Consider the following 1,153,433-nt stretch of genomic DNA (forward strand, 5'->3'; position numbering starts at 1 on the left):
GAGATGAGCGAACACCAAAATGTTCGGGTGTTCGTTATTCGGAACGAACTTCCCGCGATGTTCGAGGGTTCGTTTCGAACAACGAACCCCATTGAAGTCAATGGGCGACCAGAGCATTTTTGTATTTCGCCGATGCTCGCTAAGGTTTTCATGTGTGAAAATCTGGGCAATTCAAGAAAGTGATGGGAATGACACAGAAACGGATAGGGCAGGCGAGGGGCTACATGTTGGGCTGCATCTCAAGTTCCCAGGTCCCACTATTAAGCCACAATACCGGCAAGAGTGCCCCCCCCCTCCCAACAACTTTTACTTCTGAAAAGCCCTCATTAGCATGGCATACCTTTGCTAAGCACCACACTAGCTACAACAAAGCACAATCACTGCCTGGATGACACTCCACTGCCACTTCTCCTGGGTTACATGCTGACCAACCGCACCCCCTCCCCCCCACAGCGCACACCAAAGTGTCCCTGCGCAGCCTTTAGCTGCCCTCATGCCACGCCACACTCATGTCTATTTAGAAGTGCGTCTGCCATGAGAAGGAACCGCAGGCACACACTGCAGAGGGTTGGCATGGCTAGGCAGCGGCCCTCTTTAAAAGGGGCGGGGCGATAGCCCACAATGCTGTACAGAAGCAATGAGAAATAGAATCCTGTGCCACCGCCATCAGGAGCTGCACACGTGGGCATAGCAATGGGGAACCTATGTGCCACACACTATTCATTCTGTCAAGGTGTCTGCATGCCCCAGTCAGACTGGTAATATGTACCTTAACAGTAACCGCGTTGGTGGTAATGTGGTGGTGACTGCGGACCTAGTAGCACGGTTGTATTTTGTGGGTTTTCGGAATGCGGCCAGGATTAAGTGGGCCGTGGCGGGGGGATGCTGTGGGGGCTCTCGTTGTGTCGGTAAAGGTGAAATTCTTGGACTGCCACCAGACGAACCAATGCAAAGACATTTGCCAAGAATGTTTTCCCTGTTGGAGGAGGAGGGGGATGTTTTTGAGGCACTACGTGTCCTCTCCACGTGTCCGTGGTTATATGCACCTTTACAGTAACCGCGTTGGTGGTAATGTGGTGGTGACTGCGGACCTAGTAGCACGGTTGTATTTTGTTGGTTTTCGGAATGCGGCCAGGATTAAGTGGGCCGTGGCGGGGGGATGGTGTGGGGGCTCTTGTTGTGTCGGTAAAGGTGAAATTCTTGGACTGCCACCAGACGAACCAATGCAAAGACATTTGCCAAGAATGTTTTCCCTGTTGGAGGAGGAGGGGGATGTTTTTGAGGCACTACGTGTCCTCTCCACGTGTCCGTGGTTATATGCACCTTTACAGTAACCGCGTTGGTGGTAATGTGGTGGTGACTGCGGACCTAGTAGCACGGTTGTATTTTGTTGGTTTTCGGAATGCGGCCAGGATTAAGTGGGCCGTGGCGGGGGGATGGTGTGGGGGCTCTCGTTGTGTCGGTAAAGGTGAAATTCTTGGACTGCCACCAGACGAACCAATGCAAAGACATTTGCCAAGAATGTTTTCCCTGTTGGAGGAGGAGGGGGATGTTTTTGAGGCACTACGTGTCCTCTCCACGTGTCCGTGGTTATATGCACCTTTACAGTAACCGCGTTGGTGGGAAATGGCCTCGCCGCCATCATGTCTTTGGGAAGCCTCTGTTTCCACACCCCAGAGACATACCATTAGCAGCGGTATAGGCAGAGGCCAGAATTCGTAACATTTCAGCCGTAGCATTAGGACAGGCCCCACTAACATATCACTAGCAGCATTATAGGAGGAGCGCAGTCTTCGTTCCATGTCAGCAATAGTAGCACTCAAGACAGGCCCCAGTAACAATTCCGAAGCAGCAGTATAGCGGGAGCGCAGTCTTCGTTCCATGTCAGCAATAGTAGCACTCAAGACAGGCCCCAGTAACAATTCCGAAGCAGCAGTATAGCGGGAGCGCAGTCTTCGTTCCATGTCAGCAATAGTAGCACTCAAGACAGGCCCCAGTAACAATTCCGAAGCAGCAGTATAGCGGGAGCGCAGTCTTCGTTCCATGTCAGCAATAGTAGCACTCAAGACAGGCCCCAGTAACAATTCCGAAGCAGCAGTATAGCGGGAGCGCAGTCTTCGTTCCATGTCAGCAATAGTAGCACTCAAGACAGGCCCCAGTACCAATTCCGAAGCAGCAGTATAGCGGGAGCGCAGTCTTCGTTCCATGTCAGCAATAGTAGCACTCAAGACAGGCCCCAGTAACAATTCCGAAGCAGCAGTATAGCGGGAGCGCAGTCTTCGTTCCATGTCAGCAATAGTAGCACTCAAGACAGGCCCCAGTAACAATTCCGAAGCAGCAGTATAGCGGGAGCGCAGTCTTCGTTCCATTTCAGTAGCCTTAGTATAGCCAAGGCCCAAGTTACATTTATGTAGCTAAAGTGTAGGCCAACCCCACACACCTTTCTGTACCATGAGTGCAGGCGAAGAACATACAAATTGCTATGATTACACTGTAGGTGAGGACCCCAAAAATTTGGTGTACCAACAGTACTAATGTACCTCAGTAAAAATTGGCCATGCCCAACCAAGATGGCAGGTGAATCGCTTTGGTTAATGTGGCTTAAGTGGTAACTAGGCCTGGAGGCAGCCCAGTGTAACGAAAAATTGGTTCAAGTTAAAGTTCCAACGCTTTTAAGCGCATTGAAACTTATAAAAATTGTTCAGAAAAATTATTTGAGTGAGCCTTGTGGCCCTAAGAAAAATTGCCCGTTCAGCGTGATTACGTGAGGTTTCAGGAGTAGGAGCAGGAGGAGGAGGAGGAGGAATATTAGACACAGATTGATGAAGCAGAAATGTCCCCGTTTTGGATGGTGAGAGAGAACGTAGCTTCCATCCGCGGGTGCAGCCTACGTATTGCTTACGTATCGCTGCTGTCCGCTGGTGGAGAACAGAAGTCTGGGGAAATCCAGCCTTTGTTCATCTTGATGAGTGTTAGCCTGTCGGCACTGTCGGTTGACAGGCGGGTACGCTTATCTGTGATGATTCCCCCAGCCGCACTAAACACCCTCTCCGACAAGACGCTAGCCGCAGGACAAGCAAGCACCTCCAGGGCATACAGCGCTAGTTCAGGCCACGTGTCCAGCTTCGACACCCAGTAGTTGTAGGGGGCAGAGGCGTCACCGAGGATGGTCGTGCGATCCGCTACGTACTCCCTCACCATCCTTTTACAGTGCTCCCGCCGACTCAGCCGTGACTGGGGAGCGGTGACACAGACTTGGTGGGGAGCCATAAAGCTGGCCAGGCCCTTAAAGACTGTTGCACTGCCTGGGATGTACATGCTGCTCGATCTACGCACATCCCCTGCTACCTTGCCCTCGGTACTGCGCCTTCTGCCACTAGCGCTGTCGGCTGGGAATTTTACCATCAGCTTGTCCGCAAGGGTCCTGTGGTATAGCAACACTCTCAAACCCCTTTCCTCTTCGGGAATCAGAGTGGGCAGGTTCTCCTTATACCGTGGATCGAGCAGTGTGTACACCCAGTAATCCGTCGTGGCCAGAATGCGTGCAACGCGAGGGTCACGAGAAAGGCATCCTAACATGAAGTCAGCCATGTGTGCCAGGGTACCTGTACGCAACACATGGCTGTCTTCACTAGGAAGATCACTTTCAGGATCCTCCTCCTCCTCCTCCTCAGGCCATACACGCTGAAAGGATGACAGGCAATCAGCCGGTGTACCGTCAGCAGCGGGCCAAGCTGTCTCTTCCCCCTCCTCCTCATCCTCCTCATGCTCCTCCTCCTCCTCCTGTACGCGCTGAGAAATAGACAGGAGGGTGCCCTGACTATCCAGCGGCATACTGTCTTCCCCCGCTCCCGTTTCCGAGCGCAAAGCAGCTGCCTTTATGGTTTGCAGGGAATTTCTCAAGATGCATAGCAGAGGAATGGTGACGCTAATGATTGTAGCATCGCCGCTCACCACCTGGGTAGACTCCTCAAAATTACCAAGGACATGGCAGATGTCTGCCAACCAGGCCCACTCTTCTGAAAGGAATTGAGGAGGCTGACTCCCACTGCGCCACCCATGTTGGAGTTGGTATTCGACTATAGCTCTACGCTGTTCATAGAGCCTGGCCAACATGTGGAGCGTAGAGTTCCACCGTGTGGGCACGTCGCACAGCAGTCGGTGCACTGGCAGCTTTAAGTGATGTTGCAGGGTGCGCAGGGTGGCAGCGTCCGTGTGGGACTTGCGGAAATGTGCGCAGAGCCGGCGCGCCTTTACGAGCAGGTCTGACAAGCGTGGGTAGCTTTTCAGAAAGCGCTGAACCACCAAATTAAAGACGTGGGCCAGGCATGGCACGTGCGTGAGGCTGCCGAGCTGCAGAGCCGCCACCAGGTTACGGCCGTTGTCACACACGACCATGCCTGGTTGGAGGCTCAGTGGCGCAAGCCAGCGGTCGGTCTGCTGTGTCAGACCCTTCAGCAGTTCGTGGGCCGTGTGCCTCTTATCGCCTAAGCTGAGTAGTTTCAGCACGGCCTGCTGACGCTTGCCCACCGCTGTGCTGCCACACCGCGCGACACCGACTGCTGGCGACATGCTGCTGCTAACACATCTTGATTGCGAGACAGAGGAGGAGGAGGAGGAGGAGGGTGCTTTAGTGGAGGAAGCATACACCTCCGCAGATACCACCACTGAGCTGGGGCCCGGAATTCTGGGGGTGGGTAGGACGTGAGCGGTCCCGGGCTCTGACTCTGTCCCAGCCTCCACTAAATTCACCCAATGTGCCGTCAGGGAGATGTAGTGGCCCTGCCCGCCTACGCTTGTCCACGTGTCCGTAGTTAAGTGGACCGTGGCAGTAACCGCGTTGGTGAGGGCGCGTACAATGTTGCGGGAGACGTGGTCGTGCAGGGCTGGGACGGCACATCGAGAAAAGTAGTGGCGACTGGGAACTGAGTAGCGCGGGGCCGCCGCCTCCATGATACTTTTGAAGGACTCCGTTTCCACAACCCTATACGGCAGCATCTCAAGGCTGATGAATTTTGCTATGCGGACGGTTAACGTTTGAGCGTGCGGGTGCGTGGCGGCGTACTTGCGCTTGCGCTCCAACATTTGCGCAAGCGACGGCTGGACGGTGCGCTGAACTACACTGCTGGATGGGGCCGAGGACAGCGGAGGTGAGGGTGTGGGTGCAGGCCAGGAGACGGTAGTGCCTGTGTCCTGAGAGGGGGGTTGCATCTCAGTGGCAGGTTGGGGCACAGGGGGAGAGGCAGGGGTGCAAACCGGAGGCGCTGAATGGCCTTCGTCCCACCTTGTGGGGTGCTTGGCCATCATATGTCTGCGCATGGTAGTGGTGGTGAGGCTGTTGGCGTTGGCTCCCCGGCTGAGCTTTGCGCGACAAAGGTTGCACACCACTGTTTGTCGGTCGTCAGGCGTCTCTGTGAAAAACTGCCAGACCTTAGAGCACCTCGGCCTCTGCAGGGTGGCATGGCGCGAGGGGGCGCTTTGGGAAACAGTTGGTGGATTATTCGGTCTGGCCCTGCCTCTACCCCTGGCCACCGCACTGCCTCTTGCAACCTGCCCTGCTGATGCCCTTGACTCCCCCTCTGAAGACCTGTCCTCCTGAGTAAGCGTTGCACACCAGGTGGGGTCAGTCACCTCATCGTCCTGCTGCTCTTCCTCCGAATCCTCTGTGCGCTGCTCCCTCGGACTTACTGCGCTTACTACTACCTCACTGCAAGACAACTGTCTGATCGTCATCGTCCTCCTCACCCACAGAAAGTTGTTGAGACAGTTGGCGGAAGTCCCCAGCCTCTTCCCCCGGACCCCGGGAACTTTCGAATGGTTGGGCATCAGTGACGATAAACTCCTCTGGTGGGAGAGGAACCGCTGCTGCCCAATCTAAGCAGGGGCCCGAGAACAGTTCCTGGGAGTGTTCCCGCTCCTGAGCAGGTGTCATTGTAGTGGAGTGAGGAGGCTGGGAGGAAGGAGGAGCAGCAGACAGAGGATTCGGATTTGCAGCAGTGGACGGCGCAGAACTGCGGGTTGACGATAGGTTGCTCGAAGCACTTTCTGCCATCCAGGACAGGACCTGCTCACACTGCTCATTTTCTAATAACCGTCTCCCGCGTGGACCCATTAATTGGGCGATGAATGTGGGGACGCCAGAAACGTGCCTCTCTCCTAATCGCGCAGCAGTCGGCTGCGACACACCTGGATCAGGAGCTCGGCCTGTGCCCACACCCTGACTTGGCCCTCCGCGTCCTCGGCCGCGTCCACGTCCTCTAGGCCTACCCCTACCCCTCAGCATGCTGTATTACCAGTGATTTGATTTCACAGGCAGCTAATAAATTGGCGCAAGACTGCAGGCCAAATATAATTTTTTCCCTTTTTTGAAAACGAAAGGCCCCACTGCCTCTAGTGAATGTATAATCTAAGTTTAATAACTGTGCTGTTTTCCTGCTAATGTGTCACAGAACGTGAGGGTAGCAGAGTTATTAACTGTGGCAGAGCAGGTATTTTTTTTCCCAATTAAGGAAAGCAAATGGCGAAGCCAGCAGTAAACCGTAGCTGGGTGCGTATGATTTTTAAAGGTTGCACACGCAGCCGACACGTGTCCACCGCCCTTAGGACGGACAGAGGCAGGACAAATAGAATTATTTTCCGTTTTTTTGCACAAAAAGGCAGCACTGCGTATATTCAATGAATAATAACTGTGTTGTGGCCCTGCCTACACAATTCTTTCCCTGCAGTATCAATGGAGGGTGCAATGCTCTGCAGAGGCGATTTTGAGAAGTAAAAAAAAATGCAGCACAGCTAACAGCAGCCAGCACAGTACTGCACACGGTTAAATATGGCCCTAGAAAGGACCGTTGAGGTTCTTGAAGGCTACACTCACTCCTAACACTCTCCCTGCCTATGCAGCACTTCTGTCCCTAATGCCGGGTGCAACGCTCTGCAGAGGCGATTTTGAGAAAAAAAAAATTGCCACTGCTAACAGCAGCCAACACACAGCTATCAGTGGCCCTAATAAGGACCTTTGGGGGTCTTGAAGCCTACACTAAGTACCAATTCTTTCCCTACAGCAGCTCCGGTACAAACAGCACTGTCCCTCATCTAACTCACACGGCATCTGAGGCGAGCTGCGGGAGGGGACGACTTTTATATTTGGCGGACACCTGATCTTCCCAGCCACTCACTGCAGGGGGGTGGTATAGGGCTTGAACGTCACAGGGGGAAGTTGTAATGCCTTCCCTGTCTTTCAATTGGCCAGAAAAGCGCGCTAACGTCTCAGGGAAGGAAGTGAAAGTAACCCGAACACCGCATGGTGTTCGTTACGAATAACGAACATCACGAACACCCTAATATTCGCACGAATATCAAGCTCGGAAGAACACGTTCGCTCATCTCTAGTGATTACAGATCGAGTTACACCAAAGGGCTTTGTATGTGAAAAAATGCAATTTTGTATTTGAGATTTTTGTTCAAAACACGTCTTAAAAAACTTTATTAAACTTTTTGTGTCTAAGTCTCAGTAAGGAAAATTGAACACATAATGCCTGGATCACTCATATAATACATTGCAGTGCTTCTATATTGAAGTGAATTAAGTCCGTTACAGTATATCTGACAGCCAGTTTATTAGGCTCTCTCCTTGGCATGGCCTAACCAGCATCCAAGCATGCTAGGCTTAGAGGGCATTGTGACATGGTAACTCATTAGCACCCTGCAATCACAATCATCCCCTCTTTCTGTATAATCATTTAGATGTTGCTTTTAGCATAAACCACAACATCTGAGAGGTTACATAGCCAGGATCAAAGTTATCTCTGATTCTGCCTGTTGGACCAGAGTTTTAGCAGTATGATGCAGCTGGCATCTGAAAGTGATGACACAAACACAATTCCTTCATAGCACAGTAATAGAATGGTGGCTTGCAGGAACTGCATAGTACCTGAAACATATAATGATAGTGTGTGAAAGGAAGGGTTTAAAATATATTTATATTAGGAAGTCTTGTTCTTTATGTAGTCAAGTGCCTGTTAGGCCATGTTTAGTGTTCACATCAGAAGGATACATTAGGCACCTCTGCAAGTAGAATGGAAAGATGCTGGCATGTAGTACTTTAAGCACTGTTGGACGAGGGTCATCCATGCATGACATAGACAGTCATAAAATACTACCAATGTATTTTTTCTCCTATAGCTTAATCTTGAGCCTTGTTCATACAGCTCATTTTGGTGTAGCTCTAGATCCCTATTAGCAAAACATCAAGGAATTGGACCAAAAGAAAAGTATAAGGGTGACTACCCACTACAGTTTTCTTTTCACTGCGCAATTCGCAGCGTTTTTTTCTGCAATGGTCTATGGGACTTGTAATGTTAAAATCGCGATTTAACAGTAAATTGCGATTTTGTGCGATCACAATTTTAACCTTACAAGTCCCATAGACCCCTGCAGAAAAAAAAATGCTGCGAATTTCGCAGTGAAAAAGAACTGTAGTCGATAGTCACCCTAGGGATGGTTTCAGGAAGGAACCTTTTTTTTGAAAAAACACTACTGCAGTATTTGATGAATTTTTCTTGAGTCAAAGACAGAAATAGTGATAGCAGGAAGGAGAAGTATAAGTTCTTTTTTTTTACTATTCATTTTGGATCAAAAAAAACAGCGTCGGAAATTGCCACGAAAACTGCAGCGGATTTCCAAAAGTACGTGTGTAATCACCATAAAGCAAGATCTTGCACTAGCTATTTTTGCTTTAAAAATTCTTACAAAATTGCAGAAAATGTAGTGTGAATGCAGCCTTTAACATATGTTAGCATTGACTTTGTGAGTGATAATTAGAGCAGTACACTCACATAGTTACTTACTGTTTGTTTCAAGACTTTCACAGAGTTCCGTTTTGACTTCACCATTGGGTCTGTCATTTCCTTTTTGGATCAGCTTACTCTGCATGGTGGCAGCTGTCACAACAGCCTTGAAGCTCCTCTTTCGTTTTTGAACATTTTGCTCTGGATGGAAAATGATGATGTAAACCTTGGGCATGTAGAGCATTCCCAGAGATACAGATGCACTTAAACTCATGGAGACTGTTAATGTAGTGGTCTGGATATACATCTGAAGCAATAGAGATTAAAAAGAAAATTAGTTTTTGACAGAAGAAAAACATAAATCTTATTACTAAGAACCATATATATCTGCATCAATTCTGGATTATTAGTACATGCTAAGAAATTAATATTTCAAAAGCCCGTACATATGCAGTGAACATTATCATTTTAGCGTGTGACATGTTTTGTGGATTTGGTAAAAGCAAACATAATATTTAAATTGCAAATATCATCATGACTAGAGATGAGCGAACACCAAAATGTTCGGGTGTTCGTTATTCGTAACGAACTTCCCGTGATGCTCGAGGGTTCGTTTCGAACAACGAACCCCATTGAAGTCAATGGGCGACCAGAACATTTTTGTATTTCGCCGATGCTCGCTAAGGTTTTCATGTGTGAAAATCTGGGCAATTCAGGAAAGTGATGGGAATGACACAGTGACGGATAGGGCAGGCGAGGGGCTACATGTTGGGCTGCATCCTAAGTTCACAGGTCCCACTATTAAGCCACAATAGCGGCAAGAGTGGGCCCCCCCCCCTCCCAACAACTTTTACTTCTGAAAAGCCCTCATTAGCATGGCATACCTTTGCTAAGCACCACACTACCTCCAACAAAGCACAATCACTGCCTGCATGACACTCCACTGCCACTTCTCCTGAGTTACATGCTGCCCAACCGCACCCCCTCCCCCCCACAGCGCACACCAAAGTGTCCCTGCGCAGCCTTCAGCTGCCCTCATGCCACACCACGCTCATGTCTATTTAGAATTGCGTCTGCCATGACGAGGGACCTCAGGCATACACTGCAGAGGTTGGCACGGCTAGGCAGCGACCCTCTTTAAAAGTGGCGGAGCGATAGCCCACAATGCTGTACAGAAGCAATGAGAAATAGAATCCTGTGCCACCGCCATCAGGAGCTGCACACGTGGGCATAGCAATGGGGAACCTATGTGCCACACACTATTCATTCTGTCAAGGTGTCTGCATGCCCCAGTCAGACCGGGCTTTTTAATTCATAGACACAGGCAGGTACAACTCCCTATTGTGAAGTCCCTGTCGACCCACAGCATGGGTGGCTCCCTGGAACCCACCGGCGGTACACAGAAATATCCCATTGCATTGCCCAACACAGCTGAGGTAGTAATGTCGTGCTTAATGCAGGTGGGCTTCGGCCCACACTGCATGCCCCAGTCAGACTGGGGTTCTTTACAAGTGGACACATGTAGGTTTAACTCCCTGTGGACCCACTGCCTGGGTGGGTGCCAGGAAGCCACCGGCGGTACATAGAAATATCCCATTGCATTGCCCAACACAGCTGAGGTAGTAATGTCGTGCGTAATACAGGTGGGCTTCGGCCCACACTGCATGCCCCAGTCAGACGGGTTCTTTAGAAGTGTACAGATGTATTAAAAACTCAGTGTGCACCTACAGCATGGGTGGCTCCCTGGAACCCACCGGCGGTACACAAAAATATCCCATTGCATTGCCCAACACAGCTGAGGTAGTAATGTCGTGCGTAATACAGGTGGGCTTCGGCCCACACTGCATGCCCCAGTCAGACTGGGGTTCTTTACAAGTGGACACATGTAGGTTTAACTCCCTGTGGACCCACTGCCTGGGTGGGTGCCAGGAAGCCACCGGCGGTACATAGAAATATCCCATTGCATTGCCCAACACAGCTGAGGTAGTAATGTCGTGCGTAATACAGGTGGGCTTCGGCCCACACTGCATGCCCCAGTCAGACGGGTTCTTTAGAAGTGTACAGATGTATTAAAAACTCAGTGTGCACCTACAGCATGGGTGGCTCCCTGGAACCCACCGGCGGTACACAAAAATATCCCATTGCATTGCCCAACACAGCTGAGGTAGTAATGTCGTGCGTAATACAGGTGGGCTTCGGCCCACACTGCATGCCCCAGTCAGACTGGGGTTCTTTACAAGTGGACACATGTAGGTTTAACTCCCTGTGGACCCACTGCCTGGGTGGGTGCCAGGAAGCCACCGGCGGTACATAGAAATATCCCATTGCATTGCCCAACACAGCTGAGGTAACGTCAGCTGTAATGCAGGTGGGCTAAAAATTAATTTGATTACACTGTAGGCGAGGGCCCACAAAAATTGCTGTATCAACAGTACTAATGTACATCCCAAAAATTGGCCATGGCCAGCCAAGAGGGCAGGTGAAACCCATTAATCGCTTTGGTTAATGTGGCTTAAGTGGTAACTAGGCCTGGAGGCAGCCCAGTGTAACGAAAAATTGGTTCAAGTTAAAGTTCCAACGCTTTTAAGCTAATTGAAACTTATAAAAATTGTTCTGAAAAATTATTTGAGTGAGCCTTGTGGCCCTAAGAAAAATTGCCCGTTCAGCGTGATTACGTGAGGTTTCAGGAGGAGGAGCAGGAGGAGGAGGAGGAGGAATATTAGACACAGATTGATGAAGCACAAATGTCCCCGTTTTGGATGGTGAGAGAGAACGTAGCTTCCATCCGCGGGTGCAGCCTACGTATTGCTTACGTATCGCTGCTGTCCGCTGGTGGAGAACAGAAGTCTGGCGAAATCCAGCCTTTGTTCATCTTGATGAGTGTTAGCCTGTCGGCACTGTCGGTTGACAAGCGGCTACGCTTATCGGTGATGATTCCCCCAGCCGCACTAAACACCCTCTCCGACAACACGCTAGCCGCAGGACAAGCAAGCACCTCAAGGGCATACAGGGCTAGTTCAGGCCACGTGTCCAGCTTCGACACCCAGTAGTTGTAGGGGGCAGAGGCGTCACCAAGGATGGTCGTGCGATCCGCTACGTACTCCCTCACCATCCTTTTGCAGTGCTCCCGCCGACTCAGCCGTGACTGGGGAGCGGTGACACAGTCTTGGTGGGGAGCCATAAAGCTGGCCAGGCCCTTAAAGACTGTTGCACTGCCTGGGATGTACATGCTGCTCGATCTACGCACATCCCCTGCAACATGGCCCTCGGAACTGCGCCTTCTGCCACTAGCGCTGTCGGCTGGGAATTTTACCATCAGCTTGTCCGCAAGGGTCCTGTGGTATAGCAACACTCTCGAACCCCTTTCCTCTTCGGGAATCAGAGTGGGCAGGTTCTCCTTATACCGTGGATCGAGCAGTGTGTACACCCAGTAATCCGTAGTGGCCAGAATGCGTGCAACGCGAGGGTCACGAGAAAGGCATCCTAACATGAAGTCAGCCATGTGTGCCAGGGTACCTGTACGCAACACATGGCTGTCTTCACTAGGAAGATCACTTTCAGGATCCTCCTCCTCCTCCTCCTCCTCAGGCCATATACGCTGAAAGGATGACAGGCAATCAGCCGGTGTACCGTCAGCAGCGGGCCAAGCTGTCTCTTCCCCCTCCTCCTCATCCTCCTCCTCCTCCTGTACGCGCTGTGAAATAGACAGGAGGGTGCCCTGACTATCCAGCGGCATACTGTCTTCCCCCGCCCCCGTTTCCGAGCGCAAAGCAGCTGCCTTTATGGTTTGCAGGGAATTTCTCAAGATGCATAGCAGAGGAATGGTGACGCTAATGATTGTAGCATCGCCGCTCACCACCTGGGTAGACTCCTCAAAATTACCAAGGACATGGCAGATGTCTGCCAACCAGGCCCACTCTTCTGAAAGGAATTGAGGAGGCTGACTCCCACTGCGCCGCCCATGTTGGAGTTGGTATTCGACTATAGCTCTACGCTGTTCATAGAGCCTGGCCAACATGTGGAGCGTAGAGTTCCACCGTGTGGGCACGTCGCACAGCAGTCGGTGCACTGGCAGCTTAAAGTGATGTTGCAGGGTGCGCAGGGTGGCAGCGTCCGTGTGGGACTTGCGGAAATGTGCGCAGAGCCGGCGCGCCTTTACGAGCAGGTCTGACAAGCGTGGGTAGCTTTTCAGAAACCGCTGAACCACCAAATTAAAGACGTGGGCCAGGCATGGCACGTGCGTGAGGCTGCCGAGCTGCAGAGCCGCCACCAGGTTACGGCCGTTGTCACACACGACCATGCCCGGTTGGAGGCTCAGCGGCGCAAGCCAGCGGTCGGTCTGCTGTGTCAGACCCTGCAGCAGTTCGTGGGCCGTGTGCCTCTTATCGCCTAAGCTGAGTAGTTTCAGCACGGCCTGCTGACGCTTGCCCACCGCTGTGCTGCCACACCGCGCGACACCGACTGCTGGCGACATGCTGCTGCTAACACATCTTGATTGTGAGACAGAGGAGGAGGAGGAGGAGGAGGGTGCTTTAGTGGAGGAAGCATACACCTCCGCAGATACCACCACCGAGCTGGGGCCCGCAATTCTGGGGGTGGGTAGGACGTGAGCGGTCCCAGGCTCTGACTCTGTCCCAGCCTCCACTAAATTCACCCAATGTGCCGTCAGGGAGATGTAGTGGCCCTGCCCGCCTGTGCTTGTCCACGTGTCCGTAGTTAAGTGGACCGTGGCAGTAACCGCGTTGGTGAGGGCGCGCACAATGTTGCGGGAGACGTGGTCGTGCAGGGCTGGGACGGCACATCGGGAAAAGTAGTGGCGACTGGGAACTGAGTAGCGCGGGGCCGCCGCCTCCATGATACTTTTGAAGGACTCCGTTTCCACAACCCTATACGGCAGCATCTCAAGGCTGATGAATTTTGCGATGCGGACGGTTAACGTTTGAGCGTGCGGGTGCGTGGCGGCGTACTTGCGCTTGCGCTCGAACACTTGCGCAAGCGACGGCTGAACGGTGCGCTGAACTACACTGCTGGATGGGGCCGAGGACAGCGGAGATGAGGGTGTGGGTGCAGGCCATGAGGCGGTAGTGCCTGTGTCCTGAGAGGGGGGTTGCATCTCAGTGGCAGGTTGGGGCACAGGGGGAGAGGCAGGGGTGCAAACCGGAGGCGGTGAACGGCCTTTGTCCCACCTTGCGGGGTGCTTGGCCATCATATGTCTGCGCATGGTGGTGGTGGTGAGGCTGTTGGTGTTGGCTCCCCGGCTGAGCTTTGCGCGACAAAGGTTGCACACCACTGTTCGTCGGTCGTCAGGCGTCTCTGTGAAAAACTGCCAGACCTTAGAGCACCTCGGCCTCCGCAGGGTGGCATGGCGCGAGGGGGCGCTTTGGGAAACACTTGGTGGATTATTCGGTCTGGCCCTGCCTCTACCCCTGGCCACTGCACTGCCTCTTGCAACCTGCCCTGCTGATGCCCTTGACTCCCCCTCTGAAGACCTGTCCTCCTGAGTAAGCGTTGCACACCAGGTGGGGTCAGTCACCTCATCGTCCTGCTGCTCTTCCTCCGAATCCTCTGTGCGCTGCTCCCTGGGACTTACTGCCCTTACTACTACCTCACTGCAAGACAACTGTGTCTGATCGTCATCGTCCTCCTCACCCACAGAAAGTTGTTGAGACAGTTGGCGGAAGTCCCCAGCCTCTTCCCCCGGACCCCGGGAACTTTCGAATGGTTGGGCATCAGTGACGATAAACTCCTCTGGTGGGAGAGGAACCGCTGCTGCCCAATCTAAGCAGGGGCCCGAGAACAGTTCCTGGGAGTGTTCCCGCTCCTGAGCAGGTGTCATTGTAGTGGAGTGAGGAGGCTGGGAGGAAGGAGGAGCAGCAGACAGAGGATTCGGATTGGCAGCAGTGGACGGCGCAGAACTGCGGGTAGACGATAGGTTGCTCGAAGCACTTTCTGCCATCCAGGACAGGACCTGCTCACACTGCTCATTTTCTAATAACCGTCTCCCGCGTGGACCCATTAATTGGGCGATGAATGTGGGGACGCCAGAAACGTGCCTCTCTCCTAATCGCGCAGCAGACAGCTGCGACACACCTGGATCAGGAGCTTGGCCTGTGCCCACACCCTCACTTGGCCCTCCGCGTCCTCGGCCACGTCCACGTCCACGTCCTCTAGGCTTACCCCTACCCCTCAGCATGCTGTATTACCAGTGATTAGATTTCCCAGGCAGGAAATAAATTGGCGCAAGACTGCAGGCCAAATATAATTTTTGCCCTTTTTGGAAAACGAAAGGCCCCACTGCCTCTAGTGAATGAATTATCTAAGTTTAATAACTGCGCTGTGTCCCTGCTTATGTGTCACAGAACGTGAGGGTAGCAGAGTTATTAACTGTGGCAGAGCAGGTATTTTTTTTCCCAATTAAGGAAAGCAAATGGCGAAGCCAGCAGTAAAGCGTAGCTGGCTGCGTATGATTTAGCAATGTTTTTCACGCAGCTCACACGTCTCCACAGGCGTAAGGACGGACACAGGCTGGACAAATAGATTTCTTTTCAGTTTTTTCCCACCAACAGGCAGCACTGCGTATATTCAATGAACCTGCGAAGTTTAATAACTGCGCTGTGTCCCTGCTTATGTGTCACAGAACGTGAGGGTAGCAGAGTTATTAACTGTGGCAGAGCAGGTATTTTTTTTCCCAATTAAGGAAAGCAAATGGCGAAGCCAGCAGTAAAGCGTAGCTGGCTGCGTATGATTTAGCAATGTTTTTCACGCAGCTCACACGTCTCCACAGGCGTAAGGACGGACACAGGCTGGACAAATAGATTTCTTTTCAGTTTTTTCCCACCAACAGGCAGCACTGCGTATATTCAATGAACCTGCGAAGTTTAATAACTGCGCTGTGTCCCTGCTTATGTGTCACAGAACGTGAGGGTAGCAGAGTTATTATAACTCTTGGAGAGCAGGTATTTTTTTTCCCAATTAAGGAAAGCAAATGGCGAACCCAGCAGTAAACCGTAGCTGGCTGCGTATGATTTAGCAATGTTTTTCACGCAGCTCACACGTCTCCACAGGCGTAAGGACGGACACAGGCTGGACAAATAGATTTCTTTTCAGTTTTTTCCCACCAACAGGCAGCACTGCGTATATTCAATGAACCTGAGAAGTTTAATAACTGCGCTGTGTCCCTGCTTATGTGTCACAGAACGTGAGGGTAGCAGAGTTATTAACTGTGGCAGAGCAGGTATTTTTTTTCCCAATTAAGGAAAGCAAATGGCGAAGCCAGCAGTAAAGCGTAGCTGGGTGCGTATGATTTAGCAATGTTTTTCACGCAGCTCACACGTGTCCACAGGCGTTAGGACGGACAGAGGCTGGACAAATAGATTTGTTTTCAGGTTTTTCCCACCAACAGGCAGCACTGCGTATATTCTATGAATAATAACTGTGTTGTGGCCCTGCCTATACAATTCTTTCCCTGCAGTATCAATGGAGGGTGGAATGCTCTGCAGAGGCGATTTTGAGAAGCCCAAAAAAAATGCAGCACAGCCAACAGCAGCCTGGACAGTACTGCACACGGATAAATATGGCCCTAGAAAGGACCGTTGAGGTTCTTGAAGGCTACACTCACTCCTAACACTCTCCCTGCCTATGCAGCACTTCTGTCCCTAATGCCAGGTGCAACGGTCTGCAGAGGCGACTTTGAGAAAAAAAAAAATCCCACTGCTAACAGCAGCCAACACACAGCTATCAGTGGCCCTAATAAGGACCTTTGGGGGGTCTTGAAGCCTACACTAACTACCAATTCTTTCCCTACAGCAGCTCCGGTATAAACAGCACTGTCCCTCATCTAACTCACACCGCATCTGAGGCGAGCCGCGGGAGGGGCCGACTTTTATATTAGGCGAACACCTGATCTCGCCAGCCACTCACAGCAGGGGGGTGGTATAGGGCTTAAACGTTGCAGGGGGAAGTTGTAATGCCTTCCCTGTCTTTCAATTGGCCAGAAAAGCGCGCTAACGTCTCAGGGAAGGAAGTGAAAGTAACCAGAACACCGCATGGTGTTCGTCACGAATAACGAACATCCCGAACACCCTAATATTCGCACGAATATCAAGCTCGGACGAACGCGTTCGCTCATCTCTAATCATGACGCATTGTTTCAAATGGACACTAACTTTTCACACAACTTATGCTTATACCACTGATCAAGTTTGGCATTTCTGCCACTAGGGATCTGTCTTTGCAATCCACTGCCTGTCGTTAGGCATTTAGCTTCTGTAGTAACAGTGACATGGGGATGCTGTTAGTTACTATATGCAGCACAGGGGCAGGCATTCAGGTGCTGCCTTGCAGTTGATTAGTGTAGGCCTATACAAAGCAGCATGAGAAGTGTGGGAGAGGAAGTCTGGCCCATACAGTGCAGACAAAAGGGCTAGCTAAGAACATTTCCTCCACATGTAAGTGGAGTGCAATCAGTAGGGCAGCAGAAGAATAAGAAAATCTCCATGGAAAACTGAACTCATAGAACTCAAACTGGATGTAAACAGCAAAAAAGCAGTGGCCAAAGACAACCTGGACTTTTGAAAAAAAAAAAAATTAAAAACTCAAGTATACTTTGAAGAAACCTTAGTGCCAAAAAATAACAAATTAGCACATAAATATGATTTGTACAATAGCTTATATTCCTAATGATATTCTGCCTAAATGTCCAAGTTAAATGATCTGCACACAGTTGCAAGCATTTTAAATGATTGAATATATCTAAAATAAAAAAATGAAGTAAAGAATTGACACTAAACTTTGCTTTGATTGCAAATATTCTACCATTTTCTGTCTACAGTTCTTATACCTAATCCTGCAGTCATGCGTTACTTCAAACCCTCTGCCCTGTCTTTTTTGATAAACTACAGAGACTAGGAGAGGAAACAAATGGAAGGAGTAAAGACATGACTGCTAGATAAGACTATATGCAGGGTTTGTTTGCAGTCTGTAATCATGGAGACACACAAAGTAGAGATTAGAGATGAGCGAGCACCAAAATGCTCGGGTGCTCGTTACTCGAGACGAACTTTTCGCGATGCTCGAGGGTTCGTTTCGAGTAACGAACCCCATTGTAGTCAATGGGCGACCCGAGCATTTTTGTATATCGCCGATGCTCGCTAAGGTTTCCATTTGTGAAAATCTGGGCAATTCAAGAAAGTGATGGGAACGATACAGAAACGGATAGGGCAGGCGAGGGGCTACATGTTGGGCTGCATCTCAAGTTCACAGGTCCCACTATTAAGCCACAATAGCGGCAAGAGTGCCCCCCCCCCAACAACTTTTACTTCTGAAAAGCCCTCATTAGCAATGCATACCTTAGCTAAGCACCACACTACCTCCAACAAAGCACAATCACTGCCTGCATGACACTCCGCTGCCACTTCTCCTGGGTTACATGCTGCCCAACCCCCCCCCCCCCCACGACCCAGTGTCCACAGCGCACACCAAACTGTCCCTGCCCAGCCTTCAGCTGCCCTCATGCCACGCCACCCTCATGTCTATTTATAAGTGCGTCTGCCAGAGGAAAAGCAGGCACACACTGCAGAGGGTTGGCACGGCTAGGCAGCGACCCTCTTTAAAAGGGGCGGGGCGATAGTCCACAATGCTGTACAGAAGCAATGAGAAATCCAATCCTGTGCCACCTCCATCAGGAGCTGCAAACGTGGGCATAGCAATGGGGAACCTATGTGCCAAACACTATTCATTCTGTCAAGGTGTCTGCATGCCCCAGTCAGACCGCGTTTTTTTATAAATAGTCACAGGCAGGTACAACTCTGCAATGGGAATTCCGTGTGCACCCACAGCATGGGTGGCTCCCTGGAACCCACCGGCTGTACATAAATGTATCCCATTGCAGTGCCCATCACAGCTGAGGTAACGTCCGATTAAATGCAGGTGGGCTTCGGCCCACACTGCATGCCCCAGTCAGACTGGGGTTCTTCAGAAGTGGACACATGTAGTTACAACTCCCTGTGGACTCACAGCATGGGTGGCTCCCTGGAACCCACCGGCGGTACATAAATATATCCCATTGCATTGCCCATCACAGCTGAGCTAATAAAGTCATGTTTAATGCAGGTGGGCTTCGGCCCACACTGCATGCCCCAGTCAGACTGGGGTTCTTCAGAAGTGGACACATGTAGTTACAACTCCCTGTGGACCCACAGCTTGGGTGGCTCCCTGGAACCCACCGGCGGTACATAAATATATCCCATTGCAGTGCCCAGCACAGCTGAGGTAATAATGTCATGTTTAATGCAGGTGGGCTTCGGCCCACACTGCATGCCCCAGTCAGACTGGGGTTCTTCAGAAGTGGACACATGTAGTTACAACTCCCTGTGGACTCACAGCATGGGTGGCTCCCTGGATCCCACCGGCGGTACATAAATATATCCCATTGCATTGCCCATCACAGCTGAGCTAATAAAGTCATGTTTAATGCAGGTGGGCTTCGGCCCACACTGCATGCCCCAGTCAGACTGGGGTTCTTCAGAAGTGGACACATGTAGTTACAACTCCCTGTGGACCCACAGCTTGGGTGGCTCCCTGGAACCCACCGGCGGTACATAAATATATCCCATTGCAGTGCCCAGCACAGCTGAGGTAATAATGTCATGTTTAATGCAGGTGGGCTTCGGCCCACACTGCATGCCCCAGTCAGACTGGGGTTCTTCAGAAGTGGACACATGTAGTTACAACTCCCTGTGGACTCACAGCATAGGTGGCTCCCTGGAACCCACCGGCGGTACATAAATATATCCCATTGCAGTGCCCAACACAGGTGGGCTAAAAATTAATTTGATTACACTGTAGGCAAGGGCCCCCAAAAATTGGTGTACCAACAGTACTAATGTACCTCAGAAAAATTGCCCATGCCCAACCAAGAGGGCAGGTGAAACCCGTTAATCGCTTTGGTTAATGTGGCTTAATTGGTAACTACTAGGCCAGGAGGTAGCCCAGTTAAAATAAAAATTGGTTGAGGTGAAAGTTTCAACGCTTTAATGAGCATTGAAACGTCTAAAAATTGTTTATATAAATTATATGACTGAGCCTTGTGGGCCTAAGAAAAATTGCCCGTTCGGCGTGATTATGTGAGGTTTCAGGAGGAGGAGCAGGAGGAGCAGGAGGAGGAGGAGGAATATTATACACAGATTGATGAAGCAAAAAGGTCCACGTTTTTGATGGGGATAGAGAACGATGCTTCCACCCGCGGGTGCAGCCTACGGATTGCTTAGGTATCGCTGCTGTCCGCTGGTGGAGAAGAGAAGTCTGGGGAAATCCAGGCTTTGTTCATCTTGATGAGTGTTAGCCTGTCGGCACTGTCGGTTGACAGGCGGGTACGCTTATCTGTGATGATTCCCCCAGCCGCACTAAACACCCTCTCTGACAAGACGCTAGCCGCAGGACAAGCAAGCACCTCCAGGGCATACAGCGCGAGTTCAGGCCACGTGTACAGCTTCGACACCCAGTAGTTGTAGGGGGCAGAGACGTCACCGAGGATGGTCGTGCGATCGGCTACGTACTCCCTCACCATCCTTTTACAGTGCTCCCGCCGACTCAGCCGTGACTGGGGAGCGGTGACACAGTCTTGCTGGGAGCCATAAAGCTGTCAAGGGCCTTAGAGAGTGTTGCCCTGCCTGTGCTGTACATGCTGCCTGATCTCCGCGCCTCCCCTGCTACCTGGCCCTCGGAACTGCGCCTTTGGCCACTAGCGCTGTCGTATGGGAATTTTACCATCAGTTTGTCCGCCAGGGTCCTGTGGTATAGCAACACTCTCGAACCCCTTTCCTCTTCGGGTATGAGAGTGGAAAGGTTCTCCTTATACCGTGGGTCAAGCAGTGTGTACACCCAGTAATCCGTAGTGGCCAGAATGCGTGTAACGCGACGGTCACGAGAAAGGCATCCTAACATGAAGTCAGCCATGTGTGCCAGGGTACCTGTACGCAACACATGGCTGTCCTCACTAGGAAGATCACTTTCAGGATCCTCCTCCTCCTCCTCCTCCGGCCATACACGCTGAAAGGATGACAGGCAAGCAGCATGTGTACCGTCAGCAGTGGGCCAAGATGTCTCTTCCCCCTCCTCCTCATCTTCCTCCTCTTCCTCACCGCGCTGAGATATAGACATGAGGGTGCTCTGACTATCCAGCGACATACTGTCTTCCCCCGGCTCTGTTTCCAAGCGCAAAGCGTCTACCTTTATGCTTTGCAGGGAACTTCTCAAGAGGCATAGCAGAGGAATGGTGACGCTAATGATTGCAGCATCGCCGCTCACCACCTGGGTAGACTCCTCAAACTTTCCAAGGACCTGGCAGATGTCTGCCAACCAGGCCCACTCTTCTGAAAAGAATTGAGGAGGCTGACTCCCACTGCGCCGCCCATGTTGGAGTTGGTATTCCACTATAGCTCTACGCTCCTCATAGAGCCTGGCCAACATGTGGAGCGTAGAGTTCCACCGTGTGAGCACGTCGCACAGCAGTCGGTGCACTGGCAGATTAAACCGATGTTGCAGGGTGCGCAGGGTGGCAGCGTCCGTGTGGGACTTGCGGAAATGTGCGCAGAGCCGGCGCACCTTTCCGAGCAGGTCTGACAAGCGTGGGTAGCTTTTCAGAAAGCGCTGAACCACCAAATTAAAGACGTGGGCCAGGCATGGCACGTAAGTGAGGCTGCCGAGCTGCAGAGCCGCCACAAGGTTACGGCCGTTGTCACACACGACCATGCCTGGTTGGAGGCTCAGTGGCGCAAGCCAGCGGTCGGTCTGCTCTGTCAGACCCTGCAGCAGTTCGTGGGCCGTGTGCCTCTTATCTCCTAAGCTGAGTAGTTTCAGCACGGCCTGCTGCCGCTTGCCCACCGCTGTGCTGCCACGCCGCGCGACACCGACTGCTGGCGACGTGCTGCTGCTGACACATCTTGATTGCGAGACAGAGGTTGCGTTGGAGGAGGAGGAGGAGGGTGCTTTAGTGGAGGAAGCATACACCGCCGCAGATACCACCACCGAGCTGGGGCCCGCAATTCTGGGGGTGGGTAGGACGGGAGCAGTCCCAGGCTCTGACTCTGTCCCAGCCTCCACTAAATTCACCCAATGTACCGTCAGGAAGATATAGTGGCCCTGCCCGCCTGTGCTTGTCCACGTGTCCGTTGTTAAGTGGACCTTGGCAGTAACCGCGTTGGTGAGGGTGCGTACAATGTTGCGGGAGACGTGGTCGTGCAGGGCTGGGACGGCACATCGGGAAAAGTAGTGGCGACTGGGAACTGAGTAGCGCGGGGCCGCCGCCGCCATCATACTTTTGAAGGACTCCGTTTCCACAACCCTATACGGCAGCATCTCAAGGCTGATAAATTTGGCTACGTGCACGTTTAACGCTAGAGCATGCGGGTGCGTGGCGGCGTACTTGCGCTTTTCTCAAACACTTGCGCTAGCGACGGCTGGACGCTGCGCTGACAGACATTGCTGGATGGGGCCGAGGACAGCGGAGGTGAGGGTGTGGGTGCAGGCCAGGAGATGGTAGTGCCTGTGTCCTCAGAGCGGGGTTGGATCTCAGTGGCAGGTTGGGGCACAGGGGGAGAGGCAGCGGTGCAAACCGGAGGCGGTGAACGGCCTTCGTCCCACCTTGTGGGATGCTTGGCCATCATATGTCTGCGCATGCTGGTGGTGGTGAGGCTGTTGGTGTTCGCTCCCCGGCTGATCTTGGCGCGACAAAGGTTGCACACCACTGTTCGTCGGTCGTCTGCACTCGGACCTTTGAGCACCTCGGACTCTGCAGGGTGGCATGGCGCGAGGGGGCGCTTTGGGAAACAGTTGGTGGATTATTCGGTCTGGCCCTGCCTCTACCCCTGGACACCGCACTGCCTCTTGCAACCTGCCCTGCTGCTGCCCTTGCCTCCCCCTCTGAAGACCTGTCCTCAGTAGGCGTAGCAAACCAGGTGGGGTCAGTCACCTCATTGTCCTGCTGCTCTTCCTCTGAATCCTCTGTGCGCTCCTCCCTCGGACTTACTGCCCTTACTACTACCTCACTGATAGACAACTGTGTCTCATCGTCATCGGCCTCCTCACCCACTGAAAGGTCTTGAGACAGTTGCCGGAAGTCCCCAGCCTCATCCCCCGGACCCCGGGAACTTTCCAATGGTTGGGCATCAGTGACGATAAACTCCTCTGGTGGGAGAGGAACCACTGCTGCCCAATCTGAGCAGGGGCCCAAGAACAGTTCCTGGGAGTCTGCCTGCTCCTCAGAATGTGTCATTTTCATGGAGTGAGGAGGCTGGGAGGAAGGAGGAGCAGCAGCCAGAGGATTCTGAGTTGCAGCAGTGGACGGCGCAGAAGTGTGGGTGGACGATAGATTGCTGGAAGCACTTTCTGCCATCCACAACAGGACCTGCTCACACTGCTCATTTTCTAATAAAGGTCTACCGCGTGGACCCATTAAATGTGCGATAAATGTGGGGATGCCAGAAACGTGCCTCTCTCCTAATCCCGCAGCAGTCGGCTGCGATACACTTGGATCAGGAGCTCGGCCTGTGCCCACACCCGGACTTGGGCCTCCGCGTCCTCGGCCGCGCCCACGTCCTCAAGGCCTACCCCTCAGCATGCTGTATTACCAGTAATGCAGAAACAGAACGCTGTAATTAAATGTGCCGCTTATTGGCCTGTGTTTGGAGGCTGACTTCGCTTACGGAACGCCAGGAAATAATTTGGCGCAAGCCTGCTGTAACACTTAGCTGACTGCGTATGATTTTGTAGAACTACTACACCCAGCACACACAGACCCAGAACACTGAGCACAGTGACAGGCAGGCCAAATAGATTTTTTGCCCAAATTTTTTAGCAAAGGCCCACTGCCTATAATCAATGAATATGTCTTCTGTCCCTGCCTCCACACTTCTGTCCCTGGAGTATGTCACAGAACTGCACAGTGTTGCACTGTCAACTGCAACACAGCGGTGATTTCAGAGCCCAGACAGAGCCAGGAAATAATTTGGCGCAAGCCTGCTGTAACACTTAGCTGGCTGCGTATGATTTTGTAGAACTACTACACCCAGCACACACAGACCCAGAACACTGAGCACAGTGACAGGCAGGCCAAATAAATTTTTTGCCCAAATTTTTTTAGCAAAGGCCCACTGCCTATAATCAATGAATATGTCTTCTGTCCCTGCCTCCACACTTCTGTCCCTGGAGTATGTCACAGAACTGCACAGTGTTGCACTGTCAACTGCAACACAGCGGTGATTTCAGAGCCCAGACAGAGCCAGGAAATAATTTGACGCAAGCCTGCTGTAACACTTAGCTGGCTGCGTATGATTTTGTAGAACTACTACACCCAGCACACACAGACCCAGAACACTGAGCACAGTGACAGGCAGGCCAAATAGATTTTTTGCCCAAATTTTTTAGCAAAGGCCCACTGCCTATAATCAATGAATATGTCTTCTGTCCCTGCCTCCACACTTCTGTCCCTGGAGTATGTCACAGAACTGCACAGTGTTGCACTGTCAACTGCAACACAGCGGTGATTTCAGAGCCCAGACAGAGCCAGGAAATAATTTGGCGCAAGCCTGCTGTAACACTTAGCTGGCTGCGTATGATTTTGTAGAACTACCACACCCAGCACACACAGACCCAGAACACTGAGCACAGTGACAGGCAGGCCAAATAGATTTTTTGCCCAAATTTTTTTAGCAAAGGCCCACTGCCTATAATCAATGAATATGTCTTCTGTCCCTGCCTCCACACTTCTGTCCCTGGAGTATGTCACAGAACTGCACAGTGTTGCACTGTCAACTGCAACACAGCGGTGATTTCAGAGCCCAGACAGAGCCAGGAAATAATTTGGCGCAAGCCTGCTGTAACACTTAGCTGGCTGCGTATGATTTTGTAGAACTACCACACCCAGCACACACAGACCCAGAACACTGAGCACAGTGACAGGCAGGCCAAATAGATTTTTTGCCCAAATTTTTTTTAGCAAAGGCCCACTGCCTATAATCAATGAATATGTCTTCTGTCCCTGCCTCCACACTTCTGTCCCTGGAGTATGTCACAGAACTGCACAGTGTTGCACTGTCAACTGCAACACAGCGGTGATTTCAGAGCCCAGACAGAGCCAGGAAATAATTTGGCGCAAGCCTGCTGTAACATTTAGCTGGCTGCGTATGATTTTGTAGAACTACCACACCCAGCACACACAGACCCAGAACACTGAGCACAGTGACAGGCAGGCCAAATAGATTTTTTGCCCAAATTTTTTTAGCAAAGGCCCACTGCCTATAATCAATGAATATGTCTTCTGTCCCTGCCTCCACACTTCTGTCCCTGGAGTATGTCACAGAACTGCACAGTGTTGCACTGTCAACTGCAACACAGCGGTGATTTCAGAGCCCAGACAGAGCCAGGAAATATTTTGGCGCAAGCCTGCTGTAACACTTAGCTGGCTGCGTATGATTTTGTAGAACTACTACACCCAGCACACACAGACCCAGAACACTGAGCACAGTGACAGGCAGGACAAATAGATTTTTTGCCCAAATTTTTTTAGCAAAGGCCCACTGCCTATAATCAATAAATATGTCTTCTGTCCCTACCTCCACACTTCTGTCCCTGGAGTATTACTGCAGGGCGCAATGCTCTGCCCGGCCGATATACCAAAAAAAAAAAAAGTGCAACACTGCAAAAAGCAGCCTCCACAGTACTGCACACGGTTAGATGTGGCCCTAAGAAGGACCGCTGGGGTTCTTGAAGCCTAAAATACTCCTAACGCTCTCCCTGCCTAAGCACTTCTATCCCTGGAGTATTACTGCAGGGCGCAATGCCCTGCACGGCCGATATACCAAAAAAAAAAAAAAAGTGCAACACTGCAAAATGCAGCCTCCACAGTACTGCACACGGTTAGATGTGGCCCTAAGAAGGACCGTTGGGGTTCTTGAAGCCTACAATAACTCCTAACACTCTCCCTATAGCAGCTCCAACACGATACCACTTTCCCTCAGCTATGTCAGAACGCATCTGTGGCGAGCCGCGGGAGGGGCCGATTTTTATACTCGGGTGACACCTGATCTCGCCAGCCACTCACTGCAGGTGGGTGGTATAGGGCTTGAACGTCGCAGGGGGAAGTTGTAATGCCTTCCCTGTCTTTCAATTGGCCAGAAAAGCGCGCTAACGTCTCAGAGATGAAAGTGAAAGTAACCCGAACATCGCGTGGTACTCGTTACGAGTACCGAGCATCTCGAACACGCTAATACTCGAACGAGTATCAAGCTCGGACGAGTACGTTCGCTCATCTCTAGTAAAGATGTATACAAAATGGTAGGGTAACTTTAATGAGGATTTGCACTTATGTTTTAATTTGACAAGCATTGTAGCTATAACAAAATTGATGCAGTAGTGTATATACATTTTAAATGCCATTTTATAGGAAGCAATGTGAATTTTCAGCTGTGTGCTCTGGAAATGGAAGTGTAAATACATGATCTAATGAGATGTTTTGCCTTGAAGCCGGCAGAAAAATTCTACTAAGTGTAGTCAGAACAATTGTTCTTTTTCAAGCAAGTTTAATTTTAACAATATAATTCCCAGACTCATTTATGAAGAAAACTACTTCAAACTTCTTTATCCTCATATAACATTGAGGATATTATTTATCAAGTACTTTTTATGATTTGAAAAACTGCCCACACAGTGAATAAACTGTATATAACAAAATTTACATTTTGTTCCTTGGAAAAACAAGGATTTGGGATTTTTGTAGAATACCTTATACTGTAAATGTAAAGCAGGAATGATAGAAAAATAATCATTCTAATACACTATAGGTTTATATTTTACATTGAAAAAATATGAGTTTAGTTAAAATACAAAATAACTGCTATTGCTGCCATTTGTCCCATCTTAGAAATCTTTGTAACACATGTTCTGTAATTACAGTCCATCATCTGTATCCTAATTCGAGATGTTCTCAGATTTTGTCCATTACACGTGTAATGTATGATTGATTATCAGAGCCTACCGCTGCACATACTACTTGCTGGTCACTATGCCTATGGCTTTCTTTACACGAGTGTTTTGTTGCGGCTATTCTGTAGAGATAAAATGTTGGCCGCAAATTGCGACCATCTGATGCATTGGTTTCCAATGCATCAGTTCAGATGGGAGATTTTCCTGTTGTGTAAAAACAGCTGTACGGAAAATGTAGCACATATGCAGTGCGCATTCCGGCTGGCCGTTTTTAAGCTGGCTGGAAAAGATAGGCCAGGAAATATATTCCGTCTGGAATACACCAGCCGATCACATAAACTCCTATGGGAGAGTATGAGAGCTGCTGGAAAAGGGAGGTGGGAGGGAGTTTAGCAGTGGCTCTGCTAAACTCCCTCCTCATTCCCTTCCCCTCTCTGCCCCTTGCCAGCTGTCAGCAAAGGGAGGGGATGGGGTGGGAGATTAGCACACTAGCTCCCGCCCTGTCCCGCCCCTCCCATTTTAAGCAGCTGACAAGGGCCGGAGAGGGGGCAGAAGTTTAGCACACTAGCTCATGTCCTGTCCTGCCCCCTCTCTTTTTTCAACAGGCAGCAAGGGGCGAAGAAGGGGAGGGAAGGAGGAGGGAGTTTAGCAGAACTAAACTATCTCTCCCCACGCAATAGTATTCCAGGCTGCGGCATATATGTGCCTCAGGCCCGGCAATGTCAGAACAGCGGTTAAAACATGAGATGCAGATGTGACTTGGTCATGACTGCCTCCTGTTCATGTGATTTATGACCACGCTATGGCCGTGACGTGGCCGGTCGAGAGACACAGTGCCCTAATTTTCAAAAACTTCAAGACCTGCCCACATGTACTGACCATGGACAGGATATAAATTCCTACGAACAGCAGGGCTACAAAAGCCCTGGGACATTCAGATGTCTGATGTTGTGTACCTGATCCTGTGCAGTAAATGTCCTATTGCGAGCCTTTATGTTAAGGAAACAGGACAAAAACTGAAAGCCAAAACGAGATTGCATCGCCACACGATTAAATAGAGAAAGAGAGAATTTCCTGTGGCTGAGCACTTCTTTGGTCATGGTAGCAACATAGAACATATGAAAGTTATTTAACTTAAAGGCAATTTTAAGTCCCAACGTCACAGAAGAATTTGGTAGTATAAGTTTATAACCACCTTTGATACTATCAGAAACTGAATGAATCTCAGAGGGTTTTTTTTTATGTCAGTGGAGATTATGAGATATGAGAAACCCAGAGCAGAGGTAACACTCTGGCCCTAACATTAATTTAGAGACTTCTATTGAAGTCAGTGGAAGCCATCTGACCCGCGGGCAATCCACAATTAACATTGCAGATAGGCTGTGAGTGTTGAAGAAATTTAATCCCCTTTATCAGGGGCTGATGCATTTAATACTTCAGCAGTGTCATACTGACCTTTAAAGAGCTATCTTCTGATTATAACATTGCACAAGTTTTTGGAAGAGTAGAGACACACTGTCTATCCAAAATAATGGTTTAGCTTTCTTATATTATTTTCACAAGAATCTCCTGTTTTTAATTAATGGTTCTGTGACTTTGGTTCATATGACTGCTGTTTAAACCATTCCCTTTAAGAACAGAGAAAAGTGTATTTTGACATTCTCTATTTTGGGATAATTAGAATCCCATACTTTTCTTGGAATTGTGGAGACAGTCTAACAGGCCAGAGTTATTCCAGAGATGATATCGGATGTCCAACAGAATAGCCAGTGTGGGGGAGTTTATCCTCTGATTGTGTAAGATTGTGCAACATTGCATGAGATTGCAAAATGTGTCTCCAGATGTTATTTTGTTTTTGCCAGAATAATGTTCTACTTTGAGAAAACACTTTTATAGCCAAAAATGCATGTACTCATATACCTTGAATTATGTATTGACTGTTACCATTGACAGGGGAGGGCAGCAGAACCTGCCACCATTGACTGTTATTCAGATATTCTGTTTCTGAGTCTCAGTTAGTGGGTGTTGTCACTAGTGAATCATTCTTTTAATTCTACCTGGTATTGGTGATTTCTTAAGGACTTAAAGATTGGGCCGACAGTTTGGAGGCCCCAGCGAGATATTGCTAGAATAACACTGAGTACTGATCAAGGAGCAGCGGACTTCTTCCTTTGGAAAAGTATGACCCAGGGTAGGAGAATTTTCTCTTGACTTTTCCCTGGGGAGTGGGACATCTGCGGAGTCAGTCGCCGGTGCCTTCTCAGCAATACTGAACATTGCTCCCTATCAGGTAGAATTACTTTTTCATTATTTGTACATTTTTTTCTTGTGTTTTCTCTGTGCCATTTCTGAAGTCTGTCTTACAGAATCTTAAATATTCCGCCAACAGCTGCGTGTACCCGCGTAATTGCCTAGAGACAGCAGGCAGGAATAGCAAATACTTGCTAATCTGTACTGTGCATGACTGATGACATACGTCCGCGGGTAATCCGCAGTACAGAAAAACAAGGTACATAGGGTCGTTAGCAGATGGATTATGCTGCACACTTCCGCATGTGGAATCTGACCCATCTTTCTTCTCAGCTAGTTTATGACTACGCCAAAGTTTCTGTTTATTGGCTGATTAATTAGCTGATAAGAGCATACAAAAGAGGAGATATAAGGGCTGTAAACTAAAGCCCCATTTACACACGATTGTCTTGTCATTTAAACAAACAAACAACTGAACTAGAGATGAGCGAGCATACTCGTCCGAGCTTGATGCTCGTTCGAGTATTAGGGTGCTTCAGATGCTCGTTACTCGAGACGAGCACCACGCAGTACTCGTCTCGATTAAACGAGCACTGACCATTGAATTCAATGGAGCCGGCAATACAGCCGGCTCTATTGAAAGCAATGGGCTGCCGGCGATCGCGGGATGAATTGTCGGGAAGGGCTTAAATATATAAGCCCTTCCCTGCAATTCATCCAGAAATGTGTAAAAATAAAAAAAATATATACTCACCTTGTCCTGGCAGAACGATGTTAGCCCATTGAATTCAATGGAGCCGGCAATACAGCCGGCTCCATTGAAAGCAATGGGTTGCCGGCGATTGCGGGATGAATTGTCGGGAAGGGCTTAAATATATAAGCCCTTCCCTGCAATTCATCCAGAAATGCGTAAAAAAAAAATATATATATACTCACCTTGTCCCAGCAGACGGAGTTCAGCGCGGCCGGCCTGCAGTGGGTGTGAAGGGGGTGTGAGTCAGACATGCCCCGGATTGGCTCAGCGCTGAGCCAATCAGAGGCAGATCTCACTCACACCCATTCATGAATTCATGAATGGGTGAGTGAGTGTTGCCTCTGATTGGCTCAGCGCAGCTCTCAGCTGAATGACAGCAGTTCAGCACCACAGTGCAGGGGACAGCAGGAGAAGACTCGGCTGTGCCCTGGCAGCTGAAGGGAGGTGAGTATCTATTTTTTTTGTTTTTTAAATCCCTTTTAATTCATTTCCAGGGAATGGCTTATATGTAAAGCCCTTCTCTGAAAAAGAATTCAGGTGTGCCAGCGGACCATTGTCTTCAATGGAGTCGCCGGCAGCAGCAGCAGCTCCATTGAAGAGAATGCCTGCATTTTTATTCTTTTTTACACTAAAATCTTTCTTTTTCAGCTAAGGGCTTATATTTTTAAGCCCTTCCCGAAAATTCATCCCGCGCTCGCCGGCAGCCCATTGCTTTCAATGGAGCCGGCTGTATTGCCGGCTCCATTGAATTCAATGGGCTAACATTGTTCTTCTCTGCCACAGCTGTTACAGATGTGGCAGAGGAGAATGATCGTTATGCTGACAGTGGGGGGGGGGTCTCACTCTTGCCACTATTGTGGCTTAATAGTGAGACCTCGGAGCCCGAAATGCAGCCCTGCATGTTGCTCCTCGCCTGCCCTATCCATTTCTGTGTTTTTTACATGACTTTGGTGATTTGCTAAGATTTTCACAAATGAAAACCTTAGCGGAGCACCAGTCATATACAAAAATGCTCAAGTCGCCCATTGACTTCAATGGGGTTCGTTACTCAAAACGAACTCTCGAGCATCACTGAAAGTTCGACTCGAGTAACGAGCACCCGGGCATTTTGGTGCTCGCTCATCTCTAAACTGAACGAATTACCGACTTTTTTGCATCCAAATGCTGAGCATTTACACATTTGAAGATAATCTTTTCCATTTCCTTCATTAGATAAAATAAACACTGTTTATGTTGTTTGCTCCGGTGGGCGTGTGTTTATGTGCGGAATCTCTGGCTAGGAGTGTGAAGAAAAGCCATTGTCTTCTGCCTTATGAGTAAACAAGTTATCATTGTGTTTAGCAGGAAAAAAATTACCCCTCCCTCAAGTCTTTGTCTTACAAATTAATGACCATTTTTATGCAGGCTGAAACTCAATGATAAGCAACAAGTGAACAAATAATGCACAATGGCTCCGCATTTACACATAACGATTATCAAGCAAATTTGTTCATTTGAATGAATTTTAAGTGATAATTCTTGCGTTTAACGTAAAAACGTTAAACCATATAAATTTTATACCACCGTAATTGTACTGACCAGGGTGTTTTTCATGCAGTGTGACACCTTTTAAAATGAATAACATTAAAACCATATATAAGTTACACTGGTCATACTACGTTGAGCCACAATATTTGCTGTTAAGCAGAAATATTTCTGTAAAGAGTCTTCATGCCAATCACTTTTATTCAGGGGTATGGTGAAAAACCTCTCAGGGTATTTTTACATTTCAATTAAATTAGCGGATTCACTGCAGATTTTTCTGACACTGACCTTCCAGACAATGGATGGCAATGCCTCCAAATTTCGTAATGGATTTCATAGAATCATAGAATGGTAGAGTTGAAAGGGACCTCCAGGGTCATCTAGTCCAACCCTCTGCTCAGAGCAGGATTCACTGAATCATCCTTGACATATAGTTGTCCAGCCTTTGTTTGAAGACTTCCATTGAAGGAAAACTCGCCCCCTCCCGTGGCAAACTGTTTCACTCATTGATTACCCTCAATGTCAGAAAGATTTTTCTAATATCTAATTTGTGTCTCCTCCCTTTCAGTTTCATCCCATTGCTTCTAGTCTTTCCTTGTGCAAATGAGAATAGGGCTGATCCCTCTACACTGTCAGCCCTTCAGATATTTGTAGACCGCTATTAAGTCTCCTCTCAGCCTTCTTTTTTGCAAACTAAACATTCCCAGATCCTTTAACTGTTTCTTATAGGAACCCCGCTCACCATCTTGGTTTACATGTTGATCCACATGTGAATTTAACTCTGGGTTTCCACATCAAGAATTGACATGTCAAATTTTTTTTGCATTATTTCCAAAGAATAAGAAGATGTGTAGCTTCATATCTAATAATCCTCTGCATGTCATCAGAGCATTTGCTGCCTTTGTCGCATAAATGTTTATTGGCATCTAGATCATGGAGGCTTTTAGCCTTTACAGTTCTGATGATTTTATGAATATATGTGCACATAAGAGTTCGTTCAGACGAGTGTAGTTTTTCCACTGCTAGTAACACAAAAACCTTGCAGCTATAGAGCTGTAAAGAGCGCGTAAATGGGCTGCTTCCAGTTACTTGAAGAAGCCTGTTCACGCGATCCTAGGTGCGTGCTGTGTGCTTTCAGGCTCCCATAGGAGACTATGGCAAGCATGTGGCAAAGAAAGGACAGGTCCTATCTTTGCGCGCACCACAGAGCTACATACAACCTGGACTCATATATCCTATCTTTATTTGGTGCGCACAGTTTCACGCACTTAACAATCATCCATGTGAACACTTTTATAGGAACCTATTGGTTCCTTGTAGAAGTGCGCTCTGTGCACTAGTAGCAGCACGAAAAGTACGCTCGTCTGAACTCTGCACATCTGTACTCTTATCTGTACGAGGTGTGCATGTCAGACACTGCTTAGGGCAGATTTTTAGCCAGAACCTGCATTTTTATTCCTGTGTTAAAACACATTTTCATTAAAAAATGAACTGAAGGCACCTATGATTGTAAAGTGCTGTGTAGTGTCAAATATTTAGCGGCAAAAGATGCTCCATTATATAAGTAGGTAGTTGGTAAGGTTGGGGCTGTCTATACCTATATCAAGCCTATCTTGTTTAATTGATACCAGTGGTGCACAATGGAAACCTTTAAATTACAATAGGATCTGATGGGGTTCCAACATGGTGTCCATTATTTTGATGAAAAGAATAGGGTGCAGGGGGCATGGCCTGGACGGGCACAAGATGGCAGCATAATACCTGACCTCCGCTAGGCATACCACTTAAAAGCGGCTGCACAGCTACTAAAGAAGCTTCCTCCCCCGATAAACACATCGGAAACCACCTCTGAAAGCCGGCACTCACCCGGAGATGTCCCGCAGAAGAGCCCCGCGTCCCCAGCCTAAGCGGCTAGATGATTTCTTTTCAGCGCCGGCCACCTGACGCACCGCTGCAGCAAGCACCCCGACATCTCCGGTGTCTGACACAAGAAGAAGAAGAGAGAACTCCTCTTCCCCAGAGGCACAGATGAGATGCTCTCCGGAGCTGCTGCTACAAGGAGCGGTGAGTGAAACTCATATTGCCCCTAAGCAACACAATAATGCAGGGAAAAGACACAGCACGGCCCCACACGCTGCTCACAAAATGGCGCTGGCCACCCTGCAGAAAAACACAGAAAACTCTCCATCAGCTAGCCCACAAAAACAGAGACCCAGGATAGAGGACACTATAAACGCAGATTTTCAAACTGACACTCTTAAAGAGTATATTTCTGCCTTACCCTCTTCTTCACAACCAGCCTCTGAAACATTTATCAAGGACATGGTGATGGCCTTAAGTGACTCACTACAATCAAATTTTCACTCTCTAAAATCCTCCCTAAAAACCTCACTAGAGGATATAGGAGCAAGAGTATCGCATACGGAGAACAAAATGGGAGAATTCTCGCAATCCCATAACGCATTGATAGATGCGCACTACGAGCTTGTAGATGAAGTATCCCAACTGAAAACAAAATAGCAGATATGGAAGATAGGAATAGAAGAAATAATATTAAAATCCGTGGAGTTCCGGAGTCTATATTAACATCTGAAATTCCTGACTACCTAAACCGCCTAATGGCAACTATGCTTCCTAACGCATCTGCACTAGACCTAGCGGTAGACAGAGCCCACAGGCTTCCTAAGCCCAGCTATCTCTCCGACTCTGTACCAAGAGACATTATCGCAAGAATAACTTTCTTTCAAACAAAAGAAGCCCTATGACTGCTGCACGGAAAGCCAATCAGCTACCTGCACCATACGAAGGCATACGCCTATTCACAAACCTATCCAAAGCTACCATGCAAGAAAGGAAAAAAAATTCCCATATCACTACAGCTCTGCGTCAGCAAAAAATACCTTACAGATGGGGATACCCTCCAAAATCCTGATTAGGAAGGATGACATAACCCATGCAATCCTCAAACCGGAGGATGCTTTTCAATTATGCAAATCCTGGTGCATAAATCTACCCTATCCACAACCTCAGAAACCCATAGGGGAAAAGGATATCACGAGATTCAGAGACCCGATTTACAAATGAAGGACATTCTACAAGAGGAAGCCCAACTCACCTAAAATAGGTGGTCCTGCCAGGCTGAAATGCCCAGGCGAACTTTCTCCCCCCGCAAATATTGTACAGGCCCTTTAGCCTGAGACAACCCTTCAGTTCTAATTTCTTATTTCCGAATTGCAAGTTTTTGGTAGATTCATATGCATATACACATAATATTGCTCTTCGTAAATACTGCATTATTCTGATAATAATTCTGATAACTACAGAGAGCAAGTTGCTAAATGTTATATAAATTTCATACCTATACTGTTAAGTTTTTGTTTTTTTTTAGGTTTAACTGTAGGTCTATTAGTGCTCCCACATCTTAACAAGATATACAAAAAACTAACAAAATGTCAATCAAAATACTCTCTATTAACGCTAATGGATTGAACTCTCCATTCAAGAGATCCTCCCTTTGGAAGGAAGCAATTTCTTCCAACGCAGATATATTGTGTGTTCAGGAGACCCACCTCGTAGCCTCCACAGGGTCCTAATATCACGCATAATAAATTCCCAAAAATCTTTTCTGCATGTGCATCTAGAAAGCGTGCTGGAACGCTAATTGCATTTAGAGATACATTACAAACCAAAATAACAAAACAAATTATAGACCCTGCGGGGAGATAACGTATCTTGTCAGGTACGCTCAATTCTAAACCATTCACTTTGGTAAATCTATACGCACACAACAAATCTCCCATACGCTTTCTAAACAAATTAGCAAGAAAAATTAGGAGGTGCGAGGTCGGTACCCTAATCATTTGTGGCGATTTCAATACAGTGCCAGATAAAATATTGGACTCATCAAGAGGCCTCCTTAGATCTACCCCATCTCTGTCATCATGGCTTCAAAAAGAAGCACTGTACGATACGTTCAGATGCCTAAACGCATCCTCTAAAGAATTCTCCTTCTATTCTTCCAGGTTTAAATCCTTCTCAAGGATAGATCTTATCCTTGTGAACAAAAAGGCTCTTCCCTCTCTCACAAATGCCCAGATAGGCCAAATAACATGGACAGACCATGCACCTGCTACAATATCTATTACGTTAGATCACGCACAAGAAAAAATCAAAAATTGGAAAAACAACACATTTCTTATGAAACTCCCAAAACACCACAAAACTATTCAAGCGGAGATTAGTGAATACTTTAAAAATAACGTTACCCCAGAAGTATCTCCAATCACTATATGGAATGCCCACAAAGCATACATAAGAGGCGCCTTAATCAAAATTAGCTCGCAACACAAAAAAGAAAAAACTAAACAACTAGACACGCTCACTACACAAATTTCTAACATAGAAAAAAATTTGCGAGAATCTCCTTCTGAAAATTTACACAGACGCAAACACCTTATAGCAGATTATCTTGAGGGTGACACGTGAGATATACAGAATACAATCAGATGCATCATCTGCATACGTAATAATAAAGTTCTTTTATGAAAGCCTTCCCTTCCGTTTAGGATTTTAGACTATATTATTTAATTAAAAGTTAAGTTTTATATGAATAAAAATAAAACTAGGATTTCAGTCTGTGACAAAAAAAACAAAAAAAAAAAAACATTTCTCACATGCGCACACATCATGGTCTAGAATAGACTATGTATTCACAACACCTCAACTAGTCTCAAGAACAGCTAACATCACCATAGGCGAAATGATAATCTCGGATCACGCACCTGTGATATGGTCTTTGAGCGAGAAAACACCAAGGGGAACGGACTACATATGGAGATTTCCAACGTTTCTCGTAGAGGACAAAACCTTTTGTGCCCTATTAAAAGGGTGGTGGCTGGAATATATGTCCGATAACGAATCACACACAAATAACCCCCCAATTGCTGTGGGATGCGGCCAAAGCAGTTTATAAGAGGCAGAATAATAGCCTACGTAATCTCCCTTAAAAAGAAAATCAGGGACAAAATAAACAACTATAGCAAGCAACTACTGGAAACATACACTCAATTCCAGGGGAAACCAAATGAAAACAACAAAAAAAATGGAAGGAAGCAAAAGAATCCTATGAGACATGGTTCCATAAAAGAGAGCAACTGCTATACACACGGAAGGAGGCGAAATTATTCAAATATGGAAATAAAGCAGGGAAAATAATGGCTAACTTGGCAAGGGGACCGTCTCATAGGAACAATATAGTGGGACTAAAAGACAATTCGGGGAAAACACAAAATCATCCACAAAAAAATATTCAACTATTCTTTGACTTCTACTCAAAACTTTACTCGCACACGCAGATAGACAAGGGTCCAGAAATAGACAATTTTCTAGATATACACTGGCCCAAAGTGACAGAAAACCAAAAAACAGAGCTAAATGCGCCCATAACTATAACAGAAATCAAGGAAGGTATATCGAACTTAGGAAATAAGAAAGCCCCTGGTCCAGACGGCTACACAGGCGAATTTTTCAAAGCACTAAAAGACCAAACCGCCACGATACTGGAATCCCTATTTAATGGATACATGAAAGACAGCCCCATCCCTCCCGAAATGAATACAGCACATATCAAATTATTACCCAAACCGGGAAAAGACCCAACAGATGTATGATCGTACAGACCAATATCTTTGATTAACACAGATCTGAAACTGATGGCCAAGATTATGGCTAACCGCTTGGCAGGAATCATGCCCCAATTAGTCTCCCCTCTACAAGCCGGGTTCACAAAAGGATGCTCAGCCATCACGAACATTCGGAAAATACTGACAATATTAGATGACATTAAAATACACCCTCTACTCCACCTCTCACCAGCCTTCCTGGCAATAGACGCAGAGAAGGCCTTTGACAATGTCTTATGGCCTTGGCTAAAAACAGTAATGGACAAAATGAAGTTTGGGGGCCCCTTTTGCAACTACTTATGGAACCTATATCACTCACTTCAAGCACAGATATATCCACCAGGTTTCCTATCACAAAAATTCCCCCTACAGAAAGGCACCAGACAAGGGTGCCCCTTATCCCCACTCCTATTCAACCTAGAAATAGAACCCCTGGCAAGAACCTTAGAAGGCTCCACAATAATTGAAGGGATTAAAACTGGAAACAAAACAACTAAAACCATGCTATTCACCGACGACATCCTGATAGCGCTAGGGCGACCGCATACAGACCTGCCTAAAGTCTTTAATTTATTAGGACTATTTGAGAAAAAATCAGGGTTCAAAGTCAACACCACAAAATGCGACTTGATAGACATTTCGCCACGGGGCAAACTGACAACCACAACCTTCAAAGACTACCCAGTAAATATAGTCAAGAACAGTATCAAATACCTGGGGATACATATAGGAAAAAGACCAGAATCAATATATTCATTAAACTACCCCCCTCTGATAACCAAAATAGTCAAAGAACTAGACAAATGGAGCAACCTACCACTCTCCCTACTAGGCAGAGCCCATCTAATCAAAATGATTAGATTCCCAAGACTGTTATATCCACTACAAACAATACCCTTGTTACTACAAAGACGAGACCTGGAAAAACTCCATAAAGCGTTCACAACTTTTTTGTGGTCAAGAAAAAGACCACGTATCGCACTTAAAAAATTGGTGCTCCCAAAAAACAAGGGAGGCTTAAACTTCCCAGACATTAGAACGTATAATATAGCAAGCATTATGAGACATTCCCTAGATTGGCTAAAGGGAACCAGCAACTTCTCAAACTATGACCTTGAATTAGAGCTATTCGCCCCATGGAGCCTAAATGCACTCCTACATACCAACTTATCTAAACTCCCGATAGAATGCAAACACTCGATCATGGCCAAAGACACCATAGCAGCTAGGAAAATAACCCGTAAACTATGCGACTTGCCATTTAAAATTTCTAAACACATGGAATTATGGAAACACCCCGAATTTAAAGAAGGCAGAGAAAATAAAATGTTCAAAATCTGGCAACACAATGGTATCCTAATGCCCCAACACCTCATACACCCGAACATCCCTAGATATATGAACTTTACGGAATTGAGTAAGAAGTATAACCTACCGTCATCCCACTTCCTCCCATATGCACAAGTAAAAAATTTTTTACGAAGTAGACTAACTGATGCTTCAAAAGAAGCAACTACTAACCCCATAGACATCCTCGCCAACAATCGCACCGTTAGAAACTCAATCTCAACGTTATACTCTAGACTCAGGGAAGCAGGAGGGAAAGACAAGAGCCTGAACATATTTAAATCATGGAGCCGTGAACTACAAGATCCTGACTTACTCGAGGGAATAACTAAAGCCTGGAACTCAGTAAGGAAAGCGATACTAAATGAAAGATGGAGGGAGACCTATTTCAAAATAATACACAGGGCAATCTACGGATTTGACAAGCTTCAAAACCCCAACGGTCTGACGAGACTGCAGGCATGCCCAAGGTGTGCTTTACCCAATTCGAACTTCCTGCATGGCATTTGGCACTGCTCCAAAATTTAAACATTCTGGATAGAGACCCAAAAATTGATACAAGATATAAGCGGACAACCCCAACCTCTACAACTAACACCACAAACATACATACTACATATAATGCCGGACCAGACAAAAAAAACTGCAATAACCCACACCATACTTCTGATTAGCAAAAGATGTTTACTCAATAACTGTCTACAAGCCGACCCACCGGGAGTAGGAGAGGTCATACAGCAAGTAAAATACCTTCTTAAAATGGAAAGGATTGAAATAGAACGCAAAGCGGAATCTCAAGCCCCAAAGCTTTTTGAGAAATGGAGGAAATTCATCGAAAAATTCCTCGACCTCAGCGAGATCAAGGAATGTATGATGCAATTCACTAACACTACATGGTACTATAGTCAGAAAGATACGAACAGATTAGGAGTGTTGGAGGTGACGTGAGAGAAGCCAATCACATAAGACCCAGAATATAGAAAGCCAAACTTCATTAAAAAACTTGATGCCATCAACGAGTCCCAACAGTTCAAAAGTTCAAAAAGTTATTGTTTTAAACGGTTTTCTTTTTTTTTTCTTTCTTAAGAAATTTGATAAAGGTTATAATACAAGACAGAAGAGGTAATAAAGGAAAAGATTATACATGAGAATATGATAAATTTAAACCATCGATAAGAAGATACAGCAGAATACGCATAAAAATGTTTTACAAATGCAAGTTTATTGGAAAATGTTTGTACAAGTTGTAACCATTAAGATAGGTACAGTAGAAATTTACACTCATGTATGTAATCTATGAAAATGCAAATAAAAAGAATTTATAAAAAAATCTACACAGAACTCTCTTTGATTTGAGACAAAAACTCAGAAAGATTTTATTAGACAATTTTGATAAAGAAATGAATTCCTCACACGCAACATTCTATAGTTCAAACAACAAACCTTCACGCATGCTAGCCAGACTAATTAAAAAAGAGACCTCAAACAACCTCTATACCGTACATCACAGACCCACAAAACCCAAAAACAAAAATCACACATCCTACTCATATAACAGAAATCTTTCGCCAATATTACAATAAGTTGTATAATCTAAAAGACGATAAAAGCACACCTCAACCAACGCCTCAAAACATAAACAACTTCCTGAAAGGAATAAAACTTCCAACTCTTACAAAAAACCATATAGAATATCTAAATTCTCCAATCACACCATTGGAAATCAATGACACTATTAATTCATTGAAAGCCCAAAAAGCACCTGGTCCCGACAGATTTTCTAACGATTACTACAAAAATTTTTATCCACAACTATCCCTTCATATGTCCCGAGCCTTCAATCAAGGAATCAAACAAAAATATTTTCCCCCAGAGATGTTAGAAGCCACAATAGTGACAATCCCAAAACCTGGAAAAATACCCACCTCACCAGAAAACTTTAGACCTATCTCTTTACTAAATTGTGATATAAAAATATACTCAAAAACAATCGCCCGTAGACTCCTTAAAATCTTACCTGACATTGTACACTCTGATCAAGTGGGAGGCAAGCCTCAGACGCAACAAGACGAATATTAAACCTACTCCACAAAACAGCTCAAGCACATTCCCCAACAATTTTGGTTGCCCTAGACGCCGAAAAGGCTTTTGATCGCCTTCACTGGAAATTTGCCTTTTCTACCCTAAACAAATTTGGATTTTCGGGAAACATCCTAAATGCCATATCTGCTCTTTATACATTCCCATCAGCAAAAATACTAGTAGACGGCACACTCTCCAACTCCTTCTCAATTACAAATGGCACGCGCCAAGGATGTCCTTTATCACCGCTATTGTTCACACTAGTCATGGAACCCCTAGCAGAACATATTAGAAACAATCTAGAAATACAAGGCATAAATGCTGGACACCGACAACATAAACTGACATACAAAAAGAACTGGAAACATACAAAACACGCCTTATGTCATGGATGGGAAGAGTGGTAGCATATAAGATGATAATACTGCCCAAAATTCTTCACTACTTTCGAACTCTCCCGGTCCAAGTACCGAAACAAACTATTGCAGAATTCCAAAAACAACTTTCCAAATTTGTTTGGCAAAATAAAAAACCTAGAATAGCGCTTTCAATTCTATCACTAAATAGATACCAAGGAGGAATAGGCCTACCAAACTTGGAAACATACCGCAAAGCTACTATACTAAGCCAACTAACTCCTTGGACACAACACAACTCAAATAAAGCATGGCCCACATTGGAAACAGAACTAAATAAACAGAGACCATTACACCTCCTTCTCCATGCCCAGACACTGGCAATTGGCGCCCCTGGTATAGGAAAAAATCTACACTTACCCAACTTATCTCCGCCCATGACAGCTTCTTTAGAAGCCTGGAAAGACCTACTAGAAAAAACGGATAAAAACTCTATATATACAACCCAAAAAATACCTCTAAGAACTCTGGAATACTTTATTCCCAACCTTAATTTAACTTCATGGACAAATGTGGGGATTACATATATTTCAGATCTATCCATAAAACAAAACATCCTATCCTTTCATGATTTATCTTCTAAATACCATATAAAGAAATCTGAAGTCTTCAGATATACTCAGATATCCTCCCTCCTACAAGCACAAAAAATACAAGATATTAAAATCCCAAAGTTAGCAAATACAATACTAAACACCGCACAAACCAAACTGATCACCAGAAACTTTTACGACACACTTACAGGTACACTAAAATCGGGAAAAAAGTGTCACCTATTAAATTGGGAAAAAGATATAGGTCAAGAAATACCAACAGACCAATGGATAAGAGCCTTTAAATGGGTCGGACAGTCCTCTCATGGAGCCAACTTGATAGAAACCCACACAAAAGTACTCACTAGATGGTATTATACTCCAACCTTGCTAAAAAGAAGAAATCTATTAACAAATGATCATTGTTGGAGAAAATGTGTAGGACAGGGATCCTTGATCCATATCTTCTGGTCTTGCCCATACCTGCTAGCATTCTGGAAAGAAACCTTTAAACTAATCCAGGATATATCTGGGACCTCCCTCCCATTCAATCCAAAAGTAGCCTTATTATTAGTGGACCCTGGAGGTCTCTTACCTCATTTAAAGAGACTAACAGGACATATTCTGCTGGGAGCGAGGTATCTAATTACTAAAAAGTGGAAATCTGATACCCTTCCAAATCGACAAGAGCTTATCCAACTGATATCTGAACACGGAATATACTAAAAAATATTAGCCCTGAGAAACAACACAATACAAAAATACAAAGAGATGTGGGACCCTTGGTTAAGATTATTCCCAAACTAAGGGAGCCTCTTATGGACCAATAAACCTTTTAGTTACAGGCCTAGTTACAGAGGCCATTGTTTGTTATACTTAGAGAAACATTTACGTTTTCTAAACTGGTCCCCCATGCCGCCCCCCCACTCCTACCCCCCCCCCCCCTCTACCTTTCTATATCAGAACTCTTCCCTCACCCCACTATATACTTTGGGCACTCTTTGATTAAAAAGAACCTGAAAACAGAAGTGCTCACAAAACTTTATTATACAGAAAAAATTTATGTTTTCTTGATCAACGTGAAAGTTACATGTCTCGCAAGCTGTTAAATCAGAATCAGAAACTCGTACTGGTAAGCCTTTACTGTATGATATGCTTTATTCACATTGTAATGTACCTATGCGTTGACCAATAAAGAAAGAATGATTAAAAAAAAAAAAAGAATAGGGTGCAGCCCTATGTTTTCCATTAAATCTGACAAAATTTGCAACAGAATCTCCAAATAGATCTTCTGACACATATGTAATCATAGTAAAAAACACATAGCTGATATATACTGCCAATTCCCATTTTCTTTAATGCACTTCACTGCGCAACTCTACTTGCTAATGAATAGTGATTTCACTGCCTGTTCCACTCATTGATCACCCTCACTGTCAGAAAGTTTTTTCTGCACACAAGGCAATAATTATGAACAAGTGTTCATATGAATGCTTGTTCGGCCAATCACCTTCCTGTGTAAAAGGGCCTTTATCCCCCCCCCCCCCCCCCCGCCCCCCGTAAAAGCTTCTTGATCTCTCTAGTCAATCTTTCTCTAACAGCAAATAGATGGACGCAAAGAAAAAAAATCTTAATTTACAAATTTCTCCAAACACTCATTTACTGGAGAATGCAAGTTAATTTACATTAAAGGAGTTTTACCAGAATAGCAAGTTACGCTCTATCCTATAGGGGATAACTTGCTGAACCGTGAGGATATCACTGCTGAGACTGCCGCGGAACTCAGGAATGGGACTCCTGTAACCTGCTCTCCTTTCACTTTATAGGTTGCTTCTTCCCTAGCAGTTACAGCACTCTGAATGGAGAGCTGGCTGAGTATGCGGAGTCAGTGCTCCATTCATCTGAAGGAGAGTGATGGAAATACCTAAGTGGGTGCCCCAGATGGTCAGGAAGTTATCTTATATCTTGTGGATAAGGGCTAAATTGTTCTTCTGGTAAAACCTCTATAAGTACAGCAATTACCTTTTTGCAATACCTTGGAGTCACATGGGTTTATTTATGTATCTACTGTCCTAGGTATTCTCCTCTTCATAGACAAGAGACATTTGAACAGCCATGCCGCTTTATACCCCTTTAATATGTTGCTAATTACCTACAGTCATCAGGAGGGGTCAGCATGAGCACAAGCAACAAAAACGTTATTTTTTTTTTTTTAAAGGAAATATTCTTATTGTTAAGAAATATTCCCCAAACTGCAAAAACATAAAGCCAATTAAAGGTTTCCAGGAGGAAGACTTTTCCAATTATCATCTTAGTTATAATTAGGTGTATGCACTGAAATTGTATTAAAACATGCTAAAATGATTCCAACCCATAGAACTATAGGCTATAACTACCTCTTTTCTAGTAATGCTAATATATCTCTTAACTTTATGATGCAGCCGCACTTGAAAATGAATATATTCCCATCACAAAATAAGTTATCAAATACATTTTCATAACATTCAATACACTTTACCTAAGTATCAATCAAATGTGAAATAATCTTTAGAGTGTATTCAAGCAAAATACATTTGCATGCCCTAATTTCCCTTTTCATTCTTTGCAGAGAACTCACTGTGATGACAATATATTCTTAAGTAGAATATGAGATCAAAGTTAAGCCTGTTCATTTTAATAGGCTGAATGAATGTACCTTGAAATTCCAGCTAGATAGCACAGCACTGTAGACTCACTAGTTGTTATAGATAAACTTAAGAAAATGTTATTTAACATAAACAGTAAATTCTAACAATTTATAACATTTACAAATGTGGAGGAGCAGCCAGCTTCAAAGTTCCTATTTGTCAATGACATTCTTATGAATGCATGAGCTTATTTTACTTCATATACTTCACCTGGACAGATAGTTTGGATAAAAATTTGCCTTACTGTGATTTTCATAGGAAAATATCAAGTGTTTTATGAATTGTTTTCCCCCTCCACAAGATTATGGAAGAGCAAAGAAGCATTAAAGAATGCCTTAATTGATTTGTCATGTTTGTACATTGACGTTTTTATTGTATTAAAGAAAGCCCTTCCCTTCTCTCTGCATTTGCCTGTAAGTCAGGCTGCATCCACACGGGCCACAAAGGGTTCTTTCACATGAGATGATTTGTAGCCTGAAAGAATCCATTGGAAACAATGAGCTTCACATACATGGGTTTTGTAGCGATGATTTTATAGTGAGATTTTGTAGCCTATGTGAAAGAGGCATAACACCCATGCTGTGAGAGGGGAGGGGGAGCTGCAAACATTAGAGTTTTGATTGGTTCAGAGAACTCACCACTACTTCTCAGTTCCACACCAGGAAGGGACAGTCCACTGAGTAAACCAGAAGAGAAAAGGACGCATCCAAAATATATAGGTCAGACACATCATATCTCTGACTGCACTGTATGTAATACACATACACATCTGTCTAAGGAGTTATTGGGAAATGTATTTTTTTGTCTTGACAGTTACTCTTTTACTTACATGTTTTCACTTCTCCACAACTCACACTGAACATGATTAGGCCTAATTATTAAAAGGGTTTTCCAGGCAATTTTTATTGATAACTAGAGTTGAGTGAACGTACTCTGCCTAGCTTGATGCTCATTCGAGTATTAGCATACTCGATGGTCCTCGCTACTCGAGCGAACATCACACTATGTTCGACCCCGCCCCAGTTTTGGCCCCTCCCCGCTGCGACGTGTCAGTTTTGACCCCTCCCCACTGTGATGCTGCGCACGTCAATGGTAGTTTGTGGGTGGCTTGGGGGAGAGAGAGAGAGAAAGAGAGAGAGAGAAAGAGAGAGAGAGAGAACAACAATAAAAAGCTCGGCAACCGGTGGGTCCCATACAAAAATGCTCGAGTCTACCATTGAAGTCAATGGGGTTCGTTACTCCAATAGAGCTCTCGAATTTTACGAAATGCTCAACTCGAATAACGAGGACCCAAGCATTTGGTTACTCAGTCATCTCTATTGATAACCCATCCTCAGCACAGATCATAAATAGATTGGTAGGGTCTATAGCTTGGGACTCCCACCAATCAGCTGTTTGGGTGCCCGCTGTCATTGAAGAACACACGGGGAATGCAATAGAAGCAGAGAGCTTTCACCCCTGTGTAGTGGCCAGCACCTTTAATTGCAGGATTTGCTCCCATTAAAATCAGTGAGAGCTGCACCTACAATTACGAGTGGCAGCCACTACACAGTGTTTGGAGTGATCTGCTTCCGCTCCATTCTCTGTGTGTTTTTGTGGTGACAGCGGGAGCCTGAACAGCTGATTGGTTGGGGTCCTGAGCAGTGGACCCCAGCCAACTGAAGATAGGTCATCGATAAAAAAGGAAAATTCCTTTAATGGACCACATTAAACTGTATAGGAATGAACAGTAAATGTGAACAACTGAATGATTTCTAGTTTAAATGAACCAACAATGTATCTGCCTGTAGAAAAAGGCTGCATGAGTGAATGAGCGAACTCTGACATTATTTGTTCATTCAAATGATAAATCCTTTGGTACAAATGGATCCTTAGTCCTATGACTCTAGTTCTTCATTATTTAAATGTGGTGATTTTCCTCTTAGTGTTTCATTTGTCATCCTGCCTTTTTAAATGTAAATTCATCACACCATGTCTTTGCTGTGTTGAGTATATGTGTTTCTTCTGATATAATCTGATTAAAGCCTGATGAAGAGGCCTAAGCAGCCTATAAAACTTGCATATATAAGTTTTCTGGTTAGCCAATAAAGGTTTCACCTCTATAACACATTTGTCTTTTTTATACAAAAGTATTTGACATCACATAGATTATTTTGGCTAACATGATGTCACTTTTTTTTCTCTACATCATTATAGAAAGTATATTACAGGATTTAACTTTTCTTTGAAATAATTGCATCTTCATCCTGTTCAGAACATGTGTGCATGCTAAGGGATTAGTCACATGGGCGCCAATGCGCCTGTGTGACTGAGCCCTTACTGCAGGAATAGGACGGCCGCACTTCAGGATGGACAACTCCCTGCAGCGCCGAAGAAAGAACACATGACTGGCAATGAGGCCGGTCACATGTTCTTTCTCCCGGCGCTGCAGAGAGATGTCCGTCCTGAAGTGCGGCCGTCTTCTTCCTGCAGTAACACGGGCGCTGATATGCCCGTGTGACTAAGCCCTTAGTCAGAATTAATGAACACAATACAAAGTCTTGCTTTAATCTTTTTCAGATATGCCTGTGAAAAAGCTCTATGTGTGTCATTAATCTCCCTATACCTTGCCTTATTCAACAAAAGGGAAAATGGCGCTGCATTGCTGACAGAGTAATTTAACTTCTGTTAGTACATTTTATTTATGGAATATGTTTGCAAATATATTAAATACAGATTTTTTAGTCTTAATTTAAAACTCTCTTTATTATGCATTTTTGGTTCTGTCACTTTTTAGTATAGAAACATTTTTCAAAGTCCAAGTTAGTCAATGAGCTGGAAAGTATAGATAAAATAGAACTTGGTATACTGGCACATTTGCTGTGTTTGTAATTTTCTGTTGTTGCCTCTATAATGTAGATGTGCCTGCACGGCTAGGTTGGGATGATACAGTATTTTTATTTTTTCCTACAGAAATGGGATGTACCTTCAAAAGCTGAGTTAATGTATTTGATACTGTACTGTAAATTAAGACAAATGAGCAAAGGAAATGAAAGTATTTTAAGACTAATTTAGTGAGAAATTTGTAGTAAATTTGGTAATAAGATATGATTTAGGGAGTTAGTACATTGTTTAGAGATTTTTTAATTAATTTCTCACCTCTTCAAAACAAAGGGTTGTCTTTTCAGAAAACTCCATAAGTTTATTGCTTGTTTAGCAGTCAGTGACACAGGGAATATTACATTGCAGAATATAAGAAGGTTTTGTAAAATTTTTACAAATAAAAAATGCTAAATGCATACCATAAAATTGGCAATATTATACTGAGCAGTTCACAGGAAAGAGGCAAGGATTAATAGAATAATATTCTGAAATCTTCATATTTTCTTGTATTATTATATATTTTAAAGCACTATACAGAAAGCCATTTGCTAAATATTCAAAATAGAATTGTAGCCCTTAAAATAGAAAGCATATAGTTGTGTAATTTTAGCAATTTAAAGCCTTGATATTAAAGTTGCATAAGGTTATACAGAAAGTACAGTCATTTGTAAAATTGCTGCTTAAAATAAAATAAAAAAAAACATAGTCTTTAACACGCAACAAATTTCCGCAAGGCTTGCTAAATATTATTCATAGGCCAGTTTGTATACCCCACAGCCTAAAACATTTCTTTACTAAATTATGTTGGCATGTTCTCTCTGATGAAACATACTTTAGAACAATGCTATTCCAATGAAGAAATTCTATAGCAAGGCTGGACAGATTTTGCAACATACAGTACAAGTCGGTCTGAGCCAGTGTTGAATGATTTATCAAACAGTTGGGCTTATGGCAGGTCCATATATTGTGGCATGTTTGCTTGCAACTTTATACAAAAAAAACTGGGATTTTTCACAGTTCTCTGGCCTTTTGATTCAATATATTACCCGCAGATATGCCCAAAGCAGTGTACCAGTCGGATATGTCTCTCAGTGTTTACCAGATATGCCCCTTGCAAATGAATGATGGAATAAGCCTCCAGAGAGTCACCTACTGAAATAGTAGCTACCCTAAAAGTCAATATCCAACCTTTTAACAGACCTTGCAAAATGGAGAATTACACCATCACTCATTTGCTTGGCTTTTTCCTAGAGTGCACTACAGGGCCTATAAGACATTCTACACCTGTGTGGTACTCTATCTTTTTGCGTTCTCCAAAAGGGGAAACATTACTCTCCTGGACTCAGAAATGCCCTTTAAACGAGTGCCTGTCACACTCATAAGGTACTATTATCAAGGCCATACATGTTCAAAAAACATAATTTCTGACATACATATACCTCAAAACAGCTTCTTAGCTACAGATTTCCTAAATAGTGTGGGGGGTTGATGCGGTGTAGATAGTAAAACCTGTGGGTTATATCATGTGATATAACATCACAAGACTTTGCTGCATACTGTAGATGCACTGTAGTCAGCAGTATCAGCTGATGCAGGTTATTAAAAGGCAAAGATTTAAGGTTTGAAGCTGCTGGTCTCCAGGAGATCAGTGTGACAGAGGGTGGCCATGCTTATACACCTGCACTAATGTTATTTTCAGACATGACTATCTGGCTATGGCTACAAACCCAAAGTAATCATTTATGTTTTGAATGTTTTTTTTTTCATTTCTCAAAGAAATGGTGGAAATTATTTTTGGCAAATTAAAAAAACAAGGAAGATTCTTAATGATAAAACAATTTGTAGAGCAAAATAACTTGGGCTATTCTTGCACAAAACATACACGATCCAAATAAAAGGATGTCAGCAATCATGATGAATATAAATTACTTAAAAGAGTACATGCACATGGGTTTTTTTTTCATTCAAATTTTCGGACAGAAAAATCAGACAAAACAGCCCCCATTCAGTTGTATGGATGTATGCAGAAAGGCTTTTTTTTAGTTTGACTAGTAGTCCGAGTAAAAAAAAAATTGCAGCATGTTCTATTCTTGGCCTATTTTCAGATGAGAATAGTACATGTCAATGTGCAGTGTTCAGCATATCAGGCAGCACATCAACAGAATGCCCGAATGCTGTTCAATGCGGGTTGTGCCTGAGAATCTTGGGTGTGACTTTATATCGCGAGTAGTCTAACTCTTTGAATAATTCTGTGTTTTATTACTCCGATGCTTACTTTTCAAACAATCCAAAAATTTCTAAGCATGAATAATCAAATACAATAATCTGTTTTATGTGTGATAACATCGGGGTTATCACTGCAAAACATCACTTAAACATTTAGAATGACAACACAACAGATTTTTTATAATTTGATAGCATTATTTGCTCTGATACTGAAGACAAAATGAAAGCACGTTGATAATTACATTCATAAATATGTAGAAATCCCATAAGTTATTTTTTAATTAGCCCCTAAGGCTGCATTTTATTCACTCAACCTACAGTAATAGGTCAGTGTTTGTTAAAGACAGAAATAAAGTAAGGTAGTTCTTCATGATTTTTTAATGACTAGAAAAATGTTGAAGGTTATCTGAGGTGAGTTGTGCTGAGAAAGTCCACTAGAATTAGTATACTTCTGCAGAGAAAAATTGCTCTATTTTAGTATACTTCATAACTAAGTTAGACTTTGCAAATCACACCTTTGCTACATGCTGAGCACTGAGTACCTCTGTAGCATAAACAACCACTGCTTCCCGTCATGCCTCGGAGCAGAGATATTATAAGTCAAAGTCAAGTGCGGGTTCACTTTCCCCCTGCCAGGATCATTTACTTTTTCTATAATTCTTAGCCTTTAGAGAAGATACACATAAAATATGCAAGAAATTTTATTCAGCATTAAGAGCAGTTAAGCAATGTATTATAAATAATAAAACTGTTAGACTTTATTCTATAAAACTATAGAAATAAAATTGGAACATATGTTTTGCAGCTGTTTTCCAATTTCTTATACTTTTTTCTCAATTAATTTCTACCTGCTTCTGTTCTGATTACACTAGCCAGATACTTGCATTTCATTTTCCTTACAAGCTCATTCATTTTTCAGAACCTGTGCCAAACAGTGTAGATATATAGTTGCATTTACATAATTTACATTGATTTTTTTTACTAAAAAGACCATTCATTGTACTAGTCCAGATGGACACCTTCAAGACATTTTTTTCTGAATTTCATTGCAGTCAGCATTTTTTGATCTACAAAGCCCTCCACAACCAAAGAAGGGGTCATGTTCATTAAAGGAAAAGATCTCATGCCTTCCACCTGTTCTAAAACAATCATTATTTTAATTCTTGGAATCCTTGTGCAAAAATGTATATTTTCCTAGAATACATGCACCTGATAAATTATTCAAAGCTAAAATAACATTGTGAAAAAATAAATGACTCAGAAAGATGAAACTTTCAAATCTCATTGCCTTAATTAATGTTACTTACCAACTTTCTGCTGAATGAAGATGAATAAATTGGTATTTGCTACTACTACTAATATTTAAAAAGTGCCAACATATTCCACAGCACTTTACAAATCAGAGAGTACAAACCAAAACAGGTAATCCAGGGTAACAAACTAATCAAAGATTTAATGAGTTGGAGTGCAGATCCTGCTTGCAATCAATGAGTAAAGGGTGCTAACAAAGAATATAAAAGGGTTTGTTCTGTATTATGGTCCAGCTGAGTTTTATACTAAATAGGGTAATACACATAAAAGTTGCACCTTTTTGAGGTGCAGAGCAGCCTGCCGAACTATTATGGCTTCATTAATAGGTTGCTAGTCTGCATGGTGGACAACATGTATAAGAGGGTCTAGCACTTTCTATACAACAAGCAGCCACCCCCTCTATATTAAGAGGCTGTGTGAGTGGCTGTTTCATTGGTGTCCAGCACAGGTGTAATTGACTCCCTCATTTAGCAGTTTAGCAGCCTGCATGTTGAGGGAATGCAGCTAGCTGCCCTCTTGTATCAGTAAGAATCTGTCCATTTTCAGTTGTTGTGTGACTCATAAGTTTAAATTGTATTCTAAATTAAATGGGGAACCAATGCAGTGACTGGCACAGGGTGGTGTAGTGGTTGGATAGAAAGAGAAGTTTAACAGAAGATAGATTAGGTGAAGTTCTTATTAGGTGAAGATTGATTAGGAGAATCATTGTGTCTAAATATTGGTCCATTTAGACACGAGAATCGCTCAAAAATAGTTCAAACCCGTCATTTGAGCGATTCTCGTTGCATCTAAATGCACTAACATCATGCAGCTTTCGTGCACGAGTCGTTGATCGCTCACTTCAAGTTTTCTTGAATTGAGCGATCAGCTGTTATCAGCGCAACCGGCTGTTATCACAGCTGTCTGCGCTGATAAGATTTTCTGTGCCTGTGTCCTGCTGTGAATTCACAGTGGGGCATGGGCTGTAAGCGTGCAGAACAATACAGCTGTTTGCTTATGCAAAACAGCTGTATCGTTCTATTAGTGGTCGTGGCTGTGTCCGGTTCTGGCTGCATAACTGTATAGTAGCTACTTAGCTACTATAAGGTATGCAAAGATGATCACTCAAACTGTCGTTTAAGTGACTTTTGAACGATCATCTGTCAGTGTAAATGGGGTCTTACATAGGCAATTCAAAGTAATCTCATAAAATAACATCTTCGGCGAGAATGTTATTTCTACCTACCTGTCACTCCTACAGCAAGGACAAGCTCACTGTTAAAATGTATCTAAATTTCAAATTCTGAACATACCATCAACAAAATGTACCAAGGTGCAAAAGGCCATGTACTCTTCCAACAACTAAAGGTAGACAAAGATGTTGATAATTCCCTCCGGCATTAAAGGTCTGTGAGCATCTTTATTATTGACACTGTATGTTGCTGAATAGAAAATAAGAATGAAAAACTATCCAAATATCCCAAACTAAAGGAGATACATAAGATACTATAGCATAAGCTTTTAACATACAAAGACTGTCATATTTAAGCATCTTGGGTAATTTTTGGTGTTCCTGAAATGGACCATGGTATAAGATATCAAGGCTACAGATTCACCTAAAACATCTAATGTACAAGGCATTATTTCTATATTAATGCAATAGTATATATAACCAGCACAGAAGTCAACAAAACAAACACTAAAATGTGTGTAAATTTGTAGACTCTAAAATGAATAGATATTTTGATTAAGGCCTCATACACAAGGCAAAGCCATGTAAATGAAATCTGTATAGCAACCCAGAGTTTCTAAAGCTCTGACTGCCGGGGGCTACTGTGTTGTAGGCATTCTGTGGGCCGCCATGTAATGCCTTCATGTGACATTATTTCACATACATATTCTCTGTTAGAAGCAATGCTTCTAGGTCAGATTACTTTATCTTCATAATATGACTTCCAACATTACATGGCACATTTTTTCTATGTGAAGCGCTGAGTGGGGAGTGTTTACACAGAACGTCAAGCCCGTGATTCAGCGATACTTTTTAAGCTGACTGAAAAGTCAGCTCAGGAACCTGTGAACGAAAAGTGAGAGATTTTTGTGCATTTACACTGCACAATTATTGCTCAAATGTGTTCGTTTGAATGAATTTTGAGTGATAATCGACCCATGTAAATGGCCCATTACACTGCTTTCTAAATGTGATTGTTCCCAGCAAGAGAAACCAAGTAATCTTGCAGATATGATACCTTTTAATAGCTAACAAAAATACATGATGTTATAGCGAGCTTTCCAACCTAGTCAGGGTTCTTCCTCAGGCATAATGAAATAGATCCGAAGAGGCATGAATATATATACACACATACTTATGACAAGGTACAGACATGGGTGTGATTAATTGGCACATAAAATAATACCACAACAGGATGAGTAGAGAAATAAAAAAAACTGAAATAGTCCACTGATAGATATGAAGATGTGTAGGTTTTATGGTCTCTGAATTACTGTTAGGGGGTCACCAGGCCAGCAGTGTTATCTGTGCTGTAGATGTCTCATACTTCCTATTCACGTATGAATACTCATGAAGAATTTAACCCTCTGTTGAAGGTGTCAAAAGTTGTTACAAAATTTGTACTCCCAAATTCTTCTATGGCTTTGTGATTTGAAATGGCCTTTAAGTATAATAACTTCCATGTGTTCTATGTTGTGACTTTGACTAGAAAAGTACTTGGCCACAGGTAATTATGTCTTTCTTTCATTAACTGTAATGTGATGAAATCTCATTCTTGCTTTCAGTTTTTGTCCTCTTTTTACAACTATATCTGATATACCTCTATCTATAATTATTTCTTTTTTCTAAACTAAATAACCCCAATTTTGATAGCCTCTTTGGGTATTGCAATTTATCCATCCCATTTATTACTTTTATTGCCTGCCTTTTAACCCACTGAAACTCTGGTATATGCTTCTTGAGTACCAGTCCCTAAAACTGTACACAATATTCCATGTGTGGTCTAATCAGTGATTTGTAAAGAGGAAGAACAATGTTCTTGTCATGTGCTTTTGGATCTCTTTTGGTGCACTACATGATCCTATTTGCATTGGCAGCACTGGTTGCTCCAATTAAGTTTACAGTTAACTGAAATCCCCAAGTCCTTTCCCATGTCAGTTTTGCCCAGTGGGTTCCCATTTAGTGTGTAATGGTTAGATGTATTTCCCCTGCCCATGTGCATAAACTTACATTTAGTGTTAAAGCTCATTTACCACTTTTCTGCCCAAGCATCCAACTTATTCATATCCGTTCTGTCCTCTCTTGTGTTAATTACTTTACATAGTTTTGTATCATCTACAAATACTGATATTTTACTGTGTGATCTTTCTACGAGGTCATTAATACATATATTAAAAAGCATGGGACCCAATACTAATCCAGCAATTTGTCTACTTTAGTTATTTTAAAGCAACTCTGCACTTCTTGCTCAAACTGCTGACATTTAGTGGAGAGTTTACTTTATTACTCTGCATCTCATCTGACATTTCATTTTCCTCTGTGAATGCACTGGAGAAAAAAAAATATTTAATAGATTTGCTTTCTTCTCATCACCCTCTACAATTTTTCCTACATTATTTATGAAAGGGTCAACACTTTTAGTGTTAATCTTTTTACTAGTTATATAATTGAAGAACAGTTTAGAGTTAGTTTACTCCAACTTTTCTGCTTTTATATGCATTTTACATAATTTATTTTTTAGTGTTGCTCCAACGCCTGCTAGTTTTAGTAGTTTAAACATTTTCTTTTTGCTGTTGTTGCCCCCTTTACATCTTAATTGAACCACATTGGTTTACCCCTATTTCTAATTCCTTGATTCCTGTAAGGTATAAACCACTCACTGTAAGAATTTAAAGATTTTTTTAAACATTTCAAATTTGTTGTCTGAACTCTAATTTTTTGTCCCAGTCAATAAGCTTAAGGGCATCTCTAGGCTGATTGAACTTTGTCTTCCTAAAGCTTAGTGCTTTTGTAGCTTCCCAATAAAACTCTCTTTTTGCCACAGCATTATTTAAATTAATTTACATTCCCCATGATGTGCCCATACTTCACCCTGCTGGTGCATCAAGTGACCTTTGATGTCACGACTGCATCAATGATGTTCTACATGCAAATCATAGTGGCCAGCAGTTGAGTGTCAATGCTCTGTATATGGGCTGTCACTAGTGACCTTTCATTTCTGAGTGTATGTCTCACAGTGATCATGTGGTTACACAGGCATGTGACTACTGTATGTAATATAAACAAAAAACAGAGTGGAGGAACAGAGCAGTAGCACAGGAGCAGACAAGGTGCCTACTGCAACTCTGCCACCCAAGTGCCCACACCAATTTTGAGCTGGCACTGCATACAGTATGGGCTGAATAGACATCTAAGTGCCAAGAACTTGCATGTAGTCATAATCTGCATGACCATTTCTGATTATTTTACATTCTACTAAAAGTCAATTTGGAGCTTGCATAAAGGCAATATATCTGGTAATCATATTTATTAACATTTACGGTAGCTCAACCTCTCAGACAGCCATCCTTGCAGTCAGACACCCGGCTATGAAGAGAGGGGGAAGACGGAAGGGAGATCTGCCACCAGTCAGTAGCACCCCACTAAGCCATTACCTGAACAGAATGGGCACCGCCCACACTCCAAAGTGCCCTGCTAACATGACGCCGGACCTGAACGGGGAGTGGACTCCCCACTGCAGTGGGGACGCGGGAGCCCTGCTTTCACATTAGGACTGTCAGCACCCAGAATTGGTCAGTGAGGGGGACAGGGTTCTGCAGCAGGGGACACCACTGAGCTTCCCATCTCCCTCAGAGACTCCTATGGCTAGCCACACACCTTTAATGGCTGCCAGACCACCTGGAGAGAAGCAGCTGCTGCAAACTGGATGCAGTCCTGCACCTTCCACAGGAAGGCATTAGAAGTCTGGACAGAAGAGAAAATGGAGAGACTACTGCTCCCATCCTCCCCACCACAATTTCCCCAGCGGGAAACATGAGCAACAGCACCTCCACTCCAGGCATCTGCACTCCAACATCACCTGTCCCAGCAGCACTGCCAAGTACGCTTGAACCACCATGAGACGACTCCCAAACTTTGCAGGCTCTCTGGGTCATGATTCGGGCCTTAACTAATAAAGTAGATCTCGAAATGCAATCTCTGTGGTTAACCACTCTGTGTAGGACCTGACAGAATGGGTCATAGCCCCGGAACAGAATGCTGAGTTCCCATCTATGGACTTTCAACAAATGGTGCCCACGGTCGAAAATCAGCAGAAACAACTTAGGGAACTAACTTTCCACCTGGATGATGATATCAAAAACAGAGACATCTGCAATAACCTTAAACTGTGGGGCCTCTCCGAGGACATTCCTCCAGAGGCTTTATACGACCATGTGACCGCCATCTTTAACAAGTTACTACACCGACCAGAAGACAGGGCAATAGAACTAGATAGAGTTACACTCGCTACCCTGTATCTCCCCAACTCTAACCAGGTGACTTTTCCGGAAAGAACCCTGGAGGACTTGGAGGAATTCAAGGAGGGCATCCTAATACTAGGTGGGGACTTTAATGTCCGGTTAGACGCACACACAGACACCTCTAGGGGAAGAAGTAACCTTACACTATCTGCATACTGTAGGATATGGAAAACGCTCCACAAACACCAGTTGGTAGATGTCTGGAGGGTCCTACACCCCAACACTAGGGATTATACATTCCTCTCTCCACCACATAATTCATACTCCAGGATCGATTATTTTCTACTCCACCACTCGACCCTTCCACTACTGGCCTCGGTGGAAATTGACAGCATCACACTCTCTGACCATTCTCTCATTACCCTCTCTCTGTCGCTCCCCACAATTCACAATAAAGTCTTTGCATTGGCGTCTCAATGACTCCCTCATTCGTGGTCCAGAAATATCAGGGGAAATCCAAAGGGCACTGCATGAATATTTTGAGAACAACAGTACCCCAGATGTGGATCCACTGATGGTTTGGGTAGTGCATAAATGTGTCATCCGGGGTTTTTGTATAGGCCTCGGGTCCCGCATTAAAAAGGAATGAGGTGCGCACCTCCGTGGGCTATTAGACCAGATTCAGGCACTAGAACTTAATCTAGAAATACACAAGTCTACTCAAGATAGTGCAAGAGGGGCAGAGCTAGCACAGCTTAGAGACCGGGTGCGTTCACTCCGTCTGGAACAGGTAAAAGGGACTCTAGCAAAATGCAGACGTCACTTCTTTGAATTCGGCAACAAGCCCAGCCACATGCTAGCCTGGGCACTATGCACCACTACAGCCAGAACATATGTCCCCCACATTTCCACTCCCCAGGCCATACTCTGCATCTACCCCAACAGATTATGGAAGCATTTTGCGAATACTACCAGGCTCTTTATAACCTATTTCCCCTACAGTCAAGGATTCACGGAAGACTGCAATACAGAGATACCTACAACAATCAAACTTGTGGAGGTTCCCGCAGGAAGCAATAGAAGGAATGGAGGCCCCAATCACACAGAATGAATTGGCCGTTGCCCTTCTAGAAACCCACACGGGGAAATCTCCTGGGCCAGATGGGCTTACTCTACCATACTACAAAAAATATACAGAGATCCTGACCTGTAATATGCCCCGAGACACCCTAAAAGCCCATATCACGGTTATCCCCAAAGAAGAGAAGGACCCATCACAGTGTCAGAGTTATTGCCCTATCTTTTTACTTAATGTAGACCTGGAGTTGTTTGCTAAAATACTGGAAAACAGGATCTCCTCCTTTTTACAACACATGATTCATAGAGACCAAGTTGGATTTGTCCCACTTTGAGAAGCTAGGGACAACACAATGAAAGCTATAAACCTGATACATCTTGCCCAAAAATTATCCCTACCTGTCTGCTTATTGTCTACAGACACAGACAAAGCATTCAACAGCATAGACTGTGGTTTACTGTTTGTCACTATGACTCATATGGGAATGGGCCACAAGATGCTGCAGTGGTTCTCAAGCCTTTACTCATGTCCCACGGTGTCGGTCAGGGTAAATGGCCAGATCTCAACCCCCTTCACTATCTCAAATGGTAAGAGGCAAGGATGTCCCCTCTTGCCCTTAATTTTCATTATATGCATGAAACCACTGCTCAGTCACATTTATTTCAATTCAAATGTTACAGGGATCACATTGGCAGACACAGAGCATAGTATCGCGGCATACGCAGTGATCTCTTGTTCTTTATAACCAACCCGTGTATCTCTCTGCCTAACCTGTTATCCAAAATCAACCAATACTCGAAGTTATCAAATTTTAAGATCAATTATCATAAATCTGCAGCACTTAACATATTCCTCCCCAAACTTTAGTTAGTGAACTTAAAGACTTCTTCTCATTCGCTTGGGCAAGAGACCCCATTCAATAATGGGCATTAGTCTCACTTCAGATGTCGGGGACCTGTACTCGGCTAATTACCCAATACTCTTGAGTAAGATTAGATCAGACCTGAACTCCTGGACTAAGGGCCTCTTTTCTTGGTTCAGTAGGTGCGCTATATTTAAAATTAATATTCTTCCCAGAGTGCTATATATGTTCCAAGCTCTTCCCATTCATGTACCTAGACAATTTTTCCAACATCTACTCTCTCTCCTGTCCAAGTTCATATGGGCAAATAAACTGACAAGTATAGCGAGTAACATTTTGACCAGATCAAAAAATGAGGGGGTTATGGGCCTTCCAAACTTTCCACAATACTACCAAGCAGCTCATTTGGTGCGCATAGTAGATTGGCACAGGTACCGGGCTCTCAAACAGTGGATCGTTATAGAACAAGTAGCAACACCCATATCTATGCTGGTCTCCTCTGGATACAGGACCAGATTCCCACAGAGCTGTTCAATCATCCCACAATCTGTCCCACGCTGTCAATAGCAGCCAAAGTACTTGCAAGGACAGATATATTCCCCAGACCCTCTCCAATGTTTCTGGTGTTGGGCAGCCCAGCATTTTCCCCAGGGAATGAGAGCAAAGCCTTCCGCCTCTGGTTCCTGGGATGTAGATTCTGAGCAGATCATTTTCTGCTTGATGGCCAATGGCTACCAATGGACTCATTAACGGGGATGATGGACCCGACTCCACTACTGTTTTGGCTGATGATACAACTGAGACACTTCCTTAGGTCTCTACCTCACCCCAGTGCCTTCACACTCCTAAAAACCCAGTTCGCGTTAATCTGCAGTACTGAGGGACCCTCAGGGCACACATTGTCATGCGTCTATGATATACTTAACTCGCTGGCTTTGTACAGAAATGGGAAGAGGATCTTGAAATTACATTCTCCTTGAAGGAAAGGGAAAAAAACCTTAACACTCACACATTCCTCATCCATATCTAGTAAGGTTCAGGAATCAGGATTCAAGGTCCTCTCACACTGGTATAAGGTACCCGCCCATCTACACAAGATGCTTCCATTAGTCTCTCCTCTGTGTTGGAGATGTGGATCTGAACAAGGGACTTTTTTTGCATGTTTTTTGGGACTGTCCTGTGTTGGCGAGCTTGCAGAGGAATAGAGGATTACCTCCAAATTTACGCAATATTCTCTTCCTAAAACGCCGGCCTTCTTTCTCCTACATCATAGCGAGATTCCTTTGTCGGTGTACAAAAAAATCAGTGGTGGACCACCTAGTCGGCAAAGCGAGATCCTGCATTCCGAGACATACAATACAGTGGATAATGGAGATGGAGGACCTTATGGCATTACTCAGGGGCTCCCAGGAAAAGTTTATGACAACATTGTTTCACTGAGTCAAGTTCCAGAACTCAGTGGAATATCAGGCGCTACTAAACCCTAATCACCTGAGGTCATAGAGCTACCCCCCTCCTTTTTTTTCCCTGATGTTTCCCATTGTGTCTTGTCCTCAGTCTTAGATTTACCCCGTAATAGGACGAGGTTGTTCTGCTCACAGATTAAATCTGTTCTTTCAGGGATTAGAAGATGGAATTGAATGTCTAGCCCATCTCTCAAAAGTATTATGTGTATTAAGTTTGCTACCATTATATGTTTTCTCAGGGTTATGGGCTTGGCCAATCATTAAGCTAAAGATTTAACTATGTCAGGCATTGGGTTGGGGATTAGTTTTTTCATTAGTCGCCCTAAATTGTCAGGAAAATTACTTTGATTTTATTGTAAAACTGTAAGCAAATGTTCCTGGATCACGAATGCTGTTAATGTTTAAACATTGAAAATGACAAAGAATTCAAAAAACAAAAAAACATTTACTGTAGCTCTCTACATAATAAGAGATATATAAGAACACCTACATGGCATTTAAATGTCTTTCTATGATCTTTTCTGCTTACATGAAAAGCAAACTATCCTAAAGTTTTCCAGAAGATGGCCTAGTTTCTAACATAGTGTCAAAGTTACGTTTTTTTTACAATACAACTGATTTAGGAAAAGCAATCATGTAATATATATATAAAATAATATATCGAAATATGTAGTAAAGTAATGTAAGGACAACTAAAAATGGATAAAGTTTGTAGCCACTTAAAATGAACATTGAAACTGCTATATAAAAAGTGATAGCTGCTGATTAGATTTAAGATAATGAAATTTCTTACAGTTTACTAAAAGCTTTGACACAAAAAAATCAATTGTACCTTATTTCAATGGATTATTTTGTCGGCCAGAGAGATTTGCATTACAAATAAATTAAGAAACACTGATTCGGTGATAATTATTGGTCAAATAAGTTAAAAAATGAAAAGCGCTCAATTATTTAGTACATATAGCCCTGTGTGTCACAGTTCAAGTACTTGATAGACAAAATATTAAATGAAGTGTACTTGTTCAAAGGATAATTGTGTTTAGCGTCCTCAAAGCACAGCATAATTAAGTTACCCTGTCATATAAAATGATTGAGGCTTAAATATGAAACAGCTGGTTACCGCAATGTCTGTAGAACTGCAAGGCAGCCTATGGCAAATATAGTCAGCGCAACACAACCAATGTATTATGGTAATCACTTCAATGTAATAAGCAAAGAAAAATAATAGTAAACCATCTAATCCTTAACTTTACATGCAAAACACCAATTTAAATGTAGTTTCTGACTACATTATAGTAACCCCAGTCCTTATTTAAATACTGCACACATTTTAGCCCAAAATGTTTCGTGTTATTAAGAATACTTTTTTTTCTGTGTTGACTAATAGTCTAAAATGTAAAATGGGCTTAATTAGTCCATGAGGGATATGATTTGTTATTCATCATAATTTTGAGTTTCTGAAATGAAATTATTCAGTTTGCCCCTGAGTATTTGACATTTGCTGCTGTTATATAACTTACAATTATTTATTCTAACATAAAACACTTTCTTGTCATGAGTGCTTTGTCAAATGAAAAATGAAAATGCTCAATAATACAGAAGCATGGGTATTGTAGCCATGGTAATGGACAAAATGTTTGAATAAGATACTTGACAATAAATCATTTAGCAAGCTCATAAATATACATTGAAATGAGCAATTTATTATGTGCACCCTCCTCTTCAACAACATCATTCCAGTATTTTTCCCATGACTTGTACTATAAGCCAGAGAGCCAAATATTATATCAGTTTTTGGTCTATCCCATTAAAAAAGGCAAAATTCATACGTTTTTCACACAAACGGTATTTGCAAGAGTGGTAACAAGCAGTGGTCACAGGAGATTGGCAAGGATGTTTCAGGTCACCTAATTACCACATTTCAAGAAATAGAGTAATACTATAACAAATGAGCTTAAATGGGGTTTCTGAGAGTAGAGAAAAAAATATGAGCATTGCATGGGCTAAAAAAATAAGCAACTAATCACTGGCCCACACACATTTTTAGGATTCTGTTCTGTGGAGCAATGGAATGGAACTGGAATTTTTGTAGCCTAAGGTTCAGTGGTATGTCTGAAGGAGTTAGAATGGAGCATACAATTAAAGAACACACTGCCTACAGTAAAGCATGGTGATAGTTCAGTGATGCTTTGGGGCTCCTTTAAATCTTCTCACACTGAAGGGCAAACAAGTATTAGAAAATCCTAGGAGAAAAAGTCATACCTTCTGTGAGGAAGCTGAAACTAGGGTGTCATTGAACCTTTCGACAGGACAATAATCCCAAGCAAAACCTAATGTGTACCAAGGCTTAGTTTCAGAAGATGTCCTGGAAGATTCTGGAGTAGCCGTCACAGTCGCCTGACTTGAACCCCATAGAAAATCATTGCTGGGATTTGATGCTTGTTTTGAAGCGGCTGAATAATGCTGAGATTGTAGTAGTAATTAAAAGTGGCATTTTATGTCGAATTCAGATAAAACACGTTTTATTAGTTGGGTTGATCTGTTTAAATTGTTTTTCTTAGTTTTTTTGCGAACAGCTAAATGTTTGTAAATTTGGCAAATAAACCTCATTTGCAGTGAGTGGTTGAGTAATTTTGATCATAATTGTAGATGTAAGATTGGTACAGAATATTTTTTTACTAGGCAAGGTACTGTATACCTTAATAAGATGAGTTGTTATAAAGCTTTATTGAGTATTATATGGTATGGTAAAAACAGCAGTCTTATATCTAAACAATTCGATTTTGGTTCCACTAAATGCCCCAGAATTGTCAATGAACGTCGTGCTGCTGCAATAGTGTTAATAGAGCTATAGTCACTATGTCTCCAATACCTCAGCATTGTCTGATTCTAACTTCATGTGCTATAAAGTAATTTTTTTCCAAGATGATATCACTAAATACTAAAATTCTCCACTGATGCTCTTACATACAGGCTCTTATTTACTAATACTATCTAATTGTTAGACAATACAAACTAAGGGCTCTTTCACACAGCATATGTGTTTTTAAGTTCACATATTCATGCCATAAATTTGCATGAATGGCCGATTTTTCCGCAGTGACAGCCAGATATAATTAGCATTTTCTTGTCCATTCACACAACCGGGCACGACGTTTAAGCAAAAAAAATACATTGCTGCCCGGAAAACCCTCACTCAGTTTAAATCATTGGAATGACTTCAAAAACCTAAAAAGAGGCACCTGCCAGCTTTTCGTAGTGTTGGACGCTGCTAAACTGCCTCCCCCTCCCTTTTTTTCCAGCTCCCAAAAGAGTCTATGGGAGCTGCCACCGTATATCAGTCAAAAGATAGAATCAGAACTATCTTTTTACCGACTGTATAATAGCCGGCACGTATTTTGATCATATTTGTTCCATTTTTTTACGGTGTGATGTTTTTACACGCTGTAAAATTGCCTGTATGAACAAATGCATTGGAAACAATGCCTCAGATGGTAGCGTATATATGGGATGACCATATACGCTTGTGTACATAAACACTAAGGAAAATAGCTGTACAACTTTATATCAGCTTTGGTTTGTGAGAGATGGCTCCTGTTAAAACCAACCTGATCAGTTCTATGAGAAGGTAAGTTCTAGAATAGACTTGTAAGAGTCACTGGATCTGGTGTATCTGGACTTTTCCAAAGCGTTTGATACTGTGCCGCATAAAAGATTGGCATATAAAATGAAAATGCTTGGTCTGGGAGAGAATGTGTGTAAGTGGGTAAGTAACTGGCTCACTGATAAAAAGCAGAGGTTGGTACAGTGGAACATACTCTGAATGTATCACCGTTATCAGCGGGGTACCACTGGGGTTGGTTTTGGGACCTATTTTTTAAATGTATTTATTAATGACCTGGTAGAAGGATTGTGCAGTAAAATATTATTATTTGCAGATGACAAAAAACAGTGTAAAGAAATTAACACAAGACAGGACACAAAGAGATTGCAAGAGGATCTGGATAAGTTCAGGGCTTGGGCAAAATAATGGCAAATAAGGTTTAACACCTTAAATGTAAAGTTCTGCACATGGGCAGGGGAAATACATGTCACCACTGCACACTAAATGGGAAACCACTGGTAACACTGACATGGAAAAGGACTTGGGGATTTTAGTTAACTGTAAACTTAAATGGAGCAACCAGTGTCTGCCGCCAAGGTAAATAGGATCATGGGGTGCATCAAAAGAGGTCTAGGGGCACATAACGAGAACTTTGTTCTTCCTCTTTACAAATCACTGATTAGACCATACATGGAATATAGTGTACAGTTTTAGGGCTTGGTCAGACGAGCACTTTTTTTTTTTGCGCACCTATGTGCGCATAAGAAGGCACGTCTGTTAGAAACATTGGTTTCCTATGAAATGTTCACATGTCCGTTTTTTACAGGTGCAAAATACTCGCACCTGCAAAAGATAGGGAATGCATGTGCCAGTAATGTCCGTGCTGCGCGCACACCGTGTGATGTTACAGGGAGTCCCTTCACCACTGAACACTGACAGCACAATTTGTTCAAACAAACGAATTTGAGCGATACTGGGGAAGAGCATTTACTTAAACATCGATTACTTTTCATTCACAGGTTTTTGACCTCAGCATAAGGAGGGCTTATGAGTGGCTGGCTTATCAGTGTCCTGCACATGTGCTACTTGCTCCTCCATTTAACATTCTAACTGTCTGCATGTTGGGGATGAAGGGGTGTATATGCCTGCCCTCTTGTATCGGTATATCAGTAAGTATATGGCCGCTCTCTGTGATTTTCTTTTTGTTTGATTGATATTTCCCTTTCTGTGATTTTAACTAATGTTAATGTACGTACCCACAATAAGTAAGGACCCATGACGTTGGTTGTGGGTTTGCGCATTTTGGCCAAAATATCAGCTAATGCATTGCATCTATCAGTAACATGCAAGTGCAGCTTTGAACGCTGGGGGAGCCCAGGTTGCCAGTGCTGATGTAGTTCACCTGTGGGGTGTAGGGCAACCTGCTGGATTCAAAAATAGTGTCACTAATAGGTTGTAAGCCTGCATGTCCTGACACACTGTATCTACTTTTGTGTAGGAATAAGCACTAAGCAGCCACCCCTTCAGTATAAGGAGGGTTTGTGAGTGGCTGCTCATCAGTGTCCTGTGTGTTACTTGCTCCTCCATTTAGCATTCTGGCTGCCTGCATGCTGAGGGATAAGTGGTGTATAAGCCTGCCCTCGTGTATCGGTATATCAGTAAGTATATGGCCACTCTCTGCTATTCTTTTGTTTGTCTGATATTTCCCTTTCTGTGATTTGGATGCCTTTTTTGAGTGATACAATATTCTATGTTATAATCACTAATAATTTCAGATGGATCTAGAGGCTCAGTTTCAGCAAATGTGGACCAATATGCCACAGCATACCATACAGAACTTGTATGCCTCTATGCCTGCCCATATCACATCTTGTATCCAAGCCAGGAGCGGTACAACAGGGTACTAAAGCCTCCATGCCTGGCCATATCACATCTTGTATCCAAGCTACAGGCGGTAAAACAGGGCACTGGAGCCTCCCTCCAAGTTTTCAGCTTTCCGCAATAAATTATCCTTTTGTGCTGATATTGTAGTCACTTACTTATATCAACGTTACAATGACACAAAGAAAGTTTCCTACAATTCTATTAAATCAGTAATTGCAAATCTTTATGGCTTAATCCAACAATTTGGCTTTATGCTTTTCACTCTAATGATTAGGACCCACAGCCACCATTTCTTGCAAAGTAAAACTGTAGTAGTATTAGTTGCAAGTCAACAATACCAACAGTGTAACTACTTTCGTAGCTGATGCTATGGGACCTGAGTCTCTCTGAACGCTGGGCCCCGCTGAGAATGTGGTTACTAAGTAGAGAAAGAATATAAAGTAAAATAAAAAAACCTCAGCATACTATCCTTTATTAATCCCCCCGCTGCTCCAATAAGGTTCTGGTTCACTCCAAAATAGCGTGATCATATACTAGACGATTTGTGACTGCTGCAGCCTATCCTTGGTCTCAGTATCTGAGGCCAGAGATTGGCCACAGCAGTCATGTGCCATGTGCAAATTATCACGCTAACCAGAAGTGAAAGAAGGCTAGATTTCAGCAGATTTCTTAATAGCAAGAGAAGCAAAATAGGTGAGTACAGTGGTTTTTTTGTTTTATTTTATAGTATAATAGGGGGCATTTTTACTGATGGAAAGTAAGAGGGCATTATTATCCATAGAGGCATAACAGGGGGCATTATTATTATTATCTGTGCATATATCAAAGGACACTTTTCATATGGGAAGGACACTGAAAGTAGAACTTACTGTTTGGAGCCTAATAACTATCTGGGGCACTAGGGATGGGGAAAATGTATAGCGGTATAGAAAAGGATGGGAGGGTGCTGGAAAAGAAAGCAGCCAAAGCTTTCTGGAGAATAATTATGTCTGGAGAGATAATTTGTGACTTGGAGAAGTTGCCATGGGGATCTGGATGAAGAAGAAAAGGAAAAGTAAATTACTCTAATCAGAGGAGATGTCACCTGTGATCACTGGATATGATTGTACTATAATCATTTATACAGTCTACAAAGAACCTGTACTGAGCTAGAATGTACCACGGTATGACCTCTGTAATGGGGTAATATTTTTCTTTGTATAGTGTGTTTTTTTTCAGTAACAAGACAGTAATATTTTTCCATTGCTCTGTGGTGAGAATATGTGTTCATGGTCAGATGTTATTATTTGACTTTCATATAGGCTTGTGTATACAGAATGTGATATTATTTTAAATTTTGGTCTGGAATAACATATCAGTACTTAGTAGAGATGAGCGAACGTACTCGTAATGAGTACTTACGCACCCGAGTACCGCCATTTTCGAGTACTTCAGTACTCGGGCGTAAAGATTCGGGGGGCGCCGGGGGGCGGGGAGAGGCGCGGCGGTGCGGGGGGTAGCAGCGGGGAACAGGGGGGAGCCCTCTCTCTCTCCCTCTCCCCCCACTCCCCACTGCTACCCCCCGTGCCGCCACGGCGCCCCCCGAATCTTTACGCGCGAGTACCGCTGTACTCAAAAATGGCGGTGCTCGGGTGCGTAAGTACTCGTAACGAGTACGTTCGCTCATCTCTAGTACTTAGCTTTTAAGGCTTAATGACTTAGTGGCCTCGTTGCTGGGTTTTTTAAGTGCTATACTGCAGAAAAGTGCGTCCTTATATGAACTTTTGCATAACTTTCTTATGGGACTGGTAAATGTTCATGCTCAAAGAAGTCCCCATTCAAAGATTTGCTATGGGGCTTAGTCTTTTCTAGCTATGCTCATGAGCAGGGGCGTAACTATAGGGGATGCAGGGGATGTGATTGAATGCAGGCCCAAGAGCCATAGGGGCCCATAAGGCCTCTCTTCTCCATATAGGGAGCCCAGTACTAGTCATAAAGTATTATCGTTGGGTGCCCTGTTACAGATTTTGCATTGGGGCTGAGGAGCTTCAAGTTGCGCCTCTGCCAATAAGCAATACAAATTGCTAGCAGTTTTGTAGAATGGAGCGTGATGATCAATGCTAATCATCATAAAATGGTGAATATTCAGCATGGTCACTTCTAGTACGGTAGTGGGGCTTGTTGTTACATAGCCACCTTACCTCATCTGAGCACTGCCTTGTGTGGTTGGTGCTTGCATGGATTGCTTGTTAGAAAGTTGCAAGAACATTTTAATGAATGATTCCAATGAGTAACTTTGGCTTCTATTTCAAGAACAATACACATTTTTTATTTTAATTCAGTTCCCTTTGTGAGTGAAATTTAGGCACTTATAACGTGACACTAATTGTAAATAAGTTGGAAACTTCTTGTTTACTGAATATTTAACTTACATTACTGGTATTCTATAGTAAAAGAACAATAGCCTACTTGAATAGGAAAGCATGGATGCACTACATGATGGTGTGGCGTATAGAACATCCAGAACATAGATTTCACTATAGAGATATAAAGTAAAACCCAATTACACTTCGAGCACGCTTTCAGTATAGGACACCAGTATTCAGATATAGTAATGAACCAGTCTATTTGACTATGCCCTTAAATGCGGTGAAATGGAAAGAAATGCAATTTGCGTATTTTTCTTGGGGATTTTACTTCTACTGCATTCATGGTGTGGTGAAAATGATATGTTTAATTTATTCTATGGGTAAGTACCTTTATGATAATAATAAGTTTATAAATTTCTTTTGTTTTACATCTTTTAAAAAATGTAAAAACAAATATTTTTTGTCATCATATTCAGAGCTCAAAAAAATGTAGTACCATGTTAGCCAGTAGCGCAAAGTGTGATTGTTCTCAGTAACAGAAACCAAGTAATCTTGTAAATATGATAGCTTTTAATGCCTAACAAAAATACACGATGTTATGGCGAGCTTTTGAAACTCTCGGGGTCCTACCTCAGGCATAATGGAAGAAATCTAAAGATGTATTTAATATATGCACATAATCACATGGGAGGGCATAAACATGGTGAACTTAATTTGCACTAGATAGATACCAGAGATAGGATAAGAGGGCACAGACATGTTGGAATTAATAGCACTTATTAGTCCAGTGACAAGGAACATGAAAGTTTATAGTTTCTAAAGTGATGTTAGGGGGTAAACACCAGGCCAACGTGTTACCTCTGCTCTGGGTTTCATATCTCATAATCTCTACTGATGTAGAACCCCCCCTCCAAGATTCATACTGTTTCTGATAGTATGAAAGATGGTTATAAACTTATATTCCCAAATTCCTCTGTGAGGTTGGGAATTAAAATTGTCTTTAAGTATCATAACTCTCATATGTTGTATGTTGTGTCCGTGACTAGAAAAAAGCTTTACCACAGGTAATTCTGTCTTTCTTTCTTTAATCGTGCAGTGAATGTCCTGTTGGGACCCTTTATGTGGGAGAAACAGGACAAAAACTGAAAGTGAAGGACCCTGAGAGATTCGAAAGTTCGCTATAACATCATGTATTTTTGTTAGCCACTAAAAGATATCATATCTACAAGATTACTTAGTTTCTCTTACTGAGAACAATCACACCATTCAGAACCCAATAACCTTATTTTTCCATCAATGAGGGTCTATGGGACTTTTTTTGGGCAAGCTGTAGTTTTTATTAGCATTTTTGGGTACACATGACATTTTGATCACTTTTTATTCAAAGACAAGGTAACCAAAATAACCCCATAATTCTTATAATATGTTTTTTTACAGCATTCACCATGTGAAATAAATAATACTTACAGTAGATAGTTCATGGCTTTTCATGTGCAGTCATACCAATTACATTTATTTTCTTTGTTTAGATTTAGAGATGAGCGAGCGTACTCGGCCACGCCCCTTTTTCGCCCGAGCACCGTGATTTTCGAGTACTTCCGTACTGGGGCGAAAAGATTCGGAGGGCGCCGTGGGTGAGTGGGGGATTGCAGCGCGGAGTAAGGGGGAAAGGGAGAGAGAGAGGGCTCCCCCCTGTTCCCCGCTGCTACCCCCCGCGCCGCCACGCCTCCCCCCGCCCCCCGGCGCCCCCCCGAATCTTTTCACCCGAGTACTGAAGTACTCAAAAATTGCGGTGCTCGATCGAGTAATTACTCGAAACGAGTATACACGCTCATCTCTATTTAGATTGCTTTGTGTAAAAAATGGGTAAATGATTTTCTTAGAATTTTGCATATATATTTTTTTATTTTCTCTGACATTAGTTCCTTCACATAAGCTATCTAACGAGATTTCAGTGCCCTGCGAGATGCATCAATCTCGCACAAATAGAAAACCCCATTCTTCGCGACGTCTCTCATTGAAAACTATGGGAGAAATGCTGCGATGTTCTGCAGTGATGCAAGGCTGTTTTGACATGAAAACTCCTCATATCCTAAGGGAAATCACACAGTGGAGAGCACGATATAGGTCGGGATTCACAGCTCCATATCACGCTAGCCAGTGTGAATTTAGCCTTAATCTTACATTTTTTAGTCCTTTTAGGAGATTTGGACATGTGCTCGTTTGATTGCTTCTACAATATACTGTGATACTTCAGTATCACAGTATATTGCATTTTTAATGCACACATTAAAGGGGTTGTCCCGCGCCGAAACGGGTTTTTTTTTTTCCACCCCCCCCCCCGGTCGGCGCGAGACAACCCCGATGCAGGGAGGTAAAGAAAGCTTACCGGAGCGCTTACCTTAATCCCCGCGCTCCGGTGACTTCAATACTTACCGCTGAAGATGGCCGCCGGGATCCTCTGTCTCCGTGGACCGCAGCTCTTCTGTGCGGTCCATTGCCGATTCCAGCCTCCTGATTGGCTGGAATCGGCACGTGACGGGGCGGAACTACACGGAGCCTGCATTCTGCACGAGCGGCTCCATAGAAGACAGGAGAAGACCCGGACTGCGCAAGCGCGGCTAACTTGGCCATCGGAGGGCGAAAATTAGTCGGCACCATGGAGATGAGGACGCCAGCAACGGAGCAGGTAAGTATAAAACTTTTTATAACTTCTGTATGGCTCATAATTAATGCACAATGTATATTACAAAGTGCATTAATATGGCCATACAGAAGTGTATAGACCCACTTGCTGACGCGGGACAACCCCTTTAAGTATCTACCAGGCTCTGCTCTGCTTCATACCCAACCTGCACCTCTGATGTACATGTACATCACAGAGCGGAAGGGTTAATAGTGCTTTATGTCTCACTTCCACTGGAATCAAACCTATACTGCTCTGTACTTCTCTATAATGTCTTCCATGCTGCTGCTTCTCTGTATATGAGAGATAGAGATAAGAGAAAAGAATCTTTCTTCTTTGTGTGTGCTGTAAATGGGGGAAATCACAGCAGCTAGTCTTCACTCGCCAGCTCAGGGAAAACTGAGAATAAGGCCGGTGCCACGCATTCACTGAAAAGGGGGAATTAAGTTAATTAGTTTAATGTGTGCTATTTATGTGTTAGAATGCGCAGGAAACTAGATGTACTGCGCATATTTTTGTGCAAAATAAAATGAAATCAATAGGTTCTATTCATTACGTAATCCTTTGTAAATATGTTTGCATGTATCCAGCCTTACAGGTGTAACCTGAAGAGGGGAAACTGCTAAAAAATAAAGGATACAAGTTTTATAATGTTCAGTATTACCCCTCATTTACACACGTAGTAGCTTATTCTAGAAAGTCCTCCAAAACGAAAGATATGTTTTAAGTAGGCCATACACTAGTAATTTTCTGAATGCCTAATCATACTGTTATTCTGGATGACAATGCGATAAATTAAAATGACAAAAAAAATTGATTGATCGCTGATTTGATCTGTGACCTGACTTTCCTGATGTGATGCACATTCAGCATTGCTGACAAATGCACCTGGGAACAACATAAAAATCCTAAAAATAAATTCTTACATATCCAAATCAACTTTTCAACAGTCTACCTTCAGTCTGCATCAGTCACGCTTGTTCGTGCCAGAATGCAGTAAGAAGAAAATGACCTAAATTAGTCTTTCTGGCCATCTAAAATCTTTATGGCCAGCTTAAGAGAACATAACTGCTACATAATAGCTAATTCATTACAAACCAATTTAAATATATGGCTACAATTTATCTCAGCATTCAGTTACATGTAAATACATGTATAGCGGCTGAAACACATAGACGTTGATTTGCGATTTAGCTTTCTCAATTATGAAAAGTTGACATTTGTTTCCTGTTGGAGGGTAACCAATAGCTATTTAGAAATGACAGGCTGACATCATGATGACCCATCAATTTAAAAAAAATAAATGAAGAAAATCACTACAGAGCTCAAATTAGTCCTTGTGAATATATTGTTGTTAGGTAGACGTGATGATTACCCGTGAAATTTTAAGTATTGTTCAGTTGAAATGACAAGTAGAAAAACAGATCTGAAGACAGGCAAGCACAAAAGTATAGAGATATACATCGCTGCTTGCTAACCTGACAGGCTAGATCTGGCTTACTCTCTTAAAAACTGTCAGTCTTAGCACAATGTGAACACAAACTGCTGTAAAAATAGGTCATGACATTGACTTTGATGTACAGTATTATAGCAGCTGGAGATCTGCCCAAGTACTGCATTTGCAAACCATGCTTTAAATACTAATTGAGCAAAAGTTCTGTCATTATTCTTGTGTACTGAAAATGTGCAGAATATTTTAATAACAGCTTAAAAAGGATCTTCCATGGAGACAGTGTAATAGGTTAAACTCTGTAAATTTTCAGTTGATTTCCTATGTTTAATGTTTAACTAAAAGCTCTCTGTGCCCAAAACTATATAAAAGAAATCACGAGAAGTGGTGAGTCCTCCTTCAATGGAAGTCTTCAAACAAAGGCTGGACAGACAGCTGTCTGGGATGATTTAGAGAATCCTGCACTGAGCAGGGGGTTGGACCAGATGACCCCGGAGATCCCTTCCAACTCCACCATTCTATACTTCTATGAAATACACTCACCACTGTACCGGACCGCTGTTTTGGCAGACCGGCACTGCGGTATCTGACAGGTAACGTCACCTGACCAGCAAGCCTGGTGACGTCGCATAAACCTGTCATGTAGACTTCTAATGAAGTAGCCCTGAGGGAAGTTTATGGGACGTCACTGATGATGTCCCCACGAGCCTCAAATTGGCTGCAGCGGTAAACAAAGGATCGTTGCGGTGGCCAGTAGTGGTATAGTTGCAGCCCACAGAGAAAATTGTGTGTGCAGCACAGAAATTGAGCCTAAAAACTAAAGATGAGGAGAAAATTATCCCAGGTTGTTTTGGTGAAATTGATTAATAGCAACTATAAGCTTAGTTTTATTGGAACAGCTAATGAATACCCTAAAATAACATTATTTTTCATGATGGATGCTTTTTAACCTTTTCTAACCTTTTTGCATATTTGGATGTACCATTACATTCTAACTTTGGTTTTATAGCTGCAATAGGACATACTGATTCCTCTCTATGACTTTGCAGGCACAAAACCTCTGATCCTAACAGTTTAAAATTTTAGATGCCACAATTCCTAATGTCTGCAGCTGTCTTTTTTTTAACATATTCAGCAATGGCATTACATTCACCAGTGCTGATGGTTGGCAGACCAGGATCTAGGTAAAGCCCCTAAGAATGTCTCTACACCCTCATGCACATGGCATATGGCAGACACATAGTGCTAAGAGTGCAATATTTAGTTTGGAAATCTAATAATCTGGAAGGAAATCTGCTGTTTGCCTATATGGACAATAGGAGCCATATAAAGTAACAGTACAAACCGTTAGATTTCCATGGTCACCGTATTAATGTTCCATGTGACAGGTATCCAGGATTTACTGTATCTATGAGGCTTCAGAATGCAGATGTCATTTGCTCTAAGACTGCTTTAACTTCACCAATGATAGGCAAATATTTTTTGTCATACCTGTCTAGTGGAGATAAAAATTCTTGTTTCTAGTTAGCATTATTTTAATAAGGTTGGCATTTAGGTATACTGTGTGCAGGATAAAGAAACAAGGCAGTATATCGCTATCGAGAAAGAGTATGCATCCACAGTAGAATATAGTACTGAACGATGATTGAGGCTATCATTACATTTTCCACAAAGTATTTTTCATAAATGATAGCTTGTTAATATTAGTAGATGTTACATTGGTATAAGAGCAAAAAATACAAAAAATATTCATTTAACAAATGTCAAATATTCAGGGCAGGCCATGAAAAAGTAGCGCAGCACCACACTCTAATGAAAGTTTTTCCCCCCAGTTTTTTATACAAAAGTGACAACATTCAGTAGAATACACATGCTAAATGTGTCTTACCATTTTGCGCCTATATATTATTGTAATGTATTGTCTGTTTAACATTATAGGGCAATTTCAACACTATAACATGCATTTATAATGTGCTTCTAATTAGGCCCAAACTTATTAGCATCTGTATGACGTGTTAGTACTGAGCCAAAATTAACACTGACTGCAACACTTATAGGCCATCAATGCATGTCAAATCTTTCATTGGGCTCAGCAGGCTTTTTTCACTGTCAAAACATTTAAAAAGTTGCCAGACGGCTTTAGAATTTGATTTAAAAAAAGCTTAATTAACAAGGTCAATGTCTGGTAGATGCTGATAGAGTTTATTTAGCATTTACCAAGCTTCACTTTTTCAACTTCAATATTATACAAGGTCTTACTTTGTAGAATGTGTAACTTTATAATATATTCATTCCCACCATGTTCAGATGTTCGCCTTTTGCAATCAATATCATATTGACATGCTAATGCACGCAATGAATTAACTTAAATAATGTCAGAACTCTGGATTTAAACTACTATAATAACATCTTTGCTTGCCCTGCTTTTTGGTTTTATAGAACCAACCGCTAATGGGGGCAAGCCACATGACTGCAATAGGCATTGACTCTAATCAATTCAGTAGGTTAGCAGGTCTTCGGGTAGGTAAGCAATTAGACATTTAGAAAAACGCCACAATGTACAGTATACAGTAGTTGTAGTTGGAGCTATTCCTATAGTAGAAGACATTCCTAAGCATTTTATTTGCAGAGTAAATAGAATTAACCCCTTCAGGACTAGGCCAATTTTAGTCTTAAAGACCAGCCAATATTTTAAGCTTTTATCTCTGCATTTTGACAGACATAATTTATTTTTTCTAATTTAGGCCTCATGTCCACGGGGAAAATCAGGTCCGCTACGGATTCTACATGGAGAATCTGCAGCAGGTCCCTCCTGCCCCGCGGACATGAGCGCTGAAAATAGGAATTTAAAAGAATTTACCCATCCGGAGCGGTTCGGGAAAGTCTCTTCCTCACGGCCGGATCTTCTTTTTCGGCCGGCGGATGAACTCGTCATGGCTGCAGCACGTCGCCGGCACGTCGCCGACGTGCCGCGCGCATGCGCCGGGCACATCCGCCGAGCCGAAGCAAGAAAGATGCGGCCGTGAGGAAGAGAAGACCTTCCCGGTCCGCTCCGGATGGGTAAATTCTTTTAAATTCCTATTTTAGGTCTGCCGCGGATCCGGACGGCTTCCATAGGCTTCAATAGAAGCCTGCGGGAGCCGTCCCCGCGAGAGACCCGCACGAAAATGGAGCATGGTCCAGATTTTTTCATGCTCCATTTTTTTTTAAATCACTTTTATTGACCATCCGCGGGTATTTATCTACTCGCGGGTAGTCAATGCATCCCTATGGGGTGCGGATCCGCGCGCGGGAGAAGAGTTAAAATCCGCTGCGGATTTTAATTCTTCTTTTGCCCGTGGACATGAGCCCTTAGTTTTTGCAACTTCGCACTTTCCTAGCTGCACTTTATATGCCCTAGAAGATATTATTACAGGACTACCTTATAGGGGATGTCTATGTTTGTTTTTTTTAATCTGTCTACCCAATGGACATATATCATAAAATAGTTAATACTCACCTTTCCTGACACTGTGTTTGCAGGCTGAAGCTGCCGGTTTACAGGATGTCTCAGGCTGCTGCAACCAATAACGGACCTCAGTGATCATAGCTCTGTGATTGGCTGCAACAGCCTGTGATATCCTGTACACAGGTGACCGCAGCTTGTATACACGAACAGGCATGGAGAAAGGAGCTACGGCGCAGGACATGAAAGGAGCCAGGAAAGGTGAGTATAAGCTGTTTTATTATGTTTTTCCATGGGGAAGGCAGAATGTAAAAAATTAACTCAACCAACTGCTTTAAGGCATTGTATTTCATGCAGATCAAAAAATAGTGCTACCTCAGACACTTACCTTAAAACATAATGGTTTATTAGACGTAAAATCCTAAAAATATAAGGCCTAATGGGGTATCCATTGAAAATCACCCAGTTTTTATTTTATTAAATTTATTTATAAAGTATATACATATATTATAAATAATAAAATAAATAAATATATATATTTTTTTTTTAATATTTATATATAAATATCATATATGCACATTTATTTATAATCAGGATGGGATATTAAAGAAGTGACCTGATTTGTTCTCCATTAGAGATGAGTGAACATGCTCATTTAGAGCAATTACTTGACCAAGCATTGCTTTTTTTGAGAAACTGCCTAATCGGGCGAAAAGATTCGGGGGGTGCCGGGGGTGAGCGGGGGGTTGCGGTGGGGAGTGGGTAGGGGGGAGAGAGAGAGAGCTCCCCCTGTTCCCCCTTGCAACCCCCTGCTCCACCCCGCCGCCCCCCAGCACCCTAGTAAGCAGTTACTTGAAAAAGTGTATGAAGCTGATGTGTTACCAGAAACGCACAGCTCCATAAACACTGCTGTGACCCAAGATGGTATTGCAGGTACAGCTCCTATTCACTGGAATTGGAACTGTGCCTGCAATATCATCCTGGACCACTGCAGTATGTATGGAACTGTGTGTTTCCGGCAACACATAGTCTACATGTGACCATGATTGGCAGGGTTCTGGGTGGCAGATCCCCACTGATTAACTGTTGATGGCCTATCCTGAGGACAGGTTATCAGTAATTCAGTTTGGGGAAACCCTTAAAAGCATTTAGAGAAGGCTATTTTTATTTCTTGATTTTTTTTATTGTGGAAATTAATTTTGGTCTATCTTGTTCACATAGCATACATGATGGTACGCTAACTGCTGTTTATGAATTTTTAGATTTTATCTGTTGTTGAAGGGTTTTCAAAATGTGCACAAGTATTATACATAAAACTAGACATGAAATGTTTAGTATCAAATATTCAAAATTCTATTTTATCCCTACACAAGTCCTGTTTTTGAAGATACAGATAGGATTAATCATTGCAAATAGGGGAATATCTAGGATATTTGGTGAAATGACCCAGAGGTTTAGATTCATACTGAGCTTAACCTAGAGTATGAAGTTTATATTGGCTTTTAGAGTGTGCATTATGAACAGAACTACAAACGAAAATTGTCATTGCATTTCCTTTTTTGTCAGATACCATATATACTTGAGTATAAGCCTAGTTTTTCAGCACATTTTTTGTGCTGAAAAAGCCCCCCTCGGCTTATACTCGAGTCAGGGAAAGATTTAAAAAAAAAACTGTGTCCCCGGCAGTGGTGCGGCAAGTTACTTGAATTCCTATGTTCCCGGTGGCGATGTGGCAAGCTGCTGGAAATCTCCCCGCTGTCATCCCTACCGTCCTCTCTGCTCGGCTCTGTCATCCCCCGTCGTCCACGCTGTGATTGGATCGAGCTCTAACCAATCACAGGCAGTGCTCGATCATTCACAGCCAATCGCAAGCTGCTGTCATCTTCCTGCTTGGCTTTCAAATCCTCCACCATCAGTGCTGTGTAAGTAAGCTCTGTGATTGGATCGAGTGCCGGGTGTGATTGGCTGGCGCTCAATCCAATCACAGCGCTTACTTACACTGCACTGACAGAGATGACAGAGCCGAGCAGAGAGGAGAGCGGGGATGACAGCAGGGAGAATTCACGCAGGTTGCCGCACAGACGCCGAGGTGAGTATGGAGGGTTTTTTTTTGACCCAGTATATACTAGAGTATAGCTCAGCTTATACTCGAGTCAATACGTTTTCCCAGTTTTTTGTGGTAAAACTTATTGACTCGGCTTATACTCGGGTCGGCTAATACTCGGTACTTCTTAAATATATTTTTCAAGTAGTGATATATTTTCAGTAAGTAAAGTATTATGAAATATAATGAAATAGAGTGAATAGGAAAGAATGAAGACCTACTGTCATATCAGTAATAATGTCACTACGAAATCAACAATAGAGAAAGAGTGAACATGCTGTGCATGGTTCACGCCTATCTTTAGTATGTTTGTATAATATAGTATATCCGTATATAAAGATGAATGTAGCGAATTGTAAAAAAAAAAAATCAGAATTTGTGAAAAAGCTAGATTCAGAAATTCAGTAAGTTCAGAGAAATAGTGAATAAATGCCACAAGAATAGCAGATGAATACTATTATTACTAAGCAAAAACATTGAAAGTAAGAGTAGAAACAAAGTATAAGCAAACATTGTAATATATCATAGTAACTGACATTTTGTCAGAATCATGCTTCCGCTTTGCTCGTTATTTTCATACTTGAATTTATAGGACGCCTACACATTCATTCACTGACTATTGCCTTTGATGTGCCCTTAATTATTAAACTGCTTTGAATCTAGAGTCTTCAGAAATAGGTATACTGCAAAAACTAATGTTTGTCACTTGACAGCAAAGTATACCATAATATTGAAAATGTCTTGTAGTCATATCTCAATGCACAGACATATGTCAATCAGCTATAATATTAAAACCATCTACCTAATATTCTGTACATCCCCCTCATGTTGCTAAAACAGCTCTGACCAGTTGTGTCATAGAGTCTTCAAGACCTCTGATGGTGTTCTGCACTATCTGACACCAAAATTTTATCAGCAGATCCTTTATGTTCTCTAGTCTATGAGGTGGTTTCTCTATGGATCACACTTGCTTTTCCAGAACATCCTGCTGATACTTGATCAGATGGACTGAGATCTGGGAAAGGGGCCTCTGCCACTAGGAATACCATGATGTAATTCTTCATCATGATGTAATTGTAATTGGACTTCCACAATGTTTAGGTAGGTGGTACGTGCCAAAATAAAATTCAGATGAATACCAGGATCCCCAGCAGAATGTTGAATACCAGGTTACCCAGCAGAATGTTGCCCAGAGCATCACATTGTCTCCACCAGTTTGTCTTATTCCCATAATACAACCTGGTGCCATTTCTTCCTTAGTTAAGCCATGCATGTACAACCAACTGCCCACTTGATGTAAAAGAAGATGTGCTTCATTACACCAGTCCACTTTCTTCCACTGCTTCAAAGTCCAGGTCTGATGATCACGTCACCATGATATGGGACTAGCATTGATCTGCAGAATGACAGTCCTCCAACTCTTAATCTGACTGTTGAAAGGGCTGATGTTAAAATAAAGATGGACAGGATTAAGGAAACTGTTTGCAGTGCTATGCTGTTTCTATAAATTCCATTTACATCTATTAGAGTAATAGAAGCAGTGCAGCACAGCTAAAATGGCTGTTTCTGTAATCCCAGCCAACTCTATCTACTTCATCATTGACGACTTCAATAGGCACAATAGGAGACGGGAGTCCCCTATTCTGAGTATAGGTATAGATACCCTATGGATATGCTATAAATGTCTAAGATGAGAATATCCTTTTCCTTATTCAGCAATCTGTACTATAGTAGCTCTTATGTAGTACTGGACCAGGTGTTCTGCTCTTCGCTTCCCATGTGCATTATTGAGCTCTTGTTGCCCATGACCCTGTCTCCAGTTCACAACTTGCCCTTTCCTGAACTTTTTTTTTGGTAGGACTAATCTGCATACTAGGAACAACCTGCAAAAACTACTATTTTAGAGATGCCCTGACTCCGTTGTTAAGTCATCACACTTTATGTGTACGTATGCATTTATATATTCATATACAGACACACACATGATATTACCAGTAAGCAAATCTAAACTTATTTCTGGATAAAAAATATATATAATTGGGTTACAACAAAGTTTAGTTTGACATGCTATAGATGCAAGAGATTGGATAAGGCTGGCTCCTAGAGCGATTTCCCCCTTAAAAGCAGTTACAGACTGCATCACATGATCCCACTCAGAGAAGCTGACTGGCAGAGAGTGATCATATGATACACGCTGTGACTCCATAGAATCAGGAAGAGCTTTCTTTTAAGTGCTGCTGACTATTTGACCCATTGTTGACTATGAAAATCTGAGATAGTTCTATATTAATGGTTACATACTTAATTGGACTTTATACTTTTCCTTAATTGTTATAGATAAATTTTAAAGTTCATAGATAATTTCATTAAAGTATGAAACCAGAAATGCAAACAGTGTTTATTACATAACCATAACTATAATATTAGCACAGTGTATTCATTTGGGACACATGCCTAGTGCTATGATTAAAGCACATTCTGTTTGCAATAGATTTTACTTCTACTTTTATTTAGTAGGCTGCTGTTTCTGAAATATACAGTATGTGGTTCTTCTTTTACACAAGGATGTCTGAGTAACACCTATTCATCTCTGATAATAGTACAGTACTTGAACCTGCAGTGACTTTCTATGAAGCTTTCTTTATTGAACAGTATCTTTGCAAATGATTTTTGTGTAGTATTGTATCTGAGCAGATATGATGAACAATAGATTAGATGGTGGGAGGAAAATGTTCGTAGGCTTTTTAGTCTACAGTATTTAATTTGTAATGCCAGTTGTGCTCAGAGAAAGTTTTGCTCAAAGTCAAAGTAGAATTTACTAGTAATTTTGTTTGATTATGCATAAGATATGGAAGTAAATTGTATTAGACACCAACAAGTATCTGATAAACATCAGACATTTCCCTGTAGTACTAAATATCATTGACAAACTTGGTATCAAATTTTAAGATTAAACAACATCAAGTCAAAAAGTCTCTTAAAATGATCATTTTCCAATATTTACATAGATTCAAGTTAGTAAATGATCCAATTAGTAGGGGCAGGTATTAATGTAGATTTATTGGCACTTACCCTTTCTGCTGATTGTGCTGTTCCAAAAAATATTGGAATAAAAGCTAACCAAATGATGCAAGTTGTGTACATTGTAAATCCAATGGGTTTGGCTTCATTGAAGGTTTCTGGCACTCCTCTAGTTTTAATGGCATAAATAGTACATGTAACCATCAGTAGAATACTGTATCCCAGGGAACAGATTAAAGAAAGTTCTGAAATGTCACACTTAAGAACTCCTCGGGCATTTACGGGGTCTGGTGTTCTTTGTTCTCCATAGTCCACTATGATATGAGGAGGATCTACTATAAACCATATGAAAACTCCAAGCAATTGAACGGATATAAGGCTGAATGTAATGACTAGCTGAGAAGCTGGGCTTATACACTTTGGGGCAGTCACAGATTTCTTTCCTTGTTCAAATATTCGATGAATCCTGTTTGTTTTTGTGAGCAATGCAGCATAGCTGAAGCACATGCCAAGTCCCAAAAATATACGTCTCAGAGAACAAACTACCATATCTGGAGTTCCAATCATTAAAAATGTGATTGCGTAACACAAAAAAATCCCAGTCAGTAAAACATAGCTCAGCTCACGTCCAGATGCTCTCACAATGGGTGTATCATTGTATCGTACAAACGTGACAATTACAAATGTTGTTGCCACTATACCCAAAATGGCTATGAAGACGGGACCAACAGCCCAAGGAGAGTGCCATTCAAGCTTGATAATAGGAATTAGAGTGCAGCCAGTGCGGTTTGTATTTGGTTTTTGATCTAAAGGACATAGTTCACAGCTCAGCTCATCTGACTGGTAGTGATAGCCTTCACACCTCTCACAGTTCCAACAGCAAGGGACTCCTTTTACAGTTTTCTTTCTTTCTCCGGGTTTGCACGGCAGGCTGCATACGGATGCTGGCTGGGTATGTTCTCTGCTTGTCCACTGCATATCATCCACCTGTAAAAATGAAACAGTTATAACTATGGCTTCTGATTCATTCATATTTGAAAATGCAGTAAATAAAAATATTATTAATAATAATTTAGCAATATTTAAAAAGAAATTAGTTTATATAGTTTTAACCCACATTCCCCAAACTATATAAAACCAATATACTCACTGTGGCGCCACACTGACATCACCAGGCAAGAAGATCCGATGACAATCTGTAAACCTGTCACATGGGCTTCTAATGTAAAAGCCCCAAGGCAGGTTTACAGAATGTCATATAAGACGTCTCTGTCTGCCCTCCTATTACCTGCAGTGGTAAACAACCCACGTGGCCACTGCCATCTAAGTAAATAGTCAACATAGTACCTTACTCTGCACTAAGGTCTCAGTTTTTACAAAGTACAATACTTTTTTGTGTTTAATACATTTCTCACTTTATTTGATAGACAAAGAAAAACACAAAAAGTGTACATTTACGTCTTGCAGGTTTGGGGTTTGTATGGAGGGTGATCATGGGTCAATCCCACTCCTTACAATGTGGGTGTCGGCTGTTTCTTACAGCCCACACCAGCCCGCAACAGCTTTGATAAGCAGTGCCCCTGTTCGGACTTTTTAACCCTTTAAATGTCACAGTCGCTTCTGAGAGCAGCATTTATATATACTTATATTTGGTGTTGCTGCGTCCGTTAAAGTCCGATCTATCAAAGTAATTCATTATTTACCCCACACGGTGAGCGTCATCAGAGCAAAAGAATAAAGAATTCAAGAATTGCGCTTTTTTTGGTCACTCCATCTTCAAGAAAAAATGTAATAAAAAACAATTAAAAAGTCATATGTATTCAAAACTGGTACCAATAGAAAATGCATGGCATATTGCAAAAAATGAGCCCTCGCACAGCTATGTCGACGGAAAAATAAAAACGTTATGGCTGTCAGAAGATAGTGTCAGAAAATGATTAAAAATAATTTAATATCTTTTGAAAAAAATAAAAGTAATACAACAAAAATATATATATACATTTGGTATTGTAGTAATCATACTGACCCATAGAAAAAAGTTATCATGTCGATTTAGTTTCATTGTGTGTGCCGTAGTAACAAGATGCACACAAAGATGGCGGACGTTAGTTTTTTTTCCATTTCACTCCACTTAGAATTTTTTTCAGTACATTATATGGTACATTAAGGGCTCAGTCACACGGGTGCATCGGCATCCGGACACCGGCACCGATGCGCCCGTGTGACTGACAGTTAGAAGATGACCGTACCTGAAGACAGCCGTCTCTCTCCAGCGCTGATGAAAGAACACATGACAGGCAATGAAGTCGGTCACATGTTCTTTCCTCCAGCGCTGTGGAGAGACATCCGTCTTCAGGTATGTCCGTCTCCTTCCTGCAGTAACACGGGCGCCGATGCGTCCGTGTGACTGAGGCCTAAATAGTACCATTGAGAAATACAACTCTTCTTGCAAAAACCAAGCATTCAGACATCTAAATCAATGGATAAATGAAAGAGTTTTTACTCTTTAAGAGGGAGGAAATACCGATAATGAAAAAAAAAGGCTGCGTCCTTCAGGGACAAAGATACACTACCGTTCAAAAGTTTAGGGTCACATTGAAATGTCCTTATTTTTGAAGGAAAAGCACTGTACTTTTCAATGAAGATAACTTTAAACTAGTCCTAACTTTAAACAAATGCACTCTATACATTGCTAATGTGGTAAATGACTATTCTAGCTGCAAATGTCTGTTTTTTTGTGCAATATCTACAAAGGTGTATAGAGGCCCATTTCCAGCAACTATCACTCCAGTGTTCTAATGGTACAATGTGTTTGCTCATTGGCTCAGAAGGCTAATTGATGATTAGAAAACCCTTGTGCAATCATGTTCACACATCTGAAAACAGTCTAGCTCGTTACAGAAGCTACAAAACTGGAAGGAAGACTGGAAAAAAGTGTTGTGGACGGATGAATCCAAGTTTGAGGGGTTTGGATCACAAAGAAGAACGTTTGTGAGACACAGAACAAATGAAAAGATGCTGGAAGAATGCCTGACGCCATCTGTTAAGCATAGTGGAGGTAATGTGATGGTCTGGGGTTGCTTTGGTGCTGGTAAGGTGGGAGATTTGTACAGGGTAAAAGGGATTCTGAATAAGGAAGGCTATCACTCCATTTTGCAACGCCATGCCATACCCAGTGGACAGCGCTTGATTGGAACCAATTTCATCCTACAACAGGACAATGACCCTAAACACACCTCCAAATTGTGCAAGAACTATTTACAGCAGAAGCAGGCAGCTGGTATTCTATCGGTAATGGAGTGGCCAGCGCAGTCACCAGATCTGAACCCCATTGAGCTGTTGTGGGAGCAGCTTGACCGTATGGTACGCCAGAAGTGCCCATCCAACCAATCCAACTTGTGGGAGATGCTTCTAGAAGCGTGGGGTGCAATTTCTCAAGCTTACCTCAACAAATTAACAGCTAGAATGTCAAAGGTGTGCAATGCTGTAATTGCTGCAAAAGGAGGATTCTTTGACGAAAGCAAAGTTTGATGTAAAAACAATGTTATTTCAAATACAAATCATTATTTCTAACCTTGTCAATGTCTTGACTCTATTTTCTATTCATTTCACAACGCATGGTGGTGAATAAGTGTGACTTTTCATGGAAAACACAAAATTGTTTGGGTGACCCCAAACTTTTGAACGGTAGTGTATGTAGCCAAGATTAACCCAACTGTGATAACATTCTGTGACAAGTTATCTTACTTTAAAGGGATTTTCCAGTGAAATACAATTGATGACCTATCCTGATGATAGGGCATCAATAGTATTTCAGTGGAAAACCCCTTTAAGCCATTGGAAGTTCAAGTTATCTTATGTTAACACAACAAAATCCATTGTAATGCTAATGAAAGGGTAAACAATCTGAGGTGCAGAAATGTATCTCAATGGTAACTGTGGCTGCATCTATATATAAATTGTAACTGTAGCAATTTTATTACCATGACCTCCACAGAAATCTGTGTAAATTCTACATAATTGTGTCAGTCCGCAGTGGTTACACCTCCTCCCAACAGGCCACGCCCTATTTTTGTGAAAGTGGCACAGAGTAGGGCTTGTGCCAAATTTTTAAACTTTTTAATGCCAAAAATAAGATGAGCAATCTCCTATATGTCTTTAATGTAGGGCCTCATCTAAAGAGCTCATATGGACTTGGAAAATGATCTCTCACAATTTGTACAAAATATGTGTTTATAACCTCAAATTTATCTTCTCGTAAATACAGCAGTAATGCAATTCTAAATTCTTACAGTAATAATGTTTACATATTTCTTAGCGCTCCTTGCAGAGTGTCCTACTACTGTTTGTGATTGTTTTCTTTTGCATTGCAGCCACAGCAGCGTGCGCCTGCATACATTTATTTCCCTTTGTTTGGATATGCTGCTTTTTTTAAGTAATAACATCAACACATGATTGGCCACACCATTGTACTAGTTACAATTGCTGATAACATTGTGCTTATCACATAGCAGTATCCACAATGTAGAAGTGTAAATACAAGGGTAGCAGCAACTGCAATGCTTATGCAAATATGCCAGTCACATCGCCACACATACTAAATTCCTTGTTATGGTGATACTACAGTACAACACATTTTCTGCTCTTTTATACTGTTACTCTCAACCTCCCATAACAGTATTATACAAGTGTGTATATAAAGTCGTATATCAGCAATGCAGAAGACAAGACAGGAGGAATCATAGATGTGTTGAGAATTCAGTACCTTCTCACAATACAATGCATACTAGTTTGGTATACAGTTGATGAGTTAGAACTTGGAGCCACAATTAAAATGGCCCATGAGTGTGTCACTTGTTGTTTCTCTGGATATATACATTTATGTACCATTGGATGAGTAGTAAATATCACTCTGTGTCCCAAAGGGAAATAAAAATCCAGATTGATGTGTGAACAAAGCATCATGTCACAGATGAAAAAACTGAAATGCGACAAAATTACGCTTCTAAAAACTCATGCCACAGAAACAAAACATTGGAATACCGCCGGTACAAAGCAACACAATCACATTATTAATTATGTGACAGTTGATATAAAAGGAATTCTGAGAACACAGTAAACCAAAATGACAAAATTTGGTGTCCTGCCCAAATCACATATTGAATAAATACTTTTCATTAATTTCCACTAAAAAAAAGCAAAAGGAGAACAAAAATGTCAATATTAAATTGCATTTAGTACATGACTGCTACACAGATGTGGTAGTAATGGAAATGCATTCAGGAATGATGACAAGATAGTGGACCAACCCGGAGGATATCATGATGTTCCAATGTATTTATTATCATATTGAGTGTGCAGAGTTCCAGTTACTAATGTCCCTAACATAACAATGAAATAAGATAATGTTTGGCTGAAACGCATTTTCACTACTCGAATATCTATCAATACATTTTTAGAACATCATTTAATGAAGCTATATTTTAATACGAGGAAACTGCATCAACGAACAAGTTATGAGTCAATCATTCACATATCAAGTCAATTGATTACCTAATCTTATCACATATAGAATGGAATAAGGTTCTCACTAGAGATGAGCGAGCACCCAAATGCTCAGGTCCACGTTATTCGAGTCGAGCTTTTCATCAAATTCAAGAGCTCTACTCGAGTAACGAACCCCATTGACTACAATGGGAGACTCGAGCATTTTTGTATGTGGGACGCCGGGTGCTGAGCTTCAGCTTCCTTCTCTCTCTCTCTCTCTCTGATTATAACTAGACTATAGTGTATTTAGAACTGTAGATACCACAACAAATCTATGAAGCAACTTAGCTAGGAATTTCATAGTCTATGTTCTTGAAAAGTTGCGTTTTTAGGAGGGGTAAATGTACAATTTATTCTTAGCGTAAAACAAATATGCGTAAATATTTTTTAAAAATGCACTACAACCACACTATCTAAAGGGAACCTGAGACGCCAACAGGCTCATTCACTACAGCGAACTTCATTTGACACTGCAACATAGTTTAAAAAAAAATCGGGTACTGGGAGAAGTGTCCACTCAACAGCTACCCTCCAACTCGGCCAGATTGTCAGGTCTCTTCCTATTTGCCTATATGAAGAGAACTGTCAACTAAGCCAAGTCAGTAAAGGAGATGCTGGAGGACAGCTGCTCAGCGGACACTTCTCCCTGTGTCTGGCTCTTTATAAAATGATGTTTTGTTTGATGCACTGCAGCATTTCAGAGTAAAACATAGCTCATTGTAATAAGAGTGCCTGTCAGTATTTCATGCTGCCTTGCGGTTAGGGCAGTATTAATCTGCTGACAGGTTTCCTTTAAATGTATTATCTATGATAGATAATATGTAATTTCATTTAGAGAAGACTGTACAGTAGGTAAGAATTTATACCAGGTAACAGGAACATAAGAAAACAACACAGCCAATGTTAAACTAGATATCTGAACCACATTAGAACTTGGACCTAGAAGATTGGAGCATTGAAGAGATGAGTCAGTTACCAATAAAGGCCCATTTAGATGGAACGAATACCGGGCAAATGATGCCCGACACTCGTCCCGCACTCGCTCTCGTGCTGCTGCACGGGAGCTAGTATCGCTGGCTCACAGTGGGGAAACTGGAGGAGATTTCACTCCCTGCGTTCCCCCGACCCTCTACTTTGACTTAATATAGCGGCCGTTCAGTACTAAATGGCTGCTATTTACATTGAACAATCATTGTTCAGCTCATTGTCCATCGTTTATGCTGCATAAACAATGGACGATGAGCTGAACGATGATTCTTCAGTGTAAATAGCAGCCATTCAGTACTGAACGGCCACTATGTTAAGTCAATGGAGAGGGGCGGGGGAGAGCGAGGAGTGAAATCTCCTCCAGCCACCCTAGCCCCCTGCTGGCCGCTCTGTGAGCGAGCCAGCGATACTAACTCCTGTGTGACAGCATGGGAGCAAGTGTATGCTGGGGCGAGTGTCGGGCATCATTTTCCAGACATTTGTCCCATCTAAATGGGCCCTTAGACCTGAAGCTTATTAATTGAAATCCTTTAGAAGACCAACTATAACCCACTATTTGATGAAGTTAATTGATTGTGTTAATTGTCAAAAAAGCCTGTAAGTGAGGAATACAAACCCATTGCTGTGAAAAAGTAGACTTGTACCACTTGTTAATGTCATTGACCATAGCCATATAACATTGCCCAACAATCAGAATACAACTGTGGGACATGTGGATGGAAATGCTCAACATTTTAAATGCATGCTCACTGCTGAACTACATCCTGGGCAAGTCATGTTTGAATTAAATTAAATTAATATACCATGTCTGGTATAAATGTTACATTCTGTATACAAGCATGGGATTATGATATTTTAGTTTAATGGCCAGGAGGTACCGGAAAGTTTTAATTTCACCTCTAGATAACTGAGGATGACAATGATGATGATAGAGGTGTTGATCATCAATTCAATCGTCTACTGAATGTCTACCTTTTGAAGCTTTGAATATCCGTAAGCCATTTAGTATCACCCATTTCTGTTATGAACTGCTCAATGCCTTTTGACATTTGGAATGACATATATAAATTATAATGCTTCTGAATTCTAGTACAGGCAATAAATCTACTCGTGAACTACACTTTATGCATTTGGGATAAAGTTGGTTGTGTTCTAGAGTTGGCAAACTGATGAATTCTTATACCTAGTTGGAAAAGATTTCTTTTCTTGTGAAGTAAAATTGGCTGCATTTGTTATTATCGTTTTGTCTTGCCTTCCTCTGGGCCGAATGGTTAGATCTAAGAAAGATTGAATTTCATGGACATTTGTCTTCAACCCATTTAACCTCTACTCTATTTAGTTTTTGTTTTACCATGAAACATCTGTTTTATATTGTTTCATTTTCACCTGAGCCCATCTCTTTAACACTAGAAAATGTCAACATCTGTGTAGAAGCATTAAAGGGAATGTATCAGCTACATTTTTAATTAAATAAAGCCAGATTGTGACATATTTCCATTTTTTAAACTTTTTGTATTTTTTGATTGCAATTTTTAAATTCTATTTTCTGTACATGACTATGGTGGCTACTATCTCGCTGAAAAGGGTAGGAGGTGAGCTATGACCTTCACCTTATGTGAATGGTGGGTCCTATGTTATCAATATATAGGTGTTGCATTTCAGGGTAATTCTGCCTGTGATGATAATGAGATAACTGCTGAAGAGCTTTACTACAAAACAGGAAGTTTTAGACTATTATTAGTCTTTGTGATCAGTGTGTAAATTGTAGGATTTTGGGACATTTTTAAACTAAAGATTGAAAAAACCCCCCAAATTGTTAAAAACCATGTTTAACATAAAAACCTGATTTATACAATAGATAATTTTCTGTTGACACATTTCCTTTTAAAGAATGACTTAAATGAGTTATCCACTTAGGACATTCTCTTTTTGTTAGAAGGCCCTCTAAAAATAAACTGATCACAGTGTTTCCCACAGTTGGAAATTTCAGTTATCAGCTCTAGCCTGCGAGAAAATCTGGTATTTCATTTTTACACCTCTGCCACTACTGTAAAAATGAAGCATTAAATAGTTCCCACTGAAATTAAAGGCATTTCCATGTTACACACATACTGATTTGATAATATGAAAATATTATCTTTGCACACTGGTGGCAATTCTTAAAGAAACGTTCTTTGTGTCATAGATGGTCATTTGATGTGATAAGCATTTCTACAGAAATTTGAATAATACCGCTGCTCCAACGCAATGTAAATGAGCAGCCATGCTATGTAAGGTGTGCAGCGGCACTATGTTTACAGCAGGTAAGGTTAAAGGAGATGTCCCGCGCCGAAACGGGTTTTTTTTTTTTTAAACCCCCCCCCCGTTCGGCGCGAGACAACCCCGATGCAGGGGTTAAAAAAACCACCCGCACAGCGCTTACCTGAATCCCGGCGGTCCGGTGACTTCAATACTTACCGCTGAAGATGGCCGCCGGGATCTTCTACCTTCGTGGACCGCAGCTCTTCTGTGCGGTCCACTGCCGATTCCAGCCTCCTGATTGGCTGGAATCGGCACGTGACGGGGCGGAGCTACACGGAGCCGCTCTCTGGCACGAGCGGCTCCATAGAAGAAAGCTGAAGACCCGGACTGCGCAAGCGCGGCTAATTTGGCCATCGGAGGCCAAAAATTAGTCGGCTCCATGGAGACGAGGACGCCAGCAACGGAGCAGGTAAGTATAAAACTTTTTATAACTTCTGTATGGCTCATAATTAATGCACAATGTACATTACAAAGTGCATTATTATGGCCATGCAGAAGTGTATAGACCCACTTGCTGCCTCGGGACATCTCCTTTAATACCTGCTAGATTTTGTAGCTAATCTCCACTCTGGCTAAGTAATAAAGGTTATAAAGTAGGGGGGCCGCCTATGAACTCAAAATTACCTAACAGTGCATTTCAAAATGGGTCTTCTAAAACAGACAACCTCTTTAAAGCGGATCTGTCATGTCAGGGAATATATTTTTCTATTATTTTATTTAGTTTTTTTTTTGTAAGAAAGCAGAACTGCCGGGACTTGTAGAGAAAGTCTCTGTGTCCTGCTTCTCTACCCACCACCACCCAGGCAGTGATTGATAGCTCTTCCTGCATACTAAGGGAGAGCTGTCTATCATTCTGTCTGGGCAAAGGAAACAAGACTCTCAGGCTCTTTGTATGAGTTCTGACAAGATTTACGAAGCTTTTTCTAAGAAAATATTGATTTAAATCATAGAAAAATATATAACCCTGAGCTCAGCATCTATTCTATGTAGACTGATTGACCCATTTTAAAAAGGAGCTGCCAGCTGTCCTGACATGTCTGTTAGTAAATACTTGAGCTCTCCATCAAATAACAATTCTGGATCAACTTTTCTGAGGGCCTCATGTCCACAGCACACGCTGGATTTCTGCAGCGGCAGACCTGCAAGCCACTGTGGAAAGTATTTTTAAATTCTTGCCGGCAATCACGGATGCAATTTTTTCCATGTGGATGTATGCGGATGCACTGTGGATCATCCCCGTGAAAAAAATCCGCAACCCCACCTCCCTAATTGAATTTAACCTTCAAATCCGCAGTGCATCCGCAATTGTATTTACGGATTCACTGTGGATCGTCCGCACCCATTGACTTCGATTGAGCCCATTCTTATTAAATCCGCACTGAAATGGAGCATGCTGAGACTTCTTTTCTGCACCAAACAGTCCACAAATCAAATCTGCATGCTTAAATTCAGTTTCGGATGCCAATGCTTCCCTATGGGAACTTTGTATTGCGGATCTTCCTAAAGTCCAATGCACTTGCGGAATTCATCTGTCCATGGATTTCGCGGCAAATACTGCCTATAGACATGCTATTTAAAATCAGTTTTCCATGTCCACGAGTGGAAATGAATTGCGATTTTCCACTTGCGGAGGGAAAATCACAGCATTACCTATTCCAGCGTGGATTCCCCGTGGACGGCTTTCATTAAAGTCAATGGAAACCGTCCGATCCATGGCCCTTCTGCAATGACATTGCAAAAGGGGCATGGATTCTGCATCATCGCCTAGCGGTAATAGCAGCCGGTTAAAAAAAAATTCTGAACTGCGCATTTCTGACAGTTTGCCATGCGAACTACCAGCAGTACAGAAGAAAAGAAGAAACAACAGGTACGTGCAGGCTGCAGGCAGGGTATGATTCCGCTGTGGGATTCTGTATGTTGAATCCGACCTGCCCATGTGCACTCGGGCTTAATATGCGTCTTGCACATTCCTCTATTATTCCTTCTAGAAATTTAGGAATAACCCAAGTACTGGCTTTTAGGGTGGCTTCACATGGGCTGTCAACTCTGTTGAATTTCTACTGCCGGATTTTACTGCGGAAATTCAACAGCATTTACAGTACAAGCCATGTAGTGGAGATCTCAGAAGTCAGGTTTTCTCAATGAATCTGCAGCATTTTTCAAAAACGTTGCAGATCCTAAATCCACAGCATGTCTATTTGTGCTGCTGATTTAGGCTAATTTCACACAGGCAAGCACGTGAAACACAATATCACGTTTGGGAAACACCTCCCATCACTTCAGGGAAGTAGCAATCCTTTCAGTGGTGCCAGAGGATCGGCAAGTATTTCCCATAGTTTTCAATGGGAAACCTCGCATCACACTCACGTGCACCTCACACTATGCAATTTTTTTCCTGTTCCATTGAAAACAATGGGCAAGGCATTCCAAGGGAAGCCCAAAAATTAGACATATAGTGAAAAATCGCTCATGCATATGACCCCATTCAAAAGAATGCAGTTCATATTTGTATATCTAGCAATGCACAAATCTCACTCGATTCTCTTGGCCATGTGAAAGCAGCCTTATTCAGTGGAACCATTATTAAAATGCAAGTGTTAAATCCTGCAAAAGATCTTCAATTACAAAATTACGCCAAATTCGCAGATTTGGCCACTGCAGATTTGTTGCATATTTGCTGTGGATTTTATGCTGCAGAAAGCCTATAGCAAATATGCCATGTGTCAAGGTGGTGTTACACAAAGGTGTGTGTCCATACATGTGGAACTGTCGACACAGATTGGGTAAGTGTCAGTCTGTGTTAGGACACACCCCCAACTGGTAACACCCAGCTGACAAATGTAGAGATATTGAGGAGGAATAACAGAGGAACGACACAATGCAGAGTACTATGAAAAGATGCTGCAGAATTGTAGAGTACAATCAATTACTAAAACAGACAAAGCAAAAGAGCTGATGGGTCCACTTTAGGCCTTATTCACACGAGCATGTATATGCAGATAATTTAGCCGCGTCAAAAAATCACTACCATCTGAAGCATTGCTTTCCAATGTATTCATCAGATGAGCAATCTTTAGCCACATAAAAACATTACGTCAGGAAAAAATAGAACAGCGACTGAAATCGGCAACCGATTTTATACACTGCTGGAAAAGATAGGTCTTGTCCTATCTTTTGTCAAGTTACGCAGGAGGTTCACATAGGCGTCTATGGAAGCTGAAAAAAGGGATGGGAAGGGAGTTTAGCAGCGTCCAGCACTACGAAAAGATTACAACTGCCTCCATTTATCCATTAGGAGTCATTCTGAGAATTTATGCCAACCGAGAGATTTTAGTGCTGCAGCATATATTTTCGCTAATATGCCGCCATGTGAATGGCCGAGAATATGCAAGTTACGATCGGGATTAGACAGTAGCTTTTTTCTTTTCACGCAATTTTTGCCTGTGATGTGGCCAGCGTAAAAACACGTACAGTCGTGTGAATAAGGCCTTAAGTTGTAAACCAGTACTATGCTTCATAGTTATCTGTTACTCATAAGTCCATTCAATCTATATTCGCATATTACAACAGACATCTCAGCATGAAGTCTGTATTTAGCTTCATTGCATTTGAAGAAATAGGTTTGGCAGCAGCACACACAAATACCTCATATATGAGGGAGGTGTCTTCAAAGGGTTCTCAGATGCACGCTTCTCACCTGGTCCTGGATCCTGAACCAGTAAATACTGATAGTCCACATGTATGTGAAGCAGCATCAAAGGGTATCTTCTTAATGACTTGACAAAGACCACTGATTTTGGGGTCGAAACGTTGTCATTTATGGGCACAATAAAGATGATTTAGACCAATGGATGCAAGTGTAAACCTTCATTAAGAAGATACCCCTTGATGCTGCTTCACATACATGAGGACTATTAGCTTCGTTGCATTAATATTTGATGAAATATTTTTTATAGGCTTTGCTTAGTACTATATTTTATATATCCTTTTTGTACATGATTTACTTTGCTTATTCCTATAATGAATGCTAATTAACCCTTTTTTTCTTGTGGTAGTGCATAGAGTCAGGAAAATAGTACGACTCTATAATCTTTCTGTTAAGGAAAAAAAACAGAAAAAAATCATTTTTCATTTGATGCCAGTTTAAATAATCAAATTTCAAATGCCATGCTTGTATGAAGCTGAATTCATAGCTATAATTAGTAATTTAAATGACTTGATTGATTAATCCATGGAATTTATAGGAGTAACATTTATGGGGCCAGGAAGAAATAGTTTTCTCTCTATGAGGTTAAATTAGTTGCATTTTGATTGGGTTATTATTAAGCCTTCCTGGGTCATGATAGATTTGACATTTAGAAAACATTAAATTAGATAGATTTGTACATTTTATCATTTTGCTAACTATCTAATTATATAATTTTTGATTGTACACATTCTGCTAAGGAAGGTTTGACAATCTACAGTATTTTACAGCACATTGCTCTATGCTGTGTAATTCAACTATCATAAAACTTCTGGACTGCGTGCTTGAATAATAATCTTTATATAACACCAACATATTCCGGAGTACTTTTCAAGTCAAAAGAAACATACATAAAATAAGATATTACATACAGTTTAAAACTAATAGACAGTTTGAACAATAGGGGTGAAGGCTCTGCTTGCAAAAGCTCATGGGCTATGAGGAAATTGAGTTGAGATAAGAGGTACAAGTGCTTATTCTGTCCAATGGTCCAGCCATCTTTCTAAAAAATAATGTACTATACATGTGGCTATATAAGTCAGTCACCAGCCAGAATCTGTGTATATACAGACATGAAGTGCACTAGGTGCCTTAGGGACCTTTCATACAGGCGGAATTTGGCTGCAGGACACACTACGACACACAGAAAATTTTGCACCAATATCTGCACACCTCTATATAGATTTTGATGAGGAGTTGAAAATGGCCTAATTTTGCCTGCTATTTTGCAGCAAAATCTGCATATACCCTGTTTCCCTGAAAATAAGACATTCCCTGAAAATAAGACATAGCATGATTTTCCAGAATTTTTGAGGATGCAAAATGATTTTTCAGGCTTTTTGAGGATGCTTGAAATATAAGCCCTACTCCACAATTAAGCCCTACTAACAGTTAATTTAAAAAGTCAATTTAAATAGTGTCCAGGCAGCTATACATGTAAAAAAGTTAAACCTTTTTGAACAAAAATTAATATAAGACACTGTCTTATTTTCGGGGAAACAGGGTAGTTGTGCAGATTCTGGTGCAGTGCATCAGCTATGTGTTGCAATGCATCCTATGTTTAAATTCCGGGCCTGTATGAAAACTCCCATAGGGTGTATTGGATGGGGGTGGTATACAGTGAGATGAAGGAGGTAAGGTTCTGAAAGAGGGAGTAGAAGCAGGATAGATCGAGAACAGTTTAGATTAGGGAATATGATAAGTTTCACTAAAAAGATGTGCTTTTAGGACACACAACTGTGAGCATTTGGTAAAAACTAGAGATGAGCGAGTATACTCGCTAAGGCTAACTACTCAAGCGAGTAGTGCCTTAGTCGTCTCTAAAGATTCGGCTGCCGGCAGCGGCCGGGGAGCGGCGGGGGATAGCGGGGAGGAACGGAGGGGAGATCCCTCTCTCCCTCTCTTCCCCCCTGCTCACTCCTGCAACTCACCTGTCACCCGCGACGACAGCCGAATCTTTAGAGACGAGCGGGCAGATACTCGACTAAGGCACTACTCGCTCGAGTAGTTAGCCTTAGCGAGTATGCTCGCTTATCTCTAGTAAAAACGTGGTTGTCTGGAGCAGCGCATTCCATTTAACTGGTGCATTTTGGAAATAATCTTGGAGACGGGACTGCGAAGGTTCGGATAAAAGAGGAGCTTTGACCTGCAGTATCTATACTGTAAACTCATCTCATGTGCCTTGCTTCACCTCCCTAACCTCTATAGTAAAACAATCCTGCAATTTCAAGAAATAATAACAATATCAGTGTAAAAGTTGTCAAAACATTGTTGATTTGAGTGAGGCAGAGCAGAGGTTCTGTATGTTCACATGTGCCAGATTTGTTGTACACATTTCTGTGGCTGTAACTGTTTATTTATCTAAATGGGGTTTGCAGAAATTCATGGTCATTCAGATGTATGACATTCATTAGAATGTACAAAAATTTGTGCAGCAAATCAAATTGATCTAAAAGAGTAAACCTCAGCCAAAGTGCATGCAGAGTTAGGTAGAATGTATAGAATGCTTTCAAGTTTGATCACATTTCTTTTGTACCCTCTAGCTCTTTAATGCCTTTTTCAGATGAGTCTATTTGTAAATGTTCATAATACAGATCTTTAATACGGATGGGTTACAAATGAACCGGCATCAGTCGGTCATCAGTATTTCATCTGTATGTGCATTAGAGATGAGCGAACGTACTCGTCCGAGCTTGATATTCGTGCGAATATTAGGGTGTTCGGGATGCTCGTTACTCGTAACGAGTACCACGCGGTGTTCCAGTTACTTTCAGTTTCCTCTCTGAGACGTTAGCATGCTTTTCTGGCCAATTGAAAGACAGGGAAGGCATTACAACTTCCCCCTGTGACGTTCAAGCCCTATACCACCCCCCTGCTGTGAGTGGCTGGGGCGATCAGATGTCACCCGAGTATAAAAATCGGCCCCTCCCGCGGCTCGCCACACATGCCTTGTGACTTAGCTGAGGGAAAGTGCTGCTGCTGGTGCTGCTGTAGGGAGAGCGTTAGGAGTCAGTGTAGGCTTCAAGAACCCCAACGGCCCTTCTCAGGGCCACATCTACTAGTGTGCAGTACTGTGTTAGCACAGTATTTTTTTTGTCCAAAATTGGATCTGCAGAGCATTGCACCCAGCAATAGGGACAGAAGTGGGGGTTAGGCAGGGAGAGTGTTAGGAGTTAGTGTAGGCTTCAAGAACCCCAACGGTCCTTTCTAGGGCCACTTCTATCCGTGTGCAGTACTGTCCAGGCTGCTGTTAGCAGTGTTGCATTTTTTTTTTTTTTTCTCAAAACCGGCTGTGTAGAGCATTGCACCCGGCATTAATACTACAGGGATAGAATTGTGTAGGCAGGGCCAGAAGACATTTATTATTCATTGAATACACGCAGTGGGGTCTTCCCTTTGCTAAAAAGGAAAAAAATTAAATTTGGCCTGCCTGTGTCAGTCCTAAGGTCTGCGTGTACGTGTGTGCTGCGTGTACAACGTACATAAATCTGACGCAACCAGCTACGCTTTACTGCAGCCTAGCGCCATTGTGTATCCTGACTGGCAAATACCTGCTCTGCTAGAGTTAATAACTCTGCTACACTATACTTGTGTGACACTTTTTGAGGGCCACACCACAGATATTAAATTTCTTGTTCATTGAATATACGCAGTGGGGTCTTCCCTAAGCTAAAAAGGAAAAAAATTATATTTGGCCTGCCTGTGTCAGTCCTAAGGTCTGCGTGTACGTGTGTGCTGCGTGTACAACGTACAAAAATCTGACGCAACCAGCTACGCTTTACTGCAGCCTAGCGCCATTGTGTATCCTGACTGGCAAATACCTGCTCTGCTAGAGTTAATAACTCTGCTACACTATACTTGTGTGACACTTTTTGAGGGCCACACCACAGATATTAAACTTCTTGTTCATTGAATATACGCAGTGGGGTCTTCCCTAAGCTAAAAAGGAAAAAAATTATATTTGGCCTGCCTGTGTCAGTCCTAAGGTCTGCGTGTACGTGTGTGCTGCGTGTACAACGTACAAAAATCTGACGCAACCAGCTACGCTTTACTGCAGCCTAGCGCCATTGTGTATCCTGACTGGCAAATACCTGCTCTGCTAGAGTTAATAACTCTGCTACACTATACTTGTGTGACACTTTTTGAGGGCCACACCACAGATATTAAACTTCTTGTTCATTGAATATACGCAGTGGGGTCTTCCCTAAGCTAAAAAGGAAAAAAATTATATTTGGCCTGCCTGTGTCAGTCCTAAGGTCTGCGTGTACGTGTGTGCTGCGTGTACAACGTACAAAAATCTGACGCAACCAGCTACGCTTTACTGCAGCCTAGCGCCATTGTGTATCCTGACTGGCAAATACCTGCTCTGCTAGAGTTAATAACTCTGCTACACTATACTTGTGTGACACTTTTTGAGGGCCACACCACAGATATTAAATTTCTTGTTCATTGAATATACGCAGTGGGGTCTTCCCTAAGCTAAAAAGGAAAAAAATTATATTTGGCCTGCCTGTGTCAGTCCTAAGGTCTGCGTGTACGTGTGTGCTGCGTGTACAACGTACAAAAATCTGACGCAACCAGCTACGCTTTACTGCAGCCTAGCGCCATTGTGTATCCTGACTGGCAAATACCTGCTCTGCTAGAGTTAATAACTCTGCTACACTATACTTGTGTGACACTTTTTGAGGGCCACACCACAGATATTAAACTTCTTGTTCATTGAATATACGCAGTGGGGTCTTCCCTAAGCTAAAAAGGAAAAAAATTATATTTGGCCTGCCTGTGTCAGTCCTAAGGTCTGCGTGTACGTGTGTGCTGCGTGTACAACGTACAAAAATCTGACGCAACCAGCTACGCTTTACTGCAGCCTAGCGCCATTGTGTATCCTGACTGGCAAATACCTGCTCTGCTAGAGTTAATAACTCTGCTACACTATACTTGTGTGACACTTTTTGAGGGCCACACCACAGATATTAAACTTCTTGTTCATTGAATATACGCAGTGGGGTCTTCCCTAAGCTAAAAAGGAAAAAAATTATATTTGGCCTGCCTGTGTCAGTCCTAAGGTCTGCGTGTACGTGTGTGCTGCGTGTACAACGTACAAAAATCTGACGCAACCAGCTACGGTTGAGTGCAGCCTTGCGCCAATTTCTTTCCTGCCTGGGAAATCAAATCACTGGTAATACAGCATGCTGAGGGGTAGGGGTAGGCCTAGAGGATGTGGACGCGGCCGAGGACGCGGAGGGCCAAGTGAGGGTGTGGGCACAGGCCGAGCCAGTGCGGTGGCCAGGGGTAGAGGCAGGGCCAGACCGAATAATCCACCAACTGTTTCCCAAAGCGCCCCCTCGCGCCATGCCACCCTGCAGAGGCCGAGGTGCTCAAAAGTCTGGCAGTTTTTCACTGAGAGTGCAGACGACCGACGAACAGTGGTGTGCAACCTTTGTCGCGCCAAGATCAGCTGGGGAGGCACCACCAACAGCATGCGCAGGCATATGATGGCCAAGCACCCCACAAGGTGGGACGATGCCCATTCACCGCCTCCGGTTTGCACCACTGCCTCTCCCCCTGTGCCCCAACCTGCCACTGAGATCCAACCCCCCTCTGAGGACACAGGCACTACCGTCTCCTGGCCTGCACCCACACCCTCACCTCCGCTGTCCTCGGCCCCATCCAGCAATGTCTCTCAGCGCAGCGTCCAGACGTCGCTAGTGCCACAGTTTGAGCGCAAGCGCAACTACGACGCCACGCACCCGCACGCTCAAGCGTTAAACGTGCACATTGCAAAATTGATCAGCCTAGAGATGCTGCCGTATAGGCTTGTGGAAACGGAGGCTTTCAAAAGCATGATGGCGGCGGCTGCCCCGCGCTACTCGGTTCCCAGTCGCCACTACTTTTCCCGATGTGCCGTCCCAGCCCTGCACAACCACGTCTCCCGCAACATTGTACGCGCCCTCACCAACGCGGTTACTGCCAAGGTCCACTTAACAACGGACACGTGGACAAGCACAGGCGGGCAGGGCCACTATATCTCCCTGACGGCACATTGGGTGAATTTAGTGGAGGCTGGGACAGAGTCAGAGCCTGGGACCGCTCACGTCCTACCCACCCCCAGAATTGCGGGCCACAGCTCGGTGGTGGTATCTGCGGCGGTGTATGCTTCCTCCACTAAACCACCTTCCTCCTCCTCCTCCTCCAACGCAACCTCTGTCTCGCAATCAAGATGTGTCAGCAGCACGTCGCCAGCAGTCGGTGTCACGCGGCGTGGCAGCACAGCGGTGGGCAAGCGTCAGCAGGCCGTGCTCAAACTACTCAGCTTAGGAGAGAAGAGGCACACGGCCCACGAACTGCTGCAGGGTCTGACAGAGCAGACCGACCACTGGCTTGCGCCGCTGAGCCTCCAACCGGGCATGGTCGTGTGTGACAACGGCCGTAAGCTGGTGGCGGCTCTGCAGCTCGGCAGCCTCACGCACGTGCCATGCCTGGCCCATGTCTTTAATTTGGTGGTTCAGCGCTTTCTGAAAAGCTACCCCCACTTGTCATACCTGCTCGGAAAGGTGCGCCAGCTCTGCGCACATTTCCGCAAATCCCACACGCACGCTGCCACCCTGCGGACACTGCAACATAGGTTTAATCTGCCAGTGCACCGACTGCTGTGCGACGTGCCCACACAGTGGAACTCTACGCTCCACATGTTGGCCAGACTCTATGTGCAGCGTAGAGCTATAGTGGAATATCAACTCCAACTTGCGCGGCGCAGTGGGAGTCAGCCTCCTCAATTATTTACAGAAGAGTGGCCCTGGTTGGCAGCCATCTGCCAGGTCCTTGGAAAATTTGAGGAGTCTACCCAGGTGGTGAGTGGCGATGCTGCAATCATTAGCGTCACCATTCCTCTGCTATGCATCTTGAGAAGTTCCCTGCAAAGCATAAAGGCAGACGCTTTGCGCTCGGAAACAGAGCCGGGGGAAGACAGTATGTCGCTGGATAGTCAGAGCACCCGCCTGTCTATATCTCAGCGCGTTGAGGAGGAGGAGGAGGAGCATGAGGAGGATGAGGAGGAGGGGGAAGAGACAGCTTGGCCCACTGGTGAGGGTACACATGCTGCTGGGCTGTCATCCTTTCAGCGTGTATGGCCTGAGGAGTAGGAAGAGGAGGAGGAGGAGGATCCTGAAAGTGATCTTCCTAGTGAGGACAGCCATGTGTTGCATACAGGTACCCTGGCACACATGGCTGACTTCATGTTAGGATGCCTTTCTCGTGACCCTCGCGTTACACGCATTCTGGCCACTACGGATTACTGGGTGTACACACTGCTCGATCCACGGTATATGGAGAGCCTTTGCACTCTCATTCCCGAAGAGGAAAGGGGTTCGAGAATGATGCTATACCACAGGGCGCTGGTGGACAAACTGATGGTAAACTTCCCATCCGACAGCGCTAGTGGCAGAAGGCGCAGTTCCGAGGGCCAGGTAGCAGGGGAGGCGCAGAGATCAGGCAGCATGTACAGCGCAGGCAGGGGAACATTCTTCAAGGCCTTTGCCTGCTTTATGGCTCCCCAGCAAGACTGTGTTACCGCTCCCCAGTCAAGGCTGAGTCGGGGGGAGCACTGTAAAAGGATGGTGAGGGAGTACGTAGCCGATCGCACGACCGTCCTCCGTGACGCCTCTGCCCCCTGCAACTACTGGGTGTCGAAGCTGGACACGTGGCCTGAACTCGCGCTGTATGCCCTGGAGGTGCTTGCTTGTCCTGCGGCTAGCGTCTTGTCAGAGAGTGTGTTTAGTGTGGCTGGGGGAATCATCACGGATAAGCGTACCCACCTGTCAAACGACAGTGCCGACAGGCTTACACTCATCAAGATGAACAAAGCCTGGATTTCCCCAGACTTCTCTTCTCCACCAGCGGACAGCAGCGATACGTAAGCAATACGTATTATGCACCCGCGGATGGAAGCTACGTTCTCTCTCACCATCCAAAACGGGGACATTTCTGCTTCATCAATCTGTGTCTAATATTCCTCCTCCTCCTCCTGCTCCTCCTCCTGAAACCTCACGTAATCACGCTGAACGGGCAATTTTTCTTAGGGCCACAAGGCTCACTCATAATTTTTCTAAACAATTTTTATATGTTTCAATGCTCTTAAAAGCGTTGAAACTTTAACTTGAACCAATTTTTCGTTAAACTGGGCTGCCTCCAGGCCTAGTTACCACTTAAGCCACATTAACCAAAGCGATTAATGGGTTTCACCTGCCATCTTGGTTGGGCATGGCCAATTTTTGGGATGTACATTAGTACTGTTGATACAGCAATTTTTGTGGGCCCTCGCCTACAGTCTAATCAAATGAATTTTTAGCCCACCTGCATTACAGCTGACGTTACATCCGCTGTGTTGGGCAATGCAATGGGATATTTTTGTGTATCGCCGGTGGGTTCCAGGGAGCCACCCACGCTGTAGGTGCACACGGAGTTTAACCTACATCTGTCCACTTGTAAAGAACCCCAGTCTGACTGGGGCATGCAGTGTGGGCCGAAGCCCACCTGCATTAAGCACGACATTACTACCTCAGCTGTGTTGGGCAATGCAATGGGATATTTCTATGTACCGCCGGTGGGTTCCTGGCACCCACCCCTGCTGTGGGTCCACAGGGAATTATAAATGCATCTGTTTCCACTTGTAAAGAACCCCAGTCAGACTGGGGCATGCAGTGTGGGCCGAAGCCCACCTGCATTAAGCACGACATTACTACCTCAGCTGTGTTGGGCAATGCAATGGGATATTTTTATGTACCGCCGGTGGGTTCCAGGGAGCCACCCATGCTGTGGGTCCACAGGGACTTCACAATAGGGAGTTGTACCTGCCTGTGTCTATGAATTAAAAACCGCGGTCTGACTGGGGCATGCAGACACCTTGACAGAATGAATAGTGTGTGGCACATAGGTTCCCCATTGCTATGCCCACGTGTGCAGCTCCTGATGGCGGTGGCACAGGATTCTATTTCTCATTGCTTCTGTACAGCATTGTGGGCTATCGCCCCGCCCCTTTTAAAGAGGGTCGCTGCCTAGCCGTGCCAACCCTCTGCAGTGTGTGCCTGCGGTTCCTCGTCATGGCAGACGCACTTCTAAATAGACATGAGGGTGGTGTGGCATGAGGGCAGCTGAAGGCTGCGCAGGGACACTTTGGTGTGCGCTGTGGGGGGGAGGGGGGGGGGTTGGGCAGCATGTAACCCAGGAGAAGTGGCAGTGGAGTGTCATGCAGGCAGTGATTGTGCTTTGTTGGAGGTAGTGTGGTGCTTAGCTAAGGTATGCCATGCTAATGAGGGCTTTTCAGAAGTAAAAGTTTTTGGGAGGGGGGGGGGCCCACTCTTGCCGCTATTGTGGCTTAATAGTGGGACCTGTGAACTTGAGATGCAGCCCAACATGTAGCCCCTCGCCTGCCCTATCCGTTGCTGTGTCGTTCCCATCACTTTCTTGAATTGCCCAGATTTTCACACAAGGAAACCTTAGCGAGCATCGGCGAAATACAAAAATGCTCGGGTCGCCCATTGACTTCAATGGGGTTCGTTACTCGAAACGAACCCTCGAGCATCGCGAAAAGTTCGTCCCGAATAACGAGCACCCGAGCATTTTGGTGCTCGCTCATCTCTAATGTGCATCCATATTTGCTTTCCAGTGCTGATCAGTTTTTGTCCAATAAAACCAACATCAATTAATGTACATACGATTGAAAATACAGATGAAGTACAGATGAAATACTGATGACATACTGATGCACATGGATTTAATGACTTTCCAGGGTACAAATGGCTATTTTGATCACTTCTATTCTGTTTTTTTTGGAAGCAAAATCAACAGAAAAATACATTTTAGCACCTTTTTAATCATATTTTTATAGCATTTGCCATGCAGAATAAAAAGTGTGTTCTATTTATTGTACAGGTTGTCACAGATGTGATGATAGAAAACATGTAGGACTTTTAATTTTTTTTTTTGTTAAACAGGGAAAACTGTGCAAAAAGTTGTTTTCTATTACAACTTTATGTTTTTTTTTACAATTTTTTCTTTTTTTTTTATGCCTCTGTAGGGGACTTGAACCTGTGCACCAATGATCACAATGGTAATACATTTCAGTACTTATGTACTGCCATATATTATCACTAATAACTGCAATAATTATAGATAGAGTTGAGCGAACATACTCTGCCGAGCTTGATGCTCGTTCGAGTATTAGCATACTCAATGGTGCTCGATACTCGAACGAGCATGAAGCCGTGTTCGACCCCGTCCCAGTTTTTGGCTCCTGCTGTGACGTGCCTGTTTCGGCCCCTCCCCGCCGCGACGCAGCGTGCGTCATTGGCAATTTTTTTTGTCTGGAAGGCGAGAGAGAGAGAGAGAGAGGGCGAGAGAGGGCGAGAGAGGGCGAGAGAGAGAGAGAGAGAGAGAGAGAGAAATCTAGGGGGAAAAAAAAGCTTGAGACCCGGCGTTCCACATACAAAAATGCTCGAGTCTCCATTGTAGTCAATGGGGTTCGTTACTCGGGTGGAGCTCTCGAATTTTACGAAAAGCTCGACTCGAATAACGCGGACTCGAGCATTTGGGTGCTCGCTCATCTCTAATTATAGACCATGCCAGACCCGGAAACCATTATCTGGCATCCACTTGCCATGGAAACCAATTGGCCCTCTGCAATTACATAATGCAGGGCTGATAATGTCATAGAGGGAGCCCTGTCACTCTGCAAAGCTTTTACGTACCAGAATCAACATTGATCGCAGCATGTAAAAGGTTTATAGTGGAGGTCGATGCTACTGTTGTTACATGATGGCAATCCATGTGAATTCAGTGGCTGCTGCAGGGGAAAGGTCAGGCTGACAGTGGCTTCCCGAGGCAAAATCAATTGTTTGCTGGGAGTGCCAAGATTCTCAAAGAGGTCGCGCATCATGACATAACCACTTTAATAAAATAATCAACATCTAAACTGAAGGGGGTTTTCTCATTTCAGACATTTAGGGCATATATAGAGAATATGCCATAAATGTGATAGATATGGGTCTCACCACTGGGGTCTGTACCCATCTCCAGAATTACCTGACCTTCTCCTGCCTGTGGTGGTTAGGATTGTGAAAATAGCTAAATTGGCTGTTCTGTGCTGCTTCAGTAATGCTTATAGACATAAAAGGGAGTTATAGAATTCTATTTACCCATTTGAGGAGTAATGGAAATAGCATAGCTACTGAGAGCAACTCTTATTTAGCTAAGAAGGGAAAACCCGTTTACGTTTATCAAGAAGAAACAAACAAAATACTTTGAAATTCAAATTAATTTTAGAACATTGTTTAAGCTTTAAATGTAAGGTTACATGGATCAGCTGTCAGGTGCCCAAGCGCTCAACAGCTGTCCCAAAGCCTGTTGCTCCTCTGCTTTCACACAGGATGGATAGTTGCTCATTAGTCATTTCCGTGAAATAAGTGCAGCTAAATTCACATGGGCGAGGGCAATATCGGGCCATGAAGCACGTCCCAATTTCACGCCAGCATGCGATTTTGGTGCAGATATGAGGCAGTTTTAGCTAAAAATCTAGCACATGGTTTGATGCGCCTGCTGGCCCCATTGAGAATAATGAGAGATGCGATGTGAGCATGCTCCAAGATAGGACAAATTACTCATGTGCATGACCCTATTCAAAAGAATGGGGTTCATATTCATGCGAGATTTGTGCATCTCGCAATGCACAAATTTTGTGCGATTTTCTCCCTCATGTGAAGCTGTCCTGAGTGTTTAAGTGATTTCTTGCTCAACACCTTGTTGGGTCCCGTTTTTGCAAGGGATGAATGTCAGTCAAAATTGCTCCTTTGAGCAGCCTATCAACCGATAGCCGGCCTTTGTAAAAGTACCTTAAGTCATAAAAGACAAATAAGTAAAAATAAGAAATTAAAACATTATTATAATCAGTCAATTTACGTCTCCTCAAAATGGCATCCATTATGGTATATGGATTACATATAAAGGACTTTTAATTCAAGTAGGCGTAATGTAACACTACATTTTGCTGTGAAGAAATGCTCAGTAGTCCCTAGCTTTCCCCTTCAATAGCAACTAATTACTAGGAGTTATGCTGTTTCTCCCAAGCTAATCAGATGATAGGCAGCCATTTAGAAAAGGGATTATTTTGAAATGTCAGCCTCTTTAACCCCTGTAATAGTACATGAGAACTACATAATTCCCATGGGCGACTGTACTATTATGGTGCAGTGATGGCACGGGTTCAGGAGCTGTGCCAGCACCATCATTGGTATCATGCTTGATTATGCTATTCTGTCTAGCATAGACCTTTTTGGTTTGTGTTCGAGCAATGAAAGCCCACTGTTCCATCCCAGGTTCTATTTGCATCCTATTTTGGGGATTCCGATTGATCCCCTGGACAGAATCCGGAGATGTACACCAAAACATGGTGTGAACACCCTTTAACTTATCAAAATTTATTTACATCACCCTACATGTTGCATGTGCAAACTGATTTGCAGGATGAGCACAAAATAGTCCTTGATTTCCAACAGATATAGAATGAAATCAATGACTGTTTTTGTACTCGCCCTGTATAACTACATTAGTAAATGAAAAGGTGCAAGCTACAGTACGAATAAAAGAAAAAAAGTGGAAATTTTAAGAACAGGTATAAAAAAGTAAAAGGAAGTAGCGGCTATTTAGGAAAAATTCAGACTCAAAGGGGAAAAAAATCCAATATACTGGAAATTAAATTGGATAGCTCTCAATTTATCTTTCTGCCTTTAACACAAAGTGAATAATTACACTTTGCCCACAGTATAAGCATTAATATGTAGCAGAAAAGAATGAATGTTCATAAAGCCTCTCTACTTCACAAATGATGAAGAAGAAACTAATTTCTTGTGTAGAAGGTTAATAACACTGACTTACAAGTTTTATAACATGAACAACCGGCTGTTTTTAACAAATTTTTGGGTGCTGATTACAGATCCGACCTTGAAAAGTGGCCAACAACTGTCTTTTAAAATGAGCGCATTTAGGCATGGTAAATGACATGTTCTTTTTATTTTATATTTCATCCTTTAGGCCTCATGTCCCCAGCGTGGATATTTGATGTGGATTTCCGCAGTGGATGCACTGCAGATCTTTAAATTGTATTCTTTTGGCTTGCGGGAGATCGCAGATTGCGAATTTTTCATGTGCGGATGTACACGGATGCACTGCGGATAATCCGTGCAGCCCCACCTCCTCTCCTTGCAGAGAGTCGGCGAGGGGGAGAGAAGGAGGAGACAGCTTAGCAGTGCTAAGCTGTCTCCCGCTGCCCGACGGCATATACGCCAAGCGCGTGCATCAGATGGTAGCTTATATCGGCTGGCCGTGAAAATGCCAGCTGATATACGCTTGTGTGAATAAGTCCTAAATGTGACACAGTCCCATTTTCCAGCATAACTCTTTATCCTTTCCGCCCTGGACCTTAGGTTTGTACTTTCCCCTTAGTTCATGAGGTAAATTCATTGCCTAAGACTGGGCACCCATTTTGTCTGACAAATGGAGCGATTGAATCTAATGATAAGGGCCAAAAGGTTCTATAATGGAAGTAATTAGTGTTACAATTTGTTAAATTTGAATTGCTAAAATGTTGTGTCAACCAATCAGTGGATAATGGAATATATTGCACTAGCCATATATGCCATTTTTCTAATTACACTGCTAGTGGCAAATATGGTATTTTGAAAAAATAAATACGAGTGTAAAGATTCATACAAGTGGCAATGGCAGGTGCATGGACCCTGTAAGGTGGGCATAGTTAGGGACAGATTCATCCAAGAATTTACACCAGAAGTTAGTGTATAAAAATTGCAAATGTTTATGCAAGCCACGTTTTGCACCAAATCTTGCAATTCTTTCATTTTCTTGGCAGTTTTGATAATGGTAGGAAGAGGGAAGGAGCATAGCAGAAGGGAGCATGGCCTCCCATGGCCCATCAGATTTACCTGTACTGTAATTTACTCCAGGAACTAGCATAAATTATAATGGAAATCTATGTCAGTTCATAACTAGCATAGATTTTAATTCAGGGAGCCAAAAATACACCTAATTTGTTAAGATCCTTGCATGCTTTTCATACTAACATCAGTCTTAATAGATGTGCCCTATAGTCTCTACTGGTCCATACATAAGACTTGTAGGTACTTTGTGTGCCGCAATATGATTTCTCTGTAATTGACAATCCATATAAATTCTTAGGGCCACACAGGAACAGTGAAGGCTCATAAAACCCTATGGGTGCTGTATTACAGATTAGTATCACATAAATCAGCAATTTGGTCAAATGCAAGAATAGTTAAATATGCACAAAAGTAACAGGGTTCACAAACTCTGTCTGTTGCGTGATCATCTGTTTGGTTAATATTAGTCAAATAATTGCATTTATAATGAGTGCCATACCAAAGGGAATGATGATAACAACTCTGAATTCAGAAATATGTTTCATGAAGCGAATAATTTTCTAATGCAACTTTTCTGTACTGAAGAAAGTGAAGTATGTAATTTCGGTATATGATTTACTGTATGTATAAAGAAATTATATACTAATTTGTGATCCAGTTACGACTATAAGTATAATATGCAAATAATTTGTGTTACTAAATTTAGCCCTGCAGTCTACAGACATTAGCTAATCATACTTTCTTAAATAGGATTAAAAGCAGAATTTCTTATGTGTCCATCAAACATCTATACAGTATTAAAGATTATGAAAACTTTGCATATTTAGTGGATCTTTTGGTAGCTGCAAGGAAGTAACATTCATTTTATGATTAGGAGGAATTTAAATGATTCTAGGCCTATTTTGATAGTTCTAAGGTACTGTTTATTTTTTATTTTTTGAAATATTGAACTATACAAAATTGACAAAAAAGGTGTGCATAAATTAACATATCTTATAAGGGAAAAGATAAAATCAGTAGACTTACTGAGTAAAGCATTCTACTTACCTGTTTGGGAAAATAAAAATATTTTCTGCATTTCTATCTGTTTATATACTGAACATTGAAAGGCAATAGAGAAGAAGCAATAATCAATTCTGATTTTCTAGTTTAAAGCCAGATTTGTACAAAATGACGGGGTTTAAATTGTGGAATCTGCGATCGTCTCCTGCACGGATGATCCACGGCATGCCGCACCAATTCAAACCAATAGAGCATCCGCATGCAATTTTCCGCTTGCGGATAAGAAAATGGTAGCATGCTCTATTTTTGCATCGATTACACGTGGATGGCTTCCATAGAAGTCAATGGAAGCCATCCGATCCACCACTCTTTTGCAATTGACATTGTGGAAAGGTCATGGATTCCGCGCCATCGCTAGGCAATGACACAGGAAAATCAGGAGTTAGAAAAAAAAATCTGGACTGCGCACGTCCAACGGTGAGCCGTGTGGACTATCCACAGTATAGAAGAGAAGACAAAATGCCAGGTAGGCACGGACATTTACCTATATTGTTTTCCTTCATTATGTTTATGTGGTGAATCTTATACAAAAACCAATAATCCAATTGGGCCTTCCATAATCAGGGCATTAATAACAATATTTTTGTTATTGAAACTCTGAACTTTAACTCAACAACCCACTTATTTATGATTGAAAAACAGGCTAACTGATATGATTTTTAAAGCAAAAAGTATCTTTAATTAAAAAAGGACCTTTTGGGTAATGGAATCTCTAAATAAGTTTATTATCTGGGGACCAATGGAGGGCAACAATATGCTATTTATTCTTTTTGTGATTTTTAATTACTCTTTTTTGTCCTCTCCTTGATTTCTTGTAGGATGGAATAAGGAAAAGTCAATCTCAACTTGTGCTCAAACTTTACATGGGTAAAAGCCTGCATGTTGGAATGCAAACACTTAGTGGGCCAATTTTGATAGGCAACACTGGTTCAATTGGATGAACCTAATGCCACAGCAAGGTACTGATGCTCGTGATTATCAGATTGTGTAAGAACGTACTTGTTGAATCAACTAGCATTGACAATGACTCATAGAATGGTAGAGTTGGAAGGGACCTCCAGGGTTATCTGGTCCAACCCCCTGCTCAGTGCAGGTTTCACTAAATCATCCCAGAGAGATATTTATCCAGCCTGTGTTTGAACACTTCTGTTCAAGTACAACTCACCACCTTCTATGGTAACTTGTTCCACTCATTGATAACCCTCAGGCCTCGGTCAGATGGGCGTTTTTTCGCGTGATTTGCGCATGCATCCGGCGATTTTATAGAACTATTGCTTTGCAATGGTATCAGACACATGAGCGCTTTTTATGCGCTTGTCTGATTAATTATAGAACAGAAATCGCAGATCACACCTATCTGCGATCTGCGATTCCTGTTCTTCTCTTTATGCGCTCAATGCGGCCGGCGGCAGCAGCGCCGACCCCATTGAGAACATATACTAGACAAATCATTCTCCTCTGCCACAGCTGTAACAGCTGTGGCAGAGAGAATGATGTTTGCCAATTGAATTCAATGGAGCCGGCAATACAGCCGGCTCCATTGAAAGCAATGGGCTGCCGGCGAGCGCGGGATGAATTTTCGGGAAGGGCTTAAAAATATAAGCCCTTCCCTGAAATTCATTCAGAAATGTGTAAAAAGTAAAAAAAATATATATACTCACCTTGTGAGTTCAGCCGCGGCCGGCCGGCAGTTCTGAACTGCTGTGAGTAGTATTCAGCAGCCGGGGATTTAAAATCCCCGCCTGCTGAATGAGCTGCCTCTGATTGGTCACAGCCCTCACCAATCAGAGGCAGTCTCACTCACCCATTCATGAATTCATGAATGGGTGAGTGAGTGCTGCCTCTGATTGGCTCAGCGCAGGGACCGAGGCCGTGTGACCGAGGCCCCACTGTCAGAAGGTTTTTTCTAATATCTAATTTGTGTCTCCTCAATTTCAGTTTCATTCCATTGCTTCTGGTCTTTCCTTGTGCAAATGAGAATAGGGCTGAGCCCTTTGCACTGTGACAGCCCTTCAAATATTTGTAGACAGCTATTAAGTCTCCTCTCAGCCTTCTTTTTTGCAAGCTAAACTTTCCCAGAGCCTTTAACAGTTCCTCATAGGACATGATTTGCAGACCGCTCATCTTCTTGGTAACTCTTCTCTGAACTTGCTCCAGCTTGTCTATGGTTTTTTAAAATTTTAGTGCCCAGAACTGGACACAGTATTCCAGATGAGGTCTGATTAAGGAAGAGTAGAGGGGGATAATTACCTCACGTGACTCTATGCTTCTATTAATATATCCCAGAATTGTGTTTGCCCTTTTTGCTGTTGCATCACATTGTTGACTCATGTTCAATCTGTGATTTATTACTATACCCTAGTCTTTATCACATGTGCTGCTTTTTAGCTCAATTCCTCCCATTCTGTATGTGCTTTTTTCATTTTTCTTGCCCAGATGTAGAACCCCACACATCTTCCTGTGAAACACCAAGCCACCAACCGTTTCCTATCACTCTAGCTCTCCAGATCCCCCTGAATCCTCTCTCCCATCCCCTCTTAGCCTTGAGTTGCCAGCAAACTTGATCACCCCCCCCCCTGACAAATTCCCTCTGTAGATCACCCACAAAAATGTTGAACAAAAATGGTCCCAGAACTGAGCTCCGTGGAACTCCACCTAACACATTCATCCAGTTGGATGTGCAGCCACCCATGACGATTCCCTGAGCATGACCACCTAGCCAGCCATGAAACCATTAGCCACCTCATCAATCCCACATTCAGCCAGCCATCCAACAAGGATGGCATGAGACATCCCATCAAATGCTCCACCAAAATCTAGACAACACATCCACCCTATCTCCCCGATCAAGCCAGTCAGTGATTCCACCACAGAAGGAAACCAGAGCAGCCTGGCATGACCTGTCTACCACAAAACCCATGCTGGCTCTGACCAACCACTCCACCCTCATCCAAGCACCTGTATACACGCTGCTCAGTAACTTTTTCAAAGATCTTTCCCAGCATAGAAATCAGATCCACAGATCTGCAGACCTCAGACTCCACCCTCCTTTCCCCTAAATACAGGGACAGCACTCGCCTCCCCTCCAATACCCTGTGACCTCCCCGCTCTCAATGAACCCTCAAAGATCACTGCGTGTGGTTCAGCAGCCACCTCTGCTCCTTTGCCCCACATCCAAGGATGCAACCCATTCGAGTCAGCCAAGTGTTCCCACTTCATATCTCCATCCAAAGACAGTTTGCAAAATTCAAGGGTTTTGCAAACATGATACTGTATTGAATTGTTTCATGGGAAATTGCAGTCTTTAGCAAAATTAAGAGATCAGGTAAGGGTGACAACATCTATACAGTTCATCATGCATACCAACAGTCCTGAATTCTCTAAGACTGTCCCTAAGGGCTATCCCAATAAATACTTTTCCTAATCACTGTCCCACAAAAAGCAGGGCCTTTTTTTTTAATCTGCATTATCTATTAGTAAATTTGTTTTTACTATATATCATTTAATGGAACAGTTTAGTATACTGGGTTATTAAATACCTTTTCTTTGCAGCACATCAATGTATATCAGCCTGATAGAGGACACAATTACACTATTTTGGCCTCCATGAGCTTAATGAGGATCTATGGATATGCTTAGCTTATATACCAGGAGCTTAGCCCATGAACATGCTAAGTATACATCACTATCATCATCCAAACTCAATTCTAAGTCAATAAATAATGGGATTTGAGTTTAGATTAGTTTTGATGAGAGGTGAGAGTAGTAAAGCAGACAGAGCCACCAGAGAGATGTTTGACTGAATGAGGAGAGAATGGAATTGAGCAGCTTGGATTGTATTGTATTGCATGCAATAAGTAGAAGACAAATGGAGAAAAACTTTTAATAAAAGATAATTGCAAATCTCTTTTATTTGTAAAAGTGCAATTCCATTTTTTTAAAGATGTCCATAGCCTTTAGGCACATTCTGCAATACTGCACATCCTATTTCCTCTCGTTCACACTTCTATGTTAGGCCTCATACCCACGACCTGGTTGGATTCTGCCTGCAAAATCTCGCAGCAGAATCAGACCCTGCGCCCCAGAGACCCTATACTCACCCCTCCAGATCCGCGGCAAGAGTCTCTGACGGCAAGCTGGCGCACATGCGCAGTACAGCGCATGACGTTGGGCGCTGATGCGATTTCCCACGATACTTCTGCTGTGCTCACAGTGCGGAGTATAGCGGGATGGAAAGCTTCCATTGACTGCAATAGAAGCTGTCCGCACGATTTGTTGTGATAAATTGGACATGCTGTGATTCTGCCCCGTGAGCGGAAAATCGAAGTTGATTTCTGCTTTTTTGGGCATGGGAGAATCTGTTAACATAGCATGTCTATAGACGGCTATTGCTGCAGGATTCACGGCGGATGTCTGACCGCGAATCCCACAGCGATTATACGTTCGTGGGCATTCGGCCTTAGGCTGTTATTCCAGGTCATATTTAATATCACAGAAGTAGAACAAGTAAAAGACCAGATTAACAGTCATCATAGTGAGGGACTAAGCAATAACTCAGTGAGTTCACTTGACTTTTCTAAGGCCTCCTTGGCATTCAGTCATAGACAAAGACCGCTTCCTGCCCTATGTTCTTCACTACATAGTAACTTAACTTGCTAGAATCTATGCCTGCAAAGTGGAAAATATGATCTGATTTCAGTGACCAAATGCTTATTTTCCATAAAGAATGTGTCAGACAAACCAGTCACACCACAATTTACATCTTACAATGTTACAGGGTTTTTAAAGTTTTGAACAAGTTAAAAACAAGCAATGCTGGGAAGGGTATATCAATTGTAATATTCCAGTGGCAAGGTAACTAGGTTTTCCCCATACTCAGGTTTTAATAAAAATCCATCTATCTGGCAGGCTGGGACATAAACTGCATTGAAAAAGATAAGACATAGCATTTACAACAAACAAATGTATATACTGTACTATATATTTTATTGTATATGCACACACCCTGAACAGGATTGTTGAAGACTAGAGATACGCGAGCGTACTCGGCCCACGCCCCTTTTTCGCCCGAGCACCGCGATTTTTGAGTAGTTCCGTACTCGGGCGAAAAGATTCGGGGGGCGCCGTGGGTGAGTGGGGGCTTGCAGCGGGGAGTGGGGGGAGAGAGAGAGCCCCCCCCCCTGTTCCCTGCTGCTACCCCCGCACCGCCACGCCTCCCCCCGCCCCCGGCACCCCCCGAATCTTTTCACCCGAGTACTGAAGTACTCGAAAATCGCGGTGCTCGATCGAGTAATTACTCGAAACGAGTATACTCGCTCATCTCTATTCAAGACTCTAGAAAAATGCCTTAATTCTGGAAGAATTTGTATTTCCTAACATATCCTATAAATATGCCCTTGATGTAAGCCTACCTCACATAAAGCACTAATATATGTCTGTGTTCTTCAGAGACTAATGTTGTTTTTTAAAGGGGTGTTCCAGGATTAAAATATTGATGACATATTGGCTCCATATGGTCCAGCGATCAGCTAGTGGCAGACCAACTATTCAACTATTAATTACTTATCCAGAGGATAGTTTAGTCCTTGAAAGCCCCTTTAAATTAAAGTGCGTTATATATCTTCATCACTGTATCTAACTGATTGAAAACAAGGCTGCGTTACAGTTTTTTTTCACCAGAAAGAATAAACAAAAATATTAAGCACATGGAGCGCAAGTAGTTTTGTCAAATATCCTATATCTTACATAAATCTCAAAGCTCAGGCTGGCTCATTACGTGGATGTTTTTCACTGCGAGGATATTCACGCCCAGTGTATACAATCCTTAGGCATGGATTTTTAAGAATTCTGTACATAAATCTTACAAGTTACTTGCAAATGCTGTGGAGATCTTTGGGGGCAAAAAGCAATTTTCTAATATAGAGTATATACATGCCCTTGGCATTAATAGTTTGAGTTCACAAAATCACAATATATATTTCATCTTTGAACAGATTTATTCTTATTTGACTCCTTCATCCATCAGTCATGTAACATAGTCTATGAATTCCTATCTCATTCCCAGCTTCTAACATGTTACTATCTGCATCACTGATGCAATGCAGGTATGTAATGATTGCATTCTCCCTGACATACTTATAGTATTCACCCAAAAAATATTCTTACACAAATGTGAAAGAAGATAGTAAATCAACATTTGCATGACTTTCTTTACATATATTGCAAATTTCGAGTATAAACTGAATATAAATTGCTAACATAGGCTTAGGATATAAACCATCAATCAGAATGTTACAACATACACTATATCATGTGTTAATATGGAGATAAAATCCATGATACAATCTTCTACAGACAGTAAGATGCTTAGAAAAGATGAAAGCATTTGTTTCATAGCAGTAGTTGTAATACTGTAGCTGATATTATAGTGACAAAAGGCATGTTTGCACTTGACTATTGTTCCCATATTCCACCTGCAACTTTTTTCCCAAGACTACAGCAGAAAATGGTAAAGAATGACATTGGGATTGAGACAGTAGGCCTTTCGCATAATGTTGTGCCACTCTGCAAGTGAAAACCCAAACATTTCGATCAGTGGGGTTCCGTCTCTTACCATTCCCAAGAACAAAAAAGCAGAACTCTGCTAAACTTTTTCCTAGCACAGCAGTGCTCTTGGCTAACCACTGTCTAGGCTCTAGCACAGCTACATGCCTAAAGTAGCTATACAGACACTTCTTCCTTCTAAAGATTATTAGTACCAGTATTTATGGTGGCACATTGCGCCACTTAAGTTGTATAATTTAGAGTTGGTCAAAATATTTCCATGAAAATAGTAAGCAGCTGCACGCTGAGGTGAAATCGTGGCTTGTCACTGTGTCATGTAAGCTACATTAGGTTCACGGTGGCATTGAACCCTCTGTGGTGACATGTTTGCACAACATCGATGGTTTGTTTCAACACTGGGCAATGGTTAACGATTAGATGAAGGCTGGACTGGTGTTGGTGGCATTAGCACTTGAGATAATATGATATCACATTCAGGAGACTGTAAAGATAGTAGTGAAGGACTGTGCTGCAATGTTGTTGGTCAATAAGTAAGGAAAGGAGAGAGCCATAGGGTATACCTTGCTAAAGAATTACCTAGAAAATTGTCAGAGGCAAAAGAATAGCCTAATGGTTATACCCTCCCACACACAAAATAATATATTGTATACTTTCTTAACATAGATGTGCTCAAAAAAGGACAAAGACACTTTAAAATAAAGGAGTAGGTGGCTGAACTAGATCTTGACTATGTTCATAGAGGAACTAAGTGTATGTTAGCTAGACAAACTGAAAGGGCGGTCATTTATAGCCACTATCATATTCACACAGCATGCAGGGGCTTTGTCCATCTTAAGAGTTTTAATAATTTCCTCCACTTCCTCTTCAGTAATAGGTTGGTTTAAATGTAGGTTTTGTTGCATAGAATGTTTCAGAATGAAGATATTTTTCAAAAAGCCTAGGGGAATGAAAAGAGTTTTTTGAGGCTTATACTTATATAGAGTGCTACAGAAATCATAAAATGTTTGGCCAATTTTATCCGGGTTCAAGGTGCAAGGATCATTTCCGGATCCAATTGAGTTGTTGTTGTTAGCCATTTAGTCGTTCACCACCCTCAATAAACATAAAGGCAAGTTCCCTCTATGTTTTTCGATTTTGCACTGCTTCTTTCAGTTGTCTGATATACATGCCAGTACCAGCTTTTACAGTATCAGCCATTGTGTTCTTTGGTGGCTCAATTTTTTTTTTGCCACTGATCTGTCCAAGCATTATAGATTTTTCTAGCAACTCTGCTCGCATTACATGGCCAAAATACGTGAGTCTGAGTCTGGTCATTTTGCCCTCCAGGGATATATCAGGTTTTATATGATTGAGGACTTCTCTCTTTGGGGCTCTTGCTGTCCAGGGTATATGCAGCAGCTTTTACCAGCACCACAGCTCAAACACATCATTCCTCCTTCTATCAGCTTTTTTCACAGTCCAGCTTTTGCATCCATAGATGGCTATGGAGAAAACAATGGTTTGCACTATGCTGCGTTTAGTTGCTTTGCCAATATTCCTACTTTTCCAGATTTTTGTCTATGTTGAACATTGTGCTTTGACCTAATGTTATTCTAAGTTTTATGTCTGGCACAGATTCTCCATCCTGTTTAATTTTTGAACCAAGGAAGATGAAGTCTCACACGCATTCTATGGCCTCGTTGTCAATTTTGATTTGAATTTGGCCATTTTTTGCAGTTGTTAGAATTTTTGTCTTCTTTAAATTCAGGTAGAGGCCCAATTATTCACTTAATCTTCAATATCAGCTGCTTCAGACCTGCTTCTGTTTCTGCAAGCAGAGTTGTATCATCTGCATAACAAAGATTGTTGATGTTTCTGCCACTTATTCTCACCCCAGTTTCCAATTTGTCTAGGTCCATTTCCCGCATGATCACTTTTGTATGTAGGTTAAACAAGAAGGGTTAAACAATAGGGTGCACTGTATTAATTCATACTTTTGTCCTGAGTCTTGTGGTTTAGAGTCTATCAGGTTTATTGGCTAGTTTAAAACAGACATATTGGGTCCATTAGAGGGCTCTTTATGCCAAGGAGGTGTATTAGAGTTTGAGTTATAGTTTTGCATCTCTAATGTCTTTAGTTAATGATTTAGTAGGTCGTTGTTGGTTAGCCAGCTCTAGCAAGGCAAGACAGATTTCCAAAGTTAGTTGGGCCTGTAATTTTTTCCTTTTTCTATAGGAAGCAACCTGAGAAATCTGGCCCCTCATGAAGGCCTTATGAGCTTGCCACATCCAGACAGGTTGTGGGTCAGCATTAGAGTTGAGCGAACATACTTTGCCAAGCTTGATGATCGTTCGAGTATTAGCGTACTCGATGGTGCTCATTACTCAAACAAGCATCAAGTCGTGTTCGACCCCGCCCCAGTTTTTGGCTCCTCTCCACTGTGACGTGCCTATTTTGGCCCCTCCCTGCCGCTACACAGCGCGCATCAATGGCAAATTTCTTGTCTGGCAGGCAGGGGAGAGAGAGAGAGAGGAACCTAGAAAAAAAAAAGCTCAGCACCCGGCGTCCCACATACAAAAATGCTCGAGTCTCCCATTGTAGTCAATGGGGTTCGTTACTCAAGTAGAGCTCTCGAATTTTACAAAAAGCTCAACTCGAATAACGCGGACCCGAGCATTTGGGTGCTCGCTTATCTCTAGTCAGCATTGTTGTTCATTGTAAAATATATCATGAGTTGTTCTGATATTTTTAAGAGGGTTATAGGGTATTTTAGAAGGGTTTCATTAGGCCTCCATATCCTATGGAAGTAAGGGGCAAATTAATTCAAGAAGTGAGACAATCCATTGCTGTGGTCTGACCATAAACATAAGATGTGTCTCACCTGTGCAAGAGATTGTAGGAAGTGCATGGAGACAAGTGTCCAATCAATGTGGGCATAAGATTTATGTGGGGCTGAGAAAAAAGTGGTTAAACCACGGGCCTCTCTCCATATGTCTGCCAGATCTAGGTCCCTCAGTACGGAGCTTATCAAGGTTATTTGCATTGCACTCAGTTTGTCTGTGTTAAAGGGTGAACATTCCAGAGCAGGAGAAAGGACCATATTGAAGTCTCCCATCCAGTAGATAGAGACATTGTGTAGTGTTTTGAGCTTGTTAGCAACAAAGAAGAATAATTTATAGGAATTATTGACAGGAGTTTGACAAGTACTATATTGACAAGTACTATATTTTGTGTAAAGTGCCTTGTACAATGATGAACCTACCATACGGATCTATCTATCTTGGTTTTGCTTATTGAAAAGGGGAGTGAATTGCGCAAGAGAATAGAGACACCTTGGTAAACCCATGAGTATTGGGAATGAAGATATCTAGGAGCAGAAGATGTGTAGGCAAACATCAGACCTAGTTCTGAGATATTGTATGAATGTCTTTCTTCTTTTGAGTAGAGAGTTAAAACCTTTAATGTTATGAGATATTATTACAACCATTATAAAATTGAAATGAGGGCTGAGCAAACCTAGTTTTCTTAGAAGGGAAATGAAGACTGTCAGAGCTCTGGGCTATACTATCACCACATGTGGAAACATTGAAAAATATGAACAAAAAAATGGAGATGACATAAGAACAATCATAATGTAATGTGCATGTTTGTAGCCAGTATGTTACCAAAGTTTGGGTGGCTAACCTGCCCTAGAGTAAGACAGGAGTGACAGTGAGTATTTTGAGGCACTGTCTCGGACTGTGCCTTTTACTCTACCTTGTAATGAGTGCATGATTGATAGAGTAGAAGTAAGTCAACCACTCTAGGCATGACCATGTCACAAACCATGAGGCCTGGTTTGTGAGATACCATGTATTGAAAAAAAATTATATTTTATATTGGGATGGAATGAAAAAAGAACAGCAATTGAACAATTTTGGGTTTCATTTTAGGGCTCAGTCACACGGGCGTTTATTGCCGCGATTTGCGCATGCGCATGCGTCCGGCGATTTTTTAAAACCATTGCTTTGCAATGGTATCGGACACATGAGCGCTTTTTATGCGCTCGTCCGATAAATTAGAGAACATAAATCGCAGATCGCACCTATCTGCGATCTGCGATTCCTGTTCTCTTCTCTATATGCGCTCAATGGGGCCGGCGGCAGCAGCGCCGACCCCAATGAGAACATATAGAAGATAAATCATTCTTCTCTGCCACAGCTGGAACAGCTGTGGCAGAGAAGAACGATGTTTGCCCATTGAATTCAATGGAGCGGCAATACAGCCGCTCCATTGAAAGCAATGGGCTGCCGGCGTGCGCGGGGTTAATTGTCGGGAAGACGTTAAATATATAACCCCTTTCCTGCAATGCATCCTGAAAAGTGAAAAAATAAAAAAAATGTATGTACTTACCTGCTCCCGGCAGCTGGAGATCCCGGCGGCCGGCCTGCAGTGGGTGTGAAGGGGGTGTGACTCAGGCTTGCCCCTGATTGGCTCAGCCTGAGCCAATCAGAGGCTGATCTCAGTCACACCCATTCATGAATTCAGGGGCAAGCCTGAGTCACACCCCCTTCACACCCACTGCAGGCCGGCCGCCGGGATCTCCAGCTGCCGGGAGCAGGTAAGTACATACATTTTTTTTATTTTTTCACTTTTCAGGATGCATTGCAGGAAAGGGGTTATATATTTAACCCCTTCCCGACAATTCATCCCACACTCGCCCGCAGCGCTTGCATTCAATGGAGCCGCTGTATTGCCGTCTCCATTGAATGCAATGCGCTGGACAGCTCCGGCCCGTTTCTAATGAAACGCGGCTAGGAGCAGATTTTCGGGCGATTTTTGGGCAGATTTTTCGGCGCCGGTCACGCGATTTGCGCATGCGCATCCGTCATGCGATGCGCAAATCGCGTGAAAAAACGCCCGTGTGACTAAGGCCTTAAGGTGTTTTCCAGAGCTTTTAAAAGGGCATGTTAACTTTATTCTGTGTAATCATACTCTTATTTTTCTGCCAATGGAGCTGTGCCAGAAATTTTTGGAGTATTCACTTTTTTGGATACTTTTTGATCATTTTCTAATCCATTTTTGAGGAGAGTCGAAGGCATAAAAAATATCAATTCTGGCATTTTTTTAAATGCATGGTATAAAGAATGTGGTATTTTAATAATTTGGACTTTTCAAACATGGCAGTGTCAATTATGTATACTTTGTATTACTTATATTCCTAAAGTAATAAATTAAAAACTATTTTTCTTTTTAATATTTTATATTTTTTTAGAATTTGCTGATGATTTGTTTCTGTAGCACTATTCAACTTTACCATACACACTTGTATAACACATTTGAATTCTTCTGAATTGTAGTTTGCTAAGGGCTTAAGCTAGTATTGGCTGAGTTAAAAAATCTGAATAAAAGAAATTACAAAAAATGGCCGCTATCCTCATCAGAAAGGCTTCTGAAGTCATAAGAAAATATACAAATTATATGCAAAGAAAAACACTATAGTGTAAGTGCTGTCTAAGTTTTCAAAAGTTTGCTTAGAAATTATTTAGCTATAAAAACATTCATTAATACTTGGGATATAGAAAAACATAACAGTTATATGGGTAGGGCTCAATTAAATGAATGTTACATAACTTTATATTATGCTTACTTAAAGGCATAACTACAAGAAGAGCAGGCATAAAAACTGATATGGGGCACAAAAGGGTTGGAGGGCCCAGACCCACTATTTAACACATGCCAAAAGTAAAAGACAACGAATGAATTCTAAAATATGGCAGAAAAGCAAATCAAAGGTTAAAAACTAAGAAAGCAAGCAGAGAAAGAGACAAAAGGTATATAGATCTCTGGGTAGCGAAACATATAAGAAGCAAATAAATGGTAGATAATACGACTGAAAGAACAGCACTTTGATAAAGATTAGAGATGAGCGAGCATACTCGTCCGAGCTTGATACCCGTTCGAGTATTAGGGTGTTCGAGATGCTCGTTACTCGTAACGAGTACCACGCGGTGTTCGGGTTACTTTTATTTTCTTCCCTGAGAAATTTGCGCGCTTTTCTGGCCAATAGAAAGACAGGGAAGGCATTACAACTTCCCCCTGCAACGTTCAAGCCCTATACCACCCCCCTGCAGTGAGTAGCTGGCGAGATTAGGTGTCACCCGAGTATTAAAATCTGCCCCTCCCGCGGCTCGCCACAGATGCATTCTGACATAGTTTAGGGAAAGTGTTGTTGATGCCGGAGCTGCTATAGGGAGAGTGTTAGGAGTGATTTTAGGCTTCAAGAACCCCAACGGTCCTTCTTAGGCCATAGAAATCGCAGATCGCACAAAAATCGCCCGAAAATCTGCTCCTAGCCGCGTTTCATTAGAAACGGGCCGGAGCTGTCCAGCGCATTGCATTCAATGGAGACGGCAATACAGCTCAATGGGGCCGGCGGCAGCAGCGCCGACACCATTGAGAACATATAGAAGACAAATCATTCTTCTCTGCCACAGCTGTAACAGCTGTGGCAGAGAAGAACGATGTTTGCCCATTGAATTCAATGGAGCCAGCAATACAGCAGGTTCCACTGAAAGTAATGGGCTGCGGCAATCGCGGGATGAATTGTCGAGAAGGGCTTAAATATATAAGCCCTTCCCTGCAATTCATCCAGAAATGTGTTACAATAAAAATATATACCGGCGTATAAGGCGACGGGGCGTATAAGACGACCCCCCAACTGTCACCTTATACGCCGGCAATACAGCGGAGCAAAGAATAAAAATCATTACTCACTTCTCCTGGTGTTCTGCGCCGCTGCTGCAGGCTGTCGCTCCCTCCTGGTTCCCGGCAGAGCATTGCTTTCTCTACGAAGGGCTTTAAATCCCCGCCTCCAGAAACACACGTGCCTTCAGCCAATCACAGCCAATGACAATGATGTCATTGAATGGCTGTGATTGGCTGAAGGCACGTGTGTTTCTGGAGGCGGGGATTTCAACCACTGCGTCCAGAAAGCAATGCTCTGCCGGGGACCAGGAGGGAGCGACAGCCTGCAGGAGCACCGCAGAAGCACCGGTGAAGTGAGTAATGATTTTTATTCTTTGCTCCACTGTATTCCCGGCGTATAAGGTGACAGTTGGGGGGTCGTCTTATACGCCCCGTCGCCTTATACGCCGGTATATATTTTTATTGTAACACATTTCTGGATGAATTGCAGGGAAGGGCTTATATATTTAAGCCCTTCCCGACAATTCATCCCGCGATCGCCGGCAGCCCATTGCTTTCAGTGGAACCTGCTGTATTGCTGGCTCCATTGAATTCAATGGGCAAACATCGTTCTTCTCTGCCACAGCTGTTACAGCTATGGCAGAGGAGAACGATCTTTATGCTGACAGGGGGGGGGGGGCCCACTCTTGCCGCTATTGTGGTTTAATAGTGGGACCTGGAAACTTGAGATGCAGCCCAACATGTAGCCCCTCGCCTGCCCTATCCGTTACTGTGTCGTTCCCATCACTTTCTTGAATTGCCTCGATTTTCACAAATGGAAACCTTAGCGAGCATCGGCGATATACAAAAATGCTCGGGTCGCCCATTGACTTCAATGGGGTTCGTTACTCGAAACGAACCCTCGAGCATCGCGAAAATTTCGTCCCGAGTAACGAGCACCCGAGCATTTTGGTGCTCGCTCATCTCTAATAAAGATGTTAAATTTTAATAATCACAGCTTATTTATTTTAAACCTTTAGATATTATGGCGGGTATACCTGTGCACCAAACCTCCTGTGGCCAGTTGGTTATCAGTATGACTTTGAGGGCTCAGTCACATGGGCGCATCGGGGTTGCCAATGCACCCGTCTTACTGCATGAAGAAGACCGCCGCACTGCAGGTGCAGACGACTCTCCGCACCGCCGGAAGAAAGATCACATGACCGGCAATGGAGTCGGTCATGTGTTCTTTCTCTGCACCTGCAGTGCGACTGTCTTATTGTGCAGTAAGACAGGCGCATCGGCGCCTGGATGTGCCCGTGTGACTGAGCCCTTAAGTTGTTGTCTTTAGCCTCTTTAGTAAGGCATACTGTATTCAATGCTTCACAATTTGTAAGATAATATAGGCCAAATACATAAAGTTCCTCATTCACAGTCATGTTGTAGCTATCATATAATATTCTACTGTATATTACATAAAATTAGGGAAAAGTTTAGAATCTAGCATCGAACAATAAAGCATAAAAAAACCCTAATTTCTTCATTCTAAAAGTCAGCATACCAGGCTACATGTTTTGGAATACTTATGCCCTTATTTGTGACACTATTTAAGCTATAAGCTGACAAATAATAAGACAGACACTGTTTCTGACTTCATTCTTCTGAAAAAAATTCTTTATTAGGAGAATGAAGTTAACCATGGTTCTCTCAAATCCATTCATAACTATGGTGATGGTAAGATTTATTTTCCCATGTATCAGACAAAGTGTATATTAACAAGTGTTAGCTATGTATGATTATTGGATTACACGTTTTTGTGTTTGTCTTTTATTGGCTTATATCTTTAATAGTTGTAATAGTTATGCTTACTTTTAAGATGAAAAAAATAAAGGTTTTTATGTTTCATTGTCCAATTCGGGATTTTAAACTTTTTCCTTTAGAATTAAGCACATCTTACTGATCCAGAAGTATCCATGCACCCTCATCAACATTGCTCCCTTTCAACATATATGGAAGACTCCGGGCTGGGTAATCCATTTCCCTTTTCTACTTTTTAATTATTAAATAAAATAGACTGACACCTAGCATGATAAACTATAACATGAATATACCTACAAGGCAAGGAGACATGCATGCTGCTAGACAAGTATATACGCTGTAAACTGGAGAAATTGTATTTCCACAGAAATCATTTCATGAACACCTTCCATTCCCATGGCAGGCATTGTACAGTACAATACCTGTGCAGATAAATGAATAGCTATAGTAAAAATACATATTTACACTGTTGATGCAGCAGTAAAGAAGAGAACATGATAACACTATCATGACTTGCTTTAAATTACAAATGAAATGTGTTTAAATATTTAAATAGTTGAGCACTGTATATTAAGGTAAGAAATCCTTCCGGCAGATGGAAATGACAGAAGAACTATTTTGCACAATACATTGAATTTTCAACGTGACGATTCCTTTTTATCTACAGAGAATATAAATACCTTCTATTTCACTGTCATTCTAAAACAAACAGGATTTGAAACCTACTTTTACCATTATCCATTCACTGCACTGGTTTATTGAACTGAAAACTAATGTGCTTTGTGCAGCTTTCCATGTGTATTCCCAATGCACTTGTGTTCAATTGCTTCATAAACTGCATTATTTTAAACATGGGGTGATCTCTGAAACATATTATCTGAGAAGATGAAAAAAAATGAAAACAAGAATTTTCCTGTTTAATGAAGCCAAGATTTTCCAGTTTAAGAATTGTATTACTGTATGTAACACAGAATTATTTGGCATATTCTAAGCTCTCGAGAAAGCCATCTGTATTTCTTGAGAAACACTTCCCCCAATGAATATTGATCTCATTCTTACAGAAATTGCCCAGTAGCAGTGAGAAAAATAATATGAATAACACTCATCTAGCGGTCCTTTTGAACACCTGAGCCTCTCCCAAAAGAGGCCAGAGCCTCCTTTGGAAATAGCATTTGGAAAAAGAAAATAGATTTTTCCACAGTGCTTTATTTCTACAATGATTTTTATTTCATTTAAAGCTCCTCTATAGTTTTTTTTTCCTTCAGAAAGTAGAATTTCATTAAGTTCAGTTTAGGTTACTTTTTTGTTGATTGTTAATGGACAGTCTAGACAAATATGTGAGAAAACAGCAGTATCATATATAAATATTCCAATTCAATAGATCAATTTCTGTTTACAAATACAATCCAATTTTAATAAATATGCATTTCATGCTTTTAAAATGGTATAAAAACACTCCAAGAGCAACAGATATGCCCAATGCAGGGCCTGTGTCTGTGCAGAACACCGATTCAATAGCACCAAAAAGAGAGAACTCCTGTGTACCAATCCCTCAGGCCCTCCACTTGTCATAACATAGTTGATTCATGTTGCCACAAATGCCTATTTATGTGTAGAGATAGAAAGAAAATGCAGAACTACCGGTCTGCATATATTTGACCGATGAAAGGTTAAATAAGTCATTTTCTTCGAAGTAGGGACTAAGAAAAGTATAATTTTGTACTTATAGGGGACAAAATGTACAATGAAGGCAGCTGAGTTGCAGCTGATGCTGTCAAGTACAAACATTTAGCATGTCTCCCTGCCTTATATTGCTCAAAGTAATTACAGCATTCAAAAAGAACTTCTCAGCTTGAATATGCTGTCCATACAGAGCAGGAGGAGCTGAACAGATTGATATACAGGTTGCTGGAAGAGATTCAATATAATTGTAATTTGTTCATTTAAACCCCTGCTTATTCTGGATTTAGTAGTTCAGTGGGCGGTCCTTTCAGTGATTGACAACTACTTCTGTATCTACAGAAATGAACGTTTTTGTGCATGAAAAATTTGCATGTGCAATACGCAGAAAATAGAAGACATTGATTTCAATGGCTTCGTTCACATATGCGTACTTTGTGTATGCAATTCCATCATGCAAAAAAATAAGCAGCAAGTACTATTTTCCTGAAGAACACAACTTGAACTCATTAAACTAATTGACCATTTTAATGGCTGAGAGCATCGGGCATGTTTTTTTTCCGTTTAAATAAGAACAGTAAGAAATACTGTTGCGCATCCAAATATGCAATGCCTAATCATTATTTGCTTCATAGAACATAATAAAAATACAAAGGCAAATGCAGATTAAAAAGTGATGACATACGAATGTAATGTCTTTTGAAACAGGGTCATAATCAAAGTAGTAATGACGACCTGCCCGTTCGTGCATGAGTTAGTGGTTTTGTGAGTGACTTACATGCTCCGCCCCTGATCATATGACGGTGACATCATTAAAGGGTTCTTCATCCCCATTGAGGGAGTTACATGTTCCGCCACTGATCACATGACAGTGACATCATCACAGATCATGTATGCACACAGCTGTTCGGCTAGGTGTTAGTAAGTATTCCATAACAACTGAGGCCGCATTGGGTTTGTCGTCCACCCGTAATCTGCACAAGGATGCAGGACCTTTAATGATGTCAGCATCATGTAATAGGGGCCGAAGCATGTAAGTCATTCACTTGAGATTCATCATCATGTGGTCAAGGGTGGGGCATGACAGTGATGTCATCACAGGTCCTTCATCTCCAGTGCTGTGCTGCTTCTGATCCCTATTGTATGGGATGAATAATGAACGCAGAAGTGCTGAGTGTGTGACGTGCATGTAGCAGAGCTGTGTGACGTATTGTGCCACCAGAAACACTGGTACTAGTATGGATCCTTATTATGGACCTGTTTTATGTGGTCACCTGAAACTGATCTTAAAAAAAAACAGCACATGATAAATTTTCCTCTATTTATCAATGTGCTAAGTTCCTACTGCTCTATAATATGTTGACTGCTGAATGTACTGCAATTTAAAAGTGACAAGAACGCTGTTAGGGCTCGGTCACACGAGTGAAGATCCGCACCTTTTTTCAGCACGGAAAAAAAAACAATGCGTGCCAGAGGAAATCCACATGACCACGTCCATTGCCACCCATATATTCTTTCTTTGGTAGGTGTAGATTTTTGCACCTGCAGTGCGTTTTTTCCGCGCGGATCTCCACTCGTGTGACCGAGCCCTAAGGACCCTTTTACAGGGGCCGATAGTGGATGTGAGAATCTGAACGATTATTGTTGAGTCTAAATGCATGCACCGACAGAAGAACACACGAGAATTCGTTGTCTTCTCAATTATCGAATACTTTATGCATGCATAAAACCGAAGGACAAATCAGCCTGCGTAAACAGGCAGTTGTTTATTTATGTTTACAGTGAATGGAGGCGGAGGGGACAGAATGATTCCCAACCTGCTCTGACTTCATTCATTCAGCAATTTTCATTCCTGTGTAAAAGCACAAGAATGATTATCACTGGAACGTCCTGTCCAGTATCTGTAGCCGACAGGTTGCCCCATGTACAAGCACCCTTTTATGATGGATGATTTCTTGCTCATTTGAAATTCGCAGCTTGTGCTTTTAGTAAATTTCTGTGAAAGTGACATTTTTCCAGATTCCAATTAAACTATACAGCAAGTTAGAATGTTTTCTCATAACATGTGATGTATAGCACCAGGGGCGTAGCTAGAGGCTCATGGGCCCGGGTGCAAAAGTTTAGCTTGGGGCCCCCTTCCAGACCCGTCCACCCACCACTCCTTTTCACAGCTACTCCTTGTATATCACTTTTAGCTACATTACTGTTTTTTTTTTTAATGAACCATCAATAGATCATTAGTAATCAGGGGTTTTAGATTTTTAAAACATCCAGAACACAAGCCTCAAGGCACGCTTTGCTTCCTTAAGAAAGAAAAAAATAATGATATATACACATACATAATACAGGCACACATACATTGGAGACAGCATGAGCTAACTTTTATCACATGTTAGGGCTCATGTCCACGACCAGGTTTTCACCACGTATTATGCACACGTGGTAATCCCAGCATGCTCTCTTTCTCTGCGTGCCACGTAACGTGAGCCCTGTACACTTGTATGATACACTGCCCATACGCAATACATTGTTTCCATACGCATTGTCACTCTAAACAGAGTGGGGAATTAAAAAAAGAATCCCCCTGTGCATGTGCAGTGCTACACAAAGCCGTATGCGGTCCCTGCCGGCAGCATGCATGGCTGGGAAATGTGTGAGATGCTGGTGGTCCCCCACAGTGTTGTAGGCTTACGGCTGTGGCATTGAGCCCTTAGTCACCAATACAGCGGCTCGGTTCTAGCATACCTCTAATAGTGAAGTCAGGTGCCGGCTCGCAGAACCCCCCTCACTCACCCCCACTCCCCATCACACAGAACCCCCCTCACTCACCCCCACTCCCCATCACACAGAACCCCCCTCACTCACCCCCACTCCCCATCACACAGAACACCCCTCGTCCCCCCCACTCTCCATCACACAGAACACCCCTCACTCACCCCCACTCCCCATCACACACAGAACCCACCTCACTCACCCCCACTCCCCATCACACAGAACCCCCCTCACTCACCCCCACTCCCCATCACACAGAACCCCCCTCACTCACCCCCACTCCCCATCACACAGAACACCCCTCGTTTCCCCCACTCACCATCACACACAGAACACCCCTCACTCACCCCCACTCCCCATCACACAGAACACCCCTCGTTTCCCCCACTCACCATCACACACAGAACACCCCTCACTCACCCCCACTCCCCATCACACAGAACACCCCTCGTCCCCCCCTCCCCATCACACAGAACACCCCTCGTTTCCCCCACTCCCCATCACACACAGAAGCCCCCTCACTCACCCCCACTCCCCATCACACAGAACACCCCTCACTCACCCCCACTCCCCATCACACAGAACACCCCTCGTTTCCCCCACTCCCCATCACACAGAACACCCCTTACTCACCCCCACTCCCCATCACACACAGAACACCCCTCACTCACCCCCACTCCCCATCACACACAGAACACCCCTCCTCCCTCTTAATCATACCGAGGATGTTCCCTCTCACTGACTGCACTTACTTTCACTATGGTCTCTGCGCAGGCAGCCAACCTCTCCTACATCGGCGCTTCCTCCCAGGACCTCCGCTCAGACTCCTCCCCTCTGATGATCTCTGTGCTGGAGAACCAGATGGGGGAGGGGTCTGAGCAGAGGTCCTGGGAGGAAGCGCCGATGTAGGAGAGGTTGGCTGCCTGCGCAGAGACCATAGTGAAAGTAAGTGCAGTCAGTCAGTGTCGGAAAGTAAGCCCCGTGGGCCCCCAGGGGCTCAGGGGCCGGGTCGCAACCGCACCCCCAGCACCCCCTATATGTACGCCAGTGTATAGCACACTCTTCTACATTAGGGCTCAGTCACAGGGACGCATCGGCACCCGTACACCTGTGCCGATGCGCCCGTGTGATTGAGCCCTCACTGCAGCAAGAAGACGGCCGTACCTCAAGATGGATGTCTCTCTGCAGCGCTGAAGAAAGAAAACATGACCGGCAATGAAGCCGATCACATGTTCTTTCTCCCGGCGCTGCAGAGAGACGTCCATCTTGAGGTACGGCTGTCTTCTTCCTGCAGTAACACGGGTACTGATGCGCCGGTGTGACTGAGCCATTAGTCTATAGGCATTTTCACAAGGAAAAGGGACCTGAAGGGAGCTTTCAGAGAGCCAGTGGGCCACAATATCCTTCTTCACAAGAGTGATCGTGATATTGCTGTTTTTTTCCTGTGATTTTTTTGAGCATCAGCGCTGCTTTTTCTTGCAAAAGCATTGTTGCCACTTGCGTTTTTCTCATACGATTTTCTCACGTGTGAAAGTAAATAGGAGTTTCTAATGTTAAAAGCATATAGCAAGTTCCTGCTTTGCGATGTGATAAAAAGGAGGCTTTATAGGGAAACATGGAAGATAAAAATTGCAAAACGCAGAAAGATAGGACATGTTGCAATTTTTTTTTCACACAATATCGCATAAGTGAAAGCAGCACGAATGTAAATGAAACCATTAAAAACCATTGGCTTCATTATTCTGCTTTCTTACTCTCGCATCGAGCAAAAACCGTGTGATTTTACCGCACATGTGAAACCACCCTAAGGGCGCCCACCCACTGGCGTTTTTTTTCACTGCGAAATTTGCAGGTTTTTTTTTTCTGCAGGGGGTCTATGGGACTTGTAATGTAAAAATTCGCGATTTACCGCGATATCGCGATTTTGCGCGATCGCGATTTTAGCTTTGCATGTCCCATAGCCCAAAGACCCCTGCAGAAAAAAAGAAACGCTGCGAATTTCGCAGTAAAAAACGCTAGTGGGTGGGCACCCTTATGCTATAGTTTTCTTTGGCGCAATTTCCATCTTGAAAAGTCAAAGTTATACTGCAGCTGTTCATTTTCACATCATTAATTCCACTTAGAAGACCTATGCAGCACAACAAGCACCAGCAAACCCATATTATTTTCCAAAATTAAAATATGTTAGCCCCCTAAAAAAAAAACAAATTAAAAAAAACGTTTTATTCTTCACATTTGCAAAAAAAATGCATTGCTAATCACATAAATTGTAGTTACTGTAAAAACTATTAGCATATGTTTTGAAAAAAAGAGATTTTATGGGAGTGGTAGATACACTGGAAAATTGATAATTGCAGATAATTTTGTATAATGTACTGGTCTATTTCGATATAACATTTTAATGATACGTACTCAATGTTTTCTGTAGCCATGAGGCGGCATTTACTGTTCCATGAGACAGCTTTATCTTGGAGATAGAAGTGGGATATTGTTGCAGTTATCTCTCCAACGGCGTTAGGTGCTGAATTAATAATGGTTAATTATATTACAATTGTAATGAGTGCCGCAAACTACTGTATAGAGCTGAAGATCACAGGAGTATCCTGAAGCCTCGTGACATTATTACTGCAGTCTGAGAGATGCTGCAGGAAGGGGAATTTGAACTAATTTCAGTGTTACATGTTATAAATGTTGATCCACTCATTGCAATGAAGATAAGAAGTGTTTTTTTAAACTTGGTATTAATACATAAAGTGTGTGTACTTGTACCAGAATGATGAAAAAGTCCCCATGTATTAGGGCTTAAAACCACTGCCGTAGCTACAATTACACTCACTGGCAAGGAGTGTAGTTGCGCCTGAATGAGGGGAATCCCTTCCTCTTTGCTGGCTGTTCAAACTTTGCACCAGAGCGCAAGAGCTTGAAATCAAAAGGGGTCAAAATCACGGTCGTCTGAATCCGCCCTTACTTGCCTTTCACATTACCACATTTGTACAACACGTTCCCACATAGTGGTAATGTGAATACATGCACAATAACTGTAGTGTTGCCATCGTTGTAGCTCTGGCATTATTAAAAAAAATATTCCAGTAAGGGCTTCTTCAGACGACCATGTTTTTATCCTGTTTTGCAAGCATGAAACTAATCGCCGTAAAATGGGGTGAAACAAAACCATTGATTTCAGTGGTTTAGTTTCCACTAGCGGGATTCTCGCACATTAATACTACGCACGAGAAAAGATAGGACTTGCCCTATCTTTCTCACATGTAGAAAAACTATCTTCATGCTTTTTTTTTAACTCGTGCGCAATAGAACCGAGTTTTAAAATAAAAAAAAAACACACTGGCCCATATTAGGCTTTAAACAACTATTCCACAGAAAGTGAGTAACATGTGTGCATGTAAACAGGCATTTTGAGCACAAAAATTACATTACTATGCTCTGGCACGCAGGTATCAGCATGTTTAGGGTTCATGCACACTGGCAATTTTGCGCGCCAAAACATAGGCGATAGAACCCATTTATTTCAATGAGTTCCCCCACATCCTATGTTTCTGCGCACTGATTTCCATTGTTGAAAAAATATGCAACATATTCTATTTTTGTGCGCATTTGCCACCATAGGCTCAGTAGGTTCAAAAAGGATGTGAATTGGCCAGGCAGCGCAATAAGTACATTAGACTGCGTGGAAATGCTCACGTGATAAGGCTCCATTCAGAGTGCAATCACGTTATGCTCTGGCAAGCATTAAAATGGCACGCTTGTGTGCAGGAGCCCTGAGTGCCATCTCCAAACTTTGTTCATGTGCAAATATGCTCCGTTGCAGTGACTGTATTTGCAAACACACTTGTCTGTGGAAGCCATTATGTGAGCAGTTATTCCCCATTGAAGTCTATGGGAACAAATGAGGCAAAACCGCAAACAAAAATGACTGAAAGAATGCCCAGTTATCAACGGCAATATATGAATGAGATATCAAATCCCACTTACTGCTGTATAACAAATGGCCATAGGGATTATTTACCTTAAGGGCACCTGCACATGGGAGATTTTGCACAAATCACTCATACAAACCACTGACAATAGAACCCATTCAGCGTTTTTGCACGCACGTTTCCGAAGGGGAAAAAATACATGCCAAGCTCTATTTTTGTGTAAATTTGTGCACCCTGTCCGCACCAAATTGCACATGTGACTGTGAGATTTTGCAGTGTTAATTGATAACACGGGGCACTAATAAGGCTGCTTAGTCAGTTCAATAATGGCAGTGGTGTATCCCGCACTGATGTGAACTGGCTCAACAGTGCAAAAAGTGCAGTAGGCAGTGTAGATACCTTCACGAGAACACATCATAGCACTCCTGTACACAAGCGTGATGTAATTGCGCTATGAGTGGAGTGCTATCACATCCTCTCGCAAGTGTAACCACACTCCTTTACTGTACTTTTATGTGCTGCCAGGCCTGTTAACATCAGTGAAGGAGAACCGCGCCATGATTGAATCAGCAGGCCAGCCTAATTAGTCCCTGGTGTTATCAATTAACACTGTGAAATTGCACCATTCAGTGCACGATTTTGCTCAGAACAAGCGTGCATTTACATAGACCCTGCCTCTGGTGCGCAAATGCGCACAAAATCGAGCATGTCTCATATTTCTTTGCCGGAAGGAAATGCAGGTGCAAAACTTTCATGGGAGGGAATTCATTAAGACCAATGGGTTCTTTTGGATGCGGTTTGCGTAAGTGATTTTGCGTGCCCAAAAGAGATTTTCATTCTGATATTAAAAACTCCTCAAGACTTGGGCTCATGACAACCACTTCCAGCAAATTTAGAAGAAATGTACATAAAAGGTACACAAGGTATTGCAAATATCTAAGGTAGAAAGGTACTGAGCTAAGCAATGACTAGCATAATTTTGAAGGACTATACTTAGCATCAAGATATACAGTCCCAACCAAAAAAATGGTATCTACTTTATTACAAACTGCTTAACCCAGTCCACAGTTTTTGGTCAAGTGGTAGCTAATGTACTGTATTTTAAAAATATGAAACTACAACATTTATTGAGATATTTATTTACTAGTAATCTTCTTGCCACAAATATGACTTACTCTTTAAAGGAAGTCTGTTGCTCAAATGTGGCCCATAAACAACTGCCAACACTAGATTGGCACTGTACTCGTATGCAGGATCTTATCTTATATTTCACTGAAAATGCAGCCAGGAATCTGTTCCATGTTGTATGTAAGTCAGCTGAAATCTGTCCATTGGGCAGTCTTGCAGGTCATACTGGTCCAGGCTATCTACCACTGGTTCCTCCAAAGATGCTCTGACTGCTATGGAAGACAATTGTTATTCAAGACAGGAGCTAGGGAAGGCTGAGTGGTCAACAACCTGGACCAGTAGGAGTTTCAAAACTATACATCAGATGGATTGCAGCTCATTTACATACAATGCATGTAACATGTAACAGCCAATATCTCCCTAATGGTTGCATATTCAGTAAAACATGAGGTACAGTCCTACATATGAGTATAGTACTAATCTACTGCAGGCAGTGGTTTACGGGCCACATCTGAGTAACAGACTTCCCTTAATATTTGTCCCAAAGAAAATCGTAACTAAGATCAGAGTAAGGCCTCGATCAGACGAGCATGTATTTTGCGCGCGTATAATGAACGGTTCTGAAAGAACCAATGGGTCCCTATAGAACTATTTATATGCGTGGAATTTGAAGCACAAAATCGCGCCCATCTAAAAGAGATAGGACATAGGGTCACTTTTTGCCAGAATTTCATTCACTCCTATGGGAGCGGGAGTTAAAGGAAATGCCTGCGCATGGAATAGCTTCCCCGCTGCTTACAGCAGGGCATTTAAAAGGTGCTTCTGGCCAGAAGCACCTTTGAAATGTCCCACTGTTAACCCTTTAGTCCTTGCGGAAATGAGGGGACTCCCCGAGGGTTCCGTTAATCCCGTCGGGGAGTCCCCTCATCACTGAACACTGTGACAGCACTGTCACAGTGTTCAGTAATGAGGGGACTGCAGTGGGAACGAAAGAATCCCCTGTCAAAGCTGTGGCAGAGGACTGCGATGCTATCCCATTGCTTTTAATGGGGCCAGCACTGCTGATGCCCCATTGAAGGCAATGGGATGAAGGCAACCCCTGCAGGGACTTTCAGGGAATGGCTAGAAATATAAGCCCTTCCCTAAAAATAAGCCCTAGCTGCTGGAAGAAAAAGTTATACATCATCTAGCAGTGCTGTCAGGGCTCCAGTTCGACTTATCCTCGGCTCCCCAAAACTCTTATGTATCATTTGTTCTGGCCGGTTAGTTAAAAATCCCTGTCTCCTGGAAGCACTACCTCCGATTGGCTGGGCGCAGGAACAAATCACAGCCATTCAATCATCAAGAAATGATACAGAAGAGTGACGATGAGCTGGAGAGAAGACACGCTGGAGCCCTGACAGCTCTGCTAGGTGATGTATAATTTCATTTTTTTCAGCAGCTATGGCTTATTTTCAAGGAAGGGCTTTTTTTCAAGCTCTTACCCAAAAATCCCTGTGGGGGTTGCCTTCATCCCATTGCTTTCAATGGGGCGGCAGCAGCACCAGCCCGATTAAAAGCAATGGGATAGCCTTGCGGTCTTCTGCCACAGCTACGATAGCTGCAGTAAGGGATTCTTTTGTTCCCACAGGGAGCCCCATCATCACTGAACACTGTGACAGTACTGTCACAGTGTTCAGTGATGAGTCGACCTACGTGGAGCAGCTTCTCCAGTGAACGGGCAAAGTTTCATGCGCTGCACATATAAAACTTTGCCCATTCACACAGTTTCCGCTTATGTGAGGAGCACATATTTTTTTGCGCACACAGGCGTGCAACTAAACACGCTCATCTGACCATGGCCTAAGGAAATACAAAATAATGCTAATTTGGATTGTCCTATGCCTCATTTTAGCTATTTAAACTAATGTAACATACAATCGTCATTGAGTATACTTTGCTTTCTTAACTGAATAACTCTAATACTTTTACTGGTAAGCTAAATACAGTACATTCTGATTCCAAACAATCTGACAAGTTTTGCCAGTATTTCTACCCATACATCGATATTTCTTCAAAGAGGTAAACGAAAGAGGTTACATATGAGTGCATGACTTACATTAAGATGTAGCTGGTTTGTCCAATGTCCAATGACCTTATATTCTGCAGTTTTATTTACTATTTGGTACTGGTAAATATCATAGCGTCCAGGGGCATCTCCATTTTCATTGTATGTGACTGGTGTGCCAGCACTGCCTAGAAGATAAAAGACATCAATTCTGATATTTCTTAACAAAAAGTAAATCAAAGCTTTGTCTGTAAACACATAGACAGTTCTGAATAAACATATAAAAAGAGAAAATAGGGAAAAGCTGTCCCAATGCTGCATATTTCTTTTTTGCATATAAAAGAATATAAGGGTTCAGAATGCATAAAAATCTAACAAGATATTTAACAACTTAGGATTCTATTCCTTACCAGAAGTATCCAGAACGCTAACATTTTTTTTGTGATTTTGATTTTGTTATGCAATATGGTTTTCCATTGAAGCAATTTAGTAGTGCTACTAATACTTGTGTAAATTGGGAATAAAGCTTTTTTAAGTACTGTGGGAGGAACTAATCAAGACTGGCGTTTCATATGTCAGTCTAAATAAGTAGGGTGCCATAGTAAGATGCCTCTTAATAAACTATCACATATTTGGCTTTTGGATGCCAGATAGTTAAATCCATGCCAGCTGTGAGTTTCTGGCACATGTTATGGTGAATTTGCTGGTGCCCTGAGAAGCCTTGTCCTCTCCCATAAGCCCCATCCACCATTCAGAATGTAGTAACTTTGGTATAAAAAGGAAAACACACAAAAAAGGCAATAAATCCACCTTCTGTTCTTAAAAATACACAGATTAACAAATTTTGCTTTTTCATTACAGAATAGAAGTTCTTAAGAGCACAAACAAAAGGGAGGGGGGTATAGCTTGGCTGATGGACTGCATGGCTGCTTAGCGCAGACTTCCTACACCACCAGGGCCCATAAGCGACGTTACAGCAGCTAAATAACATACAGAACGAGTCCAAACTGTTGCTGATATCTCCAGGATGCCTCGGAGGGGGAAGCGATCTGCAGGAAAGCCTATTAGGCCGGCTTCACACAGCCATATTTGTGCGCAATAAGCAGAGAATATAAACCATTGATTTAAATGGGTTTATTCGAATTTACATATTGCATGCATGTTTCAGGCACAAAAATAAATATAACATTCTCTATCTTTCTGTGTATTTGTACACCAAATGTGCCAATAGAAGTCAGTAGGGGGTGCGCAAATGTACGGGCAATACGCAGGGAGATGCTAGATATGCTACATAATTCTGGAAGAAATTAGCCATTTCAATTGGTGCGTTTGTTTGCCGCTCATAAATGCACATGTCATGCAGGCAGAAAAACTACAGTGAAATACGTCGATATGCGCACAAAAAAGGCTAGTTCAGTGTGCAAAAATGGAGTGCTGAGGCATGTGCGATTGTGCTTACACTCGTGTGAAGCTCGCCTTAATATATTCTTTCCCCGGTCCCCACCCGAAGATCAAGATGGGCCGGCCAGAATCTTGTGGGTTAGCTCTCCCGCGGTAGTGACCATGGAGTGCTCATCTGGGTGTAAGGAATCTATAGAGCAGAGATGAAGGCATGACTCCAATCCTTCGCACAGCAAGGCTTTCCTTCTTAGCTTTGCTGTTCCGATTACTTCAGCAAATTATCTCTTAGAGACAGACCCTGTGGAAACCAGCCAGAAGCACCTGCAGAAACAAGATCATCATCTTCAACTGCCCCATCACATGGCATCTGCGAACTCTTCTCTCTCTGCTAGCCCAAATAAACAAAGGCAGAGACTGGACACTCTGGAGGAGCTGTCTGACCCAAGAGTAAGTGACACATTACTCTATGTCTTCACCTCTAGCAGACATCTTGGATGATATTCCGGGGACTGAAATGTCAGTTACCAACACCATTATAAAAGCTATGCTAAGGGCCCACAAATTTCCATGCAAACCAATTTTGTGCAGCTTAATCAACCCATCAACTCCGCTATCATTGAGGCAGAACACAGAATTAATCATGTAGAGACAAAAATGGAAGACTTTGCAACTTTACTTATACACACACTAAAAAGGTCCATTTAGACACAACGATCATTGCTCAAAATTCATTAAAATTGTCGAAAGTGAGCGATGGTTTTTCTTTTAAAGACAACTGTTTAAATGTAACGATTATCATTGAAAAATAGACGATAAACGATAATTGAAAGCTAGTTTGTTTGAATAGCATGTGCATCAGTGAAGGTAAAAAAATGAGGTAAAAATCATTAAACTACTGAATGATTTTCATTTAAACCAAACGATAAGTGAACTACCAAATTATGGATTTTAAGCGGACTGAAAGACAACGATGAACGATTGACTAACGAAAATACATGATGGACACACGTTTACACGTAATGATTATCGCTCAATTGCGTCACTTTTATCAAATTTTGAGCGATGATCGAAGCGTCTAAATGGGCCTTAATCTGGAGTTGCAGTTTAAACGGCTGCGAGCTAAGGTGGCTGATCTGGAAGATAAGTCACACCCTGACAATGTGAAATTTTGAAAATCATAGAATGGTAGAGTTGGAAGGGACCTCCAGGGTCATCGGGTCCAACCCTCTGCTCAATGCAGGATTCACTAAGTCATCCCAGACAGATATTTGTCTTGGATGATTTAGAGAGATTCCAGAAAATGTGTCTACCTCTGAAGCTACACAATATCTTTAGAGCCTCATGAGAGTGCTCCTGGAGTGCCCAGCACAGGACTTTACAATTGATAGGGCCCATAGACTCCCTCATCTCAAACACCTGGACAATTACATACCAAACTATGGTTTGGCCCGTCCATATCCATTTTTTTCACATAAAGGAGGAATTACTAGCTGCTGCTAGGAAAGCAAATGCTCTACCCATTCCATAGCAATAACTATCTTTGTACACAGACTTGTCTATGGCAACTTTGGCTCAAAGGCGACACCTACACTCTACTACTATAATGCTTAGGGAGCAAAAAGATCTGTACATATGGGGATTTCCCATTCATCTACTGATTACTAAGAACAATACCAATTTCATTGTCAAATTACTAGAAGATGAAATTTCTCTCTTAAAACAATGGAACCTAGATGTCTGCATACCTGCCAAAGATCACAGCCATACTCCTCAACATCTACCAAAAAAATGGCATACTATGAAAGCACGCAAACACGCATTTGATTAGTATGCCCTGTTGGTGAGCTATCTTGGATGAACAAACCAGGGACAATTGAGAACTTATACCCCTCAACAAGTTGAACAGCTGATTAGAGGTGTCATGTTTCCTCTCTTACTCACTCTATAGTGAGAACTTGTTTGATATCCTTGCTTTCTATTTTTTCTGATTAAGAATTGTTAATGAAAATGTTTGAAAACATACAGAAATATGTTTTCATATTTCCAAAAAACATCATATGGATTAACTTGAAATACATGTGATATATCATAAGTTTCAGCAATGACAATAAACTAATGATCAGAAAATATTTTAAAAAAAGAAAGGAAATGAACAGTCAAATAGAAATAAAGAGAGAAAAACTGAAGCCAAGGATTCCACATTTAGCAATATTTATGTAGTTTATTATTGTGAAAGGCATGAATTGTTTCATATGTGCTGTGTACAGAAACAACAGAAAGATTAATAGAGGGAGGATTTGGAGATCTCCAGATTCCAGATATCAAAAGTTTTGTGAATGAAAAAATATGACATATCAATCCTATGAATAGGGGAAGATGTAGCAACATCCAATAACAATGCGGTTGTAGAGTTATCAATAATATCTATGCCAGCGATTCTTTTTATGAAGGAAAAAACATCTCTCCAATAGGTTTACAAAATTAGTCAGCTCCAAAATATATGGAGTAAAGAGCCCGTGTGTCCACATTTTCATCAACAAGAATACTGTCTGAATCAGGAAAGTATCAAACAAGTCTGTAGGCCATTAGATGCCATCTAATGAGTGATTTATTATATGGCATCCACTTCTATTAAAGAGGAGCTAAGAGAAGATTTGTTGGCCCAGTCAAGCGATGTAAACCATTGGGTAGAGGAAAAGTTTTTATTCAAGTCCCTCTCCTAATTTAGAAAGTAAGCTTTTTAGAGTCTACCGACAACATGTTATATATCACTCACATATTTGAGTGAGTCTTATTTGTATTTCCATACAGTACAGAGTATAATTTGAGTAGGATCATAACTTCACATTTATGTAGGGTTTTTAGGAAACATCAAATTTGGATAAATTTGAAATAATCTTTAAGAGGAATTGCATATTCTGATGCTTAAGCTGAAAATGATTTAACGTTACCCTAGATCATAAGCTCTGAGATAAAAGAGATACATTTCTGTTTCCATTCTTAAATGCATAAATCTGGAATAAAATATTCAAAGGATTCTAATGGAACTCTAACCAACACAGTATGAAAATTATTCTAAGAACAGAATTTCCAGGACTGTATTCAAGCCTTTATAGGGGGGGCAAATCTTAAAATTTAAGAAGCAGGCATAGGTTTGTGCTGTTATTGCTTAAAATATGAACTAGTAAAAGGGACTTCATAAATTTGTTATCATTTAAGTATCTTTCTATATAGGCCCAGCTGGAGTTTGAAAAGTTTGGTCCCCAATTTTCTAGTGGATTAAGGACACTAGAATGATAATATGACCAAAGATTTGGTATGCCCATACCACCTTTACGATGTAGGTATTTGATAGATGAAGCAACTCTAGGTCTTTTATTGTTTCCGATAAAATTTGATAGTGGTTTCTGGAATTTGGCAATGGAAACATGGGGAATTGGAAAAGAAATAGTGTAAAGAAGCATAGGGTCTTTGGGAAAATTTGCATTTTAGAGAGAACAATATGATCCATCCAGGAAGGTTCATGTTTAGAAAGAAGATCAATTTCATCCTGGAAAAAGAAAGGAGAGGTAAAACATTTGTAGCGGTTATTTATATTAAAAGGAAATATAATTTAATCCCAAAATATTAAATATTTTTTTGTTACCAATGGAAAAGGAACTCCCATTGGAAAGATTTTCTTAAAGAGTCAGAAATATGTATGCTTAGAATTTCTGGTTATAATAGGAGATCTGTCCAAATTGTGATAGGCTGCTCTTAAAAAAGGAAGTGGATTTAAGAGCACCAAGATTACATTATAGGCAATTAAACATGATCAAGATTCGCTCTTAGAATCGAAACGCATCCTCTGTTTTGCCCCTGACTTTTATTATGTGACACTATTATAATAAAGGCTTAAAGAATTTTCACCAAAGAACAGCAAATCTTTTCAAAAATTGGATTTATATACAAGAATTGCCGTGGAGGACTGAGCGGCGAAGCTGTTATGTTGTAATGTTCTAGCCAATGGTCAAAGTGGGTGTTTGCACGGATAGAGGTGGTGAGCTATCCATATTTTTTCTTGCTATATTATAGGCAATTAAACCTATGTTATGTTGTCTTGAGGTCCATTTACACGGAACGCATGTCGGGCAAATGATTCCCCTGATCGTGCATCCCTGTAATGCTTGCTCCTGTGCTATCACAGGAGGAAAATATAACTGGCATCGCTTAGAGTGCAGCCAGCAGGGAGGCGGGATGGCTGGGGGAGCGTTCTTTCCCCTCTCTCCCTCCGCCCGCCTCCATTCACTTTAAGCAGCAGTCGTTCAGTAATGAACGACCGCTGTTTACACTGAAAGGCTAGTTGTTCGGTTTTCAAGCATGCTGAAACTGAACGACTAGACAACTCTCGTGCAGTCATTCAATCTCTGCACGAATTTTCATGGGACGACTATCATTCAAAACCGGGGAGCGCAGGGTTTTGAACAACTACCATAGATAATCATCCCGTGTAAAAGGGCTAAGATACCTTATGTTAATATTTTAACTTATTAATAAAGCTAAGGGCTCTCTCATCATGGCAAATAGCAGAGGTGACGAGGGACATCCTTGATGAGTTCCACTAGAGATTTGAAAAAGTTTAGAGACGACTCCATCCACACGAACCCTGGTTGAGGAGGAATTGTATAGGGCTTGAATCGCTTTAAAAATATTGCCATGTAGACCAAATTTGTGTAATGTTGCAAATGTGAAGTCTCAATGAAGTCTATCAAACGCCTTCTTTGCATCCAAAGTTAAGAACAGAGAAGGTGTGTGAGAGCTCCCAACCTCTAATATAAGATTTATCATTCTTCTAGTAGCATTTTGAGGCCTGTTTCCCCTTCATAAAACCAACCTGATCATTATGAATAATATCCAAAAGAATTGTTAGGAGTCTTTGCACTTGTAATTTGGAATCAATTTTTACTTTGCAATTGATTAAAGGAGATGTCTCGAGGAAGCAGTTAATTTTTTTTTTTGCCCAGTCCCCCCCATTAAACACACATTACTAAGCCCCCCTGTAAATGACATTTCTAGCTGGTTCGTACTTACCGTTCCAGCGTTTCAGCAAGTTATAAAAGTTTCCTCAAGATGGCCGCCGGCTCTTTCCCAGTCGCTCGCTGCAGCCCGACGTGCGCGCTCCCGAGACGCCGCCAGCTGTGTCTCCATGGCAACCGGACGCATCGCAGCCGCCGACCAGACGCCCCGCAGCCGCCGACCAGACAGCAGGTAACCGGCGCTAGCCCCCGGCTCCCCAGCGCTAGCTCCCCCGGCGCAGCGACAGCCCCCCCCATCGCAGCGACAGCCCCCCCGGCCTAGCGCTAGCTCCCCCGGCCTAGCGCTAGCTCCCCCGGCCTAGCGACAGCTCCCCCGGCCTAGCGACAGCTCCCCCGGCCTAGCGACAGCTCCCCCGGCCTAGCGACAGCTCCCCCGGCGCAGCGACAGCTCCCCCGGCGCAGCGACAGCCCCCCCCCCATCGCAGCGACAGCCCCCCCCCCATCGCAGCGACAGCCCCCCCGGCCTAGCGACAGCCCCCCCCATCGCAGCGACAGCCCCCCCCGGCCTAGCGCTAGCTCCCCCGGCGCAGCGGCAGCTCCCCCGGCGCAGCGGCAGCCCCCCCCCCCCCCCGGCGCAGCCCGGCGCAGCGGCAGCCCCCCCCCCCGACCCATCACTTACCTGGGAGGCTTCTCGGGGCTGCTGGGCTGGGCTGGTCTTCTCCGCTGGGCAGCTCCAGTGTCTGCACCTTCCTCTAACAGAGGATGGTGCAGAATGGCCGCTTCAGCGCGCTCCCGAGCAGTGACAGCTCGTCTGCGCATGCGCAGAAGAGCTGTAGCGGGGAGCACACTGAAGCGGCTCGTGCTGAATGGAGAAGACCGGACTGCGCAAGCGCGTCTAAAAAAGCAAGCTGCCAGCGAATTTAGACGGAACCATGGAGACGAGGACGCTAGCAACGGAACAGGTAAGTGGAATAACTTCTGTATGGCTCATATTTAATGCACGATGTACATTACAAAGTGCATTAATATGGCCATACGGAAGTGTATAACCCCACTTGGTTTCGCGAGACCACCCCTTTAAGGAAATTGGTCTGAATTTAGTTGGGGAATCTAGTGATTTACCAGGCTTGGTGATAGTAACAATAGCGGCATGGAGCATTTCACTAGCAAAATGGCTACAAGAGACAGCTCTATTGAATGTTTTGGTTAAGTGAGGGAAAAGAATGGGGTCAAAAGTCTGTAATAGTCATTCTCAAAACTACCTGTACCTGGAGATTTGAGAGGTTTAAAAGATATAATTGTTTTCGTAACTTTATTAAGAAAATGGGGGCATTTAGGACACTAAGATGTAAAGAAGAAATAGTTGAAAGATTAATTTTTTGAAGAAAATTATTTATCAAAGGTAAAGTAGATTGGGGAGTAGAACTGTCATTTTTTTAGATTATAGAGCTTGGAGTAATAGTTTCTAAATTCATTAGCAATATGTTGGGGATGGGTGATTTTGACACTATATGCATCTGACCTAGTTAAATATGGAATTTTGGATTTGAGTTATTTTGCTTAACAGAAGTAGCCATTAACTTTGAGTGTTTGTTGAAGGATAGTAGTAAATTGTACAGAATGAGTTTAGCTCTTTTTCATAATCCTCTAGACTAATCAACCTAAGGTCAATTTAAGAAGGTCATTATGATAGGAGTTCAAGGGGTAAGTTTGTTGCAGTTCAATTTTAGTCATTTGTGAGAGAAGGTCATTAATGTGTGCTTATTTGTGTTGTGAACTAATTTTAATCAAGACCCTACATATAAATGCTTTGTGAGCATTCCAGGCAGAAAATATATATATTTCTGGTATTGCATTTTATAAAACGTTTTCCTTAAATTCTGAGATTATTAGATTGTTATATTGAAGGTTTTTCATAAGGAAGATATTATTTCTCCATGACCTGATATTGCTTAGAGGCATTTCTAAGGATAGGGATAATAAGATAGGAGATCATGTAGTGACCCCAATTAACAATAGGAGAGAGAGCCCACCTATCTACCAAAAATAAAGCTAAGTGGGAAAAAGACCTATGACAAAAGGATCTTAGACACCTGAATGTAGCATAAAGAGCTTTTTTTTATGTAACCAAGGAGCGAGATACATTCTGTTAGCATTTCCAGTAGATTCCAGAATTTAGTCTGGAACTATATTAAAGTTCCCACATAAATGAGTTTAACCTTTTGAAGTTCTTGAATTTGTTTGATAGTTTTGTTTCAAAATCTAAAATGAGAAGAGTTAGGAGATTAGATATAGTTCCAATCAAAATGACAAATCTACCCAAGGGGTCAATGTGAGAAGGAATAAGTTAAGAATTTATGTCTTCTCTGAAAGTAATCAAAACCCCTGCCCTTCTTCTATCGGCGCATGCCATATATATATGGGAATTTTTTTAATGAAGAAATCTAGGCAAGCAGTTAAGGAAAAATGGGTTTCTTGTAAGCATATCAGCTTTTTCATTTATTGCATCCTTTTACACTAGGAATCTCGTATAGGGTGAGTTCAGCCCTCTCATATTTAGGGACAAAATTCTAGGAAACATAATTGACCAAAGTGTGCAAGACAAAGTGGAACCTTGGAGTAAAAAAAGAAGCATAACTATTTAAACAGAAGAAATTACATAAATTGATTTGAACATTGTAGGAACATAGTTTGTATATTTGATTTCTAAGAAAACAGGAAATAGAACATATAAAATATATGTAGACAAAAATAGCAGCAGGAAACTTAGTCCACATATCTTGTGGGGGAGGGGGGAAGGGAAGTTAACCAGAGTAATACTATATATCCACTGAAAAAGAAAGAGAGTTGCAGAATATCATCTCAGCAAGCAGAGGATATTTGGTTCTAGTCCTGGATTATTTTGGCAGATCCTCTTGAAGGGAATGATGAATGATGATCTAGTAGATGGATTCCCTATGAGGTCAGATGTTTTGGGCCTTCTTCAAGTTTAGTGATGATATGGGTGACACCATCTTTTTGTATTAAACGTTTGGTGGGAATTACCCATTTATATGGGATCTTGGAAAAGTGTAGAATAGAAGTAATATTAGCAAAGACTTTCCTGGCTTTGATTGTTATAGGTGAGAGATTGGTGAAAAGAAGAATTCCTGTGTAGGGACATAGCAAATTTTTTGCTCTGCAAGCTGAGAATATTAATGGTTTATTATGGTAAAAGTGTATTCTGGCTATGATGTCACGTAGTACATTAGCAGAGAGAAATTTCAATCTTTTCGCAATCAATGATAAGTTAATGTGAAAAGTTAGCAGGTAGTAGCATTTTCACGAGTTGGGTTAGATAGTCTTTATTCTGGTGGAGAGATTTTTTGGGGAAATTCTTCAAAATTTTACATTATTTCGTATGCTGCAATCTTAAAGGTCTGCCATTTTGTTTTTAATAGTGTCAACTTCCTTGACTAAAGAGTAGTGGGTATCAATTAAGTCATTGAGAGATTGAGTCAATTCACCCATTTTATTTTTTGTATGACTTACTCTATCACCTAAATCATTTAGATAAGCATTGAAAGTGGTGGATAAATGTTTTAAGTCTTTTTGAAGAGACCCTTTCATTAACAATATTATTTATTTTATAAAGGTTTCCAATGCTGGGTGATTTGAGGTCGGCATGGAAAAAGATGGGTCCTCAGTAGCAGATATTATAGGTTGCCATTGATGAGAGGCTTCTATTCTAGGCCTCTGTTTCTCAGGGCTGTTAGTAGGTGAGGATAAATGATTTCTGTCTGCCATGTTATACTAGTTATACACTTTGTCTCAAATGGTATATGAATGATGTATCCAAGCAGTCAGCACCCCACAACTTGGACTATAAGAATAGCTACGTAACTATGACTTTTTCATTTACTGTTAAATATTGAAATTAGTATTGTATCGCCAAATGTTAAGGGTTAAAATAGCCCTCAAAAGAGGACATATATTCGAAGAAATGTAAAATCACTATCTCCAGATATTTTTTTTTTGTGCACAGGAAACACATATATACGAGTTTCAAAAAATGCATTTGCATAAAACACTAAGTAACACATTTCACTCCCACTGCAACTTCAATTCTAGAGAAGTGTTAATAGCGATAAAAAAATCTTTGGTCTTTCAACTCATTAACCCCTTGAGTGGCGGGTTTCCTACCACCCTGTCGTGCCCACCAGGGCAGGTTTTTTAAAATGGTCTAATCATTGAATTTCAACTAATTTTGCAGTTGCGTCTCAAGAGCCATAACTTTTTCATTTTTCCATTGACATGGCTATATAAGGGCTTGTTTTTTGCGGGACAAGTTGTGATTTTTTAAACAGGGGGGAGGAAAAAAAGAAATGGGGAAAAAAGAAAAAAAGGGGCCATGTCATTAAGGGGTTAAATAATGAATTAACTTCCTTCTCTGGGTCATTACGATGCATGGATACCACATGTGTGATTGTATTTTTGATTTTTTACAAAGTAAAGGAAGACAAGTGTTTTTATAATTTTTTTATAATTTTTTAACTTTTTTTTAAATTTTTTTTTTGTCCCTTTAGGGGACTTCCACAGGGACCCATCAGGACCCCCTGATCACATTCCGGGGGTCCAATGGTGACAGCCCTTTACATGCTGCAGTGACAGCCCTTTACATGCTGCAGTCACATAGACTGCAGCATGTAAAGGGTTAACACAGCAGAGATCGGAGGTTTTCTCTGATCTCTGCTGTAAGAGCTGGTACCTAGCTGTCCTCTGACAGCCAAGCACCAAGCTCTCCCTGCCTTGCTTCTGACAAGCCGATGGTCTCTATGGCAACCTGTAAAGAAAGCAGGAGATTGCCGGCATATCGGCAATATCTTCTGCTGGTTTTTCAAAGCCCTTGCTTTGTTCTCTGTGGGTCTGTGCAGGCAGAGCACAATGTCACAGCTTGTGGCATTGTGCTCTGCAGCTCCCATAGTGATACATAGCCCGGAAATCTTCCGGGCTATGTCGCTATGAGCAGTGGAGCTCGTCCCAGAAAATTTCCGCGCGTGCCACTCAAGGGGTTAAAGGGGAAATAGAACCCCAGAGCAGACACAGCATTCTAGTTGTTCCATAACTAATAGGACCTATAAAACAGCTTCTATATATGCCCCAAACAAAAAACAAATAAGTTCTTCTCATCAAATCTTATGCATTCTTTCAAAAATTAAACTTAAGGCCCATTTAGACACAGATATCGTTTGAGCGACTTTTGATCAATAAGGGTTGTGTCATTTACAGTGCAAGATGATTGCTCAAACATTGAGCGATTACCTTGCGCTCCGAGTGAAGAATGCAGAAGACAAGCAGGGCCGCTTGTCTTCTGCATTCAGCTGTTCCTCACTCAGAGCGCCCAGCTGATATACAGCCGAGTACTCCTAGCAGAGACTGCAGAAGACAAGCGTGGTGCTTGTCTTCTGCATCCAGCTGTTTCCCGCTCGGAGTGTTCAGCTGTTATACAGCCTAGCACTCCGAGCAGAGGATGCAGAAGACAAGCGGGCTGTCCCCACTTGTCTTCTGCATCTAGCTGTTCTCTGCTCAGAGCGCCCGGCTGTTACACAGCCGAGCGCTCCGAGCGGAGTATGGAGAACAGAGCTGGACCGCTCTGTTCTTCATACCCAGCCTGTCATCAGGGAGCAGCATACAGCTGAAACAATATTATCAGTTGTACTCTGCTGTGAATCTCTGATAAGGCTCATCATTGTCTTTCAGCATGCTGAAAGACAATGATGAGCGATGGCTTAACAAAAACTACACAATGTCAGTGCAGTTAGACACAACAATTATCGCTCAAAAGGTGGCTTTTGGGCAAATTTTGAGCGCTAATTGTTGTGACTAAATCGGCCTTTATGTGTGGAGATTTTAAGGCAGTCTGTGATGTTAGTATGGACTTCTTTATTACAGACATATACAGTCCTTGGATGACATATGGTGGAAGGAGGAGCTTTTTGAGGTCTGACGACATGGTTCTGAGAAAAATTATTCCTTTCACTCAGAAGTGCACAATAGCTACTCACAGATTGACATTTATAATCAACTCAAATTTATTGTTGCTTTCTCAAAAATCAATGATGGAGACTATTACATGTTCTTATCATGCTTATCATATCTCTAACTATTGAGGAACAACATAACCAAAACCTAACTTATCTGTGGCATACTAATAATTTTCTATTATCTCAGACAAAGCATGAGAACATTCTTGGAACTGACTTAAAAGAATATTTCAATTGGAATGCATCTCAGCAGATAAATCCTCATGTTTTATGGAACTCAAAAAAAGTGTATACAAGGGGCTCATTCATAAGATTAGGACATTACGTTAAAAAAGAGAGAAATCGGGTTCTGATAAAATTAAAATTCTTCAATCATAAAATAAAATAACACCATTAATCCAGCAGGCGGAAGATTTATTTCAGCTCAAACAGAGACTTCATAATTTATTGCTTCAAAATTCGAAAAGAAAACTACAAGTAATTAAATCTCAATACTACTTGCAAAACAGCAAATCTGGAAAATTATTTGCCTCTCACCTCAAAGCCAGGTATTTAAAAATCAGATTCCTTGTATAATAAGCCCAAATAATGCAGGAAAATTAATGAATCCAATGGATATAGCAAACAGTTTGCACAATTTCTGTTCAGCATTATATAACCTAAAAGACAATCCTTTCATATTCCCAAGCGCAGCCCCTCATGTTCAGGAATTCTTACAAAAGATTAATCTACCCACCCTCTCTTCTGCTCAGAAAGAGTCCTTTAGTTTCCCAATTACAATACTGGAAGTGATCGTCCATATAAATTCTCTACCAATGGACAGGCCAGTCTTACAACCGCTTATTACAAAACATTCCGAACAATATTATCTCCATTTATGTGCAATAATTTCCAATTAGCGGTTACAGAAGGTTCTTTTCCAAAGTAAAATCAACAAGTTCTGGTCACTCTTCACAAACCATGGAAAAATCCAGATACACATCCAAAAACCTTTGGCCGATATCATTAGTTAACACAGATATTACATTTATATCTTGATTGGCACATATTTTACAAACTTTAATTGGGGAGGACCAGGTGGTATTTGTGAGGGTTCATCAAGCACCGCATAAGACAAGATGGGTATTGAACTATACGCATTTTATAGAATCTAGAAAACTTTCTGCAGTCTTTTTATGTTTAAATGCGGAAAAAAGCACTTGATCATATAAATTGGGAATATGCATTTGCAACTTTAAAAAAAATGTGTTTTGAAGGGCTGTTTTTCCAAGCTATATCTATACTCTACTCTGCTCTCTCAGTTCATGTCTTTACTAATGCGCTTTATGACCAGAATTTACTATCAGAAATGGAACTAGACAAGGTTGTCCATCAACTCCTTTGATCTTTATATTATCACTAGAACCTTTAGCTCAAACTCTTAGAGAAAATCTTCACTTAAAGGAGTCCAAATTGGAGAACATACACAATTTATATCCTTAACTGCAGAAGACATCATATTAACTTTAACAGATCCTATAAACTCCCTAAATACTTCTCTGGAGATAATCACAGACTTCAGCAAGATCTCCTACTATAAGATCAATATGCAAAAATCTCAGCTTTTACTGCTAAATTTGCCTAGTGATACTTTATATTGTCTTCAAAATAAATACTCATTTGTTTAGCAATATGAAGGTATCAACTATTTGGAAATCCAATAACTGCTTTACATAAAAATATATATCATTGTAATTATGAACCCATGCTAAAGTTACTACAAGAGGAAGCCCTAAGACTCTCTGAATATCGAGTATCGTGGCTGGGTAGAATAGCTTCTTTTAAAATGCTTTTACTACCTAAATTACTATTTTGTTTCATACTCTTCCCATTTCCTCACCAAAACACTTTTTTACTGCCATAAACTGAATATTTTTATATTATATTTGGGTACAAAAGAAACCATGACTAGCTAACAAAATGCTCACAAAGGATAGATTGCAGGACTGGGCCTCCAGATATTTATGATTATTACCTAGCTACGCATGTCTCTCAACTAGCCTCATGGTGGAGATCTGAGCCTCAGGCCTTAGTCAGACGGGCGTTTTTTTGCGAGATTTGCGCATGCGCATGCGTCCAGCGATTTTTTAAAACCATTGCTTTGCAATGGTATCGGACACATGAGCGCTTTTTATGCGCTCGTCCGATAAATTATAGAACAGAAATCGCAGATCGCACCTATCTGTGATCTGCGATTCCTGTTCTCTTCTCTATATGCGCTCAATGGGGCCGGCGGCAGCAGCGCCGACCCCATTGAGAACATATAGAAGATAAATCATTCTTCTCTGCCACAGCTGTAACAGCTGTGGCAGAGAAGAACGATGTTTGCCCATTGAATTCAATGGAGCCGGCAATACAGCCGGCTCTATTGAAAGCAATAGGCTGCCGGACAGCGCTGGATGAATTGTCGGGAAGGGCATGAATGGGTGTGAGTGAGACCTGCCTCTGATTGGCTCAGGCTGAGCCAATCAGGGGGCAGGTCTGACTCACACCCCCTTCACACCCACTGCAGGCCGGCTGCGCTGAACTCCGGCTGCCAGGACAAAGTGAGTATATATATTTTTTTTATTTTAACACATTTCTGGATGAATTGCAGGGAAGGGCTTATATATTTAAGCCCTTCCCGACAATTCATCCCACACTTGCCCGCAGCGCATTGCTTTCAATGGAGCCGGCTGTATTGCCGGCTCCATTGAATGCAATGCGCTGGACAGCTCCGGCCCGTTTCTAATGAAACTTGGCTAGGAGCAGATTTTCGGGCGATTTTCGGCCACCGGTCACGCTATTTGCGGATGCGCATCAGTCATGCGATCCGCAAATCGCGCGAAAAAACGCCTGTCTGACTAAGGCCTCAGAGTCTCAGTTCATGCCAAGAAATATCTGGCAACCCTGGGTTCAATTAAATCTTTACTCATATTTCCTTTTTGGCAAATACATGTATCAACAAATCCCTCGTTATTAACCCAAATTATTTAACAACGTGGAAACTAATCCATAATAAAGTGATGTATTTAAGTTATGAGCTGGGTTCTGTTGATGTTTTCATGCTATGAGCTAGGTTCTGGTGTTGTTTATTTCTGTACCGAGGTTAGTTCTGGTGGTGTATTTACATTGAATATACACAAAGTTTAAAAGTGGAAGGACGTGGCAGGGCTGGCTACACATAGTAAAACGATGCCCACCTGTAGACCTGTAGTAGACCATGGTCAAACAATTTTGCCAGTACTTTGTGTGGTTATGGTTTGCCTGAGTGCAAACCATGGCCACATTTGTGTTTCCACCGTAAGGCCTTGGTCAGACGAGCGTTTTTTTGCACACCAATAGGTGTGCAAAAAAAAAGCACTGCTCGCATGTGTCAAAATTATGTGAACGGGCAATGTTTCATACGCAAAAGACCCGAGCTTCATGTGCATGAAAATCGCCCATTCACTGGGGCAGCTACACTTTAAAAAGTGCAGCTGCTCTAGCAGGAGAGAGAAGCAGCCCTGCATGGCTTTGGGATTTCCCCATTGCAGGGAGAGAGAGTGGAGCTATGGGGAATTACCCAGCATGGGTGCTGCAGGAATACCTCACTGACTACAGCAGACATTTAAAACATGCTGCCCAGAAGCACATTTTAAATGTCCCATTGAAAAATTCCTGTTAGCCCCGCAGGGATTTACGGAACCCCCCGGGGAGTCCCCTCATCCCCACAGGGACTAACAGGAGTTTACAGTGGGACATTTAAAATGTGCTCCTGGGCAGCTCCCATAGGAGTCAATGGAAAGTCTTACACAACACTCATGTGAGCACTTCTATGGGAACAAATGGGAAAGTGCACAGAAAAGGATCTTTTTGTTTTTTTTAACATGTTTTTTAAACTATTTTTATTTTGTTTATGTCGCTATAGGGAACTTGAACCATAAAAGCTATGATCGCTATGATAATGCATTCAAATTAGAGAGGAGCGAATATACTCGTTTCGAGTAATTACTCGATCGAGCACCGCGATTTTTGAGTACTTCCGTACTCGGGTGAAAAGATTCGGGGGGCGCTGGGGGGCGGGGGGAGGTGTGGCAGAGCGGGGGTAGCAGCGGGGAACAGGGGGGAGCCCTCTCTCTCTCCCTCTCCCCCCCACTCCCCGCTGCAACCCCCCACTCACCCACAGCACCCCCCCGAATCCTTTCGCCCGAGTACGGAAGTACTGGAAAATCGCGGCGCTCAGGCGAAAAAGGGGCGTGGCCGAGTAGGTTTGCTCATCTATATTTCCAATACTTCTTAACTGCAATGCATTATTGCTCACAATATTGATTATATCAAAGACTGATGATGATGTCACAGAAGGAGCACACTCCCTCTGTGAACCTTTTATATGCCAAGATGTACAAATTGATCACAACATGAAATGGTTCAAGAGTGGGGATCAATGTTCTCATCTATCCCTGCTGTTGCAGCAGGAGGCCGGGTATCAGTCCCAGCCAGTTCCCGATACGGGAAAGTGGGCTCACTGTGTTGAGTTTTAAAGGGGTTAGGCGATACCACGATTCTGGCGATACCAAGTTTATACAGTTTTTCTATGTTTTGCTATTTTTGTACATTTAAAACATTTTTTTTTCTTAAAGGTTGGCTTTTGTGTCGCCACATTCCAAGAGCCGTATTAATTTTATTTCCCATTGCCGGAGCCCTAGAAGGCCTTGTTTTTTTGCAGGATGAACGCTAGTCTTCATTTATCTAATTTTTTGGAACATGTAAAATTTAGATCGCTTTTTATTCCATTTTTTCTAGTGGCAAGATTAACAAAATCTGTAATTCTGGCATGTTTATTTTTTTTTTTCACTGCATTCTCTGAGCAGTATAAATAATGTATTCAAGTAATTCTACAGGCCAGTACGATTATGCCAATACTAAATTGTAATAGTTTTTTTTCTTTTTCCCGACTTTTTCACACTTAGGCCTCAGTCACACGGGCGCATCGGCAACCGTACACCGGCGCCGATGCGCCCGTGTGACTGACACCAGCAGACGGACGTACCTGCAGACGGCCGTCTCTCTGCAGCGCTGGAGGAAAGAACATGTGACCGGCTTTATTGCCGGTCATGTGTTCTTTCCTCCGGCGCTGCAGAGAGACGGACGTACCTGCAGGTACGTCCGTCTCCTTCCTGCAGTCACACGGGCGCATCGGCGCCGGTGTACGGGTGCCGATGTGCCCGTGTGACTGAGGCCTCAAAAAAAAAAGTAATAAAAGTTTAAATCACCCTCCTTTTGCCATATCTATAATAAAAAAATCTAAATCATAAAAGAAAAATACATATCGCCACGTCCGTAAAAGTCCAATCTATCAAAGTCGTCCATTATTTACGCCGCACGGTGAACGTAGTCTGAAAAAAAAATAAAGAATGCCACAAATGCACTTTTTCAGTCACCCTGTTTCCCAGAAAAAATGCTATAAAAAGCGATAAAAAAGTCGTATGTATTCTAAATTAGCACTAACGTAAACTACAGGGCATCCCGCAAAAATTGAGCCCTCGCTCAACTATGTCGACGGTAAAAAAAAAAAGATTATTGCACGCAGAAGATGCAGCTGAAAATAATTTAAAAAAATTAGATGTCTTTGAAAAAAAATACAAGTACTACAGCAAAAAAAACTATACAAGTTTGGTATTGTAGTAATCGTACTGACCCATAGAATACAGTTATCATGTCATTTTTGTTGCAGTTTGTGTGCCGTAGAAACAAAACGCACTGAAAGATGGCGGAATGTCTTTTTTTTTTCATTTTACTCCACTTAGAATTTTGTAAAAGTTTTTCAGTACATCATATAGTACTTTAAATAGCACCATTGAAAAATACAACTTGTCCCACAAAAAGCAAGCCCTCATGCAGCAACGTCGATGGATAAATAAAGGAGTTATGATTTTTTAAACGGGGGGAGGGAAAAAAGAAATAGGGAAAAAAGAAAAAAAGGGTCCGTGTCATTAAGGGGTTAAATAATGTACTAACTTCCTTCCCTGGGTCATTACGACGCAGGTATACCACATGTGTAATTTTATTTTACATTTTTTGCAAAGTAAAGAGAGACAAGTGTTTTTATTTTTATGTTTTTAATAATTTTTTTACTTTTTTTTTTTTTTTACTTTTTTTTGTCCCTTTAGGGGACTTCCACATAGACGCATTAGGACCCCCTGATCACAGTTCAGGGGTCTGATGGTGACAGCCCTTTACATGCTGCAGTCACATAGACTGCAGCATTTAAAGGGTTAACACAGCAGAGATCTGAGGCTTTCTCTGATCTCTGCTGTAAGTGCTGGTGCCTGGCTTTCCTCTGACAGCCAAGCACCAGCTCTCCCTGCCACAGAGACCATCGGCCTGCTTCTGCAAGCCAATGGTCTCTATGGCAACCTGTAAACAAAGCAGGACTTTGAATTTAGAAGCGGGAGATTGCCGGCAGATCGGCAATATCTCCCAGCTTCTGTTTTTCAAAGTCCTGCAGTGTTCTCTGTGGGTCTTTGCAGGCAGAGCACAATGCCACAGCTTGTGGCATTGTGCTCTGCAGCTCCCATAGTAATACATAGCCCGGAAATCTTCCGGGCTATATCACTATCGGCGGTGGAGCTCGTCCCGGAAAATTTTCAGGAGTGCCACTCGAGGGGTTAAATGAAAGCATAGAACAATTAAACAAGTTAAGATGAATAAAAAATATGAATTAACCTTGTTGCACCAAATTAAATATAGATTTTTGACTCTTCAAAGTAGCCACCTGTAGCTGATGTAACAGCTTTACACAATCAAGGCATTCTTTCTACAGTTACATTTGGATATTGTTTGGAAATTTCTTTCCAACATTGCTGCAGAAGTTCACCCTTCTACCCAGTTTATCCCAAACAAGCTCAATGGGGTTTAAGTCTGGAGACTGTGCATGCTATTCCAGTCTTTGAAGCCTACCAACTTATTCTTCTCATCTAAAGTAGTTCTGACATAACCTAGAAGTATGTTTTGGATCATTGTTCCCTGACCTATTAGGCATACACTAGAGGGTATTGCATTGCATATCAAAGTGCTGTGGTAGACCTTTATGTTCAGTGTGCCAGTCACCCTCTGTAAGTTGCCAACTCTGGAACCAGCAAAAGAGCCCCAGACCATCACACTTACTCCACCATGTTTTGTGAGGGTATATATATATATATATATATTGCCATATGTTCTTTATACTTTTATACCTATATGCAAGTTTTATTCAATTCTAAATGAGAAAAAACTTATATGTCGCCTTACATCAGATATTCCAAGGCTTTGCAAGGCTGAGAGAGATGTTCTAGAAATTCAGAGATGATACCGAACCAGACATGAAGGACGCGTGTACTTGGCCGTTTTCCCAGAAGCAAGATATCAAGATGTTCCACTATGTACATAATTTTCACTGTCTTAGGCCGGAAATCCGGACTTCCCATATATGGAGAATGCATGCTTGGCCGTTTTCTTAGAATTGAGTGGGTGATTCTTTGCACTGGAGTTAATTGAATACGTGATTTTCTGTACATAAGCCAGAGGCGCCGTAGCAAGATAACGGCTGTTTTCAGTGTCTCAGGCCGGAAATCAGGACTGCCCATATATGGTTATGAGCCCATCACCCCTTGCTGGGGATGGGACAAAGGGTATAAGATCTCATGTAATCTGTAATAAAGCACGTCGGCGAAGCGCAGCCATGCCCCGTGTGAGGAATTATACCAGACCTCCCTGTGTGGTGTCTCTTCTTACCGCCGGCAACGGGGCAAGTGGGGTGGGCCTGATTGGTGCTGTACTTAGAATTTTATTACCCTGACAAATGGCGCAACCAACTGGGGCGACAAAGCCAGAGCCTACAGCGCATTCCACCCGGATCCACGCCACTGAGAAGCCGTCCTGCTGCAAACCGAGCCTGATCAACTCACAAGAACTCCAGGTAAGGCCAGCATATATTTATGTTGTGTTTTACACTGCGAGTCTTGCAGCGGGACTGACTATCTGTGGTTTGTGACCGGACGGGTTGGGTTAAGAGTTCTACACGGTAACTCGTGTGGGCTCCGGGTTTGCCGTCATGGACCACTGACCGTGATATGCGCACCAATAGGTCACCCAGAAACTAGTCTGTAGTTTATTTGTTGTTGAAGTCCGTAGTGTTTTAGCAATAGTGAAGGATGTTTGTTGTATCTGCAGAATTTTTTTTTTTTTTTCTCTTACTTTTCATTTGGTCTCACAGACGAAGGAACCCTCCGTTTGAGTTTATTTAGTCGTTAATGGTTTAGCTGAGAGGGAAGCACTCTGTGAGACAGGTCCCACAGACGAAGGAACCCTCCGTTTTAGTTTAGTTTAGTTGTTGATGGTTTAGCTGAGGAGAGGGATGCACTCTTTGGGACTGGTTCGATGGAAGAAGATGCCTTCAGTTGTTTTGCCATATATATGGGGCTGACAATTCGGGTCAGAAGGATGCACTCTATGGAGCGTGTTATTTTTATTGTTGTTGTTGTTGTAATATGCGTAAGACCTTATTAAAGAAGACAGAGCCCCTCAAGGGCTGCCGCCGTGTGGATGAATCTGTAAAATGTAAGAAAACTCTAATGAAAATGTGTGACACCGACCCGCACGGTAGATTACAAAAATGGTGTCTGGGAGGGAGGTCTTTAGGACCGAGAGGCGCCTTGAAAGACCAAGGTTTGCTAGAAGCAGAGAGACAGTCAGAGAAAGTTAAGTATGTACACATTATTTGTTTAAGAAAGTATCCGTAAGTGAAATGTTGAAAAGTACAGTAAGTGATCAAGAGGGCGTCAGGAGAGTGTCTATTAAAGGTTATATTGGCAGCTAGGTAAGGGAGAGAAGTATGAGGAACAAGCAAGTCGATAAGAAAGTTACAATGCATGTGATTTGTTGGCAAAGAGAGAGGAAAATGTGTATAATACAAGATAGATAATAGATAATATGTATAATCCATACTAGGTGGATATATGTGTGTATATATGTATATACTGTATGTGCAAATAGTTAACTGAGCTTGCTTTTACGGGAGAAGAGTTTTGTTGACATGTAGCTGCGAGTCTGTGTAAGCTTTTCAAGGTCGGAAGATAACAGCGAGAGAGAATGAAGTGCTGACCCTGGAGAATGTCTCTGCTTGCTTAAAATGAATTGAAATGAATTTAATTAATTATACTGTCTTAGTAGGCAGGAAACCTAGCATTCTAAGTTATATTCTTACTTATACAGGGGTTGAAAATGAATGTTGCAAGGTCCCAGCATATGTGTTAATTATGAGTTCAAATGCAGGCAATAGTTTACGCTAAAACAATTCAGTCTGTGTTTCATATTCGTAGAGAGATAAGAGATGTTTTAAAAAGGAGGGGGCTTTCAGATTCACTCTGAGCTCAGGCTCACAAGGGGGGCTGAAAAATACCCACGTATTCTAAAATACTTCAGCGTTTAAAACAGCATATAATAGCTTCAGTAGATAAGAAAGATAGAATGTCTCAGTCACTCAGCAAATTTTTTCACATAATTTGTCATAAATAGCGCTCATTCACAATCTCATCTCAATAGAATCATGTACTTTATAAAATTATAGCACTCACCTCGGTGTTTTTCAGCTGATGTATGTATGTTTGTCAAACTTTTTTGTCTGTGCATCTGCATGGACTGGTACACCTTCAAGGGGGGGTGACGGAGCAGACTTGAGAGCATGGATGGATGAGAGTTAGTGACCCGTGTTCGGGCTGTGTGGAATGTGTGATGTGGGTAATGACTGGGGATAAAAGTTCCCCACCCCATGCATGGGACTTTGCTTGGTTGAGATGTGGACGTGTAGACTGTTACGCTGAAATGAAGTTGGGAAGAAAGACGCAATGTGCCAATATCGAAGGGGTGGAGCTAGATGATGTAATAGTACGTAATGTTTCATCCTTCTTGTCCAAGGGAGGGGGTGAGGAGCTTGAGCAGCTAGTAAAAGTTTTTGTTTTGTTTTTTTTTTTTCTCTCCTGTCTCAAATTTTGATAAGACATTGCAGGCAGGATCAGACTAATAATGAATTCACTTAAAGGAATATCACATTTCAAATATTAATAGGTGTTTGTAGATTATTCTGCCCTGGTGTAACTCATGTCTGTTATAGATGCTAACATCTTACAGGCCTTATCTGCATCCATCAAATCTTTTTTACAATGTTATACTACCTTGAAACCGGCTACTCTTGTTCCAATTGAGTACCCTGGTTTAAAGGGGGGGAGGAGAAGGCATAGGTGATCTAGGTATTGCAAGTCAGCCATTTTTAAATTTTTTGCAAGCCATTTTTTTTAATTTTTACATTTTTTGCAACAAGATTCTGATCTTTTTCAAATAGAATACCAGTCTGATTGTCTAGCATTGATGCAACAAGAAAATTTAAGTTTTAAAAAAGTTACTGAAGCCCTTGTTAATAATGCATATTTTGAGTTGTTTTTTATAGATGGTACCCAGGGTGATTGACGACTCCACACTGGATATGCAGTGGTTACACAACAAGATGTCCTAAAAGCAGAATGCCTCCGCATGTCGCAGTACAAGAAGCGGAACTAAAAGCCCTCGCTGAGGCGTGTAGAGTGGCCACAGGTAAGACGGCAAACATTTACACTGACTCCCGGTATGCATTTGGCAATAGCTCATGATTACGGCCCAACATGGAAGGCCAAACAGTTTTTTACCACAGCAGGACAGCCAATTAAGAATGTTGCAGCGGTGCAGAGTCTCATGGAGGCCCTACTTCTACCTGACAAGGTGGAAAGCTCTCACCAATTCCTACACCAGAGAAGCAAGAGGCAACGCCATCACAGACCACACAGCAAAAGCAGCGGCCCTTAAGCCGTGGAAGAAAGAAGAAAAGAAGAATTTGATAATAACTTTGGACTTTGACTACACTTGGACTTTGATATGAACTTGGACTTTGATATGAACTTGGACTTTGATATGAACTTGGACTTTGATTATAACTTTGGACTTTGACTAAAACTACAAATGGACTAAAAAGGGACGGCGTATGGTGAACAGTCAACAGAACTTGCTTACCATAGTCCCTGTGCCCCATGATGGCCCAGCTGACGCACGAAAAGACGCACCTCTCAAAGCAGTAATGATGTCGGTGCTTGAACGAGGACGGGTGGCTCCTTGGTTTTCTGTAGCTGCTGCATCATTTGTCCAGTTTTGCATGATCTTTGCCGTAAGCAACAGGGCAGAAGTAAATTTGCCACATAACACTTGCCTAGACCACTCTACTCATTTCAGGGATTGCAAATTGGCTACACTCAGCTCCTACTTGTTGGGAAGCATGAATATGTGCTTGTTGTTGTTGTTGATGTCTTTTCAGGTTGGAGACCTACTCTGTTACCAAAGTAAATAAGCAGGTAACTGCACAGAAGCTCATGAATGAGGTAATCCGCAGATATGGGGCGCCGGAAGTGATTGAGTCAAACAAAGGTACACACTTCACAGGTATAATAATGCAACACATCATGTCTGTTTTGGGTATATTCCAGGCTTTTCACACACCCTACCATCCGCGGAGTAGGGGGAAAGTAGATACAAAAGGCAATGAAGAAAATGGGCAAATTTTGAATTGAGTGTCTTCCATTAGTTTTTCTTTTTCTTAGGAGGATACATGTCACAGTAGCCGAGTTTGGGGAATGATTTTCTTGTTAATTTTGTCATGAGCCTCTCCAAGGAATTGTTAGTAATCCATTCTGCAGTCTCTGCTTTGCTCCCAGGTCCTACAGATGAGTGTCACTATCTGAAACCAGGTGACAGGGTCTATGTGGAAAAGTTTGAGAGACAAACCCTGTTTGAATATCTCTACCAGATGTTGCTCACCACCCCAAATGCAGTCAAGCTCGAAGGAAAGCCCACTTGGATCCACACTTCGCACTGAAAAAACTCATGATCCTGCATATCCTTTACATGCTATAATGTGGTACAATTCCTCTAACAGACACCTTTGACTACTGTACACTAGCCCCTGTTTCAGAACAAATTAATACAAGCAAATGTGCAATAAGACTACACTGAGGGTGAGAATCCAACACCGCATCGTGCTAAGAGAGAAGTTGACGCTCCAGGTGGTAACTTTAATCCACATGTATACATAGATACAATAGGAGTGCCAAGGGGGGTGCCAGACTAATTTAATTCTAGAGATCAGGTTAAAGCAGATTTTGAGTCCTTATTTGCTATTGTCACTGTTAATAATAATGTAGATTGGATGAATTATATCTATTACAATCAGCAGAGGTTTGTAAACTACACCAGAGATGCTTTGGAAGGGTTAGCCGACCAGTTAGGGCTCACTGCATCCATGGCGTTCCAAAATAGAGTGGCCCTGGATATGATTTTAGCAGAAAGAGGTGGGGTATGTAATTTCCTGTATGTGTATTATCCCTTTGATCAAAAAGAGTATGAGTAAGGGACTGGATAATGTGACCAAAATTTCCCTTGTTTGAAAAAGATGAAGAGCCAGTTCCGATAATGTCAACCAGGTACGTTACCAGAAGAATGGAGAGATGGACTAGTACTGCACCTGCCCCGGTCTCATAAGATGGACTGTCAGTGGAATTCCCATATGCCTAGGGAAAGAGCAGAAGACCTTAGGTTCCGGCGAGGGCACACCCTGTGGGGTGTTAACTCGTACAGATAGAGGGTATGGATGCCTGGAAATAAGCCCAGGGAATCCATGGCCTCCTTCTGAGGTGAGGTAGGGATCCCTCCCTTTTAGGAGTAGGGACTTACGGGCAGTGGAGAAACCCTGACGCAAGGGAGAGACGACCGAGGAAGAGTGCAAAGTCTGATGCTTGATCTCCATATTAAGTTTTTTAGGGGGGTTTGTGAGGGTATATATATATATTGCCATATGTTCTTTATACTTTTATACCTGTATGCAAGTTTTATTCAATTCCAAATGAGAAAAAACTTATATGTCGCCTTACATCAGATATTCCAAGGCTTTGCAAGGCTGAGAGAGATGTTCTAGAAATTCAGAGATGATACCGAACCAGACATGAAGGACGTGTGTACTTGGCCGTTTTACCAGAAGCAAGATATCAAGATGTTCCACTATGTATATAATTTTCACTGTCTTAGGCTGGAAATCCGGACTTCCCATATATGGAGAATGCATGCTTGGCCGTTTTCTTAGAATTGAGTGGGTGATTCTTTGCACTGGAGTTAATTGAATACGTGATTTTCTGTACATAAGCCAGAGGCGCCGTAGCAAGATAACGGCTGTTTTCAGTGTCTCAGGCCGGAAATCCGGACTGCCCATATATGGTTATGAGCCCATCACCCCTTGCTGGGGATGGGACAAAGGGTATAAGATCTCATGTAATCTGTAATAAAGCACGACGGCGAAGCGCAGCCATGCCCCGTGTGAGGAATTATACCAGACCTCCCTGTGTGGTGTCTCTTCTTACCGCCGGCAACGGGGCAAGTGGGGTGGGCCCGATTGGTGCTGTACTTAGAATATTTTATTTACCCTGACAAATGATAGTTGGTGTCATACACTCAGCTGTCCTGAAGAGCAAAACTATCCAAATCCTGCCCTAAAGGGCTCATTTACACAAGCATATTTTTCATTAACATTTTTGTGAGCTAAAACCAGGAGTGGATCCAAAATACGGAAGAAATGCCAATCTTTCCATTATACTTTCTCTGTAAATTCCACTTCTGATTTTGGTTCACAAAATACTGATAAAAAATACCACCGTGTGAAGGAGCCCAAAGGGTGTTGTAATACTCTGTTCCAACACTGGTTATATAGAATTAAAGGGTTTGAAAGTAATCTGCAAAGTCTGAGACACCTGTAGGAATAGATTGCATACAATTTTAAGCTATAATTTGCTTTCTGTTCTGCAAAGCAGTTATCTTTTATGTGTTCCATGCAAAAAAAATAATTTGTTACGCTCGTTGATTCAGACTATTGTTGCATTTCAGGTTTAAATTTTCATAATATTATGTTTTTAACTTACTTTTGAGCCATTTCAAGTTATGTGCTGGACTTGAACTGTGTTAATGTCATAAATAATTGGAAAAATTGAGGTATTCTAAAACTTTTGAATGGTAGTGTATATCTGATAAAAAATATGTACCGTATATATGTACTTACGTGACATACTGCAGTTGAAAATAGGAAAAAACTATTTTTTACAAGATTTTTCTCAATTTTGACATTCTCAGTAAATAAATGCAAAGCTTATCAGTCAACTTTTCCCACCTAAATAAAGTACAATACAAAGTGGAAATATTTAGAATTACTTAGATGTGCAAAATAATGGCAAAATAATGAGTTATTCCCTGCTAAAATGACACATTCCAGATTTTCCATATTTGATTGGGTCATTAAAGGGCAAACAGGCTTTGCCACTAACGGGTTAAACATCCAAACTTTTATAACAAAACATAAAGGTAGCTCTCACCACGGTTGATATCAAAGTTCATCAGTCCAATGTTAGAAAAAAGTTGTTCAAATTAGGACTACCTGGGTTGATGTTCTAGGAGGAAATTTTGCTGTCTCAGAGCTCGTTCACACGAGGGACCTAATTGCGCAAAAATTCTGTGAGCAAAAACTATCTCAGCTAACTCAGCAAAAAAATCACATGAATGGACGATTTTCTACGAGCCTCATTAGTGTTAAAATTGCCCATTCACATGATCGGGAGCAGTGTGTTGCCGAAAAAATGCACTGCTGAGAGACAGATTTTTATTTTGTCTGGCCAGCACAAAACTTTTACTACACTACATACAGTACATACATACAAAGGGAACATTTATTTTAACATTGTTAATCTCTAGGGATGAGCGAGCGTACTCGGAAAAGCACTACTCGCTCGAGTAATTTGCTTTATCCGAGTATCGCTGTGCTCGTCCCTGAAGATTCGGGTACCGGCATGGAGCGGGGAGCTGCAGGGGAGAGCGGGGAGGAACGGAGGGGATATCTTTCTCTGCCTCTCTCCCCTGCTCCCCGCTGCGACTCACCTGTCAGCTGCAGCGGCACCCGAATCTTCAGGGACGAGCACAGCGATACTCGGATAAAGCAAATTACTCGAGCGAGTAGTGCTTTTCCGATTATGCTCGCTCATCTCTATTAATCTCCCTCCCCCTTCCATTACCATTGTTTAGCAGTTTAAAGCTAAACAATTTGAATGTTTAGCTAAAGGCTGCTAATCTCCCTTCATCCTCCCTATTTTCCAGCTCCCATAGGGAGTCTATGGACACTCTTAAGCTTTGCACACCAAAGATAGGCCAAGACCTATATTTTCACACAGCAGGGAATTTCAGTGCTGAATTTCAATCTCTGATGTCCTATCTTTTTAAGTGCAATTTTTTTGCACTTCTAAAATTCCTTTGTCTGAAAGTTTCCATAGGAAACCATTAATTCTAATAATCATGATTCTTTTGCTCATGTAAGTTAGCTGCGCAAATTCCCTTGTGTGAATTAGCCCTTAAGAAGAGCATTAGGACAAGAGTAACCTGTGTTTATAAAAAGTTATTTAGCAGCAGTAACAGAAAACAAGTTTGTTAAAAATCAACAGCATTTCACCAGGAGAATATGATACCAGCTGTTTAGCATGATGGTGCAAAATGTGATGGCTTTTGCTGTTGTTTATAAGGACCTGGATAGCTTACTGCCATAGAATTCATTGTGGATTCTTATTTGTACCAGAAAATACTTGAGGACAAATTCATTCTATTTGTGAAAAGGTTGAATCTCAGCCAAAAGATACTAACAAATCCACAAAGAAATGGATATAAAAAAAGGAAAAGGAACATTCTTCAATAGCCAAGTGAAAGCCGGATATAAAACCCTATTGATATGCTGCGCATGCAAGAAAATCCTCAGACATCATTCAGCTGAAAAAAAAGTCTCCAAAGAGGAAAAACATTTCTCCCAATCAATGTCAGAGACCAGTAGACAGTTTTAAGAAATGCCGGCTGGTGCTTTTTTAGTTTTATAACTCACAGTACTGCAAAGTCAATCTGTTTATACTTTTGTTCAATTACTTAATTTACCATTATATGCAGTTTGGAGATCAAATATTGACATGTCCAGAAGTTAAAGAAATATGCCATACCACCAGATTTCCTATGATATCACTATGCAGAGATATACTGTATTTTTGGACTATATAACACACTTTTTAGCAGCACAAAAATCTTACTAAAAAGTATCTGCATTTTATAATCCAGGCAGAAAGCTGAATCTAGCTGCTGGTGTGCGCTGAATTTGCTAGGGGAAACCGTAGGAACGACGGACCGGGTGAGTATGAGAAACGCCGCCTCAGACTCCACATTCCATCACCTTTGAGCTCCATGATGTCGTTTTGAGCGATAATCGTTGTGTGTAAATGTGCCCATCTTACACTTTTCTGCTTAGCAATGATTTTCAGTTCAGCTTGAAATCCGTTGTTCGGCAGAAGAGCTGATAAGACAGACAGCATGCTGTGCTCTGCCCGGGAAGCACTGATTAAATAGTCTCAGCTGTGAGCCCCATGGCAGAATTAGGGGAATGTATTCAGAGAGCAGACCACCCGCTGTTCTCTGAATATAGTTCCTGGCAGCTCACACGCTACTAATTGTTACTAATAGGCATTAGTATCAATTAGTAGTTTACACAAAATGATCACTCAAAAGCCATCTTTTGAGCGATCATCTTTGTGTGTAAAAGGCCACTGGCATGAGGAGAAACAATGTTTTCTACAGATTGATAGTAGAAAAGTAAAGATGAGCGAACACCAAAATGTTCGGGTTCACGTTATTCGAAACGAACTTCCCGCGATGTTCGGGTGTTCGTTTCGAATAACGAACCCCATTGAAGTCAATGGGCGACCGGAACATTTTTGTATTTCGCCGATGCTCGCTAAGGTTTTCATGTGTGAAAATCTTGGCAATTCAAGAAAATGATGGGAACGACACAGCAAGTTCTCCTCTGCCACAGCTGTAACAGCTGTGGCAGAGAAGAACGATGTTAGCCCATTGAATTCAATGGAGCCGTCAATACAGCCGACTCCACTGAATGCAATGGGCTGCCGGCGATCGCGGGATGAATTGTCGGAAAGGGGTTAAATATATAAGCCCTTTCCTGCAATTCATCCAGAAATGTGTAAAAATAAAAAATATATATATACTCACCTGGTGCCGACAGACGGAGTTCAGCGCGGCAGGCTGCAGTTCTCCTGAACTGCTCTGAACAGCTGTGAGTAGTATTCAGCAGCCGGGGATTTAAAATCCCCGCCTGCTGAATAAGATGCCTCTGAATGGTCACAGCCTGACCAATCAGAGGCCAGCCCTCACTCACACCCATTCATGAATTCATGAATGGGTGAGTGAGGGCTGCCTCTGATTGGCTCTCCTGCCCCTGAGCCAATCAGAGGCAGCCCTCACTCACCCATTCATGAATTCATGAATGGGTGTGAGTGAGGGCTGGCCTCTGATTGGTCAGGCTGTGACCATTCAGAGGCATCTTATTCAGCAGGCGGGGATTTTAAATCCCCGGCTGCTGAATACTACTCACAGCTGTTCAGAGCAGTTCAGGAGAACTGCAGCCTGCCGCGCTGAACTCTGTCTGTCGGCACCAGGTGAGTATATATATATTTTTTATTTTTACACATTTCTGGATGAATTGCAGGAAAGGGCTTATATATTTAACCCCTTTCCGACAATTCATCCCGCGATCGCCGGCAGCCCATTGCATTCAGTGGAGTCGGCTGTATTGCCGGTTCCATTGAATTCAATGGGCAAACATCGTTCTTCTCTGTCACAGCTGTTACAGCTGTGGCAGAGAAGAAGGATTTGTCTTCTATATGTTCTCAATGGGGTTGGCGCTGCTGCCGCCGGCCCCATTGAGCGCATATAGAAAAGATTTCTCAGGGAAGAAAGTTAAAGTAACCCGAACATCCGAACATCGTGTGGTGTTCGTTACGAATAACGAACATCCCGAACACCCTAATATTCGCCCGAGCATCAAGCTCGGACGAGTACGTTCGCTCATCTCTATAGAAAAGTAGTTTTCTGTTTTCTGTTTTGACCTCATTCTAATATGTTCCTGAACCAAATCTTCAGCTGGATCACTAAGGAAGATTTGTTTTCTGGTTTTCTTTTTATTCACATTCCACTGAGGATTCTTTACCAAAAAGATTGCATATGACACAACTCTAGCTACGTCAATGCAGTTCATGAATACTGTGAGTAGCTATCCACTTGTTTTTGTTTTACAAGTGTAGATGTGTACCATTTGGTCAAGAGTATAGACACCTCCTTTTGTGTTATTGTAATGAAGAATTATTTCTGGTTTGCAAGCATCTTTTGCAATAACATCAGAGGTGCGGTGCATTGGGAGAGAGGCACAACACTCTTTCCTACTTTGTGCACATAGGACACTAAAGAGTGGTCCATTGATGTAAAGAAATGGAACACTTCTTGACAACTTGTCATCAAATCTTAAAAAGTTCATTAGGTCTTCAAATCTTCCCTTACTGGTTGTGGCATGGAAAATTGATGGACCGTATTTCTTGCTCTGCAGAATACTTTTCAAGTGGCCTGCAGTGATCAGCATTCCAATCAAAGCTCGAACTTCTACGGAGCGGAACCAGGTTGTCTTCAGCAATGAAACCAGGTTTAGTTTGGGCACTGACAATGGCCATGTTCGTGTCTGGAGAACTAGGGGTTAGCACCTCAATCCTGTTTTTGTTGTGGAGCAGCATACTGCCCTCACTGCTGGTGTGATGGTCTGAGGGGTCATCGCATGCAGTCAGTCACCCCTAGTAGTGTAAAGAGGCTGAGGGACAGTAACAGGGACAGTGACTGCTCAGCAATATGTTCAGGACATCCTGCAGCTACATGCACTGCCTCTCAAGGCAGGGCTTCCAAGAGATATCTTTAAACAGGATAATACCTGGCGACACAGCAAGGGTGTCACAGCATTGCTACATTTCCATGACCTGCCCATTCGCCAGATTATTTGCCAATAAAGCATGTATGGGACCATCCAGGATACTAACTTTGGCAGCCTATGGGTTTGTACGATCTACAAGCTCAGTTACAGCAAATGTAGACCAATATGCCACAAGATTTTATATAGAACCTGTACGCCTCCATGCCCACCCGTATCACATCTTGCATCCAAACTAAAGGCGGTACAACAGGGTACTAGAGCCTCCATGCCCACCTGTATCACATCTTGTATCCAAACTAGAGGCGGTACAACAGGGTACTAGAGCCTCCATGCCCACCCATATCACATCTTACATCCAAGCTAGAGGCACTACAACAAGGTATTAGAGCTTCCCTTCAAGTGTTCAGTTTTCCACAGTAAATTATCCTTTTGCTCTGATATTGAAATCACTTACTCATATTAATTTTACAATTACACAGGGAAAGTTGTGTTTGATTATGGCAATTCCTTATAGGTGCTGGATTTTTTCAGTGTGTATGTATATATTAGTGGCAAGGCAGTACACAGACTGGCCAGCAGAGGGCTCTAAAGCAGGCATTCTTTATACTCATCAGTAGGGACAGCTGTATGGGTGTGTCTGGAGGAGTTAAAACCTCCAGACCCACTGAGCACTGAGGCTGCTTCTGCTACTAGACAAGCTAATGGTGGCTGGGAACCATGACCTTAGAAGGGGTTGACAGGATCTAGGATTACACCCTTCTTGGGTAACAAATGTGAGGGACTTTGTGTTTGAGGCACTAGGCCTGATATAGCTAGTGTGAGATAACTTGTGTTTTTTAGCAGCCAGGGATGTTTATCATAAATGTGTGTACTGTGACTATTAGCAGCAGTACAAAGTTTCTGTAATTCTGTCTCTGATGTTACCAAAAAAATGGACTTATTGAGTTTTACCACAAATTCTGGCCTTGACATGGGTTACTAAGCTACGACCATCTAGGTGGAGGACAGATGACATTCCTGAGAGCTTAATACCTCCAAGTTGCTGCAATATATATATTATGTATCTACTACATAATATGCCAACAGTGGGTCTTAAAAGTCTTCAGACCCTTTCATTTTTTTTTTACATTTTGTTATCTTGTAGCCTTGTTCAAATAATAAAAAAAACACTCAAGTTTTTCCCCATCCCTTTGCACCCAGTACTCCTTAAGGACAAAGTTAAAAGAAAATGTTGAACTTCTTTGCAAATTTTTTACAAATCAAAACTAACATTTTGCATTGACATAATTATTCAGAGACAGGATTTTGAGGAGGCACAGATTTTGAAAGCTACAAGACATTTTTGCTGCACTAAAAGTTCCCAAGAACACAGCGTCTTCCATAATTCTTAAATTAAGAAGCTTGGAGCAACCAGCACTCTTAGAGCTGGCTGCTGACCTACTAAACTAAGTAATCAGGGGAGAAGGGTCTTGGTGAGAGAGGTGACCAATAACCCAATGGTCACTCTGGCTGACCTTCAAAGTTCCTGTATGCAGATGGGAAAATCATCCAGAAGGTCAACCATCACTGCAGCACTCCACCAATCTGGGCTTTATGGCAGCGTGGCCAGAAAGAAGCCCCTCCTTAGTAAAAAGCACATGAAAGCCCACAGGGAGTTTGAAAAAAAGCACCTAAAGGACTCCTAGACTGATAGCCTTGTTCCTAGTATTGCACTGCTCTGGATAGTGTTCTTGGATGTTGTTCCAGGGATTTGCTGGAGCCATTCCCCTAGCTTAGGTGTTATAGCCCCAAGTGCACCTAACCAGAGGCATAACTTGAAGCTCCTGGGCCCCAATGCAAAATCTGTAACAGGCCCACTGCCCCACCAACTATTTTAGCCTTCACTTGTCATATCTGATACTTCTCCAGCTGCTCATACTCCATCTTTCTTATGTTGCTGTCACTTGATACTGCTACATCTATCATAACTATTGTCTTCTGGTCCTTGTTCATATATATATTTTGCATTGGGGCCCAGGAGCTTCAAGTTATGCCTCTGTACATGTATCTATATATTCAGAAGGTTCTTTCCATCTCAGTTTGAAAACTGATTCATACTTCTTTGTGCTGAAGTCTTTAATAGCCATACATAATTCTGAAAAGAATACAACAGTGTATGAATCTAATTTGACTGGATAGAATACTCTGGCATATAATTGGTTTATTTTATTATAAGAATTTAAGAACCATGTGCAGATCAAAAGAAAAATATGGATTGGTCATACTTCTTGAAAATATGTCCTATTTCATCTTTGAATTGCAACAAAATAAAGGAATCAGTCACAGCAATTTGGATTTGTTCTGCAACCTGAACCTTAAAAAAGTATTGTGCATTTCTAGCTCAATAAAAACATCTCCCTTAACAAAGAATCAAACACCTGTTATTGATATTGGCCAATAATGCAATTTAACAGTGCTGCCAGTAGAAAGCCATATAAAATATATTATAATTCATAATTAAATCACTTACCATTCAACAAACTTGTGATAGTCAGGGTGATAACTAGCGAAGGTGCAAATCTCTTTATCTACCTAAAATGCCATTTTTGTGCTGAAAAATCACAATGAATTGCTGCCCACCCTAATCTTCCTTCCTTCTAATTTGCTATTTACTGCCCGTTGCCATGTGATAACCATCTCTAGTAGCAGAGATAAGATAGAGATCAGGAAGTGGGGAATGGGTGGGACTTAAGCCCCATTTACATGCAACGATTATCACTTAAAATTCATTCACCTGAAGGCCTTTGAGCGATAATTGTTGTATGTAAATGCTTCCATCTTTCACTCTTCGGCTGAACGATGATTTTTTTGATGAGCTTAAAATCCATCATTCAGCCAGAGAGAGATAGCAGGGACCGCAAACTGTGATCTTCATGGGAGCAACTGATTACATTGTATTCAGCTGACAGCCAGCAGGCGCCCCTGCAAAGATAATGCAGCTGAGTGCAAAGTCCAGACCACATGCTGGGATTTGCAAACAGCCACTGGAGCCCCATTTACACACAAATGAATGTAATAAACTGCTAATTGACATTAGTGTCCATTAGCAGTTTTTGCGAAACGATCGCTAAAACTGTCAATCTTTCAATCATTTGAAAAAATTGTCTTTGTGTGTAAATGAGCCTTCATGCTGCCCATAGAAGTCTATAAATAAAAGATTGGATAGGGAGAAGGAAGTAGAGAAACAAAGATGCACACATGTATGCTATTAGAGCTAAAGATAAGTTATTTATTCACATTTTCATTTCCCAGTATTTATCTAGTGTCCTTCCTGATTATATTATTTTCCTATAAGGGTATTACAGTGAATTAAGAAACAGAATCCATTGTGCAGAGTGTATAGAACACAGCATGAGGGTGCCTTCACACGAGCGTGTTTTTGTGCGTGCATACGCACGCACAAAAACACGCTTGTATTTGCAACATTGCATTCCCTATGGTGTGTGCACATGTCTGTACTTTGCAGGTGCGTGCCTGCAAAGATTGGACATGCGTGCACCATTGGGAATGCACGCATTTTAGTCAATGGAGCCACAGCTGCTGCCGGCAGCTCCATTGAAAACAATGGTCTGCTGGCATCCCTGCATTCTTTTTCAGGGAAGGGCTTTACATATAAGCGCTTCCCTAAAAAAAGAAACATTTTAGTGTAAAAAAAAATTTAAGAAAATGTTTACCTCTCCGCCGTTGCAGTGACCCCTGCGGGCATAAAGAACACATCTGCCGAATGCGGCAGATGTTTCACTTACCCCACCTAGTTAAGAGAATTCCCTGCTGCTACATCTGCCACATCTGTGCCAGATGCAGCAGAGGAATTCTTCAATTCTCTACCGCAGCTGTCACACATGACAGCTGCGGTAGAGAATCCTGCTGCCGGCATCCCAGTCATTGGATTTCAGGGAAGCTTAAATATAAGCTCTTCCCTGAAAATCCAATAAAAATAATGTTAAAAAAATAAAAAAAAAACATACTCATCTGCCTACAGCTGCCAGGGCTCAGCCACGCCTTCTGCAGCTGTCCCCGGCTCTGTAGTTCTGAGATATCAGCAGCCGGGGATTTAAAATCCCCGCCTGCTGGTACCTCTGATTGTGATTGACTGAGCACTTCAGCCAATCACAATCAGAGCTACCAGCAGGAGGGGATTTTAAATTTCTGGCTGCTGATAGCTCAGCAGCGCTACAGTGCCCGGGAAAGTGGCAGAAGTTGCCGCTGAGCCCCGGCAGCCATCAATGGATTTCAGGGAAGAGCTTCATAAGCCCTTCCTGGAAAATCCATTTAAAATAGTGTAAAAAAAAAAAAGAAAAACATACTCGCCTGCCTTCAGCTGCCAGGGCTCAGCCGCGACTTCTGCAGCTGTCCCCGGCTCTGTAGTTCTGAGCTATCAGCAGGCAGGGATTTAAAATCCCCGCCTGCTGGTAGCTCTGATTGTGATTGGCTAAGCTCTTCAGCCAATTCCTAAGGACGGAATATAAGTAACCCCAATTCTATCAAATTTTTTCAGCATCTAATGATAACAAGGAGGATCCTGGAATGGTGATTCCATTCCTTCTATAACCAATATAATTAAGGCTGTGAATAGCACCAGCTGGATTGAATACATGCATTCTTGCCCTTTAAACAAAAAAAGCAAAATTTATGAAAAATTGGAAAGTCTGGTTCCAAAGCAATTTTTGCTACATATCAAGGTCCTACTTGCTTTAATTGCTCTTTCTTATGTACTAACTTGATGACTTGATCCACATGTTTCTAGTTTCTATACTGTTTAAGTTACATATTATAACCTCTCTGAGAGAGATTCTTTGATGACCAATTAATTGAGGTTATGTTACTTGTTTACTATTAAATTCTGTAACTACATTGAAAAATTTTTTTTTCAATAAAAATTGAATGTTCAAAAAAAACAAACTAGGGCTGATATCATGTAAATAACAAAAAATACAAAACATAACTAAAAGGTCAGGGACGATCAATCATATAGTTCTTAATCCATAACACTAGTCCACCATCAGGGCTGATGGGTTAGAATTTGTTTTTTTTGTACTATAGTTTTTTTGTCTATTTAGATGTGATTATGCACAGTAGCTCCTGATGTTTATGCTCCTGATATGTCCGTTGCTCAGTTTTTTCAGTATTAGGAGTTATCTTAAGCCATATTGTTTTTTGCTCTGAATTAGTTAGGCAGTTAGTATCCTGCTTGCAATTATCTTGCTCTAAAATTGGTTAACCAGTTAGTATCTTGCTCGTATCTAGTGTCAGTGTTCTCAGTTTACTTATTAACTGTGCTCCTAATGATCCAATGTTGATGCACTGGGGAAATGCTTCAAGCTATTTTACTTGAAGTATTTACCCTTACACTGAGTTCTGAGCTTTAGGTTATCTAGAATAGAGAAATCTTACTGATTTATTTACCCCTTGGCTGCGTTTTGAGCTAGAGGTTATCTAGAATTATTGAACTTGAGCAAATTTACTTTAGTCTGGAGGTAGATTTTGGAACAATATCATATATTAGAATTTGTAGATTCACTAACAGTGTCTCTCGTATTATTACTCTGGGGTTGCGCATTTGATATCAGCACACTGACCAATTTACAATGGAAAATCTATGGCTTTTTGTATCTGATCAATGTGGTCTCCCATGAGTGTATTAATTATTGACTAATTAGTCGAAGACTATGTGGTTGATCCTCCTGACCTTTTAGTTGTGTTTTGTATTTTTTGTTATTTACACAATATTAGTCCCAGTTTGTAGTTTTACTTCATTAAAGGTTAAATTTTATGGCTGTTCCCAGTGATTTAGTCTATTTTTTGACACTCTCCTTGGCTATACCGTGATTCTTTTGAAAACTGGGAACAAGATTTTTTAAAATACTTTTTAAAACTGTATTACACCTTTGTCTACTTTTTTTTAACTTGAACTTGTGGCCATCTGATCACTTATAGTATATATCGCATTACTTCAACATAGCAGCATATAGTACTTCTTCCTATTGTTTATTAAGTACTGCCATAGGCATCCATGCATGGCAACCCTGGGTGCCTTCAGGACAGAAATAACAGATAGCCACCAGGTATGGAACAAACTTGGCTGTGCAACCTGCTCTATACACCCTTTGCCACACATAACATATATTTATGTAATGTGGTTCTGTTGGGGTTAATATATCATTTCAAATTGTGAGTCAATATTACCCAGCAGCAAGTCATTGGCTTCACACTAGAGATGAGCGAACACGTTCGGCTCCGCCCCTTTTTCGCCCGAACACCGAACTTTGCGAACACTTCAGTGTTCGGGCGAAAAAGTTCGGGGGCCGCCGTGGCAGCGCGGGGGGGTGCGGCGGGGAGTGGGGGGGAGAGGGAGAGAGAGAGGGCTCCCCCCTGTTCCCCGCTACTGCCGCCCGCACCGCCGCGCATCTCCCCGCCCCCCGGCGGCACCCGGACACTTACGCGCGAACACTGCAGTGTTCGGCAAAGCCGGTGTCCGGGTGCGGATGTGTCCGTAACGGACACGTTCGCTCATCCCTACTTCACACAATTGCTTTGATTGGAATTGTGTTCTCTTGGGCTGTTCAGGCCTAAGACTATCAGAATCTGCGACCACTAGAGCATAGCCTGTTATGTTGGTGGGCCAGACTAACCCTGGATTAATAAAATTTCATTATGATAAACATAACGAAACAGAGTATAAGAGTGCAGCAATGTAACATGATAAAAAAATATATATTGTGCTGTATACACAAAGTTAAGTTTTATAAAACTTTTTCTGGTAGCGGAAACTTGAGTGCAGTCAGTGAGAAGAGAACAAAAAGTGCAGAAATCATTAGAGACTTTGTGACACATAAGCAGCCTGGTCTATATTTATGTTTTAAGCAAAACATTAATGTCAGATTAAATAGTTTAAGAAAAAGTATATTAACTTAAAAATGCAAGACATTACAATCACCACATAAATGAAGAGAATGACTTTCGCTGTTACATCACGGCAGTATAACAGTAACACAGCAGTATCATATGATATGCACAGAATTTCAGACAAAATTGCTTTAGAAACGTTTTATGTAAATGACTGAAAAGCATATTCTACCTGTAACATGTCAAGACAATGCCACAGAGATATGTAAATAATTAAAATCTGATATTATGACTGTAAAGAAGCAGATTTACAAAAAACAGCTATCTACATATCAGTATATCAAATATAAGTGAAAGTGAAAGATTAAGATGCCATGACTAAGTATTATTTTATAGTACTACTCCTTTATTCATTACCCTACAGAAATGAAATCATTTGTAACTTGCACACACTGTGATTTAATATGTTGCTGTGAGAACGTGAGCTACTATACTAGAGTATATAATCATGAAATAACCTACTTTACATCACAGCATAATTTAATGTTTTTTATACCTCACACGGAATATTTCGTAGATGTAAATCTCATTGATGAATTAAAAGTGCCCAGTGACCACTCATTTGATTTAATGACCCAATTACTACTTGTTTGTCTATGTGATTTCAGTGATTTGTAGGACAGGGAGGAGTGGATTTATCCCAAAAGAGTGTTTGCAGTACAGTGGCATTATTTCCAGTTACATTTGACACATGCTAATAAGCATCTGGCTTTTCCTTCACTGCACTTGCTGCTGAAAGACATATTTGTGTAAATTTGCACAGTAAACTGCTCATGGCGAGTTGCATGTGCCTTAATGAGAACAAATAATGCAATCTGACAAGAGAACATAACTTTTCACACTCAATTGTAATCTTGTCAAAATATGTATGCAATTGCCAATACCCATAGCAATACTAATTGAAGATCATATGTTCTTACAGAGTGGCACTTGAGTAGCCAAGGACAAATGAGATATGCCCTTACTACAAATGGCTATATCTCAGGCCTCTTTCACGTAGCCGTAGGTGGTTTTATGTGCACCCGCCGGCACTGTTAAAACACGTGAACAGGCACATAAATCTAACATTTGTGCACCTGTTCAGACGGCACGGGCACTGGTGTATACATGTCGAGGCCGCAATGCTCACCTCCTCTCTCCTTACCTCCGGCTGTTTGCAATGGGAGTGGGTGGGGTGGAGCTAAGCCCCCGCCCCTTGTCTGCAGCCAGAAATGACAGAGGATGGAGCGGGGTGGAGCCTAGCTCTGCCCTCGCCCCACCCCCTCCCATTGCAAACAGCTGGAGGGGAGGAGAGAAGAGGGACAGACTTTAGCAGTCATGCTACTAAACTCCCTCCCACCTCCCTTCTCCAGCCACTGTCATTGGCTTCTATAGAAGTCCATGCAGCAGCCCACATATGCTGGACGGTAAGATAGTTCAGGACTATCGTTTCAGCCCAGCGTGAAAGTGCCCGGCGCTATATTGGCCCGGACAGGCACTTTTACGCCCCAGCAATATGGCCATGTGATCTGATGCATTGGAATCCAAAGCATCAGATGGTAGCGTATATTTGCTGGCCGTGAAAACCGTGGCTGATATACGCTTGTGTAAAAGAGCCCTCAGGCTGTATTGCAGATACAACTATGATTTGTATCTTGTTTAAAAGCAAAGAATACTGGCTTTGAAATAAAACCCTGATTATGCTTGTAGTAATAATATGAGGAGTTGTCATTGGAGATGTAGAAACCTGCAGCTGCCACTGCGCATTTCAATCCTGACTTTTATTTCTACAGTTTATATCTTAGGCTAAATTAGGACATTCTATTTCATAGAAATAGTGGACTGTTTTTCAGTATCTATGAGCAATATCAGATGTGTCCATTAATTTTTTGAGGGTGGTGGTGTTTGATTAGGTAATTCTGACTGTAATTTTATCATTCATAGTTCACTCATAGTAAATGCTGGTTTTTACTGTATTGGTCTTGCATTCATACCAATATCTGACCTGTAAACATGGTTTTCCAATGTGTCCATTAAAAAGGTTTGTTGTTTGTGATTTTTGGATACATTATTCATGAATACGAAAAATTCAGGCTGGCAACCCTGCCAATATCTCTTGTCTAGGTGGGATGTAGCCTAAGATACAGCAAGTTGAAATGTGTCCCTTCAATTTTTCTCCCTCAGGTGGGTTTTACTTTCCTAACAGTGAAGAAGAACGAGAGCAGGAGCTTTGAAGGACATGTCAGTGGCAGAGTGAAGAGGAGTGACACAGATCAGAGCCTCCAGTTTCCAGTTTTTCCCTATACAACTGTAGATCCCCCTGGGGAGGGAGTAACATTTAAGCTGGGATCCCACAAAGCAGAATTGCTGTGGAATTTCTGCTGCGGACTTACTAAATGGAAATTCCGCTGCCAAATTTTATCTCGGCATAAAGCAGCAAAGTGAAAGAGTTTTGCAAAAATCTCGTCCACACGCTGCGGAGAAGCCATTGCGGCCAAGCTGCGATAAAACTGGCATGCCGTGCGGAATTCAAAGCTGCGGCATGTCAATTTTATTGCGTTTCCACTACTGGCTCTCTCCTCTCTATGGGGAGAGATGGCCATAGCGGAATTCAGGTGGCGAAGCCACTTCAAAACTCATGCTGAATGGCGCGGATTTTCAAAAGCTACATTTCTGCCGCGAAAATCTCGTGGAATTTCAGTGCAGTCCTGCTGTGGTCATTCCGTGAGATTTACGCCCCATATGACCGCAGCCTATCTTTTGTTCATGTTATCAGATCCCATCTTTCCTCTTATCAATCAGAAAGCATACTTGCTCTATGATTGGCATCTACATAGGTATTTTGTCCTTCAGAAATGGAGTGAGAAGATGACCAGTTAACCATTTAATCATCTGTTTTCACCTAATTTTGACCGATTATCGGCTCCACAACCCAGATGTTTACAATCGTGCAGATCGCAGCGGCAAATGAGTCATACAAACACTCACACCATATACACAAGCCTCAACTAAATTTATACATTTTTTACTGTTTCTACTCTGTCCAAACTTTAGCATAAAATATGATGACTGCTTCTCTAGCAATACTCATTACGCACTACAGCCATAGCAATAATGAATATCACTACAAAGGAATATCTAGTACATTTCTGACAGAAAAAATTTCCATTACTCAGAAAATACATTTTCACCCACAACTGTCACCATAAATAACTGTATCCAAGTAGTTTCAAATACATAAATAAATAAATAGATATTTGCACACTTTCAGATGGGTGTAATATGGGTCTTTTTTCCTGTCCATATAACAGACACAAAATGAATCTATTACTAGATCCCAGAGAAACCAGGGAATAATAGACAACATACAATTTGCCCAAGGCAATATAAATCAAATTATGGTATCCTTTAACTAAAATATATAATTAAGTATTAAGTATAATCTTTATTGGTATGCATTAAAAATGGGTATTTAAAAAGCCAGTATCTTCCACATACTGCTCTAATAGATATTAGATATATTCCATATTTCCTAGATAATTAGTTATATAAAGAAAGAGAAATCCTATCTAACTATTATTATGTACTAGCAGTGATTGTGGATAGAGATGAGCGAGTATACTCGCTAAGGCACATTGCTCGTCTCTAAAGATTCGGGGGCCGGCGCCGGTGACAGGTGAGTTGCGGCGGGGAGCGGGGGGGGGAGAGAGGGAGAGAGAGATCTTCCCTCCGTTCCTCCCCACTCTCCCCCGCCGCTCCCCGTCCCCCACCGGCCCCCGATTCTTTAGAGACGAGCGGGGAGGTACTCGGCTAAGGCACTACTCGCTCGAGTAATGTGCCTTAGCGAGTATACTCGCTCATCTCTAATTGTGGATTTTACCAAGATAAAGAGCAACAACCCGCCCACCCCAAAATGTGTTTCACAACTTTAGTGATGTCATCAGGGGATTGGGGCTAAATGGCAGTCCAATGGGGGGAGATTGCCGGCTTTGATTAGCTGAGACAGTCAATGAAGGACTGTGATTGGGCATTGAGCCAGCGCCGACAACCAATCACAGCAATCTATTGCTGGAGGCGGGGTTCTCAAACCTGGCTTACAGCAATAGATCTGTCAGTGCAGGGGAAGCCTGGAGCAGCGGCAGAGACCAGCAGCCGTGACACGGATGGTAGCTGCTAGGTGAGTCTTGCATTTTGTTTTCTATCTAGTGAAGCTAGGACTGATTTTCGGGGTAGGGTTTATATTGCAAGCCCTCCCGCTGAAAATCCGGTGTGGTTAACGCTGCCAAAAACACAGCGCCAAGTTTTGCCACGATTTCAGCAGCACTGAAACCACTTCCCATTCATTTCAATGGGCAACACAGGGCTGAAAACGGCCAAAGATAGAACATGCAACGCTGTCAAAGTGCAGCATTGAAGACGCTGCATTTTAAGCCTTGTGTGAACAGCCCCATTGAAATGAATGGGGAAAACGCAGCGCTAAACACTGTACAAAAACACCTGTGTGAGGGAGGCCTTATTATAAATCTGTCTCTTGTTGGTTAAACATGTTGATAATAATTATAGTTACTCATCAGTTACTGATGATACAGATGTTTTAGAAGTGTGGGTATTGCACTGCATTGTTAGTACTATGTATTATTCAAAATGCTCTTACCGTTTTCATAGTATGTTGCACTTTTTCATAACTTCAAATACTAGTATAGTATATCATGGATAACAAGAAGTGCTTTCATAAGAAAACATATTTAGACGAAAATGTGCAGTATAGACTATAAACATAGGCAAAATGGAAGCAATTTGGAAAGAAAAACATAATATCTAGCTTTTATTCTTTAGTATAACAGTTAAGCGGTTTTGTTTTTAACACACCTTACTATGCAAACAGAATACATAGTATCAAATATATATTGTCATTCAACAGTTCAGCTCTGAGAGAATTCTTAGTAAAGACTTGAGCACTATAACATATCTTAATCCTACATACTATATGAGCAGGATACACAGGGAGAATATACAAACTCCATGCAGCTATTGTCCTTGGTCAGATTCAACCCCAGGAACCCAGTGCTGCAATCACTGAGCTGTCCTGTATTAGGCTACATGCACACGTCAGAGCTGAATTCCACATGCGGGTTCCTGCAGCAGATTCCGGCTCTGACTGCGACCCTGCTTACCTGTGTTCTTTTGTTTTCATCTGTACTGAGGATGTACCTGGCGGCTCGCCGTTGGACATGCGCAGTACAGATTATTTTTTAAAATTTTTTTTTTGTGCCATCGCTAGGCGATGACTCGGGTACCCACAAACTTTCCGTAATATCTTTACAGAAGGACCGTGGGTCGGACGGCTTCCATTGAGTTCAGTGGAAGCAGTCTGCTTGGAATCCATTCAAAAATACAGCATGCTGTGATTTTTCCTCCACGAGCGGAAATCACAATCGATTTCGAGTGCAGGAAGAATCGATTTCCCATAGCTTGCTATCCACAGTACTTGCTCTGGGTCCGCGGAGTGGACACCCGCCCTGGATTCTGCAGCAAAAATCCGACTGTGTGCAGGTGGCTTTAACTACCTTATGCATTCGGGAAAAAAAATTGCCAGTTGTTTAGGAAGCTGAACCTTAAGCCTTTCAAATTTAGATTCTCTTTTCATTTGCGTAGTGCTACCTATATTTTTCATAGGATTGCAGGCAATCAATTGTAACTATTTTTACTTTGTCATTTATCATTATACACAAATGAAACCGTTATAAATTTAGCTTTGTTGTGTCTGCTTGTGTGTCTGTCTATCTATCAATCAATCTCTCGGGTTAATGACATTTTTAATTATTAATGATTCAGGTGATGTTCTAGTTAGATCATTCTCCTTAGCTTTAAGCTTCCTAAAATGCATTTAGCAAATATACATAAAGAAACAAAAATCACGAACGAGAATTGAGGACAGATGGCAATTGTAAAATACCCAAGGCATAAAAAATAGCACATGCACATACAAGAAAGGCACTCTGCAGTCACTTTCCAGAACATCCAAGGTTTTATAACAGAGGATCTTAAAATACAATAGGTTGCAAAAACAATGGCAGACAGATGGTAAATGTCAAAAACCTGCAGCGTGAAGAGCTCTTACCACTGAAAGATACTGTAATTATTTGAGCACAACAAAAATCTGCATTGCATGTGTACTCTCAAAAGCTCATTTCAAGGAAACCTTTGAAGATTTCCAGTTTGGAAACATAAAATATGACACCTTGAATAAAAGATAATAAAAACAATAGAAACATTAAGAAACCTAGAGCCAGCTCTTAGTTTCAAATTTCACAGTATTGAAGTGGAGAGGAAATAAATTGTACTTTACAGAGACTGAACTCTATGTTTAGCTCTTAAAACAGATTGGTCACAGAGTAAAACAGAAGTTAATCAAATATAAGTCTGGGAGAGATGCAAAATAAACTGTATATCCGTGTTCGTCTACACTTGCTCCAGAAACTAGTTAAGGGATGGGCAAGCTCTAGGGGAAGGTACACAGTGGCAACATAGGTTGTGTGGCTTCTTAGGGCCATGGTAGCACCATAGGGAAATGCAGAGAACTTGTGATCGACTGGGACGACATAATGACAGAATCCACTTGCTTGCTTGAACAAGTTTAACCCTTTAAGCACCTGGTTGTTTTGTACCTTAAGGTCCAGACACTTTTTAGGGATTTTACCCATGTGGTAGTTTTACTGCCCTATTTTTTTTCCTTTAGCTATCAAAATTATTTTTGCTGCTTTTTTTCCGTGCCATATAGGCAATTTTTTAAATATCTTTTTCACTGACTTTGTTTTCTGTTTTTTAGTTTTATTGGGGGTAAAAATCTAAAAAAATGATATTTTAACATTTCTAGTTGTTTTTTTTAAATTAGTATATTTACACTAAAATAAAGTACAGGAACAGGCTCCTCGTTTTGCTTCAGATGTTTTGATATATAATATGTATGGTTTTGGTTTACAGGGCACATACGACGACGGTTTTGGTTGACGTCGGTTTTGGGTTATTTTTTTTCTTATATATATATTGTTGTTTTATTTTGTAATTTTGTTTTACTTGTGTATGGAATTATGTTTTTTACTACCTATGTCCCCCATGACGCCATACAAGACCTCTGGAGGACATTTACATGTTTTTGGTTTTTTTTTATTTGACACTTTTCCACTGTAGCTGGGGCATCCATAGAAGCCACAGTTACAGGGAAAAACAACCCCTGTGGTGACATTAGTCACTGGCAGAGCTAGTCAGGGTCTAGTATAGCAGGGAATCCTGATGGTCACATGACCCCTTGGCTCCCCTAGTGAACGTTACACTTCCACTTTCACTTTTCAGTACACAGTGCTCATTGAGCACTGTGTACTCGGGGAAGGAGAAGGAAGAATGAGTTAAAAACCCCTCTTGCCTTCTCCCCTGGGTAATCAGCTGTCACTAACAGCTGACAACCCATCCTGTCTCTGAATGCTTGCAGAGGCAGGAGGCTTAAAGCCCCACCGTAATTTTACTAACGGCTGGACTTTAAGCCCAGGACCAGGCACCATATATTTACTGTGCCTGCTCCTAAACGGGTTAATTTGATGCAAGAAAAACAAATAATTTCCCCTCTCACCAGTGTCAGTCCAGCAAGTTCAAGCAATGTATAGCAGAGCTAGTTAGTGACTTTCATAGCAGTGAATCTTGTGGAATGCTCAGTGTCTTCCCTTGCCAAAGTATCTGCCGTTGTTGGAAGTCCCCACTCCCCTTTTTTCTGCGTGCCTCCATCTGGTGGTTCTGCGGATCGTTGACCGATGCAGATAATCTGCCACTATCCACACATTCCCTTCTCTCTCACAAACTACAACAAGGCCTACTTTCATTTTTATATTTCCTTCTTCCCCCCTTTCTTGCAGAAAGATGCCCCCAACTCTGCCACACACTCTCCTCTTAAAACAAAAGTGACTTTTTTAATAGAATACCAAAATAACAATAATAAATCAACAATGAACATAAAGTCCCACAGGCAGGGCGCAGCTGTATCATATTCTAATTTGGCAAACAGAAAAAGTACGCCCATTATGAATATTCATATGTCAATATGCACAAACTATCCATAATAACATATAAGCAATGTATATTAATATGCCCCTGACTAACACCACTTGACTGAGCTTTAAATTAAACATTAACACCTTTGGGCAATATGGTCCAAAAGATTACAGGAAATATAAGAATATACAATAACAAGTGCATGATAGGAGAATTAAAAATAAATCACACAATGGAAAAAGGTGGCATCACCAGGAGCAAAGGTAATGTTGTAATAAACACATACAATAAATTAATTCTGCATATACAATAATGACGTGCTCAGTGCTACAAAGGATGTACCAAATATTCAAATGTCAAGGGCACAAAAAGTAAACTGATTTTACGAATATTACCAAAATGTATTGGTATAACCCTCAATTGGCATTCACTACCAAAAATCAACAGATGAAACACAAAAGGTATGAAAGAACAGAAAGCATACCAGTAAATGCAGTCTCCTGCTGGGATATGCACTTGCTCTGTGGGAGTGGACACTTGACTAAATCTGCAAAATTTGGTGAAGTTGGACAATGGTTTCATGTGATTCAGGCCTCCAAATTTCAACATCCACAATACTTTGTTCCTGCATAGGTGACTGGTAGCAGCTTATTCCTTTCTACCAGTTGAAATGAACAAGAATCCTTGACTCAGCTTAATATACATACTTAGGGCTTAGTCACACGGGCGCCGATGCACCCGTGTGACTGAGCCCTTACTGCAGGAAGAAGACGGATGCACTTCAGGATGGACGACTCCCCGCAGCGCGGAAGAAAGAACACATGACCGGCAATGAAGCTGGTCACATGCTCTTTCTTCCAGCGCTGCAGAGAGACGTCTGTCCTGAAGTGCATCTATCTTCTTCCTGCAGTAACACGGGGGCCGATGTCCCTTTGTGACTAAGCCCTTATGGTGGAGTCAGGAGAAACACACAGTTACATGTTCTAAAAATTAATAGAAGAGTTTAACAAACAATGTGTTTTCTAGTTTACTTTTACCTTTAAAACACTTGCCAGAAATCAATTTTACAACTGCAGCACTAATGTATACTGCAGTCTTATTGATTCTCAAACTGTGTGTGCCCACACAAGTCATCCTTGGTCAGTCACAGCTTCACCTGGTGGTATCTCCTGCCATGTTTATTCCAAAAAGTTACCTCGAACTCTGCAGCTATAAGCTACTTTATAGATTTTTAAATAGAGTTATAAATACCTATCATCAGAGTCGTAACTTGAAGCTCCCGGGCCCCAATGCAAAATCTGTTACAGGGCCCCTAAATATTGTGCTTTATTCATAGTACTGGGCTCCCTATATGGAGAAGAGAGGCCTTATGGGCCCCCTAAGGCTCCTGGGCCCGGGTGCAACAACATCCTCTCTATTGTTACACCCCTGCTATCATACAACAGCAATTCAGCAGTGCTTTTATTATTATTGGTCTCTGCTTAAGCCCCGCAGGAGAGTTCTCTTTATTCTACTGTTTAGCATTGCTAACTGTTTAGCAAGAGTAATGTTTTGTCTTGTTTTAGTTGCACCTTTACACTAAGTGAGTCTGTATACGTTTTCCAGAAAGGAGATGCTCTACATTATGGTAAATTATACCATGGTATGTACATGGTATAATTTAGCATAATGCACAGCTTTTCCCTATTTATCTGGCATGCCAAATGTTAGTCTTTAATGGTACAAAAATTATACTAAAACAAAGTTCTCACTGTATTTGGTCATGGGCTCTTTGAAATCTTTCAAGGAACCTACACCCCAGATGTAAGGGGTTGTATGTCTACGATTACAGTATACACATGCCATTGACACTGATTAAAAAAACAAAAGTGAAACATATACTTTATGGTATCTATGTTTTCTTGCTTACAGTTGTATCATAATATCATAGTTTACCACTTTTTTAACCCCTTACTTACCAGCAAATATTGGGCTTCAATTAAGCCTTTTTTTTTGTTTTTTATTATTGCATTCAAGGTGCCATAATGTATTTTTCACAGCCATAGGCCGCCTGCAGACGACCCGAGCGCCTGCAGGGACGAGCGCGTACTCACCCGCGCCTGGCGGCCCCGGCTCTTTCATGTGCCGGCTGCGGCGCAGCCGTTGCATGCGCAGACCGGAGCCGGCGGCCGGGTGAGTGCGTGCCCCACAGAAAATTAGGACATGCCGCGGTTTGTTTGCCGCGCGAGATTTCGCGCGGCCAAACCGCGGCCGTCTGCATAGGAGTGCGTATTTTAATGCACTCCTATGCAAACTTTCAGCGGCGGAAATCCCGCGGGAAATCCCGCGGCGGGATTTCCACTCGTGTGCAGGCGGCCATATGTGAATTTTATACAGTGTACAGCCTTTATCAAAATTTTGGGGCAAGGAGATGGAAAAAACACAATTCCACCATTGATTTTTAGGTTTTATCTTTACACCATTCACTATGTTGTATAAATCAGTGTTTACTCAACTCCAGTCCTCAGGGACCCCCAACAGGTCATGTTTTCAGGATTTCCTCAGTATTGCACAGCTGATGGAATTATGGTCAGTGCCTCAGACATTGCCACAGGATATCCTGAGAACATGACCTGTTGGTGGTCCGATTAATGACAATTATGGCCACAATTATCTGACAATAAATATAAACATTATTTCAATAAAGAAATTATTTGCTTTTTAGTCACCGCATTCCAAGAGCAATAAAATGTTTATTGTTCTGTAGAAGGAGCTATGTGAGGTCTTATTTTTCATGCGATAACTTGTAGTTTTCATAGGTACCATTTTGGGGTACATGCTTTTTTAAGTGACAGGATTAACAAAAAAACAACAATTTAGAGCGCTAACCATGTGGTTAAAATAATATAATTCTAAAATCATGTCATTACAGATGCTTTGATATCACCTATGAGTAGGATTTTTTCTCTAAAATAAATGTCTTTGTAATTGAAAAATGGCACAATTTTTTCCATTTCACCCCACTTAGACATTTTTAAAAGTTTTTCAATACATTATATGATACATTAAATGGTATCACTGGAAATACAACTTGTCCCACAAAAAACAAGCCCTCACATAGCTATGTTGAAAGAAGAATAAAAAAAAGTTATGATTTTTTGAAAGCGGGAAAATAACGATGAACTCAGAAAAACGAAAAATATCTGGTCCATAACGGATTAAAGACAGGAGAGGCACAAGCAATTTAGATAGCAAATAGAGCTACAGTGGAGAGTGAACGAAACGGTCTTCCCAGTGCGCTTAGCCCTTCTCTATCAGTCTTTCTCTTCTCACTTTTCTACTATTTCTATCCTCAGAGCTACGTAGAATGTAACAGGGATGATAGCTCAAGAATTTTATCAATACAAATAGGCCTCCAGACATTTTAATGGTACAACATAAAAGTTAAGCTTTACTTCATGTTTCATTTCTTCAGTGATTAAAATTGTATTTAGGTAGAGAAACAATATGCTCAAAGTGGTGTTAGTTTTCACTCAGAGAGATTTAGTACATCTGTCCCAGCATGTAAAACTTTGGAGTCAGAGTATATCACAATTTATTTTTTTATTTGCCACTCAATGCAGACTCCTATTATAAATCATTATGTTATCGTTCAGGTGCCGATATATTAGCACTACTGCTGAAATAGTTCCTTTAAAGCAAGAATTGTGTAATACTCTTTGTGCTAAAAAGAGGAGTAAGACTTTGTTCACGTTTGTGTTTTTCTCTTCCTGCCAGAGGTTCCCCTAGTTTTTGACAGCAAGTATAGTAGATTTTGTAGCACTGTTCTTGTTGTCAGAAGTACATTTTATGTCAATGCGATCAGTCAGGATTCATTGAGACCAGTTAAAAAATATCTGGCTTAACTGTCATGGCTCCATTATGAATGGAAGCCATAAATCTAGTGTGACAGAGCCTAAAGGTAAAAAGCAACTGCAGCAGAATTAGAATAAATTGATGAATGATTTCAGTACAACGTTGTATTATGTAAAAATCAAACCCTGTAAAATAGAATACAAAAAAACAAATTAACTTGTCAAATGGTGTGGTTACAAACAAATGGTAACAGTTGCATATTCCACTCAGAGTGACCACAGCGTCTTCTAATTTGCCTTCTCCAGTGTACTGTAGTACAATGATATTTTCTTAATGCTTACCTACTAATGCTATAATAAACAGTCATGCTATTGTGCACCATAGTGTGCAATTAAATTAGTGTGAAATGGCTCATAGCAGATACAAGTTATAGTTTCATTCTAGAACACTATAATTGGCTTTAACAGCTCTGAACCAATGAGCAGGCACAAAGTAATTGTGTAATATTCTTAACCATAATAACACCAAAGCAGATGTTCTTTTTGAAATATTGTTCATAGCAATGTACGGTTGCAAGGATCAATTTTATGACTGTCTTATGATGTCTTTGTGAGAGATGTTCTTGTAATGCATGGTGGGCATGATTTGGTATTTTTCTGATGTGTCAAAGGAACCAAAAATGCCTTCAGTATTTTGTTTACTATATTGTATTTCTATGTGGCACCCTCTTGGTTTAAGTTAAATAAGGTTGTTCTTTCGCCTGGACAGATGGTACAAAAGATAAAACCTAGGTAAGCTAATTTTTGAATCAGTGGGAAGTACAGCTGTATATTTAACTCCACACAGGATCTGCAAAGGTGATTGAAAAGCATGGACATTACTCCAGAGGATGGCATAATCATGGAGTGAGATAAATCGAAATCTAGAGTGTGCAATATTGACTGAATATAATAGAGTTTGGCTGCGATCCCAGCATTAAAACCATATATAAGCAACAGAACAAGGGTTTACTTGACTATTTTCTCCTTGTCACTACTAAAAAGGAAACTCATACCTATTGTATAAAAAAGTGACTCTGTATGTAAATAATTATTGCTTTTATTATTATGATTAGATTACTACTATTAGTGGCTGCATTGGGACCAATATATTCATTGAGTGATAGTTAAATGAACATTCAAGTGCTGTATATACAGTTAGGGCCAGAAATATTTGGACAGTAACACAAGTTTCGCGAGTTGGGCTCTGCATGCCACCGCATTGGATTTGAAATGAAGCCTCTACAACAGAATTCAAGTGCAGATTGTAACGTTTAATTTAAAGGGTTGAACAAAAATATCTGATAGAAAATGTAGGAATTGTACACATTTCTTTACAAACACTTCACATTTTAGGAGCTCAAAAGTAATTGGACAAATAAACATAACCCAAACAAAATATTTTTTTTTCAATATTTTGTTGCGAATCCTTTGGAGGCAATCACTGCCTTAAGTCTGGAACCCATGGACATCACCAAACGCTGGGTTTCCTTCTTCTTAATGCTTTGCCAGGCCTTTACAGCCGCAGCCTTCAGGTCTTGCTTGTTTGTGGGTCTTTCCGTCTGAAGTCTGGATTTGAGCAAGTGAAATGCATGCTCAATTGGGTTAAGATGTGGTGATTGACTTGGCCATTGCAGAATGTTCCACTTTTTTGCACTCATGAACTCCTGGGTAGCTTTGGCTGTATGCTTGGGGTCATTGTCCATCTGTACTGTGAAGCGCCGTCCGATCAACTTTGCAGCATTTGGCTGAATCTGGGCTGAAAATATATCCCGGTACACTTCAGAATTCATCCGGCTACTCTTGTCTGCTGTTATGTCATCAATAAACACAAGTGACCCAGTGCCATTGAAAGCCATGCATGCCCATGCCATCACGTTGCCTCCACCATGTTTTACAGAGGATGTGGTGTGCCTTGGATCATGTGCCGTTCCCTTTCTTCTCCAAACGTTTTTCTTCCCATCATTCTGGTACAGGTTGATCTTTGTCTCATCTGTCCATAGAATACTTTTCCAGAACTGGGCTGGCTTCTTGAGGTGTTTTTCGGCTAATTTAACTCTGGCCTGTCTATTTTTGGAATTGATGAATGGTTTGCATCTAGATGTGAACCCTTTGTATTTACTTTCATGGAGTCTTCTCTTTACTGTTGACTTAGAGACAGATACACCTACTTCCCTGAGAGTGTTCTGGACTTCAGTTGATGTTGTGAACGGGTTCTTCTTCACCAAAGAAAGTATGCGGCGATCATCCACCACCGTTGTCTTCCGTGGACGCCCAGGCCTTTTTGAGTTCCCAAGCTCACCAGTGAATTCCTTTTTTCTCAGAATGTACCCGACTGTTGATTTTGCTACTCCAAGCATGTCTGCTATCTCTCTGATGGATTTTTTCTTTTTTTTCAGCCTCAGGATGTTCTGCTTCACCTCAATTGAGAGTTCCTTTGACCGCATGTTGTCTGGTCACAGCAACAGCTTCCAAATCCAAAACCACACACCTGGAATCAACCCCAGACCTTTTAACTACTTAATTGATTACAGGTTAACGAGGGAGACGCCTTCTGAGCTAATTGCAGCCCTTAGAGTCCATTGTCCAATTACTTTTGGTCCCTTGAAAAAGAGGAGGCTATGCATTACAGAGCTATGATTCCTAAACCCTTTCTCCGATTTGGATGTGGAAACTCTCATATTGCAGCTGGGAGTGTGCACTTTCAGCCCATATTATATATATAATTGTATTTCTGAACATGTTTTTGTAAACAGCTAAAATAACAAAACTTGTGTCACTGTCCAAATATTTCTGGCCCTAACTGTATTTAAATGCACGTATATAATGTCTAATATTTCTTATTTCTTTACATACTACTCACTGTTTAGGCAATTAAATTATTATTAATAGGATTTTTTAAACGGCAGTTACTGACACAAAACACACACTATATGACCAAAAGTATGTGAACACCTAATCATTACACATCGTTGTGGTAACTGCAATAGGTTGTATGTCAAAACTATCAAACTTTACATTAGATAATATTAATAATCTTTTTTTATACATATTCCGCAGCACAAGAAAGACAAAAAAACATTCCTAATATTTCCTCCATCATATTGAGTCATCCTATAGAAAGAGAAGAAATTTGACGGTTTCTCATTGGTCTGTTGACATATAACATATTGCAGTTGGTGTAGTTCACTAGATTGGCTACCCGGGTGCAATAAACCAAAATTAGTTTTTGGGTTTTTTTACAAGTGACCTATTCTATTCTAATGGGTGTTAATATGGAGTTGGGCATTTCTTTACAGCTATAACAGTTTCCACTCTTCTGGGAAAGCTTTAAACTAAATTTTGGAAGTGACTGTGGGAATTTGTGCCATTCAGCCAAAAGAGCATTTATGAAGTCTGGCAATAGAATTGACTAAAAAGGTCTGGCTCACAATCAGCATTCCAATTCAATTCTGTATCATCCACTGAAGTTTCTCCATATCAAACATGTCAAACCATGTCTTTATGCACCTCAAATCTTTTAATAAAGTGTTTGTCACATCCGTGCAGCACACAAACACCACGCTCAGCACTGACGCAGGGTGAAGTTTACAACCACTGCAGTTGATATTACTATGCACTGTAGAACAGTGTGCACCACAATAGGAGAGCGAAAACCAGTATGTAAAGCTCGTGCGACACAAAAGTACAAAACTCAGCACAGCATCAGAGAACGTACACACAGCTAGAAAGAGATGCACACAACACTATGCTGAACAGTAGCATCACTCCAGGGAGATGGAAGCCTGGCTCTAATCTAGCAGGGGGGTGAAGGGTCCCTGCATAGAAGAGGAGTAAATGCCTCAATAAAGGCAGCCCCACAGTCTTCCTCCTGGGCCCTGATTTTCCCTATAGAGGTCCCTGGGGAGATGAACTGAATAGCAAAGCAATACAGAAATACAACTGAAAAGTAAACCGCAGCAACTTATCTGGAAGTAGCAGTACACCCAGCACAGAGGAGCTCCACTCTCCACTACTCCAGGGAGGGGCTGAGACTGTAAAGCTACTTCACACCTGAGGACTGGTACAGCAGTTAGAGTAGCATACCTCCAACCTTCTCCAAGGCATGACTAATCCAGCATGAATCATGCAGCAAAGAGAGACAGCACCCAGCAGACTCTGCAAATGCTGCATTAACCCTTGTTCTGCATAACAAGGCAACAGGTCTTGGCCTGCGTTGAGGCCACCATGCCACGACGCTGTCGCGACTGACAAGCCGCGACACTGTTGCTGCAAATTTGAAACATGAAATTTTCTAAAATGTCTTTGTATGCTGTAATATTAATATTACCCTTCCCTGGAAATTAGGGGCCTAGTCCAAACTCCAAAAACAGTGCCGTACCATTATTTATCCACCAAATTTTACAGTAGTCATTATGCATTTTGGTAGGTACGTAGGGTTTAACAAGCATCTTCCAAATGCAAATTTGTCCACCAGATTGCTACTGTAGATAGTAAAATATGATTGATTTCCACTGATCCAGAGGCTAGTTTTGACTTATTTTTCACCATTCCAGCCAACACATGGTCAGGTGCATGGTGATCTTAGATTTGTGTGAAGCTGCTCATACTATTTTATATCCACAGTTCTAGTGCGTTTGTCACTTACAGATGCAGGATGGAACTATGTAGTGACAACAGAGAATAGGTGCATCACTCTGAGTTTGCATGGTTTACCACTTTGTAACTGAGCGGTTGTTGCTTTTAATTACACAATGATAGCAGATTTAGCAGAACTAACTTGTGCCAAAGTACCATTTTATGCTATATTTTAAGTCATTGAGCGCTTCAGTATGACCCCTCCTACTATAAATGTTTGTCAATGGAGATTGCTTACCTGTGTGCTTGATTTAGCCTGTTTAAAATGGATGTGGCTGTGGGTTGGTGCAGTAAAGGGTAACATTAAATGATATTAATCCTAAAGGATGGTATAATTGTGGATTGGGATAAATTGAAATCTAGAGTTTGCAATGCTCACTGAATATAATAAACTTTGGATCTGGTCACAGCAAACTCATATGTTGGAGATAGGAAAAATAGCTAAGCATAATGATGCTGTAGGGAAGCTTTCAGTTCTAGTATTCATAGGGATGTTACTTTGAGACCTATCTCCTACTTACACGTTGTTGCAGATGAAGTACACTCCTTCATGGCAATGCGATCCTCTAAAAGAACAAAAAAATATGCCCTGCCAGGCTGCAGAAAATGTATAGTAATAGTTGAATGAACCAGTTCAAGGTGTTGATTTGGTCTCTAAATTCCCCAGTACTCAATGTGATTGAGCATCTCTGGGATGTGCAGAAATAACAAATCCGAGCCATGGAGGCTACACTTTGCAATTTACAGTATTTATAGGACCTGCTGCTACATTTCCACAGGCCTTGTGAGATCCATCCTTCAAAAGGTCAGAACTATTTTGATTCACAAGGGGAACCTACAAAATATTAGGCAAGTGGTTTTAATTTTATGTCTGGTTGGTGCATTTGTTAGGCATCATCTAACTTTAAAAAGTGTAAATACTATCACTAAAGAAAGTTTGGTAAAATGTTAAAAGAAAGAAAACCTGACACGTGTGCTTGTATGATTAAGGATCTTTTTCTGGATTCCACGCACAATAAAGTCTCCTGTTCAGCTTGAGAGCACAAAAATGTAATTTTAACAGTCCTTACTGGTACTGAAATATTTTCGGCCTTACAATGAAGAAACTAGGCTACTATGTATCATTCTTTTGTTTATTTTCATTTATCATCGTTGCTATTATTATTCATTGTCCAATTTGCATAACTTTTTTCATTGTGGCTATATGTTGAGCAAAATGGTTGATGTTATACTCACAGTAAAGGCCAATGTAATAGTTGGTATATTGTAATCCCAGGAGCGATGCTTTGATATATTTACTGCAGTTTCAAAGCACTTTGATACAATGTCAGTACTGTTACTTGCTAATTACCTTTTATGTAATGACTGGACAGAATGTCATTTGATCATTCTATGTCTGGTCTCAACAGAATAAATATATTCAGTATTTTTAGTTTTATGTTTATTCCCATGAAGGCTGAAATATGTGTATAATATTATGGGTATAATTACTTTTATCATAATTTAACACCATTTTCCTTACATAACTTTTACAATTGAAAACCATGCCCCAAGTAAATTAGAAGCAGACTTACAAATACATTTTGAAAAATTATGTTTTTACACACATTTTAGCATTTCATGAGTATTGAAATAACTCCTAATCTACCCCACATTATAAGTATTCTTTCTTCCCAACAAAAATGTGCTTCTTTGAAGAGAAATTTTTTCCATAAAGGTGGTATGCCCAGATTACATCTAACACGATTTTAGATATAGCTAATTCCACACCATTAGCAGAACCCCATATGCCTTGCTTAACAATATGCAATTCACAGGTAGTGCTCAAAATCCAGTCCAACACAGGTATGGACAAAGATTGTTTGGCAGAACTCCTGCAGGAAATGGGTAGAAGCCTGGAAGAGATTTGATGATCACAACATAATAAAAAGATGTGCAGATTTGCATTTGTCACCCAGCACATTCTTAGATTATTAATTGATTGCAAAAAAATCACAGGCCTAAGTAGTGCAAATTGGCTGCAGTGATCAATCTGTATACAGGATGTCATGACTGCAGCATATAAACAGAGCCGTCAGGTTGAATGGGAGATGTGGCACTGAAAGAGAGGGGATCCAGAGCCAGTGAGTATATGTTGCTTTAATGTTTTTCACTATTGCCTTTTCCTTTTAAATCCACTTGACCCCCACCCCCATAATTGATGGCTAGGAATGATGGAAAGGCGGCACTGAAAAAAAGAAAGGGGTACAAAATTGCAGAGGGCAGACAGCACTGACTGCTCCAATCAGCTAATATACTATGGACAGCCCCTCTGTGTATTGACAGGTAGTGCTTAGCAAGTTTTAGCAAAACATACATAGTATAGAGAAAAGCTAGGGAAAGCATCAGGAGACACATGAAATAAAGGGATTGCTGCATTTTAAAGAGAATTATTTTTGAGGGCTGCTTTTTCATGGTTTTAAATGGAATCTATTCTAAGTTGTACTATGGTTATAGGGCCTCTACTGTGAACATTACCCTTTAGTGATGCCATTACTTCTTGCATTATCCCTGTGCTTTGACGCCATTGTCTTATTATTGTACTGTAACATCAGTATGTGCATTATACCTGCATTATGACATTATTATGTTTTTCTGCTTGTGCTGTAATATCACCTTGTACACAGTCACATTTTTGTGTTTTTTTTCCTATCCTATAATTTCATTATGTGTATAATGACTACACTGATTTTAAAGCATAATTCCTTTGCTATAACTCTACTGATTATCTTGCATTGCAACATGTGATGTGTAAGTAATCTCCATGCTGCTAGACCCCTGTGTGCATTATTCCTCTACCGTGAGATTACTCTACACATTATAACACTTCTGTGACATCATTTTGTCCGTGATTTCTGTGGAGTAACTTTATTAAAAATGATCTGTCCTCCGTAACATTGCTTCTTGTCTGAAACTCCTGTTAATTAGAGATTATGTCCTAATCTTCTTGTGCTTAGTTTCTTATTAAAACATTCCCCTTTTATACCTTTACATTTTTAACATATTTAAAGGTTTTGATGATGCCCCCCTTTCCATTTTGATCAAGCCTATATTGCTACGATCTTATATCGCTATGATCTTATTGACAAGATCATTTAAGTACACATAAATATACTCAAACCTCTTGTTAATGTCAGATGTTTGAACTGTTTCTTGAATTGTGTGGTTATTTTGTTAATTTTCATAAATAGGTTAAACTAAGAGTTATCGTAAAGGACCAAACGGCATGGAGGTGGACTTCAAGATCAATGTTGGAGAAGAATCTGTAAGGTCGCTGCTCATGTCTGCTGCCCTTATGCAGTTCTGGGCAGCTGCTAGCTTCCCTCTGCTCTCCCTGTCTGCTTTCATCCAGCATTGAGAGGGTTAACCAGCTCTCTGGCTCTCAGCTCACCTAAGGGGTTAATTAGACATTACTCCCCTATTTAAGCAGAGCTGATACACTTCCTTGTTGTCTCAGAATTGGTGTTTCTTAGTTCATGACACTCAGCTTTCTTTGGTCACTCTGTTCTGTCTTAGTTCTGTCTGATCTGTGTCTTGTCTTCCTCTCTGTGTTGGGCCTGTTTCAGGCCTTCTGTTCTGTCTGAGGCTTTTCGCATATCTGATCTGTTTTTTATGTTTATTTTCTATCAGCTTTCTGTCAGTTCCCATTCCTGTTTATGGTTTGACTTTACTCTGTCCTGCATCTGTGTGCTCCTCTGTCTGCTGCCAGTTCCCATGTTTGCTACATCTGCAGAGATAGTAAGTCCCAAGGTTCCAGTGCACGGCCGCCCTTATTGGGGCAATAACCCTGCTTGCAGGCAAGTATCCTGGGGTTAGTTGTCTTGTTAGAGTAGGGACCACGAGACAATAAAGACCCTTGAAGTTTGGCTCGCGACTTTAGTGACTCGGCCAATTCTCGAACTAATTCCTAGTACTTTTATAGTAATTCCATCAGGTTAATTGTGTGCGTATGCTGGTTAGGGTTTTGGGTGTTTGGCATTAGTCATGCTTCTGTCTGTCCATGAATATGTAGTCCATCTCTTTGTTCTGAGTTCTGTCTATGCCTTCTCAGTTCTGCCTGTATTCCTGAATGTGAGTTCCTTCTGAATACCTGTCTACAGTTCCCCTATCTGAGAAGTCAGCTGCCAATCCACTCCAGGACTGGCTTCAGCCTGGTGAGTTGGTCCAGTGAATCCACATTCATGTTATTCGTAACAGTATATAGGGGCAATGGATTCTGCAGATCTTCTCAGGTGTGAAAGAAGAAGCAGAAGTTACATGTATGATGTGTATATCTGTTCTGTGTACATGCTCTCTTTGCTTGGCTGTATGGATATGTCCTGTACATTCTTCTGTCAGTCTATTTTATATCTGATTCTGTATCTATATATTTGTCTGTGTCTCTGTGCTGGGTCTGTTGTAGGACTTCTGACCTGTCTATGCTGACATGGTCGCCAGTTCTGATTATGTACCAGTAGGGTTCCTTGCCTCCAGCTGGACATAGCAAACCTATTTCCTTGTACCCTTTGCGACAAGCCATGGAACACCCACTAGGGAAATAATTACAGCCCTTGGTGTTTGATCCAAGATTGATAGATTCAGGGCAAAGAGGGGGCATAAGAAGAGAGGTACTGTAAGGTTGCTGCCCGTGTCTGCTGCCCTTATGTGGTTCCAGGCAGCTGCTAGCTTCCCTCTGCTCTCCCTTTCAGCTTTTGTGCAGCACTGAGAGGGTTAACCAGCTCCCTGGCTCTCAGCTTACCTGAGTGATTAACTAGGCATTAATCCCCTATTTAAGCTGAGCTGATGCACTTCCTGTTGCCTTTGAACTGGTGTTTGTTAGTTTCTGACACTCAGCTTTCTTTGGTCACTCTGTTTTGTCTTAGTTCTGTGTTTGCAGTCTGAGTTTTGTCTGATCTGTGTCTTGTCTGCCTCTCTATGTTGGGTCTGTTCCAGGCCTTCTGTTCTGTCTAAGGCTTCTTGCATATTTGATCTGTTTGTACGTTTATTTTCTGTCAGTTCCCATTCCTATTTATGGTTTGACCTTGCTCTTTCCTGCATCTCTGTGCTTCTCTGTCTGCTGCCAGTTCCTACATTTGTTATACCATCAGGGATAGTCAGACCTGAGGTTCCAGTGCAGGGCCGCCCCTATTGGGGCGATAGCTTTGCTTACAGGTAGGGGTCTGCCATTCCCTCTGCAGCCAAAGGTCAGTCTCCCTGTTCCTGGCAACAGTCCGTCTATCTGAGGAGTCAGCTACCAACCTCTCCAGGACTGGCCTCAGGCTGGTGGGTTGGTGCAGTGTATCCATATCCCATAAATTTGTAACTGAATCTAAATAAGTAAATACCCCAAGCAATAATCATTGTGGTAAGACAATGGTGCTGGTTTCCCAACAACAGGTTGCTGCCTTAGGGAATGAAAAGCAGAGTTAGGAAAACTAACTAACCATGCTATAACCTTTTTGGGAATGTGCAATACATTATTTGACAATAAAAAATGAGGGAAAAATATTTCTGTACTAGTGCAGGTTAATTAAAGATACAAATCCTGCGCTAGGTTGTAACTAGAGATGAGCGAACGTACTCGTCCGAGCTTGATACTCGTTCGAGTATTAGCGTGTTCGGGATGCTCGTTACTCGTAACGAGTACCACGCGATGTTCGGGTTACTTTCACTTTCATCTCTGAGACGTTAGCGCGCTTTTCTGGCCAATTGAAAGACAGGGAAGGCATTACAACTTCCCCCTGCGACGTTCGAGCCCTATACCACCCCACTGCAGTGAGTGGCTGGGGAGATCAGGTGTCACCCGAGTATAAAAATCGGCCCCTCCCGCGGCTCGCCTCAGATGCGTTGTGAGATAGCTGAGGGACAGTGCTGTTGGTGCCGGAGCTGCTATAGGGAGAGTGTTAGGAGTTAGTGTAGGCTTCAAGAACCCCAACGGTCCTTCTTAGGACCACATCTAACTGTGTGCAGTAGTGTGGAGGCTGCTTTTAGCAGTGTTGCACATTTTTTTTTTTTTGGTATATCGGCCGTGCAGAGCATTGCGCCCTGCAGTAATAGTCCAGGGACAGAAGTGTGGAGGCAGGGAGAGCGTTAGGAGTTATTGTAGGCTTCAAGAACCCCAACGGTCCTTCTTAGGGCCACATCTAACCGTGTGCAGTAGTGTGGAGGCTGCTTTTAGCAGTGTTGCACTTTTTTTTTTTTTGGTATATCGGCCGTGCAGAGCATTGCGCCCTGCAGTAATACTCCAGGGAGAGAATTGTGTAGGCAGGGCCAGAAGACATATATTATAGATTAAATATACGCAGTGGTCCTTTTGAAAAAAATATTGGAAAAAAATCTATTTGGCCTGCCTGTCACTGTGCTCAGTGTTCTGGGTCCGTGTCTGCTGGGGGTAGTAGTTCTCCAAATAAATACGCAGCCAGCTAAGTGTTACAGCAGGCTTGCGCCAAATTATTTCCTGGCTCTGAAATCACCGGTCTGTTGCAGTTAATAACAGTGCAACACTGCAGTTCCGTGACACACACATCAGGGACAGATTTGTGTAGGCAGGGCCAGAAGACATATATTATAGATTGAATATACGCAGTGGTCCTTTTGAAAAAAATATTGGAAAAAAATCTATTTGGCCTGCCTGTCACTGTGCTCAGTGTTCTGGGTCCATGTCTGCTGGGGGGTAGTAGTTCTCCAAATAAATACGCAGCCAGCTAAGTGTTACAGCAGGCTTGCGCCAAATTATTTCCTGGCTCTGAAATCACCGGTCTGTTGCAGTTAATAACAGTGCAACACTGCAGTTCCGTGACACACACATCAGGGTCAGAATTGTGTAGGCAGGGCCAGAAGACATATATTATAGATTGAATATAAGCAGTGGTCCTTTTGAAAAAAAATATTGGAAAAAAATCTATTTGGCCTGCCTGTCACTGTGCTCAGTGTTCTGGGTCCGTGTCTGCTGGGTGTAGTAGTTCTCCAAATAAATACGCAGCCAGCTAAGTGTTACAGCAGGCTTGCGCCAAATTATTTCCTGGCTCTGAAATCACCGGTCTGTTGCAGTTAATAACAGTGCAACACTGCAGTTCCGTGACACACACATCAGGGACAGAATTGTGTAGGCAGGGCCAGAAGACATATATTATAGATTGAATATAAGCAGTGGTCCTTTTGAAAAAAAATATTGGAAAAAAATCTATTTGGCCTGCCTGTCACTGTGCTCAGTGTTCTGGGTCCGTGTCTGCTGGGTGTAGTAGTTCTCCAAATAAATACGCAGCCAGCTAAGTGTTACAGCAGGCTTGCGCCAAATTATTTCCTGGCTCTGAAATCACCGGTCTGTTGCAGTTAATAACAGTGCAACACTGCAGTTCCGTGACACAGTCCAGGGACAGAATTGTGTAGGCAGGGCCAGAAGACATATATTATAGATTGAATATACGCAGTGGTCCTTTTCAAAAAAATATTGGAAAAAAATCTATTTGGCCTGCCTGTCACTGTACTCAGTGTTCTGGGTCCGTGTCTGCTGGGGGTAGTAGTTCTCCAAATAAATACGCAGGCAGCTAAGTGTTACAGCAGGCGTGCGCCAAATTATTTCCTGGGGTTCCGTAAACGAAGTCAGCCTCCAACCACAGGCCAATAAGCGGCACATTTAATTACAGCGTTCTGTTTCTGCACTACTGCTAATACACCATGCTGAGGGGTAGGGGTAGGCCTATAGGACGTGGACGCGGGCGAGGACGCGGAGGCCCAAGTCAGGGTGTGGGCACAGGCCGAGCCAGTGCGGTGGCCAGGGGTAGAGGCAGGGTCAGACCGAATAATCCACCTACTTGTTCCCAAAGCGCCCCCTCGCGCCATGCCACCCTGCAGAGGTCAAGGTGCTCTACGGTGTGGCAGTTTTTCACAGAGACGCCTGACGACCGACGAACAGTGGTGTGCAACCTTTGTCGCGCCAAGATCAGCTGGGGAGGCACCACCACCAGCATGCGCAGGCATATGATGGCCAAGCACCCCACAAGGTGGGACGATGCCCGTTCACCGCCTCCGGTTTGCACCACTGCCTCTCCCCCTGTGCCCCAACCTGCCACTGAGATCCAACCCCCCTCTGAGGACACAGGCACTACCGTCTCCTGGCCTGCACCCACACCCTCACCTCCGCTGTCCTCGGCCCCATCCAGCAATGTGTCTCAGCGTAGCGTCCAGACGTCGCTAGCGCCACAGTTTGAGCGCAAGCGCAAGTACAACGCCACGCACCCGCACGCTCAAGCGTTAAACGTGCACATTGCAAAATTGATCAGCCTAGAGATGCTGCCGTATAGGCTTGTGGAAACGGAGGCTTTCAAAAGCATGATGGCGGCGGCAGCCCCGCGCTACTCGATTCCCAGTCGCCACTACTTTTCCCGATGTGCCGTCCCAGGTCTGCACGACCACGTCTCCCGCAACATTGTACGCGCCCTCACCAACGCGGTTACTGCCAAGGTCCACTTAACAACAGACACGTGGACAAGCACAGGCGGGCAGGGCCACTATATCTCCCTGACGGCACATTGGGTGAATTTAGTGGTGGCTGGGACAGAGTCAGAGCCTGGGACCGCTCACGTCCTACCCACCCCCCGAATTGCGTGCCCCAGCTCGGTGGCGGTATCTGCGGGGGTGTATGCTTCCTCCACTAAACCACCCTCCTCCTCCTACGCAACCTCTGTCTCGCAATCAAGATGTGTCAGCAGCAGCAGCACGTCGCCAGCAGTCGGTGTCACTCGGCGTGGCAGCACAGCGGTGGGCAAGCGTCAGCAGGCCGTGCTGAAACTACTCAGCTTAGGAGAGAAGAGCCACATGGCCCACGAACTGCTGCAGGGTCTGACAGAGCAGACCGACCGCTGGCTTGCGCCGCTGAGCCTCCAACCGGGCATGGTCGTGTGTGACAACGGCCGTAACCTGGTGGCGGCTCTGCAGCTCGGCAGCCTCACGCACGTGCCATGCCTGGCCCATGTCTTTAATTTGGTGGTTCAGCGCTTTCTGAAAAGCTACCCCCACTTGTCATACCTGCTCGGAAAGGTGCGCCAGCTCTGCGCACATTTCCGCAAATCCCACACGCACGCTGCCACCCTGCGGACCCTGCAACATCGGTTTAATCTGCCAGTGCACCGACTGCTGTGCGACGTGCCCACACAGTGGAACTTTACGCTCCACATGTTGACCAGACTCTATGAGCAGCGTAGAGCTATAGTGGAATACCAACTCCAACTTGCGCGGCCCAGTTGGAGTCAGCCTTCTCAATTATTTACAGAAGAGTGGGCCTGGTTGGCAGACATCTGCCAGGTCCTTGGAAAATTTGAGGAGTCTACCCAGATGGTGAGCGGGGATGCTGCAATCATTAGCGTCACCATTCCTCTGCTATGCCTCTTGAGAAGTTCCCTGCAAAGCATAAAGGCAGATGCTTTGGAATCAGAAACGGAGGCGGGGGAAGACAGTATGTCGCTGGATAGTCAGAGCAACCTCATGTCTATATCTCAGCGCGTTGAGGAGGAGGGGGAGGAGCATGAGGAGGAGGGGGAAGAGACAGCGTGGCCCACTGCTGAGGGGACAGATGCTGCTTGCCTGTCATCCTTTCAGCGTGTATGGCCAGAGGAGGAGGAGGAGGAGGAGGAGGAGGGAGAGGAGCATGAGGAGGAGGGGGAAGAGACAGCTTGGCCCACTGCTGAGGGTACAGATGCAGCTTGCCTGTCATCCTTTCAGCGTGTATGGCCAGAGGAGGAGGAGGAGGATCCTGAAAGTGATCTTCCGAGTGAGGACAGCCATGTGTTGCGTACAGGTACCTTGGCACACATGGCTGACTTCATGTTAGGATGCCTTTCTCGTGACCCTCGCGTTACACGCATTCTGGCCACTACGGATTACTGGGTGTACACACTGCTCGATCCACGGTATAAGGAGAGCCTTTGCACTCTCATTCCCGAAGAGGAAAGGGGTTCGAGAATGATGCTATACCACAGGGCGCTGGTGGACAAACTGATGGTAAACTTCCCATCCGACAGCGCTAGTGGCCGAAGGCGCATTTCCGCGGCCCAGGTAGCAGGGGAGGCGCAGAGATCAGGCAGCATGTACAGCGCAGGCAGGGGAACACTCTCTAAGGCCTTTGACAGCTTTATGGCTCCCAAGCAAGACTGTGTCACCGGTCCCCAGTCAAGGCTGAGTTGGCGGGAGCACTGTAAAAGGATGGTGAGGAAGTACGTAGCCGATTGCAGCACCGTCCTCGGTGACGCCTCTGCCCCCTACAACTACTGGGTGTTGAAGCTGGACACGTGGCCTGAACTTGCGCTGTATGCCCTGGAGGTGCTTGCTTGTCCTGCGGCTAGCGTCTTGTCAGAGAGTGTGTTTGGTGTGGCTTGGGGAATCATCACGGATAAGCGTACCCACCTGTCAACCGACAGTGCCGACAGGCTTACACTCATCAAGATGAACAAAGCCTGGATTTCACCAGACTTCTCTTCTCCCCCAGCGGACAGCAGCGATACCTAAGCAAAACGTAGGCTGCACCCGCGGATGGAAGCATCGTTCTTTATCACCATCCAAAACGGGGACCTTTTTGCTTCATCAATCTGTGTATAATATTCATCCTCCTCCTCCTGCTCCTCCTCCTGAAACCTCATGTAATCCCGCGAACGTGCAATTTTTCTTAGGCCCACAAGGCTCAGTCATATAATTTTTGTAAACAATTTTTATACGTTTCAATGCTCATTAAAGCGTTGAAACTTTCACCTCAACCAATTTTTATTTTAACTGGGCTGCCTCCAGGCCTAGTTACCAATTAAGCCACATTAACCAAAGCCATTAATGGGTTTCACCTGCCCTCTCGGTTGGGCATGGGCAATTTTTCTGATGTACATTAGTACTGTTGGTACACCAATTTTTGTGGGCCCTTGCCTACAGTGTAATCCAATAAATTTTTGGCCCACCTGCACAACAGCTGACATAACATCAGCTGTGATGGGCAATGCAATGGGATATATTTATGTACCGCCGGTGGGTTCCAGGGAGCCACCCATGCTGTGGGTCCACAGGGAGTTGTAACTACATTTGTCCATTTCTAAAGAACCCCAGTCTGACTGGGGCATGCAGTGTGTGCCGAAGCCCACCTGCATTAAACATGACATTACTACCTCAGCTGTGATGGGCAATGCAATGGGATATTGTTATGTACCGCCGGTGGCTTCCTGGCACCCACCCATGCTGTGGGTCCACAGAGAATTCTAAATGCATCTGTTTCCACTTCTAAAGAACCCCAGTCTGACTGGGGCATGCAGTGTGGGCCGAAGGCCACCTGCATTAAACATGACATTACTACCTCAGCTGTGTTGGGCAATGCAATGGGATATATTTAGGTACCGCCGGTGGCTTCCTGGCACCCACCCATGCTGTGGGTCTACAGGGAGTTGTAAATGCATCTGTTTCCACTTCTAAAGAACCCCAGTCTGACTGGGGCATGCAGTGTGGGCCGAAGCCCACCTGCATTAAACATGACAATACTACCTCAGCTGTGATGGGCAATGCAATGGGATATTTTTATGTACCGCTGGTGGGTTCCAGGGAGCCACCCATGCTGTGGGTGCACACGGAATTCCCATTGCGGAGTTGTACCTGCCTGTGACTATATATAAAAAAACGCGGTCTGACTGGGGCATGCAGACACCTTGACAGAATGAATAGTGTGTGGCACATAGGTTCCCCATTGCTATGCCCACGTGTGCAGCTCCAGATGGAGGTGGCACAGGATTGGATTTCTCATTGCTTCTGTACAGCATTGTGGGCTATCGCCCCGCCCCTTTTAAAGGGGGTCGCTGCCTAGCCGTGCCAACCCTCTGCAGTGTGTGCCTGCTTTTCCTGTGGCAGACGCACTTATAAATAGACATGAGGGTGGCGTGGCATGAGGGCAGCTGAAGGCTGGGCAGGGACAGTTTGGTGTGCGCTGTGGACACTGGGTCGTGGGGGGGGGATTTGGCTGCATGTAACCCAGGAGAAGTGGCAGCAGAGTGTCATGCAGGCAGTGATTGTGCTTTGTTGGAGGTAGTGTGGTGCTTAGCTAAGGTATGCATTGCTAATGAGGGCTTTTCAGATGTAAAAGTTGTTGGGGGGGGCCCACTCTTGCTGCTATTGTGGCTTAATAGTGGGACCTGGGAACTTGAGATGCAGCCCAACATGTAGCCCCTCGCCTGCCCTATCCGTTTCTGTGTCGTTCCCATCACTTTCTTGAATTGGCCCGATTTTCACAAATGAAAACCTTAGCGAGCATCGGCGATATACAAAAGTGCTCGAGTCGCCCATTGACTTCAATGGGGTTCGTTACTCGAAACGAACCCTCGAGCATCGCGAAAAATTCGTCTCGAGTAACGAGCACCCGAGCATTTTGGTGCCCGCTCATCTCTAGTTGTAACCCTAATGTCCTGCCCTTTGAAATTTACTGAACCAGATAATGGGGATATAGCCCACCAAGCCATAAGGGCCATTGACCTTGTTTTCATAGCATGTATTTACTAAACAGAAACTGTTTGCTATTATAATAGCATATAATTATTTGACATTTGCTAGGCCACTACTGTGTCAGACCCTGGTCCCCAAATATACAACTCAGACAATATGATTTTTTGGGCAAAATATAAGTAAGTAAGGGTATTTGTGCACAACATATTAGTATGAAGTAAATGAATAAATAGTTTCCTATACATGATTTCCTATGCATTTCCAGTCATCAAAGCTGCAGTATATTCCTTTAAGATATGTTGTATTTTAGTCTATAAAGTTTGAGTATTTGTATCCCAACATTTTAAGAAAGACTGCACTCCTCAAAATACATATGCTGTAGTATGTTTTAGAGCTCAAACAGGGGATTTCTTCTCTAGCTCAGCATGTGCTAGAAAAGAAACAAAGGGAACAAATATATACTCTTTCTTCTTCACACAGCTTTGAATCTCTATTATACCTGCTACTATTTTCAGTACAAAAAGCTTAAAGTACAAAAAAAAGCTGAAATGAAATATACTATGTATTTAGCTCTAATGCCTTTCATTTTTATTTTAACCTTTTAATTTCTAATGGGCTGTAAAAAAACTTACTTAAACCCTTAAGGACCAAGGTGTTTTGGTTCCAAATGACTTTTTAGAGATTTTACCCATGTGGTGGTTTTACTGCCCTATTTTTTTTTCTGTAGCTACCAAAAATATTTTTGCTGCGTCTCTTTTTCTGTGACATATAGTGCTGTTTTTTTAAATATCTTTTCACTGTCTTTTTTCCCCCTATTTCAGTTTTATTGCGAGTAAAATACTAACATTTTAAAAAAATTTATAGTTGTTTATTTTTAAGATTAATATATTTAAGGTAAAATAAAGTATGGGAATGGGTCCCTCTTTTTTTGTATGTTTTGATATATAATTTGTATAGTTTTGGATTACAGGACGCATATAGCGACGGTTTTGGTTGGCATCGGCAGTGAGTCATTTTCTTTTTTATGTATATATTTTTATTTTATTCTGTAATTTTTTAAACTTTTGTAACTAGTTTTTTTTACCATCAATGGTCTGCCAGTGAAAATGTTTTAAAAGTTCTACAGTATCTGTACAATGATTGGGAAGAATAATAATAAACAATTTTGATCTAGACATTGCTACAAGGGCATATGGAGTCTTATTATGGGCCATGCAAGGCTTCCTACGAAAAATGTGTGCAAATGATGTGAAAATGCCTCTATAGCAGGCCTGCACAGTATGCAGTCCAGTGAAGGATTTCTGATGACTTGTGGCTGTCTGACATTTTGCTGCCAGCATACTGTTGCAAATGTTTCTTTTCCTGCTATTCTGACTTGCACTGCACTGTCAAATAAAAGCAGCCACAGCACAAGTCAGAATCTCAGGCAGCGCAGTATAACCCTCAGCACATAGAACAGGACCGGGACTTTCACTGTCCTGATGCAGGCAGCGAGATGATGTCATTCTATCATGCCACCTTTGCCAGGCCAGAACAGGACTCTGTGTTTGGCATATTTGGGTAAGTATTTTTTTTTATTTGGGGGCAGTATTATTATAGAAGCGGCATAATTGGTTTAGAAGCACTGAGGGTAACTGGACACCCTATTTAAGATAGCACTTTTACTATTATTGGGGCACCTGAGGCACTAGTTTTTATTTAGAGACATAGGATATAATGCAATACAAACAATTTATGAAATGTTAATAAACATTTATCTAAGGCAATAAGGTAACTTATTGAGATTTCTTCTAGACTGGATTTATCTTTTCTTAATGTATCTTATAAGCAAATAAATTTCTAAGACATAAATATATTTGTTTTTCAAACTACTTGGATGTGTTTCAGATATAGTACACTACTTAGAACATTTATTATACAAATACCTAAATTACTATTTCCTACTTATACAATTATTTTTACTCCTGGTTTTTCTATTCCTCTCAAGTGAGAGCTACTACTAAATTAGTTATTAGGTCTATAAAATTAACAAAAACTGTAGTTAAATATTGCATCATAGAGAAAAGCATACACAGTATAGTCTTAAGTAAACTATAAAGTAAACCTAAACAAGTTTTATCTCGCTGGTAAATTATTGATACAGAGTATGATTATCTAGTGAACTGAACATCTAAAGTTTTGAGAGGCCAAAACGTATAACAGATTGAGGAAAATCAATTGTCTGCCCTGTTAACAAAGCCACGGGAGATACCTGTCTTGAATTTACACTCGGCAAATTAACAACTGACAAGAGCAACTAATAAAAATACAAAGTACCAAAGAGGTGGTTAACAAATGGTCTGTGAAACTATTTGCAAGATGGGAGTAAGTTTCTTCCAGATCGTATGCTGTTCATAAAAAATAATAATGACTTCTTTCTTGAATCTTGATCATTTGCAATGATGGCTAATAAAACTTCAACTCCCTGAGAACCAATTATGTAATATGACTCCACTATAATATAGACAATATTAATTAATTATACATTACTTTCATAACAATCATTGCTACCCAAGAGAAGCTATTTTTCATTGTGTTAACATTTTGGAGATATTTCATATATGTAATGGTTTCAAATTTATGGAGGGTTATACAATACCAAACATTATCTTTTAGTATGCATTAGGTATCATACATAGAGCTAGAGCAGAGCATTGTCCATAGAGGCTATAAAGAGGTATACAGGGTTTCTACAACTCCATATTATGGAGTCATAGGCAGTTTGTGTTCTGCCATATTGTATGGAGTCTCAATACGTCATCCGGTAGAGGATTCCACAATGTATGCAAAGGTGCAATTATTCTTACTCCATAAAATGTAGATGATGTTCAAAGCTATAATACAGTTTTGTGTATATACTCTTAGTGTTATTATGCACTAGTTAGTCAGGCATTTATATATCTCTTGGAATGAATAAAAAAGCTTCTATGGATTTAGAAAAAAAGATATAAGATTTAACACCTGGAATGTAAATGTTTTCTAATTTATACTCAGCTCTCAGGCCAGTAATTAACTATGTTTATATAAACTTCTATGTGGAATAGAAACTGATGTTTTCAATAAAGTTTACATAAATCAATAGTAAAAAGGATTACAAAAATTTTGGAATATAAAATACATCTTTCTCCACTTATAAGCCACTTTTCCTTCTTCCCTCACCTCCTGTACTGAGCATTCACTTGTCATTCACTCTCAATTCACTGCTAAAATCCATATCAAGAAATGAAACAGATTATCAGCTCATTCGGGGATCAACTTGCATGCTGTTTATAGAAGTCTATGAAGTAGGGAAGAGGGTGGAGGAGGAAGAAGCTACTGGAAGAAACAGAGGCAAAGAGATACACAGAGATGCTGCTGATGGTTCTACTAGGTTTTTGGTATTCTGTTACAGCTGGTGGCCATTGCCAGTAGTTCTTTCCACCTTACTACTCCTGCATATCCTGTGACATTGGTGGGCACCACACCACCCATACAGTCCGAGTACCAGTCACTGCTGCCTACCTAAGCATGCTTGACCCACTTCTTAAGGGGCCACCAACCCACCCACCTTTCCTATTCTCAGCCAATCCAGGCAACTTCCTGGTTATTTAAGACAGGTTCTACCATTGAAGAGTGTCTTATCAAGCTTCTTATGGTTCTGTAAATGTGTTATTGTATTCTAACTAAATACTGGTTTTACCTGTGCCTGATTCACCCAACTTTCCCATCTTCTACTGTCCTGACCTCAGCTTGTAATTTGACCACAATATATCTTTTTTCTCTTTATTCTGATCCAGAAAATGAGGGGACCTTAGGTGTTGCTATGACATATAGCCCAAACTCAAATTAGTTAGGGGCAAGGTAGGCACCGGCTGTTTTTACAGATTCACAGTTTCACTCAGTACTTCTCTATAATGTCCTCCATGCTGCTAATATTTCTGAGGTGTGCTAAAGAGTGATAGGGAAGCAGGAGCTCCCCTATGTGTGCATTGTATTGGAGAATAATATCCATTAGTCTCTGTTCTTGAGTTTAGGGATGACTGACTATTAGGAATATAATTTGCAGAGGAGAAAGCTGGTGAAAAATTCCATATACCAGTCTAAGGCCTCAGTCAAACGGGCGCATCGGCACTTGTACACCGGCGCCGATGCGCCCGTGTGACTGCAGGAAGGAGACGGCCGTACCTAAAAACGGCCGTCTCTCCGTAGCGCCGGAGGAAAGAACACATGACCGGCAGTGAAGCTGGTCACATGTTCTTTCCTCCAGCGCTGCAGAGAGACGGCCGTCTGCAGGTACGTCCGTCTGCTGGTGTCAGTCACATGGGCGCATCGGCGCCGGTGTACGGGTGCCGATGCGCCCGTGTGACTGAGGCCTAAGAAAGGCCAGAAATAGTGCTACTTCTCATACACACACGACAACTTATTCTGAAAACTCAATTGAAAACATTGTGCTTTAAGATATATATATATATATATATACACGTGTGTGTGTAATTTCTCCCAAAACAAATTCTATACAATATAATAATAAGCTAACAAAACCCTTGACAGGCTGCACTTCATATCACAACTATTGGATGGCCACACATAGAAGATTGACAGCAGAAGCATTGACTATCTTGGGACAGAGTATGACAAAATCATATATTTTTTTAAAGCTGATCATCTCACGCCCTATATCTTGGGCTATGGTGAGCCAAGAGAAATGGTTTAGCAAGGAAGGTTACACGTCTTAGTGCATAGATATCCAGTATACATGAGCACCAGCATAAGCAGTGCATCTATTTTCACTGCTGTAAAGACATACAGCTGTATACTGTATTGTGAAAAAAAGGTTCAAGTGTAAATTAGAAACTTTGACACTTTAGATCTTGAATTTAATGCCCTTAATCCTGAAGAATCAATCCAATTGAAATGATACATGTGGCATTATACAGTAGTACTGTAAACCAATTGATGTAAATGTGTTTTCATAAGGACAGTAAACTTTAGAAATGTTTTGTCTAGAAAATAGTGAGGGCTGTCAGACTGTAATGGTACATCTACTTGATGCCACCGTTTTCAGTACATTCATAATGTTCTATTTTAAAATTGTGTCTGGGACACTGCATTACAATAACAAATTTTGTTTACCTGTAAGCTGTTGGTATTCTCCTGCATGGTCAAGTATTTATAATTATAGCCATGAAGAAGGGTGCTTGCACTGCAAATTCACTTGAAAGGTATATTCTGCGGCCAAGAAGTCAAAGAGGCAGTTCATCTTAAACTGTTAACTGGATGTTAAGTTCAGAACTGCTCACGCACTCATTTCTCAGCAATAAGTGAAAACATCATTTCACAACAATTAGCCTTTCTGAATGCCTAAGGTTTTCTGAGATCATCTCTCTAATTTTAAACTCTGCCATTCCAGTTCAGAGCACACAGCACTGCAGAGGCTTAGCCGACAAACAGTTTTGCAAGTTTACTATATAAAATCCAATTAATCACCCAAAACACTTTGACATTGGTTGAAACATGATGCTTAGCATGGCCTTAAGCATTTCCTTGGACAAACAGTAAGATCCTGGAAATATATCAGAATAGATTGTCATTGTATTGTAAGTGTTGAGTATAAGTCATTATTTTGACATAGTTATACGACTACTTAGGGTAAAATAGAGATCATTAGTATACAATATGTAACCCAATTATACATATATTCAAATTGCCCCACTAAAAAGTCATACTAAGATAGGTATGGAAAGATGGTATTACATCTTATCATTGACACATTGGTAACACTGTATAGTGGATGGTATTCTGAAAATGTTAACTGTGGTACTAAACATAAAATAATTTAGAGCATTAACTATAGTAACACCCTTAGTCATGCAGAGAAGTGAAGAACTGAGTAGCATACACTTGATGAGATTTTCTTAATGCAAAAAGGTGCTTCATTTTAACAACTCCAGATGCCAACAACAATAGCAATGGAAGTGTTCAAACAAAGGCTGGACAAATATCTGTCTGGGATGATTTAGTGAAACCTGCATTGAGCAGGGGGTTGGACCAGATGAACTGGAGGTCGCTTCCAACTCTACCATTCTATGATTCAATGTTTCGGTGGGAGCTCTTCATCAAAACGTATGTCATAGAGTCCTGTGGCATCTCCGACCCCTTTGTTGTTGTCATCTGGAATTGTTATAATAAAACACCTTTTTTATGATAAAATTTCATTGAGTGTGTGCTACCCAGTTGTTTGATTCTCCACGGATACTATGAGCCACTGATGGTGTGGCTCTGGAGTTAGCACCATGCTAATTTACGAATGCTACTACCTGTGTTTTGAGCAGCCTTAGTCATGCACTGTTTAAAGAGAATTTTCATAATAGTCATCACTCTTGTGTTTCCCGTGAAAAGTACTTCATAAGCAATTGTAAATTATGTATATTGCCTTGATCTCTTTCATTCCTGAGGCTTAATCACCTTGCATAAGATTTATCTTGCCCACAGAGTCAAATGGTATAGGCAATTAATTGCTGTTCCCAACAGATGTTTGGCAATTCCTAACAGAAAAATTATTATTTTATATAGAGACCTCTTAAACTGAAGTTATGATATGGTGGAACGGAAGAAATTTAAATAATATTTTAGACAGCTGCAAAATAGCAATCTCCCAAAATATTAATTAAGGTATGACAATTATTACTAGATTACCTCTTTTACCTGTGATTTTCTAATAGCAAATGGAATTGCACATCATCTCTGATCAGTAATTTATATACAAGCTGCAATATAAGGGCTTAAACAGACAACCGTGATTTTGTCCCATTTTACGGGCGTGAAAATCATGCCCACAAAACGGGACAAAAGGAAATCATAGAAAATGCATAATAGCACATAAGGCAGTTTTTCACACAGACTGATGAGCTGTGTGAAAAAAACCTCTGCAAGTCTGTGAAGAGGAAAAATAGCACATGCAATGTACAGAGTCCATGGAGGTCAGACAGCATGCGGATGGGTCCATGTGCTGTCTGCTCAAGTTGAACCTGAGTTTCTCAGGTTCAACACACATATGGGCCTGGGAATCCAGCCTAACTTTTATTTCCTTGATCTAAATCCCTGCTTTTTTCATACAGAGATAACTGTAAATCTCCAAGAAGACAGCCAGTGGGAGGTCTTATCAGTGATTGACACTTATCTCTATAAGCACCCTTACACATGGAAGTCTGTCAGTCTCTGGACCTCTGAGTATAAAAAGGGCAGAGATTTAGATCACTAAACAACAAGTTACACAGAATCTTTCCCCACAAAACTATCCTCAATCCTCCGGCTCTATAACATGCTGCCTGCAGATTGGACTGCATTTCCATTGTGACGGGTTCCCTTTAAGCTATTACTTAAAATGATTAAAGCAGAGCTTCAAATGCAATTCATAAAACTTAATTAATGTTACTTTTATTTATAAATACACCAATTACTTCCAGTCATTAAAAATAAATGTAATCTTTGAACATATCGTTCACAACTGGATATTAGCAAATGTGTAATTTGCTGTACAATTCATGTACTACACAGGACATTGTGCTCTGATGCGGGGGGTTGACATATTGCATTGAAAGTATTGATATCTGAGGAGAAGTAACCCAGAAGCAATAATATTAACACAGAACTATGCTACCTATACACGATAGAATCTGTGCCTATGTGCTCGGGTAGGAGGCGCAGGATGGTAACAAAAGGGTTACAGAAGATTTATTCTATCCTTGTGGGGACATGGATCCTTATACGGAGCGTTCTTGGCCTGGGAATCTTCAGTGCTTGAGAGGTCATCCTGGGATACCAAGGGTGGAGGTGTACCCCTCTGGGATCTTCTAGGGGAACCTCCAACTTCTGAGTGAGTACCCATTTGTTACCATCCTGCTCCTCTTACCTGAACGCATAGGCACACATTCTAATCCTTCCCCCCCAATATGCTACACTACTGGGGGATTACATTTTTTTGCATATGCTGCTCTCCATCATGGTGGATGTGTAAGAGGATTCAAGAAGATTGATCATCAAAGTGACTCTTCAAGGCTCAGTTCACTTCAATCCTCACCTATACACAATAAGTAAACAACGTAAGGTCTCATTCACATGAACCTTGTTGCGTGGTTAAGTTAGCTGCGCAACAATATCGTGACTATCGGAACCAATGGTTTTCAATCTATTCATTCAGACTAACTATTTTTAGCCATGCAAAAAAAATTGGACTGAAAAAAATAGCACATCAGGGACCAAAATCAGTGACCAAAATTTCCTGCTGCCGAAAAATATAGGTCTTGCCATATCTTTGGACCAAAAAAAGCTGGAGCCTCCATAGACTCCTATGGGAGCTGCAAAAAAAGGGAGGGAGGAGGGAGTTTAGCTGCAAGCAATGCTGGGAAAAGATGACAGGTGCCTGTATTTAAATCATTAGAAAGTCATTAGGAGGATTTCTGCCGACCAAGGGAATTCTAATCAGAAGTGCATTTTCTCAGCAAAACATCGCACCCGGCTGTGTGAATGGTTGAGAAAATGCTCATTAAGCTCAGAATTTGTTCTCGGAAAACATCAATTCACGCAATTTTCGGCAAAGATGGTCTTGATTTTATTGCGCGGCTAACTTAGGCGTGATACAAAGGTTTGTGTGAAAAAGGCCTAAGGTCCTATAAAGCGGATGCAAAAACTCTTTTACACCATATGGACACTGTCCATGCGCTGTATAATGTTCGCGCACACCATATGTATAGATGGCCAAGACTACTGCAGGACTATCTGTGGTGCGATTGGGAGGAATAGCATTATGGACACTCCTATTTTTGATATCCATAGGTGAGGCTTATATGTACAGACCTTGTCCCCACAATCTCCTGTATAGGTGTGTACGATTACAGAAATTATATTCAAAGGTTTTTTGTTTAAGGGCTCCTTTAGACTTTCATATTTGGCAATACACTTGCTCCTGCACATGGTTTTTGCACAGTGAACAAATGTATTTTGTGTGCATGCCTGCGCAATACTGTGCATATTTGCGCAGGCACCACTCAGTCACCCCGCTATGATTTAAATGGATAATTAGCCTGATAAGGTGTCGATGATCGCAGGTATGCACAGCGCATGCACATACCCAGCTATGCATATGTGCATTTTTGCGCACCTCCCATAGATCTCTATGGGTCTCTTTGGTGCCCAAATACACACAAAATAAGGGCAGGTTTTATTTTTGGAGTTTGTAATTGATTAAGAACATGTCAAATGACACATGCTTCTAGTTCCTCTATGTCTGTCTGAATTTTTTCAGTAAAGAGAAAGAGTTTTTACCCTATGCTGGACCTACTCTCCCTTTTCCTGTGCATCTGTTGTGGTTTCCAGACAGTCCTTGCGTTGGAGTGACTGCAAAGGAGCTGGTTTCTGGTTTGCATTTCCACAAAAACGCACGCAAACAAGCTTGTCTAATGGAGTCCTAAGGATAGAAAAGTAGCTCTGTTTTTTTTTCAAGAAACATTGCCACTTTTGTCTGGCACTGCATTTTAGCCCCATTAAAAGGAAGGGGCTGAACTGTAATGCCAAACACAGCCAATGGGCAAGGATGGCACTATTTCTTCAATAAGCAAACCTGTTTTATCCTCATACAAATAAATAAATTGATTGTGCAACAAGACATTATTAAATACTCAGACATGGTGGTAGAATTCAGACAGTTATCAAGGATCAATGGTTTAGGATGGTATACATCTAAAATATGCTATTTCCAATGTACATCCAAGCCTTTTATTTGTATGTAGTACAAGGCAGTATGTTTGTAGTTTTAGTAAACACCTGCACACCGGCAGTTCTGAAGGAAAATGGAACTAGACAGATTACTCAGACATTCACAAGTGAAGCACCTTCCTGCATGCATGAGCAGAGCTATGGAGGAAACAACTATAATTATCTGAAACTACTGAGTCTCGGAGCATACTTTAACAAAACAGAGCACACTGGGAAGAGTCAAGCAAGAAGTAAACTTTCTGGTTGTTTGAAATTGTACCTTCACGATAGCTCCCTTTTTTCATATTATTTTTTTATCCTGTCATCAGCCCTAATCCTCCACCTGTCATTACTGTTTGTGAATCTTTATAGTTTTCATATTAGCGGTTTCTGTATCATGAAGTTATTAGAATACATTTTCATTTTACTTATTTATTTTACTCCTTTACATAGTTATATATATTCTTTGAAAAGGTATGGTTTTTGTTGCCCTTTTTCCTGCACAAGTATAGTAATGGATGAACCCACTCTAATTGTTTATATGACACATGTCAAATACAAGGCCCGCAACCTCATTTTGTGTGGCTTGCCAACTGTTCATTAAATCATTAAAGGGCTATCCAAGCCGCATCCACCGAGACACACTGGAGTTGGAGCAGAAGCTGCTACTCCGACCCCAGTATAGGGGCTGGCGCTTGTAACTGCAGGTGCAGCTCCCATTGAAATCAATGGGACCCACACCTGAAATTAGAAGCACATTGTTTTTAATGAAAGGGTGGAAAGGGACTTGTTATTTGTATAGCGCCAACTTATTCCCAGTGCTTTCAGGTAATTTATTTAACCTTGTCAACCTTGAGCTGGCTACCTAAACTACGAGAGGTTTGAACTCGCAAACTTCAGGTCGTGAGTGAGAGCTTAGGACTGCATACTGCTGCCTGCCACAATGTGGGGGTCACTATTAAACTGGGGCCACTATGAGGGTCAATATTACTACTGGGGCCACTTTGAGGGTCACTAATAATACTGGGATCACTATGGGGTAACCATTACTACTGGGATCACTATAGAGGTTACTATCACTACTGAGGCCACTATGGGGGCACTGTTACTACTGAAGACAATATGGGGTCTCTCTATTTGGGCTCGTAAACACGCAATGTGCTGTATATTTGCGTGACCAAATATTGCTTTTGTCCACATTTTTTGGGTACTCTGATGTGTTTTTATGTGCACAAATACACTGCCTTTTTGCATACACAATAAAATGCAAATAGCATCATTGTGTAATGTTGGTGTGAGCTACTTTGCTGGGGGGTTGAGTTCTCTGTGCACTTGTGTTGTTGATTACTAGTGGAGTGGTTTTGTCTGTGTTGCTGGTTAGGTACACCTGGGGGCTATTTGGGAGGGTTCCTAATTCCTTCTCACACACTGGGATCTATGCTATTCAATTGTTTCTTCAGTCTCCTTCTGAATGTGCAGGAGAGCATAACTGTGGGCAGTCGCTCATCCAGTTTTTTTTGCATCCAGGGTTTCTTTATTCTATTTAAGATAAGTACTGTGTTTTGTTCTACGGTGTAGTGTGTTCATCGGGATAGTGCTTTTGGTATCGCTAGGTCAGGGTGAGTGAGTATCCCAGGTTCCAGCATGAGTGCGTCCTTATCAGGACGATCCACTGATCATGTAGGTAGAGACTTTTCACCTTTTTAGAGTCCTATAGGGAGAGTTCCTGTTTGCTTTGTTTTCTCGTTTTCCACTAACCGTTTAAATCCAGATTCTGTGGTGTGAACAGTCCCCATGTGTTTATCCCTGGAAATAACTTTACCGCACGTTGGTAGCAGACAATGGTTCACAAATATGCAATGAATATGCCAGTTTCCTTCTGAATTAAAAACTGCCACAAAACCTATGTGTAAAACCACCCTAAGGACTTGTTCACACTGAAGAATTTTGCCATGAAATTAGGTGTGAATTTCACATGCAAATCTGTATCAAAATCCGCATTATTTTAGCATTCTACTAAATGCAATGAAAATCCACACCACAGTTCATACAGCTCAGATTTTTTTCACTTATAGATTCTATTTCTTATGTGGGTTCTTTTTTTCTTTTTCTTTCATAAAATTCATTAACTATTTGTAAAATCTATTAATGTCTTTATTCATACATTTTTACCCCATTTAAAAAAAAAACAAGCAATCTATCTTTCAGCAAAAAACTGTTATATATGGTAGCTTACTAACTCAAATAGCCTGAATGCCAAATAGCTACCTGGAGTATATCTATAGCAACCAAGCACTTTCGATATTTCACCTGAAGCTAGAAACTGTTTCTACTTGGAAACTAAATTCAGAATGACCTTGTGCATTCTCAAAAAGGCTGCCAGCTGCGGTCAGTGAAGTGTATTGTGATAAACAGTGTTGCTGATATCTATTAGATTTAGAGGCAATACAAGTACCTTGACTATGACGGCACATATTCACATAGGAATGACATTCAGTATAAATCTACATTTCACCTATTTGCACAAACTATTCAATTGTCCATTTCTAATGCCAGTGCTCAGTATCTCAGAATTAACTCAGCAAACATACAAAAAGGAACATATATAGTAGCATCTCAGAAAAGATGTTTTCAATTTGTACTAATCATTTGAAAAACATGCTAAATATATCAAAATAATGATCTGATATTTTTCATGACCTATCAGAGGAAACAAAACAGTAAATAACTAAATAACTTTCTTTCAAGGGAAGCCATTGTGCCTGTGTCAATGATCATAGGTGCTCTAAACATTTGCTGATTGACCGGGTACCCTTCAAGTTACGAAGAGCACATTCCCATGTCATATCGCATCATATCAATCATCATTAAATAAATTTACCAGTTTTAGGGGTTTTGATACACTTCTAGATTGGTTTGAACTAATTCGGACTGAATTGAACTTTTTGCAAAAGTTCAGCAAACTGTCTGAATCTAACTTATCAAAAGTTCACTCATCACTAGTCCTAGCAGATAAACATGGCAGTTCAACATGGCAGGGGACAGATATGATATATAAGCTGCTCCAGTAAACTTAATTTAAACAATATTATTAATACCATAGCTTCTGTTTTCATCTTAGCTCTTTGCTTCAAAACCTACACTGAGTAACCCATTTGGTGCATTCTATCAACATCAGACACTCTTTCCTTCTCTCACCTTTGTACAGCTCACATGCACGATTCACGTTCTTAAACCACCTCAAACCCTTTTAATTTCACTGTCCATTACAAAAGTCACTCTTAAAAATCACTGAAACATCCGTTCACCCTCTGCTTTCTCCTGCTACTAGCTACAAGGGGCATTTCTCCTACTTTTTGGTCCACCTTCTATTTCTATTAACTTCAGCTTGTTACCTGCCAAACAAAAGAAACCCTGCAAATCTGGTTAACATTTGCTGTACACCGTCTCTTGTCTCCTTTAAGCGTATTGTTTAACAATGTCAATCAGCGTGCAATAAATTCCTCATCCTTCACAACTACTTTGTTACCAAATCTTTCAAATGGTTGGCTCTCACAAGTGCATGTATATAGCAATCTGACACTGTTTTCACTGCTGTTCTATTTTATAGTGGCGTAAACCTTTCCCATAACCCCAAACTTTAGAACTGGCACAGTGGAGGACTAAGCATTCTTTTTTTCTCCATAATACACATCCCAGGTTATCTGCTACAGTCCCTTCACATACATTTCCATTTTTTGAAGTTCACACAATTAGAGTGAGTGGTAGTCATCTTCCCCTCCAATACCCTCCGCACCAATTTCTGGACCACTTTACCACATTCCAGATTTCTGATCTTTAAAATTCCAAATATAATTTTGGGTGACTTGAACATCCCCATTGACATGCCAATCTCCTTCTCTGTCTCTCAACTTTTATCACTAACCTCCTTCCAAGGCCTTTCACAACTTGCTGCTTCTCCTACATGCAAAGAAGGCAATGCATTTCATCTGGTCCTCTTCTGGCTGTGTCCTGTCTTTGACTTTCAAACTCTTTTTACCTGCTTTCTAACCACAATTTCTTTTCTTTTACTATCAAGTATTTTTGCCTTTCTCAGGACTCTCCTAGCTATGGCAAATAGTAAAATCTACAAGTCAGCAATTTATAAATTCCCTACAGTAATCATGGTTCCCAATCTCTTCCTTCTCCTGTCCTGTTCTAGCTGCCACACATTACAATGAAACTCTCATAAGTGCCCTTGCCCTCTGCAGCAGCCTTGGCACATGCCTCGAATCCATTTCTTTCAGGACCTTACAGGTTTCCTCCAATACAAGTTCATGCTCAGAACTTACAACATGTTCCTTCATCATATATATATATATATATATATATATATATATATATATATGGATATATATATATATATATATATATATATATATATATGGGGAGAGTCTGCTCGGGTAGAGCGCGGGATTGCAATGTGAGCGGCAGTCAGAGACCACAGCAGCATATAAAGTCCATACAGGCTTGGCCTGTGTTTATTAGAAACCATAAAATAAACAAAATACAGCCTTGATTTCAGGCATAAACACAAATCCTGCTTATTCAGCACTTACTATACAGAGTCCGTCCCTGACTATACAGACAGCTCGCTGCAGCCGCACGGAAACCACACGCTTGTACAAAAGTCAAGTTTGTCCTTTGGTAAGCGATAAGGCGTCTCATGAGACCAGCAGCTTCCAACATCTAGCTGCACCAGGCCTCCTGACTTTTATGGGCTAGGAAATTACCCAGCCTCCCCCTAACAAGACCTGGAGTGGGGGGGGGGGATGGAATGGACAGCCCCACTACCAAGCCTGCCATCCATTCCAAAAAAAACAGGCCCAAACATGTTTTAAAACATCTCCAGCAACTACTCTTGCTGGAGATCATATTGCATCCTGGTTTTTTCTTGTGTCCCATACAGTGAGACACGAACTCCCTTCATATCCACTGGGCGTAACAGCTAAATCGAGGTGGAACAAACAGACTGTCCATTATCAACCCCTTCAGTGTCTCACAATATATACAGTATACAGTATGTACTACAAGTGTTTTTTTTAAAGAAATGTTTGCATAGAGGGTTGTTTTTTGGCCATGCAGCTATTAAATCACGGAAGTGTAATGGATGGCAGCCCTACACCTATGACAACTTTCTGTTAACCAGAGCAAAGAGGTACTCACAAAGAATGTCTCTTGCTTTGACATACCCAGCCCTTCCATGCATTACATGGATGGCCATTAATTAGAATAGCCAGCATCAAATAGCTTTTTTTCTGCAGTAACCACAGCAATATTAATGTATGATAGCTCCAGCCAGGACATATGAAATTAAAAAAGTCTTTGAGTCAACCCCCTTAAATGGGTTCTGACACGAATAAGATTTTTATGCTTTAGCAGCCATTGTTCCCAGGTTTGCCTAATGGACACAGGGAACCCAGGATTAACCCCTTAGTGACGAAGCCTGTTTGCGCCTTAGTGACGGAGCCAAATTTTGGAAATCTGACATGCGTCGTTCAACGTGGCATAACTCCGTAAAGGCTTTAAATATCCAAGTGATTCTGACATTGTTTTTTCGCCACATGTTGTACTTCATTTAGATTGTAAAAAGAGACCGATATAATTTGTGTATATTTATTAAAAGTACCAACATTGGAAAAATTTTGAAAAAATTGTCATTTTTTCACATTTTCAACCGTAATATCTCAAATATGTCCAAACATACTGTACAAATTTTTGATAAGATATGTATTTCCATCTGTTTACTTTATTCTGAATGCACACTTGAAAAACTTTTGTGTTTTTTTTTAACCATTTAGAGGACGTACAAATTTAACATTACTTTTCAGCATTTTGAGGAGCACTTTGTTTTCCTGCACCAAGCCAAGTTTGCAGAGGCTCATAAGTGTCAGAATAATAGATACACCCACAAATGACCCCATTTTAAAAACTACACCCCTTAGTGTATTCACTGAGGGGTGTCATAAGTATTTTGACCCCACCAGTTCTTTTCAGGAATTAGTTCAATTTAGGGGACAAAAAATCAAATTTCATATTTTTGCAAATATGTCATTTTAAAGACATATTTTTTTCCTATAGAGCCCATGAAAATGAGGATTTACACACCAAAATGGATACCCCCGTTTCTCCCGTGTTCAGAAACATACCCATTGTGGCCCTAATCTTATGTCTGGATGCATAACGGGAGCCAAAATGAAAGGAGTAGTCGGTGTCTTTCAGAACATAAATTTTGCTTGAAGGCGTTTTAGGCCCCATAGCACTTTTGTAGAGCTCTTGAGTGGCCAAAACCAAAGAGAACCCCCACAAGTGACCCCATTTTGAAAACTAGACCCCTTAATGAATTTATCTAGCGGTGTACTGCCCATTTTGACCCCACAGTTTTTGAATGAATTCAAGCCAAGCAAAAGGAAAAAATTGTAATTTTCATTTTTTTGTCAATTCTGTCATTTTAAAAACAGCTTTTTTTGTACAGCACACGCATGAATGAAGCCTTTCATCCCAAAATGGATACCCCTGTTTCTCCCGTGTTCAGAGACATACCCATTGTGGCCCTAATCTTATGTCTGGATGCACAATGGGGCCCAAAACGAAAGGAGTAGTCGGTGGCTTTAAGAACATAGATTTTCCTTGAAGGAGTTTTAGGCCCATAGCACTTTTGTAGAGCTCTTGAGCGGCCAAAATCAAAGAGAACCCCCACAAGTGACCCCATTTTGAAAACTAGACCCCTTAATGAATTTATCTAGGGGTGTACTGCCCATTTTGAGCCCACAGTTTTTGAATGAATTGAAGCAAAGCAAAAGGAAAAAATTGTGATTTTCGTTTTTTTGGCAATTCTGTCGTTTTAAAAACTGCTTTTTTGGTACAGCACACACATGAATGAAGACTTGCACCCCAAAGTGGATACCCCTGTTTGTCCCGTGTTCAGAGACATACCCATTGTGGCCCTAATCTTTTGTCTGGATGCACAACGGGGCCCAAAATGAAAGGAGTAGTCGGTGGCTTTCAGAACAGAAATTTAGCATGAAGGTGATTTAGACCCCATTGCACACTTGTAGAGCCCTTGAGCGGCCAAAACGACAGAGAACCCCCACAAATGATCCCATTTTGAAAACTAGACCCCCTAACGAATTTATCTAGGGGTGTACTGTGTATTTTTACCCTACAATTTTTGAATAAATCTAAGCAAAGCAGTAGGAAAAAAATTACAATTTTCATTTTTTTGGCAGTTGTATCAATTTAAAAACTGTTTTTTTTTGTACAGCACACATAGGGATGAAGACTTTCACCCCAAAATGGATACCCCTGTTTGTCCCGTGTTCAGAACCATACCCCTTGTGGCCCTAATCTACTTACAGGAAACATGGGAAGGCCTGTAATGGAGGGAACACCAGTTGGATTGGATCTTAGATAAAAGTAATAATGTGAGCTGTGTAGTATTTCCAAAGACGGGTAATTATGGAGGCTGGTTGGGATGGGCACATGGGGCAATAAAACCGGGTATCCCCCCTCCTCTCATGCTTTTCATTTTATAGCGCCGATCGCAATGCCGGGGGGGACTGCCCGCATCCTGGGATGACAGCTCCATGCTGTCGGCTACCTGCGGGCACCGACAGCATGGAGCTGTCACGTCCTCAGGCCAGTGGGCATCAATCCAAAGAGGATGCATAAAACTACGTCCTCTAGGATTAAGGCCCACTTTCTGAGGACGTAGTTTCCCGATGGGGCTGTCGTTAAGGGGTTAATGGCATGCTAAAGCATAAAAATCTTATACTTACCTTTTTTCCTGTTGTTGTTGTGCAACAGGGGTCATCTCCCAGCAGGCCCTTCTTCTTCCTTGGACGAGCCGCCCCCCTCCGGGAATCCGTGCATGCGCAGAAGACAGGTGCCCTCTGACAGGAGTCAGGATGGGCCGCCTCTTCACTGCGCACGTGCAGGCCCTGGAGTTCAACCAGGATGGACAGGCCTCCCACAGCAAGCACTGCTTGTGATGTGGCACCCATCCGTTCACCTCGGAAGTGGCTGACGGACGGAGCAGAGCAGAAAGCAGTCATTTTGACCGCTCCAGCTCTGTTTCTAGAAGCCACAGAAGAAGATGCCCGACGGAGGGGACATGCCTGGCGATCAGTCCTGGCCAGGTAAGGTAAGTAAAAAAAATTTTTTTTTCATGTCAGAACACCTTTAAGGTTTTTTGTTTCATATATTGTATTTATTATAGAAAAACCCCACAGCAGTTTTTGATACATCTCTTTGAGCCAAGGTTCAAAAATGGGTCAGAAAGCGTGGAGAAGTATTGCTTTGCTTAATGTTGCAGTTTTTGTGGTGTTTTATCTGACTTATTTTGCTGGCAAAAGAAAGTTTTGAAACTCCCTGCACAAATCTTTTTTGTGGAGTTTTTCCTCACGCTTTTGGCATTTTAAATAAAAAATAAAATTTTGTGTTATCTCCTTGTATAAACACGTAATACTCAATTAAGCTAATGTACTTCTAAGTTATCCCATGCTTCAACACACGCAATAGATGCTGGGTAAAAATACACTAGAGACAGGTATTGGAGTACCCATAAGCATTGTTTCTGAGTTGTCCATACACCCCTCAATGACCCTTTTTCTTAGGGCGGCTTCAGACGATCATTAGTGCAAATGTGCTGTATTTGCGCATGAACAATGTTTGAAGAGCCAGGTAATCAGGGTGTTGTGTGTGTGTCAGTGCATGTTACTGTACTTTTTGCGCGTGCAGGGCCAGTTCACACGCGCGTGTGACACTCCCTTTCCATGGAATTGATTGGCTTGTAAAGCCCAGTGAGGATCAGTGGTCTTCCTTTCCTGTATTTTGCGCAATTGCACATCCTTCATACTGCATAATTTCGCCCCATCCTGCACAAAAACAGGAAAATAGAGACGGTCGCAAAAAAAAAAACAACATGCGCACACGCGGCCATCTGAGGGAGCCCTTAGTCACTTTTCTCAATGCATTGCCTGTGTGTTATAGTAGCTCTGATTGCTTTCATTCACTTAATGGACCAGGAGTAGAGATGAGCGAGCATACTCGATAAGGCAAACTACTCGAGCGAGTAGTACCTTATTCGAGTACCTGCCCGCTTGTCTCTAAAGATTCGGGTGCTGGTGCGGGTGAGCGGTGAGTTGCGGCGGTGAGCAGTGGAGCTCGGGGGAGAGAGAGAGATCTCCCCTCCATTCCTCCTCGCTCTCCCCCGCCGCTTCCCGCCCCCTGCCGACACCCGAATCTTTAGAGACGAGCGGGCAGGTACTCAAATAAGGCACTACTTGATCAAGTAGTTTGCCTTATCGAGTATGCTCGCTCATCTCTAACCAGGAGCTCAGGATGAACAGTGCAATTTCTATATTAAACATATTTCTAATGAGCAGAACTAGGGTAGGACTTGCAAATTAAATAGATTTTTTTTTATAAGTAATGGAATAGAAAACAGGTTAAAATGACTGCTCACTACTGGAACATGCAATACATAGATTGTGAACTACATAAATATACTTCTTAAAAGGGTGGCACCACAGTAAGCTTTTATCACCTATTTACAGGAAAGGTGATAAATGTCTGACTGGCGTGGGTTTCACCGCTGAGACCCCCACAATCTTGAGAATGGGAGCCTTATGTCTCTGTCTTCTCACTGCAGGCTCTTTGTAACCACCCACAGTGTCGTCAGATTGAATGGAGCAGTGATCTCGCTCACATAGTGCTCCTCCATTCATCTTCAGTGGGACTGCCGGAGATAGCCGAGCACTTGTACTTAGCTATTTCCATCAACTCCATTACAAAAAATGGAGCAGTGCCACATGTGCAGCCACCACTCTATTCAGTTTCCCTCTCATTGCAGGGGTGCAGCAAGCCTGCAATGAGGAGGAGAGAGACACTTTGTTTTCGGGACCAGTGGGGGGTCTCAGAGATGAGAACTCCACTAATGAAACTTTTATCCTGCAAATAGGTAATAGTTTCTGGTTGTAAACCCCTTTAAGATACCACAAAATCTAAGTATAGCGTAAAACACGTTTTGTAAAATCAATCAAAATATGTGAAAGCATTTTGAAGACTAAACTTACCATTAAAGTTGACAGCTCGAATGTAACTAAGAAGATCTTTTCCATCCACGGGCTTCATTCTTTGGCAAAGACCAATATAACCAGAGCAGAAATCTCTGTGCATGCTATGGAGTGCATGAGCCATTGAATACACAGCATCAATCACAAACTGGACCTTCCCCTCTTGTTCATAGGTGGAATCTCTTCCAATGCGTTCTAATCCTAAAATAAATTATTAAATGAATGGTTAATTACAGTTAATACTACAGAACAAACTTTGCAATTGATTTCATTCACAAGTGGGTACTGTGCTGTAAAATTTCTTTAAATATTAAACACTCTCAGAGTGCTTGATTAATAAATGTTCTGGATTGTAGAGCAAACACGGTAAGGAATGTAAAATGATTGGAAAATCTACAGCCAAGTCAATCCAATTAGAAAGCTATAAGGACTTGTGGTCGTATTTAGCAAGGGTTGTGTGGACACGTCTAGATTGCCACTAAGAGTCCATTCAAACGAGATTATTTTCAATCTGTGTGCTTTCCGTATATTCCACAGGAGGCACACAGAACAAGAAAAGTCTATGAGGATGTACACTTGGCTGCTTTTTCACTTAGATCGATGTCTGAGGGCGGTTTCACATGGGCGCATTCGTGCACGAAATCTGTGCCCACAATCCGCAGAGAATAGAACTCATTGTTTTCTATGGGGGGTGCACAGATGCGCACCTGAGACCTGCACAATTGCGCAAGCCTCTTAACTTGGGCGTGGCTGTGTCCCGCGCCCATATGAACCGTCCTGGTCAGCGTGGAAAGTATAGTAAAATGCGCAGATACACATGTGATAGTGTGATGTTCACAGCGCAAAAACGGCACTCTATCTCGTGTGTTTTGTGCATACGCTTGTGGGAAGCCACTCTGATGTATGTCCTATTGTCATTCATTTTTACAGACAAAAACAGCACATGCAATCTGAATATTGGACAGAACATGGACAATTGTTCATCAGCTTTTCTAATCTTTTCCAATGTATTTTGCACTTGAATTTTATGGATGTAGCTTGCACACAGCTGTGTAAATGTAGCCTAAGAGATAAGACAAAGTTTTACTTACAATGTCCAGGAAGGGAAAGGATTATCGAATATACAAAAATGAATGCTACCGTATTTCTATTACATCGTAATTTTGATCGTTACTGCAAACTGTCTAGTAAACAGTCTCTGTTTTGGGTAGCATGTTCCAGAGGACTGGTGCTGCTCTGGAGAAGTGGGACACTCAGGGACACTCAGTCTAATTTTGTTAGCGAAGTGGAGGGCTCATGCTGGATGGTGGATTGAGATGAGGGAAGCAATGTAGGGTAGTGTGGCACTGTGGAGAGCCTTGTGGATAAAGGTAGTGAGTTTGAATTGAAGTCTGCATTTGACGGTCAGCCAGTGCAGTGATTGGCACAGGGCTGAGTAGCGACTGCACAGGAAGATGAGCCCGGCTGCCGCATTCAGGATGGATTGGAGAACAGAGAGTCTGGCGTGGGGGAAGCCGATTAGCAGCAAGTTGCAGTAATCGAGCTGAAAGTGGATAAGGGCAACAGTGAGTGTTTTTTTTAGCGAGTCCACGGTGAGAAAAGGGCATGAGAACTTTTTTTTTCGGGTAAGTATGATTATAATAATACCAAAATTATATGTATTTATTTAGGCTTTTGCACAATAAATACCTTTTTTTGGAAAATATTTTTTGGCATTGTTACATTCAAAGACCCAAAACCTTTTTTTGTTTAATTTTTCCATGAACAAAGCTATGCAAGGGTATGATTGTTGAATGACAAGCTGAAGGGTTTTTTTTGTACTATTTTGAAGTGAATATTTTTTAATCACTTTTAGGCCTTAGTCAGACGGGCGTTTTTTTGCGCGATTTGCGCATGCGCATGCGTCCGGCGATTTTTTAAAACCATTGCTTTGCAATGGTATCGGACACATGAGCGCTTTTTATGCGCTCGTCCGATAAATTATAGAACAGAAATCGCAGATCGCACCTATCTGCGATCTGCGATTCCTGTTCTCTTCTCTATATGCGCTCAATGGAGCCGGCGGCAGCAGCGCCGACCCGATTGAGGACATATAGAAGACAAATCATTCTTCTCTGCCACAGCTGTAACAGCTGTGGCAGAGAAGAACGATGTTTGCCCATTGAATTCAATGGAGCCGGCAATACAGCGGCTCCATTGAAAGCAATGGGCTGCCGGCATGCGCGGGATGAATTGTCGGGAAGGGCTTAAATATATAAGCCCTTCCCTGCAATTCATCCAGAAAAGTGTTAAAATAAAAAAAATATACATACTCACCTGCTCCCGGCAGCCGGAGTTCCGCGCGGCCGGCCTGCAGTGGGTGTGAAGGGGGTGTGAGTCAGACCTGCCCCCTGATTGGCTCAGCGCTGAGCCAATCAGGGGGCAGGTCTGACTCACACCCCCTTCACACCCACTGCAGGCCGGCCGCGGGGAACTCCGACTGCCGGGAGCAGGTGAGTATGTATATTTTTTTATTTTAACACTTTTCTGGATGAATTGCAGGGAAGGGCTTATATATTTAAGCCCTTCCCGACAATTCATCCCACACTCGCCCGCAGCGCATTGCTTTCAATGGAGCTGCTGTATTGCCGGCTCCATTGAATGCAATGCGCTGGACAGCTCCGGCCCGTTTCTAATGAAACGCGGCTAGGAGCAGATTTTCGGGCGATTTTCGGGCACCGGTCACGCGATTTGCGGATGCGCATCCGACATGTGATCCGCAAATCGCGCGAAAAAACGCCCATCTGACTAAGGCCTTATTGCGTTTTTTGGAAGGTAAAATGAGTCAAAAAATATTTTTTCTTTAAATAGTATTTTACCTGGGGGATAAAAAGTTTGTTCAATGCATTGCACATTATGGTCGTTATGGATGTGGCAATACCAAACTTTTTTAATTAATAATTTTTTTTTTTGTGCTGTTCTGGTCTTGGAAGAAGCTGCAGCAGTCACATGCCATTGATTGTGCATGCAACTACTAGGTGAATCACAGGCTTTACTGATACTGCCATGAACATCACATAACCACTGAAGCCTGTGATTAGCTAAATGGTTATGTGTGCAATAAAGGAATGTGACACTTGGAGCTAATTCTGGGACTGCAGTGATGGGCACTACGGCTTCTTCAGGGTAAAGGGGTACATCTGAACAGTCTGAATTGAAAGATGATCCAGTCTACCTGCACAGTGTCAGTGCTATGACCCTGTAGAGCAGAGGCGCTCCACTTTTTATAGTCTGAGGGCCACATCATTGCCGTACCGAAGGGCTGCTTAAGTATTCCCACTGCCAAGGGCTGCAAGAGTATTCCCATCTGAGACATTTATGGTATATCCTAGATATACACCATAATAAATCGAAGTAACCACCACCTATTTTGAGGATGGGGGTCACCTTTTCCCCCAATCGGCAGTACAGAGAGGAGGTGAAAATGCATGTGGCTCTCTCCATTGTAGATGATGGATGTCGAAGTAACAGCCTGACATTTCATAAGTCCTAAAAACTACAATGTAGACAATTATATGCATATACAATGTCTGTAACTCATATATTCATTTCTGGAGTGCTAAACAGATCAAGTGACTTTATTCTAATATATTGGGGATCTAGACATGGCTACACAGTGCACCCTTAGTATTTGTCTGTTCCTGTTGCCCTGCTATATGCCACTCCTCTTCACCCTGACATTCAATCTAAATGAGAGCAGCCACGCATAGATATGTCTGTGTCTAGATGATTGGGACCACACAGAATGGCATTGTGCGACGCATGTGGCCCCCAGGCTGCATGTTGTACTCCCTTGCTTTAATAGGCACACCAACATCACTTTTAAGAAAAAGCATAGCTTCTTACAAATGATGCATGTGATGATCCATGTGCAGGCAAACCGGATTATCTTTCAATTCATTCAAACTCTATCATATAATTAGTGAACAGACAGCAGAAGATCAATAATTTCCAATAATCTGATGAAGATGCTGTCCGGCACTGAAACACCTAATTGTGTCTGACTAAATCTACCTTGCTTTTCATCTTCTGGGACCATTATTCATCTTCCATCATCAGCGCCTGGGATACCTGCTTTTCATTTCTCATTACCACTGTATGGAGGTTATCCTGCCTGTCCGTTCCAAGGAGACAGCAGCTGACATACACTATTTCCTGGTGATGTGCCAGGATAGCAGTACCCAATAAGGTGAGCTTTTTTTCACCACATTCTGACAATATTTATTTGACGATAATACACTATGCAAGTGTTTATTTTGTCTCATGGTGTATTTCTAGACTTTGTAGCTTATAAATATATTTAAATATTTATGTCATCTATAAATCCCATATATATTGTATTTGAACATGTAAAAGGAGTTAATTCAAGAAGACATCCCTTTTCCATATGTCCAATTTGTTAACATGGATGTCAGAGGTAGAGTGGCTTAAACTTGGGCAGACTGTTATTATTGTTTTAGTTGCTTCTATGTACTGCCATAACACTACTGCACTTCTAAGTTTGAGATAAAGATACAAGCATCATCTATGCCTCTGTTTATGCTTTTACTTTTTACTTGTGTTCTTCTTTATATTCAAAGATCTATTAAAACCACTGATAGTTGAAGTTAATAACATTAATTATCTATTCACGATGGCACCTGTCAAGGGGTAAGATTTATTAGGCAGTAAGTGAACAATCAGTTTTTGAAGTTGTGTAGTTGAAATGTAGAAAAAAGTGGGTCCATATAAGGAGCTGGGAGATTTTATAAGGTCCAAATTGAGTTGGCTAGACAACTGGGTCAGACCACCTCCAAAATGGTAGGTCTTGTGGAGAGTTCCCAATATGCAATGTTTGCATCTACAAAAATTGGTCCAAAGAAGGTCAATAAGTCAACCAGTGACACGGTTATGGGTCAAGCGTCATTGATGTTTGTGGGGATCCAAGGCTGGCTTATCTGGTTCGAACCCATAGAAGAGCTCCTGTAGCACATATTGCTAAAACAATTAATGTTGGCTATAGCAAAAAGATGTACAAATATATAGTGCATTGCAGCTTGCTATGTGTCAGGCGGTATAGTGGCAGACTAGTCAGTGTCCATTCTAACCCTTATATACCACTGAACATGCCTACAATATACATGTGACCATCAGAACTAGACCAGGAAGCAATAGAAAAAGGAGGCTTTGTCTGATTAATCATATTTTCTTTCACATTCAGTTAAGTGGATGGCCAGGTGCTCATGCATCGTTTAGCTACTCAAGAGATATATATGCAATGTTTCACTTGGAAAAAGGCACTTTGGGAACAAGGCAAGCTGATAGAGGCAGTGTGATACTCTGGGTAATGTTCTGCTGGGAAAACTTGAGTCCTGGTATCCATGTGAATGCTACTTTGACATGTACTACCTAGTAAAACATTGTTGCAGGCCAAGTACACCCCTTTATGGTAATGGTATTTCTAAATGGCAATGGCCTCTTTCATCGGGATATTGTCCCCTACCATACTGCAAACATTTTTCTAGAATAATCTGAAGAACATGACAAAGAAGTCAAGGTCATGAATTTTCTCTTAGTGCCAGATACCATAGGGAACCTTCAGATGCTTGGAGAGAGTGTGCTTTGTTGGGACACAGATGTTTTGGTGGCATGACATCTTACACATTAGGCAGGAGGTTTTAATGCTATGACTAATCAGTGGAAATGTAAACTAGAGCTCCTCTCATCTTTAGCAATTACTGATTCTAAGACAGCAAGAACCATCATTGATTTTTTTTTCTCAACACTGAAGCAATCCAGATTGGTAGACTTCTGTTCGGTATTTAGCAGCTGACTGTTGTTATTTAAAGGTTATCTTCTATACCATTCACATTTATTTTAGCATAATTTGGAGAATGAGACACTGTAATTTTTATTTTTATTTGGTCAGATTATTTAAGTAAATTAACAAGAATTCACGCTGTCTACCAGCTTATGAATCTGGAGCTACCATCTGTTAGGCGGTATTTTAATCCTTTTTTTAGTTTGCTAATTCAGAATAAGGGATGTAATGGTTTGACTATTGGCTTTATTGTTTTAATATAAAAATATAGGAAATACATGATTAGGTTTATTTCTGTTTATTTACTTGCCTTTTCTGTAATGCTTAGGCTTTTTATATAAATGTTTTAGTTTACTCTCAGCTAGTTTCTACTTCAAGACACAGCATTGTGCTGGAGCTCTCACTACGCACTTCTCAAACATTACTCCATATAAGTTCAATTTATGTTGGGAACTAAATTTGATACATTGGACATAAAGAGGGAGCTAAGAATAGCTTAAAGGATTATGATATTCAGATAAAGAAATGGTAAGAAGAGTTAGTTTTTGCTTCTAGAACTACCATTTTCATGCAATACAATGAACATTTTATTTTCCTTAATACGATCATGCTATGGACTAAATGTGTAAAATGTTCTAAAAAAAGGATCTGCAAAATATCTGTACATTTCTAGGATTATAGTTCATGCATAACGTGGCCCTACAGATAAAATAGCCGTCATTCAGCTGACAGTTATCTCATCTGCCCTGGGGAATTAAAGATTGGGCATGCTAAAATCCAACATCCTTTGTACAGATGTAGCAAATATTAACTTGACACTGCATGATAAATAAAACTTTAAATTGATACTTGACAAAATAGGTTAAAAAGTAAAGTTTAAGTCCGTTGCAACTGTGTCTCTAAAAGAAGTATTCTATTTGTGAAGTGAATTTTCAAAAATTCCAGATATGAAGGGTGTTTGTGCACAACTGGTTATGGGTATAAATCGAGCAACCATTACCACCGTATCCTGTCATCCATTTCTGCCGTTTACCCACATAACTAACGTTTAAGATGACATTGTAATTCTGCCAATGTGCAGATAGATTAAAACTACATCTTCACAATCCCCCACTGTGTACTATCTTCTTGTGTGAATTCATGGTCAGCACTGTTCTGCTATTCGTCAGCAATCTAGACCTGAGAGCTGAAGAGAAAAAAACCTATATGTGGTCATTCCTTCTGAGCAAGTCCAACTTGTAGCACTGGAATGCCTACAGGTTATATCCAGAGGCAACTAGGAATAGCCACTTCTGAAGTGCCAGAAGAAGATACTGTTTTTTACACCTACAAAATCCAGAGCAGAACCTCAATGCAAACTTTAACGAACTTTTGTTATAATTTATTTGACAGCAACTTTGCATAACCGGAATACCCCTTTATGTGTCAGGTTAATGTTTGCTGCATCTGTACATATCCTGACTCTCATCCGGGAGGATAATTATAAGGTCACCATACTCATTAGTTTATTGGTGTCAATATCTATCTAAGGTATATGACCAACTTTACTCCCGGTCAAGTAACTAAATATGCTGAAAGTGATTGAGTATTCAAGTAGAGTCAGACTGTAAGGCACAAAGCCATCCACCCTCTTGAAACTACTTAAATTGAAAATACTTAATACCACACTTCTGTCTGTACCAAATGCATGGATTTATTTTTTACTTCATATGCACAATTGTTTTTCTTTTATAATGTCATAAAACAAAAGTTTTAACATTTTTATACTCCTGAACTTTGTAAAATATGGTATAAATTTTTTTATATGCTGAGAACTAGAGATGAGGGAGCACGCTCGGATAAGTCAGTTACTTGAGCGAGCCTTGCTCTTCTCGAGTAACTGCATTCTTGTCCGAGCGTGCTCGGGGGAGGGGGGGTGCGGTGGGGGTGAGCGGGGGGCGGCGGAGGATAGTGAAGATGGAGAGAGAGAGATCTCTCTCATTCTCTCCCCCGCTATAGAAGAGCAAGGCTCGCTCGAGTAACTGCCTTATCCGAGCTGCTCGCTCATCTCTACTGAGAACATGAACTGTGTGAACACAGCCATGGTAAATGAAACATGGAGGTAGTCTGATCATTCATTTTTTTCCTGATAAAACAAAATCCTCTTTTGCAGTATTACAAATGTCTTTTGTACATTGCTGAGCTTACCTACTGCATGGCCCTATTGTTGATTCAGGATGGAACGTCAAGACATCAACAAAGTTAATTTATAAAGGATTCAAATCGGTGCAGCATAAATTATGATCATAAAGTAATGTACTGTAGCACAATAGACTTAGTATACATATATTCCACTCAGTGAATCTAAACTCATATACCGTGGGCTGCAGATTTCCAGAGCTTAAGTGTCCCGTGTTTATCGAATCATGCCTTGATTCACTTGGCTATGTTCATTTTATTGTGAAACCACAAATCATTTGTAAAGTCTCAAGCCTTTTATTGTAGAGCAGTACTTTCCCATATAAGATACGTCCATATGAATTTCAAATTAAAATAGCATTAAGTATAAAAAATATAACTAATTGAGATATTTCTTATTTTCTAAGACTTGGTGTGGTATTGATTTGAGGGTTGGATGAAAATATGTTATCAAATTATCAATTTAAATAAAACCACATACAAAATATGGATGGAATGTATTACATTCTGAATTATATTTATAGCTTTAAATCTCTGAAACATAAAATTGCTGATGATCTTAAATATAGTCAATATTTCATACTAAATTTTTCATATATTTATATTGTTTCTAATATTTGCATTTACTATAGCTTAGGTCATTAAGGGAAATTCCTGATAACTTGTGATGAATTAGCAATGAATTATCGTGGATACTGTGAAGAGGCAAAAAAGATTAAAGTGAATCATTTAAATCTACTGAAAGATAACACTCGCCAGTAAAATTGATTTATAACCTTATCTTAGAGATAATTGTCTTCAGCGATAAAAATCACCAACATATCAAAAATAATAGAGAGCCGTGTGAAATGTATCCAATAGAGTTATAAGCTTGGGATGTCATTTGTGTGACTACTATATTAAACCCTAATTCCCTTAAAACCTCCATTGCAAATTTTTCATGCTGATTATTTTCTATATGATTTGACACAATTGCTATCACATTAGTTATTTCCCAAAAGACCATCTGACTGTTGCTGCCTTTTTGCCATTTTGGCCTCATTGACTTCAATGTGGAAACTGAAACCACAATAAAAAATTGTATGTACAACTCTAATTGCTTTTTTATTGTAATATTGTGGTTTTCTACAGAAGCAGTTTTGGGAGCAACTGTGATTGTGGCAAAAAAACCCTCTATAGATTACTTTCCATCTTTGACTAATTTAGCATTGGTTTCCAACTTCAAAGTTAATTATAGCAAATCTAAAGATATCAATACTCTGCTATTGCACAAATTCAATAAAATCTCTTTCTTATGGCTACCTTCAGCTGTCAAATATTTAGAGACCTTTATTACATCTCACCCATGCCAACTTTATAAAAGGAACTTCATATCACCATTTGCCAAACTCAAGTCTACTGTGTCATCCTTTCATTTGTCTTCTGGGCAGGCAAAAATATGTACACTGAAACTTTAAATTGATATATACGGTTTCTATCTAAATCCCAATATCTTATTTTATTAAGCTTAGTGCCCTCTTTGCAGATTTCATTAGGATTTTAAAAAGATCATTGTTTGGCTAACATCAGTTAATACTCAGAGTCTAATGGCAGTGTTTCCCTCTCACACCTACTTACCTTCTATGAGGCTAATCTTTTCGATAGATAGCTAACCTTGGTCTCTCTAAAATCCTTCCCCTACACCACTGCAGGCACAGATTGAACTAAAGGCAGTGTTTATACTGACAAATGGGCAATGCAGTGATAAACTGAATGATAATTGTTCTGTGTAAAAGGGCCATTACTATGCAGGACTCAGACAATCTGGTCACACTTTGGAAACCTCACACGTATATTGCACCCCCTAGTAGTATGAGCTTGCTCACAAAAGGAACAAAAAGCATATATAACTTTCCCAACAAGAAACTAGATGGTTTCACTATGCCTTTACCTATAATACCAACCAACCTTCTCCCTGCTTACTTAGAGGATATACAGTCACTCCATGCCTAGATTCAACTTAGCCATACACCAGTCAAAACGTTCAACACCTTTGATTGTAACAATTCAGCTCACAAAACACACTGACCAGATCTATCTCCTATTTGTTAACACTTTAAGAACATTGTAAGGCAACCAAATTAGCCTGAATCTTGTATTATTCTCCAAGCTTCTGAGGGGACTTTCTAAAACTTATGAGGGACTACTATCCTTCAAGCACAGGACTAACCGAAATTCTTGAGATGAGAATGGGATCTCTAGTAATTTTTCCATTGACTGGGAAAAATAACCAGAGCTCACATTCTCATCTCAAGAATCCTCTTTTATCATGACACTCCCATAACTTCTTACAACGTGTGAAAACACAAGAAAAGTCTTTCAAGAACTAGTATAGGACACAACATTTCATTCTTAGACAAGGACTTTTGATCAATGGAAATTTTTTAGGCACCTTAAGGAGCTTGGAACACTCTCACATATTTGGTGGTTATAAACCCATATTTAGCCTTTTTGGGTGAATTTAATATACTTAGTTGTCAAATCTATAGTTCCTTCATGAAACCTACACAACTTTAGTTCTTTTCTGGTCACCTGAACTTCTTACTTTGCTAAGAGGAATGACCTAGCAACTCCTCTATTAACTGCAATCAAACTTCTCATGCCCTTGAACTAGTGTTCCACAGAGCTGACTTCGATTAATATGTGGATATCCAAAGTTGATAACATTTCTTGACTAAAAGAATAAGGAAGTTGGGATATTAGCACACATGAAAAGTTTCAATCCCTTTGACAACCCTGATGATTGTTTTGAGCCTTAACAAATCGCAATTCTTAACAGAGTTGCTGACAATAAACCATTCTGCACAATCCTTACCCTACAAGATACTATATTTAGCTAAATCAACTATCTATCCCTAATGACCTAGGACTTCCCTCCCCATCCCCCCTTTTTTATGTATTTTTCCTTTCAATTTGCCTACTCCATTTAAATTAAAGTTTGTGTATTCGACTTTTGTTTAGATTTACTAAGATATTTTATTGTACTTACAATTTAGCAACTATGTGACCTGTGGGTCTGCAACCCTCAATTTCCTTATAAGAGATACAATTTTTGACCTGATGAATCACTGTTTATCCTTTTCATTAAAAATACATTTTATTAAAGTAACACTCTACAGTATCATGTGTTTTTCCTTGTTTTGGTGGCAAAACTTTTTGTATGCCAATGCCTAACCATTTATATGTCAAACTCCAGAAAAACGTATAATCATTATTTGTCCTAGATGTGTCTTAATATCATTTTACTTAACCTTTGTTTTATCAAAAAATATATTTGATGACCTATCCTGATGATAAAAGAGAAACCAAAGTTGTGGACAGCGCTCCAAAATATAAAATAAAGAATCTGCCTTACTAGAGGTAGATAGATACCTATTACTATATGTTCTAAATCACCTATGCTAAAGAAAAAACATATTTGGCCAATATGGGAGACAAACTAACAGAAATAACCTGCATTTTGTGAATAGAGAAAAGAGAAGGTATGTCTTGTTCATTGGCAGAACAGAAAAAGAAAAGACGTTTACAGTCTGAAAAAATATTAATGCCCATGTGGGGAAAACTCTATAAGGCTGCTTTTAGGCTAGCATATTTTAGCTCCATATTAAGAGTGGGTTGAGAGGACCGTAATATGGAGCTAATGTAAATTAATAGGGCTAATTACATGGCCATATTCTTTATGCCCATTTAAGAAATAATCTATTTTTTGCATAATTGCTTCTGTATTTGTATTATTTTCTATATAGATGCAGATCAATATTTCCCCAATAGAAAATAATACAAATATGGAGCAAAATGCGGATGAAAAATTGATGACATACGGATGTAATGTCTTTCGAAACTCATTCGCAATACAGATCTACATCATGGACATGATTTATACGCTTGTCTGAAACCAGCCTAAAAGTGAAGCCAGTGAACAAATTGCAATGAATATTCATCTCATAATGGCAAAAAACTTGTCTATTTGGCTTTTTTAAAAATTCGGTTTTTCTGTTGCCAGTTTAAGCAGGAGGGCATTCTAAGATTTTATGAGTACAACACCAAAGAAAGTATCTGCAAATTCTATTAATAAACTAATTACGTTACTGATATTGATAAATATTTTGGTTCCAAATATTAAGGACATAATTCAACATAAAGTGCAACTAGAAAAGCTCCTACAATTAGAATCTTGTACAATGACTATTAAGAGGTGGAATGTTAATATAAATTTGATGTAACAAAAATGCAGTTTCCAGTGATTAATAAAATGCTTGCCAGGCTTGTAAAGAAGGTGTGGAAAATAAACTATTTCCATAGCATGCTCTGAAATGTGCAAGCTCTGAGGTAATAAAGATCCCAAATTGTTGGATTTAACTGAAGAACATCAAAACACTGAGACCTGCCAGGATTTTTATTTTTCCATTTAGGCTTCATTCCATTGTACATTTCCCTTATCCATGCAAATCAAAGTAATAAAATCAGTTTAAATTCTCAGTAAAATGTAAATTACTCGGTTTGTATTTTAACAACCAATTTGTTATTTACTATTTTAGCAGTGTCTTTAACAATATATGCTTTACATGAATCACAACTGAAGCTAGTTAATTACAATGTCTTATATTTTAAGTAATTTGAATGTGTTTGATGGAAAGAACTAGAAATGCTGCATGAAATTTTACTCAATGTATAGCATACTTAGGAGGCCTGCCTTGTTTGTTGGGCTGAATGGCTCCATAGTGCAGATCTCCTTAACCACCAGTGCCCGAAGCAACATTACAGTGGAAAAACAAACAGCTACATAGGCTCACTTATTGCATATACATATAGGATGCCACCGAGGGGGAAGCAGTCAGTCATTGAACTAGGCAAGCGCATTGATTTGTTTTTCTTCTGGTCCCTGAACCAAGATGTAATGGCCGGAAGCTTACAGAACAGTTCTCCTACTTCATAGCGCTCACCTGAGAGGGCAGATTTTATGGGGCAGTGCCACAGGCCCAGCTTTGAAACTTTGCATAGTGAAACTTTCCTTCCCAGCCACGCTGTTCCAGTTGCTTCTGCACACAACACTTCGGAGAGAAGTTCCATGAATACCAAACAGATGTCTCTACAGCAGCAATGTCATCATCATCAACTACTCGGCTACATGGTGGCTGTGGCCTCTTCTCCTTCTGCAAGTCCATATAAATAGAGGCAGAGACTGGATACTTCAGAAGGATCATCTGATGCAAAAGTGAGCAATTCATCACATACCACTGCTACACCCTCAAATAGTGGGCATTTTTGATGATATGCCAGTAATTGACACATTAGTCACAGATACCACAATGAAAGCTATATTGAAGGTTCAAAAAATCTTCATACAATCTAATTTTGCTCAGCTTATTCAACCCATCAACTCTGCTATCTGTGAGGCAGGACATAGGTTCAACCATGTAGAGACAAAGATGTACACTACAACCTGGAATCAGAGCTTCATTGACTTAGAGCTAAGGTGGCTGACTTAGAAGACAGGTCATGCTGCAACAACGTGAAATTCTGAGAGATTCCAGAAAATTTGTCCGCCTCTGAACTTCTGCATTACCTACAGAGCCTAATGAAAGCAATGTTAACACTGGGAAATTAATGAATCCAATAAATATAGCAAATAGTTTTAAGGCCTACTTATAACCTGCTTATAACTTATAAAATGCTTATTACAAAACCTTAATGGTAATTCTATCTGCATTTAGGTGTAAAACTTTTCAGCTGGCAGTCACAGAGGGTTCTTTTCCAAAAGAAAACAAACATTAATAGTCAACCGTCTTAAATTGGAACAAAACCCAGATGTTCCCCCAAATTGTTGACTTATCTCACAACTAAACAAAGATATCAAAATTTGCTAAAAAATACTGCTCAAACATTCAGGGATACAGAATGGAAACAAGCCTTTATCTGACACATAGAGCACTTAAATATAGTTCACACATGGAGACTCTAATGAAAATCATATTGAGATGGCATCATACTCCAGTTCGATAAGCTCAAATCTATCCTAACTGTACAGTCAACTGTTGGAGAAATTGTGGCAATAGGGGTCTATTACTACATGTCTTTTAGAGCTGCCCATTTCTCCAACAAAATTAGGACATAGCATTTCAAATGCTATCCTCTTTGGTGGGTTGTATAGCACTAAAGGCCCCTTATCTAGCTTTGTTGAATATTGTCTCACACACAATCCCACTTAAAGTTCGGATACTAGGATGCAGATGAAAATGCTTGCATGTAACACCCTTATGCTTCCCAAAATTGCATCACATATGGAGAGCATGGTAATCTACCATCTACTGTGTTGTGGTTGAACTATGACCCAGTCCCCAGGAAAAGCCATTAGGGAGAGGTGGAAAATGCATTGGAAAACACTGATCATATCACTTTTATAAACCTGGTAATTACTCTTAGATTTTATGCTTTCTTTTTCTACTTCTCTTTCTTTTTTTCTAATTAAAAATGTGTTATAGATTTAAATTTATTCGTTGACTACTGTACAATTGATTCTGTATGCTACTTGATATTCCATGTGTATTTATCCTTGTACATGAAGGATGATTATCTCATTTGTTGTTCTCTGTTTTACAATTTAAATTTTAATAAAACCTTTAAAACAAAGATATAGAATACTGAAAGTGTATCTGCCATTATTTTGGGGGGTAATATATGGATCACTTTATGATATATTTCCTTGTGGACATTCAAGGAATATAAATTTCTTATCCTGTTCCTTCTGGGGGGTTTTCCCTGCATTTTCCCATGATTTTCACTTTCAAGCAAATGAGTCTGAAAGGTTGATTTGTATGTAGATGAGTCTAAAAGTTAAATCTGCAGTGAAGGTTTTGACCAAGCAGACTCAGCAGAGTATATCAGCTGACATGAGCAATCAATCAGCTTTAAAAAGAAATGAGCTCAGTGCACATAGCACACCAGCCTTGTGACCAGTGAGGGTTCAGTGAGGGTTCTGGAAAATATGTGACTTATACAATTGTGCTTGTTTTTGTGTTGTTTTCACCTTCAATTTATGTGATTTTCTCTGTTCAGGACTGATGACAGGAGAAACAGCTTCAATTGCCATGTTTATCGGAAGTGTTTGACATAGGCCAAAAGCAGTGTAACAGCACAGAAGGATAAAAATCATGCCATTGTCAAAATCTAGCTACTGTTCAGAAGAACCATTTATTATTTTGGACTGTGTATTCCTGTTCCTGTGTGGTTACCAAGCCATTTTGCTGAAACATTGAAAAGGGTGTTTCCATCTTAAGACTTTGCACATCAGTAAGAATCCAACCACTGGGACCCCCACTGAGCCAGAGATATCACGCCCAGTGTATCCCTGAATTTTGACAACAGTGAGCATACCATTGCATCGTACCATTCAGTTGAATGGGAACTGTGGGAGACAGCCAAGTTCAAGCACTTGGCAATCTCTGGTGGCCTCATTCACTTCAATGGGACGCCAGAGATTGCTGAGTACTTGAGCTTAGCTATCTCTAATAATCCCATTCAAGTGATGTGGTGGCATAAATGCATGAACACTACTGTCAATATTTCAGGACGTGCTGGGAGTAGTATCCTTGAAACAGTGGGGGGTCCCAGCAGTCAGAGATCCCCACCAATCAGCAAGTTATTCCTTCTGGATAGGAATATCCCTTTAAAAAGTACTTGACGTCCCTGTGTCCCAGTAGTACAGTAAAGTGTTCTGTTGCCAGCACCCTGTTTCAATAACTTCTTTGGGGAAACTAACAGGAAACCTGTTAGCCATCCATTGTAGCTCCCTACGAGAGATGATGATATGTCCAGTGCTTTCCGCAAAGACTCAGAAAAGGAACTAATAGTTTTCAAAATTATATTTCCTTTTTTACTTATGTGTAGTTAATAGAGATGAGCGAGCATACTCGTCCGAGCTTGATACTCGTTCGAGTATTAGGGTGTTCGAGATGCTCGTTACTTGTGACGAGTACCACGCGGTGTTCGGGTTACTTTCATTTTCTTCCCTGACAAATTTGCACGCTTTTCTGGCCAATAGAAAGACAGGGAAGGCATTACAACTTCCCCCTGCAACGTTCAAGCCCTATACCACCCCCCTGCAGTGAGTGGCTGGCGAGATTAGGTGTCACCCGAGTATTAAAATCTGCCCCTCCCGCGGCTCGCCACAGATGCATTCTGACATAGTTCAGGGAAAGTGTTGTTGATGCCGGAACTGCTATAGGGAGAGTGTTAGGAGTGATTTTAGGCTTCAAGAACCCCAACGGTCCTTCTTAGGCCATAGAAATCGCAGATCGCACCTATGTGCGATCTGCGATTTCTGTTCTCTTCTCTATATGCGCTCAATGGGGCCGGCAGCAGCAGCGCCGACCCCATTGAGAACATATAGAAGACAAATCATTCTTCTCTGCCATAGCTGTAACAGCTGTGGGAGAGAAGAACGATGTTTGCCCATTGAATTCAATGGAGCCGGCAATACAGCAGGTTCCACTGAAAGCAATGGGCTGCCGGCGATCGCGGGATGAATTGTCGGGAAGGGCTTAAATATATAAGCCCTTCCCTGCAATTCATCCAGAAATGTGTTACAATAAAAATATATACCGGCGTATAAGGGGACGGGGCGTATAAGACGACCCCCCAACTGTCACCTTATACGCCGGGAATACAGCGGAGCAAAGAATAAAAATCATTACTCACTTCTCCTGGCGTTCTGCGCCGCTGCTGCAGGCTGTCGCTCCCTCCTGGTTCCCGGCAGAGCATTGCTTTCTCTACGAAGGGCTTTAAATCCCCGCCTCCAGAAACACACGTGCCTTCAGCCAATCACAGCCAATGACAATGATGTCATTGAATGGCTGTGATTGGCTGAAGGCACGTGTGTTTCTGGAGGCGGGGATTTCAACCACTGCGTCCAGAAAGCAATGCTCTGCCGGGAACCAGGAGGGAGCGACAGCCTGCAGCAGCGGCGCAGAACGCCAGGAGAAGTGAGTAATGATTTTTATTCTTTGCTCCGCTGTATTCCCGGCGTATAAGGTGACAGTTGGGGGGTCGTCTTATACGCCCCGTCGCCTTATACGCCGGTATATATTTTTATTGTAACACATTTCTGGATGAATTGCAGGGAAGGGCTTATATATTTAAGCCCTTCCCGACAATTCATCCCGCGCTTGCCGACAGCCCATTGCTTTCAGTGGAACCTGCTGTATTGCTGGCTCCATTGAATTCAATGGGCAAACATCGTTCTCTCTGCCACAGCTGTTACAGCTATGGCAGAGAAGAACGATCTTTATGCTGACAGCGGGGGGGGGGGGGCACTCTTGCCGCTATTGTGGCTTGATAGTGGGACCTGGGAACTTGAGATGCAGCCCAACATGTAGCCCCTCGCCTGCCCTATCCGTTGCTGTGTCATTCCCATCACTTTCTTGAATTGCCCAGATTTTCACAAATGAAAACCTTAGCGAGCATCGGCGATATACAAAAATGCTCGGGTCGCCCATTGACTTCAATGGGGTTCATTACTCGAAACGAACCCTCGAGCATCGCGAAAATTTCGTCCCGAGTAACGAGCACCCGAGCATTTTGGTGCTCGCTCATCTCTAGTAGTTAAAGTTTAAATGTTTTTTCTTACACTATTTCTTTTGTTTTTAAAAGGTGGCAGGGCACAGAATCAATACCCTGCGACCCCAGCTTGCTATTTTGACCCAGTTACCAACATTGTTAAAAGGAATATGTCACCTACTTTTAGCCCTATTAACTAAGCTTATGGGCTGAAAGGAGGTGACCCACTGAATCTAAATGTCATACTTACCTCCACTGTTGCTCCCCTGGTGTCACCGCTGAAAACCGCCGCTCAATGTATTTAGTGGTTAGCTGAGTAGTCTGTCTGTTCTAATTTTATAATGGGCAGGCTACTGAACAGTGTCACTGAATGCACTGCACTCAATACACACCAGGGGGATGACAGGGAAAGTAAGCATAACACCTATTTTCAGCCCATAAGCTTAGCTTGTAGGGTTAAATGTAGGTGACAAAGTCTCTTTAACATTTATCTGCAAGGTAAAGCAAGTTGTTTAAAAATAATTATAACAAAATAATGACAATGCTGATGCTTGACATTAAGAGGGTTCTCTGTTTTTTACAGATGAGCCACAAGGTCTCTTTATTGGATATCTTGCTTCAAGCTCACTGAATACATTACACCTGGCACTTATAGAGAGATGGCCATGCAACTGGCACAATGATTTCTGACATGTCTGGTTGACGTGAGAAAATATTTTACTTGGAAAACCCTGTTCTATATATAGTACATTTAATTGTAGCCTTTATATGGCATTTCCTGATATTGCAGTAATATAGTAGTATGGAAATTACTATTCCGTAAGCATCAATAGTATGTTGCAGCTATATTACTGTATCTAGTTGACTTTCGATCTCAGAAATGTTCCTCTCAGAGTCTTATTCAGAAATGTTCTAGCAATTCTGCTTCATATTTTAAATAAGGTGCAAACAATTGCTGGCAAATTTAGTAGGAATGTTCACAAATCACTATTATGCCTGCAGCTCTGCAGTAAAACTCCAGGTGCTCAATATCAAAATAAAGGAAGAAAACAAGCTGTAATATGAGATAACAGAATACAGAGTACAGAATGATAAACCTATATTAGCTGTAGTGCTAATGATACATTGAAAAGTTTAGTTCGGTCGGTTCACTGAACTTCGGCTAAAAGTTTGGTTCAGTCTGAATTAATTCGAACTAAATGGAAACTTCACCAAAACCCTTAAAACTGGTGTATAAAACTCCTCTGCTCAGTGGTTAGCACTGTTGCCATGTAGCGCTGGGGTTCAAAGTTCAAATATGACCCAGGACAACAACTGCAAGGATGTTTGTGTGAAGTTCCACAAACATTCCTACAAATTTCATGTAGATGTTCGCGCTGTTTTTTTTTTTACAAAAATACTTTTTGTGTGGCATCACGTTCCAGAACCAGAACATTTTTATTTTCCATTCAACAGAGCTGTATCATGCCTGTTTTTTGTGGGACAAGTTGTGATTTTTTATTGGTACCATTTTAAGGTTTATATAACCTTTTTAATTATTTTTCATTCCTCGGGAAGCATGATGATCAGAAAACTGCTATTTTTAAATGGAATTTAGTGTGCAGGATAAGTTATGTAATATTTTTAAAGTATAGGTTGTTATGGATATGGCGATAACAATTATGCGTAGTTTTTTTTCTTTAAGACTTTTTTACTTTCAAAAATGTAAAGTCTTGTTTAAGAGTGAAAAAAAAAAAATTTTTCTTTCTTTAAAAATGTTTAGATGCCAAGGTCAGCAATGACTATAGCATCTGTGGGGTTAAACAATATAGAGGGGTGAGTAGATAAGAAAGTTTTTCTTACTTCACTCCTTTCTGTGGAAAACCCTACATGAGAACATCAGAGAGAAAATATGCTCTCTGAGCGATGTGGGGGTGATAGCATGAACAGAAATTCATGCCCCCTCCCCCCTGCCCTCTTGGAAAGAGGGATATACAGAAGAATCACAGAGCTTCTCTGTTGCCTCCTTGTCCCACCTCTCTCTTACTCTCTCCTATTCCCACACTGACTGAAACTGACAGCTGTCAAATCAGTATTCCCAACCCCAAATGGCTTTAGCTCCAGTTCTGTAAGGGCTACTGACATGTTTTGGTGTAATTTTAAGAATCATAGTAAAACACGCTAGTCATTCTGATGGAACCTGAGCTACAGTCATTTAAAGTAGAACAAGCTCTGTTTATTGAAAACTGTACTGTCCATATCCGATAGAACTAACAAGTCCAAAACTGCTCGGTGGCTAAAATTGTCTATTGTCATTGTATTGTGAAAAATAGTCCTACATCAAATAGATACCACAAACACGTATGGCACTAAGAACTTCATGGTGTATGAAACTTACAAACTTTAAGGTGATTGTACGGGCATAACAGTTGTGATCGACAGAAATCAAATCTTTATGAAACTCAATATTGCTATTGTCAGGGCTGTGTTTATACTAACAGCCCATGGTTTACTGAATCTAATTAAGGGCATTAGGCCTGTACTGTGAGAATATTCAAGAAACCTAAAGATGCTTGTGCATATAATTATGTACAAGTATAATGAATTAGCAAATAGTGATATGCAAATGCAATATAGTTAAAAAAAAAGAAGAAAATCTAAAATCTACATGTGAAACAGAAAACGAAAGTTAACTACAATTGAATAACATTTATTAGCAAAAATGATTTTATTAAATACAAGCCATAAAACATAAAAACATTTATCTTAGAATCATAGAATGGTAGAGTTGGAAGGGACCTCCAACGTCATTGGGTCCAATCCCCTGCTCAATGCAGGATTCATTAAGTCATCCCAGACAGATATTTGTCCAGCCTTCGTTTGAACACTTCCATTGAAGGAGAACGCACCACCTCCCATGGCAACCTGTTCCAGTCATTGATCACCCTCACTGTCAGAAAGTTTTTTCTAATATCTAATCTGTGTCTCCTGCCTTTCAGTTTCATCCCATGGCTTCTGGTCTTTCCTTGTGTAAATGATAAAATACTAGAAGCAATGTATACATGCATACATAACCATAGCAACTTATACAATAAATGTTAAAGAGGTTATCCAACATATAAAAAAAAAAAAAAATCTCCGCAAATGTTATTATTAAGCAGATGGCACGTGAACACTGCAGCAAATTAGCGGCTGCAGTGGATATGTGCCATACTACTGGCATCATAGCTACGATCCCTGAGTGGTGATGTCAGTTGTATTGCAAATACATGCGCATGATACAAGGGCTTATATGCCCATGTGAATGAGCTCCTATGGCAGTTCCAAGCAAGGCGCGTCCTCTATGAAGTTTATATGCTCTATTAGGGTATATTTAAAGTTGTTTTTCTAGGAACCTTGACTCCAGAATAAATTGCAGAATATAGCATATTAAAGTTGAAATACCTTTTTATTTTAAAGTCTACTCAAACATTGTTTTTGTTTGTGTTTTTTTTTAAGGTAGGGCACCTTTTCATATTGTACTGCTTATCTAGAGCAATGAAATGTGCTGAATCATCCCATGCATATCCAAACTATTTATATATACTTTTATACAAAGTCTAATGTATAGTAGCTTTAATCATTCATGTTTTTTGCATGTTCTTCTATGCATTCTTTCTTTCAGGCATGGTTCACACGAGCACTGTTTTCGCGCATTAGTGGCGCGTGAAAAGATCGCGTCTAAATAGAACCAATGGTTTCCTGAAGAACCGTTCAGATGAATGAATTTTGGATGCACAAAACGCTTGCACCTGCCAAAGATAGGATATGCAAATGCAACTCGCATCTAAGGTCTGTGGTGCGAGAAAAGATACAACCTGACCTATCTTTAGTGTGTGCTTTCCATGGACTCTTATGGGAGCTGGAAAACACGCAGCATGCACATCGGATTGTGTGAACAGGCTAGTTCAAATAGCTGGAATTCACCAGTTCATGCGATCTTCAGTGCAGTATAGCTACAATCTTTTTGCCCGCCTATCATGCACGAAAACAGCACTTGTCTGAATGAGGACTCACCCTAATGATAAGTCATACTTGTGAGAACCCCTTTAAGTGTAATTCTTGTTTCTACATTTATTTTTATATGAAGTTTATGTCTTTATATGCTCTGTAGATTACTCCTGTTGTAATAAAGTGTTAAGGCATATCAAACCACCCCGACTCATGACATCCGTTTCGGAACATGTCTAAATGCTACAATAAAATATAGTTTGTGTGTTGGATGCTGGAACTGTGAAAGCTAAATGAAGGGCTAATTATCACAACAGTTTAGCATACATGAATGCTTGGTAATTTCATTACTACTGCAATTATCCATACACTGTGTAGGTGTCAACATGGCAGATACAAGAGTATTGACTCCAAGACACATGAGCTAGTATTTCTTTTGTTTGTATTCTTTCTAAACACTATGTTCCATTCTTTCTTCCTTTTTGTTCATCCATCCATCCTTATATCTTTCAATTCAACCACTTAGGAAAATACTCAATGCGTAATTATCTGCTTCAAGCTGATAGCCTCAAATGCTCTCACAAAGATCTGTCATTCATCACTACCTTGCAGAAAATGCATACAATTGAAATACAATTACAAGATCATGTTCTATATTATTTTCATCTAACTTGCTTTCATTGTATTACTGACAATGAGAAATATCAAAACGGGAAAGCATTTTTTTAATAATTAGACACTAATTATAGTTTGTATATCCTTGTAGAAGAGCTGCTAATGCCAACCTTACGAAGAAGGAAGTATACCACATTCATCTGTTACCTTGTGGTACATTGAATATAATTAAAAAGCAATATTATATTGGTTCCTTTTAGGACATTAATGCTTAATTAGAAGACTTAGGGTAGACCTATCATCCTTTTAATATTATAAAACTGCTTCAACACGATATGCAAAAAACAAAGAATTGAGAGAAAGGGAATGAACGAATGGTACAAATAAATGAATGTATATATTTGGCCATGATACTTTAATTCTAATTGCACTGTAATGATGCTTCCACCAGCTGACCCTGACATCTGAATATGCAACAGCTCTAATATTCTCTGTTTACTATTCATTATGTAATGTAATAATTTCATTAATATTGATGTATAGTTATGATCTGTTCTTAAAGAAATCATTACTACTAAGATGGATCCATTTTTAATGGATCTTATTGACTTGTAATGATGTTTGTCTAGTTTTTGTTCGTATTCTAGGGCTTTTGACTGCAATCATAGGACTGCAGACTTCACTATAACACACCGAAACCCTGACAATATGAAAATATCCTCTAATGTGAGCAGTATGAACTTAATAGTGCCATAATTTTAAAAAATTGATGCAGAAGTATCAAATTTAGATCACGTAGCAATTGTTATAATCCCGTTAATTTGTTCTTTACTTCTTATGGGTAATATTTCTTTTTGAAACAAGCTTATCATTGTGTTGCTATTTATGGTGACCTCAGCTGTAAATCATATATTATTCCACTAATGCATAAGATATATGAATATATACAGAATCTCTTTAATTCTAAATCCAAATCAGTTCATAGTTTTAAGTACGATAAACAACCCAATAATTTTTGAAAGAGAAAGCTCCCAAAAAACTCTGGTCTGGTTGACATAAGTGGCTTAAAAAATTTCCTTGGGACAGGAAACTGTAAGCTGTATCAGGTTTATTTTATAATTTGTCAGATTCTGCTGTAAATTGTAGCACATCTATCAGGCTGTGGGTGGCCATGCCACTCCTACTTTGTCTCACCCATTTTTCTGAAAAGTGGCTAACATATAAAAGTAAAAAAAAATTCACAATCTTTTAAGAAAAAAAGCATGTGGCATAGTTTGTGACTACTTTACACCAGAAAACCGGTGCACGTGCTTTAATAAATTCCCCCCATAGAGTTAATTGATGTAATTATGGCTTCCTTCAGCCACCACTAGGGGCAGCTTGGTAGCCAAGTGCGTACATTTTTTTACATTGAACTTAATAATAAAAAGTATGCATTCACCTCTGAAGTTTCTTCTAATGGTTGCAGCAGAGAGTTAAAATGTTGTCTACAGTATACAGAGAATTTGGAGCTCAGTGTCAAAAAAATTGAAATTTTCTATAAAGATATGCTGGGTCTAAAAATTGTGTTAAAAGTAGACATTGACTTTAAGGCTTTACATCCATTATACATATATTTATCTACACAAATCTTACAAAACAAAAAGGTAAAAGCATCTAATTAAGACCTGTATCTGAAAAAGAATACAGAAACCTGGTTGCTTACTATGTTAAACTTCTTTACTTTTTCTTTCCAGTAGGTTTGCTATGTATCCCTGTTTATTTCTAATCTCTAATAATTTAAATAGTTCCCCAATTTAAAGCAAATAACCAACTTAAGGCTGAAAACCTATTTGGATATTTGAATATAACTCAGATGTAACATTACTTGGTTAGAGAAAGATCAGGTCTAATGGTCCTTAACAGGAAAAACAGAATAAGATTACATTTCATTAAAAGTAGAGCAGCTTGAAAATATAGCTTGTAGCTATATATTGGATAGGGACATTAAGCAAATATATCGAGACAGACACTTCTTATATCTATCTTTACATGATCTACTCAGGAGAGGATTGTGACTAAGAGGCGCATCACGTGTGTCAGTCAGATACATCTATGCCAGCTAGAAGCTGGCATAGATTTGCACCAGAATCTCCACCATTTTTTGACATAAATTATAGCCCCATCCTGCTAAGCCCCACCCCTTTCCCATCAAACTGTTGGACACATATCAAACAGTCGCAATTTGTCACCCCAGTTGCGACTTTTTGATGCTACAGTTCTAGCCCAAGTCAGATAATAAATTCCCCCATAATCTTGCTCACACAGTTTTGGTTACTAATGAATGCAGACTGCTATAAGGAATATACAAGGCTACAGGGACTGTATGATTGAGATTGTGAAAATGCTCAAGATTACAATTATGGGTCTTTATATGACAGGTGAGTAATGTGTAGACACAAAAGCCCCCATATTTACACTTAATATAAATTGCACTAGAGTGAGATGTGCTAATTTTATTATGGAGCGCACACCATATTTTATGCAAGTTCCGGAAATCAGTTATAGCAAATCTGTCACACCATGGGAGGCCACACCTTTAGCCTTTTTTTGTAAAATGATGGAAAAATGTCCAAAATTGTTGTGCACAAAAGGCATACGCCAAAATATGTGACTTTTTTACTCTGGAAAACAAGCACCAGGGTTTTCATAAATTTCCTCCATACTACCAAGAGCGGCATAGTATAGCTTTAATGTGTGAAAAGAGGAAATAGGAACAATCATCATTACACATTCTTCCATCAGTTCTGATAATTAAAATGCCTAAATTACTTTCAAGTGAGCTCATGACTTTGAAATAGTAAGCTGGATCACAGGGCATATTTAATAAGGCAGATGAAACAGAATGTGTGGAATATTTCATATTACTGTACCATAGAAAAATGAAGAACATGGAATCTCCATAGATGATGGTCACAGAACAAGGTTGTATCTCATAAAGTGTTAGACAACATTTTTAATACACTGAGTGCTAATGAGAGATAAGGCAAAGTGTACAGCACAGCAATATACAGTGCACAGTACTGGCACATATCATTCCCTTTCCCCAATGGGTCTTTCAAACTACAGCAGCTAATGATGCTAATATGCAGTATGCAATAAGATATTTGATATTTTGGAGGCCGTGCTAGATTTTGTGATACATAACTGGTCCCAGGCATATGTAGGCACTTCGGCTATACAGTCTTGTGGGCCCCATTTTATCCAAGGGAGTGGTATTGGCCTTTTTAAATTGTGATGTCTTCCTCCTACATTGTCTGTGTCAGTCCACATCTTGTATGTACTTCTCCCATGTATCCGTGTTCTTTTGCTATCCCTCGTGTAGGGTCTGTGGCTGTTATTAGTGCTGCTGAAGAGTGAGCACATGCTGGGTTGTGTCAGCACAAAGGTCTGTGATAGAAACCTGCACATTAGGGTTTGGGTTTATTGGGGTTCCGTTAGGGTGTCCTTAGTTTTGCTGGCAGACATCATACTTTATACTTTACTATTCATGCTGTTAAATAGGCCAAAACCAAATAAAGCCTCCATTGGCAGTGTGAACAGTGTTGGCCCACCAAATGCCACCCAAGCTACCAGTCTAAACTATTAAAAAATATGCCACATATTTATTGTAATAGGTAGATATTATGTCCACCATCTCAAAGTGTTTTCACAATGCCTCCAAAATATTACTAATGTAAGATGAATCAAAATCATAATATACTATAATACTTAAACTTTTCTTTATGTAGAAAATTATCAATTCATGGCTTGAGTTCTAATATTGGAATTAGGAGTACTGCAAGATTTTTAAAAGGATAAAGCAGTCGCTGTTTTTCGTATTCTCACTGAATCAGCAATTTCTTAAACAGATTTGCAAGTTAAACTGCAATAATGTTTAAAATGAGTGGCAAATATTAAAAAATGCTTTCTAGGCTTTATTTTCTTCATTGTTATCTGTTTCTTTACCATTCATAACTTAGAATCTTTAACTTTATATCTGTGTGTATATATGCAGTATATAGATAAATATATGCAGACTAGAGATGAGCGAGCATACCCGTTAAGGATAAATACTCGAGCGAGTATTGTCCTTTTCGAGTACCTGCTCGCTTGTGAGAAAAGATTCGGGTGCCGGCGAGGGGGAACGGGGGGTAGGTCTCTTTCTCTCACTCCCCCCCACTCCCTCCTGCTCACTCCCGCAAACAAACCGCTCACCCCCCGGCACCCGAATCTTTTTCTCACGAGCAGGCAGGTACTCGAAAAGGATAATACTTGCTCGAGTATTTGTCCTTAGCGAGTATGCTTGCTCATCTCTAATGCACACACCTTACCATCACATATATGAGCATTTCAGACATCCTATTCCAACACCATGGGCATTAATATAGAATTGCTAACCTCCCCCCTTTGTAGTTACAACAGCTTCCATTCTTTGGGGAAGATTTTCCAAAAGATTGTTGAGTGCATTTGTAAGAATTAGTATTTATTGATTGATTCATTCAAAAAAACATTTGTGAGGTCAAGCACTGGTGTTGGACAAGAAAGTCTAGCTCTCAGTTGACTTTACCATTCACCCCAAATATGTTTAATGGAGTTGAAGTCAGTAATTGAAATTCCTCATCACCAAATATGCCAAAGCATATCTTTATAGAAAATTATTTTTGTACTGGGGCATAGTCATGCTGGAACAGAAAAGGACCTTTCATAAAATTTTGCCTCAAAGTTGTAAGCATATAATTCTCCAAAATTTCTCTGTATGCTATACACTGCACTGTAAATAAGGGCCTAGATGAAGGATAGCTTTGTATCATTTTCTCCCTTCAGCAAATTGTAGGGTAGGCATTATGTATTGTGGTAGGTACCGTTCTCAAACCCAAATTCATATAGCAAATTGTCAGATATTAAAATGTGTTTGATCACTCCAGTAAATACATTTTCACGTCACCAGAGTCCCATAGCAGCGTGTTTTATAGTATTCCATCAAGAAGTCGACTGTGTGTGCTGCCGCTAGGCCACATATATCCATTTCATGAGCAGCTCTTATGGTGCTTTGAGAAGCAGTTTGGGTTCCAAACAGGGCGTGGGTAATTTTTATTTGCCATGTCCTTTAGCATTAGACAGCTCTACTCTTTGAATTGGCAAGGTCTGATGTTTCATTTCTGAGCTGTTACTCCCAGACTCTCTCACTACCCAATAATAGGACTTACCGATGACCAGTGCAAGTCTGAAATTTTATGAACTGTGGCAAACAAGATATCCCAATAGTGCCATTTTTAAGGTCAATGAGCACTTTAATATTACTTTTATCATTACAAATGTTTGTCTATGGAGATTACATGGCCGTGCACTAAATTTTATGCACCTAGATGCAATGGATGTGTCTGAAAGACCTGAATGCAATGATTAGAAAGGCTGTCCAAGTACCTTTAGTCATATAGTGCAGACACACATGCATTGAATTTTCCTTATGTATAATACACTCATTTAAAAAAATTAAGCATCTAGAAGTTGTTGAAAAGGAATGACAATTTCTATGTGTGATTGTAATGTTGCTATAAGTAAATGTTTACAATATCAGAGAAAAAGGATAATTTATTGCAGAGAACTTAACACTTGAAAGGAGGCTCTAGCACCCTGTTGTACCACCTCTAGCTTGGATACAAGACGTGATACAGGTGGGCATGAAGGCTCTAGTACTCTGTTGTACCGCCTCCAGCTTGGATACAAGATGTGATACAGGAGGGCATGGAGGCTCTAGCACCCTGTTGTACCGCCTCTAGCTTGGATACAGATGTGATGCAAGTGGGCATGGAGGGTCTAGGACTCTAGTAACCTGTTGTACTGCTTCTAGCTTGGATGTAAGATGTTATATGGATGGGCATGGAGGCTCTAGTACCCTGTTGTACTGCCTCTAGCTTGGATACAAGATGTGATACGGGAGGGCATGGAGGCTCTAGCATCCTGTTGTATCACCTCTAGCTTGGATGCAATATGGGATACAGGTGGGCATGGAGGCTCTAGTACCCTGTTGCACTGCCTCTAGCTTGGATACAAGATGTGATACAGGAGGGCATGGAGCTCTAGTACCCTGTTGTACCACTTCTAGCTTGGATGTAAGATGTGATACGGGTGGGCATGGAGGCTCTAGTACCCTGTTGTACTGCTTCTAGCTTGGATGTAGGATGTTATACGGATGGCATGGAGGCATACAGGTTCCCTATGATATCCTGCATATCGGCCCACATTTCCTGTAACTGAGCCTCTAGAAAGAAAAAGCTATTGTCTACTGTGGCAGTATGTGGATTGGCTTCTGAATGAGTCATTTTATTTAGCTGGGCAAACAATCACTCCTCTCCAGTTACTTAAATGCCTGAATGACTATACAACTGCTTTTTAAACCCAATGACACACAAATGAACTAGTGACTATTTTTATGCAGGATAAAACTCAGCGACCAATGACAAGTGAACGAATAGTGCACGATGGCTTTGCATTTGCACGTAACAATTATTGCTCACTTTCACGCATTGGAACGAATTTGTGAGCGACAATTGTTGCGTATAAATGGGCCATTAGAGTTTAAGTGTAAGGAATTTCATCATTGTTATTACGGAGATTTATCTATTGACTATATGAATAAGATGTTGTACATATACCTTGGTGATCTTTTCTTGCCCTGCCCATGAAACTGATTTTTAGTGAAACACTTCTTTGCAGTACTAAAATAAAGATGCAATGTTATATGTATTTTTGGTTATAAGCATTCCTCTTTCTGTAGTCTTGTTCAATTTCTTGAGTATGGCCTCAGTGATCATTTTTATTATTATATGCACTTTGAAAGGGATGATCCCATAATGTATAATTTATGTGCATACTTTGCTATCAAAATTGGTGTGAAAATTTAGAAATATTTTTTTATTTACACTTGTGCATATATTTACAGGTGATCTTTTAAATTAAAGGACTTGCTGCATCATGGCAGCACTGCAGGGGAAATGTAGCATAACATAGCAGCCATTCAAATGAATAGCCATCCATGTAAAACAAGAATGGCTTGAGTCCATGTTATCCTAGAGAGCAGCTTTACATTTATAGAGACAGTTCCCAAGCAAATGACCTCTTTAAGGGTTTATTTACATGGCTGGACAAAATATGCTTCCATCTAAACAGTTCCCCTCTTCCCTCCCCCTCACCGACTCTCTGCTTCTCTCCTCCCCTTCGAGCGGGTTGCTATGGGAGTGGGCATACAGGGGCAGAGCTAAGCTCCCCCCCCCCCCTTGTCCCTAGCCAGCAATTTGAGTGTGCTGCACAGGTCAGAGCTTAGCTCCGCCCCCTCCCATTGAAAATGCCAGAGTGGAGGAGAGAGGCAGAGAGCTGATGAGGGGGAGGGAAGGAGGAACTGCTCAGATGGAAGCGTATATCAGCCGACCGTGGAAATGACGGCCGATATACACTTGTGTAAATAAGCCCTAAGATGCACATGCCCTAATAGGGCATATGGACTGAGGATGCCTTCATGATGCAACCTCTTTTTTAAAATAACCCATAAACATTTTTTGAGTTTATAAAACAAAATACAACATTGGAGTAATTGTTGTGGGAAAAACAGAAAATAATCTCTGAGCCAAGACGAGGGTGCTGCATTGACTGCCCCAATCTGTCTGGAAGAACTAACTTCAGTCCTTAATAGTTTTCCATTGCACAAATGTCCAGGTCCAGATGGACCTCCTCTAGCATACTACAAAAAAGTCCAGGAAACAATCCTTCCTCAGCTAGCTTTAACATTTAACGCTCTGTTGGATTGAGAACTGCTACCCAAGCAGACGCAGGAAGCATTTATCACCCATATCCACAAAGAGGGGGAAGACTCCCTCCTATGTGGTAGCTACAGACCCATAACTCTGTTGATTCTAGACATTAAAATATGGTCTAAGATCCTCTCCAGATGGATAAATAAATTCATACCTAACTTAATAAACTATGAACAATCGGGCTTTGTAACACGCAGAGAGGGAAGAGATAACTCAGAGCGACTCCTCCACGTAGTACGATACATTCAAAAAGAAAAAAATCCCATTAATTTTACTGGGAATAGATGCCAAAAAAGCATTTGATAGAGTGGACTAGAACTTTCTGCGCAGTCCTGAAAAAAGTCAATTTCCCTTCTTTGATAATCAAAGCGATTTTCTCATTTTATTTCAACCCTTATGTCAAAATCAAAGTAAATGACTCCTTTTCGCCTCCCTTCTCCATCACTAATGGAACTCACCAAGGGTGCCCTTATCTCCTACTCTCTTCCTCCTATCACTAGAAATCCTTCTCCAATTGGTGCGACAGAGTAAAGAAATTGAAGGAAATAAGCTAAAACACATATCACTTAAATCAGTAGCTTTCGCGGATGACTTATTGTCTATTTTAACTAATAGCAGAACAAGGCCTCCCAATTCTTGACAAGATTCTGCAGACATATGGCTCTTTCTCTAATTTCAAAGTTAGCTTTTCAAAGTCTACAGTGCTTAATATAACATTACCATTAGTTAAGGCAGAAAAACTCCAAGCATCCTCTCAGTGTGCATGGATGCATACTCACATTGAATACTTAGTAATCAAGATCACAAAAAAATTGGATGACCTTTACAATGACAATTTTGCGCCTCTCCTTGGGGAAATATCCTCGCTCTTACAAGCATATGATCTACCAGTACTCTCCTGGTTTTGCCGCAAGAATCTACTACAAACATATATAGTCCCACAAATTCTTTATAAGATGCAAATGCTCCCAATTAATCTCCCAGATTCTTTCTTTAAACAAATTAAGTCCAGTTTCTCCAAATTCATTTGGAGGCATAAAAGACCAAGGCTGGCGCACTGCCTTCTAGCTCAGAGAAAGGAGGATGGTGGGATAAACCTACCTGACATATCCCAATATTATAAAGCAATTCATCTGAACAGGTGGCTAGAATTATTAAATCCCTCGAAGAACCGAGTGATTGGGCAACTAGCGCAGGCCTCTTATGGGACTTCCTTCCTGAGGGGCCTCTGGCTCCTTGAACCAAAAATTTACAAGAGGACATAATTCGATCCCCTTCTGAGAGGACATTGTGAGATCTAGGATACTCTTCAAGGGGAGTTGGTCCCACACCCATCTCCCATAGCTCCCCTGAGCTTAGTTCCAGAGTACCTGGGACTAGATCTTGATATACACTACCGTTCAAAAGTTTGGGGTCACCCAAACAATTTTGTGTTTTCCATGAAAAGTCACACTTATTCACCACCATGCGTTGTGAAATGAATAGAAAATAGAGTCAAGACATTGACAAGGTTAGAAATAATGATTTGTATTTGAAATAACATTGTTTTTACATCAAACTTTGCTTTCGTCAAAGAATCCTCCTTTTGCAGCAATTACAGCATTGCACACCTTTGACATTCTAGCTGTTAATTTGTTGATGTAAGCTTGTGAAATTGCACCCCACGCTTCTAGAAAAATCTCCCACAAGTTGGATTGGTTGGATGGGCACTTCTGGCGTACCATACGGTCAAGCTGCTCCCACAACAGCTCAATGGGGTTCAGATCTGGTGACTGCGCTGGCCACTCCATTACCGATAGAATACCAGCTGCCTGCTTCTGCTGTAAATAGTTCTTGCACAATTTGGAGGTGTGTTTAGGGTCATTGTCCTGTTGTAGGATGAAATTGGTTCCAATCAAGCGCTGTCCACTGGGTATGGCATGGCGTTGCAAAATGGAGTGATAGCCTTCCTTATTCAGAATCCCTTTTACCCTGTACAAATCTCCCACCTTACCAGCACCAAAGCAACCCCAGACCATCACATTACCTCCACCATGCTTAACAGATGGCGTCAGGCATTCTTCCAGCATCTTTTCATTTGTTCTGCGTCTCACAAACGTTCTTCTTTGTGATCCAAACACCTCAAACTTGGATTCATCCGTCCACAACACTTTTTTCCAGTCTTCCTCTGTCCAATGTCTGTGTTCTTTTGCCCATCTTAATCTTTTTCTTTTATTGGCCAGTCTGCCCTGAAGCCCAAAATCCCGCAGCCGCCTCTTCACTGTAGATGTTGACACTGGTGTTTTGCGGGTACTATTTAATGAAGATGCCAGTTGGGTACCTGTGAGGCGTCTGTTTCTCAAACTAGAGACTCTAATGTGCTTATCTTCTTGCTTAGTAGTGCAACGCGGCCTCCCACTTCTTTTTCTACTGTGGTTAGAGCCTGTTTGTGCTGTCCTCTGAAGGGAGTAGTACACACCGTTGTAGGAAATCTTCAATTTCTTAGCAATTTCTCGCATGGAATAGCCTTCATTTCTAAGAACAAGAATAGACTGTCGAGTTTCAGATGAAAGTTCTCTTTTTCTGGCCATTTTGAGCGTTTAATTGACCCCACAAATGTGATGCTCCAGAAACTCAATCTGCTCACAGGAAGGTCAGTTTTGTAGCTTCTGTAACGAGCTAGACTGTTTTCAGATGTGTGAACATGATTGCACAAGGGTTTTCTAATCATCAATTAGCCTTCTGAGCCAATGAGCAAACACATTGTACCATTAGAACACTGGAGTGATAGTTGCTGGAAATGGGCCTCTATTCACCTTTGTAGATATTGCACAAAAAACCAGGCATTTGCAGCTAGAATAGTCATTTACCACATTAGCAATGTATAGAGTGCGTTTGTTTAAAGTTAGGACTAGTTTAAAGTTATCTTCATTGAAAAGTACAGTGCTTTTCCTTCAAAAATAAGGACATTTCAATGTGACCCCAAACTTTTGAATGGTAGTGTACATACGTTGCAAATTTGGTCTTTCTTAAGAATCTTTCAATTGCTGACCTTTGGTTCAACCACATATTAAAGAGCACATTAGATCTAGAAAGCTTACTTACTCAAACAAAAACTTCCCATCTTAACTTTCTTCAAAAAATCCACCTGTCTAAAACTTTTGAGAGATTTAATAAAGTTTTCCCATCCTCTCGCCTGTTTACTGAATTAGAATGCATTATCTCAATAAAATCTTGCTCAAGCAGAAAACTATCGCTCTTTAAAAGGAAATTTTTAACCCCTTCAGCTGACTTTAGACCTTCATTTATTGTCTCTTTGCAAAAGGAATTAAACATTAAGCTAACAGAAAAGGAGGTGAGATGCATCTTAAGTAACTCACATGGTCATGCTATATGTCTCAAGCTACAGGAAAATCATTATAAACTACTGACATGATGGTTCAAAATGCCGGAATGGCTCTTTGCATACAAACTCGCTGACTCAAACCTCTGCTGGCATTGCAATGAACAAGTGGGCTCCTTAACTCATATTTGGTGGTCATGCCCGGTATTGAGAGCATTTTGGAATCAAGTAGAACAAGGAACACGTGATATCACAAATAGCTCCTTTAAACTCTCCCCAGAATGCAAGGTCCTTTCCAAACCCTCCACAGCCTATAAACCTTCTAAGATAAATCTCATTACCCATCTCATGGGTGCAAAATCCTTAATTCCAATTCTATGGCTACAACCCTTAGCACCTACATTAAATCTGTGGATATCGAAGGTGAATGAGAATCGTAGATTTGAGGAGCTCATGAGCTGGTCTAGCAGAACTCCTGACAAGTTCAGAGCCATATGGAAGCCTTGGGAGCTCAAATCTCAATACATTTACACCTGCTGAAATTTAAAGTAGTGACATTCCCATAAGGCAAGAGATTGCTTTTCTACCTTTCTCTGGGGAATTGGCAACCAATGCAGTCAACTGCCAGGTCTTCGATTATCTCTACTCTCCTAGTACTAGATTTCCAATAATGTTCCCTTACCTCCTTCTACTCCCACTCCCCAAATTTATGATCTGAATACCCTATATCCACAACAACCCTACCTACTGTGACCTACCCCTCCTTATCCACAGAAAAAAATAAAAAATCTTTGTTTATATACAATTGTAACGTCCGTGCAAAAAATTATCACAAAATATGTATTATGCAAACAATGATGTACATTTGTGATTTATGTCTCAATAAAAACAGAATTTACAAAAAAACAGAAAAGAATATATGAGGAAAGAATTACAGCAAAAACAGCGATAGTACCAGTAAAGGTATATTTCATAAGGTGCTATGAAAGTTCAAAGAGGTGGATACAAAATAATACAATGTTAACTGCATTATCATATATCCACTGACATCGTATTTACAACAAGTATACAACCAACCATATAACTATATATTAATACTTGTGGTTGAAATGAAGTTTTCTAGAACAACATGAGTATATGAACTTTAGTTGTCTGCATCATGTAATGTTACAAGGTATTCCTAAAGTTTCTTCCTTCCCAATTCAGAAGTTTTATAGGGATAGTTTGCATATGATACAGAATGGAAACCCCTTTTAAATAATAATGGCAATGATTCTGGAATAAATTATGGACTTCATATAGAATATTCAGAGTTTGCCTTTTAAGGGCTTGGTTAGACAAGCATTTTTTTTTTTGCGCGCCTATGTGTAAAAAAAACAATTGTGCTCCATGGATGTGCAAAGCTCCATGCTGTTTTTTACATGTGTGTGTGTGTCGAGCAGCTGAACACTGCAAGACTGCAGCGGGGATAAAAGAATCCCCCGCCACAGCTGTCACCTTGTTATCAATGGCAGCAGCGCCGGCCCCATTGAAAACATTGGAGACGATAAGCTCTTCTGCCACAGCTGTCATGGCTGTGACAGCTTTGGCAGAGGAGCGCAATGACATCTCATTGCTTTCAATAGGGTCGCTGCTGCTGGCACCCCATTAATAACAATTGGATTAAGGCAACCCTTGCAGCGATGATTTGTGGGAAAGAGCTTGAAATATAAGCCCTTTTCTGAAAATTACAGGCAGCGCTCAGCTGTCATTCAATGAATGGATGAATGCTGCCTCTGATTGGTCACAGTGCTCAGCCAATCAGAGGCAGCACTTTCTGGTGGTGGGAACTTTTCAATCCCCGGCTACCAGAATACAAATCAAGACTGACGGGGATGGGGAGAAGAGCCGGACAGTGCTTCTAGGTGAGTTTTATATTATAATATATATATATATATATATATATATATATATATATATATATATATATATACATTTTTATTTTTTTTATATAAATAGCTAGGGATGATTTTCGGGGTAGATGTTATATTTCAAGCTCCCCCCGAAGATCATCACTGCAGGGGTTGCCTTCATCCCATTGCTTTCAATGGGGCTGCAGGAGCGCTGGGCCCATTGAAAACAATGGGATGACAGCTGTAAAAGGGGATTCTTTTTAGTACCCGCTGCAGACACTTCATCACTGAACACTGTGACAGTGCTGTCACAGTGTTCACTGTTGAGGGTTCTCCACACGGGGATTAACAGAACCCTCTGGGAGTCTCCTCATCCCCTGTCACCACTGTCTTTTACACGCAGTACGGACCTTCCTGGCGCATGCATGTCTTATCTTTTGCGACTGTAAAAAAACAGACATGTGAACACTTGATAGGAAACCATTGGTTCTAATAGATGCAATTTTTTTTCATCTGACCACGGTCTAAATTTGAAGTAGTTTACTACAATAAATTTTACAATTACTTTTACTTTTTTTTGTAAATAATAATTTTCTATTAATAACATTTTTACATACTAATCTGTTTTTCCCCGGAGTTATATAGGAGTATGGAGAATTAATTCAGCTGGAAGACTTTCAACAAGTGTCATTCAGGGATTGATCCATTAGCACTTTCCTCTAGAGAATCAGAGAAAGCAGTATTTTTTTGTTGTTAGTACAACTGCATGTTTTATTTCTTATACTATTTTAATATGTTTGTTTTTCTTTGCAGCACAAGATGTTCCGCTGTTATAGACATAGGATGATTGGTGCTCGTTTTATAGCATGTACTGCTTCTTCCTGCTGTCTATTTTTTAATTGAAGTGCTGACTACTGGAACATTTCATTTATAACTTAGCTTAGGTTTACTCATTCATTCTTCGCAGCACTCAATAATATTCCTTTAGGAAAAGAATTATAGATAAATATAAATGAGAATATTATAAAAAATACACCATCTAATACATTTGACATTTATCAAATATCTGCAGGACCATAATTACATCATATATAAGTCTTCTGGAGCATTACTTCTTTTGCAATCATTTCCATGAACATATATTACTTTTCTTGTTTTGCCAGAAGAAATGAAACAGGAGTGTAAAAATTAACATTTTACTATTGCCTGTGAAGTATCAGTTCCTAAAAGATTGATGGGAAAGCCAGCACAATGTGAAGAGTAAACATGATACGTGCAGTTAGGATAATTCTAGCGATTTAGTTCCTCGTCTGGTTCAATTTATAACAAATGCCTATGCCGATGCATTGTCATCTCTGGGATATTAGAGATTTGTGGAAACAGTGGCAATATTTACATTACACAAAGGCTTGTATTCAATGAATATTTCTGGAAAGCTGTAAAATGTATATGATACAAATCCTAATCCTGTTTAGAGTAGGCATTTATTTTTACTATACTGCCATCCTAAAACATCAAGTTAAACTTCTTATCTTTCCAGAAAACTTGCCTTGTCCTCTTGCCTTCCAAGAAAATTTTGAATACACTTTCGAAAGTGTTGTAGAACATTAATACTACAGTCTTGACAGTGTGGCAAAAAACAACATGTTCTCATTGGGTCAGTATGATTACTGTGATACTAAATTTGTATAGTTTCTTTTAATACTTTTACAAAAAAAAATGTATTTGCCATTTGGGCTGTGCAAATCAGAAAATGATGACATCTCCTCTTGATATTCCATTAGTATATAAGGATAAAGTCACATGAGCGTTATTTTGCACGTGCCTATGTGCACAAAAAAAGTGCGTCTATTAGAACCCTTGGTTTCCTATGCAGTGTTCACATGTCTGTTTTTTATAGGCGCAAAATCTTTGCAACTGTAAAAGATAGGACATGCATGCACCGGCAAGGTCCGTGCTGCACGTAAAGATTCCCTGTGAGGAGTCCCCTCATCACTGAACACTGTGCCAGCACTGTCACAGTGTTCAATGATGATGGGACGCCCCGCGGGGAGGAAAAAATCCCCTGCCACAGCTGTGGCAGAGGATGGGGATGCTCTCCCATTGCTTTCAATAGGGCCGGCACTGCAGCCGCTGCATTGAAAGCTATGGGATGCAGGCAACCACCGCAGTGATTTTCAGGGAAGGGCTTGAAATGTAAGCTCTTCCCTGAAAATCATCCCTAGTTGCTGTAAAAAAATAAAATATATATATATATATATATATACCTCATCTCTCCTCCTCTGTCGGGGCTCTGTCGTGTCTTCTTGCTGGTTTCTCGGCACTGTTCTGAAGCACTTTCTGAATGGTTGAGCGCTGCCTCTGATTGGCTGAGTGCTGTGACCAATCACAGGCAGCGCTCAGCAGTCATTCAATGAATGGCTGAACACTGCCTGTTAGCCAATAGGTTCCTAAATAAGCGTTCACTTGGAGGTTGTTAGGTGCACAAAACTCCGCGCACCTAAAAAAAGATAGGACATGTCAGCATGTCAGCTCCGAGATGCGGGCGAAGATAGGACATGTCCTACATTTGCCACATGCTTTTGATAGGCTCCTATGGGAGCCTGAAAAGCATGCAGCTCACACCATGGAGCATGGGAATGGGCTACTTCAAGCTCACTGAAGCAGCCCATTCACATGCTCCGTGGTGTGGGCTGCATGCTTTCCAGGCTCTTCACAGCGCTGTTATGTGCCCTAATAATCTGTTTTTTTCCCTAGGCAATGGCACTTAAACTGGTTGTCAGCTGTTATAGACCAACCATGGTAGAAAATGAGTTGTGCGTTGGGACACTTTAGTTGGAACAACAGTATTGTATTTGGCTGCAATTTTCAGGACTGTGAATGGATTGTTCATCAGAATGATTCTTGACATTGCCCTCTGCCCCTTTTCATTGATGAGTTGTTACCACCTGCAGGATAGCTGGATATTTTTTCTTGATCATGATACATGACCTAGACTATTCCATGTCATAACATTCTTGTATATTCAAAGCTCAAAGCTTAAACTTCAGTTTGACTTGACTTAGGCCGCCTGCAGACGAGCGGGTCGGATCCGGCAGCGAGAAATCTCGCCGCGCGATCCGACCCCAGAGCTGCAGGGGCGAGCGCGTACTCACCCGCGCCTGGCGGCCCCGGCTCTTTGATGTGCCGGCTGCCGCGCAGCCGGCGCATGCGCAGACCGGAGCCGGCGGCCAGGTGAGTGCGTGCTCCGCACAAAATTAGAACATGCCGCGGTTTGTTTGCCGCGCGAGATTTCGCGCGGCCAAACCGCGGCCGTCTGCATAGGAGTGCGTATTGTAATGCACTCCTATGCAGACTTTCAGCGGCGGAAATCCCGCGGGAAATCCCGCGGCGGGATTTCCGCTCGTCTGCAGGCGGCCTTAGCCATATCCTGTTCTTATGTCACATCATGTTACAGGGTAGCCAAGATATGCAATACTCTTTGATTTTGTTTTTAAAGTACACTGATGAGTTACTTTTATTTTTCTTGGTACCTGTAAAGCTGGCAGGTTGCTTATGAGAAAATTGTGTTCCCAAAATAATATAAAACCTCTGCAGAGACAATCTTTAATGACTTGACCTTATAGAAGCATTTGAGTTTGCTTTTCTTTAAATGAACTACCAACTTTAAAGGGATTTTCTGTCGCAAAAATATGTTTAAAAAGTGTCCCACAGCATCTTGCCCACTCAAAATGCAAACTACATACCTTCCCAGTGATTTTACATGTCCTTTTCAGTTTACAGATGCAACTTCTGATTACAGCTGTTTCCTCTTCCTCTCCAGATCCAAACCCATGAGACCTTGTACTGGCTTTTCTGCCAGCTGAGGAACTGCCCAAGTACACTCAGGTATGCCCAATTTCCTTAGTTAATGTATAGAAAACTAGGAGTGATGGCGCTGCTGTCTTTAATTAGGAGCGAGAACAAATCAGGAATAAATTTTATTAAGGTTACGCGTTACACAATCAGGGTGTGGGCAGACGAGCGTAGGCGTATTTACGTTCGCACGAGCGCAACGTATAATCGCACGAGCGATCGTTTTTCACCGATCACGACCAGAGCTAGAAAGCGTATTTTCGTTTGTTCCTACTTTGCAAACGGTCTTTTCGGCGATCGAATATGCGTTGGCGCGTATTTTGGTCGCATATGTTCCGGTTTTTTTCGAATTGCCGTTTTTACGCGCCGTAAAATCGCCCATGTGAACGAATACATTCGAAACCATTGCCTCAGATGGTCACGTATATACGTTTGGTCGCAAAAACGCGCCGTTTATGCGCTCGTCTGCCCGCACCCTTAAACAGACTTCTTTATTAGGCCCCATTCTAAGAGCAGAAGCATATAGAACATTTGAATAGATAATATGAGCAGGAAAACTGAATGTCTGACATAATGGGGATCTCGACCAATCCTCACATGCCAGTGGTCATAACATGTAAAACATATTTAAAAAAATGCATCAAAGAAAGGTTTTAAAAGGTAATAGAGAAATAATAAAAATAATTATTGTAATAGAAACAATCAGTGACATAAATGTATAAAAGAGGTGCCTAAATACATTAAAAAATACATGAAAACAAAACAAGAAAAGAAAATTATATATATATATATATATATATATATTTTTTTTTTTTTTCAATTTAAAAAAAATAAGTCACTATGTAAAATGGTCATTATGTAAAAATAAATCAGAATCCATGCAGAATAATTGGTATCAGTGCATAATTAACAAGGTTAATGACAGTACTACCCCAATACAGTATCTATACTTAGCTGAGTGGGCCCAGTAAGTGAAGTAAGGGGGAGTAAAAAATAATAATGTTAATAATAAGGAAAAATTTAACAATTGACAGGGTATCAAAAAAATATTATTTCACTTCCCTTTCCTCCCTACCCCTTTTTTCTTTTTATATCAAGTAGTTTCAATTAAAGGGGTTGTCTGGGTTGCCCAGTCCCCCTTATTAAGCATACATTACTAATCACCCATGTAAATGACTTTTCTAGCCGGTTTCTACTTACAGTTCCAGCGTTTCAGCAACTTATAAAAAGTTTCCCCAAGATGGCCGCCGGCTCTTTTCCCGTCGCTTGCTGTAGCCCGACGTGCGCACTCCCGAGACGCTACCAGCTGTGTCTCCCTGACAACCAGACGCCCCGCAGCCGCCGACCGGACCCACCGCGGCCGCCGACCACGGCACACGCTCTTGGGCCACAGTCACCCACCGCCAGGCAGCAGGTAACCGGCGCTAGGCCCCGGCTCCCCCGCGCTAGGGCCTGGCTCCCCTGCGCTAGGCCCCGGCTCCACCGCGCTAGGCCCCGACTCCCCACCGCTAGGCCCTGGATACCCAGCGCTAGGCCCCGGCTCCCCAGAGCTAGGCCCCGAGGCCCAGCGGTAGGCTCCGGGGCCACAGCGGTAGGCCCCGGGGCCCAGCGGTAGGCTCCGGGGCCACAGCGGTAGGCCCCGGGGCCCAGCGGTAGGCTCCGGGGCCACAGCGGTAGGCCCCGGGGCCCAGCGGTAGGCTCCGGGGCCACAGCGGTAGGCTCCAGGGCCACAGCGGCAGTCCGTCACTCGTCACCCCCGTCAGTCCGTCACCCATCACTTACCTGGGCGGCTGGGCGGCACGGCTGGGCTGGGTGGCTCTGCTGAGCAGCACTGCTGGGCGGCTCAAGTTTCTGTACCTTCCTCTAAGAGAGGATGGTAGCAGAATGGCCGTCCCAGCGCGCTCCCGAGAAGTTACAGCTCGTCTGCGCATGCGCAGAAGAGCTGTAGCGGCGAGCACACTGAAGCGGCTCGTGCTCAGAGCAGAAGACCGGACTGCGCAAGCGCGTCTAAAAAAGCAAGCCGCCAGCGAAATTAGACGGAGCCATGGAGACGAGGACGCTAGCAACGGAGCAGGTAAGTGAATAACTTCTGTATGGCTCATATTTAATGCACGATGTATATTACAAAGTGCATTAATATGGCCATACAGAAGTGTATAACCCCACTTGATTTCGCGAGACAACCCCTTTAATTTGTTAAGTCTATTGGGGAACAGAGCATTTTACTTAGATTCCAGAAAGTGAGACAGAGGGAAACTTTTTGGATCTTTATCTGGAATCTGTTCAATTGGGGTTACTCGCAAAAATTTCAGATCAGAATTGTGGGTTATGGAAAAATGTTGTGACATAATGTGTAGTGAAAATGAATTAACTATGTTTAACCTGTGTTTATTAATTTTATTATGTAATGGATGGATTGTGTGGCCCATGTATTGCAAATTACATGGATATTGGATAGACGACATAATCTGAGCTACAATTGAGAAAATATTTAATTGGGTATTCATCCTGAATCATTAATGGTGAAAAGGTCTTCAGTTTATGTAAGATGGAATGGCAACATAAACAACCTTGTTTACCACATTTGAAGGAGCCCACTAATGGCCTATTTAGATGGGATGAATGTCGGGCAAATGATGCCCGGCACTCGTCCCCGCATAAACTTGCTCCTGCGCTGTTGCACGGGAGCTAGTATTGCTGGCTTGCTCACAAATCAGCCAACAGGGGGACGGGGAGGCTGCAGGAGATTTCTCTCCTCACGCTCCCCCGCCCCTCTACATTGACTTAACATAGCAGGCCTTCAGTACTCAACGGCTGCTATTTACACTGAACGATAATCGTTCAGCTCATCGTCCATGCAGCATAAACGTTGGGCAATGAGCTGAACGATCATCCTTCAGTGTAAATAAGCCATTAAGTAAATGGAGAGGGGAAGGGGAGCGCGAGGAGAGAAATCTCCTCCTGCCACCCCGCTGTGAGTCAGCGATACTAGCTCCCATGCAGCAGCATGTCCTTCAGAGTGATCCTATAGTAGATGACAAAATCCCTCAAGCACCTATTATTACTTATAGGAGATCTTTAACTTTATGTAAGTGATTAGTGTTAATTTTAATATTATTAATTATAACCTGTTACTAGAGATGAGCGAACGTACTCGTCCGAGCTTGATACTCGTTCGAGTATTAGCGTGTTCGAGATGCTCGTTACTCGTGACGAGCACCACGCGATGTTCGAGTTACTTTCACTTTCATCTCTGAGACGTTAGCGCGCTTTTCTGGCCAATAGAAAGACAGGGAAGGCATTACAACTTCCCGCTGCGACGTTCAAGCCCTATACCACCCCCCTGCTGTGAGTGGCTGGCGAGATCAGGTGTCACCCGAGTATAAAAATCGGCCCCTCCCGCGGCTCGCCACAGATTTGTTCTGACATAGAGGAGGGAAAGTGCTGTTGGTGCCGGAGCTGCTATAGGGAGAGTGTTAGGAGTATTTTTGGCTTCAAGAACCCCATCGTCCTTCTTAGGGCCACATCTAACCGTGTGCAGTACTGTGGAGGCTGCTTTTTGCAGTGTTGCACTTTTTTTTTTTTTGTATATCTGCCGTGCAGAGCATTGCGCCCTGCAGTAATTAGACATAGTGCAGGGCCAGTAGTGGTGAGGCAGGGACAGAAGACATGTATTGTGAGGCAGGGACAGAACACATATATTTATTGAATATAGGCAGTGGGCCTTTGCAAAAACATTTGGGGAAAAAAATCTATTTGGGCTGCCTGTGACTGTCCTCAGTGTACTGGGTCTGTGCTGGGTGTAGTTGTCCTCCTAATTCATACGCAGCCAGCTAAGTGTTACAGCAGGCTTGCGCAAAATTATTTCCAGGCGTTCCGTAAGCGAAGTCAGCCTCCAACCACAGGCCAATAAGCGGCACATTTAATTACAGCGTTCTGTTTCTGCACTACTGCTAATACACCATGCTGAGGGGTAGGGGTAGGCCTAGAGGACGTGGACGCGGGCGAGGACGCGGAGGCCCAAGTCAGGGTGTGGGCACAGGCAGAGCCAGTGCGGTGGCCAGGGGTAGAGGCAGGGCCAGACCGAATAATCCACCAACTGTTTCCCAAAGCGCCCCCTTGCGCCATGCCACCCTGCAGAGGTCAAGGTGCTCTACGGTGTGGTAGTTTTACACAGAGACGCCTGACGACCGAAGAACAGTGGTGTGCAACCTTTGTCGCGCCAAGATCAGCTGGGGAGCCACCACCACCAGCATGCGCAGGCATATGATGGCCAAGCACCCCACAAGGTGGGACGAAGGCCGTTCACCGCCTCCGGTTTGCACCACTGCCTCTCCCCCTGTGCCCCAACCCCCCTCTGAGGACACAGGCACTACCGTCTCCTGGCCTGCACCCACACCCTCACCTCCGCTGTCCTCGGCCCCATCCAGCAATGTCTCTCAGCGCACCGTCCAGACGTCGCTAGCGCCACTGTTTGAGCGCAAGCGCAAGTACGCCGCCACGCACCCGCACGCTCAAGCGTTAAACGTGCACATTGCCAAATTGATCAGCCTAGAGATGCTGCCGTATAGGCTTGTGGAAACGGAGGCTTTCAAAAGCATGATGGCGGCGGCCCCGCGCTACTCGGTTCCCAGTTGCCACTACTTTTCCCGATGTGCCGTCCCAGGCCTGCACGACCACGTCTCCCGCAACATTGTACGCGCCCTCAGCAACGCGGTTACTGCCAAGGTTCGCTTAAAAACAGACACGTGGACAAGCACAGGCGGGCAGGGCCACTATATCTCCCTGACGGCACATTGGGTGAATTTAGTGGAGGCTGGGACAGAGTCAGAGCCTGGGACCACTCACGTCCTACCCACCCCCAGAATTGCGGCCCCCAGCTCGGTGCTGGTATCTGCGGCGGTGTATGCTTCCTCCACTAAACCACCCTCCTCCTCCTCCTCCTCCTCCTCCTACGCAACCTCTGTCTTGTAATCAAGATGTGTCAGCAGCAGCACGTCGCCAGCAGTCGGTGTCGCGCGGCACGGCAGCACAGCGGTTGGCAAGCGTCAGCAGGCTGTGCTGAAACTACTCAGCTTAGGAGAGAAGAGGCACACGGCCCACGAACTGCTGCAGGGTCTGACAGAGCAGACCGACCGCTGGCGTGCGCCGCTGAGCCTTCAACCGGGCATGGTCGTGTGTGACAACGGCCGTAACCTGGTGGAGGCTCTGCAGCTCGGCAGCCTCACGCACGTGCCATGCCTGGCCCATGTCTTTAATTTGGTGGTTCAGCGCTTTCTGAAAAGCTACCCACACTTGTCATACCTGCTCGGAAAGGTGTGCCGGGTCTGCGCACATTTCCGCAACTCCAAGATGGACGCTGCCACCCTGCGGACCCTGCAACATCGGTTTAATCTGCCAGTGCACCAATTGCTGTGCGACGTGCCCACATGGTGGAACTCTACGCTCCACATGTTGGACAGGCTCTATGAGCAGCGTAGAGCTATTGTGGAATACCAACTCCAACATGGGCGGCGTAGTGGGAGTCAGCCTCCTCAATTCTTTACAGAAGAGTGGGCCTGGTTGGCAGACATCTGCCAGGTCCTTGGAAACTTTGAGGAGTCTACCCAGATGCTGAGCAGGAATGCTGCAATCATTAGCGTCACCATTCCTCTGCTATGCCTCTTGAGAAGTTCCCTGCAAAGCCTATAGGCAGACGCTTTGCACTCGGAAACGGAGGCGGGGGAAGACAGTATGTCGCTGGATAGTCAGAGCACCCTCATGTCTATATCTCAGCGCGTTGAGGAGGAGGAGGAGGGGGAGGAGCATGAGGAGGAGGGGGAAGAGACAGCTTGGCCCACTGCTGAGGGTACACATGCTGCTTGCCTGTCATCCTTTCAGCGTGTATGGCCTGAGGAGGAGGAGGAGGAGGATCCTGAAAGTGATCTTCCTAGTGAGGACAGCCATGTGTTACGTACAGGTACCCTGGCACACATGGCTGACTTCATGTTAGGATGCCTTTCTTGTCACCCTCGCGTTACACACATTCTGGCCACTACGGATTACTGGGTGTACAGACTGCTCGACCCACGGTATAAGGAGAACCTTTCCACTCTCATACCCGAAGAGGAAAGGGGTTCGAGAGTGATGCTATACCACAGGACCCTGGCGGACAAGCTGATGGTAAAATTCCCATCCGACAGTGCTAGTGGCAGAAGGCGCAGTTCCGAGGGCCAGGTAGCAGGGGAGGCGCGCAGATCAGGCAGCATGTACAGCACAGGCAGGGGAACACTCTCTAAGGCCTTTGACAGCTTTCTGGCTCCCCAGCAAGACTGTGTCACGGCTCCCCAGTCAAGGCTGAGTCGACGGGAGCACTGTAAAAGGATGGTGAGGGAGTACGTAGCCGATCGCACGACCGTCCTCGGTGATGCCTCTGCCCCCTACAACTACTGGACACGTGGCCTGAACTCGTGCTGTATGCCCTGGAGGTGCTTGCTTGTCCTGCGGCTAGCGTCTTGTCAGAGAGGGTGTTTAGTGCGGCTGGGGGAATCATCACGGATAAGCGTACCCGCCTGTCAACCGACACTGCCGACAGGCTTACACTCATCAAGATGAACAAAGCCTGGATTTCCCCAGACTTCTCTTCTTCACCAGCGGACAGCAGCGATACCTAAGCAATACGTAGGCTGCACCCGCGGATGGAAGCATTGTTCTCTATCACCATCAAAAACGGGGACATTTTTGCTTCATCAATCTGTGTATAATATTCCTCCTCCTCCCCCTGCTCCTCCTCCTGAAACCTCACATAATCACGCCGAACGGGCAATTTTTCTTAGGCCCACAAGGCTCAGTCATATAATTTTTGTAAACAATTTTTATACGTTTCAATGCTCATTAAAGCATTGAAACTTGCACCTGAACCAATTTTTATTTTAACTGGGCTGCCTCCAGGCCTAGTTACAAATTAAGCCACATTAACCAAAGCGATTAATGGGTTTCACCTGCCCTCTTGGTTGGGCATGGGCAATTTTTCTGAGGTACATTAGTACTGTTGGTACACCAATTTTTGGGGGCCCTTGCCTACAGTGTAATCCAATTAATTTTTAGCCCACCTGCATTACAGCTGACCTTACATCAGCTGTGTTGGGCACTGCAATGGGATATATTTATGTACCGCCGGTGGGTTCCAGGGAGCCACCCATGCCGTGGGTCCACACGGAGATGTAACTGCATGTGTCCACTTCTAAAGAACCCCAGTCTGACTGGGGCATGCAGTGTGGGCCGAAGCCCACTTGCATTAAACATGACATTACCTCAGCTGTGATGGGCACTGCAATGGGATACATTAATGTACAGCCGGTGGGTTCCAGGGAGCCACCCATGCTGTGGGTGCACACAGAATTCCCATTGCGGAGTTGTACCTGCCTGTGACTATTTATAAAAAACCGCAGTCTGACTGGGGCATGCAGACACCTTGACAGAATGAATAGTGTGTGGCACATAGGTTCCCCATTGCTATGCCCACGTGTGCAGCTCCTGATGGCGGTGGCACAGGATTATATTTCTCATTGCTTCTGTACAGCATTGTGGGCTATCGCCCCGCCCCTTTTAAAGAGGGTCGCTGCCAAGCCGTGCCAACCCTCTGCAGTGTGTGCCTGCGGTTCCTCCTCATGGCAGACGCACTTATAAATAGACATGAGTGTGGCGTGGCATGAGTGCAGCTGAAGGCTGCGCAGGGACAATTTGGTGTGCACTGTGGACACTGGGTCGTGCAGGGGGGGGGTTGGGCAGCATGTAACCCAGGAGAAGTGGCAGCGGAGTGTCATGCAGGCAGTGATTGTGCTTTGTTGGAGGTAGTGTGGTGCTTAGCTAAGGTATGCATTGCTAATGAGGGCTTTTCAGAAGTAAAAGTTGTTGGGGGGGGCCCACTCTTGCCGCTATTGTGGCTTAATAGTGGGACCTGGGAACTTGAGATGCAGCCCAACATGTACCCCCTCGCCTGCCCTATCCGTTGCTGTGTCGTTCCCATCACTTTCTTGAATTGCCCAGATTTTCACAAAGGGAAACCTTAGCGAGCATCGGCGATATACAAAAATGCTCGGGTCGCCCATTGACTTCAATGGGGTTCGTTACTCGAAACGAACCCTCGAGCATCGCGAAAATTTCGTCCCGAGTAACGAGCACCCGAGCATTTTGGTGCTCGCTCATCTCAACCTGTTACCAATTATTCTGCATGTTTACTGATTTCTTTTTACATAATGACTATTTTACATAATTACTTATTTTAAATTTATTTATGCACCTCTTTTATAAATTTATGCAGGCCACTGATTCTTTTTATCAATTATTTTTATTATTTGTTTATTACCTTTCAAAAAAAAGAAAAGATATTTGATGCATTTTTTCTTCAAACTGTTTTACGTGTCATGACCACTGGCATGTGGAGATTGGTGGAGATCCCCATGAGGTCAGGCACTCTTTTTTCCCGCTCATATCATATATTTTAAAGTTCTTTATTCTCTTGCACTTGTAATGTGTCCTGACATAGAAGTCTGTTTGATTTTGTAACATGTAAATTTTTTTCTGGCTTCACTTATCAAAGACAGCAGCACCATTACTCCTAATATTTCATACATTCACTGTTTGATATACTGGACCCAGTTCCTGGTGTCCCAACTGGGGAAGGACTGCAGCCGTCTTAATTGCATCCTCTGTTTAGCGCTATTCTAGCAGTGCTCCCAGGTGAGCATATCTGCTTAAAATATTTATTCCTCCATTTTAGTGATTACTATGCCATGGAAGCGCTTTTTTTCACATTCACTTTTAAGATCCTCAATTGTCGCATATGCACTAGTAAAAGCATGAAACGCGCATGTCCAACAGAGGTCAGTCAGCATTTGATCTTGTCCCTCCACACTTCTCATATAAATGAAAATGACAGACTAGAGAGGGAGATGAAACTGTAAGCAACACTGGGGACGTGACATTGACAGATGATCAGAAAATCAGGGGAAGAGGTGTCCAGTGACCAGATGACAAAGTAGTAGATTGCTGCATCATTCGAAGTAAGTTCTTATGAAAAAAATAATTTGTGCACTGTAGCTGCTGCAACGGGAAAATGTTATATTTGGGCTGGAAAAAACATTTAAGACAGTGTCTTTATAGTATCAGTGTTAGCGCTCTATATCATCTCAAGCATGTTCTTATCTGACAAATGAACCATATTTCTCAGGTGTTTCGAAAAAAGTTTGGTACGGTGTTAGCCAATAAAGCAAAATGTGATTGTTCCCAACAAGCGAAACCAAGTAATCTTGTAGCTATGATACCTTTTAATGGCTACCATTTTCTCAGGTGCCTTAGAACTCTATTTTTAAGCGTTTTTTGGTAGAGTTGTAGCAGAATGTTGTGCTATGCCAGAACATAGCACGCCTATGCAATTTGTGTAGCGTGACACTCATTCACGTAGTATTAGAAAGGTTGTGCTGTGAAAACGGTGTATTAAAAGTTCAGCAAGCCAAATGTTCATTTGGCACTGCTACATCTCTAGGTGTTTTATCTCATATAGGGAAACAGCCACCAATTCCTAAGTAGATGCTTATATCCAGTGATAGAGAATAAATATCTTTTAGAAGCTAATGCATGTTATTTTCAGAGTCTACGGAATGAAAATGTGTGCATTTTTCACAACACACCAGGGGCTCTAGTTGTACAATATTTGATTTTCATACTGTGTACTGGTACACAGGAGTTTTATTACAACGGAGATACCGACATTAATAAATGAGAGCAGTGTATCAGTTTCACTTGACTGCATTTCAAGCTTTCTGTCATGAAAAGCCCTTATTTGTGAACAGTACAGAATATGCAGATTGACAATGAAAAGAAAATGTATTCATATAGACTGAAATTGACATAGACCGCAATGAAAATGAAATAGACATGAATTTCATTGAAGGGTTGCCAGTCTGTTTTTCATAGCAACCTAGCACATAGTGCATAGTGCTGAGATATTAGTTTAATATTACTCTGAGTAACACAGCCAGTGAAGGTAGTTTCTCTTTCTCCATAATAATCATAAAGTATAAAATGTATGTTAAAAATGAAAAAGATATTCAGGTACAGTAACAAATACAGAAATAGAAAATAGATAATTCCATTAAACTAACTTTTTTTTATTAAACCGACATGGATGGGACCTGATTGTTGCCGGATTATTGGATAGTAATGGGAACGTATATAAAATGTTCTTCTAAGTGTTGAAAGTAAAACATTAAAGTAGAATATGCTTTCATGATTTTGTTAGTTAATTTGAAAAATCTAATAAATAAATGGTTTTCTCTGCTTAGTCTTCTAGGACATCCATTTCATTGGATAGCACTTTTTTGGAGACAGTGTATGCTGATAGATTCATATGTTACGCTAAGAAAATTTAAAATTCCCCAAAGTCATATATGGCATAAAGTGCCAGGGTAGGAGGCACAGAAGCTCCTATTAAGCCCAGTAGCTGAGCTGTAATATACAGTTAGTGATCATAGTGAATGATGGAAGGGGACAGTGGATCGGCAGCAAAAATGTAATGTAAATTCCTGTAAAGGAAGAAAAGGAGTAAATTACACTGTGGACAGGGTGGAGGCCAAAATATTCATGTTGTGAATTTGCTTGCTGATTGTTAAGGCCTCATCCAAAGTTTTAATCTGGGCCATATGATTATTTGATATGTCCTTGGTCTTGGTAGTTGGATATTGAAACTTTTGGTTATGGTCAAAGAGATAAAAGTTTTGTCCCTGTCTCTGTTCATTATAACTATACAAAAAGTTCAGTACTCTTATCTGTGGCAATACAACTACAATCTTCTACTATCCTAAGGGTGTTTAAATATGTTATTTCTAGAGATGAGCGAACACCAAAATGCTCGGGTGCTCGTTATTCGGAACGAACTTCCCGCGATGCTCGAGGGTTCGTTTCGAACAACGAACCCCATTGAAGTCAATGGGCGACCAGAGCATTTTTGTATTTTGCCGATGCTCGCTAAAGTTTTCATTTGTGAAAATCTGGGCAATTCAAGAAAGTGATGGGAATGACACAGAAACGGATAGGGCAGGCGAGGGGCTACATGTTGGGCTGCATCTCAAGTTCACAGGTCCCACTATTAAGCCACAATACCGGCAAGAGTGGGCCCCCCCCCCTCCCAACAACTTTTACTTCTGAAAAGCCCTCATTAGCATGGCATACCTTTGCTAAGCACCACACTAGCTACAACAAAGCACAATCACTGCCTGGATGACACTCCGCTGCCACTTCTCCTGGGTTACATGCTGACCAACCGCCCCCCCTCCCCCCCACAGCGCACACCAAAGTGTCCCTGCGCAGCCTTCAGCTGCCCTCATGCCACGCCACACTCATGTCTATTTAGAAGTGCGTCTGCCATGAGGAGGAACCGCAGGCACACACTGCAGAGGGTTGGCATGGCTAGGCAGCGACCCTCTTTAAAAGGGGCGGGGCGATAGCCCACAATGCTGTACAGAAGCAATGAGAAATAGAATCCTGTGCCACCGCCATCAGGAGCTGCACACGTAGGCATAGCAATGGGGAACCTATGTGCCACACACTATTCATTCTGTCAAGGTGTCTGCATGCCCCAGTTAGACCGGGCTTTTTAATTCATAGACACAGGCAGGTACAACTCCCTATTGTGAAGTCCCTGTGGACCGACAGCATGGGTGGGTGCCAGGAAGCCACCGGCGGTACATAGAAATATCCCATAGCATTGCCCAACACAGCTGAGGTAGTAATGTCGTGCGTAATACAGGTGGGCTTCGGCCCACACTGCATGCCCCAGTGAGACTGGGGTTCTTTAGAAGTGTACAGATGTATTAAAAACTCTGTGTGCACCTACAGCATGGGTGGCTCCCTGGAACCCACCGGCGGTACACAAAAATATCCCATTGCATTGCCCAACACAGCTGAGGTAGTAATGTCGTGCATAAGGCAGGTGGGCTTCGGCCCACACTGCATGCCCCAGTCAGACTGGGGTTCTTTAGAAGTGGACACATGTAGGTTAAACTCCCTGTGGACCCACTGCCTGGGTGGGTGCCAGGAAGCCACCGGCGGTACAGAGAAATATCCCATTGCATTGCCCAACACAGCTGAGGTAGTAATGTCGTGCGTAATACAGGTGGGCTTCGGCCCACACTGCATGCCCCAGTCAGACTGGGGTTCTTTAGAAGTGTACAGATGTATTAAAAACTCTGTGTGCACCTACAGCATGGGTGGCTCCCTGGAACCCACCGGCGGTACACAAAAATATCCCATTGCATTGCCCAACACAGCTGAGGTAACGTCAGCTGTAATGCAGGTGGGCTAAAAATTAATTTGATTACACTGTAGGCGAGGGCCCACAAAAATTGCTGTATCAACAGTACTAATGTACATCCCAAAAATTGGCCATGGCCAGCCAAGAGGGCAGGTGAAACCCATTAATCGCTTTGGTTAATGTGGCTTAAGTGGTAACTAGGCCTGGAGGCAGCCCAGTGTAACGAAAAATTGGTTCAAGTTAAAGTTCCAACGCTTTTAAGAGCATTGAAACTTATAAAAATTGTTCAGAAAAATTATTTGAGTGAGCCTTGTGGCCCTAAGAAAAATTGCCCGTTCAGCGTGATTACGTGAGGTTTCAGGAGGAGGAGCAGGAGGAGGAGGAGGAATATTAGACACAGATTGATGAAGCAGAAATGTCCCCGTTTTGGATGGTGAGAGAGAACGTAGCTTCCATCCGCGGGTGCAGCCTACGTATTGCTTACGTATCGCTGCTGTCCGCTGGTGGAGAACAGAAGTCTGGGGAAATCCAGCCTTTGTTCATCTTGATGAGTGTAAGCCTGTCGGCACTGTCGGTTGACAAGCGGCTATGCTTATCTGTGATGATTCCCCCAGCCGCACTAAACACCCTCTCCGACAAGACGCTAGCCGCAGGACAAGCAAGCACCTCCAGGGCATACAGCGCTAGTTCAGGCCACGTGTCCAGCTTCGACACCCAGTAGTTGTAGGGGGCAGAGGCGTCACCGAGGATGGTCGTGCGATCGGCTACGTACTCCCTCACCATCCTTTTACAGTGCTCCCGCCGACTCAGCCGTGACTGGGGAGCGGTGACACAGTCTTGGTGGGGAGCCATAAAGCTGGCCAGGCCCTTAAAGACTGTTGCACTGCCTGGGATGTACATGCTGCTCGATCTACGCACATCCCCTGCTACCTTGCCCTCGGTACTGCGCCTTCTGCCACTAGCGCTGTCGGCTGGGAATTTTACCATCAGCTTGTCCGCAAGGGTCCTGTGGTATAGCAACACTCTCGAACCCCTTTCCTCTTCGGGAATCAGAGTGGGCAGGTTCTCCTTATACCGTGGATCGAGCAGTGTGTACACCCAGTAATCCGTCGTGGCCAGAATGCGTGCAACGCGAGGGTCACGAAAAAGGCATCCTAACATGAAGTCAGCCATGTGTGCCAGGGTACCTGTACGCAACACATGGCTGTCTTCACTAGGAAGATCACTTTCAGGATCCTCCTCCTCCTCCTCCTCCTCAGGCCATACACGCTGAAAGGATGACAGGCAATCAGCCGGTGTACCGTCAGCAGCGGCCCAAGCTGTCTCTTCCCCCTCCTCCTCATCCTCCTCATGCTCCTCCTCCTCCTCCTGTACGCGCTGAGAAATAGACAGGAGGGTGCCCTGACTATCCAGCGGCATACTGTCTTCCCCCGCCCCCGTTTCCGAGCGCAAAGCAGCTGCCTTTATGGTTTGCAGGGAATTTCTCAAGATGCATAGCAGAGGAATGGTGACGCTAATGATTGTAGCATCGCCGCTCACCACCTGGGTAGACTCCTCAAAATTACCAAGGACATGGCAGATGTCTGCCAACCAGGCCCACTCTTCTGAAAGGAATTGAGGAGGCTGACTCCCACTGCGCCGCCCATGTTGGAGTTGGTATTCGACTATAGCTCTACGCTGTTCATAGAGCCTGGCCAACATGTGGAGCGTAGAGTTCCACCGTGTGGGCACGTCGCACAGCAGTCGGTGCACTGGCAGCTTAAAGTGATGTTGCAGGGTGCGCAGGGTGGCAGCGTCCGTGTGGGACTTGCGAAAATGTGCGCAGAGCCGGCGCGCCTTTACGAGCAGGTCTGACAAGCGTGGGTAGCTTTTCAGAAAGCGCTGAACCACCAAATTAAAGATGTGGGCCAGGCATGGCACGTGCGTGAGGCTGCCGAGCTGCAGAGCCGCCACCAGGTTACGGCCGTTGTCACACACGACCATGCCCGGTTGGAGGCTCAGCGGCGCAAGCCAGCGGTCGGTCTGCTGTGTCAGACCCTGCAGCAGTTCGTGGGCCGTGTGCCTCTTATCGCCTAAGCTGAGTAGTTTCAGCACGGCCTGCTGACGCTTGCCCACCGCTGTGCTGCCACACCGCGCGACACCGACTGCTGGCGACATGCTGCTGCTAACACATCTTGATTGCGAGACAGAGGAGGAGGAGGAGGAGGAGGGTGCTTTAGTGGAGGAAGCATACACCTCCGCAGATACCACCACCGAGCTGGGGCCCGCAATTCTGGGGGTGGGTAGGACATGAGCGGTCCCAGGCTCTGACTCTGTCCCAGCCTCCACTAAATTCACCCAATGTGCCGTCAGGGAGATGTAGTGGCCCTGCCCGCCTGTGCTTGTCCACGTGTCCGTAGTTAAGTGGACCGTGGCAGTAACCGCGTTGGTGAGGGCGCGTACAATGTTGCGGGAGACGTGGTCGTGCAGGGCTGGGACGGCACATCGGGAAAAGTAGTGGCGACTGGGAACTGAGTAGCGCGGGGCCGCCGCCTCCATGATACTTTTGAAAGACTCCGTTTCCACAACCCTATACGGCAGCATCTCAAGGCTGATGAATTTTGCTATGCGGACGGTTAACGTTTGAGCGTGTGGGTGCGTGGCGGCGTACTTGCGCTTGCGCTCCAACAGTTGCGCAAGCGACGGCTGGACGGTGCGCTGAACTACACTGCTGGATGGGGCCGAAGACAGCGGAGGTGAGGGTGTGGGTGCAGGCCAGGAGACGGTAGTGCCTGTGTCCTGAGAGGGGGGTTGCATCTCAGTGGCAGGTTGGGGCACAGGGGGAGAGGCAGGGGTGCAAACCGGAGGCGCTGAACGGCCTTCGTCCCACCTTGCGGGGTGCTTGGCCATCATATGTCTGCGCATGGTGGTGGTGGTGAGGCTGTTGGTGTTGGCTCCCCGGCTGAGCTTTGCGCGACAAAGGTTGCACACCACTGTTCGTCGGTCGTCAGGCGTCTCTGTGAAAAACTGCCAGACCTTAGAGCACCTCGGCCTCTGCAGGGTGGCATGGCGCGAGGGGGCGCTTTGGGAAACACTTGGTGGATTATTCGGTCTGGCCCTGCCTCTACCCCTGGCCACCGCACTGCCTCTTGCAACCTGCCCTGCTGATGCCCTTGACTCCCCCTCTGAAGACCTGTCCTCCTGAGTAAGCGTTGCACACCAGGTGGGGTCAGTCACCTCATCGTCCTGCTGCTCTTCCTCCGAATCCTCTGTGCGCTGCTCCCTCGGACTTACTGCCCTTACTACTACCTCACTGCAAGACAACTGTGTCTGATCGTCATCGTCCTCCTCACCCACAGAAAGTTGTTGAGACAGTTGGCGGAAGTCCCCAGCCTCTTCCCCCGGACCCCGGGAACTTTCGAATGGTTGGGCATCAGTGACGATAAACTCCTCTGGTGGGAGAGGAACCGCTGCTGCCCAATCTAAGCAGGGGCCCGAGAACAGTTCCTGGGAGTGTTCCCGCTCCTGAGCAGGTGTCATTGTAGTGGAGTGAGGAGGCTGGGAGGAAGGAGGAGCAGCAGACAGAGGATTCGGATTTGCAGCAGTGGACGGCGCAGAACTGCGGGTTGACGATAGGTTGCTCGAAGCACTTTCTGCCATCCAGGACAGGACCTGCTCACACTGCTCATTTTCTAATAACCGTCTCCCGCGTGGACCCATTAATTGGGCGATGAATGTGGGGACACCAGAAACGTGCCTCTCTCCTAATCGCGCAGCAGTCGGCTGCGACACACCTGGATCAGGAGCTCGGCCTGTGCCCACACCCTGACTTGGCCCTCCGCGTCCTCGGCCGCGTCCACGTCCTCTAGGCCTACCCCTACCCCTCAGCATGCTGTATTACCAGTGATTTGATTTCACAGGCAGCTAATAAATTGGCGCAAGACTGCAGGCCAAATATAATTTTTTCCCTTTTTTGAAAACGAAAGGCCCCACTGCCTCTAGTGAATGTATAATCTAAGTTTAATAACTGTGCTGTGTCCCTGCTAATGTGTCACAGAACGTGAGGGTAGCAGAGTTATTAACTGTGGCAGAGCAGGTATTTTTTTTCCCAATTAAGGAAAGCAAATGGCAAAGCCAGGAGTAAAACGTAGCTGGGTGCGTCTGATTTTTAAAGGTTGCACACGCAGCCGACACGTGTCCACCGCCCTTAGGACGGACAGAGGCAGGACAAATAGAATTATTTTCCGTTTTTTTGCACCAAAAGGCAGCACTGCGTATATTCTATGAACATGAGAAGTTTAATAACTGTGCTGTGTCCCTGCTAATGTGTCACAGAACGTGAGGGTAGCAGAGTTATTAACTGTGGCAGAGCAGGTATTTTTTTTCCCAATTAAGGAAAGCAAATGGCAAAGCCAGGAGTAAAACGTAGCTGGGTGCGTCTGATTTTTAAAGGTTGCACACGCAGCCGACACGTGTCCACCGCCCTTAGGACGGACAGAGGCAGGACAAATAGAATTATTTTCACTTGTTTTACAAGCAAAAGGCAGCACTGCGTATATTCAATGAATAATAACTGTGTTGTGGCCCTGCCTATACAATTCTTTCCCTGCAGTATCAATGGAGGGTGCAATGCTCTGCAGAGGCGATTTTGAGAAGCAAAAAAAAAATGCAGCACAGCTAACAGCAGCCTGGACAGTACTGCACACGGTTAAATGTGGCCCTAGAAAGGACCGTTGAGGTTCTTGAAGGCTACACTCACTCCTAACACTCTCCCTGCCTATGCAGCACTTCTGTCCCTAATGCCGGGTGCAACGCTCTGCAGAGCCGATTTTGAGAAAAAAAAAATTTGCCACTGCTAACAGCAGCCAACACACAGCTATCAGTGGCCCTAATAAGGACCTTTGGGGGGTCTTGAAGCCTACACTAACTACCAATTCTTTCCCTACAGCAGCTCCGGTACAAACAGCACTGTCCCTCATCTAACTCACACGGCATCTGAGGCGAACCGCGGGAGGGGCCGACTTTTATGTTCGGGTGACACCTGATCTTCCCAGCCACTCACAGCAGGGGGGTGGTATAGGGCTTGAACGTCACAGGGGGAAGTTGTAATGCCTTCCCTGTCTTTCAATTGGCCAGAAAAGCGCGCTAACGTCTCAGGGAAGGAAGTGAAAGTAACCAGAACACCGCATGGTGTTCGTTACGAATAACGAACATCCCGAACACCCTAATATTCGCACGAATATCAAGCTCGGAAGAACACGTTCGCTCATCTCTAGTTATTTCTTATTAATATTCAAGTCTAGTTTGGAGTAGAATGTTAAGGATTTGATTATTTTATAAAGTAATATATTAAAATTATTGAAAAGGTGTAAAGATACAAAATAAATCATGAAATAGAAAATAGTAACCATCCCAAACTTAAGTGTCTCCCAAATTGATGAATAAAAAATAAAGTTGGTTGTTTTATAAAAGACGTGTAGTCTCAGGAGAAAGCATTCTAAAAAATGTATTTTATCCTGATGCAGGTAAAGATAATAAACAGCAGTGAGATATTTTCTACATAATGTACAGATGCGTCATTGAAATGCTGGGAAGATTGTCTTATTTCGGTTTACATTGAAGGGATTTTTTAGCCCCTGAGCCCCTCAGGTTTATGGAGCTTCAGTTCTGAGCAGGGAGCTAAATCTACAGGACTAGTATATTTTTGCATTAATGAGTGCATGGCTATTGTCTTCAGCTTGCCGTGAGGTGGAAGGGAACTTCCAAGCTCTGAAGGACAGTAAAGAGAATGGAATATATTACATATGCAGCAAACACTTGTAAAAATATACAATAAAACATGAAATACAGTACAATTTTAAAGGTCATGTGGCTTACATAAGTAGGTTCTTTTTTGCCACTTCAAAATGTAAAGAAATGGGTAAATTCAGAATGGCATATGAAATAAAGTTGAATCAGAAAAACTTGCAAACCGATGCATGCAATGGCACACAGAACTACTGATCACATTACCATCTATTTGATAGAATACTGACAAGAATGGCATAATACTACAAAAGTATTTTCTTTACTCTTAATTTCTGGGGCTTTTAAAAATATTTTTGAGCATATTAAGCTTTTTGTAATTTTTAGTCCCACAAGGGGAATTTACCATGTGATTGCTTGTGTAATACTGCATTGTATTGTAGTGTCAGTGTTATTCTAAGTTGGTAGTCTTGGGGGCCATTGGTAAACCCCCAACTGTCATAACAATTTATCAGCACTCCACCATCATTGCTTAGATTCCACAGTCACTATTGACAGTGCTATTCAAAGGGTTAAAAAGGAGTGATCAGAGCCATCTCTGATCCCAGCTACTGCTGACTCTTATTAGTTGTATTACTCAACTGTCACTTACTGAACTATTGAGCTTTATTCATATGCTCCCATGAACCTTCCCTCATACATACAGCAGGTGAAGAGGAACATTCTTACAGTAAGCGAATTAGGAATTTAATTTGTTTCATTACTAGAAAATCCCTCTTGTCCACAGCCAATATCTTAAATCACTAGCTACATTGATCATTTGAACTTATACTAACGTCAATAATTTTAGAACACTTTAATTTTTCCAGCTTTTATTGATATTTATACAATTTAATGTACTTTGAAATAAAAGCACATAACAGATAAACAAGTCAAGATGAATAAAAGTAATGGACTAACTTTGTTTCATCAAATTAAAGCTAGATTTCCAAAAGTAACCACCTGTAGTTAATATAACGGCGTTATACATTCGAGTCATTCCTTCTACTATTGCATTCAGATATTGTTCAGAAACATCTTTTCAACATTGTTGTAGAAGTTCTCACAAATGTGCACACACATATAAGTTGCTTTGCTTTCATCCTTCTCAGCAGTTCTTTCCAAACAAACTTAATGCGGTTTAAGGGCGCCCACCCACTGGCGTTTTTTTACCTGCGTTTTGCGTTTTGCGTTTTTCCTGCACAGGCATAGAGATAACATGTGTTCCTGTCCACTGGCGTTTTTTTTGCGTTGCGTTTGCGTTTTTAACATAGGAACTGTCAGTTGCATATGTGTCCTTATTTTTCTCCTAATGCACCCATGAAAGTCAATGGAAATTAATGGAAAAGCCGCGAAAACGCCGTGGAAAACGCAAACGCCAGTGGGTGGGCGCCCTAAGGCTTCGGTCACACGGGCATTTTTTCCCGCGATTTGCGGATCGCATGACGGATGCGCATCCGCAAATCGGGTGACCCGGGCCAACGATTCACTGAAAAATCTGCACCTAGCAGCGTTTTCATTCTTCTCTGCCACAGCTGTTACAGCTGTGGCAGAGGAGAACGATCTTTGGTATATGTTCTCAATGGGGTCGGCGCTGCTGCCGCCGGCCCCATTGAGCGCATATATAGAACACAGCGATGCGCAGAATGCAGATAGGCACATTCTGCGAATCGTTGTGTCCTATAATTGATCGCACATCCGCATAAAAAGCGAACATGTGACTGATCCCATTGGGATACATTTGGTCTATAGATCTGCAGATCGCAAGCGCATCTGCAGATCGGACCAAAAAGCAGTTGTGTGACCGAGGCCTTAGTCTGGAGACTGTGCAGGCCATTCCATTCTTTAAAGCCTACCAGCTTCTTGTTGTCTTAAGTAGTTCTGACATAACCTAGAAGTATGTTTCGGATCATTGTCTTGTTGTAATATGAACCCCCGACAACTAGGTGTACACCAGAGGGAATTGCATGGTAGTAGTGGCTGTAGTAGTCCTTTTTAGTCCAGTGCACAAGGTCAACCTGTGCAAATTTCCAACTGTAGATCCAGCAAAAGAGCTCCAGACAATCATGTTTCCTCCTTATGTTTGACAGTTTGTGTCACACAATCAGGAACTATGCTTTCATCTACTCAATGACATGCAAAAATTATGTGTGACGTATCAAAGATGTAAAATTTTGATTCAGCAGTCCATTAGACCTTCTTCCACTCATCAGGGTGAAAGGATGCAAGTCTCTGGCAAGTCTCTTTTTTATTTCGCAATCTTAGCAGTGGCTTTCTTATTGATACTCTACCTGTCAAACCTGAAAATAGGAGTCTTCTCTTCACATTTCAAATGGAAACTTGTTTATTTCTTGCTGCATTAAGCTGTGCTTGAAATTTTTGGGGAATGAGATGCCGATCACACAAACTGTTGACTCTCAGAACCTGTCATCTGATTTTGCAGTAGCCTTTGGTCTGCCAGACCTCTTTCTGTCAGTTTCCTCTGGTTACCAAGTGTCTTTTGATGGTATAGGGAACTGTACTGACGGCTACCTTGCTTTTTGGCAATTTCTCTATAGAACAGACTTACATTTCTACGTGTTATAATTGTCTGTTTGTCTTCTTTGGTTTACTGCCTTTTTACTTGGCATTATGATAGCAATGTGCACTGTCATGAAGAGCAAAATTGTCCAAATCCTGCCCTAGAGGGTGTTGTAATGCACTCTGTTCCAACATAGGTTACATAGAATCAGAGTGTTTGAAGGTAATCTACAAAAGTTTTTATCTAATTTCAAACCATAATTTATTTTTTGTGCTGCAGAGCACCATGTCTCTGATGTTTTCCCTGAAAAACGCCCTTTGGTTAAAATCATAAATTCAGACATTGTTGCATTTCAGGTTAAAATTTCATAATTATTTTATGTTTTTTACTTTTGAACTTTTGAATTGGCTGGACTTGGACAGTGTTATTGTCATAAATCCCTGAAAAATTGAGGTGTTCTAAGGCCCGATGTCCACTGTCGGATTTTAATTCTAAAATCCATGCGGGTCTCCCGTGTGGGAGATCCGCAGCTCTAGGCACCATAGGGATGCATTAGCATCTGCAAAACAATTTACAGCATGCGGATGTGATTTTTTTTCCCCGGCATGCGGATCGCACGCATGCGAAGAAATCACTGCATGCTCCATTTCTCTGCGGATACTGCAGGATGGCTTTCATTGCAGTCAATGGAAGCTGTCTAATCCACGGCACAGCCGTAGCTGCAGGAAAGCAGGGGATTTAAAAAAAATTGCACTGTGCTTGCATCTGGCGGGTCAGGACGCATCCACCATGCAAAAGAAAAAAGATCCAGCCTGAATGGAGGAGACCTGCCCTGGATCTGAACAGGTAAAAAAAAATTATTTTTCTGTCAATGTCTGTGGGCACGGCTGGAATCCGCTGCAGGATTCAGCAAGTGGACATTGGGCCTAAAACATTTGACTAGTAGTGTATCTCAGCTTTATGGTTTATTACTAAATTTAAGCCATATCATAATTTGGCTCAGTTATAATTTCATTAAGACATTATTTTATAAATGGTCAATATCTGATCACTTTTAATTCAATACTAGAATAGTTTGATAAAAGAGCCACTGTTATTGAAGCAAGTCAATTAACACAAAATACAACAATTTACTTTCAAGTGACAAGCAAATAGCATAATTATTTTCTAATATGTTAAAGAATAGAGATGAGCGAACGTACTCGTCCGAGCTTGATACACGTTCGAGTATTAGCGTGTTCGAGATGCTCGTTACTCGTGACGAGTACCACGTGATGTTCGAGTTACTTTCACTTTCATCTCTGAGACGTTAGCGCGCTTTTCTGGCCAACAGAAAGACAGGGAAGGCATTACAACTTCCCCCTGCGACGTTCAAGCCCTATACCACCCCCCTGCAGTGAGTGGCTGGCGAGATCCGGTGTCACCCGAGTATAAAAATCGGCCCCTCCCGCGGCTCGCCACAGATGCATTCTGACATAGAGGAGGGAAAGTGCTGTTGGTGCCGGAGCTGCTATAGGGAGAGTGTTAGGAGTATTTTAGGCTTCAAGAACCCCAACGGTCCTTCTTAGGGCCACATCTAACCGTGTGCAGTAGTGTGGAGGCTGCTTTTTGCAGTGTTGCACATTTTTTTTTTTTTGTATATCGGCCGTGCAGAGCATTGCGCCCTGCAGTAATTATACATACTCCAGGGCCAGTAGTGGTGAGGCAGGGACAGAAGACATATATTATGAGGCAGGGACAGAAGACATATATTTATTGAATATAGGCAGTGGGCCTTTCCAAAAACATTTGGGAAAAAAAATCTATTTGGGCTGCCTGTGACTGTCCTCAGTGTACTGGGTCTGTGCTGGGTGTAGTTGTCCTCTTAATTCATACGCAGCCAGCTAAGTGTTACAGCAGGCTTGCGCAAAATTATTTCCTGGCTCTGTGTTGGCTGTTACATCACCGCTGTATTCCTGTCCACAGTTCAACAGTCTGCAGTTATTTTACATACTCCAGGGCCAGTAGCGGTGAGGCAGGGACAGAAGACATATATTTATTGAATATAGGCAGTGGGCCTTTCCAAAAACATTTGGGAAAAAAAATCTATTTGGGCTGCCTGTGACTGTCCTCAGTGTACTGGGTCTGTGCTGGGTGTTGTTGTCCTCCTAATTCATACACAGCCAGCTAAGTGTTACAGCAGGCTTGCGCAAAATTATTTCCTGGCTCTGCTGTGTGTTCGGTAAGCGAAGTGAGCCTCCAACCACAGGCCAAGAAGCGGCACATTTAATTACAGCGTTCTGTTTTTGCACTACTGGTAATAAATACACCATGCTGAGGGGTAGGGGTAGGCCTATAGGACATGGACGCGGGCGAGGACGCGGAAGCCCAAGTCAGGGTGCGGGCACAGGCCGAGCCAGTGCGGTGGCCAGGGGTAGAGGCAGGGCCAGACCGAATAATCCACCAACTGTTTCCCAAAGCGCCCCCTCGTGCCATGCCACCCTGCAGAGGTCAAGGTGCTCTACGGTGTGGCAGTTTTTCACAGAGACGCCTGACGACCGACGAAAAGTGATGTGCAACCTTTGTCGCGCCAAGATCTGCTGGGGAGCCACCACCACCAGCATGCGCAGGCATATGATGGCCAAGCACCCCACAAGGTGGGACAAAGGCCGTTCACCGCTTCCAGTTTGCACCACTGCCTCTCCCCCTGTGCCCCAACCTGCCACTGAGATCCAACCCCCCTCTGAGGACACAGGCACTACCATCTCCTGGCCTGCACCCACACCCTCACCTCCGCTGTCCTCGGCCCCATCCAGCAATGTCTCTCAGCGCAGCGTCCAGACGTCGCTAGCGCCACTGTTTGAGCGCAAGCGCAAGTACGCCGCCACGCACCCGCACGCTCAAGCGTTAAACGTGCACATTGCCAAATTGATCAGCCTGGAGATGCTGCCGTATAGGCTTGTGGAAACGGAGGCTTTCAAAAGCATGATGGCGGCGGCGGCCCCGCGCTACTCGGTTCCCAGTTGCCACTACTTTCCCCGATGTGCCGTCCCAGCCCTGCACGACCACGTCTCCCGCAACATTGTACGCGCCCTCACCAACGCGGTTACTGCCAAGGTCCACTTAACAATGGACACGTGGACAAGCACAGGCGGGCAGGGCCACTATATCTCCCTGACGGCACATTGGGTGAATTTAGTGGAGGCTTGGACAGAGCCAGAGCCTGGGACCGCTCACGTCCTACCCACCCCCAGAATTGCGGGCCCCAGCTCGGTGCTGGTATCTGCGGCGGTGTATGCTTCCTCCACTAAACCACCCTCCTCCTCCTCCTCCTCCTCCACGCTCCTCTGTCTCGCAATCAAGATGTGTCAGCAGCAGCAGCACGTCGCCAGCAGTCGGTGTCGCGCGGCGTGGCAGCACAGCGGTGGGCAAGCGTCAGCAGGCCGTGCTGAAACTACTCAGCTTAGGAGATAAGAGGCACACGGCCCACGAACTGCTGCAGGGTCTGACAGAGCAGACCGACCGCTGGCCTGCGCCGCTGAGCCTCCAACCAGGCATGGTTGTGTGTGACAACGGCCGTAACCTGGTGGCGGCTCTGCAGCTCGGCAGCCTCACGCACGTGCCATGCCTGGCCCATGTCTTTAATTTGGTGGTTCAGCGCTTTCTGAAAAGCTACCCACACTTGTCAGACCTGCTTGGAAAGGTGCGCCGGGTTAGCGCACATTTCCGCAACTCCAAGACGGACGCTGCCACCCTGCGGACACTGCAACATCGGTTTAATCTGCCAGTGCACCGACTGCTGTGTGACGTGCCCACACGGTGGAACTCTACACTCCACATGTTGGCCAGGCTCTATGAGCAGCGTAGAGCTATAGTGGAATACCAACTCCAACATGGGCGGCGTAGTGGGAGTCAGCCTCCTCAATTCTTTACAGAAGAGTGGGCCTGGTTGGCAGACATCTGCCAGGTCCTTGGAAACTTTGAGGAGTCTACCCAGATCGTGAGCGGGGATGCTGCAATCATTAGCATCACCATTCCTCTGCTATGCCTCTTGAGAAGTTCCCTGCAAAGCATAAAGGCAGACGCTTTGCACTCGGAAACGGAGGCGTGGGAAGACAGTATGTCGCTGGATAGTCAGAGCACCCTCATGTCTATATCTCAGCGCGTTGAGGAGGAGGAGGGGGAGGAGCATGAGGAGGAGGGGGAAGAGACAGCTTGGCCCACTGCTGAGGGTACACATGCTGCTTGCCTGTCATCCTTTCAGCGTGTATGGCCGGAGGAGGAGGAGGAGGAGGAGGATCCTGAAAGTGATCTTCCTAGTGAGGACAGCCATGTGTTGCGTACAGGTACCCTGGCACACATGGCTGACTTCATGTTAGGATGCCTTTCTCGTGACCCTCGCGTTACACGCATTCTGGCCACTACGGATTACTGGGTGTACACACTGCTCGACCCACGGTATAAGGAGAACCCTTCCACTCTCATTCCCGAAGAGGAAAGGGGTTCGAGAATGATGCTATACCACAGGGCACTGGTGGACAAGCTGATGGTAAACTTCCCATCCGACAGCGCTAGTGGCAGAAGGCGCAGTTCTGAGGGCCAGGTAGCAGGGGAGGCGCAGAGATCAGGCAGCATGTACAGCGCAGGCAGGGGAACATTCTCCAAGGCCTTTGACAGCTTTCTGGCTCCCCAGCAAGACTGTGTCACGGCTCCCAAGTCAAGGCTGAGTTGGCAGGAGCACTGTAAAAGGATGGTGAGGGAGTACGTAGCCGATCGCACGACCGTCCTCGGTGACGCCTCTGCCCCCTACAACTACTGGGTGTCAAAGCTGGACACGTGGCCTGAACTCGCGCTGTATGCCCTGGAGGTGCTTGCTTGTCTTGCGGCTAGCGTCTTGTCAGAGAGGATGTTTAGTGCGGCTGGGGGAATCATCACGGATAAGCGTACCCGCCTGTCAACCAACAGTGCCGACAGGCTAACACTCATCAAGATGAACAAAGACTGGATTTCCCCAGACTTCTCTTCTTCACCAGCGGACAGCAGCGATACCTAAGCAATACGTAGGCTGCACCCGCGGATGGAAGCATTGTTCTCTATCACCATCAAAAACGTGGACCTTTTAGCTTCATCAATCTGTGTATAATATTCCTCCTCCTCCTGCTGCTCCTCCTGAAACCTCACGTAATCACGCCGAACGGGCAATTTTTTTTAGGCCCACAAGGCTCAGTCATATAATTTTTGTAAACAATTTTTATACGTTTCAATGCTCATTAAAGCGTTGAAACTTGCACCTGAACCAATTTTTATTTTAACTGAGCTGCCTCCAGGCCTAGTTACCAATTAAGCCACATTAACCAATTCACCAATTTTTTGGGGGCCTCGCCTACAGTGTAATCCAATTAATTTTTTTGCCCACCTGCATTACAGCTGACATTACATCAGCTGTGCTGGGCACTGCAATGGGATATATTTATGTACCGCTGGTGGGTTCCAGGGAGCCACCCATGCTGCCGGTTCACACGGAGTTGTAACTACATGTGTCCACTTCTAAAGAAACCCAGTCTGACTGGGGCATGCAGTGTGGGCCGAAGCCCACCTGCATTTAACATGACATTACCTCAGCTGTGATGGGCAATGCTATGGGATATATTTATGTGCCGCCGGTGGCTTCCTGGCACCCACCCATGCTGTCGTTCCACAGGGACTTCACAATAGGGAGTTGTACCTGCCTGTGTCTATGAATTAAAAAGCCCGGTCTGGTTGGGGCATGCAGTGTGGCCCGAAGCCCACCTGCATTTAATCTGACGTTAGCTCTGCTGTCCAGGGCACTGCAATGGGATACATTTATGTACAGCCGGTGGGTTCCAGGGAGCCACCCATGCTGTGGGTGTACACGAAATTCCCATTGCGGAGTTGTACCTGCCTGTGACTATTTATAAAAAAACGCGGTCTGACTGGGACATGCAGACACCTTGACAGAATGAATAGTGTGTGGCACATAGGTTCCCCATTGCTATGCCCACGTGTGCGGCTCCTGATGGCGGTGGCACAGGATTCTATTTCTCATTGCTTCTGTACAGCATTGTGGGCTATCGCCCCGCCCCTTTTAAAGAGGGCCGCTGCCTAGCCGTGCCAACCCTCTGCAGTGTGTGCCTGCGGTTCCTCCTCATGGCAGACGCACTTATAAATAGACATGAGGGTGGCGTGGCATGAGGGCAGCTGAAGGCTGCGCAGGGACACTTTGGTGTGCGCTGTGGACACTGCGTCGTGCGGGGGGTGGGGGGGTGGGCAGCATGTAACCCAGGAGAAGTGGCAGCGGAGTGTCATGCAGGCAGTGATTGTGCTTTGTTGGAGGCAGTGTGGTGCTTAGCTAAGGTATGCATTGCTAATGAGGGCTTTTCAGAAGTAAAAGTTGTTGGGGGGGGGGGGCCCACTCTTGCCGCTATTGTGGCTTAATAGTGGGACCTGGGAACTTGAGATGCAGCCCAACATGTAGCCCCTCGCCTGCCCTATCCGTTGCTGTGTCGTTCCCATCACTTTCTTGAATTGCCCAGATTTTCACAAATGGAAACCTTAGCGAGCATCGGCGATATACAAAAATGCTCGGGTCGCCCATTGACTTCAATGGGGTTCGTTACTCGAAACGAACCCTCGAGCATCTCGATAATTTCGTCCCGAGTAACGAGCACCCGAGCATTTTGGTGCTCGCTCATCTCTATTAAAGAATTATCGATTTTACAAAGATTTATATAATAGTATATCTGTCCTTGTAACTAAGAAGCTTTAAAAGATAAAAAAAGATACTTGAGAAAGGCGTTCGTAGAACGCTGAAACGCGTTGTATTATTGATAGATTATTGCTGCAAGAATTTTACTTGCATGCATTCTTTTATTTTGGAAATAAATGTATGATTAATTTATACAAACACTGTCCGCTATGACAGTTTATTTTTTCCAAAAGAGGAGCTCCAGCAGGAGCGCGGAAAGAACTTTTTTTATCTTTTAAAGCTTGTTTGTTTTAACCCATTGAGGGGAGTTTTTTTCTCTTTGGGATTGCGTCTTTCCGGCGGCTCTCCTTCCCTTACCGGAGGATATCTGAAGTCTCTTCGTAGATTGTTACGGGCTTACTTGGACCATAGGTGCTGGCGGGTTGTTCCCATAGGATCTAACGGTCTGGGGGAACCCCGCTTAGCACCAGGTGAGTTACTCATATTATTCAGCACATGGTGGCGCGGATCGTTATTCTGTATCCTTGTAACTAAGTTGATATTAAGACTCAGCTAATGGTAGGGAGATATCTCCTCTGAGTATTTATGGTGCACAGAAATACAATATCAATTAAAAAACATTTGAAACTAATATTGAGGGCCTGCTAAATCTGCAAATGAATGGGATAAAAAAGAAAAATTATATACTTGTTGATCTGCAAGGCTTTCTTCCAACTTTTTAAACAATCTTATAGAAAGTTAGCGCAGAAAGCAGGCCTTACTTCTACTACTGGCCCTTTCTATCTTTGAGACCAGATGTGTGGCAATGTTTAGTCAAAAGAGACTGCTAAACTTGTCTGGTCTCTACTAAATACAAAGCAGGGTAGGGAGGCTATTGCTGTAAAAAAGTGGTCTCTTAGCTAGAGTCCAAGTATTCCAGCCCCCTTTTCAAATAGATTAGCAATGGAGGCAGTAGGAGGTAGAAACACTATGGATGCCTCCATTAGGGAACACCTATGTATTTGTTTCCATTTTAGAGTTTTGTAAAGTACAGAGCTTAATCAAGGAAGCCAAGCATAGCATAATTCATCCTAATTACTTCTTTTTGGATTCTTTATATTCTTTATATATACAATTTATGTTATTATTGGTTAATAAGAATACCTAGAATATTTTAATGAAAATTGATAAAATTTAAATGGTTTTGTTAACTTCGTAATCTAATTTATAGGGAATGTCCCTCTGCTTATGCTGTTAACAAAATTCTTAGTCACACAGATTTACTAACCTCCAATAGCCTCAGGATAAAGGACAGACATGTCGAGTCAGACATTTTCAAAGTATTATCACAAAGAGATCTGTCGTTGTGCTAAAAAAAATGCCATTGCTTTGTTCACAAGCAATCACGCATTACTGGTGTGACCCACATTTTGCAGTCTATTACTGATGAGTAGAGATGCGCGAGCACCAAAATGCTCGAGTGCTCGTTACTCGAGTCGAACTTTCAGTGATGCTCGAGAGTTCGTTTCGAGTAACGAACCCCATTGAAGTCATTTTTGTATATGACTGGTGCTCCGCTAAGGTTTTCATTTGTGAAAATCTTAGCAAATCACCAAAGTCATGTAAAAAACACAAATATGTATAGGACAGGCGAGGAGCAACATGCAGGGCTGCATTTCGGGCTCCGAGGTCTCACTATGAAGCCACAATAGTGGCAAGAGTGAGACCCCCCCCCCTCCCCACTGTCAGCATAACGATCGTTCTCCTCTGCCACAGCTGTAACAGCTGTGGCAGAGAAGAACGATGTTAGCCCATTGAATTCAATGGAGCCGGCAATACAGCCGGCTCCATTGAAAGCAATGCGCTGCCGGCGAGCGCGGGATGAATTTTCGGGAAGGGCTTAAAAATATAAGCCCTTACCTGAAAATCATCCTAAAATATGTAAAAATAAAAAAAATTATGTCAGCATTAAGATCGTTCTCCTCTGCCACAGCTGTAACAGCTGTGGCAGAGAAGAACGATGTTAGCCCATTGAAAGCAATGGGCTGCCGGCGAGCGTGGGATGAATTTTCGGGAAGGGCTTAAAAATATAAGCCCTTACCTGAAAAAGAAAGATTTTAGTGTAAAAAAGAATAAAAATGCAGGCATTCTCTTCAATGGAGCCGCGGCTGCTGCTGGCGACTCCATTGAAGACAATGGTTCGCTGGCACACCTGAATTCTTTTTCAGGGAAGGGCTTTACATATAAGCCATTCCCTGGAAATGAATTAAAAGTGATTTAAAAAGCAAAAAAAATAGATACTCACCTCCCTTCAGCTGTCGGGGGATAGCTGCGTCTTCTCCTGCTGTCCCCTGCACTGTGGTGCTGAACTGCTGTCATTCAGCTGAGAGCTGCGCTGAGCCAATCAGAGGCAGCATTCACTCACCCATTCATGAATTCATGAATGGGTGTGAGTGAGATCTGCCTCTGATTGGTCAGGCTGTGACCAATCAGCGGCAGCTCATTCAGCAGGCGGGGATTTTAAATCCCCGGCTGCTGAATACTACTCACAGCTGTTCAGAGCAGTTCAGGAGGACTGCCAGCTGGCCGCAGCTGAACTCCGTCTGCCGGGACCAGGTGAGTATATATATATTTTTTATTTTTACACATTTCTGGATGAATTGCAGGGAAGGGCTTATATATTTAAGCCCTTCCCGAAAATCCATCCCGCGCTCGCCGGCAGCCCATTGCTTTCAATGGAGCCGGCTGTATTGCCGGCTCCATTGAATTCAATGGGCTAACATCGTTCTGCTGGGACAAGGTGAGTATATTTTTTTTTTTACTTTTTACACATTTCTGGATGAATTTCAGGTAAGGGCTTATATTTTTAAACCCTTCCCGAAAATTCATCCCGCGCCCGCTGGCAGCGCATTGCTTTCAATGGAGCCGGCTGTATTGCCGGCTCCATTGAATTCAATGGTCAGTGCTCGTTTAATCGAGACGAGTACCGCGTGGTGCTCGTCTCGAGTAACGAGCATCTCGAGCACCCTAATACTCGAACGATCATCAAGCTCAGACGAGTATGCTCGCTCATCTCTACTGATGAGTAATCCGGCTATAGTTTGCTTTATGTGCTTTATTTGCAATAAAGCTCACAAAACCTAAAAAAAAAAGGAAGAAAAATATCCCAGCAACCATAGTAACAACTGATTCCTTTTAGAAAAGTAGTTTGGCATTTTATCGCTTGTACGAAAAAAAGGGTGCATCCCATTCCATCAAATAAATACCTGAAGAAAATATCACCAATACAAACCCCTAATTTTAGTTGGCTACACAGGGCCGCACACAGAATAGCAGGTACTGTCTCTGATAAAAAGTTGAATCCATTAGCTTATTAATGTGATGTTTGTGCTTTATTAGAAACTACAATGTAGTAGGCTTGCTATTATAGGTACTAATTACCAGGCTACTCAGTAGGACTCCGTTACCATAAGTATGTATTATAGCCTGCAAGTGAATATATCTGCCATTTCTTTTTAGTTATGCCTGCTTATGTTTCTTTATTCTTCATAAGGGTGCTTTCAGACCAGTGTGCATACATAGGTGTGCACAAAACCAAGCGTCTATTAGAACCCTTGGTTCCCTATGGTGTGTTCACATGTGTTTTAGAGGCGTGCAAACGCACGTACCTGAAAAACACAGGACATGTGTGCACCATAGGCCCATGGTGCATATCAATATTCCCCTTACCTATCTCAGCTATTTGAGCATTAAATTGGGTAAACGAATAGCAGCTGCGAGCGCATTGTGGCTGCTATTAGTGAATATCCCGCTTCCTCCCCCACTAACCTCCCTTTGCGGGCGGGCTCCCACAGTAGTCTATGGGAGCCACCGTTGCTGTGCCATCAAAAGATAGGACACGTCCTATTTTTAGATGGAGAGAAATCTTGGCGTCAAAAAATGCACCTATTGGCTATCTTTTGACGTGTGATTTTTTTTGGTGCGTCAAAAAGTCGTTTATCTGAAAGAACCCTTAGGAAACCATGGGATCTTCTAGATGCAATTTTTTGATGCACCTACTAGGCATCAAAATGACGCTCATATAGAAGAGACCATTAGTCACTCCGAAGTTTTGATAAAATTACAGCACTACCTAAACTCCCTGTTTACCTATGGGAAAAAAAGAAGAGCGGCCATGCCAAAAAGTCCAATGTCATTAACATTTTTTCATTGGCCGCAAGTCTTCAGCATTTTTTCCCTCTTATGGACATATTGACATCAAGTGGCACTAACATGATATTACTGCAGCTAGTGTGTAACCAAATGTTTCTCTTGAGATATAGTCTTAAATATACATAGGTGCACATGACGAGAACATTATTCTTCCTCTTTGCCATTCAATGGTCAGAAAACAAATGGAATATTGCACTCCGTTTTGGGCACTGGTACTCAAGAAAGACATATCAGAGCTTCAGCAGTTTCAAAGGTGGGCAACTAAAGTAATAAATGGAATGGGTAGACTACAATACCCAGAGAGATTATCAAAATTGACATTATATAGCTGAGAAAAAGACGGCTGAGGGGAAACCTAATAACTTAATATAAATATATCAGGGACAATACAGAGATCTCTTTCATCTATTTATAACCAGGACTGTGACTGTAACAAAAGTGCATCCTCTTTGTCTAGAGGAAAGAAGGTTTCTACACCGATCTAGAAAGGGGTTCTTTTTACTGTTAGAGCAGTGAGACTATGGAACTTTCTGTCTGAGCACGTGGTGATGGAGAATTCAATAAAGGGGTTTGAGAGGGGCCTGGCATTACAATATTACATGTTAGAATCACAAATTGCTTCTGAAGGGCTGTTGATCGAGGGATTATTCTGATTGCCAGATCGAAGCCGGGAAGGAATTTTTCCCCTCAAATAGGAAAAATTGGTTTATAATTATGCCTTCCTTTTGAGTTTTTTTTGCCTTCCTCTGGATCACATTTTTTTTTTGGGGGGGGGGGGGGGGAGTGGGAGGTGTCCTTTTGTTACTATATTTATGTAATTTCTAAGCTACCTAAACTAACCTAAATCCTAGTCTTTCAAGATAATGTTATCTGTATTTTTCCATAGTTAGTAAAGCTTTTTGCATGCAGTAATTTATAGACATCTAGTATGTAATAATATAGTTGGCCAATTAAAGTGTTTCAGAGCAGCAACCCTGTCTAACAAGTTTATTATGGAAGGGCTTCTTAAAGTGCTTTGGAGGAGAAAAAGATGGAAATATTTAATTAAGCATAAATCTTTCAATTACTTAATGTGTATTATTCAGCTTGGTAATGCACAGCGTCCTGTCTAACTTAATGACAGTTTCTGGATTTACCTATACTCAAAGTGCTGTAAACATGTCTCTTGTGAGAGGACAAGTTATAAAAATAAACAACTTAATCAACTTTTATCATCTTATATTTGAAAAGTAGACTTTAATTTAACCCAAGTAATACAGCATGGTGCAATAATACCAGTCTCTGAGCCATTGCTCTCGAATTAGTGTGCCCTACCATGCATGACAAACTACAAGTAAGTATTAAATATAGTGTTTCATAAAAGATATACTCCATGAACTCAGTTATCTGTCTTTTTAAAATAAACAAAAATTATTCAGCCCACCCTATGTTGTTAGGTTCAGTAGAATAGCAATGCATCGCAACTATCGTCACAAATGCAAAAATACAGTGTCTTCATAGCTATTTGAAATGGCAGTATCTCAATAAAAACAGTAATATAAATAAATCATTGCCTTTTCATTGAAACAAGCAATATATCATATTGTGTACTTAATATAGAAAAATAGAGACTAAAAAAGTGAGTTTCCAAGGAAAAAATATCTGGCATTAGAAGTAGTATGGTAATGCTGAAAGAGCAGCTGTAATGACACAGTTGGCACCCAAAGTGTCCTATTTTTTTTCTAATTTTTCTTTTAAATAACTTTCTAAAAGATTCCTGAACACATGAAAGTGTAGCCCCCTGGCAAATTTCTAAAGTAGACAGGTCAGCTACTTTAGAAAATATGATGTCCCCTGTAGATACCCTCTGGCTCCCTTAACAAAAAATGTATACTGGAGTGAATAACCTTCGGGGGGAAAAAATAAAATTACTAGTTTAGACAATGATAGTTTCATAGGTTTATATCCTTGGGTTAAGGCTTAGGTTGTTCCCTGATGTCTGAAGAATTGGTTAATAGTTTTATTTAGGGTAGACTAAATGTGAAGACATTAGATTTCAAGAAAAATATTGCAGTAATCACAAAGTTTACAAAGAAAAGCTAAACTTGCCACCTTACCAAACAATCAATAATAACTTAATTATGTCTGCCATTCTTATTCACATTTCCTACAAAATTTCCCTGAATATGCTTTACTGTAAGGTATAGTAGTGTGGCATTTGCCAATGTATTATGACAAGGCATGTCCTTATTTAAATATATACAAGATAATGGCTTTTCTTGCATTTATTTAATAATTAAATCAATTCAACCATAGCAGATATCAATATGGATAGGACTGGATGAGTATACCCAGAATACATCAAAGTCTTTCTGATGATATGTGAACCATTTTAATGATGAAATTCTAAGGGCTTTAATATGTAATAATACTAATACAAATATTCTGAACTAAATAATATTCAATATTAATGTATGACATTGTGAAATTGAGATCATAATTATACTGTCATATTGACTTTTCCGATTACACCAAACTAACAAAAGAAATGAAAACCATAAAACTTTGGCTGATTGAGGCATATAGAAAACCTCGCAACTTTTTCATATTTAAAAAGCAACATAGCAATACTTAACACTTGAGAAGAGATAAACCCTTAAAAACTGCAAAATCATTGATTTATCAATCGACATAATCATAACATAATAAGACAATAGTAAATAAAGATAAATCTCTACATTACCCTCCATTGTCTTAAAAGGTATCAATACAGTTATTTATGATATGAGGAAAATGAAGATATAAAGAACCCCAAATTTATGTACAGCAGTAGCAGACTTTAGATGCCACTATGTGCTCTCCTATAAACAAGAGAGAATAGTGGCCATTGAGACTTCTGCTGTATAGGGTTTGTGTATTGCTACTATAGTTCCATCCAATGAACACCAGAAAATCCTCTGGATGCCTCCATATGTCAGAGGCACATAGAGGTACACTATGAGCTTATAGCAGTCTTTTGCTTCTATAAAACAGCCATTGTAATAAGTCCCAACAGACAACTAATATAAAAAAACCTACAGACTTTTTCTCGCACCACACTTTGACCTCTTTGTGTGACCTTTGGTGGATGAATTTGGTGTCATTAGATTTGTTACATCCTCATCACCACCGTAAAATCATAAAATTTGAGTTTGATATATTGAGTGACTGTCAGGCCAGGGCAAAGTTCCTATGTTAACTCTCGTAGCGCTGTTGTGCTTCAGCCAACAGTACCGCTAGGGACAGTCAAGCGTTGCTAAGTGACGTTGCTAAGTACTAGTTTGACTGTTGTCTTGTCCCCAAAATGTGGAAGACCAAGCCGTGGACGGCAAACAGCTCAAGCTGAATCCTTGGCTCGACAGTTCTAAAAGCATTTCTAACCATTTTTTGAAACATTTTATGTTAACGTAGCGAACATCGGCTCAATCTAGTTTTTTTAAATTACTTTAACTATATTTGTACATGGATACTGATAACTAAGCTTAACATAAAATTAGGGAGTCACTAATTAAAATTGAGCTGTAAACAAATTTCTGCTGATTAAAAGAACAGCAGTCACATGTTTAGATTAAACATACAAACTAGCAATATAGAAAGTTAACTTAGTTTACAACAATAATGTAATTTCAATTTTACCTACCACAATGCATTAAATACAATCGATAAGGACCAAATTCTGTTACAATTTATTTTTACATTTTTAGAAATTCCTCATTGATTTCTTGCATAGATATCACAAAAGAAGAATGCAGCAGAATTCCTCACACAACATTAAAGTCTTGACTATTGAGTTTTTAGACACCATTGTTTCTATGGCAACTAATAAAAGCAATAAAGTCTAGCTGGACAGAATGCACCGTTTGAATTTTCAAATGCCAGAGGCGCCTTTTTTTAATATGCTAACTTCAGAGTTTATATATAGCGGGTTTCTATATGACTGCACTAATCTGACTATCCATTGAGTATAGCATTCTCTGAGTGATAAATAGCACTATAATTTACAAATATTAAAAGTATTCTCTACTTGTACTTTTCTTGTTAAAGTTTAAAATAAGAACACATACTTGGTATATCATATATACTGTATACATATACTTGGAGGAACATTCCAGTCCAAGATAAAATAAAAATCTGCCATCTTGCTATCCCACACATTTTGGCTCATTGTGTATCAAAATAATGTCTGATTTGCTATGAGGCATATTCATTGACCACTTGCACCCAAGTTAGTTTGTATATCTGGAAAAAAATGTTTTCTGGCTTACCATCTTAGGCCGATTTGTCTACATTATCAAAGTCCACGTGGGGGCTGATTTGCAGTGGAATGTCCGCAGCAGACATTCTGCTGCAGATCAGTAGTGGAAAGCCTGCCTCAAAACCCGCACCATTTGGTACAGATTCTGAAGTTGGTTTTATTGTATTTCAGAGCAGAAACAGTGATGAAATTAACATGCTGCAGAATAAAATTCTGCACTGCATGTCAATATCCACATAAGTTATTTCCGCAGCTTGGGGTCGAGATTTTCAAATTCTCATCCACTTTGCTGCTAATGTAAATGCTGCAAAATGTTCTTGCTGAGGGTCTGCATGCAAAGTCTGCTGCAAATCGACTCCATCTGGACCCCCCGTAGTCACATTTACAAATTGCATTTCTACATCAACTTGACCCAGGCATAGTAAAAGTGCAGGAATTTTAGCAGGCATGAAAGTTAATTACCATGATCTACTTATAAGGTTACAGTTTTACTAAATGAGACACATGCAGTCATAAATATATCACAACATAAATGACCAAAAATTAGCCAAACATTACTTTATGCTAATTTGAATCCAAGTGGGTCATAGAGTTTATAGTTGCAAGAAAGAAATAATTGAACCCTTTGGAATTAATTGGATTTAAGCATTGACAAATGATGAATCTGACTAATTGATATCTTAGTTACAATTATAACCAAGCACTCACTATCTGAAACTCCAGTTCATTTTTAATTAATTAATTAATTAATTAATTAATTTACTAATTCAAACTAAACTTTTTGCCAAAGTTTGGCAAACTGGCCAAACTTTTCAAAATTCACTCAATACGACATTTCCTTTTTCTACTGTTTTCATGCCTCTCCCTTTTAACCAATACTTCTGTTCAGCCCTCGTGCAATCCTCATTCAAGCATCAGGTTACAACTAGTATTGCTTATCTTTATAGGCCTAGTGGAAAAATCATGCCAATGTTTACCAAATAAAATTGAGTACCTCTGTCCCCGGTTTTGGAGAAAAATTGTGAGGAAATCCCAAGAGAATTTCTTAAAATGCCTGTTACTGTTGTCAGGCCTTAGTCAGACGGGCGTTTTTAGCCGCGATTTGCGCATGCGCATGCGTCCGGCGATTTTATAAAACCATTGCTTTGCAATGGTATCGAACACATGAGCGCTTTTTATGCGCTCGTCCGATAAATTATAGAACAGAAATCGCAGATCGCACCTATGTGCGATCTGCGATTTCTGTTCTCTTCTCTATATGCGCTCAGTGGGGCCGGCGGCAGCAGCGCCGACCCCATTGAGAACATATAGAAGACAAATCATTCTTCTCTGCCACAGCTGTAACAGCTGTGACAGAGAAGAACGATGTTTGCCCATTGAATTCAATGGAGCCGGCAATACAGCTGCTCCATTGAAAGCAATGGGCTGCCGGCGTGCGCGGGGTGAATTGTCGGGAAGGGCTTAAATATATAAGCCCTTCCCTGCAATTCATCCTAAAATGTGTTAAAATAAAAAAAGATTGTATACTCACCTTTCCGCTGCAGCCGGAGTCCAGCCACGGCCGCTGTCAGTTCTCCTGAACTGCTTCTCGGCACTATTCAGCCGGCGGGGCTTTAAAATCCCCACCTGCTGAATGATCTGCCTCTGATTGGTCACAGCCCTGACCAATCAGAGGCAGGTTTCACTCACACACCCATTCATGAATTCATGAATGGGTGAGTGACTGCTGCCTCTCAGCGCTGAGCCAATCAGGGGGCAGGTCTGACTCACACCCCCTTCACACCCACTGCAGGACGGCCGCGCGGAGCTCCGGCTGCCGGGAGAAGGTGAGTATATATATATTTTTTATTTTTACACATTTTAGGATGAATTGCAGGGAAGGGCTTATATATTTAAGCCCTTCCCGACAATTCATCCCGGGCTCGCCCACAGCGCATTGCTTTAAATGGAGCCGGCTCTATTGCCGTCTCCATTGAATGCAATGCGCTGGACAGCTCCAGCCCGTTTCTAATGAAACGCGGCTAGGAGCAGATTTTCGGGCGATTTGCGGGCGACTTGAGCGCACCGGTCACGCGATTTGCGGATGCGCATCCGTCATGCGATCCGCAAATCGCGTGAAAAAACGCCCGTGTGACTAAGGCCTTAGAGTGAAGCCAACCAGAAGTAAAGACTCCATGATGATGTCATTAAATGTGTCCTCCATCTTGCATATGGGCAGCAGTTTCATTGGACACCTGCATCACATGACAATGCCATATATAACATAGGCACAGTGTAACCAGTGGCTATTTTACAGCTGAGCACAGGACAAAGAAGCTGCATTACATGTATATGCCTATATAAAACAGAGATGGGGAAGGAGAGGAGGCCTATGCTTGAGTGTTCTGTTCACCTGGTAGAATTTGTTATTGGAAAATTTATGACATTGCTTTTAAAGCAAGTGCAATGCCTGCTTTCTTGTTAGTGCATTTTTGATCTAGGAAACCATATGTGGGCATTCTGTTGTTTTCAGTGACACCTATGTGCTACGAGTGAACCCCACACCACTGCGCTCTATTTTTACCTATTTGTACGAGAAGCAAAGTGTTCCCCAGATGTAAGGCTGTATTCCCATGCCATTTGGGAGGCTTTGGCTGTACTAAGGACCTTTCTGAAGGGCAAATTAGTGAACCACATTCAAATATAGTTCAGTGGAAAAATATTTTGTATATTTTGTAGTTTGCCGAAAATAATTTTGAGACCTAAAACTTACATTTTGCTAAAATTACATTTTTGTTTCAGATTACTTATTTCCCTCTGATATCATGAAGTAATCAGAAGATAACCTATATTTTAACCTGATTATCAAAAAATATTTTGAAATAAAGATGATTTACTTATAAAAGGCTCTCTTAATATTCGCATTGTGACTTCTGTTTTTTACAGAAGCCACAACACTCTTTTACTGTATGATGGATGCCACACATGACTATTGGACCCCATTGACCTTCAATGAGGTTTTTTGGGTGCTGCTGAGGTGTCTATCATTTTAAATGCATCACTTTTTTCCCCACCAACTATAACAAGATCTTAGATTGGGACTCCAAACAGACCCTCTGACCCAGATGTAAATAGAGTTTAATGAAACAATCACCAACTATCTTCTAATGCTATTTTCTAAATGCCACCATGTAGTATCACTAGGCTTTTATGTATTTATATTTGCAGGTGAATTATCAACCACTACAGCTACAATATTTATACAGTGAAAACATTATTTGTTTCCCTCTTATATTTTTATTTGGTTTCTAACTCATTTGTTATAAAGGGAATCTTAGGTTAAGGAATTTGCTATTACTTATGAAGGATAACAATTTTAAGTTTCTCAAGAGGTTTTATCAGGCAGAATACATAGCAGAGCTTTTTAAAAATAAAACACACATTTTCATCACAGACAAACCTTAAATGACTTTTGCAGCTGGGTTGATCAGGGAAATGTGATGGATATAGTATATCTTGACTTTAGTAAAGCATTTGACAAAGTACCATCTTTATTGAAAAAATGTCCAAATATGGGAATGACAAGGCAACTGTTAAATGGATTTACAACTGGCTGAGGGATTGTACTCAAAGATGGCTGCACATCCAATTAGAAGAATCCATCAAGTGGTGTACCACAAGGCTCTGTCCTTGGCCCACTGTTGTTCAACATTTTTATAATTGATCTAGATATGGGAATTTAGGGGGAAACTGATCAAGTTTGTTGACGCCACAAAGCTAGGAAGGATAGTCAACATTCTAGATACAAAAGAGAGAGTATTCAAAAAGATATAGACAACCGAGAACAGTGTGCGACAACTAACAGAATGGTATTTAACAGAGAGAAAAGCAATGTCCTACATCTGGGCAAGAAAAATGAAAAGAGCACATACAGAATTGGAGGAATTGGACTAAGCGCAGCACATGTAAAAAGACTTGAGTAAACTAATATATCATAGACTGAACAAGAGTGAACAATGTGATGCAGCAGCCAAAAAGGCAAACACAATTCTGGGATGTATTAAGAGAAGCATAGAGTCTAGATCATGTGAGGTAATTATCCCCCTTTACTCTTCCTTGGTCAGATCTCATCTGGCAAACTAAGTCCGGTTCTGGGCACCCCACTTTAAAAAAGACATTGACAAACTGGAGCAAGTTCAGAGAATATCTACCGGGATGGTGAATGGTCTGGAATCATGTCCTATGAGGAACAATTAAAGGATCTGGGAATGCTTAGCTTGCAAACAAGAAGGCTAAGATGAGACTTAATAGCTGTCTACAAATATCTGAAGGGCTGTCACAGTCCAGAGGGATCAGCCCTATTCTTTTTTGCACTAGAAGCAATGGGATTAAATTAAAAGGAAGGAGACATATTAGAAAACAACTTTCTGACAGTGAAGGTGATCAATGAGTGGAACAGGTTACCACGGGAGGTGGTGAGTTCTCCTTCAATGCAATTTTTCAAACATAGGCTGGACAAATATCTGTCTGGGATGATTTAACCCTTTCCAATCCACTGTCTGACCTCTGAAGACATTATGATTTAAGGCTGTACAGCTCCGATGTTGGAAGACGTCCTTCGGGGTTTTCTTACTGCATATTGCCAGCCGCTCTGCTTCTGGAGCCTATCCAACGTGTCACCTCATGCAGTACTGGCTCTAGCCAGCATACAGCGCTGTTGTATAACAGCAGAAAAAGAGTAAGTACCCTAGGAAAACCAGGATACAAATTGGGTTGGAAAGGGGTAATGAATTCTGTATTGTGCAAGGGTTGGACCCGATGACCCTGGAGATCCCTTCCAATTCTATGATTCTATGATTCCCTCACTACTTATGAGCATTGTAGAGAAAATGTAGTATTGCATGGAGGTCATTCAAATTAAGGTGCATTCACATAGGCGAAAAAATCATGCGAGTTTTGTGTGTTGCGAGACGCACAAAACTTGCAAGAAAATAGAAACCATTATTTGTAATAAATGTACCGTATTTAAAAGGGTGATTTTTCTCTTGCACTTGCGCTTGTCCCACACGAGAATAGTAGATGCAAATGTGAAGTGTATCCGTGTAGTATGCGATGCGAGTCACAAGACTTGTTGTGGCCTGTGTGAATGCACCCTGAGTTGGCTGCGTGAACAGCCGAAACTCTGATACTGATGGAGCCTTGCTGCTCTCCTCTTTGGCTTTTGAACCTGCAAAAATACGTTTATGTGACCTTATGCACACATTTGTCCTAAGATTAATTACACAAAGTAATTCAGTCACATTTTTTGCTGTAATTTGCAGCAAAAAAAATACAATAAAGCCACAATGTAACAATAGTGTCACCTGTCTCTGGATGGTGGAGAACGAAACAGTTGGAGCTGCTCATTCTTAACAGACAATCAGATAATCCTTTCTCCTGGTGGTCTGTCGAGAGCATACTGAGGCTAATTGCCTTGTGTGCATACCCTCACACATCAACTAATCCCAACACTAACTAAGAATCTAACAGAACAGCCCAGGTGGCAGGCAATTCGTCAATATGACTATCTAGCTTCTCGCAGTCCAATAATGTGCCCTCATAAAATTCTGTTAAATGGGTGAAATAATAATCTTTATTTATATAGTGCCAACATATTCCACAGTGCTTACAAAACAGGGGACAACATATATATATATATATAAAACAAAGATACAAAAGCCGTGGTTACATGTAGTAATCGATTAATGGAAACATTAGGGGTGAGGGGCCTGCTCCAACAAGCTTACATACTGCAAACAATAGGGTGATACAGAAGGTAAAGGGGCTGGAGATGTGCACGGTATGGAGAGGTGGGGAGTGTGGGATGCTATACACATAGACAAAGGTCAGACTTAAGCCATGTGATGGCTGAATCGGTATGACTGCAGTGGGTGGATACGGCTAGCAGGGATTGCAATCAGCGAAGGGCAGGAAGCATGTTACCAGGCAAAGTAAAAAGGAGGTATAGTTTAGGGGATATGGTCTGTCTCCCTGAAGAGGTGCATTTTTAGAGCATGCCTGAAGTTTTGTGTGTCATGGATTGCCCGGAAAGTTTTTGGTATCACGTTCCAGAGGATTGGCGCTGCTCTGGAGAAGTCTTGGAGGTGGGAATGAGAGGTTCGAATTAAAGAGGCACTTAATCTGATTTCTTTAGCGGAGTGGAGGGCGCAGGCTGGGAGGTGGATTGCATCACAGATACATGTCTAATGGTCAACAAGCTCTACACAAGCAGAAAAAGAGGTCCACTGCGCACAATAAGCCTTTTAATAGTCTGTCAGCAGAACCACTTTTAGGACCTCTGCTGGAAAAACCATTCATCTATTCATTTGCATATCTGCTTGAGATGTAACTGCACACTGAGTTTTGCAGCAAAAATACAACTCCTTTTAGGTGCTTGATTTTCTATTTTTTTATGCATTCCATCATTATGTAAAGAACATCTTATACATTTCATGCTAACATGCATGCTCTTAAAAATGATACCGAAAATGCTATTACTAATACTACACAAAAACAAGGCCACAAATGGCAATGTAGCAGTAAAAACAAAAAAGTTATGGTCCATGGAATTGAAAATGAAAAAATAATATGCTATGTCCTGAAGCCTAAAATTGGCAAGGTCCTTAAGGGATTCATTTTTTGTACAATATTGTCATTATTTTATAGTTGTCACTCGGTTTTCTAAATATGTTCACAAGATGCCAACATTAAAAAACTATTGTCCAAGAGTCACACCAAGTTAATGTTAATTTAAAGGGGTTGTCCGGCCACACAGGGTAAAAATTTTTATAATGCGGCTGCTTCCCTTTCAGTAAGGATAGTAACACACAGCATACAGGGGCTCAAACCGGCAGGCAGATCAGCTGGAATGTCAGTTTCTTACCTTAGAATCTGATGTTCACTGCAGCTTTCAAAGATGGCGCCTCTGTGCTGCCTTCCCACAATGCTCTGCGCTTTCTCTCCTCTGTGTGCGCACTCCCGATGGCAGTAAGAGGCATGAAAAAGCAGGATTTCATGGCCTCCCTCAGCTCACGTCCTAGCCTCGCCCATGACACGCCCACCTCTATTGAACTGCTCTACAGTCTCTCCCCGCCCAGGCCCTGCCCCCTGCTGCATACTATACTCAGAGGGGTTGTAGCCAGGGGACAATTATGCACTCATGGTTCAGGATAAAATCCTGGCATGAGTGTATAGTGAATGGAGAGGGGCTGGGGAGAGCCGAGAGACAACTCTCCTGCAGCCCCCCACTGCAAGGCTACCTACTGCCCCCCCACCCTGCTAAAGTAAAGTAAAACAAAACATTTCCCCACGCACACATGCCCTCATAGTGCCCCTCCCACAGCGACCCCCTCCCCCCCGACTTCTGTCAGCCGGGTCCCTGCACACACACACACACACACATCACTGCACCCCCGCCCCCCCCCCCCCTTGCACACATCCATCCATCCATCCATCTCTCCCTCTCCACCCCCCTCTTCCCCCGGGACTTCTGACAGCCGGGTCTCCAGACACCACTAACACACACACACATCACTGCACCCCCCCCCTTGCACACATCCATCCATCCATCCATCTCTCCCTCTCCACCCCCCCCCCCACCCCCCCACGAGAGCCCGCCCCTCCACTCATTCTTACCTTGGAGATGAAGAGCCAGCAGCCACGCCTCCCATGCAGGCAAAACTGAGCTTCCCAGCGGCTGAAGTTCTTCTGCACATGCGCAGAGCTGTGCTGCAGAAGCGTGTCCCCGTCGTCCCGACAAGAAGAGGACACGAGACTTGTGTCGGAACCCATGGCAACCGAGGAGCAACACAGGGGGGGGGGCATCCCAAAGGTAAGTGAATAACTTCTGTTTGCCTAATTTACAATGCACAATGTATATTACAAAGTGCATTGTATTGGGCAAACAGAAGTAATGAGACCTAATGTTTATGGCCGGACAACCCCTTTAACTAGTCAAGTATAATACTTCTATGCAAATTTAGTGTAGGAGCTTAGCTCAATTTATTGTAGAAATCAGTGGCGTATGTGAAGCAAAAGAAGCATATTTAATACTGTATCACTGTGTAATGTCCATTATCTAATAAAGTAGAACTATCTAAAGCTTTGCAATGGGATTTTGTGGAGAAATTTGTAAGGACAATTTGATGAGGCAAAATACAAACCATGAAGATAGTAAAAGAAAGTTATGTTTTAAAGGAAAAACCTGTTCTTCAGTAATTGCTGGGGCAAGACATGCTGCATGGCTACGGTGAGTATTTAGGTTGCCATGCCAGCATGGTTAATAGGGAATCTATAGGGAGAGGACTAGGCTGCAGGTGTGGCTCCTGGTGTCTGAAGTGTAGCTATCTACACTTGCCGCAGCAATTACTGAAGAAGAGGTTTTTCGTCTTCTTCAGCATTTGTTCTACTGGTTTTACTCCTCATATAATAAAACTTTTGTATCTTACCATCACCACCATCTTTTGGAGCCGTTGCTTCGTAAGCCATTTTTCTCTCACTCCTACTGTGTACTTCTTGACCTGTCTTGTACAGGTACACATCTGGCCGGTAGCACCTCCCACGTGCAATTATACCACTATTCATCAACAAACTTTATACATCCACCCATAGAGTAGCTCCACCAGTTGTTTTTAAGACATCTGCATTAAGAATTTTTCATGCTTGTGCATTGTCTTCAAGCAGGCATTATCTACTGTACAGTAAATATAAAAAGTCTACACACCACTGTCAAAATGCCATGTTTTTGTAATATTAAAAAATCCAACAAAAGGCCTATTTACGCTGGACGAGTGTCAGACAAACAATGCCTGACACTCGTCCCTGTGTATCCTCGCTCCCATGCTGTTACACAGGAGCGAGTATTGCTGGCTTACTCACAGAACGTTCAGCAGGGAGGAGGGGCGGTTGGAGGAGAGTTCTCTCCCCGCTTTCCCCTGCCTCTCCATTCACTGTAAGCAGTGGCCGTTCAGTACTGAATGGCTGCTGTTTACACTGAACGATTGTCGTTCAGGATTTTAAGCAGTGTAAATGGGCCTAAAGATGTATCATTTCCGACTTCCTCCACATTCAATGTGACCCATTATCTTAAAAATTCCACTGAAAAACAAACTGAAATCTTTTAGGGTGGAAAAAAACCCTAAAATAATGTAGTTGTAAAAATATGCACACCCTAAAACTCTTGTTGATGTTCCCTCTGACTTTATGGCAGCATTCAGTCTTTTGGGGTAGGTGTCTATCAGCATGGCACATTTTGATTTGGCAATCTCTGCCCACTTTTCCTTGCAAAAGTGCTCCAAATCTGACAGATTGTGAGGGCATCTAGTATTCAGTGCCCTCTTCAGGTCAACCCACAGATCTTCAATGGGACTCAGGTCTTGGCTCTGGCTGGGCCATTCCAATACTTGTAGCTTCTTCTGGTAAAGTCATTTTTAGTTGATTTGGAGGTATGCTTTGGGTCAGTGTCATGCTGAAAGGTGAAATTCCTCTTCATCTTCAGATTATTAGCCGAGGCCTGACGGTTTTGTGCCAAAATGGACTGATAAATAGAACTGTTCATTATTCCTTCCACATTGACTAAAGCCACAGTTCCAAAAGCAGAAAAACAGGCCCAAAGTATACTACTGCCTCTACCATTGTTTTCTTTTGGTGATGCAGTTTTGACTTTTGAAATTATGGACGAAAAGTTCAACCCTGGTTTCATCAAACATAACACGTTCCCCCACATAAGTTTGGTAGACATGATGTAGGTTTTGACAAATCATAGCCAAGCTTGGATGTTTGTGTTTGTTAGAAAAGGCTTCCGTCTTGCCACCCTACCCAACAGCCCAGATATATGAAGAATATGGGAGATGGTTGTCACATGCACTACACAATCAGTACTTTATGGCAGCCAGCCAGCACTCTATCTGAGTTTTATCAGTTTCAAACTTGGACATTAAAATTACCTATGTGAATAAGCCCTAAATGCATTGTAATTACTTGTGGAGCTCCTTTGTAGACCTGGTATCTACCACTATATGCTCACTGTGATAGTGATATTAGTCTTTGCATAGTGCCTTTTATTCAGTAACAGCATGGTGGTATTATTTAGTCAATATATGGTGGTAATATGTAGTGATCATATTTGGCCCTTATATAGTGTTATTCCATGGTGACTGTATGGCTGTATTATTTAGATTCAGTGTACAGTACAGTAGACTCTGCCGAGCAGAGGATGCAACAGTCTGTCAACCCAAAGACCAGCAGCCATACCTTCTACTCACAGAGTCTACTGACTTCCACTACTCTTAGCCAATATTGTCTCTTGGTACGGCAACACCAGGACAAGCTAGGCAGGCTGTACAACACAGCAAACTTTATGGGGAGTAGAGGATGTGGCTACTGGTATTTGGGAAGAAAGGATCCCAGTCTTCTCTCCAGAAAAGGGGACTATGAACTTTTCTCCTTGATAACTGTCAGCTACATTCTCTGCTGTAGTGGGAGCTATGAGAACGTGGTGAAGAGCGGTGTGCACAATACTCTGGGTAAGTCAAAGGTTCATGATAATTTTTTCCTAAACTCACTCCTACCTTGGGAAAATCCTACATACACTACTGATGGTGCTGGCAATAACAGAGCCAGCAGAGGTGACAGAAACTTTTCCTGTATATACTCCAAAAATGTGTGTACATTTGTTGCATGTTTAGAGGTCTGTAGTTCCATCTTTGAGCATTACCATGTGTGTAGAATTTATCTCAATATGGCTGGAGCTCCATTTTTTTATATTCAGTACTCCGTATTTGTCTGTATAGCCATATTTTGCCTGCCTACAGTCCTCACTAGAGTGAATGCAGAACATATAATTGAATGCGCTTTATAAATTAGTTACTGATAACTGTAGGTTGCCAAAATTGTATTTTTTCATCTCTGTCTATAGCTTCAAACAAAGGGTACATTGCTCTCATTAAAGGCAACTTTCCTTTCTATTGGCAAGCCATGTTGTTGCTGAAGAGTTAGTTTGAGATGGCAAATTTGGGTTGTTTGCATGGTTTATGAAACTTGGACATTTTCAGATCATCCACAGTGAACAGTGAAACCTTATAACCAGAAGTGTTGAACTCATGTGATGTATTAAACATTTCTTCTGAATAACTCATAAAAAAGGACTCGAACAAAGTTTAGTGGCTCAATTATTTAGTACCAGTGTGTCACAGCTATATATTTGCCTTTCAACAGTAGTTGCTGCTTTGCTAGTTTCTGTTGCTAGCTTGCTTTTCAGTCTGTCCTTTCATCCTACTATTTTGAAGAACACTTTGCTATATCAGATAGACCAGCAATCCTACACTGCCAGTCAGCCATGTACAATTTCCTGTTACTCTCTCTATGAATACAGCTGTTCATTTTTAGCAGGAGAGTCTACAGGAGAGTATTTTGTCATATATTCTCCCTATACATTCCCAGATTTGAGATCAGGAAAAGAGATGAGCGAGCATACTCGTCTGAGCTTGATGCTCGTTCGAGTATTAGGGTGCTCGAGATGCTCGTTACTCGAGACGAGCACCACGCGGTACTCGTCTCGATTAAACAAGCACTGACCATTGAATTCAATGGAGCCGCAATACAGCCGGCTCCATTGAAAGCAATGGGCTGCCGGCGAGCGCGGGATGAATTTTCAGGAAGGGCTTAAAAATATAAGCCCTTACCTGAAAATCATCCTTAAGGGTGCGTTCAGACGAGCGTGTATTTACAACACTGCATTCCCTATGGTGTGTGCACATGTCCGTACTTTGCAGGTGCGTGCCTGCAAAGATAGGACATGCGTGCACCATAGGGAATGCACGCATTATTTTCAATGGAGCCGCGGCTGCTGCCGGCGGCTCCATTGAAAACAATGGCCTGCTGGCTCCCTGCATTCCTTTTCAAAGAAGGACTTTACATATAAGCCCTTCTCTGAAAAAGAAAGATTTTAGTGTAAAAAAGAATAAAAATACAGGCATTCTCTTCAATGGAGCCGCTGCTGCTGCCGGCGCCTCCATTGAAGACAATGGTCTGCTGGCACACCTGAATTCTTTTTCAGGGAAGGGCTTTACATATAAGCCATTCCCTGGAAATGAATTAAAAGTTATTTAAAAAACAAAAAAAATAGATACTCACCTCCCTTCAGCTGCCGGGGCACAGCCGCGTCTTCTCCTGCTGTCCCCTGCACTGTGGTGCTGAACTGCTAATCTATCACCAGCCGGGGATTTAAAATCCCCGCCTGCTGAAAGAGCTGAATATGATTGGCTGAGGTGCTCAGCCAATCACATTCAGCTCTTTCAGCAGGTGGGGATTTTAAATCCCCGGCTGGTGATATATCAGCAGTTCAGCAACACAGTGCAGGGGACAGCAGGAGAAGATGCGGCTGTGCCCCGGTAGCTGAAGGGAGGTGAGTACCTATTTTTTTTTTTTTACTATTTTAAAAGTAAAGATGAGCGAACACCAAAATGTTCGGGTTCGCGTTATTCGAAACGAACTTCCCGCGATGTTCGGGTGTTCGTTTCGAATAACGAACCCCATTGAAGTCAATGGGCGACCGGAACATTTTTGTATTTCGCCGATGCTCGCTAAGGTTTTCATGTGTGAAAATCTGGGCAATTCAAGAAAATGATGGGAACGACACAGCAACGGATAGGGCAGGCGAGGGGCTACATGTTGGGCTGCATCTCAAGTTCACAGGTCCCACTATTAAGCCACAATAGCGGCAAGAGTTAGAACCCCCCCCCCCCCGCACTGTCAGCATAACGATCGTTCTCCTCTGCCACAGCTGTAACAGCTGTGGCAGAGAAGAACGATGTTAGCCCATTGAATTCAATGGAGCTGTCAATACAGCCGACTCCACTGAATGCAATGGGCTGCCGGCGATCGCGGGATGAATTGTCGGAAAGGGCTTAAATATATAAGCCCTTCCCTGCAATTCATCCAGAAATGTGTAAAAATAAAAAATATATATATACTCACCTGGTGCCGGCAGACGGAGTTCAGCGCGGCAGGCTGCAGTTCTCCTGAACTGCTCTGAACAGCTGTGAGTAGTATTCAGCAGCCGGGGATTTAAAATCCCCGCCTGCTGAATAAGATGCCTCTGATTGATCACAGCCTGACCAATCAGAGGCCAGCCCTCACTCACACCCCTTCCCTGAAAAGCCATTGATAGGATGCCGGCAGCAGGATTCTCTACCGCAGCTGTCATGTGTGACAGCTGCGGTTGAGAACTGAAGAATTCCTTTTGCTGCATCTGCCACAGATGTGGCAGATGTAGCAGCAGGGAATTCTTTTAACTAGCGGGGGTGAAGGATACATCTTCCGCATGCGGCAGATGTGTTCTTCATACCCGCGGGGGTCCCAGCAGGGGCGGAGAGGTACGTTTTTTTTTATTCTTCTTTTGTTTTGCACTAAAATGTTTCTTTTTCAGGGAAGGGCTTATATGTAAAGCCCTTCCCTGGAAAAGAATGCAGGGGACCGGTAGAGCATTGTTTTCAATGGAGCCGCGAGCAGCAGCCGTGGCTCCATTTAGAACAAGCACGCAGCTGTGTTCACGCGTGTTTTTGCTCGTACCTAGGTGCGGACGTATGTACGCACCTAAGTATGCACCAAAACACGCTCGCCTGAACGAGCCCTAAATGTGTAAAAATAAAAATAAAAATTTTGTCAGCATAAAGATCGTTCTCCTCTGCCACAGCTGTAACAGCTGTGGCAGAGAAGAACGATGTTAGCCCATTGAATTCAATGGAGCCGGCAATACAGCCGGCTCCATTGAAAGCAATGGGCTGCCGGCGAGCGCGGGATGAATTTTCGGGAAGGGCTTAAAAATATAAGCCCTTACCTGAAAATCATCCTAAAATGTGTAAAAATAAAAAAAAAATGTATACTCACCTTTCCGCTGCAGCCGGAGTTCAGCCGTGTCTGGCCGGCAGTTCTCCTGAACTGCTCTGAGTAGTATTCAGCAGCCGGGGATTTAAAATCCCCGCCTGCTGAATGAGCTGCCTCTGATTGGTCACAGCCTCACCATCAGAGGCAGCTCTCACTCACACCCATTCATGAATTCATGAATGGGTGAGTGCTGCCTCTGATTGGTCCCTGCGCTGAGTCAATCAGAGGCAGCACTCACTCACCCATTCATGAATTCATGAATGGGTGTGAGTGAGAGCTGCCTCTGATGGTGAGGCTGTGACCAATCAGAGGCAGCTCATTCAGCAGGCGGGGATTTTAAATCCCCGGCTGCTGAATACTACTCAGAGCAATTCAGGAGAACTGCCGGCCAGACGCGGCTGAACTCCAGCTGCAGCGGAAAGGTATACATTTTTTTTTTATTTTTACACATTTTAGGATGATTTTCAGGTAAGGGCTTATGTTTTTAAGCCCTTCCCGAAAATTCATCCCGCGCTCGCCGGCAGCCCATTGCTTTCAATGGAGCCGGCTGTATTGCCGGCTCCATTGAATTCAATGGGCTAACATCGTTCTTCTCTGCCACAGCTGTTACAGCTGTGGCAGAGCAGAACGATCTTTATGCTGACAGTGCGGGGGGGGGGGGGGTCTCACTCTTGCCACTACTGTGGCTTAATAGTGAGACCTCGGAGCCCGAAATGCAGCCCTGCATGTTGCTCCTCGCCTGCCCTATCCATTTCTGTGTTTTTTACATGACTTTGGTGGTTTGCTAAGATTTTCACAAATGAAAACCTTAGCGGAGCACCAGTCATATACAAAAGTGCTCGAGTCGCCCATTGACTTCAATGGGGTTCGTTATCGAAACGAACTCTCGAGCATCACTGAAAGTTCGACTCGAGTAACGAGCACTCGAGCATTTTGGTGCTCGCTCATCTCTAATCAGGACACTTACTTGGTTCATTCATAGGAACCCTGCTTAAGTCTTTAATAACCATGCATACTTGTTTGTCCAGGTGAATCAAGTAAGGGAAATCAAAGACTGCAGATGTTTATTTGTGTGTTAAGTAGTTATACCCCGAAGGCTGGGGTCACACTGGGCGGAATTGCCGCAGAATTTCCGTGCAGACTTTCTTATCCTGAGATAAAGCAGCAAAGTGGACGAGATTTGCAAAAATCTCGCCCACACGCTGAAGAGAAGCTGTTGCTGCCAAGCCGCACTGAAACTGACAGGCCGTGCGGAATTCAAATGTCAATTTTATCTGCGGCCATCTTTCTACGGTGAGAGACAGCCGCAGCGGAATGCAGGCAGTGAAGCTGCTTCAAAACCCAAGCAGAATGACCCAAGTTTTAAAGCTGCATTTCTGCCGTGGAAATCTCGCTGTATTTCTGTGCGGTCTCGCTGCGGCCATTCCATGAGATTTCTGTGGGATTTACACCTCATGTGAACCCAGCCAAAGAGATCTTTTAATCTTTTTGTGGCATTCCATATTTTACATCTGTGACATGGGCAAAGCACACCTGTTAAATAAGCTTAACTGGAGTGTGTACTCTGTGCATGTTACAGCACAGATTTTCACTATGCAGCAAACAGAATGATTTTACAAAATAAAAACAAAAAATATATAATGGTAGAAAAAAAAACACAAAACAGTACACATATGATTCCTGGTTATTGGTGTTGTAACTAGTGATGAGCGATTAGTGGAATAATTGGTTCATGCTGGGATCGGGCAATTTCAACAAAATCATTGTGAATCAGGATGGCCAAGTCCGACTCGCATTAAAGTCAATGAGAGTAAAAATCTGGTTCACTAAAATTGCCCTCCAGAAGGTCCCCAATGCACCTAAAGCCTGCCAATTTGCATGGGAATAAAGATACATATTTGCAGAACACTGCGCTTTTACTAAAAATTGCCAAAAATAGTGTACAATAGTGTGGTGGTCACTTGCTTTACAGAGGTGTCCCTGAACACAAAAGAAGGCCCACATAGGGTCTACTACATCAAAAATTGTGTCAAGGAAGACAACAGGTGTGCTGATTTCAAACTAAACCAGAATTTCACAGAATTTTCAAATTAATGGTGGTGGTTCTCCTGTGGCTCAGCTTTTAGCACTGTTCTCTTGAAACGCTGCAGACCTTTGTTCAAATCCGACCAAGGACAACATCTGCATGGAGTTTATTTTTTCTCCATGTGTTTAATAATATAGTAGTTACCTTTATTTATATAGAACCTACATATTACATCACTTACTTTTCCTTAGAAGGAGGAGAAAGAGGACAAAGGAGGAAGAAGAATAATGGTGGCTCAGTGGTTAGTACTGTTGCCTTGCAGCATTGGGGTCCCAGGTTTAAATCTGACTAATGATAATATCTACATGGAGTTTGTATGTTCTCCCTGTGTTTGTGTGGATTTTCTCTCACATTTCAAAAACAGACTAAGGGCTCCCACCCACTGGCGATATTTTCTTTCTTGCGCTGCGAGAGCACGAGAAAAATCTTGCATTGCAGCGCAAGAAAGAGGCCGGTATAGAACCGGCATATCGCAAGTGCTTTCAATGGAAATAGCAATTGAATAGAATGCCGGGGACTTCTGCCACAGCTGTGACAGCTGTGACAGCTGTGGCAGAGGATTCCTTCATCCCCGCGGTCCCCGCGAGGATGAAGGAAACTCTTGCCACAGCTGTCACAGCTGTTACAGCTGTGGCAGAAGTCCCCGGCATTCTCCATCTCTTTTCAATGGGGCTAGCGCTGCTGCCGCTGGCCCCATTGAAAAGACTGGCGATATGTCAGCGTGATGCCGATTTTTTTCTCGCACTGCAATGCGAGACTTTAACTTTAGAATCGCATCGCAGTGGAGAAAATATCGCCAGTGGGTGGGAGCCCTAATAGGTTAATATAGATTGTGAGCCCCAACAGGGACAGAAAATATCAAGTGATGTAAAGCACTGCTTACTATGTATGTGCTATATAAATAGGGGGAAATATTATGAAACATAGCAAGAATATACAAACTCTATGCAGATGTTCGTGGTCATATTTAAACCTTGTTTCCTAATGCTGTCAGGCAACAGTATTAACTGCTGAGCCTCACTTTCTTTTTCTTTTAGTGGGTTCGGATTCATTCCAAATCAAACTTTTAGCAAAGTTCACCCTGAATTAGAGTTCAATTGGTCAGTTCGCTCAACACCAGTGATTTAAACCCAGAGAATGGGTAACATAGTATGTTAGGCTGAATGAAGACAATGTCCATCTAGTTCAGCCTGTTTCAACTCCCCCTCCCCTTGTTGGTCCAGAGGAAGGCGAAAAAAAAACAATGAGCAAATTTAGCTCATTCAGAGGGGAAAAAAATTTCTCCCGACTCTATAATGGCAGCCAGGGTAATCCCTGGATCAACATTTGAGATCAACCACCCTGCTGGTTACCTAATGTCTATATCCTGTAATATCATAGCGCTGTAGGAAGACATCTAGTCCCCTCTTAAACTCCTCTATGGATTTTGCCATTACCACGTCCTCGGGCAGAGAGTTCCACAGACTCACTGCTCCTACAGTAAATAACCCCCTTCTATGTTGCTCATGAAACCTACTTTCTTCTAGACTTAGAGGATGCCCTCTTGTTACTGTTGCAGTCCTGGGTATAAACAGATCATGGGAGAGATCCTTGTATTGTCCCCTCATGTATTTATACATAGTTATTTGATCGCCTCTTAGCCGTCTTTTTTTCAGGGTGAATAATCCCAATTTTGATAGCCTCTCTAGGTATTCCAGTTCTTGTGACTGGGTAGTGACTTAAGACTTGTAAATTAAAGGGGTGTTGTCATTAAAAAAATTATCTAAACTTACCTATTCCTTCCCTATCTCTCTCCTTATCACATCTTCTCCTGGTTGAGCTTCTCCAGTGCCCCAGGTCAGCTCACTGCAGGCTGGGCCCAGCTTGTTATGAGGCCTGCTTATCACAAATTCCTTCCGGCTGGGTCAGTGAAGGTCACATCCTTGTGCTGTAGCTTCACTGCCTAGGAAGGAATTGTAATCTATTTCAGAGACAGCTCGCATGAGCAATCTCTGAAGAAGATAGGCAGTCCTCCTGCTGGCCTGTGAGCTGTGACGTAATGTACATTGGAAGACTGCCAACCAAATGTACATAACCTCACAGGAAGGAGAAGAATCAGGCAGCTGGAAGTGAAGTGACCCCTCTGGCCTGCAGGAGATAGAAGAAAATAAGCGAGGTGAAGATCTGGTAAGTAGAATGATGGGGGAGGAATAGATAAGTATAGCATTTTTCTTTTTTAGTGACTGAACCCCTTTAAGGAAGTCATTCTAGTTAGTTATTGATAGCATCAGGCACAAACAAGCTCAAAAATTAATTTCCCCTTCTTTGCCCAGTAGACTATTTAAGTCATAATGCAGCAAGGCTTTTCAATAAGTACACTGCATTATTAAGTTAAAACAGTTCAAGACTATATTTAAGCAAAGTGATAGAAGTGTTATAGGTTTCAGAGCATTAAAGGCCACAATTATAGCAATTTTTACACCAACTATGAATTTAAAATAGTTTTTTTCTTCATAGGTTGGCCTTTGAAGGTTTAGGGGTTTTAGAATTATAATAGGTTATAAGGATGCAAAATTTTTTTTTTCGTTTTCACATCACTGGATTATGAAAGTCATAACTTAATTTTTCCGTTGTTGCTGTATGAACAGTTTTATTTTTTATAGCAGCACTTGGGGGTAAATATAATGGGTTGAAACAATTTCAATAATTGATTTTCAGGAAAATGGATAAAAACAGCAATTCTACAATTTTTAGTGTTTTATTTTTTGGGGTTTATTGTAATTCTTATAGCATTTTGTACCATGTGGTACAAATTATGCATTAACTTTATTCTATGGTTCAGTATTAGAGATGAGCGAGTATACTCGCTAAGGCACATTACTCGAGCGAGTAGTGCCTTAGCTGAGTATCTCCCCACTCGTCTCTAAAGATTCGGGGGCCGGCGCCGGTGACAGGTGAGTTGCAGCGGGGAGCAGGGGGGAGCGGGGGGGGGGGGGGAGCGGGAGAGAGAGATCTCCCTTTCGTTCCTCCCCGCTCTCCCCCGCCGGTCCCCGAATCTTTAGAGACGAGCGGGGAGATACTCGGCTAAGGCACTACTCGCTCGAGTAATGTGCCTTAGCAAGTATACTCGCTCATCTCTATTCAGTATGATTACAGCAATACCAAATTCATATTTTTTAATATTTTTGCTCACAAATAAAAAATTTTTTTGTGCCAACATATTCTGAAACCCATAAGTTTTTTATTCTTCTGTTGATCATGCAATGTAAAGGTTTTTTTTCTGAGTGAACTGTGTTTTTGTTTTTTGGTACATATAACGTTTTTAATCGATTTTTGTTTTATTTTTTTGGGAGGTGAGGAAACAAAAGAAACTATGTGAAAACACCTCTATAACTTGGATAATAATATGTGAAAAAAGCAACAGTCACACTGAGGCTTGCACTACTTTGAGGCCGACTCTAAGCACTGATAGCAAATATGTTTTGGCTACCCCTACTCTATTCTTTCTGGACTTGCCTTCACTACAACAAGCTTTTTTTTGTATTCAGCAAATGTTTTTCTGAGCTTCTAGTAATTGAACCGATAAGTAACTTATACTTTTCCCTGTCACTAACCATCATTGGCAGGCACTTGGGCAGTGAAATAGGTTGTACAACCAAAGATCACAGTGTAGCTCTGCAATCTCATAATATAGTGGAAGTCTGTGTATTTTTGCAGTCTGTGGGCCTTCATTGCAGCACTTTCTCTATTGTCATCCTCACAGGAAAAAGATGGATGGAGCCCATACCAGAATTGTCAGAAAATAAGTGTAAAAAGAAGAGGACAATACAAGGACTCATATTTGTAGTTGATTATATTCGAGATATATGCTCTTTAGGATTCAATAATAATTTCTAGCTCTTGAAAGGGTGCTCAAAATCTACTACATTTGATTGTACCCAAAATTAGTGTTTGAATGCTATGACTTATTCCTTTAGCTTGACTCTTAACGCAGTGTGATATCACAGTGGGCCATGCTCTCAGGAGGGTTAATTTACACTTTTAAGTACCTTACAATGCTTTTTTATATGTATACATATTCTACAGAGTAGATTGATCCTAGTCCTTTTAGTGACTTTTCCTTTGGCAAATGTTTTTCTGTAAAACAGTATCGAAGACAAGATAAGCCCTACAGAAAAACACTGAAATGCTTGTGGACTGAGACTTTCCTATTTATTTCTTGCTTATAAAGTAATTCTCCAAAACAAATATTGACTTTTTTTTATGGAGGAAGCTCTTTTATAAGTACAAAGTACAAGATTAGCCTGTCTGACTCATATTTATGACGTAAATGAATATCATAAGATATATTTTATTGCAGCATTTTAGCACTGAGAAATGCTTCTCATGTGTCTTGGAAATGTGTAGAAAGAAATTGATTTGACCTGAATTCCCTGAAGTATAAGAGGCTCAGGCAGGAACTGAATTCAGAAACCTGTGACTGACAACATATTAACCATTGCTTCAGAGTTCTTATCATCAGAAATGAAATATAATACACAACTTAATATTAACTTATCCTACCAGAGGCACATTTATGTATATGTAAGTTATTATAAAATGTAAATATACAGCATGTATCTTTGTAGGTGCAGTTTATATATATGTTTGCATATCAACCTACAATATAGCCTTAATTCACAAGCATCAATACATGCAGCCCCAGACCTGATAAACTGGTATGCTAATCTCTACTATATATCCACAAATTGAATGCCATATTTATATAGATAAAACACAGATTTATCAACTAAAAGCCTTGTACTAGTAAATTCATTAATTTTCAATGAATCCCAAGACATGGAAAAAATGAAAATACTTTACTATTTTTAATGAAGGCAACACAGGGCATGGTCTGGCTATGGCGGAGTGAGGTAGCTTGTTACAAAGCTCTTGCTCTGAGAAGAAGCACTCAACCTACAAAAGTCTAACACAAGGCAACAAATAAGCACCAGATGGGCAGCAGTAAGAGGGAAAAGACTCACCGCAGTCAGGGAGTTCAGGTAGGGACAGTTCCTGACCGGTAGTTCGCCACCTCAACCTCGGAGCACAGCTATAGTACTGGAGGACATAGGCAGCTTGTCAGCTGAGCATGCGCCAGAGCACGTGCTTAAACGCCCAGCCAAGAGAAATAGAAATGAGGCTGCTGCAACTACTCCTGGTTTGCAGAGGGTGAGTGGAGAGAGCCCAGGGAAGCTGCCAGGAGATGTGAAGGAGATGGGAAGGAGCAGGATGGCCTACACTACAAAAATAGTTCCATATGATTTGTGCTTGATAAAGGAGCAAGATCAGCTCCGAAACACGTTGCACTTTATTGGCTCAGCACGACCCCTGCTTGTGTCTACATTTATTTATCCGCCACTAAACAAGCTGCAATTGAAGAACTCCAGGACTTGTTCTGGTTTATTGAAGATGAACCTGGATTTAGTGGAGTCCTGTTTATACACAGGTCTCCTCTACAAGGTAAGGTCTACTATTAGAGATGAGCAAGCACCAAAATGCTCGGGTGCTCGTTACTCGGGACGAATTTATCGCGATGCTCGAGGGTTCGTTTCGAGTAACGAACCCCATTGAAGTCAATGGGCGACCCGAGCATTTTTGTATTTCGCCGATGCTCGCTAAGGTTTTCATGTGTGAAAATCTAGGCAATTCAAGAAAGTGATGGGAACGACACAGAAACGGATAGGGCAGGCAAGGGGCTACATGTTGGGCTGCATCTCAAGTTCACAGGTCCCACTATTAAGCCACAATAGCGGCAAGAGTGGGCCCCCCCCCCCTCCCAACAACTTTTACTTCTGAAAAGCCCTCATTAGCATGGCATACCTTAGCTAAGCACCACACTAGCTACAACAAAGCACAATCACTGCCTGCATGACACTCCGCTGCCACTTCTCCTGGGTTACATGCTGCCCAACCCCCCTCCCCCCTGCACGACACAGTGTCCACAGCGCACACCAAACTGTCCCTGCGCAGCCTTCAGCTGCCCTCATGCCACACCACCCTCATGTCTATTTATAAGTGCGTCTGCCATGAGGAGGAACTGCAGGCACACACTGCAGAGGGTTGGCACGGCTAGGCAGCGACCCTCTTTAAAAGTGGTGGGGCGATAGCCCACAATGCTGTACAGAAGCAATGAGAAATCCAATCCTGTGCCACCTCCATCAGGAGCTGCACACGTGGGCATAGCAAATGGGGAACCTATGTGCCACACACTATTCATTCTGTCAAGGTGTCTGTATGCCCCAGTCAGACTGGTAATATGTACCTTAACAGTAACCGCGTTGGTGGTAATGTGGTGGTGACTGCGGACCTAGTAGCACGGTTGTATTTTGTTGGTTTTCGGAATGTGGCCAGGATTAAGTGGGCCGTGGCGGGGGGATGGTGGGGGCGCTCTCTTGTTGTGTCGGTAAAGGTGAAATTCTTGGACTGCCACCAGACGAACCAATGCGAAGGCATTTGCCAAGAATGTTTTCATTGTTGGAGGAGGAGGGGGATGTTTTTGAGGCACTACGTGTCCTCTCCACGTGTCCGTGGTTATATGCACCTTAACAGTAACCGCGTTGGTGGGAAATGGCCTCGCCGCCATCATGTCTTTGGGAAGCCTCTGTTTCCACACCCCAGAGACATACCATTAGCAGCGGTATAGGCACAGCCCAGAATTCGTAACATTTCAGCCGTAGCATTAGGACAGGCCCCACAAACATATCACTAGCAGCATTATAGGGGGAGCACAGTATTAGTTCCATTTCAGTAATAGTAGCACTCAAGACAGGCCCCAGTAACAATTCCGAAGCAGCAGTATAGGGGGAGCATAGTCTAAGTTCCATTTAAGTAATAGTAGCAGCCTACACAGGCCCCAGTAACAATTCTGAAGCAGCAGTATAGTGGGAGCGCAGTCTTAGTTCCATTTCAGTAGCTGCAGTATAGCCAAGGCCCAAGTTACATTTATGTAGCTAAAGTGTAGGCCAACCCCACACACCTTTCTGTACCATGAGTGCAGGCGAAGAACATAGAAATTGCTATGATTACACTGTAGGTGAGGGCCCAAAAAAATTGGTGTACCAACAGTACTAATGTACCTCAGTAAAAATTGGCCATGCCCAACCAAGATGGCAGGTGAAACCCATTAATCGCTTTGGTTAATGTGGCTTAAGTGGTAACTAGGCCTGGAGGCAGCCCAGTTTAACGAAAAATTGGTTCAAGTTAAAGTTCCAACGCTTTTAAGAGCATTAAAACGTATAAAAAATTTTTAGAAAAATTATATGAGTGAGCCTTGTGGCCCTAAGAAAAATTGCCCGTTCAGCGTGATTACGTGAGGTTTCAGGAGGAGGAGCAGGAGGAGGAGGAGGAATATTAGACACAGATTGATGAAGCAGAAATGTCCCCGTTTTGGATGGTGAGAGAGAACTATGCTTCCATCCGCGGGTGCAGCCTACGTATTGCTTACGTATCGCTGCTGTCCGCTGGTGGAGAAGAGAAGTCTGGGGAAATCCAGGCTTTGTTCATCTTGATGAGTGTTAGCCTGTCGGCACTGTCGGTTGACAGGCGGGTACGCTTATCTGTGATGATTCCCCCAGCCGCACTAAACACCCTCTCCGACAAGACGCTAGCCGCAGGACAAGCAAGCACCTCCAGGGCATACAGCGCTAGTTCAGGCCACGTGTCCAGCTTTGACACCCAGTAGTTGTAGGTGGCAGAGGCGTCACGGAGGACGGTCGTGCGATCGGCTACGTACTCCCTCACCATCCTTTTACAGTGCTCCCGCCGACTCAGCCTTGACTGGGGAGCGGTGACACAGTCTTGCTGGGGATCCATAAAGCTGTCCAGGCCCTTAAAGACTGTTGCACTGCCTGGGCTGTACATGCTGCTCGATCTCCGCACCTCCCCTGCTACCTGGCCCTCGGAACTGCGCCTTCTGCCACTAGCGCTGTCGGATGGGAATTTTACCATCAGCTTGTCCGCCAGGGTCCTGTGGTATAGCAACACTCTCGAACCCCTTTCCTCTTCGGGAATGAGAGTGGGAAGGTTCTCCTTATAGTGTGGGTCGAGCAGTGTGTACACCCAGTAATCCGTAGTGGCCAGAATGCGTGTAACGCGAGGGTCACGAGAAAGGCATCCTAACATGAAGTCAGCCATGTGTGCCAGGGTACCTGTATGCAACACATGGCTGTCCGCACTAGGAAGATCACTTTCAGGATCCTCCTCCTCCTCCTCCTCAGGCCATACACGCTGAAATGATGACAGGCAAGCAGCATGGGTACCGTCAGCAGTGGGCCAAGCTGTCTCTTCCCCCTCCTCCTCATCCTCCTCATGCTCCTCCTCCTCCTCCTGAACGCGCTGAGATATAGACAGGAGGGTGCTCTGACTATCCAGCGACATACTGTCTTCCCCCGGCTCTGTTTCCGAGCGCAAAGCGGCTGCCTTTATGGTTTGCAGGGAACTTCTCAAGATGCATAGAAGAGGAATGGTGACGCTAATGATTGCAGCATCGCCGCTCACCACCTGGGTAGACTGCTCAAAGTTTCGAAGGACCTGGCAGATGTCTGCCAACCAGGCCCACTCTTCTGAAAAGAATTGAGGAGGCTGACTCCCACTGCGCCGCCCATGTTGGAGTTTGTATTCCACTATAGCTCTACGCTGCTCATAGAGCCTAGCCAACATGTGGAGCGTAGAGTTCCACCGTGTGGGCACGTCGCACAGCAGTCGGTGCACTGGCAGATTAAACCGATGTTGCAGGGTGCGCAGGGTGGCAGCGTCCGTGTGGGACTTGCGGAAATGTGCGCAGAGCCGGCGCACCTTTACGAGCAGGTCTGACAAGCGTGGGTAGCTTTTCAGAAAGCGCTGAACCACCAAATTAAAGACGTGGGCCAGGCATGGCACGTGCGTGAGGCTGCCGAGCTGCAGAGCCGCCACCAGGTTACGGCCGTTGTCACACACGACCATGCCCGGTTGGAGGCTCAGCGGCGCAAGCCAACGGTCGGTCTGCTCTGTCAGACCCTGCAGCAGTTCGTGGGCCGTGTGCCTCCTATCTCCTAAGCTGAGTAGTTTCAGCACGGCCTGCTGATGCTTGCCCACCGCTGTGCTGCCACGCCGCGCGACACCGACTGCTGGCGACGTCCTGCTGCTGCTGACACATCTAGATTGCGAGACAGAGGTTGAGGAGGAGGAGGAGGGTGCTTTAGTGGAGGAAGCATACACCGCCGAACATACTACCACCGAGCTGGGGCCCGCAATTCTGGGGGTGGATAGGACGTGAGCGGTCCCAGGCTCTGACTCTGTCCCAGCCTCCACTAAATTCACCCAATGTGCCGTCAGGGAGATGTAGTGGCCCTGCCCGCCTGTGCTTGTCCACGTGTCCGTAGTTAAGTGGACCTTGCCACTAACCGCATTGGTGAGGGCGCGTACAATGTTGCGGGAGACGTGGTCGTGCAGGGCTGGGACGGCACATCGGGAAAAGTAGTGGCGACTGGGAACTGAGTAGCGCGGGGCCGCCGCCATCATAGCTTTGAAAGCCTCCGTTTCCACAACCCTATACGGCAGCATCTCAAGGCTGATAAATTTGGCTATGTGGACGGTTAACGATTGAGCGTGCGGGTGCGTGGCGGCGTACTTGCGCTTGCGCTCCAACACTTGCGCTAGCGACGGCTGGACTGTGCGGTGCGAGACATTGGTGGATGGGGCCGAGGACAGCGGAGGTGAGGGTGTGGGTGCAGGCCAGGAGACGGTAGTGCCTGTGTCCTGAGAGGGGGGTTGGATCTCAGTGACAGGTTGGGGCACAGGGGGAGAGACAGCGGTGCAAACCGGAGGCGGTGAACGGCCTTCGTCCCACCTTGTGGGGTGCTTGGCCATCATATGTCTGCGCATGCTGGTGGTGGTGAGGCTGTTGGTGTTGGCTCCCCGGCTGAGCTTTGCGCGACAAAGGTTGCACACCACTGTTCGTCGGTCGTCAGGCGTCTCTGTGAAAAACTGCCAGACCTTAGAGCACCTCGGCCTCTGCAGGGTGGCATGGCGCGAGGGTGCGCTTTGGGAAACAGTTGGTGGATTATTCGGTCTGGCCCTGCCTCCACCCCTGGCCACCGCACTGCCTCTTGCAACCTGCCCTGCTGCTGCCCTTGCCTGCCCCTCTGAAGACCTGTCCTGAGTAGGCGTTGCACACCAGGTGGGGTCAGTCACCTCATCGTCCTGCTGCTCTTCCTCCGAATCCTCTGTGCGCTCCTCCCTCGGACTTACTGCCCTTACTACTACCTCACTGCAAGACAACTGTGTCTCATCGTCATCGTCCTCCTCACCCACTGAAAGGTCTTGAGACAGTTGCCGGAAGTCCCCAGCCTCATCCCCCGGACCCCGGGAACTTTCCAATGGTTGTGCATCAGTGACGATAAACTCCTCTGGTGGGAGAGGAACCACTGCTGCCCAATCTGAGCAGGGGCCTGAGAACAGTTCCTGGGAGTGTTCCCGCTCCTGAGCATGTGTCATTGTAGTGGAGTAAGGAGGCTGGGAGGAAGGAGGAGCAGCAGACAGAGGATTCGGATTTGCAGCACTGGACGGCGCAGAACTCTGGGTGGATGATAGCTTGCTCGAAGCACTTTCTGCCATCCACGACAGGACCTGCTCATTTTCTAATAAAGGTCTCCCGCGTGGACCCATTAATTGGGCGATGAATGTGGGGACGCTAGAAACGTGCCTCTCTCCTAATCGCGCAGCAGTCGGCTGCGACACACCTGGATCAGGAGCTCGGCCTGTGCCCACACCCTCACTTGGGCCTACGCGTCCTCGGCCGCGTCCACGTCCTCTAGGCCTACCCCTACCCCTCAGCATGCTGTATTACCAGTGATTTCCAAACCAGGAAAGAAATTGGCGCAAGCCTGCAGCCAAAATAGAATTTTTTCCCTTGTTTTTCAAAGGACAAGCCACACTGTGTGTATTCAATGAATACTACTAAGTTTAATAACTGTGTTGTGGCCCTGCAAATGTGTCACAGAACTGCAGTGATGCAAAGTTATTCGCTACAGCAGATCAGGGATTTCCCATGCAGGAAAAAAATTGGCGCAAGCCTGCAGTAAAACGTAGCTGGCTGCGTCTGATTTTTTTTAACGTTCTGCACGCAGCACACACGTACCCAGAGCCCTGAGGACTGTCAGAGGCAGGCGAAATAGAATTTTTTCCCTTGTTTTTCAAAGGAAAAGCCACACTGCGTGTATTCAATGAATACTACTAAGTTTAATAACTGTGTTGTGGCCCTGCAAATGTGTCACAGAACTGCAGTGATGCAAAGTTATTCGCTACAGCAGATCAGGGATTTCCCATGCAGGAAAAAAATTGGCGCAAGCCTGCAGTAAAACGTATATGGCTGCGTCTGATTTTTTTTAACGTTCTGCACGCAGCACACACGTACCCAGAGCCCTGAGGACTGTCAGAGGCAGGCGAAATAGAATTTTTTCCCTTGTTTTTCAAAGGAAAAGCCACACTGCGTCTATTCAATGAATAATGTATGTCTTCTGGCCCTGCCTACACAATTCTATCCCTGTAGTATTAATGCCGGGTGCAATGGTCTGCACAGCCGGTTTTGAGAAAAGAAAAAAAAATATGCAACACTGCTAACAGCAGCCTGGACAGTACTGCACACGGATAGATGTGGCCCTAGAAAGGATCGTTGGGGTTCTTGAAGCCTACACTCACTGCTAACACTCTCCCTGCCTAACCACCACTTCTGTCCCTATTGCAGGGCGCAATGCTCTGCAGATCCAATTTTGAAAAAAAAAAAAAAATACAGTGCTAACACAGTACTGCACACTATTAGATGTGGCCCTGAGAAGGACCGTTGGGGTTCTTGAAGCCTACACTAACTCCTAACGCTCTCCCTACAGCAGCTCCAGCACGATACCACTTTCCCTCAGCTAACTCACAAGGCATCTGAGCCGAGCCGCGGGAGGGGCCGATTTTTATACTCGGGTGACATCAGATCTCCCCAGCCACTCACAGCAGGGGGGTGGTATAGGGCTTGAACGTCACAGGGGGAAGTTGTAATGCCTTCCCTGTCTTTCAATTGGCCAGAAAAGCGCGCTAACGTCTCAGAGAGGAAACTGAAAGTAACCGGAACACTGCGTGGTACTCGTTACGAGTAACGAGCATCCCGAACACCCTAATATTCGCACGAATATCAAGCTCGGACGAGTACGTTCGCTCATCTCTATCTACTATCCTTACTAATAATTGATCCATAGTCTCTCTGTTATCCAAACTGCTAAAGAGCACAGGGTTCTTTCTACCTTATCCTATTACGAGGTCACCAGAGGCACAAGATGGAGCTCTACCTCAGAAGGTGCTACTGCATCCATCCACCCCTGCTCAGGGAAATTTAAGGGATGGAGGCACAGGGTTCCCTAAAGAAGCAACACCTTCGACATGGTCACAATCATACACACCCCTCACAATGGGTCAATAGCCCATGGGTCACTACTCCACCCATCCTCACCTGCACAAGAAGATGAGATTCCTATGATAGCTGACAACAACTTCCCTGTGACATCTACACTGTATATGCATAATCTATGTCATTCCCAATCTTTGCAGAAAGATATACACTGCCAGTAAACTGAGAGAGCTGAGTTCCCAGCTCAGATACATACCTACAAAGGAAGATATGGAATCTTATATCACACATCTAGAAACCTCCTACAGGTCAGAACTGAACACCGTGCGATCCAAAGTGCAGCAGCTAGGGAAGAGAATGTCAGCTATGGAGAGTATAGTATCTTCGCTGTCTAACAGAGTGGACACTCATGACATGGCCCTTATCACAGTATCTTATCAACTCCAATGTATAGCAAACTCCTTGGATGAAGAAAAGGCGCTTCTTAACATATTCAACAACATTCTGGGGACACCCACGGATTCCCCACTGGAGATGGACAGATTGCATCGTTCCCTCGGTCCTAGATCTTCAGACCTGGAGCAACCTCGAGTTGTTATCTGCCATATACACAGATACCAGCTCAAAGAAGCCATCATGCCTATCATGCATAAGGATGAGAGTTTCATCACTGACACAGAAGGGGGTTCTTTACTGTAAGGGCAGTGAGACAATGGAACTCTCTACCTGAGGACGTGGTGATGGCAAAATTGATACTGGAGTTTAAGAGGGGACTAGATGTTTATTTAGAGCACTATGACATTACAGGTTATAGACATTAGCCAGAAGGATTGTTGATAAATGGATTCTTCCAACTGCCGGAATTGCAGTCAGTAAGGTACCTACTCTGAACAATGTTGATCCAGGGATTATTATGACTGCCACCATGGAGTCGGTAAGGAATGTTTTACCAGAGAATGGTGTAAATTAGTTTCTGCCCCTCGCGTTTTTTTCTTTCTTTCCTCTGGATCAACATGGGGGGCAGAAACAGGCTGAACTGGGTGAACATTGGTCTTTTTCCAGCCTAGCATACTATGTTACTATATTACTATACTCCATTCTATTTCAAAGAACCCAACTACAGTTGTTACCAGATCTCTCACGCCTCACAGTCTTGAACCCCCTCCTGGAAGAACGCCATCATCATAACTTGGACTAAACTTGAGGTTTTCCCTTTCATTTGCAGTTCCGCAATGAAGGTCATATGAATTACTCCACCCAAGAGACCTCCCTGTATGCATTGAATCTTCCACAAATTGTCCTCTCAGAGTAGCCTGCTTTTCCCTACTTGCTGTCTTTGGACCTTCAGCAATGGCTGCATCAGGGACCATGGAGAAGGGCAAGAAGTAGACCAGCAGAGGCCCAATTGAGGGTCCCCTCCTACTGCCTAGGTCATGGTGACTTTCCACAGTTCTTCTGCTTGGGGCTTCTGGGGGGTGATGGGTACAGATGTCTGGCCCCTCCACTGCAAGACTGCCCTGGCCCTTGGAGGTGGGTACTGCCCCTTCATGCTGTCTGGGGTGCGCTATGAGGGTCGCTGGTGTGCAGTGGGAGAGCTCCCTCTAAATCTTGAGATGAACACCACTCTTTTGGGAGGCTCATATGATGATAGCAATCAACCAAAGGTTCCCATCTATTGTTGCCTGTTAAAAGCATATGCCTTGAAGAAACAAATGTATACAGTTAAATAACATTGTGGGTTAGGGAGCACTTCTTGGGGAGGAAGACATTTCCCGTAGAAAAGGTGTCCCATACCGTGGGATCAGCACCCAGGTGTTTTGGGTACAGGTGTAAACTACTTTCCCCACAGAGGATGAATCATCCTGCTCGCTTCCTTGCAGGGACTAATTACCTCAGTAATAGGTTGGTCCAGCATGTTAATAGGCTCCCTCCTTCTCCTCTCTCTCCTCCCTCTTCCTTGGTGGCACTGGTGGCTGTCTATCCTCCTCTCATCTCATGATAACTCATTTGGAGTTTTGCTTCTTAAATGTAAGAGAACTTACTGTAGCACAAAAGTGCAATCAAATACTGTATTAATTACACAAACAGAGGGCTCACATTATTTTCTTTTAAAAGACTCATTTCCACTCTGGGTATATCCCTAACATCAGAGATAGGTACTACACCATATGGCTTCACAGCTTGAACTTCATGACATAATCTAGAAGAGAATCGATTACAGTCCACAAGGTAATACCCTGTGAGGTCATAGACATGCTGGTAGAGCCCATAGGGCAGTTTGTATTCTTCAAAATTAAGTTCTGGAATAAATTATTTACATTGGCAAATTGGTATCTTCCCAATTAAAGTCGCGTGAGGGGGTTACTATTGGTTTGCTTGGCAGACTTTGCGGAGTGGATGGTAGTATTGGAGGGCGACTTTAAATTCACACTAGACCCAGCAATAGATTGCTCTAACCCTCAGGAGGTCCTCTATACCACGCAACTATGAGCGTTCACCCAGACCCTTGGGAGGCTGCAACTATAGATGTGTGGCGCCTCTTACATCTGAGGAACAGAGACTATTCCTACTTCTCCTCAGCCCACCACACGTATAGCCACATTGATATCCTCCTGCTGAGGTAGCACGCATTGACCAGGAATCTCAAGGCCTCAATAGGGAATGCATTATGGTCAGACCATGCACCAGTCTTTCTTACCCTTACAGTCCCCAACGTACTGTGAAGGCCCTGGACATGGAGGGAGAATAATAATCTTTATTTGCTGCTTTGAAATATGCAACACCAAAAGTGACTTTGTAGCACATAATTCCCTAGCCCAAAACCCTTTGCCAACCCAATGCATAATAAAGGGAGTATTCATTAAATATAGTACACGACTTAAAAGGGAGAGAGCAGCCAAAATAACTTCCCTATTATTTAAAATTTAGTCTCTTGAGGAGTCGGACAACAAAAAATCGAACGAACTCCTAAATACCAAAGAAGAGCTCAGAAGCCTTCTGGATCCAAAAAAATTTCAAGATATATTGAAATGCTACTCATATGAACACGCTAACAAGTGTGGCCACTCCCTATCTCGTTTCCTCCACACTAAAATAGTGCACACCTTTATCCCTCACATGCAGGATAAGTTCGGGAGAAGGGTACACAACCCTGACAGGATAATGGAGACCTTTAGGGATTACTATTATGACTTTTACAATCTCAAAGGCCAATTCAATAATATGAATCTTAGCGCATGTCAAGCTCAAATGTCCACCTACCCAAATGCGATGGCTCTGTCGATGATATTTTGGATGGACAGGGAATCAATGGAAGAAGATTTCTCCAAAGAAGAAATCAGTGAGGTCATTAAAACATCCAGGAAAATCACCAGGGCCTGACTGGTTCACTTCAAGTTTCTTTACCTTGAAAGCTACATTCAAGTATCCCTTGCCACTCCTTTCCTGTGCCAGTCCCTTGTGGCACATGTTACGGTAATTCCTAAACCCAAGAAAGACCCATCACTATGCTTGAGTTATCACCCTATATCATTAATTAACATGGACATAAAACTCTTCTCCAAAAATGATGGCCAATAGATTGGGACCCATCCTACCAGATACCATCCACAACAACCAAGTGGGATTCATAAAAAGGAAGAAGGCGGGGACTATACTAACAAGATCATCATTCTGCTAAGCATAGCCAAAACTCTGAACATCCCATTCTGTCTCCTTGCGGTCGACGTGGAGAAAGCCTTCGATCGGGTGCATCGGAAATTTCTCAGAGTCTCCATTGAACAGGTGGGCTTGGACACAGCGTTCCTGAGTAAGATCCTAGCCTTTATAGTGATCCGTCGGCACAGATCCATGTAAATAGCCTCCGGTCTGCATCATTCCCTATCAAGAACAGAACTAGACAAGGATGCCCCTTGTCACCACTCCTGTACACTATTGTGATCGAGCACCTAGCAGTGGCATTAGGGAACAACCCCAACGTACAAGGCCTACAGATTGGCTTCACACATATAAAATGGCATTATATGCAGATGACCTCCTAATGAATACGACTTAGTCCCGCCTGTCTTTTCCAGTGATTCTTCATGAATTCACAAGATTTGGCCACTAAAGCAATTTCAAAATGAATCTGCACCCCCTTCCCCTTTGTTCTGTCGCACTTAATAATCGCATACGTGTGGCAATGATGTCTCACTCACGTGTCTGCCCGTTTGTGTAGGCATAGCTTATGATGTGCACCCCCTTCCCCTCCGCCTCACTGCACGATGTGGCGCCAGCGGAGGTGCACCTGTGCATCAACAAATAAATCTGTCTTGGCGCACTCCCTAGAGAACTCTATAAATTTTCAGGATAAGGCGAAACCTATGACCTTCCTCAAGATGCAAGCTATCTCCCTGCCAAATTTCATCAAAATTACTTCAGCAATTTAGCCATAAAAAGGTAACAAACAGAGAGAGTTACTTTAACATTTATAATATTATTATGGATGGAGTCCGTACAGTGCTGTTTGGTTCTGTCCAGAGACATAGCTGTTTAGCCACAGGGATTCTCTTTTTCTGCTCCCCAAGTGGAGCAGGAAGACAGAATCCCCAACGTAGATGTGAAACCACCCTTACTATGCCCTTGTAAAAGTTATCATAGTTGTTATTACTAGGATTAGGAAGCTATTTTAAAAGTTGCAGTGTTACACATTGAGGGCGCCCACCCACTGGCGTTTGCGTTTTCCGCGGGAAAAAACGCAGCGTTTTCGCCGCGTTTCCCGCGATTTTTCCGCGCGTTTTCGCGGCTTTTCCATTAATTTCCATTGCCTTTCATGGGTGCATTAGGAGAAAAATAAGGACACATATGCAACTGACAGTTCCTATGTTAAAAACGCAAACGCAACGCAAAAAAAACGCCAGTGGACAGGAACACATGTTATCTCTATGCCTGTGCAGGAAAAACGCAAAACGCAAAACGCAGGTAAAAAAACGCCAGTGGGTGCTCGCCCTGAAGCAGCACAGTTTAGGCAGGTCTATCAAACTGAGAGAGTCGTTGTATATGGGCCGGCTGTCACCGCCACTCTGATATACATGCACTGCTCTACACTTCACAGAAATCTGCTTTGTTAAGAAAGCGTGACTTGTAATGAATAATAGACAGACGGCTAGGTTGGAGTGAGACTGCTGTGATTTATGGGCATGTTAGCAGCGTGATGTTGTGCGCTATACTCCACATAAAATCACTCTGCTGAAAAGCATACCGCAGTAAAAACTAGGATGCTCTCTCTTTTAGTGTTGGGAGTAAAGGCAGAATAACACCACTGGTAGTACATATATATCTAGTCTATGGTTGGAGCGATGCTCTGCTTTTATTCCTGCAGTGTCCATAAGCTGAAACAGTGAAGCAGCATACTGGGCAAAATCATTCTGTGTGATATGGATATGTTTATCTTCTATTAAAAGGAAGATAATAAAAATCAGACTATTTGGGTTTATTCGCATGTCAGTATTTTTTATTAGTATTTTGAAAGCCAAATCCAGGAGCAGGTCCAAAAGACAGAAGAAATGCAAATCTTTCCTTTATACTTTCTTTCTGGATGTTCCATTTTCTGGTTTTGGCTTATAAAATACTGATGAAAAATACTAATGTGTGAATAAGCCCTTGCTAATTGAAATGCCTAATTGCTGTGTGAAAACATAAAGCAGCAGGCTGGGTAAGGTCCTATTGTATAACTCTGGTGGTCCTATTCCCTACCAAAAGAGAAATAAAAAATAATACACATTATATGTGAATCAGCCATCTGGGTATACTTACTGTTGTGTGAGAAAATAGACATTGGGGCTTACTTAACCCCTGAGGTTATTTTGGTATATGTGACCCCTGAGGATGTATTACCAGTAGAGATGAGCGAGCATACTCGCTAAGGCAAACTACTCGAGCGAGTAGTGCCTTATGCGAGTACCTGCCCGCTCGTCTCAAAAGATTCGAGTGCAGGTGGGAGGGAGAGCAGGAGGAACAGGGGGGGGGGGGGGGGGAGAAGATCTCTCTCTCTCCCCCCACCGCTCTCCCCTGCTCACTCCCGCAACTCACCGCTCTCCAGTGCCGGCACCTGAATCTTTTGAGACGAGCGGGCAGGTACTCGCATAAGGCACTACTCGCTCGAGCAGTTTGCCTTAGCGAGTATGCTCGCTCATCTCTAATTACCAGTTGAAACTCATAGAGTCTTATTATATTTCAGTATTTTCCTTGTACCGTTTTGGCGTGAGTATACTGTAAGGGCCCTTATAATCTGGTATATTCCTTGCACCATTTTTGCGTGTGAATGTATTGCAAATCGGTGGGACATTGTATCAGTAGAGGACACTGGGTTTTTGTTATTTTACTGCATTTTATTGATATAGTCTAATAAAAGTTGAGTCTTAAACCTTTTCCTCAATAATTAACAGGTTTGTAACATGAGTCTGGACAAAGGCGGCTGCTAAAATACAGTACTGTAACTTTTAATGCTAACATTTATAGGATTATTAAAATTGTTCAAGATTACCAGGAATTGCCACTAGAGAAGCTAACTTGAGCTTTTTTTGGTTGTGTCTACTATATTTATTGATGAATCTCTTACTGCTGAAAAAGTAAAAAGGCACTGTTCATGAAGCTATATTTTCCCATTACTTTTATGTTGTTCTTACAATGTCATCTGACAAGAAATAAACTTAGCAGTGTGGAAATGATAAAATTTATACTACAATTTAGTAAAATTCCTGGTGAGTAAAACATTTGGTAACACAGTCATTCTCTTTTTAAAGCTGAAGGTTTATGCAGTGAATCATTATTAATATAGTAAAGTCTGTGTGTGACTCCAGAAGATTAATAATTGTGTCTCTGGTATTATGACTAGTGTTGCTCATCTTGATCAGCTGGGCATTAAAATTGCCCTGATTTATGCCAAATCAGATTGATGAGTCTGGACTAATTTGTGGTGAAATTGTGGGAAAATTGAATTTCCAATAATGCCTGCTACAGAGGTCAGTGTGCAGCCAATCAGCAGCTAGTGCGCCTTGATGATGTCACCAAATGTGTCCTTCATTTTGCACATGGCAGCAGTTTCATTGGACTCCTGCATCACATGACCTAGCCATATATAATATAGACACAGTCAGAGGCGTAACTTGAAGCTTCTGGGTCCCAATGCAAAATCTGTAAGAGGGCCCCCAACTATAATGCTTTACTAATATTACTAGGCTTACTATATAGAGAAGAGAGGCCTTATGGGCCCCATAAGAGTCCTGGGGCCTTAAGCAACCGCATCCCCTGCATCCCCTATAGTTATGCCCCTGGACATGGTGCAACCAGAAGTCATTTTACAGTTGAGTATAGGACAGAGAAGCTGCATGGTGTTAGGGACAGGTATTCTACATCCATATTATGCTTCTCTTCATTGAACTTACAATACAGTACAATAGTAGAAAACACTGGATTTTTGAACTTAGATTTTGAAAGCGTCTTGAAACATATAATGTAATGGGATAAAATTAACTGAAAAGCCACTAAAACACTAAAGAAAAGTGTTCCTCTCTTAAAAGCAATATAATTTTCTTGTCATCATTTCTATCACAAAATAAAACAAACAATTCTCCACAATTATAAAGAATTATTGTAGCATAGTTTACTACTAGAGTTGAGTGAACATACTCTGCCGAACTTGATGCTCGTTCGAGTATCAGCGTACTCGATGGTGCTTGTTACTCGAACGAGCATCAAGCCGTGTTCGACCCCGCCCCTGTTTTTGGCTCCTCCCCACTTTGACGTGCCTGATTTGGCCCCTCCCCACCGCGACGCAGCGTGCGTCATTGGCAATTTTTTTTGTATGGGGAGAGAGAGAAGAGAGAGAGAGAACGAACCTAGTATTAAAAAAAAACCTCGGCACCCGGCGTCCCACATACAAGAATGCTCGAGTCTCCCATTGTAGTCAATGGGGTTCGTTACTTTAGTAGAGCTCTCGAATTTAACAAAAAGCTCGACACGAATAACGCGGACTCGAGCATTTGGGTGCTTGCTCATCTCTATTTACTATGCATTGCATTAATCCCTTAGTAACCAGCCTATTTTGAACCCCAAGGACCAAGTGATTTTCTTTCATTTTTTTCATCATTGCATTCCAAGAGCCATAACTGTCTTATTTCTGTTGGCATAGTCATATGAGGGCCTTTTTTTGTGGGATGGCCTATATTATTTAAAGACACCTTTTATTTTTGTGGTGGTGGTGGCGGGGGGTGGGGTTAACAGGATACAGAGGGAATCTTTTTTCTCTAACCAATTAGATGCCATGGTGATCATAGGGATTAAACGGCCTTTGCAACTATCAACAGGCAGCTGAGAACCTACTTGCTTACTTAGATTAAGGTCCCTGTAGCAAAGTTACAGCCTAGTTTAACTTGCATTAGAGAGGCAAGAAAACATTGGTGGTCACTAATGGGTTACTGTAAAACTTGATTTTGTCTACCGTTTTATATCACCGTATAATTTGACACATTTTAGATAAATATTTACCAATCTTTAAAAGGGAAATAGTCATGCCCAACATTAGACCAATGATTAATCTACAGGCTCACAAAAAATAATATCATTTACTATGCTGCGAAAAACTGTGATATATATTGGTTGTTACTTTCAGCAGATTAATGCCTCACGAGTATTTTGTATTGTTGTCTGATTTATTAATCCTTCAATAATTTTCTTATTTTGTGCATTTCACATCAGAATAACTGATGCAGTCTTGGTGATACTAACGTCTGACTCTGATTCACCACTGCTAATACAATTTTCTTTTTTATTACTTGTTTGTTTTCACCATACAATTAATCTTCGAAGAGAAGATATCAGTATATGCAGAACTTGCTATGCATACTGATAAATATGTTTGCAAATGAATATATTGTACTAATCCAAGTGAAGTTTGAATAGTTATATAATTACAAAAGAATAAATTAACTTAGCAATTAATTACATTAATGGGAATGATGAATATGTTGTACTTTGTTGGTGCTTTGAGCTTCAGGTAATAGAGGAGAGGATCTTATTTAAAGGGATTCTGTTACCAGGTTTATCTAAAGTTTGAGTCATGGAGGTGGGCTGTGTCAGCTTTTCCCAACCTGCAGCATGCAGAGTGACAGTTCTCTTGCTATGCACAAAGGGGGAGAAAGCTGTCCATTTGCATGATACAGGCAGGGAGAAGCTATTACGGCCTGCCTTTGTGACTCAGAGCTCAACTCTGAGTCAAAGTTCATAAACCTGGTGACGGAATCCCTTTAAGAGCACAACTTTTCTATAAGAAAAGTCCTGTAAAATGGAAGTCTACTAACAAGTAATTTAAAAATGATTTTTTTAAATATTACTAGCAGTTTTTGTAGTATATGCTCTATCAATATCAATTCTAAATATTAATATGAATACAAATTATAGTATTATAGGTTTGATATCAGTGGTAACTGTTAGTGGAAATATGTTTGTATCTTTGACAAATATTCAACCAACTAGAGCCTCTGGAAATGGTGGTATTTCAAATAAGATATAAAAAAAAGACAATCTCCTTTTTTTTAAGAAGGATGGTTAGGGCAAAAATTAACAGGTCTGTTCCCCTTTTCATGGATATATTCAGAGCACAACACCTCTATATGTATGTAATTTAATTTAGCTGCTGCTACCTGTCTTGTCCAAATCAGATGTTCCATTTAAATGCATTTTAGGAGTCTGTTAAAGTGAAGAAACTTTTCAGTACACTGCTGTAAAAATTTCAGTGGACCCGACGTACTGATCAAGCGGCTTTATTAGTTGCAAATACATCAATGCATTACGAGGCTGTACCGATCTCTTCATCATAACAGCACACTGTAAGGATTCATTGAAACAGGGAGTTATAAATCCTCTAAACAGGATCACCAGGTTAAACTCATTTGACTAGTAAATCTAATGGTTTTCCAAAGAAATATATAAAATTTAGACATATGTATAACATTTTATACAAATGTAATAATTTTAATTATGTACAATAATATTTGGGAATAAAACATGAAATAACATTTTACTTTCACTCTTGTGTAGAAGAAATGTTCCAATAAAAGTGCTCGTAGCACAGGAAATTTTCACAATGTTTAAGGTGCAAACATGGTTGTTTTATTGTTGTGTTTTGTATTCTTGTATGCTATGGCTGTTCTTTATCATTATTTGTCACTAGACAGGCATCTAAAGGGAATAGACCACTTGCCGGTTATCTAGAGGCCCTAAGAGAACAACATTTCTACTTGTTGTAACAGTTTTTAGTGTCCATACAGGTTTAGGAGAAAAGTGTTAATGAATATTTTTTCTCAAGGGTGTACAGTTTATCAAACAATTACACTATTTGTGGCATTAATGTATAATTTGCTGGATACTTTGGATACTTGTTTCTATATTATTTTTAGACACATCTGAGTTTTTTTTCTTATTACATGTTTTGTCCAGTGGTAAATATATTTTTTCTGGAATTCTTAGTTACTATTAGAGATGAGCGAACGTACTCGTCCGAGCTTGATGCTCGGGCGAATATTAGGGTGTTCGGGATGTTCGTTATTCGTAACGAACACCACACGATGTTCGGGTTACTTTAACTTTCTTCCCTGAGAAATCATTTCTATATGCGCTCAATGGGGCCGGCGGCAGCAGCGCCAACCCCATTGAGAACATATAGAAGACAAATCCTTCTTCTCTGCCACAGCTGTAACAGCTGTGACAGAGAAGAACGATGTTTGCCCATTGAATTCAATGGAACCGGCAATACAGCCGACTCCACTGAATGCAATGGGCTGCCGGCGATCGCGGGATGAATTGTCGGAAAGGGGTTAAATATATAAGCCCTTTCCTGCAATTCATCCAGAAATGTGTAAAAATAAAAAATATATATATACTCACCTGGTGCCGACAGACGGAGTTCAGCGCGGCAGGCTGCAGTTCTCCTGAACTGCTCTGAACAGCTGTTAGTAGTATTCAGCAGCCGGGGATTTAAAATCCCCGCCTGCTGAATAAGATGCCTCTGAATGGTCACAGCCTGACCAATCAGAGGCCAGCCCTCACTCACACCCATTCATGAATTCATGAATGGGTGAGTGAGGGCTGCCTCTGATTGGCTCAGGGGCAGCTCTCCTGCCCCTGAGCCAATCAGAGGCAGCCCTCACTCACCCATTCATGAATTCATGAATGGGTGTGAGTGAGGGCTGGCCTCTGATTGGTCAGGCTGTGACCATTCAGAGGCATCTTATTCAGCAGGCGGGGATTTTAAATCCCCGGCTGCTGAATACTACTAACAGCTGTTCAGAGCAGTTCAGGAGAACTGCAGCCTGCCGCGCTGAACTCCGTCTGTCGGCACCAGGTGAGTATATATATATTTTTTATTTTTACACATTTCTGGATGAATTGCAGGAAAGGGCTTATATATTTAACCCCTTTCCGACAATTCATCCCGCGATCGCCGGCAGCCCATTGCATTCAGTGGAGTCGGCTGTATTGACGGCTCCATTGAATTCAATGGGCTAACATCGTTCTTCTCTGCCACAGCTGTTACAGCTGTGGCAGAGGAGAACTTGCTGTGTCGTTCCCATCATTTTCTTGAATTGCCAAGATTTTCACACATGAAAACCTTAGCGAGCATCGGCGAAATACAAAAATGTTCCGGTCGCCCATTGACTTCAATGGGGTTCGTTATTCGAAACGAACACCCGAACATCGCGGGAAGTTCGTTTCGAATAACGCGAACCCGAACATTTTGGTGTTCGCTCATCTGTAGTTACTATATATTCGTTGTTCCAAAATTGACTGATTATTACAAGTACATATAACAAAAAAATGACTATAATTGTTGTCCTATAGTATAAGTGATTATTTAAAAATCTACAAAAAGTTTCACGCATTTTATGATATTATTATGGGTTATAACAAATGAATAAGTAGTAGCAATAACACTGCATTTTTTAACTAAACTACTATTACACTTTGTTTAAACTCTGTCTTTTCAAATGTCGCTTAAAGGTCAGAAACCTCATTTTCTGTTACCCTTAGAGTGCATGTAATTTAAAATAACAGGGCTGACACCTACTAACTGAAGAACACAAATTACATAGTAGTGCATCCACCCACTGAAAACCAATAGAGGATTCTAGTAAATTATTGAAGAGTGTTGCTGTAAACTTGATAACAGAAATTACAGTATATACTGCATGCTCTTTTAACTCCTGATTTACTAAAAAAAATGTTCAACGTATAGTACATTGTATAGAAAATAGTTGTAAAAGAGAGTATAAACTAATGAAACTGCACTTTGGAGTTTTTTAACCCCTTAATGACACGGCCCTTTTTCCCCCATTTTTGTTTTTCCCTTCTCCTTTTTAAAAAATCGTAACTAGAGATGAGCGAGCACCAAAATGCTCGGGTGCTCGTTACTCGGGACAAACTTTTCGCGATGCTCGAGGGTTCGTTTCGAGTAACGAACCCCATTGAAGTCAATGGGCGACCCGAGCATTTTTGTATTTCGCCGATGCTCGCTAAGGTTTCCTTGTGTGAAAATCTGGGCAATTCAAGAAAGTGATGGGAACGACACAGCAACGGATAGGGCAGGCGAGGGGCTACATGTTGGGCTGCATCTCAATTTCCCAGGTCCCACTATTAAGCCACAATAGCGGCAAGAGTGGGGCCCCCCCCTCCCAAAAACTTTTACTTCTGAAAAGCCCTCATTAGCATGGCATACCTTAGCTAAGCACCACACTACCTCCAACAAAGCACAATCACTGCCTGCATGACACTCCACTGCCACTGCTCCTGGCTTACATGCTGCCCAACCGCCCCCCCTCCCCCCCACAGCGCACACCAAAGTGTCCCTGCGCAGCCTTCAGCTGCCCTAATGCCACACCACCCTCATGTCTATTTATAAGTGCGTCTGCCATGAGGAGGAACCGCAGGCACACACTGCAGAGGTTGGCATGGCTAGGCAGCGACCCTCTTTAAAAGGGGCGGGGCGATAGCCCACAATGCTGTACAGAAGCAATGAGAAATAGAATCCTGTGCCACCGCCATCAGGAGCTGCACACGTGGGCATAGCAATGGGGAACCTATGTGCCACACACTATTCATTCTGTCAAGGTGTCTCTGCATGCCCCAGTCAGACCGGGCTTTTTAATTCATAGACACAGGCAGGTACAACTCCCTATTGTGAAGTCCCTGTCGACCGACAGCATGGGTGGCTCCCTGGAACCCACCGGCGGTACATAAAAATATCCCATTGCAGTGCCCAACACAGCTGAGGTAGGAATGTCGTGCTTAATGCAGGTGGGCTTCGGCCCACACTGCATGCCCCAGTCAGACTGGGGTTCTTTACAAGTGGACACATGTAGGTTAAACTCCGTGTGCACCTACAGCATGGGTGGCTCCCTGGAACCCACCGGCGATACACAAAAATATCCCATTGCATTGCCCAACACAGCTGAGGTAGTAATGTCGTGCTTAATGCAGGTCGGCTTCGGCCCACACTGCATGCCCCAGTCAGACTGGGGTTCTTTACAAGTGGACACATGTAGGTTAAACTCCGTGTGCACCTACAGCATGGGTGGCTCCCTGGAACCCACCGGCGATACACAAAAATATCCCATTGCATTGCCCAACACAGCTGAGGTAGTAATGTCGTGCTTAATGCAGGTCGGCTTCGGCCCACACTGCATGCCCCAGTCAGACTGGGGTTCTTTACAAGTGGAAACAGATGCATTTATAATTCCCTGTGAACCCACAGCATGGGTGGGTGCCAGGAAGCCACCGGCGGTACATAGAAATATCCCATTGCATTGCTCAACACAGCTGAGGTAGTAATGTCGTGCTTAATGCAGGTGGGCTTCGGCCCACACTGCATGCCCCAGTCAGACTGGGGTTCTTTACAAGTGGAAACAGATGCATTTATAATTCCCTGTGGACCCACAGCATGGGTGGGTGCCAGGAAGCCACCGGCGGTACATAAAAATATCCCATTGCATTGCCCAACACAGCTGAGGTAGTAATGTCGTGCTTAATGCAGGTGGGCTTCGGCCCACACTGCATGCCCCAGTCAGGCTGGGGTTCTTTACAAGTGGAAGCAGATGCATTTATAATTCCCTGTGGACCCACAGCATGGGTGGGTGCCAGGAAGCCACCGGCGGTACATAAAAATATCCCATTGCATTGCCCAACACAGCTGAGGTAGTAATGTCGTGCTTAATGCAGGTGGGCTTCGGCCCACACTGCATGCCCCAGTCTGACTGGGGTTCTTTACAAGTGGACAGATGTAGGTTAAACTCCGTGTGCACCTACAGCATGGGTGGCTCCCTGGAACCCACCGGCGGTACATAGAAATATCCCATTGCATTGCCCAACACAGCTGAGGTAGTAATGTCGTGCTTAATGCAGGTGGGCTTCGGCCAACACTGCATGCCCCAGTCTGACTGGTAATATGTACCTTAACAGTAACCGCGTTGGTGGGAAATGGCCTCGCCGCCATCATGTCTTTGGGAAGCCTCTGTTTCCACACCCCAGAGACATACCATTAGCAGCGGTATAGGCAGAGCCCATAATTAGTAACATTTCAGCCGTAGCATTAGCGACAGGCCCCACTAACATATCACTAGCAGCATTATAGGGGGAGCACAGTCTTAGTTCCATTTCAGTAATAGTAGCAGCCTACACAGGCCCCAGTAACAATTCCGAAGCAGCAGTATAGGAGGAGCACAGTCTTAGTTCCATTTCAGTAATAGTAGCAGCCTACACAGGCCCCAGTAACAATTCCGAAGCAGCAGTATAGGAGGAGAGTAGTCTTAGTTCCATTTAAGTCATTGTAGCAGCCTACACAGGCCCCAGGAACAATTCCGAAGCAGCAGTTCAGTGGGAGCGCAGTCTTAGTTCCACTTCAGTAGCTGCAGTATAGCCAAGGCCCAAGTTACATTTATGTAGCTAAAGTGTAGGCCAACCCCACACACACTTCTGTACCATGAGTGCAGGCGAAGAACATACAAATTGCTATGATTACACTGTAGGTGAGGGCCCCAAAAAATTGGTGTACCAACAGTACTAATGTACCTCAGTAAAAATTGGCCATGCCCAACCAAGATGGCAGGTGAAACCCATTGATCGCTTTGGTTAATGTGGCTTAAGTGGTAACTAGGCCTGGAGGCAGCACAGTTTAACGAAAAATTGGTTCAAGTTAAAGTTTCAACGCTTTTAAGAGCATTGAAACGTATAAAAATTGTTTAGAAAAATTAGATGAGTGAGCCTTGTGGCCCTAAGAAAAATTGCCCGTTCAGCGTGATTACGTGAGGTTTCAGGAGGAGGAGCAGGAGGAGGAATATTATACACAGATTGATGAAGCAGAAATGTCCCCGTTTTGGATGGTGAGAGAGAACGTAGCTTCCATCCGCGGGTGCAGCCTACGTATTGCTTACGTATCGCTGCTGTCCGCTGGTGGAGAACAGAAGTCTGGGGAAATCCAGGCTTTGTTCATCTTGATGAGTGTTAGCCTGTCGGCACTGTCGGTTGACAGGCGGGTACGCTTATCCGTGATGATTCCCCCAGCCGCACTAAACACCCTCTCCGACAAGACGCTAGCCGCAGGACAAGCAAGCACCTCCAGGGCATACAGCGCTAGTTCAGGCCACGTGTCCAGCTTCGACACCCAGTAGTTGTAGGTGGCAGAGGCGTCACGGAGGACGGTCGTGCGATCGGCTACGTATTCCCTCACCATCCTTTTACAGTGCTCCCGCCGACTCAGCCTTGACTGGGGAGCGGTGACACAGTCTTGGTGGGGAGCCATAAAGCTGTCCAGGCCCTTAAAGACTGTTGCACTGCCTGGGATGTACATGCTGCTCGATCTCCGCACCTCCCCTGCTACCTGGCCCTCGGAACTGCGCCTTCTGCCACTAGCGCTGTCGGCTGAAAATTTTACCATCAACTTGTCCGCCAGGGTCCTGTGGTATAGCAACACTCTCGAACCCCTTTCCTCTTCGGGAATGAGAGTGGGAAGGTTCTCCTTATAGCGTGGGTCGAGCAGTGTGTACACCCAGTAATCCGTAGTGGCCAGAATGCGTGCAACGCGAGGGTCACGAGAAAGGCATCCTAACATGAAGTCAGCCATGTGTGCCAGGGTACCTGTACGCAACACATGGCTGTCTTCACTAGGAAGATCACTTTCAGGATCCTCCTCCTCCTCCTCCTCCTGCTCATCCTCCTCAGGCCATACACGCTGAAAGGATGACAGGCAAGCAGCAGGGGCACCGTCAGCAGTGGGCCAAGCTGTCTCTTCCCCCTCCTCCTCATCCTCCTCATGCTCCTCCTCCTCCTCCTCCTGAATGCGCTGAGATATAGACAGGAGGGTGCTCTGACTATCCAGCGACATACTGTCTTCCCCCGCCTCCGTTTCCGAGCGCAAAGCATCTGCCTTTATGGTTTGCAGGGAACTTCTCAAGATGCATAGCAAAGGAATGGTGATGCTAATGATTGCAGCATCGCCGCTCACCACCTGGGTAGACTGCTCAAAGTTTCCAAGGACCTGGCAGATGTCTGCCAACCAGGCCCAGTCTTCTGAAAATAATTGAGGAGGCTGACTCCCACTGCGCCGCCCATGTTGGAGTTGGTATTCCACGATAGCTCTACGCTGCTCATAGAGCCTGGCCAACATGTGGAGCGTAGAGTTCCACCGTGTGGGCACGTCGCACAGCAGTCGGTGCACTGGCAGATTAAAGCGATGTTGCAGGGTGCGCAGGGTGGCAGCGTCCGTGTGGGACTTGCGGAAATGTGCGCAGAGCCGGCGCGCCTTTACGAGCAGGTCTGACAAGCGTGGGTAGCTTTTCAGAAAGCGCTGAACCACCAAATTAAAGATGTGGGCCAGGCATGGCACGTGCGTGAGGCTGCCGAGCTGCAGAGCCGCCACCAGGTTACGGCCGTTGTCACACACGACCATGCCCGGTTGGAGGCTCAGCGGCACAAGCCAGCGGTCGGTCTGCTCTGTCAGACCCTGCAGCAGTTCGTGGGCCGTGTGCCTCCTATCTCCTAAGCTGAGTAGTTTCAGCACGGCCTGCTGACGCTTGCCCACCGCTGTGCTGCCACGCCGCGCGACACCGACTGCTGGCGACGTCCTGCTGCTGCTGACACATCTTGATTGCGAGACAGAGGTTGAGGAGGAGGAGGAGGAGGGTGCTTTAGTGGAGGAAGCATACACCGCCGAACATACCACCACCGAGCTGGGGCCCGCAATTCTGGGGGTGGGTAGGACGTAAGCGGTCCCAGGCTCTGACTCTGTCCCAGCCTCCACTAAATTCACCCAATGTGCCGTCAGGGAGATGTAGTGGCCCTGCCCGCCTGTGCTTGTCCACGTGTCCGTAGTTAAGTGGACCTTGCCACTAACCGCATTGGTGAGGGCGCGTACAATGTTGCGGGAGACGTGGTCGTGCAGGGCTGGGACGGCACATCGGGAAAAGTAGTGGCGACTGGGAACTGAGTAGCGCGGGGCCGCCGCCGCCATCATAGCTTTGAAAGCCTCCGTTTCCACAACCCTATACGGCAGCATCTCAAGGCTGATAAATTTGGCTATGTGGACGGTTAACGATTGAGCGTGCGGGTGCGTGGCGGCGTACTTGCGCTTGCACTCCAACAGTTGCGCTGGACGGTGCGCTGAACTACACTGGTGGATGGGGCCGAGGACAGCAGCGGTGAGGGTGTGGGTGCAGGCCATGAAACGGTAGTGCCTGTGTCCTGAGAGGGGGGTTGTATCTCAGTGGCAGGTTGGGGCACAGGGGGAGAGGCAGCGGTGCAAACCGGAGGCGGTGAACGGCCTTCGTCCCACCTTGTGGGGTGCTTGGCCATCATATGTCTGCGCATGCTGGTGGTGGTGAGGCTGTTGGTGGTGGCTCCCCGGCTGATCTTGGCGCGACAAAGGTTGCACACCACTGTTCGTCGGTCGTCAGGCGTCTCTGTGAAAAACTGCCAGACCTTAGAGCACCTTGGCCTCTGCAGGGTGGCATGGCGCGAGGGTGCGCTTTGGGAAACAGTTGGTGGATTATTCGGTCTGGCCCTGCCTCTACCCCTGGCCACCGCACTGCCTCTTGCAACCTTCCCTGCTGCTGCCCGTGCCTCCCCCTCTGAAGACCTGTCCTGTGTAGGCGTTGCACACCAGGTCGGGTCAGTCACCTCATCGTCCTGCTGCTCTTCCTCCGAATCCTCTGTGCGCTCCTCCCTCGGACTTACTGCCCTTACTACTACCTCACTGCAAGACAACTGTGTCTCATCGTCATCGTCCTCCTCACCCACAGAAAGTTCTTGAGACAGTTGGCGGAAGTCCCCAGCCTCATCCCCCGGACCCCGGGAACTTTCCAATGGTTGTGCATCAGTGACGATAAACTCCTCTGGTGGGAGAGGAACCACTGCTGCCCAATCTGAGCAGGGGCCCGAGAACAGTTCCTGGGAGTCTTCCCGCTCCTGAGCATGCGTCATTGTAGTGGAGTGAGGAGGCTGGGAGGAAGGAGGAGCAGCAGACAGAGGATTCGGATTTGCAGCAGTGGACGGCGCAGAACTGCGGCTGGACGATAGGTTGCTCGAAGCACTTTCTGCCATCCAGGACAGGACCTGCTCACACTGCTCATTTTCTAATAAAGGTCTCCCGCGTGGACCCATTAATTGGGCGATGAATGTGGGGACGCCAGAAACGTGCCTCTCTCCTAATCGCGCAGCAGTCGGCTGCGACACACCTGGATCAGGAGCTCGGCCTGTGCCCACACCCTCACTTGGCCCTCCGTGTCCTCGGCCGCGTCCACGTTCTCTAGGCCTACCCCTACCCCTCAGCATGCTGTATTACCAGTGATTTGATTTCACAGGCAGGAAATAAATTGGCGCAAGCCTGCAGGCCAAATATAATTTTTTAACTTTTTTTAAAAAGGAAAGGCCCACTGCCTCTAGTGAATGAATAATAAGTTTAATAACTGTGTTGCGGCCCTGCAAAAGTGTCACAGAACTTTACTGTTGCAGAGTTATTAACTGTGGCAGAGCAGGTATTTCCCAGGCAGGAAAGAAATTGGCGCAAGGTTGCACTCAACCGTAGCTGGTTGCGTCTGATTTTTTTACGTTCTCCACGCAGCACACACGTACCCAGAGCCCTGACGGCTGTCAGAGGCAGGGCAAATATACTTTTTTCCCTTTTGTTTAAAAGGAAAGGCCCACTGTGCCTATTCAATGACTAATATAACTGTGTTGCGGCCCTGCAAAAGTGTCACAGAACTTTACTGTTGCAGAGTTATTAACTGTGGCAGAGCAGGTATTTCCCAGGCAGGAAAGAAATTGGCGCAAGCCTGCACTCAACCGTAGCTGGTTGCGTCTGATTTTTTTACGTTCTCCACGCAGCACACACGTACCCAGAGCCCTTAGGACTGACAGAGGCAGGGCAAATATACTTTTTTCCCTTTTGTTTAAAAGGAAAGGCCCACTGTGCCTATTCAATGACTAATATAACTGTGTTGCGGCCCTGCAAAAGTGTCACAGAACTTTACTGTTGCAGAGTTATTAACTGTGGCAGAGCAGGTATTTCCCAGGCAGGAAAGAAATTGGCGCAAGCCTGCACTCAACCGTAGCTGGTTGCGTCTGATTTTTTTACGTTCTCCACGCAGCACACACGTACCCAGAGCCCTTAGGACTGACAGAGGCAGGGCAAATATACTTTTTTCCCTTTTGTTTAAAAGGAAAGGCCCACTGTGCCTATTCAATGACTAATATAACTGTGTTGAGGCCCTGCAAAAGTGTCACAGAACTTTACTGTTGCAGAGTTATTAACTGTGGCAGAGCAGGTATTTCCCAGGCAGGAAAGAAATTGGCGCAAGGCTGCACTCAACCGTAGCTGGTTGCGTCTGATTTTTTTACGTTCTCCACGCAGCACACACGTACCCAGAGCCCTGACGGCTGTCAGAGGCAGGGCAAATATACTTTTTTCCCTTTTGTTTAAAAGGAAAGGCCCACTGTGCCTATTCAATGACTAATATAACTGTGTTGCGGCTCTGCAAAAGTGTCACAGAACTTTACTGTTGCAGAGTTATTAACTGTGGCAGAGCAGGTATTTCCCAGGCAGGAAAGAAATTGGTGCAAGCCTGCACTCAACCGTAGCTGGTTGCGTCTGATTTTTTTACGTTCTCCACGCAGCACACACGTACCCAGAAAAAAAAAAAAGCAACACAGCTAACAGCAGCCTGCACAGTACTCCACACGGTTAAATGTGGCCCTAGAAAGGACCGTTGAGGTTCTTGAAGGCTACACTCACTCCTAACACTCTCCCTGCCTAAGCACCACTTCTGTCCCTAATGCCGGGTGCAATGCTCTGCACTGCCGATTTTGAGAAAAAAAAAATGTCTCCACTGCTAACAGCAGCCTGCACACACGTAGATGTGGCCCTAAGAAGGACCGTTGGGGTTCTTGAAGCCTACACTCACTACAAACACTCTCCCTACAGCAACTCCAATAGAACAGCACTTTCCCTCAGCTAACTCACACGGCATCTGAGGTGAGCCGCGGGAGGGGCCGATTTTTATACTCGGGTGACATCTGATCTCCCCAGCCACTCACAGCAGGGGGGTGGTATAGGGCTGGAACAACACAGGAGGAAGTTGTAATGCCTTCCCTGTCTTTCAATTGGCCAGAAAAGCGCGCTAACGTCTCAGAGATGAAACTGAAAGTAACCCGAACACCGCGTGGTGCTCGTTACGAGTAACGAGCATCCCGAACACGCTAATATTCGCCCGAGCATCAAGCTCGGACGAGTACGTTCGCTCACCTCTAATCGTAACTTCTTTATTTATCCATCAACGTTGCTGTATGAGGGCTTGGTTTTTGCAGGACGAGTTCTATTTTTCAATGTTGCTGTTTAACCCCTTCAGTGGTAGGTTTCTTACCACCCTATCAGACCTACCAGGGCAGGTTTTTTAAATGGGCCAATCATTTAATTTCAACTAATTTTTCAGTCGCGTTCCAAGAGCCATAACTTTTTATTTTTTTATTGACAGCCATATGAAGGCTTGTTTTTTCTGGGACAAGTTGTATGTTTTACTGGCATCATTTTCGGGTATATATAATGTATTGCATAACTTTTGTAAAAAAAAATTTGTAGGGAGATTGGGGAAAAAAATAAATTTTGCCATTAGTTTTTGGGATTTCATTTTTACGGCATTCAGTGTGCAGAATAAATAATGTGAAAACATTATTCTCTGAGTCAACACAATTCCGGTGATACCAAGTTTATATGGTTTTTTTATGCTTTTTATGATTTTTGCACTTTTAACCTTTTTTTCTAGGGGCAAGATTAACAAAATCTGTAATTCTGGCATGGTTTTTATTTTTCACTGCATTCTCTGAGCAGTATAAATAATATATTAAAGTAATTGTACAGGCCAGTACAAGGCATAGCAGGGTATTAGACAGGCTATGACACTCAGACAGAGTCTGAGCGTCACAGCCTAATTTAGCTGGCAGACCCGGAGGCTATATTGAAGCCTCCAGGTGCCACAGAGACCCATCAGGACCCCCTGATCATATTGTGGGGGGTCCGATGATGACAGGGGGAGCCTCCTCCCTCTATCAGCTCGTTACATTCTGTGGTCATACAGACCGTGGCATGTAAAGGATTAAACAGCAGAGATCTGAGGTTTTCTCCATTCTCCACAGTAAGAGCTGGTGCCCGGCTATCATCTGACAGCCAATCACCAGCTTTCCCTTCCACGGGGACCATCAGCCTGGCTTCTAACAAGCTAATAGCCTTCGTGGCAACGTGTAAACAGTGCAGGAGTTCAAAAAAAGAAGCGGGAAGTAGCCAGAGGATCAGTTGTATCTTCCTGCTTCTTTTTTTAAAGTCCTGCACTGGTTCTCTGTGGGAAGGTGCAGACAGTGTGTGTGCAGAACATAATGCCACAGCTTATGGCATTGTGTTCTGCACGGTCCCATAGTAAAACATAGCCCGTAAATCTTCCAGGCTATATCACTATGGGCAGTGGAGCTAGTCGCGGAAAATTTCCAGGTGTGCCACTAAAGGGGTTAATGTACCATATAATGTACGGAAAAACTTTTAAAAAATTCTAAGTGAAGTATGTGGCAGGTCTTGACAAAGACCCTGCAATATTTGGGTTGAAACGTTGCTGCTTACTGGGTTGTGCAATAAAGACGTCATCCTTTAAGGATGATTTTTAAGGCCACCATTTGATGCTGCCTGGACTTCCTGTTCATTTGTCAGATTTATCTGGATCAAGGGTCCTGGTCCATTTTCCAGGTGTGCATCACCATAACACCTCCCTGAAGTGTCGGTTTTGGGAGTGCTGCTGGATCTACTTTCTGTAATTAGACTGAGTGAAATTGAAGCACAGGAAGTACTATCAATATATATCACATATATCAAAAGAGTTAATGCTAAGATTCTAGGCATTTGTAGTAAACATTGTCCCCTTTTCTGTTTGATATAAGGACTAGAGATGAGCGAACACCAAAATGTTCGGGTGTTCGTTATTCGTAACGAACTTCCCGTGATGCTCGAGGGTTCGTTTCGAACAACGAACCCCATTGAAGTCAATGGGCGACCGGAACATTTTTGTATTTCGCCGATGCTCGCTAAGGTTTTCATGTGTGAAAATCTGGGCAATTCAGGAAAGTGATGGGAATGACACAGTGACGGATAGGGCAGGCGAGGGGCTACATGGTGGGCTGCATCTCAAGTTCACAGGTCCCACTATTAAGCCACAATAGCGGCAAGAGTGCCCCCCCCCCCACTGTCAGCATAAAGATCGTCCTCCTCTGGCACAGCTGTAACAGCTGTAGCAGAGAAGAACGATGTTTGCCCATTGAATTCAATGGAACCGGCAATACAGCCGACTCCACTGAATGCAATGGGCTGCCGGCGATCGCAGGATGAATGGTCGGAAAGGGGTTAAATATATAACCCCTTTCCTGCAATTCATCCAGAAATGTGTTACACTAAAAATATATACCGGCGTATAAGGCGACGGGGCGTATAAGACGACCCCCCAACTGTCACCTTATACGCCGGTAATACAGTGGAGCAAAGAATAAAAAGCATTACTTACGTTTTTAGATGATCTGCGGCGCTCCTGCAGGCTGTCACTCCCTCCTGGTCCACGGCAGACAAGCTTTCTCCACGAAAGACTTTAAATCCCTGCCTCCAGAAGCACATGTGCCTTCAGCCAATCACAGCCAATGACAATGATGTCATTGAATGGCTGTGATTGGCTGTGTTTCTGGAGGCGGGGATTTCAAGGCTTGAAATCCCCGCCTCCAGAAACACAGCCAATCACAGCCATTCAATGACATCATTGTCATTGGCTGTGATTGGCTGAAGGCACATGTGCTTCTGGAGGCAGGGATTTAAAGTCTTTCGTGGAGAAAGCTTGTCTGCCGTGGACCAGGAGGGAGTGACAGCCTGCAGGAGCGCCGCAGATCATCTAAAAACGTAAGTAATGCTTTTTATTCTTTGCTCCACTGTATTACCGGCGTATAAGGTGACAGTTGGGGGGTCGTCTTATACGCCCCGTCGCCTTATACGCCGGTATATATTTTTAGTGTAACACATTTCTGGATGAATTGCAGGAAAGGGGTTATATATTTAACCCCTTTCCGACCATTCATCCTGCGATCGCCGGCAGCCCATTGCATTCAGTGGAGTCGGCTGTATTGCCGGTTCCATTGAATTCAATGGGCAAACATCGTTCTTCTCTGCTACAGCTGTTACAGCTGTGCCAGAGAAGAAGGATTTGTCTTCTATATGTTCTCAATGGGGTCAGCGCTGCTGCCGCTGGCCCCATTGAGCGCATATAGAATGCATCCATAGCGAGCAGCGGGAGGGGCAGATTTCAATACTCGGGTGACACCTTATCTCCCCAGCCACTCACAGCAGGGGGGTGGTATAGGGCTTAAACGTTGCAGGGGGAAGTTGTAATGCCTTCCCTGTCTTTATATTGGCCAAAAAAAAGCGCTAACGTCTCAGGGAAGAAAGTTTAATTTACCAGAACACCGCATGGTGTTCGTTACGAATAACGAACATCCCGAACACCCTAATATTCGCACGAATAGCAAGCTCGGACGAACGCGTTCGCTCATCTCTAATAAGGACACATATAGTTGCAAACCAAAATGTGCAAGGTATACACATGTATGTTATAGTCACAGAGTGCTGATTTATATCTGCATCATGGAAATAGACTGTTGACCACACTACGGCTAAAACTGTTGGTAAGGATGGTCTGAAATGTATATTTTGGGAAATAACTGTTACATTTCCAGTCTTTGCAAAGTGATTTCAGCTACATGGCCTATTTCAAGCATCAGCAATTCTCCAGTAAGTGTTATCATCGGTTACAAAGATTTTCATTATTCAGAATCACTTTTGAGTGGAGTTAACCTTTAAATAAAAAGAATATATTTTTGTAAAATGTCAGTGGTTAAAACTGACAGTACTGTATGTACTTAATAAGCATATTAATTGTCAAGAATATAAAACCTATAGTAAAAGGCTACAGTCAATTTTTTTCAGCAAACAAATAGGACACACACACATATATTTATGTAGTTGAATGTAGAAGTACAACTCATAACTGGACAAAGGAAAAATAAACTGACTTATCAAGCTTAGCAGACAGCGTCAGCAATGTGTGCTTGCTTCATGCCAAAAGATGATGTACATTTCCTCACAAATGACACATGTATTTAGAGAAAGGGATTCTAGTATAAAAATAGATTAGCGTGCTCATGCAATAATTGTACTTACATGTATATTATTAAATAATAGTTTTAGAATGATGGAACTCGGATATGTATTTAGATCATTTAGAAAGTTCATTCTGCCCCATGTCAAAAAAATGCATTTCGTCTAAATACCACCTTGGTTCGGAACTGAAGTAGAAATATTTTTTTTTACTTTCTCATCTTTTTTTTCCTGTTTCCTCTTGCCATTCTTTGCAAAAGAGAAATAGCACTTCACATACAACACAGTGACTCAGTGTTTAGCTCTGTTGTTGTGCAGCACTAGGGCCCACAGTTGAAATTAGACCAATGGCACCATTGAGTTAATATCTTCTCCTAGCGCTCCAGGGTTTTACTTTTACAAAATTAGTCCTAATATGTATGTGTAGTTTTTAGAGATGAGCGAGAACGCTTGGATAAAGCAGTTACTTGAGCGAGCATCACTCTTCTCGAGTAACTGCTTACTGGTCCGAGCATGCTCAGGGGGGCGGCGGCGGGTTAGCGGGGGGAAGATCTCTCTCTCTCCCCCGCTACACCCCGCCACCCGCCGCTCACCCCCCCCCCCAAGCACGCTCGGACTAGTAAGCAGTTACTCGAGTAGAACGATGCTCACTCGAGTAACTGCTTTATCCGAGCGTGCTTGCTCATGTCTAGTAGTTTTATTTCCATTATCAAGACTTAATAAACTTATAATATCTGCACATAATATACAGTTAGGGCCAGAAATATTTGGACAGTGACACAAGTTTTGTTATTTTAGCTGTTTACAAAAACATGTTCAGAAATACAATTATATATATAATATGGGCTGAAAGTGCACACTCCCAGCTGCAATATGAGAGTTTCCACATCCAAATCGGAGAAAGGGTTTAGGAATCATAGCTCTGTAATGCATAGCCTCCTCTTTTTCAAGGGACCAAAAGTAATTGGACAATGGACTCTAAGGGCTGCAATTAACTCAGAAGGCGTCTCCCTCGTTAACCTGTAATCAATTAAGTAGTTAAAAGGTCTGGAGTTGATTCCAGGTGTGTGGTTTTGGATTTGGAAGCTGTTGCTGTGACCAGACAACATGCGGTCAAAGGAACTCTCAATTGAGGTGAAGCAGAACATCCTGAGGCTGAAAAAAAAGAAAAAATCCATCAGAGAGATAGCAGACATGCTTGGAGTAGCAAAATCAACAGTCGGGTACATTCTGAGAAAAAAGGAATTCACTGGTGAGCTTGGGAACTCAAAAAGGCCTGGGCGTCCACGGAAGACAACGGTGGTGGATGATTGCTGCATACTTTCTTTGGTGAAGAAGAACCCGTTCACAACATCAACTGAAGTCCAGAACACTCTCAGGGAAGTAGGTGTATCTGTCTCTAAGTCAACAGTAAAGAGAAGACTCCATGAAAGTAAATACAAAGGGTTCACATCTAGATGCAAACCATTCATCAATTCCAAAAATAGACAGGCCAGAGTTAAATTTGCCGAAAAACACCTCAAGAAGCCAGCCCAGTTCTGGAAAAGTATTCAATGGACAGATGAGACAAAGATCAACCTGTACCAGAATGATGGGAAGAAAAAAGTTTGGAGAAGAAAGGGAACGGCGCATGATCCAAGGCACACCACATCCTCTGTAAAACATGGTGGAGGCAACGTGATGGCATGGGCATGCATGGCTTTCAATGGCATTGGGTCACTTGTGTTTATTGATGACATAACAGCAGACAAGAGTAGCTGGATGAATTCTGAAGTGTACCAGGATATACTTTCAGCCCAGATTCAGCCAAATGCTGCAAAGTTGATCGGACGGCGCTTCACAGTACAGATGGACAATGACCCCAAGCATACAGCCAAAGCTACCCAGGAGTTCATGAGTGCAAAAAAGTGGAACATTCTGCAATGGCCAAGTCAATCACCAGATCTTAACCCAATTGAGCATGCATTTCACTTGCTCAAATTCAGACTTCAGACGGAAAGACCCACAAACAAGCAAGACCTGAAGGCTGTAAAGGCCTGGCAAAGCATTAAGAAGGAGGAAACCCAGCGTTTGGTGATGTCCATGGGTTCCAGACTTAAGGCAGTGATTGCCTCCAAAGGATTCGCAACAAAATATTGAAAAAAAAATATTTTGTTTGGGTTATGTTTATTTTTCCAATTACTTTTGAGCTCCTAAAATGTGGAGTGTTTGTAAAGAAATGTGTACAATTCCTACATTTTCTATCAGATATTTTTATTCAACCCTTTAAATTAAACGTTACAATCTGCACTTGAATTCTGTTGTAGAGGCTTCATTTCAAATCCAATGCGGTGGCATGCAGAGCCCAACTCGCGAAAATTGTGTTACTGTCCAAATATTTCTGGCCCTAACTGTATAAAACAAAAAAACATGTGTTGCAGGTACTACAGAAAACAATATACAAATACGTATAGATCACAAGCAGAGTTGTACCTTAAACACTAGATAAGTTTTTCCATAGCATATAAATATAGTATGGCCTCATGCCCAGCCATAGCTCAAATTGCTAGTATATAGCGGAAAGAGGTCATATTAGAACAAGTATTGAAAAGAACAAATTCCAACCAATATGTAATATGTAGAAACATAGAAGAGACCAAGAGAAATGAGAAAGAAAAGAAAAAAAAGCAAAGAAAAGAAAAGTGTATGCTTGTAATAGCAAAATCAGATTGTGGGGTCTAGAGGCTTATTTGCATTTGTCAAAAATTGGCCTGTTGCAATGAGAGCAGATTATTGGCTCTATGGGGATCAGTAATATCATTACTGATCCCCAACAAATAAGAGCAGCCGATGAACAAGTGCTTCTTAGTCAACTGATTTTTGCACATTTACACAGCCCAATAAGTGTTTGGGTGAAAGCTTGTGCCTAATCTGCTCATGTACATGCACCTTATTGGAGAGAGGGTGTTGGATTCCACTCTGCCTTGGCATGGGCACCATACCAAATCTTTGCCCTAGGTGAAGGTTAGTTCACAGAATAGTTGTCAAGTATGAAGAGTAGAATAGACAGAAAGTGCATTGTCTAAATTAGTAATGACAGCAGAAAGGAATCTGACCAGACACTATGGGTAGGTCCACTACTTTCTAACTGCCCTAGGTTTTCTTTTGTCAGTGCTAGTTTTCATTAACGCCATCTTGTGTGTACCTCCTGCTTTCATTGGAAAGTGATGCTGAGACTGTTTTGGCAAAAGACATGATCATATGGATTTGTCGTGGTAAAAAATTAAGATTCAATTCAAAAACATGTACCTTTTTTATGCCATTGGAGAAGGCTCTTGAACAATCTTTTTACATCTAAACTAGTAAGTCTTAAACTGATGCTTATGTTTTACAGTTAAGTGATCAGAATTTTTTTTCTACGGAAATGCTGCAGTTACAGGTGAACATTGAAGTGAGAAGGCAGAAGTGTTTTTGTTCTAAATTACCTTTATAAATATAGCAGTAAAAGAGTTCTGTATGCTTAATAAAGCAAATGTTTCCTCATAGTTACATGATTAATTACATTGATGTGTCTTAGGTCACAATTGCTAGGTATCTGAGTTCCGGAAGTAACTGGATGGGACGTCAGATGCCAGAAGCGAGCCGGGAGCAGGGTGGAAGGGGACATTGGCGCAGCACCGGAGCCACCGCATGGAGACAGAGGGAGCTGCTGGAGGATCCGTCCAGCAGGCAGAAGAAGAGGAGTGGGTCCCAGAGCAGCAGGAGACCAGAGAATGTGATCGCAGCAGGAGAGCTCCCAACGCTGTGCCTGAGGGTGACGTCATCGGCTGCTGAAGAGGTAGACTGCTGCTGCTGACAAGGGATGTTAAGTATATTCTGTGTGTGTAAGTGCCAGTGTGTAATTGTTTGTACGTGCCTGTGTGTAAGTGCTTGTCAGTAAGTGCTTGTGTGTAAGTGTCTGTCATAAAGTGCCTGTGAGCGAGGTGTAAGTGAAGCAGAATTGTATGACTGAGTGAGAGCAAGCAGTAAGTGTGTAAGTGTTTTAAAAAAAAAAGGGTGAGTGGTTGCAAACGGGCAGAGGCGTGTTTGAAGTGTGATCTAGTTAATCTTCACTACTTCCATAAGTAAATCCCCATTAGGATGAGCTCCTTGCTTTACAATGCCGTCCAGTGTGCTATTTGTGCACTGTATGCGGTCCTTGATCAGACGATCAATGGTCCATACTGTTGCGCAAGATGCATGCTCATCGCACATTTGGAGACCCAAATCCTGGATCTAAATGAGCAACTGGAAAAACTGAGAGCCATTGACAACATGGAAAGGAGTTTGCTGCTCACTGAGCAGGCATTCACTGGGGTAGAGGCGGGGGCAGATGGTAGTTCGAATGAGCAGGGGGAGCAGGCAGCTAGCTAGGTGACAGTTAGAAGGAGTAGAGTGAAGAGAACCAGGGAGGCTAGTCCTGAACTAGCACACCCCAACAAGTTTGCAAAGTTAGCAGATGAGGGGGATGCCATTATAGAGCCAGCACCACTGCAGCACAACATGCCCTTTGAATGTCAGGGAGATAACTGCTCCAGTGAGAAGGGGACGGGGAGTGCAGGGCTAGCTAGACAGGTCCGAGTGGTGGGGAATTCAATTATAAGGGGGATAGATAGGGAAATCTGTTACAAAGACTGGGATCGTCGAACAGTGTGTTGTCTTCCTGGCGCTTGAGTTCAATACATCGTGCATCGGATTGACAGATTACTGGGAGGGACTGGTGTGGATCCAGTAGTCATGGTGCACATTGGCACCAATGAACAAATTAGAGGTCAATGCAGGGCCCTCCAAAACTATATCAGGGACTTAGGATCCAAGCTTAGGGCAAGGACCTCCAAGGTAGTTTTCTCGGAAATACTACCTGCACCACAAGCCACACTAAAAAGGCAGCAGGATCTTAGGGAGGTAAACAAGTGGCTCCGGAGTTGGTGTAAGAAGGAGGGGTTTGGATTCCTTGAGAACTGGGCTCTACCATAGAGATGGGCTGCATCTTAATGAGAATGGTGCAGCTGTGCTGGGGGAGAAGATGGATAGAAGGCTGGAGGAGTGTTTAAACTAGGGACTGGGGGGAGGGCAAAAAGAAAAAACAGGGAATAGACAGTGCAGATAGCAGCCTGGGACCAAGTAATAGGAATGGGGGTCGAGTAGGGGGTGGGGTTAGTACAGTTAGAACTGACAGAACAACTAAGAGTACCATTAGTAGCACAATGAATATAAAGAACAACAACCACTGTATAAAGTTTATGGCAACGAATTCAAGAAGTCTGATTGGTAAAATGGGTGAGCTTGAAGCAAGAATGACTGATGAAAATTACGTATTCATGAATGAAAAAGAAATGTCACACGAGATGCAGGGGAATAAAACAAAACGCCCGCTAAATATTGCATGCCCAACACAGGAAGAAGTGCAGAGCCAGTTACAGAGGATTAAAATTGATAAATCATGGGGCCCAGATGGAATACACCCAAGGGTTCTAAGGGAACTAAGCAATGTGATAGCTAGACTGCTATTTCTTATATTAACCCTTTCCAATCTACTGTCTGACGTCTGAAGGCATTATGATTCAAGGCTGTACAGCTTAGAGGTTGGAAGACATCCGTCGGGGTTCTCTTACTGTATATTGCCAGCCTCTTTACTGTTGGAGCCTATCCAATGTGTCACCTCATGCAGTACTGGCTTTAGCCAGCATATAGCGTCATTGTATAACAGCAGAAAAAGAGTAAGCCCCCTAGGAAAACCAGGATACAAATTGGATTGGAAAGGGTTAATGGACACTATTAAGACCGGGGTTGTACCACTGGATTGGTGCATTGCCAATGTGGTTCCAACATACAAAAAGGGGTCTAAAAGAGAGCCAGGTAACTAGAGGCCGGGAAGTCTCACTTCAATAACTGGAAAAATATGTGAGGATTTTCTGAGAGACGCCATCCTAGAAAACAATGGCATAACTCCTCATCAGCATGAGTTCATGAGGCATCGATCATGTCAGACCAATTTGATTAGCTTCTATGATGAAGTAAGTTCTAGGTTGGACCTGGGAGAGTCTATTCATCTTGTATATCTGGATTTCTCTAAAGCATTTGACACCGTGCCGCATAATAGGTTGATATATAAAATGAGACAGCTCAGTTTGGGCGAAAACGTGTATATCTGAGTAAAGAACTGGCTCAGAGATAGAAAACAGAGGGTGATAATAAATGGTTCGCACTCTGATTGGGCCAATGTTGCTAGTGGGGTGCCACAGAGTTCAGTATTAGGCCTTATTCTGTTCAATATAGTTATCAATTACCTGATAGAGGGGCTGCACAGTAAAATATCAATATTTGCAGATACAAAATTATACAAGATAATTAATACAACGAAGGACAACGTAGGGCTACAAAAGGACCTAGCTAAACTGGGCGCTTGGATAGAAAAATGGCAAATGAAGTTCAATATTGATAAATGTAAGGTTATGCTCATGGGCAGGAGAAATGGATGTCACCAATATACACTAAATGGGGCACTGCCAGGGAAAAATGATATGGAAAAAGACCCGGGGGTACTAGTGGACTGTAGATTTAAATGGAGCAATCAATGCCAATTAGCTGCTGCAAAAGCAAATAAAGTTTTGGGGTGCATTAAAAGAGGTATAGAGGGAGATCGGAGGACCCCGCCGACATGGCACGACCACCATTCAGTTGCAACCATGGCTTGCTGGGACCGGGGGACGCGGCAACAACAAAAAGGCAAACATAACGGTAAATATAACCAAAACACACATATCAACATGCCTATAGACTCAGAGACAATAGAATACCAAACACCCAAAACACTACACTACAAATTCTATCCTGGAACGTAGATGGACTTAACACATCTATTAAACGAAAAAAAAAGTACTAACACACTTGAAACGACACAAGCCAGACATTGTGTTTCTGCAGGAAACACACTGGAAAAAAGAGGGGAGGGGCGAGCTGAGAGCATCGTGGATAGATGCGTGCTACACAGCCTCGCATACATCAGCATCCCGAGGAGTAGCCATCCTAATCAGGAAAAACATACCATACATGACGAAGCAAATTATAGCAGACCCACAAGGGAGATATCTGGTATTGAGGGTCAGTATAGACTCACAGATATACTGCTTGGTGAATATATACACCCCTAACACAGACCAACCAAAATTCTATGCTACACTAACAGAACAACTACAACCCTACCTAAACGACCACATAATTTTGGGGGGAGACTTTAATGGCATACAAGACGACTCATTAGACAGAACAAGACCCTCCACTCAACCAACCTCAACCACACATGCGCTAATTACATTAATAGACCAAATCCGCGTGTGCGATCCGTGGCGACTCTCAAACCCAACCAGCAGAGAATATACATGCTGCTCCAACGCCTATCACTCGTTCTCCCAAATAGACTTCTTTTTAATATCAAATAAAATATTTGACTGCCACCAGCAATCTATAATCCATCCGATATCCCTAAGCGATCACGCACCGATTGCAACAACACTACAAATGGTCCCTTCTCGGAAGCTGTCAAGGTTATGGCGTTTCCCCTCATATCTACGGGAATCGGAAGACTTTGGAGAGTACATAAAACTACACTGGAACAACTACGCAGATGATAACAGAGAACACATAGACAACATAACACTTTTCTGGCAAGCCTCAAAGGCAGTGATGAGAGGCCACATCATAGGCTACGTATCCCACAAAAGGAAAAAATTTCAAACAGAATTTGAGGCCTTACATAGCTCCCTTTTGGCAGCAGAAAAAGAACACATAGACTCTCAGGATGATAACTCATATCAAATATTCCTCACAGCAAAACACCTGCTGAACGAATTCGTACACACACATGCACACTGGCAAACACAATTAACAAAAAACAAATTTTATAGGTGGGGCAATAAGACGGGGCGACTGCTAGCAAATTTAGCTAAACAAAGACAGCCACACAAACCAATACTAACCCTAAGGCACACTAATGACAACACCTTTACGACAAAACAGGAAGAGATAACCCAAATATTATACGAATACTTTGAAAATCTATACCGAGCAGAGCCAGCTAATATACAAGACATTCACAATTTCTTAGAAACAATAAGTCTACCTAGACTCACGGAGGAACAAAAAACATTACTGAACGCCGACATACGAGAGGAGGAGGTCCGGGGAGTAATCCCGACAGCAGCGGGGGGAAAAATGCCGGGACCGGACGGCTTCTCGGCGGAATATTACAAAATCCTAACAACGGACATAGTACCAGTACTGACCCAATTATACAATGCAATATACACGGAAGACACCCAAATAGAGGACTTTGGCACTTCCAGAACAATTTTACTCCCCAATCAAAACAAAGACCCGACAGACCCACGATCATACAGACCAATCGCACTACTAAATTGCGACTACAAATTTTTATCCAAAATATTAGCCGACAGACTCCAAACCATTTTACCGGCCATACTAGACACACCGCAAAAAGGCTTCACGCAAGGACGTAGTGCCTTAAAAAACATCAGAGCCGCCATAGCGGCGAGCGTGGCAGCGCAAAACTCTGAGAATCCCATAACAATGCTTCTCAGCTTAGACGCTGAGAAAGCATTCGACAAAATGGCCTGGCCATTCTTAAACATACTACTGAAAAAAAGAGGGTTTGGACAGACCTTTACAAACTATATTAACACAACACAAACAAATGCCACCACAATCCTCACAGTCAACGGCCTTAACACCTCCCACATTGACTTATTTAGAGGAGCACGACAGGGCTGCCCTTTATCGCCATTACTCTTTAACATATAAATCGATCCGCTACTTAGATTCCTAACACACACAACGCTCCTTACAGGGGCGTGCTATGGAGAAACAAAGATAAAGGTAGAAGCATTTGCCGACGACCTCTTACTCATAGTTAACAACCCCAGGGAAACACTAACACCCCTATTACTGGAAATAGAGAAAATAGGCAAACTCTCAGGTTACACCCTGAATTTGGATAAAACAGAAGCACTGCTACTTAGAGGGCCAGCCAAACCCACATGGGCAAACCAATACCCATTCAAATGGGAAAAACATTCCGTACAATACCTGGGAATTCAAATCACAAAAAACCCTTCCGCACTGTACAATACAAACATTGAACCACACATCAAAAAACTAGAAACGACCCTAAGTGTATGGAAGAACTTCATGGTCTCCTTTTTGGGGAGAATCAACCTCTTAAAAATGGTAGAATTCCCACGATTACTATACATCCTGCACTCACTCCCCATATTCTTAAAACCAAAAGACATAAAGAAGATCAACTATCTATACAGAAACTTCATCTGGGGGGGGGGGGGGACCACGCATTGCTCTGAAAACTTTACATAAACACAAAGGCAACGGCGGCGCTAATCTACCAAACATATGGGACTATAATTTAGCAGCACAAGCGCGAATTATCCACGACTGGATTTACTCTAAGTCACACTTCACAAATGCACCACTCGAACAAATAATGGCTAACCCAACACAACTACAAAACATACTTCACCAACCATACTCAGAATTGCCAAGAAAAATCAAACACAACCCTCTGATACTAGCAGCATGGAAAACATGGAACAAATTACGCAGAGATAGTCAAACGTCACCACACATATCCCCACACTTGTCATTTACAAACAACCCTAACTTCCAGGACGGAAAACCCCACAAAATTTTTTCTGAATGGAAGACACATGGGCTGGACTCAATAGGCAAATTACTGCACAAAAGGGAAAGAAGAATTTTAACCCACGCAGAAATAAAACAAAAATACCCCAAGCTCCCTATTCCACTATTCTCATACCTGCAGACCAGACATTATATTACAGGACTTATACCACAGCTCCAAGAACATGGCTAGACACAGACAGGAGACACTTGGATATCCAAGAAAACGGGAACACGGGGAATGATATCTAAACTATACAGAGCAATAAGGAACATGAGGGAGGAAGAAGACACTGACCCAGGGGTCGAGAAATGGTCTTTGGACAACCCAGACCTCACATCCACACTAATTAGGGAATCTCTAGTCTCAGCTCATAAATATCTGCCATCGGCCAGGTTTCTGGAGATGAGGCTACAGATAGTCCACAGATCATACCTCACCCCAATCAAGGGATTTTGCATGGGAATCTATGATACCCCAAACTGCTTTAAATGCCAGGAACCAAACACTAACCTATACCACAGCTTGTGGACATGTCCTCTGATAAAAAATTTCTGGTCCCAAATACGCGAATACACTATAACACACCTGACAAACTTTTGCCCACAAGAACCAGCCTGGGCAATATTTGGGTACCTAGACCCCAAGACATACCACTGTGCCAGAGGAGTAAGAAAGTTACTACACTTTATAGCAGCAGCGGGATTGAAAGCCATCCTACAGACTTGGGTGCAACCAACAGGTCCCCCTTTCTGATTGTTCTTGGAAAAACTTGCATTCTTAGTCCAAATGGACTGGGCAGAAACATCATTATTCAAAGAGAAAATGGTACAAGCTTTCTTCGAAACATGGGGAAGTTTCATCTAACTAATGCCACAGAGAGTAAAAGAAAAACTTAAAAATTGCTTTCACCACACCTATTGGTTTAAGGAACGAGCCGCAGTAGGTGATATACCAATTTAGGGTGAATCACTGGTCGTGCCGTGGCCGTGCGGGGCCTCCACATTTTCTGAAGATCTCCAGCAGGAAGTTCAACAGACTAAACATGCAAATATCAAAATGGGTCAAAAATTTGGTTTTAATACAGTTGTCCCCATCCCCGACCCCCTCCTGTCTATCTGACACCCCCCCCCCCCCCACAATGTGGGAGAGATCTCCCCTCTCTTTCCACCCCCCCCTTTTTTTCCCCCTCTCCCCCCCCTGCCCTCGCCCCGCCCCTCCTCCCTCCTCATTCCCCTCCCTAACTCTCCCAGTTATATAAAAGTGTTATGCAAAATTGAATCAGGATGACTTACACACTCATGATGTTAAAACAGCAAACAACACTGCAATGTTAAAGCTTGTCCTGATTTAATCAATAAAAACAGTTTAAAAAAAAAAAAAAAAAAGAGGTATAGAGACGAGGGACAAGAATATTATTCTCCCACTATATAAGGCACTTGTCAGGCCTCACATGGAATACTGTGTACAGTTCTGGACACTGGTGCTCAGGAAAGATGATGCAGTGTTTGAGGGGGTTCAAAGAAGGACAACTCAATTAATAAACAGAATGGGAGGATTGGAAAACCCAGAGAGGCTATGAAAATTGGGATTATTCACCCTGGAAAAAAGACGGCTAAAGGGTGACCAAATAACTATGTATAAATACATTAGGGGACAATACAAGGATCTCTCCCATGATCTGTTTATACCGAAGACTGCAACTGTAACAAGAGGGTATCCTCTACATCTAGAGGAAAGCAGGTTTCATCACCAACGTAGAAGGGGGTTCTTTATTGTCAGAGCAGTGAGACTGTGGAACTCTCTGTCTGAGGAGAGTATAAGAGGGGACTAGATGCCTGTCTAGAGCACTATAATATTACACGATATAAACATTTGGTGACCAGCGGGGTTGTTGATCTCAAATGTTGATCCAGGGATTACTCTCGCTGCCATTATGGAGTTAGGAAGGATTCCTTTTCCCTCTAAATGAGCTAAATTGGCTTGTTGTTTTTTTTTCCTTCCTCTGGACCAACAAGGGGGATGGGGGGAATTGAAACAGGCTGAACTAGATGTATATTGGCTTCATTCAACCTGACATACTATATTACTATATATCAGTTCTGACGAGGATACATTTCTCAAATATAAGGGGTTTATGTAATTGGGACAAATCTAATGTAGATGTGAATATAAGGGGTTTCCCGGAACTTAAATATTGATGATCTATCGTGGCTGTGATATAAATGAGCACAAAAAGCATGCCATTGTCTGTTTGAAAAAAAAACAGAATAGAAGCCGCTTATCTCCACATTTTTCCAAATATTGTGGTTTTATAAGGGGATGCTTGTCATCATGCTCAGTATATTTGTATACATATTGCATTTTTATTAGTAAGATGTTCAGAATTTGTAATCCCTTAGCAGGTATTTTAAATTTGATTTTGTGTGGTATATAAGATAATCACTGTGGTCCATCATGACATACACATGATGAGAAATTAAATTTAAGCTAACGTTGAAAATTGTAGCTTTTTATAATTTCAAATGCTAAAATCCCTAAAATAACGATTTATTTAAAATAGTAAAGCTATGCAGTGCCATCTGTCAAAGCAGGAAAATAACTGTAATATCAAAAAAAGTTGAGAAATATATCAGTAAAACCAGCACATACTAAAAACTGTTAAAGTGTAACTGTACTTTCAAAAACATTTTAAAATGTCATAGGGACATATCAAAAGTTTTGATCAGTGGGGTCCAGATGCTGAAACCCATACTGATTGCTAAAATAAAGCAGTAGAAGCACTCATCTGAGCGCTGTCTCTGCTTGCTAGCTGAAGATGGGCTCATGGACTTTCTACAGAGCCTGTCTTCAGCTTGCAAAGTCAGCTCTCTCATGCTCGTGCTTCTTCTGCTTCATTCTAGTGATCGGTGTGGTTTTCTTTACACCACTGATCAAAACATGTCAAAACTAGAGATGAGCGAGCACCAAAATGCTCGGGTGCTCGTTACTCGAGTTGAACTTTCAGTGATGCTCGAGAGTTTGTTTCGAGTAATGAACCCCATTGAAATCAATGGGCGACTCGAGCATTTTTGTATATCGCCGATGCTCGCTAAGGTTTTCATTTGTGAAAACCTGGGAAATTCAAGAAAGTGATGGGAACCACACAGAAACGGATAGGGCAGGCGAGGGGCTACATGTTGGGCTGCATCTCAAGTTCCCAGGTCCGACTATTAAGCCACAATAGTGGCAAGAGTGAGACCCCCCCCACACACACACACACACACTGTCAGCATAAAGATCGTTCTCCTCTGCCACAGCTGTTACAGCTGTGGCAGAGAAGAACGATGTTAGCCCATTGAATTCAATGGAGCCGGCAATACAGCTGGCTCCATTGAAAGCAATGGGCTGCCGGCGATCGCGGGATGAATTGTCGGGAAGGGCTTAAATATATAAGCCCTTCCCTGCAATTCATCCAGAAATGTGTAAAAATTAGAGATGAGCGAACACGTTCGGCCCCGCCCCTTTTTCGCCCGAACACCGAACTTTGCGAACACTTCAGTGTTCGGGCGAAAAAGTTCGGGGGCCGCCGTGGCAGCGCGGGGGGGTGCGGCGGGGAGTGGGGGGGAGAGGGAGAGAGAGAGGGCTCCCCCCTGTTCCCCGCTACTGCCGCCCGCGCCGCCGCGCATCTCCCCGCCCCCCGGAGGCACCCGGACCTTTACGCGCGAACACTGCAGTGTTCGGCAAAGCCGGTGTCCGGGTGCGGATGTGTCCGTAACGGACATGTTCGCTCATCTCTAGTAAAAATTTAAAAAAAATATACTCACCTTGTCCCGGCAGACGGAGTTCAGCGCGGCCAGCGGCAGTCCTCCTGAACTGCTCTGAACAGCTGTGAGTAGTATTCAGCAGCCGGGGATTTAAAATCCCCGCCTGCTGAATGAGCTGCCTCTAATTGGTCACAGCCTGACCAATCAGAGGCAGATTCCACTCACACACCCATTCATGAATTTATGAATGGGTGAGTGACTGCTGCCTTTCATCTGATTGGTCCCGCTGAGCCAATTAGTGTATCAATATGTCTAACCTACAGTAGTTTATGGAAAAAGTCTAATCCTTTTATATAATAAGAATATGTAAAACACACGACTAGTACAACAGGTCTGGCACATGTTACTGATGGAATTCTATACATGATAGGGTTAAACCAACTGCTAATAAAGATTGTAAACATACTGTAAATAATTTCCAAACTTGGTCTATGCTATCATTGAGTTGCACAGTGCTTAGGAAATGAAAGTAGACTCAATATTGGTGGATTGAAACTTCTACTCAATACATGTCTTAGTCAAACATCCTTTCTCATTACAGTATTGATTGTTCATGCTTCTCCAAATAACAGTAGCCAGTATGATCTTGTGTTGCAGTACTACATATAAATGATTCTAAATAGGAGTTTGCTTCATTTAGTTATTGTAGCTTGACACTAACATGCATTTGTGAACTTGACCAACAACAATTAAACTTAAATGACAAAAAATCAGTAAGGTAACCAGCGAAGGATACAAAGGTCTGTCTGAATGTTAACATTTTAAAGAAAAAAAATCAGTCGTTTAGATTGTCAGGCAAATTATCATAGTTGCAGAAAAGAAAGAGATCCGTATATAAAATAAATGTTAGTGTAGATTTATGACAACCAAACAGTACACTGCATAATGTAGCTAGCCAATAAGGAACTGTAATTAGATAAGATAAATTAACATATTTGATAAACAGAATATCCACAGATTAACTTTGAAGTAAGCACCAGTAAAACATCAGGTTCCCAGGTTTTCCCAAGACAAAACATGCTTCTAATAGATTGCATTTGTTCCAAGAGTTTCCAGTCATCATGAAACTTAATTAACAGCAGAATCTTTGGGAATGTGTTCCAACAGCAGTCTGCTAAGGTGACACCATAAATTAAAAAGGAAACATGGAGACATTTTAGGCCCCTTGAGTTTCATATTGTATTGGTTTCAGTATTCCACACTATTGACAAAATTAGGGCAAGAAACTAGAGCCTTTTAGTTTAGTAAAAGTTAAATTGAATGAAAGATTTTTGAAGATCCCATTCTAGTCATTAATAAGCTTACACAATTTACTCAACCACACCAGCATAACAGATATCCATGAATCCTTCTTTCCTCCAGACGTAGAGGATGCCCTCTTGTTACCGTTGCAGTCCTGGGTATAAACAGATCATGGGAGAGATCCTTGTATTGTCCCCTAATGTATTTATACATAGTTATTTGATCGCCTCTTAACTGTCTTTTTTCTCGGGTGAATAATCCCAATTTTGATAGCCTCTCCGGGTATTCCAGTCCTCCCATTCTGTTTATTAATTGAGCCGCCCTTCTTTGAACCCCCTCAAACACTGCATCATCTTTCCTGAGCACCGTTGTCCAGAACTGTACACAGTATTCCATGTGAGGCTTGACAAGTGCCTTATATAGTGAAAGAATAAAGTTCTCATGCCTCACCCCTATACCTCTTTTAATGCACCCCAAGACTTTATTAGCTTTTGCAGCAGCTGACTGGCATTGATTGCTCCAGTTAAATCTGCAGTCCACTAGTACCCCCATGTCTTTTTCCATATCACTTCCCATTGCAGTACCCCATTTAGTATGTATTGGTGACATCTGTTTCTCCTGCCCATGTGCATAACCTTACATTTATCAATCTTGAACTTATTTGCCATTTTTCTACCCAAGCCCCCAGTTAATCTAGGTCCATTTGCAGTCGTATATTCTGGGACGGCATACTTCACAATATTGTGGTAGAATATTCTGTCCTGTGTGAAAGCACGCTACCTCAATCAGCAGTTTGCTTTTTCTCTACCCCCATTAACACATATGTGACGCATACTGCACATACACATCTATTTATACATCTCCTCCCGTTACTCCAACCTAACGTTATATGGTTTACAGTTCAACTAAAACACCAAATCGTCATTACAAATTTTAAAATAAGATTTTATATCATATAAACGGCAGACATAATTATGCACTACAACAATTCATATTACTGGAGCAGAGCAATTCATTATGCATTACAACAATCCATATAACAGTGCAGTGGTATTTGTCAAAAGAATCCTGAACGTTGGTTTTCCATTTTACTTTATATCAAAAACAAGGATGATTAACTGACCCTTTCCCTGTCAAGGCTGAATCTCACACATCCTGGCAAAGAGACACTTCAGCAGCATTTCTCTAGCAAGACCTGTTACACACTAGTCAATTTCATAACCATGACAGCCATGTAAAAGCAACCTTGGCAAACACTATTTTAGGTTTAGAAATTTACTGTTAATAATTACGGTTAGACTTTGTATATGGGATGGAAAATTATATAACTATGCAATCCTCAATATCTGCATGCAGATTTGGTTGGTGCATTCCTGTGGTTTTGGCAATTCTTCAGTACTAGAGACGTACTCGTTCCGAGTAATTACTCGATCGAGCATCGCTATTTTCGAGTGCCTGGCTACTCGGGTGCAAAGATTCGGGGGGCACCGGGGAGCGGGGGATGGCGTGGTGGAGCGGGGGGTAGCAGTGGGGAACAGGGGGGAGCTCTCTCTCTCTAACTCTCCCCCCCACTCCCCTCTCCAACCCCCCGCTCACCCACGGCGCCCCCCGAATCTTTTCACCCGAGTAGAGAAGTACTCGAAAATCGCGGTGCTCGAGTGAAAAAGGGGCGTGGCCGAGTACGTTCGCTCATCTCTATTTAGTACAGATACCTGTGCTTATAGACATGGGAGGTATGTATTAACTCTTCACAAGTCACATTTCTTTTGCAGATAAATATGTTTACATTTGGGATCTACTTGAGTACACATTTTAGTCTCGAATGTGAATTATCATACAATTTTTGCTATTAATCATTGTTACATGGAAATTTATGTGAAGTTGGTTGTCTGTGTAAATTATTAAGCTGCATTTTTATACACAATATACACGGTATACAGTTCCCTCAAAAAATGTAGATTTAGGTAGTGTAGTGGTGATTTATGATGTGCAGCATATATATATTTCATGCATTTTTGGATGACAGCACATATTGCATGGCCTATGTTCCAATGATTAAATCAGATTTGTCTACATTTCGTATTCATTAGATTATCTATTTTTAATGAATGAATAAATGAATAAATAAATCAATCAATCAGTTGACTATTTAAAGGCCTATTCCCATCTCAGCTAAACATGGATGATGAGATGTGAATTATAGTGTCTCTATAGGTGTGGGTACCACAACAGGGACCCACTTATGGTCCATCTATTGTAGTTTTTCTTTATAGTTTTTTTTTTCGCTTAGGATAGATGCATGCTTATCCCAGGCATGCTTGAATTTATTTACTGTTATTTTTCCAACCATGCCTTCTGGAAGTTTGATATTAGTTGGATAGTTCCACTTGAGTATAGAAGACATGTAGCACTTAGGTGATTATTGTAGAAAATATGGGCTTCTCATCCTGGAACCTCAGTTGTTTAGAAATTTTGGGTATGTTGTTGTAGGGCAATCATTTTTTCATACATGCAAGTACTATGGAGATGAGGCAAACTTTCATGAATATGTGGTTGTGATTGTTTTTTACAGTACTGGGTGAGGGTCAGTTTCATTGATATAAGAATAAAAGCTGCTAATGGTCGAAAGGCATTGAGAAGAAACTCTAAATTCAGGAATAGTAAGGCCATTTCAGGTTGGAGAGTTAGATTTAGTTTGGTCACCACCTGGATAACATGTTGAGTTGTAGCCCATCGCAGTTGAATTTAAGGGCAGAGATCCTTGGGTGCCACAGTTTCTCCAACAGAAAGGATAATTAGTTGGGAATATCCATTGGAGTATAATACCATTGTAGAGCAGTCTTAAGCATTGCCTCTTAAAAGGAAGTACATCTGGAAGAATTATGCAAGATAGAAAATACAGTTTTACGTAGATGCAAGGATATGTTTATTTTTAGATAACGTTGTCAAGCTGTCTCGGTAAAGAGACTGTTACCAATAGCCATATAGTAATTCTGTAGGTTAGGTGCACCCAAACCACTGACATTCCTATGCTTTGTAAGAATACTGTATGATAATATGGGGATGTTTACTATGGCAAAGATGAAGGGTGAACCAGATTAATACCAAGACAGCAGATAGATTCAGCCTTCCAGTCTAATGGAGATTTTTCTTTAAATGGAGTAGAGTTCGAGTTGAGATGTTGACTGGGAGAGTTTGGAATTTGTACTGGTTCAATTTGTATTAGGATACATTTATTTTAGGTTAAAATATTAAAGCTAGCTGGTAGAGATGAGGATGGGTTAGTACTAATGATTACATAATCAGCAAATAATGCCAATTCCAGAAATGTCAGGGTATGAACAATTAGTTCTGCAAGATGTTCTATAAAAAGTATAAAAAAATATTGGGGAAGGGGGGGGGGGGGGTAGAGGTCAGCCCTATCTTGTACCATTCATGAGAGAGAATTAATCTGAAATAGAGGTTTTGATGAAAACTCTGATTGTTGGATTAGAGTAGAGAGCTTTTATTGCAGATAAAATTAGGCCATGAAAAACTAATTTAGTAAGAACAGTCAAGACGTAGGTCTAATTTACTCTATCAAATGCCTTTTCAGTATCAAAGGTGAGAATTTTAGTAGGGATTTTTGAGTATTCTGATATTTTTTTAAGTGAGAGGAGATACCGTATACTGTATGGGGCCTGTCTTCCCAGAAAGAAGTCAGTTTTGTCATGTTTAGTCGAGAGTTTGATGTACGGTTTGTTGGTTTACCCCATTTGGAGATAGTTGCTATCAATGCAATGAGCATTTCTTTGGGGAAGGACTCACATGATGTAGCTAAAGAAAACACGGTGGTCATGTATTTGGAAATAAGGAGGGGAAATCTTTTGTAGTAATCATTTGATAGTCTGTTAGGTTCTGATTTTTTGTGAAGCAGGATGGATTTTATTTTCTTTTGTATTTCTTCTTTACTAAAAGGTTGATTGAGAGATTCAAGTTGGTAAGGAGAAACGCGTAGGAAAATTGACTTTTTTAGGAATGAGCTAATATCCTCTCTTTCTGGTTGTGGAGTTTGAGGGTTTTCTTTTATATTATATAAGGGGTAATAGTAGTCTTTGAAGGAGTTTGCTCTGTCTTGAGGTGATAGAATAGTTTGTTTCTTAAAGGGGTGTTGAATATCCGCTATTTTAGATTTAAGGGAAATAGTTTTTAGCCTTCTGATGAGAAGGGCATCAGACTTGTTAATCTTGTTAATAAAAGTGTAGTTTTACTTTTGTGAAAGCTTTTTTGTAAGAGTGGGGGAGAAGGTTTATCAGGTAAAGACTAGCTTTAGTAAGTTCAGATGTTCTGTGAAAGGAATATTGTTTCTTGTTTTGGGATTCTCATTTTTGACAGGCATCCAGAGAAAGCTGAATGTCTTTGTCTCGTTTTTTTTTATTCAGCTATCTAGTTTGATTAAGATTCTTCTTATGTACACTTTTTGAACATTCCAGAGGGTAAATGGGTGTAAATGCATTGAAATATTTGGAAACTGCATTCTCAATTTCTAAGTATGTTTTATCAATATAATGTAGGAATTATCTCTCCATACATAGTCTGAAGATTTGATAAACTGCTCCTTCAGATCAAGTGTTACTGGGGCATGGTTTGACTATTGAATTGCACCAATTTCTGCAGCAGATGTTCTGTCAATAGGTTGCTTGTCCAACAGGAACATGTCAATGCATGAGTGGCATGTATGCATAGAATAGTAAGATGTAAATCCTTTTTCTGTAGTATGTAGAATCTGCTATTTGTCATGTAAGGGGGAGAGCACCCAAAAAGTGTGTGGAGATACTTAGGAGGTGAGTGAGTCAGGGTAAAGGGGGGCATAATCTCTTTCATAAGGAAAGCCACCAGAAGGGGTGTGAGAAGACACATGCTCCTCACTTACCTCTCAGGTGTCTTCTCACATCCCTACTGGATGCTCTCCTTGGGGAGACATGATTCCCCCACCGTGACCCACTCACCCCCTAGGTGTCTCCCCACACTTTTTGGGTAATTTCCTTAAAGAGAGATGACACCATTCTCGACCCACATTACAGGCCTCTCACCAACTAAGCCATAAACCCACTGCACTATGATGAGGGGCAAAGACCCTGAAACAGCTGTCTGTATATGGTTTTCTGGCTGGGTTTCTTATTGCCATTCATTGTTTTACAAATGTGTTAAAGAGCTGTACATTGATTTGAAGGAATGCTGGCATCCGATAGGTACCACTGCAGATGTTGTGCTCCATCTTCCGTATTTGTAAAAATTACCCAGAGGAACATGCATAGCCTTATAAGTCTCCTCACTCACCTCTCAGGTGTCTCCTCACACCCCTTCTGCATGCTCTCCTTGGGGAGAGACAATGCCCCCGACCCACCCACTCACTCCCTGGGTGTCTCCACACACTTTTTGGGTGCTCTTCTTAAGGGGAGACAACACCCCTCTTGACCAATGTAATTTAATGTTACTCCTCCTATCCCTGTTTTCAGAGTCTGTCATTTTTGCTTGGAGAAGTGAAAATTTTTCCTACAAGAAATTTGTGAGCTGTTGTGAACATTTTAATTTTATTTTATATATGTGAGACACTGTTCCAAGCTCATTCATTGTTGCTTAGAAGGGAGAAATTTGATTGAAACAGTCTCTATGTATAGAACTGCACAGAGCAAACAGTATTTCTTTAAGATGGTCTTTGAAATTAGTTTGTGAGGAGTAGCCTGGAATTTAGTAAATGAGTCTGTAGTTTAAGGAGGTACAGCCACCTGATGGTTGTTGTTACTGAGCACAGTGTCTAGTTTCATGTTCCGACAGCTTCTGTCTTTGTTTTATTAGGTTGGTTAGGGGGGATGAGAACTGCTGGAGTTTTCAGGAAAGCCAAAACCACCAGTCAGGGAAAACTGAGTTAACAGCTGGCTTATCTGCCGTCTTCACTCCTCCCCGCACAGGGGGCGGCGCCCAACGTAGCGACGTCAGGATCACATGTTCCCTCAACACAGGTACGCAGTGTATGGGGGCGGGACGCCGCTGGACGCCGGAGGAGGACGGGAGCCACGAGAATGCAATCAGCTAAGGTAATAACCAGCAATGCTTGTCATGTATATATAGATGCAGTGTTTTAAATGATTATTATGTACTTGAAAAAGTCGCTAGACGAAACGCGTTGTACAGGATTAAAGGTAGTGGAACAGAACAACTTGCTGACCGGGGTGTGCATTTCCTAAGGAGCGCGATATCCAGTTTTTTTCCTATACAGTTTACTTGATTATTCAGCGGCTCTCTGGATAGAGAGACGGCAGGATTCGCATAGCTCTCCCACAGTCTAGCCCAGTGGGATATAAAGGACCTCCGGCAGGACTTATTTCTCTACAGGCTCAACTGGATCTGGGGTGTTAGTGGAGATCTTAGCCAAGGTCTCTGCTATACACCGGGTAAGTGGAAACACCATCTTAAAGTGCACTTATAACAAGCTGTGTGCATAAGCCTAATTCTCAGGAGCGCCACCCTAATTTTTTCTTTTATTATCTGTTTTATCACGGACTTCTTTGGAGTTCCGGAGTATAATATAGGAGTGGGCGCACCGAATAAAGGCAAATTAATGGAGAAATTAAAAGATTACTGGTCAACTATGGATATTAGGATAATTTATGCGATTGAAGAAATGCAGAGGAATTTGAAAGATGTGGATGCTAATAAAGTCCCTCATTTGAATGATGACGATCTGATATGGGAAACCACTTCAAACCCCATTGAAGTGGGGAAAGAGGTATATTATATGAAAAGAACGATGCAGGACATCTGGAAACATTCCCTAGATATTATATTCCTCAAAATTTATGATTTGAACAAATTGGTACCCAGAGGGTTACGAGTGAATATTCTTCCGGCCTTTCCGCAAGATGGGGATTTTTCTGGACAGTGGGTATTGATGCTACATACGTTCGCCAACCTGATGATGTCTAAATTGATAAGTAAACGTCTGTCACTATTGTCCCTTAAAATGAAGGAGATCATACCATGTAATGATGCTAAGGCTTATGAAGAAATTTATAAACATGTAGAGAAATATGAAAAGGAAATTATATCCCGGAAAATTAGGAAACTTATAAGGGATTATAAGGATTATGAATTAAAGGTATTCTTCCCTAAGGATTATAAGAAGAAAAGAAATGCTCAGATTGAAGATATAGATAAACCACATGAAGAAACCACATATAAAGAGCCAGTACAGAATATAAGGGGGACTAGGAGGGAAAGAGACAGGCCACATTATAGAGGGCCTCAATATGATCATAATGAGAGATACATACCACAATATATAAATTATGATATACAGAGACACCAGAGAGATGGAGGGACTCAGTGGGGGCCAAGAAGAAGGAATGAAGAACATAATCATAATAGAACAACAAATAGACAAGGATATAATGGCAGGTATGAGACAGGGAGATCATCTCCCAGTATATACAAGAGACATAATAACAACAGGGGGGAACAGTTTCATACAAAAAATAGACATATTAGTACAAATCAAAGAAATAGGGAGTATAAGCGGGTGGTAGATAATAATACACAAACAGACCCGATTATACCCACTAGGGAATATACTAGGAGCACCATTCAACAAACCCCAATGCGATCAATAAAAACAATGGGCCAATATTTAGACGAACATAGTAAGTCATTATATGTAGTTGATTCCACCACATGCAGTGTGGTGGAAAGAAAGGGAAGAAAACAGGGGAACGAACAGAGATTGCGGACACCCACACTTATACCAAGTGAGGTGGAAGAAATACTCTTGAGTTCCCCCATGGCAAACTCCCCCCCAGATATGGAAGGGATTATCGACCTGAGTTTAAGGGGAAGGTCGGGTAGACACTCATTTGAACACAACGATACAATGGAGGTTCCTTTTTTGGGGGGAAGAGGATCATTGACATCCCAGGAACCAGGGTTGACATCGTCCCCTTTGAGTCGGGAGATAGTAAATATGAAAACAACCACAGAAAAAAACACTGTAGGAATACAATCCAGCAAGAGACCCATGATAATGGGAGCAAGAACAAAGATACATCAATTTTATCAACCTATAAATACAGTATCTATAAAGAAAAAAATGGGAAGAGAAGAAGGAGGGGCAAAAGGGGTGGGGCCCGCACTTCCCAAAAGAATAGAAGGACAGAATCACGGGGTGAGGAGATAGTGAGCTTCGACGAAGCAAAAGCAAAAGGTATATTTAATATATCACAATATAAGTTAAAAAGGAATGAAATGGAGGTATTGATTAAAGGATTGTCATTCAGCCCAACTAGGGGGTCTAACCTCTTTGATTTATTTATCGATCTGAATTCCTTTATACGCAAGATAACGCTAAACAGATATTTTGCAATACAGGAAAAGAAAAATGCAGGTATAAAAACCATGGACCAACTGAAAGATAGGGAATTTGATATAGAGGAACCCATAATTACGGATTTAAGACCTAAGAGTAGATTTCACCCCATAGAGGCCAGAGGGGAATACTTAGAAATGTTCTACAATAAAACGATGAAAGATTTCACAATTATGTGTAAGGATAATAAAAATATGAATCATAATTTAACAAAACAGCAGAGGAACACCCTAAAAAAACTGATGGAAGAAGATTCCATCGTGATAAAAAACGCCGATAAAGGGGGAGCCATTGTAATTATGGGGTATGACCAATACCATACAGAAGCTATGAGGATTTTAGGGGATGAGAAATACTATCAAAAAATGAAAAAAGATCCAACGAAAGAAATTATGAAAGAATTTTATTCTTTGATACAAACAGCATACGAAAGAAATAGCATGTCAAAAATGGAATTTAAATATCTAAAGGAAACGCCTACGGGAACGCCTTATTTCTATCATGTACCTAAGGTGCATAAAGACCTACACAATCCCCCAGGGAGGCCTATAATTGCAGGTATGCAGGCCATCACACATAGATTGTCAGAGTATATCGATCGCCAGCTCCAAAAATATGTGGTAAGTCTCCCCTCCCACATTAGAGATTCGGGACACCTATTGGAGCTGGTGGAAGATATAGAGTGGCAACCATCGTTTATTTGGTGTACAATAGATGTAGAGGCTTTATACTCGAACATAGACCATAAAAGGGGAGTAGAGGCCATAGAAAAAATACTCAGTGAAGATCCGTTAATGCCCACTCATCAAAGAGAATTTTTGAAGGAAGGCCTAACATTCATTTTGAAACAGAATATATTTACTTATAACGGCGATTTTTACCGCCAGCGAACTGGGACTGCAATGGGCACTAAATGCGCACCTAGTTTCGCAAACTTAGTTATGGGTATATTCGAGAGGGATAGGTTTAGTGATGTTAGAATAGTATTCTACAAACGTTTCATAGATGACTTACTAATCATCTGGAACGGTCAGGAAATAGATCTTGAGAAATACATTGAAAATTTGGCTGAAAATGAATTTCAGCTTAAATTTACATATAACATCAGTGCACATAAGGCGATATACCTGGATTTAGAACTAGAAGGGGAGAATAAGAAAATAGTTTCTCGGACGCATTTTAAAAAGGTAGATACTAACAGTTACCTGAGCTATTATAGCTGCCATCAAAAAAATTGGAAAAGAAGTATACCATACGGCCAATACCAGCGGATTAAAAGGAACTGCAGTAAAGAAAGTGACTTTAAGGTACAGGCAAAAGTTTTAGAAGCACGTTTTTTAGAAAAAGGATATCCTAAAGAACTGGTTAACTCAGCCTATGAGAGGGTATTAAAGCAAAAAAGAACCCGACCTTCACAGAAACAGATAGAAACCAGTGAGAAAACAACAATGAAAAAAGAAAAATTCTGTACATCTTTCGTAACAAAATATAGTACACAATCCGGTAATATTCAGCGTATCTTAAAGAAAAATTGGGTTATCGTGAAGGAAGACCCTTTCTTGGAAGATAGCCTTCCAAAGGCACCTCCTTGCATATTTAGGAGAAACAAAACCCTAAAAAATCTTATCGCACCATCATGCCCCAAAAAAGAGAGAAAAAGTAATAGAGAAATAGAACTTCAAGCACATCCAGAAGGGGGAGGGGTTTATAAGTGTAGGGAAAAGAGGTGCAAATGTTGTGCAAATATTAATCACGGAGCCAAGAGTATAAAATTAACAAATGGAGAGAACATTATAATAAAACAAAAAATGTCTTGTAATGTTAAAGGGGTCATCTATATGCTCGAATGTCCTTGCGGACTTAGATATGTAGGGAGGACGGTGAATACTCTACGGGAAAGGCTAAACCAGCACCGTAGTAACATACACAAAGGCTATATAAAACATAGTATATCGCGACATTTCGCTATAGCACATGCAAAAAATTCTACGGGCTTGCGAGTGACTCCAATTGAATACATCCAGAACATCTCCACCCAGAAACTTAGGGAAAAGGAGATGTTCTGGATTTTTAGGATAAATACATTGGTCCCTAAGGGACTAAACGAAATTTTAGAAAAATTATAATTACATATTTATGATTATAAGGGATAATTTTTATTAAGATAAATGTATACTGTTAATATACGCATGTGCAGGATATGTTATGATACATATATATATACCTAAAATAATTAGTTGGGATTTTTAAACTTATATTTATAAATAAAATAATTTAGGGCTTTTAAGGTAAATACAGGTATTAATAGGTATAGGAATGCAGGAGATATATATATGTATCAAATTCTGTGCATAAGTAAAAGTTCATAATGTGTATATGCATATATAGAAATACTGTTTTTAGGACTATTGGGGCTGTTTTATTGTCCACTAACTATATCTTTATAAAGGATACTGCAATAGAAGGAAGATAGAGCAGAAATGTGGGTTACACAGCAACGGCATGAACAGTACACGGTGTAGGCTAGAGACACCGTTTACATGTGTAACCATGGAAACTCTCTTCCCATAGACGCCGTGGCTTCACCCGTCTTCACTCCTCCCCGCACAGGGGGCGGCGCCCAACGTAGCGACGTCAGGATCACATGTTCCCTCAACACAGGTACGCAGTGTATGGGGGCGGGACGCCGCTGGACGCCGGAGGAGGACGGGAGCCACGAGAATGCAATCAGCTAAGGTAATAACCAGCAATGCTTGTCATGTATATATAGATGCAGTGTTTTAAATGATTATTATGTACTTGAAAAAGTCGCTAGACGAAACGCGTTGTACAGGATTAAAGGTAGTGGAACAGAACAACTTGCTGACCGGGGTGTGCATTTCCTAAGGAGCGCGATATCCAGTTTTTTTCCTATACAGTTTACTTGATTCATTGTTGCTTAGAAGGGAGAAATTTGATTGAAACAGTCTCTATGTATAGAACTGCACAGAGCAAACAGTATTTCTTTAAGATGGTCTTTGAAATTAGTTTGTGAGGAGTAGCCTGGAATTTAGTAAATGAGTCTGTAGTTTAAGGAGGTACAGCCACCTGATGGTTGTTGTTACTGAGCACAGTGTCTAGTTTCATGTTCCGACAGCTTCTGTCTTTGTTTTATTAGGTTGGTTAGGGGGGATGAGAACTGCTGGAGTTTTCAGGAAAGCCAAAACCACCAGTCAGGGAAAACTGAGTTAACAGCTGGCTTATCTGCTCACAGGGGAGGAGATGTCATGTAGAGCTTTGAGGCCAAAGGTGCTTTTACATGGGACAACCAGTCAGGCACAAGATGCCCAACAGGTAATCCCAGCTTTTACACAGGAACAATTATCGCTAGTGAATGGAAGCGGAGTGGGTTGGGTATTGCTTTGGCCCACCCACCTCCATTCATAGTAAGCAGGCAGTTGTTCATAACTGAACGACTGCCTGTTTACACTGGTCTATTCATCATTCATTTTTCTGCATGCAGAAACTGAGCGATGACCAAGAAGCAAATTACTTTTTGTTTGTTGTTCAGTTGGTGCATGCATTTACACTGAATTCTTGCTGGATTGTGGAAATCTGAATGACTATTGGCCCATGTAAAAGCACCTTAAGGAAGATAAAGATCTGCAATTACTATTAATAGAGAAGTGGCTTGATGTTCAAGCTGTGGGATCTGCTTTTGAAGAACTATTCTGTGTGTGTGTCTCCCATGTGGAGTCAGAGGGAGAAATTTCTGTAGTAGATGGAGCTACAGGCCTTAAGGTCCTGGAGGCACCAGCTTTGCTCCACTCATTTGAAAAGAATAATGCTCCAGAGGTCTGTCAGGATTAGATTTTGCTAGTCTTTCCCTGACCATATTTGCTGGGGATATTCCCATTGTTCAATTTGTCACTGGCAGGATAATTGGAATGGATGAGAGAGACTCAATGTGCTGGAGTTCTCTTTCTAAGTGGCCATCAGCAGTGTAGGTCAGACCACACTCCACCACACTTTGGTTATTTCAATGTCTGTTACCTTACATAGCAATCAATATAACGTCTTCTAACAGTTTATGCTTCTTCATAGCAAATAGATTAATACTAAATTGGAACATTATCAATTCTATAAGAAGACCTCAAGCATTAAAGAGGTTTTCCAGGACTTTGTTTTATTGATCACCTATTTTCAGGATGGCTATTTAATTTGAGATCGATAGAAGACTGACACCTGGTACTACCACCAGTCATCTGTTTTTCCAAGTTGTATGACAGAATTAGTACAGCTCAGTATACTTTGCATCAGCACAGAATAGTACACAGGTTTAGCCCTTTCTTAACTGGCGGGCCATTGCACAGTGTATGGAGTGTGTGCCAGTTCAGGTGCCTAGTGGCTCTGCAAAATAGCTGAACAGCAAAGGTGTCAGGTGTTGGACTCCCACCATTCTGAAATGAATGTGCAACTCCGAGAACAGTTCATTGATGATAATGTCCTGGAAAACCCATTTAACCCCTTGAGTGGCACGCCCGGAAAATTTCCGGGACGAGCTCCACTGCTCATAGCAACATAGCCCGGAAGATTTCCGGGCTATGTGTCACTATGGGAGCTGTAGAGCACAATGCCACAAGCTGTGGCACTGTGCTCTGCCTGCACAGATCCACATAGAGCAGTGCAGGACTTTGAAAAACCAGCAGAAGATATTGCCGATGTGCCAGCAATCTCCTGCTTTGTTTACAGGTTGCCATAGAGACCATCGGCTTGTCAGAAGCAAGCCGATGGTCTCTGTGGCAGGGAGAGCTGGTTGTTAGCTGTCAGAGGACAGCTAGGTACTAGCTCTTACAGCAGAGATCAGAGAAAACCTCCGATCTCTGCTGTGTTAACCCTTTACATGCTGCAGTCTATGTGATTGCAGCATGTAAAGGGCTGTCACTGCAGCATGTAAAGGGCTGTCACCATCGGACCCTCGGAATGTGATCAGGGGTCCTGATGGGTGCCTGTGGAAGTCCCCTAAAGGGACAAAAAAAAAAGTTAAAAAATTATAAAAAAAATAATAAAAACACTTGTCTCCCTTTACTTTGTAAAAAATCAAAAATACAATCACACATGTGGTATCCATGCATCTTAATGACCCAGAGAAGGAAGTTAATACATTATTTAACCCCTTAATGACATGGCCCCTTTTTTTCTTTTTTCCCCATTTCTTTTTTTCCTCCCCCCTGTTTAAAAATAACAACTTGTCCCGCAAAAAACAAGCCCTTATATGGCCATGTCAATGGAAAAATGAAAAAGTTATGGCTCTTGAGACGCAACTGCAAAATTAGTTGAAATTCAATGATTAGACCATTTTAAAAAACCTGCCCTGGTGGGCACGACAGGGTGGTAGGAAACCCGCCACTCAAGGGGTTAATGGCTTATTGTAAGAAATGGCTTATAATCCCTTACTCATGGAAAACCCCTTTAATTATATAATGTAGAAAAAAGATTTTTATTTGAAAAACAGTCATGGGAATAAAAATAATATGAGACATAATATTGCATAAAGTTGATCTGAATTTCAAGTCATAATCTCTCTGAAAGTTAAGCAGCGCATTTTAGAATATAACGTTTGCTGTGTGGTATGCGTAGAGCCAAACAAGGGTAAACAAACAACAGTCAAAGTTCAGTGTTAAAAAAAATCTTAGCCTTTAAAAGCTAACCATTTTATGTCAAGATTTGTTTGTAGGATGTGCTTGATTGTAACTGTCATCAATCAACATAGATCAACAGCCTCTCTGGTATTGTATACCCTAAAGGCCTGGCAGTAATCCATAGGTTAGTAACATATCCACATAACACCTTCAATAAAATTGACCCAACATGAAGTAGACAAATATCTTCTAACAAAAGTGTATGCACAGAGAACAAAGAAGCTTAGGCAATTAAAATGACAGGTAATTTTCTATGTGCTAGGATGCAGAACGAAGACGTTTTTAAACCTACTGTCCTCATAGTCTCTTCCTAATATTGTAATGTAACACTAGGACATTTATAAAAGTTAGCAGAATGGCATAATCCCATCTATAATGTCTATTATTTCTTGTTATAGGAATGACAATGAAAACAGATTTTTTACTTTAAACAAACAAAACTAGTAATAATAGTATGCTTACCAGTGCATTTCTTTAAATGGCTGTTCTTTTTGCCATGTGATCCCAGTTTGCAGTTAAAATTTTCTTCCCAAAACTCTGCAAACCATACATTTCTTCGGTTATTGGCTAATGACCGGCTTCTAAAATATCTATCAAATCCTATTTCACAAAAACAAAAATGATCATTAATACACATAATAGGCAATAACAGTATCCCCCTGAAATTGGTGCCATCTGCTCTACCATATGTGATATAATGGTGATCTGAATTGGTATTGCAGTCAGTCAGGCAGGGAATTTGTTTCATGTTGCTCTAATTTCATATATTGTACTGCGATAGTTTGTTGCTTTTCTTACTGGGGTGTATAGTATCATGTTTTAGTATATAGCTACTTTCATACCTAACTGTGAAGTCTACCTGTTTGTCATAGTGAGAAAAATTGAACGAGTCATTCAATCAATAATATAGTATTTTAGCTATTTTTTTTCTTTTTTCAATCATTGTTCATTTTTAATAAACAAATTCCATTAATGATTGGTTTGCTCATTTTACACCGCTTGAAGTTTGAAGGGGTCATCTGGTATTTAACGAGAAAAAACAGGTTACCCATCACAGAAAATTACAAACAAGCCTATACTAATTTCACTCAGCTCCATGCATCTCCAGCACCGACAGCCCCAGGTGTCCCCATGACGTAATATTTACAGGCTGCTGCAGCCAATCAGAGACCTCAGTGCTTGGGTGCTTAGGTCTGTGATTAGCTGCAGCAGCCTGTGATGTATGATACACAGACTGACTGCAGCCTGTAAACAAACACCGACCACAGATGATGGAGCTGCAGTGCAGGAGATGCAGGGAGCCTTGAAAGATAAATATACGTTTGTTTGTTAAGTTCTATGATGGGTGACCTGCTTTAAAAGAAAAACATATATATGCACAGTCCTCAGGGGTGTTTATACAACTGAGGAAGTTATATTTTCCAGCGTAATCACATGATGATCGCGACATCTGTTATATGACATGAGATGCAAGGTCTAACTCTACAAGTAATTATCACATTTTAAAAGATGGTAATCTTTAAAAAACTCATAAATAATAATTTTCATGAAAATGGGTAAATATTCAGATATGGCAGATTTGCTGCAAAAATTTCTGAATTTCTGAAATATCTGAATGGAACTGCTTGTGCAGCATGTGCATGTATTCTTGTAAGCCACACTGAGATGAATATAATACTCATAAGAAATTCTGTAATGAACAGGCCATGTGTGAACATACCATACTACTTACCCTGCCAACCGTGTCTATGAAGCTATTGTTCTAACTAGGCCATGCAAGATATCACATTAAAGGGTGAACAATAGCTAACTCAACTGTAAATCCTATTTAGTAATTTCTCCATGTGATTAAGAAAAATAGTTCTAATTGACAGGAAAAACATTTTTCCTATTTGTCAAAATCGGATATTTCTAATCAAATATTTTGTGTGTAAAAATGGGGTCCCATCATGCAAAAAGAAAAAAAACGCAAATATTAAGTCCAGTTCCCACGAGTCTGTAATATGGTCATGTGTCCCAGCTTGAACATGGAGTGTCCTGACCCTAACTGTTACCATCAAGTATTCCATTGGTAAACCCCATAGTCAGGTAAGAAATGTCCATACTATGGTTTCAGAAATGCAGTCATAATATGCTTATGTGAAACTGGCCTAAGGGCATATTCACATATCCTGGAAGTCCTGTGCATTTAGGCCGCCTGCAGACGAGCGGGTCGGATCCGGCAGCGAGAAATCTCGCCGCGCGATCCGACCCCAGAGCCTGCAGGGACGAGCGCGTACTCACCCGCGCCTGGCGGCCCCGGCTCTTTGATGTGCCGGCTGCCGCGCAGCCGGCGCATGCGCAGACCGGAGCCGGCGGCCAGGTGAGTGCGTGCCCCGCAGAAAATTAGAACATGGCGCGGTTTGTTTGCCGCGCGAGATTTCGCGCGGCCAAACCGCGGCCGTCTGCATAGGAGTGCGTATTGTAATGCACTCCTATGCAGACTTTCAGCGGCGGAAATCCCGCGGCGGGATTTCCGCTCGTCTGCAGGCGGCCTTACAGTACAATGTGGATGAAAAAATCTAATGTGCAGTGCAAATTGGTCTGCGGTGTAGAGTTTAAATCTTCAGCATGTCAGTTTATGCTGTGGATTTTCACAATGATTTTCATAATCCATGCTGTATATACAATCGTGCAGATGCCCATTGAAGTTAATAGAATTTAAAAATGATGGGCAGTATACCATGGATTTCAATGTGCAATCCATGTTGGAGTCTGAGAAAAAAAAAACATGCGAACGGGGCCTTAGAGTACTTTTACACAGTTAGTTTTTGTGGAACTTTTTAATGTATTTTTTTTAGCTAGAAGCAGATTCAATGGGAATGGGAAATTTAAAAGAAGAACCTATATTTCCCCTTCCTACTAGATCCACTTCTGTCTTTGGCTCAAAAAACTGCATAAGAAACTACAACAAAAACTTGTGTGTAAAACCGCCCTTAAATGGGTTTTGTCATTAAAAAGAAATTCTATACTTACCTATTCCTCCCCCATCAGTCTCCTTACCACATCTTCTTCTCCCTAAGCTTCTGCAGTGCCCCCGGGTCACCTCCCCGCTCACCAGCCGTATTGTTATGAAGGCTGCATTCCTCACATTCTTCTTCTGGGCTGGTCAGTGAAGGTCACATTGTTCACTATCTAGGAAGGAATGCTAATCTATTTCAGAGACAGCATGCATGATAAAGCTCTGCAGTAGATCGGCACTCCCCCTGCTGGACTGTGAACTGTGACGAAACATACATTTGCTGGCAAGAAGACTGCCGGCAATGTACATAACCTCACAGGAAGGAGAGGAATCAGCCAGGTGGAGGTGAAGTTCCTCTCCCGGACTGCAGGAGAAGATAGGTGGTGAGGTGAAGATCTGGTAAGTAGACTGACGGGGGAGGAATAAGTAAATATAGATTTATTTATTTTTTTATGACAGAACCACTTTAAGGTAAGTTACATGAGTGTATTATAACACATTTATAATACAGATCCATAATACAGACTTATTACAGATGATGTTGCATCTGTATGTTATCAGTATTGTCATCATTGTTTGATATGTATTTGAGTCTATATTTTCTGTGATTGGTTTCATTTTCTACTAGGCAAATACAGATTCATATTTACCAGTAGAAAATATTGCCAGTGTCTGCAAATATGGCGGTGTAGCAGGGTGGCAGATTGCCCTGGCTACAATTAGTATAAAGCCAATTTCATTCAAATCAATCAACGATGATTAAAGTTGGCCACTAGCCAATACAAGAAGAAACTATTGCCATTAAAAGTGAATTGGAGCCATTATATTATATGGGCTTCACTGAGCAACGTGAGCATGCTCAATAGAACTATGCTGGAAAGTTTTATAAATAGGGCTCTGAAAAAGTATACAACGAGGCAGAGAAGATCAGTGATTGTTGTTGCTGGTGAAGAGTACAGGGGAGACAGCCCTTGTGAGCCTACAGGGGATACAGCCCTGCTATGCTGATTGCTGAGCAAAAGAGCTGTTGCTGAGAACTGCTTCTGCCAAAAACTTCTAGTTTAACAAGCGGCTGGATTGCCCAACTTCAGGAGCTGCTTGCCCACCACAGACAAGGATTCTCGGTGACTAACCAGGAGGGTAGTAACCAAGTCGAGCCCCCGCCACTATGAAGCTTGCGAGAAAGACTCACTGAGACACAGCTGCCAGACATGTAAGAGACCAGTCTACCACAAAATATTTTAAGCAGACCACTAGGGACAATTGTTTTATGAACTGTACAGTTCACAATGGCCTGATTACTCTGAACTGAGACAAGTTAGGAGAGCATTTCCTCCAAAGAACTATGGTTAATCTACTGTTTGGACAGTGTCATTTGTGGCCATTAAAGGCCCTTTTACATGCAATGATTATCGATTTAACAACTGAACAAAACATTTTTGAATAAAATTACTTTCACCTAATAATCTGTATTTTCCCTCATTAGCTAAAGTAAACTCAGTAGCAACTGGGCATGTTTGTGTGAGAGATTATCAGGCCAGCAGATTCCATTGTCTTTCCTTCTTGCATACACAATTAGTACATTGTCTTCTCCCAGCATGAGTAAACACTGCACTCATTGTGTATGCATAGCAAATAAAACAATCCTTAAACCACTGAAAAGACTAAAGGAACTGCATTTGAATGGAACGAATTCTGAGTGGCTTTACAATGGATTTTATGCCAGCTAAAAACCAGTACTGAATGACAATTAAACGAATAATGCAAGACTGTCTGCAATTACATGTAACGATTATCGCTCACTTTCGGCCGTTTCAACAAATGATCAATAATCATTGCGTGTAAAAGTGTCTTAAGTTGTGAACTTGCTTAGCAGTTTAACTTTTCTCTGATAACCTTTTATATGTGACGTTTGCTTGCAAATGTAATGGTGTCCAATATTAATGTGCAGTTATTGCTGAGTTTGGAGTTAGACAGAGGTACCAGTAGATGGTAGGCAATTATAGTCATACTTTTATCACTCTCGATAGAATATAAATGCCATATTTTTAATGAAATATGGCCAAAAATAGTACATGCTGTGTTTTTAAAACACAACCATGAAAAATATGCTCATATATAATACTTAGATTTAAATTAGCTCCAAATTAGGGTCTTCAAAATATGGACCAAATGTGGACTAAAAATACACTCATTTGAAAGCGGTCCTAGGCATAAATAAATATGTATGTGACAGCTGTTTAACCAGGTTGCTACAAAATGTGTGGACATAAAGTCCCAAAATACGTGTTGTAAGAAAGGGTTGAGAGATACTATAAATTATAGTGGCACAGTCATATAAATTTATTACTTTAAGTGCCACGTTGATTGCTGTTCTATTTCTACATTTAATGGAGAAGGGAAATATTACCATCTATTGAGGCTCTCTTTGGTAGAATTGTAACAGCTCCTTCCGCTATTTCCTCTTGTTGGTAAACTGGTGAGATTTTAGAGCCCCAGCTGTCTGAACCAATCCAAAGGAAATGTCCAGTTTGATTGCTTCTTTTAGCTGCTTCAAGAATTCGTCTGCAGGAAAAAAATAGAAAAAAATACAAAGAAGGAAAGAAATGTCCATTGATTTCAGTCAGGACACATTAACCAGATTCACTAAACAACCAGGAGGAAACGATTAGTCAATCATTCTGTCAACTTGACTCTAACTTAACACACAAAAAAAGCAGAAAGCAATAGCACCTCTCTGTATCTGCAGTTCATGTTAATTTGTTTTTGTCTAACCCTAATGTAACATACATTGTCTATCATTCTCATTTCATTTATCTCATTCAATCTTTTGTCTTTTGCAATACTACAATGTTACACAAAGACAACCAGATTGTCTCATAGGACCAGCTGAAAAGCATTTGTCTAAATAGAACTGAAATTTGCTGCACCCCCAGTGTCACGGGGGTAACTTTGACGAGATAATATAAAAACGATAAGAAAGAAATAGGTTTGTGCAATTCTCCTGCCACTGGAAAAGATCAAACATGTCACAAACAATAGGAAGAAACCATTACCTTATGTCATCTTCATTTGCAAAAATGATTATTGCCCGGGCATGAGGGGTTTCCAGCAGGCGCTTAATGATTTTATCATATTCTCCTGGCTTGGGTTCTCGAGGGATTTTTAGAGATTGGGCAATGCAAACACCACCTGTAAAGACATAATACACTTCATCTCAGAAAAGCCACACTTTGAGGATTACTGGTTAATGCTTCTTGTAAACTCCATTTGGTTTATATAAATGGAGCTAACATAAATCCACATCAATTACCTCAACATGTGTACAGCACATATCACTGTTAGCTGTACAGTGCACTGAAAGACAGAATGTCCTGTAATGCTATAGTATAGTCTGGCTTATTAAATGGAAAATGAGAGGAAAATCAATGCATTTAGTGTTTACTCAGATACATCTGTGCTTGTATTTCATCAACATTTAAAAATATGGGATTTTTTAAAGAATCAACAGGGTTATTCAGTAATGAAATGGACTGAGACAGCAGCAATTGGTGCACTTATATTCTAAGTATTGTCAAAAAAAGGAAAAACATTAATAAATAATATTGTATTGTGACTATTCCTTCGTGTAAGGGCATGCACGTCTTACATATGGGAACTGCAGAGCTATAGATTTGGCAAACTTTAACCTAAGATCTCCGACGCACTAGCATTTTTTTGGAACTGTGTGTAGTCTGTTAAAGAACTGGACTACACACAGACAGCATATGGACCCATATTACTCTATCTGGCAATACTATTATAGCTCAGCTTTTATTTGTTATTCTGCTGGGGTAAAATGAAAGCTGCGCCATCATTGGTTGCTATATATTATACCGCTGAGGTAAAATAAAAGTGTGATTGGTTGCTATAGGCAACAGCTTTTAATTAACTGCTGATGTAAAATGAAACCTGTGCTGTGATTGGTTGATATGGGCAGCAGTTTTCAATCCTCAGTGCTGAGATAAAATGAAAGCTACTCTGTGATTGGTTGCTATGGGCAAGAGGATTTAATCCTGTTAGTGCTGAGGTAAAATGAAAGCTGCTCTGTGATTGCTTGCTATGGGCAAGAGGATTTAATCCTGTTAGTGCTGAGGTAAAATGAAAGCTGCTCTGTGATTGGTTGCTATGGGCACCAAAAACTGTTTTTTACTATTTGTTGATTTACTGTTAGACAGTTTTTATAAATGAAGGCTGGTGTTCATAAATTTGCTCCATGTATTCCTGTCTTGGAACAGATCATTTTTGACAATTGTTACCCACAGTAGAAAATCTTCCAGCAATCATTAATAAATAAAATATAGCTTCTACGAGGAGCTAAGTTCTAGACTGGCCCGGCGAGAGTCATTAGCTCTGGTGTATCTGGACTTTTTCAAAGCGTGCTGCATAAAAGGTTGGTATATAAAATGAGAATGCTTGGTCTGGGTGAGAATGTGTGTATGTGGAGAAGTAACTGGCTCAGTAATAGAAAGTCGAGCGTGGTATTAAATGGTACATACTCTGATTGGGTCACCATTACTAGTGGGGTAGCAGAGGGGGCAGTACTGGGCCCTATACTTTTTAATATATTTATTAATGAATTGAAGGATTGCACAGTAAAATATCAATATTTTCAAGTGATACAAGACTATTAGGGATGAGCGAGTATAGTCGCTAAGGCACTACTCGCTCAAGTAATGCGCCTTAGCCAAATATCTCCCCGCTCGTCCTGAAAGATTCGGGTGCCGCCGCGGGGCGGGGAGCTGCGGGGGAGAGCAGGGAGGAACAGAGGGGGGATCTCTCTCTCCCTCTCTCCCGCCCGCTCTGCCCCGCTCCCCACCGCAACTCACCTGTCAGCTGCGGCGGCCCCCGAATCTTTAGGGACGAGCAGGGAGATACTCGGCTAAGGCATATTACTCGAGCAAGTAGTGCCTTAGCGAGTATACTCGCTCATCTCTAAAGACTATGTAAAGAAATTAATTAACACAAGAGGGGCTGCAATGCAGTTGTAAGTGGATTTGAATAGGTTGCTGACATGGGCAGAAAAGTGGGAAATGATATTTAACACTGATAAATGTAAGGCTCTGCACATGGGCAGAGGAAATACATGTCCCCATTACATACTAAATGGGAAACCACTGGGTAGCACTGACATGGGAAAAGACATAGGGGTTTAAGTTAAAGGGGTTGTCCCGCGCCGAAACGGGTTTTTTTTTTTTCAACCCCCCCCCCCCGGTCGGCGCGAGACAACCCCGATGCAGGGAGGTAAAGAAAGCTTACCGGAGCGCTTACCTTAATCCCCGCGCTCCGGTGACTTCAATACTTACCGCTGAAGATGGCCGCCGGGATCCTCTGTCTCCGTGGACCGCAGCTCTTCTGTGCGGTCCATTGCCGATTCCAGCCTCCTGATTGGCTGGAATCGGCACGTGACGGGGCGGAGCTACACGGAGCCTGCATTCTGCACGAGCGGCTCCATAGAAGACTGCAGAAGACCCGGACTGCGCAAGCGCGGCTAATTTGGCCATCGGAGGGCGAAAATTAGTCGGCACCATGGAGACGAGGACGCCAGCAACGGAGCAGGTAAGTATAAAACTTTTTATAACTTCTGTATGGCTCATAATTAATGCACAATGTATATTACAAAGTGCATTATTATGGCCATACAGAAGTGTATAGACCCACTTGCTGCCACGGGACAACCCCTTTAACTGTAAGCTTAAATGGAGCAACCAATGTCAAGCAGCTGCTGCCAAGGTAAATAAGATCATGGGGTGCATCAAAAGAGGTCTAGGGGCACATGATGAGAACATTATTCTTCCTCTTTGCAAATCACTGGTCAGTCCACTCAGGGAATATTGTGTACAGTTTGGGGCACCAGTACTTAAGAATGGCATATCAGAGCTTGAGTGGGTTTAAAGGTGGTCTACTAAAGTAATAAGTGGAATGGGTGGACTACAATACCCAGAGAGGTTATCAAAATTGGGGTCATTTAATTCAGAAAAAAGACAGCTGAGGGGTGACCTAATAACTATATATAAATATATCAGAGGACAATACAGATCTCTCCCATGAACATTTTGTATTTAGGACTGTGACTGTAACAAGGGGTCATCCTTTACTTTTAGAGAAAAGGAGGTTTCTACACCAACATAAAAGGTTTTTTTTACTGTAAGAGCAGTGAGATTGTGGAACTCTCTGCCTGAGGATGTGGTGATGGCGAATTCGATAATAGAGTTCAAGAGGGGCCTGGGTGCATATTTTGAGCATTACAATATTATATGTTATCATCATTAATAACTTCAGAAGGCTTGTTGATCCAGGGATTATTCTGATTCCCAGATTCGAGTCGGGAAGGAATTTTTTTTCCGTAGGGCTCAGTCAGGCAAGCATTTTTGTGCATGTATATTAGTCACGTTTGTGATTCCCATCTATACGAACCAATGCTTTCCAATGAAAGCGGTCACATGTGTGTTTTTTACATGTGAATAAAATTTGCACCTGCAAAATATAGGACATGTGAGTTCCAATGTACCCGGTCACGCATTTTTTTCTACACGCGATGTGCGATTTTTTTGACTGAGCCCTTAGATGGGGAAAATTGGCTTCCCAAAAAAGAGGTCAGTGTTGGGGGATATCAATCAACTGAAAGAAGCAGTGCAAAACCGAAAAACATGGATGGAGCTCGCCTTTAGGGTCATCGAGGGTCAACGACTAACAACAACAACAGTGGTGGGGGGGTTAGAGTTGAAGGGGTTTTCCAGCTCTTAAGAACTAATTAACTGCCCACACGATAGGTCATCAATTTCTGAATAGTGCAGATCTAATGCCCTGGGCTCCAGCCAATCACCTGCTTGCTGGGCTAGTGTCATTATGTGTGGAGTATACACCAGATAGCTCTGTACATTGTCAAGTGACCTTCCATGGTAATATTTTTTAGGGCCGGTTCTAGTAAATTCTTTGAAATACTTGTTGGTTGAAATGGTCACAACAACCCTAGATGAGTTTCCTGGGGGTTTAGTTTTTAAGCAAGGGACTTTTGTGAGATGCTTCTTAGGTTTTGGCACCTTAAGGCATCTCAAAACCTGGAATGTTCTCTGAAAAAAATCCAAATAAACTGGAGGCCTCACAATCCACCAGATTCTCTTTCATTTCAGAAAGTCATGTTTGAGTCAATTAGCACACTGGGGCAACATATTGCATTATTCTAAAAGCAGCTGAATCAGGACAATAAATATAGACCGTATGTATCTGTTAAATCCTGCTGTGTTACAAGAAAATAAAAATAGATTCAAATTGAAAATCTGCGAAAAATTTAAATGTTCGAATTACACCTCTACTTTTATGTAACTCCTGTGAAACAACTATATAGTTAACAGACTTCCTAAATGTACTTTTAAACACCTCGAGGGGTAAATTTTATTTTATTTTTTTAAATGGGTGATTAAAAGGGTTTTCTAAAATACAGGCCCTTCAAAAGCACTTCAGAACAGAATTAGTTTCTAAAAAAAAAATTTTTTTTATTTTTTTTGAATATTTGAAAACCTATTTTAGAATGTGGGAGGGAAATGGAATAACTAGAACAAACTCACATACAAACTACATGCAAATATATTTTAGCAAGATTTTAGTCTAGGACCCCAATGCTACAAGTCAACAACGCTAATCACTTAGCACTGTGTATAAAATGAAAGAAATTCAGATTAGCTAGTAATCTTAAAACGAAGAATGTGCTGATAGATTGATTTATATTAGAGATCCAGATTTGGTGAACTGTTACTTCCATATAAGGGAATTTCTGATATAGGTTTTCCAAAATCACTCCTATTGTGCATATTTCTACCATTCCAAGTAATATCATAGCTAGTATACATCACTTGCATTATATTGGAGAGCTAGAAGAGCTGTCAAAATGAGTTGACAGCCATCATAAGCCTGCATTTTTCATCAGTTCTGCAGTAAGAAGGCCGTGAAACAGATTGCTTGTTTTTTTCCCTGTTTTATTATCACACATTGGGATTCTACTAAACATTGCACATGTTTTAGTGCAGCCTCTGAAGCCTATAAAATGCATAACTAACAGGTGGTTATACATCAGTTCTGCAAATGGCAAGCACCGAAAATCTAAAGTGTCAGTGAAAAGGTTCTTATAATTGTAGTTAATCATAATCCACCTTAGAACTAATGATTTAGAATAATTAGAGAATGTCTTAAATTTGTGACAGACATCATGTACATTGCCAGCATGTGCTCATGTTCATACTGTATGCAAACAATGCAAGATTTACAAAAGCTGCAAAGCCCTTTTAAGAAAACTACATGGTGCTTAAAGGACAAAATACACTGGTTTATAAACACATAGGCTTTCTTCACATAGTTTTTTGGTGTTTTTTTTTCTAGCTTGAAGAGTCATCCAGTCATTTAGTTTTCCACATGCTTAAAATCCTGAACGTCCATCGTTCAGTGCAAATAGCAGCCATTCAGTACTGAACAACAGCTTATACAGCGTCCGAGGAGCAAGCCCACAGCCGAGGAGATAGCGGAGAAGATTGAGGCCTTGTCACGGGGCTCTACCATTTCCTTCCCTGGGGGTAGCACAGGACCTGTCCAAGTTACCGCTGGGGGAGTTTCACAGGGTAACCCAAGTAGTAGTTTACCATAAGGTCCATTTGTCACTCGTTTGCCACCATTCCATCCTCTGTGGTGAATCCAGACGTTGTCAATAAAGAGTGGATACAGGGATAATGTTTTCAGAGCAGAATCAGGAATGGTCGGTTAAGCTTGTTAACTTGAACTAACAGTTAACAGTCCAAACATTGTGCATCAACAATCAGGACATTAGTGGTGTGACAGGAAGGAATCACAGGATGACAGATGAGTCCACAGTCCAAATTATCTAGAGGGTTCTGTTCCCGGCCACTCTCCTTCACTCTCTCCAGCTCTCTATCGGTCAACACTCACTTTCAGGAAGAAAGCACTCAGCGCTCAATGGCGATTCTTCTCATTCTCTCAGTCCTCCAGGTCAATAGCGGAAAGGCCTGGGTGAATTAGGCCCAGGGCACACACAAGGCAATCGCTCACCCTCTTTCATCCTAGGGTCCCTTGTAAGACAAGGCACAATTTCTCCTAGTCACCCTTAGAATTCGACACCCCCATAGACTAACTTGCATACACCTTGCAATCACATATATATCACATGGTCACATGACACACAACAAGATACATTTTTCAGACATAACCCAGACAGTAACCCATTCAGTGCTGCAGAGGTGCAATATACATCAAATTCATGCAACATAGAAGACACTGACAACACATAGGCAGAAGACAAATGCATGGATACTTATGGAGTGGCCCCATTAACTGTGGGCCACTACACTTACAGTGTAGTAGCTCTTTCATCAAGCAATTCTCATACCTGTATAACAGCAGGGGAGCGAGTATACATGGGGACAAGTGTTGGGCATCGTTTGCCCAACAGTTGTCCCTCATTTGGCCTTAAGAGTAAATACATGGAAAAAGAAAACAACATTATTCAATGTAATCCATATCAGTCCCCAGCTCTTCTTTAAACTGATTTTAGCCTGGTGCTTGATAAAAGCTTCTACATGGTCACTGGAAGTGCCTGCTGTCAGACTAATCATAATCTGGCACTGTCTAGAAAATAGTGTGCGCAAAACATATTCATTAGGAACAGGAATGGGAAAGTCCAACCTCTTGTTTTTTTCTGAGGCTCCCCTTAAATAATATATTTCAGCAAAATATATTCATCAATAGATTCTATCCAATGTATATATGTTTTGAACTTACTTACGGTATTATAATTTCCATTTTAGTGGAGTTTATAAAAGAATAGCATATATTTATTTTAGCATGCCTTATTATTTCTCACTGCTGTGTATCAGTTAGACAGTCTGTCATATTCAAGACAATGCAAGTTGAAAATCCAGAGAAATGCATTGAAATCAGAACTCCTGGAGGAGACCGCAATTCTCTGTGCTACAAAACACACACACACACACATACGCATACGTCTTCAGTTTGATGAGAATTCCAGGAGGAATATATTTATTGACTTAACATCTGCTTGTTTGCTGGAAAAATACATACTCCTGCTAAACAAAAAATGATCTTCATCGTAATTAATAAGCTGAGTATGTAGACAATGTCTGCTGATATAACATGCAAATCCACAGATATTTACATTCTTCTAGCATCTAAATACACAATATTAGTGGTTACCAGCTAGTATGCCAGGAAGAAAATCTACACAAAGATCTGCAGATAACAATGGGCAGAGTTTAACAAGAACTATTGACATCAGTGTTCAACTGCAATATTATTGATCAGATTTTAGAAACACAAAAGTTTATATCCAGAGAGATCAGACACAGCTTTCAAAGTGCATAAAATAGCTTAGAACTTGTGTAACCTTTGGTGGTTACAAGCTAAGCTGCAAATATTGCCTCTGGGTATTTTATTTCTCTAATTCTTTAACAATACACATGTTTTGCTTTCTTCATAGTATGTAGCTAGAATATGCTGCAAGAATTAAGTCAGGAAAGCATCTTGTTCCTTGCGGAAAGCATCTTGTTCCTTGCGGCAAAGCCTTAGCAGGTGTCAACACTATGCTGCAATATATTCACTTGCCATAGTATGCTTGTTAACACATTCTATACAGCCCTACGCCATAGTTGCACAAGCAGATCTATATCATTATGGATGCTGGAATTAATATTATAAGTAAATTGTCTTTTGTGGAAAAGTATATTGAAAAAGTAATACAGGTAATACAATAACAAGGGCATGTACAATGGTTGTATAGTATTCACCCCTCTTGGTTCGTTTCCTGTTTAGTTGCCCTACAATCTGAAATTAAAATGGATTTTAATTCAGATTTTATGTAATGAACTTGATAAAGTAGTCCAAATTGTTTTTGCAGAATTAAAAAAAAAGTTGAAATGAAATCCCTAACTAAGATCTAGTCCAACAGACGTCACACAATTAGTAAAATGCGATCTCCCAGCTATACCTCATCTGAAAAGCCCATGAGATTGTGACACCAGTTAGAAAGCAACATGAAGACCAAAGAGCTCTCCAAACACGTCAGAGATAAAGTTGTGGAGAAGTATAGATCAGGGTTGAATTGAGACTGGAACGGACAATCACCTACTAGCAGAAGAATGAACCTAAACATGCTGCTAAAGGTTCACTGGAGAGGTCTAAGGTGAAACATTGAATTGTTTGGAACAGTCTAATCAAATTCCAGACTTTTTAATTGAATAGAGAATACGTGGCATGACTTTAAGACTCAACAAAACCCATCGAACCTGAATTAGTTGTATCAGTTTTGACTGGAAAAATAGGCAAAGGTGTGGAGTTTCTGGAAGTGAATGCTTAGAAACACACATCAAAGTTTTCTCTTTTTTGTCTTAATTATTGTTTGTTTTATAGTAAAAAAAATGTCTGCATCAAGTCATAGTTTCCCCTAGGAGCTTTCTATGTGGAAATTTGACCAAAATAAGAATTAGGGCTGCAAAAGTTTATAATTCCATATATATTCAGCCTGCTCCTATAAAATGGTCAGAAAGAGGGTAATGGGGTGTGGCTTGGACATGTTAAAAGTGGGGTCCAGATCCAAGTCAAAGAATAGTATCAGGTTCAGGAGATTGTGCACACCTTCAGAAACTGCCCGAAACATCTTCAGAGATTCTCCCCACCTAAATTTGTAACCGAACTAAGCAGTGAAGGTTAATTGTTCTAGTATTATTTTTTATATTTGTAACAGTTTTTGTTTTTATAGTATGTCCTTTTATATTATCCAAATCAATTCTTTAGAAACATCTCAACATTTCATTTTAAAGCTTTCAACTTTATTAAGTTCAGTCCTTGTCACTCAGGTTCAAACTTATTGACCCCAAAAACAGTGCTAACTTTGAGTGCTGGAGTTCAGTGAGTGCTTGTAACCTCCCTGTAGGTTACCAAGGTTAAGACGTCTGACATGCATTACAATAAAAGGTAAGTGGTGGAAGTGAGTATTTTGGGGGCACATAGAGCTGTGTTGGGATGTAGTTTATGCTTCATCTTGCCACATGTGCAGGATTGAGGGAGTGTAAGTAGATCAAACCCTTGTGCTCATGCCCATGTCATGGGATGTCAAGGGCCTATTGTGACAATTATATAATAAAAAAGAGTGAACAGTAAACATCTACTCTATTAAGTGAATTTCTAATTAATCAGTTTATTCATTGAGGTTTTTAAAAAATGAATTCGATATAATGGGGAGGAAGATGACAGTTTTATGCCCTATCACATATCTGGCAATGGTTTCTGTAACCTACAACAGAAATTGCCCCTAAATGTAACTAGTAAAACTATGGCAAAGCTGTTTTTTTGCAAAATGCTCTTTACTCATCAGAAAATAAGTCATCTAGAAGTAACTTGGAACATTCTGTGGTAGGCAGTGATGCTATTATTGTATACTTATGTATGTAACTATCTTCTAAAATGTCATAAAAAACCATCTCATTAGTGTTCTCTTTTTTAATGAAATAACAAAAAGCCATTTAAAGCTCAAGTGTGAAGCACTTTAATGACTATATTAGGGAATTATTGAATCCCCTATTCCCTAGTATGATATTAGGAAGTCCACTGTTTATGATCAGAAGTGATTTGATAATAACCATACAGTTGTGTAAGAAAATCTAATTTCTTGTAGGCAATATCAGTAAGATACAGCCCTATTTACAGTATATAAGCCTTTTTTAAGATAAAGCAATACTAAATGAAGCTGATGCTCAACATCCCATGAAAAAAGTCTCAGATAGCATTGCATTGCATTGCAGGAGTTGTCCAGTTGTAAGTTATTGATGGCCTGCAAACAAACTAGGCCATCAACAGTAAATGAGCAGGTGTCTGCCACACAGGACCTCCACGGATCAGCTATTCACCAAGCCAGTGTGTTTGTTCACTGAGCTGATTTCAGCGGAAAGCAGGCAGCTACATTCTCACTGTAGCTGTCAAGCTGGAAATTATGGCTAGATATAAGATTGTATTCTCTCTGCAGCCCATCCGAAAAAACAGACTGCACACTGTGTTCTCCATGGGAACTAGAGATTACATTGTATTCTCTCTGCAGCCCATGCCAGAATAATGGAGCTGATTGCAGAGCTCAGACCACCTGCTAAGTTCTGCAAGCAGCTTCTGAAGGCTCATTTACATGCAAATAAAGCTGATAAAGTACAAATGGGCATCAGTGCCCACTAGTTCTTTATGCAAAATGATTGCTAAAACTTTTAATCGTTTGAAAGATTATTTTTGCATGTAAATGGGCCTTAAGTAACAGCAGGTTATAATTACCTGCAACTTTGCAAGTTATCATGACACTACCTCCTCACATAAAGGAAGATCGCTCTATCTATCTATCTCTATTATATATATATATATATATATATATATATCATATGTATCTGTTATATCTATCCATATCTATCTATCTATCTATCTATCTATCTATCTATCTATCTATCTATCTATCTATCTATCTATCTATCTTTGTTTCCCAATTATTTACAAATAAAAGCAGTAGCTTGTTAGAGCTAATTCCCCTAATACAATCAAGTGTTCTGGTAAACACACCTAATCAAACATGATAGTACTTTGTTTCAGGTCCTCTTCAAATTACAGTATTTGGACAATATATTTTATACACAAGACTATATTTTCATCATTTCTCCTGGACTGTATAATATGTGTCTATTACATATAACATGATGGTACTATGGTTTTCACCTCTGCATTATGTCAATATATTACAAATGTTATATAATGAATGCATGAATTTAATGATTGATTCCTTCTGCAGGGCAAAATAAATGCCCTTAGGCCGGCTACACACAGCCATGACGGGCTCCGCCGCGAAATTCCGTGGCGGAGCCCGTCACGGCGCCCCCCAGGAGACCCAATACTTACCTGGGGATCCAGCGTCCTCGCTCCCGCATGACGCTTCCCCGCCCACCTCCGCCGCACCATGTGACACGCCGACCGTGTCACATGACGCGGCCGGCCGCGTCATATGACGCGGCAGTGATGGGCGGGGAAGCATTTTCATGCTATCTTCCACTGTGCTACAGCGGAAGATAGCGTAAACGGACGGCTTCCATTGACTGCAATGGAAGCCGTGGGCGCGTACACCTGTGGCAAATAGAGCATGCCGCGGGTGAGGACGGGTGAATTCACGGTGCGGAATTCTGCTGTGGAGTTCCGCACCGTGAGCACTGAGCTATTAGGTTCAATAGAACCTAATAGCTGCAGGCAACGCAACGGATTTCCACCGCGAATTACACGGCGGAAATCCGTTCGTGGGAAGGAGGCCTTAGATTTCACAGTTCCTTAATCCAAGCTACCAAAACATGTCACAGACGGACATAGAGCAGAAAGCACTTAAATATGTTATATTCATTGACAATGACACTCAGAAAGAGGAAGGCATAATCAGAGACAGGACTTCTAAACACATATTTACAACATTTCTGCTCTTCTATCTTCTGTTTTTCTAACACTAAGGAGGAAATGTTTCTTTTGGTTTGACTGAAGAACAGAACAGACCAAGAATATAAAATAGTGTATATTTTCCCTTTGTCAACACTGTATAATTCTACCATGGCTGGAACCTCAGAGCAATGTGTAATTAAATTGTTATTGTCTCCTAATGCTTGTATCATTTTATAGTCAGGTTTAAATGATTATTGTCAGACCATTACAAGGTCTCAGTCTGATTAGAAGACTCCAGATGAATGTGATACAGCTCAGTGTAAAAACACTTCTCTTAGGTTATAAACGCCCTTGACCTTTTTAATAGCTCACTATGCCATTTCAGGATATGACAATATTTAATTGTTGGAATCATACTAAAGCAGTGCACAGTGTTTTGAAAGGAAAGATTACAACAAGCATCCCAGCAGAAAGGGTCAGCAGATCACTGTGTTCTCTTTGATGATAGTAGTCAAAGGACAAGAGCTTTACACTCTACATAAATCGGAATGCCATGTATCATGTCTCCCTTTAGACATATCTTGTCACTAACTGGGAGATAAAACCTTAGCAAAATAAAATGTCAGTTTAGTCCTGCAATCTGAGGAAGAAGAATTCTGACAAAGTTATTTAACTGCTTTCTGCCAGTGCCAGTTTTGGCCTTTCAGACATGGCATTTTTTTTGTTTTTCCATGCTCGCTTTCTGAGAGCTCCATAACTTTTTTCATCAACATAGTCATATAAGAGCTTTTTTTGCTGTTGTTCTTGAATGAATTTCATCTAAGTTAGGCCTTATTCACGCTAGCATTTTTACGCAGCTACGATAAAAAATTGCGATCAGCTTAAGCATTAGTTTTCAATGTATTCATTCAGATGAGCGATTTTTAGCTGCGTGAAAACATTGCACCAGGAATAATAGGACATTGGTGACCGAAAACGGCAACCGAGTTTATACGCTGCTGGGAAAGATAGGTCTTGCCCTATCGTTTGCCAAGATACGCTGGAGGCTCCCATAGGCTTCAATGAGAGCTGAAAAAAAGGTAGGGGGAGGGAGTTTACCTGTGCGCAATCCCAGAAAAAGATTACAGCTGCCTGTATTTAACTATTAGCAGTCATTCCGAGGATTTATGTCGACTGAGGGATTTACTCGGAGCAGCGTATGTTTTTGTTAATATGCCACAGCTGCCTATGTGAATGGACGAGAAAACATGGCTAAACTTCATCAACACGTTTTTTGGCCTGTGATGTAGCCACATGAAAACGCGTCGCTCGTGTGAAGGAGCCCTTATGTTACTGTTACAGAATGTGACAGGGAGTGGGGTGATGTATTTTTAATACTCACCGCTCCCTTGTTCATGCGTTGTCACCTGCTGAAGACCACTCACCACTCAGAAATCTGACTCTTTTCTCTCCCATTGACTTGTATGAGAGAGCACATGCATGGCAATCTGAAAAGAGTCACATTTCCGTGCAGTGTGTGATCTTCAGTGTGTGACAGTGCAGGAATCAGAGAGTATTGTGAGCATTAAGAAATACGTCCCCCGGCTCCCTGGCAGCTCCTGTTACAGCAGCATAACTTAGTTTATGATGCTGTAAGGAAGTTGGAGATTCCTTTTAATTTTTATGGCACCTTTTTGGGGTACATGTAATGTATTTAAAAAACATTTTTTAGTGGAATAGGGAAAAACAATTCCACATTTTCTGGCTTTTTGGAAGGGTTTTAACAGCATTTGCTATGTGGTATAAATGGTATGCTAGCTTTATTCTGCTGGTCAGTATGATTCCACCAACATCAAATTTATATAGATTTTTTATATTTAACGACTTTTGCTGCATAAAACACATAAACACAAGATATTTCATTTTTGTATTGCTATATTCTGAAAGTCATTTTTTTCCATCAATGGAGCTGAGGAATTTTTTTTATTTTTGACGAATGAGATTATGCCTTTTTGGGGTACTATTTTTGGGAAGTGTATAACTTTTTAATCATCTTTTAGCAAATTTTTGCCAATGGGACGAACAAAAACAACAAAACAGCATTGTTTGTTCTTTAAGGCATTCACCATGCAAAAATGTGATACTTTTATAGTTTTCCCACTTTTCACAGTTTTTACATATACAATACTCAAATTTTATAATAAAATAATAACATTAAACCCCCACATACTTTCTAAAGATATACATCCATTGCATAGTGAAAATGCCCTCTGGCACATTGACCACTTATGAATATCCGCCTTACATATATGATGGATGCCAGGTGTCAGTGCATAAAAGAGGCTTGGGATCTGAATCTGCTCAACACGGCATATGTGGGCTGCCTTTCACAGCTGACACAGGGACACAATGGGCATGATCAGAGATATCTCTGAACCCAGCTGTTAAACCACTTAGATGCCACTGTCAATACTGAGGGAGGGGGATCCCTTTATCTCCCAAATGGCACCCTGTGATGTGGTTGTATGTGGTTGTTTGTGAAGCCCTCCAGGTCTCCCATGGAAGTCTTCCTATTAAGCCTGGTGTCATGACAGCAGATGTTAATCCACTGTTCCAATTAACCAATTTAGCTTAGGGTGGCTTCACACAAGCATGTTTGCAACATTGCATTCCCTATGGTGCATGCACATGTCCGTGCTTTACAGGCATGTGCCTGCAAAATAAGACATGGAAGCACGATTCGGAATGCACGTATTGTTGTCAATGGAGCCACTCCATTGAAAACAATTCTCTGCCGGCACCTCTGCATTCTTTTTCAGGTGAGGGCTTTACATATAAGCCCTTCCCTGAAAAAGAAAAATTTCTTCATCCCGGCTAGTTAATAGAATTCTCTGCTGCTGCATCTGTCACATCTGTGACAGATGCAGCAGAGGAATTCTTCAATTCTCTACACATGTCATCTGCGGTAGAGGATTCTGATGCTGGCAATTGATTTCAGGGAAGGGCTTTAAATATATGCCCTTCCCTGAAAATCAAGTAAAAGTGATTTAAAAAAACAACTAAAAAAATAGATACTCACCTTGCTTCAGCTGCAGGGGCACAGCCGTGTCTTCTCCTGCTGTCCCCTGCACTGTGGTGCTGATCTATCAGCAGCCGGGGATTTAAAATCCCTGCCTGCTGAAATAGCTGAATGTGATTGGCTGAGGTGCTCAGCCAATCACATTCAGCTCTTACCCGTCATTCATTTGGGGAGAGCTGCACCCTTGTCCATAGCAAAATAGCTTTTTTTTCTATTCTATCACACTTCAAAAAACATTAAATGTATTCCAATATATTATATGGTAAATAAAATGGTACCATTGATAAATACAACTTATCCTGCATAAAAACAAGCTCTCATATAGCTACGTTGAAGGAAAAATAAGAAAAGTAATTTTTTTTTTCAAATTGGGAATGGAGAAACAAAAATTAAAAAAAACAAAAAAGCAGAGAGGGGTTAAATAAAACTCTGCCTCAAGCTAAATCATAGATTTGCAAGCCCATATTCTCACTCCAACAGGAAAAAGATTGCCCTCAAAATGTATCAATTACATGATAGAGCACATATATCTGACTGGCACAGTGGGGCAAGTGAGGACATGAACATACGTTCCTGTATCTTGTCCCCTAAAAGCCTTGGTAGGGGAGAAATTACTTAATAGACTGTGAGCTTTCTTTTTCTGATGTCATCTTCAGCTTCTCCCTCCCATCCTTTCCTTACACAGACACAGAACCAGGAATTAAAACTTTTCATCCTGCTTCCTAACTTCAAACAGTGCTCTTTCAATCTAGAGCTTTGATATTGGCATCATTTTAAAGCTAATATTCTGGGCTCTAATGTGATAATCTAAGCTCTAGCCCTTGTCATAAAATATTACACCTCTCCTTGCTAGTAAAAAGCTTTAGAGTTAACCTGTGTCCTATGATACACTCTGTACATAAATGTAGCTATTGCTAGGATTTCCTGCTCAATGTAACCATAGGGACTTTGTAGTATTATGACTTTAAGTCAGAGAGGCTACTACTCCACTAGAAATGACTTGGAAATTAATTATATAGTTGTCTATTAAATGTGTAATAGAACAACATTTCAGCTGCACTAAAACCTCTAATAACCTGTACTGGTTTTGCAATTACTGCAAGCCAAATTCAGACAGCCATATGCAAGTTGAAAATCTTGTGAGACAGTCATCAATGTTCTGTGTGATCTGTGGAGATAGTATATGCAAAGAAAACTGCAAAGAAACTCCATCATACCCTGCACAAGGATGGCCATCTGAAAACCGTATTCCCAAACCCTGCCCTTCTGTGTTACAGGCAATCTCCAAATTTTAGGAACTTTATGATTAGGAGTGCATTGCCCTCTAACACATAAAAAGGAACTTATCCCTGTAATGTAAGGAACTGCAACACCTGCTCACATGTACTGACTGTAGACAGGATAAAATTCCCCAACACACAATGGGACTGTAAGATCCCGGGACATTCACATGTTCTATATCCGATGTTGTGTACCTGATCTGGTGCATTAAATATCCTGTTGGGGCCATTATGTTGAGGAAACAGGACAGAAACTGAGAGCCAGGATGAGATCTTATCGCCACACATTTAGAGAGGGAAAGCCGAAATTACTTATGGCAAAACATTTTTCAAGTCACGGACACAACATAGAACAGATGAGGGTTATCATACTGAAGGGAAACTTCAAGTTGCAGTGTCACAGATGAAGTTGAGAGTATAAATTTATTGTCATTTTTTATATCCTCAAGAATGGAATGAACCTTGGAGTGCGGTTCTTGCATCAGTGCAGAATATGAAAGGTCTGAAGGAGGTCAAGAGGGGTGTCCCTAAGGAGACCACTCAGGGAGTGTGTGGAGACTCATGTGGGTGAGTGGCTCAGGGGATGGCATCATTTCTCCGCAAGGAGCTATTCCCAATCATTGCTTTACAGACTTGGTAAAAAGTTGTACATTGATTTGAAGGAATGCTGCCATCCAATAGGTGGCGCTGCAGAGATATTGTTCCATCTTCCTTATTTGCAGGAGAGATAACACACAGGCCTGGGACCTCCTAACATCAATTTAGAGATCATAAAAATGCCACATTCCTTACCAGTGGACTAATTAAGTATTTAGTTCTCTGCTCATATTTTCTGGTATTGTTTTAAGTGCAAATTAGTCTCGCTATGTCTGTGCCTTTTCAGATGTGTACATTTGTACAGATCTGTTTCATTATGCTTGAGGAAGAATCCTGAGAGGATCTGAAAGCTTGCAATAACATCCTGTATTTTTGTTAGCCATTAAAAGGGATCATATTTAAAAGATTACTTGGTTTCTCTTACTGAGAGCAATTACATTATGTCATGTCATTACATGTCATATTCTTGTCTGTGACACTGATGAGAATAAGACATGCAGTGATTTTTATCACCTGGACCATCAGTCATGAGAAAAGTACTGGTGTGTAAAGTTCCATAGGCTATAATAGATCAACGTGTTGTCTGTGAAATACACAAACAGCAGACAGATGGAAAATACAATCATCTGCATAAGGCCTTACAGTAAGTAATAAGGGATCTTTCTCTTTGCTATACATTATATGGACAAAACTATTTGGACACTGCATGTTTTTCAGAAAAAGGGCTTTATTATTCTATTTAGTACCGTGTCGCCCTCCTTTTGCTTGTATTACAGCAGCAACACATCGAGGCATACTTTCCACAAGTTCTCTGTAAGTCTGGGCAGGAATAGCTTGCCATTCCTCATACAAGGCTGTGAGAAGAAATAGTTGTGAGGATGGGCGTGGGTGGTGGTGTCGTACCTGTCATTGCAGTTCATCCCACAAGTGCTCAATCGGATGAATGAATAGTTATTACAAAATTAGTTTACCCATGCCCTTCCCAGCATGCCATTTGGTAAACTCAGTATTTGCAAATATCCGTCCATGGGCAGGAGGCCTTATGCTGATCTTTCACAGTATATCAGAGTAAAGAGTTTGTCCCTCGACCTAAATACAGCAACATTTTACATACTAACTCACTACTTTGTGTGCAACTGTTACATGGTATTAGAAAAGATATGCATTATCTATCTATCTATCTACTTATCTATCTATCTTCTCTCTCTCATTTTTGTCTCTCGATATCCATCTATTTGTAGGCCTTCCTCTATCCAATTTTGCTTTAAGAAATACAAATAAACTGTGTTTTTCACAAAGCTTTTTATCAAACACTGGCTAAAAAGCTGACATATTTCCATAGAAAGGCAATTATTTCCAGTTGTCTATTGTAACACTGTTTTTCATACAACTTCAGTAAACAAAAGCAAAGTCTCTTGTAAACACTGACCTTTATTGTGCAATCAATGTACTCTTTGTTAAGCTTGTTAGAATGGTAAAATGGTTTGGTAAACAATTTTGATAGCAGATTGTTTTTAATGGCAAAAAGATAACAAAGAGAAGACAATTAAAAACTTAGATTGCCCCTTCCCTTCATATGAACGCACTAGTAATTAACAGTAATTAAAGATGATGACTAAAATATGGGGTTGCTTACTAAGAATCTAGGCAAAATTATGCTTTTTGTCAATAGAAAAAACATATCTTCTGAATATGTGCTACTTTAGGGATATTCTTACAAAATCATCTTTTTAATTCCACTTGTCAAAAAGTCAATACGGTCTTCCACGCAAAGAGGAGCTATCATTTGTAGAACGGAGCTATACTTGCCATCTATCAATCTATTTGCTCGAAACCAATTGCATAATTAGAGGACTACCTGACTAATAACCAAGAGACCGGGAGTGTATTTGATTCTAACAAATTGATGAGCTACATCCTAAAAAATAATTAAAGAAAACAAGCAATTGTTTTAAATTAAAGAAATAATTAAAGAAAAACAACAGGAGCTTCATGTGCAGGGATAATTAAAAGATAGATCAATTGTTCAGTTAAAGGACTTTTCAAGGCAAAATTTTAATAGATAGTTGAACATCTGCGGTTCAGGATCATCATAACCAATCAGCTGATTGGGTGTCATTACACACAGGTTTTGGAGTGGAAGCTGCTGCTCCCTGCCCAGCATAGTGGCCAGCACTAGTAACTGCAGGTGTAACTGTTATTGAAATCAATGGGACTCCTGCCTGCAATCACAAGCACTGGCCATTGCACAGGAGTTGGAGCAGCAGCTTTGTGTAATAGCACTGACAGTGGGAACCCAATCAGCTGATCCGCTGGGATTTTGAGAGAAGGACCTAAACCAATTAACTATTGATGAGGATAGGTCATCAATAGTATTTTTGCCTGAGAAACCCCTTTAAGTTGCGCATACCTGAAGAAGTTGTGTAAGACACAACTGATGCAGCCGATGTAGCACTGATCAGATGCATTATACAGCTGATACCAGTCTACAGCAGTTGAAATTGGAGTTTAGCACCATCAGATACCACAGTCAATACTGACCATAGCATGTGAGCTTATAAACATTGGCAGAGAGTTTTCTCTGTCCGCCAATACAATTACAGGATTTTCCCAATTACCATATAATGAAAAAAAAACATAGCTGGTAGCACCATATCCATAAATGTCAGAATTATTAAAATGTCATGTTATTTATCTCAAACACTAAATGTTGTTAAAAAATAAAATCCAATGTTTGAATTGCATTTTTTGGTCAACTCAATGCCCCAAAGAGATGTAATAAGTAGTATTTACCCCCAAATAGTGCCAGAGATAAACTAAAAAAACTATACACAGACATAACTTTCCAGGAACAGGGGTTTTTGTGAATAAATGTCTTCCTGCTTTATTTAGATGACAATGCTCATTTTAATAGGACAGCTGGAGAACGCATTTCGTTTACATCCAAAAACTTGTTCAGAGGCGAACAAGTTTTTGGATGTAAACGAAACGCATTTTCCAGTTGTCCTATTAAAATGAGCATTGTCATCTAAATAAAGCAGGAAGACATTTATTCACAAAAACCTGTGTTCCCGGAAAGATATGTCTGTGTGTTGTGAAAGCCACTGGGACTGAGTGGCAGCAGATATGGACATATGCCGGCAACTTGGAGAACAAAAAAGGAGCAAACTAGAAGCTGCAGCAAGGTGAGGGTTTTTTTTTCTTATTGGTGTAAAAAACTATAGTCAGAATATGGAGACAAAAAGCAAATGCATAGAAATTTTTTAAACATTTTTTAAAGTAATATAATGTAATAAAACTATATACATTTTTTACCCCTGTAACCACATTAGCTCACAGAAAAAAGTTAATAAGTAATTTGCGGTAAGCACAATGAATATCATTAAAGCAAAACCAAGGAAATTATCGTGGATTTGAGTTTTTGCTCCCATTTCACCCCACAAACATTTTTTATATATTTCTCAATACATAGTACATTAAATGGTACTAGAGATGAGCGAACACGTTCGGCCCCGCCCCTTTTTCGCCCGAACACCGAACTTTGCGAACACTTCAGTGTTCGGGCGAAAAAAGTTCGGGGGCCGCCGTGGCAGCGCGGGGGGGTGCGGCGGGGAGTGGGGGGGAGAGGGAGAGAGAGAGGGCTCCCGCCTGTTCCCCGCTACTGCTGCCCGCGCCGCCGCGCATCTCCCCGCCCCCCGGCGGCACCCGGACCTTTACGCGCGAACACTGCAGTGTTCGGCAAAGCCGGTGTCCGGGTGCGGATGTGTCCGTAACGGACATGTTCGCTCATCTCTAAATGGTACCATAAAAAAATAAAAGTCATCTTGCAAAGAACAAGCTCTTATCCGGCTATGTCAATAGAAAAATAAAACATTATGGCTTTTAGAAAGCAAGGATGATAAAACAAAAATGAAAATAAAGAAAATTGTCTGTGTCCTTAAAAGGTTAAAAGTACTTAAAGATAAAATGCTGCAATGCATCTGACATCTATTTTGAAGACATTTCTATGGCATTTACAAGAAATACCTGTCTATACCAGAAAAACCTGTCTATACCAGAAATACCTGTCTATACCAGAAATACCTGTCTATACCAGGAAATACCTGTCTATACCAGGAAATACCTGTCTATACCAGAAATACCTGTCTATACCAGAAATACCTGTCTATACCAGGAAATACCTGTCTATACCAGGAAATACCTGTCTATACCAGAAATACCTGTCTATACCAGGAAATACCTGTCTATACCAGAAATACCTGTCTATACAGGAAAGCTTATGGAGAGGATATTAATAGAGAAGAGCGAGTATACTCTCTAAGGCACTACTCGCTCAAGTAATGTGCCTTAGCCGAGTATCTCCCCGCTCGTCCCTAAAGATTCAGGGACTGGCAGGGGGCGGGGAGCGGCAGGGAGAGCGGAGAGAAATGGAGGGAAGATCTCTCTCTCCCCCCCGATCCCCCCTGCTCCCCGCCGCAACTCACCTGTCAGCCGTGGCGGCCCCCGAATCTTTATGGACGAGCGGGGAGATACTCGGCTAAGGCACATTACTCGAGCGAGTAGTGCCTTAGCGAGTATATTCGCTCATCTCTAGATATTAATAATCAGAATTTATAGATCATCTAACAATCTGCACGGGTTGTGAGAGACACATTTTGCTATTTGACCATATTAGGCATACAGGTCCATCTTCTCACACCCATCCTCTTAACTTTTCTTATTTTCTGTGTTTCTTGTGCAGAAGCATGTAGATCGCTTTCATAAGGATATTTAGGATGTTACTCAGTGCCCAATACATTTAAGTCTTTTATTATTAAATATTTTTCTAATTTGTTTTTGTTTAACTGTTATTTGGAATTTATGGATGAGCCCTCTATACTGCGAAAATATTTTTTACTTTCCTCGTATTTTGGTTATGTTTGTACTTTAAAAAAATTTTTGAAATTTAAAACTGAAAATAGAGAATTCTATGTAGATAGCTTAGGTACAAGGATGACCATTTTTGTGGATGATACTTTGTGACATAAACTATTCAGAAGAGTAAGGCCCAATGTCCACGGGTGGATTTTAATTATAGAATTCGTACAGGTCTCCCGTATGGGAGATTCAAAGATCTAGAATTCCATAGGGATGCATTAGCATCTGCAGGGCAATTTAATGCATGCAGATGTGATTTTTTTTTTCAGCATGGGAAGAAACCGCAGCATGCTCCCTTTTTCTGTGAATCCCGTAAGGACAGCTTCCATTGAAGTCAATGGAAGCTGTCAGATCCGTGGTACATTCATAGCCAGGACAAAAATATGTCTAATGAGCTTTTTGTCTCCAAACTGCTTAAAATATCAAACTACATCCAAAAGAAAACTATGTTATTGCTCTCAGTAAGAGAAACAAAATAATCTTGTATATGATACCTTGTTAATAGCTAACAAAAAGGAATGGTGTTACAGCAAGCTTTCAAGGCTACTTAGGCCTACTTAGCAGAGTTGAGCGAACCTACTCTGCCGAGCTTGATGCTCATTCGAGTGTTAGCATACTCGATGGTGCTCGCTACTCAAGCGAGCATCACGTCCTTTTTGACCCCGCCCCAGTTTTGGCCCCTCCCCACTGTGACGTGTCAGTTTTGCCCCCTCCCTGCTGCGACGCTGCGCACATCAATGATCGTTTGTGGCTGGCTTGGGAGAGAGAGAGAGAAAGAGAGAAAAAGGCTCGGCAACCGGTGGGTCCCATACAAAAATGCTCGAGTCTCCCATTGACGTCAACGGGGTTCGTTACTCGAGTAGAGCTCTCAAATTTTACGAAAAGCTCGACTCGAATAACGAGGACCCGAGCATTTGGGTGCTCGCTTATCTCTACTACTCAGGTTATATAACAGTATCGAACACAATATATTAGTGTGTGTTATCAGATTTGTTTACTTCCATAAATCAAAAGTACAAAGAACCTTACAATATATCTTGTTATAGAAAAATGTGCTTCTCAGATATCTCTCTTCCTCCCCCTTGATATCTTCTGCACTGTTCATTCATTTGACTCAGAGAGGAGACAAATTTTCACCTTCACTGAAAGATCTGGTTACAGCTGCTGCCATTAGAAATATATGGTGAAAATGCTGCTGATTTTAGCAAGTGTTTTAATATCTTGCCCCAGTACTGGATAGACAGCTACACTGTTCATTACTTTTGTACTGTATAATTTCCTATGTGCTGCTACTTCGGCGTATGTTAAGTAGAGAGATACAGGAGCTGAGTAATCTCTTTTTTCTGTGTGATGTGTATACTCTTCTGCTCTGCTCCCACCTACTCCCGTAGTTCTCTCTATAGACTTCTATAAGTAGCAGCAAATTCTCTGATTCCTCAGAAAGTCTGAAAATATTTTACCTCTCTGCCTTCTATTTACAGATTTTATTAGTAAATTCTGATTGAGTGAACACTGAAGAAGGCAGAGGGAGGAGGGAAAGAGTCTAATAAGTGAAGAAAGAGGCATTATTCTGTATATAGAAAGAGAAAAGAGATGCTCACCAAGGCAGAATTGTTCATATATTTATAGAAGTGGCAAATGTTGTCTCCGGCAGTATAGACATGAATACAAAGAAGAAGGAATCCAGCAAAAGAAAGGACAATCCATGGTATTTATTGTAGAAATACAGCAACAGACACACTTTACACTACCTGCCTACATGTTTTGAACATGACTGTTCTTACTCATGCCATGGGTCTGTTGCCATATTGTTTAATGAATAAATACTGTGGATTTTATTTTCCTGTGCTGTACTTCCTTTTCTTTGCATCCACTTTATTCTGCAATAAGATGTAAAGTTTTCTATCTTCGCATGTACTATTGATTTTCTTTTAGAATTGGAGGTACACTTTTGAACCTAAATCCTCATCGCATATATAAAGTACAAAGTTTTTTTGTTTGTGTCATATACAAATCCACAGTTCTGGTCCGATTTGAGTGAAAGTTTGCATGAATGTTCTTCAGCACCAGGCGATGAATACTGGTATAATTAAAAATTTTATTGCCAGTAGCAACCAATCACAGCTCAGCTTTCATTTTTTATATTCTGCTGGTGGCACGTATGTAGCAACTATTAATGAAATTTCAGCTAAAGTAAATATTACTGAAGATGATTGCACATAAGGTTGATGTGCCAATTGTGCAGCGCTTCATAATTTAAATTTTGACGATATAATGATTTAGGACCACTGCAAAATGGCATAGTAACATTAGTTACTATGTAGAAGAAGGAAATAGCTTTAAAAGCCTAATCTCTGAGCTTATAGCACTGTGTAACGCACGGGTATATCACCTACTACCATATTAGATAAATGAGTTCTTATTGTATTCTTTATTTCAGTTACTATGAAGGTCTGGAAGCAGGTTTGAAGTCCAATGGCTGAAAGAATTTGCGTAGGTGCTGTTAAAGAAGCAAGTGTAGTCAAGTAACAGTCCACGTTCTGTACACAGATAAGGAGTAGCAGTTTATAGCGTGAAGCTGGAACATAGTCAGAATCAGCCCAAGCTCAGTACACAATTAAGCAGCAACAGTTTGTAGTGTAGACAGCATAGCAGCTATATGTTAGACTAAAGCCAAGAAGTAGAATACTCTGACACAAAGGAAATGTTATGGTATGCTTATATGGAAGGTCCAGAGATGGGAATAATTAGGTAATATGGCAAGGATTCGCAGTTCCGAATAACTGGTCACTTGGTTCAGCAAATGAGATGCTCAGTACCTCAGTCAGAAGAGCAAGTATTAGGAACACAGAAGTTTCTGGGTTCAAATCCTAACAGCTACTTGTTAGTTAACAAAACAGTACATGCATATTTGGTTCTTATACTGCTTGTGGACTAGACATTTTACCTGTCAAGCTTTCAATTATTAGGAGAAAACTGTTCTTTTTGCTCCTTTTTGCATTATAACATGACAGACTGATAAATACTGCAGGTACCTAGTTTTTCAACCTTTGGTGCTAAAAAAGTGATACAGCAGATTTAAATGTTGTTTTCAACATTTGGGCAACAGAACGATGAATATTATGTTTGTAAATCATCTTATTATCATTTACTAGAGTATTTATAATACTGAAGTCTTAGACAACATATGAATACTTACACTGGGCAGCAAATCATTCAAATATTATGAATGTGTAATAGTAACAAGGCTGATCAAATTAGATATGTAAGGCTGATCATATCGACGTACAGATAATTAACTTAAAGCATTGTTCAATTATTTAATAAAAAACCCACGATGTTAGAACTGCCACATATCTATATTGGTTTTACATTTGCGCAACATTTTTGGCTGCACTAATAATTTTCAAAGATCTAGCACGTTTATGAAATGTGTATGTAAAAACTAATGGATTTTGTGATTTTGGTAATTTGAGGGCACGAAAAAATTACCTAGTGAGTTTCCACTATCAACATAGTTTCCTTAAGGGTCCATTATTCATTACCAATGTTGATAAATGTGGAAAACACATGCTGCAACAGGCTTCCTCCTAGATAGTAGCCATAACAGATTGTTCTTCAGCTATCTTGCCTTACTGAAGAGCTGATTGTGATAATTAGGCAAAGCCTGTGTCCTTGCTGAGGGTTAGTGCTGGTATTAGGAACAAGTTTATTGTTGCCATACAAGGAAAGTATTGGTCTCTATTGGTGCTCTGTGTTAACATCTGATCAGTTTGAGATTTTGGAAATAACTAGAGATGAGCGAGCACCAAAATGCTCGGGTGCTCGTTACTCGAGACGAACTTTTCGCGATGCTCGAGGGTTCGTTTCGAATAACGAACCCCATTGAAGTCAATGGGCGACCCGAGCATTTTTGTATATCGCCGATGCTCGCTAAGGTTTCCATTTGTGAAAATCTGGGCAATTCAAGAAAGTGATGGGAACGACACAGCAACGGACAGGGCAAGCGAGGGGCTACATGTTGGGCTGCATCTCAAGTTCACAGGTCCCACTATTAAGCTACAATAGCGGCAAGAGTGGGCCCCCCCCTAACAACTTTTACTTCTGAAAAGCCCTCATTAGCAATGCATACCTTAGCTAAGCACCACACTACCTCCAACAAAGCACAATCACTGCCTGCATGACACTCCGCTGTCACTTCTCCTGGGTTACATGCTGCCCAAACCCCCCCCACGACCCAGTGTCCACAGCGCACACCAAACTGTCCCTGCCCAGCCTTCAGCTGCCCTCATGCCACGCCACCCTCATGTCTATTTATAAGTGCGTCTGCCAGAGGAAAAGCAGGCACACACTGCAGAGGGTTGGCACGGCTAAGCAGCGACCCTCTTTAAAAGGGGCGGGGCGATAGTCCACAATGCTGTACAGAAGCAATGAGAAATGCAATCCTGTGCCACCTCCATCTGGAGCTGCACACGTGGGCATAGCAATGGGGAACCTATGTGCCACACACTATTCATTCTGTCAAGGTGTCTGCAAACCCCAGTCAGACTGCAGTTTTTTATAAATAGTCACAGGCAGGTACAACTCCGCAATGGGAATTCCGTGTGCACCCACAGCATGGGTGGCTCCCTGGAACCCACCGGCTGTACATAAATATATCCCATTGCAGTGCCCATCACAGCTGAGGTAATAATGTCATGTTTAATGCAGGTGGGCTTCGGCCCACACTGCATGCCCCAGTCAGACCGGGGTTCTTTAGAAGTGGACACATGCAGTTACAACTCCCTGTGGACCCACAGCATGGGTGGCTCCCTGGAACCCACCGGCGGTACATAAATATATCCCATTGCAGTGCCCAACACAGCTGATGTTACGTCAGCTGTAATGCAGGTGGGCTTCGGCCCACACTGCATGCCCCAGTCAGACCGGGGTTCTTTAGAAGTGGACACATGCAGTTACAACTCCATGTGGACCCACAGCATGGGTGGGTGCCAGGAAGCCACCGGCGGTACATAAATATATCCCATTGCATTGCCCATCACAGCTGAGGTAATAATGTCATGTTTAATGTAGGTGGGCTTCGGCCCACACTGCATGCCCCAGTCAGACCGGGGTTCTTTAGAAGTGGACACATGCAGTTACAACTCCCTGTCGACCCACAGCATGGGTGGCTCCCTGGAACCCACCGGCGGTACATAAATATATCCCATTGCAGTGCCCAACACAGCTGATGTTACGTCAGCTGTAATGCAGGTGGGCAAAAAATTAATTGGATTACACTGTAGGCGAGGGCCCCCAAAAATTGGTGTACCAACAGTACTAATGTACCTGAGAAAAATTACCCGTGCCCAACCAAGAGGGCAGGTGAAACCCATTAATGGCTTTGGTTAATGTGGCTTAATTGGTAACTAGGCCTGGAGGCAGCCCAGTAAAAATAAAAATTGGTTGAGGTGAAAGTTTCAATGCTTTAACGAGCATTGAAACGTATAAAAATTGTTTAGAAAAATTGTATGACTGAGCCTTGTGGGCCTAAGAAAAATTGCCCGTTCGGCGTGATTATGTGAGGTTTCAGGAGGAGGAGCAGGTGGAGAAGGAGGAATATTATACACAGATAGATGAAGCAAAAAGGTCCCCGTTTTGGATGGTGATAGAGAACGATGCTTCCATCCGCGGGTGCAGCCTACGTATTGTTTAGGTATCGCTGCTGTCCGCTGGTGGAGAAGAGAAGTCTGGGGAAATCCAAGCTTGTTCATCTTGATGAGTGTAAGCCTGTCGGCACTGTCGGTTGACAGGCGGGTACGCTTATCCGTGATGATTCCCCCAGCCACACTAAACACACTCTCTGACAAGACGCTAGCCGCAGGACAAGCAAGCACCTCCAGGGCATACAGCGCGAGTTCAGGCCACGTGTCCAGCTTCGACACCCAGTAGTTGTAGGGGGCAGAGGCGTCACCGAGGATGGTCGTGCGATCAGCTACGTACTCCCTCACCATCCTTTTACAGTGCTCCCGCCAACTCAGCCTTGACTGGGGACCAGTGACACAGTCTTGCTGGGGAGCCATAAAGCTGGCAAAGGCCTTGGATAATGTTTCCCTGCCTGCGCTGTACATGCTGCCTGATCTCTGCGCCTCCCCTGCTACCTGGTACGCGGAAATGTGCCTTCGGCCACTAGCGCTGTCGGATGGGAAGTTTACCATCAGTTTGTCCACCAGCGCCCTGTGGTATAGCATCATTCTCGAACCCCTTTCCTCTTCGGGAATGAGAGTGGAAAAGCTCTCCTTATACCGTGGGTCGAGCAGAGTGTACACCCAGTAATCCGTAGTGGCCAGAATGCGTGTAATGCGAGGGTCACGAGAAAGGCATCCTAACATGAAGTCAGCCATGTGTGCCAGGGTATCTGTACGCAACACATGGCTGTCCTCACTCGGAAGATCACTTTCAGGATCCTCCTCCTCCTCCTCCTCCTCTGGCTATACACGCTGAAAGGATGACAGGCAAGCTGCATCTGTACCCTCAGCAGTGGGCCAAGCTGTCTCTTCCCCCTCCTCCTCATGCTCATCCCCCTCCTCCTCCTCCTCCTCCTCTGGCCATACACGCCGAAAGGATGACAGGCAAGCAGCATCTGTCCACTCAGCAGTGGGCCAAGCTGTCTCTTCCCCCTCCTCCTCATGCTCATCCCCCTCCTCCTCAACGAGATATAGACATGAGGTTGCTCTGACTATCCAGCGACATACTGTCTTCCCCCGCCTCCGTTTCCGATTGCAAAGCGTCTGCCTTTATGCTTTGCAGGGAACTTCTCAAGAGGCATAGCAGAGGAATGGTGACGCTAATGATTGCAGCATCCCCGCTCAGCATCTGGGTAGACTCCTCAAAGTTTCCAAGGACCTGGCAGATGGCTGCCAACCAGGCCCACTCTTCTGTAAATAATTGAGGAGGCTGACTCCCACTACGCCGCCCATGTTGGAGTTGGTATTCCGCAATAGCTCTACGCTGCTCATAGAGCCTGGCCAACATGTGGAGCGTAGAGTTCCACTGTGTGGGCACATCGCACAGCAGTCGGTGCACTGGCAGATTAAACCGATGTTGCAGTGTCCGCAGGGTGGCAGCGTGCGTGTGGGACTTGCGGAAATGTGCGCAGAGCTGGCGCACCTTTCCGAGCAGGTATGACAAGTGTGGGTAGCTTTTCAGAAAGCACTGAACCACCAAATTAAAGACATGGGCCAGGCACGGCAAGTGCGTGAGGCTGCCGAACTGCAGAGCCGCCAACAGGTTACGGCCGTTGTCACACACGACCATGCCCGGTTGGAGGCTCAGCGGCGCAAGCCAGCGGTCGGTCTGCTCTGTCAGACCCTGCAGCAGTTCGTGGGCCGTGTGCCTCTTCTCTCCTAAGCTGAGTAGTTTCAGCACGGCCTGCTGACGCTTGCCAACCGCTGTGCTGCCACGCCGCATGACACCGACTGCTGGTGACGTGCTGCTGCTGACACATCTTGATTGCGAGACAGAGGTTGCATAGGAGGAGGAGGGTGGTTTAGTGGAGGAAGCATACACCGCCGCAGATACCACCACCGACCTGGGGCACGCAATTCGGGGGGTGGGTAGGACGTGAGAGGTCCCAGGCTCTGACTCTGTCCCAGCCCCCACTAAATTCACCCAATGTGCCGTCAGGGAAATATAGTGGCCCTGCCCGCCTGTGCTTGTCCACGTGTCTGTTGTTAAGTGGACCTTGGCAGTAACCGCGTTGGTGAGGGCGCGTACAATGTTGCGGGAGACGTGGTCGTGCAGGCCTGGGACGGCACATCGGGAAAAGTAGTGGCGACTGGGAACCAAGTAGCGCAGGGCCGCCGCCGCCATCATGCTTTTGAAAGCCTCCGTTTCCACAAGCCTATACGGCAGCATCTCCAGGCTGATCAATTTGGCAATGTGCACGTTTAACGCTTGAGCGTGCGGGTGCGTGGCGGCGTACTTGCGCTTGCGCTCAAACAGTGGCGCTAGCGACGTCTGGACGCTGCGCTGAGAGACATTGCTGGATGGGGCCGAGGACAGCGGAGGTGAGGGTGTGGGTGCAGGCCAGGAGACGGTAGTGCCTATGTCCTCAGAGGGGGTTGGATCTCACTGGCAGGTTGGGGCACAGGGGGAGAGGCAGTGGTGCAAACCGGAGGCGGTGAACAGGCATCGTCCCACCTTGTGGGGTGCTTGGCCATCATATGCCTGCGCATGCTGGTGGTGGTGCCTCCCCAGCTGATCTTGGCGCGACAAAGGTTGCACACCACTGTTCGTCGGTCGTCAGGCGTCTCTGTGAAAAACTGCCACACCGTAGAGCACCTTGACCTCTCCAGGGTGGCATGGCGCGAGGGGGCGCTTTGGGAAACAGTTGGTGGATTATTCGGTCTGGCCCTGCCTCTACCCCTGGCCACCGCACTGGCTCGGCCTGTGCCCACACCCTGACTTGGGCCTCTGCGTCCTCGCCCGCGTCCACGTCCTATAGGCCTACCCCTACCCCTCAGCATGGTGTATTACCAGTAGTGCAGAAACAGAACGCTGTAATTAAATGTGCCGCTTATTGGCCTGTGGTTGGAGGCTGACTTCGTTTACGGAACGCCAGGAAATAATTTGGCGCAAGCCTGCTGTAACACTTAGCTGGCTGCGTATGATTTTGTAGAACTACTACACCCAGCACACACAGACCCAGAACACTGAGCACAGTGACAGGCAGGCCAAATAGATTTTTTGCCCAAATTTTTTTAGCAAAGGCCCACTGCCTATATTCAATCAATAATATTAATATGTCTTGTGTCCCTGCCTACACACTTCTGTCCCTGGAGTATGTCACAGAACTGCAGAGTGTTGCACTGTCAACTGCAACACAGCGGTGATTTCAGAGCTCAGACAGAGCCAGGAAATAATTTGGCACAAGCCTGCTGTAACACTTAGCTGGCTGCATATGATTTTGTAGAACTACTACACCCAGCACACACAGACCCAGAACACTGAGCACAGTGACAGGCAGGCCAAATAGATTTTTTGCCCAAATTTTTTTAGCAAAGGCCCACTGCCTATATTCAATCAATAATATTAATATGTCTTGTGTCCCTGCCTACACACTTCTGTCCCTGGAGTATGTCACAGAACTGCAGAGTGTTGCACTGTCAACTGCAACACAGCGGTGATTTCAGAGCTCAGACAGAGCCAGGAAATAATTTGGCACAAGCCTGCTGTAACACTTAGCTGGCTGCATATGATTTTGTAGAACTACGACACCCAGCACACACAGACCCAGAACACTGAGCACAGTGACAGGCAGGCCAAATAGATTTTTTCCCACAAATTTTTTTGCAAAGGCCCACTGCCTATATTCAATCAATAATATTAATATGTCTTGTGTCCCTGCCTACGCACTTCTGTCCCTGGAGTATGTCACAGAACTGCAGAGTGTTGCACTGTCAACTGCAAGACCGGTGATTTCAGAGCCCAGACAGAGCCAGGAAATAATTTGGCGCAAGCCTGCTGTAACACTTAGCTGGCTGCGTATGATTTTGTAGAACTACGACACCCAGCACACACAGACCCAGAACACTGAGCACAGTGACAGGCAGGCCAAATAGATTTTTTGCCCAATATTTTTTAGAAAAGGCCCACTGCCTATATTCAATGAATATGTCTTCTGTCCCTGCCTCCACACTTCTGTCCCTGGAGTATGTCACAGAACTGCAGAGTGTTGCACTGTGGACTGCAATACAGCAGTGATTTCACAGCCCAGACAGAAGCAGGAAATAATTTGGTGCAAGCCTGCTGTAACACTTAGCTGGCTGCGTATGATTTTGTAGAACTACTACACCCAGCACACACAGACCCAGAACACTGAGCACAGTGACAGGCAGGCCAAATAAATTTTTTCCCACAAATTTTTTTGCAAAGGCCCACTGCCTATATTCAATCAATATGTCTTCTGTCCCTGCCTACGCACTTCTGTCCCTGGAGTATGTCACAGAACTGCAGAGTGTTGCACTGTCAACTGCAACACAGCGGTGATTTCAGAGCCCAGACAGAGCCAGGAAATAATTTGGCGCAAACCTGCTGTAACACTTAGCTGGCTGCGTATGATTTTGTAGAACTACGACACCCAGCACACACAGACCCAGAACACTGAGCACAGTGACAGGCAGGCCAAATAGATTTTTTGCCCAAATTTTTTTAGCAAAGGCCCACTGCCTATATTCAATCAATAATATTAATATGTCTTCTCTCCCTGCCTACGCACTTCTGTCCCTGGAGTATGTCACAGAACTGCAGAGTGTTGCACTGTTAACTGCAACACAGCGGTGATTTCAGAGCCCAGACAGAGCCAGGAAATAATTTGGCGCAAGCCTGCTGTAACACTTAGCTGGCTGCGTATGATTTTGTAGAACTACTACACCCAGCACACACAGACCCAGAACACTGAGCACAGTGACAGGCAGGCCAAATAGATTTTTTGCCCAAATGTTTTTAGCAAAGGCCCACTGCCTATATTCAATCAATAATATTAATATGTCTTCTGTCCCTGCCTACGCACTTCTGTCCCTGGAGTATTACTGCAGGGCGCAATGCTCTGCACGGCCGATATACCAAAAAAAAAAAAACAGTGCAACACTGCAAAAAGCAGCCTCTGCAGTACTGCACACGGTTAGATGTGACCCTAAGAAGGACTGTTGGGGTTCTTGAAGCGTACAATAACTCCTAACACTCTCCCTATAGCAGCTCCAACACAATAGCACTTTCCCTCAGCTATGTCAGAACGCATCTGTGGCGAGCCGCGGGAGGGGCCGATTTTTATACTCGAGTGACACCTGATCTCGCCAGCCACTCACTGCAGGGGGGTGGTATAGGGTTTGAACGTCGCAGGGGGAAGTTGTAATGCCTTCCCTGTCTTCCAATTGGCCAGAAAAGCGCGCTAACGTCTCAGAGATGAAAGTGAAAGTAACCCGAACATCGCGTGGTACTCGTCACGAGTAACGAGCATCTCGAACACGCTAATACTCGAATGAGTATCAAGCTCGGACGAGTACGTTCGCTCATCTCTAGAAATAACTCAATGAACTGAGTGATACTTCGAAGCCAAATACAATTTGGACATTGTATATCGTAATAGTTTTGAATGTAGTGGAGTAAGAGGATGACCTCACTAATAATAGGGTGTCACCTCATGTTTAACCAGGACCCTTATAATTTCCAACAGTTGGAAGTGCTTCCTTTTCCTATTCCCTATTCTTGGAAATACAAATTATAAAAATATTTTTGTTAGACCCAGAGTAGATCTTGGTAATAGGAAAGAGATTGCAGATCTTCCATAAGAGAAGTTTGTGCATAACAGTGGCTCCTAATTGAAATATCTAGGTTTCACAAATTCTGCTTTTTGATATTAGCACAAGTGAAGTAAAGTAAGAAAAGCTAAATTTTTTATTTACATTTTATACTTTGAAGAAAATGAATAATGGACCCCTGAAGAAACTATGTTGGTAGTGGAAACGCGTTATGTATGGTCAAAACCTTAGCCTTACAGCTACCTAGGAGCCTCACAGCCAAATAAAAGAGACACTGAGTTTTGAGATGATCATTTTAAGTAATAATAAAGATTTATTTGAATTCAGACTGTCTCAGTGAATGTGTCCAGTGGAGTTTAGCGTTCATCAAAAAGCTTCTGTTTCCGTTAGTATCAGTGGCAAGCTGATTAATCTAGTATTAATATAACATGTCTCTTTTTTCTCTTACTTGAAAGAAAATGAGTGCAGTGTGAGTAAAGGAACTACCATCTCATCCTTTTGTGTCATCCCTAGCAACCATATGCATATGTTTACTGTAAATCACAGTAACCAAGGTAACCATAGTGGAATACTTGTAATAATTAATAATTAACAATGATCAATCTCTCCTTATCCATCTTTTGAACTGTAATGTAGATAATTTTCAAGCTCTGTTGTAATTTTGAAAACTAGTGCACACAACACAGGAGTCAAGAGTTGAAACTGACCTAGTGTATAGGATGGATAACACTGCGGTACAGTGTTAGGCCTTAGTCAGACGGGCGTTTTTTCGCGCGATTTGCGGATCGCATGACGGATGCGCATCCGCAAATCGCGTGACCGGTGCCCGAAAATCGCCCAAAAATCTGCTCCTAGCCGCGTTTCATTAGAAACGGGCTGGAGCTGTCCAGCACATTGCATTCAATGGAGCCGGCAATACAGCCGACTCCATTGAAAGCAATGCGCTGCGGGCGAGTGTGGGATGAATTGTCGGTAAGGGCTTAAATATATAAGCCCTTCCCTGCAATTCATCCAGAAAAGTGTTAAAATAAAAAATATATATATACTCACCTGCTCCCGGCAGCCGGAGTTCCGCGCAGCCGGCCTGCAGTGGATGTGAAGGGGGTGTGAGTCAGACCTGCCCCCTGATTGGCTCAGCGCTGAGCCAATATATATTTAAGCCCTTCCCGACAATTCATCCCGCGTGCGTCGGCAGCCCATTGCTGCAGCTGTGGCAGAGAAGAATGATTTGTCTTCTATATGTTCTCAATGGGGTCGGCGCTGCTGCCGCCGGCCCCATTGAGCGCATATAGAGAAGAGAACAGGAATCGCAGATCGCAGATAGGTGCGATCTGCGATTTCTGTTCTATAATTTATCGGACGAGCGCATAAAAAGCGCTCATGTGTCTGATACCATTGCAAAGCAATGGTTTTAAAAAATCGCCGGACGCATGCACATGCGCAAATCGCGCAAAAAAACGCCCGTCTGACTAAGGCCTTACCATGAGTTACAAATTTTTCTATCTTTGCACATACAGTTGCCAGAAAAAGTAGGTGAAGTCTTTGGAATTACATGGGTTTCTGCCTTCTACTGAGCACATTGAGCAAACATCCAGAGTGCAGGATGGAAAAGTGAGTGAACTTCTGTGCTAATGACATTTCTAAGAGCTAATTGGCAAAGGGTGTTTAAATTAACGTGATAAGATTAGAAGTGTGAGTTTCACAGGTGTTTTGCCTACTAAATAATAATAATAATAAACTTTATTTGTATAGCGCCAACATATTTCGCAGCGCTTACATAGACAGGGGGGATACAGAAAGACAAAAGTACAAACATTACAGAACCACGGTTACATAGTAATCAATTGATGGAAACAATAGGGGTGAGGGTCCTGCTCCAACGAGCTTACATACTATGAATAGTGGGGAGATACAGAAGGTAAAGGGCTGGAGATGTGCACGGTATGGCGAGGTGGAGAGTGAGCGATGTTATACACATAGACAATGGTCAGACATTTAGCCGTGTGACGGCAGAAACAGTATGACTGCAGGAGCGATTTATGATGGCTAGCAGGGATTGCAGTCAGTAGGTCAGGAAGCATGTTATCAGGCGGAATAAATAAAAGCACACAAAGCCTGTTTACTGACAAATCTGTTCTTCCCAAGAATAACTTGTTATTGTAAACCATGCCTCAATGCAACCAACTTTCAGAAGTTGTAAAAGACTGCACAAGCATTGCTAAACAAAACTGGGTGAAGACCAATTCATGATTAGACAAATTGTCTACAAGTGGAGAAGATTCAAGACTGTTGTTACTCATCCCTAAAAGTGGACATGCTATCGAAAGTGTCAGGGGTGGCATGTGTCATTTGATGGCAAAGTGTAATTTATGGCTAAGTGTCTGGACAGTTTGACATGGAATTTAATGTACATCTATGCATCTTTCTCCCTTTTATACAGGTATGCTACAGCTTTGCCTTTTAACTGCATTAACCCTGTGTATGCTGCATCCTCATTCTCAATGCTCCAAAGTTTACTTTTTATGGTATACTCATGTCTTCTATTAACTGTAAAACTATATCTAACTATTTGAACCTCATTAGTTTACAATACATACAGGCCTGGAAGTTTGTACATTTTTCTGACTCTACTCAGTATGTTCTTATTTTAATTATGCTAATTGCATATTTAGAGTAATTATTCACAGATTTAAGCAGATAGCCACTATAAAAGTAGATGCAGTTTTGGAATGGCATGTGTGTTAAGGCTGACGTGTCATTTGCTAGCAACGTGTCATTTATCACTATGTGTCTGGACAGTTAAGCATGGCGGTTGGACAAGGTAGGAGATAGGTATGCTACATAACAACTTTAGCACATTGCATTTTAACTCCATTACTATTATTATAGCTGCTGTGTTCATGTTAGCTCTGATTCACAGCTAACAATCTATATTGTACGTCTTAGCAGGGAGGTACTTAGCACAACAGGGCGTATAGTTGTGCCCTGCGTACAGCGCAAGATCATAAGAGATCTCACGCTATCCAGCAGTGGGGGCTGGTTGTTGCGATCCAGTACTCACCCATTCATGAATGGGTAAGTGCTTCCTCTGATTGGCTAAGCTCAGGGACCAATCAGAGGCAGCTCTCAGCTGTCATTCAATAGCTGAAAGCTGCCTCTGATTGGTTACAGTGCTCAGCCAATCAGAGGCAGCACTTACCCATTAATGAATGGGTGGGTACTGGATGGCAACTATTTTAAATCTCCGCCTGCTGAATTCTTCTTAGAGCAGTGCAGGAGAAGAGCCATCTGGACGCGGCTGAGCCCCGGCAGCTGCAGAGAGGTGAGTATAGATTTTTTTTTTTTTTAAACACAATTTTAGGATGAGCAGCCCATTGCTTTCAATGGAGCCAGCTGTATTGCTGGCTCCATTGAATTCAATGGAAGAACATCATTCTCCTCTGCCACAGCTGTGACAGCTGTGGCAGAGGATCACAATCTTCACTATATGTTCTCAATGGGTTCGGCACTGCTGCCGCCGGCCGCATTAAGTGCAAAGTGAAACCTCTGCATGCAACAGAATCAAGGGGTTTCACATACACAGAACACCGGGTTGCTCCAGAACACAGTTATATGCGTTCTGCGAACCAGTGTCCTATAATTCTCGACGCAGGCATTTTTCCGCATGTAAAATTCGCACATGTGTCCACTGCTATTGAAAAGCATTGGTTCTAGTGTAAATTTTTTAACATGTGAAAAAACGCCCATTACTAACGCCCGTGTGACTGAGCCCTTATGCTGTATGAATAAGGGCTCCCACCCAGTGGCGTTTTTTTCTCCACTGCGCTGCAAGAGTAAGTGAAAACTCTCACAGAGCTGTGACAGAAGTCCGCGGCATTCTCCATATCTTTTCAATGGGGCTAGCGCAGCTGCCACTGGCCCCATTGAAAAGACTGGCGATGTCGCAGCGATATCCCAGCAATTTTCTGGAATCTGCCGGCGTTTTTCTCGCACTGCGATGCGAGACTTTAACTTTAGAATCGCATCGCAGTGGAGAAAAAAACGCCAGTGGGTGGGAGCCCTAACGCTGTAAAAAAAAAAAAATCTACGGTGGAATTAATACATTTTCTCGTCCTGCTATCATAAAAAAATAAAAAAAGTTTTACAACATAGTTTAGGTACCCATAGTTTATGGCATCAATAAAAACTAGTTCACCACGCAAAAAAACAAGCCCTTATACGGCCGCATCCACGTAAAAATAAAAAGTTATAGCTTTTGAAAAATTGAGATGAAAATCCGCTAAAAATTGTTGCATCCTAAAGCCCAAAATAGGCCATGTTCTTAAGGGGTTAACATGTTTTTTATGGTCACATGATTAACTATTATGTTTAGGCTCAATTTTGAAAAGTTACATAATCTAAAATGAAAAATCATCATGTTGGAATTTATAGTAATACTAATGTATCTAATGTTTGCATTGATTGTCTTTAATTTAACCACCCATTATGCACTTCTATCAAAGATAATTTTTTCTGCCTTTTTTCAGCAATGCTGAAATGTTCAATTAATCAGGTGTCATTTATTACTAGTCAGTGATATTGCTAAATAATTGTAATCCTTGGTACAGTCTAGGCCATTGTCTGAATTAATTCAAGCCTTAACTATCTGCAAATGACACTTCTGGCACAATTCAGCTATTTTCTTGGCTGGCAACAACTGAGTCTTTGACTGTATTGATATTCAGCATCTTATTTGAAATAAAGTAAGGAAATCAGTGTATACATGTAAAAATGTTGGTGTATTATAGATATTAGAGATGAGCGAGCACCAAAATGCTCGGGTGCTCGTTACTCGAGTCGAACTTTCAGTGATGCTCGAGAGTTCGTTTCGAGTAACGAACCCCATTGAAGTCAATGGGCGACTCGAGCATTTTTGTATATGACTGGTGCTCCGCTAAGGTTTTCATTTGTGAAAATCTTAGCAAATCACCAAAGTCATGTAAAAAAACACAGAAATGGATAGGCCAGGCGAGGAGCAACATGCAGGGCTGCATTTCGGGCTCCCAGGTCTCACTATTAAGCCACAATAGTGGCAAGAGTGAGACCCCCCTCCCCCGCACTGTCAGCGTAAAGATCATTCTCCTCTGCCACAGCTGTAACAGCTGTGGCAGAGAAGAACGATGTTAGCCCATTGAATTCAATGGAGCCGGCAATACAGCCGGCTCCATTGAAAGCAATGGGCTGCCGGCGAGCGTGGGATGAATTTTCGGAAAAGGCTTAAAAATATAAGCCCTTACCTGAAAAAGAAAGATTTTAGTGTAAAAAAAAAATAAAAATGCAGGCATTCTCTTCAATGGAGTCGCCGGCAGCAGCAGCTGGCACACCTGAATTCTTTTTCAGGGAAGGACTTTACATATAAGCCATTCCCTGGAAATGAATTAAAAGTGATTTTAAAAACAAAAAAAATAGATACTCACCTCCCTTCAGCTGCCGGGGCACAGCCGCGTGTTCTCCTGCTGTCCCCTGCACTGTGGTGCTGAACTGCTGTCATTCAGCTGAGAGCTGCGCTGAGCCAATCAGAGGCAACACTCACTCACCCATTCATGAATTCATGAATGGGTGTGAGTGAGATCTGCCTCTGATTGGCTCAGCGCTGAGCCAATCAGGGGCATGTCTGACTCACACCCCCTTCACACCCACTGCAGGCCGGCCGCGCTGAACTCCGTCTGCCGGGACAAGGTGAGTATATATATATTTTTTATTTTTACACATTTCTGGATGAATTGCAGGGAAGGGCTTATATATTTAAGCCCTTCCCAACAATTTATCCCGCGATCGCCGGCAGCCCATTGCTTTCAATGGAGCCGGCTGTATTGCCGACTCCATTGAATTCAATGGTCAGTGCTCGTTTAATCGAGACGAGTACTGCGTGGTGCTCGTCTCGAGTAACGAGCATCTCGAGCACCCTAATACTCGAACGAGCATCAAGCTCGGACGAGTATGCTCGTTCATCTCTAATAGATATCTGATCAAACAACACAATCAATCCTAGTCCTATCTATTCACTGTAGATAGATGATAAACAGGTGACAATGAGCTTGGCTGACAACTTGATAAGATAATGCAAATACAGTTTATTCATTATTTATAAACCACAGTATCAAAGAAATGAACCTATAACTACACATAGCTTGTGCCACTTATTGGGTAATTATAAATCTAGGAAATATTAGCTATAAGCAAATATCCAATCTTCAAATCCAACAAACACAATTTTCAGAAATATCACTTTTGTGGTTTCTTTAAAACCAGTTTGCTTATGATTTAGTGGTGCATTTTCACCAAGTACATATAAAATATCTTGCAATGGATTTTCCAATCTAATAAAATGATAAAAAGTGTTACTCGTCATGATTGGCCGGGCGATAAAATTGGGCCAGTTTTTGCAAAATCGAATCGGGTGATCCCAGCCCGATTTTTAGCAAGAATGACCAGAAAATTGTTTTACAAATTAAATTTTTGTTTGCATTTCTTTGAATGTGGCTCAGTTGTTAGGGTCAATTCCCATCAAGGAAAATATCTGAATGGACTTTGAAAAAACAGAGTTGTCCTTGGACAGCTTTGAACGTATAACTCTAGTACTGCGAAACAGCAGCGCTAACAACTGAGCCACCAGACTTGCCGGTTCCACTCAAGAGGAGGGTAGGAACAACAAGAATAAAAACAAAGAGAACATAAAAAACCCTTCTATATGTTGCCCTTAGATTTGAACCTACAACTCCAGTATTGTAAAGCAGTAGTGCTAACAACTGAAGCCATCACACCTGTTGTTTCTACTCTAAAGAAAAGGAAGCGCTGAAGTCCTAGGTTCACAGCTGATTATGAACAACATCTGCATAGAGTTTGTATGTTCTCTTTGAAATTTTTATTCTCTATCTTCTCCTCTGGAGTAGGGAGAAAAAAAAAGAAGTGTGGTGGCTCAGTTGTTATCACTGATGCCGTGCAGTGCTTGAGCTTAAAGCTTCCAAGGACAACATTTTGAATAGGTTTTTATGTTCTCTTTGTGTTTTTTCTTACTGTTCACCTCCTCCTTTGGAGTAGAAAGGACTGCTGCTTTGTAGTGCTGGAGTTGTAGGTTCAAATCTGATCAAGGGCAACATCTGGGTGTGTTTTTTATGTTCTCTTTGTGTTTACTCTTATTGTTCTTCCCCTCCGCTGGAGTTGACCAGAAAAGTGTGGTGTTTAAGTTGTTAGACCTGCTGCTTTGCAGTGTTAGAGCTGTACGTTGAGTTATAGATTTAAACCTGACTGAGGCAACATGCGGATGTTGTTTTTAAAAGTCCATGTAGATGTCATCCTTGATGGGATTCATAGAACACACGTACATCAATTTTATGATACTCAATTTTTATTCGCATTTATTTCAATGGAACTCAGAATCTCCTACTTCAATTCACGATTATTTTTTGAAAATTAGGTCCGGCATTCCTGACTCAAATGTTTCAATAATGACTCAATATATTATCATGAACAATTGATCACATGTCATATTACGACAAAAGCCTGGAAAGTTATAGCCAAGTTTTTTACTCCGATATTGCATTCTTTCAACTTACCATGCTATCACATTTATCACTATTTAGATTTTTTTACCTGACACAATTAAGTGCTTATCTTGATTTAATGTCCTAGTTATCCTGTAATCTGGTTATCTGTGTGTGTAGTTATCCTTTTACTAAACTTGACATTTGTGTAATACTACCGTATATACTTGAGTATGAGCCGCTTTTTTCAGGAACTTTTTTTGGGCTGAAAAAGGCCCCCCAGGCCTAAACTTGAGTGAGGGAAGGGTTAAAAAAAAAAAAGCTCCATTCTCATCTCCCAGCCGATGTCTGTGTCCCCGGTGGTGCGGCAAGCTGCTAGAATGCTCCTTGCTGTCCTCTCTGCTCGGCTCTGTCATTCCCCACAGTGCTGATGGCAGGCTATTTGAAAGCAGAGCAAGGAGATGACAGCGGGGAGAATTCTAAAGCAGCGGCAAGCTGCTCCCTTGGCACTCGATCCAATCACAGTGCTTCCTTCCACAGTGCTGACGGCGGGGATTTGAAAGCTGAGGAGGGAGCTTGCCACTGCTTTAGAATTCTCCCTGCTGTCATCTCCCTGCTCGGCTTTCAAATTCCCCCTCCGTCAGCGCTGTGGAAAGAAGGGCTGTGATTGGATCGAGCGCCAGCCAATCACAGCCGGCACTTGATCATTCACAACCAATCACAGCACTGACGGCGGGGAATGACTGAGCCAAGCAGCGAGGGAGGATTCTAGCAGCTTGCCGCACCGCCACCGGGGACACAGATGCTGGCTGGGAGGTGAGTATGGAGGTCTTTTTTTAACCCAGCATATACTCAAGTATAGCTCGGCTTATACTTCAGTCAATAAGTTTTACCAGTTTTTTGTGGTAAAACTTATTGACTTGGCTTATACTCGGGTCGGCTAATACTCGAGTATATACGGTATATCTGTTTTTTCTAAGTTTACTAAATAAATCTAAACTGAAATATATAGCTGACAGAGTTAAATTTACCATTAAGCTTTTTATTGTGCATTTCATTTATGTTAAAATAACTAACAGATTTATACATTCCAGATGTTTATCTACAGTAGCACCGACATATTCTGCAGCACAGTACAGAGACTGTCATAACTCATACCTATTAACATTTTTTAAAGGAAGTTCAGGTAAACATTGGAAGAACATGCAAACTCCATATAAATATTGCCATTGGGCAGGTTTGGACCCAGTGTTGCAAGGTAGCAATGTTTATCTCTAAACCATAAAATGATACCATAAGAGATAAACTGTGATATAAAAAGGCAATTTAATGTTTATTTTGTGCAAAAAGGGACATTATTTATTTATTTATTTTTTCTTGAACTGAATAGAAAGGAAAATATAACCTATATGTCACCAGCCTAAGCAAATTAAACATTGAAATCAATAAGCAATCTGAAAAAAATAGTAACTTGACATAAACTGAATTTAACCTTAAAGGGGTTGTCTTGCGCCGAAATGTTTTTGTTTTTTTTTCAATAGGCCCCCCGTTCGGCGCGAGACAAACCCAAGGGATGGGTTAAAAAAAAAAATTACTTACCCGAATCCCCGCTCTGCGACGACTTCTTTCTTCCTTCTCCAAGATGGCCGCCGGGATCTTCACCCACGATGCACCGCGGGTCTTCTCCCATGGTGCACCGTGGGCTCTGTGCGGTCCATTGCCGATTCCAGCCTCCTGATTGGCTGGAATCGGCATGCGTGACGGGGCGGAGCTACAATGACGACGCGGGACCAGCTCTCCGGCACGAGCGGCCCCATTCACCAGGCAGAAGACCGGACTGCGCAAGCGCGTCTAAAAACGCCATAAGACAGCGAATTTAGATGGATCCATGGCGACGGGGAGGCTAGCAACGGAGCAGGTAAGTGAATAACTTCTGAATGGCTCATAATTAATGCACGATGTATATTACAAAGTGCATTAATATGGCCATACAGAAGTGTATGACCCCACTTGCTGCCGCGAGACAACCCCTTTAAAAGTGTAGAACTAATATTTTATGTTATGTATGCTACTAAAATTCCAAATCCAAACATATGGCTACTGTAGAACATCAACATATTCTGATAGAATCATATAATCGTAGAGTTGTAAGGGACCTCCAGGGTCATTGGATCCAACCCCCTATGCTCAATGAAGGATTCACTAAATCATCTCAGACAGATGTCTGTCCAGCCTCTGTTTAAAGAATTTTATTTAAGAAGAACTCAGTAATCATTGATCGTTGTCAAAATGTTTTTTCTAATTCCATAATCTGTGTTTTCTCTCCCAGATATTTGTAGACAGCTATTAAGTCTCCTCTTAGCCATCTTTTTGGCCCGCTAAACATTCCCAGATCCTTTAATCGTTCCTCATAGGACATGATTTGCAGACCGATCACCATCTTGGTAACCCTTCTCTGAACTTGCTCCAGTTTGTCTATGTTTTCTTTAAATTGGGGTGCCCGGAACTAGACACAGGATTGCAAATGAGGTCTGACCAAGGAAGGGTAGAGGGGGATAATTACCTCATGTGTTTCATACTCTATGCTTCTCTTAGTACATCCCAGAACTGTGTTTCCTTGTGGTATCCAACTTGACACATTCTTCCACTTGGATGTGCAACAGTTGCCTTCTCTATCCTATATTTGGTATTTTTTTTCAATAACTATGGTATGAGATACTTTGCCCAATGCTTTATTAAAGTCAAGATATACTGTATTCACTGCATTTCCCTGATCAACCCAGTCTGTGATTCTGTCATAGAAAGAGATTACATTTGTCTGGAATGGCATGTTTGTTACAAGCCCATGCTGGCTCTGGTTAATTACTCCATTCTAGAGATGAGCGAGCACCAAAATGCTCGGGTGCTCGTTACTCAGGACGAAATTTTCGCGATGCTCGAGGGTTCGTTTCGAGTAACGAACCCCATTGAAGTCAATGGGCGACCCGAGCATTTTTGTATATCGCCGATGCTCGCTAAGGTTTTCATTTGTGAAAATCGGGGCAATTCAAGAAAGTGATGGGAACGACACAGCAACGGATAGGGCAGGCGAGAGGCTACATGTTGGGCTGCATCTCAAGTTCACAGGTCCAACTATTAAGCCACAATAGCGGCAAGAGTGGGCCCCCCCCCCCGCACTGTCAGCATAAAGATCGTTCTTCTCTGCCGCAGCAGTAACAGCTGTGGCAGAGAAGAACGATGTTAGCCCATTGAATTCAATGGAGCCAGCAATACAGCCGACTCCATTGAATTCAATGGGCTAACATCGTTCTTCTCTGCCACAGCTGTTACAGCTGTGGCAGAGAAGAATGGTTTCTCTTCTATATGTTCTCAATGGGGTCGGCGCTGCTGCCGCCGGCCCCATTGAGCGTATATAGAGAAGAGAACAGGAATTTCTGTTCTATAATTTATCGGACGAGCGCATAAAAAGTGCTCATGTGTCCGATAAAAATTTGCCGGACGCATGCGCAAATCGCGCGAAAAACGCCCGTCTGACTAAGGCCTTAGTCAGACGGGCGTTCTTTCGCGCGATTTGTGGATCGCATGATGGATGCGCATCCGCAAATCGCGTGACCGGTGCCCGAAAATCGCCCGAAAATCGGGCGGAGCTGTCCAGCGCATTGCATTCAATGGAGCCGGCAATACAGCCCGCTCCATTGAAAGCAATGCACTGCGGGCGAGTGTGGGATGAATTGTCGGGAAGGGCTGAAATATATAAGCCCTTCCCTGCAATTCATCCAGAAAAGTGTTAAACTAAAAAATATATATATACTGACCTGCTCCCGGCAGCCGGAGTTCCGCGCGGCCGTCCTGCAGTGGGTGTGAAGGGGGTGTGAGTCAGACCTGCCCCCTGATTGGCTCAGCGCTGTGGCAGAGAAGAATGATTTGTCTTCTATATGTTCTCAATGGGGTCGGCCCCATTGAGCGCATATAGAGAAGAAGGACCGTTGGGGTCCTTGAAGCCTAAAATCACTCCTAACACTCTCCCTATAGCAGCCCCGGCATCAACAGCACTTTCCTGGATTCACCTTACTCCCCTTTTGTGGCATTTAATTGTAGCAATAATGTTCTCCATAGATCTACAATTAACACTTTTTTTTATCAAAATAATGGAACACCTAGATGTTTCATGAGAGCCTTCATTATTAGTGTATAAGACTGCCTTTGGTAGTTAATACCCTCTGTTTGGAAAGAACTCATACAAGTGCCATATGGTATCTAATGGAGTATTAGACAATTCATCACTCACTAACTGTTCAAGCTAGGGTAGAGGTGTTGGTGGTTCTCACTATTGTTTCCAAAATAGACCAGAATGGCTCAATGATGTTCAAGTCTAGTGACTGTGCTGGCAATTGCTGAATCGCATCTTTATGCTCCAAAAAGCATGCCTGGACAGTGTGAGCTGCATGCATAGAGGCATTATGATTCCAGAAAATTACTTCTCATCTAAGAAGTAATGGCTACACCATTGGGTTGATTTTATTGTCTTAAATGTCAGTATAGTACTTGCAGTCACTCCCCCATTTAAGGTAACAATGGGTCCTGCAAAAAACCATGAGTTGTCTGTCCAAACCATAAGAGAATCACCATCATTCTTGACTGTGAGAAACAGGCAGGTGGAATGATAAGCTTCCTTGGTGTTTGCCAGCCATAAACACATTCTGTAGTGGGGAATAACATAACGCAGAATTTATCAGACCAAACCACATTTCCAGTCATCAGCAGAATAGGCTTTGTGCTTGTGGCACTATTGTAGTCATCTTTATGCATTTGTTTCTGTAAATCATGGGTGGGCTCCTCCAATACATGTTTAGGGATGCTATACTCTTGCTTCTGAAACTGAAGCCACATGTAGAGCTGACAGGATCTTCATTAAACACAGAGTGTGACATTCAGTCCAATGCTACATACTCTCTCACACAGCATATCTTTACTCCTCCCTGGCTTAGTCACTCAAAGTATAGTGAGTGCTAGAGCCAGGGAGGAGTGAGTGAGGGTGGGCTATGTGAGACTGTGTGCCGTGTCAGACCAGACATTAGATTCTGTATGTGTGTAATGAAGATACTGCTGTTGCTTTTCCAGAACTACTGGGGCTACAGGAGGGTCAGTAAAATGCAACTGCTGTCTAGTACTATATATTACAACTAAACTAAAAATATGCAATGATTTATTTTCTATTTAGGCCTCATGTCCACGGGGAAAATCGGGCCCGCTACGGATTCTCCATGTAGAATCTGCAGCGGGTCCCTCCTGCCCCGCGGACATGAGCGCTGAAAATAACAATAAATGAGAATAAACTCACCTCCCATCCGCTCCGTTTCTTCTCTTCGCGGCGGCGTCATCTTCTCTCGTCGCGGCCGGATCTTCATTCTTCGGCTCGGCGGATGTGCATGATGACGTCGGTGACGTGCCCCGCGCATGCGCCGGGCGGAAGCAAAATGATCCGGCCGCGACTGAGAGAAGATGGCGCGGCGCCGAAGAGAAGAACCGGAGCGTGTAAGTAAAATATGATTTTTGTGTCCCGCGGATCCGGACGGCTTCCATAGGCTTCAATAGAAGCCCGCGGGAGCCGTCCCCGCGGGAGACCCGCATGAAAATGGAGCATGGTCCAGATTTTTTCATGCTCCATTTTTTTTTAAATCTCTTTTATTGACGATCCGCGGGTATTTATCTACCCGCGGGTGGTCAATGCATCCCTATGGGGTGCGGATCCGCGCGCGGGAGAAGAGTTAAAATCCGCTGCGGATTTTAATTCTTATTTTCCCCGTGGACATGAGCCCTTAAAGATAAAGCGCAAGTAGCAAATATCAGATCCTATGTATGTCAGCTCTACCCATGGCTACAGTTCCAGGGTCACAAAGGGGGCCTTATATTAATAGCAAGGGGTCGCAAAGGGGAGTCCTGTTATTAATTGGGACCACAGAGGTGTACACAGAGGTGTCCACAAAGGAAGCATTATTGCTCATTAAGGGCAACAGAGGGGTCACTAGTTTAGAATGCAGCCACAGTGGGGCAATAATTACTAATTGGAACCATAGAGTGAGGCCTATTACTAATTGAGGGCTCATATAGGCTACTATTACTGATTGAAGCCACAGATGAGTTGCTATTAGAGCCTCTTGTGGTGCAGAGTGTATGCTCTCACCTATGGCATGAAGGTTGCAAGTTCAATCCCCGCATGATTCAGGTAGCTGGCTCAAGGTTGACTCATCCTTCTGAGGTCAGTAAAATGAGAACCCAGCTTGGTGGGGGGTTAATAAAATATTACTGAAAGCGCTATGGAATAAGTTGGTGCTATACAAATAACAAGATTTATATTTTTATTTTATTTATTACTATAGGTTGGCAATGAAAAGTGCATTAAGGGTTATGGCACTAGGATGGGGAGAGTGTGCAGAAGCAGGTTATGGCTGGAACAAATCTCAGTGGCGTGTTGACCCAGAGAGAATAAAACCAAATGTGGACACCTCCAAACTTAGAAGGAATCACCTGTGATCACTGGAGACAACTGCAGTATGATCACTATCACTGTGTAGAGCCAGTGTTAGAGTATAGTATATATTAATTGTATTATTTAGAGGCACACTAGAGATGAATAAGTTGTAGTGAGGGGGTCAAATTCTGAGCTTTGTAGTTTGAGGCTGTATGTGTTTTTCAAATCTCCTACTTTTACAATTTTCCCACTTATTTTATAGATTACCATCATACTGTGAGTTTGGGGCAGTATACACAAGGTTGGGCTGGAAAACTTATCTGTAAAATGTTGCCTTAATAAGCTTGTCTGAAACTGGCTACATCAAGAAGAAATATAGTTCTGGTGATGTATTTATGTCATTAGCTTGGTTCTGGTTCTGAATTTATGTATAAAATTAGCACTGGTGCTGTATTTATGTTATAAGCTTGGTTCTGGTATTTTATGTCATGAGCTTGGTTCTGGTACTGTATTAATGTACTGAGCTTTGTTCTATAGCTGTTTTGTTATTAAATTGGTTTTGTTCCTATATTTGTTATGAGCTTGGTTCTGGTGCTGTATTTATGTTTTTGTGCTTCGTTCTGGTGCTGCATTTATGTAGTGAAGTTAGTTCTAGTGCTGTATTTATGTAAAATAGATATGCGGGTTGAGCGTGGAAGAACACAGGTTGGCTGGCTGGACACAGCCAGACCTTGCCTACCTGCAGTGGCCACTGGCCACACAATTCTGCTAGTAATTTATGTGGCCATAGTTTGGCTGGATGTGGGCAGCAGCACTGTGTCTTTCCATCCCGAGGGTGCTTCGCTACTCACAGGCCAGTGCTGTGTGCTTGCCTTACAAGCTAAAATCTGTGCACCAGCTCCTGCTGTAACCAGTAATTTGTGACTTGTTGCTCTGCTGTGAAAATTCAGTTTGTGCAGTTCTCTCCACATTGTAATGGTCAAGACAAGATGCTGAAAATTATGATTGGGCTCAGCAGTCACTCTGCAGTTTTCTACCTATTGGAGATGACAATATAATTGATGTCATATTATTATATTACAATAAATACAATGGATATAATGTATGTTAATATTCAAGGTGAGGTACAATTAATACATTTGATTGAGAGTAGGCAAATTCCTAAACCTAATGATCTTATTACATAGGAATGGATAATACAAATATTGAGCCACAAACTCATTATGTAAAACTAAATGAGAGATTAAATTAAGAGAATCCTCCGTTAAAAACTTGGTCTCAAAGGGAAATCATGCAATATTTTATCCTTTACAAAAGACTCAAATTCACATTTCTCATTACAGAGTAGGCCTCCAAATCAATTCACTAGTGAGAGATGTCCAATATACTTTCAAACTTAGCCTTCAACACTGTAACCAGAAATAAGCCTTGAAAGGATGTGCTTTGAATATTTTGCCATATTATGTATGTTGTTCTCTAACCTTTTTTGAATAGCTGCATATTTATACAGAAATGTTTGCCTTTTTAGGATCACCTTGCATATAACTGATCCTCTACATGCTTCCTCAGGAAATGGTAATATATCTAAAATGTCTCATAAAACTTTACCACTGCTTAAAAAAATATTACTACTACTACTAATAATAATAATAGTAAAGTCTGCATTAGAGAGGCTGAGAGGAAGGACGACGACTTGTCGACATAAACTTACATTACAACTAGAGATGAGCGAGCGTACTCGGAAAAGCACTACTCGCTCGAGTAATTTGCTTTATCTGAGTATCGCTGTGCTCGTCCCTGAAGATTCGGGTGCCGGCATGGAGCAGGGAGCTGCAGGGGAGAGCGGGGAGGAACGGAGGGGAGATCTTTCTCTCCCTCTCTCCCGCCCGCTCTCCCCTGCTCCCCGCTGCGACTCACCTGTCAGCCGCAGCGGCACCCGAATCTTCAGGGACGAGCACAGCGATACTCGGATAAAGCAAATTACTCGAGCGAGTAGTGCTTTTCCGAGTACGCTCGCTCATCTCTAATTACAACCAATACAGACACTGCAAGAGTTCTTTTACAAAAACAAGAGACATCCCGGCTACATAAAGCAGTGGCTCTAGCAGACAAACAGCTCTAAACTTGCATTCCTGTTATCTATACAGTGCACAACACATAAAAAATGCAGACACCATTAAGCAATCATGGGCCAAGAAGGACCTCCATGGTAGGCATGCCTTCGACTTTAGTCGGGATCATGTTGACAACAATGCATCAAACAGCTGTCTGGCTTAAGGTTAGCTTTTTGGAGAAACAGAGGGGTTCATGATTGCCATACAGGATCAAGTCATTAACACAACAGAAAACATCCTAAAAGACACCACATTTACTGATGCCATTTGCAGAGAATGCCATATGGGGGCAGAAACAATACAACACATTACCCCCAGTGCAGCTCTTGACACACAGATCATTCACACTGACATAATCAAATAGCAAATATAATCCACCAAGAGCTTGTAGACAAGCATCAACTATCAGACGCTTATATTCCATGCTACAAATACACTCCACAGACAGTCCTAAAATAAGACACGCACAAATTGTACTATGAGAGCCATAATCGCAGACAAAAGAATCCGCCACAACAGACTGGATTCACACCCATTGCCAAACGTGGCAAAACCACATCCATCATAGACATATCCATCCCAAACACCCACTATATTCACAATACATACACTGAGATTCACAATAAATACTCTAAACTGGCTTAGTAAGCTAGACGCCTGTGGAGAATGCATGGGGTACGTGTTGTGCCTGTCACCCTTTCTACCACTGGGGTTATACTACATACTCTGCACAAAAGTCTAAAAACTTTACCTCTAAACAAATACATATTCATGTTGCTGCAGAAAGCAGCCGTACTAAATACATGTCACATTGTCGGGGTGCTTCTAGACCTGGACACACATAAACAACACACAGTTAATTTTTGCATTGTTTTCATCACTTTGCCTTGAACAGTGTCTGGCTTAGCACTTGGTACCAGTATTAACCGAGTTAAACATTTAACACACCGTAATAATAATTTTCAATTATTTTTTTCTCTTTATCCTTGCCTTTTTAATGACACAATACTGAGTTTTAAAAGACTGATCATATTTTTTATGCTTTATTATTATTATTTCTGCCTGTTATTGCTATTATTGTCTGTTACCTGCACCTCAAAAACATCTCTAGAATCCACTTTTTTCTCATTGTGGATACATCAAAAGCTATTACTGTTGCCCTGATCCATGCTTGACTCAGCTACTGCAACTCACTACTGATCAGTCTTTCGCTCACTAAACTCACCCCTCTCCGGTCTATCCTGAATGCAGCAGACAGACTTGTCTTTTTGTCCAGCCACTACACTGAAGGCAAAGGAGTGCAAAACATTTTGCAAAAAACAGAGCTCCCCTGTCCTGCAGTGCTTCAATGTTCTGGCTGAAGAAGTAATGGGAGCCAAATCCTCACAGAGTTGTTGGCAAGCAGCCAAAGTCCAATAAAGAGCAAAGAAAAAAGTGGAGGATAGCTGCAACCATAAAACTTCTCCTTTATTGGTAAAAGGACATAGCACACATGGATGTGAAATGTGAGGACGCTGAATGTATATTGACCGTCGGGTCTTTCTCAGCAGCCCTCACATTTCACATCCATGTGTGCTATGCTCTTTTACTGATGCCTTCACCCTGTGTCAGTTACTGCATTGGTTGCCCATTCACTATAGAATACAGTTTAAACTTATCACTCTCACTCTAAAGCTCTCCACAGTGCTACACCTCCCTATATCTCCTCGCTCTACTCTGTATACCCCCCTCTGCGCTCTCCACTCTGCTAAAGACCTTAGATTAAGTTCATCTATAATCCAAACCTTCCACTCCGATCTCTAAGATTTTTTCCCAAGCTGCACCAGTTCTCTCGAATGTGTTACTACAGACAAACAAGTTAATTCCCAACACCCACAGTTTTGCACATCCTAAAACATATCTTCATTTACCCATTTTCTATATTTCCCCCTTTAAGATCTGAACCCCTTCATCCCATTGCATCCCCACACCCCTTACACACTAATGCACTTCAGATCTGTATGTGCATGTGTAGTATGCATCTGATATTGCCATTAATAAAAATAATTTAAGAATATCATACATAGAGTAGTTATATGCTACATTCATTGTAAAGTTCTAATTTATGTGCTTACTACAATGGCACAAGTTCAGCAAGACTAAGCTGAAAAAACTGTAGGTTTGAAAAGCCAGGTCACTAAAATCTTGGTATTAACCTATTAGCTGTTTTTTTTTGTTTCGAGCTTATCATTTTTATTAAAATTAGACAAATATATTTTAATTATGGACTTTAGGAGGGCATGCTACCGTGTTTCCCGAAGTCAGACACTGTCTTATAATACTTGCCTAACGGCCGGCGTTTGAGTCCCTCAAGCTGGCCTCTGTCGCTGCTGCAGGCTTCCACGCCATCCTGCATACCAACAGCGCAGTTCATTCTGATAGCAGGGCTTGAATACCCCACCTCCAGCAAGCTAATGCTCTGATGGGTTAATAGAGCGCCCCGACAGCCAATGAGAGCCAACTCTCGATTAACCATTCATTGAATGACATAATTGGCAAACGCGGCGCTCGATTAACCAACCAGAGCAATAGCTTGCTGGAAGTGGGGTATTAAAGCCCTGCTACCAGGAAGAACTACTCCGTTGGCATGCAGGAAAACATAGAAGCCTGGAGCAGTGACAGAGACCAACGTGAGGGACGCGAACGCCGGCTGCTAGATGAGTTTTTTGGTTTTTTTTTAACCTGTAGTTTAGCTAGGACTTATTTTTGGTGGGGGGGGGGCTTATATTTCCCACAACCCTACTTACCCCCGAATATCAGGGTAGGGTTTCTTATCGGGGTAGAGCTTATTATCGGGGAAGCACAGTATTATGTATAAATGTCTTTGACCAAGTAAAATATGTATGGCATTCATACCTTACGTTTGGTGATTTCTTGTTTTTAAATAATGTTTATTTGACCAAAAGAATATCTTTTTTCCATTATGATAAGAGCCAATTGCATATGTCTTCAATGTCGTAAAATGACTATAGGGACCTTGTGACCTTAAGCATAACTAAGATGTCAACAATATTTATGACTGACTTGTATTTGAATGCAAACAAATGATATATACAATATTTTTAAAACTCACATGGATCTTTAAATGAACTCTAAACCCTCTAGACACAAGAGTAATACATATTAGTTTTCATTGTGAATGTAGGTCAGCTTTATCTCTTTCACAGATTTATAGCAATTATGTGCTGAACCAGAACTAAAACTTTATTTCACACTGTAGCCTGTAAACATTTGCAGGTTATAATGGACAATAGAATAAGTCAACCATTGTAGCAGTCAAGCCATAAACATACGGTATTAAATGGTCTTATAGTAATCCTTCTTACCTTTCTAAATCTAATAGAAATTTTGTTTTTGAAAATGTTAGGTATGATCTCTAATGTGAGGATACATATCAATATGTTCAAAGCATTCGGAAAGTCTTCAAACCTTTTTTTTTAACTTTTTGTCATGTCGTGGCTTTGCGCAAATTAAAATTTTTAAAAAAGCAAGTTTTCCATCATTCTGCAATCAATTCCCCATAATGACAAAGTGAAAACACAATGTTAGAAATTTTTGAAAAATGATAAACTAACATTGTGCATTGACAAAAATATTGAGCCCCTGGATTTGAGGATTTTCTGCCATTCATCTATACAGATTCTCTCACGGCCTGACAGATTGGATGAGGACCATCTGTGAATAGCCATTTTCAGGTCTCTCCAGAGATGTTCAATTGGTTTCAAGTCAGGGCTCTGGCTGGGCCACTCAAGGACATTCACAGAGTTGTCCCTAAGCCACTCTTGTGTTGTCTGGGCTGTGTGCTTAGGGTCACTGTCTTGTTGGAAGATGAACCTTCAGTTCAGTTTGAGGTCCCTTGCGCTCTAGATTAAGCTGTCATTACCAATATCTCTGTACTTTTCTCCATTCAGCTTCCCATCAATCCTGACCAGTCTCCCTGTCCCAGTCTCTGAAAAACTCTCCCACAGCATAAAGCCACCACCACCATATTTCACTGTTGGGATGGCATTGGGCAGGCGATGGGCACAGAAACCACACAAGACCACATAAATCTGGCAGATAATTAGTCTAGACTCAAACTTTTCACTTTTTTAGATGGCTATAAGTTTATGGAAAATAACACTTGTTAATTGTATAGCAAAAACACAGGTTCCTCGTTGTGCACAGGCTGCAGCAATAATGCTTTGTGTGAGGGTGGCCAAAAGCTTTAAGAATATTCCTTTAAGGGCTCATGTCCATGGGCAGGTTTGAATTGCGAAATCTGCAAGTTTTCTTATGGATTCTTATAGAATCTGTCAGAAAATCAAGGCATGTTTCCTCATATGCTGTATTATGGATATATTCTGTAGAAGCATCAGCTCTAGAGGAGAACATAATACTGCACAAGGCTCTATACAACAACACACGGAGCATGTTTTGGATCCATGGCGACCGTGCTGTTGTGCAGGGTACATGACTCCTTATGCACAAATCTCATCTCAAGTGCATTTGTGCATTTATAGTATTTTTATTCAAGTACATTGCCCTATTTATTATGTGTGGGTGATTTATTCTGTCGCATACAGGACTTTCTTGATTATATTTTCTAAAACAAATATTCTGTAAGCTGTGATTTTGTAGCAATACTGTATATTTTCTAAACCTTTAGTTTTTCAATAGGCACATCCAGAAACAGCACATTAAGGTACCATTCCTCGAAGAGCTGCACTGCATATGTTTTAAATTATTTATCTCATTCGCTGGGAGGAAGAAACAAATAAATCACTGTTCAGCTTCTGCTTAGTGAAGACATAGTTGAGGCTAAAGTTTTAGCAAACTGTTAAGATTTATACAGAATAAAAAATGAAACTCTTCCCATTATGTTGACATAATTATAAGAGTATTTTTTATACAGCGGATATGAAGTTTGCACGAGCCCCGATCATGGCCTTTATCATCACTAGTCTTTAGAATTTATTACACTAAAGCTAAGCATTTACCAACACTTAACATTCATTGACATTATTCAATGCGACGTATAAAGTACCTTCATTAACTTACTTTATGTTGTCAAATTGGTATTATTAAAGTAATACACCTCAGTTAATGTATGAGACTGCATGGCATTTATTAGAGTGTAATGCTTTTTCTGGCATGAAATAATATAGTATTTGAATGCTACCTATAATAAGCATAGCTAAGGAATATATTCATTTTCTCAACTCAACTTAATAATATAATGCAGAACTGCAGACACGCTGTAATTATAACTGTGGCATAATGGCTAATGCTCAATGCTTACAATGAAGCATTGAACATTATGGTTAAGAATTTAATCTATGAACTACCTGTATGAAATGTACATGTTCACCTTTTTAAATTTGAAGCTATATAATATTGGTTTTAGTGCATGTATGGAAGGCTGCAAAATCTGAAAAATATTGCTAATCTGCAAAAGTTTTAGGCAGGTGTTGAATAACTGCTGCAAATGTTGAAGGTGTCAGATTGGCTTAATTTTTTTTCTGCAGCGGGACAATGACCCCAAACAAACAGCTAATGTCATTAACAAGTATCTTTAGCATAAATAAGAACAGAGAGTCCTAGTAGGTATGATATGGCCCCCTCAGACCCCTGGTCTCATCATCATGGAGTCAGTCTTGGATTACATGAAGAGACAGAAGGATTTGAGTAAGCCTATATCTAAAGAAGATCTGTGATTAGTTCTCTAAGATGTATGGAACAACTTACCTTTCAATTTCCTTCAAAAATTGTGTGCAAGAGTCCCTAGAAGAATTGATGCTGTTGGGAAGTCAAAGAGTGATCACACCAAACATTAAATTGATTTACATTTCTCTCACTGTTCATTGACTTTGCATTTTGTCATTTGCCAAAAAAAATCTATCAACACCTATTTTTGAAAGCATTCTTACTTTCCAGCACTTTTTCCACTCCTGCCTAAAACTTTTGTACAGTACTGTATATTAATAATATATTAGTATATTTCAAACAGCAGATTCAGCTATATAGAAGTAATTGGTGCCCAAAATTTCTGTATTCAGCCATTAATATGAATGTTTACAATGGTGGATATGTACAGATGCAGCAATTGTTAACATGACTCCTCATCTTGTAAGTAGATTTACAGCATGTTAGTGCATTAAAGTTATCATAGCTTGTTAAGTTAGCATCTTGTATATATGTATGTCAATTCCAAGAAGCAATGTAGTGAGGTGAGATGAGCTGCTGCTAGACTCCTCTGCTCCTACTTGCTGTATTTTGAGGGAAAAACTATTTTAAAAAATCAACTTAACCCCTTAGGGGCTAAACCTGTTTGTGCTTTAATAAACAAGAAATGTTTCAATTTTTCATCATCGCATTCCTAGAGCCATAACTTTTTAGTTTTTCAGTCTCCACAACCATGGCTTGGCTTTTTGTGGAACAAGTTGTATTTTTTAATAGCATCATTTCTGGGTACATATAATGTATTGTATAACTTTTAATATTTTTTTAGGGTGATTAGAGAAAAAAGAAATTCTGCCATTTGCTTTTTGGATTTCATATTTATGGCATTCAGTGTGCAAAATAAATAATGCAATAATATTAGTCTCTAGACCAGCATGACTCTGACAATACCAAGTTTTAAGTTTTTTATGTTTTCTATTTTTGAACAGAAAAAACACTTTTTTTCTTTAAAAGTTTTGTTTTTGTGTCGCCGCATTCCAAGAGCCATACAGGCATTTTTATTTTTCATCGACAGAGCTCAATGAGGGCTTGTTTTTGCGGGCTGAATTCTAGTCTTCACTTATCCAATTTCTGGGAACATATAACATTTTGATTGCTTTTTATTCCATTTTTTTTCTAAAGTCAAGTTTTTAAAAATCTGCTATTCTGGCATGTTTTTTTTTTATTTTTAACTGCGTTCACCACGTAATTTAAATAATATGTTAAATTAATTTTGTAGGCCAGAATAATTATGTGAATACCAAATTAATACAGTTTCTTTTTTTTGCAACTGAAAATGAAATGTATATATTAAAAGACCCCTAACATTTTTTCTTGTCAATGGTGCTGTGAAAGGGGGCTTTTTTGTGGGAGGAGTTGTAATTTTAATTGTATCATTTGTTGATTCAAATGACATTTTGATCACTAAAACTTTACCTAAATATTACTATTAGCAGATGTAACAAACTGGGAAGGTGTCTTGCAGAATAGCTTCCACTTTATTTTTTGCCATATCTCTATGGGTCACCCTAATCAACCATCATTTTATCGTTCTTCTAATACACTACTATATAGTGTTTGTCAGAGTTTTACATGCTGCAGTCACACTGTCCGCAGCATGCAAAGGGTTAAACAACAGGGATGTGTGGTTCTTTTGGTCACTGCTGTTAGAGCAGGTGGCAGGCTGTCATCTGACAGCTGAGCATCCGCTCTCCCTGGCACAATAGACCCATGCCAGGCTTCTGATGCAGGCACTCTCAAAAGACGTTGCATCAGAATAAAGCCCATTAACTGCTGCTGTCAAAAGAGGCATGGGTGATCGTTAAGGGGTTAAAGCATGCCAAACCTTTTAGATGACTTTTCAGAATAAGCATAATCATGTGTGTACATGAGGAATAACACTATTTCTGGCCATTAAATGAGTTGTAACATTTTTCCCATCTACAGGCTCCATCAATAATTCTCAGTTTTCCCTGAACAAGTGGGTATAGACTAGCTACTATGATGGGAGGAGGAAAAAAGCCTGATCAGTGGAGAAAGAAGCATTTTTGTCTGATAAGATCTAGTGTTAAGTTTCTTATATTCATCTGTACTATTAATTCACACAAAGTTTGTTGAAAGTTCAGTGACCATTAAACTAATACTACAAATCAGCATGACTGGCCTAATGGGCTATAGGCCTGGGTAGCACAAATAGCCCGCTCTGGGTGGACATTCAGAAAAAACGTATATATCCACACTTGATTCCATCCTTAATCTGGTCCACTGATCCTCTTCCTCCAGCATTGCCTTAGATGAGCCCCTTTTCCTATTTCTCCCTTTTTTTGTGGAGAAGTTCTCGATTTAAATATAAGCTGTCCTCTAAAACCTTGCCGATGTTACCGATAATCCCCAACCCACAATTCTCACGGAGTCTGGACCTATCCTGTTTCACATGGTGGAGAAGCAATCATATAACTACATTACGCCACTTCTACTATAAGTCAAGATTCATCACCAAAAACCAATTTTTGACCTCATTCAAATCACCTATACAGGAATACCTACGGATCAATCAGGTGTTCTATTTTGTCCAATCCCTACCTCTACCCCATGTTCCTCCCAATCTCACACCATTTGAAAACCTTTGTGCTAATGACCCCTCTCAGAAAAGTTCTTATATATATATATATATATATATATATATAGTAACATAGTATGTAAGGCCGAATGAAGAAAATGTCCACCTAGTTCAGCCTGTTTATCCTCCTATGTTGTTGATCCTGAGGAAGGCAAAAAAACCCAAGAGGCAGGAGCCAGTTAGCCCATTTGGGGGAGAATTCCTTCCCGACTCCCTAATGGCAATCAGACTAATTCCTGGATCAATCCCTAATAGTTCCTACCTACCTGTATACCCGGATTAACAATAACCTAAAATTTATATCCTGTAATATCCTTCCTCTCTAGAAAGACATCAAGTCCCCTTTTAAACTGCTCTATGGATTTTGCAATCACCACATCCTCAGGCAGAGAGTTCCATAGTCTAACTGCTCTTACAGTAAAGAACCCTTTTCTGAGTTGGCAATGAAACCTGCTTTCTTCTAGATGTACCGGATGCCCTCTTGTTACAGTCGCAGTCCTGGGTATAAACAGATCATGGAAGAGATCCTTGTATCGTCCCCTCATGTATTCACAAATAGTCAATTAGTCACAGCACACGCTTCACCTTAGCTTGTAAGGAAGGATATCATCACATAAGTGGTGCACGCTCGTCACAATCCTGGATCCCTGGATCAAAAGTATGTCAATCCAATGAAAAAGAGAAGAGCAGCACTCCAGGGAATAAAATCACTTTGGTATCTTTATTGTGCCCATAAGACATGAACAACGTTTCGACCCTGCTCCAACGGGTCTTGACAAAGACCCGTTGGAGCAGGGTCGAAACGTTGTCCCCTCATGTATTTATACAAAGTTATTGATCAGAACTTGACAAAGACCCGTTCAGAACTTGACAAAGACCCGTTGGAGCAGGGTCGAAACGTTGTCTCCTCATGTATTTATACAAAGTTATTTGATCACCCCTTAGCCGTCTTTTTCCAGGGTAAATAATCCCAATTTTGATAGCCTCTCTGGGTATTCCAGTCCTCTTATTCCATGTATTAGTTTAGTTGCCCTTCTTTGAACCCCCTCAAGCACTGTAACATCTTTTCTGAGCAGCGGTGACCAAAACTGTACGCAGTATTCCATGTTGGGCCTAACAAGTGCCTTATATAGCGGTAGAATAATGTTCTCATCCCTTGCCCCTATACCTCTTTTAATGCACCCAAAGACTTTATTAGCTTTTGCAGCAGCTCAATGGCATTGGTTACTCCAGTTTAATCTACAATCCAGTAGTACCCTCAGGTCTTTTTCCATATCACTTTTCCCTAGCAGTACCCCATTTAGTGTATATTGGTGACATCTGTTTCTCCTGCCCATGTGCATAACCTTACATTTATCAACATTGAACTTCATTTGCCATTTTTTGGACCAATATATATATGTTGCTGAACCAACCTATAGCAGGAGAAAAACTTTGGTTCATGAGAAGGTGGGAGGAGGATCTGGGGATGGAGATGACCCTAGAAAGATGGCAGCATTGTTGTTCCATGATCTCTAAGGGCGCCCACCCACTGGCGATTTTTTTTTCTTTGCGTTTTGCGTTTTTTCTGCAGAGCAATTAGAATTGAATGTACTCCTGTCCACTGGCGTTTTGCGTTGCGTTGCGTTTTTTAACATAGGAACTGTCAGTTGCATATGTGTCCTTATTTTTCTCCTAATGCACCCATGAAAGTCAATGGAAATTAATGGAAAAGCCGCGAAAACGCGGCAAAAAACGCTGCGAAAACGCGGCGAAAACCGCGCAAAAAACGCGGCGTTTTTCACGCACGAAAATCGCAAACGCCAGTGGGTGGGCGCCCTAAGGGTAGCCACCAAGTTTCCCTTATGGAAACCTCAGTTAAAATTCTTCATAGAACATATTTAGTTCCACAGAGAGTCCACCATGTATACCCATCCTCTACCCTGCTCTGTTTCTGAGGTTGCTGAGAAGTTGGGAATATGCTCCACACCTGGTGGTCCTACCCGGAGGTTGTCAAACTGAGGTCACAAGTCCACAGGTTGATAAAATCACTTGTTTGTGAACCCAATTCCTAAATCTTCTATGGTCTTCCTCCTAGGAGATCGACCGCTGAGGCTTAAATTTAGAGGCCATCCACTTATTTAGGTTATCTCTATGGCCGCAAGCATTCATATCACTTCCAAATGGAAAACCTTCAGTCTTTCCTTTAGGATTTGCTGCCAAAAGCTTCTGACACTAGCTTGGTCAAGAAATACCCACCAGACACATGAATGACAAACTTTTTTCTGGCTTATGCTACTACTGTTAATATCATCACATACCTACACACACTATCTAATATAAATTTAGGAGCTAACTATAGCACTCAATCAGATGTCTGCTTTCATTTGATTTGGAAATGGTCTCTGAAAAATGAGAAGTAATTTCAAAAGAGATGATGACATACTACAGAATACATTTCTAACACATCACAGAAGAATGGTTGGTTCTTCCTCTGTTAATTACTAGTGTTTATTTCTCAGATATGCATGTTATCATTTGAAGTATTAAACAAGCCGCATTAAATTTTATAGCTGTCCAGAGAATTTTAGAATTTGCTTCACAACATGCTTTACTGTCTTAGGAAACGTGACATATTATTCAGTTCACTTAATAGCTACTGATTCTATTTTGTCATACCAATTAATTGCAGTGATCAGAAGTGATAGGAGAATAGTTAGAACTGGATAATGAGAGTGGGCATGTTCCCTTACAATTTCAGAAAATGATGAACTAAAACACTTCACCTTGTCACTTCTTCAGAACTGTACAATAGCAATGTACGGTTTAATTCAAATCCACAATTTTCTTGAGCCTTTGTTATGTTTTATGTTTAATCAAGCCCGGCGCTATTACGACTTGAGCTCTGCTTTCTCCCAATTGACATACTGGCCAATGCGAACTGCTTCCTATGAAACCTCACTGTATTTAATTAGGATGAAGGAGAAGCAATTCTGACCTCCATAGAATTGCTTGTTTGTATCTTTATGGCTTTTTCAGCAGTCAATTTAGTAGTAAAATTTTACAAGTCTCTCATTTTAGTAGGAAGGCAACTGTTTTAATTAGGAATATTCAACAACATGAAAAAGTAATTTGTTTGCAGTGCAAAAATATCAAAGGTTATTGTACTGTAAATTAATGATTTGTAAGTCTATTTCCTATATTAGTACTAGATCTGATAGGCCTTGTTACATTGGCTTTAAAATTTTAAGTGATGTAACTGTTTTCATCGCACTTTGGAACAATTAGCACTATTTCTTCATACCTTTTTGGTGATGTCTTTTTACCATTTGTAGTTTAGTCAATATACAGCAAAAGTAAATTCTTCCACATATCCATAAATAGAAGCCAGGAATGTAAATTTCACTATTACTTCCTTTCAGGGTCTTAATGGTTAGCACTTCAGATACCTATTATGTTTCTGCCTAGTATAAATGAGGAATTAACTTTCATTTGCATATGTGATAGAATACGGTTACATATAGTTTTTGTTTTTCTTTCTTATGTCTACTACCTACTTTTTTCCCCAACTTCGAAGGTTGTCTCAAGATAGATATTTATGAACTATAAATTGGATATGCCATCAATATCTGATTGGCGGGAGTCCAATGAATGTGACCTCAACTAATCGCTAGAAAAAAAGTGGCAATAGCACTTTGAAAGTTCTTTGCAGATTTACAATACCATATCCAAAACTTGAAACTCCTGTGCCAAGGAACTTATTCTTCTAGTTCAAGTGGGCATAAATATTTAAAAGAACACTTGGGGTTTACCTTTGAATGACTGCCAAAATTTCTCTGAAAATTAGATGGTGATAAATTTAAGGTATTTAAATAATGTAGTATTAATGTGTATCATTAATTTTGTAACTTGTCTCTACAAAATTGCTTAAAGAATCAAGACCCAATGTTGTATGCTGTAAAATGATATAGCAAAAGAATGCAGATTCACAAATGTTTTCAATATATTGAGTTTTCTTTCTGGGGTGTTTATAAAATATTTTCTATTTTGAGGAACCCATCCATAATGCCAATCTTTATAATAGTGTTTATATTGTAATTGTCATGGCGCTGACAGCACTATGACTTTTGGTTGAGGTTTTCACAGCATCATCCCTGGACCGTGTGACATGTTGGGCAGTGCATGCCCAGCGTCATTCACTATAAGATATTGAGGGATTAACTTCACTGATAAACTGGCTGGGCTGTCTCTCAGTCTAGTCAGTCAATCAGGCTTCCTGGTAAGGTATGTAAACTGGCCCCTTTGTAGCAATGATGCAGTTATACTTTCAGTGTACTTAGTCAACACTCTGTGTCAGTAATAACTGTACTGGGTGTAAATAGGGTACTATGTTCCTGAGTTCTCAGTACTAGTTTGTAATCAGCTTTTGAGGCTATTATTTTGTCTACTTAGTAGTTAGATGAAAAGTTTGTTTTGTAACCAGGTTGGATCAGATTGGGTACCAGCTTCTTTTCCATAGTGGGGTTGCCCTTTTCAAGGCAAGTGCTTCACTAGAAAAGTCAGCCTAGTTCTTTCAGTTCTGACATATTTGTTTAGCAGTTCATAATACTCTACTCATATCCATATAGTTTCCCACATTAATCAAATCTCTTTTATCCATATAAGTAATCCCTGTCATTTTCATCCAAATAGTCTTTGAGTTTGGTTCCAGACTAGTTCACACTTGATTGTGCCATTCAGCTAAGCCAGACATGTTTTACCATCACATTAGTTTCCTACAGTGGATACAAAAATTCTACAAACCTCTGTTAAAATATCATGTTAAGAAATCTGACAAAGATGAATCATTTCAGATTTAATTCCACCTTCAGTGTTACCCATTATCTGTTCAATTCCATTGAAAAACAAACGGAAATCATTTAGGGTGGAAAAATTAAAATAACAAAACTAAAATAATGTGTGAACACTCTCTTATATGTGGGTATATGGTTGTGTTCAGAATTAGCTAATCACATTTAAACTTATGTTAAATAGTAGTAAATACACAGCTGCCATAATTTACCCCATATAAAATTAGGCTGTTCTGATAGGATTTTCCTGACATTTTCTTAGTTGCATTTTTCAGGAAAAGCCATGGTTCACAAAAAGGTTACAACATGATTCTGATTGTTGAAGGTATGAGTCAGGAGAAGGGTATCAAAAAAACTTCCAAAGCATTACTATGGAATGCAGTGAAGACTGCCACCCCGAGGTGGATTAAATTTGACAGAACAGTGACTTTACCAAGAACTAGATGTCCCTCAAAAATTTATGAAAAGACCAAAAGAAAATTGGTCCAGGAGGCTGCCAAGAGGCCTACAGCAACATTAAAGAATCTGCAGGAATTTCTGGCAAGTACTGTTTGTGTAGTGCATGTGACAACCATCTCCCGTATTCTTCATATGTCCTGACTGTTGGGTAGAGTGGCAAAACAGAAGCCTTTTCTAGCATGTTTTGTCAAAACTTACATCAAGTTTGCTAAAAGTATGTGGAAGAACGTGTTATGGTCTGATGAGACCAAAGTTGAACTTTTTGGCCATAATTCCAAAAGGTATGTTTGATGCAACGCCAACACTGCACATCACCAAAAGAACACCATACTCACACAGAAGCATGGTGGAGGCATAATTAGGTTGTGTGGATGTTTGTCTTCTGTTGAAACTAGGGCTTTAGTCAAGGTGGAGGAATTTATAAACAGTACCAAATATCAGTTCATGATGGCACAAAACCTTCAAGCCTCTGCTAAAAAGCTGATGATAAAGAGGAACTTCACTTTTTAGCTTGGCTATGACATAAAACATATCAGCAAAATAATGGCTTCACCATGCTGTCATTAATTAAAGGGTACATTAACAAAGTTTTAGCTTTAGGGTGTGCATATTTATACAGCCACATTATTTAAGCTTTTTTCCACCCTTAAAGATTTCAGTTTTGTTTCTCAATGGAATTGTACAGATAGGTCACATGGAAGGGAGAAATAAATCTGAAATGATTCATCTTTGTTGGATTTTTTAACATGGCAAAAACATGACATTCTAACAGGGTTGTGTAGACTTTTTATATCCACTGTCTGTTTGTCCGGGCTATCTGCTATATGCATTCACTAATTCGCATTGGTGCTTTATTCCATGTTTTAAGTCCTTCAGAATACTTACAAGCTTAGTCAAATGTGACAGCATAATACATGCTGGACAAGCTTGTTAAATATAATCTGGTCCTGTAGATGTGGAAATCTTGAGACTTTTTTTGGTCTCTGAACTTTATAGGAAATTGGTTAGAATGTTTTAAGCATGTATAAGACATAGAACTGAACATTTCATATATTTGTAAATAGAGTAAAGAAACAGGAAATATTTCTATAATAAGGGGGAAAGTAGGGTATAACAGAAGTGAGCTACACTCACCAGAGACCCATAATGTACATATCAACTAGTGATAGGGAAGTCAAGTAGTCTTTAATATTCTATGGACTCGGTTCTCTATAACCTTTACTCTGCCTTCTGGTTGAGCTCTGTTTGACTGGAATTACTTAGCATTTATAGAAAAGAAGGGCATTTTTACACTTGACTCATCATCTCTCAAGCATACAAAAAATCACAGCTGTTAGGAGTATGCCAAAGTTAGGCCAAACAATGAACAATATTTGATTAATGGTATTATAACTTGCCAACTTTTGTTATTTTCCACAAATACATATGTAAAGATTATATTCTTACCATATAAATGCCAAAGTCTTGTCAAAAACTTGATTTATTATTCTGTTTACTCAAAATATGATGTCTAATGTATGTATGATGATGGTCTCTCATATATATATACACTTTCAGGGGATGGATCAAACCAGACTCTTATTGAAATCAGCAAACATCTGTGTGTTTTTTTACGATATACAGCCTGGCTAGGCGATTCTTGATTTATCTAAATCATAGTAACATTAACAATTTGAGGGCCCTCAGCAAGATGTCTATTTAGCTTTCTCTGCACTGAACAAGAGTGGGTATGTCCACCCTTCAGAAGGGAAACCAGAATCCTGGGTAAGTGGGCATGTTTGCCTAACTGCTTTCTCTTCTGCTCAGGGAAGGTCCCAGGAGTCAGTTTAGGTCCATCAAATCAGTAAAAAGATCTTGATATAGATGACTTTTTGTTTAATTGTATTGTATTGTTATTCTGTCATGCTGCTAAATGTCTTGCTACTGCTATTACTGTTATTAATTCTGAGGGAATGTAGAGTCCTACCTTTTAACTTTGTAATTTTTCAATCTCCCATTTTACACCTGAGTGGGTTGAGGCTGCATGCACCGTTACTTACTGGGTGCTAAGTGTGGAGTATGTGTCCCATGGCTGTCTTTAGATAAGTCATCTCAGGCATTCTTTATATGTCAACAACTTCAGCCTCATAGTCTATTAGCTTTTGTGCTGTAATGTTTCATTTGCTAAGTGCAATTATATATGCCTTGTAATAGACGTCAGAGTAGCATTCAGGTATAATAGGATCCAGATTTTTTTATTTGGAGATATTTGACAATTATAACTGTTTTAGAGACTCAGAATTTATCAATGGCATTGTAGGAGCACAGATTATATTTGCACTTAGGTCAAGTTGTCATTTCAGAATACCCCATTGTGTACCAGGTTTTCCTTTGATCCAACTCTTGCAATAACAAGTCCCTGAAGTCATACTTAAATTTGTGTTCTGTCATAAACATTGTGATTCGATGGGGGTACCTATTCTTCTTGTCTGTGATAGTACACCTCTTTGACAATATGGTTAATTAAAGGGGTTGTCCGGCCACACAGGGTAAAAATTTTTATAATGCTGCTGCTTTCCTTTCAGTAAGGATAGTAACAGACAGCATACAGGGGCTCAAACCGGCAGGCAGATCAGCTGGAATGTCAGTTTCTTACCTTAGATTCTGATCTTCACTGCAGCTTTCAAAGATGGTGCCTCTGTGCTGCCTTCCCACAATGCTCTGCGCTCTCCCTCTTCTGTGTGCGCGCTCTCGATGGTAGTAAGAGACATGAAAAGGCAGGATTTCCCTCAGCTCACGTCCTAGCCCCGCCCACGATACGCCCACCTCTATTGAACTGCTCTACAGTCTCTCCCCGCCCAGGCCCCGCCCCCTGCTAAAGTAAAGTAAAACAAAGCATTTCCCTACACACACATGCCCTCATAGTGCCCCTCCCACAGCGACCCCCCCCCCACTTTTGTCAGCCGGGTCCCTGCACACACACACACACATCACTGCACCCCCCCCCTTGCACACATCCATCCATCCATCTCTCCCTCTCCACCCCCCCCCCTTCCCCCGGGCCGTTTGACAGCCGGGTCTCCAGACACCACGAACACACACACACACACATCACTGCACCCCCCCCTGCACCCCCCCCTTCCCCCGGGACTTCTGACAGCTGGGTCTCCAGACACCATGAACACACACACACACACACATCACTGCACCCCCCCCCTGTACACATCCATCCATCCATCTCTCCCTCTCAACCCCCCCCCTTCCCCCGGGACTTCTGACAGCAGGGTCTCCAGACACCACGAACACACACACACATCACTGCACCCCCCCCCCCCCTTGTCGTAACCTGGGACGACCGAGGGGCAACACAGGGGGGGGGGCATCACTAAAGGTAAGTGAATAACTTCTTTTTGCAACATTTTCCATGCACAATGTATATTACAAAGTGCATGGAAATGTGCAAACAGAAGTAATGAGATATGATGTTTATGGCCGGACAACCCCTTTAAGTCAGTGCATGTATATTTAAAAGAAGAAAGTCAACTCTGATTTAAATCCCATTTAGACGCATAGATTATCACTCGAAATTCGTTATAACGATAAAAGTGAGCGATGGTTTTGCTTTTAAAGGCGGATGTTTATAACCTAACAAAAATCATTGGAAAATGTCGGTCTTTTCAGTTGTTGTATTATCGTTGGGGAGTGTTTGCATTGAAAATTCCCCTCAAATCACTGGACGACTGAACGAATGTCATTTTAACCAAGCAATAAGGAAACAGCCGACCAACAGATTTTAAGCGGACTATAAGACAATGATGAGCGAATCTGTAACGAAAACTGCACGACAGGCAAGATAGACACAACGATTATCACTTAAAGGATTGCTTTTGAGGGAATTTCTAGCAATAATCTTATCTAAATGGGGCTTTATAGTAGTACGCTCTCTAATGATTATGACCATTTGCCTTCTCTACTTAGTAACCTTTCTCTTTGTACTCCAAGTATGAAGTTGTACTCTCAGGTGCCTGTAAGTGAATTGGGTAGTTTCATTTCACCTGATCAGGAGGGAATGTATGGATCAGAGTCTTAGTGCATTGACAGATTCTCAGCAAATGAGCTCATTTTAATTGAGCACAACACAAACACCAAAAGGGAGCCCACAGGTTCAAGCTGTAAATAAGTCACTGCATAAAAACATACAATAGTTAGGAAATGTAGCCTTTAAAATGAAAATATCTCCTATAATATTAATGAGAGCAAGTACAGATACATGCAAAAATCTCTGACAGACTCAACTCAGATAGACCCAGATAATTAACAAGAATGTGAGCAATAGGAAGAATGTGGACAGAGGAGACTGCCAGTTAGATTGAAATCATGGATATGTTAATGTGGTGTGACTCAGCTAAATATGTGGTGTGGGGATATGACCAGCCCCTATGGCTCCCACTGCTCCTGATGCTGTGGTATATCCTATCATAAAACAAAGTTCAACCATAACATCTGGGGATGGAGCTGAGAATGATAAGACAGAGAGATAGTATCAACCATGGACCCAAAATGAGTAATTGATATTGATTATGGCAAGTAAATTGCCAGACTCCAACAGGATTTTATAAGTGAGTAGACAAATCTATCAAAATGATGATGCCACTTGGAATGATTTGGCATTCCTATGTATGATAGCTGCAGATGCACCATTTGTGACAAAAGTTCAAAATGTACCCAGTGAAAGAATTAATGATGACATACTAAATAATAGGAAATAGTTGAGTCTGATAGGGCATTTATGAAACCAAGAGGTAATAACGAGACGATTTGCTAATGAACTTACTACAGGGTTACCTAAAACTTTCCAGGGTATTGCTGAATCAGTATATAAATATTATGCAAGATGTGCTAGCATATTTACAGACAAGGAACATAATATTAATACAGTCACAAATAAAGATGTTCAGAACTTGCTTTAATAATGGATTATAGGAAAAAATAAGGTCAGATTTTTTTCCATCAATCTGTGTAGGGAGTTGGTTATTTTAAAATTCCATAGGTTGTAGAAAAAGAAGATTACTCTAGATTTCTGATTGATATTTGTTAAGAAAGCATAGAAGATTTAAAGCTGATTTCATTGAGAGGGTTCGGATGTAGGAATGTTTGAATTTGCAAGAATATAGATCTCTTGGTTGGATAATTAGTATATTGCTTAAAAAAAATCTAAAGAACAAAGTTTCATCTGGGGCATATAGTTCCTGAATTGACAATATAACCTTATTTTCCCTATTGGCCAGACATAGAAAAGGGATATATAATTGAGTGATTAAGGTATTTTGCTTTTTGGAATGCTTACATTTTTGGGATAGAAGGAGGTAATATGTCTCCAAAGTAGGTCTGAGACTTGTGCCAAAGATAAATAAGTAGTAGCAGGTTTAGTTCCCTATAGTACAGGGATCATCCTATTTTTAAGTGGTTTATTATTATTAATGCACCTTTCTATTTCAACCCAAAATTTCTCAAGCTTATTTGTCCACCAATGAGATAGCTGATGCAAAATACAGGCGTAATTGTAGTATTGAAGGAGATGCAGCATGAATCCAGTTCTGGATCAAGGCACTGGGTAAGAGATACTTAGGAGGAGATGCAAGTTGCTTCTGTACTGCTTTTGAGCCCAGCAAGGGGGCTTCTGCTGTTATTCAGTGCTGTGGAAGTATTTTCTACGCCATCTTTAGAGCAGTCCTGGTCCCCTGCTGGGGGAAGATGGAGCTGCTTATGGTAGTAGCTGTATTATTCACTGGTCTTTTCCTTCCCATGTCAGAGTTGAGAAACCCAAACTATCAGTCTGCTTTTTGAAGTTGCTGGCAGGGGTTTTGCTAAGTTAATAAAAAGGAGCTCTTATCCTATGCAGGCATTTGTTTTTGCAGCCGAACCATGCCCCCATGACGTTTCTCTATGACTAGACATTGCTATGACTTGGAGGTTATGAAATAACACTCCTGTCATGCGTTGCTTCCAGTATATTCTCTAGTAAATCCTTTCCTTATTAACTTCACACTAAAATCATGATTCCACTAGGCTTTTTGTTCAGGCTTCATGAATGACAAAGTGAAGTCTCTGTTTGCTTGTTTTTATCTCAATACCTAATCAAAATGAAGTGCATACAAAGTACTTGAAGGTGAAGGCTAAAGGAAGTAATCTTAAATCCAGTTCACAGCTGGTTTTACGTTCCGCACTCCTTGATTTATTTGAATCTGATATTTGATTTTGCATCCTATGAAAGCATTCTATCCCTACAGCCTACATGAGTGGTCTGTTGTATTTAGAATGCCAAATTTGTGTAGTGCAACACTTTCGCAAATAAGTGTATAAGTGTAGTAGGCGTTTTATGTAATTAAATGTGACATAATTCCTTTGTTATCACAGCAGCTAAAAGTGCCTGTGGCTTAAACAGTCCTTGAATATGTAAACCCTGCTGCAATTTTAAAAGCAATGTAAAGGACAGCAACAAGCCGTGGTTGTCAGGCATAATTTTGCTAGGAATCAGAAAGGCAAACAACACTTGAGTCACCTTCATTACAAGGGTCTAGAATGCAGAACAGTGTGGAGACAGTGATTCATCAATTACAATTGCAATTCTCTAGGCAAGCAGAAAATGAGGCAGGTAACTTTACTGTAAACAAAACATAACAATGTCTCAATGTCTTAGGAATATTATTTTTAGGTCAGTCGCTGAGAAAACACTGTGCCTAGTTATTCAGGTAAAAGTTTAGTTCATGTTAAGTGTAAAGTAAGAATAATTCATCCTGAGGTTTTACAGTAATCAATACATGAAAATCAACAAATATGTTAATACACCCAATGTGCTAATACAATAAACAATACACCCCCTACCTTCCATTGCTTCTAAGTAATAGACCGCTATGCTTTAAAACAATTTGATGAGATATTGTAGAGTAGAGAATGTTAAGATGAAAAAGAAGGCAGCTGTTGTGTTGTATCGCCACAAAAAGTCAAGATGGAGTGGCATGCTGCCAAATTATCTATGTGTCTCCCAGCAGTTGCACTATGTTTATGACATTAATTCTGCTATTGTCACAGAGAGTTCACTGACAAACAAACTAGTTGCCTGTCATTCTTCCCATTTTCTGCATTTCCTATTTACATTGTATACTGCAGAGTAGTTGCATCCTGCCTTTAAGATAACAATATTCCATTGCCATCAGTACAAAATCAATAAATAAAAATAGCTATTTTATTAAATAAATGTATGTACTTAGTATGTAAATCATTGGAAAATGCCAAACACAACCATTGACTACCACATAAGTGTTTAATTCCTGCACACTGCCAAGTCTATGTACATCATATACTCTCAATTATAGTATGGTTTGTCCATCTCAGCTGTACTTGGGTTCTATCTCTAGTGCACTTATTGTTCATGTCATAAGATATGACAATTTTCCTTTGTCTTAGGCCGGCTTCACACGAGCGTGACGGGCTCCGCCGCGGAATATTCCATTAAGTTTCCCTGCAATGCCACCAGAGACCCCATACTTACCAGCGGAAGATAGCGTGAAGACGCTTCCCCGCCCACCGCCGCCGTGTCATGTGACACGCCCACCGCGTCACATGACGGGGCTGGCCGTGTCACATGATGCATCGGCCGCGTCATATGACGCGGCGGCGGTAGGCGGGAAAGCGTTTTCACGCTATCTTCTGAGGTGTTACAGCGGGAGATAGCGTGAACGGACGGCTTCCATTGACTGCAATGGAAGCCGTCAGTGCGTACACCCGCGGCAAATAGAGCATGCCGCGGGTGAGGACGGAAGATTTCATGGTGCGGAATTCCGCGGTGGAATTCCGCACCGTGAGCATTGTGCTATTAGGTTCAATAGAACCTAATAGCAGCGGGCAACGCGGCGGATTTTCGCCGTGAATTACGCGGGCTAAATCCGTTTGTGGGAAGGAGGCCTTATGTTATTTCTTTATTACTGCTTAAGGCGGAAGTCAGACGAGGGAATTTTTGTGCGCACCTATGTGTGTGAAAAGAATCGTGTCTGTTACAGCCATTGGTTCCCTATGAAGTGTTCACATGTCCATTTTTTACAGGCACAAAATACTCGCACCTGGAAAAGATAGGAGATGTGTGCACCGGGAGGGTACGTATCGTGTGATGTTACAAGGAGTCCCCTCATCACTGAACACCGTGACAGCACTGTCAAAAAAAACTTAACCTATCTTCCCATTCCCTATTGTGGACCTTTGAATTAATAGGGTGCTTGTTTGTTACTCAGTTTAGGATCCTTATTAGAGATGAGCGAACGTACTCGGTAAGGCCGATTTCACAATCGAGCACTGCGATTTTCGAGTACTTCACTACTCGGGTGAAAAGATTCAGGGGGCGCCATGGGTGAGCGGGGGGGGGGGGGGGGGGTTGCAGAGGGGAGTGGGGGGGAGAGGGAGAGAGAGAGAGCTACCCCCTGTTCCGCGCTGCTACCCCCCGCTCCACCACGCCACGCCCGGCCCCCTCGGCGACCCCCGAATCTTTTCACCCGAGTAGTGAAGTACTCGAAAATCGCGGTGCTCGATTGCGAAATTGGCCTTACCGAGTACGTTCGCTCATCTCTAATCCTTATATTTTGTCACGGTGGAGTGTAGTTGCAATTAGCATTCCTTGCTCTGGAAGACATATCCTGTCCTGTATTACACAGACATTTAATTGATTTGGATGAAAACTTTGTAATGCTTACTTACTTTTTTGGTGGCATTGCAGGGAAACTTAATCTTTACTGCTAAGTTTTCCCACACATTACAGCTAAAAGCTGGGTCCCCAGCATGGGAATTTTGAGATCAGCTTTCAGCTGATAGTTAAAGAGGCTGGCTGCTTTGTTCAAAGACTATCTTGGCTGACAGAGCAGGCAGCCACCCCCCCCCCCCCCCCCACACACACTCCTTACCCCACGCCCCCTCCAACAATTTTGGACAAACTGTTTTGCAGGAAAAGGATGCTTCAGCTTTGTATAAACAGAGCTCATTCTATTTCAATCGGTTGTAGCTCTGGTTCCATCAGAACTAAAGACATGCATTTGGTGTCATTTTAAAGACAGGATTCTTGGATTTAAAATGATAGCAGAAGCATGTTGATAGCTTTTAGAGAACTAGAGCATAGTTATTTGAAGTGCAGCTCAGAAATACTGGCTTTACAATTTTCATTCTTCAGTGTGTGGAGGAGAGAGGGAGGGGAGACCAGCAGACCTCCTGACTATCCAACAGGAGGGGTTACATAAATTAAATCTGTGCCCGCTTGTCTTCTACATACAGCTGTTCCCCGCTCCAAGCGCCTGGCTTTCATACAGTCGAGCACTCTGAGCAGAGGACGCAGAAGACAAGTGGGGTGGCCCCACTTGTCTTCTATGTCCAGCTGTTTTCTGCACGGATTCCCTGGCTGTTATACAGCCGAGCGCTCCGTGCTGGGTATGGAGAACAGAGCTGGACCACTCTGTTCTTCATACCCAGCCTGTTATCAGGGAGGGGGATACAGCTGAAACAATAGTATCAGCTGTATCCCGCTGTGAATCCCTGATAAGGCTCATTGTGATCTTTCAGCACACTTAAAGACGACGAAGAGCGACGGGATAATGAAAACTGCACGATGTCAGTGCAGTTACACACAACGATGATCGCTCAAAAGATGGCTTTTGAACGAATTTTGAGCAATAATCGTTGTGTCTAAATGGGCCTTTAGTGTTCATATTATCACTTCCAGCAATCAGAGAATATATTTGTTCTCTGATTGCCACATGTTTTTTTCCTAGAAAGGGAGTGTAAAAATGAGGACTTGCTTATCTAATCACTCCTTCACAATATTTAACCCTGCAGAAAGTGCAGTCGTTACTAGCTGTGACATCTAAACATTTTCACAGAAAAAAAGAAAGAACAAACAACCCCCTACACATAACAACTCATACTATAAAATATTACATTATTTATGCAGCATGGAAAATTACATAAAAAACACTAAAAAGGAAGACACAAAAACAGCCAATTTCTGTTTATCTTGCTATAGTAAAACAAAAATAAAAAATAATCAAAAAGTTGTGGGTACCTCAAAATGGTGCCAATAAAAACTAATTTTGTTCCACAACAAAACAAGGCCTTGTACAGCTTTGTACACAGAAAAATTGATCTGGTCCTGAAATGCGGTGCTGCACAGGATTTTTTTTTCTTTGTAAAAAAAAAAGTGTTTATATTGTGTAAAAATGATAAAACAGAAAAAAAAAACTGTATAAATGTGCTGCTGTCATAATCATAATGACTCTCAGAATAAAGGTAACATAATTTTTATGCCACATAATGAATGCCTTGAGAATAAATCCCCCAAAACATTGGTGAAATAGTTTATTTCCCAATTCCCTGCAGCAAAAAATGAATAAAAGTTAGTCAATAGATTATATGTACCTGAAATTAGTTCTTATAAAAACTAGAACTCGGCCCACAAAATACAAGGTGTCATACAGCTACATTAGCAAAACAGTTAAATAGTTATAACCACTCGAACGCAAAAGGGGGAAATGACTTACTGGTTCTTAAGGCTAAAATTATTAATGCCATTAAAGGGTTAAAAATGCACTTAAGGCAATTGAGTTTTGTGCAAAATATATTTATATGAGGCATAAATTCTAAATCTACAATTCCAAATAGTGATGTTTTCCGGAGGGTTTTTCCAAGTTTAATGTGGCTGTCACTCAATGCAAAAATATATATACTATATGCCATCAATGACAGGCTTATAAAACTGTATAGGCATGTAGTGGCATGCATCTAGGACATAAAATTTGATGGACTATTTCATGGTGCTGTAAACCTAGCCTATGATGAAGGCCTTTTTCAGGAAGTGAGTATATTACAGTATCATAAGAACTTGTACACAAAAGGTCAAAGATGCAAGCTAATAAAGAAAACTATTATTTATCTCCTTGCGGCACAGCAGATGCACTTGGTGCCACGCCAACAACTGGCTTTGCTAGTTGGCATGTCCTGGTGAAAAGCTTTGCAACGTTGTATTAATTTAAATATCAGTAACTAGCATAAATATAACAAGATCTTGCTCAAACTAAATCCTCTAATACGGTAGATCCTGTTCATTCACATCACATGGTAATCAAAAATGTCCAGTTGCATAAATTCAAACAGGATCTGTAGTTGCAGAATCCTAAAGCATACAATATAATACAATAGTGTGGACATGTTTTTTCTGCTCTATAATTCATCTAACCTGACAAATAAATGATAAATCAAAATGCATGACTATTTTCTCAATCCATCACTTACTGATTTTAACGAGTAAAAAGTCATACTGAATGCTGATTTGAAAACCGATCATGATGAAACCGATGAAGGCTATTGGAAACTAATTCATTTAAGCACGAGTCTCCTATAATAAATCGGGTCTGTTGATTGAACCATTAAAATAATGAACTCACCCTAACTTGTTGCATTTTGCATATCCAGAATAAATTATACTTGATATGTGCTAATATTTCTGATAATGATCCCAATAATTTAATTAAGTTCATCATACTGTCAAGAGACTCTACTGGATCGTACCTCACAGTTCAGGAAATATTTCATAACACTACCTGATTATTAGTGGGCTGGAGTACGGATATGTTACTTTATAATATGGCACTCTTCACCAAACTGGTTGTCTCTTGTTACTAGAATTCTAAGAGCATATGTGGCTCTCATTTGTGACATTACTGAAGCTCAGGACAAGATCATAGTAGAGCTAGAGCTACTTTTGTATTAAGACTTTTCTCTATAGAGTAATCCAAGCCTTAACGACCTCCAAACCATCAAGCTATTCCTACTGTAGAATTTATGACATATCCACCAGATATGCAAAAAGACAGGTCTAACTTTTACAAACTACATTTATCACCAGCGTATGGTCAGCAGCCTTTGTTCCATTTTTTGTAGTGGTTGCATTCTGAATGCTTGCTAATTTATTTTTAAACTCCTATTGAAGTGAATGAAGAAATCACATACATAAATTGCCACTTTCTATAAATTGTTTTTCTTGTTTCGGGGAATGAGGGTCAGGGGACCCCTTTCTGGAGATAGGCACAGGCCCAAGAGACAGACAAGCATGTAATAGACCAGTGTTTCCCAACTCCGGTCCTCAAAGCACCCCAACAGGTCATGTTTTCAGGATCTCCTATAGTATGAACAGCTATAGTAATGTCAGAGGCACTGGCAATAATTTCATCACCTCTGCAATACTGAGGAAATCCAGAAAACAGGACCTGTTGGGGGTCTCTGAGGACTGAAGTTGGGAAATGCTTGTAATAGACTATGAATAAGCCACCAATGTCTAGGATGCAAATACTATTTTAACAAGTGATTTTAAAGAGATTTCCAAAAGATTATCAGGAAATTTTCTTCCGCTATGGAGGAAAAAAAGCAGCTACTACTTTTTAAATTGTTGATAAATCCCAGCATTATAGTGTTTAAAAAATCACTAGTGAGTCGCTGGACTGGAAAGCTTTTGAAAAGATTTTCAAGCTACTGAATGCATTCTTATGAACAGTGATATCATGATTTATGTAGTATGCAATAAAAAGGCTGTGTAGCCCTAATGATATACTTAATAAGTTCCTCCATTTCAATTTTGTCCTCCTCTGCATCCCATGTATATTCTCAGAAAATGAATGTCAATACATTGAACCTAAAGTATTAACCAGAAATCACAGATGGCTAAATAGGCTCTAGCAGAGACTACTATCACAGAAAGGAGAACCTAAAATGTAACTTTTATTGGTATTGGATTAAAAAGAAAGAACACATCGCTGCATTAAACTACAATACACCAAGCCCATGGATGTACAGGGTTAGTGTGATGATCAAGTGTCACCCACAGATCGTGGACAGTATAGTGTATTGGTAGATATAAAAAAAGGTCACTCTGTGCGAGTGAAAACATTGATTATATCAATGTTAATCACAAGACCAACGACACACAATTATTGGTCAGTTGGTCAGATGAGACATACGACTCCAGTGATACACAGGAACATCTCTCTCTAATATACACACAGACAGATGAATAGGACTTATTCATCCTTGATGCAAACAGTTATAATTAAGGTGCCAGTTACTGTAAAAACTTAAGGCCCATTTACAGCAGCCGATGATCGCTAAAAAAAAAATCACTAATCGGCGATCGTTTTAGCGATAATCAGTGCGTGTAAATGTGCGCCCATCGTCTGGTTTTCGGGGCACTGCTGGCTGATCGTGAAATTCAGTCCAACATAAAAATCGTTGCTCAGTTTTATCAGTAGTTCTCCAAGGGGGAGTGCTGATAGCATTGTTTCCTCCTGGAGAATTAAGGATCTGAGCACAGATAATAGCCTTGGGCTATTAGCTGAGTTCAGTGAAGGCTTCATTTGCATACCTAATTGGTATTTAAGTAGCCGAGTAGCTACTTAAATGCCAATTAATTTTAATGCAAAATGATCGCTCAAAGCTGTCACTCAAACTGTCCTTTGAGCGATCTTTGAGCGATCATTGGCCCGTGTAAACCAGCCTTTAGAGTGCTCTGTTGGCGTTTGGATTACGATTACCCCTAAGTGAACAAGCCTACTACTGCACCCACCTCCCTGGAAATAAGAATCTTTTAGTTTGATGACACTATTCAGAGTAACCTTTTCCTATGGTCGATGGTGCCTACTCTTGGTTAGCTGTTGAACTGGATAAGCTGATAAGACTAGAAAACAGTTTAAGCACTGAATATGTATTCAATATCAGCAGTAGGATGTAGCTTACAAGCTCAAAGATTGAAATATGATGGTGGCTATTGATGAACCATTGACTAAATTAACTCGCAAACTGCTGCTATAATCCTGTATAATTCAGAAGCTGCTCAGAGTAGCTTGTTCCTATTATATTGGTGCCTGCACTGGACCAACTGCTAGAGAGTTTAGCAGTAACCGTAGGTGGGCAGGCCCACTATGGCAGCAACTTCCCTGGATATAAGCTTCTTTAAGGCCTCGATCACACAGAGCCTTAACAGGAACAAGCCACTCTGAGCAGCTTCTGAATTATACAGGCTTATAGCAGAAGTTTGCCTGTTCATTTAGTCAATGGTTCATCAATAGCCTCCATCATATTCTATCTTTGAGCTTGTAAGCTACATCCTACTGCTGATATTGATTAAACTGTTTTCTAGCCTCATCTTCTGGGATTCTTATGTCCAATTCTACAGCTAACCAAGAGTAGGGAACATTGACCATAGAAATAAGTTACTCTGAATAATGTCATCAAACTAAAAGCAGCTCATATCCAGGGAGATGGCTGCAGTAGTAGGCTTTGGTCACTTAAGGTTAAGGGTAATCCAAATGCCATCAGAGTACTCCTATTTCTCACAGCAACTGGCACCTCAATTATAACTGTTTACATCAAGAGCGAATAAGTCCCATTTATCTGTCTGTATGTATATTAGAGAGAGATGTTCCTGTGTATCACTGGAGATGTATGTCTCATCTGACCACTTATTGTGTTCCATTGGTCTTATGATTAACATTGAAATAATCAATGTTGTTTTCATTCACATAGTGTGAATGGTTCTTTATTAGGGATGAGCGAGTATACTCACTAAAGCACTACTCGCTCGAGTAATGTGCCTTAGCAGAGTATCTCCCCGCTCGTCCCTAAAGATTCGGGGGCCGGAGCAGGGCGGGGAGCAGCGGGGGAGAGCAGGGAGGAATGGAGAGGAGATCTCTCTCTCCCTCTCTCCCTCCCCTGTTCCCCGCCGCAACCCACCTGTCAGCTGCGGTGGCCCCTGAATCTTTAGGGACGAGCAGGGAGATACTCGGCTAAGGCACATTACTCGAGCGAGTAGTGCTTTAGTGAGTATACTCGCTCATCCCTATTCTTTATATCTACCAATACACTATACTGTCCACGATCTGTGGGTGACACTTGATCGTCACACTAACCCTGTACATCCACGAGTTTGGTGTATTGTAGTTTAATCCAGCTATGTGTTCTTTCTTTTTAATCGAATACCAATAAAAGTTACGTTTTAAATTCTCCTTTCTGTGATTAAAGTATTAACCAAGATTGTATTGTTGACATAACATGCCAATCAAAATGCTATATACAGTAATATGCTGTGAAAATGGAAAGTAAGAGAAAAAGAGGATTTCCTTAATGTGTTTTAAAACATTTCTTAGCCAAATATAAAAAGTATAATTAAGGATTAAGGTGTAAATTATTTTGCTGTATCCCATTTTGTCAGATATTTTATAGCCTTGTAATAGATGCCTTTAGGTATTAGTATGACTTTAATCTACTTTACTTTTAACCTTTAGTGATAGATGAAGAAAATACAGTATAGCCTTCTTTATAATTTAAGCCCTTAGGGTATTAACAAGAATAGCATGATATGATGTTAATTCTATAATAAAGGTCACAAATTTTATTAAACCCTTAAATTTGGTTGTTAGGAATTCAGTGATGTTAAATTACCAAAGTGAAAAATGACTTTTATTGTAGATCAACTGCATTAAATAAAGATGGTGCTGCTAAAACAGAGTGAATTAACTAAATGCCAGTCATTTATGAAACATTTTTGCCAGCTTCAAGTAACTCCATAGTCTTAATTTCTAGAGTACTTCATGCACAAATGAGTTCGACTTTCTGATTGATACTCTAAATAACATACCGTGTTTCCCCCAAAATAAGACCGGGTCTTATATAAATTTTTGCCCCAAAAGAGGAACTAGGTCTTATTATACTTACCTAGCAGGCTCAGTCCCTCCCGCTGCTCGCCGAAGCACTTCTTGCAGTCCTCGGCCACCCACAGAAAATCACTTCCTGGTTATTGGATTCATAAATCCCACCTCCAGGAAGCGATGAATTTGATTGCTTCTCGAGCGCTGCTCAGCAAATCAATGCAGCGCTCGATGGACCAATGCGATGGCTGTGATTGGTTCATCAAACACTGTATTGATTGGCTGAGCAGTGATCAAAGAACTAATCACAGCCATCACGTTGTGAAGGCAAAATTTATGAAATGGCTGAGCAGCATTGATTGGTCAATTCATAAATCCCATCTCCACAACGTGCGCTCCAGAGAGCAGTGGGAGGGACGTGGACTGAGCCTACAAGGTAATGTATGCTTTTTTTGATGTAATGCAGCTGGGGCTTATTTTTGGGGTAGGGCTTATATTTCAAGCTTACCCAAAAATCCCCCCAAAATCAGCTTCTTTTCAGTGTAGGTCTTATTTTCAGAGAAACAGGGTAGATAAAGACTTTACATGCTATGAGACTGTTTAGATATGGTAATGGATATGATAGCTAATTTCAGAGCATTTACAGTACTAGACTGATGCGATGTTCGTATCATTACGCAAAGATAAAATAGGTTTGTTCACATTTACACAAAATCGCAGCATGTCCTTTCTTTTTATGATATCGGCCATTTTTTTTAATGGAGTGGTGGCATGGAAAACAACGGAAGAACATTGTGATCCCCTGCTCACAGGAATGCAAGGCTGTTTCCATGTAAAACGCCTCACATTCCCCTTTTTTACATTAGTTACTGTTTTCTTTCTCTATGTTAGTACGATAAAAAACTGCGTGATATTAGAGCACTAGAAATATATTATATGAAGTAGGGTTATAATCTAAGTCGAAAGATGTTTATGCATATTAGATATACAGTACCTCTTTAAATCTATAAAAAATAGGACAAGGTTAATCATTTTAACCAATGATTCTAGGTCTCATGTAAAACATTTTTCTAATCTTTTTTTCTGATTGTAGATTTTTTCATTCAATTGTCTGCATATGAATATCAGGGTTGCCATTTTGCCTGAGCTGCTTTGACAGCATTTAGTGATGCTTTACAGCAGAACTCATGGGGCATTGATACAATGAACTGGCGGGAACCCATTGACTTATGGGAGAGTGTTCTAGGCAAGCTTTGTAAACTGTGCAGAGATCGTTGTATAATATTCTTTACAACAAATATGGACCTGAGAAATATACAACAGATATCCTTGAACGTGAAACCATGAATTAAAATGAGTCATTATTTGTGTTCTGAATAAAAATGAGTCATTTTTTGCGTTCTAATCATTTTCTGCTTACATTTCTTGAAATGCGAAGGAAAATTCTTGTATTTATTGAACCAGCTCATATTGCTTGATATACTGTGTTTCCCTGACAATAAGACCTACTCGATAATAAGCCCAAACCGAGGGGGGGGCCTTCAAATATAAGCTCTACCCCGAAAATAAACCCTAGCTGCACTGCGTGAAAAAAACAAAACAATACTCACCTAGCAGGCGCCATCCGGGTTCCTCACGCTGCTCTCTGGAGCTCTGTGCAGGCTTCTGTGTAGTTGTCAGTGCCAAAGGAAACATTTATTGCTGGTAACAGGGTTGAAATCCTCTCCTCCAACAAGAGATTGCTCAGATTAGTGCTCGATGCACCAATCACAGCTATTCAATGCCTGCTAGGTTAGTATTACAAGACAACACCTGAAAATAAGACCCTATGTTTCTTTGGGGGTAAAATTTTATATAAGACGGGGTATTATTTCCAGAGAAACACTTTATACAATATTCAATATTCTACACGTTATTAGGCTGGGCTCATACAGGTGGACCAGATTCCGGCTGTGAGCCCGGCCAACGACCCTGCATACCATAATTTCCTGTATTGCGGATGACCAAAGTGGTTTTCTGTTGGTTATGCATGATACAATTTTTTAAAAAGAATATTTGTATTTCCGGTGCCAGTGCTAAGTGATGACACCCGCAGTCAATTCGCAATGTTAATTGCGTATGGGCTACAGGTCGGATGGCCTCCATAAACTTCAATGAAGGTTGTCCCTATGGATTCCATGATAAGGTAGAGCATGGTGCAATTTTTCTTTTGCTTGTGAAAGAAATTTGTATCCGTGAGTGTGAGCGAAAAAGCGAAAGTACATGCTTTACAATGCTTGCGTTTTGCCATGAATGCTCCACATGGACGCCAATTATGGATTCCGCAATTGGAATCCGCCCGTGTTAGCCCAACCTTATACTGAACTTTCTATACAGCAAAAATTATGAAAAAAACTATTTAAAAAATGCAACTTAATCAGCTCTAGTTTATTGTATTTTCTTTTAGTATATAAATTGTAATCAGTCTGAATGCTGAAAAAAAATATATAAAGAATCACAGTTTCTTTAGCAAACATTTTATATTGTCTGTTTTATACAAAACTAGGTATGATCCTTAAGCAAAATGAGTTTAGTTGTATGTAATTTCCTCTCTCCTCCGGCTACAGCTTGTTTATTGTTTACAATTTGTAATTAGATTAGATTATAGTAAAAGGAAAAGTGTGAGGAACATTAGTTTAGGAAATTATTAAAACAATTGGCATTATTCCTGAGGGGGAATGTTGATAGGGTTTTTTAATCATACAATTATAGGCTTCCTTTCTTCCTGTTCAACTAATGCAAATTTTTTGTGCATTAGTTCCAATTCACATATTCCTCAGATGAGTTGCACTTTAATATTACATCGCATAATAGTAGAAAGTAGGCAATTAATGTTTGTAGTTTAAATGCAAAGGTATTTCTTACCAGGAGCATCAACCCTAAAGATGCCCATAAACCTTCAATAGCTGTAGGCCGAACAAACAGCTCTAACCCCCAGACCTCAACTATACACATAATTGCTAAGTTATGGTTAACACTTATGTGTTTTACATAGGGAGGGGTAGGTAAGCTATCCCCAAGAATCCATGCTGGGTTATTTTCTGGGAGGATCAGGATCTTAAATTTAGTGCATCCAATCCTTCTTTCCTCCAACATCACCTGTTGGGGAAAAGTAGAAGGGAGAGACCCATACAATTGCTGGAAACCGAATTGGCTGGTCCAGATGACTAAACTCTAATGTGTATGGGGGCTCTAAAGCAGTGATGGCAAACCTTTTAGAGACCGAGTGCCCAAACTGCAACCCAAAGCCAACTTATTTATTGCAAAGTGCCAACATGTCAGGGGGCCTGGCTTATCACGACATATGATTTTTACGTCTGTCATTATAAAAAGGACAGGGCTGCTTCAAATAGAAAGCATGCAGATTTCGACTGCTTTTTGGATGCGGTAACAGTGAACCCCCCTCCCCACCCACAGCAGCCCCAGTGGTAACAGTGACCTCCCCCCATGGTGGCCCCAGAGGAAACAGTGCCCCCCCCACAGCAGCCCCAGCGGTAACAGGCAGACCCCCCACGGCGGCCTCAGCGGTAACAGTCACAGCCCCCATGGCAACCCCAGCGGTAACAGTCACACCCCCATGGCGGCTCCCAATAGTGACATCACACAGCAGCCCCCAGTAGTAATATTGACATCCCACAGCGGCCCCCAGTAGTAATAGTGACATCCCACAGCGACCCCCAGTAGTAATAGGGACATCCCACAGTGGCCCCCAGTAGTAATAGTGACATCCCACAGTGGCCCCAAGTAGTAATAGTGACATCCCACAGCGGCCACAAGTAGTAATAGGGACATCCCACAGCAGTCCCCAGTAGTAATAATGACATCCCACAGCAGCCCTCAGTAGTAATAGTGACATCCCACAGTGGCCCCATAGAAAATAGCTAACAGTGAAATAATTAGCTGGTTCATTCTTATGCTGGTATTTAAAATACACTCCTGCGATGCCCACAGCTCATAAGAGGGGGTTGCTCCTTATCTCCTCCCTTGGATTCCTTAGTCCAGGCAGAGATATTGATAGTCTATTCTAGTTGCGTTTCCTGGAAATTACATGTTCACATAGCAACATACACCTGGGGCGTAAACATATGTTAATCATCAGCGTCGTTACATACTAGGCCAATCATGAGTTGTTATGATGTTAGGAGGGTATGCGTGAAATTGGTGCATCATATTCAGTATAACTGTATTGTATTTCCTTACAAGAAACCAGAAGGTTATGGGGGCTCACGGGGAGTACCTCTAGGTTCAAATACATATATTCATGCATGAAGCTTCTCATTATAACCAATCTGGAGCAAACCAGTGAAATCTTCTGGAATATGATTTATTCCCATAACAGGATGTAACAAGGAACCACTAAGACTTACATTAATACTTGGAAAGTATTCTACTCCTCCATGGCCACCATTAGCAGCCAGGGAGTTCAGATCAGAATAGGCTTGTGATTTTTTGTTTCCTCCCTTCTTTTGTCTCAGTTATCTGCATTCTTGTGTCCTCTTTCAGTCTCCCCACTCATTATCTACAGTAACTACTTAAGGCCCTTTTACATACAACGATTATCATTCAAAATTAGTTCAAACGGCTGAAAATGAGTGATAATCGTTACATGTAAACACGGCCATCGTGCACTTTTCGTTTGAACGATGATTTTAAGGTGAGAGTGTGTTTAAACACACACTGGGCTCTGCAAAGAACTCCTGCGGGCCCCTTTACATGCACATGAAGAACATAAAGTGGTAATGGCCATTAACACTTTATGCAAATAAATTGTTAAATCTTTCAATCTTTAAGTTGTTTGAAATATTATCTTTGCGTGTAAAAGGGTTTTCATCTATAAGTAAAGATGCGTAAGCTTTGGCTGTTATGCCTTTCGTCCAGGTAGTTTTGCACATGAAAAGAGGGATTACAGAAGGAGAAATTGGAAAAAATCTTTATCTGGTCTAGGTTGGATGCATCAAGCTAGAAACACGATAATACTGGTATGTATTCTCATACAACAAAGAATGTCTTAAAGGATGTATTATGTTTCCTGTAGTAAACAGTATAAGGACCGTTTCACCTAAAAGAATTACAGGTACATTTCTGCACCCATGATATGATGACTGTCCTGGCCTCACCATAGGTCTGCTGCTCCGAACTAAAATCATCATAGGGACCTATGATGCTCTGAGTTTGGGTTCCTAGATCTGCAGTTGGGCCAGGACACTTCCGCATTATGCTTGTGTGAAACTGGTCTGATTCTTACTTTAAGCAGCAGAGGTTCTATTTCAGCTTCTTCTATTTACTTGATTTACAGCAACAAATAAATATATCATGCTAAATAATGACTTAATTACATAGCCAATAATTAATGAATTGAAAGTCTCTAACAACACTGAGGAATGATTCACTTTTATATATTATGAATAATGGATATGATACAATGCATTCTACAGTGAAACTGAGATGAAACACTGAAAATTAAATCTGAATATCAAAATTTAATATGTGATTTTGACCTAGTTCAAAATTTTAGAAAGAATTTCAGCAACAAAGTGTTTTAATATGTGCTTACGAATGGGGATTTGTGTGTTTTGCAAGTTCGTAAAGATAGTTAGAAATGTCTGTGTAAAAAACTCAGAAACATGTCTAGTAGTGTTTCTATTTTGTCACTTGACAGTAAAAGTTGTTTAAATGTAGAATATTCATTTAAATAGCAACAATAAATTCCCTCCTGCAGCGGAGCCTCATGTGTGTCAGTTAGCTCATATACCTTACAAACATCTAGCTGTACATGCATTAATTCAGATTCTGTAAGACTTAGGCCGGCTGCACACGAGCGTGACGGGCTCCGCCGCGGAATATTCCGCGGCGAAGCCCGTCACGGCACCCCCCAGAAACCCCATAATTACCAGCAGATCCGGCCTCTTCGCTCCCACATGACGCTTCCCCGCCCACTGCCGCCGCGTCACATGACACGCCCACCGCGTCGCGGGAGATAGCGTGAATGGATGGCTTCCATTGACTGCAATGGAAGCCGTCAGCGCGTACACCCGCGGCAAATAGAGCATGCCGCGGATGAGGACGGGAGATTTCACGGTGCGGAATTCCGCGGTGGAATTCCGCACCGTGTGCCCTGAGCTATTAGGTTCAATAGAACCTAATAGCTGCGGGCAACGCGGCGGATTTTCGCCGCGAATTACGCGGCGGAAATCCGTTCGTGGGAAGGAGGCCTAAGTGTGATTTTGTCTTGTGCCTTATTCCTTTGCTATTTTAACATCATCTATCACTTGTGCTATGTCGATGTGCATTTGAATAACATATTCGCATTATTTTATTTTTATGTTTTAAGAAGTTCAGAGACTCATATAATTTTGCTCCAGGTTCATTAATCACAAACACATGGAAAAGGAGTAGCATTCCGTATTAATCCAGTGTATAAATATGTGCAGTATGAGTCACAACTATATTTTGCTTCAAGTCTTCATTAATAAGTCTATTATGTAAAATTTGTTCATGCTGATTAGTACAAGGACTAGGGCTTTTCACGTTTCCTTTTTTAACTGAATCCTGTTTTTCAGGATTATAATATATATTGTACTGTAGCACTGAACATAAATCAAAAATAATATAAATAATATATTAATCATCTAAGAGAATGGTTTATAGTTAGACTAAAGACTATTTAAGTGCTTTTTAAGAGCTTGTGAATTGCATTGCATTGCATGCATGATCGACATTAAAAGCTAATTCATTTCCAGATTGCAGTTATTCACATTCTTGCATACAGAACAAAACTGAAATGAATATTAGTTCTAATTATTCCTTAAAGGAGCACTAAATCTAAAGTACACAGCCTATCAAAGGGAGGGCTCCTTCACATGGGTGTATGCAATTGTCATGGCCACAGCGCAATCGAAAACCGCGTGAATGGGCGCACAAATCTCCCGTTTGTGCGCCCGTTCAGACAGGCCCAGGTGTTGCGAGTATTGTCCAAAAGTGATATTGTCCAAAAATCGGCAAAAATCGCGACCACCTGAAGCATTGGATTCCAATGTATTCATTCAGATGAGCGATTTTTAGCGTCTTGCCCTATCTTTGGCCGAGATATGGTGGAAGTTACCATAGACTTCTGTGGGAGCTGAAAATAAAGGGAGGGGAGTATGCTGGGAAAAGGAGACAGCTGGATCTATTTAAGCATTAGTAGTCATAATGAGGATTTCTGACGATTGCAGGATTTCCACGCTGCAGCCGCCCGTGTAAATGGCAGAAAATACGCGACAAAAGATCAGGACTTGATCGCAGCTATTCATGGGATTTTACAGCACGTACGAGCCTTTAAAAACGCATACGGTCATGTGGAAGAGCCATAAGGAATATGTTACTACTTGTTTATGCGTTTTTCCAATTTGCATTCTATAGACTATTACCCATGAGTGTTTTAGCCTCTTGCATAGAGCCTTGTTATGAGTTGTATGCATTCATAACTCTATGGTTACAAACTGCACCACGATAAGCCTCTGATTTCATGCATAGGCATACTGAGATTTGTCTCGTTACCACTGTATCATCTTCATCAGTTACCAGCATATGTTGCTTTACAGAGCCTACCTAATATGTATGGAACTGCAGGGACTTTCCTGTTACAATGGCTTCTTTACCCCCGCTTCAAAATACTAAATTCAGCATTCAGAGAATGATCTCTGGAATAAGCAGAACTCTAAATACAATATCAAGTCTGCGAATTCCTAAATTTATTTAAGGCAATCCACGCACAAAATGTCCAGGGGACCTTTATCAAACACAGATAGCTGTGGGAAAAAGGAAGATTTGTAGATGTACAGTGTCAATATGGAGCACTGGATTAAAGAGCATGCAAATGCAGTTGCCATAATGCACTGGCAAACAACATTTGCCACTCACCTCGTCTGAAATGTCATGTGTCTTAAGTAAATTAAAGCATTTGAAGACTTTATTTTGCGTGTGCACTTCTATTCTATTGTCATTATGATGAGTGGTGCCCTTCTCCTCCACCGATACGCACACATTTTTTATATATATATATATATATATATATATATATATACACACATATTTGTATTTTGTATATATATATATATATATATATATATATATATATATATATATATAATGCATTTCTTCTCAACAATCTCTGAAAAATGGATAGGATGAAGTGCCCCATTTAATTATAATTAAGGCCTCGGTCACACGACCGTTTTTTGTTCCGATCTGCAGACCTGCCTCTGATTGGTCCCTGCGCTTAGCCAATCGGAGGCAGCACTCACTCACCCATTCATGAATTCATGAATGGGTGAGTGAGAGCTGCCTCTGATTGGTGAGGTCTGTGACCAATCAGAGGCAGCCCATTCAGCAGGCGGGGATTTTAAATCCCCGCCTGCTGAATACTACACAGAGCAGTTCAGGAGAACTGCCAGCCGGACACGGCTGAACTCCGTCTGCAGGGAAAAGGGGAGTATCCTTTTTTTCTTTTTCTTTTACACATTTTAGGATTGTTTTCAGGGAAGGGCTTATATTTTTAAGCCCTTCCTGAAAATTCATCCTGCACTCGCCGGCAGCCCATTGCTTTCAATGGACGAACATCGTTCTCCTCTGCCACAGTTGTGGCAGAGGATAGCGGGCAGTGCGGGGCGGTTTCACTGAAAACACTTCTAGGTGCAGCTTTTTCAGCGAATCGTCGGCCCCGGTCACGCGATTTGCGGATGTGCATCCGTTATGCGATCCGCAAATGGCGGGAAAAACGCCCGTGTGACCGAGGCCTAATATACCATGATTTTTGACTTCAGAAGATTTGAAAATAAAGGAATGATTATCCTATTCACTCACATGTATGCAATTTATTTCAATGGAGAGATTGCCCCACATACAGTATGTGGTTATTTGTCAATTAAAAATAATGCTAGGATTTATTAATTCTTTTTAATGTTTTTATTTTCTCCTTTTTGCACAAAACATTATGGCAATCAACACCAGTTCCAGACCTCTCATCCAATATGACCCTTATGAGATTCTTATTTGACAGATTCTGTCAAGTAAAAAATCATCTAACTAGGTTTTCTGTACATTTAGTCCTTTCTTATACCTAACGCCTCTGCCATTTGGAAATAGTCTTCATACTATTACCTGAATTTCAGTAAAATATATTGAGCAAAAGTAAGAGACACTTCTTCAATGTTAATGTAAAAAGACAAGTTCAAAAACATATAATAAGAGCTTTACAGTAACGCATGCAAAATATGTTTGCTCTACTTTACAAGGAATTAAACACTGTCGAAACAGTTTCAGAAAGTCACATTTACAATGGGGTCAAAGCAAAGAATTTCAATGATGAGTACTGCACAAGAAAGTCAGAGAGAACAAAACTGTTGTGTCCCTTGCTGATAAATCGTTAAAGATCTAAATTGTTGTAATGGATTTTTCAAGTATTTGAAAACAAAGCATTTTCCCTTGAGACTTTTAAATTAAGGTTTAGCCGCTGTCTTACTTTGAAAATGAAGTAGTCTAAAGAAACTGTGAGTTTGGGAACTAAGAAGTGATTTAGAGTTGACAAACTAGTGAGAAGATGCAGCATTAACTCATGTGACATCTTAAAAGAAGAATACTTCATTCAATTTTGTGACAGATAGTCAAGTTCAATCACTCTAAATGTGGAAATCCCATAGTATATACGTGTGCTTGTTATATCTACATCAGACATGCAAAGCATTGAGAAGAAAGTGAAACTTAGCTTTTAATACTAACTATATATCATACTGAGTAGTATATAGAGCTGCTGCTGCATAAACCTCCAAAGAATAAGCAGCATTAGAATTTTATATTTCCTGTTGGAAACAAAGGACACATTGATATGTGGTATCCTTTATTTCCACAGTCTCTCAATCTGGCTACTCAAGTCAGTATAGAGCAAACACAGATGATGTAGAGAACTGGATGTGTGTCATACCAACCTTTATCTAAAAAACAAATTGTCACAAATTTCATCAGGGTCTGTATTCTAAACTATCGTTCTGGCAATGTTTGTTTTCCTTTCTTATAGGGTGGCTTCACACAGGCGTGTTTTTGTGTGTACATACGCAAGCACAAAAACACGCTCGTATTTGCAACATTGCATTCCCTATGGTGTGTGCACATGTCCGTACTTTGCAGGTGCGTGCCTGCAAAGATAGGACATGTGTGCACCATTGGAAATGCACGCATTGTTTTCAATGGAGCCGCGGCTGCTGCCTGCGGCTCCATTGAAAACAATGCTCTGCCGGCACCCCTGCATTCTTTTTCAGGGAAAGGCTTTACATATAAGCCCTTCCCTGAAAAAGAAAAATTATAGTGTAAACAAAAGAAAAAAAAATACTTACCTCTCCGCCGCTGCTGTGACCCCCACGGGGATGAAGAACACATCTGCCGCATGCACATCTTTCTTTACCCCCGCTAGTTAAAAGAATTCCCTGCTGATACATCTGCCACATCTGTGCCAAATGCAGCAGAGGAATTTTTCAATTCTCTACTGCAACTGTCACACATGGCAGCTGCGGTAGAGAATCCTGCTGCCGGCATCCACGTCATTGGATTTCAGGGAAGGGCTTTAAACATAAGCCCTTCCCTGAAAATCCAATAAACATAGTGTAAAAAAAAAAAAAGGTACTCAGCTGCCTTCAGCTGCCGGGTCTCAGCCGCGACTTCTGGTCCTGTCCCCGGCTCTGTAGTTCTGAGCTATCAGCTGCCAGGGATTTAAAATCCCCGCCTGCTGGTAGCTCTGTTTGTGCGAATCAGTTTGTGCCACAGTTTCTTTAGACTACTCACATGTGCACTCACTGAATCCAAAGCGCTGTCACTGCGGCCATGTCCCCTCTGCGCTGCAACAGCTCTAGGGACCCCTTCAGTCTGTTGTCACTCGTCCCTCGTCATCCTCTCTGCTCCGGTGCTGTTCCCACGGGATTGCTGGCAGCGCCGGCAACTGACTTCTGACGGCGGGCTGCCTGAGGTTCCCGCTGCACTCTCCGTTCTTGGGCACTCATCGCAGTGCTGGCAAGCAGTGTTCGTACTAGCTGACAGCAGCAGCACAGCATGGAGCATAGGAGCCACTGCAGCACAGCACAGAGCATAGGAGCCAGGGGGTCCAACAGCCCAGCACAAAGACCCACACAGCTGTTCAGGGACGGGTTACTTTCCTCTGTAGTTGGCTCACCATTAGCACACAGCAGCAGCTGCAGTAGACATCAGAGCAGGGAGAGTATTGTGTGGGGAGGGAGTTTTGGCTTGGATGGAGGGTTAGGGTTAGTTTCTGTGTTGGCCTTACATTATTAAATCTGCCCCCATTCTCCAGCCCAGCCAATCAAGTGGGGGGCATTGGTTGTGAGTGTGCATCTTGTCTGCACCCATTCTTATGGTGGAGACAAGATACAACAACACCGAACATGCATTATATACACATTATATAATTAGCATTAAAAGCTAAGTTTTAATTTTGCCTTCTCAGTGAAGTCATGCCATAGTAATGTAGTATACTACAATATATTCATAAATTATATGCAGGGTTATCAACCTGATTTTTATTTTATTTTATTGGACAATGTATCCAAAAATCATGGATAGCCAACATATTTAATGGACACACTGAAAAACCATAATGAACTTTTAAGATTTTAAGTGATATATATATGTCTATTGATCACAATAGTGATATGAAGACATCAACTGCAATTACTGTGAACTGTAAAATAGTGATAATTACAATCACAATAGCCGGTGAATGCTACTTTAGTTTAAGAAAACACGAACAGATCAATTTTTTTAGACTGTCCAGGAATTTACGGACGATTGGCAACCTGAATTACATCCTTTACACAAAACCAACATGGGAATGTTGTAGGACTTTGAACATTACAGTGATTAAGTTCATCCCTCCATGACAGCAGAGTGTCTGTTATATATTTTATCGCCGTCATAATTCTCTATGGCACAAATTGAAGATTGCTCTGAAATGTCACTGTGAATAATGATAAAAATGTGGTCCATTGAAGTGTCCAGACACCAAATGTTAATACAACAAATAGAAAATTGTGCAGCCTCAGAAACAGAGTAGAAGTAAGGCTGGCTTAACAAAACCAGAATCTGCGATCTGCATCCATGCGGAGGATACACAGCAAATTGCACACATTGTAAGGCATTTACTTTTAGTTTTTCACTCTCACTTGGGCATACGAATTGCATATTTCACGAGCAGAGGAAAAAAATCACAGCATGCTCTTTTTTGCTTCGGACTCCGTGCAGACCACCTCCATTGAAGTCAAAGGAGGCAGTCTGACCCGCAGCCCATACGCAATTAACAACTGTTGGGAAAAAAATCTGTACAATGCATGACAGACGGTGACCTGCCGTGGTCATCCACAATACAGAAACCACAGGTACGCAGAGTTACCAGTCAGCTTCACCATTAGATTTCACTGCTGGATCCCGCATGCGGAATCTGACCCAGTCGCGTGAAGCCGGCTTTTTAGTACATCCAAATAGGGTGTTAACACTGCAGATTTTCCAGAGCAGAATTATATGTAGAAAATGCACAGCATTTACAGTAGACATATAATGGATAAGATTTTACGAAATCTCATCTACAGGCTGCAAAATTCTACATTTGTGAATCTTCACAGACTTTTAAATTTCATATTTTTTCTGTAGAATCTTAACAATATATTTAGCCTTTTATTTATTGCACGCATGTATAGAGCACACACTTATTCCGCAGCGCTGTGCATCATTTGATGTACAGCCTTTTCATTAATACAGAAGTTATTGTAACATGTTTTAATTAAAAAAAATATGTATATTTCAAATATATTTTTGTTGCCTGCAAACTGCATTATAATTTCTTCGTAAGTCGTTTGCGGGCTTCACAAAGGCTACCGTGAAAATATATTGAATGCTTACCACAGAAACATCATTAGAGACAAGACTCCAGGGACAAAATTAAGAAAACAGTGAAGTACAAAGACATACTGCATGAAATACAAAATGAATTTAAGAAGAGTAAGACATCTGAATCATTGTAGAGCAACTGCAGATAATGCTGCAATAAAATGAGTTATTAACTGGCTTGGTGTTCATGATGTGAACAGTCTGGCATTCCTTTCTGCCTTTCATTGTAGTGATAGAAAACAATCCTGTAATTATCAATTGGAGATGTTCTCTGCCCTCAACCATTTGATGAAAGGTAAAAAGTTATCTTTTACCCTTTTGATATACCTTTGTTATTTGATAAAAGGAGAAGCATGGAGAGGACTGGCCTACAGAGTATCCGACAGTCGGAGACAAGAGTTGGAATTGGAAAAGCTTATCTGAAATTTAGCTTCCTCTTTTAATGTCCAAGTTCTGTCTGAATTCTGTCAGTTTCAAACTCAGACAGAACTCAGATCATTAAAGTCAATGTGTGTATTCACGTGCGATTTTGTTCATGGACCAATGGTCCATGTAAAAGGATTGTAGCAAGTGTTATTCTGTTATGATTCTCTGATCAGAACTGCCCTTTCAAGTCAATGGTTGCGTTAAAAAAAATTGAATGCACTTGTATGACCAGGAGACTCAAATCAACACTACCTGTTGTGTAATGACCTGGAATGTCACCGCAGCTTTGTCTTCAATAGGCGAGAGCTGCAACAGCATACCAGGCGACTAACCAGTGAATGGAGTTTTGAGTCTTCTGGCACATTACAGCTCCTGCACACCAGCTGATCAGCAGGGTTTCTTGATGGTAGAAGAGACAGCATTCCTGCTGGAGTATTGTGGAGAAAACTCAGATTTTGGCTTATATTCCCACTCATTGTTACAAGACTTGTGAAAAGGTCTGACATCGACTAGCAGGAAAGCTGCTTTTCAATAAGTGGTGCTATAAAGGCATTGTTGCATCTTCCTATTTCCATAAGGGCTCGTTTACACAAGTGCTGTTGGTGCACAGTATAGCTGCGCACAGAAAGTGCTTCTATAGAAACCAATGGTTTCCTATAGAAGCGTTCACATGAAAGTATGTTAGACACACTAAAATCGTGCACCTAACAAAGATAGGAGATGCGACTGCAAGGTCACATCCAAGCTCTGTGGTGCGCGCACAGATAGGACTTGACCTATCTTTGGTGTGTGCTTTCCATAGACTCCTATCGGAACTGGAAAGCATGAAGCATGCACCTCTGATCATGTGAATGGGATAATTCAAGTAGCTGGAATTAACCCATTCATGTGATCTTTAGTGCAGTATAGCAGCGATCTTTGCACGTGGCTATACTGAGCGCACACAGCCCTCGTGTGATCGAGCCCTAAATGCCCCAGAGGAGCATGCATGTCCTTATAAGTCTCCTCACATCTTCTAGGTGCTTCCCCTAAGGAGAAATTATATCTTTTCAGACAAAGGAGGCAGCACAGGTGTTTCGAGAAAATCTGTGTAGCTGAGGGACCAGAAGAATTTGTAAGCCTCAACTAAAAAATTGAGTAGGATACTTTACTGTGCAGCACCGCATATGGTTAACTACAGTAAGATCTGCCAATAATTTACAGTTTGTCTCAATTAGAAGTGACATTAAGCTAAAAACATAATCTAAATTATTGACATGCTATTAAATGAAACAAAGTTAATGTAATTATATTGACACATCACACTTTGTTTGTCATTGCTAATCAGTTCTGCTAGGAAACACTTTGTTATCAATAATTTTTCCACGGCACGTAGGGTGTTTTAACATAGGATAATCTGTCGAGCGACTGATGTCCTACAGGCTGCACCAGTGATTATTGTTCCTGTGTTTTTATACAGGAACAAGCATCACTGACTGAATGGAGGCAAAGCGGGTCGGGGATCATTCCATGCAGCGCTGTCCATTCACAGTAAGCAGGCAGTCATTCATACGTGAACTGCCTGTTTACATGAAATGATACGTTGTTCAGTTTTCTGCAAGCAGAAACTGAATGACTAACAAGTAGTGAATGACTTCTCATTTGTCATTCAGTCATGCATGTAAGGGCATAGCTAAAGGCTCAGGGGCCCGGGTGCAAAAGTTCTGCTCAGGCCCCCCCGGTTTGTATCTGTACCCATACCTATGCCTAAACCTTGCTAAATAAGTGATATGGACCATGCGTATAACCTGTATATGTCCTGTATATAATTATGTATACATGCAGCTGGTATAAATTATACAATATAACTTACATTAGCTATACAAGAGATACCCAAGATATACCAGCATGGTCCACATCACTATAATCAGGAGATGTATATTTTATACCAGCTATACATATATAATTATATCCAGAACATACCTAGGTTACACCAGCATGGTCCCCTCTCCTCCTTCACTATCAGACACCTCCAGCCAGACCAATCACGTGGCAGACTGTCGGAATACACTGACAGACTGCAGTTGTGGTAAATCCCAATTGCAGACTCTCAGTGGTAGGGGAGACCGCGCACCAGGGGAGTCTGCAGTGTTGAATTGTCTGCAGGTTGCTGCCCAGGGGATGGTTGCACCCCTCTCTGAGCATGACCCAGGGCCAGCCTACAGTTGTGCAACAAAACATAGAAGGGGGACTGTGTGCCTCCCTAGCTAAGGGGTTGGGTTGCAATTGCAAACCATAGTGATACGCCAGTAAGTTCATGCAGTTACACTGAATAATAATCGTTTTTATTTTCGCTGGATCGCGGAAATCCAAATGATAATTGTTAAATGTAAAGGCACCTTTACTTCATATAAGGACACTACACTTCAGAATAGAGATGAGCAAGTATACTTGCTAAGGCACTTTACTCGAGCGAGTAGTGCCTTAGCCGAGTATCTTCCCACTCGTCTCTAAAGATTCAAGGGCCGGCGCAGGTGACAGGTGAGTTGCGGCGGGGAGAGAGGGAGAGAGAGATCTCCCCTCCGTACCTCTCCTCTCTCCCCCACCGCCGGCCCCCGAATCTTTAGAGACGAGCGGGGAGATACTCGGCTAAGGTACTACTCGCTCGAGTAATGTGCCTTAGCGAGTATACTCGCTCATCTCTACTTCAGAATCATGTCACTGTCAGCAGTGAAACTTTTCTCTGCCTTACTATAAGGGCGCCCACCCACTGGCGCGTTTTTCGCGGCGTTTTTTGCCGCGTTTTCGTGGCGTTTTCGCGGCTTTTCCATTAATTTCCATTGACTTTCATGGGTGCATTAGGAGAAAAATAAGCACACATATGCAACTGACAGTTCCTATGTTAAAAAACGCAACGCAACGCAACGCAAAACGCCACTGGACAGGAGTACATTCAATTCTAATTGCTCTGCAGGAAAAACGCAAAACGCAAAGAAAAAAAAATCGCCAGTGGGTGGGCGCCCTAAGGCTTGGGGGGACAGCATTTTTGAAAGCATTAGAAAAAAAAGATTTCCCCTATGAAAAGGAGCTAAAGAAAATATTTAGTCTTATCAAAAAGAGATAATCAAAGCTATAGAAATTATTAATAGCAAGGCTGTACCACAGGGCTATATAATTGGATAGCCATAGCACCTTGCACTGGTCATACTGTAGAGGCCAATGTTATAATTATGAAAGATAATCATTATTATGTCATCGATCGTTATTGATTTTGCTTGATATAAATATTTTATATTGGTCAGAGCACTTATCATTCCCATATGACATTTTCTCAGCTGTTAGAGGTAAAAATTACATTTGTAGCCTTAACTATTGTCCTAGAAAATGAATGGAATACAAATATATAGTGTACAGATGTGTCCAACTTTAAAAGGGGTTGTCGCGCGAGACAAAGTGGGGGTATACACTTCTGTATGGCCATATTAATGCACTTTGTAATGTATATTGTGCATTAATTATGAGCCATACAGAAGTTATTCACTTACCTGTTCCGTTGCTAGCGTCCTCGTCTCCATGGTGCCGTCTAATTTTCAGAGTCTAATCGCCGAATTAGACGCGCTTGCGCAGTCCGGTCTTCTTCTTTTCTGAATGGGGCCGCTCGTGCCTGAGAGCGGCTCCTCGTAGCTCTGCCCCGTCACGTGCCGATTCCAGCCAATCAGGAGGCTGGAATCGGCAATGGACCGCACAGAAGACCTGCGGTCCACCGAGGATGAAGATCCCAGCGGCCATCTTCACCAGGTAAGAAGTCACCGGAGCGCGGGGATTCAGGTAAGCACTATCCGGTTTTCTTTTTTAACCCCTGCATCGGGTTTGTCTCGCGCCGGACGGGGGGGGCTATTGAAAAAAAAAAAAAACGTTTCGGCGCGGGACAACTCCTTTAACTTTCTTGAACAGTGTTCAGTTGCACAATTTTCAATCATTCCAAATGTTCGCACCCATCTTGAAGTAGAATAATAGGCACCTTTAAGACTCTTACTGCCTTAGATTCTCCGCATACTCCAATAACAAATAAATAAAGTGCACCACAAGCATTTCTTATTTGGGAATAATGTGAAGACTTTTATTTGACAATAATTAAGCATAGCTGTCAGGTAATTGGAAGATAGTGCTTAGCTTCCAAGATAAATTGAACTATAGCAAGCTTTCAGACTTTCAATGTTCTTCATCAGGCTTTAGGAAAGAACACCACTAGAGATCACAGAATATCTTCCAATTACCTGGAATCTATGCAAAATTATTGTCAAATAAAAGTCTTCACATTATTCACAAAAGAAAAGCTTGTGGTGCATTTTATTTATATTTTTAACTTTACAGTTATACAATGTCACTATAACAATCCAATAAAATATCATGCCAACCAGTAAAAAGAGAGATATGCTAAAAGTATATTTTTGTTTTTAACGTGAGAGCCTATGGGTGATGGATGGCCAACGGATGGCATCCATCAGATGCATCCATCACAGCCATGCAGTTAAAAAAAATATATGTTTAACATATGCTTTTTTAACATGAACACCTATAGTGATGGATGGCAGACAGATTGCATCTGTCAAGGCATTCATCATATGTATACGTTTTTTTCATGTTTGTGTAACAGCTCATGCCATGCATTTCAAGATGTGTCAGATTTAGAGAGAAGTTAATGTAGAACACATCTGTATTTCCCGCATAGCAAATGGCTTTCCGTGGAGCATATTTTTGATATTACGGAAATTGCCTTTACGGTAGGTGTATGCTACTTTCCTGATGAATGTCCATAAAAGGTTGGAAGGCTCATTGGATCAAGGAATTGTAAATCTTCAAATCTATGGACAACTTTACTTATTGAAGAAAAATCTGAGTAAAAGCTTTGTGTGAGTTAACTGTAACATTAAAAAGCACAAGAGCAACAGTGGGGAACAACAAATGGAGCAAAAGTTAGTTTTTGTCACATAGCTCAAAGAAATGGATTTTTCATAGTGTTGCGACACTGCTGCTTGGTAAACAGAAGTTTTGATTGCCTTGCAATGTGAAGTATTCCCCTTAACAGTCTATTGTAGTATGATGAAATTGTTTATTGATTTCTGTTGAACTTCAGTGGAAATCCATAGATAATATATTGTAGTGACTGTACATATATATATATATATATATATATATATATATATATATATATATATATATATATAAAAATATATATATATATATATGTGTGTGTGTGTGTGTGTGTATATATATATATATATACAAACGCACATATATTTAATAGAGATGAGCGAGTATACTCGCTGAGGCACATTACTCGAGTGAGTAGTGCCTTAGCCGAGTATCTCCCCGCTCGTCTCTAAAGATTCGGGGGCCGGCGGGGGGCGGGGAGCGGCGGGCGAGAGCAGGGAGGAACGGAGGGGAGATCTCTCTCTCCCTCTCTCCCCCTGCTCCCCACCGCAACTCACCTGTCACCGGCCCCGGCCCCCGAATCTTTAGAGACGAGCGGGGAGATACTCAGCTAAGGCACTACTCACTCGAGTAATGTGCCTTAGCGAGTATACTCATCTCTAATATTTATATATACATATATAGATACACACATACATATATATATATAAATATATATATATATTATATACAGAGAGAAAGATTCATTTAGAGGCTTGAAGGATAACATTCCTTTCATGAACTGCTAATTAGTCATGAGAAAAACACGAAGTAGGCAGTTTAGTGTTTAGACATCCCTGCAGCTACATGGTTTCTGCATCATTTATTAAAGACAGAATATTTACATTGAAATGTTGGTTCACTGCAGCTTGAAATTTTAGATTCTCATTTTATTGCAAGACACGAAGTGTAATGAATAGAGATGAGCGAACACCAAAATGTTCGGGTGTTCGTTATTCGTAACGAACTTCCCGTGATGCTCGAGGGTTCGTTTCGAACAACGAACCCCATTGAAGTCAATGGGCGACCAGAACATTTTTGTATTTCGCCGATGCTCGCTAAGGTTTTCATGTGTGAAAATCTGGGCAATTCAGGAAAGTGATGGGAATGACACAGTGACGGATAGGGCAGGCGAGGGGCTACATGTTGGGCTGCATCTCAAGTTCCCAGGTCCCACTATTAAGCCACAATACCGGCAAGAGTGGGCCCCCCCCCCTCCCAACAACTTTTACTTCTGAAAAGCCCTCATTAGCATGGCATACCTTTGCTAAGCACCACACTACCTCCAACAAAGCACAATCACTGCCTGCATGACACTCCACTGACACTTCTCCTGGGTTACATGCTGCCCAAACGGCCCCCCTCCCCCCCACAGCGCACACCAAAGTGTCCCTGCGCAGCCTTCAGCTGCCCTCATGCCACACCACGCTCATGTCTATTTAGAATTGCGTCTGCCATGACGAGGGACCGCAGGCACACACTGCAGAGGTTGGCACGGCTAGGCAGCGACCCTCTTTAAAAGTGGCGGAGCGATAGCCCACAATGCTGTACAGAAGCAATGATAAATAGAATCCTGTGCCACCGCCATCAGGAGCTGCACACGTGGGCATAGCAATGGGGAACCTATGTGCCACACACTATTCATTCTGTCAAGGTGTCTGCATGCCCCAGTCAGACCGGGCTTTTTAATTCATAGACACAGGCAGGTACAACTCCCTATTGTGAAGTCCCTGTCGACCCACAGCATGGGTGGCTCCCTGGAACCCACCGGCGGTACACAGAAATATCCCATTGCATTGCCCAACACAGCTGAGGTAGTAATGTCGTGCTTAATGCAGGTGGGCTTCGGCCCACACTGCATGCCCCAGTCTGACTGGGGTTCTTTATAAGTGTACAGATGTAGTAAAAACTCCGTGTGCACCTACAGCATGGGTGGGTGCCAGGAAGCCACCGGCGGTACATAGAAATATCCCATTGCATTGCCCAACACAGCTGAGGTAGTAATGTTGTGCTTAACCCTTTCCAATCCAATTTGTATATGGTTTTCCTAGGGGGCTTACTCTTTTTCTGCTGTTATACAACGGCGCTATATGCTGGCTAAAGCCAGTACTGCATGAGCTGACACGTAGGATAGGCTCCGACAGCAGAGAGGCTGGCAATATACAGTAAGAGAACCCCGACGGACGTCTACCAACAACGGAGCTGTACAGCCTTAAACCCTAATGTCTTCACAGGTCACACAGTGGACTGGAAAGGGTTAATGCAGGTGGGTTTCGGCCCACACTGCATGCCCCAGTCAGACTGGGGTTCTTTACAAGTGGACACATGTAGGTTTAACTCCCTGTGGACCCACTGCCTGGGTGGGTGCCAGGAAGCCACCGGCGGTACATAGAAATATCCCATTGCATTGCCCAACACAGCTGAGGTAGTAATGTCGTGCGTAATACAGGTGGGCTTCGGCCCACACTGCATGCCCCAGTCAGACGGGTTTTTTAGAAGTGTACAGAAGTATTAAAAACTCAGTGTGCACCTACAGCATGGGTGGCTCCCTGGAACCCACCGGCGGTACACAAAAATATCCCATTGCATTGCCCAACACAGCTGAGGTAACGTCAGCTGTAATGCAGGTGGGCTAAAAATTAATTTGATTACACTGTAGGCGAGGGCCCACAAAAATTGCTGTATCAACAGTACTAATGTACATCCCAAAAATTGGCCATGGCCAGCCAAGAGGGCAGGTGAAACCCATTAATCGCTTTGGTTAATGTGGCTTAAGTGGTAACTAGGCCTGGAGGCAGCCCAGTGTAACGAAAAATTGGTTCAAGTTAAAGTTCCAATGCTTTTAAGCGCATTGAAACTTATAAAAATTGTTCAGAAAAATTATTTGAGTGAGCCTTGTGGCCCTAAGAAAAATTGCCCGTTCAGCGTGATTACGTGAGGTTTCACGAGGAGGAACAGGAGGAGGAGGAGGAGGAATATTAGACACAGATTGATGAAGCACAAATGTCCCCGTTTTGGATGGTGAGAGAGAACGTAGCTTCCATCCGCGGGTGCAGCCTACGTATTGCTTACGTATCGCTGCTGTCCGCTGGTGGAGAACAGAAGTCTGGCGAAATCCAGCCTTTGTTCATCTTGATGAGTGTTAGCCTGTCGGCACTGTCGGTTGACAAGCGGCTACGCTTATCGGTGATGATTCCCCCAGCCGCACTAAACACCCTCTCCGACAACACGCTAGCCGCAGGACAAGCAAGCACCTCAAGGGCATACAGGGCTAGTTCAGGCCACGTGTCCAGCTTCGACACCCAGTAGTTGTAGGGGGCAGAGGCGTCACCAAGGATGGTCGTGCGATCCGCTACGTACTCCCTCACCATCCTTTTGCAGTGCTCCCGCCGACTCAGCCGTGACTGGGGAGCGGTGACACAGTCTTGGTGGGGAGCCATAAAGCTGGCCAGGCCCTTAAAGACTGTTGCACTGCCTGGGATGTACATGCTGCTCGATCTACGCACATCCCCTGCAACATGGCCCTCGGAACTGCGCCTTCTGCCACTAGCGCTGTCGGCTGGGAATTTTACCATCAGCTTGTCCGCAAGGGTCCTGTGGTATAGCAACACTCTCGAACCCCTTTCCTCTTCGGGAATCAGAGTGGGCAGGTTCTCCTTATACCGTGGATCGAGCAGTGTGTACACCCAGTAATCCGTAGTGGCCAGAATGCGTGCAACGCGAGGGTCACGAGAAAGGCATCCTAACATGAAGTCAGCCATGTGTGCCAGGGTACCTGTACGCAACACATGGCTGTCTTCACTAGGAAGATCACTTTCAGGATCCTCCTCCTCCTCCTCCTCCTCAGGCCATACACGCTGAAAGGATGACAGGCAATCAGCCGGTGTACCGTCAGCAGCGGGCCAAGCTGTCTCTTCCCCCTCCTCCTCATCCTCCTCATGCTCCTCCTCCTCCTCCTGTACGCGCTGAGAAATAGACAGGAGGGTGCCCTGACTATCCAGCGGCATACTGTCTTCCCCCGCCCCCGTTTCCGAGCGCAAAGCAGCTGCCTTTATGGTTTGCAGGGAATTTCTCAAGATGCATAGCAGAGGAATGGTGACGCTAATGATTGTAGCATCGCCGCTCACCACCTGGGTAGACTCCTCAAAATTACCAAGGACATGGCAGATGTCTGCCAACCAGGCCCACTCTTCTGAAAGGAATTGAGGAGGCTGACTCCCACTGCGCCGCCCATGTTGGAGTTGGTATTCGACTATAGCTCTACGCTGTTCATAGAGCCTGGCCAACATGTGGAGCGTAGAGTTCCACCGTGTGGGCACGTCGCACAGCAGTCGGTGCACTGGCAGCTTAAAGTGATGTTGCAGGGTGCGCAGGGTGGCAGCGTCCGTGTGGGACTTGCGGAAATGTGCGCAGAGCCGGCGCGCCTTTACGAGCAGGTCTGACAAGCGTGGGTAGCTTTTCAGAAACCGCTGAACCACCAAATTAAAGACGTGGGCCAGGCATGGCACGTGCGTGAGGCTGCCGAGCTGCAGAGCCGCCACCAGGTTACGGCCGTTGTCACACACGACCATGCCCGGTTGGAGGCTCAGCGGCGCAAGCCAGCGGTCGGTCTGCTGTGTCAGACCCTGCAGCAGTTCGTGGGCCGTGTGCCTCTTATCGCCTAAGCTGAGTAGTTTCAGCACGGCCTGCTGACGCTTGCCCACCGCTGTGCTGCCACACCGCGCGACACCGACTGCTGGCGACATGCTGCTGCTAACACATCTTGATTGTGAGACAGAGGAGGAGGAGGAGGAGGAGGAGGGTGCTTTAGTGGAGGAAGCATACACCTCCGCAGATACCACCACCGAGCTGGGGCCCGCAATTCTGGGGGTGGGTAGGACGTGAGCGGTCCCAGGCTCTGACTCTGTCCCAGCCTCCACTAAATTCACCCAATGTGCCGTCAGGGAGATGTAGTGGCCCTGCCCGCCTGTGCTTGTCCACGTGTCCGTAGTTAAGTGGACCGTGGCAGTAACCGCGTTGGTGAGGGCGCGCACAATGTTGCGGGAGACGTGGTCGTGCAGGGCTGGGACGGCACATCGGGAAAAGTAGTGGCGACTGGGAACTGAGTAGCGCGGGGCCGCCGCCTCCATGATACTTTTGAAGGACTCCGTTTCCACAACCCTATACGGCAGCATCTCAAGGCTGATGAATTTTGCGATGCGGACGGTTAACGTTTGAGCGTGCGGGTGCGTGGCGGCGTACTTGCGCTTGCGCTCGAACACTTGCGCAAGCGACGGCTGAACGGTGCGCTGAACTACACTGCTGGATGGGGCCGAGGACAGCGGAGATGAGGGTGTGGGTGCAGGCCATGAGGCGGTAGTGCCTGTGTCCTGAGAGGGGGGTTGCATCTCAGTGGCAGGTTGGGGCACAGGGGGAGAGGCAGGGGTGCAAACCGGAGGCGGTGAACGGCCTTTGTCCCACCTTGCGGGGTGCTTGGCCATCATATGTCTGCGCATGGTGGTGGTGGTGAGGCTGTTGGTGTTGGCTCCCCGGCTGAGCTTTGCGCGACAAAGGTTGCACACCACTGTTCGTCGGTCGTCAGGCGTCTCTGTGAAAAACTGCCAGACCTTAGAGCACCTCGGCCTCCGCAGGGTGGCATGGCGCGAGGGGGCGCTTTGGGAAACACTTGGTGGATTATTCGGTCTGGCCCTGCCTCTACCCCTGGCCACTGCACTGCCTCTTGCAACCTGCCCTGCTGATGCCCTTGACTCCCCCTCTGAAGACCTGTCCTCCTGAGTAAGCGTTGCACACCAGGTGGGGTCAGTCACCTCATCGTCCTGCTGCTCTTCCTCCGAATCCTCTGTGCGCTGCTCCCTGGGACTTACTGCCCTTACTACTACCTCACTGCAAGACAACTGTGTCTGATCGTCATCGTCCTCCTCACCCACAGAAAGTTGTTGAGACAGTTGGCGGAAGTCCCCAGCCTCTTCCCCCGGACCCCGGGAACTTTCGAATGGTTGGGCATCAGTGACGATAAACTCCTCTGGTGGGAGAGGAACCGCTGCTGCCCAATCTAAGCAGGGGCCCGAGAACAGTTCCTGGGAGTGTTCCCGCTCCTGAGCAGGTGTCATTGTAGTGGAGTGAGGAGGCTGGGAGGAAGGAGGAGCAGCAGACAGAGGATTCGGATTGGCAGCAGTGGACGGCGCAGAACTGCGGGTAGACGATAGGTTGCTCGAAGCACTTTCTGCCATCCAGGACAGGACCTGCTCACACTGCTCATTTTCTAATAACCGTCTCCCACGTGGACCCATTAATTGGGCGATGAATGTGGGGACGCCAGAAACGTGCCTCTCTCCTAATCGCGCAGCAGACAGCTGCGACACACCTGGATCAGGAGCTTGGCCTGTGCCCACACCCTCACTTGGCCCTCCGCGTCCTCGGCCACGTCCACGTCCACGTCCTCTAGGCTTACCCCTACCCCTCAGCATGCTGTATTACCAGTGATTAGATTTCCCAGGCAGGAAATAAATTGGCGCAAGACTGCAGGGCAAATATAATTTTTGCCCTTTTTGGAAAACGAAAGGCCCCACTGCCTCTAGTGAATGAATTATCTAAGTTTAATAACTGTGCTGTGTCCCTGCTTATGTGTCACAGAACGTGAGGGTAGCAGAGTTATTATAACTCTTGGAGAGCAGGTATTTTTTTTCCCAATTAAGGAAAGCAAATGGCGAAGCCAGCAGTAAAGCGTAGCTGGCTGCGTATGATTTAGCAATGTTTTTCACACAGCTCACACGTGTCCACCGCCCGTAAGGACGGACAGAGGCTGGACAAATAGATTTGTTTTCAGTTTTTTCCCACCAACAGGCAGCACTGCGTATATTCAATGAACCTGCGAAGTTTAATAACTGCGCTGTGTCCCTGCTTATGTGTCACAGAACGTGAGGGTAGCAGAGTTATTATAACTCTTGGAGAGCAGGTATTTTTTTTCCCAATTAAGGAAAGCAAATGGCGAAGCCAGCAGTAAAGCGTAGCTGGCTGCGTATGATTTAGCAATGTTTTTCACACAGCTCACACGTGTCCACCGCCCGTAAGGACGGACAGAGGCTGGACAAATAGATTTGTTTTCAGTTTTTTCCCACCAACAGGCAGCACTGCGTATATTCTATGAACCTGAGAAGTTTAATAACTGTGCTGTGTCCCTGCTTATGTGTCACAGAACGTGAGGGTAGCAGAGTTATTATAACTCTTGGAGAGCAGGTATTTTTTTTCCCAATTAAGGAAAGCAAATGGCGAAGCCAGCAGTAAAGCGTAGCTGGCTGCGTATGATTTAGCAATGTTTTTCACACAGCTCACACGTGTCCACCGCCCGTAAGGACGGACACAGGCTGGACAAATAGATTTCTTTTCAGTTTTTTCCCACCAACAGGCAGCACTGCGTATATTCAATGAACCTGAGAAGTTTAATAACTGTGCTGTGTCCCTGCTTATGTGTCACAGAACGTGAGGGTAGCAGAGTTATTATAACTCTTGGAGAGCAGGTATTTTTTTTCCCAATTAAGGAAAGCAAATGGCGAACCTAGCAGTAAAGCGTAGCTGGCTGCGTATGATTTAGCAATGTTTTTCACGCAGCTCACACGTCTCCACAGGCGTAAGGACGGACACAGGCTGGACAAATAGATTTGTTTTCAGTTTTTTCCCACCAACAGGCAGCACTGCGTATATTCAATGAACCTGCGAAGTTTAATAACTGCGCTGTGTCCCTGCTTATGTGTCACAGAACGTGAGGGTAGCAGAGTTATTATAACTCTTGGAGAGCAGGTATTTTTTTTCCCAATTAAGGAAAGCAAATGGCGAACCTAGCAGTAAAGCGTAGCTGGCTGCGTATGATTTAGCAATGTTTTTCACGCAGCTCACACGTCTCCACAGGCGTAAGGACGGACACAGGCTGGACAAATAGATTTGTTTTCAGTTTTTTCCCACCAACAGGCAGCACTGCGTATATTCAATGAACCTGCGAAGTTTAATAACTGCGCTGTGTCCCTGCTTATGTGTCACAGAACGTGAGGGTAGCAGAGTTATTATAACTCTTGGAGAGCAGGTATTTTTTTTCCCAATTAAGGAAAGCAAATGGCGAAGCCAGCAGTAAAGCGTAGCTGGCTGCGTATGATTTAGCAATGTTTTTCACACAGCTCACACGTGTCCACCGCCCGTAAGGACGGACAGAGGCTGGACAAATAGATTTGTTTTCAGTTTTTTCCCACCAACAGGCAGCACTGCGTATATTCTATGAACCTGAGAAGTTTAATAACTGTGCTGTGTCCCTGCTTATGTGTCACAGAACGTGAGGGTAGCAGAGTTATTATAACTCTTGGAGAGCAGGTATTTTTTTTCCCAATTAAGGAAAGCAAATGGCGAAGCCAGCAGTAAAGCGTAGCTGGCTGCGTATGATTTAGCAATGTTTTTCACACAGCTCACACGTGTCCACCGCCCGTAAGGACGGACACAGGCTGGACAAATAGATTTCTTTTCAGTTTTTTCCCACCAACAGGCAGCACTGCGTATATTCAATGAACCTGAGAAGTTTAATAACTGTGCTGTGTCCCTGCTTATGTGTCACAGAACGTGAGGGTAGCAGAGTTATTATAACTCTTGGAGAGCAGGTATTTTTTTTCCCAATTAAGGAAAGCAAATGGCGAACCTAGCAGTAAAGCGTAGCTGGCTGCGTATGATTTAGCAATGTTTTTCACGCAGCTCACACGTCTCCACAGGCGTAAGGACGGACACAGGCTGGACAAATAGATTTGTTTTCAGTTTTTTCCCACCAACAGGCAGCACTGCGTATATTCAATGAACCTGCGAAGTTTAATAACTGCGCTGTGTCCCTGCTTATGTGTCACAGAACGTGAGGGTAGCAGAGTTATTATAACTCTTGGAGAGCAGGTATTTTTTTTCCCAATTAAGGAAAGCAAATGGCGAACCTAGCAGTAAAGCGTAGCTGGCTGCGTATGATTTAGCAATGTTTTTCACGCAGCTCACACGTCTCCACAGGCGTAAGGACGGACAGAGGCTGGACAAATAGATTTGTTTTCAGTTTTTTCCCACCAACAGGCAGCACTGCGTATATTCAATGAACCTGCGAAGTTTAATAACTGCGCTGTGTCCCTGCTTATGTGTCACAGAACGTGAGGGTAGCAGAGTTATTATAACTCTTGGAGAGCAGGTATTTTTTTTCCCAATTAAGGAAAGCAAATGGCGAACCCAGCAGTAAAGCGTAGCTGGCTGCGTATGATTTAGCAATGTTTTTCACGCAGCTCACACGTGTCCACCGCCCGTAAGGACGGACAGAGGCTGGACAAATAGATTTGTTTTCAGTTTTTTCCCACCAACAGGCAGCACTGCGTATATTCTATGAATAATAACGGTGTTGTGGCCCTGCCTATACAATTCTTTCCCTGCAGTATCAATGGAGGGTGCAATGCTCTGCAGAGGCGATTTTGAGAAGCCCAAAAAAAATGCAGCACAGCCAACAGCAGCCTGGACAGTACTGCACACGGATAAATATGGCCCTAGAAAGGACCGTTGAGGTTCTTGAAGGCTACACTCACTCCTAACACTCTCCCTGCCTATGCAGCACTTCTGTCCCTAATGCCAGGTGCAACGGTCTGCAGAGGCGATTTTGAGAAAAAAAAAATCCCACTGCTAACAGCAGCCAACACACAGCTATCAGTGGCCCTAATAAGGACCTTTGGGGGGTCTTGAAGCCTACACTAACTACCAATTCTTTCCCTACAGCAGCTCCGGTATAAACAGCACTGTCCCTCATCTAACTCACACCGCATCTGAGGCGAACCGCGGGAGGGGCCGACTTTTATATTAGGCGAACACCTGATCTCGCCAGCCACTCACAGCAGGGGGGTGGTATAGGGCTTAAACGTTGCAGGGGGAAGTTGTAATGCCTTCCCTGTCTTTCAATTGGCCAGAAAAGCGCGCTAACGTCTCAGGGAAGGAAGTGAAAGTAACCAGAACACCGCATGGTGTTCGTCACGAATAACGAACATCCCGAACACCCTAATATTCGCACGAATATCAAGCTCGGACGAACGCGTTCGCTCATCTCTAGTAATGAATAATTACACATTTTATAATATTCATTATATGAGATTTGAAAAAGTAAAATTCTCTGCTTCTTCTTTACAAACTGCTTCAATTTCCAGATATCATATTAATAATTCAAATACAAAATAATTGCTATTATCCTCTGTTAGCTGTATAAAACAGTACAGAAATCATATCAAAAACACTCCTGCTTATCGTGTATTATGGGGCCACCAGCAGTCCTCTATTTTCCAATATTTTTTTATAAGTATGAGAAGTGAATTCTATTGGTTGCTGTTTGCAGCTTCTAAGCTTTTTTATGCTCTAATTTCTATTCATGAGAACCACTAGGACAGATTTATCAATGTATTTGTACAAGCATATAGATGGAACAATCATTATTTCATATCACACGTTTTATTGACGTCCAACGAGCGGTATTCCTCAAACTGTGGCACTTCAGCTGTTTCAAAATTGCATCCCCTGTGATGCTTTTACAGCCACAAGATAGAGCATTACAGATTGGAGGGAGAGCCACAAAATATTGTCTTAGTTGAAGATACTTTTTATTGTAAGTACATTGTAGATTAACTATTTTATTCAACTCCATAAGGGCACAATTAAACAAATCTAGACATTTTGGGCTTAAGGACACAGTATTTTTTCTTTTTATCATCACATTGTGAATCAATAACTTACAAATAGGTTCATATGCATAACAGATCTGGAGGGCTTAATTGTGCCCCCAACTTCTATTGCAATCCACGAGCATTCCTAAAATATGATTAAGGAATGATGAAAAAAAACAAATTCGCGCTCGTGTTGTGGTCCTTATGCCAATACGAGTGGTCAATACAATCAGATCCAAGGATAGAATCCAAAAAATTATTTTATATTACTCACATATGAGTGAACTCTAAAAAAAACATAATCCAAGTTCCAGTTAGAAAAAACTTTGCCATACAATCGGCATGTAAAATACGCCCTTATCAAGCATAGAAATATACTAACAGCAAAGTCAGAGTCAGAGCTTGGTGCTGGATCTCCGGTTTGCCTGAGTCTCTTCTAAACTAAGTTCTGCACTTGTTTTCATTTTCATCTTTTTTTCCTGTTTTTATCCCCTCTCCCATGTAGGGTCTAATAGTGACCAAGGTATGTGGTTAGGGTCGTCCTTGTCAGGGCGGGTTACCTACACATAGGCGGGTCCCTTCCCTGTGTTAGGTTCATTAGGGACAGTGCTTTTCCTTGTTGCAGTTGTCTTTATTGTTTAGCACTGTTTGGTGTGGAGTAGCACAAGTATTTCAGATTTATGGATCCTGCGCATCTTGCTTGGACGTAACACATATGGGTCAGGGCCTGCAGGCTGAATCCAACCTTCTACATCATTTTATTCACACCATAAGCAATGTCAGATTAAAATAGTAGTGGTAAGGCCATCCAAACTGTCCATAATCATCTGCACAACCATCTCTCTCAGCCCCTCTACGTATACAGTGCTGACTGCTCTGCCCCACCCAGCTCCACCCCCACAACATTCAGACAGAAGTGGGAGGCAGACTGAGCACCAACAAGCAGTCACCCGCCTGCTGCGCTGGGGAGCGTGGTGACATCATGCAAGTGAAGTGTAAGCTTATAGTCATGCATGGCACTCTAATAAAGTGTAAGGGCAGTTGGACATGACCATTCTAAAGGCTACTTTCCCACATGGTGGATTTGCTGCATAAAGTCAGCAATAAATTCACAACATGTGTGAAAATACACTTTCACATATGTTGACACGGGGTAGTTTTGGGTATATATCTGCCCTTTGAAGGCAACCATAGTGCTGGTGTGGCTCTTGGTGAAAATGAGTTTGACACTCCTGATCTAAAGGGTTGGCATTATCACTAATTCCAACCATCAGAGCAGGGTGAGGTTTACATAATACAGCTGGCACTTGCAAGTGTTAACGCAGGCATAGTTCCTGTGCACTCAATACTGTTGTACTGTATTACTATGGTGATTACCTTTCTTATCTATATCTATATATGTAATGTGGGGCACTGAATCAGAAAAACAGTGCTCTCATATCTATAAAGTTTTGAAACTAATTGCCCCACAATTTTGGACCTAAAAATTAGATGATGATAAAATATGCAGATTTAGTTTAAAGAGATATACTAAATTTGGATAAGCAGGTTATCTTGCATGGTGCTTTCTGGAAATATTTAAACTGCTTTCTACCAGGATTTTAAATGGTTTTCTACAAGACATTGTGCATTCCATGAAAAGCAATCATTTTTTATAGTCACACTTTATTTTATCCGCATTGAAGCCAATCCATTCTTTTTGCGTGTATTTAGTAGCTCTTGGCTATAATGTTGTACTTTATTGGAATTAACTATTTTTCTTAATCCCCTGCAAGCAGTATTCAGTATTCAACATGAATAAGCTCTTTCTTTGCTGCAAATATTGCCACTGAATTCTATAATCAGCTTTGACCAGAGCTATGAGTATTCCAAACTGAATTACAAATATGGGATTTAACCAGCATGCCAACAAAGAGTAATACAGTAACAGATCTTGTCAGTTTGTCCTTTCTTTTAAGCAATGTGGATATGCTGCACTTCTCTATAAAGGAAATAATAATAGGATTAGAAAAGCACTGAGGACACTGGCATGATAACCTAGACAAAAGAATTCTAAAGTTTAAAGGATTTCAGTTTGGTAGTGGGAATTGTAATCCATTTGCGCTAAATGCTTTGACTATGCTCATTATGCAAAAAGCACAAAAGCCAAGTATATTTCAAGTCTATCATCTGTCTACTGGGAATCATAATTAAAAAGTATTTCAGTAAATGAAATTTTAGCTTGTATTAAGAAACTGAAAAAGAGACTCAAGCTTTGCCAATGTGGTATTATCTCTGAATTACAATGTGTAAGATGTGGTGAGACTGCGCTACAGAAAGTCTTGGATTAGCGCCTAATTCCTGCAGAACACAGAAACATTTTGTGATTAAGCTTAATCTTAACCACACAGGTCACTTGAAAATTGCTGTGATACATACAGTTTACAGCAATAATTTATTTTATCTTGCATATAATCGAAAGGAAAGATGTGTAATCTAATCTATTTTGTAGTTTTAAAATGGCCTTAAAGACACATGAACCATGTAATTTAAATGGTTTGTCTGCTTTGGGTAATTCATTTTGGCTAACTGGGTTCTTTATACTGTAGTAAGCTGATCATGGGGTGTTCTGAACAGTTGTAATCAATCTGTGGCGGAACCTGGCAGGAAATTTTCAATGGTAGCGCTATTAACCTTTTACAGGCCAAATTTTAAAAAAAGTTGCCAAGTTTTTTATAACAAAAGTTGTAAAAATTGAAAAGTAATTTGGCATGTAAAAGGTTTTAAGAACTAAATGAAGAATCATAGAGCTCCATTGAAATGAATGGGTTGTTGTAATGCATAGACGTGAAAGGTCTTTCAGAGTGAAAGATGCTCTTTGTAGTTGCTCTCAGCTCTGGCCATACTTGCCAACTCTCCTTGAATGTCCAAGAGTCACCCAGAAAAAAAAGCAACACATAATAGTTATTACCACATTCGCAAAAACCCAGACAGTGAAAATATTGTATTTATCTTGCACGATGAACACTATAAAAGTAATTTTAAAAGTAATGCAATAATTGCTATTTTTCTTTTGTCCGCTTTCCAAAAAACAATAAAAAGCAATCCAAAAGTCACATGTACCTCAAAATGGCACCACTGAAAACTACAGCTCTTCCTGTAAAAAAACAGGACCTCACATGCTCCTTGCTAGAAAAATAAAAATACTATAGGTCTAAGGGCGAGCACCCACTGGCGTTTGCGTTTTCCGCGGGAAAAAACGCAGCGTTTTCGCCGCGTTTCCCGCGATTTTTCCACGCGTTTTTCGCGGCGTTTTTCGCGGCGTTTTCGCGGCTTTTCCATTAATTTCCATTGACTTTCATGGGTGCATTAGGAGAAAAATAAGGACACATATGCAACTGACAGTTCCTATGTTAAAAACGCAAACGCAACGCAAAAAAAACGCCAGTGGACAGGAACACATGTTATCTCTATGCCTGTGCAGGAAAAACGCAAAACGCAAAACGCAGGTAAAAAAACGCCAGTGGGTGCTCGCCCTTAGAATGAAGCAATGCAGATTCACTTGTTTTTCCTTAAAAATGTGTTTTTATTGTGCAAAAGTAGTAAAAAAAAAAAAAAAAAATCTATATAAAGTTGGTATCACAGTAATTGTGCTAATCCAGATAGAGAAGTTATCATGTTAGTTTTGTCGAATGGTGAACACTAGAGATGAGCGAGTATACTCGTTTCGAGTAATTACTCGATCGAGCACCGCGATTTTCGAGTACTTCTGTACTTGGGTAAAAAGATTCGGGGGGCGCTGGGGGGCGCCGGGGGGAGGCGTGGCGGAGCGGGAGGTAGCAGCAGGGAACAGGGGGGAGCCCTCTCTCTCTCCCTCTCCCCCTCACTCCCCGCTGCAACCCCCCACTCACCCACGGCGCCCCCCGAATCTTTGCACTCGAGTACGGAAGTACTAGAAAATCGCGGCGCTCGGGCGAAAAAGGGGCGTGGCCGAGTAGGCTCGCTCATCTCTTGTGAACACTAAGAACAAAACTCAAAAACAATGGCAGAATTTTTGGATACTTTTTCTGTCCTCAATACCCCCAAATATGTTTAAAAAGTTATAAAATACAATTTATGTCCTAGAGGGGTGCCATTAAAAAATACAGCCATACAAAAAAAAACAAGGGCTTACACAGCTATGTCAATGAGATATAGCTTTTGCAATGTGGCGATTAAAATATAATGGTCATTCAGACACAAAATAGGCTCGTCACTAATTAAGGGGTTCTGATCTGATTCTTTCACTCTCTCCTAAGTGGGAAGCTGCAGCAAGATCTATATGTATATAGTGTGAAACACAGGTTAAAATGTAACTGTAATTTAAACGTTTTGGGTTTTTTTAATGTAAAAAATAAGCAATTAAGCATTTTTGAAAAATCTTTTATTAACCCATTCTGTACATTTCTCCTTCAAAACCCCTATTCTGATGTGCAACTAGGGGAAACTATTGCTAGGAAGTTGCTAGGACACAGACGTTCACAATGAACACTTAAGGCAGCTGTATACATTTAATTGAGTGTTACAAACATAATCCTTTCTTCTGTGCCCTACATCTGTCGACCACACTGTATTTAGTATATGTCTTCTGCCAACGCTGCTCTTTTCCTCAGCGCCGTGCTGCATATGGAGAAGCTGTTCTATGTTGATGGCTTCTTCTCCTCAAAGCACGCTTGCAACTCACTGGACCCAATGCACTATCAGGAGGGGGTTTGAAGGAAAAATGTACAGAAAAGGCTAAGAAAGCATTGCAAAATGCTTACAATCACCTGTTCTGTACATTTAGAAAAATGTAAATGACAGTTAAACTTTAAGGCCTCAGCCAGATGAGCGATTTTTTAGCGCATAATTAGGTGTACTTAAAAAAATAATAATTGCACACCGCGTGTAGAAAAATCACGTGAACAAGTGAATTTCCACTCACATGTCCTATGTCTTGCAGGTGTGATTATTTAACGCCTCTTAAAAATGTACATGTGAATACTTTCATTGGAAAGCATTGGTTCTAATAGAGCCTTTTTTTAAAGTGCGCCTATTCAAGCGCTAGAAAAATCGCTCGTCTGACCGAGGCTTATTGGAGTTGTTCTATTTCTGGCTGTCTTGCTGCAGAAAGCAGACAGCTCCATACATTGCACGATGGCCCAGGTTGGTAATGCAGTGAAGTGAAAAGGACTTAGCCTGCAGTACCAACCCAGACCACTGCACACCGTACGCATTGTCTGCTTCCTGCAGAAAAGCAACTAGAAGTTGGATAATTCCTTTAACTCTTTACAAGCTGCAGTCTCCTCTTCTAACATAACCCTCTGCAAAGACGTCTTCCCCTCTAGCAGATTAAGCCTTTACAAGAAACGGTCTCCTCATCTAGGTGAGTTACAGAATGCACAAGGAAATCTGTAAATTATAAAATAATATTTTGGATGAACTTAAGTTTAAGATCTTGTCAAGAGCTAAGCAAATACTACTTCCAGATTTAATAAATGATTGCTCAATTGTTACCTAACTAATCCCCTCACCTTTACAGGTACCATGTTATGAGATAATCAAAGTTATTCACTTCACCTGTTTTAATGTTATGGCTGATCAGTGTCTACAGTAAGGTAATGGTAAAGTCTCCTAGTGCAAGCACCAAGTCATGACTGACTCCTAGGGGGACGTCACATCATCATGTTTTCTTGGCAGACTGTTTTTGTGGGGCGGTTTGCCATTGCCTTCCCTAGTCATCTTTTACCCATCAGTAGCCGGGTACTCATTTTACTGACCTCAGAAGGATGGAAGGCTGAGTCAACCTTTAGCCGGCTACCTGAACCACGCGAGGAGTGAGCCTGCAACCTTCAGGTCATGAGCGAGAGCTTAGAATTGCATTTCTGCTGCCCTAACACTCTGCGCCACATGAGGCTCCATAGAGCCTGTAATGAGATAATCAAAGTAATTCACTTCCCCTGTTTTAATAGTATGGCTGATCAGTGTCTACAGTATATAGGTGCATTTACATGAGTGTGAGCATGTGCCGTACATAGGTGCGCACTCAAGTGCGTACCCACGTATGTGCACAAATACAAGTGAATGCAGGTCCGTGCCCATTGCCTTCAATGGTGCAGTGGCTGCTGCCGACAGCCCCATTGCAAGCAATGGGCTGCCAGCAACACCTGCAGTGATATAAGCCCTTCCCTGAAAATACTCCCTGCTTGTGTAAAAAAAAAATAAAAAAAAAAATATATATATATATATATATATATATACTCACCTCTGTGTCACTGCCATGTAAATGTTCCCCATGGGGAGTCCCCTTGCCACTAAACACTGTGACAGCACTGTAAGGAATCCCCCGCCACAGCTGTGACAGCTGTGGCAGAGGATCGCGATGTTCTCCCATTGCTTTCAATGGACCCTCACTTCTGCAGTCCCATTGAAAGCAATGGGCTGCTGGCAAGCCCTGCAGGGATTTTCAGGGAAGGGCTTTAAAAATAAGCCCTTCCCTGAAAATGATCCCTAGAGTGTATTGAAAAAAAAAATTACACTCACCTCTCCTCAGCTGCCAGGGCTCAGGCGCATCTAGCCCGTCTTCTTCCTGCACTGCTCTAAAGCTCTGTCAGCAGGCAGAGATTTTAAATCCCCGCCTGCTGAAAGGGCTGTATCTGATTGGCTGAACGCTGAGTGCTGCCTGTGATTGGTCACAGCACTCAACCAATCATAGGCAGTGCTTGGCCATTCATTGAATTCTATGCTCACTGTGCACCCGGAAAAATGGTACTAAGCCCAGTGCAGCAAATGCTGGGCTTATTAAATTGATCCCTTATTGTTGAAATCTTGGCTGACAAAAAAATACTCAGCTTTAATATTGTATTATATTTTAGGTTTGGAATTTACAACTTTATGTCCACTAAACAAAAAAACTAAATAGCAAACTAATGTCATCAGCAGTGATTGTTCTGTATATACAGCAAAAAATAGCTGCAGCTACCTTACCCACTGTGTGACTTTGATTAAAAGTTTTGCTTCTAACAGCTTACAACAGCGTACTGTGTTGGCTCCATCAAACCTTACTGAGATGAAAACCTAACTCTCTTCAATGTGATGAGAAACCAAATGAGCTCTCATTTACACCTTGTGCTGCTCATATGCAGTTATTTTATTTATCTTCATGCAATTTATTAAAAAAAATATGAGAGCCTCCACTTCTCATTTTATTTTCTCATTATTATTACTTGTGTCTAAAGGTGAAGGGAATCATTATCTTTTCTTTTTTCTTCAATAGCCCACTAGAGAATCACTTAGGCATACACTCTGTAATATCAATGCAAGTTTTAATTTACACGTTTATTCTTTTATGCTGAAATTAGAATTTAAATGAGATGACATAGTATGCTTTTCCAACTTAGATGATTACTCCATCAGACCTTGAGTAACACATTTACCAATTTACTGCATATTATGGGGAGCTGTAATTCGGCACCCGTTAGAAACTATGGATTCATTTTGTCCCTCTGTATGTCTATCCTCACACAGATTCATACAAAATCCATGGGAAAATAATGATTTGGTTCATTAAAAGACTCATAACATTTCTAGGGGAGGATATGATGCCTACAGAAGTGTCATGCAGTGACTTGTAGAGTGCCTACTGCAAGTAAATCCACATCAGTAATCACAGCAAAATCTGCAATGAAATCAACACATCTTTGTTGCTTTTGGATTGAGCTGTGGATATCACTCATTACATTACCAATAATGAAATCCACAGTAAAAATCCCACAGAGTATGCTAATGATTTTGAAAATCTGCAGCATGACTAGAATCTGCTGTGAATTTCTTCCTGCTGTGAGTGAATGGGTTTTGTAAAAAAAAAAAGAAAACCCTATTCACTAACATTCTACTGTACTTTTGTTGCAGAATTTGGTGCACATTTTGCAGCTGAAATTTAAACAGATCTGCAATGTGTGAACACACCTTAACCCCTTAGTGACATCCCCATAGTGTTTTTACGTCCTGCAGTTGCAGGAGATGTATGGAGGGAGATCGTGCTGCTATCTTCCTCCATACATCGAGGGTGTCAGCCGTTTCTTATAGCTGACATCCGTGGGTAACAGCCCCGACAAGCCGTGGCCGATCGGGGCAGTTAACCTTTTAAATGCTGCTGTGAATTCTGACAGTGACATTTAAATCCCATACGCCCCTCCCCCCTGGGATGAGATTGCAGGGAGCTGTGCAGGTGTCATGGCAGCTAGGGGCCTCCTAAAAAGACCAGTGTTGTCATGGCAGAATGCTCATTAAGCTATCCCCGTGTGGTGGCTTGCTGCGCAGAAGATGGCAGCAGAAAATAACTTTAAAAAATTAAATATCTTTAAAAAAATATACAGCAAAAAAAACTATATTAGTTTGGTATTGTAGTAATCATACTGACTCGTAGAATAAAGATATTTCTCTCCATTTAAATTTTTTTCTGTACATTATATAGTACATTAAGTAATGTAAAAAATACAACTTGTCCAATTAAAAACAACCCCCTATATAGCTAGATCGATGGATAAATAAAAGAGTTACGATTTTTCAAAAGGTGGGAGGAAAAGACGATAATAGAAAAAAACAAAAAAGCTCCATCACTAAGGGGTTAATACTGAACCATAGAGCCTTTATGTGCTGATGTTCAGACCCTATGCATGTGACTTTATGTGTGCAAGAGGTCTTAAAAATATTTCTCAGAGCAGATTACTAAATTTCCGCTTAGAAAAAAGAACATGTATAGTGTTATGAATGTTACTTTTAACCTCCATGTAACCCCAGTTTGCAAGAGTAAAGATTGATGAAAAATGTACTGCTGGCTGTGATAGAAAGGTGTTATTGTAAGGAGGTCCATGCAAAGGCATGGGAGAAGTTTCATTCACGATGCAAATGAATATTCGCATGTAGGAACGTTTACATGAAAGACTATTCTCATTTGCAAACCCCACCCACTGAATGTGCAAGAAAGCTCTTGGTGCTTCTAGTGCCTGGTATAAAAGGGCTGGAGTTCCATCACAGCTTCGGGCCCTAGGTAAGAGGGACTGAAAAAACAGTATGAGCAGAGCAGAGGCGCAGCACCAGAGGAGTGCAAAATTCTGTTGGTGGCCATGTTACAGAGGGGCAATGCAGTTTGCTGCATTCTGATGATGGGAGAGCTTCATAGACCAGAGATACTTCTGAAGCAACACCATATGGAGAAACAATTGTATCCTAGGGGAGAAGCGTCCTGCAGCGTGTGGGAGGACAGGGAGTCTCCTTCCCTGCATTTGATTGACACTGTGATTGTGGCGTTGAGGAGGATGAGGTCAACAATTGAACTATTCATGAGTGTGCTCATTACCCTCTGGACTGTATTTTGCAAACTCCTGGTCAGGGTGGGGGTAGGAGGATTCATTGAGGCTGTGTCAGTGTTCGTTATCGCGGTAATGATTTTGGCACAATAGTTTGGGTGCGGCAAGGCCTTGCATAAGTGGTGGGTTAGGATAATGCATATTATATTTACATGTGATGTAAAGTGTTCTACTGATGTAAAATGTATCTAACATGTTTATGAGTACCAAACTGTCTATGACACAGGATGTGATGATGCAGCGAGGCATATTTCGTGAATGGGGAGTTGGATTTCAGTAATTTGTGACAACCTCAGAATATGAAGATATGTATTTGTGTTGTGCATAGAGAAGACTGCCTCGGTTGTGGCACAGTGTATAGATGCCACTGATAAGTGAAGTTGCAAAAGGTGCTGAAAGTCATGAGATAAGACTTGTGATTTGCTGCTGCCAACAGAGAGAGACATATGTAATGGAAATGTGACTCCTATTGCAGAAGAGCACATTAAAGTTGCGTTAATGCAAAACATTTAAGTACATGAACCATCTGAGGGAGAGAAATAAGATTTCTTATCCTTCAATTTAGTAAAGTTGTTTATTTCTATTTTTAAAAATGCTGCATCCGCATTTTTCTGTCACCGCCATTCTATATAACATCATCCTGCTTTCACATAACACACAATATTGATCCCTATCCAACACTCAAAATCCACCCTTCTTTCATTTTGTCGAATAGTGTAAATATTCAATAGTTTGTCCTGTGCTAGTGAAAAGCAAAGCTGTTCTTAGTAAAAGTATTGTAGGCGAAAAGGTTGCTACTAGAGATGAGCAAGCGTACTCGCTAAGGCAAATTACTCGAGCGAGTATTGCCTTTTGCGAGTACCTGCCCGCTCGTCTCAAAAGATTCGGGTGCTGGCGGGGGTGAACGGTGAGTTGCGGGAGTGAGCAGGGGAGAGAGAGAGATCTCCCCACCGTTCCTCCCCGCTCTCCCCTGCCGCTCCCCGCCGGCACCTGAATCTTTTGAGACGAGCAGGCAGGTACTCGCAAAAGGCAATACTTACTCGAGTAATTTGCCTTAGCGAGTACGCTCGGTCATCTCTAGTTGCTACAGTTGTAGTTAACGCATTCCACATACCTTTTATATTAGTACATCTTCTGTTGTGTGAGTAAAAGTAAATCCCATAACAAGATTGTCAAATACTTTGTCTATATAACATACTTTAATCTAAAAGTGCATTAAAAAATGCCTTCACCTTTTATGGTTTCTCTAAGCTGATTAGTAAGCCAATTAGTCAAGTTTCAGAACGTTCTCTAGGGAATTTTCTTCAGACTAAACATGTGATGCTTGCCTTAACGTAAAGAAAGCACAGACGGTTTCTGGTACTCTGGGTAATTCTTAACAGCCATCCAGAATTCTGTGCTCTAAAACTTCAATATGTAAGTTCATTCATAATTAGAATATTTTAACTTCATGTTGCATGCACAACATTTAAGAAATAGAAAGATGAATGGATCAAAAATAATAGTTACATAATTGGACATTTAACCCCTTAGTGACGAAGCCTGTTTGCGCCTTAGTGACGGAGCCAAATTTTGGAAATCTGACATGCGTCGTTCAACGTAGCATAACTCCGTAAAGGCTTTACATATCCAAGTGATTCTGACATTGTTTTTTCGCCACATGTTGTACTTCATTTTGGTTGTAAAAAGAGACTGATATAATTTGTGTATATGTATTAAAAGCGCCAAAATTGGAAAAATTTTGAAAAATTTGTCATTTTTTCACATTTTCAACCGTAATATCTCAAATATGTCCAAACATACTGTACAAATTTTTTGATAAGATATGTATTTCCATCTGTTTACTTTATTCTGAATGCACACTTGAAAAACGTTTGTGTTTTTTTTAACCATTTAGAGGACATACAAATTTAACATTACTTTTCAGCATTTTGAGGAGCACTTTGTTTTCCTGCACCAAGCCAAGTTTGCAAAGGCTCATAAGTGTCAGAATAATAGATACCCCCACAAATGACCCCATTTTAAAAACTACACCCCTTAATGTATTCACTGAGTGGTGTCATTAGTATTTTGACCCCACCAGTTTTTTTCAGGAATTAGTTAAATTTAGGGGAGAAAAAATAAAATTTCATATTTTTGCAAATATGTCATTTTAAAGACATATTTTTTTCCTATAGAACCCATGAAAAGGAGGATTTACACCCCAAAATGGATACCCCCATTTCTCCCGTGTTCAGAAACATACCCATTGTGGCCCTAATCTTATATCTGGATGCACAGCAGGACCCAAAATGAAAGGAGCAGTTGGTGTCTTTCAGAACATAAATTTTGCTTGAAGGCGTTTTAGGCCCCATAGCACTTTTGTAGAGCTCTTGAGTGGTCAAAACCAAAGAGAACCCCCACAAGCGACCCCATTTTGAAAACTAGACCCCTTAACGAATTTATCTAGGGGTGTACTGCCCATTTTGACCCCACAGTTTTTGAATGAATTCAAACCAAGAAAAAGGAAAAAATTGTGATTTTCGTTTTTTTGTCAATTCTGTCATTTTAAAAACAGCTTTTTTTGTACAGCACACATATGAATGAAGCCTTTCACCCCAAAATGGATACCCCTGTTTCTCCCGTGTTCAGAGACATACCCATTGTGGCCCTAATCTTATGTCTGGATGCACAACGGGGCCCAAAACGAAAGGAGTAGTCGGTGGCTTTCAGAACATAGATTTTCCTTGAAGGCGTTTTAGGCCCCATAGCACTTTTGTAGAGCTCTTGAGTGGTCAAAACCAAAGAGAACCCCCACAAGCGACCCCATTTTGAAAACTAGACCCCTTAACGAATTTATCTAGGGGTGTACTGCCCATTTTGACCCCACAGTTTTTGAATGAATTGAAGCAAAGCAAAAGGAAAAAATTGTGATTTTCGTTTTTTTGGCAATTCTGTCATATTAAAAACTATTTTTTTGGTACAGCACACACATGAATGAAGACTTGCACCCCAAAATGGATCCCCCTGTTTGTCCCGTGTTCAGTGACATACCGATTGTGGCTCAAATCGTTTGTCTAGATGCACAACGGGGCCCAAAATGAAAGGAGTAGTCGGTGGCTTTCAGAACAGAAATTTAGCATGAAGGTGATTTAGGCCCCATTGCCCACTTGTAGAGCCCTTGAGCAGCCAAAACGACAGAGAACCCCCACAAATGATCCTATTTTGAAAACTAGACCCCCTAACGAATTTATCTAGGGGGGTACTGTGTATTTTTACACTACAATTTTTGAATAAATCTAAGCAAAGCAGTAGGAAAAAAATTACAATTTTCATTTTTTTGGCAGTTGTATCAATTTAAAAACAGGTTTTTTTTGTACAGCACACATAGGAATGAAGACTTTCACCCCAAAATTGACGGGACTGTTTGTCTCGTGTTCAGAACCATACCCCTTGTGGCCCTAATCTACTTAAAGGACACATGGCTAGGCCTATAATAGAAGGAGCACCCGTTGGATTTTAGGGTACAACGGAATAAATTCCAGGCCCCATTGCCCACTTATAGAGCCATTGAGCATACAAAACTATAAAGAACCCCCACAAATCACCCCATTTTAAAAACTAGACCCCTTAACGAATTCATCTAGGGGTGTATTGAGTATTTTGACCCCACAGTATTTGAATAAATTTAAGCAAAGCAGAAGGAAAAAATTACGATTTTCATTTTTTTTTTGGCAATTTTGTCAATTTAAAAACTGGTTTTTTTGTACAGTGTACATAGGAATGAAGACGTTCACCCCAAAATGCATACCCCCGTTTGTCCCGTGTTCAAAAACATACCCATTGTGGCCCTAATCTACTTACAGGAAACATGGCAAGGCCTGTAATGGAGGGAACACCCGTTGGATTGCAGGGCACAACTGAATAAATTCCAGGCCCCATTGCTCATTTGTACGGAATAAAATTTGACTCCCTAAAAATATCACCCCCCTCCGCGCCCTTTTCGGCGTTCCCCAAATCTTAGATAAAAGTAATAATGTGAACTGTGTAGTATTTCCAAAGACAGGGGTAATTACGGAGGCTGGTTGGGATCGGTACATGGGGCAATAAAACCGTGTATCCCCCCCTCCTCTCATGCTTTTTGGGGGTATTTCTTGACCTCAGTGGCGGGTATGGGGTGTAAATGTGGCGCTCCGTGAGTCTCCGTAAGCTTGATGAGGTGCGGCGGTCTCACACAGAAGGCGCTCAACAAGCTGCTCCTGGAACTGCAGGAAGGCGAGTGTTCCCGGGGCTTCTTGTAAATTACGTATTACAGGTAGCGGTCTGAATAACGCCGGGCTCACGCAGCCGTAGGTGGAATCCGCTTGCGGAGGCCCGCAGCGGATCCCAGCTGTGAGCCCGGCTGTGACCCTGCGTACGGCCACGTAATGTACTGCGCATAACTGCGTACTCACATAGGCGGTCATTCGCAGTACACTTTTTTTTTTGTTGTTGTTTGTATTTCCCGCACCGTCGCTTAGCGATGACGCAGTATATCCACGACCATGGAGCACAATGGGCTCTATGTTGCCAATATCCGCGGTAAAATAGAACCTGCTGCGTTCTCTTTTCTGCGAGTGGATTACGTTATTCCAGCCCACTAATGTGAGTGGAATTGTGTAATCCAATGCGATTGATCTGCATATTACCGCGGATCAGACGCATGCGGAATCCGTAATTCCTATCCGGTCATGTGAGACCGGCCAAAGGTAGATCGCTACTAGAGATGAGCGAACACCAAAATGTTCGGGTGTTCGTTATTCGAAACGAACTTCCCGCGATGTTCGAGGGTTCGTTTCGAATAACGAACCCCATTGAAGTCAATGGGCGACCAGAGCATTTTTGTATTTCGCCGATGCTCGCTAAGGTTTTCATGTGTGAAAATCTGGGCAATTCAAGAAAGTGATGGGAATGACACAGAAACGGATAGGGCAGGCGAGGGGCTACATGTTGGGCTGCATCTCAAGTTCACAGGTCCCACTATTAAGCCACAATACCGGCAAGAGTGCCCCCCCCCCCTCCCAACAACTTTTACTTCTGAAAAGCCCTCATTAGCATGGCATACCTTTGCTAAGCACCACACTAGCTACAACAAAGCACAATCACTGCCTGGATGACACTCCGCTGCCACTTCTCCTGGGTTACATGCTGACCAACCGCCCCCCTCTCCCCCACAGCGCACACCAAAGTGTCCCTGCACAGCCTTCAGTTGCCCTCATGCCACACCACCCTCATGTCTATTTAGAAGATCGCATCGGTGAGGGGAGATGAACCTTCACCTTTTTTTAACTTTTACGTGATCGCCATTATCCATTGGATAACGGCGAACACGTGATCAGGAACCACTCACTGCGGCCCCCCGTGAAATCTCCAGGCTCTCGGCTAAGTTTTGTAGCCAGGAGCAGGGAGATTTTAAATTACCACGGCTTTTGCGCATGCGCCTGCCATATTGGCGACGGGCGCGTGCGCAGAAGCTGGGGTAAGGTCCGCGGATAAATCCGCGGGCCTTAGGTACGTCATTTCATCCTCCCTCACGGATATGATCCGTGGGGGGAGATGAAACGCAAGTTTTTATTAACTTTTTAAAACTTTTTTAACCTTTTTTTTTTACTTTTTGCCCTTTTTTTTTACTTTTTGCCCTTTTTTTTTTACTTTACATGATCAATGTCATCCATTGGATGACAGTGATCGTGTCCCTTGTGACATCCCTCTGCTCTTGGCTACACATGGCAGCCAGGAGCAGAGGAATTTTGAATTTCCCGGGGCTCGAGCCCCTCTGTGCACGTGCCCGATGTTAATCATCGGACGTGCATGCGCAGACGGGGATTTTGGGTCCCGGGACATCGGGACATCGCAGAGGACCGGGGCTGAGTATTTTCACCTCCCCTCATGGATCCGATCCATGAGGGGAGGTGAAACTTCACTTTTCTTTTACTTTTTTAACTTTTTCGCGATCGCCGCTATTCGATGGGTAACACCTCCTGGTTCCCGGCTACCTTCAGGAGCCGGGAACCAGGAGATTTTACATTTGCCGGGGACACCCGGGCTTCTGCGCGTGACGTCATCGCCTGGCGCGCAAGCGCAGAAGGCCGCCGGCGGGTCCGGGAGGACCCGATCTCCGGGGGACACCACCGACAAGCCGTGTGAGTATTTTCAGCTGCCGTGATGGATCCGATCCATCAGAGCAGCTGAATTACTACTTTTTTACACAGTTTTGTTTACTTTTTTGCGATCGGCACTATCGATTGGATAGCGCCGATCGCAATACCGGGGGGGACTGCCCGCATCCTGGGATGACAGCTCCATGCTGTCGGCTACTTGCTGGCACCGACAGCATGGAGCTGTCACGTCCTCAGGCCAGTGGGCATCAATCCAAAGAGGATGCATAAAACTACGTCCTCTAGGATTAAAGCCCACTTTCTGAGGATGTAGTTTCCCGATGGGGCCGTCGTTAAGGGGTTAAATTATAGTTACTGCTACTAGGGAAAACAAATTCCAAAAATTCCATGCTCTGAAATGTGTGAATAGAGAGGTGGTAGAAATAGTATAAAAGGTTAAGGTTGCTTGGTTGAGAAGTGTGTGAACCTCCTCACAAACCCACATTAGTTTCTCAAATATCACACATTTCCCCCGTGTTTCTTTAGAAGAGTAGGTACTCCTCCGTTGTACAGTATATTGGGACAAATGCTGTAGAACAAGGGATGCAATGCTTTTCAGAGGACTTACTCTGAATCCTACCTTTTTTTCAAACATAACATATAGGCCGCCTGCAGACGAGCGGGTCGGATCCGGCGGCAAGAATTCGCGCCGCGGGACCCGACCCCAGTGCCTGCAGTGAGGAGCGCGTACTCACCCGCGCCTGGCGGCCCCCGGCTCTTTCATGTGCCGGCTGCCGGGCAGCGGGCACATGCGCAGACCGGAGCCGGCGGCCGGGTGAGTGACGTTTCTGTGCGAGGCTCTGCGAGCCCAGCACAGAAATAGGACATGCCGTGGTTTGTTTGCCACGCGAGATTTCGCGCGGCCAAACCACGGCCGTCTGCATAGTAGTGCGTATTTTAATGCACTACTATGCAGGCTTTCAGTGGCAGAAATCCCGCGGATAATCCCGCCGCGGGATTTCCGCCCGTGTGTAGGCGGCCATAAGGACATATTAGCGATTTTATATATGAGCAACTGGAAGTTCGACTGGAAGTGCATGTGTATGCACGTGTTCCCACACATGCATGCTTCTACATGCGAGGGCCCACACGTGCCAAAACCACATGCAGCCAAAATAAAGAAAATGGCCATCGGCTGGAAGAAAATGGTTGCTGGACCGAAAGTGTGGGCAATTTATAATGCAGCTCTGTATAAATATTCTCTTACAATGTATTGTTCCTAGGCTGTGATGGTATACCCAAACCAGCACTACATGATCTGGATTTAACAATAGGGAATTTGCTATTGCTTTTTAATAATGTCTTTTCCTGTTAAGAAATAAAAGAATAAAGCATACATCTATAAGAAATCCAGTAATAAATACAATGCTATATAATACCTGAAAGGTATATTGTAAGAAGACTTTTGTGTTTGGCAGGAGATATCCTTTAAACTTATGTTTCAGTGCTTTGGTCTATTAAGAAAGAAAAAAAATGCATACATAAAGCTGAATCTTAAGAGCTCCATGAAACTGAATCATTACCAAATGTACAGTCTCTACTTGATACAGTGCCTAAGCCAGCTTGTGATAGTTGGTGCCAGTTGAAAGCAGTGATAGATGGTAATTATTACTCCTCTCATAATAAAAGGTTCATGTTGGCAGGAGGATAATATGATTAAAACATAAGCAGCACGGTTGCATAATATTTAGATTTGTAACAATCTCTGTTTGTAAATTGACCTTATTTGTTTTTTAAAATATTAAAAGTATATCAATTAGAGATAAACGAATCTGGCAAAATGTGTATTGCTTGTGTTTCACTGCCTGGTGGATTTCCTATTACTAAGGCACATAACTCCAAATGACATAATGGATGGTAAATACACAGGCAAATATATTTCCACATTTCAGTCTCCATTATGTACTTGTCTATGCAGGAAATAAGGCTCTATAAGGGTGCATTCAGACGAGCGTGGTTTACACGCTGCTACAGAAACGTGTAAATCACACTGCTGACATGCAGGAATTCTGCAGTGAACAAGCTGTTTTGTGCTCCACGGAGCAGCGCATTCACATGTCCGTGCTGCGAGTACTGCCTGTGATCATAGGAGCCATAGGAGCCTGTGCTCAGCACCATGGACAGCGCCTCAGCATGGGGCTGACAGGCTAGTCGGCACTCGCTGTCCTATCTTTTTTACCAGCGCACATTTTGTGCTGGTAAATAAGCTTTGTGTGAGCGCTTCCATAGCAACCTATTGGTTGCTATAGAAGCGTGGTTTACACGTTGCTGTAGCAGCGTGTAAACCACGCTCGTCTGCATGCACCTTAAGGCCTCAGTTACACGGGCGCATTGGCGCCCGTGTTACTGCAGGGAGGAGACGGACGTACCTGAAGACGGCCGTCTCTCTGCAGCGCCGGAGGAAAGAACATGTGACCGGCTTCATTGCCGGTCATGTGTTCTTTCATCAGCACTGGAGAGAGACGGCCGTCTTCTAACTGTCAGTCACAGGGGCGCTTTGGCGCCAGTGTACGGATTCCAATGCACCCGTGTGACTGAGCCCTAATAGGAAATTCACCAACCAGTGAAATTTCAGGACATTGAATTTTCCCAGATTTGCTAGTTTCTAATTTTCAGTTGATTTATATGTTTAAGAATCATTGAATAAGAGAAATATTAAAGATTCAATCATCTTTAGTATTATTTATCTTTTAATCAAACAGTGGTGTGCATCTATGAGAGTCTAGGGTACGGCAAGAAACGTTGGTGAGTTTTTACCTATTCCATGATTTGTCAAAATGTTGTGTCAATTGGAAAGAGTGGCCTTCTGATCTTTGTGGAACCTCTTGGGAAAAAAAAATCTATAAAGTAATTAATTTCTCATAATGCTGTGCAAACACCTGGTGAGTAACTGTGAAGGAAAATTTGTACTCTTGCATTCAAAGTCTATGCATTACATAGAATAGCAGTAATTATTTACTTTTTACGGACTTGGGGTTATTAAAAAATTTTTGGACTAATGCATTCTAAAGTTGAATGTTTTTTTTTTCATTTCATAGTTTATCAATAACTTTTGCTTTTCTTTTTCTGTGAGAAATTTCAGAATTTCTTATAGCAGAGGTCCCCAACTCCAGTCCTCAGGGACCACCAACAGGTCATGTTTTCAGGATCTCCTATAGTAAGAACACCTGTGGCAATGTCTGAGGCACCAACAATAATTACATCACCTGTGCAATACTGAGGAAATCCTGAAAACATGACCTGTTGGCGGTCCCTGAGGACTGGAGTTGGGGAACCCTGTCTTATAGGATCAAAACAGAACCACTATTTTTTTTGATTTGTCTATGTCATTTGGTGGTAAATAGGGCACAAGATTGAGAAAAAAAACAAGAACTTTTTTCCCCCTTGACTGTTCTGCAGAACGTAGCATAGTTTGCCATCCTGCAAAAAAGTTTGCACCAAGCTCCACATGGATACCATGCAGTTTTTGATATGGAATTGAAAATGGCTTCATACTTCCAGCAATTCCACATCAAAAACGGCATTCAGACATGCAGATTTTGGTGCAATTTTCTGCAGCAGCAAATCCCGTTGTGTCCTGTGGAACAAGTCTTCAATGTGAAAGCTCCCTATAGAAGTCAGTATAAATAATTACATTTACCACATAACATAATCCACTAATTGTCCTGAGTATAAAGATACCAGCTATGTCACGTTACTTGTTACCATTAAAATTTTAAGCCTGTCTCCCTTAGGGCTCAGTTAGATGAGCACAGATCTGTGCATTTTTCTGCGCAGAAAAAAAACGCACTGTGTTTAGAAACAAATCCGCATAACCACGTCCATTGCCACCCATATGTTCTATCTTTGGTAGGTGCCGATTTTTGCCCGCACACGTGGTGTTTTTTTTTTCCGCGCGGATCTCCCCCCATCTGACCAAGCCCTTACGCGGCATCTATGAGTACATGGTGGTAAAGCAGTTAAGTTGAAGGATTTTTTGGCTGAGAAGATGGAAAGAAGGCAGCAAGTGCATAAATAAAGAAAAATGATTATTTTTTTGTGGGCTTGGCAAGCCTCCATTCTGAATGATATAGATACATTGTGGTGCAGAAAATGTAGCTCCAACCTTTATAGAGATGTATTAAAAGATTATTCAGCACTGACTGTTGGCCTAAAACTAACATGGTTAGATGGTGAATATTTATTTTAAGTTATGGATTGAAAAGAAATCATATAACTCAAAATCAATAAGTAAAAAACAAGCACTAAGATATGAATCTGAAATGTTCACCACTGACACCTTACAATTTCTTACCGTACTAAATCTACACACTAATTAAAGTAATGCAGGCTTTACTACTCCAATCTACAGATCTTGTTATGCATTTTAACACATTGTTTTCAAATTTAAATGCCATTAACACTTGTATATTTGTTCCTTTTTTTTACTAGGGTGAATGACACGAAATCCATGACCTTTCAGCAAGGTCGATTGCGGAAGGGCCATGGGATGGATGGCTTCCATTGACTTCAGTGAAAGCTGTCCATGTGGAATCCGATCAAAAATAGACTATGCTGTGATTTGTTTTTCCGCAATCGGAAATCGCAATCACTGTCCGCTCATGTGAGCGGACATGCGAATGTTCTATTCTTGCTAATGGATGCAGAATGCCACGAATTGTCCGTGGGGGTGACGATCGCAGATTCCACAATCCAAATCTGGCTGTGTGCAGCCGATCTTACTGGGCCCAAGACTCAGAAATCATGATACCATGAGTTATTTTACTGAGCACACTTCCGCTGGACTAGCTCTGTGATGAATGGCATGCTAAAATATCATAGAAACTAACTGTTAATATTTCAACCAAACATGCATCAAATAACTGTAACAACAGAAAAATGAATGTAGTTAACAATCAGATACTCAAAGGAGAGCAATAAACTGTTATAACAAAGTGTTTGCTTATTTCAAAATGGGTACTTCATTAAATCATAGATGTAAAATTAAACAGCTAATAGGGAAGCAAAATATTTTAAGTACTTCTTTTCACTAATAAACCCAATTTGTAGTTCCCAAAGGTAAAATGTTCAGCTTTAGATCTTTCCTAATAAAATGCAGCAATAAAATAAAATAAAATACATAGCAACAATCACATTCTTGTGAAAAGAACTTACATCTAGAAACCAAAATCAATGATCATGGATTTCAATGTAACAGTTTAATTAGAAAACATTTATCTAAGATAAGCATGTTAAATTGCAATAACTGTGAAATAAAGAACAAGCAACAAAATGTAAAATCATACTATTTCATAGATAGATAAAAGTGGTTATGGCTTTTCAATTAAAGCAATAGCACAATCTGATATACATGTATTCTAATAGCAGTGATTGCAGTTACCATGCCCCGATATGCCAAGATACAACCAGTAATCAATGTGTTCAAGATGCTGGATACCAAGGGGGATGCGACAAGGTATTCTGCTTTGGCCATTGTATTGAGAAATAAGGGTGGTGCATCAAATTGAATATTTGGGTAAAAGAAAGACTAGTTACCAATCTCTAGGATGTGATTAATTGCATTTACAATAGTGGTATAGGTATTATATATATATATATATATATATATATATATATATATATATATATATATATATATATTGTAGTAGTGCAGTACACAGGAGGGCCTGTAGAGGGCCAGAGACAGGACTTCTATTGAGAGGGTTAACCAGGAGGTGGAGCAGGAATGAGATAAAAGGCCAGTTCCTACCAAGCATCAGCAGAGTGAGAACCAGCGCAGCAGAGTGAGGTGCTGCAGGCTGGTGGCCTGAAAAGGCTAGAGGTTGACAGGGTGACGCCCCTAACCTCAAACACCCAGGTGGAGTGCTGATATGGACTGATATTTACAGAGAGTGTCTGGCTGAGGAGACCAGGTCAACAGCTCAGTGGAGCTGCCGGGCTGTTAGCCCAGAGTGGATGGCTGCTGGATCCTGGCAGCGGATATGACCGGATTGGAGATAGGAGCCCTGCGATGCACTGCACCTACGAAGTGTGACCGGATCAAGCCGGGATGGCCTGATAACTGGACTATAATTTTGTTTGCCTAAAGCGAAGGCTGGACTTTTGTTTTGCTGGTGTATTAAGAATAAACGCAGGTCAAGCCTGCTTTTGGACTGTTTCCATTGGTTTCCGCCTTTTGACTGCCGCTGACCCGCACTCTACCACGCTAATCGCCCACAATATATATATATATGTATATATATATATATATATATATATATATATATATATATATATATATACATACACACACACACACACACGGTGTGAATCCACTTTGGCGACACACTTTTTAACTTGAATCTATGTCACTAAATCTAATAATGGCAGCAGAACCTCCTGTAGAATAAAGTTGCATGGACTGCTCACACAGAAGCTTGTATCACATTTACTACTGATGTTTAGATAAATGCCTGCCAAAAAAATGATTTTACAATACTCTGTCACAAGTTATGTTATATGCTCCTGTATCTGGCCGCCTAGTGATTGTGATGTGAGTTGTAGCCTGTCGAGGGTTTTTCAAGGATGCTGCAAGAATGTATTGAATTTGTATTTTTAGAAATTAAAAGTCCTTAGCAAAATTAGCGGAAAGGTAAGGCTGGACATATTTGTATGTTTCTTAATAGAAAAAAAAAATCAACAGTTCATTAAACTGCAGTAGTAGTCAAATACAATATACACGAAAATGCTGCAATAAAAAAGTTTGACAAGTGAATAAAAATTAATCTCTTTTCATTTACGGTGGGAACCACCTGAAGAGTCATTATTCTCTATGCTAAATGTTACCGAATTCAATCTGTGCACGACAAATGAAAATGAGCAGAATAGTTTATGCCATATCACATTATTGTTTTAATATCTTCTTTTCTCAGAGATATTGGATTTCATTGTGATAGCACATCATGCTTAACGTATTGGAATTGTACTATTTTGTGTTTCAATGTTTATTACATAGTTTAATGTACACCATATCATATATGATCTTCCAAACAACATAAGCCTAAAAAATCACCACAATGTTGTACTTTAAAAAAGTGACATAATGACAAGCATAAAAGCTGAATATGAATGTTTATATTGGGGTCATGAATAAATTAAGTGTATTGCTTTATTTTTATTTACTAATTAAGGCCTTAGTCACACGGGCGTTTTTAGCCACGATTTGCGCATGCGCATGCGTCCGGCGATTTTATAAAACCATTGCTTTGCAATGGTATCGGACACATGAGCGCTTTTTATGCGCTCGTCCGATAAATTATAGAACAGAAATCGCAGATCGCACCCATCTGCGATCTGCGATTCCTGTTCTCTTCTCTATATGCGCTCAATGGGGCCGGCGGCAGCAGCGCCGACCCCATTGAGAACATATAGAAGACAAATCATTCTTCTCTGCCACAGCTGTAACAGCTGTGACAGAGAAGAACGATGTTTGCCCATTGAATTCAATGGAGCCGGCAATACAGCTCCCGCTGAGCCAATGAGAGGCAGCAGTCACTCACCCTTTCATGAATTCATGAATGGGTGTGTGAGTGAGCCCTGCCTCTGATTGGTCAGGCTGTGACCAATCAGAGGCAGATCATTCAGCAGGCGGGGATTTTAAAGCCCCGCCGGCTGAATAGTGCCGAGAAGCAGTTCAGGAGAACTGACAGCGGCCGCGGCTGGACTCCGGCTGCAGCGGAAAGGTGAGTATACAATTTTTTTTTATTTTAACACATTTTAGGATGAATTGCAGGGAAGGGCTTATATATTTAAGCCCTTCCCGACAATTCATCCCGGACTCGCCCCCGGAGCGCATTGCTTTCAATGGAGGCAACTGTATTGCCGGTTCCATTGAATGCAATGCGCTGGACAGCTCCGGCCCGTTTCTAATGAAACGCGGCTAGGAGCAGATTTTCGGCCGATTTTTCGGCGCCGGTCACGCGATTTGCGCATGCGCATCCGTCATGCGATGTGCAAATCGCATGAAAAAACGCCCGTGTGACTAAGGCCTAATAACAAACACTGAAACCTTTTTTTGCTAATCATTGCTTATTTTCTTTACAGCTTATGGCAGCCGCCATCTTGCTACTGAATCAGCAGTTCTAAAGATTTGCTTTTCAGAAGCCACATGGACTTATGAAAATTAAGTCAGAAAAAGATACTTATTAATGAGATAGTCTGGGCTCTTTTCCTTCCAATGATTTTTATTGGTATTTTTAGTAACATAACATACAGGTGTAATTATGGTTGTGGACATCAGTATTAATTATAAAGGATAGATTATACATTCTTATACAGCATATGCTCGGAGTATGCAGATTTTTACATAAGTTTAACTGTAGCCTGTAATATTCGGATTATTTTATTAATAACATTGTTAACATTTCAAGCAAGAAATAACACTTATCCAGTGTGTACCATTTTATTAGTTATTGAGCCTTGGGGTACTGATGGGCTGGGAGTATAAGGGGAGGGGTTGAGTTTTTAGATTAACGGAGGATAATCGTTAAGCCATATGTTCCATTTGTCATAGAAGGCGTCTCGTTTGCTAGCGTTTTTTCATATAAGCAGTTGTTTGAAACTATCAGTATGATATCTTCTATGGAAGATATTCTATTGTTTTTCCAGTTTCTTGCTAGCGTAAGATGGGCAGTATGCAGAACATGGCATGTGATAGTTCTGAAATTCAGTGGGAGGATGTCAATGCCGAGCAACAAAAGGGCCAGGCCTCAACTACTTTTAATTTGGGGTAAAGGAGAGATTGAATTCAAGAGACAGAACACCGAACCCTACAAACTAGAAATAAGTGGGCAAAAAATATGGAAAAGCGTGCCTCTACACGCGCAGCCTCTCCAGCATAGAGGGGAGGTGTCGGTAAAGATATGTGCAAGTCTGGGCTCTTCCTCTCGGTAGGCCATCAGTAGTTAATGAATGAGGGGCTACCGCTTGGGACCTCCATCCATTAGCTGATCGTCTAACCTGCTGTTCAATGGGCCAAACATTGTCATCAGCAGACAGGAAAGGAACGGGGAGTGCCAGATTCACTACCATTAAAATCAGTGGGTGCACTGCACGTTTATTCTTATTCCACCTTGTCCCCTGCACTGGACAGCCAGATGGATTGGGTCCCCAGGAGTAAATCTTCATCCATCAACTACTGATGGTCTATCCAAAGAATAGGTCCTCAGATAAAGAGCCCTGGCTACCCCTTTAACTTGTATGGGACTATGTTTTTAGCAGCATGCTTTATGATATGTGCAGTATTCACTATGCAGGAACGAGGATGTGAACTGTTCAAATCACTTACTGTCAATAGTGTAACCCTATGTTAACAGTCTTTAGCTTTATATTATCCTGTCTCTGATGATAATGACAAAATTATTCAACTCCCATTGAAAACTAGATTTATTTTTTGAATTCACAAACTTTGAGCCGTTTGCAAAAAAAATCTAACAAGAATAATTAAAATACATTAAAAACAAATAAAATAATTGGTTTCTGCAAATTCAACACACAATGCAACTTTTAATGACAGTTAAAGTCAGGTGACTGTAACGGCCACTTCAGAATTTTCCAGAATTTGTTCTGAAACCAAACCTTGGTGGACTTTGAGGCATGCTTGGAATTATTGTCCTATTGGAAGGTTCAAGCTTCAGCTTCCTCACAGAAGGCATGATCTTTTCTCCTAGGATTTCCAGATGTCAGAGGAAACAAAGCAGCCCCAGAGCATCACCAAGCTTCCACTATGCTTCACTATAGGCTGGGTAATTTTTGAGTGTATGCTTTATTCTTCCTCCTCAAGACATACCACTGATCGATAAGCCCAAAAGGTTTCAGTTTTGTTTCATCTCTCCACAAAAAAAGAATCCCCAATCTTCTGTGGCTCATTGATATGGTTTTTCACATATTAGAGCCCACATGTGCTTTTGGGTTAGTAAAGGTCTATAACTTGGAGTTCAGACATGATGACTTTCAGCGTTTAGCAAGTAGTTTACTGTGCCAAAGGAAAACTCAGTGCCCGCTGCCTACAAATCTTGCTATAGGTCGTTTGCAGTCACCCAAGCATTTTTGACCACCTGCCTTCCCAGGAATATTGTGGCAGCCAGTGATTGTTTCCTCTTTGTGTCACATCCAAATAGTGTAGCTAGTATTCTTTAACATTGAACTTGCAAACTACATTTCCAATTGTATCTCTGGAAACATTCTATACTTTTCCTATCATTTTGTATCCTTTTCTTGCTTATGTAAGGCAGTGATCTCATCTTTTAACTTTTTGGCCCACCCTTTTGACCTAACAGTATTTCTAACATGTAATCAAATGTCACAGTCAAGAAAGCCCTAGCCAGCCCAAGTATTTGATGGGTTTTACCTTAAGCACACCTGATGCAACTACTGAAAGCCTTGATTAGTTGTATTGGGTGTGCTTGAGACAACACCTGATTTGCCAATGTTTTCTACTAGGGGTTGAATAATTCTGAGACTACAATAGTCATTGAAAGTGACATTTTGTGTTGAATTTGGAGAAACCACTTGTTGTATTAGTTGTGTTGCATCATTTACATAGATTTTTTTGCAAACACCTGAAAGTTTGTAAGTATGGCAAATAAACTTAATTTCCTATGGGTTATTTACACTGGGAAGAGCCCACTAACTAATTTTAAACATAAAATATAACTTTTATTCACTCTGTTAAAAATTGAGCTCACTGACAAACATACACAGATATATATCAATCTAAATGATCAATTTACGATCAGTAAAGTATCAACACTGTAGTTCCAATATTAATAGATTCTGTTGGTGGACAAAAAGTATATAAATTATGCACGATCAACTTGTTTTTGTGTATCGTGCAGAAATTAATTTATTCTCCCACAGTCGACACGTTTCTTCAGTCACCTCCAACCTGTGACTGATTCATCAGGATGGGGAGACAGTATATTACAGAAATAGGTCCACTTTGATGATGGATAGTGAGGATGTATTAATCACTTATCAAAAACTCCCTTTTTTTTCTTTTCCTGTGGATTTTTATATAGTACGGGAGTTTTCTTTTCCCCAAAATTTGATGATACTTGTGTTGCAAATGGTCTGAATTATGATATTAATTGGTTTCAGCTCAGTACTTGAAGTATCCAGCCCAGATTGATTTAGGTTTAATCATGGTTAACGGATGCCATCCGAGCTAGATCTCTAACCACATTAATGATATCATTCAGGAATCATGTGGTTACGATAATACACGGACTGGTATCCAACTGATGTATGTATCTTCACTGTGACTCTGTTAGACTAATGGTCATCAGTGTGATCTTATTCCATAAATTATTCTAGTAACTTACTGGGGTACTTCTGTGTAGCTGTCCCTGATGTTTGTTTATAAACCATCAGTAAGTAGCTAACAGATGTTACACAGCTACTTGAAATGTTTTTATATAGGCGGTCATAAACACAGTTGGGCCTCAATATTATGAGCCCATTGATAAACTGTGTTATCATTAGTGTCCTTAGTGCAGCTTTAGGTTAGTCTAAGTCAAAAGAGCTAGATACTTTGGCTCAATTGCAGTGACTGAACACTAAAGCTGACTTAGTTTGCTGCCCAGATCACTAAAGAGAGCTGTAACATAGTACTGGAATCGGATGTGATATCTGATAGCACCCTTCAACCTTTCCCACACAGCACAGCATGTGCAACCGCTGGGATCAATGTCCCACAATAAACTGACAGACCTTCTGTCAGTTTATTGTGGGACATTGATCCCAGCGGTTGCACATGCTGTGCTGTGTGGGAAAGGTTGCAGGGTGCTATCAGATATCACATCCGATTCCAGTACTATGTTACAGCTCTCATTAGTGATCCGGGCAGCAAACTAAGTCAGCTTTAGTGTTCAGTCACTGCAATTGAGCCAAAGTATCTAGCTCTTTTGACTTAGACTAACCTAAAGCTGCACTAAGGACACTAATGATAACACAGTTTATCAATGGGCTCATAATATTGAGGCCCAACTGTGTTTATGACCGCCTATATAAAAACATTTCAAGTAGCTGTGTAACATCTGTTAGCTACTTACTGATGGTTTATAAACAAACATCAGGGACAGCTACACAGAAGTACCCCAGTAAGTTACTAGAATAATTTATGGAATAAGATCACACTGATGACCATTAGTCTAACAGAGTCACAGTGAAGATACATACATCAGTTGGATACCAGTCCGTGTATTATCGTAACCACATGATTCCTGAATGATATCATTAATGTGGTTAGAGATCTAGCTCGGATGGCATCCGTTAACCATGATTAAACCTAAATCAATCTGGGCTGGATACTTCAAGTACTGAGCTGAAACCAATTAATATCATAATTCAGACCATTTGCAACACAAGTATCATCAAATTTTGGGGAAAAGAAAACTCCCGTACTATATAAAAATCCACAGGAAAAGAAAAAAAAGGGAGTTTTTGATAAGTGATTAATACATCCTCACTATCCATCATCAAAGTGGACCTATTTCTGTAATATACTGTCTCCCCATCCTGATGAATCAGTCACAGGTTGGAGGTGACTGAAGAAACGCGTCGACTGTGGGAGAATAAATTAATTTCTGCACGATACACAAAAACAAGTTGATCGTGCATAATTTATATACTTTTTGTCCACCAACAGAATCTATTAATATTGGAACTACAGTGTTGATACTTTACTGATCGTAAATTGATCATTTAGATTGATATATATCTGTGTATGTTTGTCAGTGAGCTCAATTTTTAACAGAGTGAATAAAAGTTATATTTTATGTTTAAAATTAGTTAGTGGGCTCTTCCCAGTGTAAATAATTAAGTTTAAAAAGAACCCTACTGTCACAGTGATTAGTGTAATTTCCTATGGGGGTTGAATACTTTTTCTTGCAACTGTAGATGAGTGTGTTATAAAAATTGAAACAAAAAATGTATCATTATTATTATAAACAACACCTTGTGTCATATAATGTCATATACTACTTAACTAATGATAAATACTAAAACTATGTAATGGCAGGCATAGTAGACTGTAATGATATTTCAGAAAGATGGCAGTTGAATTTGTTGGCTTATTGAAACAAACCCATAAATTTATGTTGAAAGGTTCCTGAAAGCAATTTCAGCTTTCTTGCTATTCCTCAAGCAACTGATATATTATATTAACCCATTCACATCTGTGCGTGTCACACAATATGGCAGGTCTAGGTAAAAGTAAATGCATAATTTGATTTAAATTTATCATTATAATAGTATCTACAGATAAAGTGATGTCTGGTACAAAACAAGGTTGCTAAACTCTGTAAAACTGCTCACATCACATTTTAGTAGTACTAATACGTGTTTTTGAATATAGAAAATGCATTCGAATTGGAAGCAAAAACATGCATATACCTTACATAAGCTACATAAACACAAATGCATTTTGTGTTAACCTGATTGGTGGCGCGTTAGGAGGCCTAACTCAATGCGTCATTCCAGTCTGGTATATTGTAACACAGAGCAATAACATTGGATATTAAGTGTAATATTAATTTTGACCATTAGATGTCAGTGCAAGAGAAGTGACTGCAAAGGCATACAGTAGAGTATGGGATTGCTTAATTGGCTGGACAGAATCTATCAATCATGTTCCGACTAGAGATGAGCAAGTATACTCGCTGAGGCACATTACTCGAGCGAGTAGTGCCTTAGCCGAGTATCTCCCCGCTCATCTCTAAAGATTCGGGGGTCGGCGTGGGGCGGGGGAGAGCGGGTAGGAATGGAGGGGAGATCTCTCTCTCCCTCTCTCCCCCCCGCTCCCCGCCGCAACTCACCTTTCACCAGCGGCGGCCCCCGAATCTTTAGAGACGAGCGGGGAGATACTCGGCTAAGGCACTACTCGCTCGAGTAACGCGCCTTAGCGAGTATACTCGCTCATCTCTAGTTCCAACACATTCCATCCATTCTTAATTAGCCAATTTCAAGCTAAAAAAGTAAATGTGGAACTTTACCACATTCATTGCTTTGTACTGTAAGGCAGTGGCTGCTTGCACAGCTCTACTGCCGCCACCAATGAGAGGAACTTGTTTCTCCATGGTGTCCCTATTACTGTCTTTACCTTGTACCTATAGAATGTAGTATTGTACACCCTGAGTTCCCAACTGGGTCCCATTGAGATTCTAGCAGTGTAGGTGACACCACTGCTACACTATCAGCTTCTCAAGTTGGCAGGGGGAATATGGTGCGCACTGATTGTGAATTGTGTGCTCATTGGTGGCAGCTGTGACAGTACCTGCTTGCACTAGGGACACCACTGCTAGCATTTCATTCAAACACAGTGGATTAGGTTTACAAATGGCTACAACCACCTTAATTTCTTGTTACCTAATTTTAAACCACAGTGCAAAATAAACTCTAGACAGGGGTGTCAAATCTGGCCTGCAAGGCAAGGCTTAATACTAAAAAAAACCCAGAATGCTCTGCCTGTGCGTTAGCACAACAATCAGTACCCATTGGTGCCCCCTCTTCTGATGACATTCATTAGTGCTTCATTCATTCATGCTAACAGTCCCATAAGTCCACTCCTCCCAAAAATCGCCAAATGAAAGGTGGAAAACGGAAGCTTTCTAGAAAAGGGGGAAGCAGAATATTTGTTAACAAATATAAAGGACAGACCTGTTTGTCTTGTGTGCGGAGCCAACATAGCCATAACCAAAGAATATAACATAAGAAGACACTATGAAACTAAACACCATGAGAAGTACAAGGACGTGGACATAGCGCAAAAGTGCCAGAAAGTAGAGAAGATGAAAAGAAGTTTGGTTTCACAACAGACTATGTTTACAAAAGCCATATTACAAAGTGAGGCTGCTGTAAAGGCTAGTTTTATTGTGGCAGCAGAGATTGCAAAATCATCCCGGCCCTTTAATCATGAGAGTTTGTCAAAAAGTGCATGATCAAAGTTTGTGATGTTGTGTACCCAGATAAAAGTCAAGCAAAATTAAATGTGAGCCTTAAACACAATAAAAGGTAAAGTCGCCTGGTGCAAGCACCGAGTCATGACTGACTCCTAGGGTGACGTCACATTGTGATGTTTACTTGGCAGACTGTTTTTGCGGCGTTGTTTGCCATTGCCTTCCCCAGTAATCTTTTACCCACACCAAGCTGGGCACTCATTTTACAGGCCTCGGAAGGATGGAAGGAAGGAGTCAACCTTGAGCTGGCTACCTGAATAAGCAGAGATTGAACCCGCAACCTTCAAGTTATGAGCAAGAACTTAGGACTGCATTTCTACTGCCTTAACACTCTGTGCCACATGAGGCATGTGATCCTGTCACAAATCTACATGAACAGCTGATGAAATGGGGAAAAGATTTCATTGCGTTCTCCCTTGCGACACATCTGATACTGCCCAGCTGTCAGTTCAGTCTTCATCCGTGGACTTAAATCTATGCGTTACGGAGGAACTTTTGGGATTAAACTCAATACATGGCACAACCACAGCAAAATAAATATTTAAAGAGGCTTCTAAATGTGAAACTCGAATGAGACTATCTTAGAATAACCTGTAGGACTAACGACAGATGTTGCGCCCGCGATGTGCGGTCAATAGAGTGGATTGGTGGCCAGGCTTCTGGAGAAGAGAATAGTGCAGGTGAGCTAATTGTTTATCACTGCATCATACATCAGGAATCATTGTCAAAACCCTGAAGATGGAACATGTTATGGACACCAAAACATGAGTAGTTAACCTTATATGAGCTAAACAAGGTTTGAATCGCCGCCAGTTTAAGTCTTTTCTGGAAGAGAGTTCTTCGGAGTATATGGACGTGCTGAATCACACGGAGGTGAGATGGTGAAGCAGAGGAAAAGTACTAAACAGATGTTTCAAGCTGCATGAGGAAATGTGTCTCTTTCTAGAAAGCAAAGGGAAAGACCCAACAGAGCTCCGGAATAAAGAGTTGGTCTGAGCTGGCATTTCTCAGTGACATCACTAGCCATCTTGATATGCTGAGCCTGCATCTTCAGGGGTCGGGCCGTGTTATCACAGACATGTATTCTGCAGGGAGAGCTTTTAAAATGAAACTGTGCTTGTGGGAGACTCAGATGCTGCAAGGAAACCTGGGCCGTTTTTGCTGCTGCTAAACAACTGCTGCTGTTTAACCGGCCATTTGCCAACTTTGATGTCCAGAAATGTAGGTTTCATCTGCTTAGTATTCCGTTTGCATTTGACGTGGAAAGCGCACCAACTAACCTCCAAATTACATGCTGAAGTCAAAGTATGACGCTATGGGCGCTGCAGAGTTTTCACATTCCATCCCCGACACAATGCCCCAGCTCCGTACACAAGCTGCTCAAATACTCTCTATTTTCAGCAGCACATATTGCCCTGGATGAAGATAAAACCTCATACAGGAGTCGTCTCACTGATGAACACCTTCACTTAATCCTGATAGTTTCCTCAGCTCCTGACCCCAAGCACTGACGAACTAGCATCCAAGAAGAGATGCCACCTATCTGGCTATGATCACAGTGTAATAAACTGAATTGGAATGAAGGTTTGCTTTATGCACTTTCCCTTGCTACTTCAAGGTGTGGACTTAAATGGTTGAATTTTCATTAAAGGAAATAAATATTGTTAGCCTATTCCAGATTCAATGTTTAAGTAAAACGTAACATTTGTTTCCATATAAAAAGGTTCATCGATCTGTCTGAGAAGGAAAAGCTTCCTCAATTGTATACATTTTTTCAATAAATATCAAGGTTGACCCGCGGCTTTGTCCAAGTTTTTAATTTTGGCCCACTGTGTATTTGCGTTTGACACCCTGCTCTAGGCCATCAAGCCTAAACTTAAAAATATACTGGCTCTATCAAGTCCCAGCTTGCTGCCTAGTACCTCAAACATAACAGTGTCAAAACCTGTCACAGTGGTTTTGACTCCAATAGGTTTAGCAATGACTGTTCTCAGTGTGTGGCTCACAATTTATTTAAGAAACTTTCCCAGATGGCCATTTATTAGGCTGACTAACAGCCCTTAAGTGGGAGCCTTTAGTAGCAGCCTCACTAGACATATACACTGAAGATACATGCATGGAGCCATTTGACACTGCAGTCCAGGGCTGTTACAATCATTGTGGGACTATGTTAGTGAGTAGCAAAGCACCAATTCAGTGCAGATGCAATGCAAATTACTAATAAGAACATGAACCAATCAGAAGACAAAGCAAATATGGGTTGCAATTTGGCGCAGTTGGACCTGTATTCATTCCAAAGACTCTAAAAGTCGATCGGTACCTGAATCTCCTGATGGTGGATGACTTCCTAGATGATCTGGTCCTATCATAAATGAAGGAAGCCACTTTGTCTATGCTTTCCTTACCTCAGTCATAGCTGCGGTCCTACAGAACGTAGGGATATGCAGAAAGTAGATTTCTGCTTCTCAAATGCTACTCTTAAACTTTACCATTGGATTTTACTATCTCTTACAGGGAGGCCGCAACACAAAATTGAAATCCATGTTTCAGAGCTCCTAGGGGCCCGCACGCCATTCCATTATATGGTACATCCATGATTTCCTATTCAAGTGCACTATTTTTTTTTTAAATTGAAGACACAAATACTGTGATATAGTGCTGGATCAGACTTTTTGCCTATACATCGTATATCTTAAAAATAGGTTTAATGTGAAAACATTTTAACCCCAAATTATGGCTTAAAGAGTATTGATTTCTTTGAGGGTGGAGGTTTAAAAATCTCAATAATTCTACCATTTATTTCCTGGTTTTGTTTTTATGGCATTTATGCAGTTAAAAAAAGACATAATAACAGAAACTTGCTATTTTTTCTTGCACATAGTTCACCAGGCATGATAAATAATGCATTAACTTCATAGTACACATTATTACAATCGCGACAATACCAATTATGTGTAGTTTTTTTAGTATTTTATTTTCCTATAATATTTATTTTGCTTTATATTTTTTTCTAAACACCTTATTCAACGTTTTTTCAGGACCTTATGGGACTTCTAAAATACACTGCAACACTTCTCTGTTTTAGTGTATGTTGCCTGTCAATTTTGCACTGATAAGATGGGGCTACCCCCACACGGGCATATCTTGTAACAAACTCACAGGAGTGGCAGAGTGAGTGGAAGGCCTTGTTAGGGCTCGGTCAGACAAGCATATTTTTTTTGTGCGCCTACGTGCACAATGCGCATGACCGAAGCTCTGTGCTGTTTTTTACATATGTGGGGAGCAGCTATGCTTGTAGAAGCACAGCTGCTCCAGGAAGGTGCCTTCATCACTGAACACTGTGACAGCACTGCCCCAGTGTTCAGTGATGATGGGACTCCCTGCAGGCACAAAAGAATACCCTGCCACAGCTGTCACAGCCCACGGATGGATTATCGCTGCGGAAATCACAGTCAGACACTGGCCGCGATTTCCGCAGTAATGTCCGTCTATAGCCATGCTGTGTAGAACAATCTACCATGCCCACAAGCGGAAATCAGCTGTGAATTTCCGCCTGTGGGTGGAGAATTGCAGCATGTACTAATTTGTACAGAAAAATGCACGGACGGCTTTCATTGCAGTCTTTAGAAGACGTCCGTCCCATGATACTCCGCGCTGTGGGCACAGCAGAAGTATCATAGGAATCTGCGTCATACCCCAGCACCAGCGTGCCATGCACTACACTGCACATGTGAGCTGGGTCGCCAGCCCAGACTCTCACAGCGGATCCAGACAAGTGAGTATATGGTCTCTGGGGGGGTGCCAGGTCTGATCCCGCTGCGAGATTTTGCAGGAAGAATCCGACCAGGCCGTGGGCATGAGGCCTAACTCATATGCTACAGGCAGCATACACAGTGCCATTCCCACAACATAAGTATGCTAGGCATTAACTTGATAATGCCAGTGTCATAAATGTTAGGCATTTTGCATCAACAAAATGATACCGAATACCTAAAAAAGATACTAAATAATTTTAATTTAAGTATTGCAGGGTTTGATATAAAATATAGTGCGCGGTATGAGGGTATTTCTAGCTGAAAAGAAACATGTAAGATAATCTAATACATTTTACGTATTTCTGCACAGGAGTTCAGTCCAGGTGGTGTGCATGTCATTACCGCAGAATATCAATTTTAACACACTGACAATGAATAATCTTGTGATTACAGGTAAGCGGAGTGATTTTCACCCATTATTGAATCATATATTGGGCCAAGCAACTTGCTGTTTATTATATGTGTGTCCTAATGTGACTCCCTGCAAAGATGTACTTTAAAATATGACCTTGTAGAGGCACGTATGATTAGAACACTCTATCACTTCCTAATAAATGTCAGGACGCACACCATATGTGCTCAATTTAATCATGTTTACAGTAAATATTATTTCCATGTGAATAAAAATGCAGCTTGTGCAATTTACAGGTTTGCTATTGTACTCAACATAATTTATACCGCATATAATATGGTATGGCAAGCTAGACATTAAAATGCAGATAAAATAAGCCTTCAAAACAAGAGGTTCTCTTTGATCACACATTTTTAAAACAATATTTTGGGAGCTAAATTACACAACAAACATTTTATTGCAGAGAGAGATAAATACCCCGCCTCCTTTTTTTTTTTAGTTATGCTGACTTTTTTGTTTGTTTCTTGGTTGTATGTGATTGGATCAAGGTTTCTCTACTGACATTCTAATTTCTAGTAACATAGTGCAGCTATTTTTCACTCTCTAAGGGCGGTTTCAGACATTCGCCACTATAGAGCGTAGTTGAGCATGAACGTTTTCTTTTTTATCCGCTCGTTAAAACTCTGCGCCATAGTGTAGGAGTTTAAAAAAAACGCAGGGAGATAATTCCTGCCCTATCTTTCATGCGCGTAGTATTAACTACATGTGGGGAAGATACGGCACATCCTGTCTTTTCTTAGGCATAGTATTCACACCCAAGAAAATAGTTGGTGAAAACAAAACAATGGAAATCAAGACCAAAACACATTCGTCTGTTTAACCCCTAAGGCTACCTACACATTGGTGAGCGCGATATCATATTCACGTGAGATTTGTGTATCTCCAATGCACAAATCTCACATGGGTTTCTGACTCATGTGAAACCAGCTTTAGCGCTTCTTCACATGACCTTGTTTGCGCACGTATTTGAAACGCAAAATCTGCATGCGCTAAACACAGAGAATAGAACCCATTGATTTTGCATGCACAGGAAAAAGTAGGACCTGCTCTATTTTTCTGAGTTTTGCATGCAAAGGTCCCATGGAAGTGTATGGGAGGTGTGAAAATATGTAAGGTGAAGCGTGTGACACTGCACAAAAACACAGGGAAAAGAACCCGTCTGGAGCTCACTAGGCTTTAAATAGCCATGAAATTCATTAAAAAGGAACATCTAGCCATTAACCCTTTCCAATCCACTTTCTGACTTCTTCAGGCATTCTCCAGACAGTAATACGTGATAGTTAGGCAGCAACACTTTTAAATATATCATATAGGCATACTTAGGCCAATGGTGCGCGATCCAAGTGACGATCCGAACCTCAGGATTCAAACATAGAGCCTTGCATACACATAGTGGATAGATCAGCACTCACGGGTTTTTTTTCTTTAAAACGAAATTCCTTTATTCCTCAGTTTAAAAAGAACTGCACTGCTGCGATGTTTCGATCATGTGTGGATCTTTTTCAAGCATGTTCTTTTTAAACTGAGGAATAAAGGAATTTCGTTTTAAAGAAAAAAACCTGTGAGTGCTGATCTATCCGCTATGTGTATGTAAGTCTTCAGGCATTCTGATTGAAGGCTATACAGCTCCGATGTCGGAAGACATCTGGCAGGGTATTCTTACTGTAAATTACTGGCCGCTCGGTTGTCGGGGGCCTCTCCAGCATGTCCCATGCTGCAGTACTGGCTCTGGCCAGTAGATGGCACAATTGTATAATTGCAGAAAGAGAAAACCCCCTAGGAAACCCTGAATCTAAAATTGGATTGCAAAGGGTTAAATGCATGGAAAGGCGGTGTCAGAGGCATGTGAACTGGCCTTGCATGCACAAAAAGTACAATATTATGAGCGCAACACACAGATTATGTACATTTTCAAACCTCCTTAATGTGCAAGCACACTCCAGCGAGCATTTTTGCGCATAGCCTCGTGTGAAGCTAACTTAAAGGACTTTCTATAAGGACAGATGATTGGAAACAAATGTTTGTCTGAAAGTTTGTTCATCCAATTATTGTCCTGTGTGAAGGTGCCAGCAAACACTCAATAAATAAGCTTTTGCTCTAGGGTGGTGCAGATTCACATCTTTCTCTATGCTAATTGCAAACCCAGCTGTAAGTAGTACAAAAAAGCATTTGTAGATTTAAAAAAATATATTTACTATGGAGAAATAAAAAATGAATGAACATGATTAAACTTTTAGCATTGAGAAACTAACAATGCTAAATGCAATATTAACATAGTATGTTAGGCTGAAGAATAACATATGTCCATCCAGGTCAGCCTATTTCCTGCCCCCCCCCCCCCCCATGTTGATCCAAAGGAACACAAAAAAAACCGTTGAGATAGAAAACTATTTTCCCCATTTAAGGGAAAAAAATTCCTTCCTGATCCCTGGATAAACATACTGCTTCGGCATCAATAATTTGGTTCCATTGTTATAACAATGAATTCTCAGAACCTAGCATTTCAAAATATGCAAATGAACATAAATTCTGTTCTAAAAGGCTTTTTCTCCTGACCATGAATATATGCAATTTTGTAGTGAAGGACTGAAGTAATTATTTGCTAAAGGGGCACTTGTGTCAGCAATGTCTTAAAGTAGAGGAAAATGTTCACTTCTACATTTTCCTTAAAGGGAATATGTCTTGAAAAATCACCTATTTAAATCACTTTTTTATGTTAAACATGTTTTTTTGAATGTTTGGTTTTCTTTCTAAATGTTCTATGTTACAATCTATATTTTAAACAATCCTGAAATTGTGTAGTTTGCACTCTGGCCACTGAATCTCATAATGTTCCGAGGAGAAAACTTTTCAGAAGCTACGTTGTTATCATTACAGGCAAGATAACAATAACACGTATATAAATATTACAGCATATATTATTCACAATACGTGACAGTTGATTTCTCTAATATGATAGTGTTCTGTATCTTATCCCATATCACACATCCAAGGGAACAGTGTTCAAACAAGAAAAAGAACCAATCTAGACAGAAAAAAGATTGGAAAGATTTCTCTCTTTGGACACAACCCTAAATGCTTTAAGGATGATTGACATTCCAATATATATTGAGAGAGAGGAGAGAATAATACCTCCTCCAAGATGGAATTGGGAGTCATTTTGATGACCACACTGAGACAGTCCAGGAAGGATTGACCACTATAGAAACATTTGTCAATGGGGATGATATGGTAGGGGCTACATACCATGAGACTAATGATAATGATAGTGAGTATACCAGTATTGGGATTAATCGGATACAAGTAATCAATCTGTCGAAAAGGATTTTGAATCCACGCAATATTAGTCTCCTCAGTAGGGGCCTGTTCTTTCTACCAACAACATGATTCAATTATTTTAATTGGGTCAAGGACATAGTCCTCTTCACGAGGAAGCTATGCTGGAAAAAAATCTTTAACATACATGATCAACAACAATGTAGATTACTTGAGATTTAGATAGATGATTTACCAAATTATCGAAATGCTTGACGATTTGCTTAATAAGGGTCAGAGAAACCTGGGGGTAGGTCCATTTACAAATCTCCAATCTATTAGTACAAAAATTCCACCAGCAGGGAACTATGCTCATATAGACATCTTTGAGCATATGAACTGAAAGCTATTTCTCAAGAAAAACATAACTAGGGGTCTAATTTGACTAATAAGCAAAAACAGGCACTGGTAGACCATGAGAAATATAATTAAGTCATAATTAAACCCTCCTGTAAAGAGGAGTAATGTTGTTGTAATGAATCGTGACCTGTATATCAACATGTGTTTACTCATCCTTAAAGATAAGTATGGTCACCATACATTAACCATAGATCATACAGATAGGTTCTAGAAAAAACTTATTGCAACTGAATATACGCTTATGGCCCCTAACAAACCCCAGTTGGCCACCTTTTATGGCTTACCAAAGGTACATTACAGCCTGAGTCCCTTAAGAGGCCATCCAATAGTCTCCAGTATCGACAGCCTTACTAGTGGTATTAGCATTTACATGAGTTTTGAGACCCTTTGTGGAACCTTACCATCCTACATCAGGGATACACTTGATGTGATTAGGAGACTTAACGAGTTGGTCCTAACACCTGAAACCTACTTTGCAAGCTTTGATGTGGAGGCTTTGTACAGTTCCATACCACATGAAGGTGGATATAGGGCAATTGGCAAGCCAAAGGGGTACACATTTCAATTAACATAATGTATTCTTAATAGAACTGCCTGCTACAGTTTTAGAATTGTTTGATTGACATATGTACTACACGCTCAGGGGTGCAGCGATAGGGAGCCCCTGTGCCCCTACATATACTAATCTGTACCTGGGCTAGTAGGAAGAACGTTGTATCTTTATGGAGAATAATGAGAGGTGGACGGACCGTATCTCATTGTGGCTGAGATATTATGATAATATTCTTATCCTATGGTCTGATACTCTGGATAGCTTTGCAGATTTTGTTAAACATCTAAACTCCAATAATTTAGGGTTATTGTTTTCATCTGAGATCAAGCCATACCAATCTTCCTAGACTTGGAGATTGTTAAATCTCCAGCTGGCTCACTGTTTACAATGGTGTTTAGAAGGCTTACTTCAACTAATAATCTATTACGCTAGGACAGTTATCACCCCAAAGGTCAATTTTTACTTTTATTAGAGGTAATTGTTCCAAGGGAAGGGAGTACAAAAGAAAAGTGATTGACATGTTAAAGAGGTTCAAAGCAAGAGGTTACCCTGACAATGTAATCCAGAGAGCTCAAATCAAGTTTCAATCAAATAACACGGATCATTGGAACATATTATCAGAAAGCTAAATGAATGTGCAATATAATCAATCATTATTAGCAAATCCTCAAAACTTGCAGGGACTTGGTTAAACGTCTGACAGAGAGACCTTATAACCTATTGGAGAGGACGAAGTTTGAAGGACCACCTTGTCCATAGCTATCTCACTCATATACCAAAACCCATAATATAGTAGGATACAAAAGTTGCCCCTGGGGCATACAAATGTTCTGGTTGTAAAGCTTCTTGTTATATTAGAAAAGGTATAGAATTTAAAAGTGCAGGCATGGGCCAGGTCTTTCATAATAGAGACAGTATCAGCGGTCAATCACAATTTATTGTTTATATGGCATTGTGTAGCTGCCCAAAAGATTAGGTAGGGAAAACAGTGCAACAATTGCGGCAATGGATATTAGCCCACATAGGCAATATAATGCGCAGTGAGGAAACCCCACTTGCTATACATGTTAGGGACCACCAGGACAATAATCCGGATTCCATTTATTTTCAAGGTATAGAATTGATTAAACTGAATGGCAAGAGAGGAGACATTGACAAAAAGATGGTATAAAAAATATCAGTAACATCTGTATGTATGGGTGAATAAATATGCGCCATCGCACACGTTTATAGCACCTGAGTTGGTGAGTTTTTGCTATAGTGCATGTACTGAGTGCTTAGGCGTCCTGATCTCCAAGGCAACAAATGTGCATATACGTTCACAATGGCACAGAACTAATTATGTCACTTGTTTGGGATTGTGCAGACATTAACACACTATAGGGACAGGCTCTAATCCTGATTGGTGGTTGGAGCACCCGCACTACGTGCTTTCAGTACACCTAGGCTCATGGCGTGAACAAGAGGTTGGATGTTAGATTGGCATACTCTAATCCTCATTGGAGGTTTGAGCCACTCCTCCGTTGATAGGGGAGGGGGTGTTTCTGCATATAAACCACTGATACTCTGGCATTATCAAAGAAACCGCCGGTTGACCATTACAGCCGTGCAGCACATTTGTTATTTTCTTTCCTTTGATATCTTTATGCTCTTGATAAAATATTTTAGCAGCTAGATATAGAAATGCGTTGAGTCCTCTTATAATCTAGCAACACTTAGTATGGAGCCTCCTTTATGCAGATTGGTTATAGTGAGAGCTCTTAGATATCTACTAGAAAAGCTAGAAAGAAGAAAAGAAAATGTATTTATTCAGCTTTGACTTATACAGTTGTCAGCAAAGCAAGTGTAGACTTATCTCAAAATGATTGAGACCATTATAAATAGGCTTAGTGATAGAAACCTAACACTGCTCTGAACTATTTCAGCTGCTAGTTATCAGGATAGGTGTCCATATCCGAAATATCTTTTTTTTTCAGCATGACGCAATGATTACGCTGCTCCGATTTATACAGCCATACAGTGCTCTGCTGTTGTTTTTTGATTGACCAGCTATATGCAAACAGTGTTTAGGGGTGAGTCAAAAGAGAGAAATCTTTCCAACTCTTTTCCATCTAGATTGGTTCTTTTACTTGTTTGGACACCGTTCCCTTGGATGTGTGATTTAGGATAGGATACAGAACGCTCTATCATTCATGGGAAACCAAGTCACAAATATTATTGGTGGTCACATGCTTTATTTTAATTTTATATGAGATAAAGTTATATTTTAGGTTGATAACTGGGAGATATTCAAAATGTCTTTGAACCCAATACTGACTCTCTGTGAATTTTTAAGATGTTTGCTGTAGTTTAATTATAATATAAAAGGTCCTCAATAGAGAAGAGCGAGCATACTCGCTAAGGACAATTACTCGATCGAGCATTGTCCTTAGCGAGTAGCTGCCCACTCGGAAGAATAGGTTCGGCTGCCAGCGCGGGTGAGAGGTGAGTTGCGGCAGTGAGCAGGGGGGAGCGGAGGGAGAGAGGGAGAGAGAGATCTCCCCTCCGTTCCTCCCCGCTCTGCCGCGCCGCTCTCCGCCAGCCGCCTGCAGCCGAACCTTTCCTTCTGAGCGGGTAGGTACTCGCTAAGGGCAATGCTCGATCGAGCAATTGCCCTTAGCAAGTATGCTCGCTCATCTCTAGACCTCAAACAATACATTTTTTTGTTGTGGCATATTTCTTCTTATTTTTGCAGTTTTTTGGGGCATTATTGCAAATCAAAGCATGCTATTGTTATTGCATTCTTTCTGGTGTTTTTCAATTGGCATCTCTATTAGAAAAAAAAAAAAAGCCAAAGAAAAACATGTGACCAAAAAACCCAACTTAAAACAGCACCACAGATTTAATTCCAAAGAAGCATGCAATTTTTGTTGTTTTTTTCCCATTTAAAAAAAAATGTGGAAAAAAAAACTTTAAAGGTTGCATAAGACATCTTTTGTAGCACGGCAAGCTTAGATATAGTGGCTCTGCTCTATATATGGTAGTTCTACATAATGTGGTCAGCTTTGGCTTGATACTAGCAAAGCTGATACTGGCATGGATATCAACCAACTAAATGAAGCAATGTAAAACAGAAAAACATGGAGGGAGCTTGTCTACAGGGTCACTTAGGGTCACTAATAACTAAATGGCTATCAACAACAACAATGCGGTCAGCAAATAATAGTCAGTCACAAGCTCTACCCAGTAATAATGATTACAGTACTGTTAGTACTGTAGAAAAAATGCATTTTTCCCAATGCCACAGATGTAACAGCACTAACAAGGATGTTTAGCGCTCTGCATCTGACGCACAAACCATGGGGCTCCTGTCGCCTCTCTATGCAATTTGTGAATGGCAGTGATGTTATGCAATTAGCCATCATGCGTTAGCGCTGCTAGATCTGTGCGTCACTCTCACACACCCATCATTGCTGGCATCGTGTGTAGCTTCCCACTTGCTCTGCTGTGTCCTGCACTCTGGATACTTTCACTCCGAGAGCCCGAAGACAGAGCAGTAGAACAGAACTTGCACACAGTGTTGGCACCACCACTGTGATGAATGTGTGACAACAGCTCATTAAAGAAGTATTAGGTGTGGAGACAGCAGGTTATGCCAAGGGAGGGTGGCAGCACATAGGGGAATTTTAACCGTGCAGGCAGACTCTTTTTTCTGTACCCACACTCCTTTCCACTTGGTTGGTGCCCTGGACATATACACGCACTGGTAGAAACCGTCATGCGCCCATGGATGCTGTTAACAGCAGCTCATGTAACATGGCAGCCCCATCCACATGTACAGAAAATAGAATTGAAAAGCCTACCATTGGAGAATAAAAACAGTTTAGAAATAAAAAATATATGCCATTATTTTGTTTGAATTAAGAAAAAAATATTTTTTGTCTAAAAAAAAAAATCAAGCAACAGGAAGGAGTTGTCGTTTTGCTGCAAAACTTGGCATGCAGTTACATTTCAGGCAGATATGTAAATTATTAGAGTTGTGGCGTGATTAGATGGGGCCCTAAAAGTGGTTCCAACCTTAGCCTATAAAAATGCTCTTAGAGGTTACTTGTGTGTGGTGGACCTCTTTTTCCACTTGTGTAGAGCTTGTTGACCACTGGATATGCTTCTATGATTCAATCAAAGAGATTTCATCCAGTTAACAGAGTTTGAAAGGGAGTGCATTATTGCAATGCTAGAAGCTGGATGGTTATATTGAGGAATTGCCAATCATCTGGGCCAGAGGCGTAACTTGAAGCTTCTGGGCCCCAAAGCCAAATCTATAGCAGGGCCCCCTAATATAATACTTTATTCCTAGTATTGAGATTCCTATATGGAGAAGAGAGGCCTTATGGGCCCCTTTAGGTTTCTGTGCCCAGGTGCAACTGCATCCTCTGCATCCCCTATAGTTACACCCCTCATCTGGGCCATTCTTACAAGACTTTTAAGAGCTGTTGGGACCAGTGTATACGTGAGGGTATATAAAGAAGGCGACTGGTCTCAGGACACTCTTGACAGACCACCAGTAGAGAGGATTGTCTGATCAGCCAACAAGCATGAGCTGCTCCTACTGTTTCATTGTTCACCATCCAGAGACAGGTGGCACCATCGTTATAAGCCTCCAATGTGTTTCGGAAGCATTTCGACATACTTGGCTGAAGGACATTTAGTCTCACAGTGCCCGTTACATGTATTGCCTTTGACACCCACCCTCTATCGCCTCTGATTGTAGTGGTGTCTCGAACAACAAATCTGGATTGTTACAGAGTAGAACCAGGTTGTCTTCAGTGACTAATCCAGTTTTAGTTTGGGCACTGACGATAGCTGTGTTTGTGTCTGGAGACCTAGGGTTGATCACTTCAATCCTGCCTTTGCAGTGGCATGGCACACTGCCTCCAGTGCTGTGGTCTAGGGGGCCATCGCATACAACAGTTGGTCACCCCTAGTAGTGGTATGAGGAACAATTAAAACTCAACGATGTGTTGCCTCTTATGGAAGAGCTTCCAAGAGACATTCTCCAGGAGGATAATGCTTAGCCACATGCAACAAGGGTGTCACAGGAATGCCTCCACAACATTATCACACTTCCATGGCCTGCCTGGTCGCCAGTTTTATTGCCATTATAATATGCTAATTAGAAGCCAACTTCGACAGCAGTTTGCATGACATAAAGGCTCAGTTACAGCAAATGTGGACTAATATGCTGCAGGATACCATACAGAACCTGTATGACTCCATGCCTACCGATGTAGCATCTTGTATCCAAGCTAGAGGCGGCCCGACAGGGTACTAGATTCTCCCTTTAAGTGTTCATTTTTCCGCAATAAAGTATCCTTTTGCTCTGATATTATAACCACTCACTTATATTAACGTTACAATCACACATAGAAAGCTTAATTCGATTCCGACAACTCCTTCTAGATGCTTGATCTTTTTTGACAATAAGTGTAAAAATGATACATTCTCTTTGAAAAAGGAATGAATCCAAAAATTGGCACTTTTATGCTTTTGCATATATTAAACTGGAGAGTTGTCTTCTAAGCTATAGCTCCACAGAAAGAAATTACTCATCCCCTATAGATTTTTCATCTTCTTCATACTATTTTCTTTATGTCTTTCCAATTTGTTGTTAAATTATGTTTAATATGATTTATTTTGAGAACTGAATATACAATTCACATTTACTGTATATAGATGTGTATTACATTAAAAATTCATATTTAACTCTTTGAGATGTATCCATTTGAATAGCTTTAAAACGTTATAGCATTGCTTGCTGATTATGTCAACAGGAACAAGGTGTTTTTATTCAAGTTTGTATAGCAAAAAAACAATGAGCCACTTATTGGTTGTGCAAATAAATAATAAATATTAGATTAGAAATTAGATATATCCATATTCTACAACATATGTGTATCATAGACAGATTAATACATAGGTCCTATTGACATCAGTATAAAACATGCTACATTTGTGTGCAACTTATAAAATGTATCAATTCATAGACCATAGTGTACATTGCAATACTATAGTACTATGGATGTAATATACAATGTTCATTGGCTGATATATTTCTTCGAATATATGAATTTTATTGAATGTTACCTTTTAAGTTTAAGGGAGGTGAAATAAACAAAAAAAGCATTTTGGCCCATTTTCTTTGTTTTTTAAAATATAATTTACCATGCTGGATAAAACCAGTGTCCAGTTTATTGCACAGGTCATTATAGATATGATGAAAAAAAAACAAAAAAAGGAAAAATAAATATAAAAATGTTTTCTTTTACTATTGACAAACCTTTTTACCATTTTCATTTGGTTTTACTTTTTATGTCCCTGTAGCAGGCTTGAACCTGTGATCTCATGATCACTTAGACAATACACTGCAGTCCCAGACACCATTGAATGGTGTCTGGGGGCCAAAATAACCCATTGGCCCTCTGCAATTTTATTGCAAAAACCCGATGACATCTCGGAGGAAGTGCCCTCCTTTTGTTAACCTCATACATGCTGCAATCAAGAATGACCATGGTATGTAAGGAATTAATAGTGGGGATCAGTTGCAGCGGGAGGCCAACTGTCAGTCATAGCCAGCTCCTGCTGCGGATGGTGTAGGCGCAGCTTCTGAGTCTGTGCCATCTACATACAATATATAGGGCATTTTACTTTAACTACCCACTTCCCATAACGTACATATACATCATGGAGCACTAAGGCATTAAAGGGCCTTGTGTTCATTTTCACATTCTATTTCCATTGCTCTATATGTCTTTCTACTGAACAAAGGAGTATATCAATACTATGTCAATTATTTTCCGCAAAGCAAAATTGACAGGTCTAGATTTGTAAGTTAAAGGAAATCTCACATTTAAAACAATAATGGCACATTACTAGGATATACTATCAAAGTCCATCTGCGTGAAGTATGACCGCAAACCCTGCTAATCGCTAGAACTAAGGGGTAATAGGCTTCTATCTACATGAGGTAGCCTTATTCTGGTAGACGGGTTCACGCACTTTGGTCAGAATGTGCGTTAAGAATCTCACATTGTAGGTGTGTAGTAAATATCATAGTGATGCCTTTTTAAATTCAAATAATAAATGTTTGTAGTTTGTTTTTCTCACTTGTGTTTGTTAATCGATAGAACTAAGTGATAGCAATGCTAGGAAAGCACTGTGTCTTTTTGGCTCAGGTTGGCGGTATTATACCCAATGCTAAACCACGCGGACTCCAAAAATATCTAAATGGAGACAACAGAATCTTTTTGCGCCCAGTGTAATGAGATTACAACTTGATTATTAAATTCTAAATGCAAAAATAAGTGACCCCCTATGTAATGTAACAAATAACATACATCTGTACTGCACAAACGGGAAATTTGGCACAACCATTCTTTAGGTCGTGAATAGGATAAGTAAAGTGGTCACAACTTGATTATAAATTTCTGAATGTAAAGGTAAGTGACCCCCTGTGTAATGTACCTAATCTAATTCTCTAACTTTTCAGTGTCATACAAACTTGAAATTTGACACAACTATTCTTTAGGTCCTAAATAGGAAAAGTAAAGAGGTCACAACTTGATTATTCAATTCTAAGTGCGAAAGTAAGTGACCCCTTATGTAATGTAACACATAACACACATCTGTACCGCGAAAACGGGAAATTTGGCATGACCATTGTTTAGTTCATAAATAGGAAAAGTAAAGTGGTCGCAACTTGATTATTAATTTCTAAGGGCAAAAGTAAGTGCCCCCCTATGTAATGCAACTAATAACACACAACTGTACTGCACAAAGGTGAAATTTGCCACAACCATTCTTTATGTCTTCAATAGGGTAAGCAAAGGGGGTTGATAAATGACACATGATATACTTCCTTTATCAGAAACTATAAAGCGTAGGGAAATGATGTTGTATGCTGAGAATAATCTACCTCACTTCGCTGTGTATATACTGAGGAGAATCTAAGGCTCATTTATGTGTATATACTGAGGAGAATCTACCTCAACTCTGTGTATATGCTGGGGAGAATCTAATGCTCCTCTATGTGCATATACTGAGAAGAATCTAAATGACCTCTATGTATATACTGAGGAGAATCTAACTGACCTCTGTGTGTATATACTGAGGAGAATCTAACGCACCTCTGTGTGTATATACTGAGGAGAATTTACCTCACCTCTATGTGTATATACTGAGGAAAATATAACTAACTTCTGTGTGTATATACTGAGAACAATCTAACAGACCTCTTTGTACATATACTGAAAGGCCGTAAAGTACATAAAGAAGTGGCCATTGACTGCAGGAATGGAGCATGTCTTTAAGGCTAAAAAGGGGCTGCAACCTCCACTCTGGGGGTACATTTGAATAAAAAAGGGTGTTACCTTTAAGGGTAAAAAGTGAGGAGAATGGGAGGGTTGGCCCATTCTGTAGAGGGACATTTATGCATGCAGTCTGAGGAGAATCTAATGCTCCTCTATGTGTATACATATTTTATTTGAAGTAACCATGACTCCATTAAATGTACTGCACGAACAACAGGTAAACACCTGCACCAAATTAACTCAGGTGAAGTCGGCTATATCAGCTAGTAATATCATATATTTCATATCCAATATATTAATTGCTTCAAGGGCATGCTGTTCTCATTCAAGTTGAGGATCTGTTAACCAACAGCTAAAAACAAAGCATGAAATCTTCGTTAAATGTCATATTGATAGAAAGATGTGCAATGTCAGCAACACAGCCCCGTTAGATTAGATTAACCAGGACATATCTTATCTTTAGTGACTCAGATGGACAAATATGAATATATTTACGCTACCAATCTATATTGACATTTGCATGGCATCAAATTCATGCTATAAAACATCTTATTATTTCTCCAGTCTTTTCTCCAGAGGTGAACACAGTATACATATATGTATATCTTTATATATAGAAATGAATTTCTGTTGTTGGTTCTCTATGCACGGCCAAATGACTGCACCAAATTTGCCACATACTGTAGATAAATCAGGTACTGGCAAGGTTTTAAACTGGGTTTCAGCTCTCTAGGATCTAACGATCTTGACATTCGCAAAAATCAGAATATGAATGCACATATTAAAGGGGTTGTCCAGTTACTGGAGAACTCCACTTTAATAGGACCCCTTGTATTAAAATAACTAGATTGACTCGGTGTTTGCAAACTCTGGTTAGATCCCAGAGTTTGAACTTCAGTGTGGTGTGATGTTGACCTACTGGAGACACACATTTGGTTGCAGTTATCAGCTCCACGTTGTTGGGCCATGGATTTGGCTTCAACTGTTTGCCGTTCACGGCTTGCTTTTCCACATTTTGGGGACATGGCAACAGTCAAACTGGTAAGCACTATTCTTTATATCAACTTGATATGAACGTCGCTTAGCAACACTTGTCTCGCCCTAGTGGCTCTGTTGGCTGAAGCACATAGGAACTTTGACCTGGCCTGGCAGGTCACTAAGTGTATCAAACTCAAATTTTATGATTTTACTGTGGTGGTGAGGATGTCACAAATCTACTGACACCAAAACCATCCGCAAAAGGTCACGCAAAGGGGTCAAAGCGCAGTGCAAGAAAAAGCCTGTAGGCTTTTTTATATTGGATGAGCTGGGATGCCACAAAAACGAACAATGATGATGCAGCTTCTCATTAGGTGCAGAGTTCCCCTGATTTCCTGTGACAATATCTGTCACAACTGTAATTTGGACCCCAGCATCGCTGCAGTGCTTAATCCAGTTAGTATAGTGCATTTTAGTATTTTAATACAAAGGGTCTAATTGAAGTGGGGTTATCCAGTAACTGGACAACCCCTTTAATTAAAATCCCTTCACAATGCCACTGTCAAAACATCAAATTTTTGTGCATAACAACCCAGCCATTTTTCTTTACTTGTCACATTTAGTATATTGACTACATATCAGTAGCAATTGAAGTTTATAACTACATACAAACAAACTGTTACACAAAATAGACCAACGCGAGGTTGGGCAATCCTGCTAGTGTGTGTAATATATATATATATATATATATATATATATATATATATATATATATAGTATAGTTAATTGAAGTCAATAGTCTTTGTACCCATGTTACTGATCTGCAAGCCTTTCAATTATTCCCAGCCATAAACAGAGCTGGATTGCTAACAAGATGCCATTAGCGCTATATTACCCATCATTAATTCTTTGCTATCAAGCTGGTACTTGATTAAAAGCTGAGCTAAATAAAATTAACTGCAGTAATACACACATAAATGTTCAAGAAACATGCAGCCATGTGGCTTACACTAACATAAAATAGATAGTTGAACATTACTTCTCATGTCTATATATTGCCTCTTGTGTATCACTGCTGTTTACAAATCCTGGATATCTCGTCCACAACTGTACATTTTAAGGCGGAGCAATCTCTTACCTACCCTTTCTCAACTAAGATGTTGCTTAAAGGAAATGGCAGGTCACCTGAGTTCTGTTTTTTTAAATGTAATTCACCATTTTGTGCTTCAAAGAGCAGAATCAGGTACTCAAGCTTTTACTCAATAATGCATTTATTTTCAGCCACTCAGCAATAGCTTGTCACAATACAACAGGAAAGTAAAAGGTTCATGTATTTATTAAACGTCTATTCAATCTGTTTTCATACAGTCCAGACATAGCAAGAATAACATTCATTAATGGCATCCACTAGCATAGGATTACAGGGAACACTTCAAACTATTTTTAAGCAATCCCTTTTTTCTCCACTTTGAGTTGTTTATAAGCAAACATTGTATATTTGTTTAACTAGAACTGGTTATACCTGGAGGTAAGAGAGCTGATGTTATTGATAGATGTCAGTATGATGCTGTACACTACTATGGCCTATTCCTTTGTATATTTTATCAGTCTTTCAAGTAGGAGAATGTGTTAATCTCTATTTACCTTATTGTAACTATTCATTAGGGAGTGTTTCAGACTTTCATAGAAATGATTTGTGTACCTGCTGTGCATTTCTCTATAGTAAAAAGTTTGACCTGTGTGTCCATAAGTATATTTACTTAGAATGAATATATTATTACATCAAAGGTACATCTGCATGGTTTAGCTGCTTTCTAGATTACAGGACACATATCTGTTTCTCTGAACTTGTAACAAAACAGAGCCAGAGGAACACCCAAGGTTACTTTCACATGGGATGGAATTACATATACCACAGCATACAGCCAACTCCGCAGCTGTGGAATTCCGCACCAAAATCCGTAGGTAGCCTGCAGACTTTGGTGCAGAATTTACAGGTCTTGGGGTGTGTCATGTGGCATATTCCATGTCATGTGAATGTTCCCTCAGGCAACGTCTCAAAAACAGAATTTTATAGAACCCTAGTAATCCTTGCGTCTTACTAGGGTGTTGCATGGAAGACTGGATAATGGATCTAATGGATACCTAGGATGGGGGCAATCAAAGTCAGCAATTCTGAGACAGAATACAGAAATATAGAATGCTATACTGAAAACACAAAGCTTCTTTACAGGGGTTTCTACTGGGAGGGGATAAATTTTACTGACTTCTTATTTAGTTATAAGGTTGGAAATCATTGAAAGAAGTGTCTTTCGAAAAGCGTCTGACATGATGTTGCATGATACCTACCATTTGTAATTTTATAGATTTTTTGGACCCAAAGAAGAAAAGAAGTGTTTTTAAGGAACCGGCTTTTCTCCTATGTTGCTGCTATTTAAGCCGTTTGACTCGTGGTCAGCCTGAGCACCTGCAAGCTAAACCAGGGTAAATACTACTTACTAACCCAATGAAGATAACGTTGTGTTATGTATTTTGGAAATCATTAACCTAATTGTTATGTTGCTTGGTTTCATAATCAAATATAAAAGGTGGAGCTCATTAAGCTGTAATTGTAAGCAGTCGTGCATAGTAATCATGTAAACAAAATTCTTATAGCTATTAAATGACAGTATTGCATGATAGCATAATATATGTTAAATATATTTTTCTAGCATGGGCTTCTGAAATGGAGAATTTACCTCTGTTACACACAAAAAGACAGCAGTAGACTATCTGTGAACTCTTCCCTTAAAGGGGTTGTCTCGCGGCAGCAAGTGGGGTTATACACTTCTGTATGGCCATATTAATGCACTTTGTAATGTACATCGTGCATTAAATATGAGTCATACAGAAGTTATTCACTTACCTGCTCCGTTGCTAGCGTACCCGTCTCCATGGATCCGTCTAATTCTGATGTCTTCTGGCGTTTTTAGACACGCTTGCGCTGTGCGGTCTTCTGCCTGGTGAATGGGGCCGCTCGTGCCGGAGAGCTGGTCACCGCGTCGTCATCGTAGCTCCGCCTCCGTCACGTGGTGCCGATCAGCCAATGAGGTGGCTGTATCGGCAGTGGAACACAGAAGACAGAAGAAGAAACTCCACGGTGCACCATGGGAAGACCCGCGGTGCACCGTGGGAGAAGACCAGCGGCGCCATCTTTAAAAGAAGAAATGAAGAAGCTGCAGAACGCTGATGCAGGTAAGCGCAATGTGCTTTTTAAAAACTAACACATGCTTTCTTTTTCACAGGGGCATAATGCAGGGGTCCATTTAAAAAAAAAAGTCGCTTTCGCCGCGAGACAACCCCTTTAATGGTGAAGTGATATAAGCTGCTTATCTTATCTACACTTATGGTCATTTTAGAGGAGCTGATTCTCGTTTGAAAGAGTGAATGAGAGAGTGACATCATCGCAAAGTCATTGGCACTCATTTAGCCTAATTAGGCAAATGCATCATTGGTTATTTCAAATGAGACTCGTTCAGAACTGTTCAGTCCCTGTATAAGCAAATACAGGGACTGAATGATTGCGGTTTAAGCCAAATGATAAGCAAACGAGCCAACAATGATTTTTATGCCTGCATGAAATGAAAGAAGAGAACAAAAAGTGAATGATTCTCATTCGTCCTTCAGTCATTGGCTCGCATTTACACCAAACAATTATTGTTCACTTTCATCATTCTTTGCTCACTTTCACAATGTCTTTGGTAATGTGAAAACCCTTCTGATAACATTCTGTCTGCACAGCACAACTAAAAAGAGAAATGTCTTTTATGACAAGAAAAATGTTTAAATAAAAAAAAATTAAAGATAGTGTCATTTTCTGATAATAGATTCTGAAATTACTGACAGTAGTACTGAATTGGTATTCTTTGTACATGACCAATAACCAGTAAAACTTACATTAATAGAAAAGCACAAGAATGAGAGAAAAAGTGTGTTGAGCAGCGGTTCAGGGACTGTACAGTGATGTATATTGCTATGAATAAAACTAGACTTATTTTAGCCAAGATTTGGTATTCTTTTTGAAAAAGTATCCCACTTGCTCAGAGTTCTTTCAATTAATAGTCAGATGCATACATCAATCCAACACAGAGATAATTATATCCACAGTTGTTTATTCAAGCGCTCAAGTACAAATGTAAAGTGCTGGTGTCAAAAGGGTCCCCCTTTCTTAAGTCCTATGATTAGTTCCTCACACTCATCTCTATATTTGTAGTCTTCTTAATTTGAAGCCAAAATGCCCTGCCTGGTTGCCAAACACCAGCCCTCCTGGGTGTTGTGCTAGTCAGATGATGAGTCAACTGCTCACAGTGTTGCATCACTAGAGGTCTTATTCCTTCACCTATTACTCTCAACTTGTGCTCCACATTGCCACATCATACATAGTGAGAATGAATGTGTTTCTACTATTATTTTGACCTCCAGCGAGGAATTTGTGTTATTGTTGTGATTCTGCTCATAGAGAAATTTACTGGCAGACTACAAAACCAGGGTACTGAGAGAGCCAAAAATCACACACTTTATCCTATAAAAAAGTGACTCAAAGATTTCATATTGAACTTCTGTAGAGAAAATCTGGTCTCTAGATGTACATAAATGAAGTGCACAAAAACCATATAAATAGTAGATGATAATACTGTCACAGGGTTAACATGATTAGTTGATAGTCTATCATTACCTATATAGTTAAAATAACTTACGATTGCACTTTACAAATACAACTAAATATATACAACTAAACCTATAATATAAACAAACTAACAAGATAAGACATAAACAAGATGGAAAATAGGTAATTAAAACCTATAATATACTGTACATGTGTTTATATAAAATAAAATAAATAATAATCATAGGGCCATTTGATAACACAAGTTCTGTATTTTGCACCTGAGGTGCCAAACAACTAATTAGTTAAAATATGCATGATGGTGCAGTAAGACAATGATACCTAAATAGCCTGCACAATTGTTATAGCACCGATTGTGCCCAATACATCAAACTGTAAAATAATGAAAAAATACATATATATATATATATATATGTGTGTGTGTGTGTGTGTGTGTATGTGTGTGTGTGTGTGTGTGTTTGCATTTGTGTTTTTGCATGATATGCACATGTGTGTAGACATGCATACATATTGGAACAAGCACACCCTTATATTTGGACTTCAAAAACAACCAGCTCTGAACACCATCTGCATTATAAGATTAATTATAAGATGAATTAAAGAAGTGTGGAATACTTATAACTAAAAAAAAAACAACATTTAACAGACCAGTTTATTCAGTTTACTTAAAAGGGTTTTCCAGTGAAGTACTATTGATGACCTACCAACAGGTTAGGTCATCAATAGTTGATCGGCTGGTGTCCAGCACTCGGGACCTCGACCGATCAGCTGAGCAGGCGCATGCTGTCAGCTCTGCAATTACACAGAGGTCAGAGTAGAAACCTCCACGCCAATCTCTGTGCAGTGGCCGGCGCTTGTAACTGCAGGCATGGCTCTCATTGGTTTTAATGTGAGCCACGCCTACAGTTACAAGCGCTAGCCACTATATGGAGGTTGCTGCGGAGGCCTCCGCTCCAAGCGCTGTGTATTTGGAGCAGAAGTTTTCGTGCTGGCCTCCCATGTAGAGGTTGGCGCTTGTAACTGTAGGTATAGCTCTCATTGAAATCAATGAGAGCCCTGCCTGCCAGTATAAGCGCCGACCAATATACAGAGTTCAGCGCGGGGGCTTTCACTCCAACCTCTATGTATTTGCAGTGCTGATAACATGCGCCCGCTCAGCTGATCGCCTGGGTCCCAAACAGCGGATGATAGGGCATCAATAGTATTTCACTGGAAAACCCTTTTAACTGTGTAATTGTGAATTACCATCAATTTCAGCCATTATGTTGTAATAGATATGTTACAATGCTTCATTCAGGCCCTTTAGCCATTTGAATACTGTTCAGGATATGAAAGTGGAGGTGATTCATACGTTCTAAGTGTGTTGGTGGTCCTTCAAACATACTTAAAGGGGTTGTCTCGCGAAAGCAAGTGGGGTTATACACTTCTGAATGGCCATATTAATGCACTTTGTAATATACATCGTGCATTAAATATGAGCCATACAGAAGTTATTCACTTACCTGCTCCGTTGCTGGCGTCCCCGTCTCCATGGCTCCGTCTAATTTTGGTGTCTTCTTGCTTTTTTAGACACGCTTGCGCAGATGGGTTTTCTCCCTTCGGCTCGGCTCGGCAGCAGCGGCGTTTTGGCTCCGCCCCCTTGTACGCGTCATCGCGTAGCTCCGGCCCCGTCACATGTGCCGATCCCAGCCTCCTGATTGGCTGGAATCGGCACATGTGACGGGGGCGGGGCTACGTGATGACGTGTACAAGGGGCGGAGCCAAAACGCCGCTGCTGCCGAGCCGAAGGGAGAAGACCCATCTGCGCAAGCGTGTCTAAAAAAGCAAGAAGACACCAAAATTAGACGGAGCCATGGAGACGGGGACGCCAGCAACGGAGCAGGTAAGTGAATAACTTCTGTATGGCTCATATTTAATGCACGATGTATATTACAAAGTGCATTAATATGGTTATACAGAAGTACTTAACCCCACTTGCTTTCGTGAGACAACCCCTTTAAGCCCGTAAGGAAATTTTAAAAGATAAACTAGATATTTGGTACCGCAGTTTAAATGGTGTTGTAATCAGTACATATGGGTTTTCCTGTTAATGAGATTTCAGTCCTTCTGTAGGAGATGATTTACATTTGGGGACCCCACATTTGTATGATCCATTATGTGCCTCTTCCAGAGAATCTTCATTGGACCCTATATGCTTGCTTTCAGGGGAAAGGGGCAGGGTAAAGTATTTTTGAGTGATGTGTTTTTTTTTAAACTATAGTTGGTGTGTTGGGAATTACATCTCTTTTGAAGAAACCATTCTGTTAATATGACTGCCCATTTGTTAAAGCTTCCCTTGGTAGAGCCTCATATGGCACAGAGAATTAAGGCAGCAGAAATGCAGTCCTAATCTCTCACTCACAAACTGAAGGTTGCCAGTTCAATCCCTGCATGGTTCAGGTAGTCGGCTCATCCTGAGGTCAGTAAAATGAGTACCCAGCTAGGTGAGGGGTAATAAATAAATTACTTGAAAGCGCTGTAGAATAAGTTGGAGCTATACAAATAAAAAGATTCATTTTTATTTATTTTATTTTACAATTTCTTCTAATGTGAACGGAATCAACAACTCCCGGAGGGGGCAGTTGCTTGGAAACCTAAGCAGGGCATTTTGGCTCCAAATTCCAAATTAAGCTGCCTGTTCACGGGCGTTGCGATATACCACTGCAGATTTCCACTGCGAGAGCTGCCGTGGGCAGCACTTATGTCACCACGATTTTCCACACGATTTTCCGTGATGAACCTATCTTAAACAGGTTGTCCCATGATAGCAAGTGGTGTTAAGCACTTCTGTATGGCCATATTAATGCACTTTGTAATATACATCGTGCATTAAATATTGGCCATACAGAAGTTATACACTTACCCCTCCGGTGCTGGCGTCCCCATCTCCATGGCGTCGACTAAAGCTGCCTTCTGCCGAGATTAGACGTGCTTGCCCTCTTCTGTCCGGCTCCAGCATGCTCGCGCTGCAGAGGTCTTCTGCGAATGCCGGATAGAAGAGGGCTGAGAACGCAAGCGCGTCTAATCCCGGCAGAAGGCAGCTTTAGTCGGCGCCATGGAGACGGGGACGCCAGCACCGGAGGGGTAAGTGTATAACTTCTGTATGGCCAATATTTAATGCACGATGTATATTACAAAGTGCATTAATATGGCCATACAGAAGTGTATAACCCCACTTGCTGCCGCGGGACAACCCCTTTAATGATACGTTCATCACAGAGAATCGCAGCAAGCCGTCATTTTTAGGCATGAACAGTTTTTCACTTGTCTACATTGGGTTGTGCTTTCAATAGTTATCCTATGGAAAGTGTGTCATGCATGCTCTGCATGCGATTTATCGCCACGGATCATGCTATGACAAATCGCCTGTGGACACTCGGCCTTAAGTGGCCTACAAATATAGAGGTAAGTGCTGAGAAATAATCACAGGGCTTGAGAAAGAGGAACCTCCAAAACATGTTTCCAACTGACAGTCTATTCATACTAGCCCTTTATATTTGTTTGTACCTTAACGCTTCGATAAACAACTGTAGATACATTTATCTCCCCATTGAATTGTTGCATGCATCAGACCATCAATTGAAGGAACTCTAGCAGCAAGGTTGATATGTTTAAAAATAAAAACACTGGGTAAAGTTAGGCCGGTTTCACACGGCCGAGAAAATTGTGCGAGATTTGTGCATTGCGAGACACAAATCACGCACGAATATGAACCCCATTCCTTTGAATGGGGTCATATACATAAGCGATTTTTTTCCTAAATAGCACAGCAGGAAAATGCCTCACATCCAGGGGTTTCCCATAAATTGCGAGGGCGATATTGAGCTGATATCACCCTCACCTGTGTGAAACTGGTCTACATCCCCTGTACATTCCCCGAAGCACTGTGCAATGCACATTTTTCTCTCATTCTTGTGTTCATTTCTTATGGGGTCAACAATGGTCAATGGGACCAGCACTCTCCACTTATGGATGTATGAGATGGGGACAATCAAGGAAAGAATATACAATTTATAAAGATCACATAGACTTCTGGTGCTCAGGTGGTTTGCCAGTCCTCTACCCACCCCAGGTGAGTCTGTTTTCTAGAACACACCTATTATTACATATTACACATGTCCTGCCAGGGGCCCTATTTCCCTAATTTTTCCCAACATTGTGTTAATAGAAAAGCAGATACAGGTTACATGGCCTGTATCTATATACTTGCTGTACAGGTTAAAGATTTTTGTAGGCTTTCATATGCATTTGCTGGCCAACAATACTGTTTGTGCTTGCAAAAGTTTATAAAAATAAATCCTGCATGGAGCAGAACTGAGGATACTTGCACAAGAACACATTTTCTGACAGATTTTTGGAGCAAAAGATTGGTCAAGAAATTGGATGGACGTAAAACCCAATCATTTGAATTGAGGTATTCATATGGGCTTTCTTTTTACTAATTTTTGACTAATTGTCCAAGTAAAACAAAAATCACAGCATGTCCTATGCTTGCCTGATAAGAATAGCACATGTACATGGGCAATGTCCCGCACTTTGGACACCACACGGACAGGACGAGAGTTGCATCCAAGAAACCCAGGCACAACTTTAAATTCGTCCATTTGCAAGTAGCCTTAACAATACAAACGCAAAGCACATCAACCTACTGTATATTATGTTCAGAGTTATTATAGAGTAAGACCCCATGCGCACTGTTATATTACAAATTTGTTTTATATAGATCAGTAAATCATCGATCAAAGCTTGCTATGGGTACTCCAGTTTAATGTGGATGCTCATTAAGTTTCTCTTTCTTTATATGGAATTGCCTCTAGGTAAGATTATGGCGGCATGTGGACCTGTAGGCACAAGTTTGTGTTTGGACTAAATATATTTTGTCAGGGTTTTCCAGGAGTTAGAAAAGATTGGCCAAGGACTGTAGATAGCAAAGAATTACAAACTAAGTCAAACTCACATGGTCAGATGTCCCTCGCGTCAAAGCATGGCTGCTCCAGTGCCTGCCACTATGGTCCAGGATGTTGCTGCAGCCACTGTTACCATGCGGTGGCTGCCGGGGGCACGGGTGGCTGGTTGTCACGGTGCGCGCGCTCGTGGATCCGGGCGGCGACGTGCGCGCGCGCGCCTGTGAGTGCAGCTCTATGCACAAGCCCCTGGATATGGAATTCTGCTGGGAGGTAGTCGCCTCCCTCTCTCCACCCCTGGGCGGAGGCCTCTGTTCATAAGGCTGGCAGTCAGGTCCATTCACTGCCAGTTATTGGTTTCTGTTCAGTGTGCTAGCTATCTGCCAGGTTATCCCATCTGCCTCAGTCTGCTTGTATTTTCTGTTGGTTTGTTCATCTGCTCTTCCTGTCGGTATTCTACCCTGTCCCATCTTGGTATGCCAGCATCCCTCCTCGGTCCCTAGCGAGTTGCTGCCCAGTTGCCCGCCTGGGGTTAGCCAGGAGTGGAGGCAAGTAGGCAGGGACAGGGGTTGCGGGTAAGCTCTACAGCAACCCGGGCTGGCTGTATCATCGGGTAGGATACTGTAACAGCCACGTGCCATTCATTTTCACATGACCACTCAGTCAACCACTGGTCTGGGTGGTCACTTTCTGTTCATGCAAAATTGACCGCTAAGGCTAGAGACAGCAGTCACGTGCACAATGAATGGAGTTTGACTTATGTAACAACTTTCTGGACTGAACCAGTGAGGACTGGAGTAGCTGCGTTGGACCTGAACAACATCTGACCTGTAAATATGGCTTAGCTTGTTATTTTGTGCCTTATCAGCCCTCGGACAACTTTTTCCAACCCTTGGAAAACCTCTTTAATTACTTCAGAATTTTTAATTTGATCTGAAAATTATGAAAGAAATAAATCACAAAGAAAATAAAAAGGTACATGTAGTACAACTGTTTTACACCATTATTATTTCAGACCTGAATTTCAATATGGTCTGGCTCTTAGATAAGATGATAATTTGAAGCAAGTTATGCATAGAAATATCTAATAAGCGCCACTTTAACATAATTTGGTATTTCACTGCCACACTTTCAAACTGTGTCAAATTAATTCTGCTGTCAAATATGTATTTCTTCATGTTTTTTCTTTAACAAAATTGAGAATATTAAATATTACAGGTTTTCTAAAGAAGAACTGAGAAATCATCTTACACTGTATGGATTATTCTTTATCAAGCATGTTTATATTTATAACAATGTATGCTGCCTTAATCATATCATAGCATTTCATTGTAATAATCAGTGTACTACCACATCATAAAATTATTCAAACTTAGAAAAATCATTCCAAAAGGTATAACTTCTCAGACCTCAATATCTGTAACAGTATCTGCTCTCAGTTACCATGCACCATTTTTAATACTGGTATTTTCTTATGTGGCGTAGGGGTCTTTGGGCCCCTCATGGCATAGGGCCAGCATGCACAGATTTGAACCTAGAATTGATGGCTAGGCAGTAGTGCAAATGAATGAACCACCATGATCTTGTTCTTATTTATTCTTGTTCTTACTTCTCCTTCTTCCTCCTCTGGTGGAGAAGGAGAAAAAGAAGAAAATGAAGGAGGAAAAGGAGTAGGAGGATCTAGAAAGATCTTCTTATACTTTCCCTCCTCCTTCTTCTTTTATACTTGTCTTTCTCCTCAGAAGAAGAAGCAGGAGGAGGAAGAAGCTTCGTGGCTCAGTGGTGTGCACTATTACCTTGTGACACTGGGATTCTAGGTTCAGAGCTGATTATGGACTACATCTGGATGGAGTTTTATGTTTTCTTTGAGTTTATTCTTCTCCATCTTCTACTCCTCTGGAAGAGAAAGAAGTAGTATGGTGGCTCAGTTGTTTGTACTGCTACTTTATAGTGTTGGAATTGTAGGTTCAAATCTGACCAAAGGTACCATCTGGATTTTTTTCTACGTTCTCTTTGTATTTATCCTTGTTGTTGTTCTCCTCCTCTGGAGCTAAACATACAAGTGCGGTGACTCAGTTGTTGGCACTGCTGCTTTGCAGTCCTGGAGTTGAAGGTTCAAATTTGACCATAGGCAACATCTGGAGAGAGATTTGTATGTTCTCTTTGTGTTTACCCTTCCTGTTCTTCTCCTTCTTTGGAGTAAAAAGCACAAGTGTGATGGTTCGGTTGTTAGCACTGCTGCTTTGCAGTTCTGGAGTTCTAGGTTTAAATCTGACCAAGAGCAACATCTAGAGAGAGTTTTTCAAAGTCCATGCAGATACCATCTTCGATTGGATTAAAACCTAGGACCCCAGAGTGCTAGCAACTGACACACGTCTGTACGTCGGAATTGGCCAACTCAGAATAAGCTTTAGAAATTAGAGTAGGTTATTCCTGACCCAAATATTTCATTAATCACTCATCCCTATTCCTAATGTACTTCCTTTATCTAAAGATCTTACAAGAGTTTGCAGAAAAGGTAAATATTACTAATAGTCTGCTTACTGCTACTAATTACAAGATAAGTAAAAGTAAATTGGAACTGCTTCAGCATTGCTCTAGTGACCTCACAATTCCTGCATAAGGGATGCTTCATATGCACAGTAAATGGCCTTTATTCACATAGTAGTGGTCATCTGTTAATCTCCCCTTGGTTTTTTGTAATCTGAAAAAATATGCCAAAATCTCTGGAGCACAAGCCTGTGACGAAAATCAGGACAAATAATATTTGATAGGTTTATTAATGAACAATTCATGTATTCCTAAAAGAAGAGCAGCACTTTACTTTATAGATAGTATGTTTGAGGGTATTTGACTTGTCACAATTATCTGTTATATAATTACTTTCCTTTATTCCTGATCCTGTAAAATGCAGTCTGCCAAGTTCTGTTAGGCATCATCTGCCAAGCGTCCTGTCTGATTGTACCTAATTTAATTGATTTGGCCTTTTGATTCTTTTCACTGCTGATTACACATTAATCTCGTAATTAGCATCATATACTATTATCTGTCTGTTCACTGTCAAAAAGATCACTAATAGAGAATATTACTCTTAAGTCCCTCAATTCCACATGTCTATGTTCTTTGTAAGTTCATGACATGTTAGCAGATCAGGGATGTGCTAAGAACAGAAAAGCAAAAGTTTTTTTCCTTTTTTTAACACAGCTTGATCCAAATATTTCTTAACGTTACAGTATTCTGTCATGCTATGTATGTAATGGTATAGAACGATGACTCCAAATTTGAAACTGTTGGTTTGATACAGATTAGAAGGACAGAATATGGATGTGTGATTTTCGCTGAGAAGCATGTGGGAAGGAGTGATGATGTAGAGGTATGTTTCTAGCTATACTGTTAGAACTGATAGCTCACTTCACCAGCATGACTACAATAGTATTTAGCAGTGACAGACAATCTCATGTGGTCTGTTCAGAATGGGGCTGAGCTTGCTGCATTATTTTGACCACTGCACAATGTACAGAGTACCATAGTGAATGAGGCTGAAAAAGAGGCATATGTCCATCTAATTCAATCTATAACCCCGCCCCCCCCCCCCCCCAATATTGATCTAAAAGAAGGCAGTAAACACCCATGAGATAGAAGCCAATTTTCTTTATTTTAGGGGGGAAAATTCCTTCCAGACTCCAATCTGGCAATCAGAATAATCCCTGAATCAAAAAGGCATCCAGGCCCCTCTTAAATTGTGGAGATGATGGGTGTTGTTGTTTTTTTTTGAGAGCAGGGAGAGAGAAATCATCAATTCTGCCATTCGTTTTTCTTTTTTTTTTATAGCGTTAATCATACAGCATAAGGGCTTATTCAGACAGGCGTATATTGGCCGAGTTTTCATGCCCCGGCTGATATATGCTGCCCCTCTCCGCAAGGGGAGGAGGCGGGATGGGTCAGAAGCTAGTGCACTGAGCTGCCGCCCCCTCTCTGCCCCTCGCCATTGTTTGCAATGGGAGGGGGCGGACCAGGGTGGAACTTAGCTTTACCCCATCCCACCCCTCCTATTGCAAACAGTGGCGAGGGGTGGAGAGTGGGCGGGAGCTCAGTGCACTAGCTCCCAACCCGTCCCGACTCCCTCCCTTGCAGAGAGGGGCAGCGTATATTGGCCAGGCGTGAAAACCCGACAGATATATGCTCATCTGAATAAGCCTTAAATGACATGACACATTTTTTCTGTGAGTTGGTACGATTACAACAATACCAGAAATATATTTTTTTCGTTTTTTCCAGTATGCATGAAAAAGATCTCAATCTGCATAGCCCTATAGACTATAATGGGCTGTTTATAGGGTCTGTGAATTAACATGGGTAGCACACGGCCCCAAATATGCCAGTGTGCTCGAGACCTAAGGGAGATAATCAATGGCAGGTTCTGTCTGACTGGGTTGGATTAAGTGATCTGCAAAGGAGGCTCCGTGATAATATTTTCTAGGTTCGCAGTCAGTATAAAGGTTAACCAGAGACTTAACATTAGAGAAGGACATTTTTACAGTAAGGTTATTCTATGTTTGCTGCTATAATAAGTGCTATATTAACTGCAAGCATTGCTGTAAACTTCCAATCCCTTAGGTAAGATGCTCAGTTGTAATAAAATATGATAAATGTATTATATAAAAAACTCCAAATAATGACAACCTTTTCCTTTAAAATGTAAAGAATAATTTTTTGAATTAAACTTGCAAGGATCAAATGTCAGAAGTTCTTAACTTCACAGAAAATTCTGCTTCTATTAGTCTCAACAGGATAACTTATCTTTTAGTTTTCAGTTTAACAAAAGGAAATAGTGCCATTTTAGATAATGAGGTCAGAACAGGCAGAATATTGCTCAAAATTAAATCTTATATCAACATGTTGCCTACTTATATATGTATTAGCCTTTGGATCTTTTTGGATTTACTAGGATGAAAGCAAGATTTAGATACTAATGAAATACCATTAATGGGATTCAGTAGTTACAGTATTGGACAGCTAAAATAGACATATAAAGTGATAATCATGTACTAGGCTTAGATGTATAAAAACTAAAAATTGAAATATCCAAGTATTCATGAACTCATATGACATTTCTGAGTATTAAAGCATACCTGACTTTTCAAATAACTTTTCAGAATAAGCTACTGTGTGTGTATTTGAAGAATTACACTGCATTATATGACTAGTATCTTGCATTTATCACCATTTTTTTCCTCTGCTGGCTGCATCTCCGATTTTGAGTTCTCCATGAGTGGAGCATTCTGTTCTAATGTACTAATCTAGATTACACAAACACAACATAAATAAACGCATAAAATCTCCTTGCATGTGTAAGATCCGCCATGTTTCGTGTGGCTTGCGTCTCAATGTACCTCAAGCGCATGCGTGGGAACTCAGAGTGCGCACGAGATCTCTGCCAGTGACGTCAGCCAGTCCCAGAGTCGATGCACCTACTGCGCATGCACGAGCACACAAACTCACGTGAGATAATAAAAGACAATCAGAATTACCCTATGCCGGAACTGTTGTCATGGCAAGCGCTGTCATTCTGCCTAAACTATCACTCTACACTAGAATGTACACCTATTGAACGGTCACAAAATGCAGTAAAACACCAATCATTATTGAAGCAACTAACAATTTCTCTACCAGGGTTGATACTATATATCCATAGGTAAGCATATCCGTATAGTGTCAGAGCTACTAACCCCGGAATATGACCAAATTAGCTAGACCAATAAATGGTCAACTTATATCCCGTACATATAGAGCTATTCCCATACAAATAAGTAGGTATAACACCTGAGCTAGAAACCGGATAGCAGCTAAACTGACCAAACTACCCAAAATTAGATATTTTAACCCTGTCAAGCCTGATATAAATTAAACAGCATCAGGCAAGAAAAAAAGAAAGAGATGCTAGTACATTGAATAATAGATGCAACGGCTCTAGAGGAATGACGTCACAAAAATTATTTTTCAATGCAGAATACAAATCTTTTTTAATCTAATAACAATAATGCAAATGTTGACAGCACAACGTCAACCCACATATTAATAACCGAACTACTGGCGGACCAAAAAACACATCCAGGTTTCCAACAGATCTAAAAAACAAAAGACAAAACAAATTACAAAATGGTCACATAAAAATATATATAACCACATATAAAAACATAACACACTCAGATACAGAAGTAAAGCTCCCTACAAATGTGCAGTATACAGATACTCCAAATTCAAACCAGACGGAGCCATGGTATTGAGCTCATAGATCCATTTGAGCTCTTTGCGTTTCAGCAAACCCAATCTCTCGCCCCCTCTTGGTAACAGGGCCACCCGGCCTATGATTTTAAATTTGAATTGACTCACAGTGTTTAAATTCGCTGAAATGTTTGGGAACAGGTAAATTTATCTTATTAGTACGTATCGTACTTTTGTGGTTAACTATGCGGGTGCGAGCCTCCATGCTCGTCTCCCCAACATAGCCCAGGCCACACGGGCACATCAAAAGGTATACCACAAAAGACATCACACATGTGAATCTCTCTTTCAGATAATATTTTTTCCCGGACAAGGGGTGTCTAAAATGATCACCCTTCACCATGCTCCCACAAAATGAACATGCCATGCAGGAAAAATTACCCTTCTTAACAGGTAATATGGTCCGTTGCACCATACCCTTCACCGGGGTTATAAGGGGGTGTAGCAGCTTGTCCCTCAAATTTTGATTCCTCTTATAAGCCATCATAGGGGGTCTGATGAATTCCAGAATTGTACCAAAACACTTGCCAATAATTGGCCAATGTTGACCGAATAATATTTCCTATCCTACAACTCTCCGGGCCAAGGGTTGAAATGAAAGGAATCCTCGCTTCCCTAGGGGCTTGAGTTTTGATAGTTCTGCTATTGTTATTTCTTTTACTTTTGCACAAGATTTTCCAACACCTAGGGTGGGTATCCTCTATTCATAAATTTTACACTCATTTCCTCAAGCTGAGTGTCAACCAGCTCCTCATCCGTAATGCAGCGAACTCGCAGCATTTGGGACCATGGAAGAGAGTCCAACATTTGTTTTGGATGGTTGCTACTATATACCAGTAATGAATTACGGTCTGTAGCCTTCGTGAATAAATCTGTTTTGAACAGAGAGTTGATAATCGACACCCGTACATCCAGGAAATGAATGGATGCATGAGATGACACCATAGTGAATTTTAACTAGAGGTAAATTCCATTCAAAAATATGTTAAATTTGTATAATTCAAGATCAGCACCCTTCCAAAGGACAAATACATTGTCAATGAATTTATACCAACAGGTAACATGTTTTCAATGCGTAGATGGATAGATATAGTCCTCCTCAAATGCTCGCATGTAAGTTTGGCATAAGTGGGTGCCATGTTAGACCCCATGACAGTGCCCTGTCGCTGTCGGTAGTACACCCCCACAAACAAAAAGTAATTGTTCACAAGGATGAACTCCAACAGCAACAGGGCAAACCGCCAGCACCCCTCAGGTAGATTAGATCTCTCAAGATAGCGTGCCACCACCAATAGACCCCTTGCATGAGTAATAGATGTGTACAAACTCGTTACATCAAATGTCACCAGACACATAGGCTCAGAGGCATCTTATTCATTAAGCTTTCTAAGAAAGTCACTTGTATCCTTTAGATAAGACTGTGATCCCTCCGCAAGGCCTCTCATGACCTTATCCAGAAAGCGAGCGCTGTTGCTGACCAGTGACTCGCATCCTGCTACAATGGATCTGGCGGAGGGCTTAAGCAGGTTTTTATGAACTTTAGGGAGCATATAGAGCGCAGGCATAAGAGAATGATGCACATCCAAAATTTCTGTAGGCCAGAATCTATCACTCCTTCTACCAATGCATCATTGATGAAAATCCGCAATTGCGTTTGATATTTGGATGTGGGATCACCATTCAATCTCTCATATACATTAGCCTCACTTAGTTGCAGATAGATCTTATCGCAGTAATCACTGGTATTCATAGCCACTACCGCCCCACCTTTGTCTGCTGATGTTATTACTATAGACTTATCACTAGCCAGATTCTTAATGGCACGATTCTCATCAAGGCTAAGATTAACCTTCGGTTTAATTCTACTACGTCCCATGTTTAGTTTCAATTTATCAATGTCCCTTTGGAAAAGTGTTATGAATGTTTCCACTGCATGATTAGTCAAGAGGGGTATGAACGCACTTTTGTTGCGCAGACCGACACCAACCAAAGAAAAACCCTCATGGGTCTGAGAAGAGAGAAACTGTTTAAGCCTGAGATGCCCATTGTCGGTTACTGGTCTTTAGCTTTCACAGATTATCTGCCCTTGTAAAAGCACCATAACTGTCTGTAACAAACAGACATAATAACTATCAGGGAGGAATCTAGAGAAATACTGAGCAGTGTAAATGTGAATAAACAGTAGAACCCAACAGTAGATACTTCTCTTTCCACTCTATACACTTCAATGAGTAGAGTGAGTTATCACCCTCCACCACTTTGTGTTAGTTGTCTTGTTGTCCTTGTCTCTAAACATGTACATCACTTGACAAAGGGGCAGTGGGCATACAATTAGAAGGTTGGTGGGCTGATAAAGAAGCTCTGGGATGTAGTAAAACCATTTTTATGATAAAAATATGTTGAGACAAGAAATAAACCTGCTTGTATATGACATATTTGAAGTTAGCACCTCTTCCTCAGATATCTTAGAAAGTTGCACTATTACAGTAAAAGAAATAGTGGATGTATAAGCAAAACAGAGAGACAATAAAGGTTATAAAGAAGGAAGATAAAAATAAGAACAGTTACAATGTGAACAAAATATTAACTGAAAAATCTAATAAATTTATTGTATATGTGCAAAACAACATATCCCAATGCAATAAATAACAAAGTTCAGGTAATTTTGAACTCATTAAAAGTGAGCTTTAAAGGGAACCGGTGACATCCCTACAGCAACATAAACTAAGTTATGATGCTGTTAGGGCATATGACAAGGAGCTGGGTGATGTGTTTTTTATATTCACCCACTCGTGCAATCCAGCACTGTCACTTGGTAAAGCCGGCACATCGCACAAAAATCTGACTCTTTTTAGGATCCCATGTGGGCGCTCTCCTATACAAGTCTATGAGAGAGCTTGTGCACAAGGCTCTGAAAAGAGTCAGATTTTCATGCAGTGTGTCAACTTTAACCCCTTCCCTCCATATGACGTAAGGGTACGTTATGGGAGCGGGGTACTTCCAGCAACTGGACGTACCCTTACGTCATGTGGATAGCATGAGATCATAAGCGATCTCACACTATCTGGCAGCGGGAGCCGGCTGCCCAATAGTCTTTTTACGTCCTGCCATTGCAGGATGTGTATGGAGGGAGATTTCGACGCTATCTCCATCCATACAGTGCGGGAGTCAGGCAATAGCTGCAATCAGCCTCATGGTCGATCGCAGCTATTAACCCTTTAAATGCCGCTGTCATTCTGACAGCAGCATTTGATTCCCCCAACCAATGTTCAGGGATCCTATATGCCCCCTTCCCCACGTGGTGAGATCGGGGAAGCCGTGCAGGTGTCATGGCAGCTGGGGGCCTTCTGAAAGACCCCATGGCTGTCTTGGCAGACTGCCCAACAAGCTGTCCCCGTGGGATGGACTACAGGAGCTATCAAAGCATCGCTGGTTGTGGTTCCCCCTGAGGACTAAAAGACAGTGTAAAAATAAAAACAATAACGTTTTATTAATTATTTAAAAAAAAAGTAATAAAAGTTAAAAAAAAAACCCTTTTGCCATGTTTGCAATAAAAAAATCTAAATAATAATAAAGCAAAAATATGTGGTTGGTATTGCTGCATCCGTAAAAGTCTGATCTATCAAAGTAATGCATTATTTTCCCCACACGGTGAATGACATCCGAAAAAAAAAAATAAAGGCCAGAAATGCGCTTTTTTGGTCACCCCATCTTCAAGAACAAATGTAATAAAAAGCGATCAAAAAATTGCTTCTATTCAAAAATGGTACCAACAGAAACGACAGGACATACCACACAAAATGAGCCCTCACATAACTATGTCAACATAAAAATAAAAAGTTATTGTGCGCAGAAAATAGAGACAGAAAATAATTTTTTAAATTTAAATATCTTTAAAAAATACAGCAAAAAAAACTACATAAGTTTGCTATCGTAGTAATAGTACTGACCCATATAATAAAGTTATCAGGTCATTTTTGTTGCAGTTTCTGCGCTGTGGAAACAGGACGCACCTAAAGATGGCGGAATGTTGTTTTTTTCCATTTCTCTCCACTTAGAATTTTTAAAAAGTTTTTCAGTACATTATAAGGTACAATAAATAGTACCATTGAAAAATACAACTCGTCCCACAAAAAACAAGCCCTCATACAGCGACGTCGATGGATAAATAAAGGAATTACGATTTTTTAAAAGGGAGGAGGAAAAAAAGAAAATGGAAAAAAGCAAAAAAGCTCCGTCACTAAGGGGTTAAAGGTGCTTAGAGAACTGCAGCTTGAATATTCAATTGGTTAAACTATTTTATTCGAGAAGTACAGTATGCTAACAAATATGATTACTGTTTGGTTTGGCAAGTAATATGTGTTAATAGGATTGCACTGTAATGGGTGTTTGGCACTGAAGAGAGCATTAGGTTGTGCTCTCCTATCAGTAGTTTCTTCTGTTAGGAGATTTTGTGCATAGTGAGTCCAATCCTCTAGGTTTAAGAAGGAATCCTTTCCTGCTGTTAGCCATGTAAATAACTAATTATGTGAAAGTTGTGTGACTTTTAAATGCATTTTTATTGAATTAAAACCTTTAATTAGGAAATAAAAATGCCACGTTATGTATGACAAATGGCTAATAATTAGAAACTAAAAGAAAGATTAATTTATATCACTTATGTGTTATTGTGCTTCATACAGTTTAATATAACAAGAATGATCATCTTTATTTATATAGTGCTAATATATTCCATAGCAGCACTTTACAAATCAGAAGGAACATGAATATACAAGATAAAACATTACATACAGTATTAGATCAATAAACAATAGTAGTGAAGGCCCTGCTCATAAGAGCTTACAATCTATGAGCAAATAGGGGTGACACAAGAGATAAGTGCTTGCTTTATACAATGGTCTAGACATCTTTTAGATATAGGGTACTATACATAAAGCTATATTTCTATATGTATAGATATAAAGTGCATTAAGGTGCAAAAGGTGGAGAAGCTACAATGGGATGAAGACATAGGCGTAGCGTCAGGGGGTGCTGGGGTCGCCATGGTGACCCGGCCCGTGTGCTCAGGGGGCCCCGAGGCAGCCCTCTGCAATACCAACATGCACATTTAGTGCATTAATCGCTGGCCGTTCTGACTGCAGCAAAATTCTCATCATGCGGCAGCCGGAACGGCCAGCGAGAGAGGAAGGCTCGGCAGAGCAGGGAGGAGGAGGGAGGTACTCACATGGGCCGGCAGGAGAGGATGGAGGAAGTCACATGGGACGGCAGGGAAGGAGGGAAGAAGTCACATGGGGCGGCACAGCACAGCGATCATGTGCTGCCCCCTGCTTCCTGCTGAACGGGAAGCTTCTGAGTTGCTGGCTTGCTGCTGCTGTCACATGAAGGAGAAGTGGCCCGGGCCCTGGGGTAAGTGCATATGTGTGTGTGTCTGTCTGTCTCCCTCCTTTATCTATATACTATCTATATACTTGTATCTATCTTTCTATATCCTATCCTAGCTCCTATCTATCTGTCTATCTATCTGTCTATCTATCTGTCTATCTATCTATCTATGTCATATCTATCTATCTATCTATCTATGTCATATCTATCTATCTACCTATCTATCTATGTCATATCTATCTATCTATCTATCTATCTATCTATGTCATATCTATCTACCTATCTATCTATGCCATATCTATCTATCTACCTATCTACCTATGTCATATCCATCTATCTATATATATACCTATGTCATATCTATCTATCTATATACCTATGTCATATCTATCTATCTATCTATCTATCTACCTATGTCATATCTATCTATCTATATACCTATGTCATATCTATCTATCTATCTATCTATCTATCTATCCCATATCTATCTATCTATCTATCTGCTATCTATCATCTATCTATATACTATCTATCTATCTGCTATCTATATACTATCTATCTATCTGCTATCTATCTATCTATCTATCTGTTATCTATATACTATCTATCTATCTATCTGCTATCTATATACTATCTATCTATCTATCTATCTATATACTATGTATCTATCTGCTATTTATCTATATATATACTATCTATATACTATCTATCTGCTATCTATATACTATCTATCTGCTATCTATCTATCTACTATCTATCCCATATCTATCTATATACTATCTATCTATCTATCTATCTATCTATCCCATATCTATCTATATACTATCTATCTATTCATCCAACTATATACTATCTATCTGCTATCTATATACGATCTATCTATCTGCTATCTATATACTATAGATAGCAGATAGCTAGTACTATATACTATAGATAGCAGATAGCTAGTATATAGATAGATATGGGATAGATAGTATATAGATAGATATGGGATAGATAGTATATAGATAGATAGTGTATAGATAGATAGTATATAGATAGATAGTGTATAGATAGATAGTGTATAGATATATATGAAATGATAGATATGAGATAGATAGTGTATAAATAGATATGAGATAGATAGATAGTGTATAGATAGATAGTGTATAGATAGATAGTGTATAGATGGATGAATAGATAGATGGATGAATAGATAGATGGTATACAGATAGCAGATAGATAGTATATAGATAGATATGGGATAGATATATAGTATATAAATAGATATGGGATAGATAGATAGTATATAGATGGATATAAGATAGATAGTATATAGATAGATATGGGATAGATTTTATATAGATAGATATGGGATAGATAGTATATAGATAGATATGGGATAAATAGTATATAGATAGATATGGGATAGATAAATAGTATATAGATAGATAGATAGATAGATAGATAGATAGATAGATAGATAGACACGTGTTCAAAACACACAGCTTGAAATTGTGGCATTTTTACCAGGATTTCAAGCAGCGCTTTTGAACACAGGTTACAGCGTCTGACGGCGCTTTTTAATGCTCCCCCCAATCGTTGTGAGGAGGTGTGTTAAAAACCACGACAACGCAAAAATAGAACAGACAGCTCCCGAAAATCACAGCGTTAGAAACACCGTGTTCGAGCACAGATTTGAGTAAGCTCATTAAAATCTCTGGGAGTGTTGTACCGCGGTTAGTATGGCACTCGGGGGAACCGCGCTAATAGCGGTAAAAAGAGGTGTGCGAGAGTGGCCTGTGGGGCTACAAACAAATGTTCATGTGCAGGAAATGTGTCATGTTTGGAAAAATTACGCAGAGGGGGAGATCATGTATGCAGCACGATCTAGGTATGGGTACGGGGGAGTGTGGGGTGGAGGTCCAAGGGGGGGCCCCGAGCTGAACTTTTGCACCCGGGCCCCTGAGCCCTTAGGTACGCCCCTGGATGAAGAGGTCAGTTTCTGAGGTGGAATGTAGAAGAGGGGTAGACAGAGAAAACTTAGATTGTAAAATGTTGTAGGCCTCCCTAAAGTGATGTGTGTTAGAGTACATGTAAAACTGTGGGCATTGGAACTCAAGGCCCACTTACACAGCACAAGCATCGGGCAAACAATGCCTGACACTCGTCCCTGTATCTCTATGCTCCTGCACGGAAGCTAGCACAGCGGGCTCGCACACGGAGCAGCCAGCAGGGGGGTGGGGCAGTGCAGGAGATTTCTCTCGTCTTGCTCCCCCGCCCCTCTCCATTGAGATGACACCACGGCCGCTCACCACTGAATGGTGGCTGTTTAAACTTAACGATGAGCTTCATCGCTCATCTTATCTGGTGCATAAAAGATGAGCGATGAAGATCATCGCTCATCATGTAGTTTAAACAGCCGCCATTCAATAGCGAACGGCCGCTGTGTATCTCAATGGAGAGGGGCGGGGGAGCAAGATCTCTTGCACTGCCCTGCCCCCCTGCTGGCCACTTTGTGTGCGAGCCAGCTGTACTGGCTTCCGTGCAGGAGCACGTGAGCGCAAAAACACAGGGACGAGTGTTGGGCATCATTTGCCTGACACTCGTCCTGTGTAAATAGGCCTTTAGTCTGATTGTCTGGGGTAGCAAATTACAGAGAACTGATGCAGCTTTGGAAAAATCTTGGAGACACGAGTGGGTGCAGATTAACTTAATAAAGATCTTAGTCTCAGCAGACTGGGTGATAGAGATGAGGGCCATGCATTATAGAGAGTTTTATGAATGAAAGTGATTAGCTTGAATTGTATTCTATAGTGGATCACTGTATATAGAAATTGCAGTCTAAGTTTCAATATGGAACGCATCAATGGACTAAGGGCTTAGTTTTCAGCCCTTCCCTCCATTCCCCTGCACTTTTTATTAGCGAATTTAAACTTTTTATCTTCATAAATTAGCAGTTAAGAAGGTGCAGGAGGAAAGAGAGCAGGAAAATCAAGCCATCAGTCCAGCTTCATTAAGAGATCTCATGTTGAGCAGTGTCTATATACAGTGATATGTAGAAGCTTCAGAAGGCAAAAGGTACAACATTTTTACTCAAATTCCATTGCAAAAATGATTGTCTGCCCAAAATACACACATTTAAGTGATAAAAAAAGTGTGATGCTCTGGGGCAGTGGAGGCGGCCCGCAGGGCCCTCCCTGCTCACACGCGCTGCCATCGACCGCTCACCACTTATGAATACCGGCAGGGGCCGCGGCTTCCCTGCCGACATTCCCTCAGCACCGCTGCTAGCAGCGCTGATCCCGGCGTCATATTAACCTTTTCTTCCCAACTTCTGCCGTAATCAGCAATTCCAGCAACCTGATTGGTTGTTTGGTGAATCAGTCAACCCAAGCAACCAATCAGGTTGCTGGAATTGCTGATTAGGGCAGAAGTGGGGAACAAATAGTTAATATGCTGGCGCAGCCAGGATCCTCCTCCCCCCTCCCCCGACGTCTCCCACTACTTCGTTCCGCGAGAGCAGGAGGAGGAGGTGTCCGGTAGCACACTGACGTCACAGTGTGTGCCGGGATCAGTGCCAGCAGCAATGCCATGCAGAAGAGGAGTAGAGCTTCCACGAAGAGGAGGGGGTTAGTATATGGGTCTCGGGGAAGGGGGAGTGTCACTATGATACAGGGGGCCACTGTGGAGTCTCACTATTACACTGGGGGCCGCTGTGGGGTCTCACTATTATGCTGGGGACTGCTGTGAGGTTTGCTACTATGCTGGGGGCCACTGTGGGGTGTCGCTACTACGCTGGGAGCCGCTGTGGGGTGGGTCGCTAGTATGCAGGGGGCCGCTCTGGCGTGGGTTGCTAGTACGCTGGGGGCGGCTGTGGGGAGGATCGCTAGTATGCTGGGGGACGCTGTGGGGAGGGTTGCTAGTACACTGGTGGCCGCTGTAGGGAGGGTCGCTAGTACGCTGGGGGCCGCTGTGGGGAGGGTCGCTAGTACGCTGGGGGCCGCTGTGGGGAGGGTTGCTAGTATGCTGGGGGCCGCTGTGGGGAGGGTTGCTAGTACGCTGGGGGCGGCTGTGGGGAGGGTCGCTAGTATGCTGGGGGGCGCTGTGGGGAGGGTCGCTAGTACACTGGTGGCCGCTGTGGGGAGGGTCGCTAGTACGCTGGGGGGCACTGTGGGGAGGGTTGCTAGTATGCTGGGGGCCGCTGTGGGGAGGGTTGCTAGTATGCTGGGGGCCGCTGTGGGGAGGGTCACTAGTATGCTGGGGCCCGCTGTGGGGAGGGTTGCTGTTACCACTAGAGTATGTTTACATGTGGCAGAAATGGGCAGGGCTGTTTCAAAATTGACAGTGTGCAGATTTTGATTGCTTTTTGGATGCGGAAACACTGCAGAATTTTCCACAGAAATTTCTGCTGAGGACATTCTGCAGTATTTCTGAATCCAAAAAGCAGTCAAAATCTGCATGCTGTCTATTTTGAAGTGGCCCTGTCCTTTCTAGAATGACTGGGGTAAAATCATATGTCGTGATAAGCTCCGCCCCCTGATGTGTTGGCACTTTGCGATAAATAAGTGGATTTTGGGTTGCAGTTTGGGCACTCGGTCTCTAAAAGGTTCGCCATCACTGCTCTAGGTTGTCCACCACCATTTGATTTGAGAAAGACTATTTACAAATACTATTTACAAACTGCGAATCTGTAGCAAACTGCATTACAATACATGTGGATGGGGTTTTCAAAACCACACTCACATGTAGAATAAAACAACTGCATGGAAAATCGGGCATGCTGGATTTTCAAATCTGCAGCATGTCAATTATTTTGTGGATGTCACCCTTTTGATGTATAGGGGTAAAATCTGCATTTAATACATGAAATGTGTGCATATATTTCATGTAGATTTTGTTGCAGAATCACCCCATGGTCATTCAAAGCAGAGAGTGGGTTCAAAGAGAGTCTCTGAAAGGTCTGGCATGTCCATGCATAACCACTGAATTTAAAGGGAATGACATTATTCTTCTTTGCTCTTGTGGTGGCTGATCACTGAGGAATCAGGCAGCAAAGAACCCAATGATCAACGTATCAGCAGCGACCAATTCCAGCACAAATAGTATACATCCTCTTTAGTCAAAGGGACTTAAACAGCTGTGAGATTTCATATTATGCAAGTATAAATGTGAAAAATGAAAATTAAATAATTCATACATTTTTTTTAATTACAATTAATTCTACCACATTCAATATATAAAAGGATCATGGTTACTCATTGGAGTTATATTTCTTTTATGCCAATTGTTTAAGTACACCATAGAAATGAAAGTATTACTTTTCCTAATGACTGCCTTGAAGATGTCATTTGAGATGTTAAACACAAACCCACAGTTTTATTCTACAGTAGTTCTAAAACTCAAATTTCATTTTACAGACTAGACCACAAATTCCCTTGCATAAACACAATATAATGCAGCCATCCATCACCCAGGCTGCCATGTTAAAAAAAATAGATGATGATGCAAGATTGCTTTGAATTGGTATAATGACAAGTCATATAATATAATGCAATTCAAGAAAACTTTTAAGCATGATATATCTGTAAAAGTACCAATGATCCCAAAGAATATCTCTTCAGTTCATATATCTACCTAATGGACAAAGCATAGAAACACCAGATATGCTACTCTTTAAACAGTTACATTGTTCATCTTATCCATCTGGTTTATTTAAAAGGCCACTAAGATTCATACCTAGCATGATCTACAATCTTTAAACAGTTGACACAATCACTACTACAGTATTAAGTGAATTAGTTTTGCTTACAATTGGGAGCAGGAGCTAGACATTGTTAGCTTCAGTAAAATGAGGAGGCCAGCAGTATATGCCAACTCACTTTTTCAAAAACACCGACCTTCAGCATGTTTGGAACAAAAAAATAAATAATTGCCATTTTTTTCTTAGAATGAATAATGGCTATCAAGCACTGTAGTAATAAATTAAGGTTAAATGCAAAATGACCACCAGAGCACAAAATCTTCACATGAAATTTACTTTATATCATGTCTATATAAATTACACAGGTTTGGTACGGTGTTAGCCAACAGAGCAAAATGTGATTGTCCCCAGCAAGAGAAACTACGTAATCTTGCAGATATGATATCAATCACATTTTGTATAAATTACAAATCCCTTCTAAATGTAGAAATACAAGATTCCACCAGTTCAAGGTTCACCTCCTCCTCACCACTCATAGAAAATGCCTTGAAACTGTATCACATGTGGTAAATAGAATAAATCTGACCACTCTTGTAAATGCCCATTAATAGAACTGGGTCAATAAATCCATGGAACACGGTCTCCTAAATGACACCAGCACTGTCTAGAGCAAACTTAAATCAGTGCAATACCCAGGATCAGTATAAAGTATCTTTAATGGCCATACTCACAAAAAAAGATAAAAACAGCATATAATAACACAGTGTTGCAGCTATCCCAATGCCATAAAACAGCCTGACCCAAGGTTTCGCTGAAAGGCTTTTTTGCGGGGCATGGCAGTGTGTGAATACACAGCTTTAACCCCTTGAGTGGCAGGTTTCCTACCACCCTGTCGTGCCCACCAGGGCAGGTTTTTTAAAATGGTCTAATCATTGAATTTCAACTAGTTTTGCAGTTGCGTCTCAAGAGCCATAACTTTTTCATTTTTCCATTGACATGGCCATATGAGGGCTTGTTTTTTGCGGGACAAGTTGTGATTTTTTAAACAGGGGGGAGGAAAAAAAGAAATGGGGAAAAAAGAAAAAAGGGGCCATGTCATTAAGGGGTTAAATAATGTATTAACTTCCTTCTCTGGGTCATTACGACGCACATGGATACCACATGTGTGATTGTATTTTTGATTTTTTACAAAGTAAAGGGAGACAAGTGTTTTTTTTATTTTTTTAATAATTTTTTTCCTTTTTTTTTTTTTTAATTTTTTAAAAATTTTTTTTTTTTTTTGTCCCTTTAGGGGACTTCCACAGGGACCCATCAGGACCCCTGATCACATTCCAGGGGTCCGATGTTGACAGCCCTTTACATGCTGCAGTGACAGCCCTTTACATGCTGCAGTCACATAGACTGCAGCATGTAAAGGGTTAACACAGCAGAGATCGGAGGTTTTCTCTGATCTCTGCTGTAAGAGCTAGTACCTAGCTGTCCTCTGACAGCTAACAACCAGCTCTCCCTGTCACAGAGACCATCGGCTTGCTTCTGACAAGCCGATGGTCTCTATGGCAACCTGTAAACAAAGCAGGACATTGCCGATATGCCGGCAATATCTTCTGCTGGTTTTTCAAAGCCCTTGCACTGCTCTGTGTGGGTCTGTGCAGGCAGAGCACACTGTCACAGCTTGTGGCATTGTGCTCTGCAGCTCCCATGGTGATACATAGCCCGGAAATCTTCCGGGCTATGTTGCTATGAGCAGTGGAGCTCGTCACGGAACTTTTCCGGGCGTGCCACTCAAGGGGTTAATACATATTACAAAAAACAACAGGAAAACAAAGCAAAATACAAGGGGTACACAGAAGAAACAGATATCTTCTTCTGGTAGGTGGGGCATTACTAGTAGAGGCTTCTGTTGCTAAGTGAATGTCTGAGGAACCCTTCCGAGGCAGTATGCCAGCCGATGTTAATGGGGAAGGTTGTGTTGTGCTCTAGTGATTTTTCTTTCAACAAGTTTTTCAGTTTTTTGCCTGTTTTGTGATGGTCGATTCATACAAACAACATCCAGCTGGGAAATTTTGTTTCCTTTTCCACTTCTCATAAAAAAAGGTTTCACGGAGAACGATCGAGAGATACAAAGGGTGAGGCAAAGGTGTCATGCCGTTTTTTTGTCAAAAATTGCTTATCACTCAGCACTGTGTAGGCAGGTGCGTTGTCATGATGGAAGAACAAGTCACCTGTTTGCCCACACTGCGCTGAGTGTTAAGCAATTTTTGAAGAAAAATGGCATGACACCTTTGCCTCACCCTCCGTGTTCACTCAATCTTGCTTCATGCAACTTTTCCTTATAAGTTCTTTGAGCAGAGGAAAAAAAAAATCACAAATGCATGTTGTTCATATTAATCAGTTATCACAAAATAAATAAAAAAGATAAACAACCTGTTTACAAAAAAGAAAAAAGAATTACTGGAGCCGAATACAGCCTTCCCCAACAACATCAGCTGGCATACCACCTCAAAAGGGTTCCACAGATATTCACCTAACAACAGAAAACCTCTACTAGTAAGGCCCCACTCACCAAAAGAAGATTCCTGTTTTTTTGGCTATCCTTTCATATATCCTAAAACCAAAAATCAAATCTCAAGTAATATATAAATAATGGAATTCAAAATTACATTAATATCGCTCACTTAAAATTTACCAGTATTACAGGCTTAAAATTCTCAATCACATGATATGAATCATCCAATCATAGAGTGCAATTTATTCCAATATACAATGATACAATCATGCCGTCTCATAGTGGATTGCCACCATTCATTTTATTCATAAGACACAAAGTTGCATGATCCAAAGTAACTAATTCCATAAATAACAATCCATTCATTCTTGGAATGCTATAAGCACACAGATATACACAGAAATATAATCCCCACTGCTAAAATTCCTTAACTAAAAAGGACCTTAACCTCGAGAGAAAAGGAATCACCATACTTTCCACATTATTAAAAAAATACATTTGAATTCAAGGTCGATATTTAAACCTGTATGCACTTTATTGTAGAGCTTATGGGATTTTTACATTTTTTCTATGGATGACCAAAAGATGATTTCTATGGATGACCAATAGATGATTGGCAGAGACCCGCTGCTCAGATTTCCATTGATCGGCTAATTCCTGGAGCTTCTGTCACTGTGGTCAGTGGGAGAAGCAGAAAGTGCTGACCATACCACAGTGGCTTAGGTTGGTACTGCAGACATAGCTCCCAGTGAATTCAATGGGAACTGCACCGGCACTATTGTCACTGCTTTCTTCTTCCTGTGCTGACTGCAGTGACAGCAGTCCCGAAAATTAGCTGATTAGCGAGGATCAGAGAAGCATGTCCCTGCTAATTATGTATTGATGGCCTGTCGGTCATCAATAGAAAAAAAAAAGTCCCAGAATTTTCCTTTAATGTATTAACATTATAAATCCCAAACTTTTCCCTTTTATTAGTCATAGTCATCATCTCCTGCCAATGTTTCTTAACCCATCTTTCTACCACAAAATCCTAAGGATTACTACTAGAGTTGAGCGAACGTACTTTGCCGAGCTTAATGCTCGTTCGAGTATTAGCGTACTCGATGGTCACGCCGTGTTCGACCCGACCCCAGTTTTTGGCTCCTTCCCACTGTGACGTGCCTGTTTTGGCCCCTCCCCGCCGCAGTGCGCGTCAATGGCAAATTTTTGGGGAGAGAGAGAGAGAGAGAAAAAACACACGAACCAAGAGGAAAAAAAAGCTCGGGACACGGCGTCCCACATACAAAAATACTCGAGTCTCCCATTGTAGTCAATTTTACGAAAAGCTCGAGTCGAATAACGGGGACCCGAGCATTTGGGTGCTCGCTCATCTCTAATTACCACCATGTTTTTCTACGAAATGCGCAGAAGCACTATAGTCCAATGTCCCCTTCTTTATCTTATTGCATTGCTCTGCCATTTAAGCTTTTAAGGTCCTCCCCACATATTTTAGCCCACAGGGACATTCTAAAGGATATTTGGCTCCTGTGCTATCACGACTTAAACAAAATCACCTATGGGAAAATGCCTATAGCTACTGAAAACATTAACAGTGCAGATGCTCCCCAACATCTCAGTAAACTAAGTAGGAAGTTTTACATTTTTCAACAAGCAAAAAGACAAATTTGCTCGCAGCTGTAACCTGATGGAGCAATGAACTAACTTATCCTTAATACTACTCCTTCTAAGATGTACATTGCATTTTTACATGTCTGAAAGAAGTCTTCCCAATACAGGATTATGTTTAAGTACAGAACACACCAATTTTCATATAGAATATTTCTCAATAAATAGGAATCCTGGGTAAATTGTATCAAAAAAGGAAGATCAATCTGACTCTCAAAGGTATCTGTTCTATTATCTATAATCTCTCCCTTGTCAGATTCATCTACCATAGAATCAAACGCTCTCTTAATCAGGTTTTTATCATAGCGCTTATCCTGAAGATATTTCCCTATAATTTTTGACTACTGGCAAAAGTCTTGTTTATTTGAATAGTTTCTATATACACACTTAAGCTGCCCTTTGGGCAAGTTATCCTTGACTGCAGGCAAAAGTTTTATATTGGTTTGTATTGCGTCTGTACAGTAATCTCTATACACACAGATTTCAGACCAGATCCGATTAATATTAATATTTGAATAGTAGGTTTGAAGTAGCGCAGTTCGCAGGTCTGAAAATCAAATTTTCACTGAAACGCAAATAGAAAGAAACAATACAGCAAAATTCCAATAAATAATTGAAACTGCTTAGACTATAATATAGGTACATAATAAAGCTTATGGGTTTGTCTTTAAAATGATAAAATGCTATTCAAATAAAACAGACTATAGCTAAAGAAATAGGTGGATGTTGTATTGTAAAAATTAGTTGCCCATCCGTGGGCTTAAACATTTAATATATTGTGCGAAAATGCCCACAAGTTACCTGAGGTCACATGCAATTTTTGTGTGTGCGAAACGAAAAAAAGGGTTGGTACCTTGTTATCCAGTAGAGCAAAATGTGATTGTTCCCAGTAAGAGAAACCAAGGAATTTTAGTTACCTGAGGTCTAGGCAATTGAGCCTGGCATCACCAAGAGGAGCGCCAACAACTTATCTTGTAGATATGAGACCTTTTAATAGCTAACAAAAATACATGATCTAATTGCAAGATTTCGGATCCTCTCAGAATCCTTCTTCAGACAAAAGGAAGGACCCTGTGAGGTCCGAAAGCTTGCAATAACATGATGTACTTTTGTTAGCCGTTAAAAGATATCATATCTACAAGATTACTTGGACTTATTGAAATGTACAATTCAATTCAACTATAGCACAACATTACCCACTAATGTCTCCTATATAAAATAACAGGACCTAAGAGTTACCATTTTACCACCTAATGATGTTACTGTCCTATAGGCAAATTAACTATGAGAAAACAAGTCATATCAGCCTAATGAGCTAATGAAATCCCATTCAAAGAATATTAACAGAGATATAATCCCTGTGCGTCAAATTATTTTACATAATTCTCTGTACTTGTTGTATATGCAGAAATACATAATTCAGGCATGTAATTTAAGTATAGAATAATGATGCACAATGCAAAGTCAGTCTTAGGCAGAAATAGACAAAAGTAATGTGAGTATTAAATGTTTTATTAACTAACCAGAGTAAGGCCTCATGTCCACGAACAGATCGGATTCTGCGGTGGGAGTCCTGCGGCAACCATTTGCAGGTGATCGTGGATGTAATGGTTTTTCCTCCCAGCCTTTTACCCACCTCCCTAATTGATTTTAAACTTCAAATCTGCAATGCATCTGCAATTGCAATGTGGATTGTCCGCTGCCATTGACTTCCATTGAGCCAACCCGCACAAAATCTGCACTAAAATGGAGCATGCTGTGTGTTTTTTCTCTGCAGCAGGAGGTCCGCAATTCAAAACTGCATGCTTAAATACAGTTGCGGATGCCAATGCTTCCCTATGGGCACTTTGACTTCCGCAACTCAAATCCGCCCATGGACATGAGCCCTAAAAGTGAAATAAAAAACATATTACCATAGCAGTAAAGGGTCAGGGTATAGAAATGGTGTGAGTAGGGTTACTGCAATTTTACTACTAAATACAATTTTTTTTTGTAAATAGTAAAATGTTTTACTTTTGTTACTATTTTACATGACTACATGGCAGGTTAGTTCATGTTTCTAAATAAAAACAATTTTCCTAAAGTAAAAAAAAAGGAATATCTAAAAATATACTGTACTTTTCTGGGTTGTTTTCCTGTGTGAACAATTTTAATATTCTATTGAATCCATTTCTGAGATACTTTGGTCTAATGCATACTGGATTAGCACAGCTATCAATTACAGTTTCTATAGCAGTTTTCATTCATTTATCCACCCCTGGAATGGCATATAAATCTGTAGATAGAAACGGCTCCTACATTTTTTCTGCTCTGTTGCTCTGCTCTGTAAGAGTTCTGTAGATCTCAGAATGATTTCAGCAACTAAGAAACTCAGAAGGAATAGATAGTGAAGAACTGTAGAGTCTAAGAATAACTACAGTAGAGGGAACTCAATCTTCAGCCCACACTCTTCACTGAAAGCTTGAACGCACGATAATTGGGAAACCTTCCCACAAACCTTAGTTTTGGCTCCAATATGAGACCCTTAATTATGGAGAAAAGAACCTGGAAGACAGGAAAAAAGCAAGGCTTCCTTCACTCTCATGTAACAATCAACCATTGGCTTTAATTTAAAGTTCCTAAATGCATTTGTTATAGAAAAGTTCCTGACCTCAACCCATCTAGTATAGAAACTAACCATAATCAGAGAGATTCTGTGATACTAACCAACAATCCCTTAATTGTTGGACTGTGCTTTACTTTTATTGCATACAGGAGAAACAGAACATTAGCAAGAGATCAGATTTTAAAAGTCTATGCAGAACATTCAGCAATGTTTCTTGAGACTTGGATGTTGATCCTTCTGGTTTCAATCTATTTTGCTAGCTACACTAGAGTGCATAATGGATCCCTGTTCTTCACCCTTAACCCCCTCAAGGAGCTATAGACCTTACTGCGAATGATTCCCAGGTCATGGTTCCCAGAACACTGTAGTGACTATATGGCAGTTGGACATAGCAGCGATGACAACACAGGAACTAGGTCACAGGATAAAAGCATAGTCAGGTGGAGCCAAGGGTCATAACCAGAATAGTAGAACCAGATGAAGCATCCAGACATAGTCAGGAATAGCCAGGAGTAAGAATCAGGAGTATATATTACCACAAATACCAAGAATAGCAACTAGGCAATGACATCAAACAGGATCACAGTAAGGTGGCATGATGTAGCAAGGACTAGAACCAAAGACCAGATGGCACTGGTATCAGGAATTGCACTGTGAACTGTACATTGACATTCAAGCACTAATGAATGCACTAGCAGAGTATATATAACAAAACTTGATTACAGTACCTAATTAGCAAAGCAACAGAGCTCAGAACCAAACAAGCATTTAACCTGCAGCAATATATTACATGCTTGTATGTGGGTTCAACAGGGAGGGTAAGAACTTTTTGTTAGTGTTTGTGAGAGGCTCAGACAGAACAGTGTGTAACAGTGGCAAGCACCTTATGGAATAAAGAACCTGGACCAAGCTTGGAGTGTGAAGAATCCTAACAAGGACCAACTATCAGAACATAACCCTTAAACTAAAGACACATAGTCTGAATAGCTGCATGCAGCCAAACCCTGCCAACCCGCAGTGGCTCCAGGCCATGTGCAGCACTGGTCCATTGTGTCCTTACCTTTATGTAGCTGCATTAGCTCACAAGACTGCCATCTTTCCTCCCCCACATGGGTGGCAGTACACCAGGAAATCACGCCTAGACCTAAATTTTAGTAAAAACTGACTTTTCCAGTATTTATTTGGCTCTTTCTCTCACCACAGTAGTCCATCAAATGGACCAAGGCTTGGTGAGACACACCCACATAGGTATCTGCTGATTAACAAGCAGAAATAATCCTTTTCCTGCTTATGTTCTTCTGATACAACTTTCAAATAAGCCTCGGATGGCCTTCTTTGGTACTGCAGTGCTACGTATTACACCTTTGTCTACGGCTATAGATCTTGTCAAAAAACCCAATCCCCCAGGATCAACGCTCCTACCTTGGGGAAATTCTTCCTGCAATAAGCTCCACAGGCTGAGCTATACTAAAGAGCCTATTGTTCTGCTGTATCTCTGCAAAGTCATTATTTGGAAGACTTAGGAACTTTCTCTGTACGGAGTAGCTGCTACTCTTTCCCTTCAGTATCACTGGCACATATTCTGGGTCATTCTGCCCTTTTTCTCCTCCTTGTGACTTCAAGATTCTCCCTTCATTCCAAGGTTTCAGCTTCAGCACTTGACAAGCCCCCTCAGACTCCTCCATGGTTAACTTTTAACTTGTCAACTGATAAACACCTACCATAAAATAACCTTATTGAGGATTTTTAATTTCCACAGATTTCATAGCAGCCTCATGTTTCAATGTAAATATCATTTAATATTTGCTATCTACCAGACTTTGCAGCACATACATCTGAACAGCTGCCTGAACTTCATAGCAGTCTCTTCTCAGGCAAGTTGGGTTCTGTGCCACAACACTATCACATTCATCTGCATATGTCACTTTGGGTCTCTGACTAACATTTTCTTTCACCATTTTTATCACATACTTTTCAGACACTGTTGCATCTTCATGTAGCTCTGAAACAACAACAGACTGTCTTAATGACTTGACTTTACCTTTAAGTGTTAGCATTTCAAGATCATAGTCACACTTCTATTTTCATACATCTCAGTTTCTGCCATTGAATCTTCTTGTCTTCTACTTGGTTTCATAGTACTTTTTTAGAATTTTTTATTCTCTTAAACTTCATAATAGTAACACGATTGACACGCCACAAGCATTTTATCGCAGTTTGTAACTGCTTAATGAGTCCTTGAAACACAGCCTTCTCCTGAAGGACTTCTTTCACCTCCATATTCATTTGGAGCACTTAACCTTCCAAGAATTCCTGTTGATTCAAGGATACACCCAGTATTTCCTTTCTCTTTTTCTTCTTACCTTTAGAGTCTTGTTTCCACTACAAGATTTTCTCTTCACAATCTTGTTTGTACCAAGCTGCTTGCTCTTTCAGTACCCATTTTAGATCAGCTTCAAGTTCAACCAATCTTCTCAGCTACTAATCTCATCTACCTTAAGGAGACTTCAGCCCTCATCTTTTATTCCAGGAACCTTCCTGTTTAAGCTTTTTGTCTGGTGGCTTCTTCCCCTGCTACAGATCTTGGCTTCTTCGGCAAGAGCGCATGACCTAGCAGCTTCCTCTTTGGCAAGAGCGCATGACCTGGCAGCTTCCTCTTTTGCCAACAACTGCTGCCTCATGGTGTCTTCTGTACAAGTAGTCAGCCTGAGAAGTTCTCTAGCAGTTCTCTTACTTTACTTTCTTCATTTATTATTAGAGATGAGCGAGTATACTCGCTAAAGGCAATTGCTCGAGCGAGCATTGCCCTTAGCGAGTACCTGCCTGCTCGAGGCAAAAGGTTCAGGTGCCAGCGGCGGGCAGGGAGCTGCGGGGGAGAGCGGGGTGGAATGGAAAGGAGATCTTTCTCTCCCTCTCTCCCCCCCGCTCCCTCCTGCTGACTGCGGCTACTCACTGCTCCCCCCGTGCCGGCACCCGAACCTTTCGTCTCGAGCGGGCAGGTACTCGCTAAGTGCAATGCTCGCTCGAGCAATTGCCTTTAGCGAGTATACTCGCTCATCTCTATTTATTATCCTTTGCATATACTCTTCCCTGCAAAGTGAAACCCGTGCATTGAGCAGGGGTTTGGATCTGATGACCCTGGAGGTTCCTTCTAACTCTACTATTCTGTGATTGATCCTCTTCTATGTTAACCTTGGCCTTTTTGAGCTCTTGTCTTTTATGTACTTCCTGTTTAACTTTATCTCTGACATGGGCATCATGCGCTGATGCTCATCATAATTCACCTCTGCCTTCAACCGCCTCAGCTCTTGTTCATCCCATAGTTTATGAAAAGTAGTTTCCTCAACTATATTTCTCTGTTTCTCCACTTCTTTCTCCAGACTGGAATTAACCTGATATTGATGGCCTTGCTCCATCATAATACTTGCTAGCTCCTCCTGAAGCTTAACTGTCACTGTCTCACTTTTGACATAAACTGCTTCATTCCCTTCCCATTGTGGAACTACATCTCCCACAGAACCAAGTGACACCAACATTTTCTTTCTTTCCCTTCTCCTATCTACCCTCTGTACCTGCAAGGGTACTTTTACTTCATTGGCCAACTCACTATTGCTTGCACTATCATATTATACACTTGGTTGCTACTAGCAACGACACAAGTTTCACCAGAAACTGCACTGGCTAGACCTCTCCATGGTTTGCCAGCATTCACCATAAATTCATTACATGCAGTTTTCATATTAATAAACATTTCTTTAATGTCCCTCATTTGATTGCTACTCTAGCAACTGTAGAAAACAGTTCTAGAGTTTACTTCATTGAAAATAGTGAGCACACAAAGTGAACTAACTTACCACTACCTTCAATACCCAAACTGTTTTAAATATGGCAGTTTAGGTCAGCTAATAGCAAGATGACAATTCTCCAGGCAAACTCCAAAACACAGCTTTATATGTTAAAATAGAAATGTATTCGTTATAACAATGTATAAACGGCCAAGGATTGTTAACACTCTTACAACATGAAACCTTGGCAGCTAGTCACTATTTGAATATAATCACTAAATATATTAATTCAATCTAACCCTGACCAAATGTATCTATAATGACTATACCAAGTTTAATAATAATGGGATTAAGAATGTTATAGATATTAAAAACAATAATAATTTGCTGAACTATTGCACATAAACTGTCCACTGGGTATTAGCAATCATATCATAGTAGAAATTAAGACATTTAAAAGTCCACCGGACTTTGACACTCACGAACCACACCCAAGGCCAGCGTTCCCTTTAAACCACATGTCTGCACCCTCATCAGACTTCAGGCATAGCAGATCACAAGTACCGTGCTCCCAAATCATAGGTCATTAGGCAAAATGCTGTTAATTCTTACTTGGGTGCTGATAGACTGTTGAAGAGATCCTATTAATTGCTGCCCAGGACATCCCGGATTTGGGAGCTTAGTACTTGACTGGATATTGTGCACTGCAGCTTTTGAGGACACACTGATGAGACACCGTGGACACAGTTCACATTCTCAGGCCTTAGTCAGACGGGTGTTTTTTCACGCGATTTGCACATGCGCATGCGATGTGCGATTTTATAAAACCATTGCTTTGCAATGGTATCGGACACATGAGCGCTTTTTATGCGCTCGTCCGATAAATTATAGAACAGAAATCGCAGATTGCACCTATCTGCGATTTGCGATTCCTGTTCTCTTCTCCATATGCGCTCAATGGGGCCGGCGGCAGCAGCGCCGACCCCATTGGGAGCATATACTAGACAAATCATTCTTCTCTGCCACAGCTGTAACAGCTGTGGCAGAGAAGAACGATGTTTGCCCATTGAATTCAATGGAGCCAGCAATACAGCCGGCTCCATTGAAAGCAATGGGCTGCCGGCGAGCGCGGGATGAATTTTCGGTAAGGGCTTAAATATATAAGCCCTTCCCAGCAATTTATCCAGAAATGTGTAAAAATAAAAAAAATATATATATACTCACTTGGTCCCGGCAGACGGAGTCCTCTGATTGGCTCAGCACAGGGACCAATCAGGGGCAGCTCTCACTCACACCCATTCATGAATTCATGAATGGGTGTGAGTGAGAGCTGCCTCTGATTGGTTAGGCTGTGACCAATCAGAGGCAGCTCATTCAGCAGGTCGGGGATTTTAAATTCCCGGCTGCTGAATACTACAGAGAGCAGTTCAGGAGAACTGCCGCCGGCCGCGGCTGAGCTCCGGCTGCCGGGACAAGGTGAGTATATTTTTTTGTTTTTGTTTTTACACATTTCTGGATGAATTTCAGGGAAGGGCTTATATATTTAAGCCCCTCCCGAAAATTCATCCCGCGATCGCCCGCAGCGCATTGCTTTCAATGGAGCCGGCTGTATTGCCGGCTCCATTGAATTCAATGCGCTGGACAGCTCCGGCCCGTTTCTATTGAAACGCGGCTAGGAGCAGTATTTTCGGGCGATTTTTCGGCCCCAGTCACGCGATTTGCGGATGCGCATCCGTCATGCGATCCGCAAATCGCGGGAAAAAACGCCTGTGTGACTAAGGCCTCAGACAGCAGATCTCCATCCACTATCTGTTTAGAGACATACGTTGGACTTTTAGCTATTGGACAATCAGGTGCACACCTGTCTGTACTTTTACACCTCCTACAAAAGTCTCTTTATTTATTAGTAACAGCCACTTGTCATCAGCTTTGGTTACCCATGGCCTTTTCAGCCCATTTGGCTCTTTGGACTTCAACTCACTCTAGTGGGGACAAGTTGGTCACTTGCAACTGAAGAACCATTCAAGTACAGTCCCTTTGCATACAGCCCCATCATAGCTTGTTGCTTGTCTCCCATTACAGTCATCTGTTTCTCTTGTCCTCAAGAAGGAATAGTAACATGGGCCTCAGTAACACAGTACATTGGTGAGGACACTTCCCATTGTGTACTCATTGCCATGAATTTCTCCGTGGTAACACTCGACCAGCAGCCACTGTCTCATATCCATGACACAGACAGTCTCTCATAAACAGCCTCTGCAATTTAGGGGCTTCTAACGCTTTAAATCTCTGAAATCGCAGCAGCAGACTTTTCCCATGCAATTTCAAGCATTCAACCTTCCTGACACTTTAACTGCAAAACTGCACTTTAAATGTGGAAGCCAGCACATCGCACACACCCCAAGACATCACACCTTCCCAGCAACTCTGTGCACCATTTTCTTGCCTGCATCCGAAACACCAATATGTGATAAATTGGGAGTTATTAGCTCACAGGAGCACCATCTGTCCTCCACCACAGGGTTGGCAGCACAGTAGGCATTCACATCCATCCCAGAATTTTAGAAAAGCTAGCATTTCCAGTGTTTATTTGCATCAACACTAGAGATGAGCGAGCACCAAAATGCTCGAGTGCTCGTTACTCGAGTCGAACTTTCAGTGATGCTCGAGAGTTCGTTTCGAGTAACGAACCCCATTGAAGTCAATGGGTGACTCGTGCATTTTTGTATATGAATGGTGCTCCGCTAAGGTTTTCATTTGTGAAAATCTTAGCAAATCACCAAAGTCATGTAAAAAACACAGAAATGGATAGGGCAGGCGAGGAGCAACATGCAGGGCTGCATTTCGGGCTCCGAGGTCTCACTATTAAGCCACAATAGTGGCAAGAGTGAGACACCCCCCCCCCCCCCCCACTGTCAGCATAACGATCGTTCTCCTCTGCCACAGCTGTAACAGCTGTGGCAGAGAAGAACGATGTTAGCCCATTGAATTCAATGGAGTCGGCTCCATTGAAAGCAATGGGCTGCCGGCGAGCGCGGGATGAATTTTCGGGAAGGGCTTAAAAACATAAGCCCTTACCTGAAAATCATCCTAAAATGTGTAAAAGTAATAAAAAAAATTATGTCAGCATTAAGATCGTTCTCCTCTGCCACAGCTGTAACAGCTGTGGCAGAGAAGAACGATGTTAGCCCATTGAATTCAATGGAGCCGGCAATAGAGCCGGCTCCATTGAAAGCAATGGGCTGCCGGCGAGCGTGGGATGAGTGGAAGCGAGGAGAACGATCTTAATGCTGACATAATTTTTTTTTTATTTTTACACATTTTAGGATGATTTTCAGGTAAGGGCTTATATTTTTAAGCCCTTCCCGAAAATTCATCCTGCGCTAGCCGGCAGCCCATTGCTTTCAATGGAGCCGGCTGTATTGCCGGCTCCATTGAATTCAATGGTCAGTGCTCGTTTAATCGAGACGAGCACCGCGTGGTGCTCGTCTCGAGCAACGAGCATCTCGAGCACCCTAATACTCGAACGAGCATCAAGCTCGGACGAGTATGCTCGCTCATCTCTAATCAACACTAATACAGGATATTGTATCCTCACTTACAAGGACTGATGCCTTCAAGAGGTTTTCCCCGAAGCACCTGTTGTCAGTGCCAGGCGATACCGGGGTCTGAGCGGTAGCTGCTGCTCTGACCCCTATGTAGTGGCTGGCGCTCGTAATTAAATGGGAGCTGTACTTGTAATTGCAGGTGCAGCTTTCATTGATTTCAATGAGAGCTGCGCCTGTAATTATGAGCATTGTACACTACACAGGGTTCAGAGCAGCGACTTCCACTCCAACCCCAGTGAAGCCTGACACTGACTGCCGGTGCTGCCTGGAATACCCCTTTAACACAGCAATATCAAATGTCAATAACTCGTAGACAGCCAGGGTATCAGTATAGGGTGCGTTCTCCACTGTCACATTCATGGCTCTTTCTCTCACCACAGTGGACCAGCAAATGGACTAAGGCTTGGTCTGCAGTGATGACACACCCACACGAGTTTACTGATTACTGACCAGAAATAACCTTTTTCCTGCTGGAGTTCTCCTCATACAACTTGCCCATATGTCCCCTAATGACCATCTTTGGTACTGCATTGCTTCAAGGTATGCACATGCTTTTCACTTTTTTTTGCTGTAGGTGTCATATTATACTGACCCTTAGTGTCTGCTATATTATTGTAATATTATTTATATTAAACACAAAAATATTCACATTACTAGGAGAGAGTTGTATTAACATTTCAACGGTGCTTTACAAATGATAGGTATTGAATGTATATCATTCTATTTTCAGTGTATAAAACGTCTCAGAAATCCTAGAAAAGAAAGTTTCAGACTTTATCATAGAAAACTTTTTTTGAGCTAGTCTATAAATTTCTCTTATCTCAGATGAGTGCTTAGAAGCATCAAAGAAATTTAGGTGAAATTATATATCATTTCTGACAAAAAAAATGAAATGGGAGAATGGTATTGCTAGTCAATTCTGCAATTTATTGTAGTTTCCTGAATTTCAATACCAGTTTAAATGTAGTGAATTCGGTTTGCATTTGTCAAGGTGCACTGTGTTATCTGTTAAATAGTCGACAATTCTCAGAAGCTGGTAAAAGAGAAGATAATGAATAATATTCTTTCAAGATAACATAATATCATATATTGTAGAGATTATAGTATCAAACTACTGTAAATTAAAATAATAGTTAATAGTAATAGTAGTTGGTCAAACATACAGCGTTATCTGCAGAAACGACAATGGAAAATGAAAGTTGTGAGGAAATAAAAAGCTAAGACTCTGGCGTGACCTATAAGTAATTATTGGTAACAACACCTATGAACAATTAAGTCCAGTAGTTTAAGGTCCAAAGACAATTTATTTTTTTAATTAAAACCAGCAATTTAACACATTTTGAGGTTTGCAGACAAACAGACCATGGGTTTGCAGTTGGCCACGTACTAAACATAGGGGACCTGTGGTCTACTTGCTCTGCTTTATTGGGACCAAATTGTTATCCATGTGATTTAAACATTCCCAGTTGGTTTTAATTTGAAAGATAAAGCACCTTTGTACACTGCACTACTGGCAGCAACACCTATGAACAATTATTATTTATAGGTCACACGAGAGTCCTAGCTTTTTATTTCCTCACCAATTTTAAAAGAACATCTACTCAACCACTGGTCCGTTGGCATACTAAGCCGGTAGAACTCTCTTGCTAATTTTCTCTAGCACTTCTCCTGCAAACACAGCCTACCAGTGCACCAGTCTGATCTATTCCTCTTTGGGGACACTCTGCCTGTTGGTTCTCTTTTGTTTTTCAGCTACATTATAAGTCAGTGGTATCCATCATGCAAAAGATTTGGCACTACATTGTAGTTTTCATCGAAAATGGAAACCACAATACAAACATGAACAGAACCAGAGAATATTTAAAACTTGAATGTTGGATACTTGAATTTACCTTAAAAGGGGTTATACCATCACACATAAACTCTTTAAGAATGTAGAGCCTGAGGAAAGTAGCTCCTTAAATTGGATCTTACTCTCAGTACCCCCAGAAGACAGCTGACATGGCAAGACTGGTTTTTGTAAGATGACAATTTAGAGGAATGGATGTCCGATAATACAAGGATGGTACAAAATCTGCCAGGACAGGAAATATTCTCACTCAGTGTCTTTCCATTCTTGGCATGGAGGGGGAATCTAAGTTGAGGACTCCCTTCTATAATGTTCATGTGCCCTAATAGTGCAGATGAAGAGGGATTATGTACTTAGCACAACCACTTATTTTAGACATCATTTAGTGTCTGTTGTGCCACATGTGAATTACTCTATTCACCAAGACTATCGTTAACATTTATGTGTATGCATTTGGTTGTAGCAAAATAAAAACTGCATTAACATACAATATTACTTTGCTACAGATAAAATATGTTGACATCTTTTGAACTCTAGTAGCCTTAGGATAGTTGTGGCTAAAGTAACATTGCATTACTAGACACTATAGATAGAATATTCTGGCAGCTCATAGCATAGATTTGTCAGTTAGAACAAGACGTTCCAAAATTGATGTACACTGAACTGTAAAACTACCATTTAACAAGCCTCAAAGCCTGCCAGCCACGCTATCACAGTCCAATAGAGTCAAGCACAAATTGCATTTAACACTGCTCTCTAATATTTCATCGATGCAGGATTATTTTGGAAGTAAACCTAATATGGTTTTAGTTCCAGAATATTATTTTCATACTGTAAACATGTCTCACACCACAAATGTGTTCAGCTGTGCAAACAAAAATCACCCTTGTATTAGCACTGACACACAAAGTGGGTGTGTTGAATAAAGAAAGCCAAATAATTAAGTTCTAAATACAGCTTTATAGGCCAAAAATTAAAAGTGCTCATACACGTAGTGGCAGTAAGCCGTGTGACCAAGAGCCACCACAATTTCAGATGTGTTTTTGGCTACATAGCTTGTACATGTAAAACATATTAAAAACACGTTCCACTTGTACAAGCCACATGGTCAAAACCAAATCACAAAACAGTGATAATAATATATAAATGTAGCAAAGCCTAGTAATGATGAGAGAGCTTGTGAAAAGTCCTGCTTGGCCCCTTCTCCGAATTTGGGTAAAAAATTTCTGTTCAGCCTGAATTAGTTCAAACAGAACCTTTATCAATAATCCTAAAACTGGTGTATAACACTGTCTAAGAGCCATAGAAGCCCTAGGTTACCTAGGAGTTTGCTTAAGTACCTTTAAGCTGTTTTTAAGGCAGTTAATGGAAAAATTACGGCATGTTAGTGTAGCATAAAGATTTGCTAAAACCTATGTCTTTAGGTTTCCAAATGAATTCTTTATAGTCCAGCTTGAAGCAGCTTTCAGACCACTCGCATTCGATCTGATTGGAAGCCATCTGTTTATTCCAGTAACAAGCAGAAATATATATACAAAATACTTTTGCTATCAGGCTAGAACACGCTGGACTTGTAATAATTATAATTTATTATAATTAATTTATTATCATTGGTTAGTAAATAGAGATGAGCGAACGTGTTCTTCCGAGCTTGATATTCGTGCGAATATTAGGGTGTTCGGGATGTTCGTTATTCGTAACGAACACCATGCGGTGTTCTGGTTACTTTCACTTCCTTCCCTGAGACGTTAGCGCGCTTTTTTGGCCAATTGAAAGACAGGGAAGGCATTACAACTTCCCCCTGTGACGTTCAAGCCCTATACCACCCCCCTGCTGTGAGTGGCTGGGAAGATCAGGTGTCACCCGAACATAAAAGTCGGCCCCTCCCACGGTTCGGCTCAGATGCCATGTGAGTTAGTGAGGGACAGTGCTGTTTGTACCGGAGCTGCTGTAGGGAAAGAATTGGTAGTTAGTGTAGGCTTCAAGACCCCCCAAAGGTCCTTATTAGGGCCACTGATAGCTGTGTGTTGGCTGCTGTTAGCAGTGCCATTTTTTTTCTTCTCAAAATCGGCTCTGCAGAGCGTTGCAGCCGGCATTAGGGACAGAAGTGCTGCATAGGCAGGGAGAGTGTTAGGAGTGAGTGTAGCCTTCAAGAACCTCAACAGTCCTTTCTAGGGCCATATTTATCCGTGTGCAGTACTGTCCAGGCTGCTGTTAGCTGTGCTGCATTTTTTTTTGCTTCTCAAAATCGCCTCTGCAGAGCATTCCACCCTCCATTGATACTGCAGGGAAAGAATTGTATAGGCAGGGCCACAACACAGTTATTATTCATTGAATATACGCAGTGCTGCCTTTTGGTGCAAAAAAACGGAAAATAATTCTATTTGTCCTGCCTCTGTCCGTACTAACGCCGGTGGACACGTGTCGGCTGCGTGTGCAACCTATAAAAATCATACGCACCCAGCTACGTTTTACTCCTGGCTTCGCCATTTGCTTTCCTTAATTGGGAAAAAAAATACCTGCTCTGCCACAGTTAATAACTCTGCTACCCTCACGTTCTGTGACACATTAGCAGGAAAACAGCACAGTTATTAAACTTCTCATGTTCATAGAATATACGCAGTGCTGCCTTTTGGTGCAAAAAAACGGAAAATAATTCTATTTGTCCTGCCTCTGTCCGTACTAACGCCGGTGGACACGTGTCGGCTGCGTGTGCAACCTATAAAAACCATACGCACCCAGCTACGTTTTACTCCTGGCTTCGCCATTTGCTTTCCTTAATTGGGAAAAAAAATACCTGCTCTGCCACAGTTAATAACTCTGCTACCCTCACGTTCTGTGACACATTAGCAGGAAAACAGCACAGTTATTAAACTTCTCATGTTCATAGAATATACGCAGTGCTGCCTTTTGGTGCAAAAAAACGGAAAATAATTCTATTTGTCCTGCCTCTGTCCGTACTAACGCCGGTGGACACGTGTCGGCTGCGTGTGCAACCTGTAAAAATCATACGCACCCAGCTACGTTTTACTCCTGGCTTCGCCATTTGCTTTCCTTAATTGGGAAAAAAAATACCTGCTCTGCCACAGTTAATAACTCTGCTACCCTCACGTTCTGTGACACATTAGCAGGAAAACAGCACAGTTATTAAACTTAGATTATTCATTCACTAGAGGCAGTGGGGCCTTTCGTTTTCAAAAAAGGGAAAAAATTATATTTGGCCTACAGTCTTGCGCCAATTTATTAGCTGCCTGTGAAATCAAATCACTGGTAATACAGCATGCTGAGGGGTAGGGGTAGGCCTAGAGGACATGGACGCGGCCGAGGACGCGGAGGGCCAAGTCAGGGTGTGGGCACAGGCCAAGCTCCTGATCCAGGTGTGTCGCAGCCGACTGCTGCGCGATTAGGAGAGAGGCACGTTTCTGGTGTCCCCACATTCATCGCCCAATTAATGGGTCCACGCGGGAGACGGTTATTAGAAAATGAGCAGTGTGAGCAGGTCCTGTCCTGGATGGCAGAAAGTGCTTCGAGCAACCTATCGTCTACCCGCAGTTCTGCGCCGTCCACTGCTGCCAATCCGAATCCTCTGTCTGCTGCTCCTCCTTCCTCCCAGCCTCCTCACTCCACTACAATAACACCTGCTCAGGAGCGGGAACACTCCCAGGAACTGTTCTCGGGCCCCTGCTTAGATTGGGCAGCAGCGGTTCCTCTCCCACCAGAGGAGTTTATCGTCACTGATGCCCAACCATTCGAAAGTTCCCGGGGTCCGGGGGAAGAGGTTGGGGACTTCCGCCAACTGTCTCAACAACTTTCTGTGGGTGAGGAGGACGATGACGATCAGACACAGTTGTCTTGCAGTGAGGTAGTAGTAAGGGCAGTAAGTCCGAGGGAGCAGCGCACAGAGGATTCGGAGGAAGAGCAGCAGGACGATGAGGTGACTGACCCCACCTGGTGTGCAACGCTTACTCAGGAGGACAGGTCTTCAGAGGGGGAGTCAAGGGCATCAGCAGGGCAGGTTGCAAGAGGCAGTGCGGTGGCCAGGGGTAGAGGCAGGGCCAGACCGAATAATCCACCAAGTGTTTCCCAAAGCGCCCCCTCGCGCCATGCCACCCTGCAGAGGCCGAGGTGCTCTAAGGTCTGGCAGTTTTTCACAGAGACGCCTGACGACCGACGAACAGTGGTGTGCAACCTTTGTCGTGCAAAGCTCAGCCGGGGAGCCAACACCAACAGCCTCACCACCACCACCATGCGCAGACATATGATGGCCAAGCACCCCGCAAGGTGGGACGAAGGCCGTTCAGCGCCTCCGGTTTGCACCCCTGCCTCTCCCCCTGTGCCCCAACCTGCCACTGAGATGCAACCCCCCTCTCAGGACACAGGCACTACCGTCTCCTGGCCTGCACCCACACCCTCACCTCCGCTGTCCTCGGCCCCATCCAGCAGTGTAGTTCAGCGCACCGTCCAGCCGTCGCTTGCGCAACTGTTGGAGCGCAAGCGCAAGTACGCCGCCACGCACCCGCACGCTCAAACGTTAACCGTCCGCATAGCAAAATTCATCAGCCTTGAGATGCTGCCGTATAGGGTTGTGGAAACGGAGTCCTTCAAAAGTATCATGGAGGCGGCGGCCCCACGCTACTCAGTTCCCAGTCGCCACTACTTTTCCCGATGTGCCGTCCCAGCCCTGCACGGCCACGTCTCCCGCAACATTGTACGCGCCCTCACCAACGCGGTTACTGCCACGGTCCACTTAACTACGGACACGTGGACAAGCACAGGCGGGCAGGGCCACTACATCTCCCTGACGGCACATTGGGTGAATTTAGTGGAGGCTGGGACAGAGTCAGAGCCTGGGACCGCTCATGTCCTACCCACCCCCAGAATTGCGGGCCCCAGCTCGGTGGTGGTATCTGCGGAGGTGTATGCTTCCTCCACTAAAGCACCCTCCTCCTCCTCCTCCTCTGTCTCGCAATCAAGATGTGTTAGCAGCAGCATGTCGCCAGCAGTCGGTGTCGCGCGGTGTGGCAGCACAGCGGTGGGCAAGCGTCAGCAGGCCGTGCTGAAACTACTCAGCTTAGGCGATAAGAGGCACACGGCCCACGAACTGCTGCAGGGTCTGACACAGCAGACCGACCGCTGGCTTGCGCCGCTGAGCCTCCAACCGGGCATGGTCGTGTGTGACAACGGCCGTAACCTGGTGGCGGCTCTGCAGCTCGGCAGCCTCACGCACGTGCCATGCCTGGCCCACGTCTTTAATTTGGTGGTTCAGCGGTTTCTGAAAAGCTACCCACGCTTGTCAGACCTGCTCGTAAAGGCGCGCCGGCTCTGCGCACATTTTCGCAAGTCCCACACGGACGCTGCCACCCTGCGCACCCTGCAACATCACTTTAAGCTGCCAGTGCACCGACTGCTGTGCGACGTGCCCACACGGTGGAACTCTACGCTCCACATGTTGGCCAGGCTCTATGAACAACGTAGAGCTATAGTCGAATACCAACTCCAACATGGGCGGCGCAGTGGGAGTCAGCCTCCTCAATTCCTTTCAGAAGAGTGGGCCTGGTTGGCAGACATCTGCCATGTCCTTGGTAATTTTGAGGAGTCTACCCAGGTGGTGAGCGGCGATGCTACAATCATTAGCGTCACCATTCCTCTGCTATGCATCTTGAGAAATTCCCTGCAAACCATAAAGGCAGCTGCTTTGCGCTCGGAAACGGGGGCGGGGGAAGACAGTATGCCGCTGGATAGTCAGGGCACCCTCCTGTCTATTTCTCAGCGCGTACAGGAGGAGGAGGAGGAGCATGAGGAGGATGAGGAGGAGGGGGAAGAGACAGCTTGGGCCGCTGCTGACGGTACACCGGCTGATTGCCTGTCATCCTTTCAGCGTGTATGGCCTGAGGAGGAGGAGGAGGAGGAGGAGGATCCTGAAAGTGATCTTCCTAGTGAAGACAGCCATGTGTTGCGTACAGGTACCCTGGCACACATGGCTGACTTCATGTTAGGATGCCTTTCTCGTGACCCTCGCGTTGCACGCATTCTGGCCACGACGGATTACTGGGTGTACACACTGCTTGATCCACGGTATAAGGAGAACCTGCCCACTCTGATTCCCGAAGAGGAAAGGGGTTCGAGAGTGTTGCTATACCACAGGACCCTTGCGGACAAGCTGATGGTAAAATTCCCAGCCGACAGCGCTAGTGGCAGAAGGCGCAGTACCGAGGGCAAGGTAGCAGGGGATGTGCGTAGATCGAGCAGCATGTACATCCCAGGCAGTGCAACAGTCTTTAAGGGCCTGGCCAGCTTTATGGCTCCCCACCAAGACTGTGTCACCGCTCCCCAGTCACGGCTGAGTCGGCGGGAGCACTGTAAAAGGATGGTGAGGGAGTACGTAGCGGATCGCACGACCATCCTTGGTGACGCCTCTGCCCCCTACAACTACTGGGTGTCGAAGCTGGACACGTGGCCTGAACTAGCGCTGTATGCCCTGGAGGTGCTTGCTTGTCCTGCGGCTAGCGTCTTGTCGGAGAGGGTGTTTAGTGCGGCTGGGGGAATCATCACAGATAAGCGTAGCCGCTTGTCAACCGACAGTGCCGACAGGCTAACACTCATCAAGATGAACAAAGGCTGGATTTCGCCAGACTTCTGTTCTCCACCAGCGGACAGCAGCGATACGTAAGCAATACGTAGGCTGCACCCGCGGATGGAAGCTACGTTCTCTCTCACCATCCAAAACGGGGACATTTCTGCTTCATCAATCTGTGTCTAATATTCCTCCTCCTCCTCCTGCTCCTCCTCCTGAAACCTCACGTAATCACGCTGAACGGGCAATTTTTCTTAGGGCCACAAGGCTCACTCAAATAATTTTTCTGAACAATTTTTATAAGTTTCAATGCGCTTAAAAGCGTTGGAACTTTAACTTGAACCAATTTTTCGTTACACTGGGCTGCCTCCAGGCCTAGTTACCACTTAAGCCACATTAACCAAAGCGATTAATGGGTTTCACCTGCCCTCTTGGCTGGCCATGGCCAATTTTTGGGATGTACATTAGTAGTGTTGATACAGCAATTTTTGTGGGCCCTCGCCTACAGTGTAATCAAATTAATTTTTAGCCCACCTGCATTACAGCTGACGTTACCTCAGCTGTGTTGGGCAATGCAATGGGATATTTTTATGTACCGCCGGTGGGTTCCAGGGAGCCACCCATGCTGTAGGTGCACACGGAGTTTTTAATACATCTGTCCACTTCTAAAGAACCCCAGTCTGACTGGGGCATGCAGTGTGGGCCGAAGCCCACCTGCATTATGCACGACATTACTACCTCAGCTGTGTTGGGCAATGCAATGGGATATTTTTGTGTACCGCCGGTGGGTTCCAGGGAGCCACCCATGCTGTAGGTGCACACTGAGTTTTTAACACATCTGTACACTTGTAAAGAACCCCAGTCTGACTGGGGCATGCAGTGTGGGCCGAAGCCCACCTGTATTACGCACGACATTACTACCTCAGCTGTGTTGGGCAATGCAATGGGATATTTCTATGTACCGCCGGTGGCTTCCTGGCACCCACCCAGGCAGTGGGTCCACAGGGAGTTTAACCTACATGTGTCCACTTCTAAAGAACACCAGTCTGACTGGGGCATGCAGTGTGGGCCGAAGCCCACCTGTATTACGCACGACATTACTACCTCAGCTGTGTTGGGCAATGCAATGGGATATTTCTATGTACCGCCGGTGGCTTCCTGGCACCCACCCATGCTGTGGGTCCACAGGGAATTATAAATGCATCTGTTTCCACTTATAAAGAAACCCAGTCTGACTGGGGCATGCAGTGTGGGCCGAAACCCACCTGCATTAACCCTTTCCAGTCCACTGTGTGACCTGTGAAGACATTAGGGTTTAAGGCTGTACAGCTCCGTTGTTGGTAGACGTCCGTCGGGGTTCTCTTACTGTATATTGCCAGCATCTCTGCTGTCGGAGCCTATCCTACGTGTCAGCTCATGCAGTACTGGCTTTAGCCAGCATATAGCGCCGTTGTATAACGGCAGAAAAAGAGTAAGCCCCCTAGGAAAACCATATACAAATTGGATTGGAAAGGGTTAAGCACAACATTACTACCTCAGCTGTGTTGGGCAATGCAATGGGATATTTTTATGTACCGCCGGTGGGTTCCAGGGAGCCACCCATGCTGTAGGTGCACACGGAGTTTTTAATACATCTGTACACTTCTAAAGAACCCCAGTCTGACTGGGGCATGCAGTGTGGGCCGAAGCCCACCTGTATTACGCACGACATTACTACCTCAGCTGTGTTGGGCAATGCAATGGGATATTTCTATGTACCGCCGGTGGCTTCCTGGCACCCACCCAGGCAGTGGGTCCACAGGGAGTTTAACCTACATGTGTCCACTTCTAAAGAACCCCAGTCTGACTGGGGCATGCAGTGTGGGCCGATGCCCACCTGCATTATGCACGACATTACTACCTCAGCTGTGTTGGGCAATGCAATGGGATATTTTTGTGTACCGCCGGTGGGTTCCAGGGAGCCACCCATGCTGTAGGTGCACACGGAGTTTTTAACACATCTGTACACTTGTAAAGAACCCCAGTCTGACTGGGGCATGCAGTGTGGGCCGAAGCCCACCTGTATTACGCACGACATTACTACCTCAGCTGTGTTGGGCAATGCAATGGGATATTTCTATGTACCGCCGGTGGCTTCCTGGCACCCACCCATGCTGTCGGTCCACAGGGACTTCACAATAGGGAGTTGTACCTGCCTGTGTCTATGAATTAAAAAGCCCGGTCTAACTGGGGCATGCAGACACCTTGACAGAATGAATAGTGTGTGGCACATAGGTTCCCCATTGCTATGCCCACGTGTGCAGCTCCTGATGGCGGTGGCACAGGATTCTATTTCTCATTGCTTCTGTACAGCATTGTGGGCTATCGCCCCGCCACTTTTAAAGAGGGTCGCTGCCTAGCCGTGCCAACCCTCTGCAGTGTGTGCCTGCGGTTCCTCCTCATGGCAGACGCACTTCTAAATAGACATGAGGGTGGTGTGGCATGAGGGCAGCTGAAGGCTGCGCAGGGACACTTTGGTGTGCGCTGTGGGGGGGAGGGGGGGCGGTTGGTCAGCATGTAACCCAGGAGAAGTGGCAGCGGAGTGTCATCCAGGCAGTGATTGTGCTTTGTTGTAGCTAGTGTGGTGCTTAGCAAAGGTATGCCATGCTAATGAGGGCTTTTCAGAAGTAAAAGTTGTTGGGAGGGGGGGGGGCCCACTCTTGCCGGTATTGTGGCTTAATAGTGGGACCTGTGAACTTGAGATGCAGCCCAACATGTAGCCCCTCGCCTGCCCTATCCGTTTCTGTGTCATTCCCATCACTTTCTTGAATTGCCCAGATTTTCACACATGAAAACCTTAGCGAGCATCGGCGAAATACAAAAATGCTCTGGTCGCCCATTGACTTCAATGGGGTTCGTTGTTCGAAACGAACCCTCGAGCATCGCGGGAAGTTCGTTCCGAATAACGAACACCCGAACATTTTGGTGTTCGCTCATCTCTATTAGTATACCTAAACAAGAATATTAACATCTTAGTTGTCAGGAATACATCAGTCAAGTAGATTGGAACTATGGGTAATAGATTTCTCAAAACAAAAAAGGTACAAAAATGTATAAACAATAAGATATAGGTCCTTCCCGGAGAACAAGTTGTGCTGACACAAAAACCACCAGTCTAGATTATTTATTTCCTCAGCATGAGATATTCTGTACACTCACAGCCTTTTGAATTGTTAATGCATATCTGCAAATTCTTGTTAGAAGAAAATCACTACAATATGACCTGACAAAGGAAGAGGCATACAAGAAGGAAGATGGATACAAAATGGATTCATATTTACTGCCCTAACAGGCAACATATATGGCTAGGGGTAAACGTTTGGTACCTGCTGGTAACTAGGTAAAATAAAGGTCCAAAAATCTACTGTTTTTCGTGGCAGATGACCGCCAGTGTTTAGACATACATGATGGTATCATGGAAGAAGCAATGCCTTTTTCCAAGCAGGTCAAAAAGTATCCCTTTTGGGAGTAGCAAGTTTTGAACATGGAAAATAAAAATGAAGCAATAGCTTTTTTACAACCTGTAAAAAAATTATCCCATTTTGGAAAGTGATCACATGATTAGTGTTCTGAAAAGTGAAGAAAAAAATGCCCTTTTTGCAAATGAAAATCCCTTTTTTGGAATCATCTGGAAAGGGATGCCACCAATATACACTAAATTGTCTACTGCTAGGGAAAAGGGAGATGGAAAAAAACCTGGGGGTACTAGAGGATTGTAGATTAAACTGGAGCAAGCAATGGCAGTCAGCTGCTGCAAAAGCAAATAAAGTCTTGGGGTGCATTAAAAGAGGTATAGGGGCAAGGGATGAGAATATTATTCTTCCAATATATAAGGCACTTGTCAGGCCTCACATGGAATACTGTGGAGGACTGGAAAACTCAGAGAGGCTATCAAAATTGGGATTATTCACCCTGGAAAAAAGATGGTTAAGAAGCCACCAAATAGCTATGTATAAATACATTAGGAGACAATACAAGTTTCTCTCCCATGATTTGTTGATACCCAGGACTGTGAAGGTAACAAGAAGGCATCTGCTACATCTAAAAGAAAGCAAGTTTCATCACCAACACAGAAGTGGGTTGTTTACCATAAGAGCAGTGAGACTGTGGAACTCTCTCCTGAAGATGTGGTGGTAGCAAAATTGGTAGAGGAGTTTAAGAAGGGACTAGACATCTTTTTGGAGTGATATGATATTACAGGATATAGACATTAGGTGACCAGTGGGGTTGTTGATCCGGGTCTTGGAATTAGGTAGAACTCAAATGTTGATCCAGGGATTATTCTGACTGCCATTATAGAAAAATAAAAAAGTTTGCCCGCATTCCGGTACTCAAAAGAGATTTAAAATAGACCCGGTGGTCCGAAGGTTATATTACCCAAATTATGCCATTATGGAGTTGGGAAGGAATTTTTTTCCTCCGAATAAGCTAAATTGGCATCTGCCTTGTTGTTTTTTTTTTTACCTTCCTCTGTATCAACAAGGGGGTGTAGTAACAGGCTGAACTAGATGGACATTGTCTTTATTCTTCGAACTTACTATGTTGCTATATGTTCTTTTTTTGTGTAGGCCTTGTAGCAGCTGCAGGGCTGATTGTAGAAGGAACTGCCTCAGCAGCAGCACATATTTAAACAATGAACAGGACAGGATATCTGTGGCTTCGTAGTAGCGGGTGGCTGCAGGTATGTTGGGCTGCTGGTAGTAGTGAGTCATCAGCAGGGGTGGTGGTAGTAGTAGCAAGTCGACATTAGTAATGGCAGATCTAATCAGTGGCATCAGTCACAGTGGTGTTAGAATATTGTTCTTGCCAATATTCCAATCTGCTGACCTAGATGTCCATGGTATCTGGGCTCCGTTTATTTGTCAGAAAAAGAGCTCAGTCAAGGTATGACTGAATCCGGTTGTTCAGGTGGTGGTGATGCCAAACATCCTTTTGGTGATGATGTGTGTCAGATCGACATATTGGATTTAAAAAGTTTGTCATCATGTTTTCAAGACTAAATTGGCTGCTGCCTATACATGTTGGAGCAATAGTGCTGGCAGAAGAGGTGGAGTGGGAGGCAGAGGGCAGCCCCCTTACAGTCATTCTTGCGGCAGATGTCTGCCATTTGAACTCATAACATTTTAATATCTGAATAAAATTACATAACTGTTGTTCACGCTTACCACATAAATATAAAGTTCTTAGCATATATTCTGATCAGAGCATGTGGGCCCATTCGCCCTGTCTAGGCAAAACGTATTGGACGTGGCCAAGGGCCAAAGGCCTCTAATGAACTTTCTTTTAGCTACTATGTATTGCATTTGATATAAATCTTACTTAGTGCCTTCCTTTTGCTGATACTGCACATATTTAGCTACTGTAAAACCAGTAATCCTAATTTTGGTTAATGTTTACTATTATGCTGCTTTTCATATACACTTGTCAATTTGTCTGTCTTCTCTTTCTCAATAGTATACATTATGATGCCAGTAATATCTTTAAAATAAAGCCCTACATGTTTTTAATCGTTTATCTTTATATTATTTTTTTCCCCAGAAGTTAATTTTCATTTCATTTTGCATTGACTAATAGTCTGCTCCACCTAGTATGAATAACATTGATATATTAGAAGAATTGTTTGTGAATGTATTCACAAGCAACCAAGGAAGAAGTTCAAATTAGAAATATTAAATCAGTTTTCTGTTTAAATGTAAGTAACTCAGCATAAACAGAAAAGTTCTAAAAACCTTCTAATATACTTTGTGTTACAATTCCTCACAATTTTCATGATGTTTGTTTGCTGTCAATGCTTGCTGAACATTCTTGTTTACATCCAGAGGCTGAAAATCAGTGTGCTGTAGTTCTAATAATAAGGGCTTTCTACCATTATATCTAGTCTAGGCAATCCTTTGGGATTCATGGAAACTTGGATACATTGTTAGGACAGGATAGTGTTCACAGAAGCCCACAAAATATGCAACAATAACTGACTTGTATAAGATACTTTAAACCCCAAGTAATAAAAAGCTCTGAACCTGTAGTAACAGTTTAATAAATACATCTATAAATACATATCATATTTTGGAAAGTTAAAATAAAATAATGACAGCACAATCTAAGTGTATTTTTACATCAATAGGGAAATTGTACAATTATCACATGTACTGATGACGTGGCACCAGAGACTAAATTGCGAACCTGCGCTGGATCATGGAGAAGACCTAAGAGTATCAAAAGGACGTGTACATGTGTTTCATCGACTGCAGCAAGGCATGTGATTGTGTGGAACATGACAAGCTTTGGAAGTGTCTGAAGCAAATGGGCATCTCAGAACATATTGAACAGCTTATAAGGTTGCTTTACAAAAACTAAAAAGCAACAGTCAGGACAGCTTGGGGAAAAAGGAAAGTGAATGCATGGTGCTGTACCTCAACAGCAAGAAAACAAAAGTCATGACCACATTAAGCAACGGTACAGTGAACATACAAATTAACAAAGAAATCGAGTCAGTCCATGATTTTATCTTTCTTGGATCCAAAATCAATCGCAACAGGCAATCTGGACCTGAGATCAAGAGACAGATTACACTTGATAGGATTGCAGTGCAAGGAATGGAAAACATTTGGAAAAGCAAGGATATTAGCATTGCCACAAAACCCAGACTGGCCAATGCAATTGTCTTTCCCATAAAGACATATGGTTGAGAAAGTTGGACGCTCAGGAAAGCAGACAGAAGGAAAATTGATGCATTTGAACTATGGTGCTAGAGTAGAATGCTACAAGTACCTTGGAATGCAATGATAATGAACAAGGTAGTGTTATATTGCGTCAAACCGATAATATCACTAGAGGGCAAAATCATCAAACAGCGACACTCTTTTTTTGGCATGCTAACTCACTGGAAACAGTATTGATGCTTGGCAAAGTCAAAGGAAAGAGAAGAAATCAAGGCTACCACGAGCATGTCCATCGTGGAACTGAAAGAAGCAGTGAAAGACAGAAATGCGTGGAGAACCTTGATCCATAGAGTCACCGAAGGTCAGATGCGACTGAACGGATAATCATCATCACTGATGGCCTTGTATGGTCATTCACGCATGTTTATATAGGACGACTTTCACACAAGAACGATAAATGTTCAGTGAGTGGAGGCAGAGCATGCCAGAGATCTCTTCCTAAATATGCAATTAAAGGCGGTTTCTGGCAGTAAGATAATGACAAACCCACCTTTAGGACAGGTCATCAGTAGTTGATCGGTGGGGGTCCCTCACTCATGATCCCTATAATTATCGGATTTCAGTCTATACCAGGCACAGTACCGTTCATTAAATAGCGGCTGTACCTTGTATTGTACTTTCATCCCATTCACTTGAATAGGATGGAGCTGCTCTCAGACTATGTGACAAAAAAATGTGACATCATTGGCTTTAGAAGAGACTGCAGAGATTGCTGGAACACCACATCCTCTTCAATTACCTGATTGGTGAGGATCAGAAGTAACGAACTCTCACCAATCAATTATTAATGACCCATATTGAGGATGGGTCATCAATAGTTTAGTGCCGGAAAGCCCCTTTAACTCAGTGGAGAGACTATTCCATTGGGAATCAATCATCCAATACATCAATAGATTAATTAGTAAAAGGTAAAATGTTCATATTACAAAATGTCACAATGGATAGACTTTTTCCATCTTTTAGTGCTGTGATATAATTTACCAGAAGCTTAATGAATACAAATGATCCAGAAAGGCTTTATTTGGTACAATAAATGGGTACTTTATATCATTATTTATTATACTATAAATGTGCCTGTCTTGACAAAGCTATCTTGGCCATTCTATTGCTCAACTTAGCAGACCAGACAATTCCTTGCTTTAGTTCAAAAATTGATCATTCACTGTGACTGTAAGATGGTACTGGTCCAAGACAGATGACAAAAGAAATTGATTTATGTCTCACACCTTGGAGATGAGAAGACCGAAAACTAGATATTTTTTAATTACGAAATCACTCCTACATGACAGATTTTGCAGGACAGATGTATAACGATCTGATGAGTGACAATGAGAAACCCATTAGGTATCTCTTCAAACTCTTAGAAATGCCTACAGTTCTTCTAAAATTATTTTACAAAATAGACAGTTTAATAATAGTTAATATTGTTGGCCACAGATTTAGAAGGAATACATCATATCCTGTTTATTCGATTACTTTAACAAACAAAAAAACACAACAGTAACTTCATAAGGTATAAAATTTTGGAGTGTTGAACATAACTCCATGGCCTGTCCCACCTCTGGAAGAAAGGATGTACGCAATTTGCTTTATCTATGCTTTTTTTGCTGTTACTTAGATTTGGTATAATACAATTCCCGAATATTGTAGCATGGTTAATCAGAGATATTTTTTATGTATAATAATGACATCGAAAAGTGCTACTAATACATCATCCCAATACAATCTTGAATATTTACAGCAGTTTTTGGGGTTTTTTTCATTGTTGATTTTAAGGGCTATGTTTTTTTGCTTTTCTATGGCTGTAGCTACATGGGGTGTGTTTTTTGTTGGATGACATGTAATTTTTAGTAGCACCATTTTGGGATACATACAATTTATTAGTCAGTCTTACAATCTCCTTTTGTTTAATCCATACCTGTATTTGGCAAAGAACCATCAGAAATTGCCCAATGAGAAACTGGTTTTTAAAATTTACTCTTAGGCCTCATGTCCACGGGGAAAATCAGATCCGCTGCAGATTCTCCATGTAGAATCTGCAGCGGGTCCCTCCTGCCCCGCGGACATGAGCGCTGAAAATAGCAATTTAAAAGCATTTACCTTTCCGTAGCGGGCGGCGAAGCTCTGCTCTTCCTCACGGCCGGATCTTCATTTTCGGCCGGCGGATGAATTCCTGACGCCGGCGGCACGTCGCCGGCACGTCGTCGACGTGCCGCGCGCATGCGCCGGGCACATCCGCAGAGCCGAAGCAAGGGAGATGCGGCCGTGAGGAAGAGCAGAGCTTCGCGGCCCGCTGCGGGTGAGTAAATGCTTTAAATTCCTATTTTAGGTCTCCCGTGGATCCGGACGGCTTCCATAGGCTTCAATAGAAGCCCGCGGGAGCCGTCCCCGCGGGAGACCCGCATGAAAATGGAGCATGGTCCAGATTTTTTCATGCTCCATTTTTTTTAAAATCACTTTTATTGACGATCCGCGGGTATTTATCTACCCGCGGGTGGTCAATGCATCCCTATGGGGTGCGGATCCGCGCGCGGGAGATCCGCTGCGGATTTTAAATCTCATTTTGCCCGTGGACATGAGCCCTTAGGGTACCTTTACATGTAGTGTATTTGCTGTGGGATTACCTCAGTGAGAAACCTACAGCAAATCCTCACCTGAATGGTGCATATTTGGAGGCATTTTTAATTTCAGAGATGGTGCGGGATTCAACCCTTGCATTTCAAGGGTTGAATTCCATAGCACAAATCAGCATAAATAGACATGCTGCAGATTTAGCATATGTAGTGTTTCTCAAAAAATTTCATTTCATTATGGAAATTTTCCGTACCATGTGGAGAAAGTTTTTAAATCCCCACCACATGGTTTGTACTGTAAATGCTGCAGAATTTCCTCAGCAATTTCACAAGTGGAAATTCTGCAGCATTTTCACCATGTGTGAAGCTGGCCAAAATATACTGTAATTCCCACTCATGCACTTGTAATTTCAGATTTCTTGTGATATTACATTAATATTTAAAGAAAAAATAATCTGAGATCTAAATGTACTATAGAGATTTTTTTTCTTTATTTTTGGTTCGTTGCCTTTTTTAATGTAAACTGCTAGCCTAAAACTTTCTGCCTGTAAAAAGACCATCCTTTTATTCTTGTAAAAAGGGAGACCTGTTTTTTTGTTTTCCATTTAATTTGTGCTGTTCAAAACAGTTTTGATCTAATTCCCTATTCCTGTATTGCCCTGTTTATTGATTTCCTAACCACTTTGTCTCAGATAACGTAGATACCCAACCTAGCAGAAACTAGAACAAGTTAAAAATCAATACAGCTTCTGTTATATAAATGACAATATCATAAGGTAAAAAATGACTTAAATCTGTATAAAATACCAAAATGGCATCTACAAAATAGGGTAAGAGTTACACGACATATTGGGCCAGTTGTTTTTTTACTTTATATCAATTTAAATTGTTATATTGTGCACTCTCAACTTGGTAAAAGTAACTAAACAATCTTATATTCCTTCTTTGCTACCTTTAAAACCTAAAAATCCCTTCAGAGAATGTGTTCACTATGTGTTCCAATGTAAAATTGCTCACTTTAATCAATGTCAAGAATTTTCCCTGAAGAGGTCTCTATCTAATAAAAAAAGGGGGGGAAAAGTGTTTGTATTGTATTGTAACAATGGGACTCTGAGCCGTGCTTGATAAAGTTGCCCTACACACATTGCCTATGGCAAAACATCATTGTAAATAGAACTATCATTTACATGACATGTAATTGCATTATACATCAAACAAATGAGAAGAAAGTGTCAAGATCAACAAATGCATTTAAATCTCAGACAGGCCAAGTGTTATAATTCACATAGTTGAAGGAAATAGGTGATATTGCTTCTAGTTACTGATGTAAATGGAAAGCTCAATATACACCATTACAGTGAACATCAAACCCTTACTTATTGGCTGAAATGATACAGAACTATAATTATTATAAATGGCCTGTCTGATACATAGTTGGAATAAAAGCGGTATGGACTTTACAAACCAATTCACCTTAGGACACCTGCAAATTGAACGTAAAATATTATTGACTAAGAGAGAAGTGAAGAAACTGAAAGCACAGAGCAAATACTCCATTTCCATTATTCTATAGTATCATCAAGTAAGACTCAACTCTTATCCACTATTTAATTTCTGTGATGTTTCCCAATAATATTTGCTGTGCCATTCAGTTCTTCCAGAAACTAGACAACAACCTTTTAAGCCGTCTGCACACGGGCAGGTCAGATTCTGCATGCGGAATCTGACCCTGTGCCCATCCGGCGTCCGCGCAGAAGTCTTTTTGCTGTACTGCGGGTGGTCCCCACGTCAGACATGGACAGATTTTTTTTTAGAATCACTGCTTTTCATTTGCAGAAGGGCCGCGGATCGGACGGCTTCCATTGACTTCAATGGAGGCCGTCCATGCGGAGTTTACACAGAATCGCAGCATGCTGCAAGTTCTTCTCTGTGAGCAGGAAATCGCAATCGATTTCTGCTCGTGGAGATGAAATCACAATTTACCATAGCATGCTATGGGCTGTATTTGCTGCGGAATCCGGAAGCAGACGCCCGCTCCGAATTCTGCAATGCAAATCTGCCCGTGTGCAGGTGGCCTAACAGGCTACATGTGTTACTGTTGAGCTGAGTTACAATACATAATACAACCAATGGACAGATGTGGTGCTGTTTTTTCCAAAGAAAGCAGTCATGCTTTTATAATTCCGAACAACCCCTTTTAGGGAATATTTCTATCAAGGTTTATTCTACTGAAAAACAGGTAATGTAGCTGTTCTATGTCAGTTTTAAATTAGCATTATTTCGAATCCATTCAGGCTGACTGTTCTATTCAATTAAGTGCAACAAATGAGAAAATTAAGATTTAGGAAATAAAGAATATCTTATTTGTTTTCTGCATTTATACACGCACAATAATATACCCCAATGACTTAATTAACAATTGACCAAAAGCCCAAATATGAATTCATAGGAGCAAAAATTCGGAGCAACGGAATTTTATATAAATGGGCACTACAAATTAGAAAGAGCCTTCATACACAACCCTATATGCTATAGGTGAGGTAGCTAGATAATGGTCTTGAAAATTTAAATAAAAAGCTATGACTTGGTCCATTTTTAAACTGCACGAGTAGAAAGCCAAATTCATATATGACCAATTTGTTGTGGATTTTCAGAGCAAATTCCATGCATAAAATTTGCATCAAAGCATAGTGCAATTTGAGAGAATGGTGTTTTGTAAAACCTTTTACATGTGGAGAAAAAAAATCAGCACAGATTTTAGGACATTCTGGGGATATTCAAAGCCTCAGTATAACCTATATATTGCAGATTTTGTCATTGATATGCCACTGGTTCAGTACAAAGTCTTATAAATTATGTCCAATCATTTCCTCCATTCTTATCTTTTCAGACAAAAACTAGGGCACCTATAACGATATAATAGCAGAACATGTCAGAACAAGGTACAGAGATAACACTTAAGCATTATTATGTTGTGCATATTAATCATGATCAACTGTAGCCGTGAGTCAGGAGTGTTTGACCTACATTTTTCTTTAAGGAGATATTGATATATATTCTTTTTATTTTCAGATTCTTATTTTACTCTCTATATGTAATTTTCTGTAATATGGGTAGAACATCCATACCCCCGCCAACTACATTTTCATCAAAGAGCAAATTTCGACCAACATGAATTTGTGGTTATAACATGGACACAAAAGTGTGGGAAAAATGTATTGTTATTTTTTTTTACTGTTTAGCTTAACTACCTAGACAAAAATTATAGATTAAAATGCAATTTTATTAGTAGGAATCAGAATGATTTCTCTTCCTTTGGTCATTGAATACGAAATCTTTAAGAATTCACAGCATTAAATTTACAACTACTATAGTTTTATTGCGTGTTTGCTAATGAAAGTGTTAAATTAATTCTGTTGTTATAAGATTCCTATGCTATGATATATGTACATGACTAAAGCGCAATTAAAAATGAATTATGCTATGTTTTCATCTTCTAGAATTATAACCAAGCTATGGATTTAAGAGGAAAGTTCCTGGTTTTCAATTATACTCATCTATTATCTTTTGCAATGAAGATCTACTCATTATGCATAAGTACAATCACATTAAAACATTATTGTGACTTGGACAATTTATGTTTATTTCACACATAAAGAATGTTGTCATGCTGTTTGACTTCAAATAAAAGCTTGATCTACAGTACTAAATATAAGCTGAATACACACCTTAGTGCACGTGTAGTATAAATCCTATATGATCATCATCACTAAATTAATTCAATATAAGCCGTTTTGGTATTTTCATCTATATTTTCAGAATTTTTCTTACATTTTTAGAAACACAATAAACTCATATTCACATTTTTTCCCAAGATTTAGTGATTAATAAACTTTGGAAAAGTTTGGTTCGGCCAGTTCACCAAACTTTTGAAAAGGCTGTGTTGGTCCTAATTAGTTCAAACCAAACTGGAAGTTCACCAAAAAGCATAAAACTGTTGTATAACACTGTTTAAAGCCATAAAATGCCTATCTAACTCTCTGAGAGTATTATATACTTTTATGGCTGTTTGATGGTGTTATACACCAGTGTTCCGGACTAGTGTTGAGCAAAATGAACCAACACAACCCTGTTTTGAGTAGAACTTTGCCAAAAAGTTGGTTTGGGTTTGTAAAAAAAAAAGATATGCAGCTATTTAATACACAATGAAGCAAAATACAGGTCTGAGATGCACCAATATGTAGATTGCCATACACCCAATCTTGTGGGAAAGCTGTAGATGTGCACGCTTCTACTTGCATTTAGACTTCCTCAAATCCACACAGTCAGAGCAGTAGTAATTGAAGGGAGCAGCGCATGAAGAATTCTTCAGGAGACTTCTTAGAACTCAAAGCAGCATCTTTTATTTCCAAATCCACTGGCAAGACATGTAACGTTTTGACCATTACTTTGGTTGAAATGTCGTATGTCTTGCCAGTGGATTTGGAATAAAAGATGCTTCTTTGAGTTTTAAGAAGTCTCCTGAAGAATCCTTTATATGCTGCTCCCTTCAATTACTTTTCCCCTTGTTATGAGAGCCATCATATGAATCTTTTGTACAGCAGTATATATTCTTGAAAACCAGCATAATGCCACATCCAAAAGCCTATTGACAAGGATTATACCTCTCCAAAAAATCGTTGCTCAATTTCACTACTTTAGACTATAAAATTCTTACAAGCATATGAGTTACCCTTTTCTTCCCTCACTGATTCACAAAGACCAAGTCAGTTTCATTTCATTGTGAAAAGCCACAGACAACCTCATCCACATCTTACAATAAAAAAAACCCAGTTACTAGTCTTAGCTCTGAATATCGAAAAAGCATAAGACAGTCTTTCCTGGGACTATCTCTTTGCAGTCCTAGAGAAAGCGGCATCCAAGGAGCCTATGTGACAACACTATACTCTTTGTACTCTACCCCCTCAGCACAACTAAAACTTCCTTGTTCTAAGTCTAATACAATACTTATATGAAGGGCCACAAGACAGGGATACCTGTTGTCCCTTGTCCTTTTTGTCTTGGCAGTGGAACCCCTGGCTTACATTATTAGAAATAACCCAAATATTTCAGTCTTTGCAGTGGAGAAACAAGAATATAAAATTAGTCTATTCGCAGATGACATCCTCCTAACTCTTACCAGGCCCCTCACTTCTCTCCCAAACCAAATAGCAGCACTAGATTATTTTGCCAATACATCAGGCCTATCAGTTAACATGGATAAAACAAAAGCCCTTTTTCCATAATATTTACTCACATTTGCGGAAACTCATAGAGCTTAATTTCCTGTTTTAAGCTCCCCCACATTACATTATCTATTTAGGTATTAAGCTGACCCCCTCCTTAGATTCATTATATAAATGCAACTATCCTCAATTATTTAGTTCCTTTAAATCTGATATGAAGAGATCTGACCAACCCACCCTGCCTTGGATAGGACATGTAAATTTAGTCAAAATGACAGTCCGAACCATGCCTCCTTTATCTATTTAGATGCCTCCCCACCAATGTCTTCACTACTGACTTGGAAGATATACAACATTCAATTTTCCAGTTTATTTGGAAAAAATAGGAGACACCGAATCAAGCAAAAAAATATGCACTTCCATAGACAGGCAGGAGGTCTATCAGTCCCTATTCTGCGAAAATATTTTATAGCATCCAAAATGTCACAAATTCCCCTTATGTTTACAGAACCAAAGGCTCCTTTATGGGTAGAACTAAAGGCATCTCTTATAGCTTCAAACGTTCTCAAGGCAATCTTCTAGGAAAAAATATAAAGCCTGAAGCAATTCAACATCTTTCACCCTTAACTCATCATCTTTTTCTAATTTAGAGGGGAAGCAGATTTAAGTTCTCACAGATGTCAACTCTTCCCCCCTCCCACCCCCACTACCTTGTTATCCCTAATCAAGCCTTTAACTTGAGTTCCCAAAAAGATGTTTTCTCTGGTGGCAAAATAGAGGCCTAACTTTGCTATCTCACTTCATACCACAATATATTCTCCTCACAGCACAACAGCTTAAGGGCTTAGTCACACGGGCGCACCGGCACCTGTACACGGGTGCCGATGCGCCTGTGTGACTGAGCCCCTACTGCAGGAAGAAGACGGCTATACTTCAAGACGGACGACTCCCCGCAGCGCTGAAGAAAGAATACATGACCGGCAATGAAGCCGGTCACATGTTCTTTCTCCCGGCGGTGCAGAGAGACGTCCGTCTTGAAGTGCGGCCGTCTCCTACCTGCAGTAACACGGGCGCCGATGCACCCGTGTGACTAAGCGCCAAAGAGATAAAGAGAAATACTCCATTCCAGAACACTTATGGTTAGAATTGTAGCAAATACATATTTTTGTTCGATCTCTGATAGGCACCACTAACTCCATAGCAATCCCCACTGCCTTTGCAAGAGTATGGAAAAATGTAGTCAAAAAGACTCGTGAAATGGTGCGACCCTTTGGATATATACGTCACATATTCCAGAGATAGGTAATAAGTTGTGAAGTTTATTTTAATAAAAAACAGCTAGTAATTTGCAAGAGTATGTATGTGGACTCCTCTTCAAGGTGTGATTATACAATTATAGAATGGTACAGTTGGAAGGACCTCCAGAGTCATCTGGTCCAAGCCCCTGCTCAGTGCAGGATTTACAAAATCACCCGAGACAGATATTTGTACAACCTTTGTTTGAACACTTCCATTGAAGGAGAACTCACCACCTCCCGTGGTAACCTTTTCACTCATTGATCACCCTCATTGTCAGAAAGTTTTTTCTAATATCTAATCTGTGTCTCCTTCCTTTCAGTTTCATCCCATTGCTTCTAGTCTTTCCTTGTGTAAATGAGAATAGGGCTGATCCCTCTGCACTGTGACAGCCCTTCAGATATTTGTAGACAGCTATTAAGTCTCCTCTCAGCCTTCTATTTTGCAAGCTAAACATTCCCAGATCCTTTAACCGTTCCTCATAAGACATGATTTCCAGACCGCTCACCATCTCGGTAACTCTTCTCTGAACTTGCTCCAGTTTGTCTATGTCTTTTTTAAAGTGGGGTGCTCAGAACTGGACACAGTATTTCAGATGAGGTCTGACTAAGGAAGAGTAGAGGACGATAATGACCTCACGTGATCTAGACTCTATGCTTCTCTTAATACATGCTAGAATTGCGTTTGCCTTTTTGGCTGCTGCATCACATTGTTGACTCATGTTTAGTCTATGATTTATTACTGTACCAAAGTCTTTTCTTTTTTCTTCCCTGATTTTTCATGATACTTGAACCAGTCTCCTAGTCAATCCAATTATTGCTAGAATCTCAAGAATGATGTTATATGAAAAATTGTTAGACATGAGAGAAAATAAAATGGACTTATTTCTTAAAACCTGGCATCCCAGATTCAGAGAGGCACCAGGCAGGGCTGTCCCATCTTCCCAGCACTGTGCGCCTTAGCCATGGAACCACTAGCCTGCTAAATTAGGAATAATCCAAACATAGCTGGAATTACACAAGGGCAGAAAGAGTATAAAATAAACCTTTTTGCCAACAATATTTTCCTTACTCTAACCAGACCGCTCACTGCTACCCCAAACTTAAAGGCTACAATGGAAAAATTTGAGGCAGTCCCTGGTGTCTTAGCAAATATAGACAAAACCAAAGCCATGTTTATTAATAACCCCCTGAATATGCAAAAATTAATCAAACTCAATTTAGTTTTTCACTGTCTCTAACACTATATCACCCATTTAAGTATTAAAATCACCACCACCCTGATCTTTTTTTTACAAATGGAATTACACCCCCTGTTTAGCACCCTCAAACTAGAAATGAAAAAGTGGAACCAGTGCACCCTCTCCTGGGTAGGGCACATAAACTCAATCAAAATGAATATTCTACTACGACTCCTCTATCAATTTAGGTGCCTCACAATTAGCATCCCCCACCAGACATAAAATCTAATTGTTTTAGAGGTTGCAGGGCACTGACTTCTGTTTTGCATACTTAGTGGACATACCCAGCGGTGAGATCTCTGGGGAGACAGGTGGCCAGTCTGGTTTTTGAGAGTTTTGGGTAAGACATTCCCCCTCACCCCCTCGGTTTGTCTGCTGGCGGACAAACTGACAAGGTATAATAATCAACAACACAAACTCTCCCAGTTTATTTCTCTGGGGGCAAGGATTTACATAGCATCCCAGTGGTTGAAACCCTTATTCTGAACCCCATCATAGCTAGAATTCCCAAAATGATGATCTGTGAAAAACTGTCTGCTACGATGGATGATTCTATTGAGAGCTTATATACAAATGAGAATTATTTTGCTACAGATACAATAATAAGTGGAAACCTATATGATATATTTCATGCTTATTTGTTTAGTTGCTTGTTTAACAAATATTTACAGTCTTACAAGAGTTATTTCTAAAGTCCCCCCTGCGAGGGGTATTCTTCAGCTCTTGAAGCTAAAACTTGGCATCCCTGGTCTGCTTTCTTGGAGAAACCTGAACTACCCTATTTACTTACGATATGATAGAAATAAGCAGAGAACAAACATTGGGAAAGGAGACCATTGAATCTAACTTTGTGACCCTGATTTTCTTTTATTATTTTTCTAGCATAAAAAAGAGAAAAGCCACAGAAATGCTCATTATGCCTACTTTTGCTTGATACCTTGTGTGGATGTTGTATGTTCTGTTATATTTCTAATAATGCACCCCCTGCAAGGAAAATTTTTTAGCTGAATAGCCTGTCATGATCTGCTTAAACCCCAATAAAATCATTTGAGACAAAAGACTACTGACTACCAACAAACGACTGTCTGATGCATTTTAGCAACCATAATACATTTATAAAAACGCTATGAAAAACTATCTAAAAGCCTTGTGTGAATCCAGGCTTGCACATGTAAAGAAAAGAGATAAGTGTGAGAAGCTTTTGGTTAAATGCTGTACAGTTAGTCCCCGACTTGCGAACAGATTCCGTTCCGGGAGCCCGTTCGCAAGTCCGTTTTGTTCGCAAGTCGAACAAATGCTTGTATGGAGCAGGATCGCGGGTGGATCCCGCTCCATACAACGTCGGGTGCAGGCTGTTCTTACAGCGGGCACCCGGCGGCAGCAGTTCCGACGAGCCATGGCGCTTGTCGGAACTGTTAACACTTTAAATACCGCTCTGACAGCGGTATTTAAAGTGTTAACAGTTCTGACGAGCGGCGCGGCTCATCGGAACTGCTACCGCCGGGTGCCCGCTGTAAGAAACAGCCTGCACCCGACGTTCAGGGGGCCCGTACAGCGTCCCACGATGAGATCACGAGACGCTGTGTGGTTGCTAGGCAGCCGGGGACCTCCTGAAAGGCCCCAGGGCTGCCTATGCAGAGTGCCCATCAAGCGCACGGCTTGCTAGGCGCTCTGCATAGACAGCCCTAGGGCCTTTCAGGAGGACCCCGGCTGCCTCGCAACCGCGATCTGACCGGACAGGCTTCTATCAGGCTTGATAGAAGCCTGTCTGGTCCCTGCACAGTACGATGTAATGCCATAGCATTACATCATACTGTGCAGGACAGATAGTTCGTATCTAGCGAAATTCGTAAGTCGAATGTTCGCAAGTCGGGGACTATCTGTACTTCTAAAAGTGTGGAAATAAATGTAAAAATAGCATAAGAATAGCAATCCTATCCCATTTTGTCTTCAGAAATGACATGGATATAAACATGCTTTGTAATATTTAATTTGCCGTAAACCTGAGAAACAGTAATGTAGCTATACTTGTGTAATAGTACACTAAAGAATCCACAGTCTGCCTAGATGTGCATAAACTTGAAGAAAAGTCTGTGGTGTCCTGGGATTTCTAGCATATGAATTGATGTGTCCTCTGTGTATCTTTAGAAGTAGTTGTCTTTCCAATACTTTCTTGCCTTACCCTAGTTCACTATGTTTTCCCTAAGTGCTCTCAGATTGTCTATCTTTCATGCTTAGAGAATTGGAAATGCCAGATAGCAATTAATTAGTTCTGCTGGGAAAAGAGTCTTGATAATATTCATTTATAAAAAGGAATTAGACTTAGGGTGTCCATCCGATCAATCTCTGCATGGAAAGAAGTTGTAAGATGTGTATAACATATATCACAGCTGATATAAATCTTCTAAACTCTCATATCCTTTACAAATGACAATTATACCCAAAATATCTAAGATGGACCTAATTGTAACATAATTACAATTAGGGTATTTATGACACCTAATTTCATATGCAAATTCAAATGTACAAGCAATTTAGTTAAATGGTAAAGGCAATCATAATTTGATCATTTGACTACCAATACTAATAGTTTTTATGTATAGAAGGCACAGAACTGTCACCCCTACCTCCTGAAATATAAAAGTCTTAAGACATGGGTTAGCAATCAAGCTGCATTCAGGTTTAATACTCTGTGCTGCCATGTGTAAGTTGATGGAACATTTGACATTGGAACAGTCCCACTACAGAGGAAAAGATTGTGTAGCAACATACCTAAATTGCAATATTTGTATTGAATAGCGTGAAATCAAGATCCCTTTCAGATTGTTTCCATCTTCAGGTCAAGTTTCATATTTTGATGCAGTTTTTGTACTGCATTTGTGGCAGAAAAATAACAACACCAACTAGATGTAACATTAATGTGAACATGAGCTGTAAAAGAAATAGTTTTAGACTGGAATTATACATGCAGTTTTTTGAGCCACAGCCAGAAGTGGATTCAAAAGGAATGGGAAAAATTGAGCAAGAACTTCTCTCTTCTGCTCGATCCGCTTTTGGTTTTGGCAACAAAAGACTTCATGAAAAACAGTGCCTCAAACTGGATTAAAAACCACATACGTGATTCCAGCCTTACACTGCTTAGATCGCAATTATCTTTGTTTTACACAACCAATTTTCACCCTTTCTCTTGCTTGTATTAATATTAAATAAAGACAGTTGCACTTGGGATTATTTATTTCAAGCAATTACATGTAATAGCTGCCTGCAAACAGTTTGCCTTGGGCCAAACAACTTATCATTCCTATCAGCAGACACTATGGAATGCTACTAATGTAATACCGTTTTTTAGCAGCTTTATATTCACAGTAGTGAATGTTACATTGTAAGTAAGTATTTTATCCTTCATGTTCTGCTGTGAAATCACAGTGAATCAGATGCTGCTAAAGTTACTGTTTTTGTACAATCTTTTTGTTCATCTACTATTTTTAGTATCCTTGAGTGCAATATAAAATGTACCTGCTGTTTCAGATGACTTTTCAGAATAGTACTATTTCTGACCATTGTTGACCATGATCCTGAATTTTATGTTGCATTTATCTCCCCTCTTTACCATCTATCACTAAGTGCCAGTTTTCCTTGAGCTTATGGGTGGAGACAGGCTGCTACAATGCTCCCATACATAGCACATATAGAGTAGAGGAGATCCTGCTCCTCTACTGTCTCTCTCACACACCCTCAGAAACAGCAGCTTCATTGATGACATTATACAGTAGTTATGAGCAGTATAGCTGTGAATCCAGCACTGCAGTAAGTCAGTAAAATGCTAACTAGCCAACAATGTTTTAGTATGTCTGTGCCTCTCTAACAACAGCAACTCCCTTTTCTTCCTCTGCATCCTTTACTCTCCATAGACTTTTATGGGCAGCATTTGTACCCTTATCCCTCAGTGAGCTGATCTATCTTCCCTCTCTCTCGAGACAGATTTAAGCAGTGAATTGAGAGCAAGTGATTAGTCCAGAATAAGAGAAGTTGTTGATAAGTAAAGAAATAGGATAATATATTTACAGAGTTTGGCCTTCTGCACACGGTCAGACTCCGCATAAGGGATTCCCGCAGCGGAGTTTGACCCGGTGCCTGGCCGGTGACCCCAGCTTACCTGTCCGGCGGCTTCTGCAGACACTGTGGATGTGCCGGCCAGCACTTCATCACCCCTTCTCTGTAGCCGCCGGTGCTAGGGGGTGACGCGTATCCCGTGACACTTCTGCAGTGCTCACTGCGGAAGTGCCACGGAACGGATGGCTTCCATTGATTTCAATGAAAGCCGGCCATGCATAACCCACACAAAATCGCAGCCTGCGATTTATTCTCTGCAAGCGAAAAATCGCAATCGATTTACGCTCACGGAGATGAAATGGCGTTTTGCCATTGAATACTATGGGATGTATTTGCTGCAGAGTCCTGAGGCAGACGCCTTCCGCGGACTACACAATGCAGATACACTCGTGTGCAGGAGGCCTTTCTTATCCTTGCTGGTACTATTGATTTATTGAAAGTATGTTGAAACAATATTGCTTAAAGTTGCTGCTCCAGATTTGGCTGTATATTCCCCTGTGTATACAATACATGCACACATTTGTGTGACAGCCAAGTTAACAAAGTCATGGCCAAAATATAATGAATATTGCTCTAAAACTGTGCAACCAATAGGCTTAGGAAATGGGTTATGAATAGAGATGAGCGAGTATACTCGCTAAGGCACATTACTCGAGCGAGTAGTGCCTTAGCCGAGTATCTCCCCGCTCGTCTCTAAAGATTCGGGGGCCGGTGGGGGGTGGGGAGCGGCGGGGGAGAGTGGGGAGGAACAGAGGGGAGATCTCTCTCCCCCTGCTCCCCCCCGCTCCCCGCCGCAACTCACCTGTCACCGGTGCCGGCCCCCAAATCTTTAGAGACGAGCGGTGAGATACTCAGCTAAGGCACTACTTGCTCGAGTAATGTGCTTTAGCGAGTATACTCGCTCATCTCTAGTTATGAATTAGATGAGTTGTCTTATAATGTCATAGATGAAGCACCTCTGCTCATAACCTTTCTCGATTAGTCTAAGTGGAGAGAACTACTAAGAATGAGCAGTTCCCAGTTTGGAGGATTTGACATGACAAGAACTCATATGGGTGCAATGTGATATTGCATTTTCACTGAAGTTGCCACATGTATTGCCACCTTATTTGGCCCATTACTAGTTCAGTGATCTTCAACTGCTTTTTTGCGGTTTTTACTAGTCAGTTTTTCATTTTATCTTTTTATATAGAAGATGGCAAAAGACAAAATATTGTTAAGAAAAAAAGACTTAACATACAGAGTGCTATATGGCTGTGTGGAGCTACTAGAATATGGTGTTGTTGACAAACAGATACACAGCTTGTCTGTTTAAAGGCCATTTCCCTTTTATATGACACTCCTCACCAGATCATTAAACATTGTAGCTAGTATGTAAACACAACACGTAAAATCAATCCTAGGCAATATCCGTATAGTAGCAATAAAGAAAAGTTTTATAGGTTATGGGACAGCGCTCTGAAGGTGTAATGATACACGTATATTCTGTGTCTACTCGTATCAATTGAAATGTGGGACTCACCTTGCGCTTGCAGTTTCACCCAATTATTGAGTAAGCCGCAAACCTTGATGTTGTCCCTAAGACCAGAAGCATATGTCCTTAAACCTTAGCACATCGTACATCCACCTCAGGTGAAGAGCATCCGGGCCAACACCAGAGAGCACAGATGGCGATCCAGGAAGTAATACAAATAAAAATAGGAAAAATGGGTCCTCTGCTCATAAGGCTAAGTGCAAAAAGGGAAATGGAATGAAACTTACTTATGTGGGAGGTCTATGTTCTTAAGACCTCCAAACTGATTTCCAGCAAAGAGAAGATGATCTCATCCAGGAGCTTCAGTCAACAGTTCTTTTATTTCAAAGTGTTGAATTTATACGAAGAGCAGAAATTGGATTGGCAACAACTATGATTTTGTTTGTGCTGCATAGAAAATGTATTCACCCAACAAACAAGACTTTTGCTCGTTATTGGATTCAATAAGACATTCAGGTGGGTTGTTTATTGGGCAATTGAACATTCAGGTGAATGCTGGTACCTGATAATTGGTCTATATAAAAAACCTTTAATGGCCCTATATGTTCTATATTTCACGCTGCTGCCGTATTTACGCGCTGTATATTCGCCCACGTGAACGAATGCATTAAAAATCAATGCCTCTCATGGGCACGTATATAAGCCGGGGCGTATTTACATGCTGTTTATGCACTCATGTGAAAGAGCCCATATGCCAAAAGACTGTTCTTTAGGTATATTCTAGGCTGTAATACATCCAAATTGAATTGTCCATGTTTGCTATATTGCACTGTATATGGTTTTTTTTTGTTTTCTTAATGGGAGTCTATGCGGATATATTATTGTATACAATTGCATAGGTTTAGGATATTTATTCAGAAGACCATTTAAACACTGTCCTACCAACTATAATGAAACTAGCCGTAATAGGCAATGGTTGCTATGCAAGATGTCATGATTCAAAGCTCTGTGTAGGCTCCGCAAAAATTGCCTTTTTCAAAATGCAAAATTAGGCAGGAAAAATTTTTTCCTTGACCACACAGAATTTCATTTTACAACTTGCTTTCCTTTGAGTTCATGTTGGCATGAAAGCAGACACAATATTTAAAATGACTTTTTCAGACAGCCTAAAAGCTTTCTACCAACATGATAGATGGGCAGCACTTTCCTCTGATCAAGGTGCAGTGGCATGCCTAAGTGTCTATATTTTTCACTGCTTGACAATGTGAGACTTTCAAAAATCTCTAATCATAGACTTTAAATTGAAATTTAGCATTTGTGAATGGCTTATGACTGATACAGTGCTATCACATACTATGATTTTATCATCTACACTTGTAAAACTATATAATTATAACACCATCAGTGTATATAGTCAAAGCTGCCATGTCTAAAAAGTAATGATTGAGCGATTAAAAGTCCAAATAAGACAAAAAATGTACAGATTGCTCTGACCTTATTCTTAGTATTTACAATGCCCTGCCTATATACTATGTTGGAAAAAGTATTGGGATATCCGGCAATCCAGTGCTGTTAGATGAAAGGGATATGCAAATTGGATGTGTGAACATTAGATATAACGGATAATATCATATAGGCATATCCCATGTTATTCGGAAATGTAAAACATCAGATGTGTGTAATGCAGCCACCTTCGGGGGGGGGGGGGGGGCACTCGTACACTGACAGAACGTGGACAACAAAGCCTTGTAAGAGCTGTGAAGGCATCTGGCACATCGTCTGCTGAAACACTTGCTCAAGAGGTCTCACAGGCTATTGGAACATCCATTAGCATCAGGATCATCCATAGGGAACTGTATGCGAAGGGTTACCATGGACGAGCCGCTGCACACAAGTCCTACATACCAGTAGTAATTACAGAGGGGCATCTGCAGTGGTGCTTGAAGTGTTGTTCTTGGACTGTAAATTAATGGAAGCAAGTGTTGTGGACAGATGAATCGCAGTATACCATCTTCTGATCTGATGGCTGCACTTGAGTGTGGTGGTTGCTTGGAAAGCAGTTTCTATGCAACTCCAACTCATCCCAGCAGTGAAGTTTGGAGGGGGTTCTGTTATGGTGTGCAGGTGTGTGTGCTGGAATGACTAAGGCCACTTGTTCTAGTCAAGTCCACTCTCAACACCAATGGATATAAAGACATTCTAAACAATGTGGTATTATCTACCCTGTGGCAATATTTTGGTACAGCTCTATGTCTCTGCCAATGTGACCGAGCACAATGCTATACAGCACACAGTGTTAAGGCTTAGTTTGAGGAGCAGAACATCTGCACATTTCATCGGCCATCCCAAAATCTGAATCTCAATACTTTGGAGCTTTTTTTTGATGAACTAGAACGCTGTATCCGTACATGCCCAAAATGCCCATCACCCCTTGCATCCCTATCTAAAGCTCTCCCTAAGAAATGGGGGCAAATCACTCCACACTTCTATTGGAATTTGGTGGAAAGCAGCCTAGGTGGGTTACTGCAGTCATTGAGGCAAAAGGCGGCCCAATACGGTTACAATATAATCTTTATAACATAAGAAGGCATAACCCTGGTTAATATATTCTCACATATGTCATTAGTTTTATTGCTTTTTTATGTACCTCCAATAATACAGTGCCATGCACAGTAGTAAATCATGTAACTGACCTGTGACAATCTAATAGTGCAGAAAAGAGACAAATGTGGACCAAGGTAACGTAGTTGTGGATAGTTTTCAAACAAGTGCATTTTTGCTTTGTATTTGTTCTGTGTTGAGGGGACTGTAATACTAAGCTAAAGTAAAGTAAAGTGTGTGCCTAACTATCCTAACCGTTTGATAATGGTAATTGTTTGAATACCTTTTAAACAGGGATGGTGAAAGTCCACATAGACACCAGATGATTGAGAACAATTATACCATTTGCTATAATCTATCCCTTCATTATAGTGTCCTATGTTTTATGTTTTTGTGATGACAGCTTAAAGTTATACTTCAACTGAGATAACTAGGGGTATTTTCAATTTTGCCATATTATTTCTGTTAGAAGCTAACAGCAAAAATAGTGAAAATGCTGGACCCGGCAGTTAACTGACATGAATGATGTCTGATGAACCTTATTGACTTTAATATGGTCATGTTAGGCATCATCCTGCTCTCCCTGTATAATGTGGTCTTATACCTGCACTATCCTTCAGCACTGTGGGAATTAATCCTTCCCAGTGCCCCTAGCCCAGCTGCAAGCTAAAGAGCAATTACTTTCCTTAATTTAACTGAGTCAGAGATGCTCCTCCTTTCTTGAGCTTTGGTGTTTGTTTGTTTCTTGCTCCTAGCAAAGTTATTTTGCTTCTGATTTCTGTGCACTGACCCTTTGACTCGTTATTTGGATTTTTTTTAACTCTGCCTGCCCTGACCCTTGGAATCGTTACCTGGATTTGATTGAACTCTGTCTGCCCCGACCCTCAGACTTGTAACCCGGATCTCATTTGTATGCCACCAGCCCTGACTGTGTGCTTTGGCCTATCTCGTGGCGCATTACAGCAGTGTTACCGACCTCGTGGGTCAGCTGCCAACTATACCGGGACTATTCCAGAAGGTAGTGGCCTTTTCAGTTCCCTGCAGTAAAGGCCAAATGTCTGTACAAGAATTAAAGAGTGAATACCGGGAAACCATCAGGATAATTGCCTTAGGTTTAGCCGAAGTCAAACCGGTTAGTTGGCATAGTGTGTCCACACCTGCTGGTCGTAACAGGTCAGTTGAGCTTCTGTTATGTTACTTGGTATTTTACCAGATAACATAGCGCAGCATGCTGGAATTTTGTACCAGGTCAGTGCCAAAGGTTCACAACTCTGCCTCTAATGCAGATGTGAACAGAACCTAACACTGCTCATTATGAAAAATAAGGACAATTATACCTGCATCCTTTAGAAATTTGGGTAACACAACTCAGTCTCTATATCTTAAAAAATCTTAACAATGGTTTTCAGTCTCTTGCTTCACTTTAAATGTCATAGTAAACACAGACAGACATTTTAGAAAAATCAATGACACTTGTGCAATTTCTGAGCAGCTGGTCTCTGCTGTCGTCAGACAACTTAAAGGATCTATATGTTTAATGTTATTGCTGACTGCCATAAGATGACGGCACTGAAACAGCTGTTCAGGTAGAAAAGCATACGGGGTAGGAGTTACTAGCTCAGCAGGATTTAAGTATTTCATATGGCTACACTTTTTATTACTAATAAGTTGATACTTAGAAGCATTGATGTCTCAGTCACATGGGAGTCACTTAATCATGAGTGCTAGTTAATATAAAACATTTAAAATGCAGGTGACGTCTGGTCCTTCGTGTGTTTAGGAAGTCAAATTTTTTGACCGTTGTTGATTAACATATGGGTATTCATAAAGCCAACAGTATGCCTTGGTTTGATTTTAATGGAAACTATATCTAAATGTATCCATTTTATTTTATGCATTCCACAAGAAATTGCAGAGATATAAAAGATTTTATCCTGATGCTTGACTTCAATTTAGTATTCCCACTAACTTCTTGTTACAAGGGAAAGCTTGTTTCATATAGCCACTCTGTAATAACCATTTTAAAACAAGGTTTCCTCTCCTTGTAGTAAATCTCAATGTTTTTTCCTGCAGGAATAACAACTTGTCAACAGACAAGCCGTTGATGAAAATGAATGAGTTCATTAAGGGTGGCTTTACCTTTGACAACTATCGTCCAAATAGGCGCTTGATAGAGCAAATTTAAGTGACAGTTGTTCCGTGTAAACACAGCCACCAATCAGTTGACAAGTGGGAATTCATTCACTAGTTGCAGCTCACCTAAAATAGTCTCTGGTTGATTAATTATCGTCAATACTTTTGCAGGGAGGTGTGCACTTCAGCAACTGCAAAAATGAACATGTAAATAACAATTGCTCTGTGTAAAAGTGCACAAACAACAGTCGTTTGTATGTTTTAGTGACTATTTTGAGTGACTCTTCACCAAATAGTGGTCCCATGTAAAGCCATCCTAAGTGATGGCCATGTTCAAAAAATACCACAGGCAATTTCTTTTTCAAATAAGGTACCCCCCACGACCACCATCTTATCATTAATCAGAATGATTTTCCATCTGGGAACGCTTCACCCCAAATGAACATGATGCCCTGGCTCTTAACCTATGCTGTATATCACTATAATGATTTACATGGAAATCCATTTACATGTTGGATCTGAGGGCTTATTACTAGAGATGAGCGAGCATACTCGTCCGAGCTTGATGCTCGTTCGAGTATTAGGGTGCTCGAGATGCTCGATACTCGAGACGCGCACCACGCGGTACTCGTCTCGATTAAACGAGCACTGACCATTGAATTCAATGGAGCCAGCAATACAGCCGGCTCCATTGAAAGCAATGGGCTGCCGGCGATCGCGGGATGAATTGTCGGGAAGGGCTTAAAAATATAAGCCCTTCCCTGCAATTCATCCAGAAATATGTAAAAATAAAAAAAATATATACTCACCTTGTCCCAGCAGAACGATGTTAGCCCATTGAATTCAATGGAGCCGGCAATACAGCCGGCTCCATTGAAAGCAATGGGCTGCCGGTGATCGCGGGATGAATTGTCGGGAAGGGCTTAAATATATAAGCCCTTCCCTGCAATTCATCCAGAAATGTGTAAAAATAAAAAAAAAATATATACTCCCCTTGTCCCGGCAGAGGGAGTTCAGCACGGCTGGCCTGCAGTGGGTGTGAAGGGGGTGTGAGTCAGACATGCCCCTGATTGGCTCAGCGCTGAGCCAATCAGAGGCAAATCTCACTCACACCCATTCATGAATTCATGTATGGGTGAGTGAGTGTTGCCTCTGATTGGCTCAGCGCAGCTCTCAGCTGAATGACAGCAGTTCAGCACCACAGTGCAGGGGACAGCAGGAGAACACGCGGCTGTGCCACGGCAGCTGAAGGGAGGTGAGTATTTTTTTTGTTTTTTAAATCACTTTTAATTCATTTCCAGGGAATGGCTTATATGTAAAGCCCTTCCCTGAAAAATAATTCAGGTGTGCCAGCGGACCATTGTCTTTAATGGAGTCGCCGGCAGCAGCAGCAGCTCCATTGAAGAGAATGCCTGCATTTTTATTCTTTTTTACACTAAAATCTTTCTTTTTCAGGTAAGGGCTTATATTTTTAAGCCCTTCTCGAAAATTCATCCCGCGCTCGCCGGCAGCCCATTGCTTTCAATGGAGCCGGCTGTATTGCCGGCTCCATTGAATTCAATGGGCTAACATCGTTCTTCTCTGCCACAGCTGTTACAGCTGTGGCAGAGGAGAACGATCATTATGCTGACAGTGGGGGGGGGGGGGTCTCACTCTTGCCACTATTGTGGCTTAATAGTGAGACCTGGGAGCCCGAAATGCAGCCCTGCGTGTTGCTCCTTGCCTGCCCTATCCATTTCTGTGTTTTTTACATGACTTTGGTGATTTGCTAAGATTTTCACAAATGAAAACCTTAGCGGAGCACCAGTCATATACAAAAATGCTCGAGTCGCCCATTGACTTCAATGGGGTTCGTTACTCGAAACGAACTCTCGAGCATCACTGAAAGTTCGACTCGAGTAACGAGCACCCGAGCATTTTGGTGCTCGCTCATCTCCACTTATTACTTTAGACAGACAGACCTTGCACTTCCTTTTAGAGTTCAAGTATGTTCAAATTATGAGCCTTAATTTGTATGGAGCAGTAATATGTTAGCAACAGTAATTTCCAGACATACATATAAATTTATGCCAGTAGGAAACTCCTTTGGCATATATCTGGCCCCAAACAGTCTAAGTACATTACTGCATATGTCTAAAAATATGTCTAGAAATCATATTTGAGGAAACGAGCTGTGAACATTTTATATCTGAATATACAAAGATTTTTTTGGTGCATTTATATGAAATTCAGCAAAAACAAATTGTGGAATGTTAATCCCTTAATGCCACAAGAGATAAGTTTACGTCCTGGCTGTCTGGTACTTAAGGCAGCAGTATGTAAACATGTCCTATGCATGGTACGGGCTCAGCCATGCCATCTGCAGCGGGAGCCAGCTGTGTCTGACAACCGGCCTCTGGCTGCACCAGCAAGGATTGGGGAGAACAGCAATCCTCACTATAAAGCCCTTGCATGCCACTATCAATGATGATTGGCATGTAAAGTGTTCACAGAGTGTGTTCACTCTGTGACATCAACGGCCATTGCCATTGCAACCAGATACCATTGCCTGGCATCTGGGTCTACCATGGCATATGATTGCAAGCAATAGCGATAAAATATTGCAGTACAGACGTACTGCAATGTATTATCATAGCGATCATACGATTGTGGGTTCAAGTCCCCTAAAAGAACATAAAAAATGTGTAAAAAAAAAAAAATGAGGAAAAAAAAACAAAGATAAAAAGAAAAACATTTTTTGTCCACTTACCCCTGTTTAAAAAAAATGCGTATGTTTGGCATTGCAGCATCAATAACGACCTGTACAATTAAAGTAACATTATCCTGCATGGAAAAAAAGGTTGACTAGAAAAAATACTGAGCCACAATGCGTTTTTAATTCATTTCATCTTCCAAAAACGCAATGAAAGTGATCTAAAAAGCCATATATACTCCAAAGTAGTACCAATAAAAACGACAGCTTGTCACAAAAGAAATAAGCCCTAATAGAGCTCTGCCAATGAAAAACTAAAAAAGTTATGGGACTTTGAATACAGTGATGTAAAATAAAAGATTTTATTGTGTGAAAGTGGAAAACCTAAAAAATATATTATTTTGGTATTCTTGTAATTGTATCAACATGCAGAAAAAAGTATCATGATATTTATGTATCATGATTAATATTGTATAAAACAAAAACAATGGAAGAATTGCTTTTTCTATATGCTATAACATCATGTATTTTTTTAGCCATTAAAAGGTATCATATCTACAAGATTACTTGGTTTCTCTTGCTGGGAACAATCACATTATAAAAAATGCAGCATGTAGATTTTTTTTCCATTGTAGAGCAAATTGGAGCAAAGAGTATTTTCACACACAGACGCAGATTATAAATCTGCAGCATTCCAATTTAATCTGCATATTTATGCTGCGGATGTAACACCCTGAAATACAAAGGTTGAATTCCACAGTAAATCCTCAACAAAAACCGGTGTCAAATCCACACTATTTAGATGCGGATTTGGGCATTGCAATTTTCCAGCATATTTGCTGTGGGTTTTCTGCTACAAAAAGCCCACAGCAGATATATTGTGTGTGAATACTTCCTTACTGTTTGACAGCTTTCATAAATAGGGTCCTATGTGTGAAACTAACCTAAGGCTAGTTTCACAGGAGTGTATTGTGGGCACATTTTGGAATCTATGATACTTTGAGCTGGGCAATACTTGTGTGTGTTACAGGTGCATGAATGCGACTGAAACATGCTCATGTGAAGCTAGCCTTATAGAAGTTTCTAACCCTTCCTCTGGCTGAACCAGGAATTACAAGGAATTACCCATTTTAAGTAGTTAATGGTATAACAGTAACCCGTAATACTTTTTTTACGCATTATTTTATTTTAGGGTTGTGATGATTCATAGCTGATTCATAAAAGCAGTCAAAAACAGAATTTACCAGGTCAGTTGGGTAGGCTTTAACAAAAGTATGCTTCCATGTAAGCTCGAGACAAGTTGGCATGGCTAGATGCCTTTCAGAAGGCTCCTGGCTGCCATGACAACCGCAGGCAACTTGCAATCTCATCGCAGAGGGCTGTATGGGAACCCCGAACTTCGGTTGGGGAATTTAAATGCCACTGTCAAAATTGACAGCAGCATTTAGAGGGTAAACAGCTCCGATGAGAGGCGCGGCTTACTGACACTGTTGCGGGTGGGTGCCAGCTGTAAGAAGCAGCTAACACCCATGTTGTATGGAGCAGGATTGACCAGTAATCTCCTTTCATACATACGCCGAAGCTGCAGGACATAACTGTATGGCCTATAGCATTAAGGCCTAATTCCCACAGGCGGATTTCCGCTGTGTATCACGCGGCGGAAATCCACGGCGTTGCCCTGCAGCTATTACGTTCTATTGAACCTAATAGCGCAATGCTCACAGTGCGAAATTACACCGAGGAATTCTGCCCCGTGAAATCATCCGTAATCACTCGCGGCATGTTCTACTTGCCGCGGGCATATGCATGGATGGCCTACATTGCAGTCAATAAAAGCCATCCATCACGCTATCTTCCGCTGTAGCACAGCGGTAGATAGCATAAAAACGCTTCCCCACCCACCGACGCCCGCGTAATATAACGCGGCAGGCGCGGCATGTGACGCTGTGGGCGTCATATGACGCTGCTGACGCATCACATGATGCTGCCGGCGTCACATGACACTGCTGGCGCATCATGCGCTGTACTGCGCATGCGCACCGGCATGGGGTGCAGGACATCGGGCAGCGGATCCGGAGGTGAGTATGGGGTCTCTGGGGGGGGCGCCGTGACGGACTCCGCTGCGGAATTCCACTTGCGGAGCCCGTCACATCCATGGGCACTAGGTAAAAGAGCTTCAGAAGAGAAAACGAATCTTGAAAAACCACTTGTCTGTTTCATGCTGTATTCTTCTCCAGTGCATTGTATATACAATTTGGCATACCTGATTGATATGGCTATGATACCCCTTGAGCATCACCTAAGTTAAATGATTACTCCAACAATGTACATACTGAATATATTTTTTTTAACACTTTTTTTAATAATTGAACTTGATACTAAGATACTTTGTCCTGAATTTGCTCATTGTTCTACATTCCAGGCAGGCAACGACAAAGTTTTCAAGCAGAACATTATAGTGGTGCAGGAACAGAGGCAGGCCAGATGGTGGAATGCAAAAGCAAGAGATTTGGAAGATTCTGACTGATTTAAGCAAGTGTTAACAGCATGTCAGCTAAGATATAAATACATTTTGCATGTTCTGTATGGAGAACACATGAAAATAATGACTAAACATTGTTTTCCTCGTCTTAAAAACAGAACCTAACTGCTTTGCACTAATAATCCTGCTGTGTGTGTCTCATCCTCTGCATGTTTTTCAAGCTACAAAATTCTATCTGTGTAGGACAAACTACTAATTAATAACAACACTATGATCATGGGCCCTAATTTTAATCACCGTTGTTTCATTATAACCATTTTGTAAAAAATTATTTTAATAATGGTGAAAATACATTCAGTATATAACAACATTAATCACACAAATTCAAGAACTTCAGAAACGTAAGTGCAATTTTTACTTAACAACTAGGTCTGTAAAACACAGAATATCTAATGACTCATTTTAATGCCTGTGAGTCATAATACGACTTCATTTAGTGATTATTCAGAGATAAGGTACAAACAAAGTATCTTCTCTGCACTAAATATGTAGGAATTTTGAAAATATATGATGTAATTCATTTATTCTTTTTAACTCTTTATGTTTACTTAAAGGGTTCCAGAAGGTATCTTATGATAGCACCCGGGATACTAAGATGATCACTCAAGGGTCTAGTTGCTGGAATTCAGATGATCAGCTAATATCACCTAAGGAAGCTAAGATTAATAGTTGCAGTAAACTGAAGAGTCTGTACAATTAATATAGATTCCTAGGAGGCAGAGCAGAAGAAGAGTTTATCAGAATAGACAAGCTCCTGTAAGCTACACAAAAGCCTATTTTGTCCCAGATTTTTGACTGATAACAATTACCTATAAGGATACATTATAAGAAGCCATCAGCTCTTCATCAAGGGCCAAGTATAAACAAAAAATAATTGCACCTTTTAATTTTTACTATAAGCAAAGTTTTTGAAAAAGCAAGAAATTGATTTTTTTTTCTGATTGTTTTGTGGTGTACCATTTTTTAGGGATTGGATTGGAAGCATGGAGGAGGTTTTTTACTTTAATGGGATATTGCCAAGTTTCAGGTCATAGTACAATAGTGCGGTATGTTGCCTGTCAAAAGCAACAGCAACCCAACAGAACAGAGGTTAACTTAAGCCAACAGAAAATTAACATTGAAACCAATGAATGAACTTTTCTCTACATTTTTCTATAACATTAATGAAACAAAATAATATGCGGAAAAATAAGATTGTAAAAAAAAGACTAAGTCAATGATGTAATAGTTATTTTTTTGTTATGCTCTTTTTCATTTTGTTATTATTATTTTGAAAGATTTATTTTCTAACGTCAACCTATTGATCCTATGAGAACATAAAAAGCTTCTGTTTGCCAATCAATTTCCTGCCAAAAGATGCCTTCAGGTAACACTGCTGAAAGGCAAACAGTGGTAAAAAATATTTTGATCAAAAGACTTTGAAAACACTATAGTAAACTGCAGTACTTGATATTTTGGCTATGCTCTATGTTTCAATCATCTATCAACAGCTTTTGTTTTGTATATGGCAACCACAAAGAGGCTAGGTTTTTGGCATCTCCCGTCTGTGATGAATTATTGATAAATGTATTATTGTAGACAGGCTTACACTTGTATTTGCAATATAACACTGCAAAGAAAAACTCTTAGCTGTAAACCTGATAACATATCTATGGTTGATAAATAACAGTGATAGCAATGATTTTAATTTCATTATCACAATGAAGATGTGGTACCAAAGCATAGGAACTATGTACTGCATATTGAAGAGGACTTGGGAATAGCAGAGAGAAAAGCAAGAACTACAGAAAAGTTACATATGATTATACATATTGCCTGTGAAGGACACCACGTGGGTAAATTACATGGGTATCAAATAAATAGAATTATAGAGTACTAGTAAATTGCACCCAAAAATAATGTTTTTCACTTATAAATATTTATCAATCCAACAATTAATTGACAACATTGCTAATCTGTGCATTACAAGCTGTTATAAAATAGTAATAATTTATAATAAAAAACCCTAAATATTTTGACATTTTGCCTGTGTAGTGAGGGAGTGAGAGAACAGCATGTTTCTTGTTTTTACTGCGTACTACTGAAACTGTGTTTTATATAAATAGAGTGCAAGTTAGCATTCAATACAGGCAGATGACAACGATTATCATTCAGATTCTTATTGGATCTGAACAACTGTTTGAATCGTGGAGGCATAACAATCAAACATCAGTCAGCATATGTAAACAGGAAATCATTCATCTATAAACAACTGCCTGTTTACTGTGAATGGAGGCAGGTGGCCAGAACGATCTCTAGCACACTCCGCCTCCATTCATTGAGTGATCATTGGTACTGTGTGAAATCACAGGAGCAATCATTGCTGGGATAGCTGTAGGGCACTTCTGCACCTGGCAATCATTGTTTAAAAGAGCCCTTAGTTTGTTAGGCTTCATGATTCTTTTAGTGTCACAACTAAAGTAAAAATAAAATTTACTAAGGCTGGCATTTGCAACGCCAGTCTTAGTATAGTCTTCCCCGACACATGATGCACATAATACATGAAGAGGCACTTGCCTTTTGTATTAGGTGCCTTCCAACATCTGTGTTCACCTACACAGAAAAGTACGCCAGGTCCAACCTGGCATATATTTCTGGCATCATTTTCACCAGTTTCTATTATACATAAATCTTTTGGTCCAGGGCAACCATGCCCCTTTCCAACAAGCCCCACCCACTTTCTTTACATGTGGTTGACGCAAAAAGGCTAAAAGTCAAAAACTTTTGCACAAAACCTCACTTGCACAAAACTGGGGTAAAATGTTTTATGCATATATCCACATAGTTTCTGTATACATTCATCTGCAATAACATTGAAACCAGCTGCCTAAGATTGCGTAGGAGCCTCTTGTGCATTATCCTACTGAATAACGCCTCTACCACTGGGAAACACTATTGCTATGAAGTGGTATACTTACTCTGATAGGTAAAGATCTTCAGAGACAGAGCTTGCTAGGAACACAACATGGTAGGTAAGCCACTAGAATTGGTCAAAATAATGTTGAGTAGGCTAAAATTTTAATTTTCTATTTTGTATCAGTTTTCTTTCAGAAAGTAGATGTAACATCAACTGAGCTTCCCTGTGCTATTGAGGCAATAAAATAATTCAGGCTATCTAAAAGCAGGGAGATGGTAAGGGAACACTTAGCTAATGTAAAGAGACTATCACCTACTTTTAGCCTATAAGCTAAGCTTTATGGGCTAAAGGTAGGTGACCAGCTGAGTTTGGGGATGTAAGTGCTATATGTTAATCAAATGTTCTCACAATTTGAGTGCTGGAAGCTGCCGCTCAATGCATTAAGCAGTGCTGCTAAGTAGCCTGCCCAATTCTAATTTTATAATGGGCAAACTACTTAGCAGCACCGCTCAATGCGCTGAATGGTGGCTTCCAGTGCTCATACCGAGGGAATGGTAGGGGAGGTAAGTATAGCACTTACATCCACTTACTCAGCGTTTCACTTACTTTTAGCCCATAAGACCAGCTTCTAGGGCTTTAAGTAGGTGACAGATTCTCTTTAAATGAATTCAAATCTCCAGGTCTAAATTAATTATATACTAGGATACAAAAGAAAGCAGGAGAGGTAATTGCTGAACCACTCACCAAAATCTTTGAAAATACCTGGAGATCAGGAAAAGTTCCAGAAGATTGGAAAAGAGCAAAAGTTGTGCCCATCTTCAAAAAAGGAAAGAAAGTAGATCCTGGAAATTGTAGGCTTTTGAGCCTGATATCTATAATGGGAAAGATCTTTGAACAAATTCTTAAACAATATGTATGCAAGTACATATGTGAAAATGCATATACAGAATGGGAGGAGATTGGGTAAGAAGTTGCATATGTGAAAAAGACTTGGGTATATTAATAAATCACAGACTGAACATAAGTCAATAGTGTGATGCATCAGCAAAAAAGGCAAACAAAATTCTGGGACATATTAACCCTTTCCAAGCCAGTGTCAGCCCTCATTCGACAATAGGATTTACCTGCAAAGCTCTTATGTAGGACAAGGACTGACACATGTTTCTAACAGTATGCAGGACAATGTTCTGATGTGGGAGGCTGTTCTGCATATGTATGTTACAGTATACTGAACAGCACTCTTTCACAATACTCAAGCAAAGTTTAGGCTTCAACAGAGCTCAGCTGCAGTACCACACACAATCCTATAGACAAGGGTGGTGCTCTGGAAGAAAGCAGCCATATTTTCATAACCCTGGAAAAGCCCTTTAAGAAGACCCAAACATGAAACAAGATGGCTTCTGGAAAAGGCAATATTGTCCATCTTGCTTAAAGGCAAGTTATGGGAAAAACAACTGTCTCTAGTGGCAAAGAATAAAAGTGCAACACAATACTTTAAAGAGTGAAACAGCCGCCACTAGTGTTTATTTCCTGGAAAGATAACTTTCAGAAGCATGTTACAGAGATGCAGCAAGTTAGAAAAAGCCACAAAAACATTGTTAAAGACCTGGCTATATATCATAACTAGACAAATCTACAAATAGAAAGAATGCAGGACTGCTGCTACTCTCCCTAGAAGTAAAAGGAGCAATCCTGAAAGAGGTAAGAAAGAATCCAAGAGTAACAGCAAAAGATCCACTCCAAAAACCTTCATTTATCTGTTCACTATTAGAAAAACATTGAACAAGAATAGTGTTTGTGGAATGACACTATAAAGAAAGTTATTCTTCTCCAACAAAAAAATTGCAGTCCACCTAAAGTTGACCCCAGACCACCTGAATGTTTTACAATGCTTCTGGGGAAATGCTCTATTGACAAAAGTGAAAAGCGAAAAGCCAAAAGTGAAACTTTTTCACACAAATGCACAACACTATGTTTGGGGGAAATAGAACCCTGCACACCAACACCAAAACCCCATCAAAACTGTGAAGAATGGTGGAAGTACTGGCATAACTATAGAGGATGCAGGGGATGCTGTTGCAACTGGGCCCAGGAGCCTTAGGGGGCCCATAAGGCCTCTCCTATCCATATAGGGAGCCCAGTACTATGAATAAAGCATTATATTTGGGGGCCCTGTTACAGACATTGCATTGGGGCCCAGAAGCTTGAAATTACACCTCTAGGTGGAAGGATTATCATGGCGTGCTTAGGGCCTCGACACCTTGTGATCATTGATGGAATAATGAATTCTAAAGGTGTCTCAAAACATTTTACAGGAGAATAGTAAGTGCAGCAGTCCATGACCTCAAGCTGAACAGACATCGAGTGATGCAACAACACAATGACCCAAAGCACACAAGTAAATTCACTAAAGAATGGTTGAAACAGATTTGTGATTTCTAATGGCCAAGTATAGTTTAGGAAAAATGATGCATTTTTTTGTGGAATAAAAATGCTGCATACTGATGTTAGCTGAAAGGCAATAGGAAAATGTGAAACACACTATAAGCAGTGCATCTTGGTGTTATGTTCAATACACTACATGCTCTAGTTATGATTTTTTTTCATGCATTCTTTGACAGGGTTCTTTGCAGAGAAAAAAGTTACCGGAAATCCCCCATCAGAATGTGTGATAAAAAAACACACAAGAAATGCTCACAACCAGGGGCGTAACTACAGAGGATGCAGGGGAGCCTTAGGGGGCCAGTAAGGCCTCTCTTCTCCATATAGGGAACCCCGTACTATAAGTAAAGCATTATAGTTGGGGGCCCTGTTTCAAGTTTTGCATCGGGGCCCGGGAGCTTCAAGTTACGCCTCTGCTCACAACAATGCATGAAGTTAGGTATATGTGGCTTGGCCTGTAGAGCTGATGGCTTCATAACGTCTGCGCTTTAGCATTTTTTGCGCTTCCTGCCAGTAACATAATTAACCACCTGATTAGGGAAACACCTTTAAACAATATGAGCAGGAAAAGGAATGCAAAATCTACAGGAAACAAACCTTTGGCTCACTATTCGTTCACTGAGGAGAGGCTCAAAGATGGTACCTCTGGAGCACCACCATCTGAAGTTCCTATGAGTATAGCAACATCTACCTGCAGTAACTCTCCAATCCAAGGTACATCACTAATTAGACCTCCTTTTGTATCCAAACCCAGCCAACTCCCACTTAATAGCAGCTGGGACTCCTCTTCCTCCTCTCCAGAGCATGCAGTTTTACCTCCCCCTCCCAATGAGGTAAGCAACCTACCTACTCTATAGTTCTCTTTGCCTGAAGGTTCTATGTCACCCAGGTGTCCTTCCAACAGTTCTCAAAGTTCCCTGATCAGCCTTGCAAAGTAAAAACTGAGGATTACTGATTTTCACTCCTGTTCTGAGGGGGAAAATACTGTCCACAGTTTTTTTGCAAGAAAGGTCCAAACATTAGATAAAACAGTCTCAGAGGCGCTCAAAGTTTTGTTTCCGGCTTTACGAAATTCTCTTCACAGAGACTTCACTAAAATCATGCTGCCCTTTCAAATTACAGTTAATGAGCAGAGATAGGATCTCACAACTCATTGAAAGAAACATTTTCTTTGCTGCAAGCAAAAATTACTCATTTGGTTTTATTGTAATGATCATGTGCCTATATCTAGAGTATACCAACGGATGAGCCTCCAGTATATGATCCTAAAGTCAGACTTTTGTATTGACATTTTCCTTTTTCGTATATTTCATTATTAATAATATGATTATGACTTCATAATTGCTTTTTTTCCCTTCATTATTAAATATAAAACTGCTCAATAAAAATCTACAGAAATTTTAAAAATGCCTGAAATTTATGGTGTTTTTTACAAATCAAATATTACTGCCGCAAAACAGTCTGTTTGAATGAAGACATGGTTTCACACACAATGCTTGTAGGAAAAAGGGCTTCTACAGATAGGCATATGCACAACTATGCTCACCGCTACGAAGCTTAGTAATTAGAGATGAGCGAACGTACTCGTTACGAGTACTTACGCACCCGAGCACCGCCATTTTCGAGTACAGCGGTACTCGCGCGTAAAGATTCGGGGGGCGCCGTGGCGGCACGGGGGGTAGCAGTGGGGAGTGGGGGGGAGAGGGAGAGGGCTCCCCCCTGTTCCCCGCTGCTACCCCCCGCACCGCCGCGCCTCTCCCCGCCCCCCGGCGCCCCCCGAATCTTTACGCCCGAGTACTGAAGTACTCGAAAATGGCGGTACTCGGGTGCGTAAGTACTCATTACGAGTACGTTCGCTCATCTCTATTAGTAATGCATGAAGCGGGGTATTTTTTTTAAAATTTTGGACCATTCAAACTCCGCGCTATTGTCATTTGAAAAAAAGCGTGAAGATAGGTCCTGCCCTATCTTTTGCGCACATGCTATTAACTATGTGCAAGGAAGATAAGGCAAGTCCAATCTTTTCTCGCAGGTACTATTAATGTGCGAGAATACTGCTAATGATAATGAAACCATTGAAATCAATGGCTTTCTTTTTTTCCATTTTGCGGCTGTGATATTCACGACCGCATAACAGGACAAAATCACGCCCATCTATTTAAGCCCAAATGTTGTGTTTTTTGCCGCATTTTTCCGGGCATCTTTCTTGGTATTTTTTGCAGCAAATATGCTGTGGACAGATATTAGCTGTATTCCAGCAGGAAGTTATGAAATGAAATACAAACATTCGTATTGTGGTGTTTTTTCCTCATTTATGGGATTTTTTTTATTGGTCCAAGTTGTTTTTTTTCAGCATTTTATATGTTTTGTCTTCCTTTCATGTGTTTTCCTATAGACTTCCCTCTGGAGAAGAATGCTAGGAAAAAAAGATACTTGTGTGTAAAAAAAAAGACATTTAAAAAGCTTGCAATAAATGCATGAAATTCATGTTTTTTTTACAAGCCATAGAAAAACAGAAAAAAAAACTGTGTGAAGGAGCTTGAATAATAAATAAAAAAAGTACTATATATTCAAAATAATAAGTATTGGTGAGGTTTCTTGTGCTTTTGGGAAGTCATTGTTTTTGCAGAAAACATGGAATAATCATAATAATACTAATAATATGTTCACACTGTCATCCTCGGAGCCAAACAATGGAAAAAACAGAAATGTCGGATGTGGATGCACTGAACAAACACCATTGACTATAAGGCCTTAGTCAGACGGGCGTTTTCCCGCGCGATTTGCGCATGCGCATGCGTCCGGCGATTTTTTAAAACCATTGCTTTGCAATGGTATCGGACACATGAGCGCTTTTTATGTGCTCGTCCGATAAATTATAGAGCAGAAATCGCAGATCGCACCTATCTGCGATTTGCGATTCCTGTTCTCTTCTCTATATGCGCTCAATGGGGCCGGCGGCAGCAGCGCCGACCCCATTGAGAACATATAGAAGACAAATCATTCTTCTCTGCCACAGCTGTAACAGCTGTGGGAGAGGAGAACGATGTTTGCCCATTGCATTCAATGGAGCCGGCAATATAGCCGGCTCCATTGAAAGCAATGGGCTGCCGGCGAGCGCAGGATGAATTGTCAGGAAGGGCTTAAATATATAAGCCCTTCCCTGCAATTCATCCAGAAATGTGTAAAAATAAAAAATATATATACTCACCTTGTCCCGGCAGACGGAGTTCAGCGCGGCCGGCCTGCAGTGGGTGTGAAGGGGTTGTGAGTCAGACCTGCCCCTGATTGGCTCAGCGCTGAGCCAATCAGAGGCAGGTCTCACTCACACCCATTCATGAATTCACACACCCATTCAATGTATTGCCGGCTCCATTGAATTCAATGCGCTGGACAGCTCCGGCCCGTTTCTAATGAAACGCGGCTAGGAGCAGATTTTTCGGGCGATTTTTTGGCCCCAGTCACGCGATTTGCGGATGCGCATCCGTCATGCGATCCGCAAATTGTGCAAAAAAACGCCCGCGTGACTAAGGCCTTATGGTGCTTTCACACAGGTGAAATGTGGTAGTAGTATGCACCACAGCACACAAAAAATTCCGTACGAAAATCTGCATGCCTCTGTGTGGATTTTGATGTGGAATTGAAAATAGCTAAATTCTGCTGGAAATTCTACATCAAAATCCACCCTTAGACTGGCTTCACACGGGCATAAGCGTATTTATGCACGCATTTGCGTTGAGTATTTGCTTGATGGGCAATATGTTTTTGTGCACATATGTGCGTATTTTTTGTGCACATAAAAAAACGCAGAAGCAAGACCAGAAGTTGTCATAATTGTCATAATTGTTTCTGACCACTGTCATCAGTTTGTGAGGGAGTTGTTTGTGAGGGAGTTGCTGAACTTGGAGATATGTTTTCCAATGAAGTTGACGTTCTTTTCACTTGGTTGCTGTCTGCGAATTTGGAGCGTCATGTGAGATGCTGAAGAATGGAACTAGAAAGAGGAAAAGGAGGTTCTGGGTTCAACCTCTGGTATCGCAGCACGCATGTATGGGGCATTTCTAAACTCTTTACAATAACTGCAGGTGCAGCTTGAAGAAGTCCATCGCCTTCTGTCGTTTGTCAGTCCAGCTGCTTAATAAGCTTCTGGAGGAGGTGGAATCCAGACCTACAGTATTTGGACAAAAGTATTTGGACACTGCATGTTTTTCAGAAAAAGTGCTTTATTATTCTATTTAGTAAGGTATCGGCCCTCCTTTTGCTTGTATTACAGTGGTAACACGTTGAGGCATACCTTCAACAAGTTCTCTGTAAGTCTGGGCAGGAATAGCTCACCATTCCTCATGCAAGGCTGTGAGAAGAGATTGTTGTGAAGATAGGCGTGGGTGGCGGTGTCATACCCGTTGCTGCAGTCCGTCCCACAAGGGCTCGATCGGATGAATGAATAGTTATTACAAAATGACTTCACAGAGGCAGAGAGGTCCCAAACAGTTACTCTTGCTTACTACTAGGACCCAAAATATAGAAATTCTAAAATGTAACCTTTATTAAAGTATCGTTAAAAAGCTTATGTACAAACAAACAAAAAATCCAGTGAAGGATAGGGAATAAATGAATGTACTGTCTAGTCACAGTTCAAAAAGCCGGTACCTATCATAAGACTTTATACATTCTCTGTCTGGCTGTAATCAGCACATGATCTCGTATGCTTTTTTAAAAAAAGTATTCAACAAAGACCGCAATCTGAAACTACTTCGTAGATGAAAGTGGTATGCTCCCAACTACTCATATTTTGTCAGAGTTGGATGAACTCCTCATAGTCCAATGTATAAAAAGAGGATGCAATTGTAAAATAGCTCTCCTAGTTTCCCTACGCGTTTCGCCCACAGGGTGGGCTCCTCAGGGGCTCCGATTTCTACAAATATATTTTCCTGGAATGTGTCTAGTAATAAAGGGTAGACACGGAAAATATTCAATAAAGAGGACTATAATCCGTTAGTCAGTGCGGATAGTTTTGTACCGGGTACTGTATTGGTTCTGTACCCACTGCTGAGTATGGTTGGATAGGTGGTTATAATTAATCCTTGTTATAGACTGGTCAGTTCATTAAACGATATTATCTAGGGAAAGGTGATGAAGACCCAGGTGTGATAGTCTCCCGAAGGGTGTTGTCTAGATCAATATCATAGATAGTGTGCACCCTGGGGTTATTCCCAGATTTACTGCACGCCGTCGATCTGAGTCATTCCAAAGTGAGCTAATATATATCTATCAGAGATAGACTGATTATTATACTAATCTATCTAAGCTCTTCCATCTTTTTGTATGCTGTCTAAAAGAAACAGAGAGGATTCTGCATGATATAGAGATATAAAGTCCCCTTCCTGTCTATATTCAAGATAAGTCAAATAAGCAGCAAAACAAAATAAACAAAAGCAAAAAACGGTGGCATGACAGTCCACCACTAGGACCACCCTGTGGGCGAAACGCGTAGGGAAACTAGGAGAGCTATTTTACAATTGCATCCTCTTTTTATACATTGGACTATGAGGAGTTCATCCAACTCCGACAAAATATGAGTAGTTGGGAGCATACCACTTTCATCTACGAAGTAGTTTCAGATTGCGGTCTTTGTTGAATACTTTTTTTAAAAAAAGCATACAAGATCACGTGCTGATTACAGCCAGACAGAGAATGTATAAAGTCTTATGATAGGTACCGGCTTTTTGAACTGTGACTAGACAGTACATTCATTTATTCCCTATCCTTCACTGGATTTTTTGTTTGTTTGTACATAAGCTTTTTAACGATACTTTAATAAAGGTTAAATTTTAGAATTTCTATATTTTGGGTCCTAGCAGTAATTATTACAAAATGAGCAGCTTTTTATTTTACTCATGCCCTTCCCAGCATACCGTTTGGCAAACTCAGTATTTGCATATTTGCTGATTTTCTCCACTGTTCAAATACTTTTGTCCATCTAGTGTACATACCGTCGGTGTATATCTCTTGAGGAAAGACTCCTGGTCACCCTGAAGTAAGTACATGGTCTGTTCTATTGTAATCTCTCTGTTTTAGAAATGTCTTCCACACTATTTTATCAAAATTAACATTTAGCAGACATTGTTTTCTCTTGGTTTCTATGTCCAGGTTCCTGGCCACTGGGAATTTGTATGCCTTGCTGCATTTTGAGTTTCTCATTGAGAAATCTACAATTTTTGGAATCATCAGGAAGACCTGTGATGTCATTGGCAGCATCTGGTGACTTTGGTCATGCCTCCGCCCTCTCATGAAGACTAGATAGGCATCACCAAAGGATTCCAGGCTGCCACATAGTTTCCAAACTGCATTGGGGAGCTGCAAGGCTAACACATCCATGTTAAAAAGCCCCTGCACTCATGGTCCTGATATTAAAATTATAAGCAGTACTTCTCAGTTGTGGATGTCGAGCCCTATGGAAGAACTGCAGGTGCTCAGATTTTTAAGGCCTCTGGAATGGGTCAGTGACTTCTTGCTGAACAGCTGTCATTGCCAGAACCACAGTACCTTTCTGCCTCTTCAGGCTGACCTACCCCATCCATTATTGTGGTGGATGAGGGTTTTGGTCTGGCCACTCATCTTCTGTGTTTTTTCGCTCACAGGGACATGGACACCAGGATGTGTGTCTTTAATTACCAGCACATGTGCCCAGCATTTTGTTGAGTGTGCCTTTGGCATCCTCACTAGCAAATGGAAAGTTTTCCAGAGCATACTTCAACTGAAACTGTAGATTGTGTGTGCAGTAATTAGAGTCTGTGAGGTTCTGCACAATGTTTGCCAGGCAAATGATGCAGGGTGGAAGGCAGAAGAGGCTGAACCTGCAACTTTTCCTTCAGAAGGAGTGAATCACTCCAGGCTGCATCACTGATCAGCAGTATTTCGTCTCAGAGTCAGGGACATTTTCTTGGCCTCCTTTCTTGGGCAGCAGTTCTGTGGCAGATGATCTCTCCAAACACCATTTTTTATAAATCCTGCTGTGCTTTCAATTTATATGTTATTAGGCTATTAATTTCACATTTTTATTAGGGACTCGCATGACAATGAGGACCTTTGACATGGGTTGCAAGCTTAAAGGGGTTGTCTCGCGGCAAGCATCAAAATTTTACATTCCCCTATTCCCCCTGTCACCCCCCTGGCATAAAATAGCAAATTAAAGCAGTTTTTAAACCGCTTGCTACTCACTGATCTGACGAAATAAGGAGTTTAAAAAATCTTCTCCCTAAGATGGCCCCCGGTCCTTTCCCAGGGATGCACTGCGGTTTTCTCCCATGGTGCACTGCGGGTCTTCTCCCATGGTGCACCATGGGCTCTGTGCGTTCCATTGCCGATTCCAGCCTCCTGATTGGCTGGAATCGGCACACGTAACGGGGCGGAGCTACGATGACGACGCGGTGACCAGCTCTCCGGCACAAGCGGCCCCATTCACCAGGCAGAAGACCGCACAGCGCAAGCGCGTCTAAAAAAGCAAGAAGCCAGTGAAATTAGACGGAGCCATGGAGACGTGGACGCTAGCAACGGAACAGGTAAGTGAATAACTTCTGTATGGCTCATATTTAATGCACGATGTATATTACAAAGTGCATTAATATGGCCATACAGAAGTGTATAACCCCACTTGCTTTCGCAAGACAACCCCTTTAAATAATGTTGGCAAATTTATTCACTTTATATTGATTTTTACTAACAATTTCATTTTCTGACATTAAACAATATGTATAAATTTTCTAAATTAATAACTAATACCTCGTTAGTGCTTTGTCCAAAAATGAAAATCAGCAAAAAAACTGTATTGAAAAAATAGTGTTTGTCTTTTATTTCTACTAAAATCATAGGCTGTGGATTAAAAAGAACAGGAAAGGACAATTGTGACAGTGCCATTAACTATTGTCATGCACAGTAATACAATACTGCCAACCTACTGTTTGCATGTGCAGTATTGCTTTCATAGACTGTGGAAAGCAAAATGGGTTCACGCTGAATGAAATGACATAATAGCTGCATCAACCATGTGTTGGTGTGTCTATAGTGTCAGTAAACATACAGTGGTTCATAACGGTGCCACAGTATGATTACTGCCCTAAGAGTTGATATTTTACAATAGCTAAACTATTTAAAATACCAAATGAACAAAGTGCTGCAATGCAGCTTGGTTAACCGACTTTTTTTTTATTAAAAGGAAAAACAAAGTTTACATTTTCTCTATGAATTTAAATAGAAATTGCAAAAAATGGGAACAGAAATTTACAAATTAACTCACCCTCACAGGTTCTTGTAAAAATGTTCCGTGGCCTGTGGGTCAAACACCTCAGCCATTTGTGATCTGGCCATTGCACTTGTGCCAGACTGGGCGGGAGGTTCTTGAAAAGCAGGGAGAATTTGAGGTGGTGCAAAAGGGAGGCATAATATGGGTCATGCCTATGAAACTGATCATGGGTTCTATCCAATGAAGGCTGACACCCATGGCCAGTTTCATGGGACATGTACCTGTGGTATTGGTGTCGGGGAGGTGGTGGAGGCGCAGAGAAGTAGTCTACAGGAAGCTGCACCCTCAAGGTATCAATGGCCACAAAATATTCATCTGTTTCAAAAGCTGGTAGACATGCCTCAAATAATGTTTCTATGGCAGACTGCATCTGCGGGACTAAGTGGTCTGACAATTTACAAAAGCTATGAGCCAAATTTCAGCAGTAGTATTCTGCCCACTCCTCCTTTGTCTTAGCTTGCATGTAGGCCAGGACATTTTAGTCTACTTGAAAGCCAGGTGTGGAAGTAGCAGCTGGTTAAGTCACATCCGTTTCATCCCCTGGAAAGTTATCAGATGTCCTAATAGAAGAAAATACAGACTATAACTAAACAGAGTTTTAGAGTGTTGGTTGTATTAGCAAAGTTCAAAACAGGTGACTGATATAATTCTATGAAATGATTAGGTATCATTTCAAAGTACAGCACCAATAATGAAAAATGTAAGCATTCCTATAAAATGCTTTACAATTATACACAGTTTGCATGAGGCCAGCCCCAACTAATCTGCATAGATGTGCATTGTACTGGTGTTCATTTACAGTAAATGCACACAACCTCTAAAAGTACAGTGAAAAAAATAAAGCTGGCACTAACAGAAAGTGGCAAAAAGAGTGCAGACTAGGCATATAAAATAGTGGGTGCATTGCACAAGTACTTTCTAAGACTCATAACTTGCTAAAGAAGTTTCAGAGACATTACATGCCAAAGAAAGCAATGAAAAATACTCACACAATTTTTTCTCTGTTACAATGTGAAGTTGTCCCATCTGTCTTCAAAGGCGGCCTAAGCTACCTCCTCCCAGCAAATGTCTTTCAGATGGCTATCTTTGTAGTCCTTGCAGGTTGTATCCCACATACAAGGCTTCTAGTCTACCATGGCAATGAGAACCTCCATGTCCACCCCCCTAGGAATGGTTCACCCCTCTAAGCATCTACTAGCTATCAAAATGTCTGCCGTGCTATTTCCTGTTTGCTTTATAGTGTCCAGACACTTTCCAGTACAAATACGTAGCCTATACACATTGCCTGGCGTATTGCACGAAATTTGTGCCTCCCCATTGATTTCTATGGGGACTTTTCACGCACAAATGCACAGAAAAATAGAGCATGCTGTATGTTTTTTGTGTGGCTTTAATGCATTATCGCACCCATTTGCACACGTAATATGCAGCGCAAATGTGAATAAACCCTTAGAGATGCGGGTTTTGAGGCAGAATTCTGCAACAGATTAATGTGCATGTTTCGGTGCATATTGCAGCCAACATGAAAGCTACTTAATAGGATCTGTTGGGCTTCCAGCATGTTAGGAGAAATTTTTCAGGACAGCATGCTGTGCTATTTAATCCTGTAATTGATGCTGGATCTGTGTCAGGGGCTCTGTAAGGAGCCTCAGATGCAGAAGTGAACCTAACCAGATTGATTATAGAGAAGCTTTGTTACATAATGACTGAACATAAGTTTACTTAGCCAAAAGAATATCCACAAGTCCGTTCTATCTGCATTTATAAAATGGTTATTATCGCTCCTGCAATCCCTGCTTCACCATACGTGAAAAGAATAGCATAAGAGTAAGACTTAACTGGAATCCAGCGACATTATTAAATGATACCATGTTGTGGCTATGAGAAGGTAAATAAACACTACTTTATCCAATAGATTATTCCTTTAGCCTAACAACATGCCAGTTGAATTCTAAACTAGTAATAAGTTAAGTATGTAATAAGCAACTCATTTAACTTAGACCAGTCAGTACTAATGGCTAAGCCTGACTGCAGCATCATTAGCTGAAAAGAACAATCAGCATTTTTCCACCACTAATGAATACTTCTTTTATTCCATCACAAATCTTAAAATGTAAAGCGGCAGGCAGTAAGATACCATTGCAAATAACATGGCAACCCAAGGAGCCATTTGTTCTCTGCCAAGGTTCTAAACATTACTTTCAGTATGCAGAAAACATGCATATTCCTGCCATACAGATTTATAGTGATAGCATCACAGCTTATAATTTGCATTTAAATCAAGCATCCTTTAAAGAAATAGGTATAGCAATCTCTCTAACTTCTAAAGCAAACAGTAATTTTCTTCTTTGAATGAGTAATGCTAAGTACTGCAATTATTTTCCAGTTAACAATGATTTTGTACAATTCTGTTGTAAGTTCAATATATGGTAAACATTTCTAGAGTCTGTATTTTAGACAGTACAAAACATTACTGGTTATCATTTCACAGTGATCATAGTGGCAGCATCATAAACATGTTACAAATCAAGGAAGTGAAATAAGCAGTCACAGGGAACACTGTAACAATAACAGAGAAAGACAGTATAATGAAGACCCCAAACTGTACAAACAGCAGGGCCATAAGTACTTCTTGATGACATTTGTGGTTCACATTTTTTAAGACAAAACAAAGAAGTAAAGACTACAAATAGAGATGAGCGAACACCAAAATGTTCGGGTGTTCGTTATTCGGAACGAACTTCCCGCGATGTTCGAGGGTTCGTTTCGAGTAACGAACCCCATTGAAGTCAATGGGCGACCAGAGCATTTTTGTATTTCGCCGATGCTCGCTAAGGTTTTCATGTGTGAAAATCTGGGCAATTCAAGAAAGTGATGGGAATGACACAGAAACGGATAGGGCAGGCGAGGGGCTACATGTTGGGCTGCATCTCAAGTTCACAGGTCCCACTATTAAGCCACAATACCGGCAAGAGTGGGCTCCCCCCCTCCCAACAACTTTTACTTCTGAAAAGCCCTCATTAGCATGGCATACCTTTGCTAAGCACCACACTACCTCCAACAAAGCATAATCACTGCCTGCATGACACTCCACTGCCACTTCTCCTGGGTTACATGCTGCCCAACCGCCCCCCCTCCCCCCACAGCGCACACCAAAGTGTCCCTGGGCAGCCTTCAGCTGCCCTCATGCCACACCACGCTCATGTCTATTTAGAAGTGCGTCTGCCATGACGAGGGACCGCAGGCACACACTGCAGAGGTTGGCACGGCTAGGCAGCGACCCTCTTTAAAAGTGGCGGAGCGATAGCCCACAATGCTGTACAGAAGCAATGAGAAATAGAATCCTGTGCCACCGCCATCAGGAGCTGCACACGTGGGCATAGCAATGGGGAACCTATGTGCCACACACTATTCATTCTGTCAAGGTGTCTGCATGCCCCAGTCAGACTGGGCTTTTTAATTCATAGACACAGGCAGGTACAACTCCCTATTGTGAAGTCCCTGTCGACCCACAGCATGGGTGGCTCCCTGGAACCCACCGGCGGTACACAGAAATATCCCATTGCATTGCCCAACACAGCTGAGGTAGTAATGTCGTGCTTAATGCAGGTGGGCTTCAGCCCACACTGCATGCCCCAGTCTGACTGGGGTTCTTTATAAGTGTACAGATGTAGTAAAACCTCCGTGTGCACCTACAGCATGGGTGGGTGCCAGGAAGCCACCGGCGGTACACAGAAATATCCCATTGCATTGCCCAACACAGCTGAGGTAGTAATGTCGTGCTTAATGCAGGTGGGCTTCGGCCCACACTGCATGCCCCAGTCTGACTGGGGTTCTTTATAAGTGTACAGATGTAGTAAAAACTCCGTGTGCACCTACAGCATGGGTGGGTGCCAGGAAGCCACCGGCGGTACACAGAAATATCCCATTGCATTGCCCAACACAGCTGAGGTAGTAATGTCGTGCTTAATGCAGGTGGGCTTCGGCCCACACTGCATGCCCCAGTCTGACTGGGGTTCTTTATAAGTGTACAGATGTAGTAAAAACTCCGTGTGCACCTACAGCATGGGTGGGTGCCAGGAAGCCACCGGCGGTACACAGAAATATCCCATTGCATTGCCCAACACAGCTGAGGTAGTAATGTCGTGCTTAATGCAGGTGGGCTTCGGCCCACACTGCATGCCCCAGTCTGACTGGGGTTCTTTATAAGTGTACAGATGTAGTAAAAACTCCGTGTGCACCTACAGCATGGGTGGGTGCCAGGAAGCCACCGGCGGTACACAGAAATATCCCATTGCATTGCCCAACACAGCTGAGGTAGTAATGTCGTGCTTAATGCAGGTGGGCTTCGGCCCACACTGCATGCCCCAGTCTGACTGGGGTTCTTTATAAGTGTACAGATGTAGTAAAAAATCCGTGTGCACCTACAGCATGGGTGGCTCCCTGGAACCCACCGACGGTACACAGAAATATCCCATTGCATTGCCCAACACAGCTGAGGTAGTAATGTCGTGCTTAACCCTTTCCAATCCAATTTGTATATGGTTTTCCTAGGGGGCTTACTCTTTTTCTGCCGTTATACAACGGCGCTATATGCTGGCTAAAGCCAGTACTGCATGAGCTGACACGTAGGATAGGCTCTGACAGCAGAGAGGCTGGCAATATACAGTAAGAGAACCCCGACGGACGTCTACCAACAACGGAGCTGTACAGCCTTAAACCCTAATGTCTTCACAGGTCAGACAGTGGACTGGAAAGGGTTAATGCAGGTGGGTTTCGGCCCACACTGCATGCCCCAGTCAGACTGGGTTTCTTTATAAGTGGAAACAGATGCATTTATAATTCCCTGTGGACCCACAGCATGGGTGGGTGCCAGGAAGCCACCGGCGGTACATAGAAATATCCCATTGCATTGCCCAACACAGCTGAGGTAGTAATGTCGCGCTTAATGCAGGTGGGCTAAAAATTAATTTGATTACACTGTAGGCGAGGGCCCACAAAAATTGCTGTATCAACAGTACTAATGTACATCAGAAAAATTGGCCATGGCCAGCCAAGAGGGCAGGTGAAACCCATTAATCGCTTTGGTTAATGTGGCTTAAGTGGTAACTAGGCCTGGAGGCAGCCCAGTGTAACGAAAAATTGGTTCAAGTTAAAGTTCCAACGCTTTTAAGCGCATTGAAACTTATAAAAATTGTTCAGAAAAATTATTTGAGTGAGCCTTGTGGCCCTAAGAAAAATTGCCCGTTCAGCGTGATTACGTGAGGTTTCAGGAGGAGGAGCAGGAGGAGGAGGAGGAATATTAGACACAGATTGATGAAGCAGAAATGTCCCCGTTTTGGATGGTGAGAGAGAACGTAGCTTCCATCCGCGGGTGCAGCCTACGTATTGCTTACGTATCGCTGCTGTCCGCTGGTGGAGAACAGAAGTCTGGGGAAATCCAGCCTTTGTTCATCTTGATGAGTGTTAGCCTGTCGGCACTGTCGGTTGACAAGCGGCTACGCTTATCTGTGATGATTCCCCCAGCCGCACTAAACACCCTCTCCGACAAGACGCTAGCCGCAGGACAAGCAAGTACCTCCAGGGCATACAGCGCTAGTTCAGGCCACGTGTCCAGCTTCGACACCCAGTAGTTGTAGGGGGCAGAGGCGTCACCAAGGATGGTCGTGCGATCGGCTACGTACTCCCTCACCATCCTTTTACAGTGCTCCCGCCGACTCAGCCTTGACTGGGGAGCGGTGACACAGTCTTGGTGGGGAGCCATAAAGCTGGCCAGGCCCTTAAAGACTGTTGCACTGCCTGGGATGTACATGCTGCTCGATCTCCGCACCTCCCCTGCTACCTTGCCCTCGGTACTGCGCCTTCTGCCACTAGCGCTGTCGGCTGGGAATTTTACCATCAGCTTGTCCGCAAGGGTCCTGTGGTATAGCAACACTCTCGAACCCCTTTCCTCTTCGGGAATCAGAGTGGGCAGGTTCTCCTTATACCGTGGATCGAGCAGTGTGTACACCCAGTAATCCGTCGTGGCCAGAATGCGTGCAACGCGAGGGTCACGAGAAAGGCATCCTAACATGAAGTCAGCCATGTGTGCCAGGGTACCTGTACGCAACACATGGCTGTCTTCACTAGGAAGATCACTTTCAGGATCCTCCTCCTCCTCCTCCTCCTCCTCAGGCCATACACGCTGAAAGGATGACAGGCAATCAGCCGGTGTACCGTCAGCAGCGGGCCAAGCTGTCTCTTCCCCCTCCTCCTCATCCTCCTCATGCTCCTCCTCCTCCTCCTGTATGCGCTGAGAAATAGACAGGAGGGTGCCCTGACTATCCAGTGGCATACTGTCTTCCCCCGCCCACATTTCCGAGCGCAAAGCAGCTGCCTTTATGGTTTGCAGGGAATTTCTCAAGATGCATAGCAGAGGAATGGTGACGCTAATGATTGTAGCATCGCCGCTCACCACCTGGGTAGACTCCTCAAAATTACCAAGGACATGGCAGATGTCTGCCAACCAGGCCCACTCTTCTGAAAGGAATTGAGGAGGCTGACTCCCACTGCGCCGCCCATGTTGGAGTTGGTATTCGACTATAGCTCCACGCTGTTCATAGAGCCTGGCCAACATGTGGAGCGTAGAGTTCCACCGTGTGGGCACGTCGCACAGCAGTCGGTGCACTGGCAGCTTAAAGTGATGTTGCAGGGTGCGCAGGGTGGCAGCGTCCGTGTGGGACTTGCGGAAATGTGCGCAGAGCCGGCGCGCCTTTACGAGCAGGTCTGACAAGCGTGGGTAGCTTTTCAGAAAGCGCTGAACCAGCAAATTAAAGACGTGGGCCAGGCATGGCACGTGCGTGAGGCTGCCGAGCTGCAGAGCCGCCACCAGGTTACAGCCGTTGTCACACACGACCATGCCCGGTTGGAGGCTCAGCGGCGCAAGCCAGCGGTCGGTCTGCTGTGTCAGACCCTGCAGCAGTTCGTGGGCCGTGTGCCTCTTATCGCCTAAGCGGAGTAGTTTCAGCACGGCCTGCTGACGCTTGCCCACCGCTGTGCTGCCACACCGCGCGACACCGACTGCTGGCGACATGCTGCTGCTAACACATCTTGATTGCGAGACAGAGGAGGAGGAGGAGGAGGGTGCTTTAGTGGAGGAAGCATACACCTCCGCAGATACCACCACCGAGCTGGGGCCCGCAATTCTGGGGGTGGGTAGGACGTGAGCGGTCCCGGGCTCTGACTCTGTCCCAGCCTCCACTAAATTCACCCAATGTGCCGTCAGGGAGATGTAGTGGCCCTGCCCGCCTGTGCTTGTCCACGTGTCCGTAGTTAAGTGGACCGTGGCAGTAACCGCGTTGGTGAGGGCGTGTACAATGTTGCGGGAGACGTGGTCGTGCAGGGCTGGGACGGCACATCGGGAAAAGTAGTGGCGACTGGGAACTGAGTAGCGCGGGGCCGCCGCCTCCATGATACTTTTGAAGGACTCCGTTTCCACAACCCTATACGGCAGCATCTCAAGGCTGATGAATTTTGCTATGCGGACGGTTAACGTTTGAGCGTGCGGGTGCGTGGCGGCGTACTTGCGCTTGCGCTCCAACAGTTGTGCAAGCGACGGCTGGACGGTGCGCTGAACTACACTGCTGGATGGGGCCGAGGACAGCGGAGATGAGGGTGTGGGTGCAGGCCATGAGGCGGTAGTGCCTGTGTCCTGAGAGGGGGGTTGCATCTCAGTGGCAGGTTGGGGCACAGGGGGAGAGGCAGGGGTGCAAACCGGAGGCGCTGAACAGCCTTCGTTCCACCTTGTGGGGTGCTTGGCCATCATATGTCTGCGCATGGTGGTGGTGGTGAGGCTGTTGGTATTGGCTCCCCGGCTGAGCTTTGCGCGACAAAGGTTGCACACCACTGTTCGTCGGTCGTCAGGCGTCTCTGTGAAAAACTGCCAGACCTTAGAGCACCTCGGCCTCTGCAAGGTGGCATGGCGCGAGGGGGCGCTTTGGGAAACACTTGGTGGATTATTCGGTCTGGCCCTGCCTCTACCCCTGGCCACCGCACTGCCTCTTGCAACCTGCCCTGCTGATGCCCTTGACTCCCCCTCTGAAGACCTGTCCTCCTGAGTAAGCGTTGCACACCAGGTGGGGTCAGTCACCTCATCGTCCTGCTGCTCTTCCTCCGAATCCTCTGTGCGCTGCTCCCTCGGACTTACTGCCCTTACTACTACCTCACTGCAAGACAACTGTGTCTGATTGTCATCGTCCTCCTCACTCACAGAAAGTTGTTGAGACAGTTGGCGGAAGTCCCCAGCCTCTTCCCCCGGACCCCGGGAACTTTCGAATGGTTGGGCATCAGTGACGATAAACTCCTCTGGTGGGAGAGGAACCGCTGCTGCCCAATCTAAGCAGGGGCCCGAGAACAGTTCCTGGGAGTGTTCCCGCTCCTGAGCAGGTGTCATTGTAGTGGAGTGAGGAGGCTGGGAGGAAGGAGGAGCAGCAGACAGAGGATTCGGATTTGAAGCAGTGGACGGCGCAGAACTGCGGGTTGACGATAGGTTGCTCGAAGCACTTTCTGCCATCCAGGACAGGACCTGCTCACACTGCTCATTTTCTAATAACCGTCTCCCGCGTGGACCCATTAATTGGGCGATGAATGTGGGGACGCCAGAAACGTGCCTCTCTCCTAATCGCGCAGCAGTCGGCTGCGACACACCTGGATCAGGAGCTCGGCCTGTGCCCACACCCTGACTTGGCCCTCCGCATCCTCGGCCGCGTCCACGTCCTCTAGGCCTACCCCTACCCCTCAGCATGCTGTATTACCAGTGATTTGATTTCACAAGCAGCTAATAAATTGGCGCAAGACTGCAGGCCAAATATAATTTTTTCCCTTTTTTGAAAACGAAAGGCCCCACTGCCTCTAGTGAATGTATAATCTAAGTTTAATAACTGTGCTGTTTTCCTGCTAATGTGTCACAGAACGTGAGGGTAGCAGAGTTATTAACTCTGGCAGAGCAGGTATTTTTTTTCCCAATTAAGGAAAGCAAATGGCGAAGCCAGCAGTAAACCGTAGCTGGGTGCGTCTGATTTTTAAACGTTGCACACGCAGCCGACACGTGTCCACCGCCCTTAGGACGGACAGAGGCAGGACAAATAGAAATATTTTCCGGTTTTTTGCACCAAAAGGCAGCACTACGTATATTCAATGAACATGAGAAGTTTAATAACTGTGCTGTTTTTCTGCTAATGTGTCACAGAACGTGAGGGTAGCAGAGTTATTAACTCTGGCAGAGCAGGTATTTTTTTTCCCAATTAAGGAAAGCAAATGGCGAAGCCAGCAGTAAACCGTAGCTGGGTGCGTCTGATTTTTAAAGGTTGCACACGCAGCCGACACGTGTCCACCGCCCTTAGGACGGACAGAGGCAGGACAAATAGAAATATTTTCCGTTTTTTTGCACCAAAAGGCAGCACTGCGTATATTCAATGAACATGAGAAGTTTAATAACTGTGCTGTTTTCCTGCTAATGTGCCACAGAACGTGAGGGTAGCAGAGTTATTAACTCTGGCAGAGCAGGTATTTTATTTCCCAATTAAGGAAAGCAAATGGCGAAGCCAGCAGTAAACCGTAGCTGGGTGCCTCTGATTTTTAAAGGTTGCACACGCAGCCGACACGTGTCCACCGCCCTTAGGACGGACAGAGGCAGGACAAATAGAAATATTTTCCGGTTTTTTGCACCAAAAGGCAGCACTGCGTATATTCAATGAACATGAGAAGTTTAATAACTGTGCTGTGTCCCTGCTAATGTGTCACAGAACGTGAGGGTAGCAGAGTTATTAACTGTGGCAGAGCAGGTATTTTTTTTCCCAATTAAGGAAAGCAAATGGCGAAGCCAGGAGTAAAACGTAGCTGGGTGCGTCTGATTTTTAAAGGTTGCACACGCAGCCGACACGTGTCCACCGCCCTTAGGACGGACAGAGGCAGGACAAATAGAAATATTTTCCGTTTTTTTCCACCAAAAGGCAGCACTGCGTATATTCAATGAATAATAACTGTGTTGTGGCCCTGCCTACACAATTCTTTCCCTGCAGTATCAATGGAGGGTGCAATGCTCTGCAGAGGCGATTTTGAGAAGTAAAAAAAAATGCAGCACAGCTAACAGCAGCCTGGACAGTACTGCAGACGGTTAAATATGGCCCTAGAAAGGACCGTTGAGGTTCTTGAAGGCTACACTCACTCCTAACACTCTCCCTGCCTATGCAGCACTTCTGTCCCTAATGCCGGGTGCAACGCTCTGCAGAGGCGATTTTGAGAAAAAAAAAATTGCCACTGCTAACAGCAGCCAACACACAGCTATCAGTGGCCCTAATAAGGACCTTTGGGGGGTCTTGAAGCCTACACTAACTACCAATTCTTTCCCTACAGCAGCTCCGGTACAAACAGCACTGTCCCTCATCTAACTCACACGGCATCTGAGGCGAGCCGCGGGAGGGGCCGACTTTTATATTCGGCGGACACCTGATCTCCCCAGCCACTCACTGCAGGGGGGTGGTATAGGGCTTGAACGTCACAGGGGGAAGTTGTAATGCCTTCCCTGTCTTTCAATTGGCCAGAAAAGCGCGCTAACGTCTCAGGGAAGGAAGTGAAAGTAACCCGAACACCGCATGGTGTTCGTTACGAATAACGAACATCACGAACACCCTAATATTCGCACGAATATCAAGCTCGGAAGAACACGTTCGCTCATCTCTAACTACAAACTGTTATTAACAATAGCAAATACTATCTTAGAAAAATCCATGTATCTGGCTAACTGATCAAGGGGATGTAGTCACATGACCACATGGTCATGACATCACAAAGAAAGCATTTAGGGAATTCTTCTTGTACTTTTTTTTTAAACAATGTGCCTTTTTCGGGTTTGTTATTTAAGTTCCCCACTGGCCATGGAAGAGATGCAGAAGAATTGTGACGCGCTCTCTACATATTTGAACTATTTTTACATATTATTAAAGGGGTTGTCTCGCGAAAGCAAGTGGGGTTTAGCACTTCTGTATGGCCATATTAATGCACTTTGTAATATACATCGTGCATTAAATATGAGCCATACAGAAGTTATTCACTTACCTTCCCTGCGCTGGCGTCCCCGTCTCCATGGCTCCGTCTAACTTCAGCGTCTAATCGCCCGATTAGACACGCTTGCGCAGAAGGGTCTTCTGCCTTCGGGTCTGTCCGGCAGCAGCTGCGTTTTGGCTCCGCCCCCTTCTGCGCATCATTGCGTAGCTCCGCCCCATCATGTGTGCCAATTCCAGCCTCCTGATTGGCTGGAATCGGCACACGTGACTGGGCGGAGCTACGCGATGACGCGTAGAAGGGGGCGGAGCCAGAACGCAGCTGCTGCCGGACCGAGCCGAAGGCAGAAGACCCTTCTGCGCAAGCGCGTCTAATCGGGCGATTAGACGCTGAAGTTAGACGGAGCCATGGAGACGGGGACGCCAGCGCAGGGAAGGTAAGTGAATAACTTCTGTATGGCTCATATTTAATGCACGATGTATATTACAAAGTGCATTAATATGGCCATACAGAAATGCTTAACCCCACTTGCTTTCGCGAGACAACCCCTTTAATTCATTGTTATCTTCATGACCTCAACTTTTCATTCTTCATATTGTTATAATTTCTAAAATCAAGCTGGAGCTAAACTGTACCCAACACAGACCCACTGGCCACACTCCCATGTCTATAGCATCAATAAAAATGCCATTGCCATTTATGTGTCTACATTTTCTATTTTCAGCTCATTCGAGTCCCTTTTGTTGCCTGAAAAAAAAGTGTTCTGCTCAATCTCAGTCTTCATAAATTCTAAAGACAGAAAGGCTCCTAATCGTGACACTGCCTTTAGGTGTAACATTTGCTCACCATGAAATACTGGTTTTCATTGCCAGCTTACTCTAAATTGATGTTAATTGTGGATTCATTGTTGAAGTTCAGCCTAATCTTTTCAGTTAATTGTAATGTTAGTTAATGAGCTATAGAAGCACATATACCTAATGTCCCAGGACATGCTCTCACCTGTCCTAACTACTAAATCACTCCCAGCAGCTTTGCACTCTCTTCAAGATTGCAATTGACATTTTGATGAAAGAAGCTGCTTTCCCGTGCATACACCATATGCTGCTTTGCATCTCATGAACAATGCAAATACGTGCAGTAGGGACATAAAATCACACACAATACTGAAACACATAGTTTATGTACAGTGCTTATCATGCTACAGAACCTTTAACAAGCCATTCTTCAATATGAATGATTTTACAAAAAGATATAGGCCCGCTTTCATGAAATATGGTGGTGAGTTTACTTCTTGTAAGTATATTGTGACATAGTGCTATGGCAGCAGAAATGCAGTCCTTAGCTCTCACTAACGACCTGAAGTTTGTGAGTTCAATCCCTGCATGGTTCAGGTAGCCGGCTCAAGGTTGACTCAGCCTTCCATCCTTCCAAGATCGGTAAAATGAGCACCCAGCTTGGTGGGAGGTTAATAAGTAAATTACCTGAAAGTGCTGTGGAATAAGTTGGTGCTATACAAATAACAAGATTTATTTTATAAGTGCAGAGACAGAAGTGCATACTTTCAAAATCTGTTGTGTAGTTCGAAAAAAGCAGGAGATTTTTTGGGGGAGTACTTAACAGAGTACACAGTTTTTACTGATATAGATATCTAGCTGGTACAGTGCAAAACTTGTTTGTCTGCTGTGTTTTTAGTACCCCTTGGAATTTGGGATGTGTACAATATGTATGCCATTGTATGGTTTATATGGTGATTAGAGATGAGCGAACCTACTCGGCCACGTCCCTTTTTCACTCGAGCACTGCGATTTTCGAGTACTTTACTACTCGGGTGAAAAGATTCGGGGGGGCCCGTGGGTGAGCGGGGGGTTGCAGAGGGGAGTGGGGGGGAGAGTTAGAGAGAGAGAGCTCCCCCCTGTTCCCCACTGCTACCCCCCGCTCCACCACGCCGTGCCCCGCCCCCCGGCACTCCCCGAATCTTTGCACCCGAGTAGCCAGGTACTCGAAAATAGTGATGCTCGATCGAGTAATTACTCGAAACGAGTACATTCGCTCATCTCTAATGGTCATCTTTCTAGCCTGCGGACTTTAGTCTTTTCTTTTCAGTCGGAGGTTATAAGGCTATCCCAGACAGGGAGTGCTGTGAAGCAGCCCTGTAATCGGCCATCTCTCCCTTAGAGACCTCAGATGAAATAAATGTTGGTTCTGGGAAAGTCATGGGACATAAACATGCTAATTTTGGACCATGTGTATATAATTTCTATGATGTTCTTTTTGACTTGATGGTAATATAGTTGCTGATACAAATAGGGCTCCTAATGCACAGCATAATGTAATCAGCAAGGGAGAAGTTGGTTTGCATGAGGTATCAAGTGTTCATAACCAGCCCAATAGTCTTAGAATAACCAAGAACAAAAGATACGCTCTTGTTGGTGATTCAACTATTAGAGGGGTTTCTTTAAGACAAAATGTGAATGTGCTGAGATGTTGTTAAGGTGCCACAGTCAGCATTGTGAAGGCTGTAAGTAGAGATAGTAAAGTTGATCTTGTGGCATCTTGGAACCAATGACTTGCCTCAAAATAATTTAGTTGCTGATCAAAAATAATTCCAAAATTGTGGCCAAGAGCTTTGTAAGATAACAGGTTCAGCAACCTATCACAGCATAGCTTTTATTTTACCTCAGCAGCTTGAGAAATGAAAGCTGTGCTGTGATTATGCAATTGGTTGCTTGGGCAACAAGCACAATCTTAGGCCCCTCTCACATAGTCAGTTTTTACAACATTTAGTGCAACATTTCAAACGCCGTGCTAAACACTGTAAAATGCCTCCATTCATTTCAATGGGGTTTGTCAAACGAGCGATAAAGCACAGCATTTCTCATGCTGCATTTCAGCGTTTTTAAATGCAATGCATCGCCCATTAAAATGAATGGGGAGTGTTTTCAATGCTGTCACAAGCGCAGTACAGAGTTTAACCTCATTTTTGGACACAGCATTCTATGCCACCAGGAGGAAAAATGAAAGTGGTGACATCATCTGCTTGCTTTGCCTGGATTCTTACTGTGCTACAGCCTTAGACGTGGTTATATAAACTAGACAACTCATTGCATAGTAAGCCTACTAGTAATTATTAGGACATTATGGTATCAGTGTTTCTGGTGGCACATCACACTCACAGTAGCTTGATTACCACACAAAACAAACACAGCAGTGACATCACTACAGGTCCTTTAGCCCACCTGATCTCTGTGGTGGTGGTAGGTCAGTGTGTTCTGTCAGGACCGCTGAGTTGTGTAGGAAATTACAGTACCAGTGTTTCTTGTGGCGCAATGCGCCACACAGCTCTGCTGCATGTATTATGGTCCCCACACATCACACACACAGCAGCAGCTTAATTACCACACATCACACACAGCTTGGCTCCTCCTACAGCAGTGACATCACCACAGGTCCTTTAGCCCACCTGATCTCTGTGGTGGTGGTAGGTCAGTGTATTCTGTCAGGACCACTAAGTTGTGTCTTCTGAGATAATAATGACTTAGTTGTATTCTGATTTTATTATTTTCCCCCTACACTCCCAAGGGCACTAATTTTGTTGTTCTTCTATCAGTCAGACTCTGTGTTTTATATATGTTGTAGGACCTTCGATGGCGTCACCAGGGGGTGGAGCGATTATGTTACCAGGGGTAAAGCATAAGAATCACTCACACACATACATACAGACAAGTGGCCATTAGTAGTTTGATGGTATCTCATTAAATGCAGTTTTAATATTCAGAAATGTGATTGCTGTATTACAACATACCACTCAATTCTCAGATTGAAACAAACTTAGAAAGCAAAATACATTGCATTCTACAGTCTAATTGGTCAGCATTATTTTAACACAAAGGCTTTTATTCCATATTTTGTGTACCTTCCAAATATACTTCGATAGCATTGAACGTACTGCGCTCAGCTTTTTTCCTTGGGGCACTTTTACTTTGCAATATGTTACCATTTCTCAGTTTATTTCTCTTTGAAGTGTCAGTATTCTTTGCAGCTCTGTTGAAGACATTGGAGCCAGTTCTCACTTTGCCCAAAGGGGCTCAACAAACATCTAGGGGTTTGTATATGTCAAATTTCAGTTCTTGAATACGTCATAAACTTTGATGTTCAATGTTACTATTTGTAGAATAATATACCAGACAATACAAAACAGTATAACACAACACAATACATGATTTATATACAATGAATAGAAAAGTAAGCCGTCCAGAATAAATCACCAGCAGGTAAGCCAATATTCTAATAAAATGTTTCACAATGAGCAATTCAATGGATTCAGTTGCATTTAATGAGTAATCTTGGAAAGGAATGTAACTTGTTAAAGAAGATTTATTATAAAGATAAAGACTATCCTGTCAAGAGACATGACTGAAAGTACTGTAAGGCCTCCTTCCCACGAACGGATTTCCGCCGCGTAATTCGCGGCGAAAATCCGCTGCGTTGCACGCAGCTATTAGGTTCTATTGAACCTAATAGCTCCATGCTCACGATGCGTAATTCCACCGCGGAATTACGCACCGCGATTTCTCCCGTCCTCACCCGCAGCATGCTCTATTTTCTGCGGGTGAGGACGGGCTGTACGCACTGACGGCTTCCATTGCAGTCAATGGAAGCCGTCCGTTCACGCTATCTCCCGCTGTAACCAGCGGGAGATAGCGTGAAAAAACGCTTTCCCGCCCACCGCCGAGCGTCATATGACGCCAAATGACGCGGTCCGGCCGCGTCACGTGACACGGCTGGTGACGCGAGAGCGGTGGGCGGTGACGAGCGGTGACGAGCGGTGACGCGGCGGTGGTGGGCGGGGAAGCGATTTCACGCTATCTCCCGCAGGTAAGTATAGGGGCTCTGGGGGGCGCCGTGACGGGCTTCACAGCGGAATATTACGCTGCGGAGCCCGTCACGCTCGTGGGAAGGAGGCCTAAGAGTTCAAAACTTTTTAAATGCACTAGCTGGAGATGAATTTTAGGAAAAACTCATTTGCTCATTACATATTGTAATTTATATAGTTTATTTAAAATAAAGGATTAGCAATGAATGGTTGTAATAGAGAAGTAGAACTTTTAAACATAACACAATATCTCCTATGGGGCCTGACAGCAGAATGTTCTCTGGGCTTTCAGTCCAGCTGCTAGTAACCCCTGCCATATGCAGAGCTGCTTTGTGTAGCCTCCAGTTGCTCCGTACAGATATGTTATGGGAGATATTACTCAATTCAAGTCTCTATGTGTGAAAAGCAACTGTTGCTTTTCCTCCTCACTTATTAGCCAGTTCTGTGTCAGAGCATGAATCTGTAATGACAAGATATGTTGACACACTGTTAGACAATGCATACTAGGCATGTAGAGGGGGGTTTAAAATCTGTCCAATGGTCAGGTAACATTGTAACAGGGTCCCTGAGAAAATGAACCCATATTTTAATCCCTTAGTGACGGCCTTTTTACTGACCTCACTAATGGGCTTTTAATTTGCACATACATCTTTTTAAGGTGGTGGCTTAGCTGAGTACTGACAGCAAGGCTCCTGCTCTAACCACCAGATTTGTAGAAACTCGAGATCCTAGTAGTTTAAGCCCTTATATGCCACAATCAATAGCATCTGCAGTATGTAAGCAGATGATAGGGGAAGAGGGATAATTTTGTCACCCATCTGCACGGTAGCAATGGGTTCCTATGGCAGCAGAAAGCCGAAAAAGGCCTCCATTTCTGCCATGTGGATCAGCCTAATAGACCCTGCTGCTATAGGCTTAGTAGAATGCACTACATAAGTAATGCAGTGTGCTATCCTAGCGATCAAACATCACATCTTTAAGTCCCCTTGAGAGACTAAAAAATGTTCAATAAATTTTAATGTAAAGAAAAAAATCCAGTTTCAATAAGGTTTATCACACAAAAACTCTTTTCAAATAGATAAAATACTAAAGAAATTATAAAAGCAACACAGCTCTTCTCTGCTCGCCCCACCACCTGCGCTAGCGACCCTCTCCCCTCACACCTCCTCCGATCCCTCTCCCCAGTGGTCATCTCGCATCTCACCACTATATTCAACCTCTCTCTGGCCTCTGGCATCTTTCCCTCTTCTTTCAAACATGCCATCATATCCCCATTGCTAAAGAAGCCGACTCTTGACGCAACTGACGTTGCCAATTACCGACCCATCTCAAACCTCCCCTTCATCTCCAAATTACTAGAACGGCTGGTTTACGCCCGCCTTGTAAGCTATCTATCAGAGAACTCTCTCCTCGACCCCCTACAGTCTGGCTTCCGACCCCAACACTCCACAGAAACTGCCCTTACAAGGGTATCAAACGACCTACTGTCAGCCAAATCGAGGGGTGACTACTCCCTACTGATCCTCCTCGATCTCTCTGCAGCATTTGACACAGTTGACCACAAACTCCTCCTCAGTATGCTTCGCTCCATCGGCCTAAAGGACACTGCTCTCTCCTGGTTCTCCTCCTACCTATCTGACCGCTTTTTCAGTGTCTCCTTTGCTGGCTCTACCTCTCCTTCTCTTCCCCTTGCTGTTGGGGTCCCCCAAGGCTCGGTCCTTGGCCCCCTCCTTTTCTCTCTCTACACAGCCCCTGTTGGACAAACCATCAGGAGCTTTGGCCTCCATTACCACCTCTATGCTGATGACACCCAGTTATACACCTCTTCCCGTGACATCTCTGCACCTTTCCTTCAAAACATCACCAACTGTCTGCCTGCTGTCTCTAACACCATGTCCTCTCTCTACCTAAAACTAAACCTCTCTAAAACTGACTTGCTGGTGTTTCCTCCTTCCACCAACCGACCTCCTCCTGACATCTCCATCTCAGTGTGTGGCGTCACCATAACTCCTAGACAACATGCCCGCTGCCTTGGGGTCATATTCGACTCAGATCTCTCATTTACTCCCTACATCCAGTCAGTGGCCCGAACATGTCGGCTGCACCTAAAGAACATCTCAAGAATCCGCTCCTTTCTCACCATAGACACGCTGAAAAAAACGCTTGTTGTTGCCCTCATCCACTCACGGCTCGACTATTGCAACTCCTTGCTGGTCGGCCTCCCCTGCACCAGACTCTACCCTCTCCAATCCATCCTGAATGCGGCAGCCAGGCTCATATTACTGTCCAGCCGCTACTCAGATGCCTCTGCCCTGTGCCAGTCACTGCACTGGCTGCCAGTTAAATACAGAATTCAATTTAAACTTATTACCTTCATCCACAAAGCCCTCCACAGTGCAGCGCCCCCCTATATCGCCTCCCTCATCTCAATCCATCACCCAGCCCGGGCTCTCCGCTCGGCAAACGAAACTAGACTGCGCACCCCTCTAATTCGAACTTCTCACTCCCGCCTCCAAGACTTCTCCAGAGCAGCACCGGTCCTCTGGAACGCACTACCAAAGAACATCCGGGCAATCCAGGACTCGAAAAACTTCAGGCGTGCTCTAAAGACGCACCTCTTCAGGGATGCATACCGCATTCCCTAAACAAACCCTTCTGTACACCGCCTGATAACATGTTCCCTGACCTACTGACTGCAATCTCTGCTAGCCGTCATAAACTGCTCCTGTAGTCATATTGATCCTGCCGTCGCATAGCTAAATGTCTGACTGTTGTCTGTATATAGCATCCCTCACTCTCCAGCACGCGATACTGTGCACACCTCCAGCCATTTTACCTTCTGTATCACCCCACTACTTGTAGTATGTAAGCTCGTTGGAGCAGGACCCTCACCCCTATTGTTTCCATCAGCTGATTACGATTGTAACCGTGGTTCTGTAATTTTTTGTACTTTTGTCTTTCTGTATTTCCCCTGTCTATGTAAGCGCTGCGGAATATGTTGGCGCTATACAAATAAAGATTATTATTATTATTATTATTACATAATAGGTATTACAGAGTTCATAATGACCCAGACAATCAAAATTCTTGTGTTATTTATTGCACATGGTGAATTCTGTAAAAATAATTTTAAAAACTAATGCAAAATTGCTATTTTTCTTGCAATAAAAAGCAATCCAAAAGTCAAACATACATCAAACTGGTACCAATAAAAACTACAATTCTTCCAGCAAAAAACAAGACCTCACATTTCTCAGTTGCAGAAAAAATAAAAATGCAGCAATGGAGAATCAATAGTTTTTCTTTAAGGCCTTAGTCAGACGGGCGATTTTTCGCGCGATTTGCGGATCGCATGACGGATGCGCATCCGCAAATCGCGTGACCGGTGCGCGCAAGTCGCCCCCAAATCGCCCGAAAATCTGCTCCTAGCCGCGATTCATTAGAAACGGGCCGGAGCTGTCCAGCGCATTGCATTCAATGGAGACGGCAATAGAGCCGACTCCATTTAAAGCAATGCGCTGCGGGCGAGCCCGGGATGAATTGTTGGTAAGGGCTTAAATATATAAGCCCTTCCCTGCAATGCATCCTAAAATGTGTTAAAATAAAAAAAAATTGTATACTCACCTTCTGCCGGCAGCCGGAGCTCCGCGCGGCCGTCCTGCAGTGGGTGTGAAGGGGGTGTGAGTCAAACCTGCCCCCTGATTGGCTCAGCGCTGAGCCAATCAGAGGCATGCCTCACTCACACCCATTCATGAATTCATGAATGGATGTGAGTCAGACCTGCCCCTGATTGGCTCAGCCCTGAGAGGCAGCAGTCACTCACCCATTCATGAATTCATGAATGGGTGTGTGAGTGTTTTCAGCCTCTGATTGGTCAGGGCTGTGACCAATCAGAGGCAGATCATTCAGCAGGCGGGGATTTTAAAGCCCCGCCGGCTGAATAGTGCCAAGAAGCAGTTCAGGAGAACTGACAGCGGCCGCGGCTGGACTCCGGCTGCAGCGGAAAGGTGAGTATACAATTTTTTTTTATTTTAACACATTTTAGGATGAATTGCAGGGAAGGGTTTATATATTTAACCCCTTCCCGACAATTCACCCCGCGCACGCCGGCAGCCCATTGCTTTCAATGGAGCGGCTGTATTGCCGCTCCATTGAATTCAATGGGCAAACATCGTTCTTCTCTGCCACAGCTGTTACAGCTGTGGCAGAGAAGAATGATTTGTCTTCTATATGTTCTCAATGGGGTCGGCGCTGCTGCCGCCGGCCCCATTGAGCGCATATACAGAAGAGAACAGGAATCGCAGATAGGTGCGATCTGCGATTTTTTGTTCTATAATTTATCGGCCGAGCGCATAAAAAGCGCTCATGTGTCCGATACCATTGCAAAGCAATGGTTTTATAAAATCGCCGGACGCATGCGCAAATCGCGGCTAAAAACGCCCGTCTGACTAAGGCCTAACAATGTGTTTTTATTATTCAAAAGTAGTAAAAAAATAAAAAAAGATCTCTATAAACTTGGTATTACAGTATTTGTGCTGATCAGATAAGAAACGTATCATGTTCTTTTTACTAAATGGTGAACATCATAAAAACAAAACCCAAAAACAATGGAGGGGATTTTTCATCTCCCACTCCTCCTGCTCTATTTCCTGCTGCATTCAGTTTAAACAACATGTTCAACCTGACAGAAACCCTTCAAACTTTCTTATACCAGAAACCTGAACAGTGTATGCTAACCACCTTATTTTTTATTTAAGGTGGAATATTCAGAATATTCCTTGAGTAATTAGTTTAGGCTGTTTTCACATCTGTGTTACGGCTCAGTTCAGGGTTTCCACCTTTCTGCTTCATTTTTGGAGGGGAAAAATTAAAATGAAAGGGAAAAAAAAGCAGATTTTTTTTCCTCCATTGATTTTAATAAGGTTTAAAAAAATAGAAAACAAATGGAAAGACGTCTATCAGGTTTCCAGCTTTTTTTAATTGAAAAATAACTCTACAGACTGTGTTATTTGCCTGCCCAAAAACAGAAACCTAATAGAACTGAATAAAGCCTTTCAGTTTGCTTTCTGTTATTTTGAAAACCCATTGAAATCAATAAGGAAAAAATGAATCCATTTTTTTTTGTTTTATTTTGAATCAGAAACCCTGAACTGAACTCCAATGCAGGTGTGAAAACAGCTTACCACTGTTTTATATAGTATTGTAGATTAGTTCTACAATTTTTATACCTTTAGGATACGGCCCTTATTTTAAAATTTTCAGTTTTTCCTCCAAACTTAAAGAAATTCTAACTATTTTATTTACCTATAAACGTAGTTGTTTGAAGAATTATTTTTGCGGGACAATTTGTAGTTTTCAATAGTACTATTTAATGTACCATATAATGTACTGAAAACCTCTTTTAAAAATTCTAAGTGGAGCAAAATGTAAAAAAAATGGCAATTCTGCCAACTTTGGGAGGGGTCTTGTTTCTACAGTGTGCACACTGTAGCAAAAATGACATGATGATAACTTTATTCCATGGGTCAGTACTAGAGATGAGCGAGCATACTCGATAAGGCAAACTACTCGAGCGAGTAGTGCCTTATTCGAGTACCTGCCCGCTTGTCTCTAAAGATTCAGGTGGCGGCAGGGGGCGGGGAGCGGCGGGGGAGAGCTGGGAGGAACGGAGGGGAGATCTCGCTCTCCCTCTCTCCCCCCCCGCTACCCCTGCCCACCGCCGCAACTCACCTGTCACCCGTACCGGCAGCCGAATCTTTAGAGACAAGCGGGCAGGTACTCGAATAAGGCACTACTCGCTCGAGTAGTTTGCCTTATCGAGTATGCTCGCTCATCTCTAGTCAGTACAATTACTAAGATACCAAATGTATACAGTTTTTGTTGCTGTTCTACTTCTAAAAAATAAAACATCTTTTGAAAAAATTTAATTATTTTTTGCCGCCATCTTCTGACAGCCATAATTTTTTTCTTGACAAAGTTGTGTGAGGGCTCATTATTTGTGGGATGTCCTGTTTTGGTACAATTTTATATCATATATGACTTTTTGATAGCTTTTTATTACATTTTTTCTTGGAGATGGGGTGACCAAAAAAAAGCACTATTCTCACAACATGCAGGGCAAATAATGTGTTACACTGGATTTTAATGGATACAGTGATATCAAATATATTTTTTGGTTTTTTAATTTACATTTTTCATTATAAATATGGCAAAAGGGTTTTTTCTTTGAACTCTAATTGCCTTTATTTTTTTTAATAATTAATAAAACTTTTTTAAACTGATTTTTGATTTTTTTTTGTCACCATAAGGGAAATCATCTCCGATGGTTTGATCTCTCTTACAGTATGATATAATACCATAGTATTACATTATACAGCAATCTGACAGGTAATCTGCAATGGCAGCCCTGCAGGCTTTCAGAAGGTTATAGCTGCCATTGCAATCAAAGGGCACCCCACGATCTCATTGTGGGGGGCCAATTGCGACCCCCAAACTCTGATTGGGATATTTAAAGTATTAACAGCCGCAATTAGTGGGAGTGCAGTAAGTATAAGAAAAAGCCAGCACCTGCATTGTATGAGGTGGGATCGGCTACATGGGGTTAAGAAACACTATCTCTAAGTATGAAACTCTGAGTATTATTTCCTGCTGCCTAAACCCTGCTTCTTACACATTTCTTGTGAAGAAATTTATTGGTTTTAAGGTCTGAAAAAGCTAGTACAGATTTTCCGGCCCAAGGGACTATATGACACTGCTGAGCAAGTTGATGTACTGAACCTGATCATAATATGTCTTTTGCTATACAGGTATGTTTAAAATAGTGTTTTGGATAAGAGAAACACCTTTGAGTGAAAGCATAATGTTCTATTTCTTCACCCTTCGAAGGAGATCCGCATGTAATATGGAAGGCTGTATGTACTGTATGCTGCTCTACCTTTAACCTCAAAGAAATGTTCACCTAACAATATTTTATGTCCTTATTCCCTTACATATTTTATGAAAACCGTGCAGAACCGGATTTGGTATACAAAAATTTTCCATCCACGACTGTTTTTGTTCTGAATACCCTACTTTAAGCACACACAGGCATGTGCGCACAACTAATGTAATAGGAAGTTAATTAACATATCCATATGTTTTTAGAGTCTGAAGGGATGTAAGAGTGCCTCAAGGAGTACACGCAAACACCGTGCAGATGTTCCACACTCAGAGCTCCACCACAAGAGTGTGTTTTCATTACATACATTATACAGCAAAATTCTAAGAAAGAACATGCTAAAAGTATTTCTAATTTCACATATACTTTTTGCATATTATCCGGTTTTTACTGATATTATAAACAATCTAAGACTAAGACTTAAAGCCCTATTATACAGCTTCTTAGATCAAGCAGTGTGCATGATAATTGTGCAGTGTAAGCGCATGCAGTAAAAAAACAATCAGTGATAAATTACCGATTGGATCTTTCATGCAGTCCATAAAATCATTGTTGCTCTGCCACTGGATCTGCCTGTGTCTATGAAAGACTGGCTGTTTACTGTGAATGGAGGCGGGTGGCCCAGAACGATCACCAGCATGAACCACCTTCATTCACTGAGCGATGATTGCTCCTGTATGAAAGCACAGGAAAAATTATCGCTAGGATGGTTGTTGGACACTTCACCATTCCAACAGTTGTACCGTGTAAAAGGGGCTTTACTTAAAGTGGGTTTTTATAAAATGTCATTCCCCCCCCCCCCCCCAAAAAAAAAAACATGATAATTAAGAAAACGCAAATGGAAGATGAAACTGAAATGATCCATCCATAAAACAAATTGTTTGCTTGTTTTTTACATGAAAGCCCATGGGTGATGATTGGCTAACAGGTGGCTCCCATCAGAATGATCCAGTAAGAAAAACAAGCAAACAAACATTAAACAGATATTTTTTTAATATGGGAGTCTGGGAAGGTGAACGTAAGTCATTGCTGCAACAAATACAGTAACATAAACATGTGCGTCAGCACTCATACACATTTATTATTTGACTAAAATTGAACATTTTATGAGTCCATTGAGAGGTCCAAAAGAGAGGTGTGTTTTAGAGTTAGGAAACCATCAAATAGGGATTGCCTGGACAGGGCAGATTGGCCCACATGTTTTGATCAAAATATGTGCTAAGAACCTTGCATTTTTTATGCGGTTAGTATAAACAAATAGTTGGCCAATTTTATTCAGACATTCAATCTATCTTAAGTCTCAAGTTGTGTTTACTTCTAAAATACTGCAACACTATGTGACTTACCAGTTAGTTTATTATCTGAATGCTAATCTAACATAAGCTTCTTGAAAAGTTAAGTCTAACACTGAGTTCACACACAGCATGTTTATTGCAGAAATCCAGGTGCAAATCTATGTCAGAAATCTACTAAAATGTACAGTACATTGGAAGAAAATAGAGTTTTACAAAGCCTTATTCTTATGTTTCGTAAAAAGATTAGGCACTTTTTCTGTCTTCTTCCTTTCTTTCTTCACCCTTTTTTTCTCCTTTTATTTTTTCCACTTTTTACTCTTTCACCTTTATCTCCTTTCCCCTCTTTTCTTTTCCTCTCCCCTTTCTTCTATTATTTCTTTTCCACCTTCTTTTATTCCTCTCCTCTCTCCTTCCCTCCTCTCCCCTTTTCTCCCTTCTCCCTTTGCTGCAACTTCACTCTTCTGCAGTAACAAGGGAGAACTAACAGAGCAATGTCCTCTCACCTCCAACTCTTCAAGATGGCATCTGCCTGCAGGATGGTGGGAAAAATAGATCCAAGGATCCACTAGTGTTCAGGGCACAGATGTTTAAAGAGACCTGACCCTGAGAGACAGAAAGCGTCAGATGGGAGCCCTGGAGACTGAGGACTGGAGGGAATGGCCCGGAGCCACGACCATACAGAGTCCAGCAATCCACCACTGCCAGTGCAGGGGAGGCCGTGGAAGCAGCCACTACGCCAGTACAGTGAGTGTGTCTCTATAGGGCCCTCTCTCAGGCTGTGGTGCAGGGTAATCTAGGCTAAGGATGCACAGGCCTCAGCAGACTGCAACAGGCAGCAGCCTAGTTTTGCTACTTAGTGGAGCAACCGAGTTTTGAAATGCTCCCCAAGGGTAAAAGATGGTAATTCAAGGCAGGCTGCTTAGGGTCAGGAGAAAGCACGATGGCAGGAATTCAAAAAGAAATGTTCAGAGCTCTAGTACTCGACATCCTCTCATGCCTGTCTTCGTAATTTTACGCTGAGGTACATTTTCTGAAATTGTTCCACAATTTTTAGATGCATTTTTTTCCACAGATTGTTGAATCTTTGACCATCTTTACTTCTGAGAGACTCTGCCTCTCTAACATGCTCTTTTTATTCATGTGACTTAGTAGAAAATTGACCCTCTAGCTGTTTCTAATTAGTACCACTTACTTTTCCAGCCTTTTGTTAACCCTGCCCCAACTTTTTTTAGATGTGTTGTTGCAATCAATTTCTAAATTATTAATTTTTTTTAATGAAATGAAAAAATGTTTCACTTCTAACTTTTGATATGTATTCTCTGTTCTATTGTGAATAAAATGTGGCTATACAACCCTTTTAAAATCATTGCATTCTTTTTTTCTTTACATTTATTTATATTTTACAAAGTGTCCCAACTTTTTTTAAATTGGGATCCGTAAGATACAGCTATTATAAAATAGTGACAGGAACTCTATTGGTTGTATTGTCTTTTATTGCAATGTGCTTCCACAATCCATATCCACTGAAATGTGGAAAACAGAATTTATGAGAACAAAAAGATTGCCAAAGACCTTTAAACAAAATAATAAATCAGAAAAGGCTCAAAGTAGGATTTGGAACTAAATTATTTGACATTTATCTAGAAAACACAAATTATTTATCTTTGAATAAAAACAGCCTGGATGTCCTGCTAAATAAGTTATATATGTAGGTCACTTAAAATGGTCTAAATGATCCAGCAGTGCTTAGCTGCCTTTGTGACTGTAATATCCCTACCAGGCAATTCATCAGTGATCTCCTTTGTGTCTGCCAGTACAAATTCAGCAAAATAAATAATTCCAGATGTTCCTGGTCTAAAACAATATTTTGTCATTACGTGTGCCAGTTTTGTTCAGTGTACTGAATTCTCTTAAAATTCTGTGATTTAGCTCAACTGTCTGGAAATATATGTTACCATATTGCTCTAAATGTGCTTTATTTGACTTTAATGTGACAATTAGCACTCATTTGCAGTCAGGGGTGAAAAAAAAGAGTGCAGAAATCCCCTGTGAAAAGAATTTGTCTATATACCATACACACACACACACACATACAATACGCACAATATAAAACAACATAGTGGGCTCAGATGCACGCGGTTCAGCTGTGGTATTCCTCTAAATAATGCATTCACTATATAACAGATGACAGTTCTATACAATGATAGGAATTTTAGTGCAGTTACCTCCAGTAACATAGGAGGCATGTTCTCTGATTGGCATTACCCACTTTTGTTTTTCTGAGCCCAGACCACCATAATGACTGCTTTTTACCACAACTCGTCTTTGCACACGCTCCCCATTTTGCAAGTACCTTCACCCCTTTTTGTCCCCAGAAAGTAATAGTGTCTGCTCTGATTGGTGCCCTACAAAATAATAGGGGCCTCTCTGTGGCCCCACTTAAGAATAGTGTCCCCTCCATGTCACCTCTACTCATAGTGCCCCCACTGTGGCTCCACTTAGTGATAATGCCCATTCTGTTTCCCCACTTAGTGATACTGACCCTCCATTGCCCCCACTAGCAATAGTGCCTCCTCTGTGCCCTTGCTAGTAATAGTGCCCTCTCTGTAGGCCCCTACTTGTAATAGCTTCACCCCTCTGTGGCCCTCACCAGTAATAATTTCCCCGTCTGGCCCCTGCAATCTTCAGCCCCTGTTCCTGAACCTCCAGCATCAGCACCAGAACTATCTCAGTCCACACACTGTACTGAGAGATGGAGACAGGGAGTAGTTATGCTGTGCCCTGAGCGATAGCCAGGACAGTGTGGGGAGAGAAGTTACCTCTTCTGATGCCATTGGTTCAGAAGAAGGGCCCAACGAGTCAACAATAGAACAGGAGGCTGGTGGGCCTAATTCCTTCTGGGAACAAGCAGTATTTAGTGGGTTAGGGATTTTGTTTGAGTTTTAAGGGTTGTAGCATTTTAAGGAAAGCAGCTTTTTTTTAACATGATTGTGAGAAAAAATGCCATAGCCAGATGTTTGCTTTAGCGTTTTTAGCCAGAAGAAGAAAAGCATTTTGCATTGTTTCAGCCAGTAGAGCAAAATGCTATTGCACTCATTAAAAGAAAAAAATAATTTGTACATATGACACCTTTTAATGGCTAACAAATAAAATTCAAGACTTTCAAGACTACTTAGGCCTCTTTATCAGGCATGGAATAGCAAAATATGTCACAAAAAGTAGAAACATGGCATCATTACTTTGCATTTAAAAAATAACAGAACAGGATGAACTTGGAGAGTAAACTCTTATTTAGGCCGCCTGCACACGAGCGGGTCGGATCCGGCAGCGAGAATTCTCGCCGCGGGACCCGACCCGAGAGCCTGCAGGGACGAGCGCGTACTCACCCGCGCCTGGCGGCCCCGGCTCTTTCATGTGCCGACTGCCGCGCAGCCGGCGCACGCGCAGACCGGAGCCGGCGGCCGAGTGAGTGCGTGCCCCGCACAAATATAGGACGTGCCGCGGTTTGTTTGCCACGCGAGATTTCGCGCGGCCAAACCGCGGCCATCTGCATAGGAGTGCGTATTGTAATGCACTCCTATGCAAACTTTCAGTGGCGGAAATCCCGCGGGAAATCCCACGGCGGGATTTCCGCCCGTGTGCAGGCGGCCTTAGTCTGCATAAAAGAGTTTGAGAGTTTTATTGTCTCTAAATTGGTGTAGGGTGATGGACTTGGTGCACCCCATTATTCCTGCATCAGACCTGTCACATGTTATATAAATATTTCACCTCCCTCAGAAGGCATCCTAATATTCTTGAGTAGTTGTTCTCCTTAAGCTTGTCTCACTCATAGAACAATTAAATATATGGCTCAATATCTCATCCAAAAAAGACAGATTGCTGAACAGGAGAATACAACATACCAGTCTTCTGACTACAATATTCTAATGTAGACGGCGGTGTAACGTTATAGAGTAATGACTGCGCGGTACAGCTTTTCCTTTTCTGTTGCTTACATTGTTATTATAACTAATAGCGGACTGCTTTCCACAAGAAAATGGAGAAAGCCTGTTTAAGAATCATTATAGAACAAACCAAATTAGTTTTATCTTTACACTGGATTAAGTCTTACAATACCTCAATAATTTATGTTCATAATGGTCTAATTGTGTTAATAACACAATGCAGCTGGGATATAGTCAATCAGCCTTCCGAGAAACTCCAGTAGATAAATTTAAACCACAGGAAATTTAAATTAATGAGAAGCATTAAGAATGTAGTAAAGAATAGCAATAATTTCTAACACCTCACTACTCATTTCTTATGCTTACCATGCAGAATTTCTGATGTTAAAGGGAATGGATCACCTATATTTTTTAATTAAAACCAGATACTGATATGTATCCTTTTTTTTTTCTATCCTGTTTTCATTTTCTGATGGCAATTTTTGAATTCTATTTTCTGTACATGACTTTGTGGACTGCCATCTTGTTTTTACTACAGAGATATGCTTTAGAGCATCTTATGGAGATATTCTTAAAGGGGTTCTGACACAAATAATGTTTTTATGCTTTAGCAGCCATTGTTCCCTGGTCTGCCTAATGGACCCAGGGAACCCATGGTTTAATGGCTGCTAAAGCATAAAAAGATAATACTTACCTGTTCTTCTGTTGTTGTTGACATTGGGGGGGTCATCTCCCAGCAGGCGCTGTTCTTCCTCTTCTGTCTGCACGAGCCGCGCCGCTCCGGGATCGCGCGCATGCGCAGTGGAGAGGTGCCCTCTGACAGGAGTCAGGACGGGCTGCGTATCCACTGAGCATGCGCAGCACTCCGGAGTTCAGCAGAACAGACGGGCCGCCCACAGCAAGCACTGCTTGTGACGTGCTTGCTGTGGGCGGTCCGTCCGTTCACCTCGGAAGTGCCTGACGGACGGACCAGAGCAGGAAGCGGTCTTTTTGACCGCTCCTGCTCTGCTTTAAAGGCACAGAAGAAGATGCCGGCTGGAGGGGACATGCCTGGCGATCGGGCCAGGCCAGGCAAGGTGAGTACAATTTTTTTTTTTGATGTCAGAACCCCTTTAACATCAGAATTATGGGGTATAGACACAATAGACTGGAGGGGACTCATTGTCATCTATGGGAGATTGTCCTATGCATGCTGTTTGACAAATGCAGATGTCATTGTGCATGAAGGGGGAGGAGGTGACCTATGCACATCACTTATTATGAATGGTGGATCCTATGTTACAGATATAAAGGTGTTACCTTTAATTATAATCTTGTCTGGGATGATAATGAGTTGACTGCTAAAAGTGATCTCTACAGAACAGGAAGTGTCAACTTATAAGGCTTGGAGTGAAAACTGCAATATTTCATAGATGACCAATGATTTGGAGAATGAAACGCTGTTTAAACCTTCTTAGTTTGGTTATTATTAATGGGAACTTTTTAGATTTTTAGATCCAGAGCGCTTGAACTTTGCTACCTCCAGAGGTCCCATTAAAGTGAATGGAGCAGGAGTGTGCATGCACTTCCACCACTGCCCACACTATAGGACTCAGGGGGGCTACTATCTCAGTATCAGGGGCTTGGACCCCCTACCAATCAGCAAGCTATTCCCTACCCTGTGGTGGTAATACCCCTTTAAACCTTTTTTGACACAGCTTAGAGATTTACTGTGTAATGCTGAAAAAATAGTACAACATGTCAAATCACATTTTCATAGACTAGAATGCCTCTTTGCTTAGAATGCTTAGGATTAGATTAGGATTGTATTAGATTTCATATTTGAAGTCCTTTCATTCTACAGATCAGCAGCAGTCAAAGTCACAGACTTTACCAATGTTATCTTCTCACATATTATACATCTATGACATACTTGAAGATCACTTAAAGTGGATTGCCCTGTCATCATATATTATATCATTTCCACCCAATGCTAAAAATGCTGATATATATATATATATATATATATATATATATATATATTCATATCCTTTGCTTGCCAATAAACAAGATACTGAGAAAAAGAGAACCATTTTCGATGAAATTGTCCCTTAATTACACATATATTGTTTCAGGTTCAGTAATGTTAGTAACAGTGTTTTTCATGAAATACTGAGTGATTGTAACATAAAACAGTATAATCAGTACATGAGCAAGAGGAATACTATGAATGACTAATTAAAATTAAAGCAGCTGCACAGGTCAGCCATGGATGAACTAACAAAGTAATCAGAAAATGATGTACTGTGAGTAGAGTTACCATTTCATAAGTGGATTTGCTCCTCTATATGAACAAGGCATTCAAATAGGCAGAGTCACATAAAATTAAATTGTTGCACATTCACATATTTTCCAGCTAGTAAATGTCTCATCATCCGATTACTTGCCAGTTGGATATGTGCTCTTCTTGACACATGGTTAAAATTTCTGCCAGCAAAAATTGACAGCCTAGCATCAACATAGAGCTAAAAAAATAGGTTTTATTAATTTCATTATAAATATATCTCACACACCTTTAAATGTAAAACACTTCAGTTAAGCACAGTACTTAAAGATGCAAATATACTTTAAATATTTCTAAAAAAATTAGTTTAACTTTCTATTATATTCTTGGTATTGTCATGGAATTTAGTTAATTATTCTCATTTTTCCATCCATACAATGGTTACAATTTAAACCTTTATTAATATTTTTTTTTGGGGGGGGGGGGGGGGGTTAAACTTCAAAGTACAGACATGTCCCTCTTTAACTTGTCTTTAAGCAAGACACATCCCCAGATGTGTTGTGTTATATGCTACGCAAACATGAAAAAAAACATATATGCCGACAGATGCCTTGACAATGCCATCTGTTGGATATTCATTGGCCCTCCATCACCATAGGCTCCCACGTAAAATAATTAAAACATCTACATTTAATGTATGCGTTTTTACTGGATGACTGTTACAGATGCATCTGATGGAAATCATCGTTCAGTTATTACTTACTCATAGGCTCCCATATTAAAAGCTAGAAGTGAATCCAGCAGGAAAAGTATAGGTCCTTTCTATACATTCCCATGACTATGAATTAGCTTTTGGCTCTGGTACAAAAAAATGCTACAAAAACTGCCACAAAAGCCTATTTGTGAACCACCCTTATGTATACTTTTGTCCTGGCACAAGATTGTACAGAAATGGTATCATGACTAATTATATAACTTAACACAGTTAAAGAAATGGAATGGGTGGACACATCTTAAGCCACGCTGTCAGTGAGTTTTTATGTCCTTTAAATATAATTTTTGAATCTGAGAGGAAAAAAAATACTTACTAGTCACAAGTTTTACAATGTGTGAGAGGTGATATGTAGCAGGGGGAAGAACAAAGACTGAAATCCGGGAGGTGGGAAGAAAAATATTGGTGGTCATGGAAAATTTTGCTTTGTTTCATCATGCCCCTTATCATTCCCTTTAGGGCGCCTGCACACGAGCGGAAATTTCGCAGCAGGATTTCCCGCGGGATTTCCGCCGCTGGAAGCCTGCATAGGATTGCGTTTACAAACGCAATCCTATGCAGACTGCCTCGGTTTGGCCGCGCGGAATCTCGCATGGCAAACAAACCTCGGCATGTTCTATTTCTGTGCGGGGCTCACAGAACCCCGCGCAGAAACGTCACTCACCCGCCGCCGGCTCTGGTCTGCGCATGCGCCGGCTGCCCGGCATGCGAGCACATCAAACAGCCGGAGCCGCAGGCGCGGGTGAGTACGCGCTGGTCCCTGCAGGCGCTCTGGTCGGGTCCCGTCCCAAGAAACCTTGCTGCCGGATCCGACCTGCCCATCTGCAGGCGGCCTAAATGTGTAAGCCTCACCATCAACACAAGAAGGCAAATTAAAATGGAACATTAGAACACCTAATCATATGATCAGGAACAGATGTATACTTGCTCTTTCAGTCAGCAAAAAGTGTGTGCTTTCACTATATAAATGCCAATATAACCAAAACTACATCTATACAGTGACAGCATAGTGGTCCAATAGTTGTTTTACACAGGCGCCCTGAAAATATTTGACAATCTGATACCACCCAATTATCTCCAACAGCATGAGACTAGAGTCACATTCTATTAACAAGGTGAGTGGAAATTATTAATACTTATACCATAATTAGTATGCATGCTATATACGTGCAAAGCCAGCCTTCAATTGGTTGGTGTCTCTTCCATTAAAATCTATTGACACCCACTTTCCCTTCATGATTTACCATATACAGTGCCCAGACAACACTGCTGTAAGCTACCTAAATAGCGGAGCCAGACAGTTAGCTATATATAATTACTCAATGAAAACAAAATAGGGAATGCAGCTTCACCCTGTGGATCTGCTTTTCCATTGCTTCAAGCACAAAGTGTGGGATCATAAGGTAGTTTTGGGTTCCCCCTTCAACACATGTTGCATACCACTGTACAAATGCCTTATGTAATACGATGTAGCCAAAAAGTTAAGCACACATTGTTTCCGTATGTACCGCTGTGGAAGAATTAAAAAATATGTGAGCTACACAACTGAGTTCAATTTTAGTGTCAATGGGAAATAGCTTGTACAAATTCATACATCTTTATTTAATACTGCAACATACTAAAATACCGTATTTCTAGTACTTATGTACTCCTATTACTGTCAGTTGCAGGTGAAAAACTGTTTGCACTAACTGCTCAATGTCTTTTCTGTAACCACTTAAAAGGAGATTATAAATCCTTCTATTTGACCAAACCAACATTTACATTACAAATCCTTCAACTCAGTCCTTCAGATATGATGTGTTGCTATTCTCAGTATTCACACATCATGTAAATGCTGCTTTCAAAACTCTTGTCCATATGGAACTGAAAATTTCTACACAGAATCCGCAATGTTTTTAAAATACACTCTGGATTTTAACCCTATGTATACTGCAGATTCTGATTACGGATTTCAAGCCTTGAAATACAAGGGTAGATGTCCACAGCAGATCCGCTACAAAATCTGTGAGAAAATCCACACCATTTAGGTGTGAATTTGGCCACTGTGGATTTGGATGATGTATGATGGCACCATAAGCCTTTAACTTATAGTCAATTGAAATGGTTAAAAAGAATGAATATTATGCCTTCACTGTTCAAGCTATAGAATGTTCTATCACCCAATGTTCAATGTGCGGTGTAGATTTTGATGTGATTGTTCTTAGCAAGAGAAACCAAGTAATCCTATAGATATGATACCTTTTAATGGCTAACAAAAATACATGATCTTCTTGCAAGCTTTCGTACCTACTTAGGATCCTTCTTCAGGCAAAATGAAACATATTTGGATGGGACATATATCAATAAAAATGTTCACACATGAAAAAGCACAGAAATCAGAGACTAATTTATGCTCAAAACAATACAAGACAAGATGAGCAGAAGTAACTACTTAACCAGTCCAATGGCAAGGAATATGACATTTCTTGCTACTGGACTGATTAAGTATTTACTTCTCTGCTTATCTTGTCTTGTATTGCTTTAAGCACAAATTAGTCTCCGATTGCTTTGCCTTTTCATGTGTGAACATTTGTATTGATATATTTCCCATCTAAATCTGTTTAATTATGCCTGAGGAAGAATCCTAAGTTGGTATGAAAGCTTGCAAGAAGATCATGTATTTTTGTTAGCCATTAAAAGGTATCATATCTACAAGATTACGTGGCTTCTCTTGCTGGGAGCAATTACATTTTGGTCTACTGGCTAAAACGGTACCAAACCTTTTTATTGATGTGATATGATACTTGGAGTTTCATATGATGATAAGTTTACAACTTGAGTGATTCTGAAATTATGAAATTTATTATATTAACTCAAAACTAGACTTCCCTTGAGTGTGTTCACAAGAAATAAGACTGGATACTTCAAGAAGGTACCAAATACTTTTTAAAGTTGTTAAGCCTATGGCTAAATGCTCCAACATCTGTTCCCTTATTAAATTAGTGCTAGAATTTAATTCATTTAAAGGGGTTGTCCCGCGCCGAAACGGGTTTTTATTTTTCAACCCCCCCCCCCCCCCCCGTTCGGCGCGAGACAACCCCGATGCAGGGACATAAAAAAAAAACGCTCAGCGCTTACCTTAATCCCCGCGCTCCGGTGACTTCTATACTTACCGGCTGAAGATGGCCGCCGGGATCCTCTTCCTCCGTGGACCGCAGCTCTTCTGTGCGGTCCATTGCCGATTCCAGCCTCCTGATTGGCTGGAATCGGCACGTGACGGGGCGGAGCTACACGGAGCTACACGGAGCCCCATTGAAGAAAGCAGAAGACCCGGACTGCGCAAGCGCGTCTAATTTGGCCATTCGACCATTTTAGACGGCGAAAATTAGGCGGGCTCCATGGAGACGAGGACGCCAGCAGCGGAGCAGGTAAGTGAAAAACTTTTTATAACTTCTGTATGGCTCATAATTAATGCACAATGTACATTACAAAGTGCATTATTATGGCCATACAGAAGTGTATAGACCCACTTGCTGCCGCGGGACAACCCCTTTAATGTCTGAGTGTGGTGTGAACGAATGTCTAGTGACAAATATTTATCAGATGATATTTCATTGCATCTAATTTATGGCATGCATTTTGTAATACTTATAATATTAAGATGTGAAAATAAATATTTGAAAAAATATATATATTTGTATGTATGTTACTGCTGTCTCTCCAATCTAAGATGATTATTTTTTTAGCTTATTTTATGGTTCATATATAACTAAAATTGTGTATAATGATACATTGCATAATTAATAAGAAAAAGGTGAATATCAATAAATCAATGTTACTCGCACCTAACGGTTATTGCTCTCAGTAAGAGAAACAAAATAATCTTGAAGATATGATACAGGCCAAACTTTTTCTTCCTCATGCCTGGCATGCCAATATTAGGCATGTAATATTCACTATTTATATGCCAGAATATAAAAGAACAAGAATTAAAAGACAAAAAAACTGCATAATTATTCCATATATCTGTCTTGAAATATTATTATTTTAATTGGTAGCTCTATAATGTGACAGCACCCTTTTACAATATTACTTAAAGATTGCAATAACCTGACATATTTCTGATTTAGCAGTAGGGGCCACTGGACTAATGACCACAGTAGGATTTCCATAATTTAAGAGTCCTGTATCCTCTATAGGCAACATAAGTGAAGCCATAATTTTAATATAGGAATGTCATGTTTGAACATAATTTATCATTTCAAAATTTAAAAGCTCAGTTGTCCAATTACAGTTCAATAGTAAACCGCTTGAAATCTAAAAAACTATCTCTGAATCTCTTGTGTTTAGTGAAATCTATAACTTCTACGTGATGATGATCTAACTCGAGCTGAACTATGAGAGATCCAGCTATTGTGGGCATAATATAGAAATGAAATTGTGCCTATATTAAGGGGATTTTCCAGACATTTACTATTGATAACCTATCCTCAGGATAGGTCATCAAAAGTTGATCAGAAGTGGTCCCCCACTCAGGATCCCCACTAATCAGCTGATCCTTTGGCCCACCATCAGTACAGCTGAACTGAACATTCACGATGAGGTCAGAGACAGAAGTGTAATGGAAGGCTTTTCTCCTATTGAAATTAATGGGAACAATGCCTGTTATTATATTTCCAGTTTTGCATCAGGATCGGAGCCAGAAGGCATCACTCCTATTGATTTCACTGGGAGTGATGCCTTTTATTAAATTTTCTGCTATGACTCCAATGCAAATATCTGAGTCCACTGCACTGACAAGAGGCCAGAGGATCAACTGATTAATGGGGATCTCAAAAGGCGGATCCTTGCGATGCAATTATTGATGACCACTCTAAGGATAGTATAAAGCACATGGATGAGCAGCATATAGGGTATAAAACTGATGCATCTTTTTTTCCTCCAAACAAATAATGTTTTGACCTCTTAATGGTCTTTATAAAGTTGACATACTAATACACAGACATGTACTATATAAAAAATATAAACCAATCACATACCAATAATTTAAAAGACCACCCACCTCCAGTTCATTAGGAACATGTGTAGTGTGTGGTGCCTCAGTCGATTGGTTTATATTTTTAGTATAGTACATATCTGTGTATTAGGCCTTAGTCACACGGGCGTTTTTTCTCGCGATTTGCGGATCGCATGACGGATGCGCATCCGCAAATCGTGTGACCGGGGCCAAAAAAATCGCCCGAAAAATCTGCTCCTAGCCGCGTTTCATTAGAGCCAATCAGGGGCAGGTCTGACTCACACCCCCTTCACACCCACTGCAGGCCGGCCGCGCTGAACTCTGTCTGCCGGGACAAGGTGAGTATATATATATTTTTTTTATTTTTACACATTTCTGGATGAATTGCAGGGAAGGGCTTATATATTTAAGCCCTTCCCGACTATTCAGCTTGCGCTCGCCGGCAGCCCATTGCTTTCAATGGAGCCGGCTGTATTGCCGGCTCCATTGAATTCAATGGCAAACATCGTTCTTCTCTGCCACAGCTGTTACAGCTGTGGCAGAGAAGAATGATTTGTCTTCTATATGTTCTCAATGGGGTCGGCGCTGCTGCCGCCGGCCCTATTGAGCGCATATAGAGAAGAGAACAGGAATCGCAGATAGGTGCGATCTGCGATTTCTGTTCTATAATTTATCGGACGAGCGCATAAAAAGCGCTCATGTGTCCGATACCATTGCAAAGCAATGGTTTTAAAAAATCGCCGGACGCATGCGCAAATCGCGTGAAAAAACGCCCGTCTGACTAAGGCCTTAGTATGTCAACTTTATAAATACCATTAAAAGGTCGAAATGTTGTTTGTGTGGCAATAATAAAGATGCATCAACCTGGATGCAAAAGTTTTGCATCCTATATTCTGTTCATCCTTGTGCTTTATACTTGAAGTTTTTGATTTAGGGTCTGGATCTTGAATTCGATCATGCATGCTTTACAAACACCTCCCAGCAATTGGTACGTTGGTAGTGCTACTGACACCAACCTTTACTTGATGACTATCCTGAGGATAGGTCATCAATGGTAAATGCCTGGTAAACCCCTTTAATTTGTATCAAAGCAGTCTAAGAGTGGTACGTGGTACCTAAAGTGTGCACAACTTTTTCCTTAAATTGGTTACAATACATGTATTTGAATACTCGTAATTGATTCAAAGGACTTTAAGATTCACTGCTGATTTTTATATATTTAAATGTATGAACTGAAGCTATGATCTTAAAGATCTGATTTTCCACATGCAAAACAGAATTGATTGTATTTTAAGTTGCCAGCATTTGGTCAATTATGAATGAGCCTCTAGATATTTCATTCTGCTTTCATCATTTGTTTCATCCATTAAGATTTGACAAAGATTTTATGTAAGCCTTTTAACCTAGAGAACATATTGGGATTGCATTTAATGCACTGGTGTATAAAATACATGACATTTAGAGCATGAAATTAACTGAATGTAAGTGGCTGTATGCCTGAAATGCACATGATTTAAGTGGAATATACCAAGTTCAGGAAACATGCTCAAATGAGGCTTAAATTAGCAATACATTTTAATAAAGTTTCAATTTAATAAAGTTACCCTTTATCTTTCAGTAAGATAAAGTTAAAATAATAACACACTATAACATACACTTTAAATAGCAAAAATATGTATGAATGATCTCTATGTACAGTATATAGTAATAAATGTACTAAAAAGGTTAAAGGGAACCTGTCATCAACTATAATCTCAATAAACTTAGTTATGGGGCTTATCGTTAGATGATGGGAAGTCCTGGGAGCTGTGTCTCATACTCACCCGATCCCCAATCCTGCAGTGTTCCCTGGTGAAGTCAGCGCATGCAAAGCAGCTTGATTCTTTTTAGAGGGCTGTGCATACGCACGTGCCATTCATCCCTATGGGAGTGCGCATGCACAGTCTTCTGAAAAGTCAATCCACTGTGCACACGCTAACTTTGCCAGGGGACACTTCAGGAATGGGAGACCGAGTGAGTATGAAAAGAGGCTCCCCAACCTCCCCATCTTCCAAACTATACGCACCATAACTTAGTTTATGGTGCTCTTAGTTGATGACAGATTCCTTTTAACTAGCATGACTGCCAAAAATAAAACTGACATGTTCTTTTGAAGGTTCTGCAATTATAGTATACATTTTGCTTATTTATGTTATTTCCTCTTTAACATAGAGAGAAGTCAGGTCAAAAGTGTGGACCTACTATGTAAATATTGAATTTAGCTAGGGCAAAACTGGTGCTGAGTCAAAAGGATTTTTTAATCTTCACCTTAAAATGCACCTTACAGGAATATGAATTTTGTGCAGGTAATCCACAAGTCACGTGCTCGGATCAGTCTACCACAGCAATGGCAAACTGCTTGCAGATGGCATTTCTTAATCCATATAACAGCAATGGTAAGCACAAACATTATTATACACGTAAGAGGTCAAAGATAACATAATTCGTGCAACATGATAAGAGACAGCTATAGATGTAGTACCATTAATGCATCTCACGTTAGTCCAATACTGAAATTATGATGCGCGGCTTGGAGTGGCTACACAAACAGCATAAACAGCGTAGCGGCACCCGACAGTCTACATCAGAAACATAGCCTGCTATCCTTGAAGGATGGTGCTGCTACATCTGTAGGTCAAAGCAAGCAGCAATCCATAGGCAAAGTCAGGAAACCATCCATGTGACATGCAAAATAGCAAACAACATACTCTTTCACAAATGAGTAAGAACCAAAGAACCTGATTGTCAGATAAAGTGTGGCAGTTCTGAGCAGAGTTAAATTATCAGCTGTATCAGCCTTAAGCTGACCACTGACCAGCTGACATAGGCCTGTCCCTTTAAGAGGTACAGTAGCAGAGCTTGCACTTGCACCACTATGGAGAGGCTCATGGTTTGAGACAAGTATAGGGATATCAGCTGCACGAGTATTAGCAGCAGCCAATGACCTGTTGTACCTCATGTGTTAATATATTCATACAGTCAGGATCAAAATGGTTCACCAGACTAGAGGAGGATAACTGTGGCACAATAATAACTCGAATTTAAATTAGGGCCGGAAAGGTTAGGCAGAACACAGCTCTATTTGCAGCTGACTTATAAGATTATTTCTTATTGGTTGATTCAGAAAAAACTTTCTTCACCTTATTGATATGTCCTGCATCTTCTATAAGAACATTTAGTTTTACAATCTAGTTAAAAGTTGACATGTATATATATGTTCTGTATGGATGGAAGATACATCCGCCATCATTTCTTCTGTTGTGCCGAAAGAACCTCATTCCGATGCTGCACACAACTAATGTATTTTGCATGTATCAGGACCCCGTAAGATGGCACTCCTACATTTCCTTAGGAACAACCACATGACTACTATTCTTAATATTTCCATTAGTTTAATGTAGGCAACAGATTAGGAGAAAAGTATGGGAAAATATATGGTACCCCAAAAGTATGTATCTACATGACATTTTCAACAAACACATTGAAAAAATCTTTTAACTTAATTTTTCTACATGTACATCTGAGTTGATTACTTTAGCATCTCAGCAGTTTTCAGTGCTCTATATAACTGGCTTTTATTTATATTTTAAAAAGTCTTTGAAATGTCTGTATATCTGAAATTTAAACAGCGCACAGTTTGAGTCCTTTGACAATGCAAATTATATTTAAATTGAAAAAAATAATAATTAAAAACACATAAGGTGAGTCTAACATAATGTCTTTGATGGATAAATTCAGTCGTGTGTTCTGATGCTCAAAAGTCTTTTCAGCTTCCTGCATATTGGTTACATTAAAGTATGTGAAGAACATTAATTTATGTTATTCATACGGCATTTGTGATTAAAAGGCTTTTTCAGGACTGGGTTTGAATACCCAAATCTATCTCAGAATGAAGTCCTGATTGTGGATATGTTTTTTGCTCTATATATCTAAATGGCAGCTAGTTTCATGGGATAAACATTTACTTCCTCTTAAGCCTGTTGGATAAAATAAATGTCATTGGTATAGTGTTTCCTGCTTTAAGGTACCTTCGCACAAGTTATTAGCATCCAAATAATTGCTGGGAAGAGCATTCTGTAGAGATAGTCCTACCATGTAAACACAGCTACCTACAGTGCACTGAGAGATTATTCGCTGACTAGTCATTAGTTGTTCCTTTTCAGCTCACCTAATTATCGTCTGGTATAAACAGTATTTCAATGACAAAGCATCAACTTTGTGGCAGGCGTGCGGCTGTTCAGCATGCAGCTCCCACCAAACACTCACTGGTTCCTGATGTTTTGTAACATTTTCCCCGGCAACTGAATCTTCTCGACGCTCATTAACACACGGGTAATCTTTGAATGAACACTCAATACTACATTCTCTGGCTTGTTTACTGCTGCAGTCTCTTCAAGGGAACACTTGGTTCATTGACTGAACATCGAGGATCCCCTACACTAATTTATATGTTTATGTAAATGTTCAGTGGCCTTACAATGAACACAGCAACCAATGTGGCAGTGCAGAAATAGCAAAAACATGTCCGCCAATAAAAAGGAAACGCCCCTACCTAGTGAATGAATGATAATTTGGCATCTGTAAATACCCCCAACAATTTGTTCAATGACTGCCAAACTGAGCAACAATTAGTCAGCGTAAAAGCTTTCAAACAACTTTTGTTCATGTGCTACAGTGACTGTTTGGGGTGATTATTTGGACAACAATTGCCTCATGTAAAGGAACCTTAATGCACATCTATAGCTACTTTAAGGCTCTTTAGATGGGCGCTGTTTGTGTGCAGTATAGGCGCGTGAAGAGATTGTGCCTATACTGCACTAAAGAACAAGCGAATGGATGAATTCCAGCTATTTGAATTAGCCCGCTGACACGATCGAAAGTGCGTGGTGTGTGTTTTCCGGCTCCCAGGAGTCTATGGAAGGCATGCACCACAGACAGGTCAGGCCCTATCTTTTCTAGTAGCACGGACCTTAGATGCAAGCTTGCAGTCGCATGTCCTATCTTTGATAGGTGCGAGTTTTTTGTGCATCTAAAATTCATTCATTTGAACAGTTTTATAGGAAACCATTGGTTCTTATAGAAGCGCTTTCTGTGCACGCCTCTAATGCGTGCAAACAGTGCTCGTGTGAACAAGCCCTAAAAGTGATTTTTTTTCTTCAACTGGCCATCATCAACTTGCTGGAGGTGCAATTGGACAAGTATCAATTGCATTAAAGGATCTAGTATTATCTGCTATCATAGATCAGTGGAGCATAGTTTGAATGGCGCTTTTATCATTTAGCAACCTCTCCACTAATTCTGGTTCAAAGAAATGGTGGAAAAATAATCTCGGAAAGAGAACAAAGGGGGCGCTATCTATTGTTGCGGACTCAGTTCAGGTAATGCAAATAGCTGCTACTCTCACATGATAGAGTTATGCTGGAATACAAAAAACTACATAGAAGCAATATGACTGACCCATTGGGTCTAACATCTGGGGGAGATCCAAGTCTTCACTGCTCCACCTTTTTAGACTTTCCCAAGGCTTAAAATCCAAGGTAATATTTCAGGTAAAGAACAGCTGCTCCCCAAATTCTGACAAAGATGATGCCACCAGACATGTCAGTATTTGGGGAGCAGTGCCTGTAGCAACTGGTTCTTTCTCTGGAACCTGCTTACAACATGATAACGTTCTAGTAGGATTCTCCCTAACAGGTCTAAATCAATTAATACATGAATTAACATTTTCCCAAATCAATATACTTAGCATTTTCTATTTTCTGATAATGTTCAATAACTAAATGAAATCCCTATTATTCATGATTCAATCGTATTATTTTAGCCGTCCGGTAACGCTCCGAAATTTCACCACTTGTTGTTTAGAAAAGCAGTCTTGTAAATGAAAATGCAGCATTCCAATGTGTATCACTACATAGTTCATACATATTTATGAAGCTCACAGTAAGAAAACCTTAATACTGTCAGTGCATTGTAACATGATCAAAAGGACAAGGGAAAACATGCCAACCCCTCTCTGCCATTTCTACAACAGCATGACCTCCCAGGTGGCTGAGAAGAAAGCAGAATCGCTTACAAGGAGCTAGAGGGTGGGCAAGTGAAGAAAAGAGAGCCGAAAAATAAACACTGCTTTATCTAAAGGAAAAGAAGCTTTGCTCAGACCAGAAGGCTCGTCTTTATATTAGTTTTATTGCAACACTAGTTTATGCTCTCGACCAGTGAACTAATTACCATGAATCTAATGTCAGAAGACCTCAGTTCTCCTAATCTTTCATGAGCAGCTAATTTGGAACAGGACAGAGTTTTCTTCAGTATATTTTTCCTGTATAAAACCATAATAGTAAGGGCTCATGCTGAGGGGTAACTAAAAGCTCTTGGACCGCAATGCACAATCTGTAACAGGGTCGCTTACCTATTATGTGCACTTTATAACACTGGTGCATTCTTATGTGATAAAGGAGCCTTTGGCCCCCAAGGCTCAACCGCCTGTTATTGACTGCTACCTCTGCCTGCCCCCTTAATAGCTATGCAGAACCATGTATACGGACCTTGTATGGCACCATAGTATGGAGCTTGTATGGCTTCATAGTATAAAGCAGTACAAACCATCAACAAGAGTACAGGTTCTATTGATCCCCATGTGTATGGTACATGATGTTCTCCCATAGAAACAATGTCTTAAGGGGAGTCGAACAGAGCATGCCACAAGTTATTACTCTGTCAGATATGTACAGAATCAGACAAACAAAAACTCCATATGTCTTTGTATGAATTTAGAGGCATATAGAGCTTCAATAGAGGGCTCGTGAACCTGTAAGAAAGTTTAATTAAGGCTGTGTACAAAACAAAGCTGCAATACAGCACTGTGCATCAGTACTGGTTTCAATCCGGATAAGCAAATTTCCCTTTTTTCTTTCTGTACCCACCCCAAAATTTATCAATAAAGAATTTATACAAAAAAAACCCCCAAAAATATTTGCAATTAAACATGTCGTAAGGTCCACACAATTCTGTTGGGTACTAGTTCAGAACTTGTCACTGGGTCTTTGAGTTGAGCTCATTACTATGTTAAATGGAATACTAGTGAAACATAATAACAGTCCTCTTACACGAGTACGAGTGATTACAACTAATGCTCACAATTTCCTTCTAATTACTAGGCTGATGTTACAACTCCAGGTACAGCCCAGCAATTTGCGGTAAATTGTGAGTATTAGCAATGGCCGATAATGCTCGTCTAAGAGCACCCTAAGTGGGAAAGCACAACTATCACAGAAAACTATTGATAACCAAACCTTAAAAGTTAAACTGGCAGTACACAGGAAAAGGGTAGACGAATTCAGACTTTTTTTCACATAGCCACTGGGTTGGATCACAGTTTGTGTTCAAGAACCATTACTGTGCTATACTTCGCCAAACCTTACCTGTATACTTCACATGTTTTAGGTATAGTCTGAAATATTTATAAACCAATGAATTAACTTGTAATGAGAGTTCAACAGGTTGAATATTCTGCCTACTTATGTTGTACAGGGTATCATGATTAGAACCTTTAGTTTTTAATTGAATCTTTGAGAGCATCATTAAAATCTCTCCTGTGGACATCTTCAGTTCTACTTTATGCCAATAATGTTATTCAAGTAGGCATAATTGCTCACAAAGAAGTATCTAGCAATGTCGTACCTTGGAAATAAATTGGAATATATTGGAAACATTATTTGTTGCATTTAGGAGAAACGTTTTCAGCACTTATGGAATTGGTGAATTCATATATTTATACTAAACAGTAACTTAGTAATTGTATTTTAAATATATTACATTGTAGAGTTAACATCTACCAGTAAATAAAAATTAAAGGGATTGTCTCACAGCCGCTGTCCATGTGCTCTATTAGGGGACCCCACCCTCTATACACCAAAATGAGAGATGCTCTTCAAGTACAGCTCCAGCTCTAGTGGATCTGTCATGCTTTACATGCAAGGCCATTCATATGAATATCCAGTATATAGTACTACATGTAAGCCTAGACATGCTTTCCCCTACAAATAACCGATCATCATCTGATAACAATCCTGATTTCTCTTTTAATAAGGAGTTGTTTTCATGAGACTACTGGTTAAAGCGCTGTTCACATTACCATTTTAAACAAACCTTAAGAAACCCTAATGGATCCCATTAACTGGGTCAGTATGGTTTGCCTGCTATGCTTCAATGGCCACTCCAGGGAAAACACATTTTTCCATCCCTGCTCCCTCACATGATTGTCTGTCACACTCTTGGGGTCTCCTCTGTGTATTCTAGCCACTTCCTTGCAGTGTAGCCCATTTGATCAGCTACCATCTTGATGATGAAAGATATTGGTTTCACTTTCCCACATATCCCATGATGCATCAGCCCAGCTATACCATATATTTCTGCAGGGGCGGGGGGGGGATTTCATTATTCTTGTCTCCTATATCCTTCTAAATAAGCTACAGCCCATAAGTATCCAGTCAGGAGGATGAGCTGTGACCTCCTCTATCACAGCTGTGTGACAGTTGCTGTGTGATTATCATCAGTAACTATGACAAAAATGACTATGCCCCTCCTGCAACCAAGTCCTGTGTAACAGTATCATACAGACTGAGAAATTAACTAAAAGAGTTGGTCACAACTGAGATCCTGTGACCAAATGAGTAAAAAGAGGCCAGGAGTTTCAGGCAGAAATAAATATTTAACTAGATAACACTAGCTCCCTTTCTATATACACTGAGGGAATAGCTACATCATGAATGAATTTTAAAAATTACAGGAAACACTTTGGATTATTCTATGAAGCCTGAATTTGTGTCCACAACTCTGGAATTATTTGAGCTAAAACCTCTTTGGCGACTATTGATTTGCTATAATTATTTGCTGTGAATTGTAGAATTAAGTTTTCGACAGTAGAATCAAATAGTTTAAGGCAATGTTATTCCTGAAGCAATGGGAAATAGCAAAAATTTAGCAACTCTTGTTTTTACTTTAAATTTAGCCTTTATTCTTTTTTTTTTGAGTTATGAAGATGAACATCAGAAACTGACCATACACAGAACAAATTTTGTTTGATAAAATGAAGATCAGGAGGATGAGCTGTGATCTTCTCTATCATTGCTGTGTGACAGGAGCTGTGTGATCATCATCCATAACTGTGACAGGAATAACCTGGCCCCCCTGCAGCCAAGTCCTGTGTACCAGCATCACACAGACTGAGAAATAACTAGAAGAGCTGGTAACAACTGAGATCATGTAACCAACTGAGTAAAAAGAGGCCAGGAGTTTCAGACAGAAAGAACTAACTAAGATAACATATATAGCTCACTTATATATACACTGAGGGAATAACTACATAATGAATGAATTTTTAAAGAATCACGGGAGTGCCCTGTCATCACTCGTTAAGACAATTGACATATTTTCATTTTTGACAATTGAGAAAAAGTATCATAATGTAAAGTATATGTTATAAACCGTAATCATATATTATTCTTTCCATTTACATCCATCAAAAATACAGGTCAAACTTGTGAACAGAGCCTACAGACTCCTTTGGAGAAGAGCTGTTGACAAGAGCCATGACTAAGCATCGAAAGACATTATGTTAGTCTCTGCAAACAAGTGTTCCATCCCATGTTAAGCTGTATTCCTGAACAGTTGTGAGACATTAGAATTAAATGTCTTTTTTGAAACAACTGTTTTAATTGTTCCGAAATAGATACACACTGAGAATCTGCACATCTACTCTTGGGAAAGCAGCCTGCCACTCATCATATACTACTACAAGAAATTATTCAGTGCCATCTTTTTATATGGAAATAATGTACCATGAAATCCCTTAACTGCATGAACATTGCATTTTCCACTACAAATTAAACATTTTGTTCACATAATGAAAAGGACAGCATAGGCAAATACCTCCACAGCTTGCAAACAAGCTTCACAATATAATGACCCTAGCCATGAAAAGTCACCAGGGAAAGTAGTCCACATTGGATTGCTTACAGTGGCTCCACACATATAGATGCAGCATTTGTTAACATGACTGATGCATCTTGATAACTCAATTTACAGCATTGTAGTATATTGTAGTTATCATAATGTGGGAAATGACAAGTTAACATTTGCTACATCTGTAGGACTGTAAGAAAAAACACCCCCTTTTTGCAGTATTTTGCCAGCCATTTCGCAAAAAAAAACACAGCAGCCAGTAGAGAGTCATTAAACACACTACAAAAAGTGCTTTTCCTTGTGTCATTTTCGTACATTATTGTGTTAGTGATATTTTTATTTTTTTTAAAGCACATCATACACTATTTTAGCATCTTTTCAGGAATGTCCCCATAGACTATTTTGTAAGAAGAGAAAATGCCATTAAAAAGCATATAAAATATGGGAATAAAAGAAGCACAAAGAATCCATGTAAAATGTATTTATAATCATAAATCCCTGATTAGAAGTTATGTATTGACATCTAGTGCCATAATTTCATTTGCTGAATTCTCCAGTAACTCTCATGTAAATGTTACAAAGAAATATTGTGGAGCATAGCCTTTAATTCAAGCATGAAAGACTTTGAATTATTTTATGAAGCCTGAATTTGTGTCCATAACTCTGGAATTATTTGAGCTAAAACCTCTTTGGCGACTATTGATTTGCTATAATTATTTGCTGTGAATTGTAGAATTAAGTTTTCGACAGTAGAATCAAATAGTTTAAGGCAATGTTATTCCTGAAGCAATGGGAAATAGCAAAAATTTAGCAACTCTTGTTTTTACTTTAAATTTAGCCTTTATTCTTTTTTTTTTGAGTTATGAAGATGAACATCAGAAACTGACCATACACAGAACAAATTTTGTTTGATAAAATGAAGATCAGGAGGATGAGCTGTGATCTTCTCTATCATTGCTGTGTGACAGGAGCTGTGTGATCATCATCCATAACTGTGACAGGAATAACTTGGCCCCCCTGCAGCCAAGTCCTGTGTACCAGCATCACACAGACTGAGAAATAACTAGAAGAGCTGGTAACAACTGAGATCATGTAACCAACTGAGTAAAAAGAGGACAGGAGTTTCAGACAAAAAAGAACTAACTAAGATAACATATATAGCTCACTTATATATACACTGAGGGAATAACTACATAATGAATGAATTTTTAAAGAATCACGGGAGTGCCCTGTCATCACTCGTTAAGACAATTGACATATTTTCATTTTTAACAATTGAGAAAAAGTATCATAATGTAAAGTATCCGTTATAAACCGTAATCATATATTATTCTTTCCATTTACATCCATCAAAAATACAGGTCAAACTTGTGAACAGAGCCTACAGACTCCTTTGGAGAAGAGCTGTTGACAAGAGCCATGACTAAGCATCGAAAGACATTATGTTAGTCTCTGCAAACAAGTGTTCCATCCCATGTTAAGCTGTATTCCTGAACAGTTGTGAGACATTAGAATTAAATGTCTTTTTTGAAACAACTGTTTTAATTGTTCCGAAATAGATACACACTGAGAATCTGCACATCTACTCTTGGGAAAGCAGCCTGCCACTCATCATATACTACTACAAGAAATTATTCAGTGCCATCTTTTTATATGGAAATAATGTACCATGAAATCCCTTAACTGCATGAACATTGCATTTTCCACTACAAATTAAACATTTTGTTCACATAATGAAAAGGACAGCATAGGCAAATACCTCCACAGCTTGCAAACAAGCTTCACAATATAATGACCCTAGCCATGAAAAGTCACCAGGGAAAGTAGTCCACATTGGATTGCTTACAGTGGCTCCACACATATAGATGCAGCATTTGTTAACATGACTGATGCATCTTGATAACTCAATTTACAGCATTGGAGTATATTGTAGTTATCATAACGTGGGAAATGACAAGTTAACATTTGCTACATCTGTAGGACTGTAAGAAAAAACACCCCCTTTTTGCAGTATTTTGCCAGCCATTTCGCAAAAAAAACAACACAGCAGCCAGTAGAGAGTCATTAAACACACTACAAAAAGTGCTTTTCCTTGTGTCATTTTCGTACATTATTGTGTTAGTGATATTTTTATTTTTTTTAAAGCACATCATACACTATTTTAGCATCTTTTCAGGAATGTCCCCATAGACTATTTTGTAAGAAGAGAAAATGCCATTAAAAAGCATATAAAATATGGGAATAAAAGAAGCACAAAGAATCCATGTAAAATGTATTTATAATCATAAATCCCTGATTAGAAGTTATGTATTGACATCTAGTGCCATAATTTCATTTGCTGAATTCTCCAGTAACTTTCATGTAAATGTTACAAAGAAATATTGTGGAGCATAGCCTTTAATTCAAGCATGAAAGACTTTGAATTATTTTATGAAGCCTGAATTTGTGTCCACAACTCTGGAATTATTTGAGCTAAAACCTCTTTGCCGACTATTGATTTGCTATAATTATTTGCTGTGAATTGTAGAATTAAGTTTTCGACAGTAGAATCAAAAAGTTTAGGGTAATGTTATTCCTGAAGCAATGGCAAATAGCAAAGATTTAGCAACTCTTGTTTTAACTTTAAATTTAGTCTTTAATCTTTTTTTACAGAGTTACGAAGATGAGCGTCAGAAACTGGCCATACACAGAACAAATTTTGCTTGATAAAATGAAGATAGGATATTATCAATTAATTGATTATAATTGAGGGCTTAGTCACACGGGCGCATCGGCAGCCGTGTTACTGCAGGTAGAAGAAGGCCGCACTTCAGGACGAATGTCTCTCTGTAGCGCCGGAAGAAAGAACATGTGACCGGCTTCATTGACGGTCATGTGTTCATTCTGCACCGTTGCGGGGAATCGTCCGTCTTGAAGTGCGGCCGTCTTCTTGCTGCAGTAAGGGTTCAGTCACATGGGCGCATCGGCCGTCTTCTTCCTGCAGTAAGGGCTCAGTCACACAGGCGCATCGGCACCCATGTACGGGTGCTGATGCGCCCATGTGACTAAGCCCTGATGTAATACTCCTTCCCTATTTCCAATTTTTTTCTAAATAGGCCAGATTTGGTTTTTGATGCAGCTTGCTTGCTGGGGTTTTTTGGTGCAGGTTTCTACAATAAGAGAAGGCCTGGTGGTTACAATTTAGTGTTGGTTAGGCCCTTTACAAAACTCCATAATTATGTAGTGATTCTGGATAACTACCTACATCATCCAGGTTGTGATGACTTTGTTGAAAGTTTGCGCCAACTACTATCTGAATATCAGCAACTTTTTTCATCGGGGCTAGGATGCTGAGCCTTGTAAGCATTAAATAATGTCAATTTGGTCAGTACTGTAAATCCTTATTTCTAAGTAATGATCAAGAGTGTATGCAAAAATGAGTAAATAATCAACTATTTCCTCTATAGGCTTCCTATGTCTATCCACTCTTTAAGCTTGACCAAATCTTCACCTACATACATGTGAAATAGGCTTATTGCTTGGTAAGGAGGAATATTTAGAATCCTGTATAAAGACTGGTAAACTGGTAATTGGAAGTGGTGTCTCATGTTATGCCTCAAATAATTAGAAAAGCAAACAGAGAATCTTTCTAGAGGAATAATTAGCTGTGTTGTTTTTGATCTTCAAAGCCTTCTCTATTGTTTATCTTAAGCCAATCATATTAATTTTCATGTTTTAGGAAAATCTTAATGAATTTTGGTCACAAGCCACCATGTAACACATTACCCATTTATAGACTATCATCAACCTTTTGGATTGTACAGTAAACATCAATATGTATATAAAACATAATAATAATGAGTTATCATCATAAGGTATATTAGTAGAAGGAGTGGGAAGCAAAGGGGTACACAATCATAATTTTTCCAGCAGTCAACAAGTAATGGCTCCCATAGTAATTGTCAGCACAGCTTTTTGTCGAAAATCTCTATCAATAACTTTAATGCACACAGGAACAGAAAATATACTTAGAAGTTTGAGCTGCAACATAAGACAATCTGTCAGATATATATCTGCAGTTACATTTACTGCTCCACAGAGAATGTGCAGTACTTTACAAAAGTAACACATTAGTAGATTGCCAGCATTAAATATAATATACATGTTAATGCAATCTTACCAATTTCTCTGGAAATCTGTGTGAAGGCTTCAACTCCACTCTCTCCATAGTTCCCTTCTGAAGCTAATGTTGATACATAATTCCATCCCAGTGCCGTTACGATATCAACCATGGCTTGAGCTTGATAGGAATCAGGTGGGACCACCCGTGAAAAGAAGTCATATCTGCTATTGTCACTTAGTTCTGGGGCTGTGGATGCATAGCTGATTTGAGGTATCTATAGAGAATGGACACAAATGTATTGATATCACTAACACAGTAACATTTCCGTCTTTCACATCTCTACATTATCATATACATCAAATTTATAAAGTATTTTAGAAAGGAAAGTTTGCATATTTTAGCACTTTCTACTACCTTTCCTTTTCCTTTTCACTTATAGTTTTTATCTACTTATAGGTAACAAATATGTACATTATGACCAACCTTTCCCAATTTAGATATAGAATTATTTAGCATACAATACAGTAAGGATATGTTCACACACAGTTGACTTGCTGCAGAAATTTCTGTGACCAAAAATCTATTCTGCAAAATGTACAAGCATTCCTGTAAAGCCCCATTTACACACAATGATTATTGCTCAAAATGCACTCAAACGGTGTCTTTTGAGCAATAATTGTTGCACGTATATGCTACCATCGTCTGCTTTTTGGCCGAATTACGATTTTTAGTTGAGCTTAAAATACATCATTTGGCTAGAGAGCTGATAGCAGGGCCTGAACACTATGTTTCTCCATGGGAGCGCTGATAACATTATAAAGCTCAGGGAGGCTCATTTACATGCAAATGTGGGTAATAAGTTGCTAATGGGCATTAGTGCCCATTAGCAGCTTATGCAAAAATAATCCTATCTTTTCAATGAATTGTGAGCGATCATCTTTGTGTGTAAATAGGGCTTAAGACATCTTTCAAATGAATAGGACTGTCACAGGAATTTCTGTAAGAAATCTGCCAGTATGAATAAGCCAGTTTCAACACAGTGTTGCTGGTCATCACTGGAAACATTTAACAAGTTTGTTGACAGACTTACTGCTTAAATTAGTGATTTAGCTGTGAATAAAACATAGCCAAATCACAGACATTTGGCAAGCGAGTTGCATGTTGGCAAACTGAGACTGTAGACCTGCAAAAATATTTGCAACCGTCAAGTTGCAATAGTTAGATGCATTGTTGTAATTTGGCACCACGACCTAATTTGGCCGTGTAGGTCTAGCCTTAAGTTTAAAGTCTGCATTCGTGCAAGTGCAGAACCTGGACAGTAAAGCCTACTTCACACACACTTCCACAAAACCAGCTTATGTGTGCTTTCACACAAATGGAATACTTCCACAATCTGTACCTAAAGACACAGCTTAAATTGCTGGTGCAGATCCGTATACATGCAGATTCTGGTTCAGAATTATTGTGCGTCCTGCTGTGTTTTGAAGAAAAAAGTCACAAATACCCCAAATTCCATACAAATGCCACAAACCAAAACTCTTTATAAGTAGTGTATTTTATGCTTTACTATAGACTTCAAAGTACCATCTGGCGGCTGTGTTTTTGACCTAAAAAAAGCTGTTACAATGCGTATAGGGAAGTTCTCACAATCTCTTTGCAGCAGATGTTGGGGGATGTGAGAATTGGGCATCGTAATTATTAGACATTAACATGTCTGATACTTTGTTTTACCTTAGAACAAACTACCAGACGAAGTTGGAAAATCAACAACAAATGAATTCAAGCATGCCTGGGATAAACATATATCTTCCCTAAGAGACAAATAAAAAGGACATAATATAAGGGCAGAATAGATGGTCCATGTCGTCTTTTTCTGACATCAATTTGCTATGTTCCCACCAGGAGATAAGTCAGTGCCAGGGGTGGATTGCAGCAGATTGTCTCACTTTCTTCATTGAAATAAATATGTTTATGGGGATGTTAGGGGAGATACAATAGCAACTGCACTATTCTATATGGCAAAGATGCTGAAAAAGGAACAGGAACCACCAAAGTGGTCTCCATTTGACTAATAAAAGCCTATGGTTTCATTCAGGTTGACTTCAGAATGTTGTCTTTATCAAGACTGGGCACAAACTGAAGAACAGTAGGAATGTAACCTAGCATGGATGAAAAATACATCAATGAAAATTTTATGTAAAATAAATCAACAATTATTAGTTTTCATGAATTTTTGCAACCTTAGAAAATACCTACATTGATTAAATGTCTATATTGGATCTATAGCATCCATTATGATAACTATATTCAACTTATAGTCAATGTATGGATCATTTGAACAGCCTTCAACCACATATCCCAGATCCAGTACAAACAATTCTAATTCAATTAAAGGCTTTAAATATTTCCTCTATATCCTCTAAAATGATGCACTCATGTAACGAAATGCAACATGATGAGGAGTGAACTGTGTTTTTAGCGTAAATGGATGAACCATTTAAATGAAGTGAATTTAGTTATATACATATTTTTCATAACACAATTTGTCCTATTTCTGTCCAATGATTCTTCTGAGAGATTGTTTAGCATTTTGTGCATTGCATAACCACGCTTTTATTAAATGTTCAAGTGAAGTGTGTCCTGTGATTAAGCATTTGAATGGCGTCACAAAGGAATCCTTAGGGTGTAGAGACTGAACACTCACAGGGTGACAGCTGCAGCTACTGTCTTCTGGCCAACAGTGACATCTGCAATTTGCCATCTGCCAAAAAGAGCAAAATATCTGGCCAATCCTTTTACCTTGAAGACACAGATGTTTTTATTTTGTAATCTAGCTAGTGACATCTAAGTTGAGGCTCAGGGGTCCAGATGCATTATGATCTGCTTTTGTTAACATCCAGAGCATCTGATTATCATTGATGGATGTAATGAAGATGTGTAAAGTTAGGTTTTAAGCAGTGTAAAAAAAATGGGAAAATAAAACATTGGAAAGAAATATTTATTTTCTTGACAGAAGAAAATCGAAGGATTTTTTTTAGAAATAGGAAAACAATACGGTCACAGAATACAGTAAACAGATCATATGTTATCAGTATTGGCAAGGGTGGGTCGAACCAGAGCTCCGATCCAGATTTTATTTGGAACGGCAAGAATGAAAATGAAAGGGAATCTGTTAGCTTGAACATGCTGTCCAAAATGCAGGGATCATATTGTAGCTGTAGATCAGGAGGAGCCGAGCAGATTGTTATATAGTTTTATGGGGAAAGATTCAATATAATTTGTATTTTGTTCATTCATATCTCTGCTCATTCTGAGCTGAACAGTCCAATGGGCAGTCCTATCAGGGATTGACAGCTACCCCTAGATGTATAGTCATATACACAGAGCTGTCAATCACTGATAGGACTGCCCATTGGACTGTTCAGCTCAGAATGAGCAGGGACATTACTGAATAAAATACAAAAAGTTGTACAGAATCTTTCCCCATAAAACTATATATCAATCTGCTTGGCTCCTCCAGCTCTATAACATGATGTCTGCAGTTTGGACAGAATGTTCCAGCTGACAGGTTCCCTTTAAATTGATTGTGAACATAGACTCTTCTTGCAAAAGATCCACTTTATATATTACTTAATCTCAAAGAAAGTTGCCTATTAGTTTTAAAGATTATGACTTCAGCAGAGATAACAATAGCATTTTATTGATGCAAGCCCCATCTGAGAGGCAATCTCTGGGTATGTGCTTCCTGCAGTACATGATAGTGCACCCTTGAAGTTATCTGAAACTCTTATGCCCTTTGTTTTCTGTGCCATCAGTGCCATGGGTTGTACTGGACACTATTAGTCTTAGTTAAGCTTCTTAATGTAGCAATTCTTGCTTTATTAAAGGAACACTGCAGACAAAACAAATCAACTATCTTATGTTCAGTGCATAGTGAGAGGAGATTCAAAGTAAACCAGGCAAAGAAGCCTTGTGACTTTCACTGCCACCTCAGTCCTTGAACTGGCATAACGTACTACAAATGTTTGGTCTGGGGCTTTCATTTAACTTAAAATGCTGTTTTATATATAACAAAGGGATATGTACAAAAGACTGCCTCTTTAGTAGACTGAAATTGATTGTAAAGATAACTACAATTCAAGGGTTGGTAGAGAATTTCATTGTGTAACAAAAGAGAAACTGGGTTTTGCAACAGAAAACTTATATCTCTGAACCTTAAAGGAGATGTCCCGCGCCGAAACGGGTTTTTTTTTTTTTAACCCCCCCCCCCGTTCGGCGCGAGACAACCCCGATGCAGGGGTTAAAAAAACCACCCGCACAGCGCTTACCTGAATCCCGGCGGTCCGGTGACTTCAATACTTACCGCTGAAGATGGCCGCCGGGATCTTCTACCTTCGTGGACCGCAGCTCTTCTGTGCGGTCCACTGCCGATTCCAGCCTCCTGATTGGCTGGAATCGGCACGTGACGGGGCGGAGCTACACGGAGCCGCTCTCTGGCACGAGCGGCTCCATAGAAGAGAGCTGAAGACCCGGACTGCGCAAGCGCGGCTAATTTGGCCATCGGAGGCCAAAAATTAGTCGGCTCCATGGGAACGAGGACGCTAGCAACGGAGCAGGTAAGTATAAAACTTCTTATAACTTCTGTATGGCTCATAATTAATGCACAATGTACATTACAAAGTGCATTATTATGGCCATACAGAAGTGTATAGACCCACTTGCTGCCTCGGGACATCTCCTTTAAAAGAAGTTTAAAAAATACTAAAGTTCTACAATAAAATGATTAAATCTGAAGTTAGCTTGAAAAAGGTGAGCTATCTACGCCAAATAGCGTTGCTATGAATCCCTTATAACCTGAGTGTGAAGGAGCCCTAAGGACGGCTTCACATGGGTGAGATTTGTGCGCTGCGAGATGCACAAATTTCACATGAATATAAACCTCATTCTTTTGAATGGGTTCATGCACAGGGACAATTTTTTCCTGCACTATGATGTGATGCGGGAAACAAATTGCGGCATGTCCTATTTCTGTGCGTGCTCTCACATAGCAGCACCCATCGTTTTCAATGGTGTGGCACCACATGCTAGGTGCACACAATGTGATGTGAGGTCCCCCATTGAAAACAATTGGTTTTGTCTCAAAACGCCTCGCATCCACAGGGAAAATGCATTATGGTGAGCGGAAATCGGGACGCGACTCACATCCAATATTGCGCTTGCCTCTGTGAAGAAGCCCTAAGAGAGAGAGGAGATCTCTTATGAGTTGTAGAAGGGTAAATCCGTAGAGGAATAAAGCAGTGCTTGTACGTAAGAGCTAGTGAAGGCAGCAGCATCCTGGAGTCACATACCTCACATCAGCAGCCATAATAGAGAGCAATGGCTCTATCATTACTTTATTACTGTCCTTCTTTATCAGGCGTGGGCAGAAACATGACATATTTAGACGATGATCCTATACTTGAATCTGAGTGCTAATAGATGTGATAATAGATGCTATTTATTTTAATGCTGTGAAATAGAAGTGAAGAATTATGCCCAACAAGTTTTCAGAGCTAGGCATGTATAACAGAGGAACACAATATCTGATTTGATCAGTGATTTTAGAAAAGCATCAATAGAATCTAATTTCTAACAGCATTCTAGAGCTAATCAGTATGGATTGAAGCTCAGTTCAGAATGCAAGCTGTGTTGTTATGGCCATTATATATGAAAGTATCCCGTTACACTTTTAACCCCTCTCTGCATCTGTCTTCCATAATAAGAACAATTCTTTGGCCTTAAAGTGTTGCCAAGAGAGAATGCTAATCATGTATATGAATATCGAGCTCATTTTATGACCAGCTCTTCAGTAGTGTGTTACTGTAATGTGAAATATTCTAAGCTTCAGCACATTATATGAGACATTAGGGTGAGATTGCACGACGGGTGAGTAAATCTGCTAGAATAACACATTTGTTCTGTTATTGAATTTTCAGATTATTTTCTTCCCGATATTAATAATGGCAATAATAACAAAAGCCGAGCCGCAAAGCACAGATGAATTTTCTTTCATGACAAGCTAAAACTTTTCAGGCCTCAATCTGAAGACAGAAATACAGCAGCAGAGTGGAAATGTAGCCAATAATTGTTAGAGGAGACTAATACCTATTGGCTGGTAGCAATCAGGGAAGCTGCAGAGAATCTTCTGTTCCCGCAGGTCATGAATCCTATTATTGGAATCAAATCCAATATATGGTTACATCTTGAAAGAATAGCGCTATAATAGGGAACTATTGTACTCCAGCAGCGTATATATGCTTAAATATGCATATTCTGTGCATATTGCTTTTTTTGCACACAAAAAAGCAAGGATCCCACCATTGATTACGATGGACAACTGACCTTAAAGAGACTGTCACCATTTTTTTGCACTCCTGCTGATTGCAGCCATATGTCTGTTGTTACATTCATGCAGGGCGTGTGAACAGCGACCTACATGATTGTAAGATTTTTAAGGGTAAAGAGATGACTATAAACTCCAGACAGGACACAGATCACCAACAGATCAAACAAGAACAAAGTAAGCCTGTCCACGAGCGTTTTTGGATTGTGTTCCCCGCAGCGATAATCCAGCCGCGGGGAACGCAATGCAAGCTTTCCATAGCGTTGCTATGGAAAGCGCAGCCCCCCTGTCCACGAGTGGAATCATTGCAATTCTCCGCTCGCAGGCAGCAAATCCCAGCATGCTGCGATTTTCCACAATCTGTCAGATAGGCTGACCACGGAGATCCGTCTGCAGGCTCCTGCTCCCGGGCGGCGGCAATACCGCAATGCCCGTGGACAGGCGGCCTAAGGGAAAAGGTGGACGTCTAGCTCTACATTATAGAAGGAAGCTAGCTTAAACCTGACCCGCCATGGGTGGAATTAGGGAAAAAGGCAGGGAACACCAGACAGGATCAGCGTGCATTTAGACACAGCAAACTACAGACAGAACTTAGTTCAGACACGGGCGTCCACATTCCTACAGACGGTAGGAATTCAGACATTAACCAAGCAGGACTTAGTTCAAGGGATTCAGGGCTCCTTCATACAAGTGTATGCGCAATTGCGCACGACTCATATTTGCGCCATGAACTAGTCTATTTGAACATCGTCCAATTTAAAGGGCTATTTAGCCTAAAGAGTTCCAGAGGTGTTTGTTTCCTAGCAGAGTTGTGCAGTGTATTGCGCATGCATTTGTGCATGCCCCCTAGACTTCAATGGGGACCTTTGCTTCACAAATGTGCACAAAAGTAGAGCATACTGCGTTTTTATGTGCACACAAAAAAAAAAAAGAAATGAGAATGAACCCATTGAAATCAATGGCTTCTATTGTCTGCGTATTGCACAAGCAAATAAGTGCACAAATACGCCCGAGTGAAGAACTTAGTTCACGCTGACCAGGCGCCTGCACAACTATAGACGGGGGAGAATTCAGACATGAACAGAACATAGGTCACACTGACCAGGTGCCTGCACCCTCTAGCAGGAGGCGCTGGTATTTATGTGCACAGACCCCAGGTGATTGGCTGGCTGGAGCAATCCACACTATCAGCCAACCAAATCAACCCATACCTGCAGAGATTTGCTCCTGAAAGTGCTTAGAACTACAAGACTCCGAAGCACAAACTATCATGATGTGACATCTGTTGTAGGTATCTCTGCAGTAGTTTTGAAAAAAACTTGCATTTTATCAGTAGCAGCACATGTATAGACAACTGTTTAAAACATTCCAGGCTATTCATGAGTTGCAGGCTAGCTCCACCTACCCTGCCCTCCAGCCAATGATTGACAGCTCTTTGCTCTTTACTGTGCATAGTGAAAGAATTGCCAATCATTGGCTGGAGGACAGGGTGGGTGTGGCTTGCCTGCAGTTTATAAATATGCAGGACAAGTTCTCTTTGTGACCACTACTAAAAAATACAAGTTTCTTCAAAACTACTGCACATGTGAATGAACCCATTGAAATCAATGGGTTCTATTCACTACATATTAGGGCTCATGCCCACAACCGTGGTTTCACTGCATATTTTAAGTGTGTTGCACGGACGCATGAACTTTTATTGATCCATGCACATGTGTGTGTAGACACTGCATGTAGATACGTACGAGAAATAGATCGCAAAATTTTCTATTTCTTTGCATACCTTTGTATGCGCTGCGTATGATACGCTGTCCATATGCAATACATTTTTTTCAGAGCGGGGAATATAAAATAGTCTGTGTGCGTGTGATACGCAGCCATGCTCAGTGCACATGCAGCCATATGCTCTGCCGGCAGAGCATATGCTTACAAAATGAGTAAAACGCCGTGGGTATGGGCCCTTAGGGCGTCTTCACACGGGCGTAATTATTTACGCACATACAGGGAATGTTCATTTGTGCACGAGAGACAAACACACGCTGATTTAAATGGCTATTTAGCCTAATGAGTTACAGATGTGCTTTTTTTTTCACTATATTGTGCAGCGCATAGCGCATTTTTATTGCGCAAGCACATTTGCGCACCACCTGTAGACTTCTATGGAGACCTTTGGTGCACAAATGTGCAGAAAGATAGAGCAGTCTGAATTTTTTGCACGAGCAAAATTGGGAAATGAGAACAAACCCATTGAAAAAAATGAATTGCATTATCTGCGTAAATACTACGCCCGTAATAAGCTGCGTACTTACACCCATGTGAATGAACATTTACTGCGCGACAGGAGCTGTGTGATCATCATCAGTAAGGGCTCCTTCACACGGCCGTGTTGGCACTCGTTTTTGCGCACGCAAAATCTACATGCACTAGACACAGAGAGGGGAACTCATTGATTTCAATGGGTTCATTCTCATAAGCATGTTTTGTATGTGCATTATATGTGTGCACAAAACAATAGGACCTGTTCTACTTCCCTGCATTTGGTGCAGCAATGGCCACATAGAGGTGCGCAAATACGCAAGGGGAAGCGTGAAACACTGCGCAAAACACAGTAAAAGAAGACAGCTTGTTCTCATTAGGCTTTAATAGTAATCTATTCTACGGAAAGGGGGTGTTATGGGTGCGTGTGAACTGGTCTTACTTGCGCAAATATTACAGTAGTATGCGCTGAAATGTGCGCAACAGGCTGATTACATGGCTCTTCAAATGTTATTCAAGCACAAATATGCTGTGGCAAGTGTATTTGCACAAACGCTCATCTGAAGGAGCCCTAACTGTAACAATAGTATCTGTGACCCCAAAAAGCTTCTGTAGTAGGATCCATCACAAAGGAGTTATACTGAGTGAGAAACTAATTTGACAACACATAAATCCTAGTTAGCGCTCACGTCCACAACCGTGTTTTCACCGCATTGCACGACTGCGTGGTACGCTGTGAATGGAGTCAATGGAAGTCAATGAGCTTCATGCAGATGTGCATATAGAGAGTGCGTATCGATGCGGCATGATCTATTTCTCTGCGTACCACACAGCTAGAGCCATATACATTTGTATATGCAATACATTGTGTATGGGCGGCGTTTCTATATGCAACCCTTTTATGAAATAGAGCAGGAATATAAAAAAAATGAACTACACAATGCATGTCCGTGTGCGTGTGATACACGGCATGCGCAGTGCACTCACAAACATACGCGGTCTCTGTCGGCAAAGAGGCTGTTTACAAAATCAGTAAAACTCTGCATGGATGGCCGCAGCGTTTTACCGATACATTCGTGGGCATGATCAGAGGTGGTCAAAATTGAAATCACATGATCCACCTGAGGAAAAAGAAGTTTCAGATAGAAAGGAATAACTAACCAAGTTAATACTAGCCAACTTATATATACAAGGGGGCTAGTTACATAGTGTATGAAAAAAAGTAATCTAAGTGTCCCTTTAAATGTCTTTAACCCCTTAACGCTGCAGGAGGTACAGTTACATCCTGCAGCATTGGGGTACGTATTAAGAGAGATCGCGGAGCGATCTCACTTCACGCATCATGCCTGTCAGCTGTTTCTTGCAGCCGGCGCCCACCCGCAACAGCTCCGATATGCCGTGCTGCTCATCGGAGCTGTTAACCCTTTGAATGCCCCATCCGATGTTCGGAGGCCCCTTACGCCCCCCCCTGCGATGAGATCGCAGGGAGCCATGTAGGTTTAATGGCAGCTGGGGGCCTTCTGAAAAGCCTCAGGGATGCCATAGCTGAATGCTTATCAAGCTGTGCCTATGACATGGCTTGATAGAATGCCTGTCCGATCACAGTATTATGTAATGCTATAGCATTACATCATACTGCAGGAGCAATCAAAGCATCTCATGTTCTTGTTCCCTATGGGGACTAAAAAAAAAAGTAAAAATAAGTTTAAAATAGCTGTACTAATTATTTTAAAAAATTGCCATATTTATAATAAAATAATCTAAATAATAAAACGAAGATACATATTTGGTATCGCCGCATCTGTAAAAGTCTGATCTATCAAACGCATTATTTATATGTATTCAGAAATGGTACCAACAGAAACTACAGGACGTCCTGCAAAAGATGAGCCCTTTTATGACTATGTAAATGGAAAAATAAAAAGTTATTGAGGTCAGAAGCTGGCGACAGAAAATAATTTAAAAAAGTAAATATCTTTGAAAAAAAAGTTAAAGTAGTACAGCAAAACAAAAATTATATGTTTGGCACATAGTAATCATACTGACCCGTAGAATAAAGATATTATGTTATTTTTGTTGCACTTAGAATTTTTTTTTACATTTTTCAGTACATTATATGGCACATAAAATAGTACATTAAAAAATACAACTCGTCTCGCAAAAAACAAGCCCTCAGACAACGACGGCAATGGATAAATAAAAGAGTTATGATTTTTTAAAAGTGGGGACAAAAAAGCGAAAATGGGAAAAAAGGGGTCATGTCCTTAAGGGGTTAATGTACAATAAAAAAGAAAGTATTTTCACATGTATTTTTGCAGTGCAGTCTTGTTAGTAGAAGAATGAAATGTCCTAAAACACATTCCTGGAACTTTCTTTTAAAAGCCAACGATGCCATAATAAAAAGAGGTCAGAGGTGTGAAAGAAGCTAAAAGTGTTCTTTATGGGCCTTGACTATAATTTAACCTGCCCATACTATATTCTCACTTTACAAGATCTGATCACACTGACCGCTTTTCAATGGCTATATCTGTACACATTGACCTAGATCATCTTTTGTCCAGGCAGGCGCTGCATTATCTCCTTATGATACATGTTGCTCTATAAATCACTGTTGACTTAAACTACTGTTGTGTTTGCGCTCACGGTTCTCTTTCGCTTTGACGGAATTTTGCTTAACCAAATACATCTTTGCATTAAATTCTATAAAAAAAGACGTTGTTGTCAGTAGCTTAGGAAAGATGAATATGTCACAGATAATCTAGGAGACGATATAATACAAATGGAAACAAAAGTTACTAGCTTCTTAAATAGAAACATGCTGTTTGAAATGAAATCTTGTTCTTTTATGTCAAATCAGATTTTGCCTCATTTTCAGAGCAACTGTACAAACATACAGAAGTCACACGTTGTTCATCCAGATAACAAAAAGGATCCCAGTGTTTTAAGAATATAGAGAAATTCAGTAATACTGAGCAATTGTTTTGATGCCAAAGGTATAATACATCTCTCTGTAATACAGGGAAAAGAACAATGAAGAGATCTGTATCTATGCTTTTGTATTACTATTGCTCATTCTTATATATAGTTGTTGCTGGAATAAGTCCCTGCTGAACAGTGACAAACAAATCAATTTGCTCTGCTTCATGAGAAATAACCAAATCCCCAACATAAAGATAAGTAACCTAAATCATGTCAAACAACTAATACTAAAATGGATAAAATTCTCAGATTAAAAAAAAAATATTCTGTTTTATTTAGATACCGATGCAATTCATCTTTCTGAAACATATTGACATAAAATCATCAGAGCAAGCACTGTTCATCTGAAGAGTAGTGTCAAGGCATGACAATTCCAGCAGAGAAACGGGACAGGGTTACATCAAGGCAGTAGGTGCCGACGTGTGCACATCTCTGTCTGTGAATGGTGAATTGGCTGACTGGGAGGTGTTTCAGCCTAGTCAGCCAATCAGCTATAATCTCTGGCTCCTCCTCTAGAAGGGTGCTGGTTATTCTTTTGGGTTAGTCTGTGTTGACACTCGCCTGAAGCAATTCCTAGTCTGGTCTGTAGAGTTGTGCTAATTTTGCTGCACATTTCACTTCAACACCTGTGAAGCTGTTTAACAACTTGCTGCCCCTGAGTGTTCATGGCCATTCATCTATTATACAGTGGTGCCTTGACATATGAGTTTAATCCGTTTTGAGATGAAGCTCTTAAGTCGAAAAACTCATATGTCAAAGCACTTTTCCTCATTGAAATGAATTGAAATGCCATTAATGTGTTCCAATTCATTTCAATGGGAAAAGTAACTAAAAGTAAAAAAAAAAAAACAATACTCACCTACTGCTGGTGTTCCGATATGGTCTGCGCCAATGCTGAAGGCTGTCGCATCCTCTTCCACGCTGACAGAGCATTGCTTTCTGGATGCGGAACTTGAATGTTTGTGATTGGTTAGCCCAGCACCGGCTTTAATTGGCTGATGCGGCACTGAGTCAACCAATCAGAGGATTAGCTTGCTGGAGGCGGGACATTCAAGCTCTGCATCCAGATAGCAATGCTCTGTTGGCATGGAAGAGGGTTCAACAGCCTGCAGCAGTGCCGCAGACCATCGCGAGGATGAAACCCCAGCAATAGGTGAGTACAGACCCACCCTGAGCCTTTAGCTTGTGAGTTTTTCGACTTGCAAGCAGGCTCGTAACCCGAGTTTTGCTCGTAAATCAGAGCAAAAATCCAGGAGAGAGCCTACTCACGAGTCAAAAAACTCACAAGCTGAGGCGCTCGCATCCTGAGGTACCACTGTAATGTCATTAATCATTTAACACAGCTCCCAGTTATCCTAGGGAAAGTTAGAGTTAGCCCAGGTTCCTGACGTAGGATCGCCCACATTAGGTCAAGTGCTCCGCCTTTACTCAGGGACCACTCATGTCTATAGCTAAGGTTCAGATTCCCTTTTTTCCCATATTTTGGTTTCTTAATTTATACATTTGGTTCTCTGCGTTAGAATATTCTGTGTATATTCATATGGAAGCTGATCACACACCACAAAATGAATTATACTAAATTATCCTCATCAAATGAAAAGTGTAGGAATTTGAGCTGATATTACATACTCAGAGGAGCAATATGTCATGCATGATTAGCACCGTTTTTTAGGCCTTCTTGTTTTCTTGCTAGGGTTATCACTAGATTATGAGCACTGAAATTTGCTAGTGAAGTTTCTTGTTTTATGTTAAAAAAACAAAATAATAAACACTATAAAAATAATATTCCCAATTACTATAGCAACTCATCTTAGATAGATAGATAGATAGATAGATAGATAGATAGATAGATATGAGATAGATAGATAGATAGATAGATGGATATGAGATAGATAGATAGATAGATAGATAGATAGATAGATAGATAGATAGATAGATAGATAGATAGATAGATAGATAGATAGATATTTGATAGATACTGGGTTCTTGGAGGAATAGTTGGTACAGTGCAGGTCTCAGAACCTACACTACTGGAGACCTGTAAAAGCCTCAGAACATAGGGAGGCTGCCAGCAATGGAGAGACATAGATATCATTATATAGCATTCTACAGTTTGTGTGAACAAATGAAAGGGTAGACTATAATACCCAGAGAGATTATCAAAATTGGGACTATTTATCTGAGGGGCGACCTTATTAGTATGTATTAATATGTCAGGGGATGATACAGAGATCCCTTTCTTATAATCAAACTACTAATGACGACCTGTCCATCCGTGCATGAGTGAGGGAGTGGGTTTGTGAATGACTTACATGCATCTCATCACATGATGGTGATGTCATTAAAGGTCTTTCATCCCCAGTGAAGGAGTTACATGCTCTGCCACTTATCACATGATGGTGACATCATCACAGGTCCTGTATACACACAGCTCCTGTCCAGCTAGGAGTTCATTAGCATTCCATAGCAACTGAGGTCTCAGGGTGTCCGCCAATAATCTGCACAAGGACACAGGACTTTTGATGATATCATTGTCATGTGATAAGGGGTGGAGCATGTAACTCCCTCACTGATGATGAAGGACCTTTGATTACATCACTGTCATGTGATCCTGGGTGAAGCGTATAAGTCATTCACTCAGGATGAATGTCACCATCATGTGATCAGGGGTGGAGCATGATGGTGATGTCATCACAGGTCCTTCATCTTCAGTGCTGTGCTGCTTCTGATCTCTGTTGTATGGATGAACAATGTATGTAGCAGTGCTGTGTATGTGACGTGCATGTAGCACAGCTGTGTGGCGCACTGCACCACCAGAAACACTGGTACTATAAATTCCTAATAATTACTAGTCTATATATGCCCAGGACTGTGACTGTAACAAGGGGGGCTCCCTCTCCGTCAAGAGGAACGAAGGTTTCAACATCAACATAGAAGGGGGCAATTCACCGTAAGAGCAGTGAGACTATGGAACTTAGGAAAAACATGAAAAAGTGACTTAAGATGTGTTAAAAAATGTGCACAATTCTAAAAAAAATTTAGTACCATTTTATATCAAATTTGAAAACAACAGTCAGCTAAATGCAGCTAAAGGTGGAAGAAGAAGACCATATGGTAATTTCAAATATCAGGTGTGATGGTGAGAAATTGATTTATAACTCACCCTGACATTCCCGGACTTCCGAGAAAAGGGCACTCCGGCATGCCTCTAATCCTGGTAGGCAATATAATCAACAAGCTTCTGCTAGGTTCATCAATCCTGGTTCAACAGACATCCAAAACACACTCAAGCGCCCGCAGCACCACAGCAAACCCTTATCCAAGGGGAGGCTCTCCCTGCACAGCCACTATTCAGAAGATGGATCCAAATCTTCCACTTAGTTCCCAAAGTCCTATCCAGAAATGGCAGCAGAAACATTCAGGTGCAATAAAACAGGTATTTTCTTTCTTTATTCCATCCTTAGTAAGCACGCAACGTTTCGGCCGTTACAAACAGCTTGACAAAGGCTGTTTGTAACGGCCGAAACGTTGCGTGCTTACTAAGGATGGAATAAAGAAAGAAAATACCTGTTTTATGGCACCTGAATGTTTCTGCTGCCATTTCTGGATAGATCAACAGACATCCACACATGGAGAGTGTTAATGGGGGTTCTGAATGGATGAATCAAATAATATATAAAGGAATAGGCACTGGTCAGATTAGGGGTGTTCCGGTCTGAGACACCCCTTTAAAGTAAGTACTTCACTTACATTATAATAATCTGTTTTGCTTATCTCCTGGAGCGCTGGGGTCTTTTATGGTCTGACCATTGCCTAGTCCTTTATATCAAATTTGAAAATAAATATGCATCAGAGGTGTGCCAAAGTTTATTTTGGGCTTTCTTTATTTTTGGTGCTAACTACTGGCCTATGTGTTTGAAAGCCATAATGTAAAGAAGAAGCAACATGTCTAGTATGCCAGAAAATGGCTAATGTTAAAGGGGTTGTCTCGCGGCAGCAAGTGGGGTTATACACTTCTGTACTGCCATATTAATGCACTTTGTAATATACATCGTGCATTAAATATGAGCCATACAGAAGTTATTCACTTACCTGCTCCGTTGCTAGCATCCATGTCTCCATGGATCCGTCTAATTTCGCTGTCCTCTGGCGTTTTTAGACGCGCTTGCGTTGTGCGGTCTTCTGCCTGGTGAATGGGGCCGCTCGTGCCGGAGAGCTGGTCTGCGCGTCGTCATCGAAGCTCCGCCTCCGTCACGTGGTGCCGATCAGCCAATGAGGTGGCTGTATCGGCAGTGGAACGCGGAAGACAGAAGAAGAAACTCCACGGTGCACCATGGGAAGACCCGCGGTGCACCGTGGGAGAAGACCAGCGGCGCCATCTTTAAAAGAAGAAATGAAGAAGCTGCAGAACGCTGATGCAGGTAAGTGCAATGTGCTTTTTAAAAACTAACAAATGCTTTCTTTTTCACAGGGCATAATGCAGGGGTCCATTTAAAAAAAAAAAATTCGCTTTCGCCGCGAGACAACCCCTTTAAGCTAAGAGCACCTTGACTTGTTCTCCTTTTGTGCAGGAATTAAGTCTTTTTGCACATATAATTTAATATCATCATATTTTAACCACACTGCACCATTGTTATGGCACCATTTGATAAATGTATATTCTTTGAACTCTGTTGAACACTTACAGTACTAGATATGAATATAGAGATTGTTTCATATTTTCATATTCCTTTCATTACAGCAATCCATATTGATTCATAAAATACAAAGCCCAGCAATCATAATAAACACTATTGTCTGCAAATTAATGTGTGAAAATTGTACTCCTCAAGAAAATTAGTTTTTTTGATGTCTATAATTCTCACCATTAAGATGTATCACAAATTAAAAGTTTGATTCAACAGATTTTGATCTTTATTTTGAGATGGGCTGACCAATCTACAGTATGGGTTATCATCACTAATAATTTTATTTTTGAATATTCAAAATGCAGTTCTGATAAATTGCTGATCTAAATAGGTAGCCGACTATAAAACTGTACATTATGGTAACTTTTTCTAATAAAAAATATTTGATATGGGTCAGTTCACATATAACGGAATAGTTGCAGAATTTTGGCTACATAATGCGCACTGAAATAACGCAAGAATGAACATTGCGATGCAAGTGAATGGGTATTTAACAAACCCCTTTCTCAGACAGAGGAAACATAGCCTTTCAAAATAGCATGCATGAAAATCCACAAACAAATCTGAAACAGTCACTTGTGGTTTTTGGGGCAAATTTTGTGGTGGATTTACTCACAGTCCGATTTAAATTTTTGGACACAGATATCTATGGTGAATGTAATTTACTATGTAAATGTCCATGTCCAAAAATTTATATCGGACTCACTTCTCGGGACCCACAGGCTATGTGCAGGACATCCTGGCAGCACGACAGCGTGAGGATCCTACACTATTGAAAGTCATTCAACTTTAGAACGTTCCATGATTGTAATCCCAAACAATTTTGCTTTGTAGTATTGAAGTGGTGTATTATGGTAGTAGGGGTTGGGATGTCAGAAAATTACTTGCTCAGAAGGAATACGGGTGGATCGTGAGGTTTGCGACTATGGTCCTGGTGGGACTGAATGAACGGATTAACTTTGCTTCTTTCTGTTATGTTTTTTAGTGGTATTCACTTTATGTTTCTGTTTACAGTTTGTGGTCCTTATACTCCTCCTGCCTTCTGCCCATCTTCTTGTATTCCTGTGCCGCCTACCTGGGAAATTGTCTTGTGACACTTTTGGTCATTGTAACCCCATCCTATCTCCATGAGTGCTTGCGACTCTGCCTTTACACCTGCGTCATCTTGCCTTATGGCTATTAAGGACTTTTGCACATTGAATTCTCGTAGTGTCCTCCTTTTTATTTTCTCACTTTTGCGCATTTTGTGCATTTTATGGACTTGTCCTAATTTTTCACTTTTTGCCCCAATTTTCTCTGGTGCTTTTTATGTATTCTTCCCCCCCTTTTTTGCATGTGGTGTTTTTCATTTTTTTTCTCTTTCATGTTTTTTACTTTTTAACATTTGTATATTTATGTGATATGAATTTATATATTTGTATTTATATTACACACATGTATTACTATATTGGTGTCATATGAACTTACATTTCCATTTGTATAATAATGAAGTATGCAATTTTTCTTTTTACTTCTTAATTTTTCTTTTTTACTTTGTTTTCATTGCTATATTACAATTTATTTATAATTTAGGGGGTTTGGTCACGTTGGGGCTATTTGCTTGTACATGTTAGATTGATATTTAGATATCTGTTGTTGTTATATATATATAAGACAACCCTCCCACTGGATCACATCTATGGTGAGATTTCGCTAACCATTTCCTATGCCGGATTGCGGTGGTTAAGCGCACACTGCCCGGCCTCATTTTGCACTCTGCGTGTGTGACCTTCCACCTTTGCGCTCACTCTGACCGCTGAGTGTCCGGTATTGGGTGGTTCACCTTCATTAGTTACCCACACACATGCTATTCTGTCTGCAGTGATATTTTTCATGAGATGGTAACCTAACGGGGTATATTAGGAGGGGTGGGAGCTTCCATAATTCACCCCTTGAAGAAGGAAATGAAAAGCATATTGGGTTGTTTTTCTGATCAATTGGTGGGTATATTTCCTTGCATGTGTTCTGGTACTATTTGGGGTATTTATATATGGTAATCTTCTGATATTTTTTACGGCTACATATATTCCCCATATATGTTTGGACTTGGTACGTGGTACAGATATATTTATTGCTTTGTAGGTTTTTCATTCAATCAGACAAATATGCATGATAACAAACAATATTCTGATACTTTGCTGAGTAAAATTGACTGCACTACCCTTATTTTATTAGGTTGTTTTTGAAAAGTAAACTGAGTAATAGTGTTACACAGCTATTTGACATCTCTTTTGTATAATTGATACATGGCTTGCTGCTTTTCATGAGTCAGATTGGATTCCAAACTCAATTGTGCATATCAACAAGATTTGTAGTGGCCTGTCAGGCAATTCCGCAGAAAGGTTTTAGTTGTCAAAGTAAAATAAAAGAAGGAGTGTGAATATGTAACATCAGCTTATTATTTCTGCACATCAGACTGTCAGCAGCTAATGGAAAACAGCTAGAGCTGAATATCTGTTATTCACTAGTTAAAATAGGACTTTCATTTTATTTTTAATTGTCTATTCTGAAAACTAGTCAATCTATATGAGGAGGCGGACATGGTATCAATGGGTTTGTCTCTCTTTTTTCTTTGACTAATTTTTAAACCACATTATCTCAATTACAATTATTTCTTATATATAAAAACAGTTTTAATGTCCATAAACATTGTGGCTGATGCGCTCTAACCGAATATAGATCACTGCTAATTATCAGCCAGCGCATAGACTTAAAAAGCAGGTCCAGGTGCTGGCCAGCAATTAGCAGTGGTTCTCCTGCGGTGATCAACGGCAGTCTCTATACACATTCTAAAGCCAGCATTGTTGAATATTTACTGGCCTCATGTTATAGCAATTACTATCACATTAACTTGGAGCAGTATAATGTATACTAGGCTAATTTTAGTCTGGGATGGCATTTGTTAGAATTCAAATTTCTTCTAGTCCAAAAGCTTTGGCGGGCATTTCTCTTTAGGCTGGCTGCACACGACTGAGACCTTAGTCAGACGGGCGTTTTTTTGCGCGATTTGTGCATGCGCATGCGTCCGGCGATTTTTTAAAACCATTGCTTTGCAATGGTATCGGACACATGAGCGCTTTTTATGCGCTCGTCCGATAAATTATAGAACAGAAATCGCAGATCGCACCTATCTGCGATCTGCGATTCCTGTTCTCTTCACTATATGCGCTCAATGGGGCCGGCGACAGCAGCGCCGACCCCATTGAGAACATATAGAAGACAAATCATTCTTCTCTGCCACAGCTGTAACAGCTGTGGAAGAGAAGAACGATGTTTGCCCATTGAATTCAATGGAGCTGGCAATACAGCCGACTCCATTGAAAGCAATGGGCTGCCGGCGTGCGCGGGATGAATTGTCGGGAAGGGCTTAAATATATAAGCCCTTCCCTGCAATTCATCCAGAAAAGTGGATGAATTCATTCAGCTGAGAGCTGCCCCTGATTGGTCCCTGCGCTGAGCCAATCAGAGGCAGCACTCACTCACCCATTCATGAATTCATGAATGGGTGAGTGAGAGCTGCTCTGATTGGTGAGGCTTTGTCCAATCAGAGGCAGCTCATTCAGCAGGCGGGGATTTTAAATCCCCACCTGCTGAATACTACAGAAAGCAGTTCAGGAGAACTGCCGGCCAGACGCGGCTGAACTCCGGCTGCAGCGGAAAGGTGAGTATACATTTTTTTTTTACACATTTTAGGATGATTTTCAGGTAAGGGCTTATATTTTTAAGCCCTTCCCGAAAATTCATCCCGCGCTCGCCGGCAGCCCATTGCTTTCAATGGAGCCGGCTGTATTGCCGGCTCCATTGAATTCAATGGTCAGTGCTTGTTTAATCGAGACGAGTACTGCGTGGTGCTCGTCTCGAGTAACGAGCATCTTGAGCACCCTAATACTCGAACGAGCATCAAGCTCGGACGAGTATGCTCGCTCATCTCTAGTGATAAGTCATTCTCATCCTCAAACCTCTAAATATTGAGTACGGTCTAGTCTGAAGGCGTTGATTGAGTCCAAGATATAGAAATTAATGATGGACAGACCGTTCTCTGCACAGAAGCTAGAAGAAGATGGAGAAGGTGAGTAAAATATATATATTTTTTTAATTATTTGAAAGTTTTGTAAATTTATAAGTGTTGCTAACTGTAGAATTTACTGCAGAGCCACAGGTAATCTGCAGCAAAATTTGCAACAGTTGGGATTTGCAACTCAAAGGTAAAAATCTGCAATACACCTGTGACCAATCCGTAAGTTGACATGCTTCAGACTTAAACTATGGTATTCCTGTCAATTTATGCTGCAGAATTTTTCTCAGCACATAGATGAGACTTCTTCGCTTGACATCTACTGTAGTAGAGGGGTGGGCTATAGGTAATAACTGTAGTTTTCAGATTTTGAGGTGATTTAAGACTGCAAATGTGCTCCTATAGAGAAAAAAGCTGGTAATGGTCAAAATCTTTTTTTCATTTGGCTGAGAGAGCACATATTAAGGGGCTCAGTGTTATGTCAGGTTTAGTAACATTCAAATAAGAAATGAAATGTATACAGAAAAATAAAAGATTGCTCACCACACCAATAGCGGTATCCTCACACAAGTCAGAATAGTAAAAATATCAAATTGCATACTGAAGACTGTACCACTGAAAATACTATACACTTAAAATGCATACTTGATTCAATGCATCGTATCCTCATAAAAATCACAATCTTTTCATATCAGATTATAGAACACAAATAAAATAACAACAAATGAATTCATAAAATAGTGGAGGATCTCGTAGACGCATCTGTGTCTGCAAGAGCCCCCACAATTGTATTAATTAATTTGTTGTTATTTTACTTGTCTATTGTGGTTTTTCATTATTAATATACTGGAATCGCTATTGGTTTTTAAGCAACACTGGATCCCATTGGGAAATTACCAGACAAGAGTTCGTTTCCATATAAAGATCTTTCTCCGATAAGAACTCACTTCCAAATTGTTATGCAACACGCATAAGATATTCCAGTCATTTAATATTCCCCAGCATATATCACCTTTCATATTAGCAGCTCCCTATCATTTTTGGCTTTTAAACGAACGTAGATGAAAAAATTGGTTACCAGTGATCCATGCTCCAAACCTTCAGAATCACGTTACAACGCCCTGATTACACAGTGGCCTTAGTAGATCGTAGATATGGGGGATCGCATTTGCTGTCCATCTGGGACCTAATTCAAAAATAATTTAAAATTCTGCTCTTGACATCTTTTTTTCAGCTGTAGAAGATATATAAAATGTCATGTGACCAGAGAAGGAACAATAGTTGAAAAATCTAGGGTTAATAGTTATGACTTCAATATTAGCGAGTTCTTGACTTGTAGTAGTGAGAATGTTATATATCTAATTGATTGCCCTTGCAAGTGACCATATATTGGTAGGACATCTAGACTCTTGAAAAGCAAAATTGCAGAACATAGCAATAATATAAAGAATGGTTTTGATAAGCATACGCTATCACAGCACGTCAGAGATTTTCACATTTGTGATCTGTGGGGGTTAGTTTTTTCAACTATACATATGGGATTAAATGCAGAGTTGGAAATCTTTGGCTATTTAGGGTAGGTACATTGCAAGTGTTATATATAAGTTATATTGATTATTTTACCCTCCTGTTCCCTAATGTTTTTGGTAAGTAAAGATTTAATGATTTAAACATTTATGGGTCTAGATAAGCTGTAAAGTGTACAAGGAGTAGAATTCTACAAATCCAGTACACAGTTTAGATGGAACAAAGAAAGGAATAAATATGGAAGGAGACTAATGGAGAAATCCTGGCCACTGAGGGAGAAGCAGAGTTTGCTTTGAAATGCGCCTGGTTGAGCTTTGAAACGTGTCTGATGGATACACAAGAGATATACGATTTGCCTGTGTTAGGCTATCTGACGTTCCATATGTAGACAGAATTGAGAGCTCACTGGAGTGTGAATATCCTGGGAGACAAATGAGTATGCACCTGGAACTATAGGTCCCGGCTTGCTGGCAAATGAGATACCCCATATGCATGATCTACTAAGCCCACTACATAATCAGGGCATTGTAATGTGAGTCTGGAAGTTTGGTGGCCGGTATTTTTATACACCTTAGTTTTATAGCCAAAAGTGACAGGGAGACGTCAATGTGAAAGGTGGTAAGTATTGGTGTCCGGCATATGAATATTAAATGACCGGAATATTTTATGAGTGCTGTGCAACACTCTGGAAGGAAGTTCTTATGTAGAAACAAATGTTTATCTAGTAATTTCCCAATTGGATTCAGAATTGCTTAAAAAACAATAGCAATTCCAGCATATTAATGGCGATACCAAAGTGAACTGCATCCGTGTCCATGAGACCCCCGCGGTTTTATTAATTCATTTAACTGTTATTTTATTCGTGTTTTATAATCTGATATTAAAACATTGGTTTTTCTGTGGATATGATACATTAAATCCAGTATACATTTTTAAGTGTATAGTATTTTCAACGGTACAGTCTTGATTATACGATTTGATATTACTAAGATTTGAAATGTGAGTACAAAATGTTATCCTAGGATGATATGGGAGCAGCATAATGTTACAACATTTATCTTGGAGAATGAAATGTTTCCTTTACCCATGCTGTAGTGCCTTGTGCAGATTCAGTACCAGTCCATATATTAAAGAAAGATATTGTTGCTAGAAGCTAACCACTTAATAATTTTAACCATTCTTTCTCAATTAAAGTAAGTGTAAAACGCAGCGGACTTACCCCTGAGGATTGGCGTTTGAAATTTGGGTTATAGGGTAAGAAATAGGTTTTAATTTATGACCAGTGAAATGCCCGGAAGGAGAGCTACTGAAGAGCTCATCAGTAAATGGACCAAGTGTGACTGATGAAACTTCTTTAAAAAGAGGGACAAGCACAGTTCCAACAGGGGAAGGTGATGACAAAGAGCCCAGCAATCTAATAAAAGGAAAGATTCAGTGTGCAGAATTTTAAACACAACCTTCTTGGTAGACCAAGAGAATATGAATAGCTATGTTTGTCACAAGAGAAATGACCAATGTATCATATTCTGGGAGGAAAATGTAATACTATTATTATACCATTTTAAATGAGTAGCAGAATCCTTTCTGACATATTTCACACAGTTTTCCCTTGATAAATAGGCTTGGCGAAAGCTTCCATTCTCACTGAAAATAAAGTATCTATATGTCATGGAACATCCTAAATATGAAATTTATATAAAATGTATTCTTAGGCTTAAATTGATAGTCAATGAAATAAGTCACTCACTAGCAAGTTAAATCCATACATGTTACATACAAACAAGACACAGCAGCGTTCAGCAGTACAGTTTATATACTGTAGATAATGACTTATTAGCACACAGTGATGTACCATATGGAATTATTGTTGAATTAGCTTGTAATGTTAGCTGGTCAAAGTTGATGCTTTTTTGATATAGAATAAACAGTATAAACAGTCCAATAAAGCAGTCAATGTGAAAGTCAAAAATATGCAATTGTATCCCTACACACACTGAATGGGCACTTTATTAGAGACACCTGCCTTTTCTTGATCGAAGCTTAACTGTGTGAAAATAACACACATGACCTCAAAGTGCAGTATAAAACTAAGTGAAAATGGTTTTTTGGATTAGTTTCAGTGTGAATCCACATTAGAATGGGAAAATTGAGTGACTTTGAATGACACATAAGTGCTAGGCTAGCAGGGGGCCAGTATCTCAAAAACTGCCAACTTTGTGTAGGATTTTCTGTGCAATGGTGTTGAGAGTATATCAAGAAAGGTATGATTGAGAAAAACATCTAAATAAGGGTGCCTTATCACTTGCAATTGTGATATTGCTGCATTTTTTTAATGCAAATGTCAATAGGACTTTCTAATGTTAAAAATGCATAGTACAAAAATCGCAAGTTTGTTTCACAAGGGTGAATATACATTGTGTAAAAATGTTGCACCATATAAAAATGGAACATATATGTCATAAATATGCGCTGGCAATTATACTGAGATACGGCAGCGGAAAAAAAAGGAGGAGGCAGTTTAACAGCGTCCAATGCTGCGAAAGCTTACAGGTGCCTCTATTTAGGCATTTGAAGGCATCCCGAAGATTTATGCCGAGCGAGGGATTTCCAGGGTGTGATGTATTTTTTCCGCTAAAAATGATGCTCACGGTCGTGTGAATGGATGAGAAAATGCTAATTATCTCTGGCTGGGATTGCAGAGAATCATCCATTCATACGAATTTACGGCGCACACGAGAAAACGTAAAAACTCATACAGTCATGTGAAAGAGCCCTCAAGCTGGTGGAGGGGGAGTAATTGTGTTTTGATTGTTTTTGGTACACCCAATATTCCTTCAAAATGATTCTAACACCAATTGCAATCTATGCCACAATGAACTGCTGCGTTTCTGAAGATGCGGAGTCTCTAATAAAGTGACCATTCAGAGTATATCAGGAATGTAACTACTGGAGAAATGGATTTGCTTTCGGGCACACTATTTGAATGATAAAAGACTATACATGACAGAAACCATATATTAACCCCTTAAGGACCAGGCTGTTTTGTACCTTAAGGACCAGACACTTTTTATGGATTTTACCCATCTGGTGGTTTTACTGCCCTATTTTTTTTCTTTAGCTACCAAAATAATTTTTGCTGTGTTTTTTTCCGTGACATATAGGGCTATTTTTTTAATATCTTTTTCACTGACTTTTCTTTTCCGTTTTTTAGCATTTTTAACATTTTTAGTAATTTTTAAATTAGTATATTTACACTAAAATAAAGTATGGGAACGGGTTCCTCATTTTGTTTCGGACGTTTTGATATATAATATGTATGGTTTTGGATTACAGGGCGCTTATAGCGACGGTTTTGGTTGACGTCGGTTTTGGGTTATTTTCTTTCTTATGTATATATTGTTGTTTTATTCTGGAATTTTGTTTTACTTATGTATGTAATTATGTTTTTTACTATCTATGTCCCCCATGACATCATATAAGATCTCTGGGGGGCATTAATTTTTTTTTCTTAATTTGACGCTTTCTCACTGTAGCTGGGGCATCCATAGTAGCCCCAGTTACAGGGGAAAGCAACCACTGTAGTGACATTAGTCACTGGCAGAGATGGCCAGGGTCTAGTATTACTCTCCAGCTCTGCTGTAGCAGGGAACCCCGGCGGTCACATGAGCCCCCCCCCCCTCCCCCGGCTCCTGTAGTGAAAGTTATATGTTACTTTTACTTTCTAGTACATAGTGCTCATTGAGCACTGTGTACTCGGGGAAGCAAAAGGCAGAAAGGGTTAAATACCACTCCTGCCTTCTCCTTCAGGTTATCAGCTTTCACTAACAGCTGATAATCCGTTCCTGCCTCTAATTGATTGCAGAGCCAGGAGGCTTAAAGCGCCGCCGTACGGTGGTGCTTTAAGCCCAGGACCACTGTAAATTTACAGTGCCTGGTCCTAAACGGGTTAAAGAAAAACACCAGTAAGAAAAAAACCTGTGTAATCACTAAATGCTTATAGAGGTTTTTTTAGATTTCTTTATGCATTATCGTAGGAAATGGCTCTTTGCTCCATAACAAAACATCGGCAGGTCAAAAAGAGTTATCTGCTAATCTCCTATTACCACACTGGATTCAGTGAACAGGCATACGTAGCCATATGACAATTACAATTTAGACCCACTAAACATGGTAAAAATGTAAATATCACAGATGAAAATAATGCACCTTAGAGCCTAACTAAAAAGATATTCTTAACTAACTTCAAGCTTGGTCATCACTTGTCTCTCAGTATTTTATGTAAGGGTAATTTATGTCAAAGCTAAGAGCAACTGTCTCTAGGAGAGATCTCTTTAATTAATCCAATTAGCAGGATATCCTAATAGAGTTAAGCGAATAATCAATAGCCAAAAGTGTCAAGAGGAGGTATAAAAATAGGCGCTTTCTGTTTTTAAGTCACATGACACATCACATGATCTCTATCAAAGAATCACTGGAGTTGAAGATGAAGTTTCAGGGTATCAATGCCCATACCCTTTCTATTAAAAAGTTCAAGTTAAGTTTCAAGCATTGTTTTAATGGCCTGCAACCATGTTCATTGGAACTAGTTTATTTTCATAATGCTGTGGCTTGCCTGTAACTCAGATTTCTCTAGGCTATCCGGCTGGGTTTACAGCCCTATATGCATTCATCTGTATAGTTTGCAAATTAGAGAGATGAAATAACACCTCCACAGTTCCACCTATTGGAAGGCAGCATTCCTTCAAGTTAAAGTTAGACTTTCCATACAAACCTTGTAACAATGACTGGTCATTGTTGCAAAGCTTGTATTAAGAGTCTAACTTTGACTTGAAGGAATGCTGCCTTCCAATAGGTAAAATTGTAGAGGTTTTATTCCATCTCCCTTATTTGCATATTACCCAGAGGAGCATGAACAGCCTTTTGAGTCTCCTCACTCACCATCTAGGTGCTCTCCCTAAGGAGAAAAGATAGCGTTTCTGACCTCTGTATAGTTTGTGATGGTTACTACTCCACTAGTATTAAAATGCATTATTGTTCTTGCAGAACCAAATCAATTCTAACAATTGTGGAGAGTACTACTCTTATTGATACATGCAATATATACAACATATTTGTATCTATCATTCGGAGCTGTCAGCCTTTCTTAGTTTCATAGGTGCACTCACCGTAAAAAGTCTTGTTTTTCCAATGCCCTCTGTATTTACAGGTGACATAACATAAAGAGAATTATGTGTTTCAAAAATAGCCTTAAACCTGGAACTCATAATGGCTTAGCCTAATTGCATACATAAATCAATTCAAATCAATCTATTCAATAATCATTTTGGATAATCAATTTGTTATTATTTACTCCATCTTTACTATCTCTATTATCATATTTTATAAACATTTTCACTCTTATAATGTTTTAGTTTTAACTCGTGTGCCAGATTGATTTTGTAGAATCTGGCTATATAAAGTGAATAAAAACAAGTATTTTTGTAGTGCTACCGTATTTACCAACTGCAGATTATCTAAAAATGCCAGTAAATCTACTTGAGGATCTCGGCATGTTGCTCAAATCCAATAGTAGTGTTCTTTATTTTTACATGGTGGGTAATCAATCTTCTTGAGCTATTTAATACTACAAATTTAGACATCTTAGAGCTACACACAACGACTATTTGTGACATCACTGTGGTAATTATGATGTCACAAGGGGCTTTCAAGCATCAAGAAATATGACAAGAAGAAAACCACTTACATCTTCTTTTAGAGTGCACTTTAGTCTACAATTGCCATTGGGATCAGAATTAACTGCCATCTTCCAAGACAAACATACTGTACTGTAGGCAAGCAAAGAGAATCTCTGTCTCATTAAATTCCCCTCAAGGACTCTGTAATAATATACCTTCCACAGGCAGGTGGTAAGGTAAGCACATATCTGGAGAATTATTATGTGTGCTAGATGTAGGGGCCTTATTTCTAAAGGATAAAAAATAAAGATATGTATACAAGTATATGGATACATGTTAGAACTGTTATGTACATTGAGTATATCATTGCCTTTAAATATAAAGTGGAATATGTATAATTATCTATATGAATATGAATATAATATATCGGAACATTAGCACAAAATGAGAGAGTGAAAGGCCAAAATGCCCCGGTGTCCCTATACATGGGTTGTGGTATCAGCCATCTATTAATTCAACAAAATGAATGCTGGCATTGTTTTATACACAATACTATGCACAAGTGCATTTCATCTTCAGTTGTTTGCTGAGCGGTAAATTTTTAGTGTACAGTAGTATTCTCAAATAAATTACTGTTTTACTTACTTAAAATTGATAGACTTTCATCTAAAGCATAAAATCTTAAATGTACGTACTGTACACAGAGACTGTATTGCAACAGTTTATATTCCTAGAGGAAGTCACAGGTTATGAATAATTCCTCAGAAAAATTATGTCTTAGACCCCCTGTCCACGACGGTTGAGGAATATCGCCAGCGATATTCCACCGCGGGGGAGCACGGTGAGAGCTATCAGTTCTCTGTGGTGAGCCTATCTGACAGATAGGCTTACCACGGAGAATCACGGCAAATCGCGGCATGTTGCAATTTAGATCCCACAAGCAGAAAATCGCTATGAAAGCATTCACTGCGCTACCCACGGATGGATTATTGCCACAGGTTATGCAATAAACAATCGCCCGTGGACAGAAAGCCTTAAGCTTTTAAGAATTCAAATAAACTCTATATACATAAGAGTGCAGAATAGTGGAACATGCATACATACTCATACAATTGCAATCAAAATTATTCAAACACTATTAAAAACTAGGTCTATTTGACAAATGTACAAAATTTCAGCCATTTAAAAAAAAACTGTCAAAGAACTATTTAAATAGCTCAAAATAACCAGTGTAATAAGTGATTTTTTTCCCGCGAATTCAACACAATATACCACTTTTAATCATTACTGTAGTCTCAGAATTATTCAATCCCCTGAATAGAATTCCTCATAGGAGCACACATTTGCAAATCAGGTGTTATCTCAAGGACACCTGATGCAACTAATCAAGGGCTTCATTAGTTGCATCAAGTGCGCCTCAGATAAAACACATCAAATTCCCAGACTGGCTGGGGCTTTCTTGACTGTGACATTTGATTGCAGAATAGAAATATGGCTAAGTTAAGAGAGTGATCAAAAACGTTAAGAGAAGAGATCATTGTCTTGCACAAATTAAAAAAAATACAGAAAGATAGCAAAGGCACTGAATTTTCCTAGAAATGTAATTGGAAGCATAGTTTGTTACCGGAACACTGGTTCCTGAGAAGGAAGGTGATCAAAAACCCTCCAGTGACAAAAGACTTAGTAGCAAGATTTAGTGACAGCAGGCACTGAGGTTTTCATTGCTAAAGTAAGGTGCATACTAAATGCTGAAGGTCCTCATGCCCGAACTCCAAGATATAGACCACTACTGATTCAAATGCAAAAGAAAAATTGTCTCTAATATGCTCAAATCCATATAAATAAGTCATAGAAGTTTTAGAATTGTGCCCTGTGGATCAATGAAACAAAATTGGAGCTTTTCAGGCCTATGGATCAGCAATATGTTTGGAGGAGGAAGAATGTAGCATACGTGAATAAGAACATTCTGCCTACAGTGAAGTATGATGGTGGCTCGGTGATGCTATAGGGCTGCTTTTCTTCCTCTGGTACTTAAAACCTGCAGCATGTGGAGGGCATTGTGCATTCAAGTTTCAGGAAATCTTAGGAGAAAATGTCATGCCTTCTGTGAAGAAGTTAAAGCTTAGGTGTCATTGGACCTTCCGTTAACATAATCAACTAAAAGTACATTTACACTGCAAAGATGATCACTCAAAAAATGGCTATTGAATGATCATTTTCTATAAACTACTACATGGTACTAATGCTTATTAGTACCAAGTAGCAGCGTGTGAGTCGCTGGAAGCCGTAATCAGGGAACAGACCACCCGCTGATTACTTTCGCTTTGTTTTGCGTAGGGGCTGACAGCTGAGAATAGCTAAGACGAAGCAATTAGCTGTTATCAGTGGTCCCCGGGCAGAACACAGTGTGTGGTCCTGCTTATCAGCTGTTTTGATGAAAGATGGTTTTCAGGCAGAACTCAATTCCATAGTTTGGTCGAACAGTGAAAGATGGGCATGTCTATACACAACGATTATCGCTCAAAAGATGGCTTTTGAGCGAATTTTGAGCATAAATTGCTTTGTCTAAATGGGCCTTTAGGCATACCTCCTTGACCACTAAGGTTTGCTTTCAGAAAAAGTACTGGGAAAATACTGTGTGATCATCATAGTTGCCTGACTTAAATCCTATGGCAAATCTTTGCTGAGATTCAAAGCAGGAGGTTTCAGCACACAAAACTAAGAACACCGGTGAACTGGATGCCCTTGGCCATGAGGAATGAACTAAGTTTCTTCAGGAATGCTATAAAAAGATAGTGCCTGGCTGTGCATCATGAGTACAGCAGGACATAACAACAAAAAAGTGCTTCACTAAGTACTAAAGAGTATGTCACCATCTTCTCACAGCACTTTCTAAAAGCTTCAGAACTTTGTGACAATCACACTGATTGTAGTGATACTTCTGCTGTATGTATCTATACAGTAGTTTGGAAGAAACTTGCATTTTATCAGTAGCAGCACATACATGGAGGACTACAGGAAGTAGTCCTCTATATTCATGAGCTGCAGATTGACCTGCCTAACCCAGCCTGTAGCCATTGATTGACAGCTGTCTGCCTATAACTGTGCATAGAGAGATAGCTGTCAATCAGTGGCTGTAGGGTGTGGCTGCTACTAATAAAATGTAAGTTTCTCTCAAACTACTACATATAGCAGGCATACCTCTGTAATAAGCATGCCTGTTACTAACTCGTGCTGCTCTCAGTAAGGGCTGCAAAAAAATGGTGGCAGTTTCCCTTTACATTATTTTTGCAAACAACTGAAAGTTTTAAAATTTGATAGATAAACCTAAATTGCAATGGAAGTTGAATAATTTTGATTGCCACCGGATATCAAGAAGCTTGCACTAACTGGCTCTGCAATGCACATCACACACATGTGGCTCTGGTACACATGCACGTCACAGACACACGGCTCTGTGACATACAGCCGCACTACGTGCATGAGACACACACAGCTCTGCTACGCACGTGTCACACACAAGGCATTGAATCTCTCATGGAATCAGAACCAGCACAGCAGAGTCTTGCACACATTGATCATCCCTAGTCATGTGACCCCAGACTGCTCCCACACAGGTGACTGATCACATGATGGTGACATCATCACAGGTGCTGTAAGCACATGGCTGCTGTCTGGCTCTGCAGGTTTTTAATAAAGTGATGGACCTGTAAAGATGTCACCGTCATGTGATTGGGGTGGAGGTCAGAGACTAGGTAACTGATCACATGATAGTGACATCATCACAGGTCCTGTTATCACACGGCTGCTGTCAGGCACTGCATGTTTTATGCTTTAGGACCTGGACGTCACCATCATGTGATCAGGAGCAGAGCATGTAACTCACTCACTCACTCACTCACAGACAAGTGATCATTAAGTCTGCTTTAGCAAATACTTCTATTCCCCTTAAAATTATGTTTTTCTTCTCACAACTCTGTGTTGTGCCATACCTATGTTATTCTTCCTGAAAGAGAAAATTGCCCTTTGTCAGTTTTCACATTATTCAGTGAGAAAAAACAAGAACCAAACAAAATCTTTCATGGGCCGGGATGCAAAAAGAGTGGATAAAATTCAGTAATTGCAATACATATGTGCATTATAGCTTCCTGATATTACCATTTTGGTAATAGAGGCATTCAATGTTGCCAATAGAAAACTCAGCTCTAAAGTGCATTAGACTATAATTATAACGCGCATACATAGATTGGCAGTGCTTTTGCATCCTTTATAACAGTGGGAAACTGACAAAAAGAATGATTGGCTTTAACCATACTTCATGGCACTTTATAAAGCAGTTCGGTTTGTAAAAGCACTAAAATAAAACAAGCTCACACAAAGTAGATTCATTCCTTGCACTCAATTGCCCAGTACTAAATGGCCCTTAAAAGATAAATACAATGCAGTTATTGTGTGGATATTTCACAAATATCTGTCTGTGCATAATTGTCCCAGTGTAGCCGTGTAGTGTTCTTACTCTAAAGTCATCAAACTCTTCAGAAAGCTTTCCACACAAGGCTGCTTTCAGGTGATTTATCATAACAGCGCCCTGTCTCTAAGCATTTGCTGTTTTATGTATATCTGGAAGAGAACGGTAATGGAATGAAGCACATACATTGAATTGGTCAGGAAGTGAAGTAAAAATCCAATGTTTCAATTTTCTTGAAATTAGCAAAGCTTATAGTTACAGAAACAACATGTTGACAATAGGCTATAGGAACAGCATTCTATTTCCTATTGTATCGAGATTTCTAAACACTGTACTCATACAAGTGCTATAATTACCATGTATGGTAATCGCACTATGCACAGCGCTAAGGATAATGGTAGTATTAAATAAAATTATTGCTATTATTTTCATTGGTATTATTACACTTATTATTTATTATTTTCAACTTTTAAGCAAATTGTCCACACCATCAAACCACAATAATATAGGAATCATATAGTATAAATAATGTATGCTATTATGTCTAATAACCTCCCGTTACATTAAAATTGAAAAAACCTTCCCAAAAATGTCACTTTTCTATAGTGCAGATTTTGAATTTATATTTCCTGTAAATATATTTGATGCAAAACTCAATCGCCTTAAGTGCATTTTTAACCCTTTAGTGACATAACTAATTTTAACCTTAAATGGAATCTGTCAACTTTGCATACAAGGCTTTCACGGCCGGCCGATATACGCTATGTTGGGAGAGATAAAATTGGTGAACACGAGCACAAATCAAACGTTTGTGCGCCCGTTTAGACGGCATAGGTCCCGGTGTGTATGCGCCGAGACTACCGTGCCTTCGCCCCTTTTCCATCCCTTCCCATCGCAAGCTCACCTCTCTTCTCCTCCCCGCTTGTTCTTTGCCATGGGGGGGTGGAGCTAAGCGCCATCCCATCCCGCCTCTTCCCATTGATGGCTATGGACATGGGGCTGGGAGAGGGCAGGAGCTTAGCTCCGTCCATGTCCCACCCTCTTGTCCACAGCCAGCAATGGGAGGAGGCGGTATGGGTCGGCGCTTAGGTCTTCCCCCTTCTCCCCCCTTTCCATTGCAAAGAGCCAGCGGGGAGGAGAGGACAGGTGTGCCTGCGCGGGGAGAGGAGAGAAGAGGGAGGGTGTTTAGCAGCCACGCTGCTAAACTCCCTCCCATCAGCGGTCGCTGCCATGGACTCTCATAGGAGCCAATGCAAAGGCCGACATATTCCAGCCCAAAAGATAGTTCCAGGACTATCTTTTGGGCCCAACATAAAAACGCCCGGCGCTATATTGGTCTGGTTGGGTGCTTTTACATCTCAGGAATACGGCCATGTGATCTGATGCAATGAAATTCAATGCATCAGATCACAGCATATATCAGCTCGTAGTGAAAACAGCCGACTGATATATGCTCGTGGGAAAGAAGCCTAAGGCTTACATGGATGACCAGCTGGATCCCAGTATGTAAGTTTTATATTTATGTTTCCTGCCATTTTACTGCTGTCAACTCTCAAAAAGGCTCCTGCAATGCATTGACTGCCATGCTAAGTAATCCTTCCATTTGAAGTTTAGAATGGGAAGACTATTTAGCATACCGCTCAAAGCGTTGCAGGGGCCAGTTTGAATGCTGATAGCTGGGTAGCAATGGGGAAGGTAAGTATAAGGGCTCAGTCAGATGAGCAAATTTCTTCACACATTATAGACCCGGAAAAAAAATCGCACATCGCCTGTAGAAAAAAAATCACACGACTGGGCGCATTTGCACTCACATGTCCTATCCTTTGCAGGTGCAAATTTTTTTACACTTCTAAAAAACGGACATGTGACCGCTTTCATTGGAAAGCATTAGTTCCAATAGATCCATTTTGAAAACCTGCTTATATATGCATGAAAAATTTGCTAATCTGACTGAGCCCTAAAGCTTACATCCCCAGACCCAGCAGTTCAACTACTTTGAGTCCATAAACTAAGTCTCTTTAAGAGGCAGTAAATTGTTTCCCCTTTTGTGTTCCAGCACTCATAACACTGGTCAGCAGTGAAAATCTTTACGACTTGAAAATAGATATTTCTTAATCATTTCATCATGGAAGAAACGAAAATGACATTGAAAACTCTGAGTTAGCTCTTGGCTCTGAGATGTAGCCCATTTAAGTTAAATAAATATATGTACCTTTATTCAGATCCACAAGGTTAGATGAGTGAAATCATTAAATAAACAAAAGTATATATAGTAAAATAGTTGAATAACTAAAATGTAAATTGGATACCGTAATGCTTAAATCTTAGAATTGATATGTGTATATTACAATAAAAATCAATCAGCAACATTTAGATTTTCAATCACACACTAGCAGTGTATATTTCAGAAAGGTTGCAAATCAGAGATCTCTTCCCCTCTGAAGAGAAAGAAAGGCCAAAGGGAGATAACCATTTGTAGAAGATCCCTTTTTTTCTAAGTGCATCTGTTAGGAATCTTAAAATATAGCATTTAGAGAAGGTAACATTAGCTAGATCTTGAAAAGTAGAAACTTTTGCACCCTGCAGTGACACAGAACCAGATTCCCTGTTTTTGCATAGACTGCCATCCCGTACTTTGGAGGAGAATAGCCTACAGATAACATCTCTCAGTGGATCTTGTTGTTTTGGTTTTGCTCTCAGGAATCCATGGGCTTTCTCAAAAAATAATACTGAGGCAACTATTGCCTAAAAAAGCGATAAATAGTTGTTTCATTGTCGCAGGAAGAGATTCTCGGAGAATCAATTCAGGGACACCTTTAATTTGAAGGTTGTTGCGTTTTCCTATACTATCTTGATCCTCGAGCCAGTCAATTATTTTGTTAGGGTTGGTCTTGGCATGTAGTGAAGGAGGAAGTGGCTGCTTCTGTGTATCCCACTGGTTGTGCCTGTGAGGTTTCAAACTGCTCCACTCTTCCCCCATCTCTGTCTCATGTCTTGCAGTTCTTTTAAGACTGGATCTAGAGCTTTAGTTAGAGCTTTGCTAATAAAAGAGCTAGATATTGACAGGTCTCTGTTAATTAATGTATAACCTCATCACTGCTTTCTTGATACATATTTTCATGCAAAGCTGTGAGAGAGATCTGTTAGCAGTCTGGAGTGATGTTGCTTAGGTTTTTGGTGTTCAGTAGATTATTTTTTCTTAATTAAGTCATCTACAGTATGATAGAATTCCGCTGTAGAATCTCTTGATTTATTGGGGCCTATTTTGACCATCTTCGTGAGAGGAAGAAAATGTCCAGGGAGCTCAAAAAGGTATATTTGTCAATTCTAGGGAAAAAAGTGCTGTCTTGAGAATTATTGGAATTAAGTTTCCAGCATGTGAATCACATATTTACGTTAAACATTGACTCTGGTGTGCATGTCCACATGCCATAGAGAAGTAAATTTAAGTGTGTGGGTGGTGCAGATCAGGTAGACTTTATGTTGGGAATATTCAGTTGCATGGAATAAAATTCCTCGAGGAGGGTATTAAATGTGAAAACAGGGATAAATAGACTTCTGGTGAAGAGGTTCTTAGAGTATCAGACAGTTTCCTTATCGTGTGGCCTCGGTAGCAAGATTAAAGGAATTGATGTTACGTACAACTCTGGATTAGAATTCCAAGAAAAAAATTAGTCGGTACCTTCATAAAGGCCAACAACTTCTTTCACCCAAGGAGGGGCAATGAAAAATTGGAACAGACTTAAGACAGATCTCTGACGAGGGAATCCTATAAAAATTTGGGCTAAGCCCACGAAGACATGGTTAGTACTGGTCTAATAACAAACACTATGGCTGCAGCAAAGTTAGCTCCTATAGTGTAAGATTATAGCAGACAAGCAGTCTTTGACAGGAGGTCAGTCTCTGAAGTACTAGGCATATTTATTATGTCTGTCCTTCCTTTCTTTTTGAATGTGAGAGTGGAGGAGGGGTGATGAAAGGGGGTAAGGGCACTCACCAGGCTTGTAGTGGCCTAGGAAGGAGAGGCCAGCCCACCACAGGGTCTAACTCTACTCTTAGGGTTCACACACCAGAAGCCGACTTTGAGTTTTAATGAGGTGCAGTGTTGGAAGGAGATTGCGTCCCATCACCTGGAGGCTCACAAACAGATTGAAATGCCCCTGGCTGCACCATACCCCAAACAGGAGCACAGCATCAAAGAAAGATCAGCTGAGGAGATATCCACCCACTCAGGTCCACCTAAGGATGAAGTGGAGGGATCAAGGACTGTGACCAGAGGGATCATGTCAGGCAGCAGCATCGGTGATCCCACAGATGCCCCAGGGCAATAGCGGCGAGACAGCTGATCCTCCTCTTTCGATGCATGGAGACACAAACCACTGGCAGCTGTGCTGCACGACGGCACCTGGAAAGTGCTGCTGGGATAGTTGGTGGAAGTGAGGTTTCATCCGGTGCATAGCATGAGAGCCTGGGAACTCCACCACACCAGTCTCCATTCCACAATGCAAATTTGGGCCAGAAAATCTGCCTCCTGCTAGATATTCAAAGCAGAGGCAAGTCAGCTTGAGGGAGCATTTTGCCAAGCCCTGGAGCAGCCCATTCACATGTGTCCTAGGCTTAAGGGCCTGTATAGGTTTGAGGTTAAAAACTCTAATAATGAGCTCAAAATGTTGCAACAGGGAGCCTCTATAGAGGATAAGCTGTAGGTGTAATAAAAATGATGGGATTAGTGCATATTTTAGTTGCAACAGTGGAGCACTGCTAATGTGCGTCCTCACCATAAAGTGGCAAACCCAACCCCTCTCTACACATGCATATGGCTTTTATGCTATTGTGCTCTACCTTAAGTAAATTCAACTCACTATTGGGCCTAGAACTATAATTTAGCTCAGGGTGGATAGAAACCACCTATATTCTACTTTTATTGAGGAGGTGAGTTTATTTAGTGTAGGAGCCCACACCTTGTTGTGGCAGGTAGGCTGACCAAAATTACAGTAATTGAGTGATGTAATTCAAAATAATCCATCTATTCCAAGTTTACAAATAGCATAGTGCTCACAGACTGCTGTGTGATAATACTGACCCAATTAATTACAAAAAATGAATATTCTTGAGGGATAATAGGAACAGGAAGGATAAATACTAAAGTTTTTTACATGGCACAATACGTTTAAAGGAGCTGCCTGGTTTAGAAAATCAATTTTCTAATACCCTTTAAGGGATTTCTGAGTTAAGAGACATTTTTATTTGAGAGTGGCTGCAAAGAGAATTACACAGATAGCCCATTAATTTAAATAAGAAAAGTGTAATTCTTCATTTACGCCGTGGTGGCGCTGAAAGGGAAGAGAACACCCACTGCTTGGATCTACCACAGATTACAGCTGTCTCTACTCATAGAAATGGATAATTTGTGATCAGTTTATTTTCTAATTAGAAGTATTATAAAATAGGAAAATATAGCTAATATTGCTAGTTTCGTTGTCTCACAATTAGTATGGTTGGCTGTGATAAACAATTCATAAATAGAGCTTGATTGCCTCTGATTTACTGACTATAACTCTAGCCTTTGGACAAGCTAAATTTCACAGAATATCAACCGGAGCACAGAACACAGAATTTTATTGAACCTGACCACCCCCACATATTATCCAACTGAACAATAAAAAGTTGTTGGAGGAAGAATAGATAATTGGAAATGGATGGGCAGTGAAGCATTTAGGCACTTGAATACAAGACCTTTTTGACTTTTAACCCCTTCTTCACATCTGGCATTCCTGTATTTCAAATGTTGCAGGGAGTATATGGAGTAGGCTCTGAAGTTCAGAGCACTGCCTGTGTAAAGGTGCTTTCACATGGGTCAGAATTAATCCACGTAGACATTTTGACATCATAATGTTATCCCTGTGGGGCTTGAATTCTGCACATCTTTACTTAAAAATCACAAGATTAAAATCCGCAGTACAAAAGCTTTCTGCTGCAGAATTAAGGATGTCTTGCAGAATTTTTATTGTGGATTTCTAACAAATAGGAGATGTAATTCCGCAATTAAAGTGTACAGACAAAAATGCAAAAATTATGAAAGACTGCGTTCTGCAGTAAAAAACACAACAAAATTTGCATTAGGTGACAAGATTCACATCTGCGCTGCATAATGCAGACAATTCTGTTATATGTGAATGGATCCTTATATATCTGACACTCACCTGCTGGGATCTTGTAATATTAAAATCAAATCAAATCATGACCAGTTGGGGACTAGACAAGACAACTTGGGGACTAGAGTTGAAAAACAGTACTTTAGAATATACTAAAAACAGTATTTAAGTATTTGCAACAGTATTTAAGTATTTGCAATGGGGAGAGACGGGACGGGGGCAGGGCTAATTCTCAGAACTTAGCCCTGCCCCCATCCCACCTCTCCCCATTGCAAATAGTGCAGAGGGGCGGAGAGGAGGTAGAGAGGGGGCGGGAGCTCAGTTCCTGCTCCTGGCTCTTCCATCCTCCCCCCCCCCCCCCCCCCGCAGAGGAGGACAACGTATATCGGCTCGGCGTGAAAACCGAGCCAATATACGTTTGTGTGAATGCAGCCCACACCTGGATAGCGTTTTATATACTTTTAGTTGCATCCTAGGCAGGCTGTCCATGGGCGATGATACGCTTGCAATAAATTGCCCGTTGATCCTGCTATGAAAACCTTTCCATAGGAAAGCACAGCCCAACATCCATGAGCGGAGAATCATAGCGATTCTCTGCTTGCGGGATTGAGATCGCTGCATGCTGCGATTTGCCGCGATTATCTGAGCTGAGCTGTCAGAGCTACCCCTCCTCCCCCGTGGCAGAATATCGCTAGTGATATTCCGTCATGGCCATGGACCAGTGTTATAGATTGGTACTAATATACCTAATTATGAATATCTGCCCCCTTCCTAATTAGTAGGTGTAAGGCTTAAGGCCTGTGTATGCACGGAAGAATCCCACTGAAACCTGCTGTTCAGCTAAATGAAACTTCTTTATTCTAATCAAGCTTCATTGGGTTTTATAGACAGTGGGCATGGTTAATACAGCCGGCTCCATTGAAAGCAATGGGTTGCCGGCGAGCGCGGGATGAATTTTCGGGAAGGGCTTAAAAATATAAGCCCTTACCTGAAAATCATCCTAAAATGTGTAAAAATAAAAAAAAAAATTATACTCAGCTTTCCGCTGCAGCCGGAGTTCAGCCGCGTCTGGCCGGCAGTTCTCCTGAACTGCTTTCTGTAGTATTCAGCAGGTGGGGATTTAAAATCTCCGCCTGCTGAATGGGCTGCCTCTGATTGGTCTCAGCTGAGAGCTGCCTCTGATTGGTCCCTGCGCTGAGCCAATCAGAGGCAGCACTCACTCACCCATTCATGAATTCATGAATGGGTGAGTGAGAGCTGCCTCTGATTGGTGAGGCTGTGACCAATCAGAGGCAGCTCATTCAGCAGGCGGGGATTTTAAATCCCTGGCTGCTGAATACTACTCACAGCAGTTCAGGAGAACTGCCGGCCGGCCGCGGCTGAACTCCATCTGCCCGGACAAGGTGTGAGTATATATTTTTTTATACTTTTTACACATTTCTGGATGAATTTCAGGGAAGGGCTTATATTTTTAAGCCCTTCCCGAAAATTCATCCCGCGCTCGCCGGCAGCCCATTGCTTTCAATGGAGCCGGCTATATTGCCAACTCTATTGAATTCAATGGGCTAACATCGTTCTTCTCTACCACTGCTGTTACAGCTGTGGAAGAGGAGAACGATCTTTATGCTGACAGTGCGGGGGGAGGGGGGGTTCTCACTCTTGCCACTATTGTGGCTTAATAGTGAGACCTCGGAGCCCGAAATGCAGCCCTGCATGTTGCTCCTCGCCTGCCCTATCCATTTCTGTGTTTTTACATGACTTTGGTGATTTGCTAAGATTTTCACAAATGAAAACCTTAGCGGAGTACCAGTCATATACAAAAATGCTCGAGTCGCCCATTGACTTCAATGGGGTTCGTTACTCAAAAAGAACTCTCGAGCATCACTGAAAGTTCGACTCGAGTAACGAGCACTCGAGCATTTTGGTGCTCGCTCATCTCTAGTTATTGCCCTTATATGGGTCTCTTCCTCTAGGAGCTGAGGTCTTACCTTGGAATTCCTGGATGAAGAATGCGCCATATTGAGCAAAATGTTAGAGACGTGGTGGTAAGGGGTGAGGAGCGAGTAGTTAGTCAGCACTTTCAGACAGGAAGCTGTGTTAGTAGTGTAGAGCAGAGGCACATATTTGCAATAGGCATTTTACTTGGGTTATTACAATCCATTACACCAGCAGACTTATAGTCTGAATAATTTGGCAGTTTATATTATTTTAAATGTCTATATATCTGTACTAAGTTTTAGCCAATGATATTAGGTTTATAATACAATCTGAAGATGATCCAAGCATTTCATGACTAGCATTACAGACAAATAAATCACCATAAATATCACTGTGGAGTAAATGCATTCCATATCATTTAGAAAACGATCTTGTTGTAGAAACTTGGATTTCAGAGATGCTTAAAACTAATACAATTAGAAATAAAAAATGACTGGAGGAAAACAAATGTTAAAAGGTTGCAACCTCCTCCCATACAGTCTGTAAGATGAAAGATAATGGCTTCTTAAATTGTTATAAATGGGTCCACTGCTTTTCAATCTTTTAATTAGTTATAGTGGAAAAGGCTCAGGGAAATGCATCACAAGTGTTACTAATGTCTCTATTGTCACTGACACAGCACAAGGATATTCCTCTTCACTAGATTGAGTTTCAGTGTGCTCTTTACAGAATGCAAAACATATTACATGATACATAAACAGCCACCATCAATCTTACAAGAACGTGTATGGAAATGAGGCCTATAATCTGCCAGGCATTTGGATCAACCAGATTACTTTCCAAATTACATTCAAAGAATATAAAGAGTGATCAACAGTTTGACTAGGGCTATCTGGTAGCTTTGGGCATGATATGTGGCACGGCCGAAGATTGCAGAATCTGATGCTAGGTCCTAACCTAATGCAACCTAATAAGTGCAAGAAATCCAGCAGGATTTGATTGCTTGTGATTATCAATTTGCATTGAAAGCAATTTATAAGTCCCAACACAACCACATTCATTTACACAAGATTTATGATCTGACAATGAGATGCTGCGATTTTTGGTTGTACAACGTAGGTCGTGGCCTAAGTTTCCATGTAGCCCTATCCTTAGAGACATTACAGGATACATTCAAGATAACAGGGTCCAACAAGTATAACACTACTGTACTGTGATTGCCAGTATTCACAAAAATATAAACTTGTTCCAGAGGGACTATTATAATCTCAAAATATTTTAACTAACTTGATAGAAAGCTAGTAATTGATCGAGTCACTCCCCCTATATTGTCACCTAAATGTCAGGTAATGCTATTTGTATCATAAATATTGCTCATGTTGAGGACAAGATATACAATGAATGGGTGAGTGAGAGCTGCCTCTGATTGGCTGAGGGCTGGGACCAATCAGAGGCAGGAGCGAATACTACAGAAAGCAGTTCAGGAGAAGAGCCGGCTGGACGCGGCTGATCTCCGGCAGCTGCAAAAAGGTGTGTATATGTTTTTCTTTATTTTTTACACTTTTTTGGATGGTTTTCAGGGAAGGGCTTATATTGGAAGCCCTTCCCCGAAAATTAATACAGCGCTTGCCGGCAGCCCATTGCTTTCAATGGAGCCGGCTGTATTGCTGAATTCAATGGGTGAACATCGTTCTCCTCTGCCACAGCTGTGGCAGAGGATAGCGAGCAGCACCCATGTGACCGAGCCCTTTGGGCTGATAAACGCTGCTAGCAGCGTTTTTTTCAGCCATGACGCTGGCTTTGGTCACGCGATTTTTTGCGCGCAAAAAAAAAAATCGCACAAAAAAACGCCAGCGTGACTCTAAGCCCTCATACTGTAAAAAATCTGAGACTGTAATTGCTGCAAAATAGACCCTAATAAGCACTGAGTAAAGGGTCTGAATTCTTATGTAAATGGAATATTTCATTTTTTATTTGTTTGCACAAATTTCTCCAAACCTGACTTTATTTTGTTATCATTAGGTATTACATGAGAAAAATAATGTTGTAATGTAGTAAAATCTGTAAAAAGTGAAGCGGTCTGAAAATTTTTCTGAGTACACTGAATACCACAGTATAACTATCAGCAGTGAGTGGAATAGTCATGTGAATGCATCTACTGTTTAAAAATGAATCAGTTTAAATATTGACTTTTTAGCGCAGAAAAAGTGCATTTCCCACTGAATTACATGTCATGGTTTTTTGCGTTACTAAAGGATAACATTTTGTCAGCAGCTTTTATCAGTTATCTTTTTCATGTTTATAGATATATATTAAAAGCTGTATCTGTTATGTATCTGAGCAGTTCTTTTCAGATAGACAGGGCTCATAAAAATGTGATCGTGCTAACAACTGTAGGGAATGTAATGGGTCAGAATTATTGGATTTAATATACTAATCAGCGTGGATTGCCAGCATGTTATCAGAGAGTGACTCTTATCCTATTCTTCAAAGCTGCCCAAGGGATGTTGATACAGCGTGCAGCCAAGCAAAATCTACAGAACTATCTCATTGTACTGGTATTTGTTATCTACATAAAAGATACAGTAAGGCTGATTCAATTTTAACATTGTTAACAGTCAGAATTTAAAGTGCATTGTCTTCCTGATATAATATCATCAGAAGGATATTTCCTGGAGTTATATATAAAACAAGGCAACTTATGTATATCTAGACTTATAGTTGCCATCAAATTACTCAATCCTCATTGCTATTTTTTTTAATACACCAAGTTTACAACCTTTCAGCTGTTTGCAAAAAAACCCAACAATCAAACAAGAACAATTTAAATAGCTTATCCCAACTGATAGCACATATGTTTTCTTAAAATTCAACACAAAATGCCACTTTTAATAGCTACTGTAGTCTCAGAATTATTCAACCCCTTGAATAGAATCCCTCATAAGATCGCACATTTGCAAATCAGATGTTGTCTCAAGCACACCTGATAGAACTATTCGAGGGCTTTATTGGTTGTATCAAGTGTGCTTGAGATAAAGCGCCTAAGATACCTGGACTGGCTAGGACTTAGGCCTCGTTCAGACGAGCGTGCATTTGCGCACACGTATGTGTGCACAAATTCGCACGACTATGGTCAAGCCAAAACAGGGTGAATGCGGGTCCGTGCTGATTGCTTTCAATAGACCCGCAGCTCCTCCCGGCGGCCCCATTGAGAGCAATGGGCTACCCGCAACCCCTACAGTCATTTTCAGAGTGGGGCTTTAAATATAAGCCCTTCCCTGAAAATCATCCCTGGCTTGTGTAAAAAATTTTAAAAAATATATACTCACCTCTCTGCTGCTGTCGGGGCTCAGGCGCATCTAGCCACTTGATCTCCCGGCAGTGTAGTGAAGTTTTTTCAGCAAATGGGGATAAATCCTCACCTGCTGAAAGGGCTGTATTTGATTTGCTGAGTGCTCAGCAAATCACAGGCAGCACTCAGCCACTCACTGACTGACAGCTGAGTGCTGCATGTGATTAGTCACAGCGCTCAGGCAATCACAGCTAGCACTTGGACATTCATTGAATACATTTTATTCATTTTCATTAATGATTTTAAATCCCCACCTACTGAAAGAACTTAATTACACTGCCGGGGACCAAGCAGAGATGATTTTCAGAGAAGAGCTTATATTTAAAGCCCTTTCCCAAAAATCACCAGAGTAGTTGTCTGCATCTCATTGCTTTCAGCAGCGTGGCCCTATTGAAAGCAATGGGAGAATATCGCGATCCTCCGCCACAACTATCACAACTGTGACAGCTGTGGCAGGGAATTCTTTACTTCCCATGGGAAGTCCCCTTGTCACTGAACACTGTGACAGTGCTATCACAGTGTTCAGTGACAAGGGGTCTCCCTGCGGGGAATATTGACGCGCAGCACGGACCTATGCGTGCATACATGTCCTATGTTTTGCAGGTATGTGTGTTTGCATGCCTGTACAACACGGACATGTGAACACAGCATAGGCAACCAATAGTTCTAATAGACGCGTGGTTATGTGCGCATGATTGTACACACACGCTCGTCTGAACGAGGCCTTAGTTGAAATATGGCTAATTCAAAGGAGTGGTCCAAAACATCAAGAGAAGAGATCATTGCCATGTACACACAAAGAAAGGGATAGCAAAATATATCAAAAAACACTGAATAATCCTAGATACAATTAGAAGCATAGTCCACAAGTTCAAAGTTAAAGGAACACTGGCTACACTATCCAGACATAGCAAAAAGAGACTGCTTTTACCAGCTGCCACCAGAGGCAAGTAGTTAAAAGCTATTGAGTAACAGCAAAAGATCTGCAGCAAGATCTGGTGGCAACAAGGACTTAGGTTTCTATTTGTACAGTAAGGAGCATACTAAACACTTAAATATCTTCATGCCTGAACTCCAAGACGTACACCTCCACTGACCCAAAGGCACAAGAAAAGTTAACTCTAATATGCTCAAAAGCAAATAAATAGGTCATAAAAGTTTTGGGATTCTGTTCTGTAGAGCAATGAAACAAAGCTAGAAATTTGCAGGCCCATGCATCAGCAGTATGTCTGGAGGAGGAAGAAGGAAGCATATACTGAGAAGTACTCCCAGCCTAAAGTGAAGCATGGTGGTGGCTCAGTGATGCCCTGGCGCTGCTTTGCTTCCTCTGGCATTGGAAACCTGCAGCTTGTGGATGACAAGATGGATTCAGTCAAGTAACTAGAAATACTAATTGACAGATCAGCAGAGAAATCATGGGGTGGAGTGACTTGAACTGTAATCTGGTACAGAAATTAGCTAATTTCCAAATACAAAAACAGACATATAAATGTAATAGCTCTCTTTAGTTGCTCTCACTTTAAACTTCCTGTACTAGTAACTAGTGCATGAAGAACCTATACTACAAAATGTAACAAAATAGTTTATCATAAACAAGACACTTTCATCAGCATTCACCTAGTGAATTATCATTTTGGGGAGAAACTGCTCCTTACATGATAAAACTATAGAGAGAAAGAAATATGGGCTGCTTCCGTCATTTACAAAAGTAGACTAAGCATTTGATACATTAAATTTCAATTCATATGCTGGGGAATGCTTACTGTTGACTATGACTCAAGCAGCTTAATGATTTTGTATGAACAAAGATTGAAGTAAAAACAGACTGCATGTTGCTCCTTGGCATATTGTTCCTAAATTGTGCCAATGAAAAGCACATAACATAGCTTATTTCTATGCAGAAAATGTCAGGGATGTTTGAACATCTACATTTGATACAGTACTGTATGTATTTATTTATTTACAGTATCACTTTTATTTACATGGTCACTAAATAGCAAACTTGAAATATATGAACCATGTACAGATGGAGCAAAGTTTAACTTGTCTGTAATAACTTTCTGTCACAAGTGAAGGCTGATTTACACACAACGATTATCGCTCACAATTCGTCCAAATGACGGTTTCAGAGCGATCATCTTTGTGTGTAAATGTGTGCCCATCTTGCACTTACCATGCATTCTTCGCCCACTGGTGAGTTCAGCACAGCATAAAAGCCATTGTCCCTGATAACAGAGACCATGTGCTGAGTTCTCCATGAGCAGAGCTGATAATATAGTTATTAGCCAGCAGCCCTGTGGCAGAACAATGGACATGTATTTAAAGAACAGACCACCTACTGTTCTGTAAATACATCTCCTGGCAGCTGATTAACATGCAAATTATGTTAATTAGCTGCTAATGCACATTAGCAGCTAATTAACATCATTAGTACCTACTGCAAAATGATCATAATAAATGAATTTGTCACCTTTGGTGAATTTATATAGGGAGATTTCAATTGCTGCAGTGGTACAAAAATCAGTATGTGCAGCCGTACATCTAGCCAAGCATATAATTTGTTCTGCAGCTGCTTTTCTCCTATGAATGGCCTTTGCTCATTAATCCACCTGAATATGCAAGTATGGTGAAACCCCCTATCAGTCATAAGGGATAAAAAGAGTGTGTTTGAGACATCATTTATTATAAACACACCCAGTAAAACCACAGATATCCATGATATCCATGAACAATAAAGTGTGACTCTGTACAAATTATCCCTATTAGCATATCTGCTCCTCGTTTATTGGTGTTGTTTAATAACATGAGAGAGAATAGGAATGAATCATAACTAGTAAGAGAGAATCGTGGTGTTGACTATAGAATATAATAACCACATAGGATCAGTATGTGTGGGATGAGTCTTTAATGGTACACAGGTCAACTGGCACAGTTCAATATTAGTCCTGTGCTTCGAATATTAACAGGGTTATACTACTCCTGCTATTTCTGCTATGTGTGAATCCACTTTGGTTTATATGGCAAATTGACCAATGATACAAATTAACTGAGTGGCACAGATAGATCTCTCTTACATTGTACTAGATTTTAGCTAAAAGCATAAAACATCTAAAAAATATATATATATGCACACGCCTACAAATTTTAAGATATATTAATAAAAGTGATATTTTAGGTTTTGTTCTTTTCAGTGACAAAATATATTTATGCAAGGACTTTTTCTGCCACTGTGACTAATACTTTTCCAGTTATAGTACATTAAGACCTCATGTCCACGGGGAAAATCAGGCCCGCTACGGATTCTCCATAGAGAATCTGTAGCGGGTCCCTCCTGCCCCGCGGACATGAGGCATAAAAATAAGAATTAACTCACCTCTCGCCCGCTCCGGATCTTCCCTTCGCCGCAGCTTCATCTTCTCTCCGTCGCGGCCGGATCATCTTTCTTCAGCTCGGCGGTTTGCGCAGGGCACGTCGGTTACGTGCCCAGCACATGCGCCGGCCCGAAGAAAAAACATCCGGCCGCGACGGAGAGAAGATGAAGCCGCGGCGAAGGGAAGATCCGGAGCAGGTGAGTAAATTCCGATCCATAGGCTTCCATAGGCTTCAATAGAAGCCCGCGGGAGCTGTCCCCGCGGGAGACCCGCACGAAAATGGAGCATGGTCCAGATTTTTTCATGCTCCATTTTTTTTTTTTTTTTTTTTTTTTTTTTTTTTTTAAATCTGTTTTTATTAAAGTTTTTTCTTTTATAACAACATGTCATCATTCCATATGCAGTAATAGTCTAACAGACAGGCAGATTCGACCACGTAATCAACATAACAGGTATATTCTCCTACTTAGCATTCATATAGTGAAAATATCGCAACCATTGTTTTGTCATCAATCAATCAATCCCCCTGTCCATCCCACGGCTGACAGGGCCGCCCACTTCGCTCGACTCCACGTATCCGAGCCGGGGAAGGGCGGGGGACCAGTTCTGCACATCTTGTTTAACATAACAGGGGGGTGGGGTATATTGGGTAAGGGGGTGGGTGGGTCTGAGGGGAGGTGGGGGGGGGAGGGAGGGTCATCCCTGCCACTGGGCAGGGGGTATCTGAGCACCAGGAGGCCGAGAGGTCACGGAGGGTGGGTCGTCCCTCCGCTCCTCTCTGGTTCAACCACCTGATTACTGCGTCTTGGGTCTCCTCATGACCTCGGCAGATCTGCACCGCCAACCATCTGCACCTCTCTTCTACAGTCTTCTTTATCTGATTTAGCTCGTAATTTGTAATCCCTTATCTGTAACCTATAATCTGCAATTTCCAGCCTCTGGTTATCCCTTGTTAGTGTCATCTAGGGGTATAGTAGTCCCCCTTACTTTGCCAAGAGAGGTCGGGGTCCAGCAGCCAGCCAAATTTCACTCAGGGGGTTTCCAACCTTTCCTAATTTACTTTTTGTTCCCGACCATCCTACGGGAGTGCATCAGTCCCCAGTCGGTGTTCTTCTGGGAATCTATAGCGCCCTCTTCCACAGCTCCCATTTTTTGATAAATTTTTCACGAGTCCCTCTTTTCCAGCTAGTTAATTCCTCCAGGCTATATAAGAGATCTACTTTCCCTTTCCACTGGTTCAAGAGTGGGGGCGTCCTCTGGAGCCACATTGTGGGAATCAGAGATTTGGCTACATCAATCATAAGTGCTATCAGGTTGTCCCTTATAGGGTGGAACGCATCGGATGGTCTGCCTAGGAATATAATTTCCGCGGAGAGGGCAAAGTCTGGTTTAATGCTTTTAATTACCTCCTCTACTCCCTTCCAGAACTGGGTGAGAGCCGGGCAGCTCCACCAAATATGACTGTAGGAACCCGTCCCTGCGTCACATCTCCAACATCTCTCCTGTGAGGCCAGCTTGTGTTCGTACAGCCACTGTGGGGTTCTGTACCATCTGGAGAGTAATTTATAATGGGTCTCTTGGAGAAGGACGCAGGGCGAGAACCCAAAGGCGGTTCGAAGGGTGAGCTTCACCTCTGCCGGCGTAAGAGTAATTTTCAATTCTCTTTCCCACGATGTGAGAAATGCTGGTTTTGATTCTCTCGTGGGGGCGACGAAGTTCCATAGGTAATATTTAATGCCCCTATGCCTAGCAGCCCCATCTTGCCACATCTTTTCAAAGTTTGTGTATGGTCTAGTTGATCTAAACCGCTCACGAAAAATTGTGATCATCTTTGTGGAATGTGCTTTTTGTAGAAAGGATAGTTTAAGATCCGGTCTCAGTGTTTGGATCACTTCTGGTTCTTTTTTGCAAGTTAAGTTTTGGATATCTTCTACTCTAAAGTGGGAAAATTTCTCCCAGATACTTCTGGTTGCCGGATCTGAGGGGACTTTTACATGCTCCATTTTTTTAAAATCACTTTTATTGACCATCCGCGGGTATTTATCTACCCGCAGGTGGTCAATGCATCCCTATGGGATGCGGATCCGCGGGCAGGAGAAGAGTTAAAATCCGCTGCGGATTTTAATTCTTCTTTTGCCCGTGGACATGAGGCCTAATTCATTTATGAATTTGAGCTGCTCTTTTAACCCTTTCCAATCCAATTTGTTTCCTGGTTTTCCTAGGGGGCTTACTCTTTTTCTGCCGTTATACAACGACGCTATACGCTGGCTAAAGATAGTATTGCATGAGGTGACACGTTGGATAGGCTCCGACAGCAGAGAGGCTGGCAATATGCAGTTAGAGAACCCCGACTGACGTCTTCCAACATCAGAGCTGTACAGCCTTAAACCATAATGTCTTTAGAGGTCAGACAGTGGATTGGAAAGTGTTAAATATTGCTGTAAATAAGTACTTTGATTATGTAATGCATCACTATATGTATTGCAAGAGATAAAACAAGCCAGTAGTATATATGAATCTATAGATGTAACAAAGCTGGACAACTACTTTGTCTTTACACCATCCACTATCATCTGTTGGAGCAAACACTCTACCAGTAAAGTCTGTCCCTGCAATGTCACTAAAACACGGGAACCTTTGAAATGCATGAACTGCAGCAGCCCTTCAGAGTGACCACAAATATTTGTAGTATCCGTCTGCTCTGGCTCTGTAGGTAATCTGTGCTCCATATTCCCCCATTGCTTAATAGACATATAATGAAACCAGTTGACAAGCTAATCATTTTCTTTTGAGTTGTGTGCATTAGCTCATAATCTGATGTGATGAAAACCCTATATATTACTACATAGAGAAAGCATTAGAAAAGCTTACTAAACGCCTATCATCTCATTTTCCTATAATTAAAAATAAAGTTGTTTAAACAAAAAACATGTCAAAATCCGTAAATGGAAGTATCTGCATCGACTGGAACTAATTATGGGCTAAAATAGATTGGAGTAAAACAAGAAAAAATAAGTTATTCTGTGACAAAATAGGTTATTTGTAAACTTGAAACTCTATGCTACTTGAAATATGCCTATTAATGCAGGTTAAAGAAACAATCCTATATATGCCTGACATATAATAGAGATGTATTGTGATTACTTTTTCACAAATGGAAGTTCAGAAAATCGTTACTGGGTCAGAAGGTAGCATATAGGCAATTAAAAGGAATTAGATGAGCTGATTAAAATAAAGTCAGCAACTTTTGCATACGTGCTTCTACATACAGCTGATATAACTGCAAGATAAAGCGGAAAAAAAACTTTCAGACAGGATGGAATATTCCTCAATAGTGTTGTGGAATATGCCCCCTTGTGGAGTATTCAGTCCCAAACTCCGCACTGCTAATCCTACCCGTAATTCTGCATCACAATCCACAGTTAGCACTGCAGATTATGGTGCGGAATTCAGGACGCAACAATGTTGCAGAATATTCTGTCCTGTTTAAAAAGTACCTAGTGGTCTTTCAGACTGGATGGAATAGGCCACATGATGCACCGCAGGCTGCAGTAAATTCACACCAAAATTTGCAGGCTACCTGCGTTTTTTTTATATGGGATTGAAAATAGCTTAAAATTTGCCTGCAATTCTGCAGCAAAATCTGCAGCTAGACCTATGGATTTTGGTGTAGAATTCCACATGTGCAGATCTGACTGCGTCCTGCGGCTTCATTCTGTCCCATGAGAAAGGTCCCTAAAAGTCCATGCATGCAGCCACACTCCATACATGGACTCTGCATGGTAGCACATAGTGTCCCTGTGATTCTGTATTATAGAGTCATAGTGATTCCATGTGCTACATTGTGGTACCTTTCTGATGCAACACATTCTTTTCTGAAAGCATTGTTTCTCCAAGTTTTTCAAGTAGATTGTCCATTATTATATGTCAAAACCTAAGTGGGAAATTGCCACTAGCATAGTGGATTTATCACTAAAACTATGGTCAATTGGTCATCACCAAAGGGAACAATATCCATATACCAGTAGCGAACCATGGGCCATGTAGTGAACGTTAACATTGTTCTTCAACTTGAAAACAAAAAAAAATTACTCAATCACTATGTATTAAGGTTTCTTTAGCTTACCGATTGTTAGGCAGAGATTTCCTAACACTTCTGCACAGGTATATCTGTAAGAAATTATTGCAACAGGTGTATGCCTGGAAACATAGGAAAGCTACTTAGTGATGCCAGGTTGTACCTGGTATTCTTTATAGCCAAGTTTCTGATTAAAAACCTGACAAATTGTTTTAATGAATAAGACACCCTCTACTGAACATGTAAACTACGCCCTATAGCAAAAGTCATCGAAATTCTGAAAGACTATGGAGGGGGGGGGGCTTTCTATATAGATGAAGGTCCTTTTTTGCAATGCACCTATGGTAAAAAAAAACCTGGCAGAATTGCACAGATATCTACCTCAGAGTCTTATGAAGGAATTTATTAAATTAATTTTGCAGCAAGGAAAAGTTATCTTTGCAGTTTATGTACAATTTCATAACCTGAGGGATTTGCGGTCCGAGAAATTAACATTAGAATTAAATTGGAGTACTGTCATTATTTTGTATAAAATCTGTTCTAGACAACTTCCAAGATACCATCAGTGTCCTGTAGAGCTTCTCTGCTACACCTTAATTGCTTTAGAGCTTTATGGTAATTTAAAATAATACTAGCAGTGCAAAACTGTGTAACTGAGCAAACTGATTAGCAGTGACTGAATAAGCTGCTTATGCTTACCTGTGGCAAGTGCTATCATTTGACATCTGTGGGATACAAATAGTTTGAAGTGTTTTGCAAATGTCAAGAGCAATTTCTTTATTGTATCACTTTCACATGGACTATTTACTGTACATGATCACTAGCAACAGAATCCTACATCATTAGCCATAAATAGCACAACTTGAAGACCTTGCTAGCTATTTTATTCTACAGATTGAACCCGTATTGTAAGTTTTAGTCTAGGACTATAAATTACATGAAAGGTGTATGAGCTGCTAATCTCTTAATACAATTATTCCTATTAAATGAATAGCCTATTAAAGGGATGGCAATTTTGTTTGTAGTCCTTTCCAGGACTTTATTATTAGAATTATAACTGTAGTATACAAAAATACTGGTATTACCAATCTCTACAATGGATAATCAAAAAAAGAACTTGCATAGGTAAGGTGAGAGAAAATAACTGAGGCTTGATAAAAGCTAGTTTAGTAAATATAAGGCCTCATGCCCACGGGGAAAATCAGGCCCGCTACGGATTCTCCATGGAGAATCCGTAGCGGGTCCCTCCTGCCCCACGGACATGATGCTAAAAAATAAGAATAAACTCACCTGCAGCGGTCCGTGCGTGTCTTCCTTTCATCACGGCCGGTTCTTCTTTCTTCGACCCGGCGGATGTGCTCGGCACGTTGGCTGCGTGCCGCGCGCATACGCCGGGCACATCCGCCGGGCTGAAGAAAGAAGTTTCCGGTCGCGAAGGAAGGAAGACCTGCATCGCCCAGAGCAGGTGAGTTTAATTCAGGAGCGGGTCTCCTGCGGATCCGGACGGCTTCCATAGACTTCAATAGAAGCCTGCGGGAGCCGTCCCCGCGAGAGACCCGCGCCTGAATGGAGCATGTCCGGACTTTTTCCTGCACGCGGGACCCATGTCTGCAGGGAAAAATGACATCCACAGGTATTTAACTACCTGCGGGTGTCTAATGCATCCCTATGGGGCGCGGATCCGCGTGCAGGAAAAACTGCGGATTTTAAATCTGAAATTGCCCGTGGACATAAGGCCTAAGGCTTCTTTCCCATGCGTGGATATCGGCCGGCGTTTTCACGGCCGGCTGATATACACTACCATCTGACGCGTAGAAGCTCGTGAACGGGCGCACAAATCTACCATTTGTGCACCCGTTCACACGGCATGGGCCCCAGCGCATATACACCAAGCTCACCATGCCGTCACCCCTTTACTCTCCCCCTCCCTCGCAGGCTCACCTCTGCTTTCCTCCCCGCTCGTTCTTTGCAATAGGAGGGGGCAGGGAAGGGCAGAGCTAAGCACCGCCACATCCCGCCTCCTCCCATTGCTGGCTGCGGACAAGGTGCGGGGACTAGCTCCACCCCCGTTCTGACCCTTGTGCACAACCAGCAATGGGAGGAGGTGGGACCACGGCAGTGCTTAGTTCCTGCCCCCTCTTATTGCAAAGAACGAGCGGGGAGGAGAGCAGAGGAAGGAGGTTCAGCAGCCACACCTTCAGCTATGCAGCGGCCGATTTATTCCAGCCTAAAAAATAGTTCCAGTACTATCTTTTGGGCCTGACGTAAAAATGCCCGGTGCTATATTGGCCTGGTCGGGTGCTTTTATATCTCAAGAATACAGCCATGTGATCTAATGCATTGGAAAACAAAGCATCAGATAACAGCATATATCGAAAAGCCGTGAAAACGGCCAGTTGATATACGCTCGTGGGAATAAAGCCTAAGGTTCATGGGACCAAGAAGATTCTACTAGGGGGCATTGTCGGCATTTCAAAATTCAATGATTGCTGAATCACTTCAACCTTATTAACACAAGAAAATCTGCTTTTACATTTTCTTGTACTTTGTCTTTTTTTGTGAAACATAGAATTAAGACCACCTGCACATGACTGGGCTTGAATTGCTGAATCCATGATCGTCTCGCACAAATTCACTTACACGAGCAGACAGTGACTGCGAGTTTCCTCAGATTGCACTTACATTGAAGTCAATGGCAACCGTCTGAACCACGGCCCTTCCGCAATTGACATTGTGGAAAGGTTGCAGATTCTGCGTCATCGCTCTGCGATGAAGCAGGAAAAGCAGAAGTTTTTTAAAAATCTGTACTGCGCATCTCTGACGGCGAGCTGTGCGGACCATCTGCAGCACAGATAATGAAGACAAAATACAGGTACATGCAGACTCTCGTCGGGCACAGGGTCGGATTGTACTCTGGGCTCCCAAATGTGGAATCTGACCCGTTCATGTGCACCCGGCCTTAAGGGTATATTTGTAAATTAAACTGGAGCATTGTCACAATGACCTCAATATGAAATATTGATACCTTCAGTTTCTTTATGAGGTTACAATTATGTATCTGTCTATTTAGGAGTTGTGCCGTATCTCCTTAGTACTCTAGCCTGTTTCAGTCTTTTTCTTTGGAGCATTCCTAGAGGCATAACTTTTTAATTTTTCCATCGGCATGTAATGCAAGTTGTATTTTTTTAATTACATCATTTTGGGGTACATATAATATATTGTATAGCTTTTATTAATTTTTGCAGAATAAGTAGAGATGAGCGAACACCAAAATGTTCGGGTGTTCGTTATTCGAAACGAACTTCCCGCGATGCTCGAGGGTTCGTTTCGAATAACGAACCCCATTGAAGTCAATGGGCGACCAGAACATTTTTGTATTTCGCCGATGCTCGCTAAGGTTTTCATGTGTGAAAATCTGGGCAATTCAAGAAAGTGATGGGAACGACACAGCAACGGATAGGGCAGGCGAGGGGCTACATGTTGGGCTGCATCTCAAGTTCACAGGTCCCACTATTAAGCCAGAATACCTGCAAGAGTGGGGGCCCCCCCCTCCCAACAACTTTTACTTCTGAAAAGCCATCATTAGCATGGCATACCTTTGCTAAGCACCACACTACCTCCAACAAAGCACAATCACTGCCTGCATGACACTCCACTGACACTTCTCCTGGGTTACATGCTGCCCAACCGCCCCCCCTCCCCCCCACAGCGCACACCAAAGTGTCCCTGCGCAGCCTTCAGCTGCCCTCATGCCACACCACCCTCATGTCTATTTAGAAGTGCGTCTGCCATGACGAGGGACCGCAGGCACACACTGCACAGGGTTGGCACGGCTAGGCAGCGACCCTCTTTAAAAGGGGCGGGGCGATAGCCCACAATGCTGTACAGAAGCAATGAGAAATAGAATCCTGTGCCACCGCCATCAGGAACTGCACACGTGGGCATAGCAATGGGGGGGGGGGCAGAGCAGGTATTTTTTTTCCAAATTAAGGAAAGCAAATGGCGAAGCCAGGAGTAAAACGTAGCTGGGTGCGTCAGATTTTTAAACGTTGCACACGCAGCCGACACGTGTCCACCGCCCTTAGGACGGACAGAGGCAGGACAAATAGAATTTTTTTCAGTTTTTTTCCACCAAAAGGCAGCACTGCGTATATTCAATGAACATGAGAAGTTTAATAACTGTGCTGTGGCCCTGCTAATGTGGCACAGAACTTGAGGGTAGCAGAGTTATTATAACTCTGGCAGAGCAGGTATTTTTTTTCCCAATTAAGGAAAGCAAATGGCGAAGCCAGCAGTAAAACGTAGCTGGGTGCGTCTGATTTTTAAATGTTGCACACGCAGCCGACACGTGTCCACCGCCCTTAGGACGGACAGAGGCAGGACAAATACAATTTTTTTCAGTTTTTTTCCACCAAAAGGCAGCACTGCGTATATTCAATAAACATGAGAAGTTTAATAACTGTGCTGTGGCCCTGCTAATGTGGCACAGAACTTGAGGGTAGCAGAGTTATTAACTCTGGCAGAGCAGGTATTTTTTTTCCCAATTAAGGAAAGCAAATGGCGAAGCCAGCAGTAAACCGTAGCTGGGTGCGTCTGATTTTTAAACGTTGCACACGCAGCCGACACGTGTCCACAGCCCTTAGGACGGACACAGGCAGGTCAAATAGAATTTTTTTCACTTGTTTTACAAGCAAAAGGCCGCTCTGCGTATATTCAATGAATAATAACTGTGTTGTGGCCCTGCCTACACAATTCTTTCCCTGCAGTATCAATGGAGGGTGCAATGCTCTGCAGAGGCGATTTTGAGAAGAAAAAAAAAATGCAGCACAGCTAACAGCAGCCAGCACAGTACTGCACACGGTTAAATATGGCCCTAGAAAGGACCGTTGAGGTTCTTGAAGGCTACACTCACTCCTAACACTCTCCCTGCCTATGCAACACTTCTGTCCCTAATGCCGGGTGCAACGCTCTGCAGAGGCGATTTTGAGAAGAAAAAAAATTTGCCACTGCTAACAGCAGCCAACACACAGCTATCAGTGGCCCTAATAAGGACCTTTGGGGGTCTTGAAGCCTACACTAACTACCAATTCTTTCCCTACAGCAGCTCCGGTACAAACAGCACTGTCCCTCATCTAACTCACAAGGCATCTGAGGCGAGCCGCGGGAGGGGCCGACTTTTATATTAGGCGGACACCTGATCTCGCCAGCCACTCACTGCAGGGGGGTGGTATAGGGCTGGAACAACACAGGAGGAAGTTGTAATGCCTTCCCTGTCTTTCAATTGGCCAGAAAAGCGCGCTAACGTCTCAGGGAAGGAAGTGAAAGTAACCCGAACACCGCATGGTGTTCGTTACGAATAACGAACATCCCGAACACCCTAATATTCGCACGGATATCAAGTTCGGACGAACACGTTCGCTCATCTCTAAGAATAAGTAATGTGATAAGATTATTTTCTGGGTGAGCACGATTTCGAGTTTATACAGTTTTGCTATTTTTTTTGCTATTTTTGTACAGTAAAAACACTCTCTTTTTAGGATTTCCTTTAATGTTGTTGCTTTCCAAGAGCCATATTTCCTTCGATGAAACTTTATAAGGCTACTTGCATGCTTTTTCCATCAAATTTTTTGGACTAAAAAAATCAGTCCGAAAATCAGACTAAAATAGGACCCATTCTTTTGAACGGTTGTATGCACATGGGCTTTTTTTCAGACTGATAGTCTAATTTAAAAAAAGAATCACAGTATGTCCTATTCTTGTATGATTTTCGGACAAGAATAAAACTTGTCAATGTGCTGTGTTCAGTACATCGGACAGCACATGGGTCCAAGTGCTGTCCGATGTGAGCTGCTCTCGAGAAACTTAGCCTTAGGAATTGTTTTTTGTGAAATGGGCTCTAGTCTTCATTTATCCAATTTTTTGAAACATATGACATTTTGATCACTTATTATTCCATTTTATTCAATCTGCAATTTTGGCATGGTCTTTTATTTTCACTTGAGTTCACCATGTGGTATAAATAATATGTTCAATTATTTAGCGGGTCAGTATGATGATTTTGATACCAAATTTATATAGTTTTTTTGCAACTTTTTCACACTTTGAAAAAAATGCATTTTGTTTTCTACTGTTGCATTCAAAGACCCTTAAATTTTTTTCTTTTATCATTTACTTTACTGGATCTTGAATACCATTATCTCCTCTGGTAAAACAGCCTTACAAAAATAACAAAACATTACATTATCCCCATTACAAAAGGTCATGAAAAATTATCCCCATTTTCCCCATTTTCCTGGTCATGAAAAAATCCACAACGGCACTTCTCCCCTTTATAGCCCTTTTACACACAAAGAGAAATGCAGGATTTTCATTTGCCTGAGTGAACTAGCTGATGATGTCATCACAAGCTCATACATGACATCCTGAAGGGCAATAAAATAAGCAATCCAGATCAAATTAACACCTTTCTATAATGCTCACCACTTACCTTTATGGAAACCGTGGGGATCTTTAACTCGGTTAAGAGATTCCAAAACCTATTCCATGACAAACCAAACCTTCCAAAACCTATTCCCAACCAAACAAACCTACAGCACGGTTATATAAATGATGATTGCTTAATTCTGCCCCAGTGAACCCTGGTTCCTAAGAGAATGGGAGAGGGACTTAAAAACGCCTTTCTCCAAAGAAGATACAAGCAAAATCTGTTCCAACTCACATGGGTTTAGTAGATGCACCCGCATATAAGAAAATTCTTACAAACTACTAACAAGATGCTAGCCTTTTTAAACTGAACGTTCTGTCTACGGACTACTGCTGGAGATGCAGATTGCACACCAGCTCTCTCCTCCACATTTGGTGGCTTCTCACTTAACGCTTCACTTTCTATGTGAAGCACTGAGCGGGAGAGCATTTACACGCAACAAGAAGCCAGCGACCCAGCGATTGTTTCTTCACTGACTTTAAGTCAGTGATAAACCACCCTGAGCGGATAGTGAGCAACTTTGTTGAATTAGCCATAATACAGGGTATCTCAAAAGTGTGGAAACACCCATATTGAATGAAAACGATTCACAGGCGTTAATCCAATTTTGCATACAAGCTGAGGGGAAGTGGAAACTTATTAGGCCACATTACCAAAATTATGGCATTGTGAATGCCACCATTTTGGATTTAACTCTCGACACATTCTGCTTAATACACCATCATTCACATTGCCTGGAATGAAGAAAAAACACTGTGCTAGCATGAAAATGAATAAAGTTATGTTAAAATGACGCACACCATTATTCTATTGTGAAATCCTCTACCAGTTTGATATATTACATTGTAAAAAATGTGAGTTGAATCCAAGATGGCGGCATGAAAAATGGCTGTCATTTTGGTAAAATGGTTTAAAAGGTTTCGCCCTACCCTTGTAGCTTGTATTCAAAATTAAATCACCATTTGCCAAACTGTTTTCATTCTACATGGGTGTTTCCACACTTTTGAGACATCCTGTACAGTTGTGTGGATGAGGTCCTATGGCCAGGCAACAAAATACAGCCTGCTGCAGATTATCAGATACGTACAGCAGTTTTGCCTTTCATTTTTAACTAATAGTATTAAACCTTTTTCGTGGGAGAAAAATTGACTGTATTATACACTACCTCAAAAATAATGCTGCATTGACCATCAAGCCTAGAAATAACTCTAACAAAGTCCGAGGCTTATTAGTAAGAAACAGAATGGCAGAAGATACTGCCATAAAATCCTATCAAGTTATGTAAGTGGTCATCTTCCAGCCACACAGCAAGCTCTAATAAAAGCTGCCATAATCAGAGTCATAACTTGTACAGTTCTCCATAATGTAATAGCCAAGCAGGACATATCTGCTGCCAGCAGTGCCTGGCCATGCATGACCAGCTTAATTAAAGTCTAATTAACTTGACTTATATAAGTTTCTTCTTACTTGTGGTAATGAAATTACTTTGCTTAACTAGGCTGATACTATTGTACTTGAATAGTGTATTCATTTTACAATGCTGTATGGTATATTGACAATATATAAATGCAAACAAAGTAACAGAGTAATCAGGGCAAGATGATTTATACATATAATAAACTTTTCAATAGTATAGCCGCCATATACTACAAATGAATCCTGTTTCTATTCTCTGTGTGTTTTGCGATAGTGCAAAGACACTTTATACATGCATGAAACAAAAGTACAGATGATACCATAGTGACAGTAAATGGTCGTACTTAAATCTGCTGACTCCAGGTAATGGAGAACATTGTGCTTAGTGTGCAGATCAGTTTATGGTCTGTTTATGATACGGGCTGAGTTCTCAATCTGACAAGTTCTATTTCAATATCCTTACATATGCAACTTGCCCTTCACCTGCCAAAATTTAATGGTATGAGCTGCACTGTCTGTTTCATATTTCATCTTCATGAAGAGTTTGACTCATTGAAAAAAAAAGAACTGAGTTAGTTCAGTATTATCACTTAAATTAAATAGACGGATGGATAGATAGGTAAATATATAGATGGATAGTGACTACGTTTAGCTTGCAGAAAAGAAGGCTGAGAGGAGACTTAATAGCTGTCTACAAATATCTGAAGGGCTGTCACCGTGCAGAGGGATCAGCCCTATTCTCATTTGCACAAGGAAAGAGTAGAAGCAATGGGATGAAACTGAAAAGGAGGAGACACAGATTAGATATTAGAAAAAACTTTCTGGCAGTGAGGGCGATCAATGAGTGGAACAGGTTAACCTGGGAGGTGGTGAGTTCACCTTCAATAGAAGTCTTCTAACAAAGGCTGGACAAATATCTGTCTGGGATGATTTAGTGAACCCTGCACTGAGCAGGGGGTTGGGCCAGATGACCCTAGAGGTCCCTACGACTCTACCATTCTATGGTTGTATGAGAGTAAATCAATCTATCGTTTTAACATATTCAATGTAAAAATTCATTTTTAAGACTCTAGCATTTGTTGGAGCTTATGGATTGATATGCCATAAACCTGATAGTGTTATCTAGTCAGATAATTTCAGTTCATAAACTCCATGATATAATGCCAAGGTGAATTAATAAAGGGTTCCTTTAGCTTGAAACCATCCTATGTTAGTTGAAGCATAGGGTCATGCCATTCATTGCCTAGTACTGAAGAACTGCAACTTGCCATTGAAATCCATGATTGTCAGATGATTTCAATAAGCACCCTGCAATGTTTCATTTAAACTAGATCTCTCCATGAAAACAACGTATCATGGCATCTCCTAGTTCTGTAACCTCATATGATTAACTCGTCTGTTGGATATTTGGGTATTTTGCTCATTTACTTCAAGTAAACTATTAGCCAAGGAACATTAGAACTAAATTCTGTCTTATTCACATTCGCTGTTCAGCAAATTACAAAATACAGTATTGTTGACATCCATTTTAGGGTGCATCCTGATGAGTGAGTTTTTTGCATGAGTTTTGTGCGTTGTGAGATGCACAAAATTTGCCAATTGAGACAGACCCTGCACTGCGAGACAGAAAAATTGCGGCATGTTCTGTTTTTCTGCAATTCCGCAGAAATCTCGCCCATTGTTTCCAATGAGTAAGAAAAAAAACATGCAAGTTTCATGCGAGTGCAATGTGATTTTTATTTTTTCCTATTGAAAATAAATGTGATTTTCATACATGTGCAAAAGGAGTGTGAAACTAGCATTTTCAGTGATACAATGCAATTTTCTTGCAATTGCAACAATCAATATCTCAACTTTAATAGCGTAATATCGGTCCGAGCTTCTTGGATTGATATCGCACTCACCCGTGTCAATGCACCCATAGGATTGGAAGAGGCTGACTGCAGTGTTCTTACAGGGCATCAAGTCATGGCTGCAGCAACTGTGAGAGTTTAGGAAGTGCCAGCTAATCATCTTGTCAGCAGGCACTAGATATCTGCTTTGGCATCTGATACTGCATTATCAGGTAGAATTTATGTCAACTTATATGGTGCCATCTGCTGGGAAAGCCATAAAAGGTAATGTTTCATTACCTGGCACTTGAAGGCAATAGATTGTAAGATCAACATTTAACCAGTGGCAGAAGAAATACAAAGGAAACAAAATGAATTGTAATGTTCCTGCAAAATGCTACTGTAAACTGCATTAAGAATGAACATATTATTCTAAGGAAAATGGCATATGCTGATGAATGTAGAACTCCTAATGGAAGAATAAATATTTCATGGAGGAGTTGCTAGAACCATGACCATGAATGAGGTTGCCAGAGTTTGGACAAACTTCTAATGGGTTTTACGAATTACAAGAAGATAAGTGAATGGAAAAAGCAATAACTGATAAGAGTATTACAAGAAAACAAATGACTGAATGAAGTCAACATGATCTAGACAACTCCTAATGGGTATTGAGGATTATACTGATATAACTGTAAGTGAATATAAATTACAACAAGAACTGTAAAAGACATGTCAGATCCAGTAAGGGGGAGATGAAGAACGGAAAAGTCTTCTCTGAGTGACAGGAAAAAATTGGAAATACATTAAAAAACTGGCACCAATTACTTTCATGTGGCTGAATTTAGTATGTGATTACAGGAGCAATCATTGACAAGGACAGTTATATGTAGGTTATTAGGACTCACACAGCGTACTGCAATATGTGTTATATATAAAAAGTAAATAGACTGATAAGAAAGTTCAACACTCTGTACTGTAAAAATGATTTTGTTGAAAATCATGAAAACAGTGGGAGCCATGTATCAGTGCTAACACAACACCTGGAGCTCCAAGAGCAGCATTTCATTACTTCTTGCAATCACTATATGGTTCTGTTTTGGTCCAGTACTTTGCTATCTTTGCCCTGGGGGCTGCATAACTTGTATTTCCAAGTAATGACAAAATGAAAAGAGCACTCTGTACACACAGTATGGATTAGAACATGGCAAATTAAAGGATTGGATTTAGCTGGAAATTGGGAGATACAAATCCGTATAATTGGCAGTGGCAAATAGTCATTATCCTTGTGATTTCAAAGTTACTATCATAACTAAATTGCAGTGGACCTGTCCTTCAGCTAGCAATTTATGACTGTGAACCTTGCAAGTACAGGGCAGGTATAGAGATGCCAAGACAGCAATTTGTGGAGGATGTTTTTCTAAGAAAAACAAATAAATGCACTCCTAATTGGAGAAACTTAAATTACAGCAGTGAGTAATGGTTCCTATATGTAGCTAGGGCTGTTCCTAACACAGACATCTGATGGATTTTGCTGTGAAATAATATAAGCAGTTCACTTCTGTATGTGGGAAATAGAGAAATGGGTCACATTTCAGCAACGTCAATTTCTACATTTTACTGAAACATTTTCAATTATAGATGTCAATAAAGAAAATATTAGTAATGTCCACAACACGCATCGGACTTAGTGACGCACACATTGCAATTATTGCTGCAGTATGAGTCACTCAGTGTCACTAATAGGCTGTTATGGGGACAGATGTAATCCAGAAAAATGACCTAGGGGACCAATCACTTCGATTCCAGCAACTCAGAATAGTGGCCAAATTGAAAGCAGGTCTAGTTATCTGTGCTAAGCACTACATCAGTCCATGTATCGTCATTACTAGGGCAAATGCTGCAAATGATGTAAAGGTCTGGCATGGATCAAAATTGGATTACATGGTTTATTATAAAAATCAGAGGTGTAACTTGAAGTTGTTGGGCCCCAGTACAAAGTTTTTAACGGGGCCTCCCAACTATAATGCTTCATTCATAGTTCTGGTCTGGGGAAGAAAAACTTTATAGGCCCTCTAAAGTTCCATGGCCTGGGTGGACCCCATCTTCCGCATCCATCATTGTTACATCCCTAGTAAAAATGATTATGTGAGGTGTATATACAACACATTGCTTCTTCAAATGTCAATAGTACGAGGGGGTGCTGATAAGTCTTTGGCTTTACCCAGAAAGAACCGAGATAGGAAGATGAAACTTTACATTTATTCCACATACTCTCCACTGATGTCAACACACTTCTTACATCGGTATTCCAAGCTCTGTAAGCCTTGCAAAAAGAAGGATTTTAGTTGTGCCTCAAACATGTCCTCCGTAGCAGCCATGGCATCAGAAATAGGGTGAAATTTGGTACCCTTGAGGTGTTTCTTCAGGTTTGGAAACAGTGAAATAAGGTGGGTGGTCAACCAGCTGGAAGCCTAGCTCCACCAGTTTTGCCGTGGTCGCTTGTGCAGTGTGAGCGGAGGCATTGTCTTGCAGGAACAAGATTCCTTTGGACAGCTTGCCGCGCCTTTTGGCCTTCGGAGCTGCCTTTAATTGGTCCAAAAGTTCAATGCAATACCTTGTATTGATGGTGGAACCATTTAGAAGGTAGTCCACTAGCAGCACATCCTCCTTATCCCAGAACACAGACGCCATCACCTTAGTGGCTGATTTTTGCACCCTGAACTTCTTTGGGCAAGGAGAACCACTGTGCCTCCACTCTTTTGACTGCTCATTGGTTTCAGGGTCATACAAATAAATCCAGATCTCATCCATAGTGACCAGTCGATCCAGGAAGTTCTTATCAGTCCGGAAACGCTGAAAAATGGACCGGGAAGTTTTCACTCACATGCTTTTCTGATCTGTTGTCAAACATTTGGGGACCCACTTGGCAGATAGCTTCTTCATGTTCAAATGTTCATGGATAATGACACAAACACGATCACGAGAAATCCTCATGATGTCGGCTATTCCTTTAGCTGACATTCGCCAATTCTCCAGTATTGTGCACAGCATCGACGATCTCGGGAACAACAGCCTCTCTCAGTCATCCAGGACATTCCTCATCATTGGTGCTGAAGTAGCCCGTTTTAAGTTTGGCAATCCAGTTCTTAACTGTAGAATATGAAGGGCATTGATCCCCCAATGTCTGTGACATATCACCACGAATATCCTTAGCAGACTTTCCTTGCAGAAACAAGAATTGTATCACTCCTCTGCTCCCATTTGCTGTGAATATTACCTTAGACTCCGCCATTTTGTTTTTCCATGTGCCTAGATCACTGTTGCCATAAGCTACAAACACAAAAGTTTGAAAACATATATTAGACACTTAGGGCTTTCATGTGATGTAACATTTGTTACCGTAGAAACAAAAAAAAGAACACAAAGCCAAAGACTTATCAGCACCCCCTCATAATTTCTTCCGGAGTGAGCATTGCTGCATAGTGACATAGGTTGAAAAAAAGACAAAAGTGCATCAAGTTAATCTTTTTTGATTCATTATATATCATTATTTGCAAGATTAATTGTAACCATCAATGTTATTAGTTACATATCTAGCCCTTTTTAAATGCAGTCATTGTCCCTTTTATTACTACCTCTTGATGTAGGACATTCCGTAGTTTGACTACTTTAACTAAGAAGTAGATGTATATAGATGCATAAATCACTTTTTCTGCACGGGTAATGAATGTTCACTGGTCCTTTTTATAGTCCCTGTGTCTTGAAATTATTGTAATTTGAAACAATAAATCTATAGTAAAATGGCAATTTGTTCAGAAACCCTCAAAATGTCAACTCAAAGTAAGAAAAAATTAAGATTAAAGGGAGATAAGCAGATAACTAATACAGTTATTTAAAGTAAAAAATGGGCAGAGTGTTAAGGCAGCAGAAATGCAATCCCCACTTGTTTCAGGTAGCCAGCTCAGGGTTGACTCAGCCTTCCATCCTTCTGAGGTTGGAAAAATGAGTACCCAGCTTGCTAGGGGGTAAAACATGACTGGGGAAGGCAATGGCAAACCAACCAGCAAAAATAGTCTGCCAAAAAAACATCACGATTTGATGTCACCCTAGGAGTCAGTCATGACTCAGTGCTTGCACCAGGGGACTTTACCTTTACTTTAAAGACAAAAAGAGCCACCAATCCTTTGTACATTGAGGACAGAAACATCTTCAAATAGTGTTAAAGCAACCCTTTATTTTCAAAACAAAATCCTGTCTCAGTACTAGAGGGTGGAGGGGGTATATTAGCTGTGGTTCACCCTTTCAGCCATTCCTCCATTCCACCAGTTTTCGGTCCCATTTTTGGGCAGTCAAGATAGCTGCTGCCTTTTTCTGACACTATGCCATGCTCTGTGATCATGTGAGTAGCACTGGCCAATCAGAAAACCAGAATAGTGTATTAGTGGTCCTAAGACTACCAATGCACTATGGATGATTAGGTAATCTAAAGATGGCAGTAGCCATTTTGATCACCTAAAAATTGGACATGGAATTGGCAGAAAGGGACGACGGCTGAGGAAATCAACCATGGTAATATGCCCCCACACACACACACACACACACACACACCACCATCCAATCATGACATAGAATCTTGTCCTGAAATAGAAGGGTTGTATTAATTAATATAAACATGAAGCCACCCTTCTATTATGCAACGTTTAACTATATGTATCCATCAATGGATTAAAAATGTGAAAACCCTATTTCACGTTCTTTAGGTAAAGTTCTGTTTTGCAAAAAAAATGTGTGTTATCTTCACTTTTGTCCTGTCACCGCCATGCCATATTAGCACCACCACCCTGCTTTACACAGTTCCAAAGAATGCCTAGGCAGTACAAGTCCTGTGAGCAGATCTAGCTGTGGGCCTGATATTGGTGCTGCGACTAGTAGTAGATGATGGTGATGGTGCACTCCTTATGTTTGTCAACAACACCCTTCTCCCTGTCTTAACATAGTGCTGCCATGGAACATCCACCCCTTCCTCTGCCCTTGTGAGCTGCTATTATGACTCTCTCTGTGTGTCCTCCTGAGTGCACTCTATGTCAAAATGAGCAGCTTTGTTTCCCCATCCCCCTGAGTACACATTGCCTGTGGAGGACTGAACGCATGCACTGACACAACTGAATCTTCTTCACAGGAAAAAATGGTTGGACATCAGTCTATTCGATGTCTTAAGGCCCAATTATATGCAAATATGATCGTTCAATAGTAATTTGAGTGATTGTTTTGCATAAACTGCTAATAGACACTAAGGTCCATTAGCAGCTTATCACCTTCATTTACATGTAAATGAACCTCCAGGAGCTGTATGCGGAGAACAGCAGGTGGTCTGTTCTCTGCATTCAGCTCCTTTGTTCTACCAGGGGCTGCCTTGGGCTTTCTGCTGAATACAATGTAATCAGCAGCTCCCCTGGAGAATACAGCCCCACAAACAGCAAACACAGCCTGCAGTCTGTGTTATCTTCTCTCCGTCTGAATGATAGATTTTATACTCACCTAAAAATCATTTTTCAGCCGAAGAGTGAAAGATGGGAGCATTTACACACTGCGATTATCGCTCAAACGATGGCTTTTGAGCGATAATCATTGCATGTAAATGGGCCTTAAGACTTCTTCCTCTGTTTGTTTGTTAAAGCTCCAAATCATGGAAGACCGACATACCAGGCTCTCCTCACCCTTATCTTGCAAAGTGAGAACTCTTTCCCTATACTCAAAAGGAGAGAAAACTATAAGTGTACAGGATGCAGACACAAAAAGGCTGACATGGCCTGTCTCCATGACTTGGAGCTCAGTTCCATGTCAAACGTCAAAGTGTATTTATTTTAAAATGAATGTTCAGCCTTTCAGAATAAAACATACATGTGGGCACTATGCATACCAGTCCTGGGTTCATGATGTCCATGCTTTGGGCAGCATTAACTTGCTGAGAGTTTCCTTTTAATAATACTGAGACTGTAGAAGTCATTAAAAGTGGCATTTTGTGTGGAATTAGGAGAAATCACATGTTATATTAGTTGTGTTAAGCTGTTCTTGTCTCATTGTCTTTTTGCAAACAGCTGAAAGTTTGTATATTTGACAAATAATCATAATTTGCAACAGGTGTTGATGTTGAATAATTGAGATTGGAACTGTATGTAGGGGGTGGGAATGGTAGCCCTAGGAATGCCCTTGGAAGAATGTCATCAGCTGTATGGTTAGCGCGTTCTTGTGATTTCTTGCCATACTCTATCATTTTAAATTTGTTCTGTGCCTGTGTCACGGACTTTTATATTATATTGTATATATATATATATATATATATATATATATATATATATATATATATAATATTCAAATATATTAAAAAATTCTAAACTGTAATAATCCACATTTTATTTCTATTACTGTAACTTTTATTTTTTAACTGAAAAAATATATAAATTGGTTTTGTCTCCTGGACAGTAGTGTACACCTTTCTCGACATCATTACATTTCTCTATGTAGGCAAGCATCTTGTTTGTCTGCTTTATATTGTGTAGGCACTTATTCTCTGCAATAACAATGTGAAGAATCAGTTCAGGACAGAAATAGAAGGTGAAAGAAACAGCAGGTTTCCCGAACAGGAGGACAGTGGGCGGATTCCGGAACTAGGAACACAAAAACTTGTCCTAATCTGCATTCATGAGACACACATGGCAGGATTTAAATACATACACATTATCTTCACTACAATTAACAATTCAGCAAGACAACTAGAAAACCCAGTTTACAATGGTGGAAAAAATAGTACAGAATACATATTATTGGACATCAAGCAGTATTTTAACTATGGACTGATCAATGCATTTTGGTCAGGTCAAAAACAGAAAACAATAATAGATGCTTTCTACTTTCAAATGATTATTTACAAATAGCATGGAGATTGAGAACATTCAACTGCCATCTGGTCCTCTCAGCTTTATGTTGATTTTATTCTTCTCTTAATATACTGCTTTCTGTAATCTTCATTCATGTTTCATATAACTGTCAAAAAACCCTGAAAATTTGATTTGCTTTTTTGACAAATATATTATGTTTCTCCTGCTAAATATATTGATAATATCATATTGAACAATGACATGTAATGCATGCTATTTTCTCTGCACATTGGCCTGAATTAGTAAACTTTTTTTACTTAAAGAACTTGTTATGAAAATTTCATGAAAAGTACCGCCTTTTGCTCTTCTCAAGAATTTGTAAGTTTCTCGTCATTTTGCAAGATATAATGTTTATTTAGTTTTCCAACTTGGACATTACACATCCAGCAGTCACTACATACAACAGATCACACGATCCTTTTAACCCTTTGCAATCCAATTTTGATTCGGGGTTTCCTATGGGGCTTTGTCTTTCTGACCTTATACAATGGCACCATCTGCTGGCTAGAGCCAGTACTGCAGTATGTGACATGCCAGAGAGGCCCCTGACAACAGAGCGGCCAGTAATATACAGTAAGAATACCCTGCCAGACGTCTTCCGACATCGGAGTTGTACAGCCTTCAATAAGAATGTTGGAAGATGTCAGACAGTGGATTGGAAAGGGTTAAAGAGATGTAACCATTAAATCTGTATAGCAGATGTATTAAAAAAATATAAAATCAAGGAAAATCTGAAAAACAGATGGAGTCCCACATTCTTAATTACTGGTGGTGTACTATAAGGTGAATCCAAGTCAATGCAGCCATTGCAGAGGAGACATTAACATCAAAACAAGAAGAATACCCTAGAAATCACTAACTGTTTGTGTACTACATGGCGCTTGCAAGCCATTATGCTAATGCTATTCTATTCTATGTCTTAGGAACATTTGCATTTAGGAGGACAGTAATATTATTTTAGCTGCACTCCCTGGTCCTTGCTACCTATTGAATAAATGATTCACATATTTTAGGCCTTGGTAACAAATACATCACACATCATGCTGCAGGTTTGGTTGGATATGGAGGGTTTATTCCATTATTCCACTTTAATAAATTCCTTTCAGGTTCCTGCAAGCAGAAATCATTAAAATGGTCACAGGAAGTACTTTATGCTTGTAATAGAGTTCCTGCAACAATAAGTGCAGATGTTTATTTGCACAACCTGTACACAGATAATGGTGTAAAGATCCATTCATAGGGCTGGAATAAATACAGAGGCTATATCACAAACTGTGAGCATTTCCTTACAGTAAAATTATAGGAACCCAGAGAAATTCTTTAAATGATTTTACACAACTTAAATAGGCATATAACTATTCATGAAATATTCAGAAAATGGTTTGCAGGATAATCATGTATTCAGTTCCTCTGATCACTGCCACTGCCAAGATTCCTCCACAGTGGTTAGCTGAACTGATGTATCCATTAATCGCTTTGGTTGTGTAGATTGTGATACTATTGTAACTTCATAAAGAGAGTCTTCGGTTTCCTTACTTCTATGTGGGCCCTTGCATCATAACATATCCTAGTGCTTGGCTATTTTCAACATAATCAATATGGATCAACTTGCAATCTATAGAATCTGCCTGTTTATTCATTGATATTAAGTCCCTGTATATTTGAATTGTGCTTTAACATACACTAAATGTAAAGTATGATCAAGCATCTTGATTATTTAAATCCATATTTGCAACATACATAAGAATTTTGTGTGTCTGATGAATTCCAGAGTTTTGTAACCATAACGAAATTTATGGCCAAGTACCCTTTTATTGGGCTTTGCCATATTGCAATCTAGAAATAATGTAATTTGTTCTTAAATGTCCCTAACCTTTCACTATCCCTTCACTCTCTACTCCTTTTATTACAACACAGATATTGGAATAAATACTATAATGTCACCCAAATAGTGAACTGAACACCAGCTGAATAGTGAACTGGTGTTTAAGGGAGCACTAGATGTAAAATGTTAAGCTTATAAGAGTAAACAAAATGTAATAATAATAAAAAGTTAATATATTTCATAAAAAAGTGAAAATGACATTACAAAAAGAAAGGCATTAGAGATGAGCGAGCACGCTCGTTTAAGGCTGATGCTCGTGCGAGGATCAGTCTTTTTAAGTAACTGATTACTCGTCCGAGCACCATGCGGGGGAGAGGGGGCGGGGGAGAAGAGTGAGAGAGGTCTCTCTCCCCCCCAGCCCCCCCTGGTGCCGCCCTGCATGGTGCTCAGACGAGTAATCAGTTACTCAAAAAGACCGATGCTTGCTCGAGCATCAGCCTTAAACGAGCGTGCTCGCTCATCTCTAAAAGGCATTTGTATATAAAGGATAATGCAATCCAAAACATCTGTTTCCAAGTTCGGGTAGTAAAAAAATCACAAAGGAAAGTGGTTCAAAATGAATACAATGTAATTATTGTATATTAAACGAATTTAACCCAAAGCTATTTTTTTAAAAACTGTAGATAGAAATGATTAGAGATAGCCAGCCATATTCATGGATACTGTGCTAGCCAGCTTAATTTGTCAAACAAGCAGCTATCTTTCCTAAACTCCTTATAAATATGCAAAGTCAGATAAATTGAGCAAGTATGTTTATTTCAAAATGGAGGGGGAAAAGCTTCTGCCAGGCACCTCTGCCAGTGCTTTTCTCCAAGATAAGCAAAGGGTCAGGCAAATTGAAATCCAGCATGCCTGATCATTTCTTTCCCCATTTTTAACTTCTATACACATTTGACTGCCAAAAGATCCTGCCAAAGTCTTAAGCGTTTGGCCGACTTATCTATAGCCAGCCTAAGTATACAATTGATCTTGCTTGTCTCCTGTAAGCATTTACATTTCTCTTTTTATGTCCTACACATACACACACACGCACACACATATATATACACACACACATATATATATATATATATATATATAGCTTCATATACAGTATAGTGCTTCCCAGGTACTGTTATCACATAAGTCCCTTCTACAGTGAGGCTTACAATCTATTTTCCCTATCTCCAGCACACATACACTAGAGCCTAGCAGTTTATGGGCTCAGTATTGATGGCTATCCTGTGTCCTTAGACTTCTTTATTGCTGTTCTTGCTGAATGCCAAACATATGATAAGCCTATTTGTATTCAGTAGCTTTTATTCACTCTACACGTGCAATCTGAGTAGTCATAGATACACAAGCACACAACTATCATTGCTGCTTCTGAACATGTATTGGTGTCTGGTTTTTGGAGTGGATGTGACTCCTGAGATAGCACATCTCCTCAAACCACCAGCTGCTGAATACTAAGTATGATAATATGCTTACTACACTTTCTCTTCGGAAACCAGAGAATTCTTGTGTACTGTACATAATGCAAACATCGATGCAGGGTATAGAGCAATAAATTATTTTATTTGTAGATTTAGAGGTAAAATAAATGGAATAGTAGAAGGGAAATGTAATAAATAATATATAAATAATAAATAACTTCTTGAAAAATAATACCAAAAAGAAAGAATGCCAAGTTGATGTCTAGAAACCTCCCCTCCCGTCCCACATCATAGGCCTCTCACTAGCCAAGCCAGAATCCTACAGCACACTGATGAGGGTCAAAACACCCAAAACAGCTGTCTGTGTGTGTGGATCTTGGCTTGGCTTTCAATTCCTAATAATTGTTTTAGAGACTTGTTTAAAGGGTCTGACATTGATTTGAAGAAATGCTGCCATCCAATAGGTGGCGCTGCAGAGATATTGTTCCATCTTTTTCATTTGCAGATAAAAATAGAAACATAAAAGTAAACAAGTAAATAAATAAACACATATTTAGGGGTGGTTTCCACATTAGACATTTATGGTATAACCATACAATCTGCTATATGTCTGATAGTTGAGGGATCCCTTAAGTCAAGCTGGCTGAAACCTTTTCTGTATCTCCCATTGAGCCAGCTCTATGTACAGATGTAGCTAAATTTTCCTTAATGTTATAACTTTTTTATGCAACAAGTTATCTCATCATAAGCTTTAGTAAACATAATTGTTTTTATTTTAACACAATAAACCCATTGTAAAGCAATTAAAAGGACCAACTGTGGCAGAGAAAGGTATCCCAATGTGTTAAGAGTCAAGTTAAATTTGGATGCATCTATATGCCCATGTGCACCCATGTCTCTATTCGCTCTTTCCCTGCATGTCTGTCTTTCCATGCAGCTGTCTCACCTAGTGAATATGCCATAAAAAGGATTAGGTTAGAAAGTCCCTATACATGAACAATAGTATTATGAATTATTATAAATAATTATTTTTATATATCTCCAACATATTCCACGGCACAACATACCTCAGAGGGTACATGTTCAAAGAAAATCAGACATTGCATACATTATTAAACTAAAACAAACTGAACAATAGGACTGCTTACAAGAGTTTATAATCTATATGGAAATAGGGGTGACCCAAGAGGTACAAGTGCTTGCTCTGTAATATGGCCCAAACAGCTTTTATATAAATAGGGTAGTATACATAAACCTGTATAAGACAGTCACCAGCCAGTATCTATGTATATACAAAAATGAGATGCATTAGGGTATATAGGGCGTGGGCATTACTATGATCAGGTTCTGAGGGAAAGTGTAGAAATGTTATAAGTAGGGAAGAGTAAGATTAGAGGATATGATAAGTATCCCTAAAAGATAGTTATATCATGATAATAATCAGGATACAAAAGACAAGTGGCTTAAATGGGTAAAGATTAGAGATGAGCGAACGCGTTCGTCCGAGCTTGATATTCGTGCGAATATTAGGGTGTTCGGGATGTTCGTTATTCGTAACGAACACCATGCGGTGTTCTGGTTACTTTCACTTCCTTCCCTGAGACGTTAGCGCGCTTTTCTGGCCAATTGAAAGACAGGGAAGGCATTACAACTTCCCCCTGTGACGTTTAAGCCCTATACCACCCCCTTGCTGTGAGTGGCTGGGGAGATCAGGTGTCACCCGAACATAAAAGTCGGCCCCTCCCGCGGTTCGCCTCAGATGCGGTGTGAGTTAGATGAGGGACAGTGCTGTTTGTACCGGAGCTGCTGTAGGGAAAGAATTGGTAATTAGTGTAGGCTTCAAGACCCCCCAAAGGTCCTTATTAGGGCCACTGATAGCTGTGTGTTGGCTGCTGTTAGCAGTGGCAAATTTTTTTTTCTCAAAATCGCCTCTGCAGACCGTTGCACCTGGCATTAGGGACAGAAGTGCTGCATAGGCAGGGAGAGTGTTAGGAGTGAGTGTAGCCTTCAAGAACCTCAACGGTCCTTTCTAGGGCCATATTTATCCGTGTGCAGTACTGTCCAGGCTGCTGTTAGCTGTGCTGCATTTTTTTTTGCTTCTCAAAATCGCCTCTGCAGACCATTGCACCCTCCATTGATACTGCAGGGAAAGAATTGTATAGGCAGGGCCACAACACAGTTATTATTCATAGAATATACGCAGTGCTGCCTTTTGGTGGAAAAAAACTGAAAACAAATCTATTTGTCCAGCCTCTGTCCGTCCTAAGGGCGGTGGACACGTGTGAGCTGCTTGAACAACATTGCTAAATCAGACGCACCCAGCTACGCTTTACTGCTGGCTTCGCCATTTGCTTTCCTTAATTGGGAAAAAAATACCTGCTCTCCAAGAGTTATAATAACTCTGCTACCCTCACGTTCTGTGACACATAAGCAGGGACACAGCACAGTTATTAAACTTCTCATGTTCATTGAATATACGCAGTGCTGCCTTTTGGTGGAAAAAAACTGAAAACAAATCTATTTGTCCAGCCTCTGTCCGTCCTAAGGGCAGTGGACACGTGTGAGCTGCTTGAACAACATTGCTAAATCAGACGCACCCAGCTACGCTTTACTGCTGGCTTCGCCATTTGCTTTCCTTAATTGGGAAAAAAATACCTGCTCTCCAAGAGTTATAATAACTCTGCTACCCTCACGTTCTGTGACACATAAGCAGGGACACAGCACAGTTATTAAACTTCTCATGTTCATTGAATATACGCAGTGCTGCCTTTTGGTGGAAAAAAACTGAAAACAAATCTATTTGTCCAGCCTCTGTCCGTCCTTACGGGCGGTGGACACGTGTGAGCTGCGTGAACAACATTGCTAAATCAGACGCACCCAGCTACGCTTTACTGCTGGCTTCGCCATTTGCTTTCCTTAATTGGGAAAAAAATACCTGCTCTCCAAGAGTTATAATAACTCTGCTACCCTCACGTTCTGTGACACATAAGCAGGGACACAGCACAGTTATTAAACTTCTCATGTTCATTGAATATACGCAGTGCTGCCTTTTGGTGGAAAAAAACTGAAAACAAATCTATTTGTCCAGCCTCTGTCCGTCCTAAGGGCGGTGGACACGTGTGAGCTGCTTGAACAACATTGCTAAATCAGACGCACCCAGCTACGCTTTACTGCTGGCTTCGCCATTTGCTTTCCTTAATTGGGAAAAAAATACCTGCTCTCCAAGAGTTATAATAACTCTGCTACCCTCACGTTCTGTGACACATAAGCAGGGACACAGCACAGTTATTAAACTTCTCATGTTCATTGAATATACGCAGTGCTGCCTTTTGGTGGAAAAAAACTGAAAACAAATCTATTTGTCCAGCCTCTGTCCGTCCTAAGGGCGGTGGACACATGTGAGCTGCTTGAACAACATTGCTAAATCAGACGCACCCAGCTACGCTTTACTGCTGGCTTCGCCATTTGCTTTCCTTAATTGGGAAAAAAATACCTGCTCTCCAAGAGTTATAATAACTCTGCTACCCTCACGTTCTGTGACACATAAGCAGGGACACAGCACAGTTATTAAACTTCTCATGTTCATTGAATATACGCAGTGCTGCCTTTTGGTGGAAAAAAACTGAAAACAAATCTATTTGTCCAGCCTCTGTCCGTCCTAAGGGCGGTGGACACGTGTGAGCTGCTTGAACAACATTGCTAAATCAGACGCACCCAGCTACGCTTTACTGCTGGCTTCGCCATTTGCTTTCCTTAATTGGGAAAAAAATACCTGCTCTCCAAGAGTTATAATAACTCTGCTACCCTCACGTTCTGTGACACATAAGCAGGGACACAGCACAGTTATTAAACTTCTCATGTTCATTGAATATACGCAGTGCTGCCTTTTGGTGGAAAAAAACTGAAAGCAAATCTATTTGTCCAGCCTCTGTCCGTCCTAAGGGCGGTGGACACGTGTGAGCTGCTTGAACAACATTGCTAAATCAGACGCACCCAGCTACGCTTTACTGCTGGCTTCGCCATTTGCTTTCCTTAATTGGGAAAAAAATACCTGCTCTCCAAGAGTTATAATAACTCTGCTACCCTCACGTTCTGTGACACATAAGCAGGGACACAGCACAGTTATTAAACTTCTCATGTTCATTGAATATACGCAGTGCTGCCTTTTGGTGGAAAAAAACTGAAAACAAATCTATTTGTCCAGCCTCTGTCCGTCCTAAGGGCGGTGGACACGTGTGAGCTGCTTGAACAACATTGCTAAATCAGACGCACCCAGCTACGCTTTACTGCTGGCTTCGCCATTTGCTTTCCTTAATTGGGAAAAAAATACCTGCTCTCCAAGAGTTATAATAACTCTGCTACCCTCACGTTCTGTGACACATAAGCAGGGACACAGCACAGTTATTAAACTTCTCATGTTCATTGAATATACGCAGTGCTGCCTTTTGGTGGAAAAAAACTGAAAACAAATCTATTTGTCCAGCCTCTGTCCGTCCTAAGGGCGGTGGACACGTGTGAGCTGCTTGAACAACATTGCTAAATCAGACGCACCCAGCTACGCTTTACTGCTGGCTTCGCCATTTGCTTTCCTTAATTGGGAAAAAAATACCTGCTCTCCAAGAGTTATAATAACTCTGCTACCCTCACGTTCTGTGACACATAAGCAGGGACACAGCACAGTTATTAAACTTCTCATGTTCATTGAATATACGCAGTGCTGCCTTTTGGTGGAAAAAAACTGAAAACAAATCTATTTGTCCAGCCTCTGTCCGTCCTTACGGGCGGTGGACACGTGTGAGCTGCGTGAACAACATTGCTAAATCAGACGCACCCAGCTACGCTTTACTGCTGGCTTCGCCATTTGCTTTCCTTAATTGGGAAAAAAATACCTGCTCTCCAAGAGTTATAATAACTCTGCTACCCTCACGTTCTGTGACACATAAGCAGGGACACAGCACAGTTATTAAACTTCTCATGTTCATTGAATATACGCAGTGCTGCCTTTTGGTGGAAAAAAACTGAAAACAAATCTATTTGTCCAGCCTCTGTCCGTCCTAAGGGCGGTGGACACGTGTGAGCTGCTTGAACAACATTGCTAAATCAGACGCACCCAGCTACGCTTTACTGCTGGCTTCGCCATTTGCTTTCCTTAATTGGGAAAAAAATACCTGCTCTCCAAGAGTTATAATAACTCTGCTACCCTCACGTTCTGTGACACATAAGCAGGGACACAGCACAGTTATTAAACTTCTCATGTTCATTGAATATACGCAGTGCTGCCTTTTGGTGGAAAAAAACTGAAAACAAATCTATTTGTCCAGCCTCTGTCCGTCCTAAGGGCGGTGGACACATGTGAGCTGCTTGAACAACATTGCTAAATCAGACGCACCCAGCTACGCTTTACTGCTGGCTTCGCCATTTGCTTTCCTTAATTGGGAAAAAAATACCTGCTCTCCAAGAGTTATAATAACTCTGCTACCCTCACGTTCTGTGACACATAAGCAGGGACACAGCACAGTTATTAAACTTCTCATGTTCATTGAATATACGCAGTGCTGCCTTTTGGTGGAAAAAAACTGAAAACAAATCTATTTGTCCAGCCTCTGTCCGTCCTAAGGGCGGTGGACACGTGTGAGCTGCTTGAACAACATTGCTAAATCAGACGCACCCAGCTACGCTTTACTGCTGGCTTCGCCATTTGCTTTCCTTAATTGGGAAAAAAATACCTGCTCTCCAAGAGTTATAATAACTCTGCTACCCTCACGTTCTGTGACACATAAGCAGGGACACAGCACAGTTATTAAACTTCTCATGTTCATTGAATATACGCAGTGCTGCCTTTTGGTGGAAAAAAACTGAAAGCAAATCTATTTGTCCAGCCTCTGTCCGTCCTAAGGGCGGTGGACACGTGTGAGCTGCTTGAACAACATTGCTAAATCAGACGCACCCAGCTACGCTTTACTGCTGGCTTCGCCATTTGCTTTCCTTAATTGGGAAAAAAATACCTGCTCTCCAAGAGTTATAATAACTCTGCTACCCTCACGTTCTGTGACACATAAGCAGGGACACAGCACAGTTATTAAACTTCTCATGTTCATTGAATATACGCAGTGCTGCCTTTTGGTGGAAAAAAACTGAAAACAAATCTATTTGTCCAGCCTCTGTCCGTCCTAAGGGCGGTGGACACGTGTGAGCTGCTTGAACAACATTGCTAAATCAGACGCACCCAGCTACGCTTTACTGCTGGCTTCGCCATTTGCTTTCCTTAATTGGGAAAAAAATACCTGCTCTCCAAGAGTTATAATAACTCTGCTACCCTCACGTTCTGTGACACATAAGCAGGGACACAGCACAGTTATTAAACTTCTCATGTTCATTGAATATACGCAGTGCTGCCTTTTGGTGGAAAAAAACTGAAAACAAATCTATTTGTCCAGCCTCTGTCCGTCCTAAGGGCGGTGGACACGTGTGAGCTGCTTGAACAACATTGCTAAATCAGACGCACCCAGCTACGCTTTACTGCTGGCTTCGCCATTTGCTTTCCTTAATTGGGAAAAAAATACCTGCTCTCCAAGAGTTATAATAACTCTGCTACCCTCACGTTCTGTGACACATTAGCAGGGACACAGCACAGTTATTAAACTTAGATTATTCATTCACTAGAGGCAGTGGGGCCTTTGGTTTTCCAAAAAGGGAAAAAATTATATTTGGCCTGCAGTCTTGCGCCAATTTATTTCCTGCCTGTGAAATCAAATCACTGGTAATACAGCATGCTGAGGGGTAGGGGTAGGCCTAGAGGACGTGGACGCGGCCGAGGACGCGGAGGGCCAAGTCAGGGTGTGGGCACAGGCCGAGCTCCTGATCCCGGTGTGTCGCAGCCGACTGCTGCGCGATTAGGAGAGAGGCACGTTTCTGGCGTCCCCACATTCATCGCCCAATTAATGGGTCCACGCGGGAGACGGTTATTAGAAAATGAGCAGTGTGAGCAGGTCCTGTCCTGGATGGCAGAAAGTGCTTCGAGCAACCTATCGTCAACACGCAGTTCTGCGCCGTCCACTGCTGCAAATCCGAATCCTCTGTCTGCTGCTCCTCCTTCCTCCCAGCCTCCTCACTCCACTACAATGACACCTGCTCAGGAGCGGGAACACTCCCAGGAACTGTTCTCGGGCCCCTGCTTAGATTGGGCAGCAGCGGTTCCTCTCCCACCAGAGGAGTTTATCGTCACTGATGCCCAACCATTCGAAAGTTCCCGGGGTCCGAGGGAAGAGGCTGGGGACTTCCGCCAACTGTCTCAACAACTTTCTGTGGGTGAGGAGGATGATGACGATCAGACACAGTTGTCTTGCAGTGAGGTAGTAGTAAGGGCAGTAAGTCCAAGGGAGCAGCGCACAGAGGATTCGGAGGAAGAGCAGCAGGACGATGAGGTGACTGACCCCACCTGGTGTGCAACGCTTACTCAGGAGGACAGGTCTTCAGAGGGGGAGTCAAGGGCATCAGCAGGGCAGGTTGCAAGAGGCAGTGCGGTGGCCAGGGCCAGGGGTAGAGGCAGGGCCAGACCGAATAATCCACCAAGTGTTTCCCAAAGCGCCCCCTCGCGCCATGCCACCCTGCAGAGGCCGAGGTGCTTTAAGGTCTGGCAGTTTTTCACAGAGACGCCTGACGACCGACGAACAGTGGTGTGCAACCTTTGTTGCGCAAAGCTCAGCCGGGGAGCCAACACCAACAGCCTCACCACCACCACCATGCGCAGACATATGATGGCCAAGCACCCCACAAGGTGGGACGAAGGCCGTTCACCGCCTCCGGTTTGCACCCCTGCCTCTCCCCCTGTGCCCCAACCTGCCACTGAGATGCAACCCCCCTCTCAGGACACAGGCACTACCGCCTCATGGCCTGCACCCACACCCTCATCTCCGCTGTCCTCGGCCCCATCCAGCAGTGTAGTTCAGCGCACCGTTCAGCCGTCGCTTGCGCAAGTGTTCGAGCGCAAGCGCAAGTACGCCGCCACGCACCCGCACGCTCAAACGTTAACCGTCCGCATAGCAAAATTCATCAGCCTTGAGATGCTGCCGTATAGGGTTGTGGAAACTGAGTCCTTCAAAAGTATCATGGAGGCGGCGGCCCCGCGCTACTCAGTTCCCAGTCGCCACTACTTTTCCCGATGTGCCGTCCCAGCCCTGCACGACCACGTCTCCCGCAACATTGTGCGCGCCCTCACCAACGCGGTTACTGCCACGGTCCACTTAACTACGGACACGTGGACACGCACAGGTGGGCAGAGCCACTACATCTCCCTGACGGCACATTGGGTGAATTTAGTGGAGGCTGGGACAGAGTCAGAGCCTGGGACCGCTCACGTCCTACCCACCCCCAGAATTGCGGGCCCCAGCTCGGTGGTGGTATCTGCGGAGGTGTATGCTTCCTCCACTAAAGCACCCTCCTCCTCCTCCTCCTCCTCCTCTGTCTCGCAATCAAGATGTGTTAGCAGCAGCATGTCGCCAGCAGTCGGTGTCGCGCGGTGTGGCAGCACAGCGGTGGGCAAGCGTCAGCAGGCCGTGCTGAAACTACTCAGCTTAGGCGATAAGAGGCACACGGCCCACGAACTGCTGCAGGGTCTGACACAGCAGACCGACCGCTGGCTTGCGCCGCTGAGCCTCCAACCGGGCATGGTCGTGTTTGACAACGGGCGTAACCTGGTGGCGGCTCTGCAGCTTGGCAGCCTCACGCACGTGCCATGCCTGGCCCACGTCTTTAATTTGGTGGTTCAGCGCTTTCTGAAAAGCTACCCACGCTTGTCAGACCTGCTCGTAAAGGCGCGCCGGCTCTGCGCACATTTCCGCAAGTCCCACACGGACGCTGCCACCCTGCGCACCCTGCAACATCACTTTAAGCTGCCAGTGCACCGACTGCTGTGCGACGTGCCCACACGGTGGAACTCTACGCTCCACATGTTGGCCAGGCTCTATGAACAACGTAGAGCTATAGTCGAATACCAACTCCAACATGGGCGGCGCAGTGGGAGTCAGCCTCCTCAATTCCTTTCAGAAGAGTGGGCCTGGTTGGCAGACATCTGCCATGTCCTTGGTAATTTTGAGGAGTCTACCCAGGTGGTGAGCGGCGATGCTACAATCATTAGCGTCACCATTCCTCTGCTATGCATCTTGAGAAATTCCCTGCAAACCATAAAGGCAGCTGCTTTGCGCTCGGAAACGGGGGCGGGGGAAGACAGTATGCCGCTGGATAGTCAGGGCACCCTCCTGTCTATTTCTCAGCGCATACAGGAGGAGGAGGAGGAGCATGAGGAGGATGAGGAGGAGGGGGAAGAGACAGCTTGGGCCGCTGCTGACGGTACACCGGCTGATTGCCTGTCATCCTTTCAGCGTGTATGGCCTGAGGAGGAGGAGGAGGAGGATCCTGAAAGTGATCTTCCTAGTGAGGACAGCCATGTGTTGCGTACTGGTACCCTGGCACACATGGCTGACTTCATGTTAGGATGCCTTTCTCGTGACCCTCGCGTTGCACGCATTCTGGCCACGACGGATTACTGGGTGTACACACTGCTCGATCCACGGTATAAGGAGAACCTGCCCACTCTGATTCCCGAAGAGGAAAGGGGTTCGAGAGTGTTGCTATACCACAAGACCCTTGCGGACAAGCTGATGGTCAAATTCCCAGCCGACAGCGCTAGTGGCAGAAGGCGCAGTACCGAGGGCCAGGTAGCAGGGGATGTGCGTAGATCGAGCAGCATGTACATCCCAGGCAGTGCAACAGTCTTTAAGGGCCTGGCCAGCTTTATGGCTCCCCACCAAGACTGTGTCACCGCTCCCCAGTCACGGCTGAGTCGGCGGGAGCACTGTAAAAGGATGGTGAGGGAGTACGTAGCGGATCGCACGACCATCCTTGGTGACGCCTCTGCCCCCTACAACTACTGGGTGTCGAAGCTGGACACGTGGCCTGAACTAGCCCTGTATGCCCTTGAGGTGCTTGCTTGTCCTGCGGCTAGCGTCTTGTCGGAAAGGGTGTTTAGTGCGGCTGGGGGAATCATCACAGATAAGCGTAGCCGCTTGTCAACCGACAGTGCCGACAGGCTAACACTCATCAAGATGAACAAAGGCTGGATTTCCCCAGACTTCTGTTCTCCACCAGCGGACAGCAGCGATACGTAAGCAATACGTAGGCTGCACCCACGGATGGAAGCTACGTTCTCTCTCACCATCCAAAACGGGGACATTTCTGCTTCATCAATCTGTGTCTAATATTCCTCCTCCTCCTCCTCCTGCTACTCCTCCTGAAACCTCACGTAATCACGCTGAACGGGCAATTTTTCTTAGGGCCACAAGGCTCACTCAAATAATTTTTCAGAACAATTTTTATAAGTTTCAATTAGCTTAAAAGCGTTGGAACTTTAACTTGAACCAATTTTTCGTTACACTGGGCTGCCTCCAGGCCTAGTTACCACTTAAGCCACATTAACCAAAGCGATTCACCTGCCATCTTGGTTGGGCATGGACAATTTTTACTGAGGTACATTAGTACTGTTGGTACACCAATTTTTTGGGGCCCTCACCTACAGTGTAATCATAGTAATTTCTATGTTCTTCGCCTGCACTCATGGTACAGAAAGGTGTGTGGGGTTGGCCTACACTTTAGCTACATAAATGTCACTTGTGCCTTGGCTATACTAAGGCTACTGAAATGGAACTAAGACTGCGCTCCCGCTATACTGCTGCTTCAGAATTGTTACTGGGGCCTGTCTTGAGTGCTACTATTGCTTACATGGAACGAAGACTGCGCTCCCGCTATACTGCTGCTTCGGAATTGTTACTGGGGCCTGTCTTGAGTGCTACTATTGCTTACATGGAACGAAGACTGTGCTCCCGCTATACTGCTGCTTCGGAATTGTTACTGGGGCCTGTCTTGAGTGCTACTATTGCTTACATGGAACGAAGACTGCGCTCCCGCTATACTGCTGCTTCAGAATTGTTACTGGGGCCTGTCTTGAGTGCTACTATTGCTTACATGGAACGAAGACTGCGCTCCCGCTATACTGCTGCTTCAGAATTGTTACTGGGGCCTGTCTTGAGTGCTACTATTGCTTACATGGAACGAAGACTGCGCTCCCGCTATACTGCTGCTTCAGAATTGTTACTGGGGCCTGTCTTGAGTGCTACTATTGCTTACATGGAACGAAGACTGCGCTCCCGCTATACTGCTGCTTCAGAATTGTTACTGGGGCCTGTCTTGAGTGCTACTATTGCTGACATGGAACGGACACGTGGAGAGGACACGTAGTGCCTCAAAAACATCCCCCTCCTCCTCCAACAGGGAAAACATTGTTGGCAAATGCCTTTGCATTGGTTCGTCTGGTGGCAGTCCAAGAATTTCACCTTTACCGACACTACAAGAGAGCCCCCCCACCATCCCCCCGCCACGGCCCACTTAATCCTGGCCACATTCCGAAAACCAACAAAATACAACCGTGCTACTAGGTCCGCAGTCACCACCACATTACCACCAACGCGGTTACTGTTAAGGTGCATATTACCAGTCTGACTGGGGCATGCAGACACCTTGACAGAATGAATAGTGTGTGGCACATAGGTTCCCCATTGCTATGCCCAGGTGTGCAGCTCCTGATGGCGGTGGCACAGGATTATATTTCTCATTGCTTCTGTACAGCATTGTGGGCTATCGCCCCGCCCCTATTAAAGAGGGTCGCTACCTAGCCGTGCCAACCCTGTGCAGTGTGTGCCTGCGGTCCCTCGTCGTGGCAGACGCACTTCTAAATAGACATGAGGGTGGTGTGGCATGAGGGCAGCTGAAGGCTGCGCAGGGACAGTTTGGTGTGCGCTGTGGGGGGGAGGGGGTGCGGTTGGGCAGCATGTAACCCAGGAGAAGTGTCAGTGGTGTGTCATGCAGGCAGTGATTGTGCTTTGTTGGAGGTAGTGTGGTGCTTAGCAAAGGTATGCCATGCTAATGAGGGCTTTTCAGAAGTAAAAGTTGTTGGGGGGGGGGGGCCCACTCTTGCCGCTATTGTGGCTTAATAGTGGGACCTGTGAACTTGAGATGCAGCCCAACATGTAGCCCCTCGCCTGCCCTATCCGTCACTGTGTCATTCCCATCACTTTCCTGAATTGCCCAGATTTTCACACATGAAAACCTTAGCGAGCATCGGCGAAATACAAAAATGTTCTGGTCGCCCATTGACTTCAATGGGGTTCGTTGTTCGAAACGAACCCTCGAGCATCACGGGAAGTTCGTTCCGAATACGAACACCCGAACATTTTGGTGTTCGCTCATCTCTAGTAAAGATTGAACTAATATAGGCAATTCCAAGAGTTGCAGTAATTCCAGATAGAGTGAAGTTCTTCTTTTAAGAGTAGAAAAAAAAGATTTGACTGGTGATATGGAAGGTCATTGTCCAGGAAAAGTGAACAGGAGAGATTGCCGACTTCTGAAGTACTGTAGCTCTGCAGCTCTCAAATATTCTTAAAAAAAGAATATTTTAATAAGGGATGTAAAATATTTCTCGTATTTCAGTATGAGCAATTGCTTGGGTGAGGAAGAAGAAGCTTTGACACCATAGCCAATGTAGTAAACCAAAAACCTGAGTGCAGTCCAGTAAGCCAATTTAGAACCCAAATTTTACATCAATCAAATAAAAATTGTCAAATTAATTAATTTTATTTATAAATTGAACTTAAAGTCCAAATATTGGAAATAATCTATTCTAGTAGTGCGTATGCGCCCGTGTGACTAAACCCTGACTTGTACTTCCCCAATCCTGATAGAGGCCATTATAAGTCAATAGTCCATTTGGAAAGGGATCTGTCATACCATGTGCTAGTGTTAACTAAATCTAAAAGCACATTCATACGGGTGTATTTTCTGTGTGTATGCTGTCAATATCCTTTACTGACTGAGTACACACAACTCATGGACTTATTAATGTATATTGGTGTATTCAGATGTGCGGACTGATGTTGCACATAAAATATCGAAGCATGTCCTATTTTGTCCAAAATCGCCAATCAAAATCTATGGGAATATAAAAATAAAATCACAGTAAACACCGATGTTAAATATGTGTGTGCTATGGTTTTTATGTTGCCAGGAGACATTGAAAGCAAAAAAAAGGAACATCAGTTGGGTCTTCTTGCATATTTGTGAGTGTGAAAAATGGTAGCACGTGGATGGCACACGGAAGAAGAAAAAAAAGCACAGATGCAATAAAAACGCGTACAACATGCACATACTCTTGCAATGAAATTAGTCTTTTTCTCAAAACTGAATTTGCATACACTCATGTGAATGAGCCCTAAGCCTTTAATATCACCATAAGGCCTTAGTCAGATGGGCGTTTTTTCGCGCGATTTGCGGATCGCATGACGGATGCGCAGCCGCAAATCGCGTGACCGGTGCCCGAAAATCGCCCGAAAATCTGCTCCTAGCCGCGTTTCATTAGAAACGGGCCGGAGCTGTCCAGCGCATTGCATTCAATGGAGCCGGCAATACAGCCCGCTCCATTGAAAGCAATGCGCTGCGGGCGAGTGTGGGATGAATTGTCGGGAAGGGCTTAAATATATAAGCCAATCAGGGGGCAGGTCTGACTCACACCCCCTTCACACCCACTGCAGGCCGGCCGCACGGAACTCCGGCTGCCGGGAGCAGGTGAGTATATATATATTTTTTATTTTAACACATTTCTGGATGAATTGCAGGGAAGGGCTTATATATTTAAGCCCTTCCTGACAATTCATCCCGCGCACGCCGGCAGCCCATTGCTTTCAATGGAGTCGGCTGTATTGCCGGCTCCATTGAATTCAATGGGCAAACATCGTTCTTCTCTGCCACAGCTGTTACAGCTGTGGCAGAGGAGAATGATTTGTCTACTATATGTTCTCAATGGGGTCGGCGCTGCTGCCGCCGGCCCCATTGAGCGCATATAGAGAAGAGAACAGGAATCGCAGATCGCAGATAGGTGCGATCTGCGATTTCTGTTCTATAATTTATCGGACGAGCGCATAAAAAGCGCTCATGTGTCCGATACCATTGCAAAGCAATGGTTTTATAAAATCGCCGGACGCATGCGCAAATCGCGGCAAGAAACGCCCGTCTGACTAAGGCCTCAGGCTGTATTTACATAGGCTTTTGAGTTGCGCCTGAGATTCTTCAGCGCAAATTGCATTGCACAGCAAACGGACACTTCATCCATGTGCTGTGTGAAGTGCAACACATTACATGTCTTATTATTGTGCAAGACCCACATAGAAATAGATCATTCAGCTATATTTCAAACTTAGACCATCGGTCCAAGTAAAAAGTCGCTCTTGTACATAAATCAATTCAAATGAATGGGTTCTTCTCCCTTGTGAGTTTCGTCCATATTGCAATAAGCTTATGTGCGCGAAAAAAACTTGCTGCTCACATGAGCGAAAACGTGTGAGGAGGCAAAGTTTGCAAATGAAACTTTGCCCGTTCAGTAGAGTAGCTGCTCCACAAAGTTCCCCTCATCACTGAACACTATGACAGCACTCTCACAGTATTCAGTGATGAGGGGACTGCAGCAGAGGCGAAAGAATGCCCTGCCACAGCTGTCACTGCTGGGGCAGAGGAGCACGATGCCATCCCATTGCTATCAATGGGGCTGGCCCTGCTACCGCCCCATTGAAAGCAATGAGATGAAGGCAACCCCTGCAGTGATGATTTTTGGGGGATAGCTTGAAATATAAGCCCTTCCCTGAAAATCATACCTAGCTGTAGAAAAAACAAAACAAAATATTAACTCATCTAGAAGTGCTGTCCGGCTCTTCTCCCCATCCCTGGCAGTCTTCTTCTGTATTCTGGTGGCCGGGGATTGAAAAATCCCTGCCTCCAGAAAGTGCTGCCTCTATTGGCTGAGTGCTGTGACCACTCAGATGCAGCGCTCAGCCATTCATTGAATGACAGCTGAGCGCTGCCTGTGATTGGCTGAGTGCTGTGACCAATCAGAGGCAGTGCTCATCTGTCATCCCCAGCTACCAAAATACAGAAGAAGGCTGCCAGGGACGGGGAGAAGAGCCGGACAGCAGTTCTAGGTGAGTTAACGCTTTTTTTTTTGTTTGTTTGATTTATTTTTTTGGGGGGGGGGATTCTACAGCTAGGGATGATTTTCAGGAAAGGGTTTATATTTCAAGCGCTTCCCCGAAAATAATCACTACAGGGGTTGCCTTCAACCCATTGCTTTCAATGGGGCGGCAGCAGTGCTGGCCCCATTGAAAGCAATGGGATGGCATTGCCCTCCTCTGCCACAACTGCGACAACTGTGACAGCTGGGGCAGGGGATTCTTTTGTCCCCGCTGCAGTCCCCTCATCACTGAATACTGTGACAGTGCTGTCACAGTGTTCAGTGATGAGGGGACTCCACACGGGGATTAATGGAACCCTCTGGGAGTCCTTTTATCCCCGCAGGGACAAAGGAGTTAACAGCAGGACATTTAAAAGGTGCTTCTGGCCAGAAGTAGTTTTTAAATGCCCTGCTGTAAGCAGCGGGGAATCCGTTCCGTGTGCAGGAGTTTCCATTAACTCCTGCTCCAATAGGAGTCAATGGAAACTCCTGCAAAATGCGCAACCTATGTCCTATCTTTTTTAGGTGCATGCTGTTTTGCACTTCAAATTCCGCATATATGAATGCTTCTATAGGAACCCATTGGTTCTTTTACAAGTGTGCATTATGTGTGCGCAAAACACATGCTCGTCTGAAAGAGGCCTGATGGCTCAGTCAGACAAGCAATTTTTTCGCGCATGTATAGGTGCAGAAAAAAAAATGCACATCGCGTGTAGAAAAATTGCATGACAGGGTGCATTTGCACTCACATGACCTATCTTTTGCAGGTGCGATTTTTGTACGCTTCTAAAAAATGAACATTGGAAAGCATTGGTTCTAATAGTGCCGATTTTTAATCTCGCCTATACATGCGTGAAAAAAATCGCTCATCTGACCGTGGCCTAATTGTGCAAAGCAATAAGTTCTGATCAGAAAAATATCCTTTTTAAGTGCCTCTAAAATAGCCTTGCTTCACAGCCAAATGTGAAGGCATAGTTAACATTGTGTTAATTGCTCAGTATTTAGTAACATCTGCAGTTTTCACAGCATTGTAATCCTGTGGTCTTTGATGAGTTGTCACAACAGTGTTCATCAGGCAGAAAATAATGACTTACAGTAGTAAAATATACCTACAGTATATAGTCTATGTGATGCTCGCTGACCTATCTCAGTTATCTCTTCCTAATGCACTATTATATTTGTCCTGCATTAGCCCTGAAATGCATTCAACATCTATAAACCATTATTGTGACTTTTTAGATTGATCAGACACTTCAGCTCAGGATTATTGATTGAAGGTGTTTGATGTGGATTGAATAATTGATGCTGCTAGAAAAAAAAATGTATGTTGGTTTGGATTCAATATCCCTGTTAGTAAACTGACAGCAACCACACATCAAAGAGAAGAAGTAAAGCATATGGGATGAATGTGCTCATGTTTAGCTGTGAGTCAGCATTCAGTATAGTCAAGAAAAGCATTGTGAACGCCGAACTATTCTTAACACTCTAATGCAGCATTTCCATTTCTGAACTCCTTAATAATTGTTTGCGGAAAGATTATTTCTGTTCAATGTGCAAATCAGTAATAGCTTATGAATGAGAACAATTGAGCCCTTCAGTCCACAAAGTGAGGAAGAAACTTTCCTATTTACAGCTTCCTTCTTTAACACTGAAATGTTTGTATAATTAGATGGCTAAACGTGCACTTGATGGGATAACTCGATGAGAAATGGCATAACTCCTATGATCCAAACGTTTCCTTTCTGTTGTGGATATGAATTATTAATGAACGCATCTAGTTAGGACTCATTATCTTTAATTGTTTTAAAGTTGCATGGTACCCAACAAAAATAAAATGTCTTAAAATTAAAAGTCATTGCTAATGCTAAGAAAGTATGTAAGCCTAATTATTTATGTAATTACAAGTTGTTAAAGCTCAGTAATAGCCAGAATATTTTAATGCACTGATTAGTTATATCTGATTCGCCATCTATGGGTTAAGAAAAACAGATGATGCCTTAATGCTCAAAAAGTAAGTTTTGTTATCAGCCTGATGGCTATGCATCTGCAGGTTGATTTATAAAGAATGTCACAGTCTAATATATGTATATATATATATATATATATATATATATATATATATATATATATATATACACACATATAGTATTTAAGCTGTGTTAAAAATGCATGTACATAAGGCATACATATAATGAAAGCTATAATGCCGGAGATTAGCAGATAGGATCTCCCACTGACCTTGAGACATTTTTTAAAACCACCAAAGAAAATCCCCTTTATATGGGACATCTTTTCCAACCACCAAGGAGTGATTGATTGGTTTGAAAAGTTGTGCAATAATGATCAGATGGACATTTCCATGTATAATGTTTACTAATGGCAGGGATAATATGTCTTTCCACTAGGTGATAAGCGTCATTGTTACCTTGAGGCAGCTCTCGGGAGAACCATATGCTAGATATCAATGCATATTGTGCATTTCAATCAGTGATATTTACATTTACTGACCATGCCATGAATAACCGTGTTACAAGGGTATATTTTCCTATGTAAAGATCAGTGTTCTTACCTATATTCAGGTTTCTGAATCAAAATTCAGCAACCAAAATTGTCAGGCAAGATAATAAAGTTATAGACATCTTAAGAAAGTAGGATATTCAATACCCCCTCAGTCACCACCCTATCGTGTTTTTATGTCCTGCCGTTGCAGGATGTGTATGGAGGGAGATTGCGCATTTAAATCCCCCGACGTTCGGGGGTCTCGTACGCTCCCCTCAGGATGAGATTGGGAGAGCCATGTGGGTGTCATGGCAGCTGGGGGCTTTCTAAAAGGCCCCAGGGCTGTCATGGCAGGATCCCATGGAGACGCTGAAGATGGAAGCAGAGGCTCTGGTGATGGCGTGCCCAGTCGGGGAGGAGGACTCTGGATCCTTGGTTGTCCTGGATTGGACACAGGAGCAGCTACGGTGCAGCTGGCAGCTGATTAAGTGGTAGGAGGAACAATCTGGTAACCAATGTTATGCCTGTACTCTCCTTGTTTTAAACTATTTAAGGGGGGTTGTGGTTTTCTGTAACATGCTTGACAAAGGCTATTTGTAACAGCCGAAACGTTGCGTGATTACTGAGGATGGAATAAAGAAAATAATACCTGTTTTATTGCACCTGAATGCTCCTGCTGCCTTTTTTGGATAAACTTTAGGATGCCTATCAAGCCATCCCTGTGGGGTGGCTTGATAGACTGTCTATCAGATCGCAGTATGATGTAATGCTATGGCATTACATCATACTGCAGGAAAGATCAAAGCATCACATGTTGTGATCCCCCCTGGGGACTAAAACAAAATGTAAAAATAAAAACAATAAAGTTGTAATAAATATTTTTAAAACGTTATAAAAGTTAAAAAAAAAAACCTTTTGCCATATTTATAATAAAAAAATCTAAATAATAAAACAAAAATAGATATTTGGTATTGCTGCATCTGTAAAAGTCCGATCTATCAAAGTAATGCATTATTTACTATGCATGGTGAACGTCGTTCGAAAAAAAAAAAAGAAAAAAAAAAAATCGCCCGAAATGTGCTTTTTTGGTTACCCTGTCGCCAAGAAAAAGGCCTAATAAAAAGTGATCGAAAAGTCATATACATTCAAAAAGGATACATACAGAAACTACAGGATGTACTACACAAAATGAGCCCTTGCACAACTATGTCGACGGAAAGATAAAAAAATTATTGTGCGCAGAAGATGAAGACAGAAAATAATTTTTAAAAATTAAATATCTTTTAAAAATATATAAGTAGTACTGCAAAAAAAACTATATAAGTTTGGTATCATAGTAATAATACTGACCCATAGAATAAAGTTATCAGGTCATTTTTGTTGCAGTTTGTGCAAAGTAGAAACAAGATGCACTGAAAGATGGCGGAATGTCATTTTTTTCCCCCATTACTCTCCACTTGGAATTTTTATACGTTTTTCTGTACATTATATGGTAAATTAAATAATACCATTGAAAAAATATAACTCGTCTCGCAAAAAACAAGCCCTCATAAAGCTAAATTGATGGATAAAAAAAGGAGTTACAATTTTTTTAAAAGGGGGAGGAAAAAACGAAAATGGAAAAAAGCAAAAAAGCTCCGTCACTAAGGGGGTACTGTAACATAACAGTATATTAAAAGTAAAACCATAAGCCTCATTTATAAAAACTATCTAAGAGTTAGGCGTCATTCACATGGGTGCGAAGATTTTCGTCCGGTCGTGTCACAGCCACATGAACGAGAGGCTGCAACTCCATTTTACTGCCCATCCAGATAGCAGAGGCTGTGGTGCATATACGTCGCAGCCCTGGGATACCGTCGGCTGAGGGTTGGGAGTTTAGTTTAGCAGAACTCGTTCCTCCCCCTCTCCGCTCCAGCCTATGGGAGCTGCCAGCAAGGGGTAGGGGCAAGACTTTAGCACACTAGCTTCCACCCCATCCCGCCCCCTCCAATTGCCGACAGATGGCAAAGGGCGGAGATGGGGAAAGAAGGTGGGAGGGAGTTTAGCAGTGTGACTGCTAAACTCCCTCCCACCTTCCTTCTCCAGCAGCTGCCGTAGGCTCCTATAGGAGTCCATGGTAACGGCTGCCATAATGTGGCCAAAGATAGTCCCAGATCCAGAACTATCTTTTCTGGACAGCGTAAAAACATCTGGACGGAATGACCACCATATGTGCTATCTTTGCCAGCCAGACATTTTTATGCATTGGGAATATGCCCATCTGAACTCATGGAAGCCAATGCATCATATGGGTACCGTATATTGGCCAGCCGTGAAAGAGTCCTAAAACTGTCTTTGTTGCCCATAGCAACCAATCAGAGCTCAGCTTTCATTTCTGAAACTTCTGAGGTAAAATAAAAAGCTGCATTGATTAGTTGCTATTGAGAACAAAGATGGTGTTACTGTTAAACAGTAACTTTTTATAACGACATAAGTGGTTTGATGTCAGCTCTAGGTTGTTCTTGTGAAGTGCAAGAGTGGAGGCTTTTTATAGACACCTCCAAAACTAGTTTGGAAGAAGATTTGCTTCACAACAGCAATGTGCTGCATTTTGTTCCAGTCACTTATGCCAGTTTTGCAAAGAAGTCCTATGAATTGCTTTAGCATATGCTTCACTCAATTAAATACTCTGAACATTAGTGGAAGACCTGTGGAAACTTGGAGGTCATTGCTGTCTTATTGGGTTCACAAAGTTTTACTGTTTTCTGTTTGAGTGGGATATATGCAATTGGCAATCTCAATACAGATGGAAGGACTGGCTAGCTAGAATTTGGAGTGTTGGGGGCAAAAATGTTCAACAGGGAAGCCTTGTGTCCTTTTGAAGATATCCTGCTTCCTCCACTACACATTAAATTAAGCCTTATGAAACAGTTCATCAAGGCAATAGATAAAAATGACTTTGCCTATATAAAGACCAAATTAACCCATCTTTCAGAAGCAAAGATGAAAGAGGGTGTTTTTGTGGGTCCACAGATCAAAGATTTAAAATGTGACAATTAGAGTTGAGCGAACATGCTTGTACTCAATGGTGCTCATTATTTGAGCGAGTACCACGCCATGTTCGACCCCTCCCCATTTTGACCCCTCCCCACATTACCACTTCCTGCTGAGACATGCCAGCGTGCACATGTCCACAGCAGTATGTGGCTGGCTTCGGGGGGGGGGGGGGGGGGAGAGAGAAAAAAAAGCTCGGCACCCAGCGGGCCCATTGCAAAAATGCTCAGGTCTCCCATTGACTTCAATGGGGTTCGTTACTCGAATAGAGCTCTCGAATATTACGAAAAGCTCGACTCAAATAACGAGCACCCGAGCATTTTGGTGCTCGCTCATATCTAGTGACAATAGATTCAATGCCTGCTTAACAAACAAAGAAAAATCTGTTGATGGCATTCAAGAATATAACAGACAAATTTGGGGGGAAAACAAGATGAAGTCACTTTAAATAGATTGTGACCAACATATTGAAATTATACAAAGATTTGGAATGCAACATCTCCCTCAAAGTACATTTCACGCACTCACAATTGGAATACTTCTTGGAGAGATGCAGTGACTTATCAGGTGAACACGGTGAAAGATTTCACCAGGACATATATACAATTCAAAAACAGTAAGAAAGAAAGTGGATGCCTGCAATGCTGGCTGATTACTGCTGGAATATTCCGAGGTAGAACACTGGTGGACAGAAAAGAAAAATTGACTCATACAAAGATTGCATCTAAGTTCCCATGTTTTCCTGCCACTTATGGAAGTTCTTTGTTATTATACATCTGCCACCTGATGATCTTATGTCATGCTTATAACTGTATGTTACCCTATTCAGGATTTACTGTTTATACCCCATTTCTAAAACATATGTAATTGCAATTATATCTGCACTTCTTACTACTGTTAGGCCTCAGTCAGACGGGCGATTTTTTGCGCGATTTGCGGATCGCATGACGGATGCGCATCCGCAAATCGCGTGACCGTTGCGCGCAAGTCGCCCGCAAATCGCCCGAAAATCTGCTCCTAGCCGCGTTTCATTAGAAACGGGCCGGAGCTGTCCAGCGCATTGCATTCAATGGAGACGGCAATACAGCCGTCTCCATTGAAAGCAATGCGCTGCGGGCGAGCCCGGGATGAATTGTCGGTAAGGGCTTAAATATATAAGCCCTTCCCTGCAATCCATCCTAAAATGTGTTAAAATAAAAAAATTGTATACTCACCTTCTGCCGACAGCCGGAGCTCCGCGTGGCCGTCCTGCAGTGGGTGTGAAGGGGGTGTGAGTCAGACCTGCCCCCTGATTTGCTCAGCGCTGAGCCAATCAGAGGCATGCCTCACTCACACCCATTCATGAATTCATGAATGGATGTGAGTCAGACCTGCCCCTGATGAATGGGTGTGTGAGTGTTTTCAGCCTCTGATTGGTCAGGGCTGTGACCAATCAGAGGCAGATCATTCAGCAGGCGGTGATTTTAAAGCCCCGCCGGCTGAATAGTGCCAAGAAGCAGTTCAGGAGAACTGACAGCGGCCGCGGCTGGACTCCGGCTGCAGTGGAAAGGTGAGTATACAATTTTTTTTTATTTTAACACATTTTAGGATGAATTGCAGGGAAGGGCTTATATATTTAACCCCTTCCAGACAATTCACCCCGCGCACACCGGCAGCCCATTGCTTTCAATGGAGCGGCTGTATTGCCGCTCCATTGAATTCAATGGGCAAACATCGTTCTTCTCTGCCACAGCTGTTACAGCTGTGGCAGAGAAGAATGATTTGTCTTCTATATGTTCTCAATGGGGTCGGCGCTGCTGCCGCCGGCCCCATTGAGCGCATATACAGAAGAGAACAGGAATCGCAGATCGCAGATAGGTGCGATCTGCGATTTTTTGTTCTATAATTTATCGGACGAGCGCATAAAAAGCGCTCATGTGTCCGATACCATTGCAAAGCAATGGTTTTAAAAAATCGCCGGCCGCATGCGCAAATCGCGGCTAAACACGCCCGTCTGACTAAGGCCTTAAGGTTATTGTCTGTAAATCTGTTCCTGACAGTCAAAATCTGAGCACAAATTTGGAATCAGCACCAAGGTCATGTGAGAGACACAAACATTTTGTCCAGAAAAAATATAAAAACATTTTTTTTGTAACAGAGTAATTTTATGGTAACACTGGAAGTAAATTTTTGAGAAATGAGTAAAACAATAATTTTCCAGTGCACAGAGGACATAAGAGATCTTATCTCGTCCGATCAGCATTTTAGTATTGTGTGATAATGGCGGATATTTTTTAGTTTTGTATCTGCTGCCTTTTCAGAGTAGGGGCCCCTTTACATGACCCAATGAACAGGTATGAACATTTTTTGTCCACTTATCAGGCTGTGGGAAGCAGTATCTGATCAGCCAATGAACGAGCAAACACTTGGCTGATTGCTTTTTTTAAACAGCTGAAAAAAATTGTCATTATTGGCAGCACATCTCCCTGTGTGAATGGGGCATGTGCTGCCGGTAATGATGATATTGTATTGTGGAAGGTCTTTCAAACAATGTCATTGATTGGCGCTTATTGCATGGCTCAAATTGAGCTGTGTAAATGGACCTTAACAATGGTATCCACCTTTAGGGCTCAGTCACACGAGCGCATCGGCACCCGTACACAGGCGCCGATGCGCCGTGTGACTGAGCCCTTCCTGCAGGAAGAAGACGGCCATACTTCAAGATGGACGACTCCCCGCAGCACTGAAGAAAGAACACATGATTGGCAATGCAGCCGGTCACATGTTCTTTCTCCTGGCGCTGCAGAGAGACGTCCGTCCTGAGGTACGGCCGTCTTCCTCCTGCAGTAACCTGGGCGCCGATGCGCCTGTGTGACTAAGCCCTTAGTATGAAATACTTGATATACAGTGCACTTTTTTATTGTTGTAATCACTATATTAATGCTGTTTAAGAGCTCGGTCACACGGGCGATTTTACGTGCATTTATTCACGCGTAAAAAAGTTCACACTGTGTGTGTTAAAAAAAATGTGTGACCACGTCTATTTCCACCCATATGTTCTATCTGTTGTCAGTTCGAATGAAAAGCATTGGTTCTATATAGTGCGATCATTTTTAACGCGCAAATAATTAGACGTTAAAACGCCTGCGTGCCTGAGCCCTAAAGAGGTTCCTCCATTAAATTATTTCTTAGAAGAATCTGATTAATTTTACAGCCTAAACTGGGGAATAAAATGGCTTTATTGCCATCAAGCAGCCTTTCTTTTATTGCAGTGCCAATCCAGCCTTCAGCTAAACAGTTCAGACATGGCGCTCACACATTGTTTGCCAGGGATCATCACTTAAAAACGACTGCCTTTTAATGGGGTTGTCAGATAAGTATAGCTAGTACCCAGTCTGCCACAGCTTACATAGGAAAGAATTGACACTGGACTAAGAGATAAATAAGGGGGCTTGGCAGAATTTAAACTACATGTTTCTATATATTTTACAAGATTATTAACTTTATTGCACAAAATACATTTAGATGTTCACCTACTCAATGGACCACAAAGTTATTGACTTGTATTGTTCCACATAAATGGTAAAACTCTTAGTACTATAATATCCACTAGTCAACATCTGAGAAATATGTTCCTTAGAAAATTTAAAAAGAGAAAGGTACATTTCAAATGTATTTATTCTGTTTACAAAGTTGCAAAGTATGTTTTGCCAATGGACTTTGATCCCTAGTTGGCATTTAATGCAAAATACCCAATCTCCAAAAAGCTTATACTCTTTGAAAGCCATCAGCTTCTTAGTGTTTTCACAGCTCAGGGATATCCAGATTAGGAAACATAAAAGGTTTAAGAATTAACTTCTTAGGAATTAAGTTCTGAGGAATTAACTTTATAAAAACCTCCTGAATTCCGAGCCAGTATCCCCTAGTATTAGTAACTCAAGCTATATTATGTCACCAAATCAATATGATGCATTTTCAATTGTAGCCAGCTCCGTGCTTTGCCTGACAATTTCACAATAAATTAAACTGGCACAATAGAGCAAAGAGGAAGAGTTTCTGTAAGGAACAGTGTAAGCAGGGAAGACATCTTATACTTGTACATATTTTATACTGTTATAACTAATTGGTTCAGCGGTCAGGTTCGTTCTCTATTTTCTAAACAATTGTGCATTTCTGTTTATAAATCAAACATTTAAGAAATATTGTTGAAATATATTCTTACACAAAGTAAAGATTAAACAATGTTTGAAAGATACAAATAGTAGGACGTTTCTAACAATAATTCTAATAGAAAATCTAATTCATATTTAATTTTGACCCTTTTTTTCGTAAATTAAAACACACTTTCAAGATACACATATATTGTTTAATCGCTTGTGTTCACTGTATGGTACAAATATCACATGGTAACTTTATTCTGCTGGTCAGTACAATCATGGTGATATAAAATTTATATAGATTTGATTATATTTTACAACTTAAAAAAAAAGAAGCTTTTGAAAAGCTGCTTTTTGTCTCCACATTATGACACCGATAAGTGTTTAATTTTTTGGTCCAAGGACCTGTGTAAGGACTTATGTTTTGTTGGGTGATTGGTAGTTTTTATTGATACCATTTTGGGTGCATGCAACTTTTGGATGGATTTTTATTTCATTTTTTAGTGGAGGTGGCCTCTAAATGCAATTCTGGCATTGCATTTTTACATTTTTGGGATATGGCAATATACATTATTTTTATTTATATTTTCAATGTAAAAATGGGAAAGGGGTTTTTTAATTTTTTTTGTTACAAATATTTAAAAAGCCTATTTTTTTACATGTTTTTATTCCCCAATGGGATTTGAATATGTAATTTCCTGATTACTTTAATAACAGACTGCAATATTGCTGTATTGTAGTGTATTATGCCTTGGCTGACGTGGCACACTGTAATAAAAGTACCAGAATGGCAGGTGTTGCAGGGGGTTCTGAGTGTGGGACAGAATAAAATGTCCCTCTTATTTACATGCCACAGTCAGCTGAGTTATTGCTGATCCCTGTCAATGCTGCCAGGTGGCAGCTGTGTAACATAGCCAACACTCACTGCATATGAAATCTCTGTGCCCACTCCATAACCCCCCCCCCCATCTGCTGTATATATTACGTACCTATAGGATGTCTCAATAGGATTAATAAATTGGTTTGTACAGGTTTCAGGAAATAAAAGTTTATTCACTGTATAATAAAAAAAAGTTATACATTTTCTAATAAACTTTCTGTATCAATTCCCCTTGGTTTTCAAAACATCTAATTGCAGTAACTGAATGTGAACCCTAAAGTGTACCTGAGTTTTCAAAAATACAAAAACGTTTTCTAAAATCTAAAAGGTTCTCCTCACCTACACACTTTCTGCTGTTTGCACTCTGTTTCATGCTTTTAAGTTCTGATTTTCCAGTGGTCTTACTCATTTGTCTGCTGTTCTGCTGTTTGCAATCCACTAGCAGGCAGGAGGTGTTTAGTGAGCCTAGCATTTTGCTAGTAGTTCTCTGTCCTGTTCTTCCCATCTCTAACTTCCCATGCGCATTGCCCTGTCTTTGGTCCTATCAGGAGAAAGGCAGTATCTGAATGCCCACTTCTCTGCTTTCCCAGGATGATTCAGGCATTCTGGATAAATGGTATTAATCCCAACATAATGTACATTCACAGACATGCTATAACAGCAGGAGAGGCAGAGACTATGGTGTTTCCAGATCTGTCAAGACCTGTGAAGATAGCCCCTCCCCCATAGTCACTCCCTCATATCTTAGAGTCCCAGTAACTACAGAAGCTCAGTATCTAGCAACAGGTAGAGGATTTGTTGAGAGTGTGGAAGAAGACCCCTAGTGCCAGCCAAATAAACCTCCATTTACAGTGGTAAAGAAACAATATTTTTAATGAGACACACAGGCTATTACATGAGCACATGTTGTCTAAAAAGCTAGCTCCTCTTTAATTATTTACTTCAAGAGAAAAAAATCTGTCCTGGTCATTTGGTCATGTGAAGAACACATAGGTGCTCCGGTTCATTATATTACATTTATTAAAGAGGTGTAATAGAAGTAACAATGCACTCGTATGATAACACGACTAAGACGTATATCCCCTATAAGTAAACAATTAAGGTTTCTATCCAATGAATGAAATAATTGATTTAGAAAACAGATCAATTGGTGAAAAAAGTTAATTGAAAAATTATAGTTTCATTATACAATTATTAGGCTCTACCTACTGAAACCTTTATTAAACAATAGAAATATTTTCCTTAAAATTATAGTACTACTTATAAATTATTCGCCCAGTGGGTGGATCTTCACCAAACTTTGTTCTAAAATGACATTGCCCACTAATAACAGACTGGCAGACTTTAAAATTAAGGACACAAAGCACTCTCCTGTCTTTGTTGGCAGCTATTTTCTCTGATATCTCCCTAGTGACGACTACAGCAAAATAAAACTTTTTGGGCCTCATTTAGCAAAACTGTCTAATAGTAAGATTGTCCTTGTTGCCCATAGCAGCCAATTACAGTGCAGCTTTCATTTTGCCTCAGCTGCTTCAGAAATGAAAGCTGCACTGTGATTGGTTGCTATGGGCAACCAGGACATCTTACTGCTAAACAAATAAAAAAAAATTATATATATATACACATATTAATTTCAGTATTACAACAACCGCACTGACCCGCAGAATAAAGATAACATATCATTCTTACTGTACGAAGTTCATTAAAAAATAAAAAACAATGTCAGAATTGAGTTTTTGTTATCAAAAATATTTCTGCAACCCGAGCCCCGCACAGAAATAGAGCATGCCGTGGTTTGTTTGCCGCACGAGATTTCGCATGGACAAACCGCGGCCATCTGCCTAGGATTGCGTTTGCTAACGCAATCCTATGACAGCTTCCAAGGGCGGAAGTTCCACGGAAAATCCCGCTGTGGAATATCCGCCCGTCTGCAGGCGGCCTTACCCTCCACTTTGGTTTGTGAAACACCTAAAAAGTTAATCAATTTTGTTAATGTTGTTTTGAAAATTTTGAGGGGTGATTTATAGGGGTTTCTAATATGTAGCCCCCTTTATGTCACTTATAGAAAAAATAGGTTTTGAATATTTTCATCAAAATTAGAAAAACTGCTCCAATACTTTTATGCTTTCCGACATTCAAATTAAATAAACTGATATTTTCAGAAATATACCAACACATAGTACGCATATGGTAAATGTTATTTTATTAGCTATTTTGTATGGTATGATCTGTCTTACAAGCAGGAAAATTCAGTTTGGAAATGGAACAAATTTTCAAAAATTTCAGTAAATGTAGGATTTTTTAAATAAATAAACCAAAATTCACCATTAACATAAAGTACATGTCATGAAAAAGCAAGCTCAGAATCACTTGCATACATATAAGCATTCCAAAGTTATTGCCAATTAGAGTGACACAGGTCAGATTTGAAAAATGGGACCAGGTCAGGAAGGCCAAAACAGGCTGCAGAGGGAAAGGGTTAATAATATGGCAAATATGTGATAAACAAAAAAACATTCCAAAGTTTAGCTGTTTAAAAAGATTGGTCATCAAATGATACATAATAATAAACAGTTGCATCTAGACTCACTTTAAAAGGGAACTGCATTATACAGCTCCCAGTTAAAGCAGTTCTGTTAATCACCAGGAATCCGCTGCTTGGGATCCCTGGCAACGAGCTGATCCCGCAGCTCACTGTCAGTGCAGCCAGGCCAGATATCGTCATAGGAAACTGCACTGGAACTGCTACAGCTGGCTTCACTCCCAATGAAATCAATGGGAGCTGAAGCTGGTTAGTATACTTCTGGCACTTCCACCTCCGACACCAGGGTTGGACATGGGAGTGTAATAGCTGCTTCAGTTCCCATTTATTTCAATAGGAGTAAAGCCAGCTAGGGAACTTTCGCTGCCCTCCCCTGTGATGATGTCTGGCCCTGCCGCACTGACAGCAGGTTCCCGGTGATTAACTATTGATGATCTATCCGGATAATAGGTCATCAATAGTGTTTGCCTGGAAAACCCCTTTAACTCAATACTAGCTGCATTGTATGTATTTGCAAAGTTACTAAACATTTTACATCTAGATGTAAACTGGAAAATAATAATCAAAGGTGAACATACCTTTTATTATTTTCAAAGCCAAAAAACAATACCCATTTAGCACTTTGCAAATTCTACAAATTTTTATTTCATCATTGTTAAAGAATTCAGATCTGAGATACATTAATTAATTTAGTTTTTGTTAAATGTTGCCTTAAAATTGACAATATAAAAGGAAAATGCAAGATGAGTTAAAAAAATAAAAACAAAATAATCTTTAGTCACATAGAGACAATATAAAGCCTATATGTCCTCTGATCTGCGTCCTGAGAAAGTGGCCAGGAAAAAGATAAGACTGAACCAAGATCTATCGATGTTCTCTAGAAGGAATAAAGTGTCCCTGCTTGTAAACCAAGACATTTGTCTCTAGAGGTTCTCCTAATAATTATGTATCGCTAACAGTAAACATCTCTGTTCAGCATCCAAGGTCTCAAAAGTTTCAGAAACAAGCAGCGTGTCCTCCACTCCTTGAAGGAGATCTATTCTAATCTGCAGGTTTGATCACATTTTACACTCCAGTGTTCAATAGCCAGAGGATTCCTTGGCTATGAAAATTTCAGCTGCCACCAATAGTTGTTTTATGAGAATAAATATGCCTTTTGTAAAAGAAAATACTTTAGATGAGATTTCTATGGTTAATTTACACACATTCTACTGTATATATCTTCATTAACCTAATGAAATAATTTCTCTTGGTTATTAGACCAAGAACATATTATTAACATTGATTTTAATGGTATATTAAAATGTGGCAGCAAATTCTGCAACTCTCCCATTCAGTTGAAAAGGGCTGGCAGAAAGCTATGTGCATGTTGCGAAACAACCCTATTCAAATGAAACGTATTAATCAGTAAGAGAAATTGCTGCAGCAAACCTAGCACAAATGAATACACCCTAAGGCGAGGTCATACAAGCGAGTTTTTTGCATGCCTATGTGTGCAAAAAAAGGCGCTGCTCACACTAGCCGGAAACGTGTGAATGGGCAAAGTTTCATATGCGCAGCGCATGAAACTTTTCCCGTTTACTCGAGCAGCTGCTCGACGAAGGTCCCGTCATCACTGAATACTGTGATAGCACTGTCCTAATGTGCAGTGATGAGGGGACTCCCCACGGGGGATGAAAGAATTCCCTGACACAGCTGTCACAACTGTGATCTTCTCCCATTGCTTTCAATAGGAAAGGTGCTGCTGCTGGCCCATTGAGAGCAATGGGATAAAGGCAACCCCCACATGGATTTTCAGGGAAGAGCTTGAAGTATAAGCCCTATGCCGAGAAGGAGCCCTAGGTGCAGGAAAAAATAATTAAAAAAAAATACATCACCTAAAAGCGCTGTACGGCTCCAGTGTTTGTTCTCTCCTCAACACTGTTCTTCATTTCCTCTAACCAGGAAATTAAAAATACCCGCCTCCTGAAAGCGTTGCCTTTGATTGGCTTAACGCGGGGACCAATCACAGCCATTCAATGCAGTTCATTAAGTGTTTCCAGGGGCTAAGTGATGGCTTTGTTTTGGTTTGCATATTCAATTAGTGCAATTCAGCTGTGAGGAGCCAAGCTGAGAACAGTGGAATGTGCCAGCCAATAACAATCGCCTAAACACATGCCCAGCTGGGAAAGCAGTTCATGGAGGAAAACACAGATGATTAATTAGCTAATGGAGTGGTTATCTGTGCATCTAATTTTATGCAAAACCATTGCTAAATCTTTCGGTAGTTTGAGCAATGCTATTTACGTGTAAAAGAGCCTTTTCACAGTTCAGAGTGATTGCAGTATAACTAAATGCAATGATTTAGAGGTAATGTCTTCCTTGTAGTCATATAATGTGCGTTTTTTTTTTCTCTATCTGGGTTCAGGTCAACATAAGGATTTCTTTCTACCATTATTCATCTTTTCACACAAACTCCCCATCCTGCTATTACCAACAATACCCTTCTCAATGCTTCCCACAAAATAATGCCCCATTAAAAAGTAATAGTTGCCCTCTTTGTTAACACACGCAGTAATAATACCCCCTTATGCTCATATAGTAATAATCCTTATTTTGCACCACCTTTGCACTCTTCATAGTGTACCCTTTTGTCCCCAAAAGTAATAATACCCATTTGTGCCCCCAAAATAATAACCCTTCTTTGTACCCCACAGTAACAATTTGCCCTTTGTTCCCTATCTTGTATCCCACACAATAACAGCACCCTCCCTTGTGCCACCAAAGTTAACAAAACCTAGTACTCACCTAATTCTATTTTCACATCCCACATGCAGTTAGCATAGTGCAGGAAGCACAATGACATCAGTTGGCGATGTCCCCAGCATCTTGCAGGCCACAGGCTCCTTGTTTTCTAGACTCCCTTCATGTACTTACATTCTAATTGCCTTTGAGTGATGGGCAGAATTTTAGTGATTGGCATACTAGGGTGCAGAATGCAGTTCCTTGCATTCTTGGCATGGCTTTACTCTCTCTGATAAAGTCTTAGCCCACCCTTTATACTACACACTGACTAATCAAATCAATAAAAAGGTTAAAATATGTTACATTATATGATAGTATTCTGGCATCAGCACGGGCCCATGCAGGGCTCAACACTTACATGAGGGCAGTTTAATGGCATTGTGCCATGGTGTTGCTGCATAAAAAGGAACCAATAATAGGGAAGATAGATAGATAGATGAAGGTCAAACTGAGTCAGAAAGTGGAAGCAACACCATGTAGGATCATAGGGACCTTCTGTGTGTGATGCAGCTGGGGTAAGATAAGCCATTGGGCTGATGACAGAGACTGAAGGATATTGGGAGCCATTGTCTGATCAGTGCCTGCTTCAATGTATGCCTGGCCAGACTGAAGCACAAAGTCCAGAGTCTGCCCTGGGGCCTAATATAGGGCCTATTCCTCTGAGCTTAGCAGAGTGAGTGCAGTGATGGAGAAAAGGGAACATTAAGAAGGACACGCTACATAGAGAAGATCAGGATAAACACTTTACAATGAATGCCATTTTTGAGATATTAACAGGCTCTAATAAAGACTTGGAGTAGAACTGTTGTCTGAATTTTTGAGTAAGGCCGTATTTACACAGTGATTAGCAAATTGCGTCCAAGATATTCGGGGGCAACTTGCATCACACAGCGCACAAGCACCCCGTCCATGCGCTGTAATCTGTGAGTTTCCACACAATGCACGTCCTATTCTCACGTGAGAAATAGGACCAGCTTCAGTTTTTCCTTATTGCACTGTTAGTATATTAGAAAAAAACACCCGTGTAAATTAATGTGACTTCTGTGCATTGTACAATTGCATGTAACTCGCTCATGTAAATATCTAATATCTTTTACTAGAGATGGAGGAAGAAAACATAATTTAATGTGGTATTAACTTTTGGATATATTAGTCTATGCAAGGAAAAGTAACATATTTAAATTGGACTGAAATTGAGACGAACCCCCATCTGTTGCCTGAATTACTAAGTTATATCTATTCTTATTTATACTTAGAAGAACATATAGGTTAAGGTTGAAATTATAATAAAATCTTCTAAGCTTGAGGGTTTGATGTAGGTAGACTAAGAAAACACTGTGGAATTCATGTGGATAAGCAATTTGTTATTTTGTTATTTCTAACCTTTGTCTGTAATTCCATAGTTGTTAAAAATAAGTATTCTAAAACCATGTTCACACTGAGTGGATTTACAGCAGATTTTTATCAGCAAAAAAACTGCTGCAAATCCACATCACAAAAGCCACATCAAAGTCCACATAATTTGGCATATTTTGGTGTGGATTTCACCCCCTTGTTTGAAGAGGTGGATTCCAAACTGCGAATCTACTGCTAAAATTGATGCGCTGTGGATTTAAATTCCACACTGTATGTTAATTTCTACTTTGATTTAAGGCAAAAACACACTGCCATGGGTGCAGCTGTGCTCGGCAGTATTGAGAGTAGTTGCGCCTGAATGTGGGAGATTTTCTCTCTCTTGCTGGGAGTTGCCAGAGCGCAGGCGTTTGAAAAAAGAGGTGGAAAGTCAGCAACTGCCTGATATTTCCCGCATGATGTATTCACCATATGCAGGGAAGATGGGGCAGGTCCTATATTTTCTCAACTGTAGTCTTCACCGCTGAGAAATCCTAGCAGTAATTATGAAACCACTGAACTCCTATTGAGATCAGTGGTTTCATTTTGTCCCCGTATACTGCCTTGATTATCATGGCCATATAAGGGGGAAAATTCACACTCATGTGGAAAATCTGTACAGAAAACCTGCGGCAAAACCACCTCGTGTGAAAATGGCGTAACTTAAACATTTCCAGATCTATGTACAAGAGGAGGAAAAACTAGTTAGTCTTTTCCCCATTCTAATGGAAACTTCATACTAGCAGAATTAGCCCACAAGATGCACCACAAATGCAGTATATTCTGCACCAAATCAGGAGGGCTACTACCTACGGATTTTGTTGCAAAATTGAAAATGGCTTAAATCTCCCTACAATTCCACATCAAAATCTAGAGTTAGGGCTTCTTCACACAATCATGCTTGTGCATGTCTTTGCGCCATAAAATATATATGCACACAAAACACAGAGAATAGAACCCATTGGTGTATTGCATGCGAAAAAAATAGGACCTGCTCTATCTTTCTGCGTTTTGTACAGCAAAGGCCCCCATAGATGTCTATGGGAGGGGCACAAATACGCAAGGCTATGCATGAAATACTGTGCAAAACTGCAAAATAAAGAACACATCTAGACCTTATCAGGCTGAATAGTCTCAAGCGCACATGTTAGTTGGCCATATGTACACAAAGCATACAGTAATGTGCACAAATCAACCGCATCAACCTTGTTCATGCACAAATACGTTGCACTATGGTGAAAATTTTTGTGTGTATGCTCGGTAGAATAATTCAGCCTGTGTGAAAGGTCCCTCTCTTTGGCCTGTTCACATCTCGAAATCAGCATCCATGAGCAATACTGGAAGGAATCATATGTGTCCATTATGTTTCAGTCTGCATCGCTCAGTCATACACTACTGCACCAGCAAGTCTATGGTTAATTCTTTCCTTGGTTCTGATTCTTGCTATTGACCTGTTTCTAATGTGTTCACCTTGATCTACTCTATATACCCCGCTGTTTCTCTTATTCAGGGTCTGAGTGTGAGCATTATACAGCCCATTTGGCAGATTTGCTATACAAGCATAGACATTTCATCAGCTAAAAATCTGTACTGTACTTTAAATTGGGTTCAGAGATATATGGAGATTTTGGCAACAAACCTGCCACATGTAAACTCTAAAATTCAAATTGTCAATTGCATTTAGTCTTTAGTATATTATATGAAACGTTGCCACTCCTGTTTGTATTGTGTATCAATTAAAATAATAGTACTAATTTCAGTCATGCACTAAAGCTACTTTTCCCACAGTATTTTGACATACATAACTCACATTCAGAACTTAGTAGATGGAAATAAATGGGTCAAAGATTTTACAAACAATATATTCCAGTTTAATTGGCTTGCTGTGTATAAAAGATAACCTCCACTCAAGGTTTTATAGATGTGTAATTATACAGAGTATATCATTTTAATGCATAACACGGGTTAGCATCCAAATTTCGTTTGGAAATTGTAATCAACAGACCATGAACCTACCCTCAGAGAACAGTCTCAATGCTTTAAGGTTTCTGTGTACTCTAATACTTCCAGATGCCTCTTTTCTCAAGGTTCTTTTCTTCCGCTTTCCTTGAATCTTCTAAATAACACTTGTTTGGAATATATGTCATACCTTTATGTTTTACAGCATTTTTAAAAAATAATTATTTCTTTACCGAAATTATTTTGAAATAATTAACGGAACAAACATGAGAGTTAATAGCCTGGGTGTAAAACAAAGACTTGGTAGACATATCACACTGTGGGAACAATGGGTGCTGAAGAGAGTATGTACATGTAAAATAATTGTATGAATGTACACAAAGATAATGAGAAAAGATTAAAAAATAACAGTAGGAGTAGGAGTAAAGTGTCCACTATCACTGAGTACCATAGAAAGGAAAAAGGAACAGAAAGAAGCAGGGTTGAACAGATCAAAACAAGACAACAGAACATATTGTCTCACATAGCACACAGGCTGGCACAAGCAATGCATCTCTGAAAAAAGAAAAATGTAGGTAATGTGTACAATATTCTGTCCAAGGTGCCCAGTAAGAAAATTAGGAGGTTTCGGTAACGTATCTATAAGAATAAAGTTCCTCCAAATGATACGTAAGATGAATGGAATTAATAACTTAGTTCAAAAAAGGTGCAGCAGAAGATTTCCAATTTTTGCAATTGCCAGGCAAGACGCAAGAAAGATATGGGAGATAATAACTGAATAAAAAGATGGAAGTTTATCTACAGGCAAAGAGCCAGTGTCAGGTCCAGGGCCACAAAATGACGTGATACAGTATAAGCAAAATAAAAAATCATATTCTAAAAAGAACAAATAACACAGCAGGACCACCACATATGGAAGTAGGTCTTCTTGAAGCCACATCCTCTCCAACATGATTCAGGGATAGAATTGTTCATTTTGGTGAGTCTATCAGGAGTTGAATGCCAACACATAAATATATTTCCGAGGACTCCCAATGCCTTATTCCATGTGAAATGTTTTAGTCCAAGACAGAGCCATCTTCCATTTTTACCATTGGAATTGATGTTTAAAATGTTGTTCCCATAGTTGCATATAAAGAAATTTGCTTTGAGAAGCTAGGGGGAAAAAATTGTCAGAATAGATGGAAATGCTTTTGGATGCCTGAGTAGGCAAAGAAAAAAATAAATAAAAGCAGACTAGGAAAAAGTAGGCTTCTGAATATCTAGTGATCGAAGAGCATGTTGCAATTTTAGAAAGGCAAAAAACATACTACTAGGAATTGGAAATGACTTTTAAAGTGTAGAAAAATCTAAAATAGAATTATTTTCATAGAAATTGCCAATTTTCCTTATGCCCAAAGATTCCCAAGCTCCAAATTCAAAGTCTGTGAGAATGGAGGATAAAAAATGGAAAGGAAGGGCCAAGATTACAACAAATGCTGCCAGACATGGGCCGAGATTAGCAAGCTCGGTAAGGAGTGAGAAAATAAAGTCAGAGACTTAACTCCTGAAAGAGAAATCAGAGGAGTTCTAAGATGGTGGAGTTAATCGATACCCACCTTTTATTTGAAGAAGATGTCCACCAATGTTTGATTTGGTTGAAAATCCCTGCATGAAATTATCGTTGAATGTTAGGGGCTTTCATACCACTTATTTCATAGGGATTAGTCAATGTGGAACATTTAATGCTAGCATGAGTGCTGCCCCAAATGAAATTGTTAAATATATCTGAAGTTTAGTGAAGAGCGAGTTTGAGATAGAAATCACTACAGTTCTGAAAATGTAGAGAATGCATGGCAAAACCATAATTTTAACTGCTGCTATCCTTCTCACCCACGAAATAAAGGGTTGAAGTTACTTAAGAGTTGTGGGATGTAGTTAAGCATGGGCAAATAATTTGTGTTTAATGTATAGAAGCTAGGGCTTGATAGTTAAAGGCAAACAACTATCATTCACTTTCGCTCGCTAATTTTTTTAACAATAAACATTCTGTCTAAAAGCACCTTAAGTCCCTCTCACTGTGGTCTCAAAACCTATCATAAAGAAGAATATGCAAAGAGCAGGATACTTGCAGAAAACACCAATCAGCTGGGGTTTGGGCCATCAAGCTCAGCTACCAGACAGCAGACAGTTAAAAAAGTATCCATTGATAATGTTAAACACAAATTGTCTCTGCTTGCCTGTAATTGTAGCTAGGTAGCCTGACAGCAAGAGCACCCTGCTCTTCAGGGGAGGAGTCAAGAGAGTTGAGAGAGCTGCTCAGTGGATTAAACCCAGCAATGCCACAACATTCATAGCCACATAATATGTAAGTCCAAAAAAAGACATATGTCCATCCAGTTCAGCCTATTACCCCCTAATATTGATCCAGAGGAAGGCATAATAAAAACTATGAGGTAGAAGTGAATTATCCCCATTTAAGGGAAAAATTTCATTTCTGACTCCAATCTGGCAATCAGAATAATCCTTGGATCAACAGCATTTCTAAATTTATGAGTGATTATAACATATAATATAGAAGTGAGTTCAAGAGGGGCATCCAGGCTCCTCTTCAACTCGCCTCTTTGAACTGAACTGCAGATCCAGCAAGTGTGCTACAGCTGGTATTTTGGGTGTGAGGGTACCCACAGCACTTCTATTTCCCTTCGACTCCACAGCCAGGCCACACTGCAGCCTCACTGCCAGGCAGAAGGAGCACACAGGTGGGCTGAAAGCAGTTTACACTCTCCACGGTCAGCAGACAGTCGCAAACTGAAGTGTTACTGTTTTTTCCAGCAGTTTAAGGTATGCTCAGGGGTTCAGTAAAGAGACATCTTTAGAATGGAGTGCTCAGATCTTGTAGTCAGCCATGCTGAGAGCTAGCCAAACACCCTGCTTTATAGTATTTTTAACATGTGCTATATATTCTATTTTGTTATCGATATTACTTTCTACACAAACCCTATATGATAGTCATAATGCATTCTAAACATTATTATACATTTCTTACCTGTTTGCATGGACATATGATATATATTCCACCAAGCAATCTTTACATTTAACATTTTGCGACATATTACATTTAGTTATTTATTTGTAATTAGATGTATATATACCAATCAGCCATTACATTCAAACCACCTGACTGTTATTGTGTAAGCCAACCTCATACTGCCTAACACAATGAGGTATAGACTCCACAAGACGTGTGAAGATGTCTTATGATATTTGGCCAAGTCATTGCAGCAGATCCTTTTGGTCAATTTGTGCTACAGTGCCTCCTATGTGGGATCAGACCAGATGGGCTAGATTTTGGTCCCCATGTACATTAATGAGCCTTGGATGCCCATAATACAGTCACCAGTGCATCAATTTTCCTTTCTTGGATGACCTGTCATTTTCGAGACGTTCTGACCCAGTTATAAACTCATCACAATTTGGCTCTTGTCAAAATCACTGTGATCATTACTCTTACCCACTATTCCTACTTTTAGCACATCCACTTTAAGAGAAAACTGTTCACTTGCTGCCTAATATATTCCACCCATTAATAGGTGCCATTGTCATAAGATAATCAATATTATCCCCTTCACATGTCAGTGGTATTATTGTTGAGGCTGATGAGTGTACAGTATATTGAAGAAAGAGATTTTCGTTAGACCTCCCTTGTAGATACAAGAGAAAGCACTCTTACTGTACAATTTTGTGGCACAGCTGCATGTCTTTATAAAAAATGAGAACATAAAAAGGAAAACCAAAACATCCCATAGAAACCCTCACTGGATTCTTTGTAGTCATTGTCTGATTTTCTTGTGAGTTTGTGATCCTTGAAATTCTTAAAGAAATTTTCTCCCTTGATACACATATATCACTGTGTACTGAGTTTCTGCGAATACATAAAGATTCTGACGCCTGGGAAATGCAGTTTCATGGTGATGCCAGGCAGGAAACCTATAGCAAGCTCCTCTGCAATTAGTCTTTTCTCTGTTTTGCAACTTAGTGCCTAGAGTAACATTTCACATTCTGGAATACTCCATTCCAGAGATGTTTCTTTATTTATTTCTTAGTCTACTCAAATTCTCTATGTTCCTTTTTTTGGCACACATAGGGCTTTCACAATTTTTCAAATAAGAGTTGATGTTGTGGAGGATATATACATATATGTATCCAAGGTGAAATGTCTATTTTACCTCCTGAGCCAGCAGAACGAAAAGTGCCGGCCACATCCTGTTCTGCTAATCGTTATCAGAATATCCACCTTGGTAGAAATACACGCTCATAACCTTAGGGCATATTTTTTACCCGCACATAACCCTCAGGCCTCATTTGACGACACACTGCTCACCCCACCCCTGCCCCCTCCAACGAACACGGAGAGATGGCGCTGGTTTGCACCTGAAACCACATGATGTCGGACATCCATGATGACAGCAAATCACGCAGGACCAGATGTAAAAAGACCATAATTGGACTACCCAATTCCATGCTTTAATTTCCAATCGCGTATTGGTTCCTGCATGCCCATAAAGGGCAATTAAATCATAATGCTATATAAGATGCTTTACGCCTACTAATAAACAGAGTCCAGGAAGACTTTCTACACTGACAGTCTGCCCCGGTGTGATTGCTTTCATTGTGCGCACAATCTCTGAACATAAATCTGGAAGGGTGCAAATATTCCTATTGATTACGCCGTGGACCCCAAAATAAACCCACGACAGCGTATTTTTTTTCATAGGTCTTATGGGCACAAACAGGAAAAAAATACTTTTATACATTATTGTCATATTTTGTTGTAAAGTAATGAGTTAAATCTATAATATTTACACCAAAAATTAACACCCTGAGGACATTCACAGGAACATATTTTCTGCTCATATTCAGTCCATAGTTTTTACATTGAATTAAATTAGTCTATTTAAATGTGCATTTTTTACACGTACTGATATAAAAAAATCATAGTATGTCCTATTTTGGTCCGTATTCAAGGACGAAAATCGCCTATTAGGTCCCCTGCAGATGAACATAGGTCATAGCAATATGTCATATGCTGTCATCATTGACCCAGCCCCCTGTAATCACTCATAACTATTCAACATGCGCGGTGTGACGCTATGCTCCGGTGCTTCTGGTACTTTCTGGGATTGTGAGAGAGTAGCTGAGGTTGCAGATGCTGTATGTCTTCTGATGATGAGGATGTTCTTTTGCCTTGGTATCTGTCATGCATATTTGGGTAGCCACATGAGATGGCGGAGGTTGTTCCTAGAAGGAGGTTTTGTCAGTTCCGAGTTAATCCTCTGGTTTTGCAGTGTGCTGGCCTCTACTAACTAAATTGATGAGCATTTCCATCTGAACGCGGTTGAGCGTTCTTCCAAGGATCCTAAACAATCCCCAAAATGGCTGCTGTTCTTTCCTTGCAATTAGCTGCAAACTTTATTGCATTCTGATAGGTGGCTGCGCAATTACGCCGTTTTTCACGCATGTTTGTGCCTGGTTCATGTGCAGCATCCGAGAGGACAGCGGGGGTAGAGAATGATGAAAATACACATGCAAAAAGGAGTAATGTGCCTGAACCCATTGAAATCAAGGCAGTTTGCGCGAGCTTACTTCCACGCTAAAAAACGTGCGCGGAAATATGCCTGTGTGAAGGAGCCCTTAAAGTCCATGGGTACATAAAGAAAAAACACAGCAAATACACATTAGCATCCATGTTCAATGCTTTTTTTTTACACCCTATTCCGTGGGTTTTGACAAAACTGACATTACTTGGGCTTTCTTGCTATGTTTTTTGCATGAAAAATGGAGGACACACAAATGCAAGACAGCCGTAAAAAATGGATATACACAGCAAAGAAGCATGTAATACGCACATATACACATGGAGAAAATGGTGGATTCACACTAAAACTGATCCATGGAAAATTTGAACACTTGATTTTATGCTACACTGGGTCACTTTTCTAATTTCCATTCAGGGAAGCTCTTAGGCCTTAGTCACACAGGTGTTTTTTCCCGCGATTTGCGGATCGCATGATGGATGCGCATCCGCAAATCGCGTGACCGGGGCCGAAAAATCGCCCGAAAAAACTGCTCCTAGCCGCGTTTCAATAGAAACGGGCCGGAGCAGTTCAGCGCTGTCCAGCGCATTGAATTCAATGGAGCCGGCAATACAGCCGGCTCCATTGAAAGCAATGGGCTGCGGGCGATCTCACGATGAATTTTCGGGACGGGCTTAAAAATATAAGCCCTTCCTGGAAATTCATCCAGAAATGTGTAAAAACAAAAAAAAATATATACTCACCTGGTCCCGGCAGACGGAGTTCAGCCGCGGCCGGCCGGCAGTTCTCCTGAACTGCTCTGAGTAGTATTCAGCAGCTGGGGATTTAAAATCCCCGCCTGCTGAATGAGCTGCCTCTGATTGGTCATTCAGCTGAGAGCTGCCCCTGATTGGTCCCTGCTCTGAGCCAATCAGAGGCAGCACTCACTCATCCATTCATGAATTCATGAATGGGTAAGTGAGAGCTGCCTCTGATTGGTGAGGCTGTGACCAATCAGATGCAGCTCATTCAGCAGGCAGGGATTTTAAATCCCCGGCTGCTGAATACTACTCAGAGCAGTTCAGGAGAACTGCCGGCCGGCCGTGGCTGAACTCCGTCTGCTGGGACCAGGTGAGTATATATTTTTTTTGTTGTTTTTACACATTTCTGGATGAATTTCCGGGAAGGGCTTATATTTTTAAACCCTTCCCGAAAATTCATTGTGCGATCGCCCGCATCCCATTGAATTCAATGGGCAAACATCATTCTTCTCTGCCACAGCTGTAACAGCTGTGGCAGAGAAGAATGCTTTGTCTAGTATATGTTCTCAATGGGGTCGGTGCTGCTGCCGCCGGCCCATTGAGCGCATATAGAGAAGAGAACAGGAATCGCAGATCGCAGATAGGTGCGATCTGCGATTTCTGTTCTATAATTTATCGGACGAGCGCATAAAAAGCGCTCATGTGTCCGATACCATTGCAAAGCAATGGTTCTATAAAATCACCGGACGTATGCGCATGCGCAAATCGCGCGAGAAAACGCCCGTCTGACTGAGGCCTAATTGTGAAATGGCAGGTGTCAAATAAAGTAGCCATGCAGTGTATTTCTGATGTCCAACTGAAAGAATCAATTAATATTTCCGATATTACACCTCAATGCTATGCAAAGAATACTGAAGCATTAACATCCCTAAATGCTCTTACTGATGCAGGTGACTTTTATGTTTTGTAAATTTAGTATTTTGTTGGTCAGAAATATACAGCTGACGACTCATATTATGGATTTTTTTGTTGACAATGCAATGTATTTAAAGCTAGATGATTTATATACATAGTGGATCAATGTACTTTTTCCTTTTCAGAATATTGATGTTTTAATATGTAAAGTACAGCATAAGTTTCCCAAAGATCTATTTCAGGAAGTCTAACTGCACATAATGTTAGACTAGACTATTTCATCTACAGAAGAAGCAATTTTTAATATACAATAATTTTGTAATCCACATTATATATTTATTAGATATATCGTTACCAGCTGTTTTATCTTACATTTTTAATTGCTATATGTTGATTTAGCAAAAATGTATGTTAAGATAAGTAGGATTGTCTTCTGGTTGGTTTTAAACTACAGTGTGTTGACTGTGCATTTAAAGACTAAGTACATATATACACTCGTATTTTAAATCAATGTGTTTTTGGAAACAAAGAATTTTTAAATTGTTTTTCATTAAAAATTTCCGATTGTTTGGTTTCTATGTTCGTATTGTTTTCCAAGGCACTGCAGAAAACAATGGAGGACTGAAATTCCATCAGTCAGAGTAAACTAACGACTTGTTTTTCAGCTCCTACCCCAACTTATTCCCCTGTCAGATCAGGAGGACAATGAGCAGAGAAAACTATCATTACAGAGGGCTTCATGACAGTGTGGGAGGATGATGCAGTACATCAAGAGCTCTTATCAGCAGTGAGGGGGAGCTGACCAGCAGCTACTCAGAAGGAGTATAATATACAAGGAGAGATATCTGTGTAGTATTAAGTGGGCATGATTATGCTACACAGCCTCTGAAAGAGGTGAGCTTGTATGCATTCATGAGAGAGACAGGCTGATCAGTTCTGGGAACACCTCCAAGCCAGAAACATGAATGCAGGAGAGCCTGCAAATGAGGTATGGGGTTTTCAAAATGCATACAAAGGAAAACTCAATTCAAAGGAACAGATAAGTGCATCTTTTTTTCTGCAGGGATTTAGTAAGATATGTGTGTATTGATTTTTCATGCACAAAGGTTTTCATAGCCTTTAATAGCTAGAGGATTTTGTATCTTTCAGAACAGGGCAAAGTTTAACCTTTGAGAATGATGCTTCTAAATGTTAATATACTTTTCATTATCTAAACCTTATGAACACAGCATTGCTATATGCTTGGACATCGTAGGATGCTAAACGAGCCCCTAAGACTCTGTACATGACCATATTCTCCCCTAAAAATAAGTGTGTGCGATATATATATATATATATATATATATATATATATATATATATATATATATATGAAAGACATAAGAATAAAGGAATAATATTGTATTTTTCTGCCACAACTGCTACATGCAGAAAATGTATGCTGTGTCTTCCCTACATCTCCTCTGACTACAGCATATTCCAGAAATCTCATGGCTTTCCACTGCTTCCTCCATGCAAACAAAGTACACTGTATAATCAAAAACTATACTGTATGTTCCAAATTAGTGTCAACTAGGGAGATTGGAGAATACTTATATTGCCCATGTCAATAGCTAATTATCATGTACATTACATAGTAGAACTAAAATCCCACTAGTCTACCAACTGTCCAAAAACAGTTTTTCTTTATTTTACTGTCAAACAATGACCAAAGATTGATCAAAATTCATTCATTCAATAACATTGTCAGATTAACTGTTTTAAAGCTTAGCACTGTGGCGCATTTTTTTTACTTACCTAGATACATTTTCACAGGGTCATTAACCTTTTATTGGGGTCTAACCCTTCATTCCATCTTTGCTATTTACAGAGAAATCTGCTATATCCTAATATTTGTAAAGCAAATTAATTCATACAGCATGACCTGAGTCATCTTGTTCCTCCCATCCTTAAAGCGTAGTACCATATTTGACAGCCAATTTTTTACAATTAGTAACCTTTCCAGAAATATTATTTAAAGTTTTCATACAGAGTAAGAGATCTCCAGCACGCTCTGCCTCTATTATCTTGATGACTATCGCTTCTGTAAAGCCTGATAGTGGGACGATTGTCTGGTGCTTATGTGCCCAACAGTTGTACTGTGTGAAAGTACCTTTAGATGAAAACCTCAAAGAGTCCTTCCCTCCTAGAACCAAAAAGATTTCAAGAAGGACCTGGACATCTTTCTTGAGTGATACAATATTACATGTTGTAATCATTAATAACTTCGGAATGGTCAGTGATCTGGAGATTATTCTGATTGCCAGATTGGAGTCAGGAAGGAATTTTTTTCTCTTAAATTGGGAAAATTGGCTTCTACCTTATTGGTAGAATTTTTGCCTTCCTCTGGATCAACATTGGGGAGTAATAGGTTGAACTGGATGGACATATGTCTTTTTTCAGCCCTTCATGCTATTATACTACTATAAACAGAAAATAGGGTCTTAGGAGATCTTTATACTAAAACAAGTTGTAAAGTATAAATTATCTGTGATTAACATCTAAATAATTTGGGACGTCTCCACAACAAATATAAGATGTTTGCTTTACAATTTCAGTATATAGGACCTCAGTCATTTTCTGTAACCCCAATTTTTTAGATAAACATAGGTGTATAATATAGCCTATTGTTAACGCTATACCACAAATGGGAATACCATCATGCCCTAATTGACGTGTTATGGTATGCACCATTGATGGTTCTGGAGCTGTGCCTGTGCTATCAGCAGCAGGAACCAGCAGTAATATACAGCCAGCATCTCACTACAATGGTCGGAATCAGATTTATGTCCAATCCCAGCAGTATAACCCCTTAGATGGCCTGATCAGTAGTGATCACAGCCTCTAAGAAGTTTAACACAGGGTAGGGACTCTCTCTGCAAGCCCATTATTTTATTTTTAGACATAGTAAAAAAGTAGATAGACCCAAATAAGGTATGCAACTTGACTAGAAAAGGGGAGCTGTCAGATATATCCCATGATTCATAGGAAACCCTGCATAGTTTTACAACAAATGTTCAATAGCAAATATCATATTGATTTAAAATTATTACCTTCTTCATTTAGAGTAACATGAAAACTGCCTTTTATCTGGATTTAACACTCTCCAAATATCAATCCAATCTAGTTCATCCATAAGGCCACTTAACCTTGATCTAGTGTGCATCTCAGTTGTATTGATCTTTCTAAGGTAATCTAAAATCCCATTCATGACCATATTTAGGTCTTCTATGACCAATATTGGACAATATTTTTTATTTAGTATGTACATAAGCGCTGCGGAATAAGTTGGCGCTATACAAATAAAGATTATTATTATTTATTATTATTACATATTTCATATATTAATCATTTAAGAGGAATATGGAGGAGGGTTATATAATACAGCATATTGCCACTAGAATGTATGTCATACTTTCAAAGCATCCATGCAGAGAGATATTTTTGCCCTTGATATATCCCCTCCATCTTTCCTTTATCTAGATTAGCATTTTTAAATTTGAGATAAATTTGCACTCGCCTTGATAAGGTAAAAATGGTAGAATGGAAAGAGCATGACATCCCTGCCCTGGTGAGATATCAATGTCTTGGTCAGATGAGTCTCCTGTAGACAGATTATTGCTGGGAGAGAATTTCATATTACATTAGAAATATAGTAACACGTCTCTTCAGTTTATTATCAGCTTCCCTAATATTCCATGATGAAATTCGCATTAATTCCCAGAGAGACTTGTAGATTCAGTTTTGGAGACAGACATACAAAAACCAAGATTAGCTCACTATAATTTTTGAGAATGTATCAATACAAAATGTTTCCGCTAGCCATTTTTGCATAAAGTTAAAGTTGATTTCTCCTGAATCACATTTACTTTGCAGGAATTTCCTCTTTCTAATGCAATTTTGATATTTATATTCCATATATCTTCTTTATGCAGTGTTACCAACTCCTTTTTGATAATCTATATACATTATGACCTTATTCTCATTAATATGATATATACTTCCAATTTATGCCACTTATGTTATCTGCATTATCCGCAGGAGGGCATATTCCGCAACGCTGTTGTGGAATATTCCATCCTATGTGAAAGGTCCCTGAGGCCTGTACTTGATCGCTGAACATGTGGTGCTGCTTGTTACTAGACAGATAGACATATAGATTGATGTAATGGCAAGGGTGAAATCTGCTGTAAACTTCTCTACCAGAACCTCAGTAGAACAGTCCATGCTGCAAATTTGAAAATCTTCACTAAATCCTAAAATCGATGCTGATTTTTTTCACAATGTGTGACTGTAGTTTTAGAAACCCAATGCAATTAAATAACAATGTAGTTTTCTGCACATTTTCTGCAAATAAAGTGTATAAAATGGAAAATCTGCAGCAGATTCTCCCTGGGTGAACATACTATATGTTCCTTTTTGTCTTGTTTAACAACTGTATACTCCTACCACCACAAGGGAAAAACAGATGGGCGCACGCACTAATATGCTTGCCGCTGCGGAGTGCAGTAGCGCATGAACTGTTTTTTTTCTTTTTTCGGACTACTCAAACTCCGAGTTTGAAAAAAAAGCATGGAGATAGGTCCTGCCCTATATTGGTTACATGTAGTATTAACATACCAGAATCCCGATAGTGGAAACAAAAAAAAAAGTCAAAGAATTCTTACATGGAACTTAGGGCTTTTTCCGACGTGCGTATATCATCTGAGTTTTCACGCCCGGCAGATATATGCTGTCCCTGCTGGGAGGAGGGGGGCCGGGAGTAAGCCAAAAAAGAAAGATGTGGGCTCACCTCACCAGCAGTAACTTTCAATGTTGCAGGAAGATCTGGGATCCAACAGGAGCTCCATCCTCAAGTAGCCTATTTATCGCTATGTAAATGTATTTAAGAATTGCTTTTCAGATATCCATATGCATACTTGTTTCTCTATCTGTCTGTTTTGAATCCTCTTGCCACAAATCTCTGTATGCTGGTTGTAACATGTGATGTAATTAGCTCTTGAACACACCCTCTATACCATCCCTCAACCATTTCTCCCCCTGACAAGCTAACATACACAGGTATCTCTCCTTTGATTTTAATTTGTATTTGGTCTATAAATGTCTTATGTACTCCATACCTCATAGCTGTTGACAAAGGCTTTTGCCGAAACGCGTTCAGCGTCACCTGTGAGCTGTATGCTTTATTTTATTCAATAAAGAAGGAAATTTTTAACGGTAGCAGCTCTCCTCCATCTCTATTTTCTGCTCATCGGGCCGGGAGTAGTGCACTCAACTCCCACCCCCTCTCCGCCCCTCGCCACTGTTTGCAATGGGAGGGGCGTGGTGGTGGTGGAGCTTAGCTTAGCCCCCCCCCCACCCATTGTAAACAGCTGGAGGGGAGGCGAGAGGCAGAGAGGCGGTGAGAGGGAGGTAAGGGGGAGACAGCTCAGATGGTAGCGTATATCGGCTGGTCATGAAAATGGTGGCCGATACACGCTCGTGTGAATAAGCCCTTACAAAAATCATTCTTAACATATAGGCAAGCCTCTTACATATAAACTGCAGAGCTATAGAGGTTTGGGAATATTGAAGTCTATATATATAGTTTATGTTTTCCACAATACAATATCTGTAGGATACAGAGAAAAAAGGGTAAGACTTGACAATTTATTATTCCTGAACCAGAGGCAGGATAGGCTGATCTGGTGGGTTAGGATATGCCCCACCACATGTGGTTACAGAAATTAGCTGCAGGAAAAACTGAACCGCTGTATCCTGTATGATGCAATGCATGAAGAGACCGATCATGACATTTATCATTGGTGTTCTTTCAATTCCCAAGTCTCACAGCTCACCTTCAAGGAGGGCACTAAGAATTCCACAGTACATCAGTTTTGTTGGGTTATTCTTTTGAGGCCACATCCACACAGGCAATTCGATATAGATGTGAGTAAATCACAGCGATATCGCATCGGTGGTCCTTGCGATATCACTGCGTTTTCTTGCGATTTTGTGGTGCTACAAAGTTGCACGTGGTGCTATGAAGTTGCGCGACTTTGTAGCACACGTGCGAGGATTTTCCGGGGAGGCTTGAAATATAATCCCTACCCTGAAAATAAGCCCTAGCTGCAGAAAAAAATGTAAAAGAAGCAATACGTCATCTAAGAAGTACTGTCAGCCCGGCCGCATCTTCTTCTTCGTCTCTAGCATTGGTCTTTAGCTTCCCTTCTGCCCGGGGTTTGAAAAAAGTGCTGGCTGTGCTTAGCTGAGGGCCTCAGCTCAGCCAATCAGAGCCAGTGCTTGATGAACGAATCACAGCCATTCATCGAGCGCTGGTTCTGATTGGCTAAGCGTCACAGCACTCAGCCAATCAGAAGCAACGCTTTCAGGACGCATGGATTTTTCAATCCCCGGCCAGAAGAGATGAAGAACAGTGCCGGGGACCAAGAAGAAGATGCTGCCGAGCCGGACAGCACTTCTAAGGTGATGTATTCCTTTTATTTTTTATTTTCCTGCAGCTAGGGCTTAGACTAGGGCTTTTACAGTAGGATTTCCTACTGTAAAAGTTGCATCGCATCACACAAAAACAGCATTTTTTCATGCGATGCGACGCAACAGAAAGGAAGGCTCCATAGGAAAACATTGGCTTTGAAAAATTGCAAATCGTGGCTGTACAGAGCATGCCGCAATTTTGTAGTCTCGCAATGTCGCAGGCTACAAAACATCGCTCATGCGATTAGTGGCACTGTTGCATGGCGAGAAAATCGCACGATAAAATTGCCCATGTGAATGCGGCCTAAGGTTTGCTCAACACGGGCGAGAAAATCGCGCAATTTTTGCCTGCTGTGTCAGTGAGTAAGAAAAGCAGAATATGAAGCCAATGTTTGACAAAGGTTTCATTCCTATCTGCGATGTTGAGAGGATAAAAAAATCGTGGCTTGCTCTATCTTTCTGCAATGTGCGATTTTTTATTTCCCATGTATTCCTATGGAGGCTTCTTTTTATCGTGTCGCAACACTACAAACGCTCAGTGCTATGTGATGCAAAGCGATTTTAACATTACCAAGTCCCATTGACTTATACTATAAAAAAAACTAGGGAATTTGTTGTGCGATTCCATCGCGGGCGGCAGCGATGCGAGATTATGCTCCAAAAAAAGCATCACTAACACTTACAAATCGCAGTCAATGAAGATGCGATTTTGCCGTGATTTTCTCGTGGCAAAATTGTGATCGCCCGTGTGGAGCCAGCCTAATTGTCCCAGGTTGCATTTTTTCAGACCAATTTCTAGTGCTCTTATTTATACACAGAGACAGTGATGCCTCCACCCTGTGCCAGTCACTATACTGGCTGCCTATCAGATACAGATAATAGAATACAATTCAAGCTTGTCTCTCTTATCCATAAAGCTCTCACAGTGCTGTGCCACCCCATGTCCACTGCTCTACCTGTGCTCTCCGCTATGCTAATCACCGTAAACTAAATTCCTCTTTAATCTGAACATCCCATTCCCACCTCCAAGATTTTACCCTACCCTGGACAATCAGGTTAATTCCCAATGCCCACAGCTTAAATTGTGCCCTAAAAACACATCTTTTTAAGGAGGCCTGATACTGGTGCATCTTGTCTCTACCGGAAGCTAGGGCTTGACCAGCCTTAGCTGGAGGTAACACCCAGGTCCCTCCCATAGCTGACATTTGGCTCCTGCAGATCCATCCATGCATCCAAGCTGTCGGGGAGCAGAATGACAGTGGAGTTGGGAGAAAAGGCTCCATGCTCCAGCACACTGCACCACAGAGGGCAGAGTTGACACTCACAGCGGTGCCGCTTTGCTTGCACTGCCTTTAACGATGATGACAGCGGGGCCGGCAGATCAGGATAGGGGGGAGCGGGGCGCACAGTCACAGCGTTGGATGGCAGCGCAGCACACCCAGGAGCCTGGCAGCGGGGCCAGCTGATCGGGGGGGACAGGATCAGACAGTCACAGAAGACACTGTCCAGCAGATGTGGGGTTGGGGTGCATGCCGGGGCTGAAAACTGACACAGCTGGGAGTCAGCTCACCATCATAGTGTAGGTGCCGCTGTCCTCCTAGTTGTCCCTTGTCTGCTGCTGTCTGCAACCTGTCTGCTTGGTGTGGTTGGCCCTTCTTTCCTAGGCGCTCCATGACTTGCTCCAGCAGCAGTAGCTGCTGGTGTACTGAAGTGCTGCAGCCAATCCACTACTGGGGGCAGTACCCTGACAGAGAGGCAGGAGCGTTGCAGCCAATCCACAGGTGGGGCTGATCCCCTGTCAGTGACCCAGCCCAACCCATGTCTCCACCCACAGTTCTGGTGGAGACAAGATACTCCAGTACCAGGAGGCCTATCATATTCCCTAATCTAAACTCTTCTTCATCTACCCTGCTTCTACACTCCCCCTTGGAAAGCTGACCCCATTCTTCCCACTGCATCTCTTACACAACCAACTGCACCTCTTTTCTTTTTATTAATAAACATGGCTGGTGATCCATTCACACAGCTTTATGTATGTATATATGTATAGCATCCTATATGTATACTTCCTTATAGTCTGTGAGCTCTTGCAAGCAAGCGCCTAACTCTATTGTTTAAGATTCACAGCAATTTAATACACTATGTCATTACTTGTTTTGTGTATGTTTCCCCATTTCCTAAAGTGCTGCAGAATATGTTGCTGCTATACAAAAATAAATTATTATTATTATTATTATTATTATTATTATTATTAAATGACCATAATATGTGAATATGCCTTTATGCCTAGCAAACCTTTTACTCTAGGGTAATAAAAGGCTATTAACTTGTTCTTTAATTAATATGATCACTTACTAAATCATACCAGATCCATCATAAGAACGTATATCATATTTAATCTCCCCTTACTTATTAACGTGCCTTCATCTCTCACCCTGACAATGCTCTATACACTGGGCTTACTCCTAAATCCATATAAATGCTATGGCTAAATTGCTATCTAAAGCTCACACAATACCAGCACTATACTAACAACTATAGCCTGTCAATTAGGTGACATTCACACAGCATTTTTTTTACAAGCTGTGTGATTTTGTCTGGGAGTTCTGTCACAGGTAGTTCCATCACAACACCTAGATGTAAAAACACGCTGTATGAATGCTCCCTTATTGCCCCGTCTACTAATTCAATCATACATTTTTAAGTCCTACAACTAGCATTTTCACAACCTTCAAGGCACATCTCTAAGACGTATCCCATGCTGTACATGTTCTATGGGATGCTCTTTCTCATAGAATGTATACAATTGACACTTTTAAAGGTATCTTGGAGGCATATATTTTAGAAGAGCTTATTAAAAAATACTATATATTGCCATTGCATCACCTTCGTTTATAAATGGTTTCCTGTTAGCATCTTCCTGCCCTCTTTGTTTTCACATGAAATGGAATGAAGAAAAGAAAACTGTGGCTCAGGGGTATATCCTCAATGGTAAGATATGACAAAAAGCCCCAAAAATGCTATAGCTTACTCCTGGCAAGAGTGGTGGAACAGGCTTTGTAGTGGCCCAGAGTTAGGGCCCACACAGCACCTATTTAGTTACTTTGTGTGGAGTGTCTATGTGTGTATGCTTGTGTTGTCATTAGTGTTACATTATGTGTGTTAGCTCGCCCAGGTCACTGAAAAGTCATTATCTGGTGTCAATGTCAACGAACTTGTATATGTCTGTACCCCGGTCACCCTAATCTGCTCTGTGCCTTGTCAGCTGCCCCTGTCTGGGTCAGGATTGGTTAGTGGGAGGGGTTAGATTAGAAGAGAGAGAAGAAAAGAAAAATGTAGTTGGAGAGGAAGGACGTGAAGAGCCAAGCTTAGGCTCAGACCAGCCAGTCGGAGCTAAGCACAAGTCAAACCCAGCCTAAGACTAGCTTGAGATATCTCCGGGAAAGAGGTGGAATACACATTGTGGAGACAGCTGTCAGACAGTCTTTTTCCTGCCTGCTTAAGTGAAAATATAAGCCAGGACAGACCCCGTAGATTTGGAAAGAAGGACAGGCCTAGTAATCATGAATGCATATTATCCCGGCTAGGTCAGAAGACAGCGTGTCTAGGAGAGAAAGAAAGACCATCTGCTTCCACCCACTTCTCCACAAACAACCAGCCAGAGCAACCCCCAGATAATTTAGACTGGCGGGCTCATCTTCCCCAAAGGAGAGAGAGTTAAGGGTTCAATGTCTGTTATGTTTGTTATCTGAAAATCTGCTGAAGTTATCATTGTTTGAAAATCTGCCAAGTGTGGACTGTTTATTAATTCTGCCACACAGACAGCTTCCATTGAAGTCAATAGAAGCCATCAGATCAGTGGCCCATTCGCAATTGAATTGCGGATGGACCGTGGATTGCACAGAAAAGCAGAAGTTTAAAAAAAACCTCCACTGCACATGAGCGGCGGTGCATGACGGCCGATGCTTCCACATACATCCGCAGTGAAGAAAATAGAAGACCTGGACAGAAACACAGAAGACCCGGACAGGTACGCAGTGTCCTCAGCCACGGTCAGGGTCAGATTCCGATGCGGGCTCCCACATGCGAAGTCCGATCTGCCGGTGGACATGAGACCTTAGTTACCCGTTAATCATTTCAGCTTATGGAAGTGGAGTTTAAGCAGTGTCCTAACAGAACGTATACTGTAGGTGGATCTAATATGATCTACACTTTAAAGCAGAAATATAACAATGGAGAATCAGTTCACAGAAATCAAACTCATGGCACAAAATGCTCCAAAACCTCTAAAAATATGGAAAGATTTTTGCTCACCCACCTACAGTATTTCAGCAGTAATACATTTTTAAACTGAACAAATGTGTTCTTTAAGGAGCTATATTTTCTCTGCTGTTGCAATCTTCCAACTTTTGATGGCTCTCATAACTTCATCTGTTACTTAATTAAGTTGTTAGCATTACAATTTCCTTGTAAAATCAGTTGCATCAGATTAGCAAGGCTATCAAATGCACTTGGAGTGTTATAATGGTTTGTTAATGCACTGTAGTGCGAGGTGATTCTGGGCAGCACAAAGCAATAAAACGCCAGCATCTAACTCATATTAAATCCTCGTCAAAGCACATCTAATCAATTCACAAAACTTTTCCTTGGTAGTTTATATGTTCAACTTTCGCCAAAAAAGCTCAATTCCAAAACCCCTTTTCCCTGTGCTATTGCATCTAATTTAGCCTGTCTTCTGCTGTCTTCTGACTTACTTTATGGATTGCATTAAAACATTTTTTCAGCTTCCTACCTTAACACTGGGAGTTAAATTCTCATAGCCCGATTGCCCTTTTCCAACAAAAATCATTTATACATTTTATACTCCAGTCTGAAGTAAAACACACATACTCATACACCATAAATTATTCATCCGGGTGATGTAACAATCTCCGTTCACACATCTCCAGACTGCAAATTGTAAGTATCAACCTGTCTTTAGATGGATGTTCCCTTGTAGAGATGTTATCCTTTACTGGCAAGAAGAAATAACAATGCAGATTCTGTGAGCTTGTCTTGTCTTATGAGGTTCCCTAATCCTGACTTGAGCAGCGGAATCCAGATTAAATTGCTTCTTATGCAAAGATATAGTGACAGTATCATGACATGACGGCAGATCCAATAAAAGAAAATGAAGTGTATATTTGCAAATAGAATGAAGTCTGGTAACATACACTCTTTGTAAAAAAAAAATCTAGCACCTCGAAGGAGTTGTAGCTTTGCTGCAAAACTCGGCATGCAGTTACATCTTAGGCAGATATGAGAATGATTAGAGTTGTGGTGTGATTAGATGAACAGTTTTGCCATCTGAGACCCTAAAACTGGTTCCACCCTTGACCTATAAAAAGGCTCTCAGAGGCTACTTGTGCATAGTGGATCTCTTTTTCTGCTTGTGTAAAGCTTTTTGACCACTAGACGCCTCTATGACACAATCAAAGAGATGTTTGCCCAACAGATTAAGAATTAACTGAGTTTGAGAGAGGGAGCATTACTGGAATGTGAAAAGCTGGATGGTCGTATCAATGATTCTGGGCAGACTGTTAGGAGGTGTTGGGACCAGTGAATGCGTAAGAACATGCATACAGTGTGACCGGACTCAGGACACCTTCAACAGACCAGCAATAGAGAAGATCGACTGATCATCCAAGAAGCACAAGCAGCCATAACTGTTTCATTGTCCCCATCCAGAGACAGGTGGTATCATTGTTACCGGCCCCTGTGTCTGTCGGGACCATTTCCAGGTGCTTGGCTGAAGAATATTTGGCCTCAAAGCACTCATTACATCTACTGGCTTTGACACCCACCATCGCTTCCATTTGCAGTAGTGTCATGAGCGATGAAACTGGACTACTATGGAGTGGAATCTGATTGTTTTCAGTGACAAATACAGGTTTAGTTTGGGCACAAACGATGGCCGTGTTTGTCCAAAGAATATATGAATAGGCATCATCAGTGGTACAAAAAGAATCATCCAAATGGATATAGTTTATTCTTCATGAATCATTGACAGCAACGGTTCGACCCCAATCGTGGGTCTTTATCAAGCTGCCTAGACATCTACAACAAGTACTCAATATATATTAAAAAATTGACAAATCACAGACAATAAAATAATTATCAAGCGCCCTGAGACAGCTGCACAACCTACCTGTTATAAGCATGATAGATGGAAGGCAAATAGTAGATCACAGGGGTAACTCTGCCCAACTCTTTCCATGTCAGCATCGTCAGCATCTCTGGAGTCCTAATGCGAATGTACGAGATCTGCCCAACCGTCATGAGACCAGCACCCAAGTGTGCACGCACGAGACCCAAGTCAGGGTTAAGCATAACATGTCATGCAGCGCCTGCGCTCTACACTTGCATCTCTGTTGTCACTAGTTACCAGACTGCACATGCACAAAACCGCCTTCGCTCCCAAAAGTCTTGCATTACAAGTGAATAATGAAGGAATTGTCTTCTCGAAGATTCACCAATCACTAAAGACATTCACCATGTTTTTTCCTCTATAATGTATCACTCTTTTATGCACTGGAGAACAATATAAAAAATGTAACCATATGTTCTCTTAACAATAATCAATGCATACACCAGATGTCAATTGCCAAAACATGTGGCCTTTCAGACACCACAGTAGCATTATACATGGGCTATATTAATAGCCACAACCGTGGGGTTTCTACTCTAGTAATAATTCAATTATGCATGCTCCAGATATCGATTCTCATACTATATAACCCTGTATGCACAGCAACAGTATTATGTATAAAGGCACTTGATTAAGAATGTGCCCTATACCTATAAAGGATATAGCTAGTTATACCTAATCATCAACTCCAGAGCTACCAAACTATGGGTGGAAATTGAGGTAAATACTGAAGCATGCATATATATATATGCTATGTTTTTTACAACCACCTACGCCAGTCTAATGGCTAAGACTAATGTTCATCCTATAAAGGTGTACGACTTTAGAACGACATGCAAGTACCGAACTGTGTCACGCACATATTTAGGCCAAAAAGAATTGCATATACATCTCCCATAAATCACTAGATTGTAGAATACAATGCTTTATTAGTCACAAAAAACTCCTAAGAACACAGAACTTCTTTGAAGAACGATGGAACACCTGGCTCATTGCACACAAATCATAACAATGTGATCCATAACCTTTCTTTGGATAGAGAGAGGGATGCACTGTCACCTAATGGACTTAATTCGGAGTGTAATACCACCCCATATCAGTAATTTGTATCTGGGTTGCACACTGAAGTGCTTTTAAAACGTCTAGTTTTCCTATTTTCTTTTTCTTTTGATGTATCAGTTTATTATTTTGGGATTGTTATATGTATTTTAACTTTGTTATTCTTTTGCCCCTTTTGCACAGATTCGTGACTGTCCTTTTTGATGGTTGGCACATGGTGACGCTGGAGTTCCTCTCTTTATAAAGCATTTTATTCTATAATCTAGTGATTTGTGGCCCTGGCTCTGTTGCACTGACTTTTGTTGCGAAATTAATTAGATAGGCACCTAGGCTCATGGGAGATGTATATGCGATTCTTTTTGGCCTATGTATGTGTGTGACACAGTTTGGTGCTCGCATGTCATTCAAAAGTAGTACACCTTTATAGGATAAACGTTAACCTTAGCCATTAGACTGGCATAGTTGGTTGTAAAAAAAAATAAAAAAATTAAAAAAAAAAAAAAATATATATATATATATATATACATACAGTTAGGGCCAGAAATATTTGGACAGTGACACAAGTTTTGTTATTTTAGCTGTTTACAAAAACATGTTCAGAAATACAATTATATATATAATATGGGCTGAAAGTGCACACTTTCAGTTGCAATATGAGAGTTTCCACATCCAAATCGGAGAAAGGGTTTAGGAATCATAGCTCTGTAATGCATAGCCTCCTCTTTTTCAAGGGACCAAAAGTAATTGGACAATGGACTCTAAGGGCTGCAATTAACTCAGAAGGCATCTCCCTCGTTAACCTGTAATCAATTAAGTAGTTAAAAGGTCTGGGGTTGATTTCAGGTGTGTGGTTTTGGATTTGGAAGCTGTTGCTGTGACCAGACAACATGCGGTCAAAGGAACTCTCAATTGAGGTGAAGCAGAACATCCTGAGGCTGAAAAAAAAGAAAAAATCCATCAGAGAGATAGCAGACATGCTTGGAGTAGCAAAATCAACAGTCGGGTACATTCTGAGAAAAAAGGAATTCACTGGTGAGCTTGGGAACTCAAAAAAGCCTGGGCGTCCACGGAAGACAACGGTGGTGGATGATCGCCGCATACTTTCTTTGGTGAAGAAGAACCCGTTCACAACATCAACTGAAGTCCAGAACACTCTCAGGGAAGTAGGTGTATCTGTCTCTAAGTCAACAGTAAAGAGAAGACTCCATGAAAGTAAATACAAAGGGTTCACATCTAGATGCAAACCATTCATCAATTCCAAAAATAGACAGGCCAGAGTTAAATTTGCCGAAAAACACCTCAAGAAGCCAGCCCAGTTCTGGAAAAGTATTCTATGGACAGATTCTCGAGACAAAGATCAACCTGTACCAGAATGATGGGAAGAAAAAAGTTTGGAGAAGAAAGGGAACGGCACATGATCCAAGGCACACCACATCCTCTGTAAAACATGGTGGAGGCAACGTGATGGCATGGGCATGCATAGCTTTCAATGGCACTGAGTCACTTGTGTTTATTGATGACATAACAGCAGACAAGAGTAGCCGGATGAATTCTGAAGTGTACCGGGATATACTTTCAGCCCAGATTCAGCCAAATGCTGCAAAGTTGATCGGATGGCGCTTCACAATACAGATGGACAATGACCCCAAGCATACAGCCAAAGATACCCAGGAGTTCATGAGTGCAAAAAAGTGGAACATTCTGCAATGGCCAAGTCAATCACCAGATCTTAACCCAATTGAGCATGCATTTCACTTGCTCAAATCCAGACTTCAGACGGAAAGACCCACAAACAAGCAAGACCTCAAGGCTGCGGCTGTAAAGGCCTGGCAAAGCATTAAGAAGGAGAAAACCCAGCGTTTGGTGATGTCCATGGGTTCCAGACGTAAGGCAGTGATTGCCTCCAAAGGATTCGCAACAAAATATTGAAAAAAAAATATTTTATTTGGGTTATGTTTATTTGTCCAATTACTTTTGAGCTCCTAAAATGTGGAGTGTTTGTAAAGAAATGTGTACAATTCCTACATTTTCTATCAGATATTTTTGTTCAACCCTTTAAATTAAACGTTACAATCTGCACTTGAATTCTGTTGTAGAGGCTTCATTTCAAATCCAATGCGGTGGCATGCAGAGCCCAACTCGCGAAAATTGTGTTACTGTCCAAATATTTCTGGCCCTAACTGTATATATATATATATATATATATATATATATAATCCAGTATCTACCTCAGATTCCACCCATAGTTATATCCTTTATAGGTATAGGGCACATTCTTAGTCAAGTGCCTTTATACATAATGCTGTTACTGTGCATACAGGGTTATATAGTATGAGAATCGATATCTGGAGCACGCATAATTGAATTATTACTAGAGTAGAAAACCCACGGTTGTGGCTATTAATATAGCCCATGTATAATGCTACTGTGGTGTATGAAAGGCCACAAGTTTTGGAAGTTATAGAGAACATATGGTGATGGTTTTGTATAATGTTCCCCAGTGCATATAACAGTGATACATTATAGAGAAAAAAAATGGTGAATGTCTTTAGTGATTGGTAAATCCCGGAGAAGACAATTCCTTCATTATGCACTCGTACTGCAAGACTTTTGTGTGCGAAAGCGGGACATGGGTCTCGCGTGATTTGGATTGACCTCGTGCGTCTGGACTTGGTGCCGTAGGTGTCGGTCTCGTGCCAGTTGGGCAGATCTCGTGCATGCACATTAGGACTCCAGAGATCCTGACGATGCTGACATGGAGAGAGTTGGGCAGAGTTACCCCTGTGTGCCTTCCATCTACCACTGATGCTGCCTATTCGTATATTCTGAATCTGATCCTGTGAGGCATGTATTCGATTCGTTCTGCCCGAATTTGAGTTTTTGGTGAGTGCTGCTGACATTTTCTATGTTTGCATGGCCGTGTTTGTGTCTGGAGACCTAGGCGTGAGCACCTCCATCTTGCCTTTGATTTCAATGAGAGACGTTCCGGCCACTACATGGAGGTTGGCGCGGAGACTTCCGCTGCTTCCGCTCCAACCTCTGTGTATTTGCAGCGCTGACAGCATGCACCCACTCAGCTAATCGGTCAAGGTCCCGAGCAAGGAATTCCAGCCAATCAACTATTGATGACCTATCCTGAGCATAAGTCATCAGTAGTTTTCTCCCTGGAAAACCACCTTAACCAAATGTGTATGTGTCCCAACACTTTCCTGTATCTATCATTTAGAATACTATTTGTTTTTGCATATTAAAGCTTGAAATAATGAGTAAATGAAGACTAGAAATAAAAATAAATTAACTGAACTCTGGGTTGTTGGCTAGAGTCACTCCACCATAAGGCCTCAGTCACACGGGCGCATCGGCACCCGTACATCGGCGCCGATGCGCCCGTGTGACTGACACCAGCAGACGGACGTACCTGCAGACGGCCGTCTCTCTGCAGCGCTGGAGGAAAGAACATGTGACCGGCTTCATTGCCGGTAATGTGTTCTTTCCTCTGACACTGCAGAGAGACGGCCGTCTGCAGGTACGTCCGTCTCCTTCCTGCAGTAACTCGGGCGCATCGGCGCCGGTGTACGGGTGCCAATGCGCCCATGTGACTAAGGCCTAAGATGTCTTTACATGGGATGACTATCAGACAAATATTCACTGGAAAGAGAGAATTCAAATGATGGTTGTAATCCCCTAGCAGAATCCGACTTTGCCGGCAGTGGCGTCCGCGCGCACCTGGTTAGTTTATTTTTCTTCTGTACATGCAAATGGTCTGCATGGCTCACCGTCGGATAAGTGGAGCACAGATTTTAATTTTTTTTAAACTACTGCTTTTCCCGTGTTATCATCAAGCGATGACGTGAAATCCACAACCTTTCCGCAATGTGATTGCAGAGGGGCCGCGAATCAGACGTCATCCATTGACTTTAATAGAAGCCATCCACGTGAAATCCGTTGAAGAAATGGAGCATGCTGCAATTTCAACGTATCAAAAAAAATAGTTGCTGGTTGTTCAAAAGTCGTCTGGTATAAAATATTCATATTCATTTTTGAATGACTTGCGAACAAATTTGCATCGAGATCCCCACTATGAACAATATCTTGGCAAACAACTAATGAATAGAGATGAGCGAGCGTACTCGGAAAAGCACTACTCGCTCGAGTAATTTGCTTTATCCGAGTATCGCTGTGCTCGTCCCTGAAGATTCGGGTGCCGCTGTGGCTGACAGGTGAGTCGCAGCAGGGAGCAGGGAAGAGCGGGCGGGAGAGAGGGAGAGAAAGATCTTACCTCCGTTCCTCCCCGCTCTCCCCTGCAGCTCCCCGCTCCGTGCCGGCACCCGAATCTTCAGGGACGAGCACAGCGATACTCGGATAAAGCCAATTACTCGAGTGAGTAGTGCTTTTCCGAGTACGCTCGCTCATCTCTACTAATGAACACTCATAATTCTGTGTAAAAGCAAATAAATGACTGTCAATCAAGCGTGTCAATGACTGTTCTGAAAGCTAGTTCTTCCATATAAAAGTACCTTAACTGAGCAAAAATGCGAATAACAAGCAAGCACATTATCATTTCTTGTTCAATCACTATTTACATTGGCAAATGATTGAGAACAGACATTCATATGGTTTTCACTCCATATAAAAGGGATACAAAAAATCTAGAAGTGTTTAGTTTGCAACTTAAGGGCTTATTCAGAGGACCATATGCGCAAAAACACTCACCTTAGCACAAAGTATTTACACATGAACGAGGATAGAGGAGGTTCACTTGTGCGCGGGCCTCCATATATTACTTTACTTTTTGTGAACGCAAGGCCAATTCACACGCGACACCCCCTTCAGTGGATTAAAAGGCTATTTATCCAGACAAGGTCCAGAAGTTCTTTTTTTGTGGTTTTGTGCAATGTTTTAATGCATCCCCTTGCATATTTGTGCACCTCCCATTAACTTCTATGGGCCTTTGCTGCACAAAACACAGCAAAATAGAGCAGGCCTTACTTTTTCCTGCGAAATGAGATCAAACCCATTTAAAGGGATTCCTATAGGTTCCTATAGAAGCATTCACATGAACAATTGTTAGACGTGCTGAATTTGCACATCTAACAAAGATAGGACCAGTCTTATCTTTGCTGTGTGCTTTCCATACTCTCATATGGGATTTGGAAAACACACAGCACGCACCTCGGATCATGTGAATGGGCTACTTTCAAGTAGCTGGAATTAGCCCAGTCACACGATCTCCAGAGCAGTATAGCCGCTAGCTTTGCACAAGACTATACTGCGTGTGGACAGCGCTCGTGTGAAAGAGGCCTGAATTGTATACTACCCACCATTTAAAGAAAAGTCAGGCTATTTATTTCCAAGCTTCTACTGTTTTGTTGCAATAAATAAAAATAGCTACAAAACCTAATCACCAATAGCACAAGCAATATCAGAGATGTCATTGTACTAAGCTTTTAAGATCTCATATGTTGCTTCATCAAATGTGCTGCAGCAGACCAATTAAAAAGAACACGCATACCTTGCAGTGATGAGTAGGGTGAACTCTGTGGGGAATCTTTGAGTAGAGTGGTAAAAAAAAAAGACCAATATGACCTTCAAACTAGGATGAATCACCACAGATTCACCATATCAGACATCAATACAAGGACTCCTGTGGGACAGTTCTTTTCCTCTGCAATACACTGACTGTTAGAATTAACAGTATTATGTTATCAAAGGAGACATTAAAAAACTAAGCTAAAAGGAAAGCTGATTTTATGTTACATTTAGAATATAAAATCACTAGCTTCAAATAGTTACATGTGACACTATATATCTTTCTACCATTCTGTAAATACACAGACAGGTATGAAGACAGTAGCTTTCACATATATCATCCTAAAAATGTTATCCACGTCTGACATGAAGGACAGCAAGATGTTGCTAATGTTCATCACCCCCGCAAGGTGCTTCTCCTCACTGTTTTCTGTCAACCTTTCTGTTCTTAAGGACAGAAATGTCCAAGAAGGTTGGGAAATATTGTGAAATTAGATTCTCACAGCACAATCATTAACAATCCCTAAAAGAAGGAAAAATGGGAAGCATTTTAAGAGACCAGGATGGATGAACACAGAACTTGCACACATGTTAAAAAGGAAGAAAAATATGTTTATCAAATACAAAGAGGGGGGAAAATCTAAAGAAAAATATAATGCGGTCTGTAGAAACTGTAGGGCAAGTGTCAGAAAAGCTAATAATGAATTGAGGCTTGCAACAGAGGCCAAAAGCAATAAAAAAGGATTTTAGGGATATGTCAAAAGCAAAAGAAAATCAAAGAAGCTATTGGATGCTTACAAGATTAAAATGGTGAATTGGTTAAGAACGATGTTGAGAAGGCCGAACTTTTAAATTCCTATTTTGTATCTGTTTTCTCTCAGAAAGTAGATGGAACATCAACTGATCTTCCTTGTGCTATTGGGGGAATAGAAGAATGCAGATTATCTATAAGCAGAGAGACGATGAGGAAACACATAGCTAACTTAAATGAATTCAAGTCTCAAGGTCCAGATGAATTACATTCTAGGATAGTAAAGGAAGCAGCGGAAGTAATTGCTGAACCACTCGCCATAATCTTTGAAAATTTCTTGAGAACAGGAAAAGTCCCAGAAGATTGGAAAAGGGCAAATGTTGTCCCTATCTTCAAAAAAGGGAAGAAGGTGGATCCAGGAAACCACAGGCCTGTGAGCCTGACTTCTATACCGGTAAAAGATCTTTGAACAAATTATTAAATAGCATGAATGCAAGTACTTGGATAAAAATGGAGTAATTAACCAGAGCCAGCATGGGTTTGTAACAAACAAGTTATGCCATACGAATCTAATTTCCTTCTATGACAAAATCACCGACTGGGTTGATCAAGGAAATACGGTGGATATAATAAAGCATTTGACAAAGTATCTCATACCATACTTATTGAAAAAATGTCCCAATATGGGATTGACAAGGCAACTGTTAAGTGGACTCACAGCTGGCTGAGTGATTGGACTCAAAGAGTTGTCATAAATGTCTGCACATCGAAGTGGAAGAATGTATCAAGTGGGGTATCACAAGGCTCTGTCCTAGACCCAGTGTTATTCAACATTTTCATAAATGATATGGAGAAGGGAATTAATGGGAAACTGATCAAATTTGCCGATGACACAAAACTAGGAGGGATAGCTAATAGAGATGAGAGAGCATACTCGTTAAGGCGATTTACTCGAGAGAGCATCGCCTTTTTCGAGTAGCTGCTGGCTCATCCCTGAAGATTCGAGGGGGCTGCGGGGGTAAGCAGGCCGTTGTGGAGGGGATCGGGAGGGAGAGAGAGGGAGATCTCTCTCACTCTCCACTCTGCTCCCATCCGCCGCCCCGCACCGTCCCCCGCAGCCCCCCCCCCCCCCCGAATCTTCAGGGACGAGCCAGCAGGTACTCGAAAAAGGCGATGCTCTCTCGAGTAAATCACCTTAACGAGTATGCTCGCTCATCTCTAATAGCTAACACTAGGGAAGAGAGAAAGTATCCAAAAAAATATAGAAAAGCTTGAACAGTGGGCGGCGACTAACCGAATGTTATTTAACAAGGGGAAATGCAAAGTCCTACATCTGGGCAAGAAACATGAAAAAAGCACATACAGAATGGGAGGAATTACGCTAAGCAGCATATGTGAAAAAGACTTGGGTATACTAATAGATCATAGACTGAACATGAATCAACAATGTAATGCAGCAGACAAAAAGGCAAACACAATTCTGGAATGTATTAAGAGAAGCATAGAGTCTAGATATTAGATATTAGAATAAACTTTCTGACAGTGAGGGTGATTAATGAGTGGAACAGGTTAGCACGGGAGGTGGTGAGTTCTCCTTCAATGGAAGTGTTCAAGCGAAGGCTGGACAAACATCTGTCTGAGATGATTTAGTGAATCCAGCACTGAGCAGCGGGTTGGACCAGATGACCCTGGAGGTCCCTTCCAACTCTACCATTTTATAATTCTATGATTATGCATCCTTTATCCTCTTATCCTTTTTCCTGAGCAGTCACCAAAATATTGGAGTATGTAGAAATAGTGCATGTAATGACATTAAAAGTGAGTGCAATATGTCTAGGGTTCTATTTAAATAATGAGCACAAAAGCCATAAAACCTAATATTATATATATATATATATATATATATATATATATATATATATATATATATATATATATATATATCTCCATATATATGGAGATAGATAGATAGATAGATAGATAGATAGATATTAGGTTTTATGGCTTTTGTGCACATAATTTTAAATAGACATGAGGTTCTGTTGTGCCTTATTACAGGTATGCTGTGAAATAAAGCAAATGATCAATTGCTGAGCTCTGTCAGTGGCTGCGGTGCCTGTGACATCCCATAAAACAGGCTGCAGCCTGTGAACATGACATTAGAATTTAGACGTGGTATGGCAGCGTGGGACATAGTGGGGAGAAGTCAGTATATGTTGGTTAGTTATGTTATAGCATAGGGAACAGGGCTTTACAAAGAAAATACAACTCGGACAATCTCTTAAACTACTTATTAATTTGGTGGCACTATGCAGAATATTAAATCTTTGTTTTTAATAAAAGGGAGGTTTGTATCACAACAGACTAAGGCCTCATGTCCATGGGGAAAATCAGGCCGGCCGCGGATTCTTCATGCAGAATCCCGCAGCAGGTCCCTCCTTACCCGCGGACATGAGGCTAAAAAGAAGATTAAACTTACCTGTCCGGACGCTTTTCCCCCCGTCGCGGCTAGATCTTCTTTCTTCGGCCGAGCGAATGTGTTCGGCATGCCAGCAGCGTGCTGCGCGCACGCGCCGGACACTCCATTTTTTTTTAAGTCCTGCTCTCCCGCACCGGACAGCAGAAATTCAGGTGCGGGTGTGCCGCGGATCCGGACGTCTTCCATAGGCTTCAATAGAAGCCTGCGGGAGCCGTCCCCGCGGGAGACCCGCACTAAAAATGGAGCATGCGGCGGGTGTTTTCCCGCAGACGCAATCCGCGCCTCAGGGAAAATGACACCTGCAGGTATTTACCTACCTGCGAGTGTCCAATGCATCCCTATGGGGCACGGATCCCGCTGCGGGAAAAACGCTGCGGATTCTTAATTTTATTTTAGCAGTGGACATGAGGCCTTCGGGAAGCTTCACATGAACGAATGCGCAAATATGCATGCCCCAGTGTCGTGTATTTGCGCATGAATGAATGGTTTGTTGAGGTCTATAATCAGGTTGTTGCGTGCATGTCTGCACATTTTACTGTAATTTTTGCGAGTGCAGGACCAGTTCCCACGCACGCGTGACACACCCTTTCTGTGGGTATTAAAGCCTAATAAGGGCCAGCTTTTTCCTGCAATTGTGCAGTGTCACACCCTTACCCTTGCATACTTTTCAATCTGCCATAGATGTCTAGGGCAGTTTCACTTTGCAAAATGCAGAAAAATAGAGCAGGTCCTATGAGAACCAATGAAAATCAATGGGATCTATTCTGTGTGTTTACCGTGTGCAAACACGTTTGTGTTAAGAAGTCCTTAAGGCTCTATTCATATCTACATTCCCTTTTCCATTCTTATCCTGTTCTACCATAGGAACAAACAGACAAAAAGTATCTGTCATATTATGAAAACCAACCACCAAAGCAAGTATTCACCACATCCCAGATTTGCAGTGAATGAGGGTGATTTGCACTCTTGAAAATAATTTTTATGGGATTTGATTTTTTTCTCTTGTGACTAGTTTTCCTATAGCAAAGTGTGAGCGGTGGATATGTCTATTCGTGGTGTGTGTGTATGTAATTCCATTGATTAATCTCCGTCTCTGACTAATTACAAGTGACACTCTTTCTGGCAAAACCATGGAACAGGCTGGTAAGCAGTTTGCGTATTTGTATAAATTACTTTTTTTTTTCCGTGTATTGGTGAGCTGTTTGCTAGAGATATATAAAAAAAGGCTCATGTGACCAACCAGCAATGGTCTAAGACAACCATAAGTGATAACCTTTGCGAATGGAAAAAGATACGTACTGTATATCATACTGTCCCTTAAGCTGTTGAGTCATTAAAAGTGTTGCTGCACGATAGGTTGCCAGTCTTAAGTATTACAGACCTTGTGTTTATTGATATGTGTAGCTTTTGATCATTAATTCAAGGACTCTGATGGCAATCCTTCCTCTGATGTTAGTTTGCTCTTGCTATCTGATCATAGAGACACAAATGGTGTTTGTCTCCTGTCTTGCTAATTTCTTTGTCTGGCCTGCTTGTATCACATTACATCACACTTTTATTTAGCTGAGGGGTTCACATCCATTCCTGTCCTTGCCTGACCTTTTTCCTGATCTCTGTTTTTCTCTGTGACAGGGTGCTAATCCACTAACCCATAGGGAATGCACACTCCATGCCATTTGACAACATGAATATCCTTCATAAAGCACAATGCACATTCAGACCTTTCCTTCACGGACTTGTACTTTCATAAGCTCCTAAATCACATTTTGAAGCTGTAAGCAGAACAAAAACTGTATAATATAAAAATATACATAAAGTTTAACATAATATCTTATGAACAATGTATACAGATTGATTGCATTATATTCATTCTTAGAAGTATAATAAGTATTACCTCTTATTCCCATCAAAATATGGAGGATAACTAGTAAATATTTAATGTCCATTGCTTCACAGGCTGATGATATTGTAGAGACTGTAGATTGGTGCATATGTATTAGATATTACCGCATAAGCCTTTGACAAGCAGGTCATATTTAACTTGTTCTTGCACTTTTCATTGCAGAAAATACTTCTTCTTCCAAATTGTGGCAGAAAAATAATTGAGTAAATGCAATATCACAAGACGTTTCCCCATGGGTTTAATGTGTAGTGCACTGAAACCATCGCTCAAAATGAATGGGCTAAAAAGTGTTGCAACACATCAGTGTAAAAATAGGAGTGAGAGAATAACTTGCAGACATCATAGCAGAATGCGTTTGAAGCACTGCTATACTATTCTTGCCCATTTCGACAGTCATAACTGTAATGAATTTCCTTTTGCATTGCAGTTACACAATGGTGCCTTTGATCTAGACTATTTCTGAATATATAGCAATACTTTGTAGATTTCGCTATGGGGTACTGCAAAGTATGTAAATGCTGCTGAACAAAATATACTTAACATTATATAACAAAATTAGCCTCGGCTTTACTCAATAAGTATCATTTTCTGGCTGCATGCTGAGCTAGCCATGCTGAAATATGCTCAGAGAATCTGTAACCATCATAAAAGTATGAATATGCTCAAAAGGATACAGGCATTTCCAGGGAACAATGTCTGTTTTGGAAATCTCAATTCCCCAACATTTAGTGCAGAGTAATTATGTGGAGAACTAAACAGATGTTTCCATCAATTTACTAATTTAATCAGGTAAAATTATTCAGAAGCAAATTGTAAATATGATTACATTTAACTATTTCAAAAGAGGCAAAAACCCAAGTGCTTTGAAAACATGTATGAAAAATGAAGTGCTGACTTAGTTTTTTTGTTGCATTTGCAATAGTGGAGGAATGGCTGCATTGACTTTTGTCATGCGCTTCATTCACCCATCTATCCCAGGTGCTTTAACTAGAGTATATAGTCTGGTATCTATTTTTTTTTTAAATTCATTTGGAGGCTTTTGGTCCAAAGAGAGGTGTCTTTTAGGGCTCTTTCACATGGGCGCTGCGATTTTTGGCTGGCTGTGTCATGGCCACAGTGAGACCGAACATCGCATGAACGAGAGGCAGCCATGAACAAGTCAATGGCTGCATCTACCGTTTATGCACCCATTCAGATGGCCCGGGTCCAGCGAGTATATGCTGAGCCTGGGATTCCATCAGGTTGGGGGACTGAGTTTAGCTCTGCTATACTCCCATCCCCTTCCCTATCCCTCTCTGCTCCTTGCTGGCTCTCTACAATGGAAGGGTATGGAGCAGGAGCTAGTGTGCTAATCTCCCACCTTGTCCCATCCACTCCCTTTGCCAAAGCCGGTAAGGGGAGAGAGGGGAAGAGACGCTGCTAAACTCCCTCCCACCTCCCTTTTTCGGCAGCTCCCATAGGAGTCTATGGGAGCAATCGCCATATTCTGGCCGGAAGATAGTACCAGAACTATATTTTCTGTCCAGAATGCACACTGTATGCGCCATGCCAGATGGCCGTTTTTATGCTCTTCAAAAACAGCCATCTGAACTGAGGCATTGTAAACCAATGCCTCAGATGGGTAGCGTATATCGAATGGCCGTGAAAACGGGGCCTATATGCACTTATGCGAATGAAGCCTTAGCGTGAGGAACCCATCCAATAAGGTTCCCCTGGACATTGCGGATGGGCCCACATGTTTTGATCAAATTATGCACAAGAACCTTGCATATTTATGTGATTAGTATAAAAAGTTGTGCAATTTTATTCAGATATTAAATGCATATAAGTGCTGGAGAGTGTGTTTCAGTTACTCTTTTTATTGTAGCGATGGCTTTTGTGCACTTTTACGTTTATTTTTTTGCTGGAAGCGCTGACTTTGTTTTTTGTTGCAGATGAATTTGTGGAGGAGTGTCTGCCTACACTTTTGTCTTGCACTCCATCCACACATCTGTTCTAGGTGCTTTAACAAGAGTACTTAGGCAGGCATCTTGCCTGAATTAATTTCGTGACTTTTGGCCCAAAGGGAGGTGTCTTTTACAGTTGGGAACCTCCTTAATTAGATTCACCTGAGCATGGCAGATGGACCCACATGTTTTGATTAATATATGTGGTAATAGCCTTGCCTTTCTATGTGGTTAATATAAACAACAGTTGTGCAATTTTATACTGATGTTGAATGTGTATGAGAGCTGAAGCACATGTTTCTGTTAATATATGAAAAATATGACAGCAATGCTGCACCTTCATGCTATCAATAAGATAACTAAATAATATGCATATTGTCATCTATGTTGAAGGAACCTAGAATGTATCTGCACAGGTATCATTGCTTAAAAGGAAAGCATACAAGTCATTCAAATAAATGTTTAAGTATGATAATTAAGAGCACCATATACCTAGTGCACTTCTTAGTTCACAATAAATGAAATATTACAAAATAAATATGCTGTCACAACTATCAATGTCAGTATATGCCATTTTATCCATTTAGAGAAAGCCTTGTCTAGTCTTATATACCATCTCTGGCCTGGTATTAGCTGGCTAACAGGTTTTAAGAGTGGGAGATATAAAAATAAAAATAAATTTAAAAAAGCCTATAGGCTTTTTCTTGCACCACACTTTGACCCCTTTGCGTGACCCTTGGTGGATGTTTTTGGTGTCATTAGATTTGGTACATCCTCACCACCGCTGTAAAATTATAAAATTTGAGTTGGATACATTGAGAGACCTCTCAGGCCTGGTGAAAGTTCCTATGTTAAGTCTAGCGGTGTTCTTGTGCTTCAGCCAACAGAGCCACTTGGTAGAGTCAAGTGTTGCTAAGCGACATCCATATCAAGTGCTTACCAGTTTAACTGTTGCCATGTCCCCAAAACGTAGGAGACCAAGTGGATGGCAAACAATTCAAAGGGTAAGCTCAGATGGAAGTTGGTACACTGAAATGTAGTTTATCCTGAAGTCCTTGCGAATTAAAATAGTCAGTTCTTAAAACATTTACAACCTATTTTCCAAACATTTTATGTTTGCTTAGCAAAAATTGGGTCAAGCTAGTTGTATAAATGAGAAGCACAATGCTTTCATAGTCACGATCAGAAACAGTATTAGGAAAATAGAAAAAAAAATGATGACTTGATGTTACATAAATATAGTGCACATTTACAAGTGTTCTTTTAGAGCTTATCTAATATTAAAGTAATATATAGGGTTAGGATTATAGCTCATCTGGGAAATAATGAGTTTTAATTGATCAATAAAGACTGAACTTGACTTGTACCATATGTGGACCAGCTTCTGAAACAGTCAGGAAAAGTTGCAGACAGCCGCACTTTGCAAATGAATGGGTAACTGAAGGCCCATTTAGACACAAATATTTTTGCTCACAAATTGCTCAAAGCCATCTTTTGAGTGATAATCGTTTGTCTAACTGCACTGACATCATTCAGTTTTCATTAAGCCGTCACTCATCGCTGATCTTTCAGCATGCTGAAAGATCAGCGATCAGTTATCAAGAAATTCACAGTGGGATACAGCTGACACTATTGTTTCAGCTGTATTCCATTCCCTGATGACAGGTGGGGTGTCAGGGTGTGCTGCTGGGATTTGTAGCACTAAGGTTCCTAGCAGCACAGCTCCACAGGTGAGGGTTAATTGAGCTGGCTGGGTGTGGTATTCTCCAGCAGGTAATCCCCTTTAGTCTGCTGCACATATAAACTCAGCTCCTGTCAGTAGTTGATGCTGGTTTTGTACTGTTTGGATGTATCTGTTTTGTTCCCACTCAGATCTGTGTTTGCATGTAGGTCTGTTGTGTCTCTCTGCTTCGCAAAAGATGGTTTGGACACCTGTAGTCCTTGTCTGTAGCACATACAGGGCCCCTTTTCCCTTCCCCTGACAGGTGCGGCCTCCAGATGTCTTATGTCTCGCTCTGTGTGTCAGTTGGTAGATCCCTGACACAGTTTCCTATGTCAGCTCGGTGACCGTCTGTCTATCCCCCCTATATGAGGACACATGGACTTGCTGTGAGTTTCATCTGTGTGCATGTGAGCTCTGGGTGGAGTCCGTGTGGTTTGCACTACATGTTGTAGTCTGCTGTAACTCAGTGCCTGTAAGCCAGTGTCTGTAAAGCCAGTGCATGTAATCCAGTATCCTGTTGTCTGTCCTGTACAGCTTGCGGTGTGATTTGTGTCCAGTGCCGCTGGACTCCTGGTTAGTGTAGGGACTAGCGGTATAGCCAGGAGCCATGAAGTGGCCTGCTAGCTTCCACGTTTTGATCAAAATGTCAACTAATACCTGGTATTTATATTCAGTTTTACTATTTGTTATTAGTGTTTGCATTTTGGCTGCTGTATGGTGTGTCTTCTTGTTCTGTCCACTTGTCCCTGTCATGTAGCATGTGTATGTGTCCTGTTCTGGTGGCGTGGTTCCTAGGAGCAGCTAGATCCCAGTTTCAAAGATCACTGGGCCGCCCTTTATCAGGGCAATGTCTCGCTCAGGTAGGGCTATGTCATCCTCCCTGTAGCACAGGGCTAGTTGTCAGGAACCCGTGTGTGTATCCGTCTCTTGGTCACGATTGTGTGGGCCCCGTGCTTAGTTTGCCCACACGATTGTAACACAAGGTAACACAAGCGCTCGACTGTATAACAGCCGGGTGCTCCGAGCAGAGAACAGCTGGATGCAGAAGACAAACGGGAACACCTCTCACCCCTGGTTAATAAAGAGGATGTCATGTCTATTTTTCTTAATGGGGCATATGGAAAGAGGATGTCTTCATGAGCTGACAACAATACATGTCTTTTCTGAATATTAATTAAATATTAATGCATTATTACGATAATAGACTAGAAAATGTCATGCCTTCTTTAATATCTGCTAGTTTCATAGCATAATTTCTATCCAATCATTTAAGCTACAGAACATTTGCAGATTTCAATAAGTAAGACGGCAATACATCTTAAATTGTGTCATTCTGCTCTACAAGAAGAGCCATGTCAGATTATACTGATGTGTAAATGGATGGGAAGTCTACATTCCTGCCTAGATAATGTAGCTTTGGATCCTTTTGCCAAGAATAATGAAGATATAGCTCTAGGTATTAACTTCCAGTCCTCAAGTGTTGCTTGACTTTACCTATCATAGCCATAACTTGTTTAAAATCCATGACCAATTCATTAACATGACATCATATGCAAATCTACAAATCTCTTGTGCTTTTAATTCTAGTTTTAATTAATAGTTTATGTTCTATTAGGATATGTATACAAGTGACAAATACAGATGTCTATTAGTACCGCCATTCATCAACTTCAAAGCAAATACTTTCTTCGCATAATAAACGTGTAATATAATGACCTAAATATGAGACAAAACACTTTCAATAGCTGTAAACTAGAACAACTACCAATTTATTATATGTAGTTATATAATGGATGTCAGTTATATTGAAAAACAACCCTTCTACCTTTGTATGTTATGAATTTAATGAAGTACTAACATGTAATTATTCTTGGTATATTGATTAACATTATGGACATTTCTGGTCACTATAGACAGATACTAACAATGATTTATGAAAAATCATTGTACTCTAGAGGAAAGCTGTGTAATAGCTGTGAAAGCTGTCAGTCATCAATAGAAAAAGTACACAGAGTCACGAAATATCTCTTTAATTATGGCTTTAAGACCTTGGCTACATGGTAAAATCAGTGGCTTGTAGCCTTAAAGGAAGGTAATGATGCTACTACCTCAATATGGCCTCTTAGCACATGCACAATTGAACATGTTCTTTGTTCCATAGTTCTCATGACCTGGTTGTGCCTATTGATTTGGATTGTGTATACATGGGGTACCATATTTTACCTTAGCCACTCAAGGTACAGTGCCAATGGCAACATTTAGCTACAGGCAGCAGATACATATAAAAAAAGAAAAAAATTCCAAGATCAGAAGGGTACTGTGAGACAAATGAAAGGCTAAGAAAAAAGAATGATCAAAGTCTACTTTTTCTTAAAATTGATCATTTTAATTCAAAAGTTTTATTACTCATCAAGCCTAAAGTACAGAATGAAGTTAAAATTTGAGCTCTGTGATAAATGAATAGAACATTTCTAAAGCTGAAAACATAACTGAAAGTTATGTAACAAAAAGAAAATGCTTTTAACTTTACCTTAATCATCATCTGGAACATTGCCTGTTTGTGGCAAATTGTCATAGTAATCATGGTATTTCATTGGCAGAAACCGTTTTATAACCTGCAAGTCATTGTTCTTGCAGCAACTATGTTTTCTTTCACAGCTGTGGAATAGACTATGGTTATTTTTTCATTTATCTGCCGTCACCAATGCATTCTATTACATTGCTCTACAAAATGGGAAGTTCTGTTTAAAAATGTCAAAAGTAACTTTGATTGTTCTCTCCGCAAGCCCTACAAATGATGGTGGGTGCAAAGGAGCCATTAACTCTACAGCGTAGGCCACTGTGTGACTCACTGTTGGTACATCCCACAATGTCAGCATGATGATAATATTGCAGTAGTCTGTGACTTCACATAGGAAAAGGCAATGTGGGTTGCCTCCATATGGAAATGAAGTAAGGTCTATCTATCCTACTACAAAAATAAGGAAACACTGAAATCACACATCGGATCTCGATGTATGAAAGTCTCTAATTGTACATCTTTACCTATTTCAATTGTGTAATTCATTGAGAACAAAATGATGTATTAGTGGTCAGTGGAAACCAAAATCATCTGCTAATTGAGGGCTGGATCCAAAATCACACAGAAAATCAATTTACGTGAATTGACTCAGTGGTGTGTGTGGCGCCATGTGTCTCAATGCCCTCTGGTCAACATCTGGGTATGCTACTAATTAGATAGTTGATGTACTGGGGGATCTCCTCCCAGACCTGGATTAGGGCACCAATGAGCTCCTGCAAAGTTTGTGATGCAATTTGGCAGCATTGGATGCATTTTAAGACAGTCTAGTCTAAAGGACCTTTTAGACACAGCAAGAATCACTCAAAAATCGCTCAAAGCTGTCTTTTGAGCGATTCTTGTTGTGTGTAAATGCAGGGACATTGTGCAGTTTTTGTGCACGAGTCGTTGATTGCTGAATTCCAGCTTGCTAGACTTGAGCAATCAGCTGTTCTCAGTGGCACAGGCTGTTATCAGCCGGTTACGCTGATAAGATTCTCTGTGCCTGTGTCCTGCTATGAATTCACAGCGGGGACACTGGCAGTCAGTGCTGAGAAGAATACAGCTGTTTGTTTATGCAAAACAGCTGTATTCTTCTATTGGCGGTCCCAGCTGCATCCTGCTCCATATTCTATAGTAGCTACTTAGCTACTATAAAGTATGCAAAGATGATCACTCAAAACTGTCACTCAAACTATCATTTTAGCGACTTTTGAGCGATCATCTATCAGTGTAAATAGGCTTTAGATTGTATTGTCTAACTACTAGACAATAATAATAGACCTGCCCCATTGTGTCAGCCAAGCGGCAGTAGAAGTTCATAGTTATGGCATTTATTTCAAATGTAATTTTTTTCAGTGCAGTTGCTTAAGAATACTAATGTAATTAATGAATAATTAATTGAATCATTAATAAATATCTTAAAGGAAATCGTGTCACCTAGATTTTTTAACCTATTAAAACCATATAGTGAAACACAATACATTTTTTTCATCTGTTTTTCTTTTCTGATTGTAGATGTCTTATTCTTTTGCCTGTACAAGACTATGGTAGCAGAAATATTGCCTGAACTGAAGTTAGCAGCCTTTAGAGATGCTTTAAAGCAGAGTTCATGGGCCTTAGACACAATGGACAGAAGGGAAACCATTGTCATCTAAGTGAGATTGTTCTAGACATGCTCTGTGACCTGTGAAGAGATCACTGTGCGTGTGTGTGTGTGTGGGGGGGGGGGGGATAAACTAAAACCATCATTTACCTATTGTGAATGGCTGATCCTGTATTATCTATATATAGGTGCCACCTCTCATTCTTTCATTATAATCCTGGCTCTGATGATAATGGCATAACTGCTGAAAAGTTTTGTCTACACAACTGAGAGTGACTGACTATTTTTAGGCTTAGTGGTCATTGTGAGAACTGCAAGATATTAGATTTTTTTAAATATACAGTGAAATTGCACATTAAAATAAATCACCAAAAATTCTTAAAAATATGTTTATCATTAAAAGTGATTCATATAATAGGTTATTTTCTGATGACACATTTGCTTTAATGCGGGTTTATGTAGTTTCAGTGTTCAGGGCTATGTTCATATACAATTCAGATGTGCTTTAGGCCTTAGTCAGACGGGCGTTTTTTCCTGTTCCTTAAACTGGTTCCTAATTTGAAATATCTTTTTTTACATTATTTTCCAAATAGTGTTGCACCTTTTCATAGGATGTTAATATCACATTTATTTTATCTAATTACAGAACTTATTGTTATGACAAAAGTTCTATTCCTATTAATCTACAGTCTTAGACAATACATCAAAAATGATTTATTAAAAGGACACTGAGTGCAAAATTGAAAAACTAGCAAGACCTTTATGACAGTGAATTGCTTTTTGATATCTCAAAAGGAAAGATTTATCATAGTTCGCTATTAAAATCCTATCGTTAAATACTGTATAAGAGGATTCTTTTAACTGATGTCTTATTAAGGCCGGGCTAACACTACCATATGCTCATTGAGTATATCCCACACAGCTTTTGCACATGTAATACGCAGTAGCAATCTCCTATACACTTTCATTGTGCCACTGACACAAGCCCCTTGAACGATATGCATTAAACAAATGGTGGCATGTGTAGGGATAGTGTATGGGGATTGGCGACACGCAGCAAGTATGCATTGTCATTGCATACTTGCTGTATGCTTACAGAAACACAGTCATGAGCCTGGCCTAAAGTGTATCACAGAATATAAACAACTTTCCATAAATAAATATTACTAGTCAATATAAGATATGTAATATATCATATTGAAGAAAAATGTGTGTTTCTCCACTTATCAGGATCCTCCCCCTCTTCCAACTTCCTTAACTATTCAATCACCATGTATTCACTGATAAAATCTGTAGAGCAGTGAGTAAAGCCTCTTCAGAGTCACTGATAGATCATTTTACTCATAGAAGTCTATACAGAGGAGAGAGAGGAGGAAGGAGCAGGAGACTAACACTAGAGAAGAGAGAGAGAGTATTCAAAAAGATCTACTCTTCCTTAGTCAGACCTCATCTGGAATACTGTGTCCAGTTCTGGGTACCCCAATTTAAAAAATACATAGACAAACTGGAGCAAGTTCAGAGAAGAGTTACCAAGATGGTGAGCAGTCTACAAATCATGTCCTATGAAGAATGGTTAAAAGGATCTGGGAATGTTTAGCTTGCAAAAAAGAAGTCTGAGAGTAGACTTAATAGCTGTCTACAAATATCTGAAGGGCTGTCACAGTGCAGAGGGATCAGCCCTATTCTCATTTGCACAAGGAAAGACCAAAAGCAATGAAACTAAAAGGGAGGAGATACAAATTTGATATAAAAAAAATCTTTCTGACAGTGAGGGTGATCAATGAGTGGAACAGGTTACAACGGGAGGTGGCGAGTTCTCCTTCAATGGAAGTGCTCAAACAAAGCCTGGACAAATATCTTTAGTGAATCCTGCATTGAGCAGGGGGTTGGACTAGATGACCCTGGAGATCCCTTCCAACTCTACCACCATATGATTCTATGGCTAGCTGATATATTGTTCTCCTATAAGATCCTGCTCCCCTATTTCTCTGTAATACCCCTTCAAAAGCAGCATCATGAATGACATTATTCAGCAGAGCTGAGCCTTGTAGCTGCGAATTCAATACTCCAGTGAGGTAGAAAACTTACTAGAACCTTTATCCAGTAGTGTCTCTCTCTACCTCTCTCTCACTCTGCAACTGCTCCCTCCTCCCTGTGCTCTCCCCATAGTCCCATCTTCAAATGTAACCTGATCTCTCAGTGGAGCAGAAAATGCATCTTCTTTCTGCTGTACACATTTTATCCATGAATTCAAAGCGAATGAACAGCTAAAGAGGCACAGTAGAGGAAAGGAGCCTGCTAAATGCAGAAAGAGGCATTTTTTTCTAATAAGATACATGACAAAGTTTATAATATTCACGTGTGCTTTTTATAGAAAGTTGTTTACAACTGAAGGTACATTTTAATATCAGCAAAGTTTTTTTATATTGTACCATAAAGAATACTTTTTTCTTTCCTTTTTCAGTAACCACATACTGTGGTTTTCTATATTTTTCAGTATCCTCAAAAATATCATAAACCTATGGGAATATTTCATCATACAAAGTAGAAATTCTAAAAATTACTTTTTTATGCAGTTTCTTTTGCTCCTAATGTCTTATGGCATTTCAAATGCACAAAATTGAATAATGTTTTCCACTGCAGCTGTGTGCAGGCAACTGAAAACAAATACCAACTATCATTTTACCACCCTAAAAAATGAGAAGCAGTCGGAACATTAATAATATATGTCACTACCACTTAAAACAGCTCCTAAATGTACTGTTTGCATATAATGAGTGTCGTTCCTGTAAATTGCACAGAGTATTTAGGAACGTGGGAGATGTAGAAGATAAATAAATTTAGTTTGGAAAATATTTTATTCTGAATAGTAAGAACATGCGATTGTTCTTTTCTTGCTATTGGCATTACCAAATCATAGTTGACTATGACTCTTGCTAAGATTAGACAGAGTATTAGTACAGAATATTTGGGCATAGAACTGTAAAGTACTACTTTCCATGTGGTGATTTTACTGCGGTTTTACTACATTTCTCTAGGGTTTTGGTAGCAATTTTGATGTGTGTTTTAATTGCTGTCAAAAATGCATTCTAAAAACTGCATGTGTTTTATCGTGAATCACTGCGGTTTTATAGCACAGTAGTTTTCAGTTGGGTAGGTTTTACAGGTGAGGAACATTTAAACCACGTGTCTCACCCTTGACAGCTGCTTAGCTGAAAGTCGCATCATAAAACCACCATGGTTTGTGTTAAAATGCATGCGGTTTTCAGAATGCATTATTGACTAAAACTAAATTGTACATCAAAAATGCAGCAAAATGCCATAGAAGTGCTGTAAAACCGCCATGTGGAAACACCGGAACCCAACAAAACTCTGAACAGAGAATAGCTAATTTTGAAGCATCTTAATTTTTTAAAATCCATTTCATCTGCTGGAAGAATCAAATAATGCTCTGGACACTAAATACGTCTCACTCAACCCACCCCTGCCAACGAGGTAAAGAGATCTGAACTATGTCTATAACTGTTAATCTGATATAATGCTGCGTGTCCTCAATTCAGGACAGAATGTCAGATTTTGGATATTATCGCTCTGCCCAGGATCCTTTGGACACTAAATTCCATACTGGTCAGGACTGTCATTAGTTGCGAAGTAATGTTTGTCATGAGACGCAACAAATACAGCAGAACGTACTGCAGTACACCTGTCTGGGCACCGTGTGGCACTATCCGGGCAGTGCATTCACTGTTTGTCCACATACTATTAAAAAATATCCAGGAGTGTATGTTCAATTTGCTTGTAAAGTTTCAGATGACTTTTTGTAGATGTGACGTATATTTTCTGAGGCATCACTGGGATGGAGCCAAAGTGTGAAAAAGTTTCTCAGTGTATTACATATTTTTGCCCCTCTTTGAACCCTCAGAATCTTGGGTGCTGGGTACTAGAGAATAATGTAGTTATTTATAATGGGGCACAACCATTTAGCTAACTGATACAGTATGTACCATATAGTTTTCATAATATACTGCAATTTATGCATTAACAACACAGTTATAATTTATCTGAGCTAAAGATGTGGCTCTTCATCTCCACCTAAGGCTATCTTACAGATGGCAGAAAATAGTTTGCCAAGACCTATCAGGACTGAAACATACGTGTGAAATTTTCATGGCTCTCAAAAGCGCTAATTGTAAATGAATTCCTTTAGTTTTTTCGTATACAGAAGCACCGCTTATTTTTTTAAAAGTTATTTGTTGCAAAAGGTCAACGCACAATACGATTTTCTTTATACTTTTATTACAAACTACCATATATTCATAGACAGATAGATAGATATGAGATATAGATAGATAGATAGATAGATAGATAGATAGATATGAGATAGATAGATACTAAAAGATTCAAGCATTTTCATGAAAATTCGAAGGTCAAGCAATATACAGTAATTGTAGATTAATCTCTAATCAAGCAAACGGTGATAACATGAAATATGGCACAAGATATCATTCTGAAATCTTAACACATATCTAACATTGTCATGGTAATTTACAATAATTACCTATTTCTTTAAACCTTTAGGGCTCAGTCACACGGGCGCATCGGCATCCGTACACAGGCGCCGATGCGCCCGTGTGACTGACAGAAGACGGCCATACCTGAAGACAGCCGTCTCTCTCCAGCGCTGATGAAAGAACACATGACCGGCAATGAAGCCGGTCACATGTTCTTCCTCCCGGCGCTGCAGAGAGACGTTCGTCTTCAGATACAGCCGTCTGCTGGATGCAATAACACGGGCGCTGATGTGCCCGTGTGACTGAGCCCTTGAAACAATGTGTTTGCACATCACAGCAAGACTATTTGAGGGTTCCAGAATTCCTGTTATAAGACCTTACTCATCAGGGCTTATTCAGATGTGCGTACATCGGACGGGTTTTCACGCCCGGCCGATATACGCTGCCCCTTTCTGCAGGAGGAAGAGGCGGGACGGGATGAGAGCAGTGCACTGAGCTCCCACCCCCTCTCTGCCCTCTCTCCGCCCCTTGCCACTATTTGAAATGGGAGGCGGGGTGGGGGCGGGGGTACTTAGCTCTGCCTCTCCCATTGCAAACAGTGGCAAGGGGCAGAGAGGGGGGCGGGAGCTCAGTGCACTGCTCCCAACCCAGCCTGCCTCCTCCCCCTGCAGAAAGGGACAGCGTATATCGGCATGAAACCCCGGTCGATATACGCACGTCTTAATAAGCCCTCATTCTGTATTATGGCTCATTTATACTTAACGATCATTGATCAAAATTTATTCAAGAGACTAAATTTAAGTAATAATTGTTCAGTGTAAATGGGGAAAATTTGCTCACAATTCATTGACGGCTGTTTAAAAAAAGAAAGACTATCTCTGGATCGTTGGTTTTTCGTTCCGTGTAAACACTCCTTGCTCAGCCCTTTACATAGGCGGTAAAGCACTGAGTGAGAAGCCAGTAAGAACCTAGCAATGTCTTTCAGTCTTAATGCTCTGCACAAGTGCTAACGATCTTACCGGTGATTTTAGCGCTCGTGCAGTTGTTTAAACGACTGTTGACCCATGTAAAAGGGCCATTAGGCAATGTAATGTTATTGTCACAATTACCACCTTTAGTTGTTGATTACATAATAAAGTGACATGTTGGCTACAGTCTACAGTCTGCAGTCTGCCTCTTGTAAATGGGACACTTGAAATGCAGTGGAGTGTACTATAGGTATGAAATGCAGGATGTCTATCGGCATAACTGGTATGCATATATACACAATAAGTCTTGTACTAATCGGATATACTTTTTTGCAATTAACATTTGCTAATTTGTTATAACACAGCTAGTCATGTGACAGTTTGGACCTGGTACTATATCATAGTTAAATTGATTTAAAACAAACAAACAAACAAGCAATTTTTTTCTTCATTCCATGGTACAATGTTCAATGGATTTTTTTTATATATAAGATTGGATTTTTTTGTGGCTAGTCATTACTGTAATGCTACTGACCTTAGACTGTATCAGAACTGAATTTATGCTGCCTGTTTCACTGTGACTAAGTTCTAGCCCTAACTGTGTTCTCTGCTGTTCACACTGGCATCTTTGTTCACATCATGGCTTCCCCAATGGACCCTATTGACTTATAATAAGATCTGTTAGGGACTTCAAGGTTTCTGTAATTCAGCAAGTAACAGAACTGCCGACAGAGCCCCTAATCAAGGCTCACAATGGCAGAGTAACCAGAGCCCTAGAAATACATATTTTAGAAATCTGGTAAAATATTGCCACTAGCCCAAAATAGTTTAATTGTTCTAACATGCAAATTTGTGCAACTTCATAATGAAATTTTATTTAAATTCTTTGCCATCATCAATATTTCTACAATTAAAACCTGATCTTTATCAGTGTTGAGGGTTTGTACATTTGCTTCAATGCATCAGTACAGATAAAAGCTGTAAGCCTGAAGACAAGAGCAAGTGAGATATTTGTTAGCTTGATGTATCACATTTACTGGCTGCATGCCAGAAGAATAACAATACAAAGCACATTGGAAAGCTGTAGAACTTTATGCAATGATTAAAGGGAACCTGTCAGATCGCACATGTTGTCCAAATTGCAGGCAGCATGTTATATAGCAGGAGGAGCAGAGCAGATTGATATATAGTTTTATGGGGAAAGTTTCAGTATAACTTGTAATTTATTCATTTATATCTCTGCTTATTCTGAGCTGAACAGTCCAATGGGCGGAGCTATCAGGGATTGACAACTATTTGTGTATACATATTTATGCAGGGAAGGCTGGCAATCACTGATAAGACTGCCCACTGGACCACTGAACCCAGAAAGAGCAAGGATATAAATGAATAAATTACAAGTTATGCAGACTTTTTTTTTTTCCCCACAAAACTATATATCCATCTGCTCAGCTCCTCCTGCTCTATAACATGATGCCTGCTGTTTGAACAGTGTGTTCATGGTGAAAGATGCCCTTTAACCATGATAACTAAACTTTTAAACTTGTTTTTGATAATTTACTAGTACAAGTGAATCTAAGAAAGTTTGTAATATATATATATATATATATATATATATATATATATATATATATAAAATTAGAGAAAGATAGATATTTATTTCTCCATATATAAGTTACTACTCCTTCTCACTCCTGCAGTGATCATTCAATCTGCATATACGCAATGGGATGCACGAAATTAAGAGCAGATCTGGACCTCTGGGGCTAAACAGCCTTTTAAATCAGGGTGGGGGGTATTGCTCATGCATGTGAACAGTACAATGCACAGAGACGAGCAAAAAAGTGCCTCATTCATAACAGATACGTTGCTCATTTGCGTATATGCTCATATGAAGGAGCCTTTAAGTTTAAAGTATCAATACTAAGGAACTAATACACTCATAGATCCCTTGATGCTCCCATTCTGAGGTTTCTCGATGGCCTGTAAGTGTCTGTATTCCTACATTAATTTAGTCCTGATATATGACTGCTGCAGCCAATCAATGGCAACAGCAGAGATATGTTGATCACTACTATGGCCAATGATTGACTGCAGTAGTCACATGTCTATGTAGATAGTGACCAAAGGACCATGGAAACCCTGGTCCTTCCCAGAAAGTGAGTAGTGTGAGTTATAAAACCTACACCATAGCATCCTCACACACATTATATTGAGTGTCCTTCAGGTAGCTCATCATGTCAGATTAGCTAAGGTATGGTGCAGGATGCATTCCTATAATATAATAATACTTTATTTTGTTGACAGTTGATATAAGTAATAGATTTACTGTTTACTTCCTTGTGATTTTGATATACTATGCAAGACATGATAAGAAAAAAATTATGTTATGTTATGAAAAAAGACGCAGAACATTTTGTTTCAGACATTCATAACATTCAATTAAATTTCAGTTTGGCATTTTGTAGTAATTGCAAATTATAAATAAGCATAATATTTCATCACAGTGCTACAGTATATTCATTATAGGAAGCAGCTAGAGAATAGAGAAGAATGATGTTCCAACTGTCATCTAAAGTAATTGTAAATAATTTGACATTCAATTTGAATATATAAAGACAAAGATTATTATTGTCTTGATTTCCTCTAATTAGACCCTATTTTGATTGTTATTATACTTCCTGGGTAAGTTACTCTTTACTTTTAACTACGCCTGTGTTCTGCTGATTGTACCTGCCAGGAATTCACAGTATGTTGTAGGTTTTAAACGCTCCCCTGGAGCTGATCTGATAATAAAAATATTTAAGGAATTGCTTAAAATGCAGTTTTCTTATGGTACAGTTAAAGTGGCTCCAAACCAGTCTTTGTTTTATATGTAGCAAGTTACTGTATTAGCACTGAAGCAACCAGTTTAACTTCTTGAGTTGAGGTGAAAAATGGTCTATTGAATCCCATTTATTTTCTGATGTATGTTTTGCTTGAATGAACAGTAAGACTGTAAAGTTGTAATACAAATAAAGTCAACTGAAAGCTGCAGGGTTGTACATTAATAGCTTTACATGTGGAGCACTGGTCACTGAAGTAGTAAGTACAACATACAGATCCCAACTGAGTACTTTTACCAGATCACTTCACTGGAAAGTATTAAGGTAAATGGTAACATTATTCCAGACATGTCTATATTTATTCTATAGACGCATGCAATTTAGCGCATTATGTTTAGTTCCAAGCAACAGATTTTTAAAACAATTCTGTAGGGAAGGAAAATAGGGATTAACAATTAAGGCCGAATGCACACGGCCAGGTCATATTCCGCATCTCGGATCCCGCAGCGGAATCTGACCCTGTGCCGGGCCGGTGACCCCCACATACCTGCCGCTTTTTCTGTATTGCAGATGTGCCGGTGTTGGTACACATGGGCAGTACAGAAAATGCTGCGATATCGCCAGGTGATGACGTGGAATCTGCAAACCTTCCTCAATTTCATTGTGGAAGGGTTGCTGATCGAACAGCTTCCATTGACGTCAATGGAAGCCATCCTCACGGAATCTGTGCTGGATTAGGACATGCTGTGATTTTTACTCCGTGAGCGGAAAATCGTAATTGATTTCTGCTCATGGGCATGGAAAAGCGATTTTCCATAGCATGTCTATGGGCAATATTTGCTGTAGAATCCAGAGGTGGACGCCCATTCCAGATGCCGCAATGCCCGTGCACATTGGGTCTTAGTCTTTGGGATATGCTGCATTTGCTAATACATAGTTAAAGTTTTAACTGTACTTTCAGCAGACTTTTGACAAGTCATGTAAAAACTTTTGATTGGTAGGGGTCAGTGTGCTCAGACACCCACCAATAGTTAGAAAGAAGTAGCAAAAGTGCTCAGCTGATTGTTGTCTCTGCTTCCCAGCTCAAGTCAAGCTCAATAGAAAGTCTTCTGATGTTTCTTTCTGGCTCTTCTGATCTCTGGGGTCTCAGCCCCAAGACCTCAACGATTAAGACGTCTGACATGATCTAATGACATGTCAAAAGTTTGTTGAAAGTACAGTTATACTTTAAGTACACTGTATCATGACTATGAAGCCAGGCATATTCACATGCCATAAGAACACATTTTTTAGTGTTTTTTCACTCCTTTTTCATAGATTTGAACAGGCTACAGAAAAATGCTACCATGTTATTGTTTTCTTCTTTTTATCCTCTATTGGACAAGTTGACTTCTGAGTGTTCTGATGTTTTGATCATCAATTGAAATATTAAAAATAGGACGCTGAGAGTTTTTGGCGCAACTGAAAAAATCAATGGGTACTATCTAGAGATGAGCGAGCCTACTCGGTAAGGCAGTTACTCGAGCGAGCATCACTCTTCTCGAGTAACTGCTTATTGATCTGAGCAGGCTCGGATGGGCTGCAGGGGTGAGCGCGGGTGAGCGGAGCGGAGGGAAGAGAGAGAGAGACCTGATTCTTTTTTCAACTTATGTAACTACGGTATGCAAGCAAGATAATATACATATATGCTGAAATTTCAGTATTAGGCCTTAGTCAGACGGGCGATTTTTCGCGCGATTTGCGCATGCGCATGCGTCCGGCGATTTTATAAAACCATTGCTTTGCAATGGTATCGGACACATGAGCGCTTTTTATCTGCTCATCCGATAAATTATAGAACAAAAAATCGCAGATCGCACCTATCTGCGATCTGCGATTCCTGTTCTCTTCTCTATATGCGCTCAATGGGGCCGGCGGCAGCAGCGCCGACCCCATTGAGAACATATAGAAGACAAATCATTCTTCTCTGCCACAGCTGTAACAGCTGTGACAGAGAAGAACGATGTTTGCCCATTGAATTCAATGGAGCGGCAATACAGCCGCTCCATTGAAAGCAATGGGCTGCCGGCGTGCGCGGGGTGAATTGTCGGGAAGGGGTTAAATATATAAACCCTTCCCTGCAATTCATTCTAAAATGTGTTAAAATAAAAAAAAATTGTATACTCACCTTTCCGCTGCAGCCGGAGTCCAGCCGCAGCCGCTGTCAGTTCTCCTGAACTGCTTCTTGGCACTATTCAGCCGGCGGGGCTTTAAAATCCCCGCCTGCTAATTGATCTGCCTCTGATTGGTCACAGCCCTGACCAATCAGAGGCTGAAAACACTCACATACCCATTCATGAATTCATGAATGGGTGAGTGACTGCTGCCTCTCAGCGCTGAGCCAATCAGGGGCAGGTCTGACTCACATCCATTCATGAATTCATGAATGGGTGTGAGTGAGGCATGCCTCTGATTGGCTCAGCGCTGAGCCAATCAGGGGGCAGGTCTGACTCACACCCCCTTCACACCCACTGCAGGACGGCCACGCGGAGCTCCGGCTGCCGGGAAAAGGTGAGTATACAATTTTTTTTTATTTTAACACATTTCAGGATGGATTGCAGGGAAGGGCTTATATATTTAAGCCCTTACCGACAATTCATCCCGGGCTCGCCCGCAGCGCATTGCTTTCAATGGAGACGGCTGTATTGCCGTCTCCATTGAATGCAATGCGCTGGACAGCTCCGGCCCGTTTCTAATGAAACGCGGCTAGGAGCAGATTTTCGGGCGATTTGCGGACGACTTGCGCGCACCGGTCACGCGACGTGACTAAGGCCTCAAGTTTTAGAATTCCGTATGTATAATCCCCGAGAAGTCATCCAACACAAAATATTTCTCCACTGTATATTGTATGCAGTAGTTTGCATATTGACATCAAAATGGAATTGAAATATTAACATTAGAAAAAACACAGTATATTGTTATACTGTGTCTCTACCACACTTTTCAGAAATCTTGATGAAGAACAGAATGAGAACCAAAAAAGTGGCACAACCAAAAAGTGGAATAGTAAGCTCCATCCATACATAATCAGATGTGAAGAAAGCCATCAAACACCAGAGGTTACTCCTTTTGAGAATTGTAAGCATCAAAATATATAATGAACCTGACAGCAGTCATTGCTGCCTGCCGTTGCTACAGCTAACTACATATGTTCTCAGTTCTAAACAAAGAAAACCTAACTCTATGATGATAAATGGAAAGGGTCACTAAAAAGTTCAGGCATAAACATAAAAAGACCGGAAAGATGAAGCTATATTAGAAGTAACTACACTGAGAAGGAAACTGGTAAAGATTTTTTGCATGTCAAATAGGAAGACTGAAGTTCTCATTTTTAAGTCATTATTTAATATTATTTCTATTTCCAAAATATATGGAAGCAGATCCTACTCTATATTAGTCTAAAAGAATAGCGAAAGAGATAGGAAATAGTGAAATAAGTAGGAAGCAGTAAATGGGTTGCCCAAATATGATGTGTAGCTGTGTTTAAATGCACAAACATGACAGTTCAGAGGACAGGGTGCCAGAGCAACTGCAGCAGCATTGTGTAAGCAACACCCTAGGGTAAGTTCATACATTGCGGATTTGCAATGGAATTTCAGTTGTGGATTTTACAGTACAATGTACAGTACAGTATAAGTAAATGGGGTTTAAACGAAATCCATTCACTTATAGCGGGAAAACTATGCAGTGGTATAGAGTAATGCTGTGGATTTTGAAGTCCATAGCATGCTCTATTAGTTGTTGAAATTATGTCGATTTTTACAGTGAAATTCATCTGTTGCAGAATTGGAGATCTGTCCTGCATAGTGCAATATACATATGCAAAACAGCCTCCAACATCGGAGCTCTGTCCTGCATAGTGCAATATACATATACAGAACAGCCTCCGACATCAGAGCTCTGTCCTGCATAGTATAATATATATATATGCAGAACAGTCTCCGACATCAGAGCTCTGTCCTGCATAGTATAATATATATATGCAGAACAGTCTCCGACATCAGAGCTCTGTCCTGCATAGTATAATATATATATGCAGAACAGTCTCCGACATCGGAGTTCTGTCCTGCAAAGTTTTAGAAATATATGTTATAAGCATTGTTTACAGTTATAGGAGCCTCTGTATGGCACTGTATTACAGAGATAGATAGATAGATAGATAGATAGATAGATAGATAGATATTCATCTATCGTTAGAAATGAATAGTCTTATTATATAAATATGGGTAGTATCAATATACATATATTTACAAGATTATTGCAAATAATTTTCCTGATGTGAAACACTCATAACTAACCTTTCATTTTAAAGAAATTGCTAATAAAATCATCATGACATCATTTTTATGTGTTTCTGTTGAGTAATTCCAAGAAATCCACAATGTGTTTTCCCACCCAAAATAAATAAGAGCCGGCGAGTGCACGGATGGCTGGGACATTAGATTGGAAAGGGTTAAGGAGCTATTTCCTCAAATGAAAAATACAGCATATCACTGAAGCAGCATATGGGAGCACATGGAGTGCTTATAGATCTGTATTACAGACTTGTTGGCTTTCTGTATGCTGATGTACAGACTCTAAGGTTTTATTGCATACATAAGATCTTCTTATACATGTGCAGAAATGTACAGAAAAATATAAATGTATATAAAATTTAAATTTTATATTTTACAGTTTTTTTAATTTGATATTTTATGAAATGGCCCTATAAAATTAAATGCACGGAAACCTTTAAAGCAATTTTGAAAGCTTTAAGCCAAAACGTATTTTGATATGCCTTATCGATTTTTTTTTTTTTTTTGTCTAATCTACCCAACTAACTACATTTGTTTTATTAATCCAGTTTATAATTAAATATAATTCCCACTTTTGGTGAGATCCCTAGAGGATTAAGCTGTCGTGGATATACTGCGAGCATCTGAACCATGAGTATACTTCTGATTGAAAATTGGATACTGCTGTCTATCAAAACGAAAATCAAATCAAGAAAATCAATTTTGTTCCACTTCTTAGTTCTAACCTTAAGTTTATTACAGGGCAAGCAGGGACTTACACACAGACATCAAGCGCAAATAATAATAGCATTAGATCATTTACTTAGAGAAACTGATATACTGTAACTTTCAGCTTCCAGGCTGCCAAAAGCAATTTTATGCCAATAAAATACATACAAGTTGAAAGAAAATGCACATCAACCTTTCTTGACTATGGCAATGGGCAGCCTCTTGAATAAACCGATATGACATAGAGATCATGACATATTCCTCTGGGCCGAGCTTTTGATTTAGTTTCAGCGGAATGATTTGAGATAGAAAAGGGAAATTCAAGAATGCAGGCTTAAGTATATCAATCTGTTTACATTCGTAAGCCCTAAGTCTGCCAACAAAATTGTGTTCTCCAGAGTTTCAAATGAAATAAGTACAAATAAGTCATTTTGGAAATTCAGACCTTCAGCACAGCACTGGAAGAGCTTCTATTTTCTGTGAACAAATTAATACAGAGCTTCATTTTCGCTTCTCTTAACCTTTGTAACATCATACTCATAAAGAACATAATACATTTTAATGTGGTTCATTGGTCAGCACATTTCCTTTTGTTCTGTTAATTATGAAGTTCCTTTGCCACAGAAGCATAACTCTCTGTCCTGCTCCGATAATAATAATCTCCTTCTGGATCTCATGTACAGAAAGTGCATATGTCAAAGTGGACATCTTCTTGGCGCGTAGCACAATTATGTTAACCAACATGTTAGTGCTACATCATAAAAGGAGACTATAATTACTCGATGAAAGATGCAAACTAAAACATCATATTAATTTAATTGCTTGTCTCATATCAAGATAATTGTGAGCTCATTTTATGAAATGAATTCTTTGCCTACAGCTTTTCTCTATGCCATTCAGCGCACTGTATCACCATGAAACGGTAGACGAAAGGTAGGAAATGGATCAGGTGGGCGGAATGTCTGATCCCGCAAATATGACATTTAATGCATGTCTCTATACTACACCGAATAATGTAAACCATGCATATGATGACTAAAGTAACATTTCTGTGTCTTTAGATTGGAGCAGCAGTTGTACACTGGATATAATTGTTTGCCATTGATGTGCAATGCAGCATTCTTTGCAAAGCAAATTAAAAAGCTGTGTTTATTATTCTAGTGGGAGAGTGCCACCTGGGGTACACAATATCCAGACGGATTTCTTCTAGGAGATTCTTAAGGATTGCAAATAGGACATAAACTCTGAAATGTGATTTCACTGAGGCATTTTTCATGAAACATTCATAGTTGAAAAATTTGTCTTAGAAAAAGGCAAGATATCCCCCATACCTTTCATTTATCTATCATATGACGGGATGCCAAGCAAAATGATTACTCTGCAAAGCAATACACTTATGGTTAAAATGCAAGAAAACAGCTTGAAACATATTACTGTAGATACTACAGGTTAAAACAGATAAATAGTATGAAACCCATAAACCTTTTTATTATTTCGATTTTCAACACACAGTGAACAAATAAGATTGGGTTGCATGTGGAAAGGAATGTTGGTTAAGATGGATTAGTACTTGCTCTACAACTACAAGGGTGTAAAAAAATGAAGCATAAAGAAACACATGCTCTCAAATTGCTCTTTTGTATCACACTATCCAGAAGTTATAAGCAGGCACTAGGATGCTTGAAAATGTTATTCTCTGTGGTCCAGGAGCTTGCTGTTATTCAGGTGTGCTATCCATAACAGGTAGTAGAACCAGGGTGCCGTTATTCTGTCAGCCTGGTCCTTGTGGCTATGCCTCAAGCTCTGCTGTTTGTTTCTCATGTGTCACTGCAAGAAGGTCCCTGTGACATTGTCTGTTGGAAATACCTCACTGGGGCCTTCCTCTCCACTTTGCTGTAATATCTCCTATGGTGTATGGACTGATTGGTGGACCAGGAGGCGTGTCCCCTGGGTGGCCAATCAGCCATGGTGTAAATATATTTAACCCGGTCACACCCATTCCTGGGTGTGGGTCATTCTGTTGTCTAGCTGGTTGTGTGAGGATGTGTGCTGTGCTGCTCTCTGTCTGGGTCCAGTTTATAGGTATATGAGTCTAGCTCTATGTTGTGTCAGATGGGTGTAGTCTACTTGTTGGTGCTGTGGCTAGACTCTATGTTCTGTCAGTGTTTGCCTGGTTCCAGATATGGATTCATATTCTGTTTGATGTTGTTTGGTGTGTCTGCATCCCTTCCATCTGTAGGTGTGCAGATGCCTGGTCTGAATGTATCCCTTCTGTCCATTGGTGTGCGGACACCAAGTCCATGTCTTGTTTGGTGTGTGGGGTGTGCATGTAACATTTTTGTGTTGAATACCTATGTGGCTTTTTTACATCTGTCGCGTTCTGTCCTCTCCCTTATTTTCCATCCACAGACAAACTAAGCCCTTGGGTACAATATGCAGGGCCATTCTTGTCAAAATGATTGCCTGGCTTGTAGGCAAGGTCTGCTTTCTTCAAAATTGCTAGCGACAATTTTCCTGGTTATGTTTGTCAGTGTGGTACTTCATGGACTGTTATGTCTCGGTGAGACCCCCTTTCTTAGTTTATTCATGAATACCTCCATAATACAGTATGCAACTGAGTGATTTCTGTTTATTGTATTAATATGGAATATTACATAAAAACTCTAGATGCCTTAGTATGAAATTTGAGAGATATAGAGGTACAGTTTTTCTATGGGAGCTCTATTATAGCTCCATACAAAACAAAGCTATACTACTATGAGTATGAGGCTAGTCACTGCTGCTCATAAATGGTGCCCTTTTGGTAATAGGTTTATACAGTATACATTGATTTGCCTTTATATTAAAACTAAAGACAGTGGAAGTGAATGACAATTATTAAGTTGTTACACTGTAACTGTAATATATTAAGCAACTGGCAAATAGACAGTTTTTGAAGTTGATGTCTTAGAAGCAGGAAAAATGGGCAAGCAAAACAATCTGAGCAGCTTTGACAAGGGCCAAATTGTAGTGCCTGGACAACTGTGTCAGAACATCTCTAAAACTCCAGGTATGAAATTGCCAGGACAGATGCAGCAATTGTTAACATGACTGCTGCCTCCTGATAACTCAATTTACAGTATTGTAGTTTATTGTAGCTATAACAGATTTAATGTCAAGTTAGCGTTTACTATATCAGTACCCACCAATAATGGTCTAAGGAAGGACATTTGGTGAACCTGTGACAAAATCATTGGTGCTCAAGGCTCACTGAACATGTGGGGAGCAACAGCTAGCGCATCTCATCCGATCCTAAAGAATTGCTAAAGTAGCATAAATTGCTCATAAAATTAACGCTAGATATAATAGAAAATGTTAGAACACACAGTGCATTACAGATTGCTGCATATCAGAGCATCAGAACTGGACCATTGAACAACAGAAGAACATAACTTGGTTTGATGATGAATCAAGCTTCTTTACTTCATGTGAATGGCCGGGTGCATGGGCATTGCTTGCCTGGGTAAGAGATGGCACAATTATGCAGTATGTGACAAAGCTGACAAAGGCACTGTCCTCTTTAAATAGAATAAGGCACCCTGCCACATTGCAAAAAGTGCTCAGGGTTGTGGAAGATGACAGAAAGTTCAAGGCTTTGACTTGGTCTCCAAATTCTCCCGTTCGTCGTAATCTGATCCAGCAACTGTGGGATGTGCTAGAAAACATCTGATCCTTGGAGGTCTCAGTTTATAACTTTCAGACTTTAAAGGAACTGCTGCTAAACTCTTGGTACCGGATACCACAGACCTTGTGGAGTCCATACCTCAATGTAACAGAGACGTTTTAGTGGCATTAGGGGGCCTATACATTATTAGGCTGGTAGTTTTAATGAACGGCTGATCTGTATATATTATGGTAATGTTTGATAATGCAATTCCCTGATGTAAAGTTTCGAGTGACTCCAAGGCCTTTACTTTAATTTTAAAATACATTTTTCAGATATAGTTATATTGATAAGAACATGTGGAGGGGAAAGACACTTTGTAACTTTGCCCAGAACAGGCATAATATCGCCCAGGAGTTATATAAAGAAATGTATTTTAAGTAATTTAACATTTTGTACTGATTTTTCAGCCAGTAAATCTAGCTAAATGAACCTCATACTGCTTGCTAAATTTACAGCAGAGATAATGAATACTTTACTGCATAGGCTACATATTAGTGTATGTATTGATCAAAACTAATTGTGCACAAGCACAAAGAATGTTTCAATGATTGAGGGCTTAATTTCATATAGCACTTTTCCCCCAGTGGGGCCCAGCAAGCTTACACTTACAGTTTCACATTTGGGATTATATATAGAAATTTAGAGGCACATTTCTCCCCCAGGATAACGTATAATACGTTGTGTAATCTGGTTCCCAGTGTTCGGAATGTTGAAGGGAAGGAACAACAGTTAAACTTGTGTTTGAAAAGTTATTTAGGAAGTTAATCAATTAGGGAAATAATAAAGAATTGGCTACACAAACCAAACAAGATTGTCTTCATGTAAACTTAAGGGCACAGAACGATTATCACTGAAAATGTGTTCAAACAAATGAATTTGAGCGATAATCGTCCAGTGTAAATACAAAAAAATTGTTCACTATTTGCTATTGCTGACTTTCAGTCAGCATAAAAAACTTTGCTGGATCACCGGTTTGTCATTGCGTGTAAACGCTCCCTGCTTAGAGCGTCACATAGAAGGTGAAGCACTGAGCGAGTAGCCCGCGATCCAGCAGTGAGCTCTGCCTGTCTAGATGCTCTGCACGAGTGCTAACGACCTTAGCGGTGAAGTCAGCACTCGTGCAGTCGTTTAGACAACAGTTGTCCCGTGTAAAGCGGACATTACTGCTAATGAGAGGATTATAGATTAAAAAGGATGAAAGCTACTCATTTAAACAGGATAAGATTGGTTTGATTTAAATTATTGGTCAAGTAGAGGGAGAATAGTGATAAATACCTGCCAAAATGCAGCACCACAGAAATGGATCTCTTTTAGTCTATTGTCCCTTACACATCTCTTAACCCTTTGCAATCCAATTTTGAATTCAGGGTTTCCTAGGGGGCTTCCTCTTTCTGCCATTATACAATGCTGCCATCTGCTGACTAGAACCAGTACTGCGGTATGTGACATGCTGGAGAGGCCCCCGACAACAGAGCAGCCAGTAATCAACAGTAAGAATACTCTGCCGGACGTCTTCCAACATCGGAGCTGAACAGCCTTCAATCAGAATGTCTTTAGCCGTCAGACAGTGGATTGGAAAGGGTTAAAGAGTAATTCTTTTTTACATTTTTTCCATCATCAATGGTACAAGCAGTAATGTGAAACTGTATTATACAGTACTGTGTAAAAGTTTTAGGCAGGTCCGGAGAAAATACTGCAAAGAAAAAAACATTTCTTTCAAAAATCAAAGGCGTCTGATTCCAAATTTATTCTTTAGCAGGACAACGAGACCAAACAAGCCAGTTTCATTAGAACTATCTTCAGTGTAAAGAAGAACAAGGAGTCCTGAAAGTGATGATACGGCCCCCACAGAGCCCTGATCTCAACATCATTGAGTCTGTCAGGGATTACATGAACAGACAGAAGGATATAAGCAAGCCTACATCCACAGAAGATCTGTCGTTAGTTCTCCAAGATGTTTGAAAAACCTCCTTGCTGAGTTACTTCAAAAACTGTGCGCCTAGAAGAATTGATGCTTTTTGGAAGGCAAAGGGTGGTCATACCAAATACTGATGGGATTTAGATTTCTCTGTCATTCATTCACGTTGCATTTTATTAATTGACCAAAAAAGCTATTAACACTTTTTTGAAAGCATTCTTACTTTACAGCATTTTTCCACACCTGCCTAAATCCTTTACTCAGTACTGTATCTTGCTACAGAAGAATGTCTATTTCTCAGCTGATCAGACTCCTCTTTCACCTTGACTTCTGCACCAATGATTTCCTAAGCAACCTTCACACACCTTGACTTCAGCCTGTGTTCCTAGAATAAACAACAACTCTACGTGGCAGCTCGGTTCAAATGTCTTCCTGACTTTTATTTTAATTCTTGTTGAAGAGCTATGTGGAATGAGAAATTATGTGAAAAAAAAGTATTAACAAAATTAAAATAAACTGAAAACACATGTTGGTCTTTGTAACCAATTCATCCAATAGTCTTTAATTCCAGATAACACCTGCAGAAGTTTTGTGGAGTCCATACCTCGAAGGGTCAAAGCTATTTTGGTGGCATTAGGGAAAAACTACACAATATTAAGCAACTGATAAATACTGTACTATGAAGTATTGTTAAATATCATAATAACTGATAAAGTAATAAGGTTAAATGTTAGTGCTGTCAATCTTTGTTTAGGCCCCCTGCAGATGGCCGGGTCGGATCCCCTGCGTGAATTCTCGCAGCAGGACCCGGCCTGTGTCCCTGCAGGGACCAGTGCGTCTCTCACCTTCTCCCGCGTCTCCGGCTCTTTGATGTGCCGGCTGCTGCCCAGCCAGCGCATGCACAAAGCGGAGCCAGGGCGCCAGGAATGACATTTCTGTGCGGGCCTCTGCAAGATCCGCACAGAAATAGAACATGCTGTGATTTGTTTTCCATGTGTATTTTCTGCATAGGATTGCATTTTGTAATGCATTCCTATGCAGGCGGGCATGGGTGGAAATTCTGTGGGAAATCCCGCTGCGGAATTTCCGCCTATGTGCAAGGGGGCCTTACTCAAAAAAACTAAGTTTTATTAAACTAACAAGTTTTTCGATCATCAGGAGATATAAAAAACATTACACATGACAAGAATCAGAAGTATAACCATGGATGACAAGAGGCCAAAGGTGTACCTTAGGAAGAGGGAATTCAGAGAGCATGTACTCTGAGTGCTGGGCGCCAGCATGCACTAATTAGCCATTCTTTCTTGCCAGGGTATATAGCTAGGGCAATTAATTAAATATTTTGCCCAAATGAAGAGAAGCCTAATTAAGACTTTGCAAGATACAATAGATTTGCCCCCGTACTCGGTGGTGTAAATCAGCATGTGATATTCTAGATATATTATAGATACGTATGTCATAGTATAAGCTATGTAAAATTGCACAGATTTGTCTGAACAATTAGTTTTTGCATATTCAAGTCTAACTAACCCGATCACACTGCACAGGTATAGTTTGAACTAATTTAATGTACAGTTATTGTAGCAAAATTGTCTTAAAGTATGACAGCTGGGCTAAATCAGGAGCCAGTGGATGTATTTAACCTTTACATTAAGAGACAGTTTAATTTAACAAATTTACTTACAAAATGAGGTTGAAAATCAGAGCATGTAGCAGACTAAGAGATATAAATCGTATATCGAATGTCATGACAAACATAGACTAGATCATTAAAAATGACATTTCTAACTGGAAGTTAGAGCAAGCGGTCAATTATCAACATCCGGATTACACTTTTCTCTGAAGTACATGTCTTAGTCATTCCTAGCATTTTCCGCACATCTACAATAGACTTTTCTGTCCTTTTTTATTAAGCCCAAAACTGTCAATTATTAAATGTATAATGAAATGCAGCTGTGACATTAAAATTCTTTGTAACTCAAATGTAAATAGTGACATTTTGTCATCATTATAGTATTGGATTTATAACTATGTTCAGGAGTTATTGCATGTTATTCTTAAAAGCAAAAAAAAGGAATGAAATGGCATTTTACGACACCTGAATTTTAAATAGTGAAATCTACAACCTCCTTGGCGGGTGCTAGACACAGAGTTTGAGATTCTGGGCCACTTGGGCCACTATCTAACCTTTAAAGATTTCCACTGCAGTTATTCAATATCCACTGTCCATATTCAGAATAATCTAATTGGCTTGTTATGAGGGGAGACTCAGGAAATGTTTGGAATTTATTGGGTGCATTTCTCTATATCCCAAACAGGATATCAATCATTTAAGGCCCATGTATCAACTTAGATGTTACTTCCAGGGCATTGCCCAGAGTTATTAATTATATTATTGCAAACATGGACATGGACATGGATATGCTGTGTTGTGATTTCAATGTGTGGGGTTATAAAATACAACGGCTGATGTGGGAAAAATATTCTTTCTTTCTAATCTGTTTCTATTTTTGGATTGTATATTTTGTTTCTTCTATTTTCTGTGTGATTACATGATAATGGGGGCAGCCATCTTGCCGAAAAGCTGTTCAGCTCTGTTAACAGTTCAAAGCGCTGCTTTACAGTAGCCACACAGACATGGCAAACTGGTTTCTGGAGATGAGTCATAGATTTCTATAGGAGAGTGTTCTAGGCATACTATGTGACCTATGCAGAGGTCATTATGCAGGGAGGGGAAGGAGAGTTGCTGTGGCCATCACCTATTGTGAATGGTGGACCTGTGTTATCTATAAATAGGTGTCGCCTTTCATTGTAATCCTACCTGTGATAATAATGAGATGACTGCTGAAAAGTTTTCTCTACAGAACTGGTAAGTGTCAGTTTATTGAGATGCATTTAATTGTGAAAACTATAGGATTTTAAGCTTTTTCTTAACTATAGATCATGTAATGCATTAATCAAAAACATCACCAAATTTTTTTTTAACATAAAAACTTGATTTAAACAGAATGTCAATTTCTGATTAAACATTCTATTTAACAAAAGTTATACAACAGAGGATGCTGGACCTCTAGTTAAGATACAGTCTTCCTCCTCCTTCATGAAAACCTGAAACTAAGGGTGGCTTCACACGAGCATGTTTTCGTGTGTACATAGGCGCGTACACTAGTGCGCACCCATGTACGTGCAAAAACTTGTGTGAATGCAGGTCCGTGCATTGTTTCAATGGAGCCGCAGCTGCTACCGGCGGCTCCATTGAAAACAATGGCCTGCCGGCACCCCTGCATTGTTTTTCAGGGAAGGGCTTTACATATAAGCCCTTTCCTGAAAAACAAAAATTTTAGTGTAAAAAAAATAAAAATAAAAAATAAACTTACCCTCTGCCACTGCCGTGTCCCCCGCGGGGATGAAGAACACATCAGCTGCATGCGGCAGATGTTTCCTTCATCCCCGCTAGTAAAAAGAATTTCCTGCTGCTACATCTGCCACATCTGTGGCAGATGCAGCAGAGGATTCTGCTGCTGGTACCCTGTCAATTGCTTTCAGGGAAGGGCTTTAAATATATGCCCTTCCCTTAAAATCCTGTAAAAGTGCTGTAAAAAGCAAAAAAATAGATACTCCCCTTGCTTCAGCTGCCTGGGCTCAGCCGCGTCTTCTCCTGCTGTCCCCTGCACTGTGGTGCTGATCTATCAGCAGCGGGGATTTAAAATCCCCGCCTGCTGAAAAAGCTGATTGTGATTGGCTGAGGTGCTCAGCCAATCACAGGCAGCCCTCCTCGAATGAATGACGGGCGAGAACTGCCTGGAGAAGCGGCTCCATTGAAAACAATGCGTGCATTCACTATGGTGCATGCATGTTCTATCTTTGCAGGCACACGCCTGTAAAGCACGGACATGTGCACACACCATAGTGAATGCATTAGGGCTAATAGACGCGTGTTTTTGTGCGTGCATATGCACGCACAACATACACGCTCGTCTGAAGCCACACTAATGGATAAAAGCGAGAACAAGTGAAAGGGAATGATAATTTATTACAGGATCGGAGTACATGAAGAGTTCATTTAAAAGAATGAATAGGAGCTGTAGAATATCTTTACTCAAACCTATTTACAGATTGGTTTAATTGCATTTATATTAGATGTATTGGAGTAAGTGGTTGTACAGTTTTAACATTTTTACAGTACAAGTAAACTAACCCCATAAAACTAGGTTATATATAGTGTCTTTCATAATAATTGTCCATATTACTTATAAATGACTCATCAATTTGATGCCTCTGTGATGATTAGATAAATGTTATAATCAGAATGGATTGGTCCATTATGCGAATGATCTGACAAAAAGCTTCATTCACAATTGTGTGTGTTGGCTCTGTATTCTGTTACTATGAAATATAGAGAAAATTTAGTTATATACATTTAGGGCTCAGTCAGATGAGCGAATTTTTCATGCATGTACAGGCACATTTTCAAAATGGATCTATTAAAACAAATGCTTTCTAATGAAAGTGGTCACATGTCCATTTTTTAGAAGCGAAAAAAAATTGCACCTACAAAAGATAGGACATGTGAGTGCGAATGGACCCGTCACGTGATTTCTTTCTACATACGATGTGCGATTTTTTTTTTCTCACACCTATAATGTGTGAAAAATTTGCTGGTCTCACTGAGCCCTTAAATTCTTTTTTTCAATATAGATGCAATTTTACACTGCCCTGAATGTTTTAAGGAGAAAATGCATAACACAGCATCTGTACAGGTGTACATTGTCCTCAATATAGTATGCAATGCCATATCGTGGATCTTCTTGACAAGCACTGTACATGTACGGACGAAGGCTTGCTTCATAGTATATTTGGCCTCTATATGTCTGTATCGTACATTTGCTTTGTATAACAGAACCAAGGTTACTTTATAAGGCTTTTTACATCAGCATATAAAATAAACAGCATGCACTACATATTTCAGTTTTGGAGAAGCAAAATGCCCACTGAATCATAAACGGAACATCCATGGAATATAGATTCGCAGTACTTCTGGAATTATGGATCAAATAGCATCCATATGTCACCAGTATTGCATCACTACATCATCTGCATTGTATTGATGATCCTCTCTCAAACATCAGTCTTACAAATGCATAATATAGTATGATACTGATAATATAAGGATGTTATATGATCCACGTTTACAGATGAATTGTAAATCCATATGGCTGATTGCTATATTTATGAAGGTTCTGCGCCACTTTTTCCAGTACATGCAAATGTGTCTGAAAAAGTGGGTGTCATTATAAATTCGGTTTGTGGTAACATTAGTCTTAGTTCATGACAGTGAAAGCATTTCATCAATGAATCTGACCCATTGTGCCCTGGGGAAAAATAGGTGCGCCATTCTTCTTGTAAATAAATCTCCCTCACCGTCTTTTATGGGAGCCTGTGTTCTCTCATTACATTGCACACATCAATGTTTCCATTCCAGTCTTGTCTTTCCTAGCCAATACTAGTTGCTGGGAATGATAGGGTGGACCTTAGGGTGTTTATTGATTAAATAAACCAATGCAAATCATAAGTATACATAGGGTTTGGCACATAAATATCAACTTGAAAGTCACAAAAAGTCTACAGAGCAAAGTATATTGAGTCACGGGCTTCAGTTAATAGTTACACTGCGTTTCTAGTCTTATTTATAGTAACTCTGAACATTGATGAGTCTCTTATCTTCCTTTCAGATTTATTTATGGAAAGGTGTGATCGCACTCAGAAATTTAACAGCAGATGTCCTCAACCATGTTTTATGCTATTTAAATATTTTCCCATTTCATACATTATTTATATCTATGACGGTAACTTAAAGGCTCAGTTCATTCATAAAAAGGGCATTAATTAAAACTAATCAAAGTTTATCTAGAAAAAAACAAGATGCACTGAAGCAGCACTGACTATATTATATGAAAGACTAGAGCTAACCAAAGTATGGAAAGATTATTAATACATCCTAGCATAAAACTGATAGCATAATGCAAAACGCATCCACTGATTTCTAGATGTGGATGTCCATCTAAGCATGACAGTCTCATCTGTATTAAGTGCCACCACTTTTGGAACTGTTGCATTGGTGTTTACAAAAAAACTTGCTACTAATGAACAAGTATTGGGTTCTTCTGCAAGTAATCCAAATTATTCCATTCTGCACCACCGAGCTGACTAATTCAACTGCTATGTGGTACTATGCATAGCTTCTGGAAAGCTAGTTTAACCTTTGATTGACATTTAAACAGGATTTTCCATTATTTTTATGGTGAAAGCTATTAATATTACATTATACAGTATATGCACTTCATGTCCCTTTAAGCATTTACCTGCCACTTAAACTGGCTTGAAGCATATAAGTCTAATTTTAACTCCTTAAAGGGGTGGTCTCGCGAAACAAAGTGGGGTTATACACTTCCGTATGGCCATATTAATGCACTTTGTAATATACATCGTGCATTAAATATGAGCCATACAGAAGTTATTCACTTACCTGCTCCGTTGCTAGCGTCCTCGTCTCCATGGCTCCGTCTAAATTCGCCGGCAGCTTGCTTTTTTAGACGCGCTTGCGCAGTCCGGTCTTCTCCATTCAGCACGAGCCGCTTCAGTGTGCTCCCCGCTACAGCTCTTCTGCGCATGCGCAGATGAGCTGTCACTGCTCGGGAGCGCGCTGGAGCGGCCATTCTGTACCTTCCTCTGTTAGAGGAAGGTGCAGAGCTGCCGAGCTGCCGGAGAAGCCGCCCAGCTGTCCTGCCGTCCAGCTGTCCAGGTAAGTGATGGGCCGGGGGGGCTGTCGCTGCGCCGGGGGGGGCTGTCGCTGCGATGGGGGGGCTGTCGCTGCGATGGGGGGGCTGTCGCTAGGCCGGGGGGGGCTGCCGCTGCGATGGGGGGGCTGTCGCTAGGCCGGGGGGGGGCTGTCGCTAGGCCGGGGGGGGCTGCCGCTAGGCCGGGGGTGGGCTGCTGCTGCGATGGGGGGGCTGTCGCTAGGCCGGGGGGGGGCTGTCGCTAGGCCGGGGGGGGCTGCCGCTAGGCCGGGGGGGGGCTGCCGCTGCGATGGGGGGGCTGTCGCTAGGCCGGGGGGGGGGGCTGCCGCTGCGATGGGGGGGCTGCCGCTAGGCCGGGGGGGGGGCTGCCGCTGCGATGGGGGGGCTGCCGCTAGGCCGGGGGTGATGTTCACTGACAGGTGAAGGCCCCGGAGCCCAGCGCTGGGCTCCGGGGCCTTCACCTGGGCTGAGGGTCTAGCGCTGGGGAGCCGGGAGCGTAGCGCTGGGGAGCCGGGGGCTAGCGCCGGTTACCTGCTGCCTGGCGGTGTGGGGCGTCTGGTCGGCAGCTGCGAGGCGTCTGGTCGGCGGCTGCGGGGCGTCTGGTCGGCGGCTGCGGGGCGTCCGGTTGCCATGGAGACACAGCTGGCAGCGTCTCGGGAGCGCGCACGTCGGGCTGCAGCGAGCGACGGGGAAAGAGCCGGCGGCCATCTTGGGGAAACTTTTATAAGTTACTGAAACGCTGGAACGGTAAGTACGAACCAGCTAGAAAAGTAATTTACAGGGGTAATTAGTAATGTATGTTTAATTAGGGGGACTGGGCAAAAAAAAAAAAAATCACTGCTTCCTCGAGACATCTCCTTTAATGTTGAGCTTATTTTGTGCCTTAGGGACCAAACAATTTTTTTTGTTGCATTACAAGAGTCATAACTCGTTGACATAGCCATATGAGGGTCTGTTTTTTGTGAGACAAGTTGTATTTTTTAATGGCACCACTTGGGTACATAAAATGTGCCGTATACGTTTTACTACATTTTTTTGAGGGGGGAAATGGTAAAACTTTCCAAGAAATTCCTCAATTATTTTTTTTTTTTCCTTTTTTTTTGGGGGGGGGGGGGTTATTTATACTGCATTCACCATTTGAAAAAACATAACAATATTTATTTTTATCTGGATCAGCACAATTACTGTGATGCCAAATTTATATAGACTTTTTTACATTTCTTACTTCTTTAGCACAATAAAAACATGTTTTTTGAACACTATTATTGTTCAGATTTTTTTCTTTTCAGAAAATAGGAATAGAATCAAAATACATAGAAATATATGTATGTATAAAATAAAATAGTTACCAAAAATCTTCGAAAATCAAACAAAATATTATATGATAGCTGTGAAATTTTCTTTCCTACCCTACTGCTCAAAACACTCATAATAAAATGTTCCATGGCGTGAGATCGGGTGACTACAAATGGTAAGGCAAAAATGCTTATCACTCAGCGCTGTATGGGCAGGTGCATTGTCATGATGGAAGAACCCATCACCTGTTTCTCCACACAGTGCTGAGTGTTAAGTAATTTTTGATTAAAATGGCATGACAGCCTTGGCTTACCCTCCAAGTTCACCAGATCTCATGCAACGTGATTTCTTTTTTATTTTTATGAGTGCTTTGAGCAATGGTAAAAGAAACATCTACAGCTACATGTTATTTGTATGAATCAGCCATTACAAAATCATTGAAAAAACTGAACAACTTGTTGAAAAAAAAATCACTGGATCCGAACACAATCTTCTCCAACAATGTTGGCTGACATTTCACCTCAGAAGGGTTCGACAAACATCCATATAGCAACAAAAGCCTGTACTAGTAATGCCCCGCCCACCAGAAGAAGATTCCTGTTTCTTTTGGGCATTCCCTTGTATAGCTCACTTAGTCTAATAAAGAAAGATCACTGAAAAAATGTGATAGCAGATATTTGTATTTCATTAGACTGGAATTGCTTGTTTTGAGATAAATCCTGGGTTTTCCAACTAGAGAGATGATTTTCTACTGTGATCTCCAAAACATATAGGGAAAGGAAATATTTTTTTTCTTTTTCGACTATACATTTTTAAATGTTTATTATCACTGCTAAAGTAGTAGAGGTGGAATAAAGTTTGGAATTAAAAAACAAATGTCCTAAAAATTAGTTTTAAAAAGGTAAGTCCTTAATAAATAGTTTTCAATAGGGACTAGAGATAAGTGAGCGCCCAAATGCTCGGGTCCTCGTTATTCGAGTCGAGCTTTTCGTAAAATTCGAGAGCTCTACTCGAGTAACAAACCCCACTGACTACAATAGAAGACTCAAGCATTTTTATGGGGCCCACCGGGTGCTGAGCTTTTTTCATTTTGGTTTGTGTGTTCTCTCTCTCTCTCTCCCAGGCAGACAGCCAAAAAAATTGCCGTTGACGTGTGCAGCATCGCAGCAGGGAGGGGCCAAAACTGACACATCACAGTGGGGAGGGGCAAAAAACTGGGGCGGGGTCGAACATGGCGTGATGCTTGCTCGAGTAGCAAGCACCATCGAGTATGCTAATACTCGAACGAGCATCAAGCTCAGAGGAGTATGTTCACTCAACTCTAATAGGGACCCATGATTTCAAATAATTATTCAATCATAAAAATTTAAATTGATCTAGTAGCCCTAAAATATTGTATAATCAACGGTGAGCTGTGTCTTTCTTTTTTGATGAATATATTGGATTTAACTCTAGGTTTCTTTCTTCACCAAAATAAAAGCTTGTAGCAAAACTTGGATATTTTTAAGGAATGATATTGATTAGCAGAATAGGTACATTCTAAAAGACATATTATACTTTAGGAAGAATAATCATCTTCACTGCCTAAATCCTACCAAGCCATGAGATGCCAGTTCCTAAGAGGCCAGCCTTGACTAGCATCATTGCTCATTTGATTAATGAATTTGATAAATGAATTACACAGAAAACCCGAGGAGTAAACTGAGACATTAAGGTTAGAATATAGAGACATGGTTGTTAACAGAAAATTCCCTTGAATTCCAAATTTTTGAGGAACCATGTACAGATAGCCCCAATGTATTCTGTTGAAAGCCTTCTCCGTATCCAAAGAGAGAAGGAGAGAGCTTCCAACCTCGCTCAGTCTAATTAATAAAATACCTAGTTGCGTCTGAGGATTGTCTATTTTAAATAAATCCCACTTGATCATTTTGAAGTAACTTTTGTCAACAGGCTGTTGACAAAGGCTATTGTAGCCAAAATGCGTTCAGCGAGGACCAGTGGGCTGTATGCTTTCTTATCAATAAAGAACGTATTTTTTTAACGGTAGCAGCTCCTCTCCACTTTTACTTTTCTCATATGGAATTTAGCGGCTTGCTGTTGGCTGTTTGAGGGCGGAGCTCCCATTGAAATCTAGATTTTCCTGCTATATTCGAGATACTACTGGTGAGGTGAGCCCATACTCCTTTTTTGCTTACTCACATTTTGAAGTAAACTTGTTAGAATATCTGGAGGGCTAGAGGCCAAAATCGTAGCAGAAATTTTTAAGTCAGAATATAGTAATTACATGGGTCTAAAATTAGCAGGTATATGATGGAGTTTGCCCAGTTTAGGAGTGGTAGAAATCAAGGCATGTAGCATGTCAGAAGAAAAGGAGCTTTTTTAAACTGCAAGATTGAACATTCTAAGAAGATGTGGTTGGAGAGTATTTGCAAAACTTCAATAATATTAATTTAAAAGACCATCTGGCCCAGGAGATTTGTTAATCTTGAGAGTCTTTTTAGAATCCATAATCTCTTTAACAGAAAAAATCTTTATTTAAAAATTCAATATGAGACTTATATAGAGAAGGTAAGGCAATGTTCTTTAAAAACTCATCTACAATCCAAGGATTGGGTTGAGTTATATCATTATAATCTTTTAGACTTGGGAATCTAAAAGAAAAGGAATTCTAGATTCATCTTCCTTTGTTTTCATTTTGTTTGCTAAAAGTTTTGAAGCTTTATTTCTTTGATGGTAATGAAAGAGCCTAGATTACACAGGTGTAATTCGTACTTATTTTGCAAAAGGCTATGCAATTGAAAACACATCTTCTTTAAATCTGACAGAACTTTATTGGAGATATTCCTTTTATTTAGGTCTTCAAGATATTTAAAGTTTGCCAAGTGAGAATCTATTTCCTTTAATCTGTGTTTCTTCTCAAATGCGTCCCTTTTTAAGAAATGACCTCTTAACACAGCCTTTTGAGCGCACCAAATAGTCGAGATAGAGCTGTCTTCTATAGCGTTTAATCTATAATATTTCTGAATTACAGTCTGGGTTTCCACAAAGAAGTTTAGATAGTTAAAAAGCGCATTGTTAAGCCTACAGGGAGACATCAAGATAAAGTTGCATTTTCCTAAAGATGCAGATACTGGGGCATGGTCAGACCATGTTAAGACATCTATGTGAGAAGAAAGAACTCTCTGCAAAAGACATCGGTCAACCAGAAAAAAGTAAATTCGCAAGTATAAATTTTGTGTGTTGGAGAAAGTCATGAAATCTTGTTCATTAGCATGCTATATTCTCCAAACATTGTATAAACTTTATTTAACCCTTTAAAGACATGGATCTTTTTTTCGATATTTGGTTTCTTCTCTTCACTTTCAAAAAATTGCAACTCTTCTATTTTTCTATCAACGTAGATGTCTAAGGGCTTGTTTTTTGTCTGGTGAGCTGTATTTTTCAATGGTACTATTTAATGTACCAATCATATAGTGAAAATATTTAAAAAAAATGTCTAAATGGAGTGAAATGAAAAAAAAATACAATTCTGCTATCTTTGATGGGGGTGTCATGTTTTCACAGCGTACAAACTGCGGCAAAAATGTCATGATGACTTTATTCTATGGTTCAATAGAATTACAATAATTTTTCAACTCCCGGCAATTAGAGCAGGTGCCCCACTGTCAGTAATTAGTCTAGCCACCTCAAAAAGATATATGTGCACAGGTTTAGTGAGGTCAGTAAAAATGCATACTGGCTGTCACCAAGGGGTCAAAGGATGAGTCAGTAAGTTGTGTAAATATATCAATCTATACATTTCTTGTAAACTGCCAGAAAACTGTTTAATAATAGTGGGCGCTATGTATCCAACATTGTTTATTGGAAAACTGACACAGTTATATCAGAACATGGGTTATGAAATGTGTCACATTTATTGATCTAAAGTGTCACTTTTTACATTAGATTCTAAAAGCTCTAAGAGTTTAAAGAGAGCAAAAAAGTTGTGCTCTGCTCTTTCCACATAACTTAAAGGAATTCACAATAGAAAGCAACAGTGATGAGTCAAAACATTGTTTACTGTGCAAATAAAGATCCATTTTGATGCTAGAATTCTTAAAACTGCAGTTTTTTTTATAGTGAATTCCTGGAAATCTACAAATTGATTGCTATAGACATATGCTTCTCTACTAGGCAGCATGGTGTCTCAGCAGTTAGCACCCTAGTCTTGCAGCTTTTGGGTGGTGGGCTCAAATTTGACCATAGACAACACTTGCATGGAGTTTATATGTTCTCCTCATGTTTGTGCGAATGTTCTCACAAACTGCAAAACATATTGGCTGGCTTTCTATTATGTTGTGCCTGGAATGTCTCTGAAATAAGGAAATTAGAACGTGAGCCACATTGGGGCAAGAAGTGGTGACAATCATTGCCGAATATGTTAGTACTAGAGTTAAGCGAACATACTCTGCCGAGCTTGATACTCATTCGAGTATTAGCGTACTCGATGGTGCTCATTACTCGAACGAGCATCAACCCGTGTTCGACCCCGCCCCAGTTTTCGACCCCTCCCCGCCATGACGCAGCGCGCGTCATTGGCAATTTTTGTGTCTGGCAGGCAGGAGAGAGAGAGAGAGAGAGAGAGGGAGAAAGAGAGAGAGAGAAACGAACCTAAAAAAAAAAAAAAAAAAGCTCGGCACCCGGCGTCCCACATACAAAAATGCTTGAGTCTCCCATTGTAGTCAATGGAGTTTGTTATTCGAGTAGAGCTCTCGAATTTTACAAAAAGCTCAGCTCCAATAACGCGGACTCGAGCGTTTGGGTGCTCGCTCATCTCTAGTTAGTACTATACGGTACAAGCAACACAGATAAATGATATTCTTTTGCTACTGCCTCAACCAGAGTTCCTATAGGGGGCTATTCTGTTAGAGATTTTTTCTCAGATAAAACCTGCATTCAAGCAATCTGAAAATCTGCTAGAATATGCTACATCAAGTTTCAAACAAAGAGCGATATACATCTTATTTGGCACAAAAGAGTTGTTTCTCTAACTTTCCCATTTGTTCCCATTTCCCATTGTTCAAGTTGTTTCTCAAACTTTCCCATTTATCACCACAAGACTCTCAGAACCCTTGATTTTTCTTTCTCCCATTTTGTTCTTCTTCTTCTTCATATTAAATGCATTAAAATGCTTTGTCTACGCTTTGCCTACACTTACATGACTAATCTTTCATTTCTTTGACCATCTTGAGGACTCCTGTTACTGATTTTGCACCTCTGCACAGGAGCCTACAGATAGGTCTCTGGTCGTGATATAGAAAAGGGATCCAAAAGAATGCAAACAACTACAAATCATTTTAATATAATGTAAAGATTAAACTGTTCACCAAATTGAAATTAAGATTAACATTTGAGCCTTTAATTTATAGTCATCGGAGGAAGATATATTCCAGGTGAATTGTTTTAACTAGAAAGCACTGGAGCTGATAGAAAGTGTTTAGAATCAGCCATGAATTGGTTAAATGTGAGAGGTTGATATTCTAGAAACACTTAAGGTACAATAAGCAAGACCAGACTGGAGGGAATGTGTTTTATTCTAAATCCAATTACCTTAAATTTAAGATTTCCCTTTCCATCTGCATCCAGTTAGAACGCATACACTGTGCAATTATAGCAAATACATTTTATGCAAATCACCTCGGTATTTGGAATTTAATTCATTTGTCTATGACAGATGCTGGGACACATAAGTAATGTATCTGAGTACATGTCTTCAGCAAATTACCAGCATCAGCCCAGCATTGGAGCTTGTTGTGTGCATTTTGCAAACCTTTATATAATCTTTTCTGTCAAAAAGAGAATAAAATATGTCAACAGGAAAACAGTTTAAGACCTCAAGTACATGCAAGTTCCAAGTAGTACATAGCTGTACCATGGCAGCCATAGAAATCTATAAGTCAATACTGTAAATCTATATGCATCAGATTTCATACAGATGATTTATTATTGGATTTATAGTAAATCTGCATAAAATCTGTAAGCATTGTGCCTTATTCAGTCAGATACTGTATAATAGAGTTCTCTGCCACAAGCATTGATTATAGGGGAAGAATATCTCCATAATACTACACTGTTCAGAGGCACCATATTGCAACACACAGAATGCCTATAAATCCATAGTACAGAGCCACAGGGGCGCTGTGTGTCCTGTATGGGCTCTTTGCAAATAGCTTTGCCTAATGCTAATTTACCATCCAGCAGATTTATTGCAGATATTTTAATTTATGGAATTTACACTGAATATCTGCAAAATGTACACTGCAATGTAAAGCAATGAGGTTCTACAAAAAAGGGGAAAGGATTTGCCAGGGTAGAGATTCAAAATGATATAATAGGAGTGAGGAGCACTTTTACATAATGAAGGGTTCTCCAAGTTATATGTTAGTTATTAAATATACACTCAGGACAATCCCTGTCCATATACTCGATAACGGAGGTTCCCCTTGGGAACTGCTTCCATTTGCCATGACACAATGCAGTTATCACTACGAAGGACTGGTTGTAACCAAGTAATATATGGTTGCCCATTGACCTAAATCAGCACTAAGTAAGACTTTATTTGCCCTGAGGACAAGACATGACAAATAATATGTATTACATATTACATAGATATAATGTAAGATAGCATTGTTGGGTGTCTTGGGTTAGGATTCTTTCCAATGCCTTCAACTGAATCTTCCAAAAATACAGTTAGCAGAAATTAAGTTCTCATTCTAATTTTCAAGGTGTAAAACAGCTAAGCATAGTTATTCATTAACATTGATAGAGACCGATCATGCCGGCTCTTCATATATTGTAAAAAAAAATAAACCTAACCATTGCTTGCACATTTGGTAATAAACATTTATTATAGATGTAGCTGGCAGGGCATGTGCCCCATGTGCTAGATTTCAGGAGGGGGCGCCAACAAGCCATTGTGCCTTGGTTACGCTATTTACATACATGGCTAAAGCAATAAATCTTTGCCCCGGGTGAAATAAGTCAAGCTAGAACTCTGTTTGTACAGCCAAATTTTCAAACAAATATCAAATAATTCTGCTCACCATCTGTTATTACGTAAACATCCTCAAACAGCAGAGGTTTACCCTTTGAAGAATTCAATAAATTTGAACTTTAGGTCCAATGTAGCAACCAAATATAGCACACATTGTAAATAAGCTCTGAACCATTCTCCATTTGTGTCTTATTTTGAGTGATCAAGGAAATTTACATGATGAAAACACATTAATTAACATAAACATGTCAAGAATGAATTGAATTGTGGCAGGAGTGTTTGTAAGGAAAGCGTGCCAGCAATGACATGGATGAATAGACAGGGAAGCTGGCACGAGAGACAAGCAATTCTGCCACGTATCCAGATGATGTTTGGAGAATACAGCAACAAATTCAAATCACATACAAGGAAAGAGTGGCAGTAACACTGACAATAAAACAGCACTGAAATATTACAATTCATCTATTGAAGAAAAGATTGATTCATCAAACATTACGCTCAGCTCTCAAAATGCTCACAAGTCAATATTTTGTTTCAAAATAATGACTTGTCCTCTAAGTCTGCAGCGTGTGTAATTTTTTCATTAGGACTTTGGAAAATAATGACACTGATAGATGATGGTGCCGGCTAATGTTCTCTTGTGAGACAAGCGTATGTTACTTGAGATGAAAATGAAAGCTCTAAAGTAAATGATAATGATTTAATTTTTATGCAGAGGGAGTCTATGAGCAGTACTCTACTGAGTATAAGAGATATGAGCATGCAAGTACCTCCCAACAAGGAAAACGTATTCTACTTCAGAGTATTTTAAGTCATTAGGACAATCAGCTGGAATAAGGTTCCCAAAATTTTGACGAAAAATGTAATGCATCACTGTCGCACGTAATGTTCGCGGCTCGTAATGACAACCTTTGTGCTTTTATTTGAGTGCCAAACACAAATCTTGGGTTCAGAAATGTTGCTGTAGGAATAAGGTAAGTCAGAAAACATTTGGATATGGATTATAGACAGACTATATGAATACGTGAAAGTGGCAATTATCTTACCAAAAAAAGGTTTTGCAGGTTCAAGCTAATATGCTGAACAGCAATTCTCCTATATTTCCTTTTATAGAACTGAATTTCTGCAATATGGGACACCGAAGGATAAGATGAATTCCCATAGTTTAACTTCCATTGTCTTTAATGAGGCAGTATGGTTCTATAAAAGCAAATTTCCTGATTGGCTAACTACAATAGTTGTCAACATTAAAAGCGTTTTTCGAGGTAATTGGTGACAGTGAGGGGATACAGAGTGTAGAAAAATGCTAATCCCCTGCTGCCATGATGGTCCCCCACCACACTCTCCTGGTCTTCTGTTTACCAGTGTTGCAGCGGTTATGGGGTTTGTTTAGCCACATTACTGTTGCAGCCGATAGGAGACCCAACAGTGACATCACTGATGACATCTTGAGGCCTATAGAAATCAAATACTTATGAAATACGGTTGTAATGTCACCTGTAGCATGTCCGTAATAAAGATTCATATACAGACGTGTTACAATGCGCCTATCTGAAACCGGCCTAAGGCCTCTTTAATGCGGGCTACAAAATCTTGCATGTATGTGAAGCTCATGGTTTCCAATGGGTTCTTTCACATGAGAGATGCTTTGTAGCCTGAAAGAACCCATTGGAAACCATGGGCTTCACATACATGTGTTTTGTAGTGATGACTTTGTATTGTAGCCCATGTGAAAGAGGCCTTAAGCAAATGTCAGAATATGTTATAGGAAGGTCTTAATACCTTGTTTTACAGAAGGGTAGTTAGACATATGAATTGCTTAGCAATCCCCAAATCATATTTGAATGAACAGGTTGGTAACTTGTCCCCATTTAGTAAAATATCTGAGTTAAATGGAAATTCACCAAAAGCTATTACTTTATCTGGACACCTGCTGTCATCTACATGATAGCGCTTTGTAAAATGAATGTAATTTTCATTGTACTTAAAACAGTAGATTTTTGCTTTCACATTTTATGGAATATGTTTCTATTCAATCATGCTGTGCAGTGCTAAGCTATTGTATATATACTATACACCGTGTTCCTTGTCTACTTTTTTTGGATGCTCCATAAACTCTTCTGAAATGTGTTTCAATACATCTCTTTAATGAAAAAGCAGCTCTACGGGGGAATATTCATCAAAAGCTGACAGAAATAAATTTACCATGGCTTCATGGGGTCTGGAAGAGGATAAAGAAAAATAAAGCATGATCTCTACATATGTTGGGTCAGTAGAGTAGCTGGCTAGTGTAGTGTTAAATTTCAATGCTGAATTATTTATAACTTTGAGGAAAAAGTTGAACGAACTAAAGGGCTTTTCCAAGAGTAGAAAAATGTGCCTAACATCTTCCAAAAACAGCACCATATCTGTCTACTGGTTGTGTATGGTATTGCAGCTCAGCCTTATTCAATGGAGCTGAGCTGCAATGACATAGATAACGCCTTTAAGTTTCTTTTCCAGGGTATATCAGCAAAATTATTTTGACCAATGTAAGCTCTTAAGCCATGTAATGCGACATTCATATATGCAATTGCTTACACTGAAGTAATGCATGCAAAACCACCATGTAATAGGTAATTAAAGATAACGGCAATAACGGAAAGATTCTTATTTGGAGGCGTGTAGAAGAATAGGATACAACTGAAAGTGTGAGAAATGAAATATCAGCTCTGTGCTAAATGTAAGAAGGATTTAGAATGAGATGTAATTTAGTGAAAAAGAACTGTAACCCATGACCCTCTGCCCGATGCACATTTAAAGTTCAGGAAAGAAGTAACAAGGTAATGAAAGGAAAATGACTTTGGGAAGCTAACTCTGAACATCTGACAAGTCCAACATTTTCTTGAAGACAAGTAATTACCGCTACAGAAATCCTCATCTCTTTAGTGTCCTTACAAATTAAATCCATGATTTCCAATAAAGTGTAAAAAGATCCTAAAAGCAAGGTGATCCAAGTCGTTTTGCTTCAAAATGGTCTTCTATACTCCGGTAGTCTCATATTTCCTTTTTTTTCCAGAATTTTCTACATAGATTATTCCCTTATTGTAATTAATAGATAATTAATTTGTGATGCCTCAGTTTTACATACAGTGAGAGGATAATATATATTATCCTTCTTGCTGTCCTCCTGCAAGGTCGCCAATGCTGTATAGAGCGGACTACTTATAACGGCAGGACTGGTTCTTTTCATTATGAACTTGCGCTAACTTTTCTGCTGTATGAGGCCAATGATGAAATGGTGTCCCCATTCATATAATAGGGTGGGTGTGAGGAATAGAGGAGAGATAACAAAGCTAACAATGTTATAACCTTTATGTTCACATATTGTGGAAGTCTTTTTAATACAAGTGTACAGGTTTTAGAAAAAATCCTGATCACATGCCATACAAAATCTGAAGTGTATTACTTGCATGCAGAAAACTGACATACCTATCTATCTACACTCAGTATACTAAATGGATTTGGCCAGGTCTAGAGAAAAGGATCTGCAGTTTTTCTAAAAACAGCACTATACCTGTCTATGGCTGTGCCTTCTATTGCTTCTCATCTCTACTCAAGTGAATGAAGCTGCACTACAATACCAGACACAGTCCACAGACAAATGTGATGCTGTTTATGCAAACACAGCAGACCCTTTTCTTCTAGTCATGGACAAACCCTTTTAAGCTCATTATACCTATACGTTCAGCATTATGGGGGGACACAATACATTGGAGTGTGCTGAATAAAAATAAATGCAGGCCCTTGTTACATAAATGCTATATCAAAATACAAAATCAGTTCATAAATACAGAACCAGAACCAAGCTCATTGTGTAAATATGATACCAAAACTAAACCCAGTAAATATATGTGGCATCAGTACCAAGGTTAATAGCTATATACAATATCAGAATCAACCTTAACACATACATACAAGACTAGAAGCACGCATAGTGCATGGATATGCTACCAGAACTAGGATTGGTATAAATATGATGCCAGAATTCAGCTAAGTACATAGATACAGTACCAGAACTAAGCACAATGAATAAATATGGTATCAGAACTAAGCTGCCTGAGGCAGGATCTAAAAGGTGTACAGAAATTACAGACCTAAAGTTCTTCATTAGACCCCCAGCTGCCATGACAACTGCATTGCATTGTGGGGAGGGGGATGTGGTTAAAACCCTCTGTTTGTCTAACCACATATTTAATTCTGCAGTCCCAATTGACTGTGATATCTATGAAGTTAACGACCAGGGTCAGAGTTATTTCCAGTTCCAGTCATTGCAGTGGAGTGTCTGCTATAGTGTACTGCTGATGGAGCCTAAATGTACAGCTCCACTGGCAGTATATGCCATTATCATCCTGCTTATACTGTCCATCCTGCTATGCAACAAGTTACCTAGTTGCCACTTAATAATTTTTGGGTGGCAATGAAGTGAAGTCATTATGATGTCACAGAACAACAACTTAGCGCTCTTCATACTTACGAATGGGCTCTTCTGCAGGTACAGCGGGGGTATTCACCAGGGCTGGAATTATACATTGTAAGTATATATACACATACAATATACGTCACACACAAAAACATATATGGACATCTATATGCAAGTACAGACACACACACACACACACACATATATATATATATATATATATATATATATATATATATATATATATATATATAGTGTTGTTAGCAGAATGACCAGCAGAGGGCTCTAAAGCAGTTATTCTGCTAACTGATGAGAGGGAACACCTGTGTGGTTGTGACAGGAAGGAAAGTAAAAGCTTTGGTTCCTGCCACACTCAGGGGTTGTGTAGAGTTTCTCAATGCTGAAGGAGACTGCCTTCTCTAGGATGAGGACCTGTGAGGCCCCAGAAAGGAGCTTGTATGTTTGCTGCCCTGAGATGGTTCTTGAGAGAATGCCTGAATGGAATATTGCTGATTTCTTCCCTATGTTGTTGAAAATAAATGGACTTGCTTTTCTTTCACCAGAAACTGGTATGTGTGGGTTTTCTGAGTGCTGCCAACCAGAATAGAAGACCATGATCCTGAGCGAGTGACAATCCCCCTGATGGTCACATAATATATAAATAGTATAGTACACATATGAAGACATGCCAACTGGATTGCCGAAGTGCAGAACCAGTGCTCCACCTCCCTTCTCCCTTGGTGGTGCTACTTCAGGTGAGAGGCTCAACTTGCCTCATGGTAGTTGTGCCCCTGAGTGTGTGCCTACTGTATACAACAGCAGTGACTTCGTAGGTAGACAGCAGGAGAACGGCAAGGAAGGTATGAATGTGGCACCTTTGGACTCAGAGTCTCAGGTCCTATGAGCCCATAATTTACAGGGCAATAGCACATAAGAGCTGATAGAAATTGTTCTCTAAGGCCAAGAAAAGAACTTCCTAAAATATGGTTTGTCTAAACTAATCCATTTTCTAGATCAACTTTATGCAGCATATGTAATCAATTGGTTGGTTTGTAATTGAAAAAATAAATCATGAATTGGTGGAATAAAAGTAACTTTCTCAGAAACAAAATCTTTTAATGCTCCAGTGATCTTTCAAATGCTTAAATGTGAAACTGAACAGCTAAACTGCAGTTAGAGGTGATAACAGGATTAGGAAACTCAAGATAAGATAATACTCCAGTTTATCCTTTGATTCAGTATGTATGATTGCGTATTTAACAATGTGTTATCAGATATTACGTTGTTCGCCAACCTATGTTCTACAGCGGTAACCCTAATGTATCATGCAGTGCATGTTATTACAGTAATGATTGCAGTTATTTACAACATATTATTAGGACTTTCAATATAAAAAAGTGCTAAATGGACCAATATCTGATATTTTACATCAAACATGTTTATATGAAATACAATACTGAATAGTAACAACATCGCTACTACATAGCTGTTAGACTATAGACTTGACCCTAAATGAAAAAAGTCATCCCAGAGAAAATGAAACAAAAACAGAAATAATCACGGCCAAGCCCAGAATATCTGTAGAATTGGCACAAACCATTATATTTCAGTCCTACACAGAAAAAAATGAGCAAAAGTGTAGAGACAATATAAATTTTTAAATATTAGGAAATTGTTTGTCTTTTTAGTCTCTGCTTAGAATAACATTATTAACTAAATTAAGACAATCTAAAGTCCATATCAGATGGTTGTAATATGCCCTCAACATCGGTGGCTTTACTGAACCAAGCTTAGATCACAGCATGTCCGGTAGCAGTGGAAAACGTTATTGTAGAAGTGTACATTTCCGCTAGGCCACTTGTAAAAAGCAACTAGGGAGTTTTTTTTAGCAAGGAAATGTGTAAAGAGTCAGTCCTAAAAGGTTTTAGGCCAGTGTGTGGGACCCGAACCCCGCTAGAGGATGGTGCAGACAATGACATGGATACAGCATAACCAGAACAGTCATTTACCTACTAGGATGTAATGGGTGTGGTGGTTAGGGACCTTTCACACAGTATTTTCATTTTCACTATGGCTTTCCTTCCTGGGGTTCCCTCTGAATTTGTTGAAAATGGAAACCAATTGAACTGTATTCAAATGGAACCCTGGATGAAACCACAGGCTTCAATGAGTCAAGGGAAGACCACTTTGGTCTCCATTTGACATGGTTTAAATTCATTTCCTTCATTTTAGAAGGACAGAAAAGAGTAGTCAAAAAATGTAGCCTTATGGTTAAAATGTGATGTGAACCTAGCTTTAGCGGTTGCATGATTTTACAGAGTCAAATAGCTTCTTTTCTAAGGCAAAATCTTGGCAGTTTGCAGCAATACCGTGTTTAACACATTTACTCCAATCGATATCAGCAACAGCATTCTCCATTATGTGGCAACTTGCTCGTACTTTGATGCTGTTCTCTCTTAATATACAGTCTCCCTGAATCACACACGTCAAACAGTACTCTACTTAGCAAGACTCGCTTTTCTTCCCAGTTTTCAGTGCGGATTGTCACACTAAGCAAGCCTTAACGATGGCAACAGCTATCAGTACACACTCTCGTTACATGTGGCTCAGCCCCACAGGCAATCACAGGGTGGCAAACAGACTGGTCAGTTCAGGTCACACTTACAGGGCTTCTTTTGTACATAACCCAATAACTCTCTAGACAATGGTCTGCAACTACTTAGAATGATTGAGCCATAGCTAGAAGGTATCCTGGCCTTCTAGCTATGGCTCACTTATTCTATAGCTCACTCAGGATTTTAACTTTTGATAGGTGCAGTCTCCTGGGCCACTTCTATGGTAGTTTAACGTGCCCAACTCTCTACAGTATCCAAGCTTTTTTTGTTGCTCACTGTAGCCTTTGTAGGGGTGATGTTGCACTTTTTTTGTGCATTACTTGCCCCAGGTTGATGTGTCTTAATGGCAAGCTTTAATCTCCCCCCTTCACTCTACTGCCATGAAATACTGTAAGAAACTTCCTGATATAGCATGCCTGTGGTCACAGGGTTGTGCAGCACAATGTTAACACGTCCACACAAATAATCAAATACCCGAGGGTGTTCATCCACATCTTAAAGTTAAAATGTACAATCCTTATCATTACCACAATGTATAATAATACATTTCTCCTCTAACAGTCTGTAAGAAGTGCATATAGATAGTACAGCAGGCAGAAGCAAAGATATTTGCAGAAAAACAAAAGCTTTAACTTTACATATTTACATATGATCACTCCACAGAAGGGCACATTTACCTAAACATTACTGCAAAATACCAATATTCAGGCTCTATGGTCACAAAGGGTAATGGTCTAAATATACACAGTTTATAAAGGCACAGTGGAAACAAGCTATGTACAGTGTACAGTCTAGGGTACGGGCAGCTAATTGACAGTCTGATGCAGAGGTATGTCACCAGTCTCAGATGGAATGGTGGTACTCTTCAGATTCTGTTTTTTCCTACAGCTCTGCCACACTCTCTGTTGAACACCGTTTGGGAATCTCTTCACTCTACCTGCATTTCTGACTACCAAGGGCTGATGCACAGATCAATACGGGCCTGTGCCCTGTATTGACCTAGCATTACTAACTTTTCTTCCAGCTCCTCATTCTGAAGTCTTTCACCTTCGAGTTGCTGTCATCTTTTCAAGTCATGGCAGAGATGGAGACACCCTCTTCTCGCACACATGGCGCTTTACTCCCTTTGGGCCACATGGTTGCAACTGGCCATTTACACTTATTTCAGTCATGAAGACACTCTACTTCAGGCCTATCATGCACATCAGCAAGGGAAACACCTTCTCACCTTTCATGTACTGGTTTTAGTCTGGGACCTATGCCCACTGCTGCTTGCTGGGCTTTTGGTTACTGGGCCCTCAGTTCTTACTGGAACTTGGTAGTCTATCGGGGTTTCCTTGCTACAGATGGATTCTTGAGCCTTTCTGGCCCTAGTGGTTTCTTAGGCTCACTACACTACCATCTGCTTCAGCAGCTGTTTCAACAGGGCTTGATACATGGATCCCTGCTTGGCATGGGCAGGGCCTAATCCACGTTCCCAGCTGGGGGATGCAGCCTCACATGCAGCTCAAGCCACACTACACTCCAAAATGCCCTGCCCACTGATACTATCCCTTGCATGTTCCTTTGGGCTAGTGATTAATTAATCACATCACCACCTTTATCATCAGAGGGGATTGGGTCTCCTAGGATTTTTGTTGGGGGTCCACCACTTAAGACACTTAGCGATCAGCTGTTTGCCATGTATGGAGCCAGAAGATGACAGTTCCATACACATTGCAGTGGCCTGGATTGGGATTGCAAGCATTGTTCCTCTAAACCTCAATGAGAATAGTACCTGCAATACCAATGCAGCCTATAGCAAAGTGTACATAGTAAAATAGAATTTAAGGCTGAAAAAAGACATATGTCCATGCAGATCTGTCTATTATCCTGCAATGTTGATCCAGAAGAAGGCAGAAAAAAACACGAGGTAGAAGCCAATTTTCCTCATTTTAGGGTAAAAAAAAATCTTTCCCAACTCCAATCTGGCAATCAGAATAACTCCTGGATCAACAACCCTTCTGGAGTAATATAGTCAATATAACATGTAATATTATTACACTCAAGAAAGGCTTCAAGACCCCTTTTGAACTCTTATAGTGAGTTTACCATCACCACCTTCTCAGGCAGAGAGTACCATAGTCTCACTGCTCTTACAGTAAAGAATCTCCTTCTATGTCGGTGTTGAAACCTTCTTTTCCTCTAGGTGTAGAGGATGCCCCCTTGTTACAGTCACAGTCCTGCATATAAACAGATCATAGGAGAGATCTCTGTACTATATTGACCCCTGATATATTTATATATAGTTTTTAGGTCTCCCCTTAGATATGTTTTTTGTAAACTAAATAATCCCAATTTTGATAACCTCTCTGGGTACTGCAGTCCACCAATTCCATTTATTACTTTAGTTATCTACCTTTGAACACACTCAAGCTTTGATGCGCCCTTCTAAGTATCGGAGTGCAAAACTGTACACAATATTCCATATGTAGTGTAAAAATGATGTGTAGAGAGGAAGAACAATGTTCTTGTCATGTGCCCTAACCCTCTTTTAATGCCTGTAGCTCCTTACAAACCGCCAGCGGCACGGTTGATTATTGGGCTTCTGAGCAGTAGTTCAGACCTGGGCATCTATTTTAATATGTAGAGACACAGGAGCATGTTGAGGTCTTGTTTCAATAAACTGTAGCTGAATACATAGCCATTCATAATTTTTAAAGTTTCAAATTGAAAATAATATTCATAAAAGTTATTTACTATAAAATTAACAATAAACTAGTTTATTCACAAGCTTTTTGCAATTAATATGACAATGATTTTTTTCTAAATATTAGTACTTTTCAATGATAACCTTACGAACGGTGATATATTATATTATTATAACACTTTACACATATGAGTGACTTATTAGTCATCCCTTACAGCAGTCTAATGAAATTGAATGAGCAAACACTGTTGTAGGGTCTAAGATAGAGATGAATGTTTATGATGGCTGAAGCAGTTTAAAACAAAAATGGATCCTTGAGAAAGCACTTTATGTAGCGCGGCTGAGTCATATTTCACTTCATTTTCAGGATGCTTTGAACTCTGTCACTCTAAGTTCTCTCTGTCACTTCTCCTCAGCTGAGAAATAGCCTCATTCTGTAAAATAAATATATAATCCATCAATGGCACTTACGTTTTCTAGGCTTCCCTGATTTTGCGGTATGATACAGAAGGAATGACACAAATAATTCCAACATATATCATAACCCCCTGAATGCGATCTAACCATGTGTGTCAGATGACGTGTGCAGTATGCTGCTACTGAAAGGGAAATATCAATTTTTGATTTGCCTGTAAAACAGATAAAGTGTTATATGCTGTATTTTACACGTCTGCAGATATGACCGAACTGTAATTTAGATGCAATTCTAAAATGGCTCATTAATATTTCTTTACTAAGAATGTTATCACACATACAATATGGGTTATAAATCATCAGGAGCTTTTATGCTGCCATCAGCTGTATTTACAAAGTACAGCAAAAAATATTACCTCCACTTTTAGGAGACAATGAAAGCATCTCAAAAAAATTCAATAGATGAGGGAGAGTGTTATTCTACCATGTCTCTCCGTATTGAAGTCATTTATTCATGTTTCGGAGGCAATTACCACAAAGTTGGAAGCAAACTATGTATCTCTGAACACTGAAAATAAGAGTTTTATGTGTTTTCATTCCATCAAAGCTCTACATCCCTTGGAGTAAATATTTGCTAAATAAACTGCACCTCATTGAATTCACAGTAACCGAGGGAATTCTGCTTTTATTTTATGCTGCTAAATAAAGTATTACATCCTCCACTATATCTTCCACCAATTATGATTCAGCTGATTTTTTAATTATATCACTGCGGGAAAACAAAGCAGGATGCACCAAACAGTGGCACATCCCGCTGAGACCTGAAATACTATGGTAATATGCCTAATGTGATAGGGATAAAGAGGATTTGATGATACGGTATTCACCAGTCTAGGCTGATTTAATTGAAGCTCTACTATTGGAAATTTTTCCCCCCAAAGTATGGAATAAATACAAGGCATTAAGCAATATATATCTTGGAGGTTACCACCAGCAGGGCTACAGTTGGTTCATACAGAAGCCATCCAGAATGCATGGTGATATGCTAGCACCTGTAGTGCCAAGCCATCAGTACTACCTTATAGCACTTTGTGCACAGTGCAAACAAATTTCCAACCTAGTCTTATTGTATGCTGGCTATAATTTGCATTAGTGTTGTAGAGGTATAGCTAGAAAGGGATGTGAAGGTATGCCTAGCTTTAGGCTGCATGCACATGGGTGTATTGGATTCTGCATGCGGAATCCCGCACTAGCAGCAGCTGCCTCCGCACGTACCTACTTTCCATTCACTTCATCTGTACTGTGGATGGTCTGCATGGCTCGCCATCGGACATGAGCAGTACAGATTTTTGTTTTTAAACTCCTGCTTTTCCCAATATCAATTGTGGATGGGCCATGGGTCAGACGGCTTCCATTGACTTCAATGGAATCTGTCCATGTGGACACCGCAGGAAAATGGAGCATACTGTGATTTGTCCTCCGCAAGTGGAAACCGGAATTGATTTCCGTTTGTGTGCATGAAAAGTCAATTTTCCATAGCATCCTATGGAGGGTATTTGCTGTGGAACCCGGAGGCGGATACACACTCCGGATTCCACAGTAATAATCGGCCTGTCACCTCCGAACAACACATTAAACTTAGTTATAGAGCTGGTCGGGAAGGTGACTGAGAGACAGGGGATGTATTTTTTTAATCACCTGTTCTGCTGTTTCAGTGGTGTGTCCTAGTGAAGTCCAAGTTTGGCATAAAATTCGGACTCCACACAGAATACGGTGCGTGCACTCTCCCATAGGAGTATTAGTTTATGGTGCTATTCAGAGGTGACTAGGTCCCCTTTAACTATGACTGCAGAATAAATACTCGCATTCATGGGACAAGGACTTGTGCATATACATCCATATCTGTGTAATCTAAGGCTGTGTTCACACAGTGGAAATTTGTTGCCGTATGAAAAGGCCTAATTCCATTATTGGTAAACAGAACCGCCAATATTGTCCAATGCTTAATTTTTCAGGGTCACAGGCAAACAGGGCTCAAGTATCAAATTCTTTAATAGATGGCAAATGACACAGCTGACTTCATCTAAAAAATCATGGGGGGCAGTTAAGAAGACTGTATGCCAGTTTTGTGGTGTAGGAATGTATGCCTCGTAAGGTCGAGGTGTACATTTCTGTGAAGGAGCACAGAGGTTTGAGGGATGTGCTGAATTGTCGGGCTTAGTAAATTTCACCCAAAGTCCTTAAGGCTAGTTCCACACAAACATATTATGAGTGCATTCATGTGCCTTTAATATGGATATACATCCTAGTCTGACCGCAGGTGTACTGACCCAAACTCTCACAATTATAGATTCCTATGATGGGGACAGTTTGGGTCTGTAAACCTTACAGTTGGGTCGGAAGATATGTCCATATTAAAGGCGTATGAATGCACCCATAATACGCTTGTGTGAGACTGGCATAATATTGTATATACTCATTTTAGCTGTCAATCATTTCTATTGTTTGATAAGTATAAGAAGGTGTTATAGTCACATGTCTGATCCATTGCAACCAATATTTGAGTCATCAACATTAAAAATAATTAATTCTGTCAAAATCTCTAGATGAATCATTTATTAGCTGAAAGTCAAAATTGTTCATTCCAAAATTACTTTATTGCACCCATATTGTCATAAATTGATTGAAAACTACAGGTTCATTAGCTAGGTAGAAGTAGGAGCTAGTAACTTGAAACCACAGGCTTATAGTATAAAATCCTACAAGCCATTAAAATACTAATGACTACTCATCTGTGAGTCAGTTACATGCTCCACCCCTTATCACACAACTGTGACATCATCAAAGGTCCTAAAACAAAACATGCAGAGCCTGACAGCAGCCATGTGCTTATGGTTCCTGTAATGATGTTACCATCATGTGATCAGTCATCTGTGTGGGAGGAGTGAGTGAGTGAATTACATGCTCCGCCCTTGATCACATGATGGTGACATCTTCACAGGTCCTTCATCCCTGCAGCCTCAGTTACTATAGAATACTAGCGATCACCTATTTGTAAGTGAATGACTGTGTGAGTTACATGTGATGATGCCCCACCATCATGGGATCAATCACAGAGGCTCTGAGCTCCTACTCTGAGCACATAACAGTGACCTTATCACAGGTCCCTCACTTTATTAAAAACCTGCAGAGCGAGACTTCAGCTGTGTGCTTACAGAACCTGTGATGATGTCACCATCATGTAATCAGTCACCTGTGTGAGAAGCGTCTGGGGTCACATGTGAAGGGGGTGATCAGTGTGTGCAGGACTGCTATGCTGGTTGCGATCCCTGTTGTATGCGATGAAAAATGTATGTAGCAGAGCTGTATGTGATGTACATGTAGCAGAGTTGTGCGTGTATGAGACGTGCATGTATTAGAGCGGTGTGTGTGACGTGCATGTAGCAGTGCTGTGTGTGTGACATGCATGTAGCAGAGCTGTGTGGCGCATTGCACAACCAGAAACACTGGTACTATAATTTCCTACTAATTACTAGTGATATTTTAGGATAAATAGATAAGGTATGTAAGAATGGTAGATACTTAGGCTTTATGTGCGTGGCTCTACAGATGACTGTTGTATGGACTCTTAAAGGGGTTGTCCAGTTACCTCTTGAAAATTAATTGTCAGATGCAAAGATGCCAAAATAACAATCAAACAGTACTTGTCCTCAACCCCGGAAACTGTTGTAACAGCTCCACTGTTCACCTGGTCTCTATTGACAGTGGAAGTCAGGTGACCACTGCCTGCTAATCAGAGGCCGTAGTGTCACTATTCAGAACTCCTGGCATCATGGCGCCTAGAATATGAGCGCTGATGCCAGGAAAACGAACGGTGATGCTGCAGCCTATTATTGGCAGGTAGTGGTCACCTGACTTCTGCTGTCATCAGAGCCTGAGTGAAAAGCAGGGCTGCAGCACCAGATCACTAAGGATGGGTAAATACTGCTTGATTTATTATTTTAGCACATATCTACCTGATATTAATTTTCAAAAAGGAACTAGACAACCCCTTTAATATGTGTCTCATAGCAGCCTATAGGATCATTCTGTACTTATATATAAATGGAATTGTATTGTGCACCAGTTGTATGAGAATGTGGTGTACACTAGTGTGGCCATTTTGGAAGATTCTGGGGCTACTCTGACATGATTATTTTATTGACTATAGTTTTATAGTGTTTTAAAACACTGTGATATCTTTAATTATTACTACTTTCCTAATTACTTTGATCAGCACAAAAATATTTTATGGCTCATCATTAAATACCATCGCTTTTATTGTTCATTTGCCTCCTGAAAGCAAAATTAAGCAACTTTCTAAAGAGTTTTAATTAAAAATTCCTTCCCATTTTGCTGCTGTAGATTCTGGATAACTATTTCCTATACTATAGCTGCTTGTCCTGCTGATTCTGAAGTTCCTTAGATCCAAAGGCACACTTCTCTTGGCCGTGTCATCAGGTTTTTTGCTTTTGTCTTTGCTCCCACCCTCTCTCAGTGTTACAGACAGCAGGAAGGGTGGGGGGGAGAATGTACAAGGTAAATCAAAGAGTGCAGAGAGTATGATAGGAAAAAAGACTCCAGCATCTATAAGGGATTATTTGTGAGTCACTAAAATCCTGCTAGATGAAAACGTACGTCATGCAGCATACCACTGACGCATTTCAAGCTGCTGGTTAGCTCTTAGTCATATGACTCTTGTTTTCATTTTTACTTTTATATTGTTCTGCAAAAAAAAAATCCGTAAGTGCTGCAGGTGAACTGGATTCTTCATGTTTAAGAGGGTAGGATAGCATCTAAGTCTTCAGGGAGGACAGATGTCATAAACTGAACTGTATCAGAGTATAGATAGGGAAAAGAGGACATACAAAGCCGTTTGCAGGGGTAGAAATGAATAAAGCATGCTATGTATGAATGTAAAAAGAAAGCAGAGAAAGCAAATTCTGCAGAAAGAGGGAATGGGAAATCACACGCTCCTTAGCATCAGCGTCTATCAGCACAAGGGGAAAAAGCCCCTCGTGGGAGGTATTAGAAGGAAAAAGTAGTACAGGAAGAAAGCTGTGATGATACATGAGGTCTAGCGAAAGCAGCAGCATTCTGGCTCAACAGACCTTGCATCCAGCATGTATCACTAGGAGACATGAGCCCATATGAGGGAAGTCGAAACATAGTAACATAGCATGTAAGGCTAAAAAAACACATGCCCATCCAGTTTAGCCTATTATTCTGCAATGTTGATCCTGAGGAAGGAAAAAAAAACACGCGGTAGAAGCTAGTTTCCTTAAATGTAGGTAAAAACTAGGAGTAAGACGCCAGCAGCAGATAAGGGGGTCTGAAAATGAATGACAACATGAAGATTGCAGTTTAAAACTTCAAGCAACTTTTATAACTAAAGGAAACCACTAAGTTACGTAAAAATCCTTTTTTTTCACTCCCAAGGTACCCATAGCTTTCCCTGAGTTTGTGGTAATGTGAACAAATATAGAAGAGTATGTGTTGCAAAGCTAAAAGTGCTTAGCTACACAAAAAAAGGGAGCGTTTAGTGATGTTTTTCGTGGAGATTTTCACCAAGCAGTAAACAAGCAGAGGACAGCGGAATAGATTTCTGCTAAAAATGGCATAATTCTAAAAATTAAGTATGTTTCAGGCATTCTATTTTCAGGCACATTTCCATACATGAATCTATTCATGTTCTGTACATGTAGGATATTTTGGAATTGTTTCAACATTTTCTGGGATGAAACTGAATTTTCCACAAAATGTCAACTTCCAGAAGCAATATGTACAGATCAATGCTAAAATAATACATCAAAAATCTCAAAAACACAATAAGAAGATGCAGAGACAATCACATTTGCTGCCATCTTTGTACGGCCTCAGGATTGGGCTAAAACCAAGATCAGCTGAACTCATAATCTCTCCTATGCCATGTTTGGTGTCTGTAAATTGATAAAATCATGCTATTGTAGCAGCTGCAGGATGTGCAGCCCCAGTTAGTCTTCTAGGGCCAGATTTCTAACCCGATCTAATCAGTAAGAACTGGTATCCTATGTTAATCCCTTTTATTTTTGTAACTGTCTTGTATATGCCCCTTCCTTTCTATATTAGCATTTTGTATATTATCTTATTGTACTTTAATAAGTATTGCTACTTTTTGAAAAAAGGAATTAAACTGTACTAAGTACAGACCTTGGCACACTATATAAAAATTTATAGATCCAGATAAGCATGTTACTTTGACCCAGTACATGACCAGAATTTAGGTGACTACCCTGCCTTGTAGCAAAGCAGTCAGTGACTGCGTAGGACCACAGTAACATAGTATGCTAGGCTGAAAGAAGACAATGTCTATCTAGGTCAGCCTGTTTCCACCCCTTCTTGTTGATCCAGAAGAAAGAAAAAAAAACCCTATGAGGCAGAAAACAATTTTGCCCAATAAGGGAAAACAATCCTTTCTGACTCCATAATGGCAGTCAGAGTAATTCCTGAATCAACGTTTGAAAGTTCCTACCTGACTCCAAGACCGGGATTAGCAATCCCGCTGATTACTTAATGTCTATATCCTGTAATATCATAGCCCTCTAGGAAGGCATCTAGTCCCCTCTTAAACTTCTCTATGGATTTTGCCATCACCATGTCCTCAGGCAAAGAGTTCCACAGTCTCACTGCCCTTACAGTAAAGAACCCCCATTTATGTTGGTGATCAAACCTTCTTTCCTCTAGACTTAGAGGATGCCCTCTTGTTACCATCGCAGTCCTGGGTATAAACAGATCATGGGAAAGATCCTTGTATTGTCCCCTAATGTCTTGGTGTAACATATGCTCAATCGTTCCACAAGATCAGGATTGAGGGAGGGAAAATGAGTCAACTCCTCTGGTCACGTATGTGTCATGTGCAATGGGGCCTGGTGTTGTGACAGTTATTATTCCTAATAATTAGAATGTTAATATCTTGGGTTTGCTATTCATGCATGCTAATTATTGATCATTAAATTGCAGGATGTAAATTAAAAAAACTGCTGTTTACCTGCAAAACTATGTAAATATTAGCAATCAATTTGAAAATTGTGCTGATTTGTATTAAAACCACATATTGAAATAACTTTCTGCATCACCAAAGGTGTACTGTGGCTTCTACATTTCTCTTTAACTTAAAAATCATTAATGTAATCATGATGCTATGTTAATTTTTAGGCACGTTGCAAAAGTAGAGAAAAATAAAGGGTTATATCAATTACATTAATCTTCCAATAGGTAGCTTTAGAGATCCAACTTTCTGCCTCCTAGAGGAGGGCCAATTTGCATTTCCTTTTTCCCAGGTTGCATAGCCTGGCCTTTAAGACTCCACAGGCCAGCTATTGCAGTCTCAACAAGGAAACCTCTTATCCTCCCACACATTATTTTTAGACATGCTGCTGGTACAACCCTATATTATTAAATATTGTTTATAGCACAAATATCCCATTCTGGGCTGAGAAGAGGCTGACTGCTTATTCAACGGCATCACTGAAATTACTTTATCTTCCATATATTCAGTTCTGAAAATACTTCAAATGCATTTACATATATTTGTGTGAATGATATCTGCAGCTCTTCTTAGAAGCCGTTCTTACATAATTTGGAATCTTTTAGCTGTAGTGCTGTGAATATCTTGTATGTATGTATAATCTAGTAAACTAAGTATATAGTATGCATGATCTACCAACATTCTAAGAGATATAGATACTACTGGAGAAATGATAGACTGATGTTGAAGGGGTATTCCACTTCTAACTTGTTATCCTCTATCCAACCAGGCTGTCTCTCTTGTGATCAGTACGGGTCCCAGTGGTCAGAGCCCCACCAATCAGCTGGTTATTTCCTATCCTGAAGATAGAGAATAACTGGAACTGGAATAACCCTTTAAGCTGATTATTAGGATGGTAACCACTATGTGCAGGAGGCTGAATTGAAAAACACAGAGGCACCACAGCTAAGTAGTATGGAACCATAAGCAGTCCATGTACCGCTCTATTGTACTCCATGCAGTACCATATTATCTGATGATTATTATTCTTATTATTATTATTATGCAGGAGAATATCTCCATAATATGGCATTCAATATAGCATGCTACGATTTTCTGAGGAAGTACTTCAGATGGGAATAATTAGACTTTTAAAGGATTATTCTCATCTCGGGAATCCTATTCCAATGTGTTCAAAATTGTGAAACATTTCACTCACACATAAAATGTTTATTTCCAAAGTACTCCAATTTCCAGATAGTGCAGCTATTGATTCCTCTGTCCTCTGGTGGTTTACTGCTTGTAGCCAGGGAAACACACCACCCCTTCTATGGTAAGAAATAGCAGAGGAGTGGAGGACACTGGGGCTTGCACACTTCTTTCATATAAATCTGATGGCCGGGATCTCAGGAGCGCATGCGCACTAGTTTTCGGACCGACCACCAGCTACCCTTGTACTCTGCTATTTCTTTGCATAGAAGAGGTGGTCTGTTTCCCTTTCAACATGCAGTAAACAACCAGAGGGCAGCGGAATCAATAGCTGCTATATCTGGAGAATGGAGCATTTTGAACATAAAGATCTCACGAGTGAGTGCACTGTTTTGTGATTTCGAACACATTGAAATAGGATTCTCAAAATGGTATTACCCCTTTAAGGCAGACTTAACTCAAAGTAACTAAATAACTTATGCTATAGCAGGTGCACTGGTAAAGGATAGTCTAATAGCTATGCTAACAAAGGGAAACAACCATGCTAACATGTCCTTACCAATAAATGTCACTCATCCACATTGCTAATTCTTCTGTATCAAAATTAAAGTCTTATTACTCATATACACAAGTGTATTGTAAACCCATTTTGTACAGAGCCATAATAGAGCTGCCATAGAAATGTCTAAGCACCATACTGTACCAACATATGCCCTTAATTTGGGAGTTTTATATTTTGTTTAGAGTCGATACAAATTAAACTGAAAAAATTGTAGAATGCTTCATCAGATTCCGTTATGTACAGATGTATTCTCCCTCAGCCAGCAATAGTTCTTGAGAATACCATGTCTGAATTCACAGAGTTCAACTGATCACATAAAACAGTGCAAAGAGGCTGTACAAGATCCCTGCACTGTCATAAAGGCTCCATGCCACCCTGCATGAGCCCTTAGGCTCAATTCACATCATGTTTGTGGTTTATTGTCAGTGTAAATTTTTGTTGCCCTTTTGGAGTATGTTTAGCCATAAGTCCTACTCTGACTTTTAGGGAGGGAGCTTATATATAAGCCCCACCCTGAAAATAAGCCCTGGCTGCATTATATGAAAAAGAAGCAATCCTTACCTAGCAGGTCTAGTAGCTCTCCACAGTTCCAGCAGGCTTCCGTGCAGTTTTTAGCTGCTGACAGAACATTGCTTGGTCTTGGCAAGCGATTGCTCTGATTGGTTCTCAAGCACCACGGCTCAGCCAATCACTGTGGCGCACGATGAACCAATCACAGCCATGGTGCCAGAGCACCGGAGACCAGCATGAGGGACCCGGATGGTGCCTGCTAGATGAGTATAAGACACCCCCGGAAATAAGACCATGTGCCTCTTTTGGGGCAAAAATTAATATGAGACAGGGTCTTATTTTCAGGGAAACAAGGTACATATTCCACCGTGCTCCAAGAAATTCATTACTCACGTGGGTCCTCTTCCCCAAAGGGCTCACAATTTAAACTCCAATTTAATTTAGCAGTATATTTTTGGAAGGAAACTGGAGTACTGAGGAAACCCACACAAACACTGGGAGAACATACAAGCTCCAAGCAGATGTTGTTATTGGCCAGATCTGAATACAGGACCCCAACACTGCAAGGCAACGCTGCTAACTACAATTCTTCTTAACATGTAAAGTTATCCAATCTGGACAATTTATGACAAACCTGAAGTCTACTAGTAATGTCTTAGGGCTTAGTCACACTAAAAGACGGCCGCTCTGCAGATGCGGACGAATCTCCACAGCGCCGGAAGAAAGAACATGTGACCAGCTCCATTGCCGGTGATGTGTTCTTTCTTCCGGCACTGCGGAGAGACGTCCGTCCTGAAGTGTGGCCGTCTTCTTCGTGCAGTAACACGGGTGCCGATGCGCCTGTGTGACTAAGCCCTTAGACGAAGCACCTAGAGAAGTGTTTCTCAACTCCAGTCCTCAATAGCCCCCACAGGTTAGATTTTCAGAACTTCTATAGTATTGCACAGGTGATGTCATTATTGTTTTTGCCATAGATGTTTTCTTTATAGGATTTCTACAAATTATGGCCGGTTGGGTCGATTTAAGGACTGGATTTGAGAAAACCTGATATAAAGGATTGAAAGCTCTCAATGTGAAGGTGTATATTTTGTGAAAAAAAATAATTTCCATATCCTCAGATTTGAATTTGATCTGTAGAGATGTAAGATGGATTTTTCATAAGGCATTTACTGTGTAAACAAAGCACTGTGCTACAAAAATAATCACTGTAATAAAATAAAACAGTATGAATACCTACCGAAAACGCTATTGTAATTTACACATTAAATAGCAGATCCACCAATGTAAGCAAAAACGTAATCCGCGAGACAAAAGTCATTATAAATGCATAAAAACCAGAGCTGCATCCACATCAATATTTGAAACCTTAATTACCAGAATGTACATTAGTTATTTAGGCCTCTTAACAAAGACTTTCAATATATTGCTTTGTTTACAGCTTGTTGATTTACAGTATACACAAAGAACCCAATAAATCCTATTCTATTGCACTGCTGATAACTTGTTGATTAACTATGAATACAAATAATAGTGACAGAAGAGATGGACTGGGGAAATGATAGTAATGCAGGCACATCATCACACAGCCCGTTTGAAAGTACTACCTAAAGGGGGGGACTTCAGAAAGAGGAAAGTAAATTCTAGGCACACTCACATCCTATACTTTCCAGTACTGCTTATCACTCCCATCCTCACAATTTATCCCCTAAATTACATTTTCTCTCTTTATGTAAATGAATCTTAATGTTGGTTATGCAATTTTGTAATATACTTTGGGGCTGATTTATGAAATTGTCTAAAAGAAAAAAACTGTTTTAGTTGACCCTAGTAACCAATCACAGCTCAGCTTTCATTTTGCCAGAGCATAAAATATAGTGAAAGCTGCGCTATGATTGGTTGCTAGGGCCAATAATAGTATTTGTTTTAGAGAATTTTATAAATCTCCCTCTATGTGTCTGATTCCTCACGCCTTTGTAAGATCTCTCCCCATGCTGATGATCAGAATTGTTACAGTTGTGGTTCTTTTGCATGGTTGTATTACACTCTGTTTTATATGTGTACAGACCCAATAATGACACTACTTGGTGATGTGAACATCTCAGGGATTGCGCTGTATTTGTTTATGTGTTTATTGCTGCTCTGCCCCTAGAGATGGGAGATCTCCTGTAGTTAGCCAGCTGTTTGGTTACCTTAGCCCTGATGGATAGCTATTTATGCTAGAGGAGGGGTCAGAGCCAGAAGATTCTAGAAGGGGAGGTGATATAAAACCCTGCACTTGATGTTAGAAGTAGTGTGTAGAATAGAGAGAGTGAGTTGAGCAAAGTAGAGATTAGAGAACGGGGAGTCCATGGTCCTGTGTTTTATACCTACCGGGTGTCCCCGCTCCTGCGCTGTGTTCTCCTGAGTCACATGATAGCAGCATGACTCTTTTCAGTGGACTCTGTGCACGCACTCTCCCATTCATCTCTATTGGACATACAGCGCAGGAACAGGGTGCCTAGGGAGTTTACAGCACAGCTCTTCAGACACCCCACTCCCTGACCTTTATATAGTAACATAGTATGTTAGGCCAAAAGAAGATAATGTCCATCTAGTTCAGCCTATCCCCCATTGTTGATCCAGAGGAAGGCAAAAAAAACAATGAGGCAGAAGCTAATTTAGCTCAGTTAACTCCTGCCTGACTCCACAATGGCAGTGAGAATAATCCCTGGATCAACGTTTTGACAGTCCCTACACGACTCTAAGACCCGGATCAACAACCCCGCTGGTTATTTAATGTCTATATCCTGTAATATCATAGCACTCTAGAAATGCATCTAGTCCCCTCTTAAACTCCTCTATCAATTTTGCCATCACCACATCCTCAGGCATAGAGTTCCACAGTCTCACTGCTCTTACAGTGAAGAACCCCCTTCTGTGTTAGTGATGGAACCTTCTTTCCTCTAACTATAGAGGATGCCCTCTTGTTACCGTCACAGTCCTGGGTATGAATACGTCATGGGGAAGATCCTTGTAATGTCCCCTAATGTATTTTTACATAGTTATTTGGTTGTACTTTAGCCGTCTTTTTTCCAGGGTGAATAATCCAAATTTGATAGCCTCTCTGGATATTCCAGTCCCCTCATTCCGTTTATTAATTCAATTGCCCATCTTTGAACCCCCTTTGAGCCAATAATGTAGTTAATGGGGCTTGAAGGTCATGACAGGTTCCCTTTAAAATAAACTGTTGATAGAGGAGGAGATATACATTATGTGAAGCTAAAATACAACATCAGCTTTGATCTGATTTGCAGCATTTGACACTCTTAATCATGAGCTTACACCTATAGGCACAAGATAGAACAGTTTCTGCTACATTTATGCACATTTCATCTGATGCACTTGAATTTTTGATGTCTGGACTGGTAAAAACCACACCAACTATAAAATGTGAGCAGGCTGTTTTCAGGAAGATTTATATTGCTCTCAGCCAATCTGCCGTCTGTTTTACTGTTCTCCAGTGGCACTTTTGGATTAATGTTCTGAGAGCATATGACCCTTACAGTATGTTGTTAACCCATTCTGTATTCAGGATTGACAAGTAATAATAAAGGAAATCACTGGATATCATGAAATATAAAATGGATGTCCGCTTTATTTTTTGTAGCATTGCAAACATATATAAAATAAAAAGGCATGGTTTTAAACTGTAGCAAACAACATATGTTATCCATTGCTTAATAAAATATTTCAGTGTCCGGTTATGAAAATTGAAAGAAGGCTGCAGGGTTATTACAGACAGGGCAGCAATCCAACATCGATGATATATTCTAAATATTCATAATTACTTTTTGTCACATTGTTGATCCCTTTGTGCAGCAAAAGTGGATTTGGCTTCAGCCCATTCGGGGAGCAGATTACAGTTCCCATCCTGCATTGCTGATATCTACTCCAGGCAGTTCTCCTTTCTGTATTCCCCTGACTGCTGAAGAGCAAGTTTCCCTCATTCTTGTGCATTTCCCATTGTGCTCCCTTATTGTTGGGGCTCTCCCATAAGCTCCCAGTTACACCCTCCTATAACTTCTAGTGTTGAAACTGAGCTTGTTGGATCAATAAGGTGAAGTGGACCTACAGGTCATAATCCTAGGCAGTGAACTATAAACATCACATTTTTGGTCAGTAAGTGGTGAATGGTCATGTAGGAAACTACTAAAAAGTTTAGTTTCTATATATGAAACTTTTCAATTTTTACTGCTTACTTTGAATAGGAGTGAAGTTTTGTATACTGGAAAGAGACCTTCTGGTTCTGCACAAACAAAGATGGCCACACTGCTTCTCTGACTACTTGATGCACACAGATGCTTAGTCGGAGACACTACACGCTGCCAGAGTCTGGCATGTAGAGTCTTACACTACCAATGCATACTAATGTTCAGTGTACATCAGTGTCCAGGACTGTGTTGCTTTAAGGACACAGGTAAATGTCATACATTTCATTCTTAGAAGTTTTGACATCTCAAGCACATTTTAGTAATCACTCTTACTTAGTCTTAAAATTACCCTTCTTAATATTATCTTCTGCAGTCTTAATCTTTGAAAAAGATTAGTCACCGCAGGCACTAGATGTGCTAAATGGTAGCTCTCTCTATTAATGATATAAATGTATAGCTAAGGGTACAAGATAGTTAACACTAGTATCCTTAGTCTCTCTTCAATCTTCTCTATTTAGTTTTTCCAGGGAATGGAGAAGGAAATTCAAACCAATGACTGCATCCAAAATTAAGTTTGAATGCAAACTATTTTAAAGGACATTAACACACTAACTAGAATTCAAAGGGCCCCATAGCAAAGTTGGTGGTGAGCCCCAACCACATAGTTGATGGCAAACTGAACTACAATAATGTAAAAAGCAACATAACTGTATTTATTAGAGCAGCAATCGAGGGATGGGTAGCAGTGTCAGGTAAGAAATCTTCTTCACAGGGGAAACGCCACACAAAGATACCAGACAGTAGAGATTCAGCACCTTGTTTTTGCACCTAAAGAGGAATGAACCACAGTCAGCTCCTCCAGTATGCATTGCAGGCCCTAAAGCAGCTGCTTTATCAACCAAAGTTGTAGTTTCACCCAAGTGCCCATCATATCTATAAAAATAGTACAACCCAATTGTGGAACAGTGTAATCCTTCAGTCACCCATAGCTCATGGCACAGATGTGAAGGTCCTGCTTTTTCCACAAATAGTGCTACTCTCTATGGTCTCTCTGGTGGTGTTTTAAATTTTTTTTTTTTTATTTAGAGCTCAGAGGAACACAATTTTCATTGACTTCTCTCTGACCTCTGGCATTTTTCCCTCGTCTTTCAAACATGCTATAATATCCCCACTGCTAAAGAAACCGACTCTTGACTTGACTGGTGCCGCTAACTATCGACCCATCTTAAATCTCCCCTGCATCTCCAAACTACTAGAAAGCCTGGTTTACTCCCGTCTTATAAGCTATCTATTAGAAAACTGTCTTCTCGACCCCCTACAGTCCGGCTTCCACCCCCTGCGCTCAGCAGAAACAAAGGTGTAAAACGACCTCCTGATAGCCAAATCAAGGGGTGACTACTCACTACTGATCCTCCTTGACCTTTCCGCAGTATTTGACACTGTTGACCACAAACTTCTCCTCCTTAGTGTGCTTCGCTCCATTGGACTAAAGGACACTATTCTCTCCTGGTTCTTCTCCTACCGATCTGACTGCTTATTCAGTGTCTCCTTTACTGGCTCTACCTCCCCTTCTCTTCCCCTTGCTGTGGGGTTACTCCAAGGCTCGGTCCTCGGCCCCCTTCTTTTCTCCATCTACACAGCCCCTATTGGAAAAACCATTGGACAAACCATCAGGTGATTTGGCCTCCAATACCATCTCTATGCTGACAACACCCAGTTATACACCTCTTTCCATGACATCTCTGCCCCTTTCCTCCAAAACATCCCCGACTGTCTGTCTGCTGTCTCTAATACTATGTCTTCTCTCTACCTAAAATTGAACCTCTCAAAAACTGACTTATTGGTGTTTCCACCCTCTACTAACCAACCTCATCATGACATCTCAGTGTGTGGCACCACCATAACTCCCAGACAGCACGCCCACTGTCTTGGCGTTATATTCGACTCTGATCTCCTTTACCCCTTACATTCAATCTCTGGCCCAAACATGCCACCTACACCTCAAGAACGTCACGAGAATCTGCGCTTTTTGCACTGTGGACACGATAAAAATGTTCACTGTTGCCCTCATCCACTCTCAACTCAATTACTGCAACTCACTGCTGATTGGCCTCGCCTGCACCAGACTCTCCCCTGTCCAATCCATCCTGAATGTGGCAGCCAGGCTCATATTCCTGTCCAGCCGCTACTCAGATGCCTCTGCTCTGTGCCTGTCACTGCACTGGCTGCCCGTTAAATAAAGAATTCAATTTAAACTCATTACCTTCATCCACAAAGCCCTCCACAGCACCGCGCCACCCTACATTGCCTCCCTCATCTTAATCCACCACCCAGCCCGCACCCTTCGCTCTGCAAACAAAATCAGACTGAGTGCCCCTTTAATTCGAATCTCTCATTCCCGCCTCCCAGACTTCTCCAGAGCAGCAGCAGTCCTCTGGATTGCACTACCCCAAAATATCCAGGCAATCCCTGACACACAAAACTTGAGGCATGGTCTAAAAATGCCCCTTTTCTGGGAGGCATACCACATCTCTTCAACCAAACATGCTCCCCGTTCTGCTGACTGCAATCCCTGCTAGCCACAATCAACCGGCACCTGCAGTCATACCAATTCAGCCACTATACGGCTTATGTCTGACCATTACCTATGTGTATAGCATCCCTCACTCTCCATCTCACCATACTGTGCACATCTCCAGCCCCTTTACCTTCTGTATCACCACATTATTTGTAGTATGTAGGCTTGTTGGAGCAGAACCCTCACCCCTAATTTCCATCAACTGATTACTACATGTAACAGTGGTTTTTGTATTTTTTTACTTTTTTCCATTCTGTATCCCCCGGTTTTTGTAAGTGCTGCAGAATATATTGGCGCTATATAAATAAAGATTATTATTATTATAATGACATTACATGTACATTCACTTAACAAGTATCTGGGGACTAAACACAATAATAATAGTTTTTATTTTATTTTGTATTTCTAACTTGTAGACTATGTTTTACTGTCTGAAAAAGAAACATGTAGACATTCTAATAAAATAAGTGGCATTAGTTAATTTATTTCAATGTTTACAAGCACAAAAGGGCAACTATCCAAGGACTGCGAAGAAAGATAATGGGGGCGATTAATCAAATGCACTTAATGGTAATGTAGATACCTGCCACGTTTTCATTTTCTAGCTTATTTTGCTACTGATTTGTCGGAGCATTAGCAGGTCTATTTTCTGAGACTTTTTCTAGTTCACGCATTTATTTGGAGAGAAAGAAATTAAACCTAAAACATGTCTGATGTATGTGCAGGAGGAAGGGTAGTATTAGTAACCTTCTAAAGTGGCCCTGTATTCTTTTATTGTTCTGTTATGCTTTCTCCAGGAATTAACTGAAAAATATTGTTTCAGACAGCTCTTTTACTTCTTGCTGAAAAAGGACTTTTTGGAGAAATCAATATTAATGCATGTATTTCGAAGCATGGTAGAAATACAAGTGTTTCCAACGATAGCCTTTTGTTTTGTTATAAATATATATGCTGAAATATAATAGTTCAATTTTTGAGTGACCCTGTTGACACAGTCAAGGGGAAAGAAGTGAATATATCTTGGTCAATCTGGCAGTGACCAATTTTTCACCAGATTTCTGCGAACAATTGCTTGATATGTTCTGTACTTTATAGTACAACTTCCCAGCAAAAATCTATAAGTAATCTGATTTCTGTTTGTAGAGTTAGTTAGAAATCTATATAGGAGGTATTTGTCTGAACTATTATTTGTGATGCCTTATTGAAAATACATGTAAAATTGAGCTATAAGAAGATTCATGTTCCAACTTTGGAATTTTAAGTAGAAGTGAAGTTTAAATGGATTTTCCCACCACAGATGTTTAAGGAATATTTATCCTAACAACTGAGATGTACAATTACTGTTCCCAGCAAAGAAGTGACAATGTATACATGGTCACTCCATGTTAAAAAGAATAGGAGATAAACAGTTCACCAAGTGCACTCACTCTGCTGGCAATGGAACTGGTCACACTTTACAAGACTTTATTAAGGCCCATTTAGGCACAATGATTATTGCTCAACATTTGTGTGTAAACGCACGCTCATCATGCATTTTTTGTTACCTATTTGTTCATCGTTGTCTTTCAGTCCGCTTAAAATCCATCATTCGGCAGTTCGCTTTTCATTTGGGTTAAATGACATTTGTTCAGCGATTTGAGGGTACTCTTTAATCCTTTGCTGGGGCATACATTCAGCTGGCTAAAGGTAGAGCCACCACCTACTGATTTTTTTCAATGCCATAGCTGGGAAACACCTACACTAGCTATTGTTTTATTTTTCACTAATTAGCAAACTTGACACTTACAGAATCTTTTATAGGTCAATTCACAAAACCTATGTTTTTCCCTAAACACAACCACAGATTCTTTTAGGTAACTAATAGGTCAATACACAAAACTCCATGTATTTTTGACATGGATGACTTAGAAATTATTTACATTCCAATGACAAAAATACTTTCATTTGTACCACCTAGTATTTTTCATATAACTGTTTCGCAATTCCCTAGCAAAGATCACCTATAATAGGCATCTTTTCTTTACTTTTATATTAACGAGATCTAGTTTCTTTCTGTCACTGCTACACAGCTAGGTCTTTTTTAAAGACAAGATGAGTGCACCCATGATTTTCACGAGCCGATACAAAGAAGCTCTTTTTTTTCCCTTCACTAAATGCATACGCCTTTCAAACAAAATATTACTCAATTATCGTTTATCATTTAATGCAAATGCTACACAACGATAATTTAATGACTGAAACGTCCGGCCGCTACATCCATTGTCCAATGATTTTCGTTAGGTTAAAACGTCCATCTTAAAAAGCAAAACCATCGCTCACTTTTGATAGTTATTACGAATTTTGAGTAATAATTGTTGTGTCTAAATGGCCCTTTAGATATGTTGTTAATGTGTCATAAGAGATTATAATGGAGAAAACAATTTAATCAATAGAATTAATGCTAATTTCTACTCACTAATAAAAAAAAACTCTATAAAGACAGTAACCTTGAGTATTTTTTTTCCAAAAGAGTTGCCATTTGTTCTAATAATTGTGTCCTCTCCCACCATCTTATACAGAATCTCACACCTTTTTGAATCTGAAGGTTAAAGGGTTATGCTCATGTAATAGCCTAGGTGTGTCTCGTCAAGCTTGAAATATACTTTCATTAAAAATGTTGTTGTTTTACCATTGTAAATAAAGTTTGAACTGGCTGCCACTAGGAGTCTCCCTTCCAGCTTGTCTGCAATCCACTGCTTGTTGTTATGTATTGAGATTCTGTAGTTACTGGGACGCTGCAACATTTTCTTAGCTGCACTCACAAATTGACAGATCTTTTTACGCAGTGTCTGCAATCTCCACATTCTTTGCTTCTCTTGCTGTTACAGCGCATGCATGTGTGCACATTGTATTGACTTTACTAACCATTTGGCTAGAATGTCTCTGAATACCTGACTCATACACTTGTCCTGGGAAAGCAGAGGGGCAGGCATTCAGATGCTGCCTCTCTATTGATTGGACCAGAGACAGCACAATGAAGCATGAGAAGTGAGGGGGAAAAAAATAAAGGACAGTAAACTACTGGTAGAATGCTAGGCTTGCAACACACCCTCTGCATGAAAGTCGATTGCAAACAGCAGAGCAGCAGAAAATCAGAACTTAAAAACATAAAACAGGGTGGAAACAGAAGCAAATTAGAGGGTAAGAAGAGTCTGTTATATTTTAAAAAATGTGTTGAAAACTCAAGTATGCTTCAAAAAAATTAATAGATAATATAATCAGAAATTGTCTGTACAGTATGTCCTTTACTTGATTCTTTTTTTTCCCTTGTACTACTCAAATTCACAGGTAGTAGGATGATATTTCATACTGATACTAGTCTACATAACCGAGGTTCCCAATATGCAAATGCAAGCAATCTATGTATAATGTCAGGCAGATGCAGTTCATATATTACCCTAGTACTACACAACTATATTATCAAGTTAGTTGCCAGTGAACATCCAAAAGCAGGTGTAAGAAAGAATTGGTTGACCAGAATTTTTAATAACTTGGGAGAATTGCAAGACCTGATAATTTACTATATATTTACTGATGATTCTTTTCGGAATTCCTCAATTCAAATTTTCTCAAATGATTTTGTGTTAGATATTTATCACACTGACCTTTTAGATCTTTAAATTCCCCCTCAAAATATCAGCCTTATGTGTTCATTACAGATGTCTAGTTTCCTCAAGTTTGATTCTTATTGGCTGGCCTGCACGAAAGTACGAATCACTCCACCACCCATTTACATGTTGATCTGAGTGGTATGTCTGAGTTAATATACACAGATGTCAATCAGGACTGGACACAATCAAGGGAATTTACCATGTTAAATGTGCCAGTTTTCTGACCCAAAATTGTTTTAGAATTTAGTGCAAACCATATTTGCAAAAATGTTTGCGACTGTTTTAGCTTTCTGTCTCCCTTGCCAATTTTCTAAATAGTGATAGGGCTATTCAGCAATGATGGGCCAGCCTGACACATTGACTATAATTTACACCAGAATTGATTATAGCAAACATCCACAGCAGCTCATACCTGGTGTAGAGTTCAGTTTGTGGCACACGATTGGTCCAAGATGTGTCTCTTAATACATTTGGCACATATTCCTCCAGCAGGCTCAGATTAGGATAGGCATATGAAATACCGGTTTTAACAATTTCTCCCCAATATGTTCTGAGAGGGAATCAAAAGAACACCAGGGGACTTTATAACAAGTTTATAATGACAATATCTATACACAGGATCATTTTTGAAAATGGTTTCAATTGAAAAATTTCAATTTTGTGTGAACTAGCAGAGTGAGTTAATATTTATTCATGGAATGGCATCTTTAAAGTGTGGCAGCCGAAATCATTGGTTATTAGATAGAAACTTCTCAATACTCTAGACTTTATTTTTGGTCTCAGTTTTGTAAAGGCCTGACACATTCACTAATTGGGCATCAACATTCTCACAATTCAATAGTATCCTATTGTTTAGCTCTCTTGAAAGATTTGCACACCAGCTATTAGCAGCCTTCTTGTCAGATTGTTATGAGTAATCACTATAATGTAATACTAAGAACACAATAGCAGGGTGCAGTGTATATACAGAAAAAGTAATAATTCTCAGATAGATTCAGCTTGTTTCCAAGAGTATTGCCTTTATTTCATTATTTCCATAATAGATGATTTGTAAATATAAAACCATGACCTAGAATTTCTTCTGTACATGGAATACCCGGCATTCTACTCTTTACTCAGTATGAAAGCTACTTTTTCTTTTTCTTGCCTTTCTGGTAAATAAACTATAAAAGGACATATTGTCCTGAAACAAATTGCTGCTGAGAATTTAAAGATCAATTGTTTGAGCACAATGAGGCTTGTACTATATATACTACTATACATATAATAGCAGTACTTGACTGAAACATTTATCCTAATAATCTGATCAGTGAGTCCCCCACTTCTGGCATCTCGCAGACACATACATGCTTAGTCCTCCAAAACAGGAAATACTTGGCTGCTTTTCTTCATCTTTGTCTACTAGATGAGGGTCCTTTCCATTAACTCAGAATTACTTAAAGGCACAAACAACCCCTGTTATTATGCCTTATAAGATGGTCTGCCCTGTAGTATTACACTAGTACTAGTGTTTCTGGTAGCGCAATGTGTCACGTACTAATATAATATAGTGAAGGGGATTGGAGTTGGTCACAGGTAATAAACCAGCAGAGCCGGACAGCAGCCATGTGTTTACAGAGCCGTCATGTGATCAGTCACTGGGGGTCTGAGCTCCGCCTCTGATCACATGATGGTGACATCATCACAGGTTCTGTAAGCACATGGCTGCTATCAGGCTCTGCATGTTTTAGGACCTGTGATGAAGTCACCGGCATGTGATCAGGTGCAGAGCTCAGAGCCCTGGTGACTGATCACATGATGGTGACATTATCACATGCAAATCACACAGTCACTCACAGATAGGTGGTCGTTAGTGTTTTGATTTTTCCTGTATTGGTTGCTATAAGGGGAAATACCTGGCTGGCTACAGCCTTCTCTGGCAATCTCATCACTTTGCCAGGGCAACTAGTAGCAGGTGTCATGGCAATCAGCTGTTTGCTCCAAGCACTGTGTTCTGAAATGGATGGTGCCTCATGCCATCACCCTTCTAAAGCAGTTTGCCCCCGATTAGATAAAAAGAGTCTTAATTGAAATTAGAAAATTAATTTTCTAAACCAGAAATAAACCTCTTTGTGTGCTTTACATATTTGGACAAATGAAAAACAACATAGGAATTACCACTGTCTTTCAGATGATAATACGGGGAAACAGTGTATAATATCAGTGACAATACATGTACTACCTAATGACTAATTGTCATCAATGATAAGCCTTGTGTAGTACGGCTAGATAGATAAATACACATTGGCTGACCTAATAAATCATACGTCCTCCAGATAAATTCACAAGTTCTACTCAGTCCCGCTTGTAGTAATTCACTGATGTCAGTGTTCCAAGTGTGTTATCCATGATGCCAAGTTTACAGTTTAACCCCATAGTGACCAGCCTATTTTGTGCCTTAAGAACCAAGCAATTTTCATTGTCACATTACAAGAGCCATAACCTGCTGACATAGGCATATGAGATGGGTTTTTTTTGTTGGAAAAGTAGATTTTTTTAATGGCACCACTATGGGGTATACTTAATGCGTTGTATATAGAGATGAGCGAACGTACTCGGATAGGCACTACTCGTCCGAGTAATGTGCCTTATCCGAGTACCGCTGTACTCGTGCTGAAAGATTCGGGGCGCTCCGCTGCTGACAGGTGAGTCGCAGCGGGGAGCGGGGCAGAGCGGCCGGGAGAGAAGGAGAGAAAGATCTCCCCTCCGTTCCTCCCCGCTCTCCCCTGCAGCTCCCCGCTCCGCAGCGCGTCCCGAATCTTTGAGCACGAGCACAGCGGTACTCGGATAAGGCACATTACTCGGACGAGTAGTGCCTATCCGAGTACGTTCGCTCATCTCTAGTTGTATACCTTTTATTAAGCGGGAGATATCAAAGTTTGCCTGTGATAACCCATAATTAGGTGCCCATGACTCAGGTAGTTGGTTTAGAGATTCTTTATGCTAAAAGGGCTTTCACAAGCAAACTTGTACATAGAAGAGTTCTTCCTTAAACAAACAGTCTCCTCACAGACATAAGTACTCCAGATTTCTTCCTGTACCACTACATTAATCTCTTCATGTTTACCTAGAAGAGCAGCTTTTCTTCATACATTGTTATATTTATCTCCACAACCGCGGTATGAGTTTACCCTGGGTATCCGGCTGATGCTCTGCTTATCACCAGAGGACAGGAATCCAGTAACATGACTCATCCAAATAAGGCTGAACTAGATTTTTGGTGTGTGGGGGTCTATCCATTAATGGACCCCCTGCACCAGGTGATTCCTCACCTTTTTTAATCAGTCTTTTTTGTTTTTTTATTGTTGTACACTGGAATATATCTTCAAAGGAGCGCAGTCTTATCAATATGTTTTTGGGGTACATGTACATTTGGATTGCCTTTTATTGGGTTTTGTGAGAGGTGAGCAAAATAAAAAAAACAATGCCAGCATTCCTTTTGTACACTATTTTTACAGCATTCACCATGTAAGAAAAATAACAAAATATTTCTTATTGTTTGGGTTGTTACAAACACGGTTATACCTATTTTGTGTTTATTTAAAAAAAAAAAATGTTAGCAATTTTTCCATTTAAAAAGGGTTTTTATGGTGAAAAAAATGCACATTTTTCTGAAACTGGATTTTTTAAAAATTAAACATTTTTGAATTTTTTTACACTATTTTTTATTCCTTCAAGGGGACTTGAAGATGTCGTTGCTTGATCGCTAAAAAATAGCACACTGCATTACTTATGTAGTGCATTCTACTATGTCTCTGACAAAGACTTATTAGATCCTGCTGGAGGGCAGGTCTAATAGGCTGAATGACATGGCAGACATAGAGGCCTTTGTCAGGCATTCAGCAACCATGAAAACCCATTGGTACCTTGCGATCACATTGCAGGGTGTCAATGGGTGATAGGAGGGGCACTCTCCCCTTGTCATCTGCTTACATGCTGTAGTTGCTATTGATTGGGGCATGTAAATAGTTAAACTGCCAGAATCTGAGGTTTCTATGTGCCTGGTAGTTCGAGCAGGAACCTGTCTGTCAGTAGTCAGTCCAGCTACTGCCTGAGGCCTCGGTCACACGGGCGTTTTTTCCCGCGATTTGCGGATCGCATCCGCAAATCGCGTGACCGGGGCCGAAAAATCAAGAAGACAATGAATTCATCCTTAACGCTAAAAATATGTAAAATAAATGCACTAGCTATTCTAAGAAAAACTATTGTGTTATTAACACCAAGAAACAAATACATAAGTAGATAAGTAAATGTATGCATCTAGCAATATTTCGGGTATTTCACATTATACAACTATCTTAGTGAAGACAGATTATTAGATGGTACCTCTATTCCTGTATTGTGACTATGCTGTTTTCTGTGTCGTCATCTGAATAGTAGTGGTGATTCCTATGCTGTTTTTCATTTACCTATCTGACTAACTAAAGTAGAGTGTGTAAGCATATGGTTATTTGGGGATTTTTGCATCAGTGCAACTATACAGACCGGTACATACTTTCTGCTGCTGCTGCATCCATCTGGGTTGTCAAATAGCTAATTCAGGAAAATGTACTATATGTATCTGTAAGAACTGAATGGACATGTTCAAAACGTCTTTCAATACACAGTGCTCAGCGAAAGATGGCACTAATGGTTTTAGTATGGCTAAGGACAATTTACAGACTCTGGAGAAAATACTGTTAGAAGAAATGCACAATTTGTGGGAAACTACAGTATTATTAAAATATCTTGACAGAGTGATCCCTAAAGCACTAATGGTATGTAAACCTTGAGCAGGTGACCTTGATGACTCACAAATATTAATGAGAATGGGACATAAACTTGTTCATTATTTAAGAGTGCTGAAATAATCTAATTAAAACCAATAGAGATTATGTGCATATGTGGGAAACTGAAACCTTTTAAAGATCATAGCAAGAGAAAAAATAAAACCCCTAAGTGTACAACATAAAATTAGAATAAGAAGAGAAAGAGATAACAAAGAGAAGAAGGAAGACCTTTCTGCAGAATGATGTCACTGACAACAGCAGCAAAAACAAGTATTAAAAAACTGTTGGAAACCATGGAAAAAATAACAATTTTCGCAACGTGCGCTTGAAAAAATTAAGAAAGGACAAGAGGGGCAGAAACTTGCCAAAAAGAAGAGATCGATAAATAGTCCAAAAGAAGATCTAAAGATGTAACATTTTATTTTCTATGCTTTAAAGCCAAGAGAAAATTCGCTATTCCAGAAATGACTAAAATTTGCCCCATCAGTAAGTTTGAACCAGTTTGAAAAACTGAAAAAATTCATATTCAGTCTTGCTTTAGAAAAGCTTTTAATTAAAAAATAAGAATAAAAATAAGAAGAGAAAGTAAAAACACATAGCACTGTCCAATAAATTAATGTTTAAGCCTCTGAATGAATATTCAGAAGCATTTAATATGTTGCAAAATCTAATAAAAGAAAATAGGTATGCAAGCCATAATCTCACACAAGAAGAAAGAAAGGTGATATTAGCCCCGCAGGAGACAACAATATCATTATCCAGACAACTAATAAGGGCAGCATTATAGCAATGCTTCATAGATCAGCATATCATGAGGAGTCACTATTCCTAGAAGTAGTTAGAGATCTCTCACAAATAGGCTACTCTGTAAGAACGTTGCAACTAATAGTACTTCCTAAATTAGTGATAGGGACAATATACTAATGCGGACATAATAAAAAAGATTCCAATACAGTCTTTAGGTTGAGGTTTTAAAGAAAATTCTTTGAGAAAAATGGTCTTTCCTTAGATAAGATGAAGCGATAGGAGCATGCTCAGGTTTACCTAATGCCCACTGTGGAAAGGAAATCAAAAGAAAAATTGAAAAGGACGGCGTTATATATGTTGTATATTAAATATCAAGCCATGCCAAACAATGAAAAAAGTTTGCACGGCAGTAGCTCATTTAGTATCAGAGATTGCATTATTTGTCATACTAAAAGAGTAATTTACAGTATATGATTAAATGCCCTTTCAGAAAGTTGTATGTTGGGAACCCTTCAGCAATGTCATTAGGGGTATCTTGGGCATCCAGTACCAAGTCACATCAGGGTATAATGACAATTACCTGGTTCTCTGGCTTAAAAAAACATTTAAATTGGATTTTGTATTGTTTACATTGAGACCTTTTCTAATATTGCTTTCTTTTTACTCACACAATTATTTATGTACATATGAGTATTTGTTTATCTTTTTTTTAAGTATTAGAGCTAGCTCACAGGAGTGTATACCATAAACTGCTGCATGTATAATGCAGCGTTTCATCGCTGTGTGAGCTGGTGGTGAACAGGCAGAGGGCAGCGATTTGGCACAGCACATGACAGGATATCTCAAAAGTTTTAAAATGCCTCAATTCTTACTGTTATTTTTGACATTAATACAGTTCAAGTCAGACATATAACGTGAAATACTTCAAAGATTCAAATGTAAGTGAAAAATATGACATTTTAACCAGAAACAGAACAATAGTGTAAATTTTTTATTTTAGCCAAAACACTTTTTTCAGGAAACACAACAATGACAGTTGATCTGCAGTAGAAAAAGCAAATGATGGTTTGGAATTGGAAGCAAACTATGCCTACAGGCGTCTCAACTTTTGTAGATTACTTTCAAACCCTCTGATTCTATATAACCAGTGTTGGAATAGACTTCATTACAACAGGTTCAGGATTTGGACAGTTTTGCTCTACAAGACAGAACACATTGCTAGCATAATGGCAAGAAAAGGGCAATTAACCAAAGAAGACAGAGGGACAATTATAACCCTTAGACGTTTACATCTGTCCTACGGAGAAATTGCCATGAAAGTCAAAATGGCAATCAGTACAGTTTCCTATAGCATCAAAAGTCGTGTGGAAATGGGAGGAAACTGAAAGGAAGAGGTCTGGCAGACTAAAGGCCACTGCAAAATCAGATTACATGTTTTTGAAAGTCAGCAGTTTGTGTAATCGGCACCTCAGAGCCCAAAACCTTCAATCACAGCTTAATGGAGCAAAAAATAAACAAGTTTCCATTTCAATTGTAAAGAGAAGATTTCAATCCGCATGTTTGACAGGTAGAGTATCAGGAAGAAAGACGCTGCTAAGATTGCAAAAAAAAAAACTAGCCTGGGCCAAGAAGCACCTCGAATGAACTGCTGAAGGATGTAAGAAGGTCTTATAGACTGTATGAATTAAAATGTGAAATCTTTGGTACATTATGCAGCGTTTTAGTATGCCATCAAATATGTGAAAGGATGGTTCCAGAGTGTGTGACACCAACTTTCCAACATGGAGAAGGAACCATGATGGTCCAGGGCTCTTTTGCTGGTTCCAGAGTTGGCAACTTGCACAGGATGACTGGCACACTGGACAGTTTGGACACTGCCTAGCATGTAGATTAAGAGCTGGTAAACTATTGTCTTAACTGTGTTGGCATTGTCTGTGTTAGTTGATGACACCTGGAACAGCATTCTTGTTATCCTGCAGGAAGAGGAGCTATGAGTCAGAGTGGCCATTGTTACAGCATATGTTGCAGCATCTATAGTGAAGGCTGAGGTACATCCATATAACCGTGCTAAGATACAAGTGTGAAAGGTTGAGTGCAGGTCTGGGCCTAGCCTGCCACCAAAGAGCATTCTGACAGAGCAGAGCAGGCAGAGAGCGAGAGAGAGTGACTGAAGCCTAAAGAGAAGTATAGCTTAAGTTACTGCCATATGTTGATAATGAGAGAGAAAAATGTGTCCTAGAGACTAAACATACTCAGATGGGTCACTTTTGAGTGAGAACGGCACAAAAATGGTTGAGTCTTCAAAGGAGCCAATGGCTGCATATTGTATCCAGAGAATCTTATTAGCCCCAAACATGTTCAACATCTTTATAAGGACTTGTTGCCCCACATCCTGGTCAAAGACCAAAACAAGGCTGAGACTAACAGAGTATATTATGAGGTTAGAGGAAACAAGGGGGCACATTGACAGGTGGAACAATGTGGTATAAAGCAGAGTAAACTCTCTTCTTGTAAGTCAAGTTGACTGAAGAATGATTAAGTGAAATACTGTTTGAGTTGTTCTGTGTTCAGGTTAAGGTTAAAGCAGAAAAGTAAAGGTTTGGGCAAGAGCCATCAGCAATCTTGGATGTAACCGGACTTTATAAATGATTACTGTTGTGGTGCACATTCTAGAAACAGACTGCTTCTTCTTCTGTAACTATTTAACTGCTCAAGTTTCCGACCAAGTGTGAGTGCTACCATGGGGTGTGTTCACACGTAGCAGAAATACTGCAGAATTTCCACAGCTGAAAATTCTGTGGCAAAGAACACAGCATTTCTGCATAAAAAACATATCAAAATCTGCATCATCGCTGTGGATTTTGCACAGGTATCAGCAACATATCTGCAGCTGATTTTAACAGCTGCAGTGCTCCCCCCACCTGGCAATACATTGCACCCCATCACGTGTCACTGGACAGTCTCTAGTGAGCACCAAGCTGCTGGTCAGGTGATTCCATGTCCAAATCACATAACGAGCAGCTAAATGCTCACTAGAGGCTGGCGGGTGATGCGTGATGGGGTGCAACGTATTGTAAGTTGAGGGGAAGTGCTGTAGCTGCTAAAATCAGCTGCAAATGCCAATGGTGGGGATTTTGACAAGGTTTTTTTTATGAGGAAATGCTACAGAATTTTCCACAGAAATTCTGCAGCATTTGTTCTATGTGAGTACAAGAGGTTTTTGGACATTCAGAAAAAAACAGCAATTGGCTTAAGGAGTATGTGAGTGATGAATGTGACATCATTGCTTCCTGTGCTTTATGATTGAACAGAGAATTCTTGGATCTAGTATCAGCAGGGAATAGAGCAGAGGGGACCAGATCAGCGGTGCTGGATCAAAGGCACAGTAAAAGAGTGAGTAATAGTAATTTTATATTTTTAGCCCATTACCTACCCTGGAGAACGTTTTTCTGAATTTCAGAAAACTCATTTAAGCTGTTGTATTAGTGTAAATGGCTGAAACCACTAAGCTTGACGTGTCTTACTAGGAGATGAATAAAATCCTTTGTTCTTATGTACAGTGTTTGTGCCATTCCATGAGCCCTAAGAGTACTGGAAAGTGGCTAAAATATAATGTTATAGAGGTTTGTTAAAACATAGACGTGGATTTCAAAATCATAACTTATCCTATCCTCAGAAGCATTCCTAGTTAACAGAACTCTCAGTCAATATCATTAAGTAATTTGTGCCAAACAGAACCATTTTTCTGCTGTATTTATTTTTTTTGTAATTATAAGAATGTTTTGTCCGCTAACTTTTATATAAATAATGTGACAAAACAGCACAACATGCATTCTCAGCCAAACACATGATTAGACAGCAAGGTCAATCTCAATCAATAGTCATCCGCAAACCAGTGGGCGATATTTCAAGTTGTGTGTAGACATTTCATAATTACAATCATAATTTCCCAGACAAACAACAACAACAATACTGCTCATAAAACCAAACCACCTGCACCTGCACCAACACTTATCAAAGGCAAATTAAAATGTAAGGTCAAGAACAAAGCAGAAAAAAAGCTTTCCTGGTTCTTTGTAAAGTGTTGCTGATGGAAATACAGCCTAATGATTGATATTCACTTTGGTATGTGTTTGATGTTCTTCCTGCCCACTTCACTTTGAACACTCAAAGAAACGAAGACGACAGAGAGCTAAATGTATTGATAAGGGCATGATCTTCTGATTAATGGTAAGACAATGATACAAAGGGTGGATAGAGCAAAACATTCATATTTCCTTGCACACCTATCACTGATTTACAAGATTATATAGAAAGTTCAAGATTCTCTTCTTATTCCATTGTTGGGTATACAAGGTTCCAGCTGTTGATTTACATAATACTCTGTCAGAAATCGGTTTACTGCTAAGTTGTACTAAGGCAAAAGCAGGAAGATTCATTGATAGCAGTGCAAGAATAGGGGTCATTTTGAAATATGTCAGGTTGTTCTACAAGGTTCCAGGAGCACACCTTCACAGGTAAGGGATAATTAAGCTGGTTGGGTGTGGAGTTGTCCTGCCAGCCAATCTCCACGGGTCTGCTGCATATATATTCACCAGCCCCTCTGCAAGAGGAAGCTGGTATCCCTTCACTCTATGGTTTGTTAGTCCTGCATTCCTATATATGTGTTGTTTGTGAACAGTGGCTTGTCCAGTATTTGTGCAGGTGGCCAGACATCTGGTGTGGACAGTCCTGTTCTGCAGTTGTTCTGTCTTGCATGCTAGCCCTAGTGTGTTGAAGTGTGAACTGTGTCCTGTGCTGGATCATGTATCATCTCTAGGCTAGTGTAACCCTTAGGTTCCAGCGCAGGGCCACCTTTATTGAGGCGATCACACTGCTTGCAGGCAGGGTTCTAGTTGATGTTGTCTCGTTAGAGTAGGGACCAAAAGACACGAGGACCCTTGAAGCAGGGCTCGCGGCTTAAGGGACTTGGCCAATTCAAGAACTAATTCCTCATATTTATTACAGCAATTCCATCTGCCTATGTGTGTGGGGATGTTTGGTGAGTGTGTTGGCTGTTTTTCAGTTCCATGTTATGTCTGTCCATGAGTCCATTTTCCCGTATACAGTTCACTGTCCCTTAGGTGTTCCAGCAAGCGCGTCCTGTGGGAACGCAATACTACTACCACATCCGTGCTGCAGCAATGTGTGCATAGCGGACGTAACATATGCAACATGGGCCAAATCAAATGATGATAATTAACTATGGATTATTTGAATGCAAAAGCTTGATAATGTACTTGTTAATTTTCCATGGTTATCATTCAAATTAAATGAAAACCAATAATTAGGTCTTTATACAAGGGGCTGCTGATAAGTCTTTGGCTTTGTGTTCTTTTTTTGTTTCTGTGGTAACGAATGTTACATCACATGAAAGCCTTATGTGTCTGATATATGTTTTCAAAATTTTGTGTTTGTAGCTTATGGCAACAGTGATCTAGGCACACGGGAAAACAACATGGCAGAGTCTAAGGCGATATTCACAGCAAATGAGAGCAGAGGAATGATAAAATTCTTGTTTCTGCAAGGAAAGTCCACAAAGGATATTCATGGTGATATGTCACAGACATTGGGGAATCAATGCCCTTCATATTCTACAGTTAAGAACTGGGTTGCCAAATTTAAAACGGGCCACTTCAGCACCAATGATGAGGAACGTCCTGGAAGACTGAGAGAGGTTGTTGTCCCGGAGATCGTCAATGCTGTGCACAACCTCATACTGGAGAATCGGCGAATTTCAGCTAAAGGAACAGCAGACATCATGGGGATTTGAACATGAAATAGCTATCTGCAAAGTGGGTCCCCAAATGTTTGACAACAGATCAGAAAAGCATGTGAGTGAAAACGTCCCGGTCCATTTGTCAGTGTTTCCGGACTGATAAGAACTTCCTAGATCAACTGGTCACTATGGATGAGACCTAGATTTATTTGTATTACCCTGAAACCAAGGAGCAGTCAAAAAAGTGGAGGCACAGTGGTTCTCCTCACCCAAAGAAGTTCAGGGTACAAAAATCAGCCTCTAAGGTGATGGCGTCTGTGTTCTGGGATAAGGAGAGTGTGCTGATGGTGGACTACCTTCAAAATGGTTCCACCATCAATGCAAGGTATTACATTGAACTTTTGGACCAATTGAAGGGAGCTCTGTAGGCCAAAAGGCACAGCAAGCTGTCCAAAGGAATCTTGTTCCTGCAAGACAACGCCTCCACTCACACTGCACAAGCGACCATGGCAAAACTGGTGAAGCGAAGCTTCCAGCTGGTTGACCACCCACCTTATTCACCAGATCTAGCTCCCTCTGACTATCATCTGTTTCCATACCTGAAGAAACACCTCAAGGGTACCAAATTTAACATCATTTCTGATGCCATGGCTGCTACGAATGACTGGTTTGAGGCACAACCAAAATCCTTCTTTTTGCAAGATTTACAGAACTTGGAATACCGATGTAAGAAGAGTGTTGATATCAGTGGAGAGTATGTGGAATAAATGTAAAGTTACATCTTCCAATCTCGTTTCTTTCTGGGTAAAGCCAAAGACTTATTAGCAGCCCCTTGTATAAGGTTTTTTTTAGTTCAATTCATTATGAATGAATTTATGTAACAGAGCAATTAAACTCTTCAGCACTACCAAAGAGTCATAGATCATGTTCTGTTAAAACTATTAATTTTTCTTTTAACCAGCTCTTCACAAAACATACAAAAGGGTGTATGAACTAAGTGAAAGATGTACTAACACTCGTGCAGTTATGTTCTTTAACAACAGGAAACAATGAATACATTATATGAAGAAACTACATCTATGGTTATATCAAGGTTATATCTACCCTTAAAGTCCACAACAAACCTGTGTGTCTCAAAATCCCCATGTGTTGAGGATTTTCGTGTTGATGCACTGCAGATTTTAGCCTATGCATTGCAAAGGGCGAGGTTCCCTGTATACATTGAAATGCTGTGGATTTGAAATCTAAACTGGAGGTCATTTTTTACTGTGAATTTTTTTGCAGGGGGTGGATGAGATTTAGTAAAATCTTATCCATTCTAATGCTAAAATAAGCACTGTAGATTTTTCATGTGCAATTCCGCTGTGTAAAATCCCCACCATTTAAGCCCCATGTAAACTTACTCTTAGTTTTCCTTCAAACACTGTTTTTTCGGGGGTGTGGGGCGGAGGGGGATGGCTTGTAAAACAAGCACTTTTAAAATGGCTTTTTTTATGCATATAATTTTGACATGCGTCTATTAAGTATTTTTCTAGTCCTATGAAGAAGCCTTTGGGAAAATTCTTGCAAAAAACAATGCCAGACCTAGAACATGCTAGATTTAAAAACCGGGACTATTCCAAAATCATGGAGAAGGATAATGACATAAATATTTCAGTGGAAACGAATGTAACAACAAAATTAATGAGTTGTCACTTCCCCTTCTTTGTTCAACAAGGCAAAGAATGTGCAGGATGTCAGACTCCACAGAAATGGATCAACTGCGTTACACACTGATTTGTCTTTGAGTCAAATCTAGAGACGACACCTGGGTAATCCCGATCTTTACTCTTTCCCCTCACCAGTCAGGACCTGGGCCTGCGGTGGGGTCCTCAGGCCATTACACTAGAAGTTGTTCCAGTTATGTGGCTGCTGATGCAACTACAGACCACGACACAGTATCTGAGTGTGGGGCCAAGGTTTAGTCAAAGAAGTCCAGAATGAAGGCAGGTAGTGTATACTTCAACACAAAAGAAAGCCCAGAAGACAGGGCACACCGACTAGTCTCACCATAATATAAAAAGACCAGGAGCAGAGCAGGCAGCAGACAGGAAAATGGTCAATCAAGAAAGCTGAGCTCAGGAGTGGAGAATGCAAAGTCTTCAGGGTAAAGCCAGAGGCAGGAACCAGGAAATTAAGACAATTAAAGAACATCTTCATCTTGACAAAGCGCCCAAAAACTTAGGCAACTTCCTTAGGGCTTATTCAGATGTGCGTATATAGGCCGGGTTGTCATTCCCGCCCGATATACGCTGTCCCTTTCTGCAGTAGGAGGAGGCGGGATGGGCCGGGAGCAGTGCACTGAGCTCCCGGCTCCTCTCTGCTCCTCGCCACTATTTGCAATGGGAGGGGTGAGGGGGGTGAAACTGTCCCGCCTCTCCAATTGCAAAGAGTGGCAAGGGGCGGAGAGGGGGCGGGAGCTCAGTGCACTGCTCGCGGCCCATCCCGCCTCCTCCCCCCTGCAGCGAGGAACAGCGTATATTGGCCGGGCGTGAAAACCCGGCCGATATATGCACGTTTGAATAAGCCCTTAGGGTGATGATGTTTGATATAACCCAAGGTGCTTTGGGATTGCAGAAATACAGAATGCATGCTAGGCCTTTAAGACTAGTGTGCATGTGGCACAGACAAGGAAGAGAACACATTGTGGCCAACAGCAGAAACAAATGAGAAAAGATGGCGGTGGCTGGGACTCGTAACATAAAGAAAGCAATTAACATGAAAGAAAGCATATTTCAACATAAAAAACTGTATTGGAAGTCTAAGGTATATTATAAAGTATGAAAGGGCAAAGTTTTAAAAAAAGAAGGTATCCAATAAGATATAGAAGTATTTCTTTTTAATTACCTCTCCTTTCAGCTCAGGAATGTTAATTAGTACCATTACATGTTAAAATTAATAGCTGGACTATGCTATAATTAGCAGCGGAAAACTTTTCTTAGTTACGTGCACAACATGCATAAACTCCAATTGTGTTGTTAAAAACTTTAACTAAAAGTATTCTACACATGTAGTTAATTGCTTCTGACATAGTTATCAATCACATGGGAGACGTTTCCCCGTAGCTAGCTTAAATATTCCCTTGCTTTAAGATAAATGACATAGCCCTAATGAATGTTTTACTACTGCTCAGTATAATTCACTACTAATAAAACTTCATTTGCTAAAAGCACTGCAGATAATATACTTTCTATTATAAAGTGCATTACAGGATATACTTTCAATAAACCCTTCATTTCTGAAAGCTGATTCATGATTTCCGTGCATTATGGTCCTACTGATAGGTAGCAATATCTGCCACCATGCAATCCACTGCATGGATAAAAAAAAAACTGATCAGGCTTTAGGAAATTCATAAATAGAAATAAATAAAAAATGGAGATTGGAATAAAATACAGAATAACTAAAATATACAATTACTTATTGTACAGAAGTTGTACCTTTCTGCTCCTGCAAATAGCCTGGAAGCAAGCACAGTCATTTGGCACTCATGTTAGGGAAAATAATCAACTTGCATACCATATGCTGCCTTTTAACAAGAATTATCCCAATTTTATTCATATTAGGGGACTAACGAGTTTCATTCAGTATATGTTTGAGCTAATTGTCGTTTAAATGTGTTGTACTATCTATACAACAGCTTTCCATAGGATCTGAATTACTTTTGTATGCTAATACATTGTGATCTTTGTACTTTGACACAGTAGAATGACTGAAAGTTTTCCAGGTACCTGAGTGACATTGAGGATGGCTTTGGCAGCAGGTGATAAGTAGACTGAATATTTTGTAATTAGAAAACCCCTTTAAGACTAGATATGTAATTGCTTCATTTGGAACTTCACGAAAAAGAGAGTAACATTTACAAGGGTTTATTGTTGGAAACACCTTTCTGTGTTGTTCACTTTTGTCTTATCAAATATTTCATTTTGGTTTTCCCATCTCTATGCAATCATGTTGCCTACCGCAGTGTTATGTGCATTCCTATCTGCCAACACACGTAAATGTGCTATCTCTCAGTAAAAGCCTTTCTGTTCTTTTAAAATGTCCATTCTTTCCAATGTATAGAAAGTTATCTGTTTTGTAACTATGGTATATATGGTAGGGTGTATATATAGCATGTAGCTTTCCAATTTCTCTGTCTTGGCCCTCTTTCACACGAGAGTTGCAATTATCGCGGCCAAAAATCGCATGAATGAATGAAAGCTGTGACCAAGTTGTGGCTAAATCTCCCATTTTGTCACCCCTTAACATGGCCGGGTGCAGGGTGTTCACGCCGCAGCCCGGGATTGCTTTGGCCAGCATAAATCCTTCAACTGGCTCAATAGAACCAGCTGACATACTTTAGCCACCCTAGTCGCTGCTAAACTCCCTTCCTCTCCCTTTGCTGGCAGCTCCCATAAAATGCTTCACAGCTAAATTAACCACGCAAAAACACTTGTGTGACTAAGGCCTTAAAGAAACTATTCCAACCCTAAATTTTATCCATCACCCCAACATTAGCCTCTCGCACATTAGCATATTTTAGGCTGTGTGCTGTCCATGTTTACCAGAGGAGCATTAATTAGTAAACATGAACATCAGACCTGTAAAACAAAATGGGTCCAAGCACAACAGTATGCTTCAATAACATTAATAATGTCAGCGACTTAAGCAGATAACCCATGTAGAGCTGTGATGTAGGGAGTATACTACTAGCCGAAATATTTTGTCCCATTCTCTGAGCTCTCAGTTTACTTCGCTCCTGCCTAGCCAAGCATTCTAGTGAAGGTGCAGTCAATACACTGCAAGGCTTTCACACGCATGAGATATCTGCTGCACTAGTCCTGCTATTACCTTGCTAGTAACGCTATACAATGTAAGCGTGATTTAAGTTATATGACATCATTATTGATTGACTAGTATTTATTAGAAAATTATAGTACTAGTGTTTCTGGTGGTGCAATGCATCACACAGCCGTGTTACATGCATGTCACACACACACACAGCTCTGTTACATGCACGTCATACACACAGCTCTGCTACATGTACATCACATACAGCTTTGATACATACTTCTTCACCCCATACAACAGGGATTGCAAGCAGCACAGCAGAGTCCTGCACACACTGATCACCCCCTGGTCATGTGACCCGGGACTCCTCCCACACAGGGGATTGATCACATGATGGTGACATCATCACAGGTCCTGTAAGCACAGGCTGCTGTCTGTCTAGGTGGTTGTTAGTATTCCACAGCAATTGAGGCCGCAGGGGTTTGTAGGGGATGTAGTCCACCTGTAATTTGCACAGGGATGAAGGACCTGTGATGATGTCACTGTCGTCTGATCAGGGGCGGAGCATGTAACTCACTCATGGACTCATGGACAGGTTATTATTAGTATCTGCACAGGGATGAAGGACCTGTGATGACATCACCGTCATGTGATTAGTGGCGGAGCATGTCGCTCACTCACAGACAGGTGGTCGTTAGTATTTTGATTTGAGGAAGCTTTCACTGTACATTTGCAAGTATTAGATGACCTTAGTGTTGATGTTTTTGGAGCATCCTGTTGCTCTTGGGTCTATTTCGTTTCACAGGAGAAGTAGAACGTGCCAATGCTTGTCAATGTGCTACCTGTGCGTAAATTAGACAGCAAATGTGCTGTACAGTGCGAGTTGCAACTAAACCTCTTGGGTGCAACCCATGCACTCACGATGTGTGCACCTAGCCTTATACACATATTTACTTGTATTTAGATCATGAAAAGTATAAAAGAAAAGTTTAACCCCTAAAGAACACACATTTTGGACATACATTGTAAAAAAAAGCTTTTTTTTTTTCGTTGCCACATTTCAAAAAGTTGTAACTTTTTTATTTTTTCATTTAATGCCATGTAAGTGTCTTCTATGTTTTTATGTCCCCATTATGGAGTACATACTGTATAATATATTGTATAATTTATTTTAATTAATTCATTTTTTTAGGAGGGATAGCAATTCCATCATTTTTTAGAGGAGATGGGGTTTTTTTTCACCCTGCGGTATAAATTAACATGATAAATTTATCCTCCGGATCAAGGTGACTGCTGCTGTCATTGGCTGAAGCAGCAGATTTACCAAACCTCACAACCTGTAAACAAACACAGCGGAGACCAGAGCGGGTGGCAGGGAATGCACAAGGAGTGGAGAGAGGTAAGTATGAGCTGCTTTCTTATTTTACACCAGTGGCCTTTCATAACTCAGAAAGCCCTTTAAAGGAGATGTCCCGCGCCGAAACGGGTTATTTTTTTTTTAAACCCCCCCCCCCGTTCGGCGCGAGACAACCCCGATGCAGGGGTTAAAAAAACCACCCGCACAGCGCTTACCTGAATCCCAGCGGTCCGGCGTCTTCATACTCACCTGCTGAAGATGGCCGCCGGGATCCTCTGTCTTCATGGACCGCAGGGCTTCTGTGCGGTCCATTGCCGATTCCAGCCTCCTGATTGGCTGGAATCGGCACGTGACGGGGCGGAGCTACACGGAGCTACACGGAGCCCCATAGAGAAGAGGAGAAGACCCGGACTGCGCAAGCGCGGCTAATTTGGCCATCGGAGGGCGAAAATTAGTCGGCACCATGGAGACGAGGACGCCAGCAACGGAGCAGGTAAGTATAAAACTTTTTATAACTTCTGTATGGCTCATAATTAATGCACAATGTACATTACAAAGTGCATTAATATGGCCATGCAGAAGTGTATAGACCCACTTGCTGCCTCGGGACATCTCCTTTAATCATCTGCTAACTTTTATTGTGGACATTGCTGAAAACATCTGATAGGTGCCAGACATGTAGTCGGTAAGAGGTTAAATAACAGGTTGAATAACATGATTTTAGGTTGGGTCATTAGAAAAGTGGGGGTTTGTTGATTTTGCTTGTTTTATTTTGTTTAACTATTTCTAGCTTTGAAACCACTTAGTTTATTATTGGCTGCAGCATCTGAGGGGTTAAATGGGCAGGATCAGATGTTTCTCCAATCCTAGTCATTAGAGAATGTGCCCAGATCTCATTACATGGCCAAAACCCTTCTACACCCATAAAGGATATCTGATGCAGTGTAGTAAAAAGACGTATGCATTGGAACTAGGCTACTTAATGACCGCCATAAAAAGGTGTACTGGTAGTCTGCAAAGGGTAAAGAGGTTTGTCAATCACTTTCTGTTGCTCAGGAGGGAAAGAATGGTCACATTACAGGCCAATCAGCTATCAGGATATAGAGAAGGTAATTTATGTACACTAACAGGACTAGATGGGGTGCATTCCATAATGAATATTAATATGCAGTCATTTTGATTAAGATTACACAGATGCAATTTAGGAGGAGTGCAAGTTATATGAAGGAAATGATCTTCATGTAGTAGAAAATATAGTTATTATATTTTTAAAAAGAGCATTTTGGTGATGGAGGCAGGCTCTTTCAATACTTAACTCATTAAGTCATACAGTATTTCCATTTGAGCTAGGTTGTCTACCCCTACTAAATCTTTATTCTGATGTCTATTCTGACTCCTGAAATGTAAGAAACCATGACTGATGTAAATGAATGTAAATATAATGACAAATACACCATCATAATTTATGCATTACTTCCTTGTGGGAGAGTGAACCAAATATCAAAATAGATTTTTGTCCTCTAATATAGGTTATCCTCCACAAAGGTTTCCTATGACATTGACACAAAGATCAACTTGTACCTTAAAAAGTGTATCACATCAGCTGTGGTGTCACATAACCGGTGCTAGTTGTCACATTAATTATGTTGTCTTAATTAACACACTGCTCAGTATAATCTCTTTGAAAGGAAATGTATCACTTGTGATGAAAACATATGCTTACAGAAAAGTTTCTGCTGACTAAACTGTCCCTTCTTGCTGAAAGATGCTTTAATCAAAAGTTATTAAAATAGAAAGATTTCCCAAAGTCATTTTATTCTGTAAGGCTTTGTTCACATCTGTGTTAGAGGCTTCAGTGCAGATCTAGCACAAATTTCCGGATGAAATAGCGCAGAATGCTGTCTGACAAGATGCCGATATGAATTCCGGAAGCACGGCGAACTTCATTATAGTCAATGGGAACCATTAGAAGCTGTTCATTTCTGCTATAGGATAGATTTGTTCCCAGCTGGGATTCCATTTTCCTATTCCCATGACGGAATAGAAAAACAGAAACCTCAAATGCAAAAATAGTCTAACTTGATGCACTGATGCATGAGATCTGAAATGGGTATCCAATGCTCTTCAATTCCAGTTTTAGTTTAAATGTAATATTTTTTTGCGACATATCCAAACAGATTGAACTATGAAAATACTGTTTATCTATATAATCTATTGTAAGAGCATTTTTTAACCAGATCTCGAATAAAAGATCACCAACCATGCTAAAATTCTTGGGCAGAGCCAAATGGAAGGTATTGCAAATAGGGCATTCATTCAAAATTTTCTGAGGGGCAGAATTTTAAATGTTATGCAGCAAATCTCAACAAAAGTGAACTCTATGTATGTGTAAAATGAATGTATGCGAGCATTTTTAAATCCTCTTTAAATGCACATACTTGCAATTACTTTGATCTCCTTTACTTTTTATCCAATATATGTTCTAGAAAATTAAAGCCCTTACACTAGTGTGAACAAGACATGTAACTTAAAGGGGTTGTCCCGCGGCAGCAAGTGGGTCTATACACTTCTGTATGGCCATATTAATGCACTTTGTAATGTACATTGTGCATTAATTATGAGCCATACAGAAGTTATAAAAAGTTTTATACTTACCTGCTCCGTTGCTGGCGTCCTCGTCTCCATGGTGCCGACTAATTTTCGGCCTCCGATGGCCAAATTAGCCGCGCTTGCGCAGTCCGGGTCTTCTGCGGTCTTCAATGGGGCCGCTCGTGCAGAATGCCGGCTCCGTGTAGCTCCGCCCCGTCACGTGCCGATTCCAGCCAATCAGGAGGCTGGAATCGGCAATGGACCGCACAGAAGAGCTGCGGTCCACGGAGGGAGCAGACCCCGGCGGCCATCTTCAGCAGGTGAGTATGAAGACGCCGGACCGCCGGGATTCAGGTGAGCACTCTCCAGTTTGTTTTTTTAACCCCTGCATCGGGGTTGTCTCGCGCCGAATGGGGGGGGGGTTAAAAAAAAACAAAAAAAAAACGTTTTGGCGCGGGACAACCCCTTTAAGAAGGGATCATAAAACTAAACATTCAGACATGGGTATGGGCATAACTACAGCTGAAGCTGAAAGAGTCTACTCAAGTGCACCGACAGGAAATGCTGCCACGTAGCCATAGAAGTAAATGATAAAAGTAAGTAGTTATCCCTGTAAATGCTTCTTACAGATAGATTGATACAGATTATTTTGAGTTCAAGAAGAGCGGTATACACTGTATCCCTACACGGGACGGAATTATGCCACAGGACGCAGCCAAATCCGCAGCTGAAGAATTCCACACCAAAATACACATGTATAACTGCGGATTTTGATGTGGAGTGGCAGGCAGGTTTTCTTAAGCCATTTTTAATTTCTCATCAAGATCCGTAGGTAGCCTGTGCATTTGGTGCAGAATTTACTGCGGCTTGCAGTGCATCCCTAATAATGTCATTGGACAGCCAGAATTTTATGGCTATGATTGTGTAAACAGAAATAGTGGACATGGAATCTGTAACAGATAAGCAGATTTCCAGCTCCAAAAAAGATATTATACAGCACCAGGAACATTGGGAGTTAACCTCTAACCCAACCTACATCTGCAGTACTAAGGTCCATTTCATGCTATCATATACGAATACAGATCCATGATACGGATGTGTTACAGATGACATTGCAACCATATTTGCTGATAGAAAATAATACCAATGAATGCAAATATGGAGGCAAAGGCCTCCTGCCCACGGCCATGGTGGAGCTAAGGGCCCGCCTTTTCCCTGCCCCTTGTCCATAGCCATCAAAGGGAGGAGGCGGGCGGACCAGAGCTTAGCTCCACCCATCCCACCCCCTCCCATTGCACAGAATGAGCGGGGAGGATTGAGAGGTGAGCCTGCGATGGGAAGGGAGGGGAAATTGGTGATGGCCTGGTGAGCTCGGTGCATTTGCGCTGGTCTCACCAGGCCATATGAATGGGCGCACAAACGTTTGATTTGTGCTCCCGTTCACTAGATTTTTCACTCCCAATGTAGCGTATATCGTCCGGCTGTGAAAACGGCCGGCCGATATGCTCTCATGTGAAAGAAGCCTTAGTTTGAGAAGCCCAATTCCTAATTTTACTATGGTGCCAACAACAACATACATGCCATTGCATAACAAGACCCCTTGCCTGATATTACTATTATGCCATATAAAAAAGGTATGTACACATACATATATGCTCAAACTATTTGCAGTATGAACTCATAATACTGTGTATCCATTCAAGCTATACAATGCCCATATCCAATGACACCATAAGCCAACATTTGACCAGACTGGTAAATAGTTAGCCAGCCGTTTGTGTGCCTTCCATCACTGTTTAGAGCAGAAATTCATGAACACCCAGAAGTGATTTTTCTTCAAGGATTTCTAGCTCTGTAAATCTATTTCAAGTTCATCTGTGCAGGAGTTATCCTATTCCAAGAAAATTGTAGAGCTTCCTTTTCATTTACAGCCTTTATTTCAGAAATGTTCAATCTGTGCAAGCTGCAACATGGGAAATTGAGTAAGAAACACGATAGTAATGAAGAAGAAAAACTTCTCCTTGTACAAGTATTTACCATATTATTACCCATTGGTAATAATCACATAAGTGATAGGCTTATTATACAATATATAATTATATATCATATGCATTACTTTTTCTCCTGCTTATATGCTGAAGAACAATATCGATGATCATGTTGCTATATGGGATCTATACTCTATATCTGTTCTTTTCAGGGAAGTGGTATAGCACAATTTAGCAAGACTTTGCAGGCATAATGAAATAAACAATCGTGTAGCAAGCCTTAGAAACTCCTATTTGTGGTTAAATAAGATACTGAATATTGTGACCTAAAGCAACCCATCATGTCGACTAATTGAGAGGAATGTCAAGGTTACTTAAGATCTTGATTAATCCAGCTGGCTTAAGAGTCAAAGAATTGTGGCCTTAAAAACCACCATACATCCAGGATCACTTAAATTCACGGTCACATATGTATACGTACAGAACGGAGCATTAGTTTTTAAACTGAAGTATTTACTGCATATATTCAGACATCTAAATATATATGCGTCCTTACGTTCTTCTTATGTATTTAGTGATTTATATAAGATTTACATATTTTTAGAGCCACCAACTAAAGAAAGCGTGCTAATGCAGCTCAGCTTTGCTCAGTAACACACTAACAAGATTAGGCGTTTGTATTGTGCTCCCTAGGATTGCCCTACAACTGGAAAATATAAATGCTGAGACTATGAATTTCTAAACACAAGAGAAGCTGCTGTGTTTGCATGATTACAAAGGCTATATAGGAATATTTCTTTGTAGAGCAAGAAGCACAGATGATCTTCCCTTCTAAAACTTACATACATACAGATAATGAAAAAAGCATGCAATGCATATTGCTCGAATACAGTCTGAGAGGCGCACCGCTGTAATGTAGAATTCATTTAGTGATACTTAATATCTTGAAGGATACAAGACTCTTATTGACCTATTTGTCTTTAAAGTTAATCAGACAACATCAGCCATTTATACAAACTGACAATGCTTCCTACATGGCTTGCTCACTGAAAACAGGTCTCCAATAATGTCCTGCGACAATGACTAATCTATACGTTATAGGAGACATTATAGTTTATGACAGTAAAACTAAGAAACACCCAGTTTGATAGAAAACAGAAAAAGTCAGTTTATCACAACCATAATATACCTGTATTATGTCTGCAGCACACAGGTGCCTGAGAGTTCCTCTAAGGCCTTAGTCAGACGGGCGATTTTTCGCGCGATTTGCGGATCGCATGACGGATGCGCATCCGCAAATCGCGTGACCGCTGCGCGCAAGTCGCCCGCAAATCGCCCGAAAATCTGCTCCTAGCCGCGTTTCATTAGAAACGGGCCGGAGCTGTCCAGCGCATTGCATTCAATGGAGACGGCAATACAGCCGTCTCCATTGAAAGCAATGCGCTGCGGGCGAGCCCGGGATGAATTGTCGGGAAGGGCTTAAATATATAAGCCCTTCCCTGCAATCCATCCTAAAATGTGTTAAAATAAAAAAAAATTGTATACTCACCTTCTGCCGGCAGCCGGAGCTCCGCGCGGCCGTCCTGCAGTGGGTGTGAAGGGGGTGTGAGTCAGACCTGCCCCCTGATTGGCTCAGCGCTGAGCCAATCAGAGGCATGCCTCAGTCACACCCATTCATGAATTCATGAATGGATGTGAGTCAGACCTGCCCCTGATTGGCTCAGCGCTGAGAGGCAGCAGTCACTCACCCATTCATGAATTCATGAATGGGTGTGTGAGTGTTTTCAGCCTCTGATTGGTCAGGGCTGTGACCAATCAGAGGCAGATCATTCAGCAGGCGGGGATTTTAAAGCCCGGCCGGCTGAATAGTGCCAAGAAGCAGTTCAGGAGAACTGACAGCGGCCGCGGCTGGACTCTGGCTGCAGCGGAAAGGTGAGTATACAATTTTTTTTTATTTTAACACATTTTAGGATGAATTGCAGGGAAGGGCTTATATATTTAACCCCTTCCCGACAATTCACCCCGTGCACGCCGGCAGCCCATTGCTTTCAATGAGCGGCTGTATTGCCGCTCCATTGAATTCAATGGGCAAACATCGTTCTTCTCTGCCACAGCTGTTACAGCTGTGGCAGAGAAGAATGATTTGTCTTCTATATGCTCTCAATGGGGTCGGCGCTGCTGCCGCCGGCCCCATTGAGCGCATATACAGAAGAGAACAGGAATCGCAGATCGCAGATAGGTGCGATCTGCGATTTTTTGTTCTATAATTTATCGGACGAGCGCATAAAAAGCGCTCATGTGTCCGATACCATTGCAAAGCAATGGTTTTATAAAATCGCCGGACGCATGCGCATGCGCAAATCGCGGCTAAAAATGCCCGTCTGACTAAGGCCTTAATCAGTGTTTCCCAACTCCAGTCCTCGGGACCCCCAACAGGTCATGTTTTCAGGATTTCCTCAGTATTGCACAGGTGATGGAATTATGGTCAGTGCCTCAGACATTGCCTCAGGATATCCTGAGAACATGACCTGTTGGTGGTCCCTGAGGACTGGAGTTGGGGACCCCTGCTCTAAATAAGCCTAGAAGGCTATGATGATCCAAGTTTGAATCAGCAGAACCATAAGGAGTTGTATTATGGCCAAGTCAAACATATTCTTTATACTAGTAATTATTAGGAAACTATAGTACCAGTGTTTCTGCTGGCACAATGCGTCACACAGCTGTGCTACATGCACATCACACACACAGCACTGCTACGTACATTGCTCATCCTGTACAACAGGGATTAGAAGCAGCACAGCAGTAGAGATAAAGGACCCACGATGACATCACCGTCATGCTCCGCTCCTGATCACATGATGGTGATGCTTATCCTGAGTGAATGACTTACATGCTTCGTCCTTGATCACATGACAGTGATGTTATCAAAGGTCTTGCAACCTAGTGCAGATTACGGGCGGACTGCAAGCCCCCTGTGCCCTCATTGCTATAAAATACTAACAAAGACCTAGCCTGATAGCAGCCGTGCACGTACAGGACCTGTGATGATGTCACCATCATGTGATCAGGGACGGAGCATGTAACTGCCTCACTGGGGATGAAGGACCTTTGATGATGTCACCATCATGTGATCAGGATTGGAGCATGTAAGTCACTCACAAACCCACTCACTCACGCACAGACGTACAGGTCGTTGTTAGTAGTTTGAATACTCTCAATTGATATCCATCGGTGTATATATATTACTGATACACATTACATAATAATGATGTAATTAGAAATAATGTAATTAACGTTATGATGTAAACTGTACAGTGCTTGCCATTTGAAAAGCAGCATTCACACAAGCCAAGTTTATGGTAGTTTATTCATTGCTGCCAGTTGTATAGTGTTTCTACATTAGCATTTCTAAATCCACATAGACAAACTGCATTTGCACATTTAGATCAATACATATGTTGGGAAATTCTGTTGATATGAACATGGAGAATGCCCATAGACTTCTACTAGCAAGACGTATACCAAAACAGTATTCTTTGGCCAGTGTATTAGGATTCCTTTGATTTAACAGTATTAAACAATAAGGTTAACTATGTTCTCCAGTATATTGTACATATACCACATGGTATGTTTTCAACAATGGGAGTCAATAACAGACTTGTATTGTACAAATATAAGGGCATACAGTTGCATACGTCTATTATAGTCTATGGAAAGTAGTTAAAATACGAATTTATCCGTGAAGTGCATCCATAAGTCATCAGTATTTGATCTGTGTTTGTATTCATTGGCATTACTTTCTATTGGGCAAAAAAAAAAAATGGATCTGCATTTACGCAATAGAAAATAAAACCAATGAAGGCAAATACAGAGGCAAATGCAGATCAAATACGGATACAACACGGATGCAGTTTCGTCTGTATTATGGATCTGTATTACGGATATGTTTACGATAAGCTTGTGTGAAACTAGCCTAAATCTGTTTTCTTAGCTCAGCCCTAGACCATGTTATGCTTTTGTTTAAAACGACGGTAACTTTTTTTGTTCTGACAATTTTGCCATATTTTTATTCCGCTGATTACAACAGGGAAAACTGCAACATGAAAACCTGCATATAAAAAGCCTGCGTGTGATTTTCAGTAGTCAATACCCTGCCTCATAGAGAAAAAGTCACACCATGAAGATTTCGCCGCAGCATTATGCAATTTTCAGGATATTTTTACAAAAACAAGTTATGCAAATTGATGCAGTTTTGTGAGCATGATAAAAGGCAAAAGCCAGTCTGTGAAACTAACTTTGGCGACTTTGTCATGCCCATGGAAACTGCTTTGGGTCATTGTTATAAAGAGCCTCTAAGGTGCCATTGAGAGCCTTTTCATGAGACGAACTAGTTTACTAAAGGTTTCATCATGGGGCTAAGTACAGCCAATTGGTCATCATAATGTGGCAAACGCTTAATAAGATGCCACAAACATAGGTTGAATTTGAAGATAGTGGTCAACAGAATGCAGTGTGCATCGTTATAGTGGGACTGGATCACTGAGGTGAACATAACAGCACGCAGGTCAATACATCTGGTGTTTGGCAGTAGTGGCTCCACAGCCCACAGCTGGTGACATTCTGCGGAGTGTACAGACAGATTTAGATGCTCCAATACTAACAATGACAGTTTCTCCAAGAATGGCTGAGGCATCCTTCACTGTCTCTCACACTTCACTATTGTTGTGAATGCTTGCAGTGGTCTTGTTCCAGAGCTACCTAGTGTGAGGAATGGCACCATATGGTGTTCAACAACAAATCAAGACTGTCTTAGCAATGATGGTTGCCGGGTGAGAGTCTTAATGAGACATGGCAAGTAGGCTACTCCTCATGCCATTTTGGAATGCCACACAACTCATCAACTTGGAGTCATGGTTTGGAGTGCCATCAGTATCAATATCTGAGTGCCTCAAGTACTCATCAAGGGCACATTGACAGCATGCTATTGTGTTGATAAAGTGCTGCATATCTTATCTTTAGGGTGTACACAACTCCATTTTCCAGCAGGATAACTCATGTTCCCTACACAAGGAACATCACTGAGCATGATTTTCAAGGTTTCCAGGTGATTTCTTGGCCAGCACAACCCCCAGATCTCTCTCTTTAATCAAGAATCTTTGACACATGACTGGTCTCGTTCATAACTGTTCACCCAACATGGTGGCCCCACTACTTACAAAGTTTATTGCACAATGGGAGATGTGTAATTATTTGAAATTAAAATCAATTATTCACAATTACGTTTCTATCTCTGTGTTGACTTTCGTCTGATTTCGAGCATTTCTTCATGGTGTGCATTATCTTTGTGAGGCAGAGTAGTTCTAGAAATATACCCTAGATCTGTTTCTTTGAGAAGTTAAAAAAAAATCCCCGTACACGGCAAGAAAGCACAGACAGTTTTGAAGTAGATTTTCTGTGTTTCTGTTTTGTTTTCTATAAGAACCTACAAACTGTGATCATGCGTACACCAGATCTGATCATTAACATGACAGAACTGCATAATTAAAATAATTTTTAAACATTTTTTTAATTTTTTACCATCCTCCGTACTAATAAAAATAAAATAAAAAATATCATTGAAAAATGCAAAAAAAACCCACAATAATTCATGAAAAGAAAGGATTCTATACGATTATGCACACTGTTACTCCTATCTCCACAATTAGAGCTGTCTCTTTTGTTCCTAATTTATGATGTGTACATTTACTAATTAACATGAGAACACAGGCGCATATGGCTGCAGAAGATTTTAATGAGATTTTTATGCCTCAGATAAATATGCAGGATTGTTTGTAACTTTTTTCTTATCAAACCCAAGGAAAAAATATATATATATATATATATAGCCCTGTATATATGTATAGATATACGTGTAGCAGGGCAACAGAACAGTCTTACTGTTACATAGTTTTGCTGAATGAGGCACAAAATGTTTTAGTCTGCCATCATCATTAGTGGGATATGAAACAAAATGGCTACTGATGAAGACCAGAGAGCATTTTGTGCCCTTGATTCTCATGTCTACCAGTCTGTTATTAGTGTGTTATGTCAATTTCAAATAAAGTTTAGGGAAGATCCATCCAGTGGACACACAATTCATAAGTAGAGATGAGCGAGCACGAAAATGCTCGGGTGCTCGTTACTCGAGTCGAACTTTCAGTGATGCTCGAGAGTTCGTTTCGAGTAACGAACCCCATTGAAGTCAATGGGCGACTCGAGCATTTTTGTATATGACTGATGCTCCGCTAAGGTTTTCATTTGTGAAAATCTTAGCAAATCCCCAAAGTCATGTAAAAAAACACAGAAATGGATAGGGCAGGCGAAGAGCAACATTCAGGGCTGCATTTTGGGCTCCGAGGTCTCACTATTAAGCCACAATAGTGGCAAGAGTGAGACACCCCCCCACCCCGCCCCACTGTCATCATAAAGATCGTTCTCCTCTGCCACAGCTGTAACAGCTGTGGCAGAGAAGAACGATGTTCGCCCATTGAATTCAATGGAGCCGGCAATACAGCCGGCTCCATTGAAAGCAATGGGCTGCCGACGAGCGCGGGATGAATTTTCGGGAAGGGCTTAAAAATATAAGCCCTTACCTGAAAATCATCCTAAAATGTGTAAAAAAATAAATAAATAATTATGTCAGCATAAAGATCGTTCTCCTCTGCCACAGCTGTAACAGCTGTGGCAGAGAAGAATGATGTTAGCCCATTGAATTCAATGGAGCCGGCATTACAGCCGGCTCCATTGAAAGCAATGGGCTGCCGGCGAGCGCGGGATGAATTTTTGGGAAGGGCTTAAAAATATAAGCCCTTACCTGAAAAAGAAAGATTTTAGTGTAAAAAAAAATAAAAATTCAGGCATTCTCTTCAATGGAGCCGCTGCTGCTGCCGGCGACTCCATTGAAGACAATAGTCCGCTGGCACACCTGAATTCTTTTTCAGGGAAGGGCTTTACATATAAGCCATTCCCTGGAAATGAATTAAAAGTGATTTAAAAAAACAAAAAAAATAGATACTCACCTCCCTTCAGCTGCCAGGGCACAGCCGTGTCTTCTCCTGCTGTCCCCTGCACTGTGGTCCTGAACTGCTGTCATTCAGCTGAGAGCTGCGCTGAGCCAAACAGAGGCAGCATTCACTCACCCATTCATGAATTCAGACCAATCAGAGGCAGCTCATTCAGCAGGCGGGGATTTTAAATCCCCGGCTGCTAAATACTACAGAGAGCAGTTCAGGAGAACTGCCAGCTGGCCGCAGCTGAACTCCGTCTGCCGGGACCAGGTGAGTATATATATTTTTTTATTTTTACACATTTCTTGATGAATTGCAGGGAAGGGCTTATATATTTAAGCCCTTCCCGAAAATTCATTGTGCGATCGCGGCAGCCCATTGCTTTCAATGGAGCCGGCTGTATTGTCGTCTCCATTGAATTCAATGGGCTAACATAGTTCTGCCGGGACAAGGTGAGTATATTTTTTTTTTACTTTTTACACATTTTAGGATGATTTTCAGGTAAGGGCTTATATTTTTAAGCCCTTCCCGAAAATTCATCCTGCGCTAGCCGGCAGCCCATTGCTTTCAATGGAGCCGGCTGTATTTCCGGCTCCATTGAATTCAATGGTCAGTGCTCGTTTAATCGAGACGAGCACCGCGTGGTGCTCGTCTCGAGTAACGAGCATCTCGAGCACCCTAATACTCGAACGAGCATCAAGCTCGGACGAGTATGCTCGCTCATCTCTATTCATAAGTGGTACTCCAATTTTAAGGAAAACAAATTAATCTATAGGCAAAAATCATCCGGCCATTCCACCAGTAAGCATGGAAACAATGGAGTGTGCCCGTAGAAGTTTCACACGAAGTCCTCAAAGATCCACCATCAGAGCAAGTAGAGCTCTGAACATCCTCCAGCCGACTGTATGAAAGATTCTGCACAAAAGTTTGCAATGTTATCCCTACTGATTGCAATTGTTACTGGACCGGAAACTGGATGACAAAGCAGGGCAATGTTCTCTCTGCGAGAGTGTGCAAACTCTAATGGAAAGCGATATTTTCATGGAATCCTTAGTGTTTAGTGATGAAGCCGCCTTCCACGTATTGGGTACAGTTACCAAACTTAATGTCAGAATCTGAGGGAGTGAGAACCCACCTGTCTACGTGCAGCATATGTGCGACTCCCCCAAGGTGAACGTGTTTTGTGCTATAACTTGAAAGAAAGTGTATGGCCCCTTCTTTTTCCATGTGGAAACAAATCATGGGGATTTCATACCTGGACATGATACAGATATGGCGTTTGCTGCAGCTGGAATAGGAAATCCTAGATTTCATCTTCAAAACAGGACAAGACAGCTCCCATTTTTATAATGAAGTCAGAAGTAAGCTCAAAAGGCAACTACTAAACAGATGCATTGTCCATGGAGGTAATAATGATAGTGACCATCTTCCTTGGCCTTGTGCCTTATGCCTTGTGATTTTTTTCTGAATAAGTGTTAAAGATAGAGTCCACATGCCCTCTTTACCACCCAACATGCATGATCTGTGAGTACGCACAGAAGCCATTGCATCAATCAATCATGATACCCTACAACGTGTATGGCAGGAACTTGACTACAGGCTCGATGTGTGTCAAGTGACAAATATACACAGTGGGAGTGAGAGAAAAATGGCTCAAGGTGCAATGACTCCAAAAAATGATGATGATGTTAAGATATAAAAATTTTATTAGATAGGGAGTAAAACCAGCAGAACAAACGCGTTTTGAGGACAAGCCTCTTCTTCAGTAATTGCTGGGAGTATTTAGGTTACCATGCCAGCACAGCTAATAGGGGAACCATAGGGAGAGGACCAGGCTGCAGGTATACATAGCTCCTGGTCTCTGAAGTGTAGATAAGTGACTGAGTGACAAATGGGGCTCACATTGAACACCTCTGATATGAAAAACATATTTTTTTGAGTTTCTGTTTCCATTTATATCAAATTTATGTATCTCATTGTTATTAAACGTGAATTATGAGTGTTTTAAATCAGGTAAATAATTTGCAATAAGCCCGTATATATAGCTTCAAATATAGATTTTTTCTCTTAGGAAAAAACTCCTTAGCTATGGTCCATAATTAGATTAAAGGAGATGTCTCCTTCTTTTGCAAGAAACCGTGCTACATCAGGTACTTGGGTAAATAGGAGATTTTCCCATAGGAAACACCATGTGACCCCATATTGATCAAGACTGCAGTGGAACATTCTTTACTGTAGCATTGCATAATGGAAATCAGGCAGTGGCTGTTATGGCCTCGAAAGACAAATTGCTGGTATTTGAGAAACATCATAGCCTCATGCTCATCTCTGCTTCTTTCTAGCCAATATGGTAATTAATAAAGATGTGTATGGAAAAGATCTGTGCAAATAAGCATTGGATATGGCTAATACAACCTGATAACCCTGTATGTGTTGTATTATGTATTGAGCGACATAACATATCTAATAACAATTAAAAATAAATACTTATGATCTGAATTGAGTTTTACAGGGAAATGGAAGATTTAAGATAAAATAACCGAGACTATAGACAGCCAACCAGCTGGAGCATTTTAATCTCATTTCTTTTTTGTGCACCTTGGCATGCCTGAACAAGCTAAGTAATTTCTCTAGGGCTTATTGGAAGTTGTAGGCTTTTTCTTTCGTTCTTGGCTTCTTGCAACACACAATAATCCCAAGATAGCCCCTCAAGCCATGGTATAAGTCTCACAAATCTTATGCAGTACTGTATCTGATGCTCGTGCTCAGAATAGAGGAGATGAAAAGCTGCAAAGGTAACAGCAGAGCAATGTTAACCTAATACACAGTCCTGCAACAAATTCCTGATAACTGAGGCAAATGACTCCCTACGCGAACCATTGTCATGATCCCAGCTTTTTCTTTCCATTCCATGAACCACAGCTGTACCTCAATCTGTCATGACCTCATAAGCCATAAAAACTTGTAGAGTTGTATTTTGTAAACCAGTCAACTTTTAGATTATGGCAAACTGAAAGACAACTTTTTCTTTTTAATACAGAAATTCATTTGTTAAATATTGGAGAAAACGAAAAGAAAACTTTCATTTTGTTTTGATTTTAACATGACATGAAAGCAATCTTGTACTTTAGGAAATAATGATATAATAGGTTATATGTTCAATATGAAGATCCTTATTCATATAAATATATACTGATGCAACAGTGTAAAAATTATTATTGTCATGTGACCTCCATTCTTATGGATGTATGTTTTATGTTTCACAGGACAGCACGTTCAAGCGCAGTTAGGGTACTTTCACATGGAACAGAGTATTCCAATGTACAAACAATCTGCACCAAAACCCACGTCTAATATATAGATTTTAATACAGAATTTAAAATGGCCTTTTGTGTATTTTGTGTATGTTCCCTCTAATTTATTAGTTTGGCGCAATATTTGGTGTAAACTAAGCCAACCAATAGGTGGTCTAATCTTAGACTTGACCGTCTTAAAATTGGACAGATAAAATCTGGTGCTATTTGAGACTGTCTAGTCTAACTCTGCACTGTATAACTTTTAGATAGTATTAAGTTTAATTATTAGGCCTTAGTCAGACGGGCGTTTTTAGCCGCGATTTGCGCATGCGTCTGGCGATTTTATAAAACCATTGCTTTGCAATGGTATCGGACACATGAGCGCTTTTTATGCGCTCGTCCGATAAATTATAGAACAGAAATCGCAGATCGCACCTATCTGCGATCTGCGATTCCTGTTCTCTTCTCTATATGCGCTTAATGGGGACGGCGGCAGCAGCGCCGACCCCATTGAGAACATATAGAAGACAAATCATTCTTCTCTGCCACAGCTGTAACAGCTGTGACAGAGAAGAACGATGTTTGCCCATTGAATTCAATGGAGCCGGCAATACAGCCGCTGCATTGAAAGCAATGGGCTGCCGGCGTGCGCGGGGTGAATTGTCGGGAAGGGCTTAAATATATAAGCCCTTCCCTGCAATTCATCCTAAAATGTGTTAAAATAAAAAAAAATTGTATACTCACCTTTCCGCTGCAGCCGGAGTCCAGCCGCGGCCGCTGTCAGTTCTCCTGAACTGCTTGTCGGCACTATTCAGCCGGCGGGGCTTTAAAATCCCCTCCTGCTGAATGATCTGCCTCTGATTGGTCACAGCCCTGACCAATCAGAGGCACGTTTCACTCACACACCCATTCATGAATTCATGAATGGGTGAGTGACTGCTGCCTCTCAGCGCTGAGCCAATCAGGGGCAGGTCTGACTCACATCCATTCATGAATTTATGAATGGGTGTGAGTGAGACATGCCTCTGATTGGCTCAGCGCTGAGCCAATCAGGGGGCAGCTCTGACTCACACCCCCTTCACACCCACTGCAGGACGGCCGCGCGGAGCTCCGGCTGCCGGGAGAAGGTGAGTATATATATATTTTTTATTTTTACACATTTTAGGATGAATTGCAGGGAAGGGCTTATATATTTAAGCCCTTCCCGACAATTCATCCCAGGCCCGCCCGCAGCGCATTGCTTTAAATGGAGCCGGCTCTATTGCCGTCTCCATTGAATGCAATGCGCTGGACAGCTCCGGCCCATTTCTAATAAAACGCGGCTAGGAGCGATTTGCGCGCGACTTGCGCGCACCGGTCACGCGATTTGTGGATGCGCATCCGTCATGCGATCCGCAAATCGCGTGAAAAAACGCCCGTGTGACTATAAAAAAAACCCCTAAGATTTAATTTAAAAAGAAAAAAAATAAAGTTTGAGATGTTATTTTTGCTTAAATATTTTATGCTGTTTTTCATAAATCAAATCATGCAATAGCCAGTATAATTGTTATGGACCCATGCAAATGGGTGATGAAATAATCCTCCACAGCACCATCTATTAGAATGGTAGCTGCCTTATCAGTCAAAATCCTACCTTGTAATAACCCCTGCAACATGACTAGGGATGTAAATCAAAGCAGAATATTAATGTATAAACAGCTGTTCTGTGGTTATTGACCCTAATCAGAGTATAGTAGAGTTCTGGTTGGCTAGGTGAGAGGCCATCAATGTGAGTCCAGGGAGGTATTGTTTTTCCTCAAGAAGAACACCACAAGGGTTTTGGAAGTCTTATATACATCATGCAATGATCCCCATTAAAATAGTCAATGAGAGATAGAACAATCCTGCACAGAGCTACCTATTGTAATGGTAGCTACTAGAGATGAGCGAACGTACTCGGATAAGCACTACTCGTCCGAGTAATGTGCCTTATCCGAGTACCGCTGTACTCGTGCTGAAAGATTCGGGACGCGCTGCGGAGCGGGGAGCTGCAGGGGAGAGCGGGGAGGAACGGAGGGGAGATCTTTCTCTCCTTCTCTCCCGCCCGCTCTGCCCCGCTCCCCGCTGCGACTCACCTGTCAGCAGCGGAGCGCCCCGAATCTTTCAGCACGAGTACAGCGGTACTCGGATAAGGCACATTACTCGGACGAGTAGTGCTTATCCGAGTACGTTCGCTCATCTCTAGTAGCTACCCTATGAGTCTACAAACATAGATATCCTCAATATCAATATTACTACCATACAAGGGCTAAAAATGTACTATCATACCCTGTGCAAACAATACCTGAATGCCAAATAAAGTCCAAAGAATACTGTCATTCAGAACATGAATAAATCTGCCACAAGTAACACAATGCACAATTAATACCACCATTCAGAACCCAAATAATAACTTCATATACTTTCTACTTACTACCACTGTAGAATCCATAAATATTGCTGCTATAAAGTACACAAACATACCACCATACATGCCCTAAATACCTCTTTGAAGCATACAAATAATATATAGATATAAAGTTCACATAACACCGCTATGCAGTGTTCAAATTCTGCCATATGGTATACAAATAATACTTCCATACAGAGTCTAAACAAGAAATCCAATTGCACACAATTGTTTCTGATTGTAGTAGCACATGTTCTACTTTATTCCATATGACATATGCAGACCATCATGAAAGCTTTTCCTATCAATGACTCTCCACTTCAATTTTCTGCACACACATTTGGATACTATCAGCAGAACCCCAACTTTGGGAGGACTTCACCCTTTGGCAGCAATATTCCTTCCTTTTAACAATATTCTCTGCATTTCCTTCACCTCCTCTTTTTGTAACAGTATCCCAATTCTCTACTGTTACCCTCTTCTTATGACTACAAACTGATGAATACTTATTAAAGCAACCAAAAACTCTGTAAATGGGTCCAGATTATAGATTGACACAAATAAAGCTAATCTGTATCCGCAGGAGGAAAGTATCCATTGGCAATCAAATCTACAATCTAATTTACTTGGCAGCTGGGTCATCAGTTTCAGATCACTCTTTCAGGCACAGGCAATTATTTGGGGCATATTATATTAACATGGATAAAATCCGACACTATCACTTTTTTTAATTAGATGACTCTTCTACATTTTCGGAATTCCATTGGAAGTGTGCGTGCAATACTAACCTGGACTGCTGAAAAGTGCAAAGAGCTGTCCCCGTACAAACTGTCAATGGCCTGGTGAGCAGTTGATCGGCAGGAGCTCTGATTGACAGTGCTGAGGATATGTCATCAGTAGTTTAGATGTGGACAACCTCTTTAACAGATCCAATTCTTTATCTGCTTATAACTCTAAAATATTATTAGATGTGTTAAAAGCCTAGCTGTGCTGCTAGCTCTATGTCCCTCTTTACTACTAGCCGGAAATATTATAGCCAGAAGAAATTCCCACTGGAATGCTTATTTTTAAAGGCATTGTTTGATAAATTGTGTTTTTCTTTGTGTTTAGCTTTAGCGCCTCTTAGTAAAATGATGTATTTTTCCTCAAGGATATCACACAAAGAATTCCAAGCCAGCTATTTACAGTCTTGCAGCTTGTTATTATCACAACTTCTAGACAGGCAATTTTATTTTTTCCTCAAATTCATGTTCTGTGTTGTGCATCCAACACTCATCACCAACTGTAGCATTATTTCATTGTGTAGCGGGAACATCCATGTTTAGGACACATTAACATTGTATATTAATTGTAGATTTAACAGTGTGTTGCCAATAGTCCCCACAGGGAATAGGAATCCAACAACCGTGTTTTAGGGATTGTGAGGGTCAACAAATTAGATTTTTATCAACTTTCAATATAATTAATAAGTCATTGTTGTACATGAAACCTCTTTTTTAACCAAAATGTATTTTAGCAAGTGAACAAGGAAAATATTGCTGAAGGATCGGTTTGTCTGTTTTATGTTCACAAAGAAATGGAAAAAAAAGCACAACAACAAATTTAGACATTAACCCCTTACTGACACACATACAGCTATATACATCCTAACTGCACATAACCCATGCAGTTAGAATATACATAGACATCCACAGCATATCTTGTGTATGCAATGGGCTTGGAAAGCAAGCTCGCTCTATACAGGATGGATATCGGTTGTCACCCACCTCTGAAAGCCGTGATCAGGGATCATGGCTGTTAACCATTTAAACACCACTATCAATTCTGGCAGCACCATTTAAATGTCCCAAACAGCCCCTCCGCAATATGATCCAAGTTGCCATCCAAGTATCATGGTCGCCTGGGGTCTTCTAAAGACCCCCAGGTCCACCACGATTATTTGCCTATTAAAAAGTGCCTGTGACATGCCTTTAATAGGCAGTCTGTATTACAATATACTGTAGTACCATAGTATTGCATTATACAGTATAAGTGATCAAATGATCGCAAGCTCAAGTCCCCTACAGGGACTAAAAACAAGGTTTAAAAATGTCTCCTTTTCCAGTTGCGCATCAAAAAATAAACATATTTTAAAAAATCTATATTCCTACATTTTTAAAGGTTCAATTTATTAAAAAAATTACGTTACTAATCCCACACATGAACGCAGTCAATAAAAAATATATTCCGTGCCAGATTTGTGCTTCTTTGGTCATCCCGTCTCCAAGAAAAATATAATAAAATAACACTTTAAAAAGTTGTGTGATCCCCAAAATGGTACCGTAAAAACTACAGGTAGCCCTGCAAAAAGCAAGCCCTCATACAGTCCAGAAAAGTAAAACGGTTATGAGTTTTTGAAAGCAGGAATGACAGACCTGCAGCATGTGACCTGGACAAAGGAGCACCAATGACACTTGGTCATGAAAGGTTTAATGTCAATGATTCCTAATATTGCATCAACCAATAAGCAATCTATGTTATTTCTCAGTTAGGCAATTCCCATATTTTTCTATGGAAAGGAAATGTTATTAAGGTGCAGCAAAATACATAAACATGACTTTTATCTTGTCCGTGCCTGCTGCTAAATAGCGTAAGCAATTAAAACATTTCCTAACAATTTTATTTGTTAAAGTAACTAGCTGCTGAAAAACTGTTTGGATAGTAGGGAGTTTTTCAAGAAGCATTTTTCCTGCCAGCAAGAAAGATTATCTGAAATGTTCTGTCTATAGCTGTTTTCCTCACACTCCAAAAGATTACGAAGCAGGACCTCTGTAACAAAAAGCGAAGCCAGACAGACTGGCAAAAAAATGCCTCTAAGGACATTGCAGGTTTCCAAAAGTAATGAGATAGCGACCCTGTAGTATATCCACAGTAACTAGACTGTCTGACAGGAGCCAAAATATATCAATTCCCTTCCAGTGGTAGCTGCCGCAGCCTCATGCTTCCTGCGTATAACGTCAGTATAATAAAATCATTAGATTTCAGCTGATACATACTATTTAGGGCGATATGAAATTAACGTATTTGAGAAAACCAACTAAAGGAAATCTAAAGTAATAGTATGTAAATAAGTGTACGGTAGAATTAGCAGTATCAATATCAGTAGAGAATATAGAGTTATAGCAATAAATAATCAGAGCAGTTCATAGATAAGGTGTGTGAAGGTTTTGATCTTGTCCATGGTTATGATGTCCCTACAAAGTCTGAAGCACATATTCCTTAAAGGGAGTCTGTCAGCTCAAATATGCAGTATAGTCTGCAGACATCATGTTATAGAGTGGGAGGAGCTGAGCAGAATGATATATAGGTGTATGGAAAAAGAATCAGCATAACTTGTATTTTATCCATTTAAACCTTTGCTAATTTTGAGCTGAGCAGTCTGATGGGCGGTCCTATCAGTGACCGACAGCTATCTGTGTATGAATGTGCTCACAGGGGTAGCTGTCAATCACTGATAGCTCCGCCCATTGGACTGTTCAATTCAGAATAAGCAGAGGTTTAAATGGATAAAATACAAGTTGTACTAAATCTTTTCCCATAAAACTATATATTAATCTTTTCAGCTCCTCCTGATCTATAACATGATGCCTGCAGTTGAGACAGCCTGTTCAAGGTGACAAACTCCATTTAAGTTATGTAGAATGATATAAATCCATATAACACATTCCTTCCTGTTCTGAGTGTGTCAAACGTTGTGATGAGCTAGTAGTCTCAGACTCTTCTCTTTCTCTGAGATTTGAAGTGACCTTTTAATATCAATATAATTCTGTCTGTGATGTTGTGGTCAGGGCTACAAAACTGCTTTGGCAGAGGTAGATCTGTCATTTTATTTCTCTCATTGCATAACAATGAGGGTTTATTCTCATTCTAAGCTTCTGCACTGCTGCACCAACATAGAGTCTACCAGAAAGATATTTGGTACATGCGAGTAAGTAGATCACATTTGGTGCATGAACCTTGAATATTGTAATCTTGATGTGTGTTGGGAATCTTTATTTTATCAATGGTTACTATATATTGACAGATTTGATATTTTTTTCTGGTTGCAGGGAAAAGTTCCTGTTGTTGGACAGTTTTAGACAATGATGTTTCTCAGATTAGGAGGCTGCCTATAACATAAAAGAAGGGGTGCTGGAAAATGTAAATTTAAGTGGCTATGCTTTTATAATACTTTGTGTAGTTTCTAGAGATGAGCGAGCATACTCGTCCGAGCTTGATACTCCTTCGAGTATTAGGGTGTTCGAGATGCTCGTTACTCGTGACGAGTACCACGCGATGTTCGGGTTACTTTCATTTTCTTCCTTGAGAAATTTGCGCGTTTTTCTGGCCAATAGAAAGACAGGGAAGGCATTACAACTTCCCCCTGCGACGTTCAAGCCCTATACCACCCCCCTGCAGTGAGTGGCTGGCGAGATCAGGTGTCACCCGAGTATTAAAATCTGCCCCTCCCGCGGCTCGCCACAGATGCATTCTGACATAGTTCAGGGAAAGTGTTGTTGATGCCGGAGCTGCTATAGGGAGAGTGTTAGGAGTGATTTTAGGCTTCAAGAACCCCAACGGTCCTTCTTAGGCCATAGAAATCGCAGATCGCACCTATGTGCGATCTGCGATTTCTGTTCTCTTCTCTATATGCGCTCAATGGGGCCGACGGCAGCAGCGCCGACCCCATTGAGAACATATAGAAGACAAATCATTCTTTTCTGCCACAGCTGTAACAGCTGTGGCAGAGAAGAACGATGTTTGCCCATTGAATTCAATGGAGCCAGCAATACAGCAGGTTCCACTGAAAGCAATGGGCTGCTGGCGATCGCGGGATGAATTGTCGGAAAGGGCTTAAATATATAAGCCCTTCCCTGCAATTCATCCAGAAATGTGTTACAATAAAAATATATACCGGCGTATAAGGCGACGGGGCGTATAAGATGACTCCCCAACTGTCACCTTATACGCCGGGAATACAGCGGAGCAAAGAATAAAAATCATTACTCACTTCACCGGGCGTTCTGCGGTGCTCCTGCAGGCTGTCGCTCCCTCCTGGTCCCCGGCAGAGCATTGCTTTCTCTACGAAGGGCTTTAAATCCCCGCCTCCAGAAACACACGTGCCTTCAGCCAATCACAGCCAATGACAATGATGTCATTGAATGGCTGTGATTGGCTGAAGGCACGTGTGTTTCTGGAGGCGGGGATTTCAACCACTGCATCCAGAAAGCAATGCTCTGCCGGGGACCAGGAGGGAGCGACAGCCTACAGGAGCACCGCAGAACGCCGGGTGAAGTGAGTAATGATTTTTATTCTTTGCTCCGCTGTATTCCCGGCGTATAAGGTGACAGTTGGGGGGTCGCCTTATACGCCGGTATATATTTTTATTTTTACACATTTCTGGATGAATTGCAGGGAAGGGCTTATATATTTAAGCCCTTCCCGACAATTCATCCCGCGATCGCCGGCAGCCCATTGCTTTCAGTGGAACCTGCTGTATTGCTGGCTCCATTGAATTCAATGGGCAAACATCGTTCTTCTCTGCCACAGCTGTTACAGCTATGGCAGAGGAGAACGATCTTTATGCTGACAGTGCGGGGGGGGGGGGGGGCCCACTCTTGCCGCTATTGTGGCTTAATAGTGGGACCTGGGAACTTGAGATGCAGCCCAACATGTAGCCCCTCGCCTGCCCTATCCGTTGCTGTGTCGTTCCCATCACTTTCTTGAATTGCCCCGATTTTCACAAACGAAAACCTTAGCGAGCATCGGCGATATACAAAAATGCTCGGGTCGCCCATTGACTTCAATGGGGTTCGTTACTCGAAACGAACCCTCGAGCATCGCGAAAAGTTCGTCCCGAGTAACGAGCACCCGAGCATTTTGGTGCTCGCTCATCTCTAGTAGTTTCCACAATTCTCCTCAACATCTCAAGATATGGGTTTTAGGTAACCACCACAGACACCATATAGTTTTCTTTTTTTTTGTATTGTAGGAGATCACTTCTAGGTATTCTTGTGGTGTCACAATTTGGTTATTAACTGTTCTTGGATGCTAGGCCTAAACAAAAATGTCCTTTTCAGGTCACCATGGTGTTTGTCCCTATCTATGCAGTTAAAACTTGTGTTGTATCTAATAGCTTGATTGCAGACAATGGTATTTTTATGTTTGATGTACGCTGGGTAGTTACTTGACTTATAGTACATTGATATCTCTATTTTATTGTTCTGCATCTTGATGATAGGGTCCAGAAAGTTTATTTCAGTAAAGGAGTAGTTGTGTGTTAAGTTGATGGTGGGATGAAACTGATTGAAGTGCTAATGAAATGTTTTTAGTTGTGGTTCAGGCATAAATGTAATGACAGTAGGCCAGAGGCTTGATGGGGCAGGAGCACAGTCACTGTCAAGCTTGGTTATGAAAAAAAATGCATATTGCACACCAGTCTGTTATAAATGTATGCTGTCTTCAAATAAATAATAATTATTGGTGAAGATGAATTTGTGAGTTTCACTATGGATTCAGTGTAAATTCCTTTTTAATTTGAAAATCTGGCAGGCTTTTAGGCCGAATGCACATGACCGAGTCTGATCCTGCAGCAGAATCCGACCTGGTGCTGGCCGGTGAGCCCTGCGTATCTGTCCAGATGCTTTTTCTTCTATACTGCAGATGTGAGCGTGCCGTCGCTAGGTGATGACGCGGATCCCGCGACCTTTCCGCAATGATGATTTCAGAAGGGCCGCGAGACTGATGGCTTCCATTCGCTTCAATGGAAGCCATTTGCATGGAATCCAGCTCAAAATAGAGCATGCAGCGATTTTTCACCAGTGAGCAGAAAATCGATTTCCGCTTGTGGGCATGGAAACCCACTTTTACATTGCATGCTATGGACGGCATTTGCTGTAGAATCTGAAGGTTGATGCCAGATTCCGCAATGTAAATCCAGCCATGTACATTGGGCCTTAATCTATGCTTGATAAAGATTCCACATCTATGGCAGCTTGGAAGGCCTCAGACAACCTTTAACACACTCTGATTGGGAATGATTCTGTCACATGGATTTACGTCATTCTCTATCACTTATGCATTTATCAAATTTGCCCCTTAGACCTTATGAAGGCATCAAAATCAGGGATCAGATCAACATTAGAGGACAAAAAACTTTCTGACTCGTTAACTATGAATTGCTCCAATTATTTACTGCTACAACTGCTTACTCTACTCCTCAAATTTATAGCTCCTAGGTTAGATTTCTAACTCCTTAGTGTGAGCCTCATGGTTCGAGGTCTTGAAGTTTGTCTTCTGACACTTCTGTAGGTAAACCAATCATTCACTGAGAATCAGCTTGCCACAAGGTATTTCCCAATATATGCAATATCATACTGAAAACTCCCAACATACAGCAACACAAAGCACATGGTAGCTGAATAATTACATTAAATATCTTCCTCAAATATAGTTATTTAGAGGTGATATCCTTCATATAGAAATTAATATATAATTGTACTCTTTTTAGTTAAAAATATTGTACAAGACAAATTGTGACATTATGTTTCTTATGACTTTATTATTCTTTTATGCTTTTCGAATTGAAAGTCTTGTTTCAACTGTCTACTCTCCTTGACGGTATGATTAGATTTTTGTTCTGAACTTCTTAGAAAAGTATAGTTATCTGAAATGTAATACTTACAGATGTCTCCGAGTAGCTTCTGTCAGCAACGACTGAAACCCTCAGGAGGCTCTCTTAAGTTCCCTTAAAGATAGTTTTTGTTGAACTGGTTGACAATATGTTACATGAATCCTGGACAAACAAAACTGCCATAGAAGTGTTTTGATTAAAAACTGATATTTTAGCTAATCTGCCCTCAATATGTTGTTTTTCTATAATGTTAAAACAATCATTTTAAAACAGTAAATTAAAACCCTTTTGCTCTATGCTATGGTTATTTTCTCTACACACATTGTATAACTGCAAATTTTACAATCAAAATGTCTGCACTTGAGTATTTATTAGGGACTCATTCCAGACCTCTTGGAATATGTTATTTAGTAACTTACTCTGTACTGGCCTATTATGTGGCCGCAGATTTACTGATTTACTGCTGGGAAACTGGGAAAATGGACTATTGTTTCCTCACTGAGCACATTTATAAGGTCCAGCCTATAGAAGCACTCAGAGATGGGAAAATTCTCACCTACTCAAACTGAACAAAGACGCAATGAAAAAGTAACATATATTATGTAATTAAATATTCCCAAAATAATATACTATAAAAATGATTACAGAGCAGCTCAGAAATGGTGAAAACTGTTCCTTCTCCCTTTAAAAAAATCATAACACCTTTATTTAACCATCCATGTAGTTCTAAATGGAGTGAAATGGAAAAAAAACTAAATTCCACCATATCTGGGTGCATCTTGGTTCTAGTGCGTACAGACTGCAACAAAAATGACATGATAACTATATTCTACTGGTCACTACGATTACTACAATACCAAATTTATATATTTTTTTCTGTACTCCTTTTATTTTTTTTCAAAGATATTTAATTCTTAAAATTATTTTCTGCCGCCATCTTCTCACAGCCATAACTTTATTTTTATGTTGACATAGTTGTGTGAGGGCTCATCTTTTGTAGGATGTCCTGCAGTTTCCCTTGGTACCATTTTAGAGTACATACGACTTTTTGATTGCTTTTTATTACATTTTTTTATTGAAGAACAAAAAAGCACAATTCTGGGGCTGTTTATTTATTTTTTCTGACGCTGTTCACCGTGCAGTGTAAGTAATGAGTTACGTTGATCAGACATAGCGGTACTAAATATGCTTTTATTTGTTTTACTATTTAGATTCTTTTATTATAAATATGGCAAAAGGGGTTATTTTTTAATTAAACTTGTATTATCTTTTTTTTTTTTTTAATTTATAAAAAAAATTGCGCTAGCTTTTATAGTTTTTCTTAGTCCCCATAGGGGAAAAGTACTTGCAATGCTTTGATCGCTCCTGCAGCATGATGTAATACCAAAGCATTACATTATACCGCAATCTGATAGGCAATCTATCTTGCTTGATAGGTAATCTGCTATGGGCCTTCCAGAAGCAACCTGAAATCTTATTGTGGAGAGCAGTGCGGGACCCCCGAACATCAATCGGGGGATTTAAATGTTGCTGTCTGAAATTGATAGTGGCATTTAAAGAGTTAAGAGCTCTGGTGAGTAACACGGCTTATCAGAGCTGCTGCAGGCAGATGTCAGCTTTAAGAAACAGCTGGCACCCGCATTGTATGAAGCTGGATCAACCCGTGATCACCCTCCATACACACCCCGAACCTGCATGATGGAACTGTACATCCTGTAGCCTTAAGAGGTTAAAGATCTTTTGTCTCATAAATTGCATCAATCTCCACTAGAAACATCCATCTGGCACATCTCTGCCCCCTCTTTTAGATTATAATGGAGTGTAACAAAGAAGAGGAGATCTCTGGACACTCAAAAGGGTATTTTTTCAGTTCAGTATCAGTTTCCAGGTATTTGTTTCTCCTGATAGAACTAAACAACTGAATGGCATGCTGTGCTATGTTTGCCCACCGAGGTTCCTCTTGATATCTGTTTTAAAAAGATGACACAATTATTACCAATATCTGTTTGTTTATATGTATAGATGAGTCCACCCTCAATTTTTTTAATTGTGATAATTTAGGCCATGTTCACATCCATGCTGGTAGTTCCATTCTGCGCTGCTGGCACAGACTTGGCATGAAATCCAGGGGTGGTATGCCAGAAAATGTAGGACTCTATTGTAGTCAATGGGATCCATTCATGGGCACCGCTCGTGTACAGCATATGACAATATTTCCAGTATTTTTATTGTTCAGTGCAATGGACAACAGAAATATTAATGCAGATGTGAAAGAGGCCTTATAAAATTTGTCATGATGCCAATTGAATACAATCTCATGGCATCCAGTTAAAAAAAAGTATATATTTCACGTAAATCTTTTTTACATGGGAGACTGGTCCGAACAGATTCGGGGGGCGGCAGAGGTAAACGGGGGGCGGCAAGGAGTAGCGGAAGGTAGAAAGAGAGATCTCTCTCATTCTCTCCCCCCCCCCCGCTGCCCCCACTCCACCCTCCGCCCCCCCCCCCCAGAATCTGCTCTGACCAATATGCAGTTACTCGACAAGAGCGATGCTCGCTCGAGTAACTGCCTTAACCGAGCGTGCTCACTCATCTCTAGTTCCTATACAACCGTTCACATGGATGATTGTTAGGAGCGTGAAACTGCGCTCACCTAACAAAGATAGGACATATGAGTGCAAACTCGCATGTCAGCTCTGAGGTGCGCAAAGATAGGACATGTCCTATCTTTGCTGCATGCTTTCCATAAGCTCCTACGGAAGCCTTGAAAGCATGCAGCCCGCAACTCGGATTGTGTGAACTGGCTACTTCATGGAGCTTAAAGAAGCACATACAAGTGATCTTTAATGCGATGTTAGCAGCGAGCATTTGTCAGCTAACAGCGCTGAAAACTACGTTCATCTGAAACAGCCCTAATGGATGGACAATAAATTCTATCTATCGGAGGCATTTGTCACAGTCATCCAGTAAAAAAAAAACATTCTTTCAAATTATACATTTTTAACATGGGAGCCTATGGTGATGGACGTTCAACAGACAACATCAGTCTTTCAAGGCATCCATCTGACGTATATTCTTTTTATTTTGCTTATCATTCATACCAAATAATCTGTATGCTAGGTTAAGAAACAAACTCAAAGAGTTCTCCAGTTTGGACAATCGCTAATTGTTAGAATGCTACTTTGACAACAAGCAGATCACGAAGTCTGCCCCACCCCCACCCCTGTTGTGATTCATAGCAATCAGCAGCCTTTTTAATTATATATTTTTTCTCTGCTTTTTTGCAGCAAAAAGTGCAGCATTCTGATTCCAGCTATAAGTCAATATATTTTTTGGAATTGCAGCATGCTCTGGTTATAGCATTTTTCAGGCATTTTCCCATATGCTTGTCTATAGGAAAAATAAATAGCTGAATAAATGCATTTACAAAAAGCCACCCAATAAAGGCTCATAAAAAATACATGAAATTCATGGCATTTTTACAAGCCTATAAAAACACTGCAAATAGACTATGTGTGAGGGAAACCTAATATGCTGATTCAGACACATTAGTTATGTTTGTACATTTACTGTATATTTCACATTATGACTTCTTTAAAGTAGAGTGAAACGATACTGATATCATTTATATCAAATGAAACTTCTGAAAGATGCTTTTTCAACAGAAAAATAAAGACCTCCAATGTTTAAAGTTGTATTGTCATATAAACAATGCTATAATCCACAGCAGTTGCCAAAAGTGCAAATTCATAGCTAAAAGACTTTGTTTATGGTAAATAAAAGAAGTTTACACAAACTTATTTATTTACTTAGAAGGAAGATTCCATGATATGTCTAACATAGAAAAATAAATAAAGATATACAGATAAAGCTTATCTGGCATATGGCATTTGCCTTATACATGGAAATAATGACTTTGCATTAAGGATTATTGATCATTTCTAATTGATTCATCATTACATTTTCAGAATACATCCACTTTTTAAAAAATGTGCAGATACATCAAAATTTAACCCACCAACACTAATAACTCGCTGCAACAAGTTATCTTAACACAACACAAGCCATTGAAAAGCTATTTACAGGGTAAGTAAAACTTTTGTGCCACAGTTTAATTGATTAGGTGCCAACAGTTGAACTTTGCTAAATCTGTGTGTGTTTTTAGATATACAGAGTTACTATAAAACAAATAGAGATTTTCTGTGTTTCATAGAAGCCAAAGTGTTATTGGTATAGTCAAAATACTTACATGCTTTAAGTCTATGTCTTTATGTTTGTGTGACTAAGTTACAAATGCTCTATGTTTGAGTCTTTTCACTGATACAAGCCACATGTTCCTCTACTACAGGTGTCTCCACAGGCGCTCTTGTGATGCCAATGTCACGTTAAGTGCAGTCACAAAAACATTCATCCTAATTCTGTGTTGCTACACGTATTGTGAGTCTACATGTCTACCTGTTTAATGGCTCTATATAAAGTTGGAAGTGTCTATTTCTTTAATGGTAACCCTGTTTTGTCAATTCCCATAAATAGAGTTGATAAACTTTTAGCAATGATCTTCTGAAAGGATTTAATTTCGATATTTAGGATGTTACTAGTGTAAAAAAAAGAAATTATCAAGTGTTTATGAGACTAGCCTGATTCATTTCTGCATTCTCAAGGATTCTCATTCAATCTACATATTTCTCTGTTAGGCACAATATACACAATGTTCATTACTGACTTTATTGATCCATGTATTTTGTTAATGGTGTTCCCTGTTTGCAAGAAAATATAAAAGGAACTCAAAAACATATCTTGTTGCAGAAATCTTTTCTAGAAGTACAAAATTACTGTGCGTCACCAGATTATATTCACTTGCTACAAAGATGATTCCAGCACTAACAGGGGTAAATGGGTCATTAAAACAAGAAAGTGAGAATGCAAAGGCTCTTGGCAGACAAACATTTCATTTACTTCAGTACTCCAATAACACATGCTGCTTTCAGAGCTTGGCAATGTAAACCATAAAAAGAAGCATGCTCTGCATAAATTATTCTACTTGAAGGAAATAGTGTGTTAGTCATAGACAAAGCACTACAAATATGGATTCAAACAGAATGCCTTACCTTGAATAGTCTTAATATGTTAGCAACCATAATGGAAACAGAACTTGCTGCAGCTCCAATCACTGCAGATATTCTATCCGGCTTGGTAAAAATAGGTGAATCCCCATTTGCACATCTGACATCAGTAGCATCTTTTTCTATTAAAGCTTGCACAAATGTTAAAGATTGCTCCAAGGCATAAGTATCCCTTGAGCAGGTGTCAAGGATCCGGACCCCTAAAGTAATATTTGGGAGAAGGTCCTGGTCTTTGTTTATCTGGTCTATAGCATACATCATTGCCTCAAGTCTGTGAATTCCCTTTTCCTTTTTAAGTTCCCCACAAGGCACCCCTCGTTCTCCTCTTGAATGGACTGGAAAAAGACCACCAAGTATAATGTCCCCTTCCACTCGGATGGAGTGGGCATATTCTTGACTTCCAACCGTATGTATCAGGCTTAAGATCCAATACAGCCTTATGACCAGAAACATGGTGGAAAGGCTGCCAGATTTTGTCGATTTTTTTTCCAAAGCCCACCTTGCCAAAGACATAGTCCGAAAGCCAATGCTGTAATTTATTATGCAAAAACGTGGATCCTTTCAAGTTGCATCTACTAGATGCTATCATCAGTGCCCACTAAGTGACAATTTAGGATGGCTCACCAGATAAATGATCAGTGTCTGTAGCAACCACAACACAAGAATCACAACATCCAATTTAATTTTGTACATTCCCCATATTCAGAACATCATGCAGGTAAATGATTACATCAGAGAAGTCCCTCAGTGATTCAGTGTGAGCCAGTTGTCTCCAAATCATATTCATTAGGTACTGTCCACCTGAAATAAAGAACAGACAAAATATGTTTCAGTCTATGCATTTGTCCTCCAGATATGCCAAATATGTAACTAAACATTACCTTAACAAATACATTGAAATAACAGATGCAACTGTGCTTAGAGATTGCCATGACTCATTTCCTGCACTGCATACCTAGCCTAATCCAGGTCAATGCCCATGAAAACAATATTAAATGTGATTTGTGCTGAAAAACAAGTATAATTTGCTTCATTATTTGATATGAGAAATCTTTGTGATTTACAATCAGTAAGATTCCAAATCGCATTTTTCAGTATTAACTTTAAAGAAGGAAAATAAAAAATAAGCTTATAGTTTATAACCAAAAAATAAGTTTACCCCTAAATTAATTGAAGAACTGAAAACAAGTTACGATGCTGTTTATATGCACTTAATGGAAATAAATAAAAATAAAACATACGGTCCCACCAATTACTTCAATGTCTACTGTGTTTCCTGTCTTGGCAGCGTAGCAATAAAATGGTGCCTTCCATTTTATTTAGTGTTCATTGTGCCTAGGGTATCATTGGGATACATCTAAACCCCTGGGTAAACATATTGAGGGAGCGCCTTCAGTTTTTAGAAAGGGAGAAATGATACTGCCCTATACCTGTAGAAATAATAGTTTCATACTGTGTCTAAATAAGAATACCATACATTGCTTATGTAATACTGGTGTATGATGTCTCAGTAAGGCTGCCATATTGTGAACAAACAGTACCATACAATGCTCAAATAGCCATAATTATTGACGTCAGTAAAGTGCTTTAATAGCACAGGTGGAAGCACAACTTTTAAAAGCCGTATAAGACCTCTTTCACACGGCTTACAAAATCTTGCTACGCATGTATGTGATGCTCGTGGTTTCCAATGGATTCTTTCAGGCTACAAAACATGTGAAAGAACCTATTTTTGCCGCGATTTGCGGATCGCATGACGGATGCGCATCTGCAAATCGCGTGACTGGGGCCGACGATTCGCCGAAAAATCTGCAGCTAGTAGCGTTTTCGGCGAAACGGGCCCGATCAAAGGAGCGCTGTCCAACCCATTGAAATTCAATGGAGCTGGCAATACAGCCGGCTCCATTAAAAGCAATGGGCTGCCGGCGAGCGCAGCATGAATTTTCAGGAAGGGCTTAAAATATAATCCCTTCCCTGAAAAACATCCAAAAATGTGTAAAAAAAAATATATATATATATACTCACCTTGTCCCTGCAGCCGGAGTTCAGCGCGGCCAGCGGCAGTTCTCCTGAACTGCTGTGTGTAGTATTCAGCAGCCGGGGACTTAAAATCCCCGCCTGCTGAATGGGCTGCCTCTGATTGGTCACAGCCCTCACCAATCAGAGGCAGCTCTCACTCACCCATTCATGAATGGGTGAGTGAGTGCTGCCTCTGATTGGCTCAGCGGAGGGACCAATCAGGGGCATCTCTCAGCTGTCATTCAATAGCATTTTCCTTTTTTTGTCAATGATGCTGCCATGAGGTAATTTTTTGGTTGAACGGGTAGTATTTTTTAATGGTACCATCTTTTGATCCATGCAACTTTTTATCTCTTTCTATTCCCTTTTTGTAAGGAAAATGGGCAAAATTAGCTATTTTCACCATGCTTTTTGTATTTTCTTTTTATGGTTTGGACCATGCAGGTTAAATAATTTTTACTTGGGTCATTATGAATGCGAACAAACCAAATTTGTGGTGTTTTGTTCTGTGTGGTTTCTCTACACACCATATTTTTTCTAGTTTCATTTATCTTTTTTTTACACAGCTAAACTTAAGCCAGAGGCTGAGCTTCATATGCCACCATACCTGGCAGACCCAGGGGCCATAATCAAGCCTCTGGGTGCCAAAGCAGCCCATCGGGACCCCATAAACACATTGGGAGTCCAATGCGTGAGAATTGAATATCTCACCCTGTGTCAGCCCTTTATGACATGTAAAGGGTGAAATAGTGGTTATTGGAAGTTTCTTTGGTCCTTACTGTTAGAGCAAGTGCCAGGCTGTCATCTGATAGCCAAGCACCCTCTCTTGCTGACACAGGAGATCCATGCCAGGCTTCTAATGCAGTGCCATAAAAAACAAATAAGGCCCCTTAACGACCACCATTAAAAGGTGTATTGACAGTCATTAAGTGGTTAAGGTGCATTTATACAAGCCAATTGTTGCCAGAATAATTGCTCAAATGAGTGATTTTGGGCAACTGTTGGCCTGTGCACACACAGCCAGCAACAGCGCACTGAGCAAGACGTTGCTCCGTTGTCGCTAGTCTTTCTGTTTGAGCTTACTGAAACGGAACGACTGCTGAGTGGCTTCCCACTCGGTGTAAACAGGAGGTGCTTAATATTTGAGTGACACTCGGCTCCCTCTGCCTCCATTCACTTGAACGACTATTGCTCCTGTGTAAAACACAGGAACAATAGTCACTGGCATGGCTGTTGGGTGCTTATAGCCCCAACAATTGTACCATGTAAGTATACCTTTATACTCTGGAATAAAGTACACTTTGCATCTTAATTCATTTTTCTACAAAGTATCTGGCTGTTTCATCTGCAAACTGTTATGAAACCGAGGACCGAAACACAAAGGGAGTATTAATACATATTAAAGTAATTCTCTGCTATCTAGGCCTTGATTACCATTCAATTGATTAAACAATTCAATAACATTGAAGCTATCTGCAGCTGTAATTGGAAATGTATATGGCTGTGTGCAGCAATATACATAATATGTTGGTGTAAACATCGCTTTTAAGACAGACATATTTCATTTATACACCTTCTGCAACTAACTGGATTTATTCTAAACCTGGATTTAACTATCTGCTTAACCTCAGTAATTTGTATCAGTAATTAAATGAATGAGTTGGCCACATTTATGCAGAGCAACCTTTCTAACTTACTAGCAGGCAGAGCCAATCATTTGGGAACCATATACGTGTAAATTTCAAGCCACATTAGTTCATAACAACTAAATGGTCTCATAAAGTTCCAGTTGTATAGCAAGTCTAAGCCAACTGCCATGTCTGAAAATGAGAAAAAAATGTATCCACCAAAAAGCATGTAATAGGTTTACAAGGCTAATAGGAATTTATACACTCTACTTATTTATCCTGAAATAACCCTATAATTTCAGGTATTTCAGTAAAACACTTAACTAATGATATGCAAACTACCAGAAAGCTGAGTGCTGGAGGCAGTATGGCAGCACTCAGAGTCCCCTGCAGCTTTGTATCACAGATCCGAAGAGATATCATATGAGGCTTTGTTGGGGGTGTACTGTATATCAGGCAACTTCTCCATTACAAGCAGAGTGCCCTACAGATGTCATCAGTTTCCACATTTACAGAACTATTTTCTCCTAAAAACAATGCTTTTTGGGGCGAAAAGCTTTGAACACACAACAGCCGATGCACCATGACATATATTTTGCCTCCCTCGAATCTAACATTTGACAGATATAAAGTAATTCCCATATACCACCACTGAAGTCTTATTATGGCTCCACACAATTTGGAGACATAGTATGGCCATAAGGCTTTAGATAGATTTAAACAAAAGTGAGTAATGGGATAAAATTTGATCTTAACCCCTTAAGGACATTGTCTAGTTTGGTACTCAAGAACACCAATTCTTGGGGATTTTCACCATAGTTTTTTTGTTTTTCCATCAGCATAGCTATAGCCAGAGCTTGTTCATTGCGTGACAAGCTGCAGTTTTTATTTGTACCATTTCGTTGTACATAAAATGTAATGCATAGATTTTATTAATATTTGGTGAGCAGGGTGAAAGAACAGTAGAAAAAGGGAAATGCTCCAACATTAAAAGTCCAAAACGTTATTAAATCCAAATCATATTGATAAAATCAAAAGACTGTACTGCCAAAAACTAGAAAAACCTACCTGTTTTGGCTATAAATAGCCTTAATAGTAATAATAATAATAATAATATAATTAACATAGAATGAAACACAAATTTAAAAGGACAAGGATGTAATGGTTGAAACAAAGCTTTGTTTCATATGTGACATCATTTTTCTTTTAAATTTGCTTATTATACTATGACTAAAGCCAAAATGCCTGGGTTCGCATAGTTTTTCACAAAACTGTCTTTTAATTTTATTGACTTGAATTTAATAAAGCTTTGGACTTTTATTGCTGAACAATTTCCCTTTTTCTGCTCCTCTTTAAGTTTCCCCAGGATTCACTTCACTTTCTACAAGCTCTGGTCACACATGTTACACGTGGAGAATTTGTATCAACCTAAATATAGCAAGTTGTATACCTTTTTTGTTTGATTTTCACTATCTATGGTGAAGGAAAACATTAATTTGGTCTTTGTTTACAGTGTTCACTCTGTGGTATAACTCACATGACTTTTTTCTGGCAGTTGGTATGATTACCATGATACCAAAATTATATATATTTTTTAAGTTTTCCACTTTTGTATAATAAAAACTCTTTTGGGGAAGAAAAATGTTATGGGGAATTGCTGCATCAAAAGATCGCACACTCTTATTTTTCCACAAATGGACTGTGTTTGCTTTTTGAATGATGAGTTGTGGCTTTTATTTGTACCATTTGGAGTACATATAATATTTGTTGATCATTTTTGTTGCATTTTTTGGAAAGCAAAATTAAGGAAAATAAAGCAATTTGGTTACGTTTTTTTTAAACTTTTTTAAAATACATCTTTCTGTACAGAATTAAAATATATTTAATTTGTTATATGGGTAGTTAAGGATGTGGCAATTCCAAACATATAATTTTTAATTCTTTTTTTTTTTCAACAAAAGGGAAAAAGTGTATGACAAGCTTTTCTGTATTTATTATGTAGATTTTTTTACTTTTTAATTTTTTTTCACCTTTTTATATGTACCTTAAGGGGCCTTGAACCTGTGATCTTATGATCACTCAGATAATACTCTGTAGAATGTCTGTACTGCAGTGTATTATCAACGTTGATTCACATCAGAAGTCTTGGCAGACCCAAAGGCCATTGGTTGGTGTATAGTTGCCATGGCAATCCATCGGCTCTTGGTGATTGCATAACGGAGGGCTGATGACACCACGAGGAAGCTCCTCTCTGTGTTAACTCCATATATGATGCAATAAATTGATTGTGGCATGTAAAGGGTTAACAGCAAGGATCAGTGTTTTTGCTGATCTCTACTGTCAGAGCAGGACTCCATCTGTCAGTTACAGCTGCCTACTGCTGTAGATTGCGTGGGTCAATTCTTAAACCCAATACTATCCATAAACCATACATGTATGGAAATTCATAGGAACCCTTTCCCTACCATGATGTACATGTATGTCATAGGGCAGGGAGGGGGTAAATGTAGTATTAACCATTAGCTATATTAGTATCTAGTTTAAAAGTATGTAATCTATATATAGTTGCATTCTAACATATACACTCTCTTAAAAAAAATCAAGTACCTAGAAGGAGTTGTTGTTTTGCTGCAAAAATTGACATGCAGTTACATTCCAGACAGATATGCAAATGATTAGAGTTGTGGCGTAATTAGATGAACAGTCTTGAAAAGGAAATATAGTTTACCAACAGCATTCAGGTCCAGCTATAGTTAACGAGGGTACATTCCATGCAAAGCCACTAAGTAGAGATCTGAACCATGGTCTCCAAAATAGGTCCAAGGCAAATACAAAGGTAGTGGCAGCATACAATGGTGAAAGTTAAAAAAGAACTTTATTCATTCCATCATACAAAAAGCAACATTTTGGCCAGAATAGCTGTTTTCAAGCAGAAATGCAAATGATTAGATGAACTGTCTTGTCACCCAAGGCCCTAAAAGTGTTTCAACCCTTGGCCTATAAAAAGGCTCTCAGAGGTCAATTGTATGTACTGGATCTCTTTTCAACTTGCGTAGACCTGGTGGACCACTAGACGCCCCTTTATGAAGCAAAAAGATATTTTGCCCAGTTAACAGAGTTTGAGAGGGGGCGCATTAATGGAATGTGAGAAGCTGGATGGTCATATCAACGAATTGCCCGCCATCTGACCCGGCTGTTAGTAGATGTTGGGACCAGTGGATACATGAGGGCATTCACACAAGCAACCAAGCTCAGGACACCCTTTAATGGACCACCAGTACAGAGGATCATCTGATCATCTGACAAGCTCTAACTGTTTCATGATCCACAAGCTAGAGACAGGTGGCACCATCATTGCAGGCCATTGTGTCCATTGGAACATTTCCAGGTGCTTGACTGAAGAACATTTGGTCTCACGGTGCCCATTATTTGTACTACCTTTGACAACCACCTGCTGTCGCCTTTGTGTGCAATGCTGTCATAAACAACAAAACTGGACTGCTACAGAGTGGAACCAAGTTGTCTTCAATGAATCCAGGTTTAGTTTAGGAACTGACAATAGATGCATTCATGTCTGAAGACCTAGGAGTGAGTGCATCTATCCTGCCTTTGCTGGTAAGTGCCACACTGCCCCCCTACTGCTGGTTTGATAGTCTAGGGGCACCATCGCATTAGACAGTCACCCCTAGTAGTGGTATGAGGTAAAATGACACCTCAGTGGTATATTCAGGACACATGTGTTGTCTCTCATGGCAGGACTTTCAAGAGGCATTTTCCAGTAGGATAATGCTTGGCCACACACATCAAAGGGTGTCAAAGGAATGCCTCCACAACACTGTCACACTTCGAGACCTGCCCACTCACCAGATTTCTTGCCAATAGAATATGTATGAGACCATCTGGGATGCCAACTTCATCAGCCTACAGGTTTGCATGATCTAGAAGCTCAGTTACAGAAAATGTGAAGCAATGTGCCACAAGATACCATATGGAACCTGTATGCCTCCATGACCAACCATATCAAATCCTACATCCAAGCTAGAGGCGGCCCACCAGGGTACTAGAGCCTCCTTTCAAAAGTTCATTATTTTTGCAATAAATTCTCATTTTGCTTTGATATTGAAATTACTTACTTATATTAACATTACAATCACACATATAAAGTTTCATTCAATTCCTGCAGCTCCTTCTAGGGGAGTGATTTATTTACAGTGAGTGTAAATATATTTCACATTACTTCATTTGATTTTAAACAATTGGTTAATTAGCTACACCAACATAGATTTTTATCAGATAGAGCATGCAGCATTTCCCCAAGGATACTCTTACCATTTTATGCACCAATTCCTACATTTATCTCTAATGTTTAAAGACATTCTTGAAAATTGAAATTCAGCATTTTGATTTACTTTTTTTATGCAGAACACATTTTATAAAGAACGTTCTTGTAAAAAATGTTGGTATCATGTCAATAATTTGCACTGAAAGCGAATATATATGTTTAGAATAAGATGTTTTATGGATAAATCTATATGTCAAATGCATAAAAACACCAACGGTAATGTCAAGCAATTAGATATTTAGTTGTGCACATCCTCTCAATGATTCTACTGGTTCTCCAGTGGACCATGTTATTTTTTCTGGCAATAAAAGGCCAGAAACAAATGTATACCTGTGAAAATAGAGATTTCAACAATGGCAAAAATAGCTTCCATCTAGTTTTTGACTAGGGGCTCCGTTTCTAGAGATTTTGATGAAAGCCCTGATAGAACCCCTGGCCATAATAAATAACAAGATGTGAAGAGCCTCTAAAAACTGTTTCATACCCATCGAATGTCTAAAATACAACCAAGTTTTGTCAACTGAACACTCAAAGAAGCAGCAATTGTTTTTAATTCATTTGTGTTTTTGGAAGATTGACTATAAACAGTGTATATGCTTTCCCTAAGAGCCTTAAAATGGTTTATTGCATTCATTTCAACAACAGTGTCATTACGTTTGATGCTCTTGAACAACTATTCATTCTTTCTGTGCAGAACAGAACTGTGATTTAAGCAATTTCTGTTTATGAATTGAAGCATTTTAGGACTGCATAAGTAATTATTTCTGCCTTTTGGTTTTCCAAATAAACCAACTTAAAAAAAATCATTCTTCAACCATCTTGTGGCATTACACATAAATAACCAAAATGGATGTTGAAAGCATTGTAAACGCATCTTACAAAACTGAAATCTTATTTCAAGTCAAAGCTTGTGAAAGTCTCTTTTTAAAATCATTTGAAATATATTTAATTACACTGTGCAACACATTTTTAAAAAAAAATTCGTAACAGAAAGTATTTGATATGTTTCTGTAAAATTAAAACCTGACAATTCCACGGGTAAAACTGAATACTAGCAGCGCGTCTCACTTTCAAGTTACAAACCATTTGCTTTATTTCAGATGATAACAGTTTGGATGTGCCGTAATGCTACTATTCAGCTATTTTTGGTGGAAAATGACCCTTGGATCTGCACTTTCTCCTGTAAGAAAAATTACTTTCCCTCTGTAAGAACTAGCAATAGTCACCCATCATATTCGGATTGTGCTCCCCTTTGTAACGGTCTTCAATGACTGAGAGGTCTTCTCTGCAAAATTCGCTGTGAATAGAACCCATTGATTTCAATGGGTTTGTTCACATGAGTGTATTATGCACAATGTACAATTGTGTGAAACAATATGCAGCATGACATTGGTGGGGCATATTAGACACTGCAATAAGCCATTGAAGTGAATATGTGGGCACAAATACACAATGAGTACGCAGGAAATCTGATTATTTGCACACCATTTCAATGAGCCTGTCTACATTATTTTTTGCATGCACAAATATGCAGTGTGTTTGTGCATTTAAAAAACACGCAAGAGCAGGCGAAAAATGCGGTTGCAAGCTACTTTTGGTCATGCAAATACATATCACATTTGCATGACTGCAAATACATAACACATTTGCATGGGAATGAGCCCTAATAGTGACCCCTATACTAGCCCAATAGTAATAGTGACCTCCACAGTGGCCACAGTAGTAATAGTGACCTTCATAGTGGCTACAGTAGTAATAGTAACCCCCATAGTGGCCACAGTAGTAAATGTAACCTCCACAGTGGCCACAGTAGTAATAGTGACCTTCATAGTGGCCACAGCAGTAATAGTAACCCTTATAGTGGCCTTAGTAGTAACAGTGTCCCCTATATTGGCCCGAGTAGTAATAGTGGCCATCATAGTAGTCCCAGAGATGCTGCCCAGCCAGAGGCCAATAGCAAACCTTCCATTGGATCAGGAATAGGTAATCTGGCATCATGAGGCACAGGTTTTATTGCAGAAAGTATATCTGGATACAGAATTTTATCTTTCTGTTTAATGAAGAAACCTTTGGTATTTGTCATGCAGAAATAACAGTCAGTATATTGGTCTCTTTGTTCTCACCATGCCATTGGAATGGCGTTCTACTCTTGCCTTTCAGCCACTGTGTGAGATGAGTGTCACATGACACACAGATTATGTGCAGCGCCACTTCTTATCTTGGTCATCAAGCTTTATTCCAAAATACTTGTGATTGGCCCACTTTGCCAAGGATGTTATTTTCCTCTTCCGTGTCTTTGTTGTGAACTGTCCACAGACATAGCAGAAATTGTCTGGGCTGTTCAGACATCCATGCCGCTCAACCGTATTGTTATTAAATTTTGATAAATAGTCCCAGTCCAACCATTGACCTGTAAAAACACAGATCATTAATTACACATTACTGGTGGATGATCCGCGGTGTTTACGCCATGTGGAAACATACTCTATATGTTACATAAACCTACCCTTACAGTGTTCAGTCAGCGTACGGTGTGTAACAGCGATTGCAAAATAGTTGCGCAATCACCTTTGTTTTTTTATTAAGCAAGGTTAATGGCGAGCCTGCTGGAGTAATTGTATAGGCTTATTTCCAAAAAGTAAAGTACAACGGCAATTGGATTACATTATTCCCCATAACTGGAAAACCTTACGTGGCAGAAAAAAAACAATACAATATTTGAATTCAGTGCACTAAAGTTACTATGAGCCGCCTACCTGCTTATCTGTTACAAAAAGTCTGTTGCACAGTGTTATTATCAACACAATTTATCATTTGATAATAGACATAAACAAAAATGTGAACAGTCCTCTCTATGTTACTGCATGGAGGTACCAGAAATTTACATAAACTGCACCATTCTATAAGTAAGGGAGTAAGGGTTCTTTTCCACAGAAAGATAAATTGGAACAAGCATGCAGCCAGCAGTGAAGTAGCAATTGTATATCATTCGCTTGACATGCATTCACACTGAGCAACAATTGGGAAGTTTTGATCGTTCATTCGAACATAACTATGTCTCTAGTCAATCCTTCTGCCACTGCTCTCTATTTAGAAAACCGTTATGACGCATGTTTACACAAAAGGAATTGCAGCAGATGAAGGATGATTTTTAGGTTTGCTTGAAAGATCCTTTGCTCACTGCACAAGTTTACAAATACAATTATTTTGCAAATCACTCAATCTAATGATTATTCACACAATAATTGTGCCGTGTAAGAGGGCTCTAAGCATGGACTTCAAATGCGAAATCAATACCCCCGGGGTATGCACACTGTGTTTTTAACATGTCTCAATAAATTTGGATTGATTTTAACTTCAGCTTTGTGCCAGAGAGCTGCAAACAATTTTCTTCTCTGATACAGTTTTCACATTCAATATTCTCATGTCATAGAGTGTATATGGAGATATATAGTACATTTCATACTATGAATCATCTTTTCCACAGGTCAAACATACCTACGTCTTATACCTATTTTTAAAATATTGGTTGTATTGTATAGAGAGGACATACACAATAAAATGAAACAAAATACAGTGTCCTATATTTCCTTCACTCAAACAAGCCATCAGCTGCCCTAGGGCAAAAAACACTTTGTATGTATTATATTCCTTCGGTGTCAGAAGACTTAGAGACAATAACTACAGCCACAGTTATAAACCAAGCCGAATTTTAACTCAATGTTTTAACTGTTTCTTGTACATCCAGACAATCATATTTTATGGCCAATAGTTCATAGGAAGTTAAATTGCAAATTCTCAGGAAAAATATGCACTGTCCAATGATGATTTTGTTTCAGGCTCAAAATTAGTGTATTCTTATGTATTTCCATCTGCTGAATTCATAAATTACCATAAAAAGGACCGATTAGCTCTTGCTTTGGAGATGCAGTGACATCTCATTTTTTAGAGTGTACATTTTTATTTTGTAGGAATTTATTTTTGGAGGGGTAGTTGTCACACCTCTCAACTGACATAACACAATGTTCTCCATTTGTTTGAAGGTTATAAACATAATAAATGTTGCTATGACTGAGTTTCAAATTGTTTCTGTTTTTCTTTTTTTCAGAACTTCTGGTCTTGGAGTGCTTTTGAAGTGTAAAATTTTCAATCTATTCCCCATTCAGATAGTTTACCAGTTCCTCCTCCACCCCAACATTATGAGCTTGAAGTAGAAAATGAAGAAATTGTGGAAAAAGAAGAACCCAACAAACCTTCCACATCCCATGACCCTGACCTGGAGGTAAAACATGACAGCAGTCCTCGACTCAATCAAATATGCTGAACACAACTCGAAAATCTGTGGCGATCTAAAAGTCATCGCTGTACTCTTGGGAATGCAACTGGAGTACAATAAATACTGTTGCTTTTTATGTATGTGGGATAGTAGGGATAGGTAATCACATTACATTCAAGCGGACGCGCCTGCAAGAAATCTTGACTCTACCAAGAAAAATGTAATTGCCGAGCCTCTTGTGGACCCAAAACATGTTCTTCTTCCACCCCTTCATATAAAGCTGGGTTTAATGAAAAATGTTGTCAAAGGTACGAACCGAGAAGGACAGGCATTTAAGTACTTAAGAGACAAATTTCCTAGATTGAGTGATGCAAAGGTTAGGGAAGGTATTTTTGTTGGGCCACAAATTTGACAACTTGTAAAGGATCCTGCGTTTGACCAAGTTTTGGAGGGAAAAGAAAAGCAAGCTTAGCCTTAAAGGGAGTTATTCATGAATTCTTAGACAAATGATCTCTTCACACCGAACCGCCTGCCAGGAATTCCTCCATCAATTTAGAACTCTTAGAATGTAACTGTCATTAAAAAAATTTTCAAATGCACTTTTTTATGTTGTTAGCAGTAATTAAAATGTATAATTTTATCTTAATCCGTTAAAATAACATACTTCCACCCATTGTATATCATAGAAGCTAGAGCTAATAAAACATTTTCTTTGTCAGATTAATTTTTCTCACCCCAAAATTAGTAAGATTTGACTTATGAAGTTGAGGAAACATTCCAAAATATTTATTCGGTTGGTCAGTGAAATGATGAAACTGGGATCTCAGTCTAAATCTATCAAGTAATTTCCAAGTGACAGTAGTAAGGAGGTTCACAACAACATTGCTAAGTATCAAGATGAAGGATGCTGCTGTTGCAATAGGTAATATTAGCGTAGAACGGTTTGGGATACTGGTGAAAAAAGAGGGATATAACTAGATAAAAACTTAAAATGCTGTTAAAAAATAAAAAATGTTTATACAAAAAGTTCATCTTTGATTGTATAAAGATATACAAAACAGAAATAAAAGCATAGTAATAATACAACCAAGAATACATAAACAGTTTCAAATACAATAGTGACAGGAGAGAGTCCTGCCCATAAGATTACAATTTAAGGAGACAATCAGTTGATAATCAACAATCTCACTCCTTAGGGCTCTTTCATACCGCTGTAGGTGTTTGTACGTGCGCCCGGCAGTGCCGTAAAATTGCGTGAATGGGTGCACAAATCTAATGTTTGTGCACTCATTCGGACAACTCTGGCCCGGCGCATATATGCCGAGGCCGCAATGCCATTAGGCATGGAGAGACAGCTTAGCTGTGCTAAAGGTCTCCTTCTTTCCTCCCCCTCACCGGCTCACCTCCACTCTCCTCCCCTCCAGCTGTTTGTAATTGGAGGGGTTGGGTAGGGGGGGGGACCTAAGCTCCCACCCCTTGCCCTTAGCCAGCAATGGGAAGGGGCGGAGCTTAGCTCTACCTCCATTCCGCCCCCTCCCATTGTAAAAAGCTGGAGGGGAGGAGAGAGGAGTAGAGAAGGGGGAGGGAGTGTAGCAGTCATGCTGCTAAACTTCCTCCCACCTCCCTTCTCCGGCCGCTGTCATTGGCACCCTTAGACATCTAGGCAGCAGCTGACGTATTCTTGGCAGAAAGATAGTTTTAAGACTATCTTTGCTTCCCGGTGTAAAAGTGCCCGGTGCTATATTGGCTGGCTGGGGCAATATTCGCCACGAGAATATGCCTGTGTGATCTGATGCATTGGAATCCAATGCATTAGATGGTAGCGTATATCGGCCGACTGTTAAAACCGCAGCCAATATACACTCGTGTGAATAAGCCCTTACCCAGTAATAATTAATTTGTGGTTTGAATAATTGTGGTGTGTTAAGAGGCATTCTGTTACATTTAAAGGGAACTTTTCCCCGGCTTCAAGCTATCTGAACGACAGGCAGCATAAACCCAGGACAAGTATGCTCATTACTCCTGTGTATGTGTTATTCTGAAACACTGCATTGTTTCAGAATAAGCAGACTTTGAAGTTTGATTTGGAATTGAGCTCTGAGTCAAAGAGGTGGGCTGCACCTGCCTGTCCCTACTTAGATCATGTAGAATGACAGCTCTCTCCCTATACACAAGCAGTGGAAGAGCTCTCACCCTATATACTGTGGGCAGCAAGAAGACAGCGCAGCCCTACTTTTTGACTCAGAACTTCATTCCAAGTCAAACTTCAAAGTGTTTTTATTTTTAAACGCTGCAGCGTTCAGAATAACACATACGTAGGGGCAATGGGCACACCTGTCCCAGGTTCATGCTGCCCATATTTCGCACAGCATGAAGCTGGTAACAGGTTCCCTTTAAGAAGTTTTTAGCATTTTTTTCTATAAATCTTGATTATTGCAAAATAATAATACTTTGATAGTTTGCTAATATTTATATGGGCAAACTGTATCAGTCAAGAATGTGGGTTCTTTAGTTTAAAGACAATTGCCTAGACTGGGGATTCTTGTATCCAGAGAGCCTACACATGGTGGGGAATTGACACAAAATAATATGTAAATGTTTGTAGAATGTAGAATATTTCTAAACGTACACAATGATTAGGCTTTATTTACATTAAGTAGGAGCCTCCTTTAAGTATGCATGACAGTATATATTCTGCTTATGACTAGTTGAAAGGAATTCCATAATACTGCACTGTAAGCATTGTATGTAACCTTTGTTATAAACCATTTATTAATGCTGCATGCACATTTTTCCACTGTTGTGTATGATAATCATTGTATTCCAACATTATAATGCACTGATTATAAAATGATGAGTGGTGCTTCATAGTTGTCACTCGGTTCTCCATGCAGAACTAATCTGTTACAAATATTTCCTATCAGGAGTTTCTCATTCGGTGCCAACTTCAAGCACAGAAACAGGAAATTATTGAAGATAAGAGCTGATAGAACAGAGTGAGGTTGCAAGTTGGTGTGGTTGACTTTTGGGAGAACAAGTGATAATGCTTAAAAGGTTGTCCAGTTTTAAACTATTGATGGCCTATTCTCAGGATAAGTCATCAATAGTAGGTGGCAGCGGTTCATTGCACAGGCCCCCTGCCAATCAGCTGTTCACTGGAACAGTGCACGTGTGTACTGAACTAAATTCAGCAGGAAGTAGACAGCTCCATTCTTACTGTAGTGGCCAGGCTCAGTATTGCAGGCCTAGTTCCCATTAAAATAAATGGAAACTTTGCCTGCAATACCAAACTTGGCCTCTGCAGTGGGAACAGAGCTGTTTGCTTCCTACACAAATAAGCTTAGTGCACAAGCACACCAGCCTCACAAACAGCTGATCAGTGTGGGTCCCAGGCAGCAGACCACCACTAATCTACTATTGATTTCTTGTCCTGAGGATAGGCCATCAATAGTTTATAACCACACAACCCCTTTAACATTGGGGGGAGAAAATCCTGTCTAGTAGTCATTGTGGCTGACACTGGGATCACTGTGGTTTGCACCTGGGGCTCATTACAGCTACTACAGGATGGAACCATTCTGACTCATTATGGGGAGATATTTGGCTTTCTGCATTTAGGGTTATGGCTGGCACTCTTAGGGTATTCTGACTGGCAGTAGAACTGTGCAATTGACACACTATGGTTGGTATTGTAGGATAGACACTAGAGATGAGCGAGCATACTCGCTAAGGACAATTGCTCGAGCGAGCATTGTCCTTAGTGAGTACCTGCCCGCTCGGAAGAAAAGGTTCGGGTGCCAGCGGGGGGGCGGGGAGCAGCGGGGGAAAGCAGGGGGGAACGGAGGGGAGATCTCTCTCTCCCTCTCTCCCCCCGCTCCTCCCTGCTCACTCCCGCAACTCACCGCTCACCCGCGCCGGCAGCCTAACCTTTTCTTCCGAGCGGGCAGGTACTCGCTAAGGACAATATTCGCTCAAGCAATTGTTCTTAGCGAGTATGGTCGCTCATCTCTAATAGACACTTATTATTTGACACTGTATGGGGGCATGCTCTGATTCTGGTACACGTCTCAGCTGCTGTTGATTCATTTGAAAAAGTAGATGGCATTACTTATTCAGTGACTAATACAATGTTCTTTCTTCCTCTTCAAAAGGAGGTTTTGCAGCAGTGGAGAAATGTATTATAATGAGTAAGGTACCCTGAAAACATAAGCTTTTACATGGACTTATGGTCCATGTAAAGTGGTCTTCAAGTTGGTGCCTTGATATATTCTTATAATATTTGTAATTACTTATATGGCACAAATTTGTAACCACTGAGCAACTGTGCTGTAGTATTGTGTTGACTGGCTAAGAGGAGTTCCTTCATGTAGATTTGACAAGTTAAGCCATAATTTATTGGAAAGTCATAGTTCTGATTCTATCTCATATTAAATTATAAAAATGTATACATAGCTATTAGAGAATGAAGTGATAAATAGGTTCTAAATTTGCCAGGGAGACTATGCCTTTCAATGTGCTCTGTTAGGTCATATGGAAATGGAGAGGCCCATTCCAGACCAAGAGCCGCTGCACAGGAAATTCCTCGCCAGCCTGGCTTAGGCTGGCTTTACATGGGACAACTATTGTCTGAATAGCTACTCCAAAAATTTGCTAAAGCATATAAATAACTGTTGTTTGTGTCCTTTTACAAAGAGCGATTGTTGTTCATTTTCTTTTTCATTTTGCTGAACGAATTATTGGGAGCATTTACAGGGGTCAAAATAGCATTTGTTGACTAGTTAGAGGATAGGAGGTTATTTGGCCCTTCCCCATCACACGCGCATTGGTTGCCAAGTCCATTGAACACACATAAATACTTTTGAGTGGACTTCAAGTGAACACTCGTCACTGAAGCTTCTCGCCAGTTTGACTGAAGAGTTGGTGTTGTGGCCTTTTATGCTTCTCACTTGCAAGGACTTTAAGGTTTTTTTCTGTTCGAGCCTTTATTCACCTGTGTTTCATCGAAACCCAAATCAGCAAAGAACCAATGTGCATTAAGTGGGAAGGCAAAATGTTCAAAAGAAAGTCAGGACTGTTTGGTAGGAGATGCACACTGTTTCCAACAAATGATAATTAACCAGCAGTGTTTTTTAGCTGAAGCGTAATGACTAGTGAATATATTCTCACTTGTCACCCACCTGGTGGTCATGTTTATAGAAAACGGTCTCTTACATTTACTCTATCGAGCAAACATTTAGTCAATAGTTGCCCCGTGTAAAGCTACCCTTGCTGTGATCATAACAGATGTTTGCTGGTGGTTAGAAAAGAGCAAGAAAGAAAAGTTCAAAGGAGAAATTAGGACTCCCAAAATATAGGTGACATCATTTTAACCCTTTCCAATCCACTGTCTGACATCTAAAGACATTCTGATTGGAGGCTGTACAGCTCCATGTCGAAAGACGTCCGGCAGGGTATTCTTACTGTACATTACTGGCCGCTCTGTGTCGCAGGCCTCTCCGGCATGTCCCATACCGCAGTACTGGCTCTAGCCAGCAGATGGTGCCATTGTATTATGGCAGAAGGAGAAAGCCCCCTAGGAAACCCTGAATCCAAGATTGGATTGCAAAGGGTTAACAAGCACAAAGGTGATAAGTATGCACTATGTTAACAATGATGATGACAGAACTTTATATGGGATGAACTCCTTGTTATTAGCTGCTGTGTCACACTTTAGTTACTCCGCATCTTACATATATTTCTATGTTAAAAAGGAATGGTCATTATTTAGAGTGTAATCTGCCAACGACCACTGTACATCTTTATGGTTCTTGTAGTCTCCCTTGCTTCATCTAGGCTAACGAATGGATGAGAGACACAGACATAAATAGTAAAAGAAGATTACCATAAACATCTTTGTTATTACTCTTAACACTATTGCCTTAGGCCAACTTTCCCTTAGGCGTATATTGTAAATACAGGCTTTTCTTTAAGTAAAAAGGCTAGTGCCATCAAACTATATACAAACCTCAGGTTGATGCTGTTCACTATAATTTATTTAGTGAGCAGAATAGAAAAATATTCCCCGACAAATGAATAAAAACATCTATTCTTCACTACTTATAACTGATTAAAAATGAATGATCTGCTGTTCAGTTATAAAAAGAATGACTGTGCATTTAATCTTAATTAGTCTTCCCAATGTTTATAAACCTAAAGTATGAAGACTGTTAATACATTTGCTATTCTACTTCTTATGAGACTTCCATGCTGTAAAGTATTTAACGATTATATGCTGTAATTCTCATAAAATTTCGCAAAGAAGTTTGTGCATCGCTTTTTTTTACAGATTCTAATGCATTTACATTTAGCGACTGATCATTGTGCTCTGTGATTGGCTGCAGCAGCCTGTGACATCCCATGCAGAGGCTTCTGTAACTTGTAAACACTATGTCAGAGCGAAGACCCGCAGCTGTCAGCAGTGGACTTGCTGAGAGAGGTGCGTATAAGCTGGTGTATTACTTTGGGGAGTGGGAAAGATAGTTTTAACTAAAGAATTGAACTTTGACAAACCCTTTAAGCATTGAGTCAATTTGAAAACATTGTTTTTTTTCCTTCTACAATGGTTGGGTGGGGTTGTGGGGGGTCTACATAATTTATGCAGAAGGTGCCAACTACCCAAAAGGGTAGACCTTATGACATTTACAAATAATTTCTATTTATACAGAGGCATGTTTAATATAGATCAAAAATGTTATCATTGCTCTTTTCCACCATAAATGGACCTAAATGGGTTTTTTCAGTTTTTTATAATGTTCCCTATGTGAAAAAAATAACAAAAAAAAGGCTATAATCACCTATCCCATATCCCCACAACTCTACTGTTGCCTTTCTCTTCAGTCCGCTTGGTCCGTTTACAAGCTACAGAGTCAGGACTTCTTCACACGACTGCATTTGCGTGCGTTTTTGCTTGTGGCAAAATCTTGTGCGCAATAAGCGGAGAATATAATGCATTGATTCCAATCAGTTCATTCTTATTTCTTTTTTTTGGCGCATTTGGTTTATGCACTCGCAAAATGGTATCTGCTCCATTTCCACATTTGCACACCAAAAATCACCATAGAGGTCTATGGAAGGTGCGCAAATGCGCAGAAATATATGCACAGGTATGCACAACGCACTGCGCAATCCTGCACACATCCGCATCTCTTTTGGCTAAATCAGGTTGAGAGTGATAACCCCGCTCATGTGATTCCCCCTTGTTCAAAATAGCGCAGGGGTGAGCATATTTTGCAATACACTCTTCTGAAGCCACCCTCAGCCAGTGATAAGATGTAAAGGGCTGCTGCAGTCGATCACAGATTTCAGTGGTGCACACAGAGGTGTCTCTGAAGTTGCAGGGAGATGCTAGGGGGGTGGTATAGCTTCTTTTGTAATTTTTCCTCATGGCTAGCATTTAATAACTTGGAAAACCCTCTTAAGCTATTTAATTGTTGGCTTAATGGAAAATAGTGGAGAGGCATTTTTTTATTCATCATTTCCTCTTTTTGTTGATAATTATCTTTTTTGTACAGCAGACAGAAGCTTGCACAATATAAAACCAATGGGTCATATTTCAAGGAATAAATGGCTTACGTTAGAGAGATGATTTTAACTGGTACAGTACATTCTGTTTAACACGGCGCATTACAACAATAAGAATACTCAGCATATGGATTACACCATAAAATAGTACAAATGCACACTTTTACTGTTTGATTTTTGTGTTCCGTAACAATGCTCAACAGATAAATCATGGTATTATGGCTCATTGTACCAAATAACTTTCTCTAAGAGCTCCAATGGCAAACAGCAATGCTGCATGTGTATACTGAGAAATGTAAAAAAAAAAGTAAGATGATACATAGTAGCATAGTGTGTAGGGCTTATTCCCACCAGTGTAAGCATTCTTCAGTCGCTTAAATACACTGCGCATTTATGGACCAAAAAAAATCTACTCCATGCGTATTTTGGCCAGTCGATGCTTTGTAGAAACGTGTAAATACGCAGTGTATTTAACCTGGTTTAATTGGGTTATAATAAGTGAAAGATAAGTAATGCAATGCATTTACAAAGTTATACAAATTTTAAGGAAATTCTGTCTAAATATGAATATATATATAAAGCTAGGTTTAAAGGGTTTGTCCAGTTGCTCTTTAAAAAATGTAATGGCAAGGGCAGATGTGTGAAACTATCAAATACAGCAATATTTACCAGTTTTCAGCCCCATGTGATCAAGTGTTGAAAATTCAGAATTAGACTGGTCTCTACTGGCATTGGAATACAGGTGACTGGTGCAGCCAATCAGAAGTCGCAGCATCGCCGTTCAGAACTTCTGGCATCATGGCACTGAGGATGTAAGCACTGATGCCAGAAGAATGGGCAGTGATGCTGTGGCCTCTGATTGTCAGGCAGTAATCGCTGTCAACAGAGAACAGGACAACCATGGGGCTACAAAACTGGATTGTGGGTGCTGAGGATGGGTACGTAGTGCTGTATTTGTTATTTGCATACCTCTGCACCTGCCATTGAATTTTCGAAGAGTGACTGGACAATCCCTTTAAAGGTAGGTTTAAATATGTACTGCTTAATTTGGTTGAGATTCTACTCCTTCATGCCTTTCAGGGTAATGATATTTAAATGACATGATATGAACTAAAATGGCCTTTTACATTTGTGTTCGCAGTTGTGTAAGATGCTCTTTTATTCTCCATGGCTTAAATTATTAAAAAAATATATAATAGAGCTATGCGGTTCATCCAATAAAAAGGAGAATAAAGATTTCTCATACAAACAGGTAGAGAACTCAGAAACAGACAAACAAAAGGTGATATGAGATGGAAAAATTGCCGTTGGCATTGTGTGTTCATCTTTTTGTAGCTTAATAAATTATTCTGCATAGCAACCAATCTCACCTAAAGCTATATTCTTGCTTTTATTTACTCATTGAACCTGTATGAGATTCAACATGTCATTTAAAAATATTCAAACTCTATTGAAACTTCTTCTCACTATGGTTGTGCAGGATCCCCGTTCTAGTGATCGGTGGTGGTCTCAACAGTGGGGTCTCCAGAAATCAAGCTGTGGATAGGTGAGAAATGTCCATTGTAGGACAACCACTTTGAATATTTGCAGGTTATTGGTTTACAATGAAATGAGTTGGCCATCATCCAGATGACAGGAATATTTAAAAACAGTTACATGTTTAGAATAAACACTTCACCGAGATATACAGACACTTGTTAAAACCCAAGTCAGTATGCAAATTGTAATGTGTGAATGATGGACAGTAGGAAGTGCTTTGAAATTGAAAATGCTATATGCCATAAGCAATATGGGCAATAGCAATACATACAATGGCCAGAACAAGTATGGAAATACTCTCCAGTGATGTTACAGGCATACTATTTTATAAATTATGTTGATTTGTGTAGATCTGCATGGGTTTCCAGAACAGGAAAAACATGTTGGAGAAGTAAAAAAGTGAAGAAGGGGGCACTAGTAAGAAGATGGGAAATACATGCTGGTAATGGGTGGTAGGCTTTGGCTGCATATAAACATCTTTACCTTCTTATTTCTTCACAGTCTGGTGTCATAATTGTTTTGTATTTATATAAATACCTTGTAACTTAGAGGGGTGTAGACCTGAAATTCAAGTTTTATATATTGAAGCTATATTTTATAATCAATGCTGGCTACACACACTGCAATATTAGCAGCTCTGCTGGGCAGTGGGCCCAGTATCACTGATACCTTCAAACACCCTTAATCATTGTTAACAGTCCAATTGATACACAGGATGTTGCTAACTCTGATCAGAAGATGAAAACACTCAGGTCTGTAAACAAGTTCCAACTCCACTAATACATCTCACACTTACTTTAAAGAAGTTTTATCATGACTACAAAAACTTTTCCAGCAGCTAGGGCCTATTTAAGATTTTTTTTAAATCATACTCACCCCTCCTCAGACCTCTGAAGCAGATGTGAGACATTGCCCCAACGCTGCTTTGTGGGTAGATGCTCGACCAAAAGCATGTGACTGCTGCGCTCAATCAGAGGCCACGTGCCTCCGCCTGGTCATCTACCCAGAAGCTGGTGCAACTTCAAGGGTCTGAGGAGAGATGCGTATGATCTATTTATTTTTATATTATAGCAGACACATCTGCTGGAAAAGTTTTCATAGTCATGATAAAACTCCTATAAGATCTATTCCAAAGTAGCCTTAATATATAGTTGATAGCGACCTGGTCTACATGGTAGGCATGATTTTAGAAATTAGAAAGATTAGATAAGTACTGTATATATTTCATCTATACTATAAGTACAAATCTACTCTATAATAGACTATAGCTGTATCAGGGTTATTTTGTTGAGACTAACACAACAAGCCAGTACAATTGTTCAGATATTTCTGAAATAGATGACCTTTGTTAGGAAAAGTAGTTGAAAAGTGACTTATTTGACAGTGTGAATTAAAATAAACTGCATGGGCTGTTATTTAAGGGTTTTTTTAAGCCAAAAAATACTGTGACTAAGGCCTTCTGCAGACGACCGAGTTGGATCCCGCTGTTAGCATTCTCGCAGTGGGATGTGAGCCGTGCCCCTGCAGTGACCCACAGCTCACCTCCTCCCGGCGTCTCCCCGCTCTGCTATGTGCCGGCTGCCGCCCAGCCGGCACATGTGCAGTGCACAACCGGCGTGTCACCAGTGACATTTCTGAGCGGGCCTCTGCAAGGCCTGCACAGAAATGGGGCATGCTGCGAGTAGTTTACCATGCGAGTTTTCACGCATTCAAATTACAGCTGTCTGAATAGGATTGCATTATCTAATGCAATCCTATGGCAGCGGGAATGGGTGGAATTTCCATCCATGTGCAGGAGGCCTAACACAACCACATGGAACTACGCACCACCATAAATACTCTCTACTAAGAAAATGAGGGCTAGGCTTGATTCACACATAGAAAATAATTTAAAGGAGGGCAGTGCTCCAAGGATCCAAAAAGGAAATCATAGAAGAGAAAATAGGGGCTTCTAATAGGAGACGAGTCAACTTGTGTGAACAGCCTATCCTCCACGGGAACAACTTTCACTCCTTAGTCCTGTTTTGCATTGAGATTTATATATTCCTTATACTGCAGCTCTACTAATGCAGATTGACGTTTTTATATATGCCCACGATAGGCTCACTGGGAAGGCAGTGCCTCTAGCCAGATGGAGGCACTTGACTGCTGTGGCCATTTAGAGACCGCACTGTCACATCTCCAAACTCTTGGCATCATAGCACCCAGGATATAAGCACTGATGTCAGGAGTGCTGACAGTGATGCATTGGCCTCTGATTGGCCAGAGCAGTCATGTGCTTATGTTTGGCCGTCTAATTTAAATTACAGTGAGTATAATATGATTATTGACTATAGAAAAATAAACCAAAATAGGAAATAGATAATGGAAATGAACAACAACGCAGGGAGGTGTCACACCTTTGTGCAGTGCATCTTAAATGACAGTAGTATCCTCCATCCAAATGATAGGAGTTATGCTCAGCCTGTATTGGCAAGGCCTATAACCCAAATGCTGTGTAGTGGGTGCTGACTGCTGAGTCTTGACAGCATCAAGAAATAAAGAGCAGAGTAAAAGGAAAAAAATGATGACTGTTGATGCTGTCCCCATGAAAACCAAAATCTACATAAATGGTTTTAAAGATTAAATTAGTCTTAATAATTGACACATTTCATAGCTGCCTGCCCCTTCCTCAGGTAGTTCCGAAACATTATTGAGATTAAATTAGGCTTTAAAAACTTTATTCTGACTTCTGCTTGCATAATGACAGCACCAACAGTCATACTTTTGTCATTTCTTCTGTTCTTCATACATACTATACAAGGTTGGCCTGTGGGGTGTGTGACCTGTGCAACCACACAGGATGTATCATTGCATCTTGATAAAAAGGGCAACCCCAGTCAACCTCTTCTTATCCGGTGCTGCTCAACCCTGCTCCTAAAACTCTAACTGCTATACAGGCTTAAATTCCTTAATACATTTACTCACTGACTGCTGTCTGAGTCCTCGTGTGATCTCTGCATAGTACACAGTAGATTATTCACTCCTCCTCCCACTGAGTTGCAATGCTCAGAGTTCAGTGCATGCCAGAGCCCAGCAGGGAGAGGAATAAAGAAGCTACTGTGTGCTATGTCACTGTGCACTAAGCTTTGTTCTGGTGCTGTATTTATGTTCTGAGCTTAGTTATGGTGCTTTAATTATTTTATGAGCTTGATTCCGGTGCTATATTTATCTTATGAGCTTGATTCTGGTGTTTTATTTGTTATGCATTTGGTTCTGGTGCTGTATCTATGTACTGAGATTGGTTCTGATGCTGTATTTATTGGTACATATAAACAGGACATGCTGGATCCATAACCCTAAGATACTCACGCTACTGCACACATGCTAAACACCAAATGAAAGTTAACTGCCAACAGGACTCATGAGCAGACATAACACAATGACTGACAAACACCCAAAACACTCACCTAACATACCTGCATGCATAAATAGATGGAATTGCTACAATACGAGGTATTGGTTCTCAATTTGGCCAATATACTTAAGCCCATGACAAGTGTCCTCATTGACTCGTGGTTCCCTACTCTAACAAGGCAACTATCACATGTGTCCTGCCTTAAAGCGAGGTGATCATCCCAATAGGAACCTAAGGATTTGGCCCGCCCTAGATGGAAAACGATCCAAGTAGAACAGGACACAGTTCACACCAACACACAAGGGAATGCATACCACATGAAACAGGACTGCTCACCTCATGTCTGGCCACTAGCACACACACACAGAGAACATGTCGCTGTTCACACCAATACACCCTGCACAGGACTGTTAACCTCATGTCCAGCTGCTTGCACGGAAACACAGAATACATCACTGTTCACATCAATACACACTGAACATGACTGTTCACACTACATGTTCAGCCACCTGCACAAGCACACAGCTACTGGGAGGGAAATGGGGAAACCAGCACTCTCTAGCCAGAGGAACTGGAATTTATGTGCATCAGACCTGTGGTGATTGGCTGGCTGGAGAACTCTACACCCAGCCAGCTCAAACACCCCCTACCTGTGGAAATTTGCTTATGGAAACCCATAGAACTACAGGACCCAGGACCACAGCCTAACATTTATGTCATGAGCCTGGTTCTGGTGTTGTATTTATGTTATGAGTTTGGTTTCATGTTATGGTGAAGTTAATTATGGCACCGTAATTATAAGCAGGTTAAGTATGGAAGGACACACAGTCAAACCAGGGCCACATGCAGTGGGCAATGGCTGCACAATTTTGCCAGTACTTTGTGTGGCCATGGTTTGTCTGGGTGCAGCCAGCTCCCTTGTATGTTACCCTAAGAAATAGAGATGAGCGAGCGTACTCGCTAAGGGCAAATACTCGAGCGAGTATTGCCTTTTGCAAGTACCTGCCCACTCGTCTCAAAAGATTCAGGTGCTGGTGGGGAGTGGCAGGGGAGAGTGGGTAGGAATGGGAGGTAGATCTCTCTCCCCCCTGCTCCTCTCTGCTCACTTTGCAACTCACCGCTCACCCCAGCCGGCACCCGAATCTTTTGAGATGAGCGAGCAGGTACTCGCAAAAGGCAATACTCGCTCGAGTATTTGCCCTTGGCGGTATGCTCGCTCATCTCTACTAAGGATGCATTCACATGTAGTGGATTTGCTGTGGATTTTCTACAGCAGAAAAATTTGCAGCAAATCTGCAGCAAAATCCACACCAAAATCAGTCAAAGTCCACTCATTCATTCAGATTTTGATGCAGATTTGATGTGGATTTTTTCTGCTGCAGAAAATTCACAGCAAATCCACCACATGTTAAAATACCCGAAGGGTGGACCTCTACTCATGGTCCAGTATTTTGTGCTTGCCCCCATGCAAAAATTTGCCAGCCACCCCCTCTGCAACATTGCGCTTTTCTGGTAGAGCTGCAGCTTGTCTCTATTGCCTGAGGTGACATCCCAACACTGTTTTACCTAGTGTTTCTTACTATGGTGGGGAAAGAGGGGAGCAAAAAAACATTTTGCACAGGGCCCCATCTAAAATAAGGCCAGCCCTGTACTGTGTAATGAAAGTGTCTGAAGAGGCGACCCTGGAGATCCACCTTAAATTATCTTCATCTTAATTGCTGTGTCTGGATATGAATGAGGAGAAATCGAAGTGTGTAAATCTAGCTTACTAGTCAACTAGTCAAGAGTCTACTATTGGAAGACTAACAAGTACTACGAAAGGCTGAAACTAGTGAGTTAATGTGTTTGCCTCAAAGGGGCTTTCATATAAAGATACACACACACATATATATATATATATATATATATATATATATATACATATTTAAACTTTGCTGTATATTCCTGTGTTTTTATATCTATGCAATAATATTTAAATGTAAGAAGTAAAAGGGAGTGCATAATAATTGCATAACTCAATATATAATACTATCTTGCTGAAATAACATGGCAGATCAAGTTAATGCAGAGCTATTCGTGATTATATAATGCAATTCACTATTGCACTATGCTATTTTTCCCTTCTATACATTTAGTTCTCACATGAGTCATTTCAAATTAGTGCATAACAAGTTAAACAAAAAGGTAAATTGTGAAATCAACAGAATTAATTATTAAATTATAGATATCTTATAATGTCAATTTCCACAGATACTTATTTATCAGAGATCTGCTCCATTTTCTGCATAACTAGCTTACTAGAATAGTAAAGTGCCAATAACATTCATCCATGGATCACAAAGCGGGTTTTCTATAAAAAAAAATAAAGGGTTCGCCATAAGTATTGATTAATCTGTACAGCAAGCCTGTGCTCAAGGAATGTAGATCCTAGCACTATTAATGCCAGGCACTAGCCACAATCAAGTCCTAAATATATTACTCTGTATGGGTTATAGCTCCAAGTTTGATTAATTCAACTGATGTGTACAGTCATAAAGTACAGCTTATACAATTCAACATTTTACCATTCCGTTCAGTATAACAGATATACAGAGAAAGGCTTGTCGAAAAATGTTAGCATTTACCCATCAAAAGGAACAGGCTTCCAGAATCTCCCTGTTCTTTGTCCACAAAGAGAAGGTGAACACTCACATATTCAATTTTTCAACCGCACATACTAAAATCCACTTTTACATGTTGAATCATAAATTCTATTAAATGGTTTAGCTCATACTACAAAGATCATTGTATGCACTTGATGCCCCCATCATTCCAGACAGGGAGTTTAATACACCTCCCTTCTCTTTCCAAGAGACTGTGATATTCTTTCAATAAGCCCCATTGTAAAGGTCACAGGTATTGGAAGCCTGAATGTCAGTGGCACCCTTCTTTCTGTGCTAGCTAGATTGGTAATCGATTTTGATTACTTGCTATTGTGCGGTATATATTAACTTGAAAAATCACAGCCCCAAATGTTTCCTGCTGCAAGCTGTGCTATACAGAGAACATTCTCATTATAAACATGAACAATTAAAGTCCTAAAAGGGTAAAGTACATCCATGAGCAGAGAGCCTATGCTTAAAGTGAAGCAACCCATGCATTTATCTATACAATAGCTGAAACTGTGTATTGTGTTACAATCCCATCACAAAGTAATTGTTAAAGAATGACTCAAATTGATTTCATTTGTACAAAATAAGATGTGTCAGACATTCAGAGTCCTGTGTGATTCTATTATATTTTCACCAGCTGAACAAGCCTCAAGGGATCTTCTCGCTATTCTGCTGAGCAGATGAATTTTGGTTCACTGTTGCTAACATGGCTAGCAGTTCCATATAGGTTCCAAAAATCTTATATCCACCTTCATCTTCTGGGGTCCCACCTCACACATATAGACTGCAATGATTCATAGTGTATTGAGGACTCTCTTTGCAAATAACTTAACATCTGTCTATTCTAATATAAAAGATATAAAGTTGCAAGCCTCTAGTTCTAAACCCAGATCAAGTGTAAAACATTGTAAGATTGACAGCATGTGTGTGTGTGTATATATATATATATATATATATATATATATATATATATACACACATATATATGTGTGTGTGTGCGTGTATGTGTATGTTGCACTCTAGCTTCCTATTTACTGAGACCCCCTTCCTTCTTTCCTTCCCCCCACTGCTTGTTTACTCCTCAGAGGTGTCACCATCATATTCACTTTAGGGTGTATTTAACAAGTCTGCAAAGGAGGAGCAACATCATGTACAAAAATTGCACCACATTTTTATTACTAAAAACAGTAGCATCCTATAATAATATAATAATACTTGAATGGGCTATTGCAGTCTGCCTGTAATATATTCATTATATCAGTCTTTGAAGAGATTACTTTGAGGGATCCTACAACTCCTTTCCTAATGGACAAGCACCTATGACCACTCACAAGTCCCACTTTTACTGCTTTCCTCTTGGAAGTCCTCTGTCCCTAAGCAGTCACTGAACATCCAAAGCCAAACACTCCCGACATTAAGACTGTATCACTACACAGTGTTCCTAATCACTTCACTAGAAAAACCATTACTGCAGACAGACAGCAACAACCTAGAACCAGTATAATTTAGGTAATGATAGGATTTTTGACATGCACTGTATAGTAATATAGTAATGCATAGTATAATATAGTATATAGAACAGTGTAGTAGACAAGTACAGGACTGCACAGCCTATGGCTATCACAGCAACTTGATGCCCTAGATTCATCTTCTATTCCCTAAAGTACATGCAGTGTATATAATGCTTCTGGTACCCACCGTCCCTTGTCCTGCATAGCCCAGGCAGTCCAGCCGAGCTCCCGTGCAGCGCACTTGTAGCTGTCCGTGGTGCTGAAGCAGGCTGCTAGTCCAGAGCCCTCCACCGCCTCTCTTCCATGTGAACTGCAAATACTCCCACTGGCAGCTATTGGTCTTCCTAACTCTCCTAATCCACCTCTTAACAGACGCTCACCCTGACCATGGGCAAGGAAATCTTCCCCTCAACTGGCAACAATAGGTGCTGCTGCCACATCCATAGGGCACAGGCTGGCACTGCATTCTTATCCTACGTGATGGAGACGACAATTAGGACTCTTTATTTGTGGGCTGCTGCTATCTGTTCTTCAGCATCTTTCATTCATATCCTCCTGCACACTATATGCTCAGGCTAAAGGAATTTCACCGCACTGAACAATGCTCACAATTAGCACACTGAGGCTTCCATTGTTTAATTATTGATTAGTACATGTAGTACTCTGAGCTTGCCAGGAGACACTGGAAAACCATATGAATAGAGAAAAGATATATTGTCAGCTCACCACACTCGCAGAGTTCACTCCCCATTCAGTGCACAGGCAGGACTGACTTATCCACTAGAAGAAACAATATCCAGCACTCGACATGGACTGGGAAAAACTTGCAGCTTTATTTCCTGGCGACCAGTGCTAAAACCATCTTCATTAGCTTATGTGTTTTCAATCAAAGTTCTTAATCATAGCATGTTGGAACACTGAAGACACTCCTGTTATACCTCCCACTTCCCCAGTGGCCAATAAAACATTCTTGACATCAGAACAACACTGATTACCCCAGCATGTCAGTATAGGATAACACTACAGCGAAGAAAACATACAGAATGAGACTGAAAGCAGTGGAGCTACATGATTAATAGGCATATAACTACCCAGGACTAAATACTGAGAAATGTCTAAGGTCTAATCCTGCTAGATGCCGAGTGTTCAAAACAAAAATCCAGAAAGCTTCACGGCTCAACAGCAACCTCCTACCACCCCCTCCCTTAGCAGGCAGTTAACTCTTTCAGTACTGGTAGAGCTGAATGAAGAAAGATCTTCTTCATTGCATTGCAAAAATGTTTCGATACTGCCTATTTACAGGACTTGCATTTTGATACACACAGTTTAAGAAGCCTTTTGTTGTTAGCCACACTTTATTATGTTTATCACTCTCAAAATAAACTAGGGGCAAGGTATTACTACTACCTGCAAGAAAAGATAGGACTTGCCCTATATTATTCGCACTTAGTTTTTCTGCCCTATCTTCTGCTTTTTTTTTTTTCAAACTTGCGCGCAATAGAGTTGAGTTTGAATAGCCAAAAAAAATTCACTAGTTCATGAGCTAATACACTAACGCACCAATCTGAAGCCGCCCTTAGGGTAGATTTACACAAGCCAACTATTGTTAAAAAAATCACTTGAATGACTACCTGTTCACAGTGAATGGAGGTAGGCAGTCGTTAGAGAGCTCAGGCGCGCTTCGCTTCAATTCACTGGACCACTATTGCTCTTGTGTGAAAGCACCCTTACTTATCATGGATTCCCTGGTATGTCTTGCTACTTTTGCCAATCCTAAACAAAGTTTCTCTTGTTCTATATGGCAAGGGGGTCACTCAAGCAAGTATCAAAATAACCTGATACCGATTTGGGCACAGTGAAATATGATAGGCTCACTGCAGAGAATCGTGGCATGCCACGATTTTAATAATGCAAGTGAAAAATCGCTATGATCCTCCGCTCGTGGATGTCGGGCTGCACTTTCCATAGTTATCCTATGAAAAGCGTGTCATGCGAGCTCCACGGACGATTTATCGCTGCAGATCTCGCTATGACATCTCGCCCGTGGACAGGCAGACTAACTAAAATTTTACTTTTATGTAGGTTCCAAAGTAAATTTCAATTTGAGGGAATTGTTCTTGAAGCAACTCACAAAAACCAGTACAGCCGCCACATGACCCCCACCCTTTCCCCATAATGTTTTCTTCATCCCACAGGCAAACCATACGTGTGTGCATAAATATATAATCTCTGATTTGGTGAGATAGACAGACAAGCAGACAAAGAGATAAGTAGATATATAGGCAGATCAGATCCTGCTGAATGTGTGCAGTTTCAGTCTGAGTGACTGGATTGAGTGCCCTTTATCCAACTGTGTCATAATTGAAGAGAATTTACTTTGTGAACATCTGCTCTCCATCATTATGAGCTATGGCTAATCCCGCATGCTAATTAATACATGGAAAAAGGAATCTCACACTCAATAGCTACTATATTGTACAACCATTAACCAGCATTTCACATGAACAGTTTATTAAATATTATGTAACATTTGCAACAACTTGTATATTGATTTTCAGAATGTTACAGTTTTCCGGTGTTTTCATGTGAAGTATCAGACTTAAATGCTGATATTTTACTTGGTAGAGAAGTTCCATCTTCAGGAAAGTAGCTGTAACTACATTTCAGCACAGTCCTCGGTCATGAATCATTCTTCTTTCTTCTATCACTTAGCCTGCTCTGATATGTTAGTTCAAATCGCTGTGATGTACAGACACTTCTGCATATAATTTGAGAGAAATCATTCTCTGTGTTATATTGTGTATCAGCTTATTAAATAGCCATTCTGTAATAAATGAAAAGTGCAGGCTAGTCAACACCCCCTTCCCACAATAAATAAAAATTGCTGAATAGAAGAGTTGTTTATCATTTTAACATGCACAGTTCTTTGTTCTTTAGAACTGAATGGATCTTAAATCAGTTGGCCAAATAATGTTCTAAGTTTTCCAACGAAACAGCTTAAAAACTGTAAATGCATTGCCTAGTCTCATGGATCTGTTATTTTCACAGGATAGCATGCATTAGCAACATGAGACCATTAGCATGTTCTATGCATTGTCAACATTGGATGCATGCCTTACTGGGATGGGGAATATTCTCTTGGTGCTTGTTTATCAATTCTGACAGTTGCATTTTAATGTTTGGTTGCCATGGCAGCTGAGGACCTTCTGAAGGCCCCCAGGCTGCCATGAATAAATACCTATGAAGGCTTGTCTATCAAAATGCGGTATAATGTAATACTTGGTATTACATTATATTGTATGAAATCAAATGACCGTAAGTTCAAGTCCCCCTATTATAAAATTAGTTAATTTTTTGAACCCCTTAGTGACCGCCCTAAAGTGTTTTTACGTCCTGCAGCTGCAGGATGTGTATGGAGGGAGATCGCGCTGTGACCGCCCTCCATACATTGTGGGTGTCAGCTGTTTCTTACAGACACATGGACACAAGGAACATCGAAAGATGGTGGAATGTTGTTTTTGTTTTCCACTTCCCTCCACTTAGAATTTTTTAAAAGGTTTTCAGTTCATTATATGGTACATTAAATAGTACCATTGAAAAATACAACTCGTCCCGCAAAAAAACAAGCCTTCACACAGCAAGATTGATGGATAAATAAAGGAGTTATGATTTTTTAAAAGGGGGGAGGAAAAAACAAAAATAGAAGAAAAAAAACTTGGTCACTAAGGGGTTAATTATTGGAAATAAATGAAGTAAAATTAAAAACAAAACATTTCCCATATTAATTAAAGAAAACAAATAGAATATTTGGTATTGTCGTGTCCATAAAAGTCTGCTTTATCAAAGTAACATGTTCTTTATCCTGCATGGTGAGTGTCATCAGCAAAAAAAAAAGGACAACACTAGAATTGCACATTTTTTTGTTATCTCGTTTTCAAGACAATATTTCAATAAAAGTGATCAAAGAGTTGCATAAACTCCAATATAGCACCAATAAAAACAACAGGGTGTTTCGCAAAAGAAAATGAGCCCCCACACAACTATATTGACAAAAAAAATTAAAGGTTATGGCTGTCAGAAGATGGTGGCAGAAAAAAATTATTTTCTTGCAAGAATGTTTTATTTTTTATAAGTAGTACAGCAAAAATACTTGTATATAAATTTGGAATCATTTTAATTATCATAGAACATAGAATGATAGAGTTTGAAGAGATCTCCAGGGTCATTTGGTCCAACCCCCTGCTCAGTGCAGGATTCACTAAATGATCCCATACAGATATTTGTCCAGCCTTTGTTTGAACACTTCCATTGAAGGAAAAGTTACCATCCCCTGTGGTAACCTGTTCCACTTATTGATCACCCTCACTGTCAGAAAGTTTTTTCAAATATCTAGCTTACTTGTCCCACCGAATAAGGTTATCATGTCATTTTTGCCACAATGTGTATGACATCACAACAATACCCCACAAAGATGACAGAATTGCATTTGTTTTTCCATTTTACTCCACTCAGAAATTTTTTAGAGATTTCCACTAAATTGTGAGGTACATTAAATGGTAGCATTGAAAAATATAACTCCTCCCACAAAAAGTAGTCATGTAGCTATGTAAATAGAGAAATAGAAAAGTTATGATTTTTTGAAAGTGAGAAGAAAAACCTGGGAAAAAAGCTGTATCCTCAGAGGTTAAAGGCTATGGAAACCTTTGTTCAAGAAAAATCAATACACTTGCTTTACTAATGGCCCATTTACACGCAACAGTTGTCATTTGAATGAACGAATTACAACAACATTTTGCTTGCAAATGATGAGTGTTTACACGTAAAGATGATTATTTGAAATGCTCCCGATTTTCCTTGTTAGCTGGGTCCTTTGGTAGTGTTGATATGTAAACCCTGTATATGTTGTTTGCTCAAGTTGGCATGTGTATATTCAAAGAATTGGGCAAACAATCACCCCTTCCCTCAAGTTGTTTGAAAGACTGAACAACTGCTATTTAAACCTTATGACAAGTGAACAAAGTAGCAACTATTTTTATGCAGGCGGAAACTCAGCAATCAATTTCAAGTGAATGGATAATGCACGATGGCTTCACATTTACACATAACTAATATCGCTCACTTTTGCTCATTTGAATGAATTTTAAATAATAATCATTGCATGTAAATGGGCCTTAAGTCCCTGCAGAAAAAATTGGTAAACATATCTGTTTTTTGCTTTGAGGTTTCTTTCTCATGGATTTATAAAGCATTGTATTTCGCTTACAGGCTCTCCTATATTCAAGTTTCTGGCTTAGTGGTGTTCCCAGCACTGACCAGTTGGTCTCTTTCATGAACATGCACAAGCTCAGCTCCCCTTCCCCTCTTTTCTTTCAGAGGCTGTGTAACATAACAATGCCCACTTAGCATTACACAGCTATATTTACATCCTGTATTTAAATGGCTGCTGGTCTATTTCCTCTCACTGTTAATGAGAGCAAAAAATTCACCCACAGTGAACTACAGACCTCTCTAATAGTAACTTTCTGTAACTTTTTCTCTGTTCTGCTCTCTGTCACCCTGATCTGCTCCACCATCCCCTGACACTGTCATATAGCTGTTACATTCGTGCAGGTCTTTTTCACCTTGCCTACATGAACACAATATCTATACTAATATTAGAAATACAAAGTAACTCTGTCTGTCTGTTTGTTACCTTTTCATGGCTAAGCCGCTAAAGCAATTTTCGTGAAATTTGGCAGGTAGATAGCTTGCATCGTAAGGAAGGACATAGGCTACATTTTATCCCAAAAAATTATACAGTTCTCTAGGGAGCATGACAAGACAGATTTATTTGGTGATGCACAGGCGCACCTCCACTCTGCTGCACCCTGTGGCAAAGTGGATGGGAAAAAAGAGCACATAATAAGCTCTGCTTACACAAATGAGCAGACACGTGAGGGCAGACGTTGTTGCCGCACGTATGTGTGTTTATCTAATAACCACGTGTCTATTAGAACCATTGGTTTCCTATGCTGTGTTCACGTCTGTGTTTTACAGGCATGTAAAAGCGTGCACCTGTAAAAGATAGGACATGCGTGCACCGCAAAGCTCCGTGGTGCATGTCAATATTCCCCGTGGGGAGTCCCCTCATCACTGAACACTGTGACAGCACTGTTACAGTGTTCAGTGTTAATGCCACTCCCCACGCGGAGTAGAGAATCCCATGTCAAAGCTGTCACAGCTGTGACCGCTGTGGCAGAGGATCGCAAAACTCTCCGATTGATTTCAATGGGGCCAACGGCAAGATCTTTAGCAAAACGGCATACAAAAAATACTGATACATACTAATAAATGCGGGTGTTAGTTCTGCATTTTGGCCAAGATGGATAGGCTGACAGGCCACAGCGATTGTGCCTGCTTTGTAGCCTATCAGGTATTGCATTTTTTGGCTTTTTCAGTGAATGTCCTTGTTTTTTCTCTCACCTCTGTGATTTTAATGTAGTTAATAGTGAGATAGCGTAGGTTCTGATGGACGTGTGGTGGCCTTGCCGTGGCCTGTCAGCCTATACGTTTCAGCCAAAATGCAGAACTAACACCCACATTTATTAGTATGTATCAGTGTTTTTTCTATGGAGTTTGCTAGAGATTTTAGGGGAGCCCAAGATGTCAGCCAGTATGGCCCACTTTGGAGATATAGGGCAACCCACTGCTATATCAGTGAGAGTTGCTATCCTGCATGGTGGGGCACACCCATCTTTGGCTGCCTTCTTTGGTATCAGTCACATGTGCGGGCTATGTTTGTTTGCAGTTGCTCCTCCCCAATCTGGGCTGGGTTGAGTGGGTGACTGCACATTAGTCTGCATTGAACGATTTGCTCCTCCATACCATAGTCTGGCTGATTGCATTCTATTAGGGTTTACGGTGATTGTGCCTGCCCTAAGGTGAGTGTGCCTACCTCATGGCAATTGTGCCTGCTCTACAGCCTATTAGGTATTGCATTTTTTGTCTTTTTTAGTGAATGTCCAAATTACACACCTGGTGCAAAATATTGTAAGAGCCATTATTATGACTGGAATAGCAAAAAGAGAAAGTATTTTAATTCCATGCATTCTAATAATACCGACAGATTTGCCTTTTCAATTCAAAAGGCTGCAATTCCCTCTAAAAATAGCATTTGCAATGACGATCAGTAAGGCTCAAGGGCAAATACTTAAGGTAGCAGGTGTACATTTAGAAAAAAAAACATGTTTTTCTCAGGGATAACTGTATGTGGCATGCTCATGTGTATACAGCCCACAAAACCTTTATATCCTAGCAAAAGATGACAAGACCACAAACATAGTGTACAGAACTGTGCTGACATAGCAGATTGCAGTTACATTCCTTTCACTGTTTGAACTTTTTAAATTTCAATATACAGAAAACACAGATTAGATTTTAAAAAAATACAAATTCCCCTCAAAAAAGAAAGCAAATCCTCTACCACCTCCATAAAAAGGGGGTCATGGTGGCCCTGCTTCAGGAAACGCATTTCAAATTGGGAGGAGTTCCAACATGCAACTCACAAAACTACCCACACTGGTTTCATGGGCCCGACCCAACGAGGAGAGCAGGCGGAGTATCAATTGCACTTCATAGGACCATACAGCACCAAGTAGTTTCCTCTGATGCAGACCCAGAGGGCAGGTTCCTCTTCCGTAAATTAGGAGTGATGGGGAATATACTAACAATTGCTAATATTTATCTCCCCAATCAGAACCAGGTCTCATATGCCTCCAGGAACCTCAGAAAACTGTCCGAATTTGCAGATGGCGCAAAAGATCATTTTGGGAGGAGACTTTAACCTGGTGCTGGATCCCACCCTTGACACGTCGTCGGGTAAGTCCTCTGTCTCCTGAGCAGCACTATGGGCCCTCAGAAAAACACTAGATGCACTACACCTGGTAGATCTATGGCGAATACTTCATCCGGGTGTCAAGGACTATTCCTTTCACTCGGCGTCACATAACTCCTACAGCAGAATAGATCTTATCATGCTCTCCCACGGTCTCCTGGACAGTTCTCCCAGCTGCTCACACAGGAACTTCCTGTGGTCAGACCACTCCCCTGTGTTTGGAAAACTGGCCCTAGGAGAAATTGCCTGGAAGAGCCACACTTGGAGGTTAAATGATAATCTTCTCAGAGACACTGTCTGCATTGCGGACATCAAGAACAAAATCCAGGACTTTGTAGAGGTACATCGTGACGACACCACCCCATCCCCCATGAAATGGGAGGCTCTAAAATGTGTTTGATCTCCCATGGTGCACGCCTCAAAAAAGAAAGATCAGCCACCTTAATCACCCTCCTGACAGAATTAAACACCAAAGAGACAACTAACAAATGCCAACAATCAGACACACTAAAAGCCCAAATCTCGTCCCTTAGACAGCAAATCCTGAACATCCTAGATCAGAGATCCCTAATATAAAGAGACAAATTAAGAAGAGGATCATTTGAATATGGTGATAAATGCGGCAGAAAGCTAGCTAGAACCCTACATCCTAAAACGCCATTAACCTATGTCCCTAAAATACAATCACATCAAGGACATTTGATCCATAAGACAGAAGACATCCTAGAAGAATTTAGGACCTTCTATAGCAAACTATATAATATCGAACCTGAAACACAAGTAATGGGGACAACCAGAAACCCAGAGTTAGAGTTATACCTTGCGGCCAACGCCCCAGGAAAAATTTCAAATATCGAGAAAGAGGACCTGGAGCTGGACTTTACCACCCAGGAACTGACAGAAATAATCCAAAACCTGAAAATAGGCAAGAGCCCAGCGCCAGACGGGTTCACGGCCAGGTTCTACAAAATATTCCAGAAAGAACTATCCCCCCTGGCACTAGAAGCATTCAACGCAATCAACAAGGGACAGCCCTTTCCCCAACAGGCACTACAAACACATATAACGGTCATCCCCAAACCAGGCAAAGACTCTACACTCTGCGGAAACTTTAGACCCATCTCATTAATTAACTTGGACGTTAAACTGTTTGCCAAACTCATAGCTAACAGATTCCAGAACATTTTACCGAGAATTGTTCATAGAGAGCAGGTAGGCTTCGTCCCAGGCAGAGAGGCTAGGGACAACACCATAAAGACGTTGTCTCTAATCGATAGAGCCAAACGACATGGAACCCCCCTATGCCTACTGGCAATCGATGCCGAAAAGGCTTTCGATCGAGTAAGTTGGCCCTTCCTCTCTGCCACATTGGACAGCATAGGATTGGGAGAACGGATGAAACAGTGGATAATGGCACTATACCATAACCCCACAGCCAGAGTCAGGGTAAACGGGGCGCTGTCGGGGACCTTTAGAATTGGAAATGGAACCAGACAGGGCTGCCCGCTCTCACCATTCCTATATATCCTGACCATGGAGTCACTGGCCAACTCCATCCGCAATAATAGGTCCATTAAAGGAATTCAAATAGGGAACATAGAACATAAAATGGCCCTCTTCGCGGACGACCTGCTCCTATGCATGTCTAATCCACATGTTGGCATGCCAGTCCTCCTCGAAGAGTTTAAAAGATTCAACAGGGTCAACAATTACAAAGTCAACACCCAAAAATCTGAGGTCCTGAACATTACACTCCCACAGACGGAGGTGTCTCACCTAGAAAAATCATTCCCCTTTCGCTGGCGCAAAACCTGCATAAAATATTTAGGTATTCAACTCCCGGGAGATGTCTCAGAGGCATTTAGACTCAACTACCTTTCACTTGTGGAGGGAATAGAGAGAGACCTAAGTAAATGGGGGCCCCTGTTCCTTACATGGAGTGGAAGGGTCAACGTGATCAAGATGGACATACTCCCAAAATTCCTTTATATATGCCAGACTATACCGATCAAACTCCCAAGAACATACCTGAAGAAATTGAGAGCCTTAATAACAATGTTTGTATGGAGAGGGCGTAAACCCCGCATGCGCTTCACACTCTTAACAAGAAAAAAAGAAATAGGCGGTCTTGGCCTCCCAGACTTCACACTCTACTATAGGGCCAGCATCTCCAACTGCATAATAGACATACTAAAACATAAATCTACAAAATTGTGGGTAGAGGCGGAGCACGAAGGGGTGGAGGGATATCTACAGGCAGCTAAATTGATCAAAACTCTACCTATCCCGTCCCCATTCTGTGTTCAGCTTCTCGAGAATTGGACAGGGTTCGCAGCATCAAAAGGCCTTGTGGGAATACCAGGCCCACTCACACCCCTAATTTTAACCCTCAATTCGAGGCCACTTTCAGGGGCTCCCACATCCTGACATTACGAAACAACCCAATCCCAAGGGTGGGAGATGTGATGTCAGACTTGGGACTGAAGTCAATGCAGGAGATCCTGGGAGACAGGGAGACTAAGCCAGGGATGTGGATGCAATATCTCCAGCTGAGGAGATTTGTAAACAAATTGACACCACGAGTGAATGAGTTAAAGCCCTTAACAGAATTTGAAAGAATGTTCCTCTCTATTGCAACACTTAAACATATGATCTCCAGACTCTATGGGATGCCGCTTTCTCGGGAGACGGAGGGCGAAGAACCTGACTACGTAGGGGCATGGGAGAGGGAACTGCGAAAAAGCTTCCCTTCGGAAAGCTGGAACAAAACATGGCTCTTGACCCATAAGCTCTCCTCGGCGGGTAAAGTCCAGGATCTGAATTTTAGAATATTATCAAGGTGGTACAGAACCCCAGATCGACTCCAGAGGATGTTTCCCCAGATCGCTCCCGCCTGTTGGAGGTGTAACAACAGTAGAGGCACTATGCTACATATCTGGTGTTAATGTTCTCAGGTGTCAAACCTGTGGAAAGAAGTGATAGAACTATACAATCATGTCTGCCATGGGGAGGTGTCCCCTACCCCGGAACTGGCTCTACTCTCTATGCTACCAGGATCAATAAGCAAAATTAAGAGGGACCTCCTCCGATTCTTTATCACTGCAGTAAGAAGGATTACCCCGAGAATGTGGAGATCTAATGTCGCTCCAACCCGGATAATGTGGGTGGAAGAGATCCACACATTAATGCATTTTGAGGCATTGGGAGCGGACGAGCCGAAAACTTGGGAGGAATACCACCACACATGGCAGACATGGATAACATTCAGGTCCTTAGACACATTTGTAAAGTGGCTGGAAACAGGGACCCTCTAAAAAACAGAGTCGAGAGCCTTAGATGAGAATACTTAAGAGAACTGACTCACGCATGAGCCTTTGACCCCCCCCCCCACCCTCTTATGTGTCTTCCTCTTGTGTATAATCCCAGTTACAACACCCCACAGGAATACAAAGATCTAGCCCCAAAACCAGACCAGATGGAAAGACTAGGAACATGCGAAGAAAACCTGGGAAGAAATGCTCTAAGAAAACAGAGAGAGATGAAGTAACTAAGAGCAGACAATAAAGGGTTAATTAGATACATAGATAGGACCAACCCATCCCATTGCAAGGAGTCTCCTCAATAGCAACCAGCAGGAAAAGACAAAAACAAGGTCCCCATACAGATAGCGACCCCTGTAAGTCTAAGGCTAGGGTCTAGCTCAAGACAGTTAATTGGTAGAGCTAAGGAACAAGTGAAACTGACTCAAAGGACAATCCCATCGCTTACTCACCCACTATTATTGGACAATAAAAATCACGACTACCCTTTCCCCCCCATTACCCCTGATCCACCCTCATCCCCGCACCCTGAAAACCCTTTTGCATTTATATTTATGTTAAAGTATACTTATTTTGAAAAATGTTTAATAAAATCTATTTGAACCTAAAAAAAATTCAAATTCCATGTAGATGAAGTTGCGGGTAACAATGCTGAAGAGGAAGGGTATAGGGATATATACACAATGAAGATATTTGGATGGTAACTCAAATTCGCAAATAATAGCATTTGTATAATCAGTCTGAGAATTATTTTAGGAAAACTTCACCATGGAAAACAAATTGACCAAATTGTTTTGCAGGTGACAAATATAGTACCATTGCTCAGCGGTTTGATTTGTGTATTCAGTCTGACCATTTAACTGGGGATGATAAGCAGATGATAAACTGACATCAATATCAAGTGCTGTGCAAAAACTTCACTGGGATCTTGATGTAAATTTTACTTCATGATAAACAACCTCATCTGGTACTCCATGAAGCAGCATTCTCTTTAGCAGAAAACAGCTCACAGAATGAAAGAAAATGGGTAAATTTAGTCAGCCGATCAAGAACTACTAGGATTGAATTCTTTTCTCAGGGGACAGGTAAGTCGACAATAAAATCCATAGAGATAGATCCGCAAGGACGCGATGGAATTGATATGGGGTGCAAATTATTTTTTTCCCACGCTTGCATTCCGCATGCCAGAATAGGATGTTGTCCGCAGGTATTTAATTACCCGCTGATGCCCAATGAATATCTATGGGCATATTGAACTGCAGATTATCCGCGCAGATTCCACAATTCAATTTTGCCTTGGACATGAGGCATTACTGTTCTTTATTAGAATTTTGTTCAATTCTCTATAATCAATCTCAAAGAACTGTCTTTTTTTCTCGAAAAAGAATATAGGTACAACTGCTAGAGGTCAGGATGGGTGAATAAACCCCTTAGCTAAAATCTCAGCTATATATTCTTTATGGACTTTCAAGTTCTGCCAATGGCTATATGTCTTCAAAGAATATGGCTACACCAGGTAACAACTCCACAGGACAATCATAAGGTCTATTTGTCAGCATTCTTTTTATAATATGCATCATCAAATTCCTTGTATACGTATGTATGGTAGTTTAGTTGATACATCTATGTTCCCCACAATATTTCCATGGGGTTGTTTTAATAAATTCTCTGGGGTAGAGACCTTTGGTGGAAAAGATACATTTTAGTTTCCGAGTCAATTGCAGGGTTCTGAACCTGCAGTCATGGCAATCCTAAAATGATAGAGAAGTAAGAAGATGAACTTAGCAAGAGGGACAAACCCTCATGGTGGTTAGATCCATGATGATTGAATTTATATTTATTTGATGTCTGGTTGTATGACTCCATTCCAGTTGCCCACGCCTGCTACATTGACAAAATTGATTACGCTGTTTACATACATTTTGTAAACTTTTTTTCTACAGTTTCCATAAGAATAGCTGATAGTATGTCTTGAAATTTCACCCCATGTTTATTAGCAAAAATAAATATTCATGACGTTCCCATTTGTTCAAGAGTCCACCAGAGCAGAGGTGGATATCCACTGAGATTAATTTGAAGCTTCATAGGATAAAGTAATGGGAGAGTCTTGGTTTCCCTCCTTAATGTTGGGTGTAACGGAATAAATAAAATGGATGAATGCATTCATTAGTGAAATTTATTCAGAAGCAATTGATTCTGAAAAGTTAGGATGTGCTATTGCCACCACAGTTATATACAAACAAACTTGAAAAATTGATAAGGAGGTGATCAGATTTTCCACAATAAAAGCACTGATTTCCCTGAAGCCTTTGGTTCCTTCAATCAGCACTATCGTGTTTTTGTACACTGTCAGTTTGCATAGGTTCAGTGTAAGGTTCATGGTAATTTTTTACTTGAAAATCTTTAGGAGTGGAAGCTGGAACATATGAGTAATGATTATTATTATGGGACTAGATAGAATCCCACTTTTCTTGTCTATGTTTAGTCAGCTGAGTGTCAATTCGAATACAGTAATGCACAAAAACACCAATATCAGTGGGAGCTTCTGCCTGTGCTAATTCATCTTTAAGTGGTATAGTCTGTTTCTAAAGAATGTCAGTTTTGCAGTATTATTCCAATCAGTATTAGTCATCTACCTTCTGAACTCCATGTGTATCAAAACATGGACAGGAAAGCACCAAACAGATCTTTGATAGGTAGCAAAAAATTTTTTTTAGCTTACCTGGTGCTAAGCGGGGCCCCCAACTTAGAGGAGGGGGTTAACCCGCTTAGCACCTGTAGTCCAAGTGAGCCCGTAATGATATGAAGATGTCCCTGGTCTTCTGTGGGGTACAGGTTCAGTTGGCAGCAGGGAAAGCCCCAACACTAATGTAGTGAAGGGGTAATGTCCAAAACATAATTTAAAAAACTGCCCTGCGCTCGCAGATTTCTATATAAGGTATTTAATATCACACCAAAGGGAACAAAACAACAAACAATACAATAATGGTGTAAAGGCAAAAGGAAACTTAGGCCTCGGTCACACGACTGTTTTTTGGTCCGATCTGCAGACGCGCTTGCAATCTGCAGATCTATAGACCAAATGCATCCCAATGGGATCGGTCACATGTCCGCTTTTTATGCAGATGTGCGATCAATTATAGGACACAACCATTCGCAGAATGCGCGTATCTGCGTTCTGCGCATCGCTGTGTTCTATATATGCGCTCAATGGGGCCGGCGGCAGCAGCGCTGACCCCATTGAGAACATATACTTAAAGATCGTTCACCTCTGCCACAGCTGTTACAGCTGTGGCAGAGAAGAACGATGTTCGCCCATTGAATTCAATGGAGCCGGTAATACAGCCGGCTCCATTGAAAGCAATGGGCTGCCGGCGAGCGCGGGATGAATTTTCGGGAAGGGCTTAAAAATATGAACCCTTCCCTGAAAATCATCCTAAAATGTGTAAAAATAAAAAAAAATGTATACTCACCTTTTCCCTGCAGCCGGAGTTCAGCCGCGTCCGGCCGGTAGTTCTCCTGAACTGCCCTGTGTAGTATTCAGCAGGCGGGGATTTAAAATCCCCACCTGCTGAATAGGCTGCCTCTGATTGGTCACAGCCCTCACCAATCAGAGGCAGCTCTCACTCACCCATTCATCGCCACAGCTGTGGCAGAGGATAGCGGGCAGTGCGGGGCGGTTTCACTGAAAACGCTGCTAGGTGCAGCTTTTTCAGCGAATCGTCGGCCCCGGTCACGCAATTTGCGGATGCGCATCCGTTATGCGATCCGCAAATCGCGGGAAAAAACGCCCGTGTGACCGAGGCCTAACACTCACTTGCCCAGCTCTCACCACACTGAGTACCCCCGTCCTCCACAATGTCCCGCAGCATTCTGGCCTCCCGGTCCCTTCTGTGCATGTCCAATGGATAATAGTGATCATGTAATGTGAAAAAAAAGGTTTAAAAAAGTTAAAAAAAAGAAAAAAATTGAAGTTTCATCTCATGAATCATATTTGTGAGGGGAGATGAAATTACGTATCTAAGGCCCCCAGATTTATTACTATAGCTTCTGTGCATACGTCCGCTGCCAAAATGGTGGACACGTGTGCAAAAGCCACGGATTGTGCCGCTAATTTAAAATTTCCCTGCTTCTGGCTACCAAACATAGCCAAGATCCTGGAGATTTCACTGGGGGTTGCGGTATGCTGTCCCTGGTCTAATAGAAAGCGTCAATCACGTTAAAGTTAAAAAAAGTTAAACTTTCACCTCCCATAACAGATCTGATCCATGAGGGGAGGTGAAATTACTTACATAAGGCCTCCACTGATCTTCTTTGATGGGATCTTTATCCATGGACCTTACCCGAACTTCGGTGCATGCGCCCATCTGCAGAATGGCGGACGCAAGCGCAGAAGCTAGGGAGGGCCCAGGAAATTTAAAGTCTCCTTGCTCCTGGGTACTACAGGTAGCTGAGAGCCTGGAACACTGAACGAAAGCCGCAGTGAGCGGTCCCCAGTCACATGATCGCCATTAGCCAATGGATAATGGTGATTACGTAAAAGTTAAAACAGAAAAAAATCCTGTCTTTAAAATAACATATTTGCGAAAACATGTAATTTTTTTTTCTCTTCTAAATTGCATTAATTCCTGAAAAGAAATTGTAGGGTCAAAATACTCATGAGACACCTCAGTGAAAACATTCAAATGTGTATTTTTTTTAAGTGGGGTGATTTGTGGGGCTGTCTTTCATGCTGACACCTATGAGGCTTTGCAAACTTGGCTTAGTGTAGGAAAACAAAAGTAATGTTAAATTTGTACGTCTCTTAGTGGTTAAAAAAAACTGAAGTTTTTCCAATGTGCATCCAGTAAACAGATGGAAATATATACCTCATCAAAAATTTGTACATTAGGCTTGCACATATTTTAGATATTGCAGTTGAAAAATCGGTCTATTTTTACCACCTAAATGAAGTACAGTTGTGTAAAAAAAAACAATGTCAGAATCACTTGGATATGCAAAACCTTTCTGGTGTTTTTACATGTTAAAGTGACACACGTCAGATTTCCAAAATTTGGCCTGGTCATTAAGGCACAAACAGGTCACTAAGGGGTTAATTTTTAAAAATCCAGTTTAAGGCCTCGGTCAGACGACCGCTTTTTGCTGTGATTTGCGGATGCGCATGCGATCTGCGCATATATAGAACCATTGCTTCGCAATGGGATCGGTCAGATGTCCGCTTTTTATGCGGATGTCCGATAAATTATAGGACACGACGAATCGCAGATCGCGCCTATCTTCGTTCTGCGATTCCTTGTGTTCTATATATGCACTCAATGGGGCCGGCGGCAGCAGCGGTCAGCTGTCATTCAATAGCTGAGAGCTGCCCCTGATTGGTTCTTGCGCTCAGCCAATTAGAGGCAGCTCTCACTCACCCATTCATGAATTCATGAATGGGTGAGTGAGAGCTGCCTCTGACTAGTGAGGGCTGTGACCAATCAGAGGCAGCCCATTCAGCAGGCGGGGATTTTAAATCCCGGCCTGCTGAATACTACACAGAGCAGTTCAGGAGAACTGCCAGCCGGCCGCGGCTGAACTCTGGCTGCAGGGACCAGGTGAGTATATATATATATTTTTTTATTTTTACACATTTTAGGATGATTTTCAGGGAAGGGCTTATATTTTTAAGCCCTTCCCGAAAATTCATCCTGCGCTCGCCAGCAGCCCATTGCTTTCAATGGAGCCGGCTGTATTGCCGGCTCCATTGAATTTCAATGGGCTGGACAGCGCTCCTTTGATCGGGCCTGTTTCGCCGAAAACGCTGCTAGCTGCAGATTTTTCGGCGAATCGTCGGCCCCGGTCATGCGATCCGACATGCGATCCACAAATCGCGGCAAAAAACGGTCGTCTGACCGAGGCCTTAAGGCGCAAATGGGCTTGGTCACTAAGGGTTTTAAGGGGTTTTCTAGGCACAAAATGGAAATTCTGAAAAGGCTGAAATCTGGGAGGTACAGTTAAGTAATGGCAACCTGTGCCTTTTATCTGCTGCTCTGGACCCTCTTCTTCGTCTTGTGCAGCTGCCAATCTTCCGGTGTGTTTACATGCATCACTTCCGCAATAAGCACAACAGACTTTTACCTGCAACTTACCAGCACCAACCTCCCTCTCACTCAGCAGGTCAGAGAAAGCTGCTGAAACACGAGCTTCCAGCACTCTGAACTACACATGAGCAATACTGTGCTGTTCTTCCACCTCTGTCCTCCCATCATGCACTGCTCACAGGATGTTGGATGCTATGGACAGGAGAGGAAGTAGCAAATGTCGACAAGATGTCAGAGGAAGTGGAGATATTTTTCAACCAGAGGGTCACATGACATAGATAGAAAATGAAGAAAGTAGCTAGACCAGGTACAGTGAACCTATTACAAAATTACTTACCGTGATAATATACATTAGATTTTAAAATGTTAGTCTGTGCCCAGAATACCCCTTTAAGCCAAGTATCATTAGCATCAATAATAGGGTTTGTCTAGGCTACAGCCTTATCTGTCAAAAGCATAATGATACGCAACACTTTTGATCTATCCATGAGGTAGTGAGTCAAATATGTATGAAAATAAAGCTTGTGCTGATTGAGTACTTGTCACAATCGCCACCAAATCAGAAAGGCGGAAGCAGGAATCATAGAATTATAGAGTTGAAAGGGACCTCCAGGGTTATCGAATCCAACCGCCTTCTCAATGCAGGATTCCTTAAATTATCCCAGGCTCTGTGTGAAGACTTCCATTGAATGAGAACACATTACCTGCCGAGGCAACCTGTCAACCTGTTCCATTTATTGATCACCCTTACTGTCACTCATGTTCAGTCTGTGACCTATCAGTATGCTCAAGTCTTTTTCACATATGCTGCTGTTTAGCGCAATTTCTCCCATTCTGTATGTGCTTTTTTTCATTTTTTCTTGCCCAGATATAGGACTTTGCATTATTCCCTGTTAAATACCATTTTGTTTTTCACTGCCCACTATTCAAGCTTTTCTAGATCTTTTTGAATACTTTCTCTCTTCTCCAGTGTTAGCTATCTCTCCTAGTTTTTTATCGTCAACAAACTTGATCAGTTTTCCTCAATTTCCTCATTTAGATCATTTATAAAAATATTACACAACACTGGGCCTAGGACAGAGCCTTATGGTACCCCATTTGAGATATTATTCCACTTGGATGTGCAGCCATTTATGACCACTCTTTGAGTATGATCACTCAGCCAGTTGTGAATCCACCTAACAGTTGCCTTGTCAACTCCATATTTGGTCGTTTTTTTAAATAAGTATAGTATGAGATACTTTGTTAAATGCTTTACTAAAGTCAAAATATACTTTATCCACCGCATTTCCCAGATCAACCCAGTCGGTGATTCTGTCATAGATGGAGTGTGAGTGAAAAAGCCTGAGTTACACCTTTATCTTAAGTCTCCAGACAAACAATGCCATCTGGTAGACCCTGTTCAGTTCCTTTTAATTCCTGGATCACTTTACATAAATTTGCATACCTTGAGATATCTGAGTTTCAAATGCTGTAAAGTTTGTATTTAAAGCTTGTATGTTAGAATAGTTATTATTAATCAAACCATTCAGTTTAGTTGAACGGATGTCTAAATTCTCTTTCTTGGTGGATTGGTGGATTCCAAGGTTGTCTTTAGTATCTTCTTATGATACACTGTTATGAGTCATGACTGGAATTCAATTACCTTGAGAAGGTGAGCTGAGCACAATTAAAATTGCAGATGAGGCACTCCCAAGGAACAGTTTGCAAGAAACACAATGTGGTAGGTAATTCACAAGGATAAGATAACTATCTCGTAAATAACATTCCCTGTGCAGAAGCAAGGAGCTAGTCAGTAAACCTTGGCTACTTAATACTCAAGCAAGGATTAGGCCTACTGTGGAAACTAAAGTAGGCCAAACAGGAGACAATATGGCTTCCAAATTAGAAGAAATCATCCAGCTTGTTTAATGAAAAGTTAGGGAGAAAAACAGCGGCCACTTGTGGCAAGTAGTAAAATTGCAGCATAATACTAAAAGGTGTTAAACAGTGGCTACTAGTGGTTGATTCCCGGAAAGACAACAGAATCCTGTTCTAGAGATGAGAACAACATTTATCAGGCATTTATAGTATATGCTGTGGATATAAAAACATGCCCTGTCACTCTATTGAACATAGAATTCCTGACATAGAATTGTTCTCTAGATAGACAAAGGCATAACCCATATAAAAGACATATCAAAAAGTTGCACCTTTTGCCAAGAAATGCAATCTCCCTCATAAAGAGTTACTGTATTTAAATGCCTGCTTCTCAGACACTTTCCATCTTCTCCAGATTTGCCAAATGAACCCTCTCCTTCGACCTTTGAATATTTCTTTAGTGATCTCTCCAAACAAACTAAAGGTCTTTCCTATTGCTACAGAGTCCTGCAAGGTAACCTTTCTCATCATGACTTTATATTTGTTATTAGATAAGAAAATGACTTAGGGCCCCTTTACACGGGACCCCTGTCCTAGTGATCATCGCTCCTGTGCTTTTACGTAGGAACAATAGTCATTCTGTGAATGGAGGGAAGCAGGCTGGAGATCGTTTGACCCACTAGCTTTAATCCACAGGAAACAGGCAGTTTCTCAAAGGTTGAGGAACTCCTCTTTACATGGCCTGACAGTCACTTGACTTTTAGGTGAGCTAAAAACCAAGTGACTCCAACTGAATGATTTGTCGCTCAGTGCCCTGTTGGCGGTCGCTTCTACACAGAACAACTATCACTCAAATTCACTGTTTTCCAGAAATATTTCTGGTGATAATCCAATGTAAAGGTACCATTAGGTGCCATGTTTATCAGCTTTTAGATAGGATAAAAAGTGCTAAAGTGCCTCCATAACAAAGGTGATGACAGAGTAGCTGTTCTATTCATGATGGTCAGGTAGATGTGCTTCGGTTAGACAAAATGTACAGGAGCATCCATGGTTGACCATTATCCAGCTGCCCCATATGAATTTGCTTTCATGTTATACTGCACATTAGGCACATAAAAGTCATGTGCAGTTCCAGGGTCACTTCTTCACCACAGATGATCAAAGAGTTACAAATAACGAAGAAGATAAAGGACAGGCCCGATCAAGCTCCCTGCTTTATATTACACAATGTAGAAGAGAGAAACAGAAAATAAACCATGTTTCCAAAAGCCAAAAAGAAAACCCCAGCGCTTATAATAAAAATATAATTTATATTCCATGGACATTTGGGTCCGTTAATATCCTGGGAACCCGCGAGCGCTGGGGTTTTCTTTTTGGCTTTGGAAACGTGTGTATGCAAACAGCCGGATTTGGGCTGTCTCCCCGATGATCGCTCTCCGGTGAACACCGGATGGGAAATCCCAGGATAATAGTACAAGCGAACGAGGATATAGGTGTCGGTGGATCCTCTAGGCAGGGGATCACACCGAGCACCAGGTGAGTGCTTTCAGTATTCACGTTTAAATCTTGAAATTCATTACGATTGAGTAGGCACTGATTCTGTTTTATTTAGAAAATAAACCATGTTAGCCTAGTTTGATATGGAATTTCTTGCCAGGTGAGATGCCTATAATTTATTAGGTATCTTGATAAATTATTGACCTAGCTAAAGGCACCTGTCAAGAGGTTGATGCTGCCTGAACCATGAGCCCACCTCTTTAACTCAAAGCTTTAATTCAGCTTCCTTTCAAGTCATACTTCCAAGTATGCCTATTTTGAAATGCCACGGAATTTCAAAATAGAACATACATGGACGCACAGTACATACCCATTCTGGGTTCATGCTTCCCGTGGTTCGGGCAGCATAAACCTGGTGACAGGTTCTCTTTAAACTAAATCACAATGTTACATGTCTGATGCTATGTCTACCATTTTATATTAACTTCAACTTGCAGTCATAGTTCCCAACGAGTTGGTAAACCTCTTTGTAACACAGTATGTGTAGTACCAGTATAATGTTAATGGAGAGCAATTACTCACTAAGGACTAGTTTATCTTTTTATTGGATTTCAGTGGTAATTTCATCAAACTAAGGCAGACATTTTAGAAATATCAATACAGCTTGTGTACTCTGGATTCATTTAATGAAAATACGGCATCAGAAGAAAATAAAGTATAAATTATATACTCACAGCATCAATATGTTCTGAAGAACTATCTAATGCGTCTGTATAAGACTGATTTATTTCCACTAAAATAGTGATTGCAGAATTATATCAAAATGAAGAAAAACAATAGGAAATGCAGACACTATTTTTATCCGATGCAAGGATGAGATGAAATAAGCAACCTTGTGTGACTGCTACTTATATATACCATATATGTCAAATTATCCAATATCTGATAATACTGACTTGGTGACTAATAGCAGGTATTTAGTCAACATTTATATATTTGTCACAGTCTAACATAGAAATATGATTAATATATTTCTCAGCAAATTAGTCATTATAGCGTTCTGTAGCAGGAAGTTTGATAGTCTCACTGATCTAAGAGTGAAAAATAGACCAAAAATATTAAAGAGTTGTGTATAGAGATGAGCGAGCACCAAAATTCTCGGGTGCTCGTTACTCAAGTCAAACTTCCCGCGATGCTCGAGGGCTTGTTTCGAGTAACGAACCCCATGGAAGTCAATGGGCGACCCGAGCATTTTTGTATGGGACCTATGCTCCGCTAAGGTCTTCATTTGTGAAAATCTGGGAAATTCAAGAAAGTGATGGGAACGACACAGAAACGGATAGGGCAGGCGAGGGGCTACATGTTGGGCTGCATCTCAAGTTCCCAGGTCCCACTATTAAGCCACAATAGCGGCAAGAGTGCCCCCCCCCCCCTCCCAACAATTTTTACTTCTGAAAAACCCTCATTAGCAAGGCATACCTTAGCTAAGCACCACACTACCTCCAACAAAGCACAATCACTGCCTCCATGACACTCCGCTGCCACTTCTCCTGGGTTACATGCTGCCCAACCGCCCATTTCAGTAATAGTAGCAGTCAAGACAGGCCCCAGTAACAATTCCAAAGCAGCAGTATAGGGGGGCACAGTATTAGTTCCATTTCAGTAGTAGTAACAGTCTAGACAGGCCCCAGTAACATATCACTAGCAGCAGTATAGGGGGAGCACAGTATTAGTTCCATTTCAGTAGTAGTAGCAGTCTAGACAGGCCCCAGTAACATATCACTAGCAGCAGTATAGGGGGAGCACAGTCTTAGTTCCATTTCAGTAATAGTAGCAGTCAAGACAGGCCCCAGTAACAATTCCGAAGCAGCAGTATAGGGGGAGCACAGTATTAGTTCTATTTCCGTAGTAGTAGCAGTCAAGACAGGCCACAGTAACATTCCCGTTGCAGCAGTTTAGGGATATAACAGTCTCTTTCACATTTCAGTAGTTGCAGTATAGACAAGGCCCCAGTTATATTTATGTAGCAAAAGTGTATGCCAACCCCACACACCTTGCTGTACCATGAGTGCAGGCAAAGCCCATAAAAATTACTAGGATTACACTGTAGGCGAGGGCCCAAAAGAATTGGTGTACCAACAGTACTAATGTACCTCAGAAAAATTGCCCATGCCCAACCAAGAGGGCAGGTGAAACCCATTAATCGCTTTGGTTACTGTGGCTTAATTGGTAACTAGGCCTGGAGGCAGCCTAGTTAAAATAGAAATTGGTTTAGGTGCAAGTTTCAACGCTTTAATGAGAATTGAAACGTATAAACATTGTTTACAAAAGTAATATGACTGAGCCTTGTGGGCCTAAGAAAAATTGCCCGTTCGGCGTGATTATGTGAGGTTTCAGGAGGAGGAGGATGAATATAATACACAGATTGATGAAGCTAAAAGGTCCCCGTTTTTTATGGTGATAGAGAACGATGCTTCCATCCGCGGGTGCAGCCTACGTATTGTTTAGGTACCGCTGCTGTCCGCTGGTGGAGAAGAGAAGTCTGGGGAAATCCAGGCTTTGTTCATCTTTATGAGTGTAAGCCTGTCGGCACTGTCAGTTGACAGGCGGGTACGCTTATCCGTGATGATTCCCCCAGCCGCACTAAACACCCTCTCTGACAAGACACTAGCCACAGAGCAAACAAGCACCTCCAGGGCATACAGCGTGTGTTCAGGCCATGTGTCCAGCTTCGACACCCAGTAGTTGTAGGGAGCAGAGGCGTCACGGACGACGGTCGTGCGATCGGCTACGTACTCCCTCACCATCCTTTTACAGTGCTCCCACCGACTCAGCCTTGACTGGGGAGCGGTGACACAGTCTTGCTGGGGAGCCATAAAGCTGGCAAAGGCCTTGGAGAGTGTTCCCCTGCCTGTGCTGTACATGCTGCCTGATCCCCACGCCTCCCCTGCTACCTGGCCCTCGGAACTGCACCTTCTGCCACTAGCGCTGTCGTATGGGAATTTTACCATCAGTTTGTCCACCAGGGTCCTGTGGTATAGCATCACTCTCGAACCCCTTTCCTCTTCGGGTATGAGAGTGGAAAGGTTCTCCTTATACCGTGGGTCGAGCAGTGTGTACACCCAGTAATCCGTAGTGGCCAGAATGCGTCTAACGCGAGGGTCACGAGAAAGGCATCCTAACATGAAGTCAGCATTGTGTGCCAGGGTACCTGTACGCAACACATGGCTGTCCTCACTAGGAAGATCACTTTCAGGATCCTACTCCTCCTCCTCAGGCCATACACGCTGAAAGGATGACAGGCAAGCAGCATGGGTACCCTCAGCAGTGGGCCAAGCTGTCTTTCCCCCTGCTCCTCCTCAGGCTCCTCCCCCTCCACCTCCTCTTCCTCCTCAACACGCTGAGATATAGACATGGGGGCGCTCTGACTATCCAGCGACATACTGTCTTCCCCCGCCTCCGTTTCCAAGCGCAAAGCATCTGCCTTTATGCATTGCAGGGAACTTCTCAAGAGGCATAGCAGAGGAATGGTGACGCTAATAATTGCAGCATCGCCGCTCACCATCTGGGTAGACTCCTCAAAGTTTCCAAGGACCTGGCAGATGGCTGCCAACCAGGCCCACTCTTCTGTAAAGAATTGAGGAGGCTGACTCCCACTACGCCGCCCATGTTGGAGTTGGTATTCGACTATAGCTCTACGCTGCTCATAGAGCCTGGCCAACATGTGGAGCGTAGAGTTCCACCGTGTGGGCACGTCGCACAGCAGTCGGTGCACTAGCAGATTAAACCGATGTTGCAGGGTCCGCAGGGTGGCAGCGTCCGTGTTGGACTTGTGGAAATGTGCGCTGACCCGGCGCACCTTTCTGAGCAGGTATGACAAGCGTGGGTAGCTTTTCAGAAACCGCTGAACCACCAAATTAAAGACGTGGGCCAGGCATGGCACGTGCGTGAGGCTGCCGAGCTGCAGAGCCGCCACCAGGTTACGGCCGTTGTCACACACGACTATGCCCGGTTGGAGGCTCAGCAGCGAAAGCCAGCGGTCGGTCTGCTCTGTCAGACCCTGCAGCAGTTCGTGGGCCATGTGCCTCTTCTCTCCTAAGCTGAGTAGTTTCAGCTCGGCCTGCTGACGCTTGCCCACCGCTGTGCTGCCACGCCGCGCGACACCGACTGCTGGCAACGTGCTGCTGCTGACACATCTTTATTGCGAGACAGAGGTTGCGTAGGAAGAGGAGGAGGGTGGTTTAGTGGAGGAAGCATACATCGCCGCAGATACCAGCACCAAGCTGGGGCCCGCAATTCTGGGGGTGGGTAGGACGTGAGCGGTCCCAGGCTCTGACTCGGTCCCAGCCTCCACTAAATTCACCCAAGGTACCGTCAGGGAGATATAGTGGCCCTGCCCGCCTGTGCTTGTCCGCGTGTCCGCTGTTAAGTGGACCTTGCCAGTAACCGCGTTGGTGAGGGCGTGTACAATGTTGCGGGAGTCGTGGTCGTGCAGGGCTGGGACGGCACATCGGGAAAAGTAGTGGCGACTGGGAACCGAGTAGCGCGGGGTCACCGCCATCATGTTTTTGAAAGCCTCCGTTTCCACAAGCCTATACGGCAGCATCTCCAGGCTGATCAATTTGGCTATGTGCACGTTTAACGCTTGAGCGTGCGGGTGCGTGGCATCGTACTTGCGCTTGCGCTCAAACAGTTACACTAGCGACGGCTGGACGCTGCACTGGTAGACATTGCTGGATGGGGCCGAGGACAGCGGAGGTGAGTGTGTGGGTGCAGGCCGGGAGACGGTCGTGCCTGTGTCCTGAGAGGGGGATTGGATCTCAGTGGCAGGTTGGGGCACAGGGGGAGAGGCAGTGGTGCAAACCGGAGGCGGTGAACGGCCTTCGTCCCACCTTGTGGGGTGCTTGGCCATCAAATGCCTGCGCATGCTGTTGGTGGTGAGGCTGGTGGTGGTGGCTCCCCGGCTGATCTTGGCGCGACAAACCTTGCACACCACAGTTCGTCGGTCGTCTGCACTCTCAGTGAAAAACTGCCACACCTTTGAGCACCTCGGCCTCTGCAGGGTGGCATGGCGCGAGGGGGCGCTTTGGGAAACAGTTGGTGGATTATTCGGTCTGGCCCTGCCTCTACCCCTGGCCACCGCACTGCCTCTTCCAACCTGCCCTGCTGCTGCACTTGCCTCCTCCTCTGAAGACCTGTCCTCAGTAGGCTAGGCAAACCAGGTGGGGTCAGTCACCTCATCATCCAGCTGCTCTTCCTCCGAATCCTCTGTGCGCTCCTCCCTCGGACTTACTACCCTTAGTACTACCTCCCTGATAGACAACTGTGTCTCATCGTCATCGTCCTCCTCACCCACTGAAAGCTCTTGAGACAGTTGCCCCAGTCTCCTCACCTGGATGCCGGGAACTTTCCAAAGGTTGGGCATCGGTCATGAGAAACTCCTCAGGTGATAGAGGATCCATTTTTTCGCACTCAAGGCCGAGAACAGTTCCTGGGAGCCTGCCCGCTCTTCTGAATGTGTCATTTGCTGGGAGGGAGGAGGCTGGGAGAAGGGAGGAGCAGCAGCGAGAGGATTTAGGTTTGCAGCAGTAGACGGCATAGAAGACTGGGTGGTGACAGTGGATAGTTTGCTGGATGCACTTTCTGCCATCCACGACAGGACCTGCTCACACTGCTCAGTTTCTAATAAAGGTCTACCGCGTGGACCCATTAATTGTGAGATGAATCTGGGGACCCCAGAAACTTGCCTCTCTCTTAATCCCGCAGCAGTTGGCTGCGATACACCTGGACCAGGGGCTCGGCCTGTGCCCACACCCTGACTTGGGCCTCCGTGTCCTCGCCCGCGTCCACGTCCTCTAGGCCTACCCCTACCCCTCAGCATGGTGTATTACTAGTAGAGCAGAAACAGAACGCTGTAATTAAATGTGCCGCTTATTGGCCTGTGGTTGGAGGCTGACTTTGCTTACGGAGCACACAGCAGAGCCAGGAAACAATTATGCGCAAGCCTGTAGTCAGACCTAGGTGCGTATGACTGAGCTACTGGAATTCACAGGGCAGAACCAGTCAAGTGGCCAAATGCCAGTGGTAGGCCTTAAGTATTTTGCTTCAATTTTTTTAAATGGTGAGGTGAAAAACAGACACTGTATGCAGCGTATATATATATACTCTTTCCCTGTGGCGGGATGACGGCAATCATGTAACGGACACAGCAGAGCCAGGAAACAATTATTCACAAGCCTGCTGTAACGCTTAGCTGGGTAATAATGAGCGACTACTACCCCCAGCAGACACGCAGTAAACTGAAGATGATCTCACAGGCAGCCCAAATATAGTATTTTTTCCAATTTTTGGAAAAAAGCCCAGTGCCTATATAGCCTGTATATGGATTTCCCTGTTGGAGGATGACTGTGGTTATTGAAAGCACAGTGCAGCCAGAAAAAATTATGCGCAAGGCTGGGTAATAATGAGCGATTACTACCCCCAGCAGACACGCAGTAAACTGTAGACGGTCACAGGCTTAGCTGGGTAATAATGAGCGACCACTACCCCCAGCACACACGCAGTAAACTGAAGACGGTCACAGGCAGCCCAAATATAGTATTTTTTTCCAATTTTTGGGAAAAAGCCCACTGTCTATATAGCCTGTATATGGATTTCCCTGTTGGAGGATAACTGTGGTTATTGAAAGCACAGTGCAGCCAGAAAAAATTATGCGCAAGGCTGCAGTAAAACCTAGCTGGGTAATAGTAAACGACTACTACCCCTAGCAGACACGCAGTAAACTGAACACTGTCACAGGCAGCCCAAAGATTTTTTTTTCCAATTTATTTGAAAAAGCCCACTGCCTATATAGCCAGTATATCTCTTTCCCTGTACCGCTGTCCCTGCCTCACCAGTACTGCCCCTATACTCAGTAAAATGACTGCAGACTGAGGACGCTATGGTCTGCACGCCCGATATACAAAAAAAAAAAAAATGTGCATAACTACTAAAAGCCTCAACAGTACTGCACACGGTCAGATGTGGCCCTAAGAAGGACCGTTGGGGTTCTTGAAGACGAAGATAAAAGCCTAACACTCTCCCTATAGCAGCTACAGCAGGACGGCACTTTCCCTAATGTCTCTCAGCGTGCATCTGTGGCGAGCTGCGGCCGGCCCCAGTTTATATACTTGGGTGTCACCTGATCTCCCCAGCCACTCACTGCAAGGGGGTGGGATAGGGCTGGAACTTCACAGGAGGAAGTTGTAATGCCTTCCCTGTGTTTCAATTGGCCAGAAAACGCCGCAAACTTTTCTGGGAAGAAAATGAAAGTGACTCGAACATCGCGTGGTGCTTGTCTCGAGTAACGAGCATCTCGAGTACCCTAATGCTCGAACGAGTATCAAGCTCGGACGAGTACGCTCGCTCATCTCTAGTTGTGTACCCTAAAATAATACCAATAACAACTACAGCTCTGCCACAAAAAAGAAGCCCTCACACAGCTTCATGAACGGGAAAAATAAAAAGCAATGATCTCAAAGTATGACAATACAAAGTCTTTTTTTAATTAATTAATTTTTAAAAGTAATAAAACATAACAAAATACAACACAGAATAAAGGTGGTAATTTATTTGTACTACATACTGAACACCCAAGTAATAAAACCTAAAAAATAATGGCCGAATTGCATTTTTTCCATTTTACCACACTTAAATTTTTAAAAGTTTTTCAATATATATTACAGGGTATATGAAATAATACTATTAAAAATACAAGTTGTCACACTACAAATAAGCCTTGGGTCAGTTATGTTGATGGAAAAATAAGTTAGAGCACTTGGAAGGCAGGCAAAAAAAAAGAACTAAAAAATGACTGACAGAAAGGGGTTAATATGTAAGGCCGCCTGCACACAAACGAGTCGGATCCCTGTGCTCGGATGGCATCCACACCACACGTACCTGTATTTAATCTGTATGCAGATGGTGTGGACGGCTCACCGTCGGAGATGCGCAGTACAGATTTTCTTTTTAATCTCTGCTTTTTCCACAACGTCAATAGACGATGACGCAGAATCCACAACCTTTCCGCAATGTCAATTGCAGAAGGGCCGCGGGTCGGATGGCTTCTAGTGACTTCGATGGAAGCCATCCATGCAGAATCTGTGCAAAAATAGAACATGCTGCATTTCTTTTTCTGCGAGCAGTAATAGCAATAGCTGTCTGCTCATGTGAGTGGATATGCGAAGGTTCTGCTCTTGCTAATGGATGTGAAAAGCCGCAGATCGTTTACGTGCGTGCCGATCGCGGATTCCGAAATCCAGCCATGGGTGACCCTTTTTTGTGCTTCCTAAGCTCACTTTACACCTAAATTAAACCTCATTACAATCTATTTGTCTAAGCCTCCAAATGTGAAATATTACCGTCCTGGAACCAAAAGCATCTACAAAAGAGTATTTTCCTCTTTTGTGTTAGCACAGTTTAAAGTCATCTGTAAATACTGACATTTTAATCTATAAAACCGCTGCTAGGTAATTAATAAATACAATGCTCAAAGTTGAAATTGTAACACCAAGAAGAAAGAGCCATAAGGCTATGCAAATCTAGAAAGTTGAATGTGTTGCTAACATATGCAAATGTTCAAATTTCCAAGCACCTAACTCAAATCTGTGGCATGGGGGTGAGGGGGGGGGGGACATCAATGGTATAAGAGCTAGATCAATAGCAAACTTTTTCACCCACATAAAACTTCATAAATTAAAGTCTTGTGGTATGATTGCGTGATGCTTCCTGTTCATCGATGTGCCAGTTATTGTCACAGTTGCAAACTGAGAGGAAAAAATCATGGGACTGTGAGACCTGGGTTTATCACTCCGGCAGATTGCTACACCCATAGGCCAAGATGTCAGCATTATTCAACATTGTGTGTCCCAGTGGTTGGGAGAATGATTAACTCAAATGACAACAAGAGGTGCACAGAGGCGAACGTCTGCACAGACGCATCAGATTAGAAGAATGGCATGTAGTGATCCATTCTGTACTGCAAGCGAAACTAATCATGTCATCCTAAGCCTAGGGCAATGAACAGTGTTTGCACAAACTATCAAAAGGTGCTTGCACAACATTGGGCTACGAGCCAAACGACTAGCAACAGATGTTCCATTGACCTCACGCCATTGCTTTCAAAGGCTATTATGGCGCAGAGTAAGATGGCAAAGGAGCCAGAAATGGAGGTCTATCCACTTCAGAGATGAGTTCTGCTTTTGTTTAGGACTCAAGGATAGTCAGAGATAGGTCTGGACAGCATGTCGAAAATGCCATGAAGGGGGGCGGGGCCTGACCGCGGAGAGTGATGGCGGCTTAGAGAGACAGCTCTGTCACTGAGACACCACCACAAGCACCCTGCTTCAGCATAACAACCTCAAAATGGGAAAGATTAACAAAGAAAAGTCTGGGGACCACCTGGGGACTCCTTGACCGGCTCGGGGTCAATCGAACCTCCAGAAATACCTCAGAGAGAGGACCGCGCGATCTCCCCGCCCTCATGGGGCACATGGGGAGAAGGGTGGAGGAATTAGAGGACACCTCAGCAGCCATTACCTCACACTCCTTAGAGATGGCACACGCCCTAAAGGCATAACATCTACAATTGAACAAAACTCTTCTCTTACAAGAAGATTTAGAGAATCGCAGTCGCCGCAGCAATATGCGCATTAAAGGCGTCCCTGAATTGTGGGCGTCTGAAGCACTCCCAAAAATAGCGATGGAGATCTTCGTGTCCCTAGTGGTACCAGAGAGAGCAACATCGATGTCCATTGAAAGGGTCCATAGATCCCTTCGATTACAAACTGCAGCCACAGACCCTCCAAGGGACATCATATGTAAATTACTGGCCTTCCCTTACACGGTGACCATTTTGGAAGCTGCCAGAAACCACCGTGATCTGCAATATGAGGGTGCGGTGATTCAAATATTCCAGGACTTGGCTCCAACCACCCTTGCCATACGCAGGCTTCTGGAACCCCTGCTAGACGTCCTGAAATCCAAAAATATTAAATATGCCTGGCTGTTCCCCTTTGGACTAGGGGTGTCTCACGGAGGTAAAAGACTTAACATTTGTACGCCAGATGATCTAAACAACTGCTGGCAATACCTTGAAATTGAGCCTATTGAACTCCCTAACTGGTTCCCACTTCCAGAATTCCCTACCCTCCCACCACTACTGACCCCCGAAAATTGGCGGGTAGTCAACCAGACAAAATCCCCCAGGAATAAATAGAAGAAAAAGACCAGAGAGGATGATACAGCAGTTGATACCAGACTCTTCTTCTGACTCTCCTTGTCGAAGCACAGAATACCATCAAAAATGGAACCCGACTCAAGTTTACAAGTGTTATGAACAGTTTTCCCAGAGACTACAGTCCTATGTTAGGTTGTGACTTGGGACAGATCTCTGGAGAGTTTCCCCTCTTTTCTATTTGCCACTGAGCTTATATACAGGTTGACGTAATGTTATTCCCCCCCCCCCCCCCGCCCTTTTTTTTACAAGTGGTACTTGATTGTCTCATTCTGATCAGGCTATAAGGAAAAGCTTAAAATCTTAAGTTTTGTCTGTAATATAACTCTCATCTCAACTTTACAGACGTATACGCTTGTCCGTATCCCTCTCACCTAGTGAGAGTTTACTTGTTTGTTTGTTATTGTACTCCCTTTCCTTTCCCACTTTCCTCCTCTAAATCTTACTCGATTCCACCTCCCCTTCCTACCACCCATACTCGCATCTCCCTCCCCCTCCTCCACAGATTCTAGCTAATACTACCAGCCTGTCAGTCCCCCTTGACAGAAAACTCTTACAACTACTACCGGTTGTGGCACAGCCACCAGAAGTTCTACATTCACTATTGCATTCTCCGAAATACAAATAATCGTTATTTTTCCTTTTTCTTCCCAATAGCTTCTAACACTATTCAATAGGTTCGACAACCTGCTGTCCGACCGCATCCTCCCATTCTTCTCAGCATGTCCGGGGACGTATTACGATGCACATCCTTCAACATGCGGGGCCTCAACACACCGAGGAAGAGGTACGGAGTCTCACAGCTATTAAAAAGGTACAACACAAGGATTCTACTCTTACAGGAGACACACTTCAAGGGGAGTAGGTGTTTTTTCCTTCCTGGGAAAATGTTCATGCAGTGTTTCCATAGTTCCCATCCACACTCGGCCTCTAAAGTGGTATCGATACTCTTCCACAAATCAGTAAACTTTGTCCTCATATCGGAATTCTTAGATGAAGAGGGCAGGGTCCTATTTCTAAAAGGCACAATAAACAATGTAAAATTAACCATTGCAAACCTGTACGCCCCAAATTCCAATCAGACAGAATGGTTAACTAAACAGATCAAAATACTTAGGGAATTTGCCACTGGCTCTATCATCCTAAAAGGCGACTGGAACGTGACTTTGAACCCGCTGTTGGACGCTTCGGGGGCAGATCCCAGGTCTCACAGGGGAGTCTAAGTAAAGTGGCCAGGGTGTTGGGGGACCTGGATGTTGCAGACGCATGGCGGACATTAAACCCTTCAAGCAGAGATTACACTTATTTCTCGCAGGTCCACTCTACATATCAAAGGCTGGATTATATTTTTGTTTCCAAAAATCTCCTACCATACGTGGAGAGAACGGAGATAGGTGTGATCTTGATCTCAGACCACACGCCCCTGCACGTAGACATCAAAATCGAACACGAGGGCCCCAGGGAATGGATGTGGCGATTGAATGACTCCTTATTAGACAACAGAGAAGAAAACACTAAACTTACGGATTTATTAGAGGAATATTTCTGCCTTAATAACAAAAATGAGCTAAGACCCCCACTGATCTGGAAAGCCCACAAGGCCTATATGAGGGGCATCCTCATCTCATTAGGTACCAAAATCAAAAGAGCCCAGCAACAAGAGATAGACGCGCTACTATTCCAAATAGCAAAAATCGAACGTATAGCTAAATTCTCCCAGGCAAAAACTAACTTGGACGAACTGACAAACAAGCGACAAGAACTAGGGTTACTTCTGAGATCCAGATTCAATAAAAAAACATCTCTTTCTAAAGCAGACAATTTTCATACAGAGTAATAAAGGGAGCAAATTCATGACCACACTACTTAAAAAATCCCGAGCTTGGAACCAGATTAAATCAGTCAAAGACCAGACAGGGAAAAGGGTAACCTCCTCCCAAGAGATAGCCAGTGGATTCCAATCATTCTATGCTAAACTGTATAATCTGAGAAATGGACCCACACCAACTGATCAAGAACTACTAAAAGATAACATAGACTCCTTCCTAAACACCCTAAAACTCCCCAAAATAGAAGAGGAGGCCGCCCAATCCCTGACTATACCAGTAACAGAACAGGAGGTCGAGGAAATGATAACGTCCTGCCCCTCAGGCAAAAGCCCAGGACCTGACAGCTTCTCCTCTCATTACTACAAAACTTTTAAGAAAATCTTAACCCCTAGATTGACAGACCTATTTAACGCATTACAACAAGGAGAGGGTCTCCCTAAACAATCATTGGAAGCCCACGTGACAAAGACTCAGAAACATGCGCCAACTATAGACCAATATCTTTAATTAACTTGGATGTGAAAATTTGGGCAAAACTACTTGCCAAAAGATTAGAGGACTTTATCCCTAAACTAATCAACAGGGAGCAAGCGGGCTTTATAAAAGGTAGAGAGGGGCAGGATAATTTCTATAGACTACTCCACGCCATGAGACTCGCACAATTACATAAAATACCCATGGTCCTAATAGGGGCAGATGCTGAAAAAGCATTTGACCGCGTAAACTGGCTATATCTACAGAGGGTCTTGACCCGTTTTAATTTTCCAGGGACCTTGATCTCAGCGATCTTCTCCTTATATAACAACCTATACGCGAGACTGAGAGTCAACAATACTCTTTCCCTCGCTTTGGATATTTGTAATGGCACCCGCCAAGGTTGCCCTCTCTCCCCGACTCTTTTTGTACTTGCTTTGGAACCACTTTTGCGGGGAGTGAGACAACACCCAGATATAGAGGGGATCCCAGTGGGTCATCAGTCGCTCTCATTGGCCGCATTCGCCGATGATATCATGTTTGTGGTGTCAGATCCAGCAAAGGGAATACCAAAACTGGTCTCATTCCTAGAGACCTTTGGCGAAATTTCTGACTTTATGATCAATTTCTCCAAATCAACTATACTAAATGTCTCTGTACCTTTAGGTATCAGAAAAACTTTAAAAACTCAGTCTCCCTTTGTTTGGTCGGACACCACAATAGATTTCCTGGGGATCAAAATCACAAAGAGAGTGGAGAATCTCTATGCCACCAACTTCCAACCACTCCTAACTCACATTAAGAATCTGCTCCGTACATATGATCTTCCATATCTATCGTGGTTTGGGAGGAAAAACATATTAAAATCATATGTCGTGCCTATCATCACGAACAAACTTCGTATGCTCCCAATCTGTATTCCGGGATTGTTTTTTCATTCCCTTCGCTCTATGTTCTCACTCTATATATGGAAACAGAAAAGACCACGCATGGCCCACAATTTCTTGATAAGGAGGAGATGGGAGGGGGGCATTGACATGCCGTGCGTTCGTGATATCTACAGGTCAGTCCAGCTTAGCTACTGGCTTGAACTGGTCAACCCAAGGAGTGACCCTTTGCTGCAACTTTTAGCTAAAACGATGCACGGAGACACACTACTAGAGGATCTCTGGTACCCTACAAAAAGCCCACATAAGTTTAGTGACTCCAACCCACTGATGAAGGGCCCCTATGAGACCTGGGAGACTTTGGGTAATACACTGGCACCTGAGCAATCTCCGATAGCACCAGTGAGCATTATATGTACTCTATTAAAATCCCCCCTAGTCCCTGCAATTAGAAGCATTTGGGATAAACTCTCACACCTTAAACTAGAAGACATTCAGACACTAACAAACAAGAAGGCCTCTGAAGTGATTCAAACCCTAAAACCAGATCTAAAACTCTCCTTTCTACAAAAAGCACATACTACAAAAATGATTGAGGACTTCTGCAAGAAATACAGATCGACCAGACCGACTACCTCATTCGAAAAACTATTTCGGGAAGATGCCCCTAAATATAAAGGTATCAAACACTTTCTAGAGAATTTCATCCCCCCACCAAGGGTCTCAAAACCGGCATTCCTCACCTTGTGGGAAAGAGAACTGAACATCTCTCTTTCCGCTGCAGACATAAAAATCATTCTTCGAACGGCATTTGGCCTTTCACCTTGTGTCCTCCTCCAAGAAAGCCATTACAAATTACTATCCAGGTGGTACAGGACCCCACAATGGCTATTTGCCCACAACCTGGCTACCCATGAAAGATGCTGGAGATGCGACGCAGCGGTGGGTTCATACCGACACATATGGTGAGACTTCTGGAAGGGAGTAGAGGACTCAATCAAGAGCATTAAACCGGGCTTTACCTTATCAGCCGAAATTATATTCTTATGGAGATCAGCCGCTGCCTTCCATCCCCTGAGAGACAAATTAATTGCCCTCATTATCGATGCGGCCAAAGCACTGATTCCTATCCTATGGCTACAGAAGAGCCCCCCTCTTCTAAATCAGTGGAAGGAAAAAGTCTACTTCCTCTACATCCTTGAGGAACTAACTAGCTGGAAGAGAGGAACTCACGATAAATTCCCCAAAAAATGGGAACTATGGAAATGAATGTCTTGAGACCCTACTACCCCGAGTGTATAACGGCAATCAGTCAATTTGACTGAGGAGATCCTTGTAGGAAACAACCCAAAGAGATAAGAGACAAGTGAAAACGAGCTGTGGGACTTTCTCCTTGTTTGGCGCCTCGGTAAGGCCCCGGATGCAAGTAATACAGATAACCATCAACAAATAGTAAGCAAATAAGAAACAGAAATTATATATATTCTGTCATAAGAGAATGAGTGCTCATGAACATGCGGACGAGATGGGTGGGATGTGGAGAACATGAGGAAGAGCCTTACTACAGTCTCTAATTATCAACCACTTCCACACCCCTGCCCTACTCACCCTTCTACCCCTCACCTTCACCCCCTCCCTCCCCCCTCACCCACCCCATTACCCCAAACTTAAACAGTTACACTTTGGATTGTACTATTCACGCAAATAAATTTAAGTTTGACACTATAACATAGAGATTAGAAAAAGACCAATAATGAGGTTTGCAAGGATATCTTTTATTACGTTCTACATATTTGCCATGTCTTGTCCACATATAGAATAATCTCTATTCTCTGTGATCTATGTTGATTTATTGGAAAACTACAATAAAATCTGATTTAAAAAAAAATGCCATGAAGAGGCCCTCACAAGGGGGCGTCAGACTGGTCCTATTCCCAAGATTATAATGTGGGGTGACATAACGTACAGTAGCTGGACTTCTCTGATCTTGCTTCCAGGCACACTAACTGCTCAGCATGATGTTGATTTGATCATGAAACCAGTGGTATGGCTATTTCTACGAAATGTCCAGAACGCATGTTCCTCGTTCACCTGTGAGCAGCCTGCATGGCCTATGCCTGCTATCATGGCCTGCAGCATCTCTGGAATCGCCTTTCATTAAGTACATATGGGATGATATTGGTCTGCAAATGCAAAGGGAGCTGCTCAAGCTACCCAAGCTGCCAAGGCTCAGTTTTAGGCCCTATTCTTTTTAATATACTTAATGACTAGAGATGAGCGAGCACCAAAATTCTCGGGTGCTCGTTACTCGGGACGAACTTTTCGCAATGCTCGAGGGTTCGTTTCGAGTAACGAACCCCATTGAAGTCAATGGGCGACCCGAGCATTTTTGTATATCGCCGATGCTCGCTAAGGTTTTCGTTTGTGAAAATCTGGGCAATTCTACAAAGTGATGGGAACGACACAGCAACGGATAGGGCAGGCGAGGGGCTACATGTTGGGCTGCATCTCAAGTTCCCAGGTCCCACTATTAAGCCACAATAGCGGCAAGAGTGGCCCCGCACTGTCAGCGTAAAGATCGTTCTCCTCTGCCATAGCTGTAACAGCTATGGCAGAGAAGAACGATGTTTGCCCATTGAATTCAATGGAGCCAGCAATACAGCAGGTTCCACTGAAAGCAATGGGCTGCCGGCGATCGCAGGATGAATTGTCGGGAAGGGGTTAAATATATAACCCCTTCCCTGCAATTCATCCAGAAATGTGTTACAATAAAAATATATACCGGCGTATAAGGCGACGGGGCGTATAAGACGACCCCCAAACTGTCACCTTATACGCTGGCAATACAGTGGAGCAAAGAATAAAAATCATTACTTACTTCTTCTGACGTTCTGCGGCGCTCCTGCAGGCTGTTGCTCCCTCCTGGTCCATGGCAGAGTATTGCTTTCTGGACGCAGGGCTTGAAATCCCCGCCTCCAGAAACACAGCCAATCACAGCCATTCAATGACATCATTGTCATTGGCTGTGATTGGCTGAAGGCACGTGTGTTTCTGGGGGCGGGGATTTAAAGCCCTTCGTAGAGAAATCAATGCTCTGCCGGGAACCAGGAGGGAGCAACAGCCTGCAGGAGCACCGCAGAACACCAGGAGGGAGTGACAGCCTGCAGGAGCGCCGCAGAACGTCAGAAGAAGTAAGTAATGATTTTTATTCTTTGCTCCACTGTATTCCCGGCATATAAGGTGACAGTTGGGGGGTCGTCTTATACGCCCCGTCGCCTTATACGCCGGTATATATTTTCATTGTAACACATTTCTGGATGAATTGCAGGGAAGGGGTTATATATTTAACCCCTTCCCGACAATTCATCCTGCAATCGCCGGCAGCCCATTGCTTTCAGTGGAACCTGCTGTATTGCTGGCTCCATTGAATTCAATGGGCAAACATCGTTCTTCTCTGCCACAGCTGTTACAGCTGTGGCAGAGAAGAAGGATTTGTCTTCTATATGTTCTCAATGGGGTCGGCTCTGCTGCCGCCGGCCCCATTGAGCGCATATAGAGAAGATTTATGGCCTTAAGAAGGACCGTTGGGGTTCTTGAAGCCTAAAATACTCCTAACACTCTCCCTATAGCAGCTCCAACACGCTAGCACTTTCCCTGAACTAATGTCAGAATGCATCTGAGGCGAGCCGCGGGAGGGTCAGATTTCAATACTCGGGTGACACCTAATCTCGCCAGCCACTCACTGCAGGGGGGTGGTATAGGGCTTGAACGTTGCAGGGGGAAGTTGTAATGCCTTCCCTGTCTTTCTATTGACCAGAAAAGCGCGCAAATTTCTCAGGGAAGAAAGTGAAAGTAACTCGAACATCACGTGGTACTCATTACGAGTAACGAGCATCTCGAACACCCTAATACTCGAACGAGTATCAAGCTCGGACGAGTATGCTCGCTCATCTCTATTAATGACCTGTTAGAAGGATTGCACAGTAAAATATCAATATTTGCCTATAACACAAAACTATGCAAAGAAACCATAAGTGAGGACGCAAAGCGGTTGCAGGAGCATCTGGATAAGTTGGGGGCTTGGGCAAAGAAGTGGCAAATGAGGTTTAACCCTGAGAAATGTAAAGTTATGCACATGGGCAGAGGAAATACATGTCACTATTACACACTAAATGGGAACCCAATGGGTAACACTGAAAAAGGATTTTAGTTAACTGTAAGCTTAACTGCAGCAACCAGTGTCAGGCAGCTGCTGCCAAGGCAAATAGGATAATGGGGTGATTCAAAAGAGGTCTAGGGGCGCATGATGAGAACATTGTTTTTCCTCTTTACAAGTCACTGATTAAACCATATATAGAATATTGTGTACAGTTTTGGGCACCGATACTCAAGAAGGAGATATCAGTACTTGAACAGGTACAAAGGTGGACAATTAAAGTAATAAATGGAATGGGTGGACTACAATACCCAGAGACGTTATCAAAATTGGGATTATTTAGTTTAGAAAAAATATTACAGAGCGGAAACCTAATAACTTTGTGTAAATATATCAGGGGACAATACAGAGATCTCTCCCATCATCTGTTGATACCCAGGACTGTGACTGTAACAAGGGGACATCCGCTACATCTAGATGAAAGAAGGTTTCTACACTGACATAGAAGGGGGTTCTTTACTGTAAGTGCAGTGAGACTGTGGAACTCTCTGCCTGAGGACGTGGTGATAGCAAATTCAATAAAAGAGTTCAAGAGGGGCCTGGACGTCTTTCTTGAGCAATACAATATTACATGTTATAATCATTAATAACTTCAAAAGGGTTGTTGATCTAGGAAATTTTCTGATTGCCAGATTGGAGTCAGGAAGGAATTTATTTCCCTGAAATGGGGAAAATTGGCTTCTGCCTCATTGTTTTTTTTTCACCTTCTCTGCATCAACATTCGGGGAGGGGTAATAGTCTGAACTCGGTAGACATGTGTTTTTTTTGGCCTTACATACTATGTTGCTGTGTTAAGTGCATTGAGCATGGCAGAACATTCTTTAGACCATCATTAATAACCTCATTGAATTTCTAACTTTTTACAATATTTTGTTGCATAATCTTAGTGTGAAATATACACCCCAAATTCCACAATACATACGTGATGTGTGAACACACTGATACTAGACACAAATAACGATATCAAACTGATATCATATTCCACAATGCCAGTATAACATCAAATAATTTGTTATGGTTTGAGAACACTATATGTAGATACAACAATTAATTATACACTGCATTCACTCTGGTCATTTAAGATTAAAATGACCAAAAGTGGATATAGTACATTTACAGCATTTATAGATTAATTCATAACAATGGTTACATTGTTTGTAACAAATGGTTGTTAGTGAGCTGTTTCCTGTCTCAACAAGTTGAAAAAAATCAATATATGACAAAGGTCATTTTGAGTTTCTAGGTAATTTTACACAGTTTCGCAGTAATTGGATGTATAAGGTAATTATCTGTTTTCATGTCATGACATGCTACAGCTACAAAGTGTTTAGTTTTGTGGCCCTAGAACATGTAATCTCGCAATAATTCAGATGCTCTCAAGCAGCTCTACATTTTTATTGTACTATTAAGTGTAAAATTACTATGTATTAAAGGAAATGTCTCATGTATTTAAAGGCCATGGGTACCCTTTGGGAATATTTTGTTCACTGAAATGCATGTATTTTGGGTTGACATTGAATTCTGCAGTAGGGTGTAATTAAAAATTTAGCACAATTTGTCTTATGCAGCTTCTATATATCACTGTATATAGAAACTGCAATCTAAGCCTCAATAGGAGATCTGTCAGTGAGCCAGCAGGAAAATTTGCTTCAAAACCGCACCATTTGGTGCAGTTTTTGGTGTGGATTTTGGTGCGGAATTCACCCCCTCAGTAAGAAGAGGTGGAATCCACAGTGCATCTGGTGTTATAATTGAATGGAAAATCCATACTAAGGTCCGGTTCCCTTATGCTATGGCTTTGCATAATACAGAGATCCTGCCTATGTGGAGCTGAAGTGAGTGAGTGCTGCACATATAACCTTCTTTCTACTGGTGTTATAATTGACATGCTATGGAGTTAAAATCCGTACATAACAATTTCCACATGGGTTTTTTCCCACAGTGTGTGAATTAGAGTTTGAAAATCTTATTCACTTTGCTGCCACTGCAAATGCCATGGATTTTCCATGCAAAGGGTCTGCACGAAAAAGCTGTGGCAAATCCGCCCCATGTAAATATAGCCTAACAATTAACATGCAAACCACTTGATCTAGCACTTACCCATAAGATCTTTATTCCCAAAATGCTCCGCTCTCGAGATATTGCACCTATTGATTCCTCTGTCCTCTGGTTGATTATTGTTTGTTGCCAGGAAAACAGACCACCTCTACTATGGAAAAAAATAGCAGAAAAGCAAATGAGGCCAGTGCTTGCATACTTTTCTCCGCGGTAATCTACCATCTCGGCCACACATCACCTTCAGGAGAGCCCAGGCCTTGAAAACTTCCCTGGCCCCCAGCAACCTCAGAGCTACCAGACCTCCATCAACACCCAATCATCCCATATTACCTACACTTATTGGGTGCTTCCGTTGTGAAAAAAAGAAATGTAAATGCTGTATGATCTCTGGAGTGCATGCCCACTAGCTTTCAGCCCAGTCATCAGTTACCTTTGTACTCTGCTATTTCTTTTCATAGAAAAGGTCATCTGTTTCCCTGGCAATGAGCAGTAAACAACCAGAGGGCAGAGGAATCAATAGCTGCTATATCTGGAGAACGGAGTGTAGGGGCCTGAAAAAAAGGCACCACATAGCGCTGTTTAGCTATGGGGACCGGTGATATAATGACTGGCCCTAGTGGGTTAATCTAAGTCATTTTACATGGCTAATACAGGTAACCTAAAAACCAGTTAGCCCTTTTTATTCAGCTGCACAAGATAAAAAAAATACCCAGAGACTGAGCTGATGCAGGTAGCTTAGCAATCAAATAGGTTGTGATTGACTGCAGACAGATTGGTCAGGTGACAGGGGCGATAAATAGCTGGACAGCGGTCGCAGGAGGCAGAGTAGTGACAAGGAGGAAAAAAAGTGCCAGGCAGGAGAGAGTGATCGCATCGTCTAAGTTCCTGCAACTGTCATTTTCAATTTTACCGTCAGCAGCCATTTGGTGTGTCTTTTCAAGTGATCACATCATCTAAATTACCTGCAACTGACATTTGAAATTTAAAAGTCAGCCCATTTTGTGGGTAGTACCTCTGCTGGAAGTCAATAAAAGAAATTGTCAGATTCAAGTGACAATGAACAGTAAAGCAGCACGGGAGCAAAGATCCCTACTCCATCCCCCATAATGCCATTTAGTATGCCATACTACCTGGGAGCCCCTTGGCTGCCTAGTTATAATGGAAAACAATATCAGCTCAGCGAGCTCAAGAAGAAGATGAAAGCACTATACTATCTGAGCCCTCTCACGAATGAACAAAAGCTGGAGATATTAGTGGGCCAATTAGAAGGTGCCGCAGCTTGAGAGGTCAAATCATGGCCTAGAGAACATAGGAAGATGATGGATTAGATTTTTGAGAGACTGCAGAACATCTTTGAGACCTGCACCGCATCCAGAGTAAAACAATGTTTCTTTAATAGAAGACAGAAATTACAAGAAACTCTCCGAGAATGCGCACTGTTGCTACAAGAAGACATGAAGGCCATAATCTACACAGATTCAGTAGTAGCGATAGGAGCAGGTCAGATGCTGAGAGAACAATTTGTGGAAGATGCAGCCGTAGAAGAAGTCAAAAGAGCTGCGCATGCTATCAGTCCAGAACATGGGTCTCTCTTTCCTAGATTTTAAGGAACTGGCCATACAGGTGCTAGACAGAGAAGTCCCAAGAGGGACTGACGCAATGTCAGAGGCCAATCCCTATAAGAAAAAAGAACATTTATCTACAGAATCCCAGATGAATGTACTGGTGTTACAAGCAGGTTACAGCCAGTCTGACAAGAAAGAGATCCTTGACATTGTACAGAAGGACATTGCAGCATTAGTCCACAGTGTATCCTCCCTCTGTAAGATAATGGAAAAACTGGAGGCAAGAGGACTCAATGGCCGTACCACAGAAGAGGAATTCCCGTCCAGCAAATATGTCTACCAGATTACGATTGAGTAGACCAGGCCCAGTTATCTGCAGGCATTGCCAGAGGAGAGGACATACAGAAAAAGACTGTTGGCAGTTAAATGGATATTCTCTAGGCCAAGGACTATCTCTTCAGAGTAGGTCCTGAAGTCCCCAGATGGTTCTCAAAGTATGTGGGACCCTGCCCAGAGGTTACCATCCACCTCGATGGCATACCTTTTCCAGCGCTACTAGATACAGGATCTCAGGTGACCACCATACGCAGAGCCATATTTCAAAAGTAATGGTCCTTAATACAACCTCCTCAACAGGTTATGAATGTCATCGCTACCAATGGACAAAATGTTCCCTTAGTAGGCTACTAGGAGGCTATGGTGATGACCGGCAATGCCAAACTGCCCTGCCAAGGGATCTTTGTAGCAGAAAGAAATGCTCCAGACATCATTTTGGGCATGAACATTCTTAGAAATTGCTATGGAGAAGTGCTGGAAGCCTTATGAAACTCCATTCCTTCTGCTTCACAAGCCCAGCAACGAGTCTTGCATCAGATATTAAAAGTCTTGTCCGCCCACCAGAAACTCACCAATGATAAAGGTCAAGTAGGACATGCAAGAATAAAAGACACGAGACCGATAACTTTAAAACCTGGGACTGAAAATATTATCTGGTATCAAACTCGACCAGGTCTCCAAGGAAGGGATTACCAAGCCCTAGCAGAACCGCTTCAATTGGAAGAACATCCAGGTATTATGGCATTATTAGTGAACCTCTCAAGAGGAAGTGTGCCTGTCCACCTACTTAATATAGGACTGTACAGTTGAAGAAATAATATCCTCACTCTCTCCGGAGCAGAGGTTCAACAGAATACACAGAGTCTTGACCACAGAAATAGCCAACCTGAGACCTCTTGGTGGGCTGAATTACAAATTTGAAATGCTACCAAGAAAGAAGGAGTAGTCAGAGTGGCTTAGAAATTTCACCAATCCTTCAGTAAAAACCCAATAGACCTTGGCCGAGCTAAAGGTGTCTGTCACTATATCCCAACAGGATCCCATCCACCCATTAGAGAAAAATACTGACCAATACCACTAGCCATGTACTAACCTGTAAAGAAACTAATGAAAGAAATGAAAGACACCAAGGTTATGCAGGAGAGCCATACTCCGTGGGCAGCCCCCTGGTACTGGTGAAGAAAAAAGATGGAGGTATTCAATTTTGTGTGGATTATAGGAAATTGAACAATATCATACATAAAGATACCTATCCTTTGCCCCAAATTGAAGAATCCCTCACTGCTTTGGGGTCAGCAGCTCACTTCTCCACCCCAGATTTGACTAGTGGATACTGGCAAGTACCCATGGCTAAAGAGAACAAAGAGAAAACAGCTTTTACTAACCCAGTGGGGCTATAGGAGTTCAATTCTATGCCATTCAGCCTATGTAATGCTCCTGGCACGTTTCAAAGTCTCATAGAAAGATGCTTTGGGCATAAGAATTTTGAAACGGTGCTCCTATATCTGGACGATATCATCTTAGACTTATGACGACCATCTGAAACAACTGGCTAAAGTGTTCAAGATATTAGTTCACCATCAACTCAAGGTGAAACCATTTAAATGGCATCTGTTACAAATGCAAGTACGATACTTGGGACATGTCGTGAGTGCTGAAGGAGTTAGGCCCGATCCAGAGAAGATTTCAGCAGAACAGGAATGGCCAATACCCAAAACTGTTAAACAAGTGAGGAATTTCTTAGGATTAGCAGGATATTAGCAAAGATTTATCCCAAATTTCACCAAAATTGCGGAACCATTGCATGAACTGATCCGAGGAACATCAAAACAAAACTGCAGAAAAGCCATCTACATCACATGGGAGAAAGAGCAACAAGAAGCTTTCAAAATCCTGAAAAATAAGTTAATATCCCCTCCTGTACTGGGATATCCAGATTACAACAAACCCTTTCAAGTATACACTGATGCAAATAAGCAAGGATTGGGTGCAGTATTAAGTCAAGTCCAAGGCGATAAAGAGAGAGTGTTATCATTTGCAAGCTATTCTTTGAAAGGAGCCAAAAGAAATGACCAGAGCTACAGCTCATTTAAATTGGAACTCCTAGCTCTCGTATGGGCTGTGACAGAGAAGTTCAAAGACTACTTGATCGCATCTACATTCATAGCTTACACAGATAACAACCCTCTTGCACATTTAAGTCAGCAAAATTGGGAGCTCTTGAACAGAGATTGGCTTCATGGCTAGCCAACTTCAACTTTACTATCAAATATAGAGCTGAAAAGACTAACACCAATGCTGATGCACTATCCAGACAACCTACATCGATAGTTTACTCCATGGAAGAAGATCAATGGGAGGAGACAGAGATGCCTGACTTTGGTTGCTACAACGTACAACAGAATGTCATCCAAACTGCTGGTACTAATGGAGACAAATATGTGGAAGAAAAACAGGGGATTGATTTTTAAACTGAAAGTCACACCTTAGGAGAACTCTGTTTTTGACCCATGGTACTCTACCCATCAGAGTGATAAATGGAAAACAAATCCAGAGTTTCACCAGTTGTGGCAACAAAGAAAAAAACTCTTTGTAAAGAGAGGTCTATTGTACAGAGGAACCATAGAAATCCATCACCTATGTGAAGATACACCAAATCCTCATTCCACAAAGAGATGCGCATCTTGTACTAACAGCGTACCATGACCAATATGAACACTTTAGAGTGCATAAAACAGAAAATACCATCTGGAGAAGATTCTACTGGGTAGGAATGAGAAGAGATATAGAGACATGGTGTTCAGAGTGTCAAACATGTGCTAAAAGGAGAAACAACAAAGCTGACCAAAAAGCTCGTTTACACACCATAGTGACAAAGAAACCATTAGAACTGCTTGCCCTTGACCACTTGAAGAGTTAGCTGAGTAGGAGTGGCTATACCTACTTACTTACCATAATAGACCACTAGTTCACAGCAGCAATTCCTGTAATAGACTTATCTGCCAAAAAACTGCTGCCAAAGCACTTTGGAAACACTTCTTGCCTTATGGAACACCAGAAAAGATATTCATTGATAAAGGAACAGCATTTGAGTCTCAACTATTCCAAGAACTGTGTAAACTATATCAATGCACCAAGACACGAACAACAGCATATTATCTTCAAGAAAATGGAGTCTGTGAGAAAATGAACCAGACTATACTAAATCTATTACGTACCATACCAACCTCCAAGAGAAGTGATTGGCCGGGTTTACTACCTGAATTGATGTATGTATACAATAACACCAGCCATTATTCAACGGGATACACTCCTTATTATGTAATGTTTGGTCGACAAGGGAAATTGCGTGCTGATCTGTCAATGGGAGTAGAAGTGTCTGAAGATCCAAATCCTTTACCCACCACAGAATGGATTCATGATCTACAAAGAAGTCTGAACACAGCACAAGAAATTGTAGATACTCACATAGAGCAAGTTTATAAAAGACAAGAACAAGATTTTAACTTGCAAGCCAAGGCTGAACCACTAACAAAAGGAACAAGAATGTGGCTAAAGAAAGAATACCGAACAGGAAAGCTAGACGACACCATAATAGGATTACCCTTTCCAGAAAAAGACCTGGATTGAATTGCTCAAGATGGAAGAGTCCCAAAAATGGTTCTCTGAAACAGGCTAAAACTCTGTTTACTGGACCCTACTTCAGAAGATGCTTCAGAAAAAGACAAAACTACACCAAATCCAATGAAGAGAACAGAAAGTACAAGACACATTGGTGCATTGGTGAATTTGACATCAATAACCCTTATAACATGGTACTTAAGTCCTGCAATGACTTTGGTTGGACTGAGTCCATTGGATTACATCCTGGCAGTATCACCCAATGTGAACGAAACTCCAGTACCAACAATAGGTTTCCAGATGTACAAAGTTCCAGCAAAGACTCAGAAAATGAGGCTGTCAACATCCCAGACATTCACAAAGGAAAACCTTCAATTAGTTTTGAAAGTGAGGACTACTAAAAAAAACAGAAGCCATATAAGATTATTCTACCTTCGTTACTAGTTAGTTAATTTGTTCAAGTGTTTAAAACTCAAGAAAAGACTCAATAAAGTTAAAAGTAACGGTCAAGTTTTAGTACCTTGAAAAATTATTCAGAGATTTGTTAACCCCAGTTTATAGTTCCTGTTTTTCCAAAGACTATCTTCCACATCCTGCTTCTCATGAATTGGTACAGCTGGCACAAGCAACATGTTATGGACTGTGTGCCTCAAGTTGTGCCTGGGGACTATACCCTTAGCTAGTGGTAGCGAGGCTGTCAACCAGGGTTCTTAGAGGGACTGCCTGAACCCTAGTTAGGTTGTTGTTCCAACTACAACTAGAAGGACAAAGACTCTAAAGAAGATGAATCAAGAATAAAGATTATAATTAGAGATGAGCGAGCACCAAAATTCTCGGGTGCTCGTTACTCGAGTCGCACTTCCCGCAATGCTCGAGGGTTCGTTTCGAGTAACGAACCCCATTCAAGTCAATGGGCGACCCGAGCATTTTTGTATGGCACCTATGCTCCGCTAAGGTTTTCATTTGTGAAAATCTGGAAAATTCAAGAAAGTGATGGGAACGACACAGAAACGGATAGGGCAGGCGAGGGGCTACATGTTGGGCTGCATCTCAAGTTCCCAGGTCCCACTATTAAGCCAGAATAGCGGCAAGAGTGCCCCCCCCCAACAATTTTTACTTCTGAAAAACCCTCATTAGCAAGGCATACCTTAGCTAAGCACCACACTACCTCCAACAAAGCACAATCACTGCCTGCATGACGCTCCGCTGCCACTTCTCCTGGGTAACATGCTGCCCAACCGCCCATTTCAGTAGTAGTAGCAGTCAAGACAGGCCCCAGTAACAATTCCAAAGCAGCAGTATAGGGGGAGCACAGTATTAGTTCCATTTCAGTAGTAGTAGCAGTCTAGACAGGCCCCAGTAACATATCACTAGCAGCAGTATAGGGGGAGCACAGTATTAGTTCCATTTGAGTAGTAGTAGCGGTCTGGACAGGTCCCAGTAACATATCACTAGCAGCAGTATAGGGGGAGCACAGTATTAGTTCCATTTCAGTAGTAGTTGCAGTCTAGACAGGCCCCAGTAACATATCACTAGCAGCAGTATAGGGGGAGCACAGTATTAGTTCCATTTCAGTAGTAGTAGCAGTCTAGACAGGCCCCAGTAACATATCACCAGCAGCAGTATAGGGGGAGCACTGTCTTAGATGACGGCGATCATGTAACGGACACAGCAGAGTCAGGAAACAATTATGCGCAAGCCTGTAGTCAGACATAGGTGCGTATGACTGAGCTACTGGAATTCACAGGGCAGAACCAGTCAAGTGGCCAAAGGCCAGTGGTAGGCCTTAAGTATTTTGCTTCAATTTTTTAAAATGGTGTGGTGAAAAACCAGACAGACACCGTATGCAGCGTATATATGTATACTCTTTCCCTCTGGCGGGATGACGGCGATCACGTAACGGACACAGCAGAGCCAGGAAACAATTATGTGCAAGCCTGCTGTAACACTTAGCTGGGTAATAATGAGCGACTACTACCCCCAGCACACACGCAGTAAACTGAAGACAGTCACAGGCAGCCCAAATATAGTATTTTTTCCAATTGTTGGGAAAAAGCCCACTGCCTATATAGCCTGTATATGGATTTCCCTGTTGGAGGATGACTGTGGTTATTGAAAGCACAGTGCAGCCAGAAAAAATTATGCGCAAGGCTGCAGTAACACCTAGCTGGGTAATAGGGAGTGACTACTACCCCCAGCAGACACGCAGTAAACTGAACACGGTAACAGGCAGCCCAAAGATTTTTTTTTCCAATTTTTTTGAAAAAGCCCACTGCCTATATAGCCAGTATATCTCTTTCCCTGTACTGCTGTCCCTGCCTCACCAGTACTGCCCCTATACTCAGTAAAATGACTGCAGACTGAGGACGCTATGGTCTGCACGCCCGATATACAAAAAAAAAAAAATTGTGCAAAACTGCTAAAAGCAGCCTCAACAGTACTGCACACGGTCAGATGTGGCCCTAAGAAGGACCGTTGGGGTTCTTGAAGACGAAAATAACAGCCTAACACTATCCCTATAGCAGCTACAGCAGGACGGCACTTTCCCTAATGTCTCTCAGCGTGCATCTGTGGCAAGCCGCGGCCGGCCCCAGTTTACATACTCGGGTGTCACCTGATCTCCCCAGCCACTCACTGCAGGGGGGTGGGATAGGGCCGGAACTTCACAGGAGGAAGTTGTAATGCTTTCCCTGTGTTTCTATTGGCCAGAAAACGACGCAAATTTTTCTGGGAAGAAAATGGAAGTGACTCGAACACCGCGTAGTGCTCGTCTCGAGTAACGAGCATCTCGAGTACCCTAATACTCGAACGAGCATCAAGCTCGGACGAGTATGCTCGCTCATCTCTAATTATAATGTTTGATTTACATACCTGCATAACCCCAATTTTTGCTCCCACCAGGTGAATCGTACCAAGAATGTTTAAGTATGCCAAATGTTATTATGCATAATTTTGTTGTATATGAAACTTTGGAAATGCACTATTTGTTGACTGTGGGGAAATACATTTAGGGGCCCCATAGTTGATTTTGTCCCTCTTCAAATTCCTTGCTAAATAATAAGTCGACTTTATTTTCCAGACATTTTGTCATTTTCTCTCGCAATCCACCTGCTCCGTCCTCGAAGAAAAAAAATACAGAGGACAGCTGTTCTCAAACAAGGGTGAAAAAAGGCACCATCTAGTGCTGTTTAGCTATGGGGACCGGTAATATAATGACCAGCCCTAGGGGGTTTATCTGAGTCATTTTACACAATTGATGCAGGTAACCTAGCAACCAGTTAGTCATTTTTTTCAGCTGCACAAGATAGAAAAAGATGCTCAGAGACTCAGATGAGGCAGGTAGCCTAGCAACCAAATAGGTTGTGACAGTAGTGACAAGAAAGTGAAGCACCAGAAAGAGGAATAAGAAGGAGAAAAGAAAGTGCCAGGCAGAAGAGATATGAGGCAGAGAGAGCAGAACAAACAGGAGTAAGAAGAAGAGAAAGAAAAGAAAGAGAGAAATCAGAGAAACAGTGAGTAACGGAGAACGAGAGTCAGCTTTGACAGTGAGGTAGACAAAGAAATAAAATAAAGAGATGTAAATATGAAGAGGGATAGAGAAAAGAAATCTAGAGTAAGCTCCCAGTATATAAATGTGCTAGACACGGGTGTCTTCATTGTGTAGCATTTATTATTCACTGAGTGTTTGGAAGGAAATTGCTTCATCTCCCTGCTTTATTTAATAATACTGTGTTTACAGTAAGTTAAGCAAAATATCTGACTCCGTGTATTATTCAGCACCTCACCACTCACGACTATAAATTGCACCCAAGGGCACTGGCGTCTGATCTAAAAAAAGAAAACAAATCACAATTAACCGCCCACAAATAAAATTAGTGCCCACTATAGGAGCATTTTGGAAATAAAGAAATCTAGGCAAAGGTCAGGACAGGTAGCAGGCAAATAGCAAAGTCCAGGAAACCTAGTTAAGGTCAGAAATTACAGGAGTGAGACAGGTCAGGAAACGAACAGAGGTCAGAAATGGAACAAACAACATGTAATGGGACTTTCTTACAAAAGGTACCAACTGCTTAGGCATCCTCTATGGAAGGGAGATTTGAATGCCTTTTATAGCCTGAGGTGTGTGGTGATTGGTGTGGGACAGATTTAGGGAGTGCACACTGGCCTCTTCTTGTTCATTTTGAAAAATAGCTATTTATTTATTATTTATCAAGTCAACTCTGCTTTTGCATTGCCAAACCAAGCCAGAGTCAGCTCTGCTATGTACTTTCCAAGCCAGTGTTATCTCCATTGTGCCATTGTCTCCTCCCTTTCAGTTTCATCTAGAGATGAGCGAACGCGTTCGTCCGAGCTTGATATTCGTGCGAATATTAGGGTGTTCGGGATGTTCGTTATTCGTAACGAACACCATGCGGTGTTCTGGTTACTTTCACTTCCTTCCCTGAGACGTTAGCGCGCTTTTCTGGCCAATTGAAAGACAGGGAAGGCATTACAACTTCCCCCTGCAACGTTTAAGCCCTATACCACCCCCCTGCTGTGAGTGGCTGGCGAGATCAGGTGTTCGCCTAATATAAAAGTCGGCCCCTCCCGCGGCTCGCCTCAGATGCGGTGTGAGTTAGATGAGGGACAGTGCTGTTTATACCGGAGCTGCTGTAGGGAAAGAATTGGTAGTTAGTGTAGGCTTCAAGACCCCCCAAAGGTCCTTATTAGGGCCACTGATAGCTGTGTGTTGGCTGCTGTTAGCAGTGGCATTTTTTTTTTCTCAAAATCGGCTCTGCAGAGCGTTGCACCTGGCATTAGGGACAGAAGTGCTGCATAGGCAGGGAGAGTGTTAGGAGTGAGTGTAGCCTTCAAGAACCTCAACGGTCCTTTCTAGGGCCATATTTATCCGTGTGCAGTACTGTCCAGGCTGCTGTTAGCTGTGCTGCATTTTTTTTGGGCTTCTCAAAATCGCCTCTGCAGAGCATTCCACCCTCCATTGATACTGCAGGGAAAGAATTGTATAGGCAGGGCCACAACACAGTTATTATTCATAGAATATACGCAGTGCTGCCTTTTGGTGGAAAAACAAGTGAAAACAAATCTATTTGTCCAGCCTCTGTCCGTCCTTACGGGCGGTGGACATGTGTGAGCTGCGTGAAAAACATTGCTAAATCATACGCACCCAGCTACGCTTTACTGCTGGCTTCGCCATTTGCTTTCCTTAATTGGGAAAAAAAATACCTGCTCTGCCAGAGTTATAATAACTCTGCTACCCTCACGTTCTGTGACACATTAGCAGGGACACAGCACAGTTATTAAACTTCTCATGTTCATTGAATATACGCAGTGCTGCCTTTTGGTGGAAAAACAAGTGGAAACAAATCTATTTGTCCAGCCTCTGTCCGTCCTTACGGGCGGTGGACACGTGTGAGCTGCGTGAAAAACATTGCTAAATCATACGCACCCAGCTACGCTTTACTGCTGGCTTCGCCATTTGCTTTCCTTAATTGGGAAAAAAAATACCTGCTCTGCCAGAGTTATAATAACTCTGCTACCCTCACGTTCTGTGACACATTAGCAGGGACACAGCACAGTTATTAAACTTCTCATGTTCATTGAATATACGCAGTGCTGCCTTTTGGTGGAAAAACAAGTGGAAACAAATCTATTTGTCCAGCCTCTGTCCGTCCTTACGGGCGGTGGACACGTGTGAGCTGCGTGAAAAACATTGCTAAATCATACGCACCCAGCTACGCTTTACTGCTGGCTTCGCCATTTGCTTTCCTTAATTGGGAAAAAAAATACCTGCTCTGCCAGAGTTATAATAACTCTGCTACCCTCACGTTCTGTGACACATTAGCAGGGACACAGCACAGTTATTAAACTTCTCATGTTCATTGAATATACGCAGTGCTGCCTTTTGGTGGAAAAACAAGTGGAAACAAATCTATTTGTCCAGCCTCTGTCCGTCCTTACGGGCGGTGGACACGTGTGAGCTGCGTGAAAAACATTGCTAAATCATACGCACCCAGCTACGCTTTACTGCTGGCTTCGCCATTTGCTTTCCTTAATTGGGAAAAAAAATACCTGCTCTGCCAGAGTTATAATAACTCTGCTACCCTCACGTTCTGTGACACATTAGCAGGGACACAGCACAGTTATTAAACTTCTCATGTTCATTGAATATACGCAGTGCTGCCTTTTGGTGGAAAAACAAGTGGAAACAAATCTATTTGTCCAGCCTCTGTCCGTCCTTACGGGCGGTGGACACGTGTGAGCTGCGTGAAAAACATTGCTAAATCATACGCACCCAGCTACGCTTTACTGCTGGCTTCGCCATTTGCTTTCCTTAATTGGGAAAAAAAATACCTGCTCTGCCAGAGTTATAATAACTCTGCTACCCTCACGTTCTGTGACACATTAGCAGGGACACAGCACAGTTATTAAACTTCTCATGTTCATTGAATATACGCAGTGCTGCCTTTTGGTGGAAAAACAAGTGGAAACAAATCTATTTGTCCAGCCTCTGTCCGTCCTTACGGGCGGTGGACACGTGTGAGCTGCGTGAAAAACATTGCTAAATCATACGCACCCAGCTACGCTTTACTGCTGGCTTCGCCATTTGCTTTCCTTAATTGGGAAAAAAAATACCTGCTCTGCCAGAGTTATAATAACTCTGCTACCCTCACGTTCTGTGACACATTAGCAGGGACACAGCACAGTTATTAAACTTCTCATGTTCATTGAATATACGCAGTGCTGCCTTTTGGTGGAAAAACAAGTGGAAACAAATCTATTTGTCCAGCCTCTGTCCGTCCTTACGGGCGGTGGACACGTGTGAGCTGCGTGAAAAACATTGCTAAATCATACGCACCCAGCTACGCTTTACTGCTGGCTTCGCCATTTGCTTTCCTTAATTGGGAAAAAAAATACCTGCTCTGCCAGAGTTATAATAACTCTGCTACCCTCACGTTCTGTGACACATTAGCAGGGACACAGCACAGTTATTAAACTTCTCATGTTCATTGAATATACGCAGTGCTGCCTTTTGGTGGAAAAACAAGTGGAAACAAATCTATTTGTCCAGCCTCTGTCCGTCCTTACGGGCGGTGGACACGTGTGAGCTGCGTGAAAAACATTGCTAAATCATACGCACCCAGCTACGCTTTACTGCTGGCTTCGCCATTTGCTTTCCTTAATTGGGAAAAAAAATACCTGCTCTGCCAGAGTTATAATAACTCTGCTACCCTCACGTTCTGTGACACATTAGCAGGGACACAGCACAGTTATTAAACTTCTCATGTTCATTGAATATACGCAGTGCTGCCTTTTGGTGGAAAAACAAGTGGAAACAAATCTATTTGTCCAGCCTCTGTCCGTCCTTACGGGCGGTGGACACGTGTGAGCTGCGTGAAAAACATTGCTAAATCATACGCACCCAGCTACGCTTTACTGCTGGCTTCGCCATTTGCTTTCCTTAATTGGGAAAAAAAATACCTGCTCTGCCAGAGTTATAATAACTCTGCTACCCTCACGTTCTGTGACACATTAGCAGGGACACAGCACAGTTATTAAACTTCTCATGTTCATTGAATATACGCAGTGCTGCCTTTTGGTGGAAAAACAAGTGAAAACAAATCTATTTGTCCAGCCTCTGTCCGTCCTTACGGGCGGTGGACACGTGTGAGCTGCGTGAAAAACATTGCTAAATCATACGCACCCAGCTACGCTTTACTGCTGGCTTCGCCATTTGCTTTCCTTAATTGGGAAAAAAAATACCTGCTCTGCCAGAGTTATAATAACTCTGCTACCCTCACGTTCTGTGACACATTAGCAGGGACACAGCACAGTTATTAAACTTAGATTATTCATTCACTAGAGGCAGTGGGGCCTTTCGTTTTCCAAAAAGGGAAAAAATTATATTTGGCCTGCAGTCTTGCGCCAATTTATTTCCTGCCTGTGAAATCAAATCACTGGTAATACAGCATGCTGAGGGGTAGGGGTAGGCCTAGAGGACGTGGACGCGGCCGAGGACGCGGAGGGCCAAGTCAGGGTGTGGGCACAGGCCGAGCTCCTGATCCCGGTGTGTCGCAGCCGACTGCTGCGCGATTAGGAGAGAGGCACGTTTCTGGCGTCCCCACATTCATCGCCCAATTAATGGGTCCACGCGGGAGACGGTTATTAGAAAATGAGCAGTGTGAGCAGGTCCTGTCCTGGATGGCAGAAAGTGCTTCGAGCAACCTATCGTCAACACGCAGTTCTGCGCCGTCCACTGCTGCAAATCCGAATCCTCTGTCTGCTGCTCCTCCTTCCTCCCAGCCTCCTCACTCCACTACAATGACACCTGCTCAGGAGCGGGAACACTCCCAGGAACTGTTCTCGGGCCCCTGCTTAGATTGGGCAGCAGCGGTTCCTCTCCCACCAGAGGAGTTTATCGTCACTGATGCCCAACCATTCGAAAGTTCCCGGGGTCCGAGGGAAGAGGCTGGGGACTTCCGCCAACTGTCTCAACAACTTTCTGTGGGTGAGGAGGACGATGACGATCAGACACAGTTGTCTTGCAGTGAGGTAGTAGTAAGGGCAGTAAGTCCAAGGGAGCAGCGCACAGAGGATTCGGAGGAAGAGCAGCAGGACGATGAGGTGACTGACCCCACCTGGTGTGCAACGCTTACTCAGGAGGACAGGTCTTCAGAGGGGGAGTCAAGGGCATCAGCAGGGCAGGTTGCAAGAGGCAGTGCGGTGGCCAGGGCCAGGGGTAGAGGCAGGGCCAGACCGAATAATCCACCAAGTGTTTCCCAAAGCGCCCCCTCGCGCCATGCCACCCTGCAGAGGCCGAGGTGCTCTAAGGTCTGGCAGTTTTTCACAGAGACGCCTGACGACCGACGAACAGTGGTGTGCAACCTTTGTTGCGCAAAGCTCAGCCGGGGAGCCAACACCAACAGCCTCACCACCACCACCATGCGCAGACATATGATGGCCAAGCACCCCACAAGGTGGGACGAAGGCCGTTCACCGCCTCCGGTTTGCACCCCTGCCTCTCCCCCTGTGCCCCAACCTGCCACTGAGATGCAACCCCCCTCTCAGGACACAGGCACTACCGCCTCATGGCCTGCACCCACACCCTCATCTCCGCTGTCCTCGGCCCCATCCAGCAGTGTAGTTCAGCACACCGTTCAGCCGTCGCTTGCGCAAGTGTTCGAGCGCAAGCGCAAGTACGCCGCCACGCACCCGCACGCTCAAACGTTAACCGTCCGCATAGCAAAATTCATCAGCCTTGAGATGCTGCCGTATAGGGTTGTGGAAACTGAGTCCTTCAAAAGTATCATGGAGGCGGCGGCCCCGCGCTACTCAGTTCCCAGTCGCCACTACTTTTCCCGATGTGCCGTCCCAGCCCTGCACGACCACGTCTCCCGCAACATTGTGCGCGCCCTCACCAACGCGGTTACTGCCACGGTCCACTTAACTACGGACACGTGGACAAGCACAGGCGGGCAGGGCCACTACATCTCCCTGACGGCACATTGGGTGAATTTAGTGGAGGCTGGGACAGAGTCAGAGCCTGGGACCGCTCACGTCCTACCCACCCCCAGAATTGCGGGCCCCAGCTCGGTGCTGGTATCTGCGGAGGTGTATGCTTCCTCCACTAAAGCACCCTCCTCCTCCTCCTCCTCTGTCTCGCAATCAAGATGTGTTAGCAGCAGCATGTCGCCAGCAGTCGGTGTCGCGCGGTGTGGCAGCACAGCGGTGGGCAAGCGTCAGCAGGCCGTGCTGAAACTACTCAGCTTAGGCGATAAGAGGCACACGGCCCACGAACTGCTGCAGGGTCTGACAGAGCAGACCGACCGCTGGCTTGCGCCGCTGAGCCTCCAACCGGGCATGGTCGTGTGTGACAACGGGCGTAACCTGGTGGCGGCTCTGCAGCTTGGCAGCCTCACGCACGTGCCATGCCTGGCCCACGTCTTTAATTTGGTGGTTCAGCGCTTTCTGAAAAGCTACCCACGCTTGTCAGACCTGCTCGTAAAGGCGCGCCGGCTCTGCGCACATTTCCGCAAGTCCCACACGGACGCTGCCACCCTGCGCACCCTGCAACATCACTTTAAGCTGCCAGTGCACCGACTGCTGTGCGACGTGCCCACACGGTGGAACTCTACGCTCCACATGTTGGCCAGGCTCTATGAACAACGTAGAGCTATAGTCGAATACCAACTCCAACATGGGCGGCGCAGTGGGAGTCAGCCTCCTCAATTCCTTTCAGAAGAGTGGGCCTGGTTGGCAGACATCTGCCATGTCCTTGGTAATTTTGAGGAGTCTACCCAGGTGGTGAGCGGCGATGCTACAATCATTAGCGTCACCATTCCTCTGCTATGCATCTTGAGAAATTCCCTGCAAACCATAAAGGCAGCTGCTTTGCGCTCGGAAACGGGGGCGGGGGAAGACAGTATGCCGCTGGATAGTCAGGGCACCCTCCTGTCTATTTCTCAGCGCGTACAGGAGGAGGAGGAGGAGCATGAGGAGGATGAGGAGGAGGGGGAAGAGACAGCTTGGGCCGCTGCTGACGGTACACCGGCTGATTGCCTGTCATCCTTTCAGCGTGTATGGCCTGAGGAGGAGGAGGAGGAGGAGGAGGAGGAGGATCCTGAAAGTGATCTTCCTAGTGAAGACAGCCATGTGTTGCGTACAGGTACCCTGGCACACATGGCTGACTTCATGTTAGGATGCCTTTCTCGTGACCCTCGCGTTGCACGCATTCTGGCCACTACGGATTACTGGGTGTACACACTGCTCGATCCACGGTATAAGGAGAACCTGCCCACTCTGATTCCCGAAGAGGAAAGGGGTTCGAGAGTGTTGCTATACCACAGGACCCTTGCGGACAAGCTGATGGTAAAATTCCCAGCCGACAGCGCTAGTGGCAGAAGGCGCAGTACCGAGGGCAAGGTAGCAGGGGATGTGCGTAGATCGAGCAGCATGTACATCCCAGGCAGTGCAACAGTCTTTAAGGGCCTGGCCAGCTTTATGGCTCCCCACCAAGACTGTGTCACCGCTCCCCAGTCACGGCTGAGTCGGCGGGAGCACTGTAAAAGGATGGTGAGGGAGTACGTAGCGGATCGCACGACCATCCTTGGTGACGCCTCTGCCCCCTACAACTACTGGGTGTCGAAGCTGGACATGTGGCCTGAACTAGCGCTGTATGCCCTGGAGGTGCTTGCTTGTCCTGCGGCTAGCGTGTTGTCGGAGAGGGTGTTTAGTGCGGCTGGGGGAATCATCACAGATAAGCGTAGCCGCTTGTCAACCGACAGTGCCGACAGGCTAACACTCATCAAGATGAACAAAGGCTGGATTTCCCCAGACTTCTGTTCTCCACCAGCGGACAGCAGCGATACGTAAGCAATACGTAGGCTGCACCCGCGGATGGAAGCTACGTTCTCTCTCACCATCCAAAACGGGGACATTTCTGCTTCATCAATCTGTGTCTAATATTCCTCCTCCTCCTCCTCCTGCTCCTCCTCCTGAAACCTCACGTAATCACGCTGAACGGGCAATTTTTCTTAGGGCCACAAGGCTCACTCAAATAATTTTTCTGAACAATTTTTATAAGTTTCAATGCGCTTAAAAGCGTTGGAACTTTAACTTGAACCAATTTTTCGTTACACTGGGCTGCCTCCAGGCCTAGTTACCACTTAAGCCACATTAACCAAAGCGATTGATGGGTTTCACCTGCCCTCTTGGCTGGCCATGGCCAATTTTTGGGATGTACATTAGTACTGTTGATACAGCAATTTTTGTGGGCCCTCGCCTACAGTGTAATCAAATTAATTTTTAGCCCACCTGCATTACAGCTGACGTTACCTCAGCTGTGTTGGGCAATGCAATGGGATATTTTTATGTACCGCCGGTGGGTTCCAGGGAGCCACCCATGCTGTAGGTGAACACTGAGTTTTTAATACATCTGTACACTTCTAAAGAACCCGTCTGACTGGGGCATGCAGTGTGGGCCGAAGCCCACCTGTATTACGCACGACATTACTACCTCAGCTGTGTTGGGCAATGCAATGGGATATTTCTATGTACCGCCGGTGGCTTCCTGGCACCCACCCAGGCAGTGGGTCCACAGGGAGTTTAACCTACATGTGTCCACTTGTAAAGAACCCCAGTCTGACTGGGGCATGCAGTGTGGGCCGAAGCCCACCTGCATTAACCCTTTCCAGTCCACTGTGTGACCTGTGAAGACATTAGGGTTTAAGGCTGTACAGCTCCGTTGTTGGTAGACGTCCGTCGGGGTTCTCTTACTGTATATTGCCAGCCTCTCTGCTGTCGGAGCCTATCCTACGTGTCAGCTCATGCAGTACTGGCTTTAGCCAGCATATAGCGCCGTTGTATAACAGCAGAAAAAGAGTAAGCCCCCTAGGAAAACCATATACAAATTGGATTGGAAAGGGTTAAGCACAACATTACTACCTCAGCTGTGTTGGGCAATGCAATGGGATATTTCTATGTACCGCCGGTGGCTTCCTGGCACCCACCCATGCTGTAGGTGCACACGGACTTTTTACTACATCTGTACACTTATAAAGAACCCCAGTCAGACTGGGGCATGCAGTGTGGGCCGAAGCCCACCTGCATTAAGCACGACATTACTACCTCAGCTGTGTTGGGCAATGCAATGGGATATTTCTGTGTACCGCCGGTGGGTTCCAGGGAGCCACCCATGCTGTGGGTCGACAGGGACTTCACAATAGGGAGTTGTACCTGCCTGTGTCTATGAATTAAAAAGCCCGGTCTGACTGGGGCATGCAGACACCTTGACAGAATGAATAGTGTGTGGCACATAGGTTCCCCATTGCTATGCCCACGTGTGCAGCTCCTGATGGCGGTGGCACAGGATTCTATTTCTCATTGCTTCTGTACAGCATTGTGGGCTATCGCTCCGCCACTTTTAAAGAGGGTCGCTGCCTAGCCGTGCCAACCTCTGCAGTGTGTGCCTGCGGTCCCTCGTCATGGCAGATGCAATTCTAAATAGACATGAGCATGGTGTGGCATGAGGGCAGCTGAAGGCTGCCCAGGGACACTTTGGTGTGCGCTGTGGGGGGGGAGGGGGGGCGGTTGGGCAGCATGTAACCCAGGAGAAGTGTCAGTGGAGTGTCATGCAGGCAGTGATTGTGCTTTGTTGGAGGTAGTGTGGTGCTTAGCAAAGGTATGCCATGCTAATGAGGGCTTTTCAGAAGTAAAAGTTGTTGGGGGGGGGGAGGCCCACTCTTGCCGGTATTGTGGCTTAATAGTGGGACCTGTGAACTTGAGATGCAGCCCAACACGTAGCCCCTCGCCTGCCCTATCCGTCACTGTGTCATTCCCATCACTTTCCTGAATTGCCCAGATTTTCACACATGAAAACCTTAGCGAGCATCGGCGAAATACAAAAATGTTCTGGTCGCCCATTGACTTCAATGGGGTTCGTTGTTCGAAACGAACCCTCGAGCATCACGGGAAGTTCGTTCCGAATAACGAACACCCGAACATTTTGGTGTTCGCTCATCTCTAGTTTCATCCCATTGCTTCTAGCCTTTCCTTGTGCAAATGAAAATAGTGCTGATCACTCTGCACTGTGACAGCCGTTCAGATATTTGTAGACCGCTATTAAGTCTCCTCTGAATCTTCCTTTTTGCAAGGTAAACACTCCTAGATCCTTTAACGGCTTAACACTGCAAGACATACAGTTACGTACTGCACGTTCAGAGTAAATATAGAGGTAGATCATGTCGCAATTTTGCTCTATACATTGCAGCTGACGCCTGTTTTTTACAGCTGCTACTCACCTGCAACAGCTCTGATAAGCCGCATGGCTCATTGGAGCGGTTAATCCTTTAAATGCTGCTGTCAATCCTGACATGGTTTGCTGGATACTGATCATCTTGGTAACACTTCTCTAAACTTGCTCCAGTTTGTTAATGTTTTTTTTCTTTAATCTGGGTGCCCAGAACTGGACACAGCTTTCTAGTTGAAGAATGATCAAGGGGGATAATTACCTCACATAATCTAGACTCTATGCTTCTCTTAATACATCCCAGAATTGTGTTTGCCTTTTTGGCTGCTGCATCGCACTGTTGACTCATGTACAGTCTGATCTATTAGTATATCCAATTCTTAGCTCACTTCCGCCCATTCTGTATGTGCTATGTGCTCATTCTGTATGGTTTTTTTTCCCCAGATGTAGGACTTTGCATTTCTCCTTGTTGAATACCATTCTGTTAGTCGCCGCCCACTGTTAAAGTTTGTCTAGATCTTTTTGAATCCTCTCTCTCCTCCAGTGTTAGCTATCCCTCCGAACTTTGTCTGCAAACTTAACCACTTTCCGCTCAATTTCCTCATCTAGACCATTCATAAAAATGTTGAGCAACACTGGGCCAAGGACAGAGCCTTTTGGTACCCCACTTGAGACATGTTTCACTTGAATGTGTAGCCATTTATGACTACTCGTTGAGTATTATCACTCAGCCAGTTGTGAATCCACCTAATAGTTGCCTTGTCGATCCGATATTTGGTAATTTTTGCAATAAGGGTGGTATGAGATGCTTTGTCAAATGTTTTACTACAGTCAAAATATACCAAATCTCCAGCAATTTTCTGATCAAGACAGTTGGTGATTTTGTCATAGAAGGTATTTAGATTTGTCTGGCATGACTTGTTTGTTACAAACCCATGCTGACTCTGGTTAACTACTCCATTCTGATCCAAGTACTTGCATACATGCAGTTGAGTAATTTGTTCAAAGATATTTCCTTGTACAGAAATTAGACTCCCAGCCTATAGTTTCCTGGGTCCATGTTCTTCCCTTTTTTCTAAAGATCGGGACAACATTTGCCCTTTTCCAATCTTCTGGGACTACTCCTGTTCTTCACAAATTTTCAAAGATTATGGCGAGTGGTGCAGCAATTACCACAGGGAAGATCAGGAGATCTACTTTCTGAAAGAAAATAAATATAAAATAGGAATTTAAAAGTTTGGCCTTCTCAACATCATTTTTAACCAATTCACCGTTTTCTTCCTGTAAACATCCTATCGCATCTTGAACTTTTCTTTTGCATTTGAAATATCTCCAAAATCCTTTTTATTGATTTTGGACCCTCTTGCAAGCCTCAATTTATTATTAGCTTAAGGCCGGCTGCACACGAGCGTGACGGGCTCTGCCGCGGAATATTCCGCGGCAAAGCCCGTCACGGTGCCCCCCAGAGACCCCATACTTACCAGCGTATCCGGCGTCTTCGCTCCCGCATAACGCTTCCCCGCCCACCGCCGCCACGTCACATAACACGCCCACCGCGTCAAATGACGCAGCCGGCCGTGTCATGTAACGCGCCGGCCGCATCATATGACGCGGCGAAGGTAGGCGGGAAAGCGTTTTCACGCTATCTTCCGCTGTGTTACAGCGGGAGATAGCGTGAACGAATGGCTTCCATTGACTGCAATGGAAGCCGTCAGCGCGTACACCCGCGGCAAATAGAGCATGCTGCGGGTGAGAACGGGAGATTTCACGGTGCATAATTCCGCGGTGGAATTCCGCACTGTGTGCCCTGAGCTATTAGGTTCAATAGAACCTAATAGCTGCAGGCAACGCAGCGGATTTTCGCTGCGAATTACACGGCGGAAATCCGTTCGTGGGAAGGAGGCCTTAGCTTTTCTGACACTTGCCCTTCAGTCTCTGCACACTATATTATATTCTTCTTTAGATATTTCCCCCTCCCCCCTTTCCATTTGATAAACATATTTTTAGCATGTATTTAAGTTTTGTGTTTATCCATTCTCAACTCTTTAAATGCTTCCCATCCTTCCTTCTTTTAGGGATTGTTAATGATTGTGCTTTGAGAATCTCATTTCACAATATTTCCCAACCTTCTTGGACATATCTGCCCTGATCCTTCCTACCCTCTCCCTGCGTTCATTAAAGTTTGCTTTCCTGAAATGCAACCTTGATGTTTCAGTCTTCCTAGGTCCTCCTCCTGTTGTCATCCAAAATTCAAGGGTAGAATGATTACTGCTTCCTAAGATCCCAGCCACCTGTATTTTCTCAACCATTTCCTCCCTGTTGGTAAGAACTAGGTCCAAGATTGTAAATCCTCTTGTTTTCTCTTCTACCTTTTTGATAAAGTTGTCAGCAAGAGCAGATCAGAATTTGTTGGACCTATTACTTTTGCTTGAGAATGATTCTCAACAAATGTCTGGATAGTTAAAATCTTCCATGATCACTATTAGAGATGAGCGAGCACCCAAATGCTTGGGTGCTCGTTACTCGGGACGAAATTTTCGCGATGCTCGAGGGTTCGTTTCGAATAACGAACCCCATTCAAGTCAATGGGCGACCCGAGCATTTTTGTATATCGCCGATGCTCGCTAAGGTTTCCATTTGTGAAAATCTGGGCAATTCAAGAAAGTGATGGGAACGACACAGAAACGGATAGGGCAGGCGAGGGGCTACATGTTGGGCTGCATCTCAAGTTCCCAGGTCCCACTATTAAGCCACAATAGCGGCAAGAGTGCCCCCCCCCCCCTCCCAACAATTTTTACTTCTGAAAACCCCTCATTAGCAATGCACACCTTAGCTAAGCACCACACTACCTCCAACAAAGCACAATCACTGCCTGCATGACACTCCGCTGCCACTTCTCCTGGGTTACATGCTGCCTAACACCCCCCCCCCCCCCCCCGCACGACCCAGTGTCCACAGCGCACACCAAATTGTCCCTGCGCAGCCTTCAGCTGCCCTCATGCCACACCACCCTCATGTCTATTTATAAGTGTGTCTGCCATGAGGAGGAACCGCAGGCACACACTGCAGAGGGTTGGCACGGCTAGGCAGCGACCCTCTTTAAAAGGGGCGGGGCGATAGCCCACAATGCTGTACAGAAGCAATGAGAAATCCAATCCTGTGCCACCTCCATCTGGAGCTGCACACGTGGGCATAGCAATGGGGAACCTATGTGCCACACACTATTCATTCTGTCAAGGTGTCTGCATGCTCCAGTCAGACCGCGTTTTTTTTATAAATAGTCACAGGCAGGTACAACTCCGCAATGGGAATTCCGTGTGCACCCACAGCATGGGTGGCTCCCTGGAACCCACCGGCTGTACATAAATGTATCCAATTGCAGTGCCCTGGACAGCAGAGCTAACGTCAGATTAAATGCAGGTGGGCTTCGGCCCACACTGCATGCCCCAGACTGGGGTTCTTTATAAGTAGACACATGCAGTTACAACTCCCTGTGGACCGACAGCATGGGTGGGTGCCAGGAAGCCACCGGCGGTACATAAATATATCTCATTGCAGTGCCCAGCACAGCTGAGGTAATGTCATGTTTAATGCAGGTGGGCTTCGGCCCACACTGCATGCCCCAGTCAGACTGGGGTTCTTTAGAAGTGGACACATGCAGTTACAACTCCGTGTGGACCGACAGCATGGGTGGCTCCCTGGAAGCCACCGGCGGTACATAAATATATCCCATTGCATTGCCCATCACAGCTATGGTAATGTCATGTTAAATGCAGGTGGGCTTCGGCCCACACTGCATGCCCCAGTCAGACTGGGGTTCTTTAGAAGTGGACACATGCAGTTACAACTCCGTGTGGACCCACAGCATGGGTGGGTGCCAGGAAGCCACCGGCGGTACATAAATATATCCCATTGCATTGCCCATCACAGCTGAGGTAATGTCATGTTAAATGCAGGTGGGCTTCGGCCCACACTGCATGCCCCAGTCAGACTAGGGTTCTTTAGAAGTGGACACATGCAGTTACAACTCCGTGTGGACCGACAGCATGGGTGGGTGCCTGGAACCCACCGGCGGTACATAAATATATCCCATTGCAGTGCCCAGCACAGCTGATGTAACGTCAGCTTTAATGCAGGTGGGCAAAAAATTAATTGGATTACACTGTAGGCGAGGGCCCCAAAAAATTGGTGTACCAACAGTACTAATGTACCTCAGAAAAATTGCCCATGCCCAACCAAGAGGGCAGGTGAAACCCATTAATCGCTTTGGTTAATGTGGCTTAATTTGTAACTAGGCCTGGAGGCAGCCCAGTTAAAATAAAAATTGGTTCAGGTGCAAGTTTCAACGCTTTAATGAGCATTGAAACGTATAAAAATTGTTTACAAAAATTATATGACTGAGCCTTGTGGGCCTAAGAAAAATTGCCCGTTCGGCGTGATTACGTCAGGTTTCAGGAGGAGGAGCAGGAGGAGGAGGATGAATATAATACACAGATTGATGAAGCTAAAAGGTCCCTGTTTTTGATGGTGATAGAGAACGATGCTTCCATCCGCGGGTGCAGCCTACGTATTGTTTAGGTATCGCTGCTGTCCGCTGGTGGGGAAGAAAAGTCTGGGGAAATCCAGGCTTTGTCCATCTTTATGAGTGTAAGCCTGTCGGCACTGTCGGTTAACAGGCGGGTACGCTTATCCGTGATGATTCCCCCAGCCGCACTAAACACCCTCTCTGACAAGACGCTAGCCGCAGGACAAGCAAGCACCTCCAGGGCATAGAGCGCGAGTTCAGGCCACGTGTCCAGCTTCGACACCCAGTAGTTGTAGGGGGCAGAGGCGTCACGGAGGACGGTCGTGCGATCGGCTACGTACTCCCTCACCATCCTTTTACAGTGCTCCCGCCGACTCAGCCTTGACTGGGGAGCGGTGACACAGTATTGCTGGGGAGCCAGAAAGCTGTCAAAGGCCTTAGAGAGTGTTCCCCTGCCTGTGCTGTACATGCTGCCTGATCTCCGCGCCTCCCCTGCTACCTGGCCCTCGGAACTGCACCTTCTGCCACTAGCGCTGTCGTATGGGAATTTTACCATCAGCTTGTCCACCAGGGTCCTGTGGTATAGCATCACTCTCGAACCCTTTTCCTCTTCGGGTATGAGAGTGGAAAGGTTCTCCTTATACCGTGGGTCGAGCAGTGTGTACACCCAGTAATCCGTAGTGGCCAGAATGCGTGTAACGCGAGGGTCACGAGAAAGGCATCCTAACATGAAGTCAGCCATGTGTGCCAGGGTACCTGTACGCAACACATGGCTGTCCTCACTAGGAAGATCACTTTCAGGATCCTCCTCCTCTTCCTCCTCAGGCCATACACGCTGAAAGGATGACAGGCAAGCAGCATGGGTACCCTCAGCAGTGGGCCAAGCTGTCTCTTCCCCCTCCTCCTCATGCTCCTCCACCTCCTCCTCCTCCTCAACGCGCTGAGATATAGACAGGAGGGTGCTCTGACTATCCAGCGACATACTGTCTTCCCCCGCCTCCGTTTCCGAGCGCAAAGCGTCTGCTTTTATGCTTTGCAGGGAACTTCTCAAGAGGCATAGCAGAGGAATGGTGACGCTAATGATTGCAGCATCGCCGCTCACCATCTGGGTAGACTCCTCAAAGTTTCGAAGGACCTGGCAGATGTCTGCCAACCAGGCCCACTCTTCTGTAAAGAATTGAGGAGGCTGACTCCCACTGCGCCGCCCATGTTGGAGTTGGTATTCCACTAAAGCTCTATGCTGCTCATAGAGCCTGGCCAACATGTGGAGCGTAGAGTTCCACTGTGTGGGCACGTCGCACAGCAGTCGGTGCACTGGCAGATGAAACCGATGTTGCAGGGTGCGCAGGGTGGCAGCGTCCGTGTGGGACTTGCGGAAATGTGTGCTGAGCCGGCACACCTTTCCGAGCAGGTCTGACAAGCGTGGGTAGCTTTTCAGAAAGCGCTGAACCACCAAATTAAAGACGTGGGCCAGGCATGGCACGTGCGTGAGGCTGCCGAGCTGCAGAGCCGCCACCAGGTTACGGCCGTTGTCAAACACGACCATGCCCGGTTGGAGGCTCAGCGGTGCAAGCCAGCGGCCGGTCTGCTCTGTCAGACCCTGCAGCAGTTCATGGGCCGTGTGCCTCTTCTCTCCTAAGCTGAGTAGTTTCAGCACGGCCTGCTGACGCTTGCTCACCGCTGTGCTGCCACGCCGCACGACACCGACTGCTGGCGACGTGCTGCTGACACATCTTGATTGCGAGACAGAGGTTGCGTAGGAGGAGGAGGAGGAGGAGGAGGGTGGTTTAGTGGAGGAGGCATACACCACAGCAGATACCACCACCGAGCTGGGGCCCGCAATTCTGGGGGTGGGTAGGACGTGAGCGGTCCCAGGCTCTGACTCTGTCCCAGCCTCCACTAAATTCACCCAATGTGCCGTCAGGGAGATATAGTGGCCTTGCCCGCCTGTGCTTGTCCACATGTCCGTAGTTAAGTGGACCTGGCCAGTAACCGCGTTGGTGAGGGCGCGTACAATGTTGCGGGAGACGTGGTCGTGCAGGGCTTGGACGGTACATCGGGAAAAGTAGTGGCGACTGGGAACCGAGTAGCGTGGGGCCGCCGCCGCCATCATGCTTTTGAAAGCCTCCGTTTCCACAAGCCTATACGGCAGCATCTCCAGGCTGATCAATTTGGCTATGTGCACGTTTAACGCTTGAGCGTGCGGGTGTGTGGCGGCGTACTTGCGCTTGCGCTCCAACACTTGCGCTAGCGACGGCTGGACGGTGCGCTGAGAGACATTGGTGGATGGGGCCGAGGACAGCGGAAGGGAGGGTGTGGGTGCAGGCCAGGAGACGGTCGTGCCTGTGTCCTGAGAGGGCGGTTGGATCTCAGTGGCAGGTTGGGGCACAGGGGGAGAGGCAGTGGTGCAAACCGGAGGCGGTGAACGGCCTTCGTCCCACCTTGTGGGGTGCTTGGCCATCATATGTCTGCGCATGCTGGTGGTGGTGAGGCTGGTGGTGGTGGCTCCCCGGCTGATCTTGGCGCGACAAAGTTTGCACACCACTGTTCGTCGGTCATCTGCACTCTCAGTGAAAAACTGCCAGACCTTTGAGCACCTCGGCCTCTGCAAGGTGGCATGGCGCGAGGGGGCGCTTTGGGAAACAGTTGGTGGATTATTCGGTCTGGCCCTGCCTCTACCCCTGGCCACCGCACTGGCTCTTCCAACCTGCCCTGCTGTTGCACTTGCCTTCCCCTCTGAAGACCTGTCCTCAGTAGGCTTAGCAAACCAGGTGGGGTCAGTCACCTCATCGTCCTGCTGCTCTTCCTCCGAATCCTCCGTGCGCTCCTCCCTCGGACTTACTCCAATTACTACTACGTGAGTGATAGACAACTGTGTCTCATCGTCATCGTCCTCCTCACCCACTGAAAGCTCTTGAGACAGTTGCTGGAAGTCCCCAGCCTCATCCCCCGGACCCCGGGAACTTTCCAAAGGTTGGGCATCGGTCACGACAAACTCCTCCAGTGGGAGAGGAACCATTGCTGCCCATTCTGGGCAGGGGCCCGAGAACAGTTCCTGGGAGTCTGCCTGCTCCTCAGAATGTGTCATTGTAATGGAGTGAGGAGGCTGGGAGGAAGGAGGAGCAGCAGCCAGAGCATTCAGAGTTGCAGCAGTGGACAGCGCAGAACTCTGGGTGGTCGATAGATTGCTGGATGCACTTTCTGCCATCCACGACAGGACCTGCTCACGCTGCTCATTTTCTAATAAAGGTCTACCGCGTGGACCCATTAATTGTGAGATGAATGTGGGGACGCCAGAAACGTGCCTTTCTCCTAATCCCGCAGCAGTCGGCTGCGGTACACCTGGATCAGGAGCTCGGCCTGTGCCCACACCCTGACTTGGGCCTCCGTGTCCTCGCCCGCATCCACGTCCTCTAGGCCTACCCCTACCCCTCAGCATGGTGTATTACCAATAGTGCAGAAACAGAACGCTGTAATTAAATGTGCCGCTTATTGGCCTGTGGTTGGAGGCTGATTTCGCTTACGGAACGCACAGCAGAGCTAGGAAAGAATTTTGCGCAAGCCCGCTGTAACACTTAGCTGGCTGCGTATTAATTAGGACTACTACCCCCAGCAGAGACGCAGTACACTCAGGACGGTCACAGGCAGCCCAAATAGATTTTTTTGTCCCAAATTTTTTTGGAAAAGCCCACTGCCTATATAGACAGTATATGTCTTTCACCTTTTTCACTGTCCCTGCCTCAGCACTACTGGCCCTATACTATGTAAAATTACTGCAGACTGTTACCCTCTGGACAGGATGACAGCACTGATGTAACGGGCAACACAGAGCCAGGAAAGAATTTTGCGCAAGCCTGCTGTAACACTTAGCTGGCTGCGTATGAATTAGGACAAGTACCCACAGCAGAGACGCAGTACACTGAGGACGGTGACAGGCAGCCCAAATAGATTTTTTTGTCCCAAATTTTTTTGGAAAAGCCCACTGCCTATATAGACAGTATATGTCTTTCACCTTTTTCACTGTCCCTGCCTCAGCACTACTGGCCCTATACTATGTAAAATTACTGCAGAATGAGGACGCAATGCTCTGCACGGCCGATATACAAAAAAAAAAAGTGCAACACTGCAAAAAGCAGCCTCAACAGTACTGCACATGGTCAGATGTGGCCCTAAGAAGGACCGTTGCGGTTCTTGAAGCCTAAAATCACTCCTAACACTCTCCCTATAGCAGCTCCAGCCTCAGGCCTTAGTCAGACGGGCGATTTTTCGCGCGATTTGCGGATCGCATGACGGATGCGCATCCGCAAATCGCGTGACCGGTGCGCGCAAGTCGCCTGCAAATCACCCGAAAATCTGCTCCTAGCTGCGTTTCATTAGAAACGGGCCGGAGCTGTCCAGCATTCAATGGAGACGGCATTCAATGGAGACGGCAATACAGCCGTCTCCATTGAAAGCAATGCGCTGCGGGCCAGCCCGGGATGAATTGTCGGTAAGGGCTTAAATATATAAGCCCTTCCCTGCAATCCATCCTAAAATGTGTTAAAATAAAAAATAATTGTATACTCACCTTCTGCCGGCAGCCGGAGCTCCGTGCGGCCGTCCTGCAGTGGGTGTGAAGGGGGTGTGAGTCAGACCTGCCCCCTGATTGGCTCAGCGCTGAGCCAATCAGAGGCATGCCTCACTCACACCCATTCATGAATTCATGAATGGATGTGAGTCAGACCTGCCCCTGATTGGCTCAGCGCTGAGAGGCAGCAGTCACTCACCCATTCATGAATTCATGAATGGGTGTGTGAGTGTTTTCAGCCTCTGATTGGTCAGGGCTGTGACCAATCAGAGGCAGATCATTCAGCAGGCGGGGATTTTAAAGCCCCGCCGGCTGAATAGTGCCAAGAAGCAGTTCAGGAGAACTGACAGCGGCTGCGGCTGGACTCCGGCTGCAGCGGAAAGGTGAGCTGTTACAGCTGTGGCAGAGAAGAATGATTTGTCTTCTATATGTTCTCAATGGGGTCGGCGCTGCTGCCGCCGGCCCCATTGAGCGCATATAGAGAAGAGAACAGGAATCGCAGATAGGTGCGATCTGCGATTTTTTATTCTATAATTTATCGGACGAGCGCATAAAAAGCACTCATGTGTCCGATACCATTGCTAAGCAATGGTTTTATAAAATCGCCGGCCGCATGCGCAAATCGCGCGAAAAATCGCCCGTCTGACTAAGGCATCTCAGCAGCACTTTCCCTGAGCTATGTCAGAATGCATCTGTGGCGAGCCGCGGGAGAGGCCGATTTATATACTCGGGTGACACCTGATCTCGCCAGCTGCAGGGGGGTGGTATAGGGCTGGAACATCACAGGAGGAAGTTGTAATGCCTTCCCTGTCTTTCTATTGGCCAGAAAAGCGCGCTAACGTCTCAGAGATGAAAGTGAAAGTAACTCGAACATCGCGTGGTGCTCGCCTCTAGTAACGAGCATCTCGAACACGCTAATACTCGAACGAGTATCAAGCTCGGACGAGTATGTTCGCTCATCTCTAATCACTATGTTATACTTTTTTGATAACTTGACCATCTGATGTAGAAAGAGTAAATCTATATCTTATGCTTTTCCAGACGGCCTATAATAGATGCCTACAACGATGTCCTTTTTGTTGTTTTCCCCTTGTACTCTTATCTAAACAGTTTCTACAGAACTACCATGCTATGCTTTCCTAACACACAATGTTCTTCCAAGCTAAGTCAGTTTCCGCTAGTTTTGCCAAGCTGCTTCCTCTGTTCTGTTAAGCCAAGTCAAGCCAGCATCTACAGTTTCAACCAAGCCAGTTCTATTGTTTTGGTCCAGTTATTGGTTTAATTATTACTATTAGCAGGGCCATCATATCTGCTATGGTTTGCTACCACCCCAATCACCTGTCAATGGAACCGAGGTTGGGCATCGCCATCTTTTGCAGCAGAGAGGTGAGTATATATACATATATTTTTTACTTTTTTACACAAACCAGGAATGATTTCCAGGGGAAGGCTTATATTTAAAGCCCTTCCCCGAAAATCACCGCAGGGGTTGCCGGCAGACCATTGTGCCCCATTGAAGGCACTCGGCACAGACCTGTATTCACGCATGTTTGCACACGTACATGGGTGCGCGGCTTTGTATGCACCTATGTACGCACACTCACATGCTCGTGTGAATGCACCCTTTACTTTGTAAAAAAATTAAAAACAAAATTACACATGTGCTATCCCTGCATTCGTATTTACCCAGAGAAGGAAGTTAGCACATTATTTAACCCCTTAATGACACGGCCCCTTTTTTTTCCATTTTCGCTTTTTCCTCCCCCCCCCCCTTTTAAAAAATTTTAACTCCTTTATTTATTCATCAATGTCACTTTATGAGGACTTGTTTTTTGCGGGACAAGTTGTATTTTTCAATGGTGCCATTTAAAGTACCATATAATGTACTGAAAAACTTTTTAAAAATTCTAATTGCAGTAAAATAAAATTAAAAAACGACATTCTGCCATCTTTCACTGCGTGTTGTTTCTACACCACACAAAAAGCAACAAAAACAACATGATAACTTTATTCTATGGGTCAGTACGATTGCTACGATACCAAACTTGTATAGTTTTTCTTTTGCTGTAGTACTTGCATTTTTTTTTTTAAACATTTAATTTTTTTAAATTATTTTCTGCCACCATCTACTGTATAAACAGGCTGCATGAGCAAACAAGCAAACTATGACAATTTGCTTGGGCAAACAATAAATCACTCCATCTAAAGCACCCTGAAGGCTCATTTAAACGTATTTGCGCATGATTGTGGTCGAATTGTGCACATCTCTGAGCATGATACTGTACTTTTTGCGCACACAGGGTCAGTTCATACATGTGTGCAAAACACTCCTTCCTTAGGTTAAAAGGCTATTTAGCCCGATGAGATCCAGATGTGTTCTTTTCCCATGGTCTTGTGCAGTGTTTCATGCATCCTCTTGCGTATTTGAAGACCTCCCATAGAGCTCTATGGGGGCCTTTGCTGTGCAATACATATATAGGTAAAGCAGGTCCTACTTTTTTCCATGTGTGCGCAAAACATGCTCATGAGGATGAGTCCTTTGAAATGAATGGGTTCTATTCTCTGTGTTTTGTGTGCATATATTTTACGCACGTAACAACATGCGCAAATACGGTTGTGTGATGAAGCCCTAGGATTTTTCATTGCTTCTACTAATGCAATTAAATATAATTGCAATATGCATGCAATTACAAGTGGAAGGTATGACTACAACAGATGTAAACATTACACACTGCACAAATCTCATTAACATTTTTTAAGGCCAGCTGCTAATGTATTTGTTGTGCCTAGCTGTAAATCCTTAAACTGTGATTTAGCTGTGCTAAAGTTCAGGTATCTTCAAGTACATCATTATTGTAAACTGTCGCTGGGGATTGTCATGACATTTATTGTTTCTACATATATCACCTGGCAATTCCCTGTACTATTATAACATCCTAACCAGTTTCAATATGATATTTCAAACTGTATTCTGCAGAAGAAATCTGTTTATTAACATCTGCTTGGCAGCAAGTAGAATTGGCATGTGTATATTAAAAATCCTGTAAAATGATATGCTCTTGGATGAATGCTCTACTATAAAGTTAAAAAAGTCAATTTCACTAATATGAAGACTGATACGAAATGATGATTTACATCAAATTAACGGCTCATTCACATGGGCATCAAAATCACACAGAAGTTAGCCATGCAAAAAACGCGTCTAACTGCGCTAAAAATCGCATGAATTGAAACTTTTTCCGCATGCCTCATTAGTGTTAAAATCACCCATTCACAGCATCTGGAGTGGCGTGTTGCAGATATATGTGCTGCTGAGAGAGAGAGAGATTTTTATTTCCTCCGGCCAGCACAAAACCTTCACTACACTACATAGAGTACATACATACAATAGGATGTTTATCTTAAAGCTGCTAATCTCCCTCCACCCTCCCATTCCTATTGTTCAGCAGTTTAAACTAAACAATCGGAATGTTTAGCTAATCTACCTCCCCTCCCTTTTTTTTCTAGCTCCCATAGGAGTCTACCCCGTTTGCCTGAAAATAAAACATACCCCTAAAATAAGCCCTAGCATGATTTTTCAGGATTTTTGAGGATGCTTGAACTATAAGCCCTACTACAAAATGAAGCCGTAGTTACAGTTAATAAAAAAAGTCCATTTAAATAATGTCCAGGTAGCTTATGTAAAAAGGTGAAATCTTTTGAAGCAAAAATTAATATAAGACACTGTCTTATTTTTGGGGAAACAGGGTATGTAAACTCCTGCACTTTGCACACCAAAGATAGGTCAGGTCCTATCTTTTCATGCAGCAGAGAATTTGAGTTAAGTGAATTTCAGTCGCTTATATCCTATCTTTTTAGGTGTGATTTTTTGTGCGACTAAAATTCCTTGTCAAAATGATTCCATAGGAAACCATTGGATCTCATTGTCGTGATTTTTTAATGACTTTTCAGAATAAGCTGCTAGCTGTATGTGCGTAAGCTATAACGCTATTTCTAGCCATTTTGTGACTTGTATCCTGTATTTATCACCATTGTTCCTCTCTTCAGGCTATATCTCTAATTTCCTTTTCTCTCTGAACTACTGGGAGAAGTCTAGCTGTCTTCTATACACTATGCACAGAGAACATAGCAGATCCTACTCCTTAACTCACTGCAAGGATACTTTCAATTTATGTCTCCCTTTATACTCAAATAGTTAATGCTGACTATGAAAGAAAGATGTCAGAATGCACAGTCCCTCACAGCTTACTGTACGAGAGGCTGCTGGCCACAGAATGCTCCGAGTGCCAATGCTGACCCCTATAGGTTATGTTCAAAAAGCTATGTTAGCAAACATAAATATATTAAATATCTACAAATAGTTCAGTCCAGCAACAAGACTCATACGCTTTCGCACAAAAATACAATATATACCAATAGTAAACCACTCTGAGGTCTTTGTAATTGTCTTCAATTCTCAAAGTAGATATTAAGACATATAAAGAAAAACACAACACTGAATTGACTTTTCTACCAAATACAATAAATAAAGGCTATTAATAAGTTTAGTAATATATACGGATAAGAAATTATCAAATAAACCTCTGTTCTTTTCTTAGGTATTTTTCATTAAGAATTACTAAATTAGAGATTTACAGTGGGCCAGTCTTAATGTAGTATCAGCTACTCTGGTTTTACTACCCTGAGGCCCAAGTTAGAAAATTGTTCTCCCCTGATTGTTCACCACTGTATTTGGAGTGTTTATTGTGTTGTTATGGAGGTGGAAAGGGGATTAAACTCACAATATGATTTGATAGGTTAATAATAGTCCAGTGGGGGTAACTGTTTCTAGTCCACTGTCGTTTTCTCAGCTGTCACTTTGTTGTCTCCTTCGCCTTATCCTTTTCGTTGAATGATCCATCTATCCATCACTCTCTTCAGCTATTACCACTCTGCTTTGTCAGTTGTTCCTTTTGGCCTGCTGTCTCTTCTCTCTGTTGCCACTCTTCTGGGATGTATTAAGAGAAGCATAGATAAACACAATTCTGGGATGTATTAAGAGAAGCATAGAGTCTAGATCGAAAATAGGGGTCACGGAGAGCGCCAACACACTATGTATATATACCACAATGATGCTCGTGTGGTAACTCACCTGGTGCAAGGCATATCACACTCAGGTGATTATGCCTGCACCTGACATCCTGGTGTGCTTGTAAAGATTACTTTATCCAGGGTATACCAAAGACAGATAAGCAGAAATAATCCAACTTTCTGGAGAGCTGCGGGTCACAGTATAACTCCGTTCCTGCATGCATAAGGATCCCGCAAGTATTTTTATATATCAAACTGAGGAGGTTGCTACCTCTTTTCTTTTATTTGTATAAAATAAAAAAAAGTGTTTTGTTTGTCTCTATTGGAAATACTGATTATTGAGACATGCATAATTGATTTGGTATATCAAGTAGCGCAGGTCTATAGTCTTTTTTCTGTAGTTTCTATAGAGTCTAGATCACATGAGGTAATTATCCCCCTCTACTCTTCCTTAGTCAGACCTCATCTGGAATACTGTGTCCAGCTCTGGGCACCCCACTTTAAAAAAGACAGACAAACTGTAGCAATTTCAGAGAAGAGTTACCAAGTTGCTGAGCGGTCTGCAAATCATGTCCTATGAGGAATGGTTAAAGGATCTGGGAATGCTTAGCTTGCAAAAAAGAAGTCTGAGAGAAGACTTAATAGCTGTCTACAATTATCTGAAGGGCTGTCACAGTGCAGAGGGATCAGCCCTATTCTCATTTACAGAAGGAAAAACTAGAATCTATAGGATGAAACTGAAAGGGAGGAGACATAAATTAGATATTAGTAAAAACTTTCTGACAGTGAGGGTGATCAATGAGTGGAACAGGTTATCACGGGAGGTGGTGAGTTCTCCTTCAATGGAAGTGTTCAAATAAAGGCAGAAGAAATATCTGTCTGGGATGATTTAGTGATCCTGCACTGAGCATGGGGTTGGACCAGATGAACCTGGAAGGTGCCTTCCAACTCTACCATTCTATGATTCACTCAGCTGTAGTTGGTCTATTCTCATCTATTCCTCTTCTCTCCTTCACCTGGCTTACTGCTTCTTCCTAATGCTACTAGACTGCTGTTCTCTACTCCTGGTGCCAACTTCTTTTAGCTCAGCGCTGGGACCGAGTAGTGATGTCACAATGTCACTGTGCTGTTATGTAGGCTGCTGATTGGTAGTTTTTCAGGATTAAAGCTTATCATTAGAGATGAGCGAACGTACTCGTTTTGAGTAATTACTCGATCGAATACCGCCATTTTCGAGTACTTCAGTACTCGAGTGAAAAGTACTCGGGGTCGCCGGAGGGCGGGGGGTGCCGTGGGTGAGTGGGGGGTAGCAGCGGGGAACAGGGGGGAGCCCTCTCTCTCCCTCTGCCCCCCACTCCAACCCCCCACTCACCCACGGCGCCCCCCGAATTTTTTCGCCCGAGTACGGAAGTACTTAAAAATCGCGGTATTCGGGCGAAAAAGGGCGTGGCCGAGCACGTTCGCTCATCTCTACTTATCATACATGTTTCATTTGATAGCCATCAGAGGAATTATATCAACTCACTATATATATGAACAAGCAATGGGAAACGGGATCAGGACAATAACAGCCATTATATAAAACACTGTAGTTGTACTGAGCAGTATAAATGTGACTCCAGCAGCTTTAATACAGCACACAATCACTTAGTATTAGTTTTTGTGTGAGTCTCTCCAAATCAAGTGGCTCCCTTTTCCTCCATTCTTCTCTCTATAGACTTCTATGAGCAGCATGAGTCATCACCCTCCTTTGTTTCCTGTTCCTGTTCTCCATATTGTTTTCTATGTTACTGAAGATGGACATTAATTGACAACAGCATATTAGAAGGATGGAAGACCCCTAGTGGCCACTGCTTTAAACAGATTGCTAACCAGAAAGCATCATTTTTGATAAAGTGAGTTGCGGTTTTGCTAGTTATCATATTGGCTATTGTATAAGCATTGCCTACCTTAGCTACATGCAACTTGTACGGTCACACAGGGCACCAGCCACCAGATTACAGAGGGGGGCACCAGATGGATTAAGTCTGAGAGCAATCACCCCCATCTCCCCCTTTAGGTCCACCTAGACATATAATCTTGTGGAGCTACATGAATCATCATCCTCCTGGCTCTGTGTCCTCCACTCTGATGTTTTGAGGTGCTGCTTTCAGACCATCAGCACATCCGCAACAATCTCGTAGTTCTGCTACTGTATTTAGGTTTTGAGCTTGATTTTTGGATTGCATTTATGTTATGACCTTGGTTCTGGTATTGCATCCGTGTACTGAGGTTGGTTTGTGCTGTATTTTATGTCATTAGTTTGTTTCTGATTATGTATTTATGTTATACTCGTAAGCTTAGCTCTGGTGCTGTATTTATCCATGCAGACTGCCTATCAGTGCAATATATACAGTTTATTATTAGTATGATGGTGAAGGAGGTGCCATCTAACCAAGGGTCGGAACTGCATGTAACCACAAGCTGTATGAAAAGTTACTGACTATTTAAAGGATTTGTCTTTTTTCACATACCACAAGATACCTTCAGAGGTCTTGTAGAGTCAATGCTGAAGCTCGGAGCTGTTTGGGTGGTACAAGGGGGAAGCTACAAAATATTAGGTACCTGTCTAATTTTTAATGTTATGGCTGACCAATGAATCAATAGATCTAGTAATTTTAAGCCAAATACGGCCTTATGGAGTTTAGTATAATAAATGCCAAATTATGGATCAATGTGAGCTATCTTATTCTGAGGTTTAGGTCTCATGCACATGGCTGTATTGTCAATTCGTGTTGTACAGGTCTATAATAATTCCTGCAGAGTTTTAACCCCTTGATGCTAGAGGGTATATACTCATGTGTATGATGATGTTTAAAAGTGGGGAGAAAAAAAAAAAACATCGAAGAGAGAGAAAAGAGGGCTGTGTACTTAAGGGATTAATATTATATAAGTTATACATTTTAATAAATAACTATTATGATTGTCTAGTTGGAGGAATTGCTACATGACGCAGATTTCATTTTCTTGCACAAGGAAGCAAATACACAAAGGGAGCGTGAAGTACTGCATGAAATGCTGGGAAAAGGACACATCTGGACCTCATTAGGCTAATTAGCCTTTTATTCCATGGAGAGGGTGTGCTGCGCAAGCTTGTGAACTGTCCCTGCGTGCGCAAATCTACCTCTTCAAACCTCATTCATGTTCAAATACTCTGCGCTGTGGCAGGAGTTTTTGTGCATACGGTCGTGTAAAGCCACCCTGATTGTATACTAGACAACTTTGACATTATTTTTGTGGCAAAATATATACACTCTCAGAAATATAATATAGCCAAGTTTGTATATAAGAGCTTTCTTCTTTTAAGAAGTTCTTTGGTTTTCTTAGTAACTTCTAGTGTATTAACTAAACATGTGTAATTTGACAGAAATATTATATAACAGAAATGAATGCAAAATTTCCATAAATTGTACTAAAGTTTACAAAACACACACATGAGGATATGTATCTGTTAGGTCTTCCCAAAAAGACATAAATTGCTTCGTAACCCAGATAAACTGGGCATAGATGTTTCCAACACTATATTGTCTTTTAAATCATGGTGTCAGAGATTGGTTTAAAAAAACTATCAACAGTCTGCACACTGAATTACCAGGTGATGACTTTTTCACTTATTTGCCATCATCCCAAAAGCACGTTCTACATACTTTCATGCACAGCTCAGATTGTAATTAAAAATTCTCTTCCAGGTATCCAAGCCTCTTTTTGAATAAGGCCTTGGATGGTCTGTTATCAGGAAAAAGCCTCAACTGAAACCCAAACAAATGGGACAAGGTCACAGGTATTTGGGGTAGAGGTCTGGAAAGTGGCGAGCAAATTTGATTTTGGAGAAGTTTACATCCAAACTGTGATACCTGCAGCACTCTAGAATCTGAAGAGCTGCCATATCTATCTATATCAATCTCAAGAAAAACACAAAAGATCATTCACATTGGCTGACAGTAGACAACAGTATGCCAAAAACGTGATCCATCGTGTTGGATAACATTGACTGCTGTTAACAATATGGTTCATATTGTGCGGACTGGGTTTGTTAGCAGTCACCCCTACCCTTGGTTGAGTAGAGTGGCTACTCAATCAGTCTGCATATGAAGATTTTTGCTCCTCTACATTGCAATCTGGCTTGCTGGATGCTACCAGGTTAAATGGCAATTGAGCCTTTCCTGTAGTATATATCCTGTATTTGGCTTCTTTTTCTGTGAGTTATCTCACCATTCGTACAAGCCCAGTGTCTTCTTTTACCCACTTTTTTACACTTTTTTTAAACAAGGTGTACTTTGTATGGCCAGTTCGAGGGCTAATGCATGCCTTTCACCATGCAGCATAAGTAATGTGGTACTTTTATTATGATTCAGTGCATTATGGTGATACTAAATATGTATAGTTTTTTCCTAATGTTTCCTGTTTTTGCATAGTTTCTAAAAGATGCTAACCCAGAGTACCTTATTAAAATTATTTGTATAACTCCATATCAGCTTGTGTTTTTGAGAGACCGCTCCTGTCAAACCAATCTGTTCAGCTTCTACGAGAAGGCAAGTTCTAGAATGGAGCGGGGAGAGTCACTGGATTTTGTGTATCTGGAATTATCCAGTGTTTGATACTGTGCTGCATAAAAGGTTGGTATATAAAATGAGAATGCTTGGTCTGTGTGTAAGTGGGTAAGTAACTGGCTCAGAGGGTGGCTATAAATGGTACATACTCTGATTGGGTCACCGTTACTAGTGGGGTACCACAGGGGGCAGTACTGGGCCCTATTCTTTTTAATATACTTATTAATGACCTGGAAGGATTGCACAGTAAAATATCAATATTTGCTGATGATACAAAACTATGTAAAGTAATTAACACAAGGGAGGATAGAATGATGTTACAAATGGATCAGAATTACTTGGGGGCTTGGGCAGAAAAGTGGCAAATGAGTTTTAACACTGCTAAATGTAAGGTTATGCACATGACCAGGATATTCCACAGCAGTTCTGCAAACATCTTGCACAAAAATCTGCAGCAAACCCACACCAAAATCCACACTATCTGCTGCACATTGTGCTTGGGATCCACAGCAGATTTCACCAATTCAATTAAAGGAGTAAAAATCTGCTATAGATTCAAATCAAAATCCGCACCGAATAGTTGGGATTTTGACATGTATTTTGGTGCTGATTTTTTTCTACTGTGGAAAATCTGCCACATGTGAACAAGTCCTTATAGTATTTTTTAATGGGGGATGGAGGCCTGAATTTTGAACTTCGCTATGGAGCCCTACGAATTCTATGCACACCCCTGGATATCTATTTACAGTTTGTCTTTGTTAATATCCATGACATTGACATATGGGATTGCTAATATGCTACTTAGTGACTCATTAGACAGTGAATAAGAAAAATACAATGATTCAAAACCAATGAGAATGTTGACAAAGATAAGTCAGAATTGAAAATGCTATGAACAAAATCATTAGTCATACATAGAATATTTCTTGGTTATATGAAAGTATTGGAATTTTCACTAAAACTGTCAGTTTATATATAGCACAACACAATTGGAGTATTATTCTTTTGACTTTTAATCTTGCTTTAGTGGCATGAATGTATTGCCTCAGGTTTTTGGTAAGACTCCAAGTGAATGATTTTACCGTGTCTCTATCATTTTATTAACTTATTAAAATCACTTGAGTGAGATAGTAGTGGATATGCACGTCATGTAATTTTTTTGTCAGTGTACTCCATTTTACTTACCTGGGCTACTTGTCAGTGTAGTGTATTGACCATAAACAATAAATTATGAATGTAAAAGGGATCTCTTCCCTCTAAACTGCAAACAGAATCTGCTTAATGTGTTCACATACTTCAAGTCCTCTAACAATACATGTCAGTTATTTCAAGGTTTATTTGCTTTGAAGGCTGGGTTTGAAGTTTGATGCAAGTATATTAAGGCTTACATCCTTAGGTCAGCAATTTAAATTTCTTGCTACTGACTTTACTAGAACAGGCAAGTTAAGAGAATATTTTGAAAAAGCAGTTTTTTAACCACTTAGTAACGACCCATACAGGTCTGCCATCTATGGTGATCTATGAAGCTCAGCCTGCTATACTAAAAGACTCACAGTGTATTATACCAATGATCAAATGTAGTCCCATTGGACAAATATAAAACGTTTTTTTTTCTTAAATGACTCTTCTTTGCAAATGCCTTTTCGGCATCTGCAATCTGTTGATAGGAGACTCAGTGGGAAAGCTAAGTTTTTTGCATGGCTAATTAAGTTGATGGCTCTGACAGTGTTGTCACGTGCTTCACATAGCAGCGTAAAACCCATCTGATCTCTGTGAATAATGCGATGAAAGAAGGGGTATATTTTATTTGCTAGGATCTTGGGAAAAATTTCAAATCTACGTTTAAAAACAATATCGGGTGGTGGCTATGACAGAGCGTTAGGTCTTTTCCTTCCTTTGCTATCACTGTGATGTGTGCTTTCAAGATGTCTCCTGGGAGAGCCCTCCCAGTGGTCACAGAGTTAAATGCCTGGAGAAAATGAGGAGAAAGGATCTTAGAAAACTCTTTATAGTAGGTGAGGGGAAATCCGTTGGGCCTAGAGCCTTTCCACACTCTTTCAAAACATACGCTAATTCCTCCTGAGTGATGGGCACCTCTATTGCTTGAACTACTGTTTATGAATGGCAGCTCATACTGGAGGCTTGAATACAAATTTGCATCTGAGTTTATCGTGAGATCCTCTCGTCCTCTGACATAGGGGGAGATAAGTTGTATAAAGAAGGGAAGTAGTCCCAGAACGCTTCCGTGATCCGTTGTGGTAGATGCAGAGATTGACTCCTTGGAATAGAAATATGGGGAATGAAAGAGTGAAGTTTCGTGTTCCTTATGGCTCTGGCCAGAGTACGGTGATATTTATTACCATACTCGTAGAAATGGCGTCTGCATTTGGTTAATGATGCCTTTGCCTGCCTTAAATAGTGTGAACAGATCTGATTGAATAGCTGTACCAAGCTAAGACTAATTCCTGGCCTGAAAAAATGGCAACAATAGTCCTCTGAGACTACACACTTCTCCAGCTGAATGCTGCTGTGAAGATGGAAACGTTAGATCCTGACAAGTTGTTTATAAGCACTGTCACAACAGAGGACATGTAGAACGCAACTGTTGGCAGTTAAATGGATTTCCCCTAAGGGAAAGGACTGCCCCTCAGGTGGATGAAGAATAGGTCCTGAAAATACCAAGTGACTATCAAAATACCTGAGACCCTGTCCCGAAGCGACCTTTTACTTCAATGGAGTGCCTTTACCAGCCTTGTTGGATACCAGGTCGCAGGTCACCACAATACCCAAAGGTGGCTGATCCTAAACATCAAGGGGGTGAGCAAGCCACTACGTTGGCAGAAGTAGAACCACAGGAACCTAGAAACAGCTCAGCAGTCTCCTCATGTCATCCTCCAAAAAGATGCACTTGAATATTTGAATACCCATTGTAGGGATGAGTGGGCTGATTGTATTGAAAAAAGTTTGGCTAACTATTTACACTGACTTGAGGTTGGCCAATGCAATCTACCAAATGCACCCTGTTTGAGGCATGCTCGTCCCCCAATACCCTGATTAAGTGTTTTGATAGGACACACAATCGTTTAAAAATAACTTTATTACTTGGCTATTCGAAAGAGAGTAATATGGTATTAGTTAATATTTTGGCCAAAGTAAGCCATTTTATCTTAGTGTATTATTTTAACATTTTAAATTTAAAATATTGGATATTTGGGCCAAAGTCCCTATCTAAAAAAAAAAACTATCTTAAAAAAAAAGGCATGCCAGTTAGAAAAAAGAAATGACAGTTTAGAAAAATATCAGCTCATTGGCCTCTATGAATAGAGTCCAGATGATGCTGGTCTGCCATGCAATGTCTGCAAGTTGAGCTTTTCTGTATTCCAAACCACGTCGTTGGCCCAGCAAAAATTGTACAGAACTACACAATTATGAATTACTGTACACACATTCTCAGCAGACATCTGAAAAGTGGTCTGGAAAACTCTCCACTTGCTGGTGAGAAATCCAGAAGCACACACCTAATGAATCGCCAGACTTGTGTGAGTTGGTAATTAAGAATACACCTCCTGTGGTCGAGTAAGAAGGAAAGTGAGTAGGAAGCAAGCGAAGGAATTGCATGAGCTAAATGAGAAAGAACTAGATAATTAAGTCCAACAGTTAGAAAATCAAATAGAAATAACTCAACCCAGTACAGAGAGATTTTTTAACCAGGTTCAGTGGCAGTGCACTGAACAAGGCTGTCCTCTAGGTAACAAAGTATAAAGTTTAAGGGTTGGTGATATGTGGGAAACAGCTAAAAGGTTGAACTACCGGACTTTGGAAGCTGACCCAGAAGATGCTCGTACTGTCCTACCCACATATTGTAATCGAACTCAATGTACTGAATATAGTTCACGACTATCCTCCTGTCCCCCCCCCCTTTTTCACCGCCCCTAACCAACCCCTCCTCACCCCATCTCTGTTAACGCTTCTTCATTTTGTTAATGTATATTTGTTTATTAAAAATGCTCAATAAAACATTTTCAACCAAAAAAAAAATACACCTCCTGGTGTCCAAACCTCTGTGAGCAAGGGGACACAGAACGTGGGTGGTCAGGTCAAAGCCCTCACCCATCACAATAATGAATGGGTCTGGTGGACCTGAAGATTATGTGGTTCTGACAGGGACAGCTGGCTGGTAAGAAGTCGCTGACCCATTCTGGAAGTCATAAAAATACAAGCATCCACTCAGCTTCCATAGGGCCCGATATCAACAATTCTAAACCAATAGTTGTTATCACTAAGATACAACAGCACTACCGAGAAATACTGTTTATAATTATAATATTAGGGTCTTGAGTGCAGCAACTTCCTCAAGTGAATGTGTTTGCTATCCAGTGCCCCAAAGCAGCCTGGAAGCCATGCGCAGCCTGGACTTCCTTGGTGATGTCCAACCATTATTCATGAGAAGAGATCATTGGTCTGCAGGCATTGAGAAATAACATTGCAGGTATTCCCAATGATTCCTGTAATTGCTGATATACTGATTAGAAGATCAAAATGAAGAGCTGAAAAATAAAAATAAAATAAGCATACCTATACAATTATCTTTATCTCGGCACTTTGGGGGAAAAAAGCACTTATATATATAGCACTTATAAAGCACAACTCAAAAGATAAACTTACCACTGGGTAACCATAAGCCTTTCCTCTGCAGAAATAGGCCACCGCATGTTCTTGTAGGAGAGACTGGAACGAACATCTTCAAGAAGTCGATCAAATAAGGCAACAAAATGCAGTAAACTTGTCAGGATGTTGGTGGAAGTTACCATAAACACTATAAAAATGTTCCCTTCGGACACGCTGTCACTGCATAGGATGACCCCAAAAATGCCTCTTTTTCCTCCTCTGTTCATCCTCCTGGGTCTCGTATTTAGCTGCGATTCCAATGTATTCATTCAGAGGAACGATAGTTGGGTGCGTAAAAAGATTGCGTCAGGAAAAATAGCACATACATAACCATTTTCGGTTGCGGATTTTATACGCTGCGTCAAAAGCTAGGTCTTGCCCTATCTTTTGCTGAAGATATGCAGGACGCTCCCATAGACTTCAAAGGAAGCTGGAAAAAAGGGAGGGGGAGAAAGTTACCCTGCTGATAAGCAGCAGCGGCACATGTGTATAGCAGAAAATACGCGGCTAAAGATCAGGACTCGATCACGGCAATTATTCACACATGCGATAATACATGCGTAGAGGTGAAAGTAAAAACGCATACGATCATGTGAAGGAGGCCTGAATGTTAGTTCTGTGGGGCATCAAAGGTTGCTATTACTTACTATTTATATACTTGGAACCATTTCAGATTATTGGCATTTATTGGTAAGCACTCGGAAGTGTTATTCAGTTGCTCTTCTTGAAAGCAATTTTAGGTGTTTTTTAAAAAAAGTTTGGCACACACGTGTTACTAAAGAATGTCACTTTTGCTAATCTTGGTGAGTAGTACACATCTCCAAATCCTTGTTTTTGTGTTTTTATATTCAACATTCAGTGCCAATTAATATCTCAGATACAGAACTACAAATCTCCTGCCTTCCTTCACACCACTAGGACCAAAGAGGTCTATGGCCTAATGATAACATTCTGGATGTCTAAAATCTCCACTGGAGGGAACCTACCGCATAATGTTTTATTAATGAGTTCAATGTACACCATATGTATTACGGTAATTTGCTAAATTCTAAGTGTTGATGATAATTCTCATTTAACTATAATATGTCTATGCAGGGTATTTAGAGCTCTGTGTGAGAAAAATAGAGCTCTGAACACTACAATTTTATTAAAATTTAATTGGCACAGAATTTTGGACTCCTTTAGATTTAAAAATACATGGTTCAAGGACAGATTTTCACTTCACCCCTTTAAGGACCAGCCTGTTTTGTACCTTAAGAACCAGATACTGTTTAGGGATTTTATCCATGTGGTGGTTTTACTGCCCTATTTTTTTAACTGCAGCTAATAAAATTATTTTTGCTGTGTTTTTTTTCCATGACATATAGGGCCATTTTTTTCCACAGTTTTTTTCAGTTTTTTGGGGGGGGGGTCACAAGCTTTATTTCATTTGTATATTTACGCTAAAATAAAGTGTGGGAACGGGTTCCTCATTTAGTTTTGGATGTTTTGAAATATTAAATGTATGGTTTGGGATTACAGGGCGCATATAATGTGGCTTCGGCTTTGGGTTATTATACTTGTATATATATATGTATATATTGTTGTTGTTTTTTTTACTATCTATGTCTTTATGTTCCCCATAAGACCTCTGGGGAACATTCCCCTTTTTTGGGGTTTTTTTTTTATTTGACATTTTCCCACTGTAGCTGAGGCATCCATAGGAGCCTCAGTTACTGGGACAAACAACCCCTGTAGTGACATTAGTCACTTGCAGAGCTGATCAACTTTAAGAAATGGCTTGAAAATGCTAATAGATTGATTAGAAATATGGTTCTAATGCATATGATTAATAAATGGATACCTTAAATTCAAGGTAGTAATAAAAAATAACATTGTGCTTTTAAAATGAAGACCTTAAAGGGGTTGTCCCACGCCGAAATGGTTTTTTTTTTTTTTTTCAACAGCTCCCCCCCCCCCCCCGTTCGGCGCGAGACAAACCCGATGCAGGGGTTAAAAAAGAAAACCAGACAGTGCTTACCTGAATCCCCGCGCTCCGGTGACTTCTTACTTACCTGGTGAAGATGGCCGCCGGGATCTTCTCCCTCGGTGGACCGCAGGTCTTCTGTGCGGTCCATTGCCGATTCCAGCCTCCTGATTGGCTGGAATCGGCACGTGACGGGGCGGAGCTACCAGGAGCCGCTCTCCGGCACGAGCGGCCCCATTCAGAAAAGAAGAAGACCGGACTGCGCAAGCGCGTCTAATCCGGCGATTAGACACTGAAAATTAGACGGCACCATGGAGACGAGGACGCTAGCGACGGAACAGGTAAGTGAATAACTTCTGATAACTTCTGTATGGCTCATAATTAATGCACAATGTACATTACAAAGTGCATTAATATGGCCATACAGAAGTGTATAACCCCACTTGCTTTCGCGGGACAACCCCTTTAAGTTTTCTTTCACACGAGTGGATATCAGCCGGACTTTTTTTCCACGGCCGGCTGGTATACGCTACGTTGGGGGAGGAAAATCTGGTGACTGGGCACACAAATCAAACGTTTGTGCGCCCGTTAATATGGCCTGGTGAGGCCGGCGCAAATACATCGAGCTCACCAGGCCATCTCCCATTTCCCCTCCCTCCCCATCACAGACTCACCTCTCATTCCTCCCCGCTTGTTCTGTGCAATGGGAGGGGGCGGATCTAAGTGCTGGGCCACCCCGCCTCCTCCCATTGATGGCTATGGACAAGGTGCGGGGAGAGGGTGGGTGCTTAGCTCCGCCCACATCCTGCCCCTTGTCCATAGCCATCAATGGGAGGAGGCGGGGCAAACCAGTGCTTAGCTCCACCCCCAACCAGCCCCCTCCCATTGCACAGAACGAGCGGGGAGGAATGAGAGTTGAGCCTGCACGGGGGAAGGAGAACAGAGTTTGGGAGTTTAGCAGCCCATGCAGCAGCTGACATATTCCCGGCCCAAAAGATAGCTGCAGGACTATCTTTTGGGCGAGACATAAAAACACCCAGCGCTATACTGGCTTGGCCGGGCGTTTTTACGTCTTACCTAAAGGCTCACATAAATACCATATAAGGGCATACCCCTGCCATCTCCGAGGTGCCTGCCTCCATCACATCACTATTTACCCATCACATTTCATCAACAAACATCCCATATCCTGTGAATGTCATAACACTCCCATCATGTGGATATTGTGAAGGTTTAAGACCTGAATACGAATTTGTCTTGTATCTGTGAAGGTCTCAGGCCTAAATATGATTTTGTCTTGTCTATATGAAGGTCTCAGGCCTGAATATGATTCTGTCTTGTCTACCACTTCTTGACACAGCTAAACAGGATTTTCTGGGCAGACTGCTAGCAGTACAACTCTGCATATCCTGTTTAGCTGGATTTAACATTGGAATGTGAAAGCACAAATTACTGTTCAATCTAAGACAACATCTCTAAGCAACAATGTATGTTTATGTGAAAACAAGTTTATCAAGCATAAAGCCTGCCCTACGTCATATTACTATATAAGTTGTGACATATGTGATAAAGGTAGATTGCTTTGCACATAGACCTGTCTGTGTCACTGCTTTCTCATGGCGGCTGCCATAACCACCTCTGATTTGGAGCCTCACAGCATATTGATGGAATGATTGCATTTTCCTAACAATATCATGTGAACATTATAACTTCCATGATGTCACAATCCCTGGGGAGATATTCCTTTCGACTGAACTCGTTCTTCTGTTATAACCATTGTCCATAGTGTGCACACTACAGTCATTAGACTGCTGTTACGTTGTTTCTGCAGCTTTCAACGTTATCTGGATCCTGGCACCAATGGGGATATTGTTCCCTGCAGGAAGGGAGACTCCTTCTCCTTCCACATGGTCTGTACTCTGTAGACCCGGATCTTTAGACCCTCTCACGCACCAGCATGGGGGCAGCATGCTCACTCCGCTCCACTGCCATTAGAAACAGCTGCCACCACATCACCAGACACTATGAAATATCTCCCCTTTCTCAGCTCTGCCATGTGCTGCTCTGCCCTAATGGCACAGCTTAAATTTCTTATATAGCCAATATGGCCACTGGTAGTTTCGCAAGAGGGGGTGGGGCTTCGCATGAGCGAGAGAACATTCTGAGAATATTCACTCAGGCAAATAAAGGTTCTCTTTAGTGTGTGAATATTTGCCCGTGTATTTACATGGAATCCCTTGCATATTAAAACATTAAACTTTTTTTTTTCAGTTAAACTTTGGTGAAAAGTAAAATCAGTCTCAATAAGCAAAACATGGTTTCACTCTATTTTAATGACCTGCAGCCACTTGGTAGCCTTATAATTAACAACTACATTAATTGTAATCAATGTTGTATGTCATTTTGAAGTAAGATAAATTAGCTCATTAGACATTAAACTTGACAGCTCTTGTTACCAGAAAAATTAATACTGCAACATCAGGATAGCAAGTGTAGTTTGCTTAGCTAGGGAAGAATATTTATGTGATGAGCATATAATTTTATTTTTGTTCTTTTTTGTGACGTGTCAAGTAAATCTTAAATAAAGACAATTTACTGTATATTGTCTGCAATATATTGGGATAGCGCATGCATCAAATAAATTCTTAGTCCAAATCAATTGCATTAAAGGGGCTTTTCAATTGTAAATTCTTAATGGCCTATCCTCAATAGTAGATCAAAGGGGGGTCTGTTGGCAGGGACCCCTGCCATCAGCTGTTCTTTGGGCTGATGCATTCATGCATTGAGCTAATCTATGCAGGAAGTAGATAGCTCAGTTCTCGGTGCTATGGCCAGGCTTGGTATTACAGGCAAAGTTCCTATTGGAATATTTCAGAACTTGGCATGCTATTAATACCAAGTCGGGCTATGGCGAGAGAACAGACCTATCTGTTTTTTGTAGAAAGCAGGTCAGTGGATGAGGACACTGGCCCAGAGGCCACCATTTTTTTTTTCGTGGCAAACAGTAGTTTTTATTGGTATCATGTTTTGGGTGCATATAATGTATAGTAAAACTTGTATAATTTTTTTTTGGAGCGCAAGGAAGTAAAACATCAATTCTGCCATAGTTTTTTGATAGCTTTTTTTTGTAACAATACTCATGCAGCATAAGGGTGGGTTCACACGAGCGTGTTTTGGTGCGTGCATATGCATGCACGAAAACACGCTTGTATTTACAACAATGCATTCCCTATGGTGTGTGCACATGTCCGTGTTTTACAGGTTTGTGCCTGCAAAGATAAGACATGCGTGCACCATAGGGAATGCACGCATTGTTTTCAATGGAGCCGCGGCTGCTGCCGGCGGCTCCACTGAAAACAATTGTCTGCCGGCTCCCTGCATTCTTTTTCAGGGAATGGCTTTAAATATAAGCTCTTCCCTGAAAAAGAAAGATTTTAGTGTAAAAAAAAAAAAATTGCAGGCATTCTCTTCAATGGAGCCGCTGCTGCTGCTGGTGGCTCCATTGAGGACAATGGTCTGCTGGCACACCTGAATTGTTTTTCAGGGAAGGGCTTTACATATAAGCTCTTCCCTGAAAAGGAAAAATTTTGGTGTAAAAAAAAAAAAATGCAGCCATTCACCTCAATGGAGCCGCTGCTGCTGCCGGCGGCTCCATTAAACACAACGGTCTGCTGGCAAACCTGAATTGTTTTTCAGGAAAGAGCTTTACATATAAGCCCTTCCCTGAAAATCAAGTAAAAGTGTTTTAAAAAACAAAAAAAATACTCACCTCCCTTCAGCTGCCGGGGCTCAGCCGTGTCTTCTCCTGCTGTCCCCTGCACTGTGGTGCTGATCTATCAGCAGGGGAGGATTTAAAATCCTGAATGAATGACAGGTGAGAGCTGCCTGTGATTGGCTGAGCACCTCAGCCAATCACATTCAGCTCTTTCAGCAGGCGGGGATTTTAAATCCCCGGCTGCTGATAGATCAGCACCACAGTGCAGGGGACAGCAGGAGAAGACGTGGCAGCAGCCACGGCTCCATTGACAACAAGCATGCAGCTGTGTTCATGCGTGTTTTTGCTCGTACCTAGGTGCAGACGTATGTACGCACCTAAGTACGCACCAAAACACGCTCGTGTGAACCCACCCTAAGGCCTTAGTCACACGGGCGTTTTTTCACGCGATTTGCGGATCGCATGACGGATTCGCATCCGCAAATCACGTGACCGATGCGCGCAAGTCGCCCGCAAATCGCCCGAAAATCTGCTCCTAGCCGCGTTTCATTAGAAACGGGCCGGAGCTGTCCAGCGCATTGCATTCAAAGCAATGCGCTGCGGGCCAGCCCGGGATGAATTGTCGGGAAGGGCTTAAATATATAAGCCCTTCCCTGCAATTCATCCTAAAATGTGTAAAAATAAAAAATATATATATACTCACCTTCTCCCGGCAGCCGGAGCTCCGCGCGGCCGTCCTGCAGTGGGTGTGAAGGGGGTGTGAGTCAGACCTGCCCCCTGATTGGCTCAGTGCTGAGCCAATCAGAGGCATGTCTCACTCACACCCATTCATGAATTCATGAATGGATGTGAGTCAGACCTGCCCCTGATTGGCTCAGCGCTGAGAGGCAGCAGTCACTCACCCATTCATGAATTCATGAATGGGTGTGTGAGTGAAACTTGCCTCTGATTGGTCAGGGCTGTGACCAATCAGAGGCAGATTATTCAGCCGGCTGAATAGTGCCGAGAAGCAGTTCAGGAGAACTGACAGCGGCCGCGGCTGGACTCCGGCTGCAGCGGAAAGGTGAGTATACAATTTTTTTTTTATTTTAACACATTTCTGGATGAATTGCAGGGAAGGGCTTATATATTTAAGCCCTTCCCGACAATTCACCCTGCGCACGCCGGCAGCCCATTGCTTTCAATGGAGCGGCTGTATTGCCGACTCCATTGAATTCAATGGGCAAACATCGTTCTTCTCTGTCACAGCTGTTACAGCTGTGGCAGAGAAGAATGATTTGTCTTCTATATGTTCTCAATGGGGTCGGCGCTGCTGCCGCCGGCCCCATTGAGCGCATATAGAGAAGAGAACAGGAATCGCAGATCGCAGATAGGTGCGATCTGCGATTTCTGTTCTATAATTTATCGGACGAGCGCATAAAAAGCGCTCACGTGTCTGATACCATTGCAAAGCAATGGTTTTATAAAATCGCCGGACGCATGCGCAAATCGCGGCTAAAAACGCCCGTCTGACTAAGGCCTAAATGACATGATCATTGTTCTGCAGACTGGTATGATTATGATACCAAGTTATTATTATTTCTTAGGTTTTTCCACTTTTGCACAATACCTATCCTTTTTTTACATCGTTGTATTTAAGTCCTATTACTTTTTTATTTTTCCATGGATGGAGCTCTGTGAGGGCTTGTTTTTTTACATGACGAGCATTGGAACCATTTTAGTGTACATACATCTGTTTTGATCACTTTTTGTTTTTTGGGTGGAGGCAAAATGAACAAAACTAAGCAGTTTACTTTTTTTTTAGGTTGTTTTTTTATGGTATTGCCATGCAGAATAAGTAGTTTGTTCAATCTACTGTATAAGTCATTATGATGATACCAAATATGTGGGTTTTCGAAAGATAATTTTTTTTTATACAATTTTATTTTTTTCTTACATTTTTTATGTCCTTGTAGGTGACTTGAACCATAAAAGCTCTGATAGCTATGAAAATGCATTGCAGTAACTCTGTACTGTAATTGCAATGCATTATCACTCACAATAGCAACCAGTGTATGGTCAGGGCAACACATCGGCCAATGACGTCACAGAGGGAGCGCATTCCCTCTGTGAATTCTTTACATGCCGTGATGCACCTTGATTGTGGCATGTAATGGCTTATGAGCGGGTATCAGGGTTCTCACCAATCCCAGCTGTTGCAGCGGGAGGGCAGCTGACAGCCACAGCCAACTCCTGCTGTGGGATGGTGCGGGCACACCGGGCACACTTCTGAGCCAATGCCATTCACAGGATATAAGATTACATCCAGTTGCGTTATCTACCACCCTGCCAGGATGTAAACTTACGTCCTGTGGCATTAAGCAGTTAAAACTAATTTTTTATCCTATGAATATGATGGACTTTTTCATGTGTACTAAGCTTATGGTTCTCGGTACACAGACTGGCATAAATAAAATAAAATAAATATTGTTATTTGTATAGCACCAACCTATTCTGCAGAGCTTTCAGGTAATTTATTTATTACCTCCCCCCCCCCCCCAACAAACTGGGTACACATTTTATCGACCTCAGAAGGATGGCTGAGCCGGCTGCCTGAAAAATTTGGGGAGTGAACTCGCAACCTTCAGGTCATGAACGAGAGCTTAGAGACTGCATTTCTGCTGCCTTAACACTCTGTGCCACACTATATTCCAAAATGATCTCATTAGAACCCCATGTGAATCCTTATTACATCACAACTCTTCCAACCTCCCTGAGCGCAATACCTGTTACTCATCTTTTACTTTGTAGCTGCCAATTGCTTATGCTTAAAGGATGTCATATATCTCATACTAAGGCTACATTCACACAAGTGAGAATCTCACGCTAGTTTTGTGCTATCTGAGAGTCCAGAAAATTGCCCAAGTATGCAGCCCATTATTTTCAATCTGTAAGTTTTCCCCAACTGCGATGCTACAAGATTTTAAAATCGCTGCATATCCTATTTTGCTGCGATGTGACATGTTTTTCGCCAATGCTTCCCTATGGGCCATCTTAATTCTAGCATCGCAACACCATGTATTGCAATGTGTCTGCGATGTGTTTTCATGTATTTTGCTATGGAAATCAATGCAAATGTAAACAGACATTGTAATCAGCTCCTGAGCAGCCTGGAGACCTGTGTTTAGTGGTTTGAGCTGTGGGGAGGCAGGAGTTGTTCAGTTTGTGACACAGAATGGCGTGCCTTGTGCTAGATAAAGAGCAGCTCATCTCCCTGGTACATGACCGTCCCATCCTTTGGAACACCAGGCGAGAGGAGTACCATACGGAGCCGAAAGGACATGGCGTGGGAGGAAGCGGCAGAGCTGTTTTCTGGGGAGCGGTAGCAATCAGCAAGTTCCAAAATGTGTCCTTTTAATGTAATATAGTTTGGTTTGTCCATGTATTTAGTCTCCTTCTGTATTGCTGTGCATTTCTCCTTTGGCCTCCAGAAGATGGAACCCATGGTTTGCAAACGTTTGTTTCAGATGCATGTATTAAGCCTGTGCATTTTTGTGGTCCCCCAAAAATCAGAGTCTGCTCTTTTTCTATGCCCTAATCAGCTGGAGAAGAACACAGTTTTAAGTGATATATGCAATCTGCATTTGAGTGCTGGTTTTGTGCTTTGAAATGTATAATTAGCCTATATTTTGGCCTCTGGGGCTTCAAATAGGCATATTTTCTATCTTTTACAAGTCTGCATGCATGTTTTTGGGGGGATTGGTGGGGGCAGACGGCACTTTTCATACACACGTCTATGAAAGGGAAGATTTTCAGTAAATTTGACATAAGCAGCAAGGGTCTCCATTGCAGTGTTTGGTGTGGGGGAAACAAGCAAGTGGGAAACTACCTGCAGTCATTAGACTAAAATTACTTATTTATTGGAGTGTTTCCCTGCACTGCGCGCAAAGAAAGCAGCCCTGTTGGTGCCTAAAGAGCATTAGATTGCTCCTACACGTGTTGCAAAGACGAGCCATACGTGTGATATATTGAACTATTTACGCACAATGCCGACATTGCAGTTGTCTAAATGTTTTTGGGTTTTTTTTGCATTTCCATATAGTGGATGAATTGCACAAGACGTGGAGGAGCTGCCAGGATCAATACCACAAAGAGTTGTCCCACAGATGCTATTTGACATAGCAGAGTGTAAATATTTTAAATTTTTTATGCCTTTACATTCGTATTTAATTTTTTTTTAAACCCTAAGGAAACCTCCCACACCCCTACAAACGCATCAGCCATACAATGAGTCTGCTGTTGCCTTTTGCGTGATCAACCAAATTCGCTATGCAGCGTCTTTACCCTCTGCAGTATTTACGCTGGATGGTAATGTGGCTCATTTTAGATCCCCACAATGCTGGGGCAGAGAGTAGTGAATAACAGCTCCCACCGTGGAGTATTTACTTAGTTTATTCAATGTGTTCCTTTTTTCCAAAGTTGTAAACTACATGCTCCCTGTAACACAGCCTTTTCCCCAATGGAAAAAAAGGGGGGTGAGAACTTCCCTGCCATAGGAGGTTCTTTCTAATTTTGGACACCTTTAAAAAAAAAAAAGAAAATACGTTTTAAGTCCTCAAATTAAATTTTAGTTATTTATTTTTTTAAAGGAATCTTGGAGATCATTCTGACATATATCTTGGCGTGTATCTTGTTTAGCTGCAACTTGAGGGGGTGTCAAATATATTAACTTTCAACTTGTGTGAAAGAGCAGGAAATTCAAGACACAGATACTTAAAACCTTGGATAAAGATGGTGAGTATTTTAACAGAATGTTTCATCAGTCTGTATTTTTTATGGAGTGGTAGGGGTAACACTTTATTAGGATCAATCAGTGGTTCATTCTTGATATTTTTGTCTGCAATCTCATATTTCTCCCGCGCAGGCCACTCTATCCTTGTACAATGTTCAGTCTTTGCTCAACTATTCCAAAGGCACAAAAAAAAGGAGCTTACAACTATTAGACTAGATACCATATCCTAGGTCTTATCAATCAAATGTTAATTAATCATGTAAAGTAAAAAATGTTGCATAGTATTTACCTCTGGTTTCTTTTTCGATCAATGGTGATCTATTTTTTGTAGACACTCAATGAAGTTCATGACTTAACTCTACAGGCTTCTACTTTGTAGGACTATTTATATTGTCCAGTTTATTGTATTCTTGCCTTGCACCTTCTTTCACAAGAATAACTACTTATTGCATTAATTGGATGTTAACTATATATTGAAGTAATTATACTGCAATAGGATTAATGTACAGTATAATACCTCCTTTATTCATATACGTTCAAAATCTCAGAGTTCAAAATTAAATAAATAGTGCTAGAACTGATAAATAATCTCATTTGAAAGGCTCAATCATGCATATCTCTTTGCTTCAGTTTTCAGATGCTAGCTCATTTATTTCATGTCAATCATATAGATATGTCATGTGTGTTCAATAGACACATAATAAACAGTCTGTTTATCAAAAACAATATCAACGATTTCCTGGAAAACTGTACCTGACTGCAATAAATCAATGAGATAGTTGAATCAGCATATAGAAATCTACAAAGATCAAATATTATCATGCAATCCGCAAATTTAATGTAGACCAGTGTAATTGGTTTGTTCCAGTATCGGGCCAATTTCACGACATAGTGAATTGGGTCTGAGGCACTTGTTTCAGTTACTGTCAGGGCTTATTCAGACAGCTGTATGCGCAAAAACACTTGCCGCAGCGCAAGGTATCTGCGCATCTACAACGTTTTTGTGTTTTTTTTAAATCTGTTTTTATTGAGATTTTCTTTTTCAGTAAATTATCGTTCAACACAAACTGTCATACATCACAGGATAGACTATTAACATAGAAAACATGGCAAGCTTTGTATCCTGCTTAACTCATTTAACAGAATAAATGTTAACTAATTGTCTCTATCATTGGTCCGCTTTTCATTTCTCGCCCTCGATGGGCGACTTAGTTTGTTAGCTTATATGCTTCTGACTAAATGAAAGGAGAACCAATCCTATCTAAGAAAACGAAAAAAAAGGGGGGTGGAGTGTGTTGGATGGGGGTGGGGTAGGGTCAAAAGGAATATTAGGCGGATAGATTCTGGGTAGTGGGGGGGGGGATAATGGGGGTATTTTGGTAGAAAACTGCTCTTCCGATCGTCCACCTCTTTCTCACCTCGACCATCAGCGACTCGGTCCTCATTTCGATAATATCATGCCTGCGGGATTAACCACCTGCATCTCTCTATACGCACTTTGTATAAGTACAAATTGCAAATTGCCACCTGCAAATTACGCCTAGGGGACTCTCCTGGGTTTTTCTGAAAGGGGAGTCTCACAGCTCGTCAAACTCCACTCGAGGACTGTGACCCGCATCCCCTTCTCAGCTCCCCCAAGTAGGCCAACGGAATAAACCGTATTCTAGCCGGGGGTCTTATGGGGTCCTAAAGTGCACGCTTCCACAGCTTCCATTTTTTGATAAACCTCTCGTGAGTACCTCTTTTCCCGCTGGTCAGTTCTTCCAGGTTATATAAGAGGTCTACCTTCTCCCTCCATTGGCCCAGGAGAGGGGGGGGTCTTTTGTAGCCATAGGGTGGGGATCAGTGATTTAGCTGCATCAAGCATAAGAGCGATCAGACTGTCCTTCATGGGGTGGAAAATATCAGACGGTCTCCCTAGGAAAATAATTTCAGCTGAGAGGATAAAGTCTTGTTTAATGCTTTTGATTACCTCCTCCACTCCCTTCCAGAAATGGGTGAGAACAGAGCATTCCCACCAAATATGCCTGTAGGATCCCACCTCTGCATCACATCTCCAACATCTTTCATGTGTGACCAGGTTATGTTCATACAGCCACTGTGGAGTCCTATACCACCTGGAAAGTAATTTATAATGACTTTCTTGGAGAAGGACGCAGGGTGAGAACCCAAAGGCGGTTCGGAGGATGAGATTTATTTCCGTCGTCGTGAGGGTAACCTTCAGTTCCCTTTCCCACGACGTGAGAAATGCGGGTTTTGAAACTCTTGGGGGGGCAATAAAGTTCCACAGGTAGTACTTGATGCCTTTATGTCTGGGGGCATCTTTTTGTAATAACTTTTCGAACGCGGTGTGGGGCCTAGTCGATCTGAACTTCTCTCGGAAGTTGGCAATCATTTTTGAAGTGTGCCCTTTTTGCAGAAAAGATAGCTTTAGGTCCGGTTTCAGTGCTTGGAACACTTCTGAATTTTTTTTGTTGGTTAAGTTCTGAATATCCTCTATTTTGAGTTTCCATATATAACCTGAGAACATGGATCGGAGAGCTTGGAAGAACGCACCTGGTATATAAATTGGAAGCATGCAGAGTTTATATGTAATGATGGGGACTATGTAAGATTTAATTATGTTTTTTTCTTCCAAACCAAGATAGGTATGGGATGTCATATGATCTGAGCAGATTTTTGATTTGAGAGAGGAGGTTGGAAATTGGTGACGTATAGCTGTTCCACTTTCTTAGTAATTTTGATCCCTAGGAAATCTATTGTGGTGTCGGACCAGGCCAGGGGGGACTGAGTTTTTATAATTTTGCTTGTGCTTGGAGGCACTGAGACATTTAGTATGGTTGACTTGGAAAGATTGATTTTGAAGTCAGATACTTTACCGAAAGTCGCCAGGTATGCAATTAAATTTGGTATGCCCCTAGCCGGGTCCGAGACCACAAACAGGATATCATCCGCAAATGCCGCCAATGAGAGTGTTTGATTCCCCACTGTGATCCCTTCTATCCCCGGGTGTTGTCTCACTCCTTGCAAGAGTGGTTCCAGCGTAAGTACAAAGAGAGTCGGGGAGAGGGGGCAGCCTTGACGGGTACCATTACAGATATCGAAGGCAGGTGAGAGTGTGTTGTTAATTCTCAATCTCGCATATGGGTTTCTATACAGTGAAAAGATTGCCGTAATTAGAGTATTTGGGAAGTTAAAGAATGTTAGTACTCTCTTTAAATAGACCCAGTTTACACGGTCGAAAGCTTTTTCTGCATCCGTCCCTATAAGAACCATGGGAGTTTTGCGTAGTTGAGCTATCCTTATGGCATGAAGAATTCTATAGCTGTTATCCTTCTCTTCCCTGCCTTTGATAAAGCCAGCTTTTTCTCTATTAATTAGTTTCGGGATCAAGTCCTCCAGTCTTTTGGCCAAGAACTTCGCCCAGATTTTTACGTCTAGGTTAATTAAGGAAATTGGCCTATAATTGGCACAAATTTCTGGGTCCTTGTTCTCCTTGTGTATGAGAGTTACGTGGGCTTCTAGTGATTGCTTGGGAAGACACTCTCCTTGAAGCAATGCGTTGAATAATTCTGTCAGTCTAGGGGTCATTGTTTCCTTAAAAATGTTATAATAGTGGGCTGAGAAGCCATCCGGCCCTGGGCTTTTACCTGCGGGACAAGACTTAATCAGTTCGTCTACCTCTTGTCTGTTGCCGGCATTATCAATGTCTGTGCCCTCTCTTCGTCAATTTTAGGGAGTTTGATAGTTTTTAGAAAAGAATCTATTTTGTCTTTTAGTGAGTCCTGTTCTGCTTGAGTGGGGTCTTTTCTCAGGTTGTACAGATTTGCGTAAAATGATTGGAACGCGGTGGCTATCTCTCGGACGGATGTTACTTTTTTTCCTGTGTGGTCTGTGACTGCATTAATTTGGTTCCTAGCTCTGGATTTTTTGAGTAAGGAAGTCATCAGCTTACTCCCTTTATTCCCCTGTATGAAAATTGTCTGTTTTAAGAAAATATGTTTTTTGTTAAATTTGGTTCTCAGTAGCAGCCCTAGTTCTCGTTGTTTGTTTGTCAGTTCTTCTAGGTTCTTTTTAGCCTGAGATATTTTATTCACTCGTTCGATTTTAGCGATTTGGGATAGAAGAAAGTCAATCTTTTGTTGTTGGGCTTTTTTGGTCTTTGTGCCCAGCGATATGAGAATGCCTCTCATATAGGCCTTGTGGGCCTCCCAGACTATGGGTGGTTTCAGCTCTTTTTTATTGTTGTTAAGAAAGTATTCTTCTAGCAGAGTCGTAAGTTTAGCATTTTCTTCCTTGTTATCTAATAGGGACTCATTCAGTCTCCATGTCCATTCCCTGGGACCCCCAAGGCCGATTTTGATGTCTGTGTGTGTGTGTGTGGGGGGGGGGGGGGCGTGGTCTGATATGGAAATCACGCCTATCTCTGCTTTCTCTACATATGGGAGGAAATTTTTAGATACGAATGTGTAGTCCAACCTTTGGTAGGAGGAGTGGACTTGTGAATAGTAAGTGAAATCTTTAGTTGATGGATTAAGTGTCCGCCAAGCATCCAGCACTTCCAAGTCTCTCAATGCTCTGGACACTTTGCTCAGCCGACCCTGCGAGATCTGGGATCTACCCCCGAGGCATCCAATAGAGGATTTAGCGTCACATTCCAGTCGCCCCCTAATATGATAGATCCAATGACAAATTCACTCAGAGTTTTGATCTGTTTAGCTAACCATTCCGTTTGCTTTGTGTTTGGAGCGTATACATTTGCAATGGTAAGCTTTACATTATTTAATGTACCTTTTAAGAAGAGCGCTCTTCCCTCCCCATCTGATAGTTCCGCTATAGGGACATAGTTTACTGACCTATGGAATAGTATTGATACCCCTTTTGATGCCGAATGTGGGTGGGAGCTGTGGAAGCATTGCGTGAACATTTTCCCAGGTAGGGTGAAGCATCTACCCCCCTTAAAATGTGTCTCCTGTAGAAGGAGGATCTTTGTGTTAAATTTTTTGACTAGCTGTGAGACTCCGTACCTTTTCCTCGGCGTATTGAGACCTCGCACGTTGAAAGAGGTACATCGTATTGCATCTCCGGACATGATGGAGAGGAAGAGTCGCTGTGGTTGGGGAGCCGGTTGGTGAGTCCCTCAGAGAGCTCAGGGGGCTGGCTGCGAAAAACAAAAATAGAGTAAGTTTATTGATGCCTATGTATGTCTAGGTCAATGCGTATCCTCTCTAGGAGATAGGTGTTAGTCAAAGGTGACCGTGTCTATTTGTTCTCTGTTGTTGCAGACAAGAAGATGTTATCCTTTAAATTCTATGTGACAGGTGGAGAGGTGAAAGGGCAGTTAGTATCTGGAAAGATGGAGGGACGGAAAGGGTTGGGGGGGGGGGTAGATGAAAAACAATAATAACAGTTTTCTCTCACAAAGGGAGAGGTATACGAGCACAAGTATGTGCCCGTATAGGTGAGGCAAGAGTTAAATTACAGATAGAGCAAGATAGTATAAAACTTTTTTCCTTCTGTCCTGATCGGAGAGAGACACACAAACACCCCTTGTTATATGAGGGGGTATGTTAAACATTATAACACTAAAGCAATGTAACCATAAAACCATCTACTGCAGTAACAGCATCCGCATAGACTCCAAGGCAAACTGGTGGAAAGGGAGAACTCTCTCAGGCTCAGTCTTCTCTCTGAACTTAAAGCCCGCTGAAAGGGAAGAAATTATTGCGGGAGAGTTCTTGTGTGATAGGTTGTTTACCACCATCTTAGCCTTGACCCAGAGTCCATTTTGCTGTCGATCCGTGCGCCGGTAAAGAAGTATTAAAGTTAACTTCATGTGTCGGCTGTTATGTCTTCTTCTCTGGGTTTTTTCTTCTGCTTATTCTTGGGAGATTTTGCCTGTTGAACTTCCCTCCATTTTTCCGGGTTCGGTAGGGGTGGAAGAATAGGCAGATCTGGAAGGGGAAGCCAATTAGGGAGCTCCATGGGATCTATTCCCAAGTGTTGCCAACTGTTATTTAAGTCCTCAGGTGAGCGTATGTTTAGTCTTTTGCCCCCATGGGACACCCCTAACCCAAAGGGAAACAGCCAAGCGTACTTGATGTTTCTTGACCTCAGTACGTCCAGTAAGGGTTTTAGGAGCCTGCGTTTGGCAAGGGTGGTTGGAGCTAGGTCCTGAAATATTTGTATTGAAGCTCCCTCGTATTGTAGGTCACGATGATCTCTGGCCGCCTCCAAGATGGCCGCCGCGTCAGTGAAAGCCAGTAGCTTGCATACAATGTCCCTTGGAGGGTCTGTCGCTGTTGGTCGTACACGTAGGGCTCTATGTACCCTCTCAATAGATATTTTTGCTGCTCTCCCTGATCCCACCAGGGACCCGAATATCTCCTTAGTTATTTTCAGTAGCGCTTCATTCGGCCACGACTCCGGGACCCCCTTAATGCGGACATTGTTGCGGCAGCTGCGATTTTCTAAATCTTCCTGTTGTAGTGTTTTATTTAGCTTCATATGCTGTATTTTTAAGGTATGTGCCAGTTCTTGCGTGAAGTAATGGCAGCTGAGGTGTCCTCTAATTCTTCCACCCTTCTCCCCATGTGTCTCACCTCATCTTTTATCTCGGCTAATTCTGCCATTACCGGGCTCATCGCTTTGGTGAGGAGGTTTCTCATAAAGCTTCTTGACAATCTCTCCTTTTCTTCCTCTTCAGAAGAGGATTCACCTTCCCGCCCGGACCGCGGAGCTGCAGCAGCCGCCGGCGCCATCTTGCCTGGAGCGCGGGGTAAACGAGCTCTTTCCTTGAGATATTTCTGGAGGTCCGCTTGTCCCTTAGCCGGTCGAGGGGTCCCCAGGTGATCTCCGGGCTTTTCTTTAATGATTTTCCCCATTTAGATGCTTTTTAGCTGTAGCTGGGTGTCTGTGTCAGTGTCTCTGTGACGGAGCTGATTCAACAAGCAGCCATCACTCTCAGCGGTCAGGCTCCGCCCCCCCATCTACAAAGTTTTTGAGGTTGATTTGTGCGCATGCCTGCATGTATTACTGAACTTTTGCTGAACACAGAGCCAGTTCACACGTGACACACTCTTTCCGTAGATTAAAGGGCTAATTAGCCTAATGAGGTTGAGATGTGTTTTTCCCCATGTTTTGTGCAGTGTTTCACACTTCCCCTTGCATATTTATGCGCCTACCCTAGATTTCTATGGCGTCTTTGCTGCACAAAACGCAGGAAAATAGAGCAGGTCTTCACTTTTCCGTTCGCTCATTAGCACTAATGCATTGAAATTAGCAGATTGTATTCAGTGCGTTTAGTGGGCATAGATTTTGCGTGAGCAAATACCCGCACAAATATGGTCAGGTGAAGAAGCCTTTATTGTTGCAGCCATAGCGTATGTGTGCCTTCACATTTATTAGTTGAAAATGCTGACTTTCATTTTTTCTATGGCTTACATCCCTAGTCATGTTGCAAGGATTGCTAAAAGGTTGGATATTGACTCATAGGGTAGCCACCTTACAATAGGGGGCTCTGTGAAGGAATTATTCCATCGCTATTTTGCTTAGCTTTTTTTCAAACAGCCGTGCATGGTCAATATAAGACACCCTACAACCTTGTAGTGTTCCAATCTATGGTGCTCTCAATAAAAGTTACTGAAAGTAAATCAATTACAAAATCGAACAAAGAGCTTGTCTTTCAACACTTATGCTATACGAATATTCTGCTGTTGTTACATGAAGGACAAAGAAATTGTCTAACTCATGGAAGAACTAATTAAATGCCAATGTAACTACTTATATCATGATAAGATTAAGTATTTTCTTAAGACCAAACCTGTAATATAGGGGGTAAGGGTTCTGACTAAGATTTAGCAGGATCTTCCTTGTGTACCTAAAAGCAAAACATCAAAAATATGCTTTATGCAAACACAAATACCAGAACCTTATAATCAAAAGGCAGAACACTTACTGAGCCTAATGGAAGAGACGGAAAGGCTTTGTATCCAGATATAAACTTTATGCTACAGACATTGCTAAACACTTGTACTCAGCAATTTCTGATAGTGTAGTTGTGCGCATGTGTGTCTTCTGTTCTATTTATGAGACGAGCATTAGGACCATTATTTTCGAGAACAGTGGTTAGACCCCGCTGATCATAAAGTTTATATTTTCATAGAAAAACCCTTTAAACACAGTACACCTCAACAACCTGCCCGGTCAGGAATGAAATTAGCCACAATTAAGTACAAGACCTCAAGTGCACTGGTGACTACTTAGTGCTACTGAATCATCAAATGATAGGCTAGAACATGGTGGACTGTGACCATCTCCAAGCACCAATATCTGAAACAAATACAGAGAATTGGAACTTGTATCACAGGAAGAAAGATATGATGTCATCGGCATCACAGAAACTTGGTGGAATTATATACAAGATTGGAATAGAAGGCTTGACGGATACAACATATTTGTAAGAAACAGATCTTAAAAAAAAAAAAAAAGAAAGGAAAAGGTATTTTGTTTTATGTTAGGAAAACATACATCTCCACAGAGATTCAAGCTTCAGAGTAATTCTGTAGAAACTGTGTAAAAATACGAGGAGAGAACAACAGAAAGGACACAATTGTACGCATTTACTATGGGGCACCTGGACAAGCAGGTGATATGGATTAACTCTTTCTACATCAGATGGCCAAGTACAAGAGAAAACAAGTGGATCTGCTATCTTGGACCTAATTCTCACCACCAGGGAGGAAATGATTGAGAAAGTAAGGGTGGCCAGGACCTTAGGAGGCAGTGATCATGCGATCCTTGAATTGTGGATAAAAAGGGGAGGAAGAAATGAGAAAACTCAGACCTCAAGGTTGGATTTCAGAAAGGCAGATTTTAATGGACTCAGAAAGAGGGTAGGAAGAATCCAATGGCTGGATGTTCAAAACTATCCAATAGGGTTGGGAAATGAGATTCTCAAAGCACAATCCTTAATCTCTAAAAGAAGGAAGAATGTGAAGCATTTAAAAGAGACCATGATGGATGAACACAGAACGCACATATGTGTAAAAGGAAGAAAACAAGTGTTTATTAAATGGAAAGAGGCATATCTAAAGAAGAATATAAAGCAGTCAGCAGAATATGTAGGGCAAGTATCAGAAAAGCTAAAGCTAATAATGAATTGAGGCTTGCAACAGAGGCTAAAAGCAATAAAAAAGGATGGGGGGGGGTTACATCAAAAGCAAAAGAAAAGTCAAGGATACTTACGGGATGAATTGGATAAGAATGATGTTGAGAAAGCCAAACTTAAATTCCTATTTTGTATTTGCTTTCTCTCAGGAAGTAGATGTAACATCAACTGATCTTCCCAGGGCTACTGGGGAATAAAAGAATCCACAATATCAATAGGCAGAGAGATGGTGAGGAAATACTTAGCTAACTTAAATTAATTCAATTCTCCAGATCCAGATGAATTACATCCTGGAATACTAAAGAAAGCAGTGGAGGTAACTGCTGATCCATTCACCATAATCTTTGAAAATTTGGGGGGAACATGAGAAGTCCCCGAAGATTGGGAAAGGGCAAATGTTGTCTCAATCTTCAAAAAAAAAAAGGAAGAAGGTGGATCCAGGAAACTACAGGCCTGTAAGTCTGACTTCTATACTGGGAAAGATCTTTGAAAAAAATTATTAAAACGTATATATGCTAGTACTTCGATTAAAATGAAGTAATTAACAGAGCCACCATGGGATTGTAACAAGTCATGCCGGATGAATCTAATTTCCTTCTATGACAGAATCACCGACTGGGTTAATCAGGAAAATGTAGTATTAGTATATCTTGACTTTAGTAAAGCATTTGATAAAGTATCTCATACCATCCTTATTGCAAAAATGGCCAAATATGGGATTGACAAGGCAACTGCTAAGTGGATTTACAACTGTCTGAGTGATCATAAATGGCTGCACATCCAAGTGGATGAATGTGTCAAATGGGGTACCACAAGGCTCTGTCCTGGGCCCACTGTTTTTCCACATTTTTATAAATGATCTGCAGGTGGGAATTGAGAGGAAACTGCTGATGACACAAAGCTAGGAGGAATAGCTAACACTAGAGAAGAGAGAGAGGATTCAAGAAGATCTAGAGAAGCTTGAACAGCGGGCGTCGACTAACAGAATGGTATTTAACAAGGAGAAATGCAAAGTCCTACATCTGGGCAAGGATGCAGCACATGTGAAAGATTTGGGTATACTAACAAATCATAGACTGAACAGGAGTCAACAACGTGATGCAGAAGCCAAAAGGGGCAAACACAATTCTGGGATGTATTAAGAGAAACATAGAGTCTAGATCCCATAAGGTAATTATTCCCCTCTACTCTTCTTTAGTCACACCTGATCTGGAATTCTGAAATACTGGGCACCCAGATTTTAAAACAACCTAAACAAACTGAAGCAAGTTCAGAGAAGAGTTACCAAGAGGATAAGTGGTCTGCAAAGCATGCCCTATGAGGAACAGTCTAGGAATGTTTAGGTTGCAAAAAAGAAGGCCGAGGGAAGACTCAATAGACATCTACAAATATATGAAGGGCTGTCACAGTGCAGGGGGATCAGCCCTATTATCATTTGCACAAGGACAGACTAGAAGCAATGAGATGAAACTGAAAAGGAAGAGACTAGATATTAAAGAAAAAAACTTTGACAGTGAGGGTGATCAATGAGTGGAACAGGTTAGTCATGTTATGCAAGATAAATGTGTCAATATACATGCCATCTTGAGCGTGTCCAAGGCAGCGTCATCCAGCCTATCTCTGGCTACTAATTGACAGCTGTCTCTCTATTAATTTGCAGAGGTAGGCAGATTTCAATCAGTAGCCAAAGGACAGTGCTAGATGAGAAGGACGTATTGCTTATTTCTTTATTTTAAACAACTCTGAAGTCATAGAATACATATTTTTTAAGTCCCAGAAAGCCTCTCTAACCACTTAAGGACATGGCCCCTTTTTTTACCCCTCATTTTCATTTTTTTCCTCCTCCTTTTAAAAAAAAGCATAACACATTTATCCATCGACGTCGCTGTATGAGGGCTTGTTTTTTGCAGGACGAGTTGTATTTTTCAAATGGCACTATTTAATGTACCATATAACGTACTAAAAAAATGAAATTCCACCATCTTTCTGTGCGTCTTGTTTCTACGGCGCCAAAAAATTGCGCCAAAAATGACATGACAACTTTATTCTATGGGTCAGTATGATTACTACGATACCAAACTTATATAGTTTTTTTTTTGCCGTACTACTTTTATTATTTTTCAATGATATTTAATTAAAAAAAAATATTTTCTGCTGCCATCTTCTGAGCGCAATAACTTTTATTTTTCAGTCGACATAGTTGTGCTAGGGCTAATTTTTTGAGGGACATCCTGTAGTTTACATTTATACCATTTTACATACAACTTTTTGATCGCTTTTTATTGCATTTTTTGTTGGAGACGGTGACCAGAAAAGCACATTTCTGGTGTTATTTTTTTCTGGCGATAGATCTTACTTTTACGGCAGCAGCGATACCAAATATGTATTTTTGCTTTATTATTTCGATTCTTTTATTATAAATATTGCAAAAAGTTTTTTTTTTAACCTATTACTTTTTTTCCCCAATAAATTAGTAAAACTTTATTGATCTTATTTTAACTTTTTTTCTTAGTCCCCAGATGGGGCAACAACTTGCGATGTTTTGATCGCTCCTGCAGAATGATGTAACGTCACAGTATTACATCATACTGTGATAAGGCAGTCATTCTATCAAGCATTCTGCCCAGACAGCCCTGGGAGTGGCTTGATAGGCATTCTGCCAAGACAGCCCTGGGACTTTTCAGAAGACCTCCGGCTGCCATGACACCCACACGGCTCCTTGCAATCTCATCTTGGGAGGGAGGGGGCATACGGGGGATTTGAATGGTTAGCTGCTCCGATCAGCCGCGGAGCTCATCGTAGCTGTTGCCACTCGGTGTCGGCTGTAAGAAACAGCTGGAGCCTGCGTTGCATGGAGGGAGATTGCTCCACTTGATATAGACACCCAAAACGCATAGCTTTGGAGTTTTAAGTAAAAGTTCTGCCCAGCCATGGGGAAACATCGGTATACAACTTCCCCCAAAGGTTATTTGAGGCTCTCCTGATGGTGGATAGAGGGCAGGTTTTCCTACCCCTATACAAAGCAATTGTTATTCTACAAGATACGCTTAAAGGGGTTGTCCCGCGCCGAAACGGGTTTTGTTTTTTTTCAACCCCCCCCCCCCCGGTCGGCGCGAGACAACCCCGATGCAGGGACCTAAAGAAAGCTTACCGGAGCGCTTACCTGAATCCCCGCGCTCCGGTGACTTCTATACTTACCGGTGAAGATGGCCGCCGGGATCCTCTTCCTCCGTGGACCGCAGCTCTTCTGTGCGGTCCATTGCCGATTCCAGCCTCCTGATTGGCTGGAATCGGCACGTGACGGGGCGGAGCTACACGGAGCCGGCATTCTGCACGAGCGGCTCCATTGAAGAGAGCAGAAGACCCGGACTGCGCAAGCGCGGCTAATTTGGCCATCGGAGGGCGAAAATTAGTCGGCTCCATGGGAACGAGGACGCCAGCAACGGAGCAGGTAAGTATAAAACTTTTTATAACTTCTGTATGGCTCATAATTAATGCACAATGTACATTACAAAGTGCATTAATATGGCCATACAGAAGTGTATAGACCCACTTGCTGCCGCGGGACAACCCCTTTAAGCACTGACAGCTGTTCCAATGATTATTGCTCCAGTGCTTTCACACAGGAACTATAATTGCTCACTGAAAGGAGGCGCAGTGTGCCAGCTCTCTTCCCACCTCCACTTAGAGTAAACAGGCAGTCGTTCATAGATGAACACCCGCCTGTTTACATAGGCCAACAGTCACTTAGTTTTTAGGGTTGAAACACAGATTACTCAGGCGACTACTGTGTAATAGCCTAAATCTACTCTGTATTGCCCTGTCATTTAAAAGCCCAGTATTTAAGTCACTTCCATGAGCACTACTCTTTTTCTTTATAACAGATGGTAAACCAATATATAATCCATTAGTAAAAAAAAAAACATGACCACTATGCAGTAGTTTGAGATTATTCTTTACAAAAAAATGTTCATTTTCAGGATTATAAAATAAAGCAAGTTGTGCACACAAAAATTAAATAAGTTATATTTATCAATTAATACATTATAAACAACTAAAAGGCTTAAACGGTTTGTAAATATGATTTATGTTAAAGTATAATTTACAGGGGAAAAAAATAAATCACAATTACATTCATTGATTTAGTTTAAAAAGTGAAATGTGACAAGATGTAATTGATGCTTGTAATAATGAGTGAAAAAGGTTATCTCTTCACAGACATTGGAAGCATATCCCTAGGATCTGAACACTGTGACCCCTGCCAACCACTGTAACAGCGGACCAAGGAAAGCTCTGTGGCACATCAACTATTGGCTCCTTCCAGGTGGCAACATAGTCTGAATACAGCAGTCAGAGTCACACCAATTTGACATTGTCAGCACATCCTAGCGATACGACTATTATTTTATTACATAAAAGGAGCCTTTAAAGTAAAATGGAAAGTCAATTAAAAAAAAAAAATCACTATTAAAGCAGCTAAATTATTCTTCTACTGTTTCTAAACAATAAATTACACCAAAAGGATTTTTTGAGGAAAAAAAAACAAAACTTTTTAACAAACTAAAACAAACAAATACACTATATGTTTGCACTTTATTTGTAATTTTTACATCTTACATAATGTGTTTACCCATTAGTAGCAGATGTTGTTCCTTTTGGTCTGAATTCCTATAACCTAAAAGTGTGACTTTAAAGTAATGGGGCTGGCACATGTAATGGACCGTGCCATGAAAGTTTAGTTCACATATATGAACACACTACATGCCTCATAGTAACATTACACCAGAGCTAATCATGCTGTAAACTTATCAATTACGGTATACTGGACAAGTTTCAGTATGCTATTTTTACAATGTGCAAAGTGAGTGTATAAAATATGCACACATCTAAGAAAAGTAATTCCAGTGAATTAAGCAAGTAAACATAGTTGACCAAGCTCCTGATTCTGCTACATTTGCTACAAAAAGTAAAATGCAACACATAATGTGTACAGCAACGTTAACGGATATTTCCTTGAGTGCAGATTTTATTATTCTTAAACAAAACATTTCAAACCTATTTAAAAACCTAAAATACATATTATTGTCTAGAGATAAAAGACAAAATGTTTTTGCACTAAAACATTAAGACTATTTCATAGCCAATTTAAAGCAGAGAATTAAAGTTAATGTAAAAAAAAAAAACAAAGTAAAAAGTAAAAGTCACCTTATCGCCAAACTTCAAGTATTACACAGGAGCGTCTCTAAGAGTAATAAATGATTCCTTCACATTAATATTTGGGAAAAAAAATATAACCTTCCAGGAAAATCTGGTATCTTGAGCATTCTTCCTGACTTATGCAAGAGGATATCCATCTACAGTGATTCTATCTCACGCAAATGTATGATTCAGTATTTACAAAATACATAGATTGAAAGTGATATTGTTAAATACAGAAATGAGGTTTGTACTAAAAAGTTAACATTAAAAATGTACACAATACACAAGATTTAAAGCAATCTACCTGGCCAAGCTGCTTTCTTTTGCAGCATGCTGAGAATGCACATAAGAATAAAACACTGTAAGAGAGTGGGGAGGAGAAATAAGCCCTAGTCTCCAAAATCAAGGCTTATTAAATTACTCAGTTGTCCATTAGCACAGAGGATCTAAAGTGTCTTGCAATCATTAATTAAAATGATGAATCTCTTGAAAAAGAGGAATCTTTCACGGCTTTTAAGAATTTACTTAAGAAACAGGTGTTTTAGACCTTGTGCTTCTCCCTTTGTTTTTTATATCCGCAGATAAATTATTAGAAGTCACTTTGTGATTCTTTTTGTGTTGCTCCAAATCTTTCTTTTTAGCAAAGGCCTTACCGCAGGTCTTACATTTCAGTAATGAAAAGTTTTTGGTCACCTTAACCTCAATACCTACATCATTCCCATCATTCTTTTTGCTAGACGATAAGGACGGATCTTTTTTTGAAATAGGTTTTTTTCCTTTTTCGTTCTTGTGACCTTTTTTGGAAGTTTTATCCATAATGCACTCAATCGGCTTCTTGATGACTCGACTTTCCAAGTTTGAGGTTATTTTAATCAGTGCACGCTGTGACTTTTTGTGAACCACTGTAATATGACGGATAACATCACGCTTCCGACGGGTCTCATACGAGCAAAGAGGGCATCTGTAAAATTTTACAAATATGCAGTTTCCATCTGTATGTAGCTCAATGTGTTTTGCCAGGTTTTGCTTAGAAGTGAATTGCCGTTTGCAGAGTTTACAGTAAAGTTGCTTGAAATCAAAGCCAGCTGATAATTTAGGCTTTCGACATTTCTTTTTATCACCGGCAGGAGAAGAAACAGTTTTAGGAGAATCTACATCCGACTTTGTTTTACTTTTTACTGTAGGTACATTCTTTTTTTCAATGGTTGCCCCCTTAGATTCACTTTGAGGGGAACTTGTACCAGAATTTGACGAGGAATATTCAAGTTTGATTTTACCATTTGTGATCGTGACATGTCCTTCATCTGATTTAGCATTATTTTCAGATTGAGAGGCCTTATGTACTATCTGCATATGTTTCTTCAGTAGGTATTTTGAGGTGTATCGCCTATTGCAAACAGAACAAATAAAAGATGCAATGCTAAAATCGGACTTTGCTGAAGATTTTTTTGTACGGGAAATAGTCTTCGCTTCTTTTTTGGGTGTTGCAATTTCAGGATTCATAATCTTAACAGGTTTCGTGCTGCTCTCTGTTGTCAAATAGTCTCGTCTCATACCCCTATGAACTTCATCAATGTGTCTCCTTGTATTTGCCTTCGTAGCAAATGATTTCTGGCATATGTGACAGCTTTTACCTGTTGAATGGACTATGCGGGCAAGTCCTTTTGAAGACGATAAAGGTGTATTTCTTTGTACTTCAATGAATTTCTTAATATCTTCCAACTTTTTCTTATGTACTTTTTTAATATGACGACGAATACTTCTTCTACAGTTAAAATCTTTTTTGCAAACGCGACATAAAAATGGATTGCTGTTGCTAGCTTTCTTAACAGATTTCGCAACAATACTGGAAACATTCAGATCATCTACATTTGAAAAACTAGAATTAGCCTCTATTGTAGTATTCTCAGAAGGTGAAATCAAAGTTTCTGTTTCTGGAGTCAATGATGGCTGAGAAGCAGGGACAGACTCTTCCTCTTGAACGTCAGCAGCTGAGTCAGACACATTGGCATCGAGATGTACGTCACTAGCAGGCTTAACAATCTGAAACACTGCATTTTGGTTGGTCTGAATAGCTTCTAGTTGTATGACAACCTCCGGATCATTTGTTCTTGGGTATATCGACTCCACCAGATCTTTTGTTACTTGATTTTGATTATTCCCGTTCGGAGGATCTATATGAAGAAACAAAGATAATTATTACATTTTGTGCACAACACAGTAGAATTTAAAATAGCCTATTTTTGTCCTTCTGCACCTCCTTCTAAAACTTCAGATCTAGAGATTTTAAATGGGTCAGCTACATTATATACGAATTAGTACAGTAGAGCGGGCAACAGAATCCCAGACAAAAAAATATTATCTAAGACCTTAGTTAACCGGTTTCTAAACTGAAAGTTTAATTATAAACTTGAGCCATGTGTCTCCTCCCCAGAAACATGAATTGCGGCAAGATACTCCCATGCCCCCCCTGCATCCCTCTTAAATCACAAAGGCCATGCACTGTATCCCTCCACCACAAAGTACCTCCGTTATGATACACAAACGTATAATACAAAACTGCAGAGCATCTCTTTACACAACAACTAAGGTTTACTGAAATACTCCCAACATATCATTTCCAATAAGGGTGTTCACACTATTAAAGGCCAAAAGAGTACATTTGGTGTCAATCGGGGCCTTATACATTGGCATATTTTCTGTTGCAGAATAGAATAATAATAATAATAATAATAATCTTTATTTGTATAGCGCCAACTTATTCCGCAGCGCTTAGAATAGTCTACTATGCCATTCTATTATCCCAGAGGCATCCTGCAAACATAAAGCACACTGTAAAATATTACTTGGGTTTCGTTTTTTAATAAAAGAGACGCTACTCTATACCTATGCACACCAGAAAATCCTCCTGACCAATACATCCAACATACACTGGAAGTATGTGAGATAATCCAAGGCTGGAATAACATAGACAGTTTTGAGCCAATCACAAGAATCGATCCAAAAAGAAGGCAAACTAGACAAGGAAAGACTGATAGTTCTTCTCTTTAATTCAAAAATTATATGCGCAATTCTTGCAATTCCACCCAGTATCTATAGATCCATTACTTTTGAATGCTTATAGATTTCTTTCTCCAACAATTTTTATAGTTTTCGACTCACCTTCATCCACTTGGAACTTGGATAAACAGTAAAATTGTTTGTGTGTTATCAGATTCGGCAATCCCCGGAAAAGACTGCGGCAAGATTTACATTCAAATATAGTGTCTACTTCTCGTAAAAGCATTACTTTAAGCTGTTTGGTGCCTATAAGAAAATAAAGCAAGTATTATTTCAATTTATATTCTCTACATACATATTTCCACAAACTACAGCAAATCTTGCAAAGAATAAAAAAATAAAAGAAAGCGTTAAGCCTCTTAAAACTGATAATTTAAACACTATAAGGGCTTATTCAGACAGGCGTATATCGGTCGGGTTTTCACACCTCTCTCCAAGGGGAGTACGCAGGCCTGGCCGGGAGCAGTGCACTGAGCTGCGCGCCCCCTCTTTTTTTAAATCAATGGGCGAAAAAAATAAAAAGTCTATTTTAGAGAGACAGAAACCCTGCACTGAGGGGAAATGCTAGTGTGCAATTTTAAAGGATCTGAACTTGTAATCATTTGATGGCTTCTATAATATACTGCAATACTTAAGTATTGAAGTATATTGTAGTTTTAATATTGGGCTATTAAAGTGAACCTGTCACATACTTTATGCTGCCCTCAGTGAAGACAACAGTGCAGTGTCAGACATGCCAATTCCAGCAGCTGTCACTTATAGGGTAGTGTACAGTGGCTTTTAAGAATGTACAACTTGTTTCTGTACAGTTCTGCAGCTCTTGGCAAGAAGGAATCATATTTTTCCCTTAAAACACTTGGCAACCCTGGGAGCCTTCCGTAGGCCCAGGACTGTCATCGAAATCCCATCAGCACCTTGCAATTCCTCCCGACTAACAGCTTACATACCGTAGTTAGCATTGAAGTCAGCATCTAAGCTGTCAATTGGCCATGAACTAGCTCTGATTGCAGCCGTTTAGGGTAAGTGTCAGATGTTTCAAACCGGGTATGAAATGTGCTCAGCTCCTATGCCCGCTTCATACAGATACTACACCTCTTTGATATAAATGTACATCACGGAGAATGAACGCTTAACAATCAAAACCAAAACTAACTTTATTTCTTTTTTAATAATAGTAAAGAGAGCTCTATATGCTAATATATATCCTCCTGATAATTGTAAATGACAAAAAACAGCTTCTAATCTCCCCTTGTCTCTTGTAGGAAGATGTCACCGTATTAAAATGCTTAGTTTTCCAAGACTTCTTTACCCACTGCAAACTATTCCATTGCTGTTAAAACGAGAGGACGTGCGAAAACTTCAATCAGATTTTTCTGCTTTTATATGGAGGAACAAACGACCGCATATTTTCCTAAATAAACTTATGCTCCCCAAGGATAGCGGTGGAATAAATTTTCCAAACATCCGTAGCTATAATTTAGCAAACATCTTCCGCTACTCATTAGACTGGTTGCAACGCACCAGCTATTTCTTAAATCATAATTTGGAAATCAATCTTCTCCGCCCTTGGAATTTAAACACGTTACTACACACAAGCTTTTCTAAACACCCGTTGGTAGCCAGGAGATCTCTTCTGGTTAAAGATGCCACTGCCACCTGGAAAACCTTACAGGAGGCTTATGGGCTACCCTTTCGACTATCAAAACATATGCACCTGTGGAATCACTCAGAGTTTAGTGCAGGCCGCAATAATAAGATTTTTACACTCTGGCGCGGTAGGAAAATTGAAAAGGTATTGCAACTATTACATCCCAAAGAAACTAGTTATATGTCTTTAACAGAGTTCCAGATGCTTAATGGCCTCCCTCCATCTCACTTTCTTCTGTATGGGCAGCTTCGGGTTTTTTTTTTTTTTAAAGATAGACTAATTAAATGTAGCAACATGCCACCAATACACTTGACTTTTTCATACAATACCCTCCTAAGAAGCACTCCATCTACACTTTGTACTTTCACATTAGAAAAAAAATCAAGCTGATAAAGATTACCCCTCTCTCTTTCAAAGATGGGCACAAGAACCAGAAGACCCTGAGATTGGTAGTAAAATTCTTGAAGGGTGGGCTTCAGTGAAGAAAACTATCATAAATGAAAGATGGAAGGAGTCACACCTTAAGCTAATACATGGAGCCATTGATGGTTTTGACACCCCCCCCCCCCGACCCTAATTCCCCCGGACCGCATGCCTGCATGCCCTAAATGTTCTCAGCCATGGACTGGCCTATTACATGGTATGTGTTCCTGCCCTAAAATCCAAAAATACTGGATAGATACTAAAAGCCTCATACATAGAACATGGAAACATGTCTTACCGCTGTCCCCACAAACACATTTATTCCTCTCTTCACCACCCACATTTAAAATTAAAATGACAAGACTGTCACACATTATATTGTTTACGAGTAAACACTGTTTATTACAATATTGGCTACAACCACAAGGCCCAACAAGATCTGGTATTGTACAACAGATCAAACACCTCCTCCATATGGATAGGCTAGAAACAGAACGACGGGCAGAATCGCAAGCCAAAAGATTCTTCCGACAATGGCGTTACTTCATAGAAACATTTTTCACTACCTCGGAAATAAGAACATGTGTGTACCCCTTTAAGGATACTACCTGGTACCTCACCTTGGAAAATGCCCACCAGCTAGGGAGGTTGAAACTAGATGGCTATGGTATGAAGAATTCCAAATAACTCAAAAGGTGTGTATATTTTGGATATTATCCACATCTAGACACGAGTGGAGAGTCCTAGGTCTAAAGTTAAGTTTTAGGATGTTTGAGATACATTTAAGACGTTATGTAAGGTATATGTATACATCCAGTTTTTTGTGTTTTATTTCTCTTTTTCTTTTTCCTTCCTCTATTTCATGTCTTGTCATTTTATTTTAAATGTATGTTCTCACAATGGAATATAGGCAAGTGGAAGCTCTAACCACTAGAATCTTATAGGTTTATGTACAAGCGGACGCAGTTTCCATATTGTAATGCAATGTACTATTATTTCTATTTTTCTCATTGTTATAACTAAATGCCAAGAAAAAAAACACAGCTTCTAAAAATATTTCACACATATATAAACCGTAGAACATGCAGATTTTGCTGCACATTCACACCAAAATCTGCAACAGAGATTTTTCTCGTCCCTTGTGGGCATAACCTTAAAGGGGTTTTCCTTTCTTCTTTTTAATAAATAATGAGGTGTGTAAAACAAAAAAACAATGACTCACCTTTTAAAATATCCCATCCCCTAGTGCCACTGATCTGGTCCTGGAAACTCCTGCAGCAGTCACATGCAGCTTAATGTTCAAGTGACTGCTGCAGCCAACCACTGGCCTCAGTAATCGTATTCACTAATGACACATGATCACTGAGGCTAGTGATTGGCTGCAGAAAAAAAAAAACAGAGTGCTTCTATAACTTTCTCATACTACTTTAATGAATCTGAAAACACATTGCAATTATGCTTTATTGTCAATTACAATTTAGTTACTGAATCACTTGTGAACTCTGAAAGATTCCGTATTAAAATAACTAGGTAAAAATATGAAATATCTTACCCGATCTGAAACATTCAATAATTTGTAGAATGCCAGATTTTGAAGTCGGAACAGGCTGTTGCAATAAAGGTGGGTCTCCTGGCTCCACAACATTTTCTGTAAAATAGAAAATGACCAACAGAACTTCAGTGAAACATATTCTTCATAGACAATTTGAAAAAAAATCTTTAAAGTATTCAAAAATGTGTTGATGACATACAGAATTTATGACAGCTATTTCTAGCAATGACCGAGTATTTTTAGACAACTTTATACAGATGTCACCAAAATGTGCTGTCCTATTAAAGGTCAGCATATTAGAATGACAGCTCTGCAGGCTAAGTTTGGTTAAGGATGAATACAGCAGACACTCAATTATGTGTCTACCATATATAGGAGCTTGGTACTTCATGCTGTGTACATAGGCAGATAGGACAGCAATGGTCAATCACTCCTTAATGCTGGAGAGGGAGGAGAGTTCACTCTTCAATATAGTGGACTGATAAGTCAGTGGTGTTTTGGAGGCTCTTACACAGCACACTGGGCAGATTTACAAATAGTCAAATAGTTATACAGTGTAAACTTTGATTAGACAGTCTTAAAATGCAGTAGATTTTTATCAAAGTGACCCATGCTGGATGATAAATCTGGCATATCCTTAGACACCTTTGTTCATCTATTAGTTGGTTTAGTTTGCACCTATTTTTAGAGAATGTTGCATTTAAGCCATGCCCCTTTCTTGTGAAGTCACGCTACATTTTTAGATGTGCCGAAACATTGTCTCAATTTGCACCAGAGAACTGTCACATTTTCCATAGTAAATCTTCCCTAGTAATTCTTTTTGCCTCTTTGGTATAATAGGTGAACACATCTTCAAGTATTAGGCGCATTCCCAACAGCTCTGTGCACCTAGACAGAAATGTGCGCCTGATCCGACCTGGCGCACATTTCTGGCATAATTGACACCAGTTTTCGACGGAAATGATATATAAATCTGTTGCTCCTGGGTAGCCACACCTCCTTGGAAGTGTCAACCCCCTTTCTCCCGAAAGTGGCAAAGCTGGCGCAAAAACCTAAGAGTCGCACATTTTTGTGCGAATCCCCAGTTGCACAACTTTTTTAGGCCAGAAATTGGCATTAAAGGCTTTGTAGTTTGTGAAGGGGATTTGGAGGCATTAATAAGATACATGCAACGCTGACTGGTGTAAAGATACGCTTAGAGATTAATCAGCACAATCTTTTCAGCCTAATGAATACTATTCTATATTTTCAAAGGTCGGAAATTCACTTCTCTAGAAATATTAGCAAACTATAGAGAAAACCAAGTTAATGAGACCAGTTCCAAGAATGTGTGCAGTCGTAAAAGAGTGAAAGGGGAAAATATGACTAAAGAGTACTTCATTTTTATTGGGATATCATCAGCATTTATTTTATTTAAACACGAAGAGTAATTAAAAATGTACAATGCTATGGTTTATAGTCCTGGCTCAAATTCCAATTTTTAGCCCTAATTTAGTTCAGTACAGTTATGTTTCTAGGCTAGGATTCACTTTTTTTAATCCTTTTTGTGTGAGCAGGTACAACTACTATGGGTGCTACATAACATTACCCATCTTTATTCTCAAAGCATACCTGTCATTTTTGATGACTTTTCATAAGCTACCATGAGTGAACATGGTGAATAGCATTATATCTGACCTATAAGACTTGTGCCCTGCATTTATCACCATTTTTTCCCTCTGCAGGCTCCATCTCTAATTTTCTGCTTTCCCTAAGCTGGTGGGTGGAGACTGCTGTTATGTGGTCTCCTATATAGAGCGCAAACAGAAGAGGAGGTTCTATTCCCACATCTCTATCATCCATCCATCTATATATATATATATATATATATATAATATAATATAATTTATTTATTGGTAACTAAAAATTGTATTTGTCACCTAAATTTTTTTACTTAGGAGCCAATGTCTCCTAGGTAATTTTTTTTTTGTCTGGAGCCCTGACACAGAGAAGCAGCTGCAGCATGGGGGACATTATACAGCAGTACAGAGCAATGTAGATGTTAATCTAGTAGCTGTGACACAGTAAATCACTTACTAGAAACTGCAGCAGAATGTCTGTGTGTATCTCTACTTTGATCTCCTTCTCCTCTCTATAGAAGTCTATGGGTAGGATGAGGCAGTAGCAAGCAAAGATGTCTTGGTGTTTCCATTTCTAGAGAAGGACTTCACATGATAACAGGCAGTGGGAAACAAGTTAAAAGGAAGACCCACTAGCAGCTAGCACTTTAGAAAGATTTTTCATCACAAAAACATTATTTTAGGTAGATTAAGAGACTTGCACTTTAGCTAGTTATCACATTGGCTATCATATAAATATAGGTTTGTTCGAAGTGCAATACCCATTTAATTTTAGCCATTGCAAGCTTTAATATTGCTAATTCTAAGATAAAAAACAACTTCTTGACTTGTATAGGAGAGTGTTGTAGGCACACTCAGTGACATATGAAAAGTTCCATATGCAAAGTAAGGCAGAAAAAAGTAAGCAGTCCCCTTCATCTACTGCCCATAGTGTGAACCTATGTTATAACCTATGCAATTTGCCACTAGCTTTAAAACAGAGGTGTTACCTTTCATTGAAACACTATCCTCTGATGGCAAGGAGACAAATACTGACGCTGCTTCCAATGTACACAGAACAATTGGAAAAGTGAACTTTACAATAAGTGCTAGCCTATCAAGTGCTCTATGTGAAAAGTACAACATATCAGACTTTTTCCTCGCAATGAAAAACAAAGCGCCAAATAAATATATACGAGATCTTAGAGCCCCTTTCCTTTAATAAAAAGAACCTCTCAGGTGGCTTTTGTATGTCGAGGAATAGCTGAAGTAAAAAGTGATGTTACAGAAAAACTTTGCAGAGAAATGAGAAATCTAGAAACTGAAAACAGGAAACCACCTGTAATGTAGAGGCAGTTTTAACTTGGTAAAAAAACGGTGATGGAAACACTTTTACAAATCCGCAGAGCTATCACTTTACATTAAAGGGGTTGTCTCGCAAAAGCAAGTGGGGTTATACACTTCTGTATGGCCATATTAATGCACTTTTGTAATATACATCGTGCATTAAATATGAGCCATACAGAAGTTATTCACTTACCTGCTCCGTTGCTGGCGTCCCCGTCTCCATGGCTCCGTCTAATTTCGCTGGCTTCTTGCTTTTTTAGACGCGCTTGCGCTGTGCGGTCTTCTGCCTGGTGAATGGGGCCGCTCGTGCCGGAGAGCTGCTCACCGCGTCGTCATCGTAGCTCCGCCCCGTCACGTGTGCCGATTCTAGCCAATCAGGAGGCTGGAATCAGCAATGGAACGCACGGAAGGAGAAGAAAATCCACGGTGCACCATGGGAGAAGACCCGCGGTGCACCGTGGGAGAAGACCAGCGGCGCCATCTTTAAAAGAAGAATAGAAGAAGCTGCAGAACGCTGATGCAGGTAAGTGCAATGTGCTTTTTAAAAACTAACCTATGCTTTCTTTTTTAACAGGGCAGAATGCGGGGGTAAGTGAAAATTATTTTTTTTCGCTTTCGCCGCGAGACAACCCCTTTAACTCTATGCACGCCACAATCAACACAGATCGTTGTTAAAGGTGGGAATTGGTGTTCTTGACGATCCCCGTCATTGCAGTGGGAGACTGGCTGTCAGTCACAGCGCCGGCCATTTTTGTCTTGCAACTCACAAGTTGCTATGACCACAACCCAGAAATCACTGAGGTTGGATTTTGTTTTTTGCAATCTACAAGTCCAGGACATGACAACTTGTAACTCGCACGGTCTCCCCTCTGACTTCAGTGAACTTGCAAGGCTGCAGAACGATCTTTGGTCACACAACCTATTATGTCTCGGCCAAAGTGTATTTCTAGCCTGAAACAGGAAGTTTTTTACCAGTTTGATAGGTCATGAATAATAACCCCCGCTGGAGTTTTGAAACGTGTAAAGTGCTCCATGGGATGTTTGCTTATTTATACCTATTTTAATGTACGGAATCAAATTAGAGTATTCTACAGTTTATCAAGACGAGTAAAGGATCCATTTGTTTTTTCATTTCTATTTGTTGGATTATCCTCTGCTACCATCAATTCATGCGTTTTAGGATTTCATTATACAAGGTGAGCTGAAACAATTCATTTTTCTATTTTCTTATTCAGATTTGTAATTTTTTAGAAAATGATGGGCACAGTAAAAAAGAAAAAAAATCATATTCAATTTTTAAAAAGGAGTATTATTGAGCAAGATTCCGAAATAAACCGAAAGGACATTTAGGCTGAGGACACACGGGCAGAAATTCTGCGACGAGATTTCACGCCGAATTTCCACCGCTGCACGCTGCCATGGGATTGCAGACAGACGCGATTTTGATCGCGGAAAACCCGCGCGATAACAAAATCTGGCAGCTGGCACATCCGCAGAGCAGAGTGAATACACCGGACAAAAAGCCGCAGTTCACGGGTCGCATCTCGCAGTCGGAATTCGGCCCGGCCGTCTGCATTCACTCTTAAGTTTTCTTGTGGAGATCTGAAGTTGCCACTTCTATGCACTAAAATTACTGTTAGTTTATTTTCTTTCACACCATCTTCACTGCTGTAACCATTTGTGTAATATAAAGGACTGTTCCACACTTTATGTATTATATGTGCTCAATAACCGAAGGCTATGCATGAAAAAAGTCCACAAGTTAAGACAATGACATTATCTGTGCTCAGGTTTTACTGTACTGTGGGGGCTACCTTGCCGGGTGGGCTCTATAAGTCTTCAGCTGAAAGGGATTCTACTGTACAATCTTGCTACAGCTGCTCTAATGCAGTCACATACAACAAGGCAATGGAAATTCCTGAAGGCAGGAAAATAAGGCTTAGAAATTGGAAAAAAAAATGAACATTTCAGAAAGGAAGTCAGCTTGACTATAAATAAGTATAGAGCATGGAATGATAATGTGCAACATGGCAGAATTATATTAGCTGTAGTTTTTCATCTTTTGGAAAATTCTATTAAGCTAAGAAAGTATGCTGACAAGGGCACAGGACTAAATCAGATTTCCAGGCAAGAAGAGTGGACTTTTAAGGGGCTGTCTGAGATGAGAGAGAAAAAAAGGCTTTTCTTTCAAAAATAGCATCGCTCTTCTATGGGCTGTATATGTAATATAGCTTAACTCTATTTACTGGATCAGTCCACAATACCAGACACAACCTATGGCCAAGGTGCTGAATGTGGAAGACAGACGACCCCTTTAAAGAGAGTCTCCCAGATTGAACACACTGTTACGTGTGAAGGCACACTATGGAGATGTACCATCAGATGTGTTGTGAACCCTGCCTTAAAATTACAGTGAAGAATGGTAATTAGGTAAATGCATTAAAAATTGTGGTAAATACATCCTATGTTTGTTCAAGGAAATCTGTTGGCTCGTACATACTGTCCATTCTGCATGCATCCTATTGTAGATGAGGAGGAGCTATACAAATTGATATATAGTTTATCGGGAAAGATTCACTATACCTTGCCTTTTATTTATCTATCTAAACCTCTGCTCATTCTGAGCTGAACAGTCCAATGGGCGGAGCTATCAGTGATTGACAGCCGGGTATGACTGTACATAATGTCAGTTCTGGATGTTGTTGTTAGCCGTTTAGTCGTTCACGACCCTTGGTGGCCCTAAAGGCGAGCTAGGACCGCCCACTGGACTGTTCAGCTCAGAATGAGCAGTGGTTTAAATAAATTAAATGCAAGGTATAGTGAATTTTCTTCATAAAACTTTAAATCCATCTGCTCAGCTCCTCCTGCTCTATAACAGGATGCCAGTAGTTTGAACAGCATGTCCAAGCTGACAGATTCCCTTTAAGATATAAACATATGCCCCATTGACAGCTATTTTGGGTACACATTACATCTGATGTACATATCCCTAGGGTGCATTCACACGTAACAGAGCAAAATCTGTGTTAAATTCTATACCATTTGGTGTGTGTTTCTGGCACAGATCCCCAGCAGGCTTCATCCCTTCAATTTAAAGAGTGAAGTCTGGTCAGGATCCGTACCAAAATCTGCCACGTTTGAACACAGGTAAAGGGTAACACCAGCTAGACCAATACGGTATACTTCTGGCTACTCTCTGAATTTTATACGTTTTGTTTTTTTTTGCAATAAACAGAGTATGGAACAGTATAGTAGAACACAGTAGGCATTATAAAAAAAAGTATATGCTAAAAATATATGCACTACCAGTCAAAAGTTTTACAACACTTCAATTTTTCCAGTTTTATTGATATTTACAGAGCTTAATGTCTCAAATATACTTGTAAATGAAAGCACAGAACAAATAAACATGTTAAAATTAATAAGAAGAATGGATTAACTTTGCTCCACCAAAGTAAATCTAGATTTTTCAAAGTATCCACCTCTAGCCGATATAACAGCTTTACGTAATTGAGGCGTTCTTTCTACAATTGCATTCAGATATTGTTCAGAAGATCATCGCTAGTGAATGGAGGCAGAGTAAGCCGTGGATTGTTCCGGCCCACCCGCCTCTATTCATAGTCAACAGGGGGGCGGTCTTGTTCTTACGGCGTACATGTTACAGCAAAATTCATCTTTACTCTGTGATACAGTAGGATGATGGTGATACCAAATGTATATAGTTTTTTTTACTACTTAAACAAATATATCTTAAAAAAACAAATATTATTTCACTTATTTTTAGTTCTTTTTTTCTTAAAGGCACCATAGGAGACTTAAATTAGAGATCATATGATCACTTATACAATGTACTGCAATAATTATATTTCTGCAGGCATGCAGAAATAAACAGCACCCTTGGGGACAATCACAAGGCCCTCGGCTGCCAGGACTCCCACAGGCACTGAACCACAGGCAGCATGAACCCGGGTCAGGTATGTCTTTTTCCAAAATGTTGCAGCATTTTGAAGATTCCCTCTGAACAGTGCTCAACTTCATCAGATGCACGCCACGCTAGCCCCTCCATGCCCTTATCAACTGGAGTGAACGTTCTCACTCTGTAAACAAACAGAGACAGCAGTCACTCTCGGCAAACCAGGAGGGCAGAGGATGCTGTGACCCCACTCCCATGACTATGAACTCGGCTCAGAGTGAATCTTCAAAATATATTTTTCCTGAAAACACCAACATACATGCCCGCAATGTGCATACCTGTAGCTTCAAAAACATGAACCTAGTGACAATTTCCCTTTATTCCCCATTAGAGACGTTCACATGTAGCGAAAAATCCATGTCATAATCCACAATTTCTACATCAACAACTTTTGACTCGGAATTAGCTGTGATTCTGCAACCGATTTCTTGCTACACATAATGGTGCTCCTCTTACCTTTAAATACTTAGCGCTGACTGCCAGCGCCAAGAGCGCAGCACAGTCAGTCACCTGGCAGCCACTACTGAGCGCAACTGCCACTGGTCAGGTGATGCAGAAGTAGTCTACCTGTCACCGGGTAAAGGATGGTGGCACTCAGTAGTAGTTGCCGAGTGACTGTGCGCGTTGCACTCTCGGTGCTGGCAGTAAGCGCTCAGTTTCCAGGGGTGAAAGGAGTGCCCTTATGTGCAGGGGGAAATCAGCTGCAAATATGCAGATGAATCAGAGTCACAATCTGCACCAGTTGTAAGGATTTTGACACAGTTTTTTAAGTGGAAATAATGCAGATTTACCACTGCGGAAAATCAGCAACATTTCCACTATGAGTGAACGTACCCCTATGACGGTTTTCCTTAACCTTACATAGTGAAACGCTAATCGGTGTACCTGAGTCACAGCAACCATGGTGGTGATGATCAGTTTGACAACACTTGTCCCTTAAATGTTTTTGTGTGGGTGACTTTGTTTCTTCCGTCTCCATGTCATGTTTGCTCTGTTGAAAGAAATACAATGTTGAATTCTTGAAGGACCATGATTTATTCATACCAACACACAATAACATAACACTCCAATATAAACATGCAATCTGAGGTCACATGCAAGGATGCAGGTAAACAAGGATAAATTCAGTTAATACCTTGTTGCGCAAATAGTGTGTCTTCCGAGGTGTTATGGAATTTTTTTCCATGGTTTAATTTAAGGCAGAAATACTATAGTTGCAGCGACAGACTGTAAGAGAAAAGTATATTTTATATAGTCACCAGGAAACATGAGACGACTATTGCCAAGAGAAGCTCCACTGGGCTGACAAGTAGAGCAGAGCAAGTCAAGTTTAAGATCCCTGCGAGAGATGAGAAAATCTGTAAAAAATGTGTCTTTTTGGTATTTTGTCAATGGCCATTTTCCAATTATTTGTTTGATATACGTTATGTGATGCTGTTATATTAGAATATGGATCCATACTCCCCACATAGAATTTTGCCTTTCTGCATTTTGCAGCAAACTGGTCTTTGTGCAGCCCCCTGTAGCTCTTTATCAGTAATATTGTAGTTTTTAGTGATTTTTATAAGGACTTGATCCCTTTTCAGTGGATTGTTTGACACAAAACATTATTACCTTTGAAATAAGTCGTGAATTTTTGCATTTTGGACAAAATCTTAACACATTAGAAAGACATGCCAAAAGTCATGGGACAGAGACTAATATCATGTAGGACCCGCTCTAGCCCAGTGAAGGGCAGCAACTTGACATGGCATTGATTCCACAAGTGGACAAAAGATTTGTAGAAAGATGGTGTGCCATGCTGTCCGTATAGCCACCCACAGCTCCGTGGCATTTGTAGGAGCACGATCTCGCGGTGGGAATGGACCATTCCATCACATCCCATCAATGTTCTATTGGGCTCACTTTGGGTGAACATTCAGGCCACACCATTCGTAGGACTGTTCCAGAATGCTATTTTAACCAATTCTGGACAATTTGGGCATGATAACATGGTGCATTATCCTGCTAGAATATCCCATCATTGTAGAGGTACATGGAATCCATGAAAGGCTGTGGATGGTCACCAAGCAGTGAAATGTAGCTGGCATTGGTAAATTACGTGTTTAGCAGATCAGTGGATGAACCGATACCATGAGAACACAGCCCACACCACTATGGAATCACAAGCCTGCACAGTGCCTTGTTGACAACTGAAGTGCTTATCTTCATAGAGTCTGCACCACACACAAACCCTCCCATCCACACAAAGCAAATGGTACCATGACTAAATAGGACCGGATCACATGCTGCCAGTCCTCTAGGGTCCAATTGGCATTCTCACAAGCCCAGGTGAGGTGCTGTGTTCGGTGTCATGGTGTTTTAAAGGGAACCGCATAGAGATGAATGAGAGATGCGTGTGGATAAAAAGTCAAGGTGCTGGCACGCTGACTTTGCCACGGTACACCATGGGCACGAGGGACTGGGCGAGTATGAGACACAACTTCCCGAACTCTTATTTACATTTTTCTTTACATTTTCCCTTGAATTCAGAAAAAGTACGAATATAAAAATGTCAAAATTAAAACTTCAGCTTTATCAGCTTTCAAACCTGCACGTACCAAAAAATATGTTTAAGCGCTTTGTAATTTCTACTGCGCTCACTGAAATGAATGGAACGGCGAAGTACCTGCACAACCTCCGTTCCCTTGAAGAACTGAACTCCCATTCTCGGGATCGGTGGGATAGGAGTTTTCACCTATCCAGTGGATAGGTGAAAATTTAAGAAAAAAGGCTCCAAAATTAAACCATCACTAATATAATAAAACACCTCTTCAATTTTTGAAAATCCTCAACCCATATATCTGATTTTACTACTTTTAACAAATCCCTGACCTAGACTCTGGCATCACATCATCTCTAGCCTTCTCTGTGCTTCTGAACTTCTGGAACACCCCTGGTTTACTGCTTGATTAACTATCTCTCTGCTAACTCTATAATGTTGTACTTGAAATCTAATTTCTATTTCCGCTGAAATAGCTCTAAAGATGTTCCCAATAATGGAGGTTATTCCATTCCCCTTCAAAACGCATTGCACGTTTTACATCATGGCTACTGAAGTTTCCTTACTGGCTCTGAAGCTCCTTATTTGGATATTGGCAAGTGGTCCTGGAAAAAGGGGGCGAGTTGGCTTGTCTACCACTATCCCCCAAGCTGTATATGATATTGGTTTATTGAGCATTCTCCTGAGCACTGCTATATCCTGTTTATTCATTTTTTCTCAAAAGATGGTCATACATAGAGATGAGCGAGCACCCAAATGCTCGGGTCCTCGTTATTCGAGTCGAGCTTTTCGTAAAATTCGAGAGCTCTTCTCGAGTAACAAACCCCATTGACTACAATGGGAGACTCGAGCATTTTTGTATGTGGGCCGCCGGGTCCGATGCTTTTATTTTTTTACTCTCTCTGCATCGCGGCGGGGCCAAAACAGGCACGTCACAGCAGGGAGGAGCCAAAAACAGGCGGGGTCGAACACTGCGTTATGCTCGCTCGAGTAACGAGCACCATCGAGTATGCTAATACTTGAACGAGCATCAAGCTCGACAGAGTAGGTTCGCCCAACTCTAGTCATACATATTAGATGAATGTCGGCTGCTAAACCTGTCAATTCAAAGGGACCAGCTGACCATCTAGTTTGTATAGGGATGTCCCTACTGTCCTTTGATGGCAGATAAGATTTCCACAAAACATGCCAGATCCCATTATTCTCAAGGGAGATAAGCTGCCATCAGAGGTGTCTGGCAGTAGATTACTCCACTCTCCCTACTGAGAACGCATGCTCAGCCAAACGTGCAAATACTGTATATGGAGGAGGGAGGGTTAGTTGTTGGCCAAATGCTTAATCCAAAGTGTATGGTAACCTTACGGACGCTTGCAATGGGTCAAGCCAAGTGTAAAGGGACTAAACAATCCTCAACCGCTTAACGCTCCAGGACGTACAGTTAGTGACAGAGGTTCAGGGTTTGTAAAGAGGGGGTCGGGAGCCAATCCCACTCCATACAATGTGAGTGCTGGCTGTTTCTTGCAGCTGACACCCGCCAGCAATAAATGCGATCAGCTGATCATGGCTGTCAACCCTTTAAATGCTGCCAATTCTGACAGCGCCATTTAAATTCCCCGATCAGAATTCAGGGGTCCTGAACAGCCCCCCAGCAATGAGACCACAGGTCACCGTTGAGTTGCCATGGCAGCTGGAGGCCTTCTGAAAGCCCCCAGGGCTGCTATTGCAGATTGCCTATGAAGCAATGCCTCTGATGTGGCTTGGTAGACTGCCTGTCAGGTTCCGGTATAATATAATACTATGGTATTAGATCATACTTCAAGAGTGATCAAACCATCAAAAAGTTCATGTCCTCCATGGGGACTAAAAAAAAAAAAAAAAAAAGGAAAAATTTGTCGTATTATTAGAATTATTAAAAAAAAGGTTATAGAAACAAAAGAAAAATCAATTCCTATATTCATAATAGAAAAGTAAAAAACATATTTGGCATCAACGTGTTAGTAAAAGTCCAATCTATCAATGTAATGTATTATCTATCCCGCACAATGAACGTCAAAGAAAATATTACACAACGCTAGAATTGCGCTATTTTCGTCACCCCCGTCTCCAAGACAAAACCTAATAAAAAGTAATCAAAACATTGAATGTACTCCAAAATGTTACCGATATAAACTACAGGATGTCCCACAAAACAACGAGCTCTCATGCAACTGTACTGACAGAAAAATAAAAGTCATGGTTGTTAGAAGATGGCGGCAGAAAATAATTCGTTTTTTTTTTGTTTTTTTTAAGTACTATGGCAAAAAAAAAAATAGATATATATTTTGTATCATTGTAATCGTATTAACCCATAGAATAAAGTTACCGTATATACCGGCGTATAAGGCGACGGGGCGTATAAGACGACCCCCCAACTTTCACCTTATACGCCGGTATACAGTGGAGAAAAAAAATAAATTCATTACTCACCTCCCCCGGTGTTCTGTCGCGCTCCGGCAGGATGTCGCTCGCTCCTCGTCCCCGGCGCAGCATTGCTTTCTGAATGCGGGGCTTGAAATCCCCGCTTCCAGAAAGCTAATACACACGCCGGCAGCCATGACATCATTGAATGGCTGTGATTGGCTAAAACACACGTGGCTTCAGCCAATCACACTATTCAATGACATCATTGAATGGGTGTGATTGCTAACACGTGCGCCTTCAGCCAATCACAGCCATTCAATGCTGTCATGGCTGCCGGCGTGTGTATTAGCTTTCTGGAAGCGGGGATTTCAAGCCCCGCATTCAGAAAGCAATGCTGCGCCGGGGACGAGGAGCGAGCGACATCCTGCCGGAGCGCGACAGAACACCGGGGGAGGTGAGTAATGAATTTTTTTTTTTTTACCCTTTTTTTTTTTTGTATTACCGGCGCATAAGACGACCCCCGACTTCAGAGCAGATTTTTCGGGGTTCAAAAGTCGTCTTATACGCCGGTATATATGGTAGTCATTTTTGCTGCAGCATATATACCGCAGAAACAAGATTCCCCCCCAAAAAATTGTGTTATTTTTTCATTAGATTCCAATCTTTTAAAACTTTTTCGGTTCATTACATGGTACATTAAATAGGATCATTAAAAATAAAACTTGTCCCGCAAAAAACAAACTCTCAAACAGCTATGTTGATGGATAAATAAAAAAAAGTTATATTTTGAAAGTGGGAAGGAAAAAAATGAGAATAGAATAAAAAGAAAAAAGGTTGCATCCTTAAGGGTTGAAGACAGCTCCACCAAGGAACTTCATACTTTTTCACCTATCCACACTTCTACTCACTATATATAATACAGTGGTTTTTAATTCATTATGTAGCTATCCCTTTAGTGTATATATGTGGGCTAGTGTTACCTTGGTTAGTTATTTTTTTCTGTCTAAATCTCCTAGCTTGTTTTTCCTTATATGGTCATGTGATCTCAATTCTGACCAGCTCGGATCTGCTTGGGGTTATGGTGTCTGAAACTAGTCAATTTCTGAGTCTATGTTATGCTGTTACATGAAACATACCACAGACACTGCCTATAGGTGGACACTAGACACTCCTCTCATACCGTGTTTCCCCCAAAATAAGACACTGTCTTATATTAAGTTTTGCCCCCACAGTGTCTTATTTTCAGGGAGCGCCTTATACCAACCTGGTGCGCGGCATCCTAAAGACTTGCGATGGTCTCCAGCAGCACTGCGGCAAACTGCAGTATCCTCCCTGTCTGCCATCTCAACTTCTTCTGGTGACGGGGTTTTGAATACCCCGCCTCCAGCAAAGCAAGCGATTGGCTCATCGAGCGCCGGCTGTGATTAGCTGCTAGCGCGCGATTAGCCAATCACAGTGCTCGCTTTGCTGGAGGCGGGTATTCAAAGCCCGGTCACCAGAAAGCAGCTCAGATGGCAGACGGGGAGGACACTGTAGTTTGCCGCAGAGTCGCCAGAGACCATCGGGACGCCGTGGACCACGTGAGTATTGATTTTTATTTTTATGCAGGCTAGCTGGGTCTTATTTTCGAGGGAGGTCTTATATTTCAAGCCTCCCCCAAAAACCACGGTAGGTCTCATTATAGGAGTAGGACCTATTTTCAGGCAAACACGGTAGTTATTTATGATAATTACACAGCTCCTGTCATACAGTTATAATAGAGAAGCTCACAGCTCATGTTCCTCACTGTATACGTCTAGCCTGTAGCTTAGTTAGGTGAATACAGAAGGTAATGATAATTCAACTTTTGTCCAGCAGGAAGTAATAGTATAGCCTCTAGCTAATGCTGTACTGATGAATCATGGGATTGATATGAAAGTAAAAAAAAAAAAAATCACTTTAAAGATGGTGCCTGAGAAGCGTCAGGCAGGAGGCGGCACTGCATGGAAGTGGCTGGAATACACAGAGGAGACCTCCAAAGTATGACAGGCAATCAGGTGAGTGGCCCTTTAAAGATACATGTTGCAAGGTCAAGAAAAATATGGATTCTAATTATACGCTGAAGTTACTGATGTATAACCAATTTGAGAACTTATGCTTACCATCATAGACCTGTGTTAATGTGAAGCCTCGTGCACATGGAAGAGCCCTTCAGTATGAAGCCATATAGCTTCCACGCATGGACAGTACAAGCTCCATCTGAATACTTTCCCCTACACGCAATGCATAAATACAGAGCATGTGCCAATTTTCTTTTTACATTCCTACAGAATCCAACAGAAAAAAACCCTCCATGCATCTCTGTATAAAACGTCAGGTATACAGAGGTACGGTAGATCGCTCATGGACCTCTACGGAAGCCCTATTAGAACTCTGTTAAAAAAACGAGGCAGTAATAATTGGGTCCAACTGCAAAGACACCACACTTTTGAGAAGAACTAGGTCTGTGGCCTCTGACTGCAAGAATATTTTGTGTGTCTCTGGATTTGTAATCAATATTACACCAAAAATAATCAGAATGTGCAAGATATACACAAAGCCCGGCACCCCAACAGGATTGGTATTCTGCAATTATTGCAAAGTGCATCACACCACAACACGTACGCATTACCTTATTCAAGACCCTATGAGGCAGACAAGAACATGTATATGGCCAGCGAGCACCCCGTCACTTCACTATGAGACACAGTTCTTCTTTGTGCTCCTATTAATGGATCTGTAGCAAATCCTAAAATAATCTGGCTTGGATAAAATGATATGCCATGCTCCAGATTCTAAATATATTCAGAGAGCCATGTATAAAAAGTGCTGTCCAGTTAAAGGGGCTTTCCAAGAGCTTCTAAAAAACAATAGCTAGAGGGCAATGAACTGTAAAAAAACGATGGAAAAAAAAACTTGACACCCCCACCCCCCTTAAATGTCTTTCCAATTGTTCATGTGATCACATTAGCTTGTCATTAGCCGCAGTGGTAATGCCCACATGAACAGTACATGATCGGACTGGAGTAGAGCAGCGCTGGGACATTTAAAAGGGGAGTCATTTTTTTTGTCTGTGTTTCAGTTATCGGCCCCCTGGTCATTTTTTGTAAGTCTTGGAAAACCTTTTAAACTTGGAAACTAGAAACGTGCGCACATTTATCCCGTAAGACCACTTTAAAGAGCTAGCTGCTGCTCTCCACTTCCTATGCTTGGGACTTTAAAATGTTATAAAATACTATACATATGGTACAAGTTTCTCTCTAGCAACATAGGAATAGAATAGTGCCAACTGCTTTGAAAGAGACTGAGAATTATGCAGAATTTCACCTCCACACCACATAAAAAGAAATGGACTTTGTAATCAAAGTGTATTTGATCCGCCATGACCGGACTTATGGATGCCCACAGCTCTAGTGTTGTGATATTGCAAGTCGTCAGGTTGGGATCATAACACTGTAGCAAGACGCTAGACTGCTTTGAAAAAGAATCAAGGCTATCGAATTGCCATAAATTCACAGGTCGAAAGGGGGGTCCCAAGTGAAATTTGAAAGGTATATGAATGACAAGGTTTGTTATTTTTTTATTTAGCAGATCTTTTGGGGTTTTGAAAAGAGTTGTTACTCTTGGAAATGGTTTTAGTACCGTATATACCGGCATATAAGACGACTTTTGAACCCCGAAAAATCTGCTCTGAAGTCGGGGGTCGTCTTATACGCCGGTAATACAAAAAAAATAAATCATTACTCACCTCCCCCGGCGTTCTGCAGCACTGCTGCAGGCTGTCGCTCCCTCCTGGTCCCTGGCAGAGCATTGCTTTCTGGACGCAGGGCTTGAAATCCCCGCCTCCAGAAAGCTAATACTGTGATTAGCTAACACACGCTGTCAGCCAATCACAGCCATTCAATGACATCATTGCAACGACAACATATGAGCTGAAACGCTGAAAGAGGAATATGACTAGTAGACCGCCTTCACACTTGGCCTAAGTATAAGGGTATGTTCACATGCGTCAGAAATGCTGCAGATTTTCATCAGCTGAATTGGTTGTGGAAAATTTGCAGCATTAGAAAGCCCATCCACACATTGTAGAGAAAGTCTGTAGCATTAACTGATCTGTGCTGCAGATTTTAAAAAGGTCATCCAGTTGTAAATTGTTGATGGCCTATTCTGAAGATAGGCCATCAATGGTATAGCAGCAGGTGTCTGTCACTAGGGACCCCTGTCAATCGGCTGTTCTCTGCTTATATACGGAGCTGATGTCTGCAAAAAGCAAACAGCTCTGATCCAACTGCAGTGCCAAGTTTTGATATTACAGGTAAAGTTCCCACTGAAATTAATGGAAACTTGTTCTGCAATACCCAGCCTGGCCACTGTAGTGCGAATGGAGCTGTCTGCTTCCTGCAGAATTCAGCTTAGTGCACCAGCACAGCAAACAGACGGATGGACTCCTGCTGATCTACTATTGGTGACCTAGCCTGAGGATAGACCCCTTTAAATCCACTACATATCAATTTATGCTGCAAATTTTCACTACGGATGTCATATCCCTACAGAACCATAAACAAAGTTATTGTGCTGTTACAGGAAGTGACACAGAGACAGGAGAGGTATTTTTTATACTCACCTGCTCCTGCGATCCAGCAGTGTCCACCTCTGAAGTTGACGTCCCGCACGAAAATCTGACTTTTCATAGTCCTGTGTGCATGCTCTCCTATAGACTTGTATATGACAGCATGCACATGGGACTCTGAAAAGAGACAAATTTTTGTGCCACTTGCCGACTTCAGAAGGGTATACTGCTGGAGTATAAAAGAAATATCTAATCCGGCTCCGTGTCACGTCCCCTAATAGCACAATAACTCAGTGTATGGTACTGTGAGGACATGACATCCCTTTAATTGAAGGGGTGAAATCAATAACAAATCAGCACCATTTGGTGCAGATTTCCTGCTGGGGAAAATAAGAAGAAATCCATAATGTGTGAACATACGTATAAGGGTGCTTTCATTCTTTGCGGATTTACTGTAGATTTTGTCATATTTTGGTACAGGATTGGCAGATTTCAGCTTTTCAATTGAATTAAAAAAAGAGTGAAATTGGTACTTATGGGTGTAATTTGTCATCACTTTTTTAATATATACCATTTGACACTATCTTACGTTTATACCACCTGAATAATATTATAAATATTTATATTTTGGAGAAAGAGGGAAAAAAGAGATTAAGAAATAAATAAATAGTGGGGTTTATCTATATGTATTGGTGAAATTAATTTTTAAAATGGTGACCGATAACCCAAAAGTACAGTTAAACTGGCTGCGGATCTGCATCAAAATCCATGATGAAATCTGCATGTGAAGACACAAGGTCAAGTTATTGGATCCAGGGCTCCTGTGAGCTCATCAGTTAGTATATGGGGCTCAGATACTGACAGTCGACTTTAACCCAGAGTATATCATGAATGGATGGAGAGCACTTTGCTGAGTGCAGTTTACAATTCCTGTATGTCTCCATGGCTCAGCATCTTCAGCTCTCCGCCAGTGAATGGCAACACTTCCATCCAGGGCTGAGAAGAAAGAAGGGAGCAGATCAGTGGAGTGGATACAATTGTATCCCCGGTCCAGCAGTGGGATCCGACCTGCTGACGCCACTGGAGAGCTCCGGATGGCTCCTCAGCTCGGGATCCCATTCACAAGTGAAGAACTGAAAACAAAGAAAGTTTGAGAAGTTTTCTCCCGGCGCAGCTGTATTGGTGCCCCTGCAGAGCCTCTTGATGAGAGCTGGCGAGGGGCGCGCTGCCCGCACTGGCACATACAATGGCACGGGCCGGACATACATGGAGCGGGTCCTGCGCTCTAGCATTGCGCACACGGCAATGGAGAGGCGCCCTGCGCCCTGGATGTTCCGGCTGGTGCCCGGTGCTTTCTGCCCCTGTGTGGGCATGGTGAGGGGCTCGTGCCCCGGGACTCTGCCGCCTCCTCTCCTGCGTCTGACAAGTGCTACAGGCTGCAGGGAACCCAAGTGGTGCCACAGCGAGCAGCAGGGATGATGCGCGGCGCCGGGGCAGCAGGTGCCGCCTGCCAGTCCGCCCCGCACAGGAGAGGGGGCCTCGCTGGGGGTCTGCACCAGCCATCCTGCCCACGGCAGGCCAGACAGGGCGAGCGCGCCGGGGCGCAGCCGTGCATGGAGGGAGCGGGCTGAGAGGGCGCCTCATGGACGGAGGGGCATTGTATTACCTCAGGCTCGGCAGATGGGCTCCGGAACATGGCTCACCCCAGAGCGCAACCCAGACAGCCACCGAACGACGCGCTCTCACCGTGCGCAACGCCCCGCCAGCCAGCCGCCTCTCCAGCCCGAGGAGGAGGAGACAGCGCGTCATCAAGCGGCGCCCGGCCGGGACCATGGCACTCTGCTCTAGCTGCCACAAGCCGTCTGACAGGGGGCACCGGCGGGCAGCTCTAGTGCCAGGCGCTGGGACTGTCTGCGCGCCGGTGCCGAGGAGGGCACCTCACAGGAGGCTGTGCCAGCCGTGCATTACAGAGTAGTCAGAGGGTCCTCCAACTAGTCCAGGCTGCAGGTGCACAGAGGTGCCAATCACAGGGAGCAGCTAAGCTGGCACTGGCAGTGTTATGTCTGGGCACCTGGTGACTGGGCTCGTCTTGGGTGCTGGCATGACCTCTTATCAGAATGGCCCTGGATGAGAGATCAGTGTGAGGCAGAATCCTGAGCATTTGGTCCGCTCCACTCATTAATCTGCGCCTGACCGCGTCGGTCATGTTTTTCACCTTTCTAGTTTGGAAAGAGTCTGAAATCGTTTAGACAAGGGCTATACGGAGATCACAGGCTGAGGCTCCTTCACACGGCCGTTGGGGCCATAAATCGCATGAACTCGGCTGCATCTCCCATTTGCTCGCCCATGCAGACGGCCGGGGGGAGAGAGTTCGGCTCTGCTAAACTCCCTCCCCGTCTCCGGCCCTTGCTAGCAGGGGGGAGTGGACAGGAACTTAGTTTAGCTAGTCATGCTAAACTCCCTCCCCAGCCTATGGGAGCTGCCGACAAGGGGAGGGACTTTAGCAACGCAAGCCGCTTCTAAACTCCCTCACCCTTTCCTGACAGCTCCCATAGGAGTATTTGGGAATGGCCAGCGTATTCTTGCAAAACATAGGACAAGAGCTATCTTTTCCACCTGGTGTAAAAAGTGACCGGCCAGAATGCGCACTGTGTGCGCTACCTTTTCCATCTGGACAATTTTAAACAAGGGTTATACAGCCCCGTAAAATCGAATATATGCTTTGGAATCCAATGCTTCAGATGGTCGCGGTTTTCGGCCAGTGTTTTATCGCAGCAAAATCGCTGTGAGTCAACAATGTGATGAAGTAGCAAAAAAGGCAAACGCAATTCTGGGGTGTATTAAGAGAAGCATAGAGTCTAGATCACGTGAGGTCATTATTCCCCTCTACTTTTCCTTAGTCAGACCTCATCTGGAATACTGTGTCCAGTTCTGGGCACCCCACCTTAAAAAAAAGACATAAAAAACTGGAGCAAGTTCAGAGAAGAGTTACCAAGAGGGTGGGTGGTCTGCAAATCATGTGTTATGGGGAATGTTTAAAGGATCTGGGAATGTTTAGCGTACAAAAAAGAAGGCTGAGAGGAGACTTAATAGCTGTCTACAAATATCTGAAGGGCTGTCACAGTGCAGAGGGATCAGCCCTATTCTCATTTACACAAGGAAAGACTAGAAGACACAGATTAGATATTAGAAATAACATTCTGACAGTGAGGGTGATCAATGAGTGGAACAGGTTGCCATGGGAGGTGGTGAGTTCTCCTTCAATGGAAGTGTTCAAACAGAGGTTGGACAGACATCTGTCTGGGATGATTTAGTGAATCCTGCACTGAGTAGGGGGTTGGACCTGATGACCCTGGAGGTCCCTTCCAACTCTACCATTCTATGATTCTATGTGCTGCACATGAAATGACCACAGAAAACATTGAAAAATGTTCTTGATTATTTTGGTCTGTATGTATTTTACGGACATCATACAGACTCTACATAGCTGATGAGTTTATACACACAGGTGCCTATTTTAGTCTATCAGAGATGAGAATTGGTTATGCAATGTCCACTGCTGTGGAGATCGGACAGCACACGGATGTGTGTCCGTATCATGCAAGTTGCGCAACTCACAGTCATGTGAATCTGGGCTTGGACCTAGTTGAAGCCAAATTCACACAATTGGAGGATGGTTTGTATGTCTATTTGCAACTTCTAATTTATGTTGATTAGGTCTGGTGGCTAATTGAATCTACCTAAACCTACCCTTGTGCCATTAGATATTTCTTTATTGCTCTCTTTAATAACGCTGATCACTTCTGCACACAGTGCCAGCGTAATGGGGCCATCACACTGACAGTCTGACAGTGCTGTAAAGGGGAACTGAAGTAGTTCCGTGTGTAAAAGCCTTAGGCTGCCTATCCACGGGCGTATTTTCATTGTGTTCCCCGCGGCGATAATTTGGCTGCGAGGAACGCAGTGAACGCTTTCGATAGCGTTGCTATGGAAAGCGCAGCCCCCCTGTCCACGAGCGGAGAATCATAGCGAATCTCCGCTCGCAGCCGGCAAATCCCAGTATGCTGCGAACTGCCGCGATTCTCCGCAGTGAACCTATCTGTCAGGCTCACCGCTGAGATCCGTCTGCTGGCTCCTGCTCCCGAGGTAGTGGCTCCCGCGGCGGAGATCCGCCGCAGGATGCCGCGACGCCCGTGGACAGGCAGCCTTATACAGATGTGTCCACTCCACTTTACTTGAATTGCATTAAGTTATGCAATTTGTCATCATACCCTTTCAATATATTCTTGTGCCTTCCTTTAACGCTCATGTGGTGCCCATTTCAATGTGTAGGACTACAGTAAACAAGGCAGAGGTCAAATAGACCCCGTGGTACGACACAAAGTTAAAAGGTTTTTAAGTTTTTATTATAACATGGAAGTCTAGTTTACGACAAATGGCAAATACTAAGGCATTTTTTTCTTCATGTTTAACATCTTGTGCCATACATCTCCCGTTTAGACAAGTTAAAGAACAACACATCCATATTTTACTGTAAATAAGCAATAAAGTGTGTGATACTGAGGTAAACAGTACTGTTCTCAATAAGTCAAGGCCTTCAATATAAACATATACTGTGCACAGTTATAGACACACACAGATTAATTACAAGCCGTGTGTCGTTGCACAGGTTTGTTGACTGTCTCCAGTAATAACCAGCATATCTGTTGACCCTGAACACATATGTGTTTGATGGGTTTCCTCCTGCCCATGCTTGGACTTACCATCTGTCGTAACAGACCATTCTTTTTGTTCTCATATGGGTCCGCCTGTTACATCTTACACACCACCGAACGGGCAAACTCAGACAGAAGTGGGAAACGGACTTCATACCCGCCGACAGGCAAACTCAGACGGAACTGCCAAACTGTGAACTGGATTTCATATGCACAGACAGGCATAAACCAATGACTGACAAGCTCTCAAAACACTCACCTACATACCTGCACACAAAGCCTGAGAGAATAACTATAGAATGTACCAGGTATTAGTTCGTATTTTGGGCAAGATACTTAGGCCCACAAGCCCACTTCAAGGGTCCTCGTCTCGGTCCCTTCACCAGTGAGGCAACTGACCCCATGAAACCTGCCAGCTTCCGGGCGATCGTCCCGTCAGGAACGGCCCCGTACTGCAACCTAGGGACTTACCTCATCCTAGATGATAAAGGATCAAGGCACAGTACACGTTACACATACCGAAAACGGCACAGATATGCAGGAACATGACACTGATCACATCAAAACACACTGAACATGCCCGCTCACATGTCATGTCCGGCAACATGCACAGATACGCAGGAACATGACACTATTCAGACTAAACAAACGGGAAAAGCCAGTAGCCTCTAGAAGAGGAGCTGGTGTATATGAGCAGCAGACCTGCAGGATTGACTAGCTGGAGCAATCCGCACCCAGCCAGCTCAATCAACCCCACCTGTGGAGCTGTGCTACTGGAAGCCATGTAGTACAAAAGATCCCATCAGCACACCTTAACAGCAACTTCACCTAAAAGAGGGGCCTCTGGAGACACAGGTACCTAACACACAGGGGGTCTGCTGTAAAGGGCAGACATACAGAACACAGATCATACTGCGAATAGCACGAAGGAACAACAAGACTCCGAATAACACCAGGGACTAGGCGCCGGAACAAGACTGTGAACAGCACCAGGGACTAGACATTGGCACTAACAGACCATGGAACAGCAAGACAGCAAATAGCACTAGGGACTAGATGCCGGAACTGACCAAAGGAAACCTCATAGTTCACACCTTCAGAACGGAAAACAGACAAATCAGACTGACAAAAAGACACACAGGACTTACCCATACAGGCCTAGCATAGAGCACAGGTATGACAGGGAAGGAGAGGGAATAGAACAAGACAACCCACACACAGGGGAGCAGCACAAATGCTACGTATACCTCCCACCTGAAATGTGTGCATTCTGTTACATCCAGTTCAGACAAGAACTCAGACAGAATACAGAAACTGAACTGGACTCATGGACAGACATACTACACACTCAAAAGAGGGGCCCAAACCACATATATACCTTCCACATGAAATGCGTACATTCTGTAATGTCTTCCACACCCACAAACTGGCAAACTCAGGCGGAACCGTAGAACTGATAAACAGATTTCATATTCACTGACAGGCGAACTCAGACGGAACTGTGAACTGGACTCCATACTCGTGTACAGACATAAACCAAAGACTGACAAGCTCTCAAAATACTCACGTACCTACACACATAGCCAGATGGAATAACTATAGAATGAACAAAGTATTAGTTCGTATTTTGGCCAAGAGACTTAAGCCCGTGAGTCCACTTCAAGGGTCCTCGTTGTCTAGCGGGTCCCTATTCTAACGAGACAACTAACCCCAGGAAACATGCCTGCATACAGGGTGATCATCCTGACAGGAACGACCCTGTGCTGGAACCTAGGGACCTCCCCGTGCTAGCTGATGAAGAATCCACAGCAAGACACAGTTCACACTACACATATCAAAAACTGCACAGACGCGCAGGACCATGACACTGATCACATTAAAACACACACTGAACATGCCCAATCACACCTCCTATCTGTCCACATGCACACACATGTACGAACATGACACTGTTCACACTGAACAAACAGATGAAATGCAAGCAGCAGATTCTAGTAGAGGAGCTGATATATATGAGCAGCAGACCCAGGGGGACAATCAACCCAACCTGTGGGGCTGTGCTGCTGGAAAACATGTAGTACAACAAATACCAGCGGCACATCCTACCACTGCTAGTCCCTTTTTACTGCATTCCAAAGTTGTAGTGACTATAACATGTAATATTATTCCACTCTAGAAAGACGCAGCTCCCATTGTTTTCATTGGAGTTGTGCTTGCAATTACGAGCACTGGCCACTATATCACTAAGCCGGTTACTTATCGATTTACACATATTTTCCCCCAGACCAAGCATTTTATATACCAATCTTTTTTTGTGGCACAGTATCAAGTTCAAGATATACAAGATCCAGTGACTCCCCCCGGTCCAGTCTAGAACTTCCCTACTCGTAGAAGCTGATCAGGTTGGTTTGACAGGACTGATCCCTCATAAACCCAGGCTAATATGGAGTTATATGGCTATTTCTATTGAGATACTCCAGGACAGCATCACTTAGAAACTCTTCAAACATTTTACCCACAATTGATGTTAGACTTACTGGCCTGTAGTTTCCAAATTGACTTTTTGATGCCTTTTTAAAAAAATGACACCATATTTGCAATGTGCCAATAGAAATAATGGTCTATCACATTACTTAATTCCTTTAGAACCCAGGGATGTATGTCATCAGGACCTAGCAATTTGTCTATTTTAATTTTTTTTAAGACAGTTCCGCACTTCTTCTTGCTTTAGACTAGCAACATTTAATGGTGAGTTTATAGCTCTGCATATGACTTGACATTTTATTTTTCTCTGTGAATACAGTGGAGAAAAAAACTGTCGTATTTTTTCTTTATAAGGCCGGCTTCACACTGGCGAGGGTGATATCGAGCACTGATTCGCAGCCCGATATGGCCCTAGCAATCCTGAAAACCCATGGATGTGAGGCGTGTTTACATGGAAACAGCCTCGCATCCCTGCGGGGCTGAAGGAGTCCCCTGCCACAGCTGTCATAGCCGTGGCAGGAGACTGCGATGCTCTCCCACGCGATTGAAAACAATAGGCTAAATCAAAGATTTTTTTTATCACAACTTGGCTTGAGTGAAAACATCGCAAACAAGAATGAAACAATTGCGAATCATTGGTTTTATAATCATGTGTTTTCATCCACTCCTGCATCTCGTGATTTTATCCCCAGTGTGAAGCCGGCCTAAAACGCACTTAGTCAGTACGTCCTATAAAGCGAACATGGCGAAATTCGGACCCAGCCAGCAGCTGTATGAAAAGGATTGCACATCCTAACACAGCTGCCGGATAGGACTGCATACACAGCAGGGAAGGAAAGACGCCTGTACTAACAGCTGATTGGCGGAGACGGGGGAGCAGTAGGGTGCTCAGTAATCAGCTGTTTGTATGGGCAGCTCTCCTCACTCCTGCTGCGTGATAAGGATCGCACATCCGCTCCATAGCAGCTGCCCGCATGAACTACTGATTAGGGAGCTGCTGCTCCCCCACCAATTTTCTGAAGGTACAGATGGCTCATCTCCACTCCTTATCACACAGCCTCTGGTTGCATAGTTGGTGACAACTAATGGAATCGTCATTACATTGTCACTCAGCTTTTCCAGGATCCTGAATGCCAATTGCAGAGGAAGGCAAGCATTTATACCACATACATCACTATAACTAGTCAAACATGGCATTCCGGGCTCCTGGAAAGCTGGATGACAAGTAATAAGATCACAATTACAGTTACACTCAGCTGTCCCCAGAACCTGAATGGTAGATTGACCTAGGGGTATATACTTCATTCTGAGGCGGTACTGCTCTTTATTCCTCCCTCACTGCCTGATCTGAGATCAATTTTTTTTCTATTTTCCTCAATTAGAACCTTGGTGCGTGTTATAAAGCGAAACAATATAGCAATAGATTTGCTTTCTCCTGATCACCCTCTACAATTCTCTCCTCATTACTTTTTAAAGGGCCATCAATTTTGATTATAATTTGTTTTTACTACTTATGTAATTGAAGTACATTTTAGGGTTAGTTTTACTCTATTTTGGAATGAGTGTCTCAGTCTCCACCTTTGCTACTTTTATTTGCTTTTTGGGTTTTTTCTCTTATAGCTTTTTAGTGTTTCTTCACTGCCTTCCTGTTTTAATAGTTTTAGTTTCAGTCATTTTTATAAAATGTTTACATTTTAAAACAGGGTACAGAAGATAAGACAGACATCTTTCATGTACAAGAAAAATATAAACAGAGTATATCATGTAGCATACAAAATTAATTGTTACCAGGTCTGTAAAAAAACACATGATCAGTATTTCACACACTTGTGAACTCACCCAAATAGATAGAAGGCTTATCCTCGGGGTAGGGTCATAATCTACTCACTACACACTGTTAGAAGAGCATGCTTCTCCGTATGTGATGGAATTTGGATAGCATAAGGGTATTACATACAAGTATTTTCTCATATGTATATGTTTGATTTATGGAGGATACAGTTTCTCCTAAACTGGGGACATCTGTGCTTTTCTAACGCCTTAATGTGATGAGATTAGATAAAGTTAAAATCTTGCAAGCTAGTATCTGGAACTCTGGATGGATTCCGTGTGAGCCAATATTTAACAAAGCTAAGGAAGGGTTTTTTCAGCTCCACACAAACCACCAAAGAGGATAACATTGAATCACTGTAGGGAGGCAGATATTGGGTCCATAGAAAAATCACAATGGGTTGAGATTAGAGATGAGCGAGCGTACTCGTCCGAGCTTGATACTCGTTCGAGTATTAGGGTACTCGAGATGCTCGTTACTCGAGACGAGTACCACGCGATGTTCGAGTCACTTTCATTTTCTTCCCTGAGAAATGTGCGCGCTTTTCTGGCCAATAGAAAGACAGGGAAGGCATTACAACTTCCTCCTGTGACAATCCAGCCCTATACCACCCCCCTGCAGTGAGTGGCTGGGGAGATCAGGTGACACCCGAGTATTAAAATCTGCCCCGCCCGCGGATGCATGCTGACAGAGATCAGGGAAAGTGCTGTCTTGCTGTAGCTGCTATAGGGAGAGTGTTAGGTGTTATATTCGTCTTCAAGAACCCCAACGGTCCTTCTTAGGGCCACATCTGACGTGCAGATGCAGACCGTATCAGGCGTGCAGACCATAGCATCCTCAGTCTGCAGTCATTTTACAGAGTATAGGGGCAGTACTGGTGAGGCAGGGACAGTGGTACAGGGAAAGAGATATACTGTCTATATAGGCAGTGGGCTTTTTAAAAAAAAATTGTGGAAAAATACTATATTTGGGCTGCCTGTGACCGTCTTCAGTTTCCTGCGTGTCTGCTGGGGGTAGTAGTCGCTAATTAATACCCAGCTAAGCGTTACAGCAGGCTTGCGCATAATTGTTTCCTGGCTCTGCTGTGTCCGTTACATGATCGCCGTCATCCCGCCACAAGGAAAAAGTATACATATATATGCTGCATTAGGTGTCTGTCTGCTTTTTCACCTCACCATTTTAAAAAATTGTAGCAAAATACTTAAGGCCTACCACTGCCCTTTGGCCACTTGACTGGTTTTGCGCTGTGAATTACAGTAGCTCAGTCATACGCACCTAGGTCTCACGACAGGCTTTGGCATAATTGTTTCCTGGCTTTGCTGTGTCCGTTACATGATCGCCGTCATACCGCCAGAGGGAAACAGTATACATATATACGCTGCATACGGTGTCTGTCTGCTTTTTCACCTCACCATTTTAAAAAATTGTAGCAAAATACTTAAGGCCTACCACTGCCCTTTGGCCACTTGACTGGTTCTGCGCTGTGAATTACAGTAGCTCAGTCATACGCACCTAGGTCTCACTACAGGCTTGCGCATAATTGTTTCCTGGCTCTGCTGTGCGCTCCGTAAGCGAAGTCAGCCTCCATCCACAGGCCAATAAGCGGCACATTTAATTACAGCGTTCTGTTTCTGCTCTACTCGTAATACACCATGCTGAGGGGTAGGGGTAGGCCTAGAGGACGTGGACGGGGGTGAGGACACGGAGGCCCAAGTCAGGGTGTGGGCACAGGCCGAGCTCTTGGTCCAGGTGTATTGCAGCCGACTGCTGCGGGATTAGGAGAGGGGCGAGTTTCTGGGGTCCCCAGATTCATCTCACAATTAATGGGTCCACACGGTAGACCTTTATTAGAAACTGAGCAGTGTGAGCAGTTCCTGTCGTGTATGGCAGAAAGTTCATCCAGCAATCTATCGACCACACAGTCTTCTACGCCGTCCACAGCTGCAACTCTGAATCCTCTGGCTGCTGCTCCTCCTTCCTCCCAGCCTCCTCACTCCATGAAAATGACACATTCTGAGGAGCAGGCAGACTCCCAGGAACTGTTCTCGGGCCCCTGCCGAGATTGGGCAGCAATGGTTCCTCTCCCACTGGAGGACGTTGTCGTGACCAATGCCCAACCTTTGGAAAGTTCCCGGGGGATGAGGCTGGGGACTTCCGGCAACTGTCTCAAGAGCTTTCAGTGGGTGAGGAGGACGATGACGATGAGACACAGTTGTCTATCAGTGAGGTAGTAGTAAGGGCAGTAAGTCCGAAGGAGACGCGCACAGAGGATTCGGAGGAAGAGCAGCTGGACGATGAGGTGACTGACCCCACCTGGTTTGCTAAGCCTACTGAGGACAGGTCTTCAGAGGGGGAGGCAAGTGCAGCAGCAGGGCAGGTTGGAAGAGGCAGTGCGGTGGCCAGGGGTAGAGGCAGGGCCAGACCGAATAATCCACCAACTGTTTCCCAAAGCGCCCCCTCGCGCCATGCCACCCTGCAGAGGCTGAGGTGCTCAAAGGTGTGGCAGTTTTTCACTGAGAGTGCAGACGACCGACGAACTGTGGTGTGCAAGGTTTGTCGCGCCAAGATGAGCCGGGGTGCCACCACCAGCCTCACCACCACCAGCATGCGCAGGCATATGATGGCCAAGCACCCCACAAGGTGGGACGAAGGCCGTTCACCACCTCCGGTTTGCACCACTGCCTCTCCCCCTGTGCCCCAACCTGCCACTGAGATCCAACCCCCCTCTCAGGACACAGGCACGACCGTCTCCCGGCCTGCACCCACACGCTCACCTCCGCTGTCCTCGGCCCCATCCAGCAATGTCTCTCAGCGCAGCGTCCAGCCGTCGCTAGCGCAACTGTTTGAGCACAAGCGCAAGTACGCCGCCACGCACCCGTGCACTCAAGCGTTAAACGTGCACATAGCCAAATTGATCAGCCTGTAGATGCTGCCGTATAGGTTTGTGGAAACGGAGGCTTTCAAAAACATGATGGTGGCGGCGGCCCTGAGCTACTAGGTTCCCAGTCGCCACTACTTTTCCCGATGTGCCGTCCCAGCCCTGCACTGGGCTGGGACACGTCTCCCGCAACATTGTACGCTCCCTCACCAACGCGGTTACTGCCAAGGTCCACTTAACAACGGACACGTGGACAAGCACAGGCGGGCAGGGCCACTATATCTCCCTGACGGCACATTGGATGAATTTAGTGGAGGCTGGGACCGAGTCAGAGCCTGGGAATGCTCACATCCTACCCACCCCCAGAATTGCGGGCCCCAGCACGGTGCTGGTATCTGCGGTGGTGTATGCTTCCTCCACTAAACCACCCTCCTCCTCCTCCTACGCAACCTCTGTCTCGCAATCAAGATGTGTCAGCAGCAGCACGTCGCCAGCAGTCGGTGTCGCGCGGCGTGGCAGCACAGCGGTGGCCAAGCGTCAGCAGGCCGTGCTGAAACTACTCAGCTTAGGAGAGAAGAGGCACACGGCCCACAAACTGCTGCAGGGTTTTACAGAGCAGACCGACCGCTGGCTTTCGCCGCTGAGCCTCCAACCGGGCATGGTCGTGTGTGACAACGGCCATAATCTGGTGGCGGCTCTGCAGCTCGGCAGCCTCACGCACGTGCCATGCCTGGCCCACGTCTTTAATTTGGTGGTTCAGCGCTTTCTGAAAAGCTACCCACGCTTGTCAGACCTGCTCGGAAAGGTGTGCCGGGTCAGCGCACATTTCCGCAAGTCCAACACGGACGCTGCCACCCTGCGCACCCTGTAACATCGGTTTAATCTGGCAGTGCACCGACTGCTGTGCGACGTGCCCACACGGTGGAACTCTACGCTCTATGAGCAGCGTAGAGCTATAGTGGAATACCAACTCCAACATGGGCAGCGTAGTGGGAGTCAGCCTCCTCAATTATTTACAGAAGAGTGGGCCTGGTTGGCAGACATCTGCCAGGTCCTTGGAAACTTTGAGGAGTCTACCCAGATGGTGAGCGGCGATGCTGCAATCATTAGCATCACCATTCCTCTGCTATGCCTCTTGAGAAGTTCCCTGCAAAGCATAAAGGCAGACGCTTTGCGCTCAGAAACGGAGGCGGGGGAAGACAATATGTCGCTGGATAGTCAGAGCACCCTCATGTCTATATCTCAGCGTGTTGAGGAGGGGGAGGAGCATGAGGAGGAGGGGGAAGAGACAGCTTGGCCCACTGCTGAGGGTACCCATGCTGCTTGCCTGTCATCCTTTCAGCGTGTATGGCCTGAGGAGGAGGAGGAGGATCCTGAAAGTGATCTTCCTAGTGAGGACAGCCATGTGTTGCGTACAGGTACCCTGGCACACATGGCTGACTTCATGTTAGGATGCCTTTCTCGTGACCCTTGCGTTACACGCATTCTGGCCACTACGGATTACTGGGTGTACACACTGCTTGACCCACGGTATAAGGAGAACCTTTCCACTCTCATACCCGAAGAGGAAAGGGGTTCGAGAATGATGCTATACCACAGGACCCTGGCGGACAAACTGATGGTAAAATTCCCATCCGACAGCGCTAGTGGCAGAAGGCGCAGTTCCGAGGGCCAGGTAGCAGGGGAGGCGCGGAGATCAGGCAGCATGTACAGCGCATGCAGGGGAACACTCTCCAAGGCCTTTGACAGCTTTATGGCTCCCCAGCAAGACTGTGTCACCGCTCCCCAGTCAAGGCTGAGTCGGTGGGAGCACTGTAAAAGGATGGTGAGGGAGTACGTAGCCAATCGCACGACCGTCCTCCGTGACGCCTCTGCTCCCTACAACTACTGGGTGTCGAAGCTGGACACATGGCCTGAACTCGCGCTGTATGCCCTGGAGGTGCTTGCTTGTCCTGCGGCTAGCATCTTGTCAGAGAGGGTGTTTAGTGCGACTGGGGGAATAATCACGGATAAGCATACCCGCCTGCCAACTGACAGTGCCGACAGGCTTACACTCATCAAGATGAACAAAGCCTGGATTTCCCCAGACTTCTCTTCTCTTCTCTTGTTACTAGGGCCTGTCTTGAGTGCTACTATTACTGAAATGGAACTAATACTGTGCTCCCCCTATAATGCTGCTAGTGATATGTTACTGGGGCCTGTCCCTAATGCTACCTCTGAAATGTTACTAATTCTGGGCTCTGCCTATACTGCTGCTAATGCTATGTCACTGGGGTGTGGAAACGGAGGCTTCCCAAAGACTTGATGGTGGCGAGGCCATTTCCCACCAACGTGGTTACTGTTAAGGTGCATATAACCACGGACACGTGGAGAGGACACGTAAAATATTCTTGGCAAATACCTTTGCATTGGTCCATCTGGTGCCAGTCCAAGAATTTCACCTTTAACGACACAACAAGAGAGCCCCCCCACCATCCCCCCGCCACGGCCCACTTAATCCTGGCCACATTCCGAAAACCAACTAAATAAAACCGCGCTACTAGGTCTGCAGTCACCACCACATTCTCACCAACGCGGTTACTGTTAAGGTACATATTACCAGTCTGACTGGGGCATGCACTGTGGGCCGAAGCTCACCTGTATTGTATCTGACCCTAGCTCTGCTGAGCAGGGCTCTGCAATGGCATACATTTATGTATCGCCGATGGGTTCCAGGGAGCCACCCATGCTGTGGATTCACAGGGACTTCACATTAGGGATTTGTACCTGCCAGTGTCTATGTATTAAAAATCCCGGTCAGACTGGGGCATGCAGTGTGGGTCTAAGCCCACCTGCATTTAAACTGACGTTACCTCAGCTGTGCTGGGCAATGCAATGGGATTTATTTATGTACCGCCGGTGGCTTCCTGGGACCCACCTATGCTGTCGGTCCACACGGAGTTGTAACTGCATGTGTCTACTTATAAAGAACCCCAGTCTGACTGGGGCATGCAGTGTGGGCCGAAGCCCACCTGCATTTAATCTGACGTTACCTCAGCTGTGCTAGGCACTGCAATGGGATTTATTTATGTACCGCCGGTGGGTTCCAGGGAGCCACCCATGCTTTGGGTCCACACGGACTTCACATTAGGGAGTTGTACCTGTCTGTGTCAACTTATAAAAAAACCCTGTCTGACTGGAGCATGCAGTGTGGGCCGAAGCCCACCCATATTTAATCTGACGTTAGCTCTACTATCCAGGGCACTGCATTGGGACAAACTACAGGAGCAATACAGCGCTAATGAGACGTGCACAGCTATGCTAGCATTGGAGTCCGCTGTAGGCCTGCGATTGCTGAGGGTTTGTGCAGAGGCCTATGTCCTGGGTGCAGTGAAAGTCCGCTTCCTGCCTAGGATTGCTGAAGCTGTGGGCCGAGGCCTATGTCGTGGGCGCGGTGCAAGTCTGCCATGTTTGGCCGGTCAGAACAATTTTTGGTTCATGTCTTGGGTTTCCTAGGACCCACCTATGCTTATGCTGTTGGTGCAAACTTAGCTCCCATCGCGGTGTTTGACCTGTCTGGCACAAAGACACGGACTGACTTGGGTAGGGGGCAGAGCGCAGACGGCTTTCCCCTTGCAGTGTCGATTGAGCTATGCGACACCTTGACAGAATGAATAGTGTGTGGCACATGGATTCCCCATTGCTATGCCCACGTGTGCAGCTCCTCATGGAGGTGGCACAGGATTGGATTTCTCATTGCTTCTGTACAGCATTGTGGGCTATCGCCCCGCCCCTTTTAAAGAGGGTCGCTGCCTGGCCCTGCCAACCCTCTGCAGTGTGTGCCTCCGATTCCTCCTCATGGCAGACGCACTTATAAATAGACATGAGGGTGGTGTAGCTATGAGGCCAGCGTGTTGCATGAGGGCAGCTGAAGGCTGCGCAGGGACACTTTAGTGTGCGCTGTGGACACTGGGTCATGCGGGGGGGTTGGGCAGCATGTAACCCAGGAGAAGTGGCAGCGGAGTGTCATGCAGGCAGTGATTGTGCTTTGTTGGAGGTAGTGTGGTGCTTAGCTAAGGTATGCCTTGCTAATGAGGGTGTTTCAGAAGTAAAAATTGTTGGGAGGTTGGGGGGCCACTCTTGCCGCTATTGCGGCTTAATAGTGGGACCTGGGAACTTGAGATGCAGCCCAACATGTAGCCCCTCGCCTGCCCTATCCGGTTCTGTGTCGTTCCCATCACTTTCTTGAATTTCCCAGATTTTCACAAATTAAAACCTTAGCGAGCATCGGCGATATACAAAAATGCTCGGGTCGCCCATTGACTTCAATGGGGTTCGTTACTCGAAACAAACCCTCGAGCATCGCGGAAAGTTCGACTCGAGTAACGAGCACCCGAGCATTTTGGTGCTCGCTCATCTCTAGTTGAGATGTTACAGATGATCCCTAAATTGTCTCTTAGTGAGCCTCCTAGATTTTCGAAACTATATTTATTACAGTGTATCGTACTCCTGAGTTTTTACATAGAATAGGAGCATGAGACAACCCTTTATGTATACAGTGTAGAACCCATACTCCGGAATTAATACATATGATGTGGTGTTGTCTAAATTAAATAGATCCTGGAATGGAGTACATTCCCTGATTAAGACCGTGTAAGATCCAGACTGATCTTGTATACTATTAGTATGCGTCCTCGGGTACATCCATGATCAGCCAGGGGAAGAATAAGAACAGATAGCAATTGCAAGGCTTCTATATATTGCAAAAAAAAACTGATAGCACAACACTGGCTGAATGAGGCTCCCCCACACTAGGGGAGTTCAGAGACAAAGTTAACAGATTGCTACCAATAGGAAAAGGGGATATATCTTAAATGAAAAATGGGTCAAATTGTAAAATATGGCTAAAATGGTTGAGTACTCCTGGGTTAGCACAGCTGAAACTACTCAGTAATATCCCAAGGGGTTGATGTGTGAACTGCTAAAATGGAGAATAATCCATGTAGAGGTAAAAATTGGGACACAATTTGACCTTGTATTCTCATCTCCTTTCTGGAGACTGCAAAAACAAGGGAGGAAAAACAAAGAAACTACAAAAGAAGAAAAAGTCACAGCAAAAGGAACAATGGGAGGAGTGTGTGTGTGTGTGGGGGGGGGGATTATTTGCCTCCTACAAAGGCAATAAACATGAAAAGGGAGAGAAAACTTTTTATGGCCTTCATAAATCAATAATTGTGGCCGTGGATAGTCTACAAGACATATACTTGAGGGAGGAGAGTGTATTGTCAGAGAGCTACATGTTGATATGCTTAAAAATGACAAAACACATTTATTAAAAAAAAAGGTCATACGGTCTAAGAGATTCTTCCTGCTGTAAGTGTGTCAGAGTAGGGTTAGCCAATGAGATCTACTTACAGATATTCAGACAAAAGATAGCATGTTGGAGTAAGTCTAAAGGAATCTATTCCCCTGGAAGAGGCCTGGGAGGTTTTTCATGTTTATTAAATAGTTTTTAAGCAGTTATAGAGATGTGGGTCAATGGGGAGAGATAAGATGGTATTAGAGATGACCAAATGTACTCATTAAGGGCAATTTCGCAATCGAGCATCACTATTTTCAAGTACCTGACTACTCGGGTGAAAAGATTCAGGGGGCGCTGGGGGTAAGCGGGGGGTTGCAGAGGGGAGTGGGGGGGGAGAGAGAGAGAGAGCTTCCCCCTGTTCACCACTGCTACCCCCCGCTCCACCACGCCGCCCCCCGAATCTTTTCACCCGAGTAGCCAGGTACTCGAAAATAGCGATGCTCGATTGCGCAATCGCCCTTAACGAGTACGTTCGCTCATCTCTAGATGGTATAGATAGTTGCCATACGGAGGCTATAAGCAGAGATGTAAGTTAGACATAAATCGCTAAATAATTGTCTATGTGTACCCAGTGTTTTTGAGTTTCAAACCTCCACCATGGGGCTAATTGAGATAGACGCGTAGCTAGATAGTAATTGTAAATATCGGGAATACCCAGTCCTCCTACCCATCTATCTTTTGTAAGCAGTTTGCCAGCTCGCTGGGGTTTCCGCTGTGCCCAAATAAATTATGATAATAGTTGCTTTACAGCTGCAAAAAAAGCATTTTAGCAGAGCAATGGGGAGAGGGCAGAACTAATATAAGAGTTTGGGTAATAAAAGCATTTTAAAAACAGCTTTTCCACCTAGAAATTCACTGAGATTCTTTCTGCTGCATCTCTACTATGGGCTCAAATTAGATTGGTATAAAGTTTTGTTGGTTATTGTGGTTCCAATATATTTAATACCTTCAGATTGCCAATCAAACAAATACTTGTTTTGGATGTAATTCAGTGTATCTTCAGATGTGTTTATTGGTAAGAGCTGAGATTTTTGCATATTTATTTCGTAATAAGAGACCTTGTCAAAATTCATAATAATGACTAGCACAGTATCTATAGAGTGTATAAGGCCTGTTAAAGTTAATATAATATTGTCTGTATATAGTGATATTAATTGTGTACAGTCTCTAATTAGGACTCCTTAAAGTGAAGGGTTTTCCCTAAAACCAAAGTGCTTGGGCTAGTAGTTCTAGTGATAATATGAATATCAGTGGGGAAAGTGGACAACCTTGCTTAGTGCCATTTGTGATATTAAATTCTATTGACAGGGCTTCATTTATACAAATATAGGCTGAAGGATTAGAGTAATAGCTTTAAAAAACGACCCCTCTAAACCCATTTTCCTCAAGGCCAGAAATGCATACACCCAATTTATCTAATCACACGCCTTTTTAGCATCCAAAGCTAAGAGGACTACAGGCATCTTCCTACAATTGAAGAACTGACAGTACATTACTGTTCAGTACGGGACATAGAGCTTGTCTTTAAGTGGGTGATTGTACCCCTATTACTTTATTTTTGAAATCACATAATATACGATATTCTCAGATCTGGATTTCCAAATGCAACTCTTTTCAGTTTGTCTGCTTAACCTACGCTCCCCTAAGAGCTCCCACACACTTGCGTTTGCGTTTTTTGTTAACGTGATTGTCAATGGGACTTTCTAATGTTAAAAACGCATAGCAATGCACCAAAAATGCAAGTTGCACTGCGTTGCATTGTGTTTTTAACATCTCTGCACCTTTACTCCAAAACATCACCAACTGTCTGTCCGCTGTCTCTAACACTATGTCCTCTCTCTACCTAAAACTAAACCTCTCTAAAACTGACCTGCTGGTATTTCCACCCTCCACTAACCGACCTCCTCCTGACATCTCCATCTCAGTGTGTGGCGCCACCATAACTCCTAGACAACATGCCCGCTGCCTTGGAGTCATATTTGATTCTGATCTCTCTTTTACCCCCTACATCCAATCTCTGGCCCGAGCATGTCAGCTGCACCTCAAAAACATCGCAAGAATCCGCTCTTTTCTCACTGTGGACACGCTAAAAATGCTTACTGTTGCCCTCATCCACTCCCGGCTCGATTATTGCAACTCGTTGCTGATCGGCCTCCCCTGCACCAGACTCTACCCTCTCCAATCCATCCTGAATGCGGCAGCCAGGCTCATCTTCCTGTCCAGCCGCTACTCGGACGCCTCTGCCCTGTGCCGGTCACTGCACTGGCTGCCCGTTAAATACAGAATTCAATTTAAACTCGCCACCTTCATCCACAAAGCCCTCCACAGTGCAGCGCCCCCCTATATCGCCTCCCTCATCTCAATCCATCAACCAGCCCGGGCTCTCCGCTCTGCTAACGAAACCAGACTGAGCGCCCCTTTAATTCGAACTTCTCATTCCCGCCTCCAAGACTTCTCCAGAGCAGCACCAGTCCTCTGGAATGCCCTACCAAAGGCTACCCGAGCAATCCAGGACTCGCAGAACTTCAGGCGTGCTCTAAAAACGCACATCTTCAGGAAGGCATACCGAATTCCCTAAACAAACCCCTCTGTACTCCGCCTGATAACATGCTCCCTGACCTACTGACTGCAATCCCTGCTAGCCATCATAAACCGCTCCTGCAGTCATACTGTTTCTGCCGTCACACGGCTAAATGTCTGACCATTGTCTATGTGTATATCACCCCTCACTCTCCACCTCGCCATACAGTGCACATCTCCAGCCCCTTTACCTTCTGTATCACCCCATTACTTGTAGTATGTAAGCTCGTTGGAGCAGGACCCTCACCCCTATTGTTTCCATCAACTGATTACTATGTAACCGTGGTTCTGTAATGTTTGTACTTTTGTCTTTCTGTATTCCCCGTCTATGTAAGCGCTGCGGAATATGTTGGCGCTATACAAATAAAGTTTATTATTATTATTATAAAGTCCCATTGACAATTGTGTTAACAAAAAACGCAAACACAAGTGTTTGGGAGCCTTTACTCCTCAAGATGTGCCATATGGGCTGTAAAACGCGTAGAGATTTAAGGGCTGCTAAACCTAACTGACAGCAGTATAATAAAATATTAATTCACTTCTACAACTGAGTTGATAGTATTAGAACCATACTTGGTTCCTACACTGGAACACCATGTGCATATTAGGCATCTAAACCCATGCTAAAGGTCCATATTCGTGCGACCATAGCTGAGGGTTGATCCTCCTTGTTTCATGTATGTCTGAGTTCTATATATATGTTTGTTTGTTGCTGGATTGCTTAGCTCCACTACATCACGTACGGACGTTCGCCCCAGCTGTCTAGCCCTAGTGTGTACGTTTTTAGGCAATTTTTCCAATAAAGATTATCCTTAGTGATTTTTAATCAGTCTAGTCTGTGAAGGGCTTCAATTGTTACCTAGACTTCGTTGCACTCTGAGAATTGTTAGCAATATTAAATCCCTTTCAATTATAAAAATGTAAATCCGCAAGTAACTGTTGTGGACAGGTGAATAAAAGGAAATTATCCTTCTCAGAGCCATGCATAGCTCCCCAAAAATATAAAAGTTCTTTCCACCATATATCACTTATGGATTGGACATGTCTACCCAGTTTACAGGTCATATCTATGCTAATGTCTAAAACTGCATTGAAGTCTCTGAAAATTAAAGGTCTGCCTTATTTTAATTTTGAAAGGATATGTAGAATTTTGTGAGTAAAGCTCCTCTGCTTTTTGTTTGGAGCACAGATGGAAGCCAATATATAGATTGTGTTTTTTATGGAGCAGACTATTATGGTATACCTTCCTTGTGGGTCCAGTTCCTCTTTTATACTGAAAAACACAAAAAAGGATTGCAATAAATACTCCCCTAGATTTAGAGTTGTAAGGAGATTGAAATATGTAAGGGTATCTTGGATGTGTTATGTGAAGAGCGTCCTTTGAGACTATGTATGCCTCCTGTGCATAAACAATATCTGGAGACAGTGACTTCACATTTTCACAGGCCTCTCACCAGCCAAGCCAAAAACCTGCTGCTCACTGATGAGGGGCAAACACCCCGAAACACTATTCTGGCTTGGTTTCCTATTCGCAATCAGATTTGTTCAAAAAGTCGGACATTGATTTGAAGGAATGCTGCTGTCCAATTGGTGGCGCTGCAAAGGTATTGTTTTCTCACATGTACACCATTTTCAAGGGCAATTAAGCACTTTAACATTTAACAATACAATCTTAATCATCATGTTTAGCAGTAAATAGATAAGGCGTAGTTACATAGCAATTCATATGGTCAAAGTTAGGAAAGTTTGGCTGCTTGGGAGTGCTCTCCATATCGTGGATGGGCCAATATTTGTACCCAGTATATAATGATAAGAAGAAAAAGTAGAGAACAAAAATATACAACATTAGCAACAGTCTTTCACAGTGTTGTGAGAGAAGAGAGAAACCTATCAGCTCCTTCAAGCTGCAAAGCTTGTTTGGGAATATAAGTTTTAAGATGTTTTCTGGTTTTGTTCATATGTAGTAACACACTAACAGGTCATACGAAACCGTTAATGGTGTGATTACTTGCGGGATTTCATGGTGCACCAATCTTTCTGATAGATATTGCAGGATTTGATTAGGGTCTTTAGCAAATAAGGAAAAAGTTTAAGTTCCATTGCTTTAGAAGGTTGAGTTTTATCTTCCAAAGATTTGACAACAAAATTAATGTTGTCCTTGATGATCAAAAGTTGCACAGGAAAGCCCTTTCTGTATAGGATCTTGTGTTGTGACACGGAGTATTTAACACAGATAAGTCTGTGTACAAAGGCAGTGATTGAAATGGCGCAGGTAGAGGATTAGATTTTCTAGCATCAGCCAGTAATTTCTCCTTTATGTGGAAGAAGTAGACACAGGCCAGAATATCACTTGGTAGACAATCCTCCAGATGTTTAGGGCAAGGGAATTTGTGTGGTCTACCAACTATAAAGTCCTGTACTGGACTCTTCAGCAGCAAGGCGTGCATGAGGCTCTGCAAATATTACATAAGCTCAGTTGCTCTATGATGTTCTACAGTTCTTATTCCATCATGTTTTATGCTACAGAAACTTTCCCTGATGTTTTATATTTTAAATTTTATTGTTTGTGCCGTAACTCTTTTTCAACCTTTACTCGTGTGCTTTGGGTCACTATCTCTTCACATCACCCAATGTCTCTTCTGCTTGAGATCATGGACTGCTGCAAACCCGCCCAAAATCATGATGCCCCCTCCAACATACTACACAATTGGAATGTGTTTTTTGTGTTGATGTACAGTCTTTTTCCTTCAGAGTGTTGTGCAAAAATGTTCCATCTTTGTCTCATCTGTCCAAAACACTATAAAAAAAACATTCAGTGAATAACAAATACATAGTGCTCATACATTCAATTATCAAAGACAGTAATTTATAGAAACCACAAAATGGTATAATACAGAAAACAAACTGCATAAAGAAATATTATTTCAAGGGTCACATGTATATATTCCATTGTAGTTCCTTATTCAACAAGTCCACCATGTTACGGAGATGGAACAGCAACCAGTTATGATCCATTACTTATATGGATAAAAAATTCCAGTACCAGACAATATTAATATAAAATTACTAGCCGTTATCTATGCCACATAAAGCGTTTTACACAAGAGCAAAGGGAAGGGACCACCTGGGCGAGACAGTATATCAGAGGGGGGGCCTAAAGCAACATATGTCCTTGAGGTAAAGAAGAAAAAAGAAAAACAGCAGACAGAGTAGGATAGGAGGATAGAAAACGATGGGGAAAACGCTGCCCTGTACAGTGATGTATCAAGAAAATACACCTATTGAAGACTGTAAGACAGTACCATGGGAAACCTTGTTTGTTCCTGTGTGACTGTGAAAAATGCAGGGGACACTGATAAACACCCCTATCACTCCTGAAAGGCAAATATAGCAGGCTTTCGATTATGTCTCAGGGAAAAGTGTGGGGGTGTGGGACAGAAAAAAGGAGGGAGTGTTCAATAGCATATCCATACATTTACAACAATATAATGCATAAGGTCCCACAAGTTCCTGTTTTCCCTAAGGGATATAACGTTATCATATGCAGACATGTAGAGATCAATAATGAGTCAGAAAGAAGTCAGTAAGTGCACTCTAGACAAAGATAGCGCAGAGATCGATCTTCAGAATGGATAGACACATGGCGGAATGGTTAAACAGATCATTGTGACAGTCTATGGTACAGGGTTAAAGGGAGTGTTCTCAACGGAGACCCCCTTGTAAAGTAAGTTAATTTACTTATTTTTATCAATTGACTTTTATACCTGGAGAAATGAGTTTTTTTTGCTCACTTGAAATTCTACACTATCATGTCTAACCAGGAAGAACTGAAACCAGTCCTCCGAACAGTTCCTAGGCTATGTTTACACAGTGGAACAAAGAACATAAACCACCACAGGTAAAGTGTGATGATAATGCACCCAATCCACGTTCCTCGGCCACTTACTGTTCCTACCTATAACAGAAGTAAACAACTTAGCAAGTTTACAATTACCACCAGTAACCACAGTATTTAGCTTGAGATGAGCAAGGAAAAACAGGAGACCAAGATCGAGCTCTGACTCCAACAGCCATCAGATGACCACAGAATAATCAGCACAGGTCCACAGCCAAGACATGAATAAAAGCCATCCCAAATTGCTAAGCAGGTAGCAGAACACTCTGACCAGTGCAGCAAAAGCTGACAGGAAAATCTAAAACAGTACTAGCATAAACCAGACCTTTAGGAATGAAAGAAAAACCTGCCGCAATACTACACTGCATTCTTGAAGGGGCCTCAGGACTCTTATGACCAGGTGTATAAGGATTATGTATATGAAAATTCTTAAATAGACAATCTGCATGGACACCTGCGTCCGTAACCCATGTCCTTTTTACAGGCTTGTATCCCTGTCAATGCACCAAGTACTATAATGAATTTCTCACTCAACAAGAATCCACAATGTGGCCGTCACCAGGACAAGAAAAGACAAACCATTCTCTGGATCGACATACTTTTTTAAAATTTTTGGTAGTACTTAGCAAAGTCCAGAAACCTACGGAGAGCTTTCACATTTTCAGGCTGTACCCAGTCCTGCACAACATGGACCTTTACTGGATCAATCTTGAACCCTTTGGGGTGACAATATGACCCAAAAATCTAATCTATTGAACTGCAAAGACACATTTTTCTTTTCTAGCCAATCATTCTCCTGCAGTTCCTGTAGTATGTGACGAACATGCAAAACACGAGAGTAATAATATGGAGAAAAGATAAGAATATTGTCAAGATAAACTTGTATGAAACAGATGATAAACTTGTGAAGTACTTCATTGATAAGAGCCTGAAAAACAGGAGGAACATTTGTCAGACCAAAGAGCATCACCGGGTTCTCAAAATATCCCTCAGGAGTGTTAAAGGACTTTTTCCCCCTCACCCGTTTTGACTTGAAATTAATGATACGTTCCACGTAAATCAAACTTCACTCCAAAATCAGTTTGCACCATTCAATTGACTAACATTGGGTATGGGTTTCGCTTAGTGATTTTATTGAGCTCCCTGAAATTCAGAAAAGCCGCAACCCCCCATCCTTTTTTATAATAACGAAAAAAAGGCAGCTAGCAGAGAATTAGATAGAAATATGTGCCCTTTTTTCATACTGTCCTGAATATAAAACTTGAGAGACTGTCTTTCAGGAGCTATTAAGTTGTACATACAACTTTTTCGGCAGCTTACAGGATAACGTCTATAGAACAATACCCTTCTCTGTAAAGTGGCAACCTGTTTACCTCTTCCTGAGAAAATATGTCAGCAAACTCACTGATAAACTCAGGTAATCCATCCACTTGGAGACATATTTAAGGATATACAGCTAAGACTGCAGGAAGAATTCCATTTTGTAAAGTCCCCTTTTTCCAAATCCACCACCGGGTTGTGCATCCATAACCAAGGCAAATCCAACACCTCCTCTGCTGGAAGGGACTCCATGACATACAAAGCAATAACTTCTGTTTCATATAATCCAATCTTTAAATACACATCTGGAACAAAATATTTCAAACTCTTCCAAGACAGTGGAGTGGTGTCAATAGCAGACACAGGAATAGGACAAGCCAAAGATCTCACCTCTAAACACATGTGATTAAACACCTTGATGTAAATTAGATTAACTCCAGTACCAGAACCCAGAAATACCAAAATCAGGAAAATTATCAGCAGCACAAAAGATTTCAGTGGGAAGGAGCAGCCTGGAGAATGACATCCAAGCAATCTACAGACCTAGAGGAAACTGTCCTCTAACCTCCAGGCCACCTAGTTTTCCGACTGAGATCCACTGCAAGGACAAACCTGAACAAAATGCCCAGTTCGACCACAAAGGAAACAATAACTTCTAGACTGAATTCTTCCCCCTTTTCTGTTAAGTTTGGAAACAGAAGCCAGTTGCATAGGTTCTTCCAGATCCCTAAATTCCATATATGAGTTCAAAGAAAACTTGGCATGCTATTTACTTACTTGCCGCCGAATTCAGATGGCCAAAGACATGGCATTGTCTAAACTGTAAGGAATAAGATACTAAACCAGCAGATCCTTACCCTCATCCCGCTATAGAACATACAGTTACGTCTTGCGGGGTAGGGATATGTGAGAAGAGAGATCACACGGCTATCTTTCTTCATTCAGCACAGGTGCAGGCTGTATATTACAGCAGACACCCTGCGACAACAACTGCAATCAGCCGCGGGGCCGTTTGCTGCTATTAACCCTTCAAATGCCACTGTTAGTTCTGACAGCAGCATTTAAATCCACTGAACAATGTTCGGGGGCCCCCGTGCATCATACTGCAGGAGCAATCAAAGCATCGCATGTTGTGGTCCTCTGTGAGGACCTCAAAAGAAGGTAAAAATAACAACAAAAAAGTTTTACTAATTATTGGAAAAAAAGTTATAAAAGTTCCAAAAACCCACCTTTTGCCATATTTCCAATAAAATAATAAAACCAAAAATACACATTTGGTATCCCTGCGTCTGTAAAAGTCCTATCTATCAAAGTTATGCATTACTTACCGCACACAGTGAACATCATCCATAAAAAAAAATGCCAGAAATGCGCTTTTTTAATCACGCTATCTCCAAGAAAAAATATAATAAAAATAAAAAGCAATCTAAAAGTCATATGTATTCCACAATCATCGATGGAAACTACAGGATATACTGCACAAAATGAGCCCTTGTACAACAACGTCGACAGAAAAATAAAAAAGTTATTGTGCGCAGAAGATGGCAGAAGAAAATTTCAAAAATTAAATGTCTTTGAAAAAAATAAAAGTAGAACAGCAAAAAAAAAAATATATATGTTTGGTATCGCAGTAATCGTACTGACCTATAGAATAAAGTTATGTCATTTTTGTTGCAGTTTGTGCACCGTAGAAACAAAATGCACTGAAAGATGGTGGAATGTTTTTTTTTTATTTTACTCTTAGAATTTTTAAAAAGTTTTTAGTACATTATATGATACATTAAATAGTACCATTGAAACACAAAACAAGGCCACATACAGCTACATTGATGAATAAATAGAAGAGTTACGATTTTTTAAAAAGGGGGAGGAAAAAATGAAAATGGAAAAAAAGGGCCACGTCATTAAGGGGTTAATTTTGTTTTTTTTTCTAATCCGACACAAAACTGACTTCATAGTGCAGGATCATTCCCCTGATACTCAGTTGCCCAGCAATGAAACTCTGTACAAAACTCCTCAATGACAGACCTTCCCTGATGCAGACCTCCGAGTTTACTTTCGGCCAGAGACACCCTATCAGGATTGTCATAGATCAAATCCAAGGCAGAAAAAAAATTATCCACAGAAGATAAAGCCTCAGAAGTGGGTGGAAATAAAAAGGCCCAGGCCTAATGATCTCCATGCAATCTAGAAATAACAATCCTGACTCTCTGAGAGTCCTCTCTTGAGAATATAGGCCACAATTTAAAATATAATTTACAAAACTCTCTGAATGACACAAGCTCCTGCCTGTTTCCAGAAAAATGATCCAGCAACTTGAGTTTAGGTTCTTTTCCTAATCCAGTTTGGACCGGACGCTTTCGCTTGACCTCAGCACCCTCAATAGCCAGTGCTCTAAGCTAGTTAGATAATGTCTCTATGGGATCCATAGAAAAAAAAAATATCCTACAGAAAAAAAGTATTGGCTGATTAGTATGCCACATCTGACCAGAATGTACCGAAATCAGTCCCATCGAACAGTTCCAGGCTATGTTTACACAATGGAAAAAAGAACATAAACCACCACAGATAACATGTGAAATAACAGATGGAGAGGGAAACTTTCCCTATATGTCTCAGAATAAGAGACCATACCTGCCTATAGCGGATATCCCACCCTGATGAGAATGCAGAAGAACCACGTTCCTCAGCCACTCACTGTCCCTACCAGGGATAAAAGTAAAGAACTAAGTAAGAATACAGCTACCACCAGTAACCACAGTAGTTCGCTTGAGATGAGCAAGGAAAAACAGGAGACTAAGATCCATCTCTGATTCCACCAACCACCAATTTTGTATGTGCATCACATCTCAGAAGTCAGTTGTGCAAGTATTCTATCTCTGAAGATTTAAAAAATTGGGCTTGCTCTCATAGGCCAAAACTGGCTTGCGTGGCAAATGGTTCAAATGAATTAAAGCTGCCAGAATAATTGGTTTCTGAAGGTAAAATTACATATGTTGTATACATACATTTCCACTGAGCAATGCTTCCTGCTAAAAATTCTAAGCGTCTGAAAGGGGCAACAAAGGCAGCTTTCTTTTCAGACAGCTATATAAATCTCCCCAAAAGTGTTTCTTCGTTGAACACAAAACGTTTTCGAAATATGAAGTAAGCTTTCCCATGGCAGAACTACTCAGGACTAAGTAGTGCTCCTGATCATTCAACATTCAGATAACATAGATACCATAACATAGATTTAGGGATCAGAGTCATGGAAATATAATGGCACTTGTCAAAATACACATTAGAGCCTCAGATCTTCATATAAGAGCTATAACAGGTCTTGTTTTTGCCTTTTGCAGTATTTTTTATTTATCAGGCCTTATTTAGATACAGCCTTGCATATTTGTGCATGTGACAACTAGCTATTGTCCTAGAGAAACACAGATATCACATCTTACCTTTTCAGGCTCCTTTATTAAAATTCATATCTGTTTATACAATCGACCAACCAATAAATTTTCCATATGAGAGAAATTTTCCAGAACTTGTTTGCAGAAGAACTATTAAACTAAGGCTGGCACCAGATTACATTAACTTAGATATAAAGTAAGCAGTAATATCATTAGCCAAACAAGTATTTTAGCAGTATGTTTATTTACTGTAAACAATTTTCAGCTATTCTACATATTGTCCTCTATATGTATCTCGAATAGTTCATTACAAAATGCATGACCTTTAAGCAAGTACATTCTAGTGCCATGAATATTCAGATAACTGGAACAGAAGAATAAGGAGCCACAAGAGAAAAATCTGTCTTTTTAATAAAAGTAGCTCTATTTGGATTATAAATATTTTAAAAGCAACTCAGTTATTATTAAAGAATGCCCTTTCATTTAAGAGCTGTAATTTAGTGTGCTCAAGTTATCAGCGATACAGTGTATGCATTGAGAACAGAATGGTGTAGCAGCAGGTACAGATGCCATTCCAAGTGCATCCAGTGAAATCACAACGAATGAAGAAAGGGTCGGGTTATGCACTATAACAAGACAACATTTACTGGCAGGACAGTGTTAAGTGATCAATTAAAAGGCACTTTACCTGCAAAGCAGTACATTATGAGCCATTATCAGTGTGTGAGTTCAATTTACAATGAATTAAACAGTCTGGTTCAGCTGTATAAAAATAAACATCATAAAATATTTAGTCATGCAAAAACGGGCAAACCTTTGAGCTTCCACTGAACATCGTAGCATATTTATAATAATCGCTTTACCAGTAGGTTTCCAACTGCAAAAATGACACAAATCTGGTCAGAGATGTACTATATTCAATGTAAGCGCACATGCATACATAGATTTGTACTATATAATGGTGTATAAGCACCAAAAATCATTAAAGGGGTTTTGTGGGACTATGAATTGTGCAGTGCTCTGCCTGGTATGCAGTGAATTGACCGTGATCTGTCACAAGGTACGGACTACTACCAATCTGATGACCTATCCTGAGGATAGTTACCTCCTCTTTTTCTGTAAGTGCAGTGGAGTTGTAGATGTCAATCATTAGACAGGGAAAGGGGATGAGGAGGACCATGTGGCAGACAGTCTGAAACCAAACAAGCTGCAAGACCACCGCTTGGATGGATTGCAGCTGATATATAAAAGCTCATATCTCCCAGATGACTACACTTACAGAAAAAGAGGAGTTACGATTGACCATATCACCAATGTACTGCTGGCAGGGGTTTATCGGCTGTTTTCTTGTGTTATACTTCCTTTAATCAATTAATCTACCTCAAAATGGCACGAATAAAGAAATAGATATAAAAAAGCTGTCCTGTGCTTCTTTAACATCAATATACTTTTTCTTATCTGGAATCAGGTCACTTACTTTTGTGGGAGGTTCCCTCCATGGAAATCCACTAAAGCCAAGAATATAAGCCTTTTCATCTCACGACAACGTTCACAATGTTTTATTGGTACCAATAAAAACTATTTAAAAAAATGTTATGGCTCTTGGAGTGGACCAATGCAAAGAAATCACTTGGTCTTAAACACCCAAAATAGGCCAAGGCTACATTAAGACAACCATTTTGATTGCAGTCAGAGATAAAGCATTGGATAGTGGATACTGTAATAAAATACATTCATTGAACCATTAACCCAATTTATGGTGCTTGGTCCTGGGCTTTAAACCCAGCCGATAGTAAAAATACGGCGGGGGTTTAAAGCCTCTGCTTCTGCTAAAAATCAAAAGCATGTCGGGTTGTCAGCTGTTAGTCACAGCTGATAACCCTGAGCAGAAAACAGGAGGGATTTTTAACACTTTCTGCCTTCTACTTTCCAGAGTACACAGTGCTCAATGAGCGCTATGTACTAAAAAGGGAAAGTGGAAGTATAACTTCCACTACGGGAGCCCGCAGTCACGGGACCGCTGGGATTCCCTGCTACAGCAGAGCTGTAGGGTCATAGCAGACCCTGATCAGCTCTGTCAGTGACTATAGTTACTACAGGGGATGTTTTTCCCTGTAACTGAGGCTCCTATAGATGCCCCAGTTACAGTGGGAAAGTTTCAAATTTAAAAAAAAACAAAAACATGTGAATGTCCCCCAGAGGTCTTATATGATGTCATGGGGAACATAGGTGGTAAAAAAAATAATTACATAAATAATGCGCCCTGTAATCCAAAACCATGCATATAATGTATCAAAACATCCAAAACAAAATGAGGAACCCATTCTCATAGTATATTTATGCTAAAATAAAGTAATTTTAAAAAATTACTATAAATGTTAAAAAAAATATTTTTTTTTAGCTTTTTACCCCCAATAAAACTAAGAAAAGAAGACGCAGCAAAAATAATTTTGGTAGCTAAAGAAAAAAATATAAGGCAGTTAAACTACCACATGGGTAAAATCCCTAAAAAGTGTCTGGTCCTTAAAGTACAAAACAGCCTGGTCCGTAAGAGGTTAAAATATGGCTGTTTTTTTGCTTCCATACACAATTCCATGAATTAAAGTGGTTTTTCTTCTCATCTTTCTGGTTCATGAATAGAATGCTAGTTGCGATGTTTGATGCAATTTATTAAATCAATTATTCAGCTATTAGTGATTTTTCACGTTTACATGTAAGGCTGTCAGATGAGCGCACGTTTTTACAACTCTATGGAAGCTGCGACTGTTCTGACAGTTATTACTCCCCTGTACATGGTGTAGCTGAGTTATATCATTATGTATAGTATGAAATATTAACAATTCATGTTCAGACCCTTTGTATTATAGAAATATCATTGAAGTATTGCCCCTATATATGAAATCCAGAGCATATAACTTTCAAAGAATACAGTGTTAATTGGTGGTTTAAATTTCCTAAATTAATTATTTTTTGAAATAGCTTTTCTTTTTTGTTAAATATATATTTGTAATTCTACCTAAATGTTACAGACAACTTTCAGTTTACATCAACCGTCTTTTCAAGCTACTTCCAAAATTTAATGTAGGCAGACAGATAATGGCTTACAGCAGTTTCCAGATACAGTAGAATATGTTAATGAAACCTTTAAATAGAAAATTAAATGAAAAGCCATTGATGGCTTTAGGGATTCCTTATTTCTTATAGGTATAAATTAGAAGGATATGCAAACAACAAAAAATGAAGGTAGAATACTACAACCCCAATTCGAAAAAAGTTTGGACACTGTATTAAATGTAAATAAATGTAAAGAAAAATAAGAATGCAATGATTCTCATATAACCATATTTTCTTAACAATAGATCATACTGTATATCAAAAGGTGAAAGTGATTAATTTAAAAAATCAACTCATTTAGAAATTGATGGCAGTAACACATCTCTTAAAAGTTGGGGTAGGTCCATGTCTACCATTGTGTATAATCCCTTCTTCTTACATCAGACTGTAAACTTCTGGGAAGTGAAAAGACCAATTACTAGAGTTTTGGGAGAGGAATGATGTCTCATTCTTGTCTGATGTAGGATTCAAGCTACTCAACAGGACTAGGTCTTCTTTGTTAGGTATTTAGTTTCATAATGTGCCAAATGCTTTCTATAGGTGAAAGGTCTGGACTACAGCCAGCCAGTTCAGCAACCGGTCTACTCTTCTGCGAAGCTATGCTGTTGTGATGAATGCAGTATGTGGCTTAGCATTGTCTTGCTGAAATATGCAAGGCCTTCTCTGAAAGAGACATCTGGATAAGAGTATATGTTGTTCTAAAACCTCTATATACTGCTTGTATTGATAGTGACTTTCAAGTTCTTTAAGCTGTCCATTCTATAGGCACTAATGAAACCCCATAACATCACAGATTGGTAAACCTCTGATCATCTTTGCTTCTGAGAGACTCTGCCTCTCAAATATGCTCTTTTTATACACAGTCATGTGATTTAGCAGAAAATTGACCCTCCAGCTGTTTTAATTAATATCACTTTTTCAGCATCTTGTTAACCCTGTCCCAACATTGGTAAGTTGCTTTGCTGCTATCAATTTCTTAAATTTTTAAAAATAAAATAGTAAATCTCTTACTTTTAACTTACGTGTTCTGTGTTCTATTGTGAATAAAATATGGTTATATGAGATTTCAAAACCATTGCATTCTTTTTCTTAACTTTTTTTTACATTTTACACAGCTTCCCACCTTTTTTGGGGAATTGGGTTTGTACATTAGAAAGAGCTAACTGATTTCAATAATGTGTATTTGCTTCAAAACTGCTGATTGCAATACCACTAGACAGATGTTGAAGGGGTATTCCGGTCATAGCAAGTGATACATATGTGTCAGCAACATAACTTGCAAAGGCTTATCCCATGAAAGAAAAAAAAATTGGGCATGTTTAAATTCTTATGTCCCTGACATCTGTCATCAGGGTAATTCTTTAGATTATGCGTATCTTCACAATAGTCACCCGAATTCCCATTTAACCCCCCAACAGTTACGTTCAAATTGGAAAACCCTCTAGAATGTCCCTTTTTTATTGTAGATTTTGAATATATGTATTATGTAAATGTTTGACTCAAAAGTTCGTCACCTTAAGTACATTTTGAATCCCTTAGGCCTCATGTCCACGGGGAAAATCAGATCCGCTGCAGATTCTACATGTAGAATCTGCAGCGGGTCCCTCCTGCCCCGCGGACATGAGCGCTGAAAATAGAAATTTAAAAGCATTTACCTATCCGTAGCGTGCGGGGAAGGTCAGCTGTTCCTCACGGCCGGATCTTCATTTTCGGCCGGCGGATGAATTCCTGACGCCGGCGGCACGTCGCCGGCACGTCGTCGACGTGCCGCGCGCATGCGCCGGGCACATCCGCCGAGCCGAAGCAAGGGAGATGCGGCCGTGAGGAAGAGCAGAGCTTCGCAGCCCGCTGCGGGTGAGTAAATGCTTTTAATTCCTATTTTAGGTCTCCCGCGGATCCGGACGGCTTCCATAGGCTTCAATAGAAGCCCGCGGGAGCCGTCCCCGCGGGAGACCCGCATGAAAATGGAGCATGGTCCAGATTTTTTCATGCTCCATTTTTTTTTAAATGCCTTTTATTGACGATCCGCGGGTATTTATCTACCCGCGGGTGGTCAATGCATCCCTATGGGGTGCGGATCCGCGCGCGGGAGATCCGCTGCGGATTTTAAATCACATTTTGCCCGTGGACATGAGCCCTAAGTGACATAATTAATTTTAGCATTTAGCATTAGGAACCAGTAAATGGTATCCCCTTTTGTGTTCCAGTGGTCATAACATTTTTTGCCAATGACAGCTGTATGACACCTTGTATTTTGTGGGGCAAGTACTAGTTTTTATAAGAACCAATGTCGGGCAGATGTAATGAATGAAATTTATTTATTTATTTTGCTGTGGCAATGAAAAAAAGCTATTTCACCACTGTTTTTTACAATTTATTTTTATGGTGTTCAGAAAGTGGTATAAATATTATGCTACCTTAATTCTACAGATTATTATGATTATGACAACACCAAATTTATAGAGGTTTTATTATTAGAGATGAGCGAGCACCAAAATGCTCGGGTGCTCGTTACTCGGGACGAAAATTTCGCGATGCTCGAGGGTTCGTTTCGAATAACGAACCCCATTGAAGTCAATGGGCGACCCGAGCATTTTTGTATATCGCCTATGCTCGCTAAGGTTTCCATTTGTGAAAATCTGGGCAATTCAAGAAAGTGATGGGAACGACACAGAAACGGATAGGGCAGGCGAGGGGCTACATGTTGGGCTGCATCTCAAGTTCCCAGGTCCCACTATTAAGCCACAATAGCGGCAAGAGTGCCCCCCCCCCTCCCAACAATTTTTACTTCTGAAAAGCCCTCATTAGCAATGCATACCTTAGCTAAGCACTACACTACCTCCAACAAAGCACAATCACTGCCTGCATGACACTCCGCTGCCACTTCTCCTGGGTTACATGCTGCCCAACCCCCCCCCCCCCCGCATGACCCAGTGTTCACAGCACACACCAAAGTGTCCCTGCGCAGCCTTCAGCTGCCCTCATGCCACGCCACACTCATGTCTATTTATAAGTGCATCTGCCATGAGGAGGAACCGCAGGCACACACTGCAGAGGGTTGGCACGGCTAGGCAGTGACCCTCTTTAAAAGGGGCGGGGCGATAGCCCACAATGCTGTACAGAAGCAATGAGAAATATAATCCTGTGCCACCGCCATCAGGAGCTGCACACGTGGGCATAGCAATGGGGAACCTATGTGCCACACACTATTCATTCTGTCAAGGTGTCTGCATGCCCCAGTCAGACCACAGTTTTTTATAAATAGTCACAGGCAGGTACAACTGGGAATCCCCAACTCCGTAATGGGAATTCTGTGTGCACCCACAGCATGGGTGGCTCCCTGGAACCCACCGGCTGTACATAAATGTATCCCATTGCAGTGCCCTGGACAGCAGAGCTAACGTCAGATTAAATGCAGGTGGGCTTCGGCCCACACTGCATGCCCCAACCTGACCGGGCTTTTTAATTCATAGACACAGGCAGGTACAACTCCCTATTGTGAAGTCCCTGTGGACCGACAGCACGGGTGGGTGCCAGGAAGCCACCGGCGGCACATAAATATATCCCATAGCATTGCCCATCACAGCTGAGGTAATGTCATGTTTAATGCAGGTGGGCTTCGGCCCACAGTGCATGCCCCAGTCAGACTGGGGTTCTTTAGAAGTGGACACATGTAGTTACAACTCCGTGTGGACCGACAGCATGGGTGGCTCCCTGGAACCCACCGGCTGTACATACAGAAGTGAATACAAATCACAAAGAATTACTGAGTAGCAGATATAAAACTTGTATGCAAGATGCAGAAAATGTTTAATACAGTATCCTACATGATCACTTAAGTCTGCTTACCTCCAAGTCGAGTCCATTCACAAACCATTCAATGCCCAGAAAGTTGACGGCCATGTCTGCATCCCCACTATACACCAGGATGCGATACTTCTGCAGAGAAGGATAAATAGCAGATAATGGCTGTCCAAAAAAAATTGTGCAACACTGCTAAAAGCAGCCTCAACAGTACTGCACACGGTCAGATGTGGCCCTAAGAAGGACCGTTGGGGTTCTTGAAGCCTAAAATAACTCCTAACGCTCTCCCTATAGCAGCTCCGGCATCAGCAGCACTTTCCCTGATCTCTGTCAGAACGCATCTGTGGCGAGCCGCGGGAGGGGCCGATTTATATACTCGGGTGACACCTGATCTCGCCAGCCACTCACTGCAGGGGGGTGGTATAGGGCTTGAACATCACAGGGGGAAGTTGTAATGCCTTCCCGGTCTTTCTATTGGCCAGAAAAGCGCGCTAACGTCTCAGAGATGAAAGTGAAAGTAACTCGAACATCGCGTGGTGCTCGCCTCTAGTAACGAGCATCTTGAACACGCTAATACTCGAACGAGTATCAAGCTCGAACGAGTACGTTCGCTCATCTCTATTTATTAAGTTTTGTCACTTTTGCACAATATAAACTTTTTTTTTTACAAAAATACTTTTTGTGTGGCGCAAAAATCCAGGACCAGAGCATCTTTATTTTTCAATCAACAGAGCTGTATCAGGCCTATTTTTTGTGGGACAACCTTTTTTTGGCACTATTTTGAAATATATACGATTTTTAAATTACTTTTTTATTCCTGTTTTGTGGGAAGTAGAATGATCAGAAAACTGATATTTCGGCTTTTTTTTGCAAGGCATTCTTGTTAGAACCTATGCACAAGTAGGGCTGTAAATTGTTATCAGGAATGCATTAGAAAGACCTGAGCATTTGCAATCATTTATAGGCTGGAAGGTTACCATGGCTTGAAGTTAAAGTTGGGTACTAGGGGTACTATCTCTCCTTGTGGAGAGTGCCAAATTGGCATGAGGAAACTTACATTAAAAGCCATACAATGCTCCTCTGGGAAATTCGATATACAAATGCTAGATGGTAAAATGCCTCTGCAGTGATGCCTATTGGAAGGCAGATTCCCTTTCAGTCAATGTGTAACCTTTTAAGATACCTTGAAACATAGCTAAGGATATGTTGACATTAAATAGCATAAAGTCAATATACCATCTCCTATTTGCATACTGAACTTAACGTTCAAACACAAGGTATGCTATGTAGTAACTATCATTTCATTCAGCTTATATTTAATATAAATTATATGTAATATAAATCAATACAGAAAACAGATTGGGAAATAGCTGTCTAGGAATATGACTTCAAACAATGCTTTTATATTTGAAAAAACTATATAATGCAAATTTCTTACATAAATGTGATTATTATACGGTATGATTTATTGTTGTATATGAACAGGACATCTGTGGCAAAAGCAATTATCAAATGTAATAGTATGGGACTCAAATTAGAGAAATTTACAAGATCTTTTTTATTGCAAAGAGAAACTCCAGAAAAAGTAATTGAATTATGAAAGCAAATTAAATAACTCTGAAGTTGAATAGATGGAAAAGTCATTGGTTGCATCGTAAAAGTTTGTAATACAATGGTGGGATTAGTTGTCATACAGGTTGTAAATTATTATATACTATACAAAGAAAGAAGCTCCAGTGTTAATTTAGAATATATAGACATGTGAGTAATTATGTTACCAATCTAATTCTGCCTTATACTACGGTAGTAGATGGTCTTATTTAGAGATGAGCGAACACCAAAATGTTCGGGTGTTCGTTATTCGGAACGAACTTCCCGCGATGTTCGAGGGTTCGTTTCGAACAACGAACCCCATTGAAGTCAATGGGCGACCAGAGCATTTTTGTATTTCGCCGATGCTCGCTAAGGTTTTCATGTGTGAAAATCTGGGCAATTCAAGAAAGTGATGGGAATGACACAGAAACGGATAGGGCAGGCGAGGGGCTACATGTTGGGCTGCATCTCAAGTTCACAGGTCCCACTATTAAGCCACAATACCGGAAAGAGTGGGCCCCCCCCCCCCCAACAACTTTTACTTCTGAAAAGCCCTCATTAGCATGGCATACCTTTGCTAAGCACCACACTAGCTACAACAAAGCACAATCACTGCCTGCATGACACTCCGCTGCCACTTCTCCTGGGTTACATGCTGACCAACCGCCCCCCCTCCCCCCCACAGCGCACACCAAAGTGTCCCTGCGCAGCCTTCAGCTGCCCTCATGCCACGCCACACTCATGTCTATTTAGAAGTGCGTCTGCCATGAGGAGGAACCGCAGGCACACACTGCAGAGGGTTGGCACGGCTAGGCAGCGACCCTCTTTAAAAGGGGCGGGGCGATAGCCCACAATGCTGTACAGAAGCAATGAGAAATAGAATCCTGTGCCACCGCCATCAGGAGCTGCACACGTAGGCATAGCAATGGGGAACCTATGTGCCACACACTATTCATTCTGTCAAGGTGTCTGCATGCCCCAGTCAGACCGCGTTTTTTAATTCATAGACACAGGCAGGTACAACTCCCTATTGTGAAGTCCCTGTGGACCGACAGCATGGGTGGCTCCCTGGAACCCACCGGCGGTACATAAAAATATCCCATTGCATTGCCCAACACAGCTGAGGTAGTAATGTCGTGCGTAATACAGGTGGGCTTCGGCCCACACTGCATGCCCCAGTCAGACTGGGGTTCTTTACAAGTGGACACATGTATTAAAAACTCCGTGTGCACCTACAGCATGGGTGGCTCCCTGGAACCCACCGGCGGTACATAGAAATATCCCATTGCATTGCCCAACACAGCTGAGGTAGTAATGTCGTGCGTAATAGAGGTGGGCTTCGGCCCACACTGCATGCCCCAGTCTGACTGGGGTTCTTTACAAGTGGACACATGTAGGTTACACTCCCTGTGGACCCACTGCCTGGGTGGGTGCCAGGAAGCCACCGGCGGTACATAGAAATATCCCATTGCATTGCCCAACACAGCTGAGTTAGTAATGTCGTGCGTAATACAGGTGGGCTTCGGCCCACACTGCATGCCCCAGTCAGACTGGGGTTCTTTACAAGTGGACACATGTAGGTTACACTCCCTGTGGACCCACTGCCTGGGTGGGTGCCAGGAAGCCACCGGCGGTACATAGAAATATCCCATTGCATTGCCCAACACAGCTGAGGTAGTAATGTCGTGCGTAATACAGGTGGGCTTCGGCCCACACTGCATGCCCCAGTCAGACTGGGGTTCTTTACAAGTGGACACATGTAGGTTACACTCCCTGTGGACCCACTGCCTGGGTGGGTGCCAGGAAGGCACCGGCGGTACATAGAAATATCCCATTGCATTGCCCAACACAGCTGAGGTAGTAATGTCGTGCGTAATACAGGTGGGCTTCGGCCCACACTGCATGCCCCAGTCAGACTGGGGTTCTTTAGAAGTGTACAGATGTATTAAAAACTCCGTGTGCACCTACAGCATGGGTGGCTCCCTGGAACCCACCGGCGGTACATAGAAATATCCCATTGCATTGCCCAACACAGCTGAGGTAGTAATGTCGTGCGTAATACAGGTGGGCTTCGGCCCACACTGCATGCCCCAGTCAGACTGGGGTTCTTTACAAGTGGACACATGTATTAAAAACTCTGTGTGCACCTACAGCATGGGTGGCTCCCTGGAACCCACCGGCGGTACACAAAAATATCCCATTGCATTGCCCAACACAGCTGAGGTAACGTCAGCTGTAATGCAGGTGGGCTAAAAATTAATTTGATTACACCGTAGGCGAGGGCCCACAAAAATTGCTGTATCAACAGTACTAATGTACATCCCAAAAATTGGCCATGGCCAGCCAAGAGGGCAGGTGAAACCCATTAATCGCTTTGGTTAATGTGGCTTAAGTGGTAACTAACTAGGCCTGGAGGCAGCCCAGTGTAACGAAAAATTGGTTCAAGTTAAAGTTCCAACGCTTTTAAGCGCATTGAAACTTATAAAAATTGTTCAGAAAAATTATTTGAGTGAGCCTTGTGGCCCTAAGAAAAATTGCCCGTTCAGCGTGATTACGTGAGTTTTCAGGAGGAGGAGCAGGAGGAGGAGGAGGAATATTAGACACAGATTGATGAAGCAGAAATGTCCCCGTTTTGGATGGTGAGAGAGAACGTAGCTTCCATCCGCGGGTGCAGCCTACGTATTGCTTACGTATCGCTGCTGTCCGCTGGTGGAGAACAGAAGTCTGGGGAAATCCAGCCTTTGTTCATCTTGATGAGTGTTAGCCTGTCGGCACTGTCGGTTGACAAGCGGCTACGCTTATCTGTGATGATTCCCCCAGCCGCACTAAACACCCTTTCCGACAAGACGCTAGCCGCAGGACAAGCAAGCACCTCAAGGGCATACAGCGCTAGTTCAGGCCACGTGTCCAGCTTCGACACCCAGTAGTTGTAGGGGGCAGAGGCTTCACCAAGGATGGTCGTGCGATCCGCTACGTACTCCCTCACCATCCTTTTACAGTGCTCCCGCCGACTCAGCCGTGACTGGGGAGCGGTGACACAGTCTTGGTGGGGAGCCATAAAGCTGGCCAGGCCCTTAAAGACTGTTGCACTGCCTGGGATGTACATGCTGCTCGATCTACGCACATCCCCTGCTACCTTGCCCTCGGTACTGCGCCTTCTGCCACTAGCGCTGTCGGCTGGGAATTTTACCATCAGCTTGTCCGCAAGGGTCCTGTGGTATAGCAACACTCTCGAACCCCTTTCCTCTTCCGGAATCAGAGTGGGCAGGTTCTCCTTATACCGTGGATCGAGCAGTGTGTACACCCAGTAATCCGTCGTGGCCAGAATGCGTGCAACGCGAGGGTCACGAGAAAGGCATCCTAACATGAAATCAGCCATGTGTGCCAGGGTACCAGTACGCAACACATGGCTGTCCTCACTAGGAAGATCACTTTCAGGATCCTCCTCCTCCTCCTCCTCCTCCTCCTCAGGCCATACACGCTGAAAGGATGACAGGCAATCAGCCGGTGTACCGTCAGCAGCGGCCCAAGCTGTCTCTTCCCCCTCCTCCTCATCCTCCTCATGCTCCTCCTCCTCCTCCTGTACGCGCTGAGAAATAGACAGGAGGGTGCCCTGACTATCCAGCGGCATACTGTCTTCCCCCGCCCCCGTTTCCGAGCGCAAAGCAGCTGCCTTTATGGTTTGCAGGGAATTTCTCAAGATGCATAGCAGAGGAATGGTGACGCTAATGATTGTAGCATCGCCGCTCACCACCTGGGTAGACTCCTCAAAATTACCAAGGACATGGCAGATGTCTGCCAACCAGGCCCACTCTTCTGAAAGGAATTGAGGAGGCTGACTCCCACTGCGCCGCCCATGTTGGAGTTGGTATTCGACTATAGCTCTCCGTTGTTCATAGAGCCTGGCCAACATGTGGAGCGTAGAGTTCCACCGTGTGGGCACGTCGCACAGCAGTCGGTGCACTGGCAGCTTAAAGTGATGTTGCAGGGTGCGCAGGGTGGCAGCGTCCGTGTGGGACTTGCGGAAATGTGCGCAGAGCCGGCGCGCCTTTACGAGCAGATCTGACAAGCGTGGGTAGCTTTTCAGAAAGCGCTGAACCACCAAATTAAAGACGTGGGCCAGGCATGGCACGTGCGTGAGGCTGCCGAGCTGCAGAGCCGCCACCAGGTTACGGCCGTTGTCACACACGACCATGCCCGGTTGGAGGCTCAGCGGCGCAAGCCAGCGGTCGGTCTGCTGTGTCAGACCCTGCAGCAGTTCGTGGGCCGTGTGCCTCTTATCGCCTAAGCTGAGTAGTTTCAGCACGGCCTGCTGACGCTTGCCCACCGCTGTGCTGCCACACCGCGCGACACCGACTGCTGGCGACATGCTGCTGCTAACACATCTTGATTGCGAGACAGAGGAGGAGGAGGAGGAGGAGGGTGCTTTAGTGGAGGAAGCATACACCTCCGCAGATACCAGCACCGAGCTGGGGCCCGCAATTCTGGGGGTGGGTAGGACGTGAGCGGTCCCAGGCTCTGACTCTGTCCCAGCCTCCACTAAATTCACCCAATGTGCCGTCAGGGAGATGTAGTGGCCCTGCCCGCCTGTGCTTGTCCACGTGTCCGTAGTTAAGTGGACCGTGGCAGTAACCGCGTTGGTGAGGGCGCGTACAATGTTGCGGGAGACGTGGTCGTGCAGGGCTGGGACGGCACATCGGGAAAAGTAGTGGCGACTGGGAACTGAGTAGCGCGGGGCCGCCGCCTCCATGATACTTTTGAAGGACTCCGTTTCCACAACCCTATACGGCTGCATCTCAAGGCTGATGAATTTTGCGATGCGGACGGTTAACGTTTGAGCGTGCGGGTGCGTGGCGGCGTACTTGCGCTTGCGCTCGAACACTTGCGCAAGCGACGGCTGGACGGTGCGCTGAACTACACTGCTGGATGGGGCCGAGGACAGCGGAGATGAGGGTGTGGGTGCAGGCCATGAGGCGGTAGTGCCTGTGTCCTGAGAGGGGGGTTGCATCTCAGTGGCAGGTTGGGGCACAGGGGGAGAGGCAGGGGTGCAAACCGGAGGCGCTGAACGGCCTTCGTCCCACCTTGTGGGGTGCTTGGCCATCATATGCCTGCGCATGGTGGTGAAGCTGTTGGTGTTGGCTCCCCGGCTGAGCTTTGCGCAACAAAGGTTGCACACCACTGTTCGTCGGTCGTCAGGCGTCTCTGTGAAAAACTGCCAGACCTTAGAGCACCTCGGCCTCTGCAGGGTGGCATGGCGCGAGGGGGCGCTTTGGGAAACACTTGGTGGATTATTCGGTCTGGCCCTGCCTCTACCCCTGGCCACCGCACTGCCTCTTGCAACCTGCCCTGCTGATGCCCTTGACTCCCCCTCTGAAGACCTGTCCTCCTGAGTAAGCGTTGCACACCAGGTGGGGTCAGTCACCTCATCGTCCTGCTGCTCTTCCTCCGAATCCTCTGTGCGCTGCTCCCTCGGACTTACTGCCCTTACTACTACCTCACTGCAAGACAACTGTGTCTGATCGTCATCGTCCTCCTCACCCACAGAAAGTTCTTGAGACAGTTGGCGGAAGTCCCCAGCCTCATCCCCCGGACCCCGGGAACTTTCGAATGGTTGGGCATCAGTGACTATAAACTCCTCTGGTGGGAGAGGAACCGCTGCTGCCCAATCTGAGCAGGGGCCCGAGAACAGTTCCTGGGAGTGTTCCCGCTCCTGAGCAGGTGTCATTGTAGTGGAGTGAGGAGGCTGGGAGGAAGGAGGAGCAGCAGACAGAGGATTCGGATTTGCAGCAGTGGACGGCGCAGAACTGCGTGTTGACGATAGGTTGCTCGAAGCACTTTCTGCCATCCAGGACAGGACCTGCTCACACTGCTCATTTTCTAATAACCGTCTCCCGCGTGGACCCATTAATTGGGCGATGAATATGGGGACGCCAGAAACGTGCCTCTCTCCTAATCGCGCAGCAGTCGGCTGCGACACACCGGGATCAGGAGCTCGGCCTGTGCCCACACCCTGACTTGGCCCTCCGCGTCCTCGGCCGCGTCCACGTCCTCTAGGCCTACCCCTACCCCTCAGCATGATGTATTACCAGTGATTTGATTTCACAGGCAGGAAATAAATTGGCGCAAGACTGCAGGCCAAATATAATTTTTTCCCTTTTTGGAAAACGAAAGGCCCCACTGCCTCTAGTGAATGAATAATCTAAGTTTAATAACTGTGCTTTGTCCCTGCTAATGTGTCACAGAACGTGAGGGTAGCAGAGTTATTATAACTCTGGCAGAGCAGGTATTTTTTTCCCAATTAAGGAAAGCAAATGGCGAAGCCAGCAGTAAAGCGTAGCTGGGTGCGTCTGATTTTTCAACGTTGTTCACGCAGCTCACACGTGTCCACAGCCCTTAGGACGGACAGAGGCTGGACAAATAGATTTGTTTTCAGTTTTTTTCCACCAAAAGGCAGCACTGCGTATATTCAATGAACATGAGAAGTTTAATAACTGTGCTGTGTCCCTGCTAATGTGTCACAGAACGTGAGGGTAGCAGAGTTATTAACTGTGGCAGAGCAGGTATTTTTTTTCCCAATTAAGGAAAGCAAATGGCAAAGCCAGCAGTAAAACGTAGCTGGGTGCGTCTGATTTTTACAGGTTGCACACGCAGCCGACACGTGTCCAGCGGCGTTAGGACGGACAGAGGCAGGAGAAATAGAATTATTTTCCGTTTTTTGGCACCAAAAGGCAGCACTGCGTATATTCTATGAACATGAGAAGTTTAATAACTGTGCTGTTTTCCTGCTAATGTGTCACAGAACGTGAGGGTAGCAGAGTTATTAACTGTGGCAGAGCAGGTATTTTTTTTCCCAATTAAGGAAAGCAAATGGCGAAGCCAGCAGTAAAGCGTAGCTGGGTGCGTCTGATTTTTTAACGTTGTTCACGCAGCTCACACGTGTCCAGCGGCGTTAGGACGGACAGAGGCAGGACACATAGAATTATTTTCTGTTTTTTGGCACCAAAAGGCAGCACTGCGTATATTCAATGAATAATAACTTTGTTGTGGCCCTGCCTATACAATTCTTTCCCTGCAGTATCAATGGAGGGTGCAATGCTCTGCAGAGGCGATTTTGAGAAGCAAAAAAAAATGCAGCACAGCTAACAGCAGCCTGGACAGTACTGCACACGGTTAAATATGGCCCTAGAAAGGACCGTTGAGGTTCTTGAAGGCTACACTCACTCCTAACACTCTCCCTGCCTATGCAGCACTTCTGTCCCTAATGCCGGGTGCAACGCTCTGCAGAGCCGATTTTGAGAAAAAAAAAATTTGCCACTGCTAACAGCAGCCAACACACAGCTATCAGTGGCCCTAATAAGGACCTTTGGGGGTCTTGAAGCCTACACTAACTACCAATTCTTTCCCTACAGCAGCTCCGGTACAAACAGCACTGTCCCTCATCTAACTCACCAGGCATCTGAGGCGAGCCGCGGGAGGGGCCGACTTTTATATTAGGCGAACACCTGATCTCGCCAGCCACTCACAGCAGGGGGGTGGTATAGGGCTTAAACGACGCAGGGGGAAGTTGTAATGCCTTCCCTGTCTTTCAATTGGCCAGAAAAGCGCGCTAACGTCTCAGGGAAGGAAGTGAAAGTAACCAGAACACCGCATGGTGTTCGTTACGAATAACGAACATCCCGAACACCCTAATATTCGCACGAATATCAAGCTCGGAAGAACACGTTCGCTCATCTCTAGTCTTATTCATTCCAAGTTTGAGTTAGTGTTAAAGAGGATCTGTCACTTCTCTTGACATGTTTATTTTAGTATATACTTGTATTTCTAGTTTTGTTTGGTAGAGATCTGCGTGCTGAGACCCTCAATGATCACTGAAACGAAGAACCAGAAACTGTCATCTGAGCGCTTCATCCTTCTGGTTGTGGTCAGCTCTTCTAGGAGTGTACAAGCTCACAGAAAGTTTTTATCTATTCAGAGCCTATACAGCACTAATCATGCCTCTTCAAGGATAGCCAAACAAAGTCAATCACAGTCAAAGGAGAATAGCTTTTGCCCTTTCATTTCAGCAATTGATGGCATTGGTGGGGGACTCAGAACCTAGCACCTATCAATCAAAGCTTCTGACAGGTCATTATCCAAAAAGCAGCAATGTCAGCAGCACTGTAGATGAACCCGATACAGGGAGGCATGTAAGCTGACACGCTCAGCAATAGATTGAACTTTAGAAATCCACAAAAGTTCCACAAGCAGAAACATGAAAGGAGCAGCAAATAAGCGCAGGAGATTCTTCACATCACATATAGGAAATTTTATTTGCTCCACATAGACAAGCAACATTTTGGCCACCTTGGTAGCCTTTGTCAAGCTTATGTCATTATGACATGTCAGATGTTTTTCAGTATGACAATTACACTTTAAATTGTCAAGTAGCAAAAAAAAAAAACCTTCCGGTTCAGGTGTTCAAATGTCACAGAAATGTTAGCTTAGTCGAAGCAGACAAGATTAAAGACCTTTTCTTTTTTGTGAACCTGTTATGTATTTTTTTTTCTACTTCCTTGCCATCTACTCTGTTTGATCATTTGTTCTATTTAATAATAGTTTCTCATTTATGTTTATAAAGTGCTTGGTACCTATTAAAGTAAGATTAACTATTAGCTAAGCAAACGTGCAAGATCATCTTTTTTAGTTATTTCAACTGTTCTGTGTTACCTAATTAAAAAGTTCAATATTTGCTTTTGTTAAACACAAGAACACAGTACTTTTATAATGAAAGAAAAATATGCTATAAAGGTAAGATAAAGTCTAAATAAGAACACTACTGACAGTGGGATTTTTTGAAATATGCTTATCCTTCTATTAATATGTTGACCTTGGATTTATGCATTTATAATTAAAACAGAAAATGCCTTAGCATTACTACATTTAGTACAACTCTACTATATCTTAAATTATTTTCCATTGTGATCAACAACTACCCACCTTGTGGTCTAAGTTAAATCTATGGAGCTCCGATGTATAAATAAATCCTTATCAAAAAGTTTAGGAATCCATATGTTGTGTCAATTTGAGCTTGAGGCCTTAGTCACACGGACGTTTTTTGCCGCAAATCACGTGACCGGGGCCGAAAAATCGCCCGAAAAAACTGCTCCTAGCCACGTTTCAATAAAAACGGGCCGGAGCTGTCCAGCGCATTGAATTCAATGGAGCCGGCAATACAGCCGGCTCCATTGAAAGCAATGCGCTGCGGGCGATCGCGGGATGAATTGTCGGGAAGGGCTTAACTATATAAGCCCTTCCCTGCAATTCATCCAGAAATGTGTAAAAATAAAAAAAATATATACTGTATACTCACCTTGTCCCGGCAGACGGAGTTCAGCGCGGCCGGCCTGCAGTGGGTGTGAGTGAGAGCTGCCCCTGATTGGCTCAGCGCTGAGCCAATCAGAGGCAGCTCTCACTCACACCCATTCATCAATTCAGTAAGTAAGTCCAGTTAAATTTCCATATTTAAACAAAGTTTTAAAAATGGACACGATGCCTATTCAAATAGATGTACTGTATTTCAAAAATTCCTTCCTCATGGCACTAGTGTGATCCTATAGGATAAAGGTTCTTGGGGTTGAATATATCTACTCAACCTTGACTGGGCAGTCTCTTTATAATGTTATGAAAAATAGGCTTGTCCTTTCCTTGATGTCTTATTCAACTGTTTTCAATTTGCTTTTGTCTTAAATACTGCTGTCCACCTTCTATAAATGTATGCCCTCTCATGTACATACAGTAGATAGGAAGAGAAATGGGCATATACAGCATAAGAGCATGATGGTGGTAAGTTTAGGACAGTCTTGCATAATTCCTTAAATACTTTTCTCTTCTGTTCAAAGGAAAATTTCTGTTCTTGAATTAAATTGCGTAATATTTCAAAGTTTTTTGAAAGTTAAAATAATTTGTAGACAATTTATGTTCAAAATATTACAGCAAGCAGTTAGATTGGGGAAGCCCTGATCAGATTGCAAAATGTAACTGTTAACCAATGAGTATGTGTAAGCTAAACAATTAGGCCAATGCTGTTTGGTTATGTGACCATGCTCTCGCAAAAACAAGCCCTTATATGACTATATCAATGGGGAAAAAAGGGTTATAATTCTTACAAAGCAAGGATGAAAAATGGTAGTGTTCTCAAGAGTTAATAGACATGACCTGAATCAAACTACTAACCACCACTTGTAACTGTATGTTAGGCTGTTTTTACATAGGCGGGGGTTCTGTTTTCCTGCTCCATTCAGGGAACTGGAAATGGGAATCCCCTGGCTAAATAGGTCTATTTTAAGACAGAACTGAATGGTCCCCATTGACTATAATGGGTATGGTGTTCCTTTTAACAAACCTTTATTTACGGCAGAGTTTCAGGTTCTTATCTCTACGAAAAGGTTGTCCTCAAAGACCATGAATTTTCAGACTTTTTTACTAATGACAAAGAAAGAAAAATAACTGTTGCTTCAAGCTTTGGAAGCAAATCGCAAGACTGTTCCAACACAGATTACCAAGAAGTCAGCTGTCCAGTCCTTATGCACTGACTGACAAGCACTTGTGTCATAATTTTGGCTATTTTTATATATTTGGAGGTATTTTTGTAGGAACATCACAAATCTGCAGATTGTCAGAACTAATGCCATTGTAAATACTTAATGTTTTAAAGTATAGTGGTTCTTTTGCAAAAGCAAATTGTTAATATTAATATTAATGATGTAACTTGTGTAATTGGAAATCTTGCATGTAAGCGCCATTTCTCATAATATACATAAGTTTTCAGCACCATCTTGCAGCTGGAATTTAAAACTAAACCTTTACCCTAACATTACTATTAGCAGATGGAACAAATTGGGAAGCTGCCACTTTATTTTTTGCCATATCTCTATGGGTCACCCTAATAACGGGGTCCGTTCAGTTTCTGCTCAACTGCCCGGCATTTTACCAGAAGAAAAAGCGTTATTTCTTTCGGTATTTTTTGGATCTGTGACAGAACCTCCAAACAAAGGTTCCAATGCAGATGTAAAGCCAGCCTTAGTTCCGCCTGTATTTACAGTTACCCTAAAGGTATTTCCCTGAAAATACTGTTGTAACATCCAATGTCCTTTATAGTAAAACAAACAACTCTTGTAACATAATCCAAATAAGCAATATCTCCGCACCATATGAAGTTAGAGGATTATATCTTGCATGTATATTAAATTTTGTAGACTATCTTCTGGGACTGTCAACTTGCTTTAGGTGCAAAACAGGTATGTGGACAAGAATTTGATGAATCTGTGGATAAAATTGTTTTTGGTTGTCTATAAAGTTTGTTAAAGTGTTAATCCCATCACAGACATGCATGGCATATCCATATTTACATCTCTCTCCATTCATTTCTATGAGAGTTAGGGTAAAAGTCAGGTAAGAGAGTGTGTTGGGAGAGGGGGAGGAGATATGCAATTAATGTCCATGATGGAAATACTTAACATATAGAATGTGGACAAAAAGTTCAACATGCTGAGCTTTTTAGATACCAAGCTAAAAACATGTATGCTGTGCTACCTATATTTGTTTTGTTTTTCTGGGGAGAAGGGGATTGTATGTCTATTTTTAAAACCAGACATTAACTGGAAACAGCTGAAAATAACACAAGAGAATTCAGCCCTACGTGATATTATGATATGTCATATATACTTTTCATTCTTGTGCGAAGATCACATTGGTGAAGTTTCTGATCTCAGACCACCACTTATTTCATTCAGGTCTTGTTCAAAGATTTCTGTTGCTGAAAATCTGACACATTCTAAGAAGACTGACATTGTATTGAACTATATGGAACACTGCTAACTGTATGGCACAATGTAATGGGTGTCAATGAAACTTTTTGGCATAACAAGGGTACAAACTAAAATCAGTTGAAGGCCAGAAGATGTGAGAGCCCTATCTCATCCAACATATTACTTTATTAAGAGAAAAAATGGAAGCTACATACAGTAAGAGTGATATATTATAACCTGTTTAGAAACATTATTTATGCACATTAAATAACAATAACCTATCTCATTTCATATGATGTAGTAAATGTAAGGTGTATACTTATGTTAAAGTCCTGACTAGGAAATAAAGCACATAAGAGAGAATACAACTATACATCTCCAATGGAATTACAAAGTGTTACACATTAATTACAACTTTCGTATAAAAAAACAACAAAATCAACATGGCTCATGTAGTGGTGTAACAATCCAGAAGTATACACCTATGAAATACCATTTCAGGCCAGGAACAAGAACTAAAACATCAAACGTTAGAGCCATGTAACAAATAAAAGTGGAAGATATGCCTTGGCAATGCATTATATCTACGAACAGAAGAGCACTATTGAGTCAGAGAGATGATACATGAAGTGACTGATACCAGACTGTCCAAATCTATAAAATTTATCAGAAGCACCATTATATGTGTAGGGATAGAACAATATGTTAGTTCAGTGGCCACGGGGCTAAATTGCATATAATAGGCATTATTAAGCTCAAAATATCTGAAAGGCATATTGTTAGAAAGAGACAACTCATCTTTTAACATCTGAAACATCTTGCCAGTGGATGACATTTTTGGCCCAGATAGAGAATGCCATATGACAGCCATAGGGCTTCTTTGGGTAGATCTTAAAATTCTGACATAGTTGAATGGTAATATATTGGAATGTATCAATGAGAGAACTGTTGATAGATTTATACATAGCATTTAAAAAAAAAAAAAAACGGGCAGTTGTTACCTGGAAATTAATAACTAAATATTACTGTACTACAAATTGTGTTTTTCTTGATGACTTTTTCTCACTTATACTTTTTTTGAGTAAGTGTCATTTTTTAGCAATCAGAACAGGCTGAAGGTTTTGCATTTTTTTTTCTGGCATTTTTACATAGGCTTCAGTACTTGAGAAAGTATCAAAAATGCATTTTAGAAATGTATGAATTAAAAAAAAACACAAAAAAGGCTTCTAAAACTGCAAGAACCAGTTAAATATGCATTCTTCTTAGGGTAAAAACAGCCACAAAAAGTGTCTGTGAAGGAAACTTTTGAGATGTGATTCTTTAGCCTCACCAGCCCGTGGGTTGTTCTACAAACAGTGGCTCTCACTCTGATCAACTTGACTGCAATAGCCACATACCTAATGCCGCATAAAGTATGTACAGGGGTTGTCTTTATGGACAACTTCTTTAAATAAATAGATAATTGGTAAAACCAATATTAGAAATTCTGAAGAAAAAAGGAAAGTATTTTGATATATATGACTTAACTGGTTCAGTACTTGAAATATTTTAGCTATTCAAGTGCATGTTAGTTTAACAGCTATAACTTTTGAATTTTGTCTTTTTTGATCCACCAAATTGATTTTTGTGCCGTTTGCAGTATCAGGCCTTAGTCACACGGCCCTTTTTTTCGCGCGATTTGCGGATCGCATGACGGATGCGCATCCGCAAATCGCGTGACCGGGGCCAAAAAAAATCGCCCGGAAAATCTGCTCCTAGCCGCGTTTCATTAGAAACGGGCTGGAGCTGTCCAGCGCATTGAATTCAATGGAGCCGGCAATACAGCCGGCTCTATTGAAAGCAATGCGCTGCGGGCGAGCGCAGGATGAATTGCCGGGAAGGGCTTAAATATATAAGCCCTTCCCTGCAATTCATCCAGAAAAGTGTAAAAATAAAAAAAATCTATATACTCACCTTGTCCCGGCAGACGGAGTTCAGAGCGGCCGGCCTGCAGTGGGTGTGAAGGGGGTGTGAGTCAGCCTTGCCTCTGATTGGCTCGTCTGAAATTGTCTTTAAATGCACAGTGAAAACAAACTGCAAAGACATGCTGGTGGAGGTCCAATTTCTGGGACCCCCAGAAATCCTGAGACTGAAGAGACCACAGGGCTGATTTCGGCATACAAGCCCCTTCACTGTTTTCAAGTGGATGTAGTTGCATTGCAGGTCCCTGCACAGCTAGTGATTGACAGCGCCGATGTGCAGAGATAACTTTGAAAGAGATGCATTCCTAGCACCAAGCCAATCATCCTGAATATTACATGTAAAAAACAGAATAAAAATAAGCATTAGAGAATGGCAGTATAAATATAAAATCTATTTTAGTATTATGCTACTACAAAAAAAGCTAGAATTTTTAAAAAACATATTGATACTAAAAAGGAAAAAAGTATAAATAAAAACAAAAAGCTATACTGCATGCGCATCCGTCCGGCGATTTTTTTAAAACCATTGCTTTGCAATGGTATCGGACACATGAGCGCTTTTTATGCTCTCGTCCGATACATTATAGAACAGAAATCGCAGATCGCACCTATCTGCGATCTGCGATTCCTGTTCTCTTCTCTATATGCGCTCAATGGGGCCGGCGGCAGCAGCGCCGACCCCATTGAGAACATATAGAAGACAAATCATTCTTCTCTGCCACAGCTGTAACAGCTGTGGCAGAGAAGAACGATGTTTGCCCATTGAATTCAATGGAGCCGGCAATACAGCCAGCTCCATTGAAAGCAATGGGCTGCCGGACAGCGCTGGATAAATTGTCAGGAAGGGCTTAAATAT

General features: G+C 41.8%; 2 protein-coding genes across 3 annotated transcripts; both read right to left on the reverse strand.

Moving 5' to 3' along the window:
* Positions 1–8,835: 8,835 nt before the first annotated feature.
* On the reverse strand, positions 8,836–971,230 carry GRM8 (glutamate metabotropic receptor 8). The gene is made up of 10 exons (XM_066591862.1): positions 971,068–971,230; positions 941,943–942,758; positions 685,681–685,897; positions 384,129–384,264; positions 383,483–383,637; positions 378,534–378,671; positions 221,240–221,440; positions 134,063–134,199; positions 79,886–80,821; positions 8,836–9,090 (listed from the first exon to the last, which is right to left on the reverse strand). The coding sequence occupies exons 2-10, from the start codon at positions 942,468–942,470 to the stop codon at positions 8,836–8,838; spliced, it is 2,703 nt and encodes a 900-aa protein (XP_066447959.1). The 5' UTR covers positions 942,471–942,758; positions 971,068–971,230.
* A 106,897-nt stretch (positions 971,231–1,078,127) lies between these two features.
* Positions 1,078,128–1,103,655, reverse strand: ZNF800 (zinc finger protein 800). 2 transcript variants are annotated; one of them, XM_066591863.1, is made up of 6 exons: positions 1,103,550–1,103,630; positions 1,093,489–1,093,580; positions 1,093,239–1,093,344; positions 1,085,436–1,085,531; positions 1,081,915–1,082,058; positions 1,078,128–1,080,926 (listed from the first exon to the last, which is right to left on the reverse strand). In XM_066591863.1, exons 2-6 carry the CDS (start codon positions 1,093,537–1,093,539, stop codon positions 1,079,278–1,079,280), a joined length of 2,046 nt encoding a protein of 681 aa, XP_066447960.1. In that variant the 5' UTR covers positions 1,093,540–1,093,580; positions 1,103,550–1,103,630; the 3' UTR covers positions 1,078,128–1,079,277. The 2 variants fall into 2 exon arrangements, with proteins under 2 accessions (XP_066447960.1, XP_066447961.1); XM_066591864.1 differs by lacking the exon at positions 1,093,489–1,093,580 and having other exon boundaries at positions 1,103,550–1,103,655.
* Positions 1,103,656–1,153,433: the final 49,778 nt, after the last annotated feature.

The sequence above is a fragment of the Eleutherodactylus coqui genome, chromosome 2 (assembly GCF_035609145.1).
Source record: "Eleutherodactylus coqui strain aEleCoq1 chromosome 2, aEleCoq1.hap1, whole genome shotgun sequence".
Taxonomy (NCBI): domain Eukaryota; kingdom Metazoa; phylum Chordata; class Amphibia; order Anura; family Eleutherodactylidae; genus Eleutherodactylus; species Eleutherodactylus coqui.

Bases quoted from the DNA above. Each gene is read 5' to 3' on its own strand.
- GRM8 (XM_066591862.1), bottom strand. From the start codon at position 942,470: ATGTCTTTGGCAAGGTGGGCTTTGGAAAAAAAATCGACAAAATCTGGC. The intron at 384,265-685,680 runs GTAAGATTGCAT...ATGTCTTTACAG, and splicing joins ACAGATTTCCAGAGAAATTG to GTGGTGTTTGCATTGCCCAA. The intron at 383,638-384,128 runs GTAATGGTTTCT...TTTTTCCTGCAG, and splicing joins GCAAATGAAGATGACATAAG to ACGAATTCTTGAAGCAGCTA.
- ZNF800 (XM_066591863.1), bottom strand. From the start codon at position 1,093,539: ATGGAAAAAAATTCCATAACACCTCGGAAGACACACTATTTGCGCAAC. The intron at 1,093,345-1,093,488 runs GTATTAACTGAA...TTCTTTCAACAG, and splicing joins CACACTATTTGCGCAACAAG to AGCAAACATGACATGGAGAC. The intron at 1,082,059-1,085,435 runs GTAAGATATTTC...ATTTTCTTATAG, and splicing joins TATTGAATGTTTCAGATCGG to GCACCAAACAGCTTAAAGTA.